At 41.0% G+C, this 1,117,875-nt stretch overlaps 3 protein-coding genes, 4 long non-coding RNA genes and 3 pseudogenes across 13 annotated transcripts; 3 read left to right on the forward strand and 7 right to left on the reverse strand.

Moving 5' to 3' along the window:
• Positions 1-19,314: 19,314 nt before the first annotated feature.
• LOC107969431 (uncharacterized) lies at positions 19,315-28,998 on the reverse strand. Of its 2 annotated transcripts, none has more exons than XR_001711212.4 (3): positions 28,910-28,998; positions 22,621-25,030; positions 19,315-19,593 (listed from the first exon to the last, which is right to left on the reverse strand). It is a non-coding gene; the product is annotated as an uncharacterized LOC107969431 (long non-coding RNA). The 2 variants fall into 2 exon arrangements; XR_008540641.2 differs by having other exon boundaries at positions 22,621-22,935; positions 28,910-28,992.
• A 47,222-nt stretch (positions 28,999-76,220) lies between these two features.
• LOC112206255 (uncharacterized) lies at positions 76,221-87,722 on the reverse strand. The gene is made up of 4 exons (XR_002940465.1): positions 87,667-87,722; positions 87,362-87,448; positions 76,707-76,940; positions 76,221-76,347 (listed from the first exon to the last, which is right to left on the reverse strand). It is a non-coding gene; the product is annotated as an uncharacterized LOC112206255 (long non-coding RNA).
• Positions 87,723-379,146: 291,424 nt separating this feature from the next.
• Positions 379,147-383,794, forward strand: LOC134808669 (uncharacterized). The gene is made up of 2 exons (XR_010152095.1): positions 379,147-379,310; positions 383,470-383,794. It is a non-coding gene; the product is annotated as an uncharacterized LOC134808669 (long non-coding RNA).
• Positions 383,795-394,366: 10,572 nt separating this feature from the next.
• On the forward strand, positions 394,367-872,374 carry PIEZO2 (piezo type mechanosensitive ion channel component 2). Of its 6 annotated transcripts, XM_054671878.2 has the most exons (56): positions 394,367-394,486; positions 476,875-476,970; positions 563,135-563,260; positions 631,494-631,536; positions 672,048-672,210; positions 686,259-686,469; positions 687,897-688,110; positions 736,519-736,681; positions 739,799-739,918; positions 742,369-742,407; positions 743,315-743,453; positions 746,263-746,411; positions 748,490-748,720; positions 752,247-752,370; positions 754,208-754,494; positions 756,396-756,544; positions 758,619-758,792; positions 763,127-763,168; positions 769,458-769,490; positions 769,867-770,084; positions 773,192-773,352; positions 780,318-780,494; positions 780,791-780,916; positions 782,309-782,509; positions 783,518-783,722; positions 783,844-783,945; positions 785,282-785,447; positions 789,743-789,986; positions 792,435-792,531; positions 793,992-794,151; positions 798,391-798,480; positions 800,006-800,127; positions 801,519-801,590; positions 805,932-806,038; positions 807,314-807,412; positions 811,132-811,246; positions 824,393-824,452; positions 826,797-826,963; positions 827,684-827,850; positions 834,180-834,344; positions 836,867-837,277; positions 837,969-838,227; positions 840,449-840,631; positions 843,445-843,697; positions 844,767-844,899; positions 846,108-846,255; positions 846,359-846,573; positions 851,274-851,432; positions 852,855-853,002; positions 860,334-860,522; positions 860,873-860,965; positions 862,254-862,426; positions 864,755-864,883; positions 867,333-867,412; positions 869,748-869,931; positions 870,841-872,182. In XM_054671878.2, exons 1-56 carry the CDS (start codon positions 394,423-394,425, stop codon positions 871,091-871,093), a joined length of 8,598 nt encoding a protein of 2,865 aa, XP_054527853.2. In that variant the 5' UTR covers positions 394,367-394,422; the 3' UTR covers positions 871,094-872,182. The 6 variants fall into 6 exon arrangements, with proteins under 6 accessions (XP_054527853.2, XP_016788776.4, XP_016788778.4 ...); XM_016933287.4 differs by lacking the exons at positions 807,314-807,412; positions 834,180-834,344 and having other exon boundaries at positions 870,841-872,374; XM_016933289.4 differs by lacking the exons at positions 801,519-801,590; positions 807,314-807,412; positions 834,180-834,344 and having other exon boundaries at positions 870,841-872,374.
• Positions 815,609-818,065, reverse strand: LOC100610438 (microtubule-associated tyrosine carboxypeptidase 1-like; annotated as a pseudogene).
• Positions 832,061-837,760, reverse strand: LOC129137849 (uncharacterized). Its single transcript, XR_008540691.2, has 2 exons — positions 836,435-837,760; positions 832,061-833,435 (listed from the first exon to the last, which is right to left on the reverse strand). It is a non-coding gene; the product is annotated as an uncharacterized LOC129137849 (long non-coding RNA).
• A 32,839-nt stretch (positions 872,375-905,213) lies between the features above and the next one.
• LOC112206277 (phosphomannomutase 2-like) lies at positions 905,214-907,700 on the reverse strand (annotated as a pseudogene).
• Positions 907,701-918,203: 10,503 nt separating this feature from the next.
• Positions 918,204-921,904, forward strand: LOC112206264 (protein MIX23-like; annotated as a pseudogene).
• A 67,729-nt stretch (positions 921,905-989,633) lies between these two features.
• NAPG (NSF attachment protein gamma) lies at positions 989,634-1,016,417 on the reverse strand. The gene is made up of 12 exons (XM_523864.8): positions 1,016,203-1,016,417; positions 1,011,529-1,011,596; positions 1,009,574-1,009,658; positions 1,008,824-1,008,841; positions 1,007,884-1,007,914; positions 1,002,514-1,002,623; positions 1,002,331-1,002,397; positions 1,001,986-1,002,056; positions 995,980-996,058; positions 994,020-994,099; positions 993,302-993,431; positions 989,634-992,321 (listed from the first exon to the last, which is right to left on the reverse strand). Exons 1-12 carry the CDS (start codon positions 1,016,256-1,016,258, stop codon positions 992,178-992,180), a joined length of 939 nt encoding a protein of 312 aa, XP_523864.3. The 5' UTR covers positions 1,016,259-1,016,417; the 3' UTR covers positions 989,634-992,177.
• A 36,740-nt stretch (positions 1,016,418-1,053,157) lies between these two features.
• On the reverse strand, positions 1,053,158-1,087,074 carry APCDD1 (APC down-regulated 1). The gene is made up of 5 exons (XM_016933292.4): positions 1,086,672-1,087,074; positions 1,073,198-1,073,381; positions 1,069,792-1,070,323; positions 1,056,072-1,056,393; positions 1,053,158-1,054,265 (listed from the first exon to the last, which is right to left on the reverse strand). Exons 1-5 carry the CDS (start codon positions 1,086,727-1,086,729, stop codon positions 1,053,817-1,053,819), a joined length of 1,545 nt encoding a protein of 514 aa, XP_016788781.1. The 5' UTR covers positions 1,086,730-1,087,074; the 3' UTR covers positions 1,053,158-1,053,816.
• Positions 1,087,075-1,117,875: the final 30,801 nt, after the last annotated feature.

Here is a 1,117,875-nt window from a genome sequence, read left to right on the forward strand (position 1 = left end):
CCAGGCTGGAGTGCAGTGGCACTATCTCGGCTCACTGCGAGCTCCGCCTCCCGGGTTCACGCCGTTCTCCTGCCTCAGCCTCCTGAGTAGCTGGGTCTACAGGCGCCTGCCACCATGCCCAGCTAATTTTTTGTATTTTTAGTAGAGACGGGGTTTCACCGTGTTAGCAAGGATGGTCTGCATCTCCTGACCTCGTGATCCGCCCGCCTTGGCCTCCCAAAGTGCTGGGATTACAGGCTTGAGCCACCGTGCCTGGCCTAAACTTTTCTTTTAATGAATACAAGCCATGGGTGGCTGACAATGAGAAAAAAAGATAGGCTTTAGATTCCCACAAGACTGGGTTTAATTCCTAGCTTTTCTGCTTGCTAGATGTGTGACTTTGGGAACATTACTTATCACCATGTATATTTTCCTGTATGAAAAAGAGGATAATAATATATCCTTCAAGGGTGGTTGTGTATAAGTAATGTATGTATATATGGCATTTAATCCAGTGCCTCACACATGATTATCAGCATTATTAACTGAAACTTCTGTGGCTATTATTAGCATTACTATTATTGTTTTAAACCTGCAGATAGCTCTTACTTATTGACCCCAAGCTTATTTTGAATCACAAAATATTACATCAGACTAGGGAAGAAATGGATAATTCTTTGCTTAAATTTTTAGCTACTTTAGATAAGTGACCTGAGCATAGTATCCTGCCCATCAAAGGACTTTATTTTAGTAACTTCTGCAATGTCATTTCCCAGTGGTACAAGAGGCTTCCTTATTGTCTCTTCCTTTTGGCTTTGGTGGCAATTTACAAAGATGAATCCTTGAGCACCCACGATGGCATTCTCATCTATAGTTTTAGCACACAAAAGTGGACTATAAGGTAAATAATGAGTTCCAGGATACACAGTGAAAGTCTTAGTAGAATAGCTCTTAAGCTCTGAGGGATCCACATGGACAGCTCCGAGAACCAATCAGACATGGGGTTACTAGCAGAGAGAGATTTGGGTCAGAAGTTGTTAGACAGACAGATTGGGATATACAGGAAAGAACAAATTTAAATATACTGTCCCATAATTTTCAGTCAGCTTCCTAGTTCTGAAACTAGATCAGTTCAGTTAAACAGCTGTTTTCTATATCAGGAGGTGGCATGCAGATGGGCTATGCCTCTTCAGTTACAGAGGAGGAAGGTGGTGACAATCTGACATGTTTTTTGCTGCCTATATTACAAGTAGTAAGCTTAAGCTTGCAGGACCTCAGTTAAAAGGTAGGAGAAATTTCATTGAGTGCAAGACAGAAAAATGGAAGAAAAATCTGAAAGCATTAGTTTGGAGACCTACGGCCCACAAAAAATTCAGGATTTAGTTCAAACTGTAGAAAATAATAAAAACAAGAACAACTAACAACACATGTACTACAGTTTTTGCAAACATCATGTTTCTCTCTCCAGTCCCCCGTTAATAAAAATAAATCATAGTAAGTCAAATTTACTTGCAAAGTAAGTCTTAGTCTTATTATATTTGACCTGATTATTTGCATAAAGTGCAATAGGAATGATTATTTGCCATACTGGCTCTTTTTATTTTTTTGAGATGGAGTCTCGCACTGTTGCCTGGGCTGGAGTGCAGTGGCGCTATCTCGGCTCACTGCAACCTCTGCCCCCCCGGGTTCAAGCAATTCTCCTGCCTCAGCCTCCCAAGTAGCCGGGATTACAGGCACCCACCACCACACCTGGCTAATTTTTTGTATTTTTAGTAGAGACAGGGTTTCACTATGTTGGCCAGGCTAGTCTCAAAATTCTGACCTCATGATCCACCTGCCTCGGCCTCATCCCAAAGTGCTGGGATTACAGGCGTGAGCCACCGTGCTTGGCCTCATACTGGCTTTTTAAAAAATTGCTTTGCTAAAACTTTTCTCCTTGAGGAATCTCAGGTTATACTCCTTGAAGCTTTGAGCCCAGTCATGAATTTGTGCCAGACACAATAGGTCATAAATATTTAGATGAGTTGGGCAAATTCCTCTCCTCTTGAGGTTCCACGATGACTTGGGGCTCCTAAGCCTGACAGAATGTGACATTCATTACTTACCTCAGGCCAGGAAACTTGTACAGGGACTCTGTAGACAAGGTATGAGGCCAGTTTTTCCAAGGGGTTTTACTGGCTTTGTTATTCAACTTTGACACCTTAAAGTTCGTGTTTGTATTTGAAAGCATGCCATTCTAGTAAAAGCCTTGGTAAAATAAGCAGCATCTCCACTCATTTTCTATTACAAAAGAAAACAGATTTTTATTGCACTTACGCAAATAACTATATTGCCGTAAGTTGAGAATACTCAAAAATAGTTTCTAAACCCTGAAGAAGTCAGGTAGAGAGAAAGCAATATGCTAATTTTGCTTACAGGAGTATACTTTACTCAGATTGCTGAAAGTTGTAAACAGCTCAAAAGATTCTCTTGACTCTGAAAAACAGAAGGTTAGCAATGTTTAACATATCACCTTTCCACGAGAGTTTTAGAAGTTTGTTGTTTTGCTTCTCTCTATTCACAGTCTTTTAATTAATTAATTAATTTTTTAAGACAGAGTGTTGCTCTGCTGCCCAGGCTGGAGTGCAGTGGTACGATCTTGGCTCACTACAACCTCCACCTTCTGAATTCAAGCAATTCTCCTGCCTCAGCTTCCTGCGTAGCTGGGATTACAGGCACATGCCACCATGCCTGGCCTATTTTTGTATTTCTGGTAGAGAATAGGTTTCACCATGTTGGCCAGGCTGGTCTTGAACTCCTGGCCTCAAGTGATCTCCCCGCCTTGGCCTCCCAAAGTACTAGAATTACAGGCATGAGCCACCATGCCCAACTCACAATTTTTAAAGTTGTCAAGACATGCATTCAAGAGTACCCCTCAGCATTCTATATCTAATTATAAACCACCTTTTGAGAAGGATTAAAACAAGACAGCAATTGTCTGTGGGTGACAAAATTCTCAGGACTGGCATAGTTAGTATGTAATCAACAAGGAAATCTGGTCATCTCTATGACACACAACAATTTAACATAAGACTTATAATTATTACTGATAACGTATGCTGAGACACAATTATAGAAATCTTATACAATAACATATTTATATGAATATAACCCAAAGTTAAACACCATTTTATATTTGACAATGCTTTCTATATGGTTTTAATATATCAAATAAGCTGAGTCTTTTTTTAACCTTAGAATTTGATTTTGGAAAGTTTGTCAAATATGAAAGGCTTAAAACACTGGATATCACAAAAGAGAATCCCAGGTCAGTGTAAGTCATTTATTTAGCCAAAAATGATAACTCAAAAATTTTAGAAAGGGAAAAACCTTTACTCTGATAGGAGACTTAGCTTTCCAAACAAAACTCAGTAGAGATAGCATGAGGCCAACTAAATCTGTCACTTCTCTCTCCCCTCCTTTTTGTTTTAATTTACTCAAAAGGCAAACAAATCTTTTATTGTCTCTCAATATTACATAAAAATCTTTTTAAAAAGAAAACCAAATTTTATTTTTGTATTAGTGCATCTTTAATGCTAAAGCTACTTTTTAATAAAATGTTATGAATCTATCTAGTTTTAATTAATTTGAGTATAAAGTAAGATTTTCATAACTATTTATAACTCTATATTTTTTTATTGTTAAAGAACGGATCAATGTTCAAAAAAGCCCTATTATTTTGACATATGGGCCCTGTTTCAGTATGCTTTTGTTTTAATATTTAATTTATGGAAGAACTAAATAATACCCTTTTAATTTTTGTCAACTTTCTTACAGACAGAATTCTTTACAAAGTTAATTTTCATAAACCTCCTATAACTTGCTTAGACTTTATTTTCTTCCAACTAAAAGTAATTCTTTAACTTTCTAAATTAGACAACACTTGGTTTTTTTTAAACCATATTCCCATGTCTTTTAAAAATGAAAAACACTTTTTTTGTTTTTATGTGTGTGTGCGTGCGTGCGTGTGTGTGTGTGTGTGTGTGTAAGCAGTTTTAGTTACGTACCAGGTGCATAGTCTAGGAAGCAAGACAGAACTGCAGATAAAGTCTGACTCTTTCCAGCACAGCTAGGAGGCATGGCTAACTCCTCCTGACCCCAGGCCTTACCTAGAAATCTAATGGCTTCAAACCAGGTAAACTGGACAATTTTCCAAAGTCAAAGAAGCGGTGTATGACATTAAAGCACTTAGCAAATTTAACCTCTGACTTAATTTAGACCAAATGTCTAAATTTTGAAGATATTTTTGTTTTACCAATAATTTTAAAACTGTATTTCCCAAAGATTACTGAAGTCACATGAACTAAAAGGCATTAGAGTTTCTATTTTCTGACAAAATATTTAAGAGCCTTCATTTTTTTTGAAGCCAATTAATTACAGCCTCTTTATGCAAACATCACTCAATACTTCTAGGCAGGAGATGATCTAGCAGTTGTATCTTTTCTTTCCCATTCTATGCATTTCTGACTTGTCCTGTATTTCCCTCTTTTCTAAATAATTAGTCCTTCTACTTTAGGACAAGAATTGGCCATACAAGATCCTCTCTCATATAAAATTTATTTCCTTCCTAACCTTTCTTACCATAGATACATCTTCATATCCATAACTTTTATTAGCCCTCTCCCCACTACTAATTTCTGATGTCTGTCCAAATTAAAAAGGTCAGGTAAACCAAGGCAAAACTGAGCACAGCCTTAGGTTTTGAGAGGGAACTTTCTGCTTACACTTCCTGGGATTCCATGAGGAAAACAGAGGTTTCTCCTAAAATGGGGTCTGTGGCACCTTCTGTTTTGCCAAGAAGTCCCAGGCCTGTGAGAAATTACCTTAGGTCTTCTCATGTGGGCATCAAGAGTGGCAACAAGAAAGACTAGGGAAACAATTCAGTCAACTGGAAAAAACTCAAAAACTTAGTACTGTCCCCATGGTAAAGATGGATAGACTGAGGCACCGTGCAGTTTAAAAATTCATGTTCACATAAAGTTAAGCTCCACAGCTCACTCTCTTAACTATCCTGTAATTCTGCTGACTCTATGCCCAGTCACTGATGCACCTGTATGGTAGCTCATGGCCCTCTTATAGCTTAGAACCCGGATTTCATTCCTGCTCTACAGCTATATAGTTTAACAATTTTTCCTCTGAATTTGTTGTATTCTAGCACTATGTATTTCAAATTGTATTAATATTACTGAATTTTAAAGGGGGCTGTGATGTCTTTAGTCTTTAGAAATATTAAACAGCCTGTTGTGGGAAGTCAGGGACCCCAAACGGAGGGACCAGCTGAAGCCATGGCAGAAGAATGTGGATTGTAAAGATTTCGTGGACATTTATTAGTTCCCCAAATTAATACTCTAGTAATTTCTTATGCCTGTCTTTACTGCAATCTCTAAACATAAATTGTAAAGATTTCATGGACACTTATCACTTCCCCAGTCAATACCCTTGTGATTTCCTATGCCTGTCTTTACTTTAATCTCTTAATCCTGTCAGCTGAGGAGGATGTATATCACCTCAGGACCATGTGATAATTGCGTTAACTACATAAATTGTACAGCATGTGTGTTTGAGCAATATGAAATGTGGGCACCTTGAAAAAAGAGCAGGATAACAGCAATTGTTCAGGGAATAAGAGAGATAACCTTAAACTCTGACTGCTGGTGAGCCGGGCAGAACAGAGCCATATTTCTCTTCTTTCAAAAGCAAATGGGAGAAATATCGCTGAATTCTTTTTGTCAGCATGGAACATCCCTGAGAAAGAGAATACGCGCCTGGAGGTATAGGCTTATAAACAGCCCCCCCAGGTGCGCCTGTCTCTTATGGTTGAGGCTGCAGAGACGAAATAGACCAGTCTCCCGTAGCACTCCCAGGCTTGTTAGGAAGAGGAAATTCCTGCCTAATAAATTTTGGTCAGACCGGTTGATCTCAAAACCAACTCCTGATAAGATGTTATCAATGACAATGGTGCCCGAAACTTCATTAGCAATTTTAATTTCGCCTCGGTCATGTGGTCCTGTGGTCTCGCCCTGCCTCCACTTGCCTTGTGATATTCTATTACCCTGTTAAGTACTTGATGTCTGTCACCCACACCTATTTGCACACTCCCTCCCCTTTTGAAAATCTCTAAAAACTTGCTGGTTTTTGTGGCTTGTGGGGCATCATGGATCCTACCAACGTGTGATGTCTCCCCCAGACGCCCAGCTTTAAAATTTCTCTCTTTTGTACTCTGTCCCTTTATTTCTCAAGCCGGCTGACACTTAGGAAAAATAGAAAAGAACCTACGTGATTATCGGGGCAGGTCCCCCGATATCTGGCATTGCCCCGCTTTAAAATTTCTCTCTTTTGTACTGTGTCCCTTTATTTCTCAAGCTGGCCGACGCTTAGGGAAAATAGAAAAGAACCTACGTGAATATCGGGGCAGGTTCCCCGATAACAGCCTATAAACAAAGGACTATATGTTAAACAGTATTCAAATTTCTATGGACTTTAAAACTGAGGCAATGTATTGAGAAATACACCTCAGAAACTGCAACCAATCTACTCTGGACAAAAATTTAGACACTATCTCTTCAAAATAAGCTATCTGGTTGTACTTATGCATATACTTACATATATTGACAGTATAAAAATAATTTAAAAGTGTCAAAATTATAGGCCTTACACATTTCTGTGGGCTTAAAAAATACGATACAATATAGATTTTTTAAAGTAGTCAATAAAATGCATAAACTTCTAGAGTAATCACTGAAAATGAAAATAAGAAAAAGAAAAAAGTTCATAACAAAGGTAGTAATACTAGGAATAATAGAGGGCTCAACATTAATAAAGTCTTGTTTTTGGTTGTGAATCTTGGCCTAAAAACGTTATACATGATCCTCCCCTTCCTTTTCCTGTTGCAAAGATGTAGTGATGAACCAGGTTTGCTCATGCAGATGACAATACTCCTGAAAATGGTGGCAGAGAAATAATATGAAGGGAGTATGGTTCACTTAATATCTCATAAATTGGAACTTATTACCCCTCTGCCTCTTGCATGTCTTCAGACTACTATGTGAGAGAGATGAAATGGCTGTTTGCTACCAGTATCTTATTTGATGCTTCGTTTATTAAGTTCCTGAATAACTACTTCCAACACATTAACAGGATCATGAAAGCACAGCTACTCAAGTAACTAAATAATTATGCAAATAATTTTTTTCCTCATCTCTAAAACATGGTAATGGACAGACTATTTTTAAAATACACCACAGTAACAAGTAGTTTATTCTTAAAACTCAGTTTTGGTTTGTTGTTAAGGCCATTGCTTGGGAAAAAGGAAACAAGAGGAGGAGGAGGAACAAGAAGATGATGATAAGGAGAAGAAAACACAGACTGGAAGGAAGGAAAAAGAACACGTGAGGGAATTAGAAGACCTATTATGATACCTTTTTTCCCCTCCCTGATTCATGAAATTTGAGTAAGTCCAATATCAACCAAAAAAAAAAAAAAAAAAAAAAAAGGCAAAAAGATACACAAATAGTCACCCCCTAAATTTTGTTAAGAGATAATGCCGAAGCAGGTGGATCACCTGAGGTCAGGAGTTCGTGACCAGCCTGGCCAACGTGGTGAAACCCTGTCTCTACTAAAAATACAAAAATTAGCTGGATGCTGTGGCACGCTCCTGTAGTCCCAGCTACTCCAGAGGCTGAGGCAGGAGAATCACTTGAACCCAGGAGACAGAGGTTGCAGTGAGCCGAGATCGTGCCACTGAACTCCAGCCTAGGTGACAGAGCGAGACTCCCCATCTCAGAAAAAAAAAAAGTGAGATAATGCTGCTACTCACACCTGGCTGAAGTGCCAGCAGGAGGAGGGTGCCCTGCAGAGACTGCAGGAGAAGGAGGACTCCTCCTCCTTGCCCTGGCTGTTCCTCCACTGCTGCCACTGAGGCCTGCGGTACAGCACCCAAAGCTTCCTACCCACCCGAAGCACCCTACTCATCCAAGGCCTGGCAGGGCAGGCCCCAAAGCGCTCCTACTCCCCCTTCCCGGCCTGCAGACTTGCTGCTGCTGCCACCACTAGCGCCAATGCCAATACAACCATGGCTGCTGCCCTCGATGCACTGGCCCACCCTACAATGCTCCTACCACCTGGCCACTGCCCAGCCGTGCCCTTGCTGTGGCTGCAGCTCGCCGCCCTCCTACCACTCCCGGGCGCTGCAGTTCTCGTAGCCACCACCAACCCCAGCGAGGCGAGTCGCAGCCCCAGGCCATCTGCAAGCTCCAGCCTCCAGCATGCAACATGCAGGTGACTCACCCTTCTCCTGGCTCGTAACAGCTGGGTGGGCAAAGCCAGAAAAGCCTAGAGGAGGATGCAGGGAGTAGCAGCATTAGAGCCTCACCTTGTCATGCTGGCCACTGGGTGGCAGGGGCTGGTTTCAATGAAGGCACTCATACCCACCCACCAAAGTCCAGCCTCTCCTTTTGGCCCAAGCTGGCCAGGAACTGGGGCCTGGAGTGGGGACTGGAAACACCACATTGCCCGGCTCTCCAGTCCACAGGAACTGCTGGGCCCACCAGGGCTGCGCTCCTTGGGGAGCAGAACCAGCAGGAACTCAGACCCAGCCAGCCCTCCCACCCAAGTGCTGTTTCCGATCCTGATGCCTCCACCCACAGGGCCCTGTCCCCCTGTGGTGTCCGCTACTCCGTGTCCAGCATGCTCAGGGGTCCCAGCCCGTCTCTGCAACACAGAGAGAGGAAGCAGGCCTGGGAACCACGGCGGATGTGGGGGCCCTGCCGTACCCAGGATTCCCGTGGAAACGTTGTGCACGCGTGCCACTGGAGCAGGAGCAGGAGGAGGTCGCCCTCTAGAGTCTGGAGTCTGGGGAGAGGAGGAAGCCTCCTTTCTTGGAGACCACTGCTGTTGCTGCAACCTCTGCCGCTGTTGGCAGGGCAGCCCGATAGCGCCCCTAACACCCCCCTCCTCGCCACGCAGTGTAGTAGCCCATAGCACCCCAACACATCCCTGCCTCCGACATTACAGCACCAGATAGCACCCCAACCTGCTCCTGCTTTGGGCAGCGCAGCCCCGGATAGCGCCCCCAACCCTCTCCCTGCGGTGACCCATGCAGCCATGGATAGGACTCCTAACCAGCCCCCCGCTGAAGGCAGTGACGCCCCAGCAGTGATGTCTCAGAGAGCGCTACAGCCTGCTCCCCACAGTGAATAGTGCAGCCACGGATCCTTAAGGCCCTCAATCCGCTCCCCACGATGGGGAGCAGCCCCAGATAGCGGATAGCAACCCCAACCTTTCCCTAGCCTTGGGGAATGACGCCCCAGTTAGTGCACCCAACCTGCACCCCACCGCGGGCAGTGTAGCCCCCGACAGCGCCCCTAAGCAGTATGCCACTGTCAGCAGTGTAGTCCCAATAGCGCAACAAACCCGACCCCCGCCACAGGCAATGCAGCAGCTGATAGTGCCCCTAACTGGCCCCCACTGACGGCAGTGCAGCCCCCGATGGTGCCCAGAACCCACCCCACCACCCTGCGATGGGTATCGCCCCAAACCCCTTCTTGCCGCGGGCAGTGTAGCCCCCGATAGTGCACCCAACCCGGCCTCTATTCATGGGCTGTCTGGCCCCGGATAGCCACCACCAAATCCCGCCCCCCACACCTCCCTGCACTCCCGGCTCTTACTATCTTGTTTGTTTTTTGGTTGCATTGTGGCCTTCTCTTCCTTTTTTTTCCCCTGTCTTCCTCTTAGTGAAAGTGATTTTCTCTAATATGATTTAATTTTTTTGCTTTTAACTTTTTGCTTATCCTTTGTATGTTTTTGATTTGAGGTTACCATGAGATGGTCCCATAAAATTATAATGGAGCTGAAAAATTCCTATGACTTAGCGATGTGGTAGCCTTGGTAAGGTCATAGTGCGACACATTACTTCACTCGTTTGTGGTGCTGTTGATATAAACAAACCTACTGTGCTGCCAGTCGTATAAAATCCAGCACGTGCGATTATGCACAGTACAGTATTGGCATTGTGCTAGTGGTGGCAGCAGCAGCAAGTCCAGGGGCCAGGAAGGGGGAGTAGGAACTCTGCAGGGCCGGCCCGGTGGTGTTAGTCTGTTAGTTTTTAATAAAAAATGTTAAAAAAGTAAAAAAAAAGGTAAAACATTTTTAAAACAGAAAAAAGTTTATAGAATAAGGATATAAAGAAAAAATATTTTTGTACAGTTGTACAACGTATTTGTGTTTTAAACAAAGTGTCATTACACAAGAGTCAAGTTTAAAAAACTTGAAAAGTTTACAAAGTAAAACCGTTACAGTAAGGTAGGGTGAATTTATTACTGAAGAAAGAAAATTTTAAAAACAAATGTAGTGTAGCCTAAGTATACAGTGTTCATAAGGTCTGCAGTCATTTACATGATATCCTGGGCCTTCCCGCTCACTCCCTGCTCACTCTCTGACTCTCCCAGAGCAACTACCAGTCTTGCAAGCTCCATTCATGGTTATTACCCTTTACAGGTATATTATTTTCCCATATTTATACCGTAACTTTTCTATGTTTAGAGCCCAGATACTTACCATTATGTTACAGTGGCCTGTAGTACTCAGTACAGTCACACACTGCCCAGGTTTGTAGCCCAGGAGCAATAGGCAATACCATATAGCCTAGGTGTGTAGTAGATTCTACTATCTGTTTGTGTAAGTACACTCTGTGATGTTCACACAATGACAAAATTGCCTAATGATGCATTTCTCAGAAGGCATCCCTGTCGTTAGGCGATGCATGATTGTAATTTGATTAAAGTCTCATCAAAAGTGGAAGGACTGGTACCCAGGCCTGGCCAACACCCAAAGCCCATGCTCTTTATTAGCCACTTTACTGCCTTTTTAGTTCAGGAAATTCACTAAAATCTCAGCTGGTTATGCCAATTTTTGATTAACTGGATTTCTTCTTGTAAACATTTAAAAAGGAAAATAATAGGAAGGCAATTTGATAATGAAGTTGTTTAGCAAGTCAATTCTGGTATCAGCTGTGAGTGCTACAAACTGAGAGGTCCCAGGGCTGTTCAGAGCCAGCCTGGCTACATCAGAGGCTGAAGACAGTGCAACTGGACTAAAGACAGATGCCAGAGACAGTGTAACTGGGACTAATGGGAACAGATAAGGGCACAAGAGAACTCCAGAACAAAGCAACAGTCCATGATCCCAACATGTTTCCCACCCAGGAGCTCAAACTATGGCTGACCTCTCCCAGCGCTCAGCACAAATTGTAGATCGGGAAGTCAGATGAGCAGGCAAGTTCACCAAGTCATGGAGTGGCCTTAACAGTACTCCTGGCCCCATCTGAAGGTTCCAGACATGATTCCTATTAGGGAATAGGTTCAAATGACCCAACCAATAGCATTCAGCATCTGCCATGTGTAAGGCACCCCTTTAGAGTGTGGATGCCAAGAAGAATGGAATAGGGCTTTACTTGCCAAACACATCCAGCCAGAGGACACAGATAACCAAATGTCCTTCGCAGGCCACAGCAGGGAGCAGGTCCCCAGGAACCTTGCTGGGAATGGTAGTGCCTGCCATTGCCTCCTCCCCACCACACTCCACAGCATCAGGTGGCTTTCTGTTTCCAGGGCACAGCCTGGGCCTCCCCTGTGTGCCCTGAACTGAGGATGTCTTTTTCTACCTGTGAAACTCATCACATCCTTCATAATCACCTAGAAAGCTGTCTCCATGGGGAAGCCTTCTCCCCATTGCCTTGTATTCTGCATTGACCTGCACCCTCCCGCTGGCTGCCTTGCATTGGGAGCTTGCTAATTTGTTCTGCCCATCAGACAGTAGGGTCCTCAAAAGCAAGGCACATCCATTTTCCCCAGAGCTTGGCATTTATTGAGTTCCTGTGTGGACCAGATGCCAGGTTAGGTGCTTTATATATATATTATCTATTTTATAATTTCCCTTCACACATGAGAAAAAAAAGGCTCAGAGAGGTTAAGTTGAGCAAAGGCACACAGGTGTTAAGTCCATCTGACCCTTTCCACTAAATGATCCTGACTTTTGCATAATGAACCTTCCACAAGTGTTGAAAGAATGAATGACAGCAAGTAAGAGGCTGGACCTGACAAGAAAGTGGAGTCAGAGAGTGACTACTAAATGGAATCCTAGAAAGTGCTTGCAGGTGGTGAGCCCTCATGAAAACAACCAAATCTACCTTTAACATGGAAGAGTTACATTTTCCTAGTCTGTTCCTGATTTACAAAGGTTCTCTTCTTCTCTTTGTCCTACAGCTATCTTGTTCTCATTCATTCATTTACTCATTCAAAAGATATTGTCTACCACGTGCCAGATAGCATTAGAAATCCTGAGAATTTAGCAATACACAAAATCAATCTCTGCTCATCTTGAGTTTTATGTCTTGTGTCTGTGTGTGTAAAATGCAGAGAGAGAGAGAGAGAGAGAGAGAATGTGGCATATCATATAGTAGCAAGTGCTAAGAAGAAAATCAAGCAGGCTAAGGACACAGAAGAGGTGGGAGCTCCTATTTTATATAGGGTGTCTCGGGATCAGGGATAAAGTACAGGAATGGAAACATTTCCAGCTAAAACACTGAATGTATTTTCCTAGACTGACTGAAGTTTACCCAATTAGATAAAGAAGAGCGGCAGAGGTGACACAAGACTCTCCCAGTTTCGTGACCAGCCCCTGACCCAGGCTCTCACTGAAGTCTAGGAAAGTGGCCAAAGAAATTGTATGTTTCAAAATAAGTGGGGTGGAGAAGGATATTTTTGTGTTGAGTATTTTATTGAGAGACCTTATTAGGCAATCTAAATTTCATAATCCAGCAATGTAAAAAGACCTATCAAAGGGTATCTTGCCCAAGTTGATGCTTATCTACACATTTGAAGACCATTCTGTCAGTCTAAAAGGTCGGATGCGATTGGGTAGTACGATGTGTGACAGGACCAGGAGATCCTTTTTCCACCTCCTCTGTTATAAAGCAGAGCATTGGTCCGATGCAGTAATGCAGGAAGTACCGTGTCTAATGGCCAAACCCTATGAGAGCTGACAGATGTTCTGACTGAGGCTCTGTGGGCAGAAGAAAGCCTAAACCTTACTTGGACAGTGTATTCATTTCTGTCTGTGCGAATCACTGCCCCTTCCAGCATAGAAAGGCTCCATGTAATCAGCTTGTCACCAAGCAGTTAGTTGGTCTCCGTGAGCGAGGGCATCATGTTGCGGGTGAAGCGTTCACACCACAAATATTGAATAATACTCATGTTGAGGCCTTACATAGAATATCTACTCTTGTATGTTCACCTCTGCAAGCCTTTTATGAGTTCTTCCATTCTCTGCCTCAGCAGTTCTGATATTTCAACTTCATTTAATGTGGGCCATTGCTATCCAGCCTTTCAAGAACCATCCTACCATGCTCCTTGCTGTATATTCAGTTCTTTATTAGAGGAAAGTGCTCTCATTTCAGTGAGCTTTTCCAACTTTATGCTCCACCAATCCTGACGCAGCCCCCTCAGCATATCCAGTCCCCTACAGAGTCTCCTGGCTTTTGCTGGTGCAAGTTGGCTGTGACCTGCAGTAACTTCAGCATATAGTTTTCAAATGTAGTGGCTCAACACAACAATTGTATTATAGCTTAGATATTTCAGGGTTAGGAATACAAGCCAGGCTCGGCCAGGTGACTCTTATTCCATACATCACTGGAGTTCATTTGGTGGTGTTTATCTGGACAGTGGGCTGGCCTGGAGGGTCTCAGATAGCTTTACTCATGAGTCTGGTGTCTCGACAGGCATCTGCAAGTCTTCTCCAGTGTGATGATCTGTGGGTGATCAGACTGCTCACATGGCAGCCCAGAGTTACCCGACAGTATGTTACAAGAGACTCCGGTAGAAGCTACAAGGCTTCTTATGCCCTAGCCCCAGAAATCCTATTCTTCTATTTTCTGTTGGCCAAACAAGTCATGAAACCAGCCCAGATACAAGCAAAAGAGATTAGATTTAGCTCTTAATGGGAAGAGTAGCAAAGAGTTTGTCACCATCTTTAATCTACCTTACTTCCTTAGCTGACTGACATGAATTTACCTGGCTAAGTTATGTTATGGTTTGACCCTCATTACCAACCCTGTTGGCCAGGATGGCATCTGGAGGTGAGCTTTGAGAGTAGTACACATTGTCCCACAAGGCAGAGGCCTCTGCATCAACCTTGTGCTAGTGGAAACATGAGTCATTCATAGGGAGGATGGGCCACTTCTGCAGACCCTGAGGGCTCAGGGAAGGAGACAGATTCAAAGTGTTCCCGGGTATTCCTATCTCAATCTCAGGATTTCACTTCTTTTCATTTAGGGCCTTGACTTTGAGACATTAGACTTGCCAGGGTTGAGCCTCTTTTTTGCTTCCTTCAAAATTAAGTCCTGGTGTGACCTTTGGCTGTCCCAGCCCTCCTGCTGGAGGAGATGAAAGTCTCTTTCTGCATTGCCTTGGTGGCCCAGTAGTGTTCACATTTTACATCAAATAGGAGGTTCATTTAATGCGGCCTTAATTGTCTTTCTGCAGTGCATTGATGGCTTCCAGAAGAGAGTTTCATTCCACAGACCTTATGATTTTACTATTCCACCAGAACCTCCTGACTGCCTGGGCTATCACCCCCAGCATGGGACTCCTTCACCCTGACCTGCCCAAATGCACCACAGTGAAATCTGCAGTAGTTTCCCGGCCGCAACCTGCCAGGGGGCATGGGTGCCCCAGGGTGGGAGTCAGTGCTGGCCAGAGGAAGGTGAGTGAGCTTCCTGTGACCTTCCCTGGACTATCCCCAGTGCCAAATGTCTTAGTTTGAGTTCTTCTGGGAAGGAACTAGGAGGCAGATGTTCGCATGCAGGATTTTTGGGGGTTAGTGCCCTCCAGAACAGCACCCATAAGAGGAGAGGGAAGCAGCACCCATAAGAGGAGAAGGTGAGCTGTCCTTGGCTCCTTCAGGGGGCTCTGAGCTCCCATGGCCCAGACTTAATCCTGGGCACCCGGTCTCTATGCTCCCATTTTGAGTAGCCCCTGTGTCCTGTGTTCACAGGTCCCTGTCCTCAGCAAGGGGCATGACCATGAGCAAGAAAGCCTCCTTCAGCCAGGACACTCCTGGGGAGGGCACAGCTGGGATCCATCAACAGCCAACATCCCGGCAGGAGGAGAAAACCTGCCTCAGCTCTGAAGAGAAAGCTCATTGGTGTCTAGTAGCATTTACTACATACCTATCCCTTTTTTTTTTTTTTTTTTGAGACAAGGTGTTTCTCTGTTGCCCAGGCTAGAATGCAGTGGCTCAATCATAGCTCACTGCACCCTCCAACTCCTGGCCTCAAGAGATCCTCCTGCCTTGGCCTCCAAAAGCACTGGGACTCAGGTGTGAGCCACCATCCCTGGCCTATACACACATTGATTGGGTCAGTGGGATGATATCCTGGAGACAGGAATGAGCAATCAGCTGGGACTATGCACAGACCACAGACTGGGAGGTCTGAGATCACAGCTCTGAAGTGGGCTTGTTATCAACAACAGCAATCAGAGAAAGGGCAACAGCAGCATCAGGGCACATGGTAGGTGCTGAGTGTTTATTGAACGGAAAGTTTTGAATGAATCTGAGGTCAGAATAACAGAAAATTAGGACTCAGGGACTGTTCTGCATTGGTTGACTGTGCTGAAATTCCTCTTTCATGTTTGAGCTGTGTTCACCCCTTTCAGAGTTTCTAAATTAAGTGTAGGGTAAGTATTATACCAAGTCCTTTCTTTTGGCTGGGCACAGTGGCTCACACTTGTAATCCCTGTGCTTAAAGCCAGGTGTTGGAGACCAGCCTGGAAAACATATTGAGACTCTGTCTGCACAAAAAAATACAAAAATTAGCTCGGCATGGTGGTGCGTGCCTGTAGTCCCAGCTATTTAGGAGGCTGAGCCCCAGGCATCGCTTGAGCCCAAGAGTTCAAGGCTGCAGTGAGCTATGATCACGCCACTGCACTCCAGCCTGGGCAGCAGAATGAGACCTTGTCTTTAAAAGAAAAAGAAAAAAAGAGTCTTTTCTTTGAGGAAGACCTGGCATGGATATGTCATATGGTAGCATTTATTAAGATGTATTATCTGAATAAATTATATTTAATATATTTCTCATGAGTAAAATGATCTTTTATGAACTAGTTTGGAAAAGCAACAATTTCTAATAGTGTTTTCGTTGCATAGTGTAGTTGAAGTTCTAAATAATTCAAAAAAATGAATTTTTGGAATAAGCTTATTAGTATTGTTAGGAAGTGTTTGCTCACTAATTCCTGACTTAGGAAAGCAGGGTAATTCTAGAAAGACTTCTAGCAGCAAGGATTGAAACAACGAGAGGCTTCTGATCAACTAGGTGGCTCAGCCAAATGTCTGTAGCAAGTATAACCAGGGGCAGAAGATAAAGGTCTTATGTTGGAACAACATGTTTATTTGCTCCCTTGCCAGAGATGATATTTGTAGGAAGTCCCAAATGGAGCAAATATTAAAAACAGTGACAGAGATTTGAGTATAGGCCCCAAATCAGAAGATTTAGAAAAACTGTAAAATGAGGACTATTGATAGGATACATAATTTAGTGATTGGGCTCAGAACTTGAATTCAGAGAAAGTGACATTTCTCTAACTCAGAGTGCAGAGAGTAGTGATGGATGGCTCTGTTCAGTCCCACACCTTCCATAGACAACTGTGGCTTCTTTTTAAAGTTTTCAATAAGTCTGTAGCCTTTAAAGAAGCCTCTTGAAAATGCTGTTTTCTCCTGAACCCTGCATTTATTCCCATTTATTAGTTTAAAAATTGATGAAACATCACAAAAGTACATAGACATTTTAATTTTTTTTTAGAGATGAGTTCTCACTTTGTTGCCCAGGCTGGAGTATAGTGGTGTGATCATAGCTCACTGCAGCCTCAAATTCTTGAGTTCAAGGGATCCCCCCACCTCAGCTTCCCAAGTAGCTGAGACTAAAGCACGTGCCACCACACCTGGATAATTTACAATTTTTTTTGTAGAGAAAGTGTTTTACTGTGTTGCCCAGGTGGTCTCGAACTCCTGGGTGCAAGCAATCCTCCCGCTTCCCAAAGTGCTGGCATTACAGACATGAGTCACCGCACCTGGCCAATACACAGACATTATTTGAGCCATTCTAGATTTTAAAGCTATGAATTATTTTTTACATGAACATTTACAAATATAAAAATTTCAGCTCTACTCAGGATGCAAAAAAAGCACGTTCCACCCTGACCGAAGGAATTTCAGCACCAGACATGAATAAATACATGCTTTGAATTGGTCTCTTTGTACTCCATATTGTGAACAAATTGCCAAGTTAGCAGTCTAGAAAGTGAAAAAATAATTTTTCTGTCAATTTTTGGATAAGTTGAAAAGGACTTTTAAAATGTAGTGTTTGAACCCAGGAAGTAAATTTTCTAGAAACATTTATAACCTCTGATTTAACTTATAATTCCTAGTTTATGGCAGAGGGTCAAAGGCAGCGGTGGCCAGTCAGACCAAGCCTCCGGCGAGGTTGCCGAGTTTTTCTGGGGAGGTAAAGGGAATACTTGTACTTAAATTATTTTACTGAGCTCATTAAGGACTCTTGTCTTATACTAGATACTTATTGAAAACACTAATTGGGGATAAAACATTGTAGATCACATCAGTTGAGCAGCATGAGACACACGTTTTCATATAATTTGCCACTATTTTGACCAACTGCGGCATTGGAGCGTGTGCTAGAACTAGAGCCTATGATCAAGAATTAGATGTGGGCTTTGCCACTTACCTGGCTGAGTGAGCTCAGCACCCTGTAAACTTTCTGAGCTTCCTTTTCATCACCCACAAACTGAGGGCTCCTGTCCCAGAGTGATTGTGACAATCTGTGATGACAGATAAAAGTATGCAGCTTTCCTGCCCAGCCCCCAGATTGATGCCTGAAAATGCTGGTAAACTTGAATTTATCCAATGAGATAGTGCATATGTAGCACTCAGCATAATGTACATAATGCCTGACATTTAGTGAAGAATCAAGGCAATTTTTTTGAAAATTCAAAAAAGAGTGTTTTTCTTTGGCCTGTATATTGGGTGGTAGGGCACATTCATAAAAAGGAGAAGTCAATACCACCACCTCCTTATTCTGGACTCATTAGCAAAGCTATTTTTTTAAATGACCTCTATATTTTGCTCATGCAAAAATATTTTTTCAACAAATATTAGTAATGCAAGAGTTATGTGCCAGAGTCTGTGTTAGATGCTGGGCATACAGTGATGAGCAAATTGAACTTGGCTCCACTGTGCTCAGTTTCATGGGAGAGACGTTGTAGGGTGTTATGAGAGCCTGAGAAGGCTGAGGGAAGGATGTTTATTATGAATCTTGAGCTGTGATGTGACAGATTAATAGCGGCTAACAAGATAAATCAAGTGGGAAAAAGCAAGGGCGTGGAGGAGGGGAAAGGAGGGTGAGTTGGAGGCAGGAAGGGAGTGAATCACACCAGGTCATTGCAGGACTTTGAGGTCAGGTGCAAGATTTCAACCTGGAGAGCCATGGGGAGCAGCTGGGGGGCTTTGGGCAGGTGCAGCACAGAGACTAGGCTGTATCAACGGCAGATTTTAGAAGGTGGGGTGGATTTGGGCAGACCTAGGTCCTTTCAGAGGAGCAAATGTGTAATACTTGCAGCTCGGACTAGAGAGGTGATGGTAGAGAGGGAGAAAGTGAATGGATTTTGTATTTGTTTGGGAATGTAAATTTACAAGACCTGGTGACAAATTGACTATGCCAGGTGGGTAACAGGGAGTTTTGAGGGATTGCCTCCACTTTCCGGATTGCATATCTGGAAGGATAACTGTGCCATTCTCTGGTGGAGACACACATAAGCCTGTGAAGATCTGCGCTCCCTTTGAACATGTGACTGGAGGTACTTCTGAGACTCCACGTAATGAACACAGGGATCTGGAATCCAGGTGAATGTCTAGCCATGGGGATTTGGCAGCTATGATCCCATATGAGGAGTGAGTGAGAAGTGAGGAGGGAAGAGGAGCTCCACTATGAGGATCTACATGGGCACAGGCCAGGAATATGGCAGGAATGCTGTGGACAATTGTTCTATTAATAAGATAAACATGATAAGAAATTCCCCAACGACTGGGAGCCACTTACAGACTGATTTCCTGCTTGTCTAGAATCAAGAAGGGACTGAGTTGGGAGTGTGGAGCGTACGCATGTGTGTGTGGATTGGCATGACTCATGCCTTTTAGATGGAAGGCGAGACTCAAGAGAACACAAATGTAAATGCATTTCTGATATGCTTTGTCTTTGATGCTGGAACTGGAGCTCCACACTTAGGGGAACCCTTGACACACAGGCTTGGTTTCATACAGAACTGGAGGAAAGGAAATGTGTTGATGGCAGCCAGCCATCAGTTTCTTTTTTAGAAGGCTTCCGGATCAAAGCTGCAAATACACACATGCAATTGCACACAGACTCATACACAACTAGACGGACTCCATATTAGTCGATATAGTCTGACAGCTAGCTCAAGGAGATGAAGGCGAATGGCTCTATTTATTTTCCTGTTAGAAGACAAAATATAAGGATGTGAAGCTGCTTACTTATCTTTCCCCTCATTGACTTAATGAAGAAAAAACAGAAAACTTTCTCAGGCAAGAATCATTGAGTCAAGTGTGTCATGATTTCTAGGAATGCTGGCAACCTCAAAACGTTGGTTCAAAAAGAAGTGGGGATAAAGAGCTGTGATTGGCAAAACTCTGTGTGGCATTAGGCATCTGTTGGGTACACCCAACCTTACCTCAAGAGGTGCCTCTAGAAAAAAAAAACACCTAAAGAGATTCATAACCGAAAATAAAATAAGAACATAGTTTATGGTAATGCGTTAGTATTATAGGAATACTTATGGAAATATACATGTTATTTTATATTGTTACATAAATAACAAAAGGAAAAATCGCATTGCAGTATTTGTAAGTAAAAAAGAATTGTACAAGAACCAATGTTAAATGGTATAAAAAAGGTGGAAAATCATATACAGTATACAGGCTACAGGAAAGGCAATGGATTGCTGAAAGCAGTAAAGGACAGTAGAGGACCACTTAAATTAGAATCTTCCCAGTTGTATCATTTTTCTGCTGTGTGCTTCACATGGCATCACATGGTTATCGTATCATCAATAGATCCTTCTAGAAGTAACAGAGTGTTCCTACTTTGCAGAGAAATACGTGAAAACCCAAGACTAAGCTTTATGGCCAGCGAGGTCGTCTTTCAAAGTCTCATTATGAGTGAAGGAGGGATGAAATTCTTTTGGTCACAACTCAGCTGTCTACTAGATTGCTCATGGCCGTGTCTCACTCATCAAAAGCAAATGGTTCTGCAAGTGTTTGGTGAAAGGAGATTGTCCTAAGTATTCTGGAGGATACGATTTTTGTGTCCTGTGTGTGACTGTTGTATTAAATGTGAACTGTTTGAGGCATCCTCCCAAAAATGAGTACTCTAGAGTAATTGTGGAGAAGGCCTCAGGGAGGGGGCCACTGGTAGACACTAATGGCTGTGAAGGTGAAGGTCACTGGTACACACTGATGGGTATGAAGGTGAGGGTCACCAGTACACACTGATGGCTGTGAAGGTACACACTGATGGCTGTGAAAGTGAGGGTCACTGGTACACACTGATGGGTGCGAAGGTCACTGGTATGCACTGACAGGCTGCAAAGATGAAGGTCACTGATACACATTGATTGACCTATGAGTACAACTTTCAGGGCCTCAGCCAATAATAGCCCCACTGGAAATAATTGAACCTGGACAAGTAATATATGAAAGAAAGAAAACGAGCAACATGTTTCATTTCTAGGGCCCATGATCACAGATAGTTTTTCTTTGCTTGTTTATCACGTAGACCTTTTCCATAGTAGGAGAAGCCATTTCCACTTAGAAGCACGAAAGCACCAAGCAGGACAGTACCCACCCCAAGAATCGGGACTCCAGCTTGGTGATTCATCATGCCTGAGCCAGGAGTTCCCCTTGGATATCGCTGTGGTTTGGAATTGGACTGGGTTTAAGGAGAAGTCTTGTCAATACTAAATAGGCATGCCGAGAGATCAGTACGCAAACTCTCCTTTTTCCTATTCCAGCTTTGCATAAGGTGAGAGCAGTGACATTAATTCGTTTTAAAGCACATAAATATACAGTTGTGTTTTGTGTTGTCCACACATATTCTTGCCTTACTGCATATTTTGTACATATGAACACTGGTTTTAAAGAGGTAAGACATGGTTTTTCACCTCAAGTTCTGTTGGAAATGGTACATAGATTAAGGTTAGCAAATAAAGACAGCTTCTCCTCTTTCTAATATATAATCTTACTATTTTCGGAAAATTACAGTTGATTAAAATTTAAAATTTTATCTCCCCTTTCTCTCTTATCTGGTGGAATTTTAGGGTGCACATTGCATACAGTTTAAAAAATTTTTAGAATGGTTGAAAACAATCTCTTTTTTTTAAAGAGAAAAAATTGCATTGCTGGCTGGTGTTTTTAAAAGTTGTATATAGGCCGGATGCGGTGGCTCACACCTGTAATCCCTGCACTTTGGGAGTCCAAGGCGGGAGGATCATGAGGTTGGGAGATCGAGACCATCCTGGCCAACATGGTGAAACCCCGTCTCTACTAAAATACAAAACATTAGCCAGGGGTGGTGACGTGTGCCTGTAATCCTAGCTACTGAGGAGGCTGAGGCAGGGGATGGCTTGAACCCGAGAAGTTGAGGTTCTAGTTAGCCAAGATTATGCCACTGCACTCCAGCCTGGTGACAGAGCAGGACTCCATCTCAAAAAAAAAAAAGTTGTGTATATTAAATAAAAATTAAAAAATAAATCAGAGCTTTAACAGGTTTAAATTTTAAATAAATAAATTACAGCATACCATGAATATAGGAGTCTGAATGGGAGGTCTAAAATTACTTTACATTAAAAACTGAATTTACCTTCCTGGAAGAAAAAAACATTTCTAGGGCTATTTTATGGTAAAGTAGTTTCAGAACTGGTTGGAAGGAAATAAGGGATTTGCCAAAATGAAAGGCATTTTTTAATTGCTGAAAACATGCTCCGTTGCTACCAAGATTTGAGGTGATTTGAGCCCCTTTGAAATTTGGTTTTGTTTTCACAGAGACACTTTTATGCATCTGCAAATTAAGGGTCATTAAAAAAAATATTCTGTTGGCCAATGGGTAGATGACCTGCCCTGCCCCATGGCCACCCGGGAAGGGTCTGTAGTCATGTGGTGTTTTTTTCAAGGTCTCGTCGGTGGAGTTGTCCTTTCATTGATCTTCTTATTTATATATTTTCAGCAAAACTGTGTGTGCATTTTCAGAAGTGTGGGTTTGGGGAGATAAACGCATAGCTTTCATATTCTGAATGGGATGTACGACTCCCCCAATGTTAAGGACTGAATTGGCTGCCATAAATTGCCACTAGAGGGCACGCATCCGCCAACAGAGGTGCAAGAACCTGCCCCAAGGGCCCAGCAATGCAAGGACACCCAAAGCCGGCTTCGCATAGCAGAGCCCAAACCCACTACCCTCGCTCTCACCTCGCAGCTCCGCAGAAGCTGTTCTTTCTCAGTGCTCTGCCATCTCCGGCCATCCAAAGGTCCTCGCCTATCCTGACCCCATCCTGTGCCCCTGGAGGTCCCGTCAGCTCCATGCCTCCTGTGCGACAGCTGTGATCCTTCCTGTGCTCCCATGCCTGTTTTCTCCAGCGCACCTGGCACTGGGGCAGAGGCAGCCTCTCCAGCCAAGAGCTCCAGACGCCCGTTGGAGATCCCCACACGTGGAAGGCGTGTTTTGGTAGAAAATGAAGCATTCACCCTTCGCTATTAAGCACAGCAGAAAGATGCTGCCAGCCTCTGAAAATTCACATGAAAGCCTTTAAAAAAACTGAGCTCCTTTTATGAGAGTGAAACTCACCTCTTTTAGGCATTGATGGTTTGATCCATAATTAATTAGGGGACTTGTATCTTGCTCCAGAAAAAACATAAGTGGCCAGATGTCAGTGTGCTGTTCCTGAAAAGTTAGCATATATGCAGGTGCTCCTTTTAATACAGAAGAATTGGGAGTTGTAGTGTCAGTGCTAGGCAGAGAGTAGAACAGCATGCAGAGAAACTTCTGCCTGGCCTCTGTGTCCCTTCACTGAGGTGGTCAAGCTCTTTAGTTCTGGAGAAAGTTCTCCCATGGGCTGGACAAACCCAGTGTTCCAGGCCAAGTCCAAGCAGATACCGAAGATCAGCTCGTGGCCTCTGAAAGTTTCTTAGTGTCAGTCGCTGAGATGCTTTCCCTGGGAGCCAGAGGCTCCCTCCTCTCCAAACTTTGAATTTAAAATTATTGGCTCCCTAAGGACCCCCACCCAAAGTATGGGTGCAGTTGCCCGTTGATGAGTCAGAACCTGTCATTGTTGGGTAGATGAGATAAAGAAGCTCATTTCTTTTGCCTTTCCCATTGATGCTGGGCACCCCATGGCCCTACTGTGTCTGCACCTGTGAGGGCGGCCACGTGAGTCTGCTCATGCAGGGACTGCCACACCCACAGCCTCCAAAGCCCTCAGCACCTTTTGCTGGATTCTCATTTTATATCAAGCCATGGGCATCGAGTAGGTCCCCCACAGTACAGTCCTGTTCCTTTGCTGAGCGGGTCAGAAGAAACCAGCCACCTTCCAAGCAACATGATGACAATTTGGAATTCTTCCAAAACACGGTGCCTGGGCTGCTTTGGTTCTGAGAGGGAGCGCCTCATCCATCTGGCGAAACATGGGCAGAGGCTGTGAGTGGGGGAATGCTGTGATAGGGTGGAAGCCTACCAGTCCTGCTCTTAGCCTGTAGTCTAGAGTTGGCAGGCCTCTGTAAAGGGTCAGATAGTAAATGTCTTAAGCTTAGCAGTCTCTGCCGCAATAATTCCACTCTAGCAATGTAGCATGGAAGTGGCCATGGGTGATATGCAAATGTAAGGGTAGTGTGTATGTTCTGGTAAAACTTTATTTATAAAAATAGGTGGCAGACCCATTGGGCCGTAGCTCTAAGCCGCTCTAATGGGAGATTAACTCTACAGAAAAATGGCCAATAAAGCAACCTTCTCACAATAAAGACTCAGAGCCAGGAATAAAAGAGGCAGACATCTGTTTTTAACTCTCTTAAATCCTTATGTGGGCTCTTGTCACCCCTAAAAGCCTCTGAAGTCCTAATAGATTGCCGAATGAGATGTCTTATGCAGACAGCCTTCTCCCAGGGCGGGAAAACATAGTCACCATCTGGCACAGACCAGAGCCCATGCCTCATGCACATCTGTAGATGCTCAGGTTTTGTCTATTAGGGCGAGCCTGTGGGGAGCGGGATTCTTCATACAACAGGCTGTTTTCCCCATAGAATATTTGCGAGAGAGACACTTTTTTACCCTCCCTCCTTAACTGCATTGCAAAATGTATGTTCCATGGAAAATTCTCCAACTAACACTTAATCAAACGGCCCAACTGGCCACTTTTCCTCTCAGCTGGCCTCCAGCTTTGAAGATAATCACTGGCACCTGGCCTGGGAGTCTGGGGCTCAGACGCGGGTTGGGAAATTCTCCTGTCATGGCTGCTACAGCTTGGGAGTCCTAGGATGTCTGCTGTCTGAACTTCCAGTGTCACCAATTAGATACCTAACGATTTTATTTGGTTGTCGCAGTAATTAAAACAGTGGGCCAAGTATTGTAGATGAATTAGGTCTTGCCTCCTCCAGTATTGCTGTGTGGTCGAATGATGGGATCCTTGTCGCTGTCTTTGCTGAGCGCAGCATGCTCCAGTGAAGTCAGCCTTGGCTGGAACCTGAGCGTGGGGCCGCAGCTGAGGCACTTCGGCATTTGTTGAGGAATGGACAAGACAGACCTGCCGTTGATGGTCTGTTGAACCGCTCCCCGTCTCACTATTCCATGAGTCCTTCCAGGATCACTCAGATGGATGGAGGGTTGTGTCTAAAAATGATAATGTCTGCTTAAACTATGGCAATAACTTGTATGTACATATATTTTCTTCCAAGAAGTAAAATCTGCTTTATAGATGGTATTTCAATAATCTTCCTCCTTTTTCTTTGGAATTTTAAATAATGTGGCCTATAAAACTGGAAAGGCAGCAAACCAATAATTTGTTTTGATAAAAATTTCAATATTATTGTTTCCCTTTTCTTGAGGAATTCTTTTTTTTTTTTGATAAATTGCAGTTTCTGTGGGCACCAATAGTGTAAGACTGTCATCATTTCTCTTATGTGAAAATAATAGACTTTGTCTATTTTTACTTCCTCTATTCAGTCAACCCAAATTTTCTTTTTTTCCCCTTTTTTCACATTTCTTTACCCATTTCTAGAGCTTTCTGATCAATGTTGATTGACCAGTCTCCAACATTTCCTATGAAATGGAAGAAGAAAGTCAATAGCCTCTTGTTTCAAGTCTACACTCCTTTACCCAGTTCTCTTCTTCTTTTTCTTCTTCTTCTTCTTCTTTTTTTTTTAGACAGAGTCTCCCTCTGTTGCCCATGCTGGAGTGTGCAGTGGTGCAATCTCGGCTCACTGCAACCTGCGCCTCCCGTGTTCAGGCAATTATCCTGCCTCAGCCTACCGAGTAGCTGGGATTTCAGACACCCGCCACCATGCCTGGATAATTTTTGCATTTTTAGTAGAGGTGGGGTTTGCCATGTTGGTCAGGCTGGTCTTGAACTCCTGGCCTCAACTGATCTGGCCACCTCAGCCTCCCAAAGTGCTGGGAATAAAGGCAAGAGCCACTGCGCCCAGCCGCTTATTCTTTTTTTCTCTTTCCCTCTCCTTCTTTTCCTTCAAATGGTTCAAAAATGCAGTCATTAAAACATTAATCTCTGCCTCCTACCTGATTCCCACAGCCCCACTTCTAAGACAATCATGACGAAGAATTTGCTGTGTCTTTCAGATATTTTCCCACACATGCACACGCAGTCCTGTGTCGCCCTCTAAAGAAGCAATAAATGGCATGCTGTTGTCAGTGTTCTGAGCTCTGACTTTCCACTCAATGCTCTGTCTTGAGGATGGTTCCCAGGCAGCACAGGGGGGCCTACTTCACCCTCTCTCTTGGCTCCCAGCTGGCTTCCAGAGCACTATAATCAGCTCCATCTTTCCATCCTGAACATTACCCTCATGGTCCTCAGCATCCTTGAGTGTGTTGGGCTGGTTTTCTCCTGTTCTTCAAGGGTTGTGTTTATTCCTACTCTGATGTCTTAGCCACATTTCCTCTTCCCCTGTTTGGCACCTTTAATCCAGTGCATGAGTTGTCCAGCTCCAGCCCTGTCCCTTTATAAGGCCATCAGGGCTGTGCTAGGCAGGTGGTACTCCCCAGGAACGCAATTAGGGCTTACAGTGGCCACTTTAAACCAGCACTCAAAATGTTTCCTTCGCTTCCTCTTGTTTTCCCTGGGCAGAGCCTAAAGTCCTTATGACAAATTGGATCATTGTCCACATGGATCATGGGCAGGGACATCAACAATCTTGTTCCTTCAAAGTACTGAGCACAGTGCCAGGAACGAATTTTGTTTCATGAATCCTCAGAGGGATGGCCATGTCTACCAGCCTTCCCTTGTAGATTGTGAGTGTTTTTAGGGAAGGGGCTCTGGCCTGCTTTTGCCCAGGTCACCCGGATCCCATGGCATGCTCCAGATGCTTACCCCAAATAAACTGAGTCTCACTTTTATTGATCTCTTTGTTAAACTTTTATTTATTGTCATTTAAAAAAGTCTGAAGCCATGGTTTTATTTTACTCTGTGTTAGGATTTTCCCAGGTCGCTCATAAAATTCTAACATTTTTGTAATCGTTGATTTAGACAACATTGCATCAGATACAGGCATTTTTTCATGTCCATTAAAGGACATACCAAGATCAGAATCTAGAGCAATTCAAGATGCACAGTTTTAGAGAAGGAAGAGACTTCAGCATCATTTCACACAGTCTTGTTTTACAGATGGGGCCCTGTAAGTCAGAGAGCCCCAGCTTGATGGAGATGAGAATTCAGGCCTTGCCGTCCAGGCTGTGTGCTCTATTTGGTCACTCTGCTGCCTCTGTTCAGCTCAGTCTTGACCCCCCGCCCACTGTGTACTAAGACTCTCTAATTTCCATCATGTAGTGGGGCCTCCTCCATCTCTTCCTTCTCAGGAGGCAGAAGCATTTGCAAGCATTTCAGCAGATGGAATTCATTGGTTAGGAATTGGTGGCTTTCTTGGTTAGGAGGGAGTGATGCTGCTTGGTAGTTCTGCTGCAGATCAAAGTCCAAAACATCACTTGGAAAGCCTCCCATTGCTGTTTGAAAGTTCTGCCTCTTGAGATAGTTTTCTTGATGTCATTTTTCTTTAGAGAGTCCTTCAGTCCCAGGGAAACAAACCTTGAGAGGCTATAGTTTAGCCAAATGATAAAGAGCTGGCATATTCTAAATAAATTAATTTGCTGTCTCCACTTAAGGTGAGTCCTCTTGAGTTTCCTTCACCCTGTCGGTGGGTGCTGAGGGTTTGTAATCGTTCTCATGTGAAGGAAGAATCTTTTTCTCATGCAAGTTTATATTCCAGCTTTCAAAGACAAAAAAATCTCTGAATAAAAACAGTGATAGAATATTTTTTTGGCAGACAAGGCCCCATTGAAGTGGAAATTTGAGTGTTAAGACTAAGGAATAATTAAAGATGTATATGAGATGATTGCAACTGGTAGATGAAATGTGAGAAAAAAGGATAAAAATATATTTGGAAAGACAGAGGTAATAAAACATGTCTCTTTATTTTCTAATCAATGTTTGCATTCACAAAATGTTTTAGAGGAAATGAAGTATAATACAACAAATATTATTAAATGCTGCCAGAACTCTTTCTTAAGGACAATAACAGCTAATATGTACTCTCTAAGTACATAGCAGTTTAATAAATGTTTGCTGATCCCATTTCAGAAGTGGTGCAACAAACTTTATTAAACTCCCTGTGCTTTTACTCATCTTTTAGAGACACTTTTTTTTTCAGTATGATCTCTTAGGTACCATAAGATGCAACTGTAAGCATAAACTCATAGACACAAATAATAACTATTAGAATATTGGTTCTTTTTTACAGCTTGAAAGGTTATTCTAATTTTCTGTTGAAGGATTGAATGAATTAGAAAAAGGAGGTAATTCGAGATATCTAGAGAACTATTGTCCATAGAGGACTGGAGAAAGAATGCTAATTAATTTTCTTGTTTAGACATGTAGATGGCAAACAATTTGTATCCAAATTGTATGTCAATATTTAAGATGTCTCAAATCAACATTAGTGTTATCTAGTTTTGGGGATGCTATGTGACTAAAGATGCTGATTGCATGAACGAAGGTATTTGCTTTCACCTGTTGATGAAGTGTGACTGCTTCACAAGCCATATGCATGTAACAAAGGTCTAGTGTTATAAACGCCCCTCCCCTTGTTGCTGTTAGATTCGGCTGGAATTAATGCTGTATCTTGGGACTGCCACTGAAAATATAACTCCTGAAAGATGGATTATTTTGTTATGGCAACACAATTGCTATTCGGTCCCTAGTAGATCTAGGAAAGACATTGATAGTTACCACTGAATCATAAAAAATGGGAAATCTTTGCTATCGAGATCACAGATCAGGACCTTTCCCATTCTTCTCTTCTCTAGTGACTCTCTTTTTCTCTGTCTTGTCCACTTTAGCACAGAAATTATATCTTTTCCGCGGGATAAGGAAACTTATCTTTACTATGGAGTAAGGACACTTTAGGGAACGCGCTAAATGCAGCTCAGCAGTGAGCTTGACACAGATTTGGAATATTAAACCTTTTGGATCAGTGCCTCTCATACCTGCTCACTCCATTTCCACATGGTGGCAGCTGCAACCCTAGAAATGGGAAAGCAAGTGCCAGTCAGCAGGACAGGAGGGAGGCGACCTCAGAATTTAGAAGCTTGTGTGATAGTCATGAACCTCCTTCTAGAACAATCCCATTGTGAGGAAAGTTGCTATTGTTGTGCTAAATCTTCATGGTGGACCTGTCTGGAATTTTAGGAGTGTAATCTTCTCATTTCCTTTAGAAGAAAAAAAAAAAGGCAGCTAGAAAGGGAGGATGCACCATGCGAAAATTACCTAATGAAACCGAATGCAACTGAGAAAAATACTTGGACTTGGTTGTTTCAACAACCTGTTCTTCCCTTGTGAAATAAAATCAGCCACTCTGCTGTGTAGAATGTAATAAAGATGGGGAGGGTTCTGCTTTTAACAGTGTGCTGGGATAATGTGTTTCTGTGCCAGTCCCTGTAAGGTTATGTGATATGCTAAGCTTTGCAAGCCTGGTTCCTTTCCTGGCAAGGGAAAACCGATAAGATAAGGGAAAACCATTTTGCCATGGACTTGCCCCAAGATGCATTCATAATGTCACAGCTCCCTTAGTCTAGCTGGGCCTCGCTGGGGCTGCCTCAAGCTGTTGGCCATTCTGTTATCTGGTCCACTGTGCTATTTTGTTATGGCAACACAATTGCTATTCCGTCCCTGGTAGATCTAGGACGGACATTGATAGTTACCACTGAGGCATAAAAAATGGGAAATCTTTGCTATCGAGATCACAGATCAGGACCTTTCCCACTCTTCTCTTCTCCAGTGACTCTCTTTTTCTTTCTGTCTTGTCCACTTTAGCACAGAAATTATATCTTTTCTGCAGGATGAGGAAACTTATCTCTACTATAGAGTAAGGACACTTTAAGGAACATGCTAAATGCAACTCAGCAGTGAGCTTGACACAGATTTGGAACACTGTTAGTTTCAGTGTGATTTGCAGGCCCAGAAAAATAACGACAACAGCTTTGCATTCTGCAGTCTAAGTTACAGAGGTTTTCCTGGTAGAAGTGGATATTTGAGGTCAGGAGTAAGAGTTTTAATTAAAAACGCTTTTTAAAAACACTTTTATGTATACAATTAGAAATGTATAAAATTTAGAAAAAGACATAAATACAAAAAATACCTCTTTCATAATGGTTTCACTTCTCTTGTTTTGAAGCATGCGAAGTAAAAAGTGAAACTCTCTTTTCTTTCCCTCTGATCCTGAAAGTAACCACAGCTGGCAGTTGAGCAGCCAACACCCCACCTGTTCCCTAGGCCTCTGTGTCCCACTGGACATATATGCGAAGATCTAGTTTTATAGTATTTTAGTATGTTGGATCATACTATGCATATCATTTGACAGCATCTCTTTTTACTTAAGTTTTGACATGTATATTTTTCCAAGTCAGTTCATATAAATCTACTGTGTATATGTGTATGCTAAAAGTTACTAAGTCTCATACTTCTGATGAATCTGCAAGTTAATTTTGAGAAGGGTACATTACAAATAACAAACATTTAGATCATAGAGATCATCTATTTCTCTTTCTATAAATGAGGAAATTGAAACCCAGAAAGGCTGAATGACTCCCATAATTAATAGAGCATCATCAACAGAATGCACATATATTTCCTGCTTTCTATTACCTTATGTGTTTAGGCATGAGAACTCAATCTGTGTTACAAAAAACACAAGGATCTGGGCCGGGCGTGGTGGCTCACACCTGTAATCCCAGCACTTTGGGAGGCCGAGGCAGGTGGATCACAAGGTCAGGAGATCGAGACCATCCTGGCTAACACGGTGAAACCCCGTCTCTACTAAAAATACAAAAAATTAGCCGGGCGTGGTGGTGGGTGCCTGTAGTCCCAGCTACTCGGGAGGCTGAGGCAGGAGAATGGCGTGAACCCAGGAGGCGGAGGTGCAGTGAGCCGAGATCACGCCACTGCACTCCAGCCTGGGCCCACAGAGCAAGACTCCGTCTCAAAATAAATAAATAAATAAATAAATAAATAAATAAATAAATAAATGGATCTGAGAGAGCTCATGGGAGGCTAGAGAGGCAAAGAAGCCTTCATCATTCACTCCTTCACTGAGGTTCTATTCTAGTTGCTAGGGACACATCACGCAAGAAAACAGAAAACAACCTCTACCCTCAGGAAGCTCACAGTTCAGTGGCATGGGCAGGAGGCAGATATAAACAAAACAAGTAAATAACATACATTATATTGGAAAGTGATAAAATCCATGGAGAAAAATTAAGGAAGAGACAGGTGGGGTAGGTGGGCAATATTGTAATTTTAAGTGAGGGGGTTATTCAGAGAAGCCCTCATTGATAAGGTGACTTAAAATAACTTGAGGTGTATTGACATACAAAATACACAGATTTGAAGTGAACTCTTTTGACAAATGTATACATTCAAGAAGCAGTCACCACAATCAAGATAAGGAACATTTCCACCACTCTCAGTAGTTTCCTCATACCCCTTGGTAACCCATCTCACTTATCACCCTGTCTTCCCCCACAGCAACCGTTGATGTGCTTCTTGTCACTATATAGCAGCAGGAATTTTCTAGATACTAATATAAATGAAATCTTATGAGATGTACTTTTTTGGGAGGGATATGGCTTCTTTCACTCAGCATAATTATTTTGAGTTTCAACCCTCTCATTGAGTGTTTCAATAATAGTTTATTCTTTTTTATTGCTGAGTAGAATTTCATTATCTATTAACCTTTTGATGGACATGTAGATTGTTCCTAGTTTTCGGCTGTTCTAAACAAAGCTGCTATGAATATTTGCGTACATGTCTTTGTGTGGACATGTGCTTTGTTTGTCCTGGATGAAGCCTAGGAATGAAATGATTGTGTGATACAGTAGCTACGAGTTTAACACTTCTTAAGAAATTGCCAAGCTCTTTTATTTCTTTTTTGAGACAGGTCTCACTCTGTTGTCCAGGCTGGAGTGCAGTGGTGAAATCTTGGCTCACTGTAGCCTCAACCTCCCAGGCTACATCTATCCTCCCACCTCAGCCTCCAGAGTAGCTTGGCCTACAGGCATGTGCCAACATGCCTGGCTAATTAAAATTTTTCTTTTTTTTTTTTGTAGAGACAGGGTCTCACTATGTTGCCCAGATTGGTCTCAAACTCTTGGGCTCAAGTGATCCTCCCACCTCGGCCTCCAAAGTGCTGGGATTATAGGTATGAGTCACTGTGCCCAGCCTCCAAAATCTCTTCTAAAGTGGCTATAATATTGCTGATTCCCACCAGCAGTCCATGAAGTCTCAATTGCTGTAAATCCTCATCAATGCTTGAGGTGATTAGTCTTTTTAATTTTAGACATTCTCAAATGTATGTAGTGGGATCTTATCGAGGTTTTAATTTGCATTTCCCTAATGAATATTGATATTGAATATCTTTTCATGTGCTTGTTTGCCTTCTTATATATTTTTTTGATGATCTCTCTATTAAGATCTTTTGCCACGTTTAAACGCTAGGGTTGTTTTCCCTTGCAGAGTTTTGCGAGTTCTTTAAATGTTCTGAATACTTTTAGTAGGTCTTTTATCAAAAAAGTAATTTGCAAATAATTTCTCCTAGTCTATGGCTTATCTTTTCATTCCCTTAGAAGCGTCTTTTGAGAGTTCTTAAGTTTGACAAAATCCGATTGACTATATTTCTAAGGCTTTTGTTGTTGGTAAGAAATTGTTGTCTAGCCCTCAGATTACAGATTTTCCCTTATGTTTTTTTCTGAAAGTTTTATAGTTTAATGTTTTGCATTTAAGTTTATCATCTTTTTTGACTAATTTTTGTGTATGGTGTGAATTTTGAATTACGACTCTAAAATTCATAATAGTGTCCAATTGTTTCAGCATCATTTGTTGAAGACACCATTCTTTCTCCATTGACTTGACTTTGTAGCTTTGTGGAAAATAAATTGGCCCAGCACAAATGGGTTTATTCTGTGACTCTGTTCTGTTCTGTTTGTCTTTATGTCTATCAGTTCACGAATGCAAGACTCTCTTGGTTATTGTAGCTTTGTAATAACTCTTGATATCAGGTAATGTAAGCCCTCTCACTACTTTCTTTTTCAAAGTTATTGTTGGAATTAGGTACTCTAGGTTGTTTGCATTCCACATGAATTTTTGAGTCATCTTGTTAATTTCTACAGAAATCCCTGCTTATTGATACTGAGTCTTTTGATCTATGAAGATGGTATATGCCTCCACTTATGTAGGTCTTCTTTAATTTTCTGTCAGCAATATTTTCTAGTTTTCAGTATATAAGTATTTTACATTTTTCTCAGATTTATTTCAAAGTAACTTTTGCTTTCTGATTCTATTGTAAATGGGATTTCTTAAAAAGTTTAAATTTCTCATTGTTAGTTAACATGTAGAAATACAATTGACTTTATATATCTTATATTCAGCAACATTGCTAAGCTCCCCTATTTGTTCTCATGACTTTTATTTTTTCGAGATTCCATGGGATTTTTTAAATAGACAATCATGTTTTCTGTGAATAAAGAATGTTTCTCCTTTTCAATCTAGACACATTTTATTTCTTTGTCTTGCTTTATTGTACAGGGTAGAAATTCTAGTACAAAGTTGGATACGAGTGGTGAGAATGGGTATCTTTGCCTTATTCCTGATCTTACTGGGAAGCCATACAGTCTTTCACCATAAACTGACATTCTTGTTACGTTTATGAATTACGTTGGATATAGGTTTTTAAAATAAATACCCTTTATCAGGTTAAGAAAGTTTTCTTTATTTCTAATTTATGAGAGTTTTATCAATAACACTTTGTATTTTTTCAAAAGTTTTTTCTAAATCCATAGACATAATTTTTTTTTCTATGAATTATTACCTTATTTTGTTATAATATAATGAATTATATTGATAGATTTTTAATGTTAAAACAGTCTTGCATTCTTGAAATAAACCATACTTGGTCATTACATATTTATGTATTTTTGGACTTGATTTGCTGAAATTTTGTTTATAATTTTAAATCTGTACTCATCTGAAATACTGGTCTGTATTTTCTTTATAAGGTCTTTGTATAGTTTTGTTATCAAATTAATGCTGGCCTCATAGAATGAGTTAGGAAGTATCCCTCCCTCTTTAATTTTATTGAAAAACTTGTGTGCAGTTGGTATTATTTCTTCCTTAAATATTTGGTAGCCTTTGGCTGGGCGCGGTGGCTCACACCTGTAATCCCAGCACTCTGGGAGGCCGAGGCAGGCAGATCACAAGGTCAGGAGATCGAGACCATCCTGGCTAACACGGTGAAACCCTGTCTCTACTAAAAATACAAAAAATTAGGCAGGTGTGGTGGCGGGCACCTATAGTCCCAGCTACTTGGGAGGCTGAGGCAGGAGAATGGCGTGAACCCGGGAGGTGGAGCTTGCAGTGAGCCAAGATCGCGCCACTGCACTCCAGCCTGGGTGACAGAGCGAGACTCTATCTCAGAAAAAAAAAAAAAAAAATTTGGTAGCCTTTGCGTGTGTGAAGGGTTTGAACTATAATTCCTGCTTTCACATAGATACAGGACTATACAAGGTTACTTGTTTTTCTTTAGTGAATTTTGGTAGTTCTCATTTCTTTACAGATTTGGCCATTTCATCCAAGTTATCACATTCATTATTATTTATTGTTTGGAGACAAACCTGATTCTAACTGATACAAAATTTGATTTCTGGCATTGTAAATGGCTCGTCACTACTTTTAGCACCAAGTTGACTATGAGATATGAACAGTACACTGGGCATGATAAGGAATGGATGAGTCAGTCCTACAATAACATTTTAAAGTAAAAGATGACTCAAGGGAACTTGATATAGTTATCCAAGTAGTGCATAACTAGTTAGACCAAAGAGACAGCCAGTTCGAGAAGATTGGTTTTATTTGTTGTTGCTGCTTTATTTTGTCATTTTGCCTCTAAGCTGTTTCTAGATATCTCAGAAGCTCCGCCTCCTGGACTGTGTGTAACGTGTCTTGTACAGTGGGTAACCAGTTAACCTAGAGGCAGAAGTTCCTCATGTTTGTAGGTTTGAGGTCTGTATCATAACATTGTAGGGAGATGACCTTTTATCACAGCACAGACATTCTGTGAAAATAGGACATTGTAATTTTAAAAATGGGTCTTCCCCCGGAAAGGGAAAGACAAAGCTTTCCCCAGTCTCCCCTTTTGCAAGCCTGTGTTGTCCACTCAAGCCGATGGGCTCACCTAACAGTTCCAGGTTCACACAGAGTCAGGTGGTGGTTGGATGAGGGGGGTCTGCCCTCATGCTCAAGGCTTCCTTCTAAAGGCTCCTCTACATTTGAAAAGTTCCTGTAACAGTATTTAATGTCACTGAAGTTACTGTTAGTTCGGCTGGAAAATTCTGGGGAAAAATATACCATGGGAAAAGAAGGGTTAAGTCATTGAGCCCCTGCACTAGCTGGGTTGGAGCCCCTAAGGATTCTGGAAACACTCATTTAAGAACTGACTTGATGTGATTCATTGCAGGTGAACAGATACGTCATCATTTATTTTAATGTAGAAAATAGTATTAATGAGTCTGAAGCCCCTGACGCAGCTGGGACTAGAGTGTGCCCTGCTTCTGGCAAGACATGGTGGTTGCATGGGCACAGGGTGGCCAGCACCCCTCCTCAGGTGCGCTTTTTTGTGGTTCTGAAGTCAGCGATGCAGGAGGGATCTCTTACCAGTCTACACGATCTTCCTGATAGCATCACCTCCCCCTCCCTAGGGAGCATCTACATTTTGGCCAAACATTATGAACTTAATATTTAATGTTAAAAGAGAAACTGTTTAGAAAGTCTAGAAACCTCTCATGTGCCTCGCGGCAATTATAAGATCCCTGGGCCCCCCTTAAACAAAGAGCTTTGTTCTCTTAAAGCAATTACCAGAAGTAAAAAAGCAATAATGCCAGTAAAACCTTTAAAGGCACATGTGCAGGAAGACAATTGGAGTTCAGGCTGTCTGTGGGTAGCTGGTGATCTAGCCATGGCACAGGAAGATGCTGTCTTCTGGAGGGTGAAATCTTAGTGTCCCTACAGCCATTGCTCCTGCAAACCCCATCTGTGGTTGGTGGAGACATTAGCATTTAGTTGACACTTTTAACCTTGGTTGAATGGAAGGTATTACATTACTATGGAGCATCCTCGCATCTTGACGTATTGTCTACTAGGTTGCCAGCATCTTCAGCAGCAAGCTATAGTTAGGTTAGTCAAGTGATTCAGTCAGCAAAAATGGTGAGGTCGCCAGGCACCATGGCTCACACCTGTAATCCCAGCACTTTGGGAGGCCAAGGTAAGAGAATGACTTGAGGCTAGGAGCTCAAGACCAGCCTGGGCAACATAGGGAGACCCCGTTTCTGCAAAAAATAAAAAAATTAGCTGGGTATGATGGTGCACACCTGTAGTCCCAGCTACTCAGGAGGCTGAGGTGCCAGGATCCTTTCAGCCCAGGAGTTTGAGGCTGCAGTGAGCTGTGACTGCACTACTGCACTCCAGCCTGGGCAACAGAGTGAGATCTGTCTAAAAAAGAAAAAAAACGTGGTGAAGCATTAGGAAAGAATTTTGCTTGTGAGTTGCCCTTCGGTGGTTGGAAGGAAGCTCATGTCCTGGCTTCCATACTTGCAGCATCTGCCCCATGCTGCCTTCTTAGCCCCACCTGCACCCATCCGAAGCTCTGTCCATGGTGCCACCCCTCCTGCCTTTGGTGCGTGTCCTTCAGCCTGGATTGATTTCTCAATGTGGCCGCCACCTTCACTGTGTGCGAGCTCCTTGTCTCCAGAGCCTACCTGCAGCTTTGACTTTCTCTTTCTGGAGAAACCCCTCCCCAGGATCTGGTTTTCTCTGGCAGGCACTGTCCTCGCTGCAGAAAGCTTGCCCTTCCTCCTTTCCATGCTTCATGCTAACTTCAAATCCTTGTCTTCAAAGTTCTTTTTTCTCCCCATTTTCCTCACTCTCACACCTGTCCCAATGTTTTCGATGTCAAATGGGCTACATTTGTAGTCTTGGTCAAGAATTCCTGTTGAATAAGAGCGGGATGTCTCTCTTTCTCTCTGTGTTTTTATTGAGATGATCAGATTTATGTATGTGTATGTGGGAGCTGTTTTAAAAACTTAAAATTACGCAAGACCTCTGTAAACTTATTTTCATTCATCTGAATACATGATTTACTTACCTTAGTTAAAAATGACAGAAGGCCCTACTTATATTTCTACAGTTTGTTTTCAGACAACATTACATTTAAAGATCTTTTCATGTTAGTACATGTAGACTATCCTAATTCTTTTCAACCTTTGCACGTAATGCTATGCTATGAATTCACTGTTGTATAGAAACATTTCCCTACTGATATTGGGACTAAAGAGTACATTCCTATAAAATATTTTAATCATTTAAAAACACTTCTGTGTTTCTGTGCTTTCTGTAGAAAGTAAAAATGTTATGTTTTAAGAATTCCACCATTGAAGGGTATTAGTCACATGAAGATAAAGAGTAACTTCGTTTTGTAAAATAATCAGTTCCAGTTTCCTGTGTTTAAATATATACATGTATTTAGTTTGATACATATATATTTAATTTGTATGTATCATATAGATTTATGACTTGGGGGTATAGTGCAGATGTGTTACATGGATATATTGTGTAGTAGTGAAGTCTGGGTGTTTAGTGCACCTGTTGCTTGAATAGTGAACATTGTACCCTATAGGTAATTTTTCAACCCTCACCCCCATCTCACCAGCGTCTATTATTGCACTCTATAAGTCCCTGTGTACAATGGAACAAAAACTCTGTAACAAGTGCTATGCCTGGCATTGCAGACACACAGAGATGAATACGGCTGTACCCTGAGGAGCCTCAGACAACCTAGACCACTGGTAATACAAGGCAAGGGAAGAAGTAGTATTGTCTTCTAGAATAGGAACAGCTGGTTTTGACTTGGGACCAGGCATAAGGGGACAGACCTGGGTCTGGGGAACAGGCTGTGGGTAGGGTGTTCCTGGGAGTTGGGAAATCAGCCTCAGATCTGCAAGAAGGAGCTTCTCTTCATCCTTAGGCGGTGGGTGTCTTCAAATGAGAGGACCCGGGAGCAGCAGGTTCTTGGACCACTGAAGGCTGTGACAAAGGTTAATAAACACCCTCTGCCCCCAATCCCACCTCGAGATAACAGCCATGTATGTGCTCTTCAGCACCTTCCTTCTGGCTCAGAGGTCATTTAAAACTTTTTTTTACAAGAATGTAATATGTAATATGTATATGTATATTTGGTGTGTGTGTTTATCTTTATATATACTGGTACTCTTGTTTTCACTGGACTGATTTATAAGAATGAACTGAAGGTTATATATATATATATATTTTTTGCTGCAGATCATATTCCAGCCAATAGCTTAAGAGCACAAATTGTGGTCTCCTGACAGTAACTGTGCATGCTGTATGGTTTTTAACATCGTTTTAATCAGTAACTATTCATTTTCTTATTCCGCTTTTTCTCATTTCACATTATCTTATGCATCCTTGTTTACATAGCTTCCTAACCTCCATATTTACCACTTTTTAATAACTTTCTATCCTTTCTTTGATAGAAAGGCTCAGTACAGGCTGACAGTTCCTCAGCTGTTGGGTTTAACTGGTGAGGAGGGGAAGGGCCCTTGGGAAAGAAGTCTCACTTATTGATCTTTCTCTTCACACCTGTGCACAGGTGCAATGGCTGGATTTACTGAAATGATAGAGAAAAAAACCCACCATGGTACTGTTTAACACAAAATACTTAAGCATACTCTAGGTTCTTTGAGCAGGAGATCCTGAAACATTTGGGGTATATTTTACTAACAGAAAAAAGTACAAGTCTTCCAACATGTAAACACAATTGAATTTACTAAAATTAGAGAAAAGATTAGTGAATTCTTATTTCTTATTTTCCAATTATCCCATCTACAGCACTTTGAGGCTGCTTGCTGTTCTGACATCTTCCATAGTGTTTCATGGTCTTGAAATTTTATAAGAATTTAGAAAAAGACTAATTACTTAGCTACTGAGGACTTCAAAGAGCTTGGTTCAAATTGAATATCTGGCTTACAATATGGAATCACCCTATTGCTTTTTCCTTCTATTGTCAGATCACTTGGTCATTTTGAAAAAGCTGCATACAGTGATACTAGAAAAAATTATTTGCTTGGTAGCTTTTGTTAGCTTCTTAGAACATCTGTTATCAAGCTAAGTTCATCATTCCTGGAGAGCAACTAAAGCCCTAACCAAATGTGACTTCACTGCCCATGTCATGGAAGACGATGGAGTTGGATTGGAATGTTGAGTGTTTGCCTTTGGTTTCTGAGGTCTGTTCTCCAAAACAACATGGTGAAAATTGAGTGGTACACTTTACTTTTCCAGAAAGCACTGGGTATATATGATACCCAATTGGTTTAAGAACCTCAGATTTCAGGAGGCAGCTCAGTTATCTCCCTGTAATAACAGCCAATTCCACAAACCAGTTGTTTGATATGTGGGGCTTGCAGGCCCCCTGGTTTGGGGATGGAAACAAAAACACCAAATGGGAGTTGGCCTGAAACACAGCTACCCCTGAACACTCAGCTGTCTCTGGTCACACGGGCTTGGCTTTGGAGACTGGGTTATAGCCTAGAGAGGACACGAGTCAAGTCCTTGATGCTACACGATGGAAGGACATGAGGGCCTGGTCGTGGCAGGTTCATGGGACTCTAAAAATGAAGAGCAACATCATGGAAAATATTGTGACTTAAGAGAGCATCTAAGAGGCAAAAAAAAGTGATTTTTTTCCCAAAGCAATGTAGACGAGGTGTTACTTAGGAAGGTGTTAAATTGAAGTAACACTTGGCCCGTTTGAAAAATCATAGGAATACCAATACAAAATGGGAAGGGACTGAAGAATTTGCTTCCTGATGAGGCAACATTAACTCTGGAATTAGGTACATCTGGCTGCACTAATAGTGGTTTTCCAACTCACTGGCAGTGTTTATCAAAATGCAGATTCCTAGGTTCTTGCCCAGATCTAGTGAATCACGATCTATCGAGGAGGTTCCCAGGTATCCTAATCTTTAGTGAGCTCTCCAGGTGATTTTAAAACACAACTAAAGCTTTTAAGAGCTTACGATGTGCCAGACACTGTTTCGACTGCTTGCTATGCATTATCTCACTTAGAATGTAAAATGATGGTACGAGCTCAGTATTATCATCTGTGTTTCATAGCCAAGGAAGCCAAGGCTTAGAGTAGCCATTGGACTTGCCCGCAGTCACACAGTGGATGATGGAGCGGGGATGTAAACACATGTAGCATGTCTTTAGAGGCCACACTCCTAAGCACCATGGTGCCTGCTCAGCTTTTTATGCTCTTTGTACTCTGGGAACCACTAAACAAATTAATTAACTTCTCTGGCTGTCAATTTCCTCATTGGTAAAACGGATACAAACAAATTTAAAAGTGTAAAGCCTGTAATGGTAAATCTTGATAATGAAGAGAAGTCCAGCAGCTCTACTTTCTTAGGCTATGAAGAACATCTTTGTGATGCAATGTTCTATATTTGTGGTTTGCATTTATGGACAAACTTCAAATATGGGAATGATAGTAATAATGAAGAATTTTTTTTAGTATAGTATGCTTTCTTAGATGTCCCCTGTGCTGAGCAATTTCACTGTGGCTAAATCTGGATCCCTTCTAATCTTTGAAAATTTCCGTTTTCTTTATTTGATTTTTCTACGTTTAAAAACTTTGAGCCTGATAAAGAAAAGATGCCCTCTTCTTGGGGTCAAATATTTAAAGGCCAACCAGTTTAAACACAAGTGTCTGTATAAGCAATAGTAAATATACCATCCCTTTGTCTATAGTGAAGAACTTTTGACCGGTGACCTGCTCACCTTTAGAAAATACATGAAAGCCTCCAGGCCTCTATTTGTTGCCCTGGCAAAGATAACTTGCCAGGAATCTTTACAGAGGATAAAGAGAATCACTTGTTTTTAAAATTAAAATCTTTTTTTTAAGGTGACAAATCTATCCTTTCAAATTTAAGAGCAGGAACTTAATTCAACAATACACTTACAAATTTACTGCCTGTTGCTAAGGCTAAATTTGACAAGGTAATCTTTTATTAGTCATTCGGCCAGAAAAAAAAAAAAATGGAATCTCCGTCAAGACTTTGCTCTTTCCAGCCGCACAGGGTGACTCATGTGAGGTTGAAAGCAAGTAGCTTTGGGCAGGACTGCCCTGGGGCACAGCTGTGACCTCTAGTTTTGGTGAGTCACAAAAATAGCTGTAGCTTACTTCCACTTGTCCATTCTCATGAGGCATTTAAACAATGTGAATTGATGAACCACAAACTGATTTTTGTTAAGGGTTTCAGTACCTTTCCTAGAAAAACGTTTCTAGCATGACCTGTAAGTAGGCAGAGTAAGTCGCCCTCTCATCTATCTCTAGGAGGCAAGTTGTCTCTTCTAGAAGACAAATAATGAGTGAAATTGCTGAAGTCAGGCTGGTTGAGGACAGGGCAGGGGAGGAGAGGGAATCTACTTGACTGATAACTCAAGAATATACTATCTCTCCTGAATAATCCAGCCTGTTGCAAAAGTTTGCATAAAAAGGGTGAAATCATTGACTGATATTAGCGAATATTTATCAACTGCCTGCTATATGCCAGGTCCTGGCTACACACCGTGATTTGTACAGAAAACAATGAAACCTGAAGTGGTTCCTAAGCCCAAGGATGTGGAGCCTCGGAACATGCAGTCACATACACACAGAGGAAGTGCGGAAGCCCAGCAGTGGCCAGCGCTTCCAGGAGAGGCCGAGAGCCGGGAAGCGTGGTGAGGGGCTGAGCTAGACGGGACACTCAGGAAAGCCTTTCTGGAGGGGTCATGTTTCAGCTGAGATCTGAAGGAGAAATAGGGTTGAACTTGCCGAAGGATGAGGAGTACCTTCTGAGTAGAGGGAAAATGTCTTCAAGGCCTGGTGGAGGTGGCAGAGGTGGGGAAAGGAATGGTGTGTCTGATGAGCTGAAAGCACTGGGTGTCGCTGGTGCTTGGGCATCCTGGGGTGGGGGAGTAGGGTGCAGATGGAGTGAATGACTTAGGCAGAAGACCACGAAGAGCCTATGGGCTTTATACCTGGAGTTGGGGTAAGCTGCAGAAGGATTTTAGGCAAAGGGTGATAAAATCAGATTTGCATTTTGTAAAGAACTTTCTGTTCACCATGTGGAGAAGAAACGCAGATGGACAGGCCAGCTGTATGGAGACAAGTCAAGAGGTTGCGGCATGGGCAGGCATGGTTTCTAGGATGAGGGCGGTGGTGAAGATGGAGACAGAGAGACCTAGGAAGGAAAATCTCCCTTGACTGGGAGAGGGACCATTTACACACAGTGAGAGAGAGAAAGACTGGATTGACTGCCAGTGTTGAAGCATCTCCAAATGGTGGATGGTGGTTTTACTCAGAGAGGAACCACTGGAAGCAGACTAAGGTTGTTATTGTGGGAAATGTTACGAATTCAGAAGCATATAGTGTTGAAGCATGTCTTTCTGATATCCCAATAGAGACAGCTAGAAAGACATCCATCTAGCTATATAGCTCTGGATCTCAGAAGAGCAATCAAGATTGGACAAAGGAATTTGGGAGTCTCTGTATGGCCATGGGTATTGATAGAGTGTGAAAGGAATGAACTATAAATGAACTTTGAGAAATTACAACATTTAATGACTGGGTGGAGGAGGATGAGCCAGCAAGGAAGATTGAGAGGGACATGCAGGAGGAAAACCAAGAGAATATAGTTTCCTGGAAACCAAAGGAAGGTGGTATTTCAAGGAGAGAGAATAATAGTCAATGGTGCCAAAAGCTACAGATGGTCCAGTAAGATGAGGAGGGAAGAAATTCCACAGGATTTAGCAACACAGAGATTCTCAGTAACTTCAGGAAGATTAACTTCAGAAATTAATATGAAATCCAAGGGCAGGGGCACGTTTTACCCAATGCAGACTATAACAATATTTTTAGGGCACTAATCATAAAGTTTAAAGCACAGATACATACTGACCTCTGGCTGACTGATTTCAGAGATATGCCATATGGATATTTCTGGAAAGATTTGTAGCTTTCTGGACAAACAATGGGGTGGGGAAGAAACGTAGCAAGTTTATGTGTGGGGGAAAAGAAAAGCAGTCAGAAGCCCTGAGTGTTAGTCTTTGCAGCCAAAATTCAAAAGCAGGCCAGGTGATCAGAGGTGCAGCTCTTGCATCTCTAAAGCTGCGGGGCTAGGATATAATTGCCAGAATCTATGAAAGTGTGAGTGCTGTGGGTTTTGCCCATGAAGGCAGAAAGGTGCAAGTGAGGGTCTTGTCCATTCTATTGCCAGCCATATTAGTCTGTTCTCACACTGCTAATAAAGATGTACCCAAGATCGGGTAATTTATAAAGGAAAGAGGTTTAATGGACTCAGAGTTCCACATGACTAGGGAGGCCTCACAGTCATGGCAGAAGGCAAGGCGAAAAGCAAAGGCACGCCTTATATGGCGGCAGGCAAGACAGCTTGTGCAGGGGACACAATTTATAAAACCATCAGATCTTGTGAGACTTATTCACTACCACAAGAATCAATTCCATGATTCAATTATCTCCCCCGGTCCTGCCCTTGACTCCTGGGGATTACTAAAATTCAAGGTGAGATTTGGGTGGGGACACAGCCAAACCGTATCACCAGCTCTGCATTATACTGGGGGTAACTCTGCCTGTTTTTCTTGTTTTTTTTTTTTTTTGTTTTTTTGTTTTCAATTGGGAATGAGGCTGTTCTAGGTTTTTTTCCTGAGGTCATTTGCAGTTTTGAAATTGTAATAATTATGTTCACCAAGGTGAACATCTAATTTTGCATGCTCAATTAAGCTAATTTGGCATTTGCTGTCTTGTCTTCATCATTGGATGAGCTAATTTTTTGTACTTTTTTTTTTTAATCGCAGTATTTTGTCTCCCCACTTGCCTTTTAATCCTCTGTGCATGTGGCAGTGAGCTGTGGCTCTCCCTCACAGGATGAGGTCACGTTTGCTCCCCTGAGGCCTTCTTTGTGCAATCGTGGTCTCTGTATAACACCAAGGCCGCAATTTTCAGGAATAAACATAGATGGGAATGGATGATTCCCTGGTTTCATAAAACCTCTAAGCAACATTAGATAATGCTCATTGATAGAAGTAAAACTGAATTATTCTCTGTGCCAGTAGTTTTTATGTCTCATAAGAGATTCTACTGGAGGGATCACTGGCTATTTCAAAGATGCTTGGAAACAACATATTGATGGAATTGTCTTCAATGGAAACTCATAAATGTTTGCTGATGATTTTTGGTGGGTCTATCAAAATCAATTAACCCTACCATTGTTGCATTTTGTGCTCACTTAAAAAAAAATTATTGAAGAGGACGAATTTTGCAGCAAAGGGGCAAATACTCCTAAATACTGAAAACTCTTTGAATTCTAGAAGAATAGAAACCTGAGAATTGTTCCTCAATGGGAGAAATATTTAGAAAGGCAATTTTCATCACTTTGTATTTTTCTGTGAAAGTGGAATAATTAAAAACATAGTGATTTAAGCTGACTCAGAGTATGATGAAAGAAACATTAAATTTCTTCTGAGTGGGGTATTTAAAAATCATATTGAAATCTGAGGATGCTATGCAAGCTGTTAAAAGTTTATGTACTGGAATATGCACAACATATACGTTGCACAGGAAAAATATATTTTTTGATATAACGACATTTATGATATAAAATAGGACACAACTTCAACTTGAATGTTTAAGAGGAATTAAATGAGATCATGGCTGTAAAATTCTCAGTACAGTGCCTGGCGCTGCACCACTGCAGATGGCAGCTGGTGTTACAAGCCTCTCTCTTCTCTAAAGCACTCTTCACTAGAGCAATGCTGGTGACATGTCTGCACGTCATGAGAACTTTTGGGAATCTTATGTACGCCCAATGTCTTTTCTCAAGACAAGCTGCACACTCACAAAGGCCAGGTGCATTGCCTCAAACTGACTGGCCCAGCTTGGGGCATTAACCAACAGTGGCCGAATATGAGATGTAATTTGTTTACAAGGTGCTTCAGCCGTTCTGTGGTGAGGTTGCATATTGAGTAGTTATCAGTTGACACATCTGACATTTTTTCAATGTCATAAAAGATTCTCGGTAACCTCAGGAAGATTGACTTCAGAAATTAATGTGTAATCCAATGGCAGGGACATATTTTATCCAATTTTTTTCAATGTTTTACATTGAAAAAATGTCAGATGGGTCAACTGGTAAAAATAAAAGGGATGTGTCATAAGATCAATCAGTAAAAACAAAGGGGTTGTATCATAAGAGGGAGAAAGGAAAGACTTGGATAGAGAAGGGGGCAGAGACAGAGAAGCTGCATCGTGGGAATAATGGCATCAGTGGAGGGACAGTCGTGGGCATCTGCTGATGAAGGGTCCTCATGGTCCAGTAAGATGGGGAGAGACCATGAGCTGTGTGGGGCTCAGACAGTACGGAGCCTACTTCATTTCTCCACTAGGCCTGGCTGTGTAGTTTCAGAGATGTCCTCTGAGTTTTCTTTCTTCATTATCATAAACCTCCAACACCTAAGGCTGTGCTTCTCAGAATTTCCAATGTAAGTGTCCCACAGTCTGATAGTCGAGATGGGGAGCCTTGGAGATCTGGAGATCCAGGCTGGAGCTGCAGGCAGCAAGCATGAGATTCCCTTCACTTTTTCTTAGGATCTCAAAAATGTACCTGATTTTCATACTTCAGTCTATAATAGGTTTATTTTAATGGGGGGAAGCCTGTCATCAAGAGAACAGATCCACTAAGAAAATGTGCTGCTATTTGAGTACCACATTTGGAGAATTGATTTGAGCAACCTGGCACATCTCTGTTCTTTACAAACTAAATGGCCAGAGAATAAGATGACTTCACTTTTTCCCAGAAAGTGGAGAGGGTCATTTGCAGTCTCTTGTAAAGATTGAAAGGGGGTCTGTAAGCCAAGCTACAGGCTCTCCTCATGCAGCTGGTCCTGGGATCCTAATTAGTATTTATCATTTTCTTTCTTTACCGCCCATTCAAGATTCTTCACTACTAACCAACATTTCAGCTGGTCTGACCAATTGGATAATCCAGGCCTTTAGCCCTGAGGGGTCTGAACTCTTAGTCGCCTTGCTTTTATAGGCGTGTGATTGAAGACATTGCTATTTCCGGCTGCCACGGAGCATGGAGGCACCTTGTGGGGCTGTAGGCAACAATGCAGCTGTGGAGAGATGCATTAACTACACTTGGCATGACAGCCCACTGTGGACAGTGGTGGTTCAGAGTCCTTGATATTTTGCTCTTTTCAGGTAATGTTTCTTAGACGCATTTCCAAGTAGCAATAGAATTCACACATGGAGCAGTTCATTTTTAGCTTCTCTACTTCTCTACAGTGTTTTAAGTACACTGATATGTTATAATTTCTTTAGTCAGTATTCAACTACAAGATACTTATCTCTATATTATTTTTTGGCTCACAGTTTTTGGGATATCCAGCTTACTTGGGCAATACTTCTCAGTGATCTTTCCAGTTGGATATTTGAAAATACAGTGGAAATCATTACATCTTCGACACAAAAATCTACTTGATGTTATATCCGTTTATAAAAGAGGAGATGTAGACTTCCAAAATTTCAAAATCAGAACTTTTAGTAATCATCTAAAGTTATTTCATAAATTCAAAAATAATTCCAAGGATTTAATGATATGCTTTACCATAATCACAGTAAGTTGTGCAAACATATTCATAGAAATCATTAGTATATGTTAAGTACCATGCTAAGCAGTTTACTGGTATAACCTCATATAATAATCACCTGTGGTTATCCACATTTTATAGATAAGAAAATACATCCAATCAATAGTGGAGCTGGGACTCAAAACTGAGATTGTGGAGACAGCAAATCCCATCTCACAAGGCCAGTGAGAAGAGATCAGGTCAGCTTCAAAGTGAAGGCATTAAAAGATGTGTAGGAACACCTTAGGGCATAAGATGGGCCCCAACCATCTGCATTTATGCTGAACCCACTGAAATGTCAAACATCAAATCCCTTTAAAAACCGTACTCTGCTGAGTCTAAGAACAGGAACTGGATTTCACCACATAAGGCCATATGTCTGCAGCCCTCCAATTCTCATGGAAGCATTTTGAAAGCACTTTCACTCCAAAACAAGTAAAAAAGATTGCTCTAATCAGCAACTCAACAATTTAAACTACATGTTGGCTTAATTAAAATACTTAGATCACAGTTGGATATTATTTCTCTATTGAAATACTTTCCACAAAGATATCATTTTTTGTGAGGTAGATTAGTAAATAGATGAAGGTAAAATATCTGAGACATGGGCTCATTCATTGGACAGAATTTATTGTATTCCCTTTGGAGTCGTTGTGGGATAATGACAGGAATGGAAACATGCATTCACATAACAATCATTTACTCATTTATCAAGAATGTATTCAGCTGGTGCTATGTGGCAGGCATCCTGTTAGTTGCTATGTGTACAGATAGTGCAAAGTACTATTTTCTTAGTACAGTGCAGATTGTTTTAAAGTGTCACTAAGGAGGTATTTCCATAGTTCGTCTGTAGAAGCAGTGTTTTTAGAAGTTTACTGTTCTGTGCTTTTATTCTTTAATAGTTATAACAATTATATAAAAGGACTAGGGATGTCATCTTACAGTTATGGAATGTTAGATTTGGAATTACATCAAGGACACCTTCTTCATTCCACAGATAGGGAACTGAGGCCAGGAAGCACAGTGACCCAGAAAAGTTTGCAGAGCAATTTAGAGGTGCAGGCAGGAGTGAAACCAAGCCTCCTTATTTCTACCTTGTCCTTATTTTACTACTCTACTGAAAATAAAGTTATAAATGTTTATCCTCAAGGTGAGAAATCCATTTTAACCCATTCTAGATATATAATGTTATGAATATCTCCTGCAAAGCTCATAACTCTCCAAATAATCTCGACGGGTTGAGCATGCAATGCCAAGAAATTCTGCATTATAAACTAAATAGTTCATTAAGATATTAAATCCATACCTGCTTTGTATTTTTTAATGAAAAAGTATAACAATTGATGATTCACTTAATTTTGATAAATGTTCATTATAAACAATCAATTTCTCCAAATTTTATAAATTTTGGGGTGTATTTTGAGGCTATTTGGAGCAACAAATAATCATTCAGTTTTGGATGATATATTGTATATATAACAAATATGTGTCAGATTATGTATAACATATGGTCAGCCCTCCATACTTGTGGGTTTTACATTCACAGATTCGACCAACGTTGGATCAAAAATATTTGGGAAAAAAAGGATGATTACTTCTGTACTGAACATGTGCAGATTTGTTTCCTTGTCATTATTCTCTAAACAACACAGTGTAACAACTATTTGCCAACATTTACATGGCATTAGGTATTATAGATAATGTAGAGATGAGAGTGTACAAATCCTAAAAAGAGACTGCCAGATAAGCCAATAAAGTGATATTCAAGATAATAAAGAACTGATAATTATAAGATCACTGCCACCAATAATTCCTCAGTGACTGAAACTTGAATATAAACTTGTAATATGAATGGTTCTTCTGAAAATCTCACAGACTCCAATTTGGCAGTGATGAATAACCTTGCAGGGTTTTGAGGCAAAGGCTTTAAATGGAGAATAAAATGAATATTAAAGAGAACACAGGCTCTTCGTGGTCTTCCCCTGAATTAGTACAGGGGAGGATGTGCATACGTTATATGAAAATACTTTGTATCAGAGACTTGAGCATTCATGGCTTTTGGTATTTGAGGGAGGGTCTTGGAACAAATTCCCCAGCAACAACAAGAGACAGCTATATTTGTCCAATCTAGGTCACCTACAACTTTGGATGTCTTTCTTTCTTCTATCATATATCTCTATCTATCTATCTATCTATCTATCTATCTATACACACACACACACACACACACACACACACACACACGTTGTAGTTTGGTTTCCACTGGAAACAGACTCTGATATTTACATGCAGATAGCTGGTTTAATGGGAAATAACACTATTTCCCACTAAGGCTGAAGAACAACACCTATTGGAGGTGAGAAGATTGGGTTGGGCCAGGAGGTATTAATATTGGAACCTCGATGGGATTGCAACAGTGGCCTCAGCCAATTCTGCAAGGAGCTCTGGGACTAGGTTGGCTTTTCAGAGTTGTCCAGCCTTGAGACAAGGGGCCCAGGCCTCTAAATGTCCCCAGCCCCTGTCTAGTCATTGGAAAAGGGATTCCTCTGGGCATGGAACAGGAGTTTAGGAGAGGAGTGGAGTTGGTCTGGGACCTGTCTGCTGCTCTATAAAATAGTCTTTGAAGAATGAGTGACTGAAATCACATTGAGAAAATGAGACTTGAGGCAATTGGTGAGTAGTTGTTATTATACTTAACATAGTTGATAAGGCTGAAGGTAGAGAGATGAGTTATAATTTTGACATGTCTCCTTTTTACTTTTCTGACAATGCAATCCAGATTCTTTTGCTGGAAGGGAGACGTTTAAATGGCATAAGCCTTCCCCTTGATTGTCTGGAGCTGTGGTTGGGAAGACCAAACAGGCAATGACTGCGGATCAATTGCTGCATTGAAAAAAGTTTTATTCAATATTAACTTCTTAGCAGGACTTTGGAAATTGGCCCAGTTCTCTATTGGCTTAGCAAATGCCTGGAAAATGGGACTTAAAAACAATAACATAAATCAAAGGGTTAGGACAAGGAGATATGGATGTCTGGGAGAACAGCTACACGTTCTTGAAGATTAAGATTTTCCTATGCAGTTTGGTATCACAGCCTGATAAGCAATGCGTTTGGGAGGTTGATCCTGCTTGAGAGTAGGATAGAGAAATTAGGAAAGAAATTAAGAGTTCTAAAGGGAATTTTTTTAGATTTAGGAAGGTAAATAATTCAAAATAACAACTCTAAAAATTAAAAAATCTCAAATGTCTTATGTTCATCATTATGGAAATAATGTTTATCTTCTATCCAAGTCATAATCACAAGATGTGATTAGAGATATTTGTGACGTATTTGAATAGTCTTGGGCCTCCAGGATGTTGAAGATCAGAAAACTGTGTCATAGCTGGGATCATTGAGAGAAAAGAGGGTGTTCAGCCTGGACCCCTTCTAACAAGAGAGCTGTCCTTTGAATATGAAATTCTGATGTGCACAAAAGAAAATAAACTTATTTACATCATGTTGCTCCAGAGAAAAGAACAGGAAGCAAAGAGAAGACACAGGGAGAGAGATTTTGATTCAACCTAAGAAAGCACCTTCTGACATTAGTGTCAGGGAGGCCTGGGGAAGTGGCTCTCCTCCCACTGCAGTGGTCACGTCCTCCTGCAGAGGGAGGTGACCATCTGCAGGGACCCTGAGGAGGCGTTTTCTAGACTGAACAGGACAGCAGGCTATATATCCGCTAAAGGCCTTCCTTATCCTGGGATTTTACTACTCTGGGTCCTCAGGGACAAATTTTTCATGGTGGTTCCATTTTGTTTTTAGATATCATACCACCATGACCATGACTAGGTTGGCATGTAAAGGGGGCCGTCATTAGACATGGCCTCTTCACCTGCAACTGCGATGTTGGTGTAGCCCAGAGAAGGGGGCAAGGCCTTGTAGTAGAAAGAGTGTGGATTTGGAATCGGGCAGTTTTACATTTAAATTCTAGCTGTTATGTTGCCTTGTATAAGTCATGCCACTTTTCTAATTATTCGACTTCTCTGCATAATACCTAAGTTAAATAGTACTTGAGTAATGATACTTAAGTTAGGTGACAGGAACTATTCGAAAGTGCCTAGCTCCCAGCAGGTGTCCACAAATGCAAATTTCTCTTTCTCCAGGACTCTGAGTGTTTCCCTTCCGATTGCAGTTATTACATGGTCGCACATAACGTTCAACAGCTCAGCTCCCTCTGGTACTTCCTTCTGCCAAAACTAGGTCTCAGAGACTCACCGTGGCAGAAAAAAGTCAGGAAGGAAAATAGGCCAAGAGGCAAAGCACAGCCTGGCCTGGTATTTCTCATCTTCTTCAGAACCCAGAACATCACCTTTCCCACTAAGTTGCCTCCTTTATTTCTTATTTCTCTTTGTGACATCGTCATTGTCCACATCATCTGGCCCCTGGTCCCATCTATCTTGGGCAGGTGGCTGAAAATTTGAGCCAGTGTCCCCGGGAGATACTACCAGGCTTCCTCCAGGGAAGACAGGAGCATAAATGACTGGAAGAGCGGAGAGCTGGATGGAGTATGGTGCAAGGAACAGGTGCAGGTTGAACATTCCCGTCACACTGTGAAGTCCCCTGACATGGGACCTCCATCCCTGTTGCCTCTCCCAGTACCCTGAACATGACTGGATGTTGGCGGGATAGATGGATAAGGAAATCTGTCACTTCAGTAAAGTTTGGGAAATGCTCTTCTAAAAATTTAAAAGAGATGATAAAAATCTGATATGACATTTTACATGAGAGAGAAAAATCTAAATAAATACTTACAAGGAAATCAATACAGTTCCTCTGTGATGATATTGTTGAAAATACCAGAGACTCTTCATGGTTTGCTCAGCATTTGTTTGTATAAATCTGAGTCTATGACATGCGTCACTATGAGGGAGGACCCTTTCCCTGGTTCCATGTGCTGATGTCCTGGATATACCAGGGGCTGCTACCAATGGCTTGGACCTGCAAGCCTCTCTGCACAGTTGCCGTGGGGAATGGAGCTGCTTGCATTATTTATCACTTCTCTTTGTAACGTCATCATTGTCTACATCATCTGCCTCTGGTCCCTCCTGCAGGCCTAGGCATCTTGGGCAGGTGGCTGAACACTGGAGCCAGTGTCCCTGGGAGATAGGGAAGTCCCTCCCCATGAAGGGACCTAGGTTATTTGTATCCTCTCCTGTAGTTCTGGGCCAATAACTGACTGCTTTATGGAAAACACACACACACAAAACAAACAAACAAACAAAGAAACCACCTTGCATTCATGCCCCAAGACTGAGCAGACTCTGTGGTACAGTTTATTCCCCAGAGGCCCCATGGGATCAAGCTGAAGCCCAACTGCATCGGAGACCACATCCTTTTTCACTTTTCTTTCCTCCCTTCCCAATATGGCTCCCACCGACCCCTACATGTTTCTTGTGAGTGCATTCCATTAATAAATGTCTTGCACAAACATCCCCTTCTCAGGTTCTGCTCCAGGGAACTGTACCCAAGACACTACCAGCATCTGTCCCTCAATGCCACACACCCATCATCCCACACATCAAAAGGAATCCCACGTAATAGGATACAAGCACAACTGCAAACACACTCACTGCCCCTGCCCCCTCCAACGAGGAGACAAATGAAAAGTCCATCACTCATCTAGAGAAGACTTTTTAGAGCCACTGTTCTTGGAGCCTGTTACCTCTGGGTGAGATCCATTTTCCCCCTATTTCTGTTTTAATTTTTTGTGTTTTCAAAATGAGAAAAAAAGGTGGGTGCAATGGCTCACATCTGTAATCCCAGCACTTTGAAAGGCTGAGGTGGGAGGATCACTTTAGGGCAGGAGTTTGAGACCAACTTGGGCAATATAGTGAGACCCCCATCTCCACTAAAAATAAAAAAAAATTAGCTGAGGATGGTGGTGTGCACCTGTAGTCCCAGTTATTTTGGAGGCTGAGGTAAGAGGGTCTTTTAAGCTCAGGAATTTAAGGCTGTTGTGAGTTATGATTGTACCACTGCACTGCACTCCAGCCTGGGTGATGGAACGAGATCCTGTCTCAAAAAATAATTAAATTAATAGGCCAGGCATGGTGTCTCATGCCTGTAATCCCAGTACTTTGGGAGGACAAGGCAGATGGATGACCCGAGGTCAGGAGTTCGAGATCAGCCTGGCCAACATGGTGAAACCCTGTCTCTACTAAAAATAGAAAAATTAGCTGTGCATGGTGGTGGGTGCCTGTAGTCCCAGCTACTTGGGAGGCTGAGGCAGGAGAATGGCTCGAACCAGGGAGGCAAGGTTGTAGTGAGCCATCATGCCATTGCAGTCCAGCCTGGGTGACAAGTGAAACTCCATCTCAGAAAAAAAATTGATAAAGGAGGAAGGCTGAATAAATCACCAAGATCATGTCGCAGGTTGGTTGAGACTGGAGGCTTCTACAGGGATGATGAAGTAAATGAAATGACTGACAACTCTCATAAATGTTAATTTGATGATTAATCTATTTGATAACAAAGTAAATTACCTGGTCACCCAGAAAGACTGCCACAGACTCTGTCCTCCGGGAGAATTTTGCTTGGCCATTGTTCTTCCAGAGCATCTCGGAGATTCTCTCTGTGGAGGTGGGACAGGGAGGTCTTAGTCACAATCACTCATTACCAACATCATTTATACTTATGCTTGAACATTTCAGGGGGCTGTTAGTTTGAGGGATTTTTCTTGTATGACCATTCTTGTAAAACTATGGTCAGCCATGTGCCAGTTTCATTTTTGAGAATTTTATTTGTCAGGATAGTGTTGAAACATCTTTGTGAATCTCCTGGCTGGCTATACTTTCAGGGCTAAGCCATACCTGTGAGTCTTCTGATTTTTAGAGGAAATTCTGGGGCTCCACCTATTTTCATGATTTTTTTCCTTAATGACCTCAGAGCATGAGCAGGATATTATAGATTGGAGTATTGGCATGGATTTCAGGGTGCATTTCTTCGCAAATCTGCTTTGGAGTCTTGCCAAAATGTTGCATCACAGCCAACCGAGTATTACAAGGGGAGGAATCTTCATTTTTACTTGGTGGTGGAGAAGGTACATTCTGAAGGGCTTGCTAACATTTCTGGCTCCTCCTTCCTATATATCCTCATTCCAGTTGCTGGTAATCTTCAGTTTTTCAATCAGTTCATAATCTCTCTCTCTCTCTCACACACACACCCCTGGTGGCCACCACAGTTTGTCCAAACTAATAGTGGATGCTGTGCTCTGATTCTCTGCGTCAGTGGGCTGTCCTCTATTCTCTTCTGCTGACTTCCATGGAGCAGCGTCGGCTGAGGCTTGCCACTTCTCTGATCTTTACTGAAGGCCATAAGGAATCGATAACTCAATCTGATATTCTGACATTTAAAATGATGAATTCCTCTAAAGTCTAGCTATCTGATGAAGTAAGACATCTGATTCCCAAGGAACAAGACATACTGCTATCGTTAAACGTGCATTGCGGCTCTCTATCCCAGGACAATAACTTCTTGCTGGTCCCAATCCACTCTGACACTTTTTCTCTGCAACCCCATTTTGAATGCCAATTTAATATGAATTTCAGTGGTTTGACAGCAAGTGATAGAAATCCTCACAACCTAGTAGAAATCCTCAAAATCTACAGAAGACTAAAAGAGAATACAGTAGGATCTCCTGGAATTCTAGGGTAAGAGTAAACTTAAGCCTCTGTTCCATTTTGTGCTGCTGGGAAACCAACAACTCCAAAATGTAGTGGCATAGAACAACCATTTTATATGCTCTGACTACTGTGGGTGAGGAATTCAGACAGGACATGACAGGGATGGCATGGGTTGCATGTGCTCCACAATGTCTGGGCCTCCGCTGGAGGATTCAGAGCCAGGGGATATGCAGGCATCTGGGAACTAGAGTCCTGGAGATGTTATCATCTGTGTGTGTGGTGGCTGATGCTGGTTGTCAGCAGACCCTCATTTGGGGCTGTCACTGGAACATCTATGTGACCTCTCCATGTGGCTTGGGCCTCCTCACAACATGGTGGCCTTAGGATGGTCAGACTCTTTATGCAGTGGCACAGAACACCAAAGGCGAATGCCCCAGCTTAGAAGGCAGAAGTGGACTTGCCTTTTGTGACCTAGCTTTAGAAGTCACACAGCATTAATTCTGCCACATTCTCTTGGTCACAAGCCTAACCAGACTCAAAAGGAGGTGAACTGGACTTTACCTCTTAATGGGAAAATGAATAGCAAGGTCTTAGAAGAGCATAGGGAATGGGAGATGATACTGTTTTAGTCATCTTTGGAAAACACAATCTGGAGCCTCTCCATGATATTTGCAAACCATCAGGTACACGAACAGTTTCTTTACACCTATTTCATACTTCTTTCCTTTTTCTTATGAGTTGCTTTTCAATTCACCTGTGGGATAGGGGAGAAGATGTTATTCCATGATCTTCAATATTATATTTTTAAAATTGGGTCAGCAATCCGTCATAAGTTTGTTTCTTTTTTTTTTTTTTGGAATTAGTGAGATACTCTAGATAAAAGAGTATTACACACTAAATTAAGGTTGTATAGCTCCAATTACAAACTACCAAGAATGATAATATAATTTTTCTGAATGGGATCCAGTGCCCTCCCTGGTTCAGACAGCTGGGCTGGGACAAGGGTCATGGGCCCAAGCATGACCTCAGGGGCTCTCTTTAAACCAGGCGGACACTCTACAAGGGCCTGTCACATTTCCTTTGCATCATTTTGCTTCCCCCAGCTTATTTTAAAACTCTGTGTTGTCAGATGCAGAATTTCTATTCTCCCATTAAAAGTATGCACCCTCTTAGAATTCCCGAAGTGCCCTTTGCAATTAGCAAAGCCTGTGTAAATAGTTAATGAAACTCATCAGACTCACAATACAGATGGCAATGTTGCTTTGGCACAGTACTTTGTGGGCATCAATTTATTCTTCTTTCTTATACCATTTTTGTTTGAGGCAGGCCTAGGAAAAATCTTGAGGTTGGCAAACTTGCCTCAGTTTTCTTTGCATGACTACTTTCAGTATCCATGCCAAAGATGGTGTGTGTGAGTATGCATACACACACACACACACACACACACACACACGCACACCCCTAGGGATTCAGTGCCCAAGGTCTTAGACCTCATCCTTTCCTGACAGTCATAACGGCCATGTCTAATGGCCATGTCTTGGCCTGCTCTACCTGGCAGTGTTCGTCACCTCTTGAGCTTGCTTTGACAAACTAATTCTAGCCTGGTTCCAAGTAGGCTGTAACATCAAAACGAACAACAGAGACATTCTATTGTTGATAGCCATGCTACGGTAGAATACAAATTCTTAAGGGGGAAGAGACTTCAGTTTTGTTTTTTTTTTTATCAATTGCTGTATCAACAGCATCTAGAACAGTGCCCAGCATATAGTGGCTGCTCAATGAGTACTTGTTCCATGTGAGATGCACAGGTTCATGTGCCATCCCTCAAAGGGATATTTGCAGTTTTGTGCTCAGGGCTTAAAAACTTGAAAAAATGAAAGACTGCCAGTCATAAGCTTTAAGGTAGAGATATTTCTGGGGGAGATGTAGCCCACAGTGTCCGTTAAGTAACAATTAGGGAGCTACTTTCACCCATTAATGCTTTTGCACGTGCCAAACCCACTTTCTCTATTCATATTCTTGGTTACTATCTGCTCAAATTTAGCAAGAGAAGGTGGGTTTCAGGATTTGGTGACTAGTGCAATTTGTGGGCCAGTGACTCACCTTAGTACTCGCTTGCATGACTTGAGAGTCTTGGATTTTGCCTGAACTATGACATGGAATAATTTTGCTATCAAAAGTGGCCTAGAGTTTGTTCCCCATTTGGTCCCCTTGACTTTCTTTTTCTTCATTTTTGGAGACAGAATTAGAAGCAGAAACTAAGGGATATGTTTTCATATGACTTTGTAAGGCAACAAAGTTCTGCACAGAATTGAGCAGAAGGGAATTTAGTTCATTTCTACTGAAACCTTGCCTTGCTCTGGCCCACCATGCACGGTCCCTTTGGAGATCTGATTTCTGCTTTCATGGCTCAGTACTGAGCTAATGGCATTGCCAAGCCCCCAAGCTGTGCTGGCAACAGTTTCTGAGACAAGGACTGGCATAACCCATGGCTTCTTCAGGACAACGGATGTTTGAATTTTTAGGTATGTACTTAGACTATACAAATAAAAAGTCAGGAAGAGATTTGCAGAGTTGCTAATTATCAATAAAATTATTAAAGAAGAATTCTGAGTTTCATGCTAACATTCATTATGTTATTCCCGTTTACGTTGTCAAATTAATTTTTTGTGACCACTTGTATCTTTACGGCAGCAATTGCCAGTATTTTTTCCATAAATCACTTGTCCCATACTATACTCCTTAAAAACAATTCTGCTATTGAATAGGTTTTTGGGGTGCACTTCATACTATATTACTGTCTTGGACATTTTCAATGCTCATTAGCATATTAAATCCTAAAGAAATATTTAGTAAGGAAATACTGGTCTTTCTTTTTTTTTTTTTGTTTCGTTTTGTTTTGAGATGCAGTCTCACTCTGTCGCCCTGGCTGGAGTGCAGTGGCGCGATCTCGGCTCACTGCAAGCTCCGCCTCCCGGGTTCACGCCATTCTACTGTCTCAGCCTCCCGCGTAGCTGGGACTACAGGCTCCCACCACCACGCCCGGCTAATTTTTTGTATTTTTTAGTAGAGACGGGGTTTCACCGTGTTAGGCCAGGATGGTCTCGATCTCCTGACCTTGTGATCCGCCCGCCTCGGCCTCCCAAAGTGCTGGGATTATAGGCATGAGCCACCGAGTCCGGTCATACTGGTCTTTCTTAACCTACAGTATCTAAAACTTACATGACCATAGGAAGCCTTCAACTGCATTTCCCCCGCCAAGAAATCTTTAATATGGAAAACTGATAGACTCAGACCACTATTAGGAAAACCTTGTTTGAGAGAAGTCATTAGTTTATCTGCTTTAAATGCAAGTCCTGGACTACTGTTTCTAGGCTTAGAAGAACTTCTAAGGAAATGCTTTTCTCATGGACCCTATTGCTGTTTCTGTTACAATCTATTGAGTCCCTGCTGTGGATGGATTAGGCACTGGGCCAGGTTTTTACATATGTCTTCTTGAATGCTCACAATATCACAACTAGGAGAATATGAAAATAGCTATTTCACCAATGAGGAAATTGAGCACCGTGTAGGTTAATTAATTTGCCAAAAGTCCAAGTAAACCCATGTCTGTCTGCCTATGCACACTTTTGACAATGCAATATTGCCTTTCAAATAATTCACTTTTTTGCAACCTGGGTCACCCCTAGATGGTCAACCAATAGATACATACAGTCCTTTTTCATTGCTTAAGATGAATAACTTTTTCTTGTCATCATTCCTTATATAGTTCCTTGTTTAGTACTGCTTGCATGTGCAGTAGTACTGTGAGCAAGGAGGCAATGGTAGTGATGGATTATGCATAAGCTCCTTAAATAATGGATTACAAAGAGGACACCAAGAGGTTATGTGTTTAGTTGCTGATGTAAGCATGAGAAAAGTGGATAATGTTGGATCACGAAAGGAGAGGAGCTAAAAAATGCTGCTTTCTGTGAATGTGCTGAGCAGTGAATCTGACAAAATTACTTCTTCGGTTCTCTTGACTGCTTCCTTCCCACTTCTCCCCACTCTAGCCCCAAACTCACATTTCCAGCTATCTGAGAGTTCCTGAAAGTCATTCTTTGAGTTTCCGTTGTTGGCTTTGGAAGGTTACTTCTTTTAATGCTGCACTAAAACCCACGTTTGGGTTGCTGGTGTCGAAATGGCCTCATATCAGTTTTCTAGGTGACAGCATATTTGAAAATCCAATTCAAGCTATTACATTTTACAAACCTAAGTGTGAAACACTCCATTTATTTTGTAACAATTTGCTTTGTATTTTCAGAAGAAAAATTATTTTGCTCTTTTAAGAACAATTGTATATAATACTGTTCAATTTTCTTTTCATCTGAGAAAATTGGGCCCCAATTTCTTTGGGACTCAACTAGATGACATTTAAAATTGCATGACTTTATGCTTTTGGTGACAGTTTATGATTAGTGAGGGGATACTCGTGTGTTCAGAGACTTCCTTCTCTTCTGAAACATGTTGCTATGAATTGCAATTGTAATTACTATGCAGCTCTATGGGTAAAGTTCAAAGAGCAGGCAATCTCCAATTAGTCTACAGAATGTGTTCTTCATGGTCACTTCTAGATAATGTCATCAGAATTAGGACATCAACAAATATGCTGAGGTTAGAAAACAATTCCAAAATGTATCGTCAATGAAATTTAAAGTGCCATCTCCAGTGTGTGTGAAGTTGCAAAATGACAAATAATGTTCTACATTTCTCAGATGTCTAAAAGATATTCAACTTTAATAAGAAACAGGAAACAGAGAAGTGAGAACTAAACTAAAAATTACCTACAACATATCACAATTTAATTTTAAATGAATTTATTTGATTATTGCCTTTCATCTCACCTTCAGTTTGCCTAAATCCTGAGTTAAGTATATCACAAACTTTAATCCTGGAAAGAGTAAAAAATCAAGAGGTAAAGCATTGCATTCATGAAAGAGTTTGAGATGTCTAAGGCGTTTCTCAACTCAACTACCCAGAAAGAAAGTCAGTAAGTCTATGAGCTAATCTTGTTGTGATTAACTTCTGAACCTGTTCACTTAAGTCTTCATATTACTGTCTATACATAAACGCTCCTTTAGAAGAAAATTCTCTAAAAGGGGTGTATATTTTTCCAGGAATTTGTGTTGGAAGTAGCTTGGACAACAGGGGCTTCTCCAGTCAGCTTGCTTAATTAGAAGGGGAGAATCTTCTAAAGCTGTGGCTGACCACAATGCAGCCATGCTGTTTTCATGAAAAACCTGGACATTCTACCTTTATCTTTCTTGGCACAGGGCTATCATTTCAGGAAGTGGGGAGGTTATGTGACTGTGGGCCTTGAGGTAATTTTGTCTTGTGATATGACAATAAAATGTGCTAACCCATTTGAGTCACTTAACTAGAAATTTTTAAAAATTAGCTATTGTATTACTTGAAGCACATTATCTTTTTTTCCATCCCTGAACCACAGACTTAGGGAAATCTTTTAGGTATTTGGTTGACAATGAGAGAAGACAGACAGCAGATATTCATCTTAAAATACAAAGGATGATTCCTTCCTATTTCAAAGGAGCGGAGCCACATAGAAATTTATTTCCCAAGCAACTAGACTTATTTGACTGTTTAGTCTCTACTTTTAGAAGATTGGTTGCCTCTTGAGTAACTAGATGAATATTTTCCAACTCAGCTTAGAACCCTGGGTTAAATCGGCATCTCCAGTCAATTCTGGAATGGACCTGGGTTGGTCAAAATTAAAGTGAAAGAGTAAGATGCATGCATGAAAGAGATTATATGAAATTTTAGAACAGCCACGCCTACAGGTTTCCCAGTCTGTAAACATGGCCAATTTCCCTTATTATAAGAAATGTTTTTTTTAATTCTTACAAATTTTATGCTTTATCAATGTGCATTTCAAGTCAACCATAGCAGTCCCTCCCAAACAATGTATGCTTACTGATATCATTACATTTATTTCCAAATGTATGTCTGCTTGTTGAAATTTAGTGTAAATAAAATATTTTACATATTCTGTAACTCCTCAAAATGTCTGTGTGTAGAGAGTTGCTACTTTTATGAAACTTAAGTTGGATGTTTTGAAAAGAGAGTATAAGTGATGGGTTAAAACTTTTATGTTGAATTAGCTATGAGTGAGATTACAGTTTTAAAATTGGAATAGTGTAAAGTAGTTTGGAAACCTAGAAAGGGCCTTCATTTGGGTTGATTTCCACAGTGTTTTAAATACCATTCTTCACTAAAAATATTAGGAATCTTAGATATTGCTTTATGGGTGTAGTTTATGCAAGAAAGACACTGCAAAAGGCAGACCAACAAAGAAAATGGTTTATCCTTAGATCAAAAGAGTGGCAGAAATCTATGCATACTTTTCTTTAAAGGAAAGTGATTAAAACATGAATATATTATCAATTTATGATTCCCTAACTTGCCAACTTTCTTCAACCCACATTTCTACTACCAGTCTGGATTTTGACAGACAAACGGGATTTCATTATAGTACTTACCTGTGAGTAGTTCTCAACACTTTTGGTTGCAGAACCTGTTAACTCCTTTAAATATTATTGAGGACCCCAAAAAGTCCATATTAATTTACCATATTAGAAAGTAAAAATAAGAAGCTCTCAAATATCTTTAATATGTTTATTTAGAACTAACAATATAATTTTTAATGGAAAGTAACTATATTTTCCGAAACAAAGAATACTTCTGTGAGAACAGTGGCATTGTTTTACATTTCCCAAATCTCTTTAGTATCATTAATGTCTCTTTAGTAATAGAAAACATCTGGATTTGTATCTGCCTCTGCATTCAATCTTGTTCTTTGTCATTTTGGCTAAAGTACATAATGAAAATCTGGCCTCACACAGAAGTGTAGTTGGAAAAGGGAGGAATATTTTAATAGCTTTCAAGCAGGTTGTGGGTATTCTTCTATGAGACTACACCAAAACTCCACAAGTTATAGTTTCCCAATGGCTAGCTGCAATGTGTAATCTGAAACCACACCAGGGAACTTTTCGTATTTGATTACATTGAATCCATTAGTCTAGTTCGCACTTTGAATGGATCTTTTACCTTGAATGATTTTGTAGCATCATGCATGGGTTCCCTGAGCTATGTGGATCTTTGAAATGTTTATCCATTTTATTACATGATAACCCAAACCCCCACTTTTGTCAACATTCTCACTGACCTCATCAAAAAGCATTTAAGATTGGAAAGACGTTAAGCTCACTATGATACACAGTTTTCTAATTTTAAATTTAAATTTTAATTAAAAAAATTTTTTTTGCTTGAAAGTTCTATTTTTCTTTTTCTTTCTTTTTTCTTTTTTTATTATACTTTAAGTTTTTGGGTATACATATGAAAGTTCTATTTTTTTTATTGGGAACAAATACTCTTAGTTGTTTTTCTTAAAGTCACGTGCTTACTTTATTTTCAAGAAAATGGCTTCCAGATACCCATCTGAATAATCATAATTGATATATCAGTCATTCTCACAAGCACTATAAAAATGGTGTACCATGAAAGTAGAAGTTGGGTCAGCTCACACTCAGATAACTGTACAAGTGTTTTTCTTTAAGATGATGGTTTTCTTCTATGTGCAGTAGAAGTACTTTGTGAGAACTTCCCATTTGTCTCACAGAATAATAAAAAGATGGGAACTCAAGGGTGGAGATTTAATAAAATAAAAAATTGTTACACCTTTATCAAAAACTTTCTTAAGTAAAACTGACTTCTTTTTAAATGTGGGTAGTGAGGAACGCAATGGCCACCCATACAGTTTCATACCGCTGCACTGGTTTGTGCTAAGGCACCAGCAATTTCCTCCAACATTGCTTGTGTGCCATCAGTACAAATGTCCGTGCGGTGAACTGGTTCCAGGCAAGATGGCCGAATAGAAACAGCTCCAATCTGCAGCTCCCAGCAAGACCAACACAGAAGGCAGGTGATTTTGCATTTCCAACTGAGGTACCTGGTTCATCTCACTGGGTGCAGCCCACGGAGGGTGAGCCGAAGCAGGGTGGCGGCGTCACCTCACCTGGGAAGTGCAAGGGATCAGGGAACTCCCTCTTCTAGGCAAAGGAAGCTGTGAGGGACTGTGCAGTGAGGGAAGGTGCTATCTGGCCCAGATACTATGCGTTTCCCACGGTTTTTGCAACTTGCAGACCAGGAGATTCCCTGGGGTCCCTACACCACCAGGGCCCTGGGTTTCAAGCATAAAACTGGGCGGCCATTTGAGCAGACACCAAGCTAGCTGCAGGAGTTTTTCTTCATACCCCAGTGGTGCCTGGAACCCCAGTGAGACAGAACTGTTCACTCCCCTGGAAAGGGGCTGAGACCAGAAAGCCAAGTGGTCTTGCTCAGCAGGTCCCAGCCCCACGGAGCCCAGCAAGCTAAGATCCACTGGCTGGAAATTTCTGGTTGCCAGCACAGCAGTCTGAAGTCGACCTGGGGCACTAGAGCTTGGTGGGGGGAGGGGCATCCACCATTACTGAGGCTTGAGTAGGCGGTTTTCCCTTCACAGTGTAAACAAAGCCACCTGGAAGTTTGAACTTGGCAGAACCCACCGCAGCGCAGCAAAGCCACTGTAGCCAGACTGCCTCTCTAGATTCCTCCTCTCTGGGCAGGGAATCTCTGAAAGAAAGGCAGCAGCCCCAGTCAGATCGGGTTCCCTGGGACAGAGCACCTGGGGCAAGGGGCAGCTGTGGGTGCAGCTTCAGCAGACTTAAACCTTCCTGCCTGCTGGATCTGAAGAGAGCAGCGAATCTCCCAGCACAGCGCTTGAGCTCTGCTAAGGGACAGACTTCCTCCTCAAGCGGGTCCCTGACCCCTGTGCCTCCTGACCGGGAGACACCTCCCAGCAGGGGTCAACAGACACCTCATACAGGAGAGCTCCGGCTGGCATCTAGTGGGTGCCCCTCTGGGACGAAGCTTCCAGAAGAAGGAGCAGGCAGCAAACTTTGCTGTTCTGCAGCCCCCACTGGTGATACCCAGGCAAACAAGGCCTAGAGTGGACCTCCAGCAAACTACAGCAGACATGCAGAAGAGGGGCCTGACTGTAGAGGGAAAGCTAACAAACAGAAAGCAATAACATTGACATCAACAAAAAGGATGCCCATGCAAAAACCCCATTCAAAGGTCATCAGCATCAAAGATCAAAGGTAGATAAATCCATGAAGATGAGGAAAAACCAGTGCAAAAATGCTGAAAATTCCAGAAACCAGAATTCCTCTTCTCCTCCAAAGGATCACAACTCACAACTCCTTGCCAGCAAGGGAAGAAAACCAGATGGAGAATGAGTTTGATAAACTGACAGAAGTAGGCTTCAGAAGGTGGGTAATAACAAACTCCTCTGAGTTAAAGGAGCATATTCTAACCCAATGCAAGGAGGCTAAGAACCTTGATAAAAGGTTACAGGAACTGCTAACTAGAATAACTGGTTTAGAGAAGAACATAAATGACCTGATGTAGCTGACAAACACAGCATGAGAACTTCGTGAAGCATACACAAGTATCAATAGCCAAATCAATCAAGCGGAAGAAAGGATATCAGAGATTGAAGATCAGCTTAAAGAAATAAAGCATGAACACAGGATTAGAGAAAAAAGAATGAAAAGGAACAAACAAAGCCTCCAAGAAATATGGGACTATGTGAAAAGACCAAACCTACAATTGATCGGTGTACCTGAAAGTGACGGGGAGAATGGAAACAAGTTGGAAAACATACTTCAGGATATTATCCAGGAGAGCTTCCCCAACCTAGCAAGACAGGCCAACATTCAAATCTGGGAAATACAGAGAACACCACTAAGATAGTCCTCGAGAAGAGCAACCCCAAGACACATACTTGTCAGATTCACCAAGGTTGAAATGAAGGAAAAAATGTTAAGGGCAGCCAGAGAGAAAGGTCAGGTTACCCACAGAGGGAAGCCCATCAGAGTAACAGCGGATCTCTCTGCAGAAACCCTGCAAGCCAGAAGAGAGTGGGGGACAATATTCAACATTCCTAGGGAAAAGAATTTTCAACCCACAATTTCATATCCAGCCAAACTAAGCTTCATAAGCAAAGGAGTAATAAAATCCTTTCCAGACAAGCAAATCCTGAGGAATTTTGTCACCACCAGGCCTGCCTTACAAGAGCTCCTGAAGGAAGCACTAAATATGGAAAGGAGAAACTGGTACCAGCCACTGCAAAAACATACCAAAGTATAAAAACCAATGACATCATGAAGAAAGTGCATCAACTAATGTGCAAAATAACCAGCTAGCATCATGATGACAGGATCAAAATCACACATAACAATGTTAACCTTAAATGTAAATGGGCTAAATGCCCCAATTAAAAGACACAGCCTGGCGAATTGGATAGAGTCAAGACCCATTGATGTGCTGTATTCAGAAGACCCATCTCACATGCAAAGACAGACATAGGCTCAATATAAAAGGATGGAGGCCTATTTACCAAGCAAATGGAAAGCAAAAAAAAAAAAAAAGCATGTGTTGAAATCCTAGTCTCTGATAAAACAAACTTTAAACCAACAAAGATTAAAAAAAGACAAAGAAGGGCATTACATAATGGTAAAGGGATCAATGCAACAAGAGGAGCTAACTATTCTAAATATGTATGCACCCAATACAGGAGCACCCAGATTCATAAAGCAAGTCCTTAGAGACCTACAAAGAGACTTAGACTCCCACACGGTAATAGTGGGAGACTTTAACACCCCACTGTCAATATTAGACAGATCAACGAGACAGAAGATTAACAAGGATATTCAGGACTTGAACTCAGCTCTGGACCAAGTGGATCTAATAGACATCTACAGAACTCTCCACCCTAAATCAACAGAATATATATTCTTCTCAGCACCACATAGCACTTATTCTAAAACTGGCCACATAACTGGAAGTAAAACACTCCTCAGCAAATGTAAAAGAATGGAAATCATAACAAACAGTCTCTGAGATTACAGTGCAATCAAATTAGAACTCAGGATTAAGAAACTCACTCAAAACTGCGCAACTACATGGAAACTGAACAACCTGCTCCTGAATGACTACTGGGTGCATAACGAAATTAAGGCAGAAATTAATAAGTTCTTTGAAACCAATGAGAACAAAGACACAACATACCAGAATCTCTGGGACACATTCAAGCAGTGTTGACAGGGAAATTTATAGCACTAAATGCCCACCGGAGAAAGCAGGAGAGATCTAAAATTGACACCCTAACATGACAATTAAAAGAACTAGAGAAGCAAGAGCAAACACATTCAAAAGCTAGCAGAAGACAAGAAATAACTAAGATCAGAGCAGAACTGAAGGATATAGAGACACGAAAAACCCTTCAAAAAATCAATGAATCCAGGAGCGGATTTTTTGAAAAGATTAACAAAACAGATAGACCGCTAGCCAGACTAATAAAGAAGAAAAGAGAGAAGAATCAAATAGACACAATAAAAAATGATAAATGGGATATCACACTGATCCCACAGAAATACAAACTACCATCAGAGAATACTATGAACACCTCTATGCAAATAAACTACAAAATCTAGAAGAAAGGGATAAATTCCTTGACACATAAACCCTCCCGAGACTAAACCAGGAAGAAGTCGAATTCTTGAATATACCAATAACAAGTTCTGAAATTGAGGCAGTAATTAATAGCCTCCCAACCAAAAAAAGTCCAGGTCCAGATGAATTCACAGCTGAATTCTACCAGAGCTACAAAGAGGAGCTGGTACCATTTCTTCTGAAACTATTCCAAACAATGGAAAAAGAAGGACTCCTCCCTAACTCATTTTATGGGGCCAGCATCATCCTGATACCAAAACCTGGCAGAAACACAAGAAAAAAGAAAATTTCAGGCCACTATCCCTGATGAACATCGATGCAAAAGCCCTCAATAAAATACTGGCAAACCAAATCCAGCAGCACATGAAAAACTTATCCACCACGATCAAGTTGGCTTCATCCCTGGGAGGCAAGGCTGGTTCAACATATGCAAATCAATAAATGTAATCCATCACATAAACAGAACCAATGACAAAAAACACATGATTATCTCAAAGGATGCAGAAAAGGCCTTCAATAAACCTCATCACCCCTTCATGCTAAAAACACTCAATAAACTAGGGCTTGATGGAACAAACTTCAAAATAATAATAGCTATTTATGACAAACCCACAGCCAACATCATACTGAATGGGCATAAGCTGGAAGCATTCCCTTTGAAAACCGGCACAAGACAAGGATGCCGTCTCTCACCACTCCTATTTAACATAGTATTGGAAGTTCTAGGCAGGGCAATCAGGCAAGAGAAAGAAATAAAGGGTATTCAAATAGGAAGAGAGGAAGTCAAATTGTCTCTGTTTACAGATGACATGATTGTGTATTTAGGAAACCCCATTGCAGTGAAACCCTGTCTCTAATAAAAATACACACACACACACACACACACACACATACACACAATCAGCCAGGTGTGGTGGTGGGCTCCTGTGGTCCCAGCTGCTCGAGAGGCTGAGGCAGGAGTATGGTGTGAACCCAGGAGGCAGAGCTTGCAGTGAGTGAAGATCGCACCACTGCACTCCAGCCTGGGTGACAGAGTGAGACTCTGTCTCAAAAAAAAAAGAAAAAAAAAAAAGGAAAACCTCATTGTCTCAGCCCAAAAACTCCTTAAGTTGATAAACAACTTCAGCAAAGTCTCAGGATACAAAATCAATGTGCAAAAATCACAAGCATTCCTGTACACTAAACATAGACAAACAGAGAACAAAATCATGAGTGAACTCTCATTCACAATTGCTACAAAAAGAATAAAATACCTAGGAATGTAACTTACAAGGTATGTGAAGGATCTCTTCAAGGAGAACTATGAACCACTGCTCAAGGAAGTAAGAGAGGACACAAACAAATGGAAAAACATTCCATGTTCATGGATAGGAAGAATTAATATCATGAAAATGGCCATACTGCCTAAAGTAATATATAGATTCAATGCTATTCCCACCTAGCTACCACTGATTTTCTTCACAGAATTAGAAAAAACTACTTTAAATTTCATATGGAACCAAAAAAGAGCCCATATAGCCAAGACAATCCTAAGCAAAAAGAACAAAGCTGGAGGCATCACGCCACCTGATTTCAAACTATACTACAAGGCTACAGTAACCAAAACAGCCTGGTACTGGTACCAAAACAGATATATAGACCAATGGAAGAGAACAGAAGCCTCAGAAATAACACCACACATCTATAGTCACCTAATCTTTGACAAACCTAGCAAAAACAAGCAATGAGGAAAAGATTCCCTATTTAATAAATGGTGTTGGGAAAACTGGCTAGCCATATGCAGAACACTGAAACTGGATCCCTTCCTTACACCTCATACAAAAATTAACTCAAGATAGATTAAAGACTTAAACGTAAGACCTAAAACCATAAAAACCCTAGAAGAAAACCTAGGCAATACCATTCAGGACATAGGCATAGGCAAAGACTTCATGACTAAAACACCAAAAGCAATTGCAACAAAAGCCAAAACTGACAAATGGGATCTAATTAAACTAAAGAGCTTCTGCACAGCAAAGGAAACTATCATCAGAGTGAACAGGCAACCTACAGAATGGGAGAAAATTTTTGCAATCTATCCACATAACAAAGGGCTAATATCCAGAATCTACAAGGAACTTAAACAAATTTACAAGAAAAAAACAAGCCCATCAAAAAGTGGGTGAAGGATATGAACAGACACTTCTCAAAAGAAGACATTTATGCAGCCAACGAACCTATGAAAAAAAGCTCATCATCCCTGGTCATTAGAGAAATGCAAATCGAAACGACAATGAGATACCATCTCATGCCAGTTAGAATGGTGATCATTAAAAAGTCAGGAAACAATAGATGCTGGAGAGCATGTGGAGAAATAGGAACACTATTACACTGTTGGTGGTAGTGCAAATTAGTTCAACCATTGTGGAAGACAGTGTAGTGATTCCTCAAGGATTTACAACCAGAAATACCATTTGACCCAGCAATCCCATTACTGGGTATATACCCAAAGGATTATAAATCATTCTACTATAAAGACACATGCACACGTATGTTTATTGCACCACTATTCACAATAGAAAAGACTTGGAACTAACCCAAATGTCCATCAATGATAGACTGGATAAAGAAAATGTGGCACATATACACCATGGAATACTATGCAGCCATAGAAAAGAATGAGTTCATGTCCTTTGTAGGAACATGGATGAAGCTGGAAACCATCATTCTCAGCAAACTAACACAGGAACAGAAAAACAAACACTGCATGTTCTCATTCATAAGTGAGATTTGAACAATGAGAACACATGGACACAGGGACCCACGTGGACACACTGGGGCCCATCGGTGGGTGGGGGATAAGGGGAGGCATTAGGAGAAATACCTAATGTAGATGATGGGTTAATGGGTGCAGCAAACCACCATGGAACATGTATACCTATGTAACAAACCTGCATGTTCTGCACATGTATCCCAGAACTTAAAGTATAATAAAAAATAAATAAGTAAATAAATAAATTTTAAAAAAAGAATCCATAGAACTTAAAAAGAATGTCAGTGCTGTGAGAAAGGCAAATAATATCATAGTAGTATTTAAAAAAGGTATAAATTATAAAAGTAAAATGATTAAAAATAGTATTTAAATATATATAAAATGTTATTAATATATTATAGAAGTTACAATACAATATTAAAATAAAATAATAAAAAAGTAATGTGCCATGGGGAACTCCCAGGGATCCACGGACATACTCTTAGAATCTCTGCTCTGAGGGTTACTGGAGGGGTTAAATTAGCTAATGCACACAACATACATGGCACGGCATGTATATAAGACACCAGGGAGCCCTTCATCCCAGGACCAATTTTCCCAGAGCTCTTGCAGCACCCAGAATGCCTCAAGTTCGCAGATACGTCTGGACCCTGTCTCAGGAACCTGGCAGTTAGTTTAGATTTCCTTTGGAGAACAAAGGGGAGAATTAAGATTGAAAGGAAAGGATATAATCAGTTAGATTTTCCCTTAGTGTCCTTGCGTATCTGATTCATTATATTCTAATATTTATAACAAGGGAAGTCTGTCAGGCCACAGCACATCTTAAAAGTGTGTGGTTGCCCACTGGGATGCAGATGTCTTAATGCTGACTAGACCTGGCTCTGACTACTGGTTTGTTAGCACAAGGGGCGCTTAGAACCTGAGAAATCAGCTACACGTGGCCAAAATACTGATTATTGTGCCACAACGGTAATTTGTACCTCAGGATGGGTAGTCATTCTGTTTCCTTCTGGGAAGACCAATAATGATCATGAGTCTGCTAAGAGTACTGGCATTTTGCTTTCTTTGAGATGTGTTGGAGAGGAGAGTGAATATGTAGATCAATATTACATCCAGGATTACAACTTTTTAAAGGGGACGTATTTTAAAGATTCCTTTGGATTTGGGCAGCTTACAGGAAGCCTGGGGTTCGTGCATGTGCTCATGTGTGTATATAGTTTGCCATGAGTTCCACTGTTTTTTTTTTTTTGATAAGTTTTGGGGAGATGAAGACCAATTTGCCATCTGCTCACCTTGCATTTGTTAAAAGAATGTACCCGCAAAGGAGAGCAGGACAGCCTGAGCTCTACCTGTTTCTTCTCCAGAATGTCAGCAGCTTCTTTTCCTGAGGGAGCTGAGGAGCATTCACAAATAATTGGATCCCAAGAAGATTTATGCTTTTAAAGTAACATTCTTTTATCTTGCTAGTCATCTGTCTGATTTCAGATACACGAGCAATATCGATCATCTCTTAAAGTAAAGGCTTTGAGCAAACACTGAAATATTGCAAAATCTGAAATGCATTGACACTAAGTATTTTAGAAATATAAACTTAGCGTTGAAATGTAGAAATATAGTTTAATAAAAGGTTATTCTAGGCCGGGCGCAGTGGCTCACGCCTGTAATTCCAGCACTTTGGGAGGCTGAGGCAGGTGGATCACGAGGTCAGGAGATCGAGACCATCCTGGCTAACACGGTGAAACCCCATCTCTACTAAAAATACAAAAAATTAGCCAGGCGTGGTGGCAGGTGCCTGTAGTCCCAGCTACTTGGGAGGCTGAGGCAGGAGAATGGCTTGAACCCGGGAGGCGGAGCTTGCAATGAGCGGAGATGGAGCCACTGCATTCCAGCCTGGGCGACACAGCGAGACTCCATCTCAAAAAAAAAAATGTTGTTCTAAAATAAAACACACGAAAATACAATTTAAATTGTACCTCCTAATATGCTATTTTCAAACATGGTTAAATGTTTCACTAAAAAATGTAAATGAATTCATTTATTTGAGAATCTCCAAGGTTCCTTATAGCTCCAATATTCTGAGGCTATTTGGTTTCAGTCACAGTTCATGGATGATTTTAGGCAGTGGTCTATCTTGCAGCTTCTTCTCTATGCATGGCTCTGTGTGTAGTGTTCGCCTGATTCTGAAGATGGCCCACCGTTCCTGATGGGTTGTTGGAACATTTGATATGGCCCCTCTGTGGCTTCTCTCAGTGCTCGTGCCCCACCAGCTGTCATGCCATGGTTTCCCCGTGGCCTTTCTGGAGACAGGAGGGACAGATGAGTCTGAATGGATCCTGTTTAGCTGCTTCCTGCATTCAGTTCTGTTCCTGCATTCACAGATGAGTTGGAACAATTGCCACCATTTACCCAACACTTCCTATTCATTCCTTTCAATGCTTCCAATATAATGTGCTCGGTTTTTCAAGTCTATACTTTTTGCAAAGCATGAAAGACTACTTTTTAAACTAAATTTGCTCTTTTGTTAATTCTCAGCATTCTCCTGTGATTCTTATTTTGAACTAGTAAGCATAGAAGAGGAGCTAAGATGTTATTTTTTATATAAATGGGTCATTTTAATTGTCATTTAGAAATGCCTGTTATACTATGTTACAGTATACACGGGTTTTACATTGCATGAAAACTTGTGTTCTTAAGATTAAGTCAGAATCTTCTTTTTCTTTTAGAATGGAATATCTTCAAGGGTTTTTGACACAAATATCCATGACATTCATTTTAAAACAAAACAAAACAAAGTAAAACAACAACAAAAAACCTACTTTTCCACCCTTGGGAACAACACAACTATGATTTTGTCCTGTGATATATATACCCTAAGCAAAAGTCTTTTAATTGACCCAAATATGAGCTAGTGCCACTTGTAATAGGCCAGATGACATTTTTCTCTTATAATTGAAGAACATTTTGTTTATTATGACATAATCCAAGCATGATCCTTGAAGATGAAAAGGTTCAGGGCATAATCCAAGCATGATCCTTGAAGAAGAAAAGGTTCAGGGACAGAATTTGTGTGAGATGTAATCAGAACATGTTCATCATAGGAAGTAATATGAGTTCCCACTAAACTGAATCTATGCCTTTCCAAATCATGATAAAGCTTTATTGCAAACTTTGTTTTATTGTGTTTGTTCCTGATATGGTTTGGTTCTGTGTTTCCACCCAAATCTCATCACCAGTTGTAATCCCCATGTGTCAGGAGAGGAATCTGGTGGGAAGTGATTGGATCATAGGGGTGGACTTCTCCCTTGCTGTTCTTGTGACAGTGAGTGAGTTGTCACGAGATCTGGTTGTTTGAAAGTGTGTAGTACTTTTCCCTTCACTCGCTGTCTCTCCTGCCACCATGTGAAGAAGGTGCTTGCTTGCCCTTCTCCTTCCAGCATGATTGTAAGTTTCCGAGGCCTCTTAGTCATGCTTCCTCTTAAGCTTGAGGAACTGTGAGCCAATTAAACCTCTTTTCTTCATAAATTACCCAGTCTCAGGTAGTTCTTTAGAGCAGTGTGAAATGGACTAATACAGTTCTTTTAAAAATAACACGCTTATTCGGCAAGCTTTCTAATTCGTGCCCACCATAAGGTAATGTTTATAAGGGAACTTTACTGGGCATCCAGTAAAGTTCACAAACTGAAAATACATGCAACAAAACAATTTTAAAAATTCAAAACAAAAAAGTCAAGAATTTAAATGGACGACAAAAAAAGCATTTGTTACTTAAAAGCTAAGTAACAAAGCTTATAGTTTCAGAAACGTTTTCCTTTTGTAAGACCTGGGGTCTAGCCCTTGCTATGTCATTGGCCATCTATGTACTTGAAATGGATTCATTTTGTGCCTCTGTGCCTCTAATAGTCCATCCTAAAATGGATGGTGAAATCCATACACATCACACATAAAAAGAATTAAGATAGTCTTCTCACCTTTGCCACCTGGTATAACACCTGAGTAATACACCTGTCCCGCCCTGACTCCTTTGAGTTTAAGCAGGATTGTGACCCCCTCACTCCATTTCCTATCCTTTTTTTCTCTTTTTTTGAGACAGGGTCTCACTCTGTCTCCAAGGCTGGAGTGTAGTTGTGCAGTCATAGCTCACTGAAGCCTGGAAGTCCTGGGCTCAAGCGATTCTCCCATCTCAGCCTCCCAGGCAACTGGGACCACAGGTGTGTGCCACCATGCCTGGCTAATTATTATTATCAGTATTATTATTATTTTGTAGAGACAGTGGTCTCACTATGTTGCCCAGACTGGTCTCAAACTCCTGGGCTCAAGTGATCTACACACTTTGACCTCCCAAAGTGCTGAGATTACAGGCATGAGCCACTGCACTTGGCCTGTGACTTGCTTCTAATCAATTGCTAATGGGGCATCACTCCCCTGATTATATTAGATAGCAAAGCTGTGAGCGCTCATGCCCATGATTATGTCACGTTATGTAAGACTCTGTCTTCACAGTCTTGAGGGAGTCTCTCACTGGCCTGGAGGAGGCAGGCAGGCACTTTGTGTGGGGCCTAGGAGGAGGCACATGTGGAGAGGAACCTGGGGGCCTCTATTCCCAGAGAGCTGCCTCCACCAGCAGAAAACTTGGACTCCTAGTTATTAGCCCACATGGAACTAATTCTTCCAACATTCACATGTATTAGCCCACATGGAACTAATTCTTCCAACATTCACATGAACTTGGAAGAAGACTCCATGTTACTGGAAGGAAAGCAGCCAGACTGACACCTTGATTGCAGCCCAGAGAACCTTAGCAGGGGTTCTAGCTGAGCCTGCCGGGACTCCTGACCTGTGGAAACTGTGAGACAGCAAATGGGCAGGGAGTTTCTCCACTCTCTGCACCCACTTTCACTGCCCCCGCATTGTATCATCTTGCATTACTGTGACATATTTATCAAAACTGAGGAACAACTTAGGGACAATACTATTAAAGTTAACTCCAGCCCTTATTCCGATTTCACCAGTTTTTCCATTAATACTTTTTTATTGCTCCAAGGTCTAATCCAGGATCTCGTGTTTAGTTGTGATGTTCCCTTCCCTTCCTGTGGTCTGGGTCAGTTTCTCATTCTTTCCTAGTTTTTCATGACTTGACAGTTTTGAAGAATACTGGTCAGGTCTTTTTTGCAATGTCGCTTGATTTGGGTTTGTGGAATGTTCTTCTCGTCATTAGACTGGGGTTATGGATTTATGGAGAGAATGATGAGAGAATTTTTGGAAGTGATGGAAATGTTCAATTTTTTTTTGTTGTGGTGGTTTCATGGGTGTATACATTTATTAAAACAAATTACACTATGGCATAAAAATGAGTACATTTTATTATGGGTATCATACCTCAATAAAGTTTTTGGAAATAGATATTTCATATGCACATAAATACATATGCAAACATATCAATCAATAATTAGAATTAATTATATATCTAATTGGTTCTTTACCACAAGACTGCTTAGAATTTTTAAGATTCTAAATGTACTAATGTTTCTTGTGAGTCTATAAGCATTAGATATCTCATGGAGCACTTCCAAACTTCTTAGAATCTGAGATTTTTTTTTTCTAACACTTCATAGAACCTGATACACAGATTGAGACATCCTGGTTTAAGTAAATTACACTTGAATGTGTAGGAAAGACAACAAAAACAAGGAGCGTTGTGCAATTTTTCTAGCATGGCTGGCCAAAGATTGGGAAAATATTTTTGTCCATTGAAGTGGAAATATCTCTCAGGTTTAGCATGTTATTGTCTGTAAATGTGAAAATGTAATAACATTTTGTATTTTTCATTTAATCCATTACCTTAGAAACTGTTTGGAAACAGGCAAGGTGGAGGACTTCAGTGGAAGAAGGAAGGAACCCAGGCCCACCGGCAGCCCGGTATTATGCGGTGGTAGCTGCTAAATCTGGAACTCTTTTTCACCCTTTGACATTGCTCAGTACTTGAGCCCTGGATCTGGATGGAGTCAGGAGACGGCTGAGGTGCTAGGGCCAGCAGCTGAGGGCCTGAGGGATGGCCCTTAACTTACAAATGGGAGGAAGAAAGTGGGGTAATGGTGAACTCTAGAAGCAGTACCCCCACTCCCTGGAAGACCCCTGGTTCATACAGTCATTATTTGATATGGTTCAGTTACTGGACACAAAAACGTATCTATTTATTAACCTACCTGCATCTCTGTGAGCTCAAACAGTTCTCTGTTTAGAAGCTGAATTCAAGCATGAAACAGCATTAGCTGATTTTTATCTTGAGTTGTGTTTTGATGCTTTGACAAGACTTACTGGCAGGTTATGATTTATGACTTGTTTTACATGATTTGTGGGTCATGTTTGCAATTATATTGATAAGCATTCCTCGCATATGCAATTCCATTATGCACTTAAATACTAGACAGTATTGAATGCTGAAAGCATTGAATTGCTTGAAAAGTTTTTCTCAGTGGGCCTCAGACCCAAAGTCTGCAATAACAACGATTTATAATGTTTGGGGAGGTTGTAAATGTACTTAAAAGTATTCAACCTATTATAATTGTGTTTGCTGCTTCCCGGCCAGTGCTGTGTCCTGAGACATGGCAAGCACGGTCCAGGTGACCATGGTGGGTGGAGGCCAATGGTCAGGGGCCAGCACCTGGAACTGAAAGTAGCTGACTTGGATAAGGCAAGTTTGGGACTCAGACCCAGCGGCAGCACCTGGTGAAGGTCTAGCCTGGCAACCTGCGTGTGGTGTCTCAGCTGGATGGTGCCTAGGGGGTAAGTGTAAGGCATCCAGGGGACTGACCTGAAGGGAGGTGGAGGTTACTTGTTGCAGTTTGAAGAGAACAAGCAATGAGGGTTATCCCCAAGGAAGACTGGCTGTCCACAAGGCATGTCTCCCCAGGAATGCAGGAGGCCCATTAGCCTTACCCTGGTCCTTGGCTTTTCAGGCTCAGAATGTGATTGTTCATCTTTTCAGAAGTATTAGAGCGAGAGGACTCACTCACACAAAATTCACCAGGGACTGATGATTAAAAATCAAAATACCAATTTATTACTTTACAATAAGAACTCAAAGCAGAGTAGATAAGCCGCTGCGCAGCTTATTCTCTATTCGCAGACAAGTCTTCGTGGAAGCCAAATTACCATCAGGAGCTTCTCAGGGAGCAGGCGCTCTTAGCAAGAGGAGGCTGATGTGGCAGCCCCATGAGCTCATTCCCTTAACGGGACATCCTGCCCCAGAACCAGGTTTCTGCTCTCTGGTGATAGAACATCTTCTGTGCACAGGGCAGAAGACACGGCCAAAATTTGCTCCTCACTTGCTCTTTCCTCTGTTTGCATTACTGATTATTCTCCTTCTTCTTGACACACTGTTTCTAAGGTAGTCCAGCATCTTTCTAATTTTAATCAGGTATTGCTGGCCTGAGAGCTATTCTGGCTTTTGATAATAAATTGGCATAATTATGTTCCAATCTGCTAAGTGTTTGTTTTGGAATTTAGCTGTCAGAGATGATCCACTTTCCAAGTTCCTGGAGTAGGGAAGTTGTGGGAGAAAGAATCCCTCATAGTTGAACTGAAGCACTACCTGTAGTGAGTAGTTAAGTAAAGTGATAAGGAAGCCAGGAAGAGCCATGTTTAAAGACCTAAGACCCAGGAAAGCATGCAACAGGGCTAAAAACACCATTATATTCATTGGTGCATCACTTTTGGCATCCTAACTGCATGAGGCACAACCTGATCTATGATTAGGTTCAGTATCGCAGAAAGAAGACAGCAAAAACATTCCTTCCCTTACCCCTCTCTCCTTCCTTCCTTTTCTCCATTCCTTCCAGCAATTAAGGCTTAATGGCTTCCATATACATCCTCACTTAAAATACAATCTGCCAAGTACTAATTCTGATTAATAACAATTTGCATTGTGTACCTGAAACATTCCATGTTTACCTGATATTGTCAGCATTTGTTTGTCATGCTCAGCTTCTATCTTGGAGACTTGCTTTTCATTTAGTGTAAGTTCCAGATAATTGGAGTAGTTTTGTTCCTCCTTATCCATCAACTCCATCTTGATTTACTCCTTCAGAGATTTTTTTGCTATTGTTTACCTTCTTTTGCTCTCCTTCTTTCCTCCCAGTGGGATGATGCTAGATGGATGCTTCATTTTCTTTACCGATTGCCTCCCTGAAACATTTGCTTCAATTAGAGGAATTGGCAAATCTAAAAGGTTCTTAAATACTTCAGAAAAATAAATGGCAGATAAATTTCTTAAATAGTTAATTGTTGGAACTTCCACTTCTGGGAAGATGGAGTAGATGTAGTTTTCCCTATTCCTCCCACTAAGTACAACTAACAACCTTGAACATTATATGTAAAAAAAAATTAGAAGAAGACTCTGAACAGTGGGGAGAAGAAAGCACTCTCTAGGGATGTGGGAACCCAAGAAACAGCATCATGATGGGTTCCCTAGATTTTCTTTTTTGCCTCCTGTCTTCTAGACTTGGAGCTAAAGAAACCAGCACCCTGTAAACATCAATGGACATAGGCAAATAGACGAAAAGAGCCCCCAAAAAAGCCTTCTCTCTCTAGACAAAGGCCCGGGCAGGGAGCGGTATAGCCAGATAGAAAACTTTTAGATAACAATTGCTCTACTGCTGCTGCCAAACACCACAGAAAAAATGATGGCCAACCCAGGTGAAGGGGAGCCTAGACCTCCACTCTTATCAGGACCCTCAATCCCTCCATGGGGTGGTGTCAGAAGAGGCAGAGTAAAGAGCTTGGACTTCTACCCCTGCCAGCCAGCAGTGAGACCCCCACTTCTCAGTGTCATTTGAGGCCATGTGGGAAGCCTGTACTTCCTACACACCCAACAGGAATAAAGCTTGTGTTATAGGAGGCCTAGTGGAGATTCAGGACTTTTGCTGCCGTCCTGAGGAGTACTGAGGCCCTGGGGGGGTCAATGGAGGCTATGTGGGGACAGTGTGGGGACAGTAATGAGGCACTCCTGCTACTCCCAGTCAGAGTGATAGCTGCAGAGGTCTAGTGGGAAGCTAAGCCTCCCCTCCCACTTCTGTCCAGCAATACTGAGGATCCTCTCCCCTGTAGGGGTTATAACGTAGTCTGAATGGGAAATGTGGACTTCTACCCCCATCTGGTGCTAATGAGGCAGCTTCCCCACCTGCTTCTACTGAAGTGGTGTCAGAGGAAGCCAGTAAGGTTTAAATAAGATTCAGAGTCTCATAAAATACCCAAAGTGTCCAGGTTTCAAAACCAAACTACTTGCCATATCAAGAACCAGGGAAACATCAACTTGAATGAAAAAATGTAATCGACAGGTGCTAACACTGAAATGTTGGAATTATCTGACAAAGATTTTAAAGTAGCTATCATAAAAATGTTTCATTAAACTATAAACAAATGCTTGAAACAAATAAAAAAGATAGTTTTATTAACTAAATAAATAATATAAAAAAAACCAAATGGAAATTTTGTAACTGCAGAAATATGATTATCCAAAATTTAAAAACCAAGCTGATTGGCTCATTAACAGAAGAATGAGTATGAGGAAGGAAAGAATCAGTAAATCTGAAGGAAGAGAAATAAAAATTACCCCATCTGAAGAAAGAGAAAATAGACTGAAAGAAAAGCCTCAGGGTCCTTTAGGACAATATCTAAAAGTCTAATTTTTTGTTGTTGCTGTTGTTGAGAGAGGATCTTGCTCTGTTGCCCAGGCTGGAGTGCAGTGGTGTGATCATAGCTCACTGCAACCTTGACCTCTTGGGCTCAAGAAACCCTCCCACCTCAGCCTCTTAAGTAGCTGGGAGTTACAGGCATGTGACACCAAACCTGGCTATTTTTTTTTTTTTTTTTTTTTTTTTTACTTTTAGTAGAGATGAGGTATTGCTATGTTGTCCAGGCTGGTCTCAGTCTCAACTTCCTGAGTTCAAGTGATCCTCTTGCCTTGGTCACCCTAAGTGTTGGGATTACAGGTATGAGCCACTGTGCCTGGCTAAAATCTAACATTTGTGTCACTGTAGTCCCAGAAAGGCAGGAGAAAGAAGATAAAGCTGAAAAAGCATTAAAGAAATAATGGGTGAAAACTTCTGCAATTATTATAATTTTTTTTTTTTAAGAGACAGGATCTCACTCTGTCACCCAGACTGGAGTACAGTGGCACAATTATAGCTCATTGCAGTCTCAAACTCCTGGGCTGAAGTAATCCTCCTGCCTTAGCCTCCGGCATAGCTAGGACTACAGGCATACACCACTGTGCCCAGCTAATAACTTTCAGTTTAGACAAGATTCACACATCTACAGATTTAAGTAGCTGGAAGAATCCCTGAACAGTTCACATCCAAATAAATCTACATCAGGACACATCATAGTCAAACATCTAAAAACTAAGGACAAAACATCTTGTAAGTCACAAAAGAGAAAATATATTTTACATGTAGAGAAACTAAAATTCAAATGACAATGATTCCTCATCAGAAACTAGAAAAACCAGAGGAAGGGGCACACCATTTTTGAAGTCCCAACCTGAAAGAAAGCAATTGTCAACCTAGAATTCTATACACTGAAAATATCCTTCAGGGATGAAGAAGAAATCAAGATGAAGGGGAAACTCTCACCAGCAGTTCTTTCCTAAAAGAACAGTAAAAGAAATTCTTTACAACGAAAGGAAAAGATACGAGAAGGAAACTTGGAACATCAGTGTACTAGACTGTTCTCACACTGCTATAAAGAACTACCTGAGACTGAGTAATTTGTGAAGAAAAGAGGTTAATTGACTTATAGTTCCATAGGCTTAAAAGGAAGCAGGACTGGGAGGCCTCAGGAAACTTATAATCATGACAGAAGGCGAAGGGGAAGCAAGTACTTTGTTCACATGGCAGCAGGAGAGAGAAAGAGAAGGAAGTGCTACACACGTTTCAACAACCAGCTCTTGTGAGAACTCACTCATGAGACAGCACTAGGGGAAGGGTGCTAAACTACTAGAAACTGCCCCCATGATCCAATCACCGCTCAGCAGGCCCCTCATCAACATGTAGAGGTAACAATTCAACATGCAATTTGGGTGGGGACCCAGGGACAAATCATATCAATCAGGAAGGAAGAAAGAATAACGGAAAGAGAAAAATCTGCATAAATACAATACATGCTACCTCTCTTGAGTTTTCTGAATTTATTTGATATGTAAAGCAAAAACTATTGTGCTTTCTGATGTGTACCTAAATGTGTATAGAAGAATAGAAGAAATATGTAAGAAAATTGTAGATGTGTGATGGTAAAGAGAGGTAAATTTTCCAAACCTCACTTGACCTGGTGAAAGGTTGACACCAGTAGACTGTGCTAATATATATATATATATATATATATATATATATATATATATATATCCCTAGAGTAACCATTGAGAAAGCTACACCAAGAGAATAAAAAGCATTGTAGATGAGTTAAAACAAGGTTCTAAATGAATGTTTAAATAACAGGAAGGAAAATCAGAAAAGATAAATGGAAGACAAAAATGGAAGACTTCAGATGTCAATAATATTACATTTAATGTAAATAGTCTACATACACCAATTAAGACAGAAATGGACAATAATTGATTAAAAAATGACCAACCATATACATTCTATAAGAAACTCACACCATGTTCATGGATTGAAAGATTTAACGTATTAAAGATGTCAGTTCTCAAATTGAGGTTTAATGCAATTCTTATACAAGTTTAATATGATTCTTATCAAAATTACAAAATTTGGTTTTGCCTATTTATCTTTCCAGCTCAATCCATTTTTTCTTTACATATTTTGCAGCTCTGTTTTTTTTTTTTTTTGGTGTGTGTGTATATACTTTGCTATGTCTTACTTGGTGGATTGACTCTTTTGTAATTATAGATATCAATGGACTTACCCTAAAATTTATAAGGAAATAAAAAAGAACTTATATAACTAAAATAATTTTGAAAAAGAATAATAAAGTGGGAAGAGCCAGTCTACTTGATTTCAAGACTTACTATGTACCTTCGGTAATTAAGACTGTGTAGTATTAGTGAAGGAATAGTCACATAGACAAATGGAACAGATTCAAGAACTGAGAAGTAGCCCCACACAAATATGCTCAAATGAGTTTTAGCAAAGGTGCGAAAGTAATTCAATGGTGGAAGGATATCCTTTTCAGCAACTGATGCTGGAGTAATTGAACATCCATAGACTAAAAGGTGAACTTCAACCCAATTCCCACACTTTATACAAAAATTATCTCACAGTTAATCACAGACCTAAACGTAAAATTTTAAATAATAAAACTCCTAGAAAAAAATAGGAGAAAATCTTTGATATCTAAGGCTAGGCAAAATGTTCTTAGACTTGACATTAAAGCACAATTCAGAAAAGGAAAAAAACAATAATTTAAACCTCATTAAAATTTAAACCTTTACTTTGCAAACGGCCCTGTTAGGAATAATAAACTAAAAATGGGAGAAAATATTTGAAAACTACATTTTAATCAAAGTACTAATATCTAGGATATGTAAAATTGTTCAAAACTCAACCATTAAAAAATTCAATTAGAAAATATGCAAAGGCATGAGTAGAAATCTTACCAAAGAGGATATACAGATGGCAAATAAACATATGAAAGATATTCAACATCTTTAGCCTTCAGGTAAACGCACATTAAAATTACAAAAGCTACTGAGGATGTGGAGAAACCGGAACACTTACACATTGCTGATGGTAATGTAAAACAGTGTAGTTACACTGGAAAATAGTTTATCAAATGAAATAAAAAATGAAACGTGCAGCCAACATGTGACCCAGCAATTGTATTCTTGGCCATTTATGCCAAAAATGAAACTTGCGTTCACACAAAACTTTGTACCTGGATGTTCATAGCAGCTTTATTCATAATCATGCCAAACTGGAAACAACCCAGATGTCTTTCACTCAGTGAATGGTTAAACTAACTGTGCTATGTCCATACCACAGAATACTACTTGCAGTAAGAAAGAACAAACTATTTACATGTACAACACCTTGGATGAATCTCTAGAGAATGATGCTGGGGAAAAAGCTCATCCGAAGGACTGCACCTTATAGAACTCTACTTATAAAGAATTATTAAAATGATAAAATTATAGAAATAGACAATAAATGAAGTTCCCAGAGGTGAGAGGGAGGCCCAGATGGAAGCAGATATGACTATACAAGGTATCGAAATAGATTATTTGGTGATGAAATTGTTCTGTATCTTGAGTGCACATTGTCAATATCATGATTGTGGCAATGCACTGTTATTTTGAAAGAAATTATCATTGGGTAATCTGGATAAAGAGTACATGGGACCTCTCTGTATTATATCTTAGACCTACAAGTAAGTCTAGAATTGTCTAAAAATTAAAAGTTACATTTAAAAGAGTTAATTATTATAAATAATGAATTGATTTTAATATAAATTTTGTAACACTCTGGGAAGAATTGACTTTGGAGCTATTTGTCTCTTATTCACCTTACTCCTAGTCATAAATGAGTGTTTTTCCATTTGAAAGTTTCTGGTTTTTATTTTTAGAGTTAATTAATTTACCCATTTATCAAGCATCATCTCTTAATTCAGTACTGAATTAAGCAATTTTAATTAGTAAAAGAAAAATTATAAAACTTAGCAGTGTTTCAACCTATGAGATTCTGAAAATTGATTACAATTAGAGTTTTAGATTTTTCTTCCCCAAATTATATGAATTTCAGATCCTAGTGTTTGTTATCTTTATATTTTATTTTTAAAGATGATAAACACAGTTTTGCTTTACTTGTATTCCACTTGGAGAAAAAACATCTGGTATCACCAAGGAGCAGAGGAAACATGGAAAAACAGCAAGTTATGACAAACATAGGAGGTAGCATTACATAAAATAAATTTCACCTAAATTCATCTTACTAAGCAAATGAATTAACCTATGAGAAGCTATTTCTACACCTATAAAGTTGGTGTTATAGTATCTATTGTACTGGGCTGGGAGGAAGGCTTACTTGTGAAGTGTCCTGCAAATGTAAGTGAAGTCTTATATGGTGCAGGCAGGACAAGAGTAACTGAAAAAGTCTTTCATACAAAATGGATTATGGGTAGTGTGACATTTATTTAAATTTTAGAAGACACATAAAGAGGCATCCTTAGGTAAATTAGTAAGATATTTGAGATCATGTTGAGGTTTTCAACTATGAAAATACTGGAGGAAGTACGGAGCTGATAGGCCTTGTATGGGAGGGATTTTCACTTGCTTCTGACTTTGCACTTATTAATATTTTAAATTATGTTATTCAGGTTACATTTTAAAATATAACTGGTAAAAATAAATATTTCTGAGATATTTATAATTCACTTGTATTTCCCCATGCCCTTTAATCCACATACCTTTTGGGGCTTTAGTTACGTTTATTGATTTATAAAATATTTTTACATATTGATCCTTTGTCATGTCTTTTACTCATTTTTAAATGATTTGTTTTAAATGTTCAACTATTATTATTAAGGGCTCAGGAATTCTTAATCTTTAGGTAAATTTTTATTTTTTCTTTGCTAATTTTTTATATCTTCAAAATTTCCTGTTTAATAAAAAATATATTTGCATCTATTATTTCTAGTTTTCTAATTTTTTTACATTTGTTGCTTTAATCTATCTGTTATGTATTTGATTTTATAGTGTGAGGAGAATATCTGCAACATTTTGACTTTCAAATGTTTGTTTTATCTCTAATTTTCACTTTAAGTATTGTCAGCTCTTGATCAATAATCACTGAGATCAGCATAAATTTATAAATATTAATTTCATTCAGTAACTTCAACTGTTGCTACCACTAAAACTTTTATCAATATACTTGAGTAGAAATCAAATGAATTGATATACAATAGTTCCTCGTTTATCCTTGGAGAATACATTCCAGGACCTCCAGTGGATGACTGAAACTGTGGCTAGTACTAAACCCCATACGTACTATGTTTTTTCCTACACATACATACCTGTGATGAAGTTTGATTCATAAATTAGTCACAGTAAGAGGTTAACAATAACTAATAATAAACTAGAGCGATTATAACAATATACTGTAATTAAAGTTATGTAAATATGATCTCTCTCTCTCCCGAAATATGTTATTGTACTGACACGGATTTCAGTCTGCTGTTAACTGTAGGTAATGGAACCGCAGCTAAGAGGAGATCTCTGTATTTACTATACTCTTCTGCCTGTGGAGTTGCAAGTGTAATCTTTCTTGACAGCAGGAGTGCTCATAGGCTGGGCACAGAGGCTCACGCCTGTAATCCTAACACTTTGGGAGGCTGAGGCAGGTGGACTGCTTGAGCTCAGGAGTTTGAGACCAGCCTGGGCAACGTAGTGAGATCCTGTCTCTACAAAAAGTAAGCAGACAAAAAAATCAATCAGGCATGGTGGCACACGCCTGCAGTCCCAGCTACTTAGGAGGCTGAGGTGAGAGGACTGCTTGAGCTCAGGAGGTCAAGGCTGCAGTGAGTTATGATTGCACCACTGCACTCCAGCCTGGGAGACAGAGTGAGATCCTGTCTCCAAAAAGAAAAAAAAAAACCCCAAAAACCAACAACAAAAAGAAACCAAAACAAACAAAAAAGAAAGTGCTCACCAAAAATTAGCGGCAGAAAGTTAGCAACACGTGGTCAGGGTGCTCTGGGAAAAGTTATTATTTTGGTGCAAAAGTAATTGCTGGTTTTGCCATTACTTTGAATGCCATTACTTTTCATGGCAAAACCAGCAATAACTTTTGCACCAACTAATATTCACAGCACTTAGGGAATTCAGTTGCATTTGCTGTGGTCATCATGAAGTGGAAAGAAAACTGAGATCTAAACATATTAGTGGCTAGCCCAAGTTCACCCAGCATGTTAGAGGCAGGACTTGTACTCGGAAAAACTACCGCTCCTTTCCTGCTCAGTTTTCTTTCCGTCGCACTGTAAATAACCTGAAAACCGCCCATTCATCATAGAGCATGGATTTGAAACCTACACTGAGTAATGATGCCGATTCAGCTCTCTTTACTCCTGGGTTCTTCTTGTGTGGGAGAAAAATGGGATTAAAATATGGGCTTGTAAACTATTTGCTATTTGTAAAACAGAAATAGCCACAAATCTGTTTCTTTCTATTGTATTCTTCTTTTGTGCATTTAAAAAAATCTCTCCTCAAATTTTGTTTTTTTCACAAGTTTAGCAATGAGAGCTAATACACATGTAACACGACATCAGAGCAAGTGATATGAGATTACATTAGCATGTTCCGTCAGTTTATTATTTATTTTATTGACTGGCCTTAATGGAACTGGCATTCTTTATAAAAATGTTTCTATATCCCGTAAAGGGAATATTCAAATGATTTCATCATCGTTCAGGATCCTTCCTCAAGGTTCTAGAAATCAGTATTGGTGAAGCACTAGGTTATGTAGAAACAGTGTGAATTGGGGTGGTTAAAGGTTTAGTATGAATGTGATTAGAATGTTAAAAAGCTACTCAAATGCATTGAGATTAAGGGAGGAGACCCTGGCTACACGATCAAACAAGGCTCATATGTGCTTCTCTTTGAGGGTGGAGGTGACAGAAGTAAGAGTAAATATATAAATTATTTAGAACATATTAACATTAATTATTTCTAAAGATTGTATTCCGATGTTTCAAATTTATTTGGCTAGAAAAGTTAGAATTATTAGTACTAGAAGTCATAAAATGGAAATCAAAAATTTCTGATGCCTCATCAGTAAGGCATGTTGTTTTTTCTTTTTTTTCCCCCAGGTATTTCAGTATACTTGCTGGAGACACTGATGAATGGCCCGTCCTGGAGCCTTCACAGAGGCATGGGGTGCTTAGATACTAAAACAAAATTATTTGGCAGGGAAGAGATTGTTTATGCTTTTCTTTTATTGCTTACTAAAGGCCAACATTCTACTTTACAGAGATCAATATTCCTGAATTGCAAACTTTTTAGAAGCCTAAAGGAAATGAATCCTCGTCGAGCTAAATGTTAACCCTCTCCCTGTTATTGAAAACAGCAAAGCTGTTTTCCTGCTACAATTTTTAAATTATACTTTAAGTTTTAGGGTACATGTGCACAATGTGCAGGTTTGTTACATATGTATGCATGTGCCATGTTGGTGGGTTGCATCTATTAACTGGTCACTTACATTAAGGATGTCTCCTAATGCCATCCCTCCCCCCTCCTCCCACCCTACAACAGGCCCCGGTGTGTGATGTTCCCCTTCCTGTGTCCCAGTGTTCTCATTGTTCAGTTCCCACCTATGAGTGAGAACATGCAGTGTTTGGTTTCTGTCCTTGCGATAGTTTGCTCAGAATGATGGTTTCCAGCTTCATCCATGTCCCTACAAAGGACATGAACTCATCCTTTTTTATGGCTGCATAGTATTCCATGGTGTATATGTGCCACATTTTCTTAATCCAGTCTATCATTGTTGGACATTTAATTTTGCTCTGCTTTAGAAGAAAGAAGAGGTAAACTCCGAGGAGCCCATGACTGGTTAGCTTTAGTTTTAATATTACAACCAACCCTTTCTTCCTCTCTTAAAAAATGTAATCTGGGTCTGCAGCTCCTGAAAACAATGTGAATATTTGCTAAGTGTTCAAAGGCCCCCCAGACCTCGCATGTGTCCCTTGTCTCACTGGGCCATGATGAAATTACCTCTTCTTTCTCAAGGCTTCAGCTTAAGCATTATCTCTAGGGCAACTTCCCTGGCTCCTTAGAGCAGTTGGCCTTCCTGGCACATGTCCTCAGAGCTGCCTGTTTTTCTTCTGTCATAGCACTTCTTATTTTATTCTTAATGTTCACTTAATTTTGTCTTCTCTGCTACACTGTAAACTCCATGAAAACAAATACTACGTCTAATTTGCTTTTAAGAGCAGTGTTTTGTGCAGATTAAGGCACCTGATAAATATACATATTGCAGGACTGACTGAAAGTCATTAACCAGGCTTGCACTATGCCCAAGGCCCTTGGAGCCTAGGTGGGCATCACTACATTCACCTCAGACATGAAGACATGAAAATTCAGAGAGCTGGCACAATTTTCTCTGGGTTCGCAATGAGAGGTATTTCTGGTAGTTTCAAACCCAACCCTATACACTGCCCGAGTATATGCTCCTTTTGCTATAACATGCTTCTTTCAACATTTTCCTAAGCTCCAGATAGTTTTGGGAGGCAGGATATAGGAGGCCCCTGGTTTCCCATTCCCTGTGGTCTTGTTGAAAACACTGCCCAGAGAAGTCTTCTTGCCCACTCTCAACTAAAATTATGTCAACAGGCGGTAGACTGAAGGCGGCACTCTCATCCTCTGGCTAACTCATAACTTTCTCTGGTTGTTGCAGTGGACAACCAGAGAAAACTTTCTGGGTTCTGACTTGGGGTGGTAGCTTTACAGTTAGAATTTAAGACGGGGGCCTCATTTTGAAATGCTCTGGGATGCTCTAGGACCACAGATTGCCAGCAATGCCACTATCCTGGAATATGTTAGAGTTTCAGAGTCCCAGGAGAAAAGTAAACCTGTCGCAGCCTACCTCACAGCCTCAAAGACATACCTAACCAGAGTAGTCTTCTACTTAGTTCAAATGAAGCTCTGTGGCCCCAGGGAGTCCAGGTCTGGTCCAGCACCTGTTTGGTATGGCCTGCAAGATAAGAATGGTTTTTACTGTTTTAGAATAATTGGAAAAATGTCAAAGGAAGTATAATATTTCATGACACAGGAGAGCTATATGAAATCCAAACTTCTGTGTTCATGAATAAGGTTTATTGGTACATAGCCACACTCGTTTACTTACATATTTTCAGTGGTCAGTTTTGCACTAAACACTAGAGTTGAGTGGCTGCAACAGAGAATACCTACCCTGTAAAGCTTAAAATATTTACTGTGTTGAGCTTTAGAGAAAATGTTTGCCAATTCATACTGTAGTTGAACATTATAAAGAAGAAATTCATGCCGTTAATCAGATGGCGAGGTTGTCTCTCCCAGCAATCTTTCAATCTAAAAATCTTCAACTACTAAAAGTTAATAATCTGTGAAACATTTTCATTGGTTCCAAAAATAGCAGCAACTACAAGTGCAAATTTCCACATCTCTCCAACCTTTAAAACCAGAGTTGGCCAAGCCAGAGTTTTTCTCATCTTGTGGGCTGGGGTCACATGTTCCGTTACCACGTCAGAGGATGTTACCATCATCGTGTCTGTGATCAGAACTTAGGCATAAGCTACTTCCACTCTCCAACATGCAAAACTACCCTTCCAAGTTGTGGGTAAAAGGAAGTGTTTGAAGACTAGGGTGCCAGCCAGTATGAACTGAGAGATGGGAAGAGTGATGCAAGCTGAGATTGAAGAGACACGTGTGATTCTGATCATGCTGAATCTTATGACCCATGTAAGAGTTTGCATTTTACACTAAAAACAATGTAGCAGTATTAAACTGCTTTAAGCAGGGAAGTGTTATAATATGGTCCTTATTTAATATATTTAGTTGGGCTGCTCGTGGAGGATATGTCAGAGAAGGATAGAATAAGGAGCCTAGTTGGAGGCATTGCAACAAACCAAATAAAAGATGCTAAGGTCTGATGTTAGAATGATGTTAGTGGAGAGTTAAGTGGGCTGATTTAAGATGCATTTTGGAGGACTATTGAAAGAACTTGGGAAAGGAGATGAATAATAGTGTTATTTACTGGGATGTAGAAGTTTGGAGGAAAGAGAATTGATAGAAAAATTCAGGAGCTCTATTTTCAGTATATAATGTTTGAAGGTCCTATTAGACCTCAAAATGGTATATTAAGTAAATAGTTTGAACTGGAAATAAACCAAGAGGAAACTGGAAAATAAACATGGTAAACTGTCTCTCTAGTTGCCATAGCAGGAGCTACTTACATCAAGAACCAAAAAGATTGGGCTTAAATGGCCTCACAGGGACAGGAGTTCAGGTATGTCATGTGATGCAAGGCTAATTGCTGAGTTGGAGATCTTATATGGAATTCGGACTTTTGAAATACCGTCAGTGAAAAAGTGAGTAGAAAATTTTACCTTTGCACAGTCAGATGACAAATGAATTTGTCTATCTCAGCCTGAGTTCTGGGTACAAAGGAAGAGTTATACCTGAGAATTTGTAACCACAGGCCTATCTTCATGTAGTTTGTGGTTTGAATACATATTGCCTACTTGATTTAGTAAACCATAAACCCATAAGCCCAATTAATATTTAAACATAGTTTACGGAGCCAGATCCAGAAATAGTGTAATATCTTTCATCAGACTAATCCTCTCGAACATAACAACTATAAACTATGAATGAAATACTTTTTTTTTTTTTTTTTTGAGACGGAGTCTCGCTGTCGCCCAGGCTGGAGTGCAGTGGCTCGATCTTGGCTCACTGTAGGCTCCGCCCCCGGGGGTTCACGCCATTCTCCTGCCTCAGCCTCCCGCGCAGCTGGGACTACAGGCGCCCACCACGTCGCCCAGCTAAATTTTTTGTATTTTTAGTAGAGACGGGGTTTCACCGTGTTAGCCAGGATGGTCTCGATCTCCTGACCTCGTGATCCGCCCGCCTCGGCCTCCCAAAGTGCTGGGATTACAGGCGTGAGCCACCGCGCCCGGCCTGAAATACTTTTTAAAGCACAACTATTAGAAGTCACTGAAGAATAAGCAAAATCAGGAGGAAACTGATTGAACCTGGAGGAAATTTGACCCTGGAAAGAAAAAAAAATTCACTGAGAGCTACATTCACACCACTTTTCTCCTAAAAACAATCCCTAGTCCACACATTGCGGTGATAGCTAGAATTCAAGCAGAAAAAACAGTACTGTTTTATTAGGATAAGATGTGAAAATATGGAGTTCAGGGTTGTCAAAGAGACTGGAAATGGAGGAAAAAAATCTTGAAAGGAGGGAGCTACAGAGGAAAGAGCACACAAATCAAATATCTACTACCCTCATATACTTGGCTTGCCCATGAGCTGTGCAAGATAATACCAGGAGGTTGGAAGAACGCAAAAACATTAAGGCTGAAAAATCTAAGCAGAGTTTTAACTGAGTAAAAACAGAGTTTGATGTTTGAATCTTGTCAAGTTAAAAGAACTTGGCCTTTCCACGGAAATCCAAGAGAGACCATAACTTAGGAAAAACTGTTATGTCCCAACAATAAAGATGAGTTCCAAGATGAAAAGAAAACCTGGACATTTGGTATGATAACAAAAATGTAGCCTCCACATGTGCAGGGTGATGAGTAAGTAATTAAATTACATTCAAGAACAAAAGTAAACACTCTTCAGAATAGAATAACAAAGTCAAGAATCTCTCTGTAGTGTCAACCACAATGCCCAGTGTACAACATAAAATTACTGCACATGGGAAAAGTTAAGTAAAAGATGACAGAATCAAGAGGAAAAGCAGTCACTAGGCACAGACTATAAAACCTCCCCAATGTTAGAATTAATAGATAACACATTTTAAAAAATTTAAAGCAAAAAAGTTTTAAAGCAAAAAATTTAAAATACAAATTGTAAAATCAATGTGAACTTACAGTAAAAGATAGTCACAGCAAGTGAATAGGTATGGTATCCTGGTAAAGAAATGGAAAATATACAAAAAGCCAAATGAAAATAAAATGAAAAAAGTGATTTAAATGGAAAATGAGATGAATTGAACTTAATAGCAAATTAGAGAAGGCAAAAAAAATTCAGTCAATTTGAAGAATTATCAACAGAAATCATCTGATTTGAAGAGAAAACAAGGATTTAAAAACACAGACTCAGTGACTTGTGGGGCAATTTCGGACAATATGGAATATTCTAACATGTGTAATTGAACTTCCCAAAGGCAGAGAGGGAGATAATGGAGAATAAAATTAATTGAAGAAATAATAGTCCCCAACTTACCAAGTTGTGTAACCCCCCATTACTTCATAGATTCAGGAAACACATAGAACTCCAAACTTGATAAGTGAAGAAGCAAACAAACTAACCACACCACATCTCCACATAGCATGGCCAAAATGCTAAACCCAAAATTAAAAAAATCTTGAAAGTAAACATTCCATATAGTGAACAAGATACTGAGTGTCTCTGAAAGGAAAAGAAAACCAAAAATCTAAAAGAAACCCTCAAAAATCTATATCCAACAAACTTCTTCAGTAAGAAGATGAAATGAGTTTTCAGATAAATAAAAGGTGAGAGAATGAATCACCATCAGACTTGAACTTAAAGAGATGGTAAAAGAAGTTCTTCAGGTTGTAGGAAAATGATGCCAGACAGAAATCTGGTTATACAAGAAGGAATAAAGAGCAGCTGCACGACAAATATTTGGACAAATATGTATTAGAACAAATATGTGAAAATGTTCTAAATTGATTGTGGTGATGGTTTTGCGACTCTGAATACACTAAAAATTCTTAAATGTATGCTTTAAATGGGGAAATAGTATGGTGCATAAATTATATCTCAATAAAACTGTTTTCTAAAATTAACTTCAACTTCTATTTTATTTCAGGAGGTACATGTGCAGGTTGATACCTGGGTATATTGTATGATGCTGAGGTTTGGGGTATGGTGGATTCCATAACCCAGATACTGAGCATAGCACCCAATAGTTGGTTTTTCAGCCCTTGCCTTCTTCTCTCCTTCCTGCTTCTAGTAGTCCTCAGTGTCTACTATTGCCATCTTTATGTCCATGAATGCTCATTGCTTAGTTCCCACTTATAAGTGAGACATGTGGTATTTGTTTTTCTGTTCTTGTGTTAATTCACATAGGATAATGGCCTCCAGCTGCATCCAAGTTGCTGCAAAGAACATGATGTTGTTCTTTTTTATGGCTGCATAGTATTCCATGGTGTGTATGTACCACATGTTATTTATCCAATCCACTGTTGATGGGCACTTAGGTTTATTTCATGTCTTTGCTTTTGACTAGTGCTGTGATGAACATACAAGTACATGTGTCTTTTTGGTAAAATGATTTATTTTCCTTTGCGTATATACCCAGTAATGGGATTGCTGAGTCAAAGGGTAGTTCCGTTTTAAGTTCTTTGACAAATCTCCAAACTACTTTCCAGAGTGGCTGGCCTAATTTACATTCTCACCAACAGTGTATAAACATTTCCTTTTTCTCTGAAGTCTTGTCAGCATCTGTTATTTTTTGACTTTTTAATAAAACTGACTGGTGTGAAGTGGTATCTCATTGTGGTTTTGATTTGCATTTCTCTGATGATTAGTGATGTTGAGCATTTTTATATGTTTGTCAACCCCTTGGATGTCTTCATTTGAGAAGTGGTTGTTCATGTCTTCTGACAATTTATTTATTTACTTACTTATTTTTTGGAGATGGAGTCTTGCTCTGTCACCAGGTTGCAGTGCAGTGGCATAATCTCGGCTCACTGCAACCTCTGCCTCCTGGGTTGAAGCAATTCTCCTGCCTCAGTCTCCCATCTTTTGCCCATTTTTAACAGGATTATTTGGTTTTTTCTTGTTCAGTTGTATAAGTTCCTTTATAGATTGTGGATATTAGCCCTTTCTTGGATGAATAGTTTGTGAATATTTTCTCTCATTCTATAGGTTGTCTGTTTACTCTGTTGATAAGAGCAGTTTAATAAGGTTCCACTTGTCAATTTTTGTTTTTGTTGCAATTGCTTTTGAGGACTTACTCATAAATTTTTTGCTAAGGCTGATGTCCAGAATGGTATTTCCTAAAGTTTCTTCTAGGATTTTTATAGTTTGAGGCCTTACCTTTAAGTCTTTAATCCATCCTGAGTTAATTTTTATATGTAGTGATAGATAGGAGTCCATTTCATTCTTCTGCATATGGCTTGCCAGCTATCCAAGCATCATTTATTGAATATGGATTTCTGTCCCCATTGTTCTTTTTTGTTGACTTTATCAAAGATCAGATGGCTGTAGATGTGTGGCTTTGTTTCTGTGTTCTTTATTCTTTTCCATTGTTCTATGTACCTGTTTTTGCACCAGTACCATGCTATTTTGGTTACTGTAGCCTTACAGCATAGTTTAAAGTCTGGTAATATGATGCCTCCAGCTTTGCCCTTTTTGCTTAAGATTGCTTTGGCTACTCAGGCTCATTTTGGTTCCACATGAATTAGAGAATAGTTTTTTCTAAAATTATGTTGATAGCTTGACAGGAATAGCATTGGATCTATAGATTGCCGTAGGCAGTATGGTTACTTTAATGATATTGATTCTTCCAATCCATGAGATGGAATTCTTTTTGTGTTATCTAAGGTTTATTTCAGCAATATTTTGTAGTTCTCCTTGGAGAGATCTTTTACCATCTTGGTTAGAAGTATTCCTAGTTTTTCTGTGGCAAGTGTAAATAGGATTGCATTCTTGATTTGGCTCTTAGCTTGAATATTATTAACGTATAAAAATGCTATTGATTTTTGTACATTGATTTTGTATCCTGAAACTTTACTAAAGTTATTTGTCAGTTCCAGGAGCATTTTGGTGGAGTCTTTGGGGTTACCTAGGTATAAAATCATATTGTCAGTGAAGAGAGATCATTTCTTTTTTTCCTATTAGGATGCCTTTTATTTCTTTTTCTTGTCTGATTGCTCTGGCTAGGACTGCCAGTATTATACTGAGTAGGAGTGGTGGGAGTGGGCATTCTTGTCGTGTTCTAGTTCTTAAAAGGAAAGCTTCCAGTTTTTGTCCATTCAGTATGATGTGGCTGTGGGTTTGTCATAGATGGCTCTTGCTATTTTGATGTGTATTTCTTAAACGTCTGGTTTCTGGAGCTTTTTTTTTTTTTATCATGAAGGAATGTTGGATTTTATCAAAACTTTTTCTATGTATATTGAGATGATCATATGTTTTTGTTTTTAATTTTGTTTATGTGGTGAATCACATTTCTTGATTTGAATATGTTGAACTAACCTTGCATCTCAGGAATGAAGCCTATTTTGTCATGGTGAATTAATATTTTGATGTGCTGCTGGATTTGGTTTGCTAGTATCTTGTTGACGATTTTTACATCTATGTTCATCAGGAATATTGGCCTGTAGTTTTCTTTTTTCATTGTGTCTTTGCTGGGTTTTAGTATAAGGGTGATGTTGGCTTCATAGAATAAGTTAGGGAGGTGTCCTACTTCTCAGTTTTTTGGTATAGTTTCAGTAGGATTTGTGCCAGCTCTTCTTTGTACATCTGGTAGAATTTGGCCATAAATCCATCTGACATGGGGCTTTTGTGGGGGCTAGTAGGCTTTATTACTGATTCAATTTTGAAACTCTCTATTGGTCTGTTTAGTGTTTCAATTTCTTACTGATTAAGCCTTGGGAAATTGTATGTTTCCAAGAATTTGTTCATTTCCTCCAGATTTTCTAGTGTGTTTGCATAGAGGTGTCCATGATAGTCTCTGAGGGTAGTTTGTGCTTCTGTGAGATTAGGTCTAATGTCACATTTTCCATTTCTGATGATTCATTTCATTTCTGATTTTCTTTGTAAATATAGGGAGGTCTATCAATCGTGTTTATCATTTCAAAGAAACAACTTTTGGTTTTGACAATCCTTTGTTTGCATTTTAAGGTATCAATTTTATTCAGTTCTGCTCTGATTTTAGTTATTTCTTTTCTTCTGCTAGCTGTGGAGTTACTTTGTTCTTGTTTTTTTAGTTACTCTAAGTGTGATGCTAGATTGATAGTTTGAAATCTTTTTAACTTTTTGAGGTAAACCTTCAGCACGGTAAACTTTCCTCTTGTCTTTCAGGAGAAACTGCAACTGTAGCAGCATTCCTTCCCCCCAGGAATGTGACAAAGATGAGCACCATTCCAACACCTGTTGCTGAGGCACTTTCCAGGGGTCTAGCTGTGGAGGCCCCTACTCTTCTCTAGAGCAGGCACTTCAATCTTCAGGCCAAAACTAGAATGTCTGCATGACCACACTGCCAGGTTGGCCAAGATTGGCTGACTTTGTATGCATCCTGATTAAAAATGGCATCTTGCTCTCTGGTCTGGGAAAATGCTGTGGCTTTTCCCTGTGATTTTTCTTCACAGCATCTCCAAACTTCTCCCCAAGTTAGTTCCAGGACTTAGGAGAAAAAAAGTGCTCTCCCTCGGCCTGGGCTGTTCAGATCCCCAGTGGAAAGGTGAATCACAGAGGGAGCTTCTCTGCCTTTCTAACGCACTGGGAATTCACTCACTTTTATCTGCTGGATGCTTGTATGGGGGCTGTTGGGTTGCATTTTCCTTCCTGGAATCTGGGATGTCCTTCATGATTCTGGTGGAATCCTGTTCACCTTCTTGAATTAAAGCTCACAGAATTGATCTTCATGCTTTTCCAAATGGCTGAGACATGGTAAAAGCCTCTCTGATCCACCATCTTGGAAAATAAGACTGTTTAAAAAGAAATCCTTGCTTTTCTTTGTCTTAACAGATGATTGAAAATTTATTTAAAAATATAATGCCATAATTTTGAGTTTATAACAGGTACAAATATTTAAAAAATGACAAAATGGCAGGAGGATAGATAAATATCTGACAAGGTAGGTAAATAGAATTTTACTGTTGCAAGATTTTAAAATTTTATATTAAATAGTATACTGTGAGCTCTAAGGAGACTATGATAAGTTAGAGATGCATATTGTAATCTTTTAAGTACCATTAAAATAGTAAAAAATTATATTTAAAATCAGAGGAAAGAACATAGAATAATTTAAAAATCATACCAAAATAATTCATGGTAGGAGTAACTAAAGAACAAAAAGAAATGAGAAAGCATAAAAATGTAAAATGGTAGTCCAGAGCCCAGTCATATTAATATTGACATTATGAACTCCTGAATAAATACTTCTATTAAAAGGTACATATTATGAGACTGGTTAAGAAAGCAAGGCCCAACTTTATGTTACTTCTAAAGTAGTTTGATTTTACAGACAGGGAGAAAATTTAAAAATGGAAAAACATATATCCTGCAACTTGTAGATATAAGAAAAACAGTGGAAGTATATTAATATTATACAAAGTATATGTATATTTCAAACAGTATAAATATAAATGTCATACCAAGAGTATTTCAAACTAAGAATTATTACCAAGATAAAGAATAACATTTTATAATGATAAAAGGAAAAATACATAAAGAAGGTATAACAATCCTAAACATGTATATGCCTAATAATAAAGCTTAAAAATTCATGAAGCAAAAATAGACATACCTAAAGGGAGAAATATACAATTGCAAAACTATGGTGAGAGATTTTAACAATGCTTTCCTGGTAATTAAAATAACTATTAAACAAAATAACAATAACGGCATAAACTGATTTGACCTAATTGCTAGTCATAGAACATTAGATCGAACAACTTCTTAATACTCATTTGGTGCAAAAGAACACTCAACAAGACAGAACATGTGCTATGCCATAAAATAAATGTCAATACATTTCATAAAACTAAAATTTTATAAAGTATATTTTCTGACGACAATACATTTAAATTAAATATTACTATAGTAAGAGCTCTAGAATAAAATTCTTCAATATTTGTCATCTAAATCACACACTCCTGAACAATCCATGGTTTAATAGTGAAAGCATAGGCTGGGTGCGATGGCTCATGCCTGTAACCCCACCACTTTGGGAGGCCAAGGCGGGCAAATCACAAGGTCAAAAGATCGAGAGCATCCTGACCAACATGGTGAAACCCCATCTGTAGTAAAAATACAAGAATTAGCTGGGCGTGGTGGCACATGCCTGTAGTCCCAGATTCTCAGGAGGCTGAGGCAGGAGAATCACTTGAACCCGGGAGGCAGAGGTTGCAGCGAGCTGAGATCACGCCACTGCACTCCAGCCTGGTGACAGAGCAAGACTCCGCCCCTCCTCCCCAAAAAAGTGAAAGCATAAATGGAATTATGACATATTTCACAATAAAAATGAAAATGCAATATATAAAAGTTTGTATGAATGCAATTGAAGCAGTACTTAGAGAGAAACTAAAACAGTTCTGGCCAAGCAGACCTAATAGACATCTACAGAACTCTCCACCACAAATGAACAAAATATACATTCTTCTCAGCACCATATCGAACTTATTCTAAAATTGGCCACATAATGGGAAGTAAAACACTCCTCAGCAAATGCAAAAGAATGGAAATCATAACAAACAGTCTCTCAGACCACAGTGCAATCAAATTAGAATTTAAGATTAAGAAACTCGCTCAAAACCACACAACGACATGGAAACTGAACAAACTGCTCCTGAATGACTACTTGGTAAACAGTTTTAAATGCTTATATAAAAAAAGAAAATTGTTGTAAAATCAATGATCTAATTAATTTTCTTTCATAAGAAAGTTGATAAAGATTAACAAATCAAAGCCAAAGTAAGTAACAAGAAGAAAATAATAAAATAAGAATAAAAATGAATGAAAAATCTTAAAAATAGGTAGATGATACTTCTGGGGTTCATGGAAGGAGCTAAATTAAAACTGTTTGACAGGTATGTATCTCCAGCCAGTCAAAGAAAATTCCTATAAGTAACGTGTCACGGAAAATACTTATAAGCCAAAATAATAGAATAATTGAGAAAATAATCTACCATGAACAAATGTTAGCTGACAATGAATACTTCATATTTGAGGCTTTCATATCATGTCTATCAAATAAAGATGTTAAAAGTGGTTAAGAATAAAGAAAAACATGAGATAAATGAAAGCTCATGAAAAGTATGAAATACATTTAATAGAAACAGAACATCCATAAATGAAAAATGTAGTTTTTGAGATTAAAACTCAGTTGATACATATAGTTGAAAGGACAGTGGAGAATTACACTATGGAACAAAGAAAATTTACCAGAATAATGCAAAAGATTTCCAAACATTATAATTACATAACTGAGATAAAAAGACAAGGAAAATAGAATAAGAAGGTCCAGAATAAATCATATAGAAGTATGTTTATTGCGGCACTATTCACAATAGCAAAGACCTGGAACCAACCCAAATGTCCAACAATGATAGACTGGATTAAGAAAACGCGACACATATACACCATGGAATACTATGCAGCCATAAAAAAGGATGAGTTCATGTCCTTTGTAGGGACATGGATGAAGCTGGAAACCATCATTCTCAGCAAACCATCGCAAGAACAAAAAACCAAACACCACATGTTCTCACTCATAGGTGGGAATTGAACAGCAAGAACACTTGGACACAGGAAGGGGAACATTACACACCAGGGCCTGTTGTGGGGTGAGGGAAGGGGGGAGGGAAAGCATTAGGAGATACACCTAATGTAAATGACCAGTTAATGGGTGCAGCCCACCAACATGGCACATGTACACATATGTAACAAACCTGCACGTTGTGCACATGTACCATAGAACTTAAAGTATAATAAAGAAAAGAAAAATAGTAAAAATAAATAAATAAAGTAAAAAAATTGTCTTGCATAGAGAGAGAGAAGGGTAGAAAGGCAATACTTAATAAAAAGTTCAGTACTTTTCCAGAATCAAAGGTATGAATTCTTCCATACAGGAGCCTGAAACTTAAGCATGATTTTTAAAATTTCATCTAGGAATATAAAACTGAAGCGAGAATAGCAAAGATAAAGAAAAATCTTAAAAATGACTCAAAAGGAAGACAGATTCCTAAAAGGAAATAACAGACTGATAGAAGACTTTTTGAAAACGATAGAAATAGAAATCCAAGTTTTCAGAGAAAATAACTCCAAACTATAATTCTATATATCAAAATAATATTTTAAGACTAAGGATTAAATAAGGACTTTTTCAGACAAAAAGTGGAAATAATTAACCATTTGTAGACCTTCACTGAAAGAACTATTTAAAGGACTTAATCCAGAAAAAGAAATTTAATAAAGAAGAAAAGACTCAGATGAAATAATAAATGATGATTGAAGAAGCTGTTACTCATGTGGGTACATTTAAATATGTATAGACTATATTTTTGATAGGTTATTTGAAAAAAATTTTTGTAAGAACATACAAGAAACAATTTACTTTTGAGAAATAATTTTCCAATAAAAAATGGGAGAAAGACTTTTAATTTTCTTTATTATGAGTCTACAAAAAAGTAAACAAATTTTGACATTAGAGAACTCATTTGGATTTATTTTCTTAGAAATTTGAATTTTCATCCTAGATAGACAAAAAACTCTTTTAGATGGAAGAATAAAAAATTAGTGACCTTGAAGGTAGGTAATAAAAATTATATAATTTGTAAAAACAATATCAAAAATTGAAGAAAAATGAACAAAGCCTCAGAGATTTGTGGACCAATACAAAGAGCTCCAATATATATGAAACTGGAACTTTAGAGGGAGAGAAGAAAGAAAATGGAGGATAAAACACTTGACAATGCTGAAATTCCTAAACTTGTTGAACACCTTTAACTTAACAGATCCAAGAGATCAATCTTGAAGAAGGTGAATACAAAGAAACTAGACTATGCATCATAATCAAATTTCCAAAAAAGTAAAAATGAAGAAAAAGTCATGAAAGCAGCCAAAAAATGACTTAGTGTATACAGATAAACAATGATAAGATTGGTGGACAACATTTCAACAGAAACAATGGAAGACAGGTGATGTTCGAATGTCACAAGAGACTGAAAGAAAAATAAAACTGTAACCAATAATTTTATATCCTTCAAAACTATCTTTCAAAATTGAAGTATTAAATTAAGCCGTTTTCAGATGAACAACAAAAAATTTCACTGCTAGCTGCCACTGCACTCCAGCCTGGCAACAGAGCAAGACTCCATCTGAAAAAAAAAAAAAATTTTTTTTTACTGCTGGCTGATTTGTACCTTAAAGTATACAAAGAAAGTCTTTCAGAATGAAGAAAAGTAACACCTGATAGTAACTCAATCCTGAACAAGGAAGTAAAAGCATTAGAAACGGCAAATATGTGAGTATATATGTGTGTATATATACATATTTCCCCTCAATTTGTATGAATTTCTATTGAAAAGTTTCAACATTTCATCAAAAGTAATTAAAAATTTAGCTTTAAGTAGGTTGTGATAAATTAAAGATGCATGTTTTAATTTCCAAAGCAACCTCTAAAAACATTCAAGAAATGATATTAAAAGTGCCCACAACAAATACCCATGCTGACAGGATGTTTGACAGAAGCCCTTGATTGCCAACCAGTGATGACCACTCAATATTTTAAATTAGAAAACTGCTTGAGATGGCTGTCAGGTAAACTCTTTTTGAGAGACCACTATTAGCCTTTTATTGATCCCTGTTGGAAACTGTATCTATTACTAAATGACACAAATTATTTTGAAACCTGGAATACTCTGCATGTAATGGGTTATATAAGACAAATACTCCAATTGGGAGCTAACTGCACAAAGGAACTGCATCAAAAAGAAATGGTGTATTCAAGAATACGTCACAGGGGAATCCACTGAAGGAACCCATTGCAAGCACAAGCAAGTGGCAGCTATGTCTAGGAGCCCTACATCAATCTCCCTGATGACTTATTTAAATCCATATCTGAATGAGTATTTTTGGAGGATCCCCAAAAGTAGCACAGCTTACAGAATGTAGTTCAAATGTGGAGGGCCCACAGTCACCTCAAAGTTGGCTGCATTGTAACCTGCTTATGGCTAGACAATTATTGAAGGGAAAGATTCATTCACTCAGTGGACAGAATTCAGAGTGGTGTTCATAAATATATTAACAAAACTAAGTGATATTAACAAAAGTGAGGTATGGATTGATAATGACTCTTGGGCCACAGCCAGTAAATTGATGATATGATCTGGAATATGGGTCTTAGATGACTAGAAATTAAAAGAAATCATAGTAAGGGGTACAATGTTATGGAAAAGCATTTTAGGCTTCCTAAGCCAGCTTCCAACATGGCCCCAAATAATTCCTACCTCTTGGTATTTACAACCTTGTGTGGTTCCCTCCCTTGTCATATTAAGGATGGTCTATGTGACCAATAGAGATAACTTACTCCTTTGGTCTCCCTTGTGTCAGTCATTCCAGAAAAAGCCAGCTGAAGTGTGATAAGCAGCCTTATTTAAAGGCCAGCATGGTGAGAAAAAACAGCCATTCAAGTGACATGAAAAGCAGATCTACCAGCCACCACACTCAAGCCTTCAGATGACTGCAGCCCTAACAGACAGCTTGATCACCACTCCATGAAAGCCTCTAAGGCACAACCACCCAACTAAGTTGCTACTGAATTTCTTATCCTCAGAAATTATGTGAGATAATAATTATTATTATCTTACATTGTTTGGGGGGATAATTTGTTGCACAGCAGTAGATTAATACAGATATAAAAAGAAAAAATCAAAGTGTGTTATGTTGATACTCAACAGTAAAACTGTCTTTCACTTTTGGAAGGGCATTGGAGGCAATAAAACAATGTTCTAGTCCTCCCTGGAGGTGGCCTAGTATGTACACGAGGTTAGTGGTCATGGGGGCAGTCAAGCAATTTAAGAAAGGCAGATCCCCCTGACTACCTCTCAGGCTCAAAATGAGACTAACTTTTATTATTTTTTCCTATAGGTTAACTATAGACTAAAGGATTTTATGTACTGAGAGGATACGGGTAGGCACTGGCCTTTGCCTGTGGCCCCAGAAGGATAGGGATGGGTTTTGAATGTGCTGAACACTATTTTAGAGTTGGATTTAGTAATGGGAGCAAATGCTTTGAATATCATCAGATGATTAGAAAAATAAATTTTATTTCAATTTAGATCCTCTACTGATGTATCTTCACATCGAGGACCCTGTTTCACTGAGGATACAGTGCAACGATAGGCTAAAATGCCACATACAATAGATGTATGTATTATACCATCCACAGAGCAGTGGATTATTAGAAAACTAGCATGGACGATCAAAACACCTGCTTACTAAATTGGGGAAATGTGTTGAAATGAAGGATTAAAGGAATGGCTTGTATGAATAAATGAATATGTGTCACATCTTCCCATGTGTGACATGAAAGATCATTGGACCAGTTGAAAGATATATTGGAAATGAAAGAAGAGGGAAGGGAGAAGATATTGTCACTTATTTAATCATTTTTACTCCTCATTTTTTATGGATACATAATATTTCATTTATTTATGGGATACATGTCAGTATTTGCTACACACATAGAATGTGTATTGCTCAAGTCAGGGCACTTGGGGTATCCATCATTACCTTAAGCACTTAACCATTTCTTTGTGTTGTGGACAGTTCAAGTCTTCCAGCTACTTTGAAATATACAATGCATTGTTGCTAACTATATTTACCCTACTCTGCTATTGAACATTAGAACTTATTCTTCCTATCTAACTGTACATTTGTATCCATCAACAAATCTCTCTTCATCCCCACCTTCCACCCATACACCCTCCCTGGTTTCTGGTAGCTATCATTCCACTCTCTACCTCTGTGAGATCAACTTTTTAACTCCCACATATGAGTGAAAACATGTGCTGAGTGTTTTTTTGTGCCTTGTTATTTTACTTAACATAATGACCTCCAGTTACATCCATGTTGCTGCAGGTGACATGATTTCATTCCTTTTTGTGGCTGAGTGGTATTCCATTGTGTATATATTGTGAAAGGAAAATAAATCTTGGGGCTCCAAAATCACTAAGCTAAAGGGAAAAGTCAAGCTGGGAACTGCTTTAGGGCAAACCTGCCTCCCACTCTATTCAAAGTCATCCCTTTGCTCACTGGGATAAATGCCTATATGATTGCCTCCTTTGGAAAGGCTGATCAGAAACGCAAAAGAATACAATTATTTGTCTTTGCCTACCTATGACCTGGAAGACACCTTCCCACTTCGAGTTGTTCCACTTTTCCAGACTAAGCCAATGTTCATCTTACACATATTGATTAATGTCTCATGTCTCCCTAAAATGAATGAAACCAAGCTGTGCTTGGACCACCTTGGGCACATGTCATTAGGACCTCCTGAGGCTGTGTCATGGGTGAGCATCCTTCACTTTGGCACAATACATTTCCTAAATTGAGAACTGCTTCAGATATTTGGGGTTCACAATATACACCACATTTTCTTTATCTATTCGTCCTTTGATGGGCACTTATGTTGAGTCCATATCTTGCTACTGTGAATAGCGCTACAGTAAACACGCAAGTGCAGGTATCTCTAATACACTGATTTCTTTTCCTTTGGATAAATACCCAGTAGTGGGATTGCTGGATCATATGATAGTTCTATTTTTAGTTTTTTCAGAAGTCCCTATCATATTTCCCATAGTGGCTACACTAATTTACATTATCACCAACAGTGTATGTGTTCCCTTTTCTCTGCATCTATGCCAGCCTCTTTTATTTTTTGTCTTATCATAGCCATTCTAACAGGAGTGATATGACGATATCTCTTTATAATTTTGATTTGCATTTCCTGATGATTAATGATGTTGAGCATTTAAAAAAAAACCTGTTAGCCATTTGTGTATCTTCTTTTGAGAAATGTCTATTCATGTCTTTTGCCTACTGTTTAATGGGATTATTATTATTATTATTATTAATGATTTTACTGTTGAGTTGTTTGAGTTCTTGGTATATTCTAGATATGAGTTTCTTCTCATATGAACAGGTTGCAAATATTTTCTCCCGTTCTACAGATTGTCTCTTCACTCTGTTGATTGTTGCCTTTGCTGTGTGGAAGGTTTTTATTTAATATGGTTTCATTTGCCTATTTTTGTTTTTGTTGTCTGTCCTTTTAAAATCTTAGCTATAAAATATTTGCCTAGACCAATATATTGAAGTGTTTTCCCCTAGTAGTTTTATAGTTTCAGGTCTTATATTTAAGTCTTTAATTCATCTTGAGTTGATTTTTATACATGGTCAGAGATAGAGGTTCAGCTTCATTCTTCTGCATATGGATATCAAATTTTCCTAGCACCATTTATTAAAGACAGTGTCCTTTCCCCAATCTGTGTTCTTGGCACCTATATTGAAAAGCAGTTGGCTGTAAATACATGGATTTATTTCTGGATTCTCTGTTCCATTGGTCTATATGTCTATTTTTATACTAATGCCAAGCTGTTTTAGTTACTATAGCCTTCTACTATATTTTGAGGTCAGGTAATGTGATGTCTCCAGCTTTATTCTTTATTCTCAGGATTTCTTCAGCTATTCAGGCTGCTTTTTGGTTCCATACACATTTTAGGACTTTAAAAAAAATCTGTGAAAATGTCATTATTATTTTGATAGAGATTGTGTTGAATTTTTAGATTGCTTTGGGAAGTATGGACATTTTAATAATATTAATTATCATGATCCTTGAGCATGGGATGTCTTTCCATTTGTTTGTGTCCTCTTCAATTTCTTTCATCAGTATTTTGCAGTTTTCCTTATAGAGATTTTTCACTTCCTTGATTAAATTTATTCCTAGGTAATATTTTATAGCTATTATAAATTGGGTTGCCTTCTTGATTTCTTTCTTATCTAGTTCATTATTGGTGTATAGAAAGGCCACTTATTTTATATGTTGATTTTGTATCCTGCAACTTTATTTAATTTATTTATCAGATTTAAGAGTTTCTTGATGGAACCTTTAGGTTTTTGTCGATATAAGATTCTATCATCAGCAAAGAGGGACAATTTGACTTCCTCTTTGCCAGTTTGAATGGCTTTTATTTCTTTCTCTTGCCTGACTGTTCTGGCTAGGACTGCAAGTACCATGTTGGATAAGAGTGGTAAGAGTGCGGATCCTTTTCTTGTTTCAGTTCTTAGAGAAATTGCTTTCAACTTTTACCCATTCACTACGATGTTAGCTGTGAGTCTGTCATATATGGCCTTTATTATGTTGAGATTCATTTCTTATATGCCTACTTTGTTGAGAGTTTTTATCATAAACAGATGTTGAATGTTGTCAAATGCTTCTGTGTCTATTGAGATGATTATATGCTTCTTGTCCTTCATTCTGTTGATGTGATGTATCACATATATTAATTTGTGTTGCCTTGAGCCATCTTAGATGCCTGGAATAAACCCCACTTGATTATCATGTATTATCTTTTTAATGTGCTCTTGGGTTTGGCTTGCTAGTTTTTTGTTGATGATTTTTGTGTCTACGTTCATCAGAGTTACTGGCCTGTCATATTTTTTTTGCATCCTTGTCTGTTTTTGGTATGTGAGTAATTCCATCCTTGCAGAATGAGTTATGGAAAGTCCCCTTCCCTTTAACTTTTTGGAATAGTTTGAGGACACTTGGTATTTGTTCTTTGAAAGTTTGGTAGAATTTGGCAATGATGCAATCTGGTCCTGCACTTTTCTTTCTCAGGAAAGTTTTTATTACTGTTTCTATTACATTATTTGTTATTGGTTTCTTCAGGTTCTCTATTTTTTCGTGATTCAATCTTGGTAGATTGTATGTACTGCAAAATTTATTCATTTCCTCCAGGTTTTTCAGTTTGTTAGTGTATAGCTGTTCATAATAGTTTCTGATGATCTTTTATATTTCTGTGACATCAGTTGTAATGTCTCCTTTTTCATTTCCGATTTTTCTGTTTTAGCCTACTCTCAGTTTTTATTGGTTAGTCTACCAAGCGGTTTATCCATTTTTAAAAATCGTTTCAAAAACGAACTTCTCACTTTGTTGATCCTTTGTACTTTTAAAGTATCTATTTCACTTACTTCTGCTCTCAACTTTATTACTGCTTTTTTTCCTGCTAATTTTGAGTTTGGTTTGTTCTTGCTTTTCTAGTTCCTTGTGGTGCATCATTAAGCTGTTTATTTGAAAACTTTCCACTTTTTAAATGTAGGCTCTTATTGCTCTAAAATTCTCTCTTTGCGCTGATTTTGTTGTATTCCAAAGGCTTCGTATGTTGTATTTTGATTTTCATTTATTTTTAGACTTTTTATTCTCTCTTTAATTCCTTTCTTGACCCAATGTTCATTCAGGAGTATGTTCTTTAATTTCCATGTATTTGTACAGTTTCGATAGTTCCTCTTGTTACTAACTGCTAGTTTTATTCCCTTGTTGTCTGAGAAGATACTTGATATGACTTTGATTCTTTTAAGTTTGTTGAGACTTTGTTTTGTTTTGTGTCTTAACATAAGTTCTATCTTGAAGAATGTTCCAGGTACTGAGGAGAGAAATGTGTATTCTGTAGCTGTTCAATAAAATTTTTGCAAATGTCCATAAGGTCCATTTAGTTCTAATGTACAGTTTAAATTCAATATTTATTTGTTGATTTTTCTCTCTAGATGATGTCTAATGTTGAGAGTGAGGTGTTGAAGTGGGGACTATTATTGTATTGAAGTGTACCTCTTCCTTTAAGTTTAAAAGTATTTGCTTTAAAAGTATGAGTGCTCCACAGTTGTACGTATATACGTTTAGAATAATAATGATAATAACTTCTTTGCCTCCTTCTACTATTTTTTACTTTAAGTATGTTTTATCTGATGTAATTGTAGCTATTCCTGCTCACTTTTGGTTTCCAATTGCATGAAATATCTTTTCCCACTTTTTCACTTTCGGTCTGTATGTGATTTTACAGGTGAGATGAGTTTCTTATAGGCAGCATGTAGTTGGTTCACTTTTTAATCCAGACAGTCTATATCTTTTAAGTGGAAAGTTTAATCCATTTACATTCAAGGCTATTATTGATATGTGGGGACTTATTCCTGTCATTTTGTTAATTGATTTCTGGTTCTTTTCTTTTCTTTCTTTCTTTTCTTTCCTCTTCTCTTTCTATTTCTTGTTGTTTATCATTGACTTAATTTTTGCATATGGTGATAGGTAGAGGTCCATTTCATTCTTCTGCTTATAGATAACCAGTTATTCCAACATCATTTATTGAATAGAAAGTCCTTTTCCAATTGCTTATTTTTGTAAACTTTGTTGAAGATGGGATAGTTGTGAATGCGTGGCTTTATTGCTGGATTCTCTATTCTGTTCTATTGGTCTATATGCCTGTTTTTGTACCAATACCATGCTGTTTTGATAACTATGGCCTTCTAGTAGAGTTCAGTAATGTGATGCATGTGGCTTTGTTCTTTTTGCTTAGTATTGCTTTGGCTATTTAGCCTCTTTTTTGCTTTCATATGAATTTTAGAATAGTGTTTTTAGTTCAGTGAAAAAATGATTTGGTAGTTTGACGGAAATACTGGTAGATAGCAATCCATAGATTGCTTTGGGCAGTATGGGCATTTTAGCAATATTGATTCTTCCAATCCATGAGCATAGAATGTTTTTCCATATTTGTGTTTGTGTCATTGATGATTTATTTTAGCAGTATTTTATAGCTGTCCTTGTAGAGATTGTTAACCTTTGTTTGATGCATTCCTAGGTATTTCATTTTTTGTTGCTATTGTAAATGGGACTGCATTCTTGATTTGACTCTCAGCTTGAACATTGTTGATGTATAGACATGCTATTGAGTTTTGTATGTTGAATTTTGTATCCTGAAGCTTTATTTAAGTAATTTGTTAGTTCTAGAAGCACTTTGATGGAGTCTTTAGGGTTTTCCAAGTATCGAATTCTGTTGTCAGTGAATAGAGGTAATTTCACCCCTTATTTTCTTATTTGGATGCCTTTTTTTTTTTCTTTTTCTTTCCTGGTTGCTCTGGATATGACTTACAGTACTTTGTTGAATAAGAGTGGTGAAAATGGGCATTCTCATCTTGTATCATTTCTCAAGAGGAATGCTTTCTGTTTTTCTCATTCACTATGTTCTTGACTGTGAGTTTGTTATAGATAGCTCTTATTATTTTTGAGATATGGTCCTTTCATATGTAGTTCCTTGAGGGTTTTTATCATGAAGAGATGTTGGATTTTATCAAAAGCTTTTTCTGTGTCCCTTGAGATGATCATATGATTTTTGCTTTTTAATTCTGTTTACATGGTGAATCACATTTATTGGTTCAAGTGAGTTGAACCAACCCTGCATCTCAGGAATGAAACCTACTTGATCATGGTGAATTGTGCTGTTGGATTTGGTTTGCTAGAATTTTCTTGAGGATTTTTGTATCTATGTTCATCAGGGATATTGGCCTACAGTTTTCTTTTTTTATTGTGTGGTTGGCAGGCTTTGGTATGAGGGTGACATTGGCTTCATAGAATGAATTAGAGAGGTGTTCCTACTCAATTTTTCTGGAGTAGTTTCAGTAGAATTGGTACCAGCTCTTTTTTTTATGAGTGGCAGAATCCTTTTGGTCCAGATTTTTATTTATTGGTTGGTATATTTTTGATTACAGATTCAATTTTGGAACTCTCTATTGGTCTGTACAGGGTTTCATTTCTTCCTGATTCAATCTTGGGAGGTTGTGTATTTCCATGAATTTATTCATTTCCTTTAGATTTTCTGATTTGTGTGCTTAGAGGTGTTCATAATAGCCACTTAGGATCTTTTGTATTTCTTTGGGTTTGGTTGTAATGTCATCTTTTTCATTTCTGATTGTGCTCATTTGGATCTTCTCTCTTTTTTGTCTTTGCAAGTCTAGCTAGCGTTTATCTATCTTGTTTGTCCTTTCAAAAAACACACTTTTGATTTTGTTTATCTTTTGTATGGAATTGTGGGTCTCAATATCATTCAGCTCTGCTCTGATTTTAGTTATTTATTTTCTTCTACTTGACTTGGGGTTAGTTTGCTCTTGTTTTTTACATTCCTCTAGGTATGATGTTAGATCGTTAATTTGAGATTTTTCTAAATTTTTGAGGTAGGCGTTTAGTGATGTAAACTTTCTTCTTTAACTACTTTTGCTGCATCCCAGATATTTTGGTATGTTGTGTCTCTGTTTTCATTTGTTTCAAATAATTTTTTATTTCTGCCTTAATTTCATTGTTTATCCAAAAGTTATTCACGAACAAGTTGTTTAATTTCCATATGATTGTGTGGTTTTGAGAGTTCTTATTGGTATTGATTTCTATTTTTATGCCACTCCAGGTATGAGATTATGGTGGGTATGATTCTGACTTTTTAAAATTTATTGAGACTTGCTTCATGGCCAAGCATGTGGTTGATCTTAGAGTATGTTCTATGTGCAGCTGGGAGGCATTTATATATATATATATATAATATATATATAATATATATATATATTCTGTGTTTGATATTCTATAGATGCGTATTAGGCCCAGTTGCTCATGTGTCTAATTTAATTCCAGATTTATTAGTTTTCTGCCTAAACGATCTGTTTAAAATTGTCACTGGGGTGCTGAAGTCTCCCACTATTACTGTGTGGCTTTGTCTTTTCATAGGTCTAGAAATACTTGTTTAATGAATGTGAGTGCTCCAATATTGGGTGCATATATACTTAATATAGTTAAGTGTTCTCATTGAACTCTTTATGCCTTTTTTTGTACCTATTTATTGTTGTTGGTTTCATTTGTGTTTTATTTGATATAGGAATTGTAATCCCTGCTCTTTTTTGTTATCAATCTGCATAATAGATTTTTCTCCAGCTCTTAACTTTGAGCCTTTAGGTATCGTTATATGTGGAATGGGTCTCTAGAAGACAGCAGACAGATGTGTGTTTTCTTGGTCCAACTTGCCACCCTGCACCTTTTAAGTAGGTGCATTTAGACTATTTTCATTTAAGGTTAATATTGGTGAGAGGTGACAACGTGCTAGCAGCCGTCGCTGGCTCTCAGCGCTTCCTTGGCCTCGCCGCGTCCGCTTTCGCGGAGCTTGAGGAGCCCTTCAGCCTGCCGCTGCCTGCGGGACCCCTCTGGGACTGGCCGAGGCCGGAGCGGCTCCCTCTGCTTGCAGGGAGGCGGGGAGGGAGAGGCGCGGGAGGGAACCGGGGCTGCGCACGGCGTTCGCAGGCCAGCACGAGTTCTGGGTGGGCGCGGGCTCGGTGGGCCCCGCACTCGGAGACGCCGGCTGGCGCTGCTCGGCCCGGGAATTGAGGGGCTTAGCACCCGGGCCAGCAGCTGCGAAGGGTGCGTCGGATCCACCAACGCTCCTGGCCCGTCTGCACCATGCTCGCCACACTCGAATTCTCGCCGGGCCTCAACCACCTCCCCGTGGGACACGGCTGGGGACCTGCAGCCCACCATGCCCGAGCCACCCCCCACGCGGTGGGCTCCCCTGCGGCCCAAGCCTTCCCGACAGGCGCCGCCCCCTGCTCTGAGGGCGCCAGGTGCCATCCATCGCCCAAGGACTGACGAGTGCAGGTCCTGGACTGTCAGGCTGGATTCATTAGGTGAAGCCAGGTAGGCTTCTGAGTGAGGTGGGGACTTGGAGAACATTTATGTCTAGCTGAAGGATTGTAAATGCACCAATCAGCACTCTGTGTCTAGCTCAAGGTTTGTAAATGCACCAATCAGCACCCTGTCAAAACGGACCAATCAGCTCTCTGTAAAATGGGCCAATCAGCTCTCTGTAAGGTGGGCCAATCAGCTCTCTGTAAAATGGACCAATCAGCAGGATGTGGGTGGTGTCAGATGAGGGAATAAAAGCAGGCTGCCCCAGCCGTGTGTGGCAACTGGCTGTGGTGGGTTTGTGTGGTGTGGAGAGATTATTCTTTTCGCTCTTCCCAATAATATTTGCTGCTGTTCATTGATTGGGTCCTCGCTGACTTTATGAGCTTTAACACTCACTGTGAAGGTCTGCAGCTTCGCTCTTGAAGCCTGCGAGACCACGAACCCACCAGAAAGAAAAAATTCGGGACATATCTGAACATCAGAGGGCGCAAACTGCGGACCCCACCATCTTTAAGAACTGTGGCACTCACTGTGGGGGTTTGCAGCGTGTTCTTGAAGTCCGGGAGACCAAGAAGCCACCAATTCTGGACACGTTGGTAGGTGATGCTTTGATGATACTGTGAGATTAATTGATTCCTTTGAGTTTCCACTGTATGGTTGCTTTATAGGGTCTGTGGGCTATGTACCTAAGGGTGTTTTTATGGTGGTAGGTATTGTTCTTTCATGTCCGCTTGAGAACTCTCTTAAGGATCTCTTGTAAGGCTGGTCTAAGTAGCAAATTCCCTCAGTTATTGTCTGTCTGGAAAAATTTTTATTTCTCCTTTGCTTGTGAAGCTTCATTTGGTGGGATATGAAATTCTTGTTGGAAATTTCTTTTCCTTAAGAATGTTAAAAATTGGTCCCCCTATCTCCTTTGTCTTGTAAAGTTTGATCAGGTTATTTCAAAAGATCTGTCTTCAAGTTCTTCGTTTCTTCTGCTTCATCTAGCCTATTGATGAAGCTTTGAAATGTGTTTTGTATTTCATTCAATGCACTCTTCAGTTCCAGAATTTTTTTCATTCTTTTAAAAAAAATTTTATTAATATCTTGAATTTCTTTTTCTGATTCTTTTGTATTATTTTTAAGTATTCTCAAAAAAATGGGCAAAGGACAGGAACATTCACTAGTCAAAAGAAGACATACGTGTAGCGAACAATCATAAGAAAAAAAGCTCAACATCACTGATCAGTAGATAAATGCAAATCAAAGCCACAGTGAGAGACCATCTAACACCAACCAGAATGGCTGTTATTGAAAAGTCAAAAAGTAACAGATGCTGGCAAGGTTGTGGAGAAAAAGGAACACTTATACACTAGGAGCGAGTGTAGATTATTTCAGCCATTGTGGAAAACTGTGAAGTTATTAGTGGAGATTGTGGTGAAGTTTTGCTGAGGACTGAAATGCCATGTGAGCCAGCCATTTGGGCCATTGTTGTAGCAGTGAGCTGAGCATGCTTGTGCTGGGCCAGTGTACACAGTGTGGTGTGCACTGGCATTAGTGCGTTCAGATGGGTCAATTTTTGAGCCTACAAGTGGCTTACTTAGGTGCCAGGAGGAGTAGTGGTGGTTGAGGTGGCTGGGTTCTTGGACCACTGGGCAAAAGGTGTGGTAGGGGCAATGGCAGTAGCAACCATCTGGGTCTAGAGAAGTACATGCTAGTATTGCTGGTAGCTCCAATGGGCCTAAGGTAGGGCAGTCTCCAGGCCAATAGGTGGCATGTGCATGTGATACTATCTGTAGTAGTGGTGACAGGGTGAGTTGGCCCCTGGGCCCCGGGGAGTAGTGCCTAGGTGCCAATGGTGTTGGACTGGGATGGACGATACCAAGGACCCTGTACTGCATGCTCTACATGAGTAGGGTTTGAAACTGGGCTAGGTGGAATTATCCTCTTGCCTCCCCGCCTCCCCCCGCCCCATGGGGCATACTGGTGCTGGCTATGTGAGGCAGGGTGGGATTATCCCCAGGTCTCTGAAGAAATGCTTGGGTTAGGGGCAGCAACAGTTGCATAATGTCCCTACTACCTGTGAGGGTGGGGTTGGTTTCAGTGGTAGCCATATGCAGGCTGAGGAGGAACAGGTACTTTGCTTGTGATTTAGTCCCCGTGGCATCAGCCCACACTTGGCTTGTATTTCTGCCCTGGTGGTAGCAGCCTGCACATCACTCGTGCTTCAGCCCTGGCAGCACAGTGATGGCAGCTGCAGGCAGGGGGACTTTGTCCAGACATGTGAAAATACATGGTGTTTCCACTTCTGAAATCTACAAGATTGTGTCTGGTGGCACATGATGCTTCAGCCCAAGAAGTAGCAGCAAACTGAAGTGTTAGTTGTAGGCAGGGGAAATCAGTGGGCCTCCAGGGAAGTGGAGATGCAGGGGCTGTTGAGCCCTATGGCAGGGTGCAGTTTATCATGGACCAGGCTCTCAATGACACGGTACTGTAGCTGCTTAGGGTTTGGGGGTGTGAAACGCAGTGTTACCTCTTTCTGGAGCAATGTCATTGCATAGTCTTCAGGAACCTCACTCTGTTAGTTTCATGGCCCACGAGGGCTGAGGAACTTTAGCATGGCTAGGATTGCAGGAGTACCCGATGGGAATGTGGACCACTGAGTATCTCTTTTCCCTTTCCTGTTTTGGGGAGTCTCTCCAGGCTCCCAGCCAATCCTGGTCGAGTAGACTCCTGATCCCTCTCCTTCATTTAGGTGTTTCCTGTCACTTCTCTCTTTGAATTCTAGTGTTCTCTCTTGGATTGTCTATTCGAAGTTTGATTACCTACCTACTCAATATTTAAGTTCTTTGTGGACGAGGTGTGAGATGTTTCTTTGCAGCCATCTTGAAGCCCCTCCTAAAAAATTTTGTTTCTTCACTTGACCTCATAAAATGGGTCCCAGATTGCTTCTAGAATTTCTATTGCTAAACAAGACAAAATGGCAATGCCTTTGAATATAACTGGCTAAGTTCCAAAGGGCATGATCATTGTCAACTTTTCCTTCCTCATCTAAACATCTTCAGGCTCCTGTCTGCCTAGCAGATGAGATAATCCTATATGCTTATATTTATCCAATCTTTCCCGGAGTCATTGGGAATGAATGAAAAGGAAAGTATAGGTTTGATTTATATTGCTACTAGCTTTATGGGCTAATCCTTTTGTTGTGCCTAATAGTTGTATATTGAGGAGGGCATAGGTAAATTTAATAAGTGGAAATAAAGCAAATTATTACTGAGGGAAAGGAAATTAATATGTGCATAATGGAATATTGCTTTAGTGTCCATGAGACTAGTTCAGGATTAGAAAATAGTATTACTTCTTAGTTATATTTCAAATAAAGCCAGATTATCAGACAGGACAAAGAGCAACCATATCCAACTATATGCTATTTATAATAAATGTAGTGTGAATAATACAAAGAGGCGCAAATAGGTTGAAAGTAAAAATACTGAAAAAAGATATGAAAACGGTAAGTATAACAAAGAAAAATTATTAAAAATAGATGGGAAGGAGTTTTGCTACAGAGATTTTTATAATGATATTTAATTTAGCAGGAAGAGGTAACACTTAAAAATGTATGTGTGTGTTATAATGGAGTCCAAAATATATTAAAACTGTCAAAACTAAAGGAAGAAATGGAAAAAGGACCAATTATAGTGGGAAATTTCACTACTCCTTTCTAATTGATGAAAGTAGACAATCAATAAACATAGAGACTTGAATAACACTACCAAACAACGTGATCTAAATAACACAGATAGAATCCTCCACCCAGCAACAAAAAAACACATGTTCTTTTCCAGTGCACATGAATATTCATCAAGATAAACTATATACCGAGGCTGGGTGTGGTGGCTCACGCCTGTAATCTCAGCACTTTGGGAGGCTGGGGTGGGTGGGTAATGAGATTCAGAGATCGAGACCATTCTGGCTAACATGGTGAAACTCTGTCTTTGCTAAAAATACAAAAAATTTACTGGCCAAAGAAGAAATCAAAAGGGAAACTAGAAAATATTTTGAATTCAATAACAAAGTACAGCATATCAAAAGTTGTGAGATGTAGCTAAAATAGTATTAGAGAGTTGATTTATTGCTTTAAGGAATATTTATTGCTATAAGGAAGAAAAACATAAAATATCTAAATTTCCATCTAAGAAGGTAAATAAAACATATTAAACCAAAGGAAATTCCAATATCAGGAGTAAAAGAGTGGACATCCTTCCAGTTTCTATAGATAGTAAAAGAAAAGAAAATATCATGACAACTTAAATGAAATAGTTATGTTTTTAAAGAAACCATATTTACCAAAACTGACTTAAGAAACAGACAACTGAACTGTCCCGTGTCAATGAAAGAAATTGAATTCATAATTTAAAATATTCACAAATAGAAATGTCCAGACTCAGCTGGCTTCATTGATATTCTATCAAATATTTTAGGAGGAAAAAGAAAATACTAAAGCCATAAAAGCAGTTGCATAAAATTGAGGCAAAAAACCCTTCTCAACTCATCTTACAAGGCCAGTATTACTCTCACACCAAAGCCAAAGAATTAAAAGAATAGAAAGAAATTTCCCCCATGAACATAAACGCAAAAATCCTTAACATTTTCAAAGAAAATGATACAATATATAAAACATAAGTTACAAACAACTGGGTTTTATCTCAGGAATGCAAGATTATTTAATAGCTGACAAATCCATATATTTCATATTAACATTAACAAATCATAATATTACATATTAACAGTCAGGGAGAATAAGTAGGATTTTTCTCAATTGGGGTAAAAAAAGCATTTCGTGTAATTTGACTCAAAACAACAAAAACTCTTAGCAGACTAGAAATAAAAGATAACTTCCTCAACCTGATAAGAGACAGATATGAAAAATCTACAACCAACATTACACTTAATGGTAAAAGACTGAATACATTGTACTTGAGATTAGGGACAAGCCAGAATGCCCTTTCAACATTGCACTGGGATTTCTGTAAGGTCAGAAAACAAAGCAAATAGAATACAGATCAGAAATGAGCAAAATTAACTTTTTCTGTGGTTAACATGTTAATGTAGGCAGAAAATCCAAAGAAATCTACAGAAATAAAGCTAAAGAAATAAATGACTTTAGCGAGGTTTTTACAAAAAATAAGGTTGAGATTAAAAATGCCATTGCCTATTTCTTTCTCCTTTTTTTTTTTTTTGAGACCGACTCTCCTTCTGTCGCCCAGGCTGGAGTGCAGTGGCACAATCTCCGCTCACTGCAAGCTCCGCCTCCCGAGTTTATGCTATTCTCCTGCCTCAGCCTCCGGAGTAGCTGGGACTACAGGCAGCCGGCCACCACGCCCAGCTAATTATTTTTATTTTTATTTTTAGTAGAGACGGGGTTTCTCTGTGTTAGCCAGGATGGTATTGATCTCCTGACCTCGTGATCCGCCGGCCTCGGCCTCCCAAAGTGCTGGGATTACAGGCGTGAGCCACCGGGCCCAGCCAAAAAAAAATGCCATTGCCTTTCTATATATCAGTGAGGAAAACACCTATTGGATGTTGAAATGAGGAACAACTCAGTTTTCAAAGCAAGTCTGTTTACAAAAGCACAAATAAAATTCCTTTGAATAAACTTAAGAAAAGACGAGTGAAACGTATACATCTTATTCACTGAAAACTACAAAATTTTGTTGAGAGAAGTTAAAGACCTAAATAAATGGAGAAATATATCATTTTATGTATTGTAAGACACGGTAGCTAAGGTAGTAATTTTCGCCAGGTGCAGCAAGTTTTTGTAGCAATTGTCAAGGGATGGGCACCAACATTTATATGGAATCAAAGGACCTAGAAAAACCAAAAATATTTTTAAAAAAACAAAGTTGGAAATTATATACTTTTTGATTTCAAGGCTTATTATAAAGCTACAGCAACCAAGACAGTGTGGTATCGGCTAAAGGATTTTCTGCCTACATGAACATGTTACAATATTAGAAAATAGAGTTGGAAATAGACCCACACATATGTGTTCAATTGATTTTTGACAAGGGCTCCAAGGTAATTCAATGGTGAAAGCAGATTCTTTTCAAAGACTTGGTCTGAAGCTGTTGAATATGTGAATGATTAAAAAAAAGAGGGGGACAAAAGCAAAACTTAGACTACATCTCACATAATTCACAACTCTTAACTCAAAGTGTATCGTAGACTACATATAAGAGCCATGAAGTTTTCAGAAGGAAACACAAGACAATTCTCGTGACCTTGAGTAGACAATTTCCTAAATTGAGCCCCCAGCTCCTGCCAAATGAACCATGAAATAAATAGATGAATTAGACTTTACTGAAATTTAAAATTTTTTCTTTAAGAAAATGAAACGGCAACTCTCAGAGTACTTACCCAACCCATATCTGAAGAATGACTATTATCAAGAACATATATTTAAAAAAACAAAGTCACAACTCAAAAAAGACACAAGCTTTTAAAAAATATTAGAGGATTTCAAGAGACATTTCACAAAAGAAGTTATGTAAATGACCAGTAATGTGAGAAGTTGGTCAGTATTACTAGTTTTCAGGAAAATGAATATTAGAATCACTAGGTACTCCCTAGAATAGCTAGAACTTAAAACACAAAACGTACAGTCCAAAGTGTGAGAAAGAATGTGAAGCAACGGTAACTCATACATTGCTTGTGGGAAAATGGTGGCGCCACTTTGGAAAGCAGTTTTTGCAGTTCATTTTATAGTTAAATGCATACTTACCTTGTGATTCAGCAATTCTGATTCTAGGCTTTTACGCATGAAAGTCTTCATACGAAGACTTGGATGTATTCACACCGCATAATTTATTATAATCAAAACTGGAAATGACCCAAATGGCTGTCAACTGGAGAATGGGTAGATAAAATACAGTATAGTCGTAACATGGAGAAACACTCAGCTGTAAAAACAAATGAGCTACTGATGGCACGCAACATGAGAAGTCTGAGAAGCGTCACACTAAGCAGCATATACTGTGTGATTCCATTGATAGAAAATTGTGGAAAAGGCAAAACTGTAGTGACCTAAAAGTTCATCAGAACTTGCGTAAAACAAGTGGCAGTGGAGATGGTGGGGAGGGACGACAGTGACAGGAAATGAGGAACATGTCTGGGTGGAGGAAATGGTCAGTATCTGGAGTGTGGTTGGGCTCTATGACGATGTGCATTAGCCAAAAATCATCAAAATAGACAAATTATTAGGCCCCAGTAAAATGATTTAAATATGGGAGGCAAAAGAAGTTTACAATAATACAAAATACTAAACATTAAAACTTGTGAGGCCGGGCGCGGTGGCTCACACCCGTAATCCCAGCACTTTGGGAGGCCGAGGCGGGCGGATCACGAGGTCAGGAGATCGAGACCATCCTGGCTAACACGGTGAAACCCCGTCTCTACTAAAAATACAAAAAATTAGCCGGGCGAGGTGGCGGGCGCCTGTAGTCCCAGCTACTCGGGAGGCTGAGGCAGGAGAATGGCGTGAACCCGGGAGGCGGAGCTTGCAGTGAGCCGAGATCGCGCCACTGCACTCCAGCCTGGGCGACAGAGCGAGACTCCGTCTCAAAAAAAACCAAAAAAACAAAACAAAAAAAACTTGTGAGTTGTAACTGTAGTGACATTTCCAGAATTTTGTATAGATTTAACTGGTTATACTATCAATAAAAAAGAATACTCGTGGATTATTGGCTCATATCATGATTTACAATCAAGCAACATGAGGAATGGGCAGATTAGCTCTCACAGCAAAGGGCTGTAATCAGCCGAAGTCACACTTCTGAATATTCAGCTCAGTGGTATGGTGGCATTGGGCCATTTTCTCCTCCTGAAGCTTCTGTTCTCTGAAGCTGGTACTATGGAGAATTCTCAGACCAGCTTCATTACTTTTGGTGAGTTCTTCTATGGGGCTAACTGGGTCTAAGGATTCAGCTGACTGTTATGGCTGCTGGAGGAGGGGTGGGGCATACAACTGGAACGCTCTGGAGACAGAGGAATATCTCTCATCAAGATGTGTTAGAGGAGAGAAGAGCCAGAGTCCAAGAAGTGATAGTGAAGCTGAGATGAGAAGGTGGACTCTGGAGGGATGCAGGAGGAACATTGGTAGTTAATAGACTGGTGCATGTGTGTGCGTGTGTGTGTGTGTAGAAGGTGATTCAATATATTACCTTTGCTTTGGGAGAATGGCTAGAATAGTGGAGTAATTTGCTGAGGTAGGAAATATGGGAGGAGGAACCCACTAGGATGGGGTACACTGGGCACATTGGGGAGTGAGGTGGGTTCAGAAGGAGACCTCCAATATGTCATTGGTGGTAGAGGTCTGGTGAAGGTGAAAGAAGCTTTAACTGGAATATTTGAGATTCATCCATGTAAATGAGATCATGGAAGTCATTAGCATGATGCTTACTGCTTGAGGATCACGTCAGGATGGGAGAAGGCTGGGGGATGGAACTGTGGAAGCACTAATGCTTAGAGATGAATCCACAGTGAAGACTGAGGAGAAAGGAGGCAGTAGGAGATTCAGAAGGAAATGAAGACAGCAACTTTGGCCAATGGACACTTTCTTAGTTCTTATTGACTCGGAACCAAGTTATTTCCCTTCTCTGGACCTAAGTTTTCTCATCAGGCTGATTTCGGGTTAGATAATTTCTTGATTCCTTCCAGTTTTAAAATTCTCTCATGTAAACATAGTTTTTTTATTGTCAAAGAAGTAATACTAGTTTAAACACATTTTGTGGTATTTTCATGAGAAATACGGGACATGTACATGCGTATGCAAACACCTGAGAGAACAAACACCACTTCTATCAGTGTGGTTTGTCTCAAGGGAATGGCATAAAAAGATGGAGGAACAAATTGGTTAGTTAATCAAATGCAGCATCAGAAATACTCTGTTGACCCAGCAAACCACAAGGAGTGTTGAAAAAGCGGCAGTGTAGACTGCTTTCTGTGCAAACATCAAGGGATTAGAAGGCAGCAGATGGAGGGTGGCCTAGTGGGTGTGGCCCCACCAAAGTCACAGGGACCTGGAGAGTGAAAAATGAAAGGCAAAACCTCAACACAGAAAGCTTCTGGGCTCCTGGCCTCTGATACCCACTGCTGTTTGGAAAGTTCAACTTTAAATATAAAATAAAAGTTACATTCAGCTTTTAGCTGATTAATGGGTTCAGGCCACAACCACTGGGAAGGCTGCTGAAATCAGTGCATATCTCAAGTTTACAATTGCTTTTCAACAAAACACCCAGTGGAAAATGATGAGAGATTTAAAGATAATTTTTTTCATAGACTAACGCATTCTTCGCATTGCCTCACTTCTCTTTAACACACTATGATTATTAGGTAATAATTTCCCATTGATGCTACCACATTTTCCTTTCAACTGATAGTGTAATACAGGCATGCTTTGTTTTGTTGTGCTTCACAGATATGGTGTTTTGTGAATTGAAAGTTTGTGACAACCCTCTGTTGAGCAATCTATTGGTGCCGTTTTTCCAACAGCATGTGTTCACTTTGTCTCTGTGTCACATTTTGCTAATTCTCAAAATATCTTCAACATTTTTATTACTATATCTGTTATGTTGACCTGTGATCAGTGATCTTTGATGTTAGTATTGTGATTTTTTTGAGGTTCCATTAACCGTGCCCATATGAGATAGAGAAAGTAATTGATATTATACGTATTCTGACTGATCCACTCATCAACAGTTCCCCATATCTCTCTCCCTCTCCTTGGGACTCCCTATTCCCTGAGACACACAATATTGAAATTAGACCAATTAATAACCCTACGATGGCCTCTAAGTGTTCAAGTGAAAGGAATCATCACACACATCTCTCACTTTCAATCAACAGCTAGAAATGATTAAGCTTAGTGAGAAGGGCACGTCAAACAAAAGCTTGAGATAGGCTGGAAAAGAGGTGTCTCGTACCAGTTAGCTAAGTTATAAATGCAAAAGAAAAGTTCTTGAAAGAAATTAAAAGTGCTACTCCAGTGAACGCACGAATAATAATAATAAAAAAAGTGAAACAGCCTATTGCTGATATGGAGAAGTTTGAGTGGTCTGTATAGAAGATCAAGCCAACCACAACATTCTCTTAAGCCAAAGCTTAACCTGAAGCAAGGCCCTAACTCTTTAATTCTGTGAAGGCTGAGAGAGGGGAGGAAGCTGCAGAAGAAAAATTTCAAGCTAACAGAGATTGGTATGAATTTTAAGGAAAGAAGCCATCCCCATAATGTTAGAAACACAAGGTGAAGCAGCAAGTGCTGATGGAGAAGCTGCAGCAAACTATCCAGAAGATCTAGCTAAGTCCATTGATGAAGGTCGCTACCCTGAACAAGGTAGACAAAACAGCCTTCTCTTGGAAGAAGATCACATCTAGGACTTTCATAGCTAGAGAGAAGTCAACGCATGGCTTCAAAGCTTCAAAGGACAGGCTGAATCTTGTTAGGGACTGATGCATCTGGTGACTTTGAAGTTGAAGCCAATGGTTATTTACTATTCTAAAAATCCTAGGGCCCTTAGGAGTTATGCTAAATCTACTCTGCCTGTGCTTTAGAAATAGAACAACAAAGCCTGGATGATAGCACATCTGTTTACACATAGTTAGCATTTTGAGCCCATTGTTGAGACTACTGCTCAGAAAAAAAAGTTCAAACTATTAGTGCTCATTACTATTCACAATACAAAGACATGAAATCAACCCAAATGCCCATCAATGTTAGACTGGATAAAGAAAATGTGGTAAATATACAACATGGAATACTATTCAGCCATAAGAAGGAATGAGATCATGTCCTTTGCAGGGACGTGGATGGAACTGGAAGCCATTATTGTTAGCATACTGACACAGGAACAGAAAACCAAACACCACATGTTCTCACTTACAAGTGGCAGCTGAACAATGAAAACGCATGGACACAGGGAAGAAGACAACACACAATGGGGCCTGTAGGGGGGGGATGAGGGGAGGAGAGAAAGCATCAGGATAAATAGCTAATGCTTGTGGGGCTTAATACCTAGGTGATGGGTTGATAGGTGCAGCAAACCACCATGGCACATGTTTATGCAACAAACGTGCATGTCCTGCGCATGTATCCTGGAAATTAAAATTAAAAAATTAGTGCTCATTGACAATGCACCTGGTCACCCAAGAGCTCTGATGGAGATATAGAGATTAATGTTTTTAATGCCTGCTAACACAGTATCCTTTCTTCAGCCCATGGATGAAGGAGTAATTTCGAATTTCTAGTCTTATTATTTCAAAAATACATTTTGTAAGACTATGGCTGCCATAGACAGTGATTCCTCTGATGGATCTGGGTAAATAAAGTAAATTGAAGTTCTTCTGGAAGGGACTCAGCATTCTAGATGCCATTACGAACATTCATGATTCATAGGAGGAGGTCAGATTACCAGCATTAACAGGAGTTAGTTGATTCCAACCCTCATGGATGACTTTGAGGGGTTCCAAGACTTCAGTGGAGGAAGTAACTACAGATGTGTTGACTATGGAAAGAGAAGTAGAATCAGAAGTGGAGCCTGAAGATGTAACTAAATTGCTGCAATCTCATCATCAAACTTGAACAGATGAGGAATTGTTTCTTATGGATAAGCAAAGAAAGTGGTTTCTTGAGATGGAATCTACTCCTGGTGAAGACTGAACATGAACATTTTTGAAATGAAAGTAAAGAATATTACATTAACCTAGTTGATAAAGCAGCAGTAGGGTTTGAGAGGACTGACTCCGATTTCGAAAGAAGTTCCACTGCAGGTAAAATATTATCAAGCAGCATTACATGCCACAGATAAATCTTTCATGAAAGGCAGAGTCAATCGATGTAGCAAACTTCATTGTTGTCTAATTTTAACAAATCACCACAGCCAGCAGAATTTTCATCTACTACTACCCTGATGAGTCAGGAGCCATCAACATCGAGACAAGGCTGTCCACAAGCAAAAGATTAGGACTCACTAAAAGATCAGGTGATCTTTAGCATTTTTTAGCTATAAAATATTTTTAAACTAAGGTCTGTATACTTTTAGACATAATGCTACTGCACAAAATAGACAACAGTATAATGCAAAGCTGACTTTTCTTTTTTTTATTATACTTTAAGTTCTAGGGTACATGTGCACAACGTGCAGGTTTGTTACATATGTATACATGTGCCATGTTGGTGTGCTGCACCCATTAACTCGTCATTTACATTAGGTATATCTCTAATGCTATCCCCCCCACCCCATGACAGGCCCCGGTGTGTGATGTTCCCCTTCCTGTGTCCAAGTGTTCTCATTGTTCAGTTCCCACCCATGAGTGAGAACATGCGGTGTTTGCAAACCTAACTTTTATATGCACTGGGAAACCAAAAAATTTATGTGACTTGTTTTATTTTGACATTAATTTTATTGTTGTGGTCTGGAACTCAACTGTAGTATCTCCAACGTATGCCTGTAATCATAATTTTTTCTAGGATCAGATGATTGTAGACTTGCATAATGATTATGTTACTTCAAAGAGTAGAATATGTAATCTCAGTGGTTGAAAGGGACTTAGCTTTGAGCCTATGCATTCTATGCATACTGAATCGTTTTCAAGGATGGACTGGAAATGGCTTGAATTGTAACCTCCTCTATCCTGGTGTGGCCCACTGCTCAGGCAAGTGAAGTTGGTCTTCAGGCTCCCAAGACCCTCTCTTCTATAAACTTCTAAATTAAAAAGAAGAATAAATCTTCCAAAGGACTCTATATAGATAATAGTTGAAATTTGAAGAAGCTTTTGTGTTATTTAAACAAATGGAGATTAGAAATAAAAGTATAATATGTCTAAGTGTTGAGTATTATGAGAAGCAAATAGAAAGCTAGAATTATGTAGATTGGAAGGCCTGATACACTGAGTCTTAATTGCACTCTGCTGTTTTTCCATAGTGATACTGAATTAAGTTACAAAATGTATTTTCTTTTTCAGATTCCACTCTGGGACAATAAGAGGAAGTAGCATTGTTTTGAGACCAAACTGTAGACTTCTAGAGTGTTTTGCTGCAGTACATGTGGGAGTTGATTGTGAAAGTGTTTATCTTACCCTGAGAAAACCTGAGAAAAGAAAATCTTTCTAAATGACCTAGAGAAACACACATAACTGAAAAAATATATAAATAATAATATCTCTACCTATGTATGTTAAAATATATTCTAGACTTCTAGAGTGTTCTGCTGCAGTATATGTGGGAGTTGATTGTGAAAGTGTTTATCTTACCCTGAGAAAACCTGAGAAAAGAAAATCTTTCTAAATGACCTACAGAAACACACATAACTGAAAAAAATATATAAATAATAATATCTCTGCCTATGTATGTTAAAATATATTCTACCTATGATTATCAGATGATGGTTGGCATCAAGTATGCTGGACAACTGGCATGAGGATATGACTTTTTTTTCTGAAATATTTTTAGAGTCTTCCAGTTTTTACAAATTCTAAACCTAAGCCCAAAAATGTACATTTGCATTTGCTGTATTTAAACCTTAGGAAGTTTTTCCATCTTGTTGAATTCATGTCTATGTTTTACTTCCATGCTTTTCTAAGAACTAAAGGGACCACTATTTTAGGGTTTCTAATGGAATTAATTTGCGTATCTGAAACACATCTTTGCATATTTCTCTAGAAAAACCATGTAGGGTATCCTATTTGCTATGTATGCAAAAGAACTGTGGAATGTGGAATGAAAGAAATTAAAGATTTCCACTGTATAGATCTCTTCTTCAGTGGAATATGTTCTTAAAACTTTCCTAAAATTGATATTTTATTTTATTTTGTTTTATGGAGTCTTGCTCTGTCACCCAGGCTGGAGTACAGTGGCGCGATCTCAGCTCACTGCAACCTCCACCTCCCGGGTTCAAGCGATTCCCCTGCCTTAACCTCCTGAGTAGCTGGGATTACACCACCATGCCCAGCTAATTTTTGTATGTTTAGTGGAGATGGGGTTCCACCATGCTAGCCAGGATAGTCTTGAACTCCTGGCCTTGAGTGATCCACCTGCTTCAGCCTCCCAAAGTGCTGGAATTACAGGCATGAGCCACTGTGCCTGGCCCTAAAATTGATTTTTAATCGTGCTTTTTGAGAAAAAAAGTTCTTAGTAGCTACTGTAAAGAAAGACCAGCTGGGGTTCTCAGGCCATATAAAGGACTTGGTCTTCAATCACAAGACAGTATGTTATGTAGCCACTGAAGGGCATGGAGTGCCAAAATTAAACAGATGCAGATGGCAGCATTCTGTTCAATTCTGTATTTGATTTTTGTCACGACAATTCTGACACTGTTTGTGCAATGAGTTATGCAGCGCTAGAGACTGTTTTGCTCACTGTTGCATACCTCACGTTTACCACGGCGATGAGCACTCAAAGGAGGTAGGACAGTAAGTATATGGTAGATGAACTGAGGAAAAAACAATCGAAATATATACATTAGAAAGCATGCCTAAACCTATATAAGAAAAAACTGATTTTCTCTATTTATAGTATTTTCAAGAGATTCCAACTGTGTGTGTGTCTGTTGGCCACATAGTGTCCTCATACCCTAGACACTGACAGTATCACAGAGGCAGTCCTGATGGAAATGTAGGTAGACTGTAGAGAATGTGTTTTCTTTCAGAAGTTCAAAAAGTGATGACCCTGAAAATGAAATGTTTTCAGAACTCCCAAATCTAGATGGAAACGATTTCTCCTTTAGATTTAGTGAGTCAAGTTCCATTGCTTGGGCACGTGTGCAGAAGAGTAGAATTATTAAAAATGTGACTAGAAGGGTCATTCTCCACTGACTTTTTAGGGATGTAGTTGCTAGTTTGACAGAGGCAGGGTCATGGAAGTGATGCTTTGGAAGGCGGGCTGTGTGCAGGATGCTCGGGAGTCGCTGAGGACGGCTGCTTGATATTCAAGGGGAAGCTTCCTCTTTAAGTCTCTGGATAGTCAACAGAAAGCCATCACAGGCTTCAGATATATTAATGTATTTTAGAACTCCCAGTAATCAGCTTTGTTGGCATAAACTTTTGATAATTTTTCTTAAATTACTGACGTCAAATAAGAAAGATGGCATTAGTTGCCTGCATCCTGTTGGCAGTGTGGCCAGAGCACCCAGTTTCCTTTCTCTCTGCAGTTGGTCTGGGGAAATTGCTATAGGAGAATCATGGCACATCAGAGCTCACTTCTGTGATTCCAGTGAGGCTGCATTCTTTCAGGCTTGAGTCTAGGATTGGTGTGTGTGTGTTCTTTTTTTCTAGAGTGATAAGAAGAGTAGGAAAAGAGTAGAGTGGACCGGTTAGCTTATTACCAATGCTGTGCAACAAAAGACAGTAGGCTCCACGGTGGGGCTTTGGAAGAGGCTTCTCTGTGCCCTCTCAGACCTCAAGCATGATGACTTTTAAAATGCTTGTCGTGGCCAAGTCACACATTCAAAGTGGAACAGGTGTTGTGGTGCCCACACGTGTCTCCTTGCTTACTGCTGCCATGCCCTGGCCTGACTTACTGTCAAATCCTGCATTCCTTTATCTGTGGGCTTGTTTTCTGGCCACCAAAACCCACAGTGTTGGCCCATGCAACAGAGCAGCAATGGGGTTACTTTGATGTGTGGGGGAGGGAATTAATATCCCCTGGGAATCGTTCTCAGCCAATGAGAGAGGTGGAGGATAAATCCCTTCAGTACTTCATCGCTTGGTTGCAAGGCGAGGCCTCTGGGCACATGCTCTGCCGTGGCTCCTGGAACTTTCTGGGGCCTCAGCGCCTACTGGTCTAATGAGGCTGCATGCACTGGCTCCCTTCACTGCCTTGTCTCATGGCCCTGCTCCCACTGTGATGTTTCCTTCACCTCCCCAGTAAACTACCTGAGCTCAAATCCTTGTCTCAAGGTCTACTCCTGTGAGGACCAAAAAAAATTATGTAAATCAAGTAACTTTTAGTGACAATCTGGAGCGAGGCTGAGCAGCTGCAGAGAGGACGCTCATTATACCCACAGATCACTGCCTGATGCTGTGAAAGTCTTCGGCCTGTACCACTCTCTGTGTAGTTACAGCAAGCAATACTAACAAAGTGAAAACAACCTTCCTTAACCCAGTTTGATGATTTATCTATGTTTGCTCTTTTTATATATTCTTTTTCAATATTTAAAAAGTCTCAAGGAGATGAACTCTAGATGTTTATTCTTCTATATGAATTGAAGTTGTGCTTGAGAAGGGTAAGAACATTACAGGATCAGCTCTAAAGGAGCTTGATCATTTTTAATCTATCCCCATAGGAAAATGTGGCCGTCTCCATGGTTGTTGAGGCTGTCCTTTTCAGGATAAAGGATCATACTATATTTCAGGTAAAAATTCACCTTTAGAATAAAGTCTGTTATTTCTAATTTTTCCCATTGGTTCATGGAACAAAGATTTATTCTGCACTTACTGTGAGGTCTGTAATAGACTCCAGTGATTCATGTGTTTTGGGAAGTATTTAATGAAGAAACATAACTCTTAATACTTTAAAAATTTTATTAACAATTTAAACCCATTTATTCAGTAGGAAGTATATTTTCTCTGCTCTAAACACACAGATCACTTTTATTTTTCTGATGGCATTTACATTTTAGCTTGCAATATGTTTTTGTAAATATCTTCTGTAAATAATCTCTACTAGATTATAAACTCCTTGAGGAACAAACCATGTAGTATTAGCATCATTGCTCCTATGTTGCTTAAAATATACTCTATTTAAAATAGAAGCCAAGTGAATATTTCTTATATAACTTTCAGGTAATATTTCTTCTAAAACTTGTTCATGATGAAACTTAGTTACCACTTTCATATCCATGCATAATTTATTGAGATCGTCTTAGACTGACTTCTCTACACTTGGGTATTTTATTATTTAGAGAAACACAAGAAAACAAGACAGCTAAATATCATATTCCTTCTTAGTGATTAGCATACTGGGGGATGGGCTGGGAAGGTGAATTTCTGCTTTGAGTTGGTACATGGGTAAATGGTCTCCAGGTTTCTCCCCATTGTTGAGATTCTATAAATTAGTTAGTAGGGGAAACGTGCTTATTGATAGCTGAGCAAGACCAGTGAAAGGGAAGGTTCTTCTTTTGCTATTAAGAGCACATCCCATTTAGCTTGTGTAAACTTAATGGTCATAAAAAGCATTTCCATGTGATGAGTGCATCTAGATAATTCTAAAAATCTAATGCCATTGCCAGTATGGAGTTTAACTATTCGAGTACCAAGAAATTTGGTGAAAATTCACAGCTAACTGGATTATTTCTTGAATTTTACTGGATGAATACTTTTGAGTGAATGTGGGAGACCACATGCATTTCTTATTCACCTGGATTTTTAAAGGAATAGGTGGGTTAAAGTGAATAAATCTAGCCTGGGCATTGATGAAGGCATGGCAGTCTTTGAAGTGAATGGTAGGGATATGAGTGTGATTTACTATTGTTATAATTGAGGTTTTATTGATTGAGGATCAGTAGACAGAAATTTGAATTTATACACAATTCTTAACATACGTATCTAAAATAATCTAAGAAGCCATGTATTTTTTTTTAACAACCAGAAAATAGTGTAGGATATTTAATTGTGGGAGGCTTTGACTGTCTTGGGCATCAGCCTCCTCCTGCCGCTGGAGATGCTGAGACTTGCAGTGGGAGAACCCATGGAACCCGATTGGGACCCCACTTCCTCCTCCCCATCAGACCCTGCCAGTGGCTCCTCCTCTCCGCCATAATTATTGTTGTTACAGATTAATGTGGAGAAAGCAATCCTCATAAGAACCAGAGTTGCTGCTGTAATTTCCTCTAGTTGGCCTGGAGGGCTCCCAGCGTTAGGCCAGTGTGTGGGTCAGGCCAGACACAGAGGAGGCAGCATGGCACAGCACCTGGTAAACAGAAGCAGATCATTACCTGGAGACCCCAGCGGCAAGTGGGCTGCCCACCAGGCCGTCAGGAAGTCTGCATACATCAGGGAGCCCAACCAGCAGGAGGGAAGTCCCAGAGAGAGGACCTGCAGGACTGGGCCTTTAGCGAGGCTGGTGGGCGTTATCCCTCAGGCCTTCCCTTGGGGAGCGGTGGTTGACTGGCTTAAACAAAACACACATGATGGGGACCTTTCTTACCTGACTCTGGGCTTGGTCAGTTTCATCGTGGTCAGCGGCTGTGAGAGATGCTGGGGTTGGTGATATGAGGAACCAGCTGTCTGCATTGCATGGGAAGGGGAAATTTTAAAGAAGCTAAAGATGTAAATAACTGGATATGACTGGATTTCAAACAACTTATGGCAGGCCTAGAAATGGGTGGTGAAACAACATAAAATTATAGTAATTCACTGCATGGTTAAATATTAATGAGACCTGGTATCAAGCTTCTCAGATCAAGTCAGATGGCGTAGTCGAATAGAGGAGAACTAGACCCAAGAAGAGAGAAAGGTGAGCAGGAGCTGGAGGAAAGAATTGTGTTTATGTGCCAGGCTGTGCTAGGTACTTTCACACATGCAATTTTATTTAATTTTCACAGAAATTTTGCAAAGGAGGTATTTCTTCAGGCCCACTGATGGAGCTTGCTGGAAGTCTGGATAAACTAGTTAGGGGGTCAGTCACGTAACTTGTAAATGAGAGAGCTGGCCTCAAACCCAAGCCTACGTGACACCAAAGCCCTTGATTCCAACAGGACACAGGAGGGAAGGAAGGAGGGAGGAAGGGAGGGAGGGAGAGAGAGAGAAGGAAAGCAGGAACGAAAAGAAGGAAGGAAAGGAAGGAAGGGGAAGGGAAGAGAGGAAGGAAGGAAGGAAGGAAGGGTAATACTCATGAATAAAGGGCCACAGCATGGCAGGGTGGACACAGGCAGGAATGCCACCAGGAGGTGCTGGATGGCTTAGCGTCCAGCTTGGGTCTTGCAGATCCATTGCACTCACAGGACAACGGGGGTGGGTCTCCTGGAGGGTGCTGCTTCGCTTTTCCTCAAATCACCTAAGTTGAGCCTGGCAAAAGAATATTATTTCGAATCAGTTATTGTGGGGAAAGGGCATGGAAAATTGTTAGGATTGTCTTGAAATAGTGAAAAGGGTAGTGAAAAGGATGCTCCAAGGAAAAAGTTTTATGTGCCTGGGGTGTTTCACTTGGCCTTGGCTTTCCGTGGCTGAAATACAATCAATCAAATTCTGAAAATAATTATTAAAATAATTATCCCTTGCTTGAGCGAGGAAAACTGATTAGATCCAAAGTTTAAAAGTCTCCACAGGCAGGTGGAGGAACCAGGAAGGGCTGGGCCGTCGGCAGGCCTTGCAGCAGGCGCTGGGCTGAGGCCTGGGGGGTGCTCCCTCTCTCTTCCCTCTGATGCCTGTGAGAGGGCCTCGGGCTCTGGGGGGGCCTCAGTGGTTAATGTGCAGTTTGTAAATGCACTTGCATTTATGAGCAGGACATCAGGATGCATTATTAATGCCCAACTGAGAAGAATAACAAGAGGCTTTTGTGGTTTATGCAGTAAACTGTGTTTTCACTTAAGAGTGGAACATAGTAAATAAAAATTGATGATACAGGCAATAGTAATCATAAAACCACAGCACAGGCAGGCTGACAAGAGAGGTCCCGTGCCAATTTGCAGCTATTTCCACGGCACGCATTTGCCTTTAGAACGTTTCCATCCTGGGTAGTTGGGTATCAGCAAAGACTCCTGTCACTTTAGGAAGCTTTGTTTATGCACACATCTCTGAGTTACTGTGGTCTAGAAAGACCAATTATTGTTCAGATACAATTTAGCTGACAAACTTATTTAATGGTTATTATTTTCAGAACACAGCTCTTTCATTTTTAAATAATGTGATTAAGAATATGATGAAACCAATTTTTCTTTTTTTAAAATTTCTAATAATAGAAAAATACTAGTTCTTATTGAGACTGTTTTTTTACCCTTCTTCTGAGAGAACCTGGTGTTTATGAAAACTGTAGGGTTTTCAGGAGCTAAGTATGCATGTCAACAAAGAGACAGCTTGGACATGCAGGTCTCTGGTACATGAATCCTTGATTTATGAGTCACTGGACAGCACAAGTGGGCTTTTCTGGCTGCTCCCACATTGCTGAAGCCACAGCTACAGGAGCCATTGCTCTTGGTCAGGACCATGTCAGTGGCAGTTTGGGTAAAATGGGTTTCTATGGGCTGGCCAGGTAGTCTAAATCACCATGTGTAGTTACCTGGGGAAAGAGACGTTAATTGCAAACAGTCAGGTTGGAAAGGGTGATGGGAAAGGGTGAGGGAGCTCTCAGGTTGAGAGCTACCCTCAATGATTCATCAAGTCAATTCTATGTAGGCTTACTTCTAAATGTGACATATCAGGATATCTCCCCAACAAAGCCCTTGAAAGAACACTTAAGGTCAAGATACAGAAAGCCTAGCAGCAGTTCTCATGGGGTTCTTCTTAAAACACCACCACCACCAACTGTTTCTTTCTGTGTATCTGAATATTTCAGATATTTGTGTAAAATTTGCAGTGTTATGGATGTCAGATTTACAAATTATTTTCTTTCCACTCATCATAATCTATGCTCTTTATAGAAAGGGAAAGCACATTCTCAAATTCCATCTTTGTCACTTTTAGCAATAAACAATTTAGGAACAAAGAAAAGACCCCATGCACAGAAAAGTAAAGAGGTTGGTTGATGGTGTGTTTATGTCATGCAAAATGTGGTCTATTTTAAACAAAACAAAGAGCACTAGAAATTTTACTCTCGTTTATTACTTATTTTTAAATTATGCATATTGCTTTCATTTTCTTAAAAACAAAAGATGGCATAAGTGATCACAAAAGGAATTGGGCAACTTATTTGGGGGAAATTTCTCCTTTAATAGTAAAAAATAAATTTGCAAAGAGTATAAAGCTTCAGCTGCAGACCCATCCAGCTCGAGATCGTCTTTCTGATTTGTTCCAAGCCTTTCCAACATATTCACCTCTCTGTCTCTGTCTTTCTCTGACACTCTTATGATGTTGCTCTTTAGTGATCATAGAGGCTGCCCAATATAAACATTTCCCATTTCCTTTTCATAAACCATAGAAAATTATAAGAAGGACTGGTATTTCTGAATCTCTTTGTTCAGAAAACATGGAGCTGGATATAGTGGTTGCATGACTGATTTCTGAGGATAAGTAGCTAAATTATTTAGAAATGAAAACTGTATGCTTTAATGTTAGATTATGGTTTTGCATTCTTTAGTTTGTCATAGAATTTATTGCTCTGAAGAATGATTACATGATGTTTTCAGATTAGGGCCAGATGTATATCCAGAATGTAAAACTGCAGAGAGAAATGTATAACATATGGTCTGGAATTCTTAGGAAAGTTATGAAACTTCTGGGTCTCAAGAATTATTATGACCTGAATGTTACAAAATGAGGTCACTTTAAAGATATTTATACTTTTTAAAATTACAGTTGTGTTATTAGCTGAAAAAGAATGAGATACTGGGAGGTTTGGGGCCAAAAACTTAGTGGCACAAGCTTCTTGTCTCTGTAGAGTGTGTATTATATTCTTACCCCAGTGCCTGCAAGCCTGCAGCACCATCTTCACCATGGAAAGAGGAACACATCTGCTCTTCATGAGTTGAATTGCTGCTCTTCGCTAAGCTAGCTGCATGGTTGGTGGAACTGGTACCCAGAGACACTAGGATGATTCTGGAGGCCTGGGTTATTTTCCTTCTTGAGGGTTGTAGCTACTTTTAGATTAAGAGCACATTGCTAGGTGTTACGGAAAAAATGTTTGTGTCCCTCCCAAATCCATGTGTTGAAGCTCTAACCCCTAATATAATGATGTTTGAAGGTGGGGCCTTCGGGAGGTGATTAAGATTAGACGAGTTCACGAGGGTGGGGTCTCCTGATAGGATTAGTACCCTTATAAGCAGAGACACCAGAGAGCTCCTTCTTTCTCTCCCCCCGAGTGCACAAAGAAGAGATTGTGTATATAGCAAGACAGCAAAGATGCTGTCTTCCAGCCAGGGAGTGAGTCCTCTCCAGAACCTTACCTTGCTGGCACCATGATTTCAGTCCCAACCTCCAGAACTCTGAGACAATAATCACTCAGTCTGTGGTATTTTCATATGGCAGCCTGAGCAGACAGCAGCATCGGGTGTGTAAAAAGAGAAGATTGAACTAAATAAAAGAGACTGTCTTACCCTCTGTAGTAGGCTGAATAATGGCCACCCAAGATAACAGGTCCTAATCCCTGGAACCTATAAATGTGACTTTATAAGGAGAAAAGTTCAAGTTAAAGATCCTTTTTTTTTTTTTTTTTTTGGAGACAGAGTCTTGCTCTGTCGCCCAGGCTGGAGTGCAGTGGCGTGATCTCTGCTCACTGCAACCTCCACCTCCCAGGTTCAAGCAGTTCTCTGCCTCAGCTTCCCAAGTAGCTGGGATTACAGGCACTTGCCACCATGCCGGCTAATTTTTGTATTATTAGTAGAGACGGGGTTTTATCATCTTGGCCAGGCTGGTCTTGAACTCCTGACCTCGTGATCCACCCACCTCGGCCTCCCAAAGTGCTGGGATTACAGGCAAGTTAAAGATCTTAACATGAGAAGATTATCCTTAATTCTCCAGGTGGGCCCTACATCCAATCACAAGTGTCTTTATAAGAGAGGGACAGAGGGAGACCCCCCCACACACAGAAGAGGAAGAGGGCATGTGACCATGGAGGCAGAGATTGTAGTGATATGGCCACCAGGAACAAGAGGAAAAAAGGAGTGTGTTTCCCCTAGGACCTCAGGAGGGACCATGGCTCTGGTGACACCTTGCTTTTGGACTTTGGGCCTCCAGACCTGTGAGACAATTACTTTGTTGTTTTAAGCCACTCAGTTTGTGGTAATCTGTTATCTGCCACAGGAAACTAGTATCCTCCAACTTCTTACTTCTTCTGACTACAGGGCTTGTTAACTGCATATGCAAAGCTCTTACCTTGAGGTTTGGGCTTCCCTCTGTAGGTAGCACAATTCAAGTCTTAAGCCTGGCTGTCTTATAGAACAAGAGAAGGTCTGAGAGAAATTATTTTACCGTCTGGGTAATTGCTGACAATAATATGTCTCCTGTCAGGCCCAGAGATCAGACTCAAGTACAGTATGTATGATGGTATTTGGCAATTTAGTCTTTTGTTATTTCTATAGGATAGTCCATTGACTGTGTCAAGGGCATGGTGCAGAAAAGACAACTGATGATAATTAGAAAATTACTCTGCTACCAAATCACATCTTAATTCTTTGAAAGTGCTACATTAATTTTCTTTTTAATATTTCTGCTTTGCTTTCTGTTTATGGCAAAGAATGCTTGAGGTGATGTTTCTGGAGTATGAACGTTTTATATGGCTACCAAACAAGTAGAGAAAATGTTAGTCTAAAAAGAGCCTCAACATTATCCTTTTTCTGTAGATTATTCTAATGTTTGGATTAGAGGAAAGCCATTTGGTTGTTGGAAAGGTCATTTTATTCTCAAAGGACCAAGAGAAGGGGATCCTCTGAGAACTCTTTTACTCAAAAAGACCAAAAAAAATTCGGCCAAAATTAATTGGAAATTTAATTTTGAATCTCTGTTGGGGTTTTGGCTGAGGATCAGCCCAATAATGGATAGCACATGCATAAACTCTTCTGCTACCTCCATCTTCTCCTCTGGATTTCCTTCCTTTTTTGAGATCTGCATCGAATATTTTTCGAGTGTCTATGCTTGTTGTTCATATTTGCCAGGAAAAAAACAGTATGTGCCTTGTTCTCTTGTCAGTCAACAACTTCTTGTGAATGTTATAGATGGCTGGGCCAATCGCCCAGTTCCCTATTTTTCTGCTTTAAATGATCAAAACTTAAAGCATAAATACTAATAAATGCCATTGTGTCATTTTTCTAAAATCTTTCTGGTAGTCTCCTAAGCTGCTAATTAGTTACTCATGAAGAAAATAAAGCATGAACAAAAGCTCTGCAAATCCCTGCCTTCCTGTTTATGATGAGAAACTTTGAACAAACAAATATTTCCAAAGTTAATACCTGAGAAGTTATGCTAGAGATTGCATTAAAAAAGCATACTCTGCACAGGGGATTCAACTGTGTGCTAGAAAGTCTCATTGTCGAATTATTTCATTTCCCCCATCCTTGGCCTTTTGGGGGGTTACCCATGATCTAGTTAAAGAATCACTTACATTTTTAATTCATTCAGCATCTGAAGCATTCACACATTTGCCATGTGTTAAATTTGAGTAAAGCCCTTGAAGTGTGATGACAGAAGAAAGGATGCTAAAAAGAGAGGAGAATATCTCCCACATGTGTAGACAACCAGTATTCAGGGATCAGAAGAGCCAACAGTTCTTGGCCGCCGTTCTGATAGAGGCCTGGTTTTGACCAAATCTGAGATGTGCAAGTACAATATGCAGCAGCCCTGGGGAAAGTGCTCAGGCTTAAGCAAGCCCTGTCGAGGAGATTCTATATATCTTAGTCATCATCTATATCTGGAGCTCAGTAATTCCTGGATGGGCCATACAGTGTGACTGAAAAATGTTTCTCAGCTCAGAGATGTCAATAATGCACATTTTTTCCTCCATAGATTTGTCTACCTTAATTTTGTGATTGCAACTAAACAGTGTTTCCTATTTGTACCAACCAGAAGAATTTTAAAAATTATTTATTAGAACAGTTTTATTCACTCAGTCATGAACATTCCCAGACATTTGTAGCCTTCTGGATTCTGAATAAGGTAAGTCTCATAACATGTACAAGCAACTTGGAGGCTTGAAAACAACGTTGATAACGAGAGCCATCTGTATACGAAGTAGGCAGCTCATCATAAGAGACCATGGTTATTGGCTAATGTCATGTGTTTCTATTCCAGAGAGTTACAATTAACAGCACCAGTGATCATTGTAATGCAGTGCTCTAGGTTTCCATGGATTGAAGCTTTCTGTTTTGTAAGTACCTGGTGCCAACCAATTGTGCAATTGGAGCTACCATAGTTAAAGTTTTCTGAATTGTTACAAACTAAGTAACATCTTTAATTTGCCAGAGGAAATTGGGGGTGTTCAATGCATAAAAATTGCATTCTCCTTATCTAAAAATTAGCGAGATTTTAGTAAGTTTAATGTTTATCTAATGTCTATGTGAGATCCTATGCTAGGGATTAATGAGTATAGCATATAGAATTTCTTTGGGGCAGAGAGACAAAATGAAAAAAAAAAAAAATTTAAGCCGGCTGTGGTGGTTCATGCCTGTAATCTCAGTACTTTGGGAGCCCGAGGTGGGTGGATCACAAGGTCAAGAGATCAAGACCATCCTGGCCAACATGGTGAAACCCCGTCTCTACTAAAAATACAAAAATTAGCCAGGCATGGTGATGGGCACCTGTAGTCCCAGCTACTCGGGAGGCTGAGGCAGGAGAATCACTTGAACCTGGGAAGTGGAAGTTGCAGTGAGCAGAGATGCCCTCCAGCCTGCCGACAGAGTGAGACTCCATCTCAAGAAAAAGAAAAAAACATTAAATGTGATAAACAATCAAATATATAGAGGCAATGGAAACAGAGATTTGGGGACACTGAGCTCAGCCTGAGGAGGCCAGGAGAGGTGATGCCTAACCTGAGTCCTGAAGTATACATAGAAGTTTAGCAAATACAACTGAGAAGGACAATTCACAAAGAAGAGCATAAGCAAAGGCACAGACGCATACACATCTATGTAGGCATGATAGCTTGGAATTTTGGGAAGCAAAATGCGATCTAGAAACTGGTGAGAAAGCAAATGCAGACATCTGGCCACAAGAAACCTTGGATTCCATGTGGAGAATATTGGGCCTTATCTTCCACACGTTAGAAAGGTCATTCCGGCAGTAATGGAGACAGTAATTTTAATGCCCCAGGCAAAACAAGGTAAAGGATTAGGGTGAAGTAGTCTGGAGATTAGGGTGAAGTAGAGATGGAGAAAAGAAGATGGATTTAAATTTCTTTATAGTTTTGGTTTCTTCTAAGTTTACAGTCTAGTAAATCATAACTGGGTGTGAGGTGAGCATCAACACATGGAAAACTATTCTGGGGCTGGGTGCAGTGGCTCATGCCTGTAATCCCAGTATTTTGGGAGGCTGAGGCGGGGGGATCACCTGAGGTCAGGAGTTCAAGACCAGCCTGACCAACATGGTGAAACCCTGTCTCTACTAAAAACACAAAAATTAGCTGGGTATGGTGGCGGGCGCCTGTAATCTCAGCTACTCAGGTGGCTGAGGCAGAAGAATCATTTGAACCCAGGAGGCGGAGATTGCAATGAGCTGAGCTCACGCCATTGCACCAGCCTGGGCAACAAGAGTAAAACTTTGTCTCAAAAAAAACAAAAAAAACAACAAAAAAACTATTCTGCATGTCAGGAAATCCTGAAGTCTGGGTTAACTCCTCTGGGGCAGCCCCAGTGAATCGTACTAGGACCTCTGTAGGGATTGTGGAGATGGATGCTCTCTCTCCCTTTTCTGGTTAGAACCAATATAAAGGTCACAGTCTCGGTGTGTGTCACGTGACTCCAATAGGCAGAAGACGGAATAAAATCCAATGAAGCCAGTAAGGTACGCAGAATTTTTGTTCCCATCCTTTGGGAAACTATGAATATTTTAGTTAAAATTTATAAAAAAAAAAAACAAAACTGTAGCCCTTTTGTCTCTTGGTCACAATAATTATAGAGTCAGTTATTGAAGTGTACAACATTTTAAGGATGTAGTTTCCTTCTGATAAAAAAAGTTAAAATAATTGCATCACTTTAAAAGTTAAATTAGTATGTAAACTATAATAATATTTTGTAACGACACTTTAATCCATTTGCGTTTACTTCTACATGGATACCTAGAAGTCATCTATTCACATTCAATATGCAATTACTGAGCTACTACCTTGTAACATGCACTGAGCTACTTGATCAAGGCATAAAGAAAAAGAAGTGATTTTGCCATTAATCACTTGTAATCTCTGCACATCTCTTGATGTCAGTTTATTCATGCATCTAAAAAAAAAGGGCATTTAGCCAGATGTCCTATGAGGTCCTTAATTTCTCTCTAAGCATTATTTTGTCCACGCCTGAAAAATTTTAACATTTTGCGTTTCATGACAATTTTATTTAATCACTGAATGATATTCTTTGTGATTTCTTGTTTCACCCATTAATTATTTCAAAATGTTTAATTTCTAAACATTTGGGATTTTCCTATGTATTTTGTTGTTGATTTCTAATTCAATCCTATCTTGGTCAGAAAACATGACTTGAAACTTTAAATTTGAGACCTTAAATTACTAAGCATATGGACCATTCTAGTAAATGTAGCTTACGTACTTGTAAAGAATATGTATTCTGTTGTTGGGTGGCTGGGTAGCTCTATAAATATCAGTTTACTCTAGGTTACTGATAGTGTTGTTCAAACATTCTCTGTCTTTGCTGATTCTTTTGTTGAACTCGTCTATAAGTTGCTGGCCCACAGGCTGTCAAATTAAGAATGATTTTTACATTCTTAAAAGGTCACACACACACACACACACACTCACAAAAAGAATATGTCCAAAGCCTGAAATATTTACTCTTCGGTCCTTTGGGAAAAAAGTTGGCAGACTCTTGTGTTAAAATATATAATTTGGAGTGTGGAATTATCTGTTTTTTCTTTAATTGGATCAAGTTTTGATTCATGTACTTTGAAGCTTTGTTAAATTCATAACTTGCACATCTTCCTGATGATTTGACTACTTTATCATACTGTCTGTCTTTACCTCTGGTAATTTTTTTGTCTTTAAATTTGTATTATGTTATATTAATTGAGGCCTGTAGCCTTCGCATGTTTATGTTTGCATGGCGTATCATTTTCTATCCATTTACTTTCAGACTATCTGTAATTATACCTAATCTACATTTTTGGTAGACAACATGTTATTTGATTTTTATCATGCATTCTAGTAATTTCTTCATTTAGTTGCATCATTCAGCTCTTTAACATTTAATGTAATTATTCTATAGAAAAAACCCCAAAAAACTAAAAACATTTAATGTAATTATTCCAATGATTAGATATGAAGATATCATTTTATTATTTGTTTTCTACTTATCCCTTCCCTTGTTTGGATTATTTGAATACTTGTATAATTTCAATTTAATTTTCCTATTGACTTTTAGCTATATTTCTTTGCATTATTATAGTGATTGTCCTAGAGATTATGGTACATAACTTTAGCCTTTTACTGCCCACTTTAAGTTAATATTTTACCACCTCCTATAAGATATAGAAACGTTACAACACTATGTGTCTATATATACTCATATTTTTGATGCTATAGTTGTTTGCGCTACACCTCTACTTTAAATGGCAAATAAGAGTAAGGGAATGTGACTCACTCACAGTTTCCAGTGATCTGCATTCCTTTCTGAGAATCCAAGTTTCCATCTGCTATCATTTTCTTCAGTCTGAAGACTTTCTTTAGAAACTTTTATAATGATTTCCTTAGTTTATCTTTTATCGGAAAATATTTCTATTTTGCATTAATTCTTTAAGTATAGGTTCACCAGTTATAGAATTCTGAGTTGTTCAGCCTCTTCTTTGACCACTTGAAAAATGTTGTTTCACTCTCTTCTGGCCACTTTGACTTTTGATGAGACAACCCCACTAACTGAATTGTTTTTCTTTATTTAATGTGTTATTTTTCTCTTTCTACTTTCAAGATTTGCTCATCCCTTTGACATGGAAATTTTTTATTATGATGGACTTCATGTTTATTCTGTTAGGTGTTTGTTGATCATCTTGTGTCTTTAAATTTCTGTCCTTCATCAGATGGGAACATTTTCAGTCGGTATTTCCTCAGATATATTACTTTTTCCCCATTACCTTTCTGTTCTTCTGGTACTCTAATTAGATTTATGTTGCATTGTTTTGTATTATTTAACAAGTCAGTCCTTGGTACTCTATTCATGCTTTTCATTTTTTAGCTTTTATTTCTGTTTGTCTTAGTCTGTTTCTGTTGCTTATAACAGAATACCTAAAACGGTGTAATTTAAAAGAAAAGGAATTTATTTTTTTCAGTTATGGAGACTGAGAAATCCAAGGTTGAGGGGCTGCATCTGGTGAGGGCCTTTTTGCTGGTGAGGACTCTGTAGAGTCCCACAGTGGTACAGGGCATCACATGTTGAGAGGGTGAGCTAGGTCAGGTCTCTCTTTTCTTATGAAGCCAGTAATGTCACTCCCGTGAAAACTCGTTAATCCCTGAGTGGATTAATCCATTCATGAGGGCAGAGCCAACATGACACAGTCACATCTTGAAAACTCAACCTTTAGATATGCCATATTGGAGATTAAGTTTCAACATGAGTTTCTGAGGGGACAGATATCCAAACTATGGCACTATTCTTCACATTGTGCTGGGTCATATTCATTGCTCTGTCTTCAAGTTCACTTACTCTTTCCTCTGACATCTCCATTCAGCTATTACATTTATTCATCTAGGACCCAACTGGGACCCAATAGCAAGCCAAGAATTGATTTTTAAAAGAAGAATTACTTATTGCAGATAATTTATTTTTTCAGTTTTAGAATTTCCATTTGGCTGGTTGTTATTATTTCTATTTCTAAGGTGAGATTTCCTAAAATTTCACTTATTGAGAACATATTTATTGTACCCTCTAAAGATAGTTATCACAGCCACTTGAAAATCGTCAATTATTAGTTTTAATATCTGAGTCATCTTGGGATGATTCACAGGTGATTTTGTTTTCTCTTGAGAATGTGTTCGCTTTTCCTGGTTCTTTTTACTTTGGTCATTTTGGACATTATAACATTTTCTCCAATGCTTGTTTTAATTTTGCAGGCAATTGTCTTGTTTGAACTTGAATTGAAAACTTTATTAGATGGTGGCTCTGTTCTCAGTTTAGGTAGTTTGTCGTTAGCTAAACTGCTTTGAATCTATTCTATGAAGGCAGGTTCCTAAGTCACTCAAAGATGTGGGTAGGCATATTTTGGAATCTCTTCTTGGATTTTTCTATTTCAAGTTTTTCCCACTCTAAACAACAGTTTTCCCAAATCAGTTTTCTAATTTCCCAGGTCAGAAAAGTTAAGTTTTCTCTGCTGGTGTCTCCGCTGCCTCATGTGCTATGCCAACAATACTTGTCCCCAAACTAAAGGCCCTGAAAATGATACCTCCCTTTGTACAACTACCTTCCTGTAAGTATGTGTCTCCACTGCTGTTATGTCTGCTTCTGCTCACTCCTGATGATGCCTTCAGTCTGGTGCAACAAAAAACACCCATTTCATTTATAGCAACCTGGATTAGTTCATTTTCAACCAGGATCCAATAGCAAGCCAAAAGCTGGTTTTTAGAAGAAAAGCTACTTGCTGAAAAGAGTGGAGCTTTGTTGCAAAACTCAGGAGCATTCTCTGTGATTTTCCTATTGGAATTTGCCACAGGAATTTGCCACAGCCTCCCAATAAACTATAGACACATTGAGGGTCTTTTGAATTCACTGAATCATAAAAGCTAACGGGCAAGGTATTTTGCCCTGTAATACATTCAAATATGGAAGTGTGCTCTTTAAAATTTAATTGGCCAATTAAGCACAATAATTTTTTAAATGGTAGGTGTTCCCAGTGTAGCAAATTGTCTTAAACTTGGGAGGTGATATTTGAACATACCCTAGACAAATTGGCCTCCTGAATTTTTACGGGATTCACTCTTCATCCTTTGTCATGCATATGTCTTACCAGGGCATCTAAGGTACCGATGATTATTCTAGCATCAGGTCCCATCTTTGTGATGTCACTAATGCAGGGGACCAACAAAATATCCTTCGTTGAGGGGAGGGGGATGATAGGATCAACGTCTCTGATGATTGAATTTTGCATGGCAGGGAGCTATAGAATTGATGTAGTCCTGAGATAAGAACATAAATTCCTACTGATAATCTAGACAAGTGAAAAATAGATTCTAGTGTTTTCTGCTTATTGGAATGTGAGTAAAACATTTCTTCTAGGTCAAGAGCTTCTTACTAAATACCTGGTATGTGTTGATTTACTCTGGGAAAAATATCCAAAGGAAATAGCAGGTGTCATTGGAATTAACAAATAGTCACTATGATAATCCACTATATATCCAGGATTTGGTATTGTTTTAATGGAAAACTTTTGCAGAATAAATTAAATTAGAAATAGAATTTTTTTTTTTTGGAGTGTGTACCATTCTCTGTCAGGTCGCATGTTGTAATTGGTCCCTGGTGTATTCTTGGATCTGGCTTTATTTATGTTTTTTGTGGAATGAGGAATGGTAGAGATGGAGAGTGGTATCATCATATCTCAGTTCTTTGGAGGTGCCATTTACATGGGCTGAGATGAGAACTGTGCCCTCTGGAGTCCTTCCACCGATGGCTCTATGGGCATCAGTAAAAGAGTGGGAACTTCCTCACAAGGTAGCTAACTAACACAGATAAACTCATTTCACGGCCTTCAAACAAGTTAAAATCCACAAAATATGAAGAAAAATGAGTAACAGTGCATCAGGGAATTAAGCCGAGATGTTATACAGCCAGGATCCAAAAATTCAGAAGAAATATCCAGTCTGCACTAGCAGAACCCCAAGGGTGCTGCTTAGAACCCAAGACAAAATGTTTTGGAAACTCTAAGCTCTCCTACAACTGATGCAGAACTACCTAACACCCTTTCCCCTGTGTTTGCCAGAAGACTTCATTTCTCTTCATGTCTTCCACCTCTGCTGCTCTCTTCTACCTCAGAATTCTTGCATGGGTTCATCTGCTTAACAGAAAGTTGACCTCAGAGGAAACTATTTGCAATAGAGACTGGGAAAGGTAGTTTTCATCTTTCCCGATTTTGATATTACAGCAAGACAAACTAAAAGTGAACAGAAACAGGTGTTGAATGACCCAGTCTACACTATTTACCACAGTTGACTTTCTAGCCCAATCACCTTTCCATCACACTTCCCATCATTTTTAATTGAAAAGTATTTTAAAGTGCTCATGACTTGGGTCATTGATAGAAATCCTTAGTATTAGCCCATGTTGAAGACTGTAATTCTTATTGCACTACATTTTTGTTTCAGACAAAAACAATCTAAGAGAGATGGTACTTTAGTAGGTTCTTGGAAGGTGCAGCCTGTTGTAATAAGGCTTTTCCTCCTAATTGTAGCTCTGAGATAGCAGAGTGATAGAACACAAGATCCTTGAGGGGTAAAACCAAAGGAAATCTACAAACCCCACCATCCATCCTTATCTGCCTCTAGTTAATGATTGGAGATTATATACTTGAGTTGGCAGACAGTAGAAAAAAATGAAGATTCATAAACCCAGTTTATTGACAAACTCTTGAGCATTATTAAAGATGAGCAAACCGATTTAAAAAATATCATGGACCCTTGAAAAAGTACCCTAAATCCAGGCAGAGAGAGCACTCTAATGGAATCATAGGGCGCATATGAATCTAGAAAAAAAATCCAGAAGAATAAAATTCAAAAAGCTCTTGTAATCATAAATAAAGGAAAATATAGCCTCTATGAAAAAAGAGTAAAATAATAAAGAGGCAAGCAACTGCGATAAATAAAAGAAAGGGAAGAAAAGGGAGATGAATGAGATAGGAAGAACTTCTAGGGTGCTAAAAATTTCATAATTAAAATCCATATATATTCATGTAAAAACCAGAATTGGTTCTACAGAAGATAGTATCAATAAATGTGAAGGATGAACTTGAGAAAAACTTTCCCCACAATACAAAAAAAATAAACAAAGGTGGAAAAATTATGAGCGTAGTGAATTCTTATGATTTTATGTTGCCTTGACAACATCCATTTTAAATAGGTTTAGCTTTCTCATGTCAGAAGCAGGATTCAATCACGCTTGACACACTTTTTAGTTCTACACCTCTCCCCAGTTCCTCAGTATGGTCTATCCAGGTATCTTCTTACACAACTGCTTCCTGGTGACCACCTCCCTATGGGACAGCCAGATCCCACCTGCTTGACTGGCCCTGCTGAGCACCACACCCTGCGTGGACTGTGAGACATGCTGCAGTGACCCTCTCTCAGTCATAGTGTGGAACTCATGCTTGTTTCTTTCAAATCTACCGATGAAAACTTCTCTCCAGAAGTGTGTTTGAACACTGTCCTGAACCTCAATAAAGGTGTTGACCCATGGATCCCTCATTCTCTTTCCCTGTCTGATCTCCCCGACCTCAGTGTGCAGCCTCTGGGCGTGCCGTGTGCCCCCCAACCTGTAGGTAATAAAATCTATATTTCTATCTTGTGTTTCTCCTAATTATTGAAGGGGTCTGCTGTGTTTTAAAGATTCTAAATCAAAACAGGCCAGGTGCAGTGGCACACAAGTAGTCTCAGCTACTTGGGAGGCTGAGGCAGGAGGATCGTTTGAGCCCAGGAGGTTGAGGCTGCAGTAAGCCATGATTGCACCACTGCACTCTGGCCTGGGTGACAGAGCAAGACCCTGTTTAAATAAATAAACAAATACAAACAATGAAATAACATAGTACACATATAAAGATGAAAAGGGACCCAACAGAGATAATTGACTGGAACAAAAACCAGGGTAATTTAACAGAAGCAATAATTAAAGATATGATGAGGTGGAGGTGGCAGTAGAGAGCAACTTTTCTGAGCTGGGCATACAGATGAAAAGATTTTGTCACATGATGCCAAGACAAAGGGACTACAGATATTCTGGCAAAATTTTCTAACTAGAAGAATAAAGCTAGTGTTTATAATCATCTAGGGTGAGATATGGGAGAGGAAGGAGGGAAAAAAGATTGACTTCTCACAAAGGAAAAAGTCAGCCTCATCTGAGACTTCTCAGATGCAATAGTAAATGCTACTCTGAATTTTGTCCTGTCACTTTTTATTTTTTATTTTTAGAGACGGGGTCTCATTCTGTTGCCCAGGCTGAGTGCAGCGATGTGATCATAGCTCACTGCACCCTCGAACTGCTGGGCTCAAGCGATTCTCCCACCTCAGCCTTCCGAGGAGCTGGACTACAGGCATGCACCGCCATACCTGGCTAATTTCTTTTTTCTTTTTTGAGACAGGGTCTCACTCTGTCACCAAGGCTGCAGTGCAGTGGCATGATCATGGCTCACTGCAGCCTTGACCTTCCAGGCTCAAGTGATCCTCCTACCTCAGCCTCCTGAGTAGCTAGGATCACAGGTATTGCACCACCACACTTGGCTAAAGTTTTTAATTTTTTAAATTTTTTTAATTTTTTTTTTTGTAGAGATAGGGCCTAACTATGTCACCCAGGCTGGTGTCAAACTCCTGGGCTCAAGTGATCCTCCTTGCTCAGACTCCCAAAGTGCTGAGATTACAGGTATGAGCCACTGCACCAAGCCTGATTTTGTCCTCTATAATCACCACCTTTTAATGTGTCAAGACAAAATAAACACATGCTTACACATGGTTCATGCACGTGTTTGTGATATCTATCTGAAGGTATCCCATCTCTTTGAAAGATAGGTCTACATTAATCTCAAAAAGGGGGAGACAAGTAGCAAGAGAAGTATGGCAAATGGGAAAAAAGTTGAACAATTGAAATAAATAAAAACACCCGTATACCTGATTTAGAAAATTCAAATGTCAAACATTTTCTCAAAAAAGAACATGTATATTTAAAAATGATAATATAATAAAATATTTATAATTTTAATTATACAAATGAAGTCTAGCAGTGGGGACAAAGGGAAGAGTAGATGGAAACAAAATATAATTAAAATATTCTACTGCATAGAGAAGAAAACAGAAATATACTGTTTTTGACTTAACTATGACAATGAAAAAAGGAATAGGTTAAGAAGTATAGATTAAGTACAGTTTTGAAAAGCCTGAAACTGGTTGTTGAAAACAAGATATGATGTATCTATAAATTGATTAATCTGTCAATCATCTATCTTGCCAATCTCTCTATCCATTATGTATGAAAACACTGGTTATGATAAAAATGAAGGTCGTGTAGTTTATTTGGCTAGAGAACAAAAATAAAAGAAACAGCAAGAAAATTTAAAAACATGAAACAGCAAGATAAAAAGATGTCTAAATAGTTCAGTTATATATGCTGTCGGTTTAACTACCGTATTAAAAGACAAAGCCTTTCACATTTTATTTTGTATAAATAAACGTATCTAAAGCAAAGCTGCCTTTAAAAGAATGAAAGCATTAATGTGGACACATAAATCATGAAAATGGAAATAAAATAAACCAAACTTCAGTATACTAAATAGTAAAAGATAATTCAATGCAAACAGCTTAAAGTGGGAGAACAAGGATTATTTGATAGGTATAAGGTACAATTCTTTTTTTAAAAAATTACAATGTAAATGGTTTCACATTGCATATGTTGTTCTGTACTAGCTTATTTTTGCTAAATAGGGTTTTTAGATTTATATCACTTGAAAAGTCTTACTCAAGGTCATCTATTTTTATTGCTGCATAAAATTCCACTATATAAGTAACCTATAATACTATATTATTTATGAATGTTCTAGCAAAGGTATAAAAATTTATGAGAAATATAAACCTAAAAATTAGTATAAAGGTTTTAATTGGGATGAATGAAGATGTATAGCCCAAGGGAGAGATCACAAAGATGAACTAACTGCTCAGTCAGTGTTTTGGTTTTCAAGTTGATTTGGTGGTACATAGGCATCTGTGTGTTATTTTTATAATTTTGTATATTTCTTATTGTGAAATAAAAATTAAAAACAAAACAATTATTCATTTTGTCAGTATAACATCTGTGACACTCTGTGCTAAAACAAATTGTAAAGCAAAAGATCTTAGCATTTCAACAGGAAATTGACAGAAACATGATAGCATTGGGAAACTTTAAAATAGCTCTCTCAGCATGGTGATAAAGAAAACAGGATTTGAAAATTTACTAAATTACTAAATTTTAATAAAATACAAATAATTTGCTAAATTATATAAGCTATTCTAATAAATGCATATGAACTTCTATCCTGTATACAAAAATGACTCTCCCGTTGTTCATCGAATATATTTTTTAAATTAATGATATATTAGACAATAAAAAGGCAACATTTTTCCCGAATCAAAAATTACGGAGGCCACATTTTGTGAACTCTACTGTCATTAATTTCTGATTAGTCCATCATTTCATTGTTTAAATGTCTTATTTGACCTAGTAGTTATTAAGCGTTTGTTACTTGTTTTTTATTTCAGCATAGTGTATTCTTTTTTTTCCCTTCAACTTTTATTTCAGATTCAGGGCTACAAATACAGGCTTATCATCGGGGTATATTGTGTGATGCTGAGGTTTGGGGTGTGAATGAGCCTGTCACCTAGGTACTGAGTAATATACCCAACAGTTTGTTTTTCAGCCCTTTCTCCCTCTCCCTCCTCTAGTAGTCCCCGGTGTCTATTGCTGCCATCTTTATGTCCATGAGTATCCAATGTTTAGCTCCCACTTGTGTGTGAGAAGACATGGTATTTGGTTTGCTGTTCTTGCATTACTTCATTTAGGATAATGTCCAGCTGCATTCATGTTGTTGCAAATGACATGATCTCTTTCCCTTTTTACGGCTGCACAGTATTCTATGGTGTGAATATACCCAGTATGGTGGATTATCTTCGATCACATTTCGGCTAAGCGAGTTTTGAAATGGGGTAAGTCTTTTTCCCTCCAGTGTTTTATTCATTCATTATTGATATTAACTAGTATTTATAGACTCATTTATTATAGACTCAATCACTTTCTACTGTCAAATGGGAAATGAAAAAGACTCACTGATGTTTCTTGGTGTTGTGTATTGATGGTATAATTATTGGAAATTCCCTATACAGGGGACTATTGTCAAGGATCAGAACTTCTTTTATCCTGCTCCTTTGCAGATGGATCACTTTTCGTATTCATTGCTGTTTTTTAGAATAGTTTTCCATTCAGAACAAAGGGTAGATTCAGTTGGGCAGCAAGGAGATTTGTCTAACAGGAGCAAAAAAGGAGATCTGAAAAAGGAAGAAGGGATTATCCAGACTACGATGGCCAGATGGAAAGCAGGGCCGGGCATCAGGCGATGAGGACAGCCCACAAGGAGACAGTTTGTGTCTATGAATGGTACAGTCCTACACTCATGAGGTCGACTTGTAAAACCATTTGAGTGGTTGATTCACACTGAGAGATGAAAACTCATTTTCTTGATTGTTTTGGTTAGGAAGGGTTCTAGAAGAAAATAGTTGACTGAGTTTCTTGAAGGGAGAATGATGAAGAACAGAGAGAGCACTGCAATTATCCTGCTTTGAGACTGCTGAATGTACACGTTTTATTTCAGCCAGGGTTATGTGAAAAGATGAGGGTGTAAAAATAAGGATGAAATAAAAATAGGTGGAGATAATGCATTGCATTTCTAATTACCTACTGAGCAGTAGTACATAATGAGAGAATTGATACTAAATGCAACAATGCAATTAGAAATATTTTATTGGGTTTTTGCAAGTAACATTTGATATCTGTTTTTTAGTGATTAAAGAATCATGAATTCCAGCAAGTACACAATTGTACATTTTTGCAATTCATTATCATCGGTATAGGCAGAATGAGTTGCTATATTATTTACATGGGGCAGAACCAAATGGGTTGATCACAGCCCTCAAGGTCTCCCTGCCCAATAACAGCCATTTTGGACACATTCCAGAAAATGGTTTAACTTTGTAAATAATGCAGTCTTTCTACAATTTCCTTTCCCTCTAGGTTTTGTCTCTCGAATAATTTCAGGTGTGATCCTTGGTGTCACTGCACTAAGACCCAGCAAGGGTCTGGTGCTGGACAGGTAACGTTGAACAGAGAAACCGGAATGTTCACCCGCACTGCTGGGCTCTGCAGTTTGCACTGCAGCATCGTTTGGTAAAATAACTTGTGAGAGGAGATAATGTTGTTTGAAAGAGTTCTTTAGATCCAGTTATATATGCATTTTCTTTGGTTTTCTTTAGTGATTGCCATTCTTCCTGTCACGCTGAGAGGAGCACCTGGAGACGGTGATGTCTTCCTTTTCCTTGTGAAAGGAAGGCCACGGGTGGCTCAGGTGGTGCGCCCACTGACACAGTAATGGGAAAGGAAATTCATGGTCTCAGGCCATTGTGACCTTCGACATTTTGACATGGAAGATTTTAAAATACAAGCTTAAAAAATTATAATTATGGCAACACTGAGACATTGTTCATCAAGCTTGTGGCTTCTGAAACAGATCCCATAATGTCAAACTAAGTTATGGGTCAGTGTTTTATATGGCACCGTTAAATAGCTTCCATAGTTCCATGTAATTTTCTCATTGGAATTAACTTTTATATTTAACACACAGATTTGATTCCTTTAAGGAATATTTTCTGCCATCAAATTTGACAGACTCACTTCTCCTGTTGTGAATTTTTATTTACAGTAATTATACCTCGACAAATTTTTATAGATCGAATTTTGCAGTTCTACAATTCAGGATATTGTGATTTATCTGCCAGTTTTAAAGCAACAGAAAATCTTACTGTATGCGGTTTCTGTCAGTGTCAGTTTTACCTCTTTTTAATTATTTTCTGAAGTGAATGCACCATTTTGCCTCACCAGCAACACTGGAATTGTGTAACTAAGAGGATTATGGCTGCCTCTGCTGAGTCCTGCAGGTTGGAAGTGGAGGAAAGCCAGCAGTAACGGGCCTCAGCCAGCTCCCACACAAACTGAAGGGCCGGGTCTCTCTCCCACCACACCCCACACGACAGCCCAGAGTCTGTTTCCAGGAAGAGGGTGAGAAGGACTTGAAAATTTGCCTGAAGCTATCCGCCTCCCAGCTGTGAGAGAAAAGGGCTTGGTTCTTCCCCTGCCTGTGAATTCCTGCCCTCCCTGAGTTCTGGCCAGGAGGTTTCTCACTGGGTTCAAATTGTTACAAAGTTAAGGGAGAGAATTCCTTCTCCCTGTGGAGTTTTACCCCCTGCTCCTCTGCCCACCTTCCCAATGGATCCTTGTGGTGCCAGGCAGGAATGGGCTGCTGGGGACCGAGCGAGCTCCCAGGGCCTTTCTGCTGCTTTCTCCTACCCCTGTATTTCACTGGCTCTCTAACTTGACTCAGCTCCGGGTCAAGCCCAAAACTTCTCCCGCAAACAGACCTTCAGCTTCTCTAGTTGTGGGGTGTGTTCGGGAGAGGAGGGTCTCCCTTTCCCACCTCTGCACCTGGGGCACTCACAGTATTTGGGGTGTCCTGCAAGGAGCTGTCTGCTTCCTTCAGAGAGCCTGCAGGTCCTCTGAGAATTGCTGATTTGTTCTTGCAGTCCATCTGGAGCTAAAATTCACAATGCAAGCCTCCGCATGCTACTCTGTCCAGAGCTGCAATCTAGTCCTCTCTACCATATTTTTCTAACATGATTTCTGAGTTTTCTCTTCTTTTCAAGGACTCCTTATGCCACACTGATTTTCTTCTGTTTTCTTCTAGAAGTTTTAGAGTTTTAGCTCATACATTTAGAACTATAACACCTTTTTGTATTAATGTTTTATGTATATTGTGAGGCAATGGTTGAGCTTAATTTTTCCTCCCAAACTGTTACCCAATTATTACAGCAAGCATTCTATAAAAGGACTGTTTTTTTCTCATTGAATTTTCTTGGAATCTTTACCAAAAGCCAACTGACTATGTATGTTTGCATCGGTTTTTGTATACTCTGTTCTGTTCCATTGATGTGTATATTGTGCCAATACTACACTCTTTTGATTAGTTTGCTGTAATTTTTTAAAACAAATTGCATAAGTCCTCCAAACTTATTCTTGTTTTTCAATTTGTCTTGGCTATTCTAGGTCACTTCCATAGGTTCTGAGAATAAGAGAATCAGTAGTTTCTGGTATTCTTCCTTGTGTCCTTTGTATGAGAGTGGATGTCTGGGCAAGGTATGCTTCTGAAAGACTGCATAGCCCAGCAGTGTTCTTTCAGCTAGATATGGTCATGTGACACATTTCTGGCCAATCAGAGGCAAGCATAAGTGTTGCCTTAGGACTTCCAAGAAGGCTCTTTGGGGGAGTAAGGCAGCACCCTTCTGGCTTTTCTTTGTCTTTGTTTGAAATGAAATGTAGAAGTAATGACGGGCTAGAGCGTTTGAAAGACAGATACTTTTAACGATGAGATAATCTATTGAAGATGGAAGCCAGCACTGAAGAGCAGAACAATAGGAACTGGAAGCCCTTGATTATTTTTTGTGTCCTTTTTTAAAACCATAGAGTCACCAGACCAGATTTTTTCTGAATTCTTTTATGTGAAAGGAAAGTAAACTTCTATGTTGCTTAATCCTGGTATTTTGCATTGTTCTGTCACATGCAGCCAAACTGACATGGGTTCTAAGATTTAGCTTTTCTGTCCACACATCTTAGAGAGAAGGTGATTTTATCCTTGCCTGTTCCAATGTAGTGTAAATGGATCTTTATTCTTCATAGGTTTATTCCCTGATTAATGGGGACAGTTTGAATTAAATTCTCTCTCATTAAAATGAGTACTCTTTCAAATAGTACCTAGATAGTCATTGTGTATCCATTTCTCCCTAGTCAGCTCTTGTACTTAGGAGAAAGCTGATCCTTAGCTTTGGGGTGTTTCCTTTCGGTTTGTGTCAATTAACATAAAAGATAATGGTGCACCAGCGGCCCGTGACCTAAGCATGAGCTGTTCCTGCAGCCAACATAGGATTACTAATCTACAAAAGACGTAGTGACGAGATAGCATCACTTAGCATCTGGGTCAAGAAAACTTGTACTTTATTCCTCAATTGGACTTCCAGGTACATGAACCAATACATAATTATTTAATCCAGTCTAAGTTGAGTTTTCTGCAATGTAAATATGCCTGCAGTGATGAATATATTGTTTCATGGAGCTCTCTAAGAAAGTACAGAAGGAGTTACAGGCAATGGTTGTGCTGTTGGTATCTGGAAGCCATGTTGCTTTGTCTCCCAGGGCTTTTTCTTGGTATTTACTAAAATCCATCATCTGACAGGTCAGGTTCTCTCAATGGGGAGTGCATCCCAAGAAATTTTTGTCTTCCCTCTCAAACTTGATCTGTTCTGTCCACTGTGAGAGTGAATTCATTACTTTCATGTGAAGTTATTTTAAGTAGATAGCCTTCACATCAAGAAATTTAGTTTGTGGTGTCTACATGCATATTTTTCTGCTTTAGCTTGCTCAAGTTGAAATTCACCTGCAAAAAAAGAAAAATGACTTCAAGAAGGTTTTGAAAGTGTCTCCTTCAAATTTCAGCTCTTACCTCTTGTACTTGCCATCCAGATTAGGAGGGTGTTATGCACTTGTCAAAAATATGTATGATGTTATTAGAAAGCCAAGTTAGGAGAAAAAAAGCAAATTAAGGAACTGTTGCTTTTTGCTCTATCCTTTTATTATAGAATCAAATATGTTCATCTGTTTTGCTCCAAGTTCTTATCTGTGTGCTTCTAAACTTAGGGATATTCAGTTTTCAAAATTTACCCAATTTACTTCAGACCACACTACACTGTTCTCTCAACAATGGAAGATGTGTGAAGGAATATGCTGATGAACATTTTCTCAGTAAGCCTACATGTATACCTAGGGAGAATCAAACTTATTCTAGACAAATTGGGATTATACATAGATATGAATATGTATTCATAATAATTATTCATAACCATTAATATATCACATTTTATTTGTGTTATCTCACTGAAAATTCCTATCAGTATATACAAGGACTGTCATACTTAAATCTATTTTCTAGATGAGAAAATAGGTACTCTGAGAGGTTAAGTAACTTTTCTTAAGGTTAATCAGTTAAGTGATGAAGCTGGAATTTGAATCCAATTATGTCTGACTGCCAAATTGATTCCTTTTTTGCTATGCCATGCTGCCTTTAATTCATAGTGATTGTTACTTCAAAATCAATCTTGCTGCAGTATATATGGACTGGACTAGCTCTGTCATGCTCTTTCAGCTTGCTATTTACCCGTATTACTTTCACTAGGTACTGTCTAGAAGGGGTCCAGTAGAACCAGAAGAGTTTTCTCAGAGAGGAAGCAACATTTTACAACTGAATCTACACTACATATACAGAAGAGTCCAAAGTTGGAAACCTAAGCAATCCAAGAAATCGCTGTCCCTACAGAAGTTAAACAATAGGTTGCTTTCTCTCCTGCTTTAATAAATGGTTGCTATCTTGCTCTGAAGATAATTGAAGCAGTGGACATCTCACATCCTTTTCTACTTATTGGGCTAGAGTCAGAGTCACCCTGACTCTGACTTATTTTTTAATTGATAAGCTCTTCAAGTCAGAGAGAACTTGGTGCAACTCCAGGCTCTCCTAATTATTTATGGAAATAAATAAATATGGACAAGTCCATTACTAAGTCTGTAAAATCGAGAAAATATGATAAACCATGCATGATTATATTGAGTATTTAATAAAGGATCTTTGGTACCAGGCACTTAGTAGGCTATGGCTGTTGCTATGTCACTCCCATGCTGTCTACTCTTAAAAGGACTCCTTAGATAGAATTAATTAATTGTAGCTAATAATCTGGGTCAGATTATGGGAAGTGAAACATCTGGAAGAAGGAGAAAATTGTGGTTGTCTCCAGTGAAATCTATTTTTTGTGACCTCCCCTTGCCAGAAGTACCAAGTGGTAGACACATATGTGTGACGTTGTAAAACAGGCAATCAATTCATCTCTTGCTACATCTGATGCATAAAATCAAGTAGAAGCACATAGACCTAGGCACAGATTTAGGGTTGACAAAAAAGGCACTTTTATTGAAGTGATTTATGGGCCTTTTGGATAGGAAATGTTAAAAAAAGGGGCAGCTTAAGTCATTTTAATTATTTATGATTTTATTGTACCAGCGGAAGTCTCCAGTTTGCTCTAACTTGGAGATGCTTCTACTAATGCTGAAGGAAAAAATCTCATGATAATGGAAGACTCAATTCTTGTGTTGTTAACTGAAAACATTACTCAGGCTCATCAAAGTAGTTCACGGAAGTCATTTAATGTGGTTGTCTTTTCAGTTGAAAGTATGCTGACTCTGTTGATGGTTTCTGCTAATGCATAGGAAACAAATAGCAGGCATGTCTTCATTTGTGAGTCTTTGTCATTATCTGCATTGATGGTTTTCTTAAATTTTAATTTTCCCATTTAGTAGATAAATATTTAGCACCGAGCCCCAATACTGTCCCTGGCACTAAAAAGACTTCCTCCATGGAACTCTAATAGACCTCAAAGGTAAGAGCTGCAGCCCCGCTAGCTCAGGGTTCAATTAAATAGGTAATCAATCAGAAAGGAATGACTTTGTTCCAGACAGGGATGCTCACACTTGAGTTAATCATAAGAATGAAGATGCCTCTGCGTTCCACACTTTCCTCATCAGCCACACAGGGATAATTATCCTGGTGCTGCCGGCTTTACAAGCAATTTGCGGGAATCAAATGAGTTAATGCACTTGTGATTTCTCTGAGAAGCAGAAGCATCTGAAAGAATGTTATTAATTTTCCTGTCTGGATTTCACTCTTCTCACTTGTTATCAGTTCCCTTGGCTGTGTGGTTCTCAGCACAAACATGCATATGCATATGTGTTTTTGCATGTGAGAAGGTGAGGAAAAAAGAAGTGATGGGAAGAGGGACCAAGATTTAGGACCTGCAATACTGTACTTAATAGAGGGACCAAGATTTAGGACCTGCAATACTGTACTTAAACTAATAATAGTCCTTTAACACAAAGGATTTCTTTTGCACACTTCCACTTAGTTTGGTTCTTCTTATCAAGTTGGACAGATGTTTTTCAATGTCTGGGAGGAAGAGTAAGTGGCCTTATAAATGTGGAAGTCTTTGCTGGCCTGGGAATACTCAAGCCAGCTCTATGCAGTAGTTGTAGCCTCCTTTCTTCATTCTTTCTACCGGCTTATGGTTTTCCTTTCAGTTCTAGCTCATCAGCTTTCAGGTGCATATAATGAATACTTACGACTATTACTACCATTACTGTCAGGGAACCTATATGCTTTATAGTTGTGATGACTGCAATTATTAATGAGATAATACCTTGGCTGATGATGATTAACAAAATTTGGTTTTAATCTAAGGGCATTCTAAGGCTTTCAAGTCAGGCACAGGTGTAGTGGAAAGAACCCCTGACCTGGAGTAGGTCACCTGGCTCTGTCCCGGTTGTGCCAGTAATTAGATATGTATTGTTGGATGCTCTTTTAACTTCTGTGGGCCTCCAATGTCCCATCTCTAAGATGAAAATGATTTTTACAGCTCTGAAAATTCAGTGAAGCTGTGGAAATGCTATGATTCTATGTAGAGTACGTCAAAACGGTTCATGTTAGTGCCTCCAGGATTCCCAGCCCAAACTGGCAAGTGGCCAGATGTGTCAGCAGTTCCTTTCTGTCCCGCTTGGTGGCTGTTGTGCCCTTGTGTTGTCCAAGGTACCATCGTCTGATCACTGCCTTAGCTGCCCAGGAATCCTGTCCTCCTCTTCCTGTAAACTGCACTGGCTTGTAGATCACACCCTTTCTCTGTGTCTCACCCTGACTCTGTGCCTAGTCCTGTGTTTTGTGCTCTTGGGGCCTCTTTGTTAAGGCAATTCTTTTTGAAATTCAAACCAAAGCATCATTGCTTCAGTTTTTCTTTTTTAAAAAAGGACTTTGCATTTTAAGTCTTTAGATTATCAGACCCAAAGAGTGACTAATGCGAATAATGAAATTTCAGAGTTGAGCCTGAGTTAGGGGCAGTAGAACTGGTGTGGATGACTCTGGATACCATTGAGTGGCACCATGCAGGTTACTGATTGGGTATTTGATACAAGGTAGAGCTGTGTCAGTCAATGGATCTCCAGTTGAGAAAACGTAGGGAAAAATGGTCATCGTGAAATTGAAATTATATCAGATATAGGCAGAAAAATATACCTTAAGGGAAATAAAAATTTCTTCCCATATGTATTTTTTTACTTTTTAGACTTTCCTGTTTCTAGGAAGATTACTTTGTGAATTGCATCTTTTGGGATCACTATAAGCAACCTAATGAAATAGGAAAGACAGCCCAAAGGGAGAAATGACAATTTACACATGCTGCGGTACGCATGAATCTCCATGTACTCACATAGAGTGTAAGGAGCCAGACCAAAATATCTATATAAAACATACGTGTGTCAGAAACGTACCCAATTCTAGAAAATACAATTGTATCGTGTCGGAAAGCAGATCTGTAGTTGCCTGGGGATGGGGCTAGGAGAAAAAAGGGATGGATTACAAAGGTGGGCATGAGAATATTAGGACAGGTGATGGATGTGTGGTATTCATGATTTGATTGTAAATTTCCTGGTGCGCACAATTCAATACTCATTAAATGTATGATTATTTTAGTTTTTCCTCCCACCCCCATCCCCAGGCAACTGCATATCCGCGTACCACAGCATGTGTAAATTGTTGCGCTTATGGCTGTGTAGTTTTCCCTTGTGTGAGGATACAACAGTTTGCTTATCTGTTCATCTGTTGATGGACCTTGTATTAGTTTTCTAGCAAAACTAACAAAATGTCACCAACTGAGTGCTTTAAAAAACAGACGTTTATTTTTCACAGTTCGAGAGGCTAGAAGTCTGAGATTAGCAGGTGTTGGCAGGTTTGGTTTCTCCTGAGGCCGCTCTCCTCGGCTTGCAGACGTCTTTGCATGGTCTTTTCTCTGTGTGTGCATCGCTGATGTCTCTTCGTGTATCCAAGTGTCCTCTTCTGGAGGAGGAACCAGCCTAATAGCCTCATTTTAACTTAATCACCCTTTTAAAGGCCTTATTTCCAAATAGGCACATTCTGAGGGATTGGGGTCCAGAGCTTCAATATATACACTTTGGGTAGACACAATTCAGCCCTTGACAGACATTTGGGTTGTTTCCAGTGTTTGCTTATTACAAATAAACTTTCTATAATTATATCTGTAAAAGTGTATATGTGGACATATGCTTACATTCCTCTTGCATAAGTATCTAGGAGTGAAATTGCTGCATCTTATGGTAGTTTATTTGTTTATTTATTTGAGACAGAGTCTTGCTCTTGTTGCCCAGGCTGGAGTGCAGTGGCTCTATCTCAGCTCACTGCAACCCCTGCCCCCTGTCCAAGCAATTCTCCTGCCTCAGCCTCCTGAGTATTTGGGATTATAAGTGCCTGCCACCGCACCCGGCTAATATTTGTATTTTTAGTAGAGATGGGGGTCTCACCATGTTGGCCAGGCTGGTCTCGAACTCCTGACCTCAAGTGATCCGCCCACTTCAGCCTCCCAAAGTGCTGGGATTACAGGCATGAGCCACCATGCCCAGCCAGTTTATGTTTTATTTTTATAAAACTGTCAAACCTTTTCAAAACAGTCCTTCCATTTTTGATTTTCATCAACACTGTGTGACCATTCCAGTTATCTTGACAACATTTGGCATTATCGGCCTTTAAAAATGTTAGACCTCCTGGTGTAGTGGTTCCTTCTTTATAGTTCTGCTGTGCACATCTGTGATAACTAATGATGTTGAGCATCTTTGTACATGTTGTGTGCCATATTTATATAATATTTTGATTAAGTACCTGCTAAAATACATATTTTTAATTGGATTTTACCATTTAAAAAGTTATTTGTATATTCTTTGTGTATTCCCAGATAGAAGTACTTAGTCATACTTAGCATATATTTCCCACAGTGTGTGGCTTACCTTTTCATTTTCTAAAGTGTCTTTTGATGAGAAAGTTTTTTTAGTCTTGATGAAATTTATCAGTCCTTTTCTCTTAAAATTCATGCCTTGTTATTTTGCTTGCCACTCATCGAGCTTCTTGGTTCTGGAAGCTTATAATTTTCATTACGTTTGGATAATTTTTAACCATCAGATTTTCAAGTGTGTTTTTATGCTCCATCTGGCACTCCAGTTACAGATATAGCATACCTTTTTACATTGTCCCTTTTTCTCTAGCTCCTCTGTGTTTATTTCTGATCATGTGTATTGCTGCGTTTTCTAATGTATTGCTCTTTCATTATACAATGTCTAATCTGCTGATAGTCCTGTCAAATGTATTTTTCTGCAGATGTTCAACCTGGGCTTTAAAATATCTTTTGTGTCTCTCCTTCACATGTTCATGCCTTCCTACACCTTCTTGAACATACAGAAGAAAGGCATAGTGACTGGAAATGTCCTTGTCTACAAATATTGTTATTGTTATCATTTCTGGGTCTATTTCTATTGGCTAATAATTTTCTTTATTATGGGTTATTTCCTGATGCTTTGCAGAACTGGTAATTTTTGACTGAATGCCCAACATTGTGATTTTATGTTGCCAATTCTGGGAATTTTTTTATTCTTATAAATATATATGAGTTACTTTCTAGAGCACAGTTACGTTCCGTGGGAACAGTCTGATTATTTTACAGTTTGCTCTTAAACTTTCTTAGGCAATAGCAGTACAGCCTGTAATGGAAGACTAATTTGGTGGCACTGCCAAGGTGAGGTCCTTCTAAGTCCTCTTCCTTTCACTCTGTGCACTGTGAGGTCTGTACCAACCTGGCTGTTGGGAGCAAACAGTCCTCCTGGCCACGTGTGAGCTCCAGGAATTATTTAATTTTGCCTTTGCAATGCGTCTTCCCCAGGCTGTGGGTAGTGTTCTTTATAGCTGAAAGTTATTGATGCCCTCTATTACTTCATTGTTTTCCAAAGTGGAATTTTGTTTTGTTTTGTTTTTGTTTTATTTTGTTCCAAAGTCCTGGGATTACAGGCGTGAGCCACCGCGCCCAGCCATATTATTATTATTTTTTTTTATTTTATTTATTTATTTTTTTGTAGATGGAGTCTTGCTCTGTCGCCCAGGCTGGAATGCAGTAGCGCAATCTCGGCTCACTGCAAGCTCTGCCTCCCGGGTTCACACCATTCTCCTGCCTCAGCCTCCCGAGTAGCTGGGACTACAGGCGCCCACCACCGTGCCCAGCTAATTTTTTGTATTTTTTAGTAGAGATGGGGTTTCACTGCATTAGCCAGGATGGTCTCGATCTCCTGACCTTGCGATCCACCCACCTTGGCCTCCCAAAGTGCTGGGATTACAGGTGTGAGCCACCACACCTGGCCCAGATTATTTTTTTTAAAAAGCAAGTAGTAGACATCCAACAGGAAAGCAGTTGAAAAATTTCAAAAGTTCCGAACTTTAATCAGAAACTTTTCAACTCTTGAGAGCTCCATGTGGCTCTATGACAAGCAATAAAAGCAATTAAATTTTTTTTTGGTGATTTTTCGTATTGTCTATACTAAATTACTGCTTATTTCATCTTTCTCTACTTCCTGGTTGACTCACTAAGTTCCATGAGGAGAGTAACATCAATGCAGAACAGTAAATATGTGTATTATTTGCCCATAGAGAAATCCATACGTGGCTAAAGGAAAGATCTTTCTCTCTATAATCAAGAATAATAGTGCTTTCTTTCTCTTTTTTGAGACACCTTCCTTGAGTCCAAATATTTGTTTTACCCTGTTAAAAAGATAAAATGCTCTTCTTTTTCTTATTTGCACCCTTTTACATATCCTAAGATATGAAAAGGAAATGAGGTATTCAGTTGGTTTTCTTAATGGAATTGTCCCTTCTCCCAAAATAAACTAAAGTGAAACTCTAGAATCCTGGGGATTCTCTCACATTTGATGTGAATTTTCAACAGGACTTTAGTTCTCCTGTTTGTTTTATTATTGGTTTGACTTTTGTTTTCCTTTGGTAACATGACAGATAGTCTTTTTCCAGCAACTCCATAATTCATGCCACCTCTTTTCTGCTTTCACACCAGGGATAATAGTGAGCTGAAGAAACTCCAGCCTCTCCAGAATGGTGGGCATGGCAGCTCCTGAATTCTGCCTTATTTCTTAGCACACAGAGCTGTGAAGGAACTTGTTCTTTTTCTCAGTAGGGCTGACTGCCAAAGTTTTCCCTGAGTTTGAAAATTTCCTTCATTTTTGGCTTTCAACTCCAAGTTCCCTGGGGGGCACACAAAATCATAGTTCTTGAAAAGTAGTTTTTCCATTAAAAAAAAATGGGCTTTTCCAATCATTTTGTACCAAAGTGGATGAATCTGCTGATATTTCTGAGAGAAAAACAAGTACAAAAAGTTCAAAAGTTTGCTCTTTATGAGAAGTGTTTTACTAATTTCCCTTTTCCTGCTCTGGGTGACTAGAGTGTTACCAATTGTTAGGCTGGGCAGATTTTTCAAAACAACCATCAGGAGCCCTTCCCCATTTTCAAGTAATGTAACTGGTCCCAGAAAAAACACTATGTCATATGGAGTCAATAATTCTGTTATAAATCTTGTCAATGAATGAAACAACAGGGTCAAGGATGGAAGATTAAGGACTGTTACTAAAATGACTGATTGAAAGAATGAATGCCTAGAAATCTGGCAGTTGCTAGCACTAAATTTTAAATGAGATTTTGGAAAAAAATTAAGTTAACTGGAATAAATGTGGGCACCAAAGATATAGACTCAACGCCCTGTAAAATATGATTCCCTTGGAAATGTTTTCCTCCAATCAGGTACTCATTTTGAGGAGAGACTTGGCACCTGCAGAATTTTGAATATTCAGGCAGGTAAAATAGTGATGCCATATTTATTTCCCTCCTGTACAAATGGAAGGGGCAAGACATCAAAATGTCTTTTTCTGTTATTTTTTCTTTCTGGTCTGATCAAATGTAATAAATTTACCATGGCAGAAATAAATCCATTTTCCTCCTATAGCTAAGAGTCATAATTCTTCATTTATCACAGGACTATACCTTTTCATATGCATCATCAGTTTTTGGTTGTCTGATGTTTATTAAATACATTTGAGTAAGCACTAGAAGAAAATGTCTTCGTCTAACAGGCTAGTTCTTACTGAATATGTCCATCATGAGCCAGTCGGTCAACAAATACTTCTCAGTTCTGGGATCCTGATAAGGACAAGATATACAGAGTCTCTTTTATTAAGGAACTAACATTCCAGTTGGGCACAAAAATAAATATTTTTGGTTTTAGATCCTCTACGAAGTGAACTCCATTAGACATGTTGATGTCTTGCTGGTCCCTGTATCTTTTCACCTGGGTTGATACTCAGCACAGAGGAGGAGACCAACAAATATTCTATTTAATAACAAAATAAAACCTTGTTTTTGAAGAGACTCATTATCTCTTCCTATTATGAGTTAAATATGATCTCAAACAACTCTACTAGCCCATTCAAAATGAATTCAGATCTTAGCAGGAGTCAAGCTCCCCTCTCTCCCCATGCACAGAGGCCCTGGAAATCTGCCTACAGGTCAGCCCATCACTTAGGATTAGAAGCAGTCTCTCTGAGCCCATCCCGAGACTTGTGACCCTGCCAGCAAGGCTCATGACATTGCCTGGATGTCAGAATACCACCTGGCCCAGGAAGGCCTTGTTTCCCCACTGCCATTTGCAGATCTGCTTTCAGGGAACTGTGTTCCTGGAGTTGGATCAGCCTGGCTAACTACCTACTGTGTGTTGTCATACTGATATTGTTTGGCTGTGTGTCCCCACCCAAATCTCATCTTGAATTGTAATCCCCACGTGTGGAGGAAGGGACCTGTTAGGAGGTAATTGGATCATGGGGATGGTTTCCCCCATGCTGTTCTTGTGATAGTGAATGAGTTCTCAGGAGATCTGATGGTTTAAAAGTGTTTGGTAATCTCCCCTCACTCTTGTCTCTCCTGCTACCTTGTGAAGAAGGTGCTTGATTTTCCTTAGCCTTCCACCATGATTGTTAAGTTTCTTGCGGCCTCCCCAGCCATGAGGAACTGTGAGTCAATTAAACTACTTTCCTTTAATAAATTACCCAGTCTTGGGTAGTTCTTCATAGCAGTGTGAAAATGGACTAATACAGAAAATTGGAAGCCAGGTAGTGGGGCATTGTTATAAAGATACCTAAGAATGTGGAAGCAACTTTGGAACTGCATAACCAGCAGATGTCTCCAAGGCATTTTAGAGATCTTTGTGGCAGCCCCTCCCATCAGAGGCCCAGAGGCATTGGAGGAGAAAATGGTTTTGGGAGCCAGGCCCAGGGCCCCACTGTTCTGTGCAGCCTTGGGGCAAGGCACTCTGCATCCTGGCTACTCTAGCTCCAGCCAGTTCAGTGTGAGAATGGACTAATACACATACCTCCTGGGTACTAAGCTGCTTCTAATCTAGACTCCCCCAGCCCCTGTGTCCCTACAGTTGGGCATCCAGACTGCAGTCCCTCCTGACATTTTCCCAATTCAGTAAACAGGGCCAGCAGGGGCAATGAACAGCAGTTGGATGAGCATGCTGGCTGTCTTCCATATGTCTATCCAGAGCTCCTTCACCCTGCAATGAGCTGCTGTGCCCAGGCTGCCAGGGCTGTCGGAGGCTGGAGGTCTTTGTTGTCAAGCTCCCTCCTCTGGCTCGTTGCTCCTTTCTGGCAGTGGTCTTGCTCTGGCTACCTCTGGTTCACAGGTTTCAGTCCCTTTTCCTTTCTCTCTCTCTCTTTCTAGAGCTGCTTCCTCTCACTGACCTCTTAAAGGGTAGTAAGAATGTCCAGTGCTTTTAGTCCCAGGCTTTGCTGTATCCACTTTGGCTCCTTGTACCTTAGGAAATCATCCCTTCCTCAGGCTCTCCCCACATCACCAAATTGGGCTGTGCCTTTGGATCTTACCAGGGCCCTGGCTGGCACCATGAGGACACTTACATGTCCTTGTAGAGCCCTCAAGGTAAAGCTGATGTGGTCTTGGAAAGCTAGGATGCCAGGGCACTGAGAGCAGCTGGGGCCTGTCTCAGAGCATCCTCCGTTGCTGTGCTCCTTTCTGTTAGCACTCCTGCTGGTCTCCCTGACCATCATTATTCCTGATAGACAAGAGTAACAGACGTGTTCTGCTGCTTCACATTCACCAGCTTTAATCTATCCACAGCAGGCAGGCGGCCCAGTGCTTTCTTCCATAGTTGTCAGGAAAAAAGAGCCCACTTCTCCCACCAGCATTTCCTCCTCTCCTCCTTTTTTGACTTTTGCACTTTTGGCATGTCTTACCTCATAAAGAAAAATGAATGACGTATTCAAGACAGTATCCAAGTTTCTCATTAGCTCTGTAATGTCACGAATAAGCTGCAATTAACCATAATGATAGTAATAACAGTAAAATAAAATCTTAATTTCCTTGTTATGAGAAATATTTCCTCTTATTGCCTGGCCACAGCATTTCTTTATTTCTATTAACTGTACAAAATGAAAGAAACGAGTTAATAGCTTAGAAACGAGCCTGCCCCGGAGTGGTGATAAATGTTAGAAAACTAATCAAGAATAGCCACCTTTCCACAAGGAGCTGTACTATGTGAAAAGACAGTTGTCTTCAATTTTTATTGTAATTCCAATGGTCTTTGGAGCAACGATATTTTAAAAGGATGTTTTGTTTGTTTCCCTGAATGACTGGAACCTCTGTTTATGGATTCAGAATAACAGTCGTGAAACTTATACAAGATTACAAATTCACTACATTTCCAGTCAATCTCTCCCAATAGCTCTGACCTACCTTATGTACTTATTCCTAGAGTGAGGACCTCTGCAAGTCCACAGCACCTTCCGGAGCCTGTGACCCGGTCCCTCTGTGTCTGTTCTCACCTAGTGCTGTGCACACCTAAGACCGCAGCGTCCTCGCCAGTGCAGCGCCCTCGCCAGTGCAGCGCCCTTCAGGGTTCGCCTCAGTTAGTGCGAGATGGGAGCCTCTGTTTCTCACAGTCACACATTTTTTGGAGAAATGGTGCTTTCCTGTTAATTCCTCTGAAGACAGGATATATCTAGAAATAGCTCCTAAGTCAATAAATAGTCCATTGAAGGAGTTTTGTGAATGAGGAGAATGTTTTTCTTTAATTCAAGAGCTTTTCCCAGAGGCTTGACTGTTGGAACTGGCCTGGGGTGCGGCCACCCTGCAAGCCTGTCAAATGCTTGGATATTCTGCTTGGATATTCTATCAACAAACCACGGGTTTAACTCCATCAGGAAGGATCTCATAAGGTTACTAGCAGCTTTGAAACAAGCGACAGCGACTTTTCTGCCGGATGCGCAATTTACAATATGCCTGAGTTATTTGGTGATTTCGGGTACGGCTTGCTGGATAGGGGCAAGTTGTCATTGCCAGAGCCCAGCTCCCAAGTCTGCAGGGCTGTTTCGCTCATTCTGGGCTGGAGAGACAAGGAGGCCTCTGTGTGCTTGTTTCTGGTTTATGTATCTGCACCTTGCCTACCTATAAAATGATTTCAGGGGGATTTTCCTCAGAATTAACAGGCAGTCTGTCGCCGTCCTAAAGTAAAGTTACCATTTGGCATGTGACGTTATGGTAAGGTTCTTGGGGTGGACTCCAAAGCCACACGCCTTCTCCTTCTGCCATTTGCACAGGAAGCCGTTCCCCCTTGCAGAAAGGGACTTGGGGATGGTGCCTCTGCAGCTACGAGTGTGTCCGAGGGTGGGGTGGAGGGCCTGAGGAGCGGCCTTTCATCTGTGCGCCCCTTCCCCCAGGCACCTGCAAGGTGGCGTAGCATCCTGGCACTCCCGCTGCACATTTACCTTCTGTCTGGCTCCTGGGGGCCACTTCCTGGACAGAGGACATCTTTGCCCACATGAACGCATCCTCTCCCACTCTTGTCAGCAGAAGGCCACCTGAAGCCAGCTCAGATCTGATGCTTTTATGTGCGGAGGCTTGAGCACCTGGAAACGGTAATTTGTGGCTGGGCGCAGTGGCTTATGCCTGTAATCCCAGCACTTTGAGGGGACAAGATGGGAGGATCACTTGAGCCAGTGATTTTGAGACCAGCCTGGGCAAGGTAGCAAGACCCTGTCTCTGCTAAAAATAAAAATCTAGCCGGGCATAGGGGCCCGCGCCTGTAGTCCCTGCAGCTGAGGCGGGAGAATCGCTGAAGCCTGGGAGTTGGAGGCTGCAGTGAGCTGAGATCACAATTGCTCTCCAGCCTAGGCGACAGAGGGAGACCCTGTCTCAAATAAATAAAAGAAACGGTAACTCTTTTCTTTCTTACCACCCTCCGAATGGTGCTGTACCACAATGGGGACCTTGAAGCAGGTGACCTGCCTCCGCCATGTAGCGGGCAAAGGTAGATTCAGGTTCTGACAGAGATCCCTCTGTCTCCCACACTTCCTCTGCGGAACTTCATCGCGGGTTCCCCAGGACTGCACAGGCCTCCCCTGGGCCGGCGGAGCCGCTTCCACCTTCCACACTTCGCCGCCCTCCTGCGCTCAGGCAGCATTCTGGACACGGGACATGCAGTCTGTCTTGATTTCTCACTTTCCTTTGGCCTATGGGCAGCCTCGGCAGGAGGAAGGTGGACAGAGGAGAAACAGATTCCTCTCTGCCCTAGGGCCCAGCGTCGTTTATTGACCTCTGGTTCCCAGGCCTGGTGCCCTCCTCCTCCTCTTTGCCCTCTGTCATTAGCCCTGGGGTCCTGCCCAGCCCCTAGGCTTTCCCCATTCCTCTTCTCCACCTTTGTCAATATCCCCCTCACCAAATCCTACGCCACTCTGTTGGGCTGTGCCCTCTGTTTCCTGCAAGCACTCAAGGCAGACATACAGTCACAGCCTTATCACTCACTTACATGATGTCTTCAGCTCTCACTGAGTATTGATACAGAAATAGCGCATTTGAAAAGGTCTCAACAATCTTTTGGGAAGCTCTAATTAAATGCCTCAGGCATCACATTAATCAATCTTTTTTTTCCAAGGTACCAAGCTACAAAAGTGACCATATCTTCTGTATACAGCACTGAGTGAGGCATTCCTGGTTCAGCCAACTTATAGCCAAAGACATGTTCTACAGATGTATTGTTGGCATAAATAGAATGATGCTAACCCATTGTGCTTTAGGCTGGCTTCCGGGCACGGGAGACACTTGACCTATTGCAGGTGCCTGATAACATCTCCTATTATGCTTGCCTCCTATTCTAGCTATTTCATTTTTATTTTGCAACCTGCCTCAAATTATTTTAAGATGAGAGACCTCCCAAAGAAATGGATTAATCCCATCCTGACTGTCTCTTTTTGAGACAGATTCTTTTTCTGCTGAAGACAATAGCTTTTCTCTCTCCTTCAGTTGTGTTAGAGCAAATGCGATCATTGAAATAGGAAGATTAATATTCCTTCATGGTCAGAAAGATTAACGCCTAGCCTTTTAGTTCCCTGCTCAGAATTTTGGGGCTTTGCAGTGAGGTAGAACAATAGACTGATGAAAATGATAATGACTGTTAGCTAAAACAACGCAACCTTGCTTTTTTCCCCGCTGCACAGAGATTAATGGCTTAAACCAAAACTTGATTATGAACCAAACGTATAAGAGTTCTGGACTCTTATTTCAATATGTTTTTTATGAGAAAGTGATGCTTGACTGTTAGTAACTTCTTGCTTCTTTTCCCACCATACCGCATCCCCCAAGCTCCCACAAAATACCAGGGCTGTCCCTCATGTCAGACAGGATTTCAAGTTAACATAAGAGTTGTGATTTTTGGAATGCATTTCTTAGACTCGTTCAAGAGGGTTAAAAAAATCCAGGTATGCATGCCGTTTAGGATATTTAATCTCCTTCCACTGAATCACTATAAAACCAGTGCTTTCTAACTTTTAAAATAAATGCTCAGTTTCACATCAAAAAGAAAATATTCCAAATAAATATAATTTGGGTCACAGGACCAATTTAAAATACCAATTTTTTTTTTAATTTCCCTCCAAATACTGATTAATGATTCCTACATTCCTAGGGTATGAAGAGGACAGAAATCAATCCTGTCTTCGTTATATAGCATGTGGGGCTTAACCCTTACTGAATTATCCTGGAGGCATTTTATAGTTATAGATTTCTTCATGCTGGAATTGAAGAAAACTGGTCGAAGCTTTGGAAGCCCAGGTTCTGCCATGTGAGGTGGAAAATTATTCCATCTTTCTTCCCCTGGATGAGAACCTCATGTAGCATCAATGGTTTCCCAGATTTTTTAGTGGAAAAGCTTTTCTTCAAAGAAATCCTTAAAAAATATATTTGTCAATTAGAAAAACTAACTAATTTAAAAATGCTTATGGAAGCCAAATACATACAACTAATATATTTGGATTTACTATGATTTTAACAGACTTGTGAACCAAGAGTACATCACACTCCTCTACCACACTCCCTCCATCCTGCCTTCTGCTCCTACCACATTATCTGAAAATTTTGGGGGTCCATGGACCAGAAGATGGATCTCATATTTCCAGTTGTCTGTCGCTTTTGTTGAAGTTACCTATCAAACATATACAATTGGTTTAGTAGGCAAAACCATATTAAATAATATGCAATACATCTACTATGAGAATGAATTGCTGAATGATGTTGTAAGAATAATAAGAAGTGCCTCTACCTAAGTAAAACTACAAAGCTACGTTTTAAGAATGGTAACAACCCGGGACTAACCATACTCTTGTCGTTGCTCCGTCACAGACAAGAACTTAATCAGGAATGTTGTAGCAGGGAAGCTTTACATACTATCTCACTTTAATCTTCACAGTGATCCCCTCAGATAATGGTATGCATTCCTTAAATTGAGGTTCAGAGAATTTGACAGCTTGTTCAAAGTTAAATATCCAGTTAAGAGACAGTTACCAATCTTCCCAGATTTTCCCACTCTAAAGTCTGGGCTCTTGGTCTGTTTTGTATAGTGGTCATGAAGACTGAGACTTTTGAGGGAAATTGATTGAAATTTCCAGATTGATGAATGGGCTGTGCCTGGATTAACCCATTGCGTTGAATTTTGTGGTCTTTCCTTTGAAGGAGGTTACTGACCGGTCACTTGCTGCTACTCACTTTTAAATATAGGGCTTTTATTTTTCTATCAAATAAAGTTACCCAACTGGTAAGGGTCAAACAGTCATCCAAGTTATTCTTGCTGTTACAACTTAAAAGAGAATAAAGAGCTCTCTGTGTTCAACAAAAATACCCTCATGAAAATGGTCGAATGAGGGAGGGTGCCCTGGCAGAATATATATATTTTTAATTTTTTGCAGTGTTATGTCTTTCTTTCTCTAATACTTTAGGTTGTATTTGACATCATAAGTACAAAGGGGAAAACTATATTGAATAATTTTGATTCAGAGATGTGAATTATTTAAAAACTTTATAAATATGAGTAATAAATTACAACCCTATGTTGATTGAATGACAGGTTTCTTCTTCTGTTGTTTTTGTTTGTTTGTTTGAGACAGAATCTCACTCTGTTGCCAGGCTGGAGTGCAGTGGCATGATCCTGGCTCACTGCAACCTTTACCTCCTGGGTTTAAGCGATTCTCCTGCCTCAGCCTCCCAAGTAGCTGGAATTATAGGTGCATGCCACCATGCCCAGCTAATTTTTGTATTTTTAGCAGAGACAGGGTTTCACCATGTTGGCCAGGCTGGTCTCAAACTCCTGACCTCAAGTGATCCATCCACCTTGGCCTCCCAAAGTGCTAGGATTACAGGCATGAGCCACTGTGCCTGATCTGAATAACAGCTTTCTTAGACACCGTAGTGACTTAAAGCTGGAATGATCAGAACAAAACTTGTATTATTTTCCAACCTGTTTCCCCAGTGACATTAGAGAACACAGAATCAGCAGATATTTTATGAGACTTTCATATCAGAGGTCAAAATCTACATTTCTGATAAGGTTCTTAGCCAGTGAGAGCAGCTGTTGGAGGGATAATTATACCTCCTGGCCTTAACTCATATAATTTGTGTAGTTTTTCAAAGTGAGGAATATAAACCATTTGTTTCAGATTTAGCTGGGGCACGTAATGAAAATTTAGATTCCTGAGCCCCACCACAGACCTATAGAATCAGAATTTGGTGTTACCGAGTGCTGGAATTCTCAATGACCACCCTAAGTGATTCTTGGCCACCTGAAGCTTGAGAAAAAGATAGTGTGGAAGTTAGGCAGAACTGGTCTCAAATTCTCATAGCTAATAGCTGTATTATCTCTGGAAAGTTTCTTTTTTGTTCGTATTTTTGTTTTGTTTTGTTTAAATTAGGGTCTCGCTATATTGCTCAGGCTGGTCTTGAACTCCTGGCTTCAAGTGATCTTCCTGCCTCAGCAGAAAGCTTCTTGATATCAACTTTGTGGGGTTGATATGAACCACTATGAAAACCACTAATTCAATGCCTGGTATATCATTAGGATCTAGAAGAAATGAGCTATTACTACTTGAGGGTAAGGTTCAAGACAGTAGAGCAGTGCTTAGCACATTGCAGGCACAGTAAATATTACAGATACTCTCACAGTGTGCAGAAAAGGCACTTTTTCTTAAGAGTTTAAACAATAGATAAGACCCTTCCAACAACAGGGGCATGGTGTAGCAACTACAAGGAATAGCACCAAAGGAGGCTCATGTGCATTAGGAACAGCGTGATCTGCACCAAAAGATATTTCTCACTTTGTCATAGGGACTGCTATAGGTTGAATGTGTTCCCTAAAAAGTCATGTGTTGGAAACTTGGTCACCTGTGCAGCAGTGTTAAGAAGTGGAATCTCTGGGAAGTCATTGGGTCATGGGGGCTCTACCCTCATGAAAGGATTAATCCATTCATGAATTCATGGATTCATGAGTTACTAAGGGAGTGGGTTAGTTATCACGAGACTGGGTCTGTTATAAAAGCTAGTTTGGCTCATAAGCCCCCTCACCATGTGATGCCCTGTGCTGTCTCAGGACTTGGCAGAGAGTCCCCACCAGCAAGAAGGCCCTCACTAGATGCAGTCCCTCGACCTTGGATATCACAGCTTCCAGAATCATAAGAGAGAAGTTTCTTTTATATTCATAAATTACCTGGTCTTAGGTATTTGGTTATAGCAACAACGACAACAACAATGAAAAAAATTAACTGTGACAGAGACTAATTTATTCATTGAGATTCATTACTGTAGGTACAAAACTATTAACTTCAAATAATGAGATTCAGAAAATATAATTAAGTATAGTTTATTGAAACACAAAGCTTGAGGATGGCTACTGGGAACACCAATTCCAAGTGAATGGAGTCAGCATTTCAAAGTGGAGAATCATATAGGCAGAGACACAGAAACTGTAGAATTAAAACATTTTCAATACAAGATCAGTACATATACAGCAAGTAATTTGATTGCTTACAGATTGCTACATCCCAAGGAAGATTACTTGATTACTCTTTGATGAGGGGCAGTGGTCTGAGGAGGTCTTATCTCAGGTGCCTTTTTGTCTTCCTAACTATTTACAGGAAAAAAGTGCAGAAGTTGTAGTTGCATGTCACATGACTCAAGCTACATAGCCACATTTCTTTCAAAGCTCAGAATAATTTAAAGTTCCAACAGCTTTAAGTTTGAATTATTTAATTAGACAAAACCTCTTAGGGGGATAAGGCTTCTTGCAGCCCATTAACCCCTAACCTCCATCCTAACTACTTTTTATCTGTGTAGGGAAAGCTCAGTGGCAGGAACTCTGCCAGGTGGGAGAAGACTGGAGGGGAGGACAGAGGCAGCCTGGTCTTTGCCCACTCACATTTTTGTCTGGGCCTCGCTTCATTTCGTCTGTTAAATTTGATCTACTCAATAACAAACTGAACAGAGAACCAACAGGCAAACTTAAATAAAATATAAAGCAGAGGATGTAATATAAAGTTAAGTTTCAGTCATGAAAAGTTCTTTTTATTTTGATATGGAGTATTATACATTATAAAGAGAGAGAGCAACACGAAACACAAATAGGAGAGTTTAACACACCTTTTTCTCAGTCCTTCATGATCAAATATGTAATAAGTACCTCTACAGAATATTTGAATGAGATAAGGTTTATCAAGTATCTAAAATACATTTAAATGTACACCTTATAAACAGACACTGAACTGATAACAACTAGTAATATATTACAAACAAATAGAAAATAAGAGTAAAAATTACGTATCTCTGGCTATGAAATAATATTATAAATAAGTACCAACTGTAAAAACAAAATAGTAAAATCCCACTCATTTTGAAATTATAAAAACAGCTTAAAAACAACCTTAGGACCAAAAAGGAAGTCAAGTCTGAAATTGCAGAATATTTTGAAAATAATGATAGTAGGAACATTCCAAATGAAAATTCATGACTTACTGCCAAACCTTATTTCTCAGAGGAAAATATAATTTAAAATAAAACTTAGCTTGTAAAAAAAGTAGTGGAAAACAAACCTAGGAAAAGCAGAAGGGAAAAATTAATAAAGTTGTATATTGTAAGTAAAAAAAAATGACAGAATTGATACATATATTAAGGGCTATACATTTAAGTGAAAACTAAATAATAATTCTAATAAAATTCAGTAGATAGCTAAATCAAGAGGTAAGTAGGAAGAGATTAAGAAGGCCAAATTAGAAATGAGAAGAGAAAAAGAACCAGATTTGAGAAAATAAAATATTTATAAAAGAATACCTCAAATAAATCAGTACTAGACAAGATTAAATCTAGGATAAAATGAAAGTATAACCACACAACTGATGAAATTGACAGAGAGAGACCAAAAGATTTACTCATTTTCAAAACTTTTGTAAGAAAGTTTTTCCAAACTTAGAAGAAACAGATGAATTTTTCTGTTACTTTGATTGTTCAAGAGTTTGTTGATTACTCTTAGCACACCTAAATAAAAGCTTTACTAAAACCAGATAAAGGTAGTATACAACAGGAAGACTGTAGATCAATATCACTTATAAATATTGATGGCAGATAAATAAAACATTAAGAAATGGATCTGGCAGTACAATGAAAGAATACATAAGGATAGTAATGGACTATATAACTCATTGGTGGTAAAAGGAACTCGTGTGTTCATGGAGCACAAGGACGGGGCAAGGAAGGAAGAAAAGCAAGAGGGAGGAGCTAAGAAGAGGCAAAAGCTCTTCCCTATAGTAAAATGCCAACCAATAAATATACAAAAGAAATGACAGAGTTTGAAATACTATGTTGCGACCAGCATAGTAATATTTGATACAGGCAAAAATCATTAAGAGATTCTAAAATTTATGGGTAAAATTTAGATAAGAAAAAGATACTTTGTAATCTGGGGTATTGGCCCACCTCTACAGATTACTTATTAATTACAAAAAAGAAAATGTTAATTTAACCTCTTAGGCATCATGGTATCTAGGTTCACATGACCAAAAATGGATAGACTGACATCCAATGTCTCTTGATAGCTGGGATGCGCTGAAAGGACACAGCGTCAATTCTACCGTATTCCTGCTAAAAATGCATAAGCTGAGTCTAATCATTAGGAAACAGAAAGACTAGATTTGAGGGGCAATCTGTAAGCTATTGACCTGTGTTACTCAAAAATAATAATGAAATAATGAAAGAAAAATAAATCCGGAGAAACGTGTCCACATTAAAACAGGCTAAAGGGACAAGACAACTAAATTGAATGCACCAGATTGGGTTGGATCCTGGATCAGAGGAATAAAAGCTGTAAAAAACATTGTGGGGACAATGGCAAAATTTAAATGGAGACTGTCGTTTAGATAATAGCATTGAGTCAATATTAACAATTTCCTAATTTGATAATTGTCCCTGTGATTGTGTAAGAGAATAATCTGGTTTTTAGTACATAGATGTTGAAGCATTTAGAGGAATAGGTTAATGATACCTGCAACTTCCTCTCTAATAGTTGAGTAAATATAACTCTAAGCAGCAGGGAATGAATATAGTAAGAGATTAACAGTTGATAAATTTAAAGAATATAGAAAAACTCATTTTTATATGAATTTTATAACTATAAAATTATAAAGTTTCAACTTTAATATCTTATTTTTCAGAAATAATTTGTTAAAAAATAAAAATTATTAATCATTCTAAGAAGTTGAAGATGGTTCAATATTAGGACTGACTAAAATAATTCACAGTATTAAGGGTTCCAAAGAAGACACTGTATGTTCATCTCTACAGTTTGCAAAGTTACATTTTACAAAAATTTCACAAGTATTTGGCCGGGTGCAGTGGCTCACGCCTGTAATCCCAGCACTTTGGGAGGCCGAGATGGGCGGATCACGAGGTCAAGAGATCGAGACCATCCTGGCTAACACGGTGAAACCCCGTCTCTACTAAAAATACGAAAAAATTCGCCGGGTGTGGTGGCGGGCGCCTGTACTGCCAGCTACTCGGGAGGCTGAGACAGGAGAATGGCGTGAACCCAGGAGGCGGAGCTTGCAGTGAGCCGAGATAGCGCCATTGCACTATAGCCTGGGCGACTGAGCGGGACTTCGTCTCAAAAAAAAAAAAAAAATTTCACAAGTATTTTTAATCTAAAAAATAATCACTGTATATTTATATATACATTTATATATACACATAATATATATTTGGATCAATTGATCCAACAGCTAAAAGTTAGAAATAATCTATGCCCATCGATGGATGAATGCATAAGCAAAATATGATATATCTATACAATGGAATATTACTCAGCCTTATAAAGGAGGTTCTAACATGCTACCACATGGAAGAACCCTGAGTGCATTGCAGGGAGGTAAAATATCTTTTCCTTCTTCCGTTGTGAGTTCTTGCTGGGGGAGCCTTCTAACAGCAGCAACAACAACTCACTCAGGTTCCTCAGTGTCCCCGCCGAAATCTCACATCGAATTGCAAGTCCCATGTGTCAGGGGAGGGCCCTGGTGGGAGGTGGTTGGATCATGGGGATGGGTTTCCCCCTTGCTGTTCTTGTGATAGTGAGTGAGTTCTCCCAAGATCTGATGGTTTAAAAGTATGGCACTTCCCCCTTCACGCTCTCTCTCTTTTGCTTCGCTGTGATAAGACGTGCTTGCTTCCCCTTTGCCTTCTGGCATGATTCTAAGTTTCCTGAGGCCTCCCCAGCCATGTGGAACTGTGAATCAATTAAACCTATTTTCTTTATAAATTACCCAGTCTCAGGTAATTCTTTGTAGCAGTGTGAGAACAGACTAACACAGGAGTTAAGGCTGCCACTTTCCTCCAAGTCTAGGAAAGCAGCTCCTGCCTGCAAGTCTTATGACCTGCTTAAGGGGAAAGCCAGAAGGACCTTCCTGCACATGCTGTTTCTCAAATTCCCTCAGCTTAAAAAATTCACTATGTCAAGGTGCCACATTTTGGGGTAGTGGATCCTGAAAACCTTTATTACATTAAGTGAATTAACCTTGTCACAAAAAGAAAAATGCTGTATGATTCCACTCATATGAGGTACTTACCTAGAGTAGATAACTCATCGAGACAGAGAGGCGAATGATGGTTGCCAAGAGGCTAGGGAGAGGGCTGAGTGGGGAGTTAGTGTTTCATGGATACAGGATTTCAGTTTTGCAAGCTGAGTAGTTCTGGAGATGGATGGCGGTGATGGTTGCACAACAATGTAAATGTATTTAATACCACTCAACTGTACACTGTAGGAGGGGAAAAATGTTTCCTTCCACCCTTTTAGGTTCTCAACTAGGGCCTCTCTAACAAAACACTGATTAACAAGGGAAAAACAAATAGAAGTTTATGAACAGGTGTACTTCATGAATATGTGGGGAAGACCCAGGGAATGAGTAACCCACAGAGTGAGGTAAAATTCAGGCTTACCTGTCATCTTCAGCTAAGAACAAGAAAGAAGTGTGTGAGGAAAGCCGGTTATGGGGAGGTGACTGGGAAACAAGAGCAAGGCTTGTTCTGCAGATTTCAGTCCTTGCTTTCTCCATTGATAAGAGTCTCTTGCACTTTAGAGTCATTCCTGTCTTCCTGGCACAGAGAGAGACACCCCTACGATAGGAGATCTCTTTATTAAGTGTAAATTTACCTAACCAAAGGGTAACTTCTACTCTGTTTTCAGAGCTTCTCCTATACCTGCAGTTTCTCACGATAATCAGCTCACAATAGTCCTTATGCCAAAGAGGCATGTGTGGGGGTGCCATATTCTGGTCTCCTACAGCATTCAGTAATGGTCAAGATGGTAAGTTTTACATTATGTATATTTTACCACAATAAAAACAAAGAATGAAGTGATCCAAAACAATGTCCCTTCTCACCCAAAATCTATTAACTTGAGCAGGAAGATTGATCAGTTTGTGATGTGAATCTGCGGGAATGTAGAGTAGTGTGGGAAATCAGAAACCACATTCATGGGGAAATCTCTTATAAAAGAAAGAACATCCAACTGTGAAAATGAATAAAATTAAAAGCTGTGCAATACCCCAAACACTGTGAACCTTGAGAGAGATGTGACTGTCATCCGAGTCACATAGCGTGAATCATGGAGTTGCAACTTCTGCTTCTTAGAATTTAGATTAGCTCTCCTTCTCGTTGTTCTTGTTCTGTAAATGACTAGGACAGACCACAGACCAGACCTCCTTCCCGTCTAATCACTGACCTTTGTTATAGATTGTTTGTTTGTTTGTTTGTTTTTTGAGATGGAGTTTCTCTCTGTTGCACAGTGGCATGATCTTGGCTCACTGCAACCTCCCCTTCTGGGTTCAAGCAGTTCTCCTGCCTCAGCCTCCCAAGTCACTGGGATTATAGGCACATGCCACCACGTCCAGCTAATGTTTTGTTTTGTTTTGTTTTTTTGGTAGAGGTGGGGTTTCACCATGTTGGCCAAGCTGGTCTTGAACTCCTGACCTCAGGTGATCCAACCGCCTTGGTCTCCCAAAGTGCTGGGATTACAGGCGTGAGCCACCGTGGCTGGCTGACCTTTGTTATAGATTAGCTGCCTCTTTTGTTGTCCTGTACCTAACTCAGACCAGATGGTACAAAAGGTCCCATGACTGTTACATCTTCAGTGTGGAATGTTCAATATACCTTTCCCAAAAGAAAAAGACCACCTCAACCAATCAGATCATTGTAACCAGGCATTAAGCCTTGCTTAGAAAGATGTTGAAATTCTGTTAAACTTCCCTAGACCTTGTCTGTATAAATGACTCCAAACTTTGGAACACTGAGTTCTATTCTTTGGAATCTGTGCTTCCCAGGTGGCTGTCCTTAAGCTTTGTGTTCCAATAAATTCTACATTTGATTATATTTTCTGAATATTATTATTTAAGGTTGATGCAGGAAACAGATGGAGGGGCAGAAGTTGATACTCATCTCATTAGATCCAAAGAAGCCAAATGGTGGCCATCACCTGTGACATGAAGAGGGTATATTTTATGGAACTGGACAGCTTTCAGAAGCACAAGCAACCTCTTCAAAATGCGATCTACTGAAACGTGCTTGAAAGAGAGAATAGGAGTGAGGCGGGCAAAGGAAGCAGAAGCCATTGTGAACTGCCCTAGAGAAACCTTGGGCATCTTTTTGTTGGGCAAAGTGGTGGAGGCTGAAACGGGGAATAGCATGTAACATTTTATTTGATTGAAATAAACAGCTGTTTGTTTTTTTTTTCTTTCATATGTGAGATAGACAAAAGGTGTTTGACAGATAAGGATTGGGGCAATGTTGGTATGAGTTCAGCTTTTTAGTTTGTTCTTTAAAAGTGGCCATCGAGATGTGGGTGTAAGGTATTTCACAGTGATTTGCATTCATTCTCATTGCTGTCACCATCAAGGCCCAGTTACTCAATATCCAAGTTTGTTTTTGTTGTAATTCAAACAAAATAAATACAAGTAGCAGGGCTTTCCATGCTTCCTGGGAATATTGTGTGGGTGCATCTCAGTGAATGCCAACTGCTTTCAAATAAAATGTGCCATCTAAAGGAGCACAGTTTCCACTCCAGACCTGCATGGCCAAGATGCAAAACAAGGCACTAGCTGGCTTAGGGGAGTCATGCCTGAGAGAACGAGTTGTATATAAAACTCTGCTGAGGCTGAAAATAGCACAGATATGAAAGACAGAAGCAAAAGAGATCGGGTGTCCTAAAGTGCCAGATGCCCAGGTCACTTAAAAGTGGATGACTCAGAGTCACACAGAGTAGCAGCATGCTGGGATCTTTGAGGAAAGCTGACCAACCACAGAGAAGGAAAGGCAAAGTGATTCCGCAGAGAATTGAACCAAATACAAATTTGCCTTTGTTTTTCATCCCACAGAATTTCCTTTTCACCCATGAGGTTTATAGCTATCTTCACATGACCATCCACTGAAAGGAAAATAAATCTGATCCTGTCCCATCTACTCGAAATGCCTTGTCCTTAGGCCACTCAGCTTGATCCTCGTAATAAAATCACATAGAATGGAATACATTTTAAGGCAAAAATGTGTATGGCTAATGAGGATATTTATGTATTGATAAGAAAAAGATAAGATGCTGGGAGAATAAAATAATTATAAATCTTACAACATGGTGTCAAAGTATATGGTGTACGGTCAAAGTATATGGTATAAAACTACAAAACTGCTAGAAAAAAATTACAAAATTATGAGAGAACTTGTACCTCTTTCAATTATGGGTAGAAAAGGCAGCAAAAAAGTTAATAGGAATTTAGAAGATTTAGGCAACATAATGTTGATTTGGTACATGTATAAGCCTGAAACTAACAGATGATATAAAACCTTATTGATGCCACTGAACTGTGAAATGTACATATAAAAATGCTTAACATGGCACATTTTATTATATATATCTATATATTTTATCACTGCAGGGGATAAAAAAATATTTTTTTCTCAGTGATTGCTAGGTTTATGCCTGAGGCCCCTCTAATAACGGAAAGATTAACAAGAGATAAACACACAAATTTGTTTAATAAAAGTTTTATTTGATATAGGAACCTTCACAAGAAAATGAAGATCCAAAGAAACAGGTAAACCTGTATGCTTTTACAGGTTTACAGGGTGGCAGGCGCCTGCCCTCAGAATGTTTGGAAACTAAGAAACATACATAAAATAATTCAAAAAAAAATTTTTTAAAGGGAAAAAAGGAAAAAGAAATCACAAGAAATATTAGAAAATATTTAGAAGAAAATGTAAATTCCAAGGGAATATTTGTGAAATATACATAAATCATTCAATAGAGGGAATTTTATAGCCTTAAAATACACGCACGAAAAAATAAATCTTTCCTGGATTTCTTTTATTCCTGCAAAGTTCTGGTTCCCTGAACCACCGAAATGGATATAATATGAAGCTAGAGAATGTTTTCCTTTCCCCCCAGATATTTTACTTTTTGCACGTCTTGAGTATTAAACTGCGGTTATTTGTCTTCTTTTAGTTGGAACTAATTCCCTTCCATCTAAAGGAAAACAAAAGTGTTTTTTTAATTAAAAATTTTTAATGTATTTTTCTTCTTTAATGGAGACTAAGTAGAAATCCAAGACAAAAGTTCTTCTATTTCCCTGAGTGGGAAGAAGTTTGCATGCCCGAGTGGGGCCTGGGAAACTGGAAAGACAGACTGAATAACCTTGAGATCACCTGAGGGATTTAGAGAGTTATCTTCATAGGTGTTTACATTTCAAAGAGGTGAAACTGGCCGGTCCCAGCACTTTGGATGGCTGAGGCGGGTGGATCACTTGAGGTCAGGAGTTCGAGACCAGCCTGGCCTACATGGTGAAACCCCTTCTCTACTAAAAATACAAAAAAATTAGCTGGGTGTGGTGGTGCGTGCCTGTAATCCTAGCTACTCGGGTGGCTGAGACAGGAGAATTGCTTGAATGTGGGAGGCGGAGGTTGCAGTGAGCCAAGATTGAGCCACTGAACTCCAGCCTAGGCAACAGGACAGAGCAAGATTGTCTCAAAAAACAAAAAACAAAACCAAAGGGGTGAAACCGAATTGGAAGCACATTTTATCTTTCCCCTGGAGACATTTATTAACATTCCGAAGGGAGAGGAGGAGCCTTCTCCCTACACCATAGGGGGTGTGCATATTCCCTGCTTGTATATGTGTGGAAAAATGCATATTTCTGGCATACTCCCAGGCACCTCACCTGCAGTGCAATTCCTTACCTCGCGTAGTGTTGAGTGGATGCTGCTACTGGGTTTTGCTCTCTCTCTCTGGTGCAAGTAGAATAATATCTCGTATTGTTCACAATTTCTGACTTAACAACATGTCGTTTTTTTAAATGAAGAAATAATAAAAAATTATTGAGTTAAGAATCAAACTCTAGAATTTAGAAATAAGCCTGGTGCAGTGGTTCATGCTTGTAATCCCAGAGCTTTGGGAGACTGAGGTGGGAGGATTGCTTGAGGCCAGGACTTCAAAACCAGCCTGGGCTACACAGTGAAACCCTGTCTCTACAAACACATTTACAAAATTAGCTGGGTGTGGTGACACTATCTGTTTTTCCAGCTACTTAGAAGGCTGAGGTGGAAGGATCACTTGAGCCCAGGAGGCCAAGGCTGCAGTGAGCCAGGATCACACCACTGTACTCCAGCAAGACCCTACCTCTAAAAAAAAAAAAAAAAGAATTTATAAATAGAAGATAGAAGGCCAGGTGCGGTGGCTCACGCCTGTAATCCCAGCACTTTGGGTGGTCAAGGAGGGTGGATCACCTGAGGTCAGGAGTTTGAGACCAGCCTGGCCCAACATGGCGAATCCCCGTCTCTACTAAAATTATAAAAATTACCTGGGCATGGTGGTGGGTGCCTTTAATCCCAGCTACTTGGGAGGCTGAGGCAGGAGAATCACTTGAACCTGGGAGGCCGAGGTCGCAGTGAGCCAAGATCGCTCCATTGCACTCCAGCTTAGGGGACAAGAGCAAAACTCTGTCTGAAAAAAAAAAAAAATAGAATTTAGAACTAGAAAGATAAATTCCGAAGAGTAGGATAGAAAATAATAAAAGCAGAAATTAATGAAATGAAAATGCAAACATAAACTTTTGATAATGTAAAAAAATAGAAATGCATAAATTTATAATTTAGAAAATAAAAGAAGATGAAAATATGCAATTCTTTAAAACTGGAATTTTAAAAAAACAATGATTTTCACTTTCAGCAGGATAGGGAATTCATCTGATTGCTATAAAATATGTCAAATAGATATAAATATATAGTTTACATAAAATAAAATTCACATATTTTAGATATAATTCAATGAATTTTGACAACTGTATGTGCCCATGTAACTACCACCCAAACTTTTCCATAACTATGGACGCTTCCCTGGGACCCCCTTCTAGTCAAGCCCCTCCTCCTCTGCCCACTTTGAAATGTCTGATTTCTATCACTATATATTTGTTTACCCTATTCTTAACATTTAGATAAATAGAAACACACAGCCTGTGTTCTTTGGGTCTGGTTTCTTTCACTCAGTATAATATTTTTGAGATTCGTGAAAACACTAGTGCAAAATTTTAACTGCAACAGTGAAAGAGATCTTACCTCACTGACTCCATCTTGCTTCTAACCTCCAAAGCTGTCCTTGTTCATTCCTGGGAGTAGGCTGAACTAACTTTGGGAGGAACCTAGTTTATAGTTTAAAACAAACTTCCTTCTTGCCTGAAGACTAGACTGCTTTTGTAGGACTAACAAATTAGCCAAAAGATGAGAAATTGTGGTTTAGGAGTCATGCAGCTGGAGGCTACAAGATTCTGAGCCTCCCCAAATCTCTGCTGGGGATAACGTTACTATTGTAAAGCCTAAGATCGGTACTTGAGGTAGTCTGCAGATCCTGCACTTGATGGATCAACTGGTACCACCTAGATAGATAAACTGAATCTTGTGGCCCACACCCAGGAACTGAGCACAACAAGACAGCTTTGACTCCCTGTGATTTCATCTCCCACCCAACCAATCAGCACTCCTGACTTACTAACTCCCCCCAACCCACCAAATTATCCTTAAAAACTCTGATCCCTGAATGCTCAGGGAGACTAATTTGAGTAATAATAAAACTCCAGTCTCCAGTACAGCCAGCACTGAGTGAATTACTCTTTCTCTATTGCAATTCTCCTGCTTTGACAAATGGGCTCTATCTAGGCAGCTGTCAAGGTGAACCTGTCAGGCAGTTACATTCATAGGCGTTGCATGCATGAACAGTTCATTTCTTTATATTGTTAGGTAGTTTGTCATTTTTTGAATGTACCACAATTCATTTATTTTTTCTGTTGTTGACCTTTGCGTTGTTTCTAGATTTTGGCTATTTTGAATAAAGTTGCTATGAACATTCACATTAGGGTCTTTTTGTGAGCACATGTTGATTTCACTTAGATAAATTCCTCAAAGTGAAAATGCTGGCCAGGCGCGGTGGCTCACGCCTGTAATCCCAGCACTTTGGGGAGGCCGAGGAGGGCAGATCACAAGGTCAGGAGATGGAGACCAATCTGGCTAACACGGTGAAACCCCATCTCTACTAAAAATACAAAGAATTAGCTGGGTGTAGTGGCGGGCACCTGTAGTCCCAGCTACTCAGGATGCTGAGGCAGGAGAATGGCATGAACCTGGGAGGCAGAGCTTGCAGTGAGCGGAGATCGCCCCACTGCACTCCAGCCTGGGCGACAGACAAAGACTCCGTCTCAAAAAAAAAAAAAAAAAAATTGCTGAGTCATAGAGTAGGTGTATATGAAACTTTGTAAGAAATTGCCAAACAATTCTCCAAAAAGGTTGTATAATTTTAATTCCCACCAGGAATATATAAGAATTCCACATTTTCCACATCTTTATTGACACTTGGTGGTGTCAGTCTTGTACAAATTTTAAACATACTCATGAAGGTGTTGTGTTTTTTATTGTGGTTTTAATTTTTATTTCCCTGAAGATTAGTGATATTTGTTAGTCGGCCTTCTTTTACTCAGCACAATGCATTTTAGATTGATTCATGCTGTTGCATATTTCAATAGTTTGCTTCTTTTTATTGCTAGCTAGTATTCCATTTTATGGACGTACAGTCAATTGTTTTTCCACTCCCCAGTTCAGGGATATTTGGATTGTTTTCAGTTTTGGGCAGTTATGAATAAAGCTGCTATAAACATTCACATACAAATCTTTATGATCATAAGTTTTCATATTTCTACATAAAAACCTAGGAGTGAAATTGGTAGGTCATATGATGACTGTGTATTTAACTTTATATGAAACGGTGCAACTGCTTTTCATAGCGTCTGTACCATTTTGCATTACTGGTAATGTGTGAAAGGCCTAAATTACTCTGCATCCTCACAAGCACTTTATTGGGATTCAGAAAAGAACACCCTAAAGTGAAGTCCTCAGAACCAGCCACACAAGCAAAGTTTCTCTGTGGCCTTCTCCTATCCTTCTGTCTCTCATCCCTCATTCTCCCTTGAGGCAGGCCATAGAAACTAGAATTGCCTTTCTTCAAGGCAGATTATAGTAACCAGAGCCCCTCTCCCTCAGAGCAAGCTGTGAAACCTAGAAATATTATTCTAACCTTTCCCCACCTTTCTGTCTAGGAACTGGCCACAGATAAATTCTCTGACCTTGTCCAGTAGTAGAGCATAAGACCCTCATTATAGAGATGAGAAAAATGAATGTCACATAGACAGGCTAAGAAGAATCCCAACAGACAGGCCTTGCTGTTTTCCCACTCAGTTTATTGTTAAGATTATCTTTTTTTTTTTTTTGTCTAATCACATTTCTGCATGGCTGTCCACTCTTCATTATATCTAAGCATACAAGTGGACGGTTTTCCCTTGGGTATTTGGGTCTTCATTCTGAAGGCTCCTATGTCATGAAGAACTTTGGTTAAATGTTATTTTTTTTTCTTAACCTGTCTTTTTTTAAATAGAACTGTCAGCTGTGACCCTTATAATGGGAAGAAAAGATATCAGACCTTTCTGTTATTACAGTTCAATATTGTCATTTTTCTTTTGAATAGCTACTCTGAAAGTTTATACTATCTCATTCTAGTTTTATTTTGCATTCCCTAGTAACTAATGATGTTGAGCATCTATTAATGTACTTATTTTTCATTCATATATCTTCATTGATGAAGTGCCTATTAACATTTTTTATTAGATAATTTCTTACTGAGTTCTGAGATTTATTTATACATTTTTATATTTGGGATCCAATACCTTTGTAAGATATGAAATTTGCAAGGATTTTCTTTCCAGGTTATGTTTTCTCTTTTCATTCTCTTAAAAGTATTGTTAATTTTAAGTACAATTATTTTTTTCTCTTCTGGCTGGTTTTTAAGGTATTGAATCTAAGAAATTTTTGGCTCACTTAAGGTCACAAAGATTTGCTCATATTTTCTTCTAAAATTTAAAAAATTGACATTTTACAATTAGGCCTATAATTCAAGCTAATTTTTATATGAAGTGTGATATTTATGTAGATTTATTTTAGCACCATTTGTAGAACTACTGTTCTTTCACCATTGACTTTCCTTTTCACCTTTGTCAAAAATCAGTTGGCCATAAGGTGTGCATCTATTTTTGGGATTTTTATTTCGTTGCCTTGATCATTATTACATTAAACTAAGACTTGAAATGAGATCATATATGTAATTCATCCTTTTTGGCAAAATATTTTTGCTAAACTGTTTTTTTTAACTTTCCATGTAAATTTTAGGATAAATTTGCTGGTATATACAAGAAATTCTGCAAAGGTATTGATTAAGATTGCCATGAATCTGTGGATTAACAGGTGAAAACTGAAAATTTGATCATATTGAGTCTATTCATGGACATGGAGTCTCTCTCAGTTTCTTTAGATCATTTTGATTTCTTCATCAAAGTATTATAGCTTACATAGATTCTATACATATTTTGTTAGGTTTATACCTATTTCATTTTTTGTATGCTAACCTACATAGTATTATGTTTTAACTTCAAATTCCAATTGTTTATTGTTGGCATATATGAAAGTGATAAACATATATTAACCTTATATTTTGCAATCTTGCTATAATTGCTTATTAGTACTTATTAGTACTAAGAGTATATTTGTCATTTCTTTGGGATTTTCCACATAGATAATCATATCGTATGTAAACAAAGACATTTTATTTCTTATTATTAATATTTATTCCTTTTATTTTATTTTATTCTCTTGCATTAGCTGGAACTTCAGTGTGTTGTTGAGCATGAAGGATAAGGGGAAATTCTTGCAATGTTCTGAATTTTAGAAGGAAAGTATCTCATTTCTAACTATTACATTGTTCAAGTTGAGGAAGTTGCCTTTTACTCCTAGTTTGCTCAAGTTTTTGTCATGAATAAGTGTTAGATTTTTTCAAATTCTTTTTTTCATCAATCGATATGACTATATGATTTATCTTCTTTAGCCTGTTGATGTGGTATGTTACATTAATTGATTCTCAAAGGTTGAACCACTCTTGCACATCTGGAAAAAAATCCAACTTAGTTCAAAGTGTGGATAATTTTTTTAATGCTTTGTTGCATTTAATTTGCTAATATTTTTGGAGGATTTTTGTGTCAATGTTCATGAGAGATATTGGTCTGTAGTTTTCCTTTCCTTTTTTGTAATGTCTTTATCTGATTTTGGTATTAAGGTAATCCTGGCCTTAAGTAATCTGTTAGTAAGTGTTCACTCTACTTCCATTTTCTGGAACAAATTATAAAGAATTGATAGTATTTCTTTTTTTAAATATTTGGTAGAAATCACCTGTGAAACCATAGGGGCCTTGTACTTTATTTTTCGAGAGCTAGTTAATTGTTGAATCAGTATATTTTCTAGATATAGGCCTATTCAGATTATCTATTTCTCTATGTGTGGGTTTTGGTATTTTGAGTCTTTCAAATGATTATTTTGTTTAGTCTCTGTTATCAAATTTGTGAGTAAAGAGTTGTACACAGTATGCCTTAATTATCCTCTTAATGTCCATGATATCAGTAGAAATGACCCCTCTTTCATTTCTGATATTAGTGATTTGTGGTTTTGTTTGTTTATTTTGGTTGGCTATGTTAGAAGTGAATCAGTTCTCTTCATCTTTCCCAAGAACCAGGTTTTGGATGCATCAATTTTCTCTATTTATTTTCTGCTTTTAATTTTATTAGTTATTTTCTAGCTTTTTCAGTTGAGTTATTTTATTTTATTTTCCAGCTTTATTGAGGTATAATTGACAATAAAAATGTATATGTTTGTAATATACAATGTGATATTTTGATATAAGTGTACATACTGGATATTACCACAATTAAGTTAACTAACAGATTCATTCCTTCATGTAGCAGTGTTGTTTGTTGTTTTTTGTTTTTTGGTGGTGAGAATTTTTAAGATCTACACTTTTAGCAAATTTCAAGTATAAAACAAAACGTTATTAGCTACAGTCACTATGCCATACATAAGATCTCCAGAGTTTATTCATCCTGCCTATTGAAACTTTGTATCTTGTGGCAAACATCTCTCTACTGTCCCTACCATTCATTCCCCCCTAGCAACCACCACTCTCCTTTCTGCTTCTATGAGTGTGACGAATTTAGATTTCACATATAAAGATCATGCAATATTTGTCTTTCTGCGCCTGGCTTATTTCAATTAGCTCAGTATCCTCCAGGTGCATTAGTATTGTTGCAAATGACAAGATTTTCTTCCTTTTAAATGATAAATGATACTCATTTGTGTGTGTGTGTGTATATATATGTGTGTGTGTGTGTGTCTACATGTCTTTATCCATTCATTCATTGATGGGCACTTAGGTTGATTCTGTATCTTCATTATTGCGAATACTTTTGCAATGTCCAGGGGAGTGCAGATGTCTCTTCAAGATACTTGTTTTATTTCCTTTGGATATATCTCAGAGTGACTTTGCTGGATCACATGGTAATTCTATTTTTAATTTTCTGATGAACTTCTCCTTTTTTTTATAGTAGCTGTACCAATTTACATCACTGTCAACAACATACAAGGATTCCCTTTTCTCCACTTTTCAACACTCATTATCTCCTGTCTTTTTGATAACTACCTTTCTAACAGGTGTGAAGTGATACCACCTTGGGATTTTGGTTTGCATTTTCCTCATGATTAGTGATGCTGAGCTTCTTTTCATGTACCTATTGGACATTTGTATGTCGTCTTTTGAGAAATGTCTATTTAGGTCCATTGCCAATTTATAAATTGAGTTATTTATTTTCTTGCTTGTGAGTTGTTTGAGTTCCTTACATCTTTTTTATATTAACCTCTTATCAGATGTGTGGTTTGCACATTTTTTTCCCATTGCCTCTTCAATCTGTTGATTATTTTCTCTGCTGTGTAGAAGCTTGTCTTCAATAGAATTTCATTTATATATTTTTGCTTTTGTCATGTATGATTTTAGGATTCTATCCAAAAAATTATCAGCCAGACCAATGTCAATAAGCTTTTTCCTATGTTTTTCTTGTAGTTTTACAGTTTCAGGTCTTACTTTTAAGTCATTAATCCAGTTTGAGTTGGTATTTGTATATGGTGTGAAATAAGGGTCCAATTTCTTTCTTCTGCCTGTGGTTATTCTATATTCCAGCCCTATTTATCAAGGCAATTGTCCTTTCCCCAGTGTGTATTCTTGGTACTTTTGTCAAACATCAATTGATTGTAAATGTGTGAATTTATTTCTGGGCTCTCTATTCTATTCCTCTGTTTTTATTCCAGTATTATAGTATTCCAGTATTATAGCTTTGTTTTATTTACTATAGCTTTGCAGTATATTTTGAAATCAGGTAGTGTGATGCCTCTGGCTTCCTTCTTTTTACTCAAGATTTCTTTAGCTATTCAGGGTCTTTGTGGTTCTACACAAATTTTAGAATTTTTTTTTCCATTTCTGTGAAAACTGCCATTGGAATTTTGATAAAGATTGCACTGAATCTGTAGTTTGTTTTGAATAGTGTGGACATTTTAATATCAATTCTTCCAATCCATAGACACAAGACATTTTTCCATTTGTTTGTGTATTCTTCAATTTCTTTTATCAAAGTTTTATAGTTTTTATTATACAGAATTTTCATCTCATTGGTTAAATTTATTTCAAAGTATTTTTGGATGCTATTGTAAACAGCATTGTTTTTTAATTTTCTTTTCAAGTAGTTATTTGTTAGTGTATAGAAACATAACTGTTTTTGTATGCTGATTTTATATCCTGAAACTTTATTGAATTTATTAGTTCTAACTAATAAACTAATAAGTTTTTGGTGGCGTATTTAGAGTTTTTTTAATATGTAAGATCGTGTCATCTGCAAATAGCAATTTCAGTTCTTCCTTTATTTGGTTACCCCTTATTTCCTTCTCTTGCCTTGTTCCTCCGGCCAGGACTTTTAGAACTATGTTGAATTGAAGTTACAAGAGTGAACATCCTTGTCTTTTTCCTTATCTTAGAGGAAAAGCTTTCAGTTTTTCACTATTGAATATGATGTTAGCTGTGGGCTTGTCATTTATGGCCTTTATTATGTTGAGGTACATTTCTTTGACAATTAATGTGTTGAAAGTTTTTTTAATATCATAAAAGGATGTTGAATTTTGTCAAATTTTTTTTCTGCATCTATTGAGATGATCATACTGTTTTTGTACTTCATTCTGTTAATGTGTTGTATCACATTTACGAATTTGTGTGTTTAAACTTTCCATCACAGGGATAAAGCCCACTTGATCATGGTGAATGATCCATAAATATACTTTTGATTTCAGCTTGCTAGTAATTTTTTAAGAGTTCTCCCATCTATGTTCATCAGACATATTGGACTGTAATTCTCTTTTCTTTTAGTGTCCTTATCTGCCTTTTGTATCGGGGTAACGCTGGCCTCATTAAATCAGTTTGTAAGTATTACCTCATCTTTCACTGTTTTGAAAGAGTTTGAGAAGGATTAGTATTAATTCTTTAAATGCTTGTTAGAATTCACCAGTGAAGCAATCAGGTCCTGGACTTTATTTTGTTGGTGGGATTTTATTACTCATTCAATCTCTTTACTTGATATTGATCTGTACATATTTTTTCTTTCTTCATGATTCGGACTTGGTAGGTTGTATGCTTCTAGGAATTTATTCATTTCTTCTAGGTTATCCAATTTGTTGGCATACAATTGTTTGTAGTGGTCTCTAATGATGATTTGTAGTCTGTGGGATCATTTGTAATATCTTTTCTTTCATTTAAAATTTCATTAATTTGAGTGGTCTTTTATCTTAGTCTAATAAAGGCTTGTTAATTTTGCCTTTATTTTTTAAAAAATGACTCAGTTTCATTGATCTTTTCTATTGTTTTTCTAGTCTCTATTTCTGCTCTGATCTTTATTGCTTCCTTTCTTCTGCTAACTTTGTGCTTAGTTTATTATTTTTCTAATTTCCTGAGGTATAAATATAGGTTGTTTATTTGTGATCTTTCTTTTTCTTAATTTGGGCATTTGTCTAGCTTCTGTCTTAGAACTGATTTTGCTGTATCCCATAAGTTTAGTATGCTCCATTTTTTAAAATTTATTTTTTTATTTCAATAGGTTTTTGGGGAACAGGTGATGTTTGCTTACATGAATAAGTTTAGTGATGATTTCTGAGATTTTGGTACTCCCATCACCAAGCAGTGTACAGTGTACCCAGTGTGTAGTCTTTTATCCCTTACCACCCCTAGCTTTTCCACTGAGTCTCCAAAGTCCATTGTATCGTTCTTATGCCTTTGTGTCTGCGTACCTTAGCTCTCACATATGAATGTGAACATGAAATCTTTGTTTTTTTTTTCATTCCTGTGTCACTTCATTTAGAATAATAGTCTCCATTTCCATCCAGGCTACTGCAAATGCCATTATTTCATTCCTTTTTATGGCCAAATAGTATTCCATTATACACATACACATACACACACACACACACACACACACACACACACACACATCTCACATTTCCTTTATTTCTTTTGTATGCTTCTTGACTGAGGCGCATTTGGACTGGTTCCATATTTTTGTAATTGGAAATTGTGCTGCTATAAACCTGCATGTGCAAGTATAATGACTTCTTTTCTTCTGGGTAGATACCTAGTAGTGGGATTGCTGGATCAAATGGTAGATATACTTTTAGTTTTTTAAGGAATCTCCACACTCTTTTCCATAGTGGTTGTACTCATTTACATTCCCACCAACAGTGTAAACATGTTCCTTTTCACCACATCCACACCAGCATCTATTTTTTTTTTAATTTTTTGATTATGGCGATTCTTGCAGGAGTAAGGTAGTATCCCATTATGGTTTTGATTTGCATTTCCCTGATGATTAGTGATGTTGAGCATTTTTCTATATGCTTGTTGGTCATTTCTATATCGTCTTTTGAGAATTGTCTATTCATGTCCTTAGCCCATTTTTTGATGGGATTGTTTTTTTCTTGATGACTTGTTTGAGTTCTTTGTAGATTCTGGATATTAGTCCTGTGTCAGATGTTTAGATTGTGAAGATTTTCTCCCACTCTGTGGGTGGTCTGTAAACTCTGCTGATTATTTCTTTTTCTGTGCAGAAGCTTTTTAGTTTAATTACGTCCCATCTATTTATCTTTGTTTTTGTCACATTTGCTTTTGGGTTATTGGTCATGAAGTCTTTGCCTAAACCAATGTCTAGTAGGGTTTCACCAATGTTATGTTCTAGAATTTTTATGGTTTCGGTTCTTATATTTAAGTCCTTGATCCATTTTGAGTTGATTTTAGTATAAGGTGAGAAATGGGGATCCAGTTTTATTTTTCTACATATGGCTTGCCAATTATCCCAGCACCATTTGTTGAATAGAGTGTCCTTTCCCCACTTAAGTTTTTGTTCGCTTCTCAAAGATCAGTTGGCTGTATTTGGCTTTATTTCTGGGTTCTCTATTCCGTTCCATTGATCTATGTGCCTATTTTTCTATGACTACCCTTCTGTTTTGGTAACTATGGCCTTATAGTATATTTGAAGTCAGGTAATGAGATGCCTCCAGATTTGTTCTTTTGCTTAGTCTTGCTTTGGTTATGTGGGCTCTTTTTGGGTTTCATATGAATTTTAGGATTGTCTTTTCTAGTTCTGTGAAGAGTGATGGTGGTATTTTAATGGGAATTGCATTGAATTTGTAGATTGCGTTTGGCAGTATGGTCATTTTCACAATATTGATTCTACCCATCCATGAGCATGGGATGTGTTTCCATTTGTTTGTGTCATCTATGATTTCCTTCAGCACTGTTTTGTAGTTTTCCTTGTAGAGATCTTTCACCTTGTGGGTAGGTATGTGCCAAAGTATTTTATATTTTTTGGAAGCTATCGTAAAAGTGGTTGAGTTCTTGATTTGATTCTCATCTTGGTCACTGTTGGTGTATAGCAGAGCTACTGATTTGTGTACATTAATTTTGTATCCTGAAACTTTGATGAATTCATGTATCAGTTATAGGAGCTTCTTGGATGAGTCTTTAGGATTTTCTGGATATACAATCATATCATCAGCAAATAGCGACAGTTTGACTTCCTTTTTACTGATTTGGATGCCTTTATTTCTTTTGTCTGATTGCTCTGGCTAAGACTTCCAGTACTATGTTGAATAAAAGTGGTGAAAGCAGGCATCCTTGTCTTGTTCCAGTTCTCAGGGGGAATGCTTTCAACTTTTCCCCATTCAGTATAACGTTGGCTGTAGGTTTGTCATAAATGGCTTTTATTACATTAAGATATGTCCCTTCTATGCTGATTTTGTTGAGGGTTTTAATCATAGAGGGATGCTGGATTTTGTCAAATGCTTTTTCTGTATCTAATGAGATGATCATGTAATTTTTGTTTTCAATTCTGCTTATGTAGTGTATCATATTTATTGACTTACATATGTTAAACCATCCTGCATCCCTGGTATGAAACCCACTTGATCGTGGTAGATTATCTTTTTGATGTACTGTTGGATTCAGTTTGTTAGTATTTTGTTAAGGATTTTTGCATCTTTGTTCATCAAGGATATTGGTCTGTAGTTTTCTGTTTTTGTTATATCATTCACCGGTTTTGGTATTAAGGTAATACTGACTTCATAGAATTATTTAGGGAGGATTCCCTCTTTCTCTACCTTTTGGAATAGTGTCAGTAGGATTGGTACCAATTCTTCTTTGAATGTCTGAAAGAATTCAGCCATGAATCTATCTGGTCCTGGACTTTTTTGGTGGCATTTTTTTTTTTACTACCATTTCAGTCTCTCTGCTTGTTATTGGTCTGTTCAGAGACTCTATATCTTCCTGGTTTAATCTAGGATGGTTGTATATTTCTAGGAATTTATCCATCTTTTCCAGTTTTTCTAATTTATGCACATAAAGATGTTTATAGTAGACTTGAATAATCTTTTGTATTTCTGTGGTATCAGTAGTGATATCTCCCATTTCATTTCTGATTGGCTTATTTGTATCTTCTCTCTTCTTTTCTTGGTTAATCTTGCTAATGGTCTATCAATTTTATTTATCTTTTCAAAGAACCAGCTTTTTGTTTAATTTATCTTTTGTATATTTTTGTTTCAATTTCATTTAGTTCTGCTCTGTTCTTTGTTATTTCTTTTCTTCTACTGGGTTTGGGTTTGGATTGTTCTCGTTTCTCCAGTTCCATGAGGCTTCTAATGTCTAATGTCCAACTAGACATTAGATTGTCTAGTTGTGCTCTTTCACTTTTTGATGTAGGCATTTAATGCTATGAACTTTCCTCTTAGCACTGCTTTTGCTGTATCTCAGAGGTTTTGATAGGTTGTGTCACTATTATCATTCGGCTCAAAGAATTTGTTAATTTCCATCTTGATTTCATTGTTGACCCAATGATCATTCAGGAGCAGGTTATTTAGTTTCCATGTATTTGCATGGTTTTGAGGGTTCCTTTTGGAGTTGTTTCCAGTTTTATTCTGCTGTGGTCTGAGAGAGTACTTGATATAATTTCGATTTTCTTAAATTTACCGAGACTTTTTTGTGGCCTTTCACATGGTCTATCTTGGAGAATGTTTCATGTGCTGATGAACAGAATGTGTATTCTGCAGTTGTTGGGTACAATGTTCTGTAAATATCTGTTAAGTCCATTTATTGTTGGGTATAGTTTAAGTTTGTTGTTTCTTTGTTGACTTTCTGTCTTGATGACCTGTCTACTGCTATCAGTGGAGTATTAAGGTCCCCTGCTATTGTTGTGTTGCTGTTTAATTTCTTAGGTTTAGTAGTATTTGTTTTATAAATGTGGGAGCTCCAGTGTTAGGTGCATATATATTTAGGGTTGTGGTATTTTCCTGTTGCACAAGTCCTTTTATCATTACATAATGTCCCTCTTCATCTTTTTAAACTGCTGTTGCCTTAAAGATTGCTTTGCCTGATATAAGAATAGCTACTTCTGCTCACTTTTCGTGTCCATCTTCATGGATTAACTTTTTTCACCCCTTTACCTTAAGTTTATGTGAGTCCTTATGTGTTAGGTGAGTCTCCTGAAGACAGCAGAAAGTTCGTTGGTGAATTCTTATCCATTCTGCCATTCTGTGTCTTTTAAGTGGAGCATTTAGGCCATTTACATTCAATGTTAGTATTGAGATGTGAGGTGCTATTCTATTCATTGTGCTATTTGTTGCCTGAATACCTTATTGTTCTTTTTTTCATTGTGTTATTGTTAGATAGGTCCTGTGAGATTTATGCTTTAAGTGGCTCTATTTTGTTGTATTTTGAGGATTGGTTTCAAGATTTAGAGCTCCTCTTAGCAATTGTTGTAGTACTGGCTTGGTACTGGGAAATTTTCTCAGCATTTGTTTGTCTGGAAGACTGTGTCTTTCCTTCATTTATGAAGCTTAGTTTCACTGGATACAAAATTCTTCGCTGATAATTGTTTTGTTTAAGGAGGCCAAAAATATGACCCCAATCTCTTCTAGCCTCTAGAGTTTCTGCTGAGAAATCTCATATTACTCTGATAGGTTTTCCTTTGTAGGTTATCTGATGCTTTTGCCTCACAGCTCTTAAGATTCTTTCCTTTGTTTTGACTTTAGATAACCTGATGACTATGTGCCTAGGTGATGATCTTTTTGTGATGAATTGTCCAGGTGTTCTTTGAGCTTCTTGTATTTGAATGTGTAGATCTCTAGCAAAGCTAGGGAAGTTTTCCTCAATTATTCCCTCAAATATGTTTTCCAAACTTTTAGATTTCTCTTCTTCCTCAGGAACACCAATTATTCTTAGGTTTGGACATTTAACATAGTCCCAGACTTCTTGGAGATCTTGTTCATTTTTTTAAAATTCTTTTTTCTTTGTCTTTGATGGGTTGGGTTAATTTGAAAGCCTTGTCTTCAAGCTCTGCAATTCTTTCTTCTGCTTGTTTGATTCTATTGCTGAGACTTTGCAGTGCATTTGCACTTCTGTAAGTGTGTTCTTGATTTCCAGAAGTTGTGTTTTTTATTTATGCTATCCATTTAACTGAAGATTTTCCCTGTCATAACTTGTATAATGTTTTTGATTTCTTTAAGTTGGACTTCACCTTTCTCTGGTGCTTCCTTGATTAGCCTAATAACCGACCTTTTAAATTCCTTTTCTGGCATTTCAGAGATTTCTTCTTGTTTGGATCCATTACTGATGAGTTGGTGTGATATTTTGGGCAATTCAGAGATTTCTTCTTCTGGTTTGGATCCATTGCTGAGGAGCTGGTGTGATCTTTTGGGGGTGTTAAAGAATCTTGCCTTGTCATATTACTAGAATTGTTTTTCTGTTTCCTTCTCATTTGGGTAGAATATGTTAGAGGGAAGATCTGAGACTCAAAGGCTGCTGTTCAGGGGTGCTCCGTTGATATGGTGTTCTCCCTTTTCCCCTAGAGATGGGGCTTCCTGAGAGCCAAACTGCAGTGATTGTTTTTGTTCTTCTGGGTCTAGCCACCTAATGGAGTTACCAGGTTCTGGGCTGGTACTGGGGAGTGTCTGCAAAGACTCCTGTGATGTGATTCATCTTCAGATCTTTCAGTGGTGGATACCAGCACCTGCTCTGGTGGAGGTAGCAGGGGAGTGAAGTGGAATCTGTTAAGGTCCTTGGTTGTATTTTTGTTTAGTGTGCTGGTTTTGTGTTGGTTGGCCTCCAGCCAGGAGGTGGTGCTTTCAAGAGTGCATCAGCTGCGGTCCTATAGGGAGGATGCAAACTTGCCCTAGGGACACCAGGTTAAGTATTCAGGTTTCTCAGGCAGTGGGCAGGGCCATAGAGCTCCCAAGAGATTATGTACTTTGTCTTCGGCAACCAGAGCGGGTAGAAAAAGACAGCCAGGTGGGGGCATGGATAGGTATGTCTGAGCTCAGACTCTCCCTGGGCAGAGCTTGCTATGGCTGCTGTCGGGGGTGGGGGTGTAGTTCCCATTCCAATGGAGTTATGTTATGTTCCCAGGGGGATTATGGCAGCCTCTGCTGAGTTGTAGGGATCACCAGTGAAGTGGGGGAAAGCTGGCAGTCATAGACTTTATCTTGCTCCCATGTAGCCTGCAGTCCTAATGGCTGATCTCACTCCCACCATGCCCCAACGATAGCCCTGAGTCTATTTCCAGGCAGCCGATGACCTGGGCTGAGAACTTGTCCCAGACCGCCAGCCTCTCCACTGAGAAAGCAAGCAGACTCTCAGTTTTTTTGCGTCTCAGGGAGCCTGCAGCCACAATCCATTTCCTTCAAAGGGTCTGTAGATTCTCTCAGCTTTCCTGGTATGTTCCTGTGGTAGTTCTTGGAGCAAAAGTTCGTGATGTGAGTCTCCACATGCTGTTCTGTCTGCTTGAGCAGGAGCTGCAAGCTAGTCCTGCCTCCTGTCTGCCATCTTTATCCAACTCCTCTACTGTTCCATTTTCATTTGTTTCATGGTAATTTTTGATTTCCCTTTTGATTTTTTCTTTGTCTTATTGGGTGTTTTGGAGTGTGTTGTTTAATGTACACACATTTGTGAATTTTTTAATTTTTCTCTTGTTATTGATTCTAGTTTCAGATCATTGTGGTCAGAAAAGATACTTGATATAATTTCAATCATCTTAAATTTGTTAAGATTGATTTTTTTCATCTAACACTTGATCTATCCTGAAGAATGTTCCATGTGTACTTGAGAAGAATTTGTACTCTGCTGCTGTTGAATGAAATGTTCTGTATATGACTGTTAGGACCCATTTGGTTTAACATATTGTTAAAATCAAATGTTTCCTTATTCATTTTCTGTCTGGTTGGTCTCTCCATTGTTGAAAATTGGGTACTGAAGTCCCTACTATTATTGTATTGTCATTTCTTCCTTCAGTTATGTTAATATTTGTATTATATATTTATATGCTCTAATGTTGGATGTATATATGTTTACAATTTTCATATCCTACTGATGAATTCACCCCATTATTATTAGATAATGACCTTCTTTGTCCCTTGTGACTGTTTTTGACTTAAGGTTTATTTTGTCTACTATAAGCACAGCCACCTCCACTCTCTTTTGTTTACAATTTACATGGAATATTTTTCTCTATCCTTTCACTTTCCTTTTTAAAATATTTATTTAAAAATTAGTTTGTAGAGATGGGAGTCTTTCTTTGTTGCCCAGGCTGGTCTCAAACTCCTGAGCTTAAACAATCCCCTGACCTTGGCCCTCCCAAAGTGCTGGGATTACAGGCGTGAGCCAACTCACTTGGCCCATTCCATCACTTTCAGCCTATTTGTTCTTAAAGCTCATGTGAGTCTCTTGTAAGCAGCATACAGTTGGATTTTTCTTATTTTTATCAATTCATCCACTCTATGTCTTTTGATTGGTATTTTAATCCATTTACATGTAAAGTAATTATTTTTAATACTACTGCCATCTTATTAATTGTTAATTGCTGACTTTTGTAGTTCCTTTGTTTCTTTCTTCCTCTCTTGCTGCCCTCCTTTGTGATGTGATGATTTTTTGTAGTGGTATGTTTTGATTATTTTCTCTTTATTTTTTGTGTATCTACTATAAGTTTTTTCTTTGTGCTTACCACAAGGTTTACATAAAACATCTTATAATTTAAATAGTCTACTTTAAGCTGATAACAGCTTAACTTTAACTGCATACAAAATCTCTACACTTTAACTTCTCTCACTCCCCACATTTTGTGTTACCAATGTGGCAATATACATCCTTTATACATTGTTTATTCATTAACAAATTATTGTAGCTATAGTTATTTTTAATACTTTTATCTTTTAACTCATACTAGGTTTAAAAGTGATTTACATACCATCATTACAGTCTTAGATTGTTCTGAATTTGACTAATTTCTTAACTTTGCAATGAGTTTTATACTTTCATGTGTTCTTATGTTGTTATTTAGCATCCCTTTATTTCAACTTGAGGAACTCCCTTCACCATTTCTTGTGAGGTGCCCTCATCTCTACTAATTTTCTGCCTGATGGCTCTGTACATTATTGATGGAGCAACGTTAAAATCCCCAATTACAATAGTGGATTTGCATGGGCTTTTCTTTTGAAGTTTCATTTTTTTTTTGCCTCAGATATTTTAATATTTTGTTGTTAGGTGCATACACATTAAGGTTTGTTACGTCTTCTTGGAGAATTCATGTCCTTATCATTTTGTAATGTTGCTCTTTATCTCTCATAATGTCTTTCTTCTTAAGTCTTTGAAATTAATATAGCTACCTCAGTTTTTTTTATTGGAGTTAGGCTGGGGTATCTGTATTTATCCCTTTACTTTTAATTTATATATATTATAAGTGCATTTCTTGCAGAAACGTAGGTAGGTTTTTTCAGTCCCTTATGAAAATCTCTAATTTTAATAGGTATATTTAGATAATTTATGCTTAAAGTGATTATTAATAAAGTTGTATTAATAGCTACAATGTTTATAACTGTTTTCTACTCATTGTCTTTGTTTTTTTTTTTCTTTTTTTAAGCCTTTCTCTTTTTCTGCCTTGGGTGATTTTAATTGAGCATTTTATGACTCCATTATTTTCCACCTTCTACATGTCAATTCACTCTCTCTCTTTCTCTCTCTCTCCTTAGTTTTTGTACTAGTCAGTAGAATTTGCAGTGTAGTCTTAAACTAGTCTAAGTCCACTCTGAAATAACACTGTACCATTTCATGAGTGGTGCTGACACCTTATAACAGATTATACTCAATTCCTCCCTCTTATTGCTTATGACATTACTGTCATTCATTTCATTTGTCCATATGCTATCATCACCCAATATGTTATTGTTATTATTGTTTTGAATGAACAGCTATTAAACATGAAGAATAAGAAAAATAAAATATTTTATTTTACCTTCATTCTCTGATTCTCTGATGCTCTTTCATTTTTATATAGATTTGAGTTTCTGTCCTATATTATTTTATTTCTTTCTAAGAAACTTCTTTAACATTTTAATCACAGAAGATCTACTGGCAACAAATTCCCTCAAGATTTCTGTTGTTGTTGTTGTTGTCATCTGATAGTCTTTTTACTTCAGTATAGGAGGATAACTTTGCTGGATACAGAATTCAAGGTTTGTGGTATTTTTCTTTCAACATTTCAGAAACAGTAGTGCTCTCTTATCTGTGGTTTCACTTTCCATGATTTCAGTTATTCCTGGTCAATGGTGATCTGAAAATATTAAATGGAAAATTACAGAAATAAAATAATTCATAAGTTTTAAATTGTACACTATTCTGAGTAGTGTGATGAAATCTTATGTGGTCCTTCTCCATCTCACTTGAGATGTGAATCATCCTTTTGTCCAACCTATCCAATGTATACACTACCTACTCATTAGTCACTTAGTAACCATCTTGGTTATCAGATTGATTGTCATGGTATCAAGGTGCATGTGTTGAAGTAACCCTTATTTCACTTAATATTGGCCTCTTATTGCAAGAGTATTGTGCCTAATTTAGAAATTAAACTTTATCATAGGTATAATAACTTTATCATAAGTATAGAAAAAATATATAATATACATAAGGTTTGGTAGTATTCATGGTTTCAGGCATCCACTGAGGGTCTTGGAACATTTTCCCTGTGGATAATGGGGAACTACTGTAGTTCACTCCAATATTTTTCTTCATGTATTCTCTTCATTGGTTTTTGAAGAGAAGCCCAATGTGATTTTTATCCTTTTTCCTTTATAGGTAATGTAATATTTCCCTGTGGGCTTATTTCAATATTTTCTCGTTGTCTGATTTTTTTTGCAGTTTTCATAAAATATGGCTACATATAGATTTCTTGATATTTATCCTTCTTGGTGTTTTCTGACCTTCCTGGATCTGTGATTCAGTGTTTGTCATTGATAGTTGTCATAAATACTTCCATGGTTTCTTCCATTCTTTTCTTTCTTTCTTTTTTTTTTTAATTTTTTTAGTATTTATTGATCATTCTTGGGTGTTTCTCCGAGAGGGGTATTTGGCAGGGTCATAGGACAATAGTGGAGGGAAGGTCAGCAGATAAACATGTGAACAAAGGTCTCTGGTTTTCCTAGGCAGAGGGCCCTGCCGCCTTCCACAGTGTTTGTGTCCCTGGGTACTTGAGATTAGGGAGTGGTGATGACTCTTAACGAGTATGCTGCCTTCAAGCATCTGTTTAATAAAGCACATCTTGCACCACCCTTAATCCATTTAACCCTTAGTGGACACAGCACATGTTTCAGAGAGCACGGGGTTGGGGGCAAGGTTATAGATTAACAGCATCCCAAGGCAGAAGAATTTTTCTTAGTACAGAAATGGAGTCTCCTATGTCTACTTCTTTCTACACAGACACAGTAACAATCTGATCTCTCTTTCTTTTCCCCACATTTCCCCCTTTTCTATTCGACAAAACCACAATCGTCATCATGGCCCGTTCTCAATGAGCTGTTGGGTACACCTCCCAGATGGGGTGGCGGCCGGGCAGAGGGGCTCCTCACTTCCCAGACGGGGTGGCCAGGCAGAGGCGCCCCCCACCTCCCAGACGGGGCAGCTGCCGGGCGGAGATGCTCCTCACTTCCCAGACGGGGTGGCTGCTGGGCGGAGGGGCTCTTCACTTCCCAGATGGGGCAGTGGCCGGGCGAAGGGGCTCCTCACTTCTCAGAGGGGGTGGCCAGTCAGAGAGGCTCCTCACCTCCCAGACGGGGTTGCGGCCAGGCAGAGGCGCTCTTCACATCTCAGACGGGGCAGAGGCACTCCCCACATCCCAGATGATGGGTGGCCGGGCAGAGACGCTCCTCACTTCCTAGACGGGATGATGGCTGGGAAAAGGCACTCCTCACTTCCCAGACTGGGCGGCCGGGCAGAGGGGCTCCTCACATCCCAGATGATGGGCGGCCAGGCAGAGACGCTCCTCACTTCCTAGACAGGGTGGCGGCGGGGCAGAGTCTGCAATCTCGGCACTTTGGGAGGCCAAGGCAGGCGGCTGGGAGGTGGAGGTTGTAGCAGGCCACGATCACGCCACTGCACTCCAGCCTGGGCAACATTGAGCACTGAGTGAGCGAGACTCCGTCTACAATCTCGGCACCTCGGGAGGCAGAGGCTGGCAGATCACTCGCGGTCAGGAGCTGGAGACCAGCCCGGCCAACACGGCAAAACCCTGTCTCCACCAAAAAATACGAAAACCAGTCAGGCGTGGTGGCACACGCCTGCAATCCCAGGTACTCGGCAGGCTGAGGCAGGAGATCAGGCAGGGAGGTTGCAGTGAGCCGAGATGGCGGCAGTACACTCCAGCCTCGGCTGGGCATCAGAGGGAGACCGTGCAGAGGGTAGAGGGAGAGGGAGAGAAAGAGAGAGAGAGACCCTATATATTGTGTCTTACTTTTTAATCTGACTCTGGCATAACATTAGTAAGAGTTAAAGAAAGAGAAAAGAAACACAAAAAGTGGCTTAACAGTCAATGGCAGGTTTATTTTGGAGAATAAACCTGAGAGGGGCTTTTGGATGATTTCGGTCAGGAGCACTCTCTCTTACAGACTAAGAGTAGAGCTTGGAATGTTTCTGTGTGGGGAAGAAGTTTATGGCAGGGTTGGAGTGTCTCCAGTCAGAGGGGAGGTTATCTTGGGGCTGACATCTCTCCAGCCAGAGGGGAGGTTATCTTGGGGCTGGCATGTCTCTGGTCAGGGAGGGGTTTGGAATATTTCTGGTTGGAGATGTTATTTGTGGTTTATGGTTATGGTGACCTTAGCCATTAGGCTGATGCCCTTTGGATTTAGGCAGTTTTTGATCAAGGTCAACTTTAGAATGGCAGTGCTTATCCTAGATGGTGATGCACCTGCTTTGTCAATTACAAGACAAAGGAAAAAATATTTAACCCCAAAATATATTTCCTTGCCATACCTTGAAATTGCCCTGCAAAGTCTCTTGTGGGAGAAAATCCACATCCTATAGAGAATCCCCTTTCCCTTTGTTTTCCTTCCTTCCTTTCCAGATCTAGGAGATAATCAACTAAGAGCCAGGCACCCTTTTAGGTCTGATAAGAAACATTTTACAACCTGCTCTCTCTCTGAAGTCTGCTATCTGAGAGATTCCTAGGCACAGTAAAACTTTGTCTCCACAGTCCTTATCTTAACCTGAACATTCCTTTCCATTGATCCCAGGCCTTCATATAAACTCTGTTGCAGGAAGTCAGGGACACCGAATGGAGGGACTGCTGGAGCTGTGGCAGAGAAACATAAATTGTGAAGATTTCATTTTAATATGGACATCTATCAGTTCCCAAATATACTTTTATAATTTCTTACACCTGTTTTTACTTTAATCTCTTAATCCTGTTATCTTTGTAAGCTGAGGATGTAAGTCCCCTCAGGACCACTGTGATAATTGTGTTAACTGTACAAATGGATTGTAAAACATGTGTTTGAATCATATGAAATCAGTGCACCTTGAAAAAGAACAGAATAACAGCAATTTTTAGGGAACAAGGGAAGACAACCATAAGGTCTGACAGCCTGTGGGGTCGGGCAAAGGAGCCAAACTTTTCTTCTCGCAGAGAGCCTATAAATGGACGTGCAAGTAGGAGAGATATTGCTAAATTCCTTTCCTAGCAAGGACTATTAATATTAATACCCTGGGAAAGGAATGTGTTCCTGGGGGGGGTCTATAAACAACCGCTCTGGGAAGGTCTGTCTTGTGCAGTTGAGATAAGGACTGAGATATGCCCTGGTCTCCTGCAGAACCCTCAGGTTTACTAGGGTGGGGAAAAACTCTGCCCTGGTAAATTTTTGGTCAGACTGGTTCTCTGCTCTTGAACCCTGTTTTCTGTTGTTTAAGATGTTTATCAAGACAATACATGCACCATTGAACATAGACCTTTATCAGTGATTCTGCTTTTTCCCTTTGTCCTGTTCCCTCAGAAGCATGTGATCTTTGTTAGACAGTTATTAGTTCTGCTTTTTGCTCGTTGAAGCATGTGATCTTTGTACCTACCCTCTGTTCTTACACCCCCACCCCTTTTGAAACCCTTAATAAAAACTTGCTGGTCTGAGACTTAGGTGGGCATCATGGTGCTACCAATATGTGACGTCACCCCCGGCACCCCAGCTGTAAAATTCCTCTCTTTATACTGTCTGTCTTTATTTCTCAGCTGGCCGACACTTATGGAAAATAGAAAGAACCTATGTTGAAATATTGGGGGTGGGTTCCCCCAATAAACTAACCAGTTGTTAACCAGAAAATTTAAATTTACCTATAGCCTGGAAGCCCCCACTTTGAGTTGTCCTGCCTTTCTAAACCAAACCAATGTATTTCTTCAGTGGATTTGATTGATGTCTTATGCACATGTTCTCGGGACCTCCTGAGGGCTGTGTCATGGGCCATGGTCACTCATATTTGGCTCAGAATAAATCTCTTCAAATATTTTACAGAGTTTGACTCTTTTCGTCGACACCACTAAAGTAGGCTATTTTTAATGGAAAGCCTGCTGTATAGTAATCTTGAATGATAATTCAAAAGTTTTTTTTTTTGAGATGGAGTCTCGCTTTGTCACCCAGGCTGGAGTGCAGTGGCGCGATCTTGGCTCACTCCAACCTCTGCCTCCAGGGTTCAAGCCATTCTCCTGCCTCAGCATCCTGAGTAGCTGGGACTACAGGTGCCCACCACCACACCCAGCTAATTTTTTGTGGGTTTTTTTAGCAGAGATGGGGTTTCACCATGTTAGCCAGGATGGTCTTGATCTCCTGACCTCGTGATCCGCCTGCCTTGGGCTCCCAAAGTGCTGGGATTACAGGCGTGAGCCACCACGCCTGGCCTCAAATTGGTTGTAATTAAAAATGTCTTGCTGTTCTTATCACAGTAAATATATTTTGACTTTCTTATTTTATTGTTGTTTTCATCAAAGTGACACAAATGGAGTCTTCTACTCCATACTCCATCCTCCTTCTGGATGATGTAAATACAGAAGTACTTACTGAATCCTAAATGTAACACCATAAAGTTATTGTTGTTGTTATTTGTACTGGATATACAGCAGTGAGTGATAAAGAGGAAAGCATTGTAACTCTTTCTTCACAGAACTTAAACCGACTGAGATAATGAACAAGTAAACATATACAGAAATAATTTCAAATTATGGGGAACAATAATAGAAAATTCCTGTGGGTGATGGGGAGGAAGCAACAAATATAGGGTTGTCAGAGAGACTCTCTGAGGAGTTGAGACATTCAAGAATGAGACTGGATGAGTTTTAGCTCTCATTGGAAAGGTGGTTATGGCTTTCTCTGCTGCGTGCCTCATATCTGGTGTTATTTCATATGCTGCAGGGCTTTACATTTTGGCGTAGGTGGTAATTTCTCAAAATCTCAGTCTTCACTTTTGTAATAATAGGACTAATAACTAATAACTCACATATGATATGGTTGTATTAGGATAAAATATAATGTACAAAAAGGACTTGCCATATGGGATACATGAAAACAATAGGTGTTATTAATGTTGTTTTCATATCAGATACATCTGTTCCTTTTTCTGTTTAACCACATAATATTGAAAATATTTGCCCAGACGTATGAGTAAATTGGCATCATATGAAATCACTCTCTAGTATCTATGCAGGCCTCCTGTAAGTCGTTTTATGAATCTTTATCTTTTTACTACTTGAATTTTCTTCTCTAAATTCACTAATTACCATTGATTTTTGTTTTACTCCACTCTTGTTAGATAAGAATCTATGTCAGTCTTCTGTTTTTATTTCTTTTTCTTTAAATAAAAAACCAGTAAGCAAACCCAAAACTCCAACCCACAAAAAATCACCACTAAACAATTGATGGGATTCAGGTGCAGATGTATATAGTGCTGGTGCTAAGGGCTCTTTAACCTTAAAGAAGAAGAGAGTTTTTTAAACTTACCGGGTTTCCATAATAGGTTTTTTTCAGGAAAATGGCAAAATTAATGAATTGGTGAACATTGACTGTAATCTAAATCATGTTTATATTGTAGTCTCTCTGTATCTCAAATTTGAAAAGTAATGCTTGCAATTTGAAGGGTTATTTACAGACTTTATTTCATGTATACAAAATGTATAGGTAAGGAAAACTCTAATGCAATGTGGTTGTAATATAAAAATAATTTTAACCTGAATTTTGTAATCACTGGTTTTAGAAATTTGATTATAACATGTGTAGGTCTCATATTTGGGTTTCCATTGAGCTTCTTGGATCTATGGGCGTATAGGTTTGAGACAATCTGGAAAATTTTAAACCATTATTTTTTCAAATATTTTTTCTCTGAGCTCCTCCACAAGAATTCAAATTACATGTATAGTAGGACCTCTGAAGTTATTCCATAGCTCTATGATGCTTTATAGATTTATTCTTCAGTGTTTTTTCCTTCTGTGTTTCAACATTTTGGCAGGTTTTCTTGCTATTTATTGTTTTAAATGTGTTTACATTTACTAATCTTTTCTTCTGCAGTGTCTATTCTGCTGTTTATCCCATTCAGTATATTTTTCATCCCAGACATTGTGTTTTTACCAGAATTTCAATTGGGAATATTGTATATCTTCTATGTTCCTACTTAACATCCTCAATATTTCTTCTACCTTCTTTAACATATGGAATATAGATATAAAATTGTTTTCCAGACTTTTACTGTGTTGAAATACCCATCACATAAAATTTACTGTCTTAACCATTTTTAAGTGTACAGTTCAATGGTGTTAAATACATACATAATGTTGTGCAACCATCACCATCATCCAACTCCATAAATCTTTTCATCTTATAAAACTGAAACTCTATACCCATTAAACAATAACTCCCATTCCCCAACCCTCCAGTCCCTGACAACCACCATTCTACTGCCTGTCTAATATAATAACTTTTTAATGTGCTAGTCTCTTAATTCTATCATTTCTTGGTCTGTTTCTATTAATTGATTGCTCTATTCATTATGGATTACATTTTCTGCTTCTTTGCATGCCTGGAAATATTTGACTGAGATCCCAGAAATTGTGAAATTCATCTCGTTGGACATTGGATAGTCTTATATTTCTATAAATATCCTTGAGCTTTGTTTTAGAAACAATTAGATATTTTCAAGGCTCCCTTTTGAGCTTTGTGAGTCAAGTATCCTTCTGAGTGTTCCACCTGATGCTCCATGAATTGTGAAGTTTTACACCCTGGCTGGTGGGAGCATGAGCCATTCCTAGGCCTGTGTGAGTTTCAGGGATTGTTCCTTCTGCTCTTTGGGGTGCTGTTTTCCCCAGCTGTCAGTGGTTTCCTCACTTGGCTCCTTTTGAGGTGTTGCTGCCTGGAAATTGTCTCTAGGAAGTCAGCTGGGGCAAGTGTAGGGCTCACCTCGTTCATTTTACATCACTCAGTGCCTTGTATCTAATACACAAAAAACATTTTTCTTTTATTTATCCAGTTTTTTAGTTGTTCCAGGTGGGAGAATGAATTTGGCCTTTGGTTGAAAGTAAAAGTAGAAGTATAAGAGGAGAAAAAAATTTTAAGGAAATTTGTGTGCAATAATTTAAGTTCAGAGAAAGAGCTAAAGAGCTTACATAATCCCCCACCCTCCTGAGAGCATACTGTAATTTTATCTATTTTACGTGATAAACTCTTAAAAAGGAAAATAGTCAATATTTTACTGAATATGAATGACAGCATTTTAGTAAAGGAAAATGAAACTCCTCTTAAGATTAAAGACATTTTAAAGTTATAGTTCTTTATTAACATTAGAAAAAAATCTGTAAGAAAAAAAATTTTAGATTCATTGTGGCTGACTAGGTGGTTTTAATTTTATAATACTCAGTTTTTTTTAATTTAGGGAATTATTTTTTAATACTTATTAAATGAATAAATTTTTCTTGGTGTTGTTTAGAGATCATCTAAGGAAAATTTATACATTTGCATGGAATGACTCTTAAACAAAAGGAATTTTGTTGAGATGGTAAAAGGAGCAGCCCTCTAAAAGTAGAGAAACAAGTTTATTAGAAATAAAACGATTTCTCAAACTGATAAAACTTCTCAGAGACAATGGTAAATTGCTTCAATCTTCTGTCTTGTAACTAGGAGAATACATTTTAATCCTGACCTTACCCAAATTTCTGAGCATTTAATATAAGCAAAATTAAATATTTAGAAATAACATGTGCCTGCCATACAGTCTATTCAGATTGAACAGAAGTAGTTTTGGTCAATTAATATGTTTATATTTCAATTAAACAATTTTTTAAAATTTAATTAAATGTTTTAAGCTTTTTGTTTATTACATAAACGTGTTTTATTTTAAATTGTTTAAACAATTTGTGATGTTGGACACAATCTCAGGTAACTAGGACCTGTTTCAGTGCTGAAATCAATATGCTTTACAGTTTGGAATATTTCAAAGAGCTTTAAATATGTACAGGTACATTAAGATTTACCTCTTTGCTTCTGTATATTAGCTTCTGGATCTGAATGAACCAAATGATTAATTTATTGCAAAGAGATAAAAATGTATTCTTCAGCAATTCAGAGTCACATTTTAAAATAAATATTTTTCTACTTTTATTTTGTGGGATTCATTTCAAAGTGTTCCAAAACTCCTTTCAATAAATTTTATTCACTAGCTACTAAATGGAGCAATACCAAGGAAATTTCTCCTATGTTCCAATCTGCCGTGATTTCTTATAAAACTTATTACTGTTTGTTCTTTTTTGAGGGAGAGGTGGCTTAGATATAATACTTACCTCCCAGTTGTAGCATGAAAATTGCAAGAAAATTTCAGTAAGCAGTCTCCATTACAAGTGGAAATAAGTAAAGTTCTATTTTTTAGCATGGAATCATTAAAAGCATTTTCATGCTCTAAACATTCTCAATGGTGCCGACTGAAGCACCACAGATAGGAAACAAAATGTATTGATCCTGTCAAGATGAGTCCTACAATTATATATTTAGGGCTGGGTAGTTGGTGTGGGTGCGTCTGTGGACCCAGTGAACCTACTGTGAGCTGGACCTGATACTTCCAATTATGATGTGACCCTTATATATGTCTACTCTGCAAGAGGGGCCATGATGTGCTTTGGGTCTTTGTCTGTCGATGCAACTCAGATACCATGTCCAGCAACCCTCAGAAGATGTGTGCATTACCATCACTTACCCACCTGTAAGATCCACTCCCCTTGAGGAAACACTCTCACCAGCAAGTCCTATTGATGCTCTCCCAAATCCTGAAGGTTCGTGTTAGTTGGATTATGTGGCCTCTTTGGCATTTTATCCCTTTCTTTCCTTCACAGGCCTTCACATGCCCAGTTGGTCTTCTGGAATTTGATCCTGGTTAGTGGTCTGGTTGTCAAGAGAGAAGGTAGGGGCTTATCCTGAGAGGATGCAAGAATGTCTCATAAAGAATCTGCCTCAATTGAGGCCTCTGCATGATCCTCAAACTACTGGGACAGTCATCTTCTGACCAGGGGAAGTGGGCCACTTCTGCAGGGCCAGTGGGTCCACGAGAATCTGGGAATTTGAAATTCTGAATTGCATCCATATGCTATTCCCATCCTAACTTTCACTGTTTTTTCCTTCATTACTGGAGCTCTGACCTTGGTGTAGGGGACTTGCCAGGCTTATAATTCAACCTTCTCTGAAGCTCTGCTATTTTTATGATGAATCCCTGAACTTGGTTATTTACTCTATCCTTCAGCTGCAGGGTTTTATTTAATACTACCAAGGGGCCTGTCTGTTTTTGTAAAGTATTTACTAATTTCCCATCTCTATTATTATTTCTCTTCAAAGAATCGATGGTACGCCCCACATTAGTGCAATCCCATAGTCCTTACACTCAGCCTTTCCTTCAGTCCTCTCAAGGGCAAGACATTGCATCAGCCAGTGTATCCCCTTTCACTGGTACACCATCCCATTTCAACACCAGTGAAAAAATGAACAATCATCCCACTAGAGCATGCCAGAGGCTATGCAGACTCCGCCAACCACCAGAGATGGTGTCCTCAAAGTCAGCCTGCCAGTGAGTGACCTGCCCTTAAATCCCATCATAGAATCTGTTCTCTAGGTCACCTCCTAGCACCAACTCTCTTAGACTGAATCTGACTGCAGTGTACCTTACAATAGAGCTTAAAACAAAATATAGCCATGCATTGCTTCACAATGGGGACACCTTCTGAGAAATGCATAGTTAGGTGATTTCATGGTCATGTAAATATCACAGAGTGCATTTATACACACCTAGATGGTACAGCCTTCTACACACTTAGGCGATATTACTCCAGGCTACAAACCTGCACTGCATGTTACTCTACCAGATACTGCAGGCAGTTAGAACACAAGTGTAAGTATTCAAATGTGGTGTTATAATCTTATGGAACCACCATCATATATGTGTTTTCTCATTGACCAAAACATCATTATGTGACATATAGTTGTGTGTCATTTGCAGCATGCTACACCTTTAACAGTCTCCCTGCATTGATCAGATCTTCACTTTGAGTCTGGCACTAGTGAAGCAAGTCTGTGTTTCTTTTCACTGGGATACTTAGTATTGAATGCTTTCTTACCTGAATTAGAAGAGTTTACCTGCATATAACTAGCTTCATTAAATGTTACAGGATACCAAGGGGGAGTTTTTTTGGGTTTTGCTATTTCATGGTGTCTTTCCCTGAAGTCAAAGAGTGCTTATATTGATATTTGCAAAGTTATGCATTAAAATTTAAAATGTAGCAGAAATGAAAAATGTTTTTTGATGGGCTTACTAGCAGACTGTACACAGCTGAGGAAAGAATCTCTGATATTGTAGATGTGCCAATCAAAACTTTCAAAACTAAAAGTAACAGGAAAAAAAACTAAAACAAAAAAGGAACAGAATTTCTAAAAGCTGTGGAACAACTAAAAAAGGTGTAACATACATGTAATGGGAGTACCAGGAGAAGGGAGGAAAGAACAGAGCAGTATTTGAAGCAATAACAACTGAGAATAATCCCAAATTGAGGCCATATTCAGGAAGCTTATAGAATGCAAGCAGGGTAAATGCCCCAAAAATGACACCTAGGCATATCATTTTCAAATAGCAGAAAATCAGAGATAAAGAAGAAGTCTTGAAAGATGCCAGATGGGAAAAAAAATCCACCTATGTATACAGAAGCAAATATAAGAATGATGCAAGCAAGAAAATAGTGAAATGAAATATTTAAAATGTTGAGAGAGAAAAATGTTCTACCAACCTAGAATTATGTTATCTGTGAAATTATCTTTCAAAAGTGAAAGAGATCTAAAGACTTTCTCAGAAAAGCAAAAATTGGGGAATTTATTACTAATAGACCTGCCTTGCAAGAAATGTTAAAAGAAGTTTTTCAGAAAAAGGAAAATGATAAAGGTCAGAAATTTGAATCTGCATAAAGATATGAAACGCAATGGAGAAGGAATAAGTAAGGATAAAATAAAAACTTTGTTTTTTTATGCTTAATTGATAAGAGTTTGGTCAGAATAATAGTGGTGACAATGTATTCAATGATTACAATATTTGATGTATAAATGATGTGAATAACAGCAATGAGTCAAGGGGCAGAAGGAAAGAATTAGGAAATTTTGTTATTATAAGGTACTCACACTACCTGTGAAGCAGTATAGTGTTATTTGAAGGTGAACTTGAACTAGATGTAAGTGCATATTGCAACCTCTAGGATGTGATATCATTGTAGATATATTTTGGTTCTTATCCACAATTCCTGACTGTCAGCTTCTGTAATCCGTATTTTCTAAGTGACTAGAGGAATAAGAATATATTTTGTTAAAGTATTTGGCCTTTTGTCATTGGTTTCTGAAGTAGCTGCTGAACAATAAAGATAAAAATGTATTTTGCTGTGTACAAGTCCTTTCAAACACATCTGAGCTTATGTTCATGAGGCAGCATGGATGAAGCTGGAAACCATCATTCTCAGCAAACTAACACAAGAACAGGAAATGAAACACAGCATGTTCTCACTCATAAGTGGGATTTGAACAATGAGAACACACCAGGCCTGTGCGGGGGTTGGGGGCTAGGAGAGGGATAGCATTAGGAGAAATACCTAATGTAGATGACGGGTTGATGGGTGCAGCAAACCACCATGGCACGTGCATAAGTTTGTAACAAACCTGCACATTCTACACATGTATCCCAGACCTTAAAGTATAATTTTAAAAAAGGAAAATAGTAATAAACATGGTAGACATTAATCCAGCTATATCAATAATCTCTTTAAACATAAATTGTCTGAATCAATAAAGGTAGTTGACATTGAAATCTACTGACTACTTGATCTAACAGCAGGAGAATACACATTCTTCTCAAGCTTCCATGGGACATTTGCCGAGGCAGACCATATTCTGGAAGATAAACACACCTTGGCAAGTTTAAAAGAATAGAAATCATCCAATGTGTTGTCTCAGATGACAGTGGAATTAAACTAGAAATCAATAACAGAAAAATATCTGGAAAATCCCCAAATACTTGGAGATTAAACAGCATACTTCTAAACAACATATGCATCAAAGAAGAAATCTCAAGAGAAACAAAATACTTTGGACTAAATGAAAATACAGCTTATCAAAATTTGTGGGATGTAGCTAAAGCAGTGCTTAGAAGGAAATTTATAGCATTGAATGCATATATTAAAAAAGAAGAAAAATCTAAAATGTATAATTTAAGCTTCTGCTATAGGAAACTAGAAAAAGAAGAGCAGATTAAATCCCAAATAAGCAGAAGAAAAGAAAGGAGAAAAATTAGAGCAGTAGTCAAATAAACTGAAAACAAGAAGTCAATAGAGAAAATCAATGTAGCCAAAAGCTGGTTTTTTGAAAAGATCAATAAAATTGATGTGTCTACCTGTGATAACTAAGACTAAAAGGCACAGATTACTGCCAGAAATGCAAGGGGTAACACTATAAATCCCATAGACATCAAAGGATAATAAAGAATACTATAAACAGCTCTATGCCTGATGTCAAATTTGATAACTTAGATGAAATTAACCAATTTTTTGAAAGACATAATCTGTTAGAGTCACACAAGAAAAAAATATGCAGTGTGAGCAGACCTATATCTACTAAAGAATCAATAATTATTAATTTTCCAAAACAGAAAACACTAGGCCTAGATGAATTTATTGGTGAATTTTACCAACATTTAAGGAAGAAATTATACCAATTCTCTACATTCTCTTCTAGAAGACGGATGCAGTGGGAATATTAACTAACTCACTCTATGAGGCCAGTATTACCCTTCAGAAAAAATCTCTTCTCAACATAGATGCAAAAATTCTCAACAAATTATTAGCAAATTGAATCAAACAATGAACTATTATTGGATAAGTATAACTATAAAAAGAACTATTGACCACAACCAAGTGGAGTTTATCCCAAGATTAACATTCAGAAGTTAATTAATACAAATCATCAACAGACTAAAGCATATTAATCACATGATCATGTTAATTGATGCAGAAAAGAGATTCGATGAAATTCAACACCCATTCATAATAAAAGTGCTCTGCAAACTTGGAATAGAAAGGAACTTCCTCATATTGATAAAGAACAGCTACAAAAGCCTACAGCTGTTTAATGGTGCTTAATATTAAGTACTTATAATGGTAAGAAACAAGAAGCTTTCCTGCCAAGATCAGAAACAAAGCAAAGATGTCTCCTCTCACCAGTCCTTTACAACATCATACGGGAAATCTTAGCTAATGTTATTAGAAAATAAAATAAAATAAAAGGTATACTGATTGGGAAGGAAAAAATAAAACTCTTCTTTGTTTGAAGATTACATAATTTTCTGTGTAGATAATCCAAAAGAATTGACAAACCAAAACATTCTTGAAATTAATAAGGCATTATATTGATTGTAGGATACAAGATTAATATACAAACGTCAATATTTTTCTATATACAAGCAATAAACAATAGGAATTTGAAGTTAAAAACATAATACCATTTAGTTAGGATCCTTAAAATAAAATACTTAAGTATAAATGTAACAAAATATTGTAAGAGTTGTATGAGGAAAACTACAAAACTCTGATGAAAGAAGTCAAATAATAAATAGATGGAGAGATGTTCCATATTTATGCATAGAAATACTCAATATTGTCAAAATGCCAGTTCTTCCCAACTTGAGCTATAGAATCAATGCAATTCCAAACAAAATCTCAGCAAGTTACTTTGTGGACATTTAAACCTGATTTAAAGTACATAAGGAGAGGCAAAAGACTCAGAGTAGCCCATAAAATGCTGAAAGAGAAGAACAAAGTTGTTAGGCTGACATTACTTGACTTTAAGACCTACTGCAAAGCAGCAGATATCAAAATGATGTGGTATTGGCAAAATATTAGACAAATGCATCAGTGGAGCAGAACAGAGAGCCCCAAAATAGACCCACATAAATAAAGTCAACTAATCTTTGACAAAGAAGCAAAGACAATATGGTGGAGCAAAGATAGTCTTTTCAACAAATAGTGCCGGAACAACTGGACATCAACATGTAAAAAGAATGAATCCACACACAGACTTTATACCCTTCACAAAGAATTAACTCAAAATGGACCATCGATCCACATGTAAAATGCAAAACTATAAAACTACTAGAAGATAATATAAGAGAAAATCCAGATGACTTTGTGCATGATGAAGACTTTAAAAATACAACATCAAAGGCACAATCCATGAAAGAAATCATTGACAATCTGGACTCTATTACAGTTCAAAACTTCTGCTCTGCAAAAGTTTTGATAAGGGAATGAGAGAAGCAGCAAAGAGCTGGAGAACATATTTGCAAAAGGCACATCTGATGAAGGACCGTTATCTAAAACATACAAAGAACTCTTCAAACTCAACAATAAGAAACCAAACAACCCAATTTTAAAATGGGCAGAAGATCTGAATATACATTCACTAGAGAAGATATGCAGATGGTTAATAAACATATTAAAAAAGTTTGACATCCTATGTTATTAGGATATTGCAAATTGAAACAACAATGGAATAACCACCCTAAATGACCTGAAGAAACAGAAAAATAAACTACTGTTTACATCGTGGCTGAGATAGTGACCACAGGTTGCCCACATGGATGGCTGAGATAGTGACACCTTTGCTTTCTACTGGTTCAATGTAAACAAACTTTGTTTCATGCACAAAATTATTTAAAAGTTTGTATAAAATTGCCCTCTGGCTATGTGTATAAAAGGTGTATATGGAATATAAATGAATTTCTTGTTTAGACATGAGTGCCATCCCCAGAATATCTCATTATGTATATGCAAACATTCCAGTATCCAAAAGGGTCCAAAATCTGAAACACTTCTGGTCTCAAGCATTTCAGATAAGAGATAATGAGCCTGGACCATTGTATACCTATCAGAATGGCCAAAATCCAAAAAACTAACAACACCAAAGGCTGGTGAGAATGTAGAGCAATAAGAACTCAAATTCAAAACTGTTCCAAAAAAAAGAAATCTATTAGGTAAAAAGATAAATATTCATTAACTTAAACTTCATTATTATTTTATAAGAATGTTTACTATACAACATTATAACTTTCTAGAGGAAAAAATTTATTATTAAATTTGTTTTCTGCCTTGGAAGCTTCATTACAAGACAGAGAGTGGAATACTTAAAGTTTAAAAATAAGCAAAAATATAAACTTTAAAACATATTTTCCTTATTTTAAAGAGTTTAACAGGCACACTTTGTTCAATATAAACAACCTACTATTTAGATAATGCCGACATTAACACAAAACTTGTACCACAAGAATATAAGTTAACATGATTTTTTTTTCTTTCCTTTATTTGATTAATGGACCTAAACAACCCCTACTGTATTTTTAAAAAATGAACTAGGCATTATATAAAATGCTTAACTACTAAATAATTAATTTGTTGGTTCAAGTGTTTAGAATATAGATTAGAGTTTTTTTAAAAGGTACTGGAAAAACACAGAAGTGTATGATAGAACCCCTGCTTGGAAACAAGTGTGTGCAAATAAATGATGTTTGTAGGCACGTACAATAGTAGAGAAGAACTACCAATTTTTCTTTTAAAGAAGGGTAAGCTAAGAGTTTTATGGACTTCTTTCAAAAGCAAATAAATCACTTGCTCATTATAAATCTTGTTTATATTTTGGTTATATTAAATGGTATAGTTTATTTTTAATTAGAAGAAACTATTGATTACACAGATAACAAATATTACATTCTGGCCAATAGCAAAATTTTTAGACAAATGACAAAAGCATACCAATGATAAGTGTGAAGAAATAATTTCATAATGATGCTATTCCAATAGCACTAAGATCTTTGCTATCATCAATCCAAGGTTTAATTTTACAACAAAAGCAACATTTTTAATCTCTTTCTCTCTGTTAAAAGCATGCACACACACATCTATTCATGCACATATGCACAACTTCTCATGCCATACTGTCTCTATGAGCACAGCTCAGGTTATCTTCTGTTTCTGACTACTTAAAAGTTTTCAGGGGAAAAAATCAATTATAATTTTACAAATCAATAATCAAAAATGAGCCCTTGCTGTAATTAAAGATCTCTCAAGGGCATTCTATATTTGAAGTGCAGCTTTCGGCCAGGCACGGTGCTCATGCCTGTAATCCCAGTACTTTGGGAGGCTGAGGCAGAAGAATCTCTTGAACCCAGGAGGTGGAGAGCAGCCCAGGCAACATGGGGAGACCCTGTCTCTACATAAAATAAAAAATTAGCTGGGCATGAGGAACATGCCTGTAGTCCCAACTACTGGGGAGGCTGAGGCAGGAGGATTGTTTGAGCCCAGAAGGTTGAGGCTGTGTGAGCCATGATCATGCCAGTGTACTCCAGCCTAGGAGACAAGGCAAGACCCTGTATCAATTTAAAAAAAATTAAAAGTGCAGCTTTCCATGAAGTCTTTCATGGCAATTGATAGATGCAGGTGAAAGAGAGTTTATCTTTTACTCAGCAGAACATTTTTTAGGTTAGCGAACCTTAACTATTTTTTTGTTAATCAGCAATTGTTTAATTTATCCTCAGTTGGCATGAAGGTAAAAAAGCTTGGCTTGGCCTCCTTATTTTTATAGTTTGCTTTGAAGTACAATACATCTGTAAGATAAGGAAAGTGAAACTCGAGGTCTATTTCTCCTAACCTTACATTACAAATTAAACAATGATAAAGTACATTTCTTCTATGTGTGTGGTTCCAAAATTATTCATTGCAAAATCCTGTATCCTTTCCCATTTAATTAATTCCAGAGATTGAAATTTGTATCCTTGTCAATGTCAAATTATCATTTATATTATGAAAGGCATCACAAATACTATTCATTATAGTTCAACACCAATTCCTTTCTTTAAAGAAGAGAAGGTCATTTAATTTAATCTGGGCCAACCAAATCTTTCCTGGAAAAAGACAAATTATTGGCTTAAAATTTTTGGCAAGGAGCTGTACGTTTTTCTCCTTGATCATCTGAGAAGATTTAGCAGGATTTATTAGTCCCTAACATCTTGATCTCAGTCTCTTAACAAACCACTGAAAATGAACACTTAAGGCTAATAAAGCTGACCCAGACAGATCAACCAATTCCATAAGATACAGGATGAAGAGGCTGGACGCGGTGGCTCACGCCTGTAATCCCAGCACTCTGGGAAGCCAAAGCGGGTGGATCACGAGGTCAGGAGATCGAGACCATCCTGGCTAACACGATGAAACCCCGTCTCTACTAAAAATACAAAAGAAAAAAAAAATTAGCCGGGCATGGTGGCGGGCACCTGTAGTCCCAGCTACTCGGGAGGCTGAGGCAGGAAAATGGTGTGAACTCGGGAGGCGGAGCTTGCAATGAGTCGAGATTGCACCACTGCACTCCAGCCTGGGCAACAGAGCAAGACTCCGTATCAAAAAAAAAAAAAAGATATGGGATGAAGAAATTGTCAGGGTTCTTTTCTTGATTCCAGAAGTGATGGGCTATCCTGTCAGAAATTCATAACAAGGTAAATACCTGTGACACAGAAGCAAATAAGTAAATTACTGTGAAGATTACAGTTGAAGAAGTAGGATTTTTTTTTTAACAAGTGAAAGTGTAAAGGAATAAAATGCCCTGGAATCACTAAAATCAATAAAACTTCAGAAGACCTATTACTTTTGGAACAAAAATGTCCTAAGTGGGTAATAACAACCTTTGAGTTCATCAGACAATTATCGTGGGTGCTACGCAAATTGAGTTAGGTAGAAATCCTGCTAGCATCAACAACCGCCCAACTACTACCAATATTATTAGTATATAGCAATAATCCTAATTACATTGGGTCAGATACACATGTTTCCAGAGTAAGGCCCAGTGCCACTTACAATCCTGGCTCTTAGGGCAGGCCCTGAGACTGATTGGAGAACTGCCAATGTGGTTGAATGTTTGGCAGTCATTACAATTCAGATGGGAGTTAGGGCAGAGAAAAAGGCACCAACTAATACGTAGTAATAAGTCTCAAGACAGGAGTATTAGACTCTGACTTATTCAAGATAAAAATAGAGTTGTAAGGTTGCCAAAACTAGCAGCAATGGCTGTAGTGACATTAACAGAATTTATACCATTCTTCTTTGAACCAACAATAACCTAAACTATTATTATTCTCTGCAGAAGAGATGCATGGAAGGTAGTTTTCTCTCTGTTAGAGCACAAAATGATGGAATGATCAAAGTTTTATTTTCCCTCTGGAATCCAGCCCAAAATAATTGCTGCTACAGCTGCAAGAAAACCCACTGCAGTTGCCGGAATCTGCTTTAAGGCCAAACTGCCAATTCCTAGGTTCTACTTTTCAACGGGTGAATCCATCTTCCCTACATTTACTGCAGTGGTTAACCTTGATGCCAATGTCATTTCCAAGTTTTCATGGAGAACAAGAAGTGCAGAAATTAAAATGAAAACTTCTGTAACCTTTCTGAACACTTCGTATTAATTTCCCATTGCTGCTATTGCAAGTTACCACCAACTTAGTAACTTAAAACAACACAAATTTATTATACTGCAATTTTAGAGATCAGAAGTCCTAAATTTAAGGTGTCAGCAGGGCTGCATTCCTTCAGGAGGCTGTAGGGGAAAACTGTTTCTTTGCCTTTTCCAACTTCTAGAGGCCACCTGCATTCCTTGGCTCATGGCCCCTACCTCCATCTTCAGAGTTGGCAGTGTAGTATGTTAAATCTCTCTGATCTTTGCTTCCATCATCACATCTCTCTTACTCTGACCCTTTTGCCTCCTTCTTATAAGGGACCTTGTGATTCCACTGGACCCATGCAGACAATGCAGGATAATGTTCCTACTTCCAATCCTTAAATTAATCACATCAACATGGCCCCTGTGCCATGTAAGGTAACATATTCATAGGTTCTGGGGGATTAGGGCATGGACATCATTGGAGGATGGCATATTCTGTCTACCACAGTCCATGCTCTGATCCCCAAAGATCTATGTCCACTCTACATGCAAAATGTATTGACCTCATCCCAACATCTCCTCAAGTCTCAAACCATTGAAATTTCTCAGTGTTGTACTATATCTAACATAATGCCAACTGAAAATATTCCAAAACCAACTAGCAAAAATGGTGAAAGTATTTGCAATATCATAGTGTCACTGGATATCTTTGTTAATTTGTTTGTTTCCAAAATGATATCTTCCTCAACATCACTCGAGTACCTTCATCTTTTAACATGGCAGTAGTTTCTGAAGCTTGCCATCCTTCCCAGTATGGCATAGTCACCATGTTTGGTGAAAGTTTGATAGCACCTGACCATTTTTTCTATGAAAAGACTGCTGTGAGAAACTGATACTCCCTCCATGTGTTGTTCTGATCTATTACTAAAAGCCTGTGTTCCAGTTGATAATTTATCCTGCCAAATACCTTTGGTTTTTTTATTCCTGTCTTTCTGACTTTTCTGGTAAATGACTGGACCCATATTCAGCAGTAAGTTAAAAAAATTATCAGATTAAATTGCATTAAATTTAACTCCAATCTGCAAAACTTTCTCCAAGACTTGGACCACTATTGTGTTAGTAATAGATCTTTCTTTATTATTATTAATCTTGTCATAGCAACAGAACGTGTATTCCTCTGTTCTCAAACTGCATGAGGAACTGTAGCAGTTGAATCAGAACCACAAACACTGGTTTTAAATTAAGATACTGACTTTGGCCGGGCGGGGTGGCTCATGACTGTAATCCCAGCACTTTGGGAGGCCTAGGCGGGTGGATCACGAGGTCAGGAGATCAAGACCATTCTGGCTAACATGGTGAAAACCCATCTCTACGGCCAGGTGTGATGGCACACACCTGTAGTACCAGCTACTCTGGAGGCTGAGGCAGGAGAATCACTTGAACCCGGGAGGCAGAGGTTGCAGTGAGCTGAGATTGTGCCACTGCACTCCAGCCTGCATGACAAAGCGAGACTCCATCTCACAAAAAATAAAATAAAATAAAATAAAAAATAAAAAAGATACTGACTTCATTGTATGGAAGAAAAATAATGTTTCCACTAATAAAAAATGTTCAGAAGGTGACAGGAAGAGGTAGATCTTAGGATGCACCTGATCCCAGCTCCTAGCAAACCTCAGGGCTTTTCTTTTACTGTCACCTGTCTCCATGTGGAGAGAGGGACAGAGACACTCCAGGCAAGGATGAAAGGACCATTCACTTCATCCTCAAGCATCTGAAGCTCCAGTCTCAGGGTTCCTTCCTGCTCAGCATCTTCTTACATCATCACTCATAAATCTACTTTTAATGTTAAATGTGATCAAGATTATCACCCATCATAATAGACATGTTCCACAAATTTAAGCCCTATCTCTAGAAAGGCTGTAGACCATCATTTTGCTCTGAATCAGCAACAGTTTTGAGATTTTTGTGGCTTTTTTAGCCCATTGAACTAGCATGAGTCAGCCAGTCATTTTGAAACTGACAAAAGAGAAATTTGACTTTTGACATTTTTTACACTGTATAGCACAGTGACTGTCCCTTGCCACCCTGCCAACGTCCCACTGTCCTTGAGTTATATCAAAGCTACATATGTTGTGGGCCGGTCTGAGGCATTGTGGGCTATTTGATCCTTGCACTCTTCCACATAACCACCTGACACATGAACTGTGAAAATCTCAGTTGAGTTTGTTTAGAAAACCCTCACATGAGAAATACTCTTGGCTTTCTGAAGAACAGTCAGCAATTTCCCAGAATTTAATAGGAGTCAACAGGATTATACCATCATGGATATATGTCTAGCTAACTGTGATACAATCTTCTGGAAAAAAATAATGGAATTAATGTAAAATATTGGTAATGCCTGATATTTGACAGAACAGTAACACAGGGCCAAATATTTTTTTAAATGTTATGTGCTTGCATCCTTGGCTTTCGGGGTGAGGGGATTGAAAAGACTAATCTTTAAGATTTCTTCTCCTGAGAGCAATCCTAGGACTCTGAGACCACATTTCCCAGTAGCTGCAGGTGACTGCTAAAGCTCCAGTGACCTCTTGATTTGAGACTCAAAGCTCTGTGTCTTGTCACGATCAGCCAGGGCCTGGCACACAGGAAAATGTTTGCCTTCATGGCAGATAGTTGTTGAAATCTTACACCCTCCCATGATTATTATGGCAGGCAAAACCAAACAACCCTTGAACCATAAATTTTAAACAACTGAAAAAATGCTTTGAGAGCCAAGAGAGGCTTTTATTTTTTCCCTTGTTGAAGATTTTTATCAAATGAGATAGAGAGCATTATGCTTTCTTCTTAACCATCATCTCCAAGGAGTTCAAGAAATTGTGGCTGGGTAGAGGCCCTTGGGATTCTCCTTTAATGATTAAATTAAAGAATGATTTGAAATGACTTTTTACATATAACTAACAATAATATTAAATTGTTAAGTTCTGCATATAAGTATTACATCATGAAATACACCTAGAATGTTATATAACACACATAATATGTAAAGGAGCTACTTGTTTTATCTCCTCTTTGCAAATGAAGAAAGGATGCTTTAGACAGGTTGGATAACTAACCCAAGGCCACAAGTAACTAATATGCAGAACTGACCTACCTGCCTCCAAAGCTCGGATCTTAACTACTATACTATATGGCAACCCTGGGAAAATAGAACAAAAAAACCTAACTTAAAAAGATACAACATATATCTGAGTTCAAATCCAACCTTCATCACTAACTCACTTCAAAAAGTGAGATTTTTGACAAACCTCACTTTCTTTAGTCACGAAGCTGAGGTGAGTTTTGAATGAGATAACGTATACAGTGGCACTCAGCAGAGTACCTGAACAAGATTAACTTGTTAATTGTTAACTTCTTTCCATTAAAAAATGAGATATTCTTGGGGCAGGTGTGAACATCGCAGCTAGTGAGTGAGACTGCCTAAGCCCTCACTGCCCAATACGGTGGCCACACGGCTAGTTAAATTTAAATTAGATTTAAAGTTAAAGAACAATCTGTGTAAAAAATAAATACTACATGTCATGGAGGGATCTGTAAACACCAAGAGGAGTATGAGTCAGAACAACTGTGTGAAAGATAAGGTCAGATGGAGATAAATCCCTGGGGTGCCAAGAAAGCCCTGGGGGTGGGGGCGTGGAAGCAAAAGACAGTGGGTCTCTGCGAGTCACTCTGTTCAGTCTCAGGACCCTGGGAGACACTCATGGTTTCCTGGGCTTTTTCCCAGGAATTTGGCATTGAACTTGATGTTAATCTGAGGGAGTTTCCAGTTCCTGGCTGCGAGGCTGGATGAGGACACGTGGCCCCGAGGCACAGGGCCTGTGGAGAGCCCAGGGCTGTGGGCAGAGAAGAGTCAGAGCCTCAGGGGCCTCGCCCTGTCCAGAGCTCCACGTGACATGACGCCCCACAGAGTGAACCTCTGACAAACAAGCATGGGGCCCGTGTTGCCCTGGTGGATGGAAATGGACGTGGGAAGCAAGGTATGGTACAGATGCTGCCTTAGAGAGAAAGATAATTACAGGCAAAACTGAGCTAGATGACTGTGCTCCAGTTTGAAAAGTTTGCCATTTGAATGGCAAAGACTGAACAACATATAAGCGTCCACTTTCTGACAGTAATCACCTACATATGGTCAATTGTAACTATTTACACCAATAATATATGCTGGGGATTCTCTGTCTCCCCATCCACATCTATTCTCCCTGGCCTTGTCCCCCGGGAGAATGATTTCCGGGACCATCTTGGCAATGCCTTGTGCGCTGATCTCCGCTGGGTTTGGTGAAGAGGAGACTTGAGGAGATAGAGAAGCTGGAGGTCCAGGGGCTCTGCAGTGGCTGTGCTCATGTCCTGAGGAGCACATCCCTTGCAGGACACCTCTCCCGTGGCTGCGGTTCTGGCTGGGTCCTGGATGACAACTTCCTTCTGTTGCAGCCCCTTCAGGCCCTGGCTGGTAGTGTTTGCAGAAACGTGGTGCTTTGCCCTGCCCTGTTGTTGTTAACCAAATCACATACTGGTAACTAACTCTTTTACTAAACTCTTGCCCATTATCCATTTTGAGGGTTCCTGAGGTGCCAACTGATCCTTGAATCTAATGATTTGAAGATGGCTGAGAACTCCTTAACAGGCAAAATAGGTTTTGTTGGCCGGGCGTGGTGGCTCAAGCCTCTAATCCCAGCAGTTTGGGAGGCCAAGGCGGGCAGATCACCTGAGGTCAGGAGTTCGAGACCAGCCTGGGCAAAATGGTGAAACCCCGTCTCTACTAAAAATACAAAAATTAGCCGGGCATGATGACATGCGTCTGTAATCCCAGCTACTCGGGAGGCTAAGGCAGGAGAATCGCTTGAACCCGGGAGGCGGAGGTTGCAGTGAGCGGAGATTGTGCCACTGCACTCCAGCCTGGATGACAGAGTAACACTCCATCTAAAAAAAAAAAAAAAAAGTTTTATTGTGGCTTCTCCTTGTGCGCTATGTTTATATGGATAGTGATATGGTTTGACTGCGTCCCCACCCAAATCTCATCTTGAATTGTACCTCCCATAATTCCCTCGTGTGGTGGGAAGGACCAGTGGAGGGTAGTTGAATCATGGGGAGGCGGATCTTTCCTGTGCTGTGATAGTGATTAAGTCTCAGGAGATCCAATGATTTTATAAAGGGGAGTTCCCCTACACAAACTCTCTCTCCCCTACCACCATGTAAGAGGTGACTTTGCTCCTCACTGGCCTTCCATCATGATTGTGAGGCCTCCCCAGCCATGTGGAACTGTGAATCAATTAAAGCTTTTACCTTTATAAATTACCCAGCCTTGGGTATGTCTTTATTAGCAGGGTGAGAACAGAATAATACAGATACACTGCAATGAACCCCAGGTCTTGGCCAGGATCTTTCTCTGTCTTCATTTTTGTCCCTTTACTTTAATACTATTTATATATGGATGACTTCTACATTGATGTCACTTGCCTAAACCTCTACAGAGTTCTAAATTTGTATACCCAGCTGTGTACTTGACCTCTCTTTTTGAATTTTCTATAGGCAGTTCACACAGAACATGTCCAAAGCAGAATCTGCCTTAATCCTCACCATCCTGCTCCCTAACCTGTTCTTGCCCATCTTCCCTACTTTAGATTTTGGTAAATTACACCACTATTTAACCAAACGCTCAAACTATAAACTTAGGTATTTATTTCTTAAGTTTATTTTTCTTCTATAAGCTCCCCTGACCGCCGCCACCTTTTTTTGGTCTGCAACCTAGAAAGAATCCTCTAGGAATAATTTTTTGCATTATTATTTGCTATGGTAATAACAAGGAAACATTACATTGAAATGCAGTGTTAATAGGGCATTTAATTTATTTAACTTACTTTGTAATATTGTGAACTGTCTATAAGTCTGTTCTTATTACACTAATGACAACTAACAAACCTAAGCATCCTCTAACTTTCAGTAACATTGGTAGCTATTTACGTTCATAAATTATTTCCTGTAAGTCCTCAGAGGAAAATTACTTCTTAATCTTTTCTTACCAAAAGTCTCACAAAAACAGTGGCTTAAAGGGGAAATATTCCTTTTGCAACCACATCCTGTCCCCAGGCTTTCTCTGTGTGCCAAAGACACATGTTTGTGTTTATCCTCTGATTCTGAATCACTACTGAACTTAAATTTCTTCCTGGTGACTGCCTGGGGGTCGCGATGACTTATTTTAGATGAAATTTGATTAACCCAATGGGTACCACCAAGGAAAAATGCCTTAGATTTTTTATTTTGGTCCTACAATCATATGTGTGTGTGTGTGTGTGTGTGTGTGTGTGTGTGTGTGTGTTTTGCCATGGTAGATTTCTAGGGATGCAGGAATTTGCTTTTAGATATTTTTAGATATTTGCTTTTAGACAGTGTTTGAGGCGAGAGGGCATAGATTCCTTTCAGATCATGCCAGTCTTCAGATGTCAGAAAAGGACAAAGACATAGCTAGTTCTGGGATTTATTTAGAAGGGAGATTGACTGCAGGCAATGACACTGGGGGAACACAGGCAGGGCCAACCTGAGACGAAGGCAGAGAAGCAGCTCACCAGGCAGATGGGAGCCATCGGGATGCTTGCTGTTCTTGAAAAACATATCCTCTTCCTGCAGTATCTTATTGGAAATGCCACAGTTGGGGATGTATTCTCTTATCAGAAGGCTTCTTGTTCTCTATTAAAACACAACACCCCAGGAAGCTATTGCACCGAGCCTTAACAGCCACAATGCCACTGTGATTAGTTTATCGGCTCGTTTCAAAGGGTGAATGGGATGGAGGAGAATATTGGGGCATGGAGGGGAGAGGTTGTCCTGCAGGTGAAAAGAGGGTGGGCAGGGGAATAATGGACTGGGAATGGTGACTGAGGATCTGTGTTAGATGTTAGAAAGCATCAGGTAGACCAAAGTGCTAGGAGTGAAACAAATAAAAAAATTATTAGGCATGAGTAGATGTGTTTCTGCACCCACCAGATTTTGGGTAGAATTTCTCCCCATCCCTGCTGGCATCTGGCCTGGATCTCTCCACTTTTTTATTGCTCACAATCCTTGGTTTTCAGACACTTGTAATCCCACTCACTCTTCCTGGCCATCCTGATTACCCTGAGATTTTAAAAACTGATTTTGCATTTTTAGTAGAGACGGGGTTTCACCATATTGGCCAGGCTGGTCTAGAACTCCTGACCTCGTGATCCGCCCTCCTCGGGCTCCCGAAGTACTGGGCACTAGCCAGGTCTGGTGGCATGTGCCTGTAGTCTCAGCTACTCGGGAGGCCGAGGCAGAAGAAGAGCTTGAACCCAGGAAGCAGAGGTTGCAATGAGCCGAGATTGTGCCACTGCACTCCAGCCTGGGCCACAAAGACAGACTCCATCTCAAAATAAATAAATAAAAATAAAACACAAAACAAAACTGATTTTGTTTTCTGCTCTGTCTTCTCTGATTTTATTAAGTTTCTGCATATAATTTATTAAATGGTAAAAGCGAAGGTTTGTATATTTGTGAGTGACGTGTGAGTTGACATATATATTTTCTCAGTTAATAGGTTTTAAAATAGTTTCTATGTATATCAAGAAACTGGTCAAGAGAGATTGCGTCTGCCTTGAGATGGGGCAGAGAGAGAGTTTTCCAGGAAAGACAGCAGAGCCAGACAGACATGAAGGAAGCTGCATATTGTGTCTGGGTGATATAATTGGTCCAACATTGCCCATGCAGAGCGTGAGAACTGGGAAGTCATGGATTTACACAGGCAAATCTTGAGAATTTCTCCATAAAATTCCAAGACATCTAGGTGAAAACAATTACTTATTTATTTATTTATTAGAGACAGAGTTTCGCTCTTGTTGCCCAGGCTGGAGTGCGATGGCGCGATCTCAGCTCACTGCAACCCCCACCTTCCGGATTCAAGCAATTCTCCTACCTCAGCCTCCCGAGTAGCTGGGATTACAGGCAGCTGCCACCACGCCTGGCTAATTTTTGTATTTTTAGTAGAGACAGGGTTTCACCATGTTGGGCAGGCTGGTCTCAAACTCCTGACCTCAGGTGATCTGCCCGCCTCGGCCTCCCAAAGTCCTGGGATTACTGGTGTGAGCCACCGCGCCTGGTGAAAACAATTTTTAATACCTAGACATTTCTTTATTAACCCCAATTTATCTAAGTTACATTCTAAAATTTACTCAGTTTTATTATTCAACTAATATAGTACTCTTCTTAAGTACCTTTAGGCTTACTTATGGTGTTTTTTTAATCTGCTGCCCATCTGTAAACATAGCAAGATGCATGTAAATAAATGGATTCCACAGAAGAGTGAGGCCCCATCTCAGCCTGCTGCCTGGGCACTGAAACTCACCCTGAGCTGTCTCATTAGCCCAGAATCTTGCACTTGGAAGATAGTAGATCAACGTCTTCTCGCTCTACAGGTCACCACCCTCAGACTTTGTCTTCAGGAAGAAATGCTTCCAGCTTATTTCTGACAATTTTCTCGGATTAAAAACATTTGAATGGGCACATACATGTGTTTTTTCATGAGCTGTGTAAACAGTTGGCCAGTAAACAGTGAGGGGTACAGCCATTTACATTCCAGATTCATTGTAGGTTTCAGATGCACACACTCTGAGTTTATTTAGAGTTCCTTCTAAAAGAAAGGGCCCACATACATGACACAATGTAACTATGTCATTAGCATGATTTTAATATCTGTGTTGGCCAAAACTATGAGAGATATGCAGAATCCAATTGTATTATTTACTACTTGTTATAGCCCTATCAAAATTCTAGCATGAAAATACAGAGATTATAAATAATTATATAAATGATGTATGAAATAATCTAATGCTTTATTAATGAGATTTTAAAAATTCATAATAAACACTTAGATTTAGTGAGTTTCTGTTGTGTCTGGAAAAATATTTGTGTCAATTCCAATTGAGTTGGTGTAATTACAATGGCGTTAATTTGATTGTCGAAAAGTAAAAAAGAGTTGTTCCTTATGACCATTTTTCTCCTTAACTCTCCATACTTCAGAGAACATCACCTAAGAACAAGGGCATTCTCTTACATAACCACAGCATAATTACCAAAATCAGGTAAGTTACACAGCTGTAATACTATTATTTAACCTACAGTCATATTAAAAATTTGCCGATTGTTCAATAATATCTGTTACAGCCATTTTTCCTAATCCAGGCTCCAACTGAGGATCATACATTGCCCTTAGTTTTCATGTCGCTTTAGTGTCCTTGAATTTAGAAAAGTTCTTTAATTTTTTTTGTCTTTCGTGGCACAGGTATTTTTGAAAAGTATATTTCAACTGTTTATTTTGCATACTGTCCCTTAATTTGTTTGTATTCTATGTCATCATGATTAGATTTCAGCTATGCATTTTTAGCAGAATGACTACATAATTGGTATTGTATTCCTCTTAGATCTGATCATTAAACGTGTTCATTGCTAAGGGGCTCAGTGAGTTAGATATAAAGATGGTTTTCCGAGTCAGTTACTTGAAATCTTCAAGGAACAGATAATGCTTCTAATATATAAATTATGCCCCAAAGCATAGACAATTAAGGAAACCCAATTCATTTTACTAAGCTTTCAAAATTCTCACATAAAATTGTGATAATGAGAACACACAAAACTAAAGACCAAATTCACATGTAAGTGTAGATGTAAAAATAGTGGGTAAAATTCTAGAAGACTGAGTTCGAAATGTGAAAGGAAAATAAAACTTGGGACCCCAATTCACTCTGCCAAAATTAAAAATCAGGCTGAAAGCTGAGACCTACAAAGAAGCTGCCTTTCCTTTTGTTCCTAAGCAGAGAGGTACAGATAAAAGGTTAAATATTTCCACAGGTAGCTACTCTATCTCCACCTTATCTTATATAAAGTGTGGATTTACTGAGCTCCAGACAAATACTAAATTGACCATTCCCTTACCTGCTCCTTTATCTTGCAACACGTGGATTCCATAATGTAACCATACTCTCTTTCCCTCCCCTCCAGTCCACTTGTTCCCGTTAAATATTGAAGCCATCAAAATCATCTTTCAAGAAAGGCACAGACCTGTCTCCTGGTCACATCCTCGACCTTGGCAAAATAAACTTCAAAACTGATTGACACCTGTCTCATGAATTCCCGAGAAAAACCTATTTGCATGAATTCATGAGCAGTTTAATTTATTAAATCATGAATATATAACATTACATCAATAGAACCAATAAGAAAAAACATACAATATCCTCTATGCTGAGAAAGTGGCAGAAGAATTTAATACCCATTTCTTGGAAAATGAAATATTGGAATATACAGAAAAGTGAAAAATCAAAAAGGGTGGTGTTGGCAAAAAAAGACTGGATAGATGGAAGGAACAATGGAGGTGATACAGAATGTAGCATGTGAAGAAGCAGAATGAAAAAGGATACATCACAAATCAAACAGAAAAATTTACTAAATCACTTTTTATCTACTTCCACAATAATGCTGTAAAGAAAACCACTTCAAAGCTTGGTGGAGCAAAGCAATAAACATTTATGATTGCTCATGAGCCTAGGGTCAGCTGGGTGGTTCTTCTGGTTGGGACAGGGCAAGGGTGATCTTGGTTAGGCTCACTCAGCTGGAGGGTTGTTGACTGGTGACTGGATGATCTAAGATGGTTATGCCTGGGACAGATATAAATATAGAAGAAAGTAGAAATTTGGTTTTGTTTGTAGCTCCTCTTAAAATATCCTATCTGATTTAAAAGACAACTGCCTAATGCAATAATTGTACATCTAAGTAGATTGACACACAATGTATTAAGGCCTCAAAATATAAGAAGATGTATATTGGGACCATAACAGCCCTAAGGGGTAGGGGAACAAAGCTATATAGAAACAAAATTTAAAAAAATACTATTGAAGTAGTTGGTATTAATCCAAACTAGATTATTGTAAGTTAAAATGCTAATGGTAACCCCAATAATAATCATGATAAAATACTCAAAAATATATAGTAAAAGAAATAACTGGAAAATAGAAGTGGTACTGGAAGATATCTATTTAACACAAGACAGTAATGGAAAAAAAAGGAAGAACAAAAAAGACGTAAGTCACGTAAAAAACAAATAACAAAATGGCAGATGTAAATTCTATCTTACTTATATTAAATAGTAATAGATTAAATTCTCCAATTAAAAGTCAGAGATTGGAAGAGTGAATGAAAAAAACATTGTATAAATATATGCTATATCTATCCAACAATATGTATACAAGAAACACACTTTTGATTCAAAGACACAAATTGGTTGAAATTAATATGATGGAAAGAGATGGATAACCAACAGAGAGCTGGAGTGACTATGCTAATATTAGACAAAATAGACACATGTTGTTCCTGGAGACAAAGGACATTTTATAATGACATAAGGGTGAATTCACCAAGAAGGTATAACAAATATAAATATATGTATATGTAACAACAGAATCTCAAAATACATGAAGCAAAACTGACAGAATTGAAGAGAGCAATAGACAATTTACCAGTAATAAAGACTTCACTATTCTACTTTCAACAACGGATAGTGCAACTAAGCAAGAGAATGAGATTTAATATCTAGCATTACCTTAATTCTATTTCTTTGTAAAATATATCTTGGTTATTTGTGTCCAATTGTTACACTTACACAAACACATTTAAAAATTAGTATTTCACACATTATATAAATGATGCTAAGCAAGCAATAGGATTCTTTATTTAATCATCACTTAATTGTTTTTTTTTTAAACTCATCTACCTGGTATATATTTGTCCATGGTTTCATATTCAACTTTTATCTTAATTTTGATTTAAGTATATTTTTATCAAGCAACACAAAATTATTTTATTATATGAATTTGATTTTATCTCATTTGGTTAATAAATATAACCTATTCACATTTTTCATTGTAAAAATAAAATCTATGTTCTGGCTAATTTGTTCTTCATGTAGCCCATGGCTTTTCAAATTGATTCATTTATCTGATTGTTCTATTTGAATTTATCATTTAGTAATTTTGTTTTCAGAAGGAATATTTCTCTCTCTCTCTGCATGTGTGCATGTATGTCAGTTTTTAATTTATAAAACTCTGCCTTTTTTTCTTTATTTCATAGCAGGCTATTCTTTCACATGTTAAATTTTCTGAGTCTTGGCATGTCTGTAAATATTAGTTAACTGTAATACATAAGTGATCATTTTGCCTTAGATCTAGAAACCCGTGAAGTAGATAAAAGTCTGATACCAGTTTTTCTTTCATTGTGGGAGTTCTAAGCATTTTGTCTTGTTAAAATTCAAAAATTTTGTATCCTTCTCTTTTCAAATTTTCCTTTTTGACATTCAAAGGACCTTATAAAATTGGAGATTAAAATCTTCATCGCAGGAAATTATCTTTCTTCTTTTCTTAAAAATCATTTCATCTCTTCATTGTTCAATTCTTTCTAAAATTTCTATTAGATGAACACTAGACTTTCTGTAATGATCCTCTTTGCTTTCCAATTTTTCTTTCACTGAATCTATTGTTTTTTTTTCCTTTATGGTATGTTATGGGAGATTTCTCCAAGTGTATTTCCCAACAAATAGTTAGAACTTTAGCCATATAATATGGAATTATTCAGTTTTTATATTGACCTATCTCCTTCCATTTCTCTCTCTCCCTCTGTTTGTATATGTATATCAGTTTTTAATTTACAAAACTCTGTTTTCTTTAATTTCATAGCTGGCTGTTCCTTTAAAAGAGCATAAATAGATTAAGGGCTTAAATCTCTCTGACAACATTAATTTGTATTTTTCAGAAGTTCTCATCTTTCCCTCCTCCATCTCTGAGTATTTCTCTAGAACCTGTTTCCTTTGTTTATGGAGGTCTTTTTCTTGCACGTTCTGAGTTACATTCGAATCATTCGAATGCCTCTTGATTTTTTTCTTTTTCTTCTTATTTTTCTTTTTGAGACAGAGTCTCACGCTGTCAGCTAGGCTGGAGTGCGGTGGCACAATCTTGGCTCACTGCAACCTCGCCTCCCGGGCTCAGGCAATTCTCCTGCCTTAGCCTCCCGAGTAGCTGGGATTACTGGCATGTGCCACCACACCTGGCTAACTTTTTAATTTTTAGTAGAGACGGGGTTTCACCATATTGGCCAGGCTGGTCTCAAATTCCTGACCTCAGGTGATCCATCCGCCTCGGCCTCCCAAAGTGCTGGGATTACAGGTGTGAGCCACCACACCCTGCTGATTTTTAAAATCTGTACGTTTGTTTACGGAGGACAAAATGTATAGAATGGGTAATTACGGAGTTTCCTCAGCAGCCACGAACGGTCTTTTCCTCGAAGGGCGTGTCCCTATGGAGAAGAGCAAACTCCAGGGCTGGAGATAGATGAGGTGAAGGTGCCACGGGAAGCCTGCTTTTCCTGGGGCTGGCAGGGGTGTAGGCACAGGAGCTGGAGCTCAGATGAGCACCGATTGCCTTCACTTCGTGGCAGGTCAGAGGTGCTATCCCCTCAGCACAGATCTGAAGCTAGCATAGCCTCTGCTATGCCTCTTTTTCTTGCCTAATAGCTTCCTCCATGGTTGGCCTCCTTCCTCTGCAGAAGCACAACTTTGTTCAAAGGTTTTTTTAAAACGCACAGTGACTCAAGCCTGTAATTTCAGCACTTTGGGAGGCCAAGGTGGGAGGATCACTTGAGCCCAGGAGTTCGAGGCTACAGTGAGCTATGATGGCCCTGCTGCACTCCAGCCTGAGCCACAGAGCCAGACCCTGTCTCTAAAAAAATAAAAAGAAGTAAACACATAAGAAAGGAAGATTTAAAACCAGGGACAAATACTAGATGCAGTTGTTCTTTATGCATGGGTGAAGGAGGAATACATCCTGTGGGTTGTTCTTGATTAAATACATAATAATTAGCCAGATCTTGGTACCTGTACTTATTTAAAATTGTTTAAAACTATACTTTCATGCCTTCTGTTTTTATTTTATAGTTACTGTAGCCTTTCATATTTCTCCGAAAGTTCAAATTATATTTATTTTAAAAATCATCTTCTCTCTTCCGGATGCATTTTGTCCTGAAGAGTTGCACGTGCTGCCTCTGTGTCATGGTGCTTGTGTTTGCTGCTTCTCAGGCTTGTAAACATCTCCCTCAAGCCTCCCAGCTCTCTCCTCCTCCATGGTCGGCTTATTCAGTCTCCACTTGTATTCAAGCCCTTCTTTCTTTCTCAGCGCAGGATGTTTTCTTGTTAATTGCCCCGAGAAGTAGTCGTGGTGGTCATGAGCCATGATCCAGATGCTGCTGCCTCCCAGGCCCAGCCCCAAAGGATCACATGCAAAACAGAGGAAATGCACTGCAGTGTGTTATCAAGCTGGGACCCCAGTCCAGAGACAGATGGGAAAGTCGGCGGAGGTGAGGGCAGATGGGTGTGAACCGGAGATGCTGGTCTTGATTCCCGACCTCGGCTTCCTGCACCTGTCAGCCCACACTTCTGTGCACTCCCCCATCTCACCTGATAGAGCAATAATATGTCTTCTGTTTATCCCAGCATCCCAGCATCCCAGCATCTTCCCAGAAATCAGATAATCTTAATCATTCACATTTCTTCCAGCTACTTTATGAACAGTCTTCTTATATGGCATGGTTTTTTAAAAAACGGGAAAAGATTTCCTGCCTCTGAAACAGTTTAAGGCAAAATTGGAAAAGTAGCTTTTGTTCTTGCCCACTTCTGCTTATATTTCTAATTTTATGATGATGTAGGTATGATTATACCTGGTGGATATGATACATAGCTTACCCTATTTTCAAAAAGATCATCTCTTTATTCCTTTAAGGTTATATTATATGAGTCATTTCTGTTCAAATGACGCCGGCTTCTTTCTTAGTTAAATTTAAAAATGTTTTTCTCAGGCCAATCAGGAACTTCTGGGATTTGAGCATGGCTACTCCCTTTTAATGTTATGAAGTTATATATTAAAGTTGATAAATAGTATCTTTATTAATTTTACCTCAGTTATTTGCACCCCTGGACATGTACCTGTAGTAGAATTCACTGCAGAAGCTCAATTTAAACGCCCTTGTTTCTGACCCTTACTCAAAATCTGTCCTTTATGTCACTTGCAGGTCAAGTTTAGTAGGTGTTATCTCTTGCAGGATAAGAAAATAGGAATGTGTCAAATAGGACACATTCCCATAGGGTCAAATAGGAATGTGCTCTAAAATATTTTTTAATTTTTAAATTTGCTTTTTACAAACGTATAAGCTTTTAAATCTATAACATTTCAAAAACAAAATAGTAGAAAAACAAAGCTCTTTGGATGACACCATCATTCACAGAGGAAAACAACAATAATGTACTCTTTAAATAAAGATGAAAAGACGTGGGTTTCACATCAGTAACTTTCAGAGTCAGGTGATAATATTCAATGGCAATATTTTTGTTAGACCTCCATCACCATTTTATTGTCTTCAAGATAACAAACTTATGTGGCATTTTAAGTCACTCAGTTGCCCAGAAATATACTTTACAATCCTTTTATCTTGGTGAGTGCACCAGGAAGTTTTATTACTTGGTATTAAATATTCTATGAGAGCTTTATTGATTCTTTTTTAGTTATAAGGTGGGCATTTGATTATTCTTGATTTTAAAAATGTCTGGTTTTTGTTAACCTCAAAAGGAACAGCTTTCTGGAACTTGTTGGTAATCTGACTGTAAGGTGACTGACTTAGGACCTGCCATCAAGCTGCCTTGGAACACTCCCAGAAGACTCTCTGTGAGAGATGGGAGACCGCAGCTGTGGGTACCCACCCTGCCTCGATGGGGCTGCTGGTCATGGATTTGGTAGATACTAGGCATTCATATAAGACCTCATTTACATAAAGGGCTTAATTGTTGTAACCACCTCCAAAGCACTGCTTTATTAGCCAGAACTTTAGGGACTAGATGACCCCTTCAGCACCTTGTCATAGTGAACCTAAATTGTTCTGAGAGCAGTTGTGGCTCTGTTCATAAGTAGCCCCCTAGTCCCTATCTGTGGAGAGAGGGGATCAGGTGTGTGCCCTCTTCAGACCGCTCAGCATCACAGGAAGACCTTAGTCCTGCCTCTCCCTCCAATCAGCTAACATCTGTGGCTTCACATTAAACTGGAACCACTGTCCTTCTCTACCTAACAAAAGTTACATTGTGAGAAATATTTACAGATGATTAACTGTTATTGTCCTTCTTGAATCTGTAGCCAAAATACTTAGAACAATTTTTTTTGTGGCTTACTTACCAACATAAAAGATCTCAAGGGATGGATTTTGGTGTTACCTTTACTGCTGCTTTATCACCAGCTCTCTATTGCTTCCTCTTCTGTAATTTCTTCAGCAAGTATATTTTAAATTTTGTTACAATACTTATGTGTTTATGTAAGCTATTTACAACCCCTGTTTTTCATTTTATAAGGAAATAAAAATTTAAAAATTTGCAATCTATTTATAATGTAGGATCAATTTAAATCAGCATATTACCACTCTGAAGGATAGTAACTTGTTAAGCCTTATTTCTGATGATTCAATGAAAAGCTTTATCTAGCACCTGCACTTGACCCTAAGGACTGTGGTCTCAATGCTGTCCTCTGGTGGCCATGTTCTGCCAGCCCCTGCCCTGCCATCCACCCCTGCCTTCTGCCTTTCCAACTACTGTGTCTTGTGCTCCAGTCTTTAAAAGAGCTACCTTTGCTTTCAAGCTACAGCCATTATTGTGACAAATATATTGCTCATACGCTAATATATATATATATCATGCCTTAACTCCAGGAGCCCATTTACAGCTAGTACTATTGAAACCAAGGGGTTAATTTCATCAGGTATGCCTGCCCTGTTTGCTTTTGATGGCTTGCTTTTTTGTTGTTTTTGTTTATTCATGTTTTCCATGAAGCCAAAGGCCTTGACACTCAACGCTGAAACTTAATCATCACTGACTACTTTATGCATAACATTAATAGGTCAACATGGTAATGGTTGCTTCTGTTGCTTTTCAGAAACTTGGGCCAGCTCCTGTTCAGTTCAAACTGGTTGAGACCACTGACACTTCAATGGAGCCTGTGCAAGTGCCTGAGAGGTGGCCTTTTGACTTCAGAAGGCCCAAAGTTCCACCCTTATGTTATGCTAATGCCGCCTTTCTATACATGTGTCCTATGAAATACTATGAACCCTGTGCAGAATGAACCTGTTACTTCATTTTCCCCCACTGCCAATCACCTTTCCTCACCCTGTGTCCCTAACCCATAAATATCCCTCAGCCTTATCTTCAGGGAAGTGGATTTGAAAACTATTCTCCCACCTCCGCACTTGGTGTTCTTGGGAATAAATTCTTTCCCTCTTACAAAACTAGTGTTACAGTGATTGATTTACGGCACATGGGCAGAACAGACCTACACCTGGCTGGTAACACTATCAGGTACCAAACCATGAGGAAGAACAGATAATGCAGAATTTTTTGTATATCTGGCCTGGCTTGCAATGGGACTGACAGACTTCTCACATCACTTAGTGGAACTGTTCATTCCACCTTTTCTTTGGGCTTTCTCGGGTGATTATAGCAATACCTGAGAAGAAAATAATAAAGACATCAACACAGTGGAACTCTCCTGAAAAGCCCTTCTTGTGTACCTGCTCAGGGTTTCGTGCCTTTGTTACTATGCATCTCCATTAGGTGTCCAGAGACCACAGAAAGGTCAGCCAGATGAAAAGGTTACTGGGTCAAAAGAAGTTCAGAAAAACTTCATCACAGCAAAACACTAGCCACAGAGATAGTTCTGAGGTAGGAGATCAGCAGGACTTGTTTTCTGATCACAACCTTGCTGATCTAAACAGGATGTAGCAGAGAAACTGGCAGAAACCAGCAGATGGCAACAAAAGCAACCTCTGGTTGTCCTTACTGCTCATTAGCAAAAAGGCACTCCCACCAGTGCCATGACATTTTACAAATGCCATGGCAATGACCTGGAAGTTACCTTATATAGTTCTGGGAACTCCTCTGCCCCTTTTCTAGAAAATTCCTAATAATTTGCCCTTTAATTATTATATAATTGAGATTGGGTATGAATATGGCTCGCCAGCAATCCGTGGGGACTGCTGCTCTGGGCTGCTACCCTGGTTGCTGCTGCTCCAGGATGCTCTGCCTATGGGATGGCCCTGCTGTCTGTGGAGTGGCCATTTTGTTGCCCACTGTTGCTCTAATAAACTTGCTTTCCTTCATGGCTAGCTCGCTGTTGAATTCTGAGTGAAGCCAAAAACACTTCCAGGCTGAGATGCAATTCTGGGGTTTGCCTGCCTCAGTTCTTTCTTTTGCCTACTAATTTCTATGAAGCAAAATGGCCATTACTCTGTCATTGTGAGAGATACAATTAGAATGCACTTCAAGAACAATCAGGAATAGTGTCCCTTGTGTCAGACCCTGGCAGACAGAGCTGGCAAATCACTCAAGATTTGTCTGATAACAGGAACTATCACAATCTTTTTCCAAACCACAGCTTACTACATGAGTCACACAAGGACAGCTAGCAGCACAATACAGAATAGTTGCCGGTTTCAATACCGTCTCACCAACCCAATCCAAAACTACAAGGGCCTAACTAAAACCCCAAGATCAGAAGTCCTACCTTGCAATGACTGACACTGGCCCATCAGAGTCACCAGCTCTTGCAGGATGCCGCCAGCACCAATAAGCTTTCTTTCAAAACAACTTGCACAATCTCCTCTTTCCCCAATAAACTCTTGTCTTTTCCTTTGTTCCAGAGGCCACTCTGGTGAGTCTTTAGGTCCTGAATTGCAATCCTACTTTTCGTGTATTATTCTCATATAAAACCTTTTTACTTATAAATTTATCTCTATTTTTTTATGTTGATGATGCAGGGCAAGCAAGCCCTCAAACTGGGGCTTAGCCAGGGAGGGTTCTTGGCTTTGCCCAGGAAAAAAATTCAAGGACAAGCTGGTGGTGTTAGATAGCAACTTGTTTACTGAAGTGGCAGCGTACAGCAGAAGCAGAGGTACTGCTCCTTGCAGAGCCATGCTATCCCATAGGCAGTGTGCCCCAAAGAGCAACGTATTGGCTGTGGGCTACTTGTATTTATACCCAATTTTAACTATATGCCAATTAAGAGGCAGGTTATTTAAAACTATCTGGAAAAGGGGCAGGGAGTTTTCAGAACCATAGAAGGTAACTTCTGGGCCATTGCCATGGCCCATTGCCATGGCATTTGTAAATTGTCATGGTGTCAGTGGGAGTACCTTTCTTCTAATGAGCAGTGAGGGCAACTAGAAGCCACTTTTGTAGCTATCCGCTGGTTCTGGCTGGCTTCTATACTGCACTCTGTTTCAACCAGATCCTGCTCTGATCAGCAGGGTCACAACTAGGGTAGTGACCAGTGCTCAGAAAACAAGTCCTGCTGGTTTCTTACCTCATTGACAAAGTGATTTTGGTTCCATCTGGCACCATTAGAAAGTTTCACCTCTTCAGCTATTTGTTCATATTCAGAGTTTTTATTACTTTCTGTTTATTGAAAGTGGATAGAACCAAATTTGGAAAAAAAAAATCTTACTTTTTCAGAAGGTTTTATTTCAACTTCGAAGGTGTCATCATTTCTAAAGTTCACAAGTTTAGTCACACCACTAGCTCTCTTCCAGCAAGACCCATACCTTTGTTAATAAAAATAACAATCTGGAAACTAGTGTTTACACATTTTGTGTTCTGAGCTGGGGGTGGGAGGGGGATGGCTGATCCCAGGGAATGGTGTTGATGGAGAATCTCCCATGTGAATGTTGGGGTGGCTACATTCTAAAATGGAGAACACAGACTTTCTTATGTAAAAGGATGAAGTATGTGTTCCACTACAGAGTCATCAGGATCCTGGAAAGAAAAGATAAATATGACTTCCAAGAAATAAAAGTTAAGCTGTTCATAGTGGCTCCTGCCTGTAATCCAAGCACTTTGGGAGGCCAAGATGGTGGATCACTTGAGCCCAGGAGTTAGACACTACCTTGGGAAATATGGTGAGACCCTGTCTTTGTAAAAAATAAAAGATAAAAATTAACTGAGCATGGTGGCACATGCCTGTGGTCCCAGCTGCATGGGAGACTGAGGCAGGAAGATTGCTTGAAGCCAGGAGGTCAAGGCTGCAGTGAGCCATGTTTGTGCCACTGCATTTCAATCTGGTCAACAGAGTGAGACCCAGTCTCAAAATAAAATAAAATAAAATAAAATAATATAAAATAAAATAAAATAAAAAGGACTTTTTTTTTGTTTTTTAGATGGAGTCTCGCTCTGTAGCCAGGCTGGAGTGCAGTGGCTCGATCTCGGCTCACTGCAAGCTCTGCCTCCAGGCTTCAAGTGATTCTTCTGCCTCAGCCCCATGAGTAGCTAGGACTACAGGCATGCACCACAACACCTAGCTAATGTTTTTTTTTATTTTTAGTAGAGATGGGGTTTCACCATGTTGGCCAGGATGGTCTCAATCTCCTGACCTCGTGATCCACCCGCCTTGGCCTCCCAAAGTGCTAGGATTACAGGCGTGAGCCACCGCACCCGGCCCAAGGACTTTTCTAGATTCAGAAATCAAACAGAAGATTCCTCAGTGGAACTGTGTGCATGTATCAACTATCGAAGGCAGATGTCTGGGGTTTTGTGTCTCAAAGTTTTCAGGACAGTCCTTGTTTCAAATATCCTTGTTCCCATTGTGTGTCTTCATGGTTTAAGAAGCATGGGCATATAAGCCCATGTAAAGTGTGAGCTGAGAATATGACTATGAGTAAAAGTCTGTTATCTAACCTTATCTGTAACCAAATCTTCTACCTAGGGGATTTTTGCAAACACCTCTATGTTGACATATTGCTTGGCTCGAACTTTATTCACACTTTTTACCTGAATTTTTACCTTTACATTTTCAATTTAAAGCTACACCTGCCACAGTAATATTTTAATTTTAACTCTTAACTAGTCTTTTTCTTCTAATTTAATAACACGAGGGTTAGTAAGAAGCACTTGATAAGGGACCTTCCACTTTGATTGGAGAAAGTCTTTTTTAAAATATTTCCAGTTAATAAAATCCTCTGGTTGAAGATTGTGGGTCTTGAATTCTTTGTTTCTGCGGAGCCCATTAAGAAAATAATCTTTTGAGGGTTAGAGCAAGATGACCAAATAGAAGCCTACACCATTCATTCCCCCTGCAAGAACACCAAATTTTAACAACTAATTACAGACAAAAAGCACCATTTTATGAACTCAAAATTAGGTGAGCAAACAGTATCTGGTTTTAACTTCATGTTGCTGAAAGAGACACTGAAAGGGAGTAAGAGAGATAGTCTCGAATTTTCAAAGCCAACTCTCCCCGATCTCTTGGTAGTTGCCAAGTAGTGCAGATAATCTGTATTTTTGGGAGAGGGAGAGCACAGCAACTGGGGGACTTTACATTGAACTCAGCACTGCCCTGTCACAGCAGAAAGAAGAACTGGGCTGTACCCAGCTGACGCCCACCCACAGAGGGAGCACTTAGACCGGCCCAGGCCAGAGGGTGATCACCCATCCCACGGTCAGACCTTGAGTTCCAGCAAGCCTCACCACTGTGGGCAAGAGTGCTCTAGGGCCCTATGTAACCTTGAGGGGCAAGCTAGGCCATGAGGACTGCAATTCCTAGGCAAGCCCTAGGTCTGAGCTGGGATCAGTTAGTAAACTGGGGTGGGGGAGGGGGCATGCAACATACTAAGACACCAGCTGAGATGGCTAAGGGAGTGCTTGTGCCACTCCTCCCCCAGCCTCTGGCAGCAACCACACAGCATGGAGAAACTGGTGTGCTTGGGAGACGGGGAGCACAGCAATTGTGAGACTTTATATTGAACTCAGTGCTGCCCCGTTATAGCAGAGAGCAAAACCACGCTGGGCTCAGCTACTGCCTGAACACAGAGGGAACGTTTGGACCAGACTAACCTGAGGAGAATTGCCTATCACAGTGGTCACAACTTGAGTTTCTCAGCAAGCCTCGCCACCATGGGCCAAGTGCTCTAGGGTCCTAGGTAAATTTGAAAGGCAGTCTAGGACACAACTGCAGTTCTTAGGCAACCGCTAGCACTGGATAGGGCTTAGAGCCAGTGGACTAAGGTGGCATGTGACCTAGAAAGACACCAGTGGGGTTGCTAAGGAAATGCTTAACCCACCCCTCCTCCAACCCCAGACAGCACAACTCACAGCAACAAAAGTGACTCCTTCCTTCTACTTGAGGGCAGGGGAGCAAAGAATAAAGACGGCTTTGTCGTGTATCTTGGATGCCAGCTTATCCACAGTAGGAACACTGGGTAGAGTTGTGAGGCTTGTTGTATAAGAAATGCTAAAGGACGCTCTTTAATCTGAAACAAAATGATGTTAATGAGCAAGAAGAAATTATCTGAAGGTCCAAAACTCACTAGTAATAGTAAGCACACAGAAAAACACAGAATAGTATAACATTGCAATTGTGGTGTGTAAACTGCTCTTCACTTAAATGATGAAACAATCAAAAACATAACTACAACTTCAAGACATAGACAGTACAATAAGACACAATAACAACAAAAAATTAAGCAGGAAGATGGAATTAAAGTGTAGAATTTTTGTTAGTTTTCTTTTCGTTGTTCATTTGTTTGTTTATGCAGTTAGGGTTAAGCAGTCACAGGTTTAAAATAATGGATTATAAGATAGTATTTACAAACCTTGTGGTAACCCGAAATTGGAAAACATACAATGGATACACACAAAATACAATTTTAAAAAGCAATAAATTAAATTATACCGCCAGAGAAAATCACTTTCACTAAAATGAAGACAGGAAGTAAGAAAGAAGAGGAAAAAATCACCAAAAAAAATCAGAAAGCAAATAACCAAATGGCAAGAGTAAGTCCTTACTTATCAATAGTAACGTTGAATGTAAAAAGACTAAACTCTCCAATCAAAAGACACAGAGTAGCTGAGTGGATAAAAAAGCAAGACCCAGTGATCTGTTACCTGTAAGAAACACATTTCACCTGTAAAGATACACAAAGACTGGAAATAAAGGGATGAAAATAGATATTTCATGTCAACTGAAACCAAAAAAAGAGCAAGAATAGCTATTCTTAGACAAAATAGATTTCAAGATAAAAGCTGTAAGAAGAGACAAAGAAGGTCATTATATAATGATAAAGGGGTTGATTCAGCAAGAGGATATAACAATTGTTAATATATATGCACCCAACACTGGAGCACCCAGATATATAAGGGAAATATTATTAGAGCTAAAGAGAGAGATAGGCCCCAATACAATAGTAGCTGGAGATTTCAACGGCTCACTTTCAGCATTGGACAGATCTTTAAGACAGAAAAGCAACAAAGAAACATTGGACTTAATTTGCAACACAGATCAAATGGACCTAATTAAATATTTAAAGAACATTTAATCTAATGGTTACAGAATACAAATTTGTCTCCTCAGCACATGAATCATTCTCAAGGATAGACCACACGTTAGGTCACAAAACAAGACTTAAAACATTAAAAAAATTAAAATAATATCAAGCATCTTCTCCAACCACAATGGAATGAAACTAGAAATCAATAAGAAATTTTGGAACCTATACAAACACATGAAAATTAAACAACATGCTTCTGAATGACCATTATATCAATGAAGATATTAAGAAGGAAACTGACAATTTTCTTGAAACAAATGAAGATGAAAACACAACACACCAAAACTTATGGGATACAGTGAAAGCCGTACTAAAAGGGCAATTTATAGCATTAAGTGCCTACGTCGAAAAAAAAGAAAAATTCAAATAAATAACCTAATGATGCATCTTAAAGAACTGGAGAAGTCACTCTGGGAGGCTAAGGCAGGTAGACTGCTTGAGTTGAAGAGTTTGAGACTAGCCTGGGTAACATGGCGAAACCCCATCTCTACAAAAAATGCCCTGGCTTGGACCCAGGGTGCGTGTCTCCCCCACAGGGGGCACCCCAAAGCGGCAAGAAGTCCCCCGGGGCACGGGGACAGGAGGCCAGGCTTGCAGGGGAACGTTGAGGCAGCCCGGGGAAAAAACCTGCGAGGCCATGGAGGAGGCTAGGGTCGTCCCGCGAAGGCCAGTGCCTTCCAGGCAGACCCTGCGCCGGCACAGGAGAGCAGAGGCGTGGAGTCCCTGGCTTCCACCCTGGGTGCGTGTCTCCCCTACGGGGGGCACCCCAAAGCGGCAAGAAGTCCCCAGGGGCACAGAGACAGGAGGCCAGGCTTGCAGGGGGACGTTGAGGCAGCCGGGGGAAAAAAGCAGTGAGGCCGAGGAGGAGGCTGGGGTCATCCAGAGGAGGCCAGTGCCTTCGGGGCAGCCCCTGCACTGGGCCCGCGGGGGCGTGGAGTCCCTGGCCTGCACCCAAGGTGCATGTCTCTCCTACGGAGGGCACCCCAAAGAGGCAAGAAGCCCCACAGGACACAGGGACAGGAGGCCAGGCTTGCAAGGCGACGTTGAGGCAGCCCGGGGGATAGAAGCGGCGAGGCCGAGGAGGAGGCTGGAGTCTTCCCGCTGAGGACAGTGCCTTCTTGGCAGCCCCTGCACCAGGCCTGGTGGGGCTGCGGGTTCCCTGGTTTGCACCCAGGGTGCGTGTCTTTCTTACGGTGGGCACCCCAAAGTGGCAAGAAGGCCCCCGGGGCACGGGGACAGGAGGCCAGGCTCGCAGGGGAACATTGAGGCAGCCCGGGGAAAAAAGCGGCGAGGCCGAGGAGGAGGCTGGGGTCGTCTCGCGGAGGCCAGTACCTTCCTGGCAGCCCCTGCGCTGGTCCCGGGAGTCCCTGGTATGCACTAAGGGTGCGTGTCTCCCCCACGGGGAGCACCCCAAAGCAGCAAGATGTCCCCCGGGGCATGGGGACAGGAGGCCAGGCTTGCAGGGGGATGTTGAGGCAGCCCGGGGAAAAAAGTGGCAAGGCCGAGGAGGAGGCTGGTGTTTTCCCAGGGAGGCCAGTGCCTTCCCCGCAGCCCCTGCACCAGGCCTGCGGGGGCTGTGGAGTCCCTGGCTTGCACCCAGAGTGCGTGTCTCCCCCACAGGGGGCACCGCAAAGTGGCAAGAAGTCCCCGGGGCACGGGGACAGGAGGCCAGGCTTGCAGGGGGATGTTGAGGCAGCCAGGGGGGAAAAGCGGCAAGGCCAAGAAGGAGGCTGAGGTTGTCCCACGGAGGCCAGTGCCTTCCCAGCAGCTCCTGCCTCAGGCCTGGGGAGCCAGTGGAGTCTCTGGCTTGCACCAAGGGTGGGTGTCTCCCCCACGGGGGCACCCCAAAGCAGCAAGAAGTCCCCCATGACATGGAGACAGGAGGCCAGGCTTGCAGGGCGACTTTGAGGCAGCCCAGGGAAAAAAAGTGGTGAGGCCAAGGAGGAGGCTGGGGTCGTCCCGTGGAGGTCAGAGCCTCCCCAGCAGCCCCTGTGCCTGCCCGGGGGTGTTGTGGAGTCCTGGCTTGCACCCAGGGTGCGTGTCTCCCCAACGGGAGGCACCCCAAAGCGGCAAGAACTCCCCAGGGGCACAGGTACAGGAAGCCAGGCTTGCAGGGGGTCATTGAGGCAGCCCGGGATAAAAGCAGTGAGGCCGAGGAGGGGGCTGGGGTTTTCCTGTGGAGGCCAGTGCCTTCCGGGCAGCCCCTGTGCTGGGCCCCGGGGTGTCCTGGAGTCCCCGGCTTGCACCCAGGGTTGCGTGTCTGCCTAGGCTGCCATGGGAAGGTTTCTTGAGCTCAGAAGCTCAAGGCTGCAGTGAACTCTAGTTACATCATGACAGTGCAGCCTAGGCCACAGAAAAAAACCCTGTCTCAAAAAAAAAAAAAAAAGAAAGAAAGAACTAGAAAAGCAAGAGCAAACTAAATCCCAAATTAGTAGAATTAAAGAAATAATAAAGATTAGAGGAGAAATAAATGAATATGAAGTAAAACAATATCAAAGAGTAATAAAACAAAATGTTTGAGTTTGAAAAGACAGTTGACAAACATTTAGCCAGACTAGTGAAAAAAGGAGACAAGACCTAAATAAATAAAATCAGAGATGAAAAAGGAGACATTACAACTGACACCACAGAAATTTGAAGGATCATTTGTAGCTACTATGAGCAACAAGTTGGAAAATGTAGAGGAAATAAATTCCTAGACACGTATAACCTACCGAGACTGAAACATGAAGAAATCCAAACTTGGACATACCAATAACAAGTAAGGAGATAGAAGCTATAATAAAAATTCTCCCAGTTAAGAAAAGCTCGGGACCCAGTGGCTTCCCTGCTGAATTCTATCAAACTTTTAAAGAAGTACTGACACCAATCCTACTCAAACTATTCTTAAAAATAGAGGAGGAGGGAATACTTTCAAACTCATTCTATGAGGCCAGTATTACCTGATACCAAAGCCAGACAAAGACATATTAAAAAAAAAACTATAGGCCAATTCCTCTGATGAATATTAGTGCAAAAATCCACAATAAAATACTAGCAAACTAAATTCAAAAATACATTATAATGATCATTCATCATGACAAGTGGGATTTATCCCTGGGATCCAAGGATGGATGGTTCAACATATCTAATTCAGTCAATGTGATACATCATATCAACAGAATAAATGACAAAAAAAATGATCATTTCAATTGATGCTGAAAAAGCAATTGAGAAAATCCACCATCACATTATGATAAAAATCCACAAAAAACTGGTTATAGAAGGAACATACCTCAACTTAATAAAAGCCATACTTTACAGACCCACAGCTAGTATCATATTGAATGGGGAAAAACTGAAAGCCTTTCCTCTAAGATCTGTAACATGACAAGGATGCCCACTTTCACCACTGTTAATTCAACATGGTACTGGAAATCATAGCTAGAGCAATCAGACAAGAGAAAGAAAGAAATAAAGGATATCTGCACGGGAAAGGAAGAAGTCAAGTTATCCTTGTTTGCAGATGACATAATCTCATATTTGAGAAAACCTAAAGACTACACCAAAAAAACTATTAGAACTCATAAATAAATTCAGTAAGTTGCAGGATACCAAATCAACATACAAAAATCAGTAGTATGTCTAGACACCAAGAGTGAACAATCTGAAAAAGAAATAAGAGATGCAATTCCATTTACAATAGACACAAATAAAATTAAATACCTAAGAAATAAGTTAACCAAAGAAAGGAAAGATCTCTACAAAAAAAAACTATAAAACACTGATAAATTGAAGAGGACACCAAAAAATGAAAAGATATTCCATGTTCATTGATTGGAAGAACAAATATTTTTAAAATGTCCATACTACCCAAGGCAATCTACAAAATCAATAGACTCTCTATCAGAATACCAATGACATTCTTCACAGAAATAGAAAAAACAATCCTAAAATTTATATGGAACCACAAAAGACCACGAATAGCCAAACCTATCCTGAGCAAAAAGAACAAAACAGGAGGAATCACTTTACCTGACTTCCAATTATACTGCAGAGCTATAGTAACCCAAACAGCATGGTACTGACATAAAAACAGACACATAGATGAATGAAACAGAATAGAGAACACAGAAAAAAAATCCATAAATCTACAGTGAACCCATTTTTGACAAAGTTTCCTAGAACATACACTGGGGAAAGACAGCCTCTTCAATAAACGGTGCTGAGGAAACTGGATATCCATATGCAAGAATGGATGAATGAATGAAGAATGAAAGAGAATGAAACTTGTCCCCTGTATTAGCCCATTTTCATACTGCTATAAAGACATACCCAAGATTGGGTAATTCATAAAGAAAAGAGGTTTAATTGACTCTCAGTTCTGCAGGGCTTGGGAGGCCTCGGGGAACTTACAATCATGGTAGAAGCAGAAGAGGCACTTCTTACATGGCAGCAGGCAAGAGAGAGTGGTGAGGGAAGGGGGAAGAGCCCCTTATAAAACCACCATATATGGTGAGAGCTTACTTGCTATCATGAGAACAGCATGGGAGAAATCGCCCCCATGATTCAATTACCTCCAACTTGCAGTAAGTGGAGGACAAGTGGGGATTATGGACATGGCAACCCCTATGGCTTGCCATATAAAAAAATCAAATTAAAATCATTTAAAGACTTAAATCTAAGGCCTTAAACTATGAAACCACTGCAGTAAAGCCTTAGGGAAACTCTCCAGGTCATTGGTCTGGGCAAAAATTTCTTGAGTAATACCCCACAAGCACTGGCGCAAAAATGGACAAATGGAATCATGTCAAGTTAAAAAGCTTCTACACAGCGAAGGAAACAATCAACAAAGTGAAAGGACAACCCACAGGATGGGAGAAAATATGTGCAAACTATCCATCTGACAATGGATTAGTAACCAGAATATGTGAGGAGCTCAAACAACTCTATAGGAAAAAATCTAATGTGATTAAAAAATGGTCAAAACATTTGAATAGACATTTCTTAAAAGAAAATATACAAATGGCAAACAGGCATATGAAAAGGTGCTCAACATCACTGCTCAGCAGAGATATGCAAATCAAAACTATAATGAGATACCATCTTCTCCCAGTTAAAATGTCAGTTATCCAAAAGAGAAGCAATAACAAATGCTGGTGAGAATATGGAGAAAAGGGAACCCTCAGACACTGTTGGTGGGAATGCAAATTAGTACAACCAGTATGAAGAACAGTTTGGAGGTTTCTCAAGAAACTAAACATAGAGCTACCATAAAGTCCAGCAGTCCCACTGCTGTGTATATAACCCAAAGAAAGGAAATCAGCGTATCAAAGAGTTATCTGCACTGCCATGTTTGTTGTACCACTGTTCACAGTAGTCAATATTTGGAAGCAATTTAAGTGTCCTTCAACAGACTATTGGATAAAGAAAATGTGGTATATATACACAATGGAGTACTATGCAGCCATAAAAGGGAATAAGATCTTGTCATTTGCAACAACATGGATAGAACTGAAGGCCATTATGTGAAGTGAAATAAATTAGGCATAGAAAGACAAACTTCATATATTGTCATTTATTTGTGGGAGCTAAAAATCAAAACAGTTGAACCCATGGAGATAGAGAGTGGAAGCATGGTTATCAGAAGCTGGAAAGTGGGGATAGCGGGTGGGTGGGAATTGGGGATAGTTCCCCAACTGGGGATAGTAATGGGTACAAAATAAGACTGTAGTTAATAATAATTTAATTGTACATTTTAAAGTAACTAAAAAAGTATAATTGGATTGTAACACAAAGATAAATGTGTGGGGGGATGAATACTCCATTTTCCATGATGTGATTATTACAAATTATATACCTGTGTTTGGGTATCTCATGTACCCCATAAATATAGACACCTACTATGTACCTACAAAAATTAAAAATAAATAAGAAACTTTCACTAGTTAATACTTTTTAGTTAATTGTTTCATAAGATTAGAAAAATAAAGGAATATGTCTCCACTTACAGTTAAGGAGTTTTAGTTTCCTGGGGAGAGATTCATAGGTCTGTCAGTTATTATTTCAAATGAGGAAAACTGAGGTTTCCTAAAAGGGGTAACCTAAGGTTAAGCACGGTCAATGGAAGAGTCTTCAATGATGGAATCTAAAAACTTTTGTTATTTTTGCCAATTGATTCTTAATTATTCCGTTTGTATGCATCTCCAATCCAGGTGATTGGGGATAATATGCACAATGGTGGTGTTGGAGGATGGGCCAAATTTTACATACTGATTGAATTTTCTGTCCAGTAAAATGAGTACTTTCATTATTGTGGAGTTCCTCTGGAACATTCCAAGTTGGAATAATCTTTTCTAAAAGAATTTTACTTACTGCTAAACAGTCACTCTTCAGTATGAAAATGCTTTTAGCCAAAGAGAAAACATGCAAATAATGACTGGAACATACTTGTATCCTTGTGATGAAGGAAGCTGAATAAAATCTAACTGCCATCCATAAAAGTGATACATTGGACTTTGGGGACTTTGGGGAAAGGGTGGGGGTGATTAGGGGTAAAAGACTACACATTGGGTACAGTGTACACTGCTTGGGTGATGATGGATGCACCAAAATCTCAGAAATCAGCACTAAAGAACATATTCATGTAATCAAACACCACCTGTTCCCCAAAAACCTATTAGGAAAAATTAAAAAGTTTTTTTTAAAAATGTAACTGCCATGCTTCAGAACACCATCAGGTAAAGCAAAATGTCCTTAGGAGCCATGTAAACGTTTTCCTGGATTATCTTTTGGGCAGATATGGCAGCAATTGTATACCTTATGAACTATAGTTGGAGAAAAACATTTTCTCAAGCAACTATTTTTCCAGGGCTCCAATGAGTTAAATCATGTACATAGGTTAAAAATGATGATCTCCAGTAGGAAGTATAGATAAGTTGTTTGGTCCATACCATACTTCATCTTTGGGAGAGTATGTTCCTCCTTTTGTCTTCTAATTTTCTGTTTGGATTTTGGAGCTCTGGATTGAGCTAATTTTATTCTAAATTCAGGTGCTTCTTTGAGACTTAATGTAGATTCCTTTTCTTGTTCAGATACGTTTAGAGCAGCCATTTTTGCTACCTTATCAGTTAGCTTGTTTCTTTTATTTTCTGCAGTATCTGATTTGGAATGACTTGGAATTTTAATAATGGCCAGTGAATTTTAATATGGCTTCTAGTGATGGTGAAATAAGGTGTTCGTTTTTTATGGACTGATCACAAGAAGTAAAAAAAACCTCTTCGTTTCCATAGCATTCCAAAATCATGAGCTCCTCTGAAAGCATATCTGCTATCTATATGAATATTTGTAGTTGCCAACTGGTAGGCTCTGATTAATGTTATCAATTCTGCTTGATAAGCTGAGGTGGCTTCTGGAAGGTAAGCACTTTCTTTAGTTAAAGATAATATAGCATAATCCGAAAAATAAGTCCCAGGTTCATCTTTTAAGTAAGAGTAAGGCAAGCTTCTTGTAGGTCTGTTCTAGGAGAGAGAACCTGGTGAGTTGAGATTATGCAATTGTGTGGTATCTCATCTGAAGGCAGAGACAGAGGAGCAGGGGGTTTAGATTTTTGCACCTAGATATTGTAATATGAGCTACAGAAAGAAAAAGAACTTCCTAAGAAGCTAATCTGCTGACAGAATAATGTTGAGTGTGCTATGAATTTAGAAATACTTGCAAAGAATTTGGCATGAAAACCAAGAGGGGAGATCCATCACTCTTTCTTCGGTTGCTCTTACTAACAGAGCAGTGGCAGTTATTGCCTTCATGCAAGGTGGCAATCCTTTAGCCACAAGGTCTAGTTGCTGACTAGTATCCTACAGGCCTATTTTGGTCTCCATGTTTTTGTTTCAGAATGTTTAAGGCGTTTCCTTGATTTTCATGAACAAACAATGAAAATGGAATATTATAATTTGGATATTCCAAAGATGCAGCATCTATAAAGTTCTTTTTAAATTTCTTCCAATATTGACTGATTTTCCTCTGTCCATTCCAAGGGGCCTGGCTTGTCTTGTTTTATAAGAGTATAGAAAGTTTTAGTTTAAAAAAAAGTTTGGAATCCAATTTCAACAGTATCCTGCCAGTCCCCCAAATCCTCTGAGTTGTTTCTTACTTTTGGGAGTAAGGAAGGCCAAGATTTCTTTTATCCTATCCAGGTGGATAAAAATATCTTCCTTTGATGTTAGATTACTCAAAAATCTTACTTGTTTTTGACAAAAGTGAATGTTTTTTTTTTGAGACCTTGTGTTTCTTTAAGGCTAATTGTAGTAATAAGTTAATCCCATCTTCTATGGAGGCTTGCCTACCCTCTGAACAGACAAGCAAATTATCTACACATTGCATTAAAATATATTTCTTAATATAGTCAATATCTGAGAGATCTGCTTTTAATATTTGTGTAAAGTAAGTTGAGCTCTCAGTGTATCCCTGAGGCATGACTGTCCATATGTATTGTCTGTCTTCCTAAGTGAAGGTGAAGATAGATTGAATGTCTTGATCCACATAAATACTAAAGAATGCACTACATAGCCCTATTATAGTAAAGAACTCACTTTTGGTAAGGATGGTAATCAAAATTATATGGAGGTTTGGCACTACTAGATGGTGAGAAATGTCCATGTTGTTAATTTCTCTCAGATCCTCTACAAACATCTATTCTCTATCACTTGGTTTTCTTATGGGAAAGATTGCAGTATTACATGGGCTTGTACAGGGAATAATCAGATCTCTTTTTACATAGTCTAGAATTATAGACTTAGTCTATAATAATTACATTCTAATTATAGGTCTTATTCTTTCTAAAGCTTCTGGTTTTAGAGTCTTGTTTAAGGTTTGGAAGGGGTTTTAATGAGTCTATTTGAATTTTGATTGAGGTAAGTTAGATAGTTTTTCCAATATCTGTGGAAGACTTTGACCACAGTTGATCAGGTTCTGTCTTTAGCAGTTTTTGTAATTCTTCATCACTCAATAATTCAATGTCCTCTATGGCAATATAAATTGCAATTTTTGAATTAAGAGGATCAGATTCTGAAAAATTTATTGTATCTAATAATTCCATTTTGTCTTCTAATTCTCAGCACATTTTCCCCTTTTGGGAAAAGAATAAATTTTTTCCTATCTAATGGATGGAAGCTGAGGGAAATAAGAGAAAAACATGGGTATCTTGTAAAGAACTAGGCTGAAAAGCTACAGGCTGAGATTTACATGCGATTTGAATTGTTTGCCTGCTCTGAGGAAGGATGCCTTGTGGTAAGATTGGGTTTATTGTAGCTCATGTAGCTCCAGTTTCAACAAGCACTTGTATTTGTTCTATTTAGAATAATTTCTATTTCTCCCAAAGTATAGGTAAGGAGGGAAAAAGAAGGTGCCTTTAAGTTCCTCGGAGCATCCCTATTCTTTCTTCTCTTCCTTTGCCCATTTTTTACCTCTGTTTTAGTTTCTGGCAGTTTTTCTTAAAGTGACGAGGTTTCTTGCAATAAATACACTCCACAGGGTGAGGTCCTTTCTGAAGTTTACTGGAGTATTCTGGAGGTCCAAACTGGGTGGATAGTTGTTTCGATTGCAAATTCATAGTCTTATTAGTTGTATCCTTTTGTTTTGCTTCTCTCTGACTCTCTTCTTTAGTTAAGGTACAAGATAATGGATCAACCAGATTAACCAAATAAGAAGTCTGAGAAGTAGCCCAGTTAGGGCATTGTCTTTTTACTATTAGTGCCAATTCTTCATTTAACTCATTTAAGACATTAAAAATTGAGGTATGTGTCACTTGGATGATTAGCACACATGTCTTTAGATGATCTTGAATATTATTTAAAGATGTTTTCAAATCCTGCAAAATATATCAACTTTGTTGAAATTGTTTATTTTATTCCAGCTAACCACTCTTTGGAAAGCTAAATGGATGGTTTGGAGCAAAGCCTTTGCAACCTCATGAGTATGTCTGCAGTCTTCTTCTGAAAATGTATGAAAGCCCTTCAAAGGGTTCCTCCAATTTGCCTTAGTTACCTAATTTTTAGCTTTACTTTTTGACACAAATATGTAAACTAGTTGATACAAATTAGAAAAATCAGGGTCATAGCTTGAATGTTTTGTTCAAATTCCCTGGAAAATCCGATAGGGTCATGGTGGGGAATGAGGAAATTTTAAAATTATGCCTTTAAGTTCTACTTTTGACCATGCTTGATAAACTAAAACAGGTTATTCACTACCAGATACTGGCTGTCACAAAATGGAGTTAAAACAGCAGGAGTCGGAAGAAGGGAAAGAGGAGGAAAAGAAGGCAAGTCTGGGTAAGGTAGTTCAGACAAGGGGCTTTAAAGACATGGGGAAGCTGAAGGAAGAGAATAAGCTTCAGCAGTTTTCCTTAATTCATAAGTGGCCTTAGAGAGCATTCTATTTTCTTCCTATAGAGAAACAACTTCTTCAGAGCCTCTTTTGGATGCTTCTAAGTATCATTGGAAGTAACTCTCCCAAGTATTTTGTTTAATTTTAGATTTGGATTTGTCTAATTGTGCACACAAATAAATTAATTTAGGTACTTGAAAGATAACCCATTTTGGCCATTGTAGTTTGGAGTCTTCACAGGTGAAATAAAACTATTTTTCTAGCCATTAATAGGAGGTGGTGCCTCAGTATTACACAGGAATCCAGCTAGAATTTCTAAATGTAGATCTCTCCTTAAGGGAAGACTCTGTTTTAGGTGAGCAACTGTTCATAATTTGGGCTATCTTTTTAAGTAAACAAAGACTGAGAGGTAACGATGTTTTGGAGTTGGTGTACTACTTAATGGGTTTTACTTCTTGGTATGTCACCCACAAGTCACTTCTCCCCTCTTATGTGTCTCAGAGAAACTCAGGAATCACAGACATTTAAGGCAATTAGAGATCAGCCCTTCATATGTGCCCACTGGGTTAAGAAAGAGTCCCTCTATGTTCGTATTTGGGGATTCCCTCTCAGGCCATTGTACATGATGAGCAATGAGCTCAAAAACTCTTGCAAGACCTTAGTCACCTAAGTTGCCTTTGGTTCTAAGCAACAGTGTCTTTTATCTTCAGTATTTATCTTTGTCCTTGTAGAAAGCTTTTCATTGGTATTAGTCACTGAAAAGGGGACTTTAGATATACCAAATTAACCAAGCTTCAGAGTTTAGACATTTAGAAAGAGAGACTGTTTCCTTCCCTGACCAAAGTCTGAACAAGAGAAAAGGCTGGACAAATTATAACAAGTAGTTAAGTTCCACAAACAACCATTCATCTCAAATAAAAGTGAAAATTCACACATTTGCAGACATGAGAATCTCTAGAGAACAGAAATGAAACTCGTATCTTTTTTTTTAATTTTTTTTTTTTTGAGTTGGTGTCTCGCTTTGTCACCCAGGCTGGAGTGCGATGGTGCAATCTCGGCTCACTGCAAGCTCCGCCTCCCGGGTTCAAGCGATTCTCCTGCCTCAGCCTCCTGAGTAGCTGGGATTACAGGTGACTGCCACCACACCCAGTTAATGTTTATGTTTTTAGTAGAGACGGGGTTTCACTATGTTAGCCAGTCTGGTCTCGAACTCCTGACCTCATGATCCGCCCCTCTCCACCTCCCAAAGTGCTGGGATTACAGGCATGAGCCACCATGCCTGGCGAAACTCACATCTTTTAAAGCAGAACTTCAATTCCAGCTCCATCAACTGTGGAATTTGTTCACTTGAACAAAGTCTGAATCTCAACCAAAATTAGGGAGATTTCAAACTCAAGAGGAGCCTCATGATAGACCCCTGCCAGCTCCAGCAAGGCTGGGTGAGCAAAAGTTGCTTTGCCGGTACCAAGGCCCGGATTGTTGGAAAAATGGCAGGGATCACTGGCTGCTCACTTTAGGTCCCATCTGAGTTACCAAAATGTCAATCTAAAGTAATTAAAAGGGTCAGAATCTAGTTTAAAGCTAGTTTATTCAAGTGCAAAGTTTGAGGAGACTGCCCAGGAAGCAGATTCCAAAGAACGAAAGGCAGTGTTTGGAAGTGTGAAAGTTCGGGTTCCTTTATACAGGAAAAGTTCAGGGAAGCTTAACAGAATTTCAACATCTTTCTGCAGAAGGTTTAAGGCACAGTTACAATAATCTGATTTGTTGAGGTGATCTTTTTCTTTTGGGAAAGGTATATTTAACATCCTACCCTGAAGATATACTAGTCACAGGGTCTTTTGGCCATCTGGCCTTAATTAGGTATAGAACAATAAAGGAAGGAGTTAATCTATAACAAAGGCCAGTGATTAGAAGGAAAGGAGGTCTGGTCTCTCCTCATCATTTATAGAACAAGACCAATGCGGAGGAGTGTTAATCTATAAGAAGCAGAAATTGCAAACTTGCTGTGTGACTCAGTTTCCAGGGCTTCACTTCTTCCTTGGCATAATAAATTTAGAGGGTTCTGGAATTTTATGGGTTTTTTTTACAATTATAATCTAAACAACTGAGGACTTTGGTTAACTACTAAATCATAGTAGTGACTGTGCTGAATAGATTTGCTCTAGGTATAAAGATTTCAAACAAAGCAACTATTAATAATTTTTTGAAATTAATCATCATATTGTTATTCTTTTATGAGCATTCAGCTTCACAGGTTAGAAAAAGAGAAATAGATACATCCAAAGATATAAGAAGAAATGAAATAACACAAATCAGAAAAGAGAAAAAGCAATCAAAGATAGGGAAAAATAAGAATAAAAACAAAAGTTGGGTATTTGAAGACTAATACAAGAGACACAGCTCCAGCTAGACTGGTATAGAAAAAAGAGAGAGAGAGAAACAGAGAAGGCTTGAATAAACACTAAATATGAAAATGAGACATAACCAGAGATGTATGAAAGACTAAAAAATAAGACATAAATTCAATTGACAAATTTATACCAATAAACTTGAAGCCTTTGATAAAATGAGTGAATTCTTATGTCAACCTAAAAGGAAGAGACTGAGGAAAATATAGTTTAAAGAGTTCTTATAAGCCTAAGTGAGGACAGCTGCCCAAGACACTTCCAAGTTGCCTCAGGGAATGCTCTGTCAGCCTTTGTTACAAGCAGGTTTTCAAAGGCAAAAGGGAGCAAGGAGTGGGCTGACATAAAATTGTCTTCATGGTTTACCGAGATAACGTTGATTAGTGATTGTTGAACTTCAGGGTATGAGTTATGGTGTTCAGCACATGGCTTCTTGGTGTTAGTGAATCTAGAGTCCACCTAGCCAGTTGCTTCAAGAGCTAATTATTTAACTCAAGGGGGAGTGACAGGACTGCTGTCTCATTCCAATGCCTTCTGGGCCTGATAATTTAAAGGGGCTTGCATTACTCAGATGAGAAGTTTATTTTCCTCTTTTTTTTCCACACTTAGGAAGATATTTTATCAAAAATCCCTCAAGAAGAAACAAATATTAAGTAGTCCTATAACCGCTAAAGCATTTGGATCAGCAATTTAAGACCTTATCATAAGAAAGCAATATCCCAGCCAACTTTCAGGGTAAATTCCAAAAATTTTCAAGGAAGAGATAATTCCAATCTTATAAAAACTTTCTCAGAGACTAGACATAGAGGGAATACTTCCAAATTTATTTTGAGTTTTCAATTTTATTTTATAAGTATAATCTCATACCAATACCAGATAAGGACATTATAAGAAATGAAAGTAGAATTTCGAGGAGTTTAGTAGACTTGATGGTGGGAAGACAAGAAACTTTACTTCTGATTGTGCTATTTTCTCATTGAAATAATAAGCAAGTCAGCACCTAATATTCTCAAAATAGAGAAAATTTTGAAGTTTTAGATTCTGGGAAGTAAATAATAATTACAAATAGTAATTAGTAATTAATAGTAGATTTGCAACTCTGTTCCTATCTCCTAGTTTTGACTTCAACTAGATTCCCCTGGGAACATACTAATAGAATTTAATGACTTCAGGATAAATGAGGGTGTTCCAGGGAATCCCTTGTAAAGACTGCTTGTCTAAAACATCCTTTTAGCAGGATATACATGATCTTTTGTTTTAAAAACCCACAATTAATGACTTTCTGAACCATTAATGTCCTTGAGAGACATTAAAATTAAGTGACTGATTTATGCTGCACACTGAGAGCTATTCACTTCAAATCCAAAATTCATTCTGATGTGTGGGGTGGGATGGGGACTTCCTAGACATCAATGTGTCATGCATTTCTACTGCTTCTTTGGTTAATCGTTAGAAAGCTTAGTACCAGCTAAGACTTCTGAGTTATATAAATTCAATTGAAAATTCATTCCTTTGTGATAGAGAAAACTTAATATAACACAGATGTCATTTTTTCTCTAGGTGAATAAATTCAATGCTGTGGCCATAAAAGCACCAGCTGTACATGTGGGATATTATAAAATATATATTTGGTCTTTGACCACATTCCCTAGCATACAACTCTTAAAATCCTTAGAATCTCTATGCTAATTTAGTATGCTAATGAGCTAACTGCGGGTAGCTCCTAGGTAGCTTCAGGATGGGGGTGGTCACAAGAAAAGACCAAGGCATGATTAAAGAGTTGGGAATTCCAACCTCACACCAACCTCTAGGGAGAGAAGAAATGCTGAAGGTTAAGATGATGACCAATGGCCAGTGATTTCATGAATTATGCCTATGTAATGAAGCTTCAATAAAAAAAAAAAAAACAGGACTGGGTTCTGAGAGCTTCCAGATGCCAAACATGTAGAGGTTCCTGGAGGGTGGTGTGCTGGGGCAGGAATGGCAGCTCTATGCCCTTCCTTCATACCTTGCCTTATGCATCTCCTCATTTATATCCTTTGTGATATCCTTTCAATAAAGCAGTAAACTTTAGTGTTTCCCTGAGTTCTGTGAGCCACTCTAGCAAATTAGTCAAATCTAAGGAGGAGGTCATGGGAACCCAGTTTAAAGCTATTTGGCCAGAAGCACAGGTAAAACAACCGTGGTGCTTTCAACTGGCATTGAAAGTGGCAGAGGGGACAGTTTTGGGGACTGAGCCCTCAATATGTGGGATCTGATGCTATCCCCAGGTAGCTAGTGTCAGAATTGGGTTTAATTAGAGGACATCCAGCTGCTGTCTGCTGTAGAATTGCTTACTTGCTTGCTTGCTTGCTGCTGGGGAGAAATCCCCTCCTATCTGGTGTCAGACGCCAGTTGTGAGAGTATAGTGGGAGAAATTGGGTTTGTTTTTTCAACAACGGAAGTTCATGTTGGGGGAAAGTGAGCAAGTTCTGAACTTCAATGTGAAAAATACCCAAGCCCAGTAAAACTTGCCAAAATTTCCAGAAAAGAAGGACAAATGAATGGACTTCCTCTACCAGGTATTGGAATGTAATACAAAACTATATTAGGCCAGGCATGGTGGCTCATGCCTGTAATCCCAGCACTTTGGGAGGCCAAGGCAGGAGGATCACTTGAGGTCCGGAGTTTGAGACCAGCCTGGCCCACATGGTGAAACCCCATCTCTACTAAAAACACAAAGCATTAGCCAGGTGTGGTGGCATGCGTCTGTAATCCCAGCTACTCAGGAGGCTGAGGCAGGAGAATTGCTTGAGCCCTGGCGGTGAGGTTTCAGGTGAGCCCATCTTATACCACTGCACTCCAGCCTAGGCGACAGAATGAGACTCTGTCTCAGGAAACAAAACAAAACAAAACACTGCATTAATTAAGACCGTCTGGTAATATATTATTCAGGAGAGGTTAGGTTATGCTGCAATAACAAACCTCAAGTGTGGTTGAATGAATTATGAAATGCACATTTCATGCATTTCCATTTTTTCAAACTTTCCTTTGTTTCCCTCAGAAACATTTAACTCTTGTCCTTATGTGAATATTGATGTTTTTGTTCAGTTTATTTCTTGATATTTTAACTGCTAATGTTATAAATGGGGTGGTTATTCCTATTGTGTTTACTATCCATTCCTGTTGGAATACATGAATGCTATTGTTTTCTGTATATTAACTTTGTACCTGTGTATCTTACTGTATTATGGTATCATTGTAATAAATATTGTATCATTGGATTTTCCAGGTACACGACTTTTAAAATGCAAATGTGATAATTTACCATCTCCTTTCTAATTATTATAACAACGCTGTCTTTATGTCATTTAATTGTATCAGTGAGGACCTCCAGAATAATAAGATTATGGTGTTGATGTATTGTCATGATACTAATAAATTCCATAAAATTTTTTTTCCCTACTAAGCATGAAGTCAGTATTTGGGGTGAGACTAATTATTTTAGCACGTACAAAAAATTCCTCCTATTAGAAGTAGTTAAACTCAATTATACTAAAATGTTTACTGAACCTATGAATTACCCTATGATTTTTCACCTTAGATCTATTAAAATGGTTAATTATATTAATATGCTTTCTGATATTGAAGGATCATGTCATTCCTGAAATTAACTCATCTTGGTCATAGGATGTCAACTTTTAATGTGCTGCTGGTTTCTATTTGTTAATATCTGATTTAGAATTTCTGCATAGTGAGAAATTTACTGTGTGTGGTCTTTTGACAGGTTTTAGGCTCAGTCTTATGCTACTTCATCAAAATAATTGGAGAGTTATTTTTCTTTTCTATGCTCTGTAATAGCATCATAGTTATCTGATCTTTACTGGCATGTAGAACTCTCCTATGAAAGCCATTGGCCTGGCTATGTTTTATGAAAAAGAAAAACTTTATGTATTTGTAATTGGCCTAATTACATTCATTAGAGTTCATTTTGGTATGTTACGTTTCTTAAAGAAGTATAAATTTCATTTAAGTTTTAAATTTATTTACAAAGAATAAAGGAAAATCATTTCTTATGCTTATTTTAATTATTTATTTAAATTATGTCTGTGGTCATTTTTATTTTATCATTTCTTATATTTTATTAAATTGAACTTCCTTTCCTTTAAGGTTTTGCAGGTGGTAGTTCTTATCGAAAAGTCTATAAATGGTTTGATATTTTTGCCAGCTGCCTGAGAGCCCCTCGTCTCTGAAACCCGGCTCTTTCTGAGCTCTGCATCCTCCACATGGGCACCTCCTCCACCTGACCCCGCTGGAAAGTCCTGTTTCCAGGTTATGGTTTGAGATTCCAGGTGCCTCTGAGTTTCGTTGGAAATGGAATTTGCATTTCCGTGTTTTAATCTCTTGATTATTAAGTAGTTTCTAATCAAGAAGATGTAAATTTCAACTTCATGCTACCACACTGAAACTCTAAGTATCACTTTATATTTTGATATTTTGCTTTTTTGACATTTGAATGGAATTTAATTAATTCCAGTCATTTACATAGTTGGAGGACAAGAGACTTTATGTTATAATGTGTCATGACCATAATGTTTATATGATGTACATATGGATTTATAAAATTTAAGTCTCTGTTTTTTTCATGTTAAAATTGAAGATAAACTGGAATGGCAACTAATAAACCTATATTACCTTGCCTTACCTAAGGATAAATATAAAATAAAAAGTTTTATGCCTAAAAGTCTTTGGTGGGTTACTTAACAGAGATTTTTGTGAATTTCAAATATGATAATATATGAGAAAATATCTTGGGAACTGCAAAGCATAAAAAAAAGTAAGACTTACTATTAGTCATATATATTGTAATGAGAAAGAAAAAGACTAAAATAAGGTAGCTAGTCTTGATCTTGAGAAGTAAGGATATCAGCACTGGGGCTAAATACCAAATGAACTACTTTTATGGAAAGACAGATCCATTAAGCTTCTTACTTTGCAATGTCAGTATCATTGAATATGTTTTTTTAAAGCTAATGAAATAATCTAAATAAAAAATACATAGCTTAGGATTCTTAGGATTCAAGTAAAAAGGAGCTATTCCGACCAATACCTTGATTGCAGTAGGGAGGTTGACATGACATCTCAAGTTTACATTATATATTAACTTTACAGAGCATTTTACTACTCAAAATACTGCAAACAACCTTTCCAAAAGAGTTATTTTCATAAAGGTGGGGCATGGCAGCAGTCAGTTACATCATTTTTAAGGAGACATTTTTAGCTTGAAGGCTTTTGTAAAGTCTTAATGAAGAAAATTAATTTCAAAGAATTAAATCAAGCTAAAATCTGTGTGTATGAGAAAAGTATTCCTGACAGAGAGGAGTGGAATAAAGAAATTGATTGTTTTTCATTGGATAGCTTGACAATAGTTTGGGTTTCGAAGACTAAGAAGCCATAACAGGGACTAAAGTAAATGGCGCCATGTGGAGCCTTCGGGGACTCAGAATTGGAGGCCTAAGTGTACCCAGGCACCCGTTCCAGGGTGTGCGCACCAACCGCTTAGTCTCTAGCCAGAATTTGTTCCATTTTAAATAGCTATTCTAACTACTTTAAGATGTGGGTTTCAGGGTAAAAAGGATAACTAAATCCAGTTGAAACAAAACTTTGCTCCAGGCACTATCTGTAAAACAGGGTGGGTTAGGCCTCTCTCTGAGGAAGGTAGGTGATTTATTATCTAGTTTCAAAATCTTACTTCAAAGTGTGTGACCTCATCTGGACTCTGCTCAATACGCACCCTTGTCTTTTCCATCCACAGTGTACTGCCTTCTATGAGAATATATTTATTTTTCTAGAAATGAACAAGTTTGTTGTAATTGATTCACAAGAAAGAAATACAGGAATGTGTTTGCAAACAAAACAAGAATCAATGGGAATTCATTGCAATTAGGTTCTGTAAAGTGTCCAGCATTGTGCTTGCCATTTTGAAGATTTGTAGTGTCCTGTATTTTTCTTTTTTTCTCTTTTTTTTTTTTTGAGATGGAATCTCGCTCTGTCACCGAGGCTGGAGTGCAGTGGTGCAATCTCAGCTCACTGCAACCACCACCTCCCAGGTTCAAGCAATTCTCCTGCCTCAGCCTCCCGAGTAGCAGGGATTACAGGCGCACACCACCATGCCCAGCTAATTTTTTTGTACGTTTAGTAGAGGTGGGGTTTTGCCATGTTGGCCAGGCTGGTCTCAAACTCCCGACCTCAGGAGATCTACCCGCCTCGGCCTCCCAAAATGCTGGGATTATAGGCGTGAGCCACTGCACCTGGCCCTATTTTTTTTAGTTTACTTGCTCTCTCATATTTAAACCTAGTGCGTGGATGGGACTAACTTGTCGTTCTGAAATGAAACACCTGAGAGAGAGAGAGTCTGCCTTCCTTGCAGCCAGTCCTGTGGAAGAATGGAAGGCCTTACAGGCATAGTTTGCCCCACCTGACTGGGCAGTAAATTCCATGAATAAAGGAAAAAAAAAACCTACAGTATCTGGTGCCCAGCAGGCACACAGTGACCACACTATTTCATCAATTCCAAGTTGTGTGCAATTTCACATTTCATGCCCTGAAATCAGGGTCAATCTTTCAACTGATGGCTCTTACTGTCGTAACTGGTAGCATATTTTTCTCTTAGATATACATAAAATCAGTGCACACCCAGCCGGCAATGATGTCTTAGAGGTGATGAACAACCACAGTTGTTAAATAAATGAAGATTTTGAGGTAAGGCCCTGAATCAACCATGAGACATGCCAATTCATCTTCCAGGAGATGAAACCCTTCAATGATCTCTCGTTACATTTAGGAATCAGCATTTCAATTTGATGTCTGATTTGTGAATAAGAACATCAGGTTCAAATTAGACAAAGGCCTTGGACAAAGGTCTCATGAGAACTTCACACAGAGGAACAGACAGATGTCTATGTCTATGGTCTACATCAGAAAGTGAGATGGAAGACTGTGCAACTTGCAGTGAAAAAGATGGCATTTATATAAATAACCTGGGTATTTTAAGACATGCACCCGCTCTCACTCTGTGTTTTAAACTTCATTTTAGAGAGGTGTTTGCTTTTAGCCTGTAATATACATATATTATTTTGCCTTACCCTTATTTTTCATGGATGTGGTTTAAGTCCCACCTTCTTTGGCTTTGTGTCCTGGTGGGCACTGATACCTAAAATTACCACCACATTGCTGCTTTCTGTTTATCCCGTCCGTGTATATCTAAACTGCAGACTAAACTCGACTGCAAGAATTAGTTACAAATGTGTCACAGGAAGCTGTACAAGCACAAGAATCCCCAGTGGAACTGCTCTCACTTTCTTCTATTAGGCTTGGCACGGAGGGAGTGGTGGCAACACATGCTTCCCTGTGGCCCAGTCTCTGAATCTGGCCAGAGGTCTGACCACCAGCATCTTCTGCTTATGGGCACCAGGTGCTATAATAAATATTATGAAAGGAAAACAAATGGAGCCTTTTTCTCTGCACATGTTTGGGATGCATACAGCTCCCACCCTCCTAATACTGATGAGGAGTCTACATGTGAGTTTATAAAGCAGCCCTCCCTGGCGTTTGGGGGATGGAGGCAAGTCTTGTGACCGTCTGTGAGATAAAGATATATAAACTTTTACTTTGCAAATGCCTTTATGTTAATTTCCTGTATTACATTTATAGGGTGTAATACACATGACATATTTCTACTGTACATACAATATAAGCATTCATTGGAGAGTCAACAGTTTTCACAGGCAGTGTTAACTCTGCAATGTCAGGATGCAAATCATGTTACACATTGTTGCATACAAATATTGCTCCCGTTTACGATATTGCACACATGTATGTATTTTTTTACAAATGCAATATGCAGAAAGCATTATTTATTTAAAAAGGAACCATAGGTTTTTCTATAGAAAGTGATGGAGAATGTTCAGCAAATTGCAGCGCTAAGCTCTAAAAGCAGCCTTGTGGGAAGATTTCTGCTAATATTCTCCATGTGTCTGCCAGGATATATAGTTAGATCTACAATGATTAGTTATTGCAGCTTCGAAAATGATTGCCAGAATCATTATAGTTCTATTAAGCGTACTCAATTTGAATCTCCAAATAATCTTTCTTGTGCTTTTTTTAAACAAATTATACTGAAGTTATATATAACATGGCTGGAAGGAAGCTATGGAGTTTTAGGGCAGTCTATTGCAGGCTTACCGGTTTGAAAGCAGGCCTGTGTAAATGCGGGTAAAGAGACTTTAGATTCAAGCCAGGTTTGCTGGGAGGTTCTTTGAGGTTTATAAATGTGGGCCAAACATTGAGGAAATCAGTGCTGAGGTTTGGGTTGGATGAAGCCCAGTGAATTCATAGTCTAGAATGGGAACAATATAGAATGTGATAGTTTCACATGGTTTCCATCCAGGACAAGGTACGACTTCAAACTGCAAACTGCCAGGAGCCAAATCAAAGAAAGGATTTCATAAAACCATCATGGGCTTGGCAAAACTTCCAGGCAGAAGGTGAGCAGAGTGCCTGTCACCAGGGTCCACAGGGGCTGGCCACGTGCAGGAAAGGGTAGAGTTTTCTGTCGCTTTTATTCCTGTGTGAGATTTCAGCCAGAAAACAGAAGCGTTCCTCTGGACTTTCACAATGTACTTAAGTAAACGTTGTTTTTGTCCCCTTGTTCCATTGCGAGTGTGGCTGCAGTCAGAATATGGACATGCCAGAGGTCTGGTGTCGAAGAGAGGTGAGCAAAAGCCAGCTGGACAGGATGAGAGGAGCTGCCTGACATGGACGAGTTGCCTCCCTTAAGGTGGAGCCTTGCAATCTAAATCAATGATCTAGATGAATTTTTAAATGAAAAAAACACTATTGAAATATTTCTAAGCATTTGTGAATTTATGTGTTTATTTATACATTTGTGAATATTCTCTTGTACAGGCATGTTTTGTGCACTCTGCATTTTAATAGAATAGAAATGTATAAAGGTTGTGGGACATGGGACCCCCCAGGAGCCCGGATCCTATGCTGTGTCTTGGAGGTGGGGGGGCAAACCTAGGCAGAGCTGGACTGACCAATCTTGTACAAAGGTCCCCCAGTGGTGGGTGCATGCACTACCCAAGGGAAAAGAAGTCGGTATGTCAGAAAGCTACCATAACTTGTGTGTTTATCGTTATCGCAGCACTATTCAGAATGGCAAAGATATGGAATCAAAGTATTCACCAATGGATGACTAGATAAGCAAATGTGGTATACATACACCATGGAATACTATTCAGCTATAAAAAAGAATGAAGTTGTGTCTTTTGCAGCCACAAGGTTGGAACTGGAGGCCATTATATAAGTGAAATAACTCAGAAACAGAAAGTCAAACACCACATGTCTCTTACAATTGGGAGCTAAATAATGAGTGCACCTGGATATAGAGTGTGGAATGATAGGCTTTGGAGACTCAGAAGGATGAGGGGTGGAGGAAAATGGATGATGAGAAATTACTTTCTGGGTACAATGTACATTACTTGGCTGATGAATAAGCTAAAAGCCCTGACTTCACCACTGTGCTATCTATGCATGTAACAAAATTACACTTGTACCCCATAAATTTATACAAATAGGCCTGGCACAGTGGCTCATGCCTGTGCTTCCAGCACTTTGGGAGGGCGAGGCAGGTGGATCACCTGAAGTCAGGAGTTCGAGACCAGCCTGGCCAACATGGTGAAGCCCCATCTCTACTAAAAATACAAAATTAGCTAGGTGTGGTGGTGCATGCCTGTAATCCCAGCTACTAGGGAGGCTGAGACAGGAGAATCGCTTGAACTCAGGAGGCAGAAGTTGCAGTGAGCCGTGATCACACCATTGCGCTCCAGCCTGGGTGACAAGAGTGAAACTCTGTCTCAAAAAAGAAAAAAATATACAAATAAAAAAAGAAATTTATAGAGGGTAACAGCAAAATGAAATAATTATTTTCTCCTGCAAATGTGGCTGCTGTTAGACGTGTTAGCACCTTCACTTTCTTGTTCTCTTGAGCTTGTATGATAAGAATTTTCTTGGATCTATGGTTTATTTTGGATTTTGGATAGGTTAAATGCAGATAAGATAATCAGTAAGCTGTGGTCACACATATGCAGCCTGCAGTGCATTATGTGTGGTGCACCCAGTTAGGAGGGATGCGCCCTGCCACCTTTCAGTAGTGTGGAAGTGAACGGCGTACACCCAGTGTGAGGAGAGCTTAACCCACTTCTATTCTTAGGTAAAGATAGACATGAACGGTCAGGGAAATTCAAATACTTTCATTCAGCTCTCCAGGTTGCACACCCTGGGGAAACACGTGCACCTGTTGGAGAACCCTCGTCTAACAATAAGATGACCATGGACCGTGATCTGACCACAGCAAGCATCGTTTTCTATGGCCAGTGTCCCAGTCAGTTTGGGCACTATAGTAAATTACCATTGCCTGGGTGGCTTATAAATAGCACAAATTCATTTCTGACAGTTCTGGAGGCTGGAAGTCTGAGACCAGAGTATCTGCATGGTGGGTTCTGTGTGGGCCCTTTTCCGAGTTGCAGGTGGCTGCCCTGTCCCAGTGTCCTCACATGGTGGAGAGCAGAGTGAAGCAAGCTCTCTCAGGATGCTTGTAAGGGCACTGATCCCATTCATGGGGGCTCAGCTCACATGACCTCAGCTAATCCTAATCACCTTCCAAAGACCTCACCTCCATGAAGGTGTAGGGTTTCAATGTATAGATGTTGCAGTCACAAACATTCAGCCGATAGCAGCAATGTTCTATTTCATGTCAGAATTGGATGCTTAAGAGATGAAGCAGGGCGCTGAGAGGTACTAGAAGAAAGGTCCCACCTTTGGGATGGGAGTTAATGGGACCTTGTCCAGAAAACCAACAGCTTTGGAAATTCTTCCCCGAGTCTCCAAAGCTGAGTCTGGCTTCTCCCCTTGGGTCCCCCAACGCCCTCTGACCACCTCTATCAGAGCATGTGTCTCCCTCCATCCGAACTGTTTACTTAAATCTCCTCAGTTGCACTGTTGGTTCCTCGAGGAAGGGAAAGGATTTTGCCTGTTCATTTTAGTATCCCCAGCACCTCACCTAAGGAAAAAAATGAACAGGTTACTGCTGAGGGAGTGAGTGAATGGAATAAAGCAATCAATCAAAACTTCTCTCAGCTGACCGTACCGGTTCAGGACCCAGATTCACCCCAGCTGGGGAGACGGCCCAGGAAGGAAGTTGGGTGGGCTGGCTATTAGGGTACACATTAGGAATTAGAGGCCTCAGCCTGCTGTTCAGGCAGGAATCCCACAAGAATATGGACCACATGAGAACCACATCTCACCAAGTGTGTGAGAGTGTTTGCAAGGAGAGGGAGCTCAAAGATAGCTGCATTGTTCTGGGGTGACCAGAGACCTCCCTCAGTACCCTCACCCATCCTTCCCTCTATGTAAGACCCCGCACTTCCACTGCAGATGCAGTTTTAAGACCTCTTTCCTAAAATTGCTCCCACCCTCTGGAAGGCCACTCCTAAGTCACTCCCACAAGGGAAGTGTCCAGCACCACTGGGGACTGGGAATGTGCTGGTATCAAGGGTGTGGAGGCGAGGATAATGGAGTAGGTAGAGGGTGAAGAGGACCGTCCGCAAATCCACCTGAAGGCTGCAGGAATGGAGGAAAGCCAGGAACCGAAAGGGCCCAAGCCTCAAGGCTTTTCATACTCAAGAAAGTCAGGCAGAAAGCATCTGCGTGGGGGTGGGGAAGCAGCCATGAGAGCGGCCAGGGGCGACTGAGACCCTGCTCACTTGCCCCCACTCTGCCCTTCCATCACGGCGACCCTGGAACAGAGTCGCAGGGCAGCTGAAACGTTGCTGTGACAGTCATAGAGAGGGGCATGGATGCCTTTATTTTCATTAAGTTCTGTGCTTCTTCTTTATAGCTGACTTCCCCCAAAACAGCACATGAATAAAGAAAGTGCCCAGTGCAGCCAATTATACACGTCTCTCTCACTAGATTCTGCCAGTTTGGTTTTCCTGGACATTAAGAAAAGCTAAGAAATCTGGATGGTAGCTTTCCCAAGATAGCACAGCCCTTCTGATATAGTTTGGATATTTGTCCCCACCCAAATCTCATGTTGAATTGTGATCCCCAGTGCTGGAGGTAGGGCTTGGTGGGAGGTGTTTGGATCATGGGGCAGATCCCTCATGGCTTGGTGCTGTCTTCGCGACAGTGAGTGCCTTCTCACCAGATCTGGTCATTTAAAAGTGTGCGGTGCCTCCCTCCCAGTCTCTCACTTGCTTCTGCTTTCATCATGTAACACGCCTGCTCCCGCTTCATCTTCCGCCATGATTGCAAGCTTCCTGAGGCCTCCCTAGAAACCAGGCAGATGCCAACATCATGCTTCCTGTAAAATCTGAAAAGCCATGAGCCAATTAAACCTCTTTTCTTTATAAATTACCCAGTCTCAGGTGTTTTTTTTCCAGCAATGTAAGAATGGCCTAATCAGAGCATCTCCCTCCCTGTCTTCGTACAATTAATGGAGTTCTGCCTACAAGATGCTTCAAGAAGAGACTTGGCCCCAGTTGCAGGAGAGGAAAGCCCAAGCCTCTCAGCTGCTGCAGAGATGTGGGCTGTATGCCAAGGAAGCTTGACCTGAGCTTGGTTCCTGGAAGGCATTGGCAGTCAAGTGGAGCTGACGATGCCTGAACTCTGCGGTCCAAGGGTCTGTGGGCTGCTTAACCGCAGGAGGTCACAGGGGCCAAGAAGAGAGAGAAAATGAGCTGGGAGTTACTATGCAGGTAAGGAGTCTGCATGCTGGCTAAAGTATTCAGAGAGAATTATGGGCACAGATATTGCCCAAGGAGTCCAGCACACCAAAGCGAGGAAGGAAGGGATCTCCTTTTGAGAGCTTTTTATTTTGTCATTCATAGAGGGCATGATGACTCTTTCTGAAATTTTTGCTCAAGGGCCAAGAATTAGAACGTGCACCACTGTGAGCAGGTGGCTCTGAGATAACATTCACTGAAAGGCAACATTCCTGGGAATAATCAGATTAACTTGGGGTACCAGGCACAGTACCACATAACAACATTATTAAGAAAAAAATGTAGCTTGACTTTTGCCTCCCCAGTTGTTCAAAGCTTTCTTCTATCTGGACTCCTTCTCCACCTGCTGGCTTTACTCTTACCTTTGCCCAACTGTCGCCGATGTGTCGATGCTTTGCGTGTTGCTCTTCCGGTGAAGCAGGTCTTCCTTCATTTGTATTCACCTGGATTCACCAGTCTCCCTTCGTTCCACACGCTGTGCTAACGACGGAGGATACAGACTTCAAGGACAGGACTCTTGCCCTCCAGTAGCTGTAGTCCAAGAGTGAGAGAAAGACATGTAAATAGCAAGTGCTTTTTTAGGCCCAAGTCATTGGGCCTAAAATGGAAGCATCTACACAGATAAGGAAGACTCGATTCTCTCATCGAGGGTCTGTCCAGTTCAGCACAGCTCTGGGGTCTGCCTGCTTTTTAAGTTTCATCTTCATTGCCACCACCTTAGACTCCAATCATTTTTTTCTGTGTTCCTGAATCACCCCCTAGGCAGTTTCTGTATTTGCTCTTTCCCTCACCATTCCAATCTCCAAACGGCGACTGTGTGGATGCAAATTCGATGATGTGCTCCTCTTGCATACAATTCTCTGTTTTCTTCCCACTGTTAAGGATGAAATCCTGCAAGGACTGATGTGACTGCCACATTTCCTGTCTCAGCGGGGCCCTTCTCTCCCTCCATCCTCCCTCCTGCGAGCTTGCTTCCATTTTCTCAACTGGCTTCAGGGCTTTTGCGGAACTCCTCCACAGGCCCCCGTGTGTCATTAACTTCCATTCATCTTCCAGGTTTGGGGGTTGGGGGTCATTCCTTAGTGAAGCTCCCCTGTCCTCCTCCATGATGGGATTTGATGCCCTTGTTAAGTGTAATTACAGTGCCTTACATTTTCCTTCTGGCCACCATCACCACTTACCATTTAGATTTTGTGACTCTATGATTAATGTTTGCCTCTTTGTAGAAAATAAAGTAAGGACTAGTGTAAGAAAGAAGGACTATGTTTTTTTTTTTACAAAATATTTGATTCCTTTAATAGGCCCCTCAAGGGCATAGTTTGTCTTTTATTGTAGAGGACATAGGTGTTCAACTTTACTTGCCCAGTGATTTACCTCCTCTTCTACTGGGCGGACAGAGAGATACAAAGTCAGGGAGAGAACAGGTAGACCCAAAAGCATGGCAGGCATTACATAAACTTCCAATGTGAGACCCAAACATTTCAAAATTACATAAAACTATCTTTCATTTCCAGATCATCTGGGATCTCTTTCACTGCCTTTTAGGCCAGTGATTCTTCCTGATTACCACTCAGGGGTACCGCCTGTATTGTGGACATGATCAGTTGCATACCGGACCTTATTTGGGTCTAATTTTGAAGGGTCCAGGTGGGCTGGGAATGTTGCTGGCCTATCTACTCTATTATGTTATGTTGTTTATTTGACTATAAAATGTCAAGTGGGCAATTAATATAAACTTATTATTAGTAAATTCCATTATTAGGGACTTCTTGGAGTGCACTGGGAATGGTGACTTCTCATAAGAAACTCAATCCCATGGGACTCATTTAAGAGTTCCTTGCCTAAGGATGTCAGGATATAAAGAAGCAAGTTTTTGCTTGTATGGTTTGGGCTTAATCTCAACTCCCCTTCACATGGAACTTTTGACCTGTGACATGCAAAATGCTACTTCCCTTAGACTCCCAGAGGTCTTACTGCATATAAATTGAGGATCAAGCTTCACTTGAGAATTTACTAAGAAAACAACTTTGTGACTAGGAAGAAATGACCTTTCTGGAGACATGGTGGTGGTTACATTATGGACAAAATTTCAAAGATAAAAACCGGGTGGTCAAGAAATTTAGTCAGATGTGTTCCATTTGTATTGAATTTGTAACCAGGTAATTTCATTTCTTAATCCCTATTTTCCATCAGTAGGAGAAAGTTGGTGGGCACCTTTCAACCTTCCCTGTTCAGTGGTGAATGGCACTGCCCTGCCTGATGAGAAGATCTGACTGCAGATTCTCCTGGATTGTAGAGACCAGTGACTTCTGTTCCTTTTGGAGGGAAATGGCACAATGCCATTTAAGGTAGAATTCCAGAGTTGTAAAAAGCATTAAAAAAAGTGACAAGGTGCTAATTGACTTTAATCCTTAGGAGAGAGTCCACAAACTATCAACCTCAAGCTTAGTAATGAGCTGCCATTGTCTCCAGCTGGGAAAGCTGACATGGCAGCACTGTAGTACAGCACCACATGCTCTGTGCAGGTCTGTTCCCTGCCAGTCCCTGCAGGCTGACACCTTCACCCCGTTAGCACTGCAGTGGTGGAGGCTGTTGGTACCCTCCCGGGCTCCTTTACTGAGATGGTGCAACCACCTGACACCTGCTGTGAGTGCTGGCTCCTAACAACTTACTACCGCAATTCTTGGGAGAACTGTCCCTCAGCCAATGGTGTCACATTTGCTAGGGGAAGGGGATTATGTGTCCTGCATGCACCAATCTCCTCTAAAGTTAGCACATGTGCCTCACTGCAGGTAATGCCACCTCCCCTCTCCACTTCCACCATCAAGGAGCCAAAGATCAGGCCTAAGAACACATTTTTCTTTTTTTTTTTTTTAGATTGAGTCTTACTCTGTCACGCAGGCTGGAGTGCAATGGCACGATTTCGGCTCACTGTAACCTCTGCCTCCTGGGTTCAAGCAATTCTCCTGCCTCAGCCTCCCGAGTAGCTGGGATTACATGCGTCCGCCATCACGCCTGGTTAATTTTTGTATTTTTAGTAAAGATGGAGTTTCACCATGTTGGCCAGGCTGGTCTTGAACTCCTGATCTCAAATGATCTGCCCGCCTCAGCCTCCCAAAGTGCTGGGATTACAGGTGTGAGCCACCGCGCCCAGCCAATAGCCCTTTCCCCTCTGCCCTATCCTGCTTCCTTCACCCGCCATGGGATGTTCCCCAAACAGGACTTCCTTCAAAACTCAGACACACTCGAAACCCTGCCCAAGCACTACTTCTAGGGAGCCCAACTGAGGATGCCACTGGAGCATTTGCCCACATCTGTGGCTCTTGCTGGAGTCCATGTTTAAATGCTCTCCTCCCCAAGAGCTTCCACTCTCATCATTCCTACATCAGGATCTGTGTCTGGTACCTCACCAAGAACCCAGCCCTTTCATTAAGGGAAGAAGTCACAGACCCCCACCTGTCTGAGAACCATCTGTAACCTTCCACCCCAGGAGAGCTTCAGAGAGCCATCAGTGATCCTGTGCACCACAGGCCACTGCTGTCGTGTGGACTCTCCCTGGACCCTGCATCATGGATTCACTGAAGACTCTGGCAGCCCTAGAGGTTCCTGTTCTCAAGGGAGAGAGCTTATGATATTTCAATAGAAAAGACTTTTTTTTTAGAATTTAATTATTATTATACTTTAAGTTTTAGGGTACATGTGCACAACGTGCAGGTTTGTTACATATGTATACAAGTGCCATGTTGGTGTGCTGCACCCATTAACTCATGATTTAGCATTAGGTATATCTCCTATGCTATCCCTCCCCCCTTCCCCCACCCCACAACAGTCCCCGGTGTGTGATGTTCCCCTTCCTGTGTCCATAGAAAAGACTATTTTTTATTGTTATTTTTTGAGACAGAGTTTTACTCTGTTGCCCAAGCTGGAGTGCAGTGGTTCAATCTCAGCTCAACTGCAACCTCCATCTCCCAGGTTCAAGTGATTCTCCTGCCTCAGCCTCCTGAGTAGCAGGGATCACAGGTGCCCACCACCACGCTCAGCTAATTTTTTTGTATTTTTAGTAGAGATGGGGTTTTGCCCTGTTGGCCAGGCTGGTCTCGAACTCCTGACCTCAGGTGATCCACCTGCCTTGGCCTCCCAAAGTGCTGGGAGTATAGGCATAAGCTACCATACCTGGCTGAAATGATTATTTAAATAGCAGTTAGATACTGTAGTAGTCCAGGTTGGCCACATTCTGGACTAGTCATTCATTTGATCCCTATCAGAAGAAAATGGACTTTGGCCAGGCACAGTGGCTCATGCCTGTAATCCTAGCACTTTGGGAGGTTGAGGTGGACAGATCACCTGAGGTCAGGAGTTCGAGACCAGCCTGGCCAACATGGTGAAACCCTGTCTCTACTAAAAATACAAAAATTAGCCAGATGTGGTGATGCATGTCTGTAATTCCAGCTACTTGGTAGGCTAAGGCACGAGAATTGCTTGGACCTAAGAGGTAGAGGTTGCAGTGAGCCAAGATTGCACCACTGCACTCCAACCTGGGCAACAGGTTGAGACTCTGTCTCAAAAAAAAAAAAAAGAAGAAGAAGAAGAAGAAGAAAATGGACTTTTATTGCCCTTGCTTATCAGTTTACCAGAAGAAAATAGCTATATTAACACGAAAATGGTATGTAACAAGTGAAAGATAATTATACTTATGCTCACATTGTTATTTTGACTAAACATTAATTTACTGTTGAGCTTTCTATAACCAAGGCAAACAAAAAAAATCATGAGGGTTGCATAATTTTCATCATTGAATTAAAAAAGGCAGACCATTTTGCCAAGAAAGGCACTAATTTTGCAGGCAAAAAATACTCTGACCATATGTGGCTGCCTAAATGAGAAGCATAGTATCTATTGAGAACTGTGAAAAGTCTGAGATTTTACCCTATTTGTGAGATAACAGCTTAGCAAGTCACAGGTTCATGGATGCTGGTGAAAGACACTAGACTGCCTGGCCTGAGACTAAGACTTTATTACTCACAAAAACAGCAATACCCAGAGAATCGGCTTTTGTTGTACTGGTTCCTTGAGTTCTAGTTCTTCTAGGGTGACACAAAGAGGACCATGTAACATCAGCACACACACTGGCTGCATTCCAGGATGAGACTTTGACCTTAGGCCCCGGGCTGTAGTCATGACTGACCATTGCTCCAGGAAAACACAATCTCAATCTTCAAAGGCTGTTCACTAGAGAAACATTCTGGGAAAAGTAGCTCAGAACAAAAAAGCAGTCAGTGATTCTATTTGTAAGGTGTGCGGAAACCCAAGAAACCCATGGAGAGTTATCTCACAGCACACACTGAACGACAGTGTCACAGGCCATGCATGGCAGTCATCAGATGGCTAATCAGTGATGGGCCTCATTTAAATCCAAAACTCACCTGTTGAAATACATTGTAGAGCTAGTTAATGTGATCTCCAGTACAGCTTTTTGTCAACATAATTTGATTTAACATCAAGAGAAAAGGGTGCAGGAAAAAGGATTAATGAACCAGTCCAAGGAGAGTGATCACAAGTGACAGCAAGAGGTGCCTGTTGAGATGCCCATGTCTAGCTAGTGAAGTCTGGCTCTTTTGATAGCCTTTGAGTCCTCTGATGAGGACTGATAGTGAAGGGTTATGCCCTTATCTGGTTGGGTGTGGTCTCTATTGGTTGGGTGAATATTTGGACCCTTTCGGCTTGACACCTTTTGAAATGTAAGATGGAGTCTTTTTCTAAGATGGAGTCACTTATGTCAAGGGTGTTCTATACACTGCCTCCTGGCTCCATTCAGCATCCCTAGGTCTTCTGTCTTTCTTATCCCTCTTTCATGCCCCACTCCCTCAGACATCATAAGCCTCAGGGCCTCCTCGGCCTCCTTTACTTGGCAGAGTCCCCAGCCTTGGGCCTCCCTTCTTCTTGGGGTCTGAACGCCGAACGTCTCCCTAGGTCCTTGCTGGGGGCCCAAGGTGCATCTTGGTGAAGATAAATCTCAGCAAAGACATAGCTGACTGGAACCTGCATCGTTCGCAGAGCTCTCTGTGCATTAAATGAAGCATTGTGCTTCTTTACTGTTATCAGTAACATAACACTTTAATAGATCATGCCTCACCGACTGGGCCATTTTTAGTACTGTCTAATTTAGTGGGTTGGATGAATAAATATTTCCAATCAGTAACAAATGTAGCTATCCTGTAGAGTCACCACCTCCATATTTCACAAATCCACCTACTCTTCCCCATGCCTGGTTACCTGGCTGGAGGGGAATACATCTCTGACATCTCTGCCTCCTGTCTGCATGCCCAGACTCCAGGCTTGCCCTTCCAATGGAGTCTTTCACATGCACACAGAATGATGCTTCTCAAAGGACATGCATCAAGTTTCCTGCTTAAATCTCTTTGCTAGCTCTCCACAGCTGTCAGGATACATATCAAACCTTTTAACAAGGTTTTTATGAGGCTGCTTCTACCAACCTCTCCAGCTTCATTTTTCATCACCCTGAACCCTTGTACATCACATCTCAAATTCGCTGAATGAATGCTGTATCAGTTTGTTCTTACACTGCTGATAAAGACATACCTGAGACGGGGCAATTTACAAAAAAAAAAAAAAAAAAAGAGGTTTAACGGACTCACAGTTCCATGTGGCCGAGGAGATCTCACAATCTTGGTGGAAAGTGAAAGGCATGTCTCACATGGCAGCAGACAAGAGAAGAGAAGGTGGGCAGAGAAACTCCCCTTTATAAACCTATCAGATCTCATGAGACTTAGTCACTATAATGAGAATAGCACAGGAAATATCTGCCCCTGTGATTCAATTACCTCCCACCAGTCCCTGTCACAATACATGGGAATTGTGGGAGCTACAATTCAAGATTAGATTTGGGTGGGGACACAGCCAAAGCATATCAAATGCCTTTCAGTTCGTGTGTCATCTCATGCTCCACGGACAGTTTGATATGTTCTGTCTGTGCCTGTGATACACCCTCACGCCCTCCACCTGTGCTTAGCAGGCTCCTGCTCATCCCGGACTTCAGTTCAGGAGGGTTTCCTCCAGATCAGCAACTCTACCCAGGCCATTTTCTTCCATCTTCCCCTGATCTTCTCTGTGACAGCTCAAGTCATAAAGTAAGCAACATAGACATTTTTTGTCTCTTTCCTGCTAGTATATAAGCCTAATTAGAGTTATCTCTTGGCCCATTAAGAATACTTTAAAAATAATAATCATAAAAATATTTGATATTTATTGAGTCCTCACCATCTGCCAAGTACCGCTAGAAACACTTTGCCTGCATCTCTCATTAATCCTCTCTCTCAATGAGAGATAGATGTGGCTGCTATTCTTATTTTACAGATGCGGAAACTAAACACAGAGAAATTAAGGAAGTATAGGAAGGAAGTGGTAGAGTCAGGGCATCATTGAGAAAATATCAATTGTTCTTTGAGAGACTGCAATTCTAATTCTTCCAGATAGGTATTTTGATCTTTATTTTACAAAAAACAAACTAAAGTGCAAAACATTGTACTTGCCCAGGTTGACATAAGTAGGAAGGGGCTGCTGTGAACCCTTAGAACTCAGGGTGCCTGAACCAGGAGCCCTTGCCCCTCCCACACCTCATCCCTCTAAATGTCTCCATCTCAGTGAGGATCCGCGTGGATCAAAGTTGGGCGTGCATGTCATGTTGTTTTACAATTGTCATTGGTAGGAAAAGATCCCTGAAAGGAGAAAAGTTCATATAGGAAGAAATCAGTTAACACAACAAAGTAATGGGGTTTTACCTACAGGAAATATAGATGCATGGCTTGAAATTAGGTACTTGAGGTGGATCACACATATTTTAGGATTCCCCCCTCAAATTATTTTACAAATGAACCTTCTGAAAATATATTTTTATATTTTAAATCCTTTAAAAAAACTGAAAGTTATAAGAAAGATCAAATTACAACGTTTACCATAAATTTTGTTAAAACTAACACATTATGAGAAATACATTTCTTTGTGTATTTTTGAAAGGTTTCAATAAAGATCAGTGCTCTTACTTAGGATGGTTCTAATTGTCTGAGTCTGTTATGTGTTGGAGATAAAATACTTGATTTAGTGATATTATATGTTTCGCATAAATTGTTTTTGTTAAAAGATACATATTCTTTGGAAAACATTCCAAAGCAATATTTGATATGAATGGGAAGTCAATTCATTAGCTTTATAAACTGAAGGAATAGAGACTTTTCAAATATGGATTAAATAAATGGAAGCAAGTTTATATTTTTGTTGATAAGTTTAATTTCTCATAGAAACAGTGGGAGTTGATACCAGGTGCACTCTCTAAAATGCTGAGAACCTTGTTTCATGCTTTGCAGCTCTCCCTTTTGTGTACGTGAGTCCCTGATAATAATTGCATTTAGCTGATTAAATCAACATAAGATAGCTGTTTATGAATGTTAAATTCTTACTTTCAAGGTTATTCTTGATTTTGGATTATATTTTCTGGCAAGAGATATTTAAATTGTTCTCAACGTAAGATTGAAGGAATATGGAAATATATTATGTCAAGGACATAATCTGACACACAGCTGAACTGTAGAGGAAAACAAAATTATGAAATAATAAAAACCAAAGGTTCTACTTCCACCCAAGTCTGATTCTTTAGGGCTCATCAGTTCTCTTTCTTTTAATTATAGGAAAAGTGTGTAAACCTAGAAGTCCACAGTAAACAAACTCAGACCTTTATTATATCATAAGAAAATTAATTATACATATTTATGGAAATCCATGAGGTAATTTGGTTGCTTATTCTAAAATAAGCAGTTAGATGTAGGAATAACAAATCTGGAAGCATGGCTGAAACCAGACACTTGGAAGGTTGCTTTCAAATCTTTGATCCTTGCTGATTGAGACTGAATTTCCTTTTTTTTTTTAACTGAGGAAAAAAAAATCTTTTGTAGAAGGATCTCTGACAAAAGTTAAATTTGAGTGGAAAATTGTAAAATCACAACCTTTTGGATCTTTCAATAAGGGTTTAACCCAATGTCATGGCCTTATGAAGCTGAACCAGTCTAAAGATCCTCCCAAATTCAATTCAAGATGTTGTTGATAATAAAGATGCTAACGATTAGTGTCTGAAGGCATGTGGAAATGATTTAATGACAGACATACTAGGTAGGGAGGTTGTGGGAACTAGGCCTGATGCTTGTGATGCCCTCGTAAAGAAAATTTACCTGAATAAAGCCAGGCTCATTTGTTGACATATTTTCCATGACTGCTTTTGCACAACAATGGCAGAACATAATTGCTACCGTCATATGGCCCACCAAGCCTAAAATACACACACACACACACACACACACATACATATATATATATATATATATTTTTTTTTGAGACAGAGTCTCGCTTTGTCACCCAGGCTGGGGTGCAGTGGTGTGATCTCAGCTCACTGTAACCTCCGCCTCCCGGGTTCAAGTGATTCTCCTGCCTCAGTCTCCCAAGTAGCTGGGATTACAGGTGCCCCCCACCACACCCAGCTAATTTTTGTATTTTTAGTAGAGACGGGATTTCATCATGTTGGCCAGGCTGGTCTCCAACTCCTGACCTCAGATGATCGGCCCACCTCAGCCTCTCAAAGTGCTTGGATTAACATACTTATATCTTTACAGAAAAAAATTTGCCAGCCCCTGGACTAGAAAACCAGTGAACAGAACGAAAGTGTTGGCAGATTCATTTTCTCTACTTCCACCCATCCATCCTGGCCATAGGCTTCTATGCCAGAAACATTCTCTCACTATCTATAATTCTTAATTTTTGAGGTTAGTTTCTTCCCTTTTTTGATTTAGGGTTTATATTTGAGATTTTTTTCCATCACTGCTTCTAGGCTTAGAGATACTGTAAGTTTCTTTTCATTTTGAAATTGGAATTTCAAGCTGTGCAGACACTGCATGCAAGGCAGCCTGTACCGCAGGTCAGGGAGAGTGCATTCCTGGGAGTCAGCAAGTCTGGGTTTCCCTCCCAGTGTCGACCGAGTGAGCTGTGTGACCACTGTGAAGGTATTAGAATGCTCGGCTCTTCGGTTTTCTGGTAGAATAATTGAAGTCCATAAGCCTGGCGCGCCTCCTGGAATTGTTTCTACAGTGAAGCAAGAGATAAAAATTTGAAAGGAATTTTCATTTTGAAAAGTCAAAGTGCAGTTTAGTACTATCTTCACTAAATATGGATCTCTGGAACTAAAACACAGAATCTCTTAAGAAGACAAAACCGAATTAACCTGTATTTATTAAGGATCTTCTGTGAGAAAGGAAATGACGCCCCACTGATGGGAGCTGACAATCATGCCGAACGATCATGCCACCTGCCGACCTGACCCAGCTGAGGTCAGGGTGTCCTGTGGATGCCCTGAGCCACCAAACAGGCAAGGCTAGTCTCTGTAATCAGTCTTTCTAAACTTCCTGAACTTTAGTTAACTCGGATTTTCCAACTCATAGGCAGAAAACTGCATCTAGAATTGGCTTCTCCCCAAACATGATCTTAGCTGGATGAAAACCTAAAAAGCAGAACATCCAATTTCATCATGGAGCACATAATTTAAAGTGCTGCAGTTGAGCGCTACTTGGCAGTAGAAAAACAGTTAAGAACAAACTCTCTGCTGTGAACACTCAACTATCAGCAGCAATTCATAATCATGTCTGCATTTTTCAATGCTGTAGTTGATTAAGAAGGCAAGATTAAGCAATGCATCGTCTAACGGATTTAGCCTGTTTCTCCTTTGGAATTTAGTGACAGATTTGCAGAGTCCACAGTTCCACGGATGTTGGTTATTTTTGAATGTTTTTCTTACTAAATGCTCAATAATATGAAAACACTGTCTGGGGAGCCTTTTCTTTTTTTAAAGCGCATTCTTATTTCAGATAAATTGCCATCTTTTTTACTCTTTCAATGTTTTTAAAATTCAAAGGGATAAACAATTAGTTTTCAAAGAATAAGAAAAAAATGAAAACAAAGGACTATTCATTCAGTGCTGCAGTACTTTAACAACGAGTACCCTGAGAGTGGAGAAAATATATATTGTTGTTAAATTAAAGTGTAAATAGACACCTAGGACATAAATTAACCTGCTTTTACAGGGGAAGATAGGTAAATAGAAAAAAACAGAATGACTTAGCCAGCTGTTTTGATTTATGGTTTTAAATATTTCATGCTATGATTTGTGTGAGTTAAGCCATAGGGCATTCAAAACTACTTAAATCTCCCTCAAAGACATTCATTTGCAATTAAAGCATACTCGTGAAGTTCTTTGGGGCTATTTTTCCCTTGAGTTAATGCAACAGGAGAAATTGTTTAAATTCAACGTTCTTTCCTCACAGTGTTTTACTGAACGAACCTAGAGGTTTCTCTTCCTCTCTGCTTCTTTGTGGTAATGGGTCCAATCCATCCTTCCTTCATGTTCTCCACCCACCCCCAATCCCATTTTTCGTATTTGTTCTCAACTCTGATCCACTGATTTCTGAGACACTTTTTTCCTGTTATTATCTCCATGATAGTTCCTTCTGAGTTTCTTTTCCTGGTTTTCCCTCTTCAGTTCCACATTGAAATCAGAGTTTCCATCTTCAGTTGTTCTGGGTCCTCTCCCCTGGGGGTTCATCTTCTCCCCTCTGTTGACTGCCACCCTTCTGTGACTCCCAAACACTGGCCTCTGGCCTGCCTTCTTGAGTCCATCCTGTTCTCAGCTGCCTGTGGGCATCTCCTTTCAGATGCAGGCATAGAACCTTGACTCAGTGTGTCCAGAATGGCGCTCTTGACTATCTCTGGCCCTACTTCTGTTTCTACTAAAATCCAGGAAAAAGAGACTGCTTCCTTCTGCCTCTTTCCTCAGTAAAATGCACTAGCCTTCTTCTAGGTGCTCAACCTAAAGCTTTATTCATTTTTCAGTCCCATCTCTCCTTCATTCCTGTCATCCAGTCACTAAATCATATTGCTACTATATCTAAGTCGTATGTCCCATCTTCTCTTCTGTATTTCCCCCTAGAACAGATCTGCTTTTCACCTGCGTGACTCACAGTGGCCTCCCAACCCATCCTGTGCTCCTTCCCTGCTTGCTCCCACCCCCATATTGGTCTCCATAGAGGCATCAGAGCTTTTTCCCAGGCATAGGTCCAAACATATCAGTCTCTTCTCGTCAACCCTAAAAGCCATAGAGAATAAATCTGAACTCAGCCTTGTTGCCAAGACCTGCTTTAATATTGTGCCAAAGTAGCTTTTATGCCTTATTTTCTACTACACTTCACTCCTTTATAGGCCTGATGTTTCTTTGCTTTTCAGCCTCTTGGTCTTTACTCAAATTGTTTTCTGCATTTATGCACCTCTTATCTCACTCTGTGGGTCCCTGAAAACCATATCAGTTTCATAAGCCAGCACACATGTCATCTTTTCAATGGATACCCCAGTTCATTCTCCAGCCCTTCCCCACACCACTTCAGTGAGGCCTTTCTTGAACAACCGACTGAAGACTATGCCTTCACCTCTCTCCTCCTTCATGTCCATTGCACTAGAATCGTCTAGCCTGGCACGCCAGACCGATATGTATTTGGCTTATTGCTGCTTTCCCCATCAAAACATGAACTTGATGGGAGCAGCATGGGAGGAAGTGTTCTCTATCCAAATGTGCCAAAAGCGTTCTCTATCCAATCATGTCCGATGGCACTGTTTTTGTACATCGATTCTTCTCATCACACTCTAATTGAATTAGAATCGTTTCTTCATCAACCTTTTAAATTTAACACATTCAACTCAAGGTGCACTGTGAATATAACATAGAATATTCCCTCTTTGTTAATCTTAGGGAGCCCACAATCTTCCTCTAAATTCCTCCCTGTCATAACTTTGTCCTCTTATTCCTAAACTCAACAGGGTAAGTTTAGAGGAAATAGCCTTGCAACAACACAAAACTTCTATGTGGCAGGTGTTAAATAATGTCTGGTGAATTGACTTTAACAGTATGAAAACAATTTATTGTTGAAGAATATGTTTTTTGGGTATGTAGACAGTAATAGTTAAATGAATCTGGGCTATGGAGTCAGGCAGTCTTGAGTTGAATTTGTGAGCCATTACTTACTCACTGTGTAATGTAACAACTCTGGCTTCAGACTAAAAAGTCTATAAAACTCACTAAAAATACATATCTGGTGTGAAGATTATTAATGATGACAGCTACCCTTACATAATCCTTATTTTTTCCTGTTTTTTAAATGTACTTCATGCATTTAACTGCTTGATATGTTCATTAATTTAATATTTTAAAAAATCCTTTAAGGTAGGTGTTTTATTATAATCTCCAGTTTAAAAATGGGGAAAGTAGGGACAGTGAGATTGTCTTAAAGCTAGTAAGTGACTGAGCTGATGCTTGTTCTCAGATCCGTGCTGTTAGCTACAATATTTACCTGACTTTATGTTATTAAGTAAAGTACAGTATCCTCAGTATCCTCAGCTTCCACATTCAGGGATTCAACCAACTTCGGATCATATATATTGGGAGGTAATAATAAAAAATGACAGTGCAATAATAAAAGTACAAATAAAAACAATACAGTATAACAACTATTTACATGTAATTTGCATTGTATTAGGTATTATAAGTAATCTAGAGATGCTTTAAAGTATACAGAAGGATGCATGTTATGTTATATGCAAACACTGTGTCATTTGATATCAGGAACTTGAGCATACTAGGATTTTGGCATTCTGAGTGGTCCTGGAACCAATCCTCCACAGAATATGAGGAAGGACTGTAATGCATATAAAGATATACTTCTTTAGCCCTTGCCTTGTGGAAGATATTTAATCAACAGGGGCAAGTATTATGATTGCTCTAACTCTAAAATTTATTTAACCACAAGCAATTTTGAAACATGGAGATACTCATTCAGCAAGAGCTGGGCAACATCTTTTTAACTTTTGGAAGCAAATGTAATATTATTCAGGGCAGAAGATCCACATGGCAAAGGAAGAAAATGAGAACAGATGTCAAAATATCCCCTTAGCTAATTTTTATTTTGCTTTTGTGGCAAACCAGGTCTCACAAAAGCTGAAAAAGCAGGCCTCCACAACAACAATTTCAGCACTGACTGAATGGTTAGGTTAAATATTAAAGGCTGAGAAAGCCAGTGCCCTTAGACAAAGACTGGAATGAAATAAAGGCCCACCAAGAGTCTTGCCCAGGCCTTTCTCGGCCTTGAAGCATGACAAGAAAATGAAGGAATTTGGCCAGGTGTGGTGGCTCATGCCTGTAATCCCAGCACTTTGGGGGGCTGAGGCAGGTGGATCACGAGGTCAGCAGATCCAGACCATCCTGGCTAACATGGTGAAACCCCACCTCTAATAAAAATACAAAAAAAAAAAAAAAATTAGCCGGGCATGGCAGCTGGTGCCTGTAGTCCCAGCTACTCAGGAGGCTGAGGCAGGAGAATGGCATGAACCCAGGAGGTGGAGCTTGCAGTGAGCCAAGATCGCGCCACTGCACTCCAGCCTGGGCGACAGCGAGACTCCGTCTCAAAAAAAAATAAAAAAAAAAAAAAGAAAATGAAGGAATTCTCACATTCCTCCTACCAGGACCCATTTAGGATTAAACAAGTTTTATTGGGGTCTAAATGAACAGTCCTCCATATTTTAGCAGAAGAAAAAATAAGGATAATTGTTGTGGGAAGTCAGGGACCCCGAATGGAGGGACCGGCTGAAGCCATGGCAGAGGAACATAAATTGTGAAGATTTCATGGACATTTATCACTTCCCTAATAATACTCTTATAATTTCTTACACCTGTCTTACTTTAATCTCTTAATCCTGTTAACTTTGTAAGCTGAGGATGTACGTCACCTCAGGTCCACTGTGATGATTGCATTAACTGTACAAATTGATTGTAAAACGTGTGTTTGAACAATATGAAATCAGTGCACCTTGAAAAAGAACAGAATAACAGCAATTTTAGGGAACAAGGGAAGACAACCATAAGGTCTGACTGCCTGCAGGGTCGGGCAAAAAGAGCCATATTTTTCTTCTTGCAGAAAGCCAATAAATGGATGTGCAAGTAGGAGAGATATCACTAAATTCTTTTCCTAGCAAGGAATATTAAGATCCTAGGAAAAGAAGTGCATTCCTGTGGGGAGGTCTATAAATGGCCATTCTGGAAGTGTCTGTCTTATGCAGTTGAGATAAGGACTGAAATATGCCCTGGTCTCCTGCAGTACCCTCAGGCTTATTGGAGTGGGGAAAAAAATGCTCCCTGGTAAATTTGAGTTCAGACCGATTCTCTGCTCTCAAACCATGTTTTCTGTTGTTTAAGATGTTTATCAAGAAAATACATGCATAGCTGAACATAGACCCTTATCAGTTTTTGATTTTGCCCTTTGCCTTGTGATCTTTGCTTTGCCCTTTGCATTGTGATCTTTATTGGCCTCAGAAGCATGTGATCTTTGCTCTGCTTTTTGCCTCTTAAAGCATGTGACCTACTCCCTGTTTGTACACCCCCTCTCCTTTTGAAATCCTTAGTAAAAACTTGCTGGTTTTGTGGCTCAGGTGGGCATCATCGTCCTACCGATATGTGATGTCATCTCTGGAGGCCCAGCTGTAAAATTCCTCTCTTTGTCCTCTTTCTCTATATTTCTTAGACCAGCTGACACTTAAGGAAAATAGAAAGAACCTATGTTGAAATATTGGGGGTGGGTTCCCCCGATAGGTAACCACCTCTGGCTCCAAGACCCATCTAGATTAAGTAAATTTGCTGAGGCTCTGGAGGAAGGTCTCCAGGACCCAGACCTTAGCTACAGATTAGAAGGAATCAATCACTTGTGTCTTTAGATGAATGCCCACTTACACGTAGACATATAGCTTAGAAGGTATATAAACAGTGGAAAATGTTGTAATTTTGAGTTGGTCTGTTGATATTTTCTCCAGCCTTCTGGGAACAGGGTGTTCCCAGTTACAGAAATAAACTGTATTTTATTTCTGTTCTCTTGTATTAATGCAAGAGAAACAGGAAGTGAATTAAGAAGGCAAATAATCAGCAAATAGAACTAAGGAAGATGAGCTTTATTTACTATAGCTGAGGCAATGGTTAATACTGAGGGGATAGTTAATTCAATAATAATTATTATTATAAGTAAAAATAATTATAAATAATAATACCTTATGTTTGTCCAGTTTTTTTCAGAGTATTTTCACAAATATTAATTTATTTTCTTAAAAATATTATTTTAGGCTGGGTGTGGTGGCTCACACCTGTAATCCCAGCACTTTGGGAGGCCGAGGCGGGTGGTTCATGAGGTCAGGAGATCAAGACCATCCTGGCTAACATGGTGAAACCCTGTCTCACTAAAAATACAAAAAATTAGCCAGGCATGGTGGCGGGCGCCTGTAGTCCCAGCTACTCGGTAGGCTGAGGCAAGAGAATGGCATGAACCCAGAAGGCTGAGCTTGCAGTGAGCCAAGATCACACCACTGCACTCAAGCCTGGGCAACGGAGTGACACTCCATCTCAAAAAAAAAAAAATTATTTTATTTGGCCAGGTGCAGTAGCTCATGCCTGTAATCCCAGCACTTTGGGAGGCCAAGGCGAGCGGATCATGAGGTGAGGGGTTCAAGACTGGCCTGGTCAATATGGTGAAACCCTGTCTCTACTAAAAATACAAAAATTAGCTGGCCATGGTGGCACATGCCGGTAGTCCTAGCTACATGGGAGGCTGAAGCAGAAGAATTGCTTGAACCCAGGAGGCAGAGATTTCAGTGAGCAGAGATCACACCACTGCACTCCAGCCTGGGCGACAGAGCAAGACTCTGTCTCAAAAAAAAAAAAAAAACACTATGTATATATAGAATATATAATTTTTATCCTAAAAATGATGCCATATATTTTATAGAGTAGATATCAATCTGCCCATTTGAAAGATGAAGAAACCAAACCTTAGTGACACTAAGTACCTTGTTTTTGGTCACATAGGAAACGATTCAGTCTTGAGAACCCGAGAGCTCTTTTTACAAACCAGTGGGCTTTATGTGGTTCTCAGAGGTTGGAAGGCTTGCCAATGTCATGATTTGGGGTATGCTCCTTGCCATGCTGAACATACCTGTGGTGTTTCATTCACTCCGCAGATATTTGCTGTGCATTGCCTCTTCACTAAGGGATCCGTTTTCAGGGCTGGGATAATCGACAAGAATGCGAAAGGTAAAAGTCCCTACTCTCCTTGTGCTTATATTGTACTGGAGAGAGATCAACAGTGAACAGGGTTGCCCAATACCTGGTGCCTCGAGTTTGGTTTTACAGTCTAGGCAACCCATGAAACATCAACTAATTCCTTTCTGTGCTGTTAGAAAGACAGGATAAAGCCAGTAAATAGTAATATCATACTCCATTTGGTGTATATCCATTCTCATCATTAATTTCTTTTCCCCACTACTTGACTCCGAAATGATAGTTAATTTACTATTAATTGACATTCATAGTGATGAGTGAGAAGCTGAATATGGAGCATTCAAGAGAAGAAAATGAAGGCATTGATAGAATGGCTGAAATAGCCTTAGACAACAATGTTAATTGTGAAGTGTGTCTTCCATTGGTCAGGGATTGAGTCAATAAAGTGTCTCCAATAGTTCTCCAGAAAAAAAAAAATCCTTCATTTTTTCATTTCTAGCTAAAAATTACAAAGCTCTAAAGTAAGAAAAACTGCAAAAGATAATCTTGAATAAGTAATTGCTTTTCAGTATTTTGGCCAAGATTGCACAGATTGCAGGTTGCTGTACTGCTCAGCAGAAGCTGGCACTCTGCCTGCCTGCCATGGTATAGATCAGCAAGGGAAGTGGAACTCCATGAATAATACATGGGTATTTTTTGCCACCTATCCAGGCCTGTTTTAATGCATATACATCCAGTTCAATTGCCCAGACCTCTTAAACTGATATTTAGAGAGGTGTTAGCTTATTACTGCAAAGTATGTAAATGAATTTATAGCTTGTCATGAGATATTTATATTCACTTCCATTTAATAAACTGCACTAGTCTCAGCTTATGCAACTGCACCTATGGCTTCTAAAAGGCTAAAAGGATAAGTTGACTGTGGTGCTTAGTGGCTGGTGCAGCTGCTCCTAAGCTTAGGAATTTTATCCCACTGTCTAAATCCAGGGGCTCAGCAGCCTTCCCTGCTGGGTAATTGCAGAGAACAAAGAAGCAACTCAATCACTTGGGAAAAAAAAGAAAACACTTAGAAGGCTTTCAGAGTCAGACAGTGCTCTCTAATGACAGTTACATTATTAAAATAACAGGAGTTCTGGGAAAGATCAACCTGTGTTTGCAGAGTAATTTGGCTATGGTCTAAAAAATTTCACTGAGAACCAGTTTATTTTGTGAGTGTGCCCAGAAAACAGGAATTATAACAGAGATAAATGGTATGAGTTGACGTAGGTAAAACAGTACAGGCTGACACATGAACCAACCTGAGAACATTGGAGCCTGCAAGCAAAGCAAGGAGAGTGGCTCCTGTCGGCCTTTCGCTGGGATGCGGGCTGAAGAGTATGTCTGGATGCTTCCTTCTGCGAGCGTCTTCTCTCATTTCCATGTAGCACAGAATCACATTGATTTAGCTCAGTTAAAAGAGTTAATTCTGCAGCAGAAAATTTCTCAAGTGTCCTTGTGGTGCTTCTTCCCCTCCCTCCTGAGACCATGCTCCCCAAACCTCCTTTCTGTCCCTAAGCCTGTCTTTTCATTGTCCCGGCTTTTTCTGTCACTTTACGTATTTCCAACACTGACTTGAAGTATAAGGAAGATTCTACCATCACAATAGCCTTAATTATGCTTCATATATTTTGCTTATTAAAGACAGGGAGATGGATAATTTTCTTTCCTATTTGTTTCTGTCCTGTCCCCAGGCCTGTCTTTTTCTTCTTTTCTTTTCTTTTTTTTTTTTTTAATTTGAGATGGAGTCTCAATCTCTTGCCCAGGCTGGAGTGCAGTGGTGTGATCTCGGCTCACTGCAGCCTCCACCTCCCAGGTTCAAGTGATTCTCCTGTCTCAGCCTCTCAAGTAGCTGGGATTGCAGGCATGCACAACCATACCTGGCTACTTTTTGAATTTTTAGTAGAAATCGGGTTTTGCCATGTTGGCCAGGTTGCCCTTGAACTCCTAACTTCAAGTGATTCGTCTGCGTTGGCCTTCCAAAGTACTGGGATTACAGGCGTGAGCTGCCATGCCTGGCCCCCCAAGCCTGTCTTTTCATCATCCCAGCTCAAGAACCATCTGTCACTTTACATATTTCCAACACTGACTTGAAGTATGAGGAAGATTCTACCATCACAATAGCCTTAATTATGCTTCATATATTTTGCTTATTAAAGGCAAGGAGATGGATAGTTTTCTTTCCTATTTGTTTTCTCAGCAGATTAACTCATCAGTTAATCAGAAGAGGGAATTAATCAACACATTTCATTCCTTAGGGCTAATCAAATCTTTGCTGTAATCTGAAAAACAAAAGTGGATTTTTCGTTTTTAGAGTTTGGGTTTCAGTCACTGATTACTTCAGGCTGGCTGTACTTTATATCATTTCAGATATTCAAAGAACACAACTATGTGATTTCACACAATGTCCTAAAAGTTTAAAAAATGAGGATGGTTACAAAATGCAACAGGCATAGCCTCCCTAAGGTCTGGTCTTTGCACAGCAGCCTAAGAGATCCCGTTAAAACCAAGGTCATATGCTGTTACTCTTCTGCATCAAACCTGCTGAGGGCTTCCCGTTTCACATGAAATGAAAACCAGAGTCCTTCCAGCGGCCTCCCTGACCTTGTCCCTCTCCCCTACAAGCCTGGCTCTTTTACTGTTCCTAGTATACGCCAGGCACAGCTCACTTCCTGCAGCGTTTGCATTTGCTGTTTCCTCTGCCTGGATTTCTCTTCCCCAGATATGGGCATAGTCTATCCACTTGTTCCCAATCTGTTTCACTTCCTGTTTTATCCCTAGTGCCCAGGCAGTGCCCACAACATAATATATGCTTAGGAAATATTTATGAATTAATGATTTTTGACTAGTGGGATCCAAAAGAAAGAAAGGGGGAAAAAAAGGAAGAAAAATCATTTGCTTGGTAGTTCAATTTGGCCAAAGATTACCTGATATTTTTTCAGTGAATCAACAGTTTCTGTTTAGCGTATTATTTCCACATTGGATTTATGAATTTCCAGATTGTAGCAATGTAAAAACAATCAATGTTACGTTCAACAATCATTTTCAAATCTTGAAGAATAGCTTTCAAGAGGACAGCAAAAGTGCTGTGACAATGGCTCACTGGTAGGGCTGGAGAGCTAGTGCTGCCTGTGAATTTTGGTTGGGAATGTCAGGAAGCCTCCAGGCCACGTTCACTGCAACAAGGCTGCCTTCAGGTTCTTTTCTAGGTTGCTCTAGGTCAATGATAAATAAGTCTGCTAGAGGAAGGGTTGCCTTGTCTTAAAACAGGTCTTGGAAATTAATCCCAAGGCCAATAAGACCCTAGCTTTTCACCCATGCAGGGAAATCTCTGGGGAACCCTCGGAGTGGCACAGTGGGAGAGAGAGCTGCATTCCACAGGCATCTAGCACACTCCTCTCAAAAAAGCAGCAGTCTCTTTAGCATCCTCTGGAGCAATAATAATGATAATTGCTGAGACAAATCGATTAAAACAGAACATGCATAAACAGATACTGCTCCTTCCTCTTTCAAGAGAACAATGAAATGTTAAAATGAATGTGCAGAAGAATTGAAATGAGAGTTTGGAGAGGTGGCAGTTAGAAACTTGGAATGAACTCATAACAGTGAAGAAATATGAACAGAAGCAGTCATTTGGAAACTGGAATTTTGATGTGTCTCACACTGAAAGAGTGAAATGAAAAATCTTCCAGTTCATGCTCTGTTTCTAATTAGTGTTAGGCCTTCTCAAGAGTACTAGTCAATTAATCCCAAATGGAAAGGAGCCATCCATGCTGGATTTCCTCTTTATGAGATTTTATCTCTCTGATACAGTCCTGTTCTGTTGCTTGTTTCCTTTCTACTTTGTAAAAATCAAATTCCCATCTAACTACAATGGAAATGCCTACTCCTTTTGGTTTTGTTTTTTTTTTTTTTTAACTCATCAGATTCTTTCTCTAGTTACTCTCCTGCATCATGCTAAGTTTTTAGTACATGTTAGGTTTTTTTTTAAGTTCTTTGGTATAGTGTATATCTACCACTTTATGCCATTGCAGATAATTATATTTGCTTTTATGTCATTTCTGCAAGTTTTAAGGGGAAGGTAGGCTTAGAGTTAAATATATTTGCATATTGCACAAGGGATGCTGTTGTAGGTAAAATAATCAATATGTCAATATGAGTGGAAAGGAGAGAGAAGGAGAATTAAAGGAGAGCAGAAAAGGACACTCTAGGTAGGACTTGAGAAGAGCAATTCAGAGTAGGGCATTGGCAGTAACCAAGAAGTCTGGGCTTCACAGTCAGTGCTGGTGTAAGAGAGGGTAGCCTCATAGTGGCCTCTTGGTCTTATCCAAACCCTGAGTGGGCAGCTACTGTACCTCATTGCTAGGTCTCCCAGAGGTATATGTACTGTGGACATGCTCCAGATGCCAGCGGGGCACATAACGGTGGACAATACCATCTCTTCCCACAAGGAGAGGGAGACAGACTTCATACAAGTCTCTGAGCATTTGAAACATGGATAATTGTGGTGTGGCCTTGGCCTGCCCAACCGGGAGACTGGAGAACAAAGACAAGCAGGCATCAAGGAGGGGAGAGGAGCAGGCACTGATAGAAGGCAGGGAAGGATACTGAAGAGAAATTTTCTGATCCTGTTTCACTTCTTGTTGACTCCATGCCTGAGAAAAAATGCTTGAAGATAATGAAGTATTTTCCACTGTCAGTTCTGCTTTAAAAAAGCCATGGTCCTACCCTGTGAACAAATAATCATATGTGCTAGTAATGCCTACAGTGAGGTTCCTGTGTGCTAGGAAAGATGGATACTGAGAAACCATGAAGAAGCTTTAAGAAAAGTTCTTAAAATAACTTCTAAAGCTGTAATTCTCAATATTTCGAAAGCTTTTTTAATATTGTAATTATGGATTAGGAAAATAAAGCCCTGCAACTGACTGAAAAGCTCAGTATTTTAGAGTCTTTTTAAAATGTAGTAAAGGATTAGAATGGAAAAAACTGTGATTCATTGAAGATGTGTTCTTATTGGCCATAAGAAATAAAAGTTCCTCTATAATCTCCGCATCTTAACCCACACTTGTGTAAGCAACTGCCCTTCCTTCTGATTTGTTCCCTCCCCCAAAGTGCTTCTAGCACTTTGGAGCCATCCTTGCAGTTTGGACCAATGATATGTTGAAGGAGTGGTTAATGGACTCACGCTCACCCTGACCATCAGCCAAGGACCACTTTAGGGTAGAAGGGAGATTATCAGGCAGTGATGCCTCCTTCTTCATCCCTTTTTACCTGACCATGCTTTGTGATTGATTTGCTTTATCTTAGAACTTGTTGCATGACCTCTGAATAGAGGTCTCAGTTGAAATAACTTCATCATTGCATTGATAATGCTGCATTTTGACACCATCTGATTACCTATCTCTTTCTAACTTAGCATCAGACTTGTTTAAATCCAAACCTCATTTTTCAGAACTGCATAAAACTTTGAAGGCAATAGCTGTTATTGTCTGCCAAAATGCATTTCTGGACATGTTATGAGCACTTCCTTCACATGTTGTCATTGAATTTGATTTTGGCTTTCTTTCTTGAAATGTGAAGCTGTGGCACCCAGAAATCAGGGGCTGAGTTTGTCACTGAAACTAGTGACTAGGATCAAATGATTCATCAAAGCAGAATATTATCCTGTGTTTGTTATCAAATCCGTCCATATAATTTGTTTTCACTCTGGTATTTACAAAATAATGAAGCATAATCGAAAGGTTCAAATATGTACTAAAACCTTACTATTTTATATCAAACATTTATTTTGACATCCTGAAGACATGACGACAGCACGTTTCACTCCAGGACTCACAACCACTGCCCACTGTTCATATTTCACTCTTGCTCTCATCCACTTCGATTGGAATTAGGGGAATGACCATTTTCCAAGTCTCAAAATGCCAGGAATGCTAAGAAAAATCTTAGAGTATCTCAAAGAAATGGATCCTGCTGGTGGAAGATGCTGTTCATTTCTTTTCATTTCGCCATTGTGCTTGGGCATTCAGTTGTCAAGGATGTAAAGAAAGAAGGCTCAGAGTGGAGGAAAAGCTGGAAAACATTCATTTATTTCCTTTCTTTGATTTTGTGGATGGCACAAATCAACTATATTCTAGAAATGTCTTTCTAGTGTAGAATCAAAATTCATTCTTGACCTTTTAAATTGTGTGGGCAGGAGACAGAAAAGGTTGAAAGACATGGCCTATAATAGTCTATCTGGCAAGATGAGCATAATGCTTCCCTTTCATCAACCTTGGCATCCTTGGCTAGGATGTCACAAACGTTTTCACTGTTTTTTAATTGATTTTTTGTAACAAAATGAACACTTTTAATCACAAGAATACATTTCTATAATAAATTTGGGGTATATCATAATGGGATAAAATCCAAGTGCTTTAAAAATAAATCTAATTTAACATGGCTCAAGACTTCAGACCATTTATAAGTCACTCCCTCACTGTGACTGACTTATTCTCCAATGTAATTCTAAGATGTGAAATGCCACGAAGATGGTTGGTGTCTACTTTATGAAAGGAAATTCACATAAAGGGGTAATTATCACCATTCAAGAGAACCCACAGGGTTAATTATCCTGTAATTAACCTGTAATCACCTGTATTCACATACAGGGATGATTATCACCATTCAAGACAACCCACAGGGTTAATTACCCTGTAATTAACCTGTATTCACCTGTATTCACATACAGGCATCCCTGTATGTGCCCTGTATGTGAATTTTGTCCTGGACTACTTATATCACCTCTGGCTCTTGCCTCAGATTCTCTGGGGCTCAGCTAGGAAATAAAGGTGCTGTAATTGGAGAACTGGGATCTGCTGGTGGTATTCAGGGTCATGCTTCTGGTAGAAGGGTGTTACTGATCAGATGCCTCAAAATTTGGCTCTTATAATATGTATTTTTTGAAAACCTTACTTATGAGGAGATGCATACTTATTTGTGCTAAGTTAATATCAAAAGAGTTTTTTGACCACTTTTAATACATACTGGAAATCCATGGATGGCAGCCACTCAGCTGGGGGTTGATATTACTCCTCACTTTTCTAAAAGAAAAATCTTATTCTTTGAGCACCTTTATTAACATAATTATTTCCAGTTCTGAGTGATCCAAGAATGTGGAACAAGTTATAAAACTATGGTCATTTCCATGAGTGCTAATTATTTTTTAAAATGTTGTAATTATACAATCCCTACAAAACATTTAAATATTTTTGGATAGCCTGGGGTCCTCAAGGAACTGGTTCTTGTGGCCACTGGACAAGTGTCTGTGCACACACAGACATCATTTATGACAGGTGCTCTAGTTTTTGGTGATGTCAAAATATTTGTTTTACATTTACTAGCTTAGTTTTCAAGTTGCAGTGTTATTATTTGTTTTTTGTATTTTTTCTGTTTCACAACCTCCCATAAAAGAGGAAATCAGACCCCCTTTCTTTCTCTCATTGAGGTAACTCTGCTTAAGGGACATTGCTAAAAAGAGACAATATTGGTATTCTCCTTGGCTTAAAGACACGATCGGGGTATATTTCTACTATTTTATCTTTTATCACTCTTTTCTTCAAGGGCAAAATAAGACTAAGGCAGATTTTCTACCCATTGCCTGATGTTAAACAAACACGTCTTATTTCCCTTTAGAAGTTTCACCGTCACTCCCAAGCATGACTCTGAGGTTGTGGGTAGGCAACGCCCCCAAATGTACCCACATGCACGTGAGGACAAGCTAATCCCCCCTCATCTGGGCTTTCTTGAACTCCAGCCAACAGCCCATATACCCTTTTGTTTATTTTGAATTTCCCTTCAAAGCACCTATTGTACTTTTCTGCCTAGATCTTTTTTCAGGTAAAGCACTTAAAGTTGAACTAGTAATATTGAGGACAAGTATATTCTTATTTCTGCATTAGTAATAAAAAATTGATCTGTGAACTTTTGGTATTGAATGCAGGACAATAAATTGTGTTTGGTATAGATACATCCTTACTTTCCATTATTCATTCTGCGATAGCCTTAACATTAAACATATGAAAGAAGGGGAGTTTTAATCCCTTCCTATGCAGACCAGCTCAACCCCCTCAGAGGGCTGCATGTCAAGCAAAGAATACCTTTGTTCCACCTGACAGATGGTAGTAGAGCACAGATTTAAAATAAAGTTCAACTTCAAACATTCCTTCAGGGCTAGGAAAGGCTACAGGGCTTATCTGTCCATATATATGGGAGAACTTTCCCACAGTGAAGAGATGCTCTTATATGACAACTCCTGTCTATACTTCTGGAAGATAGATGGATGGATGAGTGGGTAGATAGATAGATAATTTAATCTCACCTTGTAGCACCCCATTATATACCTTGTTGGCAACAATTTGGTTATCACTGCTTTTTAGCATTTTTTCAATTAGATTGTTCACTTGGAGGGACTTGCCCAGTGCTATAGTATTATTTTTAAATAAAATAATTGACTTATCTCAATTTTTCCCATTAGAAATGATACTATCAAGATATAGATCCTTATGAAAAATATTTTACTTTCATTCTTACACATAGAAAATATATATTAGATCTCATTAATTCTAAAACACATTTTTTTCAGATTTTGCTTTCTCTGAAACCATGAAGTGCCTTACATTTGATGAAACACTGTCTATTCCAAGTTAGTCACCATCTGAATATGTTATCTAGAAAAATGGTTAAATAGTTGCTATAGATCTTGAATTTGGATTAGTTTTTTAAAAATTACATAGATAGAAGTAAAAATTATTCAATAGTTTCAATTAAGTTTATAGGTATTGGAGGTAACTGGATTAGCATTCTCAGAAATCTTAGGGATTTTAGATGATTTCGTTTGAGGTCAGTAAATCTGGTTGAATGTAATATTCATATTTAGCATGAAACATATGCAATATAGTTAATGCTACTGATGCTGAAATACATGATGATATAATGTCTAAAATTAGGGCTTCTAATCATACCTGCCATTTAAAGACCCTCTGGAACAGACTCCAAACTTGGGACTTTTCTCATTGGTCCTGAGATTATGGTGGGGTTGCCCTAGTTACATTTCTGATGGGGAAGGTATAGATCTCAAGACTTCTTTTTGTTCATTGTTCCCTCTTCAAATTGCAAGGGTTGGTTAAAATATGTACTCTTGATATGTAGATTTGTAGCACAGACCTCAATAAAAGGCTCGGTGCAGCGTGCTTCCGGTTCAGCAGGCGTGGTGCCAGTGTCCCGCACGGTGGGGCAGCATAGCTATGCCTTGTGAGGAACAATATAGCGATGCCTCCACGTGGCCACTCCTCCTCCCTACCTGCTGCTCCTGTCAGACCAGAGATACTAGGCATAGGACTCTGCTCCCCGCATCTTTCCTCATTATTTGGCTCCTACACTTCCCTTGCTGGAATGCACCTTCCCCCTCCAAGTGTCCAGCTTTTTCCCACAGTTTAGGGCTCAGCTAAAATCTGCCTCCTCAATGAAGCCTTGCTAAAAATCTAGGCAAAAAGTACTTCCTCCTTCCTTTGAGTTCTTTTAACATTTTAGCTCCCCCGTCGCTCTAGAACTTGTCCTCATTCATTCGGCAACATCATGGTTTATTTACTTCCTATGTCCTGTCTACTATACTCAAGTTTCTTGATAGTAAGAACTATATCTTATACGTAGGTTTTTGTCTCCCACAAGAACATATATTTGAGAGCATTTTAAGTGGATGCTGACATGTTTTGTGAATTCCAATCACTATTAGGTAAAAGGAAAATAGTTTTTGTTTTCGAAGTTGCTAAACTCCAGTTCAACGTAATGTCCACACTCACATCCTGATTCCATTGGCACACGAGGCCCAACTCACCCTGGGAAGCCTGCAGTAGGAAGAGGTCAGTGTTGATATTTTTTCTCTTTCTGGCCTCACTTCCTCTCCTACTCATTGCTGCTTTGGAATCTGTCCAAGATTCTAGTTGAAGGTTGGGAAGAGAGGTAAGGAAGAGGAACTATCTTACTTATCTGGGTCTTGTGGATTCTAAAAGTTGATTCTTTCTTTCCTAGGGGACCTTCTGAATTTTTTTTGAAGACCAACCATATCACTGGGGTTCTCTTTCTTGGGTGTGTCCTTCTTTCTCTAATTGGCTGCCTTTGATGTCTTTGTCAGACTTATTTCTTGTGGTTTATTCTTTCTTGAATTCAACTCATCCTCCAAGCAGTCTACTTGGCTGGAGTCTCTCTCAAGAGGACTCAGACTCTGCGGTGGAGTTGGCCTCTGGCCCACAGAACTTTTGCAAGCTTTGCTGCTTAACACTGCCATTACAGTTTCCACCTCCCCTCACTCTGCCATCCCCAGGCAGCCAGCCAACACCTACATTTACAGTTCTCTGGTATGATCAGGACACAAGTAATTGTGTCCTTTGTGTTCTAGGAAGCAAGTGCCAAGCTGTGGTTCTCTGGATGCCACCTTCACTTGGACATACCTATCCCTCTGCCTATGAGACAGAAAAACACAGGGCACAGGAATATTGATTTTCAATGGAATCCCAATTGCTGTTCTTTTCAGGCTCCATAGTGAATGATTTACTATCTCTTACAGTCTGGAGGTGGGTGATGGGCTAGTGCCATAAGGACCTATTGTATAATCTCTTGGCAAGGGACTCATCGGTGGTCTAGTGGCCTCTCTTATCATGTCATCAGACTTGACAGGTAATGTAATGATTTTGGGGCCTTAGTAAAATCTCACACTTTGGGTCCTTAGCCAAAACTGGGACAGCAGGAAAAATAACTTTAAATGTCTTCTTAGACCTACATCTCTCCCACACCTGGCTGAAAGGGCATGGTTTTGTTCAACATGGTTCCCTCCGACCCCTGTATATCCTCTGTACTTCATTGTGTGAACTACTGATCTTATGAGAAGACCCGAAGTCTGATAATAAAAATTGTATTCCTATATTCACAAATGATTTATTTAAGAATAAGGGAATATATCACCAAATTTAGCCTGCTCTTAACATACAGTATTATTCACCATGATTCTGCCATCGTGATAAAAATTCTGCCTCACCTACCTCTATCTTTTGATGGGTAAACTATGCACAGAGAAGATTTGATGGAAACTATTTCAGCAACTGAAAAATAGGAGAAAGAAAAAACTATTCCAGAAATCACAGACACTGTTATTTCTATTTCAGGCATACTTTGCAAAAAAAATCATAAAGTCAGCGTTTTGGGTAAGAAAAGAAGAATTTAGTGAAGTTTTAGACAAAATATCCAATAGGTCTAGGGATCAAGGGTTAGCATTTCCCAATGAGCTTCATTTGTTTAGCATTTTTTTAAAATTATGAATTCACTAGTGATGTAGACCAGTGTTTTCCAAGGCATGCTCTCTAGCCTGCATATGGGAATGGATTCTTTGCCCAGTGTGTGTGTGTGTGTGTTAGGGGAAGTAGGGAGTTGGTATAAACTAGGTTGAGGGAGGAAGCTAAAGTATAACTAACGATGCACCTTGGTTATATCTGTGACACACAGAGGTAGACACTATTTTGTCCTAGATACATCGATAACTACTGATTTACCCAGCATCCCCTTCTAAAACTTCTCTGCCCAATCTCTATTCACGTGACTACTGTGGGAACCACCATAGAAGTATGGTAACCTCACCTCCTGGTTATTTGTTATTTGTCCAGGGGTGGGCATTGAACCCAATGCGGGTTAAAAACCCCCCTCTTTAGACATTTTAAGACAGAAAAATGAGGATAAGTCTTTTCTGGATGCTTCCATCTTCTGATACGAAGGTCAGAAAAAGCTGGTGGTGTGGCACACCCAGAAGCAGAGGGAGCTACCTGTCCTGAGCAGGAATCAGCTGCATCTGAACAGAAGGAGAGAGAGAGAAAATCCTGATGCCAGCTGAGCCTGGGAGCCAGCCCCACCGATTGCCCTCGGTCTCCGACCTCCCAATATCTTCATCATAAGCTTTGCTTTGTAGAGTTTGAGGTGAGTTGGTATTATTTGAAAACCAGAGTCCTAACTGCTGCATTTACTTTAACAAATGAAATAATATAATCTTCTCAACCTCACAGATGCTCTTCAAGCTGGTAAGTCAGGGCAGCTGTGGGTCTGTGAACTCCCATGGGAAGGTGGAGGGATCAGCACACCTACTTGTGACTTGCAGCTTGTATTCTTTCCCGTTTAGCCTGCCATTTGCATTGCATGTCGCACTGAAACAAAAAAGGAGAATTCCTAAATGTTCTCATATGCAAGAGATTCATAATTTGAAATTTCCAGAAGCAGATAGAGAGCAGGTACAGGAGGCAGCTTCCTGCATGGAAATGACAGGACAGGGAGAGAGTTAATATGTGACAGAAGTGAATGCTCTGAGAGCTTAACAAAAAGTCAGAGTCCAAGAAACACTGAAGGTTTATGATTCTTGGCTAAAGGGTTTCTTGGACTTGATAAGTAACAATTTTGCAAAATGAGCATATTTGCCAAAAAAGGAGCATTTAAAAACCGTCAGTTAAGAACTCAAATTAAAGGCAAATTCTTGGCAAGGAAGGTGGGTAGAGATGTGGGAATGAAGAGACGTCTCAACAATGTGAAAAGAGATAGGGTGCCACCCTCAGATCTCAGCTCAAAAGCAACAACTACTTTTGAGTGGTGCCACCCGCTCATTCTGCTGTTTAAGTCCATCTGTGTATTACACACTTCATAGCGTGGTGTTCCATGGTACGTGAATGTGTGTCCAAAAGTGAAGACTTTGCTGATAACCACAAAGGTTCCCAGGAAACAGAGAGAGAGAGAAAAGAGAGAATGTGTGTGTGTGTGCATGTGTGTGCAGTGGGGTGTTCACACTGGTGGTAGTGAAAAGGTGTTGAGTTCACTGAAGCTCGCTGGTTTAACTGGATGATGGATAAATTGTTCCAGCGATCACTTCTGAGAGTTTTCTGGTTAAAGGCAGAATATCCCAGGTTTACAGAATGCCTCTCCCCAAGTGATTCTCTTTGTGCAAAATCCACTCCATCATTCACTCAATCACTCAATCATCATTCATGGATTTAATTTGTTAAACACTGAGTATGTGTTGTGTTCTGGAGATAAAGACAATATAGAGAAGAAAACAGGCAAGAGAACACAATGCCCCCAGCCCGCCAATCAAGGGCTCTTGCAGACCCCTGCACAGGGTTCTATGGAAGTGAGCCTGGAGTTTGTTCCTGCCAGTGGGTTCGTGGTCTTGCTGACTTCAAGAATGAAGCTGCAGACCGTCACGGTGAGTGTTACAGCTCTTAAAGGTGGCATGGACCCAAAGAGTGAGCAGCAGCAAGATTTACTGTGAAGAGCGAAAGAACAAAGCTTCCGCAGCGTGGACCAAGCAGGTTGCTGCTGCTGGCTGGGGTGGCCAGGTTTTATTCCCTTATTTGTCCCCTCCCATGTTCTGTTTCTGTCCTATTAGAATGCCCGTTTTCAATCTTCTCTGTGATTGGCTACTTTTAGGATCCTGCTGATTGGTGTGTTTTACAATCCTCTTGCTAGGTACAAGGCACTGATTGGTACGTTTTTACAGAGGGCTGATTAGTGCATTTTACTATCCCCTTGTTAGCTACAGCGTGTTGATTGGTGGGTTTTACAATCCTCTTGTAAGACAGAAAAGTTATCCAAGTCCCCACTCGACCCAGGAAGTCCAGCTGGCTTCACCTCTCACAAGGCCTCAGGCCTTGAGGGGAACAGGCAAAGCTGGATGGAGATTGCAGGATGTGACTAGGAGCTCTGAGGATGACTGAAAGGCACCCAGGAGCTGGGTGAGGAGAGAGTACACAGGCCAAGGCAGCAGCTACCCCATGCCTCAGGGTGAGGGCAGCTCGGCCCATAGCAGCAGGGGCACAACTGCAGTGTGGGGAGCGTGAGGAGAGGGAGTGTGTGTGGCCTGTGAGAGTGTGTGTGACATGGGTCTGGTGTGAGGAGTGTGTGTAGTGTGTGGTGTGTGTGGTGTGAGGTGTGTGTGGGGTGTGGTGTTGGTATGGTATGAAGAGTGCATGTGAGATAGTATGTGTGTAGTGTGTGGTGTGTGTGATGTGTGTGTGGTGTGAGGTGTGTGTGAGTGTGTGGGGTGTGGTGCTGGTATGGTGTGAAGAGTCTGTGCAATAGTGTGTAGTGTGTGGGGTGTGTGATATGTGTGAGGTATGAGGTGTGTGTGTGGGTTGTGGTGTGGGTATGGTGCGAGGAATGTGTGTGTGATTGTGTAGTGTGTGGTGTGTGTGATGTGTGTGGTGTGAAGTGTGTGTGTGTGGTGTGTGTATGATGTGTGTGTGTGGTATATGAGTGTGAAAGTGTGTGGTGTGAGGTGTGGGGGTGTGAGGTGTGGGTGTGTGTGGTGTGAGATGTGTGAGGTGTGTATATGTGTAGTGTGAGGTGTGTGGTGTGAAGTGTGAAGTGTGTGTGAGCATGTGTCTGGTGTGAAGTATGTGTGAGCAGGTGTATCTTGTCAGGTGTGAGGTGTGTGTGTGAGCATGTGTGTGGTGTGAGGTGTATGTTGTCAGGTGTGAGGTGTGTGTGTGTCATGTAAGAGGTGTGTGAGAGAGCGTGATGTCCAGGTAGTGGGTTACCTGGTCTTCAGCAGCAATGGCAGAGGGTAGCAGTGGGAGCTTCCAGAGAGCCACAGGCCTGGTTATGACTGGCTGGGATGGTGGGTCCCCCCCAAGTAGCTCCACAATAACAATGGGCTTTTTGGTGGCCATGAGCTCATGAATCCTTTCTATGCTGTAAGAACACAAGAAAATATGTGGTTTGCATTTCACAGATTACTGTTAACATTTTACAGATGAGAGCTTGGAACAGCACGAAGACGTACTGACATAATTTACCATAATTTTGCAGCAGTTCTGTGCTGGAGAGTAGAACACAGACTCGCCTTTGATCCCTTCAAGTAATCTCATTGCTCATCAGTGTCGCTGCCAAGCTCCTGGAGGAAAGAGACGATGCTATAAACGGAAGACGCAGTGCTTCTCATTGCGCACTTGATGAGTGGCTTGATGGTCATCGATGTGTGTCCCCAGGGGAATTTGATTCCTAATGACAGGTGTGTCTCAGTACCTTAGAGGGCTTTTTGAAACAAAGTTAGTTGTTACCTAGTACCTTATGATTGTGGGACCGAGCAAAATGCTTACATTATTAATTCTTGACTTGTGTTACCTAAAGGTTTGATGGCATTTCAATACTCTCCAAATGTAATTTTGTAGCCAATGCTTAGGAATGAGAGGCTGTACTCTAGGGATTCCAGTCTCTTTCCCTTTCTTATTTTCCCCTCCAACGGCTCACCCTTTGTCCGAGTCATCGCATTACATCATTCTCAGAAGAGGTCGTGGCAAGAGCAGGGAGACGAAACAAAACCCATGATGGCCATTTTGTTCTCTTCTTCAGTAGCTCTCAGAAATGATTTGACAGGACATGTACCCTCTGGCTAAAATGCACTTCAGGGTTCACCTTTACACATGTAACTCCTTCATAGTCGTGGTCTCTTCCATCCCCTACTCTCCCACGCCCGCTCACCACACACACATAGACACAACCCTGCACTCATTCCTTAGCAATATACAACTGAGGGTAGGTTGTGGTTATCTAGAATTCCTAATTAAGAAGGTTAAAAAAAATTAACAGAAACATACCATGTAATAGACCATACGAACCCTCTAGACTCAGAGTATGTTCTGGATCAACCACTAATGAAAAGAAGTTTAACTTTGGGCATATAACTCACTGTCTCTGAGCCTCATTTTCTCCTGCAAAGCTGGGAATGTTGGCTTAAATGCTGCTCAATTCCCTTCCAATTCTGTGGAGTTCACATGAGCAAAATGAACTTTGCACCCCAGGGCATGAGGAATATTCATCTGATGCTTTAAGTTAGAGTGTTCTTTCTTTGCTGTCCAACAGCTGGAGATAATTAATTGCAAATAAAAAAAAAATGGTCTGCAGCCCAGCTTTCAAGATGAGACACTCTGTCGATGGTATTTCCATGAACTTTGGAAGATGTATTAGTTGTGGAATACAGGCCGTTGGAATTTCCAGAGCCAACTTCAAGGATGGGATTGAAGCAGTACTTACAGAGGCCAGAACCTACCAAGGAAGAAGTGATGCGTGATTATCATAAGAGACCTGGAATCTCCGGTTTTAATTGTTGTAGTAAAACCGGTAGAGGTACGACCCACGAATTAAGCTAAACATTAAGTTTTTGATTTGAACTTTTACCACAAATGGAAAAAAATGCTTTCATTTTCAATCAGTTGTATGAAGTTATTTGGACATAGTCAGATCTTTCCCCCATCTTTCCAGTAGCAAATTTAATCTTCAGTTCCACATATAGTGAATAGGTGTATTCAATACATTAGGCAAATGACAACAGGAAAGTTGAAGGACAAATAAATAAAAGCTCATTCTTCAGAAGGGTGACTAGAAGTACTCCTTTATAATTATTATCTGCCATTATTTTATTTTACATTAGTGTCAGGGATATTATTCCAAACTGCTATTTTTCCCTCAGTTGATCTGGGAATAAAGTATTGCCCAGGACTTCTAGGCTGTGTTTATACAAATATTTAGGAAAAGCCTTAAGTAGCCCTTAAGTATGTAGATATAAATTTCTCGCTATACAGCTGTGTTCTACTAAATATTTTTATAATTATCACATAATGATGGGGAAAATACTAGTGTCTGTAGGGGGAAGGGGTGTCTGTGTGTGTGTGTGTGTATGTGCATGTGTTTCTCCTATACTTTGAATGTCTGTGTCCCTCAGAAATTTACGGCAAAACTTAATCCCAAATGCAATAGTGTTAAGAGGTGGGGTCTTTTGGGAAGTGATTAAGCCATGATGGCCGCACCCTGGTGAATGGGATTAATGCCCTCATAAAAGAGGCTCCAGACAGTTGCCTGGTCCTTCCATTTCTTCTGCAATTGTGAGGACACAATGTTAGTTCCTTTTGCCTTTCTGCCCTGTGAGGACCCAGCAAGAAATTGCCATCAACGTGGAACAGGCCCTCACCAGACACCAAGTCTGCTGGTGCCTTGATCTTAAGCTTTCCAGCCTCCAAAATCATAAAAAATAGATTTTTGTTATTTATAAGCTATCCAGCCTAAGGTATTTTGTTATAGCAGCAGAAATGGACTCGGACAGTTTTTATGTCTTTTTCTTGAGGGAGATTGGGAGGAAAAGGGAATAAGTTGTAATTATTTAGTTAATTAAAATTGGCTTTCTGCAGCCTTAGTAAAGATTTGGAATTTTTTTTTGTTGGTCCATTGTCTAGCATGTTCCTACCATAAAAATGAAGTTCTTCCTAATTTCAGAAATGACTTTTTATTCAAGTATTCATTTCAATTATGTGTCAAGAATTCAAAAAAAGTTAATTTTAATATTCTTTACTCAAGCACATTTTAGTGACTTTAATATCCAGAAGTTTGCAATAATCACATCAGTTCTTTGGTTTTGATAATGAAGCAACAAGCAAGAGAAAGAACTGCATTGATCAAATGATAACTTGGCTTGGCATCCTTTCCTTGGTAGAAGAGAAGTGGCAAGACCAATTTCCTGCTAAGTTGGGGATGTTTATCAAATCCTTAAGTTGGCTTCTGAAAGTTCCATTTCTTGAGTGATACTACCTTTTTGCTCATACAGAGCTTTTGTTCATTGAAGGCTACAAACAAATGTATTTGAGATATTCCCCTTTGGTTCAGTGAACAACTTCATGACTGCTGTCTCTCCTTGTCCATTGATGCTAAAGCGTTCCCAGCCTCGTCTCCTCCCAGAGCCAGGTCAAGAGCATGAGTTTCCTTACGGGTCTCTACCTTCAGGTTCTCTCTAATTTACTTTCATGAAACAGAAAACTAATTCTTCTAACACACTATTTATTATGATCAAGTTCCCATCTGAAATAACCCAGTCACTAATTTTATCTCAAACCTTGATTTCTACCCCAAGCGCCAGACTCACAAATCCCATTGCTTAGCATTTCCACGTGGATGTCTCATCATCATCTCATATTTAACATAATCAAATTGAACTCCTGATCCCTTCAAACACCTCTCAAATCATGCCCCATTTCACTAAATGGCTCTCTTTGGCACCCTGCTACTCAAGCGCCAAACCTTGAAGTCCACCCCCGCCACACAAACCACATCCCATTTCACGCGATTCTCTTGCATCTAACTTTGAGGGGCATCCAAACATAACCCCTTCTCAGGACTTGCTCTGCTCCCTCTCCAGTGCAGGCCTCAGCAGCTCTCAGGAGGCTCCTGAAATTGCCTCTCAACTGATCGCTCTGTTTCTCCTCTTAATCTCCTGAATATCAGTGTCCACAATTTACCCAGAAGATTCTTTCAGAACATAACTCAGACTCTGTCACCCCTCTGCTCACAGCCCTTGGTGGAAGGGCTGAGAGGAAACTCTAGCCTTCACCATGGCCTTTTGGGGCCTCCTTGATAGGATGCCTGCCTCATCCCTGACTTCCTTCCCAACAGCTCCGTTACCCACGTTGCTCCAGCCTCACTAACCTCTGTGCTTGCAGGACTTGGGGGGCCCACAGTTTTTTTTTCTTTTTTTTTTTTTTTTTGGCGGGGGACAGAGTTTTGCTCTTGTTGTCCAGGATGGAGTGCAGTGGAGCGATCTTGGCTCACTGCAACCTCTGCCTCCCGGGTTAAAGTGATTCTCCTGCCTCAGCCTCCAGAGTAGCTGGGATTACAGGTGTGCACCACCACACCTAGCTAATTTTTGTATTTTTGGTAGAGACGGAGTTTCACCATGTTGGTCAGGCTGGTCTTCAACTCCTGGCCTCAGGTGATCCACCCGCCTTGGCCTCTCAAAGTGCTGGGATCACAAGCGTGAGCCACCACACCCGGCCAGGCCTACAGTTTTCTGAAAGCTTGTGCTGTTTGTTCCCTCAGATAAAAAATCTCAACTCCCCCTCCCACTGGCTTCACTTAGGCCCCTTCTCATGTGTCCCCTTGTCAGATTGACACATCCAGAGCAGAGATCACTCCCCTGGGAGCACTCCACACTGGTGACCATACCACCTGCCGATTTCCCTCTGTGCGCCTTACTCTGCTGGGATTTTCATAGCACCTTTCCTCACCTGTGGCATGTTAGACAATGAGCCCTCAAGAAAGGGACTTTACTTTATTCACTGCTCTATTTCTAGCATCTGGATTACAGTCTGGCACACAGTAGGTACTCTGTAAATATTTACTGAATGAATGATTAATAAGGCCACCCCAGTGCCACTAACACTGTCAGCTGCTCATTCATTCTGGGCTGGATGGAACAGGCTGGTGATCTTTTTCTTTGTTCCCTATCTCCTATCTCAATTCATATAGTATATGTTATAATAAGAGTAATTTATACCCTCATTACTCTCCCCAGTTATCTTCCTGTCCAGACTACTCATAAAAACAATGCCTTTCCTTCTGAACAATATGCTTCTTACCCATTTACCTAATCAAGGCAACACTGGGTTCTATAATTTCTGGTTTTTAAAAAATTCACATAAAATGTACTCTTTGTTGGTGTACAATTCTGAGTTTTAACATACATATACATTCTTATAACCAATACCGCCATCAAGATACAGAATATTTTTATCATCCCAAAAAACTCTTTCACTGTGGGAGTCCCTACAAAATCAAACCCTTCCCCACCCCAAGGCCCTGGCTATCCCCAATTTCCTTCACTATAGTTTTGTGTGATCCAGAATGTCACATAAGTGGAATCATACAGGATATAACCTTTCAAGATGGTTTTTTCTCCACTCAGCATACCATTTTTGAGATCCATGCCTATTCTTTTGTGCATTAGTCCCTTGATCTCATTTATTGCTTCATTATGTTCCATTGTATAGATATGCCAGAGTTTACCCTTTGCTTATTGAAGGACACTGAGTTGTTTCCAGTTTTCAACAATTATGAAGAAAGCTGCTATTTACATTTGTGTACAGATTTTTGTGAGAAAGTAAGTTTTAATTTCTCTATGGTAAATACTTGTAAGTGGGATTGCTAGGTCTTATGTTCAACTTACAGAGTGTCTTATAAAGACACCGCCAGGCTTTCCCAGAGGAGCTCTACCATGTTGCATTTCCATCAGCAGTGTATGAGAGTTCAATTTCTTCATAATCTCAATGGCATTTGGTGATATGATTTTTAAAAATCGTTATTCTAATAAGTGGACAATGATGTCTTATAGCGATTTTAGTTTCTGTTTCCCTAGTGGCTAATAACATGGAATATTATTGTATGTGCTTATTTGCCAACTGTATACCACCTTTGGCATCTGTTCAAATCTTTTGCCCATTTTTATTGGGTTATTTATTTTTCTCTTATTTATTTTCAGAATTTTTTCATCTATTCTGGATATAAGTCCCCTGTCAGATATATTATTTGCAAGTATTTTCACCCTGTCTGTAGAATCTCTTTGTTCTCTTAATGTCTTTTGAAGAAAAAGCATTTTTTCATTTTAGTAAGTCCAATTTATCTTTTTTTATTTTTTTTTACTTTTATGGATTATGCTTGTGGTGTTAAATCTAAGAACTCAAGGTCACATAAAGTTTCCTTGGTTTTATTCTAAAAGTTGTATAGTTTTATGTTTTACATTTACATCTATAAGCCACCTTTAGTTAACCTGAATCATGTTTTTGCATACGGTTGTACAATTGTTCAAAACACTAGTTGATAAGACTAATCTTACTCAATCGAATTGCCTTCTTATTTTTGTCGAAAACCAGTCAGGGAATATTTGAATGGGCCTATTACTAAACTTTGTATTTTGTTCCATTGACATATAGAAAGTAAGACTATGTGTTCTCAAATACCACACTATCTTGATTAGTATGGCTTTGTCTTAAAATGGGTAGTGTGAATTCTCCAACCTTATTGTTCTTTTCCAAAATTGTGTGCTTATTCTCATTCCTTTTTCTTTACATGTAGATTTAGAATCTGCTTATATTTGCAAAAAATCCTCTTGGGATTTTGATTCTGATAATAATCAATAGAAAAAATTGGAGAGAATTGACATCTTAAATCTGATCTTTCAATTTGCTGATTTATTTAGGTTGTTGATTTTTCATCAGCTTTGCATAATTTTTGCTTTACAGATCCTGAACATGTTTTGTTAGATAAATATTCAAATATTTTTGAGAACTATTGTATATGGTATTATTTTTCAAATATTGGTTTCTAATTGTTCTTAATTATTATATAAAAATACAATTGATTTCAGAGAGATGGTCTTGTATCCCGTGGCCTTGTTAAACTTATTTATTAGTTCCAGAAGTTATTTTTTGTAGATTCTTTGGTATTTTCCAGTAGAAAATATGTATTCTCTGAATACCAAAAGTTTTTTGTTTTTCCTTTACAATATTGCTTTTTCTTGCCTTATTGCACTAAGATTTTAAATACAATGTTTATAGGAGTGGTGAGGTTAAACATACCGGCCTTCTTAGTCCTGGGCTGGGTGGTGGGGAAGAAATAGTCAGTATTTTACCACTAATATAGGGTGGTGGGGAAGAAATAGTCAGTATTTTACCACTAACTATAAAGTTAGATGTGGGCTTTCGAAATGTCTTTTTAAAAACCAGGTTAAGGAAGTTTTTTTCATTACTACTTTGCCAAGAATGTTTATTATGAATGGATATTGATTATTTTTAAATGCCTGTTCTACCTCATTTGATGTAATATGGTTTTCTCTTCTTTAGACTATGAATTTGATGGGTTACTCTTGATTGATTTTGAATATTGAATAACCTTGCATTCTAAGAAAAATTATACTTCTTTATGGTGTATTTTTTGTTATGTATTGGTGAATTTGATTGGCTAATACTTTTTGTGTAGTTATCAATGTCCATGAAGTGGTATTGGTCTGTAGTTTTCTTTACTTGAAATGTCCTGTGTGGCTTTTGTATGAGAATAATTCCATACTAATGAAATATATAAAATACAAAGAGTTCTGATTTTCAAGATATATGAATACTAGTTATTAAAAAGGGATATGTGTAAAGACACATCTCACAGCATTTTTGTTCAGAATTTCAATAGTTATCTTAAAATTATATGAACTCTAGCATAATAATAACTGGAAAATCTCCAAATACTTGGAACTCAAACAACAACCTTTTCAAAAAAGAAAAAAAATCTTATGAGTCAAGAGGAAGTCTCAAGGGAAATTAGAAAACATTTAAAATGAGTAAAATGTTCCCTTCTCTTTTATTTATTAAATAGATTAGTGTAGAATTGGTGTTATTACTTCTTTAAATATTTTATAGCATTCCCGAAATTATCTCTACATAGAATGTTCTTTTTGATAAGATTTTTAACTACAAATTTAATTTCTTTAATAGATATAAGACTATTCAAGTTATCTATTTCATCTTGGGTGAATTTTACTTTGCTACATTTTTACTTTTCCTACTTTTAAGGAAATGGCTCATTTTTTTCCTAAATTGTTAAATTTTTATGTAGCCAGTTGCTGGTATAATATAATAATTAAGAACAATTAGAAACTGACATTTGAAAAATATCATGTACAATAGTTCTCAAAAATATTTGAATATCTAACAAAACAAATTCAGGATCTGTAAGCTAAAAACTATGCAAAGCGGATGAGAGAAATAAAAAACCTAAACATATCAGTGAATTGGAAGACTAAATTTAAGATGTCAATTCTCCTTACTTTATTCTGTTGATTTTCCCTTATTATTCTTATAATGTATATGAGTTTATAGTGATATTCCTTCTTTCATTCCTTATATTAGTAATTTGTATCATTTCTCCTTTATATTTGTATGTCTGGCTAGAGGTTTATTATAGTGTTATTAATCTTTTAAGAATTGTTGGTTTACTCTTTTTTTGTTTTCAATTTCATTTATTTCTGCCATTATTTGTAATATTCTTTTTTCCTGTGTGTTTTGGGTCTATTTTCTTCTTTTTTCTGCTTTCCTGATGCAGAAGCTTAAAGTGCTGATTTGAAATCTTTATTCTTTTCTAATAAAAGTACTGAGTGCTATAAATTTTCCTCTAAGTTTTGCTTTAGCTATATCACACAAGTTTTGATAGGTTATATTTTCATTTTATTCAATTCAAATATTTAAAAATTTCCCTTAAGACTTGCTTTTTGACCCATGAAGTTTTTAAGAAGGGTATTGTTAATTTCCAAATATATGAAGATTTTCAGTTATTATTTTGTTAGAGTTCATATAATTTTAACATAACCACTGAAATTCTGAACAAAGACACTGCAGGAAGAATGTGTTAATTTGTTCAGAATTTCAGTGGTTTTGTTACATCCCTTTTTAATGTCTGCTATTCAGTTACTTAAATAATTTGAATCTTTAATCATTTCCCACATCATTTCTGACTCAGCCATCCTTGGCCATTTTATTCTCTTCTGGATAAAGTTATTGGATATTACCGGTCATTTGATTCCTTTCAAATTGTTCTATAGTCATGTGTTGCTTAACTACCAGGATACATTCAGAGAAGTGCATCATTAGTTGGTTTTGTCATTGTGTGAACATCACAGACCACACTTATACTTACCTAGATGGCACAGCCTACTACACACCTAGGTTGTATGATATAGCCCATTGCTCCTAGGCTACAAACCTGGACAGCAGGTTACTGTGCTGAATACTGTAGGCGATTGGAACATAATGTAAGTATTTGTGTATCTAAACATAGAAAAGATACAGTAAATGTGGCATTATATTATGGGACCACTGTCGTATAAGCAGTCTGGCACTGACCAACACGTCCTTTTGCGATGCACAACTGTACATCCACCACTTCCAAATTATTTAATATTCTTTCCTATAAAAGCTTCTACTCTGTGTAAAATTCTCTATTCTCAGTTCTCTAAACACAATAGGCTAGAAGTCTGAAAATACTTGCCTTTTTCCCGTGACTGTGCCTTAGCTGTTACACCTGCAGACGATTTGGTGCCCTTATCCTTTTTCTCCCTTGCCTATGTCCTGCCATCCTTTCAGAGACTAATTAAATTTTATCTTCCCTTCCCAAGTCCCTTTGACATTCATGACTACTCCTCAAAAAACATTTTTGTATATTAATGCAAAATGAAATTTCCAAGCCAGGTCATATAATCCTTAGATGCCTGAGGATAACAATCAAATACTGTGCCTCTCAGTACTCTGAGAGTAGAGTTCACTGCACATAGTAGCTTCTCAGTGAAAAGTTTTGCTCCTTTTGCTCCTTTCTACTGGTGATTTGGTGGTGAGTGCTCACTAGAAAATAAAAACTGTTGTGTTTAGAGAACTGAGAATAGAGAGGGGCATTTTACACAGAGTAGAAGCTTTTAGAGGAAAGAATATGACATAATTTGGAAGTGGTGGATGTACAGTTGTGCGTCACAAAAGGGCGTGTTTGTCAATGCCAGACTGCTTATATGACAGTGGTCCCATAATATAATGCCAAATTTTACTATACCTTTTATATGTTTAGATACACAAATACCATAAAACCTAGATAATTCTTTAACCACCATCTTTACCCAAAACACAGAATAGCATTTCTCCAAATGTGTGTAGGGGTATATAAGAGGCTAATTCCAATGGGAAAAAAAAAGTTCTATTTTCAAAAATTGTTGGGAAACCATGTGTGGCAATCACCTATTCACCCCATTGGTGGAAGAGGGACTCCCCACTTTAAATAGCACAAAAGGCGGCCAAACACAGAACACTTAACACTGGGAAGATGGGCTGCACATCAGTTTATTAGTCATACATGCTCACAGCCAGGGCAGGAAGGCATCACGCACTGTGATGGGCCACATGAGAGCTGCACTCAGGGGCAGAGGAAGCCAGAGGGGCTGTGGGAAGCAGAGCCATGTATACCAGGAGGGTGAGTTGACCCCTGGTTCCCATGGGAAGATGTAATTGGCTTGTTTAATTTTATGGCTGGTAGGGAGCTGAAGCCCATTCGATTGAGGACCAGAAGAAGTGCAGTCGGCCCAGCTGATGGGGGAATTAGCTAGGTGGGGAGCTTATCTGATGAGAACGGGGGAGGCGAGGTCTTTGGGGCCTTATAAGGCTCAAAGAGGTCAAGTCAGCACTTTAAATTGATAATGCTAAGCAGATTTACTTATTACAGGACTTCCTGGAGACTCTAGTGTGCTAACGTCAGTATACTCTCAAGAAGGGGTAATATATGTGGTGCTTCTTAAACCTGTTTATGCATGCTACAGTTGTTAAAGAGGAAGATTTTGTTGGTTGGTGTTTAAGAAATTCATTTTGAAAAATCCTGCTTTAGAACATCGATATATTCAACATGGTGGCTAAAATAGTTATGACTAAAGTGATTGTCCACTTAATTAACTTTTATTATAAGAAGTTGTATGGGGAAAATAAAATAAAATAAACTGCATATTAACTAAGGTAAAATATTTCTGCGTGCCTTTCTTTTATTTGAAAATTCCCATCCTTATTTATGCTCAACCTGAGTTTGTCTTTAGCAACATGTCTTTTCTATTAAGTAGTATTTACTACACTACACAAATATTTTATGTACAGTTTTCTAAGATCATCTTTCAATTGGATAATATCTGTGAGTAAAATTATAGGTTTATTTAGAGGAACAAAGACCATGAACGAAGCCTCATATTAACTTTGCGGCATGTTTCTGAACACATTCAGCCCAGTTGAGGGCTGTCTCACATACATTCAAGGTAGTTGGGTCCAAGATAAAGTAGGTAGCAAATAGCTCATCTATTCCTATGTTCTCTCAAATTTGCTCTCTCTTAACACACACAGCCATTCCATTTGTCCCCAGCCATTCCATTCGAGGCAGCTACTGCTTTATACTCTGCAGAACTCTTATTGTAATCCTGAAGAAATTGACTCCAGGAGGGATGGGAATGGTGATTTCCTTCTAATATTGAAGTATGGAGATGGTAAAGTATCTAACACTGTTTAAAATGCCTTCAATGGCTCCTTTCTATCCATCTGTTCTGCCGTCTTGCTTTTTCCTACCTCTGTGCCTCCACTTTTCCAACCTCTGTGCCTCCACTTTTCCAAATTGTATTCCCTGGGCATGCTTTCTCCTCTTTGAAGAGTGTTTAAATTCTGGTGTTTATGAGGCATCAATTCATATTTTATTTTTTCCCATAAATTGTTCCTTGACAATACACAAGATGTCCTCAGTAACACTTAATAGTGTGCTGAATCAAATTGTTTCTTTATTTATGCTGAGACCAACGTTTTTGTTTTAGAGAGTCATTTATGGAATATAATTGTAGCTCATATTATGCTATAATACACACATATTACATAAATATAATTCTGATAAAATAACTCATGTGTTAAATAGTGAATACACAAAGATTTGAAATTTACCATCACTGATGTGCTTTAGAATTCACAAGAATATTTTATTATTATTTTTTCTATTGTAAGATGTAGGGCCGGGCACGGTGGCTCACGCCTGTAATCCCAGCCCTTTGGGAGGCCGAGGCAGGTAGATTACCTGAGGTCAGAAGTTCGAGGCCAGCCTTGGCCAACATGGAGAAACCGTGTCTCTACTAAAAATACAAAAATTAGCCGGGCTTGGTGGTGGGTGCCTGTAATCCCAGCTACCCCGGAAGGCTGAGGCAGGAGAATCGCTGTACCCAGAAGGCGGAGGTTGTAGTGAGCAGAGATCGCACTACTGCGCTCCAGCTTGGGTGACAGAGCGAGACTCCATCTCTAAACAAACAAACAAACAAACAAAAAGATGTAAAATTGGCTAGCACTGTAATAAACTTGGACAGTATTCTACTTGATATTGAGAAGTATAAACTTATTTTTCCTTTAAAAAATTATTTGTTGCCACAAAGCCACAAGTAGTACCTTATTTTATAACTTGTGAAATTAATCTGAACATAAATCACCCTAGAAAAAAATAGTGTAAATCATGGCAGAATGGGTAAAAGTCAATAGGCACATAAGCATCATAACAACCTGTGAAAGATGAGGTCAGATGGAGATAACTCCCTGTGGTAATAAGAGAGCCCTGGGAGGGGAGGAGCAGGAAAGACAAGGGGTCCCTGGGAGTCACTCTGTCTAGTCTTGGGATCTTGGGAGACACTCATGGTTTCCTGGGCTTTTCCCCAGGAATTTGGCATTGAACTTGATGTTAATCCGAGAGAGTTTCCAGTCCCTGACTGCAAGGCAGGATGAGGACATGTGGCCCCGAGTTGCAGGGCCTGTGGAGAGCCCAGAGCTGTGGGCAGACAACATAGTGGCCCCACAGAACCTCAGGGGCCTCGCCCTGTCCAGAGCTCCACATGAGGTGACGCCCTGCAGAGGGAACCTCTGACCAGCAGGCAGGGGCCCCATGTTGCCCTGGTGGATGGAAGTGGACGTGAGAGGCAGCATGAGACACCTGGGACAGGGTCCCACTGGGCCTGGCACTACCTGGCTGAACTGGAGTGAGGGCTTGGCTTCTCCATCATCTTTAAAGGGGATGATGCTATGTGTTGTAGATGTGGAAGCGATGTGAATAAACCTGGCACAGAGGACGCATGACATTAATAATTGTTTCATTTTCTAAGTATGTATGGCTTATCACATCCCAAAGCTGCATGAAGGATTGCTAGGGAGTAAATATACAAAAATTATGCAGGCCTTGGAGCAATGCGCTCTCTTCCAGGGGAAGAAAGACACCCAGTTGGCATATCTGGGCTGGTCATGTAATTTAGAGTTCTAAGGGGAATGAGTCTGAAAGTGGGAAGGTGCGAGAGTATTAATTATGCCACTATAGTATATGCCAGAAAGGACTGTCCTGGCAAACTGTGGTGTGTGGCCACCTTAAGCCTCAGCAGAGGATTCCTGCCCTCCTTGGATGAGGCTGGGCCTCCTTTGAGTGGCTTCCGCAACATTCTGCTGTACCCACCATCACCCTAACCAAACCGTGTGGAGGCTTATTAAGGCTCTGTCACATTAACCCAAAATAAGCACCTGCTCAGGTGTCAGATGAGGTGCAATGTTGGGATCAGGAACATGTTCATTTAGATACCTATTCATCCTAGCTCTGGGCAGGTGGTTGAAGTTTAATATTTATTTGCCAAATGGTTGTAATGTTAAAGGTGAGTGGTATCTCTAACTTTTGTAATTTGGACCTCAACTACGTTACATATGTGCATATGTAATGTATATATATCATGTGTGGATATATACATTACATTATATATAATGTATATATGTAATTCATATATAATGTGTGTAAATACATTACATTATATATAGTGTATATATACATAACTACATTATATATTATGTATATAACCTAAGCATGTGCTTTTATATAAAATGGAATCTATAATACAAGTATGTATAAAATAAATTCCAAAATGAGTAGTACATTGTTTATGCTATTGAACAAAAGCAATGTTAGGCTTCAACAGTCAAGGTAGGATTATGAAGAAAATGTAAACTTTATGCTAAAAAAAAGAAAAATGATTACTCTTCAACCTTAAAAAAGAAGAAAATCCTGTTACCTGTGACACCATGGATGAATTCAGAAGATATACTAATTGGGTAAAATAACCCGGGCATAGAAAGATAAATATGCATGATCTCACATAGATATGGCATCTAAAACAAAAAGCAAACTTACAGAAGCAGAGAATAGAATGGTGGATACGAGGGGCTGGAAGGACAGGGAGATGTTGGTTAAAGGACACAGAATTTCAATTAGACAGGAGGAATACCTTCTGGAGATCTATTATACAACATGGTGCCCATAGTTAATAATAATGTGTTGTATACTTCAAATTCGCTAAAAAAGTAGATTTTCAATGTTCTCATTACAAAAGGATAAGATGTAAGGTAATAGATGTGTTAACTAGCTTGATTTAATAATTTACAACATATACATATATTCAAACTTGTCATGGTGTACCATAAATATGTAAAATTTTTGTCAATTAAAAGTAAATAAATAAGGTAAAAATATGGAGAAACATTGAGTTTGAAAATATATGTGATAGAATGAAGTACCTTATCCTGTGTATTTTGTTTTGCATTGTTTTATTAAAAAGTCAATATTTTTTCTAACTTAAAATATATTAAATGTTATGGTAGAGTTAATAAAAGTAATTATAGAGATTTCATTTTCATCTCCGTTGTTTTAAAAATAAAAGAGTCTTAAAAGTTATACTTGTTTTCTGGTTTACTGCTTCACCTTTGTTGATATGATCATGGAGGATATTTAGATACACTAGGACATTTTTTCTTTAGGGTAGAATTGTTTGTTTTAACTGTGCATTAAAGATTTTTGCACTAGGATTAGATTACATCGGACGTATTAGAGTTAGTTTCCACTCAGTAGGAGACTTATTAATGTAGTTTTTGCTTTGAAAGACATTAAAGTTATGAAAAGAAAGGCCCTGAGGTTATACTAGTCATTTCTGATGGTAAAATCCGTTTTAAATATATTCGCATCAAGTTGTCAGTCTCTTGAATATTGAACTTCTGTTAAGTTTCACTGGTTACACATGACTTAATATTTTATTGGGTAGCAAATAGACGGAACACCATTTTTCCTGCCTTTAAAAAGTATATAAGGGCCAGGCGCGGTGGTTCATGCCTGTAATCCCAGTACTTTGGGAGGCCAAGTCGGGCGGATCACGAGGTCAGGAGATCGAGACTATCCTGGCTAACATGGTGAAACCCCGTCTCTACTAAAAATACAAAAAAAAAAAAAAAAAAAAAAAAAAAAAAATTAGCCGGGCGTGGTGGCGGGCGCCTGTAGTCCCAGCTACTCGGGAGGCTGAGGCAGGAGAATGGCGTGAACCCGGAAGGCGGAGCTTGCAGTGAGCCGAGATCCCGCCACTGCACTCCAGCCTGAGCGACAGAGTGAGACTCCTTCTCAAAAAAAAGTATATAAGATACACATGATAGTAAAATGATTCTCCTGTATCCTTGATGATTGAATACACGGTCATCGCCTGTTTTATTACTCTAAAATTTCCCTTTTTTTTCCTAGATGTTACTGTCTGATTTTCTTCTGCCTTCTTTCTCATGTAGTCTTAAGGCATAGATAGTTTCTGTATTTAAAAGCTATGACCAAACATTTTTATTAATATTCTAAAAATAAAACCTTACATTTATGAAGTATGTGAAAAATTAATATCAGAATCTCAACACTTTAATTTTTACTGTGACTTGTCCCCAGTTACTGTCAGTTTTCTTTTAGAAATTGAAACAAAACAAAACCACAAATAATATAAAAATCCTTTTTATTTTAAAACTCACTCAATTTTTACCTTGGATTTCAACAGTAAATTCCAGTTATTGGACAACTTATTTAATTTTATATGCCTATTATACTTGATTTGAAAAGCAAAAGAACATAAATTCAAGTTATCAAGTGATAAATAAGATTGAAATTCTAAACGGGAGGATTTTTGTATTGTTTCAAATTGGGTTATACATAGTCTGCCATTTTTAACCTTTTCCTGTCATTTTGAAGCTAGTAATTTAATTTTTTGTTTTTGTCCCAATACAGTATTTTATTTTACTGTGATAAACTTCAACTGAATTTTACCCACTGTGTTCTATTTACATTGACTTTGAGAAAACTCTTATTTATTTATGCATTGCAAAAAAAGTCATATGTAAGCAAAGTGCCTTCAGTGGATCAGGTATTATGCTAGGAGCACTGGATACAGAGATGTAAAAAGATGGTTCCTAGCCCTGTAGGAAAAAAATCATAGGTCAGCAAGGGGGAGATAAGAGAGAGACACTAAATCACCAACCACAGCACAAGTGATACATTTCACAAAAGAAGAACACACAAAGAGCTGTGGAAAACCTGAAGTGTGATCACCTGAATTATATGATTTTATGCATTATGAAGGTGTGTCTATAGCTCTTCTTCCTTTCTTTATAATTTTGAGAAAACCTCTTTTTTCTGATTTTTAGATTTAAAAATTAGTGGGATTATCATTAGGTTTTATGATATAATTATATATCAAGCTGTATTAGGGTCCTCCAGAGAAGCAGAACCAACAGGATGTATGTATGTATATGTGTGTGTGTGTACACATATATATACACACACATATACATATGTATATATACATAAATATGTATGTATACACACATATAAATGTACACATATGTACATACTTGTATATACATATATATGTGTGTATGTGTGTGTATATGTGTATATATATGTCTCTGTGTGTGTATTTTTAGAGAATTATGGTCTATACACACACACACACACATACACACACATTAAATTGGAGGTATGTATATATCTCCAATTCAATGAAGAATTGGCTCACATGAGTCTGGAGACAGAATCTCCAAGCTTTGTAGGCTGAAGGCCTGAGAGCTAGGAGATCCAATGGTTTAAGTTTCAGTCTAAGTCTGAAGGCAAGAGAAGACCAGTGTCCCAGCTTGAAGACAGTCAGGGAGAGAAAATGAACTCTCTCTTGCTCAGCCCTTTGTTCTATTCAGGCCTTTAAAGCAGCAGTCCCCAAACTGTTTGGCACCAGGAACTGGTTTCATGGAAGACAAAATTTCCATGGACTGGGGGCTGATGGGGCAGGGATGGTTTCGGAATGAAACTGTTCCACCTCAGATCATCAGGCATTAGTTAGATTCTCATAAGGATAATGCAACTTAGATCCCTCACATGCACAGTTCACAATAGGGTTCACACACCCAACAGAATCTAATGCAGCTGCCCATCTGACAGGAGGAGGAGCTCAGGTGGTAATGCTCACTCACTGGCTGCTCATCTCCTGCTGTGTGGCCTCGTTCCTAACAGGCCATGGACAGGTACTGGTCCGTGGCCTGGGTGTTGGGAACTCTCGCTTTAAGGGATTAGATGAAGTGCACATACAGGGGAGGCCAGTGTGCTTTGCTCATTGACATGTTCATCTCACCCAGAAGCACCCTCACAGACACACCCAGAATAATCCCTAACCAAACATCTGGGCATCCCACAGACCAGTCAAGTTGACACATAAAAGTAATTATCACACTAGTCTATATGTGTAATGAAATCTTCTCAAAGAGGGAAACTACGGTAAATTATGTTTGAACATAAACAGGTGAATACCGGTGTTTTGGTCATCTTCTCTATACTAGTTTTCGCAAACTATGCATTATTCAAGATTGTCCTTACTTATTCATGTCTTTTTCCTGTATTTTAATTCTCTTTCTGCTTGGCCCCATGGTTACTTTTTCTTCCGTTTTTTAGCAAATATAATGTATAACAGCTCTGATCATAATTCTCTAAAAAGCATAAAATTTATGCTCTGCTAAAATTTTATTTATATCACCTAGTTTTGTTTTTATATACTAATGTAGATAGTCATCACAATCATACAATATCCAGGACTGAAAAATCACACACCAGAAAAGCAATTAAAGTGATAGCTTTCAGTTTATATTAATAATTGATAAGAGGACCATTAAAAATGCATGTGTGTGTGCACGTATATGCTCTCACACATAGACACATGTGCACACCACAATGACCTATTTCTAAAAGAGATATAGTCCAGCTATATAAACTCACTTTTAATCTTCTAACACCCACCTCACTTTATTGCCCTGCAATTACTTTCTTTGATGCCCCAAAGTTCTACTGCAGCCTTGATTTAGAGAAAACAGAGAGAAGGAGGAGATCTCAGCATGCAAGATCCCACAGCTACTCCTGGTGCTAGAAAAGCTCCACTTTGCTCCCACCTTCCCAACTTGTTTCACAAAAAAACAGATCCCATTATGATCTAAACTCATTGATTATTGAGATCAAACATACCAACATTCCAAAGAGGAAGCATTATTGGTTTCCTTGTTTTAAAAGTCAATGTTACATGATTGCCAGTAGACAGTATATCCTATTAGGAGGTCACATCTGTAGAATTAGTCTGTTTTGCAAACTCTCTTGAACTTATTTTAAAAAAATATGTGTCAGGGTAGCTTTTAGGTTTACAGAGCAGTGCAGAGAGTTCCAGTATATTTTCTCTTCCCCACCCCCCTTCTCTTCCTGTTTCCCCCATTATAAACCACTTGCATTAGTGTGGTATATGTGTCATAATTGATGAACCAGTATTGATGCTCTGTTATCAGCTAAAGTCTAAAGTTTACATTAGGCTACATTCTATGTTACATAATTCTATGGGTTTGGGAAAATGTACATGGTCATGCATCCACCATTCCAGTATCATACAGATTAGCTGCATCACCCCCAAAATCCCCTACATCCCATTTTTTCATCCTCTGTGTCCTTTCTCTTAACTGCTGACGATCACAGATCTTTTTACTATCTCTATAGTTTTGCCTTTTCCAGAGTGCCGTATGGTTGCAGTTAGATATTTGATTTCCTCCATCAGAGTTTTTATAGTTTCCTTACATAGATTTTTATACATATTTTGTTCAATATATTCCTAAGTATTTCATTTGTTTGTTAATGCTAATGTAAATGGTGCTGTGTTTAATTTCACATTCTAATTGTTCATTCCTAAGAAAGGGGAAAGTAGCTGACTTTTGTATATTAACCTTATATCCTACAACACTGATATAATCACTTATTAGTTCTGGGAGTATTTTTTCTGATGTTTTGGGATTTTCTACACGTTATCTGCAAGCAATGTACATTAATGGCAATCTTTTGTTACATTTGCTGATAACTGAGAAGCCGTTCCCATTCACCTAACTGCTATAGCCACCTACAATGCTAGTTACCAGTAATTTCGTTTTAGTGATCTATTAACTTTTTCAGCCATCACCATATTTGGTTATGAATTAAGGAAAAAAGATTTCAGAAAAGGAGGGATAATTTGAATGTGTTGCACAGTGCAGGAGTAATATTGTGTGTGTGTGTTGACAATAGGGTTCACGCGCCTATGAGAATCTAATGCCACTGCTCATTTGACAGGAGGTGGGGTTCAGGTGGTAATGCTCACTCACTGGCTGCCTACCTCCTGCTGGGTGTGTGTGTGTGTGTGTGTGTGTGTGTGTGTGTGATCAATTCTGGTTTCCTCGAAGATATGTTTGGCATAAAGATAGGAACAGAGGAGGAGGAGATTATGCCAAGAAAGGTATATAAAAGAAGAGTACAAGAAAGTAAAGATGAAAGATAGTAAATATGTATATATACACACACATATATATGCAATAATATATGTATATTATTGCATTTGTGTATATATGCAATATATTATATTGCATATATATGCAATAACATATATGTATATTATTGCATTTGTGAATAATAAACTCTTGTGTATGACTTTATAACATTCTGGGTTTCCACACTTTCTTCACGAAATTTGTTTTATATTGAATTCTTCAAACATTTTATTGCTTTACTGACCAAAAAGCAAATACTGCTACCACATCATGTTTAAGATTATAGAAATAATACATTTGTGTTCAAGTAAGTTAAATAATTATTTACCAAACCTTTATATCAACAGAAATTGTTACCTTTTATATAGACCAAGTTCCTTAGATTATGAAACACTTTTTTCTTAGTAAAATTGAATACTGAAATCTTACTAAACATGTTAAAATTACATACTTTACCTTCTTATTTTCATATGCTATAATGTCCTATTAATAAAGCTGTTTCTGATGCCACTTAGGAAGGAAGTAAAAAAGATTTATGTGGCTGTGCAAAATAGTGTTGTGTGCATTTGCTAGCTTTGCTCGTCTGCTGAAATACTTACACACAACAGGTACTTCTCAATTTTCTGCCTCCCAGTTTTTTCTTGTAATAAGAGTTAGTTAGCTTTTAAGTTATAACTTGTACTGGTAGCTGAGACCCTGTTATGAGGAATATTAACAGAGAAATCTAACTGTGCAAGTAAGGGCTATTTTTTTGTTTGATATATTCTTCTTTAGTAAGTTAACAAGAATGTAGAAGAGTTGTGTCATTAGGCTATTCCAGAAAGTTAGATAAGATAATGAAAAACAAAATCTGCATTCATATGGAAACTTGTAGAAGGTTAGTAAATAATCTTTTGATTTATAACAGTGAATCTGAAAGATGTAATAAAATATATTAAAATTTTGCCAAAGTTGACCAATTTTTGATAGATTTATTCATAAGGAGATGAAAAAATCTTGTGAAACTTTTCCAAATATCGTTATGTAAAAACTTGGGTTTCTCCATCATTCTGAGCAAACTATCGCAAGGACAGAAAACCAAACACCACATGTTCTCACTCATAGGTGGAAATTGAACAATGAGAACACTTGGACGCAGGAAGGGGAACATCACCCCGGAGCCTGTTGTGGGGTGGGGGGAGGGGGGAGGGATAACATTAGGAGATATACCTAATGTAAATGATGAGTTAAAGGGTGCAGCACACCAACATGGCACATGTATACATATGTAACAAATCTGCACGTTGTGCACACGTACCCTACAACTTAAAGTATAATTTAAAAAACAAATTTTTTAAAAAGGGTAAAAAAAAAAAGAATCTTATTAGTCTTTTTCAAGAACTCAGTTTTAAGTTAATCAATCTTTTCTGCTCTATTCATTTCCCTCCCTGCTTTTCCATATGCTCTCTCTCTTTTTTTTTTTTTTTTTTTAGCTATGTTGTGGTCTAATCGACAAATAAAAATTACATATATTCAAGGTAAAAAAAAACTTGGATTTCTCTCTATTTAGATGGTCAATTCTTAGAAACCTTAATAAGATGTATGAAGAGGTTTTTTTGGTTTTGTTTTTGTTTTTTTATCTTTTCTATAACCGACTTGATAGGAGAGATTCTATACTTCACTAGAATAATAGTTGCTTTCTTTACAGGCCTAGTGGGCATTGATCAATTTTATGTCTAAGCCAGAAATTTTATCCTCCCATAAGTGCCTTCGCTTCTATAATGCCTTTGGAAGTGGTCATAACAACTTACTGGCTCCTCCTTTAATTAATGAGTTTGAGTAAACGTCTTTGACGTGTGCTTATTTTGTATTTGCCTGAGAGTCATGATTTTGCATTTTTGAAAGGTATACTTTAACATTTTATTACTAATAAAGAATTAATATATTGATTTAGAAGGAATTAAGTTCCTGATTTTCGACATGAGTAATGGGTCACAGCTTTAGCCTAGGTTTGGGCTATGTCCTGCCCTAGGCGGAGGGCTGGTGAGACAGACAGCCCAGCAGCTGGAGTAGGAGCTGCTGCAGCCGAGGCTTGGGTTGAGGGAGTGTGAGCAGGTGGGGGAAGGTGCGATGGGGTGGCAGCTTTGGCTGAAACATCCCCACGGCAGATGCAGTCAATGTTGAAAAAGTCACTCATCAAGTGATAGCTAAGCAGCCTTATGTGTGAGGACCTATCATACAGTCCTGAGACTCCCAGACTTGCTCAAGCAAATTTTATGGGGGCTGGAATCTTCCAAATTGCTGGTGAGTCTGGGCCAGAGAAATGCTACTTCACAACATTGTTGTTAACCTTGTTTACTCCTAGATTGATGTAGACTGAAAAAGGACCCAAGTTAACGACAAGATTTTTGTAATCAATTCCTTGACAGGAATGAAAACAAAACGTACCCTAGGTCCTGTAAAGGGCAGTGTCTGGAGTGCTAGGACCTAGAATTAGCTCCATCTCTCAGTAGCTGCTAGGCTTTAGGCAAGACTTCCTGTGACCCAGTTTCTCATCTGTGCAAAATGGAGCTGACCTCCATGATGGTCACAGGATTGTTACAAGGATCACACAAGTACACGTGTGTCCCATGGCCAATGACAACAACCCATATTTCTATCTCACCCCCTAGGAGCTCGGAACTATGCTGAGTGTTTTTTCTACAAAACTCATTTAACACACTCAATATGAGGGTTATGAGCCCTAGGAGGATGAGGTATTATTGTCGCCATGTTATAGATGAGAGAACTTGCCGGAAGTCATGCAGTTTTGTCCTGGGGGAGCTAGGTCTGGAATCCAGGCAATGTGTCCACAGTCCCGGTGCAGCTCCCTGTTTCAGCATGCTGAATCTAGCAGGGAAAGCTCTTCAACACCTTGTCAAAGCCTGTGTGAATGTAGAAAGCATTATTTTTGCTGTTACCCCTGTCCTCCAGGAATTCCCGATCTTATGGAGTCGGAAGATGGAGAATATTGCCAACCAAACAGATGCCATTACAAAGAAAGTCAAATGTGGTTCACCTTACCCAAATCTTCTTGTCAAAAACGTTTTCTTAACTTATTTTCTGCCATTGATATGATGACACCAGGCCTTACAATTTTTTCCAATATAAAATTGTGTGAAACTGAATATGATTTTTCAAAGACAGAGGCCCCATGGAGATTCTGATGAGTCTCCCTAGGAGAGGATCAACCCACTGCTGCACTCTTGTAGAGAAGCAGCCTTTTAAAGAAGTGCTCACATGCAATTTGGGCTTAAGCTAAGAAGAGTAAGCAACAACGTGAAGTATTTCAGAATAAATAATAGCCCTGCAATGATGAGCACACATGTGCAGTTCTACCTACATCACCATGCACTCAAAGTGTGTACCTTTTCTGAAAATTAAAACATGGCATGTGTGCACTTTTGCAAATGGCCCCCCAGACGGGAATGTTGGCACTCCAGGATGGGCTTCACGCTTCACCGTAAAACCGTTGTTTTGAGGCTCCAGCAGTGGTATTTGGCCAGCCTTTTATCCGGCACACACCCCAGCCCAGTGCAGTTGGAAGAGGTCCAGAAATGCGGAATGCTTTAGTCTGACTGCCACGTGCACGGCCAGCAGCTGGCTGTAGACATGGTGGAGATGGACGGAGAGACGACCATGATCTTGCTACCATAGGCTTTGCTTTAAGGACCCTATTGTTTGGGAGAAATTTTATTTTTATGTTCTCTTTTGTTTAGCCAATTATCTGCATTTTACTTTTTTAATGCATACATTATAAATAACCTTTTCTCCTTTAGTTCTAAAGATACTCAAACTGTCATCTGCATCCTCCTGAAGGTGGGGACTCCTTGGACTTCAGCTGTAGTCTGAATGTTCCCCCCTTTCCTGGCTCCCACACACAATATTCAGGACCAGTGGGCACCTTAGATAGGGAGCCCTGAAGCAGCTTGATGCAGAATCAGGTCCCTTAGGATAGGCGTTCTTCCATGGTCTTGGGACGCAGTTCTTACAATTAGGCTTTTGCCTTAGTAGTGGCTGAATCCATCTTTCGTCCATCTATCAACTCGGGTCCTTTAGGAGTGGAGCTTCTTTTGTTCATGAGTCTTCCCAACCTCCCCACTGCATCCCCACAGGACTCTAGGGTCCTACTACCTTCTATCCAGCTTCTCTGACATCACTGCCTGACTGTTCAGACTCTCAAGCTTTGCCTACCCCTAGGTTCCCTGTCCCTCACTGTGGGAAGGATTGTCCTGGTGTGTTACACCCCATACACACCTTTACACTGGGATGGGTCTTATGGCTTCCATCTCCTGTGATTCGAGCTTGACTTACATTCAGCTTTGGCAGTGGGAACAGTCCCAGGGTGGGGCTCCAATAATTCCATTTCCCTTAACTGCACCAAGCCTACTGTTATATATCCCCTCATATGATTCAACTTAACATATTCAATTGATTTTTACAGTTCTTACAACACATTCATAATTTTATCACAAAATTAATCATAAATTACTATTGAAAGAAGATCTGATCCCTGCTGCATATCATCGGGAAAAAACAAGCTACCATAATTGCACATGAAATATTTTCACTCTTTCATTCCATTATCTGTGCTGCAGTGAGGATTTTGGACCATTTTTCGTGCTCTCTGCAGAGTTCTTGTTCCCCTAGCAGCAGTACTCCATAATGGCGCAGACACTGGGGCAGGCGCAGCTCATGTTTTAGATTATGTTCTTCTCTTCCTTGTAATAGATTTACTCTTTCTATGTTTCATGGAAATAGGGAATATCTTATTCTAAATATTTGACTTCCTAGCATTGCTACAATACAACTGAAAACTTGCCATCTGCACCCTATACTACCATCTGTGGAGGAAGACACGCTGGACCAGAGAATCTTAATGGCAAGTATATCAAATAACAGCTAATATATTTTCATTTTCAAAAAATATTAGAAATACATAAAGAATAAAGTAAAAATCAATTATAATTGCACATTCACAGATGATTACTGCTCCATAGTTTGATATATGTTGATTCAAGTTTTTTCTATGAATTTACATGTTATATGTTTACAGAAATGGCGTGATTCTATACATAACATTTTTGTGAACCATCTTTTCCTTTAACAATATAGCGTAGACATTTTTATATAGAGATCCACATCACTCCATTGTACAAATACACAGCACTTAAAACAATCAACTCATTTTTGGAGATTTCTACCTTCTATGGAGTCTTCAGTCTTATAAGCAGTGATGGTGCTGCTGTATTTACACTGCTCCCTTGTCAATGGTTAGTAATTACATTTCTGTGGGCCTATTTCTTGACTCTGTGTTCCATTCCACTGGTACATGTAGGCATTCTTTTGCAAGTACCATGGTGTTGTCTTGATTACCATCATTTCATAAGCCTTGATGTCAAGTAGTGTTAGAGCACTGAGTTTATTCTTTTTCAGTGTTCTGTTGGCTATTCTTTTTCTTTTACATTCTCATATAAACTTTAAATTCACTTTATCAATATCCACAAAATAGCTTGCTGGAATTTTAATTCCTATTGCCTCGAATCCACAGATCCTGTGGGACAGAATTAACCTCTTAACTATATTGAGAATTCAAATTCATGAGCATGGAATATATCTCCATTTAATTAAATCCTCTTTAATTTCTTTTATCAGACTTTTATATTTTATGTATATAGATTCTGTACATATTTTGGTAGGTTTGTACTTAAGAATTTTATTTTTTGAGCGGTTGTAACTGATTTATTGCTTTAATTTCAAACTGCAATTGTTCATTGCTGGTATATAGGAAAACAATTGACTTTCGTATATTAACCTTGTATTCTGCAACTATGCTAAGATGGCTTATTAGTTCCAGAAGATTTCTTTGGTCAATTGTTTGTGATTTTCTACTTAGTTAATCATGCCATCTTTGAACAAAGGCAATTTATTTTTTCCTCCCCAATCTGCTTACTTTTTATTACCTTTTCTTGTCACTATTGCACTAGTGAGGGCTTCCAGTATGATGTTAAGTAGGTGTGGTGAAAGGGTCATCCTAGCTTAGCTCCTGATCTTTTCAGGAAAGCATTTGGTTGCTTGACATTAAGTATGATTTTAGCTGTAGATTTTTTGGTAGACATTCTTTTTCAAGTTGAGGAAGCTACCCTCTACTCCTAGTTTTCTGAGAGTTTTTATTGTTAAAGGGGGTTGGATTTTGTCAAATATTTTTTTCTGCATCAGTTATCTTCTTGCTATAATAGATTATATTAATTGATTTTTAAATGTTGAACCAGACTTACATACTTGGAATAAATCTCACTTGGTTGTGGTATGTACATTTTATTTTATTTTATTTTTTCAGACAGAGTCTCGCTCTGTTGCCTAGGCTGGAGTGCAGTGGCGCGATTGCTGCCCACTGCAACCTCTGCCTCCCGGCTTCAAGCAATTCTCCTGCCTTGGCCTCCCAAGTAGCTGGGTTTACAGGCACGAACCACATACCACACCTGGCTGGTATGTACCTTTTAAAGATACATTGTTGAATTTGATTTGTTAAAATTTTATTGAGTTTTATTTACATCAATGTTCATGAGAGAGTTATGGTAAAGATAACTAAAGTTATTAAATTTTGGTGAAAAGGGGAAAATAAAATAAAAGTACACTCATGCATTGCTTAACAACAGGGCTGTGTTCTGAAAACTGTGACATCAGGCAATTTCATCATTGTGCCAACATCATAGGGTGTGTTTTTACAAACTCAGATGGCAGAACTTACTACACACAGGTTATACAGTGTAGCCTACTGTCCAAGGCAACAAACCTGTACAACATATGACTATACTGAATACTGAAAGCAAAATATGTAAGTAAAAATATGGTCTTACATTCTTGTGGGATCCCTTTTGTATATGTTGTCTGTCATTGACCGAAATGTCCTTATGTAATGCATGACTGTGTTTAAAGAGAAGGACATTTAAATAGTTTTGGGAAATAGGTAAGTAAGAGATTAACAGACGCACTAAATGCTATTTTATTATATTTTCAACATTTTTTTCTTTTCTTTTTCTCTTTGAGGTTCCACACATCCAACTATGTAGGTAACTAGCTAAAATTGATATGCTATATTCCAGTTCTAGTCTCTACACAATTGTCACAAATCCTAATGCTCTTAATCACCCATCTCCTGGCATGTGGCCTAGTCACAGGACTCAGCCCATTCCCCTAAAGCCTGGTCTTGTTTAAAGGAGTCTTGTATCTGATTGCATCTCACATGAGCTAGCAGAGTGTTCTTCAGCTCATTATCACTGACATGCTTCCTTATGTCCTTGCCTGTTGCCTGCAAAGCTGCTTAAAGGAGCCTGCTGCTTCTTTGGAGGATACCAAAGTCCCCAACATTTGAGTTTTGCCTACTCATGCTCCCAAGCCCCTATTGTGAATTGCAAGATCATATTGGGGTCTATGCAGAAATGTAAAAATGACACTATCTCAAACGCTGGCCCAGTTCTTCACCTAGATGCCAAAGGAGTTCTTACTTGTGTTCAATGTCAGAAAGCATCTTCTGGAAAGAACTGATCCTCCTAAAGATTTAAACTCAGTCCATGAGACTAGACAAGGAGGGATGACACACCATCTCTCAGCTCTCCAAGGCCTCTGATCCTTACCTATGAACACCTCATTGGAGTGAGATATTCCCCTCTCCAACAGGTTTTGTCACTGTGCAGTCTCAGTCCTTACCTAGAAAAGATTTTACCTAAAATGCTAAAGCTTAATCCAAAGGTTTATTCTCAGGTTCTTAAAGATTTGCATGAGGATGTTCTAATTTTTGTTTAAGCTTTGATTATGATCTAAATTCAATGGTATATACTTAATCTGGACAAACACCTTAAAAATAAATACAGATGTTTAACTTCAGAGCCTGGGTTAGCATTTCTGTTAAGATTATGTTTGATCAGAGAAAGCTAAGTTGTACCAAGGAAGACTTCACAATATTTCCAAAAAAAATGTAAGAAAAATTGAGTCATTACCCAGAACGCTAGCTTCTTAGTTTATTTAATGGAAAAGAGTCTGAGCTACAGAGGTCAGCAACCTAATGATTTGGCTATGGAGACAGTGTATTGATTGATTGTTTCTTCTTAAATACCAACTTGGAGTTTATTCCCAGTAAGTGTAGCTGTAATTGTGTAATGAAGAATGTTTTTCTGTTTACAATTCTAGAGATAATTAAATGCAGATTTCAAAAATTCCACAATGCTGTATTTTAAAAATAGTTTTCCTCAACAATAAGAACTAATCTATGTACAAATATTTCATTTGATTCTGAGAACAATTTATGAAGCAGTTTGTTCTCTTAGTTTATGGACAAAGAAATAGGGAGAACTGCTTTCCAAGATCACGTGGGTGGCAAGGGAACAGTGCTCCTGAATCTTTCTTGTTTAGCAGAATCATATTCCCCATGATGCCTCCACGGTTTCCAAGGATGTTCCTGGTTTTCTTTCATTTAACATTTGCGTAAACTTTTACAAGAATTTCTCATGATACATTTAAAAATATATAACTGCGTATGTGATTAGCCATGATTTCGTGGATCACTAACTTGCACAGTGTCTTTCAGTCTCTGCCAACATCAGATTCAGCTGAGAGAAGAGGTCACCCAGCCATGTCCCCAGAGGCCCCGTCCTTCCAAGATGTCTGTCCTCTGTTCCTTTGAGAGGCTGAAAACAGCACAAGAATGCCAAAGGGATATGGATTCCTCCTTAGTACTTCATAATACGCAGGCTACCTGCTATTCCTTGTCTCTTATTTCTTCCAGGGAAAAACTCTGCTGCTTTGCTTAATGAAGTCAAACTGTAATTTGAGAGTGGGGGGAAAACACAGTCAATACAGTCTAAAGAAATGTATAAGAGTGAAAAAGACTTTGGTGAGATTTCCCCCATTGATGTGTATTTATTTGTATTGTATTATGAATTTGATGAGAGGTTTGAAAAGGCAACTCCTTATTTCATGGATTTAGAAAAACATTTTTTGTTAATTCATATTTTAATGTGGAATTTTTTCCCTTTGAACTGAATAACCCAGTTTGTTGATCACAGGATGATCTGGTCTAAGGGCCTGTGATATGGTTGGCAAGATGTTGGGTAATTGATCTTTCTCCCAGTTCCCCAGCACAGACCTCAGGGATGTGTTTGGACCTGGAGAGGCTGAGAGTGCTGGATGGTAGCAAGAATATAGTGCACTGTGTAAGTCTAAGATGAGTGAGGCACATCTGGCCCAGGTGAATGCATCTTCGGCATGTAACCACGTGGGGCTAATCCAAAACAGATTATTTGAAGAGGATTATATTAAGTTTGTCAGTCACAGACACAAGAAGCAAGAGTGATATGGTGAACCTGACCCCAGAAGACCTCAGTTCTAATTTAGACTCTGCCAATTGTGAGCCATGGACAAAGAAATAGGGAGAACTGCTTTCCAAGGTCACGTGGGTGGCAAAAGACCAGTGTACATAATTCAACCCCTCACTTTCTTACCCAGACCTACACCTCCTCCTGACTCACCCCCAAAACCCTGTTTTCTTCCAGGCAATCCACACTTGAAACCTTGGATCACTCTGTACTCTCCTGTGTACGTCAGCGCCATCATCCAATCAGTTTCCAATACAGTTACATCATCTCCCCACCCCTCCTGCCTTTCACTACCTCACAAATTAGAAATAACCAATGAGATAGTACATTTGAAAGTATCCAATTACTTCAAAATAATAAGAAAAACAAAACATGAAAGTCAGAAAACAGAATAAGGCTCTACAAAGTTGCATTCAACAAATCAGAATCATTTCATCCTTTCAGATATTTGTATATGTACCAGATAGTGCTTATAATCAATATTGTTTTTGAATTATTAATAGTTTCTTTACCCATGTAACATGTGAATACAACTCACCTTGATACAAGGTTTCAGCATTAAAGACAAGACTCGTATTCCTTTTCAGAACCTCAAGTCGCAGCCCTCTGCCCACTCATCAGAAGTGACCGTGAAATCCTGCTGCACCTTCTACATCCTTTTACAAGCAGAGGTGCCCCCTCGGGAAAGATTCAGTATCAATTTGTGTTTATAAACTTATTATCCTCAAGTTATAAATCACATTCTCTTAATTTTTTATTCGATAAATAATCCCCCCCACCGACGTCATAAAGATGCACTTTCTTATATTTATCTGCTCCTGGTCTTCCATAATATGCATACATCACAGCTTATCACCTACCTCACTGCTGTTTTTATTTTGCTATTTTGTTTTCAATTTCTCACTCTTATGAGCAATGTTGTGACATACCCTTTACATGTATGTTTTGTGCTTGTGTGAGCATTCCTATGAATTAGATACTGGCAAGAGAAATTTCTGGATTGGAGGGTGTGGCTGTTTTAATGTAAACAGAGACTGCAAACTCCCTGGATGTCTGTGCCCAATTACACCCCCACGAACAATATATGAATGCTACAAGTGTCTCCACATCCTTACTTGTACCAAAGTATCAAAGTTTTAAGTTTTTCAATCTGATAGGTGAAAAAAAAATAGAACCTTCTTAGTTTAGTAGACATTTTTTTATTGACTGGTGAGTTCAACATATGTTATTTTGTTTATTGATTATTTATATTGCTTCTTAAGTGGTCTTCCTCTTCATAAACATAGCCCATATTGCTACCAGGTTATTGATCTTTATTTTAAGATTAAACTGTAGATTTCCCTTATGTATTCTGATCCCATCTTTTGTGCATTATCTATCATATTCTCGCTACCACTCTCTTTTTGTGCACTATTTTCTCTCTGTGTTGGACAGAAATAAGGTTTCTTGGCAAAATCAAGAAGCTGATATACTCATTGGGACATATTTTTCTTTTTAAAATCTCTCTTCTGTAAAAGAAAGAATGCAAAAAGCAGCATACATTTACTAGTGTACAAATAACGAAAACCTCCCGAATGGCACTCTGTGATTCAGAACTCTTCACCTCAAATTCATGGTGTGTTGGAATCCTATACAAAAGAGTGTGCAAATTGTGGGTCATTTACATTTCTGTTCTTCCCTTAAATACAGGAATGGAAATCCTAACAGGTACTCTGCTTAGATCAGTGTAAAGAATGTAGTTGAGCTTGAATTGTTTATGACAGCATTTGCAGCACACAAAATGCAATATGTGGTTTTTAAAAGCGCTGAAGTTGTAGAAAAGTGATAGGCCTTCCAGTTGCTTTCATGTGCTCAATGTTTTGAGAAAAGGGGTTCAGGAGAATATACTAAATGGACTTTTGACATAAAGTATGTAGATGAAATGTGGTCCAAATCAAGCCTGTAAGTGGAATTGGCAAGAAGGGCATGCAGAAGTGTCCTTTCAGAGAAAGTGGGCACTTAGCCTGTGGCCATGAACACTCTCTGAGCATCAGAATCACCCATGATGCATTTGCAAATAAAGAGTCTGTTGCCCTCTCCTGAAGACTAACTCATGAGCTCATGGTTGCAACACAGGCTCTGCCTTTATCGGAAATAAAAATCTATGCCTCTAGTCAAGGCTTCGCTCCCAAAGTTCTAACCAGCTACTATCTGACTGTTACCACATGATGACTGTTGGTGAATGAAATCAATGTGCACATAATTCAACCCTTCACTTTCCCACCCAGACCTACATCTTCTCCTGACTCACCCCAAAAAGCCCTGTTTTCTTCCAGGCATCCACATTTGAAATCTTGGATTACTCTGAACTCTCCTGTGTACCTCAACCCCACCCTCCAGTCAGTTTCCAGACCACCGAGAATTCTATCAATAGCATCTAGTGCCTCTGCTTCTCCCTTTCCACTAGTATCCTGATTTACACCCTCAAAATCTGGCCTCCGGATTACCTAACATTGGTCACACAAGATAATTCACAAAAGTTCAGCTTGAATCACTTAAATTTTCCTCTCTAAAACTTTCACTGGTTTCATGTAACCTACATGTGAACAACCATGTCTTTGGTCTGGTGCTGGAGGTTTGATGCAGTATCTTTCAGATGAACTTTCTGGTCTCATATGCATCCCACTGCTCTTCTGTGCACATATGTCGCTTGCTCTAGTTGAGCTGGATTGTGAGCTGCCCTCAGAGTCTGTCCTCACTACCACCACAATTGGACTCATGCCATCCTCTATTCACGAACTCTCTTAAACCCCAACCCCTCATGATCACTCTGATCCTCGAAGGCCCATCTCTCAGGCACTTCCTCATGTAAACACTTTCCGTCATTCCCTAAGCCAGACAGCTTCACAAGAGCAGCAACTGCAACTGTTTCCTTCCCTTTATACAGACAGACTTTCAGAATGTGGTGATAGGAGGTTTTTATATCTCTTAGCCCTATGATTCTTTTATTCTCTTCATGGCCACGATGAAAATAATAATCACATCTCTTTATTGTCATTAACCCTTTATTTCTACTGTAGTTCTTCAAAAGCGGAGAAATGGAAAAGCAAAGGAGGACATTTAATTTCCACTGTTGCATGAACATTGTGGATACTGTCTAAATCTATTCTATTCCTTCCCTGATCAGTAATGTAGTTTGAATAAGCAGCTTAAACTCAAGAAGCAAGCCTGTTGGTAGCCCTATTGTTTTCAACAATGATTGAGACTAAGCATATTGCCCCATTCTGGTCAATGATGGGAGTGCTTTGATGGAAACTTTGGAGAAACATCTCCCTAGACACAAGCCAGACCCCCAGTCCCGTTCTTCCCCTGATCTGGGGCTATGTATACACAAGGAAGCATGAAGAACCAATTTGCTGTCTTATGACCATAAAGGAGGAGAGGTTTAGGATAATGCTGAGGCTGTAGTTGACAGACCAGAGAGGTAGAAAACTCTGGGTCCTAGACATGATGACTGAACAAGTAAATCAGTAATTCTGAAGACCAACTTGCTTCTGGACTCCCTAGTTGGTGAATGATAACGTCCTTAAGTTGTAGCAGTTAAAACTGGTTTTCTGTCACCTGCTGAAAACATCATGTCTAAACAAGGTGGCTGGGCATGGTGGCTCACGTCTGTAATCCCAGCACTTTGGGAGGCTGACCCGGATGGATCACCTGAGGTCAGGAATTCGAGACCAGCCTGGCCAACATGGTGAAACCCCATCTCTATTAAAAATACAAAAAATTAGCCATGTGTGGTGGCAGACGCCTGTAATCCCAGCTGCTCAGGAGGCTGAGGCAGGAAAATTGCTTGAACCCAGGAGGCAGAGGTTACAGTGAGCCCAGATCATGCCACTGCACTCCAGCCTGGGCAACAAGAATGAAACTCCATCTCAAAAACAAAGAAAGTATGTCTTCTAAAACTGTTTGCTGCGGGCACTGGGCTCTATAAGACATGTGAGGTAGAAGCTGGGATTCCTTTCCAGAGAGAGATACTGAGAACCCACTCTCAAGGATCTGTTCAAGCCGACGCCCCACGCTGCTTGTATTCATTATCTTTTTATGAGCTCTCTAAGGAGGAGTGTAGAAAACTTACAAGCTGTGTACAGATGGTGATTTCCCACTGCTGAGATGGGTACTGATAGGACCAATAATTCAAATACATACTTACATAGCCAATACAATCTGAATGTTTGAAGTAATACCATCACTACCAGTTCACATTTCAACTTGAAATATAGCAAACCAAACACCAAGTTTTTTTTTTACCACTTCTCTTCTATTTTCTCCAAAATTTTGTTATCTAAAAGTTATACACATTTTATATTGAACATATACTGGCCCCAAGTTTGTTTGTTTTCAGTGCTGCTTTTCAACACTTACTGTATCTGCAGTTTTAGCACCATGTCTCAGAGAAGTTTTTAAAAACACAGACATCCAAGCCTAGCCCAGACCCTTAAATCAGCATCTCTGAAGGTTTACATAGTTACCTATGTTTTTCAAAGCTCCATGTGTGATTCTGATGCATGGATGGATGGATGGATGGATGGATGGATGGATGGATGGATGGATAGACGGATGGATGGATGGATGGATAGACGGATAGATGGACGGATGGATGAATAGATGGTTCTCCAAATTCATTTACCTACAATAGATTCTTGTATTTTTCTTAGAGCACTTGGCAACCCCTTCAGTTCGAGTTTTGTTGTTGTTACCATTTTCTTTATTAAATGTTGAACTTCTTGATGTAGTAATTGTGAGATACAATGATGTGGATTTTTGTAACTTACGCACTGCCTTTCACTAGTAGGTGAAGAAAGCACATGCCCAGGAATATAACACTTCTGTGTGGTATAATCCCAAAGTCTCTAGTCAGCTCAAAAATAAAAGGTATGGCTACTTCCCAATGTCCTTGTCTCCTTGCCACTGGCTCTTCCAATTTTAATGTGGCATATCCTGTCTTCTCAGCCACAAATGGGGATGTGTAATGGAAGCAAGAGCAATGATAGTCCTAACCTGTGAGCCACATGGTTTGGTCTAACAGGCGGACATGTAACCTAAGCCAGGACAATGGTAAACTTCTCTGGAGTGTTTCTAACTGGAGCTGGTGGAAGTGGAGAGTAGGATTTTTCCTCCTGGGGCTGCATAAGTTAGAAGAATGTGAGTTTAGAGTTTCTTGCAATGCACTGCCTGCTGTGTGGTGCAGGCTTGAGGGAAACTAACCCAGGGAGGACAATCAGAATGAGAGCAAGAGAGACTCTGAGGTGGTGAGAGCACCTGGCGAAGTTGTCCAGTGCCAGCTCCCCCTCTGTGATCCTATGGTTTTGTTAAACTCTCTCCTTTTTCCTTACACTCGTGTTAGTTAGGCTCTGCTACTTACAAACAATACTTTTTGACACAAAACCTGAAAGGAAAACTGGGGTCAGAGGAGCTTTTTCTCAGCTGATTCTTTTCTCCATACAGAACACTGAGGGCATTCTGATTTTGCACTAAGATGGGGGCATGGGTCTAATCTCTCAGCCACACAGGTAGGCTTGATGCTTAACTATGAGTCCTTTATTATACCAGTTTTTAAGAAAATCCATGTTAGCATCTGTCCTTTTCTCTCCATTATCTACCTGTATTCAGGAGTGTAATTTTCACTATAAAATGCACCAGAAATGCATGCTTCTATTCAAGAGATTATTTTGTTGTTGCTGTTGTGATGGAGTCTCACTCTGTCGCCCAGGCTGGAGTGCAGTGGTGCGATCTCGGCTCACTGTAGCCTTCGCCTCCCGGGTTCAAGCAATTCTCCTGCCTCAGCCTCTGAGTAGCTGGGATTACAAGTGCACACCACCACGCCCAGCTAATTTTTGTATTTTTAGTAGAGACAGGGCTTCACCATGTTGGTCAGATTGGTCTTGAACTCCTGACCTCATGATCCACCCACCTCGGCCTCCCAAAGTGCTGGGATTACAGGCGTGAGCCACTGCGCCCGGCCAAGAGATTCTTATAATGGTGTGAACCATTACATGACTTTTCATGATTGAATTATGGCCTATAAAATAAGGTAATGCTTCTATCTTGGTATCAGGTTGGTGAATTAAATGTAGATACATTGATAAGCACACATTTGCATATTTTTCACTCCTTAAGGGCCACAATAATCTCTCTCTTCATGTGGGATGTGGTGGTGTTTATAATTTATTACTTTGCTGCAGGTGGAGGCTGTTTCAAGGGCTTCACCAGGAAACAAAAGGAAAAGAGAAGAGAAAGAAAGTAGCAGATGACACTGAACCATTGCAAACTTAATCAAACAGTAGCCACAATCCCAGTGCAATCTGCAAATGGCAAGACAGCAGATCAATGCAGTGTGAGGCTACTGAGGTGGTGAGTGAGTTCTTTTCTATCTCCATCTAAAAGGAGAAAAGCCCTCCTGAACAGATAGCAATTGCTGGACATGTTCCCTGTCTTGCCCCAGGGCTTTATTGAAGTTCCTGCTTTCTTTCACAATACGTCATCTGGAGGTTTCCTAGAACATCACGTTGGTTCACTCTGTTGGTGCCATCACGTTTATTGCCATGTATCAGAGATCCACTGGTGAGACACATGCAGGTGCAGAGTCAGAAATGAGTGCCAGAAAGTTTTAGGCAGCTGTCATGTCAGTGAAGTCCAGTCATCTGGGAAATGTCAGGAATATTCCTTCCAAGGGTAACAACAAGTTATTATACCTTGCATCTTCTTCCACTAAGACAAAAGCATAGTGCTTGGAAAGCCTTTTGGATTTGGGAGGCAGCATATACCACACTTTGCAATTTTGCTCCAATTCACAGACCAAGTGACATGAAAGGCTACCAGTTTTAAGTAGAATCTGTAAGAGAAGGCTCTGCAGCAGGTTCATGCTATGACGCAAATACCCTTGTTACTTGGACCATGTGACCTGTCAGATACCACAATACCACAGAGATATCCGTGGTACATGAAGATGCCTACGGAGTCCCTGATGAACCCCATTAGGAGATCCACAGTGCCATCCCCTGGGGTTCTGCAGCAAGACCCTGCTATCTGCTGATGAGTATACCTCAGCTGAGCAGGACTTCTTGTCATGCTATTAGGCTCTGGTAGAAAAGGAGCATATGGCCGTGGGTCTTCCCTAAGTGTCTCTGTGGTCACAGCCACTCATCACGAGTTGGGTGAACATCTTCATCCTCCCCGAAAATTTCCTTGGGCTCCTTTGAAGTCCTCCCACCTGTCCCTTCCCTTTCAAACGACAAGCACTTACCTCCTTTCTGTCACTCTAGATTAACTTGCATTTCCTAAAATTGTATATAAAGTAAACCATATACAGATGGTCCCAGACTTACAAGGGTTCCACGTACAATGCTGCAAAAGTGATACACATTCTGAATGCTCCTCAACTTCGCATGGAGTTACATCTGGATAAACCCATTGTAAATTGAAAATGTCCTAAGTCATTTTTGGTGTAAAGGTTTGACTTAGATGGACATAACCCATCATAGGTGGAGAAGTATCTGGAGCAAGACTCCGTTTCTTCTGACTTTATTCACTTAGCATAATATTTCTAGATCCATCTGTGTTATTGTGTGTATCGATGGTTCACTTTCATTTTATAGCTGTATGGAGATACCACCATGTGTTTATCCATTCATTTGTTAATGGATGTTCAGATTGAGTCCAGATTTTGACTGTTACAAATAAAGCTGCTATGAATATTCTTTATATGAATATGCTTTTATTTCTCTTGAGTCAACATCTAGAATTCAAATTGCTGGTTCATATGAAAGGTGTAGGTTTAACTATTTAAGACACTGTCAAATTGTTTTCAGAAAGTTGTTTATATCACTTTAAATTCCCACTAACAGTGTGTGAGAATTCTGGTTCTTCCGCACCCTCATCAACACTTAGATGGTCGGTATTCTAATCGGTGTGAAGTGGTATCGACATCTTCTTTGGTGAAGTTTGTTAAAATATTTTGCCCATTTTGATGGGATTGTTTCCTTGTTATTCCCTTTTAGAGTCATTTACAATTCTGGATGTGTCTTTTGTCATATATAGGATTTAAAATATTTCCTCCTAGGCTGTGGGTTGTCTCTTCATTTTTGCTTTTAATGAATTAAATTTATCAACTTCTTTTTTTTTTTTTTTTTTGAGACGGAGTCTCGCTCTGTCATCTAGGCTGGAGTGCAGTGGCACGATCTTGGCTCACTGCAAGCTATGCCTCCCGGGTTCACGCCATTCTCCTGCCTCAGCCTCCAGAGTAGCTAGGACTACAAGTGCCCGCCACCATGCCCGGCTAATTTTTTGTATTTTTAGTAGAGACGGGGTTTCACTGTGTTAGCCAGGATGGTCTCAATCTCCTGACCTCGTGATCCACCTGCCTTGACCTCTCAAAGTGCTGGGATTACAGGCGTGAGCCACCGCGCCTGGCCCAATTTATCAACTTCTTCATGGATTTTGTTTTGGCATCATGTCTAAGAAATATTTGCCTAAACAAGTCAGATTTTCCTCTTGTTTTCTTCTAAAAGTTTTATAAATTTAGATTCTGTGTGTAGGTCCTAGATTCATTTGAATTAATTTTGGCAAATGGCATGAGCTATTAATTGAACTTCACATTTTTTAGCTTAAGGATATTTATTATGCCAGTTATTTTGGCATCATTTATTTAAAGTGACTATCCTTTCTCTACTGAATTGTCTTTGCACCTTCGTCAAAAATTACTTGTCTATAAATAAGTGGTCCATTTCTGGACTTTCTACTTACTTTGCACATTTAAATTGTCTACTGAAACAATAATACTTTACTGTCTTGAAAACTGTAGCTTTATGATAAGTTGTGTCAGGTAGTGTTATTACTCTAATTTTTTTCTACTTTGATGTTGTTTTAGCTATTCTAAGTACACTGCAATTCCACATGAATGTTGAAATCAGCTGCTCAATTTAAAAAAAAATGCTTGCTGTAACTTTGAAATTTCATTGAAGCTATAGGTTAATTTGGGGAGAAGTAACATCTTACTAATATTAATTCAGTATTCTTACCCGTGAACATGGTATGTCTCTGCATTTATTCTTGTACTTACGCCTTTAATTTCTTTTTTGTTGTTGTTGTTGTTGTTTTGAGACGGAAGTCTGTCTCCCAGGCTGAGAGTGCAGTGGCGCGATCTCGGCTCACTGCAAACTCCGTAGGCCTTTAATTTCTATCAGCTATATTTCCTAAGGTAGAGTGAACAGGTCTTGCACATCTTTTGTTAGATTTATCCCTAAGTTTTATCGAATTTAATTTTTAAATGTATATTTATAATATCTAGAAATACAATTGAATTTTGTATACTGACCTTGGGTCCTGCCATGTTGCTAAACACATACGTTAGTTCCAGAATTTTTTTTTTTTTTTTTTTTTTTTTCTTGAGGCGGAATCTCACTCTGTTGCCCAGGCTGGAGTGCAGTGGCGCGGTCTCGGCTCACTGCAAGCTCCGCCTCCAGGGTTCACGCCAGTCTCTTGCCTCAGCCTCCTGAATAGCTGGGACTACAGACGCTCGCCACCACGCCCGGCTAATTTTTTGTATTTTTAGCAGAGACAGGGTTTCACGTGTTAGCCAGGATGGTTTTGTATGTTTTATCAGATTTTCTAAACAGGTGTTCATGTTGTCCAAAAATAGTTTTGAATTTTCCCATCCCAAACTTGATGACTTTTATATCTTTTTCTTGCCTGTTTTCACTGGGTAGAATCTCCAATACAATGTTGAATAAAAGTGTTGAGAGCAGATATGCTTCGGGGGAAAGCATTCAGCCTTTTACTGTTGTATCTGATATTAGCTCTAGGTTTGTCATAGATTTCGTTTTCAGATCGAGACGGTTCTTTTTAATTTCTAGTTTGCTGAGCACTTTTGTCAGGAATGGATGTAAGCCTTTTTCCAAGTACTTTTTCTGCACATATTAAGTGAATAATGTGGCTTATCTTTTTTTGGTTTGTTGGTATGGGAAATTACATTGCTGGATTTTCAAATGTTGGACCAATTGTAGAATCCTGGGACAAACCCCATTTGGTTGTGTTGTATTATCATTTTGTATAATTGAAGTGGATTTGCTGGCACTTTGCTTACAATTTTTACATCTATGTTCCTGAGGGATATTGGTCTATATTTCACCTTCTTTTGTAATGTATTTGTTTTGTTTTCATATCAGAGAGTAATGCTGGCTTCATATAAAGAGCTGGGAAGTATTCCTTCCTTTTCCATTTTTTAGAGTGTTTCTGTAGAATTAAATCTTTAAATTTTTTTTTTATTTTAATTATTTTTATAGAGACAGGGTCTTGCTCTGTTGCCCAAGCTGGAGTGCAGTGGCACACTCAAAGCTCACTGCAGCCTTGAACTTCCGGGCTCAAGCAATCCTCCTGCCTCAGACTCTTGAGTAGTTGGGAGCACAGGTATGCATCATCACATCCAGTTGATAAGTTTTTTAATAGTTCATAGAATTCACTAGTGAATACATCTGTCCTATGTATTTCATTGTGGGAATGTTTTCAACCCAAGTCCTTTATATATGTAGGGATATTTACATTATCTATTTCTTCTTGAGTGAACTTTGGGAAGAGAGCAAATAATTTGTCCATTTCATATATTTTTCAAATCTATTAGCATAAATTTGTCCATAATATTTCTTAACTATTCTTTTTAATATCTGTAGAATCTGTAGTGATGACATCTCCCTAATTCCAGATATTGAGAATTAGATCTCTTCTCTTGAGGTGTAGGTTTATCAGAATTTTTAATATTCTCACCATATCAGCTTTTGATTTTATTATTTTTTCTAGTTTTTGTTTTCTATTTTATTTATTTATGCTTTGTGCTTTATCTGTATTAGTTTTCTATTGCTGCAAGCCAAATTGCTACAAACTTACTAGCTTAAAACAATATAAATTTATTATTTAAATTAAACTATTTAAGAAATGTATTATTTATTATTATTTTTTCATGGGTCAGAAGCCTGGGCATGGATCCTTGTATAAGGATCCCACTAGGCTGAAATCAAGGTGTCAGTTGGGCTGTGAGCTCATCTGAAGCTTAGGTCCAAGCTCACAAATTCAGAAACAAAAATAAGAATTCAGTTTCTTACAGCTGTAGTTCCCATATTCTCGCAGGCTGTTGGCCTGGGATCACTCAGCTCCTACGTGACACGTGTCTTCATTGCAGTTCACAACATGGCTTTGCTATCTTCTTCAGGCCAGCAAAAACCTGTTTGTGATGCTTCACCTTTTTTTAAAAGCTCACCTAATTAGGTCAGTTCCATGCAGGATAATCTTGTTCCTTTTGATTAACATATAGTCAATTGACTCAAAACCTAATATCATATGCAGAATTCCTTTTGCCATGTAAAGTAGCATAATCCTAGAAATGATAGCCTATCATATTCATAGATCCTGCCCACATTTAAGAGGAAAGTTTTCTACAGGGCGTGTATACCAAGGGGCAAGATTTCTGGAAGCCATCTTAAATTCTGTCTACCACGTTATCATTTCCTTTCTTTTATTATTTTTGATTTAATTTGATTTTCTTAAAGCAGAAGTTGAAATCATTCGAGACCTTTGTTCTTTCCAAAACAGCACTATAAATTTCCCCCATGTACTGCTCCCACATTCCACAAATTTTGATATCTTATATTTTCATCGAGTTCAAAATATTTTCCAATTATTCCTTTGATTTCTTCTTTAACCTATTATTTATAATTGTGTTACTTAGTTTCCAAATACTTTGGGATTTTCCAGAGACCATTCAGTTATTGATTCAATTCCATTACGGTCACAGAACGTACTTTGTATGACTTGGATCTGTTGGTTTTAATTTACTGAGACTTGTTTTATGACTCAAAACATCATTTATCTTGGTAAATGTTTTAATGTTCTTGTGCACTTGAAAAGAATTCAGCTATTTGGCTGTTGTTGGATGAAGTGTTCTAGAAATGTCAATTAAGTCAGGTTGATTGATGGTGTTGTTTATATCATCTATATGCGAAATGGTTTTCTGTCCATCTGTTCCATCACTTATTGAGAGTGGGTACAGATATCACCACTTATAATTGTGGATTTGTCCATTTCTCCTTACAGGTCTGAGTTATTGCTTCCTTTATTTCGAGGCTCTGCTCTTTGGTATATAAACATTAAGGAGTGTTACATCCTTCAGATGAATTGGTCTTTTGGTTTTAATTCAATATTTGATATAAAACAGACCCCTTTGCCTCACTCCTGATAGTTTTCGGCATCCCACCATGTGGCTACTCTTTCTCACGATTACGGCCATCTGTGTGCTGGCAATGGCAGTAGTTGCATGAGAGCAGAGAGAGGAACTGGGAGAACAGACACCTTAGATGCCAGGACTACCGGGTATGATCTCCCCTGAGAGGTCACCTGCGATACAAAAGCTTAGCACTTTTATCACAAATCTCTAGTGTATGTAGGAAGAAAGAAAAATAGCATTTATTGAGCACCTACCCTGCTCCAGGCACAGCAGTTTTACTCGCATTACTACTCCCCTTACTAATAATGATACGATTTGTTAATCTCACCATTTGCCAGGCCACTGTGCTAAGCACTTTTTTTAAGATGGAGTCTCACTCTGTTGCCCAGGCTGGAGTGCAGTGGCACAATCTCAGCTCACTGCAACCCCCACCTCCCGGGTTCAAGCAATTCTCCTGCTTCAGCCTCCCAAGTAGCTGAGACCTACAGGCGCCCACCATCATGCCCAGCTAATTTTTCTATTTTTAGTTCAGACAGGGTTTCACCATGTTGGCCAGGCTGGTCTCAAACTCCGAACCTCAAGTGATCCACCTGCCTCAGCCTCCCAAAGTGCTGCGATTACAGGCATGAGCCACTGCATCCCGCCAACACCTTTTATAGATAGTCCCCTACAGTCTTTATGGCAATTATGTGAAATATATCTTAATTAGCTTCATTTTACAAAAGAAAAACAAGTTCAAGGCTCATTGAATTTAATGAATTAGTCAAAGACCATTTAGTTTATAAGTCAGATTTACACACATGAGTGGTTGGCAGAATCCTAAAGACGCCCCTTCAAATTCCCCTCCCCTGTTCATTCTATCAAACATAATCTCATACTGCTGTGGAGACGTTTTGCAGGTGCAAATAATATTACTGAATACAGTAGCTGGCTTGAAGGGAAGGGAGTGTATGTTGGACATATTCAGGTGGGCCGATTGCAATGAATCCTTAAGAGCAGAAGAGGAAGGCAGACGAGTCTGCCAGAGAAAGGTAGCAGAGGGAGGTCAGATAAGTTCGAAGGGTGAGAAGAGGAGCAAGGCAAGGAGTAGGTGGCCTCTGAAAGCTGCGAATGAATCTCAGTTGACAGCCAGCAAGAAAACGGGGACCTCAATTGTAGGACAACATAAAACTGAATTCTGCCAACAATCTGAATGGCTTGGAAGCAGGTTCGCCCCCAGAGCCTACAGTTAAGGAGCACAGTCCTGTGGATACCTTGATTTTGGCTTTGTGAACCTCAGAGCAGAGGAGCAGCTGGGCAGAGCTGTGACATACACTGACTGTGAGATCATAAGTGGGTGCTGCTTTCAGCCACTTCTCTGGTGGTATCTGTTAGGATGGCAATAGACAGGGAACATGCAGTGTCTGCGTCTCTCCAAAGTCCATGCCTCTCCAGAGATGAAAAAAACAAGTGTCAGAAAATTAACTTGAGTTATTCAAGAATAAAATATATTTTATGTCAGCCCTACTGATGTCAGAAGGCTCAATTTAGACAATACTCAACGGTATTTAAAGAAATATTGATGTGCTCTCTAAATGTGTACTTTTAACCAACTCTAAATTCAAGAGAGCTTTAGTGCTTTTTATTCATTAACATACAGAAACGAACATGAGAAGTTTGTTTACACTCACTTTATCTGGGAAAAACAGATCTAAACAAAGAATTTGAGTGTGATAAAGAGAGCAGAGGAACAGTCTCCCCACACCCATGTTCTGACTTCAATTCACTTTGCATTTATCATAATCTGTGGTTAGAAGCATGGCAGTGAGTAAAAATGCCAGATGGGCAAAAACTGATTCCCTCTTCATTCCTGTCTCCCACTGAACAACTCCAGACGGCCTCACCTGTCCACACTCACACCTCGTGTGCTCTGGTTGGACCCAGTCACCACAGCTGTGGACCAGGCAGGGACATGCCAGTGTAGACTGCCGAAGAAGGAAAAGTTAAATTCAAACTTTTTAGAGAAAAGATCTGTCCCTTAAGTCTAGGCTTAGATATAGCTTCTAGGTGCACTCCACAGGACAAAGGACATGTGCTTGAGAACTGCAAAAGGATGGTGGTTTTGAATCTTACTTAGCTCAGCCCCTTACTGGCTGTATAGTTTTGAGAATTATTCTATCTTCTTTTGGTTGCATTTCCTAATCTATAAAATGTACGTAATAACAACTATAAAAGTAAAAACCTGTTCTTGATAGCTAACATGTATGCAGGGCCTGCTATGGCCCAGGCAGTCACGATGTCAGGTGGCTACACTTGAGATAAACGCCCTCATCTCCCCTCATTCCTGCCTGCTCCTCCAATTCTGCAGCCCAGGCTCCCACCATTTTTCCTCACTCGGTGCTCATGCCATCATGCACAGAATGAGCCACAGAACATGTCTCCCTGCCTGGGTGTAGGGCTGGACACGCAAGACTGGCAATTGTGAAAGGACTGGCAAAGGGTAGTAAATGAGTACAAAACACTCGGCTAGTGTTCTTACATGCAAGCTGCAAAACCCACTTCATCAGTTAAAGCTGCAAGTGAATTCACTGAAGAGTCTTAGCACACCCAGCCTTTCTGAGATGACCAGAGCTGAGGGCCTAGAGGCACCACAGCCAGGGACCTGCTCTGGACATGGCTGCACAGCACAGACCTGATGCTCACAATACCTGTATTGGGCAATAAAGCCAGAAACTCCACTGCCACAGCCCCCCAAACTCTGGCTGCCGCTGCCACCACTGTCATCAGAAACAGATGCTGCAGGCTCCCTCATGGCCCTGTGCTTTGCTTTGAGGTCTCTTGCTGGGGCTTTCAGTTGAGGTGCCTACACCACACGCTGGCCCAGATCAGGAGGGAACGCAAGGAGGTGAGTCGCTGGCCCTGTCTTGGAGATGTGGGACTTGTAAGGTAAGAAATTCCTGAAATGTCAGATGATTGTTCAAAGAATAGTGGGAAACTTTATCACATGAAACATGTTCTCTAATTTAATAACATAAACATCTGCACGTGCATTTGGTGTACTATGGAAAGGAGGCAGTTCCATGCTGAACATTTGTGTCAGGGGAAGAAGAAAATACACGATAGAGTGGATTTCATCAAGAAAAATAGGATCCTTTGCCCCTGCTGAGGCTGGGGTAGCAAGCATGCAAGCCGATGTTTCTATAGTGGGGTGAGATTGTGAGCATGTACAAAGCCACTTATTTCTTCCCTGGTATAGATGAACAATGCCGGCAGCTGGCACGCTGTTCGGAAAGTGAGGCCACAGTGATGCCTTCATCCTCCAAACAGCCAGGCTTCTGGCAGGACTTGCAATTTCAGAAAGAGCTCTTCAAATATTCAGTATAAACAAAAATAAAAATGATAGTATTTCTCATGTATTTGCAGCTATATCTTCTATTTTACCCATGCTTGTTATTTCTTTTACTTTGATTTTAACATACATTTTCCACTATTCCTCTTCACAGCTTGTGAAAGTCTGTGTTTCTAGGCTCTTAGGTACCTTATTAGTGCACTGCTGATAGTTCTAACAGCTCCAGAAAAAAGTAACTTTATATTTTACTTTTATAAGAGTCCAAGCATCATTGCATTACCTCTCTCCTTTCACTAGCTCTTTGCCTCTACTTCTCTTCCATCAGAAAGAACAGAGAAAGAACGGTCAAGTTAGGCATGGTAAACGTTGTGATTTTTTTTCTTCCAATTAGGAAATTTTCCTGTGGTAGGCTTGCCTCCTCTACCCATTTCAGTTTTTAATATTTAAGCTACAATTTATAGAAGCCATTATCATCATTTGTTTTCTACAAGCCTCCAGCTCTTCATAAACTTGCATATAATTTTTAAGGTAAGTGCAACTTACAAAGAAATGAGCTTTCCAGTCATGGAGACACGTGGGGGAGTCGTCAATGCATATTAGGGAGTGAAAGATGCCAGTCTGAAAAGGCTGCATATTCAACTCTATGACATTTTGGAAAAGGAAAAACCATGGAGACAGTAAAAAGTTCAGTGGTGGCCGGGCGCGGTGGCTCACGCCTGTAATCCCAGCACTTTGGGAGGCCAAGGCAGTGGATCACCTGAGGTCAGAAGTTTGAGACCAGCCTGACCAACATGGTGAAACCCCGTCTCTACTAAAAATACAAAAAATTAGCCGGGCGTGGTGGCAGATGCCTGTAATCCCAGCTACTCAGAAGTCTGGGAGAGGAGAATCACTTGAACCTGGGAGGCGGAGGTTGCAGTGAGCCGCCGAGATCATGCCATTGTACTCCAGCCTGGGCAACAAGAGAGAGACTCCATCTCAAAAAATAAAATAAAATAAAAATAAAAATAAAAATAAAAAAGTTCAGTAGTTACCAGGGGCTGGGGGTAGGAGGGAGGGATGAATAGGTGAAGCACAGAAGATTTTTTAGGACAGTGAAACTATTTTGCATGATACCATAATGGTGGATGCATGTCATTATACATTTGTCCAAACCCATAGAGAAGTTACAACCTCATGCAAACTGAGTGATGAAGTGAATGTAAGCTCATCAATTGTAACAAATGCACCATGCTGGTGGGGGTACTGATAATGGGGGAGGCTGCGCATGGGTGGAGGCCGGGGGTATATGCAAGCTCTATACTATCCTCTCGATTTCACAGTGAACCTAAAACTATGTTAAAAATAAGAATTTTGAAAAGTATTTTATACTCCTATTAAATGAACCTTAAAATATACACATAGTAATTTCTTCAAAATGTTAATGTGTTGACTCACATCAGTTTTAATAAAAGATATTCTCAGTTTGTCAAAGGCTCATGTTAAGCTTTTGACAACACATTTGAAGTTTTCTGAAGGACTTTAAAGACAAAACACCATAGATTTTCCAGGCAGCACCTCTACTTCCTATTCATTAACCTTTACTCACCCTATCTTCCAAATCTGAAGATCTTCTTAGATGACTAGCTAACAATGTAATTATACCACAATCATATTGTTTCATAGAACATCAGTATCTTAATCTAAAATAATAATCGTAATAAAAAGCTCAGGGACGATTTTGGAGCCCTCAGTCTTTCAATAGAAATACTTTCAGCAGAAAGGTGCCTACGGATTGAGCCAGTCCTGTTACTTGGCCTGAGATGCTTTTTCTCAATCAGTTACAGACCACTTGGAAAGGAACGGAACTGTAGGGCTCAGTGTGTTCTGGGTGGGACAGCCAGGATTTTCCAGCAGGTCATAAAAAAGGGACACGGGTATAAAAACACATACACACAGAGACACACATGCAGTGCAAATGTTGGCTTTCAAATGACTTTTATTTCTCATTTGAAATAATTAAATAAATTAGATTTTCATATAAATATGTTCTCTTAATTGAGCTTATTATTAGCTAAATGCTAATTTAAAATAATTTTGAAGAAGATACATATTTTCCCAATTAAAAGGCATCCCCTCCTTCCCATCCCACCAGACTTATGAGTGCCATAATACATAAGACCTTGGGGCCTGGCAATAGCCAGCAGCTGGAAGTCAAACTTCTGGCAAGGTGCATGTCTGGATGTTAAAGTTACAGCAGCAATATCGAGCCCCCTGGTCTGGATGTCTTTTGTTTAGACTTTCTTTGTTTGTTTCTTGTTCCTTTTGCCTCTGGATAAAAAGAAAGAAAACTCTACCTGAGAATTGCTTAGTTGGCATTTGGCAATAGTCTCCAATCTGAAAAAAAAAAAAGATATATATATATATATTTTTTGACTCTTATAACTCTAACCTAATGAAATGTACAATGACATAAACGCTAATAAGAAAAAGGCAGTAGGAATGAGATTTGGCTGCAAAGAAAGATAGAACATATCTCTTTTCACTTCACCACACTTCATAACTATGCCAAATAGCAGACATGAGGCTGAGAAGACATTTGGGATGGAGTGACGGAGGCGGGAAGTCTCCTCTACTCCAAAGAGAACCAAGTACATTAACAGAGTGTAATCGGATTCAGTTTTCCTAAGCCAGTGACTGTCAAGGTAGGATTCAAAGTGTGGACTCAGGGTTTCTGTAAATTTGCCAACAGATTCATGAGGTCAAAACTACTTTCATAATAAAACTAAAATGCTAATTATCTTTTCACCATGTTGACATTTGTCTTGAAAGGGTGAGAAAAAATGCTGACATCTGAGCAAGAATCAAACAAGTGGCAAAAAACATTCCAGCCATTATGATAAGATTGATTGCCACACAATCACAGTTAAGAAAAGAATGTCAGCTTCACTTAAGAATGCCATTGGTGAAACAGTGTTGATTACACAGTGGCCCGTTACTGTCTTCTTAACATTGTGTGGAGAAATGGTGTCTGCTGCATGCTCAAGTAGGATGGACAAGTGCCCTGTGCAGCTCCTGCAATCACGTCAGTTGCAACAAACACAAGTGTTACTGAAATAACGACTGACAAGCTTCTGTTATTCAGACAGGTTTTGGCCAAAAATTTCCTCACAAAACTGAAGAGAATCTGTTGCTTTCAAAAAAAAAAAAACAACAATGGATGGTATTTGTTGCTGACGATAAAAGTTTCAAGTGAATATTAGAATTTCTGAAAACTTACAACCATCATGATGTGCCTGACAACGTCCCAGTTTTAAAGAATTTATGATAAGATTTGTAGTGAAAATAACAATTGTAAATTTCTTTATACAATGTAATGAAATGTATTAACATTTATAAAATCAGCATAAAGCTTTGAATGGATATTTCCCAAATGATAAATGTGTCATGTAACACAATCATGCTGAGATACATGATTCATTCCAAGTGAAAGATAGACCAATGAATTTCATGTAACAAAAATATTTGATTGATTTGGATACAGACTCCTCATTGCAGTTAAACTTTAAGAAATTACCATTTGTCAGCTAGGTGCAGTGGCTCATACCTGTAATCCCAGCACTTTGGGAGGCCAAGGCAGGAGGATCATGAGGTCAGGAGATCGAGACCATCCTGGCTCACACGGTCAAACTCCGTCTCCATTAAAAATACAAAAAATTAGCCGGACATGGTGGCGGGCACCTGTAGTCCCAGCTACTCGGGAGACTGAGGCAGGAGAATGCCGTGAACCCAGGAGGCGGAGCTTGCAGCAAGCCGAGATCATGCGACTGCACTCCAGCCTGGGCTACAGTGCGAGACTCCATCTCAAAAAAAAAAAAAAAAAAGAAATTACCATTTGTCTAGTTTTGGTGTACTGTCAATGAAGAATATGTATAATAATCTGGAAAACTATTAATGCAATCCTTTATTTTCCAAACACATTGTACATCTCTGTGAGGCGGGATATTCTTCATCTACTTCATCTTAAACAACATATTGCAACCTATTGCATGTGGAAGCAGATGTTAGAACCCAGCTGCTGTTTATTAAGCTATGTGGCTACACAGGGAGGGGGAATCCAGAGAGAGCCTGGTGGTCTCCCTGAATGAAGGGGCAAAACTAAGAGCTTGGGGAGGGCAATGCAGCTGGATTTCACAGAGAAGGAAGACCTAGAGAAAAGTTTCACAAAAATAGTGAGCTCTGGACATCTTTGCCCTTGAGTCTTCAGCTAAGTACTGATCACTGCACACATGTGAAAAAATTACCCAATGCTAGGAAAAGAACCACCCAAAAGGAAACGAGGAAATGAAGCAGGAGCTCACAGCAGGTGGGAAAATTTCCTGTTCCCAGTAGCCAGGGTGAAACACCTCATAATTCATGGGGCATCGGGTGGAGTACTCAGATGTCCACATGGAACACTTACCAAGATTGACCATGTTCTGAGCCATGAAACAAATCCCCCAGATTTAAAGGAATCCAAGTCATACAAAGTATGCTCTTTGCCCTCAAAGAAAATAATTTAAAGGTCAATAACAGAAAAATATCTGGAAAATCCCTAAATATTTGGAAACTAAGGAGCATACTAAATAGCCCGTGGAAAGAAGGGAAAAAGGGAAAATAGAAAGTATTTTGAATTGAATGACAATAAAATTAACAATCACCTATTCAGACTGATAAGGAAAAAAGAAAGCATACAAAATTTACTAATATCAGAAGTGAGAGAGGTGACACAATAGACTACAGATACTGAGAATAATGAGGGAAACATGGATAACTTAGGATTAAACAAAATCAATAAGGAAGATAAAATGGGAAAGTCCTTGAAAGAGACAACATAACAACACTTACTCAAGAAGAAATTGAGACATTGAATACCACTATATTCATTAATGTAGTTGAAAAGAAAGCTCCAGGCTCAGATGTCTTCCTTGGCTAATTCCACCAAGCATTAAAAACAAAATAGCAATTATATACAAATTCTTCCAGAACTTAGAACATGAGAGGATATTTTCCAACTCATTCCATGAGGTCAACATTACTCTGATACCAAAATCAGATAAAGATACTGAAACAAATGAAAGCTACAGATAAATATCCCTCATAACCATAAATGCAAAAAACAAACAAAATCTTATTTTTTTTTTTGAAAAGAAGTCTCGCTCTGTCATCTAGGCTGGAGTGCAGTGGCATGATCTCGGCTCACTGCAAGCTCTGCCTCCCGGGTTCACGCCATTCTCCTGCCTCAGCCTCCCGAGTAGCTGGGACCACAGGCACCCGCCACCATGCCTGGCTAATTTTTTGTATTTTTTTAGTAGAGATGGGATTTCACCATGTTAGCCAGGATGGTCTTGATCTCCTGACCTCGTGATCCACCCACCTCGGCCTCCCAAAGTGCTGGGATTACAGGTGTGAGCCACCGCACCCTGCCTAACAAAATCTTAATAAATGGAATTCAATCATATATAAAATGATAGCTCATAGCATAAAAATAATATACACAGGGATTAATCTGGAAGACTTGCAAGACTGACGCACAAAAAAGTACAAAACATTGCTGAGAAAAAGTAAAGACAAAAATAAATGAAGAGATCTATGAGTTTGCCGATCAAGACACAATAGAGTTAAGATCTAAATTCTCACACTGATCTATAAATTCAATGCAATCTGTTTATAATCCCAGAATACCTTTTTGTAGAAATAAAAAAGCTGATTCTATAATTCAGATGGAAAGGCAAAAGACGGGGCAGCCAAGCAACTTTGCAAAAAACGTACTGTATTCAGGTCTTACATTACCTGACTGAAAATCTCAGTATAAAGCTACAGTAATCAGTTGAGTATGCTGTTGGCATAAAGATAGACAAATAGATTAGTGAAGCAGAATAGAGAGTCTTGAAATTGACCCACACAGAGTCAACTCACTTTAATGAAAGATACAAAGGCAATTTGGTGGAGAAAGAATAACTTATTCAATAAATAGTACTGAGATAACTGGATATCTACATGCAAAAAACCAGTGTAATCCAAACCTCACACTTTATCCAAATATTAACTCAGGAGGAATAATAGACCTAAATATAAAACTAAAGGTATGAAACTAAAACTCTAAAAGGAAACAAAGGACAAAGTCTTTGTGACATTAGGTTAGGCAGAGATTTGTGTGGACATATGCCGTTATTTCTCTTGGTCAAATACCTAGGAGCATAACTTCTGAGTTATATGATATGTGCATATTTCATTTTTCATCACTGACTGGACTATAGTATAAATAAAGAAATTATAAATTGTTATAATTGGTTTATATTGTTCTATTGATGAATTCACTGATCATTTTGAGTGTCCTTTAAAAGGTGACATGCCACAGCACTCTGCTCTGGAGGGCTACAGAGGGCCCTCTCACGTCTTTGGCTGAGCACAGTTAATGCATGCATGAGAGGAAGCTTCTCTTGACTGAACTAGGACAATCCAAATGAATTATCCAGATGAACAATTCAAGTAATTGGAACAATCCAAACCAATGGAACAACCCAAACAGTTCCCTGAGAGTCAGGAACAGGTCCTGTTGTCACCAGCCAGAGTGGAAAACTTGAGGAAGAGTATGGCAACGGAGTCCCTGGGTTTTCTTTTCATCTCCCAAATATCCCAGACTAGGTGCTAGAGAGACCTCCAACCTGGAATTACAAACAGGCATAGACAACAACAAAAAAAGCCCAAGTAAAGTCTAAGCCAAAGGGCCGAGAAAGAATGGCCCAGCCAAGATGGCCTCTCCTGGCCCTTATGGAGCAGAAGAGCACTCAGGCCTATACCTTCTACGATTCCAGTGGCATAGAGAGACCACATTCTGGTCTTTCCCAACATACCCTATCTGCCTCCTATAGCAGAAAGTGGCCCAGATAGGTGTTCTTCTCTCCAACAGCACTGCCAGAGATTAAGCTGGCAGCCCCCTGGAACCAAGTCACCTGGAAAGCAGGCCTAGTGACCGTCATCCCTACCTAGAGGCATTGGGCAGAGCAGGAAGCTTCTTTTGTCCCTGGGGATGGCACCATCAAGGATTGAGTAGGAGCCCTGTCAGCTCCTAGCACCCTGGAGGGCACAGTTCTCTCTACCTGCATCTTACATGTCCTACTCAACAGCAACAGGCCAGGGGAAATGCATTCTGCATTAGAATTATTCTGCAGATAGAACCAGCAGGGATTAAATGGGAGCCCCAGTGGGGCCAGGTGAATGAAGCAGACCAGAATAGAAGCTCCATAAGCTAAATTATCATTGGACCCATAGCCCCAAAAGTAAGCCCAAACCTGTATGCTAAGCCTAAACAGAGAGAATGCATGCTAAAATAGGCGAATTAAATAGGATCTAGATTATCCTAAAATAATATCCAAAAATGTCCAGGAGATAATTAAAAAATTATTTGTCTTGGCCAGGCACAGTGGCTCACACCTGTAATCCCAGCACTTTGGGAGGCCGAGACGGGCGGATCACCTGAGGTCAGGAGATCACAACCAGCCTGGCCAACATGGTGAAACCCCATCTCTACTAAAAATACAAAAATTAGCTGGGCGTGGTGGCGGGTGCCTGTAATCCCAGATACTGGGGAGGCTGAGGCAGGAGAATATCTTGAACCGGGGAGGCGGAGGTTGCAGTGAGCCGAGATCGCGCCACTGCACTCCATCCAGCCTGGGTGATAGAGCGAGACTCCATCTCAAAAAAAAAAAAAAATTATTTGTCTTAACAAAAATGAAAAAAAAACTTACCGTTCTAAAAAAGAAAATAATTTTACAAATAACTTTTTTAAAAAAATCACAATCCTATAATCAATCAGGTGTTGGGGGTATCTGACAAGTATTTTAAAGCAAGTGGTATAAAAATGTTTCCACAAGCAATTGCAAAACACAAAATATCAGCAAAGAAAAAGAAGTTATAAAAAAGAATCAAATGAAAGTTATGTGAAAAATACAAAATAACAACAACCAAATTAAAAAAAAAAACAAAGTCCTCACTGGATGAGCTCAAAAGAAGATGAGAGATGACAGAGGATGGAGTTAGTAAATTTGAGGACAGATCAACAAATAATTTATTCAGTCAAACAACAGAAAAAGAATGGATAAAAAATTAAAGTTTTTCAGATAGCTGCAGACAATAATAAAATATCTAACACAGATCATTTGGTCATCATATGGTCTGAGTCCCAGAAAGAGAAGAGAAAGAGTCTGAGACCGAAAAATTATTCAAATAAATAATGGCTGGACATTTCCAAAATTAGGCAAACTATCTAAACTATATATAACCTACAGATTCAAATAGGGAAATGAAGCCAAAATAATAAAACCAAAGAAATTCATGACAAAATGTATCATAATTAAACTTCTGAAAACATCTTAAAAGAAGCCAGAGAAAAATGAAGCATTGCCTATAGGGACCACCGATTTGAATGAGATTTGATAATTCCTCTGAAACCAAAGAGCCCAGAACGAAGTGACAAACATTTCTCAAGTGCTGAAAGTACTGTTAACTGCAATTTCTAATTCCAGCAATACTATCCTTCATGAATGAAGGGAAACAAGTCATCCACAGGCAAAGGAAAACTAAGAGAACATTTCTCTTAATTTTAGTTCTCCTAATTTTAGTTCTCTTAATTTTTAAAATTAAAAGAACTACCAGCAGACCTACCCTTAAATAATGGTACCCTTAAATAATGGTAAATAAAAGAAGTTCTTTGAACAGAAAGTATATGATAACATAAGAAGTACTGGAACCTCAGAAGGGAAAGAACAACAGATGGGTAAAAGTAGGAATTGAGTATAGTAGAATATTATTATCCTAATTAATTTATGAAGTCATTTGATTACTAAAGCAGAAATCATAATACCATCTGATGTTGGGATCTGTGTGTGTATATATATACACACACACACACATAAATACACATATACATATATATGCATATATATGTATGAAGTCCTGAGACATATTTTAAAAGTAGGGAAAGCAAAGGGAACAAATGGAAGTAAAGGTTCAACACTTTATTCAAAGTGGTAAAACATTAATACCTATAGGCTATGATAAGTTATATGTGTATATTGTGATACCTAGAGAAACTGCTAGGAAAATTATACAAAGCGATATGCTCAAAATCGGCATAAAGAAAACACAATAGAATCCTTCAAAATGTTCAAGTAGCACACAGGAAGACAGGAAAAGAGAAACACAGGAACCGAAAACAGAGAAACAAACAGAAAACATAAATAGCAGCCATAAGCCTTAACATAACCATAATTAGTTTAAGAATAAATTGGCTAAACACACCAATTTAATACAGAGATTGGCAGAGTACATTAAAAACATCCCATGACCAAGTAATATGCTGTGTGCACTGAAGTCACTTCAAATACAACAACATAGGTAGGTACAAAGTAAAGGGAACGGGCCAGGCGCGGTGGTTCACGCCTGTAATCCCAGCACTTCGGGAGACCGAGACGGGCGGATCACGAGGTCAGGAAATCGAGACCATCCTGGCTAACACGGTGAAACCCCGTCTCTACTAAAAATACAACAAAAAAAAATTAGCCGGGCGTGGTGGCAGGCGCCTGTAGTCCCAGCTACTCAGGAGGCTGAGGCAGGAGGATGGCGTGAACCCGGGAGGCAGAGCTTGCAGTGAGCCGAGATGGTGCCACTGCACTCCAGCCTGGGTGACAGAGCGAGACTCCATCTCAAAAAAAAAAAAAAAAAGGGAAGGAAAAAGATACAGCATGCTACCTGTAATAAGCAAATACAATCAACCAACTGGATCTAAATAACGTGTATAGAGAAACATGCCACTGCAAAACAACAGAATGTACATTTTTAAAGCATCCATGACACATTCATCAGGATAGCCTATATCCTGGGACATAAAACAAACTTCATTAACTCGAATGAGTGTTAATGACTACCTGGAAGTGAAAGAGTACTAGCCTAGATATAGCAGTATGGAGGCAGGAAAACATTCTGCACCCACTGTACTGTGGTGGTTCAAGTGGATAAGGCAAGTGAATGGGAAGGGATTTCCTGAAAAACATAACGTGGCTGGGGAGTTGGCTTACATCGACAGCTCCAGAATGAAACTGGGAAGATGTGAGAGGAATGGGAGTTCAAACGTGTAAACCCAGGACAGTGCAGTAGGTGGGGGATGAGGGTCTGGAAAGCATGGGGGTGAGTGGGTGGGTGAGAAGCCCAAGAAGTGGCTGACTTTAGAAACCTTAACTGTAAGCCCAGGATTCTCTGGGGACAGGAATGACTCAAGGTCTCAGGCTGTTTCTGGCCTGATAGTAAAAGAAGGGTGAGATGGTATGAAATTTACGGAGGGTTTCTGTGGTCAGTTATGGGATGAGTGCTTCAGGGAGCTTGGGCCACCCAAAGAGCAAAGCTTCTGGGGAATAAGAGTCTGAGGTGTGTCCATGTAGCTGCTTCTTAAACATCCCTCCACACATAGGAAGTTCCCACAAAAGACACTTGCCGTGATTGTCCATTACATACCAAGGTGGAATCTTCCCAAAACAAAGACACTTATTTTTAATACAATCCCCATTAGAATTGTTCATGCTCAGGGAACAGTTATGAAACAAAATTGAGATATAGCATAAATTTTGGCAAAATAATGTTTTAAAAATTATTTTACCCATCAAAATTATTATATATATAGTAATTATAGAAATGTATTTAAAAATGATCTCTATTTAGAGATTTTACCATGTATATATTCAATTTGGAGGTTTCAGATCAATCATATGCTCTTTAAAATTAAATGATCATAAAACTAACTTTATGGCACCCTGGGCATAATGGGTACAGAACTTCTGATAACACTGATTAACAGTCTACAGAAATTTATAGACAAACTTTTCGGACAAGCCAGTACTGCCAAGCCTTGGGAGTTCTAAAGTTGCTATGAAATCTTCCTTAAACAATTGACAGCAGCTGCAAAGCATTTTCTTTAGCTTTATGCGGAGTATTCACGATTGCTGACAAGGCTCCTATTTGGCTTTTTTATCCCTTTAACCGCCTAGAATTACTGAAATTGAACTTGCGAGTTCTAACACTAAAAGCCTCTTTATTTTCTTGATCTTATAATGTAATATTCTTTCCTCCCAAGAAAGATGAGCTAAGCAGTGGCTTTCTTTTATAATTACGTTTTCAAAGCAAACATTTTAAAAGTAGATGTTGCATGGGAAACAAGGCTTCTGACTATTTTCCTAAATAGCTTAGGACTTCCTACAGAGCCTGCATTTTCAGTCTCAAGGATGATGGCCCTCCCAATGATTCTCTCTTCCCTTTAAACACACAGTCCTCCTGAGCTGAGGTGCCTGGGCAGCAAGAACTCGGGGATCCCTCAGACCTCAGTTCAGTTCCTGCCCCATCTCCCAAACTGCCAAGAGGATTTGCACATGGACAGGCAAAAAAGTCAACTCTCTTTCCCTCCTTAAATCTGCCAGCAGTTTGGACCTTTTTTATAAACATATGGTATGTTTTTCCCAAAGGCAAATCTAAAGTCATCACTATTTTTCTTACTTTCTTGCTTGAATTCGGGTATCTAGAGCAATTATGAAGTTGTGTGTGTGTGTGTGTGTGTGTGTGTGGTGTGTGTGTGTGTCTGTGTCTGTGTGCATGTATAGCATAACACACTTTATAGGTTAACTTCCAAGAGAGAAAAGTAACCATCAAATTATCAAATATATACACACATGTGTATATGTATACATACATAATCATATTATATATATACATATAGTAAACATTTTCTTTTCATCAGTGGAATAATCCTTTGAAAGACGACACTTTGCTGCCTCAGCAGAAGGAATGCATAGTGCTGGAAACGTGGTATAGCCTCAACGAATAATCTCTAATATTTATTTTTTGTGGAAGCTATAAATCTGTTGGTAGAAACTGCCCCTGTATGGCCAAGGAGTTTTTTCTTATTTAAAATGCTTAAACTTGTATTCTCTACTGGTTTGATTATAGAAGATCACCATTTAGGATAAAAAGAGTCGCACCCATGGTATTCTTCCATTCCTACCCTCTGATATAGACACCCATTTTGTTTCAGTAATGTATTAATTACAAATGTAGTCTTCCTCTGGCCATAGTCAAATCTCACTAATCTAATCTTAATTTATCAAAATATGAGTTTTTTTTTAAAAAAGAAAAAGTTTAGAGAACACGAAGTTCCACTGTGATATTCCGATGTGATTCATGGGTGTGTAGAATGAGAACGAATTCTAAATGCATTCTTAAAAGATAAGCCCTTGTGAAGATTTGTGGGCCGTGAGGAAAAAAGATGAAGCCCTTTCAGAGAGTCTTCTAAAATTATGCTTAGTGGATTTACTAAATCCTTAAAATTATGACATTGAGTTACCACAAATTATTTTGGAATAAAAATTGATATAAATAAATATTACTATACTGTGACATTTTAAGCTTAAAACCTTTTTCTCACATGAACATGACGAAAAGCAGAAACTTGACAAGCCGAAATTATCTGCCATCATTGCTAATGCTGTATAAGAGCAAAGCTAGTGATTTTGCCAATTTAGCATTCGCTATGAAATAGCTGGATTTTCTTCCACTAAATGATGTCCTTTCTGGTTAGAAACTGGAAAGTATTCTATCATGTCTCTGCTATATTTTGAACTTTGCCATACTAAGTAAACTTGAGCTACCTAATACCTGTAAAATCCCTTTTTTTCTGACCCAATTTTCCTCCTCATTTCCAAATAGGAATAAAGTCAAATCTTACAGGCTTAGATGAAGTTCGATAATTGCCAAATTCTCTGTGTGTTGTTTTGTAGAAAAAGAGCCACTCCCTATGGCAAACAGTGAGCAACTCAATCTACCTGTAGACAACTTCACGCATCGTGCAGAAGACAGGGATTTTAGATGAAATGACCATCCAGGCCTATGTGTGGGACGCATATACTGGATTTAATAGGCTCCAGTATTCAGTAAGCTCCCTAGCACAATAAGCACTTGATAAATATTTCTTGATTATATCAGCTGCTACTAATTACAGGCTGTTTGAGAGCTTGGGCATTATCTTTTTTTGATTATTGCTATATCCTTGTTACCTGAAATAGTGCCTGGCACATAGCAGGTGATCAGTAAAGATTTATTGGTTGATGAACTATTTGGCAAATGTATAAACTGCTGGCCATGCAGAATCATGGAGTGATTGATTTGAGAATGTCAGCTCACTGTGCAGGTGTCAGGGTGCAAGTTGCAGCCCAGCCACATAACAGGTATGTGACCTGGGACCAAAGGCTACCGATGAACCCAAGTTTTCATAGAGATAAAATGGGAATAATGTTTCTACCTATCTCCTAAAGTTACGGCGAGAATTAATGAAATAGATGGGAAGGAGGGGATGGCTCCCTGAGGCTTGGTGAAGCAGGAGCCCTCCGTGGCAGTGCGTCGGTGTCGAGGCTCCGGCCTGACCTCTCCAGGGGGCCGACAGGATGGTCTCCAGATGCCAGGAGTCCTGAAGGGCCGACCCTGATGAAGAAACCTCAGGTGGAGTCCTGGGGAAGCAGCCTGGGATCCCAGCCTCAGGCCTGCCCTGATGGTGTTCAGGATCAGGGTGACCACACCACACCCAAGGACAAAAGCCTCACAGGAGCTCATTGTCCTCCTGCAGGAGGGGTGCAGACTGACGTCAAAGAAGATGGTTCTAACTCCTCCCACCTTCTGCTCTCATCGAGACATGTAGCCACACCATGACACAGGCTTGGAGAAGAAGCCGGGAACAGGACTTGGCAAGGATCTCTGTCACTCCAATGCTGGCCTTGCTGGTCAAGTCACCCGCTGGGCACTCCTACCCAGACGCCTGTGGCGGTGGCATTGTGCTGTATCCTCCCTGGGCTCTGGCCTCTGCTGTGTCCTCTATCTTTCTCTGTCTGCCATGTTTCTGAGGGCCCTAGAGCCTTCTTGGTCTGGCGCAATGTCTTCGACAAAGAACACTTTTGAATCCATCAGGGAGAAACTTTGTGGGGAAAAAAAAATCCCATATCCATGGAAGTATACTGCAGTGTCCAGTGCATAGCAAGTACTCAGTAAAGATTGCTATTATATGAGTCTGCTCCAGCTGCTACAACAAAATGCCATGGACTGGGTGGTTTATAAACAACAAAAATTATTGCTCACTGTTTTGGAGGATGGAAAGAACAAGATCAAGGTGCCAGCGTTTGGTGTTTGGTGAGGCTCACTTCCTGGCCCATAGGTGCTCCCTTCTCACTGTGCCTTCATGGTGGAAAGGACTAACTAGCCCTCTGGGGTCTCTTTGAAAAGGGTACTAATCCCATTCATGAGAGTTTTGTGTCCATGACCTAATCACCTTCCAAAGGTCCCACCTCTTACTGCCATCATCTGTCTCCATCATGGTGTCTGCCCCCTCCATTCTCTCTGGGCTTGCTGGGAACAGCAGCAGTGGCTCTTCAATTACATATTTGCTCCTACCAAAAGGGCTTCATACTTCATGACATTTGCTGTTTGCAAAGCTTGAAGGACCCTGATGTAACCTATTTATTTGACAGATAATAGAATTGGATCACAAAGAGCTTTTGTGACTTTTGCCTCTAGAAAGCAGACCTACTGCCCCTATTACATTTTTAACTGCTGCTGTAGCACATTACCATAAAGTAGAGGTTTAAGACAAGAAAAGCATATAGCTCAGAGTTGTGTAGTCCAGAAGTCTAATAAGGGACTCCCTGAGCTAAAATCAAGGCATCAGCAGGGCTGTGTTTCTTTCTGAGGACTCTAGAAGAGAATCCATCTTCTTGCCTGTTCCAACTTCCAGAGGCCCCTCCTCCATCTGCCGAGCTGGTGACACCACATCTCTTCCTTCCCTTCGCTGTCGTGACTGCTCGTTCTGACTCTCTTCTTTGGCCTCCCTGTTTCACTTTTAAGGACCTTCTGATTACACTGGACCCACAAGGATAATCCAGGATGATCCCCTTATTTTAAGGTCAGCTGATTAGCAACCATGCTTTCCTCTTTTCCGTTTAACCCAACATATTCACAGGTTCTGGGAATTGGGACATGAGCATCTTCAGGGGCCATGATTTAGCCTGCCTGTCAATTAGGTTTTAAGGGCCAAGTGTTGCGACTGTAAGTTCAATGATTTTTCAACAGCAGTAGTATTTTCAAATTAAAGAACAGCCATCATGCTAAAACACTTCTGTACAATTGTAATCTACAGGTAAATATAGCACATCCGTGTGGACTAGAAATGGAACAAAAGTTCCAAATTGAATCAGTGCCGGAAAGAATAAAGGAAGTTGTCTCTCGCCAGTTGTAGCTTTTTACAAAACAATTCTGGAGAAATTTGAAAGATTACACTAGGCTCAGCACTGGCCTTCTTGTTAATCTGTTCCTGCAACATGGCTACGTCCTCATAAGTTATTTGGGGAAGAAAACCATCTCAGAAGATGCTGCTGTGTGCTTCAAGAGTGTGCTGTGTACACACTCTTGAAGGCCGAGGCCATGCCATGTGTTCGTGGTTTTACAGCTGTAAAGGGCAGCAATCCACAAAGTGCTGCTCAGAGCCAACGCATTTGGTCCAAGGGCGAATGGTCAAGATTTTCACAGCTTAGTGAAGAGCTTCATGAAATAAGTGAGCCCAAAGAGGATGAGAGGAGGAAGAAAGACATCACATCTTTGAAGGTGCTCATTTTTACCTTTATCACTGTAAATTTTTCTCCCTTGGTAAATCACAAAATTCTTGTACCATTTAACTCAAGATTTCTTATAAATATCTTGGTATAAACTAATTATGGGATGATATTAATATTGTATATCAGCACATTTTTCTGGTACAAAGAATAACTAGAACACAGTTTTCCTCAATTTGGCATAGATAAGATTGTTTTCATTAGAAAAGAACACAAGCAAACAAACAAAAACCAGCTACCTAAAGTGTTTCTTATAATGCTCCCCCCCTATGCTTTCTGCTAAATAAATAAAAAATCTCTTAGATTATTCAACACTTAGGCTGCCGCATTATTGTTATAATTCTCTTCGCCCCTATCCCCCAAAGTGAATCAAAGGCTCCATAGATCTGAATTCCATGTTGATTTGCTGACTTTGCAGAGATCTGTGTAAAAAGTTGGCATAGGCTGAGATAACATCCTGATCGAACAAAGACAATATATTTTTATGTATTGACTTTTGTGTGATTCAATTTGCAGTAAGTATGAGAGTAACCTTTATAAACTGTCCTATGAACTTAAAAGCAAGTTTGCATTTTGTGGTTAACTTTTCTTTTACTGTATGACTTCCAAGCTGATGACCTAGCTTTTGGGAGCTCTTGAAACCTTTTAGACAAGTAATGAAAATGAATGGTTTTCCCAAGACTTAGAATCATGATCTAAAAGTTGGATAGACTTTTGGGAAGGCAGACCCTATTAAGTTACAATTGTAATAATGAAGATAAAAGATAAATTGTACTTTAATTGTTTGCATAGTAAGGCAATGAATGTTTAACTTTAAATCTGCAATCCTATTTACATTTAAACTTTATTTTTAGTTGGCAAATAATAATTGTACATTTAGGGGTACAATCAAAACAATGGGATGCTTTGACATAAGTATGTGAGGGAACTGACTTGGTAATTAGCGTGATTAAATCTGTTATTCTAAATAAAGTCGTGGAGTTCTCATTTCCATAATGAGTAGGTATTTTTCATTTAAAAAGCCTATACTCATCATTCAAAGCATATTGGTATATTGGTAATTTTTTTCCTTTTTCCACTTTAGCAATATGTAAAATTTTATACACTCTTTCATCAGATTATTAAGCATCGTTCAAATTGTGTTCCGAGTCAATGTTTCCTCTTTACTAAATCATGAATTATGCTGGGAATAAGTACCGATTTTATGCTTTTAGTTCTATTATTTTCTTTCTATTTCATGAGTTCCCTCGGGCCTATTACAGATTTCTGTGGAAACTGTGGGACTTTTCCTACTGAAATTTATTATTTTTGTAGCTGATGAAACTAGTCTTTTTTAAACTATAGCTATTTTCACCAAAATTAATCAAAACATTATAGTTTATTATTGATTGATTAACTTCCTGATAATATGGCACTTTTAGAAGTATTTCCTTATGAAAACAATGAAAACTTTTTGCCTATATACTGTCAAAGGAATTTCTAGTTTGGTAACTTTGATATACAAACATGTTCTTTCTACTTACCGTTCAGAATATTTCTGGGGCCAGGCATGGTGGCTCATACCTGCAATCCCAGCACTTCGGGAGGCTGAGGTAGTAGGATTGCTTGAGCCTAGGAGTTCAAGACCCGCCTGGGAGACAGAGTGAGACCCTATCTCAAAAATCAAAAAGAAAAGAAAAAATTTAAAAAAGGAAAAGAATATTTCTGGAAAGTTACAGTCTGGTGATTGAATAACATGTACAGATAAATTGTTTTATTTAGCTTTGGGTTCTTTTTCATGAAAACCAAATTAACAATAGCCTCTTTTCTTCTTGTCCATATTTCTTTTTTAGTCATTTTAAAAAACAAAATCTCTACAATGAAATCTTCAGGAGTTATCAATTAATTATTAGCTTTTAAACACCTGCTCTGTTCTTAGTTTTATGGTTGGTGTTAAGGATTATGTATAGGACCTGGAATCCATTTAGAATCAAGAGCTGTTTTTAGCTGGTTATGTGGTTGCCTAATTCTAAAACATGGAAAGTATCATGAATGTTATTACTCTTACTATCACTCTTAATTTAAAAAGTTACAGTGAATCCGGGCACAGTGGCTCCCGCCTGTAATCCCAGCAGTTTGGGAGGCCAAGGCGGGTGGATCACCTGAGGTCAGGAGTTTGAGACCAACTTGACCAACATGGTGAAACCCTGTCTCTACCCAAAATACAAAATTTAACTGGGCGTGGTGCCGGGCGCCTGTAATCCCAACTACTCGGGAGGCTGAGGCAGGAGAATCGCTTGAAACCAGAAGACGGAGGTTGCAGTGAGCCAAGATTACGCCATTGCACTCCAGCCTGGGCAACAAGAGTGAAACTCCGTCTCGAGAAAAAGTTAAAGTGAATTGAATCAGTTGATTAGTCCACAATTGCATATCTGTTTCTGAACATTTGGTACATCAAGATTATTTGGCAGAAACTAATATACGGCAAGAAGCTAAATTAGGCATTTAAATCGAAGGTTAGCTTTAGAGACCAGTCCAAAGTGGTTTTGTAAGTGTAGTTTATTTCTCATTTTACATTATCTGAGCCTGAATAGGTCTACCATGCATTGCATAACAAATTTTTAAGCATATTTACTCTTGCAAAAATGTCAGTGCCATTCCTTAGGAGTTTGAAATATAGAATTTTACAAAGGATAATCAAAGAAGTGGAACATGAGTGTGCTTTTCTATTTTACTGTACCAATCTAAAGGAAAATGAGCATGATTACCTTGGAATATATCATTTCTAGGATTTCTTCTAAGCTTTACTTAACATTTAATGATTTCTATGGTATACGTGAGGAATCATTTCATTGTTTTAAAATATTTTTATATCAGCCTTACACAGTTCCTTTTTTTGTCCTTTTAAATATTCCAGGACTCAGAGATCTTAGAAATATAAGTACCTAAAGTACTTGTCATATCTAATATTCTTCCAGATAGCCTCCCTCAATTCTCTTCTATTTTATACATTTGATCCACAGCATGACATGCGCTACAAACTGAAACTTGTAAATCATTCCCACTTCTGTAAGACTCTATTGAAAATAATGAAAAGCTAAACTCTTGCCTATGTGCACTGAGTCACATACCACATTCTTGGCTTGAATGGTAGTTAAGCAGAAAAATTGACTGAACAATTTCCAGTAATTCTCAGTGGGGTTAAATGACACAGGGAAGAAAGTAATAGTGATGGTTACAATGTGTAATGATAGAATCGAAATGGAAGAAGTTTGCTCATTACAATAACCTCTCTTGAAGGTGACATTAGAAACGTGTTATTATCTATTGAGTTGGAGGTTTCAACCCATTAATGGGTCACAACCAGAAAAATTTTTTTAACAAAATAGAAAAAATCGCAAATAGACTACATCATATATGGTAAAGATAAATATCATTCTGCACAATTTTGTTTCTGGGCCAGGTGTGGTGGCTCACTCCTGTAATCCCAGCAATTTGGGAGGCCAAGGTAGGCAGATCACAAGATCAGGAGATCGAGACCATCCTGGCTAACACGGTGAAACCCCATTTCTACTAAAAATACAAAAAATTAGCCGGGCGTGGTGGGGGATGCCTGGAGTCCCAGCTACTCGGGAGGCTGAGGCAGGAGAATGGCATGCACCCGGGAGGCAGAGCTTGCAATGAGCCAAGATTGCACCACTGCACTCCAGCCTGGGTGACAGAGCGAGACTCCATCTCAAAAAATAATAATAATAATAATAATAATAATTTGTTTCTGGTTTCACACATGTGTATGCATGGTCTAGAAGTAAAATTTATTTCTTCCAGTGGGCTGTAGTTTAAAAGGCTTGAGGGTGATTACTCTAGAACAGTTTCCTAATCATTCCAAAATTGGCCTGAGCTCTTTTGTAAAATAGAAATCCTTGACCCCTGCTTAGGCTCATGGTGGTGTTATTTTTCTTCAGCAGTCTTCCCCAGATGATACTACTTCCAGAATATAAATTAAGGAGACTTTTCACTCTTGCAGAAGTGTTTACGAACAAGCAGTAGCTGGAATGTGGGGTAAGGAAGTAGAAGTCCCAGACACCACAGGTCGCCCCCGGGCTCCTTCTCTGCAGGGCTCTGACCCTTAAAACCAATGGTTTCTCCAAGCCAGGTCAGAGAGAAAGGACTCCACCTGCCCTCCCTTGGCTGGGACCCAATTTGTCTCCAAAGAAGAGTCTACTTCTCAAGCACCTTGCTCTGAATGTATGAATATGATTAGTGTAACAGATTGGGTAAAAGCCCAACGTTTTTTAACATGAAATTGGCTACATCAATAAAAAGTCAAGATTTGGTTACAAAGCAAACACAAGGTCCTCTATGAGGTCCTGATTGTGTCTCCTCCACAATCACTTTCAAGGAAGGTCATCTGTGAGTTGGGTGGAGAAAGGGAGTCCCTGCAAACAAGCTCAGTCTCATGCAGAGTAGATATTCCTGGAATTGAAAGGTGTCTTAATATTTGGGATCTGAAGTATATTCTTTGAATGTCCAGTCCTCCAGCTGTCACCCAGTGTTATGCAAAGAACTGCTTTAGAGGTCCCTGAAATTTTATATATATAATTTATATATATATGCACACACATATACACATTTTTATATAAGAAATATATACATATATAAATCTTATTTATAAAGCATTCCAACTCTTTGTTATTCTTCACATGTAATATGATAATAGGCTCTGAGGATGATTTTTCTAATGCCAGAAGAAAATCAACAAATTCCTCCTGAGCCTCCATTATCATCAATTATACCATTGATTTATTCATGTATTTTCATACATTTTACTAATCTAAATGTATAGTATGGTCAAGGGTGTGTACTGATGGCCAAAAGAAAGTCTAACATGAGCAAGAGGCATTAGAAATATCATTTGACCCAGCAATCCCATTACTGGGTATATACCCAAATGATTATAAATCATGCTCCTATAAAGACACGTGCACACGTATGTTTATTGCAGCACTATTCGCAATAGCAAAGACTTGGAACCAACCCAAATGCCCATCAATGATAGACTGGATAAAGAAAATGTGGCACATATACACCACGGAATACTATGCAGCCATAAAAAAGGATGAGTTCATGTCCTTTGCAGGGACATGGATGAAGCTGGAAACCATCATTCTCACCTACCTAACACAGGAACAGAAAACCAAACACTGCATGTTCTCACTCATAAGTGGGAGTTGAACAATGAGAACACATGGACACACGGAGGGGAACATCACACACCAGGGCCTGTTGGGGGTTGGGGGGCAAGGGGAAGGATAGCATTAGGAGAAATACCTAATGTAGATGACAGGTTGAAGAATGCAGCAAACCACCATGGCACATGTATACATATGTAACAAACCTGCACATACTGCACATGTATCCCAGAGCTTAAAGTATAATTAAAAAAAAAAGAAAATAGAAAAAAATAGATAAACAAATACAAATAATTAATTCCTTAGTGCAGTGAGGGAAAAGCACATTCACTTCTCATCTGTGAATCAATCTTTCAGCTGAATATTTATTGGTGTCATGCCAGGAGGAGAATGAAATGGGATGGGATGGAGACAGAAATGCCTCTGCTTCTCATCATTGCCCAGCCCCTGTGGCTTCCTGTCCCATTCCCAGCTCTAAGCCCGCAACCCCACGAAGCCCCCAGATTTGCCGCTATTCTTACTGGCTGGAGGCCCCACAGGGCAAGAGAAGTCATCACCAGAAGGAGACTTTTGGAAGGTTCATCGCTTGGCGCAAATTGGTCACCTAGGCTCAGTTACTATGCAATGAACAGAGGAGGTGTGTGGGTTACATTTTTCTCCCTAATATCCTAAACTGTAACCTGGTCTTTGTAATAGAAAGATTGTTCTAAATGGTGTTTGGATTCAAAAGTACTATAATTTAGTTGTATAATAGATTAAATCATGCTGAATGAATTGGCCTAATTACTGATCTAATTGTAACCCACCTCTTTTTATTCTGGATTTAAAGCTAAAATAACAGAAATATCATCAAACTCTTGGAACACACAGCATTCTGCTAATTCGACTTCTTCTGTTAGATGCTTGAGATGGATTTTTCTCAAGAAGAATATCACTACTGACAGAATATATCTTCGTAAAATGAATGGATTTATTGCTGTGTCCCATAGGCTGACTCTTAAAAATCACTAAAGACCTTTCTCATCTTATTTGTCTTTTAAAGCTAAACATATATTATGAATGCATATAAATTTAATAATATCCTTGTTAAGTTACTCCTATATTTTGATATGAACGATTCGGTGAAATTGACAAAGATCAAGTTCCTTGAAAATGAGTTTGTTTTTCTAAAACTGAGCAAGTCTGGATGAAATATGAACCAAATATGATCTTTAGAACATTTGATTGACTTTATTTTCTGAGTCAAATGTAAAGTAAACTCAAAGAGGAATGAGGGCTTCAGAGTTTACTGCTATTGACTCTGCCAGGCTCAACAAAGAAGGCCTGTGAGCCCATGGAGGGGCCTGAGAGCCGTCCCCACGCACCCCAGCCCAGCATTCATAATAATGACTTATGCACTCTGAGATGCTGTGCCCTAAACACACCAGAAAGCTGCTGAGTGTTTGACAGGTCCATAAATCATCATGCCCACGCGGTTTTGCACCCTGTGGAGTCACTGGCCCTGGGGTTTAAGCCCTGGGTTTCATTGCCTGCTTTAGAGGGCGAAGCCAGAAAATCTCCTTTGGATGTAGCTGTAACTTTCTTGTTCATGAAGCCTACTGCAATCTCATGCCAACCTGGTTTTTCCTGTGGCTCTCTTGGACACTCGTTCCTTAAGCCATAGGTGTTGTGGCATGAAGATTTTATTCTATAGGTAACGCAGTCCTTCTGTCCTTGCAACTATGAGCTTTAAGGAGAGAAGTGAGGTTTCCAGATGAAAAAGAAAATGCAGAATGACCAGTTCCTACAAAAGGGCAGCATCTTTTCCTTTTATTTATTTATTTATTTTATTTTTATTTTTAGGGACAAGCTCTCTCTGTCACCCAGGCTGGAGTGCAGTGACATGATTATGGCTCACTGCAGCGTCAACCTCCTGGGCTCAGGCAATCCACCCACCTCAGCCTCCTGAGTGGCTGGGACCACAGGTACACACCACCATGCCTAGCCCATTTTTGTATTTTTTGTAGAGATAGGGTCTCCCTGTGTTGCCCAGGCTGATCTCAAACTCCTGGGCTCAAGTGAGCCTCCCACCTCAGCTTCCCAAAGAATAAGGATTACAGGCGTGAGCTACTGCACCCACCCTATTTTATTTATATTTAATTTACAAAGCTACCCCTTAGGTCCTGGCATTAGTAAGGCCCCACAAAGGGTCATGTGGACCATTCCCTGGGTAGTCCCCTATAAGTCCTCACCTTCCACACTCCCACTGCAGTCATCTGTGACAGCTGCCACATGGCTTCTCCTGTCTGCACCAAGCAGAGGTGGCAATGTTGGAGAAATGCCCACCTCGACGTCAGTTGGCTCCGCTGTAAAACCACGTCTCTGACTTCAGTTGGTACGTAGCTGTGGGCGTTCATGCCGTCACTAACCCCAAAGGAGAACTCTAAATGGTGACTGTAAAGCCTCCTGGGATTCCTGTGAGCTGGATGGGGTGCTTTTACATGGCCTCACTGTCCTGAGGCAGCAAGTTAGTTGTGAAAGGGCACCAGGCCCCAGAAACACAAGAAAGGCTGCATTGAACCATGTGTGTATTTTCTTATCTCTGCCGAGCGCCAGTGTAACCAAAACTTGTCTGTTTCTCACATTACAAAATCCTAAATAAGCATTCTATCAGGCCCCTTAAATTAGAAACCTCATCAACAAGACGTTCAGCCAGCAACCTTGCCATTGCGTAACAAGGATGGCTAGCCACCCACACCCTCCCGCTCCATGGAACCTAGACTCAGCCAGCTGTGGGTTGTGCTGGGCAGAAATCGTTGTGTCGGTTACTCTTGCTGTTTGATTTATTCTCCTGGTTGATTTAAGTCAGAGAAAACTGTGACAAAGTGACAAGGAATAACACAATCAAAGGACCTGGATGCAAAAACTGCTGGACCACTTATGTCTTCAGGGATTTTCTGCAGCAGTGAATGACATGGGCTTGGCAATTCCCCTTGGGCCCTTGGGGCCACTGGCAAACTCCCTAATGAGAAGAATCACAGAATCAAAATACAATACATATGTTAATTCTTCAAAACATTATCTGATCATGTTACTTTATTTACGTACGGAGCTTTTTTTGAGTCCTCTGCAATCAACCTCTCCACTTCTTCACTGAAATGCGATCATCCTTAATTCTTCTCTGTTCCTTACCCCCACATTCATTCATCTTTCTTTCCAATTTTAACTAGGATCTTTTTCATATTCTGTCTCCAGGATCAGTACCATTTCAGACTGTTGCTAGAAAAAGTATTCTGGGGCCGGGCGCGGTGGCTCAGGCCTGTAATCCCAGCACTTTGGGAGGCCGAGGCGGGCAGATCACGAGGTCAGGAGATCGAGACCATCCTGGCTAACACGGTGAAACCCCGTCTCTACTGAAATGCAAAAAAATTAGCCGGGCGTGGTGGCGGGCCCCTGTAGTCCCAGCTACTCGGGAGGCTGAGGCAGGAGAATGGCGTGAACCCGGGAGGCGGAGCTTGCAGTGAGCCGAGATCACGCCACTGCACTCCAGCCTGGGTGACAGAGCGAGACACCAGAAAAAAAGAGAAAGAAAGAAAGAGAGAGAGAGAGAAAGAAAAAGTAATCTGAATCGCAAATCTGATGAGGTTCCGCCTCTCTGCGACCCCCTTTAGGGCACCTCCATCCAGCAGAGGAGCCGGACTGTCCCACTTCGGCTCCTGGACTTCTTACCCCGGCCTTCCTGAGGGCAGCCTGACCTCAGTCAGAACCACCTTGTGTCCCCATCGGAGTCTTTCCTGTCTTTGCAGATAATGAAGGTCAGCCAGATTCTCCCACTCTCCTTGTCTCTCACAACTCAGATTATACCTTCTCATCCCTCTCTCCCTCCTCATAACTATTAGCACTGAGCTCTACCACAGCCAGGCAGAAATCAGGGCGAAACGTGTCATAGCTCTTGGCCATTTGGTTACCTGTGCCTTCTCTCTGCTAATCCAGCCCCTTGAGGACAGGATGGGCCAGGTCTATGGCACCCGAGAGACGGGGTTCTGCTGTTCTCTGGGCTTGATCGTGGTCATCTGTCTGACCTCTTCCTCTTTGAATAACCTCCTCTGTCAGCCAGAGATGAAGTCACCTGCCTTGCAGAGTTACTGTTAGGATTAAATGAAACAGTGTAAACATGTTTCTAACAGTGCCTGCAAAGCAGGAAGTGCTCACAATGATTTCTGTGTTAATATCCTTATTCCAACAGACTACCTGACAAGTCCTCCATTTAACATTTACTCAGTCAGCAGCTATATATTGAGTGCCTGCTATGTGCCAAACACCCTACTATGTTCTGGGTACACAGAGTTGAAAAAGACACAGCCCTGGGAGGCCAAGGCGGGCAGATCATGAGGTCAGGAGATCGGGACCATCCTGGCTAACACGGTGAAACCCCGTCTCTACTATACAAAAACTTAGCCGGGCATGGTGGCGGGTGCCCGTGGTCCCAGCTCCTCAGGAGGCTGAGGCAGGAGAATGGCATGAACCCAGGAGGCGGAGCTTGCAGTGAGCTGATATCGCGCCACTGCACTCCAGCCTGGGGGACAGAGCAAGAGTCCGTCTCAAAAAAAAAAAAGAAAAAGAAAGAAGAAAAAGACACAGCCCTTTTCCATCAAGGAATGCAGAATTTCCTTGTGGTGACAGTGAGGAAAGAGGCACTCAGCATTGGGAGTGATAAGTTCCATGATAAAGATCATAATGCAATGTCTTCTGAACACTGTGCATATGACTGATGTTTTAATCAAAAGAGCAGGAGAGGAGGAAGGAGGCAGGTTGCTTGTGGCTTTGTGGTGTTGCTAACTTGGTATCTTTTCAGTTTCTTCTTGGGGGCAGTCCAGTGTTTCTGTTTTCCAGGGTATAATGCCTATTTGATGCTTCCAAGGGGAATTGCCTGACCTGGACACTCGAGGTTATTTCAGGACTGATGTTCCAAGGAAAATGCATTATCACCTGATGGTTCTCTTGAGCTTTATTCAACTTTGCACTGCCTGCTGATGTTTTTTGCAGGAGATGTGGGGGCCAGGGATGGTCTGAGTCATATGGAATCACTTCAGATGGCAATCCTGAGAGCCTTACAGAGGGAGGGCGTGGACAGACTTTGCCAAATCATCATGGAATTTACCAAGTGGCATACCCTGAGAAATGCAAACATTCCAAGAGACACTTAATATTACTATCCTAAATGAGGAGGCACTTGCCAAGCTATGTCTGGGGTCCAGGTTGTAAATCTTAAGTTGCTATTACAGGTGTAAGATATTATGAAAAGAGAGTCTGTACTCTGACGGTGACTGAGAGATTCACGAAGCTCTTCATGGTAGGAACATAGTTATTGTTTTCGAGCTCTATGTCTCTCCTTTGTTGCTAACATGTCTATAGCACAATTTTTGCTTTGCATTTGATATACATGTGATTATGTGGTTTCCTTTACTTTTCAAATAACTTTAATCCTGTTTATACATAGAACACAGGACTACAGGGAATTTTTCAACGCATTTTAATTTCAGAGATTTCTTCATGACTGCCTTCCTTAGGCTGGTCACCCACTCTAACCTCTGTGTCTTTCGAGGGCCTTAAGTAATGAAAGAAGACACGGGCCTGGGGTTCCAGGGTCCAGGATGTACTATCTGGGCTCAATGATACTGTATATTGAAGTGAAAGTGACAATGGGGCAGCAAAGGAGGCAAAGAAAAGGAGAGGGAAGCAGAGGTAGGAATACAGATGGAACAAAGACCTGCTCTGTCACTGGGATGGTGAAGGGGGCCCACGTGGCTGGGCATAAATTGGCAGAGAAACTTGTGCTGACCGAAATCTGTGTGCTGAGGCCTGTTTGTCTTTGATCTCCCAGAAATATTTTTTTCTCTCATCTTTTTCATGGGACAATCCCAGTCACTTGTATCTGTTCCATTCCATTCTGAAAATGCTCCAGAGAAACTGAATTTGAAGGAAATAGTGAAAGCTGTAATTGGAAGGGGAAAGGAAAGAGAAAAGGGGACGAGGAAAGGAAAAAGTGTGATGGAGAGTTATGGGAACATTTTACAGCAGGCCCTTTCAAAGCCAGGAGGACCTATTTTTTATATTCATCCGAATTTGCAGATTCATATTAATTTAATACAATGCCTTCATTGCTGTTCTATTCTTTCTCTTAGGGAAAAAGGGGAATGAAAAATGGTTTGCTGCTTCTCCTCTTGGCTGCAGAATACAATTACAAAACTGTAAAACTATGATGTTAAATACCATAGCTCCGTAATTACCAAACCAAAATACTAGGTGCATACCAAGCTACACAGTCACAAAATTGCTGCATAGTTCTCATAAACTTCATAAAACCTCTTAAAATAATCTTAATCTTTTGTATTTTTTAAAGTGTTGAAAATCAGAAGCTTTACCTATGAGACATATGAACAATCTTAAACATTAAAGTCATTTAAAAATGCATAGACAAAAGTACATAAACTGTTCAAAAATTAGAAGTCTGTTTGCTTTCATGGCTTTCTAAGGTCTAAATATTTATGAGGCATAATTTTCTCCAAAAATCTAATCCTATTAGCAGTTTTTCCCTTGGAGATAACTAAATTAAAAGGATTATCTTAATGTCAACAGAGTTTTATTGAGCATTTTCTACATATTTGATGAAAAAGCATTGGAATTTTCCATTGTTTTGAAATTATTTAATACTTAAAATTTTCATAAACTTTTTGAAAATTTTTATTTGTATAGAAAAAGTTGAAAGGATAATACAATAAATACTTGTATGTCCTCCATGCAGATCCAGAAACTTTTAACATTTATTATATATGTACATTTGTTTCCTCTTCCTCTGTTTCTGTCTCTGTCTCTGTGTGTGTGTACACATGTAATCATATATATTATGTATAATATATTTGATATGTGTATATATACGATTTTTATTGTCTTAAGCATTTGAAAATAAATTACAGACATCATGAAATTTCACTCCAAAGAGTTCAGCAGGTATGTCCTAAAAATAAGGCCCTTCTGCAACAATACCATTATTACATCTAATTAAAAAATAATAATTTAAAAATATAATTTAACATTCAATCCATATTCAAATTTTCCCCAAAGCCCCAAGAATGTCTTTTTTTTTTTTTTCTTTTTCTTTTTTTCTCGCTCTGTCCCCCAGGCTGGAGTGCAGTGACACGATCTTGGCTCACTTGGCAACCTCTGCCTCCTGGTTTCAAGCAATTCTCCTGCCTCAGCCTCCTGAGTCGCTGGGATTGCAGGCGTGTACCACCACACCCGGCTAATTGTATACTTAGTAGAGACGGGGTTTCACCACATTGGCCAGGCTGGTCTCAAACTCCTGACCTCAAATGATCCACCCACCTCGACCTCCCAAAGTGCTGAGATTACAGGCGTGAGCGACCACGCCCTGCCAAGAACATCTTTTATAGTATGTTCTTTTTTTGATCCAAGATTCAAATCAGTGATTGTTCTTGTTAATGTTCAAAATTCCCAAAGCTCACCTGGGCAGATCCCTTCCAACTGTCTCCTGGGTTATTTGAGCCAATCCGTGTCATTCTTTGAGCCTTTGTTTTCTGTCACAAGATGTCAGAAGCTTACTTCATACTTTCTTTGTCCCGGATCTGGGGTAGCCATTTCTCTTCTGAGTCTGAATTTCTTCATCTACTGAAAAATAGTTCTTAGAAAGCCAAAAATGGAACTGGTATGCTAATTGGCACTGGGACATTATTGCTTCTTGACCCTGTCAGAGGAGAGCTATAAATACACATTTTTAAAAATCATGAGCTAATATTGATGTTTGCAATTCAAATTTAGCACTACTGTTTTTCCTAAATCATTTTATCTTATATCCCAACTTATTTTTCTTAGACTAAAATTCTTGATTCCTGATAGTTTAATATTCTTTTTTTTTTTTTTTTTTTTTGAGACAGAGTCTCGCCCTGTCTCCCAGGCTGGAGTGAAGTGGTGCGATCTCGGCTCACTGCAAGCTCGGCCTCCCAGGTTCATGCCATTCTCCTGCCTCAGCCTCCTGAGTAGCTGGGACTACAGGCGCCCACCACCACGCCCAGCTAATTTTTTGTACTTTTAGTAGAGACGGGGTTTCACTGTGTTAGCCAGGATGGTCTTAATCTCCTGACCTCGTGATCAGCCTGCCTCGTCCTCCCAAAGTGCTGGGATTACAGGCATGAGCCACCGTGCCCAGCCTTTTCCTCTATTTTTTTGAAAGTAAACATGTAAAATAGGTATGATTTCTTCCTTAAATGTTTTATAGATTTGCCATTAATACTATCTAGAATTGTAGTTCTTTTGGTGGGAAAGTTTTTAATTAAAAACACAATTTTTGTAATGGATGGGGAACAATTCAGGTTTTCTATTTCTTTTTTTTTTTTCTTTTTCTTTTTTTTTTTTTTTTTTGAGACGGAGTTTCGCTCTGTTGCCCAGGCTGGAGTGCAGTGGCGCGATCTCGGCTCACTGCAAGCTCCGCCTCCCAGGTTCACGCCATTCTCCTGCCTCAGCCTCCCGAGTAGCTGGGACTACAGGCGCCTGCCACCATGCCCGGCTAATTTTTTGTATTTTTAGTAGAGGCAGAGTTTCACCGTGTTAGCCAGGATGCTCTTGATCTCCTGACCTCGTGATCCTCCTGCCTCAGCCTCCCAAAGTGCTGGGATTACAGGTGTGAGCCACCCCGGCCAGCCAGGTTTTCTATTTCTTCCTGAGTCTGGACAATTTGGAATTAAAAAAAAAAAAGTCCTTTTTTCTAAGTTGTTAAATTTTTGGCATAAAATTATTTCATTCTCTTAATTTGCTTTTGATTTCCATATTATTTGTAGTGATTTTTTTCTTTTTTCTCAATATTTATAATTTATGTCTCTCTCTCTCCTCCCTTGCTCACTCGCTCTTCTTTCTTTTCAGCCTAATTAGAGGTTTATTAAGTTTTAAAAAATATTTTCAAAGAAGCGGCACTGAGTTCATAACTATTTATATTTTTCTACTTCACTGATTTCTGCTCTTAGGCTTATTTCCTTCCCCTCTGTCATCTTTGAGTTAATTTGCTCTTTTATTTCCAGCTTCTTAAAATGGACACTTAGATGGTTGATTCTAGATCTTTCTATTTTCCTAGTATATATTTCAAGCTATACAGTTCCTCCTAAGCTAAACTTTAGTTGCATTTCACAATGTTTTGGTACGTTGTATCTTTATTTTCATTTGATTCCAAATATCTTCTGTTGTGATATCTTCTTTGTTCCACGGACTATTTCTAAATATTTGGGGATTTTTCCAAAACATCTGCTATGATTTTTAATTTATTAAGATCAGAATATGTACTCTGAGTGATTTCAATTTGCTTATATTTATATCAAGTAATTGTTTATGACTTATAATATGATCTGTGCTTGCTACATGTTAACTAGAAAAAAATGTGAATTCTTCAATTGCTTATTACATCCTTCTATAAATCTCAATAAGCCTCAAATAGTCTACAGTGTTTTACAAGTCTCTCATATCCTTACTGATATTTGGGAAACTTGTTCTTTTGATTACTAAGAGGTAATGTTAAAATCTCTAAGTATAACTGTGGTGTTCTCTATTTCTCCTTTTATTTTTTGCTTTACGCATTTTGATGAAGAATATGTAATGGGGCATACATATTCTGATTTTTTGTCTTCTTGATGTATTAATCCTTTTACCATTGGTAAATGTACCTCTTTATCCTTGGTAATATTCATTGTTCTAATTTGCCTGATCCTTCCTTTTGATTGCTGTTTGCATGGTATAAATTCATATCCTTTTACTTTTAGCCTATATGAGTTTTCCTACTTAAAGTGGGTTTCATGTAAACCACAGATAATTAGATCTCATTTTTTGTTCAGTCTGACAATACATGATTTTTAATGGGAATTCAGACTGTTTACATATATGTAATTATCAATATGGTTGGGTTTAAAGTCTATCATCTTGCTATCTGTTCTTTCTTCTGCTTTTCTTCTTTTCTCAACTAGCTCTTATAATGTGGTTAATTTTTAAGATTGTATTTTATATCCACTATTGGCATATTAACCATATGTCTATGTTTTATTTTTTATTAGAGCAGTAGAGGTTACATTATGTATCTTTAACTTATCAAAGTCCACCTTAAAATGATATTATACTATTTATGAATTACAAAAGTTTATGAAATTATAAGTGTATTTTCATTTTCCTGCCATTATTTGTATTGTTATGTCATAATTTAATTTTACATATGTTGCATAACCCAAAATACATTTTTTAGCTTTAAGGAGTCAAGTAACTTTTTAAAAATTGAGATAAAACTCATGCATCATAAAATTTGCCCTATGAAATTGTACAGTTCAGTGGTTTTTAGTATATTCACAGAGTTATACAACTACCACCACTATCTAATTTCAGAATGTCTCACAATCCCAGAAGAAACCCCATACATATTAGCAATCATCCACATTCATCCCTTCCCCTGGCCCCTGGGAACTACTAATTTACATTCTGACTGTGAATTTACCTATTATGGGCATTTTATAAGAATAGAAGTACATTATATGTGGCCTTTTGAGCCTGTCTTCTTTCTCTTAGTCTAAAGTTTTCAGGGTTCGTCCATGATGGAGCATGTATCAACACTTTATTCTTTTATGGCTGGATAATATTCTATTGTATGAATGTATGATTTTGTTTCTGCTTTCATAAAATGATGAACATATGAGTTATTTCCAACCTAATGATGGACATTTGGGATATAAATAAAAAATGCTATGAACATTCAGAAGAGTTTTTGCATGGAGATATGTTTTTAACTCTCTGGAACATACACCAATGAGTAAAATTGCTGGCTCTTATGATAATTCCGTTTAAAATTTGAGGAACTGTCAAACTGTTTTTCAAAACTGTTATATGCCTTTTTCAACAGTAATGTGCATTAACTCGCATTTCTTCATAGCACCTCAACATTTAAATTGTCTGTCTTTTTAAATATAGCCATCCTAAAAGTTGTGTTTGTACTTTTCAAATTACTAATGATGTTGATCATGTTTCTCATGTGCTTATTGGCCATATCTTCTTTGGAAACATGTTTATTCAGATCTGTTTCCATTCTTCAATTTGATTAAATTTCTTTTTTATTACTGAGTGGTAAGAATTCTTTATGTATTCTGTATAAGAATACCTTATCTGATACGATTTGAAATTATTTTTTCCCTTTCTGTGGGATGTCTTTTCACTTTCTTAAGCATGTCTTCTTAGGTATGATTTTTTTTTTAATTTTGAGGAAGTCTAACTTTTCTGTTTTCCATAGCTTTTGCTTTTAGTTACATATCTAAGAAACTTGCTTCATTCAAGATCACAAATATTTATACCCATGTTTCTTCATGGAGTCTTAGAGTTTTTACCTCTTACATATCGATTGAAGTCTGTTTTGAGTTAATTTTTGTATATGGTGTAAGGCAAGGGTCCAACTTCATTCTTTTGCATGTGAACATACAGTGGCCTCAGAACCATCTCTTGAAAAGACTATTTTTCCCCTATTGAATGACCTTAATATCCTTGCCAGTAATCAAAATCAATTGACCATAAATGTAAAGATTATTTCTGGACTTTCAACTTTATTCCATTGATCTATATGCCGTCCTAACGCCAGTACCATACTCTATCAATTACTGTAGATTACTATTATGTTTTTATATTGGGAAGTGTGAGTCTTCCAACTTTGTTCTTCTTTTTCAAAATTGTTTTGACTATTGTAGGTATCTTGCATCTCCATTTGAATTAGGTTCAACTCATCAATTTCTGCAACAAAGGTAGCTGGGTCAGTGATAGGGATCTGTTGAATCCATAGATAAATGTGGGGAGCACTGTTATTTAACAATAGTAAATCTTCTAATCCATGAACACTGAATGGCTTTCCATTTATTTTGGTTTTCTTTAATTTCTCTCGATGTTGTGCAGTTTTCAGAGTATAAGTTTTATACTTTGTTAATTTTTTTCTAAGTGTTTTATTCTTTCAAAATTGGTGTCTTTTAGAAGTGGTATTTTTAAAAATTTCATTGTAATATTCTTCATGGCTAATATATAAAAATATAATTGATTTTTGTATATATTAATCGTGTATTGTGACACCTTGATGTAGTCATTTATCACTTCTGAGAGTTTTCTAGTGGATTCCTTAGGATTTTCTGTATGTAAGATCATGTCATCTATAATATAGTTTTACTTCTTCTTTCCCGGTCTGAGTGTCTTCCATGTCTTTTTCTTTTCTAACTGCCTTGGTTAGAATCTCCAACTGAATATTAATAGAAGTGGTGAGACTCAACATCCTTGTCTTATTCCTGACTCTGGGTACTGAGGATGTGTTCAGTCTTTCATCACTAAGTATGATGTTAGGTCTGAAATTTTCAGAGTACTTTATCATGCTGAGGAAATGTTTTTCAATTCCTGTTTTTTTCCGTATTTTTATCATAAAAGTTTATTAGATTTTGTCAAATACTTTCTCTGAATCTATTAATATAAAGGAGCGGTTTTTGCCCTTTATTTAATCGATATGGTGTATTATATAGATTGATTATTGTATGTTGAACTAACCTTGCATTTGTGGGCTAAATCCCACTGGGAGATGTTGTATAATCCTTTTATATGCTGTTGGATTCAGTTTGCTAGGATTATGTCAAAGGATTTTAGTTTTTTTGTGATGTGTTTGGCTGGCTTTTGTGTCAGGGGAATATTGGCATTACAGAGTAAGTTAGGAAGTGTCCCCTTCTCTTCAGTTTTCTGGAAGAGTTGGGAAATCATTGATGTTAATTCTTCTTTGTTTGGTAGAATTCACCAGTGAAGCCATCTGGACCTGGACTTTTCTTTGTCTGGAGGTTTTTGATTACTGATTCAATCACTTGATTGAATCTCCTGATTGAAAGACACTATGCTTAAGTAGTTGTTTTAAAGTCCATATCTAGGTATCATAAAAACAGAAAATATAACGGTGATTACTAGACACTGGGAAGGGGAAAGGGGAGAGGAGAATGAGGAGAGTTTGGTCAACGGGTACAAAGTAACAATTAGGAAGAATAAGTTCCGGTGTTTTATTGCACTTAGGGTGACAGTGGTTAAGAATAAGGTATTATGTAATATATTACAAAATTGCTAGAAGAGAGGCTTTCGAACATTCTCACCACAAAGAAATGATAAATGCAAAAGGTGATAGATATGCTAAATACCCAGATTTGGTCATCATACAACATATATGTATGAAAATATCAAATTGTACCCCATGAATACATACAATTACAATGTGTCAGAAAAATAGAGTCCATGTGTACTCTAGCATCATCTCTTTCATATCTGGGTTTATTTCTATTGGTTTCTCCCAGTACTGCATCATGTGGTTGCTTCGTTGTGTATTTAGTAATTTTTATTGCATACTGGATATTACGAATCTTATTTTGTGGAGTGCTGGATTTTGTTTTGCGTTTTTATTTTCCTTCCAAAAGTGTTAAACTTTGTTCTTTCAGATAGTTAAGTCACATAAGGATAAACCTGGTTTCTTGGAGGCTTAAGCTTGAGCTTTGTACAGCTTTAGAGTAGCTTTTACTATGGTATAGGAGAGCCTTATTGTAAAGTCATGACTATTCTAGATTCTCTACTCAATGCCCTGAGTGTTCAAGGACTCTCCACTGTGGTTTGACCAGAACTTAAAGGTCTCCCAGTCTTGCATCAGCTCTAGGAATTCTTTAGCTCACAGCTTCATAGCAGTACTCATCCAACCTCACAAAGTTTCATCTTCTGCCTGTGTAGCTATTATTCATCAAGAGACTTAAATCCATGCAGATTTCTGGAGTTTTTCTATGCTTGGCCCCCTCCTTTCCAGTTCTCTGTTTCCACAAGATCTAGTCACCTCATCCTCCTTGGACTGCTTTTTCTCCTTAGCGTGCTCCTCCCTCTATAGATGTCTGGAAAGTGTCACCAGGAAAAATCCAGGGTAATCATAGGACTGACTTAATTTGTTTCCTTATTTCAGTCCTACGCAGCTATTTAATGCCTTCTGTTCAGTTGTTTGGTTGTGTATAACAGGAGGGGAATTCTGGTCCCACTGATTCCACTGTGGCTGAAAGGAGAAGCCTAGCAGTTTCTTCAATCTGTTTTCATTGTTAATATTGCTGAGAAATATTTCTAGGTGTCTGAAGCTAAAAGCTGATCAGGTTCATAATTTTTGTTTGTTTGTTTGTTTTTGTTTTTTTGAGATGGAGTCTCGCTCTGTCCCCCAGGCTGGAGTGCAGTGACATGATCTCAGCTCACTGCAAGCTCCACCTCCCGGGTTCATGCCATTCTCCTGCCTCAGCCTCTCGAGTAGCTGGGACTACAGGCGCCCGCCACCACGCCCGGCTAATTTTTTGTATTTTTTTTTCAGTAGAGACGGGGTTTCACCATGTTAGCCAGGATGGTCTCAATCTCTTGACCTCGTGATCCGCCCACCTTGGCCTCCCAAAGTGCTGGGATTACAGGCGTGAGCCACCGTGCTTGGCCAGGTTCATTATTGTTTTACTGACTGGTTCACCAATGCACAAGATGGCTAGACTTCATTCCAGTCTTTGATAACAATTTTCTAATTGCCTACGGGCAAGCACCTAAGACACTGCTTCATGTTGATGAGGGTTTTTGTTACAGAAGTATCCCACTTCTAGGTTCTAATTTTTATTTATATCAAGATAGACTAAGTTATGTTATGGTAACAAACAACCTCAAGGCTTTGTGGCTTTATTGAAACAACAAACATTCATGTTTTTTTAATACATATGATGAATCCATTATGGATGGACAGGAATCTCTGCACTTCCTAGTCTCTTAGGTGAACAGGCTGATGAAGTAGCCACCATCAAGAACATGACTAATCACCATGCAAGAAGGAAGGAGAGCTACCTACGTGCTCACACTAGCAATTCAATGACCTGCCAAGAAGTGGCACACATCACTCTTGTTAAATTTCTACTCACAACTCATTGGCCAGAACAAGTTTCATGATCCTGCACAACTACAAGGGGTTTAACCAGTTGAACCCTATAGAATGCCCCAAAGAGACGAGCCAAGTGAATAGCCTGAGAGGTTATTACAGGTTTGACATAAGAAACAGGTAGTAACTGCTTAGCTTAGGAGGATCTGGGTTGTATAGTGTGGATGGCCTGGAGTTTTAAATTATGCGGATCTCAGTTCCAACACCAGCTCTCCTCCTTAATGTATGTGTGACTCAAGGACTTTTTTGAACCTGCACTCCGCTTGCTTCTCTCATTGACTAGAAAATGAGGATAATAATGCTTATGCCATATTATTTATAATGATTAAGTAAATTCAAAGTTGTGTAAAGTGCTCAGCATGGGATCTGCACGTAGTGCTAAATAGATGGTAGTGGTTATTATCATCGTCACTGTGATCATTGTGGGAATGAAAGTCACTGCCCCTCAGGGTATAAGTCCAGCTGCCTAGGATGTCACTGATCTCCAGCATTTGGGAACTGCAACAGAGATCCTCATATTTCCTCATAGTAAATAGGAATTCAGAGTCAGCATATTTCTGTAGGCCCAGCATAGGAGGGTCCAAAGACATTTGGGATTTCTTCGCTCAAACATTTCTTCTTTCTTCCTCCTCTTCTTTTTCTATCCCACCAATTAAAGTACGGCTTAGTTCTTTGTGTCTTCAGTTGAGCGAGGACTAGTAAAAATCAAGGAGAGAGAGTGCTATTCACAGCATCCCTCTTCCCTCCGCTGGTAATCCAGTCATTTTAATCAACCTGAAATTCCCTAATATTACCACCTTCCTTCCTGCCTCTGTTTCCCTGCACACATTGTTCCCTCAGTTTGGCCTGCCCTGTCTTCTTTTCAAGGAGCTCATCTAAGCTAGTTGTTAATCTATGAGTCTATCCAGGGCAGAGACTAAGAGCCTATTGATCTTGGTACTCTCAGTCCCTATTACCGTGCTTGGTGAAGAGTTGGGACACAATAGATTGGAACTCTTTGCAGACTTGATTGGTTCAATCTGATTCTATGAGATATTTATTAAGCAATGTCACTAGTATGGCAGAAATGAAAAGACAAAGGAAACACCACCTTTCTTCCAACTGTTTTGATCTGGTGAGAGAGCTAGGTATAATATCTAGTATCTAGTGAGAGAGAGAAAACTATGCCAGGATAGACATTAGCCATTGAACACAGGGGAGACCAGAGAGATCAGCAGCAGGGTTGACAAACATTATCTGTAAAGGGCAAGATAAATGTGTTAGGCTTTGTGGGCCGTACAGTCTCTGTTGAAATAGCAACTCAACTCTGCCATCCTAGCAAAAAGGCAACCACAGACAACATGTCAACAAATGAGCATGGCAGTGTCCCAATAAAACTTTATTGATAAAAACAGCAGACTAGATTTGGCCCATGGGGTGCAGCTTCCTGATTCTGATCTAGAGATATGGCTTTTTTTTTTCTTATTTAATAAAGGGGAAAAATTTTGGAAGGAATATACAAGTAACTGTGGAACCGGTCATTCTGTGCAATAAGCAAGTATGTGGGATGGGGAGAGGAGGCAGAGGGGGTGTGAGGGGAACAGGCAAGGAGGTCAGAAGTTAGAGAGATGGGACAGAGACAAAGTCAACCTTGCAGTTGTCCCCAAGGGTCTCTTATTAACTTGTGTCCTGGGAGCACCCTGCTCCAAGCTGCCCACAGCCTATCTAGTTTGTCCCTGAGCTAAGCTGGCTAACCGGCTAGGGTCAGTGTCTCCCTCCTGGGAAAATGATGGAATGGACATTAAAAAAAAAAAAAAAAAAAAAAAAGGTTCATGCCTGTAATCCCAGCCCTTCGGGAGGCCAAAGTAGGTGGATCACTTGAGGTCAAGAGTTCGAGACCAGCCTGGCCAACATGGTGAAACCCCGTCTCTACTAAAAATACAAAAATTGACCAGGCAGTGGTGGCGCGTGCCCGTGATCCCAGATACTCAGGAGGCTGAGGCAAGAGAATCGCTTGAGCCTGGGAGGCAGAGGTTGCAGTGAGCTGAGATTACTGCAACCTGGGCGACTCAGTGAGACCTGCTCTCAAAAAAAAAAAAAAAAAAGTACAGCTATGAGAGGAACATCTCTACACTTACCCGCCCCCAGACCACAGACGTTCATGTTGAGTCTTTGTGAGGGCTCCCGGTGCACATGGCCTTGAAGAATCTCCTCAGTGAGCACCTGCATTTTATCTGCTCTGCACAAAAGGTCTTCACAGGATTACTCTGGTGACCTGGCATGCTCAGATGCAGGCGTTCATCAGAGCAATCAAGATTATGTCTCATCCAAGGAACTTTGTTTAAATTCCACTAGTATTTTTTTAAATTTACAAATACTCCTTCTCAAATCAAGAATTTAAAGTCTGTTCACACATAAGCATGGAAAAGTCTTTCATGAAGACAAAATGGTCCATCTAAGCAAATGATTTTAACAATTTTAGTGTGGGCAAATTCTCACATTTTCTGTTTTCTCCTTTGGCAGACATCTGACCAATTTGAGCCTATTTTGATTTCCTGAATGGTCAGTGTCTTGTGGGCTGGAATATTTGTGTGTGTGTGTCTCCGATGTCATTTCTTCTTTGTGGATTATTAAAATAAATTCATTTCCCTTAGTCTTTCCTTTTCCCATTTGCAAAGACTTGTTTCCTTTGTGTCTGTGCTTATCAGTGTCTTGTCTTGAGGTAGGCGTTTAGGGTGAACAGCAGTGGGTGTCCCCCTCCAAGGAGTGCTCAGCCTCCCGGGCGTTAGTGACGCCTCAAACCTGCGTTAGTGACGCTCAGGCTGTTTGTTGGGAGCGGCGCACAAGCCCCTGCTCCGCTGGGCCCTCGGCGTGCCTGCCTCTGCCTCTCTGCACCCTGCAGCGCGGCCAGCAGGGAGCGCACCCGGGAACCCCCAAGAGTTCCCATTTTCACTTCTTTGCAGGATGGTAATGGATCATGGACGTGCAAACAAAACAAACTTGGAGAGCTTCAGAATAACAGTGAGTCTGAACAGTTGTCATTCTGATTCAGTGGCTTCCTGTTACTGTAGCTATTCCTATCTATCACACCATTTCACAGAGCTCTACATATTTTACCTCTAAATCCAAGCTACAAACAAAACTAGCTTACATTTATTAAGTACTTGCCAGGTACTCATCAAAGCATTTAACATGAAGAAATGCACTTAAATATCAGGATAACACAAAAATACAAGTACTATCAACATTTCCATTTTATTGATGAGGAAATTGAGGCTTACAGGGATGAGGCTTAGCTAATACGTGGTAAGCCAGGATTCAAACCCAGGCTGATTAACTCCAGGCCCCACACTCTTACTGCACCCAGCACTGCTTCCTACGTATTTAGCAAGTATGTTTTCTGTGTCAGGCACTCTGCTGAAAATTGCATATGAATAATGGACAAAACGCATGGGGCTTTCAGTCTGCGGTCACAGAAACGAATAAACATACACACACACAAAATTTAAAGTAGTAATAAGTGTTATGAGGAACAAGAGAAGGACACTGAGAAATGGAACAATGAGAGGAGGAGGGGGAGGGAAAGGAAGCTACAAGTTCGGTGGTTGGGGAAGGATTCTCTCAGCCCCACCTGGTGTTGCATTCCAGACCCCACTAGAGACAGTGCTGGGTCAAAAAGCCAGGTGAGATTGAAGAATGAGAAGAAGACAGGAAGAGCGAGCTCTCTGGGAACAGAGACCAGATGTGTGAAGCCTTACGAAAAACAAAGAAAAAACAAAAGGAAAGAAGAACTTGGTGTTTTCATGTGGAGTGAAATCAAAACCATTTGCCCTGCTACATATCCAAGACATTCAGCCAATATCAATGCCCACTTCTAATCCTTTTTAATACAGAAAGTGTATTAGAAATAAATGCTCGTTGTCTTTGGCCTGGATCCATGACTACCCTGCAAGGAAGTGTTGTCAAACCACATTTGGGCCACCCTGAGATTGTGATTGGCTGTGAAACAGGATTGGCTGCAACACATTCAACCAGAATGGCCCAGCCCATATATCTGTCTAAATCTTGCAAGTACTGCAAGCAGACCTAATGGAAGACCTTGTCTACACTGGGCGAAGGAGACCCAGAGCAAGGATTCTTAAGAGGTGCAGTCATCTGCAGAAGAGAAAACACTGGCTTTGTGGCCCAGCACTTTCTGTTGTGGGGCCTGGAACACTATGCCAGCTGGGGCTGAGTTCTTAAAGGTCCTGCACTAGACCGGACATGAGTGGAGCCATGGCACCGTGGCTCCATTATTTACCAACATGTCCGGAGCTGAGAACTGTGCCTGAAATATAGTGAATGCTCATAAGAATTGTTGCATAAGCTGAGAAAAATCATTTAGGTGAGTGGACAGAAGGAAGAGGAGTAGCTCAGCCATTCTACTTGGAGAATAGAGGAACTTTCATAGCTTTTATTGAACATCTTGTTTCAGATTATTGGTTAATTTATTATTTTGTTTTGTGTATTAGTTTGTTTATGGGTTGCCTGCCTATGGGTTTATTAAAAGAGAAGGGAATACATTTAGATAAGGAAAGAAAGACTGCCCTTGAAATGTATGTTCTTGGAGAAATCATCAATGCTTTAAGTTGTCTTGGTCACTGAACAGAACAAAAAGCCAACCTAGTAGAAGTTCTTAGTTCTCACCTTTGTGCCTTTCCCAGGCATGTGATGAGCACTGGCTGCTTGTGGCCACAGCTGCCCTTCTCAGAGGATGGCACTTGGTTGAAATGAGGGGGGTCCTCTCTAGGGAGGTTATGACCCCACCTCATACCTTAGGCAGCTCTTGGCCAATGACTGACTGACAAAGGGGCACAAAAGCCTGCCCCTTTTCTCAAAGTGTGGCCATCTCTGTAACGCCTTTTACATTTCCAGGTGCTCCCTGTGACCGGGCTGAGGCTCTAATCTCTATCACACTCCCCGTCCCTACTTAGCTTTCTTCCCCTGCCCACCTGCCTCCCTCATCCCTCTCCTCCTGAGCTCTTCCATCAGTCAATCACTTATATAAGAAGCCTCACTTAGGACCTGCTTTTAGGGAACCTGAATAAGGCTGGTAGGGTTCATTGTTCTCCCAGACATTGCTTTTCTTTCTGTCTGAGCTGATCCCCCAGCTGGGGATCCATTTCCCAAACTCTGTAAGCCTGGGGACCTCATGCTTACCACCTTATCTTTGTGCCTATGGATGACTGTCAAGGGAAACATTTTCTCTAGGAACTGCATTGCTAATGGGATCAAACATTGGCAACATATCGATCAAGTCTCCTTTTCTTTTTTTCTTTTATTTAAGACAGACTTTCACTCTTGTTGCCCAGGAAGGAGTGCAATGGTGCAATCTCAGTTCACCGCAACATCCACCTCCCAGGTTCAAGTGATTCTCTTGCCTCAGCCTCCCAAGTAGCTGGGATTACAGGCACACGCCATCACACCCAGCTAATTTTGTATTTTCAGTAGAGATGGGGTTTCTCCATGTTGGTCAGGCTGGTCTCGAACTCCTGACCTCAGGTGATCTGCCCGCCTCGGCCTCCCAAAGTTCTGGGATTACAGGCATGAGCCACCGCGCCCGGCCTCAAGTCTCCTTTTCTATTGCAGTGTTTGTTTTGTCACTGGCAAATAGTCCTTCCCACGTCCCATACTTTTCTTTTTAATTGGCATATTCTTTCTTTCGATCTGTCAATGTCTTAAATTGCAATAGTCAGACTATGTTGGCTTGTGTCTTATTTTCTGTACTTAAGGTAACTTTGCATTCTGACTTCACCAACTTTATGTTGATTTTATAGCTTGGTCCTCAAAGCGCAATCATACTCCAATCATTGCCATGTGCTGGGGGATAAATCCCACAATTATTACACTAAATTCGTGAAAAGGTTTGAATTTCACTGTTTGCTCATTTCACTTCTGGGAATGAAACTCCGTAAATACTTTCATTTGTCAAGAAATCAAGAAAGACTTTTATTACAATGGCTTACTTTCTGAAAGGTATGTGTTATTTTAAGGATAACAAGAATCTGCAAATTGATGTTCCCTGAATATGACTTGAGTAATATAGTAGTTTATGTTTGCACAGAAGGTGCTGACTTGGATGGAGAGAATATTTCAACTTCTGGCTCTTAGTAAAGTGGTAAGCTAGAAACTTTTGCCTGGCTTCATTCCTATCTAACTCCCAGGAATGATTTGCAAATTCATGAGATAATGTCTGAGAACCACTCTGCGCTCTTAAGAGAAAGGAGCCAGATAAATGTAACGTATCATAATTAGAGCCACTGCATTTTGCTTAACTTCCACACTTCTGGGAAAATGATTAAGCGACTTGGCTTCTTCCTTTCCCAAAGTCCTTTACCCAGGTGCCATATCCTTGCTGTCTATATAGTTACAACTTTACCATTCTTTCTGTTCACACTTCTTCTTCATTTTAAGGAAAACAAAAATACAAAGTTTTAGGTAACCCACCTTAGCTAGGACAGCTCCTGAGTGCACAGGCTGGGATTTGAATATAATGCCTCCCCCCTACTCATACACTCAGATTTTTTTACTATAGAGGATAAGAACTAGCTTCCCCAATCTCAGTCATTTCATGTACTGAGAATCTGCGGGAGGTTAATGAGGTTGAATGACATTGCGGCAGGTGCACTCATCTTGTGGTAAGGGATTCGGTACTGAGCATTCTCATCTCCCAGTCAGTCATTCTTAACACGTTCTGTAGTCCCTTTAAAGCCCTGCTTTCAAGAACCACTGTGATTACAGTGATCTGTAAATGTATGTCGTGGTGGATCTTAAGGTTACCCCCCAGCCAGGACATGGGTGCTGAGGGGTGGGAGCACAGCCCAGGCCCCCTGAAGAACGCAGGTGGTGCTGCACATGGCACCCATCAGCCTGCTGTCCTGGGGCGCTGTGGGCAGTGGAGAGGACCTCAGTCCAGAGTCTGCGGATCTAGCTGCCGGAACTAACTCTCCCCACACTCGCTGTGAGACCTAGAGCAATTCATAGACCTTCATGCAACTCAATCCCACATTGGTTGGGAATGAGGCAAAAGGTAGTTTGGAGGCAATCTCTTAACCTCTTAACAATCTCCTCAAAATGCAACTGGAACATTCTAAGTACTCAGTGAATATTCTGCTTTCTTGTCACTGTTCTCTTCTTCCAGCTTGGAAAGTAGGCTTGGGACTAGACGTGAAGCTGCCATCTTGCATACATGAAAGCCATCATGAGGAAGGATGTCAGTGGCTCACAATGAAAGGACGAAGGGACCAGAGCAGCTCAAGGCGCTGGGGATATTCTGCTGCTGCTGTGCCAGCCTGGGATGGCCCATCTCTGCACAGCCGGCATGTGAGGAAAGTTCATTCACGTTTGGTTAAGCCACCATAGCAGGGTTTCCATAAAAGCAATGATCATTTCATCATATCTAACAAGAATTAGAAACATCAACGCTATCAAGAAATATTTGAAATATGTCTTATTTAATGATGATCCTTGCCTGTGTGTGGTGTGCCTTAATTTATTAGGTAATAATAATTATATATATACACACATATATGTATATATATTTATATTTATATATCTCACTATTTTATATATATACTCATATATGTGTGTATATATCACATCCTATATTATAAACATATATATAACTATTAACTATTACCAAATATAGATAACATATAATCTTATATATATAATTTATAACTTACAAGTATATAAGTACTCATATGTTGGATCATATGCACAAAAGCTTTTTCTGATAGGTGTGTGTGATCCAGAAAGTGTGGAGAGCATTTCTCACAAAGTCTGTAAGTGCCATGGTAACAGTTACACAAAGCTATGTAACATATAGGGCATAGATCTTAATAACCACTCTGAGAAAGAAGGGTAATTCATATTAATGCTCAGGGTTTATAGCTGCCTAGTTCCGAATTTTTCCATGTCCCTTGGCAAGGGAGCCATGGAGGCAATCGCCCTCCCACACCTTCTGAGATTTTAGCTCACAGCTTTATGCCACTTTTCCATTCTGAATGGAAACTTCTTTGTGAAATCACTAATGTTAACATGCCTTAGGAACTATCTTATGCAGCCTATCGTTCACTCCAAAGAGAAAAGAAATGTCCCAGAGGTGGCTGGGCGTGGTGGCTCACGCCTGTAATCCCAGCACTTTGAGAGGCTGAGGTGGGCAGATCGCCTGAGATCAGGAGTTCGAGACCAGCCTGGCCAACATGGTGAAACCCTGTCTCTACTAAAAATACAAAAATTAGCTGGGCATGGTGGTGGGCGCCTGTAATCCCAGCTACTTGGGAGGCTGAGGCAGGAGAATTGCTTGAAACTGGGAAGTGGAGGTTGCAGTGAGCTGAGATCACGCCACTCCACTCCTGCAGCCTGGCGACAGAGCAAGATTCTGTCTCAAAAGAAAAAAAAAAAAAAAAAGAAATGAAAGAAAAAGAAAAGAAATGTCCCAGAGGCGACTCTCCTTGCATCCAAGATTCTACCAAATTGTTGAATCTAATAACGTTTGCCCTTCTAGAGCATAAAACAAATGGAATTAAAGCTCATGGGGAAAAATATGCCCAACGTGTGTTACTGGTTGGAGGATTCTCCTCAAAGCGGATAGTTTAAAAATAAAAACATTAATAATTATAGTAACAATGATAACATTACACTGGTTTGTTTAATATTTCATAATTAGCAGGTAAAGTAGGTTCAAATGTCTCACTTTATTTTTACATCAATCCTAGATGTGAAATTGGCTTGCTTATGCATAATTATGAATCAGTGTCATCATTTAATTACTACGAGAAAATTCAATGGTATAGGAACTTAATCACACACAAAATGGTGATTGCCCAATAAATAAAATGTTGCCACAAGCCAAGGGAAAAAAAAAAGGGTGAAAATGCTAAAATCCACCATTCGGGCCTGGCGCGGTGGCTCACGCTTGTAATCTCAGCACTTTGGGAGGCTGAGGCAGGCAGATCACGAGGTCAGGAGATCGAAACCATCCTGGCGAACACAGTGAAACCCTGTCTCTACTAAAAATACAAAAAATCAGCCGGCCACGGTGGCGGGCGCCTGTAGTCCCAGCTACTCGGGAGGCTGAGGCAGGAGAATGGCGTGAACCCGGGAGGCGGAGCTTGCAGTGAGCCGAGATCACACCACTGCACTCCAGCCTGGGCCACAGAGCAAGACTCCGTCTCAAAATAAATAAATAAATAAAAGTTGATATACAATAGTTGTACATCTTTTTGGGGTACACGTGATATTTTGGTACCTGTACATGGCCATACCGTCCTGAATGTGCCTGATCGCCTCATGCCATTTCTTACTCCTGTTTCTAACAGCAAGTGTTAGCCAGACACTTATGCTGAAATTGATGACATGCAAGGAAAGGGGAGAAAGGACACCCCTAGCTCCTTTCCCTGTCAGCCCACTCTTAACTCGCAGTAAGCCAGAGGCAGAGAATGTTGGTAGAATGTGAGTATATCAAGAAGTGAAATAAAAACAGTTGAGTTCATTCCATGCGGTCTGTCAACTGTTTGCTAAGAACAAAGTGCATATGCCTGTACAAGCTAAACAACACAAAGTGTGTGATTTCAATAATTCTGCATATGAGTTGAATGCTCTTATATTTATTTGCATTTAAAACTGACATTGTAGAATATAAATATTTATGGTTAAATTATGCTAATAATTTAAATAATTTTGACTTTTACTCACTTAGAACATTAAATGGCCATATAAAGTGCTATGGCAATTTGAGAGAGAGAGGCCGTAGAAGAAAGGGAAAACCTTTATATTTAAGGATTCTGAGCAGCACTTTTTTTTCTGCCTTTTGAACAAGGAGCCCACATTTTCATTTTGCACTGCAGCTCACAAATTTTGTAGCTGGCCCTAGACTCATCTGAGGTGGGAGAGCAGTTATCTGACAGAATCTCAAAGAGTTGTCACTGTTTTGAGACGCATAACATCAGAAACTTGAATTTTGGAAAAGACATTTTATAAAAGAGGGGTTCATTCACCTTTAATTTTATAGCATGTTTTCTTTTTTAAAATGGTTGCTTTTCTCAGCTGTGTTAACAGAATACAAGAAAATGCATTTTTTCCTTCATCAGAAAGAGAGAAGGAACCCCGTGCCAGTAATAATCCAGGCAAGGGGACACAGGGACCCCCATCTCGCTGAGGGATTTTGATTCCAGAGGTTTTGCTTCTCACTTGACGGGAAGCACACTGTTGTCTTCTGCTTATTTTAGTAAGGGGACTGTGATGGTTAATACTGAGCGTCAACTTGATTGGACTGAAGGATGCAAAGTATTGTTCCTGGGTGTGTCTGTGAGAGTGTTCCCAAAGGAGAGTAACATTTGAGTCAGTGGACTGGGAGAGGCAGACCCGCCCTCAATCTGGGTGGGCACCATCTAATCAGCTGCCAGCACGGGTAGAATAAAAGCAGGCAGAGGAACGTGGAAAGGCTAGACTGGCTTGGTCTCCCTGCCTATATCTTTCTCCTGTGCTGGATGCTTCCTGCCCTAGAACATCGGACTCCAAGTTCTTCAGGACTCTTGGACCTTCAACCACAGACTGAAGACTGCACTGTCGGCTTCCCTGCTTTTGAGCTTTTGGGACTCGGACTGGCTTTCTTGCTCATCAGCTTGCAGACAGCCTATTGCGGGACCTCACCTTGTGATTGTGTGAGTCAACATTCCTTAATAAACTCCGCTTCATATATACATCTATCCTATTTTTTCTGTCCCTCTAGAGAACCGTAATACAGGGGCCATGTCCTCACATCCCAATATGAACAAGCAAAACTCTTGTCTGAAGGACCTGAAAGAATCTTAGATGAACCCATGATGTTTATCTTGTCACTGGGCAAGCCAGAGAAAGTGTCACGCTGACCTACGGAGAAAAGCTTTTCAGTCAGGAAGTTCACCCTCAAGGTCTGCTTTCCTGTTTCAGGAGTGTGGCTAAGCATTTGCTCATGCCCGCCAATGCCCTCCACTTACAGAGGAATAAGTGGATCACAGGAATGTGCTCTTGGCCCGAGGAATTGCATCTCACTGGCTACAGTATTGCTGCAGGCCCAGAGGGCATCTACACATTTGCTCTGCCTGTACACAGATTTAAAAGAAAGCAGATTGAGCACACAAAAACCCCAAAGTGGGAAAACCCACAAAACCCAGAAAGGTCAAGCAATTTATTTAGCAACATTTCAGCAAGACGTTGCCAGAACTGAAATGTCCCAAGTCTCTTGACTTCCTGCCAGTGCACTTTGGGTCTCCCATCTGAGAAGCGAACAGCAGCATGAAGACAGGACACTAAAGACAGCGAACTCCAGGTTTCCTGTGTGACAGTCCTTATTCCTGTGATCTATGACTGCCTATGTCGGTTGTTTTGCTTGTACTTAAGTGTTTACTACTGTTTCAATTTAATGGAAAATAGAGAAGCCTATAAATTGGAAACCATATGACCTGGCAAATGGTTTAAGCTGTGTGGGACGCCCAGTTGATGGAATATGGAAATTTCCTGTGAACTGCTCTTAAATCCTTTAACACATAGTACTCTCTGCTGCCTCTGGGATGTCATCTGTTCTTTCTGCCTGGGAACATTATTCCTTCTCTTCTCACCTAGGTAACTCCTTTATTCAGTCAACAAATATTATGCCGTCTGTACTATGGGCCCCATGCTCTTTTAGGTCCTGGGGATACAGCCATGAACAGCAAAGTCCCTGCCCACTTGGAGCTTACATTATGGTGAATCTACACTCACCCTTCAAGATGTGACATACATCTCCTTCTCAAGGGATCTGTCCTCCTGTGCCTCCCCCAGAGGAGGTTGGGTTTACCATTTATACTCTCCCCTAAGGCCCAATACTTCTTCAGAGTTCTTTGCAGGCATGTATTATTTTCTTCATTATTTATATATAGTTGGTTAATGTCTGTCTTTCATTGCTGGATGGTGACCTTATGAAGGCAGTGGCTGTGCTGGTTCTGCCCACTGCTGTATTTCTGAGCCCATCAGCCTGCAACATGGGCTATAATCAATGTTTGTTTGTTGATTGTGGCTAATTGCATGCTTTCTGCTAAAAGTACTTGTATTTTTTCAATATACTTCTAGCCAAAAGGTGGCACTGCAGGAGAATAAGTGAACAAAGCTTCAAACTCGTTAACTGTAATCATTGGATGGGATCCAGTCAGTTATAGGCTAGTGTTAGAACTAGAAATAGCTTATTTCAAAACTTGTACACACGCATATCCATACACATATTCGAAATCTCAATAAAACCAATGAATGAAAGTCACCTAAGCTTATTAAGAATATTAACATTTCTATGACCATTGCAGAGATCCAGATGCAGTTACAAACACAGCTAGAATCCAAATTATGATTCATTAACTAATAAATATCTATTTAGGACATGGACAAGTTGAATTTTTTTATCTCAGTGGTTACAAGTAAAGAAAAAAAACCTGTAATTTTTTTGGTTAGTAACTTGCTTTGACTTACTACAATTTCATTGCAAAATTATCCTCCAAATTCCAGCTCCCTTCCATAAGTCTTCTTATAGCATGATAAGCCTTTCTGAAAAAATGATATTACAACCAGCAGCCTCTTCAAAGGCTTCAGCAACAAATACACAGACAGCAGATAGACAACTGCTAGATAAAAATCTGCTCACGATGTTGGCTGTAAATAATGAATGGTGGTTTCCATGTTTTAGCATTGGCCACCTGGGTGCCTGTGGTGCCCAAGGCAAGTCACCAACTTCAGCAGAGCACCCTCCCCACAAATCGGAATCTCTTCCTTTATGTGTTTACCTCCAAAAACCAAATACAAGTTTACGTGGTCCTTTTATTTTTATATGAGATATTTCTGATGTGGTTATGGGTGAGTGTGTATGTGTGTGTGTGAGATTGTGTGCACATGCCTCTGTGTGTGTGTGTAATGGAAGTGTGTAAGTAGAATATGATTCACTTGGAAACAATATTTTGCTTTATATTCTGCTTTATAGATGAAATTTTATCCATGTCCTCATATCCTCCAATCTAGTTGGAAAGATAAGGCCCATAGACACGTCGGTTAGCTGCGTTTTCAAGGTTTTTGAACTGCAGATACAAATCAGCAGTGTGCTTCAGATTCGGCATCCATATTACAATTCACAAACTGCAGTTAAGGCTACAGTATACATTTTACGTAGGCTTAGCAGGAAGATTCCACCAAAGGGCCAGATGTCAGAGACAGTGAATTTCACTGTGCGTTGCTCTGATGAGGGATAACTTCTTTAGCAGAAGTATAACCAGACCATGTCTCCTGCACATTATTAGAAGTTGTCTAGGTCTTTGGAATTTGGAGACTTCGAAAATACTTCTGCTGTAAACATTAAATTGATAGCTTTTTAAAAATGTACAACCTCAGCATATATTAGCAAAAAGAAGAAAGCCATTCAGCTTCCAAGTTTTCTTAAGAATAAGAGCCAAAATCTCTGTGGCTTCTAACAAAAATAACTTCCAAATAAATATTGTGCCTTATGACACAATGATAATTATAAATGAGAACTAGAAATATATATATATATGTAAATTTTTTAGTTAACATATATGTAAGAAAAACACACGTGACCAATGCTAGAAGATATTCTCCTTAATTAAGTTGGTAAGAGGTACCACATTCTCCACAGGCTGGATGGCATCAATGGATTTTGGCAGATTTCACTGAACGAAGAAAATGCCAGGTTGACAAACTTTATATTCCTTGTGGGAAACATTGTTTTGTAAAGTTCCCATTTGGGACAATATCCATCTCTGAGATCTTCCAAAGGAAGCTAACAAAGTATCCCAGAGAATAACAGACATAGAGCTAAACATGACCCAGGGCTAAACACATTATCTGTGTTTTCCTAGTAAGCATGATACAAAAAAATTAGTGTTTGGGACAAAGATCAAGTTTCTGAATGATTTTGTCAATCAGTGCAACAGTAAACCAAATTTAGAAAAGACAAAAGCTAGGGCCAGGTGCGGTGGTTCACCCCTGTAATCCCAGCACTTTGGGAGGCTAAAGCGGCTGGATCACCTGAGGTCAGGAGTTCGAGACCAGCTTGGCCAACATGGCAAAACCCTGTATCTACTAAAAATACAAAAATTAGCCAGGCGTGGTGGTGTGCGCCTGTATTCTCAGCTACCTGGGAGGCTGAGGCAAGAGAATCGCTTGAATCTGGGAGGCGGAGGTTGCAGTGATCTGAGATTGTGCCATTGCACTCCAGCCTGGGCAACAGAGTGTGACTTCATCTCAAAAAAAAAAAAAAAGATAAATCTAAACAGGTGAGATGAAATGCACACAAGGCAAAAAATGACACACTATGGAGAAAACCTTGAACCCTTATGAAAATGTTGATCAGTTCTTAAACATATTGCTGGGAGCATAAACATATTGCTGTCTGTCTCACTGCAGGTCACTGTGCTTTAGCATAATTGTTTGATAAATGTAGAATTAGTTCTTGTTTTTCAACAACAACAATAACAACAATAATAGGAATAATAGCAGCCAATATTCATTGAATGATTACTATGCACCAGGCATTTCTCTAAGAACTCTATAAACTGTCTCTATCTGTGTAGATTCCATATTGGGTAGGTTTTACTGCTTTCCTTAACTTACAGATGAAGAAACTGAGGCACTAAAAGTCTCAATAATGATCAAAACAAGTCATTGTTTGTCATTGTGGATGCAGAGAGGCATAGGGTGTCTGGTGCTTAATTCATTACCAGGGTAAACTGGTGATTATACACATCAGGTACCCATGAAATATCAAAATAATATGTCCATGAGTATTTTACATGTTTGATTTCTCCCCAAAGCATTTTTAAACTCACATACTCTTTCAAATTTTGGACAAGATTCTGGCAAACTTTGGAATAAAGTTTGCCAGGCAAGCAGAGCTCCCGAACGGTGATCAATACCCTCATGGGCTGGTGAGTCCTTAAAAACTAACCTGTCTAGACACCAGATACTGCTTCTATGAGAGCAGGGAAAATTGAGGGTTAAACAGCCCTTGTAAAAACAATGCCACTGCTATGGATATGTATGCTCAAGTCAAGTCCAGTGTGAAAGAAAATACAGCTTCAGAAAGGTGGATGAGGTTTGGAGATGCTAGTTTTGAAAGCCAATGGACTATTTTCTGAGTCTGATATGAAAATGAGGACAGCGGTCTTCACCCCTGACTGCATACTTAAGAATCACTTGAGAGCTTTAAAAAAAATACAGGTGTGGGGGCCCCATCACAGACCAATTAAATCAGGATTTCAGGGAGTGTGGAGACTGAGCGTTTTTCAAAAGCTCCCCAGGTGACTGCAGCATGTAGCCAGCATGGAGAAGCCTATTTCAGATGTAGTCTAGACCGCTGAAACTTCCCCTTGAGTACATACGTTGGAAGTCTCAGAACTGGGATGTAGTTGTTAAAATCTCTAACGCCCCAGCAGCCAAGTTGGTACACACTGTGGCAGAGAAAGCTCGAAGTTTATTTGGTAAGACCACCCACCTGCTGGGAATCTTGTGCCTCCCAGCTTATGTTATTCTGAAAGAGAATTATTGTGAAAAAGTCTAGACAGTTGTTAGTATGGGAAGCCTATCAAGAACATGAGAAAGTATTCAGAGAATACAGAATTCATGTGATGACACAGTATTATTTAAAATTCAGGAGTCCTTCACCTATTAGCTCCCAAGAATGAGTCGTACATGGGGTGAGGTGGGGAGGGCATGGATGTGAAGGCAGACTTATGAACATCAAAATTAGTGGTAGATTTATATCAGGCTTCTACAAACAGGTTACACAAACCATTTCTTGATAGCATTTCTTGGTGACTGGATGCTAATTTAAGTTCTATCGTCTCCTGTAGGTCTGCTGTTGAGCTCATGACTACGCCCGGGTTTAGGTGCTATCTAAGCTTCTTGAGGATGGCAGAGCACATGGGTGGTTTAAGTTTCAGGGTGTCTTCACCATATGCCAACTGTCTTGAGTCTTCATTCAAAAAGCAATGGTTCATAGTTTTTCTGTAATTCTCAAGAGAATTCGTGAAGGCACCTGAGCTCAAACCACAAGCTTACCCTGTCTCAAAAAAGGGATGTCCACAAAAGCGTTTCAAATGGCTAAAAAGACGGGGGTTTGCCTGTTTTTCATCAGCTCACTGCTCTATCCCCTCCAACTAATGCAAGCCAGGAATGTAGGTGCGGAAGGGAAGCCAGGTCCTTCCCAGTGTGTCCTCCTGATGGAATGCCAGTCCTGAACAGTCCTCTCTACAGATGCTAACAGCCTCTTCCTCCATGTCCGGAAAGACCCCTACTGTGCTCTAGCAAGTCTCCTCCACTCTCGGATAACAGTTAAATAAAAGACCCAGGCACACTGCAGTCTCCCAGCTAGAGCCAGATTTCTCTAGATCTTGCCTAGAACAGGCAAAAAGCAGTGCACTAGGAGAAAGGGAGAATATTCTCAGTGCCAACGCTCTCTTTCCCCAGAGCCACGACAAGCAAGGAGCAAAACTGAGGTGAAAACGGAGAGTTCCCCCAAATGCACAAAGTGGGTGCATATCTGTTGGGGAAGACCCGGGATTTCCCCGAGTCTATTCAGAATGGCAAGTTCTTGCTATGTGAAATATGGGCAGGGTCAATGGTGTAGATGAATTCAGCTCTATTCTTCTTAATGCCAGTGTGCACCTGTGGACCCAGCAGAGGTCGGGGTCGCACAGGACTCTTCAAGCCCCTGGCTTCTCTCCTGCCGGGCCTGTGCGTTTCCCTCGGACCTTAAACGGTTCCCTGGGTTTGGGCAAGCTCAGGGCCCGGCCGGGTGGACTGGATGCCAGGGTGCACCACCGGAATGACAGGACCACGCAGAGCCGCGGGGCTGCGGGAGCCAGTGGGGCAGGAGTGCTCGCGGAGGGCGAGCTAAGGCGCGCAGCCCACTAGCAGGCCAGGCCGGGTCTCTCCCAGGCGCGGGAGCCGCGGGTGGGGGCTTGCCCTCCGCGCCGGTGCAAGGCTCTCACTTCCCCAGCCGCTCAGGGGCGGGCTCCGCGCGCGCAGGCCCCGGAGCCGCCATCCCATTGGCCGGGGGACACGCCCGTCCCCGAGTGAGGGCTTCGAAAGTTTCATTGAAGGTGGAGAAGCGCGCGCCGCCGGGGAGCCCCGGCTGCGCCGCGAGGGCGAGGTTGCAAGGCGGCAGGCGGTGGTCGCGCTGGGCGACGGGACGGCGCTGGTTTTTCTCTTGAGTTTTAAATTGAGGCGGTGGAGGAAGGAGTGGGAGACCCACTCACCCGATATGCGCTCTGGTCTCCATTTCTCCCCACGCTCGCGCCGTTCCTTCGAGTGAGGGAGGGACTCGCAGCGCCGCCCGCGGACCGGACCCACAAGGCGAGCCCCGTGGTGGCGGGGATGGTTCTGCGCGCCTGGCAGCTCCCACCCCGGTCTCTCCGGCCCGAAGCTGGGGGGCGCAGGGGCTGAGCTGCGCTGCCTCTCGGGGATCCGCCGCGGGCCGCCTGGGGACTGGAGGGCGAGACCCGGAGCCCGCCGGGCAGCTCCGAGAGCCGGGGCCGAGGCCAGAGCGCGGCAGCCTGCGTGGGCAGCGGAGACGAGGCCGGGCAAAGGAGACGCGGTGGCTTCAGAGGGGCTTCCAAGTAGAAAACTCCCCGGCCGCCCCCAAACGACGCCCCGGGAGCCAGGCGGGAGCACAGCACGCCCTTCTTGCCCCCTTTGCTCGCCGCGCCGCCTCCCAGGACCCTCCCAAAGCGTCCCTCTCCAAGGCCCCGGCATCAGCTACCCCTGAAGAAGCCGCCGCCGCTGCCGGATCCAGGATTCACACTAAATGGGCCGGCCGCAGGGGGCCGGGCGCCGGGCTAGGTGGCCGCCAAGAGCCTGGTGAGGGGCTACCCAGAGCCCGGTGGGCGAGGGGCGGCCAAGAGCCCCGGGAGCGCGCCCTCGGGGCGGAGAGCGTCGCGGCCCGCGCCGAGGCGATGCTCGGGTGGCTGCGAGCTGCCGGCGGCGAGAGGCCATAGACGGGCATGGGCCTTGCGTCCCACCACCCCTAGGGACCCTGGAGCCTCGCCCCTCTGCTCCGACTCGCCGGACCGACGCGATGGCCTCAGAAGTGGTGTGCGGGCTCATCTTCAGGCTGCTGCTGCCCATCTGCCTGGCAGTAGGTGAGTCTGGTCCGCTTTCCGAGGACACTTGAGGAGGACGAGGGGGGCGCCTGGGTGGGGGACTTCTTAACAAAGTGAAGGGCTCTGGTGCTCTGGGGTTCGATTCGGGAGGCCAGCGGCGTCAGACGCGCGCTGTCCCTGGTGCACAGCCTGGCTATCTCACTTCCCACTCTGGGGCGCGCGATCGGGGTATCTCTTAACAGGATGCTCGGGACAGGCATGTGCTGGAAACTGTTTATGTTGAATTTAGTTACACGTGGATTTTCTTTCGTGGAGTACTGACTTGTGTACTAAGGATGGCCATTGCTGTGGCTGGAAGGCGGATGCGTCCCCATCGTAGGTACAGTCAGGCTCCGACCTGAGCCCCAGTGACCCTGCAAGCACAGCATGCTGTGCCTCCAGACGGCCCAGAGGCCATCTCTCCCAGACCCCAAATCCCAGCAACCGTGAAGGAAGAAGTGAAGGACTCCAGTCATTCAAAAAAGAAAAAGCGGGACGAGGTACAGGGAGACAGTGCCTTGACGTTTCTTACTTATTTTTTAAAACCTCCACAAAAGCCCCTACTACAAAAGTACTGGATGCTAAGGCTATAGACCCCCAACACCTAGTCCCGCCTCCCAGCGGCCGCCCTCTCCAGATTTTAAAGGGTTAGAAAGCAGAGTTGGAACTCCTTGGGACTGGCAAGGGCTCAGGGAGGACCGCAAGGGAGCCTCCTCGACGCCCAGACAAGCGTTGCACCGTTTCCCCAGGACTGGCCTGGCGTGCAAAGCAACTGGGGGCTGCGTTCTGGGAGTCGGACCGTTTCTGAGCTTCTCCTCAAACAGGCAGTGCCTGTGACATTGAATTCCTCTCGTAAGAATGCCGGGCCCTGGTTCTTTGCTCTCCCTCTCACCAACAAGAGCTAGGAAGTAGAGCGCTTTTCACCAAGTAGTAACTGTATTTACAGAGGGCGTGGCCTTCGCAGAAAAGGCCACCTTTTTGCATCTTGACCGAGGTTGATGACTCTGCATCTTGACCGAGGTTGATCACACCTGTGTTAAATGTTTTCTTTGTGCAAGCAATCGAATGGGGGCTGTAGCGTGATTGGTGAGGGTCAGGACAGTTCCCGGGAGAGTTTTTGTAACACACTTCGTGAGTGAAGAATCTGGGAGGCGTCTTTTCAACAAACCTCAGCGGAAAACCCAGAAAGGCGCTCCGAGTGGAGGGAAGGTGTGGCCAGGCGGGGTCCCGGGGCAGCAGGAGGGACCCACGAGTGGATGCTGGCCTCGTTCTCTACTTTGCAGTTTGAGTTTCCATTTTGCAGGGGTCTAGTCTCACTCGCATAGATGAAGAGCTAAGCTTCCACAGAGCGGATATGCACCTCTCTCCCCGCCAGCTTGAAAAGCGATTTGGGAAAGGGATTCTTCAGGTGCCTTACACACAGAGGGTGTCACTGCTCAGGGATCATCTCTGTATCCTAAGCGCTTGGCACTGTGCCTGGCACATTTACTATTTGTGAATTGGAAGCTAGTGACCGAGTTAACAAAGGGCTTTTAGCATGAAGCGTGATTTATGGTCTTCAGTGCAGACCGGGGAGGGGTCCTGGGGAGTGGCACTAAGGTTAAAGGCCGCTCTGCTCCCTCCCAGTCCCTCTATCCACCGTCCTCCTCGCCACTGTTCCTGGAGGATGGACACCCTCTTCCCCATCCCCCATCCCGCTCTCCAAGGGACAGCAGCTCACTGTGACTGTTGGAAGAGTTAGGCATGTGGTTCCCTGCAGCCAGCTCGGTCCACTCTGTGACTTGGCACCAGTGGCGGAATGAAGTGCCAGCAGCGATTGCCTGCGACCTTGCCCTGAGCATAGGCTCTTGCAGGTTGGGCTCCCTGGACTCAGCTCACCTGCCTCCAAGCCCCGCGGATGCTGGGGTTGGGGCCTGTCAGTCCTACTAAAGGTTGGTGGCCTATGCTGAAAACTCCTTCAGTAGGGCTGTAGTACTCTGCCCTCCCAAGGGGAGCTGGCCTGGCTCACAGCACTCCCAGCTTGGGTTGCTGGGCACAGGGGCTTGGGGCGGTGACTCGAAGCCAGGGTGGAGGTGGGGGGACTGGGGTCTGGATTCAGCCCTGCCTCTCACCACTGGGACCCCCACCGAGCTTCTTCTGTGGTGCCCGCACACTGTTCACCTCCTGCTGGCTGGCTTGTGCCCCAGGGCAGGCTGGGGGCTCCCGCTGCCTGAGTCCACTTTGATCCTGGACTTTTTGGGAGGAGCTCGGCTTCCAGGGGCGACAAGATAATAACCTTGGCCAACATGCAAACTGCGTCTTGCCTCGGGGACAGCTGAGTCTGCCCAGGAGATTCTGGGGCTGCCTTCTTTATCCAGCTCATTCTTCAGGACTCCCACACCTCTCTGGGTTCAGGGAGACTAACCTGGGTGTGCGAGTGTGTGCATGACTGTGTAAGAGTTTGTGTGAATGTGAGTTTGAGTGCATAAGTGTGAGTGTGCACATGTGTTATGAGTATGTGTGAGAGTATGAGTGTGTAGGGGGTTAGAAGGTAGTGGTCCCCCTTGCTCAGCCTGGAACCTGTTGCTTTCCCCTGCCCTAGGAAAAGCCTTATCCAGGAGAAAGCAGAGGAGGTGGACTGGCCCCTGGCTGGAAGAGAGCCTGAGCTCCCTGGGAGACCTGACCCTAGTGACCCCCTCACGTGTTGGGTGCTTAGAAAAGATAAACTGCATTCTGGAAAATTATCGACATCTTCTAATCATGATACTTACTTACAGGGATGAAAGAGGGCTGAGCAGATATGCCACCTTTTATTTGAGCATTTGATTCTTTTCTGCAAGAAGTGGAGATTTCCAAGGTTATTGGAGGGTTCTGGTCTGCCTACTCCCAAGGTGCTACTAAGTCAAATATTCAGGTTTCTCTCCTGCGCATAGTGAGTGCAAGGGTCTGCTTGCCATTAGAATCGATTTTACATTTTAGCCATCTATTTTTATATCTGGAAAAGGCAGCCTTCAAAGCTAAGCCTTTGTAGAAGCTTACATATTTTCCTTTAAACTCATTTATTTAATACTGATGTTGAAATTTTCCTGCACAGAGATTCCTAGTGTTTTTACTTAATGATAGATGTTAAAAATTAACTGCTATTGTGTTTAATATAATGGTTACAGATTTTTTTCTTTTTCCATATAAGAGAAATTTTAAGAGAAGTGATAAGTGAAATCAGGCCTCTTCAATGCAGATGTTATGTGATTCGTGAGTGTTAAAAGCAAAACAAAACCATAATAGAATATGTTATTTACCATCCAAAATGAACATCCTGTGATGGATATGCATATAGTCATAGCCACCAAAAACTTTAAATATCTCCCAAATTATCTGTGACTAGTTGCTAAGTCATCTGACTTTTTTTCTTACACATAATACACAAAAAGGTAAAGACTTTCCATATTATGCAATCTCTAATAATTATAACTGATAATTATTGAACATTTTACACATATTTTACATTTAGTTTCTTTTAACAGGATTCTACTATACCACCCATCTTTAGGTATATGATTTGAGATTTTTTCAGTCAAGAATGCACTGGTGTATTTGTTTTTAATTGATGTTCCTGACTATTTATTCCATCTTGCCCAGTGTTGCCTGGAGTTCCCTAATGTCTTGGCTGGAAGAAATGACTTACATATTTTCAGGGGGAAGAAAGGGGAAGCCTTGCTTGGGGGAACAGAGGATTAGAGATCATGGCTGCCCGTCCCCTAAAACAGGCAATCAGAGCTTAGGAAAGAGCAGAGCAGAAAGGGGGACTGTGTCCCACAAACAAGAATCAACCAATCAACTAGTGCTCTGAAAAACAATATTCCAATCCAGAAAGAATCTCTAAAACTTCCTTTAAGGATAGTTGGATTAAAATGTGAGTAAAAATTTGGGCTCATTTTTGAAATATATTAGATATGGCTATCTAATCATAATTTTCTCTTTATAGCATGATGTATTTTCCTGTGTAATATATATCATTTTGAAATCACACTTCCACACAGTCCAAGAATTACAAATGGAGCTAATGTCTATGTGATCAGCATTGGCCTCCCCTATTGCGGTAGCTGTAGCTCTCAGTGGTAGGTGGCTGCAGCTGCCAAAGGATTCATGGAAGGCATTTAAGAAAGTAACTTGCTTTTCTGTCACACTTTCTCAGCCTTATATAAGTAGATACTATTTATCAAGTTCAGAAATGAAAAAAGGAACAGTGGAAAGGATTGGAAATTTAGAGCTTATTTCTAAAATAAAATATTTCATCCACAGAGACGGGCATGAGCATGTTGTCTCCTGAGCTGTGGGTGCTGCAGCTATGTGTCCATCCTGTTGCTTTGTAAGTGTGTGTGTTTCTTTACGGGTGATGTGTGTTTGTTCGTAGTCAGAGATAAGCAGATGGCTTTGGACTTCACCTTTGAGGAAGGATGGTGTTGCCACTGGGCAGTTTAAGAGACTCTCATTGACCTCATGGCTCTGCCCTTCACTGTATGATTGTGGAGTTCCTTTTGTTTGTTTCTCTTTTCTTTCTGTAAAATGGTAAATAACATATCCTATTATGGTTTTGTTTCGCTTTTAACACTCAAGAATTACATGCATGGTTGTGAGATAGTGTGCACAGCACACCTTGTATAAAGCCTGACACACAGCAGGCGCTGCCTTACCTTTATGAAGATGAGCAGAGAGCAGAATGCTCAGGCGATGTCTCAATCAAAATTAACAGACTAGGAGGTAAGAGCATGGGCCAGGAGAAGGCTGATCTGAGGATGTGGGATTCACGGGAAGGCAACTTAGTGCCTTCCTAGAGCCAAATTATGTGAGAGAGAGAGAGTGAGAGAGAGAGAGAGTGTGTGTGTGTGTGTGTGTGTGTTAGAGATTTTTAGTTCTCAGGATTTTTCTCACCAGTTTTACTCAATATTCCAAATCTGCAGTTGCATTTTTCTGATTAATAGGACTTAAAAACAATATTTAGAACAATTACATATTGTTCTCACTAGATCAATACTGTTAACGTTTGCTTTTGTTTTTCAGCACCATTTTTGTAGTCTTTATTTAATGTGATTTTATTTCTAACATGTCATTTTCCTTTTGGGTCCTTGTGCTACTAACAGTTAATTGTATGTGAAGTTATGTAGTAATGATGTGTATAATATGCTTTTTTGCATAAATATTCAGGAGAACTTAGAATAGCATAAGCCATCTGGATGTTGAAGAACAATTGATGAAGAACAATATGATACCATGTGTATAATCTACAACATTACAGCTTATAAGATTTTTTATTTAAACCGTTGTCTTGAGGACATGGAATCAGTCAAAAAAAATTCCCATTGAACTGAGGCTAAAAACAAAAATATTGGAAAACTTTTTCTTTTTCTTTTTTCTTTTTTTTGAGACGGAGTCTTGCTCTGTCACCCAGGCTGGAGTGCAGTGGCGTGATCTCGGCTCACTGCAAGCTCCGCCTCCTGGGTTCATGCCATTCTCCTGTCTCAGCCACCCGAGTAGCTGGGACTACAGGTGCTTGCCACCACACCCGGCTAATTTTTTGTATTTTTAGTAGCGACGGGGTTTCACCATGTTAGCCAGGATGGTCTCGATCTCCTGACCTCATGATCCCCCGACCTTGGCCTCCCAAAGTACTGGGATTACAGGTGTGAGCCACCCTGCCTGCTCCTTTTTTTTTTTTTTTTGCGATAATCTCACTCTGATGCCTAGGCTGCAGTGCAGTGGCGCGATCTCGGCCCACTGCAACCTCCACCTCTGGGGTTCAAGCGATTCTTCTGCCTCAGCCTCCCAAGTAGCTGGGATTACAGGCGTGCACCACCCCACTCCGCTAATTTTTTGTATTTTTAGTAGAGATGGGGTTTCACCATGTTGGCCAGGCTGGTTTTGAACTCCTGACTTCAAGTGATCCTCCTGCCTTGGCCTCCCAGAGTACTGGGATTACAGGCGTGAGCCACTGCGCCTGGCCTGGAAAACATTTTTTAAATGTTTGGCTGTCAGTCGAGGTTTGTCATATTCCTCAGAGCTTCCACTTGACCTTCCAGACCTGTCTAGGACGTGGCAAAATCAAAATGATGAGAAGTACACACTCAACATCGTGAAAAGCCCGTCAGAGACACAGTGTCTAATAATTTCATAATTTCTTAACTGTCTAGTAATTATCTAATAGGCATAGAAAATTTAGCTAAATTATTTTTAAAATTTAAGAGCAACGTATAGCTTTGCATTTTTTCAATGTGTTGTTGGGTTTTTAAAAGAAAATATATGTAACAGTTACCAGCTTATAAAATGTTTTCATTGCACCTGCAGCATATACATATAAGTTTTATTTGCCTTGCTTTATCATATAGGATGGTGATGTTTTCTGATTATGACTTGCTATTTTTAAATTCCCCTTTTGTGCCGTACTGTTTGGGCACAATTCTGCATTAAACTAGGATATTGTGGATGGACATATTTAAACTCCTTTTGTATATGAACTTGCAAATTATATTTTATAAAAAAGGGATGGATTTGGTCTATCTATGAGGTTAGTTCTGCAGAAACTATTTAGGCTTTCTGTGGCCATTTCACCAGTCACCTGGAGGGGGAAGCTTCTGCTGAGACCTTCACTGCTCTCTTCAGGAGTGATTTCATTCTGCAACCCAAACTCAGGTTATTGTCGCCTCAGTATTGTCGCCAACTCTGAACTCTCCACCCCACTTCAGATTCAACTTGGTCAACACCAAGCATCCTGTCTCCCCGGGGCCTTCTCTGGTGTGCTCAGAAGAGTTCTAGGTCAAGTGAACAAGCCGTTCGTCTGCTCCTTAGCCTGCACATTTGTGACGAGACTGTGGGTGCCACTGCTGCCTTGGGTGCAAGTGCTGTCCACACCAAGCACCTCGTTCAAGGGCACGCTTCTAAGTTTTGCCCTTAAGTTTTCATCTTGGTCCACATACGTGTTGCGTGGCTCTACATTCTGTGCGCCCCGCAGCATGCGGAACCTCAAGCCTCCAACCTGGCCTCTTGGCCTCATTCCATCTTTACCCTGTGTGGTGCTAGATGTGCCTTCCCCTGCCCTAAGCCCCCCAGAATCTTCTTCCGAGAAGCATAGTTGGGGCTTTTCTCAGTGGGCAATTACATTCCAGCCTTAACCTTGGTCAAACCAGTCAATCCACTGTTGCCATTCTTCCTTAAATACACCACTTGGTCATTAGCCCAACAGGCTTGCAGTCCTGACTGGCAGCAAATAGGCTCTTTTCTCCAGTTGATAGAAGGCCCCGTCAGTCAGTTCTAAGCAAAGACAATTCTGTTCTTCTTGAGTTCTGTTTTCCATGTAGGTTTCTCAGCATAATGATGCTTAGATAAGACAAACTTAGTCTGTCTCCCCTGATAGTCAAGATGTAGGTGATTGGAGCGGGTATGTTAACTCTGCTTATTGAAGTTTCCCAGGGCCGCAGCCATACTCTTCTATCCCACGTGGGTTGCGCTCATCTGCATGGGTCAAGACAGCCTGTTACCACGTCCACATCAAGCTGAATGCTGGAGGTAGGAGATGCAGAAGGAACACTCCTTCCCCACCCTCTACGGGTACAGCCAGGAAGCTGCAAGAATCACTTCTGCTCACATCCAGTTAGCCTGAGTGTAGGAATCTTCTCCACCTACCGTACTGTAAAGGAAGCTGGGAAATGTCATTCTTATTTTGGTGGATAATGTGCTCAGCTAAAATGGGAAAGGTAGGTCTGTGGCCATGACAGAGAGTGGATATTAGCATGCAATAACAGTATCATCTGTGCCTCCTGTGGGTGAAGGTACCTTAGTGTGCCTTGCAGACACCACTGACATTTTTCTGAGGATCTACGCTAACACCCATCTTTGTTTCTAGACCTTAGCTAGACTCAAGTCCCTAGGCATCTAAAGATGAGGCACAAAGTATGACCCATGAGATCTATACTCCAAAATAACATGATTTTCTCAATTTAGACATAAATTAGAGGAAAGTGTGTGGGAATGGGTATTAGGGTGTGGAATAATGATGCAAGGAACATGAAATTGGATCTGGTCAGTGTTGTACCTCCAGGGCTTAGAAAGGGCTCTGACAGTTTGGTTGGTGGCAGAAACAGGCACCAAAAGGTGGCCTACACTAAATGAAGTTGAAATGCCAGAGCTACCTTGGTATGCTGTAGTGGAAGGGATCCAGAGGCTTAGGGAGATTGGGATGTTACAGTGGATTTATCATAAAAGATCTGCTCATCCACCTTGGGAGGGTGCAGAGGACACACTTTCACCAGAAGTATGGGGAAAAAAATGGGAGCCTCAGGTGTCCATGAAGAGCTCTGGGGCTGCTCTTCTCTGCAGGTCAGAGATTGCAGTGGAAGCTGCTGCCACTGACTGGGGGTCCTTAACTGCATTGGGGATGGTTGGATCCCAGGTGGCAGGGGCCATGTGATCACCAAAGACCAGGTGGGTGCATTGCCATCATGGAGAACAGCAGAGTCAAAGCAGCAATCTGAACAGCCTGACTTGAGAGTCCTACGGCGTTGGGTAGGTGGTCATGGTGTCCCTAGAAGAGAACTCGATGGGCAGTCTACTGAATTCTGACTCGATCTGTATAAGCAGAAGAGTTCTAGATCAAGTGAACAGAAGTCTATCTTGACATACCAAAAGAAAGAGTCACGGTCCCTCAATCACTTCCCAGATTTGAGTCCCAGAACCCCTTAAAGGAAGGGGAGGCCGGTGACCCTACTACACTGCTGATTACATTTTTATTTTACTTCTCCCAACCCATTTCTTTGAGTAACAAGTGTCTTCATTTGAAGTGTAAATATCTGTGGAAAGATAAAATGGCTATTTATTACCCATATATTAGGTCAAATAGCTTATTTGCTCCCATCGTCTAGGTGGGATGGGATGGACATTTTAAATAAATGGGAGAGAGAGTATTTACATTGTGGGTACAGGTATGATCTAGATGCCCACATATTTTTTAGGGCGTCATAATATCACTGGGCAATTAGGGGCTTATCAAGATGACTTCCAACACAGAAAGTAGCACATCTTTCTCAGGGCCTGCTCTACACACCAGAAACAATACAAAAATTCTTTCTCTTCCTCCTCCTTTTATTTGCATTATATGGTTTCTGATGTTCAAGGTGAAATGTACTATCTTGACTAAGAGCCCCAGCTCTAACGCCAGATTATTTGAGTACTGATCTTGGCTCTGTCATTCAGCTGTGTGACCTTGTTCAAATTGACCCCTGTTTTTGAGATATTTCATCTGGAACAAGGTAATAATAGAACATAGCTCAGAGGATTGTTGCAAACCTTAGATGTCAGTGCTTATAGAGTGCTTCGAGCAGTGCCCGACATACGGTAAATACTCAATAAATAGTTGCTTTTATGAATAGCTCCAGATTCAGAAGTTAGGCACGATTATGAGTAAAACATTGGCTAGTGTGAGTTCCTTCTCATCGAGAGCAGCACAGTTTCAATGGGCAGATAACTTAGAGAACCAATCAGCTTACGAGAAGCTTTGGAACATGACCTGTTGAAAGTTGAGAATGGTCTTGTCTTTGCCGTCTTCTCCCCAATCAGATACATCAGACAGCCTCTGTGCTATGGTTCATGGTTACCTTTGAAACAACGTGACATCTTTTCTCCTTTAATTCTCCTTCCCAGGCAGAAGGATTTGTTCCTTCTGTGCTCACCCGCCACTTTGCATACTCATTACAGAATGTTGTATTAATATTCAGTTGTAGGAGCACTGTCTTGCCTTCTATGTGTCTGTAGGTTCAGGGACCTTGTATAGTCCTTGTTGATATCCCCAGCACGGAACTTACTCCTCAATATACAGATAGCAGCTATTTCAAAACATCTTTTGAGCTGGGTGTGGTGGCTCACGCCTGTAATCTGAGCACTTTGGGAGGCTGAGGAAGGTGGATCACCTGAGCTTAGGAATTCGAGACCATCCTGGGCAACATGGGGAAACCTCGTCTCTACTGAAATACAAAAATTAGCTGGGTGAGGTGGCACATGCCTGTAGTCCCAGCTACTCGGGAGGCTGAGGCATGAGAATTGCTTGAGCCCCAGAGGCAGAGGTTGCAGTGAGCTGAGATTGTGCCACCGTACTCCAGCTTGGGCTACAGAATGAGGCTTGCTCTCAAAAAACAAACAAACAAAACAACAACAACAAAAAAACACTATATCTTTTGGATTGTAGGTTTTTCAAATTGTGAACATAACCTCTGATCATTACACTTCAGCTACCCAGCAAGGACTATAACACACAGGAACACTGAAGAAATATTTACCAATTGACTAAAACATTCACTGACTAATTTTTGTTTTGAACATCTCAGAAGTCTGAAAATAGAGTTAGATCTAGTTTCCTATAGCGATTGGTTTTTAAGTCTTTGAATATAAAATTTATAACAGCCTAATATATACTCTGTGACTTTCATAAATGTGAATTGTATCAGGATGGCAATTAACACCTTTTACTTGCTTTGCAGGGAACAGAGAAGGAAAAACCCATTTGACAATGGTAAAACTTAAGTCACATCCTTGAAATGCATATTATTTTTAAAAATGTTTTTAGCTCTCCTGGAACCACACAAATCGATCTGTTTTCTCTTGTGGTCAAACCCTCTAGGGCAGCAGTTTGGCCACAGGTGCAGAAAAGGAAGAAGGATGAAGACCCTTAGCAAGCTGGTAATCTTGAACTGAAGCACCATGGAAGTGAATTAGAGAGATGGGCAGAGTTGGGCCGTCCCTGCTCCTGCCATCTCCCTCCTGCTGCTTTCCCTGGACTGTCCCTGCCGGGCAGCACAGCCTTTGGCATTGCTGCAGGAACACGGACCCCTGCTAGGGAACCTAGGCAGCACTCAGGTTGGAAAGGGCCCTGGTTTGAAGGTCTAACGAACAAATCTGGATCCTGTTCATAACGAGCTATGCGACTTTGCCAAGTTACAGAAACTCTCTGTTTTTCAATTACATCATCTCTAGAATGAGGTGTTCAAGGCTAAGAAATATTTTCACAATTCTCAGGGTAATATTTCTGCACATGCCTTTTTTAATATTAAAAGGTATGGCCATAAATCACTGCTTTTTAACCTACATGCCGGAATTTTTATATCTAAATCGCTCTGGCCTCCTTAATAACCATCGTATGTACATACACTTAGGACTTGCCCTCAAAGAAAGGTTAGGAACTGCTAAGAACAATAATTTTTTTTTTTACCATGTTAGAGATGTGGTTCAGGATTTTACAAAACAGTTGATTATGAAGGAGAGACATTCTAGTTTAGGTTTTGAGCTTCTAATATTTCGATGATCCTCCCTCACCTGCTCCTAATACAGAATCATGCAGACTGTGCACACCAGTGATGGGAATAGCATGAACAAGATGTGTGAGCATGTTTAGATTCGAATTGGCTTTCTGTATCTGCAGAGATAAAGGAGCTTCATCACCCATAGCTTATTACTAGACATGCCTTTAAAGAAAACCAAGCTACATTATAGTTAGCTTGGTTTACATTAATTGAAGCTAAACAATCGTATAAGAACACAGGACGATATAAACAAGATTTGAGTCAGAAAAAGATACTGAGTAAAATACTGAATGTAATCAGTTGCAATATTACATTGACATTGTAGACTATGAGAGCTCAGATAATTCTATTATCCATAAAAGGAAAGGGTAGGCTGCACAAACACCTCAGGTGTGTGTAGGTCAGAGACTCACACTGGGGCTCCCTACGCAGGTGTTGCTGTCATGGCTCCAGCATTAGCTGTGGGGGTGTGAGCTTCCTGTTCTTCAACCCCCTCTCCTTCCTCTCATCAAACTAAATACTGGTTTCCAAACTAAATATTTTTCAAACTAAATATTAGAACTTGCTCATGCTTAGTTAATCCTGACTCGTGTTGGCCTTGGGGCCCAAAATCAGTCTAGCTGGTAAGCAAGGAAATGTTGTTAGCTGGAGCCAGGCTTGCACTGCAGGCCAGACAAGGCTGCTATAGCACACAGCCTCTGGCAACCCATCCTCAGTCACAAGAGAAGATGAAAGGTCAGATTACAAGGCAGTGAGAAGAGGGATCCTCATAAAATGGGCTTTGTTTCTTGTGAGCCAGTGTTTTCTAGAAGGCTCCAGCTCCTAGGATTTTTCACTAACAACCACAAACCTCTTAGCAATAACTTTCAAAGCATGATCAGTTTTGCTGCAAAGCATCATCGTGGTTGCCATTGCATCGCCTTAGAGCCACACTGCATTTCTGACCCAGTGCCGGATGCCCCCGCCTCATTCACTGGACTCCACTTATCACTATTTTGAGCTGTTTTCAAACATTAAAGTCACCGTCAAAGTGCAACAATTTCCCACCATGTAGGTTATTTTAAAAGATGTGACACAGTCCCTAAAGCATTTCTTAAATTGGATATCAAAATTTTTTGAGCAAATTATCTTTAGAGTAAGGATGTATCCTTCCAAAGTTATTACTTAGGAGAAAACAAATGTCAGATATTATCTTATCCTTATGACACCAGTTGGTTATCTATTCCAGTAGATCCATACTCAGATTTGCAAATGGAATCTAGTTCTGGGATCTATGTTGATAATGCAGTGCTAATCTCCCAAGGAAGGAGAAGTATCCCAGTCAAACTAACTCTTTTTAAAATACCTTTGCAGGCCTAGGTGGGCGGATCACGAGGTCAGGAGATTGAGACCATCCTGGCCAACATGGTGAAACCCTGTTTCTACTAAAAATACAAAAATTAGCTGGGCATGATGGCACGCACATGTAGTCCCAGCAACTCTGTAGACTGAGGCATGAGTATTGCTTGAACCCGGGAGGCGGAGGTTACGGTGAGCCAAGATCACGCCATTGCACTCCAGCCTGGGCAACAGAGCTAGACTCCATCTAAATCAATCAATCAATCAATCAATCAATCAATCTGCAACGTGAGCCAAACTGTAATGTTTTATAGCTTTGAATATGCATATAATGCATTTTCTTTAAAAGAGCATATTTGAAGTGTGGATTTAATAGCCCACTGGTGATTTTGTCTTTCAGTTGCTTTTAAAAATCATACTCTGATTTTGCTCAATTTTTTCTGCACCCCTGCAGTGAGATCTTGTACATTCCCCACCAGAATCGTACAGTCATCCAAGATGTTTATTCACCCAGCTTCTCCTACCTTAAAATAGCCCTGGCGTTTGTTTTCTCTGAAGTCAAAGGAACTCATGTCTGAGTTTTTGTTGGTCCATATCTCATCGCTTTGGACATTACTGCTTTCTAGGTTTCTGTATTGGCTCTTGCCCAAAGAGAGGTTGAAAATTGTTTGAAATCTTATTTTGAAAGTCTCTAAATATTCCCATCTGTGTATTCCTCATCCCAATTCTTGGCACTTCATCTCTTAATAGAAACATAAGAAAATTTTTTTTTTTTTTTTTTTTTTGCTTACTTAATTTCTTCTTTCCCCTTAACAATTACACAACACCGTGGGTGGGGGGTCCATATTAGAGGGTTCAAAGCTTATCCATGGTGTCTGTAGTTCAGTGCTGATCCTCCTTGGGCACTGATTTTTGATTCTCCATTCTTCACCAAATCATGCTTTGTTCTTTCTTCCCATGTAGCACTTTGAATTTTGTGATGTAATTCCTATTGGGAAACATTTTTATTTATTTTTATTTTATTTATTCAGTAATTTATGACAGTGAGATACTGAGTTTCATGATTAGGTCTTTTTGAGAAATGCTGGGCTAAAACATGGCAAGACTGTTCAGAGCTTAGTGTCTACTGCAAATGGTGAATTTCTAAGAGTTTAGTACAACGTGCTGTGTTTTCCAAACTTATCTGACCACAGAACCCCTATTTCTTACCCTTGGCACTAATGTCCTGGGAGCACACACTGAAAAATTCTAGACTTTTGGACTACCAGATAGAACAATAAAAGAGTGTATTTTGGGATGAGGGCCCTTTTAGAAGACCAGAAATCTCACTTTTCAGGTGTGAGCATGAAGCCAGCGCTGATGGGTGGTCACTGTCACAGCCGTGAGAGGGAAGGACAATTGGGACTGCCTCTTTCTTACATGTGCTTGTGGACTTTGGTTTGTACTCTTTATTTTAGAAAAACAAAGTGGCCAAAAAGAGAGAAACAGTCTTAGAAACTAGATATTCCAGCAGCTGTAGAATGCCAGAAAATAACCAGGCTACACACATTTGCAGGTGTAGCAGCAGCATAGTGGAAAACCAACAAGGGAGTTAAAGCAAGTCACACAGCATCCTGCATCCCCGCCACTGCTTCATGACTGGACGGCCAGTGGCCTCCTGAGGGTCCTCCTGTTTCATATCTCTCTGTAATGTCCCTTCTCTACGTGCTGATCACATGGGTCTTTTCAACACTGAAGTCAGATATCATTCCTCTGCCTTAAACCCTCCAGCATTTTCTCGTTGCACTTAAAAAGCAAACCCTAAATCCTTAACTTGCCCTATAAAGCCCCTGGCTCTTGCACCCTCTAACCACACTGGAATTATTTTTGTTACTCAGTGTATTAGTCAAGGTTCTCTTAGAGGGACAGACTAATATGATATGTTTGTGTATATGTATATATATAGAGGAGTTTATTAAGTGTATATATATATAGGAGTTTATTAAGTATATATATATATATACACACATATATATAGAGAGAGGAGTTTATTAAGTATTAACTTACGTGATCACAAGTTCCCACAATAGACTGTCCGCAAGCTGAGGAGCAAGGAGAGCCAGTCCAACTCCCAAAACTGAAGAACTTGGAGTCTGATATTTGAGGGCAGGAAGAATCCAGCACAGGACAAAGATATAGACTGGGAAGTTAGGCCCATCTCTCCTTTTCACGTTTTTCTGCCTGCTTTATATTCACTGGCAGCTGATTACATTGTGCCCACCAGATTAAGGGTGGATCTGCGTTCCCTAGCCCACTGACTCAAATGTTAATTGTTAATCTCTTGGCAACACCCACACAGACACACCCAGGATCAATTCTTTGTATCCTTCAATCCAATCAAGTTGACACTCTATATTAACCATCACAAGTCTACCCCTTGTCAACTTGAACCCATACACATTACCTGAGATCTTCAAGTAAAGACAATAATAAGGTCATAACGCTTACCATAATACAACTATCCCTTGTACAACCGGAAACGTGCCAATCCCCAACCCAAATACTATTACATAAAGTTAACAATACTTAAATGCTGATATGAAGTCAGTAAATCTTATGTCACATGATAAAGGAGAAAGGAAATAAAATGATTTTCTGAGTACAAGTGTATACATGCACAAACATGTTTTTAGCAAAAAAAGGAGGAAATAACGCATAACAGTTACAGTCCTTATTTCTGCAGCTGGTCACGTGGTCATGGATGGTATTGATGACTACCTTCTTCTACTACCCATTCTGTATCCCCTTTGCCTTCAGCAAGCATCTCAGCAGATCATGGTTTTTTTCCTGGTGGAGTGACCCAAACCTTCATTCCTGAAGGGTTTGGGTCATTTGTAGTGCTGCCTGGTTTGGGCTGTTGTAGTTTCCCATTGACCTTAATCACAGAGCATGGTAATACTAAGAGACGCCCTAATGGATCTCCTGTGTTCCATGCATGCTGGAGATGACCCAGTGATTCTGGGTCAGTCACTGCAGCCAACACTGTAACTCCCTTCTTAGCCTGTTGACTTAAAGGTAGGAGGAGCCCAAAGTGTCCAGGTGGCAATCTTAACTCCCAGTTTAATGGAATCGTTGTGTCTACTGGTGGCAGTGCTCCTTCTTCTGGAACTAAGACCTCTAGGCCAGCAGAACGTAATGTCACGGGAACAGGAAGCAAAAATTTTGCTAGTGGATCACTAGGGATGATTGTGAGTGGTGCCACTTCTACTTCTACCTCTTGATTCCCGGACATATGAATCCTGGCTATGAGAGAAACAGTACCATATATTGGATGTTGATTCAGAGCATACACGGCCTTCTGGAGAACTTTGCCCCAGCCCTGCAAAGTACTGTTACCTAGCTGGCATTGTAATTGTGACTTCAAAAGGCCATTCCACCGTTCTATCAATCCACCTGCTTCAGAATGATGGGGAATATAGTAAGACCACATTGGATTCCATGAGCATGAGCCTGCTGCTACACTTCTTTCACCATAAAGTGAGTGCCTTGGTCAGAGGCAATGCTGTGTGGAATACCATGTTGGTGGATAAGGCATTCTGTGAGTCCATGGATGGTAGTCTTGGCAGAAGCATTGCATGCAGGACAGGCAAACCTATATACAGAGTAAGTGTCTATTCCAGTGAGAATAAACCTCTCCTCTTTCCATGTTGGAAGAGGTCCAATATAATCAACCAGCCACCAGGTAGCTGGCTGATCACCCTGAGGAAAGGTGCCATATCGAGGGCTCAGTATTGGTCTCTGCTGTTGGCAAATTGGGCACTCAGCAGAGGCTGTAGCCAGGTCAGCCTTGGTCAATGGAAGTCCTTGTTACTGAGCCCATGTATAACCTCCAACCCTGCCACCATGGCCCCTTTGTTCATGGGCCCATTGGGTGGCTGGGGAAAGAGGCTGAGTGGTGTCCACAGAACGGGTCATCCTATCCGCTTCATTATTAAACTCCTCCTCCACTGAGGTCACCCATTGGTGAGCACTCACATGGGATACAAATATCTTCACAGTTTTTGACCATTCAGGTCCATCCACAAACCTCTTCCCCAAGTTTCTTTGTCACCAATTTTCCCATCGTGCTTTTTCCAAGTCCCTGACCATCCAGCCAAACCATTGGCTACATCCCATTAATCAGTATATAATCACATATCTGGCCATTTCTTCTTCCATGCAACGTGCACAGCCAGGTGCATGGCTCGAAGTTCTGCCCACTGGGAAGATTTCCTTTCACCGCTGTCCTTCAAGGATTTCCTAGAAAGGGGCTGTAGTGCTGCAGCTGTCCATGTTCACATGGTGCCTGCATATCGTGCAGAACTATCTGTGAACCAGGCCCTAGTCTTTTCTGCCTCTGTCACCTGATCATAGGGAACTCCCCATGAGGCCATCGGTGCAGGCTGTGGGAGAGAAGACAGGGTAGCAGGGGTGGAGATGATAGGCATTCGAGCCACTTCCTCATGTAACTTACTTGTGCCTTCAGGACCTGCTCGAGCCCGATCATGTATATATCACTTCCATTTGATGATGGAATGCTGCTGCGCATGACACGCTTTATGGCTAGATGGGTCAGAAAGCACCCAGTTCATGATAGGCAGTTAAGGTCGCATGGTGACTTGATGACCGATAGTCAAACATTCAGTTTCCACCAAAGTCCAGTGTCAGCCAAGAGCTGTCTCTCAAAAAGAGAGTAGTTATCTGCAGAAGGTGACAGGGCCTTGCTCCAAAATCCTAGAGGCCTTTGCTGTGATTCACCTTTAGAGCCTGCCAAAGGCTCCAAACAGCATCCCTATCTGCCACTGACACCTCAAACACCATTGGATCTGCTGGGTCATATGGTCCATGTGGCAGAGCAGCTTTTACAGCAGCCTGGACCTGTTGCAGAGCCTTCTCCTGTTCTGTACCCCACTCAAAACTGGCAGCCTTTTGGGTCACTCGATAAATGGGCTGAAGTAACACACTCAAATGAAGAATGTGTTGCCTCCAAAATCCAAACAGGCCGTGTGCCTCTTTCTTGGTTGTAGTAGGAGCCAAATGCAGCAACTTATCCTTTACCTTAGAAGGAATATCTAGACAGGCCCCACACCACTGGACCCCTAGAAATTGTACTGAGGTAAAATTTAGTTTTACCTGAAGTTTAGTAGGATTTACTTCCCTCTTCTGCCACACAAATGTCTCTCCAATAAGTCCAGTGTGTTTGCTACTTCTTGCTTACTGGATCCAGTTAGCATAATGTCATCAGTGTAATGGACCAGTTTGATATCTTGTGGAAGTGAAAAGTTATCAAGGTCTCTCCGAATAAGATTATGACACAAAGCCGGAGACTTGATATACCTCTGAGGTAGGACAGTAAAGGTATATTGCTGGCCTTGCCAGCTGAAAGCAAATTGCTTCTAGTGGGCCATATGGACAGGAATGGAGACAAAGGCATTTGCCAAGTCAATGGCTGCATACCAGTTACCAGGAGATGTGTTAATTTGCTCAAGCAATGAAACCACATCTGGTACAGCAGCTGCAGTTGGAGTTACCACTTGGTTAAGCTTGCAATAATCCACTGTCATTCTCCAAGATCCATGTGTCTTCTGCACAGGCCGAATGGGAGAGTTGAACTGGAATGTGGTGGGAATCACCACCTCTGCATCTTCCAAGTCCTTGATGGTGGCACTAATCACTGCAGTCCCTCCAGGGATTTGATATTATTTTTGACTTAGTATTTTTCTAGGTAGTGGCAGCTCTAATGGCTTCTATTTGACCTTTCCCACCATAGTAGCCCTCACCCTACTAGTCAGGGAGCCAATGTGGGGGTTCTGCCAGCTGCTGAGTATGTCTATGTCAATTATGCATTCTGGCATTGGGGAAATGACCACAGGATGAGGCTGGGGACCTACTGGATCCACTGTAAGTCAGCCCTGAGCTAAAACTCCATTAATTACCTGACCTCCGTAAGCCCCTACTTTAACTGAAGTACCACGATGACATTTTGGGTCCCCTGGATCCAACGTCAGCTCAGAGCCAGAGCCAGTGGTCCCTGAAATGTCTGATCATTTCCCTTTCCTCAATGCACAGTTACCCTGGTAAAAGGCTGGAGGTCTCCTTGGGGAAGAATGGGAGAAAGATTCACTGCATATATTGTCCGTAATGTAGTGGGGTTCTTCCTCAAGGGGACTCAGCCTCCCCTTCATTCAAGGGGTTCTGGGTGCATAAACTGGCTCAAGTCTGGAAATTGATTGAGGGGCTGTGATTCTGTTTTTGTAATTCAAATTAGTCTTTTGTCCATTCGACCTAGAAGTTTTCTGTTTGTATAATTTAAGTAAGAATGCAGTAGGCTTCCTATCAATTTCACTTCTAGGAACACCATGATTAATTAGCCAATGCCAGAGCTCTACACGAATGAGACTATTCTGATTGCCGCTTTGCCTCTGCTGTCCATTATGGTAGCTACGCCCACCTTGCCTTTGACAGTTGAGTGCTGCCACTTGGTCCCTGCCACCTCGGGATCCAATTATTCTCATTGTATTTAAGTTTTGTAGTTGAGTGACTGTGGTTCCAAAGATGCAGGTGCTGCCCTCACAAATCTGTTTCACAAGGCATTGGTCAAGGGTATATCTTCTGGACCCTCTCAGCTGGGATGCTTAGGTCTAAAATGACTAATCCACTCCACCATCCCAATCTCCCTAAGCCTTTGGATCCCTTCCTCTACATTAAACTGAGGGAGATCAGGCATTTCCAGCTCACTCATAGTGGGCCATCTTTTAATCCACATTTTAACCAACCAAGCAAATAAACTATTAGAACCTTTTTTAACTCCCTGATCTGCAACATTAAACGCTGAGTCCTTACTTAGTGGACCCAAATCAATAAATTCAGGCTGATCCAACTCTTTGTTCCTTCCACTATTATCCCATACCCTTAATATCCATTCCCAGGCCTGTTCTCCAGATTGTTGTTTATATAAATTAGAGAACTCAAACAGTTCTTTTTGAGTGTAGCGCACCTCCTCATGGGTCACACTTTCAACCTCATCTTTAGGGACCTGCCAGGACTTTAGTCTATTTATAGGTCTAGAAGCAAACAGAGGTGTTGGGGGAGGCTTCTGAGGAGAATCAACATTATCTTGCCTGGAAACTGCTTCAGGGGAGGCCATCACTGTTGCCTCAGGCAGCGCAGGGTTTATGTCCTCAGACAAAGGTGGAAAGGCTGATGGCAGCGTGGTTCGGGAAGGGATGTTGCCGCTACTGGGGATGGGGAAGCTGTTCCTTCTGGCAAAAAAGGTTCATCAGAGTTTACAAACTCAGTGTCCTCAGCTTCATCAGGGTCCTCCCACACATCCCCATTCCAAGTTGCAGGGTCCCATTCTTTTTCAATCAATGCCCTCACTTTAACAGTAGACACCTGGCGGGGCTGTGCATGTATCTTTCGTTGCAGGTCAGCCACTCTCATGATAAGATCTTGTGTCTGTTTTTCCACAATTTCAGCTCTTTCTCTAAGGAGATAAGACTCTCACTCAAGGCAATCTTAGCAGATTTGAGGCTCAGTATGTGCTTCTGAAGCCTGGAGACAGAATCCCTGAGTTCATCATTTTCTTTCATCACTTTGTCCACTGAACTTAGGAGCAACCAACCAGCTTTATTACGTTCCTTGGTTCTCCACATATGGTTAAAGGTATTAGGTATAGAGTCACTAAACTCCTTGCCTGTCATGAGTGGTGAATCAGGAGTGTCAAATGCATTTATTTTGTGTAACTCTCTAAACAGTTCATGCGCAGGACTACCAGTGTTCTGCATATTGTTAGCAGTAGAGTCCTTAGCATTTTCACATCTAATCATACTAAGCAGCCAACTCCAGAAACCCCAAAACCAACGAAAGAACTCCATCCTTAATATTCTGTTCCTCTAGAACCACTCCTGATACCAAAATCTGTATTAGGGTTCTCTTAGAGGAAGAGAACTAATAGGATACACACACACACACACACACACGCACACACACACACATATATATCATATATACCTATATATGTCATATATATACACATACATATATGTGTGTATATATATACATGACATATATATGTATATATATATAAAGGGGAGTTTATTAAGTATTAACTTACATGATCACAAGGTCCCACAATAGGCTTTCTGCAAGCTGAGGAGCAAGGAGAGCCAGTCTGAGTCTCGAAACTGAAGAACTTGGAGCCTGATGTTCGAGGGCAGGAAGCATTCAGCACAGGAGAAAGATGTAGACTAGGAGACTAGGCCCGTCCCTCCTTGTCACGTTTTCCTACCTTCTTTATATTCACTGATTAGATTGTGCCCACCAGATTAAGGGTGGGTCTGCCTTCCCCAGCCCACTGTCTCAAATAGTAATCTCTTTTGGCAATACCCTCCCAGACACACCCAGGATCAATACTTCATATCCTTCAATCCAATCAAGTTGACACTCAGTATTAACCATCACATTCAGATACAACTATTTTTGCTCTAAGTTCTTTGCAGTGGCTGTGTGCTCTGATGAGCGTTTCCTCCTATATCTCAGACTAAATGTCACCTCCTCAGGGACCTCTTTCCGCACCCCTCAAACACCCGATCCTGGTCACTCACCGTCACAACACACTTCTGTCATTATCTCCACAGGACTTACTCTGTCTCAATTCTTTCATGTTAGTGAGTTTGGTTAGTAATATCTGCCTCCTGCCTCCTTCTCTCTCCTCCAACTAAACCGTTTGTTCCAGGAAAACAAGCTCCCACTCTCTGTCTTATTCCCTGCTGTACCCACAGTGTCTTGGGTAGGGCCTGGCCTGTAGTAAGCACACAACAGTTCAGTGCATTGCCTTAAATGTTCACACAACAGCAGTGGAAATGACACCAGTATGTTCATTCATTCCTCCATTCATTTCAGTCTCTGTTTCCTCATCTGTAAAATGCAGGCAATAAAAGTAACTACCTCATAGGGTCACTGGGGCTTTAAAAAAAAATAGTAATGTACTTAAGGTACTGTGTAACAGTACCTGGCATATAGTAAGCGTCTAATAAATGTAAATTATTATTGTGATGTTGATCTTTCATTGATTCATTCAATAAACATTTACTGGCCTATCAGGATGGCTTGATTCTGGGAATACAAAAAAAAAAAAAATATGTAAGGCATGGCTCCTGCTCTTGAGATCCTCTTTAAACCATAGATAGTTCAGCTTCTCTGTAGTTCTCAGAGTAAAAAAATTGCTGATGGTATTCATCAGATCACGTGGGCCTTGGAGTATTTTGAATGATGGCGGGAGATGACCAAGAAACTGGCACTAAAGGTGGGAAGAGGACTGTGTGAGGAGTGCCCTTTACCAGGCCTAGGGGACAGTAAGATGGAACAGTCATCACTGTGGCCATGGGCGCTCAGGCTGGCGCAGTGCAATGAGGTGAGTCCTTGCATTTGAACAGAAAGGAGAGAGGGGAGTGATGCTGGGCAAATAACAGATCATTCCTCACCACCAAGACCGATTTCTGGAAAATAATAAACAAAACTGTGATAGTAAAAACTTCATGTTGAACCTACTGGGAAGATTGACTTTAAAAAAGTGAGGTGGAGACTTTAAACCAAAGCAACCAGTCTCTATGCGGGGGGGCATATGGCTCAGCTGCCTGTGCTGCAGGCCTCTGGTGGGCATGGACAGAACTGCCCGCTGTTCTACTTGCAAGGCAGGTCTAGGGGTAAGTACAGACTGAAAGTTAACGTATTTGGGAAAGTAAATGGAGTTATTATGCATGCTTTGACAACACTCTGGATAAAACCACAGTCACGTGCTACTTGTCTGTCCATCTTATGGTAGGCACCATTCTTCCTCTACCGTTGGGCACTAGAGCTGCCCTGGCAGCCCTCAAGTTAGCAGGTGCGAATGACTCTCTGTGTATTTCTCTTGCCCTATCTTATCTCAGACTCACTCAGCCACTTCATACAATCAAACTGATGAAAGCCAATGCTGGCAGGGACCTCTAAACACTTTGGAAAAATTGGCACTGCTCAGAGAGAGGATCCGGAGTTGCTGTCAGTGGGGGCTGGAATGTTGTCCTGCCCTGAACTAGACTCTCTTTTCCTGGCATAGAGCTACGCAATCCTGGCTTTGAAGTTTCTTTTCCTCTTTCATTATGGTTACAACAGGACTTCATAAAACCAGGATGCTCTTCTCTGCAGGGTAATCTTTATTTGGAATGGAGTGTGTCTTGGTTTCCGCAGATGTATTGAGGAAACAATCCAACAACGTAATGAAGTGTGCTGGACTCTTCGCACTAAACACGTGTCTTGTCAGCTAAACAGAGGGGTCTAGTTGTTTATGTGATAGGAATGACTTGTTTCCTTTCTCAAGTATCTTCAGATAATGGCAAAAGTTGGATTTTAAAATTGCTGAAATGCCACATTCAACATTGTGTTTGTAACAATGCTGATGACTTAACAGCACTGTCTTCTGTCGGACACATCGTAGTTTTTAAAACATATTCGCATACTTTTTGAATTATCAGCTCAAGAGGGCTTATAATGGTTTTCTTGCTTATTGCAGTATCCCCATCCTGCCTGGCAGGATAGACGGTGTGTGTATTTTGTATGTGTGCATGTGTGTGTGTGTGTTCTTTCTCCCATTTAATATTTGCAAACGCTCTGTGAAATGGGTATGACTCTAGATTTTACATGTGAAGAAATGAAAGGAGGAAAGGTTTTACATGAGAAAATAGAAACTCAGAAAAATTATCTAACTTTTATTTTGTGGTTAAATATCAAGAAGGTGGTAGATCTACACCTGGACTTAATTTGAGTCTAGTATACATTCAGGTACAAAAAAGCTTTTCTCAACAAGTACTGACCCTCATAAGTGGTCCATAATCTGGCTCTTTCAATCTGTTTTCTCCATTTCTGCCAGAATGATCTAAGGTGAAAATCTGACCATGTACGATCCAGCGCTTAAAATGGAGCACTGGCATTTAAAGTGTATTGTTTATTCTGAGGGGCAGGTAAAGGGGCCAGAGTTCCCTGCTGGGTTTTTCTTGACTCTACCTACAGGAAGATGATCTCATCATCTCTCTGAGGATCTCATCCTGGGGCTTGAACCCTGCCCAGAGTTAGTCTTCTGCTGGGTACTGAGACACACGCCTGCCAGTCTAGAGGGGCAGGTGGTGGTGGGTGAGTGGTGCTCCCCAAGTCTCCATCAAGGAACTATCTGGTTTGGGAAACCCTTAGCTTTAACTGCAAAGGTTTAAGGTGCTGACCATTCGGCACGTATCTTCTAGAGGAGATTTGTGCATGAATGCATATCCTGCAGGTATTTTCAACTGGCATTTTGGGGTTCTTTTTACTATTGCACAGTGATGTTGTATTTCTATGGCTTGACACAATAAATGATTTCTTAGGTAACACAACAAATGCTGGGAAGAACTAGGAAGAATTCATTGTCTTCATTCCTTTTGGGTCTTTATACAGTAGCCATTGTGATCCTAGAGGAATGGAAAGTAGCCAAACGATCTGATTACAAGTGGCTGAGTCTCCCATGCAAATATTGAGCAACTCACATTTTCAACTGCAGGTTAGCCTACATTATCTCCTACTGGATTTTTGCTCATTCATTCATTCAACACATATGTGTCAAATATCTATTGTCTGCCAGGCACAATACTATATATACTTACCTAAACTCTGGTTAGTTTTTTGTATTTATTGATTTATTTTAATTGACAAGTAAAAATGGTATGTGTTTTTGGTGTGCAACATGATGTTCTTAATGTAAGTATACATCGTTGAAGGGCTAAATCAAGCTATTTAACATTATCTCACATACTTTTCCTTTGTGGTGAGAACACTTAAAATCTACTCTTTCAGCAATCTTAGTTTATCTTTATAATAAAGACTGCAGCTCTCTGCAATGTATAGAGATTAACTTAAATCAGTTTACTTTTTTTTTTTTTTGAGACGGAGTCTCCCTCTCTCGCCCAGGTTGCAGTGCAATGGTGCGATCTCAGCTCACTGCGAGCTCCGCCTCCCGGGTTCACGCCATCCTCCTGCCTCAGCCTCCCAAGTAGCTGGGACTACAGGTGCCCACCACCACACCCAGCTAATTTTTTTTGTATTTTTAGTAGAGATGGGGTTTCATTGTGTTAGCCAGGATGGTCTCAATCTCCTGACCTCATGATCCGCCCACCTCGGCCTCCCAAAGTGCTGGGATTACAGGCATGAGCCACCATGCCCGGCCCAGTTTACATTCTTCAAAAGGAAAGGATTCATCCCTAAATATACTGTGGTCACATTTCACATGAATATAGAGTGATCTCTACTAATCAACTTAATTTAGTAATGTTTTACTTGTCTAGAAATTTAACAGCATATGGCAGATTTTTCTTTGCTGGAATTAGCTTGCCTTCATTTCATTGGAAAGCATTAGTAATTGTAGCATCTACTTTACCTGCCCTATTTAAATTAGCACTTTAGAGGAAGCAAAATTAAAATCCAATTAAAATCAGATGCAAAAGCTAAGTGTAATTGTGTATATCTAGAAAGACTAATATTCCATTTAGTGCAAATATGTTTGAAACCATATGCATAACCCATAGTAAGCTTTTGTGATCTGTTGGGACATGCTTTTCTCTACTCTGAATTTCTTAGGAGTCAGAATGATTTTAGAGCTGTTATAGTAAGCAGCATTTTCTTAGACTAGTTTAATAGATTCAAATATGTTCATTCCGACAGATTAAAAAAGTACAATGCTTACTTTTGGGAAAAAAACCCCACATTATATGTATGCATTGATATATAACATATATATCAATGCTATCATATAACTTATATATAACATATACATAGATATATATGTTATATAAATAAAGATATATTATACATATAACCTTAATTCTCAGGGAAGTAAATGATAAAGACTTGTCGTCTTGTTTGCTTTGAAACTCTGTTGTCTGCGGATTTTATAAAATTAAACTGTCAGCCTGTTAGAATGATCATCCTGGCTGCATCTGGATGAAGACAATTTTATCCAAGTGTCTTATAGATAAATCTTACCATATTCAAGGACTAGAACTCTGAGACTATCTCTCCTCAATAATGTTACTAATGAGTTTCACCTCGTTTTTTAATTAATAGAAATACATTCTTGTGAATAATGATTTTGAAAAATTCACTTCAGAACTTTGGTTTTTTTCTATGCATTATTACTACTAGTTTTCATATTGGCAGATGAAAAGAGAATGACCATATCAGATGGAAGATATTGTGTGAATGGTTGTTCTCAGGTCAGAATTTAGAGGAAGGAAAATTAACATTTTAATTTTTCAGGTAAAATTTGTGAAATAAAATTCTTAGTGATGATATTCATTGTCATTTGCAACTGCTGAGGAGCTTACAAAACAGTTCCTGGCTGATTGTTTAAAATGAGACTGTTAAAAAGTAAATCTTGATAATGTCTATCAATGGTCCTGGGAAAGTTAAAAAGTTCTAAATAAGATTGAAAGAAGTCTTCTTGCTGGGTGCGGTGGCTCACGTCTGTAATCCCAGCACTTTGGGAGGCCGAGGCGGGTGGATCATGAGGTGAGGAGATCAAGACCATCCTGGCTAACACGGTGAAACCCCGTCTCTACTAAAAATACAAAAAAATTAGCTGGGCATGGTGGCAGGCGCCTGTAGTCCCAGCTGCTGGGGAGGCTGAGGCAGGAGAATGGCATGAACCTGGGAGGCGGAGCTTGCAGTGAGCCGAGATAGCGCCACTGCACTCCAGCCTGGGTGACAGAGCAAGACTCCATCTCAAAAAAAAAAGAAAAAGAAAAGAAAGAGGGCTTCTCATTTTGGTACATGATTTTTATAATGAAGCTTATAAGTAGAATTCACATGATAATTGAACCTGTTAATTGAGCAGAGAACAAGGAGAACTTATCTACAGATCAAAGAGAGGTTGAATGCACCTATATTTGGTCATGAAAATATGTCCTCTCATTGCTGGATTTAATAGTGTAATAGAGATCATTTTCACTGCTTAACCACATTTGCTATCAGAGAAGACTTTGACCTTTCAGACTGAAATCTTTTGGAATTCAAATGAAAGCCTTGCCAAGAGATATTTGAGAAGGCTGGGGAGCACCGGACTTACTGGGCAAGCCGAATTCCTCAGATATGTGAGAATGAACTCATGCTCCATCAGCTTTAAAATTGTTTAAAAACAGGGTCTTGCTCTGTTGCCCAGGCTGGAGTACAGAGGTGCAATCATAACTCACTGCTGCCTTGAACTCCTGGAATCAAGGGATCATTCCACCTCAGCCTCCCCAGTAGCTAAGACTACAGTTGTGCACCACCACATCCAGCTAATTTTTAAATTATTTGTAATTTTTTTGTAGAGACAGGGTTCTACTATGTTGCCCAGGCTGGTCTGGAACTCTTGGCTTCAAGTGATTCTCCTGCCTTGACCTACCAAAGTACTGGGATTACAGGCATGAGCTACTGTGCCCAGCCAATTCTTATTTTGTTTTGTTTCAGACAGAGTCTTGCTGTGTTGCCCAGGATGGAACGCAGTGGCCCGATCTTGGCTCACTGCAACCTCCACCTCCTGGATTCAAGCAGTTCTCATGCCTAGCCTCCCGAGTAGGTGGAACTACAGGCGTGCATCACCACACCCAGCTAATTTTTGTATTTTTAGTAGAGACAGGGTTTCACCATGTTGGCCAGGCTGGTCTTGAACTCCTGACCTCAAGTGATCCACTTGCCTCAGCCTCCCAAAGTGCTGGGATTTTAGGCGTGAGCCACCACACCCAGTCAATGTGACCAGCCAATTTTATATTTTGTAATAAAACATTTTGCTTAAATTAAAATGTGATTTAATTTACATATATTTGTGACTTAAAAAAAATTGCAAGTAAATTTAGGACCAGGAAAGATATATTCTTTCTCTGACCGCAGGTCCCAGATCCACAGATGCAACAAAAATGGTAACACAGCCTTGCATAGTTAGGTATTCAAGTCATGTTTACATGAATATCCTCAAAGCCTTGTAGCCAAGATTGTAAAGATATGTCCTTAGATTTACAGTTGATTTAATATTTAGAATTTTCATAAATTGATGGTACTTCTTTAAAGCTTCCTTTTTAAATTTTCTTCTTTTTAAGGTTTTGGGATCATATCAGAGGCTGTTCAGTAGTCCTTTAACTCCATGGTGTGTGGAATCATTTGTTTGTTTTCCTGCTTAGAAACCCTCTCTTTCCTGTCTTCCTGCCTTTGCCCCTACCAAGGAACTTTGTAAAATAGCAGGTGCTCAATAAAACCTCTGTCATTGTTTTGTTTTTGCCAGTTTCTGCATTTGTCCTGTTTAAATGCTGAAGTGACTGACTTCCCTCAGGATGCAAAAAAATACACCAAAGAAAATTTAGCTAACAATGCAAATCAACAAACCATATCTTTTTGAGAAAAAAAAAATATTTTGTGGTAAATATTTTTCATGCAAAAGATGCCTCCGAACTTGCCCTTGAGTCATGGCAATATAATTTTATTGGTGCTTTGTAACAGATGAGAAGTTTAAAAGAAGACTGGGTGATTTATTAACCAAGTATTACATAACAAATTCTGGACTGATGTTATCTGTGGCTGGTCGTCATTTTAGGGACAGATAGGTCTGGAATGCTGGTTGGTAATATGATTGCAACACGACCACATTGGTGGAGGACTTAGTGCCCTGTGCAATTCTGACTGGTTCTGATGGATGGAGACTGATTATCCTGATTATCTTATGACTATTCCAAATTATAACATGGAGGTACATTGATCTCTAAAGCTTACATTTGGGTGCAAAAACAATTGCAATTTATGAAGTATCGACTAGGTAGTAATTTTAGGTTGTGGCTGATTTTTCATTGTTCTCATATTCTTACTATTGTTTATTTACTGTTCGAAACTCTGAGACTAATAGTTTAATGCATTTTAAGCCACAGAAAGGAAAGCTATTTTGCAACAGTCGCCTCCCACATCTATTCCTCTAGTGTGATCTGGCACTGGCTATGACAAGAGGCAGTGTTTAGATGGAACAAAGGGCTACACTCAGCTTCATGGAGGTGGTTCAAGTGCTGTATTTATACTCTGGAACCAAGTTTTGTTGCCTCGTCCCTACTCTAAAACCCCTGCTACCTTCGTAATATTTCATTGTGTTAATATAGCTCATAGAGCTAAATTTTTACTTTTAGCAGAGAAAGCCACAAACACAGTTCTTTTAAAGTATAATTAGGCAAGGGCAGTTATCAATGGATGATGTTTTAATTAAGCCATAACTTGGTTTTATTTTTAATCAAATGCAAGTATTTGGCCGGGCGCGGTGGCTCACGCCTATAATCCCAGCACTTTGGGAGGCCGAGATGGGTGGATCATGAGGTCAAGAGATCAAGACCATCCTGGCCAACATGGTGAAACCCTGTCTCTACCAAAAATACAAAAATTAGCTGGGCATGGGCCTGTAGTCCCAGCTACTTAGGAGGCTGTGGCAGGAGAATCACTTGAACCCAGGAGGCGGAGGTTGCAGTGAGCCAAGATTGGGCCACTGCACTCCAGCCTGGGTGACAGAGCAAGACTCTGTCTCAAAAAAAAAAAAAAAAAAAAAAAAAAAAAAGCAAATATTTGTTCTGTGGCTTTTCCTCCATTCACCCAAATAACTATTCTTGTTATCTTTTTAGTATTACTACAAATTAGTGAAGATGTAGATTCAACTCTCTTATTTTCCTCCTCCCAACCAATTCATATTCTTTTAGAGGTTCTACTAGGGAAACTGCAAGAATAATGTAACTACACGACAGGATATAAGTGTCCCTAAAGATAGATTTTCTATGTTCCAGTTGCTTTGAAGGTGAAGAATTAAAAATTCTCCAGTAGGATTGTGTCTATATTTCTTGCCTTGGGTCTAACTGTGTCTGCAACCGTTATCTAAGATATTTACTTGAACTACAGATTTTTCCTGCAGAGTCAGAGGTTTACCTCGCTCTCTCTCTCTCTTTTTTTCTGTAATTAACCTGATCTAAAGGATGTGATTTTCATTTGACCAACTTATTAAGTTAAAAACTCATTGTGAAACAATATTCCCAATCTTTGTATCAGTGACTTATCCTTAGGAAATTATTTTTCAATAAATCAGGGCATGTGAGAAGTTTCTCATACTTTTCATTCCACTTCTTGATGGTATGTTTTCTCTTTTTACATTATTTCTGTTATGAAACATTCCAGCATTGGTTGGCATTTGAATGAGATCCAAAGGTTAGATGCAATCGATCCTGCCTTACTATTTTCTATAATGTTCTGATGCTGCTTGGAATAGTTTGTTCTCATCTTAGGCCACTTGGAAAGCAGTGACGCTAACACATCTCAGAGTTGTCACTCCAGGCATCCCAATCATTTGTGCAGTGGAATAAAAAGGAAATGAGTATGAAAGAAGGGCCAGTCTGGGACAACACCTGTACCCCCAGGGCCCCTCCAGGTCCCAGCGTTGGAGAGGCAGATTGTGTGGAAGTCAAGGTCATGCACTGTGGAACAAGACCTAGCTGTGGACCATGGGCTGTTTGCTTCAGCAGTGCTTCACAGGTGCCCATTTGTAGGGACATCTGTACCCTGAGGAATCATTTACACAAGTAGAATGAACAGATGATGAACTTAACAGAGGTGGAAGTAAATGTCAACTCTGTGGAATGTGTCAAGAAGTTTATGGGGATTGAAGGAAACATAAAAATTGTTACATGTGTGCTGACAACATAAACTTTTAGCCATCCAACTAGTACATAAACAGAAAGCTTAATATTCTTAGTCAAAGGAGTAGAAGCCAATATGCTGATCTTAGGACCCTCTTTGAATGCAGCTACTGTATCCCTTGGCTTTCAAGTGGCTGTATTTGAGTGTGAATGTCCTTGAGGAATTCAGTCTGTTGGAAGCAGAAGGCACTGACTTCATACTCCTCTGTGGGACTCAGTGATGCTCCCGCTGAAGACTGACACCTAAAGAAGAGCCCCATTGATTTCACAGCCTCTCCCACCCAACATGTTTTAAAGGTTAGCTGGATCTTTCAAATAGAGGCCACGTTTTGATCCCATATACAAACATCCAAAGGGACATTTTCTTTCTCCAATAGAAATGTTTAAATTCTTAGGCTTTGGAAACTAGGATTTACTGATGTAGGTGATGAGTAAAAGTTTCGGAAAACATTCTAAACGAACTTGGTTTGTTACATTGAATTTATGTAAATCAGTACAGGATCTGTTTCTCCTTGGATAGACAGAAAAGTTGCAATGAACACCATTATTTGTGTCTTTTAGGAATTCCATGACTAGTTGGTAAGTGCTTTTGGAGCTGTCATGTTGAGGGTCCCAAAGGCTAGAATGTGTGCTCATCAGCTAGTCGGGCAGATCTTTGGTGCTGGTTATTTACAAATCGAATTGTGAAATCTGTATACTAGAATGATTTTGATTTATTTGATTTTTATTGATACATAATAATTGTACATTTTTATGGCATACATGTGATATTTTGATGCAGGCAAATAATGTGTAATGAGCAAATCAACATGTTTAGGATATCCATCTCCTCAGGCACTTAGCATTTTTATTGTGTTGGAACATTTCAAATCTTCTCTCTTAGCTACTTTGAAATACACAATTTTTTTTGGGGGGGGGGGACAGAATCTTACTCTGTTGCCCAGGCTAGAGTGCAGTGGAGTCTGGACTCACTGCAACCTCCACCTCCCAGGTTCAAATGATTCTCTTGCCTCAGCCTCCAAAGTAGCTGGCACTACAGGCACGTGCCACCAAGCCAGGCTAATTTTTATATTTTTAGTAGAGACAGGGTTTCATCATGTTGGTCAGGCTGGTTTTGAACCCCTGACCTCAAGTGATCCTCCTGCCTTGGCCTCACAGAGTGCTGGGATTACAGGTGTGAGCCACCGTGCCTGGCTGAAATACACAATAAATTATTGTTAACTATAGTCACCCTACTGTGCTATACAGTTAGATGGAGTAACATTCAGTAGATAAATGGAATGTTTTTCTTTTTCTTTGTTTTTTTTGAGACGGAGTCTCGCTCTGTCGCCCAGGCTGGAGTGCAGTGGCGGATCTCCGCTCACTGCAAGCTCCGCCTCCCGGGTTCACGCCATTCTCTTGCCTCAGCCTCCCGAGTAGCTGGGACTACAGGCCCCCCGCCACCACGCCCGGCTAATTTTTTAATTTTTTTTAGTAGAGACGGGGTTTCACCGTGTTAGCCAGGATGGTCTCTGTCTCCTGACTTCGTGATCTGCCCATCTCGGCCTCCCAAAGTGCTGGGTTTACAGGCGTGAGCCACCGCACCCGGCCTGCAAATTTTATTCTTTCACACCCAAGAAACAGATCACCCAAGCATTGTCGAGGTGCATTTTCACACCGTTGGGCAGCTTCCTCCTCAAGAGCCCCTTGCACATATTCTATTAGTGGTTTTGGGGCTCAGAGAAACTCTGCCCTTCATGGGATCCCCAAACTCCTAGACATTTCCAAAATCAAAGACCAGATAGGATTTGTAAAGCTGGATATTGAAGGCAGTGGGCATAATCTGAGCACTGGTCATGTTTTTATTTGCATAATTGTCCTAAAATCTTTTATGATGAATATTGGGAAATAGCAATTATAGCTACTGTATCTTTACAGGGTACTGTATTATGTTTGTTATTTAGCTCTAAACACTGTGAAAATACATTTTTATTACTAATGTTTCCTCCTAAAACATGTTTGAGAAGTTTCTCCCAAACCAGTTAAAACTTAAAACTATCTATTGATATTTACATTTCTTTTCAAAATGTCCATCTGTACTTGTATTTTATGTTATTTATATTTTATCATTTAAAGGAAGAAAGCTTCTCTTCATAGGCTGTGACATTCATCCATGTTTCTGTCCCTCTCTACTGGGACACAAACTTGTTTAATTAAATATAGCACTTATGGCATTTTATTTTATATTTTATATTAGTAAAATAATTTTGTCTAATATTATCATTGCCAGATAAAAATACAAGATTCCCACTTAAATCTGAATTTCAGATAAACATAGCATTTTCTTAAAGTATAGAATGCTTCTTGCAGTATTTTGGACTCTGAAGGTTACATATGTTCTCCATATTCATAAATTTTTTGCTTAGGACTTTATACATGTGTGAAATTCTGCATTCTTCTCTTATTAGTATTATATCATAATATTTGTCTCAATACATAGGCTTTGTGGTTATTACTTGGATGGTTGTATGCTATCATCATGGAATTAAATCCCATGCTTATCTAACATTTCCGTATTTGGGACATTTAGGATGTCTCAACTATTTTTACTTACAGCAGTAATTTAAAACCTATCCTTCATGACCTCAGAAGAATTTAGGAAGTGTAGCATAGATAGAGATGAACATAAAACAAGGATTTTGGTTCTTTTGTAATGTTTTCTTAATCTCATTTTCTTGTAGGCTATTTTAAACTTAACAACCGTGTATAAAACTCAATTTTCAATTAGCAAATGTGTAGCAAATGAACATATTTATTTATCCCAAACACTTAATATAGGAGTATTTGTTTCTGAATTCCATGTTTGATGAATACTCATTTAACTGTCTATAACCAAACTGTCAATCCTGAATAGCTAAGTCTGAATGTACCATAAACTTTGAAGCCCTTTAATATTACATAGAAAACAATAGAGCAACCTGGAAAACATTATATTTGGGGAGAGACTGGATAAAAGAAGAGGATCTTAGTACTTAGGAATGTTCACATTGTCCTTACTTATAACCAGATTTAGATGATATCAACACTGCTTGCCTATTTAGTTCAAAGTCAAACAAATTGCTCCTCTGTTGTTAGTTATCTGATTTAAGAGCTAAGTCAGTGGAAGTATTGACATTCAGAAATGGCCAGTGAGCTTCTGTGTGTTTATTTGATGATTCAGAAGCCCTCCAGCCTTATCTTACTCTTGGTGGTAATTCCTGACAATCTGTGAAAATTTTCTCTATCCCGTCCTGTTAACTGCAGTCTATCTGTTGGCACTAGCTCTCTTTTCAAATATGTGGGGGGAAAAGCACCCCAACTGCCTTTTTTTTTGTTTGTTTAAGACAGAGTCTCCCTCTGTTGCCCAGGCTGGAGTGCAGTGGCACGAACTCAGCTCACTGCAACCTCCACCTCCCAGGTTCAAGCAATTCTCTTACCTCAGTCTCCCGAGTAGCTGGGATTACAGATGCACACCACCACACCAGCTAGTTTTTGTATTTTTAGTAGAGATGACATTTTGCCATGTTGGCCAGGCTGGTCTTGAACTCCTGACCTCAAGTGATCCTCCTGCCTCGGCCTCCCAAAGTGCTGGGATTACAGGCGTGAGCCACCACGTTTGGCCGTCTCTGCTAACTTTAGAAAATCCTTTGTTAGTGAAGACAGTGGTACATGCCTCTTTCTTGTCATTGTAAAGAGCTCTATTGTAAGACAAACAGTGTCCTAGGTAGATAAGCTTGAAAAGTCGTTTGAGAGGAGGTTTCTGAGAGTCTTGAGTGTCAGATTAAAAAATTTGGAACTTGTGCAGAGAGGCACCATTACATGAGTGATAGCATCTCCCTTAATCTAAACATTTAATGTGTTTACTTTAAGGTTATGTAATGCAACCAGACTAGTGTAATGACTTATTATAAGAGGCATATAGTTTTTGAAGATTATCAACATGGAATGATATTTGATTACTTAGTGCATCCATTACATTAATGTAGTGAACTCCACTGTTCATCAACAACGTTGTCATAGACTTGGCTTTGCCGTAGCTATTGAAACTACATGAATATTTCATCACAGTCAAGGTATTGCTGTGATAAATATTAAAAGAGGACAATGCTAAAAAATTACATCTGAAAGGATTATGTGGTTGAGAACACACCAAGAAAGGACACGAAGGTGGACATCCTCCACTTCTGATCTTTCTTTCTTGTCACTCCTTGGGGGCAGTTTGGAGGGCGTTGGCCAGGAGGGCCTGCGTTGTCACAGAGAATGTGCTAAGGGGATGACTTACTTGCTAATATTTGAGTAGTTCCTTTTGTCAAATAAAAAATGAATTCAGACTCAGGTAGGGAGAATCTTCATCTGAAAAGACTATTGTGGTAGAGGTAAGGGTTGTGACCATGATACCTGCCAGGGCCTCCCAGGTCTGTAAGAAAGGGCTTTTCTGTTATACGGAGGATTGCAGGAGTGAACAAGGCCGTGAGGGTGGGCAGAGCAGGAAGAAGGATGGGACAGTGAATCCGCATATCCGGAGGGTTTTCCCTGAGGTCTGTGGATCCTTAGGAGGCCCTTTAGGAGGGCTGTCCTGTTGCTTGCTCAAGGGGGAGTCAAGGTCCTGATTAAAGTTTGGTCAAGTTGTTAGTGGGTATTTTGTCCAGGTTGGTCAATGGAAACAAACAGTTTGGCTAATAATTTATGAGATAAAGATTGAGTACATGGAAGGCCTGTGTCTGGCCTTGGAGGTAAATACGGTGTGCATCTGTGAGTCCCATCTAAGTCACATGGGGAAGACAAGTTCTTTGCAGTCAGCAGTTTCCTGGAAGACAAAAGGGTTTCAGGGGTTGGGGTGGGAGAAGATGTTAACTGTTGCTGTTTTCCAGGAGCATAAAGCCCAGGTTTTGCCCCTTTATACCAAAGGTCTGTTTCTGGGATTTCATGAGTCAATCAGCCAGTTCAAGTCCACAGTTCTTGAAGGCTTCCATCGTGCTGGGCACTGAGTTAGGTACCAAAATAATAAACACACCAGGACCTTTATCCTGTAGGTCTGAATCTAGAGAGCAGCTTGAACCTGAGAAAACCCTGGGAGGCAGTCTTAGATGGGCCCAGAGACTGTTTGAGAGAACCTGAGGATCAGGATATTTGAATTCTGCACAGACTGGCTTGCTCCTTCTTCTCCATAGCGCCTCTTCCTCTTGTCGGTGACCTAAGTACAGACAGAGAGAAGGAGCCCACATTTTCAGTTCAGTCCTGTGGCATTATGCATTTCTCAATAGACAGTAGAACACCAGGTGTCACTTGCATTATTTTCAGAAAGTTATATAGGTTTGTTTCTGTGCCTAATCGGGCAATTGTTGACTTACGACTAAGTGTGTAAGTCTTCTTTACAACCCTGGTGAGCCTCTGACTAGTATGCAATGTTCATGTGGTTTCGATAGCTGCTCCAAGGCCAATCTGTGTTAACTTTGTTGATGTACAGAAGACTTATCAATTGGTGTAAAATTTGGAGACTTGACTCTCAGTAGTTCCATGTAAATAAATGATGGAGTTGGAGTACATATTTTGGTCATGACACTTAGATTCTGATGTTGTAGGCCTCTTTAATTAAAGTGTTGAAGGGTTGCTCTCAGAATGACTGGACCAGGCCTTTACTTAAATGGGTGGATCAGAATATCTCAAATAACTGTTTTTATTTTAAACTCAAATGACCTTCCTGATACCAAACAAAAAACCTCAGTTGGTATTCAGAGCTTGAAAAGTCACCGTTATCTTTACAAATATCCAAATATCTGATCCTGTAGATACAAAATACCTAGAGGATTACTTAAATTAGAAATACATACATAAATATGAGTATCTGGTTATTTTGTATTCATAGGAATTCATCAGAAACCTAGAAACTCCATCTTTAAAGTTTAATCATTCTAAAAAGTCTTAAAATTCTTTCAGCTGTGAAGTTCTTTATTAATATAAAGGACTATGCAACTTCATTCACAGCTCCCCTACCATTTTCCCTCTTAAGTCAGAACCTCAGAGGATTCAAGGGGACTCATGAAGTGGCCTGCAGAAGATCGTTTCTTTGAGATCTTGTGTTTTATCTTAAAAGAGACACATTGTTATTTGACTTTATAATCTATCCATGGTTGTTTTCATCTAAAAATAATAGTTAAGTTGCTTCTCATCAAGAATAACTTAACCTACAAGGAGCCTCCTGGAAGGAGCCAGGTTTCTACCGTGCACGCTTTCGGTGCACACTGGTGCCTGGCTACGGATTCCCCGAGGGTGTGACGGTGTCAGTTCAAGAAGCCTTGTCGACTTCAATTAAGTGGGGATTGGATGTCATGTGAGCACAGGAGAGAGGAAGTGGGGGGTGGCAGGAGAAGAACTGGATCAAGACTCTTGAGTTAAAGTCCCTACAGGGTCCCAGGCAGGGCGGGCCCTGAAGGTGGTATAGAGAATGGCCACGGCATCACAGATTTGGAGGACTCTGGCCACTGGGTGGTGCATGCTTCTCCAGAAGGGGCAGCCTATGGTTGCCATGTGCCACGTGAGCCTAGTTTTGCCAGATGGTATAATTTTTTAAAAAGAAATTGGAAATCTAGGTTTTTATGAAAAGTCTTACATTGGTTCAGGACTTGGTTAGGAAAACAGAAGCCACTGTAGATAATCCATGTGTAGAGGGTTTAAATAGAGGAGATTGCAGGCTATACCACTGTTGAAAGGGATGGGAAACGAAGGCCAGGGAAGTTCTCACAGACCCCAGAGATCTCCATCTGGGGGACCCAGGTGTGGCCCGAGTCCTGGGCTGGCCTCAGAGCCCTCTGACACTCCCGGGCTGGCTGTGGCAGCTGGCAGCCCCAGTGCTCCTGCTCCTGGGCCTGAAGAAGCATCTGTAGGCACTGAGGCAGGCACCTCCCTAGTGCTTGGGGAGGCTCCCTGTCTGTCCTCTGCCCTGTCTGCCCGGACGTCCATTTGCAGCTGCAGTGAAGTATCTCAGCTTCTCCTCCATTCCAAAGCCCTGCAGTGGCTCTCATGGTGGACTCTGACGCAGACCACATGGAGGGGAGCTTGCGGGGCACAGCATCCTGGCCTCACCTCGTGTGTGGAGCAGACCTCAGGAGAGGGTGGCAGTGACCCAGTGGACCACAGACAATCCAGCCTGATCCTATACTTCAAGTTTAAAACACTGTGCTGGTCAATACTGTGTGTTCCAAAGGAAACGCACATGTGGGCCAGAGCTGCCTGCCATCAGCTTGACGGAGGCAAGGCAGGAGGCACAAGACCCGGGGCGGGGAGGGGCGGAAAGGACGACGAGGCATCGCGTCAGAGGCCACTGACTTGCTAGCCTGGCCTGGGGCTGCTCACCGGCTCCATCTGCTCCCCTGCCCACCACTGTCCACCTCTGAAGGAACCGTTATGTGGCAGCTCCCACTCCCCAGCTCTGCTGTGTCTTTGTTGTTTGAGGAAAGGCCCAGACACTTACCTCAGGTAAACAGGTGGACTGAGGTCACATGGGGACCCACGGGACTTGTGAGGAGTTAAGGCCCCAGCGCCCATGCTGAAGCCCTGTCAGCCAGAATGCGGGGGAGGCCCAGCTCCCAGGGTGGGATGATCTTTCTACTGTCTTCTTAAATAAAACGATATTTCTGGAAAAGAAAGAACAGAATTGAGATTTACCTTTTAAGACATCTTATGTGTATGTTTATTAGAAAAATGAGGAGGCTCGCACCTGTAGTCCCAGCACTTTGGGACGCTGAGGTGGAAGGATGGCCAGGAATTCCAGGATGCAGTGAGCTATCATCACACCACTTTACTCCAGCCTGGGTGATAGAGTAAGATGCTGTCTTTAAATAAGAATTTTAAAAAGAAAAGGAAAGGCTGAAACTTCCCAAGTTGTAGTCTTGGGAAAATGAGAGCATTCCAGTTACTCCTGAACCTGTCATTGTCCACCCACCATGGAGATAAAGATGGAAATGGAAGAAACATGTTTTCAGACTCACATGGTCAAATGTTACCTTTGTCCCAATTCTAGCCCTCTACCTTTCTGTCTGACTTCTGATTAAAAAATAAATTCTTCCGTTCCACTTTAGATGACTATAATAAAGTCAAATCTAACTAGAAATTTCAGTAAAGGAAAAGCAAGAAAAGAAAGATCTGTAGAAAAATCTGTATATCTAAGATTTCAGCATCTCACTTGTATCCAGAATAGACACATACACATTTTTGCTTCTTCGCATTAAGGATTCTGTTTCTAGTACTTTTTTTTTTTTTTTTTTTTGAGATGGAGTCTCACTCTGTCTTCCAGTCTGGAGTGCAGTGGTGTGATCTTGGCTCACTGCAACCTCCACCTCCCAGGCTCAAACAATTCTCTTGCCTCAGCCTCCTGAGTAGCTGGGATTACAGGGGCATGCCACCATGCTCTGCTAATTTTTTTGTATTTTCAGTAGAGACGGGGTTTTGCCATCTTGGCCAGGGTGGTCTCGAACTCCTGACCTCAAGTGATCCACCCACCTCGGCCTCCCAAAGTGCTGGGATTACAGACAAGAGCCACCGCGCCTGGCCTATTTCTAGTTCCATATTGAAATCAGAGATACACCCCCCAGCTCCCACCTGCCACCCCATCAAATAGCTAACAGAGAAGGCCATTAAAATACATGCCCAGTAATAGTGATTTTCATAGCACAGAGATTTGCTAAGGTGATTTAATTCAGCAATACCTTTGACTGGAGCTTTTTACCCTCCTTAAATGATCATGTGGACCATAAAGTGCTAATAAAATCTCCAGCTGCACTTCCATGAGGTTATGGACGCGGTGGAGTTGTCGAGATGTGTGGTTTGTAAGCTGTGCAGACTGTTTACTCAGTGTCCTTAGGAGAGGGATGCATAGTTCCCTGACATGATGTCACCCTTTGCCCAGGATGCTGGAAACAGAGGGGCCTCTGGCAGCTGCAGTTGTTGGTGGGCTGGGCTCGCCCACACCTTGGTGCTGGTGGTACTGACAGGGGGCAAGTTCTGCCCAAGGAAAGATAACCTTGTTCTGTTGAAAATCTCTTGGAAAGAGTTTCTGTGCAGGACGAAGTCCACATGACTGTTTAACACTTCCTTTGGTGTTATTTATGTATTTTTTCACTGATGAGCTGCAGGGACCGTGTGAAGAGTGGAACAAGCTCTGGTCTTCAGCTTGCCAGCCCTGAGCTCTGCTACAAACCAGCTGTGTCATGAGCATTTCCCCTCGCACCTCAATTTCCCCTAACATGAGACAGACCAGACCCACCACAGAGTGGGTGTTGGAATAAAATCAGACAACATATATGAAAATATGTTATAAACTGTGAAATCAATGTCAGCTGTTACTCTTTTTTTTTTTTTTTTTGAGAGGGAGTCTGGCTCTGTTGCCCAGGCTGGAGTGCAGTGGTGCGATCTCAGCTCACTGCAAGCTCCGCCTCCTGGGTTCATGCCATTCTCCTGCCTCAGCCTCCTGAGTAGCTGGGACTACAGGCGCCCGCCACCATGCCTGGCTAATTTTTTGTATTTTTAGTAGAGACGAGGTTTCACCATGTTAGCCAGGATGGTCTCGATCTCCTGACCTCGTGATCTGCCCGCCTCGGCCTCCCAAAGTGCTGGGATTACAGGTGTGAGCCACCGTGCCTGGCCCAGGCTGTTACTCTTACACATGTTACATTTAACAGCTTTTCCTAGTCAGCTGATTATACTATGATCTTTCCCGTCTAAGATTCTGCAGGTAGAATCTGGCTATGTTTTAAGAAGAAAATACCAAGCGTTTTAATTTGAGGCACTTTTTTTTGTTCTGTATTCTTTCTTGAATGAATGCAGAGCATATTGATGTTACTCACTGGATGTAGAGTTCCAGTGAAAATTTTTCGTAAGTAATTTCAGTGGTACATAAGTCACCTTAACTCTTGTATTAATATTATAACAAATACTAGTGAATGAGGATTCCTATGTATTGTTTGTTTCTGTGAAACCCAGTTGACTTTGATTTTCTCCCAACTCTACTTGGAGGTAAAAGTCAGAACAAGTGAATATAAAGAATATAAGTTTAGTAACGTATACTGTGTACTTAAAGCCGTTGCCAAGCTGCAAATATGTGCTCTGGATTTCCATCGTTTTGCAGAAATGCTCAGGGAGGAGGATGTGTTTCCCTTTGCTGCAGGCTTCACTATTAGCTTTCATAATTAAATCATACTTCCAACCCTCTCGTCCTAATGTAAAATTACCTTATGATTTATTAAAAGAGAAGGTGTAATTACAGGGATTCGTAGTGGCCTCCTTGAAATTTATTAATAATTTTAGGCAGGGCCAACATTTCAAACTCATTAATATTAAACGTGAGTCTCAGTGTTTTGAGTGTTCTTTAACGCCATCATTCAGAAGAATTTCTATGAAAGAAATCTGACTATTTTCCTGTAAACCACATAATACTGCATATAAAATTTTAGATATTTATCTTGTAAAAACAGATTCAACTGAGTTTTTTAATGTTTTACTTTGGAGAAGCAGAAAAAAACTCTGTACATGAAATTATTATATATTATTTTATTCAAATACTTAAATTTTATCTGTTTATTTTCAGTTTACTGTTATCACCCCAGAATTCCTGATTGCTGGTAATCTGATAACACCCTCTGGCATATTTGCTCATACTTTCAGAACAAAGGAAGCTTATCATGATATTTTAAAGTATAATAAGAGCAAACACTTCTATTGTATTTATGACATGCTGTGCACTGTTCTAAGTCCTTTACGTACATTTAATCCTCACAGCAACCCTACGGGATGCATAATATTGATGTGCACCATTTCTATAGAAATGGGCTCTATCTTTAAAAGAATTCAGACAGCTTGTTAATCTACCTCCCCTTCCCCTTGCTAAAAAGGGTGTGAAAAGTTGCGGTCATTGAGATCAGAGAAAGAAGTGCACTGGGGGGGGGTCAACCAATGACGTTTTTTGTCAAACTGAAGCTTTGCTTAGTTCCTAGTCAAGAGCTCTGCTTAGTGATCTATCTGCTCAGGGCTTAGGGAAGTCCCTGAGCTTATTTGTTTCTCAGCCGAACTGCCTCAACTCCAGTGGGGAACTGTGACAAGCCCCAGGGCAGTGACTTAAGTGTTTGTAAGTCGCTCAGCCCAAAAAACAGTCCCAAGCCATTTCTTTCCAAGGAGGTTTCAGGGAAAGGAGCACTGCTGGTCTCTCTTTGTGAAAAGATCTTTATTTGTGAAGGCATTCACTGTATGCCACTGTCCTTGTCCACTGCCAAGCTGGGTGCAGTGGCTCACCCCTGTCATCCCAGGACTTTGGGGAGGCTGAGGTCGGAAGATCACTTGAGCGCAGAGTTGGAGATCAGCCTGGGCACCATAATGAGACCTCTTCTTTACTAAAAATTAAAAAACAAAATATCCTGATATGGTGGTGTGCGTGGTTGTGGTCCCAGATTCTTGGGAGGCTGAGGCGGGAGGATCACCCGAGCCCAGGAGTTCACGGTTGCAATGAGCTATGATTGCACCACTGAGCAACAGAGCGAGACCCTGTCTCAGAAAAAAAAAAAAAAAAAAAGAGAGAGGAAAGAAAAAAAATGGACCGGGTGCTGTGGCTCACGCCTATAATCCCAGCACTTTGGGAGGTCGAGGCAGGCGGATCACGAGGTCAGGAGATGGAGACCATCCTGGCTAACATGGTGAAACCCCGTCTCTACTAAAAAAAAAAAAAAAAAATACAAAAAATTAGCTGGGCATGGTGGCGGGCGCCTGTAGTCTCACCTACTCGGGAGGCTGAGGCAGGAGAATGACATGAACCCGGGAGGCGGAGCTTGCAGTGAGCCCAGATGCACCACTGCACTCCAGCCTGGGCGACAGAGCCAGATGCCGTCTCAAAAAAATAAAATAAAATAAAATAAAAGGCTGCCAAGTGGGTTTCAGCATAGTGTAGCATTTTTAGTTATCTTAAGATAACAATGGCCAAAATAAATTTTAAGAATTTGTTCATGAATGACTTTTCCTCCCATGCCAAAAAGTGAAAGCTGAACATTTCAAATAAACAGAGAAACCCTTGGAATGACCTAAATCAGTCAGATAACCCTACAGAAGAAGGACTAGATTGTTTGGGAGTAATTGTGGCCCATTAAGCCACTGATCTTTCCTGGAGAGGATCAATGTAAATGTGCTGCTGGTTGTTGTCCAACGTAATTTTGCTTATCTTTTATAATATAACTTTTATATGGTTACGGAGCTTTACAGTCAAGCCTCAAGCAGCACTAGCATTCATGAAACATTCCCCAGCTCAGGCTTTCACAGGACACGTGATGTTGAAATATTGCTTTGTAGCGGCTTCCAGGCTTCTGTGGGACCATGTGGTCAGACTCCAGCACTGTGCAGGTGACTATAGTTGTACGGATAAAGGATGAGTATGTTCATTTCGTCAAAACCCCACACCTAAAGCTTTCTGAGCTCATAACAAGCAGGAGAGAATGAGATAAGCTGCGCTGGGATTCTCATCACGTGGTAGTTTGAAGTGTGGAAGTGTGTCGTGAGGATGAAGATGTGAGGTGCTGGAATGCGTTTCTGAGCTATTACATATCCATAGATTTATTACAAATGGAACATATTCTTGTCGAGTTTAGTTGTGTGGTTTACAGTCTAGAGGAGTAAGTCTGAATTTTAAGTTCCCTTTCAGCCAAGGCACTGAGTGTGTCAAATGGACGTTGTGAGTCCATATTGGTTTGCAGTCTTTGGGCTTGTAACTCTTTTTGGTTGCAAGTTTCAGAAGCAAAGCCTATGGGCGATTTATTGATACTTCCTCCATCATGGCAAGGCCTGGGACCCAAACCTCACTCCCCTTCTCCATTTCTTGGCTATGTTTTCTTCTGTGGTGGTGTCGTGCTTAGTCAAGCTGTTCTTTGCCAAATGATAGTAAGTGGTAATTTTAGGCTAACAGACTTCGAGCTAGTGATTCCCATGACAAAAGTGTCTCTTTTCCATTAGCTCCAGCGAAAGTCCCAGAGAGGACACGCTGTGGCCCTGCTGGGATCCCAGCACCAAACATTGCACCTGGGGAGGGGGCCTCATTAGCCAGACCCAGTCACATCCAGTCACACCTAGGACTGGAGTGGTTCAACCACTCCTGGACCATATCAAGCATGATGGAGGAGAGTGGTCCCCAAGAGAAGCAGGCGCCATTATACTGCATTGTAGTTATGTCCCAACATCTCAGTGCTTTGCAACAACAAAGGTTAATTTCTTGCCTGCCCTGCATGTTCATGGCATCTTGGCTCAGCCGGGCCACAGACCTCTTTGTTGTAGGTAGGCTGAGAAAGCTGCTGTCCCTAGGCACTGCCCACCTTGTGACACGGGGAGAAGAGAACGTGGCTGACCATGTGGCAGCCCTTCTAGCCAGTCTGCTTGGGCAGGACTTCAGACTTCAGAAGGCTCCAGGCCAGCTTTCTCTCCCGCCCAGGAGGCCATCCCTGCCCCACCCCTAGAGAGAAGGGGCAGCTGCGTTCATTGATCTCTGCTGCCAATTCAGAATCCCTAGTCGGGAGAAAACTCCAGGCCATGGTGTCTCCTAAATCCAAAAGACACAAATCAGACTGTCTTGGTCTAGGAGAAAGATCCCCCTGGCTTGAGGTGGGGTGGCTAGGGCTAACAGCATAGCTTTCTGCATAGGATTCTTCCTCACGATATTCTCCCCACACTGCCACCTTTTACATTCTCAGAGTATGTGAAAAGCCTCCAAATTCTGGGCTCCAAGTGTTACATATACCATTCTCCTGGTGCATTATGCATTTGCAGGGTCCGTCTCATACTTTGGTACTAGACGTATATTATATTGCCATCCCAGTGAAAGGTATGATAAGAAGAATCCAATTTTAACATCCTATTACACTATTGTCTTCAACTGGAAATGAAGACATGAAAACCAGTAACTTTCAGTGATCCAAGTGTTTTGAAAGTGAATTAAAAATATGACCACTTAGCTGGGTGTGGTGGTGCGTGCCTGTAGTTCCAGCTACTCGGGAGGCTGAGGCAGGAGAATCGCTTGAACCCACGAGGCTGAGGTTGCAGTGAGCCGAGATTGCTCCACTGCACTCCAGCTTCCAGCCTGGGCAACAAAGCAAGACTCCGTCTCACACACACACACACACACACATATGACCAGCATCTGTCTTTTTTAAGGAAGGCTGTGTGCTTTTAAAGTTTGTTGAAACTTACACTTTGCTTTTCGTATTTGTGCTTGGCATTTTCTCTAGACCCAGGGGCACAGAAGCAATGGAGAGTCATAGTTTTCTATGACCTGTCACTGATTATGGTCACAGTGGAAACTCTCAGTAAGGAAATGGAGATGCCAATTGTTAGAAAGGGATTGTTATAAAAGGCTTAAGCCTTTCATTTTCCGGTATGTATTCTTCACTTGGTTTAAACTGAAATCACACAGAACAACGTTCTTTATAAAATGATTTTTTGTTAAAGTTCAGATTCTATCTGGCTTAGGAGTAGAAGCACATGAATTGGCCATTTGGATGGATTATGAGTGAATGGATCTTGGAAGTCATGTCTCCATCACTCTTAATAAATAAAAATCTTGCCTGTAATCCCAGCACTTTGGGAGGTCAAGGCAAGCAGATCACCTGTTTGACAGTTAAAACTGTTTAAAGGGCATGAATCTTAGTCAAAAGGTCATCAAAATTATTGTATAAGTTGTTTATTTAATCTAAGCATCAATTACTAACACACAATTTATAAAACACATAGTTTTTATGTCCAGAATCACAGAGTTGAACAATTATGTCATGTGATAGAAATCCATAGTTTGCTTCCATGTCTCCCCTCGCATTTTCAAGAATCAGCACCCTTTTATGTGGGGGACACATCCTCTCAAACCCCTCCACAAATATTTCTTCCTAGTGATTGTCCCATTCCTAGTACACCCCTCCCCTAGCCAAGAGTGATTGGTTCAGGGGAGACACCTGACCCACAGAAGACCAGTGAGAGTCCTTCCCTGGGATTTTTAAAATTACAGCTGGAAAAATAGATTCAGTCTCTCTCAAGTGGCAAAACAGGAAAGTGCTGTGCCTTGGGGAAGGGGCAGCCTCCTGGGAGGGAGAAGAGGCTGGCCTGGAACCATCTGAAGTCTGAAGTCCTGTCCAAGCAGACTGTCCAGAAGGCCAGGAACCCCAACATTGAGGCTGCAGGGTGTGGGCCATAGGAGAATCATGGGCAGAGGGGAATCAGTCTGCATTTGGAAGGGGGCAGTGCCTTTCCCTCTGGAGACAGATCACTGGGGGCCCAATGGGAAGTGGGGTGCTCCAAAGACACCAAGGGAGAGCAAGTGTCAGAGATGATCCAAGCCAGAGGCAAAACAAGCTGGCATGATCCTTCATCCCCGATGCTTCCTCTCCCCATAGCCCCATCCTCTGCTCTGCCCTAGGCAGGGGAAGGAAAGGGAATAAGGGTAAAGGCTGGCCACCTGCCACCGCACCAGCCTGGTGGGGGACAGGGTGAGATTCGATCTTCAATCAGATCAGGGTTTTGCCCACCGACAGGAGGAGACCATTCTACTTTGTAAATTGAGATTATGCTGGTAACTTATTATCAAAAACTGTCTGTTATCTAAAAGAGAGCAGAAAAGTCACGAGATATGCCAGGTTTTTATCCCAGGGCAAGGGAAGGTTAAGCTCACTGGATACATTTTAAATTAGAATGTATTTTTTATCTCATTAGTTTAGAATAAGGTGAAAACAAAATCACATCTTGAATACACCCCACAATTTGTGTTTGTTCAACCAGGGACCATGGTAGACGGTCAGTCTCTTTGTTTCTTAGTTTAGAAGGGTTTTGGTCTATCCTTTCAGCATTTCGAAAAAGGGAATACATTAAAGGCATAATTCTGAATGCTTAAGTCTATAGCCTCCAAATCGGGGCCCCAGGATCCCCAGGCGCACAATCACCTTTTATGTTTTTTGGTCCATCAGAATATACAGTCAGAGGTTTAAAAACTGAACATATCCAGAAATGTTTACATACTCATGTTACAAATTAGTGTGTGGTTTCAAATTTGATAGCTTGTAAGTAGTATAGTACAAGAGCTTGTGTGGCCCAAAAATTTAGCATGGGAGTAGCCGAGGCCTTCTGCCTGGTCGGGGTCTACATTTTTCCTCAGGATTTTTATCAATCTAGCATTTTTTAAAAAACAATAACCTAAGAGAAAAATGACCATCTTGACTTAAATGCTTTAGGAAATTCTCTGTGAGGATATAAACACTGAACATAGTCATCGGTTTTTCAAATTGACAGGTTTGAGAAATAGAATGTCATGGGGGAAAATGTCATGTTTTCTCACTTAAAAATTTCAACACCTCTACACTTGAATGTCTTTTAAGAATTATTGATATGTTAAATTTCGGGCAGCTTTTTTTCTCACTGGTGCTTAAAAATAATGTTGTGTTTTATAATAGATGGTCTCTTGTATAAAATGGTACATGAATGAAAGAATTTGCTGAAAACAGACGTTTTTTATGTTATCGTATAACTTTAAGGGAACCACTTCCGTTTCTGCTCCTGGGGCCCTCAGAGAGTGCTTCATGGGGCCAGCAAGTGGTGCGTGGGGACCCACGTGCAGCACTCGAGGCCTCAGGATTGACTCTCCACTGAGTCCCAGAACTCCAGAGGAAGTTTGGAAGTTGGAAGGAATGTTCTTGAGGATTAGGGAGGTCAGTAAAGGGCTTGGGCTGGCCCAGATGGAATGAGCCCAAAATGGGCTTGAGTGGATGAACCTGATTTAGGATTCCACTTAGTGGTGGGGAAGCTCATGAAACATCTGAACCAGACTCTGGCCACATGGGACTCATCTGTCCCCTGGGGATGCCATGCCCATTAAACTCTCCGAAGCTGCATCTCCAGTGGGAAAGCCATCCCACCCACTGAATTCCTTGAGTTAACTATGACCCCCTGAGTTTAAGTTGGACTTCTTTGTCCTTCTTCGTATGACCCCAGGCATTGAAAGGCATTTGTTGAAGCATTATAAAAGTGAAAATGTGGGCCAGGCACGGTGGCTCATGCCTGTAATCCCAGCACTTTGGGAGGCCAAGGTGGGCAGATCACGAGGTCAGGAGATCGAGACCATCCTGGCTAACACGGTGAAACCCCGTCTCTACTAAAAATACAAAAAATTAGCCAGGCGTGGTGGCGGGCGCCTGTAGTCCCAGCTACTTGGGAGGCTGAGGCAGCAGAATGGCGTGAACCCAGGAGGCGGAGCTTGCAGTGAGCCAAAACTGTACCACTGCACTCCAGCCTGGGTGACAGAGTAAGACTCCGTCTCAAAAAAAAAAAAAAAAAGTGAAAATGTGGTGAGCATGACCCTGAAATGAATCAAATGGAGCATCATGAGAGAGAAGGAAACACCTTTTGGCATGGCACAAGTTGAAGTTGTTAATGGGCAGGCCGTCTTTTAAAATGTGGTGCCCTTGGTATTTACTGTGGAGTTGGCTAAGTTCCAGCCTGTTAGATCTTCTCCATCATCACTTTAGTGTCAATGACTTTTAACTCTAATACATGAATATTTTTGTGATAATTAATTCCATTGCTTTTTGGAAAAGCATTCAAATGAAAGGAAAAATCAAATGGAGCACTCTGTTGAAACATCAATTATTTTAGCAAGAGAATCAAGTGATTGTGGATTCAAGGCAATGGATGTATTTAATCAAAACACTCATTCTTTGAATCATTGTAGAAAACCTCTTTCAAGTCTAAACTTTTAAATCTACCCTACAGAGCATTGCACAACTTCATGTATGTTCAGTGAGAAAAATATCTGTCAACAAATTGATGCTTCAGTTTTCCATTTTATACATAGTTATTGAAATCTATAATTATATTGATGCATTTTAAAATACACTTACTTTTCTTAATATAAAATAATAAGTTTTTTATGACAAAAGACTATAAACAAACTATGAAGACAAATGACATACTAGGAGAAAACATTTGTGATTATATAATTAACAAAGGCTTGGTTTCTATGATACATAAGAGATTATAACAACTCAGCTGGAATAAAAGAGAAATAACCTATAGGAAAACTAGAAAATAGTATTCATCAGCAACTTACAAAAGAAGACATACAAATCACTAATGAATCAAATAAAAAGAAAATCAACCTCATTAAGAATAAAGATATAGGCCGGGCACAGTGGCTCACGCCTGTAATCCCAGTACTTTGGGAGGCCGAGGTGGGCAGATCACCTGAGGTCAAGATCAGCCTGGCCAACATGGTTAAACACTGTCTCTACTAAAAATACAAAAATTAGCTAGGCATGGTGGCAGGCACCTGTGATCCCCGCTACTCGGGAGGCTAAGGCCAGAGAATCATTTGAACCCTGGAGGCGGAGGTTGCAGTGAGCCGAGATCATGCCACTGCATACCAACCTGGGCGACAAAGTGAGACTCTGTCTCAAAAAGGAAAAAAGAATAAAGATATAAATTGAAATGTTAAGAAGAACCCACATCTTGCCTGTTGAAAAACAAACGACAAAAATAAATGGACCAATTTGGTATTGGTGAGGGTGCATTTAACAAGGAACTTCTATGTGGGATATATAATTTTCAAAGTTTGTTTTTTGGAGACAAGTTTGATATTGTCTATCAAAATTTAAATTATGCATACTTTATGATCCATTAATATGTTAACCTACAGAAATACTGGCACAAATGTGCAGAGATATGTCTATAAGACTTCTGAATGCAGGACTGTAAAAAATAGTGAAATGTCAGTCCAGTCAGGGAATTGGTTAAATAAATCATGTTAACTATGAAAAATCTGCAGTCTTTTTAAAAGGCCAGGTGCAGTGGCTGATGCCTGTAATCCCAGCACTTTGGGAGGCTGAGGCAAGAGGATCTCTTGAGCCAAGGAGTTCGAGACAGCCTAGGCAACATAGGGAGACTCCATCTCTACAAAAAAAAAAAAAAAAATTTAAATTATACAGGCATGGTGGCTCATGCCTGTGGTCCCAGCTACGTGAGAGGTTGAGGTGGGAGGATCGCTTGAGCCTAGGAGTTCAAGGCTGCAGTAAGCTGTGATCGCACCAATGCACTGCAGCCTGGGTGACAGAGTAAGACCCTGTCTCAAAAAAAATTTTTTTAAATAAACAAAATAAATAAATAAATTTAAAAGGGACTGCAATACATACGTATGTACTGATATAGTAAATAGATTGTTTAGTTAAAAAGGCACGCTGTCATAATAGGCAGGCTTTCAAAACAAACTCCTTCTGAGATAACAATATGAATGCCTTCATGGTGGGGAGCCCTCATGACCTAAACACCTCCCATTAGGCCCCACCTCTCAACACTGCTGCACCGGGGGTCAAGTTTCCAACACTTGAACTTTGAGGAATACATTTAAACTGTAGTGCACACTAGATGCTAATAATGAATACTTGTGGGAAATGGAATTCAAGATAGAGGGTGGGAGAACTTTCTTTTTGTTTTATACATTTTTTAATTTTGGAAAACTTTATGAAAAACATGTATGACTTTGTAAAGAAAAAAATTAGAAAACTGGAAAATAAAGAAACATAGGAGAGAAAATTGTTACCATAATTCTACCACCTAGATATAACCATTATTAACATTTTGGGATACTACTTTTACATGTTTATTTTTTCCCGTGTGTGTGTGTGTGTGTGTGTGTGTGTGTGTGTGTGTGTGTGTGTATCTTGCTTCTGAATTTTCCAAAGTATCAATATTTTCTGAAATACATACTTAATAATGGCTTTACAATATTCCATTACTGAACAGTGTCATAACTAATTTAACTATTCCACATTATCTTGCTTATAATTTTTAAGTATTACAAATAATGTTGAGATTGACATCCTGATACACAAATCTTTGCCTCTATCTCTGCTTATTTCCTTAAAATAGATTCTTAGAAGTGGGTTTACTGGATTAAAGTATATGAGCATTAGTTTTTATTATTAATTCATTTTTAAAGATGAGTATATTCCAATCTTCAAAATCATAGTATGGAAGACTATGAGGTGAAAAATAAAAGCCTCACATTTTTTCTTTGTTGCCACCATGTAGCATTTTAAATTCTTTGAATAAAGACAAAACATAGAAGTCCACAGAAGTCTTTAGAAAACAGCCCAGTGGGTAGACTTTTTCTGATTTAGGAATATATATCTACCATACAACAGTATTTCCATACATTTCATTACAAAGTAATCTTTCTAATGGCTAATCAAGTGTTCATACAATAAGTATACAGAAAATACAGTCAGGTGAAAATCTACTAAAGAGGACTTGAAATGAAACTAATATGTGGAGGGGAGCATCCAGGTGAAGACAACTTGTTTTGGTGGTGGTGATTAGGCTCTACTCCTCTAAATAGCTTTTGCTGTCTTCAAACCGTGAAGCAGTTATGGCCAGGCCCTGTGTTTTCTGGTCAGAGGGCTCCCCAGTTCAGGGCTTTCTCTGTAGTAAACTCTGGACTCAATCCTTCTACATCTGTGACCAGCAAACTTTTTCTGTGAGGGGCCGGGCAGTTAATGAGTCAGGCGTTGCACAGCACGCCGGCTCTGTTGCAGTCGTGAGACTTTGCCGTTGAACTGCAGAAACAGCCATAGAAAATACTTAGAAGAAGGAGCCTGACTTGGCTCCAACAAAACTTCACTGATGGACACTGAAATTGACTTTCATATAATTTTCATGTTTCATGATCTAGTCTTCTTTTGACTTTTTTTTTTTTCAATCATTTAAACATATAAAAAGCATTCTTAGTTTGTGGGGCGGGATTTAGCCGGAGGGATGTAGTTTGCAGACACCTGTTTGCCGAAAATGGAGCAGGAACAATTTCCAAGGGGAGGATGAAATTGCCTTGTATACAAAAGATCGTCCTACACTGGAGACAGACTTAACTCATTAGCTATTTTTATCTGACAGTGTCCTAGAGGAAAAGCCTTGCTGGCGTTAGGTATTTAAATATTTCCTAGACAAAGCAAGTGAAAATCTTGTGCCAGCTTCCTTCTCCAGGATAGGGATTGGAGGGCTGCAGATGAAGGCATCCACCTTTGGTGATTCTCTGCCACTGTGGTACCACCCCCCTGACGTCCATGTTGTTCCCATTTTGCTGGCAGTGGGCAGCAGGAAATGCAGAAGAATGAGTGCTTTTTATGTTAGTGTGGTCAGCCTGAGCTATGTAGGCGACTAGGCAACTCACTGTCCCTTCTCTCCTAATGTCTTTCACTTCCACAGTTTTTAGATATATCTCCTTGAAAGACAAGAGGTAGATACGTGTGTGTGTTGGGTGGGGGAGATGAGGGTGAAGGGCAGGAAATAAACCATAAATCTGAGAAATTTAAAGGTCAACCACTTCCTGTTTCTCTTGGAAATCCCTGCAGAAAAGAACTGGGAATGGCCACAGAGAATGCTTAGTAAAGCGTCATTTCAGTTTTATCAATGAAGAAACCAAAACCCAGAAACAGGGAGGCATTTGTCCGAGAGCTCTTAGGAGGCAGAACCAGGTGTGGAGCCCGGGACCAGGCTCCTGGATTTCTGCTCTGATGTCCACCTTTGTAAGCCTGATGCCTTTGGACAAGATTCAGCATTCAAAGCCAAGCAAATTATCACAGAAGCCAATGAAATGGTATTTGGTAGCAGGACATGGCCCCTAATGCTTGGGCCAGCAGGTTCCATTGGGTGGACAGGTTTGGTCTGGCAAAGGGCACGTGGTCCTTCTCATGGCTTCTTCACTCCAGGGCTCTAGGTGGCCACACCCCACAGCCAGGCTGGCGGTGTCTCAGCCACCTTGGGCAACAGAGTGAGGGCTCCATGTGGACCGGCTTAGAGAATGGAAGCCTCACTTGGACAGCTCCGCTGGTTCCAAGCCGTTTCCATGCAGTGGAGGCAAAGCTGCCTCCCTCTCATAGTCTCTCCTTGGGCACACACACAAGAAAGGCTTTTCAGTGTTGAATTTGGAAGAAGAAGTGATATTTCTCCCTGACAGCATCTGAATTTAATTTATAGTCTTCTCCTTCAACTAACTACAAATAAACTTAAGGCCTTACTCAACAGCTGGGCCAGAGTATTATTTTTGGAAGTCATGGGGACCAGTAAATGGAAGGGGAAACTGATTCATTTCTATCTCTCTGATCATCTGCATCGGGGGATTTCAGGGCTATTTAGACAAAAGCTTCCAAATCGGTTGAAGTCCTGAGTTAGGATCCAGGAATCATATGAAGTAGGGGTTCATGTTGAGGTTATTAACTTTTATAAACCACAAAACAGGATATGCCTATTTATTTCCCAGTCCCTTTTGATCCTTGCTTGGTATGAATAAAATAATTTTCACTAGTGTTAGATGACTTTGTTATGTTTTATGCACTCTTAAGAAATATCTTTGGCCAACATGTTGCATTAACTCTAAAAATGGGAGGTGAAGCCAAAGTGTGGGCTGCAGTGGGGGCAGAGCCAATGTTGACCTGTGTTCTAACTGAGGTCTGACTTGGGGCAACTCGCTTCACGTTGCAAATGAAAGCTGTGCCAGTGTAGTGCATAGGGTCTCTCTTAGGTTACGCACACCGTGATTCCAAAACACTGAGTCAATGGTGTCTTTCTTCGTAAGTAGCTTGTGTCTTCCTGGCATGGCAAGAAAGGGAGTATTATTTATTTCTCACTGGATTCCAAGAGAAATGAGAAGGCAGCCAATGTCTAGACTTCAAGTCCAAGTGCTGATAAGGTTTATGTTTATATCTGTGACCTATCAATGGAATAAGAATGGTCTACCTGAGTTCTGAGGCTCAGCAATTAATGGCCATTTTCACTCATTCCATGTAGCAAACTTGGGAATCTCTCCGCCATTCAAAATAACTCAATCAGTGTCTCCCTGGCAGGAATGAGAGCCCTTTGATGTGGGGCAAGCTTTGCCAGTGTACAGGGCTGCAGCAGGCTCCTTCCACCCCCACACTTGGTGGCATAGTTTCAATGGCACACTGAAAATGGCCCTGGGGCCCCCTTCCAGCGGGTGGCTTTTGGAGCTGTAGGAAGAGGGGACAGAGTTCCTCAGATGGCTTTCAGTCAGGCCATCCCTGTGGTGTCTCACTGGACATTTTATTAAGTGCTTCTAAGTCTGCAGACTAATGTTTATACAAAGGAGAGACATTTTTATGAGAACTGGAAAATGATCCAAAGCAATGTTTAAAGATATTTTATAATTTATATAGAATAATCAGCTCTTCATCCAGCTCCCATTTTTCTTTCCTGTTAGAATCTGTACAGAAAAATTCAAAAGGAATTTCTTCACTTTATTGAGAGAAATGGAAGAGCAGCTGGAGTTAGGTAGGAAGGGCCAGGGTGCCGTTGCCATCTGTCTTCAGAGAGGGGAGAGTGAGGCTTCTGAGTGCCTGCACTTATTAATTAGCGACTGCTTTTGGAGAGTTGCTGGCTTGCTGCTGTTACTCTCAGGCACCTACAACTGTCTGAGTCTCCTGCATGTTGGTCCTGTGTCTTTAAGAGAACTAAGTTGCTTTACCCATGAAAGCAGCTGTAAAATGGTGGAAAAGTCGTTAACTTGACTCAAAGCCCTGGTTTTGAGTCCTACTGAAACTACTTTTTCTCTGTGTGACATTGAGAAAATCACTTCGCCTCAGCTTCCCCATTTGTAAAATTTCAATGATAAATGGCTTCCCCAGTGATTTGGGAGGATTAACCTACCATACATACGTTCAAGCTGGAACATAAAGGAGCTAATCAAATTATCACAGTAGAGAGAAGAGCCTGGCCAACATGATGAAACCTGGTCTCTATTAAAAATAGAAAAATTAGCTGGGCGTGGTGATGAGCACCTGTAATCCCAGCTACTCGGGAGGCTGAAGCAGGAGAATCACTTGAACCCAGGAGGCAGAGGTTGCAGTGAGCCGCAGTAGCACCACTGCACTCCAGCCTGGGCCCCAAGAGCGAGACACTGTCTCAAAAAAAGAAAGAAAAAAAACCCCAACAAATTATCACCGTTGAAAACGTGAATAGTTTTAGCTATCCGAGACTTACGCTGCCCTACATGTAATGTTCACTCACTTATTCAATGCTTACTGGGTGCTAGGCTCTGCCATAGGTCCTGAGGGGATGAACAGAAAAGACAACATTACTTACCTTCATGATTTAGCCCACTGAGGCTAACAATCTGAAACTTTTAAAGTTTCTTTTAAGATAGTTTAAGATGTTGATGGTGGTGGGCGCCTGTAGTCCCAGCTACTCGGGAGGCTGAGGCAGGAGAATGGCGTGAACCTGGGAGGCGGAGCTTGCAGTGAGCCGAGATTGCGCCACTGCACTCCAGCCTGGGCGACAGAGCGAGACTCCGTCTCAGAAAAAAAAAAAAAAAAAAAAAAGATGTTGAGTGAATGGACTGGATGTCAAGGAGAAATCCATCTTTCGACACGTCAAAATTTATAAAGGAAAAAATTTGTAGAACAGTGTAGTGAGAGTCCCAAACTGAAGTTGACTATAGTCATCTGATCCCATCATCAGAAGAAGCCTGTTTTCTTGCTGAATTTATATGGAGTCTGAAAAAGATGGAAAAATTATATTCTGTTATTGTTTGTTTCTTAAATTGTACACATTGCAATGAAGTGATTTTAGAACTGCTTCAAGATATTCCTGTTAGATAGACAGGGTTTGCCATGTAGGGTGTTGGCTGGGGATCTGGCTTGAGGGGTGTGTATAGGTCACTCCCGCAAATGGCTGGCTCCGCTTTATCCAGGATGCACAGGGTTTGTGGAAAGGTCAAGTTACTATATAATTGAGAGAGAAAAGGTACTGTTTTTAGCTAAGCTACCTAACAATCTACAGCATATTATTCTTCCAATGTATCACTGGTAATCAAAGCTGCTGAAGCTGCAGTGTTTCCAGAAATCATTCTCTGGTTTGAAAATCTTCTGGAAACCAAATGGCCCTGACCTCAAACACACTCGATATTATAAGCTCTTGGGCTTGTTAGGCTTTGGGGTAAGTGAGAATGGTTTGGTTTAAAAGAACACTTTACGCGCATATTAAGCCAATTTTTTGAGAACAGTTCTTGAGGGGGAATAGCAAGAGATGTGAGAGCTGGCGATTGCTCCCTGGACAGATATGTGGCCCTGTGAAGGGATGAGGGGGCCACAGAAGGTCCTCATGCCATAAATGTTCTCAGTTCCGACCCCAATCACATAGGCTACATTACCAAAAGGCAAGGCGGCAACTCATTTGTGACCCTCTTTCTTGGTTTGACAAAGCTCTTTTTGTTCACATTTTTCAGGATCCAAGGTTTGGATCAGGTTGCCTTGTCCAATTACATTTACTCTTGGTTGTGTAAAATTGTGTCTAAGGTTTTTTCAAGGGAATTAAAAAAAGAATTTTAACATTAATAACTTATTTTCCTGGTTTCAAAAGTATTTATGCTAATTCTAGAAAATATAGACTAAAATCTGTAACTACGGAATACAAATCGTTTCTAAACTATGGAGTGATAATTACTGCTGTTATGTCTTCTTACTATAGCTTTTTTCAAACAAATATGAGATATCATTTCACATATCATAATAAAATTGAATCACATGGAATATAGTATTTTTAGTTTTCTGTATTTATTATATTTAACAATCTCTTGGCAAATACTCTTTGTCAAGCTAATTTCAAATGGATGAACAGTATTCCATAATATGGACTTTTCTTAATATCTTCAACCATTTTCCCATTGTTATTTCCTATGCTTTCTTTTTGTAAATAGTGCTTCTAATGATGTGTTCTCGATCTTGGACGAGAATTATGCTCCATTAATCTCTGTCCTCAGATCTCTTTCTGTAGTCAGGTAGCAGACAACCTTTCAAAAAATACCCTTTTAGCCACCTCTCTGAGTGAAATTAAGCCTTGCATCAAAGACCACATTTGCCACACCCTCCAAAGAGTCTTTTATTGGGATACTGCCTATGATTCACTAATAGCGTGGGGAAACCACGGCCTACCTTTTACTGACTCGTGTGGCAGGAAATTCTCTGCTTTAGGAGGTTGTCGTGTGAAAGTGGAGCTTTGCCCTTGTGCTGTGACTGAGTGGTGACACTGAGATGTGAGACTTGACTTGTGGTCTTGAGTTGGAGCTGCTGCCACTGGGGTTCAGTTCCTAATCCCTAAGTCAGTGAGTTGGCAATGAACAAACCTTTATCCCAGGGAACATATTTCCAATAAAAACAACAACACTATGAACAAGAACAAACCCCTTTCTAGCGCTCAAGATGGACAAGCCCTATGCCAGACATGGGCTGGCATCTCATTGAACCCCCACCCTATCATCCATGAAATAGTTAGCCTTCTTATCCCTATTTTGTAGATGAGATAACAGAGCCAGAAAAGTTCACACCAAATGACGTTTTGCTCAATCACTTGTTTGTTAAGTAATTTGTCTAAAAATAATTTTTTCAATGTAAAAATCTTTTATTAATGCCAGTGCTCAAAAGCTACCATTCTTACAGCTTTTCTTCATTATACCTATACATTTAGTAGAAAATATTTCTTTTCTTTTCCTTTTTCTTTTTTTTTTTTTGAGACAGAGTCTTGCTGTGTTGCCCAGGCTGGAGTGCTCTGTCACCATCTGGACTCACTGCAACCTCCGCCTCCCGGGGTCAAGTGATTCTCCTACCTCAGCCTCTTGAGTAGCTCGGATTACAGGCGCGTGCCACCATGCACGGCTAATTTTTGTATTTTTAGTAGAGACGGGGTTTCATCATGCTGGCCAGGCTGTTCTTCAACTCCTGACCTTGTGATCCGCCCACCTTGGCCTCCCAAGGTTTTGGGATTACAGGCATGAGCCACTGCGCTGGGCCTGAATATTTCTTATTAAATTTCAAACAGAGGTTAGAGAGGTGACATTTCATATATACTAGCATAGTGATCTTAGAAGCACTATATTTGTGAATTTCTTATCTTTACAAATTGATCTTCTCTATGCAAATGTACAGTGCCGCTTTTTAAAGAGCAATGTGCCCCACATCTACTTTTTTTTTTTTTTTTTTTTTAAGACGGAGTCTCGCTCTGTCGCCCAGGCTGGAGTGCAGTGGTGCAATCTCGGCTCACTGCAAGCTTTGCCCCCCGGGTTCACACCATTCTCCTGCCTCAGCCTCCCGTGTATCTGAGGACTACAGGCGCCCGCCACCACACCCAGCTAGTTTTTGTGTTTTTTTAGTAGGGACTGGTTTCACCGTGTTAGCCAGGATGGTCTTGATCTCCTGACCTCGTGAATCGCCCTTCTCCTAAAGGAAGTGGGGGATGTGTTTGTGAAAATCTGATTGGAAAGATAACATGGTTGTGCATCTATTTTTTGCCTTGTATTTATACTTTAAGCTTATTGGGCAGTTTGCCTAGAAGTAATTGACTTCCTTTGCCCTCCCCACTACCGACCACCCCTACCCTTTCAGGCTGGAAATAGGTTTCCATAGCATTTGGTCAGTCTGGTCAGTGGGTATTGTAAACCCATTAGACTGTGTCAAATTTGGTGCATCCTGCATTGAGTGGGCTCTCATTCACTTCTATTTCCGAGCTTAAAGCCAAATATAGATACTTATGTTTCACTTTGTTTTTTTGCCCAGCAGTTTGTATTCCTTTCTCCCTCCCTCCGTTTTTTCTTTCCCTCCTTCTTCCTTCTCTCTCTCTCTTTTCTTTCTTTCTTGTCATTTAATCTGGCAGATAAAGTTTGGCAGCCAGCCTATCAAAGGTCAGGGAGGACCTCTGTTTTGTTCCAGGAAAAGGCACCGTTACAGTTACAGATGCTCTGTGATGGATAATCCATAGAAAAGAGGAACCTTGCACTGAGCTGAGCAAGAGGCACAGAAACCGGCAGAATCCAGCATCCGGGTTGTCAGGCTTCCTGCTCCCCCTTCCTACCCTTCTCTCAGAAGAGCCCTGCTGGCTGGTCAATACTGTGAAGCCCACTTTAGAATCTCTGATTAAACTCTTATGCTCTTCCCTTCTCTGTAAGGAGAAGAGGAATTAGAAACTCGTGAGATCAATCGGTTCTCTTCATAGGCCTCGAAATGGCCTGGACTTTTTATCAGAGGCTAGGTCAGGGCTGCAGGAAGGGGCTAAGACAGGAAATGCTCGTTGGACAGAGCTGGAAGAGGTTTGTATTTGACTTGTACTCACCTCCTCAGAGACTGCAGATGTGGCGTCTCCTTTTCCTCCTGAGGACCCCTGCAAAGCATTTGTGCCTAAGACAGAATGTTTGAGGAGATGGACACTCTGTCTGTCAACATCTTGTGCTACCAGCTGGATACATTGTGTGCTCAATTGGAAAATCCTGTAATGGAGTTGATGGGGATTTAACGTGTGCCTACCACACAGTGTTCAGAAATGCCGGTTGGAGGTTTTATTCCTTGGAAGAGGAATGGCTGCCCTCCCTGCCTGTCTTCATTTGAAACTCAGTTATACAAGCTTATCTCTTAAAACAAATTTCAAGAGTTTGGGCAGGCACATTACCTGTCATCACTGCTTGGTTGCTTACCTTTTGGTGAAGTGAATGACACCTTGAGCTCAATTATTAAACTCAATTACATCTTTTCTGTTGAAAGTGCTTGATGACACATTGATTTCTCCTGTGTTAACTGAATTCAGCAACAGGTTTTAAGTCTTACTCGATAAGCCTAAGCATTCTGTTGTCAAGACAGATTAAGATGAATTGAGCCCTGAGAGCTTAGGGGGTGGTTATCAACCATGATACACATCTAAATTGCCTGGAATGCTTTGGGAAAATGTAGTCATTGAGGTGCTACTCCTGAGGATTTGGACTCAGGAGGTGTGGAGGGGACCGCCCCAAAGATTCTGACCTGTGGCCAGTTGTAAGGACCCCTGACTAGTAAAGAGGATGCACACATGCACATACGAACCCTAGACAGACTGATAACTGCTGTTACTGATAGATAAACAGTACACTAGAAAAGCGGTTTCTATGATAATTTAAACTGTTCTTTGCATGGTTACCTGGCTAATTCCCATTTGGAGTCCATTTCTTTACACCTCCTGGTCTTCATCCCCAGTCTCAGTCACTGTGGTTGGATATTTTCCATTTGCTTCTCCAGACCATGAGCTCCCTTGGTGTGAGTTATGAGGCTGGCCTGTATGGGTTGCACTAAGATGCGCTTCTGCCTTCTGGCTTCTGACTGGGTTTAGCCAATGGGGGTTAATGGGAGATAGGGTGCTAATGGTTGCCACCGTTGATAACCCTGTGGTTCTCTAGTCTCCTTTGTAGCTTCTTCTAAACCTAGACTACACCAATCAATATCACCCCTTCATTACACTCTCCTCAGTCCCACAATTTAAGGGAACCATCTGTGTTCTGCCTGGATGTGAGAAACGGTACATTTGATAAAGAAAACAACACATTAATAATGCTAGTGATCAAAGAATTTAAAAAACTAGAACATAGGAAAACTAATCAATACAATTCAATCAGAGCATGTTAGGACCTTAAGGGGTTCTCCTATGAATATCCCTTGTTTCTGCATTGCAGAGGTGAAGTGTTGTTTAAAATAGAAATCCAATGAATAGGAAGTCACAGAGAATTTTCTGAATTTCTCATTTAAGGAATGTGTTGTGGCACTTTTTTTTCATCTATGTTTCCTCAGTAAAGCAGCTTTTAGAAGAGAGTCAGAGTGGGAGCTCTGTCCTCTGCTTACTGAGACTTGGTAACCCACTTTTCATGCATTCATTTCAGGACCTCCTCTGCATTAATTTCCTGGGGAGACAGGAATGAATAGATCATAGTCTCTGCCTGCAGGGGCTTATAATTGTGGGGGTAGGGAAAAGACTTGTAACCAAATAGTTCAAGTGTCCCAAGTATACATTGAGGTCTGCCTAAGGTCCAGAGGGAGCAGAGACAAGGAAGTGCCTCCCTCAGCATTCTGCATCCAAGCAGTGACTTCTTGAAGGATATATCTGAGTGGCATCACAAAGGAAATGTAGGAAGCAGCATTCTTCATTTGAAGGTGAACAGAGAAACAGAAATGAAGCAAAAGCAGCAGGGACTGCAAGCAGGCTGTTGTGCCTGAAGTTCTGTGAGTGCTTGGAGGGTAGCAGGAGGAAAGGCAGGCACCGTGCTCAGCCTGTGCAGTGCACAAGCCCACTTGATTGGCGTGCCTTGATTCAAACGTTGGAGTAGCTTCCCTTGGAGAAAGTTGAAAACGTTACGGAGGTAGACAGAAGCACATGTGAAAACCTGAAATGAGGATTTTAGTTGATCTTGATGAAAAACTGTGGGAAAGAATAAGGGAGGGAAGGAAAATGCAGAGTGATTAGGTGATGTTAAGGGGCACATAAACAAGGTGGGAAATAAAATTATCAATGTTCACAGGAAACACCAGAGCTTAAAGCTGATCTTCCCACTGGACATTGAGGTCATAAGCTTCTTGAGAACCATACTGTGTTCTTACTCATTTGCACAGGAAAAATATTTTTATTATCTATACTCAGATAAATATATTTAGATTAAAATGAAGAAAAGCCAAGTGCATTGCTTGGGAGAGAGATGCTTATGTTACAGGGGATGCTGCCTGCAGAGAAGGTGGACTGGCCCTGGGCTAGCATAAGCCAAGATCTGACAGTGCGCAGGGATGAAAATGACACTAAGGGTGGTGTCATTGTCTGTTCCTGCCTCTGTAAGTAAATTTCAAAGACTGAGCAGCTTATAAACAACAGACATTTATTTCTCACACTTCTGGCTGGGAAGCCTGAGGTATAGACACCAGCCGATTCAGTGTCTGGTGAGAGTCCATTTCCTGGTTCATAGACAGCCCCCCTTGCTGTGTCCTCACAGGGTGGAAAAAGGGAGTCCCCTGGAGTCTCTTTTATAAGGGCACGTATCCCACTCACAAGGACTCCACGCGTATGACCTCATCACCTCCCAACAGCTCCACCTAACACCATGACTTTGAGGATTAGGATTCAACATAGGAATTTTGGGGGGACACAAACATTCAGACCATAGCAGGTGGATTTGGCCAATTTCTTGCCATGCTACACATGGGATTGGCCACTCATTTTAATCTAAAACATCCATGACAGGCATTTTGTTTTCTGCGGAAAAAAACCTTGGAGGTTGAGGAACGATTTTGAATTAAAAAGCCTGTTTCCTTTAAATATGACATTTTTAGCTCCTCTTCCTGTTAAAAAAAACCCCGAAATTATTTATTTGTCTCTTTTTTATTGTAAGAAAGTTTGGCTGGAGCAGCAGGGATCCATTATCACAATATAATAGTGTTTTTCTTATCTATCAATTCCTTCAGAATACGTCCTGACAAATTTGTAAATTTGTGTGGATATTTCATAACAATACAATTTTCCTCCTGTATGCTTTGCACTTATTTATCAGTCTCATTAGCCTGTTTTGAGACTTAAAGAACCTTTTTTTTTTTTTGAGACGGAGTCTCGCTCTGTCGCCCAGGCTGGAGTGCAGTGGCGCGATCTCTGCTCACTGCAAGCTCCGCCTTCCGGGTTCACGCCATTCTCCTGCCTCAGCCTCCCGAGTAGCTGGGACTACAGGCGCCCGCACCACGCCCGGCTAATTTTTTGTATTTTTAGTAGAGACGGGGTTTCACCGTGTTAGCCAGGATGATCTCGATCTCCTGACCTCATGATCTACCCGCCTCAGCCTACCAAAGTGCTGGGATTACAGGCATGAGCCACTGCGCCCGGCCCTGTTTTGAGATTTCTCTGTTGAATTTTCGTATCATTAGGATAAATAAGACACCGTTTTAAAAAGTCAGCTTCACATTAATTTTTATGACACCAATAATTTTAATATTACCCATTGCTGATATATCAGTTTCTAAAATTCTTTGTATGCCATTATAAATATAATTTTTTGTAAGTCGTGTCAATTCAATTACATACAATGTATGTTTATTGATGACTCACTCTGTCAGGATATTGTACTTGATGCTGGAAATGAAGGAGGATTAATTTATAGTGTCTGTCCTGGGTAGTACACAGGCTTCAGATGACCACATGTACCATTAGGGTTTCCATTATACCCCCTACCTCCCTTTTTTTCTCCCACCCTCTCTTCCACTCTGTCCGTTTTTTTTCCTTTCTTCCCAAAGTAGCACTTTTTGAGTGCCAGTAAGCATTACAATTTAAGTAAGCTTTAAAAAAATTTTTTTTTCTATATTTTCATAGTGATATCTGCTGTTCCATATTTAGCTTCCAGTTAACGTCTAGGAAATTGCAGCCTTAATAGATAAGGGAGAAGGGGACTCAGGAGGAAGGAAGGTTAGGAGATCCATTTCATAATTGATCAAGATAGGAGTACTGGCTTTTAGTTTATTGCCAATGAACAGTCTAAACATCAAACACTAAAACCTGTGTGTACTAAGAGCCCCCTAAATAGGGGTTGGATGTAGCAAGGGCTGGGTGGAGAAGCTTGGTCAGCAAATGGGCTTGGAGCTGCATTTTGCCTGATACGTTACAGGGGGAAGGAAGAGGAGAAATATTCCAGGAAATTAGGCAGCACATCAAAAGGAAAGGAGGAATGAAAGATGTTGGAGTGTCTTAGGAAGGGCAAGCAGGTGACTGGAGTCTGTGCTGTGATGAGGCCTGATGCGTGAGAGATGGGTTGTCCAGATTTTAAAGGGTCTGGAATGCTGGGGCCGGGTAGCTGGGGTTGGGGAGAGCCACTGTGAGGAACCAGGAGGAGTCTGAAATTGAGTCAGGCTGGTCCAGTTTTGATTCTTGGGACTGTGATCTAGGAGATCTAGCTACCGATAATACTTGGGGCAAAATATTTATCCTCTCTGAGTCCTCTTATGTTCATCTTGAAAATAAAAATGATAATACCTTGTGGAACTTTGTGAAAACGAAACAAATATATTCATGTGTTAATTCATTCCGTTATTCACTCATTTACTTAGCAGCTGTTTTTCACAGGTCTGCTCCATGGCAGCCACCTTCCAGGTGAAGGAGGTGAAGCAGATGAACCAAAGAGCCAAATGGTGTGAAGTGTCTGACATAAGGACAGCTGATAGGTGACAGAATCGGTTTACTGCAATAATTGTTATCACCATTAGTCTCTAACAACTTGTTGAGGCAAAGGAGGGGCCTGGCCACACTTGTGTACTAGAAAGTTGATCCTGGGAGCAGTGTTTCCTTCTATCGTGTCTCAAACCTCATCTCCTGAAATTCACAACTGAGAAGTTCTAATGTGCTGGTGGGATGATGTCTGGTGGAGTTTTCATCATCTGAAACTGTTGAAATGGAGTTCTTGGTAAAGAAAATAGCAAACAAAAGCAGGATCAAGGTTGCTAAGGGTAAATCAAATCAAATCACATAGGGATCCACACTCAAACCAACTCCATGTATTCAAGCGGGAGGGATGAGAGAGGAGGAAGCCCGTGGGAGGTGAGGAAAGGGGGCCTCCATGGCGAGGGCTAGAGCTTTGCATTCTGGCTACACAACTCGCTCCTCCTGGGATCACTTGATCTCTCTTATCTCCTGTTTCTTCCTTCCCTGAAAGAAGAATGATGCCAGTTCCTACTTCACAGGACTGTACTGGAACTCACCTGAAAGAAGGGCTTGTAGCCTAACAGTGCTAGCAGGTTACTGTCCGTGGCACCCGGCACATGCCCTACAAAATGTGATTGATTCAACAAAGGATGATAAAGAAAACATTTAATTCTACCAGATATCAAATAAGTAGGGTCCCTTTCCTGCCTCTCGTTTCTCTCTCTCGCTCTTTTTTTTTTTTTTTTTTTTTTTTTGAGACGGAGTTCCACTCTTTTGCCCAGTATGGAGTAAAATGATGTGATCTTGGCTCACTGCAGCTTTCTCTCTCTCTCTCTCTTTTTTTTTTTTTTGAGATGGAGTTTCACTCTTTTGCCCAGGCTGGAGTAAAATGATGTGATCTTGGCTCACTGCAGCCTCCACCCCCCGGGTTCAAGTGATTCTCCTGCCTCAGCCTCCCGAGTAACTGGGATTACAGGCACCCACCACCACGCCTAGCTAATTTTTGTATTTTTAGTAGAAACAGGGTTTTGCCATATTGGCCAGGCTGGTCTTGAACTCCTGACCTCAGTTGGTCAGCCCGCCTTGGCCTCCCAAAGTGCTGGGATAACATGCATGAGCCCCCACTCCCGGCCCTCTCCTTTCTCTTAATTGAATTGATCGATTATTTAATTAAAATTGACTAAAGAGACTGGTTGTTTTGATATCAAACAAGTATACAGCTGGCTGTCACATGGAAGCTTTCCTGTTCCTTGAACTTTAGTTGTGCCTCTAGCCTCAGAGAGCCTAGCGATCTCAGGACAATTTCTGCAAATTTTCTTAGTTTTCTGCCTGAGGATTCCTACTAAGTGTCCTAAATGATTCTGCCTCACATCGGATTAAAGGCAAAACTCTGTGCCCTCAGACTCTTGCACCAAGCCTTTCATGAGTAACTTTCGAAGTTCTGCATGTCACAGGAAGAGCCCACACTGTGCCCTGCAGGGCTGGCACCACCTGAGTGGCTCCCCCTTTGTGTACAGGCTTCTCCTCTCTCTAGTTCCCCTCCATTTCCCGAAGCCACAGCCAGCATCATTCCCTGGAGGAGAGCATTTCTGCCCTTACCTGGACTCCTTCGGATCTCTCATTCTACGCCAAGAATTTACCAAGGAAAACATCCAAACAAATATAGTTCCTCTTCTGAGAGAAATTCTGATCCTGGCCTCTAAGTGAATACAAATATTTCCCTCTTATCATAAAAAACCACAAGGTAGCTTTTTAGAGTAGCTGGACATAAAATGAAGTTAAAACATTTAAGTCATTTGGCCCTATAGTCTTCATCTGTAAAATCAGCACATTCACATTTGCCTAAGAGAAGTCTGTCTTTATACCAGCTTCAGGCAAGGTATGCAAAGGTAGAGAACGGTGATGGATGCTTAGCGTGGGAATCCCATGGGCCACCCAGAACCGTAAGCAACGGCCTAAGTGAACTCTGCAGAATCAAAAGGTGATGTCCACATCCATAAGGGCAACTTCTGTGAAAGGTGGTGCCACCTCCTACTCACAGGATGCTGCCGATTCCATCAGTCAGGTGCGGTTGGCATTCCTGCATCCTATGTGTTTAATATAATATGATAGAATCAAATTGTGGTCTTTTCCTTTGAAACGTCGCTCATTACAATCTGGAGAGAGGCATTTTGAGGTCCCAGGGTGTACTTTTTAAAGAAAACCGAGAAGACTGGAGTTTGCTTTACTTCGGTTTCCGGGTTGTAATTCTGGGCAATCTGCAGCAAAAATTAACACGTTCCAGATGATAGCAGAGGAAACACACACTCACACATACACACATATACTCTAGTTCTTTTTCTGATAAAAAAAACTTTAAGAATTATTTGTTTCTCAGGATTCATTTGTTCCAAGGAAGGGCTAACCAAGTTTTAAAAATATGTGAAACATCACGCCTGTAATCCCAGCACTCTGGGAGGCCGAGGCGGGCAGATCACGAGGTCAGGAGATCGAGACCATCCTGGCTAACACGGTGAAACCCCATCTCTACTAAAAATACAAAAAATTAGCCGGGTGTGGTGGCGGGCGCCTGTAGTCCCAGCTACTCGGGAGGCTGAGGCAGGAGAATGGCATGAACCCGGGAGGCGGAGCTTGCAGTGAACTGAGATCGCGCCACTGCACTCCAGCCTGGGTGACACAGCAAGTCTCTGTCTCAAAAAGAAAAAAAGAAAAAAATATGTATCTATGAAACAACCTTAAAATGGTACATATTCGAGTAGAAGAAAATTAGTATTTGTCATACATATTTCCTTTCCCTTGCCATCCTAATTAAGTTGTCAATATAAAGTCTTAATCAGATTTCCTATGTTAGGTCTTACTGATAAAGTAGCTGCAGCATGCAATTTACCCCAAACTGTTAAAGTTTAGTTTTCAAACTTTCCTCCCCATTTTTGTCTGCAGGAGAAAGAAAAAGAACTGAAGTTGAGGCCGGGCGCACTGGCTCACGCCTGTAATCCCAGCACTTTGGGAGGCTGAGGAGGGTGGATCACCTGAGGTCAGGAGTTCGAGACCAGCCTGACCAATATGGTGAAACCCTGTCTCTACTAAAAATACAAAAATTAACTGGGCATGGTGGCATGTGCCTGTAGTCCCAGCTACTCGGGAGGCTGAGACAGGAGAATCGCTTAAACCTAGGAGGTGGAGGTTGCAGTAAGCTGAGACTGCACCACTGCACTCCAGCCTGGGCGACAGAGCAAGACTCCATCTCAAAAAAAAAAAAAAAAAAAAAAAAAAAGTTGAGTTGAGTAGGGTGTGTTTGCTTTCAAATGGCCAATGGGAAACTTTTGGTCTCAGTTCAGAGTTTTTCTTTGCTTCCCTCTGCACAGAGCTCCCCGAGCTAGGCATGCAAGCCTGGCCCACAGATCATGCTGGGTTAGCACTGGGAACTCGGTCCCTCTGGCTGAGAATTGGCCCCAGGATGGCTCAGGAGGTCAGTGAAATCATGGCAATGCATCCCATTGGTTAGTTAAGCACTTCTGATGGAACTAGCTTTTATTAATGTTTAAAAAAATTATACATGGTTTAGTTCCATTTTTGTGAAGTTACCTTGAGGCTTAGGATATCAATGGACTTGCTTAACACAGCTTGACTGGGATTACAATTTTGATTTCCTCTTCTCCTGGCTGCCCACTGGGACTCATGCGATGAGCTTCCATGTTTCCTAATGATTGACATTGGAAAGTGTATTTTTCCACTTTCTTTGTATATATGGTTAATAAATATCTTTCTTACCCCTGCAAGCTGACCAAAGCCTCAAAGCGTCTGCTGTGGTTAAATAGAATTTGCATTGAGTGTATTTGTAAGAAAAACATGGTTAAGGCTTGGAGCTTAGCTTCACACACCTTTGCCTTTCAATAGAACCTCCCTGGGCTTAAGTTCTTGTGGCAGAAAGAGGTTCATGACTCAGGAAACTTTCTTGTTTCTTGCCTCTTTCTGGATGCCTAAGTGGAAATTATTACCCAAATATTATTTTTCCAGCACTTTCATCAAATTCCTTTTTAATATTGTTATTGTAGCCATGTCATTATGTTAGCCAGATGGTATGTTGCAGAATAACCAATTTGGTGAAGCTATTGGACTTTGACTCCATTGGTCAGGTGTGATAACTTTTCTCTGATATCTCTGCTTTATTTATTTATTTATTTATTTATTGACAGAGCCTTGCTCTGTCACCAGGCTGGAGTGCAGTGGCACGATCTTGGCTCACCGTGACCTCCGCCTCCCGAGTTCAAGCAATTCTCCTGCCTCAGCCTCTCAAGTAGCTGGGACTACAGGCACATGCCACCACTCCCGGCTAATTTTTGTATTTTTAGTAGAGACGGGGTTTCACCGTGTTGGCCAGGATAGTCTTGATCTCCTGACCTCATGATCTGCCCGCCTCGGTCTCCCAAAGTGCTGGGATTATAGGCGTGAGCCCCGCACCTGGCCTGATGCCTCTGTTTTTGAGGGCCAAGGAAGGTAACCCCTTTATTCCTTTATTCATTCTGCACTATCATCACAGGCTTATTATGTGCAAGGCACTATGCTAGGTTCTCTGAGGACACAGCAGTGGCAAAGCCCTACTCTTAAGGGGGTTACAATCTAATCAAGGAAGTAGCATGTATAGATAGTGAAATTCTACAAGGCCATATGTAATGATGTCGTAAGAGTGTTAAAACCAAAATGCTATGGATATTCTGAGGTGGAAGAGACAACTTTTTCCTTAGATTTAATTTTATTTTGTAAATACAAAATACACACATAGACATCGTGAAAAACTTTAACATGATAAAGATAAAAAGCCATAGTTTTACCTCCTTCAGTTCTTCTTAGAAGCAACTACTGTTAATAGTCTGTTATTTTTACAGGTGTTTTCTGTGTAGATGAGAGAGGTAGCAGTGTGGAGTGGTTAGGAGTGGGGATCTGGAGACAGCCTGACTGGGATTAGTTCCCAGTTTTTCCTTGACACTGGACAATGTGTGCATCCTTCTGAGCCTTAACTTCCTCTAAATGGTGGATATTGACCGTATCTACCTAATAGGTCAGTCCTGCTATAAACAATTTGACAACCTAGTTTTTTTACTTGTTGCATTGTGAACATCATTCCATGCCCAGGCACACTGCAACAGTCATTCTTTGTAACTGTTGCACAGAATTCCCACTGCATGATAATCCTTACTGAATTATTCTTTTATTGGTAGACATGCTTTTTTATTCAGAAAATGTTACTTTTCTTTAAGGTTATGAGGGCATTCTGAGAGAGGAGACAAACATTTGAGCTAATTTGAAGGATGCTTATGAATTTGTGGTTTACTGTTGGGCAGGGGGCATTCCAGGTTGGCAAAGAAACAGGCAGGAATTAATTTATTCTTTCAGTAAATATTTACTGAATGCTTACTGTGTGCAGAAATGGAGTAGAGACTGGAGTAATCAGTAATGAACAGGAAACAGCCCCTGTTCCAAAGTGGCCTAGGGCCTGTTGATAAACATATTTGAGGAATCACTAATAGGGGAGTTTGGCTAGAATTGGAGGTGCATTTAAAAGGGTACGTTGTTGCTTGACTTTTTCAAGTGATAGGCCAAGAGTGGTGGGTTCTGTAACCTACTTGTCCCCCAGTAAAAGTTTGCCAAGTGGTCTAGCAAAGATATTTGTGGAGGTTAACTTAGCCTCTATGGAATTTTGACTTAAACCATCCATCTTAACTCACAGGGGCTCTTGAGTCATACCTACTTTTTGGAAGTAGACACTGATACCAAAGCAGCCTCACTTTAGGAGAAAGCAGGGAGAGTTGTGAAATATTATGCACCATTTAGTAAATATATGGTGGAACGATGGGCCAGGGAAAGTGAAACAACGTCTATGCCTGGGTTTAGGAGACCTGAGATTTTTTAAATCTAGTGATCACAAAATCAAACAATCTCAAGTTCATGAGCTGATGGAAACACCTATAGTGAGCTCAAAAATGTTATTGGAATACTTACTCTAATTTTCTGAATAAAGGATGCCACCAGCAATTTTTTAACTACCATAACTTTCTAAGGTATGACGCTGTGGTGTAGACTGAAAAGAAGGGTAATAGAGCAGAAGGCTGAGGCAGCCTGGGAAATATCTCTTTAGACTGGTCCCTGCAAGGCTTCTTTTTCACCCCTCTCCATTCTCAGTAACACAGACTCTGTGATTTGACGAAATGTAAGGCCAAAGACTCTGAGTAGGTAGAGACTGAAGAGATCTGGCAAAAGAGGTTCATTTTGAGGCTTTCATCCAATTCATTGCTATTTGGATGTTGCTCTGGGAGCGAGGTTTTCACACTGTGGTCAGAGGCCGCATGTGTCTCATTAGTATGGTATCATAAGCATAATCCCCAGACATAGTCCAAGGCTGAATTCATGCCATAAAAGGTGTGTCTACTTCTCTAGCAACAGAAATATTTGAAAGCAAAAGCGACAGTTCCATATATGTCAGGGAAGAGGTTGTTCCCAGGAAGAAGCAGACAATGTCAAAGTAAATTCATCAAGATAAAACAGTAATTTTAATCAATTTACGGCTGTATTAGTTGTTAAGATGTAATGTTGGGTCGCATCATGTGCTGGAGATAGAAGAAATAGGACTGCATTATAGTTAGTTGAATTGATTTCTTTTCGTGTTAATGCACACCTCAGTCCAAGGCGGATGCTGCCAAGAATAATATAGAATATTCTAAAGTCTACAGTAAAAGTCTACAAAAAATTCTATTTTTACTAAGTTCCTGAAAGTAGGAAACTGTGGCAGGCAGTAAATTAATCCTGTTATAAAAAGCCACTGCTGCTTACATAAAGCCCATACAAGTATGTGTGTGTGTGTGTGTGTGTGTGTATGTGTATGTGTGTGTGGTGTGTGTGTGTGTGGTGAGTGTGTGTGTATGTGTGTGTATGGTGTGTATATGTGTATGTGTTTGTGTGTATGTTTGTTTTTGTGTGTGTGGTGTGTATGTGTGTGTGTGTGTGCACGCGCATGTGTTTTTGTGTGTGTGTGTGTGTATTGTGGCCTTGGCTGTCACCCCTTTTTCCATTGCTGTTTCCAGTTGCTTAGGGATGAGCATTTGGCATTTGAATGTCAGGGGACTGAATAAGATTGAAACTGATTTCTCTTGTTTGTGAAAATGAAAAATGACACTTATGCTCTACTTTCTAACACAGTCTAGTAAGCCATTCCCACTTTATTTTATGTTGAACTGAATGTGTTAGTATCTACCTGTTTTTGACATATAGAACTACCAAGGTCAGTGGTTCAAAGTTTAAAAGTACTGATATTAATGAAAATGGAGGGACAACTTCCCAAACTTGAAATCTCTATGAATCTATAAAGAGAGAACTTCTGAAACAGGCTGGAGTGCAGTGGTGCGATCACAGCTCACTGCAGCCTCGAACTCCTGGGCTCAAGCAATCCTCCCACCTCAGTCTCCCATGTAGAGTAGCTGGGACTATAGGCATGCACCACCATGCCCAGCTAGTTTTTTCTTTTTTTGTGTGGAGATGGGGGTCTCACTATGTTGCCCAGGTTGGTCTCAAATTCCTGGTCTCAAGCAATCCTCCTGCCTCTGCCTCCCAAAGTGCTGGGATTGCAGGCATGAGCCACCACACCTGGCCTGATTAGTGATTTCTAAATCAGCAAATACCATGACACAAACCAAAGCAAGCTACCAAGTCCTCCAGTCTACAAATGCTAACTCTTCACTTCCATAGATGACAAAGCCACTAAGATGAGCAGGCTAATAAGCAGTTTTAATATTTGACCTTTTCTTAGCTCCCAGTTGGCCCCCTAATTATTCTTATTCATCATAATGGTAAGAGAGCAAGTTTTATTTTGGTAGGCTTAGGAACTGTGGATTTCAATGAAGGGCTCTTTATATTCATAATGAAATAGGTCTAATTTCAAGTGTAATTTGTCTGATAGTTTAAGAAATTATGTATGAGCATAAAAGCTTTATTTCCTCATTTGCAATTATGAGAGGCAATGTGTGGTGCTATTCTGTCAGATCAGAGACAATTATGGAAGATAAACATGGCCAAACTTGAACACAAGGATTTGGGTTTTAAATACAACTTTGTATGGGTGTGCTTGTAAGATGATGAAGAACATGTTAAAAGATATTTCAAAGGAGGAAGCAGCACTGCTATTCTTTCTTTAAAATTATGCAAACTGTGTTCAATCAGGATGAGTTTAGAAAACTCAGTGAAACTTTTAATACTGTTATTAATATTTGATGTGACATACTGTTTAATACTGTTACTAATATTTGATATGAAATTATATATGTACTGTTACTAATATATGATATGAAGTTATATATACTGCTTAATACTGTTGCTAATATTTGATCTGATAAGTGTATATGTTAACATAGATAACAGAATCCTACCTTTGTATACTAAATTAAAAGGCAACAAATTTTTAAACTAATGGCCAAAAAAAAACAAACTAAGATCTTAGTAATCATCTGTTCCAACTCATAGTTTACAAATAGTATCTCCAGTTGTTTGGAAAAAGCAGAAAATTCAGACCAAAGTCTTTTTTCCTTTATAAATAAGATGGTTTTACCGGATTTTTTTCCTTAGATTGGTTTCAAAATTTTAGGAAATTGAGTAGTAGTTATGATTTTCTAATACAAGTCCTTATAATCTATTATCTTGTAAAAGTCTTGTTTTCCTTTAGGCTTTACCCTAAAATCACATTCTTTTAAATAATTTATTTAATGAAATTAATGTAGAATACAATGTTTCTGTGTTTCTCTTTCTTGAAGTGTGAGGAATACTTGACTGATCAGTTCAGCGTTGTGCTGACACACTGCAGCAATGTCAGCCTTCACACATTTCAGAATAAAAATGTAATGTTAAAACATGACTAAATGGGAGAGCATATTTTCTTATTTGAAATATATCTGTAGGCCGGGCACGGTGGCTCACACCTGTAATCCCAGCACTTTGGGAGGCCGAGGCGGGCGGCTCACAAGGTCAGGAGATTGAGGCCATCCTGGATAACACAGTGAAACCCCGTCTCTACTAAAAATACAAATTAGCCGGGCGTGGTGGCGGGCACCTGTAGTCCCAGCTACTCGGGAGGCTGAGGCAGGAGAATGGCATGAACCTGGGAGGCAGAGCTTGCAGTGAGCGGAGATCGCGCCACTGCACTCCAGCCTGGGCGACAGAGCGAGACTCTGTCTCAAAAAAAAAAAAAAAAAAAAAAAGAAATATATCTCTATTAGCCTTTCCTGTTACACATATGTGAGCACGTTTTGGTGTGCATAAAGAATCTGACGCAGGTGCTACGTGATAAGAATACGTATGTAAGCATGTGTCTTGCCTTTCTGAATGGTGGTGGGAGAGACTGGCATTGTCCTTCTTGAAGAAATAATTTTTGTAACTTTCTGTAGGAAGCACCTGGGACAAGACCGCCAGTGGGCACGGAGGTGAGACTAGAGGGGGAGAGGAAGAGAATGTTTTTGTCTCGACTGTCTGCTGCTCTGAAGCATCACTGTTTGAGACATTTACGGTTTCAACCGGATGTAAAACACAGAGTAGATAATGGGGGAAAGAATTCTACACTGATAGACAATGAATCAGGTGACATAACAGCCTTTTTCCTTTCTCTCATTTCTTTGACAGGTTTGCTTCCTCAGGAAAAAAATCTATGGTTGTTTAATTTTTTTTTCCTGCTCTATTGTAAATACTTTGCAGCTATTTCTCTTTTTTTCTATTCATAAAATAACCATAATTTTGAAAGAATGTCCTTTTAAAAGCAATCAATTGCTTCAGCCTACAGAAAGAAAATTATTAAAGATACAAACAATTTCTAGAATTACTGGACCGACAGAACTGTTTTGTCAGTTCGTTTTAAAGTTGCTTATTCGGAGTAATGTTTACCTATCTACTGCTGTGGCAACTGTTAAAATAAACAAAGCTCCTTGAGGCAATAAAGAGCATTTAAAACACACTTAGTAGAAATGGAGGTTCTAAACATTTAAGGCACCGTTGCCTAGGCCATTAAGAGTGAGACCTTGTTTGGCCTTGCTAAAGGGATAAAGGAACTGGGAGGGCACATCTTGCCAAAAATTTAGCTCTGAGAGCACTTACCTTTAATAGCATAATCTAAAATTACTGCCTTGAGCTACTATAGAATGGTAAATTAAAGTGTACGTAAACCTGTCTGTGATCATAGTGCAGTAACAGGAAAATTATTCTATATCTATTGCAACACAAGTATTTTTACAAATGTTATGTGGCCACCTTAACCATTTCATATTTGCAAGAGATTTTCCCCCTTTCTATATTGACACATTGTAAATTGTCAAAGTCAAATCGATCATTTTTCCTACTTCTTGAGTTTTTTCCAAATTGCACACCATCTTTCATCTTTAGAAAATAAAACTCATGAATGAGGCAAGTCCAAGTGTTTACGATTCACATGGCAGTGTTAATGTTTATAAAGCACTTCACTTGATAACTTGTTATCTCAGTTTTTGATTGTGAGTTCTTCAGGCCTGGAAAGGTCTTTTGTTTGGGGAATTACTGTCAGCTGTTGTATAATTTTGGATGGTTAAAACCAGGTACAAATAGTGGAAACTACAGTGCTAAAGCACCTTAGCTAAAGCAAATAATCTTTTTCCTTTAAACACATTGACCTGCATTTTTGTTGTTCTGTCAATGGTAACATTGTTGCTGCCAGAGGATGAAGGTACAGCTCCCTGAGAATCCACCAAGAAAGGTGGGGTATCAGGGGACATTGTGCAGTGAGAATGTGGTCGCTCGTTATGAAAAGGAATGAATGTGCTTTAAATGTCTCCAGATCTTGAACAAAGGCAGTATCACACTTGATAAAGAAGCAGTTATTGGCTGGGCGCGGTGGCTCACGCCTGTAACCCTAGCACTTTGGGAGGCTGAGGCGGGCGGTTCATGAGGTCAGGAGTTCAAGACCATCCTGGCTAATACAGCGAAACCCCATCTTTACTAAAAATACAAAAAATTAGCCGGGCATGGTGGCATGCGCCTGTTGTCCCAGCTACTCAGGAGGCTGAGGCAGGAGAATCACTTGAACCCAAGAGGTGGAGGTTGCAGTGAGCCGAGATTGCGCCACTGCACTCCAACCTGGGCGACAGAGCCAGACTCTGTCTCAAAAAAAAAAAAAAAAAAAAAAAGCAGTTGTTATTTGTCTTCTAAGTCCTTTCTAGCTTGAATGTGCCATATTGCCAAGTTCAAAGGCATATTTTGCCCTAGATGGAGATAACTCACTTAAATAATAGCATTTAAAGCCCTCGTAGTTTTGGATAACTTTTGGGTAGCATCTTCACATACATCAAGTAAAATTGTGACTGCCATCTGTCAAATGGTATGATTTCAAATGAAAAGTGAAGCTGGATTTTTGGAGGTGGTTTACTTTTTATTTATTTTATTTATTTTTTAGTTTGTGCACTAGTTATCTATTGCTGCATACAAATTGCTGCATACATTTAGCAGCTTAACACAACAAACACCGTCTCAGAGTTCTTAGGAGTCAGGACTCCACGTGTGGCTTGGCTGGATCCTCTAACGCAGTGTCTCTTGCAGCTGCAATCCAGGGACACTCGAGTGAGCACGTTGTCAGAGCAGGACCTGCCTCCAAGCTGACTCGGGTGGCTTTTGGGTGGAAATCTCAGTCCTTTGCCACACGGGCCTCTCTGAAGGCCCATGTAGCACAGCAGCTGGCTTCCCGCAGGGTGAGCAAGGGAGAGGGGATGCTCAAGACAAGCCTTAGCCCTTTTGTAGCTTAGCTGTGGAAGTGGTGCCCCAATACTTTTACTGTATTCTGTTCATTATAAGTGAGTCTCTAGCTACAGCCCACACTCAAGAAGAGGTGATTGCACAAATGGATGTGAACACAAGGAGATGGGGACCACTGGGGGTGGTTTTAGAGGCTGCCCACCACCCTGGGCCACCCTTGTCCTCTCCATAGCTTGTTGGACTTTGCTATAAATAATGGTAACTAGAAGGTTGTGATGTGGGAAACCAAGACCAGGCTCTGTTCTCCCGCCTCCGAAGTTAATCATAGGAAATCTTCCTTAATATATGTATTTTGATTGCAAATAATATAAAGCCTTACATAGCAAAGTTATAAAAATTTGAAACAACAACATACATACAGAGCATTTGCCATCATGTTCACAGAGGGCCCTGTGCTAAGTGCAGAGGGTGCGTGAAGGGGTCTGAGGCAATATCACACTTGATAAAGAAGCAGTTGTTGCCTGGGGGCGGTGGCTTATACCTGTAATCCTAGCCCGGCCTTGACCTTACTGAGCCCTTGACATTTCACTGGTGAGAAAGATACACAGAATAAGGATGTGGTATGGTGGTGAGGTCATGTGCTTCTTGAAGACAGCACAGACTCAGGATCCCGACTGCAGTGGTGCAAACCTCAGCCAGCCTACATAGCTGTACCCACTGGGCCTGCTTCTTCACATGTAAAAAGAAATAAAAGACTTTGTAAAATGATGATAATAACTACAAGAGTTAATTGACGTGAAATGCATAGATCCGGGCTTGACACACAGTAAGCACATTAGTATGAGCTATTACTAACATAAATGAATAGTTACATGCACTGTGCATGCTCTTTAAGATGGTACAATCATATGAGCGACTTTTATTCTTCTTTTGACCCAGAAATTCACAGAATTAGGTAATTTTATGTCCAACATGGATTAACATTAAAAAAATCTCACCTGGGCTAAAAAAAAGAGAAATGTTCTATTTATTACATTTTTATTTGGGGGCCATGTCAATTGGGGTGATTTTATTGCCACCAGAAATTCTGCATACCTTGATACCCTTTGGTTTCTTTTAGATCAAGCTGTTTTCATTTTGTTTTTATTCATTCATTCATTTTGTAAGCATGATCCCCTACTCTGGAGCAGATACAGTAATGGGTATGGAGATGACAGAGATAACAAAGATTCTACCCTACTGAAGGGCCCCACTGACGTAGAAGTACATGCAAGGGGTGCTGGATGAGACATACGCTTGAGGGGGCACCAGGGACTAAGAAATCTCTTTTGGAGGAGGGTATGGTCCTGGACAGCTTCCAGGAGGGGAAGCATGTGAGCTGTGCAGGAAGATGCCTGATGCAGAAAGGACAGGGCAGATGCAGGTGATGTAGTTTTGCAGTAGCATGGAGCGCAGGATGGGCACGGGTGGGAAACTGGAGCTGCTAGCAGAGCAGGAGCCAGGCAGCCCCAAACCCAGGGGAAGAATGATCACTTCCATGGCCACTCAGAGGGAAAACCAAAGTCCCCGGAGCCCTTGCAAGGCCTGGCATGATCCGGCCTCCTGGAGGCCTCTGCTTGCACACTAGGCTCTTTGGGGCTGTCTTCCGCGAGTTGGAAGGGTCAGGCTTGCTTCCACTTTGCCTGAGTGCTTCTCCTATGGGAATTGACAGGAGTCGCTCACTCAGCTCATCACCTCCCTCACCTCTGGGCTTCAACCTCACTTTCCCCTGCAAGCCTCCCTTCCCCTAGGCTGCAGCCTTCCCTTCTCTGGCTGGACTTCTTGTGGACATAGCACTTCCTTTCCAACATACCACATGCTTTGCCTTTGACTATGCCCATTGTTCACTACTGTCTCCCCACCAGAACGTCAGCTCCCAAAGGCAGGGTACAATCTCTCATTTCCGTTTTGCTCTCTGATGTAGCCCAAACACCTGGGACAACGCCCATCACACAGTGTGTGCTCACTACATGTTTGTTGGCAGATGAATGACCAAATGTCTCTACAATGTTCTATAAAAGACTTCAACTCTGGATGAGAAATAAGCAGGAGAGAAAAAGCAGCTGGAAAGAGAATCCGAGCTTGTGTTCTTGTTCTTGTTCTTGCAGATCACCTATATTTGCCTGTCACTCCAATCTGTGGTGTGAACATTTCTTTCTGCTTTGAATCTTTAAGAAAGGAGGTTGGGATGTGGGGAGTGGTGTAGAAAGCAACAAATATGTGCATGACTCCTTTGGGATAAAAAGAACTTCTTTTCGATTCCTGTTCTCTTCTCCCATGGATTTTGCTTTATTGCATTTTTATTGCAATAAAATTATTGCATTTTGCTTCTTTCCTCGCTGACTTCTAGAATCAGCCATGGAAGCAGGCACCACGGGTTCTAATGCAGACCCTTGGCTGGAGTGTGCTATGCTCCTGTTGTCCGCATTCTGGGATTAGTGCTTCTTGATCTGGTCTTCCTGTCTGGGTACCCGCCACTCGCATCCTGATGTGTCCCCTCAGCCTGGACTGCGCCCTAGTCCCTGATGCCCAGCACTTCTGTGACCAGGAGCACTTAGGCCCAGTCTGTTCCCTGGCGTCCTCTGCTCAGTCTCCCGGGCCTCCCCTTCTTGCTTCCAGCTTCCTGGTTGTGGCAGCACGTTCACTGCACTTCCATAGGTTGACTTCCTTCCTTCCTTCTGGGCTGAAGCCCTTCTGCGAGGACCTGCAAGGACATCCTTACCGGCAGTCACGACAGTCTAGTCTCCCTTTTGCAGTGGACTTCTTTTGTGAAAACCTTTCCCTTTGTGAAGCTAGGCTTTCCTGGTTTTTCTCATATCCGTCTCGAATTTTTCTGCTGCTTTTTTCTTTCCTACCTGCCAGTTTGCTTGCCCCCTCTCATCCCACATGTAGGCAGAGCTAAGACAAACACCTGCCTCCTTCGTGCCTCTCTTTAGTGTTCTTTCCTTCAGAGAGTTCGTTTTTTCTTATTATTTCAACAAACATCTCTGTTCAGGGCTTGATCTCCATGCCCCTTGATAGTCACCAAGCAGGAATGTTGACAGTCTGTGGGGTTGGTCCCCTAAGATTATAGTGCCGTATTTTTACTGTACTTTTTCTGTATTTAGATATGTTTAGATACATAAATCCTTACCATTGTATTACAGTTGTCTATAGTATTCAGCACAGTAACATATGCTGCATAGGTTTTTGGCCTAGGAGCAGTAGGCTACACCATATTGTCTAGGTGTGCAGTAGGGCATACCATCTCTGTTTATGTAAGCACACAGTTCCCACAAGGACAAAACTACCTAACAATGCATTTCTCAGAGCATATTGCTGATGCTAAGAGGTCCATGACTGTATTTGTGTCTTCTTCAATTTCTATTATCAATGTTTTATATTCTTCCATTTATAGGTCTTTCACCTCCTTGGTTAGATTTATTTCTAAGTATTATTTGTAGCTATTGTGAATGGGATTTTTAAAATTTCTTTTTCAGATAGTTCATTGTTAGCGTATAGCAAATACTACTGATTTTCTTGTGTTGATTTTGTATTTTGAAACTTTACTGAATTAATTAGTTCTAACAATTTTTTGGTTGAATCTTTAGGGTTTTCTTAATATAAGATCATGTCATCTGCAAACACAAATTTGCTTTGCCTCTTCCTTTCCAATTTTGATGTATTGATTTCTTTTTCTTGCCTAATTCCTCGGTCTAGGACTTCCCGTACCACATTGAATGGAAGTGTCAAGAGTAGGCATCCTTGTCTTGATTCTGGTCTTAAAAGAAAAGCTTTAAATTGTCATCGTTGAGTGTGATATTAGCTGTGTGTGTGTTACATATGGCCTTTATTGTGCTGAAGTCCATTTCTTCTATATGTAATTTGTTGAGAATTTTTACCATGAAGGGTGTTGAATTTTGTCAGATAGTTTTTCTGCATCTTTTGAGAAGATATATGGCTTTTGTTCTTCATTCTGTTAATGTGGTGTATCACATTGACAGCTATAGGTATGTTGAACCATTCTTGCATCCCTGGGATAAAGCCCACTTGATCATGATGAAGGAGCCTTTTAATGCATTGCCGAGTGGGGTTTGCTTGCATTTTGTTGAGTACTTGTGCATCTGTGTTCATCAAGGACACTGGCCTGTAATTTTCTTTCCTTGTATTATCCTTGTCTGGTTTTGGTATCAGGGTAGTGATGACCACATAGGATGACTTTGCAAGTATTCCCTCTTCTTTAATTTTCTTGGAAGAATTTGAGAAGAATTGATATTATTTCTCCTTAAATGTTTGGTAGAATTCATGAGGTCCTGGGCTTTTATTTATTTATTCATTTATTTTTGAGGGGAGACTTTTTATCACCGATTCCAATCTCCTTACTTTTTACTAGTCTGCTCAGATTTTTTATTTCTTCATGATTCCATCATGGTAGGTTGTATATTGCTAGGAATTTATTCATTTCCTCTAGGTTATCCAGTTTATTGATGTATAATTGCTCATAGAAATCTCTTATAATCCTTTATACTCATGTGAAATCAGTGGTAATGTCTCCTCTTTCATTTCTAATCTTAATTTTTTGCATCTTCTGTCTTCTTCTGAGTCTAAGGTTTGTGGATTCTATTTCTTTTCAAAAAACCAACTCATAGTTTTGTTGGCCTTTTCTATTGGTTTTCTATTGTCTGTTTCATTTGTTTCTGCTCTGATCTTTATTATTTCTTTCCTTCTACCAACTTTGGGCTTGGTTAGCTTTTCTTTTTCTTGTTCCTTGAGGTGTAATGCTAGGTTGTTTGAGATCTTTCTTTTTTTTTATGTAAGCATTTATTGCTATAAGCTTCTCTCTTAGAACTGCTTTTGCTGGATTCCATAAGTTTTGGTATCTTGTGTGTCCAATTTTGCTAATCCCAAGGTATTTTCTAATCTCCCTTTTACTTTCTTACTTTCTTCTTTGACTCATTGACTGTTTAGGAGTGTGTTGTTTAATTTCTGTGTATTTGCAAAGTTTCTGAAATTCCTCCTGTTTTTGATTTCTAGTTTTGTACCATTGTGGTTGGAAAAGACACTTGATATGATTTCAGTTTTCTTAAAATTGTTGAGACTTATTTTGTGACCTAACTTATGCTCTATTCTGAGAATCCTCCATGTGTGCTTAAGAAGAACGTGTATTCTGCCGGGTGCGGTGGCTCACACCTGTAATCCCAGCACTTTGGGTGGCCAAGGCAGGTGGATCACGAGATCAGGAGACTGAGACCATCCTGGCTAACACAGTGAAACCCCATCTCCACTAAAAATATGAAAAATTAGCTGGGCGTGTGGCGGATGCCTGCAGTCCCAGTTACTCGGGAGGCTGAGGCAGGAAAATGGCGTGAACCTGGGAGGCGGAGCTTGCAGTGAGCTGAGATCATGCCACTGCACTGCAGCCTGGGGGACAGAGCAAGACTCCGTCTCAAAACAAACAAACAAACAAAAAAAGAATGTGTATTCTGCTGCTGTTGGATAGAATGTTCTGTATGTGTCTGTTAGATTCATTTGGTCAAAAATGTAGTTTAAGTCTGATGTTTTCTTATTAATTTTCTGTCTGGATAATCTGTCCATTTGTAAAAATGGATATTGAGGTCCCTGCTATTATTACATTATAGTCTATCTCTTCATTTATATCCGTTGATATTTGCTTTATATATGTAGATGTTCCATTCTTGGGTGCATATATATTTACAACCATTACAATTGATCCCTCTATTTCTTTGTCTCATTTTACAGTTCTTAACTTAAAGTCTATTTTATCTGATATAAGTCTAGCTATCCCTGCTGTCCTTTGGTTTTGATTTGCATAGAATATCTTTTTCCATCCTTTCACCTTCAGTCTCTGTGTATTCTTAAATGTGAAGTGAGTTTCTTGCAGGCAGCATATACTTGGGTCTTTAAAAGATTCTTTCATCCAAGCTATGTCTTTTGATTGGAGAATTTAATCCATTTACATTCAAGATAATTTTTTTTTTCTTAAAGAAAGTATGCTTACATTTGCCTTTTATTGCTAGATTTCTCCATTGGCCTAATAGGGCCTAATGGAGGAAAAAAATGTTCTTTTTTATTTTTATATATTTAGGGTGTACAAGTGCAGTTTTATTACATAGATATATTGCCTAGTAGTGAAGTCTGGGCTTTTAGTATAACCATCACCTAATAGTATACATTGTATTAAGGTAATCATTGGTAGCTAAGGACTTACTACTGTCATTTTGTTTGTTATTTTCTGATTGTTTTGTACTTCAGTTTTTTCATTTCTTTCTCTCTTGCTGTCTTCCTTTGTGATTTGGTGATTTTCTCTAGTGGTGTGCTTCGATTTTGTACTTTTTGTCTACTTTGTATCTACTATAGGTTTTTGCTTTGTGGTGACCATGAGGCTTACATAAAGCATTTTATAGTATCACAGAGTATTTTAAACTGATAGCAACTTAACTTTAATCATATATAAAAAGTCTGCACTAGGCCAGATGCGGTGGCTCACGCCTGTAATCCCATCACTTTGGGAGGCTGAGGTGGGCAGATTACCTGAGGTCAAGAGTTCAAGACCAGCCTGGCCAACATGGCGAAACCCCGTCTCTACTAAAAATATAAAAATTAGCCAGGCGTGGTGGGGTGCACCTGTAATCCCAGCTACTTGGGAGGCTGAGACAGGAGAATCACTTGAACCCAGGAGGCAGAGGTTGCAGTGAGCCGAGATCATGCCATTGCACTCCAGCCTAGGCAACAGGGCAAAACTCAGTCACAAACAAAAAAACAAAAAGTCTGCACTTTTATAGTCCACCCCCAATAACATTTTATGTGTTTGGTGTCACAATTTACATCTTTTTGTACTATGTATCCCTTAAATTATTGTAGCTATTATTATTTTCAATAGTTTTGTCTTTTACCTTCAGATTTCTTGGTTAGATTTCAAGACCAGTGATGATGTATTTTAATTATCTGTTTCTCGTCATGCTCAACACAGTGATGAACATAGAATAAATACCTAATTTATTACTGTTTAATTGACATATCTATTCAGGAAGTGACACTGTTTGATCCAGTGACATCTGAGACCATCTTTTGTTATGCACCCCTGGTTTTGTCAACCTGCCTTTGTTAATGATCTTCTCACTCTCTTCTCTCTTCCCACCCACAGCATGTGCATTCCGATACAATGGGCTCTCCTTTGTCTACCTTATCTACCTCTTGCTCATTCCTCTGTTCTCAGAACCAACAAAAACAACGATGCAAGGTAAGAGAATTTTGTTATTGTATACCACAGAGTTATACAGTCTGAATGTATTTTGCTGGGCTCCTTGGGATGGCCTTTATCTAATGGCAGAGATGTTATCTATGCAGCAGGGCTAGTATGGCATGGAGTGGGTGTCAAACGTTTTAAGAACTACACTAAGTAGAGCTGTATAGAAGTTGTTTGTGATGCATGTTTGTCACTTACACAGTTAACAAATTCCCTATTAGGGCTTCATAGTAAGCATGGCAGTATCACTGGAATGTTTTGGCTAGTTAACACTACTAACTCAAAGTATTGTCAATAAAATAAGACAAATGGCATGACAACATTGGTACATGCATTTGTTTTTTGGGTTGTGGGGAGAGTGTGGTGGCAACTGGAAGAGGCCGAGCAGCATTTGACATTTATGAGCCATTTACGGGAGAATGGGGTAGGAAGATTTGTCCCAGTCATAACTTCATACATTAGTTAAGGTTTCTTAAATATGTCTCAATAACATAATGAAAGAGAATAATTTGATTTGAAGATGTAGCTCCTCAAGTGTGTTTCTGCAACACTTCAGCTCCCATTCTGGTTACCCTATAAGAACCTGAAGGCATGGAATATAAAGTGGTGACTATAATTTCTGAGGCTCTAATTAGGAAACGTGCTCTGGTTTGTGAATTTTTCAACTTGAAGTTCTGTCACAAGTATTAAAATTAAACCACACTGAGTTAATTTAGTAAATTGTCTTTTTTTCAAAACTCTACCGTTATGAGAAGTACGGCCTGTGCCAAATGTCGTAGGTGAGTGCAATGGCTGTATGTTTACATGAAAGGAAAAGGAAGTTGTTTGACCCCATCTATGGAGTGGTGTGGGAAAGGTCATTGGTGATTTCCTTGTTAGTGATCAACTCTTTAGAAAAAGAAGTAAAGACCACGGTGTACACAGAACAACAAATAATGACTCTGTCTTTCCCATTCTCCCTCATTCCCTATAAACTTCATAAGGCATGTTATGATCATTCATCATAGTAGTTATGACTGCAGATGGCATGTTGATTTTCCTGTCTCTAAATAACAGTAATTCTAAGTCACCTAAATCCTTAATACACAATGCATATAAAGGGTAGAGAAATGTGAGTTTATGCAAATCCTTATAAAACTAAAAATACATTGTTAATGAGACCCCACCCACCACAGCCTCATTCCTAAAGGAATTAGCATAAACAGAATAGTTTCCGGCCTGAGAAACAAGATTATAGCATACAGGCAACTACTATTCTACGGTGTGGAGCTCCTTTACCAAAGAAAGAAGGTTGTGTGTGCATTCACAATAAAGTGCTTTAAAAATGACTACCTTTATATATCCAATTAAGTTACCTATCACTTTTACATCAGTGTGGCCCTTTATTGTTTTATTTGGAAATCAAGTAACTGGGATTTCCCCCTACATACTTCTGTGACAACCCCTGACTTTTTCTTTTTCCCAAACTAACCAGCCCTGAATATGCAGCAGTGTCAGACGTGCCAAACAGTTGATGGTTTATGGACATCAGTTCATACTCAGATGTGCCAGGGACTGACACTATCAGGGACATCATAGGTGAAACATAAAATCAAAAGGAAAAAACTTAATCCTCTCTGTGTAAAGAAATATCATGAACTAACAAAATGTTACAAGGTCAGTGCACAAACAGAGCACAAACAGGTGCACAGGCTTCTGCTGGCACTGCTCGTGGTAAAAGAGGAGGGAAGAAGGAGTTGGAAAGGAAAATCCACACACATCCTTCCAGTGAGCAACTGAAAGCAGCATTCAGATGACTTATTTTCCTCTTTCTCCATTTAGCACCAAGAACCATGACTAATATTCAACATAACCTCATTTATGTGTTTGTTTATATAGTTGCAGAGGGGCTCCAAGCAAGGATATCACATTTTTTTCTGAACATGTAGGCAGAACACATGCGTTTCTAAAATCTGTGTTTTGAGGCATCTTGTGTTAGACCAAGCTTGTCCAACCTGGGACCCAGGACAGTTTTGAATGTGGCCCAACACAAATTTCCGAAGTTTCTTAAAACAATATGAGATTTATGCGAGGACTTTTTTTTTTTTTTTCTCATCAGATATCATTAGTGTTAGTGTTATGTGTGGCCCAAGACAATTCTTCTTCTTCCAATGCGGCCAGGGAAGTCAAAAGTTAGACACCCCGGTTAGACATTACTTGTGGTGCAAGGTCCTGTGTGGTGCATGATGGATCTGGAAGAGTGAATGCAGCATGGCTTTCTAGGGAAAACTCAGGTTCAAGCATACTCAGACTTTCCAGTGTGTGTTAATACACATTCTGTGAATTGTATGAAAGTACATTGGCAAACCGAAGGGACTGTCAGCAAGTCCTGCACTCCCTGCTCCCAGGCAGCCTGCAGCTGAAACAATAAGTTTGAATCAGCCTTAGGAGCCTGTTAGGCCACCATGTATTGCTGGCAGGATGTGCTAATGCAGACCCCACCTGAACTGGAAGTGGGATTCATACATGTAAGCATGGCTCCGTGGCCCTCTGCCCACCATTTGGTCTGATGAGGTTTTTTTCTTGTGTGACTATTTTTCCAATGTGTATATCCATAGAGGTAGGTGCCCAGGATGTGGAGAATACTAGTCTCATAACTTAGAAGGTGGAACTTTGATGTCATTCTTGGGGCAGTCTTTTTTTTATTATTATACTTTAAGTTTTAAGGTACATGTGCACAACGTGCAGGTTAGTTACATATGTATACATGTGCCATGTTGGTGTGCTGCACCCATTAACTCATCATTTAACATTAGGTATATCTCCTAATGCTATCCCTCCCCCCTCCCCCCACCCCACAACAGGCCCCGGTGTGTGATGTTCCCCTTCCTATGTCCATGTGTTCTCATTGTTCAATTCCCACCTATGAGTGAGGACATGTGGTGTTTGTTTTTTTGTCCTTGTGATAGTTTGCTGAGAATGATGGTTTCCAGCTTCATCCATGTCCCTACAAAGGACATGAACTCATCCTTTTTTATAATATGCTGCATATAATATAATACTGCATAGTATTCCATGGCATATATGTGCCACATTTTCTTAATCCAGTCTATCATTGTTGGACATTTGGTTTGGTTCCAAGTCTTTGCTATTGTGAATAATGCCGCAGTAAACATACATGTGCATGTGTCTTTATAGCAGCATGATTTGTAGTCCTTTGGGTATATACCCAGTAATGCGATTGCTGTGTCAAATGGTATTTCTAGTTCTAGATCCCTGAGGAATTGCCACACTGACTTCCACAATGGTTGAACTAGTTTACAGTCCCACCAACAGTGTAAAAGTGTTCCTATTTCTCCACATCCTCTCCAGCACCTGTTGTTTCCTGACTTTTTAATGATGGCCATTCTAACTGGTGTAAGATGGTATCTCATTGTGGTTTTGATTTGCATTTCTCTGATGGCCAGTGATGATGAGCATTTTTTCATGTGTCTTTTGGCTGCATAAATGTCCTCTTTTGAGAAGTGTCTCTTCATATACTTCACCCACTTTTTGATGGGGTTGTTTGTTTTTTTCTTGTAAATTTGTTTGGGTTCATTGTAGATTCTGGATATTAGCCCTTTGTCAGATGAGTAGATTGCAAAAATTTTCTCCCATTCTGTAGGTTGCATGTTCACTCTGATGGTAGTTTCTTTTGCTGTGCAGAGGCTCTTTAGTTAAATTAGATCCCATTTGTCAATTTTGGCTTTTGTTGCCATTGCTTTTGGTGTTTTAGACATGAAGTCCTTGCCCATGCCTATGTCGTGAATGGTATTGCCTGGGTTTTCTTCTAGAGTTTTTATGGTTTTAGGTCTAACATTTAAGTCTTTAATCCATCTTGAATTGATTTTTGTATAAGGTGTAAGGAAGGGATCCAGTTTCAGCTTTCTACATATGGCTAGCCAGTTTTCCCAGCACCATTTATTAAATAGGGAATCCTTTCCCCATTTCTTGTTTTTGTCAGGTTTGTCAAAGATCAGATGGTTGTAGATATGCGGCATTATTTCTGAGGGCTCTGTTCTGTTCCATTGGTCTATATCTCTGTTTTGGTACCAGTACCATGCTGTTTTGGTTACTGTAGCCTTGTAGTATAGTTTGAAGTCAGGTAGCATGATGCCTCCAGCTTTGTTCTTTTGGCTCAGGATTGACTTAGCAATGCGGGCTCTTTTTTGGTTCCATATGAACTTTAAAGTAGTTTTTTCCAATTCTGTGAAGAAAGTCATTGGTAGCTTGATGGGGATGGCATTGAATCTATAAATTACTTTGGGCAGTATGGCCATTTTCACGATATTGATTCTTCCTACCCATGAGCATGGAATGTTCTTCCATTTGTTTGTATCCTCTTTTATTTCATTGAGCAGTGGTTTGTAGTTCTCCTTGAAGAGGTCCTTCACATCCCTTGTAAGTTGGATTCCTAGGTATTTTATTCTCTTTGAAGCAATTGTGAATGGGAGTTCACTCATGATTTAGCTCTCTGTTTGTCTGTTATCGGTGTATAAGAATGCTTGTGATTTTTGCACATTGATTTTGTATCCTGAGACTTTGCTGAAGTTGCCTATGAGCTTAAGGAGACTGTGGGCTGAGACAATGGGGTTTTCTAGATATACAATCATGTCATCTGCAAACAGGGACAATTTGACTTCCTCTTTTCCTAATTGAATACCCTTTATTTCCTTCTCCTGCCTGATTGCCCTGGCCAGAACTTCCAACACTATGTTGAATAGGAGTGGTGAGAGAGGGCATCCCTGTCTTGTGCCAGTTTTCAAAGGGAATGCTTCTAGTTTTTGCCCATTCAGTATGATATTGGCTGTGGGTTTGTCATAGATAGCTCTTATTATTTTGAGATACGTCCCGTCAATACCTAATTTATTGAGAGTTTTTAGCATGAAGCGTTATTGAATTTTGTCAAAGGCCTTTTCTGCATCTATTAAGATAATCATACGGTTTTTGTCATTGGTTCTGTTTATATGCTGGATTACATTTATTGATTTTCATATGTTGAACCAGCCTTGCATCCCAGGGATGAAGCCCACTTGATCATGGTGGATAAGCTTTTTATGTGCTGCTGGATTAGGTTTGCTAGTATTTTATTGAGGACTTTTGCATTGATATTCATCAGGGATATTGGTCTAAAATTCTCTTGTTTTGTTGTGTCTCTGCCAGGCTTTAGTATCAGGATGATGCTGGCCTCATAAAATGAGTTAGGGAGGATTCCCTCTTTTTTGATTGGAATAGTTTCAGAAGGAATGGTACCAGCTCCTCCTTGTACCTCTGGTAGAATTCGGCTGTGAATCCATCTGGTCCTGGACTTTTTCTGGTTGGTAAGCTATTAATTATTGCCTCAATTTCAGAGCCTGTTATTGGTCTATTCAGAGATTCAACTTCTTCCTGGTTTAGTCTTGGGAGGGTGTATGTGTCAAGGAATTTATCCTTTTCTTCTAGATTTTCTAGTTTATTTGCACAGAGGTGTTTATAGTATTCTCTGATGGTAGTTTGTATTTCTGTGGGATCGGTGGTGATATCCCCTTTGTCATTTTTTATTGTGTCTATTTGATTCTTCTCTCTTTTCTTCTTTATTAGCCTTGCTAGCAGTCTATCAATTTTGTTGATCTTTTCAAAAAACCAGCTCCTGGATTCATTGATTTTTTGAAGGGTTTTTTGGTCTCTATCTCCTTCAGTTCTGCTCTGATCTTAGTTATTTCTTGCCTTCTGCTAGCTTTTGAATGTGTTTGCTCTTGCTTCTCTAGTTCTTTTAATTGTGATGTTAGGGTGTCAATTTTAGATCTTTCCTGCTTTCTCTTGTGGGCATTTAGTGCTATAAATTTCCCTCTACACACTGCTTTGAATGTGTCCCAGAGATTCTGGTACGTTGTGTCTTTGTTCTCGTTGGTTTCAAAGAACATCTTTATTTCTGCCCTCATTTCATTATGTACCCAGTAGTCATTCAGGAGCAGGTTGTTCAGTTTCCATGTAGTTGAGTGGTTTTGAATGAGTTTCTTAATCCTGAGTTCTAGTTTGATTGCACTGTGGTCTGAGAGACAGTTTCTTATAATTTCTGTTCTTTTACATTTGCTGAGGAGAGCTTTAGTTCCAACTATGTGGTCAATTTTGGAATAAGTGCGGTGTGGTGCTGAGAAGAATGTATATTCTGTTGATTTGGGGTGGAGACTTCTGTAGATGTCTATTAGGTCCACTTGGTGCAGAGCTGAGTTCAATTCCTGGATATCCTTGTTAACTTTCTGTCTCATTGATCTGTCTAATGTTGACAGTGGGGTGTTAAAGTCTCCCATTATTATTGTGTGGGAGTCTAAGTCTCTTTCTAGGTCTCTAAGGACTTGCTTTATGAATCTGGGTGCTCCTGTATTGGGTGCATATATATTTAGGGTAGTTAGCTCTTCTTGTTGAATTGATCCCTTTACCATTATGTAATGGCCTTCTTTGTCTCTTTTGATCTTTGTTGGTTTAAAGTCTGTTTTATCAGAGACTAGGATTGCAACCCCTGCCATTTTTTGTTTTCCATTTGCTTGATAGATCCTCCTCCATCCCTTTATTTTGAGCCTATGTGTGTCTCTGCACATGAGATGGGTTTCCTGAATACAGCACACTGATGGGTCTTGACTCTTTATCCAATTTGCCAGTCTGTGTCTTTTAATTGGAGCATTTAGTCCATTTACATTTAAAGTTAATATTGTTATGTGTGAATTTGATCCTGTCATTATGATGTTATCTGGTTATTTTGCTTGTTAGTTGATGCAGTTTCTTTCTAGCATCGATGGCCTTTACAGTTTGGCATGTTTTTGCAGTGGCTGGTACTGGTTGTTCCTTTCCATGTTTAGTGCTTCCTTCAGGAGCTCTTGTAGGGTAGGCCTGGTGGTGATGAAATCTCTCAGCATTTGCTTGTCTGTAAAGTATTTTATTTCTCCTTCACTTATGAAGCTTAGTTTGGCTGGATATGAAATTCTGGGTTGAAAATTCTTTTCTTTAAGAATGTTGAATATTGGCCCCCACTCTCTTCAGCTGTTAGTCTGGTGGGCTTCCCTTTGTGGGTAACCCAACCTTTCTCTCTGGCTGCCCTTAACATTTTTTCCTTCATTTCAACTTTGGTGAATCTGACAATGATGTGTCTTGGAGTTGCTCTTCTCGAGAAGTATCTTTGTGGCATTCTCTGTATTTCCTGCATTTGAATGTTGGCCTGCCTTGCTAGATTGGGGAAGTTCTTCTGTATAATATCCTGCAGAGTGTTTTCCAGCTTGGTTCCATTCTCCCTGTCACTTTCAGGTACACCAATCAGACATAGTCCCATATTTCTTGGAGGTTTTGTTCGTTTCTTTTTATTCTTTTTTCTCTAAACTTCTCTTTTTGCTTCATTTCATTCATTTCATCTTCCATCACTGATACCCTTTCTTCCAGTTGATCAAATCGGCTACTGAAGCTTGTGCATTCATCACGTAGTTCTCCTGCCTTGGTTTTCAGCTCCATCAGGTCCTTTAAGGACCTCTCTGCACTGGTTATTCTAGTTAGCCTTTCGTCTAATTTTTTTTCAAGGTTTTTAACTTGTTTGCCATGTTTTCGAACTTCCTCCTTTAGCTCGGAGTAGTTTGATCATCTGAAGTCTTCTTCTCTCAACTTGTCAAAATCATTCTCCGTCCAGCTTTGTTCCATTGCTGGTGAGGAGCTGCGTTCCTTTGGAGGAGGAGAGGTGCTCTGATTTTTAGAGTTTTCAGATTTCCAGCTGTTTATTCCCTAACTTTGTGGTTGGTCTTTGATGATGGGGTTTTGGTGTGGATGTCCTTTCTGTTTGTTAGTTTTCCTTCTAACAGTGAGGACCCTCAGCTGCAGGTGTGTTGGAGTTTGCTGGAGGTCCACTCCAGACCCTGTTTGCCTGGGTAACAGCAGCGGAGGCTGCAGAACAGCGGATACTGGTGAGCAGCAAATGTTGCTGTCTTGGGGCAGTCTTAAACATAAAATTCCAGTCTCTCCACTGTTCTGTAGACCAGGGCTATCCACTGTTTTGCTCTCAGTGCCGTCAACAGGACAAAGAATATCTGAGTATTATTAGATGCTTTCCCATGCCTATGTTTAAGCTGATGATTTGTTGCAAAGTGTTATATACTACTGTGCTATAGAAGAAAGAAGATGATCAGCAGTTAGTTATATGACAAAATGTGAAAGAATTTTGTTTTTAAAAATGCTTGTAGGCTCAGTACACTTAACTGGTGGGTATTGTCTGATTAGTGAGGGCTGCAACTTACAGAATCATGGATTTTTAAAGTTGGAACAGCTTTTAGGAGTTATCAAGTGTATTGCAGCAACCAGTGGTGGAATATTCTACAATAGCCAGGTTGACTGGTCACTTGGTTTCTTCTTAGATATTAATGGTACCAGGGAGCTATCTGCGGCCCTGGGAAGTCTATAGTATTATCAGACGGTTCTTTCTTGAATCAACCTGAAATCCACCTCCCTGCAAATCCAAGCTATTGTTTCCAACTTTAAGCAGCAAAGAAAGAGTTAACAGAGAACCAGAAAATCACTTTACAATACTGTTGTGAAGGGAATTATCAAAAGACAGGGATTTGACTAAATGACTTCCTGTTTTTAGAAATCTGGGCTTTTAGAATTCTTGATTTGCTGTTTCAGATCTTGATGTGTGTAATTACCTCAGTAGGTAAGGCCCCAACTAGCAATCAGGAATCACTCTAAGCTTTTTAAAAAGAGAACATTAAACAGAAAGGATTGGTTACTGAAGGGGATGGAAGATTTAGGAAGCCAAAAGAAATGTTGAAGCAACTGGAACATTGTCAAGGCAGGAAGGCTGGGGGGAGCCAAAGGGGCAGCATGAACAGAGCTCAAGAACGAGGGCCATCCAGGAGCCGCTAGACCCTCAGGAGAAGGTCCAGAAATGGCACTCTGTGCAACCAGATCTTGCCTGGGCCTCTTCAGTGTCAGCTGTGTCCATCAGCTGTGAACATCCCAAGCTAGTCATTAGTTAAGTACCCGCCATTGATCCAATGTCCTCTCCCTTCAGTCTTCATTCAATGCACAGAATATTCCTAGTTACTCACAGATGGGATTTATGGACTGATAGTTGTTCCTGCTGAAACCAACTGAAAAGGGCTCTGGACAATTTCAGAATCAAAAACTAAGAATTTATGATCTGTTGCATGACTGGAGGAAGCGTCTATCCTAGGTTTGTGGGTAGGACCACCATGGACACCTGGAAAGGCTAATGGACACAGCTGACCGTGAAGAGGCCCAGGCGAGGCCTGGTTGTACATAGAGCCATTTCTGGACCTTCTCCTGAAGGTCTAGCAGTTCCTGGATGGCCCTCGTTCTTGAGCTCTGCTCATGCCCCTGCCTGGCTCCCTGCAGCCTTCCTGCCTTGTTGATGTTCCAGTTGCTTCAACATTCCTTTTGGTCCATCCCCTTCAGTAACCAATCCTCTCTATTTAATGTTCTCTTTTCAAAATGCTTAGAGTGATTCCTGATTTCTGGTTGGGGCCTCACCTACTGAGATAATTACACACTTGAAGATCTGAAATAGCAAATCAAGAATTCTAAGAGCCTAGATTTCTAAAAATTTAGTTCCATCCACACTGACTTCCTCTCGAGGCTCTTCTCTCTGTGAGAATTTCTTCTGAAGAGCTGTGTGCAGTGGATGCTATGGAGTGATTTGGGACTGAGCCTCCCATTCCCAGCAGCTGGGAGGTGTTTCCTTGACCACTCTGAGCAAAATCCTTCCCTGGGAATTGGGGGTGGCTGAAGGGAGCTGCTTTACACAAACTTCTCTTCCCCGGCCAGGGGCAGCCTGGACCCAATGACCACTCAGCACAGGGTGCCGAGGCCTCAAAGCTGGAAAGTCTCTGAAGGGCTGTGGCAGCTCCAGAGCATCCCAGCAGCTGAGGCCCCCACTGCAAGAGCATGACAATCTGATCTGTCTCTCTGTGGGGTCTGGATTTCCTCACTCCCTGCCAGGTATCCCTGCAAGGGAATTGCCCCATAACCCTCCTGCCCCAGGAATCCATCTCAGCCTCTGTTGCTGGGGAACCAGATCTCGGAAGGTCTTTGAAGCAGAGACCTTTGTCCCTGATGGAGCTCGAGGGCAGAGGAGTCAGCATAGAGGTGGTGGGACCTTGACACAGAAGTGGCTATCACACCCAGCGAAGGGCGCACACAACGGGGAAGGGTGCACACACTCGGCCAGATGCTGCAGCCCAGGCCCAGCGCGGCTCAGAGGCCCAGCCTGCAACTGACTTGACCTGGGCCTGGGTGTCACTTGTTTTGGTCAAGTTTTCCCCCACTGCAACTGGAGACCCAAATCCCTCAGGGTTATTAGGCTTTGTGGGGATCAAATAAGCAGACATAATTTAAAACAAAATATAAAATTACTACACAAATAGTCACTGTTATTAGTTGTAGAATTCACCCTAGTTTGAATTGGCACCTCTGTGCTGTCACAGCTCCCTTTGCCTGGAATTCTCTTCCCCAGATTTTGAATGATGGTCTCCTCCCAGAATTCAGGTTTATCTTAGATGTCCCTCCTTAAAACCTCTTCCCTCACCCCCTTAACTAAAGCTGACATACCCACATTTATTTTTCATGTTATGAGCAGGTTTTATTTTTCTCGGTATTTATACCTTTCCAAAATTATTTGTGCGACAAATCCATAGCAAGAGCTGGATTTGCACACCCTGCCACTCAGCTCTTTTATTTCCCCCCTTGATTCTCCCTGCAATCCTCCTCTGTGGGGCGACCCTGCCCCTGCCCCTTGGTGAAATTCTTTTTTTTTTTTTTTTTTTTTTTTTTTGAGACAGAGTCTCGCTCTTTCGCCAAGGCTGGAGTGCAGTGGCACGATCTCGGCTCACTGCAAGCTCTGCCTCCCGGGTTCACGCCATTCTCCTGCCTCAGCCTCCCGAGTAGCTGGGACTACAGGCGCCTGCCACCACGCCCGGCTAATTTTTTGTGTTTTTAGTAGAGACGGGGTTTCACCGTGTTAGCCAGGATAGTCTTGATCTCCTGACCTCGTGATCTGCCCGCCTCGGCCTCCCAAAGTGCTGGGATTACAGGCATGAGCCACCGTGCCTGGCTGCCCCTCGGTGAAATGCTAAGCAGTCCCCAGTGCTTCTGCCCTCCAGTTTCTCAGGCAGGAGTGCCTCATCAGTCTAGCAAGTCCCCCACACCCCAGGATCATCTCATCCGTGCTCCTCTCCCTGGGCTTGGCATTCTCTCAACCATATCCAACTCTCAGTTTTCCCAACACTGATTCTTTCATATCTCCACAGGGTGGGGGCTATGGGTTGAAAATAAATATTCTTTTTCGCAGTGTTCACTGGAGAATGAGGGAGTGTTTGGCAGGAAGCCTTGGTTCCTCAGCCTTTTAGGAGCATCTCACTGTAAACCAAGTCAGGGTTTTATGTTAATACATTTATGTAGAATGTCTTTCCCTTCCAGTATATAAACATCAAGATGGCAAGGATATGCTTTTTTGCCCGAAGGTTGCCTGATGTATATAGCAGGCATTCGTTCAGTAAATATTTGTAGAATGAATGAATTTTATTTCCAGTGTCTAGGATTTTAGACGAACGTATGAAACTAACTCTAGTCCTATGCTTATGTCAATCTTCATAATAGCAAACATCAGAGAATAGTTATTGCATGCAGCAGTCCTCTGGAGACAGAAGCTTAGGATATCATAAGCCATGGGATTTGGCTTTTAGATTTAATTAGGATTGCAGGATCATGAGTAATTAAAGAAATCAAGACTCTTAAAAATGTTTTATGCTTTCACTTACAAGGATGGGCATTTTATTTAAGTATGTAATACTGTAGGGAAGGAGATGAACATTTTCTTGCTCTTCACAAACTGTGCCTTGCATTAGGATTGAGATTGTCCTGCATTAAATTTATTAACTACTGTATAAGTAACTTCAGATCAGGTCGTCCAAAAATTGCAAACTAATGATGTATTACGGTTTTTGTTTTTTTGTTTGTTTCGAGATGGGGTTTCACTCTGTTACCCAGGCTGGAGTGCAGTGGTGTGATCTCGGCTCACTGCAGCCTCCATCTCCCAGGTTCTAGCGATTCTCCCGCCTCAGCCTCCCAAGTAGCTGGGATTACAGGGACGCACCACCACCCCTGGCTAATTTTTACAATTTTTTTTTTTAGTGGTGATGGGGTTTTACCACGTTGCCCAGGCTGGTCTCGAACTCCTGACCTGCCTTGGCCTCCCAAGTGCTGGGATTACAGGCATGAGCCACTGCACCCAGCCCAAGGTATTAAGTCTTTTAACCCGATATATTACAGGTTCTTTATAACTTATGATATAGTGAGTGCCACATACTGGTCAATATGGTAGAAGAGTGTATTTTATTTGGATTGAAACAGATGCAATATGGAAAAAGGCCCCAATAAGTGCTCAGTAAATATTGGCTAACATGCCCAGCACAGTGGCACCTGTCTGTAGTCCCAGCTGCTTGGGAGGCTAAGGTGGGAAGATCCCTTGATCCCAGGAGGCCAGTCTAGGCAATGTTGCAAAACCCTGTCTCTAATAAATTTTTAAGTGGGCTGTTATTATTATTATTTTGAAGCACAGCATTATTCCTTTGAATGTCAGAGTGAGCTAGACTTAGAAATCTTATTCTCATTTGTGTGACTATAGCCAGTCTTTACTATAGGATCTTACTAGTGCTTTCTAAATATTAGCAAAGAAATATGAAATTTCCAAGGTTTTTTGGTGTACTACTCCAAGATACAGCTGGTGTGTCCAATTTTTAGTTACATAATACTTAGATTAATTGATTGGTCAATAAAGAGCCAATAGCCCTCTCTACTAAGTTCATAAAATTATTTACATGCATTTATTAATTTAATTTTCACAACACACGTTTGAGGGAGCTGTTACTATGATCAATAATCCTCATGTCACAGACAAAGACTGAGTTCCATGTGGGTTCATAGCAAGCTGCAGGACACCCAGGTGCTGCATGGGTGAGCCACACTCAGCCACCGTGTTGTTCTGACTCATGCCCTTGACGACAGAGCTAACGCTCCTGCAAATTTGCAAAGAAAGAAGGAAACCTAGTCACTTAATAAATACTTGTTGGCTGATACATCACCAGGCTCTGGGAACAAGGGTCTGGAGAGATAATGTGAGTATGCTTAAGGGAGATATTTTAATATGCATTGGTGCAGATAGATCATCACATACCTGTATGTTACATAGATAATATATCATATTAAGTGTGACCAATTATTTCTTTCACCAAATATTAATTGAAGGATTGTTCTTCACAAAAGACTATATTTGGATTTGTAGAGGATAAGAAAGGTGGAGAAAAACACTGCTCTTATTTAAAGTCACCTCTCAAACATATTGGATTTTATATATCTTATTGAGTGGTAACTCTTTCAATGTAGCAATCTTAGAAAGCCACCTACTTATTCCAGTGATGCTGTTATTTCTCTAAACTGATTAAATTAGACTTGTCAAATTAAAAAAAAGACTAGTATAAAACAAAGGTTCAAAGGTGACTCGTTATCATGAATGTGGAGGCTTGAGGTTTATTTGAATGAGAACAGCCGGGCGAATACACGTGGAGTAACTATGTAGTTTTCCATGAGGAATATATGTGATCTCACATGTTATGAAATGAGATACCCAAGTGAGAAGGCAGCATCCTGAGGAAGTGTTAACTCACTGGATTCATCCTAGAATCCTGACTGTAAAAGTCAAGCAGTATCCATTTGGGACAGCCCAGAGACTCAGAGATTAATCTGGAGAGGTTCTTTATCTGAAGCACTGAATTTTATGTCACATTTCTGTGTGCCAGGTACTATTCTAAGTACCCTCTATACACTAACTCATTGTATTAGAGAATAGAAAAACCATTGATTGCAAAGGCAGAACCTCCATTCTGAAATGAAAAAAAAAATTATGAAGCTAACTGGAATAAACATCACTTAAACTAAGAATACCACATAAGGAGGCACTGAAATTAAAGCTCTTTTCTCCTATTAAAAAATTGAAACTGCCTCAGTGAGACCTGGTACATTTTGGTCAGTCTACTTCCTGCTTTTCTTTCGTGGCTTCACTTCACCAAGCCTTTCCAGGTGTCCACGGAGGTCCTACCCACAAAGCTGGCATAGATGCTTCCTTCAGTCATGCACCAGATCATAAATTTTTAGTTTTTGATTCTGAAATTGTCCAAAGTCCAAAGCCCTTTTCAGTTGGTTTCAACAAGAACTACAGAAACATCCTTCCATTTACTCACAATAATTGATAGTTCTGATATTATCAGTAAAGTGGCCGCAGTCTGAGATAGGGGACACGCATCCAGCTACAGTGTGACATTTACTCTCTGCTGGAAATTGTTTCTGTTTGCTTGTTTAGTCCTGCCAACAAGCTATCTTTGTGAATATGTGCTCTTGCAGGCTGGAGTAGATAGACAGGTCATATCTACTTCTTTCTTGGGAGAATCAGTTATTTATTGGGGGCTAGTTGAGAAGAAATATGCTCCAAATCACAAGACTACACTTCCTGGGCAACACTAGCCGTCGTCCTACAGCCAGACTATTTTAGAAGAATCATCATCTAATCAGTTCGTATATGAAATGTTTATGTTACACACACACACACACACACACACATCCTAAGTGATGGTTGCTGTCTAAGTGTGTTAATTATTTCTAAGAACAAAGTTGTCGTCTTATCCAAGAACTCATCCTCAGTCTGAGAGCCTTTGTTCTGAATGCAGTCTAAGATTGGACAACACTGTAATAGATGAGAACAAAACCCCCCAGTGGCAGATGAAAGGGAAGGACTTCTGGTGCCTGTGTGGGTTTTTCTGAAGTCTCTTCCATTGGGTTGTGATGGCTAGCTCTCCTGGAGTAACCAGAAGACAGATAATGACCCCAATGTTTTGCTGAGGCCCATAAAATGGCCACGGGAATAATAACAGAACTGCATACTGCCAACCCTTTCAGGCCTTGCCCCCAAAATATTTTTTCAATATGTGCTTTTGTGGAGAAGATTTTTCTCCTCCTTGTTTTGAAAGGGGTAGGTTTCTGAAATATCATTTGAGTTTTTTTTTTTTTTAAACCTGGTAAATTTTGCTTTGTTATCTTGAGCAAAGTAGCAATTCCCCAGATATATTTCCTTGCATTTACACTCAAAATTTATTATTAATTATACATGTATATATATATAAAATATATAGTTTTTTAGGATCTTTTCCAACATTTGGAGAGGCAGAATTAGAAAGGGGTAGGAAGGGAGGGGCTTACTGTGCTTTGGTGACAATTGTAACCGAGTGAAATTTTTAGCAGATCAAGTTAACTTTTGTAACCTGTTGTCAAAGTCCTTAGAAGATAGAAAAACATATTTTATTCTACTCTGCTCTGAACAAGAGTTCTACTTTAAAAGGAAGTTGTCCTAATCCTATAAGTAATCGTGTGTGTGTGTGTGTGTGTGTGTGTAAAATAAACACCAAAAGCACCTTATCCTGAGGCTCTGACCTGGCATACACTTTGCCAGATCACTAATGGCCCCTCAGAAAAGAAAAACGATGCCCTGTTTGCCTGCATGAAGAGGCAGTGCGATCTGTAACTTGTAAAGACATGTTTAGACATCAAAAAGGAAATAGTAGCAGACATTTAAAGCTCATTGCATCTGGTTTTGGTTAAAAACAGTGCTTATACCATTAGGCTTATTATTATTATTATGTTTTATTATGTCATAATAAAGCAAAACACAGGAAAATATTTAATTGAGTGAATTATTAGGTGTTTTATTATCAATATCAGCTCACCACCAAAAGGAATGCTAAAAAAAATTAGATGCCTGTTTCTTGAATTTTTAAATAAATTAATGCGGGTCTTTTAGGTTATTTTAGTTGTTCTTTTTTGGGATGGTACAGATGTCATATTCCATTGTTGCCTTATATTGGGCATACACCACTCAGTCAGACAGAGGGAGTTTCAGGCAGCATATAATTCTCAGTTTAGGAAACACTAGGTCATATTATACTACTAAAGAAAGTATTTCAGAAGCCCCAAGCTTTTTGCTTTATTTGGCTACAATAAGCGTTATCTAAAATATGGCTTCACCTTTTGTATTACTCCGTTTTCATGCTGCTGATAAAGACATAGCTGAAACTGGGTAATTTGTAAAGAAAAAGAGGTTTAATGGACTCACAGTTCCACGTGGCTGGGGAGGCCTCACAATCATCGTGGGAGGCGACAGGCATGTCTTACATGGTGGCAGGCAAGACAGAAGGAGAGCCAAGCAAAAGGGGAAATGTCTTATAAAGTCATCAGATCTCGTGAGACTTACTACTGTGAGAACAGTACGGGGGAAACCATTCCCATGATTCAGTTACCTTCCACCACGTCCCTCCTACAACATGTGGGAATTATGACAGCTAGAATTCAAGATTTGATTTGGGTGGGGATGCAGCCAAAGCATATCACCTTTTATTTAAATGCTGCCCTGTTATTACAGTTGAGTTAGTTCACTTGAGTTGGTATCAGTTTGTTGATCAGCTCTTCAAGTTACCATTCTTTCGTTTACTCATTTGACAAACGTTACCTGGTGTCTGCTCTACCAGGCCTTGTACAAGGCAGTTAGGAATACAAAGGTAAAGAAGACAGACCCTTGGTCACCAGAATATTAATCCGGCTCTGCCGTCTATTCACTGCATAATCTCCAGCAAGCTACTTGAATTCTCGGATTCCTGCTTCCTCGAATGTTGAGTGCTTGTTACTGATCCTCGAGAGAACATTGAGGGGCTGGCAGTGCTGTTCACAAGAACTCATCAGGCCTGATACGTGCTGAAGAGATGGATAAAGCCCTCAAGAGGAGGAAACCGTAGCTCCTCCTTTGACTTCTTAGGGTTATTTTCCCTTTAAAGGTGTTTACCTGTAGCTGATTTGTTTATGTATTTTTTGAGTCAATTTATTTCAGTTTTTTTGAAGCTGACTTGCTTCAAAGCCTGGACGAGACTAATTTCTGATGGAATAATTTATTAGAGCATCTGAGCTTTACTTCATCTGTAGCTATTTTGCCTAAACAGACCCATTTGAATTTGAGTTGATTCACAGGAAATAGCCTTTTGAGATGAAAATTTATATTTAACTTTCAAAAAGTGTGGATTATTAATTATAAGAAGAATAAACAGGAAACACAGTATAGCTATATGCCAGGCAACTGTCCCAAGCTTTCTACATAGTAATTCATTTAATGCTTCCATACCCATGAGACAGGTATAGTATTATTTATGTTTTACAGATAAGGAAATTAAGAAACACACAGAGGCTACTGAATAATTCCTGAAACTATCAGTTTTAAAAATTGATTCAGTGAGTGAAAGCTTCTAATATAAATAATTCAGTTATCTATATAAGCATTTCCCTCATTCTGCTGTATCTTACTATAAAATTAATAGTGAGGGAAGATAAATGTAGAGATTATGCATGTTGGGCACTTGCCTTCCAACATGTAAGTAGACAATTACTGTGCTTTAAGCTGCCTTTTAGTATTTCCTCAGCATTAAGCAGGGAAGTCAAATAAACACACTGAGAATACTGGTACAAAATATGCATTCATTTCCTTTGGTCACAGAATAAGCATTATTGAGTGTCTGAAATGGGCCAGGCAGTCCGCTTGGCACCAGAGCCACGAGTAACTGTAAGACAGGTCTTTTCAATCTTATAGGTCACCATTTTGTCCTTTCTTCTTTCCCTGTTCCCTTTCTCCATTTTTTAAAAAGTTAATTTTGCCTAGATTTATTTTCTGCATTTTTGCTTGCCAGTATTTTGTGCCCTTAAGGGGTATTGGGGAAAGTCACTGATAGTCTCCTCGGGCAGTCAGGAGCAGGGGCTTTCAGGCTTGAAGAGGTGTCACATGCTGTTGGTGGCAGTGGCTGCCGCTGTGCTCTTGACTGTCTACACCCTGCTCTAGCAGGTGTCACTGGGTGGGTTGGCCTGGAACCACTTTCAGAGCTGCAGACCATGCAGGAGGAAGGCCTGGAGTACCTGAGCATGCGTGTGTGCAGGATTGCATGTGGATTTCACGTCCTCAAGATGCGTGTTTTTCCTCTTTCCTGGCAACCTGGCCAGCCATTAACTCTTACAGGTCCCTTTGCACTTAGGTGCAAAGGAATGTCACCCTCAAACATCAATGTCACCATCATTATATTCCCATTCCCTGGGGTCTAATAGCATCTGTGGAATGAAAACTGCTCTTTTAAGATGCAGGGACACCTGACAAAGCCATACTCTAGTTGTTGTGGAGAAAGGCCCTAACTCCCAGTGTGGTGGCTGCTGTAGTGCTCTCCCCAGATTCCCCCCGTGCCCTCCTCCTTAGGACCAAGACTTCGATTCTCCCTATTGCCTGGAATGTTGGTGGCTGAAAGCTCATGGCTGTGTCTGTTCTGGGAACTGTTTTCTGCTAAAAGGATCTGCCTTATCCAAGCTTCGCCTCCTCTTTGTTGTGGATGTGGCTCTCATTTCCAAGAGTGGAATTTGGGGGATGGGGAGGGAGGAGAGGAGTCCCTGTCCCCTTGCCCCTTGCCCTGTTCTTGGACAATTCCCCCCGGGCCGTCTTGTGGAATAGGCAGGAGCTTCTGCTGCACTGCACGGCTCCCTCACTCCTACTCCATTCCAACCTTGCTCCCCACCCCCATCCCACTGCTATTCCTGAATGCTCACCCAGTGAATCATCCACTTGCCAGTCTCCACCACTGTGTCTGTATCCACAACCTTAGCTGACCATCCAACAGCTCTGACAAGTTTGCCTCCATTCTCTGAGAGCAAGGGCAGCAGTGGTGGGAGGTACCATGGAGTAAGGAGGACCCCAGGGAGGCACTTGCAGAAAACGGGGCTCCTGAGTGTACCTGGACAGGCCGTGCCCTGCACATGCCCCCATGGAAAGGATGAGTGAAGACGGAAATCTGGTCCTTGTTTTGCTACCAAAACCTAATACTGTAGTTCTGAGTTGCATAAACTAGAATATTAAGGAGTCCCATGAGTGGGCTAGCAGTGGCCTTGCAGGAAAAAGTAAGAGAGAGTGTATCAAAGACAAGTTTTGGAGCAATACACAATTTCCTGAAGATGAGCCCTGGCTCCCCACAGATGCCCCTGTACATTTCCTCTTCCACCTTCCTCAGCCCTCTTGTATGGCTTCTCTATAGCCTGGCTGCCGGAGCACTGCACAGTAGATTGTATCTGTCAAGTCCTGGCCTGCCTTGGCCTCCTTGGCATGACCATTCCGTGCAGAACTAAATGGTCGACATAATTCCTAACTGCTTTATCCTGTATTGAGAGTTAGAAAGAGGCCAGGCCCTCAGGAGAACAAGAGATGGAGGGAGCCCAGAAAGTGGCTCATAGAGAGGCAAGACCTGAGTGAGCACCCAGCGGAGCCACGGCGCAAAGGAGCACCTGCCAGGTAGCTGTGTGGACGCTTGCACTCTCTCACTTCCACAATTACTTGTTAGCTGACTGTGTGGTAGGTGAGGATTGATTACTTATTTATCACCAGTTAGCTGACTGTGCAGTAGGTGAGGATTGATTACTTATTTATCCCCCGGCTCATTCAACAGCCAGGTTATTAGAAGGCCATGATCAAGGATACAGGCTGTGCTGACCACATTTTCATAAAAATGAGAGTTCAGCCAACACTTGTCCCATAGGAGTGAGCTGAGAGCAGTGACAAGGTGCTGATTGGGCTGCATCTGTCTTTGAATAGCAGTAACTGATTCTATCATTCAACCATATGTTGCTCATCAAATATTCAGCAGCTAGAGCTTTCACAAAGGCTTTTTGAAGGCCCACGCACATGCAGCAGGGAATAAGGAGACAAGTTTCTGAAAGCTGGGATGGGCTGGGCTTTGTGTTTGGAAATGGGGGACCAGCCAGTTGATTGGGGGAGGAGGTTAGGGGACAGTTGCCTGGGGAATTTTTAAATACTTGTGATCCAGAGTTTTGCTGATTTTTGACCTTCTGTGGAACACCCTAACAGAATCTGAATGAGCAAGTCCTGTACATTTATTCATGGGACAACCTGTCGCATAAAGATAGCACAACAGTGAGTGGTGGGACTAGATAGAGTGTGGGTTGAGTGATTCATACGACGGCAAGCAAAACCAGACATAGCCCCTCTCAGCCAGAAATGGACTGTCTAGTTGGTGATCCTAAAGGGTAAGTTTAATTGTATAGAATACATTCTAAAGCCTAAATATAGTTAATCCTCATTATTTACAGATTCTGTATGTGTGAATTCACATTCCTGCTAAAATGTATTTGTAATCCCAAATCAATACTGAAAATGCTTTCAGGGTCATTCTTGGGCATGCACAGACTGCAAAAAATTTGAGTTCCCCAAAGCCCATGTTCCCAGCTGAGCTGGCACAAAGTGACACTCTGCTCTCTTCCTTTACTTCTCATACCATAAACAAGTGTCCGTTCATCTATTTGATGCCACATTTTTTATATTTCATGTGTGATTTCACGGTTTAAAATGGCACCCATGCATGGTGCTGAAGTGCTGTCTAGGGTTCCCAAGCACCGGAAGGCTGTGATGTGTCTCACGGAGAAAATACATGTGTTACATCGGCTTTGTTCAGGCTTGAATAATTTTGCTGTTGGCCATAAGTTCAATGTTAATGAAACAATAATGTATATCAAATAGGTTTTCTCTTTTTTTTTTTTTTTTTTTTTTTGAGACGGAGTCTCACTCTGTCGCCCAGGCTGGAGTGCAGTGGCGCGATCTCAAAGCAAGCTCTGCCTCCCGGGTTCACGCCATTCTGCTTGCTGCCTCAGCCTCCCAGGTAGCTGAGACTACAGTCACCTGCCACCATGCCCGGCTAATTTGTTTTGCATTTTTAGTAGAGACGGGGTTTCACTGTGGTAGCCAGGATGGTCTCAATCTCCTGACCTCGTGATCCGCCCACTTTGGCCTCCCAAAGTGCTGGGATTACAGGCATGAGCCACTGTGCCTGGCCCCAGTAAGTTTTCTTTTAAAAAAAATTTTTAGAAATGAGGTCTTAGTGTGTTGCCTGGTCTGGTGTTGAACTCCTGGGCTCAAGCAGTCCTCCCACCTTGGCCTCCCAAAGTGCTAGGATTACAAGCATGAGCCACTGCACCCAGCCAATACATTTTCTTTAAAACAGAAACACTCATAACACAAGATTATGTATTGATCTGTGGACAAAAATGTAACCAGAGGCTCACAGGAACCTAACCTTGTATTTCCCCTAAGAACAGTGGTTCAGTGTTCGCTAATTCTATCTTCATAGCAACGCTATAGACATAACAACCATGAATAACAGGAATTAACTGTATAGATTTCACAGTAGAATGTGAGGGTTAGGTTTGTAGTGACACAGAGGCTTGAAAAAGGAAAGTATGACCATCATACTTGTCGCAACACATTTCTTTAAGGTGGTTATGTATTCCTATCTTTGAAAATAGTGTGGCCTAGGAAAGCCTCTATAAAATGGCTACAGCTTCCTCTTTAGTGAAGTATTCTCTGTATTTGATTCACAATTAGTGGTAACTTTTCTGAAATGTTTTTTAGAAGGCCTGGAACTTTAAACTTAAGACTCAGTCTACATCTCAAAGTGCCGTACTGTGTTAGTTGAGTGTTATCCTTACAGCTGCAAAGAAGCGGGTGTGAAAGAAACTTGTACTTGTGTTTTATTTTCAATGCTTAAATTATTATTAATAATATTTGTTTCCACATTTTGAAAAGACTTTATTTGTTATAATACAACAATTTCCTGAGGTAGTATTATTTAAATATATATTTTATGTATAATATATATTATATTAGTGTGTGTGTGTATATATATATAGTATATTAGTATACACAAACACAAAGAAAATTTTCCTCAAAATTTTTTTATCTCAATTTTGGATTCTAAAGTATCCTACTTTATTAAAATGCATGAAAGGAATAATAGCATAAATCTTGGGAAATGTCAGTACTAACATACTGATAAGATCATTTTTACTTACAATGGTATTCTTTTTAAAAATACCAGCCAGACACGGTGGCTCAACCTGTAATCCCTGCACTTTTGGAGGCCAAGGCAGGTGGATCACCTGAGGTCAGGAGTTCATGACCAGCCGGGCAAACATGACGAAACCCGCTGTCTCTACTAAAAATACAAAAAAATCAGCCAGGCATGATGGCGCGTGCCTATGGTCTCAGCTACTCAGGAGGCTGAGGCAGAAGAATTGCTTGAACCCGGGAGGCGGAGGTTGCAATGAGCCTGGGCGACAGAGCAAGACTCGGTCTCAAAAAAAAAAAAAAAATCAGTAAGCTCTCTGTGTATTTTGGGAAGTATATGTGTTTAGGGATAATATGGATACTTTTTTCCAGTGAATTTCATGATTCTTTTCTTACTCTCAGTTCTTGTTATACTGATAGATTTGATGTCTCTCTCTTGCTCTCTCAACCTCTCTCTCTCCTACACAGAAAAAATCTCCAAAATTAACATAAAAATTACTACAGTCTACACACACCTGTTATTACATGTGTTTGTGTTGTAGTTATGATTGCCAGATAAATCACAGTTTGAATTTCAGACATACAACAAGTAATTTTTAGCATACTAATACGTGGGACATTTATACCAAAATATTGAATTATTCATTTGTATTTGAAGTTGAAATTTAAATGCATGTGCTGTATTTTATTGTCTAATCTGGTAACCCTAATAATCATACATATATGTTCTGTGAGTGTGTGTGTGTGTGTGTGTGTGTGTGTGTGTGTTTAAAGGGAGGAGATATTTCCTCTTTTTTCAAATCACCATTTGCTTGGCTCAGTTTGGGCTCCATAAGATAAGCATTTGTAGACTCCAGTCTTCAATTTAATGCAAAAGTTGATCTACTCTACCAAGTGTTCATTTATACAGACATCATATGTTAACAACAAAACATACTAGAAATTTGATCAGGCTGGGATTATGGTTAGCCAATTAGACTTGTATCTGGAGTACCCCTCCTTTCTATGGCCAAACAATTTTTTTGGATAATATATTTTTGTCTTTAGAGCCAAATTACTGATAAAACCAATAATTATCCTCAGATTCTTCTTTGAAGAAGTATTTTCTGTATCTCATTTAACCATAAATTTAATTCAACTTGGAAGGTTGATTAGCATCCCTGAATTATTTTATTAGCTTGAGTTACATACTGACATTTTACAATCTACTTAATGTGCTATGGATTTTATTTCTGGCATTTCTTTTCCTGCCCCCCAAAGGTGTATGACATCTGAGCAAATCTGAGACCAAGCATGCCCATCTGGTGACAATGACGATTGCCTTTCTAATGGGTAGCCTCCTCTCAGGCACTGAGATGCAGTAGCATGTAGGATGGAAAGAGTCCACATCTGTGGACAGGTCACCCTGTTCTCTAACCTCAGCTTTCCACCCTGCCTCCCACCAGAGCGAGTCTAGCTCAGACAGCATTATCTCAGGGCATCATTGTTTTGCAGACAAGAAACCGACACTGGTCACTGGTGATGTTTATTCATTCACTGTTTTGATTGATGAAGTAGTCAAACTTCCTCTTCCCACACTAGCTATCTAAAATGTGGCCACACAAGGGTCAGAGAGGACTGTGTGTATGAAGTGCACATGGCCATCCCCAGCCTGCAGGCCTGCGTGGGTGGGGTGGGATCTGACCCTGTGTGACTGAGCTGTGACAGCTGCTCCTGGCTCCTCATAGCAGCCCTCCTCCTGAGACTGTGGGGACGAGGGCTAGATCTCAGATCCAGGGTCTGTCCTCTGAGAAGTCATCTTTACAGGCGGATTTCTTAGTGTTTTTCATTGGCAGAGGCAGGCTTTTCCTTGTGTGACCTCAATGAAAGTATATTTGATCATCCTTAGGGGAGATGACTAGAAGGTACTCCATATTGTCTCTCCCCAGAACACTGCTGAGAGGCAGCATTTTTACCAGAGAGATGATTTGGACTTCAGCAAGTAATCTGAAATAGAAATGATGGATAGAAGACGCTAGCCAACCAGGAGCTCAGAGAAGATGGTCATCTAGACAGAGATACCTGGGGCATGGCAGTCATGGAGAAGAGTCACTGTCACTCTTTCTGCTCAGTCCTAGAGATAGTTTTCAATGCCACTGCATTGTGCCCTAAGTGGTAATATAGATACTGAATGAATGGATGTTACTCTGCTGGAGATTTCAATAAAGAGGTAGTAAGTAGGTTCCTTGTTGGGTTTTACTCAATTTTCCAAATTTGTATAGCATTTACATTCATTTACATTTTTATAAGTTGTCGTTAAGCAGCAATAGTTTGTATTTTTTTTACATTAAGAAGAACGATACAAATTGACATCGTAGAAAAATGATGAAAAAATGTAGTGTAAACACAAAAGACCACAGATGTGGAGAGATAATATGGTAAAATAAACAATGAGTAACATCATGATGTCCTTCAGTTCCAGCTATTTAGTATAAAAACCCACTGACCTTTACAAACAATGAAAGTGACTGTGTGGAGTACAAGATGGATTCTATAGGGCTGTTTTTGCTTTGAAATCATGCCTTTGTCTATTCATGAACTCGAGGCTGAACTTCCAAGGCCACTCTTTCCTCCAATCTGCACAGACTTTCACAGCTTCTGAGCTCGGTGTTTAATTTCTCTTTCTCTTTATCCTTAGGGCTCTTGATTAAATTTGGGAACTTGTGAATTATGTAGTCCCAACTACTTAGCAGCTGGAGGGCAGCTTCTCTGAACTTTGAATTTTGCATATTTTGCAGATATTAATACATGACTGTTTAGGGTTCCCTGGCAGATTATTCCAAAAACTTTTGGGCAGTGATGAAAACAGTTTAATTTGAAGACAAACCATTTCATAGTTCGGGTTTTAGAATTCGTCTTTTCTCCCACCTGCCTTGGACTGTCCGTTTTCAGAGGATGCCCTAACTTTCCAGGTTGTGTGCCTGGTCTCACCCAGAGAAAGGGTTCTGCTTCCACCAGAGGGAGCTGTTTTGTAGAAAACAGTTCAATGTGGCATTTCAAGGACTTTCGGACCACTCCCACTCACCCCATTTAATTGGCCTCATTCCTAATTTTTCTAGAAAAATTAAAATAATTTTAACGGATCTTTTATTTTAAGTGTTATTTGAGGTTTGAATTGTGAAAAAGTAAGAATGTTTTTCAGAAAGGAGACTAATGGAATCCAACTTCATGAAAATCAAATTTATTGGGAAGAAAAGTGGCACTAAGAACTGACTTAATGTGAAACCAAAATACACTTTTTTCGCCCACATTGAGGATAATTATGGGGATGAGGACCAAAAGATAGGAGGAATGATTTCAGAAAGAGACGTCTCTACTCTGGGTACAAATGCACCTAATATGCAGGTACATAGATCATATTAGAATATGTATTTTCTATATGAATGATACAATCCTGAAAATTACGTAACATTCACATTCCCAGCCAAGTACTTCTGTGCTATTGTTCAAAAACAGCAACAAAACATCCCCTTATGTAGCTAATTTAATTATACCACAGAATTGCTTTACTTATCAATAGTGAAGATGACAGTTAAAACCCTGATTATGTTCTGATCAATTTAGTCATTACCTCATCAACCTTTGTTGGATATTTTCTTAGTTAGGACTTAAGATATAAAGAAAAATAAATAAAATAATGTCTCTAAACTCAAGGAGTTCAAAATTTAATTCTGAGGTTATATTTAGAAACAGTGTTAAAGGAGTAAGCATAAGGTGTCAATAATAATAATAGAAGAAATAGCTAAAATGTATTGTTCTAAAAGGGAAGAGAATGGACTTGTTCTGGACTTGTTGAAGAGCAACTACTGAAAATTCTGATTTTGGTTTGACATAGCTGATATGAAGCCTTTTTTTTTTTCAGATGGTATTTAGCCAACAAGAACTCTATGATTTTTGAGGCTTTTCCTGAAAAGTTAAAGCAGGTTCATGTCATCTGTAGAGGTGTATATTTGACTTTCTGGACTACAGTTTATCCAAGGCTGTTCCAACTTGTACAGCTCTCATTTAAAAAGCAGAGTCTGTGTGTCTATACGGGGTGGGGAGGGTTGGAGAGGTTAATGCAGTTGTATTTCCTTTTCGTAAGAATGCATCAGGAAGCTAAATCCTTGAGGGGATCTTAAAATATCAAGTATTTTAGCTTATTTTGCTAGTTTTTAATTCTGAGAGTGGTGATGAAAAGGGGAAGAAATTGTGTGTGTGTGTGTGTGTGTGCCTATTTAAAATAGATTCAACTTAAGAAGTGAAGTTATATAGGTTAATAGAATGACATATATAATCATCCAATCAACCAATAAAGATATAGGATAATATATGTCATCCCATTGACCTATATAACCTCACTTCTTAAGTTGGATCTATTACATGTGGATCATATATATATGTTAGTTATATGACACATATAGTTATATATATGTCAGTTAGAGGAGAGTGAGAAAGGAGTATTCAGGATATTTGCTTGAATGTTTGACAGGAGAGCACCACTGTTCTGTGACATAAAACCAGAAAATGGAGCACAATAAAAACATTCCCCAAAGCAGGCTAGTTTAAGAAGAAATCTGTTCAAACGATGTCTCTAATATCTTGGAGCCTGCAATAGCTTTTTTCCCCCCTTTCTGCCTATAGAATGTTCCATTTGTCTGTTTTTCCCCTTTCTGCCTATAGAATGTTCCATTTGTCTGCAAAATTAAAGTCAATGCATGTGTGTTATCTTCTGCAAAGAGTGTGCTGCTGTCACCCAATCGCTTGTTGAGCCCAGCATTGCGGGAGGGATTTTATGCATGCAGACCATGCTAATGAATTTCTATGTATTACTTCAAGCTATAGAGGTTGTATCCGTTCTGTTCTTTCCTTTCCCTTCCTTTCTGTTCCCTTTTGTTTTATTTTCAGCCTGGGATCTTACAGACTGCCTGAGCTTGGTTGTTAAGACTAATTTTGTGAATTAGACACATATCCTAAACAATATCTTTTGCTCAGTTATTTTGCGTAAGGATATATCTAACACCTATCCACCTACGTCTAGTCAAAGCTACAGTGGTTTCAAAATCATGATTCTTACTGTCTTCTTTTTTATCTTAAAGAGGTTGGAAACATTGGAAAATTCAAGCATAGCCCTTTATAGATTTTTTAAGTTTCATATGTTATGTAATTTGTGTCTCACCGTTATACCTATAGGTTGTATAGAGCTAATTTTATTTGTATGTATGCATGTATTATACATTTAATCAATGCAGAAATTGAAATGTTGAGAAGATACATAATTTACCCAAGAACACTTATTAAGCAAGTGGTAGGGCCAGTAGAGGAAGCCACGTTTCTGGGCTCTGATGGAACGCTCTTTGCTGACTACATGCTGCTCCTCAGCTGCACTGTGGGGTGTTCACAGGTCATAGATACATTCAGTCTTCATCCAGGGGTTTGCAGGAGGAGTACCGCCTCCCATATCTCAATGGGTGTTGGAAAATGATGAGTGAGCACAAGAAACTGCATTGTACCTAAAACTTTTGGAATGGGTGGAGATTCTTAAATAAGGGCCTCCGGCTTACACTTGGCATGGGAATGGTTACCTTTTAATTTCCTGTCATTGAGTAAGTTTGAGTTAAAAATTAAGGAAGGAAAATACAACTTAGAAATAATATTGCTCAGCTAAGCAGTTTAAAGATTTGTGGCTTTTTCTTGCAAGCAATTTACATTATCCAAGCAGAATATGATGAATTATATGTGAACGGGTGGTATGATTTTTATGGCTGTGTTACTGTATAGTGGTTCTGGTGACTAGGACCTAGAGAAAATGAGAAAGGTTATAAAGACTGTAATTTTGCTAGAGTTCTCTTAAAGTGTGCAGAGTATCTTTTACAATGTTTTGAGCCAATGAAAAACAAGTGTGACTTCCTCCTTCTTATCTTACATCTCACCTACTGTTGTTTAACTCAGAAGTCCAGGTGGACATAAATGCATACAAGTGTGTGGCAATGGGGTATTCAGGTTCTTACTCAGAGTCTTATTTGGTCCAGAAGTGTTTTTGATATGGAGACAAACTTGGAAAGGAAAATTCGTTTGCAGAAATTATTTAAGTGCCTAACAAGCCTATATGGATGGAAACATTAAGAAAACTTTGCATATTATAGCCCCTGTTACTTTGACATAGAATCATAATTCTGGAAGAAATCCACAAAGGTCAGCAGGCTTTTCTTTGTTTTTCTTCAGTCAGGCACCAAGTCAAACAGACTGCCGGAGTCACAGGCCTGTTATTTCATATGTGTTTAACAGCGAAGTGGTCTTCTGGAAAGAGGGCTGGAAACAGGGAGAGCGCTTTCAGAAATGGTTAGCTTCTTTTATGAAGTTCCCTCTCATTCCAATCCATAATAATCTCTCTCTTCTGAACCCCTATAGGACATAAAGTCCATATTTCACAATTTAGCACTTACAATCTACTCTAATTGCTCAGAATTTTAAAAAATAAGTGTGAATTGTGTTGAACTGAATTGTATTTTTCCTCCAATGTATTTCATAGAACATAGAATTGGAGCCCAATAATTATTTTTTAGTTTAGCTTGTTTGCAAACTGACCAATACATTAACAATAAACGTCTTCATTTCTGTTTCTTCTCTCCTCTTACTTGGCATACAATTTCTAGGATACATCTTTTAAGTTGGGATAATGCACTGTTGGGGTAAGCATGTAACTTTCTCTGTAATAAGTGTTGCAAAACGAATTCCATACTGTACTTTTCTGTTTTATAAGCTAGAGGCGAAGGATGCTTTAAAAAGTTCTGACTGGCCGACATAGTGAAACCCCGTCTCTACTACAAAAATACAAAAATTAGCCAGGTGCGGTGGTGGGTGTCTGTAATCCCAGCTACTCAGGAGGCTGAGGCAGGAGACTCACTTGAACCCAGAGGCGGAGGTTGCAGTGAGCCGAGATCGTGCCATTGCACTCCAACCTGGGCGACAGAGTCTCGCTCTGTCACACACACACATGCAAACACACGCACACAAATAAGAAAAAAAAGTTCTGACTGCAAGTATGAAGTGCCTGGGTCCACGTGGAGTTTATATCTATTGCAATATAATTACGGGATTTTAACACATCACTCTCAATCACAGGACATAACAACTGTCAGTGTGTGACCTGGTTTGGCATGCAGATACTTACCCATGAGGAGAATAATTCAGTATCAAGGAGATATCAAAGTAATTCAATTTTATTATGATTTTAATGATACTTTCTCCAAATTTATCGCATAACACAAACTCAGTAGAGCCATATCGGTTACATTGGTGAAACCAGTTTTAATTATTCAGTGCCTGCAAAAGTCTGTCAGAGTTTATATAAAATAAAATATGTATACATTTTATATTAAATATAAATATTTGATTTCTTTATTTACATCTTATTTTATTCCACAGACTGTAAAGTTGCTTACAAAAATATATGTAGCATAACACAGAGCACAGCATACGAATAAAGATATATCCAGGGATAAAATTAATACCCAAAGTCTTGCAGCTTTACCGGGGGAGGTGGGGTTGCCAGAAATTCCAAGTGTTTTAGCAGCCAAGTCAAAGAGGGAAATAGTTATGTACAGAATTCAGAGTCCCTAAGATGAAAAACATTAGGTTTTTCAGCAGTGTAGCAATTCTTAACATTATGGCTTGGAATCAATTCTGCTTATTCATTCCCAGGAAGAGGACACAGTGAGATGCTGTGAAACCACATTCTTATAACCTCTTCAGCAAGTAAAATAACCAAAGCTATTTTCCTGCTTACCTTAGGCATAAGATACAATTTAGGAACTCCAAGGGAACAAAGGGCTTCATTTGCTTTAGGCCAAGGGGTTCTCAGTACTGCAGGCACATTAGAATCTCCTGTGAACTGTGACCGGGGCCTCTAATTAGGTCAGATTCTCTGGATGAGGGACAGAGGCCTTGCTTGTATTGACAGATCCCAGGTGACTCCAAGGTGTGCCCCAACTGAGCACCTGGGCTTCAAGCGTGTTCCAGGTGTGGACTTCTTGCTAACAAGCAAACATAGGAAGTGGCAGAGATTTGGAGTTCATTCCTCTGACAAATATCTGGAGTACAGATATTATTTGCTGTTCATTAGGGGAGAAACCCATGGGCTTTAAGAGTCAGAGTTTCATATTATTTTAGGAGTTGGCCTATTTACAAATATGTGCTGCACCTGTTTAGCTCATCTTCCCAGAGGTAGTTTTGTGGAATAATAATTTCATCATCATAATCATACTTTCCAACCCTCTGTGTCCATTCTTCAGGGATAAGAGTGACTTCCTATGCATATTAGAGGTCTCTGCTGTTTTTTCTATTTCCTGATAATTAGCCTGCAGATCCTCTTTGTGTGGTAGCTGCCAAGTAAATTGCATGTGTCCCCTTCTGGCAAGAGGAGTTGTGTTAGCCCATTTTGCATTGCTCTAAAGGAATATCTGAGGCTGGGAGATATGTAAAGGAAACAGGTTTATTTAACTCATGGTCCTGCAGGCTGTGCAAGCACGGCACTGGCGTTCTTCTGGTCAAGACCTCAGGAAGCTTTTACTCATTGTGGAAGGCAAGGAGGGGGCAAGCCTGTTGCATGGTGAGAGAGGGAATGAGAGAGAGAGAAAGAGAGAGAGAGAGGGAGAGAGAGAGAAGGTGCCAGGCTTTTTAAACAACCAGCTCTCCGTGAACTAACAGAGCAAGAACTCTCTCATTACTGCTGGGACCAAACACCTCCCACCAGGCCCCACGTCCAATATTGGGGATCACATTTCAACAAGAAATTTGAGAGAGGACAGTATCCAAACCATCTCAGGAGTCAGAAGCAGCCCTCAGCTCCATCCCCTTCTACACACTCTGTAATAAATTGATTTCGAAAGTGAATGAGCTTGCCATGCATTTGGGAACTGGGGTTGCTTCTGCTTTGCTCTGCAGGCTAAGAAGACCTTGAGTTACCTTCTGACTCATTCCTAATGTTGGTGGAAAAGGAACCTGTCTGGCAGTCAGGAAGTTGGGATCTGGTGAACACATGATACACAATTTTAAAATGATTATGAGTGCTGGATACTTGATTCTGGGAGAGGTTTTTGTTTGTTTGTTTTTGTTTTTGTTTGAGACGGAGTCTCGCTCTGTTGCCCAGGCTGGAGTGCAATGGCACGGTCTTGGCTCACTGCAACCTCCACTTCCCAGGTTCAAGCGATTCTCCTGCCTCAGTCTCCCGAGTAGCTGGGACTACAGCCACAGCACCCAGCCTCTGGGAGAGTTTTTTAAGCACACAAAAACCTACGTGTTTGTTTTAGTTCCACTAATAGGTAGTGGTAGGAGGATAAGACTAAGTGGAGACAAGACTAAAAAATGTTACATTTAGCTGGGCGCGGTGGCTCACGCCTGTAATCCCAGCACTTTGGGAGGCTGAGGCGGGCAGATCACGAGGTCAGGAGATCGAGACCATCCTGGCTAACACGGTGAAACCCCGTCTCTACTAAAAATACAAAAAAATTAGCCTGGCGTGGTGGTGGGCGCCTGTAGTCCCAGCTACTCAGGAGGCTAAGGCAGAATGGCGTGAACCCGGGAGGCGGAGCTTGCAGTGAGCCGAGATAGCACCATTGCACTCCAGCCTGGGCGACAGAGCTAGACGCCGCCAAAAAGAAAAAAAAAAAAAAAAAAAAAAAAAAAAGAAATGATACATTTAATCAGTAAATAGACTTCCCTCCTTCTCACCCATTTTTTAATAGAGAAAATAACGATGCTTCTGTTTGAGTCAGAATGGAGTAAATTAAAACTTCTGACTGAACTATTTTGGAGAGAGGAGCAGCACAATAAGAATTTATTGAAGAAGTGTACAAAAACAGGTACGACGAGCACTAGCGTCCCTTGGGAATTCGCACATTGGGTGAGAAGAGGCCACTAACGAAGTCCAGCCAGAGCTTTTGGACTTTTAAAGACTGTCGAATTTTTTTTTAAATCTGAGGGGCTTTTTCCCCTTCAGTTTCAAATCAGCACAACATTAGCTCGTATAAGTTTTTCAGGTATTAAAGTTATAAACCAACCCGGTAAAGTCTGAAGATAATATTTTTGGTGGAAAGTTAGGAAAAAACGTGACTGTCAGCTTTGCACATTCTTAGCAGTCCGTGATTACGCACTCCATTATGTTGAGCATCCCAAGCTTGTTCGGTCGGATACCAATTTTAAATCAAATTTTGACTTCCTCCGAGAGCGACTGTTTTGAGAGCAATATTTATACTCTTGGTATGACTGGTTCACATGACAGAAAGTGCTTCATTTATGGCATGTGCTATATATGTCTGACTCGTTATATGGTTTATGTTTTCAGACTAGCTTTTTTCAGTGAAATGCAGTATTTTGACATTCAGCATCAGAGAAGGTTTCCAGGAGTCAAACATGTGTCATGGAATGCGTTCCTTAAGTGTGTCTTGGAGGCAATTCTGTAAAAAACACGGCAAAATGTCACTTTCTCTAAATCAACATTATGCTAACTTTGACATTAATCACAGTCTAAATACAAATCCGTGACAGATAGAATGTTCACACAAATCCAGGGGCGTGTCTGCCTTAGGTGGGCAGGAGAAACCTGCACCAGTGAGATCCTGCACTCTGGCTGGAGTCCTGCCCTAAGTCCTGGTGGTCTAGTGTCTACAGCCAGGAATGATGTTAGAGTCAGATCCTGCCTTCTTCATAGGCCAGCCTTAGGGCTTTAGATAAGTCGCTTTGCCTCTCAGTCTTAGTCCCCTCATGTGTGAAATGAAGGAGAGAACGGTGCCCACATGTGTGTTGTAGAGAGGACTCAATGACGTAATGTGTTGGGCTCACGGTAAATGCTCAAAAGGTGCTATCTATTATTGTTTCTCTCCACTTGTCCGTATATGACCAGTCAGAAAAGGATTATCTGGGTGCCACCAGACCCTGGAACTCTTGTCTCTGTACGCTTGCCCTGGAAGAGAGGGAGGCAGAAGCCAACCTCACTCATTTCTCATCTACCTTGACTGTGAGTCCAGTGCTATCCATGGCTAGAAGGGCCTCAGCAATGTTCTCCTCTCTGTCTTCTGAGCTACTCAGATACTCCATTCGTTAGGCCTGTTACATGCTTAGGGTGGGCTACTTAAACAGGCGAGGTCCAAAAGAGTTCTTATCGATCTGACTTCAAAAGCTTTTAAGGTCAGTTGTTGGGAAACATGTCCTACATCTAGAAAACTCTACATCTGTATGTGTGCACATATTCACACACACACATGCATAGAGAGATTTCTGCTACTGTGAACAGTAACATTTTAAAACTGAAATGCATTTGCCTTATTGCTCAGAACATACTGCCTTTTTGAAAGGCACAAACCTATCCTTTGTATTTCAAAATCTCCAGAGGTATTTGTTGTGTTTGCCCCTGTGCTCTTATGACCAGGGTAGTCAGAATTCCCACCCGTCATCCATAGCCAGCCAGACTGGCTAACACATTTACACTTACTCGAGAGCATGCCAAGAATAGCTCCGTATTCTAATAGAGCAAGAGCTGAAATTCAGTAAATCGTTATTCCCAGGTGAAGTAAGGATATAATGGAGAGATGCCATTACCTTCTGTCTGCAGACACGGAAATGAATGTCCAGGAGTGGTGTAAATGTCACTTATTCCTTTGCAGAAATCTCTGACCCAGTTAAGATACCTCTAAGTTGCATTGGTTCCAAATGTGGTCCTCTGTCCTGTGGACCACACTGGAGACCCAAGAATCAATGTTGAGACATAAGGCTCTCTGCTGCTGTGTTCATTTGGGTTTTGAATTTTTGCCATTCAGCAGAATTTCACTTCATAGTTTGTTGCTCAATTTAAATAGCATGATTGGGGCCATGTAGCACATGCTTTGGTACATGGCAGGTCCTGAAAAATGGTAGCTCTTGTCATCATTACTTTATTGCCATCGTCATTGGAATCAGCAGTAAATATCTGTGTGTATGCGTGTGTGTGTGAGAGAGAGACAGAGAGAAACAGAGAAAGAGAGAGAGAACGAGTTTTGTCTCGTATCTTGGAAATGTGATGGTGAGAATAAAGGGTTGGGCTAATATTCAGCAGCCAAATGGATTATAAAATATTAAAATACACCCAATAGATTAATAAATAGCCATTGCCCTGAGCTTGCCAACACCTCACGCCCCATACCTTAATGTCCCAGTTCTCAACTTTTCCCCCGGGGACCATGGAATCAACTTACAACCAAGGGTAAGTCATACCAAGAGCAACCAGGGGTTATACCTGGCTCCTCTGGAAGCCTCCGGAATGCTGCCCTGGAACGCTAGCATTAGTTATGAGTAGCTGGTGTCTATGTTAGACTCGTGGTTAAATATATTGAATATTACCCCTGGGTAATTATAAAAATGTTTTAAAAGCATAATTTGAATATCATCTCTGTGAAGAATATTAGAATATCAAATAGTATAAGTTCTAGTGTTATAAAATTCAGCTATTTTGAAGAAATAACTAAACCAAAATGAAAACACTCTAGTAGTGTTCACTAATTTTTTTTTCTGGTATAAAATGTAAGAATTAAGAGTGGAGTATACTTTCAAAAGTAATGACGTAGGAAATGTGTTTTCTGGGGAGACAACTGTAAGGTTAGAAAGGTCCTGATGGGCTTATTAAAAAAAAATTCCAGGCCGGGCGCAGTGGCTCACGCCTGTAATCCCAGCACTTTGGGAGGCTGAGGTGGGTGGATCACGAGGTCAGGAGATTGAGACCATCCTGGCTAACACGGTGAAATCCCATCTCCACTAAAAAAAAAAAAAATACAAAAAAATTAGCCAGGCATGGTGGCGGGTGCCTGTAGTCCCAGAAACTCGAGAGGCTGAGGCAGGAGAATGGTGTGAACCCGGGAGGCGGCGCTTGCAGTGAGCCAAGATCACGCCACTGCACTCCAGCCTGGGCAACAGAGCAAGACTCCGTCTCAACAACAACAACAACAAAATTCCAGAAGCAACTTCATTGCATTGAAGTGGACTACTCGAGATTGCTTTGCAAATCTTGCTAATCTAATCATATAAATACATTTTGCAGAGACTAGTGCTCAACCTGAGTCAATAAAAATAGGATTATTAAGTGAAATGCTTTTTGTCTAGATGCTTGTTTTTATAGATACACTTTGCTTTTTGTCTAGATGCTTGTTTTTATAGATACACTTTGCCGTCTCAATGAATGAGTTCTTTTGGATGCTCCTGGCCCTGGACTACGTCTTGCCAGGAATCTTAAGAGTGGGCAGCACCGTCCCCTGTGGAGGCCTGGGGTCCTTGTCATATATCTCAAGGGACCAGCGTTTCTAGCTCTTCGCTGGAGCACGAGCCAAGCTGACATTGTTTTGGCTTTCAGAAATGAGGACAGAGTAAAACTTGACAGCAACATCATGGTGAATAAATGCCAGAGCTTTCTAATCACTCCTTCCAGTAACACTACAAGGTTGTCTGACCTTGGGCAAGTCACTCCTTTGGGCCTCAGTTTTCTCATCACTAAGTGATGGGGGTGGGCTTAGGGAGTACTAGGGACCCTTACAGATAACTAATGAAACATGGTCTCCAAACTTTGGTTTTATAGAGAATAATAAAAAGCAATACTCTCTTTTCTTGATTATCAGATATTCCACACCTTCATTTTGGCATTTTTTAAATTACAAAACATCTTACAATTGAGGAATAAATTTCACTATAGTTGTCATTTTCATCACACCTGTGAATGTGACCATAAGTAGCGAGTGTTTATTCAAACACTTGACACCTCAGTTGTGTTTATTACCATTAGTAGCACTATAAGGGGTTGGCTTTGTGGCTGGAATGAGGATGGTAGCTTGTCTTTTAAAATTCTTTAGGAAGATCATAGTATGAGAAGCATTAAAATTAAAAGATGTATATGAGAGTATTGCCTTCTTATATTACTTAAAGGGAGTAAAAGTTACCTAATTTTTCAGAAGAGATAAAAAATATTTCCAACCTGATGAAGGTTGTTCAGATCAAATCATAGAGCTTGCAGTTCGGTGGGGAATGCAGAAGATAAAAAAGGAACATGGCCATGGTGGAATTACTGGTTGGGTTAGCTGCTGTGAAGACAATTAAGGGGGCTGTATAGGGAACAAGTGGTGGAAGGGTCCACCTTCTAGGGGGTCAACAAGACCTGTCTGAAAAGGGAAGAGCAGCCACATGAAGAAGTCAGAGGCAGGGAGGGAGAGGGGTCCTCGAGGCAGAGAGGATGGTAAGTGCAAAGGCCCTGAGACACAAAAAAGGTTGGCCTGGGGAGGAATGAAGGAAGAAAGAACTACCCCAGCAGACAGAGGCTGAGAAGCACTGAAGTTGTAAATAGTGAAAGGGTTTAGCCTTTACTCTAAGTAGAGTGGAGAACCATTAAGAGACTTTAAGTAGGAGAATAGAATGGCCTAATTTGCTTGTTTGAAAGATCCATCTGAGCCTGAGTAGCAGGAGGGAGCCGCCTAAGGGGTCTGCAGAAGTGGGCTGGAGCTAGTATCAGCATAGAGATACAGAGATAGAGAAAAGGGCACACTTCAAACATCTAATTTGGTGAAAAACCCAACAAAACTTACGGATGAATTTGATATGGAATGTGGTAGGGAGGCACTGGGAGAAATTAAGGAAAAGTCTTTTATTTCAAGTTTTAGCAGCAGGCCAGTGGTGGTGACATTTGTTGAAATGGGGAGCTGGGTCTGGAGCAAGGGTGACGGAGGAAAAATCAGAGCTGCTTTTTGGACAGGTTGTGTTTGCGTTGGCAGGGAACCTGGCAAGTGGGAATGTCACGTGAGTACAATTCAGATACATTCTTAAATTGAATATGGAGAAGGCCTACACCAAATTTTAACTGTGATTGTGAAAAGTTAATGTAATTCCCAATTAATTTTTTGCTATTACGAGTTAACAAAATGTTTACAGCGAACATGATGTTCCCCTCAATTTCTATTTAAATAATTGACGGTGCAGCTTAAAACTGGTGTTGTTTAGATGCAAGGTAAAATGTTCCATGCCGTCTTATCTAAATTTTTTTTCAACTCTGTTTCCTATGACACCAAATGTATTCTTTGGCACAGGGCAATTGATGAATATTTGCTGAAGAAGAGAGTCAATAGGTATTATATAGAGTACCAAGCACAAGAAAGACTAATCCTGATGAGCTGCACAGCACCATGGCCAACGCTGGCTGGCCATGTATTATTCAGACCTGATCAGATTCTCACTTTCTTCTCCTTCCAGAATATGTGAGGATCTATCTAAGGAAACATATATCCCTAATACTGCACAGTTTTACTGTCCTCAACTCCACTTAGTCACACATTGTTATGGGGGTGTTCAGATAAAGCTGAAGGACAGTGTCAATGACCATATAAGATGGCCACGTATAGACTGGGTGCGGTAGCTCACACCTGTAATCCCAGCACTTTGGGAGTCCAAGGCTGGCGGATCATCTGAGGTCAGGAGTTCGGGACCAGCCTGGCCAGCATGGTGAAACCCTGTCTCTACTAAAAATACAAAAATTACCCAGGTGTGGATGTGCGTGCCTGTACTTCCAGCTACTCGGGAGGCTGAGGCAAGATAATTGCTTGAACCTGGGAGGCAGAGGTTGCAATGAGCCAAGATCACGCCATTGCACTCCAGCATGGGCAACAAAGTGACTCTGTCTCAAAAAATAAAAAATAAAAATAAAAAATAAAGAAGAAGAAGAAGAAAAGAAAAGAAAAGAAAGAAGGCGATGTACAGAAAAGCCTAGCTTCCTTACTTGCATTTGGTACTGGAAGAAGAATCTACAGTTTGTAGAACTTGCAGCTAGTGGTGCCACACCGTGTAAATCAGAAAGTGAGAATTGAGATCTAGCAACATAAGCAGCTACTGCTTGTCCCTCTGTGACAGTGCTTGGACTAGCCATAGGGACACTTAGCAGGTTACCCTGCACTAATCATAATAGCAGGTCTTCCTGTTCTGTGAGATCATTCTCAGAAACAGTGTTTGAAGAATTTATCAAAGAGTACTCTATGAAGGCTCTTCTAGTATATTTAACAATTGTTTCTTTAAGCTTACTTTGCTGTTAAAAGCAAAACAACATGAAACTCTCAAATGGAAAAACCACTTACCAAGTCATAAGCTGAAATTTCAGTATTGAACTGAAACGCTAAATGATAGATCAAGATCACTATGAATCCTGGAGTTAGAGTGAATGGCTATTTTCAGTTAATGCTAATGATTTTTACATTTATTTGTACAGCATAATTGTGAAAGACGACCCCAAATGGAACTTAAACCCCACCGAACTCCCATTTGTTCATCAACCCAGTTACCTAAGACAGTTATTTAAATTAAATTTTCTACAGTTAAAACCAAACAGAAGCATACAGATAAATTGTGAAGTTAAAGATTATTCCAGATGACTTTAAGGTATAACTCTCATGCAAAACCTATATCATCTTGAAAATTAAATTTTAAATGATTATAGCTCCTGCTTCATTGTCAATTTGATTGCTTTCTTTTTAACCTCTTGTACCTTATTCCTAGCGCACCTCAGCGTGCCCCCTTTGCTCTGACCAGGCAATTCCTGCCTTGCCTCACTGGTGAATTGACAGTCGCAGTCCTTCCTTTATTCACACACAGGTCCAGCAGAGCCCGGTTATACCTTGACTGGAGCTCAGAACTCAGGGGTCATGGCTCATGCTGTTCCTTTTCCACAAATGCTGTTTGCTTTCCTCTCTCCAGGTTCTACCCATATTCTGGGGTCTCTTCAAATTCCATCCCCAAGCCCCTTGAATTCTGGCTCCTACTTTAGTTTATCCAAATCGCTGTTTGTCATATAAGTGTAGCTATGCACACACTCATTCTTACACAGTTTAGAATTGACTGCTCTGTGACATTTCATATGAATTGGCTTATAAAATACTTTTGGGCAGAGTCTTGTCTCATACACATAAGTGCTGTGCAGCGCTTGGAGACGAGCGCTCCCATTAGTTCAAGTGATGTGATAGATTGCTAATTTGTTTCTTTTTCTCTTTTTCCTGTGTGGTTCAGTCCCACACTCTTGCCTCTTTTTTCCCTCTTCCTATCTAGGAGCTAAATACACAAAAATGAATGTGATCTGGTCCATGTTCTAATCCACTTATGGGTTAATTGGGTGACAGATCTATTCACCGATAATGCATGATAAAAGTGATACAATTTTGAAGAGGGTGCTGAGGGAATCAAGTTGAGCATTTGGTCCCTTGGGAATTCAGGGTAAGGCTGAATAAGCCTCACAGAGGGCAGTGGAGGGAGCATTCAGGCTGAGGGAGCAGCCCAGCAAGGGCTGTGCAATGCTTTAGTATATGTATCTCTTTCCATACGGAGCGTAGGCCAATAACAGCAAGAGCACAGTGCATCGGCATCAGCACCTGGTGCTTCTTTTCTTTTATTGCTTCCTAGAAAGTGTAAGACAAGGAGTTACAGGTGGTGGAGACGTGGATGAGAAGAGGGTGTAGGTGGTGCTGAGGAGCCACTCCGGGAACGGGGAAGTCACAGAAGGGACCAGTCAGGGTGCAGACGGCTAACTTTGTGTCTGTGGATGAGATTGAGGCAGGGCTGGGGGCGAGGCAGAGAGGCCAGCAGAGTTTCTACCCTGGCTCACTTTGTACTTGTTCGGTTATGGAGCTGACTCTATGCGACTACAATTTCAATATATTAATAAAAATAGAAATAATGTGTGAAACATGTGAAGACAAGCACCCAGAACCACTCCAAACTACCTACCTCTTCTTTTCTTTGCTGACCATGACTATTGACAGCGGTCTCTGGTGCAACTCAATTGCATGTTTGTAAAGGTGCCGTTCAGCCTGCCCTGGCAAACCGGCAAAGCAATGCGTACTCCTGATCTGAACTACCAGTTCAGGGATGATCTTCGCTTCCTACTTGTGATGGTGCTGAGCAGCTCTGAAAAGGGGACTTCAGAAGGGACTCCTGAGGATCAGGAGGCTGAGTCTGAGGATTAGGTGATTCCTGGGGCTTGCTGCTGCTGCCCCCAGCGGAACCCAGATCTAATAGTCTGGAGTTAAGCTGAACTCCCTCTTCCACACCTACTGACTCAGCAAGAGTTGTGCAGTACCCACCTCAGGGCAAGCAAGTTCTTCCCCAGCCACTCAACCAGGAGAGAAAATGATGAGGGGTGCTCTCATTTTCTGGACAATTGTCACCATGGGCTCTGAGTAACTTCGAGGATGGGGCCTCTTCCCCTATCTGTGTCCTGAGGGTGTTACTCATTGTACTGAACATTCAGGAAATGTCTGTGTAAAAAACAGAGAGAATCTTTTCATTCCAGAAAGGCACAAAGCACATCCGTCCTGAGACACAGAGGAGCTGGGTTTCCTGAGTTCTCTTGCCAGGAGAAGATCGCCAGGATAATGGAATGGGATCGCTAGTGCACCGGGCCCTTTGAAGCCCAGGGCGCCATTCAAAGTATGCTCTGCACTAACTGGGAAGACCATTTGGAGTCAGGAAGCTGGAATTCTGGCCCAGTCCCCACCAGGAACTTGCTTTGCATCCCTAGGCAATTCACAGAAACACTAAGCATTTCCCATCAAACAAAAAATATGGTTATCTGCCCCGTTTACCTATCATCAGATTTGTGAGGATCAAAAATAACAAGAAACATATATGAATGACTCACTTTGTAAAAGACACTGTTTCCAGAGGGTTATATATTTTAATTGTAACCCCAAATGAAGTGGCTATTGTTATTTTCATCTCCATTTCCCGGATGAGGAAGCAGGGCAGAGTGTGTTGAGGCTCATCACTCTGAAGTAAAGGGGCTCAGAGATGAATGTAAGCAGTTTGGCTTGAGGGCCTACATTCCTAATCAGTGCACTCCACCCCTCAAGAGAGAGGACGCTTATAGAAATGCTTCCGTGTAAAATGCGCTTCCATCTCATGCAGGCTATGTACTACATTCAACTTGGGAGGCCAAAATCACATGTTATAAATATTATTGAAAAAAAAAAAAAAACCTTCGCTGGGCACGGTGGCTCATGCCTGTATTTCCAGCACTTTGGGAGGCCACGGGGGGCAGATCACCTAAGATCAGGAGTTCGAGACCCCCCTGGTCAACATGGTGAAACCCCATCTCTACTAAAAATATAAAAATTAGCCAGGGGTGGTGGCGGGTGCCTATAATCCCAGCTACTCAGGAGGCTGAGATGAGAATCACTTGAATCCAGGAGACGGAGGTTGCAGTGAGCTGAGATTGCACCATTGCACTCCAGCCTGGGTGACAAGAGTGAAACTCCGTCTCAAAAAAACAAAACAAAACAAAACCTTAAATAGACCTTATATCTTTTTATCTTCCCTTCCCCTCTCCCTTTCTTTCCTTTTTACTTTCTTTTTTCTTTTTTTTTTCTGAGACAGAGTCTCGCTCTGTAGCCCAGGCTGGAGTGCAGTGGTGCGATCTCGGCTCACTGCAAGCTCCGCCTCCCGGGTTCACACCATTCTCCTGCCTCAGCCTCCTGAGTAGCTGGGACTACAGGCGCCCGCCACTATGCCCGGCTAATTTTTTGTATTTTTTAGTAGAGGTGGGGTTTCACTATCTTACCCAGGATGGTCTCGATCTCCTGACCTTGTGATCCGCTCGCCTCGGCCTCCCAGAGTGCTGGGATTACAGGCGTGAACCACCGCGCCCGGCCTACTTGATTTTTTTTTTCAGCCAAGTACAGATATTTCTGTAATCAAACAGTACTTTGCACTATCATAGTGAGGGGTGACAGCGTGCACCCTCGCTCGCTTTCGGTGCCTCCGTGGCCTTGGCACCCACTCAGGCCACGCTTGAGGAGCCCTTCAGCCCACCGCTGCACTGTGGGAGCCCCTTTCTGGGCTGGCCAAGGCCGGAGCCAGCTCCCTCAGCTTGCGGGGAGGTGTGGAGGGAGAGGCGCAGGCGGGAACTGGGGCTGCGCGTGGGGCTTGCGGGCCAGCTGGAGTTACGGGTGGGCGTGGGCTCGGCGGCCCCGCACTCGGAACGGCCGTCCAGTCCTGCCGGCCCCGGGCAATGAGGGGCTTAGCACCGGGGCCAGCGGCTGCGGAGGCTGTACTGGGTCCCCCAGCAGTGCCGGCCCACCGGCGCTGCGCTCGAATTCTCGCCGGGCCTTAGCTGCCTCCCCGTGGGGCAGGGTTCGGGACCTGCAGCCCACCATTCCTGAGCCTCCCCCAACTCCGTGGGCTCCTGTGCGGCCCTAGCCTCCTGGACGAGCGCCGCTCCCTGCTCCACGGCGCCCGAACAGGGACCACCCAAGGGCTGAGGAGTGTGGGCACACGGTGGGGGACTGGCAGGCAGCTCCACCTGCCGCCCCGGTGCGGGATCCACTGGGTGAAGCCAGCTGGGCTTCTGACTCTGGTGGGGACTTGGAGAACCTTTATGTCTAGCTAAGGGATTGTAAATACACCAATCGGCACTCCATATCTAGCTCAAGGTTTGTAAACACACCAATCAGCACCCTGTGTCTAGCTCAGGGTTTGTGAATGCACCAATCCACACTCTGTATCTAGCTACTCTGGTGGGGACTTGGAGAACGTTTGTGTGGACCCTCTGTATCTAGCTAATCTAGTGGGTAGGTGGAGAACCTTTGTGTCTAGCTCAGGGATTGTAAATGCACCAATCAGCACCCTGTCAAAACAGACCACTCGGCTCTCTGTAAAATGGACCAATCAGCAGGATGTGGGTGGGGCCAGATAAGAGAATAAAAGCAGGCTGCCCGAGCCAGCAGTGGCAACTGGGTCGGGTCCCCTTCCACAGTGTGGAAGCTTTGTTCTTTCACTCTTTGCAGTAAATCTTGCTGCTGCTTAGTCTTTGGGTCCACACTGACTTTATGAGCTGTAACACTCACGGCGAAGGGTCTGCAGCTTCACTCCTGAAGCCAACGAGACCACGAACCCACTGGGAGGAATGAACAACTCCAGACTCCCCGCCTTAAGAACTGTAACACTCACTGCGAAGGTGCACAGCTTCACTCCTGAGCCAGCGAGACCACGAACCCACCAGAAGGAAGAAACTCTGAACACATCCGAACATCAGAAGGAGCAAACTCCGGACACACCGCCTTTAAGAACTGTAACACTCACCTCGAGGGTCCACGACTTCATTCTCGAAGTCAGTGAGACCAAGAACCCACCAATTCTGGACAAAATAGCCTAGAGTTCTATGCACATGTAAGGTCATAGTATTTTATAGTTTTTACGAACTGAATTCTATCCCCCTTAAATTCATATGTTGACATCCCACAATGTGACTGTATTTGGAGACAGGGCCTTTAAAGAGGTGATGAAGGTTACCTGAAGCCATAAGCATAGAGCCCTAATCCAGTAGCACTGGGGTCCTGTAAGAGGAGGAAGACACCAAGGATGTGTGCACCCAGAGGAGAGCCCATCTGCCAGCCAAGGAGAGAGGCCCCAGGAGAAACCAATCCTGCCAGCACCTTGATCATGGACTTCTAGCCTTTAGAACTGAGACAATCAGTGTCTGTTTCTGAAGCCTCCCAGTCTGCAGTGCTTTGCTACCATGCCCCCAGCAGGCTGATAACTGGGTGCATGCTTCCTGCACTGCCTTGATCTTATATTGATTTTGCTCCAAGTGTAAATTATTTTGAGTTCACTTTTTTTTTTCTCAGAACAAGAACTAAGCAATTTCCTTACAGGCTCTGCTACTGTCATACCCACTCCAAAGGTCAGGCCTGCACAGTGAGGGGGCTGTGACACTGCACCTGGATGTGCATGAGAAGGTGCAGCCTCTAGGGACCATGGCATGCCGGCTGAGGCATTGGCAGCATCTATCCACTATACCCCCACCTCTCATAGTCCTTATTTTAGGCAGCGCCCGTTTGTTTGAGTGAGAGTAGGCAGAGATCGATTACAAAGTGTTTCAGGTCTGGCAGCTGTAGGAGATTACAGACACAGATGTATGCCTGGGGTTTGTTCTTGAGAGACCCCCCTGCAAATCCCCTTCACACGTGGTGACTCTGCAAGGGGCACAGGGATTTAGGAACAACTGGGAAAGGGAAGTCCAAGGGATGCCATTGAGAAAAGGCAGCATCTGGACTCTGCCATCAAGATGGAGAAGAATGGAACTGCAGCAGAGCTGGGCATTTTCCTGGTTTGCGTCTGCAGTCCCCCAGTGTCTAGATGATGCCTCACACACACTGCAGGTGCTCAGACTCATACATTGAATAGAATGAACTTGTGAAGGCATGGGTGGGAGGGACGTGGTTTTCTCATTCATTCCATCAGTGCAGTTACAGCACGAGCTGTGTGCTGGATCACCAGATCTGTGAGACTCAAAGTCCCCCAGGAACCCCACTTGGTGGTTTTCATTCACGATGGTGACTGTGTCCCTCCTCACGAATTCACAAGGAGACTAAAAGCCCTTGGCGGCTGAAGCAGGAGGGTCTGCTCAGAAACTCAACTCAAATTTGCATCCCTACCACCAAGAAAGCATCATGGAGCCCTTGCAGTGGGGGGGAGGAGAGAAGGAAACATTGTTTCAGACACACGCAGGTTGCATGGAATACAAGAGTGGGATGCTTTTGTAGAAGGAAAAAGAAAATGTTTTCTTCAGAATAGAGGAGACTAGAAAACAGGAAGTAAGAACACCACACAGACTTTGGGTCCATGGAAAACCGGTTTGGGAGTTCTTTCCAGGGAGATTAGCTCTCTCCTTGACACCTGTGACTAGCACTGTTGAGTTAGGTTGTAACTTTGAGCTGGTTGAGATGGTGTGGTTTGGAGAACCGGTGGAGATGACTAGAGTTTCTTTCATGATGTAACGGAAGAGAATCATAGTCCAGGCCTGTGAGGCCCCTGGAGTTTGCATCCGTCTTCCTAGCGCCAGACAAGTCACTTCCTACAGTGACTCCATGAGGGTTAGTGCTTTTCTGCTGAGCAGGAATGTCGACTTAAGGCAGTGGAACAGTTTTTAAGCTGCATCTGCTTTTTGTACCTTTCACTTTCTATATTTCTTTGATTTATGGGGGAGAGGGGTTGTTTACTTCTTGAGTTTTTCAGTTTGGAAGATAATTAAGAAATAACTTTAAGTGAAAGATGAAAGAGCACAGTAGCAGAACAGTAACTTTCTTATAAAACAACGAATGTCAAGTATTCCGAAAGCTCTCTGCCAGGCTTCAGGTTTCAGCAAAGGATTAGTTTAGTGAGACCAGCTAATTGTTTAAAAATAAAGAGCCCACTTTGTGAAATAGAAGGTGTCATTTTGCCTGTCCCTTCCACTTAACTTCTATTTAGTGGTTGGCAAAAGGCTAGTGGCATGTAATTTTCATATTTTCAGAACACTACTCTGCAATTACTGGGGAGTTCAGACAGTAGTTGGCTGCTATGATCTTGTCCACAGCCCCAAGAGCTGTGAGTGTTTATTTTTCTAGAAAAATACATCAGTAAAAGTCCATCAGTGCCAGGTATTGACAGGAAAACAACTAGTCTGCAAATGTGCAAATCAGAAGTACCTAATTTTGCATTTTGCCTTGAACTAATGACAGGAAGTAATTGTACCCCAGGTGCCAATTCAGTATAAGCAAGCAGAAAAGTTATTGCAGGAAGTCATTTGGTGAAGACTGTGGAATCAGCAAGAGCATCAGAGGCTTTGAGCTAGGATAGTGATTCTGAGATGTTAATGGACCCCATCAGACAGACAAGGGCTGAGGTCAAGTATTACAAACTATGGAATTGCATAAAACGTAATTAAAAGTCACAATCTCATCTTTTAAAAGTGGTCTCTTCTGTGTTGCCTTTTCTTGCTGAGGAAAGAATTGTGTGACTATTTTTTTAAAAATCGCTCCCCAGATCCCAAACTTTTAAAATTAGAAAATTGAAGCTGAAGTTTCTAATTTAATTCATATACAATTTTTTTAAAGAGAAGATTTATTGGGTCAGAAGAATAGATAAAATCATCCCCAAGAGAGTTCATGCACTCATTACACAAACACTTATTGTACATGTGCTCGGCACAGCCTCCAGTACTGGAGACAGACAAGGTGCTGATATGCCTCTTGTCTCCATGGAGTTATTCTGTAGTGAGAGCTAATAAACAATCAATTCAATAATTTCATTACAGATTGTAATTAGTACTATTAAGAAAACAAACAAGATGATGAGATAGAGTATATCAGTTGCCTTCTGCTTTGTAACACACAATCACAGTATCTCAGTGGCATACAAAAATCAGCCTTTATTGCTCCCTTGTGTGTTGGGGTAGGGGGGTAAGTGCACTCTGTCCAGCCTGAGGATGACAAGAGCATCAATATAAAACACTGCAACAAGGGGGCCCAGAGTGGGGCCATTCAATAGGTCACAAGAGAAACTAGAAAACTGTCTTCCGTGCAGGAGTCCTGGAAGGCCTTTCTAAGTAGGAGACACTTCAGTGCAAACATAAAGGGGGAAAAACAGCCAGTCATGCTGAGAATTGGAGATGAGTTCACCACACCAGAAAGTACAAAAGCTCCCAGATGAGAGGAAAGAGTTACCTGTTCCAGCGATCTAAAAGGATGCCAGTGTGAATGGTAGGGGATGAACTGATATCCAGGTTGGAAAGGTAGGCAGCCTGGGCCTTGGCAGACACCATAAAGGATTTTATTTTCCAGTCTAGGAGAAGCCCTAAAGCATTTTAAGTAGCGGATTAGGTGACAAGACATATGTCTTTAAAAGATCTCTCTGGTTCCCATATGAAAAGTTCATGATCAGCAAGGAAAAGTAACAGGGAGGACCCTTAGAAGGCTGCTGCCTTCTGTGGTGCAAGGTAGAATTGGGGGAGCCTTGGACCTACGTCAATGGAGACATCAGTGGAAAGCGGAGAAGGGCTGGATTGGATGTAAGTTACATCATGGAGGTAAGAACCAGCAGGGTTTGCTGCTGGCTTGGATGTGGACTATGAAGGGCACAAAAAATCAAGGCTCCGTCCTGAATTTTGGGGTTGATCTCACGCACACAGTCACGAAACACCTGTGATGGATTGTGGTGACATTTACTGAAGTGGAGAAAAATAGGTGAAGAAGTGTTTTGGGATAGAATTAAGAGATTGATTTTAGGCATGTTGTGGTTGAGATATCTGTTATGGGTAGAATTGTATACCTCAAAAAGATATGTGGGTATGAGTGGACTCACATATCCACTCATCCTTAAAATAAAATGAGATCTCTTCATGGGTTTCCAAAAGGAAGGAGACATCATTTCTGTTCCTTGTCTCAATAATGCATCTTCTGCCTAATCATAGATGTCAGATTAAATGGACAAGACAAAATAGAAATATCTTTATTAGGAGCAAGCTGTCCCACCAGGCATACATGTGTGTTCACAGTAGTGTCACCCACCGTTCAGTGGCTGCGGGCGATTCTTCAGTGGGATTCACAATTTGGCCATAAATGAGACACCACAGTTACGTCAAACTCTGATTAATCTTCCTGCCAACAGATCAGGAATCATATGTTAAGTCTGATCCAAGCTCATGTTCTTCCTTTATTTCAACACACACACGCGCGTGCGCGCACACACACACACACACACACACACACGATATGTTGGGAGTCCTAACCCCCAGGATCTCAGAATGTGACCTTATTTGGAAATATGGTCTTTGCAGGTGCAGTCAAGTTAAGAAAAGGTCACACTGGAGTAGTGTGGGCCATTAATTCAATATGCCTGTGTCCTAAGAAGAGAGAACACACACACACACACACCACCACCACCACCACCATCACCACCACCACCACCACCACCATGCGATGACTGAGGCAGGAACCGGGGTAATGCAGCTGCAAGCAAGGACCACTGTGGATGACCGGCCACTACCCAAAGCTGGAAGGGGCCTGGAACAATTCTACACTAAAGCCTTCTCGGGGAGCAGGGCCCTGCTGACACCTTAATTGCAGACTTTTAGCCACCAGAACAGTGAGGCAATACATTTCTGTTGTTTATTTGTTTGGTTATTATTATTATTATTATTACTTAATAGAGACAGGGTCTCACTGTGTTGCTCAGGCTGGCCTGGAACTTCTGAGCTCAAGCTATCCTCCCACCTTAACCTCCCAATGCACTGGGATTAGAAGTCATTTCTGTTGTTTTAAGCCACTCAGTTTGTAGTACATTGTTAGAGCAGCCGTAAGAAACTAATACAATGCCTAAGCACTTAGATCAAGATATGAATCTGAGCTCAAAAGAAGAGGTCTCCATCTGAGGATTAAAATAGTCTATCAATGCGGAGACCCTGAGGAAGAATGTTCCAGGCAGAGGGAAGAGCATGCCTGTTTTTAGCATACAATTTCTTTTATACAGAAGAACCATTCTGCAGTACAACACCCATAAACTCTGAGAAAATAAATGGGTATGAAATTTTATAGCATGATTTCCATCCCTGGAATGATTGAAATAGATATTACCTGCACATATTATGTTAGAAATTATATTAAACATACCCAGTTAAAAAAAAAAAAAAGCGAAACTGCGTCTTAAAAAAAAAGGCATTCATGCTTTCATAAAGATTGTGTTTATTGTAATGAAATGTTTTATGGTGCAAGTCATTTGTGGTTATTTAGAGCATTAAAAAATATCACGGATTTTCAGAATTGTAAGGGACATTAGAGGTTATGTCTTGAAGAACTCTCTTCTTAATGCTTAAGTTTTCTACATTACCATTAATAAGATATCACTTAATTTCTGCTAAAACACTTCCAGTAATGTAAGAAGCAGTTGGACTTCCAGGGCAACCCATCCATTTGACAATTAGACATTTTTGACCATAGAGGGCAAAAACACATCTTTGTGACTTCATTAACATGTCCAAATTATGTTCTTTGAAAAATCTAAAAGTTAAGTCTCATCCTTCGCCCTAGAAATTCTTTTAGATGTTTGAATGCATGAACCACGTTCTTATGAGGGTTTTCTCCAGGCTGGTGTACCTGGTTCTTCCACCTGAGACTGTTTCTAACCCTGACCCTTCAATCCTGTGTTCGCCTCTGAACTTCCCTCAGCTTGTCAGTGTCTCTCCCAACTCCATGTTTAAACATCAGCAGGACCAAGTAAATAATGAAATAAACAATTGCAGAAAGCAATTATTAGGGGAGAAGGAAATAACAAAAGGATGGAGTTTTTCCAACAAGAGCATTAAGAAGAAAAATCTAAATAAATATATCAAATCCACATGTATGGGGATGAAAACTGGGAAGGAATTTGCCTCCAGTGAAAAAACATTACATTATTTGATGGAGTTTTTCATCATGAAACATGATTTCTTCAACACCACGTACCTTTTTTGTGCATTTTTGGTTTTGCCTTTTCTAGGATTGTATTCAGAATCCCAGCATTTGTTTTCTTTTTACCTTGAGTTATCACTTGTTTAAATGAATAACTTGTTACTTACTTTTGATGAACTAATTGCATTTCTTGGGCACACCTCTTTGTTAAGCACCTTAACCCGACCCCCCTCCTACCCACCCTTTGCAGGGGGTTCCTAGGGGTTCACTTTCTCTCTGGGGCCCGTGAAGGGAATTGTCTGGGTTTTGGTTCCTTTGTGTTGTCAGTGCCCTCCAGCCTCCTTTCTGCCTCTGGATGTTGCCCTGTGTCCTTGCTCTGTGCCTGGTTTTTCGCTCTGACCGTCTCTACCGCCACATTCTGTGTCTCTCCTGTGATTCTGCCCACAGTCACCCCATTCTCTTACCTACTCTGGCCACTCTTGGCCTGTTTCTTTCCCTGTGGGATGACAGCTTCAAAGAGAGTGAATGTCAAAAGGCTCATTTCCTTCCCTCTTACCCACAGTACTCATTACATTTGCTAAATTGAGGTATTAACAGAGGTTAATAAGAGGTCCTGCTGTTGTTGGTTTGGGTCTACAGGAGCAATGGAGAAGGAGGAAGAATGCGGCTGAAGGAGGCCAGGGTGAAAAGGGAGAATAAGGAAAAGGGGAGAATGTCACCAGGATTGCCCAAGCTATTTCTCACTAACGTGCAGTTGATTTGCAAATTGTGATTGAAACAAAGAAGCCTTACAAAAACGTTTAGAAAGTTTTCATTTTCAAAATAATATTTAAAACATGAAGTTGAACATGTGTGCATGTGAACAGTTTTGATTTAAAGTGTCAGCCTTAAAGGGTTTTTTATGTGTGTTCGTGTTTACTGTTTTCCATAACAAATTCGAGTCTACCATAGAGCACTATGCAAATAAACAGATCTTAAGTATAAATACCAGGGCTGCAAGGGTCGTTCCTGTTCTGCAGCTTAGGGTACATAGAAATGTGTCCCTTCCCTCACAGTCAACCAGCCCAGCAAATGCAGCAGGAAAGGGGCCCACCCCTTTAGATTTGACCTTACCTTGGCACTGATTATCAAGGCGTTCTCTTAAAACATGATGTTATTGATACATTCTAAAATTTTCAGGTTAAATCTTTTATTTATTTAATCTCCATAATTTGTGAATATATTATTTTATAGGGCAAAAAGGACTTTGCAGATGTGGGTAAGTTAATTACCATTAACTTCCATCTTTATTGCCAGAGAATATTCTCTTTTGAGCTCTCCATGAAATCAGGGAGGTTTGGTGAAGCACACAGAGAAGGAAGACAGAAGGAAGAGCCAGCCAGGGTGGCATGCCCCATACTGAGGAGTGAGGGGGCCCCGGATCAGGGTGAAGTGCCCCACATTGAGGAATGAGGGGGCCCTGGATTGCTGTCCCACCCAGGGTGACATCTTCCCCACACTGAGGAATGAGGGGGGCCCCGGATCGCTGTCCCGCCCAGGGTGACATCTTCCCCACACTGAGGAATGAGGGGGTCATGGATCGCTGTCCCGCCCAGGGTGACATCTTCCCCACACTGAGGAATGAGGGGGCCCTGGATTGCTGTCCCACCCAGGGTGACATGCTCCCCGCTGAGGAATGAGGGGGGGCCCCGGATCACTGTCCCGCCCAGGGTGACATCTTCCCCACACTGAGGAATGAGGGGGCCTTGGATCGCTGTCCTACCCAGGGTGACATGTTCCCCACTGAGGAATGAGGGGGCCCCGGATCGCTGTCCTACCCAGGGTGACATGCTCCCCACTGAGGAATGAGGGGGCCCTGGATCGCTGTCCCACACAGGGTGAAATGCCCACCACTGAGGAATGAGGGGGGCCCTGGATCGCTGTCCCGCCCAGGGTGACATGTTCCCCACTGAGGAATGAGGGGGTCATGGATCGCTGTCCCACCCAGAGTGACGTGTTCCCCACTGAGGAATGAGGGGCCCTGGATCGCTTTCCCACCCAGCGTGACATGTTCCCCACTGAGGAATGAGGGGCTCCGGATCGCTGTCCCACCCACAGTGACGTGCTCCCCACTGAGGAATGAGGGGCCCTGGATTGCTGTCCTGTCCAGAGTGACGTGTCCACTGCTGAGGAATGAGGGAGCCCCGGATCGCTGTCCCGCCCAGGGTGACGTGCCTACCACTGAGGAATGAGAGGGCCTTGGATCGCTGTCCCACCGGGGTGACATGTTCCCCACTGAGGAATGAGGAGGGCCCTAGATCGCTGTCCCACCCAGGGTGACGTGCCCGCCACTGAGGAATGAGGGGGCCCTGCATTGCTGTCATTTGAACTTCCCTAGCTCCTACAGCAAGTGGAGGTGCCTCAGAGCTGTAACGCTCAGCAGATGCTGCAGGTTTCCCAAAGGACGGGGTGGACAGTGTCTACATTCATGACCCAGCAAACCATCCCTTTACCTTTTCATTCTTCTCGGTTTCTTCAGCCCCATTGCAAGGTCTCTAACGTCTCATTAGCTGTCTCGTATCCCTCGGTAATGTCTTGACTGAGGATTTTGGAAGTATGTATTTGAACGACCTCTACTTTAGGAGAAATGACACATTTAAGAATTAGAACAGCACAATCTTCGGGCACCACTCCAGCTCATTAAAAGCCTCTGTAATGGGCATCTCCTGGTGTTTGAGTTTCCCATCTCACCACATCAAAGGACCATTTAGTTTCTTATTAGGTCTCACGTGAGACCATCCAGGTGGACTCTAAATGTTCCTAATGAATTAGAATGTTGCATCTCATTTTTCACCACCAGGGAGTGAGCACAGGAATGCTGGTAGGAGCAGCGGCTGGTCCGTCTGCTCTACCACAACCTCCCAAATTGTTTAAAAATTTATGTGTTTCTGGTATGTGGATGACCTTGAATTAGTTATTCGAGTTGATAGAACGGTGAAATTAAGATCAAGTGTTGATAAATCTTTATTGTATTACTTTCCTATTGCTGGTGTAATAAATTACTGCAAACTTGGCGGCTTAAAACAATACAAATGTATTATCTTATAGTTCTATGGGTCAGGAGTCTGAAATGAGCTAAAGTCAAGGGCTGGACTTCTTTCTGCAGGCTGCCCCTTCCAGCTGCCAGCTGTCCTCCTTGGTTCCTGGCCCCTTCTGTCTTCAAAGCCAGCAATGACTGGTCTAGTCTTCTCCACAAGGCCACCTCTCTCCTGCCTCCTTCTTTCTCATGTAAATACCCTTGAGATTTCATTGGGCCTGCTTCGGTAGTCCACAATCATCTCTCAATCTCAACATAATGAACTTAATCACATCTGCAAAGTCCTTTTTGCATTGTAAAGTAACATATTCACAGGTTCTGGGAATTACATAAATGAAGACATAAAATATTTGATGTGAAAATTTTAGAATAAATAACTTTTTTTTTGAGACAGGGTCTCACTCTGTTGCCCAGGGTGGAGTGCGGTAGTGCAGTCACAGCTCACTCCAGCCTTAACTGCCCTGGCTCAAGCAATCCTCCCACCTCAGCCTCCAAAGTACCTGAGACCACAGGTGTGCACCATCATGCCTGGCTAATTTTTAAATTTTTTGTACAGACTGGTCTCACTGTGATGTCCTGGCTGGCCTCGAACTCCTGGGCTCAAGTGATCTTTCCACCTTGGCTCTCCCAAAGTATTGGAATTACAGGCATGAGCCCCTGTGCTAGGCCTAAATGAATAACTTAATATATTAAAAGAATGCCCTGAAAATCAGTGCCAATGTAAAGTCAAATCAACTGTTACATTGGTTTACAGACTAGTAGATAGAGAAGGATGGCTGCCTATTTTCTGGTTTAAAGATGCTTTTATTTGCGTATTCTCATAATGAGGGTTTAAAAAAAAATCAACCGAAATCAGCACCTGAGCTGGTGCCCAAGAGTGTACAGTGAAAACCAGACATTTACATTTAAATTGTCCAAAGAGGTGTTTACATCTATGTAATTGTTAAATTGAAATTAAATTTGATTAAAAGTTATTAGAATCCAGAAAACTATAATGGGCTTCTTACATTGTCTTTGTGGAGATTAGATACTTGATCAACATTAAACTGCTCTAAGTGTCCTATATGCTTGGAACTTAGATTATCAGTTTCTTATTTTAAATGTATTCCTTTAGTTTATGGAAATATCGTACATGAGAAAAAAATGCTGCTCATCAGACATTTTGGGTAAATACTTTAGCTGATATTTAGATGTCATAATGGAGCACTTATGGAACTTAAAGAGGATGCTAAAATGATTTTTGAAAGCTATAAGTAATAATCATGCAGTCTTATATACCCTTGAAAATATTTTGCTTTCAAATTTTGCTTTCAAAGATAGGGCACAAGTTGCTAAATTCTCCCCTAAAACTTTTTTTTTCGCTTTTGCAAAGGGATAAGACAATAAACACCATTGGTGACCTACCTTTCTTCGGTTTTACAGATGTTTATATTTTTAAAAATTCTTTTTAGAATTAGGATCTTGCTCTCTTGCCGGGGCAGAAGTGCAGTTATGTGATCATAGCTCGCTGCAGCCTTAAACTCCTGGGCTCAAGTGATCCTCCCACCTTGGCCTCCCAAAGTGCTGGAATTTGAGGCGTGAGCCACTGCACCTGGCCATGTGGTTCTGGTGGAACATAGCTATATCAAGAGTTATGGAAAATACTAATTTTCCTTGGGAACTGAACATCAAGGGGCAGCTCTGCCTTTTTTGTGGAGACTTCCTCTAAGGCATTGGAATGGGTTCTCCAGGTTGTGGGTCTTTTTTAGAAAGTTAGAGCAGTTAAGAGATAGAAAAATGAATATGATAGAAAAATAGATATAAAAGAGCATTGTAAAGCATTATATTCTATTTAAAATAGGATTCTACTCAATTCTATTTAAGAATATTAAAGCAATATTATCCAGCATTTTAAAATATGAACACTGCATGAGGTAATAAGGACATTATTAGCTATGGTAGCCATGGGAGGGAAGACACTAAATATTTTTAAGCGTAAATATACCACCAAAGGAGAAGGATTAACATGCATTTTTGTTTCAATTTACATAAGAAATAAAAGTCAAACATGGCATAGTAGATTTTAATTACAAGGAGAGACTAGTTTGATATTGATATTTGCAACCTTAATGCCATCACATTTTTTAATGATTGGCAATATAATTTAATTAAGACTATTTTAAAAAATACAATTGTAGGACACAGATTAAATGTAAATAAGTTCTGTTGAATAGATGACTGAATAAGGAAAGAAAAGATTTTATCTGAAAACTAAAATATCAAAGAAAGACAAAATATTCAAAAAGTTTCCAGGTCCCATTGCAGTCGTTAGGAGGCTATTTGTGTGTTATGACTGAAGGATTGGATTGTAACAAATTATAGAGTGGTTAAGGGCCAACCATGCCTTCTTTGTGTTTTCACACCATGCAGCATGGGGACTTGTGCTTTGAAAATGTACAATGAACTGATGTCGCATGAACACATCAATTTAGCACATTGAAAAACTAATCTAACATTTAGCAAGGAAGCTGAAAGGCAGTAGATTCATTAGAAAGTTAAGCATACACTAATATAATTATTCTTTTAACAAATATTGACTGGGCTTCCTCTCTGAGCCATGTAATTCTCTGGGCTAAATATGTAAATATGTGCAAATATACATGGGCCTCGTCCTCATGGAAGTTGCCATGAAGGGCAAAGTAATGGCTTGATATACTCGGATTCTTTTATTATTTAATGACCCCTGGATGTTCCTGAATATCTTTGCCTATCCCATTTTCTCAGAGCCCCCCATTTCAAGTTGGTGAGTTTTTCACAAAGCAAACAAACAAACAACCAAACAAAAAACAGGACTAGAGAATAAATAAGGAGCTTAACCAGTACCCACCCTTCCAATGAGTGACTCAGTCAGGTGCACTTCCAGTGCAGACGTGTTTTGTTGCTTCATTTCTGTTCCTAGTGGTGTTGTGGACCCGTGTGGAGTTTGCAGAGTCAGACTTGGCTCTTAGAGGATTGCGTGATTAGGTGTCTGTCATTCCCAGGTTTTGTACAGTGCGTTACACTTCTCAAAACATGTTGAGTGCATTAAATCAGCATCTGCTCACAGGGACCCTGTGGAGCATACAGGCAGCATTTTGGATGGTGCTATTTTACAACTTTGGAACCCAAAGCATGGAGTGATTATGCTTTAAGGGCTTTAATTTCCCTCTGGTTTATGTGTTACTCAAAGACAGGTGTTATCCATAGCATCTAGCACAATACCAGTACCTAGTAGGTGTTTGGTACATGGTTATTGAACTAAAGATACCCAGAATTTTGAAATCTGTCTTTGATTAGGAATCTATTGGTTAAGAAAATCTTGAGGTTTCAGGAGCTCCTTCACAGTTCTGCTTTTCTTTTCATGCAATTGCCTGTACGTATTCATTTACTCTTGCTGTTATAACAAAATGCCATCAACTGAGTGGCTTCAACAGCAGACGTTTATTATCTCACCATTCTGGAGGCTGGATATTTGAGATCAAGGTGTCTTCAGGCTTGGTTTCTCCTGAGGCCTCTCTCTTTGGCTTGCAGATGGCTGTCTTCTCTTTGTGTCTCCATGGGGTCTCCCTTCTGTGCCTGTCCGCGTCCTATTCTCCTCTTCTTACAAGGACACCAGGCATACTGGATTAGGCCCACCTCTATGACCTCGTGCTACCTGAATTACCTCTTTAAAGGCCCTATCTCAAAAGACAGTCACATTCAGAGGTACTGGGTGTTAGGACTTTGATGTATGAACTTAGCATATCAAGGGGACACGATTTAACCCATAACAAGACATTTATCTTTATAGTGCCCACATATATTATTACTTCGTATGATACCAAAGAAGCGTAATGATCTTGGAAAAGTGAGACTTACTTAAATGTTTAATAAGAAGAAAGGTGCTGCTACTCTCATACGCTGCTCTCACACGCGCCTCAACCAGTCCATGAGCTGAGCTGGGCTCAACCTCCCTTCAGCCGAATCTCCAGCACAGCGGTTCTCAGCCCTGGCTCACTGTGGAATTACCAAGGGAGCTTTTACAGTATACCCATGATCTCGCCCCCACCCCAGAAAAATGAAGTCAGAACTTCCGGGGGTGGAGTCTGGACATCCATCCTATTCTTAAAGATTCCCAAGGGGCTTCAATGCACATCAGGGCTTGTGAAGCCCAGCACTCTTCAGAGACTCAGCAATTCATTGAAAATTATTTAATAAGAGTCCTTGGGATACACTGCCCAGGCAAATAACAGTGACGTGGCAAGAGCAACCTACCAGGATTCCTACCCTGCTTCACCTATTGTATGAAGCAAGAGAGTAGGTCACAGAGATTCTGAAGGATTTGAACACAATCACGTAAGTAGTTAAGTAACAGAATTCAATCTTCAAGACAGTACAAAGGATAATATGAGAAGTCAGTAAAAATGCCATTTTTATTGTATAAAAAGATTCCTATGTCTGTTTCCCCTATTGAATTAATCAGCTGAAAGATTTATTATTATAGATGTCAGGAGGACTCCAAAATATTTATAATCTTTAATTGCTGCTATAGCACAACACACACTTCTCGGAAACTTAAGCCTTTAGAGCACCCACTTACCCTTAAATCACCTAGCTGGCCTGTCACCCCCTCTGAAACTTGAGGGCTCCCAATGCAGGGACTGGGTGTTGTTTACCTCTGTCACCATAGCACCTGACATAATTCTGGCATATAGCATGCAGTCAGCAAATGTTAAAATGGATGAGGAAATGATAAATAGATATGCAGAAGATGGAACTTTGGACCACAAAAGCAATTTGAAATCTAGACAGTCAGGTCTAGAAGTCCAGAGACATCAGTTACCCAGGGTCAGAAGCCGAGTCATGTTTTGGAAGCCAGTGAACTAAACAAGAGTGGGCCTAGTGGATAGCCAAAGACAGGCTCACACAGGCAAGCAATCTGGGAACTGGGAAAGTCATTGGTGGTCCACGACATGTGCAGTTGGCCAGGAAGTTAGTTCGTCCTGAGGGTTAACTAGCAGCTGACAGTGTGAACTAATTAAGACAAGGGCATATGTTTGGGATTTGCTTGATATATCTTGATTGGATAGTAACTGGTGCTAGGGTGTCATGAGCCTATTTTCAATGCAGAGACAAGCATCTTGCATGATTAGCACAGAGGCTGCTGCTGTGGCTGGAACATGAATTGTGGCTCAGAGGCAAAGGTAGTTTGGTCAGTATCTAGACAATTTAGCAAAAAGATTCCTTTCTAAGATGACATTTCCAAATTCAATGAATTTGCTGCCCACCAAGTGATTGATGGGAAAAAAATTGGTAAAAGGATTCCCAGGCTTATGTTTTCCTCATATTTACATATATTGCACTTTTGTCAAATACAGAAGTGCTTGTCAAGTGAGGAGAAAGATGTGCCCTTTGAAGGAGGTTGGAAGCCAGTAGGACTCTGCCTGACTTCAGCTGGTGGGGCCCATGTTTTATATTTATTCACACATTTGTCATTTCTGTGCTCTTCTTTTCTTCCTGTAGATCAGGGTTACTATTTGGTGTGGTTTTCCTTCCTAAAGAACTTTTAGCATTCCTTTTGGCTGTAAATCCTTTTGGATTTTGTTTGTCTGAAAGTATATTTACATTTGCCTTCATTTTCAAAGGATAGTTTTGCTAGGTATAGAAGTTTTGGTTGAAATTTTTTGCCACCCCCCTCAGTTCAGCATTCTTACCTGTCGTTCCAACATCTTCTGGTTTCCATTGTTTTCGATGATTTTAGTCATCAATTCTTTTCATTGTCCTCCCTTACTTAATGTATTCTTTTTCTCTGGCTTCTTTAAAAATTTTCTCTCCATCTTAAGACTTTCAGTAATTTGACTATACTGTATCTATGAGTGATTTTTTTCTTTGTGCTTATGATACTTAGGGCTTATTGACATCCTTAAATCTCTGGAAGAGCTGAGGACTGAGTGAAAGGCATATGAGGAACTTTCTGGGTAATGTAAATGTTCTAGATCCTGATTCTCGTGGTGGAACCCTATATGCATACATTTGCTAAAACTCATTGAATTGTACACTGAAGATCTATGCATTTTGGTTTCTTTAACCTATATTTTATGCTAGAAAACAGACTTAAAGCATTCACGTTAACAAATGTAACTTTATGAAAGCTATATTTATTAACTTTCCTTAAGTGAGTCTGTTATGACTAAATCTGGGAATTCAATTCATCATTGTTTTTGAGAATACTTTTTAAATCTCAGCACACATTTTCATCTTCTAAATGATAGAAGCCCTGGTACAAAAATACAGTTAGATAGAAGGAATAAAATCTAGTGTTTGATAGCAAAATAAGGAGACTATAGTTAACAATAATTTATTGTATACCTCAAAATAAATAGAGGAGTAGTTTTGAAATGTTCCCAATTCAAAGAATTAATAAATGTTTGATGTGATAGATATCCCAGTTACCCTGATTTGATCATTACACATTGTATGCTGGCTTCAAAATATCACGTGCTTGATAAAAATGTCAAACTATTATGTACCCATGATAATTAAAAATAAAAAATATATAGGTAATATAACGAAAAGGATACTTTAAGATCATTTTTTAGACTACTAGGGAATAATTTTTTTACTAAGAACATACTTCATAGTCAAATAATAGATAAGACAGAAAGGGATGCACCTGAAGATTCATATACCAAAGAAGGAAGGAAGAGGAAGAGCATGAAGGAGGGAGGGAGGGGAGGAGGAAAGAAAGGAAAGAATGGACTGAATAGACTTGAAGATGATGGGAAGGAGGGATTTGTAGCCTTGGGCTGGCTGCTGTGTTTCACAGCAGATGCGGGAGGGTAAATGGAAAGCTAATAGACCAATACGAGGTAAAGTTTGGATCTCCATAAGTTTAACTCTGAGGAGGCAAAGAGTGCTTGTTCCCTTCTTTGCCGTATACTAATGTTCTGCTTCCTTCAGTCTTTTGCCCCCATGAAAGCTAAAGATTTTACATTGTGTTCCCTAAGATCTTAAGCCACAAGGCTGTGCTGATTAACATATGACTTATGAGCTTCACCTGATATATTTCATTCATTCGTTCAGTTATTCAATCAATATTTATTGTATGCTGCCTGCCAAGCCCTTTTCTTTGCATTGGGAATTCAGTGGTAACAAAGCAAGACAAACAGAATCCTTGCACTTGTGAAACTTACATTTGAGAAAGTAAGCAATTAAAAAAAGATAATTACAAGTGGTGAAGTGGTGAAGTGTACAAAACACAGTACTGTGATAAAAAGCAGTTGGGGAGATGGTTCACATTTTAGCTTGGATGACCGGGGGTCTTCCTGAGAGGTCCAAATCTGTTCCAAGACCTGAGCCAAGGGAAAGAGATAGGCATGTAAGATCCAACGAGAGAAATGGAATTGTCTTCTTGCCAGTTTATAGATAAATGAAAAAATATCATTATAGCAATGAAGACAAATTCATAAGAAGGTTTGTTTCCTAAAATGTGATGGAACGAGAAGTGGAGGATAATCTCAGCCTTTTACTCGAGACTCCCTTTGTAGATGAGTCACTGCTCTTTGCGTGTACATACAAACAACACACAGAAGGCCATGCAGGCTGACAGCTGCCTGGCCTGGCTTCCAGGGCATGAAAGCACAGTTCAGGGTTAAGGAGAATAAACACAGCAGGTCACAAGGCAGTTAGTCATAGTAACCTGGTGTGTGTTCTTTGTGGGAAAAACAAGAAGATAACAGCACAAAAAGTCCCTCCTCCCGGCCGGCTAAGCTGGGCCTCTCACGCCACTGGGAATGCATGAGTGAAGGAGCTTGAGGAAGATGGGAAGCAGGCTGAAGCACATTAGCAGTCGCTAATCTACACCTGTCTGTGATGAGCACCCTCTCAGGTGTGTAATGACGCCCCCAGCATCCCTGATACCGCTCCTTGATCAAGGCTCTGAACCTCAATCTGCGTGAACTAGAGGCAGTAAGTCCTTTCTGTAACTGTTCATGCCTGATACTCAATACATGTTAAGCTAAACTACATTTCTTCCAAAGATATGTGAAAGGAAAAAAATAAAAGACAAACGCAAAGTTATATTGGGCACAAGAGAATGAAGTGTAGCATGGTAGGAACTTTGTATCAGAGTCAAATTTATTATTTTCCTAAAGGAATTGCAGGATAACTCTGTACAGGAGACATCTCTAGGTAATTGCTGGAAGAATGCTCCACAGGGAAGAAGCCTGATGTGAAGGGGAATGGACTCAATAGCCTAATTGTTTTTCCCCCATTCATTACCATTTGTAGGTCCCTTGGGACAGAATTTGGCACACTGGCTGAATAAAATAACAAGAAGTCTGAGGACTTCTTGTTGGCTTGAAGTGGAATGTTCTTGCCAACATATATTGAAATCATCACATAGGGATCACCTTTTTTCATTATTGTGATTTGCATTTATTATGATAGCCTCTCAGTCAATATTTAATGGCATATCTTATGTGCAAAACCCCATGCTAGACACTCAGGAGTGTCCAGAGAGGCATGGCACTTGTTTCCTGCTCTTGAGAAACTTACAGTCTGGTCACAGTAGGAAACGCACAAATCAATTATCTGAAACATATGGAAATGACTTCTCTGACAAAACTGCATTTTGTTGAATGTCATGACAATTCACTTTAGGAAATTACACATTTTTGTAGGATGCTTTTTTCCTCCTTTGAACAATAGATTATCAAGAGCACTGAAGTTCTCAGCAAGGAGATCCATTGGCCTCAACATTTCTTCACAAAAGAATCTCCCTTCTGATTTTGACAGCTTCATCAACAAAGCAGCCATTTCTTGTATATTATTGGTTTATTTTGCGTTTTCTCCCTTCCTTATCCGTTCTAAACTAACTCCCTAAGGCAACTGGGTGGAGAGCAACTGTGTGAACATTAAACCATACTTTTCATGTTCTGAATCATCAAAAAAATTACTCATACCTTTTCTTCCCACATGGCTACTCCCTGAGATAGATGGGTTGATATGTAGTCCTTTGAAAGAAATGTGGGGCGGGGGCTGTGGGGGCAGCAATTCAGTCTGAGAAATGTGTGAAATCCCAGAATCAGAGATGGAGTAGGGCCAAGCCCCCAATCTGGAAATTTGGAAGTTGTGTCTGGTAAATATCTACATTAATTCCTCTCTCTTCTGTTCCTCTCTGAAGTCTGCAGTATTTCCATCCAGGGGGACTCAGGAATGGTACACCTGGACCCCCTCACAGTCCTCAGGGGTGTCACTACTCACACCTCTAACCCATGTGCTTCTCATAGATCCCTGGGAACGAACAGGGCATGGGACAGGAAATTCCTGCAGAAAGAAAATGTCTGCAGTCAGGGAGTTTCTGCAGGCAGGCCCACACTTACTCCCTACCCCTTCTCAGGCCTTTGCAGAAAAACATGGAAACCATCATTTGTTTAGGGTCAAAGTTGTGGAAGGCATAACATGGGTTAGAAAACAAAGTAAAAGCAACAAAAATAGTGACTATTAACTCTCTTCCATTAGTCCTATTTAGCAGGTCCCTGAAAAATGTAGTTGAATATTGTTTTGTTCCAATGTTAATGAGGGGAAAAAATCACTTTGTTTCCAGGTCCACCCCCATGTGGAGTTTGCTTGTTCTCCCCAGGTCTGTGTGGGATTTTTCTAGGTACTCTGGTTTCCTCCCACGTCCCAGAGCTGGACATGTTAGGTAAATTGGTGTGTCCACATGGTCCCAGTCTGAGTGCTAGTATGTGAGTGTGCCCAAGATGGGACGGTGTACTGGCTAGGGCTGGTGCCCGCCTGATGCCCGCCTGGTGCCCTGAACTTCCAGGTTAAGCTCCAGCCCCCTGCAACCCTGAACTAGAATAAGTGGGTAAATTATTATCTGACTTGCTTTTATTAATCTTTCTTAAATGTATGCGTAGTTCACATTTATTTCAGGTGTTTAATATAGAAGTGTTTTGTCCTTATTTAGAAGTTTGGTGATGTTTTTGTGACCAGAAATATGCCTTAGGAATTTAACTCTTCTTTAGATCAACTTGACTATGGTTTAATTGTTTTTGCTATACATCGTTTTGCTTAAAGCCGCAGTTTCCAGGAACCTACTGATGATAAGTGAGGATTTACTGTGGTTTGTTAAGTGAATTGGCAAAAGAAAAGAAAACAAAACAAACAAACAACAAAAGAAAACACATCCTAGACCAGAGGTTTCTGTTTTACATGGAAACTTATCTTAGTGCTACAGTTAATACCACACACGTCCTGGAACCTCACTGCATCTCCCAGACTCCAAGTGCCATCCTGCCTGCTGGAGGAAGACCCGGGAGGGCAAGGCAAAGACATGTCACTGGGACATCTCCCAGGTTAGAATCTCCTTGTGCTTAAGCCTGTCCTTGACCTCATGCAACGAATGTTGGTCATTCAAGGAGGAAGCCTCTGGTAGCAGGAGCGCCTCTTGCCTCACTTCCTCTGTTTGAGTGGGACTGGTTAATCAATTGATTCTACTAAAGAAAATTCTTTACATCCCCATTGGATGTTTCTATTGGTCTGTTCTCTGCTGAACCTGCCCATGGAGGACCATGAAAATGTGTGAGAAAAGCCATTTTATTGGGGTGCTTGAAATTGGATTATCCAATGTGGCCTGCTTTCCATAGTTCAGCTTTTCAGACTTTAGCAGGGAATTGTGTGCTTACACAGGGTTCTGTGTGAACGAACACATCTCTGCCTGAATGTCTTCCCCGCCGCCGCCAGTAAAACATTGCAACAAAGCAACTGTCTCATAATATTAAGAATATTAGGCATATCTTTACAAATTGAGCTCTGATATTTTTTCCAATTTCCTTCTGGAAATGGTGAAATTAGAGAAAGTGAAAGTGTGTGTGGGGTCTTCTCCAGGGAGCTGAGCCCTGTGAATGCACACAATGAGTGCTGGTGTTTACGATGTGTTGCAAATGGGTCAACACTGTGCTTTGTTTGTTCCCCATAAGTGAGGACTGATTCTCAGATATCATCAATGGAATGCCTCCTAGGGAATTTCTTGAATATCAAAACACAGTCCTTTTGGTTTCTTTTTACTGATGAAAATTTTACTCTGAAGTATGCTTTCTCCAGCTACAGCAGGGATCAGCAAACTACAGCCTATAGACTGAACCAGCCTCTACTCACTGCTGTATTTTGTATGACCTAGGAGCGAATGTAAATGGTTGAAAAAATCAAGAGAAAAATATTAATTATTTTGTGGCGCATGAAAGTTATCTGAAATTCAAATGTTAGTGTCCATAACTAAAGTTTTATTGGACTACAATCATTATTAATTCGTCCATGTATTTTCTATGGCTATTTGCTACAGTAGCAGAATTGAGTCATTGTAACAGAGACTATGTGTCTCACAAAGCCTAAAATATCTACTCTCTGGCCCTTACAGGTAGAAGATCTAGAATTTCCAACTTTGCTGCAAGTTTTGGCTCCTTCCAAGTCTTTTTTTCTTCCTTCCTTCCTTCCTTCCTTCTTCCTTCCTTCCCTTTTTCTCCTTTTTCTCTTTTGAATCTCGCTCTATCACCCAGGCTGGAGTACAGTGGTGCAATCTGAGCTCACTGCAACTTCTGCCTCCTGGGTTCAAGCTATTCTCATGCCTCAGCCTCCCGAGTGGCTGGGGTTACAGGCGTGAGCCACTGTGTCTGGCCCATTTTTGTATTTTTAGCAGAGACAGGGTTTTACCATGTTAGCCAGGTTGGTCTCGAACTCCTGACCTCAGATGATCCGCCCACCTCAGCCTCCCAAAGTGCTGAGATTACAGGCACGAGCCAACACACCCTGCTTGACAAAAGATTTTAGAAGAGCAAATCCTTACTTCTGATTTCTGGAAAATGTGCACACACAACACATAACAAAATACAGCTACATAGGGGACTGGAGGATAATCACAGTCATGATTTTCACTGTCTGACAGTGAAGTCATCTCTAGCAGGGTCAAAGAAGAGTGACAGCAGAAAGAACTTGCACTCTCACTGTGCCTCAGGGTGATTGGTTTGCTTCGAAGTTCCCTAGAGGAATAACTTTTTCGGTGGTGCATGCCTAGCAAGATGTGCTGACTTTTGGCCTTCTCTACTAGCTGCTGAGGAAATCGTGGCCAGATGACCCATGCATAAAAATCCACCATTAGCCATAAAGTACCTTCTGAGCTGGAGACCATATGCTAGCGGCAGCCCTGCCTTGAGGAGGCTTACGTCTGCTTGAGGACAATCAATATCCAGATCAAGATGACCAAAATGGCTCTGTGGCATGACACACAATCCCCTCCATGACCAAGACACATATTCTTCCCGGTTCCAGGGGTGGTTGACTCATGACTCCTAACAGCTGAGTTCCTTTCCAATAATTGCCTTTAACTGTAGGAAGCTGTCTTGCCCAGGTAACACTCATGTCTGGGGACAGCCCATGTTTAATTTCTGGTCAGTGCTGGGGGTGGGCTTGGGTACAGAGGCTCAGCACCCTTCCCTCAATTCTAGACAGTTCTGGAGGGCTCCAGAGCTCCCTATAGAACTGGCTGAGGGCTCTGCTGCCACTGCCTCATGTTCAGCTTCTCTTTTGCCTCAGTCTGCTCCCAGAACTCTCCATAGGTGTCCCTGCCAGGAGCCACCCCAAAAACATCCTGCACTCAGTCTCCATCTCAGAATCTTATTTCCTGGTAAGCCAGCCTAGGACAGACACTGACATTACAAGGTACGCATACCCAAATGTCAGATACAGCATGCAGTGTAGGAGTCAGAAAGAGATCTCTTTGGTTCAGGGGTGCAGGGGACTGTGTTGTAGAAGCAATGAGCCCTGCTCATGAAGATGCATTTAGAAGGAGGAAAGGAGTGGCGACTGGTGATGCTGGCAGGTCCCTGTCCTCTTCCCTTGTCCCTGAACTATCCTTCCCCTATACTCCTGCAGCACTGTCTTCCTCTCTGATTATATCAGTTTCTTTGTGAGGTACATTTTCAGATTTTACAGCCCTTTAAAAGTTATTAAATAATAGGATATAAAGCCAGGGTAATAAACGATAGTTCCAAATGGGAGGGAAAAGGAAAAAACCTACTTTCTTTTGGCTCCATAATATGCCAATAAAAAATTGGAAATAGAAAATTGAGCTTTTGCAAGGAAGGATTTAGAGGTGGGGCACAGTGGGGAATTCCATATCCCACTTGAAGGCATGCAGTGGAAACTTTCAGTCCAGTACATGAAGGTGGAAGGAACTCGAGGGGAAATGATGCTGTCATTCATTCTTCCATTTGCTTTTGTGATGTTCCCAGAATGTTTCCCTGTGATTCACTCCTTTTAGCAAAAATGGGTTTTGAAGAGTGCTTGAATGAGATTTCCAGTGGAATAGAAAGTAGACATGTGTTTCTTCTCTTCATTTGTATTAGTTTGATACCAGTGAAATGGCCATTTTTATAAGTCAACATGGTTAGGTATTAGCAACTTCATGTACTTAACCTACAAGGTTGACTTCTCAGTTTATTTCGAAGTCCCAGCACATGCTTCCCAGCTCATAGGTGTTTGTATTTAATCTCATTTAGAATTTAGAAGAAAATTCTCAGTTTTATGTATCAATTTGCTTTTTATTTGTTCCACCTGGAGCATAAAATTGTGGGAAATTCTTTAAATATAAATACTTGCTTTCTAAGATAATTTTTCTAAATTTTTTCTAATGTAGTCCAAGTACATGAACTGCAGAATACAGTTGTCTCTTAGTATTCATGGGTGAGTGCTTCCAGTATCCCCCAAGATGCTAAAGTCCTTGGGTGCTCAAGTGTCTTATATAAAATGGCATAATATTTGCTTATAACCCATGCTCATTCTCCCATATATTTTAAATAATTTCTAGATTATTTATAATACAAAAAACTATATAAATACAATGCAAATGGTTGTCATACTATCTCTTTTAGAGAATAAGGACAAGAAAAGAAAAGGTCTGTGAATGTTCAGCTCAGACTAAAACTCTTTCTAAAAAATATATTTTTCATCCATGGTTGGTTGAATCTACTGGATATGGAGTCCACAGATATGGAGGACCAACTGTGCTTTTACTAGGTTTTTCTAATTGAGCTGTAAATAAAAGATCAAAATATCAACTTGGAGGTGAGCTGAAGAAGACTTTGAAATACATACAGAACTCTTCAAACTCTACGCAGATTTGGTATCCAATACATTAACTTATCTATAAACTGATTTTTTTTTTTTTTTTTTTTTTTTTGCTGTTGCCTTTCCACTGAGGAGGCTCAGAGTTCTCCTTTAAAAATTTCTGACATTTTTTGGCGTGGATTGTTTCTTAAGTGGAAAATTTCAAACTTAGTTTACAAAAATTGGCACACTCCAAAGAACCATGGATCCTCCACATTTGCATGCCACATTTAAATCATTGAAAGCTACAGAATGGGAAATGTTGGCTAAGGAAATAGCCTCTGAATTACTTTCAGAAGTAGAGTAAATGAGGCATTAGATTTAAACGTTTGTTTAAATCCCAGTTCCTGACTGGAATCTATGCAGTGACAATCTTTCTTTTTTTTTTTTTTTTTTTTTTTTTTGCTGTATTTGAGAAAATATATCAGAAATAAATAAAATGTATGAATAAAACATGCTAAAATTTGTTTAAAAACTCTACTTCTTTCCTTATTGTTAATTTTCTCAGTTAATATTAACATCAAATTTATTCTGTTGGCATTCTAATAATCACAAAGAAAATAGTATATAAGTGTACAGTTTCGTATTATGCCATTATAGCCATAGATTACTTATTTTGCAAATCTATTGTCTGGGTTACTTTTGGAAATAATTTTGGAGTTAGCATGAGTTATGAGTGGATATTTACTAGGTGACACATCTTTGAATTATTCAGATTTAAATATACTCATATTTCTTATATAAATGAGGGTGCCTAGTTAAAACACGTGGGCAACATAATACCCTCAATTATTTCTGTACACACCAAGTATTTCCAAATCCAAAAAAGAGAGATTTTTTTCTAGAAATTCCATGAATTAACTGGAGCAAGACTGTAATTAAGGAGTGTGTGTGTGTGTGTGTGTGTGTATGTGTATGTGTGTGTGTGTATGTGTATGTGTGTGTCTGTGTGTAAACAAATATCTTTTTAATCCATTTCTGTTACTCTTCTTCATTTCATGAATTCCACGTGTTTTTTTGGTACCATTTCCCTTCAGGCTGAAGAACTTACATTAGCACTGCTTTGATAGCAGGTTAATTTTCCTTCCTCTGAGGATAACTTCTTTTTGCCTCATTCCTGAAGGACAGTTTCACAGGGTATAAAATTCTAAGTTTATAATTCTTTTCTTTTGCAGATTTAAAGATATTGTTCCACTGTATTCTAGTCTTCATAGTTTGTGATGAAAAATATGTGGTCTTTAAATTGTTTTCTCCCTACACATAATGTGACATTTTTCTCTGTTTTCATTCTTTAGTTATATTAGTTTTTCAACAGGTTAGTTATGTATCTGGGAGTGGTTTCTTTGAGTTCATCCTACTTAGGATTTGCTGAGCTTATTGAATGTGTACATTATGTCTTCACCAAATTTCTGGAATGTTAAAATACTGTATTATCCAAATTTTTTTCTGAACCAATCTTTCTGCTCTCCTTTGATAACTCTAATGATGCAAATGATAGACCTTTTTATTTTATCCCTTAAGTCTCTGAGGTTTTATTAACTTTTTTCAATCTTTTGCTCTCTGTTCTTCAGATGGAGTAATTTCTATTAATTTCTTCATCATTACTAACTCATTTTTTGTCATTACCACTCTGCTCTTGAGACCATTAGGTGAATGTTTAATTTCAGATACAGTGTTGTATTTTTTCTGTTGTTAATATTTTTATTTGATTAATTTTTGTAGTTTGTATTTCTCTGCTGATAATGTTGATCTTTATATTTATTTCAACATTGTTTACTTTTACATCATGGAGCCTGGTTATAATGGTTGGTTTAAAATCATTTTCTAATAACTTCAACAGTTGTGTAATTACAGGGTTGGCATCTGTTGATTGTCTTTTCTATTGATAATTGATCAGATTTTCCTGGTTCTTTGTTTATCAAATAATTTGGGATTATATCCTTGACATTTTGAATATTACGTTATGTGACTCTGGGTCATATTAAAATCTTCTGCAGAATGTTTAAGTTTTCATTGTTTCTTTCTTTCTTTCTTTCTTTTTTTGCAGGCAGTCAATCTGGTTGGTCTCAGGCTGAAAGCTTTGTCTCACTCTCTGAGTAGTGGTTCCAATGTCAGTTCAGTTCTCAAAACCTTTGCCATAACATTTGGGTCTCTCTTGAACATGCACCATTCAATTATCAGTTTGGGAGTTGGACAGTTCTTTATGTCACAGTTCAGGTCTCAAAGCTTTTTGAGGGCTGTTCCATGAGTGCATGATTTGGGGCAACACTGGGACTCTTATTGATTTATAACAAATTAGATGATAATTTTTCTTGCTCTCTTCTCATAAGGATTTTTCCTTTAATCTTTATTTCTTGGGACCCCTCCCCACAGCTCCTTTGGTCAGAGATATAAATTTGGGATGGGGGAGTTAGAGGCCTTCAAAGCAGCAGAAGCAGTTCACTTTTACAACTGGATGTATAAAGTATGTACATAAAATAATTGCAATCAGGTACTCAAACAAATACATGTATGTGCATGATCATAGCAGCAGTAGCTAAACTGTATAAACAACCCAAATAGGTGAATGGATGAAAAAAATTCCCTGCATACAATGGAATAATATTTAGCCATAAAAAGAATGAAGTACTGATACATGCTACAAGGTGAATGAGCCTTGAAAACATTATACCAAGTGAAAAAAGCGAGACACAAAAGGCCACGTACTGTATGATTACATTTATGTGAAAAATCCATAGGGACAGAAAGCTGACTTACAGTTGCCAGGGGTTGGGATGGGGGAATGGAGAGCAGCTGCTTAATGGCTGCTTTTGGAGTGACGACAATGTTTTGGAAGTTATTTACTTCCAAATAATTGCACAACATGGTGAATGGACTAAATGCCATTGAATTATTCAACTTGAAATGATCTATTTTTTGTTATGTGAATTTCACCTTAATTAATACATATTTGCACTCAAGAAATGTGACTATAAGGGAATACTTGACAAATAAAACCTACTTGTTTATAGCACATACATAAACATTATTTAACTGATCTTAAGAAAATGTCTCTGAGGGTCTTGTTCTCTTCAGTGAAAGCAACAAACACTACAGTGGAATTGAGAACAAATCAAAAGATATTTCTCCTTTTCTTATGCTTCCATTTATTTTAAACTTTTGCTTGTTTTAAAGGCTAATAAAACTCAATGTTATTAAGCTGAGTTTTAATTTAAGTAACTGATTACTTGCCCAAACTCTATTGTTTCAAAATGTAGAAAAATATGAATACAATGTATTTTAAAATGAAATACACAAGATATTTTAGTTATTTGTTTTCTTTTATGACATTTTAGATCTTTAAGCTTCATTTTTTTATAGCAATCACATGTTTTTCCTGAGGGCATTTTATGGGCTTCTCAGCCCTAGATTCATATGAGCAGTATGCCCTGAGGCTTTCAAGTCAACAAAAATAACTGTCATGAGTCCAGGGCAAGCAGAGAATCAGCATAGTGGCCCCATGGCAGCAACTCCACAGCCCTGGAGGGCAGGGGTGAACACAATCACTGGAAAGAGGCCTATGTGAGATGTGTGGTTTTTCGTGGTACAGCTTTGACTGACAGATAACAGTTGCACAGGTTTTAATGGAAACTTCTCTTGGGCTACTGGGAAATAACTTTCTCCAGAATGGGTTTGTGTAATGTGGACCCAGAGATACTGAACTTCTGGTATCTCAATATTTTAAGTGAACTTCTCAGAATTTCCTTTCCTCACTCTACAATGTAATCAACTCATTTAGCTTGATTTCTTACCACCGAAGTAGAGTTTTATGTGGAAACTAAAGAACTTTTGTACACCAAAAGCAACAGTCAGCAGAGTGAACAGACAACCCCCAGAGTAGGAGAAAATCTTCACAATCTACACATCTGACAAAGGAACTCATATTCAGAATCTACAACAAACTCAAAGAAATTAGCAAGAAAAAACAAACAATCCCATCAAAAAGTGGGTTAAAGTCATGAATAGATAGTTCTCAGAAGATATACAAATGGCCAACAAACATATGAAAAAATGCTCAACATCACTAACGATCAGGGAAATGCAAATCAAAATCACAATGTGATACCACCTTACTCCTGAAAGAATGGCCATAGTCAAAAAATAAAAAAAAAATAGATGTTGGCATGGATATGATGAGCAGGGAACACTTTTTTTTTTTTTTTTTGAGACGGAATCTCACTCTGTTGCCCAGGCTGGAGTGCAGTGGCACAATCTCGGCTTTTGAGATCTGCAACCTCCACCTCCCGGGTTCAAGCAATTCTCCTGCCTCAGCCTCCCAAGTAGCTGAGACTAAGGCACCTGCCATCACACCTGGCTAATTTTTGTAGAGACAGGGTTTCACCTTGTTGGCCAGGCTGGTCTTGAACTTCTGACCTCAGGTGATCCACCCGCCTTGGCCTCCCAAAGTGCTGGGATTACAGGCGTGAGCTACCATGCCTGGAGAACAGGGAACAATTCTACACTGCTGGTGGAAATGTAAACTAGTACAACCACTATGGAAAACAATGCAGAGGTTCCTTAAAGAATGAAAAGTAGGCTGGGTGTGCTGGCTCACGCCTGTAATCCCAGCACTTTGGGAGGCTGAGGCGGGTAGATCACGAGGTCAGGAGTCTGAGACCAGCCTGACCAACATGGTGAAACCCGGTCTCTACTAAAACTACAAAAAAAAATTAGGCATGGTGGCATGCACCTGTAAGCCCAGCTACTCGGGAGGGTGAGGCAGGAAAATTGCGTGAACCGCAGAGGCGGAGGTTGCAGTGAGCCGAGATCGCACCACTGCACTCCAGCCTGAGCAATAGAGAGCAACAGAGCAAGACTCAGTATCAAAAAAAAAAAAAAAAAAAGAAAGAAAGAACAAAAAGTAGAACTACCATTTGATCCAATAATCCCACTACTGGATATCTACTAAGAGGAAAAGAAGTCATTGTACGAAAAAGATACTTGCACATGCATGTTTATAGCAGCACAATTCGCAATTGCAAAAATGGGAATTGTCCATCGATTAACAAGTGGATAAAGAAACATATATGTGATGGACTACTACTCAGCCATAAAAGGGAATGAATTGATGGCATTCACTGCAACTGGGATGGGATTGGAGACTACTATTGTAAATGAAGTAACTTAGGAATGGAAAACCAAATATCACATGCTCTCACTCATAAGTGGAAGCTAAACTATAAGATGCAAAGGCAAAAGAATGATACAATAGACTTTGGGGACACAGGGGGAAAGTGTGGGTAGGGGGCGAGGGATAAAAGCATACAAATTGGGTTCAGTGTATACTTCTTGGGTGATGGGTGCACCAAAATCTCACAAATAACTACCAAAGAACTTACTTGTGTAACCAAATATCACCTGTTCCCCAAAACCTATGGAAATGAAAAATTTTTAAATTAAAAAAAAGAAAAAAGCAGAGACATGGCCAGGTGCAGTGGCTCACGCCTGTAATCCCAGCACTTTGGGAGGCCGACTCGGGCAGATCACGAGGTCAGGAGATCAAGACCATCCTGGCTAACATGGTGAAACACCGTCTCTACTAAAAATACAAAAAAATTAGCCGGGCGTTGTGAGAGGTGCCTGTAGTCTCAGCTACTCAGGAGGCTGAGGCAGGAGAATGGCGTGAACCCGGGAGGCGGAGGTTGCAGTGAGACGAGATCGTGCCACTGTACTCCAGCCTGGGCGACAGAGTGAGACTCCGCCTCAAAACAGCAACAACAACAACAAGAAAAATATAATCTATCACATAAACAGAACCAATGACAAAAACGATGTGATTATCTCAATAGATGCAAAAAAGGCTTTCAACAAAATTCAACACCCCTTCATGCTAAAAACTCTCAATAAACTAGGTATCAATAGAACGCATCTCAAAATAATAAGAGCTATTTATGATAAACCCACAGGCAATATCATACTGAATGGGCAAAAACTGGAAGCATTCCCTTTGAAAACCGGCACTCTCTCACCACTCCTATTCAACATAGTATTGGAAGTTCTGGCCAGGGCAATCAGGCAAGAGAAAGAAATAAAGTGTATTCAAATAGGAAAAGAGGAAGTCAAAGTGTCTCTGTTTGCAGATGACATGGTCGTATATTTAGAAAACCCGATCATCTCAGCCCCAAATCTCCTTAAGCTGATAAGCAGCTTCAGCAAAGTCTCAGGATACAAAATCAATGTGCAAAAATCACAAGCATTCCTATACACCAATAACAAACAGCCAAATCATGAATGAATTCACATTCACAACTGCTACAAAGAGAATAAAATACCTAGGAATACAACTTACAAGGGATGTGAAGACCTCTTCAAGGAGAACTACAAACCACTGCTCAAGGAAATAAGAGAGGACACAAACAAATGGAAAAACATTCCATGCTCATGGATAGGAAGAATCAATATCATGAAAATGTCCATGCTGCCCAAAGTAAATTATAGATTCAATGCTATCCCCGTCAACCTCCCATTGACTTTCTTCACAGAATTGGAAAAAAACTACTTTAAACTTCATATGGAACCAAAACAGAGCCTGCATAGCCAAGGCAATCCTAAGCAAAAAGAACAAAGCTGGAGGCATCACGGTACCTGACTTCAAACTATACTACAAGGCTACAACAACCAAAACAGCATGGCAGTGGTACCAAAACAGAGATATAGACCAGTGGAACAGGACAGAGGCCTCAGAAATCACACACATCTACAACCATCTGATCTTTGACAAACCTCACACAAACAAGCAATGGGGAAGGAATTCCGTCTTTAATAAGCGGTGTTGGGAAAACTGGCTAGCCATATGCAGAAAACTGAAACTGGACCCCTTCCTTACACCTTGCACAAAAATTAACTCAAGATGGATTAAGCACTTAAACATAAGACCTAAAACCATAAAAATCCTAGAAGAAAACCTAGGCAGTGCCATTCAGGACCTTGGCGTGGGCAAAGATTTTATGCCTAAAACACCAAAAACATTGGCAACAAAAGCCAAAATTGACAAATGGGATTTAAGTAAACTGAAGAGCTCCTGCACAGCACAAGAAACTATCATCAGAGTGAACAGGCAACCTACAGAATGGGAGAAAATTTTTGCAATCTATCCATCTGACAAATGGCTAATATCCAGAATCTACAAAGAGCTTAAGCAAATTTACAAGAAAAAAACAAACAACACCATCAAAAAGTGGGCAAAGGATATGAACAGACACGTCTAGAAAGAAGACATTTATGCAGCTAATGAACATATGAAAAAAAGCTCATCATCACTGGCCATCAGAGAAATGCAAATCAAAACCACAATGGGATACCATCTCACACCGGTTAGAATGGCTATCATTAAAAAGTCAGGAAGCAACAGATGCTAGAGAGGATGTGGAGAAATAGGAACACTTTTACACTGTTGGTAGGAGTGTAAATTAGTTCAACCATTGTGGAAGACAGTGTGGCAATTCCTCAAGGATCTAGAACTAGAAATACCATTTGACCCAGCAATCCCATTACTAGGTATATACCCCAAGGATTATAAATCATTCTAGTATAAAGATACAGGCACATGTAAGATTATTGCCGCACTATTCACGATAACAAAGACTTGGAACCAACCCAAACGTCCATCAATGATAGGCTGGATAAAGAAAATGTGGACATATGCACCATGGAATACTATGCAGCCATAAAAAAAGTTGAGTTCATGTCCTTTGCAGAGACATGGATGAAGCTGGAAACCATCATTCTCAGCAAACCAACGCAGGAACAGAAAACCAAGCACCACATGTTCTCACTTGTAAGTAGGAGTTGAACAATGAGAACACATGGACACAGGGAGGGGAACATCACACATCAGGGCCTGTCGGGGGGTGGGGGGCAAGGGGAGGGATAGCATTAGGAGAAATACCTAATGTAGGTGACAGGTTGATGGATGCAGCAAACCACCATGTCACATGTATACCTATGTAACAAAACTGCACATTCTGTACATGTACCCCAGAACTTAAAGTATAAGAAAAAAAATGTGTGTGTGTGTGTGTATATATATATATGTATGTATGTGTGTGTGTGTGTGTGTGTGTGTGTATATATATAAAACCTTCCAAAAACAAAAAGAACATACCAAGCATAGTTGATTTTACTGGTGCATTCTATAAAACAATTAATAAATAAACAATATCAATTCTTTACAATCTCCTCGGAAAATAAGAGCAGAGGAAACACTTCTTAACTTAGATTACCTTAATACCAAACCAGATAAATATACTACAAAAAATAAAATCTACACATTCTACAGATTAATATTTTCATGAACAGGCTTGCAAATATTTTTCACAAAATATTGTCAACTTTATCTAAAAAAGCATAAAAAGAATTATTCACCAAGACCAGGTGTAATTTATTTCAGGTATGCAAGGCAGCTTCAACATTTGAAATTCAATATGTATTATTTACTACATTAATAGTCTAAAGAAGAAAAATCATTATTAGAAAAAAAGAAATAATGTAACTTCTATGTAGGGGTGTGTGTGTGTGTGTACACTTCTATATTTAAACATAAAATTATATAATATACATATATTGAGCACATATCTTTGGCATTATGTAAATATATAACATTTATAAACATATAAATCTATAGATGTATAATAAAATTATCATGTATATACTTGTCTTATAAGTAAACTTTCATGTGAAAATTTTAGTTTCAAGGGCTTGGGGCTTGTCTGATTAATACCCCCAAGCTGCATGGACAGGGGCAGACCAAGGCCCAGAATGTTCAGTATGTATCTACTCCTCTCCAGCTTTGAGTGGAGAGAGTTGAAACAATTTACTGTTCTATTCACAGAATAACTTTATTAGAGGATTAACCAAGGAGCTTGTCTTATTTTATTTACTTACTCTTATTTGTTCACACCCAATCCTCACTCCTATTTCCCATCTCCTCATATGAAATTAATCAAATGTGTCTGATACACATTTAAAATATACATAAACATATTTGTAAGATACATGTTATTATATCCTTAATTTACCTAAATGATTTTGTGCTATGTCTCCTTTTGTTTCTTGCCATTTTAACATAATATTTTTCAAGCACCAGCTATGTTGTTTGATGTTCTGCCTTAATGCATCTAATTGTTAAAAATATTTCAAGATACATGTTCACCACATTTTTACATATTCATCTCTTCAGAAGTGGAAAATTAGTATATCTCCAATTCCCTGCTCCTACACACAATAATGTGGTAAATGTCATTATTCGTCTCCATGTAGTCCTGCTGTAAAAATTTATCTGGAGTTTATAATTAGGAATGTGATGACTGGGTCGGAGAATTAGGCATACTTAAGTAATGGCTTCCAGAAAGGCTGTATCAATTTCACTCTACTACCAATATGTTTTTTCTCTTTACAAAAACTCCCTATTATGATTTTTTCTAATTTTTTCTAATCTGTGGGGTGTAAAATGTCATTCATTTGTGATTTAGTTATAATTTATCTACAATAGCTTTAGCTTCCCTGTATAAACATATTTCCCCCTCAGATTTTCCCTTGTAAGCTGCTGACTTAGATGTTTTACACGTATTTCTGTGGGTTGACCTTTCTTCCTCTTGTTGACACACAGAAGTTCCTTATCTATTCTAAATATTAATTTCATATACATTTTAGATGCCCTAATTATTCATCTGTCTGTAAATATTATTTATGTTGGCATTTGTTGAATCTCCAGTTTCCGTGCAGTCAAATCTGTCTCTCCTTTTTTTTTTTTGTCTTAGAGCTTATGTTTTTGCGTATTGCTTTAGAACACACTCGTCACTCCAAAGTCACAGTTATTATTTCATATTTTCATCTGTTAACTCTAGAATTTAGTCTTTTAGACTTAGGTCTTTATTGATCTGGAGACCACTTTTGTGGCAGGGATCCAGTATTATTTTTTTCTATATGTATTGATCTAGTTTGTCTTCTAGATAGCCTATTGTTTTCTTTTTAAAACTGATTTATTGAGGTATGATTCTCATAGAAAAATCTGTACAATTAATGTATACATTTCAATGAGTTTTGATGATAGACACCCATGAAATCATTGCCGCCATCAAAGCCATAAACATATCTGCCACCCTCCAAAGTCTCCTCTCTCTTCCTTTATTATTATTAGTGTTTTTGTTGTTTGTAAGATCTCTTAACTTAAGATCTTCCCTTGTAGCAATTTTAAGTGTACAATACAGTATTGTTATCTATAATCACTATGCTGTATAGTAGATCTTCAGAACTTCTTTATCTTGCATAACTGAAACTTTGTACCTTTTGACAATTGCCTCCCATTTCCCTGCTCTCCACCCCTAGCCCCTTATAACCACCATTCTACTCTCTGCTTCTACAAGTTAGGCTATTTTAGATTCCACATATACATGAGATCATGTAGTATTTGTTTGTGTCTAGCTTATTTCACTTAACGTAATGCCCTCCCTCCATGTCTAGTCATATTGTTGCAAATGGCATGATTTCCTTCTTTGTTAAGGATGAATAATATTCTATGTATGTATATGCCACAATTTCCTTATCCAATATTCCTTCAGTGGACATTTAGGATGTTTCCATATCTTGGTTGTTTTGCATAATGCTGTAGTAAACATGGGTGTGCAGATAGGTTTTTGAGATCCTGATTTCAGTTATTTTGAATGTATACCCAGAAGTGGGATTATTTAGCAGTTCTATTTTTAATTTTTAAGAATCTCCATACTATTTTTCATAATGGAGCTACCAAGTTACATTTTCACCAACAGTACATAAGAGTTCTCTTTTCTCCATGTTTCCCTCTCCAACACTTGTTATCTTTTGTTTTTCAAAAATAGTCATCTTAACAGGTGTGAGGCTTTCTTAATACATTTGTGCTGCTAAACGAAATGTCACAGACTGGATAATTTATAAAGAATAGAAATTTATTACTCATAGTTCCAGAGGGTGGGAAGTCCAAAATCAGCATGCCTTCAGCTTTGGTGTCTGGTGAGACCCTGGTCTTTCTGCTTCCAAAATGACACTGTGTTGCTTCATCCTCCAGAGGGGATGGACACTGTGTCCTCACATGGCAAAATGGCTGAACGGGAATGAATACATTTTCTCAACACTTATAGAGACCCTAATCTTATACCTGAGAGCTCAACCCTCATGTCTTGATCACATCCTAAAGGTTCCACCTCTTAATACTATCACTTGGGTAATTAAGTTTCAACATATGAATTTTGGGGGCCACCTTCAGACCACAGCAGAGGTGGTATCTCAACTTGTGGTTTTGTTTTGCATTTCCTTCATAATTAGTGATGTCGACCAGTTCTTTGTATATCTGCTAGTTCTTTGTATGTATTCTTTGGAGAAATATCTATTCAGGTCCTTTGCCTTTTTGTTAATGTGGTTATTTGTTTTTTCATTATTCAGTTGTTCTTTATATATTTTGTATATTAACCTCTTATCAGATATATGGTTTACAAGTATTGTCTCCAATTCCCTATATTACTTTTTCATTTTAGGGATTGTTTCTTTTGCTGTGCAGAAGTCGTTAAATTTCATGTAATTACACTTATTTTTGCTTCTGTTGCCTGTGCTTTTGGTGTTATAACCAAAAAGTCATTGCCAAAACCAATGTCAAGGAATCTTTTCCCTATGTTTTCTCCTGGGTGTTTTGTAATTTCATATTTTTAATACATTTTGAGTTGATTTTTGTATATGGTGTAAGATAAGGGACCAATTTTATTATTTTGTACATGGTAATCCAATTTTCCCAATACTGTTTATTGAAGAGACTATCCATTCCCCACTGTGTATTCTTAAGAGCCCTTGTCAAAAATTAGATGGCCATACATTTGTGGGTTAACTTCTCAGGTCTCTCCTCTGTTCCATTTTTGTGTGTGTCTGTTTTTATGTAAGTATCATACTGTTTTAGTTACTATAGCTTTGTAGTATAATTTGAAATCAGAAAGTGTGATGCTTCCAGCTATGTTCTTATCCTCAAGATTGCTTTAGCTATTTGGGGGTCTTTTGTGGTTCCATACATATGTTAAGATAATTTTTTCTATTTCTGTGAAAAATATCATTGGAATTTTGATAGATATTGCATTGAATCTGTAGATCCCTTTTGGCAGTATGGGCATCTTAAATACATTAATTATTCCAGCCCATGAACATGGGATATATTTTTCATTTATTTGTATTTGTTTTAATTTCTTTCAACAATGTTTTATACTAGTCAATGTACAGATCTTTCACCTCCTTGGTAAATTTACACCTAAGTATTTGTTCTTTTTGATGCTATTGTAAGTCGTTTTGTTTATTTTTTTCTGAAAAACTTATTGTCAGTGTATAGAAACACAGTTGATTTTTATACATTGATGTCGTTAATTGCTGTTTTACTGAGTTTATTAGTTCTAATAGTTTTTTTGGTAGATTTTTAGGTTTTTCAAAACATAATATTATATTATCTAAAAACAGGAACAATTTAATATCTTCCTTTTCAACTTAGATGTCTTTTATTTCTTTCTCTTCCATAACTGTTCCGGTTAGTACTTCCCATACTATGTCAAATAGAAGTAGCAAGAGTGTGCTACTGTTCCTGATGTTAGAGGAAAAATTTTCAACTTTTCACCTTTGAGTATGATGTTAACTGTGGTATTATAATATATGGTTTTCGTTGTGTTAAGGTACATTCCTTCTATAGCTAATATGTTGAAAGTTTTCATTATGAAAAGATGTTGAATTTTGCTAAATGCTTTTCTTTGCATCTATTGAGATTTTTATCACTCGTTCTGTTAATGTGGTGTATAACATTTATAGATTTGTGTATGTTGAATCATCCTTACAATCCAGAGATAAATTCCACTTGATTATGGTATATAATCCTTTTAATGTGTCATTGAATTCAGTTTGCTAGTATATTGTTGAGGACTGTTACCCCTATGTTCATCAGGGATATTGGCCTGTAATTTTCTTTTCTAGTAGAATTCTTTTCTGTCATTGGTATCAAGGCAATGCTGGACTCATAGAATGAGTTTGGAAGTGTTTCCTCCCCTTTAACTTTTTGGAGGAGTTTGAAAAGGATTGCTGTTAGTCCGTCTTTAAATATTTGGTAGAGTTCAACAGTGAAGCTGTGTATTCCTAAGTTTTCTTTTGTGTGAGTTTTTGACTTAAAGTGTATTTTGTCTGATACAAGAATACCCAATCCTGTTGTCTTTTCATTGCAGAAATATCTTTTTCCATCCCATTTTCAGCCTATGTGTGTCCATAAAGTGTGTTCCTTGTAGGCAGTGTATAGCTGATTTTTTTTAATCCATTCGGCTACCCTATATATTTTAATGGGAGCAGTTAACCCATTTACATTTAAAGTAAATATTGATAGGTAAGGACCTATTATTGACATTTTGTTAATTATTTACTGACTGTTCTATAATTTCTTTGCTCCCTTCTTTCTCTCTTCCTGTCTTATTTTGTGATTTGATGATTTTTGTAGTGGTAGGCTTTGATTCCTTTATATCTTTTGTGTATCTACTACAGGTTTGTCTTTTGTGATTATCATGAGTCTTATATAAAACAAACCATGAAAGACCCCAAAATAGCTAAAACAATCTTTTTCAGGAAGAACAAAGCTGGAAGCATCACACTTCCTGATTTCAAATTGTATTACGAAGCTATAGTAATTAAAACACCATGCTACTGGCATAAAAAACAGACAAATAGAACAATGGAATAGAATACAGACCTGAGAAATTAACCCATACATGTATGGTCAGCTGATTTTTGACAAGGGCTCCAAGAATACACAATGGGGAAAGGGAAGTGTCTTCAATAAATGGTATTGGGAATATTGGATCACACAAAACAATCTGTTTTAAGTTAATAACAACTTGATTTCAATCACATACAAAAATTACCTGTTCACTCCCATGTGCTTTTTCTTATTAGAGTCACAATTTACATCTTTTCTATTTATATCTATTAGCAAATTATTTTAACTATAGTTATTTTTAATACTTTTGTATTTTAACTTTTATATTAGAGTTCAATATGATTTACATATCACCATTACGGTATTCTGATTTTGAAAATGAACTTATCTCTACCAGTGAGTTTTATACCTTCATATATTTTCATGTTGCTGATTAGTGTCTTTCAATTTCATTTTGAAGAAATCCCTTTTGCGTTTCTTATAGGGCAGTTCTAGTGGTTATAAATTTCCCAGCTTTTACCTTTCTGGGAAAGTCTTTGTTCTTCATTTCTGGAGAACAGCTTTGACAGGTATAGTATTCTTGGTTAGCACATTTTTTTCTTTGGCACTTTGAATATATTATCCCACTCTCTCCTGGTCTGTAAGAGTTCTGATGAGAAATCTACTGATAGCCTTTTGAAGGTAACCTTGTATGTAACAAGTTGCTTTTCTCTTGCTGCTTTCAAAATTCTTTGTTTTAGAATTTGACAATTTGATCATAATGCTTTTCTATGAAGACCTCTTTTTACTCAACCTCTTTAGAATCCTTTGGGCTTCCTGGATCTGTATGTTTGTTTCACTCTACAGGGTTGGAAAGTTTTCTGTCATTATATCATTAAGTAAGCTTTCTTCCCCTTTATTTTTCTCTACTTCTTCTTAAACACCAGTGTTTATATGGGTTCACTTGATAGTGTCCTGTAAGTCCCATAGGATTTTAAAAACCGTTTTTTATTATTTTTTGTGTGCTTGTTCCTCTACTGGATAATTTCAAATAATCTGTCTTTGAGTTCTTTGATGTTATTCTGCTTGATCAAGTTTGCTGTTGAAACTCTCCATTAAATTTTTCAGTTAAGTCATTGTATTCTTTAGCTCCATAATTTTTGTTTGGTTTTTTCTTTTGGTTTCTTATGGTTGAATGTCTCATTTTATTAATATATTTTTAAAAATTTAATTTAGTAGTTTATCTATATTCCCTTGCAGCTCACTGAGCTTTAAGACGGCTATTTTGAATTCTTTGTCAGCTAATTTGTAAGTCTTAAGTCTTAATTTCTTTGGGGTCAGCCACTAGAGCTGTATTTTGTTCCTTTGGTGATGTCATATTTTCTTGAATCTTCATGTTCTTGAATTTTTGAATTTTTTTTTGATTATTCATTCTCTTGAATTTTTAAAAAGATGTCTTAAAATTTGAAGAAGTAGTCACCTTCTCCAGTATTTACTGACTGGCTTTGGGCCAGAAGGATCTTCACCAGTGAACCGGGTTAGAGATTCTGGGAGTCTCTCAGAACTTTTCTATGGATGCACCTGCTCCATTCTTCTTATTCCTTATTAAGAAAGAAATCTTAGGATTGTGTGCCTTCTCTCTATCCAACAAAACCAGGCCTGGTACTGATAGCATTCAATTTATATTCCCTAAGGCAATGCCCTGAAGTACTGAATGTTGTATACCTTCTCCCTCACCAGTAGTGTCAAGCCAGATGCTAATATTTGTACATGTTGAGATCTGTGTGCTATCTGAAGGAGCTTGTGCAGGCCATGCACAGGGATGTACAAGGTGCTTTCCATAGGAAAGGGTGGCACAGGGTGCTGGGGAAGTTCATCAGTTGGTTGTGGGGGTCCTCAGGCAAGTCATCCTGTGGGGTTCAGTGGTGGGTCTCTTGGTGGAGTCTATGAGCTGATTAGTAGAGACTGTGACTGGCTGTAGAGAATTGGACACCAGTTGTCGTGCACTCTCTTCTCCCTGCTCCTAGGCTTATTCCTTCAGTGCTCTGGGTGAAGTGAGACAGAAAGGACCTCCCAGCTAGCTAACATTTCACAAGACCGCAAAAATTAGGCACACACATCACTCACTTTCCCTAGTAGTAGAAATTGCAGGCCAATCAGGCCTCTGTTGATACCAAGTTGTGCCACCTTGAGGGAGGGGTGACATGGGTAAAGTGAAACTACTTATCCTCTTTAATATTTTTACTCTTGGGTTTTTTGTTCCACAGTAGGGCTGGAAACTCAGCCAGATTCTGGGGCTCCCACAAAAATATTCATGTCCATGGGTGCTTGCCAATATTGGTGTTTCTGTGGAAATGAGAGCCAAAACCTCCTATTCTGCCATCTTGCTGATACCATTTCTGCCCTTTTTCCCCTCAATTTGTAGAGTTGGCTTTGACATTTATCAAGTTAATATAAATAAACTGGTATGTTTCTGAGCAATATATGGTATTCCAATTGACTTCTTTTCCTCTCCCTAAGGAATATAAGTTTCTGTTTGTTTAAACTTATGGTTTTGGCCAGGCACGGTGGCTCATTCCTGTAATCCCAGCACTTCGGGAGGCTGGGGCAGGCGGATCACTTGAGGTCAGGAGTTTGAGACCAAACTGGCCAACATGGCAAAACCCCATCTCTACTAAAAATACAAAAATTAGTCAGGTTTGGTAGTGTACGCCTGTAATGCCAGCTACTCAGAAGGCTGAGGCACAAGAATCACTTGAACCTGGGAGGTGGAAGTTGCAGTAAGCCGACATCATGCCACTTCACTCCAGCCTGGGTGACAGAGTGAGACCCTGTCTCAAAAAAATAAATAAATAAACATATGGTTTTATAACATATTTTAATATCTGCTATGATACACCAACCTCACCCACTTTCGATCGTATTCTTCAAAATTTCAAAATTTCAAAATTTACACGGCAATTCAGTCTTATTTTTCCAAATGTATTTTTAAAATGTTTGTTGAAATCTTCAAAGCATTCTTTTCTTACATATTTTGAAATATACTTGTCAAAGGTGTAAAAGTTTCTACTGGCATTTTATTTTAAACTGTACTGAATTTTTAGACTAAATTTTGGGGAAATTGACATTTTTATCATATTGAGTCACCTCATTCATGCATGTAACAGATCTCTTCACTTATTTATACCTATTATTTGTTTTTCTATTTTTTTTTACAATTTTATCAAGAACGGTCTTAAGCATTCTTTTTTAGGTTAATTCTTAAATACTTTTATCACCCTGTGACTGTGTGAGTCAATACTCCTTAATAAACTCCCTTTGGTATATGCATCTATCTTATTACTCCTGTCCCTCTAGAGAACCCGAATACAACTAGTAATGGATATTTACAAACAAATAAGCGAAAAGCTTCTGCAAAATTTTGCATAATAGAACTCTTGAAAGCTTTCTCTTTGAAATCAAGAACAAGACAAATATGCCTACTGATGCAGTTTGGATGTTTGACATCTCATCAGGTCTCATGTTGAAATTTGATCCCCAATGCTAAAGGTGGGGCCTGATGGGAGGTATTTGGATTGTGGGCTTGGAGGAAGGAAGTCCGAGTCTCAAACCCTCAAAAGTAGGGAAGCTGACAGTGCAGCCTTCAGTCTGTGGCTGAAGGCACAAGTGCCCCTGGCAAACCACTGGTGTGGGTCCAGGAGTCCAAAAGCTGCAGAACTTGGAGACTAATGTTCAAGGGCAGGAAGCATCCAGCACGGGAGAAAGATGGAGGCCAGAAGACTTAGCCAGTCTAGTCCTTCCACATTCCTCTGCCTGCTTTTATCCTAGCCGCGTTGGCAGCTGATTAACTGGTGCCCACCCAGATTGATGGTTGGTCTGCCTCTCCCAGTCACTGACTCGAATGTTAATCTCCTTTGGCAACACTCTCACAGACACGCTCAGGAACAATATTTTGAATCCTTCAATCCAATCAAGTTGACACTCAGTATTAACCATCACACTAGGTTAAAGAGATTCTCTTCTATTCTTAGTCAGCCATGAGTATTATCATGCCTGGATGGTGAATTTTCTTCAGAGCCTTTTTGTTCGCTTGGGTAGAAGATCAAATGCTATTTCTCTTTTAATCTGCTAATACGGTGAATTACATTAATTGATTTCTTAAGTGAAAACAATCTTGCATTTTTGGGATTAAACCCAACTTAGATACAATATATTATCTTTTTCATATATTAATGGATCTATTTTGCTAATATTTTATGGATTTCATATCTATTATGTTACATAAGATGCCATTATTTTATATGTCACTATGAAAGAACAAAAAACTGTCAATGAAACTATGACATAACACTTTAAAAAAAATTATCAGTCAAGGTCCAACAAGTGTAGCAGTATCCACAGGTGTTTTATTAATATATAATATATACACATATATATACGATTAATGTTTCTCTATGATTTATTACAAGGAATTGGCTTACACAATTGATATATAAGCTGGCTAAGGAAGTTCACAGTCAGTAGTGCAGGCTGTCAGGAAGAGAACATCATGGGCACAGGGTAAAGTTACTCTCCACAAGTGACAGTTTCTTCTCTCTCACTTACACACACACCTCCGACTAGTTTTCTGGCCTTCTAGTGGATTGAATCATGCCTTCCCAGGTTATGGAGGATAGTCTCCCTTAGTTAACCTCTTTGATTATGGACTTTCATGACATCTGTAAACTCACAGCAGTGCCTAGATTTGTATTTGATTAAATAACTGTGATTTACAGCCTAGCCAAATTGACACATTGACAAAACCTTTTCAATTTTTTTGCTAATAAAATTGCATCTTATTTCTTTTTGATTATTGTTAATGAAGAGGTATGTTCATTTTTGTAAGATGATTTTGTATCTGAATCATTTTCTAAATTCTTATATTCTGGTAGTTGGTCATGGAGTTAGTTTGGCATTCTCTATTGATGATGATATATAATCTGAAAATAATTCCATTTGATCATATTATCTGCAAATAATTCTAGTTAACAATCTTCATTGTATCTCTTATCTTATGGCATTGACCAGTACATCCAGTGATATGTTAATTAGTGGCATTCATATCAAGTGGCCTTGATCATTCTCTGATACTAGTGGGACTAAGTCTAAAATTCCACTATAAACAGGATGTTTGCTTTATTATAAATCCTTTAAGGATGTTTCCTTCCATTCCTATTTTTTTATGTTTTTAAAAATTATAACTAGGTTTTGAACTTTATGAAACATTTCTTTGGTGCCAATTGAGAAAACCATGATAGCAACCCACTAGTGCGTGAATTATACTTATTGATTTGTTAATGTTAACTACACTTTTAGGGTTTTTCTATAATAAACCTTAACCTATGTATTATATTTTTTCTATGCTATTTCAGTTGGTTAACACATTTAAAAAAAATAATTCATATCTATGTTATGAGTAACATGGGGTTATAATTTTCTTTTCTAGCCTTATTTGATTTTGAAATTAAAGTTATTGTGACTTCATAAAATGTTTTAGATAACTTTTCTTCCTTTTCTACTTCCTAGAATTATTTTTCTAAGACAGGAGTTATCTGTCCCTTCAAAGTTGGCAGCACTTCCTTGTAAAATTTTTTGGGCCAGGACCTTTTTGTAGTTCCACTGTAATGTGTCATATGATAAATAGGAAATTATCCTTCTTTTACAGTGAATTTTTAATAAATATAAACCCAAATATTTGATGTTACAAAGGGAATAAGATACAATTTAGCTATAGACTAATAATTAAGATGATAATTATTACATTCCATATACTTTTGAGTCGGTCTATCTAATAGGTTATACAGAAATATGTACAAGAGACAGCACCAGTGTGTTTCATCTTAAGCTCTCTCACAATCTCTGCACTTTTTATCCCTTAGGACATACGGGACGGTTATTAAAGTCTCTGTGCTTCATCAGTCTTTCCTTCCTGTTGCTGCACATCATTTTCCACATCACGTTGGTGAGCCTTGAAGCTCAACATCGTATTGCACCTGGCTACAACTGTGAGTATTATGGTGTTTTCTTTTATTGTTTTCTTTTATTTCTTTTATATACATGCATAATAAAGCTGTGTGTCATCGCACACATAGAAATCTATGCAATAATTAAATTATAAAATTCATGGAAATTTTTGGTCTTTGGCAATGCAGTGTAAATATATATAAAGAAGCTTTGCCATGGAAGATTGGATCATGAGATTAAGTTTATTAATGACTCTTCAACATGTATTGGAGATCACCTCCTATCTGCATGTAAGACATTTTCATTGAGCTTAACCTAAAATTCAAGAGTTACAGACAGCCCTTGGAGCTTTCATTACAGCGAGTAAAAAAAAAAAAGGTACAATTTCTAACATGATGAATACAACATAAAAGTTGAATAATATTATACGAAATTACATGACAATGACATTAATCCTATTACAAAGAACAATGTTAAGATTTCTCATGTTTTTATGGGAAAAATGTAATGACACATGTAGTTTCTTTTTTGAATTGGAAGGTTTTTTATTAGTATTTATAGGGAAACAGTATCTCTTAAGCCCCTTATATTTTGAAGTTATGATCTGAAAGAGTCAGTATACATGTTTTATCTAGATAGTATTATCATTTGAAAATTTACCTGTCATTGAATAAATCATGCTTCAGTTTTTGTAGGATGTGTGATTGTTACTTGAAAAAACAGAAGCAGTCAAGTAGGTGAAAGCAATTCATATGTTTTCAGTTAAACTAAAGAAACCCTGAGATATTTGAAATAGACTGTAATAACAGTTTTAACTTGTCAGTTTTTCTTTGAGGAACCCATTTGTGGGTTTGAATTTCCTGGTCTTTCAGAAGCACAAGTAGAAGCAAACCTGCTTTTCCCTGTAAAGTAAAAAGGAAATCAAAATTCTTCGTGGATCAAACAGTATTAATTTAAATACAGTGAGGAATCCTTTAGTAAAATTTATATACATAAACTATTATCCCTCACTGCATAACTGTTAGATAGAGAGCTAAAGTTAGTGTTCAATCCAGCCATTTTATTGATTTCAGAGTTCCTTTGATAACAATGCCTATCAAGACGATTTTTTAAGATCTACTTTTAAGGTATGTTGTTTTCTAAAAATTGAAATATAATTCACACACCATAAAATTCACCCATTTAAAATATACAGTTCAGCAGTTTTTTTGTTGTTTTTGTTTTTGTTTTTTTTTGAGATGGAGTCTCACTCTGTCACCCAGGCTGGAGTGCAGTGGCACAATCTCAGCTCACTGCAAGCTCTGCCTCCCGGGTTCACGCCATTCTCCTGCCTCAGCCTCCTGAGTAGCTGGGACTACAGGTGCCTGCCACCACGCCCAGCTATTTATTTTATTTTATTTTTTGTATTTTTTAGTAGAGACAGTGTTTCACCGTGTTAGCCAGTATGGTCTTGATCTCCTGACCTCGTGATCCGCCTGCCTCGGCCTCCCAAAGTGCTGGAATTACAGGCGTAAGCCACCACACCTGGCCACAGTTCAGCAGTTTTTAGTATATTCAAAGGTTGTGCAGCTATCACCACTGTCTAATTCCAAATCACTATCATCACCCCCAAAGGAAACTCCATGCCCATGAATAATTATTTCTCATTCCCTTCCCAGCCATCTCTAGGCAACCACTAACCTACTTTCTGTCTTTATTAGATTTGTCTATTCTGGACATTTTGTCTATATGCAATTATACAATCTATGACTTTTGTATATGACTTCCTTAATTTAGCATAAAGTTTCCAAGATTTGTTCAATGTTGTAGCATGTATCAATACTTTAACCCTTTTCTTGGCTGTATAATATTCAATTGTTAAAATGCGGTTTTAATGTTTGATTAAAAACCACATGTTATCCCATTATTAAAATCTTGATGAAGCACAGTGTTTAAATAAGGGTACTTTGGTTATGTTATCTTGATAAAGAGCATTTATTATATTTCACCAGGTTCACATCTTTTTGGACTTAATAGAAATGTTAGCAACAATAATGTTAGTAGTAGTATTATCTTATATGATACAGTGCTTATTAACCAAAAATCCTTTGGATATTTCTTAATAAGGCACTCTCAGGACCATAAGGAAGAATCTTATAACTAAAGGTGTTATCCAGATAAAAGGCTTTTTCAAAAATGATGAGTTCTTCATCATTAGAAATATTTCATTATAGGATGCATCACAACTTATCAGATTTTTAAATTTTGAGTTTATATATATATATATGTAACTTATTCATGTCTGCAAAAAAATTTAGGTTGCTGAGTAATATAGGAAGGTGGCTGGAGGGTGGAAGTGAAATTTATGATCTCTTCTGACTCACAAGAGTCTAAGTGTTTCTAGTTCAAATTGATGATTTTCCATAATTCTACAAATGTCAAAATAAAAATATGATATGAAATCCTAAAGCAACATTCTTTTCTCTGCATTTATAACTGTAGTTACTCTGTGTTCTCCTCCACAGAGTATAGACAGACAGGCAAGCGTACATACACACACACACACACACACACACACACATTTGTTCTTGCTTTGGCTCCTTCTTCCCAGGCAAAAAGTCACAATACCTGGACACTTCAGGTGGGACCTCTACTAGTACCATGAAGAAGGGAGTGGTGAAGGGAGGTGATGGTGAAGGGAGGTAGCCATCTCAAGTGTAGTCACAGCTGGCCTCTTGACCTGCCTCTTTCCAGGCCTTCCTTGCCCAACCAATATTAAGGAGCTAGGTCTGCCTCTCCTAACCTCACTCCTAAATATATGGGCTTTGATATTTCCATGTCTCTGTCAAAGACAGTTTTTATTCATACACAAATGTCCTCTGCAGTCATCCTATACTGCAATACAGTTTGAACATGTCAGCATCTAACATAACATCTTCCCTTTCCTTTTTTTTGCTATCCCCAGATGAAAGCTCTACTCTGTTATGAGTCAATTTAATAGAAGTCATAACAGTAAACTTTATTCCCATAAAGTTAAATTCCAATTTGAAGTTTATTTCTGCAAAAGGTTATAGTTCCAATTTCAAGTTCCAGTATTTTTGATGAAGTAACCAATAGAGAAGGGATATGTGAAAGATTGAGTGAAAAAAGAAAAACTTGAGTGTTTTACTTCCAGCCATAGGAAACTTGAAGGTGGGTTTATAGAAATCATAAATTTCTTCTGAAAAACTAGTGATGCCTGTAATCACATTGGCTCATCAGGTGTTGTAGATTTTTTTGGTTTAGTTTTATGTGTAGCATTTAAAATTAATACATTCTTGAAAAAGGATAAAAGAGAAGAACAAACAAACTTCAGAGCTTTGCAAACTAATTTAGTCCAAGATTGACACAGACCAGGTTTTCAGCCCAGAGCACTTTTTAATGATCAAGTTATATAAACTGAAAATACTGTTAGTGTGGGTAATGGAAACACTGACTTTTAATTTAGAGTTGACTTCACTTCACTAATGTTATTGTTTCTCAAGCATTTAGAGTTATGATTATACCATCAGAGATGTAAACACAGCTCAGTTATTTCGATATCCTAAATTAAATTTGAAGTTTATCCTTTTTTGGCATCTGCATAGATAACATAGCAAAAGTTCAAATAAAAAGACAAAACCTGTCTTGGTCATCAGTGTTGTACATTTTGAATGTTTTTTGTATGTTTAAGACATTGGTAAATTAAAATTAAAACCCAGACAAGTCAGGTTACCCGATCATACTCAAGTAGTATTCAAATTCAAGACCACCAAGCGCTCATTTATAAGTGTTAAATTTTGTTTTCCTAACAACTTCCCCCCATTTAAAACGCATACCCTCACCCTCATTATCGCAAAAGGTCCCGGCATCTCTTAGGAATCTGACATAAGTTTTGGTGGGACAACAGTAGCATTTATAAATATTGAGTCATTGAAAGTTCTTGTTCCTCCAGAGTCCTGTGAATATTAACTGGCAGTAATAAAGATTCTTTCAAACCACCCTATTTAGATTTTGACTAGTTGGCAGGTCTGTTAAAGGTGCCGTTGTGCAGAACTGAAACTTAACACCACTCCCTTCTGCCTTTTTTTCCCCCTCATTTCCAAAACAGTGTTCTTATAGGTAAGTGAGGAGTCCATGGGGGCAGGGGACACCTCTGTAAATTTTGCTCAAACATATGTTGTGCCGCTTACTAAAATATTTTCATTCCAACAAAACTATGCTACTTAAATAAATGTAAACCCGGTTTCAATTATGTCATTACAGATTACATAGACGTAGTTTGTTTGACTCCGTGTTAGATGTGTGGCGATGTTAGTGAAATTTGAAGGCCAGTCTGGATTCTTGTGCTGTGCTTAAAGCATGCTATTCATTGAAAGAAACTTTTGAGTTAGAAACTATATAGGGAAAATTTGTGATGATAATATCTCCTGTTTATAGAGCATCTATGAACCATGAGACCCTAGGGATTATTCTATTCCTTTTTCAATTAATGACTCCTTCCTTTCTTGTTCCAGGTGGGCTTTGCTGTTCTTTAAGTTAGGCACTCTCTGTATCCAAGCATTGTCCTATTCATTCTCTAAACAAGTCCTCAGGGTGGACAGGGCTGTGCAGCTGGACCCCTGTGCTCTGTGTGCAGGCCCCAGCCTGAGGAGGAGCTGAGCAGGAGATTCCTTCGTCAGGCTCCATCCAGCGGGAAGCAGCGAAATCCTCTGATTTACATCAAGAGGCTGGTCTCCTGGCCAAGCCTTGCCACGGAGGGCTATGCCTTTGTGTAGTCTCTTTTCTCCAAGAGGGTGCCCTTTTTCTGTATAAACGCAGTGCCCAACCTGCAGATAGTGCTGAGGTAGGGATTGCAATGAAGAAACGGGCTCTAGAGGGCAAATGAGTTGCATGAAACCATTGCATGTCTCAGCTGGAGTCTGAGCACGGATCTGTCTGGCTTTCCATTCTTCCCCCATCTTTATGGAGCTCTTTATTCATCGTGTGTGTAAGATTGTTTCCTCCACTGTGGCTCCTAGGACTTTGGATAAGTCTATTTTCAAAGGGCTAAAATTAGCATTTCTGATACTTAGTCCATGATTTTCCCTTGCTTGGATATTTGTCCTTATAATTAACTGAATATTTTCTTTGCTTCCTTCAATGGCAGCATTCCTGGTTGGATTCAGCTTCCCCCAAAGGTTAGCCCCCTCAGATGCATTGCTCTTTCCCCCTGTGGGAGGAGGGGCATCTAGAGTTTCATCTTTTCTCTTTTTACAAGCACATGAAACTTGGTCCAGAAGCCCACCAACCAAGAAATTAGGATGGGCCTCAGTAATGTTTTTTCCTGACGTGCTTCTATCCTTGAAACACACAAGGCTCTCAGTGCCAAGAATCAAGGTATCAAGCGTCAGCCTACGACAAGAAGACTGAGGGACAGACCCAGCCTGGCAGTTTATCCTCCCATCCCGACGACTGTGGGGAGGACTACAGAGTGAGCCACTGCTGTGTATACTCTGCTTGCCAGTACAAGTGCTGACTCATCCCTTGGCACACAAAGCTGTAAACTTCACCCCATGCTTCGTTAGTTGTGCTAATTGGAGATGGACCCTAGATCTGCAGAATCACCTGGTGGATCCATCCTCATACAAATAATTCCATTCTCATACAAATGAAATTCTTGATGTTAATTTTTCATATTTGAGACAGTACCCTGGAGAAAAGAGCTAATAAGTACGAAATGGGAGACAAAATATATAAAAGCAAACTCACACCCTGCATGTTCTGAGTCATTTTTTGAAACCACTCTTGGCTGTCTGCTTTCTTCTGATAGCTGATCATTGAGGAGGCTTGGGTTCCTCACCTTGCCCCATCCCCTTCTCTTTCCATTCCCTAACTAATTCAGGCACAACACACAGCCTTCTTCTCTCCTCGGGCCAGCTTCCTGAAAGCAGATGTTGCCGCTCAATACAACAACTTAAAAAACTGGTCCAAGCTATAACTTTACTTCTGGCCACCTGTGCATCGAAAGATTAGGAAGCCATTGTCTAATTTATCTGAAAAGTATGTGGATCATATATATACCTTCTGATCACGTATAGGAGAACTTTGCCTTAAGTGCTATTTCCTTCCACCCCTGGTAATTGAGGCACTGCCTCATGGAGACACATGCCGACCTAGATGGAGCCTGCTGTCTCCATAGTGGGCAAAGACACATTTATGATCAGTAGACTCTGGATGGAAGCATTGCTGAAAGAGAACTTTTGTAGCCCAATATCTGATGGAGTCGACGCTCTTGAAGTAATGAATACACATTGTTTTTACTGCCAAAAGCTAGACACAGGCACGAAGGTGAGCTGAGTGGTAGCACTGCATGACACCCACCCGTATGAACAACGCTTAGGCCAATGCCGTGTTGATATTTTGATTCACCTTTAGTAATAGATATGGATGCTCACTTTATGCAGCAGTTTTCAAATAGAATATCTCATTTTATCCTGACAAATATTTTTCATGACAATTTTTATGCTATTTAATATATGAGAAAATTTAGGATCTTGGGTGACTGTGAGCTAGTTGCGTATCGTATTACTGGTGGGGAAAGTGAGTCCCAGTGTGCCTCAGTTTCCTCAACTGTCAAATGAAGATAACAGCTATCATCTCATAGGTTGTTGTGAGGTTCGAGTTAATATAGGCCATGCCCTTGGGACTGTGCTTGACCCATTGTAAGTGGTCAAATAGTACAAGCTGTTGTTCTTGTTGTTGCTGTTATTAGAGAAGTCCTAAGGTAATAGAGGTAATTCCAAACCAAATCCTGTCTCCAGATTACGCACAGTCACATGGATGAAATTTGGAAATTACAGAACTTGCATGGTACCAAATCATTCTCTATGATAGTCTTTTTCAGTTTCTTGCCAATGCTGTTATATTGGGGTTTGTACCTACTCTACTCCATGTGGTTAGAATCCCAAATAAATGGGCTAAATGGCACTGGGTGGAAGGCAGCATCAGTGATGTGTGTCTTTAGTGACCCTGAGTTTTCCTTCCAGAATTTTTCACCTTCTCAGCAACCTCTCCACCGCAGTCTGTCACTCCACCTGCCCCACAGCTGCAGCCTTGGGCCTGGCCTGGCCTTCTGAATATTTTGTGGCCCTCTTCTCATTCTGGCACCTACCTGAAAGCTTGTCATCTGCTCCCATGAACTGCAGCTCAGAGGAATAGATAATAAATGTATTATTCACTATTTATTACCTTTCCTACATTGTAGAACTTTAGAAGAAAGAGGAACATGATGGAAGAGTTAGGAGGAAAATGAACTAACATTTTCGTGTAAACTAAACTAACACTCTGCTGTTATTATCTCTCTCTCTCTCTTTTTTTTTTTTTGAGATGGAGTCTCGCTCTGTCACCCAGGCTGGGTGTATTTTTAGTAGAGATGGGGTTTCACCATGTTGGCCAGGCTGATCTCAAACTCTTGACCTCAAGTGATCTACCCCCCTCGGCCTCCCAAAGTGCTGGGATCACAGGTGTGAGCCACCGCACCCGGCTGCCATTGTTATCTAATTCTTACCATATCTCTTAAAAGTGTTGGCTTTCACGTATTACTGGTAGGGAAAGTGAGTCCCAGAGGCAAAAAGTGCCTTGCCTTAAGCTGCTCATTAGTGAGTAACAGAGCCAGAATTAAATTTAGGTCTCCTGGACTACACAGTCTGTACTCTTTCCAGTATACCCTGCACCTTCATACATGTGTTGGGGAAAATTTTATGCAGAATTGAACTTTGGTTAATTAGATTTTGAGGAATAGATATGATTAGGATACATAAATTTTGGAGGCTGTGCTGGGTGAGAGGATAGTTAATCTAATATACTAACTCTGGTTAAAGTATGAATGGCCGGAAGTGACTGTATATGCTTGACTTGGTAAATGATATTGGCCTTTAGGAATATCTTCACCCCTACGAGTGCGTCATGGGGACAGTCGGGACTGCATGGCTGAGGAGCTGGGTGTGCATTCATCATTGGGGATATGTTTTCCCAGCCTCCTTGAACCCACCGTCCCTACCACCTCCTCCAAGTGGGTCCTGTCATAGCCTTGTGTCAACTTGTTAATAACCAAGGTCTCCTGGTCTAAGATGGTTTTTATCTGTATTTTTAAAGCCTGAGGAAATTGGAGATGTTTTTCCTAAAGATATAAATAAAACAGTAAATAACAAGAATGTACTGGATGACTCTTGGTGTTCAGAAATTTACTTCCCTGAAGTGTGTGTCGCCCTGAGATTCTAGATCCTGAGGCTGTTGCCAGAATTACACATAGGTAGCCTAATCCATTCTCTACACAGCAGTCTTTCAAAATTTTGAAGATGGCTTTGATGCCACATCAGTATTTTCGCAGATGCCTCTTGAGTCCTTTATCCTCTGCTATTTGCCAAGCTTGTTGGTCAATGTTCCATGGCTGAGTGGTGAGATAGCATCAGTGTCTGGTCATGGGGAGTCTCCAGGGCCTGATTAATGCCAAGCATCAAGGGGCAGTGACTTTCCTTGTTCTGGTAACTGTCCTTCCCATCGGTGGAAATTGCCATATTGTGGATTAATGTAGAGCTTTTCTGGCCTGAAACATAGATCTGTTTCTTGTGAAACCCTATTTATGTTTCTCTAAAAGCAGATATGCTCCCATCTTTGATTTGGGATTTTGATTCTGCCCATACACAGAGCCTCCTTCCCTACCTTATATCACCTTTATCTCATCCCGTAATAGGGCAAAATTTCTAGAGTTCCTGGCACGGATCAAGCACTCTAACAAGCCTTCCGTTCCTTCCTCTTTCTCCTGACTCACCATATCTCACATCCAGCTGTGTGTGTGTGTGTGTGTTTGTGTGAGAGAGAGAAACATCTTTTTGGTTCTAAGTTTTGCTCTAAATCAGTAGATAACATCTTCCATGAATAATTTCCCACTATGTTCCACGCATATTTATAATGTCTTGATTCTGCATTATAGTCCTGCTAGGTCCTTGATATTTTACTCATTTGCAGATAAAGAGACTTAGCAAAAACAGAAGAGTTAAGTTGTGAAAAAAAGGAAGAAATGTAGTGATAGCATCCAGGGTCACCCATGGAGGGTGCCGGGGCCCTGGGCACCCGTGTGCATGCAGGGCAATGGGCTCATCTAGACGGGCGAAGAGCTGCAGGAAAGCTGTATTTCTGTACTTCTCCCTACCCCATGGTTCTCATCTCCTCCTTCCCGTTGCCAATTCCAATAAGCTTTCTATTGCCTGGCCATGCCTTTGCCCATGTTATTCCCCTGGAAGAATGTCCTTACACACGCTGCCAGTCCTCTGCCAGGTCCATTCTTCAATACTGGCCACTTCCTCCAGATAACCCGAGTTAATACCCCCAGGTAGATGGGGTCAGATGTCTTTGGGCTCCCAAATACCCAGAGTATCAGTCATTAAACTTTTAATGTTGAGTGATAATCACTGATTTTATATGTTCTCCCATTAGAATATGATCAAATTAAGGGTAGAACCTCTCATGTTTCATTTATTTTTGTAACCTGAGCACCGACCACAGTGGCTGATGTATAGCATACTGCCCAACAATTGAAGAATGAATAAATGAATTAATAGCAGCCAAAAAAAGGAGAAATAAAGGTATGGCAAAGACAAAATTTGATGACTCTCTTGCTTTGTTTTGTGACCGATTCTCGGTGGTGTCCTCACCTGCTGGACCTGCCAGTAAACAATTGAGGAGAGCGGCTAAGTGCACCCATGCCCTCTCTTGGCCAGGAGCTCTGTCCCCTCACTCCTCTCCTACAGGTGCATACCCCAAATCCTGCTCAGATAGTTGTTCCCATTTCTCATCTTTTTAATTCATGAAGAAATATTAGAATGACGTATTTTATTTCTCTTTAGAAACTATTTATCAATTAAGTTACTTGGTATTTATTTCCTTCGCAAAAAAAAAATTTGGATTTCCATTTGGATTTGGGAAAATTAAGACAGAAAACCATAAATGAGAAAGCTAGAGTTAGAAGTGGCAAGGAAGGAAAGAGAAGAAAAGGAGGCGTGGGACTGTGCTTTAACAAGGAGGTCTCAATAAGAAGTGAGGGCAGAAGAGCCCCTAGATGAGTAACAGGGAGTCATGATCCTCACGCCCGTCTGCTCCCCACCGCGCCGACCAGTCCTTGCTGTAAGACAAATCACAGAGCAGGAAGTTTAAAATGATTTGGGATTGATTTGGTTTGCTTAAATAACAAATTCTCTAACCTCAGCTTCATGATGCAGCATTTCTAGTGTAAATTATTTACAATAAAAGCACTAACGCAAGTCCGTGTGGTATGGAAGTAAACTCAACCTCAAAATTATAGACGAACAATGTAAAGCTATAACTGTATGTTTACAAATTTATGGAATATGGAAGGACATTTCAAAGGCATTTGAAAGCAGCAGAATTGGGCTAAGCATAGTAATGACATTCTAGAAAATATTAGTTGTATGACATAAGCTTAGTTATTTTTCAGACTTACAAAATTGATGTATATTTTAGGGCTTAGGTAGGTGGATTTATAAATAAAAACCATTTTTTTCCTATAATCAGGAGTTTGGATTTAGACAATTCTTCTTGATTTTGAATATTGAGAATATAATTTAGGCATCTAGAAGCTTGGCAAAGCAGTTGCTAATATAATTTATGCCTTACATTTACTTGAGAGACATTTAAACATTTCATGGTGATTCATGTTGCAGAATATGAGCATCAAAAACATTAATATTATATCAAACATTAATGTAAAAGTATTATAATGCATTATAAACAACTGTTTTGCATATTGATTTACCATTTATTTTTTGAAAAAAGTATTTTCTTTGCAAATGTATATCACATTATTGATAATTACTGTTTTAAATATTTTTTCTTTACCTTGCACTTTTATTTAGTATATAATCTCTTATTTTATAAATGGACATAACTCTTGAAGAACCCCAAACTATTGTTAAGAAGTAACACTGGAGAGTAAGATTTGATTGCTGAAGTCTGGCACTTCCCATCAACATACCACCATCATTCTTCACACAACTAGAAAACATTCCTAAAATTCATATGGAACCAAAAAAGTGTCCACATAGCGAAAGCAAGACTAACCAAAAAGAACAAATCTGGAGGCATCACATTACCTGACTTCAAACTATACTATAAGACCATAGTCATCAAAACAGCATGGTACTGGTATTAAAATAGGCACATAGACTAATGGAATAGACTAGAGAACCCAGAAATAAAGCCAAAAGCTTAACAGCTAACTGATCTTTGATAAAGCAAACAAGAACATAAAGTGAGGAAAGGACACCCTGTTTGACAAATGGTGCTGGGATAATTGGCAAGCCACAGGTAGAAGAATGAAACTGGATTCTCATCTCTTACCTTATACAAAAATCAACTCAAAATGGATCAAAGACTAAAATCTAAGACCTGAAGCCATAAAAATTCTAGAAGATAACATTGGAAAAACCCTTCTAGCCATTGGCAAAGACTTCATGACCAAGAACCCAAAATCAAATGCAACAAAAACGAAGATAAATAGATGGGACTTAATTAAACTAAAAAGCTTCTGTACAGCAAAGTAGTAATAATAATAATCATAATCATAATCATCATCATCAGCAGCAGCAGCAGAGTAGACAGACAACCCACAGAGTGGGAGAAAATCTCCACAATCTACACATCTGACAAAAGACTAATATCCAGACTAATATAAGGAACTCAGACAAATCAGTAAGGAAGCAAAGAATCTCATTTTAAAAGTGGGCTAAGGACACGAATAGACAGTTCTCAAAAGAAGATATACAAATGGCCAACAAACATATGAAAAAACGCTCAACATGGCTAATTATCAGTGAAATGCAAATCAAAACCACAATGCGATACCACTTCACTCCTACAACAATGGCCATAATAAAAAAAAAATAGATGTTGGCATGGATGTGGTAGAAAAGAAACAATTTTACACTGTTGATGGGAATGTAGACTAGTACAACCACTGTGGAAAACAATGTGGAGATTCCTTAAAGAGCTAAAAGTAGAACTACCATTGGATCCAGCAATCCCACCCCTTGGTGCCTACCTAGAGGAAAAGAAGTCATTATATAAAAAAAATACTTGCACACACATGTTTATAGGAGCACAATTTGTAACTGCAAAAAATATGGAACCAGCCCAAATGCCCATCAATCAATGAGTGGATAAAGAAAATGTGATATATAGGCCGGGCGTGGTGGCTCACACCTGTAATCCCAGCACTTTGGGAGGCCGAGGCAGGTGGATCACGAGGTCAGGAGATTGAGACCAAACTGGCTAACACAGTGAAATCCCATCTTTACTGAAAATACAAAAAATTAGCTGGGCATCCTGGCATGCGCCCGTAATCCCAGCTACTCAGGAGGCTGAGACAGGTGAATTGTTTGAACCTGGGAGGCAGAAGTTGCAGTGAGCCGAGATCTCACCACTGCACTTGAGCCTGGGTGACCCAGTGAAACTCCATCTCAAAAAAAAAAAAAAAAAACAAACAGAGAAAATGTGGTATATATACATATATCATGGAATACTACTCAGCCATAAAAAAGAACAAAATAATGGCATTTGCAGCAACCTGGATAGAATTGGAGATCATTCTTCTAAATGAAGTATCTCAGGAATAGGAAACCAAACATTGTATGTTCTCACTCATAAGTGGGAGCTAAGCTATGAGAAAACAAAGTATAAGAATGATACAATGGACTTTGGGGACTCGGGGGAAAGGGCAGGAGGTGGATGAGGGATAAAAGACAACACATTGGGTACAGTGTACACTGCTCAGGTGATGGGTGAACCAAAGCCTCAAAAGTCACCACTAAAGAACTTATTCATGTAACCAAACAACATCTGTTTCCCAAAAACCTATAAAAATAAAAAATAATTAAAATTAAATTAAAAAAATAAAAGCTACTCCAGTGATTCAATCTGCACTCAATATTGAGGGCTCCTAATGGAAACTATAACAAGAAATGGTGGGTTTCTCTTATGGGCAATAGAAATAATTTAACAACTTTTATAAAGGAGAGATAAATGTAAAGATTTGTGTTATGAAACAATGCACTCTGGCCATCTGTGTGGAAGAGGGATTGACAGTGGAGAAGACTGGTAGCAGGAAACTGTTGTGCAGGCTGTGGCACTAATCCATCCAGAAGGAATGACAGCTTTAGCTAGGGTGGCGGTGATGTAGCAGAGAACTGAAGATGGTGGGGAGATATTAAGGAAGAGTCAAGAGTTTGGAGAATGAATGGCTTAGGAGTGGGCTATTAGGAAGAAGGAAAGACCTAAGATGATGCCCAGATTTCTGGCTTGAGGAGCTGGTGAAGGACTATACCTTCCTGAAACAGGAGCTGATGAATTCCAGCGTGATGGAGGAGAGTTTGGATTGAACTCCAGGTGTCAATGAGGGACCTGGTTGGACACTTTCATTTTTGCATATATATTTTCACATTTTATGTACATTATGATTGGCATTCTGTATTTGTTATTGCATCCATTTCTTTATCCGTTCAGAGCAAACATTTACGGGAATCTGTACCACACATTATTTTAGCTTTAAAATTCTTTGGTAAAAAAAGTCAAGTATCCTTCCCCTCATGGACCTTATATTTCCCTACATCTGTGTTCCTATGATTGTCATCAAACCTGGGTGAAAAGTAGAACACTTAACTGCTCCATGTCATGTTTCTACATTTCTACATAGTCTTTATAAATACTTCATTTCTGCCATAGTCTTTCCTCATGTTGATAGATAAAAATGTTTCAAATCTTTCCTTGGGTGGTTTTGATTTTTGTCATTCAATATTATGAGCATTTTCACATATAAATCTGTTGTTTATTTCCTTAGGATAAATTTATAACAGTGGATTTATAAGGTCAAAGAATTTGGATGTTATTTTCACACTTTCTAGACTGTACCATATTGTTCATCAACATGCTTGTACTTCTCAGAATACCACTAGCCAAGATAGTTAGATAGACAGATGTTTTTTAAAAGAGCACCATAATATTTCAAGCCTCTGAACCCTCCGAGCCTGAGAAATCCTTACTGACAGCCTCACTCCAGTGTAAAAATGAGCAAGAAACACATTAAAAATGCCCTACATCATTAATCATTATGGATGTACAAATCCAAACTGCAATGAGATACAGTGTTACACTCAATAAGATGGCTATAATAAGAAACAAATGACAAAAAAATAAAGCGTGGCAATAACATGTGTTGACAAGAATGTGGAGAAACTGGAGCTCTCTGCTGGTGGGAATGAAAATCATACACCCAGTGTGGAAAGCAGTTTGATGGTTCTTCAAAAAATTAAACATAGAACTGCCATATGATCTAACAATTTCACTCAGCCATGAAAGAATTGAAAACACACACAAAAGAATTGGAAACAGGTATTCACACAGATACCTGTTCACAAATGTTCAGAGCAGCACTATTCATATTATCCATGAATAAGTAGATACATAGAAAAAATAGATTCGAAATAATCTAAACATCCATCAAAGGATGAATGAAGTTATGTATGTATACATAAAAAATATATGAATATTATTCAGCCATAAAACTAAAGTATTGGCAAATGCTATAACATAGAGGAACCTTGAAAACATTATGCTAAGTGAAGGAGCCAGACACCAAGTTCACATACTATATGACTCCATTTAGATGAAGTATCCAGAATAGGCAAGTCCATAAGGAGAGAAAGCAGATTGGTGTTGCCAAGGGCTCTGGGTAGGGTAGAATGGGGCATGATTACTTAATGGGTGGGAGTGTTTCTCTGGAGTGATGATGGTGTTCTGGAACTAGTAGGGTGGTAGTTGCATGGCCTGGTGAACAAGTACTGCCATCAGTTTGAGTGAATAGCCCTGAATTGCTTACTTTCAAATGGTTAATTGTTTGATATGTGAATTTCACCTTAACAAAGGAGAAAAAAAGTATACCGTATTCACTGAAGTCTCATTAGCATTTCAGTAAAGCTTTTGCTAATTTAGTAGATTTTAAATAACTGAATGCTTTTTTAAAAATAGTGAAGATAAATATTTTTCAATGTGTTTACTATTTGTGTTTATTTCCGTAGAATATTTGCTATTATTCTCTGCAAATATATTTTACAAGGTTGATTTTTAAGAACTGATTTTTGTTAATTTTTATTACATTGAGTTTTTAAAAATATTATAATCCATTGTCTCTATTTTTTCTTATTGCTTCAGTGCTATACACTCAGAATTGATATGTATTGTACTCTATTTTTTGCTCATGTTTATAATTTAAAATGTTTAAGCACTTTAATTAATGTGGAGGTTAATTAATCACTTTAATTAATTAATCACTTTAATTAATGTGGAAATTATTTGGTATAGAGACTTTGAAAAGTGGATTTTTTTCCCCAAACGGCTGTTTTTCCATCATCATTGATTGAATAATTCTTCCTTTGATACCCATAGATGAGCTTCACTCATTCACAAGGCAGCCTTCTTTGAGGTCTGGCAGGAAGGTGGTTTCTTGGGTACCTTGTAGAGCCTGTCTCTCTGATACATCTTTTTCTTCTCCTTCTCTTTCTCCACTTTCTACTCCCCCCTCCCACATTCCTTTTTATTGTGAAACTTGAGGTTCTATTTGGAAAAGATTCTGAATAAGTCTGAAAAGACAAAATTCAAGTGGAAAATACAGGTCTTGGAGGACTTCAAAATGCAGATAACAGCCTAAATTAGCATCTACGGAAATACTCAATCGTCTTCATTTCAGAGTAAGGCATAAACTATGTGTATGTCTTAATACCAAACCATAATACTGACAAATAGCTTTTGTTACGGTAGTATTATTCCATGTGTTTTAAGACTCAGTTTAACCTTAATTTATAGGTGCTCTTTGTCTCTCACTCTACCATGAATTAAGTCAGTAGGAAAAGTACTGCCATCTATTTGGGAGAAACAGAAGATAAATGCAGAAAGTGAATTAAGTTTTTTTTCTTATTGTAATCTAATGTAACCGGTTAATGTGGAAAACCATTTTTTAAACTTTTTCCAGATGTTATGCATCTATTCAATGTCTTGACCTTAAATGTGATATGTATTTGGTGAGACTTTTCTATTATACCTAGGCAGAGATACAGAAACATTGCTTTTAGTCCAGAGAGTAAATGCCACTGTCTTAATAGCTATCTAATATCTCACAGCAAACTGATTCTTTCTAAGAATATTTCTTTCTTTTTTTTTTTTTTGAGACAACATCTCACTATGTCCTCTGGCTGGAGTGCAGTGGCACAGTCTCAGCTCACTGCAACCTCCACCTCCCAGGTTCAAGAGATTCTCCTGCCTCAGCCTCCCAAGTAGCTGGGACTACAGAAGCATGCCACCGTGCCCAGCTCATTTTTGTATTTTTAGTAGAGACAAGGTTTCACCATGCTGGCTAGGCTGGTCTTGAACTCCTGACCTCGTGATCCACCCACCTCAGGCTCCCAAAGTGCTGGGATTACAGGCATGAGCCACCATACCAGGCCAGATATTTCTATTTAATTTTGACAGGAGGAATCATTCTGGGTATATGTATAGCCCCAGACCAATTTTAGTCTTTTAAAGTTTATGAGATGATAGAGGTGTATGCATTTCACGACAGAATATAGCTTTCAGGGCTGTTAGAACTAATAGCTCAGTGGGAAAAGTCATCCCTCACATTGCTAGCATGGGCTCATAGTATGTGATCACTGGAAAGGGCCTTAGCAGCCATGACCCTTCCATTTAAAGAGGCTAAATGATGGATTTATCTTGGGGATGAAATTATAAATTAAAAAACGGAGATGATACTGCGTCTCGGGATGCCTACTGAAAGTTTGCTTATGGAGAAAGTAATTTGTACTTGGTAAGAGGAAAAGTCAAAGAAAGAGGGGCAATGTAGCACAGCTGAATGAGGCAAAAATGCCTGGTCTAGAGCAACATGAAATAAAGTCACCTGAAGTGATGGGACTGTTGATGGGGAAACATCACACCTACAGAGACTGGAGGAAGCTTGGCCATGAACTCTACACCAAGGAGCAAGGAGCGAGCCCTGCATGCAGCTCCTGGGGTCCCAGGCTTTAGGGTTGTCCCCTCACAAGAGTGTTAAGGGACAATTGAGAAAGTGTGGAAGGAAAATGCCAGTTGTGAGTATGAGGCTGTGGGGAGCCGAGGGAGGGCTGCGAGTGCCCAGGAAAAGCTGCAGGCAAGTGGAGGGGAGATGCAGAATGGATGGGAGAAGGGCTATGATTGCGTATTTAACCTGTTGCCAGTGTAGCCTGGGATCACCATCGTTTTGCATTACTTTTAAGACTCTTTCATTGAACAGAGCATCTGGAAATAATTCTAATTCAATGGCAGTTTTGAGGATCAGTAGAATCTCACAACATAAAGAATTTGTTGTCATGCTAATATAGTTGATTACAGTCTGCTTGGAAAAAAAAACTGTGAACGTTGCGAGAATCAGTGGTGCATTTCTGGATGGCTTTACACAGAGCCCACGGAGTGCAGCAGTTCACCTGAATTTATACACACCCTCCAGGGAAAGCCAACACTCTTCCATGCTGATGCGTATGCTTGTGAGATGTTTTCATTAATGGATCTCTAGGGAAAGTCCTTGTGTCTATTTCTTTGTTATTTGTTTAAATTTGTTTCCTCTTAGATATAAGAGCTATCTAGCTATAATGACTTTAACACTTAAGGTTGGATAAGTGTGGACTTGTATCACTTTTGAAAAAAAAAAGTCCTTTTTTACTCAACTCAAATTCTCTTTGTGGAGTTGGATTTCCAGCACTGTAAATAAAGAGTGCAAAACTGCCTTTATTTACTGCTGACTTAAAAGCATACCTGGCTGTGGCATTACAAATGAGAATCTCCTGAGCACTATATTCTATACAAGCTGACTCTTTTTGAAATTTTTTTTTCTTTTTTTAAAACTTTTATGTTTTTAATTTTATTTTTCCATAAGTTACTGGGGTACATGTGGTATTTGGCTACATGAGTAAGTTATTTAGTGGTGATTTGTGAGATTTTGGTTCACCCATCACCCAAGCAGTATACACTGCACCATATTTGTAGTCTTTTGTCCCTTGCCTCCTCCCACACTTCCCCACAAGTCCCCAAAGTCCATTGTATCATTCTTATGCCTTTGCGTCATCACAGCTTAACTCCCACATATCAGTAAGAACATACGATGTTTGGTTTTCCATTCCTGAGTTACTTCACTTAGAATAACAGTCTCCAATCTCATGCAGGTCACTGCAATTGCTGTTAATTCATGACTTTTTATGGCTGAGTAGTATTCCATTGTATGTATATACCACAGTTTCTTTCTTTTTTTTTTTTTTGAGATGGAGTCTTGCTCTGTCGCCCAGGCTGGAGTGCAATGACGCGATCTTGGCTCACTGCAAGCTCCGCCTCCCGGGTTCACACCATTCTCCTGCCTCAGCCTCCCGAGTAGCTGGGACTACAGGTGCCCGCCACCACACCCAGCTAATTTTTTTGGATTTTTGGTAGAGACGAGGCTTCACCATGTTAGCCAGGATGGTCTCGATCTCCTGACCTCATGATCCGCCCACCTCAGCCTCCCAAAGTGCTGGGATTACAGGCGTGAGCCACCACCCCGGGCCCTACCACAGTTTCTTAATGAACTCTTCTACCAAATGGAACATTTCAGATGACACAGTCCAGTCTCTTCATTTAGAAATAAGGAAACAGAGACACAGTAGTTATGTGATTTTTCCCAAGGTCCCTAAGAGAGGTGATTACAAAGATTGCAGCAGAAGGTTTAGCCAACGCTCGTTTTAAAAGATTTTTGAGAAAATCTAGAATGTAACTTTTAAATTAAGGTTGGGGGACTTTTTTTAGTCTGAGTAATCAGCTCAGGAAAAAACCTCAAACACACAGTTAATTTATACAAACCAATCAAGTAAAAATAGGTGCCCGCCCATTCAGGTAAAAAAAAAAAAAGTCTTTGTGGCTACAGTAGTGTAGTTGCTGCAACTCTATTTGTTCTTAATGTTGCCTAAGGTGTTATGATACCCTGTGTCTATAAATGACTTTTGCGGGGATTGGGTATCTCACTCTTCATGTTTTTAATACTTTTAGAGTTTAAATGAAAATAATTGAGTATTAAAACAATATCTTTTAGACTAGAGAATTTCTACTTCTGTGGTAGAGTTTGGCTGTAAGTTCTTCTTGAAAAAGATAAACATTGAATGTATAAGAATTTTTGCTTCCTGCTATACTAAAGCTAGCCCCTTTAAGCTACATTTAAAATATTTAAAACTAGTTCTAGAATATTTGGTTGAATAAAACCAATGTTAATAATTATAGTACATACTATGTTGGTTTGGCATTTTTAGGATTTTATAACTTCAATAAAAAGATATAAAGCATTCCCATTTCTGTCAGATCAAGCTCACAGCCTTATGATGTCAATATCCCAAAGCTGATAAAAGCATGATTTACTTCAATTTGATAATTTGTGGACTTGTACAAATATAAAAAGATGAACGTCTATATATAAAATAAATTTAAGGTTCTCTGACAGTAGGAATATAGCTGTTTTAACAGTTACTGAAAAAAGAGTCAGGGTTTAGGAAATAAGAGCTGTCTCTATTTCTTTCTTACAGATATTCTAAGTTTCTAGGGTGCAATAAAGATTTACTAACATAAAAATGCTTCGTGATGAGATTGAAGTTTATGTAATTTATTTAACTTTATTATAGGCGTGTTAAATAAATGTTTTACTTAAAAGAAATGTAGATGTTTGTTATATTAGAGCCATAAATTTTGTCTAGGTCTGAAAATCTTCTCTTTACCCTTGGACAAGTCACTGTTCCTCAATGGGACTTTGTAATTTCATGAAATAAAGGGTAAGTAATGGAGCATATGAATCAGATGAATGTTTCATACCAGGTGTTGGCATACATACGCAATACTGAGAAACTGACAAAGTGAGATGCAGAGTCTACACAATCAATTTTAAAAATTGATTCTTTATGTCTTGCTGAATGTGTTATAAGACATCTCATGTCAACCTTTACAGTGGATTGTCTACATGTGATTTTTTGATGTATTATTAATGAACTTGGATATGTGACATTTCTCTCCATTCAAATAATTAAATAATCCAAATTTAAATTATTATTTAACAGCCTGCCTTTAGATAATTGTTAAGTGTAAAATAAAGAAAGAATGTGAAGTTTTTGATGAAATCTCTATAAAATCACTTGCCCTTTTCCATGAACTCAGCTGCAGGGAAGTATACCTTTTACTGTGAAGACTTTGAGAACAAAACAAGACAAATACAAAGACAAATGGAAAACCATTTAAAACAGCTCTTTTAGTTACTAGTGTAAAAATTTGAATCAATATGCTAGTGGCATGCATTTTACTAATAAGCATACATTTCAGTTGTAAGACTGAATCATTAATACATATTTTTGCTGATGACATATATTTAATGTCCTCCCTCTACACTACAGTTATAGGTAGACATTGTAACAGTCATGGGCATTTATTTTACTCTTGGAATTATTTATTATTAGCTTTGAGTCATGGTAGTAAACATTCTCAATAATGATGTAATTTTTAAATTTATTATGCTTTTATAACTGTGCCAGTAAACTTTATACTCAATAATATACAATTCTCATAGACTTGGTATTTCAATTTATATCAAAGTGGCCAAATTTATACCTTAGACTGTGTCTGTATTTTTATAGTTTTAACAGTTACTTTAAATGATGGGTTGCCTGAAGTACATGAATGCATTTCTGGGAAAAGTAGCTTTTTGTTTCTATTAAGGCAAAACTGACAGGCATTATTGTTGTTTAAATTTATTTTTAATTGAGAAAAAAGTATTGTGTATATTTATGGGGTATGAGGCGATGTTTTGATCTATGTATACCTTGTAGAAAGACTTAATCAAGCTAATTAATATATCCATTACTTTGTGAACTTATTTTTGTGGTAAAAATGTTAATCATCTATTCTTTTAACCAATCTGAAATATATAATACATTATTATTACTTATGGTCACCATGCAGTGCAATAGATTGCAAACACTTAGTCTTCAGTCTAACTGAAACTTTGTACCCTTTGAACAGCATGTTTTGAAGTCCCTCTCCTCAACTTCCCCTCCCTTTACCCTCTCCTCAACTTCCCCCTTTACCCCAGCCCCTGATGGCAACCTTTCTAGTTTCTGTTTCTATGAGATGGACTTTTTTAGATGCCACATAAAGCGAGCTTATTCAGTAGTTGTCTTTCTGTGCCTGGCTTATTTTACCTAGTCTCAAATGGCAAAATTATTCTCTTTTTAAAGACTGTATAGTATTCCATTGTGTATATACTTTTATAACACATTTTATTTATTTATTCATCTGTTGATGAACACTTTTCAGGTTTTGAGGAGCCTCTACACTGCTTTGCATAATGGCTGTACTAATTTACATTCCCACACACAGAGTGTAAGTGTTCCCTTTCCTCCACATTCTTTCCAACATTTATTATCTTTTATCTTTTTGATAAAAGTCATTCTAACAGGCATGAAGTGGTGTCTCACTGTGGTTTTAATTTGCATTTCCCTGATGACTGAAGATGTAGGGCAGTTTTTCATGTATCTGTTGGCCATTCACATCTCTTCTGAGAAATGTTTGTTCAGATTCTTCGCCCGTTTTTAATCAGGTTATTTGTATACTTGCTACTGAGTTGCTTGAATTCCTTATATATTTTGGATATTAGCTCCTTATCAGATGTATGATTTGCAAATATTTTCTTTCAATGCATGGGTTGTCTTTTATCTGTGTTAGTTGTTTCCTTTGCTGTGCAGAAGCTTTTTGGTTCGATGCAATCTCATTTGTCTATTTTTTGCTTTTGTTGCCTGTGCTTTTGGAGTTGTATCCAAGAAATCACTACACAGACTAATGTGGAGCTTTTTCCTTATTTTTTCTTCTAGTAGCTTTACAATTTCAGATTTTACATTTATGTCTTTTGCTCATTTCAGCGATTTTTGTATATAGCATAAGAAGAGGGTATAATTTCATTCTTCTGCAAGTGGAAATCCAGCTTTCCCATCATGTTTTTTTGTTGTTGTTGTGGCTTTGTTTTTTTTGTTGTTGTTGGTTTGTTTTGAGACAAGAGTCTCTGTCACCCAGGCTGGAGTGCAGTGGCACAATCTTGGCTCACTGAAACCTCTGTCTCCCAGGGTCAAGCGACTCTCTTACCTCAGCCCCCCAAGTAGCTGGGATCATAGGCTCACGCCACCATGCCTGGCTAATTTTTGTATTTTTAGTAGAGATGGGGTTTACCATGCTGGCCAGGCTGGTCTTGAACTCCTGACCTCATGATCCACCCACCTCAGCCTCCCAAAGTGTTGGGATTACAGGCGTGAGCCACTGCACCTGGCCTCCCAAAATCTTTTATTGAGGAGACTGTCCTTTCCCCATTTGTGTTCTTGACACCTTTGTTGAAAATCAATTGACCATATATACTTGGGTTTATTTCTGGACTGTATATCCTGTTCCATTGGATGATTTCTGTTTTTTTTTTTTTTTGAGATGGAGTTTTGCTCTTGTTGCCTAGGCTGGGGCACAATGGTGCAATCTCGGCTCACTGCAGCCTCCGCCTCCTGGGTTCAAGCGATTCTCCTGCCTAAGCCTCCTGAGTAGCTGGGATTACAGGCACGCACCACCACGCCCGGCTAATTTTTTGTATTTTTAGTAGAGACAGGGTTTCACCATGGCCAGGCTGGTCTTGAACTTCTGACCTCAGGTGATCCACTTGCCTCGGCCTCCCAGAGTGCTGGGATTATAGGCATGAGCCACTGCGCCTGGCCTGGATGTTGTTTTTATGCCAATACGATACTGTTTTGATTACAATCACTTTATAATATATTTTGAAATCAAGGAATGTGATGCCTCCAGGCTTGTTTTGCCTTGTCCAAGATTGTTTTAGCTGCTTGGGGTCTTTTGTTGCTCCATACAAATTTTAAGATAATTTTTTTTCAATTTCTATGAAGAATGACATTGGAATTTTGAGAGGGATTGCATTGAATCTGTGGATGGCTTTGAGTAGTAGGGAGATTTTAACAATATTAGTTTTGCCAATCCATGAACATTGGATATTTTTCCATTTATTTGTGTCTTCAATTTCTTTAATTGATGTTTTATAGTTTTCAGTGTACAGCTCTTTCCTCTCCTGGTTAAATTTATTCCTAAGTATTTTTTGATACTATTATAAATATAATTGTTTTGTTAATTTATTTTTGGACAGTTTTTTGTTAATACATAGAAACTACTTATTTTTGTATGTTGATTTTGTAATCAGCAACTGAAGGGTATTATTATTAGGCTATTGACATTTTTTGAAAATCATGGATTAAACTGGATCAAGACAAGGCTAATCAGGTGAAAACTCATTTCCAGATAGCCACGTCAGTCAAAGCCTTATATATGAATTCCATAAAATACTAATAATAATGGAAATTGGACTTAAGCAGAGAGAGGACTGCTCCCTCCCCAAAGAAAGGATGTCAAAGATTTAGGAAAAGCACAGCTCAGGTTTATTCATTCATCATCTAACAAATATTTATTGATCACCCACTATGGTTATAGCTACTGTTCTAATGCTGGGGATATGGTAGCTTAAAAACAAACAAACAAAAATTTAAATCCTTGCTCTCAAGGAGTGTTCTATAATGTGGAAAACATATAAAAACAAGCATGATAATATTCTAATGGTAATACTTACTTACTAAGAAAACATTAATCCAAAATGTAAAAATGAAATATTGGAGTTCTCTATACTTAAAATTTTATATAAGTTATGATAAAATGGAAGTGGAAATGTGAAAAATATAGTAGAGATCTTCTTACATGGTACCCCTGTGTTAGCAGATGTTCTTCTCATACACAGGGCTCCTGTTTCAGCAGATATCTTCCTCATAACATGGAGCTTTTGTTTTGGGGTCAGTTTACTTCCAAAGCGTGCACTCTCTAAAGTTGTTTACACAGAACTGAAATGTTATAATAAGCAGATTGAAGCAAAACACTAAAATACAATCACTTTATTCTAGTGGCTGCATGATGACACCTCTCACCTCAGAATCTTCAGATAACAGGTAACCAAGAGAGAAAACATCTAGACCAGATTCAAGGACTACAGGCCTCCCAGACAGGCCATGCCAATAGCGGTCTCCTTGCTCTCTTGCTCTTCTGTTTTCCTTTTCCTACCTGAGCCCAACCTCGATGGCTCTTCCTAAAGTCCTTTTTGTCAATGGAGATTAAGGCTGACCTTGATATGAATGTAATTTGGCTCGAGTTTTAGAAACTCTTTCTGTTTAAACCCACAATTTCAATTCCAGCACAAAATACAATTAAAGGAAACTTTTGTTCTCCTGGAGCTGTTCAAGTAAAGCGACCCCCACATCTCTCTCGGCTTTCCTTTGCCTCCTCTTTCTTCCTTTTGTGCCCCTCTTTCTTCTCCTACTCTCATCTCTTCTTTCTTTCCACTTCCTCCTCCTTTTCCCATTCCCTTTCTTTCCTTCTATGTATTGACTGGCAGCAATTTTTGATGTATTATCTAAAGTGCAAGAATAATTTTAATGAACCCAGAAAATATATTCAATCTCCTGAAGTTTATACTTTTCTGGGGAGATCAAGGGAAACATTACTAACATCAGAGAGAAATGAGAGAAGAAGGCCTTGCATTCTGAGTTCTCTGTTCTCTTTAGCGTCAGATGCTTCTCATGCGTTGCTTCAGGTCCTCCTGGTCTCCCCTGTCTCTGGGACCTGTGGCCACTTGCTTCTGCCACAGCCATCACCATGGCAACCAGTCCCAAAAGTGGACTGCAGTGGACTTCGAGTGCCGCCATCACTCAAGCTCAGCGCTTTTTCTTCTCCCTTCCCCTCCTCCCTCTTCTTCTCATCATTATTGTCCATGTATGAAGGATTCCCTTACCCACATAAATATGCAGAGACACCATCAATGTAGAATATTTCAAAAAGTCAACATCACAGTATGCAAGATCAACATACCGAAATAAATTGTATTTCTACATATTGGCAATCAACAATTGGAAATAGCTTTTTTAACAAAATGTTACGTACAATAATACAAAAAATACTTTGATATAAATCTAAAAACAATGCGAGACCCATATGCTGCAGAAATAAATGAAATAAAACCTAAATAAATGCAGAGATACATTGTGTTCATGGATTGGAAGACTCACTGTTGTTAAAATGTCCTTTCTCTCTAAACTGATCTATAGGTTCAACACAATTCTAGTCAGAATCCCAGCAGGATATTTTTGTAGAAATCAACAAGCTGACTCTAAAATATATATGGAAAAAAAACTACAATAGCCAAAGTAATTTTGAAAATGAAAAATAAAAATTTGAAGATTTACACTATCTGATTTCAAGACTGAGTTATATAGTGTAAGGCCTAAAATTTCACAGGCTGTCTTATATTTTTAAGCCTCAAGGGACCCTAAAGGCCATATTGTGAGTTCCCTGCTTTCAGCAGATGTGACCCTGTGCTGGACCAGCTGCACAACACCTGGTCCTCAATCTGACAGACTTCAGTTCCCTGCCAGCCGCAAATCATTAAAACAAGGCAGTATCGTCCTCACATAGTAACCAGGGGCACCCTGTGCTGTTGATATTCAAAGCCTGCCTCTCTCTTGCTGCCCCTGCTTGTTCATCTGTTCCCAAGTGCACCCCGGTGTGGCCCTGTGTGGTGTGCAGTGTCCTCCCGCAGGACCATGAGTAGATGTGGGTAATAAAATGCTGCCCATCTATCTGCCCAGTGTTGCGATGTGTTCAACCATCTCATTCTGTTTAGGACAGTGGATGCCTTCCTCACTAATGAGGTGAATACGAGGTCATCATAGCACTATAAAACCACAGTAATCAAGCCAGTTTGCTATTGGTGAAGGAAAAAAAGAGTACAGAAATAGACCCACATGTATGTGCACGGCCACTTGATTTTCCATAGAGATACAAATGCAATTTTGTGAAGAAAGAATACACTTTTCAACAATAGTGTTTTTTATATTAAAATAAGAACTTAAATTCTTAATTTGCCCCATATACAAAAATTAATTAACTCAAAACAAATCATAAACCTAAATGCAAAGATTGAAACCATAAAACTCTTGCAAAAAATATAGGAGAAAATGTTTGTAATCTTGGGTTAGGGAAGGGCAAAGTTTTCTTAAATACAACATCAAAATCACAACTCATAAGAGAAAAAACTGATAAATTACACTTCATCAAAATGAAGAACTTCTGCTCTTCAAAATCCAGTGTTAATACAATAAAAAGGCAAGCCACAAATTGGAATAAAGTATTTACAAACTATATATCTGATTAAGGACTTGTATCCAGTATTTATGAAGAACTCTTAAAACTCAATACTAAGGAAACATCTCATTTTTTTTAATGGGCAAAATTTTTGAATAGACACTTTACCAAAGAAGATATACAGATGATGAATAAACACATTAAAAGATGTTTAACATCACAGTCATTAGGTAAGTGCAAGTTAAAAACCGGAGATGACTACTATATACTTCTTAGAATGAAAAAAAGAAGGAAGGAAGGAGGGAGGGAGGGATGGAAGGAAGGAAGGAAGGAAGGGAGGGAAGGCATTCCAAATGCTGAGGAAATATAGAGATGTAGAACACTTGGAATTCAAATACATTTCTGGCGGGAATGTACAATTATATAGACACTTTGAAAAATAATCTTTCAACATATTATAAATTCGACCATATACTTACTATTCAGTCCAGGAATCCCACTGGGTGATATTTCCTCCGGTGAAGTGAATATTTGACTTTAAAATTTTAAGCAAATGTTTAAAGCAGGTTTATTCATCATTGCCCCAACTGGAAGCAACTTCAATGTCTTTCAGCAAACTTGGTCCCTGGATGGACTACACAGGTCAACAATAGAAAGCAACAAACTATGGGTACATGCAAGAGCATCTCAATTCAGCATTATGTTAAGTGAATTCAGACAGTATCAGAATGCTACATACTATATGATTATATTTACAATAATTAGTGAAACTCTAAGGGTAGAAAGTGCATCATTGCTCACCATGGGGTGGAGGATCAGGGGAGTGGCTGATACAATGACCATGGAGAATTTGGTGGGCCGATGGAACTTTACATTTTGACAGTAGTGGTAGTTAAATGACTGTATGGATTTGTAAGAAATTGAGAAATTATACATGCAAAAATTTTACTCTGTGTAACTTATAATCTAATAAGAAAAAAAATGATTTAAAAAGAGCCAGCGACCACAGTGGTAACACATTGGAATTTTCCCCTCACTGTTTCACTGTTTGTTTTGGGGGCTCTACTGAAGAGTAGAGAGATCAGAGCAGTAGATTCTGGTTTTGCTGTACCACTAAGCAGCCACAGGTTCTCAAGATCATGATGACTTTCCCCAAGAGCTACTGTGGAGGCCAAATTAGATAATGTTTCAGAGACAGTTTCACAATATAAGAAGCCCTATACTTGACAAAGTACAGTTATAATTATGTATAATATTTGGCAGTGATAAATTCTTCATAGCATTTTCCTGTTTCATATCTCATAATCATTCATTAATTTGGCAAATATTACTTGAATATTTTGGCACACTCTTGTCCCCAAAGTGTTCTAGCTCCAGGAAATGATAGATAAGTAAGCTACAGTCCACTGCCCTTGGGGAATTCAGAATCAAGGATGACAGGTAGACTTATCAACAAGTCCTGTAATAACATATGATGAAGCTGGTACAGAGATAAATATGAGATAAAAAGAAGTGGTCCCCAAAAGAATGATTAAAGTTCTCCTCCAGGGGTGGACCTTGGAAAGTAATCCAAGAACTTGGAAAGTCTTAGATATCATTTATAGGAGTTTAGAATTTAGCCTATAGGTGGAAGGGAGCCACTGAGGGTTTTAAGTAGTGGTGGCAACACAACAGATGACGTTTTAGAAACATTATCTGGCAACGGTGTGAATTTTTGTGCACATACGTGTTGGGGTGTGGATATGCATGTGTGTGAGAAGGGATTTGGGCATTGGAGGCAGAAAGACAGGTCAGAGACTTGTCAAAGTTAAATAAAATATGTAGAGATGAATCCCTCAACTTAATCGTCAAATTTCATTTGGGATACAAGAATTGCAATTCGGGGAAGAGTCACAGACCAGATGGTCTTTGGTATGTCTGAGAAACAAAGAGAAGGTTTTATAAAAAAGGGAAATGTTATGTATTGTCTTGTGAGAAAGTTCTTTGGTATTAGTAAAGTTTTGGAAAGCTGGAAAGCTCTGATTGGTTACTGACAGCAGTGGGTAAAATTAGTCATAGAATTGCAGCAGGTGGTTTCAGCAAATATTAGATAAAACCAGTTTCGGGTTACAGCAGGTAGTTTCAGCACCTGGACTTGCAGAGAATTACATTTTTGGAGCAATGTTGTGTGCCCTGAGTGTTTTTTTCCCCCAGCTTCTCAACTGTTTCAGTTGGGTATAACAAGAATGACCCAATTTGTATGATCGACTTTCACAGACTGTTGGATGAAAAACAATAAGAATCCAAACTAAGGCAATTGCAGAGGGATTTTAGAAAAGGAGACTGCTTCAAGAAATATTTTGGGAGTAAAATCAGCGAGACTTATTGTCTAATTCCATGTTGAGGAATGGGAGAGAGAAGCTAACTCAGTGGATGAAGATACCGTTTAAACAGTGTAAGGCCGGTACGAGGAAGCTCGGATTTGGTACAGAAGAGGGAAGAGGAGGAAGGGGAAGGGAAAATGTTTGACAGGTTTGTGTTTGAAATCCTGAGATCAATGTGTGTGTAAATGGATCTATGGTTCAGAAAAGAAATCTTAGAGACACAAAGTTGGGTGTTATCAGAATACTGGAAATAGATAAAGCCACATATACAATAACTTAACTTTTCTCGTTCCCTAGTTGGAAGAAATAACCAAAGACACAAGTAATATTCACCCGGTGATCAGATATCACAGTGAAATGACAAAGTATCATGACTTAGTTTTTGCGAGTGTAGATTTTGTGCAGTCATTGTCTTCCATTCTGTCCTTCAAGCATGTGTTTTGTTGTGTTTTTGAGTCTCCCTCTTCTACTAGATTGTGAACTATTTCAGAGAGGCTTATTTCTTTCTTACCTTCAGCTTTAAGCCTCATGCCTAGCACACAGCAGACACTCAAGTTTTTAAGTGATGTGATGACTGGTGATTATCTATTGACTTTCCCCCGTCTCGTTACATAGAGCATACTAATTTGCAAATGAAAAAAGTGGGCTTATCTATGCTAACCCCTTGGCTGGAGTTAAACTATAATTCATAATTTATTTTCAATATTAACCCTCATTAAAATATATAGGGTACTGCCAACATTTTTAGAAACTCTTACCAAATGTAAATCGAGTTCAACACCTGGTTCATTCATTTTTTAAAAGTAATATTGTTTTTCTTTGTTTTCATAAGATTTAAAACAAACCATCATTACTGCCTCAATCTTATTCACCCAATATTTTTTGGTGAAGTATTTGAAATGTATTGCTGTCTTTCAAGGACACTATTAGAAGGCCTTCTGAGCCAGAGGAGGCTGCCTTCTGCTTACTGGTCTTGTTATCAGTGACAGTCATTGTGGAGGATGTAAGTTGAGAAATAGGAGAGGCATCACTTTGACCACAACTGTGTGTCAGTCTCCTGAATGATTTTCCCTCCTGTTTTGAAGTATCTGATAATGCCTTCTTAGAGGGTCTGGAAAGAAAACACCTTCTCTCTGCATTTCCCTTAGATACTCTGCATAAGCTGGCCTTGTATGAATGCAATAATTTTCCAACCAATTGTGGCTGGTGTCACAACCAATTCAATGCACTTCTGAGATTGTTTATCCAGATGGAATAGAAAAATGTGGTGCAGGGCTGCTGCGTGGGACCCGGGAGCCAGAATGGCTGACTTTTACCCTGACCTCACTTTGTGCTTGTAGACAGAGAGTGGGAATCCAGGTTCTTGGAGCTCTCCTGTCACCCCTGGGCTAGAGAACAAAGCCCTTGGAGGATGCCTACGAAGAATGTTGAGAACAAGTGCGATCTTTAGCCCAACCTCTTTTTTAAAAGCATTATTTGAGCATGTTCAGGTTGCTTTAATATAATTTGTTTGATTGTTCTTGTTTTTGTAGGGTGTATTGCATTGATTATGTGAAGGGCAAATGTACATAGACTCATCACTCATATCCTGCATTAGTATTGATTTAGACTGCTACAAACTGGCAGGAAATGAGAAAAAAAGTTTCCTACTTCTCAGTCATAAGCCAATTAAAACATTCAAAATGTATACAATTACTTCCTCGGAAATTTTATCTCAGAATAGATATAACTACAATTTCTACTAACCAACAAATGACCATTTCTGTATGATGAATACTCAGGGTTCTAATATTCAGCCTTCTTTTAAGGACTTTCTGATTTTGCATTGAGATGGACACATTTCATCTATTATTCAGGAGCAGAGAAAACATGCTTTCATAAAAGCAACCTGTTTACAAAAGGCTGGCTGTTATAAACAGGCCGTAACACCCTCACATATATTGTTATGAAAGTGGAGGTATGCATCTGTATGTATCTATACAAAACACACCATTTAATGTATTTGTGTATTTGTATTTCTGTAACGTACACACATTATAAAATCAATCTAAGGTCAAATTCTCCATCATAAGTGTCAGTTGACAGAGAGGATCATATCTTTGTAAAATATTATGAAATTATATGGCAGTTTGGAAAAAGAATCAACGGTGGTTTTGTATCTGCTTCCAGACATTTCCCCCTCTGCAAGCTTAAATTTGCACACAGTACCCCACAGCACCCGAGCGCGTATCTCTATCGCCAAAGTGATTTCTATCATGTCCTAACCTCATTAGTGAACACACTCACAGACTCAACACCCATTCTAATCAAGAAGCAAGAAAACAAAATGCATCAATCTTAAAACATCATCAATGCAACAAATTAAGCACAAGGTCAAATTTCATTAGGGTTATTTGGCATTTGCTGGTAGTGAAAGATTGCATTAAACCAAAAAAATGCATCACACGAATTTTTTTGTAACACATATACTTTAGTAAGTCTTCTAAGTCAACAAAATTAATTTTATCTCATAAAGAAGCTTTGATAAATAAAGAGCTGTTGGTCAGAATATAAAGATAGTTCAATCACATACATGAGTATAGTTACAATAATTTTAATGTAATATTGTATTGACTCATCCATGTATATTAAATTTTTATTATATATTGAAATTATTTTTAAGACATGCAGATTAGCAATAAAACTAAAAAATTACCTATGTCTTAGAAATCTTGGTGTGCTCCTCCACATACTTGAAAGCATTTCCATTTAATGTGATAATTGATATGTTTAAACTGGTCTGTCATCCACTGTTTTTTCTGTTTGCACTATCTGTTCTTTTCTTTCTTTTTTCTTTTCTTCTTTTGTAATGTGTGCTTTTAAAATTCATTTTTATCTTATTTGTTTAATTATTTTAGTGGGTTTCTTTGGATTTATATGATTCACCTTTAATTTATCACAGTCTGCCTTCAGGTAATACTAAACCACTTCATTTATTATGAACTTTGCAATAGTATACTAGCATTTCTCCCTTCCCAGCCTTTGTGCTATTAATGACATATGTTGTCCTTATATATTATAAAGCCCATAATATATTGTTATTATATTTGTTTGAACATTCATCTTTCAAAGAGATTTACTTAATGTATAAACTATCCTATCTGCTTACCTATGTGGTGACCATTTCTAGTGCCCTTTCTGTCTTTTGTACCCCCACAGTTTCATTCGGCATCATTTCCTTCCATCTGAAGGACTTTCTTTTTTGAGAGAGAACTCTCTTTTTTGAGAGCAATTCTTCTGAGAGACTCTGCTGGTAAAGCATTTTAGTTTTCTTCTATTGAAAGTAGTTTTTGGCCTTCACCTTTTTTGATGTTTTCATGGCACATCTTTGCCCATCTTTTTACTTGCAATCTCTTTATTTCCCCTTCATTCCTGAAACATACTTTTATAAGACACAAAATTTACAACAGACAGTTATTTTCTTTCAGTACTGAACTTGAAAAATATTGTGTCACTTTTTTTCTGGCCTCCGTGGTTTTAGGTGAGATACCCATTCTAATTTGAAATGTCATTCCCTTAGACGTAATGCATCATTTCTCTCGGGCTGCTTTCAGTGTTTTTTCTCTTCCCAAAAGATTATTTATTCTGAAATCTGATTCATTTATTTATTTTAGTTTACTTTCTGCTTTTTTTCCCTTCAAGTTCATCATATTTATTCTATCCTCTATCATCTCTCTCAGTTTTACTATTATAACTTTCTAATGTGTTTAAAGATTTTGGATTTGTAACTTTTTTATTTCATAAATTCCACTTAGTTGTTTTTTTAATAACTTCTATTTTGTATTAAAATTTTCCATTTTTTATTTGTTTTAAGATAATTCATAATTGCTCATTGACGTATGTTTACAATTTCTGCTTTAAAATTCTTGCCAGATAATTCCAACATCTGATTTATCTTAGGGTTGGTGTCTGTTAGTGCCCTTTTCTTACTCAAGTTATAATTTTCCTTGTTCTAGTTAGGATGAGTGATTTTTAATTGTATCTGTCATAGGTGTTTTGGATATTGTATTATGAGATTCTGGACACTATTTAATCTTGTTTTAAACCAAGTAGTTCCCCTATTGAAGTGTAGTATAAGGGCCAAGTGAGTATCTATGTTCAGCTTTCTACTAAGCCCTGGCAGCACCAACCCAGCGGAGTGGAGCTCACTCACACTGCCTCATTGCAGATGGGTGAGGTGGAAGTTCAGCTCCTCCTCAACCCTCATGACACTGTCTTAGTGACTATTGAGCACTGTCTCTCACCATCTCATTGCCTTCAAAAGGGGATGTAATCTCAGCTCCTTGCTCAACCCTGCTAACACCAGGGAGGGGAGAAGTGGAGGCCTGACTCACACTGATTTGTTGCTGCAGAGTGGGGGTAGAATCACAGTTTCCCAGTGGTCATCCCTTTCATTTTTGAAAGATATGTTTGTAGGGTATAAAAATTACAAATTGACATATATTTTGTTTTTCTCCTAGTATTTTTAAAATGTTGCTCCACTGTCCTCTCACTTCATTGGTTCTGATACAAAATCTGCTGTCATTCCTATCTTTGTTTGTCCGCCTGCAACATGACTTTTATCTCTGGCTGCTGTTAAGATTTTCTATTTTTCATTGATTTTGAGCATTTAAATTATGATATGCCATAGGGTGATTTTCTTTATCTTTCTTGTTCCTAGGGTTCATTGAGCTTCTTGAATCTATATATGTATGGTTTTCATCAAATTTGGGAAATATTCTGCCAGATTTTGGGGTCCAATTACATGTATACTGTGCCACTTGGAGTCATCTGTACCTCAGTAATATTCTTTATTCTTATTGACTGTTTTTCCTGTGTTGCATTTTGGTTAGTTTCTGATGCTGTATCCTCACAATCACTAATCTTTTCTTTTGCAGTGTCTAATCTGCTTTTAATCCCCATTCAGTGTGTTTTCAATTTCAGGCATTATAGTTATTATCTCAAGAAGTCCAATTTTTTCTTTTAATGTCTTCTCTATATCTACTTAACTTTTTGAACATATGGAATGCAATTATAATAACTTTTTATTTTCTTGCCTTCCAATTTGAACACCTTTGGCAGTTCTGGGAAGATTTTGATTGATTTTTTCTGCTGATTATGGGTTCTATTTTCTGCTTCTTTATATATGTGGTAATTTTTTATTGGATACCTAGCTTGTGAATTTTACCTTGTTGGGTGCTAGACATTTTTATATTCCTATACATATTTTTAAGCTTGGTTCTGAAATGCAGTTAAGTTATTTGGAAATGTTTTGATCTCTTGCGGGTGTTTTGTTTAAACATTTGTGAGGCAAGACCACACCAATTTCAATCTATGGGCATTTTTCCCCACTACTGAGGCAAGATCATTTTGATTATTCTACTCAATGTAGACAGTATTCCTCTGTGAGAAAGGTGGGCACTGTTCTCTCTTAAGGAACAGAGGGTCTTTCAGAGAGTTTCAGCCAGGTGCAGTGGCTCACATCTGTAATCCCAGCACTTTGGGAAGCTGAGGTGGGAGGATCCACTGAGCACAGGAGTTTGAGGCTGCAGTGAGCTATGATTGTGCCACTGCACTCCAGCCTGAGTGACAGAGAGACATCTTGTCTCTAAAAAATAACATCTAAAAATCATAGGGCATCTTCTTCAGATTCAGGTAGTTTCCTCACATGCATGTACTGGTCACTACTTGGCTGAATTCACAGATCTCCAGGACCCTTCTTCTGTGCTGAGGTCTATTCTCTAATACTCTTCCCTGTGAACTGTAGCATTGTTGACATCCCTGGATTCTTAGCTTTGTCTCCTCTACTGAGGGAGTCCCCTGGGCTCTGCCTGGCTTCTTCTTCCCTCCCTGCACTGCACGTGGACATTATCTCATGGCAAGAATCTGGTAGCAACAGTTAGCTTTGCTTCTTTTTTCCCCCCTTAGGAACCACTGTCTTTCGTTGCCTGAAATTCAGTGTCTTGAAAATACTTGTTTCATAAATTTGTCTTTGATATGCTTTTATTTGTTTTGCTTTTGGTTGTCTCTGGTGGGAGAATAAATCTGAATTTTATAACCCATCTTGGCTGAAAGTGGACACTCTCTCATCAATTTCAAGATATTATTTTACTCACTCTTGCCTCTAATGTTGTGTTCACACTAATTTTCCTCCTTTTTAGGCAATTTGCTTTTCCTGTCAGGCTGATTTTAAGAAATTTTCTTTGTCTTTGGTGTTCTTTACTTTCACTTAGATATATATATATATCTGTTACTAAGATATATATATATATATGTTACTAAGATATATATAATCTGTCACTGAGATATATATATATATATATCTGTGTCCATTTGTATTTTTATTTGTGTTACAAAGGCTGTCATAATACAATTCAATAACTGATGTTTTCATCAATCTGAAAAAATTGGTACATGTTATCCCACCAAATATTGTTTCTTTCTTGGTCTTTCCATTTTTTATTTTTTAAAACTCTGATTAGGGTAGAACTCTGTCCTTCATGTTGTATTTTGGATAATTTCTTTTGAGCTTTCATTTCCTGATCCCCTATTCACTTGTGCCCAAACTAATGATTGCCTCATCCACCGAGTATTTGTTTTAAATATTTATGTTTTCATTTCTTATTTTATTTTTTGTTCTTTAAAAAATCCTCGTTTGTCATTGTATTAGTCTGTCTTCATGCTGCTGATAAATACATTCCTGAGACTAGACAATTTACAAAAGAAAGAGGTTTATTGGACTTACGGTTCCACATGGCTGGGGAGGCCTCACAATTATGGCAGAAAGCAAGTAGGAGGAAGTCACATCATACGTGGATGGCAGCAGGCAAAGAGAGAGCTTGTTCAGAGAAACTCCCATTTTTAAAACCATCAGATCTCGTGAGACCCATTCACTATCATGAGAACAGCACTGGAAAGACTTGCTCCCATGATTCAGTCATCTCCCACTGGGTCCCTTCCGCAACTCTCACATATCTCTGTGTGGAGACACAGAACTAAACCATGTCATTCTGCCCCTGGCCCCTCCCAAATCTCATATCTTCACATTTCAAAACCAATCATGCCTTCCCAACAGTCCCCCAAAGTCTCAACTCATTTCATCATTAACTCAAAAGTCCACAGTGCAAAGTATTATCCAAGACAAAGCAAATTCCTTCCTGCTTATGAGCCTGTGAAATCAAAAGCAAGTTAGTTACTTCCTGTATACAATGGGGGTAAAGGCATTGGGTAAATAAAGCCATTCCAAATGGCAGAAATTGGCCAAAACTAAGGTGCTACAGGCCCCATGCAAGTCTGAAATCCAGCGGGGCAGTCAAATCTTAAAGCTCCGAAATGGTCTCCTGTGACTCGATGTCTCACATCCAGGTCACACTGATGCAAGAGGTGGTCTCCCACTTCCTTGGGTAACTCCACCCCTGGGGCTTTGCAGGGTACAGCCTCCCTCTTGGCTGCTTTCACTGGTTGGAGTTGAGTGTCTGCGGCTTTTCCAGGCACATGGTGCAAGCTGTTGGTGGATCTACCATTCTGGGGTCTGGAGGATGGCAGTGGCCCTCTTCTCACAGCTCCACTAGGTGGTGCCCCAGTAGGGACTGTACGTCACGGCTCTGACTCCACATTTCCCTTCCTCACTGCCCTAGCAGAGGTTCTCCATGAGGACCCTGCCTCTACAGCAAACTTCTGCCTGGTTATCCAGGCGTTTCCATATATCTTCTGAAATCTAGGTGGAGGTTCCCAAACCCCAGTTCTTTACTTTTGTGCACTCGCAGACTACTCAACACCATGTGGAAGTTGCCAAGGCTTGGAGCTTGCACCCTCTGATGCCATAGCCCAAGCTCTGTGTTGGCCCCTTTCAGCCATGGCTGGAGTGACTGGGACGCAGGGCACCAATTCCCTAGGCTGCACACAGCACGGGGATCCTGAGCCTGGCCCACTAAATCACTTGTTTTACCTAGGCCTCCAGGCCTGTGATGGGAGGGGCTGCCATGAAGAACTCTGACATGCCCTGGAGACATTTTTCCCATTGTCTTGGGGATTAATATTTGGCTCCTCATTACTTATGCAAATTTCTGCAGGTGGCTTGATTTTCTCCACAGAAAATGGGATTTTCTTTTTTATTGCATTGTCAGGCTGCAGATTTTGTGCTCTGCTTCTCTTCTAAAACTGAATGCCTTTTACAGGAACCTCTTGAATACTTTGTTGCTTAGAAATTTCTTCCGCCAGATACCCTAAATCATCTCTCTCAAGTTCAAAGTTCCACACATCTCTAGGGCAGGGGCAAAATGCTGCCAGTCGCTTTGCTAAAACATAACAAGAGTTGTCTTTGCTCCATTTCCCAACAAGCTCCTCATCTACATCTGAGACCACCTCAGCCTGGATTTCATTTTTCATATCATTATCAGCATTTTGGTTAAAGCCATTCAACAAGTCTCTAGGGAGTTCCAAGCTTTCCCACATAGTCCTGTCTTCTTCTGAGCCCTCGAAGCTGTTCCAACCTCTGCATGTTACCCAGTTCCAAAATCGCTTTCACATTTTGGGATATCTTTTCAGCAGCGCCCCACCCTACTGGTACCAATTTACTGAATTAGTTCATTTTCATGCTGCTGAGAAAGACATTCCAGAGACTAGGCAATTTACAAAAGAAAGAGGTTTATTGGACTTACAGTTCCACATGGCTGGAGAGGCATCACGATCATGGCGGAAAGCAAGGAGGGGCAAGTCACATCTTATGCGGATGGCAGCAGGCAAAGAGAGACTTGTACAGAGAAACTCCCATCTTTAAAACCATCAGATCTCGTGAGACCCATTCACTATCATGAGAACAGCACAGGAAAGACCCGCCCCCCATGATTCAGTCATCTCCCACTGGGTCCCTCCCACAACATGTGGGAATTATGGGAGCTACAAGATGAGATTTGGGTGGGAACACAGAGCCAAATGGTATCAGTCATTTTGGTCTTTTGCTTCCTATTTACATTTCAACCTTCATTTTTGTTTATTTAAATACATTAAACCAATTTATTTTGTATTCTGAGTCTAGTAATTCCAATAACTCTCAGTTGTTACTTTTGGTTTCCAATTATGTTTCTTTGGGTTCTTGAATGTTTTCCTACTGTTACTTTCATCTCTTATTCCTGGAACAGTTGTCCTAGAGAAATACATAGAGGCTTAGAATGAAAACGTATTCCTTTTTAAAAGAATGTGTTTGCTTCTACTAGGCAATTGAGGGACTCTACCAACCTGGTAGCACTTTAAAATGAATTCTCAGAATCTTTTCAGATCATTTAGGATGTGTGAATTTGTGTGCGGTTCATTTCCAATTAAAATTTATACTAAACAAGCAACCATTTAGGGTCCCAACTTCATTATTCAGATGTCTTCATTCGTACTGTCTACTTGGGGTGTAAGCGGGGATTGATAATCATCTCTGAGTGTTCTGTATTATTATCTAATATTACAAGGGAAAGGGGAGACAATTCTAGAGTGCGAGCCTGCTATTAACTTATTTTTTGTCCTCTAAGGATTCCTTACTCTCTCTAAGGATTCCCACTTTCAGTCACTGATGCATTTAAATGTCTAAAAAATGTTGACCCCAACATTTTTTTCATTTTTTAGTTGGGATAATTGTTTAGGGTGTCTAGTTGGCCATACTGACAAAAATGGAAGTCCCTTATGTTTAAGATGTTTAAATTTTGAGACAATTGATATTTTCAAATCAATGTTGTAATGCTGTTGTAATGCTGTAAGTAAACCCAGGCAAGTTTGGTCGTGTACAATTGTTAAGTTATTTTTAGTAAATACCAAAAATCCTTGTTATTTAGAAGAAATGCAGAGCCATATATATTTTCTCTATAACCTTGCTATAGTAATGGGTAACCATGAAAATATATCTCAGACTGAATTCTTTTTTTTTTTTTGAGATGGAGCCTTGCTCTGTAGCCAGGCTGGAGTGCAATGGCGTGATCTCAGCTCACTGCAACCTCTGCCTCCCGGGTTCAAGCGATTCTTCTGCCTCAGCCTCCCCAGTAGCTGGGACTACAGGCGCGCGCCACCATGCCCAGCTAATTTTTGTCTTTTTAGTAGAGATGGGGTTTCACCATGTTGGCTAGGATGGTCTCAATCGTTTGACCTTTTGAGCCGCCCGCCTGGGCCTCTGGAAGTGTTGGGATTACAGGCGTGAGCAGCAGTGCCCGGCCTGAATTCTTTTAGACATGTGAACATTATCAGCCGGCACAAAAGCAGTAATGTGTCCTGTCCTATATTCTTCATAAAGTCCTGATCCTAGTTCTAGAAAGAACTACGAGGATACCTTATGTAAAATGTTCACTGGAGGAAACACTAGGATATTCTGCAGGTAAGATTCGGTTATGTTGTTGGCATCCATGTAGCACTGATCCTGTGAAATCAGTATCTAGACCCAGTACTTTTACAGAATCACCGTACTTAACTAAAAGGTGCTAATCTGTTAGGGTGAAGAGGAAGAGCTCACTAGATTTTTATTACCAATTCATGCCAGGGCTTTATGAGGTACTCACTAATTCACACATCTTGAATATCAGCAATCACCAATGAACACTCACTTTAACATTTATTTTAATAAATAACAAATTCGTGTGCTAATCAAAGATGGCCAAAGCCTCCTCTGAAGTGTGTTTTTTTGTAGGAAAGGCTGGCAAACCACTCCCTGGAGTTTGTTTCTGATGAGGGGAAACTCACTGTCCCCAGAGTATAGATAATAAGGAACTAACATAGTCATATATATGTCCCTAGAGTATAGATAATAATGAACTAACACAGTCATATGTCACACTGCCTCTGCCGAGGTATTTTTTTTTTAATTTTATTTTACTTTAAGTCACGGGATACATGTGCAGAATGTGCAGGTTTGTTACATAAGTATACATATGCCGTGGTGGTTTGCTGCGCCTATCAACTCATCATCTAGGTTTTAAGCTCCCCATGCATTAGGTATTTGTCCTAATGCTATCCCTCCCCTTGCCTCCTAACCCCTGACAGGCCACAGTGTGTGCTGTTCCCCTCCCTGTGTCCATGTGTTCTCATTGCTCGACTCCCACTTATGAGTGAGAACACGTGGTGTTTGGTTTTCTGTTCCTGTGTTAGTTTGCTGAGGATGGTGTCTTCCAGCTTCATCCATGTCCCTGCAAAGGACATGAACTCATTCTTTTTTATGGCTGCATAGTATACCATGGTGTATATATGCCACATTTTCTTTATCCAGTCTATCGTTGATGGATATTTGGGTTGGTTCCAAGTCTTTGCTATTGTAAATAGTGTTGCAATACATATAGGTGTGCATGTGTCTTTATAGTAGAATGATTTGTAATCCTTTGGGTATATACCCAGTAATGGGATTGCTGGGTCAAATGATATTTCTGGTTCTAGATCCTTGAGGAATTGCCACACTCTCTTCCACAATGGTTGAACTAGCAAACTACAGGCCTCTCACAAATATACATTTTTTATTAGACAGGTTCCACTTTTGTGGTAGATAATATAACTTTTTTGCATCCTCATTGTCAGTTCCAGCTATTCTATTGGCATATATCCATGAGCTAAACAATGGCTCAGAATTAAAATTTTGGTACAACCCAAAATATAAGATTTATGAAAACTCCCACTTTTTAAAGAATTGTTTCTTGAAACCATGTTAAGAATGTAAACTTACAGTTTTTTGTTTTGTTTTGTTTTTTGTTTTTGAGACGGAGTCAGTGACATGATTTCGGCTCACTGTAACCTCCACCCCTCTGGGTTCAAGTGATTCTCCTGCCTCAGCCTCCCGAGTAGCTGGGACTACAGGTGCCTGCCACCACACCCGGCTAATTTTTTTGTATTTTTAGCAGAGACAAGGTTTCACTGTGTTAGCCAGGATGGTCTCGATCTCCTGAACTTGTGATCTGCCTGCCTCAGCCTCCCAAAGTGCTGGGATTACAGGCTTGAGCCACTGTGCCCGGCCTAATGTAAACTTACTTTTAAAGTGTGAATAATTGTTACCTAGTTATCTCTTTCATGTTAAAGAAATGTGCTTTTTGAAAAGTCATCTTCATTGTTCAACATAAATTAATTTATAAATATCTATTGAATATTCTCCTTTTTTTCTGGTCATGAAGAATCTTTCAGTATGTTTATAATCATCTATTAGAACAATATATTTTATTCATGACAGGTAAAGCCTAAATAATTAATTTTCAGTATTTTTCTGGAATTGCTCAAATCTAATTAAAACTACAAGCTAAAAATACTAAATCTTTGTTGACTTCCTAAGGAGGCCTCTTAAGGAGACTGATTTATGAGCCTTTCCTTCCTCCATCTAGCTCCGGATTTTTGGCAGAAGTCAGTGCCTAAAATAGGTGTTTGCTTGTGGTCAGACCTTGCTGCTATTAATACCTATTAGATGCCTAATATATTAGCTTTTATTTAGTACTTTATAGTTCTGTAGCACTTATCTCTTTGCAAAGTACTCTTCACACAATTATTTCAAGTTTTGCAAAGAAACATAGGAAATCAGTCTTAGTAACCCCATCCCACAGATGAGAGGTCTAAGACCAATGGCCTCAGTCCCAGTTAGTTCTGTGGGCTGAAATGAGATGTAACCACAGGTCTTCTGATCCCAATTGTTATGCCACAATGCCTTACTTCCCATTTTGATGAATTAGAGTGGAATTGAATCTAAAATGAGATCTTTACATGCCATTTCAGATGCTAAATTATTTGCACATTAGAGGCAAAACGTGCCTTCTATGTAGATGATTTATTTGAAAGTCACCTGCGTAATTTCTTGCTAAAAGCCACTTCTCTCATCTCTACTCCGTTCTCTGAAACCCACCATTTGTGTCAGAACTGGTTGAATTATAGCAGTTTTTTAAAGGAACACTTTAACGTGATTTAATTGATCATTTTCCTAGATAACCAAAAGTCCAGGCAAAGGCTATGAGAACGTAGAGCATAACTCAGCAAAATGTCAGGGAAGAAGCTGTGAAAAGGACTCCTAGGACATCCTGGATTGCTTAGGAGGGACCAGAAGTGGCACTGGAGGATTAGGCGCTTGGAAGAAAATTCCCAAAATTTGGGAGACAAAGCATTAGGGGAACGAGAGGAATGAAGAAAAAATCCAATTTTGTGGGAATCCAGCTTGATGTTTTAATATAGGGTCTGTTTTTTCATTGCTTTCACCTGTTACATGGAGCTTTCACCTGTTACATGGAGCACAAAGACATAATGAACTAGCTCTGTACAGAGGGGAAATAACATATAGATATTTAGGCAAATCTGTGAGACTTCCCAATAATCTGTCAAATCCTAGCCACAGGATGAACATGGACCTCATCCTCCCTGTATGAAACTCACCACCAGTATTGTGGGCCTGGGACATGTGAGATGTCACGTGCACAAGCTGCTCCAAAGAACATATCTCCAAAGGGTTTAGGATGCCCCAGTTAAGATGCCAGCCTCAAAACCAAGAAGATTTCATGAAACCTCCTTGTGTTTGCTAGGAAAGAACCCTGAAATCCGTAAAGTACTAACCCAAGGGAGGTCACTCTTCATTCATTCACATAGTAGTTCCTAGCATTAATGGCTCCACTGAACTATTTCAAGGAGCTATGTTTAATTTTGTGCCATCTCCTGGTCATTACACGTAATTTTCTAGTAAATAGTTTACTCTTCATAAACTAAATATTCATTTCTCTTGATGACAGTAAGCTGGATAGTCTGTTGTAGGAGTCGTCATTGTGGAAGAACCAGAGTAGACTTAAAATAAAAATTCTAAACAAGCTTAAAAACTGCCCAGATCTCCAGGACCGTAAGGGAAGAAGTCATGGGGGTATTCACAAGGAGGGAGTCAGTAGCTAAAGGGCTCTAGCACAATGCCCTGAGCCTGGTTTCACTGCAGGATTCCTGCCAGACGAGCTGCACACTGGAAGGAGCACTTGTTGGTTTGTCTGCACAGTCCCACAGTTTTGTCTTCAAAACAGAACCCAGCAAAATTGAGCTTTCAATATTTTGTTTTTCTTAATCTCTAGCAAAGATATATTCCACTGGGCTATGTTTTTGATTGCCTGTCCTGAAGCGATGACATCTGACTGTTTCCTTCCTACATTCAAGCACTGGAATTCTAGCCCCAGGCCTTTTAGTTTTGGCAGAACTCTTACAACTTAACTGCCAGGCCCTTAACATCCCCCCATCCAGAATAATTAGCCAACTAGCACATCAGCAAAAATAAAGGGACGGTGGTAGGCAACATTTTCGCATCGGTAGCCCTGGACCAAGGACTTGCCACAGCCTGGTTGTTGCAAAGCCTCCATTCTTTGGTTTCCTAAGACTTTTTTTTGTTCTTTTTAAAAAAAATTTTCGGAGGAGTATGTTAACAGGCAACCTCAATAAGGCCAGACTCCAGGAGACATTCCAAGACAAGCTCCACCTTTATAAATCCCATGAAGGTTTATGAGCTGTAAAGTTTGCATTACTTTTTATAAAAAGAGAAATTGCGACATTGCAATTTCAGAACTCAGATGCTAAAACTATGCTGACTAGAAAGTAAGGCAAGGCCCCAAGGAGAGGCATTCATGCTTTGCGAAAGAAAGCATCACATTTAGTTCTCGAAACTGCTGGGAAGGCAGATGCAAGCTCACAGCCCTAATAGTGATCTCCACAAACCATTGCTTCTCTTGCTTTGAAAAGTAATTGGAATTTTGGTTCCTATACAAAGACCTCCCAAGACATCTCCAAAGATACCAACCTGTGACCCTGTGTAGAAAAGAGAGTTTTGAGACTGCCATTTTTAATAAATTACTTCCCATTATGGCCCACTATCACATCTTTCTTCAAAAGTCATAAGAAAAATGACAGTACTGAAAGTTTTGGAGTGTCCTTCCAAGTAAATGTGGGTTCAAGAAAGCCGCACTTGAGGAAGGTGACTGTTGGTCCAGCCACTGCCGGAGCGTTGCTGCTGGCGAGGCAGGAGCAGGGGCCGTGGTCATGCTGCAGATTGAGAGAAGGTGGAGTGAACAATGTGGCGTGCTCGGCCCACTGGCAGCAGAATTAAGAGTTCTGGCACTTCAGCAGCGGCCCCAGTTGCTCTTGGTGAACAAAGTTTGCCTCGCTAGAAGCCAAGATTTGTTCATGGTTCTAATCCAGCCAGTTTCTTTTATGCACACTAAAATATCTTTTTCATAAAATCTTAGGTTCTCAAGACTTGAAAGAGCAATGTGCCCCATTCCTTTCACCTCTGCACTGAATTTTATCTACAGTACCAGGAACAGAGTCTTTTCTCAAACAATGGAGAGTTGTCATCCAATTCTGTTTGCTAGGCAGCTCTTCTTTAAAGGGAACAAAATCTACCTCCGTTGTTATTTTCATCCCCAACTCCTAATTCTGCCCCCTGAGTAGCTCTCAGCTGCCTAACTGCTCTTCTGGGCAGTTACAATCTGAGAGCAGTTACCTTCCTCTTTGTTCATTACTGTGAAACAATTCAGGCTTCTTCCAGGCAAGCAAATCTTTCTATTCATAATCATGTGTGGCATCGCGGAGAACATTTTCTGCAGGTCTCCCACAGCATACTTTCCCCAAGAAGAAAACCAGGAATTCTACCATGATATTCTCCTCAGATACAAAACATGACATTTAAAAAAATGGTAACAGCTATCTATATAGTTTAATGGAATTAGGTAAGGATGAAAACAGAAACAGTCTGATCAGAGAAGCAACCCTGTAGCATAGTGGTTAGAGCACAGACATCACAGCCAGATGGCCTGCGTGAGAATCCTGGCTTTTCTGCTTCATGATTGTGTGATCCTGGGCAAGTCAGTTAACCCCTCTGTGGCCTCGGTCCCCACGTCTGTAAGGTGGATATAGTAATAGTTCTTGTCTTATGTAGTAGACATGAGGATTAAATAAAATGAGTTACCATTTGTAAAGCCTTAGAATATTATCTGCCGCATGGTAAGTTACAATTTAACAAAGGTGAAATTATCCTGCTGGGTCAGGTCTCAAGAGGAGTGAAGAACAAGGCATTAAGTTAAGCCCATTATTCCAGGTGTTTAGGCTTAGGTTAGGTGCTCTTGGCTCTGCCCAAGGAGCCCAACACACACACACAAACACACACACATGTACACACAATACTGACAATTCCTAACCCTCCTCTTTTCTAATTCTTTTCACACAACTCAAGTTACTGACTGAGATCAGTCGAAATTCCTTAGCATATCAACAAATGCTCTCTGAAATTTAAAAATAGGAATGAAAATGGGTTTTCTACCTGACTTGCGGGGGAGTGGTATTGTAAAAGCCCCTTTCATACTTTTCCACTGAATTTTGCTCGCCATGAGAGCCGCAGGAGTATGAATGCGCACCTGAAGCTGCAGGGCCTGAACACAGTCATTGACCTGCTTCTGCGCCTGGTGATGACTTGCAGGGAGGGACTTAACCACACTCCTGGATGTGGAAGCCTCACAATGCCTGCCCTTCGTCACCCACGTACTGGGAAAATTACAGTAGTCACTACCTCCATAGTTTTTAGAACATGACAAGTTTTCAATTAACACTCCCTTTTTTGTATGAAAACACTTTAATGGAATCTCATTGCTGGCACATGAAAGCTAACAAAGTCAGAAATATTTTGATAGACTGAAATTGTTTCCAATATTGAAAAATAGTGGCATCATGCCATCTGTTCACCTGAGTTACCACCTGTATTAGTCTGTTCTCATGCTGCAAATAAAGACTTACCCTGGACTTGGTAATTTATAACAGACAGAGGTTAATTAACTCACAGTTTCACATGGCTGGGGACGCCTCACAATCATGGCAAAAAGCGAAGGGGAAGCAAGACATGTCTTACATGGCAGCAGGCAAGAGGGAGCTTGTGCAGGGGAACTCCCCTTTATAAAACCATCAGATCTCGTGAGACTTATTCACTACCATGAGAACAGTTTGGGAGAATCCACCTGCATGACTCAATTATCTCCACCTGGCCCTGACCTTGACATGTGGGGATTATTACAATTCAAGGTGAGATTTGGGTGGGGACATAGCCAAATCATGTCACTGCCCCTTCATTCCAACCCATGAAAGGATTCTTTCCATGACACGTCTGCCTGGCACACAGTGATAGTGTGCAGGGTTCTTAAATTCCTCCAGCAAGTGTCTGGATGGATATAGAGGAGGTACAATTCCATCATCCCAAATCATTGGAAAATGGGATATCGGACATAGTGTATTCCTACGGTAGCGGGACTCTGTGTAGCATGCACCACAGTAACTACTTAAGGGACACATAATTAACTCTCTGTTAAAAGGCAAATAACAAGTAACAGGTTAAGAAACATATTGCAAAATAAATGAAAAAATATTAATATTTCTAATATGTAATCTTAGAAATGAAGAAGAAAATTACTCCAATGGAAAAATGGAGAAAGACAAAAATAGGAAATTAAAAGGAATTTTAAGTGGCCAATGTAATGTAAAAGTTCAGTTCAATTGTCATTAGGATAAAACAATGTAAGTTAAGGAAAAAACTAGGTATCTTTTTTTTTAACCCATTAAATTGGTAAATATGTGAAAAGTTAATTGTCCACTCTAATCTCCAACCTTGTAGCCTTGTCCCTGGTTACAGTTTTTTGGCCATTCTTCCCTTTCTTCCAAGGAGTTCTTATATGGGCTAATAGGGTTCTTTGCCTCCAGGGTCCTCACCCTCCTGTTTGCTCAGCCTAGAATGTCTTTCCTCCACTCTGTTGTGCCTAAATGCCCCTTCCCTAAGTCCCTTTGCAACTTAGAGTGTTCTCTCCTTTCCTTTTCATATATATATTTTTTTACCTTTTTTAGAGAAGGGGTCTGGCTCTGTTGCCCAGGCTGGAATGCAGTGGTACAATCTTAGCTCACTGCAGCCTCGATCTCCTAGGCTCAAGTGATTCTCCTGCCTCAGCCTCCTGAGTGGCTGGGATGACAGGCTTGCACCATCACACCTGGCTAATTTTAAAAATTATTTTGTAAAGATGGGTCTCCCTATGTTGCCCAAGCTGGTCTTGAACTCCTGGGCTCAAGTGATTTTCCTGCCTCTGCCTCCCAAAGTGCTGGGATTACAGGCTTGAGCCACCACGCCTGGCTTTTCCTTTTCTTTTCCTTCCTAAAACTTACTGTAATTTTCAATCATGTCACTGCCTGTCATTATTGTATCTCTTCTGCTCTGGATGTAACTGCAGAAGGCTAGGACCATGGGTGGTTTGCTCATCCCCGGAAACATAGTGACTGATATGCTGCTTAGATTATGGGAGCTACTCCATACATATTTTCCAAGCAGGTGGAGAATTCATGGCTATGTGATGATGTGGGTTTTTTGTTTTGTTTTGTTTTTGAGACAGAGTCTTCCTCTGTCACCCAGGCTGGAGTGCAGTGGTGCAGTCATGGCTCACTGCTGGCTCGACTTCCCAGGCTCAATTGATCCTCCCACCTCAGCCTCCCCAGTAGCTGGGACCACAGGCATGTGCCACCATACCCTGCTAATTTTTGTATTTTTTGTAAAGGTGGGGTTTTGTCATGTTGCCCAGGCTGGATGTGAAGTTATTAAGTCTCTCAAAAAGTGTTCTGCTTATATAGTATGTTTAGTCATATGATATGGTTGTTTTGCAGGCAAAAATACTCAAATACCACCAACTTAGGTTCAACTTAGAACCTAATACAATTTTCAGAAGACATTTTTAGTTATAAGTTTGAAAAGTCATAAGCAAGGCCATTCTTTCACTATGTCTTGATCTAAAGATATATCCATATCTAAGGATGTGTAAAGGGACAGCTGTATTTACAGCGTTGTTCATTATTGAAACAACCAAAAAAGACAGAAACAGACTGTGTCCAACTCAGAGGAACTAGCTAAATAAATTAAGGTACATTCATGCATTGAAATGGTTGGTGGCCGTTACACATGTATTTTTTAAGAATATGGGTTGCCCTGAAATAATTTTATTACAAGAAGTTAAGTCTGTTACATTGCAGTCTGTGAGCTTTCCCTCTCTCTCTCTCTCTCTCTTTCTCTCTCTCTCTCTCTCACACACACACACACCACACAGAGAAAGAGAGAGAGAGTGAGAGGGAGAGAGAACAGAAAGAAGTCCTGAAGGATATGTACCAACATGTTAACAGTGGTTAATTTCTGTATGGTGGGATTACTCATGATTAAGTGAATATACATTACTTGTGTAATAAGGAAAAATCCTTTGAGAGTATTAAGTTCTAGAGTCTATTAAAATTATAAGTAGATAGGCCAGGCATGGTGGCTCACGCCTGTAATCCCAGCACTTTGGGAGGCCAAGGCAGGCGGATCACGAGGTCAGGAGATCAAGACCATCCTGGCTAACACAGTGAAACCCCGTCTCTACTAAAAATACAAAAAATTAGCTGGGCATGGTGGCGGGCGCCTGTAGTCCCAGCTACTTGGGAGGCTGAGGCAGGAGAATGGTGTGAACCCAGTAGGCGGAGCTTACAGTGAGCAGAGATGGCGCCGCTGCACTCCAGCCTGGGCAACTAACAGAGCGAGACTCTGTCTCAGAATAAATAAATAAATACACTAAAATTATAAGTAGATATAAATTTAGATAGCTGGATGACAGATAAATAGAGAAGAGAGAGAGTAGGAAGAATTATTCAATTGAGATCTACACCTCAGACCCTACCAAATCATGAGTGACTTGCACCTAATACAGTTATATATCAGAGTTCTTAATTTTATCATTGCAGTCTAGAATAGTAAATATAAAATTCTACCATTTAAAATAAGCTATTCTTTATTTATTTTAAACTAAAAAGGCTTAGAAAAACCAAGGACAGCCTCTGTATGTCATATCATGGTGCTTTTAGACAAACAATACGAGGTTACCTATAGAGACATCGGTTACCTATAGAGACATCAAAGACCTCTTTCTCTAAATTTAAGACACATTTGACTTTAAAACAGAATTTCAAAAAAATTTATCTTTAATAACTGCCTATGTCTTTGTTTTTGACAAGATGTTTTAGTTATTTTACTCTCTTCAAAGGATAGAGAGAAACTCATGAAGTAAATGTGACCAGATCATGTAGGTTTTATCCATGGTGTTGTAAACCAAAAAGTATCTGAAATAGGTCTCAATCAATTTAGAGGTTTGTTTTTGCCAAGGCTAAGGGTCATGGCCTATGACACAGCCTCAGGAGGTCCTGAGAACATGTGCCCAAACTGGTTAGGTTACAGCTTGATTTTATACATTTTAGGGGACAGAAGTTACAGGCAAAGACATAAATTAATACATATAAGGAGTACGTTGGACAGCCCAGAAAGGGGGAACATCTAAGTCATAGGTGGATTTAAAGATTTCCTGATTGGCAATTGGTTGAAAGGGTTAAGCTCTGCCTGAAGAGTTGAAATCACCTTTAGTTAAGGTAAGAGGGTGGGAGTTGTGGAAGCCAAGTTCTTGTCATCCAGATGAAGTCTCCAGGTAGCTTGCTTCAGAGACAATAGATGCTAATGTCTTTTATGGGATCTTAAAGGGTGTCAGACTCTCCAAAGAGACCTAGTAAGGAAAGGAGATTTTCTAAAGAATGTAAATTTCCCCCACAAGAGACAGCTTTGCAGGGCCATTTCAAGATATGTGAAAGAAATATATTTCAAGGTAAAATACTTAGATGTTAGATGTACCTCAAGGCCTGCTGTTACGTGATACTATACCAGTCAGGCTGGAATTTGGTATCTTACTGCCACAAAAAGTTCGTTCTGTCAGTCTTAGGATCTCTGTTTTAATGTTAATGCTGGTCCGTGGTGCCTCAACTCCAAAGGAAAGAGGGTATAATGAGGCATGTTGGACCCCACCTTCTTGTCATGGTCTGAACTGGTTTTTTAGGCTTCTTTGGGCCTCCTGGGCTGAGGGGCAGTCCATTCAGTCTCTCGGGGGCCTTAGAATTTTATTTTTGTTTACAGCATCATAAAGGAGGATCAGGAAATAATAACGTATCTCCCACCACTCCTACTTTTATAAACCCAAGATCTCCCTCAGGTCAAGCATACACATTCTAACATTCCGTCCATCTGCTCTATTGTATCAAACTCCATTAAGCACTGTAAAAGACTAAGTTATGAGAGAGGATAGCGGGATCTGTCCTGAGACCCGAGAGGTTGGTAGAGGCATTTTCCTCTCACAGTCTTGCCAATAACTTCTCAGCCCCTCAAAGGCTGTGGATGTGATTTTCTACTCCTTTTTTGAAATGGTCTCAACATGCAACTTTTGAAATGCAAGATTTTTGTTTACAGCAAGCAACTGGCAAAAGCATTTTGTTCAAACATTCCAATCTTACTTAAAGATATGGGAAAACATGTCTGAATCTGATCAAAATAATTCGGAGTTTCTTTGCGCTGGTCTGGAATTCATAGCATTCTGAATTGCCTCAGTCACAACAGCATATGTGGGGTACCCATGCATGCAGCACCATAACACCTTCATATGATGCGTGCACGTTTGCAGCTCGCTCACACTTTTAATTTCTTTTCTTGAGTTCTCCATTTCAGAAGGGCAGTGCGTTGAGGTGCTCCAGCTCATCACATAAACAAGAGTGTTTTCTATGGCTCTAATTTATATTGCAGCTGTGGTTAATGCTGTGAGTGTTTACATAAAGACTGATGCATGGATACCTTTACAACAGCAGCTGGGAGACCACAGTCAGCCAAAACCTCAGCAAAGTACCGTAAATCATTTTGAGTCAGCACTGAGACAAACCAAAAAATCTTTTTTTCTCTCTCTTGTTAATGCATTTGAATTAAACCATTAAACAGGGTGAAGGTGAAGTGTTGTAAAAGTTTTGCACAAGTAGGACAGGGGAATGTTTGACTTTGGACACCGTGAGTAGACTTGCATTACTCTGCACCTTTCATCCCAAATGCTTTATAGGCTAGTTCCAAATGTTCCTCTTCTTTGAATTACTGCCTGGGAAGAGATGTCTTGGCCGGTAAAATGGGGGAGAAATGGATGCTCCAAGGAAGATGGCCACAAATCTCTCTAGGTCACTAATAAATAAGGGGAACTTTTGGCTATTATAATGTTAGATCCAGAAAAATCTGAATTTAATGCATACCTGTGGAACAGGATGTGATGGCATGAAGGCCTGGGATCTGAATGGCTAAATCATTTGTTCCACATTTATAACATTTATTCATTTACAACAAATCTTTTGTGTTTATTTTATTTATAATATTTATGTGCCAGGCACTGTTTAAGAACTGGACGTTAAAAAAAGATAAAATTCTGGCTCCCTCCCCTCAAAAGGGAAGTGCAGAGTGCTTGGTGGAACAGGGAAATCACAGTACAAAAATACAACAAATCAAGCCTGCCTGTCAGTGAGAGACCTAAGCTGGCAAATGAGAGCAGTGAGTATCCAACAGCCCCTCTTTGCTTGGAGCGGCCATGCCTCTGTTTTGACTTTGGTAAGACTTCTGTCTGTTTGACAGGCTTGATGAAACGTTTTCTTAGATGACAGTGTACTCTGGAATCAGAGACCATGGAGGTTCCTTTGATTTGAAGGCTTCAGGTTTTCCCTCATAGCACCCCCTCTTTCCCTTACTGTAATATGGAAACTGATACTTATTCAAAGCCAGAGACTTCATTCTTTCTTTCCTAATGGCGTGTATGAGCCTTCACTTATTGCTTTCTTGTGAGATCACAGCTGCAAGGCTGCCCTACGAGTGAGGCATCACCACACCAGTGTATGGTATTGTTATTAAGGAAGGGTATGCTTATGAAATTTTGAATCTTCCTTAGTCTAAATACATTAATCCACGTCTAAGTTCTTTGGGTTTGGTCTCCTGCCCTCTTTCTACACATTTTATTTCCCTAAAATGCAGTTTTTATATCTCCAATTTGACCTAAAGCAAATAGAGTATAAAATAAAATAAAGCGAGCCTGCTATAGTTATCAACCCCAGAAAAGCTTACGAGTTGTAGACAGCGCTAGTCTGGCTTGCTTTGAGCTGGACTACTGGAAAACCACAGAGAGAGGAAAATTCTGTAGTTTGTCTAAGAACACTTTACCTTTCATTTTAGGTATGATTAAATACCTCAAATTTGAAAACACTGTATATATATATAGACTTTTTAAAAGTCTGATATTTGCTGCATTCTTTAAATGTGTACTGATTGCTTTTCAACTGGTTCAAATTTAAAACTAAGGGATTCTGCGCTGTGCCAAGAGATTAGTCAGACATTCTTTTGTGTAAATGTAATGTTCACAATATTTATCAGTAAAAAGCATGAATCTGAAGAAAAGGCTTGGCTGTCACAGAACTGTTACATCAGCTCCTCTCCGATGGCCTGGGGGAGCCAAGGCGTCCCCCACCCACGGCCTGCGCTGCAGCCTGTCTCCTTTAAACAGACCTGGAAACTGCATCCTGCTAAGTATCCCATCTAACCCATTTCAAATTTCTGTGCGTAAATCAGAGTCCTCCTCGGAGGCTTTGCTGAGCCAAGAACTTGAGCTTCCAAAGGGGTCACCTTTAAAAAATAATAATAATAAAATAAAATAGGAAAAAGAGAAGCAAAACCCTGACCTCTGAGAGATCTGAAAGACGAATCAGATAACATGGAAAAGTGGCTGCCAGTCTCCGGAGAGAACAGAGGATGCGAAGCAAAGACATCCAGGAAGTGTGCAGCTCGCCCCCTCCTCCCGCGTGTGACCCAGGTCAGAAACGCAGGGCTCCTCCTTGGTCCTTGTGGCCACTAAGTGAAACAAAGTAATGAGTAAGACATTTGTATTCTTTCTTTCACAAAAGGAGATAGGAAGAGCTTGTGCGGCAGGAAGTGTCTGTTTCACCGTTAGACTGCATAGTTACTTAGACATATATGATAAAACCTCAGGAAATGGACTAATTCAAAGGGGTGTTCAGTTTAATTGTGTTTCCTACTCAATGACAGCATTTTAAGTCCTTGCTGTTGAGAATCTTTCTATTACGCCTTTAATCTTGCTCCAGCAAGAACATCTCAGAGTCGTGGTGGCTGCCACCCTTGGCAGGCTGATCCTACCGAGAGGACGGGGTATTTTGCCAAGTGTGCAGAAAATGGCCCGGACATGATATTTTTCATCAGCTCTTGCTTTCAGTTTTTTTTCATTTTCAATTATTCCTTTTCCTAAAAGCTGAGTACTAAAAGGAAAAAATGCTCAATTAGCATAAAATGGAAGTCTGATTGTTGAGGGGGCTACCTAGGTGGAGTCACTGTGAACTGCTTTTTTCTGTAGTTGATTTATTGGGCCCAGATTTTCATAGGCTCCTATTTTAAGCCTGTTTCATCTGCCTGATTGAACTGAGCCTGTCCGGCTGCTAAGATAGTCACCAAAAATATGTTCCACCCACTAGTGCACTGCAAATTTGTAATAACCAGATAATGGAGAAAATATCTGGATTGTAGTATTTACTGATATTCATGGCATAAATACTCCTACCATGGGCGATGCCAAGCTGTGAACGTGACGCCGCTGAATGTGGAGTTGGGTAGAGATCCCGAGCAGCTGCCACCGCCTCCAGCACACCCGGTCTACCCCGGCAGTGGTCAGCCAGGAATGCCCCTGAGGGCCAAGCCCTGAAGATCTGTGACCTCCTGCACCCTGACGCAAGGCGACTCGTGTAGGCACTAGTTTTCTGTAGCTTTCTCACCATCCCAGTGCTCTCCCCCTGGAACGCAAACTGAACCAGAAAAGGAAGCCTGGGGAGCTTCTGCCTGAGATCTTAAATGAAGAATTAATATTTCTCTAACAGCAGCCAGTTGGAGGGAGTGTAGCTAACTTAGAATGAGTGAAAGAACAACCATAAAATCAAACCTCAGATTACAGTTCATCCATCACTTTTGGAAAAAAAAAACAAAAACACTGCTTACATTAAAAAACTTTTGGCCAGGCGCGGTGACTCACGCCTGTAATCCCGGCACTTTGGGAGGCCGAGGCAGGCAGATCACGAGGTCAGGAGATCGAGACCATCCTGGCTAACCCAGTGAAACCCAGTCTCTACTAAAAATACAAAAGATTAGGGCGGGCGCCTGTAGTCCCAGCTCCTTGGGAAGCTGAGGCAGGAGAATGGCGTGAACCCGGGAGGCAGAGCTTACAGTGAGCTAAGATTGAGCCACTGCACTCCAGTCTGGGGGACAGAGGGAGACTACGTCTCAGAAAAAAAAAAAACAACTTTCACTTTTTGTATAAACCCTTGCATTTTGACATTTATCTCCTCCCTCTATTTTCTTCATGGAATGTGTGTGCATGCAGCCTGATTATTTTTATCATCTGTCCCTCAGTATGCCACAAGATCCGTGTTTACTGCTGTATCCTACTGTCCCTTATATATGAGGGATCAATCAACATTTATGGAATAAATTGAGTGAGTGTCTTGCTTTTACCTGTCTCATGGATGTTATTAAATTAGCGGGTCTGTTTTATTTCCAACATTTTAACCCAAAGGTAATACCTGACATTTAAGAGCAAAGCTAATTTAAATAATGACAGAACTAATCATGTAGAAATATGCAATGTTCTCAGGAATATGGTACTTGAAATCAAAATCTTGAAGTGTGTGACACATGGTAAGATTTTTCTACATACATTTAACAATACATTTACTATTTTATTATATATCATGGCATATATTTTTATCAATTGTATTAAAAATGAAGAACTATAAACCACCGGGCCCTCCATAAAATAAATAAACATTATGGTCTTTTGTCTGAACTTTGTATTTGACATATGTTCAGGAAAAAGAAGAAATAAGCTGCTATTGTAAGTTTAAACTAAATGTGCTTCATAAGTTTTTATTTTTCATAAAATTTTTAACTATCAAGGTGTCTATGGCATTTCTTTATTTAATTTTAACCAGCGAACATTACTATTTGGCACACACTTCTGGCAAGGTGGAGTTTGTAGTTAGTGTAAAGAAAGCCACAAGCTGTACAAAGCAATTGTAACGCCTTATAAGATGCCCCAAGGAATATAAAAGAAAAAATCCTCCGCCTGTGGAAACTGAGAATGCTCCATTGAAATGCTTGCCAGTATTATATAAATCACGGCAAATAAGAAAAATGAAATTACCCTATTTTCTTCTTATTTCTCTCAAAAGAGAAATTTTTGTTGGGCAAAAATGCAATTGTTTCTTCAGATACCTTGTTGGTCGACTTTGCATGTGCTACTTTTCTCAGTCATTTTGTGTCCTTAGCACACGTGTGGGGCCGCAACATAGGACCTCTTTGAACTTCTGCACAAATGACAGAATCCCCGACATTGCATTTATGTTCTCTTGTGTATTTTTAAGGGACAGTCTCATAAACACCACCAATCTGAATATTTTTATAAGCCCTTTATGAAGGATTTAAGTTTAAATGAGTAAGTTACTTATGGATTAGACCTTAATACACATTCTATGCTTTTCCCCTAGGATAATTTCAGGGGAGTTTTGGCAAACAGACACTAAAAGCAAAAGTATATAATGCAACATGGATAAACTGAAACAAACCACAAAACATAACGGTGCGCCAAATTAAAAAGAGAAGCGACACTAAAGCATCTTTATGTTCATTTTAACTCATACCTTTGCTTCAGAGTGTGTGTGTTGCAAGGGTTGGGTGTGTGTGTTGGGACAGAGTGGAGAGCAGGAATTGGGCTGTGGTGGCTTTGGACAGTAAGTGCCTTCTGAGCCATGCCTGTCTGGCAGCATTATTCATTTAAACACTGGCTGAGAACCTTCAATTACTGGTGGCTACCATTTATCTACCACCTACTTTGTGCTAGAGACTGCTCAGATGCTTTGATTACATATCCTCATTGCAGTTATGGGAAGAGTGTGTTGACCTTCATTTTAGAGATGCCTTGACTGACTCATAGAACTACAGCACGTGTCCCAATATGATATCTGACCCATGGCAGGGAGGCAAGTGGGGATTCAAGGCCAAATTAATTTTGCCGCAAGAGTTGAATCATTGCCATCTGCCCTGCTGAAATTGCAGGCATGGGTACTTCATTTACAGTTTTGAGAGAAAACTGACAGAGGGAGATGAGCACCATGGGTGCAATTTACTCAAAGTATATGCAATAGCAAGCTACTCTGAGGAGGGATAAAAGCTGAGTGTCATTGAAGCTACTGAAACATATTTGAGACCTAGAAAATAAGTACAAGTGAAGCAAATATTAACTTACAAAGATGTTGTGGCATTTAAGGGTCAAGACTGCCAGGCTGTCCTTAGGGAGATTCTCTAACGTGGCCTCTTGCTCAGACATAGGTCTTTCCTCTGCTGCACTGGACCACAGTCACAGCCACTCTTGCTTCATTGGAATGCTGAGATCCACCTTTGTTCCTGAAAGCACATCCCTGGAGGTGGAGTACAGACTTGGAATTATAACAATTCTCACTTTCTAGTGATTTGTCACTTAGGAAGTAATTTGCCTAGAGATTTTTATCTGATTACATTTTTATTTCATTATATCATGAAGTTCATGTAAGAATGAGTACGATGAAATCTTATGCAAGCGTCTTAGAATTTCATATAAACCAGAAAACTGATCCATTATAGAAGCAGAGTGTAGTAACAGTCTGAAGTCAAGTTTAAGCAGTTTTCTGGGCAAATGCAATGCTTATGAGACGGTGCAGGAAACTCCTATTCATCTAGCTTTGAAATCACTTAAATTATGGTTACTGGAAATGTCTTCTATAGTCAACTTTTTTGAGATAGAGACAGAAGACAAATAAACCAATGGGTATCAGAGGTTTGTTTTTAAAGTAGCTTTCAGAGCATATCATGGAGCCCATTCAAAGGCAGCTCAGAATTTCAGACTTACACAGTAAAGGTCTATTCTTCATAATGAAGAACATGGCCATATGCTTAAGTATTTTCTAAATTGTCTAAAACAGATGGCTTTATTTTGTATAGTTTTGGTGTTCTGTATGTTATAGTTCTTTGAAAAGTATAATCTATGTAAGGATTTTGTAATAACTGCATTTATGTAAATACAGTCAGCCAGCTTGCCTCTCCATGCACTCACAGCTTATGAGTCCTGCCTGAACTCCCTGCCTGCCTGCCCATCCCCTGCTGCACATCCCCTGCTGCACATCTGACCCCAGGACAGTTGTCTTCTGTTTCCTCTGCTCTCAGAGTCTTCTGTCTGTTCATGCCATGCTCCTCTACTCGTGCTCAGGGTCTTCTCACTCAGCTACTAAGGAATCTTGAAACGTCCTTTCCTCTGTGTTGTCAGCCTCTGCTCAGCCCCTGGTTCCTACCCTTTAGTTTATAAGGACTCCCATGGGTCTTGCGCTAAAGGGCCACCTTGTCCTTTGGCCTCACCTCATCTCCCAGTTTGTCTGTCTCACCTCCACCTGCATTCTCATCCCTTTCCATCTCCGTTTTTTCTGTTTTTTTAAAAGAGAAGTATCAGGGAATCTGCCCCGATAGTCACATAGGTTCTTTTCTATTTTCCCTAAGCATTGACTGGTTTGAGAAATAAAGGGACAGAGTACAAAAGAGAGAAATTTTAAAGCTGGGCGTCCGGGGGAGACATCACTTGTCGGTAGATTCTGTGATGCCCCACAAACCGCAAAACCAGCAAGTTTTTATTAGAGATTTTCAAAAGGGGAGGGAGTGTACGAATAGGGTGTGGGTCACAGACATCACGTACTTCACAAGGTGATAGACTATCACAAGGCAAATGGAGGCAGGGTGAGATCACAGGACCACAGGACCGGGGCAAAATTAAAATTGCTAATGAAGTTTCGGGCACCATTGTCATTGATAACATCTTATCAGGAGACAGGGTTTGAGAGCAACTGGTCTGACCAAAATTTATTAGGCAAGAATTTCCTCTTCCTAATAAGCCTGGGAGTGCTATGGGAGACTGGGGTTTATTTCATCCCTACAGTCTCGACTATAGAAGACGGCCACACTCAAGGGGGCCAGTTCAGAGACCCACCCTCAGGCAAGTATTCTCTTTCTCAGGGATGTTCCTTGCTGAGAAAAAGAATTCAGTGATATTTCTCCCATTTGCTTTTGAAAGAAGATAAATATGGCTCTTTTCCGCCTGGCTCACCGGCAGTCAGAGTTTAAGGTGATCTCTCTTATTCCCTGAACAATTGCTGTTATCCTGCTCTTTTTTCAAGGTGCCCAGATTTCATATTGTTCAAACACACATGCTCTACAATTTGTGCAGTTAGTGCAATTATCACAGGGTCCTGAGGCGACATACATCCTCCTCAGCCAACGGGATTAAGAGATTAAAGACAGGCATAGGAAACCACAAGGATATTTATTGGGGAAGTGATAAGTGTCCATGAAATCTTCACAATTTATGCTTAGAGACTGCAGTAAAGACAGGCATAGGAAATTATAAAAGTATTAACTTGGGGAACTAACAAATGTCTATGAAATCTTTACAATTCATGTTCTTCTGCCATGGCTTCAGCCGGTCCCTCTGTCTGGGGTCCCTAACTTCCCACAACAGAGAAGTCTGTCCTCATTGTCTCCCCTTCTCTAACTTCCATTTAGTTTACAACTCACTGCTCCGTCACCTTATCTTTTCCACAATTCCACTGAAACTTTTTTGATACATATCACCATCTTCTCCAAAAGGCCTATAATGAATGATCACCTGTAATCAAAGCTGGCCTCTATTAGATTTGACTCCCTCTTTCTTAAAACTCCTCCATGCACATTCTTTGTTTGTTTGTTTGTTTTTGAGATGGAGTTTCGCCCTTGTTGCCCAGGCTGGAGTCCAATGGCAGGATCTTGGCTCACTGCAACCTCTGCCTCCCAGGTTCAAGCGAGTCTCCTGCCTTGGCCTCCTGAACAGCTAGGATTACAGGCACCCACCACCATGCCCGGCTAATTTTTGTATTTTTAGTAGAGACAGGGTTTCACCACATTGGCCAAGCTGGTCTCAAACTCCTGACCTCAGGTGCTCTGCCCACCTTGCCTCCCAGACTGCTGGGATTTCAGGTGTGAGCCACCGTGCCTGGCCTGCACATTCTTACACCTCCTTTTGTTGTCTTAAGTAGTTCCTCTTTCTTGATCTGCTTTTTAAATATTCTTAATTTCCCCCAGATTCTATGACTGGCCGTCTTGTGTCTCTAAATACTCTTGCTGAAGTAGCAGAAAAAGAACACAAAACTTGAAGTCATGGAAACCTGGGTATGAACGAGTTGTAACAGCATGTTGACTATATTTCCAACAAAATTGCATGAAGGCTGTGTGTCTGAGTTTTCTCATCACATTTTATCAAAAATCTAATTTTAATGTCACATACTACCCACTATATTTAGATAGCATATGTAAACATTTTATAATTACTGCATATTTAGGCTATTTCCGGTGTTCATATTGTATAATTGCAAGGAATTTTCAGTCCCTAACTGTTCCGATAACTTTTTGCTGACGAGTGCTGTATCTCCTAAAAGACACTGGGCTGTGGGGGTTGGCTTCTTTCTTTCTATGATTCCCAACACACACGCTATGCACACTCTCTCTTACTGCCCAATTGCCCCATTGTTTCTGAGAGTGGGACTAGATGTAGAAAGATAATAGAAGTCAGGGGAAGGTGGGGTGATCATGATATTGATAAGAGCAAGAGTCTGGCTTTCTCAGAAGGAAGCTTCTATTCAGGAAGGACACAGTTGCCCAGTTTCTAGTTAGTGTGAATCTTGTGTTTCTGAATTAGGGGGAACACTGTGGGAAAAGAATGAAATATACTTGTATCTTTTTTAAGGCTGGCTTGTTTGCTTGGTTTCCACGGGAGACATACGCATACAACACTATAATTTGAGTTTTGCAATTCAGTTAAATTGACCTATTAGTGAAAATTCCTTTACGATTCTATTTCCAAGGTTCTTAAAGGGATTTTTACTAGTAACTCAACTTACTCTGTGTGTGTGTGTGTGTGTCTCTACTTTCCAGTGTGTCTACATCTACTTTAGTGGGAAGTTGGTAGAGGAAGCGTTATAGACTGCCAATCAGAACCAATCTTAAACCAGAAATCTTGTAGTCAAGGATTATCTTGGAAAATTCATTATTTGATGATGGAGTTAATTATTTAGGAATCATGTTTCTTTTGAGAGTAATATGGAAGTAATTTTTGAAAAGAAACAATGTTAAGGTGTTGCAGTACCCTCCATGCATAGATGAGAGTGTTGAAGCATGAATGTTTTTGAACAGACCTGCCCTAGTCTCTACAAAGAGTGAGTAGGTGTGGCAGGGTCTGTTCAGCCTGACTGGCCAACCCAAAATGAGGGCATAACACATGTGTTGAACTCATTCAATACCTTCTTGAGTTGACGTATTTGGATATTAAAAAATTCCTAAGGGCCAAAAAACAAATATAATATTTGTTTGCACTTACTGGGACAACAAAAGAAAATTGAAAAATTCAAAAGCTAAAATGGTAGAAATTAATCATGATAAACATTAATCACTTCTATTCGGGGAAGTTAGTATATGAAAATTTGAACCTAAAGGGCAAATGAATTGGCTGCAGATATGCCATATTTGGGATTAAAGGATTAAAGACAAATATCTAATAGACAATGGGCATGAGGAGACAGTTCACACAACATGCACATAAAATGTTAAAATTTCTGACAAACCTAAGAAAATTTATTTTATTACTAATTATAAAAATGTAAGTTAAAATAAAATGTTTTGTAAAAGATAAAAAAGATTTATAAAAAACTCAATTCTGTGTTAAAAAAATTCAATTGAGCACATATATTTGAATAAATTTGAGGGTTAGAATTTTGGTAGTGTTAACCAAAATTTTACATATACTTATAATTATACTCCTAGGAATTTGCCCTAAAGGAATAATTGAATGAATGTTCAAAGATATAGGTATAGTCGCTCATTGCAATGTTATATATAACAGCAAAAATGTAGATATAAATTTACATATTAATCAGAAATTAAATTTTGTTAAATTATGGAACACTATATAAGCAGTAAAGTGATTACATGGCTATATTTATAGACATTGAGTTAATTATATATTAATATGTAATTGAAGCAGGATTCGAAATAGAGTGGTTGTATTTTGTATGTGCTGGTCTTAGTGTGTGGGGGAGTCTATGCAAAAATAAAAGATTTTTAGTATTTTCACGTTTTGTAAATCATTGTTATTTTACAAATAAGGAAAAATATAAAGCTATTTATTTTGAAAAGCGCACCATTGAACATATGTTGATAGTGAGACTGATGAATTCTGACTTTTGTCTTTTATGAAGAGATCACCCACCCATCATATAAGATGACAAAATATTAAGACATTATGAAAAGAACTGATAAAGGATACATGGGATAAAAAGCAAAATATAAACAACAGCAATTGTTATATACTTAAGGTTGTGCCATCTAGATATTTATGATCAGATCGGGGAAAATAGACACTGCCAGAGTATTAGGTAGATATGAAAATGATATTTTAAAAAACAATATGTCATTAAATATGAAAACAATTAAGGGATGATAAATAATGTTTTGTCTTATCTCTTTTATAATTACTTTTAATCTATTAATGATGAATCTCATGTGGGAAATAGGACTTGGAAAATTTTATAGATCTCACCATTTAACCCAAAAGGCTGAAATTACTCATTTGCTGAGAAAATTGTGTTCCTTGGGTATATATCATCCATTAGAGCAGCCATTTCTGGGGTTAAACAGATTTCAGCTAAATTTCAACAGAAGATCATCTTAATATTGGCAAAGTAAAATGTCACTATTAATTGAGAGGAAAAATCTATTTTTCTCTTAGAATTTCACATTACGTTCAGTGTTGAATGCATGGTAAAAAATCTTGGCTCCTTTGATTAGATACGAAAATCTCTTCCTCTGAAGAGTTAAAAATAATGTAAATGAAACTTCTGGCAGAAAAGTTATGAGTGGTACAATTTCCTGATATTTTAGTTTCATCACCAATTTCTGTGCCAGGCCACATGTTCAGCTGCCTGGCAGCCCCTACAGTATGTGAAAATATTTCCCTTTTTATAGGAATATGCTGGCAAAAAACCACCACTTCCATGAATTATTAATCCTTTTCTGCTGATTATTTTGAAGAAGCAGAGGGGCAGGTCCACATTCAGGTGGCTCTCAGCGGCTGAGACATGCTTCATGAAAAACTGTTGAATTAAATGAAAACTGTGCCTCCTTTGACCACCAGTTTTACCACTACATTAGGTAACCTAGAGGGAAAACAAAGTTACTTTTTTCTGTGGTAAAAATTGAGTAATGAATCAATTGAAAGAATGATTGGTAAAAGTAATCAATGAAGAAACATGATGACCAAGTGAATAATGAATTTACAATATGAAGACAGAGATGTCTGCTTTTCCAGTGATGATGTTCATGAAAATATAAAACTGCAAAATGAAAGGAGCCTGTTAAAAACCCTTTGGTGTTATATTAAGGGAGGAGAAAGACCGAAGGGTAACTTGTCTAAGGAAATAAAGATGACCAGAGGCAGAGCTGTTATTAGAAATCAAGATGTCTGATTTAAAGTAACAAGCAAAGCCCTGTGGTTTTAAACCACTATTACAGAAAAAAATTAGAGGAAATAAAAAATAATCTCCCTTGTTCCATCAGCTGCGGAGAGTATATTGGTGAATGACCTTTTGTCTATGTATATTTGTACAGAACGAACTCCCCCTGTACTTGGGGAGTGTTAAACAAAATCAACATAGGAGAATTCTCAGGGCCTGGACGGAAGGTCGTGTGCAAGGAGGTTTGATGACAGAGAACTTCTATAGGCATTCACAGGCTTCCAGAATTCATCATCAGACACTACAACTTTGTGGAATAAAAAAGGTATTTTTAAAAAATTATAATCAGATGGCAGGAGGCAGGAGACACATGATAGGGAGGAGAATAAAAATGGGAATATGGAGAAGGAAGGGAAGACTAGAACTGAAAGGTGACAGCGTGCTGGCAGCCATCGCTCGTTCTTGGTGCCTCCTCCGCCTTGGGGCCCGCTCTGGCAATGCTTGAGAAGCCCTTCAGCCCACTGCTGCACTGTGGGAGCGCGTCTCTGGGCTGGCCGAGGCTGCAGCTGGCTCCCTCTCCTTGCGGGGAGGTGTGGAGGGAGAGGCGCGGGCAGGAACTGGGAGGCGCGGGCAGGAACTGGGACTTTGCTTGCACTCGCCGGCCGGCGCGAGTTCTAGACGGGCGCGGCCTCACGGCCCCGCACTCAGAACGGCCTGCTGGTGCCGCACGCCCTGGCAGTGAGGGGCTTAGCACTCGGGCCAGCAGGTGCGGAGGGGGAACTGGGTCCCCCAGCACTCCTGGCCCGCCAGCGCCATGCTCAAATTCTCGCCAGGCCTCTGCCTCCTTGCCTCAAGGAAGGGCTCCGGACCTGCAGCCTGCCATGCCTGAGCCCCACCGCGGTTGGCTCCAGCGCAGGCCCGAGCCTCCCCTACAGGCGCCACCCCCTGCTAGGCGGCTCCTGGTCCCATCGGCCACCCAAGGGCTGAGGGGTGCAGGGGCACGCAGCGTGGGACTGGCTGTCTGCGGCCCTGGCATGGGATCCACTAGGCGAAGCCAGCTGGGCTCCTGAGTTGGGTGGTGACTTGGAGAACTTTTGTGTCTAGCTGGAGGACTGTATATGTACCAATCAGCACAGTGTCTAGCTCAAAGTTTGTAAACGCACCAATCAGTGCTCTGTGTCTAGCTACTCTGGTGGGGACTTGGAGAACTTTACTGCCAAGCACTCTGTGTCTAGCTAAAGGACTGTAAATGCACCAATCAGCACTCTGTGACTCGCTCAAGGTTTGAAAATGCACCAATCAGCACTCTGTGACTAGCTCAAGGTTTGTAAATGCACCAATCAGCACTCTGTGTCTAGCTAAAGGTTTGTAAATGCACCAATCGGTACTCTGTGTCTAGCTAATCTAGAAACTCCACCTTTAAGAACTGTAATAGTCACTGCGAGGGTCTGTGGCTTCATTCTTGAAGTCAGTGAGACCAAGAACCCACCAATTCTGGATGCAGAACACAGTTCCCAAGATGAGACGATCCAGTGAGTAAATAAGAACATTGGCCTTGGGGTCCCTAATCTCTAACCCTTGGTTTCCTCCCCTGAAAAGGGGATGTAGTAATAGTACTAATTTCACAGAATATTTGAGAAGCTTAAATTAGCTAATATATAGGAAGTTAGCACCTACTTGGTAAGGGATTAATAACTGCAAACTGTTTTATTGCTATGTTGATTTGGGGGAAATGCCACTCTTGATTTAAAATAGGACTAAAGATGGCTAGAAATTGTTAAACTTGCTTTCCTTACTACCTAAAATTTGGATGTGCAAGGAATTGTTCTTATTTTCATTGTCTATATTGAGTGCTCTTTGAGATACAGCTATCAGAGCCCCGACTTAAAATGAGAATAGGTGACCCAGGTTATTTTTTCTTCCCTGTAACTGGGAAGTGAGGGAAGGCGAGGGCATCCTGATGGAGTGCACAGAGGCAGATGGGAATGCCATGAGGAGTCAGCCTCCTCTCTCCATCCCTGCTTCCCTCTGCACACGTGACCCATTCTTCCCTCTTACACACAGGCTGTTGCATGTGGCAGCAAACTTGGTCATGGGTGAGCCTGGCTTTCTGGCAGCTGAGGAGAGAGAGCTTCCTACCAGATAAGTGCAGAAACTGGCAGAGGTTCCATCTTGACCCCATGTAGCTAATTGTGGTGCAGCAATGTTATTAGAGAGGAGGGAAAATGGAAGCCACAGAGGTTGATAGGTAGATAGGGTGGAAGAGGGAGGGTGAGAGGAGAATGGACAGGCAGAGCTGGATTCATTCGTAAAGGAGCGATGGCTGGTTTACTTATTCAGGAGGAAACATCCTACCTGGAAGGAGCTTAAAGGCTGGTTTGTCACCCTGGACACACGTGGTAGACACTGGGACCTGCTCTGCAGCTGAATGCAATTTAGTCCAAGGTTTGTTTACTGTGTCTGGACTCTGCCATCTTCCGCTCTGCATTTCAATTCTGTTGACTGGATACTGGATCTACAAAGGACAGTTTCTGAAAGTGAAGAATCACAGTTCATTATTTCTAACTGCTTCATCTAAGATTTGGAAGGAAAAAATCCCTTCTATGAATTACAGTTGGCCCTCCGTATCCATGGGTTCTGCACCCACAAATTCAACTGATCTCAGATCAAAATTATTTGAAAAAGCATATTTGAAAAAAATACAACAATAAAAACAATACAAATGTAAAAAGCAGTACAATATAACAACTATTTACATAGCATTTATATTTATTACTAGGTATTATAATTAATCTACAGATGATTTGAAGTACGCAGGGGACTGCAAGGTTATATACAAATTCTACACTTTTATATGAGGGACATGAACACCTGCAGATTTTGGGGTCCATAGGGGTCCTGGAATTAATTCCCTGTGGATACTGAGAGATGACTGGACATCCATTCTCCATGCTATATATTTTCCTTTTAATTATTGTTGCTGTTTCGGTTTTCCTGAAAAAAAAAAAAAACATGTTTTAAACTTCTCTATATTATAAATCTCATTTAAAAAGTGTTGAATCAAGGAAGTCTGCCAGCTACTTCTTTCCCCTTGTTGGACTGCTTTGGCGAAAGTGCATAGTATTACCTTACCATGTAAAGCATGGTTAATGGCTTTAAAAGAATTCCCCAGCAACTGAATAATGGGCTGCCAGAAATATTCGTGGTGCCAAAGGATCTGGACATGTCTGTTCCATTTATTGTGTGTTTCTTGTTTCATCATGACTAAGTGCTCACAAAAGACATAAAAATCCAAACCTCTAGGGTATGTGGAGTTTGAGGGCAGAAACCATATTTTAATATATCTAGTCTCATATTTAGCATGTTAAGATGGTTAGGAAAGTATCAGTGGCAAAAAATGATGAGCCTGTGGTATGTCAGATACTGAAATCATTAAGTTGATTTCTGGTGAATAGAAAGAAGTCGTTCTGCCACTGCTGTTGTGCCTGGTTGAGTGGCCTAATGTTTATTCTCAGGAGAACTGAGTGTCTTGCATCGAAACCTTTTGACTTGTCCTGCCTGTTTAAATAAGTTTACATTTCACAGAAATAGGAAGGTGGGGCTTATTTTTAAATTAAAACTCCCTGTTAAAAAAGCCTAACAATATAGTATAGCAAAATCATTTAAATTAAAAAAATTACCTGAATAATAAATTGAACCTATTAAGAAAAATAATTGAACCTATTAAAATAAAAAATAAGAATAATACTGAAAATATCTGAGAAAACAGTGGAAATGCAGAAAAATGTAAAAGGTGCTTTGTTTCTTCCACGAAGCAAGAGAAGTCAAGACGAGCAGCATCTCAACCTCCTCACCGTCCAATCCTTCCCTCCGGGGACCCTCCACACTTGGCCTGTGCTTGGCCATCTGGTTCTCACTTTGGTAGGAGACTCTCATCTCTCCCACCTCGTAGTCTAGGCAGGCAGTTGCCACTGTTCTTGAACACACTGTGGCTTCCGCAGGTTATGTATTCTCTGCCAGTCTCTTAATTGCTAGGATCTCAGGGGCAGAATAATTGTCTGAGAATTACACATCATAGACATGTATCAAAATATCACACTGTTCCCATAAATATGTGCAATTATTATGTGTCAATTAAAAATAACACTATTTTTTAAAAGAATTCCTGAGAAAGGGATTCTTAATTGTTTTGCATGTGACTCACAGGTCAGAAGACATTCACATGGGACCCACTCCCCTGGGCCAGGGGCCAAGAGAAATTCCTGGGCTGGTTAGCTCAAAGTCTGTGTTTTTTTTTTTACTCCTACTCAGCAAAACATATTGGAATTCAGCCAGAGAAGAGTGACTTCATGTGAAAAAATAAGCCTGAATCTGCTTTAAGTGTTTGTGTGTCTAATCCACATCCGAAATTTAGTCATTTATTATTTATCGGAATTATTTAAAACACTCCATCATGACCAACTAGTATGAACCCAGGTCCCCTGGCAAAACCCCATGATCATGATCTCCTGGGACTAGTTCAGTCCTTAGAGAAGGCCAGAGAGTTGGCCCTGGGGCCTCCTACTCCTCTTGAGGAAGCCTAATGTCTAGGAGACACTGAGTGGCCATCCGAAGATGAAGCCTTTGAGGCAGAGTTCTCAAGAAATAAACCTAAGCACCGTACGAGTTTAATTTGACTTTAGGAAAAGAAGCCAGGTAGCTTTTCAGCTGCCTTTTAGCTGGGGACTCAGTGCTGAACCCACCGTTTCCTATTGACAGAAGTAACTCTATCAGAAAGGCAGTAATTATCAATAACTACCTGCTGTGATTATCAAGCAACTAGTGCACAACACAATTTATGAATTTAGGGCTAGGTGGGTATTTACCTGCAATAGTTACTGAAATCAAAATATGTTTACCATTGACTAAGCATCAGGAAAATGTAAACAAATGGCACGGGTTAGCACAAATCCTTAATTTTGGTAAATGCAGAATTTTTATTAAAAAGGTTTTTCCTAAAATTTAGCACTTTTCCTTATATCAGGTACTCAGAAAATTATTATATGCCTGTGACATAGGGAAGAAATATTACATAGAAAAATTGTATAACATCTTTTTTATACCCAGCTGTCCTTCTCTTATGGATTTGGATATACTGTTCTTGATATCAGTTGGAACAGCATTTTTGTGTTCTTCTGATTTAACATGTTTAGCTTAAAAAAAAAAAGGAAATGTGAATTCTGTGGTCAATGCTGGTAAGATAAAGGGATGGCGGGTGATGTGTTGGAACTTCAGTGTCACCTGGCTTTCCAGATTGCTCCACAAAATTACAAGTTGAATTTTAGAACGTACAGCTGTTTGATTATGTTTAACAGGAGAGTTCCACCATATTTTTCTGAGCAGGACACACTTAGATTTTTAGAGAATTATTGGAGTGGCCTAATGCTTTACCAGAGGGGTTGGCATGGAGAGTTCTGTCACATGCAGATTTTGTTGTTGTTGTTGTTGTTTTGTTTTGTTTGTTTTTTCGAGATTGAGTTTTGCTCTTGTCGCCCAGGCTAGAGTGCAATGGCATGATCTTGACTCACTGCAACCTCTGCCTCCGTGTTCAAGTGATTCTCCTGCCTCAGTCTTCCGAGTAGCTGGGATTACAGGTGCCCACCACCATGCCCAGCTAATTTTTGTATTTTTAGTTGAGACAGGGTTTCACCATGTTGGCCAGGCTGGTCTTGAACTCCTGAACTCAGGTGATCCGCCTGCCTTGGCCTCCCAAAGTGCTGGGGTTACAGGCGTGAGCCACTGCACCTGGCCACATTGCGGGTTATATGCACTTAAATCCCTATGTGGACTCAACTTCTGTAAATGCAGACTTTTTATTAAATTTTCTGTATTCTACAAAGGTCATCTGGGACTGGAGGTGGGGAGTAATGCATTTGAAGAAAAACCAGTCATCCTACTTAAACATAAAACCAAATATCTAGAGTGTGTGGAAAAGCCGAACAAAACTATCTGAGTCCTTGATGTGCACTGATTATGTCTCTCCCTTCCATTACAGGCTCAACATGGGAAAAGACATTCCGACAGATCGGCTTTGAAAGGTAAGCAAGGGTTAGCATGTCTCCATTTTAGTTACTCTTGTCCCAATTTCTTCTAAATAATTTATTGATTATAAATCAGTAGTCCTGTCACCACCCTTTTGGTAACTGTATGACCTTGATCAAGCATCATTTTGCCCCTCCGAGCCTCAGTTTCTTTGTAGAGCATTACTTCATAAAGCCTTGCCTGAACACAGAGTGGAAATAAAGATGGAATGGGGCAATTGATGTAAAAACACCTCTTGAACTGTAAAACAGTACACAAAGTAAGTTACACAATTAGAGAATCCCAGGAAATGGTTGACTCTCCCCTAGCTTCATCACCTCATATGTCATAATCAATTCTACAGTTTTAGAATAGAAAAGTTTATATTTCTATTGATTTCTTCCCAATTATTAAAAATGTTAGATCTTATTAGCCTTAAGTGAAAATCTGAGATGATGTTTTTCTTAGCTAAAAGCATCTCCACACCAGCATCTCCCCAAAAGAAACAAAAATAGACTCATTAAAACATCAGAAAATGTGCCGGTAGGTCCATGCAGTTTCGTTTCTTTTCTTTTCTTTTTCTTTTTTTCTTTCTTTTTTTTAAATTTTGTTGAGACAGGGACTTGCTCTGTCACCCAGCTGGAGTGCATTGGCATGATCTCGGCTCACTGCAACCTCTGCCTCCTGGGTTCAAGTGATTGTCTTGCCTCAGCCTCCCAAGCAGCTGGGATCTCAGGCGCCCACCACCACACCCAACATATTTTCGTATTTTTAGTAGAGACAGGGTTTCACTATGTTGGCCAGACTGGTCTTGTACTCCTGACCTCAGGTGATCCGCCCAGCTTGGCCTCCCAGAGGGCTTGGGATGACAGGCGTGAGCCACTGCACCTGCTGGTCAATGCAGTTTCTAAACCACCTACCTTGGAATGAATGTTAGCATTTTGCACAGCTTTCTACCAGTGGCATTTAGCATCTTATCTCAAATTTTCAGTGGAAATGTAGCTATTGAAGAAAAAAAGTCATTTTAATTTCATTTTACTGTCACAGTAGGTTTTGACTAGTTCTTTTTACCATATTGAAAATGTGTTTGTCTCTGTATTGATGAAGCTGACAGAGCACTTAAAGTATACAAAGGAAATAATAAATACTTGAAAATGCATTGTTTCTCCTGTAGCAATAAAGAATAGCACATCGGTAGACCCATGTGGTAGCAGTTTCTTTGCCACTTGTTAATTGATTCAAAGATGATTTATTTCCCTACCAACACCTACATCAGCACCATCGCTGTTTGCTGTCTCAGTAAGTGCTGTTACCTTAATAATTCTTAAGGTATTGCAGGAAGTTGATTTGGGGTGGTCAGATCCCATAGGCCAACTTAAAAGAAAGAATGGAAACTCATGCCCAGCTTCAGTTCCATGTGAAATCTTTTTCTAAAGCATCTTTCCCTTGATCCTTCTTTCATATTATGAAACATCTCAAACATACACAAAAATAGAGATAATAGTAGAAAAAGGTCACCTATCCACTCCCCAGCTCCCATAAGTCTTTGCCACACTTACGTTATTTATTTTGGCTGAAACATTTTAAAGAAGTTCTGATACTAAGTCATTTCATCCCTACATAGGTCAGCATGCATCTCTGAAACAAATGGGCCATTTCTTCCAGAACCCTAGTGCCATCATCATACCTAATACAAATAAGTCTTTAGCATTATTTAATACCCAGTCAATATTTACATTTCCTGATCGTCTCAAAAATGTCATTTGTATTGGTTGCAACAGGATGCTATGGAAGCCCAGACATTCCATCTCATTATCACTTCTCTTAAGCTTCTTTATTTAGATCAGTGCCCCCCAGCCCCTCCAGCTTCCTTTCATTTTTCTTCACATCATTGACTTCTGAAGAAGCCAGATCGGTTGTCTTACAGAATATTTTACTTTCTGAATTTGTCTGTTTGCAATAGTTTGTTATTCTAATCCCTCATTTCATGTAAATTCAAATTATTTCACGTTCAGCCTTTGGGAACATATATGTGTTGACTTCTCGTCCTTTTGACACAGACCCATCACTCTATCGTTTTCGGGTTTCCTGCACAGTTAGATGGCCCAGGCTCATCCCCTGTTTCTCCTTGGCTCAGCCTTTCCTCCCAGCAGCCATAGACAGTGGATGTAAAAGTATTTCACTAAAATTTTATTTACAAAAACAGGCAGCAGGCAGGATTTGGCTGCTGTCATTTGTTGACCTCCACTGTAGACTTTGGTCATCACCTGGCAGGTAAAAAAAACTCCTGAAAAAATTGCACAGGCTACCCATACAGTCAGCCACGCAGCATCCCGCACAGTTCCAGGTTTGCCTGGTTCCAAAGACTGAGCTTTTAACACCATACCACATGGAATTCTTGCGTATGTTTATTTTTGAGCCTAGAGTTTCAACCATTACTTTTCAGTACTTATAGTATGGGTCCATTGAGGGCCTTTGGTGATCATTCTGGTTTTTGGATGTCTTAACATGTCATCGTGTGCTTTCCCATGTCATCTCATGTTTTCTCGTTTAAGGGCCAACAGTATTCTGCACATCACAACAGGTGCCTTCAAATATAGGACAGATAGTGATCTTTGAGGTTCTTGTATATTTACAGTTGCAAAGACTAAATGTCAGCAGTACTGTTATATATGGCTTGTCTTTTTTCTTCTCAAGTTTAACCTGTTCTTTCTCTTAAAGGGAAATTCCAATTATATCTTAAATACAGCTATCTGGTTCTTTAGAGCAATTGTAAAAGCTATCGATCCTTTCATCACTATGTCCTTCTTTGAAGTTCATCCATCAACCTGGTTGCCAGCGGATTATTTTAAAGGGATCACATCTAAAGGAAAAGAAGTAACTGAGTCAGCTAAAGCTGCAAAGCTTTTTCTCCAAGAATAAAAAAAGCAAAGACGCTTTCTGTTGTGTAACTGTTATACTGAAAGGAAGACCTAGAGGACCTGCCCTGCCTACCCTCCTTGCAGTAACACTAGATGGGATAGTGGTGGACCTCCCCTGAGATGCTGTTCACTTGTCTCTCTGGAAGCTGTGTGATTATATGCATTGTCTCATAATAAATACACGTTGTCACAGTTTATGTGGCTGTACTCATAATAATACGTCATTTTCACCTTGCACACAATCACATTTTCCCTCTGTGGGGCTATTAGTTTATTGTAAGACTTCATTACAGAAGTGTGTCATAATATAGAAAGAAAATGTTGTAATGTAGGTTTGTGTATCTTCTCAGTCACCTCCCACTCCTAGTACTACATTAGTAATATCTACATAACAAAAGCAGACTCAGTTTTTTTATTATAGAAAAAAAGAATCTGTGCCTATCAAATGTTGATTTCAATCAGCTCACCTTTCTGTGCAGATTTTCTAAGCTTATGATTATAAATATTTCCAAATCACAGTCATTTATTAGTCTAGGATAGGGTGATGCCAGGTGGGCGTGGCTTTGTACATTCATGGACACCCTGCCTGTGCTAATCATGTGTAATCAGTGAGGGTGGCTTTGAAACCAACAAGCTTGGAGCTAAAACGGCCCAAATTCTTGGTGGCTTAATACAACAAATGTTTCTTTCTCACTCCTGCAAAATCTGATGAGGAGAATAGACAATTCTATGAGGCAGCTCACCTCCATGGGGTGTGTCATTGGTAGGCTGCATTCTCACAGTGCTTTCATCTCAACATGATGCTTGAAACAAATACATCTTTTTTTTTTTTTGAGACAGAGTCTTGCTCTTGTTGCCCAGACTGGAGTGCAGCGGCGTGATCTCAGCTCACTGCAACCTCTGCTTCCCGGGTTCAGGCGATTCTCCTGCCTCAGCCTATCAAGTAGCTGAGATTACATGCACCCGCCACCACACCCAGCTAATTTTTGTATTTTTATTAGAGACGGGGTTTCACCGTGTTGGCCAGGCTAGTCTTGAACTCTTGACCTCAGGTGATCCACCTGCCTCAGCCTCCCTAAGTGCTGGGATTACAGGCGTGAACCACCATGCTCAGACCATCTTTCTTAATTCAGTGATTAATGCTGTTCTTATGGTGGCTTTCTGAAATATGGGCTTCTAAATTCTTCAGTTCTTACAGATAATACACAAATATTTCTGGGAAGTGTAGCAACCTGTTCTGAAATTATAAAATTTCAAAGTTCACTTAGGCATTGAAAGAGGACTTGGACAATTTCAGACTGGATTTTAAATGTTCCCTCTGGGAGTGCCGTTTGTCACTACATCTCACAGTACTCAGGCACCACACGGCCATGGGCTCAGGAAGGCGACAAAAGACAGGATATAAGAAAGTTCTTGGGCCGGGCGTGGTGGCTCACGCCTGTAATCCCAGCACTTTGGGAGGCCTAGGCGGGAGGATTGACTGAGCTCAGGAGTTCGAGACCAGCCTGGGCAACATGGTGAAACCTCGTGTCTACTAAAATACTAAAAATTAGCCGGGCGTGGCGGCATGTGCCTGTAGTCCCAACTACTCAGGAGGCTGAAGCAGCAGAATTGCTTGAACCCAGGAGGCAGAGGTTGCAGTGAGCCCAAATCGCCCCTCTGCACTCCAGCCTGGGCGACAGAGCAAGACTCTGTCTCAAAAAAAAAAAAAAGTTCTTATAATATCTATCATAGTGATCTCTCAGTGAGTTCTGAACACAATTTTCTCTATCTAAGGCTGCGTTTTTTGTCTGGGAAAAATATATCAGCAAGTAAATAGGCTTGAGTATATTAATTTGCCAGCAGAAATCAAAGTTTTTGCTTACTGGGAGATCATATTGCTGTCTATTTAAAAATAACAATATTTTACTGATCTCTTGCCCATTTTTAATTAAAAAGCAAAGACGATATTCTCAGTCATTCTGTGTAATCAGAACATTACTTCAGATTACCTTATGATTAACATTATTGTATGTGATTTTATTTGATGCTCCGCTTGGATAGTGGAACAAAATATCTTGCTCCTTCAAAGAACATTTTAAAATAGAAATCACCCGAAAATAGCCTTCCGCAATGAGACAACAAATATCCCTAGTTTTTTTTCCTTCAGTGTAGACATAATTCAAAAGGCCTAGCTCTGTCTTTTGGGGTGACCGCAGCCTTCCGTAGCTCTGTCTGTCAGCAAGCCCCTTCCCCAGCATCTATGTCATAAAGAAATTTCCAACCACCTCCCAAGTTTTAGATATTGTTGCTCAGTAAAACCTGTCCTGATGGCCCACTCCCAGGAGCATGACCTCTTCTCATAATTCTTTTCACATTCTTGAGCAAGTGAGGAGGAGACTCTCTTAATACCCTGGTGCCGTGGGCAATGCCTGATATATACTAGCTAATCTGATGTTTGTGGGATAAATTAATGACTTCTTAATAGGGAAATTGGAGAGTGCTTATAAAAGAGTGGGCTTAGGAAAAAGTCAAGAGAGAAAGGACCCACTGTCTTTTTGTCATTACGTTGCAGCAGCTTCTGGAAGTGTCATTTGTCACTGCATCTCACAGTACTCAGGCACCACACTGCCATGGGCTCAGGAGGCGGCTCACTCCTGAGAGTAGAGGGAAGAGAAATGTGGTCCACCTTGCAAGTTTTTTTTTTTTTTTTTGAAACAGTTTTGCTCTTGTTGCCCAGGCTGGAGTGCAATGGCATGATCTCGGCTCACTGCAACCTCTGCTTCCCGGGTTCAAGCGATTCTCCTGCCTCAGCCTCCTGAGTAGCTGGGATTATAGACATGTGCCACCACGCCTGGCTAATTTTGTATTTTTAGTAGGGACAGGGTTTCTCCATGTTGGTCAGGCTGGTCTCAAACTCCGGACCTCAGGTGATCCACCCACCTCCGCCTCCCAAAAGTGCTGAGATTACAGGCGTGAACCACCGCGCCTGGCCAACCTTGTAAGTTTATAAGCCCGCAGTACCTTGCATGGAGAGGTACACAGTACCTCTGTCTTAATTCAATGATTAACCCTGTTCTTATGTTAGATTTGTGAAAGATGGGCTTCTAAATTCTTTAATTCTTTCAGACTGTATGTGCATAAATATTCCTGAAAAGTTTAGCAACCTATTTTGAAATTATAATGTAAAATTTTGTCAAAGTAGTTTATAATCGGGGAAATGACTGGGAAAAATGATTTTTTAAAGTTGTTATTTAAGATTAAGACCAAAATATTAATTTATTCTCTTCTTTGAACATTTTTAAGCCTATGCTTCCTGCCCACCCCTGGGCTATATTTGGAGTTTTCAGATAAACATCACAGGAATGGAAGTGTAATTTATCAAATACTTACACTATGCTGGCTTCTGTGTTCACACTTTGCTTTAGGATTTACTGAATTCTCACCACTTCCAGAGTCAGATTCTACTGAGTTATGCTGGGCGAACAACCCCATATCTCAGTGACTTAAAAGACCAGAGGGTGATTTCTTGCTTGTATTAAATGTCAGCTGCAGAGGCTGTGGATTGACTGTGGCTCTTCTCCAGTGCCTGCTCCATCCTGGGATCCAGGCTAAAACACAGCCCTCATTTGGTACATGGCTTTCTTGTGGCTGAAGAAGAAATGCCTTGGCCATACCAGGCAGTGGCTCTTGAAGCATTTGCTCAGTGTGAAATATGCCACCTCTGCCTACTTCCAGGTGCCAAGCCCAAGGCCTGTGGGCACAGAAGCACGCTCCTCCCACAGGGTTCCACTCTAAGCCACACATCACACACAGGGATATAGAATACCGTCCTAAGAAAGGAGAGTGACTGGGGGGGAAGTACTACACAATCTACACAGTAGACCTTTTCCATCTTACAAATGAGTAAAGTCAAGTCGTAGAAGTTAAGTATTTTACCCAAGATTGCATAGCTAGTAGAGGCAAAAGCAAGCGGTAACTCGGTTTTATGGGCTCTACCTTCTATTCATTCATAATCTACCATGCTGTACGTGTCCATAAGGGTTTGTTGAACACACATTATGACAACAATGCTGGGTGCTAGGGATGATGGGAAGAATAGGTCTTGGTCTTAGAGATGATACCATTTATATTTTATGTTTATACATATCTCCTCTATATGTAAACATAAGGTACATAACTAAACGGTATCATGTAACTGACTATTATATTTTATGTTTACACATAACTCCTATATTTTATATTTTTGTGAGTTACATGCTACCATTTAGTTCAATCACTTGAAAATGTTTTTGGAGCAGCTGCTGCTGCTGTGTACCAGGTGCTATTCTAATGATATCTACATTACAGAAGTGGAAGAAGGAGTAGGTCAATGTTTGAGGTTGAGGCAAGGCCTGGCTGCATAGTTGGGGGACAGGGATGGGAGTTGTCTGTGAAAGCTTAACTTCAGGGAACATCTGGGCAGAGTTTTGAAGAATGGCTTCATTGGCATTCATCCATCTGAACCGTTAGGGATGAAGTGTGAAGCCACACTTGATAAGACATGAAATCTGGGTATGGAGTGGAAACCATGTCAGGAAGTATCTTATAGGCAATGCCAAGAAGTTTGAATCTTTTTTTTTTGAGATGGAGTCTTGCTCTGTTGCCCAGGCTGGAGTGCAGTGGTGTGATCTCGGCTCACTGCAAGCTCTGCCTCCTCCCGGGTTCATGCCATTCTCCTGCCTCAGCCTCCCGAGTAGCTGGGACTACAGGCGCACACCACTATGCCCAGCTAATTTTTTTTATTTTTGATAGAGACGGGGTTTCACCATGTTGGCCAGGATGGTCTCGATCTCTTGACCTCATGATCCGCCCACCTTGGCCTCTCAAAGTGCTGGGATTACAGGCGTGAGCCACGTGCCTGGCCTTGAATCTTATTCAGTAGTAATGGGGAGCCATTGAAGGGTGTAAACCCCAGAGAAGGTAAGCTTAGATGTGCTTCTAGATATGTCACTCGAGCAGCAATGTAGACCAGATGAGCCAGGAGTTCAGCTAGGAAGCTGCTGCAGTAGTTCAGGAGAGTGATTATAATGTCTCGACCAAGACAGGGACAGTGTGAGTGTGACATGCAGATGTATGCCAAACGCATTTTAGGTAAGTAGAATTCGAAGTTACAACTTGGTGAATAATTGGCTGTCAGCGTGTAGGGGAGGAAGGATTCTGGAATGAGTACAGCCCATGGGTTGGTGCCTCCCCATAGCTGCTGTCTCCCCGGGGCAGCCTGGAAAGGCTGGGGATAAAAGCCCCGTTGCCCATCAGTGAGCAACAGAAGTAGTGTACAAATACTCCAGCTCCCCATTCAATTCCTTGGACAATTCGAGGCACATTGCATAGGGTTCTGCAGAAGCTTCCTAGAAACTTTCTATACCACGAGCAATGCATTCTTTCTTGTCTTCTATCTCTTCTCCATCCCTTCCTTTTGGATTTTCCAGGATGACTTCCCAAATAAACCACCTGCACCCAAGCCCTCTGTTCAGGGTCTGCACTTTGGAAAACCTGAACTATGATTTCAGTGGTAAACTCTCTTAACTGATATGAAACAAAACAACCTGGATTCCAGTTTTATCTTTGGCTTGGATTTATTCTATTAAGGTACAAAATGACACTAATATTATTTATACTTTTACTTTAATTGCCAATTATACACCTTTATAAGTCTGTGGCTCATACATTTTTGGGAGGAGGGGTGTCATGTCTTAGATCCCTAGAGAATCTGATGAAAACATTGGACATATAAACAGAAAATTTTACATTCAGTGTCAGGGAATTAAAAGAAGCTCAAAAACACACTGTCAGCTTATCTCAGTTTAAAAGCCCTGTTTTGGATGCAGATATCAGTGTATTTCTTTCTCAGATGACAAAATCTACAAATGTTCCTTCATGCCCTCTGTCAATTCCCTGGAAGCAGATGGGCAATGAGTTAAACTTCGGTCATAGCATTCTGCAATTTGAGAGCTCCAGATACCCTAGAGCAGCAGTCCTCAACCTTTTTGGGACCAGGACTAGTTTTGTGGAAGACAATTTTTCCACGGATCGGGGTAGGGGTAGGGATGGTTTCAAGGAAACTGTTCCACCTCAGATCAGCAGGCATTAGCTTCTCATAAGGAGCATGCAACCTAGATCCCTCGCATGTGCAGTTCACAATAGGGTTCTCGCTCCTATGAGAAACCGATGCTGCTGCTAATCTGACAGGAGGTGGAGCTGGCCTGCCTCTCACCTCTTGCTGTGTGACCCGTCTCTTAGCAGGCCACGGACGAGGACCAGTACCAGTCCAAGGCCCAGGGGTTGGGACCCCTACCCTAGAGAGAGCCTCTCCTTTTTTTTTTTTTTTTTTTTTTTGCATATGTTGACACTGAGACACAGAGAAATTAAGCAGAAGAGGTGGAAGTGTGATTTTTATGAAGACAGAGTTAAAATCCGGATCTGACTTTGTATTTGATAGATTCAATCAGATGAAGTTGTATTACTAATGATTTCATTTTGCCCCCATTTGATAAGAATGTTATCAATGATAATAGTAATCATATTCTACTCAGCACCCTAGGGCATATTATGTATTCATCAGTTTTGTTAAACTCCACAATGCTCTAAAGTGGCTGTTGGCACCACACTAGTTTATGGACATAGAAACCAAGGTTCAGAGTACTTCACCATGTGACCACCCAGCTCAAAGAAGTAAACAGCAGATTTGAACTCTGAATGCCACCATCCAACCTGCTTTCTTGCTTTAAGTCACTGTGGCAGTTTTCAGAAGTCACTCTACTGTCCCTTACTCTTAGTGTCACCTGCAGTGTGTGTGTGTGTGTGTGTGTGTGTGAATAGAAGTAGGTGATTTACCTTCCCTGCTTCACACCCTGTTACAGCTCATGCACAGGCCAGAATCCTGGTATCAACCATTAGAAAGCCCAGAGAGAAAATCCCGAGGCTCAAAGAAAATCCTGAGGGTCTCTGATGGTGGAAGTATTTGCAGCAATTCTATCCTATATTCCTTATACAAAATAAAGCAAACACCTGGAGCCCTTTTGCTTTGATACAATGAGGCAAACTTGGAAAACACCAGAGAATCAGATGGGATGGATTCTTCCTCAGCCCACCACCATCCTTCGGCATTTGCTGAACTTTTATTAAAGTCACAGAATTCAGTTCTTTCAGATAAGACTAGTGTGAACATACTAAAATATTCTCTGGCACTAATGAAATGTGTTTGTTTTAAATAAATCTTTTTTCTATTCTTTTCTTTCATTTGAAAAACATTGTTGCATGAAGAATTGAGCATAGTACTAAATGCTAATGTTGTTTTCTATAATATAATTAGCATGGGTCCAGGGAAAACTCTGAATCTTTGCTAGTGGCTGACTGGGGCACTGAATTGAAAGGATTTTAGGCAAAAATGAAAGTTGTGGTTAGGTAAGAGAGATACTGCGCATGTGTGGAGGCAGAAGTAGGAGCACATCTATTTTCCATTCTGGATGAGAGTTTGCCAGGGTGATTTTACTATCCCCAGCCTAGTGTGTGTGTGGTGGATGTTTGGTACCAAAATGCAAACATGAAAGGTTTGGAAGGACACGGTGACTAGTGGTCACTATGGTCACCTTAGGCACTGATAGGGAAAACTGACGTGCCAAGACAAAGACAAACTAAATGGTTAATCTTTAATCTGGGTAAAGTACTAACTGACAAACATACCTCTAACTTAACCAGAATTCTGACTTAGATTTTGTTCAAACCCATTGTCATGAGATATCTGCATTTCATCATAAGATAGTAGGCAGAGGTCTCTTCCAATCTTGCTATAAACACTTAAGTGCCTGTAACTCCCACACAATGAGAAAAGTTAGCTCTTAGGAAAGAAACTTTCACATGTATGTGATACTATATAATCATTGTAACGAAACTTTCCCTATGCAATTGATCAATTTCGATATTTGCCCTGATCTGCCAAGGTATCTTGTGTGTACTTCAAACACAGATTAAAAGCCAGAAATTAATATATGTACATGTGTATGTGTGGATTTAGGTGCTTGTGTGTGTGTGTGTGTGTGTAACAAAAGTAAGTGATTTATGTTTTTAGGCTGTTGAGAGCTTTACCTAGGACTTCCAACAGAGAAACTAATTAGTTTTACCTTCCTTTATTCAAGCATAATGACATAATTTAATAAGTGTTTGGTAAAAATATCTATTTTTCTTCTAGCAAAAATAAGCAATCCTTCATGAAAACTTCTTTCTTTCAAAACATGGCTGGAAGAAAATATTCTCTGATTTGTAATCTCCATCTTCCTAAATTGGATCATTATGACTAATATAAACAGTCTTCGAGTTAATGAATGACAATGAGATCCTACAGAAAACAGTGCATTCTTGAACTAAAAAACTGAATTCCCAGGTCATTACCTTGACTGTTCTAGGAAAGTCAGAGGTGTTAGCATGAACATTGTAGGTTTCATGAGGGGCATGAAGAGATGAACTATATGTCACTGAAACATTTCAAGTCTTGGTGTAGACAGCATGATGAACAGTAGACAGGAAATTCATGCTGTTTGATATGGAGGTAACACTTGGGTGTTGAGTGTATAAAATGGAATGTTTAGGGGAATTGGGCTAATAGGCAGCTACAAGAGAAGGCTTCATATTTCTTATTTGTTCTGCATCCTACGTGCAAGTCTGAAATTAGCTCTCTCATATCTCTAACCACCATAAAATGCCTTTTCCATAGGCATTTTATGCTGAGGAAGCTCAGCCAGTGAAGCACCTTAGTGGAGACAAAGACATTACTGCTCAGTTAAAATGACAGCTTTTATTAGGTGGATTTCATAGGAAGTGTTTGGATTTTCCATCCAAATCTTTGGAAATACATTATCCTAGATAAAGTGAAAACAGTTTCTTCCTGATTCTTCATTTTCCTGATATACCTCTACACACACACACACAAACACACCTTCCTAAGTTTACACAGAATATTTGAAGTAGCGAACAACTATAGGATTGTCCCAGTATTGTATGACTTCCATAGCTTGGTTGTTTCATTCCCAGGTCAGTGGAGATTCCAAGAGGTTGAGTAACTTCTTGACAGCTGAACGAAGGCAGTTAGGTCTTTGTAACTATAGAGCCCATGCTTCCCTGTGCTAGTCTCTGCAGACTCCACTGGGGTCTTCTTATGTGTCCAGTGCAATCCCGTTGCCTGAATGTGAAGCTGCCTAAATATCACGTTGTATTCTCTGCCTCCCTGCCTTTCTTGGCTTCAGTTGATTGCATCCTTCATTGCTTAGGGACCCAGGGAAGCTTTGGTCAGGCAGGACTCCCAGTCTTCGTATGTTTGCTTAATCCTTTTCTTTCAACCCCATCTTGGCATTGCTGAGCCCCCACCCCACTCCTTGGCATTGCTCCTATCCCATGCTGATTTGCATCTCTGATAGAAACACCTTCCTGTGGCTGAAAGATTGATGTTCACTCCTCCTTTCTACAGACTTCCTGCTATCCTTACTCAGGCATAGGCTCACCTTCCCTTCCCTGGGAAGGTAATGGCCCTTCCCCTGATCTTAGGCCTCATTCCAATATTTCCTTACCTCATTCTTCCTAGACAAGAAAACAAAATTATTTTTACTAAAACACAGCTATAATCCAACTTTTCACCTATCTACTGAATTAATTTTTAACTCCCCATCCTAATATTCAGGACGTCCCCCACCCACATTTTCAGTCAAATTATCTCTCACTACTTCGTTCTGCACAGATTTTAACTTTCCTTATGGTTGCAGTCTGACTTCATCCCACACTTTCTTTCTCCTATTTCCTTTTTTTTTTTTTTTTTTTTTTGAGACGGAGTCTCCTCTGTCGCCCAGGCTGGAGTGCACTGGCGCAATCTCGGCTCACTGCAAGCTCTGCCTCCTGGGTTCACGCCATTCTCCCCTCTCAGCCTCCCGAGTAGCTGGGACTACAGGCACCTGCCACCACGCCCGGCTAATTTTTTGTGTTTTTAGTAGAGACAGGGTTTCATCATGTTAGCCAGGATGGTCTCGATATCATATACAATATTTTACTAAAACTCTGTCTAAATATATACAGAGTCTCTCTTAGGTAAAACTTTTACCTCTTAGATCACATCCATGCAAGGGTGGAATGCTGTATTCATGACCTTGTGCTTAGCACAATGCCCTAATGCAAAGAAGATATAAAATAAACATTTGTTGCACTTAATTTAATAGACAGTTTGTAAGCCAGGATTTTATGTCAAATTTTTTTGTCTGCATAACCAAGAAGGACTTGAGGAGTTTGCACCAGCCTACCTCAATATCATTCGATAGCAGAGAAAGTCTTTGAAGACAGAGTATTTTATTAAGATGGAGCAATCATTTCCTGTATAAAAGGAAGAGTACTTTAGAAATATGTAAATTATTGTATTACATAAAAGACTTATTGCCCTTAATTCAGAAGGGATATATTAAGTAGTTACAATTTGTTGGTTACAGATTGGATTTTCCTTTCACCTTGAGCGTACACTTTTAGAAGTTACATGTGCATTTAAAAATGTTTAAATGTATTAGTTTGTTCTCATGCTGCTGATAAAGACATACCTGAGACTGGGTAATTTATAAAGAAAGAGAGGTTTAATGGACTCACAGTTCCACGTGGCTGAGGAGGCCCCACACTCATGGCAGAAGGTGAAAGGCACGTCTTATGTGGCGGCAGGCAAGAGAGAATGAGAGCCAAGTGAAAGGCGAACCCCCTTATAAAAACATCAGATCTGGGCCAGGTGTGGTGGCTCACGCCTGTAATCCCAGCATTTTGGGAGGCTGAGGCGAGTAGATCACCTGAAGTCAGGAGTTTGAGACCAGCCTGGCTATTATGGTGAAATCCTGTCTCTACTAAAAATACAAAGAAATTAGCCAGGTATGGTGTTGGGCACCTGTAATACCAGCTACTCGGGAGGCTGAGGCAGGAGAATCGCTTGAGCCTGGGACGTGGGGGTTGCAGTGAGCCGAGGTTGCACCACTGCACTTCAGCCTGGGAGACAGAGCGAGGCTCCATCTCAGAAAAAAAAAAAAAAATCAGATCTCCTGAGACTTACTCACTACCATAAGAACCATATGGAGGAAACCAACCCCAGGATTCAATTATCCCTCACCGGGTTCCTCCCACAACACTATTAGCAGTGTGGTTATCAGAGTAGGCAGTGATGTTTAGCATTTTTACTTTTTCATTCAGAGGTCTTAGGATTTGAGGATAGACATTGCATCATTCTATTGCTGTAGTGAATTAGGAGTGACTCACCTTATGTGGGGTGGTTGAGAGACTTTTTTTCAGCAGAGATTATGTGGAAGGCCATGGCAGAGAAGTAAGCAATCCTGCATACCACACCTCACCCCCAACTCTTTTTGGCAGTAGGTGGCGAGCAGAACTGAACCAACAGGAACCTTCTTCTCAGACATGAGGTGGAGGCCGGTGATGCCGGACCTCATACAGCAAGGATCAGTGAACTAACATCCTGAATTTGTGAGCCATGAGACCTGAGAGGGTGTCACTCAGAGGGCAAATGGCAAACCCTGGTCAGTTGTCTACTCAGTAGCACAGGGAGGCAGCAACATTAAATTAGGAAGTCAGGGAGGCCTCACATACGGCTTCCAGTGGCTTCTCCCAGATGCTGTTTATTGACCTGCTTGCCATAAACAGAGAGAAAATTGTTTTCACTCGGCCATCATGAGAAATGTTTGGGTTTGAAAACTTCTCTGCACTCTGCTCTGACCAGTTAAATATATTAATTTAGAAATCCACACAGATAATCGAATTCCATATTGGACTGAGTGTAATTTCAGTGAATTTGCTGGTGTTTTTGTATTAGAACACTAATGGATGGAGACTGCAGTGCAGGGAGGATAAGAAGACACCTGTCCTTAGAAATCTGAAACCCAATGGTCAGGCCTCGCCCCACATTGTCAGGTGGTCACCAGCCCCTTCCAGAAAACAGGAGTTTAATTTTTTGAAGAAAAATAGTGGTAGGTAATATGAAGGCTGCTCTGTTTGACTCATTCACTATTACTAGGACCCATGGTCTGAAGGGTTAGTGTTTGCTCCCAGTCCCCAGGAATACTAGTGTGTGTTCTGAGTCATCTGCACATTGGCCTAAGTTACTTTTCTTTTCTTTCTTTCTTTCTTTTTTTTTGTTTTCTTTTTTTTTTTTGAGATGAAATTTCACTCTTTTTGCTCAGGTTGGAGTGCAATGGCATGATCTCGGCTCACTGTAACCTTCGCCTCCCGGGTTCAAGAGATTCTCTTGCCTCAGCCTCCCAAGTAGCTGGGATTACAGGCAAACGCCACCACGCCCGGGTAATTTTCTGTATTTTTAGTAAAGACAGGGTTTCACCATGTTGGCCAGGCTGATCTCGAACTCCTGACCTCAGGTGATCTGCCCACCTCAGCCTTCCAAAGTGCTGGGATTACAGGCGTGAGCCTGCCCACGCCTGGCCCTGAGTTTTAGAGACAGACAGAAACAACATCATCAGCACCCATTACAGCTGTTGCTGGTAGTCCATTGGGTAGAGATGAAATGTGCAGGTCAGAGGGAGCGCCCCATTTCCCAGGTGTTAAACTGAGGATCACTCCAATGCAAATCCTGAGTGAGGCAACCCCACAATCACCAACCCCACATGGCACTGCTACTGCTGCACAGGTACCCCAACAAACGGCACCATTCCCCGGCACTCTGTTCCAGCTGGGGGGCTCTGGTGTGGTCACTGAACAACCTCATGAGGCCACTGACTTTCTTTTTTGACTTACTATTATTATTATTATTTTTGAGACGGAGTCTTGCTCTGTTGCCCAGGCTGGAGTGCTGTGGTGCAATCTCGGCTCACTGCAACCTCTGCCACCCAGGTTCAAGCGATTCTCCTGCCTCAGCCTCCCGAGTAGCTGTTATTACAGGTGCGCACCAACATACCCAGCTAATTTTTGTATTTTTAGTAGAAATGGGGTTTCACCATGTTGGCCAGGCTGGTCTCGATCTCCTGACCTCAAGTGATCCACCCACCTTGGCCTCCCAAAGTGCTGGGATTACAGGCATGAGCCACCATGCCCGGCCATGAGGCCGTTGACTTTCTACCAAATAACCTGGTGGGAGCTAGAAGCCAGTGGCACCTAAGTGCCTGGAGGACACATGTTGCCTCTGGGCAAATGACAGCCCACTGAGGCTTCAGGGGGAGGAATGACCATGCAAGAGCACAGGCAAATTCTTCGTTACAGACTCTCATCTCAGGAAAGAGAGGGAGGGATTGTGGGATCTGCAGACATCTAACATCAAAATGTTAGTGGTGGCAGGTACCCCGAGTTGCTGGCAGCGAATCTATACGGGTCTACAGCAACTTCAATTCTTCCCTCCTCAGATGAAAGAATCTGACTGAGGGGCACAAGGCAGAAAAAGAGGCCAAGGCAAGATTTAGAGCAAGAGTGAACATTTATTAAAAAGCTTTAGAGCAGGAATGAAACGAAAGTAAATTACTATTGGAAGGGGTCAAGTAGGCATCTTGGAGGACAGATGTGTGGTTTGAGCTTTTGACTTGGGGTTTTATGCGTTGGCATACTTCCGGAGTCTTGCGCCCCTTCTTTCCTGATTCTTCTTCCCTTGGGGTGGGCTGCCCACATGCACAGCTGCCTGCCCGCACTTGGGAAGAGAGCATGCGCAGTGTCTTCACTGGAGTTGTTTGCATGATCACTTGAGGCGTGCTTCCCTTTACCTGCGAAATGTCCCTGGAAGGTCATACTCTGCTATTTTGCCTTTTTTCTCTTTTTTTGGGATGGAGTTTTGCTCTTATTGCCCAGGCTGGAGTTTAGTGGGGTGATCTCAGCTCACTGCCAGCTCCGCCTTCCGAATTCAAGTGATTTTCCTGCCTCAGCCTCCCAAGTAGTTGGGATTACAGGCGTCCACCACCACGCCTGGCTAATTTTTTTTTATTTTTAGTACAGAGGGGGTTTCTCCATGTTGGCCAGGCTGGTCTCAACTCCTGACCTCAGGTGATCCGCCCCCATCGGCCTCCCAAAGTGCTGGGATTACAGGTGTGAGCCACCGCACTTGGCCCATTTTGCCTCTTAATGCACATGCTTAAGCCCATTCACCCAACTCCTGGGATTTTATCAGGAAGCTGCTGATCACCAGTTTCGGGTGTCTTTCTATCTGTACGGAGACGGCCTTTCCCTGCTGCTGGCTGTGACCAATTACTATTTTAAAGAGACAGTTAACAACCACCTGACCATCACCTGATGCTCACCTGGCTTTCCTGGTGGCGGGTGGGGGCAACCCTCTCCTGGCTCACTCATCCCTGACTAGCTACCTACTGTAACAACAGCACCTGGGTATCAGGAGGAAGCTGCAAGGTCATCACAGTGCCTAGCATTTAGTAGATGCCCAAAGAATATTTAACAGATGTGTTTGTGAAATTGAATTCTAAAAGCAGAAATTCATTACAGTATAAACAGTTAGCTGTTACTGAACATTCGGTCCCACCAAATTTATCAACTATAATAAATGACGATTTCTTATACCATTCAATTAAAAAATGTTTGTTAAAAACGTACCTTATAGCCAACATTGAGATGAGCATGAATGATGAAGTAGGTAAGAAGAAGAAATGGTCTCATCCTGAACTGCTCACTCATCTGAAATAGATGCCCCAAAGCTCACTGTTCATATGGACAGCATTTACTTGAATTACCAAGGAATCCATGCAGAGAGACCCTTGCATCTGGATTGGAAGGGAGATAATTACTGCGGGAAGCTGGATTCATCTTGATGAATCAAAGAGGGGTCAGTATTTGCACAGGGAAGGAAAGAGTCTACAAAGGACAGGGACAGCAGTGAGGGTGAGGTGGGTGTGACCTGCCTGCACATCGCTGAGGAATCTGACCTGGCTGGAGCAGAAGGCTGTCATCTTGCAAATAAGATGGAAATGCACACTGTTCAAATGTGTAGGCATACAAATCTCAGTGGCCACAGCTCACTCTGGGACTGTTTATTTTATTTTTTTTTAATTTATAAAAATAACAAATCTTTGTTTAGGAGAACATCTCATTAACCTAGCCATAATTCAATAAATCAGTGATTTTGTAATAGGTCTTGAACTACTAAAACATAATTTCCCAGAATTTTAAGCAAAGGGATTCGCAGTAGAAACAGTTTCCTCTGAATCCAGCATTGTTAATTTTATCCTGGCCATAAATTTTCTATTAGGGAAATCCCCAGGGAGAAACCACTGAAGCAGCTCTGTTGAAATACTGCAGAAAAGGGCTCAAGGACCTTTACTGACCATATTTCTTTCTGAATGTTGAGATGTCAGAAAACAATGCCTACCATTTAGTACAATTTCTGTCATTTTCAACAGCTACATATTTACAGATGTAGCTTGTTTAAAATATTTCATTTGTATGAAGTACTTGTTAGATTTTGGTGGTGATTTCTTCATTTACATTTTTATGTTTTCTCAGATTTTGCTTTTCCTCTCTATTCCTACTCACCACACTTGTGGTCTTTATTGTTTCATGCTAAATTGCTTCTGTGCTTCCCTCACCCCCGCCCCTCTCCCCATCTTTCTCTCTCTCTCTCTGGTTCATTGGGGTGCAATTTACCTTCCTAAAATTCTACCCATTTTAGGTGAGTAGTTCTATGAATTTGAAAATATACACAATCATGTAACCACCACCATAGTCAGGATGTGTGTTATCTTCATTATCCCCAAAAAGATTCTCCTGCCCTCTGCAGTCAACCTCCCACCTCTTCCCCTAGCCCCTGGCAACCACTGATCTGATTTTTCTTTCTCTGGCTTTACATTTTCTGGATTGTCATGTGAATGGAATCATGGATTCTATGGCCTTTTGTGTCTGGCTTTTTTCACATGGCATAAACCTTTTAGATTTATCCATAGTGTCACAAGTATCCATACTTGATTCCTGTTTAATTAATTAATTTTTATTTATAAATAATACATAATAATTGTACATATTTATGGGGTACATTGTGATAATTCCCCTTTATTGCTAATGGTATTCCATTATATAGATATTATATAATCAGTTATCTGCTGATTGGTTGGTTGATAATTGGGTTGTTTTCAGTTTGGGGCAATTATGAGTAGAGCTGCTATGAATGTTTGCAGGCAGGTGGTTGTGTGGACATCACATTTTTCTTTCACTCTAGGAGTCTCTTAATTGGCTGTTCTATCTTCAGTCTGACTGCCTATCAATCCTGCATTACCCTAAATGTTTACCGAACCCATTTCTGAAAATTAAAGCACACTTGAACTGCATGAAGAAACATATTTAAAGATATTCTTGGGTGATTCTATTTGTAGTATGTCTACCACTCTATTATATGTGCTTTACAAATTTATATTTTCATTTATTTGCTTAACAGAAGCTTTACCTTTTGACAGTTAAAAACTCAGAGCTATTTATCACTCATTTGATTACTATTTTATTTCTGAAAAATTTGGAATTTTTTATAGCTAACTACTTTTAGCTTCTTATAATAGATTTGAGTACAGCCTTTGAGATCCTTCACCTGCAATCTCAAAATTGCAATGCTCTGAAAACATTTTAGCCTAGTTTTGTGATGGCAAAACCTGACCTGAAGTCACCTGGTAGCTGAAGGGAGACCATTCCTGTGAGTGTGAATTGTCCTCATGTGTGTGTTTGAACAGGGCCAATGCCTAGTGTCTGCATCAAGTGGTACATCATGTTTGTAACATGTGTCTTTCTGCATTCTGGAAAAGGATGAATTTTGAAGTACATTTGGCTCCAAGAGATTTGGAAAGAGGATTTGTACTGTCTTCATCTGTTCCCTACACAACTGCCTTACTTGTTTGATGATGGTAGTCAAACTTTTTACTGTGACCGCAGGAAGCAATGCACTTTCTTTTATTTTTTTTTAACAGAGTCTCAGTCTGTCTCCCAGGCTGGAGTGCAGTGGCACAATCTCGCTCACTGCAACCTCTGCCTCCCGGGTTCAAGGGATTCTCCTGCCTCAGTCTCCCAAGTAGCTGGGATTACAGGTGCGCACCACCACACCCGGCTAATTTTTGTATTTTTAGTAGAGACAGGGTTTCACCATGTTGCTCTCGAACTCCTGGCCTTAAGTAATCCACCAGCCTCGGCCTCCCAAAGTATTGGGATTATAGGCGTGAGCCACTGCTTCCAGCCAGCAATGCACTTTCTGTTTTGATCTGGTACAACACGTGATTTCAAACTTTCAAAGGGGAAAAAAAAGTTACTCTTACCACTTGCAAGGAGATTTGATATATTTTTTATTTCCTTTGTTCTATTATATTACAGAAAAAATAAAGTACTGGTTGATTCCCACTAAGTTTATTTTATAATATGCTAATTATTCGTGACCTGCATTTGGAAAAACACCAGGCTAAACACCAGTGCTCAGCAGGAGGGATGGTAAGCTCAGAAGCAAATTAGAAGTTTATTCCTTGATATGGTTTGGCTGTGTCACCACCCAGATCTCATCTTGAACCGTAGTTCCCATAATCCCCATGTGTCATGGGAAGAACCTGGTGGGAGGTAATTGAATCATGGGGGCGGTTACCTCCATGCTGTTCTCATGATAGCGAGTGAGTTCTCCTGAGATCTGATGGTTTTCTAAGGGGATTTCCCCCCACTTCACACTGCATGTCTCTTGCTGCCTCCATATGAAGAAGGATGTGTTTGCTTCTTCTTCTGCCATGATTTTAAGTTTCCTGAGGGCTCCCCAGCCATGCTGAACTGTAAGTAAATTAAACCTCTTTCCTTTATAAATCCAGTATTGGGTGTGTCTTTATTAGCAGCATGAGAACAGACTAATATATTCTTGTTATAGCTGCTTACTCTAAGCTGTTCCCTGAAAAAAATGGCAAATGCTATATTTCATGGCACTTGCAGACTCAGCCACATTGACAAATGAGGCCTGCTCTGCCTTAGAAATGTGTACTGTGGATTACATTCATAATCCTCACACTTTAGTTCAAGCAAATGGAGACCCTGAGACTGTGTCCTCACTAAATAGGAGTAAATCACTGGCTTCCCCCGTATGGGCTGTAGTTTAAACACAGAAGATTTTACTGGCTTTCCATTTTGCAGTACTTCACAAGAGCTTTGCTAGCCAATTAAAGCATCACAGTAGGAGCTGGTCAGTTGGAGTTTGATGGGGGAGCAGATTTGCTCTGTTATGGGATAAAGAATTTATCTCAGGAATTAGGCTGTGTATAATTATGGACAGTGCTGGGGGAGCCAAGGTCCAAGAGGAAAGACAGAGACATGGTGACTAACCAGTCAACCTGAGACGTCAGCAGTTAAAGTGGGACCCCGATGGGGAGCCCCTGGAAAGGTCCTTGGGAGCTCTTTCTTCTATGTGGCTACCACATCCACGAGGTGGCAGCCAAGCATCTGGCAGTGGACCTGGGGCTGCTGTGGTCCCCTGGGCAGCTCTTAGGGAGGAGAATGAGGATGAGGGACCCTACCTGACACCTCCTTGTTAGTCTGTCATCCACTGTGTAAAGAGCTTCAGAAACAGTTGTCCTGCTTCACTTGTACCTTCCAGATCACACACAGGTAGATGTCTCTTTGGCCATTTCTAATTCAGAGCCATGAAATGTTGGGATTTTGGGGACAATCCTCAGCTTGACCAAGTTGATAAAGAACAACCCAGCACCTATGAGGTTACTGTAAAATGCAGATTATTATTCTAAATGCCCTTAACTGTCATCTTCCAAAAACATAGTCTAAATACTCATGATTAATTTCCCGAATCTGCAAATAAAGACATTAGAGTCGCATTTTATAGTTTTCAGGGTCAACCATTGTGTCCAAAAGCCTTAAAATAATTCATTATCAAAATCCAAAGATTTCTCAAGGTAGCTTAACAAGAACACTCTTACTTCTACTAAATAGGCAGCAGTTCAGATTAAGTTGCTGCTATTTTCCTTATCTTGAACATTTGCTCAGTGGTAGTTTATTCAACAGACAAGTTACAGAAAGGGGAAAAAACTGATAGTACTTGGGGAAGGATGAAAGCTGAATTTGAAACCTAGGAGACTGCAGGTGATGGAAGTACCTGTGCACACCTGGGCGGACCTGTGTCTGTCCTCCTCTCTCTTCTCCATCTCTTCTCTTTCAGCCTCTTTTTACCAAGAATCAATAAACTGCCTTTTCATCATTCCTTGCCTTTCCATTTTTCCTTCCTTCCTTTTCCCATCAAGAATTGAGATTTTGGTGTCCACAAAGTGTGCACATTAGGATCATGAAATGACCCCTTGAATTGTTGGCTGTAGCAGCATGCCAGGTTTCTGAAAAATTGGGTTGTTGAGGGAGAGGGGTTGCATGGAGGTGTTGGTGGAAGTGTACCCTGTATGAGAAAGTGGCTCTGTCTCGGGGGTTGCAGAAGTGACAGCTGGATGTGGCAGTTGCTACGGATTGGGAATTAGTTACATTAAGCAAATCACTGTTGGGGAACTTAACTAAATATATTAAGGATAATGGGAGCCATGTTTGTCACTATCAGAGCAAAGATTTACAAAGCAGAGGCTAGAAAGAATCCTGAGCAGTTAAACTCAAGTTGAAAGTACCAGAATGAACATGTGGGTTTTAAAAACACAGATACACAAGAAGATATGGAAATAGTTGTAAAGGCCTATGCGTGTGTGTGGAAATATATGCAAAGGACTCTGTCAAATAAGAGGACCCAGAAGCAATGTCGCCCCCATAACAATGCCACTCCAAGTGTCCAGCTCTGAATACCAGGGTGCACAAAAAGAAAATAGGGCTTTCTGAAGGAATGGAGCCCAGAGAGTAGAAAGGCTTGGAGCAGAGAAAGTAGAAGACAGGCCTAAAAACCTTACTGTGTCAGAAAGTAGGAGAATGCACAGTGAATGACAAGGACATTTCCCAGGAGCCAGCGTGGAGGGGCCCTCACAACTCAGGGGCAATTTCAGCATCAGAATTGTAGTTTCAAATACAGTCTATCTAATAAAAGGGAAGTTCATGCATCCACACTGATATTACTTAGCTAAGAAATTGATTTATTGGAGGTAAGAGGAAGTGCTTACTTGCAGCCAAATACCAATTCATATTTAGGGGCACCAATGACCACTATTAGGCAGCCATCATGACAGTTAATACAGGCAGGAGTCATTAATGTCTGCTAAAGTTGGTGGGTGGAAGCTTGATAAGGCAGAGGACATTGATGCAATTTCAGAATATATCAAATCATATACATAGTAATGTATATGATTTGATATATCACAAAGTTCAAATCACATACAAAGTAAACATGATGACCCAGCAGACAAAGCTGGTGCACACCAACTCGACCAGGTGATCACGGTGGGATGGGCTGGGGACGTGTGCCTCCCAGTGTGTTGAACTGAAAGCAGTACAGCACCATGTCTGTGTATGTTTTACAAGAATTCATGAGCCAGGTTGAGGGTCATCCTCCATAATGAAAGACGGTACTCATTCAGATTGTCAAGGGCATGAAAGACAAAGAAAGACTGAGGAGTTGTCCCAGAATGAAGGAGACTAGTGAGACACAAAAAACTGAATGCAACACATGCTTCCCAATGGGATCCCAGGCACAAACAAGTACAAGATGCTGTGAGTATGTGTGGCAAAATGTGAATGGACTGCACATTGGATGGCAGTGTTGTGTCAATGCTGGTTTCCTGTTTGGGAAGATTGTATGGTGGTTGATATGGTTTGGGTATTTGTCCCCACCCAAATCTCATGTTGAATTGTAATCCCCAATGCTGGAGGTGGAGCCTGGTGGGAGGTGTTTGGGTCATAGGGCTGGATCTCTCCGTGGCTTGGTGCTGTCTTTGTGATAGCAAGTTCTCAGTAGATCTGGTCATTTAAAAATGTGTGTCGGCCGGGCGTGGTGGCTCACTCCTGTAATCCCAGAACTTTGGGAGGCTGAGGTGGGCAGATCACGAGGTCAGGAGATTGAGACCATTGTGGCTAACAAGGTGAAATCCTGTCTCTACTAAAAATACAAAAAATTAGCCAGGTGTGCTAGTGCACACCTGTAGTCCCAGCTTATCAGGAGACTGAGGCAGGAGGATCGCTTGAACCCAGGAGGCAGAGGTTGCAGTGAGCCGAGATTCCGCCACTGCACTCCAGCCTGGTCAACACAGCGAGACTCTGTCTCAAAAAAAAAAAAGTGTGTCACCTCCCCACTCTCCCACAACTCTCTGTCTCTCTTGCTCCTGCTCTGGGCATGTGATGTGCCTGTTTCCCCCTTTACCTTCTGCCACGATTGAAAACTTTCTGAGGACTCCCTAGACACCAAGCAAATGCCAGCACCGTGGTTCCTGTAAAGCCTTCAGAACCGTGAGACAATTAAACTTCTTTTCTTTACAAATTATTCAATCTCAGGTATTCCTTTACAGCAAGACAAGAAAGGCCTAATACAGTGATAATTTATTAGAGGGTCCTTATTTGGGGAAAGTACAGTAGTTCCCCCTGATCAGCCATTTCACTTTCCATGGTTTCAGTTACTTATGGTCAACTGTGGTCTGAAAATAGGTGAGCACAGCACAATAAGATATTTTGAGAAAAAGAAAGAGAGATCACATTCACATAAATTTTATCATGGTATAATGTTATAATTACTGTAATTTATTATTAGTTATTGTTAATCTCTCGCTGTGCCTAATTTATAAATTAAACTGTATCATAGGCATATATGTATAGGAGAAACATCATATGTATATAATGTGTATATGCATATATATATACACATGGTTTGGATATTTGTCCCCACCCAAATCTCATGTTGAATTGTAATCCCCAATGCTGGAGATTACATATATATATATATATATATATATATATATATATATACACACACACACACACACATATATATATGTGTGTGTATATATATATATACCCACATATGTGGGTATATATATGTATGTATAGGGTTTGGTACCATCTGCGGTTTCAAGCATCCACTGGGGTTCTTGAAATGTCTCATCCCAGGATGAGGGTGGATACTGCACACACACTGCAGTTGTCTTGTCTTTACTTATCTGACAGAAATGCGCAAAATGCACAAATGCACAAAACACCATCAGCACACACTTCCTGAATATGGACTGAGCTTCCACTTGCTTGGTTCACCACACTTTGTGTGTGTGTGTGTTAGTGATTTTGTCTTTTTATCCATCTCCAAAACTGCTTGTCCTATTTACACATTCTCTTTTGCGTGAGGTTTTCTTCGGATTCTGGCTTTATTTTCTTCTTGATTCTTTGCGCTTGACATTTTGTTTGCTCCTTGCTTCTAAACCTATGTACTTGACTTGAATAGGAACAAACCCTGGCTCATTTTTAATCCACGCCCACAGCCCTGACCACTCCCAAGCCCAGCTTCTGCTACTCATCTGAAATTCTTCTAGCAGGCCATTTATGAGCAGAGCAAATAGCTTGGTTTACTCTCAAATTCTTAGGAGGGATGCATTATGTTTTTTCACTTTGTAATTCAGGAAAGCGAGAAGCGAAATAACTTGCCTTATGTTCACATAACAAGAGAGTGACTTATAAATGTTCCCCAATACCTCTCCAAACACTTAGGAAAACAGTCAAGGTTCCCAATGACCCTGACCGTGGTACCTTTCAAACCTCCCTCCTACCATTTGTTCTCATTTCTAGATGACAACAAAATCATTTTGCTTATAATCCCGTGGACACATCATGTTGTTTCAGACTGCCTTCAAACCCCACCACATACTTCACCAACTGAGGGCACTGTTCCTATCACCTCCTTGACAAATACAGTGTTTTATTCCCTTTTTATTTATTGATTTGTTTTTGAGACAGAGTCTCGCTCTGTCATCCAGGCTGGAGTGCAGTGGCTCAATCTCGGCTCACTGCAAGCTCATGCCATTCTCCTGCCTCAGCCTCCTGAGTAGCTAGGACTACAGGCACCTGCCACCACTCCCAGCTAATTTTTTGTATTTTTAGTAGAGACAGGGTTTCACCGTGTTAGCCAGGATGGTCTCGATCTCCTGAGCTCATGATCTGCCAGCCTCGGCCTCCCAAAGTGCTGGGATTACAGGCATGAGCCACCACGCCCGGCTTTATTCCCTCTTTATGCTGAGCTTGCCACACACGTGTGGTGTTGCATTCATCTGTTTTTTGGGAATGTATTTTCTTCCATATCAGCCTCTCCTAAGATACACAGGCCTATACAAAGCACACTGGCTTTCTCAGCACTGTCAGCCTAGGGCTTGGCAAAATGTCTATGATATGATAGACGCTCACAAATATTTGTGGAATTAAATGAGAATGAATGGGTCCAGTTTGTGGTCTTTAACTCCAAAGTTCATGCTGTTTTCGCTCTTCCTTGTTATCTTCTAGTAGTGACATACAAAGATTCTTGCTTTTTTCTCCTGACCCAGTGTTTATAAAGAGGATAAATGTGCTACTCTGTTGGAGCCACCCACTGTGTATCTTATCTTCTTTTAGTAAAATTAATTTTAGTTCATTTTTCTCAAGTTATTCGATGCACTAATTCCAGCAGGGGGACATGTGATGTGAAGCACTGCGTTCACTGCCAGTGTGGTAGAAGGATAGAGATTTCTGCTAGTCGTTAATGGTGTCCTTATACCTCACCTCCATGAAGCAGGCGGCTCAGTAGCCAGGCAATGTGGCCAGTGCTTTGCTTCTCACTTGGAAGGCAAGCCATTTCAGGATGTGAGCCATGTGGTGTGGCTCTGTTTTTGTGCCTGTTATGGTGGAATTTTCCCCTTTGTCATATATAAAGGATTTGAGGACTCCAAACAATAAGCTATACGAATAACTAGGGTTGGAGGAGGACGGAATATCCCTTGCAAACACACAGAAAGTAAGTAAGAAAAAGACAAATGCATTGCAGCACTAATCACAATAGCCAAAACAGGAAATCAACCTGTGTCCATCAATGGATGAATAAAGAAAATGTGGAATAAATACTCAATGGAATATTATTCAGCCGTAAAAGGAAGGAAATCCTTTCATTTGCGACAACCTGGATTAATCTAGAGGACATTAGATAAGCCAGGCGTAGAAAGACAAATATCACATCATCACGATTACATGTAAATGTAAAATCTAAAGAAGTAGGACTCATAGGCCAGTTGCGGTCGCTCACGCCTGTAATCCCAGCACTTTGGGAGGCCGAGGCGGGTGGATCACAAGGTCAGGAGATCAAGACCATCCTGGCTAACACAGTGAAACCCCGTATCTACTAAAAATACAAAAAAATTAGCCAGGCGTGGTGGTGGGCACCTGTAGTCCCAGCTACTCAGGAGGCTGAGGCAGGAGAATAGCATGAACCTGGGAGGTGGAGTTTGCAGTGAGCCAAGATGGTGCCACTGCACTCCAGCCTAGGCGACAGATTGAGACTCCGTCTCAAAAAAAAAAAAAAAAAGAAGTAGGACTCATAGAAACAGGGTAAACTGATACTTACCAAGGGCTGAGGTGGGGAGGATTGGAGAGATGTTCGTCAAATGATGCCAAATTTCAGGTACACCAGGAAGAATAAGTTCAAGACCTCTAGTGTACATCATGGTGACTCTAGTTACTAATGTATTGTATTCTTGGAAATTGCTTAGAGAGTAGATTTTAAGTGTCCTTCCCATGAAAAGAAGATAAGTATGTGAGATGATGTCTGTGTTTACTCACTTGATTTCATAATTCCATAATGTATTTCTCTAATATATAGTTATATATGTATATCTAACGTATGCCTAGCTACATAATAAATATCTATGGTTTTTATTTGTAAGTTCAAGAATAACAGTAACAATAGCAACAAGAGGTGCTGGTGAGCATATGGAAAAAAGGAAGCCCTTGTACACTCTTGGTGGGAATGTAGATTAGTGCAGCCATTATGGAGAACAGTATGGACTTCCTCAAAAACTAAAAACAGAACTACCATAAGACCCAGCAATCCCATTGCTGGGTATATACCCAAGAGAAAGGAAATTTGTGTGTCAAGGAGATATTTATACTCCCTTGTTTATTTCAGCACTATATACAATAGCCAAGATATAGAATCAACCTGTGTCCATCAACAGATAAATGGATAAAGAAAATGTGGTACATAGGCCTGGTGCAGTGGCTCACGCCTGTAATCTCAGCTCTTTGGGAGGCTGAGTTGGGCAGATCACAAGGTCAGGAAATCGAGACCATCCTGGCCAACATGGTGAAACCATGTCTCTACCAAAAATATAAAAATTAGCTGGAGGTGGTGGCAGGCACCTGTTGTCCCAGCTACTCAGGAAGCTGAGGCAGGAGAATCGCTTGGACCCAGGAGGTGGTGGTTGCAGTGAGCCGAGATCGCACCACTGCACTCCAGCCTGGTGACAGGGCAAGACTCCATCTCAAAAAAAAAAAAAAAAAAAAAAAAGAAAATGTGGTACATATGCACAATGGAATGTTATTTAGCCATGAAAAAATAGTGAAATCTTGTCAGGATAGAATTGCAGGTGATTATGTTAAATGAAATAAGCCATGCACAGAAAGACAACCATCCCATGTCCTCATTCATATGTGGGAGCTAAAATAATGGATCTCATAAAAATAGAGTAGATTGGTGGTTACCAGAGGCCAGGGAGGAAAGGAGAAGGAGGAGATGATGGGAAAAAATGTTTTAAATGAAAACCTTTGCATAAAAAAGAAAGAATTGTCTTTCTGATAACATGCTTCCTGTATTTCATATGTTTGAATGTAATTGTATGTATAAAATGAAGTTAATATATTAGATTTTTAACGTCCTTACTAAATACAATTTGTCAATTCCCAAATGTTGTTTTTGAAATATTACTAGTTGAGATTAAAAGATTTGAAACTAGAAAGGAAGGCAGAAGTCAAATGCAAGAAGAGGCAGAACAGTTCTCTCAAGTTGGGCAGGGGGTAACTGGAGAAAGGCCTTGGGTCACTGAATTTTTGTCATTATTTTTCTTAAGCAATAAGAAAGTATTTCTGAGGGGATTTCAGGATCAAGAGAGGCCACTGTGGCCTTCTCCTGGCGATAGACCTGCCATGGTCACGGAATCAGCCAAGTAAACACATGGGGAGCTATCGGATGCCTGGAGAAGGTGACAGGATGAGAGACGAGTGGATACTGTGTATGACCTCGTCCGTACCTAAATATTGCCCTCAACAAGTTAAGAAGGCACACATTAGTTTTGATTAGGATAAGTGTAAAAGAGGCGGGTGAAAATTCAAAGTGATAGAAACTGCATCAGCAGAGATCTGGATGTTGGAATGACTCTGTCACTGTCCTGGGATGATGAGGAGCCTGGAAGAAAGAGTGTCAGTTTAGAATCAGCAAGAAGTGAGATTGAAGATGGCAAAAAAAAGAGCACTGTCGTGGGGCTGATCACCAGGCTGAGGGAGGACTTTGGATTTGACGCTCTAGGTTTTGGGGTATTTTTAAAGACTTATCTAAGAGAGTCACAGGACAAAAGGAGTGAGTTATATTGTTCTGGAGTTTTTTGTTGTTGTTGTTATTCAATTCTTTTGTTTGTTGTAGTCATTCAATAGCAGCAGTTGTGTGTTGGTAAACGTTTAACAATTGGCTCTCTAGGGAAAAAAATACTGATTTGCAGCATTTATACCAATTTCCATGATCTGATGCTCCCACTGTGGTAGACTCTAAGCTAGTAATAATCTTTCATGGAGCACAGAATTGGGAAGAGTCAGTCCCAGGCAGTTTCAGCAAACTCCTGAGGAGCAGAGTGCATAAAGGCAAGTAAGTGATGGTCCCCTTGGCCCGGCATCCTACTCTCACCTCTGTGAATGCCCTCCGCCAGGGCCAGGGAGTTAGGACTCTTTTAACAGACGTGCTGCCTCATAAATAACCAGGATACCCTTTTAGGAGAATAAAGTACTGTGTGTTCCAGATGGAAATTAGCAACTCTCACAGTGAGGTTAGTAGATTCAAATACTCAATCCGTGTGGCACTCACACAAATCCAGGCACCAATGTAAAATACATCATACATACGTACATACATATCTATATATCTCCTGAAAATCCAGCAACAATTCATACCTTAAGGTAATTAGATATCTGCATTTAATGACTGTTTTGTGGTTTAAAAAAAGGTACCTAATTTCACAGAAACAAGCTAACTGTTTGTTTTCTCTAACGCGTCATTAACTTTGGAATCCCTTGATTTGAATATTGGAAGTGATTCTCAATAAATGTTACATTTCCTTCCAGAGTTTGTAATCTAAACCTTTCTCTATTTACACCAAATATATTAGTCTTGCCACACACATGACTTGCTATATGAGGTCAGATATTAAATAAACATAGTCTCTCTCTCATATCAAAATTATATATATATATATATATATGATATGTGGGAAGCAGTTGAAATGGAAATCAGGGGTCTTACCATTTTATTGAGTTTTTGCTATTATATATACATTCACTTTATTTGTCTGCCTTTAAAGTTATTGAAGCCAAGTAACTAAAGACACCTGCATCAGAGTCATATTTAAGTTTAAGACAAACAAAAGGCCGGGCGCGGTGGCTCACGCCTGTAATCCCAGCACTTTGGGAGGCCGAGGCGGGCGGATCACAAGGTCAGGAGATCGAGACCATCCTAGCTAACACGGTGAAACCCCGTCTCTACTAAAAATAGAAAAAATTAGCCAGGCGTGGTGGCGGGCGCCTGTAGTCCCAGCTACTCGGGAGGCTGAGGCAGGAGAATGGCGTGAACCCAGGAGGCGGAGCTTGCAGTGAGCTGAGATCGGGCCACTGCACTCCAGCCTGGGCGAAAGAGCAAGACTCCGTCTCGGAAAAAAAAAAAAAAAAAAAAAAAGACAAACAAAAGTAGACTATCTCTCAGCGTGTGAACTTCAGAAGCCACTAGGGAACCATCTTAATAGTTCCTATTTGTTTAAACAATGCTCATTTGACATTTTAGTCATGTTGTTGTAATTCAGTTGAAGGTGACCTTTCCACCAACTCTGATTTGCCCCCAAAAGTTGTTCTTTGTGAACTTCTGAAGATGACTGTGATGGTCCTCTCACCTGGATGCCTCACAGCAATACTCCAACATTTTTCTTCTTTCCTGGTCTCATCTAAATTTCATTGCTGCCTTATTTTGGGTATTCATGGTAGAAATGAAATTTTGGAGTTGGAAAGATCCTAAGAAGTCACTTTGTAAGGTGAGAAATTGAAACTTAGAAAAATAAAGTAGTCTTCCCATGCGTATCCACCTGTCTTGCTTCTTCTCTGGTCTTTGACAGGAGAATGGCAATTGAATTTGATTAATAAATTTATCAGACCAAATTCAGGCATGGCCATCAGTGCCTCAATTGGTCATTATCCCAGTCAAAGTAATTGGTGTAGTATCTTTCATATTCGTTCTACACAGGAAAATATAAGCAGTCTGACTGTTGCAGCTTTTGAAAACAGTCTGAAGTATTAAAGATACACTTTTGTATCTACCAACCAGCTTTCACCAAGCTTAAGAACTTGAGCATTACCAATACCGTTAATTGTATCCCTCTCCCCTGCGCTGAAATAGGTGTTTGTCATTTTTATAGTAGTTTTTATGCATGAAACCCTAAGCAATCTATATTTTGCATATTTCTCATTTTTTTCACCATTATGATATACACTCATATTCACAGATGTAGACCTGGATCACACATGCACTTGTACTTATTTATTGCTGTGTAGTATTTGATTTGATGGATATGCCATAATTTAATGCCTAGTCTCCTCTTTATGGACAGGTAAGTTATTTAGAAATTTCAGCTTCCTTGAGTTCCTTTCAAGGGGTATAATCACTGTCTGAACAAGTAAGATCAGTATGACTCTAACAAGATTGGAGGCTGGGCATGGTGGCTCAAGCCTGTAATCCCAGCACTTTGGGAGGCCAAGGCAGGCAGATCATGAGGTCAGGAGATCGAGACCATCCTGGCTAATATGATGAAACCCCGTCTATACTAAAAATACAAAAAACTAGCCAGGCGTGGTGGCGGGTGCCTGTAGTCCTAGCTACTCAGGAGGCTGAGGCAGCAGAATGGCATGAACCCGGGAGGCGGAGCTTGCAGTGAGCCGAGGTCGCACTACTGCACTCCAGCCTGGGCAACAGCACAAGACTCCGTCTCAAAAAAAAAAAAAAAAAAAAGATTGGAAAGGACTCTTTTGCCTGTTCGAGAGAACATGAAGTTTGAGGTAGTTTAGTATGTGCTTCCGTGTAAAACACGTCATTGTCATGCACCTGGAAAACAGTGCAGCTTAGGACATTTTATGGGAAAATGGACACATTGGCCTCACTGATTTATTAAAATGGGACTTCATCTACACAAAACCTGGTTAGCCTGATTCTATGCAGAATTGGCTTGAAATAAAATTTAATTTATTGTTAAATGCCCTGTAGTGTATACTTATGATTAGGTTAGAGAACCTTACACACATATTTATGCTATGCACTGTCCCTGGATAATCTAATTTACTCTCTTGACTTTAGCCAACACATGTGAGAAGAAAACTCTTGAACCTACCTCATCAGCCATGACTTTGCTCCCAGGCACAAACTCCATGTGGCTTTCAGTTTAAAGTCTCACCTCTGCACCTGAAAGTCCTAACTGCACCTGACACTCATTGTGAAAACACCACCTGCACTACCAGCAGCCACGTCACTGTTTCTCCTGTGGCCTTCATTTCCTTGGGGATCATGTTTGTCCTTTGCTTCAGGTCCTTCTGTAGTTCTGGTTATGTGATTTTTTTTTTCCCAAAACATCCAAGCTTTGTATGGTCTGACCTTACCCTGTGTTTCTGACTTTACTTCCTTCATATATAACTTCACAACCAATACTCTGTGCTTAGAGACAGTGCCTGGCACATAGTAAATGCTTAATAATTTTTTTGAATTAGTGAATTAAAAATTCTGTCAAATTGAGCCATTTAATGTTCATTAGATACACTTCATTTCTTTTGTTTTTGAAATATTTTCTCCAACACATTTATTTAATAACTATGAACATATGTTTTAATGAGTTATAGCTTCCAATTTTGACAATGAAATCTGCATGTGCAAATAACTGAAACTTTATTTGTAAACTCTCTGTGATCTCCATGCCATTACCAGGCAACAGTAATGTTCCCTCCTCTTAGTGTTTGTGTATTATCTTCCCCGAGCTGAATTACAGAGCTCTTTATGGTAGGTGTCTCATCTAATTCTTCAACAGTGCTTTGCACAAACTATCATGATAAAAAGAAAAGAACAAATATTTGAAGAGGCAACGATATTTGATTAATAAATTTATCAGACCAAATTCAGGCATGGCCATCAGTGCCTCAATTGGTCATTATCCCAGTCAAAGTAATTGGTGTAGTATCTTTCATATTCGTTCTACACAGGAAAATATAAGCAGTCTGACTGTTGCAGCTTTTAAAAACAGTCTGAAGTATTAAAGATACACTTTTGTATCTACCAACCAGCTTTCACCAAGCTTAAGAACTTGAGCATTACCAATACCGTTAATTGTATCCCTCTCCCCTGCGCTGAAATAGGTGTTTGTCATTTTTATAGTAGTTTTTATGCATGAAACCCTAAGCAATCTATATTTTGCATATTTCTCATTTTTTTCACCATTATGATATACACTCATATTCACAGATGTAGACCTGGATCACACATGCACTTGTACTTATTTATTGCTGTGTAGTATTTGATTTGATGGATATGCCATAAGAGGCAACGATATGTCCTGGAGCTAGCATGCATCCAGCCAGCCTTTACTGATGGTTTACACTGCACCATCTACCATGCTGGTCCCCAGGGAAACAGATGAAACACGCAAGGGCTTCTGTTAGGCAGATTGGTAAATCAGTGAGTGACACAGTGTTAAACATCTACTGATGGAGCATGTGGGAGGGATGGCGGTCCATTCTATTCTGGAATGGGTGTGGAGGGGCAAAGTAGGAAGGGCTTCACAGAGGAGACATGGCAGGTGTGTTTTTAGAGATGAGGAGAACCTGAAGCATACTGGGAGAAGTTGGCCAAGGGAGAAGACTGCACACTTGCTCAGAGGGAAAACACTGGCGCGTTCTGGGTACGTGCATTCAGTATGGCCGGAATTTGAGGTAGAGGGAAATGATGGCAAGAGATAAGGGAAACCAGATCTGGGATGTGGAGGGCCCCGTGTCACGCTCAGGAATGTGGATGTTTCCTGGGGGCCATGGGGTTGACACGATCAGCTTTATGCTGCTAAAAACTAAACTCTGATATTAATGTGGAGGCCTGGCTGGCAGAGGGGACAACCTGAGATGAAATCATGAGGATGCTGCTGCCGTAACCCAGAGGACAGACCAGGCTGTGGGGATAAAGGGGAGGGCTGGGAAAGGAGACATTAGAAGTCAGAATCTCCTCCAGTCTTTCAGTGAGAGAATGGAAGCTTCCAGGTTCTGTTTTGGTCACTAGGTTGATGACAGCCGTGTTTTCCAAAATTAGGACTATAGGAGGAAGAGCTAATTTGGAGTAAGAATAACACTGAATGGAAAATCTATGGTATACTGAAGTACAGATATCCAGTAGGAAAATGGATATATGCTAATGTTTCTCAGCGGACGAGTTGGACTGGGTATTACATTATTTGCCCTTAAAACCATTTCTTAAGAATTTAATCTAACGCTATTTCATTCTAAAGAGCTAGTGTTCATGGAACAGCTTTTGGTAAATGGTGTGCTAGAAAATGTTCATTGATCTGTGATTCTGATTGAAATGAATGAATAAGTCACCATGTGGATGCTGATTAGGGCCTTGGGGATGGATATCATCCAGGGTGATCTTGTAGAGTGAGAAGAAAAATAAATGAAGAACAGAACTTTGTGGACTCATCAACAATTAAGTAGGACGTAGAGAAGAGTCTGGTGGCTACAATACAATTCAGAATTTCTTAGTGGGGCTTCCCAGCAACATGAGTTTTCATGGATATTCATAGGTAGGTAGAGAATTAGAAGAGAGTGTAAGAAAACCACAGGAACGGAGATTTGAGAGTAGGAGGGGTTGGTCTTGCTTGTCAAATGCAGCATGGAGGTGGAATGTGATGAGAATTGGAATGGGTCACTTGGGCCTTGCAGTTGGGAGAGCAGGGGCAGCCCCTGAGAGGGCATTTTCTGAGCAGTGGTGGGTTGAGGAGGCCTGTTGCATTAGGTGGATGATGGGCAAGGGGAGCCCATGTAGTGAGTGTTGGCTCCAAACACAAAGTGAGAAAGTAAAAAGCCTGAGCTTGCTGTCAGGCTCTGTCTCCAACTGTGTATTTGAACCAGGCATTCAAAACTCATTGGTTTCCACATTCTGTAAGATGAGGAAATGGACTAGACTATTTCTAATTCTCATCCAGCTCCATAATTTCAATGACTGACTTAGTGAACGGATGGGTAGTTGGGTGATTAGATGAGGGAATGAAATGAGATTTACCGACTTCCAAATTATTAAAGACTTATTAAAAACTAAATGTATAGAGAAGGTATGTGTATAATTATGTATGTTAGTATAGTTTCCAAATTATTCATTCATTTCAAAGAGAAACAGAGACCAAGGAAGATTCTGTAGCCCAGCACTTCCCAAAAGCTGCTCCTTGCACACTAGCTCTGTCGCATGTAATAGTCTTAGAAGAAACTGGTAAGAAATGGTTTTCAGGTCAAATAAATGTAACTGTTTTACTACAGAACTTCTCAAGTCTTTTAGTATAATAGTATGCATTGTGAGTTTCTCACATTGACTGGACCAATGACTGTTTCTTTTTTCTCTTTTGTCTTGTTTTGTTTTGTTTTAATGGAATGCATTTCTGAGGACTGGCATTCTGATGAACGTACTTTAGTAAGCACTGAAGAAGGAAACACGATTGATAAGATGGTCTCCAAATGACATATCAGTCAGACTATGACCTGTTTATTGTGCATACTTTTCAAAAGTATCATTGTTTCTGCAATGGCAGTATTATGAATGCACTGCTTTGTTAACTCAGCAAGCCAAGAGTAATAGTTAATAGTTTAGCACCTCTATGGCTGAATGATTCCATTCTAAGTAGGGGTCGCAGCCCAATTCTGGATTCAGTAGCTAAATTCTATCACAGCAGGTGGAGTAATTGCTTTAGCAAACTACATTCATTTATTCCCTTAATATATGTATGTTATAAAATGTCTCTTTTGGGACCAAGAAGCACAAAGCTGAGACTGTTGCCTCAAAGTGATGTTTGCAAATTGGGGCTTAATGCAATCCACAGGTGGGAAAGATATAAGGCTCTGGCTTTCCTGCTCTGTCTGTTGTGGTGTAAGAAGCAGCTGAGGCCACAGCTGGAGTTCTTGTTACTTTAACATAAGAAGTCTTTTTCTCTCGACTGTACTTGGATGGTGCTTTTCATAAAATGACACAGTCAATTTGTTTTCCATGAAAGAGCTATAATAATCGATTGCCAAAAATCCACCTGAGTAGTACCAACCTACTACTACTCCTGACCTCAGCGCCACACCGAAAGAGCCACCCAAGCCTGGCCTTTTTTCTTACTGGTCTCTTTTCTTGATCCCCATTTTTTCTCATTCCTTGATCCCCATTTTTTCTCATTCTAATGGTATTAATTCTAGTTTACCCTTTTCAATCATGTTAGGTAGACTTTAAAAGTATACAATGAATCTCTGCAATTTTCCTATGATGAATTCATTCATCAGATTTCATTACTATAATATAAATGTAGTTTGGATGAAGCTCTCTTAATTGGATTTTCTTACTCTTTCTCCAAATGAAAGGAATTTGCTGTATTTTAAGACCTTTAACACAAGCATTTTTTAAAAATGGGGTAAGAGTTTAGAGGCGATTTGTAAAAATTAAGCTTTCACAGGACAGTTCCTCTTCCAGATCATTTTTTAAGTTGATTTGTAATAATTGTACATATTTTGGGGTACATGTGATATTTGATACATTCACACAATATAAAGTGATCAAATCAGGGTAATTGGGGTATCCATCACCTCAAACATTTACCATTTCTTTGTGTTGGGAATATTTTAAATCTTCTAGCTATTTTGAAATATATAATAAACTATTATTAATAATATAGTCATCCTACTGTGCTATTGAACATTAGAACTTATTCCTTTTATATAACTCTATTTTTATTCTCATTAACCAACTACTCCTCGCTCCCCCTTCCTGCCATCCTTCTCAGCCTTTGGTTACCACCTCTCTGTATTCTCTGCCTCTATGAGATCCACTTTTTTAGCTCAGACATATGAATGAGAACATTGTCTTTGTGTGTCTGACTTATTTCACTTAAAATAATGACCTCTGGTTTCTTCCATGTTGCTGCAAATTACAGGATTTCATTCTTTTTTATGGCTGAGTAATATTCCATTGTGTATATACAGCACATTTTCTTGATCCCTGATTCTTGAGTGTTGATGGACACTCAAGTTGATTCCATATCTTGACTATTGTGAATACTGCCGCAGTAAATATAGAAGTGCAGATCTCTTAGATATACTAATTTCCTTTCTTTTGAGTATATACCTAGCAGTGGGATTGCTGGATCATATGATAGTTCTATTTTTAAGTTTTCAAGGAACCTCCATGCTGTTTTCTATAGTAGCTACACTATTATACATTTCCACCAACAGTATACAGGGGTTCCCCTTTCTCCACATCCTTGTCAGCATTTTTTTTTTTGTCTTTTTGATAATAACCATTCTAACTAGGGTGAGAGGATAACTCGTTGTGGTTTTGATTTGCATTTCCTTGATGATGAGTGATGCTGAGCATCTTTTTACATAAGCTGTTGTCCATTTGTATGTCTTCTTTTGAGAAATGTCTATTTCAGTCATTTGCCTGTTTTTAATTGGTTGTTTATTTTTACTATTAGATTGTTTCAGCTTCTTATATATTCCGATTATTAATTCCTTTCAGCTGGATAGTTTGCAAATATTTTTTCCAATTATCTAGGTTGTCTTTCCACTCTGTTGATTATTTCCTTTGCTGGGCAGAAACTCTTTAGCTTGATATAATCCCATTTGTCTACTTTTGCTTTTGTTGCCTGTGCTTTTGAGGTCTTACCCAAAAAAATCTTTGTCCAGACTAATGTTCTGAAATGTTTCCACTGTGTTTTTTTCTAGTAGTTTCATATTTTCTTCTAGTAGTTTTATAGTTTTCTTCTAGCAGTTTTCATGTTTTCTTCTAGTAGTGTCATAGTTTCAGGCTAGACCATTTTTTAAAGCAAATCTGATTAGATTGAAGATTGATTCCTAGGAGATCCTAGATTAGAAGACTCTTTAATTAAGTTTTAATTTTTATGTATATTATAGTAACAAATACGTGGAAACATTCTATTTATAACAGTAGTTGACTAGTTAAATAAATACCGTCTATCCATTAGTATGATGATATATAAAAATAAATCATGAATGAGTTGTAAAAATGTTAATGACATGTTAAATGAACAAATCAGCTTGCAAACAGTAGGTAAATAATGAACTTCGTTTTGTTAACTATAAATGTGCACATCCATGTATAGAAGGAAGATTGGAAAGGAAGGCCATGTGGATACATACATGGGAAAGCGGTTGAAAGCATAAAAGTGAACGTAGGGAGAATGGAGTATAATTCTGTTCTCTATGTGGCTTTTGAGAAGTTAGATTGCCTTTTGAAGCCTTAGTCTTTTCACGTGTAAAAGGATAATAATGCCTAACTCAATATGATGGTTGGTTGGATTAATTAATAATGTGTCTAAAGCTCTTAGCACGAAGTAACTGCTCAGAAAATGGTAGGTATTATTGATAACTTTTATTTTCCAAAATATTAACAGTAGCTATTTCTAGATGCCAAGGTTCTTGCTATTTAATATTTTTAAATGTTTTCACCAAAATATAATATATAATGTAAACGAATACAGTGTGTAATCACTTAAAGTGCATATGAATATGTATATATGTGTGTATGTATTTACATGGTATATTGCCCTATCTTTTGCTTCCTTTCCCTAAGTAAGTTGTATCTCTGATAAACATTTTTTCAAAGACTTAACCCTCCTTTGAAGTTCTATGCTTGATTTTTCCATGGATCGTCTTATCTTCCCCAGAAGTTTTAATGCTGGTACAGACTCTTGACTCCTCTACCTGTATCCTCCCTATTTTAAACTCATTTTGTAAACCTAAGTCTGTATAACTTTTTCTTCATATCACCTAGTCATTTCATTAGCTTTTTCTTGTTACAGCTTATTTTATATTATATGAGTGAGCAGAGAACATGCCAGGAATCGCTCTTCATGTGGCTTTAATAATAGTAATAGGTACTGTGGTTACAGCACTACACATCACTAGAGCACTGCAAGCCCAGTCGCTCAGTGTTGCAAAGGCACACAGGGCAGGCGTCTAGCACCGGATGAGGGACATGGCTGGCCCGTGTCGTGTGCTGAATGGTGTGAGAAGTCTGCCAGTGCCTATTAAGCTCTGGTGTCTTGCAGCAGAGTGAGCTTAGCCAGAACACATTTCAGCTGAGGTGATGTGTGCTGGCCAACTATGCTGGCAACTCAGTATACTGCCTCTCATTCCCGTATTCATTACCACTGGACGCCTCCCAAAATCACAGATGGCGTTTGTATTACCTTCCCAGACAGATCTCTCTTCCTTTTCCAGTTGAAGCCCTTTCTACTCTCCACTTCACCTTCTGGCCTTTGCTGCCTGCTATATTATTAAATATATTTGTTTCAGGATCTCAATTATAACAAAAATGCCCTATATGTGTGAAAATTATCTAAATGTCAATTGATGCTGCTCTTCTCAAAATGTAGGCTTAGTGAAAATATGTGCTTCATTCTTTACAAAGAACTTTCACGAACATTATTTCATGTATATGTATTTATATTTTCTTCTAAAACCGTGACCTAGTATCTCATGTCACTTGAACAAAATAAGGAAGGCAAATAGTATTACTTCTTCAGCACAGCAGAACAGATGGCTGTGAGAAGCCCCCAGCAGGATGCAACTACTAAGTTTCAGACTTGGACTTGAACTCAAATCTTCTAAGTTCAGTGTTGTTTCTCTGGGATTAAAAGAGAAAATGTACTGGATCCACCTTTCTTGGAACAATACAGAAGACAAAATCAACCAAGTATACAAAATAATGAAGAGGTCCTGGATTCCAGGATTACTTTAACATTTTCTCTATTTTCCTTGTATCTTTGACTTATATGAAAAGTAGAATATCTTCTAGCTGCTGGTATGTATTTAGTTTTAGACTGCTTCAGCTAGATTGCAAACAACTGCATTTGTACTGGACATGTGGTTTATTTAACAAAAACATTGTCCATTAGGACGTTTAAGGAGTGAGAATTGGTTCAAAAGTTCTTTATAATATTTCTGAAACTCTAGGGAACACTGGAATCTTCCTGAATGTGTAGATTTTGTGAGACACTGAGGTCAATAAAAAGCTTTCTTGTACCTTTTAGGGAGAAACTGAGCATCTTTTATTTTAAATCATTAAGAAGACCAAAACATCCTATAAGGCGGTTTAACCATAGAAATATAAGAACTAAATTTTCTCCCCTCCCCTTGTTTTTCCTTTATAGCTTAAAGGGAGCTGATGCTGGCAATGGGATCAGAGTGTTTGTACCTGACATCGGGATGTTCATTGCTAGTCTGACCATCTGGCTCCTCTGTAGAAACATTGTTCAGAAACCTGTGACAGACGAAGCGGCACAGAGTAACCCGGAGTTTGAAAATGAAGAATTGGTAAATCCAACTCCATGTCTCTTCCTTCTTTGATTTCTGAGGACCTTGACCCTTAATAAGTTGCAGAACTATGATAATAACAGCTGAGCATACAGAGCACGTTATGATTCACAGTGCTTGACATAAACGTTTACTGTCAAATTGCATGGCACCCTCGTGCAGTCCCAGTGGGCAGACACTCTGGTCCACACCTTAGCCATGAGAAGACAGGCTCAGGGGTGTTCATAGGTAAGGGCCAGGCTTTGACCCACCACCCCAAACTATCACGTGATATTATCTCGGAGGCTAACCGTGCAAGGTCATACATAGTGTTATGGTTCAATTGGTCTGGGTACCTTAGTTATTGCAGAATATTTAAAGAAATAACATCTGGTAGTTTTAGGGAAAAAAATGAGTTCCTCCTTGCAGGGCAGCTTTCCAGTCTGTGCACCTTGTCCTGCTCAGTGGAGTGGTGTTAACTTGGCATGCTTTGATCAAGTTGTTTTAAAGCACTCCAAGGGGGAAAAACATACATATTTGGAAAAGTGTGAGAATTTTAAAAAGGTAAAAATAATGAACGAAATGTATGTTTGCTAGCTGGTTGAAAGGTTTCAGGAGCAACTGCTGAATTGGAAGCTTGTCCTATTTTTGTCCTTGGGTATGAGAGCTGTCAGACGGCTCTCACGCTGCCCCCTGACCAGCCTCAGGACACTGTTATGTTCTAATAACTGTACTTTGTTAGGTGAGGTTAGGTGACATCAGTTTAAAGAGTAATTGATTTATTAGTGGAAAGATAACATTTATAAAGGAAAAAGTGACTAAAATATTTTATTTGGACATTTGATGCAAAACGCTTGCAAGTACTAAATGTTTTCAGTCATAAGCTTTGACAAGATATTACACTTATAAAACTGAAGTTAATTGAAGTTACTTATATTGAGAATGTTAACCAATAAGCCATTGAGGGAGGAAAATTCTCACTTATGGAAAATGATTTATGTGGTTCACAAGAAAGCAGACAATTGCCTTGTATGCTTATTTAAAAAACAATAAAGGAGGGATAGAATTCAATAAACCTATGCAAACTAGAAATGATATTGTCTAGCCAGGCACTGTGGCTCAGACCTGTAATCCCAGCACCTTGGGAGGCCCAGGTGGGCAGATCACCTGAGGTCATGAGTTCGAGACCAGCCTGGCCAACATGGTGAAACCCTGTCTCTACTAAAAATACAAAAATTAGCTGAGCGTGATGGTGCATGCCTGTAATTCTAGTTACTCAGGAAGCTGAGGCAGGAGAATCACTTAAACTCAGGAGGTAGAGGTTGCAGTGAGCCGAGATCACACCACTGCCCTCCAGTCTGGGTGACAGAGCGAGACTCTGTCTTAAAATATATATATATTGTCTAAAATTCTTATGGGTAAAAGATATGCAATCACCTTGCTTATCAATATTCTGCTATTTTTAAGGCAAATGTTAAAATGATGCTTGGTGTAACAGTAATTATAGCAAAGTCAAAGTCACTACTAACCACTTACATCTTACTTTCAAGACTTGACACCATAAGGCATGCATTAGTGCCCTAAAAACGGAAGAGTGCTTTTTCTTCTTGTTGACATTCCAATTGTAAGACAGAGGATTTAAATTTTGACTATTTTTTACATTTACAGTTTGAAAATGACTTTATTTAAATAATCTTTACCAAAATTTGCCTAAGTTTGGGGAAAGTAAACCAGTAACTCAGATTCTTCAGACTGGGTATTTGTTATTTTTATGATTTATAAAGGCAAGTTTTTGTTTGTTTGTTTGTTTGTTTTTTAACTTAAGTTCTGGGATTCATGCACAGAAAGTGCAGGTTTGTTACAGAGGTATACATGTGCCATGGTGGTTTGCTGCAACCAACAACCCGTCATCCAGATTTCAAGCCCCGCATGCATTATTATCCTCATAAATAATAACTATAGAAGGAGGGGAAAGGATAATTATTGAAAATTGAGTGGACTTAGAAGTCAGACATGGAGGCTGCCTAGTGTGTGATGCTGAGACAATTGTTTCTTCTCTTTCTTCTTCTACAAAAGAGAGACACTAATACTATATCACCTAGTAGTTGTGAATGCTAAATAAAATTTCTAATAAAAAGCACCTGCCACAGTGCCTGCTCATTTTTCTTGCTTAGACATTGCTATTTGCTCTGCTCATTTTGTCCTTCTCCAATTTGAGAGGTAGTAGTGCAATTTCAAATTCCAATGTTCCTCTTAGAATTATTGAAACTTAAATGGGAAGATATTTTGAGGCCAACCCACTCAGTAAAAGAATCTCTTCTGTGCCATTCATAACAGATAACCATGAATGATTTACAAAGCTTCTTATAAAAATAACTTACATGACCAAGGACAAATGCTGTTTGCCATAGGACTAAGAAAGCCTACATTGATCAACAAAAAGCCACGGCTGTGAGGTCATGATGAGGTGCCATTCATCTGATGAAGAAAAGAACACAATGCAGTCACATGGGTTAATTCTAAAGTCACATTTTCTTCCTGATTTCAATTTTCAGAGATAGATTTAGGATACTTCACTTCCATTTGAAATTTGCTTGAATATGTAAGCCTTATGTATTATTAATCACATTATTTAAAGATAACAATAAGATGGACAGATGCTCTAAACATTATTTATTAGGGACATTGAAAATACTAAATATCATAATTATGGAATTATTTTCCTTCTCAGTTACATTCGTTTGGGGCTATTTTACATAATTGATTTTTATTCTCTTGTCACGTTCCAGCCCATCAGGTAGCCCAGGAGGAACAGGGTGGTGGGTGAATCTTCTTAGATTAATTCACAAGGAAAAATTGCTTCCATGTGACAATCTGGACTTGAATCTGAGAGGAATAAAAGTACCTGGCCAAAATAAGCAGGGAATTTATTTTATTTTTGACACCACAGCATATTTCCTGCTGCTTATAAATCTTGGAGTTTGCACTCTAGAATGTTTGGTTTTTAAGGATACTGAAAGAACAGTGTTTGCTGGCATTATTTCTTCTTTCATTTATCTCAGTGGAGAAATGGCAGGATTAATCTGCTGGTGCCTGTGAGAATTCCTTTTCAAAAGCAGTGTTGTTTTAAAGCAGCAACTAATCCCTGGGGAAGACTCTTGGGTCTTCTGTAATCTTCACTGATTTGATAAGGCTCAAGTTTGGTGTTTTAAAGGTGTTCACAAATCCAAGGATTCCCCATAAAACCCCCAGTGGAAGTGGAGATGGCAGTGCAGAGGGAGCCTGTGCCTTGCTCCTGCATTTTACTGACAGCCAACTTCAGCAAGGAAACCCTTCTCCTCAAATGTCATCAAAGGTTCTTTCTCAACTGACACATCTGTGGTCTTGTTCATTTGTTCATTTTAATTCAGAAGCAGATCTACAAATCAGTCATAACTGGGAGAAAGTTTCCTGATCTGAAATCTTAAATAAGAAGAGTTGTATTATGAAGATTAAATTGAGTAGAAAAGTTATTTACATAATAAAACAATATATCATTTCACCAAACTGACATTATCTTATATAATCCTATGCTTACAATTCTTTCTAGCTATTACATGAGATTTGAGGCCTTATTTTTTAGATAGTATTTTAATGTATTATTAAGCCAAATTCTGATAAATCAAATGCTTATTCAAATAGGATTTGCAGTTATGACTTAGCCTGTGTAAAGAGGCAGCTTCTTAATAGACTGACAAGTCAAATATGAAGGATAAAAAGAATATTCTATTATAAGTCATCCCCATCTGCTAAAAATTCAGTGATGCAATATTAAGTCCTGCTAAATTTATTCTGGACCTCAAAGATTTTGCACCCTGCTTTCTAATTCCTAGTGTCTATTAGCCTGTCACAGCATCTGCATTCTAGCACATGACATGACCAAATGGGCTGTGCTTCAAGTCTCAACTCTGAGGTTCAAGTTGCTGTTTTTTTAAAGAGCAAGAGACAAAGACTGAGAGAAATCAATCATTTTATTGTCTTCTAGTTAGGCTTTCAACATGTGCTCAGTTCTAGCCTGAGATTTAGTCTAAAGTCTCCAGCTTTAAATTTCCTGGATCCCGTTTCTTCAAGTACACAGACATGATCATTTGAAACATGGAACCATTCAGAATGGTAAGAAGCTGAACGGCTGCCCAGTTGCCTTGCAAACTTTGCACTTCATGACTTAGTGTGAATGAAAAGCCTTCTTTGTGGTTGTGCTAAAGGCTGTCACTGCCACTCTTAGTGGGTAAAGTGAGCGACTCCCTTTGCTGGTCCTTAAGGTCACTTTCAGAAACTGGGCAAAACTTCCTGTCATACATACCTCAAAATGTCGGACACTTGGTCTGCCTTCTTGGGGAAAACACTTTCACAATTTGGACAAAGGTTTTACTCCTAGTAGTTTTAGATGCCATTAGTTTCAGTAGAAGAGACGATTTTTTATTGTAGGAAGTCATGAATCTATTTATTGTCTTCTGGAAAGTTTTGGTATTTATCACAGACTAGTTAACTTTGAGTCCATGACTGACTTTATTCCCCCAGAGTCTTCCAGCCACATCCCTGGTCACCAGGTGAGAGCATGGATGCCCACTCATCCTGTCCTCTGATACCAACACACCTGTGGAGCAGGCCCTTGGGACAGTCAGTGAGAGCCACCTTCATTGCATACAAAGGCAGCCAAGTGTGGTGGCTCACACCTAAAATCCCAGCACTTTGGGAGGGCAAGGTGGGCAGATCACAAGGTCGGGATATTGAGACCATCCTGGCTAACACAGTGAAACCCTGTCTCTACTAAAAATACAAAAAATTAGCCAGGTGTGGTGGCGGGTGCCTGTAGTCCCACCTACTCAGGAGGCTGAGGCAGGAGAATCGCTTGAACCTGGGAGGCAGAGGTTGCAGTGAGCCAAGGTCACGCCACTGCACTCCATCCTGGGTGACAGAGTGGGACTCTGTCTCAAAAAAAAAAAAAGGCAGGGATATTATTATTGACAATATGTTCATTGAGTGGACATTGCCTAGCATGGACTTGAGTATACAACTCATAATAAAAATGATTTAAAGAATTAGCAAAGAGGAAATCAGCTAAAGTATCTTTAAACTATTTAAATGAAATGATTACAGATTAATCTTCATTTTTATTTCGCCCATTTAATTAATTTAGCAACATTTAACAGCATGTACCTCTTCTCTGCCTTTTTCAAAGAATCAAAGCTCCAAAAACGCCTTTCACCTTTAACTATCTTTTTAGATCAATATTTTTACAATTTCTTGGAATATGTTGTTCTGTCTTTGCAGCATTTGATAGGTGATTTCATGCATTTGAATTGCAAATAACCACAAATACCCCATGGGAAACTTGTGTGAGGCAATTGCAGAGCCCCTGTGTTCCTTTCTTGGGGGGTAGAGTAGAGCTGAGATGAGAGGAACCAGAGTCCCACCCCTCATGCTATCCATCCCAACTCCAGAGAACCTGCATCACTCAAGGAATCTCAGTCACTTCTTCGTACTTCTTTCCTCCTTTAAATTGTAAATACCCCTGAAATAGAATTTCCACCCACTTAATGTAAATAGGTTCCCCATATTGCTTTGAAAATATTGGTCATATGTTTGGGAGCGGGAGACACAGCTCCTTCCCCTACCTCCACTCCTTCTTCCCACTGACTTACCCATCAAGGTTAATAGAAGCTCCATCTACCCAGCTGCTTGAGCCAGAAACACTGATGTGACATGGATTTCTTGGGGCTTTTGTCTGTCACCACCAACAAATCCTTTGAATTATACCTTCAAATTCTGTCTGAAATCAGTCCACTTTTCTCTACTCACTGCCACAATCCTCACCAAGCAGCCACTGCCTCTCAGCAAGGCCTGAAAATATGTTCTAAATGGATCTCCCCACTTGAGCTTCCCTTCTTACCCTATCCAATTGATGCTGCACACAGCATCTGGATTATTCTTGTAAAATTAAAATTAAATTATGCCACTTCCCTAGATAAAACACTTCTTTGGTTTCCCATTAACCTAGAATAAAATTCAGTCTCTTGACCTTGATGCTCATGACTCTGCATGGTTTGGCCACATCCTGCCTTCATGTCCTCACCCTGTGCTTTTGCCCCACTCCCTCACTGTGCTGTAGCCACCCTGTCCTTCTCTCTGTGTTTGGCTAGGGTAAGCTCTCTTCCTGCTGGGTCTCTTCCAGGCTGTTCAATCTCATGTAGATGTCTTCTCCTCACTCTTGTCCTTCTGGACTCTGCTGTACAGTTTTCTCTTGTGCAGATGCTCTTCTCCCAACTCTTGTCTTTCTGGGGCTCTGCTATGTAGTTCACTCTTGCACGGATGCTCTTCTCCCCACTCTTGTCCTCCTGGGGCTGTGCTGTGTACTTCACTCTTGCACAGATGCTCTTCTCATTCTTGTCCTTCCGGGATTCGCTCTTCAGTTTATTCTTGCACAGATGTTCTTCCCATCTTGTCTTTCTTGAGCTCTGCTGTGTAGTTCACTCTTGCATGGATGCTCTTGTCCCCACTCTTGCCCTTCTGGGGCTTTGCCAGGGCACACTGATATGTAGGTGAACTGCTCTTGATTGACCATTTCTTGCTAGGGCTTCAGAGAAGGATGCTTTTTTATCTATGGGCATGTTTATTTATTCAGTATATCTTTACTGAGAGCCTACTATGTGCCAGGATAAACAAAAACTAATATTTAACAAGAACTATTTTTTGTTTTCTTGCTTTGCTTGCCAAGACTTTTGTCCTTTTTTAAAAAAATCACAATTACCTTGGGAATAACTAGAGTAGGTCATTCCAAATCCCTTTAGTCAGACATAATCTCTTTTTTCTCTCAATGTCCTTAGGACCTTATAGTCTCAATTTATAAGTAGTTATATCTTCCCTGAGTGACTACTGGGGTCCCTCAGAAAACCACTGGGGTCCCATGTGGATTTTCATTTGTTATCCCACCCTGGACGTAGCACTGTGCTTGGAGCAGAGCCCAGTCTTGGTTAAAAAAGTGCTGAGTGGAGGGAGGGATAGATGGAGGAGATAGGAAGGAATACTGTTGATTCTGAAACAGTACCTTCTCTGCTCAATATTTTGACACCTTGATATCAAAGATGTGAGTTTTGTTTGCATCTTAGTCTATCACAAGTAATTATATGGGTTCTGAATCTTTCTGGAAACTGTTGAGCACCAAGAAGGAATTGTACATCCTCAAAATGCTGCCTTTGTCATCACTGTATAAATTTTTTATTTTTGGAGTGAATACCAGGGTGAATCATTTAGAACAGCTACACTTAGCTGGTTCCTACAAGAGAAAATAGGTGGTTCAGGATGAGTAGTAATCTCTGGAACTAACGTGAACTGAGTGGATGATATAGGGGTGTGTGTGTGTGTGTGTGTGTGTGTGTGTGTGTGTGTGACTGATTTGTTTTGATGGTGTTCCATTAAGTGATTTTTACAAAAATATCTTAAAGAAAAAAGCCTTTAAACAGTCAATTGTATTTGGCTAGTCTCCATTATTGTTCATTTCCCTTTCAAATGATGTTCAGATGATTCTTAAAGACTATTGCCATTCTAAGTAGGTGAATTAACCTGGGAAGTTTTAAAAAAGTTCAAGTGCAGGGTCAGAATAGTTCCCAGACCTATGAAGTCAGAATCCTAGGGGTAGGGGAGTATGTGTGGTAGGAATTGGACTAGTTTTTTCAAAGCTCCACAGATCCTTTAGGCATTGGTCTAACTGGCCACTGTCTGCTGATTCAGTTTGTCCTTCCCTGTCCTTTATTAAACTTTCATTGCTTTGTAGATGGTGGTTGAAAGCAACATCTATACACTCACTTTTCCAAATGAAATAGGGACTGCTTAAGCTGATCTTAGGAGTTTGGAAGAATAATCTTCCCAAAACAAATGTAGCAACAGAATAAAATATTTGCTTTATCCATTAAATGCTATCACGTTAGGCTTGCATAAGGTACACACAATAGCATTCAAACACATCTATCTTTTTTTCCCTCACTGCTTCCTTTCACAAGGGAACCCTGGGGATGAAATTCGTCTTCTGCAGTGAGTCACAACCTTGTCTTTTCCTTCCTCTGGCTCTTGTATTGAGATGAACCCATTCTGTTAAGATAAATTGTTAACTTTTAATAATAAACAATGAATAAACAACTGATGACACTTCAGAAAAATGCTCCTTTTGCCTCCCAGATCTTTTGGCTCATTATACATGACTTTGATACACTTCTATAGAAATGTTTTTAAAAGCTTGGTTTTAACCATGAAGAAGAGAAAAAAATGGGTTCAGCTGCATGAAAAGCTCTGCTCTGAGGTCCAAAGCTCGACTGAAACCTAAAGGAGGTTCCAGAGATAATTTATTTCAATCTATTTTCCAAATAAGGGAGTCTGCTAGGATATGATTAAAAAAATATATTTTCAAATTGTGCCTATTCAGCTGAACCCCTATGGAGAATTCATTGATCAGTGGTTGCCAATGTCGGCCAGGGCATGAATTCTGGAGGGGCTGCTTCAGGTCACCCCAGAGAGTACTTCAATCGTACAGCTTCCTGGAATTCATTCCCATAATTTCTGATTTAGTAAGTTTGAGGTTGAGCCTGGTCATCTGCCCTCTTAAAGGTCCCCAGGTGATCCTTAGGATTTATTCCAACCCAGTTGGATTTTTACAGTGCTTGGGAGTAATGAAACATGGATGTTTGTGTCCTACCAAAAGTGATTTATTGTGTCTTCTTTGTCCAAAATTGAGTGGAAATCATGGTGGATGCCACGGCTTAATGGAACCAGTACTGCTGTAGGGTGAGAGGATGTTGTGGGATGAGATGCAGAGACGCAAAGGTTTAGATCCCGTCTCATTGTGGGATGAGAGCTTTGTGTTTAGGCCCTCATTCAGGGCCCTAACAGAGAACAGGCTGGCCTTGTGTAAAGTTGATTCCATAGCACCTAAAGTTTCCTTATGTGAAATGAGAGATCTTACACTAATACAGGTTATCAAATGTTGAAATCAGCAACTTTTATCTATGTTTTCCAGTATTCTATTATTTTTATTTTATTTTTAACTGACTAATAACTATTGTATATATTTATGGGGTATGTAATGTGGTATTTTGATACATGTATACATTGTGGAATGAGCAAATCAGGCTAATTAGCATATTCATCATCTCAAATACTTATTATTTATTTGTGTTGAGGACATTAACATCCTCTCTTAACTATTTTATTTTTTATTATTTTGTTTTATTTATTTATTTATTTTTTGAGATTGAGTCTCATTCTGTCACCTAGGCTGGAGTGCAGTGGCGTGATCTCGGCTCACTGCGACTTCTGCCTCGTTGGTTCCAGTGATTCTCCTGCCTCAGCCTCCTGAGTAGCTGGGATTACAGGCGTGCGCCACCATGCCCAGCTAATTTTTGTAGTTTTAGTACAGACAAGGTTTCACCATGTTGTCCAGGCAGGTCTCGATCTCCTGACCTCGGGTGATCCACCTGCCTCAGCTTCCCAAGGTGCTGGGATTATAGGCATGAACCACTGTGCCCAGCCAACTATTTTGAAATATACATTAAAAACTACAGTCACCATGCAGTGCAATAGGTCCCCCAAAATCATTCTTCATGTCTAAGTGAAATTTTGTACCCCTTGATCAGCATCTGCCCTTTCCAGGTCCCTGGCCTCCTTCCCCAGCCTCTGGTAACTACCCCTCTACTCTCTACTTCTATCAGTGCAACTTCTTTAGATTCCACGTATAAGTGAGATCATGCCGTATTTGTCTTTCTGTGCCTGGCTTATTTCAATTAGCATATTCTTCTTTAGATTTATGCATGTTGTTGCAAATAACAAGATTTCCTGTTAAAATCATAAACTTTTAAAGAGGTGAGATAAACGACTTAAATATCTTTAAATAAGTTTTAGATTTTGACATGGTCAATAATCTGTATAATCATTTATTTGACTTTTTAAACTGTAAAGAGTTTATTTTGTCTTCAGTTTCTAAGATGACTCAGGAACCAGGGAAGTTAAATCTTTATTTACAGCCTTTCCTCCTCCTTAGCCTCAAGGCCAGATTGAAGTTTTGTTCCACTGCAGGGACAGCTTACAGCTCCAGCAAGCAAGACTGCCTGTTAGTAAACATGCGAGAGTGAGTCCATGCTCTTTCAGAGGTTCAGTGTTTATACTTTAGCAGACGAATCACTTTGGGGGAAAAAGCCTGCCTGTTAATAAGCCAGCCTGACGTGACTAATGGCAGTTCTGGCCCTGACCTACCAGGACAGTAGGGGCTCACAGAGTCTAACCCGTCTCGCTCTTGGCTCTCAGCTTGGCAAATTTAAAAAGTATTTCCAACCGACAGCCCCAGGGATTTCTGTATAAAAATGCTGAAAACCCTAAAGTACAGTGGTATGTTTATAAAAATCACAAAGGCCCAATCCTTCCTAAGACAGGTCAGGGAAATGCATTTGTATAACCTCACAAAGACATCTTGATCAGAGATTTCTATTTGATTTAATCTACATCCGTAGCAATTCTATAATTGAATAAGAACGCATTTATTATGAAAGTCACAAGTGTGTTTCTGACTGTGACCCAGGCGGCCCTTGCTGTGTTCTTTCTTTGGCTTCTTTTTCAAGTGCAATGACTAAAGGTTTTGGCCAAACTTCCTTCCTAGAGGAAGATTTTAAATGTGTTGCTCACCTGTTGTGATGGGGAAAGAAGCAACAGATGCCTGATGAGCAGGTCATTTGTGTGTTGACGATGGTGTGGGTGTCCTGGCGATAGCTCTCGGGGGTGGATTTCTTTGTGGTGAGATGGAGTAAGCTGAATGGAAGAGCTGCCCTGGGACCCGGGCCTTAGGAGCTGGAGAAGGCATCCTAAGGGGTGGGAACAACCTGTCCCACAGCAAAGAGGCAAAGAGAGCTTGTGGATTATGGATTCTGCTAGTCATTTCTTGCAAGGAATGCTGACAGGCAAGGAGATGGCATAGATCTGGAAAGGCAGAGTGGTCTTAGGGGCAGCAGCACCTCGAGGAGGGCCATCTCTGTATTCCCTCCAGGTAACCTCAACCGGCTACTGACGTTTAAACCATCATATGCTGGCGAATTCCAAAAAGCCCTCTTCAGCTCCAGCCCCTCTCCAACACTCCAGACTCCTATAATAGCTGCCTACTGGATACCTCCAAGAAGAATGCCTGAATGGGGTCTCAGAACTGAATTTTCAAAACAGAAATGTGGACTCTCCGTCTCCAATCTGCCTCCCTCCTGTCTGTCCTCCCTAGACAAAAATAGAGGAGCTACCCTGATTATCATCTATCCTTCCTCCCCACTTTAAACTTCCTAGCTGCTCCTACTAATCTAACCTCCAAAACAGACTCCAAAGACAGGATCTTCACTTCAGCCCCACCACTCCCTCCCCTCTCCTCCAGCACAGCCACCACCTCCCTGCTGCTGCCTCCCTCTGCTCCGCCCCAGGAGCAACTAGAGTTATGTGGCAAAGCAAATCATGTGTGCCTCTCATTAGACGGAGTGGTTGAAGATCAAAGTCTGATTTGAGTAGGTTCAAGAGAAATTAGGTAGGGAAGCATTTTTACTCTAAATGGAGTGGTGAGTCCAGCCCACTCTTCTGGAGTGTTTCACCTTAAGAGACAAACGTGGGTTGAAAGGATGTGTTTCTTTAAGGTGAGACAGCAAGGCACCCTTGCCTGTTAACAGGGGTGATCCAGCAGAAAGAAAGCACATTGTGATGCAGGAGAGAGAGCCAGGATGGCTGGGCTGTTCTCTCCCTGGTGTCCTGAGCAGATGGGATGCAGTCATCATGGCTGGAGCACATGCAGCTTGTCTTGTTACAGGAGGAGGGCAGAGTGCGTGCGTGGCAGGCCAGCTGCAGGTGAGTGGTCTGATGTACTGGCTGGAGCTGGCAGCTCCTCTCTGGGAGCAGTAGAAAGCAAGGTCATCCTCTGAGAATGAGATGGGAATTGTTCTCTAGGGGAGTGGAAGTGGCCACAGGCCTGGGGACACTTACCCTCTTTCTGCACATGCCACCAAGCCTTGGACCAGCTCTTTCCTCCATCCGGAATGCACTTTGCCAGGACTTTCACAGGGCTGGTAACTTTGTGATATTCAGATCTTAGCTTAAATGTCACCTCCTCAGAGAGGCTTTCCTTGACCTCTGAATCGGAAACAGCCACCCAGTTTATCACTACCACATCACCCTATTCGACCTCCCTGAAGGGGGCATTCATTACTGTGAGATATTTAGCTAGTTAATATTTTACTTGTTTACGTGTTTATTGCTATATCTCTTCCTATATATGCTAGGACACACTAGGCCCTGTATGGGTAGAAAAATCTTATTGATTGAGCATGAGATGTTCCTCTTGCTTCAGAAAAAAATATACAAATGTGTCATGATGAAATACAGTAGAAGTCAAGTTGAAGTGGCCCAGGATTAAATCCCTGTGTGTGTGTGTAGGTGGGTGGAGGGCTGGCTGGGTGCATCCTGTAGCCTTGGCTCATCAATAGTCAACTCCAGTCACCCACTGTGTGCACCCTTCTGGGCACACAAAAGGCCGCTGAGTCCTGAAGGCCGCTTTACGCTTAACTAGAACTTGGCACTGGCACTCCAGTCCCTGCCTTCCTCCTGTGAACTTGCTCATAGTAAGAGGTCAGACACCATCAGTGAATATTATGTAACTATCTGACCTAAATATATCAAAAAAGAACCATTAAAAATGGGAACATGGAGAGGCCAGACCCTACTCTTTAAGTCTTAAATAGATGCCTGAACTGGGCTTAACAATTCTTCTTAGCTTTGTGAGACTAAAGATACGAAGTCTCTTGGCCTAGAGAAAAATGCACACAAAGTTTCATGCATCTCAGACAGACTCCTTTTGCCTTAAGGTGATGGCTTTATTTATGATTTATTTTCTTCTTTTCTTTTCTTTTTTTGTTTTTTTTTTTTTTGAGTTGAAGTCTCGCTCTGTCACCAGGCTGGAGTGCAGTGGCACAATCTCGGCTCACTGCAACCTCCGCCTCCCAGGTTCAAGCAATTTTCTCCTTCCTTAGCCTCCTGAGTAGCTAGGACTACAGGCACGTGCCACCACACTCAGCTAATTTTTTGTATTTTTAGTAGAGATGGGGTTTCATCATTTTGGCCAGGATGGTCTTGATCTCTTGACCTCGTGATCTGGCCGCCTCAGCCTCCCAAAGTGCTGGGATTACAGGAGTCAGCCACCACACCCAGCCACTTATTTACGATTTCTTAAAAAAAAAAAAAAAAAGAAAGAAAAAAGAAAAAGTCGTAACCCTTCTAGGGAAATATTCTAATTAGCCAAAGAATTTTTCCCATTTATTCTTTAAACGCAAAACGAACAAGCAAAAATGCCTTAGCATACCCAGTTTAAAATAATACATGGAAATATGCATATGTTCTGGTACATGTGTTTACTCCCTAAATCTCTGCTTAAAGCACTTAGGTGCTGAGCTGCCCAGGCTTGAACCAGCGTATCATTCTCTAAAAGGATGAGATAGGAAGCAGCTCTATATTTAGCCAAGAGAAGCCCGGGACCACTCGTCCTTCCACAGTCAGGAAATATGGAAATAGTGAACAAAGATAAACTTAGAAAAAAAACAGAATTTCCTAAGTATTGATTGGACTCACCTTTCAGTCGAAGCCGTGGATAGTTTTATCAAACTTCCTATCACCTTGGTGGCCAACTCTGTAAATTTGAAGATCCAAACCCAGATCGATCTAAACTAAACTTGTTAATAGATGTTTCAGAGAGTTTCTTCTTTGCTTATAAAAAAAAAAGCAGAAATAGGGAATATGACATGTTATTAGGGACCCTATAATTGTTATGTTTACTTCTTCCAGAAAGATCAGAGTTACTTGGGCTTATACGGGGATTATCAGAGACCTGAGGGGAATGAACTGGTTGTCTTCCCTTTTTTCCTGATCTGTGAAATTCACCACATTGACTGACACATGAATTAGAAGCTCTATAATCTGCTGGCTGGATAGGCAGGCTGGACTTGAGTGTTTCCTGTTTGTCATTTATTTAGGCTGGAGGAGAAAAAATTGATTCAGAAGAGGCACTGATCTATGAAGAGGATTTCAATGGAGGAGATGGTGTTGAAGGCGAGTTGGAAGAAAGCACGAAGTTAAAAATGTTCCGCAGGCTTGCCTCTGTGGCCTCTAAGCTCAAGGAGTTCATTGGCAACATGATCACCACTGCTGGGAAAGTCGTTGTTACCATCTTACTGGGCTCCTCGGGTGAGTGTCTGCCACACTGGCTGCACGTAGCAAAAGGCACAAGCAGTGCTTTGGTGAATTAGAGAAATGGTTGAAGAAGAAATGAAGGAAATAGTCTGTTCCACCACACGAATATCATAACTGTAGCTCTTGTAAAACTGGCCACATGTACAAACCACACAAAATAATTTTTCCGGGTTAGTTCTAGTTTTGATGTTTTTAGATGGTTTCTGTTAACCTCTGCAAAATAATCTTTTTCTATATATGCTAAGCGACTCCATTTTCTAGGTTTAGATTAGAATAACAACAATCCTCTTCCTTAGAGCTTTGGAATGGTGACCTGCTGCAATTAACAATGTGCATGTACCCATCACAAGCCGTATTGTGGGTTCTGGAGGTCTGTCTGCTTACATGAGTCCATAGTCACCTTAATATAACTCTCCAGGATAGACTATTTTTCTTCCTAAGTTAGATTGTAATCTTCCAGCACAGACGCTCACTTCCTTTAAATTTTGGACTTGGACCACTTATTCCATAATAATGTTATCTTGATCTTTTCCCTCCTTCCATTCCACTGCTCACCACTGCCCCGGAGCTACGGGAGGCGTATTAGAGTACACTCAAGCAAACTGCAAAGATGCAGCAACTTAGCTGTTTTTTAATAGTGGGAAAAAATGGGGGAAGAGACAGTAGAATTTCTCAAGAAATAAACCACAACATTTTAATGAGGAGTCCTTTCAAAATGCCCAATAAAACAGACTCCTTTTGCCCTAAGGTGAGGGCTTTATTTATGATTCCTTAAAAACACTTTTAAAGGAGTTATTGGTCAGGAGCAGTGGCTCATGCCTGTAATCCGAGCCCTTTGGAAGGCCAAGGAGGGACGATCAGTTAGCCCAGGAGTTCGAGACCAACCTGGGCAACTTGGCAAAACCCCATCTCTACAAAAAATAAAATAAAATAAAACAAAATAAAATAAAATAAGCATGGCACAGTGAGAGTTTAATTAGCCAGGATGTACTAGTTAACTAAAAAAAAAGTAGTAAATTATTATAAAGAAAATGGTGTCAGGAAAGTTTGGAACAGACATACAGATACATGAATTCTTGAAAATTTGGGAGAAGTAGAAAGATGGAAACAGGCAAGTAAATATGCAGATGCTACTGGTATGAAAAGTAGACATTTACTTAGTTCAGACGCCACAGGTGGAATTTTTTTAATCATCTGGTATATCTTTGTATTTATAGTTATCGTTTCATATGTGACTTTTTCACAATAAATCTAGCATTAATTTTTATTATATAAATCAAACATGATTTTTAAAAATTACTATTTTAAAAAACCTAAAAACACTTGAAGGAAATTCACATAATTTCAAATAGTCACATTCACTGAATGATAAGTGAATTTCCAGTTCTACCTGACTTTGTGATTACGTTTCTCTTCCTTAGGCATGATGTTGCCGTCTTTGACATCATCTGTGTATTTTTTTGTATTTTTGGGTCTGTGCACCTGGTGGTCCTGGTGCCGGACGTTCGACCCATTGCTGTTCAGCTGTCTCTGTGTTCTGCTGGCTATTTTCACTGCTGGACATTTGATTGGACTTTATTTATACCAGTTCCAATTCTTTCAAGAGGCAGTTCCACCCAATGACTACTATGCAAGGTAAGAGAAATCCTTATGGCATTTCCAGGGGAGGTTGTCCCCCCACGCCTTTGGGACCTTGGTTTGGCATTGTGAATTTACAGGGGTTATTCTTGAGGGCAGGCAATTGCTGTGTTAAGCAAAGATTTTGTGGGGGTGGGTGAAGCAGTCTAGCACTTTCATTGTATTGGATGACACAGTCTGGAAGGAAGACAGTGGTCTCCTCAGATGGAGATGCCGCTGGGATGCAGGAGGACAGGGAGCTGTCATGTGTAGGAATAAGACACAGAGTCTCAGCTGGGGAAGAAGATCAGGAAGAACATTTTACACCGAAGAACAATAAGGATGTGCCACAGCATCCAGCTAGAAAGGCGTTTCATGGGCCTAATATACGAGAACAAATTAAGCATCAGAAACATTAACTAATTGTAGAAGCTTAAAAATAAAAGTCCCAGCCTGGGCAACATGGTGAAACCCCATTCTACAAAAAAATTAGCTGGGCATGAGGGCGCACACCTGTGGTCCCAGCTACTCAGGAGGCTGAAGTGGGAGGGTCACCTGAGCCTGGGAGGTCAAGACTGCGGTGAGCCATGATCACACCACTGCACTCCCACCTGGGTGACAGAGTGAGACCCTGTCTCAAAGCAAACAAACCAACAAACAAATAAATAAGAAAATACGTAAGTCTCTGGTGTGAGAGAGAAAGGGAGAAACATCAAATACTTTGCTTCGATTGGAGATGACTATTACACCAAATCCTTACTATGAAAATGAGAATTAAAGGTAAAGAATCTAGCATTTAATTTGACTTTTAATAAGTCATTCTCAGTGAATGAGAGAAAATTCCTCCATGCAGGATGATGTTAGATAATGACAGGCAAAGGAATAATAGAATTAGAGAATTACTATTCATCAATCCTTAATGATATGTTCTATTATGTCCACACCTGAAATAATTACTATAAAGGTTGTGGTGGTGGCACAGTGACAAAGTAGAACCTTGTTGGTGCTTGCTAATTGCAAAGAAAAAAAATAACATCTTTACAAAGGTGTGATCAATATCTTGAGGAATTGATTGAAGTCAACATTATCAAAAATGAGATAGCTTAACATTTCACACCTCTCAGTGTGATGCAACAGATGAGCTATACAGCATCATATTGTTAAGACTTTTGACCTAACCTCCCATTTACAGAAAATATAAAGGCTAGGAAACAGTTTAAATAGCTCCACAAGAAAAACAATCAAAAGAATTCAAAATTTGGATTCTGCAAGGCAAATGAATGGGTCTTTAAAAAAAAATCAGCATGGAAAAGAGGTCTGCATAGAGAGTGGAGGCAGTAACTGTCTAGTTCAGAGAACAGTAGATACTTAAACCTGTGTGAAGCACAGCTGTAGATCAGATCCTGGTTCAACAACAAATTCTTAAAACTTTTTTGGGGTTAAATTGGAGAAATTTCAATGTTCACTGGATATTGATACTATAGAATTATTGCTGATTTCTTAGGTGTATGATGGTTTTGTGGGTAGACAGAAAAATGCCATTATTTTAGGAGATACATGGTGAGTTATTTAGATAAGCTGTGCCTTGATGTTTGCAACTTAAAAATGGCTTAACAACCAACATAATAGATTGATAGATACATATATACATAGGAATAGTTAACAGAGAGAAGACAAATCAAATTATTTAAACTAGGTGATCAGTATAGGGTTATCCATTGTCCTATTCGAACTTTTCTTTGCATGAGGAAAGGTTCATAATTGACAGTTCCAGAAAAAAGAAAGGGAACAGAAATGGTAATGTTAGCAGTGAAACACATCTGAGTCTCGCAGCACGAAAGTATGTTACTGACAGCGAATTCCCATGGATCTGCTGCAATTTCAATTTTTGCTTCCTTAGAAAAATGAATTCTACTGAGGCAGGAGAGACTGAGGCAAGTTTTGGAGCAGGAATGAGTGACAATGTATTAAAAAGCTTTAGAGCAGGAATGAAAGGAAGTGAAGTACACTTGGAAGTGGGCTAAGCAGGCGACTTGAGATCAAGTGCACGGTTTGACCTTTGACTGGGGTTTTATACATTGGCTTGATTCCGGGGTCTTGGGTCCCTTTTCCCCTGATTCTTCCTGGGGGTGTGCTGTCTGCATGCACAGTGGCCTGCCAGCCCTTGGGAGGGGCTGCATGTAGTCTGTTTACTGGAGTTGTGCGCATGCTCACTTGAAGTGCTCTTCCCTCACCGAATGCTCCTACAAGGTCATGTACCAGTTAAACTCCGCCATTTTACCTCTTACTGCACATGCTTGAGCCCACTCACCCAACTCCTGAAGTCTTATCGGGAAACTGTTGATCACCAGTTTTGTCTTTTTTCTGTATATTGGGAGACTGCCTTCCCCAGCCCCCAGCTGCAACCAATTACTATTTTAGAGAAACAGTGTAAAAACCTCCTGACTATCACCTTATGGTCTCCTGACGTTCCCGGTTGGTGGGTGGGGGGTGCCCTCTCCTGCCCCACTCATGCCTGACCACTTACCTATTGTAACAGTAGAAGAGGGTTTGAGTGTTAGGTGAAGACGGTGCCAGAATTCTCTGTGCTGTGCCTCTGGGTGGTAATGTAGTGCTTTTTGTCTTCTTGTTGAGAAATGAGGAACCTGCAATTTAAAAGAACATGAATATTATTACCATACCGGCAATACAGGTTTGCATCCTTTCAAGACATCATAATGTGGTTTTAATGTGATCGTAAATTATAAAGACAGAATGTGTGAGAGGGCCCAGTGGCCTTGCTTTGATTGATTTATGTGTAAAATTTGGCCGTGGTAAAACTAGTTGTGGCTGACTGTGTCTATACAGTGCTAACAGAGAGAGAGAGAGAGGGCACGCGCTATAGAGAGCTATTCAGTCAAATCCTTTAAGACCACTTAAATTCAGTTAAAATAAGTAAAAGTTGGTGCTGGACACAAGCATCCACACCCACACACACACACCCCCACCCACACACACACATTCCCACCTTATTCTAAATCCAGTTGGCTCAGTTGATTGTATTAGCCTGGCAACTGGAGAAGTGAAATTCAGTCTAATAAGAGAAGAATTTTGTATAGACACAGTAAAACTGGGGAGCCTCTTTAACAGTGCATATTCACATAATATTTACTCCAGGCAGAAGTGAATAAAAGCTAAATTTCAGTGCAGACATTATTTCTAGACTAAATTAATGCTTTTAGTTTCCTTTAAACGTTTAATTTTTAGTTTGTTGAACACATATAGCAAAAAGTTTTGTACTGCTGAAAGATCTGCCTTTTAGAGGATGACTTAATTGAAAATGTAAATATCCTCTGTAGGGCAGAAGTTTTTTGGTTTTTGGTTTATTCTTTCTACTGGCTTAAGGATCTTTTATGCCATCTAGCGGCTGAGGGTAGAAAATACAAAGAATATTCAGAACCACCTCGAAAATGCTAGATCAGGCAAACTTTCTCTGTAAAGCTTAGTAAATAGTTAAGGCTTTGAGAACTATATGCTCTTTGTCACAGTTTCTTTCAAGAAGTCATTATAATGTGAAATCAGCTGGGCACGATGGAAAATGATCATGGCTGTGTTTCAGTAAAACTACAAACATAAATTTGCATTTCATATTCCTTTTACATTTAATGGAATTTTTTTTTTATTTTTCCCCAACCATTTAAAAATGTAAAAATCATTATTAGCTCATACATGGCACCAAAACAAGCACTGAACTACACTTGGCCCAGGGGCCATAATTTATCATCTTATGGTAAAGATATTAACAGTTCTAACAGTGTAATAACATCATATTTGCTCTTCATTTGAATTGTCATAAAAGTAAAATTATAATTTATTACAGACATTTCGGTACATCATCCCCTTAACAGTTTAAAAGGTCTGTTATTATAATCTCATAGAGTAAGTCATTGGAAGTTAAGTTGCTTATCAGGGAATAGAAAATGTGAGCTAAACAATGCAGTATGTAAAGTTCCTTGTTGTAGATTTCCTCCCCATTAACTTGCCGATAACAGGACATTACATTTTATTCCTTTAAAACATGGAAATTAGCATATTTAAACCATAGCTTTATCCTAGGGCATAATTTCAGTTTATTGTTATTAACCCCAAACTCTGAGTTGGAAGAAAACAAACTGCAGACAGGCAAAAAAAAAAAAAAAAAAGAAAGAAAGAAAAAAAGAAAAGAAAAGAAAAAGAGAAAGAAGGAAACAAACATAGAAATAAAGAAAATCACCATGGGTGAGTGTTTATCACAAATTTCATAACCACGGAGACTCCAGCCCTTCTGTCTCACTTCCTGGATAGATAAAGCTGCCCTTAAAACAGTCCAAGCAATTTTTATCTTCTGGTAAAAAAGCTTTCAAATGTGCTCTCTGGTGAGAATTAACCTTATTTTTAGAAATATTGAATTGATATTTTTTGTCACACTGTTATACTAAACACATGTTTTTTGGTCATTTGGAAAAATAAAATAATAAGAAAAAACACTTTAAAATGTAATCCTTATTCCCAGAAATAAATACTATTGCTTTTCAGCCAGATTTTTTTCAGAATCTTTCTTATGTCTATAGGTACTTTTTACAAACAAATTTTGAATCATATTGCACATACTATTTTATAATTTGCTGTATTTATGCAAATTGTGCATTTTCCTATGTTATAAAATGTTCTAAAATGTAATTTTCATAGAGTGCAAAGTGATTGTGTAGCTATATTATAATTTAGTCAACCCCTGAGTTTTAACCACGTAGATGATTTCTCATTTTTGTTCTCATGAATAAGGCTGCAACAAGTGCCCACATTACTTCTAAATCTAAACAAAACTTAATGATGAGCAAGTTGCAACCCCACATTCTTGCAGCTGTGAAAGAGCCTTTGCAGGGCTGTGGGGGTGCTTGCTTCTGCTGGAGGATGCACAGGTGTCCAGGTCCTAGGCCAACATAATGTTAACTAACTTACTGGTTTGTGATGCCCTCCCCATGCATATGGTATAAACTGAAATTCCACGCCGATGTGTGGCACAGGGCTGGAGTTTCATTTTTCTCTAGGGTAACCCCTTCTTTTCACCCCATGGTCCCAAAAAATCACGTGCTTCCTTCCAGTTTCATCCGCACATGTGGTTGAGTTTTTGCATTACTTTTATCCAGGGGAGGGTGAGAATTAGTGATTCCCTTCCATTTATGCACACAGGTGTGGCATAAGCATATTTTCCAAAACAAAATGTAGGACTTATTATGTGACAGAGATAGGTGTACTTAGGGGAGGTTAAGATACTGGATCTGAAATTGAGATTATTCTTCCCAAATCTGAAGTGCTGTAGTCTATTATAACAATAACTGCAAAACTCAGTGACCACACTCAGAAGTTGATCCAGCAGAAGAAAGCTTCAAAGTGAATCCACATAACTAAATCTAAGACCAGTAATATACCATTCAAAACAGTCTGTTTAAAAGAATAGAGCCCTATGGCAGCTGTTAGTCTGGCAGGTCTCCCGAAGAAAAATGGTGAACTAAACAAAATTTGCCTCAGCTAATGCAAAGTCATTTCTTCCAAAGGTTTTGTATTTTCATAGGGAATTTCAGTAGACAGCAAACACTACAGTTTGCAAGACAGGAAGCAAGAATGGAAGAATTAACGTTATGGGGCTGATGTTCGGTTTCCCCCAGTTCGAGGTGTACATATCCTCATGCGTTTCCTACTTGTAGGGCTGGCCCCGTTTACGGTTCAGGGATCCTTGGGCGGCTTCTGTCCTATAGGCATCCTGCGTTAACAATGCAGATGGTGCCCGGAGCAAAGCACAGGAGCCGGATGCGGGAGGACTCAATTCCTGTTTCACTACTGGGAATGTGTGGCCTCTGAGAGGCTTTAAAACACACCTGTACGTGATAAACTTGAGTTTTCTCTACTTGGTGGTGCTTTCAGTTAAAAGCCAATTTTAATAGTTTGGCCGCACATCACGGCCTGCGTCCTTGTGAAGAAGATACCTAAAGAAATTCTGGATTGGGAGAGGGGCCAAGCGCAGTGGCCCAAGCCTGTAATCTCAACACTTTGGGAGGCCAAGGCAGGTGGATCACCTGAGGGCAGGAGTTTGAGACCAGCGTGGGCAACATGGCAAAACCCCGTCTCCACTGAAAATACAAAATGAGCTGGGCGTGGTGCCACACACCTGTAGTCCCAGCTACTCGGGATGCTGAGGCAGATTTGCTTGAATCCAGGAGGCAGAGATTGCAGAGGTTGCAGTGAGCTGAGATCGTGTCACTGCACTCCAGCTTAGGTGACAGAGCGAGATTCTGTCTCAAAAAAAAGGAATCCTTGGGTGAATTCTTCTAAAGACAGTTCTTGACAAAAAGAGGGCTTTTTGTTTGTTTGCTTATCTTGTGGTGATCTGGATAATTCAGTTTAAAGTTCTGAAGTACTTAGAGTGGAGGGGATGGCAGGAGGCTGAAATGGATGCCTATGATTTCCTTCATCATAATGTAAACACTTGGAACCTATATATTTATTCCTAGATCCTACTAATGAGCATTTAGCATACGTTCAGCACTGAAATGAGCATGCAACTTTGAACAATTCTTTAAGTTGTCTCTTTTAATCCTTGACTGGCTTTCATTCCAACTCATGAGCTTTCTCTACATCATTCCCAAGAGTCACTGCAGGGGTCGGACTTGTTTGCTCAAGTTCAGTTTGTTGTTTTGCTGCTTTTCACCTTACATTGTGAGGTTTCAAAATGAAGGGTGGGAAGGAATGGGAAAGATTCTCAGCCCATTCTCTATGAAAATAGCATTCTCTCTTAAATAAATGTACAATGATTTGTCCTGTTACCCTTTTTTATCATCTACTTCAATAAATCATGATAATTAGAAAATGAATGGTTTAGTGAAGGAAAAGCTCACGTTTCTGTCAATGTTAAAACTGTAAAAAAAGAAACAGCAAAACCTCAAACTCTAGCATGATGAGTTTCTTCTAAAGTTAAAAAACAAACATTCCAAGTGCAATACCATTTGTTATGTTTATACATTTTTATAATAGTTTTAAAATATCAATTATATGCAAGGAGAAATAAATGCCTCAATGCTGTATATCTTTCTTCTAGTTTGGAGAAGCCAGTGGGGTCATCTAGAAAATGAAAGAATGCAGTCAGCTCTTCTGTTAGGTCTGCCGCAGTCTTGCTTTGCAAGTGGCTACATAATCCGGTTATTGAAATGAATGTACTTTTGCACCCCATCAAGATTGCTAGAGTGTGCCTGTCTTGCATTGGGGTGATCTGAAGTTTCATAAACAGAAACAGCACAGAAAGACTAAATTGTGTTTAATGGAGACCAGTTGGCAAAACCTTCATCTGAAATCGGTCCAGTGTGTGGAGAAAAACAAATGTAAAGCACGTTATTATAATGCTAAGGAATGCAAATGAACCCAACCAAGCTACCACTTTCCCTTCACCTTTCTGTTAGAAGATGGCATTGGCAGCAGTTAATCTCTAGTGTTTAATTTGTGAAGTTGGCAGATGATACATGATAAACAAGTGTAGGTTTCATTTTGAAAAGATGCTTACTGATGAAGTGACTTAATCTACAGGTCTCATTCAGAGTTCATTTGTGCTTATCTGAAAGGTAGAGTTAGGTGCCCCAAGAGAAATTGACTTTACACAGATAAGTGGAAAATCAACAGAACTGAAATACTTGAACCCTGAGTTCATCTGGACCTTGGTATCATTTGGGGGCCTATGTGGGTGTGGTGGGGACCGGGATCCCAGGGCAATGAGGTGTCCTACTCAACCACGACACCTGTACTGGGTACAAAAGCAACTGTGGCTTCTCGCCGAGCCCACGGGCCTTTGCACTGCGTGTTTATCCAGCCCAGTGACCTAAGACTTCCCCACTGCACCTTCCAGACTCTCAGCCTGGATTAAGTGTTCTGGGCCAGATTTCTCTCCTTTTGCCCACCGAGGGCACCTCCACGGTCTTCCTTTCAGTTTTTATGGAGAAGATGCCTTATTCTCTGTGGGCACCTAGAATTCCCCAAAGTTAGCCAGACTCAGTGACTCATTCTAAAGGGTCCATAGCTAGGATTGCAGCTCACCTGCAGTCACCTGCCCCGGCTGCCGTCATGTCATCTGGCCAGCGAGCATCGCATGGGTTCCACTGATTTAATAATACCACACTAAGAGGATTCTGCTAATGCTCAACAGCTCATTCCCTGGAGTCCACGGGCTCGAGATTGAACCTTGGCCCTGCTATTTTCTAGGCAGAGCACCTAGCAGAACTTTACTAAAACTCTCTGTACCTCTGTTTCCTTATTTATAAAATAGGGGTGAAGATAGTGCCCAGCCCAGAGTGGGTGGGTGTAGTAAGCAGGAGAGAGCATATTAAGTGCTACTGATTTTTATTGTTGTAGTCATCAAATATTTTTATTATTCAAACTCACTTCCCCATTTCCAACAGTTCTAGCCTTACCTCCCATCACGCCTGCAGTTCCCCTGTGCACATAAAGCAATTCCATCCCTTACACTGTTTCCTTTGCTGGAAATCTCCTGCTCACTGCTCTCACTGGCTCCTGTTTGTCCCTTAAACCTACCCATGCACCTCCTTCCAGAACCTTCCATCTTCCTTTATGAGGAAGGAGAATTATCTTGTAGGCAATTATTCTGTGCAAACTTGCTTTATAACACCAGCTGCATTGGGCCATAATAATCCCTTCATGCATATGTCTGACTCACTAGGACCCAGTTCTTGAGGGCCATGATCAGCTTTTTTGGCTTTGGTACTCTCAGGATTTAACACTGCTGACATACATTGGCCTCTCAGGAACTATTAGTTCAAGCTTCTTTTCTCTCTCTGTTTCCTAAAACCCTTGTATTTTATCTCCTTGTATATCAGAATAATGTAAAACTTGATTTTCTTGAACTATAAGTGATAGGTTTTGCTATGACCCCACCCAAATCTCATCCCCGGTGGGAGGTGATTGAATTATGGGGGCAGGTCTTTCCTGTGTTGTTCTGGTGATAGTGAATGAGTCTCACAAATCTGATGGTTTTAAAAAACGGGAGTTTCCCTGCATGAGCTCTCTCTTTGACTGCTGCCATCTGTGTAAGATGTGACTTGCTCCTCCTTGCCTTCTGCCATGATTGTGAGGCCTCCCTAGCCATGTGGAACTGTAAGTCCAATAAACCTCTTTCTTTTGTAAATTGGCAAGTCTTAGGTATGTCATTTTCAGCAGTGTGAGAATGGACTAATATACTAAGGTTCAGATGTGGCCACTGGCTATAAGATGTGTGGGGAAATTATTTTCCAGAAAGGTCATCATCAATCTTCATACACCCACGGCACTCCCACTGCCTCAATCCATCCACAGATTATTGAATATGAAGCTCTGCTTAGGAACTAAGTGAGGCTTAATGGTATAAGTAGCCATGGTTCTTAATGTGGTGTTTGCAAATATTTAGTTTTTGCTTTAGAAAAATGATGGGCTTTAAATGTATTTATTTGAGAAACTCCAAAAGAACTTTATCCTTGATGCTTAAAATAAACATGCCTAAAGTAGTCAGTAGCTTTAACTTTTGAAGACATGAGAGACTTCAGTTTCTATTCAGTATGTCCTTCAGAGACCCAGTTTGCTTTTCATTGTTGAGAGACACTGGGTAATGTTTCTTAATTAATGTGGGGGGCCCTGGTCTTGAAAATGGGGCTCCTTTACCTGCTGCAGAGCAGTGTGGTAGAAATTAGTAAGACAATGTGCCCTAGGGGTACCCATCCTGGTAACTAGGAATCAACCAAAGAATGTCAGTTCCATGTTCCTCCTGGAATTTTCTGTAGAAACACATGTATGTGATTTTTTTATTATTATTATTAAACTGCTACATGTGAGGGTTAAGTCAGGATGTCTTTACTGATTTCCAGTTTGTGTGGAATCTAATAATTTAGTAAAATCTAATCCAACCAAATAACTCCTCTTTCATAGTCTCTTAAAAGCCTAACCACCGTCCTTGTATTACTGAAACAAAAAAATAAATCCTGTCTCTGGAAAAAATTAGTATTATTTAATTGTGTTTCTTGGTATTCTCCCAGTGAAACAAAACATGTTCCTTAAACATAGTTGAAGTTGTGTGTGTGTGTGTTTATATATATATACACACACACACAATGGGAAAAATTATAATAATAATTATTCCCCATAGGTTATGAATATTAAATGGATTAATATTTGTAAAATGGTGTCTGGTATGTATTAAGAACTATAAAGAGGTATTTGTTAAATACATTAGTTAAATACATTGTCCTCATAGTTAACTAGACATTCATCATTTAATTAAAACTATAATAACATGTAAATATAGTTTGTCCCATATCTCGTCTTTAAACTGTGATTTCAAACAAATTTTGGTTTTAAGCAATCTACTTTTAGGTGCTTGTGACCTGACTAGAAAGTGCCGTCATTATTTGGTCAGTTACTTTGTATGAAGCACTTGCTGAGTGTCTTGCATCTCTCATTTAATTCTCATAATAACCCTATGAGGTAGGTACTTTTTTTTTTTTTTTAGACAGAGTCTCCCTCTGTCGCCCAGGCTGGAGTGCAGTGGTGCCATCTTGGCTCACTGCAACCTCTGTCTCCCAGGTTCACGCCATTCTCCTGCCTCAGCCTCCCGAGTAGCTGGGACTACAGGCACCCACCACCACGCCCAGCTAATTTTTTGTATTTTTTAGTAGAGACGGGGTTTCACCATGTTAGCCAGGATGGTCTGGATCTCCTGACCTCGTGATCCACCCAACTCGGCCTCCCAAAGTGCTGGCATTACAGGCGTGAGCCACCGTGCCCGGCCAGTAGGTACTGTTATTTTTATGTTCATATTTTAAACAATGCAGAAAAGCCACCTTTATTTTTATTTTATTTTATTTTATTTTATTTTATTTTATTTTATTTTATTTTATTTTATTTTATTTTATTTTATCTTTTGAGACAGTCTCACTCTGTCACCCAGGCTGGAGCACAGTGGTGCAGTCTCGGCTCACTGCAACTCCCGCCTCCGAGATTCAAGTGATTCTCATGCCTCAGCTTCCTAAGTAGCTGGGACTACAGGCATGTATCACCACACCCGGCTAATTTTCGCATTTTTTGTTAGGGATGGGGCTTCGCCATGTTGGCCAGGCTGGTCTCAAACTCCTGGCCTCAAATGATCCACCCTCCTTGGCCTCCCAAAGTGCTGGGATTACAAGCGTGAGCCACTGTGCCCAGCCCACACCTTTATTAAATGACAGAACCAGGGTTTGAGCCCAATTCTCTCTGACTTCTAAGGCTGTGCCCTTATGACCTACACTGGGCATAATCACCTTCATAACATAGTAAGCCGACATAGTAATATGTTTCTACAGCCTTCCTGGAATGTTTATGAAGACTCCCTTCCTACCATCCTGTTCCAGAACAACTTCGTGGTAAACCAGCCTTTGCACTTTGTCACATAGAGGTTTGGAAGCTCAGCAATTTGAGCCTGCATGAGGGACATCTGTAGCCATAACACCATGAGGTAGCCCATTGGTCTGGACCTAATGTGTGTGGAGTGAGCTACTCTTGTTGGATGCATAGCATTTGAACCCTGGCAGGGAGCACTGCTGGAGAATTCACCTGGCAACTCGAGGTCGGAAACTGTATCTCATTGACCTTTGTGTCTCTCAGTAGCAAGTAGCATGTCAGCATGCCCGAGGTACCAATGAATGCTTGCTATGTGAAAAAATTACCCTTTCTACATTTAGTCTTTCAAAATATGAAGCGGATAAAGATTAGGCATGGTTCACAGTTAAATTTTTTTCTAAATTTGCTCCAAATGATCATTATGTATGGACATATCACAAACTATGGCTGAATAGTACATTTAGGTGCTTTCAAGTTTAAAAATTAATAGCAAATTAGTGGTGGTAAATTTCTTGAAGTAGAAAGATTGACTTTTTTCAAGTTAAGAGAACAGTGTATAAAATGAAATCTAAAGCGATCTTTTGAGAAATCTCATTCTGAAATAAAACAATTACTTAGCTATCAAACTTTTTATTGGAAAGTGTGAGCGTATAAGAAATGAAATCTAAAGAGATCTTTTGAGAAACCTCATTTTGAAATAAAACAATTATTTAGCTATCAAACTTTTTATTGGAAAGTGTGATCATCTTGTTTGTTAAGAGTTAAGATCCTCATCCATGTTCTGTATTTTAATTTACTGCAGCAACACCTCATTAATTTTTCAGTCTGATTGTAGATAAGCCAATTTGGCTGCTTTGTGAAGTATTTTGAGAATAAATATACCAAGATATATTGCCTCATAACTACTTGGATTGTTGAAGTTCAGAATGTTGCTTATGAAGTAACTTTTGCTGTTTTATCTGCTTTTTAGCTCCAAGTAGCCATGACTCAAGGATAAGAGATTAGCTCTTAAAATGAGAAGCAAGATACTTTTAAATTTTCCCTACAGAATTTGCTACAAAAGCTTTCCGCTAAGACAACTTGACAAACGTTTTAATAAACTGGCTTGTTACTCATTGTTGAGTTTTTCTTAACAGCTTTATTGAGGTATAAGTAATATGCAGTAAACTGCACATATTTATAGTGTCCAATTTGATAAGTTTTGCCATAAACACATCCATTGAAACCATCATAACAATCAACATAATGGCTTAGTCTGTTTAATGTTGCCATGAAGGAATACCTGAGGCTGGGAAATTTATAAAGAAAAGGGGTTTATTTGGCTCACAGTTCTGCCGGCTGTACAAGAAGTGTGGCGCCAGCATCTGCTCCTGGTGAGGGCCTCAGGCTGCTTCCACTCATGGCAGAAGTTGAAGGGGAGCCAGCATTTTTAGAGATCACAGAGTGAGAGAGGAAGCAAGAAAACAACAGAGAAAGTGCCAGGCTATTTTTAACAACTGGCTCTTGAGGGAAGTAATAGAGCAAGAACTCACCCACTTTCCCTCCCCAACCCTTCAGGGAGGGCATTAATCTATTCATAAGTGATGTGCTCCCGTGACCCAAACACCCCTGATTAAGCACCACCTCTAACCTTTGAGATCAAATTTCAACATGAGATTTGGAGGGCACAAACATCCAAACTATAGCAGATAAATGTACATTCATCTATATTAGGTTGGTGCAAAAGTAGTTGTGTTTTATGCCATTAAAAGTAATGGCAAAAAAATAAAAAATAAAAATAAAAAAATGCACACCAACTTTTTTTTTTTTTGAGACAGAGTCTCGCTTTGTTGCCCAGGCTGGAATGTAATGGTGCGATCTCGGCTCACTGCAGCCTCCGTCTCCAATGTGCAAACAATTCTCCTGCCTCAGCCTCCTGAGTACCTGGGACTACAGGCGCACACCGGCATGCCCAGCTAATTTTTGTATTTTTAGTAGAGACAGAGTTTCACCATGTTGGCCAGGATGGTCTTGATCTCCTGACCTAGTGATCCACCCATCTCCCAAAGTGCTCAGCTTACAGGCGTGAGCCACCATGCCCTGCCTTGCACCAACCTTGTATATATTAATATATGTGTGTGTGTATTGAATCCTGTAAAAAAAAAGTGGAGTTACAACCCAAAATTACAATACTATTAGCTTTTATGATTGCCCATGTATTTACCTTCAATGGAGATCTTTATTTCTCCACATGGCTTTAAGTTACCATCTAGCTTTCTTTCATTTCATCCTGAAGGAGTCCCGTTAGCATTTCTAGAAGGGCAAGCCCCCCATTCAGCTTTTATTTTGAAATGTCTTAATTTCTCCCTTAATTTTGGAGGACAGCTTTGCCAGATATAGAACTCTCAGTTGACAGGTTTTATTTTTCTTTCATCACATTGAATAAATCAACTCACTGCCTTCTGGTCTCCAAATTTTCTGCTGAGAAATTAGTTTATAATCTTATTGAGGATCTCTTGTACATGATGAGTCACTTCTCTCTTGCTGCCTCCAAAATGTAGCTGCCTTGGCCTCCCCCACTGCGGCTCAACTACAAGCTACTTCTTTGCAGCTCGTGAAACTTGCCAAACTCTTTCTGGGTTTCCCTCCCAGCACCAGGGGAAGGAATTTAGTGCTGAAAACTCTCTTGATGCAGTAAGCTTGAGCAATTTTAGGGATTATCTTGTTTTTCTCTCACCCCTCAAAGATTGAGATCTACTCTGATATATCTCAAAGATTGAGCTCTCCATTGCCTGATATGCAATGTCTACCAAATCATTGTATCATATATTTTTGATTGTTCCAAGCAGGAAGGCAAATCTAATTCCTGTCACTCACCTGAACAAGGAATAAAATTCTGTGGATTTATTGTTGTTATGCCAAAAGTTCAAAACGTTGTCTGTCCCTTCCTCTACAAATCATCTCAGATCACGATGCTGGCAAACACATTGAGGAACCTTTCCTTTATCAGGAACTGCATATGGCTCTCCTCATATCCCACATCTAACTAGTGTGCCTGTGTCATCACTGATAGGAAGGAGTTGGGTAATAATCTGAACACTCAATTAAAATTCACTGGGCAAGAGGAATGCATGTTTTCTAACATTTTTCTTGCTTCTCTGGAGAATCTGGTCTCCAGACCCCAAATACAACTGTCAGAAAGAATCTGGCCACAGTGACAGCTATGAGTCTAGTTCATATAGCAGATCCAATCCATTTATGTAGAATGCCTGTTAAAGTGACTTAATTGATTCAATTTCAGTATTATCCAATTACATATTTTCTGAGAGGTGGACTGAAATCTTTTTTTTATTGTCAAAAGTGGATATTTTGGATATTTACTATAAATAGATTACTTGTATTGAGGTAGATTTTTCTCACCTATTATTCAAGAGAGACTGGGTTCACTTAAAATTATAGAAGAAATCATACTTAACATTAATGTTGATATAAAAATGGTGTATTCACCTTCCTTCCATTGCTACCCTCAATAAAAAAGGACCAGCTCTAACGTTCATTCTCATGATTTACTGGATTTGGAACTGGTTAATGTGACCACCAATTCAATATTTTACCCTTCTAAACCTTTTAATTTCATTGTGATTAACATACATGGCACAAGCATGCATCTCGATGAAAGAGTAAATTATGTATTAATTTTATCTCTATGACATCAAAAATAAATTAAAAATTCTTATAGAACAAATTAATAACTTATGCATTTATTTTTTCATAAAGTTAATATTTGGCTTTCTCTAAACTCACTTTGAGCTACGTTTCCATGGTACATGTTACACATTAAAATATGTTATGTATTCCTTAAAAAGTTAATTCTCAAGAATGATCCTTTTGACCCACACTTTTTGTCAGGTCATGCTACCACAATATTTCTTGGAAAGTTATAGCTATATTTCATGAAATTAACTTCAAACAGTTAAGACTTTATCCTCCCAAAACAGAAACATTTAACCTGTACTTTAAGTGAGAAGATGCAAGTTTTTGTGAGACTCAGCCAATTGTTTCTTTTCCTAGATACGCTTGTTTCTTTCTGAGCATCTGTAAGTTTACATACAACTTCTCTTACAGAAGTTTTATTGCTTTCCCCATTACAGCACACCTCCAAAAAATTGATTATCCAGTCTTTTTGCTTAGCTTTCTGGTAAAAAAAAATGATACTCCTTGGTCAATAATTCACAGGCTTATCTTTAGTGTCCTTCCTATAGATTAAAATGCAAGTGCAGAAAGCCAGCTACTATCCTGGGGTTGAGATCTTCTCTTGGGTTCAGTGAGCAGCCTCCATGCCCTTCAGGGTTGACTCCTGCTGCTTTACTGCCAAGCCAGACATGGGGCCAGCCATCATCTCCTCCCTCCACCAGCCAACACATGAAGTGGTCTGGCAAAGTAATTCTATGGGAGGAAAAGCTTGACAATCATCAGCATAAGGGCTTAACAGACCAGAGCTAGTTGCCAAAAACCATTCTACCATGGTTGAGTAGTATTCCCTCTAGAGTGCAGTGCTCTTTGATGACAGGGGTGATATCCTATTTATCTGGATATCCCCACCACTGCAGGTAGAACCCAACACAGAGTCAGGACACAGCAAATACTTGCTGAATAAAAGGACAAATTAATAAATGAGTCCTGTAATGGAACTATCACATGACTAATGCTTTTTCTTTAGAGTTTTCTGGTACTTTGAAAAATATCACATTATTTTGTCTGAGAAATAAGGCAGTGGGATGATTTGAGGCCAGCAGACTGGGACTTGTGAGTTTCACTATTCACTACTTTTTCAGTTATGTGAAACTTAAATCTCTACATATTCTAGAAACAATAGCAGATGCCTTGCAGAGCTGTTGGTTGACATGTAACTCATCAGAGGAACCCTCCACTTGCCATTACTCTCCCTCTCTTCTATGTAACTTTGGTTATTGACTATGTAAGACTTTAAAATGTGGCATCTAAACCCATATTTATATTATAGCTATTTAGGGGAAATTATATTTGTGGGTAATAGAAGTGCCTACATTTATGACCTCTCATCTTGGGCTTCTTGATAGGGAGGGGAGGTTGCCTGGCTTACGTGTTGAGCTACGTCTTGCTGTCATAAGAAGTAACCCAGGAGGGCCGGGCGCGGTGGCTCACGCCTGTAATCCCAGCACTTTGGGAGGCCGAGGCGGGTGGATCACGAGGTCAGGAGATCGAGACCATCCTGGCTAACACGGTGAAACCCCGTCTCTACTAAAAATACAAAAAATTAGCCGGGCGTGGTAGCGGGCGCCTGTAGTCCCAGCTACTCGGGAGGCTGAGGCAGGAGAATGGCGTGAACCCGGGAGGCGGAGCTTGCAGTGAGCCGAGATCGCGCCACTGCACTCCAGCCTGGGCAACAGAGCGAGACTCCGTCTCAAAAAAAAAAAAAAAAAAAAAAAAGAAGTAACCCAGGAGTGTGGAAGACCAGCTGGTCATGGGAGTTCTGGTTCTGACTCATTTCTCACTTTTCTCTCAGAGGTGACAGTGTGTTCAAGCATGGGAAAGAGGCCATAAATTTGCAACACTCATAGAATATAAACATTCCCTTATGAACCCTACAGGTGACATCAGAGAAAGAATGCCTGTGATAATTAAATGTAAGCCCCTTCCATGTGGCCTCTATTTGTCCACCACCAATCATAGTTCTGAATACAGCACACCCTGCACCTGATGCAAAATTGTCCTATGAACAGATTGCTTTTTATTATAAGGCAGTATCCTGCAAACATAATATGAAGCCCAATTACAGTAAATTGGCAAATAGTTAAGACATGTTTGTGCCCCCAAAAACTTCAGAAGCACGATGCAGAGCCCAGGGGACTCAGTGCAAAGTTTTTCCAAGGTTGAAAAAACAATGTAGTGTGAAATCTATCAGATTACAATTTGCTCACACACAAAATAAAATAACTATGGGTTTGGCATGGAAACATGTTTAAAGCATAAGTAAGAAACCAATAAAAAAAAGATGGTTAAACATTGGCTGTGTTTTCCATATGATGCAAGGCAGGGGGTAGGGTGGGAAAAGGAATTGGAAGCCGAACTAGCAAAAACTTATTGTAAAAGACAGTATTATAGGATGGGATGCCACAAGAAATGGAGAGAAACTTGCTGGAAAGATACCTTAAAGATACTTTAAAGACAGTTCTAGACTTTTTCCCACAGAGACGCTTGTGTAACATGGAGGAAATTTTGCTGGGTGTGGTGGCTCATGCCTGTAAACACAGAACTTTGGGAGGCCGAGGCGGACAGATCACCTGCGATCAGGAGTTCGAGACCAGCCTGGCCAACATGACGAAACCCCGTCTCTACTAAAAATACAAAAATTAGCCGGGCATGGTGGCAGGCACCAGTAATCCCAGCTACTCGGGAGGCTGAGGCAGGAGAATCACTTGAACCTGGGAGGTGGAGGTTGCAGTGAGCTGAGATTGCACCATTGCACTCCAGCCTGGGCGACAGAGTGAGACTCCATCTCAACAACAACAACAACAACAAAAATTGGGGAAATTTTATAAAATGGTTGGGAACACAAACATTGCTTTGTGAGGATATCTGACTACCCATGCCTTTTTGATGGTATGTCTTTGTTTTCATTCATATGTAAAAATTAATTCTGTTCTGTCCACCCACAGTTAGATTTTAGGCCTTTTCTTACATAGATTGTACCATAGAATTTTGGATTGGGAAGAGATATTGATACCATCTACCAGTGGTTCTCAAGCTTTCTTGCTGGCCCCAACATTCTAAAGGATGTGCATGGTGGTAAGGATGGGTCATCCTCATTACCCCCATTCCAGCGAGTCCAGCGTGATGGAGCACTCTACAGGTACCTGGATCAGCACTGTGGTATGGAAGGTGAGAGAGGCAAGATGGCTGCAGTTGGAAAAGGTATTCTCAGAAGATGCTGTGTTCCCCTCACAGGGGACTTCTTTTCTTCCCTTGAGGATCAGTGAGAACTTAAAGGCTCTTCTCATTCTAGACTTAGGAAAGTATAAAAACAAAGTTAGTGAAAGCTGTCAAAATAAAATCCCCTCAAAGCATTGATTTCCAGGTTCTGTTACTGTCCACAACAGGAGTGCACACCATCCCCTCCTCCTCACATGCTTCTTGGCATGGAAAGAGTTGTGAGTCATCCCTGTGCGAAGAGTGTTTCTTTGCCTAAGAAACTAACATACAGGTTATGAGTGTGTAAGAGTGATTATACCCCACAATAGAAGAATGTGTGTTTTGCTGAAACCAAACCACAGTTGTGAGTATCCTCAGTGGCCCTTCCCCTTCCTTTGATCATATTACCAAGATGAAAGAAATACATTTTTCTTGGCAAAAAACCAAATATTAATAATGGAACATAAAACAATGTTGTAAATTCTGTACATGTTCCCAACCACCACTCCAAATCCTCCCAACCTGTGCAGATATTACCTCCTCTTAAGAGACCCAGTTCACTTGAGCAGGATTGAGGTTCTATTCCATCTTAAAGAGGACACTTGTATCCTCTTGTTTGCCAATGCCATCAGTATGGCATTAAGCTCTGACCTAGGCATAAGACAAGTTTATGTTATACATTGTCATAATAATGATATCGTTGTAGCCAGGATTTCTTGACCAACTATTATAGGACATGGTCTATGGTGTGACTTTAGATGAATGACATCATATACCTCATTACCTTAACCTAGTAATTAGCCACAAAGTAATGGAATTAACAATAGCTTCACATTAAACAGTTGCAAGTGATCTGGTTTCTAGTTGTAGCTCCTTTCCTCAATATAGTAAGTGACCTTGAGCAAGTTACAGCTGGGCTAGCAAAGTGGGGAGGTATTGGGTAGGGATGGGGAGGAGACAGGAGTGGAGAGGGAGAGGTCAGCAATTGCTAACATTTTTTTCATCTCAAAAATATTCATGATTTGAAATAGATCCACAAGCCTTCAAATAAGTGAGCCAATAAGCTCAGGATGGGATTGTTTGCTTAGACAGGACTCTACTCACTACTGAGGGTCAGCATTATAAATTCCAGGAATCATCAGTCAAGGGGGAAGAGTTGATCTAACTCCCAACTCTTAAATAGGAGATAAGGGGAGTGATCCTGGAGCATAACTAAGTGTGTTGAGAGTAACTTTATTCCATTTTGTGGTACTTTGCTCATGTAATCCAGTACCTGGGGGAATCATCACAAACTGTTCATAAAGTCACAGAAAGGAAAAAAAGCATAAGCGGCATAGGCTTATTTGGACCTGTTTACAGTAGTTTCTGACACTGATATTACTCTGTCAGAGTGAGCAAACATTTTTCACAAAGGACATTACTATAAAAACTTTCATCCGATCTTTGCAATCGAGCATTTGCTAAAGTACTGTGAGTCAGAGTTGGACTTTAGTACAAATTACTCGAAATTTAAATGATCAATGTAAGAACTCAGGCTGGGCGCGCTGGCTCATGCCCGTAGGCCAAGGCGGGCGGATCACCTGAGGTCAGGAGTTCGAGACCAGCCTGGCCAACATGGCGAAATCCCATCTCTACTAAAAATACAAAAATTTGCCGGGTGTGGTAGCACGTGCCTGTAATCCCAGCTACCTGGGAGGTTGAGGCAGGAGAATCACTGGAACACAGGAGACAGAGGCAGCAGTGAACCGAGATCGCGCCACTGCACTCCAGCCTGGGTGACAGAGCGAGACTCCGTCTCAAAAAAAAAAAAAAGAACTTGGTTAGGAGTTTTACTGTGTAGCTAAGTTTGGTTCCAGGCATTCTGCCAATATACCATTATGTGCATATTTTAATGAAATGATGGTGTAAAGAATGCTGGAAAAATAGAGAAAAGATATCTGGAAAGTTTCTCTGTCTTTACAGAAAGATCTGTTTTGTATTTGACAACAAACACTCTTCTGTGGCTTCTTGTTCAGTATTCTAAATATGGAATGTCTCTTTCTCATCCTGTGTTTTCCACCTCCTTACCAAAAAAAAAAAAAAAATGAGGTCATTGGAGAGGCCTTTAACCTAGGAGAGCTGCAAAGACTGTTTGGGCTGTTATGATAATATACTGTAGGTTGGGGGCTTAAACAACAAACATTTATTTCTCATAATTCTGGAGGCTGGAGAGTCCAAGATCAAGGTGCCAACAGAGTCGGTGCCTGGCAAGGGCCCTCTTCCTGGTTCACAGATAGTACCTTCTAGATGTGTCCTCACATGATGGAGGGGTGAAAGAGCTCTCTGGGGTCCCTTTCATAAGGGCACAGATCCCTTTCATGAGGGCTTCTCCCTTGTGACCTAATCACCCCTCAAAGGCCCGACTTCTTAATACCTTCACATGGGGAGTTTGGCTTCAACCTAAGAATTTTGGAGGACACAAACAAAACAAAAGCTTATGATCACGCCCTTGTGAAAGTGAGAGTGATGGAGGCAGGTGTGGGAAAAGGGCACTGGAGTTTCTTGTGCAAGCTAGTGGGGAAGAAACTTAAAGGAAGAGCCTTTCTGAGGCTGGTGTTCTAGGCACCCTGCCTTTTCTAGGAAGCCTGGCCTTGTGGAAAGGGAAGGGCTTTGGAGTTCAGACAGGCCAGGCTTCCTCTCTGATCTAGCCTCCTGCGGCTTTGTCTTCTTCTTCCTACAGTTGCTTACATGATACCTACCTCATGAAATCAGAGAGGTGTTAAAACAGGCTGTGGGTGTCAAGTGCCTGACACCCAGCAGGGATTCAATCACATTGTGTTGCATTCTCCCAAAAAGACTCTGTGACTCCATGATGAGGGATTAAAGGGGAAGCCGGCACCTGCATCACAGAGTGGGGCTGGGCTAATAGTGATAATATCATAGTTGTAATAGTTAAGGTGTATTGAGCACATAGTATTGTCGGGTGCTAGTTACTTCATTTAATCCTCCCAACAACTCCGTAAGGTGTGGTCTACTTTATTATGCCCATTCTAAAGACAGGAAAACTGAGGTGTAGATAAGTGATTTGCTCCAAGTCACAGGATAGAGATGGCAAAGCCAGAGTTTGAATTCAAATCTGACTCTAAGTATTTGACAGCACAACAGAATGACTACAGTCAACGATAATGTACTGTATATTTTAAAATAACTGAGAGTGGAAATGGAATGTTCCTAACACAAGGAACTGATCAACGCTGTAGGTGATGGACACCCCACTTACCCTGATGTGATTGTTACACATTGCATGTCTGTATCAAAACATCACCTGTGCCCCATATACACTTACCCATAAAAAATAAAAACAGAAATTAGCTTAAAATGTTTAAAACTCTAATTCTGAAGCCTGTATTCTAAATCACTCTCCCATTCTGCTCTTCTACTGCATGGAAAAGTTTTGAGGTCTGTAGAAAAGCAACAAAGACAAGGATTAGGAGGAATGTTGTCCAGGGCCAAGCCTGTGTTGACAAGGGCAACCTTGGCTTCAGGGAAAGGGCAGCGTAATGCGTTTTTTAAACAAAGGATTTGCAGATGCATTTTTGTAGGCAAGTCTTGAGGCTCCAAACTGGGGAACAAACACATATTTGACCCAAAGCTGACTAGAAAGAAGAAAGTGTCTCTCTAGAGAGATATGAGAAGCTGAGAGGGCTTGGATGAAGCCTGCGGGTAGACATAGATTGGAACTGTACTTGGCTCTGGAAGCCTCTGCGAGGTGAGGTCCTCACAGCTTGCGTGGTTCGGGTGCAGTTTGGGCTGTACCATCTCTCATCCTTGTAGTAACTGGGGGCACAGACGGGTTATTCTGAACTCCAACAGAAATAAGAACCCACTGCGGAGCGAGCTGCCTGCATGTTCTGCCACCTTCAGTCCTGCCCCAGGAGATTCCAGGGGTTCTGGGGCAGGGCCCAGTGTTAGTGCTTTAGAAGATCCCCACGTGATTCCAACAGGAGAGGGCGAGGCTGCAGGTGTCACAGTGGGCTCCGAAGTACCAGAAGAAAAGAGAACACAGGAAAAATAAGTGAATCCCAGTGCGTCAGAACTGTGTTTCATCTCTGTGCTGCCACTGACTCACCCAGGGTATCTGTTACCCTGTGCTTCTGTCTCTGAGCCCTCAACCATGCTCCATGTGCCATGTTCATGACGACTGCCCCATCCTGCCACTGTGTTCCTTGGGTGTTGCTGCCTCTCTGCCAGGAAAAGCCACACTTGCTCTTCTGGGGCTGAGATTTCTCTCGATGGCATGTCTGCCAAGAGCTGCCAGCAAGGCATATTCTGGAGAAATACCTTCCACATCCCTCAGAGCCTCCAGGATCCTGTAGTGGGCTCATGGGAGCAGCTGTGTGAGGAGAGTGCACCCCCGGAGGGCAGGCAGGGAGGCGGAAATGTGGGCTCCTCCAGCCTAGGGACCTGCCCACCAGTGTTTTTCAAACTATGGTGAAGACAGGAGTTACCTGAGGTGCTGATCAAAAATAAGTGCTTATCCCTGGGCCCCACCTGACTTGGGAACCCAGAATGTCCACGGCCCGGGTCTGAGAATTGGCATTTTAACAAGGAGACCACGAGGAGAAGCACTTCATATCACATAATCCTGGGCGGGTGGAGCCACCGTGTGTCTCCCATGGAGGGAACTGATGGAATTGCAGAGCTGTACATTCCCGGGTAGTTCTTTCCTGCGTTTGTTCAGTCATTAAACAAGTACTGTTATTAAGCATCTACTCTCTGTTCTTGCTAAAGTAGAAAAAGCACCCCTCCCATCTCCACAGGGCCAATTGGGTCTCTATCAAAACATTGCTCAGCTACTTACTAGGCGCTGTAGGCATTGGGTAAATTACTTAACCTCTCTGTGCATGAGTATCTTTGTTTCTCGTATTAGCATAATAGTAACCACATCTCCTTTGGGTGGCAGATGCTCTATGTGAGCCTCCATCAAATGAATAAGATACCCACATTATAGCTTGTCTACATGTGGTAGCCCTTGCTTTCACATATATCCCCCACTTCCCCTCAATTCTAATGAGAAAGTAGAAATGTTCTAGGCCTAATGAGAGTATTTCCAACTCTGTTTTTGTTTTGTTTTGTTTTTTTGAGACAGAGTCTCACTCTGTCACCCAGGCTGGAGTGCAGTGGCATGATCTCGGCGTAGCTGATTACAGGTGCCCACCACCACACCTGGCTAATTTTTGTATTTTTTGTAGAGGCAGTGTTTCACCATGTTGGCCAGGCTGGTCTTGAACTCCTGGCCTCAAGTGATCCTCCCACCTCAGCCTCCCAAAGTGCTGGGATTACAAGTGTGAGCCACCGCGCCTGGCCTCCAACTCTGTTTAATTGTATCTATTCAGCATTGTTTTGGGAAGAACGTTGAGCTAATCAGTGCTTTCCAAGCTATGGTAGCCTGAGAATCACGGAGCTTGGGGACCAGAGGGACATTTGAAAAATGCTTACCCCTGAACCTCACCCAGACTTAGGAACACAGGATACCTAGAGATGGGATGTGGAATGTCATTTAAAAATTTTTTTCATTTTTAATTTTTGTGGGTACATAGTAGGTATATATATGTATGGGGTACATGAGATATTTTGATTCAGACATGCAGTGCGATGCATAATAATCACATCAGGTTAAATGGGTATCCATCACCTCAAGCATTTATCATTTCTTTGTGTTATAAACATTTCAGTTCTACTCTTGTAGTTATTTTAAACTGTACAGTAAATTATTGTTGACTGTAGTCACCCTGTTGTGCTATCAACTACTAGATTTTATTCATTCTATTAATATTTTCCCCACCCCACTACCCATCCTAGCCTCTGGTAACCATCATTCTACTCTCCATCTCCATGAGTCAGTTTTTAAAATTTTTAGCCTCCACATGTGAGTGAGAATATGCAAAGTGTGTCTTTCTGTGACTGGTTTATTTCACTTAACATAATGACCTCCAGTTCCATCCATATTGCTGCAAATGGCAGGATCTCATTCTTTTTTATGGTTGAATAGTACCATTGTGTGTAAGTACCACATTTTCTTTATCCATTCATCTGTTAATGGACACTTAGGTTGCTTCCAAATCTTGGCTATTGTGAAGAGTGCCGCAGTAAACATGAATGTTCAGATCTCTTCGATATACTTCTTTCCTTTTTTCTGGATATATACCTAGGAGTGGGATTGCTGGGTCGTATGGTAGCTCTATTTTTAGTTTTTTTGAGGAACCTCCATACTGTTTTCCATAGGGGTTGTACTAATTGACATTCCCACCAGCAGCGTACAAGGGTTCCCTTTTCTCCACATCCTTGCTAGCACTTTTTATTGCCTTTGTTTGGATAAAAGCCACTTCAGCTGGGGTGAGATAATTTGTAGTTTTGATTCGCATTTCTCTGGTGATAAATTATGCTAAGCACCTTTGCATATGCTTGTTTGCCATTTGTATGTCTTCTTTTGAGACAAGTCTATTCAGATCTTGACCAAATTTTTAACCAGATTATTAGATTTTTTTTCCTATTGAATTGTTTGAACTCCTTATATATCCTGATTATTAATTCCTTGTCAGATGGATGGTCTGCAAGTATTTTCTCCCATTCTGTGAATTGTCTCTTTACTTTGCTAATTGTTTCCTTTGCCGTTCAGAAGCGTTTCAATCTGCTGTGATTCCATTTGCTCATTTTTGCTTTGGTCGTCTGTGCTTTTGAGGTATTACTCAAGAAATCTTTGCCCAGACCAATGTCCTGGAGATTTTTCCCAATGTTTTCTTTTAGTAGTTTTATAGCTTGAGGTCTTAGATTTAAGTCTTTAATCCATTTTGATTTGATGTTTGTAAATGGAGAGAAATAGAGGTCTAGTTTTATTCATCTGCAACCAGAGGCATAAAAGGGGGAAAGGACAGTCTCTTCAATAAATGGTGCTAGGTTGCATTGGTTGTCTGTGCTTGTGGGGTATTATGCAAGAAATCTTTGCCCAGACCAATGTCCTGGAGATTTTTCCCAATGTTTTCTTGCAGTAGTTTCACAGTTTGAGGTCTTTAAGTCTCTAATTCATTTTGATTTATTTTTGTGTGTGGTGAGAGATAGGGGTCTAGTGTTAATCTTCTGCGTATGGATATCCAGTTTTCCCAGCACCATTTATTGAAGAGACTGTCCTTTCCCATGTGTATGTTCTTAGCACCTTTGTCAAAAGCAAGTTCACTGTAGATGTATGAATTACTGGCTTCTCTATTCTATTCCATTGGTCTATGTGTCTGTTTTTATGCCAGTACCATACTGTTTTGGTTACTAGAGCTCTGTAGTATAATTTGAAGTGAGGTAATGTGATTCCTCCAGTTTTGTACTTCTTGCTCAGGATGACTGTGGTCATTCTGGGTCTTTTGTGGTTCCATATAAATCTTAGGGCTTTTTTTTTCTACTTCTGTGAAGAATGTCATTACTATTTTCATATGGATTGCACTGAATCTGTAGATTGCTTTGGGTAGTAAGGACATTTTAACAATATTGATTCTTCTAATTCCTGAATATGGAATATCTTTTTATTTTATTGCATCAATTTTTTCCATCAATGTTTTATAGTTTTCATTGTAGAGATCTTTCACGTTTTTGGTTAATTCCTAGTTATTTTGTTTTGTTTGGTAACTGTTATAAATGTGATCACTTTCTTGTTTTCTTTTTCACATTGTTTGCTGTTGGCCATATAGAAATGCTACCGATTTTTGTATGTTGATTTTTGTATCCTGTAAGTTTATTGAACTTGTTTGTCAGCTCTCAATTTTTTGGTGGAGTCTTCAGGTTTTTCCAAATATAAGATCATATCATCTGCAAATAAGAACAATTATGACTTTTTCCTTTCTAAATTGGATGCTTTTCTTTCTTCCTCTTATCTGATTAGCTAGCTGGGACTTCCAGTACCATCTTGAATAACAGTGGGGAATGTGGGCATCCTTGTCTTGTTCCAGATCTTAGAGGAAAGGCTTTCAGAATTTCCTCATTAAGTATGATACTATCTGTGGGTCTACCATATATGGCTTTTATTGTGTTGAGGTATGTTCCTTCTATATCCAGTTTTTTTTTTAGGGTTTTTGGTACAGCATTTTAACAGCTTCGTCAGGTGATCCCAAAATATCCTACTTTGAGAAACACTGAGTTAAATGCTCTGTGTGATGCAAATAAGCCTAAGTTATAAAACTTGTATTTTAGAGAAGTTCAGGGATCGCCGAGAAGATGACTTCTCTACACACAGAAGTATTAAATTAATATCAATCAAATGCAATAGTCGTGTGAAGGAACTTAGGTAAAAAATCATTTAAAAATCATTAAAATGTAAGGGAATGCCCACCACTTGAATTAAGTAAGAAGTGAATGGTTGAGAGGAGAGAGCCCAATGAAGACATGACATGCTGAGGGAAGACTTCCTGGAGGAAGCAGCAGCATGAACCAGCAGCAAAGCTCAACTGTCTCTGTTGTTAATCTCAGCATACATTGAACTCATGCAATCATCAAGAAGCATCCACCAGACACTGAGGATGCAGCAGCTTGGAAGTGATGGGGTGAGATGGAGCTCTGGGCATTAGCTAGTAAGGAAGGGAAATGTATTATAAGACTGTCATGTTCTTACAGATGCTCAGACTCCAGACAGTAGAGTTCCTCTGAACATATGACCAGTATTGCCACCCGCATGGTGCTATTATTGGCATAAGGATTTGGTATGAGAAGAACCAATATTTGAGTTCCGGACCCTCTCTGGGCACCAATATCTCACACACTTTGCAATAATTCAATGATCCACCTAGAACTCACACCTTTATGTATATTTTACCTTCTACTTTCAGTTTTTCCAGGGTCATTTAGGAAACAATGGAAGGAAAACATGAATCCCTTAATTGAAGAAGCTGTTAAAATGCACCAAAATCCCCAACCTTTTTGTTAAAATAGGAATTTCTTCAGGGCAGCAGCTCCATTTCTCATTCTGAAGAGGTTCATTGTCTGATGTCCAGGTTAGTTAGTGGGCATCCAATTTTAATAACTTTAAAAAATTGTTGGACTTGGGGAAATTTTCCATTATTGACAAGCTTTTAAGAAGATAGGGAAAATTTTCTACCAAATAATACTTCAACATCCTGTCTCAAACTGTTGAACTTTGAAGCTAAGTGATACTTATGACTACACACAGGATTGGTTTTACCGTGAAAAAAAAAAAAAAGCCGTCATGCTATTTCGAGCTTGTCTAGGTTTATTGAATGCTAAGTTTGCCTTGGGGTTGCAATAGTTTATATGTTTATTCATCTTTTGCTTATAAAATCTCCATCAACCTAGTGACCTGGGGGTAACTTTTGTCCATGAGATTTAATAGTTTTTTTATGTTTTGCACAGGACAGATTTTTACCATAAATTAATTTTCTGTTAGATGTCATTGAAGAAAACAATAGTAAAATAGAAGTTAAAGGCTTTATTCAACAGCTACACATCAAGAAGCCCCTTAACATGAACTAGTTCTCTAAGGTGAAGCAGGATTGGAGTAGGACAGGTAGAGAGAAGAGAGGAATATGTGGCTGTGATCTTGTCCAAGGTTGTAGTTGCCTTCATCTGTAACTGTTGCAAAATCTGTAGTTGAAATGATTGAAAGACGAGGCCAATGGTTCATGCCCTTTTCTTGAGGTGGTTGATGCAATACCATCTGGCAGTTCTAGAGCAGTTCTTTCGAAAACTGTCTTTGTAAGCCCGGTGAGTTGTCTGTTGGCTGCCTAATACCAGCTAAGCTTCAGGAGAGGAGATGATACAAAAGACATAAAGGCAGGGGGAGCAGAGAGAGAGAAAAAAAGGAGGCAAATGTTGGTCTAAGCAAGAAAATTGGGTTGATTTTGATTATTAAACATTAAACATGGGAAAAATGTATAATTTAAAAAGTGTTAGTTCTGTTCTTTGTTATAAAGGATTTTAATCAAAAGTCTTTGTAGTTACTATAGAAATGAAAACTGAGGAATATACAAGGGTGTGAACATAGAAAGAAAGGTGGCAGAAAATGGCATACTTTCAAAAAGAATCTTTAAAATTATAGTGGCGATGCACACTCATTGGAAAAAAATCTAAATATTTGAGAAAAAATAAAGAGCATAAAATTGAAAGCCTTCTTCCTTTAACTTGTTCGTATCTGTAATTCAGTTTTTATTTTTCCACCAGAGATAACTGAGGCCAGTAATAGGTATCCCTTCAAACATTTTTCTATATATTTATGCATAAATATATATCTATTTTCTATATATCTATGCATAAGAACATAAACATAGGTCAGAGTGAGGCTGGGAGGGTGAATATTGAATGCATATTGCTAGGTGAAAAATCCAATCTTTGAAGGCTACACCTGAATAATTCTATTTGTATGACTTTTTGGAAAAGAATAAAGAGATGGCAAACAGATCAGTGGTTGCCAGAAGTTAAGGGAGAGAGGTGGCAGAAGGTACAGAAAATATTTTAGGGTGGTGACATTATTCTGTATGGTACTGTAGTGGTGAATACACAACACTATACATTCGTCAAAACCCATTGCACTTTATAGCATAAAGAGTATGCCTTAATGTCTGCAAATTAAAAACTAACCAATTAGAGGTTGGAAGATCTCAGAATGGAATGTAGACCGTGACAAAAAAAATGTAAGCAAATAAAAAATGTGTTATTTCACTGAAGGAAGATGGAAGAAAGTTGCTGACTTAGGTAACTGGAAATGAGTGGAGATTGTATGACTGAAGACAAAAGGAACTGCATATAAGCACTGTGCTTTATTTGATTAGTTTCCAAGAGAAGTACATGTTATCAATTCTGAAATCACTATACATGTATAGAGCGATTAAACAAATAAGTAAATAGATGGCAGATGAGGCAGCAGGTGTCTTCCTGTTTGAGAGGGAGGTTACAGATAAGCAACAAGGGAAGGCTAGAACAATATGATAACAGATTGGAATTGGAGTCATCATTATGAACTCATATTTACTTTAACATAAATACAGATGGTGATATGGGTAAATATTTCTATATCTGTGTATATGCACACATATTTTCTGGTTCTTTCAGGTGAGAGGGCCTAGAAGCAATGAGGAGCTGTTGCAGTGAGCACAGCTAGTGCCCACATCTTGGTTTCTAAATACCACTCTCCAATAAAAGGAACCAGGGCTCCTTGGAGAAATGGCTGATACTAGAGTTGGGTCAGGGTAGTGGTCAAAGATGGAATAATTTGAGGAACAAAATAAATAAAGTTGTATTGGAGTAAAACCTCGGGTATAAAATGCATATTGTGAATTTATATTGATATAAGTAAATGATTGAATGAATAAATGGGAGATAAGAGGCAATTCTGTCCAAAATGGAAGAATTCAGAATAATTCCTAACTTTCCACCCCATTGAGTGTGGGCTGTGCATTGTGACTTCTTTCCAAAGTATAGAGTATGGAAAGTGGAGGCCAGGCACGGTGGCTCACACCCTTAATACCAGCATTTTGGGAGGCTGAGGCAGGCAGATCACCTGAGGTCGGGAGTTCGAGACTAGCCTGGCCAACATGGTGAAACCCCATCTCTACTAAAAATACAAAAATTAGCCTGGCATGTTGGCACATGCCTGTAGTGCCAGCTACTTGGGAAGCTGAGGCAGGAGAATTGCTTGATCCCAGGAGGCAAAGGTTGCAGTGAGCCGAGATTGTGCCACTGCACTCCAGCCTGGGTGACAAAACAAGATTCTGTCTCAAAAAAAAAAAAAAAAAAAAGGAAGAAAGGAAAGAAAGTGGAAAAAAAGAGCAACTTCTTTGTGGAGAGACCTGACAAACACTCAGCCAAGTGATCAAACTTAACATCATCAGGTATAAGTCATGTTGATAGCATGTATCCTTGGAATGGTGTGATGAGAATGGCACTTTACCCCTGTGACCTTTCTCCCCCAAATCCTTAACCCCTGCATAACCATGAGAAAACAAACAAAGCAAAACAAAGGGACATTCCACAGAATACCTGCTGAGAGCTCAGAACTGTGAAGCTCATCAAAAGCAAGAAATATCTAAGAAGAAGTCATTGCCTAGAGGTACCCGTAGAGACATGATGATTAAATGTAACGCAGCATTCTGCATGGGATTCTAGTGTGGATAAAGGACATTAGGTGGCCGGGCATGATGGCTCACTCCTGTAATCCCAGCACTTTGGGAGGCCAAGGCGAGTGGATCACCCGAGGTCAGGAGTTCAAGACCAGCCTGGCCAACATGGTGAAACCCCGACTCTATGAAACATACAAAAATTAGCCAGGCATGGTGGCGGGTTCCTGTAGTCCCAGCTACTCGGGAGGCTGAGGCAGGAGAATCACTTGGACCCAGGAGGTGGAGGTTGCGGTGAGCCAAGATCACACCACTGCACTCCAGCCTGGGTGACAGAGAAAGACTCTGTTTCAGACAAAAATAAAGAAAATGACATTAGGTGAAAACTAAGAAGATTTCAATAAAATATGGACTTTAGTTTAAAATCATGTCTCAGTATTGTTTTGTTAATTGTGACAAATGTATCATACTAATGTAAGATTTAACAGTCGAGGAAAATGGGTATAGAGAATTCCCTGTAGTATGTTTTCAACTTGTCTGTAAATTTAAAATTGTTCTAAAATTTAAAAACATACTTGAAATATATCTTGGAACTTGTTTCATATCAAATATAGATATGGATATATAGATAGATGGATTTTTTTATTATTTTAAATGGATGCATAGTATTCCATAATATACATATATATGTCATAAGTTATCTAGAAATCTAAATCTAAATTTCTCTGTCATGTTCATTTAAAATTTTATTAGCTTTGCACTATTACTGTTCATAGCCAACAAATATCCTTAAATAAACATGGAAGCATATATGCAATAACTTGTCTGTATCCAAATAAAACATAAAACCTAAAGAAGTTTTGAAAAACTCCAGCAGAGAAAGCTGCAGATGGGAAACCAAGGCTCTGCAAATATTAAGGTCTTGAAGGCCTTTATATCACCTTCTTGTTGCCTTTATTTTAAATACATTTTTTCCCACAGATTATGGAGACTTGTATCTTGCTACTCTTGTAAATTATTCCCTAGCCCCGGATTTCTAGAGTAGTCTGTGGTTTATTTATGCAATGAAATACTACCCAGAAGTTAAAATGGACTATATTATATATGTGCATAAAATATATATATAGGGTTAAATTCATATAACAATTGTATGTATTATTTATGTGTGCATACATATGTAGAAAAAGTGAGTTAAATATTCATGGGAATGATATACACTGACCTCAGGATAAGGCTTGAGGAAGAAGGAAGAGGAGGAGCAAAAGAACTGTAGGCAAGGCTTTAGCTATGCCATGAAGTTTTAATTTCTTTTTCTTAAGTGTGCTGGCAGAACGAAATGTGTCAGAATGCGAATATGTGCTTCCTCTGAGCAATGGGTGTCTATGTGTATGTTTTATAAGTCCTATCATTACATTCAATTAAAAAATGGAAAGCCATTCACCATTCATGTCAGTCTCTTGTGTTGTTGGTAAATTATTGTGGGATTCTTTTTCCCTCTGATTCTTCAAAGACTAGCTTTGTGTTGCTTGTATCTGCACCTGTTGATTGCAATTACATTTATCCCTCCCCTCCCTTTCTTTCTCCACACATTCTGTACTTTTTGAATTGGGTTGTTTCCATTTAAGGAAGGCCATATCTGAAGATGAAAACTAAGCATATTTGAGGATGCGTGAATGAAAAAAATTATTCCTTCAAGCATTCACCAAAATAATGTGCAGCTTTGATTCTTTTATTTTTCACATGTTCTAGATAACAGATGGCACTTTAGGGCTATTAACAGGATGTGTGAGAAAAAATTCAGGGCTATATGTAGTGATTCTTTTAAATACTCCCGTTGTTGAGTGGACAATTTAAGTCATCATAGTTGTGAAGGGAATAAAAGAGAAGCGGCAGGTTGTTTTTGTTAGAAGTAATCTCCAAAATACAAAATAAGAAAGTAAGAGAAAATTTCCTACTTTTGCAAAATTAAACAATCTGAAAGCTCAAATTAATTATTCTTAATAAAAAACAAAAATGTTAATACATAAATAAAAAGAATCTTTTCTGTCTAAAAAGAGAACCTAGACATTTCAGCAAGCCAGTGCAAATTCTTTCAAGCTCTCTACTTCTACCTATTCGGTACCTTATAATGGAGTTGATGTTACTGGCAACAGCTCTAAGGTCATAAAATATCTTAAATACTTTCTGAATCATGAAAGAAAAAGTTATATCATTTTCAAATCATCTTAGTATTAAGAGATATTCTATTTGTTTTAAAATAGCAGCCTGTATAATGTCTAAGAAGTTCACAGACTTCAATCTAGCTGAGTTCCAAAAGTTTGTTGAGCCGCTGATTTTTCTGGGTTAGATATAAATGTTAATTTCCAAGTTTAATTTATGAAAGTTAGTTTAATCCACAGTAGCAGACTTCTGTTTGTTGGCTGTCTTTTGGTTCGTACTCCCTTTTAGAAACTTGGCAAGTAGACATTCATGAGCCACTTAGTGCACCCCAACGCGTACACAAAATTGCAAAGAGAAGCATTGATAACATCTAACAGGAAGTGTGGTGAGCCGGCTCCTGCTGTGCCGTTCTTTAGTCCACAGGTTCACTCCTTCCCGATCTATGAGAGCTGATTCCACTAGGCTGATTGGAGGCCAGCAGACACTGGCCTGGTTCCCTCCATGCTTTCCAGGGCTGGGACTTAGCAGAAAGGAGCCTGGTGCTCCAGCATTCCTAATCAGGGAGCTTCTCCAACTAAGTGTCAGGGCCTCTAAGACATAATAGGAAGTTTGTTTCAGTGTTTTCTCAGAGGTATTTTTAGCCATCACCACCCTGGAAAAGGGAATTTTAATTACTATCATTGATTATAATGGTAATTTTAAGAATACCAACTTTATTGGGAGGAAAATTTTCAGCTGTTTATTTCCAATATAAAGCTGTAGAAAATGTTAGTTAAGGATGGGTAAGCCATTAGCAAGAGATGATTGACAATATTCTGACTTAATACTCTAAGTCACTGCTATCCCAAATGGCAGATCAGTGCTGGTCCATGAATTGTTTGAAACAGGTTTTCAACAAGTTAAATGCAGACGTTGAGAGAAAGCATTTAAAATTTATATAGCACAATGACATTGTGGTGACATGCAGGCATGTGATCATTTTCTACTAATTATTATTTTCTGTTACATTTACAAATGTATTAGTACACAATGAATGGCAATTTTTAAAGGGTCTCATAGCTTGAGAAACACATTTTAGAAGGTAAGAAACTTGTTAGAAAATCTATTTTCATTACAAAATGTGTAACTTTGATTTTCTCTGACACAAATTTATACTAGCACTATTGCGTTTGTAATCAATGACTTTAATCACTTTTAAATTTACAAACAATATAAAAAGAAAGTAAAAAGAGAACAAGGAGTTTTCCTGAGATTCTCTGGTAAGAATTCAAGAAAGACAAAAGTGTGGAAGAAGATGAAAGAGGTTGTATGTTCACCTGAGGTCTATGTTGTAAATGGTGAGAGATAGGGAGGGCGCAGGATGGTGCTGTGGGTAGAATCTTTGATGAAAAAGGTGGTGGTGGGTGGGGGTGATACTTGACTCATATTTCCTGGTTCCAGCAACCTGGAAAACTTCTAGGTTGTATCTGAAATGAGGTAAGAAGAGAGAAAATGAGGCAAGATATAATTATTCATTTTAATGTATAAGCTGGTTACAAATAAAATATTTATTATTCATATAGTGTTTATATATAGTAAGCCTTTGATAAAAATATTGTTTTAATCAGAACATTCTACTTCTAGGTGGGTAGGTAGATACCTTTATGCAAGTATATATTCATATTAGTCAGGCAGGTGTTAAAAAGATATGTGAAGTGTACTAGACCAGCTATCCTCCTATAATCAAAGAGAAAACTAGAGAAAATATATGAAACAACTGTTTTCAGATGCTGAGCGATTGGAAGTGTGGGTTTATGATGGCTGAGAGAAGGGAAACAACAGGATAGGCTAAAGGATTTTTCCAGCTTTCTACCTGGAGGAATTTACTGTACATTATGTGGGGAAGGGAATCCAAACTGAGCATGGTGGTCTTGCTGAGCTGAAGATGGGAATTTGGAGAGGATGAGAAGGCTGATATTTGTGGCATGGAGTAATGGAGAGGAGAAAGACAGAGAAAGAGCTCCAGAGATCTTCAAGGAGTCACCTAGACACTTTAGCTGAATACTAGGCTGTGCATGCATAGGTAAGACTCCATGAAGTCAGACAAAGCAAAACTCCTGGGGAAAGAACAAAAATTGAGGAACTGTAAAGTTAGTAACTGCCAGAGCTCATATAGATTTGTGAAAATATTTTAGCTTTGGCCAGAGTGAAGAATTCTTCTACTCTACTGGGACTGAGCTAATCATACCGTGAATGTTACTGCAGGCCCATCACAACAAAACCTATAAACAAGCCTACTAGGATAAAGCTGATGCAAGTAACTTAACTTCCTGCCAGTATAAAACTCAACACTTTTTAAATGACAACAAAATCGAGACACTCGATAATGTAGAAATAACAATGTTCAGCATCCAGATGAAAATTTTTAGACATGTGAAAAAGCAAGAGAAAACTCAACCAATGAAAATCAAACTACAAGTGAAACCTCCTTAAAACAGCTTTTTAAAATATTTTCAAGATTAAAGAAAATGGACATAAAGAAAACAGGAATGGAATTTATAAAAGAGAATTGATGGACAAAAAGAACAAATGAAACTGAGGAGCTAAAAAAATACCATAGCTATAATAATCTACTGAATGAGCTTAAGAGCAAATTAAATACCACAGAAGAAAAGACAGATGAACTTGAGGATAGAATGATAAATCCTACCCAAATTGAAGCACAAGAAGAAAAGAAATTGAGGAAGACAAAAAAAAAAAAAAACACCACTGAACCACATAACCTATAGGACAGCTTCAAAAGGTCTAACACAAGTATAACTGGAGAAAGATGTGGGCATAGACAAATGTATATTAAGAAATAACAGCCAAATGTTTCCCAAATTTGATGAAAAATATAAACACCCTGTCCAAGAAGTTTAACAAACTCCAATCTAAACAAACAAAAAGAAAGTCCCACAAAAACACAATATAATTTAAAAATTTGAATATCAGTGATAGAGAAAAATATTTAAAACAGCCAAATAAAAAGACACATTATGTGCAAGGGAACAGTGGTAAGAATTATCACACTCTTCTCACCAGAAATGAATGCCATTCAAAAAGCAATAGGATAACATTATTAAAGTTGCTTCTCAAAGGGAAAAAAACTATGAACCTATAATTCTGTATCTGAGGATGTAGGTAGAAGAAATGAAGGTCAAATAAAGATATTATTAGATGAGAAAGACTGAGAGAATTTTGCACCAGCAGAGCTGCACTACGCAAATATTAAAGGATGCTCTTCAGACTTAAGGAAAATGATTTCAGGTAGAAGCTTAGCTCTACAAATTACAAGCTCTTGAAATGAGATTCACCTTTTTTCTATCTCTGTATGAAGTTTTGTGAAGATATTATGTCTTCATGTAAGAAGCTGCGGCAGTTTCTTGCGACCGTGAGAGAATAAGCATGAAGGTGAACACCGATGATGCATTGAGAACAACATTGAGAAAACACCTGCGTAATTGTGCATTGAATTAGCTAACCTGGAACTGCTCATCTTTGGATTTTTTGTTAAGTGACATGTTCAACATTGATAGAGCAGTCAGCATTAAAATCTGATCAAAGAAACAGGCAGTTTCACATCCTTCATAGCTGAGTCTTTGGAATACATTGGTACGCTTATATCTTCAGCATTATTCTTTCCATTGGTTAGTAACTGAAATCTAAAATCTTTAATTCTTTTTTATTTTCGAATAGATATTCATTAGAATAATGAAAGAGAAAATGTACACTTTAAAAATTCCTTCTACTTAACGTTTTTAAAGATTGCCTCTTTATCCAAAAAACAGTATACCATTTATAAATATTTAACTGTATATCATACAAATGCCTCCAGTTTTATCCAAATCCACTGTTAAATTACCCATGTAATTATTCCAGTAGAAATCATTATACCTTTTTATTGTTAATTTCATCAATGCTTTACTGTAAGGAGTCTAGGTGTACTTAAATGCAGTTCTCAGAGTTCTTCTTATGACAATTAAATGGAACATTTCCATATTATTTTGGTGGGGGACGATGTGTATATTTACTGTTTAAAGTGTAACAAAAAATTATTAGCCACTAACAATATAGATAAAAAATAAATGACCATTAGACTTACTTTAGGGCGTGCTTTTCAATGATTTCAATGACATCTTTTTATTCCTATTTCCATTAAAATGAAGCCAATAATTCGGTTATATATTCTAACTGAAAATGAGACTATGAAATGATAGCCCTTCTAGTCTTTGACAACAGGAGAATAGTTGAGAAAAGTGATGCATTGACGTGAAGCAAAATGGTAGAGAACACCCGTGAGGATGCTCTAAACAAATATTTTGAGACTAATATGAACATACAATACTGTATGTAAATGAAAATTCCAAACTCATATCTTATTTACTGTCCTCCATCAAACTTATTCAGTTAAATAAGAAGTACAGATGAGATAGAATTTTTAGTGATTTAGCAAATTCTCAGTATGCAATTCTTATTCTTTCCATTCCCTTTCTGTTACATTCCTATATTACTATTGATCCTGCAACCGTTTTCAAATCAACACAAATAGCTATTTAAGGCTGTCTCTGTGCTCGAATTCACCTAGAGTAAATCATTTTGATACTTCCGTGATGAAGAATTCCCAGGAAAATATTGGGTATACACAAGTGTATATTCAGGACATATTCAAGGCTATACATAGAGTTTGTTCAACTTCATTCACCTGCCATGAAATGGGCTACATATTAACTTCTTATTAGTTTCTTATTGTAAATCACCTTCCCCTCAATTCCTTTTAAAGCCGTGCTGAATTCAACATCATTGAAGGTTAACATGGAGTAGTAATCTAAGTATTTCAAGAAATTTCTTATATCTAATCTAATAGCACTTTGGCAGAACAGAGATGACAAGGAACGTGAAGTATGACTACTTCTTTAAGGGTATAAATTGTGATTTCTATCTCCTTGTTGATGTTCCAGAATCTATTTAGTCTATTTATCTGTATTTTTTTCAAGGGACAGAGAAACAACTCAAAAAATAAGAAAAAAGTTTATACTTTATTTAGCTTATGTTGTAATCAGAATAGGCTATGAAGGAAAACGTTTAATTCAGGTAATAGTCTTCTTAGAAACATTGTAAAGTCCTACTTTTTTTTTTTTTTTTTTTTTTTGACAGAGTCTTGCTCTGTCGCCCAGGCTGGAGTGCAGTGGCACAATCTTGGCTCACTGCAACCTCCGCCTCCTGGGTTCAAGTGATTCTCCTGCCTCAGCCTCCTGAGAAGCTGGGACTACAGGCGCCTGTCACCACACTCAGCTAATTTTTTGTATTTTTAGTAGAGACTGGGTTTCACTGTGTTAGCCAGGATGGTCTCTATCTCCTGACCTCGTGATCCACCCACCTCTGCCTCCCAAAGTGCTAGGATTACAGGCGTGAGCCACCGCGCCCAGCCATAAAGTCCTACTATTTTGAAGAATGTTTCTGTCTTGTTCAATCTTAAAACATGAAACAATAAAATGAGGCCACGGAAGAACTTTAGAAGGTCATAATCAAATTGTCTTATAGTGTGTAAAAATATGGTCTATAAGTTTTTTATGAACAAGATTGTGCCTTATAAATTTTTTACACTCTGCCTTTTCCTATACTAGTGCCATGTATCTAGCTTTAATAAATGGATACTTCGGGTATAATTTCATTGGCCTTATATTTAATGTTCACTTAGTTATATTTAAGAGATTAAATCTCACCTCAAACAACTTTTAATAGAGTGTTTTAATTCTATTGTCAAATTGGTGTTCATTGTATTTGATACTGCCTAAAATATCTAGACAATTAAATAGGGTGGGATATGTTTTTTATAAGGGAACTTTCATTAAAATGGTATTTGCTGGGATGAGATTTAAATAGCAGGTAAAATATTAGTTTCTACTAGTAAGAGAAAAGAACTGTCCAACTGACTTTAAACTCAATGCTTCCCAAATTTTAATGTGTACATAAATCACTTGAGTGTCTCGTTGGAATGCAGATTTTCATTCAGTAGGTATTGGGTGGGGCCCAAGTTTCTGTATTTCTAATGGAAGAAGCTCCGAGGCACAAGGTCCTAGAAAACCTGCACCATTTATAATTGTACCATGCCTAATTTTATTCCTCTGCTTGATGAGCCCCAACGTATCTTCAATGTTTTAAAAATTAATAAAATAAAACTGCAGTGAGAAAAGATGAATAAATCATTTGGTTCTATGTATTAGTTTCTATTTGTGCAAAAAAGCAAAAATACAAGTTATTCCAGCAGTTACCACATCTGGAAATATCAGACATGGATTTCATTGAAATCCTCCCTAAGACATAAATTACATATTCATTTGAAAACATACTGACTCATTTTGCCTTAACTTGACTTCTTTAGTGATGCACCAATTTTTTTTTCCTTTTGGATATTGTCAAGACTATATAATGATTAGTGGAGAAAATATGTAGATTTTTATTGGGTATTTAGGTGTTGCCCCTATTGTTTTGTAAGCAGAATTAATTTTCTGATGAACTTTTGTTTATAAAAGTATTTGAAAACATTTCTGATTATTTTTGATTGATAATTTCAATTAATCATTCAATCAAACATCCCTGATTGATAGTTTCAGTTACATATTGCAAAATTATTAGTAAAGCTACTACTAGGGTTGCCATTATAATAATCTGAACATGGCCCATGTATAGAAAACTTGTAAGTGCTTTGGAAGCATCTAAGAAACATTATTTAGGCTCTGAAAGAGTTTACAACCCATTTCAAGCCACGAGACACAGAAATATAAAAGAACACTAATGGCATAAGACTTCGTGATCTGTGGTTAAATGAGAATTACAGATATTAGGTTCACCAAAATGTCAGTCACACACAGCATGGGAGGTGGGTCTGGGGATGGAGAGGCTTCAGACTGGCAGAGGTTGAGGCAGGGGTCGAGAAAGACAATTGACAAGGAAGCTCCTCCTGATGAAGAGCCGAGCGCTTCCAGCATGAGACTTATGTGTCTGCTAGGCAGGGAGTCTTCCCAGCTCCTGCCTAGTGGGATTTGATCATAACTGCAACCCGGTACCTGTGTTGTGTTTCCCGCACCTCCTTTCTCCAAATGGGAGTTTTTATTGCACTGATGATGTTTCCACTCCACTGACGTGTGCTGGGTGCAATTTTGCGGACCTGTAAGGAGCGAATAACTGAACTGTAAGAAAGGACCAAGCATCACGTAGGCCTCCACCTCATGAGCTGCATAACTGGGTAGAAATTTGGAACTGTTTTTCTTGGAGAGGGAGAAAGTATATTCTATGTGTGAGAAGAAAGTGTCCATAAATATTTAGATTATAGCTATAATGTACCATCAGAAGACTGTTCTCCTTCTTCGCTTGTTCCTGAGTAAGAGCACTCCCAAATATTATCTAGGTACGTTGCTGTTGAAACAAAAGATGTATCATTCTAGCTTGAACTATATACATCTATACTTTTATACAAGGAAGAAATTGATATCTATCACATAAGAAATCTGGTGACCCTGTAGCTTACAATCCAAAACAATTGTATATAGGATATTTTCAAGCCCCGTTTCAGCAATTCTAAGTTGAAGTGTCATGTAAAGCAGTTCAAAAGTCGTATGCCTATCATTTCTGGTCTTCACATTACCTCTTTGAGATACGTTATTTACTAGCCTCATTTTCCAAATGAGGAAATTGAGGCTTAAAGTGGTTAAATGCCCTACTCAGGGTCACATAGGTAATCATTCAGGCAGGGCTCGAATCCATGTCTGGATCACCATTCTTTTCTTTTAGCCCTATAGCCTCTGATTTTAAGTTTATTCTGAGTTCATGCTAAGGCAATTTCATTTAAAAGGTGTGCTTTAAAATACTAAGTGGAATATGTGCCACTTGGATTTTCATTTTTTTTAACCTTTAAAAATAAGACCCATGTTTTGTTGCCATTAGATTTATGCCATTAGAGTGGGGAAAGGGTCAGTAGGGGATGGAAGAAAAAGAAAAGTTAATTATTTTTAATGCCTGGCCATTTTCCCCACAATTAGTTTTATAAGCTGCTGCAGGGCACCTATGTCTACTTAAAGAATTAAATCCCCAGGGACCATCTATGGGTGGCTGCAGTTATTGCTAGCTTTATATCTTCAAACATAATTAATCCATAAGGTTGAACTCTTTCCTCTGAACCAGGACTCGCTTACAGAAACGCAGCTTCCTCCCCTTTTCAAGGCTGCTTGTCATGTGTTCCCCTGCTCTCAGTTGAGCCCATGAGTGTGTCTCATTGGCCAGTCATCATGGCCACTGATCCACTTAGCTCCTGGTGTTTCATGAACTTTCTGAATACTCTGCCTGGGAATTCCCATAGGGAGCCCAGGACGCTTGGAGTCTGTCACCAAACCCTTTCCAGGGAAAACGGTATGAGAAGAGGAAAGGGCTGAACACCCTGGGGGCTGACAAGGCTTCCACCTTGACAGAGCTCAGCCGAGCTTCAACAATCCTCCTCTCTGTTGAGTGTGGTTTCTGTATTTTGAGTCTAGTGTCTGTAGTTTGGACTCAAATTCTCAAACTTCCTGAAATGCATCTGCCTCTTTGTGGCTACTTCCCTTTACCATTTCTTCCTCCATTCATTTCAATTAAAGGATGTGGGGTTAAAAATGAGAAGATTATTAAAATACATTTCCTCTAGAAAATTATTTGTCCCCAAATATTTGTTTTATGCTAGTTGGAAACAATATATTTCCTGGCTTCCTAAAAGGATTGGAAGCTGTCTTGGAATTAGAACTCTGAGCTCTTGAGGAAAAAAAAGTTTAAATTAAAAGTATGGGACCGGGCACGGTGGCTCATGCCTGTAATCCTAGCACTTTGGGAGGCCAAGGCGGGCAGATCATGAGGTCAGGAGATCGAGACCATCCTGGCTAACACGGTGAAACCCTGTCTCTACTAAAAAAATACAAAAAATTAGCTGGGCGTGGTGGCCGGCGCCTGTAGTCCCAGCTACTCGGGAGGCTGAGGCAGGAGGATGGCATGAACCAGGGAGGTGGGGCTTGCCAAGAGCCGAGATTGAGCCACTGCACTCCAGCCTGGGCAACAGAGCGAAACTCCATCTCAAAAAAAAAAAAAAAAAAAATATGGTGTCCCGTCTCACACCTATTAGGATGACTACTCTGAAAAGCATAAAATAACAAGACTTGGCAAGGCTATAGGGAAACTGGAAGACTGTGCACTGCTGGTGGGAATGTAAAATGGGGCAGCACTGATGGAAAACAGTATACCAGTTCCTCAAACAACCGGAGCAGTTTCTCTATTAAAAATAGAATGGCCATACGATCCAACAATTTCACTTATGGCTATATATTGAAAAGAATTGAAAACAGGGTCTTGAAGAGATATTTGTTCACCCATGTTCATAACAGCGTTATGAACAATAGTCAGAAGGTGGAAGTGCCATCAACAGATGAATAAACAAATGGGACATACATATGTATATATGTATTGTATTCAGCCTTAAAGTGGAAGGAAATGGTGACACATGCTGCAACATGAATGAACCTTGAGGCCATCATGCTACGTAAAATAAGACAGTCACAAAAGACAAATATTGGATGGTTCCACTAAATAAGGTACCAGGTAGTCAAATTCACAGATTTAGAAAGTACAATGGTGGTTTCCAGGGCCTGGGAGGAGAAGGGAATAGGGAATTTTTATTTAATGTGTACAGAATTTTAGTTTTGGAAGATGAAAAAGTTCTGGAGATTGGTTTCACAACAATATGAGTGTAATTAATACCACTGAACTGTGTTCTTAAAAATGTTTAAAATGGCCCAGGCGCGGTGGCTCACTCCTGTAATCCCAGCACTTTGGGAGGCCCAGGAGGGCAAATCACGAGGTCAGGAGTTGGAGACCAGCCTGGCCAACATGGTGAAATCCCGTCTCTACTAAAAATACAAAAACTTAGCTGAGCGTGGTGGCGCGTGCCTGTAATCCTAGATACTCCGGAGGCTGAGGCAGGAGAATCACTTGAGCCGGGGAGGCAGAGGTTGCAGTGAGCAGAGGCCCAATGCACTCCAGCCCGGGTGACAGAGTGAGACTCCGTCTCAAGGAAAAAAAAAAAAAAAAAAAAAAGTTTAAAATAATCAGCTTTATGTTATGTGTATTTTGCCTCAAATAAACATTTTTTTAAGTGTGCTGCTATTTTCAGTATTACGTATTTCTTGCCAATGGCTGGGATCCTGTATTGCTAGAGACGGAGCAGATGTGGTCTGGAGCACACCTGAAAACAGGTGGAGGTTTTATAAATCTGCCAACATGTGCGAGCAGAAACAAGTGCCCTGCCAATTCATAACCACGGCATGTTGTCAGATGTTATGAGTGCTTCAGAGAGAGAGAAAAGCGTGCAAATAAGTGCTCCGTGAGGAGTGGAGGGACAGCTATAATGAGTCCATGGAGGCCCCCAGAGCCGAAAGAATGAACCGTGCGCTGGACCCCAGGCGGAAGACTCATCACAGTGCTGCGATGAGCAACCCTTCCTGATGCCGCGATGTCCTCTTTCATCACAAAGCATGGAATGAATTTTTAAATAACTTTTATTATAGTTTCAGAGGTACATGTTCAGGTTTGTTATATCGATAAATAGCGTGTTGCAGGTGTACAGATGATTTCATCACCCAGGTAATAAGCAAAGTACCCGATGAGTGTTTTTTACAATCCTCGCCCTCCTCCCACCCTCACCCTCAAGTAGGCCCTGGTGTCCCGTTATTCCCTTCTTAGTGTCCGTGTGTACTCAGTGTTTAACTCCCACTTACAAGTGAGAACAACAAAGCATGGAATGAATTTTTATTCGTAGTAATCTGAGTAAAGTGCAGTTGAAGGATCTTGGAATCATGCAGGCTTGCTTCATATTTTGTTACCATTGGATATTTGAGTCTCATTGTTTCTTCATTATAAACCTGGATTCTCAGTTTAAAAACACTAGTGTTGGCCGGGCGCGGTGGCTCACGCCTGTAATCCCAGCACTTTGGGAAGCCAAGGCGGGCAGATCACGAGGTCAGGAGATCGAGACCATCCTGGCTAACACGGTGAAACCCCGTCTCTACTAAAAATACAAAAAGTTAGCCGGGCATGGTGGTGGGTGCCTGTAATCTCAGCTACTTGGGAGGCTGAGGCAGGAGAATGGTGTGAACCCGGGAGGCGGAGCTTGCAGTGAGCCGAGATCACGCCACTGCACTCCAGCCTGGGCGACAGAGCGAGACTCCGTCTCAAAAAAACAAAAAAGAAAAAAAAAAAACAACGAGTGTTATTTCTGAACCATATACACTCATTTATTGCTTCATTCAGAAGGTAAAGTTCAAAATGTTTGTTAATAGCCAGTAGAGAACAAAAATAACTATCTGCTATGTATGACCTAAGATATACTTTAGGTAAATAAAAGTGTACTTTTGTTGCCTTTGTTACCCTCTTATTCTGTGTTCTTATTTCCTAAAGTGGGGCACTAAAATCATGGATGTTGAGATTCAAGCAGCAGTGATTTTTCTCTGAAAATTCCAGAATTTGTTTTATATCTACAGTTTCTTACCTTTCTCTCTTTTTTAAAAGCAGGAACTTTTCCATCTTTTAATCTCTTCTCCTACCATAACCGTGATCACCTACTTACTCTTAGTGTATTTAATTCAGTTAAGAAAACGTACCTTTAAAACCTTCCGTACCCTAAGCACTGCCATAAACGCAAGGTTACAAGACATACACCCTTTTTGGAAGGAATTAGAATAAAAATGGGCAGCAAAACAAGCACGTAAACTAAAAATAGCAGAAATTCAAATTATGACTACAAATATCATTGTTGTGGAGGCATAGGGAAAACTGAATCTAAGAAGGAGAAATCATAGACATTTCCTGGTGATGGTGACTTTGGAACTAAACCTAGATGATGCCAAGGATGTTAACAACCAGTGACAAAAAAGAGATAGGAAGAAACGTGAATGAAGTGTGCTGGGAAATGGCTTCAGGGTATTGGTGAATATTAACTATAAGGAATATCAGGCCTGAAGGAAAGAATGATGAAAAACCAATGCTTACGACAAAACTTAATTATCATAAATTAGCGTGAAGGTTCAGGTGATAGGCCATGGATGTAATGTAATTATGCATCCTGAACAGCTGGTATCCTGTGTGACCCCTGTAATATTTTGGAATGATTGAGGTATCTGGAAGGAATACAGTGACATGCACATATTATGGGATTGCAGTTGGAGTTGGGGGCTGGTGTTATCCTAAGAGGTATCAGAGAGTCTATGAAGCTCTGCCTGTCCTATTTCTTGGATCTTCATTGCCAAGGAGTGGGTAAAGCTCACCTGGTACATATACCCCCAATTCTTGATATGGGGACTCCAGAAAAGTCATAGCTACTGAAAAGCCTCCTGGTAAAACGAGGAATAGCAACACCAAAGGGATTGAGATTTTATGGTAAACCCCAAATAATCTAGCATAGCCAAGGTTTTTGTCTGGGAGAAAGAAAAGGGGACCAGGTTGCTGAAGACCTCAGGGGTGCTTTTCTGGGACTCAGGGCTTTTCTCCAGGAAATGGGGGAGTAGGGAGTAGGTTGAGGAGGGTGGCGTAGAGAACATGAGCTTTCCCAAGGAAACTCTGCAAGCTGTCACAATGTGCAGGGAAGAGAAATTAGAGGTAGGGAGACTGCCCTTGGCATAATAATTGAAGTGAGGATGTGTTCTATGGACAGAAACGCTGACCATGAAACAGCAATGCAGACAGACCAGGTTCCAAAGTGGAAGTGTGGGCCCCAAGGGTCTGATGTGTCTCTACTAGGGACTGATCATCTCTTGGGGACCTATCTTCAGCTATCTTTTGGGAAATAGAATCTGTGAGTTCTTAAGTATTTAACATAAAATCTTCTAAAAACTGTCCTTTCTTTTTCATATACTTGCATCCTCACCCCACCCATCAACATTATTAGATTTTATTAGGAAGTGAAAGCTCAGACATCGAGTCATTTACCAAATACATTTGTATACATTATCAGTAGAATCAGGCCTAGGATCAAAGATAAACAGAAGATGTTCCAAATGCATGAAAGAGAAAAGCTTCATCTTTATCTTTTTATTTCCAAATAAGCAGTACATTGGGATGTGCTGCTCTGTAATTGTGTCATTGTATACTTCTCAAGCGAAGAGATATTTCTATGGAGAGATTTAAGACAGTCAGGAGGAGTACCCATCCCCACCACCCACTGAAAGAGAGGGTTTCTGTGACACCTTGCTCTGCCCAAGCTAGCACATGGCCTTAGTGTAGACAGAGTAGTTCCTGGAGAGCAGGTGCAATAGTATCAGTTTCTTTGTACTGTGAGTATCAAGATGCAATCCTGGGAAACAAACATTGAGTAAATTAAATAATTGTTGGATGCTGTGTAGTATCCTAGAATTGCAGTGCCAGAAAGGATGTGAACTTCAAGTACAAATTTCTCATCTCACGTATGAATCCTTTCAACAGTATCTAGTTTCTTTAGAAAAAAAAAAAAAAGAGAGAGAGATGCCAGGTGTGGTGGCTCACATCTGTAATCCCAGCACTTTGGGAGGCTAAGGCGGGCGGATCATGAGGTCAAGAGATCAAGACCATCCTGGCCAACATGGTTAAATCCCGTCCCTACTACAAATACAAAAATTAGCTGGCATGGTGGTGCGCACCTGTGGTTCCAGCTACTTGAGAGGCTGAGGCAGGAGAATTGCTTGAACCCGGGAGGCGGAGGTTGCAGTGAGCCGAGATTGCGCCACTGTCCTCCAGCCTGGTGACGGAGTGAGACTCTATCTCAAAAAAAAAAAAAAAAAGAGAGAGAGAGAGAAATCTTAGGTTTTATAGTATTTGCATAGCTGGATTAAAAAAAGTTCTTGTAGGAGACAACAATCTGCTACTGGTTAGCTTCTGCTCATTTTTTTAGGTCTATACATTGCTAATACAAAATCTAAGTCTTATTATTCAGTGTTAGTGTAGGAATGTGCAAAATCAGTTTGGAATCAGTTATGATATCAGTGGCAAGCTATGTAATGTCTATATGATATAAAGCATTTAGTTCGCTTTACCAACAGCTACAGAAAATTACAATCAAAATTCTGTATGGGACAAAACAAGTATTTTTAAACTGAGAGTTGATGAGGTTAGTTCTAGCATATGTGCCAGGCGTGGAGCAAGGAGAAGGACTCAGCGGCTGGAAGAGCTGTCACTTAGATTAACCCAAGAGACTATCTAGCTTGTCTGATTTTACATCGAAAAGCTTTCAGTTCCGTGTACTTTATACAAGAAATTTACATTTTAATCTAGGGCTGCAAAAACATTTTCAGAAAGTTCTACCATTCTAACTGGGACATAACTTTTTTCACTCAGGAAATTGTTATTTAAAATGCTAACTCCAAAAATCTGTCTGGAACTTAAGATAAAAAGATTTCATAATAAGAACAAATTATGACATAACTTATTTATTTCTGATAAAAATGAAGAAAGTTAGTTTAATTTCTATTTAGCTTACTTTAAAATCTGTGTTCATCAATACACTAATATTACACTTGCATTGTGATAGAAAACAGCATTCACCCTGAGAGATTTTACAAGTGAAAGGCATGCAGCCTTTGAAGATTCTATAACTGAAGAATGTAAGATAAAAATTAAAGGAAACTCACATATAAAAGTTGCAAACAGGCTGGGTGCAATTGTTCACACCTGTAATCCCAGCACTTTTGGAGACTAACTTGGGAGGATCACTTGAGCTCAGGAGTTCGAGACCAGCCTGGGCAACATAATGAGACTTTGTCTCTACAAGTAATTAAAAAAATAATAGTTGGGTATGGTGGCATACCCTTGTGTTCCTAGCGACTTGGGAGGCCAAGGCAGGAGGATCATGTGAGCCCAGGCACTCAAGGCTGCAGTGGGCTGTGATCATGCTGCTGCACTCCAGCCTGGGTGACAGAGCAAGACCCCATTTCAAAAACAAAAAATAAATAAAAGATGCAAACAGTAGAAAGGTATGAAACTCACTTAATCTATAAAGTTTTATGCATTTAGTAGAGTCTTTTCTTAGAAAAATTGCCCATCAAAATGAATTTCTAAATGAGTCATATTTTACAGTTTTCCATTATATAATCAGACACATTCTGATTAGTAGAAATCAACATAAAAATTAACCATTTCAAAATGTAACAGACTCAAAGTTATATTTCAAAGAAAATGATTAGTTACTATGCTTTGAAAAAATCAAATTGCTCATAAATGGTATTTGACAGAAATATATCTTACAGAAATTTTACTATATAATATTTGACTTTCATGGCTAAACTGTAGAACTAGCCCAATAATGTCAACACTAGCTGAGTACAACTAATGCTGAACCTAGCCAAAAACAAAATATTTGCTCATTTAGCTGGACTAGTAACATGTTACCACATACTTGGCATTTCTATAATACAGGGTTTTAATAGGGCTGATTAATAATTAAAACATTTCTAATAGATGTGCAAGAATTTAGTATTAACTGGATTTTTGAACTGATGTAAAGATCTTCTGGTTAATGTTGATGTCAATTTTATACATACACATATGATTACTGAATGTATATATTATATGCATATTATACATACATGTCCACGTATATTCTTTAAATATGTAATTATATATACAGAAGGGTAATTGAAATATCTACAATAGAACGGATCAACCTAGGAATAGCTCACGAATGTATCAAAAACAAAGTACTTTTATTCAGTGTTGGAGACATATAGCTTATTGCATCTTTTAAGCATTTTTGTTTGTTTTTTAACAGGTTGTTTGGTATCAAGTCAGTAATTCAAACGGACTGTTCGAGTACTTGGAAGATCATAGTGAACCCGGACCTGTCGTGGTACCACCACGCCAACCCTATCCTCCTGCTGGTGATGTACTACACTCTGGCCACTCTGATCCGCATCTGGCTGCAAGAGCCCCTTGTAAGGACAAAAACATTTTCATGATCTTGTCTGCAAAGTAACCTAGAATCTCCAGGTGAAATGATTCACTCCTGTTCTCTACTGACTAATCAATACTCTATTCCAACACAACTCTAGTGTTCTGGGTATGATGTTTTAATTCTGCAAAGAGTATTAAGTGAATATAAATACTATCAGATCAAAGACTAGCTTCCCTTTACTACCACAAACTGCTGGTAAGAATGGCAGGCAGTGAGAAGAACGGAAGACTCATTTTTGCTGATCACTTACTGTAATATGCCATGTCATACATTATCTCATTTAATAAACTAAACAACTCTGATCAATAGAATAGGTATTATACCCATTTACAGATGAGGAAAATGAGGTTAGAGATGTCAGTTTTTCTAAAATCACACATTTACTGGATGGTACAAATCAGATTCTAATCCACATTTGACAGCAAAGCTCAGTTCTTAGAGACACACACCCCTGTTATCAAGAGGACTGGTGTTTCCCAAATCTCCTCCAGCGCTCTTAGCCTGTGAAGATGGAGTGACAGCCCAGCTCTTGGTGGTGCCTGTTGCCTCCTGAGTATCCCCTTGTGAGGGATGGGGATTCGAATATTCTTCCAGCACAACTGAGGGTGTTTATTCCCTATGAAAATATGAACAAGGACACAGCATTTCTGAGGGGAGGACTGAAGCCTGGGTGGCTTCTCTTCTCTCTTTTCTCCTTCAGTGACAGAAAATATCAGCCTGCTTTTCTTTCCCCTAAATGACTGTCAGGAGCCCGGTTGCAAGGTTGCTTATTGACACATGAAGGAGACAAGCTGTGTAGACAGGGTGGCCGCACCTTTTCAGGCCCCACCTGTGGGGAACCCTACAGCTGGGGACAGTTCTCATGAGCATGGCCCAGCCTGAGTCTCTGCATTCCAGTCCCCTCCTCCAAATCACTTCTAGCCTGGGGCCCTGCAGAAGTTCCCTACTTTCTCTGTCTGTCTTTGTACCCACAGACCATTCCCACACGTTCATCAGTCAGCCAGTCAATGAGTATTTATGGAAGGCCAACTGAGTCTGAAACTAACCTAGGGGCCGGCATAGAGCAATGACTTCAGTAGGCAGGGCCCCACTTAGAGAGCTGTACATTCTAAAAGAGAAAAATGGTCCAAGAGAAGCAAACAGGTTGTAAATCAGATAGTGACTGTAAAACTGCAGGAGGCGCATGGCTCCGGTCATCCCTGACAGAAGCGCCACCTGCAGAAATGAGGATGGTGCTGTCTTCCTCCTATGTGGTACCTCCCCCCCATCTCAGTGGCTAACAGCCATCTGTGGGATTAGGGTCTCAGAGGCCATCCTTGTTAGCAGGGTTCTTATGGATCATCTTTCTTTTAGGCCACTGATGACAGTTGTATAGTAACAAAATGATTTATGGGTGGTAAGGAATCCCAGTCATTTTGTGTTATATTTTTCTTCAGTTCTCTTCTAAAATTTGACTTTGCCAGTAGAATCATTAAAATTGTGTCCAATTCCTCCGCAAACATGCATATGTGTATGTATATATTCACAAATAAAAACATGTACATAAAAAATTAAATATACATATATATTTTTTGAGATGGAGTTTCACTCTTCTTGCCCAGGCTGGAGTGCAATGGCATGATCTCGGGTCACCACAACCTCTGCCTCCTGGGTTCAAGCAATTCTCCTGCCTCAGCCTCCTGAGTAGCTGGGATTACAGGTGCCTGACACCACGCCTGGCTAATTTTTTTGTATTTTTAGTAGAGATGGGGTTTCGCCATGTTGGCCAGGCTGGCCTGGAACTCCTGAGCTCAGGTAATTCACTCGCCTTGGCCTCCCAAAGTGCTGGGATTACAGGCATGAGCCACCGCGATGGGAACTATCTCTGAACAATGTCTTACACATTATGGAAATTACTTTAAGGCTTTCTAGTTATTAAGATTTCCCAGCCCATTTGCTTTCTCTGGGATATCCCATGTCATCTCTTGGATAATGCAGTAGCTTGATGAGGGCTCCGTTATAACTTTGGGCCCGTGCGATATTCTGCTTCCACTGCCATATGCTGTCTGGCAAGCAAAGGTAGGCAGAGAAAGAGGCGGGAAGACCGTCTAGGCTATAGGCCACACAGCAACAGCAATGTTATAAATCACGAGGTCTGCAGGGGTATGTAGAGAAGGGGGCTTCAAATTATCATCAACATTTCATGTGGGCTCTATTTCAAATGGGCTGGGACGGAAGGCCCGTTGCATTGAGTCAATGAGAAAAAGAAGCTGATTATATCATAGTTCCAGGTGACCTGGTGCATTTAATGAAAAATGCCGGCCACCAAATGTAAGTGCTGAAGTAGACATCTATGAAACATGTTTGAAAAAGAGAGAGAGAAAAGTCAGTGTCGGGACTTCAGTGTAATATGTGGCCCCCACCTGGCAAATGTAATGCCCCTCCCAGGGAGTTAGGGTGCCCTGCTTAAGCGTTCTACTCTGGTGCACTGGGATCCAGACAATGAGACTAAGTCCACTCCACTCCAGTATCAGTGACGCCTGACTGCCCTTTTCACTAGGACACTTTTGTTGGGAAAACATGCTAAGGCACCGAAGCGCTTCTGTTCCTCGTATTCCTCTCTATCACCTTTCCTAGACCAGTTGTCTAATTTAGGCAAATGTCTCATGTGCATAGATATGCTCTTGCTTAGTGCTGTGTGAGCTCTAGATGATTCTGCCTTCAATACATCCAGTCTTAATTGAAGATTGCCGGCAGCTGGCTTACACTGTTAACTGCGCACCTTTGTGAAGGCTCTTGGCTAAGAGCCATGTGCATCGCTGCTTTTGAGTGCAGTTGAGAATGCACGTGGAAAAGCTGTGGATATTTAACAATGGAGCATATTCTGTAATGCATGGGGCTTAGTAGAATCAGGGGACGTTTAATATTGATGTACTTACCAATTACAGGGGAGCATTTTTGTCATTTTTTAAAGTGTCTTGATAAAATCCTGTATATTGTAAACATTCACTTTGAAAAGTCATCATACTGAGCCAAAATGAAAAGCTCTGTCTTGGCCACCCAGGCTGCCTAGGGAACTGCCTCAGGAAGCAAGACTGATCCTGTTTCTGTGTTTCAGGTGCAGGATGAGGGGACCAAAGAAGAGGACAAAGCCCTGGCTTGTAGCCCCATCCAAATAACAGCGGAGAGGAGGCGGAGCCTGTGGTACGCAACCCATTACCCCACTGATGAGAGAAAAGTAAGCCATGATGAAAGGGATTTCCGTTCCCTAATTTTTCTGTTTTTGTATTTTACTGTTGAATATGAGCCTTATAATATCGTATATATCATATCATATTCAGGTTGCTTGTAGTTTATAGAAACAGTGATTTAGGAGAATTAGTACCAGAGAGGGAAACTATTTCCAAAGAAAATACCCAGGTCCCGTCAAGAACATCATTTTATATTTCCGTGCTTTCTACTGAAATCTCCTAATCTTAAAAAGAATGTTCCTATTAAAAAATAATTTTGTAATTAAAACAAACAAAAGTAGAAAAGCAATCTGTTAGCACTGGAGGGTGAAAATTTCAGTGCTGAACTATATTGCAGAAAATAATTTTACTCTGTTGGGTATTTGGTTGATTTGGGTATTTGGCAGACAATTACTTGAAAATAAATGAAGTGAGCTCATCACTTTGAGGCAAACAACGGACAATAATTGTTACCAGTGATAAAATTTAAGCATTTGAGTAAAAATTAGAATTTTTGAAAATTCATATCTACTGAGGGCTTAAAAACTTTCCAATATTTGTGGACTTTTCTGATGAGATGAGGTGATATTTACAAATGTGCTTTTTACGCATGGCATACTGAAACTTGTCAGTATTTGGTAAAGTTCAATACCTGTAACTCACTGAAACAGCAGTTTCCGACTCACCAACACCCGACATGACAGCAAGTGGATAAATGATCCAGTCGGGGTGCATGATATGCCAATGGGTTTTAATGTAGCAGAGTATGAAAAGTTCACTGATATGGTTGCAGATTCTGCACTACAACTGACATTCAAGACTATACTGGTTGAGTCTGATCGAGTAGCAAAGACTGTCCACAGTTATTTAGACAGACTATTAAAATACCTTTTTTTTTTTTTTTTTGGCAACAGAGTCTCGCTCTGTCACCCAGGCTGGAGTGCAGTGGTGTGATCTTGGCTCACTGCAACCTCTGCCTCCTGGGTTCAAGCGATTCTCCTGAATCAGCCTCCCAAGTAGCTGGGACTACAGGCACGTGCCACCACGCCTGGCTAATTTTTTTGAATTTTTAGTAGAGATGTGGTTTTGCCATGTTGCCCTGGCTGGTCTTGAACTCCTGAGCTTAGGCAATCTGCCTGCCTCAGTCTTCCAAAGTGCTAGGGTTACAGGCATAAGTCACTGTGCCCGGCACTAAAATACTTCTTTTTGACCAAATTGCATACCTATGTGAAGCCAGATTTTCTTTATCTACTTCAACCGAAACACCACATCACAACAGATTGAATATGGAAGCAGATGTGAAAATCCGGTTGTCTTTTATTAAGCTAGACATTAAATAGATATGCAAAATTATAAAACAATGACACTCTCTTCACTATTTGTTTTAAAAAAATAACTATTTAAATTATTTATACTAACACACAATGGTTTTTTTTTTTTATTTTTAATGAATAAATACCTAAGTAAATAAATATTTTAAGACTACCTGGTCTGATTTCTCATATGGTAGATAATTGATAGATAGAACCCACATAAATTAAGTCTCTTTGGGACCCTCAGTGATTTTTAAGAATGCAAATGAGTACTGACCTAAAATTGTGGTAGAACCACTTGGTGTGCTAATTATTATTTGGGGGAAGCCCAAATCACCTGGTAGTAATGTATTACTAGTTAAAAAGTAGAGTCATATAATAATCGTTTTGTTATAGACAGTACGCAAATCTTAAAATAATCTCTAACCACATTACAAATCAATTTTTCTTTTCTTTTCTTTCTTTCTTTTTTTTTTTTTTTTGAGACGGAGTCTCGCTCTGTCTCCCAGGCTGGAGTGCAGTGGCGCGGTCTTAGCTCACTGCAAGCTCCGCCTCCTGGGTTCACGCCATTCTCCTGCCTCAGCCTCCCAAGTATCTGGGACTACAAGCACCCACCACCACGCCCGGCTAATTTTTTGTATTTTTAGTAGAGACGGGGTTTCACTGTGTTAGCCAGGATGGTCTCGATCTCCTGGCCTCGTGATCTGCCTGCCTTGGACTCTCAAAGTGCTGGGATTACAGGCGTGAGCTACCGCGCCGAGCCCAATTTTTCTTTATTATGAAAATTCTATTTCTTGAAACATAAATACATTCAGAATTCTGCAGATGTCTCAAAGGGGTATAAAACTAAGCGCTTATTCTTGTAGAACATAACCCTTGAAAAACATGGTAACATTTATAGACATGTGGTTGCTTATCTGCTGTATAACTAAACATTAACATCAAGAGCTGTGAAATAGTTGTCATAAACAGCAGCATCCAGCTCATTTATTTGTCCTTTTATATTTTGCATGGCAATTTTAATATACTAGCTATCAGCAAGTTAAAGAGAATGGGCTTGTGCACAGTAAAACTTTATAGATACATAAACAGTAAAATGCTTTCAGCTTCCTTACTAACATGCTTTCCCGCATTGCTTTTTGCAGCTTTTATCCATGACCCAGGATGACTACAAACCATCTGATGTTAGTATACCCTTAGAATTATCATTTATGCATGTGTAAGTGATGTAAAGGCAACAAATGGAAGTAGCTCCTTTGAGTCTATTTTAATGATCTATTAAAATTTCCATAAGCTTTTCCATTTTTGGGCATAAATTATATCTGGTAGATTGCTGTTAAAATGAGATTGAGTATAATCATACAAAATATATTTAAATTTTAAGAAGCTTTGTGGGCTTTTTAAAAAGTGTTTTGTTCTGTAGCTATGCCTATTTCATAAGTAGGAAGTTTTGCATGCCCATGGGCGCACATACACATGTGTATTGGTGGGTGTTATGTTTATCTCAAAAATTGTAAAGCCAAAGAGACAGAAGGACGCAACAAGCAATTGTACTTAGTGGTGTAGTAAGGACATAGCAACCTGCAGTCAGGCAGAGATCCCCAGAAGGTGATGCCTTAGCTGAGATCCAAGGGATGTTTGCATTAGTCCTGTGCATAGGGCATAGGCAGGACAATGTTGGACCACAGCCCAAGAAAGGTCTAGAGTCCCATATAGATGGAGGGATGGCTGAGAGGTGGACAGTAGCAAACGCTGAGGCTGGAAAGATCAGACCAAATCTTGAAGGCCTCCTTCAGCCATTTACAAGAGTTTGCTCTTCATACTGAGGACAGCAGGTGCGAAGCATGGTTTTAGGCAAAGTGCAACAAGATCAGATGCACATTTTCCTGCGATCACTCTGTGGAGACTAGAGTTGGAGAGGGAATGTACAAGATTCCCCTTACTAAAATATTTGAGCAATTGGCTAAGTTATTCAGCTTGCAATCAACTCCTCACTGTTCAGTTAGGGTGGAGGAAGGGAAGTGGGGGTATGTCTGCATTGAAAACCCAGAGCTGCTGTAACAGGTGTCCCTTTCTCTGCACTCCCGGCAGGGCCTGCTGGTGACTGTGAACGGCAACCCCGTGGATTACCACACCATCCACCCAAGCCTGCCCATGGAGAACGGCCCTGGAAAAGCTGACCTCTACTCCACCCCTCAGTACCGGTGGGAGCCCTCTGATGAATCCTCAGGTAGGAGCCAGCCCTGCACTCAGGGTCGCATTTCTCCCTCATTTAGAAGCTTGGCCTCTCTCTTTTTGTTGTTGTTGCTTATTTTATTTTTTTAAAAACTGTATCCATGTCAGTATCATTAACCTCACTTCTTTAAGTTCTGCCTGCATTTTGCCCCAGCATATTGCTAGTTGTGTTCTATCCTTGTATACAAAGTAAGTGACGTAATTGGGGCAAACTTTTAAAATAAAAGGTGAAAACAGTATTTTAAACATGTCAACTTAGGTATAGCATCTATACATATGTTGGTCTTTCTTTTGGTTGATATTATAATTATGGTCAATGGTTTTCCTGGTTAATGTATGAATTTTTTTTTTTTTGAGACAGAGTCTCGCTCTGTCTCCCAGGCTGGAGTGCAATGGCACGACCTCAGCTCACTGCAACCTTTGCCTCCCGGGTTCACGCCATTCTCCTGCCTCAGCCTCCCGAGTAGCTGGGACTACAGGTGCCCACCACCACGCCTGGCTAATTTTTTGTATTTTAGTAGAGACTGGGTTTCACCATGTTGCCCAGACTGGTCTCAAACTCCTGAGCTCAGGCAATCCACCTGCCTCGGCCTCCCAAACTGCTAGGACTACAGGCGTGGGCCACCGCACCCGGCTGAGTGTTTTTTAAGAGTCCTTTTTTTGTCCATTTTTTAAAAAATGAGGTTGTCTTAACTTTTGCAAGGCTTTTTTTCTCCCTTTTCTTTCAGTTGTTTATGTTGAAGGAGAGCACTATTACTAAAGATGACAAATTGGTGGCTTGGGGCTGAGTTTCACTCTCAGATTTGATTTTTGGTCTGCACAGCATTTAAAAAAAATTTACCTAGCCATCATTTAAAAAGCTGCACCTCTGACCTAGAAATGGACACTTCTGGAATCCCTTGAAGACTATGAAGGTCTGGCAACACTAGTCCCTCACCTCTACAAAACAGCAGTTAGCTGAACCTCTATTGTCATTTCCCCTGCAAGGGACCAATTGCCTGTCACCAATCCGTAAAGACAGAATTACAAAGTGACGATAAAACTAGAGTGGATTTGCATCTCTATTTGTATGTAATTACAGCCAGAGTTCTCAGACCTTGTCCTGCCTTTAGTCAGTGGCCAGCAGCTCTCCAATTTGCATCTGTGGTACATCACGCTTACTCCAAGGGCCTTTTCGCATAACTCTTTATCAGGTTTATTCTGATGTCTGTTCTTCATAATTCTGTATCAGTACTTCCTGGAGTTGCCCCACAGGGCTTCTTAATACTTAACTGTACAACTGGTTAGTCATATTATCTGACATTCCGCAGTAAGGTTAAATCAAGGTCAGCCACCACCCCCACCCCACCCTCACACTCAACCCATGATGACACCTGAGAGCTGCATAGCTTCAAACTCTACTGTTTCGTTCCCTGTTTCTGCTTCCTGCATGTATGTGTTTTAGTTTGCAGCTCAGGCTTAAACTGGGAAGTTCAAAGAAACACAGTGCTTTCCAGTGTGCTCTTCAGAGCATGAGCACCAGAAGCAAACACACAGGGCCCAAGAGTCAGCATCTGTGGCTTCTGACGTTTGAGCTTTTGGGGTCACAGCCTAGACAACCTTCTACTTACCCATTACTTTCATGTGGACAAGTAAATTGAATTTTGAGTGCTGACACGGACAACCCAGACATACTGAAATCATAAACTGGGCTTTCAAAAGTGAAAGAAAAGCTGGAAAGGTTTTAAAAATTAAATCTATATACACAAAAAGTGTCAACCAGAGAAGCAGCATGGCAGTAACTCTAAAATCCATCAGATTTGGTGTTTTCACCCCTGTCTATGATCCCAGGGACTTTTTGTATAAACCGCAGGCTCATCCAGTCCTACTGCAGGAGGAATGAGAGCCAGTGGGCTTCTGCCAAGGACACACCATCGTCTCATTGCAGAGCCCATGTGGAGTAGTATGCACAGTCACTGATTTTTCAGTCATTTATACCTCTTTATGCTGCTAAGAAACTTTCTCCCGTAACCCACCTACACATAGCCCATTTGATTTGAACAAGAAAGACAGAAAGGACAGTCTACTTAGTGGCTTAGAACAGCACTTAGTATGACACACTTTCTCTGGACCAGGAACCTGGGCATCACTAGGCTGGTTCCTCTGGCTCAAGGTTGCTCATGAGATTGCAGTCAAGCTGCTATCTCAGCTGAAGGCTTGTCGGAGAGGGGGAGAATCTGCTCCCAGGCTCCCTGTGTAGCCATTGGCTGGCCTCAGGCTCTTGCTGACATCTGGCTGGCAGAGCCATCAGTTCTCACACCTGGGGCTCCCCATAGGGCTGTTTTCAGCATGGTAGCTGGCTTGTCTGAGGACAAGCAGGTGAGAGAATAAGAGAGAGCACTCAAGATGAAAACCACAGTCTTTTTAAACAGAATCTTGAAAGTGACCCTTCATCCCCTCTAGAGTGCCCTATTTGTGTTAGAAGAAGCCTGTCACAGGTCCCACCCACAATCGAGGGGAGGGCCCACACAACAGCATGAACACCAGGAGGTGGGGGCTCTGATGACAGGTTTAGAGGCTTCCTTCCGTATCTTCTTACATGGAAATTTTCCTTTCTCAATTATTACATGCTGGATCCCATTACACTGACCAGGCAGAACTTACTGATTCTGTTTGAATTCTAAGGGCTTTATGAATGGGAAACAATTTCTGAAATCTTAAATAAAAGGCTATACCAAAACCATACATGTGCTGCATTGCTTGGAACATTTATACAAACGTCACATGTTCGCATAAATAGTTAAATAAAGTATTTGTCCATCTAGAAAAGCGAGAGGAGGAAGAGGAAGAGAAAGAAGAATTTGAAGAAGAAAGGAGCCGTGAGGAAAAAAGAAGTATCAAAGTTCATGCCATGGTCTCCGTATTCCAATTTATTATGAAACAAAGTTACATCTGTGCCCTCATAGCTATGATGGTATGTATGATATGATGGTAGGTATAATATGATGATATGTATAATATATGATGGTATGTGTGCTATGACGGTATGTATAATATGATGGTACATATATAATGGTATATAAGATATGATGGTATGTATGCTATGACGGTATGTATAATATGATGGTACATATATAATGGCATATAAGATATGGTATGTATGATATGATATGATAGTACATATATGATGGTATGTAAGATATGATATGATGGTATGTATGATATGATGGTGTGTACAATATCTGATGGTATGTATGATATGATATGACGGTATGTATGATATGACGGTATGTATGATATGATGGTATGTATGAGTGGCGGCTGCCAGGGTGCTGGAGAAAGGAGACCACAGTCCCACTGGCTCTAAGTGCTGCTATCTTCTCAGGGCTAGCAGAAGTATAGGATCCCCCTAATGCCTTGGCAGCGAATGGTCAGCTGTGTTAATTTTTCATGGGATATTTATACTACAGATTGTAAAATTATGTCCTTTTCAATTCTATTTATCCTCCTTTTAAGTATTAATACATTTCTTCCAAATTAGCTTGTCAAGTCAGACTATCTCTTATTTTGCCAATTTGAGAGGACATATTAGTTTTTTTAAATGACATTGAAGGTCTTCAAGGTTAACATAGGCTGCTTTTATTCGTTTCAGATAGTGAGAGTTATATTCACATCTTATCTTAGATTTGGGTGAGACGTTATTCCTTCTTAGCTGCAATAACTTTTTTTTTTTTTTTTTGAGATGGAGTCTTGCTCTGTTGCCCAGGCTGGAGTGCAGTGGCACAATCTCAGCTCACTGCAAGCTCCACCTCTCGGGTTCACGCCATTCTCCTGCCTCAGCCTCCCGAGTAGCTGGGACTACAGGCGCCCGCCACCACGCCCGGCTAATTTTTTTTTTGTATTTTTAGTAGAGATGGGGTTTCACCGTGTTAGCCAGGATGGTCTCAATCTCCTGGCCTCGTGATCCACCTGCCTCGGCCTCCCAAAGTCCTGGGATTACAGGCATGAGCCACCGAGCCCGGCCAGCAGCAATAATGTTTTACCAATATGAGCATCAAGCAACCGTGGTTCCCTAGAGCACCTTCCAATTGTGAGCTCTCAGTTTATGCGTGTTTCTACTCACCATCTGCAACATCACACCTTCAAAACAGACCCTTGGCCCATAGATAGAAGATAAAAGAAGCTATAATCTCTCCCTTTCCCAAAAACAAATTTTCTTAGGAAATTTGATTTATTTTTGAGAAACCTAATATTCTTGTTTAAAATACAACTCTTCCAAATTCTGTGGTCAACAGTGAGATCCTATGGACACCTTTGATGATAAAAATAAAAATATTCTTTAACTCAAGGGACACAGAACCTAGGCACGATTTCCCCAGGCACTCAGTCCAGGTGCTTCTCAGATGAACCTGTGTGTGCTCAACTTCAGTTTCCAGTAAGGAACACAGCCACATGTGAGAGGAGACTGGGAAAAAGAAAGCACCACAAAATTGAAGAGGCTAATTTGGGGATTGCCAGCTCTATTCTCCAAATAAAATTAGTTCTGTGTTCTTTGGTTACTTTTTGACATTTTCTATACATCAACTGCTACTTTAAACTGCAACAAATCTCTCATTCTGAACTCACAGGAGTATACCATTTTTTTCTCTCTCTAAGCCAGATAAGTTTGGTCTTTTCTTTAAAGCAATAGAGCAAAATAAAATAAAATAAAATATAAAATAAAATAAAATAAAATAAAATATTTGAATACACATTTTGCTACTTAACTGAAAAAAGTCTATTGTAAAAACAACACAATCCTTCATTAAAAACGTGCCCTTGTCTGGTACCATTCTGCTGTGTTAATGGAGCTACAATGTTAAGGCTTTAAAACCTCCTGCCTTCCAAGCCACCGCTCCACGGCTTGGGGTCTCCGTCACTCCACCACAACTCTCTACTCTCCCTGGTTTGAATATTATGACCTTTTCTTTTTAGATAGTTTTTACCTTACCAGGGCGGGGGGACTGAGCATTGTATTGACCATGGTCGTGTTTCCTTTTCTGTCCTCCGGAGGCCTGGAGCATCACCTATCACAGCTGGCTGACCTTTGTGCTGCTGATCTGGTCGTGCACTCTTTGGATGATTCGCAACAGAAGAAAATATGCCATGATCAGCTCTCCCTTCATGGTGGTTTATGGAAACCTATTGTTGATATTACAGTATATATGGAGTTTTGAACTTCCTGAAATTAAAAAAGTTCCAGGATTTTTAGAAAAGAAAGAGCCAGGAGAACTTGCTTCCAAAGTAAGTGAACAGAATACAATAAAACAAAACAATGACACAAAACCACAATCATCATCATAATCGTATCCAAGAGAAACCTTATAAAAACAGGTTCCAAATATTCACTGCTTTGTAAAAATGAACAAACATGAGACTGTAAGAAACAATTTGCGGTGCTTAGAGGCCTCTATAATTTAAACATGAACATATATTACGCCATGATTTAGCTTTTACTTAGGAATGACAATGTTTTCCACTCAAAGAAAACTTGTATAAATGTTTTTAAGTATAAATCCTACTAGAGTAAAAATTAGGTGTGAAAATAGGAAAACACAGTGTAAAATGTGTTAAGGGATTATAGGACTGTCTTTGATTATCATTTTATAAAACATGCTTAGTGCATTAGTGTCACAGATAAGTATTGATTATTCATGACATTTTTCTCCAATTCCTTCCTAAAGAACATTTTTAGCAGCAAAAATGAAGTATGACACTTGCTGTTTTTCTTCTACTGGTTATATGATATGTTCTTATCTGAGTTAGAATGTTCATACTCTTCTCATTACTCATTTGTTTTCATGGGCCATTTTAACAGTTTTATTTCAAAAGATTAGGTTTCCCAACTTACTGTTTGTTTTGTTAACAGAATGGCAGACTAAACACACATTCCCTTTGTGTTAATAATTTAGTTTTAAGACAGTAAAAATAAACGTGTATATATTGAATGGGTCTTGGAAATTAGTGTCTTTGGAGGAGATGGTCATTTACATTACATGAAATTCACCTTTCCTGGGAGCAACTGCCCGCTTGAAGGGTTGCCACACACCCCATATCCAAGGCAAGCAGGTGTAAGTGGGGTAGAGTAGACTAGGGCAAAGTTTGGTCTTCCTAACAGATTTTTGGGTGAAGAGCTACTGGGGTAAATGAAACACAATCCAACAGGTGAATTCTAGTGACAGAGGTGAGAATATAACCCCTGTGTTCATGGACCAAGGGAATGTCATTCATTGATTCATTCATCCCAAACTCCTATGCCTGCTTCTTCTCCTCACCCTGCTCCATGCTGAAAATCCCACGTTATACTCTCACTTACAAGGCACCTTCATCTAACACTCTTTTCTTTTACTCTCTCTCCCTCTTTCCTCTTAAACACAGACCCACACACACATATTCACACACAATTGGTAACTTAGTCTTACTCTATTTTTAAAAATCAAAATTATTTTCTTTTGACTGTGTAAATTCATCACAGTCTCACTCCGAATAGCAATGAAACTGCTAAAATTGCATGCCAAGTCACTAGTTGAATTGTCTCCTGTCGAATCTAAAATTAACAGTTCTTTAGGAGGAAAACATTATTTGGGAAATAAATTTGTTACTCGTGGAAAAAAAAGAGTTATTCCGGGAACCTAGGTCTGCACTTATATTTTAACGCACCCAGGAACTCAGAAAAAGTGCAAGGTTTTGTCATAGAAGATAGTAATACATCTCCAGGCTTATAACATTTCTATTACAATAACATTTGTAAAACACATTTTTTTTTTTTTTTTTGAGACGGAGTTTCGCTCTGTATCCCAGGCTGGAGGGCAGTGGCGCAATCTCGGCTCACTGCAAGCTCCGCCTCCCGGGTTCACGCCATTCTCCTGCCTCAGCCTCCCGAGTAGCTGGGACTACAGGCGCCCACTACCACGCCCAGCTAATTTTTTTGTATTTTTTTTTTTAGTAGAGACGGGATTTCACCGTGTTAGCCAGGATGGTCTCGATCTCCTGATCTCATGATCCACCTGCCTCGGCCTCCCAAAGTGCTGGGATTACAGGCGTGAGCCATCGTGCCCAGCCAGAATGGCTATAATTTTTTAAAAGGCAGATAATAACCAGTGCTACTGAGGACATGGAGAAGTTGAAATGGTCACACACTGCTGGTGGGAATGTAAAATGGTGCAGCAACTTTGGAAAACAAAGTGCCAGTTCCTCAAAATTTTAAACATAAAATTTCCATAAGACCAGCAATTCCAGTCCTAGGTTCATTTACCCAGGAGGATTGAAACCATCTGTCCACACAAAAACTTGTATGTGAATGTTCATAGCAGCATTATCCATCATAGCTAAAATATAGAAATGATCCAAATGCCTATTAACTAATGAAAGGATAAAATGTTGCATGGCCATACAATGGAGTATTATTGGGTATTTAAAAGGGATAAAGAACTGTGCATGCTACCAGTGGATCAACCTAGAAAACATTATGCTAAGCAAAAACAATCCATTTATGAAAGGCTACATATTATATAATTTCATTCATATAAAATTTCCAGATTAGGCAAATCTATAGACACAAAAAGTAAATTCGTGGTTGGCTAGGGCTGAGATAGGATTAGGCAAATCTATAGAGACAAAAAGTAAATTCGTGGTTGGCTAGGGCTGAGATAGGGAGAAAAGGAAGCAACAGTCGTGGGGCTTCTTACACAGGGTTGATGAAAATATTGCAAAATGGATTGCAGTGATGGTTGCACAACTCCGTGAATATACTAAAAACCACTGAATTAGACAATTTAAATGGGTGAATTGCATGGTATATGAATTATATATCAATAAAGCTATTTTTAAAAACCTACTGTGTGTGACCAGGCATGGTGGCTTATGCCTGTAATCCCAGCATTTTGGGAGGCCAAGGCAGGCGGATCACCTGATGTCAGGAGTTCGAGACCAGCCTGGCTAACATGGTGAAACCCCGTCTCTACTAAAAGAATACAAAAACTAGCCGGGTGTGGTGGTGTATGCCTGTAATCCCAGCTACTTGAGAGGCTGAGGCAGGAGAACCACTTGAATCCGGGAGGCAGAGGTTCCAGTGAGCTGAAATCATTCCATTACACTCCAGCCTGGACAACCAGAGCAAAACTCCCTCTCAAACAAAAACAACAGCAATAAACCTACTGTGTGTTAGGTACTGTATTTCCTAAACAATAGAGTTCCCCCAAATCAAAAGGTTTTTGATTTCTTAGTCCTTAAGAAAATGTTACTATGAAAGCATGGGCACTTAGAACTAGTATCCCTTTAGCTTTAAAAGATTAATAATAAGGGGTTCTATTTTCTGGGATGAAATTTTCCTTTTCCCATCTATGGAATTCTTCAAAATAAGGAACACTGCAGTCAAGGGAGTATTATGCAAGAAGTACATCTTCCTTTTACAATTGTAATGACGTCACAGTCAGGAGGGAATCAACCAAGGACCAGCACCTCAAGGAAGACCACCTGTTGCAGCTGATTTCCTGCCCAGGTGGAAGTTGTTAGAAAGGTTGGGTTCATCTTCCTCAGGACTTGCGTGGTGCTTCTGGCACCCAACACAAACATGGGAGCATCCTCGGAAAAGGGACTTAAAAGCAGTGAATCTCAGCTGAAGTCAAGCCAGGTGACCTGACTCTGTCTCCAATAAAAAGGTTTATTTATTGTGCTCCCACTGGAATGCGGAGAAAATGTTACATTTGTTGAATGTTTTTACATTCCAAATGGTTGCTTAATTCTTGTTTTGCTGCTTCTCTACTTTCAGATCCTTTTCACCATTACTTTTTGGCTACTGCTGAGGCAGCACCTCACAGAGCAAAAAGCTCTGCAAGAAAAGGAAGCTCTTTTATCGGAAGTCAAAATTGGCAGTCAGGAAAATGAAGAAAAAGGTAAATTAGTGTATATGTGTGGCTGGAGAGTTTGGTGCTCAGCAAAATTACAGAGAAAGAGCCCCAAAATACATCAGACAGCTTCGGAATAAATGAAACTGGAATGTAAACTTGGAGCAATAAGTAACGTTATTACAGCGTGTAACTTTTTAGATACATGTGAGAGTTGCAAAGGAGTGCTAAAAATGTGCCATTTGGGCCGGGCGCGGTGGCTCACGCCTGTAATCCCAGCACTTTGGGAGGCCGAGGTGGGCGGATCACGAGGTCAGGACATTGAGACCGTCCTGGCTAACACGGTGAAAACCCGCCTTTACTACAAATACAAAAAACTAGCCGGGCGTAGTGGTGGGCGCCTGTAGTCCCAGCTACTCAGGAGGCTGAGGCAAGAGAACGCTGTGAACCTGGGAGGCGGAGCTCGCAGTGAACCCAGACCTCACGGCTGCACTCCAGCCTGGGCGACAGAGCGAGTCTCCCTCTCAAAAAAAAAAAAAAAAGTGCCATTTGATCCTCACGAAGGTGATTCCCAATGAAAGAAAAACTGAGGCTCTGAGAAATTAAATGCTTCCTCCCAGGTCATACTTCTAGTGAGTATTGGAACCAAGAAGCTAAGTCACATCTTTCACATTTAAAACTTCTCTCTTCTTTCTTAACAATAGTACACCACAATGTAAAAACAGAGGATGATGATGTTATCACCTTGATAATTTTAGACCTGCTATATAGGTAAAATAAGAACAGCTTGCTCCCTAATTCCCTAGATATGCCAATAAATGTAAATTTAATATTTGTAGAGTGGATTGAAGACTTGTGAGATTAAGAAGCACTGTCTGTGAAAAGGAGCCTAGAAATGTCCACAGAAGCTGGGCTGGTCACCTTCAGATTAAACCAGTAACCATAAGAATGAATACAGGCATATATATATCTCTCCATACACACACACATATATTTATGGTTAGTTTCTTATTTGGACCTAAACAATGAGTTGTTCTTCAGTAACAAAAGTCTGTCTATAAGATTCAAATCTTGCCTATATGAGTTTGGATGACTCTGTTCAACATAGTGATTAAATTAACCAGCTAATTTTGGTAAAAAATGGTTAATTTGAGATCAACTGTTGCTCTGAGCCCTCACTTGATTTTCACTCTCCTCACTGTGAATCTACTAGTTGTTTGAATAAATTATTCAAATTAACCCCAATAATTATTTTGAAATAATTATTCAAGTTCTTCAAATATAAGGCTGTGTAACACAGAGATGAGTCTTATGTATTTTAAAGCAACACAAAATAAGTTTTTTATTTTGATCCATTAAATTGTTTTAAACTTAAATTACAATTACCCTTTCAATCTAATTTAAATTAAATTATGTTTTGCTGTAACTCTTAAATTTTTAGTTATTTAAAAGCATACTTTTTGGTTAAGATTGTTAGCATTAACCACATTTAGTAAAGTACTACTTGGATTGTCTAGAGCCATGAAGCAATTAGAATTTGAAATTGATACAGTCATTTAGATTTGTGCAACAATAGTTGCCTATTTATTTTTTACATCTCACAGTACTTAAAGCTATCACTGGATATCAGAAAGAAAAAAGATTTGTATATAAATTAGTGTTACCAAATTTATTTTCTTGTAAACTATATTTTGAGAAGGTTATGAAAATTGACTTTTAATCTAGTTATGAATGTTGCTGAGTTTATGAGAATAGTCTAAAATCATCCAAATTATACAATAACTTAGAAAATGCATGCCTCTACATCCTACACCTATCACATGGTCAAAGTGTGGTTCTGCACAGATAACCAGCTAAGTATAACAGCACAGTTTTCTATTTGAAGATGAGGAACTTCAAGATATACAAGTGGAAGGAGATCCCAAAGAGGAGGAAGAAGAGGAAGCGAAGGAAGAGAAGCAAGAGAGAAAGAAGGTAGAGCAAGAGGAAGCTGAAGAAGAAGATGAGCAGGACATCATGAAAGTCCTGGGCAATCTGGTGGTGGCCATGTTCATCAAGTACTGGATCTACGTCTGTGGAGGCATGTTCTTCTTCGTCAGCTTCGAGGGTAAAATCGTAATGTACAAAATCATCTACATGGTGCTGTTCCTGTTCTGTGTGGCCCTATATCAGGTAGGTACACAGTTGACCATTTTAATTCTCACATCTCTCCCAGGAATATACATGAGCTACATTTGCAGAGATTTTAAATCACTAGGATCTCATGAACATGGATAAAGTGATTGGCAAGATTCAAACGTTGTATCCCAAGAATCCTAAAATGGGAAATGACTGTCTTCAACTTGTTTACTATTTCAGAATTTCAGGGCTGGGTGCAGTGGCTCCTGCCTGTAATTTCAGCACTTTGGGAGGCAAGGGAGGAGGACTGCTTGAGGCCAGGAGTTCCAAACCAACCTGGGCAAAATACCGAAACCTTGTCTTTACAAAACATTCTCTTAAATTAAAAAACTAGCCAGGTGTGGTGGCACACCTGTAGTCCTAGCTTCTTGGTAGACTGAGGCAGGAGGATCACTTGATCCCAGGAGGTCAAGGCTGCAGTGAGCTATGCTTGTACCACTGCACTCCAGCTGGGCAACAGATTAAGATGCCATCTCTAAAAAAAGTAAAAATAAAAATTTTAGGTTGTTGAAAAATCAGGAAAAAGTTCATACATAGGTTTTCCAAAAATTATTGATCAAAAAAAAAATCCGTAAAATTGAATTACATTTCTATTTCTTTCTTTCTTCCTTCCTTCCTTCCTTCCTTCCTTCCTTCCTTCCTTCCTTCCTTCCTTTCTTTCTTTTTTTTTGTTTTGAGACAGAGTCTTGCTCTGTCCCTTAGGCTGGAGTGCAGTGGCATGATCTCTGCTCATTGCTCACTGCAATCTCTGCCTCCCAGGTTCAAGCAATTCTCATGCCTCAGCCTCCCAAGTAGCTGGGATTCCAAGTGTGTGCCAACACCTCCAGCTAATGTTTGTATTTTTAGTAGAGACGGGGTTTCACCATGTTGGCCAGGCTGGTTTCAAACTCCTGGCTTCAAGTGATCCGCCCTCCTCGGCCTTCCAGAGTTCTGGGATTACAGGCATGAGCCACCGCACCTGGCCTGTAAAAATTGAATTATATTTTAAAATAGTAATTTAAAAGCTAGATAATCTGAAGTCGTAGAGTATTCCTAGGTATACTTTTGCATTTCAGGCTTTAGGGTCAGAAAAAGATATATGTGTGGCATGTGCCTGCTCTTTGTGTACATATATATATGTATAGTGCATTGACTGCTTTCATATTTCATTAATTAAAAGAATTCCATTCATTAAAATAAGTTAATATAAGAGATACATTAAAATGAGTTAGTCCTCCACAGACTAACTTTTAACTGACGATAAAAGAGAACCCAATAATAGAAACACATGAAAGAGTAAAATATCTTGCAGGTAGCCAATAAAACAAATAAAGGAACTAAAATAAACAAGAGTATATCATATGTTAAGATAAAAAAATCTCAAAAGAAATCAGTGAACTTTTGAATACTCTTAAAAATTCAGAATGGATGTTCTCTAATGAATATCCACAGCTTACGGTAAAACGAGATGTCTTTTTTCTGTGGTTGGTTCACATTTTCATTCATACAATATTGCTTTCAATTTCAAAATGGATGTGGTTTTCTCTGAGCAATGATAACCACAATGACAGCAGCACCTACCCTACTGTTCCTTGAGCGCCCCCTATGGGCCAGATAGCTTGCAGGAACCCATAAGCAATATCTATTTCATCCTCCTAGCAACCCTGCAAAATAGGCACTTATGGAAGGTTCAGCCTCTTCCCCACACAGTTAGCAACCATTTATAGAACTGGGGTTCTAACCCAGGACCACTCCACTATGATAGACACGGAACATTAAAAACTAGAGATGAAATAGACTTTATTTTCAGACATTTGTAAATGTATCACTTGTCTTACTTGAATTAAACCAACTATTTTTGTGAGTTTTCCTAAAAGTGATTTTTTTCTCATTTTTTTTCAATGTCTGATTTGCAGGTGCACTATGAATGGTGGAGGAAAATTCTAAAATATTTTTGGATGTCAGTGGTTATTTACACTATGCTGGTGCTTATCTTTATATACACATATCAGTTTGAGAACTTCCCAGGCCTGTGGCAAAATATGACTGGATTGAAAAAAGAAAAGTAAGTAATTTTGAGTTGAAAATGATGAACAAGATGAAGACTTGAATGCATATTGTTCAAAGCATCTTTAAGGAAGATTTTAGTAAAGCATGATGTCATCAATGTCTGTAAGTTCCTCAATAATAGAAATTAAAACTGAGTCATTTTTGTGTTCTCTTTACTTAGCCCTTAGCTTAGAACATAATAGGCACTCCATGAATTTTCAGAATTTTAATGAAATGACATTTTCTACTGTTAGTTTCATGTGAAACACACCTAACACTCAGTCGTGCTTTCTGCCCTCCACATTGGAGCTCAGTTCTTCAGTTCATAAGTAAGTTCATGCACTTATAAAGTAGCAGACTTTGCTCATTTATGTTGCTGGGTGCTTAGAGTCTAAGGAGTATTTAGCGTCAAAAAGAAATAAATTTCTCCAAGTGCTCATAGACTTGTGATGATGAGACGGTGGTTCCTGTGCATGTGGGAGATAGTGCTCTATCCTTTTCTAATTTGCTTCTGTAAACTTCGGAAATTAGTTTGGAAATCCAGCCAGCATTGGGTTTTGAGCTGAATATATTGATGCGGCTGAGAAGGGAAGTCCCTTAGAAGTCTCTGTCCCTTAGAAGGGAAAGATAACTATGTAACTACACCAACACAGCTGAAGTGTCTATACAATAAGCATTTATTAAATGTTGTCCATGTGCTGACACTGTTTTGTGCCTGGAATATGACAGGGAACAAGACAGACAAAATCTAAGCCCTGTAGATCTTATATTCTAGCAGAGGAGACAAACAAAACTATTCAGTGTAAAATAAGTCTATTACACTTTGTGACAGGTCTGTGAAGGAAACAGACAACAGGCTGAGGCAGTGAGTAAGGGAGAACTATAAATGAGTGACTGGCATGGGCTTTGCTGAGGAGCTGGTTTAAACTACAGTTGAAGCATTAGAAGAAGCTTGTCTTAGGAAAAGTGTGTGAGTTGGAGTCTGGGGTGTGGAAGGGCATTTCAGGCAGAGGGAACAGCACATGCAAAGGTCCTGAGGCAAGTCAGAGTTTGGCACAGTTCATAAGAGGAACTGAAGACAGGGGGTGAGTGGACAGCAAAGAGTGGGGAGAATTCAGGCAGGCAGCTGGGATGTGCATGGCTTGTAGGTAGCATTATTTGTATTTTATTCTTGGTGGAATTTTCCAATCTTTAAAGATCACTTGACTAGCTGAGAAAAAGCGATGTGTGGGAGTAGAAACAAGGAGACTAGTTAGTAGGCAGCAGCAGCGGTCCTGTGAGAAATGATGGCAGCTTCCCCTAGATTCGGCGGAGGCAGAGATGGATAACAGGAGTGGGAAATTCAAGAGGTGCTTTAGGATGCTGAAGGAAATGTGGATGAATGAGATATGAAAGAAAAGAACATAGGAGGCATCTGACTTCTCAGTTTTCGCAGGGTAGACAGTTGTACCATTTATTGGTTCAGGGATACTAGAGTGGGGAGAGGGATGTGGAGGACAGCTTTGCCAAGAAAAATAGGAAAATCAAGAATACTGTTTTGGAAACACTAATATAAAATAACTGTGAAACAACCAATTTCCAGTAGCAATTTGGGCACGAGAATCTTACAGGAGGAGCCTGCGCTGTAGATGCACTTTGAGTCCTTGGTGTAAGGATGATGTGTAAATCCACAGAAGAGGATTTCCCTAGGGGGAAAGCACAGCTGGAAGAGAGATCAAAACAGAGTCCTGGGGATATTTCAGCCTCTAGAGGTCCAATAGAAAAGGAGGAGATCATGGAGGAACAAGAAACCAAGAGAGTGTGATGGTGTCAAGACCACACTTGCTTCAAGGAGGACCAGAGGTTTAATTAAATAAAGCTAGAGAAATAGCCCTGGCATCTGGGAATGTCAAGGTTTATTATTGACCATTGTTAAAGTAGGTTAGCTGGCTTGGTGGAAACGAAAGCCATATTGGACCATATGGGAGAGAGGGATGCAATAAATGATAGACCTGACAGGAGTGTAAAACTGTGATGTAGTTTATCACAAAGAGTCTGTGACTTCATTGCGTAAGAGAGGTTCCTGCTTTTTATTTTGTTTTGTTTTGCAGGCTTGAGGATCTTGGCTTAAAGCAGTTTACTGTGGCTGAACTATTCACTCGCATATTCATCCCAACCTCCTTTCTGCTGGTGTGCATTTTACACCTGCACTATTTCCATGACCGGTTCCTTGAACTCACAGACCTCAAGTCCATTCCCAGCAAAGAAGACAACACCATCTACAGGTGAGCCACTGGAAGAAACACAGACCTCTTATTAGCAGGAAGGCAGCCTTCAACCCTACCTTAGGTTGGCCACCTTGCGAGAAGCCAGTAATCTAAAAGTTTCAGCCTTGAATTTTCCATGAGTATCAGCTTGTGAGAAAAAGAAGAAAACATGTGGAAGATTCTGTGACACGTTCTGAAACAATGGGTAGTGACTTACGACTGGTTAATGTAAAATGATCTTGATCGTCTTGTGAGATATTCAGAGTAGCTGTGGAGACTTAAATATTTTAGAGTTGATATGTGTATTTGTGTCTAGGCTGGTTATATGTTTTTAGAACATTTAGGGAATCTGGCTAATTCAGAGAATTTTTCCATTATGCCGACCACAAGTACAGAAGTCTTGTGAGAGCATAGCAAAAGATGATGGGCAGTTTTCCCTTCCACTTTGGAAATAAAGAACTTTGGCTAAAAAAACAGAATCTGCAATTGACTAGTAACTACAATCATATTTAAGAGGACAACATGATGACAATATCTTCTTTTAGCAGCTTATGGTTGTTTTATCCTCATCAATAAATATACATTGTTGCAAATAACAGATGGGATATTACTTTTCCTGCCCATATTTATTCAAACCACAATGGGTTATCACAAATCCTTCACTGTGTTCCATCACGGGGAGATCACAAGCATTCTTTTAGTGAACGCTGACAATGGTCTTCCTTTCTGCCTCATGTTTAGCCTATGATTCAGATATTGGACAAATACTTGTTAAGCAGCTAGGGGAGCAAAGGGCTGTACTGAGAGGAGCACAGAGGCCACGGATGAAAATTCTCCTTAATTATTTGACTTTAAGGGAAAAAATGAAGATATCAATAGAAGATGAAGTAGGAGTTCATTATATGCGTTTCGTAAAATGCCAAACTTCCAGCATTCTGCTATGTAGGAACTAGAGTTATGGATAGACCCAAAACATCTATTTAATGATGAGAAACATTTTGTAATCCTTGGTTATGACCAGCAGATTCACTTTCCTTATTGTGTTGTGTTTCGCCTATCATTCTGATACTTCAGATGACTCGTAACCCATGGAACCAAGAGGTATCAATCAGTCATGACTTGTTTTGCTATCTAGCCACCAGGAAAATCAGGCTCTGCTAAAACCTCTCTGCTCCCAAGGCCCCAGCAGGGAGGAGGGCATGGATGGGGTCAGTGGCTTACCGTCTCCATATCTGTACTCCTGCTACCTTCAGTGATGATCAAGCATTAGGAAAAATAAAGTAGTTATTAGAAGTTTGGGGAACCCTAGAAGATATCAGTCATAGACAAACTTGATGGGAGGGAAAATCACCCCAAGTTTACAAAGAGAATGCCTGCACATAAAAGTGAGAATTGTCAATAATCAGAAAAAGGATTTTTTTAATCATTATTTTGACATTGCTTGTGATCTGTGTGGATAAAACTAGTATTTGATATTTAATTCTGACCACGTAACATGTTTAAATTTACTATAAGCCCTCACCATTCTTTTCAAGGGCCCTATTCAATAATTACAAAGTATTTTAGTTAGCAGAGCCAATTTGTATGTTTGTGAAGGAGTTGTAATTATTAAGCATTGCTAATGAAATCTTTTTTTAAAAAAATCTTTTTTTTTCTTCCAAATGCCATTTCTTCTCTTGCATATTCATTTTTTTTTTCTCACTAAAAGTGCCTCCAGCATGCAGGAGCCTTTTTCTTGCCATTTTTCTTAATGTGGATGTGTCTGAGTCTTCTGTCACGCAATCAAACAGAGATATAATTCACCATTTATCCAGAAAAGTAGAAACATGCAGGACCACAGTTTTGCAGAAGACAATTCGGCTCACCAGCCTAGAGACTCCCAAGGTTTGGACCTAGCGTATGTGAAAACTGAATTAAGGTCCCACAGAATTCCCTTTAAGCGTGTATAGCAGTGTTTAGCCTATGCAGGTTCTGGGGAAAGACTGCAGCCCACGTCAAGATGTAGGTTCTGTGTTTCCTCAGCTGCCGCTTCACAGCCCTTACCCTGCACCCCATAGCAGAGAAGAAAGATCTAAATGATCTGTACCGATATGAGTCCTGACTTGCCTTCCTTGCAGCTGTGGCTTAGCCCTAAGCACTCCCTTAATGGTGAATTTTCCATGTAAATGTAAAGGGTGAGGAAAGAGTGTGTAATGCCAGTTCTCTGAAGAGTTTAAGGACATAGGATTTCATTTTTCGTTCTATGAAAATTTTATAATATATATTATATAATAATATAATATATATTATATAATAATATAATATATTATATAATAATATAATATATTATATAATAATATAATATTTAATATATATTATTTAATATAATATATAGACTATATAATATATTATATAATTATTTATATATAATTATAATATATTATATATTTATATATAATTATAATTATAATATATTATATAATTGTTTATATATAATATATCACATAACATAATCATATATATTATGATATATATAATTATATGATCTATAATAGATATACACTGATATATATTAATATATAATATATAATTATAACATATTACATATAATATACAAAATTTTCAAAGCTTAATATATTATATATAATGTTCAAAGTTTAAATATAGATATATTTTTTCTAGCAACTCTTTCTCATGGGAGTATTTTCCTTGCTCATAATTTTCACCTCACAGTATTTTTTGTCCTTGGAGTCCTAATACAATGGCTACATTAAAATCAAAATGATGAAGAAAAAGGAATATTTTGAGAGTTAGGATTGACTGTCAGGCTTTGCTTTCTCTGCTCCCACCTCCTAAACAGATGCTTTACAAGAAATGGCCCACAGATCAGCAATAACCGATTCGCTCGTTAAGCTGATTTCCACACTGTTGTCTCTGGAGATATGCAACTCTTCTTTTCCTGTTGTGTCACTTGTTGGTGTATATGTGCTTATGCACGCAGATGTAATGTAGGCACATGTCACCTGTGTATGAAGCAGAATTTATTGTTTAGACTTACAGAATTTACAAAGTTAGCCTTATGAAAATGTAATAATATAGGAAGAAATTATTATTCCTAAGTAGGCAATCTCAGGAATATTATTTCACCTATATATTGATAGAATTTCATATTATAAGAATTATAATGTATAACATTGTTTATTATATAATATATAATTAGCAATGATTTACAAAGGACTATTTAAATATTCATTACTGTTTTTTTTTTATTTGAAACGGAGTCTCGCTCTGTTGCCCAAGCTGGAGTGCAGTGGTGCCATCTCGGCTCACTGCAACCTCCGCCTCCCGGGTTCAAGTGATTCTTCTGCCTCAGGCTCCCAAGTAGCTGGGACTACAGGCATGTGCCACCATGCCTGGCTAATTTTTCTATTTTTAATAGAGACAGGGGTTTCACCATATTGGCCAGGCTGGTATCGAACTCTTGACCTCATGATCCACCTGCCTCGACTTCCCAAAGTGCTGGGATTACAGGCGTGAGCCACCACACCTGGCCATATTCATTACTTTTATAGCTCTTTAATTTATGCAGGTTTGTTTTAGAAAGTATTATTATGCATAGAGAAATGAAATGACTTTTTTAAACTATAGTTTTAGCAAAACCTTAGAAAACAGCATGTTGAATATGGCCGCTGAGTAGGATCCTTTTTTTTTTTAATTCTGGAGTAGCAGCAAAAATTAATTTTTTAAATTATATTTTATTTCATAAAATGTACCTTGAGGCCAGGCACTGTGTCTCACACCTGTAATCGCAGCACTTTGGGAGGCTGAGGAGGGTGGATCACCTGCAGTCAGGAGTTTGAGACCAACTAAGCCAACATAGTAAAACCCCATCTCTACTAAAAATACAAAAATTAGCCAGGTATGATGGCATACACCTGTAATCCCAGCCACTTGGGAGGCTGAGGCAGGAGAATCACTTGAACCCAGGAGGCAGAGGCTGCCGTGAGCTAAGATATGTCACTGCACTCCAGCCTGGGTGACAGAGCAAGACTCCGCAAAAAAAAAAAAAAGGTACCTTAAAAAATTTAAACATTACAAATTTGTAATAAAGTGTGTGAGATGGAGAGGGATGAGAAGAAGGGAGAGGCTTGTTATCTTTTAGCATTTTTCCTGAACATTGTCTGATTTAATGTTGCTACTGAATCTTGCTGTCTAGACTCTTCTTCAAGGCATGAAGCCTGTGAGGGTGGCTACACTTGATGCTAGGAAGCTTAAGGGAGTCCACTTTGTTCGTCTCTGTCTAACAGTCTCCTCTCTTTCTCTCCAACCTGTCTCCTCATTGCATCCCTGTGCTTCCGTCTGCCACCTCATAGCCATGCCAAAGTCAATGGTCGCGTATATCTAATAATAAATAGGTGGGTACTTCAATGTTTTCTCTCTTATTTTTGTTTGAAGCTATTTCTTGCTGTGTTAAACTCTTAACTGCTTTATACATGAAAATCATGTTGTCAGGTAGTGGACAGTGGTCTTCAGGTATGCTCATGGATGGATTTTGCAAACCAAACCATTTGGTATCTGTACCGACTGGTGCCGTCAAGTGGATGTAGAGGCTGTTGAGGGTCTTCAGCTGGTGCTCAGCCTTTGGCCTTGGTTCAAACTTACGTCCCATTCATTCTGTTCTTTGGTAGAATTAGTGCAAGGCTTGCCTGAGAACTCCCCTCCCTCTTGAACACATAACTGAGAGCTCAGCTCAAGAACCACCTCCTCCACAAACCCTCCCATAAATGCCAACATTCCTGCTAAGAGTAATCCGCCTTCCCTCTGAACCTCCGTAGCACTCCATCACTGATGCTGTCCTGACACTTGCCTTCCGGTCCTCTGTCTGATCTCCTGCCTGCTTGTCTTATCTGCCTTGCTGGAGTAGGGGCATAACCTTCTCAGATCTGGACTCCCTCTATGATTCACCAAGATGTCCCCATGTCACCTACCCCCAGCGCCTTACCCACGAAGTGATATTTGATAGATATTTCCTAAATGAAATGAAAGTAGTCACAATATATGGTTTTAAAAACATCACTTTCTTCAAATATATCTCTACTTGAAAGATCAACATATTATTGAAGAGGGATATTTTACATCACCAGATTTCATATGTTTGCACAGCACAAAAGGCACTGAGATGGCACTGAGACATGGACTTTCCTTAAGATGCATATCACCTAGCTAGGGAGATAAAACATATAATGTCCACGCAAAATAAAAAGCAAGTTTTGATAAATGTCGTGCAATAGGTTATCCCCCAGAGTTATCCTTTGGGATCTAACTTACTAAAACTATTTTACTTTACTAAGTAGGTGAATTAAAATATTCACTCTTGTAATTGCATGTCATTAGTAATAAAGCTAGTAATTTAGTAAGAGAAATATATCTTGCAATAAATCCAATTAACAAAATAATTCTTCAAAAGATTTGTTGGTTTTCTACCCCGTTCGCTTTTCTTATAGGTAAAATCCTAAGGCAGACAACCAAATTACAAACCCTAAGAGGCAGAACTTCTAACCAAGTATGAAAAGCAGAGTCACTTGTGGATTGCTGAGGGAGGAGGAATGAACGAGGCCTGTCAGGTTTCTTGGGGGCTGGTTTTTGACAACCTGAAAAAGAAACATCAACAACAGGTTTTTCAGCTGATAGGAAGAGAAGTAAGAAACAGACTCTAGCTAGAAATCCTGAGCAATAATCTAAATCCCATCCCTCCAAACATAAGGAACTCCTCACTCTCTTTTTCTCTGTGTTTCTTATGAAGCATTTAGCATTTGCTTTGTAAAGAGAAAGCTGAGACCCGTAAGAGGGCAAGAGTTGGTTTGATGGGCTCCCTTGGCAGCAACTCGTATGACTTTTGATCCCGAAGGACCAGACTTATATCATGAATGGGAGCTTATGCCCTTTACCCCAAGCCACAAGGCCAGCTAATTCTCTCAGGACTTCTTAGAAGTATCAAAGTTCAAAGTCACCCCAAATGACCAAAAACTTGCAATATCCCATCTTTACCTTCTTTCCAGTGAAATCTCCTATTTTTGTGTGAATATAAACATGTTAAGAGCAGCCAGAGGCTGGGTGTGGTGGCTCACGCCTGTAATCCCAGCACCTTGGGAAGCCAAGGCAGGTGGATCATGAGGTCAGGAGATCGAGACCATCCTGGCTAACACGGTGAAACCCTGTCTCTACTAAATATACAAAAAATTAGCTGGGTGTGGTGGCGGGCGCCTGTAGTCCCAGCTACTCAGGAGGCTAAGGGAGGAGAATGGCGTGAACCTGGGAGGCGGAGCTTGCAGTGAGCCAGGATGGTGCCACTGCACTCCAGCCTGGGCGACAGAGCGAGACTCCCTCTCAAAAAAAAAAAAAAAAAGAGCAGCCAGAGCTGTGCCTCAAAGGAAACGTTATCAAACAAGCCTGTCCCTCATTTTATAATGTGTGCTTCTGAAATGCTGTATGCAGTGTTGAGTAGGGCTGATTATCCATTAGAATGACAGGGTGAATCCTTTAATAAAGTATATAAGCTTGCTTTCTCTCATAATTTATTTCTTTATGTTCAGTGTTTTATAAGGAGAATAAAATGTTTATAAATGTTAGTTCTGGGCTGAAAGAGGGGCATACCTACAATTCAACTTAAGAGTTGATTAAAATTTAGACATGACTTTACAAGTTGTAAGGTAGGGTAGTGTATTGAGGACAGTAGGCCACTTTGATAACATTTTAAAAATATAGATAATTGTGGTTAAGTTGCAACTGACCTAGTAAACAGTATACATTTTACCAACACACATAATTAAGATGTAATATTCAATTCACAAACCAAGTGCTTATATGTGAATACAATCTTCTAAAAGTGCTTTTGAGTTCTAGATAATAATTTATCTTAAACAGTAAAATTATTTTACTTTAAATGTTACTTATATTAAACACTACACAGGTGCAAGTCACCTTTCTGCTAATAGTCTAATGATAACAGTGTCAGTGCAGTTTATATTACCACATATTCCAAATTAGAATCATAAAAACAAATGACATTCAGACTAAGGAGATTTTACAATGCTAGAATTTCCATTTTCTTTAATGGAAAGTAGTTTACTATGCAGCTTTTCAAAGTCAGGTTCTTGTACAGAATTAACCCTCTTTGAGCGTCCCTGTCAAGTAATTCGTTTCTTCTGTTTCAAATAAGGATGTATCTCCAGTGCATAAAATTTCTTCACCCAAGATTCAGTGAATTATAGTGCACCCCAGGCACAGTACTACATTTTGTAAGGGTGATGAGTAAAGCAGGACTGGATTCTGTCTTCAAGGGGAAAGTCCCCAGAACCCATACTTAGAATAAAATGACAGAGTCACAAATGGAGAAGCACACACATTGGGAGTTGCACAAAGCTGTGGAAGTGTAGAGTGAGTGAAGACACAAACAAATACTTGTCATCTGCTCCGTTAGAACATGAAAGGAGAGAGCCATTTTGCTTAATGGTCAGTGAGAAGGTTAGAGCTCAGAGCCTGAATAAGAGCAAGGAAACAAAGTTATCAGTAATGTTAAAGAAAACCCTAAGAGAAGAAATGCACTTCCTGTGGAGAAAGACATCCAAAGCAGCCTGATTGAAGGCAGTGGAGGAGGAGGCTTCTCCGAGAATCCTGTTCATCATCATGCTTATTATTTGGAGTCCCAAAGTCAAAATCCTGCATATGACCACTAGGTAATTTGCACCTGATATTCAGTAAAGAATTATAAGTCTTATAAGTTCCTTAGCCTGAAGCCTGATGTTCAGTAAAGAATTACAAGTCTTATAAGTTCTTTAGCCTGAAGTTTCCGGGAGTATTTTTACTAGAGTGGGTTTTTAAATTTTGTTTTTGGAAAATCAAGATCCATTTTCTTTTTATTTGCTAGGAAGGAAAAAAAAAAAGCTGAATTAAAATACACAGGCTTTCCCGGAGAGTCCATACAGCTGTTTCTTCTAGCAACCGCAGCTGGGTCTGCCTCGGAAGCTTGCATTTGTGCAGAACCACCTCTGCCGCTCCCACTCCTCAGGGAATGCAGTAGTTGAGATCACACACAGAAAGCCCAGTAAACAGAACCCTGAGACCATTGGGAAACAGATTCCCGATGAAGAAATGTTTGCTCTTTTTTTTTCTTCTGAATGGCCTTCTATAAAATAGCCAAGTTCTGTTAAAGAAGGCGCTGATGACAGAATCATAGTCTAAGTTTAATACCTTCCGTATCATCCATCATTGTGCAGGCTCTTACAAAAGCATGTTTCTAATTCTGCTTTTTCTTTACAATGAATTTATGATGCAGATTATCAAACCATAATATATGAAAATCTACCATTAGAAGATGGCTCCTTATTTTAAAATGTTTCCTGTGTAATTAACCACTGTGTTAACTGCTTAACAGGAACCACCTTAATTTTTACAACCTCCTATAAATAGGCACTATTGTTTCAGCTAACCGAGACTTAAAAGATAGGTTACATAGCTTTCTCATCTCACCTAGCTAGCAAGTTTTCTGGTGAAGACTTGAACCCAAGTCTTTTAACATTCTTCTCTATGGCCTCTAAAAACAATGTTACCATAAAAATGAGAAAAAGAGAGAGAGAAAAGTAAAAGGATTCACACAAGTGTCTTTTTGAAACAGTATACTTTATTCATGCATTTAAAATATTTTTATCTATGTTTTATGCACGCAGTTTTTTATAATACAAAGTACAATTCTCTGAAATTTCTCAAGATAGTTAATAAACCCCTAGACTAGTAAATGACAGCCTGATACATAATTTCTTTTTTTTTTTCTTTTTTTGTCATCCATTACAAGCTCATGAGGTTAGACTGCTCCAGAGAGGGTCTGGGGTTTGTGGCTCTAAGGTCAGAGGGAATGAGCAGTGTTGGATGCAGAGATGCCCTTCTCATTTGTCCGCAGCTGCATCTTGTCCCATTACAAGTTTCTAGAAATCAGCCTTGTGGACCTACTTCCAAAAGGCTTACTCCAGTGTCTTCCTCTGATTCTTTCATTGAACGATCTCTCCTCAATGCACCCTGCCTGTGGCATGGCAGTTTGGGGGCATCGTTGCTTAAGGACATCTGCTGTGTAGCTGTAGTAGCAGCTGTGGAAACAGCCTCCCCTCTTTGAGTTTCACTCTGTTAATAGCAGTAATTGTTAGAAAGTAGTTTTCTTGTCGTATGAGATTGCAGCAGTGTCAATGTAGACCTTTAAGATTCACTCTGAGGTGGTCCCACCTCACACTGCAACCACCGAATTCCTTGTCTTAATAAAGGTATCTTTTCGTTTATAAAATGCATCCCTGAAGAGAACAAATACATACTGACGACTGTGCAGCAGCCGATCACTTCCACATTTAATAACATTTCACGTGGAGAGTCCTGACAAAGCAGGAACAGCAAATATGTTCCCTGAGATTTGGTGTGTGGCACTGTTATAGAAGATATGGGTTGCAATTTTAAGAGTAGCTAACTTCCCCAAAGTCGAGAGGATGAATTGACTAGCTTAGGAAAATAAGGAAGTAGTATGTCAGCATAACTCCTTCCACAAATGTAAAACTCGCTTCAGATTCTCTCTCTTCATTAAATTAACAATCTGTTTCTGGCATACTATCATTTACCTGCTGGACATCCTGTGCAAGGGAATTGTTTGAATGATAATCTAAAAGCGTAGGGACAATGTGGATTCCTTATGACAGTTACCCAAAATGATAGGCATGTTTACAAATATCAAATCAACAAGTTGAAAGTAAACCTGCATTTTATCTAATCAAACTTCCTCATTTGGTAGAAAATTAATTAACTTTCACAAAGTTAAATAGTTTACTCAGAACCTACAATTATCTAGATAGAATAATATTATTTATTGTCCATCTTGTTTGAACCCTGCTAAAAATTTCTGGATTAACTATGATAAATAGAGAAGACTATCAGTATGTCTACTGGGCTTTTTCTTAATGTAGACTTTATTGCCCAGAAGTTCTTTAAAACATTAATTTGAGTATGAATAAAAAGATATGCTTTTAAAAACTGTAGGAGAAGGATGGGACTTGTTATGGTCCACTAAGAAATAAACTGTAACATCCCAGGCTGCTGAGTGGGCTCACCGGAAGCTCTCTCTCCCTGTATTCTTTCTCTGGTTCAGGATCTCACACAGTCTTCCCACGGTTGCCAATCGACAGTTCGCATCAGTAACTCAGGTGGGGACATGATGCAGACGTCTCACTCCTGAAAACACTTAGCTTCCATGGCATATGCTTTAGATGGCAGAGTGAGATTCGTCTACACAAAGGTTGACTGAAAGCACACATTCTTTCAAGAAATTTTTAAAAACTTACCAAAAATGTGAATGACTTGATTCTTGCAAGATGGTTTGTTGCGTTACTAAAAAAGCATGATATAATTTGCCTCAGCAGTCTCAGTATGCTGTCTCCTTTACAAACCTGCAATCCTGTCCACTCTCAGATCAGTTGCCATGCCTAGGGTTCAGAGCAAAGCACGCTATTGATGCCACCCTGGAATGCATTTGGCATTAGGGCGTTACTGCAACAGGCATACAGGAATGCAATAGTGGATGATATGTAGCATGATATGTGATCTCTGACATTCCTTATAATTCTTCTGTTCTCATCTCCTTTTTTTCCTTTCTATTTCAATTACTATGAGCAGCATCAAGAAAAAATTACCAATCCACCAAAATGAGTAAGTCCCCCTGTGAAGCCATGAAATGCTTGCTCTACATGATGCCATTTCATGCTTCTACACCCTAAACTCTGACCATTTTCTCCTCTGGGAAAAATGTCAAGTTTAGGTGTTGATAGCTCTCATTACCAACTAATCACTAGAACCCGAATTAGAAAAGCTAACAAAACCTAACCAAGTTTACAGTTTGTTTTTAGAAAGAACTTAAAACAAACAAACCAACCAAAAAGAAAGTGACAAAACGCTAACACCCCACCTTGTGAGGTCTTTGTACATGCACTGATTTCATTTGTGTTTATCCTCCTTTTACTTGCCCCTCACTCAAATCTCTCCCAACACCCTTTCCTCTTCTGACTCAGCTGCTCTCTGCCAACAGACTGGCCCACCCGGAAGGAAGCCTCCCGGACCTCACCATGATGCATCTGACTGCCAGCCTGGAGAAGCCGGAGGTGAGGAAGTTGGCTGAGCCTGGGGAGGAGAAGCCTGAGGGCTACTCTGAAAAAGCCCAGAAGGGTGATCTTGGGAAAGACAACGAGGAGTCAGAGGAGGACGGAGAGGAAGAGGAGGAATCCGAGGAGGAGGAAGAAACATCAGGTAATCAGCCCACTACCAGCAGCTGCTCAGAGAATGCTGGCTGCCAGACTGAGTGAAGGAAACATTGACTTGCTCCAAAAGAATACATATTTGACCCAGTCCATGACATAAAAATTGGAGTGGTTTTTGTTTGATTGCTATAGTTATAATATTACTGTTCCAATTGCTCCAACAATTTCTTTTTAATTCTGACTGAGTAGAGACCAGACGGCTGGTTATCAGTGACTGACCCACAAGTAGTGCTCCTGTCCAGACACTGGTGGGGCATGGTGTTGACCACGTGCTCAGTCAGAGCCTCTCTGTTTCTACCAGACGCAGGTACAACCTGGCTGTGCAGAATCTCCAAAGGCTCTAGACATCGCCTTTACAAATGCATTCTCAAGAAACCATTCTGAGACTTTTCCAGGAAACCAATAATTAAGAATATATTTCTAGCTCTGATCTGATGCCTAAGGACATGGGAACTGGAGGAGAAAGTCAGCAATTGGATAATTATAATTTCAAGCAAACTCCTAGAGATGTTTTTGTCAATATTGTTGTTACAGGAGTTTCAATCTTTATTATTTGGGCTCTTCTTTTCTACTTCCCTTCCTAGACTTGAAATAATGTTTTAATAGAGCATGATGAACATTGAGCAGCCTCAGTGATCAGGAAATGTTATCTGACAGAGAATATAAAGTCTACGTAGCAGTTTCCAGAAAGACAGGGACAAACCAGAGAGCATCATCTCTGGGGTGAGGTTCTGGGGCTATGATCTTAAGATGCTGCACTTGTCTTTGCTGGTCAACTGTCCTTAACAAAAGTAGAAAACAAAAAAAGTAGCAAGAAGACCCCTTCCAAAGGTTTGTGCCCCTTAAACCTGGTGTTCTTTCCCCACTCATCTCAGAACACAGAGGAGAGGACCGGAAATGTTCTCTCCGTATCTGAGCATTGTGAATTCCTCAGTGTGAAGGGGAGACCCCAGCTCTGTGAGGCCAAGGACTTAAGTCTAGGATTTTATGACACTACTTCAAGATGGATTTTGAGCTTTGCTAATAGGTCCTGCCCAAAATTGCACAGCCACTTTTCTCTCAATCCCTCATGTCTGTGGCAGCTACACGTCTAAATCATGCTCATTTATTACCTACACCTTTTTATTGACTACCATCTGAGTCACTCTCTAAATACAGTAGTCCTGCCTTAGCCTTGGGGGACATGTTCTAAGACTCCCAGTAGATGCTAAAACCTCAGATAACACAGAACCCTGTATACACTATGCATGAATTTCTTTTTCCTTCTTCACAATTACACAGATAGAAGAGTTGTTCTTACCTTAGATCTTAGCAACCTCAGCATACATTTTTTTCTTTCGTTATTAATAAAATTGAGAATTGTTAACCATTCACTTAAAGGAAGCATTTTATGGCTTCTCTCTGGCATATTCAAATTGCCAGCATCACTACTCTTTCACTTGGAGCCATTAGAAAGTAAATAAGAGTGACTTGAACACAGCACTGCAATACTGCGGCGGTCACTCTGAGAACTGAGACAGCTATTAATTGACTGACCACTGGGCAGGGAGTGTAGACAGCATGGCCCTGCTGGACAAAGGGATTCACATTCCAAGGGGAAGGACAGAGCAGGACAGCGTGAGATTTCATCCTTCTACTCAGAACAGTGTGTAACTTAAGACTTCTGAATCATTTCTGGAATTTTCCATTTAATATTTTTGGACTGTGGTTGACTGCAGGTAACTGAAATCTTGGAAAGCATAGCCATGGATAAAAGAGAACTACTGTAAGCATATTTCACAATAACTAGAACCTTACTTAGCTTTCAGAACCAGGCACAGTAACTGTTGCATATACCCAAGCCAGTTAAAGAAGCTACTTAAAGAGATACTTAGGACTTGTAATCTGCCAAGACAGACTTGTAAGCTTTTGTTTACAAACAAGACAGGCTGATATTACAAAACAGTCCTGCTGTGACTTTCAGTCAATAAAGTGAGCCAGCATAGTCCTTCTAGATAGAAGCATGACTCCTGTTTTAGCACAAGGTAGAAATAATAAAATAAGTAATTTGATTAAAAATTATCATTTGAATGAATCTGACCATGTTTCAGAAAACCACGGGCTGAGTCATTCTGATGCTTAGAGTTCACTTCTTGTTCTGACAAGGAGCAAGCTCTTCCTGCCCATGCAGGGCTCTGACTGGTTCACTTTTTCATGGCAACCAGAGAGCTTTACCACTCACCAGTTAAGCCTTGTCAAAGGAGACAGGCCATTTATAAAAGTGCTGTTGTGGCAAGAAAGATGTCATTTAGAAGGAGTTATGATTATTTAACATTCCTAGAATATTAGAAAATTATAGTTTGGTCTTAAGAGTAAATAAGATTAAGGGGGCTGGGGGCATGGGCGCTCATGCCTGTACTCCCAGCACTTTGGGAGGCTGAGGCTGGTGGATCATTTGAAGCCAAGCGTTCAAGACCAGCCTGGCCAACATGACGAGATCCTATTTCTACTGAAAATACAAAAATTAGCTGGGCATGGTGGTATGTGCCTGTAGTCCCAGCTACTCAAGGAGAATCGCTTGAACTCAAGAGGCAGAGGTTGCAGTGAGCCGAGACTGTGCCACTGCACTCTAGCCTGGGCTACAGAGCAAGACTCTGTCAGAAAAAGGAAGGAAGGAAGGAAGAAAGGAAGGGAGGGAGGGTGGGAGGGAAAAAGAAAAGGAAGAAAGAAAGAAAAGTAAATAATGTTGATCATGCCACTGCACTTCAGCTTGAGCTACAGAGCAAGACTCTGTCAGAAAGAGAGAGAGAGAAAGCAAGTAAGCAAGCGAGTGGAAGGAAGGAAGGAAGGAAGATAATGTCAAAATCCTTCTTTACACTAATTTAATCAAAAGGTGGACAAAAGCCACATTGTCCCTCCAAGTCTGAGTGTATGATATCTGTGTCATCATGACTTGGGATTCTTACATCATCCTTATTCCAGATTTTGGTTTTCTTAGAATTCATCCACTGTAATTATTTTGCAGCCCCTCATTGCAACCTGAAAGTTACAAGATATGCTTTAAATGATAATATTTTAAAAAATGTTATGCTCTTGTCTGTACTTCCTATTTTGCAGACTTAAGGAACAAATGGCACCTGGTGATTGACCGCCTCACTGTGCTCTTCTTAAAATTCCTGGAGTATTTTCACAAGCTGCAGGTGTTCGTGTGGTGGATTTTGGAGTTGCACATCATCAAAATCGTTTCCTCTTACATTATCTGGGTCTCCGTGAAAGAGGCAAGTGAACATTTGTCCTATCATCAGGCTGAACACAACCACAGTAGGTCATCGTTTTCCTTTTCCAGCTGTCCATGACTTTTGTAATGTGATCTGCATTACATCGGAGTATCAAGACTCCCAGACTAAGTACTTACACTTACAGAAATCCGAGGGTCAGCAGCACTGAGAAAAAGGAAAGAGGCTCGTGGCTGAGTTTCTCGTTGGCTTGGTCATATTACAAAGGCTACTTATTTTCATCGAATCCTTAGGGAAGAGTGTGAGAGCAGGCTGCCCTTCTGCCCCTGCCTATGGGAATCTATCTCCCTAAATTCTCCAAGGAAAACAGTAGCATTCCAGTTTACATTACCAAGGAGAAAGCTCAGGTTCCAAAATCTAATAAAATCTTTAGTGGAGTTCACCTTGTTTACTATTGGATTTCTTGAGATACAATACAAAGTCTTCAGCCATGCACCTGTACTGCACTTCTGTTTCCTTGATTGTAAAGAAGAGAGTCATCATCCAGCCAACAGATTATTTAATGTTCACTGCAGAGAAATTAGCTTTCTTTCCTTTTATTCAACAAATAGTGTTTGCATACTTCTATATGCCTGGATTATTTCTGAGTTGGTTACAATTCAAGAATTCTTTGCCCTCTAAAAATTAATCAAGGAAGTACTGCCTATAATCTTTAAAAAGTTACATATGTAACAGTAAAATATCACAACTACAACACTACAAACCTAAAACTTTTCACAAATAGGTAGCTAAGAGATGAACCTTAATTTGAGCTCCACAGTCTAAACTAGAACTTCTCCCCCATTTCATACAAACCATCTGAAATGGGCAGGGGCTCATTGCCAAGTGGGAATGAAAACAGAAGCCACTCTATCTGCGAGATTCTTGGGGAAATGGCAGTGGCTCCAATGTTAAGTCACTGGGCGTATACGTTAAATGGAGCCCAAATCTAGCCTAGTATTTATATTCATTGAGAGCCAACATTTAAGCATTTTAACTGTAGAGGTGAATTGAACAGTTCAGATAAAAATTTCAGGGTTAGGGTATTAAAGAGAAATAGAAAAGAACAAGAGAAGGCATTTGACAAAAAATGCACAGAGACCATTTCTGAACAAATCCAGTCTGAGGTACAGATGACTTCTGATTCATGAGAAGCTGTGTGGCAGGGTGTGAAGGTGTGTTCAGACAGTGTGGTGATGGGAGTGGGCATTGGGGGAGCGGAAATTCATGGGAGTCGGACACAGAGAATCTGCTGTCATAAATCCATCCTGTTGTACAATCCATCCATCAGAAAAGGGTTAAAGGATGCAATTTCTTATAGATCCTAAACAAAAGGCAGACATAACTTTTTCATTATCCTTAATGAGTCCCCAGACATAAATTTGTTAACAGACCATCAAGTAAACAGAATATCTAGTTACCTTGTTACACTCTTGGGAAAACAGCCTTCCATAGAGTATCACCACTCCCTTCTCTGTGATTCACACATTGTGCAGACTTTCAGAATTTTCATTCCTAATTTCATCTCTTTCACCTTTAAAACAAGTGAGAGACTCCTGAAGCATAGAAATCCTGCTCCTTCTGCTGCTAGCATCTGCCAAATCCCATTGCTGTAAAATTGTTTCAGCCACTCGTGTTGTGCGTGATGTCACCTCACCTGCATGGGGGTTTCCGGCCCTGAAGCTTTGGTCTCTGGGTTCTTGACAGTGTGTGCATTGCTGGCTCTTTCTAATGTAATTGGCACACTAAGCAATCAATTTGGTGATGACATCCAATCAAAAGACTTCTCTTCAGACCTTCATGGTCCCTTTAGAATGCATCCTACAGGGAAACTTTCCTCCGTGTCCCTGAACACAGCGCACTTTCTGATCATTCCTAAGAAATACAAAATCCTACAGTGACTTAAGTGAGCAAAATCTCACTTCAGTAGTTAAAATTGTGCACCCACAGAGAATCATCGAGACTCGGGTCCCTCCCCAGGTAGAAGCTCCTCCTTTCTTATCTGATCCTTTCTTTCTCACCCACATCTCCTTAAAATCCACCTCGCAGAGGCTCTTTAATCCTTTTTAAAAAAAATCCACTGCACAGAGGCTCTTTATTCCTTCTTTTGTTTTATTCTTTCCTGGGCTGGAGCTCAGACTCACAGGCTCAGGGCAAGGCCCCCTGGGATGGGGATGTTGTGACTTGGCCTGTGCCATCCCATGATGGCCTCACGCTCTGGGCTGGCAACTGGCGGGTAAACCTGCCCTTGCCCTCCTGGAGGCTCCTCGGTGGGGCATCCCACAGCCACTCTTGGCCGGCACTGACACCCAGCCCCTGGTTGCCAGCACCTTCTCCTCCTGGACTCCTCTGTGGAGTCCTGCTGCCCTTCCAGACAGCCTTCCCCGCAGCCTTGGAGCAGCTCTGGGTGCTCTGTGCCTCCCCATCAGGACCAGGGGCCACCCTCACACAGGCCCTGCTCTGCTTGTACACATGGAGCCCAACAAAGAGACTCTGCACCCTGTAACCAGAGCTCTTCATCTCTTCTGGCCCCATGGGTACCAGTGCCCAAGCTCCAGGGTTCACGCATCGGGCTCCGAGTCATTAGCTCTGAGTCATTAGCTCCTCACTCGGGCTGCACACAGAGGGCGTTCTCCTCCCTGCATCCCCACCTGCCCCATCATCTTGGCACTGGGGGCTTGGGGAACAGGCAGGATGCAGCCCCTCTCCACAAAGAAAGCTCTTCAGGAGCTGTGGCCGCTCTGGGTTCAAGACATCCTTACCCAAGGCCTCAGTAAGGGTGCTTGTTTTCACAACTTTTGGGTTCATCTCTCCTGCAAATATTAAACCTTTTCAAAGTTAGCATCATGAAGCATCTGAAAAAGAAGACGTTGCTGGAAAAGAAACAGAGGAACCTTTATTTTCCATCAGCATCTTATTCAGGAGTGACACTGCTTTGGAATAATCTAGATTTAAATATATATATAGTATACATAAACATTTTCTCCTCCTTTTGAAATACACAGCTACTTTCTAATTCCGAAGGCTGTTGGACAGCTCTGTGAGGTCAGTGAGCCTTGAGCAAGAGCCACACTTTCTGTTAGCACCTCAGCTCCTCCCTGGGGGGCCTGGCCAATTGGAGAAGGAAGGGGAGGGGAGGGGAGGGAAGGGGAGGGGAGGGGAGGGGAGGGAAGGGGACGGGAGGGGAGGGGAGGGAAGGGGACGGGAGGGGAGGGGAGGGAAGGGGACGGGAGGGGAGGGGAGGGAAGGGGACGGGAGGGGAGGGGAGGGAATGGAAGGTGGGAGGAAGGAAGGAAGGAAACTTTTGCAGACCTGAGGTTTCTCCTTCTTGTCTGTCTCATCGTTATTATTTTCACTCTCACTAAGCATTCATTGAGCCTTTATTAAGAACTCACAATAAAGTGAATGCGTACATGGTGCTAGGTGCTAGTGTAGTAGCTTGAAAGACACACTTCTTGTCTGAGCTCACAGCCTGATGGGAATGGCTGCCAAATAAAACTAAAAGTGATAATAACTGCTGTGCTAGAGGTGTCCACAGTGAGCACTTGCTCCACAGGGAGGAGTATCTCTTGCAGGCAGTTGCAGCCTGGAGGTGATAGTTGCACCTGGACAGTTGTTATGTACGTGGACTAGCATCTATTTCCCTAAAATTCTAATTCATCAGGTGTTGGTTGTGGCCCAGGTATTTGTCATAGTCATTGTCCTCCTCCTCCTCCTTCTCCTCCTACTTCTCCTTCCCCTTCCCCTCCTTTCTGCTTCCCCTTCTCTCTCCCCTTTTCTCCTTCCTCTTCTTCTTCCTTATCCCTCCTCCTCCTCCTCTTCCTCCTTCTTTCTTCTTCTTCCCTTCCACGAGATTCTTACCATCAGGAAAATGATGAGATCATGATCTCTTTAGATAACAGAACTGTGAGAGGGCAAGGCGCACTGAGGTTTGCACTGGGCTTGCTATTTGTATGGAATGAAGTACCATACTTCATTCACTGAGCCCCAGTTTTTCTATTTGTAAAATGATAAAAATAAAAATATTCACCGCACAGAGGCTCTTTAGTCCTCCTCTGATTTGACTTCTCTAGGATGCTGAGGACTGGGGATCCTTTCCTTTTCACTGAAGCTCTCCTTTCTCTTGTTTTGGACATCAGCTCACCTTCCCGGCCCCTCCCCACAGTTTCATCAGGCCCTTCCTGTCTCATTGCTGGACTCATCCCGCCCTTCCCACCAGCTTTCTCAGCATGTTCCTCAGGCTCTGTCCACAGCCTGTTTCTGTTCTGGACTCTCATGGGTGAGCTCACGAGCTCACAAGCACAGGACTCGGGTTCAGTTGCCCTGCACCTGCTGCGAGTCCCAAAATCTGTGTCAACTCACTACTCTCTTTGAACTCCAGGCCCCTGTTTCCACATGACATCTGGGCCTGACCCCACTTCTTGAGTGGCCCCAAAGCTCTTTCAGGTGTCCTACTCCCTCCCTCTGCTTCCATTGCCCTTTAGATTACTCTTACAGATTCCCAGCTTTGCCCAATCCTTTCTCCTTGCAATACGTATTCCACAATGCGGCCAGCATAGTCTTCCCACAGGGTAGATATGATCATGAGAGCCCTCTACCTGAAACCTTGCAGCAGCTGCCTGGCATCCTCACCGTAACATGGTATAAGACCCCCGGGATCCAGCCCACACCACTTCACCTTTGCCATTCCTGGACACTCTAAGACGCCGGATGGGTTTTAAAGTCCCCTGACAGGTTTCAGATCACACTTCTCTCACAATGAATCACTTGCTTCTCCAAGGATGGGCAGCCCATGCTCTCCCAAGTCTGGAAGGACCTTGGACCTGCTATTTCTTCTGCCTGTCTAACTCCTGTTTATTTGTCAGGTCTCAGTCCCCTTACGCTGTCACCAAGTGCCTGTGTGCCTCCATCTGTCCCTCCCACATGCCTCCTGCGGGCAGGGAATCCTCAGGGGATGTGTCACCTTGAACCTAGTTAAGACTTAATGAAAGTTACCACCTTTACTTCCCTTTCCCCATCACTCAGAAAATTAAAAGTTCTGAATAAATTAATTGTGCTGTCTTTACTAAAGGCCTTAGATACATAATAACAGACATAGCTGAGTTAATTTCACAGCATCTTTAATAGGGTTTGCTTTTTAATATCCAAATTGACGAGACACTTGTTGATGACTATGGAGGAAGAGTCAATTCGCTAATCTATCTGTTTTGTTAAAAGGTGACATTATGTTTATGAGTGAGTTATGGTTTGCAGGGCCTTTCCATATACTGTATTTCTTTCATCTTCAATTAATTCTATGAGGCATCTCTTCCTACTTTAATATTTCAGCACTTAATTCTCAGAGAGGTTCCTTGCATTGGACAGTGACAAATAGTTGAGTAGAAGAGTAACAGGTAACAAATAGCAGAATTAAATACAGTCATGCAGTCTCCACATTTTCTTCTTTTATAGTTTTTTAAACTTTTTTTTTTTTTTTTGAGACGTAGTCTCACTCTGTCACCCAGGCTGGAGTGCAGTGGCACGATCTCAGTCACTGTAGCTGGGATTACAGGCGCCTACCACCACGCCCGGCTAATTTTTTGTATTTTTAGTAGAGACGGGGTTTCACCATCTTGGCCGGGCCGGTCTTGAACTCCTGACCTCATGATCCACCCACCTTGGCCTCCCAAAGTGCTAGGATTACAGGCATGAGCCACCTCACCCGGCCTCTTCTTTTATAGTTTTAAAAGCCAAGTAGGTAACTATGTCTTTTAGAGCCCACAATGCTTAGCCCACAATGCTTGGTACATGTTTAGTTGTATCAAATGAGAGCATGCTATTATTTCTACCTGAGAATATTAAACATTTCTAGGATATTACTTTAACATAAAAATATGCAGAATAAATGAGCGTTTCCCATGCCTGAAGAAGATGGTGGTCCTTCTATACTGTCCAATGGACTATTAACTATAAAGAATTGCTAGAAATGTGGGAACATCTGGCCTGATCAATGAACTCGCATGCAGCCCAAAGTCAACAGGTTCAAGCTGAGTTCACAACCTTGCTGCTCTGACCAGCTTCCCTATCAGCATTGCTGTCTCAGTAATGGCACTGTTATCCACTCAGGCTCCCAAGTGGAAACCTGGGAATCACTCCTTGAACTTTCTCTCTTACCCACTGGCCCACCAAGCCAATCAGTCATCAAGTCCAGCTAATTTTGCCTCCCATGTTGAATCCGTGCTTCCTCCCCATCTTCCCTGGGCTATTGCCGCGGCACGTGAGTGGGTCACCCAGAAGTCATGTCCAGTCCCCACAATGGGCCCTCCATTCATCAGTTACATTTATCTCAATGGGAAGCAAATCTTACCTCCAAATTCCCATTGTAATGCCCTCCCACAGCTCTCAGTTTTCTGAAGAATGGGCTCCTGTGCCATAGCATGGTGTAAAAAGGAGCTGTCAAAACTTGGCTGTAGCTACATCTCCAGCCTCACCTCCTGCTGCACTTCACACTTTCAACTCTGAACTTTCCAGTTGTTTGTTGTTGCCTGTCCCCACCATGCTAGCTCATGCTTTCCTGTCTTCATTCATGCCTCCTTTACCTAAAGAATCCACCTCTCATCTTTCTTGGCTTGGCTTAGTTCAGGCACTGTCTCTTCTTGAAAGTGCTTCCTGACCTCCACATTGGACCAAGGACCCTTCTGGGTGCTCTCACAGGAGCCTGCCCACGTTGATAGCTTAGCCAGTGCTACATGATATTGATGTCACCTGATGATATGTCTGTCTGCCATACAAGACATAATGTCCTTGAGGGGTGAGACCATAACTCACCTACTTTAGTACCCCAGCACCTAGGGCAATTCCTTACGTGTGCTAGGAATCCAGTCTGCTTTTGCCGAACTGAGTAAATCAAGTCATCCTGTTTTGTGGATGTCCTGTTTGTTATGCCGTGTTATGTATTTTTGTCCCCATTTCTGGTTTTACGTTTTCAGGTGTCTCTGTTCAACTATGTATTTTTGATTTCTTGGGCTTTTGCTCTGCCATACGCCAAGCTGCGCCGTCTGGCTTCAAGCGTCTGCACGGTCTGGACGTGTGTGATCATCGTCTGCAAAATGTTGTACCAGCTCCAAACCATTAAGCCTGAGAACTTCTCTGTTAACTGTTCCTTGGTGAGCCTCGGTGATGGGGGAATATTCCTGACTGCCCTTTAGTAAAGCAAGGCAGATACTTGGGGAACCCCCATCCCCAAGCACATTTGGCCTGACCTGGCTTATAAGTCACCTCTCCCTGGCTGGTCCTGCTCTGGCCCTGTGTTAAGCCTCGTCTCATACTGAGGTCTCCCCTGAAATGGGCCTGTCCCTCCCATCCTACCGCTATCATTTTCTCAAAGCTGAAGAAGAAATAACCTGAGCTCTCCTAATCTGTGGAGCTATTTTTTTTTTACTCCATTTTCTCTTCTTTTTAGCCAAATGAAAATCAAACAAACATCCCCTTTAATGAGTTGAACAAGTCTCTGCTCTACAGCGCTCCTATCGATCCTACAGAGTGGGTCGGCCTGCGGAAGTCTTCGCCTCTGCTAGTCTACCTGAGGGTAATGGCTTTGTCGTGCTTAGTTTGGGCCTCCACTCCGTTATATAATAGTTCAGGATTCTTTTCCATGAGACGCTTAACATGACATTTGATAGTAACCATATCTTCTCATGTGGGATTTGGCATCACCTTTGCAACAAACTCTAAGTGTTAAAATCAGTATTGTGGCATGTTAAAGAGAAAATGATCAAACGGTCTGAGATTGCTTGAATAAAGTATGACAAATACATTCATTGGAACATTATACAATCATGTTAAGACCATTACAAGATTAAGGTCGATGGGTGCATTAGAATTGAAGCATGTCTAAAATATGGTAAGATTTTTAAAAAGCAAATTTCAAAACACTGTGCATAGTATGATCTCTTCTAGACACAAAGAAAAATATTAAGTAAAGTATACCAAATGCTCAATAGTGGTTATTTCTGAGAAGCGGATATAGCCTTACAAGACATTTTTGCTGTGTAAATTCTGTTTATCTATAGTTTTTAATAAAGAGAATCTATTACATCTAGAAGTAATAAAATAAAACATATATTTAGAAAAGGAAACTTGAGTACAAATAGTCATGCAAACATAACGAAAACAACATGCTTCAGATTTTTCACATTTTATTTTTGTGGATTATCTGAGCAGTCCTAATCATGTTACACTGGCAATGCATTTAAGGGTACAGCCTCTACACTCAGCACCTGGGATTTTTAAATGTATTAAGCAGCCCATTTTCTCTGTGTACCTTCTAGATTTTTCATCACATGGTAGATATCTTTTGTAACAGTACCCACCATAAATAGCTGTTATGAGGATAAAGCAAATTGGTATTTGAAAAGGGTGATCGAATTGTGTCTGGAACCTATGGTTCCATAAATGTTAACTATTTTCATTATCTTGAATAATAGTTATATCATCGCTATTATTATTTTACTGTTGTCAGCATGCTTCTCAATCTATTGCTGTCTGTAGCCAGATTTCAGGAGTGTTCAAAAGCTTCCCCCTAACCAGCTTCCCGTTCATTCAGCTCAGTGCGTTTCCCAGGATGTCTCTGTACTGTTTTTGCACTTCTGGCTGCAAACAAGGCTGAACTGCCCTCCTTGGATAACTGGAAATTGCTTCCTTGGTGTGAGATGTGTAGTTGTGAGAAATAGGAATGAGCAGCAGCATCTTATGTTTGGAGATTCTAGATCCTATGACTTTGGAAGTTAGCCTGATTTTCTAATATAGATAATGCCACAATAAATAAGACAGAGAAAATGAATATTGAGCTCAAAACTGTTTAAGAGAGGTGAGCTTTTATAAAACATTGTCCTTGTAGTTGTGAAGAATGTGGGGATTGCTTGAAATTACCAAATCATAAAGCCTCTGGCTGACACATTTGTGTTTCCTTGCTTTGTAGAATAACCTCCTGATGCTGGCTATCCTGGCCTTTGAAGTCACCATTTACCGCCATCAGGAGTACTATCGAGGTCGAAATAACCTGACGGCCCCTGTGTCTAGAACTATCTTTCATGACATTACAAGACTACATCTAGATGATGGACTTATTAATTGTGCCAAATATTTCATTAATTACTTCTTTTACAAGTTCGGTCTGGAGGTGAGTTTCCTTGCTGATATGTTTTATTTCTCTTTTCCATGAAAATTCAAAGAACTGCTTCTGGCCAATTGGCCACTGGAACTTTGTGATACCTCTGCAGGCATGATAGCTGTCCCCTTGAGAAGAACAGAAAGTATTTGTACTGATGGTTAACTGGCTTGACTGAAAGTTTTCCAAGTTTGGGTGCTGAACACCCCCCTCCACAGCAGTGCCTTGGCCTCTCTGGATCTCCAGAGCCATCTAAATGCATGGCCATCAGTTGCCGTGTTAACAGGTTTCTTATTAAGAATAAAGTATTAATCTTCTGCCTGGGCACGGTGGCTCACGCCTGTAATCCCAGCACTTTGGGAGGCCAAGGCAGGCAGATCTTCTGAGGTCACGACTTTGAGACCAGCCTGGGCAACATGGTGGAACCCCATCTCTACTAAAAATACAAAAATTATCCAGGCGTGGTGGTGCACGCCTGTAATCACAGCTACTTGAGAGGCTGAGGCAGGAGAATTACCTGAACCCGGGAGGCAGAGGTTGCAGTGAGCCAAGTTTGCACCACTGCACTCTAGCCTGGGTGACAGAGCAAGATTCCATCTCAAAATAAATAAATAATAAAGTATTAATCTTCTTTCTTTTTGTGCATTCTGAAACCATAAGCTGCAGCCAAAATGAACTGTTTTAACCTAAAACGATTGTGATAGTGCCTGTGCCTTCATAGAATGAAGTAGGAATGGTGATGTTTCATGAGGAGATCAAAATGTCTGTTCTCTTTATTGTCTGAAGTGGTTATGATAACAGCTACTTAGTCAGTTTTTCCCTTGGGAGTAATCTGTACAGTATTTCTGTCTTCATGCTGAGACACTCAAAAGAGCAAGCATTTGTGAATCTGTGCAGACAGACTTGCCCTGAGGGACATGGGTCTCCGCCATCTACACAGACCTGACACCTATCACCAGTCCCCTTTCCCATATGCCTGATTTTTTTTTTTTTTTTTTGCCTCTTTTCATCTTTACACAGACCTGTTTCCTAATGTCAGTTAACGTCATTGGCCAGCGAATGGATTTCTATGCCATGATCCACGCCTGCTGGCTGATCGCTGTCTTATATAGACGCAGAAGGAAAGCCATCGCAGAGATCTGGCCCAAGTACTGCTGCTTCCTGGCGTGCATCATCACCTTCCAGTATTTCATCTGCATTGGCATCCCACCTGCTCCTTGCCGAGGTGAGCCTGCCCTTCCCTTGAGCCGTCTACTTTTAGAAGAAGCCATTACTGAGCGGACGGCTGGGAGAAGAGTGGTGAAGAAGAGTATTGATTGTGCTGTTTGCCACTTCCCTCCCTGCAGATTACCCGTGGAGATTCAAGGGTGCCAGCTTCAATGACAACATCATAAAGTGGCTGTACTTCCCAGATTTCATTGTGCGGCCCAACCCTGTGTTTCTCGTCTGTAAGTGTTTCCACTGCAGGGCCACAGAGTGCTGGTATCCGGGTTTACTGTTAATCATTGTTCACGTGCTATGCATTAGTGCCTTTTGTCTTCCACTAGACTTCATAATCATGTAAAGGCTTGTCTTATGCATTAATATCACAAGTCATTAATGGCTTCTACTCACCCTATTACATTTGCAAAATTAATAAATCAATGTTGGAAATGCCATATTCACTTGCATAATTTCACTTCCCCCAACATACACACACACACACACACACACACATTTACACAGCCACCTTTCAAAAGACAAACCAGAGAGGAAGGCTTTTGTGTTTTCTGACTTGGTGGTTTCTGGCTCCCAGTGCAGATAAATAAACCCTGAACATAGGACAGTGGATGCTGGGAGATGCTTCCCAGATTTTAGTTGCTCTAGAATTGGGCTGCAGCCCCAAGGCCTTCCCATGGCAGCTGGTGATCCAAAGGTCAGAGCAGCTCCCCCAAGACCAGAGTACTGGGTGCTACAGAAAATGCAAATGACTGCCCTGCCTAAACAAGTTTAGGTTTAATTTTAAAAGCAAGGAAGCAGCTTGTGTTCAGGCTTCCAGGCAGGCTTGGCCTCAGCCCTTTGTGGGCAGTTGCCGGGAGGACAGCTCTCTCAGGCTGCTCTGTGCTGTCCAGCACAGTCCACCACCTCCACCTGCTCTCACCACACCTGCAGTGTGGCTTCTGCTCTGGGGACAGTCTTTGGTTACAAATGCAAAGGAGGATGGAAAGGATAAAGAAAAACGAATGTCTGCATCCACCACACATAAAAAGATAAAGATGGGGAAATTGCTCAAGTGGCCTCCTTAAAACTAGTGGGAGGTAAAAAAAAATTAGCCAGGCATGGTGGCGGGCACTTGTATTCCCAGCTACTTGGGAGGCTGAGGTAGGAGAATGGTGTGAACCCAGGAGGTGGGGCTTGCAGTGAGCCAAGATCGCTCCACTGCACTCCAGCCTGGGCGACAGAGCGAGACTCTGTCTCACACACACACAAAAAAATGTTACCCTCTAAGAGACTCATGAAGACTAGTAAGTAGCACCTAATATTTCTCTCACCAATGTGCAAACAAAATCCAGAGACTCCCCACGTAAGCTCCTGGAGTGTCTGTGGTCACTCTATGCCCTGCAAGGTGGAGAAGGTGTGACTTGGCCCCGACATTGGACTCCAGGATGAATTTTACTATGAACTTTGGGAACACAACTCACTTAGGAGCTGGGGAATGGCTGTTGCTGTGTGATGACTGTGTGTTGCATTATGTAAATCAGAAGAGGATGAGGCGGGTTAATGATCTCACCTCTGTCTTGTTAGATGACTTCATGCTGCTTCTGTGTGCCTCCTTACAACGGCAGATTTTTGAGGATGAGAACAAGGCTGCAGTGCGAATCATGGCAGGTGACAATGTCGAGATCTGCATGAACCTTGATGCGGCCTCCTTCAGCCAACATAACCCTGTGCCAGATTTTATTCACTGCAGGTAACGAGAGCTTCACATTTGCTAAAAGCCACTTTGATGTGTGCATTTCCATTACATTGCTCCTCTATACTTTCTCTGCTATACTTGGGAAACAGATCCACTGAATTGTATACACTGAAGTTAATAAATGCTGGACAATGTGGTTCAGCAGCCTGGAGGCTGAGCCTCTGAATTATAGCACTGCACCTGCTTTTGTCAGTGTAAACCGCCTCTTTATGGCCTCAGTTCTCCTCCTCTTCTTCATACCAAAACTGACTTGTGCCAGTAATACCAGCTCTCCAGTGGAGGGTCCTCCTGCTCATCTCTTATCCCTCCTCTGCATCCCCATAGCTCATCCTCATCTTCCCTCCCTCTTCCTCATCCCCCATCTTTCTTCCTTATCTTTCATCCCTCATCCTCATCCCCATAGCTCATCCTCATCCCCATAGCTCATCCTCATCCCCCATCCCTCCTCCTCATCTTCTATCTCTCTACTCATCCTCCATTTTTCATCTTCATCCCCATAGCTCATTCTTATCCCCACCCTTCCTCCTCAGCCTCCAGCCTTCTTCCTCATCTTCATCACTTATTCTCATCCCCCATCTCTCATTCTTATCCCCATCCCTCCTCATCACCCTCCATTCCTCTTCTCATCCTCCATCCCTCCCACTCATCCTTAATCCCTCATCCCCATTCTTACTCCTCATCCATCCTCCATCCCTCATACTCATCCCCATAGCACATCCTCATCCCCCCTTCCTCCCTCTCATCCTCATCCTCCACCCCTCCTCCTCATCCTCTATCCCTCATTCGTATCCACATAGCTTATCCATATTCTCCATCCCTCAACCTTATCCCCAACCCTCATCCTTATCCCCATTTCTCATCCTCATCCTCCATTCCTCCTCCTCATCTTTCATCCTTCAACCACATCCCCATAGTTCATTTTATCCCCATTCCTCCTTATCCTCCGTTTCTTCTTCTCATCCTGCATTCCTCCTTCTCATCTCCATAGCTCATCTTCATTCTCATTCCTCCTCTTCATCCCTGCTTCTCCTCCTCCATCCCTCATCCATATCCCCATTCCTCCTTTTTATCCTGCATCCTTTCTCCTCATCTCCATCCCTCATTCTCATCCTTCATCCTTAATCCCCATTCCTCATCCTTATCCCCATCCCTCCTCCTCATTCTCCATCCCTCCTCCTCATCCTCCATCTTTCCTCCTCATCCCCTAGCTCTCCTCTTCATCCTCCATCCCTCATCCTTATCCCCCATCCGTCCTCCTCATCCTCTATCTCTCATCCTTATTCCCCATCCTGCCTCCTCATCCTCCATTCGTCTTCCTCATCTCCCATCTCTCCTCCTCATCCCTTGGTCCTCATCCTCACTTCTTGTATTCACTGGGCACTGAGGAGGGGTGGCTCCCTAGATTCCACCCTGTGCCTGTGCTCTTCCTGAGCAGTGTCTCCACTGTGGCCATGCAAGGGCTCCCTAGCAGCTTTTCTGTCCTCCACCATTCTGCCCAGCCTCATGACAGCTGATCTGGGCCATGTTTCCCTCACAGTATTTGTGCTTAAACCGTGCTCGACCTCTCACCATGCATTCACCATTTCCGCACTCCTTGGGTTTCCGTATTGAGATTTTGTCACCCAAGGCCCACTTCATGGAGGGCAGGCCCACTGTGCCTCTGCAGTCAGATCTTCAGTCTTTCAATGCCTGTAACACTCCACTCAGCTGCCCACTATAGTCAGCTGTCTGAGGAAGCTGCTGTGACTTTTCATACCCCCTTATTAGCTGTATGTCATGAGACTAATTTCCTAACCTCTGATCCTCACTGATTAGTTTCTGCCCTATTGAGCCATATGAGGTTGCAGTGAGAAGCTCATGCAGTCACAGCGCACATGCCATCCATGTGGAGATAGGTCACTGATAGTACCCAAGCCGGCCGACCCCACACATGGAGTCTCTCTCCAGCTTCCGATCTTCCAGAGATTCCTGTTTACATGGTGTGGATCATCTTCTGCCTGGTGTTGGTATCTGAAGAACCCATCTTATCCCCACTTCTAAAGTGTTGCCTTAGGGTGAAGATCATGTCTAACTTGCTTTTGTATTTGTCCCCATCCTCCTACTTACAGTTCTTGGCATATACCAATGCATATACCAATACAGATAGCTGTCAGCCACCTGCTACTCCCTTTGCGCCAGGCTCTGTTCCAAGCTTTCCACATATGGAGCCCTTTTACCCCAGCCCAAGGAGGTCATGAGGTTATCCCCATTGTAGAGATGAGGAAACTGCAGCAACGAGATGAGACATAGGCAACAGCAGAACTGGGATTGGAACTCAAGCAATCCAGCTCCCAAATCTGAATGTTTATGCGCTTAAGTGCCTCTTGGTAGCATAAGAGGCTCAATACGAACTGAGTAAATCAGGAAGTGAATTTGCTTTAAAACAATATGCTATACAGACTTGACCATTCTATTTGTGAATTAAGTACCAGGCTAGGCACTGATCTAAGGTAAGACTTCCATTTTTACCTCTTCTCTGTGATGCTAAGAAAACAATCAGTCCAGCCCAATATTTACTATTGCAAAGGGAACATAAGTATTTTCAATGTATTCATGAAAAACCTAAATCATAACTCAAATGGAAAGCTTTTGTGTGCCATTGATTTTTAAAGCTGATTTTTGTTTTAGTTATTTCAAATTTTTGTTCTGTTTTTCAATGAGGACTGCCAGCAAAGGGACCCCACTCAGGAACTGACCTGTCAAATGCCACAGCAGTAAGTAGGAAGCCAGCGCATATGCTTGCTGGTCAGAAGCACAGCCATGCTCCCCTCTTCCTCTCCAACAGGGGTCAGCTCCACAGCACCCTGGGATCTCTGGAAAGTGGCCAGAGCCCTGATAGTTAGGTGGCCCCTTAGCCACAGTACCTGTCACCAGGGTTCAGTCTCTCTATTCAGAGATCCTTAAGGCTCCTCTTTGAAGCGTATTTATCGATGTTTTCCATGTTATCTTCACAAGCTTAGTTTTATGAATTCTGGACCCAAAGTGGGTTCAGTGCCAAGGTATGAAGGCCAGAGCTGGTAAAGCAGGAATTGACTGCTGCAGGCAAGGAAGGAAAGGTATGGAAAGAATAAGCTGCACTCACAGGCACACACACTCAAAATGCCAGCAGCCCAATTCCACTGAATTCAAACCACACACACTTCAGAAGGCCCCTAGGCTCATGCAAATCACTACCTTTATTTGTGATGATCTAGGGATACAGGGAGATACTGACATTTCATTCACTCTCCATTATGGAGTCAAGGAAGGGTTTTATGTATTTTAGAAAAAAAGTTATAAAAATGTTAAAGTGTTTTACTTTAAAAAGAGTAAAGGGTAAAAGTTTACTTATCTGAAAAATGTACCAAGGCACAACTTAAACTCATCCCCTAATAATGCTAGATAGCTCAAGTGTAGTGCATATTTTATTAAGCAATTACTTATTAACATCCTACAGAACAAGAACCCATTAATCAAAGAATTAATCCAGAATTGGTTCTCCTGTGTTTCTTCCCAAATGCGCCAAAAGAAACCACCAAAGCAAAACTCCCAAAACCAAAAGTTCTAATCAAGAAATGCAGTTGGGACTTGGCCTGTAGGTGTGACTTCTGTCAGATGATATTGACCCACAGTCTAGAGCTGCTGCTTGTTGCAAGACTGACACCCGAACGCTGGCCTCACCTTCCATGAGGAAAGCAGCAGGGATGGGTGGCCCCCAAAAGGGAATCCTGACTCATCCTGAGGACCTCCAGAAACAGAGTATTGGAAAGAACAAAAAAGCCCCACCATGGCTTTGGATAGTTGGTCAGAATCACCTCCCATCTGTAGGGAAAGATTTCCACCTCTAATAAAAGCTTTGTGTTCAACATAAATTTGTTTAACTTCTAGTTCATCCATTCTTAACTTTTCTTTCACTAGCCAGAAGGCATCCGTATCTTAGAATTTCTTTTGCCATACAATTATTCATGCCTCCCATAGAAACAGAAAGGAGAATTTTGAATACTCAAGTGGTAGGCAGAAAATGTTGTTGTTTGTGAGAAATTTGGCCTGTATAAGGTGACAAGAAGCATACATGGTTTCCAAAACTCATCTATTGGTCTATTACTAACTATTTGAGGGTTTCCTAGATAGCAGGATTAAATGAAAGCTCACAGTCTGATTTGCAAGGTGCAGCAGAGAGCATGAATTTCTTCCCTTGTTAAAGACTTTCATGATTTTGCTCTTGTTTGTTTTGTTGTTGTTGTCTTTTTGTCATTGGCTTTGTTTTCCAGATCTTACTTAGACATGTCCAAAGTGATCGTCTTCAGCTACCTCTTCTGGTTTGTGCTCACCATCATCTTCATCACTGGGACCACCAGGATCAGCATCTTTTGCATGGGGTACCTGGTGGCCTGTTTCTACTTCCTGCTCTTTGGGGGCGATTTGCTGTTGAAACCCATCAAGAGCATCCTGCGCTACTGGGACTGGCTGATCGCATACAACGTTTTTGTGATTACGATGAAAAATATCCTGTCAGTAAGTGGTTGCCACTGCATAACACATTTGTGGTTTTCGTGTAAGAGTAAACAGTCCACTCAGTGGTTATTAAAAGCCCAGTGCTTGTCATGTTGCTCTCTTAAAAGCCCCAATAAGATGCTGCAAATTCAGAATTCAAAAGCCATTTATTTCTCTCTGTCTTGCCACGTTAAACAGAGTCCTTTTTCCTCATTTTCACCATTTCAAGGCCACATGGCTAAAGGATATGGGTTCATAGGAATAAATTCTAAAATGTCTTTTACTAATTAAAATTCTGTCTCTTCTGAGGAACAATTTGTCATCACTCCTGGTATGAGTTATGAAGTGGCCCTGTTAAGAGCTGAATTTGAGCCACTGAATCTTTTCAAAAGCTGTATTATGTTGGCAAAAAGCAACGCTCTTATCTAGAAAGAACTGTAGAAGTGTGAAATAAAATGAGCATGTTTCTCTATGATACTGGGTGGGGTAGGGAATGAGGTGGAATGGGCTATTATAGGCAAGAATGTTTTATGTACTCAGAAGATGTGGGTAGACAGAAGAGAAAATGCAGCCTTCTGTCTTGCTGTCTCTGATCATAGACATTCAGATTAGGACACAGCTAGAGCAATATACGGTTGAGGGACCCTCCCCCTCCAACCCGCACCAGGCCCCGACGAAGCTTGGCTGCTCTGCTCTTAAGTAGCTATGTTTCAGAACACAACTCTTCCCCTAACATGACATGCAACTCACACTGCCCACTAGTAATTCCAGAGTCACATCAACCTATCAGGACACAACGACACCATTTCAGTGATTTAGTGCTGCGGGAAATTAAGCAACAACCTCTCTTGAGCTGAAGGAGTTAATAGCTCTCTGCCTGGCGCTCACTTAAAGTTTATCCCTGTGCCTGCGTCTGTCTCCCAGGCTGTAACTGCTGTTGCACTGAGAGAGCAGTGAGGCAATCTCTTCTGCTTCTTCCTTCCTAGCTACTTAGGGATGAGCTCACCAGGCAATTCAGTTGTGATATCTCCTTGATTTTCGGCGGGGGCACGTGTATCACTGTGTCTAGAAGTCTTGGAAAGCCAAGTTTATGTAGCCATGAATAGGTATTCGGATAATTTATTTTGTCTGAAGTCCATTGAAAGGTTAATTTTGTAGGTGATGGTGAAAGTGACTTATTGGTCACTTTTACCCCTCTGACATCAATTTACATTTGGAGTAGCATTGAGAGTTGTTGAAGAGAGCATGAGACAGGACAACAGAACGCTGGTTCATTCTAAAGCCAGTCTGATGGTGAGGAATCTGTTGCCAGAGGCTGATTTCACAGCCATGCTTGGGAAATGGATGGATTCAAAGTTCATTCATTCATTCATTCATTCATTCTGTAAACCTGTACTGTAGACCTGTTTTTTACTGAGCACTATTTGATGTATTGAAGAACTAGAGATAAACAGTTGTCAGGTTTTGCCCTCAAGGAATTCACATTCTAAAAAGGAAGTTAGACCTACTTATAAATAATTATGATGCAATGGGTTAATGATAATTATTACAACATTTTTGAGAAACAAAAGGCTGCCTAATATCTTGCTTAGATAAGCTGGGAACAGGCTTCCTGCAGGTGATGCCATTTGAACGCATCAGAGACTCATAAATAGATTGAAGGGTCTGCAGGGAGACAAAGGGGGAAGGCATTCTTAGCCTGGAAAACAGGAACAAAAGCAGGACATGATGGTGTAGGACTGGAATATTCCCAGGGCTGGGGAATCCATAACGAGTAACTGCTGCTGTTGGAGCAAATCCTGATGATATTCTCCTTCCTCACATGTTCCCAGGAAATGCACACAATGTATCTGTCACATTTATGTATTTGCTTGCAATGATTCATACTTGTTTAAACATTTTCCAACTCAGGATTTAAACTTAACTATAACAAAAAATTCATTGTTATGAGACAACCACCTGCCAATCTACAAAAAATATTCCTTTACCGAGAGAATTGGTCAAACAAGACTCAAAACACATAATCTGTTTTGTTCTAAGAACTACACCCTGCAGCTTAGGTCTGGGATGACCTCCAGGGAAGAGCATAGGTTATATGTGTCTGGCTTGTAAGAAAATAACTCTACCAAAGTCCAAGTTCTAGGGTTCAGTGCACACCCATTCATTATCACAGAGTTGGGATTTATTTCTATGATCGTCCAAGATTTCTTCTTGATAAACTGGTGCTTCCAAGTACAGAAAACATTACATGAAAGACCTTTCCTTTCCTCGTTCGGTTTAATTTTTCCCAGGAATTTACATTGCTCCTGAAGCACTACCACAAGGTGACTGAATTTTTAGGTACAATTGGCATCTCCTGGAATCCTTATCACTGAGACCTTGTGAATTCTTGCACACGTTGGGATCATAAAACACCACTTTTTTTCTGGCTGCAGAGCTTCAGAATTATCCCCCTCTTTTGTTTTTCAGATAGGAGCATGTGGATACATTGGAACATTGGTGCACAATAGTTGTTGGTTGATCCAGGCTTTCAGCCTGGCCTGCACAGTCAAAGGCTATCAAATGCGTAAGTATGAAAAGCAAGTGTGGAGGCAGAAAGGCAGAAGAGGGAGGATAGTTGTATTGTTCTAGTTTTAAAAGTGGGCCAAAGCACATAAAGATATAAAAGTGGGGTCAGTTATCTCCAGATGGAGGCTGTAGAACTGTAGTACATTGTGAATCTATTGTCTATAACATGAGATGCCTTATGCTAAGCCTCTTTGATCATCTTCTTGAAACTTCTGAAATGCTGAGGACTTGGAGTCAGGGTCTGGAGATTGGATGTAGTGCTGTAGTAACTCCCCGGACTTTTTGAGTCAAGATTAGGAAGGATTCCAGAAGCCCACTCAAACCTGCTCTTCCTCCACTTAATGTCTTGGGGCATCAAGTAACTCTGACTTCAGGCTCCTCCTGTCCTCAGGAAGCTCAGAGAGCTTCAAGCTCAGGGAAACAGTAGGGAGGAGCATGAGGATTTCTAGAGTTAGACTCCTGCCGAGACAAAGGCAGAAGTGTCATTGCCACCACCCTGCCTCTTGCACCAGAACCAAGGACGACATCACACGTGGCCTACCATGGCACCCAGAATGGGTGCTACTTGGACACAGTGCTCTATTTATTTATTATTATTTATCAATTTATCTATTATTTAAAAAATATTTCAAGACAGGGTCTCTGTTACCCAGGCTGGACTACAGTGGCACAATCATAGCTCACTGTAACCTTGAACTCCTAGGCTCCAGCAATCCTCCCACCTCTGCCTCCTGAGTAGCTGAGACCACAGTAGCTGCCTCCTGAGTAGCTGCACCACTATGCCTGGCTAATTTTTTAATTTTTTGTAGAGATGTTGCCCAGGTTGGTCTTGAACTCCTGGCCTCAAGCAATCCTCCTGCCTCAGTCTCTCAAAGTGCTGGGATTACAAGCATGAGCCACCACACCCAGTCTTTTTTAAAAAGATTAATTTTTTTTTTATTATGTGGTTTCTATTTCAGGCTATATTTTGCCGAAGCCTCACTGGGACGTTGTTTTTCACTTAAGATAAGGCATACTATTGATACTCCTTCTAATAAGCCATGCTGTGCTCATTATTCTGCTGGCTACCCCTGGGTATAGCCCATTCCCAGAATGGGTGTTTTCTTTTGTATAAGAGCATTTCCACTGGCACTGGGACATTATTTCTCTGTGGCCTTTGTAGGAGGTCCCTTTCTTCCTAAGAGAGAGAAATACTCAAGAGGCCTCCCATGTAAAAAGGGCCCTCCTGAGCCTTGTAGTGTGAAGAGTTCAATGCATGGTCAGCCTTATGAATCAGTGTTGATATTGGATTGGAAGTGTGTGATCTCCTTGTAAATAAATCAACTCATAAGTAAGTCAGAGCATCAGAATGCTGCTTTTATGCCTATATTTCCCAAGCCTGACCATACCTCAGATTTTATAAAATAACAATGAAAATGGATGTTAATTTTAATGTGTGTTTTTCTACTGTTACTATAGCTGCTGCTAATTCACCCTGTACACTACCCAGTGGGGAAGCAGGAATCATTTGGGACAGCATATGTTTTGCCTTCCTCCTGCTGCAAAGAAGAGTTTTCATGAGTTATTATTTCCTACATGTTGTGGCTGATATAAAAGCTTCCCAGATTCTGGCATCAAGGTGGGTCGGGCCATGAAATCAGGTGGTTTCTCCCAGGAAACTTGCCTGAAATAATATTGCACTATCATTTCTGTCTGAGCTTGCTTCTAGAACCCACAAGAAGTTAAGAAATCCCTTCCAGCAAAACCAATCCAAGAAGAATTTAGCACAAGGCCTGTAAAATAGAATAGTAACAGGAAAGCCTATGTAACCATCAGACTTCTCAAGGAATGGGGGTGCCATGGAAGGCCAGAGGTTCACTGGTCAATTGGAGCCCTTGCAGAATCCACCACTTCTCTAGAAGTGGCTCAGTCTGGTCTCAGACAAAACAGTAACATATGCCACGTTGGTCTAGAGTTTAGTCCATCTTACACCTACCTCCCCCTACTAACCTGCTTTTCTTCTCTGAGCCACTGACACAATTTGCATTACTACCTATTTTTTCCCCTAGGCTCCATTCTTCTTCCAGTTTTTGCCCCTGCACTTGTAAGTTTAGGAAAAAAGACTGGGGAGAGGTAATAAAGTGAAGTGCCCTGAGGCGGGGGTGGCTGTCGATGACTAGCTCTGTGGCCCCCTGCTGCTGTGTATGTTCCTCTCAGAAACTCAGACCTTGCCTAGGTCCCCTCAGATGCTTGGTGTGAATAAGCTGATGGATACTGGGTTCTATTATATGAAATTACCAATATCTATCATTTGACTTGAAATTCAGACTAATATATCTGTGTTTACCTACAGTTTCGCTAGAGTCTGTTCTCTTTCCCTGCCATGATAAACACAATGTTTATTTCCAAGGTCCATTTATATGATGGCAGTTGTCAGCCTCTGTTACCTAACTTGGAGTCAAATAGAAAGAGGCCCTAGTCGGGGACCTGCAGTTAGTCAGAAGAGCCTTGTGGCACGCCCAGCCCTCATTCCGTGGATGACAATGACTTTATGTACCGCACTGCCCTGGAATTCATTGTTATAATCATTTTCTAATACCCAGGACATTATTTTCAGAGCAGAATACAATGTTTCATTCCAATAGTAACCTTATTTACTTGTATATAAACAGCTGGTATTTTTGCAGGTAAATGCATCTTGTTTGCCTTTCCCAAAACATTTGGTCTGTAGAGGTCCTTATATAACCTATCTGATGACTTCCGCTTGAAAACAATCTTCCTCAGGCTGCTAAGGCAATGTGCTCTCCTAATTTCCCTTTTTCCTTTGTGGTTCAGGCTTCTAGGTCTTTTTTGCAACCTGTTTCTTTGCCCATCTCTCAAACGAGAATGTTCCCCGGTGTCTTTTTCCCAAAATTGTCACAATGATTTAGAAATCATGCCCATCATGTTATAGTAAGAATGATGACAGTGGTTCAGAGTACAGTTCATGCCTATTAAAGAAAAGCCGTGAGTTGATCAATAAGCAATGAACTCATAATAGTGTGTCCAAAGAATTCACATTCATTCATTCATTTTTTCACTGCCTACTCTGTTACAAAGAGGTGATGTTCACCTCTGCCCTCACAGAGCTCACAGAGTAGCAGGAAAGTGGCACATGAGCAAGCAATTCTACTACAGTACACCTGGTATCGTCTCAGTCCATTTGGGCGGGCATAACAAAAATACCATAAAGTAGGTGGTCTATAAACAGTATACACTCAATTCTTACAGTTCCACAGGCTGGAAAGTCCAACATCAAGTTTCGAGCAGATTCAGTGTCGGCCGAGGGCCCACTTCCTCATAGATGGCCATCTTCCCACTGCATCCTATTTTGGTGGAAGGGGCAAGAGACCTCCCTTGGGCTTCTTTTATAAAGATAGTAATCCCGTTCATGAGGGCTCTGCTTTCCCACTCAATCAACTCCAAAAGGCCTCACCTCCTGTCCGTCACCTTGGGAGTCAGGACTTCCACATGTGAATTGTAGGGGATGCAGACATTCAGACGACAGCAGGTGTGATGGTAGAAGACACTCTGGGAGCCATAAGGTCACATCAAGGGAATATAACCAGCTGCAGGGGTGTGAACCAGGTGGCCTTCCATTCCCAGTGCAGGCTGAAGGATGAAGAGGAGTTAGTCAAAGGAGAAGGCAGGGGAAGCAGCCCAGTGAAGCTACGGAGGGAAGTAGCCATCAGAAGCTCACAGTGACTGCAGCACTGAGATTGGAAGATGAGGACAGTGAGTGGTGAGTGATAAGCTCCAGGCCAGGAAAGGCCAGGTCTTCAGGGGGCTATCAGCCCAGATATGTCTTTAGAAATACTCCCACAGTCTTAGGAAGGCCTTGCAGTGTTTAAACAAGCAAGTAATATGACTGTATTTGCATTTCAGGAAGCTCACTCTATTTGTGGTATGGAGAATAGATGGGTATAGGCAGTGCTGTAGGCAGAGAGACAGCTAAGCAGCTGCTATGATAATCCAGGGTAGAGACAGCAGCTAGACCAGGATAGGATCACTGAGAAAGATATTCCAGAGGCAAAATAGGCACAGTTGGAAAACTGCTTGGAAGGAAGGGAGACAGTGACAGAAAGGGAAGCATAGAGGGTGATGTGCCCAGGATTCCGGCTTAGCCAAACGGTGGTGCCAGTCCCAAATATAGGACCTCAAACAGGGAGAGAAGACTGACCGCAGTTGTGGAGTTGTAGGTCTCATGGGCACATGAAACTCAGCCAGTTGGGAATTCCAGTGGGCAGCTGCATGGACAGGCCTGGAGAAGTGAGGAGATGGAGTGCCATCATCACACAGATAGTGTTGAAGGAGGTGAGTTGCAGCTGCTGAGAGGGGGTGTGAGAAATGAGAAGAGAACCTTGGGGAACATTCAGGTTTGAGAGATGGCAAAGAAAGAGGTTGTAAAAAAGACCGAGCAGCCTGAGCCACAAAGAAAAAAGGAAAACTAGGAGAGCACGTTGCCTTAGGAGCCTGAGGAAGATTCTTTCCAAGTGGAAGTCCATCAGATAGGTTATATCAGGACAAAAATAACAACTGAACATTGAAATCGGTGACCTTGACAGTGGGGTCAAAGCCAGACAGCAACAAGCAGAGGTGGGAGTTGTAAAGGCTTAGAGACATGACCGCAAGACATCTGACTGTGAAGGGGGAGTGATGTAAGTCCCTACATAGGAAAATGTGGGATGTGGTGGTGTGTCGGTTTTCTTTTTCATTTTTTTAAGGTTAGCAAGACTTGAGCATATTTGCATGTTAATGGACAGAATTCGGTACTGATGGGAAGATTGGAAATGCAAGAAGAGAGGAAGAAGCAGGAATTTCGTGTCCCCCAGGCTATGGGTGGGGAAGGGACCTGGAGCACAAGGCAGGCCTAGTCAGACAAAGGGTACCTCTTCCACTGTCCCTGCAGGGCAGGACGCCTGTGGGAGGGATGGCGCAGGAAACTGAGCAACTTACTGTCTTAAGATTTGTGTTCCCTCTGGGAAGCAGGAAGCTAGGTCATTTACTAGGAGTGAAAAACCACTCCACAGACTTCAAGACTTGAGAAAAGCGTAGCAGAGTTTGAAACAGCCACAGTAGAGAAGCAGAAGACTTTCCAAGGAGGCGGGGGCTCTGCAGAGAACCATCTGCCCAAGCAGGTGTTTTTTCCAGCAGCTGCCAACAGCCCCTCTCAGGACAGGGCGGGCACACTGTCAGGTTCCTGCAGATTTGGGATTTGTGAAGCATGTAACAGTGTGACAGAGTTGAGAATGTGAAGAAGGTTGAGGAGATTTATGGAGACACTGAGGTTGACCTGAGAAGTGAGAAAGAACAGAAGGGAGTGGAAGGACAGGAAGAAGAGAATCAGGGACAAGAGACTAGATGTCCCACAGATGGAGCAGGAACTGGCCTTCACATAGTCCCTGAAGGAATCCCCAGTTTCTGCTCATTGAGTAGAAAATGAATCTGAATGTACCCTTTTTGCAAATTTCTCCTCTTGGTATAATTACAGTAAGGTCAGGTGAGAATGCTTTACTGAAGTCTAACGTTCAGTGGGACAGGTTTGAAGAGGCTCGTGGGTGTCAATGTCTTGGAGAATACAAAACACTTTCTCTTCACTGATCTTCACTACCGGGCTTGTGAGCAGCCCCTTCACTCCCAGGGGGAAGGCTGTGCCCTGTTGGCCCGTGGGAAAAGGCTTCTAGAAGGGGCCTTGTTGACTCCTGCTCCCAGCCAGGAAACTACAAGCAGCTGCCATTAAGAGATGTTATGTTTTCTAACCCTTAGTAATAATTTTCAGGAAAAGGGGAACAACAATGGCAAGAATATTGACTTGTTCATGTTTCCACTTTCCGTTTAGAGGAGCTGAACTTTTCCAGGCCACAATTGTAAAAGCTGTAAAGGCAAGAATTGAGGAAGAGAAGAAGTCCATGGACCAGCTGAAGCGACAGTAAGGATGCTATTGATGCTCATCCTCCTTCCGTCTTCTGATTGTGTGACCACATGCAGCTGGTGCTCCACTGTTGGGGAGCCTCAAACCCCTGAAAAATATATATGTATGGACTTTCACAACTTCCTATTTATTTATTCTTGTACGGGGGCAATTGCTCATGCCACTAGACTGAAAGTGAAAGCAGTTTAACAGAAAGATCGCTCCAGCATGGTGGAGGTGGGCGCTGTCTTGCAGAGGACCAGGGATCAATTGCTAGCTCAGTGACTTACTTTAGAACCTTGAACAGGCCATTTAAGTCCTCTAAATTTGAGTTTTCTGTTTTTAAATTAGGGCTCACAATTCTGCCTTCCTGGGTTTTTGTAAAGATTAAACTAGCTAATGAATGACACAGGGTCTTGCTCAGTGCCAAGTACTTGATATAAGCATTCATTACATCTAAGGGAGTAAACGTGGAGTCAGCTTTGGAAGCATAGTTTTAGATAATATCATCCAGTCTCTTCGGAAAGAAACTGATGACCCTGGTATTAGATGACTTAGAGTCAACACTAACTAGAGGCAGCACTAGAAATATAAGCCAGAGTTCTTTATATCCCATCTAAGGTTTTTCCCACCATCCCATTCTGGATGGGCCAAGGGGTAGACTGACTCCACTCCGGAGACTTGGGAATTCCATGGAAAATAATCTTCTTAGAGTGAAATTTCCAGCAATGATGGAACCTCTGAGGACTGTTTGGGGACCAGGTTTAAAAGGTGATGGCCATGGAATTATAAGCCTAGATACTTTCCCCAAGCAAATGGAGACACCATTTGCCCCCTGGGAAAGTTCTGTAAGTTTGCTAAGGCAGTTTTATCTCATTCAGACCTTATTTCCCAGCTTTTTTTCCCAAGCAGAAATATTTCTTAGTATAAATTAGATTATTCCACAGCATTATTATTTTCATAAAGACATAAGTTATATATAAAAATTATAATGTAAATGCAATATGGTACAACTGTTTTTATTGGTGTTTCTAGTTATCCAAATCAGGTCTAGAAGAATAACAAATTTGGACTCATGTTTAGAATATGTTCCTAATTTCCCATAAGTGAGGTCTATTACTGTAATTCTCTTTGCTAAATCTTTCCATTTGTTTAAGAATCCAAAACTTGGGAGAATAAAGGACTTGTATTTCATAATATGCCATGTTCAAATTGGCTATGATACAAGATGTGAGTGGACATCAAGTATAGCTTACCTAACTTTAGCATAATCATTATTGATCATATTATTAAGACTGGCATCTATGCAGTGCCAAATAACATGGGAATACACACACACACACACATGCACACGCACACAAATATGTATATAAAAGAAAGGAGATCCTTGTTGCTAATGAGCAACCATTTTACAATTCACAAGTATTCCAAAGTAATTTGTCCACGAATTTAGCTATATACATAACAGCATAAGTCCAAAGTACTGACCACATGAGAACAATGAATATGTTCTTGGCATTACTAATGTTATTTTACTTTATAGGATGGATCGCATCAAGGCCAGGCAACAGAAATATAAAAAGGGTAAGGAGAGGATGCTGAGCTTGACCCAGGAGCCAGGGGAAGGCCAGGACATGCAAAAACTCTCTGAAGAGGATGATGAAAGTATGTCAAGACATTTTCCTCTTATTCAAGTTTTAACATTGAATAATAGCATGATATTGAGCAGGGCTGTAAAATAACATTACTTTTTATTCTGCCAAGATTATCAATACACTTTTTTGATTCAGTGATCTTTATTTTCCCATTGTGAATGGATATATTCATTAGTTTCATAAAGTATGTATTTGATAAATCAATTACTTTACAAGTATCCACTCTTCAGCAAGATAGCTTTAACAAATACATAACCTAGCTTTTGTTCCACAGACATCTGTTTCTGCAGTAGATTGGCAGGATTTTGTTTAATTTGTTTCTTTTTTGGTTTTGTTTTGTTTTGTTTTTGAGACGGAGTCTCGCTCTGTCCCCCAGGCTGGAGTGCAGTGGCGAGATCTCGGCTCACCGCAAGCTCCGCCTCCCAGGTTCACGCCATTCTCCTGCCTCAGCCTCCAGAGTAGCTGGGACTACAGGTGCCCGCCACCACGCCCGGCTAATTTTTTTTGTATTTTTAGTAGAGACGGGGTTTCACCATGTTAGCACGGATGGTCTCGATCTCCTGACCTCGTGATCCGCCCACCTCGGCCTCCCAAAGTGCTGGGATTACAGGCGTGAGCCACCGAGCCCAGCCCGCTTAATTTGTTTCTTTAAGGGATATATTTCCGATATACAGTATACTGCTATCTTTTATTTCTATAAATTTTATATGGAAATGAAATATGTATGTGTATTTTATGTGGCACCTGACCATTGGTACCTAAAATGTCATTCAATCGTTGCCTGCTCCAATGAAACTTACCATGAAATATATATTGATTATATCTAATTATGGATTTATTATATCAAATTAAAGTTTAAAGGATCTTTTATAGAGGCTTGCATGCTTCTCTATGTGAATGGAATGGAGAAATAATGCATGATATTTTCCCAGTGCATAGTATCTATTCATGACCAGGAAATTTATATTTTCCAGCCATGCATTAAAATAATCACAAGAAAAAATTCTGCTTATTGTAATTTATGTACTTTAACAAATTATTTGCCAGTAAATGATTCTGTAAAATTTCGGGGATGCTTCCTTTCTGTTAATGCAATGGAATATTCAATGTGAGATGTATTTTTGACAGATAATCCTTTCTTTTTTATATGTCTTTATATGCCCTCAGTCACTAAGAAGAAAGTGAAAATGTAGCAGACTGTTAAAAGAACAATTAGTATTTATCTTGTGAAATCGACTGTTAATACATGTATATTTTTCAGATTCAGTATAGTTCCTTAACCTGACCTCTGATATACTTTTGCAATTTAGCTAGATTTGACAATTGAGTTGTTAAAGCGTGGTTTTCAAAATTTGTTTTCTCACTTTATACGAATTAATATGTGGACGTATTTTATTTTAGGAGAAGCAGACAAACAGAAAGCCAAGGGCAAAAAAAAGCAGTGGTGGCGGCCTTGGGTTGATCATGCTTCCAGTAGGTTTTCTCGATCCTCTTACAACCTCATCGACTCTAACCCTTATATCCTTGACCAGAAATCAGGCGTTGCCATGACCCATGTGTTCCATGCATGGTTTGATCCTTGTGACTTGATAGGGGGTCGGAGTGTAGGAAAATTTTAATGTCAGTGGGTCTTTGAGCCCGGGGTCCAATTCTTCCAGAGACATCAGCACAGACATTCTGACATTCTTGTGCTGGCTGTAGAAAGCCAAACACGTGGCTTATAGACTCTAGAGCATAATTTATGGGCTCAGAAAGGGAAGAAGAATTGAATATTATATTGCCCAATTCTGAGGTCGAGAGCCCTATTCACATACATATTTTATGGCTAAATACCCTTACTAAAAATGAGCTTGGGCTCCACCTTGGACTCTGATTTAAGGATGATCATTCTATTCAAAGGGTCAGTGACCCTTTCTCTGTAAGGCACTAGGCATGGATGCCAGTGAGCCTCCCCTCCCCTCATTCCCACAGCTTTGATTTTATTTGCATTTAAGGATTTTTGGCAATTTATTAAATAGAAAGATGAGGGATAACTTAAAATGCACTCACTTTCTTACTACGCCTCCTCCCCAATTTCAAAAAGGCACTCCAAATTCCAATGCCCACATGTGGCACAGCCTTCAAGCCACCTGATGCTCAGAGACGACCAATGAACAGCAAAAACCAGAAAACTATTTTTAAAAGCAGATCCTGATAGCCACATAGAATGCAGTGTGTTTCCCTCCTGATCATAAAGATGAATGAGGAATTCTGGAACTCAGTGGCTATATTTGCTCTGCTTAGCAAAGAAAATATCACTATAGGTCGATGGCATTATAGTGGAATGCCCCATTCCAATCCAGTCCTCTTTAAATTTCATAGAATATTGAATAATTATTATTTTGCAAGTTACGTATAATGTCGTCTTCAGTCTTTTATATCTTACATGATGTCTCCATACTTGCAGCTAATCTAACTGGACAAGGAATATCACTGAGACAAATAACGTCACACAATTGTAGGAGTGAATCTACTAGGAGGATATTTAGAATCACTAGGAAATCAAATAAAGTAGAACTTCTTCCCATACCTAATTATTGGTTTCACATAGATCTGACGTTGGCCTCTCTCTCCCAAGACATAATTTTCTAAATCGACAAGCTAGTTTAATAAAGCAATATTTGAAATTTGCTTGGTATATCTGGATGTAATCAAATTTAATCCCAAATATTGAATTTCAACATTACAACAAAAAAAGAAAAACACAAGATTATAAAGAGTTTTATTTAATTTTCTCCCCAAGTCCAAAGACAAAAGATTCCAGTCGGAGTCCAGTGTGACTCTTGTATTTACTGTTCAGGGTATGACAGTCACGCTAACAATCTGGTAAATGCAGTGCACAAATGCCTATTTCTATCAAGTCACAAGTAAACTGTGCTTGTCTTTATGTTTTTAAAGGGCCTCTGCTAATTTAGAGAGACCTATCCATTTCAAAATTGTGTCGTATTGAATGTTTTTTCACCTCACCTGGGGTAAATTCCCACCGCGGTCATTGTGGTTGCCTTTCCTTTCCTCATGTAAAAATCGCATTTGCAAAGGAATTGGATATGGTCTTTGATAACTATCTTACAAGTTGTAATAATATAAAGAACTTCCTGTGAATGTTGTTGACTTTAGATTTTCTGGTTCATTTCACCCTCATTATATCAAGTTATTGAAGATTGATGTTAAACTACATGTGCCTTGTTATAAAACCTTATGATGCAATAATGCAGAAGTGTGTGTAATTCATAGTTTGGAATCATATTCAGACTGTGGTGTTAAATTTTTTGCTGCAAAATGTATTTCTTTTTACAAGTGAATGAAGAATGAAAGGGAAAGAATGTGTGCTGTATTGTTGTGTCTATGATGAGTTCCAGAATTTATCTTTAGATCTGGAAGTACTTTGTTCGAAGCCCTTAATTTGATCTTTTGAGTAACTGGGCTTTCAAACAGCTATTTCTTAGAGAAGCCAAGTGTAAGAATTAGTGTAGTTGGATACACATGTGTAAATCTATTGACAATACAAAAATGTTGCTATGTTCTTGACGCTATTAGTAAGCAGTGAAGATTTTAGCATGGTCTGTATAGGGACAGATTTCCTACTTCCATACCTATGTATACACACAAGATTGCATTATTGCTGTTCAATGATACCTTCCATTCCAATACCTTATGTTTCAATATTGGTTCAGTACTGCCTAAATTAATACCAAGCTTCATCTTATTGATAAATATCTGAAACAGAGGGCCAAGTTCTGAGGGTAAAAGTAGTGGAATTTAAAAAGTTAATTTCCAACTTAGTAATTTAGCAGTAACATCAACATCCATGATATGTATGTGGACACAGGCTGGAGTCAGGTTCGCCATCTGAGCTAACAAACACGTGTGTAAGAGCTTTTCTACTCACTAATTTAACAGATGACATGAATGAAAATGTGCTCTGTCATTTTCCTAGTTTCATTTCAATAACATTTTATAAGGAAATAAGAGACTTTTTTACATTTTCTTTTTTCTTACGTGATAATTCCACTAGCTCACATAAATATTGGTGGTTTCGAATGGTAAAATCAATGTTACCACTGCTTGAGATGAAAACCTTTTGAACTTGTCCATATGAATAAAAGTTATCGAAGGTATGATTGAATACAATTTAAGCTAATGTTGATTTTGGAACCTATAATGAGGGTAAAATGCTCGATCTTACAATAGTCTGTGTTTTCCCACACGACCACGTGATGTAGACATCACTTTCCTGCGAATCTCTCGGCTTATGTGAAGGCATTACTTTAATGGTCTTCTTCACTGTCAAATGTAATGCTGTAACTTTGGTTTGTTCTTGCTTATTCTCACTTGTGTTGTATTGCATTTATTTCCCAAGGCCTGGACCCAGTACTCTGGGCCTGGTTCTTTCTTCAAAATGAAAATAACGAATGACAGTGCTTCTGTTCAAGGATATAAGGCCCAATTCACCCACTCTGTATCTTCATGAATGGAGGCTTCAGATTTTTCTGAAATCGTGGGCAAAATTACTTAACTTTTGGCCATGTGAAGTGATATATTCAAGCAATTAATTTTAAACAAGCCAAGGTTTTCCATTACCTTACAATATATAGGCCCAAAAGACAACCTAAGATCAAAATATGTCATCCAAAAGATGCCTGAGCATTTGAAAACCTGAACATAATTTGAAAATATGTTTTCCTGTGATGACGGGACATTGCTTGTAGCATCAGAAATGTATATGTTGGGCCTCTTTTCTCTGGTAGACTTTAAATAATGATCAAACTGATAAAGATTTAATTTATTAAATTTCCTTAAATCTCTGTACGTTGTAGTTTTCTCTGCTCCCAACTCTTGACACAGGCATTATGTTCTTGCAGGGAAAGTATCAGACAAGGCAAAGACAATCCATACTGTTTGTGCTTCGTGTCTTGTGGTCAGTAGAGTGCTCCTCAAATTTCAGAAAGCTGCTGGGGAGTTCCTTGTTGACCAGAAGCCTAGCAGTTGTAAACCCTATGGACCCTGTCTGCCATTCTCAGTCTGTCTTAGGGCTACGACACGTGGAAGCAGCCAGAGCGCTGTTGTTGGTGGTGTTTTTGTTGTTACTGTCGTTGTTGTTGTTGTGTTGTGTTGTGTTGTTTTCAATGTTACCTGCCCATTTCATCCTCATGGCAGTGTGTGCGTGTTTTTTTGTTTTTTTTTTTGTTGTTGTTGTTTTCAAATGTCTTGCCATGTATGTTTTGTCCCTTGTGTTACATGTGGAGAAGTCAGGTCTGCACAGTGTAAAGTGAAGGAGGAGATTGGTGACACTGACCTTGGTCCTGAATCGTCCTGATTGGCTTATCTGCAACGGTTTGGGCCCATTCAGACAAAGCCTAATCCTCCACCTCACTTTGGCCTTGTCTGAAGACCAAAATTGCTGAATTTTGAAATGATAGTGTTCAGTTATTTTGGTCATCTAGGTAACAAAACTGGCTGCTGCAGAGTTGATCTGCTTCATCTATGTAAAATTTACAATGAAGAAGGGAGAACATACCAGATCCACCCTGTAGTGGCCGATTCTCTTATATGGCAAAGACAAGGCCTCATACTCTGTAGACCCAATATGCCAACACCGCGTAGCATTAGCCGAAGATGAGTTCTCTTCATCTCGTGTGTTTTCCTCTCTGCCAACATCTTTCGTTGCGGTTCTCTTATGGACAATTTGTGTATCTTTAGGGGACATTTCATTAATAAGCCCCCAATTTCCTTATATGTCTTTCAAGAAATGAGTGAATATTTTGTTTTGCTTAGTGGTCAGGAGTGGAGATTATTATTTGTTTGAAACGGATAGTGAAGAGGAGGAAGAGGAAGAATTAAAGAAGGAAGATGAAGAACCTCCACGAAGGTCAGCATTCCAGGTAATTATGGGGAAAATCATTTCTTTGCTAGTTGGAAGAGCTTTTCTTATGGACGGACCTTCATTGCAGGCCTAGACACCTCCTGTCATATTCATATGTCATAGCTCCCCGAAGCTTCTGATTTACATCTGCAATTCTTTATTTCTAATTAAATTGTAATGATGCCTGCTCCCAGCAACACCGTAATTAGTATCAAGCAAGAACCATGTACAGGCCAGGTTTTCATTCACTGGCACTGAAACAGTTCCTGATACTATAAACAAAAAATAAAGCTTCGTTGGGTGAACTCAATGTTTTTCTTGCAAGCAGGAAGTGAAAAAGACTTCTCTGGCATTGCATTGGATTGCTTGAATGGACTTACATTCAATGTAAGGCGATAATGAAAACAAAATCCTTGCTTTGTTGTGGAGCAAATGATCATTTAAATGTTGCTTCAGAGTTTGAAAACCGTTTCACATGTATTGCTAAATATTTGAGAATATATTGAACTAGTAATAAAAATATGTGGCACAGTTCTGGTTTTTTCAGCTTAGCTACCTTTCTGTTTTAGAACCTGCTGTCCCATTCTCAGCTATAGCTCACCAGCCTAATGTAGCATATTGAGTGAATGTGAATCAATGCTTGCTAAAGATGAGGCTTTGTCATTAGAGTTATGTATGGGATGAAAATTGGTCTGTGTTTCTTTTATCAATTAACTACCTACTAGGGCTGTTATTTCCCATTTGTTTTCCTATGAGGCACATAGAGTGATGTCCATCAAGCCACATGATATGCCCGTGATAAGGCCTTCGTCAGTTTTTTGGCCAGGACTTCTCAAGTGGGTGGGGCCCATCCATGCTTGTTTCCCAGTGACATTGAAAAACTGAATTCTCCATAGAGACACCTTGGTCTGATGCTTTCTTTCTTCCCCCATTGCTTCTTGTGTCTGTTTCTTCATGACCGGGTTTTTGTGCATGTTTGCAGCTGGCTTATCAAATACTAATGACTTAACTCATTTATTTTTATTCGAAAGAGTTTTCTTCTAACCACCACTCATCGTGCAGCCAAGGAGAGAACATGAACATCTTCACTATGTTGGATGGATTACATGCAATGATTGACTATTTTCTTTATTCCTAACTTACAAGCAGAGCACATTTTTTTCTAGCTTCAGTGACTGGCATCTTTTAACCTAGTTGGTGTAACTGTAGAGACAAATTCATGCTGACATCATATATTAAATTACTAGTTTTTGTTTTTTTCTACTAATTACTCTTGCTTTGTCCTTCTTTGTAGAGAGCTATTGGGAAGTTTGCATCAGCCATTTTAGCCTTGCCAAAGTCTGTCATTAAACTTCCCAAAACTATTCTTCAGTATTTAATCAGAGCTGCAAAGGTATTTGATGTTTTACTGATGTGTAGTGTGTGACTCTCTGCTCTGTAGAAATGTAGAGAAATATACCTTCATTGCCCTATCTCTGCATTTTCTCGGTTCTATAGATGGTACCGTGAAGGAATTACAGGAACGTAAAATATTAGAAAAAGTTTTCCAAAACAAGTTCTTAGAAGCCAAAGTTCTTATTATTTGACTCTTGCTCTTAAGTGGACACCAGTAACTATCGAAAAATAGAAAGAGAAAATGCAGATACAGATATACTTGCTGTCCTTCTCATGGTGTTGCCTAAGTCACATCTCATTTTAAAAGGGTCACATCTGGTTGCATGAATCAGTTCTGATGAGTAAAAAGGGTGATAATTTTTCTCAGAAAGCTGGTAAAATTCTGGATAAGCTAATAAAAGATGTCTTTTACTCCATCTCTCGTTCGGGTCCTTTTCAGTCTCCGTCTTCCAGTTTCTGCACTCGGTACAGCCAGCTTCTTCCTGGGCTGATCCACCCAGTGCAGTCTGCGGGCTCCTCAATCCCACAGATCCATGCTAGGGCTTTTGAATACACTGTCAAAAATTATTTGTTGATTAACCTAATGCACAGTTGAAGTTATTCAGCTACCTATGCTGTAGTCGCTTCGTTACGGAAAAACATTAATAATGAATTCCTATTCTTACATTTTATAGAAAGCCCTTTCTCCTGAACTCAGTCAGGGGCAGCCACTAAAATGCTTTGCTCTGTATGTCCCTCACCTGTTAAGCGAGTAGTTCAATAGTGACATAGACCAGTGCTTCTCACATTTTACCCTGGGGTCTTATTTAAATGCAGGTTCTGATTCAGCAGGTCCTATGGGACCTCACAGTGTGCATTTCCCTCAAACTCTCATGTGAAGCACAACCGTGGCTGGGCCTTGAGTAGCACCATCCACACCTCCAGGTTCCTTCTGCTTTTAAAATGCCAGGATCCTGTTTTTTAGTGTAGTATTTACCATTTCTGCTTCTCCCAAATTCTTTTCCTTTTATTTTCTATGACTACCATATGACTTTCTCAATTCGTATTTAAGAATTTATTTAAATGAAATATAACAATGTAATTATCCCCCATCTTAGTTTCTTTTCAAAAAAATTATCTTACAGACAACATAAAGAAGGTGCTAGACCACACCTGAATCAAAGGACAGATGATGAAACTTCACCAATTTCAGTTAAGGATCTCCACTTTGATAAAGCTCTCCCTGTCTTAAAGAATAAGTGTATTTTCACATAGTTGTTAGTAAAACAAATCCTATATTCCCCTGATATATATGGTAAAATTTAAGATAAAGTCAGGAACGCATGCTACTGGTAGTAGCTCTTTGGAGAGCTCAAAGGTCTTTCATGTAAATTTCCATGTATTTTTCTACTCCTGGTTCATGGAGCTTGTGTCTGATTTTCCAGAGAGGCGCATCCAGCTGGCTGACAGGTGCAGGTGCAAAGTAAGAATTGGGAAGTTCTGGCTGGGCGCTGTGGCTCACGCCTGTAATCCCAGCACTTTGGGAGGCTGAGGCGGGCGGATCACGAGGTCAGGAGATCGAGACCATCCTGGCTAACACAGTGAAACCCCGTCTCTACTAAAAATACAAAAAATTAGCCAGGTGTGGTGGCAGGCGCCTGTAGTCCCAGCTACTCGGGAGGCTGAGGCAGGAGAATGGCAGGAACTGGGAGGCGGAGCTTGCAGTGAGCGGAGATGGCGCCACTGCACTCCAGCCTGCATGACAGAGCAAGACTCCATCTCAAAAAAAAAAAAAAAAAAAAAAAAATTGGGAAGTTTGGTAAGAGCCTTCCATTTCTTGACTCAGTAAGGATTGGGACGTTTCCCCCTCCTCTTCATTGTCAACGTTTTTCTGACCCTCTTAATAATTCCTGGAACTGTAAAATGTTTCTATTTCAAAACATCAAAGTTAAGATAATTTACCTACAAATAAGGAATTACCCTATGAGTGCCTCCTCTCTCCGTTTTCCCCAGTTTGCATACCTCAATTCTCATGGCAGTGAGGCAGCACTGACATGCTTCTTCTTTAGGGGTCCTTTGTTGAGCCAGGAGTGCCATTTTATAAACCAAAATGTTAATGGCACCCACCCTTTCTACAAGACTTCTTCGATTCCACCCTTCACATCTCGTTTCCTCTCTCCTTTTCCTCCCAGTTTCCTTTTTCTTCAGAGAAAAAGAATTCCTCCAACTTGTGCGCCTCTTATATTCACAAATCCTCAATTACTTTTTTGTTTTCTATTTTCGGGATTCGTGCATCATCTAAAAGCAATATTGTGATAACACTTTTTTAAAGGAAATGTCACCATATGTTGCTCTTAAACCTGAAATTTTCTTATGTTCAGTAATCAGATTATTTTAAAGCAATCAATATTGTGCAGAGGCAAGTTGCTTATTAATGTACTATAACTCCAAGATATTCTTGATAGAATTCCCAATTAACACCCAATTAACATAGCCAATAAACATCTACTAAAAATTCCTTTATTCAGTCCTCCTGAAAATTCCAGTTCGTCTTCCCATTATTTAAAATATGCTTTTGGCATAAAATAGAATAATTTTTTGCCTCCTGGAATTTGTTATTCAGAAATAATACAGATGTTGCATTTGTGTTAATTTCTCGTGAAATTCAGATTTCTACCAGTGAGAAAAAAAGAAACAGTTTTTCTATTATAGTAACCTATGACCCTTCCATTTCCATATATGGAAAAGTTGAGTCTCTCTTTCCTTTCTACTGACTTCACAATGCCACTGATTTGCTTATGCTGTGTTTTTCAAAGATTTCAGAAATCTGAAAATACTATAGAATAAGATGAACAGATCTGGGTTTAAAGAGCTCCCAGAAAATATTTATTTAACTTTATCATCATAATGAAAAACCCAGCTTCCCTGAGACCCAGGTGTGTTTGTGGTGCATGAGAGGCATGCCTGCTTGGCTTCATGTTGCTATATGGCTGACTTTTTCTATCAAGGTTTTCTTTTTGTTCTTTCTGCATGATTTGGGAGACTCTTGGTATGGGGGCTCTTCACAATTGCTCTTTCCTGGTTCTCAGTTATAATATATTAATGCAACTATTTTCAGCTCCTGAATGAAAATGACAAAAGGCAACCAAAAGCCCCACAGTTTTTCTTTAATGCTATTCTGGAATAACTCCTTAACCTTAATATCACATTTTTTTTCCTCGCAAAGTACTAATCATTCTCCAAATCCCTTTCTCAAGTCGCTGGTAATAGCTATTATTCAGAAGGGAGAGTATCAAATGCACAAAACTATTTTCCCAAAGTAAATAAGACTACTAAAGATGTTATTTTGCTTTTGACTCAAAGTTTACTTGTGATGGGAGAAAGTACTGACACTGAATGAGACTTCCAGCTTATACCTATTGTGGACAGTGCAAAAGCATCAGTAATAAGTATCACAAATTGTGGTGAGATGTAGGGACTTGGGAGAAATGATGGTTTGTTTGGTGTACCCAAAGTTTATCTCATGATATCTGTGATACCAGATGAAATATATTACTACAACATCTGTTGTCTTTTTCTAAAAAAAAAAAAATTGAATCTCATGATAATAAAAATAGCCCGGGATGTTTAGTTTGTGTTGGGAGGAAAAAATATTTCAAAAGTCAGGAAGCTTGGTGTAGGTCCCTTTTATTTCAAATTATTAAAAGGCCAGAAAATAATTGAACTTTCTCCCTTCAGTTTGTTTATCAAGCCTGGATTACTGATCCTAAAACAGCACTCCGACAAAGACACAAAGAGAAAAAAAGGTCTGCAAGAGAAGAACGGAAACGAAGGCGGAAAGGATCCAAGGAGGGTGAGTGGTGGGTGGGGTGGCTGCGGTGGGTGTGGCAGTTTTCAGGCTGTGCTCCCCAGCCTTGTCTGCAAAGGACAGAAACTTCTGAGGGATTCAGATTTTTAAATTCTAAAGAATGCCAACAGTTTTAATTTGTCCTTAATTGGTCATTTCTGACACTTGGAATAAATTAAAGCACAAAATTAGGAGATATATATAGATATATCTATATATATCTATATATATCTATATAGACATATATAGATATATATAGATATATATATATCTTTTAAGTAGGAAAAAAGGAGAGTTGCAAATGAAACCCAAAAAAAGTAGAAGAAAACTAATTTCTTACATGGATATTAAGTAATAAAAAAAAAAAGAAATACTACAGGACATGACCTGATCAAGTTAAAAATTGTTCTTAGAAAAAGCTAAGGCCAGGCGCGGTGGCTCATGCCTATAATCCCAGCACTTTGGGAGGCCAAGGCGAGTGGATCACGAGGTCAGGAGATCGAGACCATCCTGGCTAACACGGTGAAACCCCGTGTCTACTAAAAATACAAAAAATTAGCCCGGCGTGGTGGCAGACGCCTGTAGTCCCAGCTACTCGGGAGGCTGAGGCAGGAGAACAGCGTGAACCCGGGAGGCGGAGCTTGCAGTGAGCCAAGATCGCACCACTGCACTCCAGCCTGGGCGACAGAGGGAGACCCCGTCTAAAAAATAAATAAATAGCCAATAAGAAAGATGAAACTTTGGCAATTTAATCAAGAAAAAAGGGAAAGCACACTTAAACAACACTCAGAAACAAGCAAACAAAAGGAACATATACTCAGCGTTATACCAAGATATTTGAAAACATGATATAAACACATCTCTAAGGGTAAAAATATTTCAAACTATAATAAAAAAAATCAAAAGCGAAGTTGAAGTGCAGGTGATTCACTCAGGAGCAATATTTTATTGTATATATCAGACTAAAGATGAGTATTCTGTGTATGTTAAGAACTGCTAGAAATCAAGAAAAGAAAAATTCAATTCAATCAATGAGAGGGTGTGAAAAACAATTCACAGACCAGAAAACAAAAATGACCAAAAGGTGCTCAGTCTCACTGTAATACAAGAAATACAAATGAAATATTCTGACATACTGTTTTCTTAACCCATTGGATTGACAGGAACCTAAACGTTGGATAATGTCACTGCTTGGGAGCTAGTAGGAAGATAAGTACTTACATATACCATGAGTTGTATTGTGAAGTAGTATATCTACTTTGAAGAGTTGTGTGTCATTACCTGCTAAAAGCTCAAGTGTTACATATCATACTACAGATCAGTCCCACGCCTAGGTGTTTGGCTTATTCTATAGCAGTACTTGCACATGTGTACAAACACACATGTCTAAGAGCATTCATCAGATGCTATTTGTTAATAACAAAAAATTTGGAAACATCCTAAATGCCCATATGAAGAAGAGTTAAATACATTATGTTACTAATATATTATGGAATTTTATTCAGTTCTTTAAAAATGAGATTGATAGCTTTGAGCTGGTATGGAGAACAATTCCTGACACATTATTAAGTGAAAAACAACACACTGCAAATGGCACGCACATTATGAAATCATGAAACAAATGAAGTCAGAGTAGTACCTCAAGACAGTATTTTGCATTTTTAATGGGTGCATATAATAACTTATGAATGCAAGAGAAAGATCAGGAGGAATATTCACTCATTAGTAACAGTCGTTACTTCTTGAGAAAGTGGAGATTAAGAGGCATGATTAAAGATAAGGCTCATCTGTTGTATTTTGTTTCTTTTCTTTTCTTTTTTTTTTGAGACAGAGTCTCGCTGTGTCACACAGGCTGGAGTGCAGTGGGGTGATCTCGGCTCACTGCAATCTCAGCCTCCCGGGTTCAAGCGATTCTCGTGCCTCAGCCTCCTGAGCAGCTGAGACTATAGGCGCACACCACCACGCCTAGCAATGTTTGTATTTTTAGTAGAGACGGAGTTTCACCATGTTGGCAGGTTGGTCTTGAACTCCTGACCTCAAGTGATCCGTCCACCTTGGTCTCCCAAAGTGCTGGGATTACAGGCGTGAGCCACTGTGCCCGGCCTGTATTTTGTTTCTTTACAAAGGAAATATATCCATAGATGGCTTGTGAAATATAAAAGGCATTAAAAAATAAAAAGGAAAAGGTAATTTCTAATGGAACTCTAATTACAAAGTCTCTTCTTTTTGACCTTTCTTCTCCCGATACATCCTAGTAACTTTATCTTACTTTATTGCTTTAAGAAGACAAAATTAATACACAATTGCTGGAACAGGTCAAACAGTAAAGAGGTACACGTATAATCTGCCCCAACCCAGTCACCTCAAAATCCTGTCCTCTAAGGTTACAAATCCTAACAGTATGTTGTGTTCACTTTCACTTCATTTCTCATGTGCACACACATGTATGCAGGTGGTTTCCTTTATTGGTTTTTTTTTTTTTGAGACAGAGTCTTGCTCTGTCGCCCAGGCTGGAGTGCAGTGGCGCCATCTCAGCTCACTGCAAGCTCTGCCTGCCGGGTTCACACCATTCTTCTGCCTCAGCCTCCCAAGTAGCTGGGACTACAGGCGCCCGCCACCACGCCCGGCTAATTTTTTGTACTTTTAGTAGAGACGAGGTTTCACCATGTTAGCCAGGGTGGTCTCGATCTTCTGACCTCATGATCCGCCCGCCTCGGCCTCCCAAAGTGCTGGGATTACAGGCGTGAGTCACTGCGCTGGCCTATTTTTTTTTTAATAAGTTCATGCGTTACAAATTACTCTTTCATTTTCATTACCAATGTCATGAACATTTCTCCAATTATTTATAAAATCATATCATTCTTTTTCAATAGCTGCAAAATATTCCATAGTGCAGATATGCATAATTTATTCAATCCTCTCACCCTTCATGGACATAAGGTTGCTTCCGGATTTTTGCCACAATGAACAGTGCCATAATAGATATCACTGCACAAACATTTATACGTCATAATATATATGAGTGTGTTTAAATGCTTAGCAAAGGTTAGGAAGAACATTCATTTTCCACAGAACAGATTCGCAAAAGTGGGATGACTTAGAGTGTGCCTGTTTTTACTTTAATAGATATTTTTCGGAAAGGTTTTAGTACTTTGACCTCCTCCATGTGAGGGACAAGAGTGTCCAATTTCCTTTGGCCTCACGCACAGGATTTTACTCCTGTTTTTATCATTTTTCTTTCTAAGGATGACAAATGGCTTTTATTTTCATTTGAATGTAGTTGAATTCTTAACTAATTAAACTGAGCATTTTTATTTCACATTTTGTTGGCGATTTTTTCTTTTCAAGTCTAGGATTTAAACACTTTTAGCGTTTTCCCGCATCGTTCTGTCGGGTTGTTTGTTCTTATCAATTCATGCTATTTATATGTCAGGCTTCTTATCCCTTTTTTTCTTTTTTCTTTTTTTTTGTTATTACTGTTTTAATTGTCTGGCTTCCCTCTGGACTGGGAGCTCAGTGAAGATTCTGACCAGTAACTTACACAAAAGGCGCTCTGCACCTCACCTGGTCCAGGAGGGGTTTAGGACTTGGGCCACCAAACTCTAGGGCCTGTCCCTCAGGGACAACTGCAGCTGCTCCTAGGCTATGCCAGCCTCTGCCAGAGACCAGCTGTGAGGGTGTGGGCAAAGACAGGAAAAGCAGAGGCCAGTGGAGGGAGTGGGGACAGGGCCAAGGGAGCTCTTGGACTTGATTCACAAGGCCTGAATCACTCTGTATGTGTGTGTGTGTATGTGTGTGCGTGTAACGGGAGTGGGGCTAGGAAAATCGGTGCCTTCCAGAAGGAGTGTCTTGTTCCCTGCCATGGAACCTTCAGGAGCTGCTGCTCCCAGCCACAGGAAGTAGATCATATAAATATGGAATAAATACATGACCAGTGAGAGAGGCAAAATGTTGGAAAGCACAGCCCAAACCAGCTGGGTCTCTACTACCCCAGGTAGTACCCCAAGCTCAGGCCATCAATCACCCCAGGAGAAGGGATCCCGACCCCCACCAGGACCCAGTGAGAAGCAGACAGCACGAATGCTGAAGGAGCACCAAGGGGACAGGTGAGGGAAGGGAGAGACTGGAGTACCGGGACAATCAAAGCCATCTCATGCAAGAACAAGTTTCTATTCCCAAACCACCCTCATCCCCATCAATGCTCAGCTCCCTTCCTGCCCCCATGCCTTCCCTCTGCTCAACACAGAGCTGGAGGCAGGAGGGCGACTCAGTTTGCCAGACATGCTGCTGCAGATCCCCAGGCCCCAGGGAGGCTAGCAAGGGACACAAACCCTTTGATGTTGCCACTCCTTCTCAAGGAATGCTCCTGCCCTCCCAACACCCCCCAAGAAACACCCAGACCGTGGAAGCACAGAGCAAACAGCTTCATGTTCTGGGGGCCTATCTGGAGCTTCTGTCCAGGGCCTCTGTCTGCAGCCCTCAACCTACATCAGTCGGGCAGCAGGCGACCCAGCTCCGCCACATCCAGCCGGTTGGTGGCCATGATGTGCTCCAGCTGCTGCCGGTAGCGTGCCAAGTCCTGCATAAGGTGGGGCACCCGGGTATTATCCAGCACCCCATGGGGCCGCAGGTGGTCCACATCCTCATAGGACACCTTGCCCGGTGAGGTCAGCAGCGGGAAATCGACGGTCTGGCGATGTCCCAGAATGCACAGGATGCCGTTCAGGTACACCTGGTCCTTGCTGAATTAACTTGGCAGCGAGGTGTCTGTCTGGCCGCGCTTGGCGCGCGCGCAGTACTCCCAGCGCACGTCGGCGTCCCGCACGTAGCGCGCCAGGTCCTGGAAGAGCTGGCGGAAGGACATGCGCACAGCGTGGCGGCTGGTGTAGTAGAGCAGAGCAGCGCAGCGCGCCACAGGAACGGCTGCTTGCGGAGCAGCACGCTGTGTAGGGTGGCCAGGCCCTCCTCGTGGGGTTCGCCGGCCGTAGCCCGTACCGCAGCCGGCCCTCCGCGTTGTGCCACGGCTGGCGCGCGTTGTTACCGCCCCGCAGGTAGTGGGTGCCTGCGGGGAAGGCGAAGGGAGGCAGCGCTGGGCGGGGCGTTCGGGGACCCACCTAGGAGCCCAGCCCTGGCCCTGCTCCACCTGGCCGGGGCTCTGGCCGCGAGGCTTCCATTCTCATGCTCCCGAGCACAGGCTCGCACACAAGCTCTTCCAGCCCCAGGCAGCGTGAAGCCCCTCCTCCGGTGAACTCGCACCCAAGGATCCACAGTTGCTCACATATATGAATCCTCTCCCACCCATCCGCCCACCACCCTACACCCACGCACCCACACACGTGCACGAACTCTCCCGAACTGACATTGCCCCCAGCCCTCCTGGACACAAGAATACATATACCACCCTGCCCAACATCCTGGGTGCCCATATTATTTTGAACAGTCACGCTGATGCCTTCGGTAAAAACCACCTCTTGCCCAGAGCAACAGGATTCTTGATGAAGAGGGACAGACAGATAGAAATAGTGGTTAGTGCCCTGCACCCTCCTGCCCAGCCTGGCCAGTCGCCTCCTAAACCAGGCGCCGTGTGTCCTCAAGCCAAGTCCATTCCCAGGATCTGGCCTTCCATCCACCCTGGAAGGCCCGCGTGGTGGTTGGCCTGGTGGGACCCTGAGCGTTCTGCCTCTGGCCTGTCAGGGCCTCACCAGCCCTGCCGCCACTGTCGAGAGAAGTCGGAGAGGAAGTAGAGAGAGAAAAATATACCCGAAAGGACCAAGAGATGAAGGCGAGCCCAGAGCGTGGGCAGGCATGTTCTGGCCTACCTCTGTGAGCCAGAGGGCGGAGGCGGCTGCTCAGGAAGGGAAAGCCCCGACCTCAGGAGGGACAGGGGAGAAACAAAAGGGGGAGTTAGTGGGGCCCCTCCTTCCCACGACTCCCAGCTCCCAGGTTCCTTTCATGCCTACCCATCCACCCGGATACCCACACCCTGACCTATTTCATGCCACAGCATGCCCTCCAACCAGTACTGGCGGGCTCCGGTCAGGTTGACCGCCAATGTGGGCCGGCTGTTCTCCACCATCATCACTGCCTGGGACAGCAGGTCTTCACTCAGCTGCACCACAACCTCTTCGACGCAGCCCTCCTTCTGCATGTATTTGCCCACAATGGACCGTATCTGGCACTTGGTGAGCAGCTGCCTGCCGGTGGCAGCCTCAAAGTGTTCGTAGGTTCCAAACTTCTCCAGAACAGCCTCAGTGATGCCAACTGCCTGATGGATGAACTGTCCAGAGGCCTCGCAGTACTTCAGCACAGCCGTTGGCATGGGCTCCTGGTACTCGAACTGTGGATTGTAGGTGTAATGCGACTGAAAGAACTTGTCTCCCTCACGGTCCACGTTGGTTGGCCGCAGGGCCACCAACATGCAGGGGCTCTTGCTAGCACTATGGCCTGCATCGCTTTGAGTCTTAGTAATGTGAGGCAGGGAGGCCGCAGGGTGCCCCCACCTGGGTTCCGTCGCTGTCCAGGTGGAGGCCGTCCCAGGGTGCCACGACCCCGCCGGCCAGTACTATTTACAGAGTAGGTGCTCTCACTGCGACACATGTGGCCGCGGTGGCCCAGGTGCATCTGTGAGAACGGCTGCTGCTCAGGCTGGGGCTGCAGTGCTGGGGGGACTGCCAGAGCCACGGGCAAGGCCAGGGACTGAGACCAGGGGTACAGTGGTGGCCCATCTCGGTCTGAGGGCTTCAGCCTATGACGCAGGGACAGGAGACTGGTAGGTGGGCTGGTGGGTGCCTGATCGTACGCCTGAGCCCCCGAGTCCAGCACCATTCTTTCTTGGGGGTCACATCCAGCTGGGTCACTCCAACTCCCCACACTGTCGACTTCTGGGGACACAGAAGGGCATGTGGAGACCAGCATGAGTGGGTGTGACCAGAGGACCAGCAGGCCCTGTACTCCACATTGCCTTTGGTGGGCCCAGGCTCTGCTACCAGGGGTCTGATTGGCTGCAGCATCCATTGCCTCCAGCAGACTTCACCCAAGTATGCTGGGCCAGGAGAAAGCACTTTTGTTTTCGTTTTTGTTTTTTGAGACAGGGTCTTGCTCTGTCACCCAAGGTGGAGTGCAGTGCAATGATCATAGCTCATCGCAGCCTCCAACTCCTGGCCTCAAGTGATCCTCCCGCCTCAGCCTCCCAAAGTGCTGGAATGAAACGCATGAGCCACTGTGTCCAGTGGAAAGCAAGAGTTTTAAACACCCACCTAGATGGTGGTTACTGGAATCCTGTAAGCCTGAGCTCCTGAAGGCAAGGACTGAGCCCCTTATTCATGATTCTAATCTCTGTGCTCAGCACTCACTTAATCTGGGAGGTGGTACAGTGCAGCCACAGCTGCCTGGGCTGATTAGGTGAGAAGGCCTCAGGGGCTGCCTTCTGCCTATGGCATCTTCTCAATGCCACCCCTGCCCACCCACCTGGCTTTACCCACATCCTCCTGCCCATTTTTCCTCCGTCAATTTGAATGTCTGAGGGCCCCATGCTTATGCCAGTACCCCCCAGAATACCCTCTCTCCTCTGAGCCATCTGTTGAAATCCAAATTGGAATCTGCTTTTGGGGGAGCAGAGGGAAGCTTCAGCAAATCCAAGCCAATCTCTGGCTTGTCCCCTATCTGAGGGATCTTTCGAGTGGTCATCCAAGGCCAGTGTCAGGGCGCTCACCCCACCTCTGTTCCAGGACTCAGTCCAATCCCGTCTCCCCCCAGAGACTGCCTGGAGAGGCTCCAGCTGCAGAGCTCCTTTGCCTGCTCAGCAACTCCCTTCCAGCATTTCTCCTCTCTCCTACATCATCAATCTCTTCCTCTCTGCTGGAGTCTTTCCATCAGCATAAACACATGCTGTTATTTCTCCATCTTAAAAAACAAAACAAAACCCTCACTAGTACCCACCCTCCTCCAGCTACAGCCCCACTACATCTCCCTCCATCTGCTCCTATTGCAGCACATACCTCGAGTCATCTATACCCAGTCTCCAGTTCCTTCTTTCCCGTTCTCTCTTAAATCCACTCCAATTAGCCTTTTGTTCCCAGCTCTCCATCCAAATTGATCTGATCAAGGTCACCAATGACCAGCAATGACCTTCATATTGATCAGCACCCGATACAGTTAATCACTGCCTCCTGGAGGCCAGGCGCGGTGGCTCACGCCTGTAATCCCAGCACTTTGGGAGGCTAAGGTGGGTGGATCACCTGAGGTTGGGAGTTTGAGACAAGCCTGACCAACATGCAGAAACCCCATCTCTACTAAAAATACAAAATTAACTGGGTGTGGTGGTCCATGCCTGTAATCCCAGCTACTTGGGAGGCTGAGGTAGGAGAATTGCTTGAATCCGGAAGGCAGAGGTTGTGGTGAGCCAAGATCATGCCATTGCACTCCAGCCTGGGCAACAAGAGCAAAACTCTGTCTCAAAAAAAAAAAAAAAAAAAAAAAATCACTGCATCCTGGACACATGCTGTCCACTTGGTTTTCCAAACACACTCGAACTTAGTTCTCCAGTTCTCCTGCCTTGCTGGTCATCCTTATCTCCCTGACCTCTTAACACTGTAATATTCCAGGACTTGTCTATGGAAACTTCTTCATTTATGTTCACCCCCTAGGTGTTCTCATCCACTCTCGTGGTTTTAAACACGTTAGCTCAGACTTCTTCCATAAACTTTAGACCAGTGTGCCAATTTCAGTGCAATTTGAGATTATCCCTTTTTTGTATGTTTCAGATATTTTTTCCAACCCAAGGCTTATATTTTGATTTAGTTATGGTATATGTGGTCTAAGCAATTTTTATTTTTTTTCTTGTGTCAAATGGGTCTAAATTTCCCCTTGCAGTTTCTAGCTTTCCATCTTGCTTTTAAGAAAGTCTCTTGGCTGGGCAAGGTCGCTCACCCTGTAATCCCAGAACTTTGGGAGGCCGAGGCGGGCAGATTACAAGATCAGGAGTTCGAGACCAGCTTGGCCAATATGGTGAAACCCTATCTCTACTAAAAATACAAAAAATTATCTGGACGTGGTGGCACGCACCTGTAATCCCAGCTACTTGGGAGGCTGAGGTAGGAGAATCACTTGAACTTGGGAGGTGGAGGTTGCAGTGAGCTGAGACCGCACCACTGCACTCTAGCCTGGATGACAGAGTGAGACTTTGCCTCAGGAAAAAAAAAAAAAGCCTCTCCTCCCAAATATGATGCAGATGTTTCCCAGATTTTCTGTTAATTTTACTTACATCTTAATTTTTTTTTTTTGAGATGGAGTCTTGCTCTGTTGCCAGGCTTGAGTGAAGTTGCACGAAATCAGCTCATTGCAACCTCCGCCTCCCGGGTTCAAGCAATTCTGCCTCAGCCTCCTGAGTAGCTCGGATTACAGGCACACACCACCACGCCTGGCTAATTTTTTGTATTTTCGTAGAGACCGGGTTTCACCATGTTGGCCAGGATGGTCTAGATCTCCTGACCTTGTGATCCTCACACCTCGGCCTCCCAAAGTGCTGGGATTACAGGCATGAGCCACCGCACCTGGCTACATCTTAAATTTTTATTCTATGAAGTGGAGATCTAATTTGTTCACTTTTAGATGGATAGACAATTACGTTATTCCAGTTTATTAAGATGATTCATCCTTTTCCTACTGGATTTAAATGCCTCATTTGTCAGTGTTAGGCTCTCTTTCTTCTCGGGTGTGTTTTCAGACTCTGTATTTTGACCTTCCCTTGTATTGTCTCGGTTTGGGTCAATGCCACATACTGTTGAGTCTAGTAACTATAGAGTTTGTTTTAATTTTTAGTGAGGCAAACTCCTCTCACTACCTTTTTTTTTCAGAATTGTGTTTGCTGTTCTCAGACATTTGTCCTTCCGGAATGTTTGGATCAGTTATAAAAATTTGTTCTTTGGTCATCTTGAAAATAGTTCCTTGCTCTGTGTCATGAAGATTATTTATTGTGCACAGGCAGCACTCTTAACCTACCAATCAAAGACAGCAATAATTTAAAGATACTCTTTTAATGAATATTTACTCAGCACTTTCTTGGTACGAGGCGTCATGTCTTCCAGATAGATGAAGCACATGGATCCCATTCTTCTGAAGTGCCAGCTGTTGTCATATGTGCCTTATGTATACTGTAGTAACTAACTCGATCCTTGCAACAGCACAGGGTCATTTTATTATCCCTGCTCTACAGAGGAGCAAATAAGGTCCCAGAGAATGAAGCAACTTGCCGGAGGTCACACAGCCATTCAGTGAGTAGTGGGTCTGAAATTCCTACTAGACTTCTTTGTTCTAAAGCCTTTCATTGTAACTGGTAGGCAAGATAAGTATAGGGAAAAAATTCCTAATGATATCAAAACTGCAAAGTTCCATTTTAAAAAGTAGAGATAAATTAATGTGGGACCTGAGGGAGAAAGGATTTCTTGTAGCCAAGTATGTCTTCAGGGAATGCTCCATGAAGAAGGGAGTATTTGCACACAGCCTGACATTCTAGCAGAAGAAAGCAAGCCCATGCATAAAAAATAAAGAGCAGGTCAGCTTAGCTGGTCAAGACCGGATGTGGAGCAGCAGTAGTAAAGAGGATGGCAGAAAATAAGTTTGAGAAGATTCTTGGAGTCAGATCGTGAATAACCTTAGATAGGGTAACCAGATAAAATGCAGGAAACTGAGCCAGGAGCTGTGGCTTATGCCTGTAATCTCAGCAACTTGGGACGCTGTAGTAGAAGGATCACCTGAGCCCAGGAGTTTGAGACCAGCCCGAGCAACATCTCTAAAAAGATTTTTTCTTAATACAGTCAGGTGTGGTGTTGCACACTTGTCCTAGCTACTTGGGAGGCTGAGGAGGGAGGATCACTTGGGCCCTGGAGGTCAAGGCTGCAGTGAGCTGTGATCACACCATTGCACTCCAACCTGGGCAACAGAGCAAGACCTGACTCTAATATATATATTTACACACACACACACACACACAGAATATATATAGGACATATATATGAGATATATATATATTATATATATATACACAGAGAGAGAGAGAGAGAATATACATATGACATATGTATTCTCTCTTTATATTACCTGGGCTCCATATGTGTGTATGTATATATATATACATATATATATATATACACACATATACATACAAACACACACACATATATTCATATATACATATATATATATCCTCTCTCTATATATGAAGCCCAGTTTGAGTTTTTAACATAACAAATAATGTTTAGCTTAAGTATAATCTGGACATAGTTCATGGAACATACTTACACTTTAAAAATATGAAGATTTAAGATACCTACCTCAAACTTCACATCATTATTTGAAAATTCTCAAGATGTACTTCCTCAGAGCAACTGTATGACAACATCCTCTATCAGATGACAGCATCAACACCAAATTATAAATGTTCTAGCCTCATCCCTGGGTCTATTTTGTGTCTCCTAACCTGATTTTTTCATTTTACTTTCTCCTCTACCTGTTATCCTTCTATATTTCATATGTAACCCTAAACCACCTTATATCCTTTTTGTAAAAAGGTTTATTTGGAATCAATCACTGGTACCCAAATAAATAAAATTAAAACCTCAAAAAAAATGAAGATTTCTTAAAGAACTAAACATAGAACTACCCTTCAATCCAGCAGTCCCACTACTACATATATATTCAAAGGGAAGAAAGTCATTATATTAAAAAGGTACCTGCAGTCACATGTTTATTGTAGCACTATTCACAATAGCATAAATATGTAATCAACCTAAGTGTCCGTTGATCAACAGAGGACTGGATAAATAAAATGATATATATGTATATGTCATGGAATACTATTCTGCCATAAAAATGAATGAAATCATGTCTTCTGCAGCAACATGGATGGAACTGGAGGCCATTATCCTAACTGAATGCAGAAAGTCAAATATCTCATGTTCTCACTTATCAGTGGGAGCTAAGCAATGGGTGCACATGGGCATACGGAGGGCAGTCATAGACACTGGAGATTATCAAATGCGGGAGAGTTGGGGACAGGGGGATTGAGGGTTGAAAAATTACCTGTTGGGTACAATGTTTGCCATTTGGTGATGGGTACACCAGAATCCCAGACTTTACCATGACACAATATGTGCTTGTAAGGAATCTGCACTTATCTCTCCTAAATATATTTTTAAATGTTCTTAAATTTAAAATTTCTTGTTTATCTTACATTCAAATTTAACTGGTTATCTTGCACTTTCATTTGCTAGATCTGACCATTTTAGCCTTAAATAAGAGGCTATGAAATGAAATGAAATCCTATAATGTCATTTTAAGATATGACAACCATTTTCTATAAAGAACCTCATAGCAAATTTATTTATTTATTTATTTATTTATTTATTTATTTATTTATTTTAGACAAGGTCTCACTCTTTTGCCCAGGCTGGAGCGCAGTGGCACAATCACGGCTCCCAGGTTCAAGCAATCCTCCCACCCTCAGCCTCCCAAATAGCTGGGACTACAGGTGCGCACCATCACACCCAGCTAATATTTTGATTTTCTGTAGAGACGAGGTCTCACTATGTTGCCCAGGCTGGTCTCAAACTCCTGGGCTCAAGCTATCCTCTCTCCTCAACCTCCCAAAGTGCTGGGACTACAGGCATGAGCCACTGCACCCAGCATTGATAGTAAATATTTTAAGGTTTACTATTCATAAAGTCTCTGTTGCAACTCAAATCTGCCATTATAGGGCAAAAGCAGCTATAGATAATATACAGACAAATGGGCATGACTGTTAATTTCACATAATTTTTACATGCACCAAATATTATTCTCCTTTAGATTTTTCAACTATTAAAAATATAAAAGCCATTCTGAACTCACAGGCCATTTGACAACAGTCAGCCCACCAGTACTGGCCAGTACCCACCAGCAAATGAAGTTTAAACATCCTTGATTTACATAATTTTTATGCTGGTGTGGAGTAAAATAATCTAAGAGCTATGAATTCTAACAACTTTTCCCGAGGAACTCTTGAAATAGAATGTCCTAGAGTTAATTATAAAATTCCTTTTAATCTAGAAGAATAACATTGGCATTTAATTTACCCTAGATGGAATTTAACTCATCTTTATTGAACACACTTGGCAGGTCCTGTGGAATGGGAAGAGCGGGAGGATGAACCAATCAAAAAGAAATCCGATGGACCAGGTAACCAAATAAAGACAAATATGAGCTGTGGGAACTTTGAAAATGATACCTGCCCAGATCGTATATAATGGAAGGCTGCCTGAAAAACTGTGAATCGAACACTGTTTTCTGGACTATGAGTAAATAATCAGTATCCCTTGGAATCTCATCTCCACTGAAATTGCAAAATGACTCTTAAAAGTAGGTCTGGACTTTATGCAGTTGGATAAAATGTTGAATTAGTGTCACTTTGTAAATTCCTTTATGCAAGCACCTATGAAAGAGGCTTTTAGGGAGCAAATTCTTAATGTCCCATGGAAGCCATCAGAACGAAGGCACACACAAAAAATACTGGCAATTATTTTTAAAAAACACAGAGAGGAGGAGGTAAATGAGAGATAAGTAGGACTGGCGAAATTAGAGATACTCTAGAAGGTTAGGGCCAAACTCTTCATTTTAGGAGGGGAAAACCAAGCTCAGTGAGTTGGTGACTTGTTCTGGATTCCACAGATAAGTAAGAGAGTCAGGGATAGAACCCTTGTCTTCTAACTGCCAGTCCAGCCACAGTGCCATTTGGGCTCCTCATAGTATGTGATTTGGAGGAAGGTATCTTTATGCAGGAAGAAAAAAAGGCCAAAGCCCCCAAATGAAATGAACTCGATGCTCTCTAGCCCTCTCTAATCATGCCATTTCTTCGTCTGCTTTGGAGCGCCTATGCGGTTATCTATCAGCAGGCCAGGCGTCAGGCTCTTTATGTCCCCACACAAATGCTTCCAAGCCTCCCCTCTGCTGGCACGAAAGGAGACTTACTGAAGGCCACCTGATGCCCTCCACCGTGCCAGTCCTCAAACCCAGACTTCCAATTCTAGGTCATCGGACACACATATATGTGGACCTGGACACCCTTATTGCTGCAAAGCCTCACACCGTAACAGCTGCCAACACTTCAGATCACGTGTCTTGTTTCTCAGGCACTTTTTCGAGAGTTTGGAGTATATTAACTTGTTTAACTCTCTCAAAACAGGGAACTGAGGCAGAGAGAGATTAACCGACTTAACCTCTTAGTTGTATTAACCAAGCCTATATAACCACTAAAGAGTAGAGTTGGGATTTGAACCCAAGGAGTCTGAATCCAGAGTGTGTGCTCTTAACCACTGTGCCCTACTGCCCCTGTGGTTAAAGTTGAGTCCTCACTTTCCCTGTTGGTGAGTCGTCACCCAGGTTCACAAAGCGCCTGTGATTCATGTCTCCAGTGCAGTGGCTGCAGCCTTACCATCAGGCCCACTGTAGCAAAACTACGCCGTAATAATGTTCACCTTCATCATTTCTAAGAAAAAAATTGTGGGTATGAGAAAAATACATGTCGAAAATATAAGGAGCTCCTAAAGTTCATTGATGGGTGTAACTCCAAGCCTTCCATCCTCCAGAGCCAAGCTTCCCCTTTATGTCTACACAGAGCAGCTAGAGGCTCTATCTGAACGATTGTGAGAAATACATACCTTGCTTGAGATTTTATAAAGGATGTGAGGAGGGGCGGAGAGGAAAACATAGGTGCTCGTGGCATCTCCTGTTGAGCGGCCACAGCACTCACTTCATTCAGCTTCAAGCAGCGGCCGTTCTCTTCCTGTGCCTCCTTGCTCAGCAAAAGATACCCTCTCCTTTCCTTGCTTCCTAAATGTACCTCATGGAAGACTGTTAGGTGTGACATGGTTTTGAGGTTTGGGTGTCACCAGGGTAGTGACAGCACAGGTGGGAAATTGTCACACAGAACATCAGATGTCACTATATACACATATAAGGGAGCTAGAGGAAATGTCATGAAGAAAATCAGAAAGAAAATATAGTTCCTATTCAGTAAATGGAAGTGGACCATCATAAAGCTCTCATCCTCGTCGTCTTTCCCTTGAGTGGGCTGAGGAGGAGGAGGAAGAAGAGGGGTTGGTTTTGCTGTCTTAGGGGTGGCAGAGGCAGCAGAGGTGGAGGAGAGAAGGTGGAAGGGGAAACAGAAGAGGCAGGCACGTTTGGAGTAACTTTTACTGAAAACAATCCACGCGTAGAGTGGATCCACGCCGTCCAAACCCATGTTCAAGGCTCAGCTGCACAGGGAGCCGCCCTGCTTGCTGTTTCCACTAAAGATTACAAGTTCTATCCTGATTTGGTCTGCCACTGCGTGTGTGCAAAGCCGCACAAAAGCTTCCTGCATGGCAGCTCTCCTCCGTGCGTCATGAGTATCTGAGTCACATGCCTTATTAGATGCACGGGCCAAGAGCCAGGTCCAGCTTTGGTAAAACATCGCTGGGCTACACAAAAGCAAAATCAATGGTATTTCGTTCCTTTAACATCTTGTTGCCTTTCTTCCTCCTAGATAATATCATCAAGAGGATATTTAATATTTTGAAATTTACCTGGGTCCTATTTCTGGCAACAGTGGACAGTTTCACTACTTGGCTTAACTCCATTTCAAGGGAGCATATTGATATATCTACAGTTCTGAGAATTGAACGATGCATGCTGACCAGAGAAATTAAGAAGGTAACACTGCTGGTGTAATTCTTTTTGCTCCTTCCCACATTAAGAAGACATTAAAAGTCAATGTCCAAAACTCCAGGTAGGATAAGACAAAGCCCTTTCTTTCCAGGCAGTTGTGGCATAACCCCTTTGCTTTTCTGTATATTTAAATCTATTCCACACTAAGAATTAAAATAATTAAATGTCATGCACATGCACCTACACACACACACGTCACAGAATGGCAACTTTATTCATCCTATCCCTCCCCTCACCACAGTTTTCAGGTGTACAGACTTTGCCTTGTTCCATATCCCTATATCTAATAGAGAATTATAGTTTTAGTCTAGAAAGTGTAGAAAGTGGTGTTTTTTTTTTCTCCCTCCTGATCACTGAAGTCTGGAAAGTTTGATCTAAAACTTTTTTATAATAAAAAGTAGGACATACGCAGAATAACAAAATATATGGTTTAAAGACTGTATTTAAAAATAATAGTTCATTTCTTGAAAAGTTACTATGATTTGGCAAAATTATCTACCTAAAGAAGACATTTACTTAGATCTACCTAGTAATGTTGGAAACCACTTATGAAATGAGTCGACATCAATCCCCACTTGCCTAGCATGGTCCTAATCCTTATCCAGGCATGCATGGGTATGAAAAGCTGTCTGTGTTGAGAAATGCCAGGTGGCTATACAGGTAGATGCCTCCATAAGAACTGTGGCAATGTCTCATTCTCCTCAGGGCAATGTTCCAACTCGGGAGAGCATCCACATGTACTATCAGAACCACATCATGAACCTTTCCAGAGAGTCGGGACTGGACACCATTGACGAGCATCCCAGAGCTGCTTCAGGTGCACAGACAGCCCACAGGATGGATAGTTTAGATTCACATGACAGTATCTCCAGGTATTTCACTTTCTAACAATGGGTTTACTTTTGACAAAGGTAAATGAGGTGGATGTCATCAAATATAAGAAATGAATGTGTGAGGTGAAAGTTCATCAAAACCATGCATGGACCCCCACCCTCTTCCAGCTGTCGCCATCTGTACAACAAACTATAAGGAACATTGTCCTCACCTAGAAGGAACCAAATAAAAGCACATATCAATAAGACACTATTAGCTATACCTGTGTGACCCAAAGGCACAGTATAGAGATTTCCAGGCTGGAGGCAAGGAAGAATGATCCCTCCCAACCCCAAAGTTATTATTTGTGGGACATCTTTAGTGCCTTTCAAGATAGCCGATCCACAGTGTCTTCTACATTAGGGTCTTCTACTTCTGTTGCTATCCTTGATCTTTCCCTTCAGAATTGTTACCTTAAGGTTTATGATAAAAATTCCCAAAAAGTGTTCTGTTAGCTTCCATCTTCTCTGAGTTTACTATTGTATGCATTGTTTCACAACAGGATTGTCAGATGACACAGTACTAATGGGTTCGCCAGGGGCCAGCACTAAGCACTGTACCTGGGTTACCTCATTTTATCCTCTAAGACCCTACGAGATGCATGCTATTATTATCCCTCTTTTGCAAAGACAGAATTCGGTTACAGGGAGATTAAGAAACATACCCAAAGTCACACAGCTAGGATGTATATAAAAGCCGACCCACAATCCAAAATCATGTGGTTTAGCTCAGAACCCAAGCTCTCAACCACCCTCGTATGCTGTCTCTCATTGCCTCTTCCTGCACCGCAGACCAACTTACTGCCTGTCCCAGAAAAGCCTCAGAATTCTTTGCATCACAGTGTTCTAGATAGCTGATAACAATTGTACAGAGCTGGATTCTAAATTAAAGCAGAAGTCCCTGTCTTAGGAGGAAAAATCGCCTTGTTAGGGTGAAGGGCTAGACCAAATGAATTACACCTTATAGCCACCTTCATGGGTAAAGAATTGTATCATTGAGAACATTCATGTTTTATGTTTTTCATTAAACATGTTGAGTATCAGCTATTCTGTGCCAAGCCCTGGGCTCTATTCTGGGAGAGGCATATAAAGATAAGAGTAATCCCCTAAATGGTTTGAGCCTAGGAAGAACTGAGATAAGGCTATTACCTGCTAAAGTGCTTGTCCTGGGGAGGACAGTAGAGACTGGTGTCTCTGACTGCTGGTCAGAAACTCCTGGATGGCTTTAGAGTCACACTTTAGAGCAAGGCACTAATGACCTGGAAAAGTATTTGTCCTTCACAAATGCTGGATATATTTCCAGATGAAATAGGAGAGGAAGCTGAGACCATTTTATTGATATCAAACCCAAAATAGACAACTGGATGTTGGAATTACAAACTGAGTGAGGAATGTGGGTAAAAAAAAAACAAAAAGTTTTGCCCTAAAGTGCTAATTAACTGTTGCTGCATTCCTGTATTTGAGCCTCTCTAATTATGCCTATTATTTTGCTACCCAATAATTATTATTGAGGCAGATCCATATTTATTGGTATGAAAAGATCTTTGTGATATATATACACAGTAAAATATATACATATATTTAGTAAAAATCCAAGTTTTAAAATAAGATGTATGCTAAGCCTAATTTAAAATATATATATTCATGCCTAGATTGATTTAGAAGTAATATTCGTGCAGATAACACTGTGCATGGGTGTATCCCTGCCTGCTCCCCTAAAATAGGTATTGATTCTTTTAAAGTCTTTTGAGGGATAATAAAAGAGACTATATTTTTCTTTTAATTGGTTAATAATCTTTGCTTATTTATGAGTTCCAAAGACACAGATATTTCATCTATTATTGTATATTTTTATGGAAAGAAGAAACATTTAGGACAGAAACTCGTTATGATTTCAAGGTCAAACATTTATTTCCTAATTGAGATTTGGTTTAAAGTTTTAATTCATAGAATAAAATGACTGATTATTGGAAAACTGTGTCATCATAAAACTTTCTTTTTCAGTGTCTTTCTACCCAAGAATATGCACATTTCTCAATTATTAATTTCTGAAACCATTAGTAATATCAAAGTTACAAAGAGAACATTTAATATCATATCCTTCCACTGGTGAGTGTTACCAGAGCGTCACTGTGTCTTCCTGAAAACCTCCCACAATCAACATTTTGAAAGGGGAGCTTCTGTCTTCTTCTTTGACAGATTCCATTCAGACAAAAAGTCATTCTTTATTTTGAATTTTATTTTTACTTTTTGAAAGCTATTATAACTGTTCTATTTAGAAGCTTCCAGATGTATTAAATTCATTCTTATTGCAACAAGTGTCTCCCTATCTACTGATCGTTGTATTTCAACTGAATCATTCTCTCTTTAATTTAATTCAATGTACTTAATTCATTTTAATGCTAAAACTTAAAATCCGTGTCTAGCTCCATGTTACCTAAGCTCTTAAGTAGTCCAGCTAGGTCCTCCCTTAATCCTAGAGGGACCCTGCATGGGCAAGTCTGTGAAAGCCTGCAGGTTTGTGCAGCAGGGTGGGTGGGGAGCCAAGACTTGTCCGAATGTGCTGAGCACTCGAGATGCTGACTGGTGCTGCTTCCTAGTTACAGGGTGAACAAAGAGATATTGGGGAATCTAAACATTTCTAAATCTACCCGCTGTAGGAACTATTCACGATCAAACAACCCTTTTTCAAAAACCAAGAGAATGATAGGATGAAAGAAATGCTGAGATTCTCTACACGTAAATGTCCCAAATGATGTTTCTTTTATTTGTTCATTTATTTTTGTGTAACATTCACACGCATCCCACTGCTCTCAGCTTTGGACTGTACTGCTCTGCATATATCCAGTATGGACTGGGTCGGATCCAAACTATGTCTTTATTACTTTTAAATTCTAAAATAAAAGGCTCAGACAGCTCTAGTGAACTTAACCAAAAGTCATGATCATATTCAACTGGAATCGTTTCCTCCTGCGCAGTGAAGAATACGATCACGTACATGCGTAGTGTTGTCTGAATATTGCACCTTTGCATCTTTCTTCGAGAAAATATGCTGCCCCATCATGTGATTTGTAAAATGTTTCAAATGCCTTTTTAAAACCTCCCTTCTTGCTTCATTTTGTAATACAGAGATTTTTTTTTGTTACCTGAATCCCCAAGTGTGGCAAGCGAAATGGGTAATGAATAGAATTGCCTTTCTTCATTAATTTGTGATGACATTAACAGTAACTGGTGACATTTTTTAATGAACCTCTTTTGAAATTTCATGAAGCCATATAGTCTCCCACAGGGAAAAATCATACAAAGATACAATTTTTTTCATACAATCTCAAGGATTTTATAGGCCTCCTGAGTATCACACATGAGCCTGGCTTGAAAAAAGATGCTCCAGAACCAAACTCTGAATCAGTGGCCTCAGAGAATATTCAAGGTGAATTGAAAATAAATTTTTCATAAAATAAACATAGGTGAATCCCATCTTTATGACTTTTAACTACATAACAATGAACAACATGCCCCATTAAGAAATTAAATATTATAAATCACAATTAAGGGGGAAAAACAACTGGTTAAAATAAACTCAAGTAACTGCCTTTAAATCTGACCTAAGATTGCAAATAGGAAACCATACTCATGATAAAAAATTGTTAGTTAAGAGATATTTAAATTCATCGATTGCTTTTTGACAAAGACTGTCAAAATATCCCCCCAGTTTTAAAATGGTCAGTCAGTAAATACAATAACTAGTAGGAAACCAGCACCTTTAGCATTAAGTTTTAATGTATTTTTATTTTGTTTTTCAACCTAAAGAAAGGGGAGACAGAATAGGGCCTATCTTGTTGCCAGTAAAGGAGTTACCTCACTTGCCCTTTTCTGCAGTGAGCTGTATTTCTAATTTCCAAATCATCGTTTGTCTACACTGTAGTCTCCAGGGAGCCATGCTGATTGCTGGAAAGGTAGTAACCCTCCCTAGAAGAGGTTCTGCGTGGAAGTCATTGGGAAGGGTCTGGTGGCCAGGAGGCTGCCACTCCCCAGTGAGGTCATGCTCACCCAGTGTGGCCAGTGCCCTTCATGGCCCCTGCTCTGAGGCCAGTGGCATGAATTTTACCTTTAAGCAGACAGTAGACAGAGTCTGGGTGGGATCCTAACAAGTGGATTTGTAGTCCCTTTGACTTACGAGAATAGTCACGGTTTCTTTCAAATCCAGATGTAAAATGGCAAACATTTTTTAATGGTTGCTTTATATAATCAGATAACACAGAAAACATTAATTAACATTCTGAGGGGCATTCCCAGGTAGGAGGTGGTTAATATTTTAAATATGTCCTCTGAGGGGTTGCTGTGTGTTCCTGTGGTGCTGGCAGTGGGGGGGCCCGTCAGGCAGGTGATGGCAGCCGTCCCCTTGGGCCTACTGTCAGGGCCTATTTTTATACATTTCCTCCCCTTCCTATTCACTTTTAAACTGTCCTGGATTGTGTGACGTATTAGTTGCCCTACCGGGAACCCAACTGTGTGGGATTATGTAGGTTCTGAGAACTCCATCCAAGAGTTAACAAGATAAACAGGGCTTTTGAATTAGAACCGTCAGTTCCCATGAAGAAAACCTGAGCAAAGCTGCAGGAGACTGCACAGGCTATGGGGTTGCATCTCTGCAAATATTAAATGAAATACAGAAATGCAAAGTCCCCTCATCTCAGAAACATAAAATTGGGGCCCCAGAAAGGGGCACTGATTCATCTAAAACCAAACAGCCAGTTAATGTCAGCATCCCAGTCCTCACTGTGTTCGTCCGATGCTTTTCTAATTTATCTTGTCATTGTCTCCTCATTTTGTCCAGGACATGGTGACATTGTGACATCTAAAAGAGTTAGGGCAAAACAAAAGAAAAGAAAACAAAACAAAACAGCCTCAATGTCCTTATTAGAGAGTATTTTGGTTGCTCACAGGCTTATCGCCCTCACTGGCTGCCCCTGTCTTGGCCACATAGCTGTGACATGCACAGCAGCATGGCCGGCCCCACTGGAGCAGTTATGGCTTGTGCTCCAGCACATGGGACCTGAAAAACTCTTTTAACAGGTTCCATGAGTGAATAACTCAGATTCACTCCTCCCAAGCTTGCAGTGGTCATTGCATCCTGAACGTCTTCCATCTCTGCCTCCGGATCCTTAGCCAACAGTGTATGGCTGTGCAGGCCAGGCACCTAGTACTCTCCCAGTGAGTTCACTTGATGACAGAGTTCAGCCTACCACGTTCAGCCTGGAAATCAGGCAACCTATATCACTAAAGGTCTGTTTCTGTTCCCTGGGTCAGCCAGCCCATGAGCACACAAGTTGGAAGATAAGTATTCCAGTTGCTTTCTGTAGAGGATCTTTGGGCTGTCTGTCCCTCTTTGGGGTTGAGCCATGTGTGGGAACTGAAACTACGCCTGTGTCACACCTCTGTGTGCTTCCTCTCATGAGCATCCTCACCCAGCAGCATCCTAGGCCTGGATCTGCCATCTTCCCTCGCCAGTCACTGCTCCGTTGGGTACCAGGAGATGAGGGTTTTAGGCAGTGGGTTCTCTCCATCATGGCATCCAACAAGCCCTAAAACATGATCCAGAAGAAAAATTAGGCAAAATGAAAAGTTAACAGACAAAATGACTCTGCCATTGCTCAAATTCCTTTGTTCTTTCCTTTACAGCCTTTTATTTTATTTCTGATGTTGGTTTATATCCACTGCATATTAAACCAGCATCCCGACTACATGCAGAGCATCTCATTTGGCTTAACTGAATATCACTCCAAAAATGGGGTGCAAAATTCAGTTTGTTGTCATTCCTGAGTTTCCCCTCTCTAATTCTGAAGACCGTGTTAAAAAGAAAAAAAAGATTGAAATATTTTATGTAAATTCTACATGAGCAGTTATTTCTGTTCAAGCAAGTTGGTTAATAAATGCTCTTAACTCAGGACTGCAAGCTCCAAATAAAGCATATTTTCTTTCATTTAAAAAAAAACCCTCTGTGACGAAGTTATAATTACATAAATTATACTTTGTGAGAAAAATATTGGGACTTGTCATTTTTGTTTCTTAGTCCCACCCAGAGAGTGCCATTTTGTAATGTGTCACTAGCCAATATGTTTTTTAAAATCCAGTACTCGTGTGTTTCAAGGTCCTGCACACAGGTCCTTCCCCATCCCTGAGCCCCGCTGCGGTGGCCTTCCTTGTCGGTGGTGTTGGTGTCATGTGTGGTTTGCTGCATGGCAGTGTGTTGGTCAGTTGATCCGTGTGTAACCTGTGTACAACTTGGTGTTTTAACACTGTGTTTCTGTGACTGTTTGCGCTGCTAGCTGCTACACTGAAGCAACCATGCTGTTCTCAAGGCAGTCCACCCTTGATGATTTAGATGGACAAGAAATTCCTAAAACAAGCGAGCGTGCTCGGCCTAGGCTCCGTAAAATGCTCAGCATGGATATGTCCTCCTCATCAGCTGACAGTGGCAGTTTAGCATCAAGGTGCTTAACTTGTGCATGCTTTGTTCTGTCATTTTAATCACCTCTTCCCCCCCTTTATGTCACTGCAAATATAAGTTCTTGTGATGTATGTTTTTATTTCATTTTTATTTTAAGAATCTGCATGACTAACCGAAGCATAATCACCACTGCCCTCTGTGAGATGTAATTGTTCTCAGGACAGCATTATATTAAACTAACCGATCTTTAGTTTTTGTCTGTCAGGAGTTTCTTTAAAAACCCTTATCACAAACATTCTCCTCCATGTTTTCAGTATTTCAAACTTTCCATTTTCAGAGACATAAGCATGTTTCCTCCATAATTTAGAGCTTCTGAGGGCACTACTCAAAGGGGGAACTCTGTTTGCAAAGGTAGAAAACTTCTTCTCTTGATGTAATCAAAAGATGCATGCAGTAGGAAAAATATCTAAAAATCTGTCATAGGTAGTCATTTTTAGTGAATATTAAATAAGTCTGCATGTTATCTGCCTAATTGACATAAAAGTCAGAATATAGTTTACCATTGGTTTTTAAAAAGAATATTATGCAGCAGAACGCATCACCTTTGTAGCCTATAACTTTTATTTTGGGGAAAAAATACTGTGGCTTAAGTTCTCCCAAATCCTACCCTAAAACAGTATTCATTTAGAAATAAAATTATTTGCATACAACCCGAAAACTCTTTTTGAATTGCCTTAGGATGGTGAGGGGGCACAATGAAGTCAACAGCTACACTGTGTTTCTCCTGACACGAATACAGCCTAATCCAAGACAAGTTTCGTTTTGACTGCTCATGGTGGCAAGTCAGAGGGCATCTTCTTTTCACTGGCAGCCGTGTATCTCGGTGCATCCCTGCAGTATGCTGACACCTGGCATTGATGGGAATGCCTTGGCCATTTGACAAAGTCCTCTGGCGGGCATGTGCCTGCCATGCCAGTCCATTTTCTTGACCTCTGAAGGTACCCTCCACCCCTTGGTGCCACAAGAGATCCAAACCAAAGGGAGCATGATTAGGACTGATGACAGTCTTACTGGCCATGAGACCTGGTGCGGGGTTGGCTCCAGTAGTCTGCAAGTTCCCTGGGCAATGGCTCAATGGCATGGCCCTCCTAGGAAGTATATCTAATTGAGGTAAGTCTTAGCAAAAATCTGTTTTGGGCTGGCATTTCACCAGCCCGTACATGATGTGCGCACTCAAGGACACAGCCCTGGGGATTCTGAACACCTGATCGGGCATCAAAAGCTCAGGCCAATCTGGTTCTTCAGTCACAGGATGCCGTGAGCCACTCTGCCAAGGTTCATTCATTCATTCATTCATCCATATGTCTATACTGGTATATGTGACAAGAAACATGGGTACAGTCTATGCATTTGAGAATCTCGGTGTTTATGGAACCCTGGTGGTCACACGTGCCATTCAGATAAGAGTACATATTTCAGAGTCTAACACGTCATCCTCCCACATCCAAGACAGATTCCCAATCTCCAGGTGGGTTTTGCCCCTCTCCCCTCCATGGCTGGATGTGTCTGAGGTAGAGCAAGCCATGAATGTCACTGGCTGCCCTCTTGTCATTGGCCAACCTTGTCTGCATGGACGTGACAGGGAAAGTTTAAAGGAACAAAAGAAGGAGACAAAGGATATGAGAGAAAAGAACAGAATGCCAAAGGCAGGGAGTGAGGATGAGAGTAAAGAAGCTTCTGGAAAAGGACTACTCAAAGAGGAACTGGTAGAAGAAAGTAAGTAAAGGTGTCGGTAGGAAAGAACAGAAGCGCACCCTGGGGTGGAGTGGGCAGCTGGAAGGGAGAAGGGCCAAGGAGAGCTTGCGTGGGAAGAGAGTGGCTGGAGTCCCACAGGGAAGGGGAAGCCCTGGGCACAGTGCAGGGAGCTGGGACGAGGGTGGAGATTCCGCAGACGGGATGCACAGAAATGCAAAAAAGGCAAAGGATGGAAAAGCAGGGTGGAAGAATAAACATGAAAGAAGGGTGGCATTTTTTATCAAGCACACAGTTGTTCAGTATAGCCAATATTTAATCATTCCCATTCCCCCCTTATGGTCTAGGTGGGTCTGTTGTGTAGGATGGAGGGTAGAATACCTGTTTGCTAAGACTTAGCTCTTGGTCAAAACCTTCAGAGCTTCTGCCCTCCAGAGATGCCCCTCCTTGAAGCAGACAGAGCAGTGGGTAAGCTGTGCTGTGTTGATATGGCAACAGACTCTGGAACCCGAGGCTGTGAATCTAGATACTCCACACTTGTTACGGGGGTGGGTTTTGCTCTTTGAGAGCCACGTGACTGGCTCTGGTTCTAAACTGTGTGTGTGCACTGTCAACATTTGCATTGGAGAGGCTGCTGTTTGCAGTGGCTGCAGAACAGGAGTGATTATCCTAAAAGAACAAAGCAGATGGAATGCAGGGGGGAAAATGGGGCATTTCCTTAGGAGTTCTGATGAGGTCTCTCAGGAATGGGAAAGAACCCCAGGAGTGTGGATGCTAAGACATGGGCTCTGTGCCCACCCTTTCTCCCAACAGTGAGCCCACGCAGTGTACCATGCTGTACTCACGCCAGGGCACCACTGAGACCATCGAGGAAGTGGAGGCTGAGCAGGAGGAGGAGGCAGGGAGCATGGCGCCTGAGCCCAGGGAGGCCAAGGAGTACGAGGCCACTGGGTACGATGTGGGAGCCATGGGTGCCGAGGAGGCCAGCCTCACCCCAGAGGAAGAGCTGACACAGTTCTCCACCTTGGAAGGGGATGTGGAGGCCCCACCCTCCTACAGCAAGGCCGTGAGCTTCGAGCATCTGTCCTTCGGCTCGCAGGACGACTCTGCAGGCAAGAACCACATGGCAGTCAGCCCGGACGACAGCCGCACCGACAAGCTGGGGTCCAGCATCTTACCTCCCCTGACCCATGAGCTGACGGCCAGCGAGCTGCTGCTGAAAAAGTAAGGGTCCAGTGAGCAGATCAGACACATATCCGCAAATCACCACTTAAACATAATGCCCTAATTCTGTATACAGAAAAATTCATATATAGAAAAAAGTTCATCTAGACACTTAGAGCAAACAGACAATTCCAAGACTTCTTGCACTGCAAGTACAAAGCAAACTTCACTCCTACCATGACTGGTTCTAGAACCAGCGAAACCCAGAGCCTTGTGTTGACATTTCTTTCTATAATAAGGTCTGATATTAGGTTGTCTCTGAAGGAAAAACAGGGACATAGGAAGCGGGGAACACAGCAGGGAGGATGGTGCTAAATGAAAATCAGTAATTTGGAGAAATTAAAGAAAGGCATGGCCGGGCGCAGTGGCTCACGCCTGTAATCCCAGCACTTTGGGAGGCTGAGGTGGGTGGATCACCTGAGGTTAGGAGTTCAAGATCAGCCTGACCAACATGGCGAAACTGCCCCTCTACTAAAAATACATACAAAAAAATTAGCTGGGCGTGGTGGCAGGCAGCTGTAATCCCAGGTACTCAGGAGGCTGAAGCAGGAGAATGGCTTGAGTTCAGGAGGCGGAGGTTGCAGTGAGCCAAGATCACGCCATTGCACTCCAGCCTGGGCAACAAGAGCAAAACTCCATCTCAAAAAGAAGAAAAAAAATAGACATATTATCATGTGGTTTGCTTTAACAGGATGTTTCACGACAATGAGCTTGAAGAGTCAGAGAAATTCTACGTGGGGCAGCCCCGATTTCTGCTGCTCTTCTATGCCATGTACAATACCCTGGTGGCCCGCTCGGAGATGGTGTGCTACTTCGTGATCATCCTCAACCACATGGTCTCTGCCTCCATGATCACGCTCCTGCTTCCCATCCTCATCTTCCTCTGGGCCATGTTGTCCGTCCCCAGGCCCAGCCGCCGGTTCTGGATGATGGCCATCGTCTATACTGAGGTAGGCCTGGACGCAGACCCCTGTGGATGGCTTCAGGCGGCTATGCAAGGGGAAGCATACCTTGTGTCCCTGTGCCCTCTCTTGAGACGGGCCTGCCCTGATCCCAGACAGTTTCACATGGAACATGCAGTTCCACAGACATTCTTAGATACACAAATCGTCAGCAGCAACAGTTACCTAGCACTCGCAATTCTAAAAATCTTTTCACACTGCACACCTCACGCACGGCGGGTACTGGCATCATTCCCATTTAACAGATAAGGACACAGCATCAATGAGATTAAATAAATGGCCAAAGTTGCCCAACTGGTGAGGGGTGGGTACGCGTTTGAAGCCTGGTTGCCTAACCTACGATATTAATCGCTGAGACGATAACAGGCTTCTGCGGAGTTGAGCACAATGCCTGGCGCCACCGGGGGTTCAGTGAATGGACCCTGTGTTAAATCATACAGTCCGGCACTTTGGACATAGTTTGAATACATCATACATACTTTTCATTTTTAAACGTAAAAGTAAATTTCCATACGTCGCAACACAAAATTGTACAAGCACCCACTTAGCATCTGAAGGGTGGATGTCAGCCCATTTTCATCCCATGCGGGGTATGAGGAGCCTTCTGCTCACTCTTATGTTCCTGCTTTTCTGTCCTGACCTATTCAACGTAGACAGGATCACGAATGCCCATGAAAACCATAAAGAGACTTAAAAAAAAAAGCTCGATATTCTTGGTGCCTGGATGACCATGGTGCTTTGTGCTCTCAGGTTTGTGAAGAGACTGATTTTCTTCCCTGACTTGTAAGGAAAAGTTTTCACTTTCAACAGTGCTGTAATTACTTCTTAAATGACAGTGCTCATGCTAGATGCACACCCAAAGCCTAGAAGTTTTGTAGCTTATAAGTAATTCAATAGCAAAATTAAAACAAAGCTATACAGTAAAGCATCTCAAAAGTATTTGGTTGAAAGTATTGATAGCATGCATCTTATTTCCATAAGGAAAATAAACGGTGTGAAGTCAAATATATATCTATTACTTGAATTGGCCAATCCAAGTTAATCATTCCTAAACTTTACTTTCATTACATCACTTCAAGATGTAAATGACTGCCTGTTTAGGGAATGGGTGCCAGTCTATAACAATGTGAGTACATTTATCAAATTCCCTTTCTTACCTAGGGCTGAAGTAAGAGGAAGTACCAAGAATGTGGAAAAGGGAACAAGAGCTTCTTGTATAGCTTTCACCTTAAAAATAAAATATTTCTGGCTATAGTCCCAGCACTTCAAGAGGCCAAGGCAGGAGGATCACTTGAGGTCAGGAGTTCAAGACAAGCCTGGGCAACATAGCGCGACCCCATTTCTACAAAAAAATAAAAAACATCAGCCAGGCATGGTGGCTTACACCTGTAGTCCAAGCTACTTGGGAGGCAGAGGTGGGAGGATTGCACCCAGGAGTTTGAGGTTGCAGTGAGCTGTGATTGTGCCACTGCACTCCACCGTGAGCAAGAGGTTGAGACCTCATCTCTAAAAAAATAAATAAAATATTTCTATATAAGTTAAGTTGAGGCTCTCCCTTTTCTTGTCACATTGCACTGAGGACTGAAGTAAGTGGGAAATTCTTGATGTTGATTTACTCTATAATACAAACCACGTGTCAGAAACCAAGAACCCTGCTACACACCAGAATACAAAGATGAATAGAAAGCAAATATTCATTTCTGTTTTTTAGTGGCTCCCAGACTAATGTGGCACACAGATATGATGGAGGAAAGTGAAAACTGCATACATCATAACTGTGTGATATGCTCCTATAGATTGCGAATTAAAGAAATACAGAAACTAGAAAGATACGAGTATGTTCTGTTCATGTTTCCCTAAATAATATATTTAATAGCTGGGTAATTATATCAATATCTAATTAAATAAGCATAATGCCAACACCTCAAAAAAGAGGAAATGACTAATCAAAGAGGTGCCCTGAGGAGTCTGACTGGCCTTGCTGGATCTACAGTGAAAGACACTGTGACAGTTAGACGCTGCTTCTGTCATGAAGTCAATAGTTTGCGAGAATGATAATGTTACTATTCCACACAATTATGTGCCTGCCTACCATCAAAACTGTGAAATGCGGGTCTCTTTCTTAATTGTTATATTGCTCTTTCCCATATACAGGTATATCTATTCCTAAAAGGAGTAATGTTTTAAAATTTCTGTCATCTGTGTGTAGGTGGCAATTGTAGTCAAGTATTTCTTCCAATTTGGGTTCTTTCCCTGGAATAAGAATGTGGAGGTGAACAAAGATAAACCGTACCACCCCCCAAACATCATAGGAGTGGAAAAGAAGGAAGGTTATGTTCTCTATGACCTCATCCAGCTCCTGGCTCTGTTCTTTCATCGATCAATTTTGAAGGTACTGCATGTTAACAATTAATCAGTTCAAGTTGGTCATCTTCCTAGATAACCTGGACCGTAATCTTCCTAGATAATCTGGACATCAGGATTGGTGATGGGGCTGAGGGGCCAGTGAGTGGTATCTACTCATATGTTTAAAAAAAAAAAAAAAGAGAGAGAGAGAGAAAAGAAAAAGGTTACGTTCATTTAGTGGACATTTTTTCCAACACTTGTGGTGCTAAATAATGGAACTTACAATAAATCTGGGAGAATATTTCCCCATGTTTCCAACCTAGGTTAAATGTGTAATCATGAATCCACTTTTGTGGAACATTGCTTGAATGATGTGCAATATTCTAAGGCCAGATACACTAAATTCTGCTTCTGGTTTAAGCCAGAGCATCAGACAGTCACAATGTGCATGGATCATATAGTCTCATCTCCATCCCAGCTTCTGCCTCCCTTCTTCTAGTAGTACTGCTTTCATTGGGTAGCTTCTTGTCATGAAACCACTAGCTGTTGGTGAGAAAACACATATTCTTTAAAGTTGCCCAGTAAAACCCAGAGCTGTGCTTTCTCCTGCTTATTGTGGAGGAGGCCACTCATGATCCTGCTGGAGGAAGGCCTTTATACAGCATGGCCCTGCCTCAGCCTCAGGGACTCCTGTCCTTCTGAGCAACTTCATGGGTTTTTCCTTCTCACATGCTGTGAATTATAAACTAAACTTGTAAATATGCCATTTAATTCTAATAAATAGAAATTATTGCATAGCATAGATTTTATGTATGAATGTACCTCTTGTTACAACCTTACTTTCTTTCCCTCGTCTTAACCTTGTCTTCTTATATAAAATATTTTAAATTCCTTTTATCCAGAAGTGTCTTTCTTAGTCCCTAGAATCCTTTTTAGAACCAGGCTTGGCATAAGTTAATACATACACGTACATATACATACATGCACACATAGATATGTAACAGTGTGTTTAACTTCTTCTGCCCTAGCTCAGTGAGCTATTTCAAACTCGGTTTCATCTGAGTGTACTCTGGTCAGCCTCCTCACTCTAGCTTCCATCACTTTGCAAAGTACCCAAGCCCTCCATTTGGAGGGAGCCTTAGCTGGGTCATTGGGTTGTGGCAGGTTTTTGAAAGCTATGTATCTAAGGAAATCAGTTAGCAAAAATTGAATTTGCCTAAATCTTACAGTTCTTCTGTTGGATATGTTAATTACTTGAATTTATTTAGTATACTGATTTTTGTTATGAACATATTAATAAATGTATTAACCTTGTTTTTTAGTCTTAGAAATTCACTTTTTAAATTTCAGTATTTAATACTCGATGGTATAATTTTGATCACTTCAGAATTCTCTTGCAACCTTTGCATTCTTTTGTAACATTTAAAATTATTATAACTCTTTAGGCACTTTTACTATCTTTTCATCAATGTTCAAATGGCTTAACTGCTGCAATTTTATATTTAAAACATATAATAAAATCTTGGTGTTTCATATTGATCTTATTCTTTTTTTGAAAATTTCAAATATATGAATGTATATGAGATTTGAGGTAATGGCATTATGTTAAAATTTTAATTAAATATATAAAAATAGTTTTTAGAATGATAAATCTTTTCTTAAGAAGACAAGCTACCCCATAGCTTTTGAAAAAATAAATCTTTCATATAATGTTGCTATGAAAACCAAACAATTAAAACTGCAGAAATTTCAAAAGTGCTTGAAACCATCCTGTTTCATACAAATTGCTGTATATTTGATAAATAATTAGAAGAATTGGCAAACAAGTAAATATACTACTGAGAAAGTTGTGAAATAATCTAAATATATGAAGGTTGGCCAAAGAGGAAACAACTCTTAAAATAATAGGAAAGAAATCCATATAAACTGAAAAATCCCATTACGAAAAGCTAAAGTGTTTGTTATGTTTATAAGAATACATTCACTGAATAGGTTTAAGAATAACACATTTACAAATAAACATTTAAGAGTCATCTGTCAAATGAGTGACTGGTGGATTGATCATTCTCGGAGTTGGTTTTGACCAACTGATTTCTGACAAATTGGCCTGGAGCTCTTGTCCTCCATGTACGAGTCAGAGAGAAGACCAGGCAATGTCTTAGGGAGCAAATGCATGGCCAAAGAGCTCAGGGGAGAGCTCCGTCCAACAGCAGCAAGGTCATCAGGGTGACTTTCCATCCAATAAGTCAAGTCACTATAATTTCTTCCTTAGTCCATCTGCCAAAAGCTATCTGTCTCCATCTTAATTATCAGCTAAAATCTTATTGTCTATACCCACCCATCTCTTCCCTACTGGGACCCTCATAAAGCTCTAGACAAGCTTTCTTTTCTTGTGTATTAGTCCGTTTTCATGCTGCTGATAAAGACATACCTGAGACTGGGCAATTTACAAAAGAAAGAGTTTTAATGGACTTACAGTTCCACACGGCTGGGGAGGCCTCACAATCATGGCAGAAAGGGAGGAGGAGCAAGTCACATCTTACTTGGATGGTGGCAGGCAAAGAGAGGAGTGCTTGTTCAGGGAAACTCCCCTTTTTATAACCATCAGATCTCATGAGACTTATTCACTACCACGAGAACAGCATGGGAAAGACCTGCCCCCATGACTCAATTACGTCCCACCAGGTCTCTCCCACAACATGTGGGAATTCAAGATGAGATATGGGGACACAGCCAAACCATATCATCTTGCTTTTCTAATCTTGAAGGACAGTTTGTTGGATGAGATTTTGTAAGACAGAATACCAAGGGTTCCACCTGAAATAGTAGCCTCATTTGTCCCTGTCCCTGCTTTCTCAGTGCCATGGCTTATGGGATGAAGATGACATGACTGAAAGTGGCATGGACAAGGAGGAATCAGATGATGAGCTCTCCCTCGGTCATGGCAGGAGGGACTCCTCCGATTCTCTCAAGTCCATCAACCTGGCCGCGTCTGTGGAGTCAGTGCATGTGACCTTCCCGGAGCAGCAGACAGCTGTCCGGAGGAAGCGCTCCGGCAGCAGCTCCGAGCCATCCCAGAGATCCAGCTTTTCTTCAAACAGATCCCAAAGAGGTATCTGTCAACACAATATATCTAGGCTGTAGTTAGCTCCCAGGTGGCCTTGTTTTTCTGGTGCCTGTGGGTCTGGGGCAAGGGAGTGTATTGGGTGCTATCAAGAGACAGACATTGTTATGTGAAAAGAAAGGGCTTTGAAATCAGAGAAACCCGGGTTCAAATCCTGCCTCAGCTGTGTGACCCCATTACCCAAAACACCTTATTGTATCTCAGGACAAGGGTTTCAGATAATTGTGAAAAATGGCCGGCACACTGCCTTGTACCTAATAAACGCCAGGCTCATGATAATTTATTTTTGTTACATGCGAAAAATCTGCAGGGCGTGTCCAGAGTGCTATCAATCACAATGTATTTTTTAAACATATTTAGATGTAATTGATGAGAACTTTTAGCCAAACTATGGTTATTTCCTAGTCTAGTAATTAATTTTTTCCTAAACAACGAGTACAATCAGAAAGTAGATATGCCTCACAGCTGCCCCTCTTGGAATCACTAGGCTTTTGTATCTATGGGGCTCCTGTCTGAAGCTTTTGTAATTATGGGGCTCCTGTCTGAAGCTTTTATAATTACGGGGCTCCTGTCTGAAGCTTTTGTACTTACGGGGCTCCTGTCTGAAGCTTTCCATGCAGTGGTGTATAGTCATCTTCAGAACCTGCTTTTGAGGCAGATACTGGCAGATTATGTCATATTCATTTTACAATTAGAGAAACTAGAATAGGAAAACAGACATGGGACATCCTATCTGGAACACCTGCATCCTAGTACCCTAGTTAGCACAATAAAAACTATCCTTCCAGTTTATTTACTTCTGAAACAAAGATTGCATAACAATCCAGGAAAGAGCCACCATGGGGTGTTAAACCCCACAGGCCTGCGATGGGAGCAGAGTTGAGGACAAATCCCAAGGCCTCAGTAATTGTTCATAAATGCATCCGTGCATACTCATCCTCCCAAACAGTCCCAAGCTATCCCTCCACCATGTGGGCTCTGGGTTCTGCTTCTTGGATATTTAGGTGAACAAACCCCAGGCTTCACCACCCATCTTATGATCTCTTTTTATTTCTAGGCAGCACAAGCACCCGAAACAGCAGTCAAAAAGGAAGCAGTGTTTTGAGTACTAAGCAAAAAAGCAAAAGGGAACTTTATATGGAAAAGCTTCAAGAACATTTAATCAAAGCAAAAGCCTTTACCATAAAGAAGTGAGTCCATGGGAACATATGGCATGTGTGCTTTATTTTAGGGTTTTGGGCTTTATTATTTCCTATAAACCAGGAGCAGAGCAGAGAAGTAACTTCTCATGTCACAAATGTTATCTGCGTAAGGCAGAATGAAATTACCGCTTTTTGTCTTGTTTTTAAAAATCATTTTTCTGTAAGTGTGATTCATTTTATATCCATTGCATTTATGCACATGCTTTTTCTATTTGAACAGAGTAAATGGGTCATTTCAAGGGCTCGTGGATTGTATTCTTAGGCATTATCATGGTGAAGTCCAGCCAGACTGAGAGGAATACAGTGTCAGTGCTGGAAGGGCCTTAGACCTGCACTCTTATCCTGAGAAGGGGATGGAAGTGCATGGTGGGGAAATGCTTTGTCCATGTTCATACACCTGTTACCCAGCAAACTACACAGGTCCCTCCGCCTGCTGGGGATGGAAGTGGTGCATGGGACTGGGACTGCCAGCTGGGAGTGGAGCCCTGGACAGAGGCTCTGAGAGCAGGAGAGCCAGTGGCACCTGAACGTGGCGTTGAACTGAAGGCAGGTCCCAGAGCAAAGACAGGGCAAAGGTTAGACAGACAAGCAAGAGCCAGCAGGACACCACACTAAGGCACAGAGCAAAGCATAGATAAAAGGCCAGGGTAGTATTTGGGAGCCAGGATGGACACAGGCCCTAAAACAGGAGGAGCAGAGGTGTTGCACATTCAAACGCGCATGGACCAAGCACTCCAAGTCTGAGCACCCTCATGCATTCCCTCATTTACTTCCCACCTTGGCCCTAGGCATCAGGTCTTCTCATCACTCCAGTTTTACAGATAAGAAAACTAAACACAGAGGTTACATAGCATGCTCATGGTTCTCGCCGGTGGTGAGCAACTGAATCAGGCTACAAACCCAACACCTCGTTCCCAGGGCATCATACCATTCTATTATGCTTCAAGCAAGAGGAGAGGGCTGTGGTGCCATCAGCAGAGAGGGCTGCAGTACCTATCTTGGCAGTAAATGTGTATACGCTCTCCGTTAGAACAGGAACTGTCCACAGCGGGACTATCCTGAGGCAGAGAGAGGAAGGTGGGACCTGACTGGAAAGGGGAATGCGGAGGAGTGGCATGATGGCAGTGTCTAGTCATTTCTGCCATCCTGCCCTTCCTGAAACAAGTGGGTTGGGGGTGGGGTTCTCCATTTTGCAGGACGCTGGAGATCTACGTGCCCATCAAACAGTTCTTTTACAACCTCATCCACCCGGAGTATAGCGCCGTGACTGACGTGTATGTGCTCATGTTCCTGGCTGACACCGTGGACTTCATCATCATTGTCTTCGGCTTTTGGGCCTTTGGGGTAGGTTGGGGCAAAGGCCACAGTACCCGCCCTGACCCATGGCTATGGCGCTCCCTCCCGTGAATTGCCTCTCTTGGGCATGAATTTGTTGTCTCTTCCCCAGAAACACTCAGCAGCTGCAGACATCACCTCTTCACTGTCAGAGGACCAGGTCCCGGGGCCGTTTTTGGTGATGGTCCTCATTCAGTTTGGAACCATGGTGGTGGACCGAGCCCTCTACCTCAGGAAGACTGTACTGGGAAAGGTCATCTTCCAGGTCATTCTTGTGTTCGGAATTCACTTCTGGATGTTCTTCATCTTACCTGGTGTGACTGAGAGGTAAGGTCTTCAGAAGCCAGAGGCACCAGCCTGCCTCCATGCAACTGTGTTTCCTGAGGTGATACTCGCATGCATTGCACAGCAGAACTGCCAGCCACAGGCAGAGCCTTGGCACAGCAGCACCACGGGTAGGAAGAGCTAAAGGTTTGGGTCAATAGTCAACGCAAATCCAAAGTGTGAACTGATTCCTCAAAAATATTTTAATTACATATTATCTACATTTGTAGAAATAAGTTTTCTATAAATAATAAAGGTGACAGCCTTAATGACCTGAGCAAACCTAGGGTATTTGTGCTGTGTTTCTCTCTACACCTTAGCAGAGGTGGAGGTAAAGTGGAATATGGTCTTGGGGGCATTTTTGAGAGGGAGAGAGGGCACAGACTAAGTCATGCGAGAAATAGATGAACAAATGGAGGCTGCTAAATGGATAGAAGAAGAGATAGAGGGAGAGGGATGGGGAGCAGATGATAGAGTCTCCACATAGGAGACTGGTGGGGGTTAACTGCAGCGGGGTTTGAAAGCACCTAGCAATGTCTCAGCTTGTGGTAAGAGAAGCACGCAGACCCATCCTGCTGGACTCTGCTGCTGTTAATACAACTAGTGCTGCTGGTCAGGGTGGCCGGAAGCTGTTGGGAAAGGGCTGGTAAGATCCTTCAAAGTGGCTGCTGTGCTTCCCTCTGTCACCTAGAACCCTAAGGAAAGGGTGTTGACCTTCAGTTCCCCAGTGTGCCTGGCATCTCCAAGCTCTGCTCCCTCCCAGCCTTCTTCTCCCCAGCCTCCAACCCAAAGTCTACTTCCTCCTTACTCTTGAGATCTCTGTTCAGATGACACTTCTCTATAGACTGTCTCCCACCTCACGCCTCCAGGCAAAACAGTGTTTATGACAGTTGGTGCTCATGGATGAACAAATGATCCGGTCATTTCAGCAAAGAAAAACAAAGTGGAGTTTTATAAATGGGAAATATCTGCTTTGTCAGGTTATGAAAGAAAAGGCTCTGCAGAAGGTGAATGTGGCCTTGTCCATATGATGCAGTAGGAATAGGAATTTTTAATAAGCATATCTGATTTTATGTACACAAGCAAACTATAACTCTTCGTCACTGGCCTGGGGAGCCACATACCTAATCCAGTGAAGCTGCCATCATCTGCTGTGGCTCTGAAAGCCTCCTCTGGAACTGCGCTCCCAGACTGTGACATGCTAGTCTTTTAAAAAATTTATTTATTTATTGTTTTTAGGGACAAAATCTCACTCCATCACCCAGGCTAGAGTGCAGTGGCATGATCATAGCTCACTGCAACCTTGAACTCCTGGGCTCAAACAATCCTCCCGCCTCAGCCTCCAGAGCAGCTGGGGATACAGGTGCACATCACCGCTCCTGACTATTTTTTATTTTTTTATTTTTTGTAGAGATGAGGTCTCATTATGTTACCCAGGCTGGTCTCAGAGGCCTGGCCTCAAGCAATCCTCCTGCCTGGGCCTCCCAAAGTGGTAGGATTGCAGGCATGAGCCACTGTGCCCGGTCAATGATGTACTATTTTAAACATCCTCAGGTATCTCCGAAAATCTTCATGCTTAACAGAAAATTTGATCTTTTGATCACACCTCCGAGTCATTTGTAGCCAAGTCTTATGAATAACATATCAAACAGGCAGGCTAATATCATTTGGGAAGAATGAATAGAAAGTAATGAAAAAAATGGATTTTACGTATGTGGCTCATAAGTAAACCAGTTCAAGTGTAATTCCTATTGAGAAAATCCAAATTGCTTCTAACAGTAGCCAGAGCCTAATGGCTGCTTTTGTTTGAGTGTTTAGGTTCTGACCATTCGATTTCAGTATAGGAATTATTGCTTTATAATAGTTATAAACATTATTATTAAAAATAAATTCTAATTATAAAATTGTTGCTTTATAATAATAAATGGTGACAATGCAGATATTTTTAAAGGAAAGTAGAATTGGGATACTTTTTCGTGAGTCTACAGTAGAACTAAATAAAGGATTGTTACCCAGAAGAGACACAATAACCCAGTTCTCCATTCCACACCATATATTGGGAGATTAAATAGAGCCCAGGCTATAATAATAATTCAGATGAAGGCCACTGCTTTTACAAATATTATAATTTTTTCATGAGAGTGTTGCAAATATTGTTTGTTGGTATTTAAAATAGAATACATAAAATACATTTTTCAGTACAAAACCAGCCTTCACAGAAACTCTTAATTTCAGAGAAGAAAGACACCTTAAAACGCTTTCCAAGCCTATTACCTAATTTTGCAGATTAAGATAGATACAACCCAGAAAGAAAAGTGATCTCCCCAAAGTCATTCAGCCAGTGAATGGTGATACTAGATCCTAATCCCAGGCCAGCAAAATAAGTAAAAATAAAAGACATCCGGATTGGGTTGGGCATGGTGGCTCACGCCTGTAATCCCAGCACTATGGGAGGCTGGGCCAGGTGGATCACAAGGTCAGGAGTTAGAGACCAGACCAGCCTGGCCAATATGGTGAAACCCTGTCTTAAAAAAAAAAAAAATGCCGTATGTGGTGTCGCGTGCCTATAGTCCCAGCTACTCAGGAGGCTGAGGCAGGAGAATCGCTTGAACCCTGGAGGCAGAAGTTGCAGTGAGCTGAGATTGCACTGCTGCACTCCAGCCTGGGCGACAAAGAGTGAGACTGCATCACACACACACACACACACACAACCCACACACACACACACACACACACAAAATCCAGATTGGATAGCAAGAAGCAAAACCATGCGGCAGATATGACAGCCTATATAGAAAATCCGGTGGAATCTACAATAAGGCTGTCAGAAGTTATAAATGAACTTTGGAAGCTTGCAGATACAAAACCAGCATACAAAACTCAATTGTATTTTTATATGCAGCAATAAATACTCAATAATTTGAATTTTTAAGAATATCATTTACAATGCCATTAAAAATATGAAAAACTATCATATTTAGGGATAAATATGATAAAACATGTGCAAGATTTGTACAATGTAAATATAAAAGGCATGGCTGAGAGAAATTAAAGAAGGCCTAAATAAATCAAGAAGACTTAAATTCATGCATCAAAATACTTGTGAATTTCTCATGAATTTGGGGGAGATGCAGTTTCTCCCCAAATTGATCTATAGATTGACCACGGTGCACATCAAAATTCCCAGCAAGATTTTTTGGTAGAATTTGGAAAGCTGACAAAAATTCATATGGAATTGCAAAAGATCTAGAAGAACTGAAATAACTTTGAAAAAGAACAGTATTGGAGCACTTATTCTTCCTGACCTCAAGCATTATTATAAAGCTGTGATGATCAAGCAGTGAGGTGTAGCCTCAAGATTCAGACGAACAGAATAACGGAACAGAACAGAGAGTCCAGAAATAGAAGACCCACAGTCCCAATTCGGCTGATGTAGGGAAGGTGCAAAGGCCATCCAGTGAAGACAGAACAGTCTTTTCAACAAATGCAAATGGTGCTGGAACCATTAGATATCTCCATGGGTGTGTGGGCAAGAGAGAGACAGAAAGAGAAGGAAGGAAAGAAGGAAGCAAGAAGGAAGGAAGGGGTAAGAGAGAGAGAAAGAAAGAAGGGAGGGAGGGAGGGAAGGAAGAAAGGGAGGGAGGGAGGCAGGGGACAAATCCAAAATATGGCACAAAGAGAAATACGGTGCTTGTATCAAAACATTCAAGTATGGATCTTAATTTTAAGGACAGAGAAGATTATACCAAACTCTCACCAAGTCAAAAGTTTTCTTTTTATTTCCTTTTTAAAATCTGTACTGACCATGTTTAAGACATTTGGAGAATGCTGCATTTATCCAAAGTTTAAAGTGGTCCTATAGCTCATCATTCTTTGAAATTATATTCTAAAATGTTTTCCTAGTGTGAAATTTAATTCTACTATTGTTTTTCAAACTTGTGCTAGCAGTCCTGAACTGTACAATACTATGTCTCTTCACTATTCACCTGGAGAAAAGACTACCATCTGTATTGTTGAGGAAATCATTAAAAATAAATAAACGTTAGGTCACGGAGTTATAGATTTGCAGAACTAGGAAGAATTGTCAAATAAAGACACTGATGTCTTGAGAAATGATGGCTTGGGAAACAAACCCCATAACATATAGACAGAACTGGAACCAAATCCAGGTGTTTCCAGAGTTTGTTAGTCCATTACTTATTTTTATAATGAATAGGAAAAAGAAATTGAGAGTCCACCTATCAGAATTCTTTCTCCTACATATTCCAAATGGATCCTCTCTCTCTCTATATATATATATGTGTGTGTGTGTGTGTGTTTATATATATTTTTAATATATCATATATATAATGTATATAGGTTTTTTCTTTCAGGAGTCTAATTTGGACTATGGTAGCTGCATCATCTACATAGTGAGAAAATATTTATCAGTAAATTCACTTAATAATTTATTTTAATTATGGCCTAAACAACGGTATAAGACAGATTGGAGGCACCATTCACAGGAAATCATTTTAATTATTGAATTTTTTTATCCCAGCTTTTGCCTTTGAAGTGATCCACTATGTGTAGACAGTTCATTAGAATTGAGTTGGAATGAGGAAGGGGAAATTCTGTTGGCCTGTTGTTTTAATTCGACACTGCCATCCTTTTGTTTCAGAAGAGTATTTCATTGCTTCACTTTCTGTACTTTTACATTTTAGGAAATTCAGCCAGAACCTGGTTGCCCAGCTTTGGTACTTTGTGAAATGTGTTTACTTCGGGTTGTCTGCTTACCAGATCCGTTGCGGCTACCCAACGCGAGTCCTGGGGAACTTCCTCACCAAGAGCTACAATTACGTCAACCTCTTCTTATTCCAAGGGTAGGACACTCTGCATTGTCACAGTCACTTATGGGGGAAGAATAGCCGTGGAAAGGCATTTTGTTTCCCAACTGGGAAGTAAGGGGGAGAGGATGAATTCAGCAGTGGGAATCATTGTGGAACTCTTACGATGTTGGCAAAGGAACAAATATGCCTCTTTAAACACCTTTCTATGTTTAATTGCCACAAGCCTGTCCGGGTGCTGTTCTACATTCATCCACGTGGGTTAGTATCCTGCATAATTACTGTGATAATATTTGAGAATGAAAAATAGGGGTACATGATCTGTAAGTATTTATATACTTCTGGGCACAAAAGAACACAGTATGTGGAGCCTGGACTATTCCAAATACCTTGGGAATTCCAAATTATCCTTAGAATTTTTTGTATACAGTAAGTTCCTCCATTGAAGAGGAGCATTCTTTCTGCCTAACACCAACCTGAATGCCATCACCTGTGTGCCCACGTAGCAAGTTAACTACTCAAAGCACATGTGCTCTTCTATGTGACAAGTTTAGCAGTAGCATCTCCTCTCTGTTCTCTCGCAAATTAAACCACGGCATAAAAAGTGAGACAGTCCGTGGCACTGCTGGCTCCTCCTCAGCACCAGACAGAAGAGGTGTCGAGTGCCTTCAGATGCTGTGAAGCGCTGTGTGTGGGGTCGTGTTTCATACAGTGCTAGCCTGCGACTGGGCCTGATGTTGCTTCCAGGGATTGGATTTATATTCACTTGACAGGGCTGAGGCATCCTAGGGGAGAATTTCTGAGTGGCAATCCACACTGCTGTGAGGGCCCTGGGAGAACCCAGATTCTCCAGGCTGGGAGAAGCTCTGTGTCAGTCAAGAGACAAGGAAAATTCTTCAGAGCCTGGAGGAGCCCAGGCCAATCCCTTCTGAAACACAACTGAACCACAGAGGCTGAGCCAACACCATCACTGTGGTACTCCAGCAAGTCCTGCGGCTGAGGGGCCTCACACCCTGGCTCCCTACAACCTCTCCTTCTCCCTCTGCCTTTATCCATTTGCCCTCATTTTTAACCTACCAGGTGCACCACCCCTACTAACTCATCCAGCAACAGAGCCGCAGTCATTCAGCACCGCATGGCCAAGGGTCTCGTAACATGAACAAATACATGTGAAAGAAGCTGAGTCACCTTCACACCTTCACACTTATTTAAAAGGGAGATCCCAGTTGGTTATGATCATCAGAGAAAAGGAAAAGAATGAAAAAATACAAATCCATAGATTCGACTTATAATGAAAAGCAGTTGTGTTCCAAGTTGGGTTTTACTGGAAGGGTCACCTAGAGAATTGTTTCTGAGTCATAAGGTTAAAGCAGTTAAGGAACTGCTTGAGCTCCTGGGTGAGCAGGGTGGTGGGGGCCACCTACGAATGTCTCTCTGACGAGATGTGTTTCCTGCCAGGTTTCGCCTCGTGCCCTTTTTGACTGAGCTGAGGGCAGTGATGGACTGGGTGTGGACGGACACAACTTTGAGCCTGTCCAGCTGGATCTGTGTGGAGGACATCTATGCTCACATATTCATCCTGAAGTGTTGGCGGGAGTCGGAGAAGGTAAGAAGCCAGGAGATGTGCCTTATTCCTGTCTGCTTCTCTTAGATACAGGCTGGTTATAAGATGAATGTGAGCTTCTGCTCACAATGAAGGCATGAGGCAAAAACTACCACAACCTATAAATGTCCCAGTGATTTCCAACCCACTAGAGTTGGGAATTTAGACTTACTGCCGTCATAGTCGTCAATAGCATCCAGATGTTTTCTTCTTTCGGCAACTTCATATTGTAGTTATTTTTAAAAAACGGTATATTGCTTGCTATATCCCAACAACTCTTAAATGGCTCCTTTGGGAGCAGAAAGGAATGTGATGTTATAGAGAAAAGTGGGGCTGGTGGTGGCTTGGACTCATGCTTACTTCTGACTCACTTTTTGAAGAGGGATGGACAATTTAACCTCTTTGTGCAAAGAAAATTGAAGTGCAAATATCTGCTTATTCTGCCAGGCTGAATATTAAGGTTTAAATATGTCTAGATTACTATTATTTATTGCACTTCTCAAAAGTTTAATATATGGAAGAAGAGTCTGTTGCATAAGAGCAATAGGAATACCCAAAAAACATTAGCTGGGGTGATATGAAATGTCTTTCTTTCTCGTCTCCAAATACCCTCCTTGAAAAAGTCTCCTCTGTATGATTCCTGGTGTGTTCTGCAGCTTTCCCTGGGAATTTCAGCGTTACAGTCATGGGGCCTGTTGTACTGTGCTCTCTGTTTATGGGTTTGTGAAGTGAGGGAGATGGGGCTGGCAATATACTTAAAATCATATTTGCTTGTCCTGGTTTCTAAGGAGCAGAGGAGCTGACAGGATGCCAGAATATGAGAGCCTCTCTATCAAAGGAACATTGAGGGTAGCATCTAGGGTGACAAAGGGTCTGGAAATCCTGACACACAAGGAAAAGTAGGAAGAACTAGGGATTGTTTGGTCTAAAGTAGAAAAAAAATAGGGGTATCTGTGCAGAAAAAGTAGATGTTTTTAACAATTTGAAATGTTGGAAAGAGATGAGAAATTGAAATTAATTTGTGAGACTTAAGAAAAACAGAATTAAGACAGGTAGGCAAAAGCTCCAGTATGTTTCAATGGAATATGAAGAATTTCTAACAACCAAAGCTACCCCAAAGTACATGCAAAGGATCACACCCAGGGGACTTATGAAACCTCTGCCGTAAGTCTACTTCAGACCCTGGAATCACTCATTCGACAGATATATCAGTTGTCTGTTGCTGCTAACAAACTACCTCCAAATACAGTGGTTTAAAAAACAACTCTTTAATTGTGGCACATACACACCATGGAATACTATGCAGCCATAAAAAAGAATGAGATCATGTCGTTTGCAGATACATGGATGAAGGTGGAAGCCATCATTCTCAGCAAACTGACACAGGTACAGAAGGCCAAACACCGCATGTTCTCACTCATAAGCGGGAGCCGAACAATGAGAACACATGGACACAGGGAGGGGAACATCACACACCAGGGCCTGTCAGGGGGTAGGGGGCAAGGGGAGGGATAATGTTAGGACAAATACCTAACGCATGGGGGGCTTAAAACCTAGATGATGCGTTGATAGGTGCAGCAAACCACCATGGCACATGTATACCTATGTAACAAACCTGCACATTCTGCACATGTATCCTGGAACTTAAAGTAAAATAAAATAAAATAAAATAAAGTAAAATAAAATAAACAATCATTTTATTTGCTCACAATTATGTAGGTCAGCAGTGTGGGCTGGGCTCCACTGGACAGTCTTGCCTGGAGTCAGTCCTGTGGCTGCTGTCGTCTGGTGGCCCAATTGGGTGTTATTCGATGGTGTCACTCAGACACCTGCAGGTTGCATCTGGCTCTTAGCCAGGCCTCTCTCTCCGTGTATTCGCTCATCCTTAGGGAGACAAGCCCAGGCTTCTTCCCCTGGTGGCAGCACATTCCAAGGGAATGAGAGGGAAACCTGCAAAGCCCTGTGAGGTCTAGGCTCAGAGTTCCACCACCAGTGCTTCTACCACATTCTTCTACTTGGAGCAAGTTTAAAGGCCAGCCTAGATCCAAAGGATGGAGTAAATGATGGGGTTGGCAAAGTCATGTTGCAAAGGGTCATGCCTACAGGATTGAGATGAATTTGAGGCCTTTATTTTTGCAGTCTACTATAAACATTGACTAAGCACATTCTTATGTGCCCAGAACTCTGCTAAGCATGAGAGTAGAGTGGTGACCCAAACATACAATGCTCCACCATCACGGAACTGATGGCTCAGTGGACAGAAACAGGTGTTAATAAAATGGTGACACAAGCTGAATGATGAGAACACATGGACACATGGGGTGGAACAACACACACTGGGGCGGGCCTGTCATGGGTTGGGGGGAGTGAGGAGGAAGAGCATCTGGAACAATGGCTAATGGACACTGGGCTTAATACCTAGGTAATGGGTTGATCTGTGCAGCAAACCACCATGGCACACGTTTAACTATGTAACAAACCTGCACATCCTGCACATGTACCCCTGAACTCAAAATAAAAGGTGAAGAAAAATAAAATGGTGACACAAATAAATGCAATATATATGACAGATGCTTTGGCAGAGGGGCACGTGATACTTTGAGAGCCTCGGGAAGGTAGGGCGTAGGTCTGAAACAGAGAGCTAAGGGAAGAGTGTAAGTTGACTGGGTACAGGGAAAGCATCTACATTTTTATCTTGGTTCCTAGGTCCTTTGCCCTGACCCTTGTCTCCTCTCCTCCACTGTTACAGGGAGTTATTCAGTGGATCTTTTGCCATCCATTGAATAAAGATCATATCTTTATTCGCTAGATAAGGCCTTGACACATCTTTGCACTGTCTGAAACATCCTCTCCACCTCCTCATTGCCTGACTCCTTCCCAACCTCCAGATGCCAATGAAGACACCTCTGTTTCCATGGACCTGCCCTAACCCCTCAAGTCTAGACCCCATCTTTCACTGTGGGCCCCAACAACCCTTAGTACTTCCCACATTGGGGCTTGTTGTCTCTTTTTCTGTCTATTATGAGCTCTGTGATGGCAAGCTCAGTGTCTGTTCATCCATATATGGCCTAGGAATCACTTAATACCCTGAACCTAGACACACAGTAAATGTTTGTTGAGCAACAGCTAAAATGAGTTGCCTATTTGCAAATGCACATATCTCAGTACCTCCCTATGCTGTCCTGGCTACCTGAAATAGATCCACCCATCCTCTCTTGTCTCTGACTCTCTGGAGCTTAAGTTACTGGTTCTTTCCTGGTTTACCTTCTATCCTACTCTTCTATCCTCATCTATTCATTCCTTCCACATTTTTAGATCCAGAGAGAGAAGAGAAATTCAAGAAGCCAAATACGTAGAGTTTGGGATATGTGAATACTGAGAATAGATGTTGAATCTTATATTCGCTAGATTGCTAGTGATCTTTGCACAGTGAGTTTCAAAGGTAGGATGGGTGCTGACACCCAACTGCAGGGACTTAGGAGCTCACTGGAGGCAGCGTCTTGGAGGGATCAAGCCCAACAAGGGCACAGAGAGATAATTAGTTCAAAAGAGAAGCAAACCCAGAGGATAATTTCAAAATGGAGAGTGTTTGGACCTCTCTGGAGACGATAAGGAAAAGCCAGAAGAAAATAGTAAAAATTCTAATATCAGGAAGTTCTGATGGGGGTCTGGAGATTGTAGAGTCAGAGGCACAAGTGAGCGAGTCAGTTGTGGCAAAGAGCCATCACCATCCTGCAGAAAGGGCAGGAGGAGGAGAGGCCAGTAAGGAGCAATCCCGTGCCCGCAGCCTGCGTTCTCCATAAGATGGGGGAGCTCCTCTGCTGAGAGCATGGGAAGACAAGGCCCTTCAGGTACAAGAGCTGCCAGAAGGCTCGGGAAACTGACAGTGAGACGCCGTTTCACTTGGGCGAACAGGTCACGGTGCTTAGGAAGGGGGTTTCCAAATCACAAAAGCCCCTGAATGATCCCACCCAGTGTGACCATCTGCACGGATGCAAGACCATGTTTGTTGGAAGAAGCGGCAGCTGCTCTGTTCTTCAGCTCACTGCCTTGGAGCCACCAGGTGACATTTTTCACACTGTCATGAGGTGGTTGCAGCCACCACCCCGCCTCCCAATGAGGGAAGGCTCGTTCTGGCCTGTAACTCGAGGCATGCATGCCAACAAAGACTTAAATTACCTTTTTATTTTAAAGAAATAAGAAGCCTCATTTTAATATATCACAGCTACTTAAGTATATACTTCCATCCTATGCCAAACCAATGGCTACTTCAGGATATTAGCCTTTGAAATCATCCATGGCAAAACTTCCTGAGACATTTAGGTAAGTGGGAGGTGATACTGGGGAGTCTGAATGAATCTGGCCCTGGTTAGTACTAGTCTGAAAAGTTACTATTATTGATCCCCTGTCTGGAATGAAGTGGAATAATAAGCTGCTCTTAACAGTAACTCTTCCTGGGTGTGATTCCACATTGAATGTGACAGGCTGCAGGGGCTTTACAAACACACTTTATGAAGCAAGAGCAATAACCTGAAAGGCAAAATGTTGGTCCGAGCACACACAGTGCAGGCCACTCACTCTTATTCTGCTTATACCATGACTTCCATGCACCACTTTCCAGAACATTTCAGGAAGCTGATTGGAAATGCAGTGCAACAGGAACACCAAGCAGGAAGCACAGTGAGGAGCTGAGTTACCAGCGGCTGCCGTGAGCCATGATCACGACACTGCACTCTGGTCTGGGTAGCAGAGCAAGAGACTATCTCAGGGCAGCAGAGCAAGACACTATCTCAAAAAATAAAAAAGAAAGAGTTGAATGGCCTAGGAAAGGTAACGGAGCAGCGCAGGACAGGAAGGGGACAATGCCTTTGAAAAGGGAGGGGAGGCTGAATGTGGTGGCTCACGCTTGTAATCCCAGCACTTTGGGAGGCCAAGGCAGGTGGATCACTTGAAGTCAGGAGTTCAAGACTAGCTTGGCCAACATGGTGAAACCCTGTCACTACTAAAAATATAAAAAATTAGTCGGGTGTGGTGGTGTGCACCTGTAGTCCCAGCTACTTGAGAGGCTGAGGCATGAGAATCTCTCGAGCCCAGGTGGTGGAAGTTGCAGTGAGCTGAGACTGCACCACCGCACCCCAGCCTGGGCGACAGCAAGACTCCATCAAGAAAAAAAAAAAAAAAAAAAACAGGCCGGGCTCAGTGGCTCACGCTTGTAATCCCAGCACTTTGGGAGGCCGAGGCCGGCAGATCACGAGGCCAGGAGATTGAGACCATCCTGGCTAATATGGTGAAACCCTGTCTCTACTAAAAATACAAAAAAATTAGCCAGGCATGGTGGCGGGCACCTGTAGTCCCAGCTACTTGGGAGGCTGAGGCAGGAGAATGGCATGAACCCAGGAGGTGGAGCTTGCAGTGAGCCAAGATCGTGCCACTGCACTCCAGCCTGGGCGACAGAGCAAGACTCCGTCTCAAAAAAAAAAAAAAGAGGAAAGACAGAGAGAGAAAGAGAGAGAGAGAAAGAAAGAGAGAAAGAAGGAAGGAAGGAGAAAGGAAGGAAGAAAGGAAGGGAGGGAGGGAGGGAAGGAGGAAGGAAGGAAGGGAGAAAATTTCCAGAGGAGGGGAAAATTGGCTGCATAATTTGAGATGGATCAAGAGGCCTTTCCCCTGTTCTCCCCTGGAAAGGCAGTGTGAGGGCTGAGCAGAAGGAGGGAGGAGCCTCTGGGAATTTTTGAGATGAACCTCAAAGAGACTGGCTTTCAGGAGAGGAACCAATGTGGTCCCACTTCAGGTGGAACAGACTAAAACCACCCTTGGCAGAGATACATTAATCTTCTTTAACTTGCAAAACTTTCATGATCCAGTGTGGGTGCTGTTGGAGTGACAGGAGTGGCCTATGATCTAAATTTGCCTCACTGAGAAAATAACGAAAGAGCAAATCTATACACTTGTTTGCATATCTATGTGTGGAAGCATGTATGTGTGTATATATATTTGTGAATATATATTTCAGATTTTAAAATATGGGACCCTAATCTTCCTTTCAATATAGAAAATCGGGAAGAAAATCAAAATACACTGCTACTGCTATCCATATTTGATGCTGTTGAAAATAGTCAGCAGTATCAAATGCCAGTGCAAAAATATAAATATGCACTGCTACCATCTGAACTTCACGCAATCTCTGTAGTGCAGAACCATAGGGTGCATTGCCTTAGGCACACTGAATGCAGAGTGCACTACGCACTGGCCCTGGCCCACCACCCAGTCAAGCCTCCATTCTCATGTTTCCGGCACCATCTTTGGCACTTAGTGTCCAGGCTTGTAAAAGCCACTGTAGTCATGTCCTGTACTGACTCCCAGGTCTCTCTCCTGGTGTGTAATCTATGGCTAGTGCCTATGGGTAAATGTTAGATTATTTTTCCTTACCTTAATCTGCTGAAATGAATGGATCCCTCCTGAAGATAAATCACATTGCCAAGTCGGGGAGTGGGGGTGACCCCATGTTCTGCATGTAGCTTGGCCTGAGGGGTAACCCTGAAAGGACGGAGGTCATGGAGCAGCAACACTGAAGAAAGAACACACATGTAGATCAGAAGCAGGTTCAATGCCAGACAGCACAGCTCCAACTTCCACTTGTCCATAGTCTTTAAGCAGGGGGCTTAGTGGGTCCTTCATGAATCTATATTAAAGCAAACAGAAGTGCTCCCAGCCTTACTGGTGCACAGGCTCCTGTAGGAGAGTGAGCCCCTGCAACACGCACCTGCCCTCTCCCCACTCCCTACAGCCAGTGCCCAGAGGGGCTCTTCTAATCATACAAATCTTACTTTAGGTGTCGAACAACATTGTCTTTAACAACACGTATCATGAATTAAATTAAAAATCATGTTTTTCCACCCTCCAAGGGCAGGGAAGGGTCAACTGAAAGGCACAGATTTTAAATATTCAGGAATTGAAAGTAAAGTATCTTTCTCTCACATAATCCCTTAAAACCAGAAGGTTCATTCGGCCGGATACTTGATCCCTTGGTCCAGGAGTTCATCACCAGGAAAACCCACCCACAGTCTTGAAGGGAGAAGACCACTTAAGTCCTGTTGGCCCCTGTGGATCCACCAGGGGGTACTGGAGCGACCTCAGGACAGCTTCACATCACTACCTAACTTCATTTCGAGATTGGGACAAGGTTGCTATCCCCATTTCAGAGCGAACAGAGAAGATTCAGGGCCAAATCCATGTTCCCAGCACCACAGGAAGAGCACTCGCTCTCCCCCAATCCCGCTGCCTGCGGGAAAGCACCGGAGCCTGAGCCTGAGCCTTGTCTGAACTCTCTGTTGCAGAGATACCCTCAGCCACGGGGCCAGAAGAAGAAGAAAGTGGTGAAGTATGGCATGGGAGGAATGATCATCGTCCTGCTCATCTGCATTGTCTGGTTTCCTCTTCTCTTCATGTCTTTGATCAAATCTGTGGCTGGGGTCATCAACCAGCCCCTGGACGTCTCCGTCACAATTACCCTGGGAGGGTATCAGGTAATCTCTGTGCACACCCCACCTACCAGAGCCTTGCCCCACGCCACACTCCTTTATGATAGCTGTCTGTAGGGTATTTAGTCATGGGCTGCCGACCCTGCTGTCGGCATTTGACTGCTCAACAAATACATGATGTATGAATGAGGTGCAGAAGACATTGAGAGACTAGTTCCCCTTTGGTCTTGAGCACGGGAATAATCACTCCAAAAAGAGATCTCGGATGCCATGTATCATGGGATAAACATAGCCTACATAAATGGGCTGATATCCTACATAAATGTTTTTCTTTTGACTCAGGATGCAGAGAAGAGCTGGGGAATATTGACAACACTGTTCTCTTTGTTTTCCAGCCTATTTTCACAATGAGTGCCCAACAAAGCCAGTTGAAAGTTATGGACCAGCAGAGCTTTAACAAATTTATACAAGCTTTTTCTAGGGACACCGTAAGTAAATCCCTATAGTAGATTTCTGTGAAGACCTCTCATCTAGGGAAGTTCACTCGTTGTCATTTAATGCTTTGCCATGGCCTGAGGTGGTGGGAAGGAGGACTTTTCAGGGTTTATCAGTTACATACAGCAGATTCCTGGCCACTGGCCACTTTGATAATCTAAGAAGTTATGTCTATGTTGTCGGACATTAGTGGTAATAAACATTTAAATATTGATCCATTTTAAAAATTGTTTAACTTTTTAAATTGTGGTATATATTCATCTCCTGACTAGTAGGCCTACTCTGGGAATCTGTCCTAAGAAGTAATTCAAAATATGAGAACGCTCTATCTAGGCACTGGCTTATGAGTGCATTCTCTGCATTAGCAGAACTAGAGGCAATTTGCGGTTCAGCAAACAGGAGCTGGTTGAGGAAATTAAGGCAGATGTATTACATGAATTTGATTGGCAAGATACTCTAGAGTGGTCATAATAGGAGAAGGAGCTTCTACTTTTCATTTTATTTATGTGCCATGTTGTCCAAAGATTTTCTAAGCAACTTATTTTGTAATTAAAAAATTCATTACAGAGAGTATAAATGACATGACAATTTCTCAAACTAAAACATAAATTTTAAAAAGGCTATTATTTTTTAAATTACAAAAAATAAGAAATACATCCCCTAAAACTTAAAACAACAATTATGTTCTGGTAGCAGAAGGGTGGCTGATGTTATTCTCTTGTCTATATTCCACACTTTTAATAATATAACATAATCCTCATCATTAAAATTTGTCTTATAAATAATTTTTTTTATTTAAGAGAGTGAATAGGAAGGAGATGCTTCTTTCTTCTGTAAAATTATCACCTATAATGCACACTGTCAAAACTAATCTGGAACAATGAGCAGTTCTTCAGAGAGGGTTGGGATGTCCTGAGCAGATTGTTTTGTCTCTCTCATGACAGAGACGTTCCCCCATAGGTGATAAATTTCCTTTTTAGTGGAAAGGAAAAATGACACTAAATTATCTGTTTTTCCTTTATTGTTTAACTGGAATGATTCCATAGCTGTATTGATGGTAGCAACTGCTGGGATTGGATAATGTAACTGGAAACTGCCCATACCTGTGGGTAAGGAAGCCAAATTAGTGCAATGGAACACTCAAGACCATCCATTATAAAAATATTCCCTTCAAAGGGAGAAACTTTTTCCATACTGCCAGTTAAAAGGAAGAGTGACTGCTTTCTTTATACAGCATGATGCATATAATCTATTTATGCATGTGCATTTGTGCACATACAGGGTGCTATGCAATTTCTGGAAAATTATGAAAAAGAAGACATAACAGTAGCAGAACTGGAAGGAAACTCAAATTCTTTGTGGACCATCAGCCCACCCAGTAAGCAGAAAATGATACACGAACTCCTGGACCCCAATAGTAGCTTCTCTGTTGTTTTTTCATGGAGTATTCAGAGGTAGTTACTGTATTTCCATGTATAATTTATCCCTTTCCCCAGTCTAAACATGGAGTTGGGGGATGGAGGGTGTGGTGGGATGGAAGAATGGAAACTTTAGATTGATGTGGATCTTACTTTATCATTATAGCCTTGGGAACTTACCTTCAGTGCCAAAGCTAACATTTTTATTTATTAAATAATGACTTGCCTAGGAATCACTAACCAGACTAAGAACTTCTCAGTTTTCCTTTTTTGTAGTTTTTAGCTAACTTTAGTTTTCTGGTTTTGGGGTTTTTGTTGTTGTTGTTGTTGTTTATTTTTGCATTTCAAAATCCACTGTATTTTATTAGCTTAATGTACAATTGGTGAAACAACACTTAAATTTCAAATGTTTCTTACTATAATGCAAAATAGTATTACTGTGAACACCTCCCTCGTGCATCACTTACAGCACTATTATAAATCTACCACAGGGAGCCTCTCCACTTAGGTTTTCCTCATGCATCTTAGATTTCACTGTCCATAATCTTCCATGGAAAAGGAAGTGAATTATGCCCACCTGAGAGAGAAAGGCCGTTCCTAGCTCTGATGCAGCAAGAACTGGCCACGTGCTTTCACATAAACACTAGAAATGAAGGCAGAGCATCAAGTGATTTGAAAGTTGATTTAAATTAATACTGGTTTTTAGAAAATCTAAAATTGTTTCAATGCAAAAAAAATTTTGAATGTAACTATAAATCTCCAAAAAAATCAATATCCTGCTCCTTATAAACTGAAATCCAAATAAATTATATATTTTAAAGTTGGGTTATTCTAGATAATAAGTTGTTTTTAAAGAGAGGCTGACAGTGAGTTCTGTGAGCAAGAAAGAGAGGGTAGAGAGAAGAGAGGCAAGGTGATGATTTACAAAATGAAACAGTCTGGGGGAATTTTACAACTTTCACCAAAGGCTGAAGTTTGGTCTAAATGATAAAGAAATTTCAGGCCGATTGTGGTGGCTCACACCTGTAATCCTGGCACTTTGGGAGACTGAGGTGGGCAGATCACTTGAGGCCAGGAGTTTGAGGCCAGCCTGGCCAACATGGCGAAACTCCGTCTTTACTAAAAATACAAAAATCAGCTGGGAGGTAGTAGCGCATGCCTGTAATCCCAGCTACTCAGGAGGCTGAGGCAGGAGAATCGCTTGAACTAGGGAGGCAGAGGTTGCAGTGAGCTGAGATCACGCCACTGCACTCCAGCCTGAGTGACAGAGCAAGATTTCGTCTCAAAAAAAAAAAAGAAAAGAAAAGAAATTGCAGCCTCTGGAGGCCCATATTATCACTTGCATTCCACCAATACTGGGGAAGCCCTACCTGACCCCCTTCCAACGTGTGAGATGCGAGGGCAGCTTGACTGTCTCCAAAGAGAGAGACTTCCTGAGAGTCCTCTCTGCCCAGCCTGAGCCAGTGGCCAGCACGTGGCCCCTGCTTTGTTTTTCCTTGTTGGTAGAAAGAGCATATCTCAGCAGAAGTTCTCACATCCAAATACTGCATCCAAAGCCCAACAGTTTAGTGATGCAGTTTTGGGAACCTCAACATAATACACTAGTTGATTAACTTAGCTCTTTCATCACAGTTTTGAGATTTAGAACCCTAAGCAAGCTTATTTGGGCACGCAAGCAGTAGGTTCATTTGGGTCCATGAGAGCGACTTCTTAGTTAGAATTAAAAAAGAAGCATGACAGGTACAGAAGAATGCTTTCTGGCATCTAAAATTTACAAGGAAACAGTTAAAAAAAATTCAAAGTGGGGCTGTTCAGAATGTAAAGAACTCCTTCAATCCCATTTTCTCCTTTTAAGTGTCCCAAATTCCTTATATCCAATTCTGTACAAATTACCAAAAATTTACTTTCTAGCCTTTTCTTTAAAGAGCTACTAAAAACAACAACAACAACAACAAAAACAAAAAAAAACAGAACAATTAAAATTCAATTTCTGACTGAATATTCTTTTTAACACATGGAGTTTGTTTATTGCCGTGGAGACTAACATCATTGGGTTGATATAAGAATATTTTAAAACCTCGTATTAAAACATTGAGATGGGTTCTCTTTTGGTCAGCAGGTTCCTCCTTTTTCTCACCTTCAACTCTGTTTTAAAAGTGTTTGTGGCCTCCTTGGGTTCTATTAACTCGATTGTCTAAGAAGCTGAGCATTGAGGTGAAGTAGACTGAAAGGGTCAGGATTGACAATTGTGGACCCAATGAAAACGTGGTGACATTAATCAAATTAAGAGTTAAATATGTTGTAAATCTCTTTTCCAGACTTCTGAATAATCACTGACATTAAGCTTTTTTTTTTTCTTCACAGAAACTTAAGTCTGGGTGCAAAATCGGAAATAGCAACAGATAAGCTTTCTTTTCCTCTTAAAAATATTACTCGAAAGAATATCGCTAAAATGATAGCGGGCAACAGCACAGAAAGTTCAAAAACACCAGTGTAAGTGTATTTTTTCCTACTAATAGAGCTTTGTTAGGTATATGCAGCTGGTACAAAATGTCCATCTACAGATTCATGTGTATGAGGAATGCAACTTCCTTCTTTGGTAACACAAAGTTAATTTCTATTTGGAGGCCCCATTTTGCAAGATTAAAGAGACTTAATCTCAGCTATGGAGTTTTCTGTCCACTGTCCCCAGGGTTATGTCTATGTTCCAAATGAGGGTTTGGGCCAGGCATGGTGGCTCATGCCTGTAATCCCAGCACGTTGGAAGGCTGAGACAGGTGGATCCCCTGAGGTCGGGAGTTCAAGACCAGCCTGACCAACATGGCGAAACCCTGTCTCTACTGAAAATACAAAGATTAGCTAAGCGTGGTGGTGCACATCTGTACTCCCAGCTACTTGGGAGCCTGAGGCATGAGAATCACTTGAATTCTTGAGGCAGAGGTTGCAGTGAGCCTAGATCGCGGCACTGCACTCCAGCCTGGGCAACAGAGTGAGACTCCATTTCAAAAATAAATAATAAAAAACAAATGAATGAGGGTTTGTATGGTGCCAGGCTACAGGGAGCTCATCAGTGCATGGAAAGTGCTGGCCCTCTGGGCTTCCATTGAGACAGACATTATTCTTCCAGGTCTGTCTTCAGTCTGCAGAGTGGCTGTCTCCCTCAGCTATTGGGACCCATTTTGGGGCACGCTAGAAATCATCATGCTGATTCTCATGCGATTTGGAGGTGTGGGAGCTCTGGCAGGTCCACCTGGGTTCATATGGCCCAACATAGTATGTGCCCAGTGGTACCGCATTCTCCCTGCCCTGCCCCCGGGGGTACTGGGCTATTGGTGCCTCCAAGGGCCCTATTCAGGAATGGGACATGGGACTGCACTAAAATGATCCAGGCCTCTTGTCATTCATGTCTGCCACCTGATCGTGGGTACCCACTTCACTCATTCACCCTCAGTGGAAAGAGGTGGGGCTCAAGGTTCCTTCTTAGGGAGCCACTAGTGTCAAGCACATTCTCCTCCCACTCTCTGTGCACCTGGCCCAAAAAGTATTGATCTCATCTCTAGATGACAAACCTTGCTCTTATCTGACCATAATCACCAAAAGCCAGGCAAAGACCCTGTGAGACCCTTTTCTACTATTATTCCTGCCCCTGGGTCTCTGAATGGGGGTAGAGTATACACGGTTGAGGAGGACAAGGGGTAAAAGGAAATTTGGAAAAAAACATATTATATATCTCAAAATACTATCCCGCCACTTAAGTACTCCACTTCCAACAGATGCAAGCTGAGATGTTTAGATTCTAATATATGAACTAGCAAGAAAAAAATGACATGGATCTAAAACTGCTAAACAAAATAGTCCAGGCAGCCACCAGTGATGCCCCCAGTTTTGTCCTCCAGACTGCCCTGGCCCCATTGTAATGCATGGAATATATGGATCACCAGGGTGCAGGCCTTAGAAGTGTTCCCAGACTGAGATATGTTTTGCGACTCACTAAAGTTGAAGGGCCCTTGGAGACCATCAGATCCTCTCCTATCACCTCCCAGATGATAAGGCATATCTACTCAAGAATGTATTGAAGGCACTGGGCTTGTGGGAGGCAGAGGTCACTCGAGGTCCAGGCCACCATCTTTCTTCACCTCTCACTCCCCTCTAGATCAATTCATGAAGTCTACTTGTGTATTAGTCCATTCTCATACCGCTAATAAAGACATACCTGAGACTGGGTAATTTATAAAGGAAAGAGGTTGAATTGACTCACAGTTCCACACGGCTGGGGAGGCCTCACAATCATGGCGGAAGGCGAAGGAGGAGTAAAGGCACATCTTACATGGCGGTGGGCAAGGGAGCACGTGCAGGGGAACTGCCCTTTATAAAACCATCAGATTTCATGAGACTTATTCACTATCACAAGAACAGCATGATGATGGAGGAAAACCTACCCCCATCATCCAATTATCTGCCACCAGCCCCTCCCATGACGTGTGGGGATTACGGGAGCTACAATTCAAGATGAGATTTGGGTGGGGACACAACCAAACCATATCAGCCTGATTATAGATATGTTTCAAAATCTAAAAATTAAAATTTGCAGCGTGCTCAATGGTATGGATAAGAATTGGAGGATCCTAGCAAGAAACAGTGCCCCTTGGCTTCAGAAACAAGCTGCAGAATTGGGAAAAGGCCTGTGGCTGTTTGTAAGCCATCGCCCAGCTTGTTGTACAGACTTACATGCAGATCCAGATAAAGCTCAGTGAATTTGCTCCATATGAGAGAGTTTTGACTGTAATAGGAACCCGTAAATTATGATGTCTACACATTGTACAGATATATGAAACTTTCACTATTATTTGGTGATACAAGGTCAACAATAACAACAAAAAATCAATTTTAGGTGGGTAAAGCAACTAAAACGTAATTATATCTTTTTTTTCTTAATGTACAGGACCATAGAAAAGATTTATCCATATTATGTGAAAGCACCTAGTGATTCTAACTCAAAACCTATAAAGCAACTTTTATCTGGTAAGAATGAGAAAAATTTGTTTCGGAATTGTTTTCAATCCTAGTTTTATTCAATTTCAACAGTTTGTGTTTTGGGCCTTCATGAAACCACTTTCTAGTTATCTCTTCCTGTGTGACAGACTATGTATGAAACCCCTGACAGCCTTCACTAGCCCAAAGGAGTCACTCACTCAGCTGGGACCCACATTCGTCATTTTCTCTTTTTCATCGATATGGAACTTGATTGACTTATATTCACACCAAATTTCTTATAGTACTGATTCATCAGATTATAGACTTGTTTCTATTAGCAGCCAGATTACTGACAGGAAACTGTCTCATACATTGTTAAATATGTCTGCCCCTCACAATAAGAACAGTAAAAATATAGCATGAAATGTACTTGATTCAGCCCAAGGATTAGTAGTATCACTAGAGGCACTTTAGTGATTGAATTTTCGCAATATAACTTGGATGGTATAAATTCATGTTTCTGGATTCCATTAATTATCAAGAATTGCTTGACTTCATGGCTTGAACCAGAAGCAGATGTGTAGATCTGGACAACGTGGAAAACCAGTGCAGTTATCTGGCACACATTCATTCATTCTCCAACATGGGCCACTACGCACTAGGCAATAGGCCAGGCGCTGGAGCCTGGGCTCTGTGCTGCTGTGTTTAGCTAGAAAGATGCAGACATAAGTGAAGAGTTGGAAAGCCACACAGAGATTGGCCTAGTAGAGGCCCAATGGAGGGCCCTGGGGATGGGCAAAAGGCCGGGCTCCACATCACACACCTTTCTTCCTCAGCAGTAAATAAGTATCTCTTGCAAGGTATTTGCAAGACACATTAAGAAGTTTGCTATTTCCCTTTCAGTCAGGAATAGTTGTAGAAATGTTTCATCTGGACATGCAGATTGCTCAACAATCAGTAATTTCCCATGAAATAATTCTGTCCCTCCACAAGCCCTTCCCGAGGTGACTCGGTGCTGCAAGCTCCTGTGTTTCCTCCTTACAGCTGTCTCCCGACTTCAGAACCAACATTCTTCCTGTTCCTGTGTGTTCTGGGTGGTTCACCTTCTTCCTTGATAAGGACTTTGGCTCTAATAGGATCATGCTGTGCCTTACTCTTCTTCATTGATCCATCCTTCCATGCCATAGACATTTTTTGTCAAGTACCATTCTTGGATTCCTACCATCTAGGACAAGCTTTTCCAACCCGCAGCCCATGGGCTGCATGTGGCCCAGGACAGTGTTGAATGTGGCCCAACACAAATCTGTAAACTTTCTTAAAACATTATGAGATTTTTGTATGATCTTTTTAGCTCATAAGCTATCCTTGGTGTTAGTATATTTCCTGGCTGACCCAAGACAATTCTTCTTCTTCCAATGTGGCCCAGGGAACCCAAAACATTGGACACCTGTGATCTAGGAATTTAGTATGAAATGATGCTGATGTTGCTCCCACCTTCACACAGTTTAGTTTATAGTTCACCACCATGTTTCTCAGGGGAAGCACCAGTATCATTGGCAGAAGTGGAATCTTCTTAAAAAGACCTATACAATGACACTACAAGCTTTTTACCCTATCTTTTACAACTCTTTTGCATTCACCCTAAACTCCAATAAAAGTAATCACTGACCCGATATTATGGTTCTCAGAGATTTGCTGAGCTGTGTCCCATCACTCTTCCTGAAATGAGCTTCCCTCCTCACCCACCTTCACCTGTCGAAGTTCTCACTTGGCGAATCTCAGCTCAGAAGTTATCTCCTCTGTGAAGCACCCATGGAGCATACTATCCAGAAGTGGTCTCTCTAAGCCAACAGACCTTGTCAATGCTGGTCCCATGGTGGCTGTCTTGTGCCCATAAATTGTGCTTGTGTACACAGTCTTTTCCCATGGAGATAAGGAACAATGTTATATGCAATTTTGGAATCCTTTAGCACCTAATTGAGTGCCTTCCTCCTATGAGACATGCAACAAATGCTGGTAATATGAATGGACTGGTTGATTTGATCACAAGTCAGCAATTTGGGTTTTTAAATGTCTACAGAGTCATTTGGGATTATCAGCTCAGCTGCTCAGGTGGTGGATCCTCCACTTTTGCCCTGTGGTTTTGCTGCCATGCCCGTGTGGCAACAGCGGCTGACCTCTCTCACTGAAAAGGAAAAATCACTTACATACCCAGGGCCCTCTCTTCCTTGCCCATTCACGCTTCTAGTATGTCCATGCATCCTTTTCATCCTAGAACCTTATGCTATAGTTAGTAACCAGATTTTGCCATCTGAAAACTGTTGCTGTGCATGAAATCCTAAAATTCTCATGTCAACTTAATTTTGCATTTCTACCCTTCTAGAAAATAATTTCATGGATATTACCATCATTTTGTCCAGAGACAATACAACGAAATATAACAGTGAGTGGTGGGTTCTCAACCTGACTGGAAACAGAATATACAATCCGAACTCTCAGGCCCTGGAACTGGTGGTCTTCAATGACAAAGTCAGTCCCCCAAGTCTGGGGTTCCTGGCTGGCTATGGGTAAGGACTCATTGAACAATTCACAGTTACAAGAGTCTACTTCTGTATCATATAAAGTTGAGAGTGGGAAGCCTTTTATCTTCTTAGAATTCGCTAATTTTAGAGCTGCAGTATTAAAATGCACACATCCTTGTGTGCATTTTATTTCAAAAAATGAGGCACCAGAGTCCCAAAGAGATCAAAACTCCCAGTGTGACTCACACAGCCCAGGTATATGGCTTCTTTACTCCACGTCTTCCTGTTATGGCACAGTTTAATCCAATCCCATGTTTACATGTATAAATTGGCACAGAAATATCACTTTTCTGCTTAGATTTCCTTCTAATCCTTAGCAGATGGATCTATTAGACATCCTGCTTTTGAACTTCTGAAACATCGCATCATGTTCTGATGCTTAAATCCTAGGACACACACATCCCCACAAGACACAAATATAAAATATTATATTTCTCAAAGTTAGCCTCATAAGAAATGATTTTCACCCAGAATTTTATAAAAATTAATCTGAGAGACAGTATTGCTAAAAGGAAAGGAGCCTGCCACAGAAAATCATATGTATTATATTTCTACCAAATACATTATATGGTTTATGCATTTAATATATGCAATAAAACCACCTAAAGTTCATACATGAAACGGTTAGCATTGATTATTTCCAGAATGTGAGATTGTAAAGGACTTTCATTTTTCAAGTCTAACAGTTCTGTAATACATAATTCTATTTTCTATTTATAATAATTCTACAATTAAAAGTCAACTTTTTAACCAAAGGGAAAAAATGTAAGATTTGATTTGCTTATTTCTTCTACAGAATTTGAGGGAAAGTAATATTTTTTTCTTTTAGACCTGCTTTTCTTTATTAACTATATTTAACTGCTGTATGCAATTTCTACTTACTGTTTTTTTCAGTATTATGGGATTATATGCTTCAGTTGTCCTTGTGATTGGGAAATTTGTCCGTGAATTCTTCAGTGGGATTTCTCACTCCATCATGTTTGAAGAGCTTCCAAATGTGGATCGAATTTTGAAGTTGTGCACGGATATTTTTTTAGTTCGAGAGACAGGAGAACTGGAGCTAGAAGAAGATCTGTATGCCAAATTAATATTCCTATATCGCTCACCAGAGACAATGATCAAATGGACTAGAGAAAAAACAAATTGAAACCTTAGAACACAGACTGCAAATAATGTTAACATTTGAATTTTTTTTAAAAGCACAATATTCTCATAAGAGCTAAGCATTTCTAGTTCGATGGAAATGGTTTGTTTCTCTTCTGACAGGTAGACAAAAGGAGCTGATATCCTTCTGCAGTAAAAGCTACCTTGCAAGTTAAGGCACTGTTGAAAATGTTATTTGTAACTCCATTTCTCTGAAATCAGGGCTACTTGCTTTATGTTTTAGTCAACAGTGTCTTGCATTCTGATTGATCATGTGAAGGAATCATTTATGGGCCCCGTCCCTAAGAGAAACAGAAGAGGAGTCAGAAAGAAAGATGCCTGTGTTTTCCTCTGTGGGGCCCGTGCACTTCCTGGAGAGATGCTACAATGCAATATACAGCGCTCCATCCCCACTGGGGAAGCTGCTGTGATGAGACTAGATGAGCCTTCAACACACTCAGAAAATGCAACAGCAATAGGGGGCAGACAGCTCCTACCTGTGTTTCTAGGAGCAAAAGAGAGGGAACTAATTGCCCGTGAAGACGCCAGTGGAAGGATCAGCCTCATTCTAAGCAAAAACATAGTATTAGTGATACTCTTACTGCCTTATCTTAACCAAGGACTAATAGGATACCTTTCCATTAAACACCAGTGACTTCTCAGGAAAAAAAAAAAAAAAGGAGCAAAACAAATGATGTGTACACCTGCTTTGTTATGGTCCAGCAGTGACCAGCTTCAATGAGGGGAACCATTCTGGAGGGCTGCGGTCTCCTGTGCAAACAGACATGAGGCAGAAGAGTAAAAAGACCAACCCAGTGGGACCTAGAATACTTTGTAACTCTTTAATAACTGAGGTCAGGACCGCTCTTCTGCCTTCCCCTTCCCTTAACGTGCTTTTTCCCATTTCCATGATTTAAGGCAATGGTTTTTCCAGTATGTGACATTTTCCTTCCTGTTTTTCAGGTATATCAAAGAGTTTACATATTCCAATTCACATTTTTACATCTGAGACGGGTTTTTTAAGTTCATAATTATGAAAGAAATATGTATATTGAGCTTGGGGAAATAAAAATGGCCTTTTCTTAAATTATTATTATTGGTAATACAACCTCTTCATGAAATAACAATGTAGCATGAAAAATTTATGATTGAAATGTAGTTTTCATTCCATATTAAGACACAGTTTCTGAGAAGAATCATTGAATGGACTAGAATATGTCAAAAATTGATCCTGTGTAGTTTGGGTTCAGGGCTGACTTAAAATAAAGCACATCCTGCAAAGTCATTTTAAGAATATTCCTTATTTTGCTTTTTTGCATGAAATAGAAAATGGATTGTTTTGATACAGTGTACAGGTTTTTTTTAATCAACTGAAATAAGAATCCACTTCTTGCTGGTTCTGTTTTGTTTTGTTTTCCTCATATAAGCAGAAAACAACTAACAAATAATTTCCAAAAAGGAAACTATTACAGTGAATACGGAGCTTTAAAAAAGTAGCAGACTTCAAATGATGTTGTGTCTTGTACAGAATTAATTAGTGCATATTTATTCTTAACACGGTGAAAGCCAGCACGCTTCCCCCTGTGGAGATAAACTGCTTCCATCATTGCAACAATAAACTCAAACCACTTAGCGGAATTCTTGCATGAAGGTCTGATTTCCCAACAGCAGAAAGAATCATGGTGCATATCTGGTTGTGAGTTCTTTCTTTTAAAAAAAGTCAACAAGGAATTTCCAGAAAGCAAATTGTAGCTCATTTAGAAAAGATTAGGCATAGGAAAATGCTCATGAGAAGAAAACGTAAAGATCAGAGGATGCCAGAATTGAAATATTCCTCAAGAAAACAATTTCCAGGGTGTCAGGCAAAAGCCTCCAGATGCGTTGAGAGGAACATATTGCAGGAAAGAGTGCTGGCCAAAAAGGGCACTCCTTCCAGAATTGCGTGTGCTGGACTGGAAATCACACAGAGAATGCCAAAGCCTGGCTTCTGGTCCTGGCCCAGTCACTATGGGGCTGGGAGACCTGGGCAAATGGGTCTCTCACCCTCCTCAAGCCTCCTTTATCTGACACCATCAGGGATCATCAAGCTCTAAACAGCAACATGCTAAGGCTCAAAGGGCGCCCACCCCAGCCAAGCAGCCTGCTGCTACCTTAGTTTGGGTTATCTAAACTCTGAGACAGAGTCACATGAGGTCATTTTAGGGCAGTGATCACAGGTTATACAGGTCACGGAGGAAGGCAGGTCCAGGCAGAGAGAAGCTGCAGTTGCAACTGAGCCCTGGAACTGGGGTAGCCATTCCTTTATCCCAAGCTAAGCCAGGGGTGTTTGGATCCCACACCAGCAAGCCATTGTCATAGCCATCCCCTGGGCAAGGACTTACCCTTAAATGAGGCAACTCCCTGCATGCTGGGGGTTTTTGCCTTTGAGGGACAGGGCCAGCCATGGGCATGTGGGTGTCCAGAGGGGATCCTAGGAGATTGCATTACCCATCACTGTCTACCCTTGGACACTGGCTTCTAGAGTAAGCTTGTGAGGTCTTACTTCTCTTGCAAGGGAAGAGCAAAGTGAAAGGAGCTACAGGCCCCCCTGCAGCTGGTTTCAAGGCCAAAGTGAGACTCATCACCCACCCCTCCCGCACCCTTTCGAGGTCCCTTCACCCTTGGCCAGCAGCCCTGGCGGGGTCAGCCAGACCCTGAAGCTGAGGGGCCCAAAGTCCTGGTTTCAAGCCCTCCTCGGGTCCTGGCTACAGCTTTGCCTCTTTGTCATTCAAACTGGGCACCAAGCACCAAAGAGGGATGATCCCCTGAGCACCAACATATTCTTCCCTGCCTGGCTGGGTGGCAACAGCCTCCTTGTTCTGCTGACCTGGGTTGATTAGCCCAGTCAGTAAGGTGACCCCTTGCCTTGCCATATCTGTGGCATTTGTTCCCTTACTGTACTTCTGAGTCATCCCTTCTGAAACCATGTTTTACTTTTTCGCTAATTTCTTCCCGAATGCTAACTCATTTCTGAGTTTTCTAATTCTGAGTTTTATTGTTCTTTCATGTCTTCTATTATTTTCTGAATTTATGTGAGTTCATTTTGAAACACCGGATTATGGTTTCCACCCATTGGTGAGCATATCTTTCTGGCAAACTTTGACAGTCTCAAAGGCCACAAGCCTGCCGCTTATTCTTTTTCACTGGCCACATTTGGTGTTGGATTGATGCACAGTCCTTTTCTGTCACTCCTTTGCAGGGGTTGTTTCCCTGACGTCAGGGTAGGAAGCTCTTCCAGCTTCGCAGCACTGGAGGCCCCTCCGCTGTGGTTTTCACTGGTTCCTAAGTGCGCCCTTCCTTCCTGAGACCTCCGCTCTGTCCCCCCGCCCACTCTGGGCCCTCTCTTCCCAGTAGCAACTGGTCTGCGCTGCATAGACTCTCCCCAACAGCTTCTTCTCAGGGCCGATGTGGCATGGGGCCTGGTCCTGGGAGGGAGCTACAACCTGTCACTTTGGAGAGTTTACAGGCCTAGCCCTGCGCAGCCCCTCACCCACCAATGAGTATGGGGAAAAAAAACCCTCCAGGGTCCAGGGGCCATCGCTTGTTTGGGTGACCTGATCCCAGCTCTGCCTGGCAAGGCCGTCCTCGTTCCTCTCTTCTCCCACCTGTGAGGGGCTCCTCCTGCAGCTGTCATGTCATTCTTTGGAGTCCAGGTTTGTCCTGGCCTAGTTCTCATCTGCACTTCTTTTGTTTGTTTGTAGGGGAGGCAATAGGGCATGACTGAGGAAGTGCCAGGCTCTAGACTGCACTACCTTTATCTGCCCAGAATTTCCCTACACAGACTCTTAAGCACAATATTGAATGAGGAAAGAATACATTATATTTCATGGAGAAAACAGTCTGAAACTACATTGCCCAAGTTAGATTTGGCATAAAAGCACTTGGTACAAACAGTGCACACAAATGATTGGTTCTCAGAGTCTACATTGTTTTGAATAAGGGGCATTTTTAAAAATTAAAATATTATTATTATTATTTTTGAGATGGAGTCTCGCTCTGCCACCCAGGCTAGAGTGCAGTGGTGCAATCTTGGCTCACTGCAAGCTCCGCCTCCCGGGTTCATGCCATTCTCCTGCCTCAGCCTCCCGAGTAGCTGGGACTATAGGTGCCCACCTGTAAGCTCCGCCTCCCAGGTTCACGCCATTCTCCTTCCTCAGCCTCCAGAGTAGCTGGGACTACGGGTGCCCACCACCACGCGTGCCTAATTTTTTTGTATTTTTAGTAGAGACGAGGTTTCACTGTGTTAGCCAGGATGGTCTTGATCTCCTGACCTCGTGATCCGCCCGCGTCGGGCTCCCGAAGTGCTGGGATTACAGGTGTGAGCCACCGTGCCCGGCCTAAAATATTAAAGTGTTATCTTAGGACATAGGTATCTGTGGTTATATTCCCACATATTTTTATTGAACACATTTGCCTATTATTCAATCTATTTTATTAGGATTTTCAGAGTAGTATTTTTCCCTATTATTTGCTTTCTAGTTTATAAAGGTTTTTATCTTTATTTTTTTTTTTTTTACTTCTTTGTGTTATTCTGTATTCTTCTTCTGACCTTTTGGGTTGGATACATAGCTTGGTACTGAGCTATCTAGTGTGTCCCAAATCAGAAATATAAATGCCGCAAACTTAGAGAACTCATCATTTGGAAGTTTATTTAAATATTCCCCATTACTTCAGCTTTGCAAACTTGAGTATTACACTTCAGCTTTTAGGCTGCATGTGAGACCTTGTCTAGATGTTCATCCAGACCTACAGCATGGCAGAGGCCTTGTTGTTCACTGGCAGTCTCCATCAGACCTTCCGTCGCAGGATGTTCTTTGGAGGATCTTCAAAGGCAACCTTCCTGTGGCTGCTTCTCCGTGTTTGCAGTTTGAAAATGGACTAGAACCACTAGCACGAGACAGCGGTTATCTTGAATGTCCATAGCAAAGATATTAGTATCTTAAATGTTTAAATTATTATCCTTTACAATGTTGCATTTTCTAAGTTTGTATTATTTATACTTCTAACACCATTGCAGTTTAAACCTGCAGCAAGACCTTTGGGAAGCCCTGTGTTTTCTTCCACATAAGACTAAGTTCTGTACCTGAGACCTTCACAGCAGGGTTGCCGCAGACGTCCAGAAGCACGGCAGGTGTAGGTATGAAAGCAAACCAGATGGTGAGAAAGGAGAGAGAAAGGCTTGCGGAGGGAATGTCCTGGAGGGAAGTTCGAAGAGACAGAGGAACTTCGGCAATTACGCTAGCATCGCAGACCTGACCCCTGCTGGAGTTTCTTTAAGGTATTCAGGGAAAGCCAGATAGAACTGTGCCTGCCTCTCCCACCCAGACCCTTACTCCATGTGCAGGGGCAGAGAAAGATTGCTGGAGATGGCTTCAGGAGCTGAGAGACTAATAATATCAATAATGTTCCAGTATTTGCTCTTACGATTATGTGTCCAACCCTGTGCCAAAAGCATGAGCAGTCGGAAACAGAAAGAGGGTTAGAGACTTGCCAAAGATGTGGTGGAGCCAGGACTTGCCTTGTTTCCCAGGAAGCCGGTCTGCACTGTGGGCCAGCCATCCTGCTGGCACTGCTTCTCCACCAAAGGCTCCTGTTGCTGCCTGGCGAGCACTGGCCGGAGAGCACCCCCACTTGTCAAATCGTGCCCCGCACCTGGGTTCCCACATACCTGTTTGGTGTGGGCGGTGTGGGGGTTGGGTACTGGTGAGCAACTTTCCTCTATGCCACCTCTGTGCCTTCCACGTTATTTATTTCCCAGGCTAATGAATTACCAACAGGGAATTTTTAACCTGCATCCTTCAAGTAATGAGGGCAGTGGAAATGACTCTCCCCCAGCACCTCACCCAGCTCTGTCTCCAGCCCCTTGGCTCTGAGGTCAGAGAGTCAGATGGCTGCAAAAGCTGAGAGTATTCAGAGCTTACTCTCAGAATACTGAGAGTAAGAGGTGTGCCAGGTCTAAAGTGCCACCCAGGTCAAACTTGGGCGATTGGACGACCCTCCAAGGACTGCTAGAACCTCTGAGGTGTCATACTAAACCACAGAATCAGACTTTCATGCTTGGTGGCCTGGTCTTTCCATATTCCTTGATCATCTCACAAATTAGCTCACATGAATACAAAAATGCTTACAGATACGGATGATATAGAAAAATACGACTATTATTAAGATCAATGCTTTAACAGATTAGGTTTTGATGTCTTTTCTATCTCAATTAAAATGAGACTTGGGGACATCTGACATTGACAGTTGGTGAAATCTTACCCTGCCCTTCACCAGGTGCCCCATGCCACTTGCACTAACAGTACCCACATGTGCTTCAAAGCTGCTACTGTTGAAGGGAAGACAGCCCTCCAGCTCCACCCTGTCCTGGGGAGCTTGTGCACTCCACTCACCCTCCTTGGTTCAGCCACTTGGTTCTCAACCCCACATAGGAGGAGCACTTTCCTAAGCCACTGAGATTGTCAGACTTCCCTGGGGAAGTCTACTCCTTGGATCAGCCAGAAGGCATAGAGAAAAGGGGAGAAATTACCTTCCAAAGTGAAGGTTGTCTCTCTGTTCCCAACCTTGATGAAATCGCCAGAAAAGAACGTTTGACAGAGAGGCTAAGGCACTTTCTGCTGTGTGCCCCCTGGTCCCAGAGAAACAACATGCATTGGAGTTTTCATGGGGGCAGGACCCTTGCTAAGTGCTGTACGTACATGATCTCATCCATGCTCACCGCAAACCCAAGGGGCGGGTATTACTTTTCTCATCTTCCATATGTAGAGATGGACACACAGGGTAAGTGCTGCTCAGTGGGGCGTGGCCAGTGCTCAGAACCACCTGTGCTTCCCGGTAGCAGGAAACCACCATGCTATGTGAGCGAGTCCCAAAGTCCATCTGCTAGTTATACATCCATTCTTTTATGGATAGACAAGTGAAAATAGCTGAAAACAAAGACTGCTCCCAAGTAACTTTTTGGGGTGTGAAGTAAAGTACCAGCATTAAGATAATGATAAAGTATAAATGGGTGTCTCATTCCTAGTCTATCCTTGTTGGTCATTCCTACTTTTCCATTTGTCTTTGGCTGTAGATTTAATAAACATTAACAACAACAACAAAGGAGTTATTGGTCAAGATGGGAATGTTAATTTACCTGAGAAATCTGAGTATCTGAACAATAGTGTCATGATTTCTACAAGTGTCTTATTACTGAATAGAAGACACAAGGTGAAATTAACAAATTCATAGGTTAAAAGATGTTTCAATAGTAAACATGAATAGTGTGCACAATGTAAAATAATAAAGAATTGTGTTTAGAGAAAGAAATGGAGAGATTCAGGGGGATTTTTTGAGTTGGGAGAAGATTTTCCCCAAAGCCTTTTTTCCCCCCAGTGTTTATTTGCACACATTCACATTTCTAATTCTCATTCCTCTGGGCAATGCAGTAACACCAGCAAAATAATGTGCGTGGCAGGCAAGGACACACCTCCTGGGCCTCGGCCCTCCTGCAGCTCTTAGCGAAGCCCCTGCCTCAAGCCCAGCTCTGCACCTCAGGCCCGACTGCGGGATCCGAAACGCTAAGGGGTTGGGATTTGGTGAGTTCCCGCCTTTCTCAAGGATGTGGGGAGTGTGCCGGCCTCATCTATCTCACATGTCTCCACGTCTGCAGCATGGGCATCTTCCTCAAGATGAGTCCATCTTCCTCATGGGCATTTTCTCCCTTGGTAGGAAGTAGGGAGAAAAAAATATTTACAGCTAACACTAAATGTTAATTTAAAATCCTTTACTCAAAAGGAAGGAACTGAAGCTAAATGTCCCAGGTAGTGACCACACAAGAGGAATGGGAATTGCTGATGGTATTTCAATAGCTTTGGGCCCTAATTTCTAGACTCTCTGGCCCACACTGAGATCGGGAAAGAAAGGGCTTCTGAAACGCCACTGCACCCAGGAAACCTCAAGTTAACCAACCAGGTGTTTCTATTGTCAGTCCATGGAGAGACTGGTGCAGCCCCCAGAGCCACTAGAGAGCAGGGGTTGGGTGGGGGGCTCAAGAAGAGAAGCTGAGGATGTGCCTTGAGTCCCAGGAAAGGTCGAAAGAGCTGAGCTCCTGGAGCAGAATTCTGGAAAAGCCTGTGGGATGGCCATGTAAAGCGGCTGTAGCACAGCTTGGCAGCTTGCTCTCCAAGAGATGGGCTGGCACCCAGCCTCAAGTCAGCAAACTCCTGGATTTTAGAAGAACAATTAGTTGACATTATTGCATCAGGATCAAGCAATGTAATGCAGCCCATAGAGAGGCTCCCCCAGGGTTGAGACTTGGAAGAGGTGGCCATGTTCTATTCTCTGCACCTGCAAACTTAGTGCCTGGGTGCAGCCTCAGACACCTGGAGCCCACCAAGTGGCCCCGTGTCCACCACTATAAGCCCCTGGGCCATGTCCTCTACATGCCTGTCGCCTTCCTCTGTCTCTCAGCCTGTTCATGTCTTTACTCCTCATGGGTCCTGCCTCATGTTCTTCCTGCCTTTGGTGTGTGTTGTCCTCATTCACTGACAGTTTCAGCTGCTAGTTGTTTGGTGGTGGGGGGTGGGGGTGTAGAATTGGGAAAATGCTGCCGAACCAGCTTCAGTTTCCCAGAGTGGAGGAGGAGGTGGAAAAGAGGCTTTCAACATGATCTGGCCTCCAGGTAGAAACCCAAAAAGATGATGGGACTCTCCCTACCCCTCTGGAGTTGTCTTAGACTCAGGGTTTCTGTCCCCTTCCCAGCCAAGTTCCATTTGTAAAATATAACTGTTCCCTTCCACTTCTCAGCAGTCATCAGGCTCTGGGCTTCTGAATGACATGGTTGCCTTGGGTGTAGATTGGGTATTCACCAGGCTCCAAACCATACTCAGAGCTGGCCTGGGGAAACTCAGACCCTGATGAGTCTCAGGGTCGCAGAATGTGTGTAAAGGGCCTGACTCTCAGTGGAGGGTCAATTAATGTGAGCTCTCCCTTGAAAGTAGCCTGAGAGCAGCCCCAGGTTCTAAATAAGTCATCATCCAACTCAGCCAGATCTGCTCCTCCGGACTCCTGTGCACCCAAAATATGAAGTCACCCTTTGAGAGGTACTTAACATTGGCACTGAAAGCTGCCCCAAGGATTCATCTTTCCCCTGATGGCTCTGTCTCTCCTACCAAGGTCACTTCATGGGTGATGCATGTCACCATCAATGATAAATTTCATCCATGCCAGCAGATTTAATTCCCTCTTGCCCCTGGCAGGCAGCTCCAGGGACTCTAGATTGATAACCCATTGGCACCTCAAACTCAATAGCCCCAATACCAGTGTCATGATTTCCCCCTCCAAGCCCCCATTATCTTGCCTGCCTGTTTGCGAACTCACTCAGGCTGAACACCTTGGAGATGCTGAATCCTCAGGGCTCAGGCCCTGAGACTCTGATACAGGGACAAGGTCCAAGAATCGATGTCTGTTTAGCCTGTGCAGATGGTTCTGACATCAGGGAGGCCTGAGGGCACTCCTCTCCCACACTACTCTCTGCAGGTTCCCCGCTACATCTCTCCATATCTAAGATACCTTGCTATCTTGTGGAGGATGCTCAGTAAGCACTGATTCTGCCTCTCTCTCCCAGCCAGGATGGCCATTCCCTGTGCCAGGCCCCAAAGGCTTCTGCTTCTCCTCACCACTTCAAAAAGGGGTGCTGAGACACTGAGAAACTAAAGCTCCAGACATGGAAGCCGCATATTCATTTCCTTTACTTTCACTTCCTGATCATTTACACCTTCTCAGGTGTAGGTCAAATGCCTAATGAGAAAATTAGGTGGAGTTTGTTGAGAAATGCAAAGAATATTTGCAGCCTTTTAAAAATGATGGCCAATAGCTCAGAGCCAAGTGACCAATACTTGGAAATGTCTGGTTGGCCTCATTAATAAATGATATTAAATGAAGCAAAACTAGTGGCCCCTGGCCTGGCCTCTAAGCTTACTAGCAAAAGCAGTGAGTCACCTACTTGGCATATATTCAGGAACACTAAGTCTCACACCTCACCCAAGATCATTCCCCTCCCACTGCGTTACACCCAAAAGGATTTTGAGAAGAAAAAATAAATTTGCTATCCTTAGCTACTAGAGAGAATGCCTAAACGCAAGCACCAGGAAAGGTAGCACATTGCCTTGAAGTTACGGTAAGGGGTGGATTGCCTCTGGGAGACAGTTTTGATATATGGGAGGGAAACGAGTGAGTAAATGACAAGGTGAGAGTAGGGAAAACTGCAGCCCCCTAGGCAGGCACATCACCCAGGAAGAGTGCCTGGAAAGCCGCCTGACTGTCTGTAGGATGCAGTGGTCTCTAAAGTTAGAAAGTATAAAGTCCTTTTACCAAGTCTAAAACAATGCTAAATCATAACTATACCTCCTGGTGTGGGAATATAGAAAATGAAAATTTTGCTACATAAAATTGGGTTTCCTCTGTTAGCTATTTTTTTGTAATTCATTTATCTTTTGACATTTTTAATCAAAATGACATCTCAGTCACAGCCAAGTTTCTTTCTGGGAAAATGTTATTTCCATGAATTTTGTTCCATCTCATGGAGGAAGCTTTATGCAAACCAGAGGCACAGTAAGCTGAGGGAAGTTGCAGGGTTCCCTCCCCTAATTCCCAGGGCCTTGGTTAACATTCTACTCTCCCAGCCCAGAGGAGCCGCCCAGAGTCCGACCTCTGAGGCCACTGGCACATATGCAGGGAGCTTTTGGGGCCAGGCCTTCCTAACACAGTCATAATACATTACAGAAGGCACACCAGCAATTCTAAATTATGAATGATGCTGTATCGTGGCAACCAGGCTGATGCAAAGCAGTGAACTATTAATGAACCTTGCCGATGACTGCATCTCACACCATCCATCACGTTGCCCTGAGCCCCACAGCAGATTCATAGCCAGCAGTTTCTGTTTTGCTGCCCTTGGGACAATTAGCCCATAAAATGAAAGAAAAGAAAGAGACAAAGAGAGTGAGGGAGGGAACAAGGGAAAAAGAGGGAGAGGGAGAGAAGGAAAGGAAGGAAGGAAGAAAAAACAACCAGGAAAACAGAGAAAAGACCTCTGATATGAGTTCCTACATGGAAAACAGGGCACCTCTGCAGAATAGGCAGACAGAGGGCTCTGCCACAGCGTGGCCCTTGCAGACCACAGTCGCCCTGAGAGCCTAATCAAGTCCCCTTCCCAAGCTAGGTTCGGGGCATAGAGAGCACCAGAGTTGATTAGGCTCCACAGGCACTCCAGAAGGGAATTGAGCCAAAGAATCAAGAGGAAGTGTAAACATAAATCATCACCCCTGGGGCCTGCCTAACGGAAATCTGCATGAAAAGGATGTAGGGAATGAGCTACAGAAAAGGGGATACATGTTTCAGAGAAAGAATTAGAAAGAGGGAGGTCTACAAACTAAGGAAACCTCTCCAAAAAACAACTGCTGCTCTTCACTCGCCTCACCGCAAGTCCTTCAGCTCCTCCTGATCACAGGGGAGTGAGAGGCAGCTCGCTTGCTCGCCAGGGCTTGCTATTTGTTCAGGTGGCGAGAGAAAGAACCCAAATGGGTCATTTCTAATACAAGAATTTGCACCAAAGAAATCCATCCAAACAACCTCTAGGGAGACGTGCCTTTCATAGCTGTCTGGCCTCCATGTGTTGGCCTGCCTTGTCTAGGAGAAGGGTGGGCAGAAGACAAAGCCCAGACTTCGAGGCTCTTTCTTTGTGGTCTGGAGTTGTGGCAGGGGCACAGCTGCACAGCCTTCCCGAGTCTCCATGTGCTCAAGAGTAAGTCATGAATAACAAGCCTGCAATGGCCTTACAATGGTGCTAAAGAATAAAACGAGATCGTGGACGGCCAGGTACAAATAACTACTTGTGTCAAGTCCTGTCCATTAGTAAAGATGGCCAGGTAGAGGAAAATGACATATCCTCTTAATCCACATTTGTATCAATTTTGATAGAGATAAGAATACAGAACAAATGTACAAAATAATAAATTGGACCTAACTATATCACCTTCAAACATACATAAACATAGCTGCAAGGAGAAATGGACAAAACTAGTCATAGCCATGGTGGGAGATTATAATATCGCTCACTCAGAAACTCATAGCTCAGGCTGAACAAATAATCAGGAAATGGTTATCAATTGATATCCTGCTGTGCTGTTTACCCGACACATTTCTCATGTCTTTCAGCCACATGGTCGGATGACACGTCCTAACTCCATCTCCTATGCATGGCTCTGTGTGATGAATTCTGGCCAATGAATGAAAAGCAAAAGGGGTATGTGTCACTTTTGGCCTGGAGCATTTAGTTGCCCATGGGGAAATCCTCCAGAACTCTCTGTTCCTTTCTCCCTTAACCTCTGACATGGCAACTGTCAACATTTGAAATGTAGTTGTTCCACCAACCTGTGCCTCTAAGAGCTACCATTAGCAGTCCCCCTGCATACCTTTAATACTTATGTAGCGTAGGTAAGATATAAATCTTATTGTTTTAAGCCACAGAGGTTTGGAGATTATTTACTACCGTAGCATGATCTAGCCTATCTTGACTAATGTGTTCTTAAATCAACATTAAATTAAATTACAAATGATTAACCAAAAATAAATGATTAAATTTTGGTAGAACATAAACTTCTATGGTAGAATATAAATTTCTAAATAATTCATGAGTTTAAAAAATGTACTGCAAACATGTCAAGCTCATCAAAAATGTAACTGCTACATATCTGTTGTAGTCAGTTGGGTTGCAATTGATACAGGAGATAAAAAGAAATTATTTAGGAAGTTAGTGAGGCTAGAGAGTCCTTGGGAAACCTTCCCTTTTAACAAAAAGCAGCTCCCAAATCATTTCTTTCCCAACAAAGAGAAGCCTATAAAATCCAGCCGCAGACATGGATAAGCAAGCTGGAAGCTTGCACGGGTGAATGCCAGCAGCTGTGCCAACAGGAAAAGGCTACCTGGGGGCCAGGCATGTTCAACATGGAGGCTCCATCTTCCCTTTTTGTCAACCACGTGTGCAATAAAGAAGCAGGCAAGATGGTGCTGGCCAGGTAGAGAAACAATTTGCATAATAAAAAGATTAGGGTAGGGCAGCCAGCTTCCTCTCATGTTATGTAAATGACACGCCTGGTCCGACCAATCTTTTGGACCGTATGTAAATCAGACACTGCCTCCTCAAGCTCATCTATAAAACCCCATCCATTTTACCACGGAACCGGAAAACCCACTCAGAAGCCCGTCTCTCTCTCTGCAGGAGAGAGATCTATTCTCTTTTCTCTTCCTTTTGCCTATTAAACCTCCGCTCTTAAATTCACTTCTTGTGTGTCTGCAGCCTCAATTTCCCTGGCTTAAGACAATGAACCTCAGGTATTACCCCAAACAAATGATGCCACTTCACTATAACAAAGTACCTAAAGGGTTGCCAATGGTGATGCAGAAATTTATTTCTCAGTCCCAGAACCTGGAAGTCAGAGATCCGGGTGCCAGCATGGTCAGCTCCTGCTGAGGGCTCTCTTCCAGGTGCACACTACCAACTTCTTATATTTGCACACGGCAAAGAGCAGAGAGAAGCAAGCTCTCTAAGCATTCTTTTAAGGGCACTAGTCAGATCCATGAAACGGGAGCTCTCATGACCTCATCTAATCCTAATCACCTCCCAGAGGCCCCACCTCCTAACACCATCACATTGGTAAGGGGAGGATTTCAACATTTGATTTTGTGGGAGACACAAACGTTTAATCCATAACAACATCAAAGCTTGTACAATGTAAAAATAATAGGAGGCCAGGCATGGTGGCTCACGCCTGTAATCTCAGCACTTTGGGAGGCCAAGATTGGCGCATCACCTGAGGTCGGGAGTTCGAGACCAGCCTGGCCAACATGGTGAAACCCCGTCCGTCTCTACTAAAAATACAAAAATTAGCCGGGCGTGGTGGTGTGAGCCTGTAATCCAGCTACTCCAGAGGCTGAGGCAGGAGAATCGCTTGAACCCAAGAAGTGGAGGTAGCAGTGAGCTAAGATCGTGCCACTGCACTCCAGCCTGGGCAACAAAGAGAGACTCTGTCTCAAAAAAAAAAAAAAAAGTAAAACAAATAAAAATAATAAATAGAAAATCAAATTTAGTATCATATATGTTTTAAAAAGAGCATATCATGACTAAGGTACATGCCATTAATCCAAGGATGGCTCAACATCAAATAAAATGAGAGAAGCAGTAAAATCATCACACATTAAATTCAGAATAGAAGTATTTGCTAAAATTCAATGCTTATTTATAATTTATAAAAATATCTTAGTGAAGTAGGAACAGAAAGGAGCCCCCTTGAGAGGATAAAGGTCATCTAACAAATGGAACAGTAAAACTTTAGAGACCCCAGCAAAGTTATGAACAAGACAAGGATACTCATTAGCAGTGATTCTAACAAACATTACACTGGATCATCTCAAGAAAGCACCAGGACATTGAGACAATAAAAGAAATGAGAAATCTTAAATATTAAGAAATGTTTTTAAAATGCTGTCTTTATTAATATGATCGTCTATTTAGAAAATCCAAGATAATATACACAGAAAATAAGTAAAACTAATAAGAGAATACAGCAAGGCTATTGAATAATAGATTTACCTATAAAAACAAGCAGCATTCCTATCAAATAGAAATAACCAACTCTGAAATGTAATAGCAAAAAAATTACACTCAAATCATGCAAAACAGAGGGAAGGCCTTTAATATGAAAAAGCCTAGCAATAAATCTCAAAAATGGTGTGTAAACCATTATGGATAAAATTTTAAATTTCCTTGAAGGATCTTTAATGAGATGAATAGAAGTCATCATACTTATAGAAGTATAACTCAAAGTCATAAAGCTTTCTTACAAAATTTATTTACAAAATTAATACTTTTCAAAATAAATATCATAGATCAACAGTAGAAATGAGAAAACATAATTTTAAAACGAGTGAATTTCAAGATAGACAAGTAGAATTATTCAATCCAAAGAACAGGGAGGGGAATAAAAAAGGCTGGAGAAAAACAGAGAAAGCCACAGAAACCTGTGGCACAAAATCAAGCAGCCAATATACATATCATAGATTCCCCGGAAGAAAAAAAAAAAGAAAAAAAAAGAGAGGAGGGAAGAAAAACTACTTGAAGAAATGATGAAGTTTTATTCAGAACTACTAGATCTTTGAAGAATTGCCACACTGTCTTTCACAATGGTTGAACTAATTTACATTCCCGCCAACAGTGTAAAAGTGTTCCTATTTCTCCACAGCCTCTCCAGCCCCTGTAGTTTCTTGACTTTTTAATAATCACCATTCTGACTGGTGTGAGATGGCATCTCATTGTGGTTTTGATTTGTATTTCCCTAATGATCAGTCATGTTGAGCTTTTTTTCTTTTTATTTATTTATTTACTTATTTATTTTATTATATTTTAAGTTTTAGGGTACATGTGCACAACGTGCAGGTTTGTTACATATGTATACATGTGCCACATTGGTGTGCTGCACCCATTAACTCATCATTTACATTAGGTATATCTCCTAATGCTATCCCTCCCTGCTCCCCCCTACCCCACGACAGGCCCCGGTGTGTGATGTTCCCCGCCCTGTGTCCAAGTGTTCTCATTGTTCAATTCCCACCTATGAGTGAGAACATGTGGTGTTTGGTTTTCTGTCCTTGCGATAGTTTGCTGAGAATGATGGTTTCCAGCTTCATCCATGTCCCTACATAGGACATGAACTCATCATTTTTTTATGGCTGCATAGTATTCCATGGAGTATATGTGCCACATTTTCTTAATCCAGTCTATCATTGATGGACATTTGGGTTGGGTCCAAGTCTTTGCTATTGTGAATAGTGCCACAATAAACACATGTGTGCATGTGTCTTTATAGGAGCATGATTTATAATCCTTTGCGTATATACCCAGTAATAGGATCACTGGGTCAAATAGTATTTCTAGTTCTAGATCCTTGAGGAATCGCCACACTGTCTTCCACAATGGTTGAACTAGTTTACACTCCCAAGAGTGTAAAAGCATTCCTATTTCTCCACACCCTCACCAGCATCTGTTGTTTCCTGACTTTAAGGATGGGCATTCTAACTGGTGTGAGATGGTATCTCATTGTGGTTTTGATTTGCATTTCTCTGATGGCCAGTCATGATGAGCATTTTTTCATGTGTCTATTGGCTGCATAAATGTCTTCTTTTGAGAACTATCTATTCATATGCTTTGCCCACTTTTTGATGGGGTTGTTTGATTTTTTTCTTGTAAATTTGTTTGAGTTCTTTGTAGATTCTGGATATTAGCCCTTTGTCCAATGGGTAGATTGCAAAAATTTTCTCCCATTCTGTAGGTTGCCTGTTCACTCTGATGGTAGTTTCTTTTGCTGTGGAGAAGCTCTTTAGTTTAATTAGATCCCATTTGTCAATTTTGGCTTTTGTTGCCATTGCTTTTGGTGTTTTAGTCATGAAGTCCTTGCCCATGCCTATGTCCTGAATGGTATTGCCTAGGTTTTCTTCTAGGGTTTTTATGGTTTTAGGTCTAACATTTAAGTCTTTAATCCATCTTGAATTAATTTTTGTATAAGGTGTAAGGAAGGGATCCAGTTTCAGCTTTCTACATATGGCTAGCCAGTTTTCTCAGCACCATTTATTAAATAGGGAATCCTTTCCCCATTGCTTGTTTTTCTCAGGTTTGTCAAAGATCAGATGGTTGTAGATGTGTGGTGTTGTTTCTGAGACCTCTGTTCTGTTCCATTGGTCTATATCTCTGTTTTGGTACCATTACCATGCTGTTCTGATTACTGTAGCCTTGTAGTATAGTTTGAAGTCAGGTAGCACGATGCCTTCAGCTTTGTTCTTTTGACTTAGGATTGTCTTGGCAATGCAGGCTCTTCTTTCATTCCATGTGGACTTTAAAGTAGTTTTTTCCAATTCTGTGAAGAAAGTCATTGGTAGCTTGATGGGGATGGCATTGAATCTATAAATTACCTTGGGCAGTATAGCCATTTTCACGATATCGATTCTTCCTAACCATGAGCATGGAAAGTTCTTCCATTTGTTTGTGTCCTCTTTTATTTCGTTGAGCAGTGGTTTGTAGTTCTCCTTGAAGAGGTCCTTCACATCCCTTGTAAATTGGATTCCTAGGTATTTTATTCTCTTTGAAGCAACTGTGAATGGAAGTGCACTCATGATTTGGCTCTGTTTGTCTGTTATTGGTGTATAAGAATGCCTGTGATTTTTGTACATTGATTTTATATCCTGAGACTTTGCTGAAGTTGCTTATCAGCTTAAGGAGATTTTGGGCTGAGACGATGAGGTTTTCTAAGTATACGATCATGTCATCTGCAAACAGGGACAATGTGACGTCCTCTTTTCCTAATTGAATATCCTTTATTTCTTTCTCTTGCCTGATTGCCCTGGCCAGGACTTCCAACACTATGTTGAATAGGAATGGTGAGAGAGGGCATCCCCGTCTTGTGCGTTTTCAAAGGGAATGTTTCCAGTTTTTGCCCTTTCAGTATGATATTGGCTGTGGGTTTGTCATAGATAGCTCTTAATATTTTGAGATACGTTCCATCAATACCTAGTTTTTTGAGAGTTTTTAGCATGAAGGGTTGTTGAATTTTGTTGAAGGCCTTTTCTGCATCTATTGAGATAATCATGTGGTTTTTGTCTTTGGTTCTGTTTATGTGATGGATTACATTTATTGATTTGCATATGTTGAACCAGTCTTGCATCCCAGGGATGAAGCCAACTTGATCTTGGTGGATAAGCTTTTTGATGTGCTGCTGGTTTCTGTTTGCCAGTATTTTCTTGAGGATTTTTGCATCGATGTTCAACAGAGATATTGGTCTAAAATTCTCTTTTTTTGTTGTGTCTCTGCCAGGCTTTGGTATCAGGATGATGCTGGTCTCATAAAATGAGTTAGGGAGGATTCCCTCTTTTTCTATTGATAGAAGTAGTTTCAGAAGGAATGGTACCAGATCCTTTTTGTACCTCTGGCAGAATTCGGCTGTGAATCCATCTGGTTCTGGACTTTTTTTGGTTGGTAGGCTATTATTGCCCCGGGTTCAGAGCCTGTTATTGGTCTATTCAGCAATTCAACTTCTTCCTGGTTTAGTCTTGGGAGGGTGTATGTGTCCAGGAATTTATCCATTTCTTCTAGATTTTCTAGTTTATTTGCATAGAGGTGTTTATAGTATTCTCTGATGATAGTTTGTATTTCTGTGGGATCAGTGGTGATATCCCCTTTATCATTTTTTATTGCATCTATTTGATTCTTCTCTCTTTTCTTCTTTATTAGTCTTGCTAGAGGACTATCAATTTTGTTGATCTTTTCAAAAAACCAGCTCCTGGATTCATTGATTTTTTGAAGGGTTTTTTGTGTCCTATTTCCTTCAGTTCTGCCCTGATCTTAGTTATTTCTTGCCTTCTGCTAGCTTTTGAATGTGTTTGTTCTTGCTTCTCTAGTTCTTTTAATTGTGATGTTAGGGTGTCAATTTTAGATCTTTCCTGCTTTCTCTTGTGGGCATTTAGTGCTATAAATTTCCCTCTACACACTGCTTTAAATGCATCCCAGAGATTCTGGTATGTTGTGTCTTCGTTCTCTTTGGTTTCAAAGAACGTCTTTATTTCTGCCTTCATTTCGTTATGTACCCAGTAGTCATTCAGGAGCAGGTTGTTCAGTTTCCATGTAGTTGTGTGGTTTTGAGTGAGTTTCTTAATCCTGAGTTCTAGTTTTATTGCACTGTGGTCTGAGAGGCAGTTTGTTGTAATTTGTGTGCTTTTGCGTTTGCTGAGGAGTGTTTTACTTCCAACTATGTGGTCAGTTTTGGAGTAAGTGCAATGTGGTGCTGAGAAGAATGTATATTCTGTTGATTTGGGGTGGAGAGTTCTGCAGACGTCTATTAGATCTCCTTGTTGCAGAGCTGAGTTCAAGTCCTGGATATCCTTGTTAACCTTCTGTCTTGTTTATCTGTCTAATGTGGACAGTGGGGTGTTAAAGTCTCCCATTATTATTGTGTGAGAGTCTAAGTCTCTTTTTAGGTCTCTAAGGACTTGCCTTGTGAATCTGGGTGCTCTTGTATTGGGTGCACATATATTTAGAATAGTTAGCTCTTCTTGTTGAATTGATCCCTTTACCATTATGTAATGGCCCTCTTTGTCTCTTTTGATCTTTGTTGGTTTAAAGTCTGTTTTATCAGAGAGTAGGATTGCAACCCCTGCTTTTTTTTTTTTTTTTTTTTTTTTGCTTTCTATTTCCTTGGTAGATCTTCCTCCATCCCTTTATTTTGAGCCTATGTGTGTCTCTGCACGTGAGATGAGTCTTCTGAATACAGCGCACTGATGGGTCTTCACTCTTTATCCAATTTGCCAGTCTGTGTCTTTTAATTGGAGCATTTATCCCATTTACATTTAAGGTTAATATTGCTATGTGTGAATTTGATCCTGTCATTATGATGTTAGCTGGTTATTTTGCCTGTTAGTTGATGCAGTTTCTTCCTAGCATCGATGGTCTTTTTACTTTGGCATGTTTTTGCAGTCGCTGGTACCTGTTGTTCCTTTCCATGTTTAGTGCTTCCTTCAGGAGCTCTTGTAAGGCAGGCCTGGTAGTGACAAAATCTCTCAGCATTTGCTTGTCTGTAAAGGATTTTATTTCTCCTTCACTTATGAAGCTTAGTTTGGCTGGATATGAAATTCTGGGTTGAAAATTCTTTTCTTTAAGAAGGCTGAATATTGGCCCCCACTCTCTTCTGGCTTGTAGGGTTTCTGCCGAGAGATCCGCTGTTAGTGTGATGGGCTTCCCTTTGTGGGTCAACCCAACCTTTCTCTCTGGCTGCTCTCAGCCTTTTTTCCTTCATTTCAACCTTGGTGAATCTGACAATTATGTGTCTTGGGGTTGCTCTTCTCGAGGAGTATCTTTGTGATGTTTTCTGTATTTCCTGAATTTGAATGTTGGCCTACCTTGCTAGGTTGGGGAAGTTCTCCTGGGTAATATCCTGCAGAGTGTTTTCCAACTTGGTTCCATTCTCCCTGTCACTTTCAGGTACACCACTCAGATGTAGATTTGGTCTTTTCACATAGTCCCATATTTCTTGGAGGCTTTGTTCATTTCTTTTTACCCTTTTTTCTCTAAACTTCTCGCTTCATTTCATTAATTTGATCTTCAATCACTGATACCCTTTCTTCCACTTGATCGAATTGGTCACTGAAGCTTGTGCATGTGTCACGTGGTTCTCATGCCATGGTTTTCAGCTCCATCAGGTCATTTATGGTCTTCTCTGTGATGTTTATTCTAGTTAGCCATTCATCTAATCTTTTTTCAAGGTTTTTAGCTTCTCTGCGATGGGTTCGAACATCCTCCTTTAGCTCGGAGAAGTTTGTTATTACTGATCATCTGAAGCCTTCTTCTCTCAACTCGTCAAAGTCATTCTCCGTCCAACTTTGTTCCCTTGCTGGCGAGGAGCTGTGTTCCTTTGGAGGAGAAGAGGCACTCTGATTTTTAGAATTTTCAGCTTTTCTGCTCTGGATTCTCCCCATCTTTGTGGTTTTATCTACCTTTGGTGTTTGATGATGGTGACGTACAGATGGGGTTTTGGTGTGGATGTCCTTTCTCTTTGTTAGTTTTCCTTCTAACAGTCAGGTCCCTCAGCTGCAGGACTGGTGGAGTTTGCTGGAGGTCCACTCCAGAACCTGTTTGCCTGGGTATCACTAGTGGAGGCTTGCAGAACAGCAGTGTTGCTTCCTGATCCTTCCTCTGGAAGCTTCATCTCAGAGGGCCACCCTGCTGTATGAGGTGTCAGTCGGCCGCTACTCGGAGGTGCCTCTCAGTTAGGCTACTCGGGGGTCAGGGACCCACTTGAGGCAGTCTGTCCATTCTCAGATCCATGCTGGGAGAACCACTACTCTCTTCAAAGCTGTTAGACAGGGATGTTTAAGTTTCTGCTGCCTTTTGTTCAGCTATGCCCTGTCCGCAGAGGTGGAGTCTACAGAGGCAGGCAGGCCTCCTTGAGCTGCGGTGGGCCCCACCCAGGTCAAGCTTCCCAGCGGCTTTGTTTACCCACTCAAGCCTCAGCAATGGCAGACACCCATCCCCCAGCCTCACTGCCACCTTGCAGTTCTATCTCAGACTGCTGTGCTAGCAGTGAGCGAGGCTCCATGGGCGTGGGACCCTCTGAGCCAGGCGTGGGTTATAATCTCCTGGTGTGCCATTTGCTAAGACCATTGGAAAAGCGCAGTATTAGGGTGGGAGTGTCCCAGTTTTCCAAGTACCACCTGTCATGGCTTCCCTTGGCTAGGAAAGAGAATTCTCTGACTGCTTGTGCTTCCTGGGTGATGCAATGCCCCACTCTGCTTTGGTTCATGCTCCGTGGGCTGCACCCACTGTCTGACAAGCCCCAGTGAGATGAACTCAGTACCTCAGTTGGAAATGCAGAAATCACGTGTCTTCTGCGTTGCTCACACTGGGAGCTGTAGACTGGAGCTGTTCTATTCGGCCATCTTGGAACTTCCCACCAACAATGTCTTTTTGTCCTTTTTGATCTATGTTGGTTTAAAGTCTGTTTTGTCTGAAACTCAGATTGCAACCCCTGCTTTTTTCTGTTTTCTATTTGCTTGGTCGATTTTTCTCCATCCCTTTATTTTGAGCCTATGTGTGTCATTGCATGTGAAATCTGTCTCTTGAAGGCAGCATGCCAATGGATCTTGCTTTTTTATCCAGCTTGCCACTCTGTGCCTTTTAAGTAGGGCATTTAGCCCATTTATATTGAAGGTTAGTATTAATATGTGTGAATTTAATCCTGTTGTCATGATGTTAGCTGGTTATTTTGCAGACTTGTTTATGTGGTTGCTTTATAATGCCACTGGCCTGTGTATGTCAGTGTGTTTTTGTAGTGGCTGGTAACAATCTTTTCATATTGAGTGCTCTTATCAGGAGCTCTTGCAAGGCAGGTCTGGTGGTGACAAATTCTCGCAGCATTTGCTTATCTGAAAAGGATCATATTTCTCCTTTATGAAGCTTAGTTTGGCTGGATATGAAATTCTGGGTTGGAAATTCTTGAAATTTGAATATTGGCCTTCACATCTCTTTGGTTTGTAGGGGTTCTGGCTGAAAGGCCTGTCATTAGTCTGATGGATTTCCCTTTGTAGGTGAGCTGACCTTTCTCTCTAGCTGCCTTTAACATTTTTCCTTTCATTTCAACCTTGGAGAGTATCTGATAATTATGTGTCTTTGGGGTGGTCTTCCTATGGGGTATCTTACTGGCATTCTGTACATTTCCTATATTTGAATGTTGGCCTCTCTAGCTAGGTTGGGGAATTTCTCATGGATAATATCCTGAAATATGTATTCCAAGTTGCTTCCATTCTCTTCATCTCCTTCAGGGACACGAATGAGGCATAGATTTGGTCTCTTTATGTAATCCCATATTTCTCAGAGGTTTTGTTCATTCCTTTTTATTCTTGTTTTTTTCTGTTCTTGACTGACTGTCTTATTTCAGAAAGCCAGTCTTCAGGCTATGAGATACTTTCCTCCACTTGGTCTCTTCTGCTATTGATACTTGGGATTGCATTATGAAATTCTTTTAATGTGCCTTTCAGCTCTATCAGGTCAGTTACATTCTTTTCTATACTGATTATTTTGTCTGTCAGCTTGTGCATTGTTTTATTGTGATCCCTAGAGTCCTTGGATTAGGTTTCAACATACTCCTGTAGCTCAATGATTTTCATTTCTATCCATAGTCTGAGTTCTGTTTCTGTCATTTCAGCTATTTCAGCCTAGTTCAGAACCCTTGTTGGAGAGGTAATGAGGTCATTTGGAGGAAAGAAGGCACTCTGACTTTTTGAGTTGCCATGGTTCTTTCACTGGTGTTTTCTCATCTTTGTGAGCTTATTTTCCTTCAATCTTTAGGTTGCTGACCTTTGAATTTTCTTCTTTTATCCTAGTTGATGACCTTAAGGGTTTGAGTGTGGTATAAGGTGGCTTCAGCCTACTGGCTTCATTTCTGGAAGATTTTATGGGGCCAATGTTCAGCTCCCAACTCCTGAACTACCTGTGCTAACTCTGGGGAATTTGTATTGGGCCCAGACTTTGTTCTCTGGCTCCTTGAGGTTAAGAATTCACTGCTCTTGGGGGTGTAAGGTGCTCGCAGAATGTTGGTCACTACACTCCAATGGGTGGTGCCAGCCAAAGAGTTTTATAGTGCAGTGACAGCAGGATTCTCATTTGCATGTGCCAGCAGCAGCAGTAGCAGCAGCAGCAGCAGCATAGTGGGGTGCACACTCATCAGCTGCAGCAGGGTGCTAGTGGGTGCCGGCATGCCTGCCCCCCTGTGGGCATTCACCACAGTGGCAGAGGCAACACAGCTCAGGGAAGGGTAGGGGGCTGCTGCTGGCGACTGTGTATGTGGTTGCATTGGTGATAGTGTTGCCTTGGGGGGCACTGGCGGGCTCATGTCTGTGCCTTCTCTGTATTGCATGAGCAGGAGTGGTCACTCAGGGCAGGAGAGGATCTGCTGTTCTCTGTACCTAGTTTCACTCCCACGGCAGTGTTGGCACAAGGGCAGAGCAGGGCACTGGTGGTGGGAGTAGAGCTCGCTGGCTGTGTGCCCACCAAGGCTTTTTCTAAATGGTGGTTAGCAGGGGGAGGGCGGCCGACTGCACTCTTGCTGCAGCAGTGACAGGGTGGGGTGTATGCACACATGCATGTGGGTCGGACAAGGAAAGCAAAACCCGTCCCCACAGACATGCTCCAGCCAAGCGACGTGGGGAGTTGCTGTGGGCCCAAGGGAAGCTACAGTTTGGGGAGGGAGTATGCGGGCTTGTGCTTTGCCGTGGGGGCCTCCCTGTGCTGGAGCCCTCTTCCAGTCAGGCAGGGTCCACTAGCACAGAAGCTATGACCCAAGGCTGCCCTGCAAGCAGGCATGACCAGGCTGGGGCCCCAGGACTTTCAGATTGTAAAGTCAAATGGTGAGAATAATTTATTTTCCTGAAATAATGACTTAAAATTAGTGGAATGGGCAGCAAGTGAAGTTCATTAGCATCTAAATAGAATTTGTTTTTGCCTTGCATGGAGGAAACTTACGCACACATAGTGAGGGAGTTGCAAATTGTATTCTCCCCCAATAGTTCACTTTTCAATCTCAGGATGCTCTTTAATTAAAAATTAAACAGGATTCTAGGCCGGGCACAGTGGCTCACACCTGTAATCCCTGCACTTTGGGAGGCCGAGGTGGATGAATCACTTGAGGTCAGGAGTTCAAGACCAGCCAGGCCAACATGGTGAAACCCTGTCTCCACTAAAAATAGAAAAATTGGCTGGGCATGGTGGCGCATGCCTGTAATCCCAGCTACTCGGAAGACTGAAGCAGAAGAATCACTTGAACCTGGGAGGCAGAGGTTGCAGTGAGCTGAGACTGTGCTACTGCATTCTAGCCTGGGTGACAGAGTGAGATTCCTTCTCAAAAACAAAAAAAATATTAAACAGGATTTTGAATTAAACCTAAATGGCAGGACAAGGTGTCCTCCAGAGCATGCACCCAAATTGAGTAAACCTCCAAGAGATCTCTCAATGGACTAAACTTTCTGTAACATGTTTGAGAGTGCATTCTAATCATAACTGCAAAAAAGTAGTTAAAATCTATGTTTGAAAATTAAAATTAAACATAGAACCCTGAAAATCTCTATGCAAATTTATCCCACAGAAATTTTGAAAAACAAAACAGAGCACACTCCGTTGTTATTATAGCTTTAAAATATAGCAGAAATAGTGGCTACATTTTTGAAAGTTCAGTAAAGTTCAACTTTCCGAGCCAGAGCTTGCAAAGAGCGTAGTTGAGAAGTAGCCCCCAGAACGGTGTGGCTAACACAGCCTCTGACTTCAGAGTCAGGAGAGCAAAAGACCTTGCCTACTGCAACTTATTCATGTGAATCAATAACTCTTGTGTTTACCAACATTTTAAACAAACTTGACCATCTAGAGAAGAGTGGGCAGAAATAGTGCTGTGAGGATTGATCTTCCTGTGGTTGTAAAAGCACGATGATCTTGTATAATTTAGTCTATCCTGCCTTTGTAAACTTTGAAAGCATGACGTCTTTATATCAGGATCTAATAATAGCTATTATGATGACTCTTCATTGTCATGAAAAAATATAATTAGGTTTTCATATGGTCTAAGAAGGTAGGAAAACGATGTAAAGATTTTTGAAGGATGTTAACTAAAATAGTTAAAATGAGTCCAGCCATTACGAGCTTAACTCAGGTACCTGGAACATTGGCTTATATGGAACATTAAATTTCTGAAAAAAGCTCAAAAAATGGGACATGCATGTACATATTCTACCATGAATCTGACTCCACAGCGCTACAAAATATTTAACCTTCATTTCAGGAGTGCTAGTGTGCTTCAGGTAGGTTTTATACAGTTTATTTGTCCTGACAAAAAATCACCCTATCAGCCTTCTCATGAGCATCCAGTGACAGAGATGTGGAAAGAACCTTCTATGGGGAAAGTAAAGTTTGAAACAGTGAGGAACAGAGGATGATGTTCGAGAAGCCACAGGAGGAGACACCAGTGGACACCAGCAAGGAGAGGAGCCAGGGAGAAGGAAATGGGGAGGACATTCCTCAAGGAGCAGCTCTGAGCTCCACGGTTTTGGGGGCCATGGAGTCACAAGAGCTTAAGATGTCCCTTCAGCACCAGCTGGGCATGGGCAACAGTGAGAGGAGATGGTGGCAGCTATGACATCAGTGTTTGTGTCTTTACCTGTGCATGGGGAGAAAATTCCATCTGTTTCCCATAAGTAGGGTCATCTTTGAACAGAAGAGGCAGTTGTGTGTTTCCACAAATGTGGCGACATACATTGTAGGACACGCCAAGACTTTGCTGTAGCCCAGCCATAGGCTCTTTAGACTTTGGCGGGTTATTCTCTTCCCCCTATCCCTTCATTTCTTCTGTCCACCAAAATGTATTGAAATCATCCTGGGAGCCAGACACTGGTAGGTGCTGGGGATATAGGCAGGAATGTGCTTTCATGAGAGACAAGAAAGCCTGACCTTGCTGCCACAGAAATTTCATTGCACTGTGAGACAGAGATGTGCCAATAGAAAGATCCACATAAGAAGCATAAGAAGAAGCATAAGAAGAGCATAAGAAGCATTAGAACGGGCGTGAAAGTCCATCCAGGGGACACTTTTTACCCAAATTTGAGAGGCCAGGAGAGCTTCCTGGAGAAAGTGACATGTAAGGCAAGACCTGAAAGACAAACCCAATTACCTGGGGAGGTGAGGAAGGAAGAGGGACAGGTGTTCCAAGAAAGGCAGATAGCATATTGAGGGGAGCAGTGGGAAAGAGAAGGGGAACTCCAGGAACTGAAGTGATCCCCACCACCAGAGCATGGAGTGTGAGTGAAAAGTCTACAGAGGGCTGGTGACGGGGACCTCTGAACACGGGAGGCCAGACAGTATTCTAAGATAAACGGGAAGCCATTGCAAAGTTTCACCCAGAGGAGTAATGTGATCAGATTTGCATCTTAGAACAGTTGTTTTGGCACTTCTGACTGGAAGGGCAAGAATGGCCAGTGTTGTTGTTACCTGAAGGGTAAATGTGGCCCACAATATGAAATGCAGTGAAGAAGGAGACATATGCATATATGTAAGTAAATATAATCGAGGTATATTTAGCAGACAGAATCAATAGGCTTGGTGAGTGATGGATTGGATGTGTGAGGAGTCTAGATCACTTCCAGGTTGCCGATTTGGACAACTCAGTACTAATCAATGAAAAAGAAGATCCACAGGGAGGAACTTGTCTAAGGGGTGAGGCGGGGCTGAACAGCTGCATTTGAGACTGGAGAAGTGTGTGCTGGGCATGGGATGCACAAGTGGAAATGCCTTTGGGTCTGCAGCTCAGACGTGGGCATGACCAGCGTAGAGATAGAGAGGCCCCAGGCTGCCAGGTGAGTGTGATCCCCAGGTGATGGTGTCAGCTGAGAAGGGAAGGAAGCCCCTGTGAGGACACTGAAGTGGCGAGGGCAGACAACAAGGAGTCCACAGGAGACAGGAAAGGAAGAACTAGAGGGAGGAGCCAAGCCAGGCATGTGTGGTGACATAGGAACCGAGGGAGAGGACATCTCAAGATTGAGGGGACGCTGCACAACAGGAGGACTGTGTGGTTTTTGGCCACATCCACAGGAAGTCACAACAGGCAAGGAAAAGAAACTGACAATCAGACATGGAGTTGAGGAGTGAATGAGAGAGGAGATGGGCAGGGACAGCAGGGTGAGGCCTCTTTCTGAGGAAGTTTGGCTAAAGGATAGATCAGCTGGGACACATGCTGGAAGGGTGTATGAGGTGGAGGGAGGAACGGTGGAGGGCAGGAGAGCCTTGAGCCTGAGAGAAGAGTCTCCTAGAATAGAGAAGCCGAGGTTAAAATTGTGGGAGAGAGTGGGGATAACTGAGTGACAGATACTCAGGAGAACAGAAGGAGCTCCAGAATCATGACAGAGAGATGACCTTTGCCAAGAGCACAGCCCCCTCCCCTGTGACAGAGGGGTAGGACAAAACAATTGGTGTTCAAGTGTTGGTTTAACTATGTCCTTTAAAACATTTCTCCACAGACACTGCCCAAAGCAGTCCTTCACTACAGTGACAGATACACCTGCAAATCTTCGCCTAAAACAGTGACCTGACCAAGCTAACTGCTGCTGCCTGGAACACTGTCCTTACTTTAGAAATGTCGACCAGATTGTAGGATACCCAAACAACCTTTTCAAGCAGAAAGCAAACAGATTAAGAAAGTAGCCAGATGAGTTAGCGAGCCCAACAGTGACTTTTGTTTCTTTTTTTCCCTGTTCCCTTTTCTTTACATGATAGGAAAGGCTGGACAGGGATGCGTTGCAAAAGCAGTGATCTAGCTTATCTTGCTACCACCCAGGATGGCCCAGGATGTGGGTTCTCCTTGAATGAATGTTTGGCAGTCTGCCAGCCTGACATGGTCTGCCTCCTTCTTTGATCTGAGCTTGCCCACTGCTTAGAAAGGGCCATGGGCAGTTCTGGCAGGGAGTTTTCCCAACATTGAGAAGGTGACATTCCTACTCCCCGTTGCAGTCTGCACCTCTGACCTGTGGTCAGCAGACAGGACAGAGGCACTCAGTAGACAGAGCTCAGAGGACAGCACTCAGTCCCGGCGGAAGGTTCAATGTCCAGCTTTGCACCCACGCCATGTGACCACAAGCAGGCTCCATGACCTTGTGGGTCAGTTTCCTCACCCTGTTCAGGAGGAATTGTACTACCATCCTGTTAGGAAATTTGTGAGGATCACTGCGCTACTCATGTAAGGTCTTTGGAAAGTGTCATGTTACTGTTTATTAACTGCTTGTTGGTGGCCTGGCTGAGCCACATCCTTTATGAAAACCAGAACCCCTCAGCAGGTGTGGGTGTCTGTGCAGCCTGAGACCCTTGTGTGAACAGCTTTCTGGCAGCTGTTTTTTCCCCTTGCCACAATCAGTGCCTCCCTGTCCCCAGGCATTGCTTTCTCTGCTGGGTGCTGGGTGCTCCACTGTTTTCCTACACCTCAGTTGTCTACAGGTGTATGTCTGTTCTGGAATCTAACTGAGGTGGCATCGATAGCAGTTCTGCTGTGGCACTGCCCTTCTTCTTAGGTTGTCTTTTGAGAGCAAGAGAGGTCCCTTCACATACCCCAAGAACTTACCTGCATTTGCCCACACAGTCTCCATTTAGAAAATGGGAAAAGTCATCTGCCTACCTGCCAAGGGGGTAAGAGGTAAGTTTCTTGTTGAAATCTGAGCAGAAAAATATGACCAATTCTATACCCATTGAAGACATGCATGAGAAATTAAAACAATTCTTTTTTTTATATACTTTAAGTTTTAGTGTACTTGTGCACAACGTGCAGGTTTGTTACATATATATACATGTGCCATGTTGGTGTGCTGCACCCATTAACTCATCATTTAACATTAGGTATATCTCCTAATGCTATCCCTCCCCCCTCCCCCTACCTCACAACAGGCCCCAGTGTGTGATGTTCCCCTTCCTGTGTCCATGTGTTCTTATTGTTCAATTCCCACCTATGAGTGAGAACATGTGGTGTAAAACAATTCTTTATGGACTGTACCTCATATAAATTCCTAGAATTAAGTTCTAAAAAAAAATTCAAGGAGGACATAATTTTCTATAAATTAGAAAATTCTATACTGTGCAATTAAATAAAATGGCAGCATAGCTTTGAAACTAAAGTCGGATAAGGTAAATTGAAGTATGTGATGAATAAAAATACCATAAATTCTGACCAATATGATTTCAAAATATGATATAGTAGATTAACATTGAAAATGCAATAAATAAAATTAGCCACCATAAGAGGTTAATAGAGAAAAAATATGATTATTGCAATAGATACAGGAAATTCATGGAATAACATTCACCATATATTTACAGGACAACTACCTTATAAACTTTAAATGACTTATTGCAACCATCTGAATTAATGTTGCTTAAACAGCATGTATCTTGGCTGCTTAAAAACCAGATAAGAATTTCCATAACATTAATTTTTTTATAACACCATATTGGGTGTGAACCTATCATAAAGTTCACCCAACTATAAAGGTACACAATTGATGATTTATTAAATTGACACTGTGTGTAGCCATCACCATGATCTAACTTAAAAATGTTTCTCTCACTGAAGTTCTCTCTTGCCCATGTCAATCCCTACTCCCATCTCCAGCCCTAAGCAATACTGCTCTGATATTCTGTCTGTATAAATTTCCCATCTGTGTAATAGAAATGGAATCATACAATATATTATATTGGGGTCTGACTTTAATCACTTAGATGCTATTTTTGAAGGTAATTGATGCTTTAGCTTGTGCCGGTCATGTGTTTTCCTTTTCATTGCTTCATAGTCCATTGTGTGGATATATAAGCAGTGTTTATTCATTCATCAGTTGATGGACATTTAATTATTTCTGTTTTTTGTATTATGAATAATGCTGCTTCGAGCATTCATATACAGTCATGTAATGTGTAATAACATTTTGGTCAATGATGGATAGCATGTATGATGGCAGTCCCATAAGATTATGATAGAGTTTAAAAATTCCTATCACCTAGTGTCCTGTAGCTGTCACAAGTGTGTAGCATGACACATTAGACAGGCATCAGTGATGATGCCGATGGAAAGGAATCTACTGGTTTTCCAGTTATGTTAAAGTACTGTATAGAACGTACAACTATGTGCAGTATATAATACTTGGTAGTGAAAATAAATGACTGTGTTCCTGGTTTATGTATTTACTGTGCTATACTTTCTATAATTATTTGAGAATACATTGTATCTGCATATTAAAACAAAGCACTTACCTGTAAAACAGCCTCAAGTAGGCCTTTGAGGATGTGTGCTAGAAGGTGTTGCTATCGTAAGAGATGACAGCACCACGTGTGTTTCTGCCCCTTCCAGTGGGACAAGATGTGGATTCAGAAGGCAGTGACACTGATGAGCCTAATCCTGTGTAGGTCTAGGCTGATGCGTGTGTCTGAGCCTCAGCTGTTAACAAAAAAAGTTTAAAATTTAAAACTTAAATTTTAAAATAGAAAAAAGATAGAATAATATTTTTAAAATTTGCACAGCTGTACAATATGTTTATGTTTTAAGGTAAGTGGTATTACAAAATAGTTGTTTTTAAAATTGTTAAAGTTTATAAATTTTAAATGTTATGGTAGGCTAAGGTTAATTGTTGAATAAATAAAATATATTTCTATAAATTTAGGGTAGTCTAAAGATACAATGTTCATAAAGTCTATAGTAGTGTACAGTAAGGTCCTAGGCCTTCACATTCACTCACCGAATCACCCAGAGCAACGTCCAGTCCTGTAAGCTCTGTTCATGGTAAAGTGCCCTATACGGATGTACTAATTTTTATATTTTATACCATATTTTATTGTAGCTTTTCTATATTTAGATTTTAGATATATAAATGCTTACCGTTTTGTTACCTTTACCTGCAGTATTCAGGACAGTTACATGTTGTACAGTTTGAAGCCCAGAGCAATTGGCTGTATCATACAGCCTAGGTGTATAGGGGGCTATGCCATCCATGTTTATGTAAGTGCACTCTATGATGTCTGCGTAATTACTACATCACTTAACGATGCATTTCTCAGAACACACCACTGTCGTTAAGAGACACATGTCTGTACAAATGACTTTGGAGAATATGCTTTCAGTTCACTTGGAGCATTCCTGGGTGTGGATTTGCTGGACCAAATGGTAAGTTCAAATTTAATTTTTTTTAAGAAACAAGAAAGCTATCTTCCAAATTAGCTATGCCAATGTACATTCCTACCATGCTGCATAGTACCAATTTCATTGTACACTGTATGGTAAGCCCCAGCACGTAAGAAATGAATAAAGTAACACATATAAAGATGAGTATAAAGCAAATGAGATTATTATTGTTGTTATTGTCTTTGTCAGATTCTCAAAATAATTAAGAATATATTTTTATATAAATGTGCTTGGCAACATAGCTGAAAACAGCATTAGTAGTTATATACTTTTATCAGTAACAAAGACATAAATTTTCCGGGAGGAAAACACTTGTAATAACAATGTCAGAATTAACATACAAATTCTGCAAGACATTTTTGGCAGTTTAATTGGGGCAGTGTTTTGTAGACAAATGAACAACTTAAGTAAGGGGAATCAACAAAACTTGGGTTTCAAAAGCTATCTGGGTTTAGAGTGTGAAACTTCGTCGGAGGACACACACCTTGCGTGAATGAGATGCCTGTGTGTGTGTGGACATGTTGGAGGTACAGCATAATGGTGGCTTCCTCCAGAAAGGGACATTTGGGGGAGCACCAATGGCTCCTGTCTCACAGTGGATTCATTCCACCTAGACAACACAGCCTGATGTGGCATGGACATGAATGGAGGTCAAATGGACAGTACCTGAGAGGATCAGCCCTGACAAGGGCCAAGGTGAAAGACCTGGGAGTCTCTTCAGGTGCAAAGTCTTCAGCTGAAAAAAGGAGGTGGTCACAGGAGATACTGAGCTGGATCAATAAAGTGCAGGAGAGAGAGTTGTTGGCCCTGGGGAGCGAGTAGTATGGACTCTTAAGTTTTCTCCTCCCTCTATTAATTTCTCTTCCGGTGCAGACTTCAGTCTTAGACTTCCCAGCTGCCTTGAGGGATTGGATGAGCCTTGGCCAACTCTTGAAGGTAAAGGAAAGCACCTAGCAAGATTGGCATCTGGGCTTGGCTGTGCATGTTTTCTATTCTGGGAAAATATACATAACACAATATTTATTTTAACCTTTTAACCAATGTGTGCACTCAGTGGCATTGAATATATTCACAGTGTTGCATAACCAACACTACTATCTACACCTGAAATTTTGATTATTTCTAACGAAACCTTGAAGACAGTAAGCAATATACTTCCTTTCCCCCTATTTCCAGCCCATGGTAATTTCTTTTTCTTTTCTTTTTTTTTTTTTTAGGAAACAATAAAATCACTTTAATGTGCTACTTTTCATTTTGAAGTCACTACAGTATCATTTGCAAAACTCAACAAGGAAAGATGCCTGTGGATGGCCGTGTTCTGGGAGTCACTGAGACGAGGTGCTCCTGCTTTCGCCCAACCTGATCTGGGGCTCAGACAGCTACAGGCCCGAGTGGCTGGGAGGTTTGCAGGGAACCAGGTTTCGCTGTGATGAAAGCACCTTGCTGTGGGCTGGGAGGTGGGAGTGCAGGGCAGCCTGGGCCCCCCTGGCCCCATACTCAGATCGGCAAGTGCCCAGTGGAGGCCACATGGCCCCAGCACCAACCAATGTAGGGTCTGTGGGTCCCAGCATTTCCACATCCTGAAAAGTGAGACGTGAGCTGTTTCCTAGGCAAGTTCTCTTCCACTGTGTTCTGGATGAGGTCTGTGAGCTCCTTCCAGTTTCACAAAGAATGTGCAGAAGGTGGAAAGAGTGAGGGACGCAGGCCCAGCTGCAGCTGCACTCAGGCCCCTCAGTCATAAAGTCCGGGTGAGGGGCTGAGTAGGCGCTGACAGGAGAACAGCCCCTGTTCCTCTTCCCTAGCCAGGTTCTCACACGTCCCTGAGGAACTAGAGAGGAACGCCTCTGGGAAGCCCAGCCAGGGCCAACCGGAAGGGCCTTTTGGTGAAGTCTGACATCCTACATTAGTTTCTCTGGACCTGGGTAAGAACCGGCCCCCAGGGGAAGGACTGTTTTGCCAGCACCAACTCTCCAGCTGGGCTGTTGGTTCCCATTGCCTCCCGTTGTGGATACAGAAAAGCAGCCAGGCTATTCCTAGTGTAGTAAATACAGAGCTGGCTGAGGCAGGGCCAGCTGAGGTGCAAACTCCATGGGGTTTGCTGTCACTCCGCCAGCCGTCTGTCCAGCAGGCCTCAGCTTCACAAACAGGAAAACAGAAGGAGTGCATCTACTCACTGGGCGTCACACTGCCCCTGCTCACAGCCACCACCTGCATCGAGGCAACCTGCAGGCGGGAGCTTGGTTCCAGGAGGTATCTGTAAACTTCTGTCCTGGGGTGGGGCACTGAAGATGGCTGTCCTTGCTTTGTCATCACCAAATCCCCGTTTTGGTGCTGACGCATCGCTGACGTTTTCACAAGACCCACAAAGAGGGAGAGTCCAGGCACATTTTTTCTTTCCGTATCACCCTGGAGTGATGGGGAAATTTCCCCGAAAACCATGTGTACTGTGATTGCACATATTGGGGTGGGTATATTAGACTAGGGGGCCGCGGATGGGTGGGGAAAATCTTTCATGTGAGGTATTCCTCTAAGCAATTCTTGACAACTCTTTTCTCCTCCCTTCTGGAAGCTTCTGGCACTGGAGGTGGAGGCACGGCATGTCAGGGGTGCAGGTCAAGACCACACATGCTTGGCACAGTACACAGAGCTTGGCTGGGCTGTGGGTGGGTGAGCATATGCGGGAGGGCCCTTGGCTTTGGCCACCGAATGCCCCTTGCTGGCTAGTCAGCCGGGACCACCCCTGCCCCTCCCACTCACACATTAGGCAAACTCTTCACAGATCCTGCGTGTGTCCTCAGGCACCGTCATGGAGTAGCCCACGGTTCTGGAGTCTGTGAAGGTCTCGTGGTCGTTGCCACCTGGTATGATTTTGTCTCCAAAGAAATAAATGGCCTTATAACCGTCATTTTTCACATGTCACAGGCAATACCTCTTGCCCCATCCATCAGGAAAGACATCAAAGCTGATCTGGCCTCCTATGAAAAACGTGAGGGCTTTTCCTGCAAACTCTTTCCTTGATCTGCTACAGCTTTTTCTCTTATATTTTCTCTTTTATTGAATTCGTAGAACTCAATGCATTCTTCTTGTCTGCAGCTTCTTCCAAATAGGGGACATGTTTAACATCCCATTTCAGAATTCAATGAAAGTACCCCTCTTCTTCAGGAGTTTAATTTTTGCATTGCAGCTCAGACAATAGTTGATTAAATCTTGGATTTGGACCTCACCCAGGTGACTTTGAATATTCCATTTACACGAGGATTTCCCATCTTTGTATGCTACCAAGCCATTTTCTGGAAACGCGTAATCATATTTTTCAACCACAGCATTTCCCAGTTGCTCCTGCGCTTGCTCAAAGTCCAACCTGCCTACCACTCCGATTTTGATCTGCTGCCTCAATTTTTGTAGGAAGTCATCCATTTCTTTGGTAATTTTCTGCTGCAGGGTGGTCAGGGTCCCATCAACGTCCAAAAGGCAGAGCACTGGGCCGGGTGCTGCCACGTCCCCGGTTTCCAACTGCACCTTACAAGACTGGTTGGCACCAGCCCATGGTAATTTCTATCCCATCTTCTGTGTCTATGCATTTGATTATTCTAGGCACTTGATTTTAGTAGAATCCTACAATATTCCTTTTGTGTCTGGCTTATTTCATTAGGCATAATGTTTTCAGTATCCATCCGCATTGTATCATATATCAAAATTGTTTTTTATAGATGGATGATGTACCATTACACGTATATACCACTTTGTTTTTATACATTCATTTGTTCACTGATAGTTGGATTTTTCCATCTTTTGGCCCTTGTGAATAGTGATGCTATCAACATTAGTGTACAGTTATCTGTTTGAGTTCTGTTTGCCATTCTTTTTGGTATATACCTACTACTAGAATTCCTGGGTCCAGTGGTAGTTCTATGTTTAACCTTTGGAGCAACTGCAAACTGTTTTTCACAGTGATTGCAACTTTATACATTTCTACCAGCAATGTATCACAGTTACAATTTCTTGTTTTCCTTTAAACACTTATTTTAAACTATTTTCCTTTAAAAAAATTATCTGGCCGGGCGTGGTGGTTCACGCCTGTAATCCCAGCACTTTGGGAGGCCGAGGCAGGTGGATCACAAGGTCAGGAGATCAAGACCATCCTGGCTAACGCAGTGAAACCCTGTCTCTACTAAAAAATAGAAAAAAAATTAGCCAGGCCTGGTGGCAGGCGCCTGTAGTCCCAGCTACTTGGGAGGTTGAGGCAGGAGAATGGGGTGAACCCAGGAGGCAGAGCTTGCAGTAAGCCAAGATCGTGCCACTGCACTCCAGCCTGGGCGATAAAGCAAGACTCTGTCTCAAAACAAAACAAAAAAAATTATCCTAAGGCCAGGCACAGTGGCTCACACCTGTAATCCCAACACTTTGGGAGGCTGAGGTGGGTGGATCACGACGTCAGGAGTTCAAGACCAGCCTGGCCAAGATGCTGAAACCCCGTCTCTACTAAATGTACAAAAATTAGCTGGGCGTGGTGGCACGTGCCTGTAATCCCAGCTACTTCAGAGGCTGAGGCAGGAGAATCGCTTAAACCTGGGTGCCAGAGGTTGCAGTGAGCCAAGATCAAGCCACTGCACTCCAGCCTGGGCAACACAGCAAGACTTCATCTAAAAAAAAAGAAAATTATCCTAGTAGGTGTATATTGGTACCTGTTCGTGCTTTTCACTTGCATTTCCCTAATGACTAATGATGCCGAGCAGCTTTTCCTCTGCTGGGTATACCTCCTTTAGAGACTTATATATTCAGGTACTTTGCCCATTTTTAGAATTGTCTTTTGTCTTTTGTTTGTTGTTGTTGTAGATTTTTAGGAGTTTTAGAATATATTCTAATTTTTAATTTCTTACAAGATGTATAATTTGCAAATATTTCTCCCTTTGTTTAGAACTTTAGATGTACAAACTTCCTTAATTTGTATAAAATTGATTTTTTTCTATTTATTATACTTTAAGTTCTGGGATAAAAATTGATTTTTTTAAGCATTGCCTTATTTTTAGTGTCATATTCATTAAAAGGTTGCTAAATTCACTGCTATGAAACCTTATCCCAATATTTTCTTCTGAGAGTTTTATAATTTTAGCTCTTATATTTAGGTCTCTGACACATTTTGAGTTAATTTTTATATGGTGTAAAGTAAGCATTCAGTTCGTTTATCTGAATGAGAATGTGCAGTTTTACCAACATCATTTGCTGAAGAGGCTTTCCACTTTCCATTGTATGTTTATGGCACTTTGTTGAAGATCACTTGGCTATATATGTATGCATTTAATTCTGGGCTCTCTATCAGTCCCAGTGGTCCTTATGGGTGCCCTAATTCTAGGACCATACTTTTTGAGTATATGTAACTGCATTGTACATTTCAATCTCATAAATGTGTGTCCTCCAACACAATTCTTTTACAATGTTATTATTGAATATTTGAGACCCCTGGAAAACTCATTAAAAATTGAGGGTTTTCTTATCCATTTTTGCAAACATGGTTGTCAGCAGTTTGACAGGGGTTGTGGTGCATCTGAACATCACTTTGTATAGTATTGCACTTGAATAATGTTTAGTCTTCCTGTCCATGAATACAGGATGCCTTTCTACTTATTTATATCCTCTTTACTTTATTTCAGCAATGTTTTGTTCTTATTGAGGTATAAGTATTTTGCTTCCTTGGTTAGTTATCTTACTAAGTATGTAATCATTTTACATCTTATTATAAATGGAATTACATATGCAATTTTCTTATTGGACTGTTCATTGTTGGTGTATATTAACACAGCTGCCATTTGAGTGTCAACCTTATACTCTGCAACTTTGAACTTGTTAACATTAATAGCATTCTTATAGATTACTTCATATTTTCTATATATAAAAAGGTAGAGAAGTTATTGGCTTCATATCTATTTTCTCAAGATATGAAATGTATATTGCTACTGTACAGTTAAATTCATACTCCCTACTGAATGATGTCCTTCCAAATGGCCTAGTTAGATTGTTCAAAAAGTAATTTGTCTTCTTATTCCACAATTTATAGTTTTAGTTCTTTCTTCAAGATGATGTCTTTGTTTTTTTCCTTTTAGTAATACGTAGTATTTCTGATTCTGTTCTGCACACCAAGGCTCCCTGTTAGCTAGTAGCTGGAAGAATATGGCAATGTCTATTTTGGTTTTGCTTTAACATCATTAATGACCTTTAAAATTACTAATATCAGAAATTTACAGTGAATCTGGAGTGGAGGAAATGTGCAGGGAAGCATTTCACAAATGAAGGAAGCCTGACCTTCCTTTTAACATGGCTTCCTTCTTTTCCTGAGACGGAAGCCTGACCTTCCTTGTAACATGGCTTCCTTCTTTTCCTGAGACGGAATCCTGACCTTCCTTTTAACATGGCTTCCTTCTTTTCCTGAGACGGAAGCCTGACCTTCCTTTTAACATGGCTTCCCTCTTTTCCTGAGACGGAAATGTGTACTGAGCTCATGACGTGTGAGAGCCTGTTGCTTTTGCTTCTCCTCATATCATGAGTTTTCCCAAATATCTAATGATAATGTCTGTGTCTAGGTCCATTTATCTACCACAACATGATTCCTAAACATATTTTTGTGTATTACCCAGAATTCTCTACTTATAGACATATCAGTAATATACTTTCACCCAACCCATTGCCCTCCTCAGAGGTAAGAGATGCCCAAAATGGTTCTCCTGTCGCTTCATCCCAAGCACTGCTCCAAGGCTGGGCTGTGCTCATCTCCATAGCTGGGCAGTGGGCTCAGGCAGAGCCACTTACATTTGGGAGGAATAAGTCATATGAGATAATAGTGTATCATGAGTTTAGAACACCAAGATGATATAGCAGGTCACTCTCCTCTCCAGGTAAACTGGTGTTCATCCCATTGGACCAGGTATCTGTGGATTTTTTGTCAGGTTACTGGTTCATTTTGTAGACAGCATTCACTTTAAAAAAATTTTTTTTGGAAGTAGCCACTGCATGGAATCAGGATGTCACCAAAAGCATTTTTGACACCTAGAGCTATCTGATTCCTTCAAAACCAAGTTTGGGCTAAGCTGAAGTGGTTATTTTTGGACAAAACAGGCCTGTGTTATGGAATCAGCCCTGACTTGGAAGCTTATCTCCTGGGTTTGAAAGCAGCTCTGAATCTTGCTAAGTTTTGAGACCTCAGGCAAGTCAGTTCACCTCTAATTGACCTTGCTGACCATACACAACACACACTTTACTTTTAGTACCCCATTCAACCCTCACTACAAACCTCACCTGAGTTGTGGTAGTTTACTGTCCAGACTCCTTAGATGGAGAAACTGAGGTGCTAAATGAATGTGCCCAAACTTGCAGGATCCTAAGTGAAGGAGACAAGATGTGAACCTAAACATGTGGCCCCAAGGCTGAAGCAGTGAGTCGTTGAACTGCAGTTATCATGCCGAGAAGGGTAGCTCTCAACCCTGCCATGAGTTATAAGCATAGGTGGCTCCCTCACTCATGTGTGTCCTAGATTTCTGTGAGTCTGCAGACATCCCAGGCACTGGCTGTGATTACAGGGTGGCCACAGTAATCACATAGCTTAGGGCAGACATCAGTGAATGTAACTGTATCACTGGGCATAGCCATTGGTGTGGGCAGTACAGAGAGGGCCCAGATACTTCTCATGCCATGGCCAGGTCACAAGTTCTGGCCACTGGGAAGCAGCACTGAGAGACTTTCATGAACTTCTTTCAGTGCTGAGGACACTCCTCAGCAGTTGGCCCCAAACAGGTAGGATTGAAGAAATATTTTTGAAACAGTAGAGTGTATTATCACCAAAAGACCTAGGAGTGATCAAATCCTGCAAGCTACACCTAAGGCACAATGACAAATAAGGCAGCAAAGGGCCATTTGGTGATTAGTTCACCAAACTTGTTGCAACTGTTTGTACTGCAGAGTTAAAACATACCAGTATTCAACCCACATCTCCTCTCCTGAAATAAACTGTCCAACATCAGCTGGCCAGAACAAGCACAGATGTTCTTCAAACTCAACTAATATGCATACATGACAAAGAAAAGGCGGTCTGGATGGAAAAATAGTGGGTTATTAATAATGGTTATTTTAAAGGATATAATTTCAGTGTTTCTAATTCTGTCATTGGTTATAACAAAGGATTAGTGAATAAATACAATAGACCTTTGCCTGGAATTGAATCCAATCTGTCTATTAAACTTTGCTTTTATTCAAGTGCAAAATCCTAAAACACATAATAACTGCAGTGACAGCCAATGTGGATCCATAGACATAAAAATGGTCTTGGGACATAAATCTTACAAGCTAATATTGTTTTACAGGGTTTAGAAAACCATTTAGCTGGGTTTCAAAACCAGCAGTGTGAGTAATGGGATTCTCATCAAATTACAGCATGTACTTCAGTACTGTTTGTAGACTGACTTATTCTTGTTGCATTAAGTTGCCATTAGCAAAATGCCAGGGACTCAGTTTCTCACTCCTTTCATGCTCCTCTTTCTTGCCTGTCTTTTCATGAGGAAAAATTTTCTAGCGCAGTCCAAGCTGTGCTTTTAACCGAACACATCCACACACACTGTCCTATTGTCTACATTCAGCAGAGCTACCTGGATAAATCATGAACAGAAGCATCTATGACTGACAGTTGCTCTGTGTCCTTCTATCCTCCCAGGAGTTTCTAGCTCATGAGGGCAGAGGAGATGAAGAGAGGCCGATCGATGTGAGGGTGAGGTTGCCTGCTTTCCCTAAAATAGACATGTTCCTTTCTTGGTTGCTTTTTCAATTAACTTTACATGTGAAAAAAATAACAATGTGCATTATAGACATTAAATACTGTTTTCTGGGGTGGTGGAAGAAGAGATTCTTAGCAACTGATATGTAATCCAAAATGACATTTACATATGATGGCCTCAGGTTATAGACTGTATCCCTGGGGTCCTTGTTCTTGGAAGCAATGTCTTCTTGGATAAAGCATTTTGCACTTGCCGACCTAAACGGATCTAAGAGATACACCTTCTAGGAAAAGCTCATGTCTTTTCCAGTGTGCATCCTACCCTGTTTTGGGGGCCTTGGAGTTGACTACATTTTCTGATCCAGTTTTTAATGCTCTTTGAGAGAAACAGAGCCAGGTGCAGACAATCCACAGCTCAATGTGCCCCTCATATAGCTTTGTTTCTGTATTGCAGGTCGTGCAGGTGGCCCCTCTGAGGTGTGACTCCAATAAGTACTCTGGAATTACTTGCTGAGAAAGAAAAGTCTGGATGTCAAGAAAGGTGTGACATCCTTGCTGGCTTCAATGTGAAGAGCCACCCTGATTCTGGGATTCTGATAGGAATAAGGGTAGTGGACTTTTTTTTTTAAGTTCTCCAGGCAAAAATTATGACCAAATGTCTCCATCTGGTGAAGCAGCTGCACTCCTATGGGGGCACTGGGCTGTGCGCTTGCCTGGTGTCTTATGAGTCTGCATTGTGCGATATGATTGTGTGTGTTTTAGTATAGGGGAGGCTGTGTGTTTTCTCAGGAGAGATTTTCCATTTACACAGCACAATTGCCAGTCTCCACTTCTAAAAAGTAAAATCCACCCCTGTTCTACTCTCTCCATACATGACTCATTCACCCGTGCCAGAGCCACCTTTCATTACCCTCACTGCTCAGGTGGAGAATCTGAAGGGCCAATGGGAGTGGCCCCAGCTTTTGAGCTCCTGAATGAAAAAGTCAAAACATGAGCTCAGGTGTGTGGCCCAATGCTGACAGTCACCTGCTGACATGAACTTGTGCGTCAGTCACAGGGTGTTCATCACCATGCAGGGAGTCCAGCATTCATGTACAAGCCCTAAAGCACTGAGCCTGAGAGATCCCAGACTCTGCCCATCACCATAAAGTGACCTCCATGGTCACATAACCCAGAGCAGTTATTGGCACATCTTCCTACAGACCAGCATAGTCCTCAGTGTCAAAATCACAAAGATCCCTGGATGTTTTGGGTCAGCTCACAGGTTCTAAGACATGGGGGACCATATAGAACAGTTCTGAAGTTATTTTGCTCAGCAGCTGGCCAAAGCTGATAAGGATCAGTGATATGTTTCAGTAGATTTAGTAATGTTCACAAGCCCTAAAATGCTCAAATCCTGCCAGCTAAAAATGGTGAAGAGAGACAGATAAGAACACTGCACCACTCAGTGTGGTTTCCGTTGCCTCGTGGCAACTCTGTTATACATCTGGATTAAGGACCCTCAGCCTCAACCTAACCTTTCCTCCATGAGGAACCGTCTCACTGTTAACTGACTAGTGTAGCCTGCCTGGCCATTAGCCTACGTGAAATAAAGTTTTGCTTTAAAACAAGTGTAAATCTCATACAGCAGATAAGTGCAGTAGCAGCAGCATCTTGCAAGTTGTAAAGAAGACAGCGGCGATGTAGCTGGACTTGAAGCCAGACAGGAGGAATTACGGAACTCTGTCACTGAATTACAGCACGCAGAGTTGAAAACCATTTGTAGACAATTTCGTGTTACAGTAGGTAGCCTTTAGCTAGTAAGCAAAGGTCTCTATTTCTCATTTCTTTCCTGTTCATCTTCATTGTTGTCCTTCTTCCAAAACAGCAAACAGCCCAAGCAGAAGGCAATTTCAGTATTAATCTAACTAAGGTTTTGTGTAGTTTACTATCATCCAGGTAAGCAAATATAACTGCCTGCCTGCGTGCCTGCCTGTCCCCAATCCCTGCTCTGTGTTTTCATTTAATTAATATTTTGGTGTTCTACTTACCATGTGCTAGATTTTCTGGAAACCACAAAGAAAATGAGGTAGAGTCTTTATATTGACAGCTGATAAGTTAGATTTAACATAATCGACAAAAATTAAAAATTGCAACTTTTATAAAAATACCTTATATATGTCTGAATACATACTGAATGTAAGGCAGTTGACAAAAATAATTACTCCTGCATTCATGGGCAGTTTCTCATGAACTTGTCAATTTCTATTTTTTCTACTTCCTCATTTCAGTAGATGATGCATATCTGAACCTGGAAACCGCTTCCCACTGTAGAGCGTGTCTGAGTCATGTCCCTTAGCTTCAGCAGAGCAGATCCAGCAGGCTCTGAGCTTGGCCTCTTTGCCTGAAGTGAGACCTCTAGGTAATGTCTCCAGGGAGGGTGGCACAAAGGATCCTGGATCTCCTGATCACAGCAGCCCGAGAGTGCCGTGCGTGCACCATGGCTCAAGAAGAAGACTTAAAAAGGGGAAAGTATGACTATTTCTAATCTGTAGTATTTCAGTATTTTTAATGTTTCGGTTATCTGTATGAAAAAGAATTTGCAATAAATAGAATAATTTGCCTAAAATTGAATCCATTTCACCAATAAAATTGGCTTTTAATCAAGTGATAAATCCTGTAAAATAGATAATAGATGCAGTACCAACATAGTTTGATTCTAGTACACTGAGATAATCTTGAATACGTTAAGAAAGTCTTGTTTGTGTAGAAGAGTTTCAAATCATGTGAGTGATGAAGGGACCCTTCTGTTGAACCTTGGTGTGCATTTTAGGTCCATTTTGGGTTTACTCCTTTGTGCTGCTTCATGATGCCTTAGGACAAGGACAAGGCCTAGGCCTCCTTGTCTCAGTTCCCTCCTGCTCTCTCTGTTGCCCTCCTCCTTCCACCTGGAGCATGGCCCAGCATCAGGTTGGCGCATGCTGTGATCAGCTACCTCCATGCACCACACCAAGCAAAGCTCTCTGGGTGATACAGTTGCCACCACCAGGGCACTGACCCTTACTCTGTGTTCTCCTAGCTCCTCCTGAGGGTGCTGTAGGAGACATCTGCAAAAAAGAAGATGCTGGCCATGTAAGACACTTTTCTTGGTCTTAAACAGAAATGTTACTTTCCTGGCTGCTTTCCTTTCCAGTCAAATATACACATGGGAATCTGACAGGGTGCATTATCTATGATGTCCACAGTTCCCTTGCTGGGTGGTACTGGTTGGCAGCCTCTCACCAACCCACGCCTGGCATACTGGGGCCTTGTAGATGGCAGCATTCCCTATCCACTGCAATGCAGAGGCCTTTCCCTCAGCAGCAGTTTTCCCCATGGATTAAGAGTTGTGGAAGTGGCTGGGTCCGGTGGCTCACACCTGTATTCCCAGCACTTTGGGAGGCCAAGACAGGCGGATCACCTGAGGTCAGGAGTTCAAAACTAGCCTGACAAACATGATGAAGCCCCGTCTCTACTAAAAATACAAAAGTTAGCTGGGCTTGGTGGCATGCGCCTGTAATCCAGATACTTGGGAGGCTGAAGAAGGAGAATCGCTTGAACCAGGGAGGCGGAGGTTTCAGTGAGCCGAGATCAAGCCACTGCACTCCAGCCTGGACAGCGAGACTCCTTCAAAAAAAAAAAAAGAAAAATAAAAAAGAGTTGTGAAACTGCCCATCTAAATAAACCTTAAAGGTAAATTCTATTGGAAAAGTTCTTGTCTTTTCTGTAGGTGTACTTTGTGCTAGTTTTGGGGAACTTTGACCTTTGACTCTACCACTATACTTACAATTTCCTAAAGTTGCCAAGAGAATAACAGATATGTGTGACATGCATGGCATCATCTAATCCTCCTAATGTGTTCTATAATTGCAGATGCCATCAACCTCAGAGGGGAATATTTACCTTGAAATGGCTCACTTCCTGAGGAACAAACTTGCTGGATCTAGTGTACGGAAACCTGATTCTGGGTTCCTTTGGGAAGGAGCATTACGGGCCTGGTGAGAGCAAATGACTTTCCAGTATAAAGCTATGGCCAGAGAGGCTGCAGAAATATCTGTGAATCCAGAGGAAAGACCAGGGAATCCTATGTGAAGCAGTGGGGCTTCAGCGGGAGTAGGAGTGGGTAGCCTCTCTCAAATGACTTCTCCTGATGTTTGTGTTTCTCCAGTGTGGGTGCTGGAGAGCATAACTGATGAGGAGGACTCTCCAGGTAGGGAACTGCTTTCCAGGTGGGACTCAGTGGGCAAGCGTTCCCAGGGGCCTTCAGGGTATTCCTGCTGCTTGGGAGGCTGAGGGAGGGGGCACAGAATCAAAAAGAAAAAGGAAATATGTGTAAAGTTTGGTTTGGTCTTTTCCAAGTTTATTGGCGTAGTGGTGAGAACTGTCTCTATGGGCTATGAGGGTGCCTTGTTGTTTAAAGATGATCTTTCCCAAAACACCTTTTCTGCCTCTGCATCTGCCAAACGTCACAGCTTCTGCGCTGGATTAGTCAGCACTCCTTGACATTGTGCAAAAGAGGTTTAGGGTTCCCTCAACCTGTGGTGGAGGGAAGGTGAGGGCCACGCCTCTCACAGGCACATGCTTGAAACTGGAGACAAAGTACTCCTAGGGTTTGCCCAGGGCTGTAGGAAACCTTGATGATCATCCTCTGAATTTTTAGGACTTTTAAAAGCACATTCATGTTTCTGTCCTCACTGTTGACTCCTGGTTCGCCCAGGAGATCCTGGTTCACCCAGGGATCGCCCAGGGTGGATGACAGAGGGAATATTCACTCTGGGTTCACTGCTGGAGCTCCAGTGCCCTGGGAGGGGAGAGGAGAAGCCTGACCTTGAGCACAGCTCCAGCCTCCACTCCCCACCCCTATCGCAGGCTCTGGGCTGTGGTTTCATTTTCCCCAGTTCTCTAACTTCTCAGGAAGCCCAGAGTTTCTCCCTAAAGAAAAATGGCCCTGCACTCTTTCCTCTCCTCCAAAATTAGGCTTCAGTAGTTGCCCTCTAAGTTGATATTTAGAACTTAAAATCTAGACTTCTTGGATCACCAAGAAATACGCAGGAAGTTCCACATGATCTCGTGTGTGATAGCACGTAACTTAGTGCTACAGGTGACAGTTTTATTTTTGGAGGAGTCTTATTTTACATACGGAAATAGAAAACTAAGTGGCCTCCCTTGAGGCAGCCCAAGGTCTCCACTGGACCCAGAACTCTGCGTTCTGATGCTGCCTATCATTTGCTTTTCCTCATGAGCTCCTGGACCACCTCATATCACCAGCACCCTCTACCCAAGGTCCTGGAGCCAACACTGGAGTAAAAGAGCACAAGAGAGCTCCTTAGAGGTGGAAGGTAAGACAGCCCTGCTTTCTCCCTGAGATTTTTCTGCAAAAAGTGCAGATAAAAGTGAATTGGAACCCCTCAATGGGGTTCCATTGGAATTATCTACAGAGTTTTAGAGTGGGGAAGGATAGCAGAGAACATTTAATTCAACCTTTTCTCTTCCCAGATACAATAATTGGGGTTATACCTTTAACCCCAATTAAAAAATAGTAGTTTCTTCATCATTACAGATATCCCTGTTTTTTTGTTTTTTGTTTGTTTGTTTGTTTTTTGTCTTTTGTTTTTGATGGAGTCTCGCTCTGTCACCCAGGCTGGAGTGCAGTGGTGTGATCTCGTCTCGGCTCACTGCAACTTCCACCTCCCAGGTTCAAGCGATTCCTGCCTCAGCCTCCCGAGTAGCTGGGACTACAGGCACATGCCACCATGCCCGGCTAATTTTTTATATTTTAGTAGAAATGGGGTTTCAACATGTTGGCCAGGATGGTCTTCATCTCCTGACCTCGAGATCCGCCCACCTCAGCCACCCAAAGTGCTGGGATTACAGGTGTGAGCCACTGCACCCGGCCCCTTACTGTCTCTTATTTCTTCCTCTCCTTATGCTCTCTGCCCTAAATGGGGTCCTCAGGACCGTCCATCAGTGTCTTCATAGAGAATGGAATTTGTACCTTCTCTGTGGGATAATGCATTGCCTCTACACAGTTCATGCATATTCTATGAAAGCAGTATCCAGCCATTAACACATTACTACAGTGTTTACCAATGGCATTCAGTAAGAGTTTGGACATGATGGACAAGGACAGACTCAGAAGGGACTAATTTCAAGAGGGTACTTTGTCAGGTCAGGCCAAGGGTCCCTGAGGGCAGTGGGGTGAAAGGCAGCAGCCAAAAAGGATGTTTGACATTTTCTCATTTTCCGTTCACAATTTTCAAATAGACCTATGTTGTCACAGGAATTTGTAAAACATCTCAAAATTAAATTTTAACACACGTATAGAAAGCAGGGAAAACACGAATGTACAGCTCAGTGATTCCTCACAAAATGAGCACCCATGCACCCCTAGTCAGGTCAGTGTTCCAGACCCACTAGCCACCTTTGGGTCCCTTCTGAAGGTGACTGCTGTGACTTCTAATGCCCTGTTTAGACTTCTCCAGGTTTGGATAATTATGCATAGAAGAAGTCAATATGTATTGCTTGGTGTTTGGCTTCTTTGCTCACGTTGTTTTAGAGATTCAGTCATGTAGTTAAGCATAACCATAGCCCTTTCGTTTCCTCACCATATAGTATTCCACTGCGGTCACATGTTGTAATTTATCCATTACTATTGATGGACATGAGGATTTTTTTATAATTTTGGCTATCACAAATAATGCTGCTTTGAGCATTTTTGTCAATGTTTTTGAATAATGCAGGCACCCATTTCTGTTGAGAAGATTGTGAGAAGGGTGCATATCTTTTATTTTCATTAATAACGCCAAACTTTTTCCTAAATGGTTACATTAAATTATGCTCCTTTAACAGCCTACGAGAGTAGCCATTTCTCCAAATCCTGGTCAAGTTTTAGTTTTATCTCTCATTAAGAGTTGAATTACTCTGGTTAGTCTTTCATTTGAATAGCCTTTTATTTTTAAAATGTAACAAAGAAAAGAAACTTCATCTTATTCTAATCATGTTAATTTTCATAATCAAATTCAGCACACCATCAGGCATCTCGAACAGATAAGTGGTGGTAGCTTACTTTTTCCTGAGCAATGCACACATTTTCCATTTACAAACATTAATATGACCGGGCACAGTGGCTCATGCCTGTAATCCCAGCAATTTGGGAGGCTGACGCAGGCAGATCACTTGAGGCCAGTAGTTTGAGACCAGCCTGGTCAACATGGCAAAACCCCATCTGTATGAAAAATATAAAAATCAGGTCCAATATGGCGGCACCCAGTGGCGGTGTGAACTGTGAGGAATTCACCGAGTTCCAGGAATTACTCAAGGTGATGAGGCCTATCGATGACAGAATAGTACATGAATTAAACACTATGGTTCCAACAGCTTCCTTTGCAGGGAAAATTGATGCCAGCCAAACCTGTAAACAACTTTATGAGTCTTTGATGGCAGCTCATGCCAGTAGAGACAGAGTCCAAAAAAATTGTATAGCCCAGACTTCAGCAGTAGTAAAAAACCTCTGAGAAGAGAGAGAAAAGAATCTGGACGATTTAACGTTATTAAAGCAACTTAGAAAAGAGCAGACAAAGTTGAAATGGATGCAGTCAGAACTGAATGTTGAAGAAGTGGTAAATGACAGGAGCTGGAAGGTGTTTAATGAATGCTGCTGAATTCATTTCAAGCCTCCAAAGAATGAATAAAGAGAGATTCTTTTTTTTTTTTTTTTTTTAAGGACTGGGTCATCTCATAAGAGCTAAGCATGACAGATATCAACAGGACAGGCTTCCTAGGATGATTTCTCAGCCAACAGTCCAAGACCTTTTGTTGATTTCAGCCCCACTTAGCCAAGACCTCAAGTATAAATTCTGATAATTATGGAGAAATCAACTGCTATTTTATACTGATTCTGTTAAAAAAAAAAAAAGTTTTGTAACTATTAAAATAATTTTCTGAAAAAAAAAGAAAAATATAAAAATTAGCTGGATGTGGGGGCACATGCCTGTGGTTCCAGCTACCAGGGGGCTGAGGCATGAGAATTCTTGAACCCAGGAGGCAGAGGTTGCAGTGAGCCGAGATCATGCCACTGCACTCCAGTCTGGGTGACAGAGCAAGATTCTGTCTCTTAAAAAAAATTAATATATCAATCATTTTGAATTGTAATCTTTCTGTAATGCTTCCTTTTAACATTTACAAACAGAGGAAACTAAACTATTGAAATTTTGTGAAGTAGTAAAATTAAGATTTCAGCTGTGCCCCTTATCCTGCAATACTCATTTGTCAGTGCCTTTAGGACTCATGTCACATGGATTAAACTTAGAGTGAAACACAAAGCCAAAATTATGGCCGGGGGGTTGTTGACTCACATGACCTCTTCAGGAGGCAGTTTGGTTCTGCCAAGGTTAAAGATAGTGTAACTTTCTAGCCATCCTACTTCCAGGAATGCTTCACCAGATACAATCATGCATGAGTGCCAGGAGTGATGCAGAAAAAGCTGTTCACTGCAGCATGGTTTCAATAGCAAGATTACTTTATAGCTCTTAAATAATGAAATGGATTTACATTTGAAATGCAGAATGGTAGCTAAGATGCATTGACCAGTGATATATGCACAGCTACAGAAGACTTTGTATAAATATAATCATGCAGAAGCATGCGTTCCTGGTGCTTGTTTGTATTTGCAGATACAGTGCAGGGATGATGTGCAAACAAAAATGCTGACTTGGTGTTTGGGAGTTCAGAGTGGAAGGGAAACTTCCTTTCAAACCCTTTCAGATATTTAGAATAATTTCTAACCATAAATATGTAATACATTTAGAAATCTAGGTTAATAAGAAAAGCTTACAGTTCCTGTTCTTCTCCTGGGCACATGTCTGGTGGACATGGGGCTGTCATAGTAAGTGATGTGTGCAAACTGAGAAAAATCCAAGAATGGGAGTCTGATTTTTTCATCAAATAATTCTTAAGAGAAGTAGTGTGGTGGTTATTGCTCATTGATATATTACAAATATGTACTAGATAATAATTTCTGACATTTGAACTGTATTTACACATGTTGAATTGAAATACCTAGATAAAAATTGAAATACATAGATAAAATATTGTGACTAATATAGGCAAACAATTTTTTTTTGGCATTTTACAAACTGATCATCATTCCTCATGGCACAGGTTCATGTGATATCAAGTAGCTTGCTTTGTTTGGGAAAGGCAATGATGACTGCAAGAATCACTTCAAAAACTAAAGTGCAATGGAGATTTCAATTGTGTTCTGTTTAATATTTGAATATTTATTTGCATTCCCAGGTTATTTCTCATCCTAATAGTTCTCACCCACATCATGTGGGTCCCATTAGTACAGGTATCTCCGAGTGCTCCACTCTTCCATTACATTGAGTCAATTGCTCATGACCTTGGGCCTCCAACTGGGGCTATTTTCCTGCTATCCATCTCCTGGTCTATAGTAAAAGAGCCAATGAGCAGATAAGTGAATACTGAAAAACATTTTCCCTGCTGGAGTGAGAAATAAATGGTTTCTTTCAATAGGGTAGTAAAATGCATCTTTCCCAACCTATTTATATGACTCAAAGCCCAGATGTGGTTAGCCTTAATTCCTGATTGTCATCTATGTGTGTAAATACATAGAACATACATATTCTAGTCTCTATTTCTTATGAAATGTTTTTGTCTCCCATGGCACAGTGCAGAAGAACACAGGTGTTTGTGTCAGACAGCCAGGGTCCAATCCTGCTTCTGCTGTAGTGCAATGTAGGTAATATCTGGCCTGCATTTGGTTTATATGTAGGAACTCTGTCTTGGTTTAATGATTTTTAAATGCTACTAAATTCAGCTTCAGAGGAAGCTGTTTAGATTTGTAGAAAATGGAAACTTTAAAAAATTTTCTTCCCGGAAGCCAAGAACACTTGACTCATGTCAAGTCTACTTATTTATCCACCTGTCCATCTGTCTGTCCATCCACCCATCATCCAACCATGGAACTCGGTGCCAACTCCTGAGGTGGTAATGCATTACAGACTCTCCTGTTCTTTCTAGTCACATATTAAAGTGTTCATAAGTTGACCTTGATTGTGATAAGCATCAAGCCCGCTTTCTCCAACATTGTGGATTGCTATCCCCCAACACCCCCTCCAGCTCAATCAAGCAGGCGGGCTCCTGCACTTCATAACAAGCTTACTAGAATATTTCCACTACCTACACAAGAGGGAAAAAAAGTTGTCTATTCTTCAATATTTTGTTTTAGCATGACATCTTTCATGAAAATTTCTCCAGTAGACACTCCCAGAGCTTGTTTTTCCCCTAATATTTTAAAACCACTGAAAAGGTTTCACAATATGCCATGTCATCTGGCACAATACATTGATTGCCTTGTTTCCTTTGGTTTGGTTTTGGTTCTTCAAATTGACTTAAGGATCGGTACTTTCTACTCTGTTTATTGCATCTGTGCTCCTGAGGAAGATTAGCCTCTGGTTTTCCTCTAGGTCTGCTTTAGTGGTGAGAAATCTGACACTCTAGAGGTGAAACACTCACCTAAGAGGACCAGGGAGTTAAGTCCATGTTTTATGCCAAAGCCCATTGTTTTTCAGCAGCCATGACATCATTTCTTACTGTATTGGTAAACACTTGGTAGAGACACTCACCTTTAAAATCTCCTGTGGTTGGTGTTTTCATGAGTATGTTGTGTGTTCCTGGCAAGGTATTGTACAGCACTGCCTATGAGGCATGGAGGAGTCTCACATGAAGGCCGCCTGCATCCTGGGGGAGTTCCTGAAGCTGCTGCCCATGTTTCTCACAGGGAGGCCAGGGAAGATCAGCCCCATTCTGTACACAGGCAAGCCATGAACTGAGGACATCCCTTTCAGGGTATGAATTCTGAGGAATGTTTCTAAGGTGTAGAGAAACATGAAAAACTAGAAATCCATTAGTCTGGAGGTAAAAACAGAAGACCAGAGGGACAGAAGAGCTTGTGCAGCGGTCAGAGGCAGGGATATTTGGTGTGTTTGCTGCTCTGCTCACCTCGCTCTTCAACCTCCCTGCTGGATTTTTGGAGTCATTTGGGTCTGGGTGTCCCATTTTGGTGAGTGGCTTGGACTGGAGGAAGTCCATAGAGTATGGCAGAGGGTACTGGAGGCTGAGGTAGAATGAGGTAAATGGGAATTGGATAAGATGCACTGGCTGTATTTGGTGACATTTCTGCCTGAGTAGGTATTCGAATACGCAGTGCCACTTCTTGGTCCCCCTGAGACAGCTGGAGAACTGAATTGACGTTCACTGCTCTGTAATCAGATTGTTTGTAGTAGTTTTATTTACTCATCAGGTGACAATAATTATTGAAAATATTCCTAAAATGAACTTTCTGCCATTATTATGAATAGTGAAGAAAATTGAAGCCTTTTTGGGAGATCAACAAAATGCTGACTTGGTTTCTATGTATGCCTCATGGGTCATAGCACCCAGCCACTAGCCAGTGCTTGCACCCTTTGCTGGCCCCAGGACTAGGAGGTCAGGTTAGCCTCTCTGATGAGCCTCTGACCTCCAGCCTCAGTAGTGGTAGCACCCCCTCTCCATGGACTTCCACACCAAGGTCCAGAAGCAGGTGTCAGAGAGAGAGAGAGAGACCGAGCTCCTCCTCACAGGGGGTTGCCGAGGGCCCCCTGGGCTCTGCCTAGAATGCTCTTGGAGAAGTGTGGATGGAGAAGCAGATTAGAGGCTCCAGTGGTTGGTTCCAGTGAAACTAATCAGAGTGCTAGAGTGCTAGAGACAGGAGAAGACATTTAGGTTAATTTTATCTCTTTCCACATACAAAAACTAAGGCCCAATTTTTAAATGAAATTGTTTATCTTCCTTTTAAGTGTCTCTAATTGTACTTGACTTTTGCTGACACTCCCGACGTTCAACCACATATTCACAAAACTTCATTCATGTTTTTCATGAGGGATGCAATTCTCACCTGCTCTGACAGGTGAATGCACCATCCAGATGTCCCTATATACATCACATGAAGGAGGTAACAGATGAGTCATCCACACACTAACACAGATGAGTTTATCAAACGCAGCCATTAAGGATGGGCCCATGTTACCAAGGGACAGAGTGGGGGAAGGTGCTCATTCCAAGAGGCTGCTGCAAGAGTTCAGTCAACCCAGGACACCTAGAGCCATCTGGGCCTGAAGCCAGGGGCAGGCAAGTGACAGAATGGACCACAGAGTCTTTTTCTCCTTCCACATTTTCAATAGACCATATACTGTCATAGTATTTTGTGAAACATTTAAAAATCTAAAGTACAACATACATACAGAAAACACATGAAACCAAATACACAGCTCTGTAATTTATCACAAAATGAGCCCCCATGTAACTACAAGTCAGGTCAAAAACTAGAAGTTACCTGCACCCCAAAACTGTCCTTGTATCTCCTCCTTTCCAAAGCTAGCCACTACAACTTTGTGTGCTAGAGTTCGCTCTCTTTTAGTTTGTGCTTATTATAAATAGAATAACTCAGGATGTGTGTTCCTGATGGATGTGTGGTGGCTGATGACAGAACTACAAGGAGAGCAGTGCCATGCACTAAACCCTGATCTTGTTCTGGGCATTGGGCTAAAGCTTTCCGTGGCTCATTCCATTTAGTGGCTGGAAGTTGCAGAGGTTTCAGAAGCTCATCCAAGATTCTGGAGCCCCCATCTCCAGCCCTAATGCTGTCCGCCTTTTCACCCAGCCACCACCTGTTTCAGGAGAACACACAGAAGTGATGACCTTTTCTGGACAGGCAAGTAAATCCTGCTGTTTTTATTATTCACGGAAAAAACACTGGCTCATGGGAGGTGGGAAGGTGACAAACTCATTCTCCCTGGACCCCAGGAACCACAGATAGGATTATACAGACTACCAGTATTTTATTCGGTTAGTTCTACCTACATGAATCCTGTAGTATTGAAATGCGTTAGGCTAGCATTTTTGGCCAATGTACTTTACATTCTGGGTTAGAGGTTTTTAAGATTCACCTGTGTAAGCTGACTTACTTTTCTGTAAGTTTGTGAAAAAGTACAAAAATGGTGATCTCTTTTATCATACAAATAATGTCTTTTTAATAGAATGTTTTTTCTAATTAATGTATTAATGTACTTTTCATTCAACACATTCGCTTACATTTGAACTATTTTATGAATGAATGTTTAATTGCATAGGTGAAGATTACTAGTCACGGGCATTTTACTAACTGATTCTCATTAGGCATAGGTTCATGTGATGTCAAGGAGCTATGTTTTGTTTGGTAAAAGTAATAAAATAGCACAAGAATGAATGCAAGCACTGAAGCACGATGGAGGCACCTATCATGACTTGTCTATGATTTACATCACTCGTTGTCTTTCCAGGTTGCTTATCATCCTGATAATTGTCATCAGCATTGTTTGGGTCCTTCTAGCACAGTTTCACAAAATGGGCAACTCTTCCGTTAGGTAGAAATAATTCCATTTGAGCCTTTAGTTGCATCTGTCTTCCAGCTGCTTCTTTTGGAAGAGTTAATTAAAGGGTAGATACATTAGAAATTTTTTTTCCATGTTAGAATGAGCAAACCACAATGTTCATTTCACTGGAGTAGCAGAATGCTTCCTTTTGACCTCCCAAGCTCATCTCAATTTCATTGCAGTAGCCCCATTTCCTAATGCTCACCAAAGTGTGTAAATACAGAGGGCGTTCCTGTAGTCAGGTGTTTCTATTTCTTATGATCTGTGACATTTATACATAGCACAGTGCTCAGCAGCACAGATTTGGGAGTCAGGATGCTTGGATCCAGTCCTTACTCTGATACTGAATAGAATTGTGATCTTGAGCAAATCCCTTGAATCTATGTAAAATTATTATAATTCTACCTTATTTTTGAGATTCCTGAGGCAATTAAGGTTCTTTTTTTTTAACGAAGCCCTGGAGCACTAGATGTATCCTTATCATTATTATTATTATTTTCAGGTGTTGGTCAGGTTCAGATACATTAATATCTCTTTGTCTTTATCTGCATCTCTCAAAATCATCTGCTTGCCTTTATGCAATACTGTTTTTCTTAAATGTAATTCCTTGCACAGGAAGACTGGGGATTACCACCAAAATTTGAAAGTAAATAAAAGCTCTTAATTACCAAAAATTTTAATGGAACTGTCAAAACCACCTAATATCAACTTTCTAAATTGTATAACAATAGTCAGTTCTGTTTATTCTACAAAGTGAATATTTTTGAATCTATGTATAATTAATTATATTAATTACATTTTTCAAGGAAACCCACCATTTTGGATCATGGAGTGCAGGATTTATGAGTCTCCTGGAGGCTGGAGAATCAAAGTACAAAGCCGTGTTCCAGCTCTGGAGTGCAACAGCCCACTACTAAATACACATGTATTTGCAGCCTTTTTGGCTCAAGGCTAGATGCTTGTCAGTCCTTAGGTTGAGAAAGCAGGCATGGTGACAATTATGACCTCTCCTATTTCCTCAAATCTCTGATTCATTCTTGCTTCTAATGCAGGATACCCTCTGAGGTCAAATCATTGGGCTTGTGGCCATGAGACCACAGACTTTGCCTGGCTTCCAGTGACTGTCGGAGATGACCTGTGGAGTGCACCGCCTGTACTTGGACATCACTGTCTTTTTGGATCCATACCCGTCATCCTTGGAATTTCCCCTGTATCCAAACCTGTTCCTGATACAGGTGTGAGTAATGAGTAAGGAATTTATGGTTTTATTTAAAGATAGGAGCTTTGCTTTTTAAAACTGCTGCTCATGTACAGGTCCCAGGCCAGTGGAATCATGGCAACACAGATTCCCAGAGCTAGAAGGAACTTGTGGTATCATTCAGTCATCCAATCAAATAATATTTGCACCTAATCTGTACAAGGAACCAGTGACATAAGGAATAAAGGATTAGAAAATGGGCTCCACATAAAATTTTTTAAAGGAAAACCTCACAATGCAATTGAGAGGAATATTTGCACCGTTCTTTTTGGATATCAGGAAGTAAATAGTGTTCCCCATGAGAATGGGAAAGACTTCCCTGCGGAGCTGTCATCTGGGCTGGACCTGTTTGTGGGTGAGTAGCATTTCACACACAGCATGCACCAGCACAGAGATAAAAAAAAGTTCATGGAAACTGTGAGCAGAAAGAAGCAAAAGAAAACACTGAGGTGTGCTTTTGTCTTTCAGGTTGTCACAGATGTTTAATACAGGTTAGCATCCGAAATCCAAAAATCTGAAATCCAAAATGCTCCAAAACCCAAAACATTTTCAGCTTCTAAATGATGCCCAAAGGAAGTGCTCGCTGGAGCATTTCAGATTTCAAATTTTTGGATTTGGAATTCTCAATCAGTAAGTGTATATAATGCAAATATTCTGAAATCTGCAAAAACCCAAATCGGAATCACTTCTGGTCCCAATCATTTCAGATAAGGGATACTCAGCTCTCATGTGTAACATTCAGTGTTGGTGAGGATGGGGGGTAACACCCACTCTCTGTAACTGCTAGAAGCATATGAATTTGTATGATTTGTAAGAGGGCAATTTGGGAGGACCTATCTGTTTTAAAATTCTCCTAACCCATGGATCTCATCCCATTTCTAGAGTCTTTTATGTAAAATATTTCTACCATTAGGAGAAATATATGCAAGGGGACTTTCTATGTAGCAGTGTTTTAATAAAATAGAAAATTGGGACAAACCAAATTTCCATCACAAAGGAAATATACACACAAATAATAATACACTGAATATTATGCAGGTTTGAAACATCAGAAAAGGGCTCACCTTCTGATCTCCAATGATGGTGTTGAAGTGGGTCACAGCCGGTTTACACTTGGTTTTCATGTGGGAACTCTGGGTGTCTGCCTTAGTTTAATGATTTTATATGTCACTAAATTCAGCTAATGAAAAGCTATTCTATGCATGGCAAAATGGAACTTGAAAACAGTTTCTTGTCAACAATCGAGTGGACCTGTTTTATGTACAACCCACACCTTCATCTGCCTGCCCCTCAGTCTGTCTGTCCTCACAGTCCTCATTCATTAGTGGAACTGAGTGCCCACTGTTGGGTTGACGATCAATTCCATAACCTCCCTATTCCTAGTCACACATTAATTCTTCAGTACATCCCTTTGGATCACTTGGGATTAAACCTCCATCTCCAATTTCTTTCCCAGACGTATTTCTCACTCTTCTCCCAGCACACCCTTCAGCCCATCCATGCAGGTTTCTTTGCTTTTCCCACTTTACACCAAACTCTCTGGTTTGTTGTTGTTGTTGTTGTTGTTATTATTGTTGTTGTTGAGACAGAGTCTCGCTCTGTCACCCAGGCTGGAGTGCAGTGGCGCAATCTCGGCTCACTGCAAGCTCCACCTCCTGGGTTCACACCATTCTCCTGCCTCAGCCTCCCGAGTAGCTGGGACTACAGGCGCCTGCCACCACGCCCAGCTAATTTTGTTTTGTATTTTTAGTAGAGACGGGGTTTCACCGCCTTGGCCAGGATGGTCTCAATCTTCTGACCTCGTGATCTGCCCATCTCGGCCTCCCAAAGTGCTGGGATTACAGGCGTGAGCCACCGCGCCCGGCCCAAACTCCCTGTTTTTACTCCAACTTTTACCTCCTCTTCAAGACAAAACAAGCAAACAAAACTGTAACAGTATTTTTAAACTTAGCTGTAATCTTTCTTCCTTCATGAACATTTCTCCAAAAGCCACTCCCATGGCTCTGTGTGTTCCAAATATTTTTAAATATTAGGTATAAGGTTGAGCCTTTCAGGATATGCTGTTTTGAGCTGTACACTAACTATATTGTTTGTATTGATTCTTCACATTTGAGGCATGGTCATTGCCTCCCACTCCTTTGGAGAGTTGATGTCAGTGCTCCTGAATAAGATTGGTGCACAGTTTTTCTTTTTATACTTAATTTTTTGGTTTGGTATTAAAATTACAGTGTTTTCATCAAATTAATTGTAACTAGCCCCTTTCATCAATTTCATGGAAATATTTCAATCAGATTTGAATGCCAACTCCATTGTAATTTTGGTATTTAGCCACTAATACTATTAGGGGTGTGTGGGGGGTGGGGGGCAGGAGGTGGAGGTGGGGTAAAGAAAGGGAGAGAAAGACAGAGATGAGGAAAGATACTTCTTAACTACTAATTAAATTTATATAACGGCTATTGAAGTATTTAGGATTTTTATTTCTTCATGAATTCATTTTAGAAAATTATACCTTCTAAGATTTTATCTATTTTGTACACATTTTAAATGTCTCAGCATAAATTTCCTCATAATATCAACTGTCTGTTTTGTAATCTCTGCTACCTCTATAATTATGTCTTTTTATTAAGTTCTGATATGAATTTTTGTGATTTCTCTTTTTTTCTTGATAATACACTTTTCTCAAAAACAACTGTTGGCTCTGTTACCCCTTCCCGCTATTGTCCTTATTTTCTCTTTCATTAATTTCTCTTCTCATCTGTTATCCTTCCATTACATTATTTGGATTTCTTCTGATGTTATTTTTTTCTAACTTAAGTTGTATACTTAATTTTTACCTTTCTTTCCTATTTATTTTTGAGACAGAGTCAGGCTTTGTTGTCCAGGCTGGAGTGCAGTGGCAAGATCTCGAGTCACTGCACCCTTTGCCTCCCAGGTTCAAGTGATTCTCCTGCCTCAGCCTCCCCAGTAGCTGGGACTACAGGCATGCACCACCACATCTGGCTAATTTTTGTACTTTTAGTAAAGACATAGAGATGGGATTTCACTATGTGGGGCAGGCTGGTCTCAAACTCCTGACCTCAAGTGATTCTCCCACCTTGGCCTCCAAAAGTGTCAAGTTCCTAATTTCAATAACTAATCTCATAGATTGCTCTCACATAATGCTCTTTGCTGCATCTCCCAATTTTCAGTTTGGGCAATTTTTATTATTTATTAGTAAGTGTTATCTAATTTCATTGTGATTCTTACAGAGATTTGAGTCTAGAACTATGCTCTACATTTTCTCATATTGCAGCCAATGCTCCTGTGCATGAGTCTTCATATTTTGCAAGTCTACTTTGGGATAGATTTTGAGATGTTGGACGATGGGTCAAAGTGTTAGTGCTTATGCAGCTTTGCTAGATGTTGCCAAACTCCTCTCCACAGGTGCTGAGTCAGCTTTCTTCACAACAATGTGGGCACAGCCACACTAACGTAGTTACATGTGAAACTTCTAAAATTTTGTCTTGAAGTGGTTTCTCAGTATAGTTTTAATGTGAACTTTTTCACATTTTGAATGAGATTAAAAGCCATTTGTTCTTTTGTTTTTCTTTGAATTGTTTGTTCATGTCTCTGACATGCTTACATGGGCTTGTTGGTAGTCTTTTCTTCCCTATTTTTAGAGACTTGTTATATATTAAGGGTATTAACACCTTTGTGTTATGCCAGGCCTGTTTTGTTTTGTTTTGTTTTGTTTTGTTTTTCCTGTTTACCATGTATCTTTTGCACTTTATTGAACTTTAGGTGATACAAAATTTTTCTATTTTCATATAATAAAATTTAATTATAATTTAATGATATTCTCAGGGCTTCTTCACCGCTTTCAAGGGGGTGTTCACTTTCTTCAGTAACGTGTGCTGCTTTGACAGGGAACAGCCAGCGTCAGCTGAAATCGGAATTCTCTGTCTCATGTTTTAGAAGAATTGATCTTTCTTTATTTCAGATAACCCTAAGGAATATCTTGGATGTCTTCACGGGGCTTATGACTTACTCTGAGGTTTGCAAAATAGAGGCCCCCAGCTGAGCAAAGACAGGGCTGCAGCGCCGAGGGAACAGCTGCCGGACCCACCGGAGAGGCCTCCTGGAGCACGCCGGGACCCCCTCCACCCCCTGGCTTTGGCTGCATCCATGGCTAGTTTGCCTGAACTATATCTGAGCCACTGAGAGTATTTATTAAGCAGAGAATAATTTTGAGTTTCACTTTTATAACTTTTGTTTCAAAAGTTGTTTTGGATAATTTAATGAAATGACTGTAAACCAGAATTCCCCTTTTCATTATTTCTTTGTGTCGATATAAAAAGAGTTGATGATTTTAAAAGCCAGTGAGATGTCCCTGTCTGTGGATGTCAGCGGGAGCGTGGAGTCTGACGCCTTTCTCTGGTGGCTGTCCAGGAAGATTGCCCCAGCTTGCACTCCCTTTTGGCGGGTTCCAGAGCCTTCCATTTGAAAGGAGCATCTCTCCCCACTCTGCCCCACCCAGCACCAGCTCTTCTGGAACCCACTGACTTCCTAAACACTTTCTTCCTGCTTCACCTCATTGAATTCAAGACTTGAGAAAATAGCCAAAAACTCTAGAGGTGGGGGTGGGTTCGATCTGGAAATCCCTGCTGTAATCTTTTTAAGGGAATCCACTGGAAATTATTAATTTATGTTTTAAATAAAACCATTCCTTACTTAACAGAATATTAAGCCACTCATTTTTTTAACAGAACTTTCGAGATATAATTAAAATGCTGTAAATTTCACCCCCACACAGTGTACAATTCCAAGGTTTCCAATATAGTCACAGAGGTCTCTGCAACAATTACCACAATTTTAGACATGGAGACCACTTGTTGGCAGCCCTACCTGTATCTATGTGTATGTATATAATTTTAATATTGGATTGGATATTATAGTAATATTGTACTGTTACCTATTTGTGTTTTTATATTGCTGTTTTATTTTATTCAGATGAATAATAATTATCTCCATATAGTCATACATTTATATACGGTTAAACACACCTTTTTACAATTCAATAAATTAAATTGGTCAGGTATGGTGGCTCACGCCTGTAATCCCAGCACTTTGGGAGGCCAAGGCGGGTGGATCACCTGAGGTTGGGAGTTTGAGACCAGCCTGACCAACATGGAGAAACCCTGTCTGTACTAAAAATACAAAAAATTAGCCAGGCATGGTGGCACATGCCTGTAATCCCAGCTACTCGGGAGGCTGAGGCAGGAGAATCACTCGAACCAAGGAGGCGGACGTTGCGGTGAGCCAGGATCGCACCATTGCACTCCAGCCTGGGCAACAAGAGCAAAACTCCATCTCAAGAAGAAGAAGAAAAAAAAAAGTAAATTGTTTTTAATTACATAAGAAACAGGTGTTATTGTTATAGAAATTCACATAGTGCTTAGGTCTATAGAATAAATGTATCCCCACCACCTCCCAGCCCACCCCCTCGTCTGCATTCGCCTACACACAGTTAAACATGCACATATGTTTCCGTGACACGATCTTGCTTTGCATATTGTTCACTGACTGGCTTTTCCATATAAGACTTAATTTGGTGATTATTGCTTATCAGTACCTATAGGTCTCTCTCATTATTATTTATAATTACATCATTATTCCATAGGGTATTTTACCATAATTTGGTCACTTTTTCACTGAGGAATTTTTATGTCAATTTCAGTTATTTGTTATTGTTACCAATGCTGTACTGGGCATCCCTGTATATCCACCTTTTTGTTGCATTAGTTAAGTGGTTTTTTCCTTTTATGATTGATTTCTAAAAATAAAATACTGCAGCAAATGTTAATGTTTAATATTTTCATAAAATTAAAAATCTGTGATCCAAAAAGAAATCAATGGTTTCTACTTCTACCATCAGTGTATGAGAATTCCTATTTCCCCACACTCTTAATTACACAGGAAATTATCAATGTTTGCCAATTTTATGATTTTAAAATATTTTTACTTTTAATTTGGATTTCTCCACTTATTAGGGAGATTGTGCATATTTGTGTATGTGTGTTGGCCGTTTGTATTTCTCCCTGTGATTTTCATAATGATACGTTTTCCTAGTTTTCTAATTCATTTAGTGATATTCTTTATATGTTCTGCACATTTATTATTTCCATATAATTACTGAGTTTTTTTTAAGGTCTGTGTCATAACTTTTACTTTGTTTATATTGTTTTTGTTTTGAAGAAGGTTTTCTTTTTACATAGTCAAATTTTCAATATTTTCCTTACCATTTCTGGATTTTGTGACAGGCTTTCAATAGTTGGTCCTTTTAGGGCTTTATTGATTTGTTTTGTTTTAAAGAAAATGCTCAAATCCTACATTATATAGTGATTTACTTGTTCCCTTTATAACACGTGGTAGACATTACTAGTTCCAATTAATGTAGATTAAATGTATTCTTTTCAGTTGTGTAGTAATTCATAGATACGTTCTGATTTCTTTATTCTCTGTCAGATGGATATTAAGCTTATTTTTTAAAATTCCCACCACTAATGACTTTCCAGTAATCATCAATATACATAGATCCCCCCAATGTTTTTGTTTTTTTGTTTTTATGTAGTATACGATTCTCAAAATGGTATAATTGAGCTACGATAAATTTAATTATAATTTAAAAAATACTGACATTATTTTTCACAGAGTTAATCAGATCACACTCTTACCAATTACATAAGTAGGCCTCTTCCTATGTAGGCTCAATAGCACTAAAAGTTTTTTTAATAAAAATACTAATTTGGTTTGTGAAAAATCCCATAGGTGCTTTAATTAATCAACTAGTTCTATTTCAGTGAGTTGCCTATTCAGTGTGTGTGTGTGTGTGTGCGTGTGTGTGTGTGTGTGTGTGTGTGTGTGTTTATGGCTGAGCAGGCCCTGCCTGGGCCACAGCTACCCTAAACAGAGATGAAGGACTGTAGGTCAGAATCACAGCCTCCTGAGGAGAGAGGGGTGTGAAGCAGAGTGGGGTGAGGTTCCCCCTCCCCTATGCAGGGGGTGAGCAGGGTGAGGACAGGAGCCCAGGGTGTGGTGCAGACACAACTCCCACTTCCTGACACTGCTTTGGAGCCTGGGCTCCTTCAAAGCCACCTTACAGCTCCTAAAACCTTCATGGGGGCACAGCCACTGCATGCAAATAAGAGCTGTTACGTGTCTGTCCCTGGGCCTCCCTCTCCTGGGTTCTCACAGCTGACCCAGTGGGTGGAGGGGGGTCCTTACTGTCAGCGTTGCAAGCCAAACCTATCCAGTGGGCACCCTGATGGCTGAACTCCCCTGGAGGCCCTGAGGGGTTTCCCAGCTGGGAGGGGCCATCTCAGGAGTGTCCCCATTGTCCCCCACTGTCCCCCACTGCCCTCAGACCCCAAAGCCTTCCTGCCTCCCTGACACACCTGGGCATCTCAGTGTGAGGCCCGCAGTTTTCTAAAGCTGTTCATGGTGTCAGAGAGGGGCCAGGGCATCTGGGAACTGTAAACAAGGGTGCTGTCAGTGGAGGGAGGTCCCTCTCCCTGAAAGGAGCTGCAGCCACCTGCTTTCCAGCTGTACCAGCAGGGCATGTGTGCTATTTCCTCTCTGTCGGTGTTTCCTGGGAACTCTGCCTCCCGGGTTCAAGAGATTCTCCTGCCTCATCATCCCCAGTAGCTGGGACTACAGGTGTGCACCACCACATCTGGCTAATTTTTGTACTTTTAGTAAAGACATAGAGACAGGGTTTCACTATGTGGGCCAGGCTGGTCTCAAACTACTGACCTCAAGTGATCCTCCCACCTTGGCCTCCAAAAGTGTCAAGTTCCTAATTTCAATAACTAATCTCACAGATCGCTTTCACATAATGCTGTTTGCTGCATCTCCCAATTTTCAATTTGCGCAATTTTTATTATTTATTAGTAAGTATTATCTAATTTCATTGTGATTCTTACAGAGATTTGAGTTTAGAACTATGCTCTACATTTTCTCATATTGCAGCCAATGCTCCTGTGCATGAGTCTTCATATTTTGCAAGTCTACTTTGGGATAGATTTTGAGATGTTGGACGATAGGTCAAAGTGTTAGTGCTTATGCAGCTTTGCTAGATGTTGCCAAACTCCTCTCCACAGGTGCTGAGTCAGCTTTCTTCACAACAATGTGGGCACAGCCACACTAACGTAGTTACATGTGAAACTTCTAAAATTTTGTCTTGAAGTGGTTTCTCAGTGTAGTTTTAATGTGAACTTTTTCACATTTTGAATGAGATTAAAAGCCATTTGTTCTTTTGTTTCTCTTTGAACTGTTTATGTCTCTGACATGCTTACATGGGCTTGTTGGTAGTCTTTTCTTCCCTGTTTTTAGAGACTTATTATATATTAAGTATATTAAACCTTTGTGTTAGGCACAGAGTTTACTCACACCACACTCTCATCAGCCTCTCTTTTATCTATTTTTTTCCTTTATAACTATTTCAGATCATGTTTCCGTCCATCCCTGAGTCACCAACCCAAGTGTAAATAATGTGGACCACTCTTCCAAATAATCTCTACAGATACTTAAAGAATTCATAGAGTGTGTTTGCATTTTTGCATTAAATTATTTTCCCCCTTTAGGCCTCATCGGTTTTTTATTTTTTCTGAGATTTAAACTGATACATTTAATTTTATCCATGTGTGCCTGTGAGCCTCTTCCGTGACTTCCAACTGGTCAGCATTGCGTCAACTACACTTTCCTTATAAACCCCCTTGTGCCGAGCAGCCAGGTTGCTGCTGATACCAGCTACCTCCTACAGTGAGGACACCTCCTGCATCTTTCCTGCCTCTGAACGAGAGAGGGCTTGGTGCTTGGAGGGTGCACACTTAATGTTCCTGTGTGCTGAGGAAATCCCTCAGGATGGTTGACCTCCTAAATACTCCCAGTTGTGAGAGTTTGACTCCCCATAACCTAACTAGCAATTTATTTTGATTTTTTTAAATTGCAACATTAGTTGTCTGCTCAGCACTTACTGGTTTCATGCCTGACTGAGAAATAAGTGTGCAGTTCTGGAGTGTCCAAGAGAACCCACGGGTTTCGCTTGCCCGGGCCGTGCTGGCGGGCGGACCTCCATCCCTCTCCCTGCTTCCAGCCCAAGGGGCTCTGGCTGCTCCCGCCACTCCCATCGCGCTCCGCCCCAAGCCCCATCGCGCTCCGCCCCAAGCCCCATCGCGCTCCGCCCCAAGCCCCTTTGCTTTCCCTTTGCCCTTCGTGGAGGGAGCCTCCCACAGAGACATGCTGGGCTTCTCCACAGCCACTGCTTTTGCCTCGGGTGGATCTGAACCTGTATTCATATGACTTTTATTCATCCACATTTGCCTTCTGTAATTGCTTTGTTGTAATATTTGTCCATTTTTAATTAGGTTTCCATTTTATTTGTCTTTTCTATTTTTTTCAGAATTCTCGGTAGTCCTTGCAAATACCTTTCCATTGTTTGATACCCTGTGCAATTTTACCTATTAAATCCTTCTTTGAACAAAACACCTTAAATAGTCGTGCAGGAACTCATAAGGTTATGTGGTTTCTCAGACAGAATAACACACCATGTACTCACTTTCGTCTGTCAAATTCACAGAAACCTCAGCAAGTTTGGCATAGTAAAGAATATGAAAGTGCACTCAATCACACATGATCGGAAGAATGCATATTCAAACCAGAGTTTCTCACTTCTACACCCACCAAAATAGACACGTTATCAGAGAGAAAAATGCAGAGGGTTGGTGAGGTTGTGGAGGAACTGGAGCTATCACATGTGACTCTGGGAACATACTTAATTTCAACCACTTTGATAAATGACTTTCTAGGGTGTACTAGAGTAATCGGTACCTGTGACCCTACAGTCCCACTCCTGCTACCTATGTCCAAAATACATGTATGAGGCAAGGATGCTGGTGTCCCCCTGGGGGGCTTTATAGCAGCGTCACTTCATGTAACTGTAGCAGGACAAGCGGCAGACAAAACCCCTCAGACACCGAATTAAAGCAGGAACGGCTTTATTCAGCTGGGAGCTTCGGCAAGACTCACGTCTCCAACAACTGAGCTCCCCGAGTGAGCAATTCCTGTCCCTTTTAAGGGCTCACAACTCTAAAAGGGTCTGCGTAAGAAGGTCATGATCGATTGAGCAAGCATGGCGTACGTGACTGGGGGCTGCATGCACCGGTAATTAGAATGGAACAGAACAGGACAGGGATTTTCACAGTGCTTTTCTACACAATCTCTGTAATCTGTAGATAACATAACCGATTAGGTCAGGGGTCAACCTTTAACTACCAGGCCCAGGGTGTGGCACCGGGCTGTCTGCTTGTGGACTTCATTTCTGCCTTTTAGTTTTTACTTCTTCTTTCTTTGGAGGCAGAAATTGGGCATAAGACAATATGAGGGGTGGTCTCCTCCCTTATAACCATCATGATAAACAGAGTGAATGTAAAACATAGAGGGTGAAAACTCATTGTGCCAACTTCCTACAATGTAGATGTTATATATGGACAGGACCAAGCAGTACAAAATGCTGAATGTGTCATAACAATGGAACATAGATGAAATTCACATGATATTCATGTATAATTTTCATTCAGACACAAAAGAGTGCATACTGTAGGTTTCCATTTATACAGTGTTTAAAAATAAATTTAAAATATGTTGATCATGACCAGAATAGTGAGTGTCTCTTGGAAGTTACTGCCTGGGAATTAGCCAAAGAGGGGCTGCCAGGGTGTTTATATCTGGGTGGTGGTAACACAGTGTTTGTCAGAAGGCAACAATCTGTACATGTAATATACTGTGCACTGTACCACAAGTAAAGCAACCATCAAATAAAAACAAAGTAATACAAACTATTTTTCCATACGCAAACTTCCATCCTTACTGTCCCCTCTGAGTCCATCACATATTTTAAATAGAAGTAACTCCAATCTTGCATGCACACTTCTGGATATAGAGGGAACACACAATGCTCTCTTTTAATCGGGACAATCATGACAGCAAATTCAGCAAAAGACATCACAAGAAAGGCGAATTAAAAGCCAAACTTGGCTGGGTGTGTGGGCTCCGGGGGACAGTGGGGTGTCCCCTCCCCTCACTCCAGCTGCCCTGATTTTCCAGCACAGGATTTGCTGGCCATGCCCTTCACTCTGTTTACACATCGCCCCCAGCTGTGAACCCCTCTAGGACCTGGATGCGACTCAGTGTTCAGCACCCCTAGGGCCTCACAGACCACCGGATACTTAGGCCTGTGCCCAGGAAGTACGTACTGGATGAAAGATAACACTAGGCCATTGATGGCTACGCTGGAAGGAAAACCCAGGGGCAGGGAGGTGACGTCTCCCTCATCTCTGAATCCCAGTTCTGGGCTCCCTGGTGCCACAGTCATTAACCACGTGCATCTGTATTTTAAATTAATTTTCAAATGTAATCTCCAGTACCTCATCACACCAGGCATATTTCCAGTGCCCGATAGCCCTGCACTCACAAGGCAGAGGGAACATTCCCGTCTGTGCAGAACAGGCTCGTGGCAGTGGCTCCAACCTGGGACAGTGTGTTTGTGAATCACCGACCTGTAGGGTTGGAGCCCCACATTGATAAGGCTGGTGGGGAGAGCTGCAATGATCCGGAAGAGAGGGGAGTGGCACGTGGAAAGGGGGTCCTCTCTTGATGTGAACATTTGCAAATGTGAGCAGTGACTTGTTGAAGGTCTCTGATTCCAGAGAGCCCAGGTTAGTTCTGAGAAAGCAGAGGACAGAGCAGGGAGTTGCTGTGGCAGCTGGTGTGGCCTCCCCTGCAGCAGGGAGGATGGGTAAGTGCCTCTGGGTAACACCTTTCTTGTGGTACTTGTGTCTCCAGAGCTTGGATTGGCAACAGGAGACATGACTCCAGCAGTGACGATGATGACGCTCCAGGTAGATGGGCACCCTGGAGAGGGGACGCCATGAAAGTGGCTTCCCGGGAGCAGTCCACTCAGGCCTGCAGCTTTGGAGACCAGGGAAGGAAGAGGGAGATGAAATTAGAAAAAAAAGAAAATGTGTTATGTTTAAATGTTCATGACGGTAAAAAAAGTGATTATGTCTAGGGCCTTTGAGTGTTGTGTTTGTCATCACCTTTTCTTGCTTTGCTTCTCAAACATTATCTTTGCCTCGGGACCTGCTCTTTTCTGCCTCTTCCACACCAAATCCCAAACACTTGGGTTCTATTGGTTATCATCTCTTGAGAATCAGCTTGGTTTCTCCTGACTGCTTAGAGTAAAATGCAACAAGAGACTGGGTTTTGGTGCTGGCCTACCCTGCAGGATGTCCGTGGGCACAGCTCTCCCCAGGGCACTCGACACTGGGAGTCAGGTGGGGGTAGAGGAGGTGAGTCTCTCCTCTCTGCACTCTCAGGCGGGGGTTGGGGGTGGGCCCCTCCTGTCTGCACTCTCACGTGGGGGTGGGGACTGGGCCCCTCCTGTCTGCACTCTCAGGTGTTGTTGCAGCAACTTAGTGCTTCTCCCCCTCTGCTGACTCCTGCTTTGATAGTAAGGGAGGAGACCACCCCTCATATTGTCTTATGCCCAATTTCTGCCTCCAAAGAAAGAAGAAGTAAAAACTAAAAGGCAGAAATGAAATCCACAAGCAGGCAGCCCAGCACCACACACAGCCCAGCCCTGGTAGTTAAAGATAGACCCCTGACCTAATCGGTTATGTTATCTATAGATTACAGACATTGTATAGAAAAGCACTGTGAAAATCCCTGTCCTGTTCTGTTCTGTTCTAATTACCGGTGCATGCAGCCCCCAGTCACATACCCCCTGCTTGCTCAATCGATCACGACCCTCTCATGCGGACCCCCTTAGAGTTGTGAGCCCTTAAAAGGGACAGGAATTGCTTACTTGGGGAGCTCGGCTCTTGAGATAGGAGTCTTGCCAATGCTCCCAGCCGAATAAAGCCCTTCCTTCTTTAACTTGGTGTCTGAGGAGTTTTGTCTGCTACTCGTCCTGCTACATTTCTTGGTTCCCTGACCAGGAAGCGAGGTGATTGGCGGATGGTTGAAGCAGCTCCTTAGGCGGCTTAAGCCTGCCCTGTGGAACATCCCTGTGGGGGACTCCGACCAGCCCTCCGCTCTCTGACGTGGATCATGAGAGCATCCTGGGTAGGCAATTGCCCCAGTGGGACGCCTCGCCAGAGCAGTGTGTAGCAGGCCCCCGTGGAGAATCAATGCAGTGGCTGAACACCGGGAAGGAACTGGTACTTGCAGTGCAGACATCTGAAACTTGGTAAGACTAGTCTTTGGAACCTGCGAACCTGCCTACTCCGTTTGAGTGGAAGCGTGGCCTGATCACCCACAGCGTGCCTTTATTGGCACTTTGGTTTTTGTTTTTGACTTGACTTGGATTGCTTGATGCTTTGGTTTTGGTTTTGACCTGGCTTAGATTTCTGGATACTCTGATTTTGGTTTGGTGTAAACTGCAAAAGTGTGTGTGTGCCCTTTTTACCTGTTCTTTGTTTTGTGGTGTGCGTGTGGTGTGAGTGTTGTGTTTTGTCTTGAAGAAGCATGGGTCAGGCACAAATAAGCCCACCCTACTAGGAACTATGTTGAAAAATTTCAAAAAAGGATTTAAGGGAGACTATGGAGTACTGTGACACCAGGAAAACTTAAAACTTTGTGTAAAATAGACTGACCAGCATTAGAGGTGGGTTGGCCATCAGAAGGAAGCCTGGACAGGTCCCTTGTTTCAAAGGTGTGGCACAAGGTAACCTGTAAGCCAGGGCACCCAGATCAGTTCCCATACATAGACGCTTGGTTACAGCTGGTTTTAGATCTCTCCACAGTGGTTGAGAGAACAGCAGCATAAGCGAGGCAGAGAGAGAGACACAGAGAGGAGAGAGAGAGAGGCAGAAGGTAGAGAGAGAGGAGAGAGAGAGAGGCAGAGAGGAGAGAGAGAGAAGCAGATAAACAGAGGAAGAGACAGGCAAAAGGAAAGTCAAAGAGAGAGAGACAAAGTCAAAGAGAGAAAGAGAGATATATACAAGTAGCTAAGAAAAAACAGTTTATGTGCAAGGTGTATAAGGAAATTAAAATATACCTTTGGTAAAAGAATTATAAGGAGGCATAAGAATATAAATTTTTACCTATATTAGAAGGTTAAAAATGTGTATACTTTGTTTTAAAGGTTTAATCAAGTTTTAAAATGTACATTGAAAAGAAAATTCTGTGTGTAAACATTGGCTAAAGTTAGAGGTATCATCCAGTTTTGCTGTAAACTGGACATTAAAATAAAAGCATAGCAGATTTTTCTTAAAGCACCAACCTGCTCTTTAGCAAAAATTATAAAAGGTTAAAAAGAGTCTATAAAATCTTACCTTATGGTCAAACATTAAAAATTGGATAAATATGTCTACAAGGTTTTATTAAAATTAGGTTTAACATTAATAACACACTAATATAAAGGTAAAATTTAGCTTATCTGGTATAAAAATCATACAAATAGCATTGTTAAATGTAAAGTGGTATTTGCCTTTCTTTGGTTTAAAAACTAATAAAAATAGGTACTAACGGAAATTTCTCAGTAAGAAGGCACCAAGGACTATAAAGTCCACTGCCAAGGTCCCCACATTTAAAACAAAAGGTCAATTTCTTAGAAATTAGATACTCGGTGTATCTTCCACTTTCCTTTCCCTCAAAAACTAAAAGTCTTTTAGTACAGGTACCACCCCTAGAATTTCCGGTAAACCAGCACCAGCCTGAAAATCACGTTCTCATCAAAGGGTGGAAAGAAGAAAAACTCGAGCCAGCCTGGGAAGGACCCTACCTTGGGCTGCTAACCACCAAGACTGCTGTTTGTACAGAAAAAAAAGGATGGACTCACCACACCCGAGTCAAGAAAGCGCCACCCCTTCCAGAGTCGTGGGCCATATTCCCAGGGGAAAACCCTACCAAACTAAAGCTGAGAAAAATTTAATTCTTTTCATCTATTCTATTACTCTTTCTTCTTTCTGTGCTCTATTGCTGACCATCTAGTTATTAACATAACCAAGTCAATTTCACCTTAAACTATTGCATTTAATGCTTGCCTTGTTAGACCCTGTGGAGACTTGCCAAGTCAAAGACAGCTCTCTACTTCAGAAAAGTACCTCTGTCCCTCCTGACTCTCCTCAGACTGGGCATTAGTAAACTAGGACCATTTAATCCGGGCAGATTTCAATAAAGACCCCAGTGCCAACCAGGAGTCTTACCCCCAATGTAGAGCTTTTATGCCTTAGTTGGTCCAATGTTCTGTGGACCACTAAAGAGCAAGGATGGACTGCCCCAACCGGTTTTTGTAATTTCCTAAAATCATACATTCATTTTACTAGAGGATCATAGAAGTTAAAGACTTAAACAAACTTTGGCAATTAAGACAGCATACCAAGATGCAAATACCTGGTTAAAATTGATCAAATATTCCTTCTGCATGTTAAACAAAAGCAATTGTTATTCTTGTGCACATGGCAGGCCAGAGGCCCAGATTGTCTCGTTTCCACTAAGGTGGTCCTCCAGTAGACCAGGTGTAGGCTGCATGGTAGCTCTTTTCCAGGATTCTACAGCCTGGAGTAATAAGTCATGCCAAGCTCTCTCTGCTATATCCCGAAGTCCGGCACCCTGCGGGTCAGCCCCTGAGAGCCATCCAGCTTCCATCTCCCAACACTAAGTTCACTTTGTGTCTCTCACGACAGGCAGGAAACAGCATTCCTTGGAGACCTGAAGGGATGCAATGAGCTTAAGAATTTTCAAGAGCTTATCAATCAGTCAGCCCTTGTTCATCCCCACGCGGACGTGTGGTGGTATTGTGGTGAACTTTTACTGGACACTCTGCTGAATAACTGGAGTGGCACTTGTGGTTTAGTCCATCTGGCTATCCCTTTCACCCTGGCATTTCATCAACCAGAAGGAGAAAAAAATAAGACATCGTAAAGCGAGAGAAGCCCCTTATGGGTCTTTCAACTCTCACATCTATTTAGATGCAATTGGAGCCCCACAAGTAATAACAGATCAATTTAAAGCTTGAAATCAAATAGCTACAGGATTTCAGTCAATATTTTAGTATGTGACAGTTAATAAAAATCTAGATTAGATAAACTACATCTATTACAACCAACAGCAACAAGCTTTTCATGAATTAAAAAAAAACAAAAAACAAAAAAAAACTCATGTCGGCCCCAGCCCTGGGGCTACCTGACCTGACAAAAACCCTTTACACCCTGTGTGTCAGAAAGAGAAAACATGGCAGTTGGAGTTTTAACCCAGACTGTAGGGCCCTGGCCAAGGCCACTGGCCTATCTCTCAAAACAACTAGACGGGGTTTCCAAAGGCTGGCCCCCATGTCTAAGGACTCTGGCAGCAACGGCCCTGTTAGCACAAGAAGCAGATAAGCTCACTCTTAGGCAAAACCTAAACATTAAGTCCCCCATGCTGTGGTGACTTTAATAAATAGCAAAGGACATTATTAGCTAATGAATGCTAGACTAACTAGATGCCAAAGCTTGCTCTGTGAAAATCCCCGCATAACCAGTGAAGTTTGCAACACCCTAAACCCCACCACCTTGCTCCTGGTATCAGGCAGCCCAGTTGAACATAACTATGTAGAGGTACTGGACTCAGTTTATTCCAGTGGGCCCGACCTCCGAGACCAACCTTAAACATCAGTAGACTAGGAGCTGTATGTGGATGGGAGCAGCTTCGCCAACCCCTGCAAAGTGACTCTGAAAAAGACAACAAGCCCTGCTCCAGTCACACCCGGAAGCTGACTGGTTCATGCACAGCCGAAGCATGAGAAAACTCATCGCGGGACTCATTTTCCTTAAAACTTGGACTTGTACAGTAAGGACTTCAACTGACCTTCCTCAGACTAAGAGCTGTTCCCAGTGTATACATCAAGTCACTGAGGTAGGACAAAAAGTCACTACAGTCCTATTATTTTATGGTTATTATAAGTGTACTGGAACTCTAAAAACAAAGCTTGTTTGTATAATGTTATTCTATGCAAGGTATGTAGCCCGGGAAATGACCAACCTGATGTATGTTATGACTCAGCTGAGCATCCCATGACCACAGTTTTTAAAATAAGATTAAGAACTGAAGACTGGTAGGGCTGTTCACTTTTGTTTATAAGTAGAATGAGTATATACTCTAATATAATGATAAGGAAAATAGCATGGTAAATACATAAACCAGTGAAAGTCATTCGCTGTCATTATCAAGTATGATGTACCGCACATAATTGCATGTACTGGACTTTTACATGACTGGCCGTGAAGTAGGTGTGTTTACACCAGCACCGCCACAAACACATGAGCAATGCATTGCTATACAACTTTACTATGGCTCTGACATCACTAGACAATAGGGATTTTTCATCTCCATTATAATCTTATGGGACTGCTTGTTCGTATGTGCAATCCATCATTGACCAAAATGTTATTTGATGCATGACTGTATTTTGTGTCTTGCTTTCCTGCTAGAGTAATGCTTCTTAAGCATGCATTTACAGTTGACTCTCATGATTCATAAATTTGGACGTGACAAATCTGCCTACTCGCCAAAATTCACATGTAACCCCAAAGTCAATACTCACAGTGCTTTTGAGGTAATTCACAGGCATGCATGAGTGACACAAGATTTGAGTTGCCCAAATGCACGTTACCAGCTGAGGTGGAACAAGGCGATGCTCGGCTTTCTTGTTTCGGCTCACGCTGTGAACAAGCTTCCTTAGCATGGTCTAGTTAGTGTCATTTTGCCACATTTGTGTGCTTCCTGTTGATTTTGCTGTTGAAAAGGCCCCAAGCACAGTGATTTCGTGCTGGCTAGTGTTCCTAAGAGCAAGAAGGCTGTGATGTGCCTTAGAGAGAAAATATGTGTGTTAGATAAGCTTGGTTTAGGCATGAGTTTTAGGGCTGCTGGCTGTTATTAATGTTAATATATATTAAATAAGGTGTCTTTAAACAGAAACACAAATAAAACAAGGTTATGGGCTGGGCACGGTGGCTCATGCCTGTAATCCCAGGCATGATTGGGAGGCTGAGGTGGGTGGATCACCTGAGGTCAGGAGTTCGAGACCAGCCTGGCCGACATGGTGAGACCCCCGTCTCTACTAAAAATACAAAAAATTAGCTGGGCGTGGTGGTGCGCGCCTATAGTCCCAGCTACTCAGGAGGCTGAGGCAGGAGAATCACTTGAACCCTTGAGGTGGAGGTTGCAGTGGGCTGAGATCGCACCACTATACTCCAGCCTGGGTGACTGAGGGAGACTCCATCTCAAAACAAAACAAAACAAAACAAAACAAAAAATACCCCAAGGTTATGCATTGATTGGCTGATGAAAATGTCTTGGTCAGAGGCTTGCAGGAACCTAACCCTATAATTCCTCTAGGGTCAAAGGTTTTAGTATTTACTAATTCACTGTTTGCAGCAACTTTTAGAACAAAACTACCATGAGAAATGGTTGTATTTTGTATTCCCTAGTACAAGCTAACACAATGTTGGCACATAGAAAATGCTTAATAACTGCCTGCTGATTCACTGTGAAAAAGAGAGAGAAGAGAACCTAACTTTTCTTCCAGTGAAGTTATCTGATATGTGTTTATTTGTTCATTTGGTTGTTTTTTTTTTTTTTTTAGATGGAGTCTCGCTCTGTTGCCCAGGCTGGAGTGGAATGGCACGATCTCAGCTCACTGCAACCTCCACCTCCCAGGTTCAAGTGATTCTCCTGCCTCAGCCTCCCGAGTAGCTGGAATTACAGGCATGCACCACCATGCCCGGCTAATTTTGTGACATGTGTTTTATAGTTTGCATAGTGTGCAATGATTTTTTATTTGGTTTGTGTAAATATCCTCCCAAATCTGGTTCAACTAAGATAGAGAATATTCCTGTATATGTTGTTCCCTAATAACTGTATAGCTTATATAAGCTAAATTTGTATGAAAAAAATTAGAACATGTCTACATTAAAAGATCAAGGGCTCAACGTTCTCATTTTGGGTCGGGAGAATGTTTCCTGTCATCTAGCTCAGCGGCTCAGTAATTTTCAAATTTTTATTTTATATAACACTAAAGGAATGCTGAAAAACTATGTACTGCCCCACCCATTCTAAGTTGTCCACTAACATTTTTTTTCTTTTTCTATTCTTCTTCTTCTTCTATTTATTTATTTATTTTTATTTATTTATTTTTTTTTGAGATGGAGTCTCGCTGTCGCCCAGGCTGGAGAGAAGTGGCGCGATCTCGGCTCACTGCAGGCTCCGCCCCCTGGGTTCATGCCATTCTCCTGCCTCAGCCTCGCCAGGCGCCTGCCACTTCGCCCGGCTAATTTTTTTTTTGAGACAGGGTCTCACTCTGTCACCCAGGCTGTAGTACAGTGATGCAATCTCAGCTCACTGTAGCCTCAACCTCCGGGGCTCAAGCAATCCCCCCACCTCAGCCTCTCAAGTAGCTAGGGTTACAGGAGCACTCCACCACACCTGGCTAATTAAAACAATTTTTTTTTTGTAGAGATGGGGTCTCACTTTGTTGCCCAGGCTGGTCTGGATGTATGGAATTCTTAGGATGGCAGTGATTGACCCAGCGTACTGAGGAATATAATTTTGGGTTTTATTATTTGATGGGCATATTCCTGGTGGCGTGGATGTATAATAATTGGGAAATCTGCAAAACCCTTAGTCAATTGTGGGCACTTATGTTTTCTTATTTAGAAATTTATTCTTTTTGTCATTTCCAGAATGTATTAATGGTATGATCTTCCGTGAGTGACAAAGGAACTGGAAGCCAGGGACCCCCGCATAGGATGTACACGCTGCTCACACAGGAGTAAGCACAGTGCCTGGCTTACTTACAGCATCACTGTCTTTGTGATCTCAACGATTCATCTCAGAGCAGGGCGGATCATCTCAGATGGGGTGGTGCAAATCTGCAGGCAGCTAGGCAGACTAGCCCTCAGATGAGACATGGCACAGGCAGGATTCGAAGAGGGGACTCTGTACCTGCCAGAACTGAGGCTGACAATTTGTAAAAAGATAGTATATCTTGGCAGGATTGACATATTACAGTGTGGAGGCCTGTTCTGTGGCAGCTGGGAGGAAGAGAGGCTTTTTTTTGTTTTGTTTTTTAACCTTGGGAAATTAAAATCTTTCCTAGTTGACCTTAAATCCTGAAACAAGTCGGGCACGGTGGCTCACACCTGTAATCCCAGCACTTTGGGAGGCTGAGGCAGGTGGATCACCTGATGTCAGGAGTTCGAGACCAGCCTGGCCAACATGGTGAAACCTCGTTTCTACTAAAAATACAAAAATTAACTGGGCGTGGTGGCACATGCTTGTAATCCCAGCTACTCAGGAGGCTGAGGCAGGAGAATCACTTGAACCCGGGAGGTGGAGGTTGTGGTGAGCCAAGATCGCGCCATTGCACTCCAGCCTGGGCGACAGAGTGAGACTCCATCTCAAAAAACAAACAAACAAAAATCCTGAAACAGGTCAGCCCTTCTTAGATTCTGTCCATCTCAAGCCTGTAGGGCACACCCTGGTGTGATGAGTAGTTCTATCTTCTCTCTTTCTGTACTACATGCCTTCCCTCTGTGGTACATGGAAATGCTACTCTTCTGGCTGGGTGAGAACTGAATCATTCCTGTGCTCTTGCCTAGAGCCCGGGGAGAAGTCCTGGCAGCAGGTCCCTGGCTAGGATATTGATATAGAGTCATAGAAACACTGGTAAGAAAAAGAAACACAAGTCATTATTTTTCTGCTGCTGGCAGAAAAAAAAAAAAAAGGAACATGCATTAAAATTCACAGGACTTTGGCTAGGTGCAATGGCTCATACCTGTAATCCTAGGAATTTGGGAGGCTGAGGCAGGAGGGTTGCTTGGTGCTAAGAGTTTGAGACCAGCCTGGGCAACATAGCAAGATCCCATATCTGCCAAAAAAAAAAAAAAAAAGAGAGAGAGAGAGAGAAAAAAAGAAAATTCACAAAATTCACAGGACTTCTAAGATAGCCATAAAAATGTAAAATGTAAGTAAAAATAATGAAGTAGGGATCGTGTTTCTACATTGTGAGTTGGGCAAAATGTGTGGAAGTTTTATTGTTTTGTGTAACATTTAGCACATGTAAGTCATATATGTATATATAGGATGTGCCCACTGTGGGGTGTGTGTTGAGTCTAGGTGTTGGGGAGACATTTGTGCTTGGCATTTGCTAAAAGTCAAGTGACTGGTGGGGTGGAGAGGCCAGGGCCACAGTAGTTAGTATGCTGTGACAAAGAGTGGTGGAGTGGTCATCTCAAGTCTTCACTGCCATAGCTCACCCGCTCCCCAAACCCTACTGCTGCAGGAGGTCACACGCCACCTGTGGATGGAGCAAACACATGCAGACAAGACAGGCCCCCCGCCACTGCTGGCACACGGGACACCCACCCAGCCTATGGTCCTGTCTCTGGCTGGACAACGTAATCAGAATAACAGGTAATCCTTACTGAGCACTATGTGGCAGGTACACGTCCAACAGTTAATATATAGTAAAGTGTTTAATTCTTACAGCAATATTGTGAAGTAGGTACTGCTATTTAGTTTATATTTCTTACCTTTTTCCTTTTATTTTTAATTCTTTTCTGAAGTGTTACTTAATTTCTAAGTTTTCCTAACTTAGATTTATGTTATTACTTCATATCTCCTATTTACTCCCTTAAGGTCTTGAGCTTGTTCTGAAACTGTAGGCTACAGCTTTTATCTGTTTCATGGTCATGTCTTTGTGGTATGCTTTCATTGTTTGTACAAATGTCTTCTTCCCCCCTTCCTCCCCTCTTCCCTCCCTCCCTTCCTCCCCTCTTCCCTTCCTCCATTCCTCCCTTCCTCCCTTTCTCTCTTTCTCTCTTTCTTTCACAGGGTCTCACTCTGTTGCCCAGGCTGGAAGTGCAGTGGCGCAATCATAGCTCATAGCACCCTCAACCTCCCAGGCTCAAAGTATCCTCCCACCTCAGCCTCCTGAGTAGCTGGAACTACAGGCACATGCCACCATACCTGGCTGATTTTTTATTTTTTATTTTTTGTAGAGATGAGATTGCTGGGATTACAGGCGTGAGCCACCGCACCTGGCCTTCATTGTTTTTCTGATGATAACTTTGTACATCTTTGATGTCATTTCTTCTCAAGTGCTCCTCCTTAGGCAGGTTACTTCTCCTTAACACCTAGAAGGAGGCAGAGTTCCGGAGAGCTTTTGCAACTTCACCTAGTGTCTTGGTTCGTTTGGGCTCCTTTAACAAAATGCCATAAACTGGGTGGCTTATACACCACAGAAATATATTTTTCACAGTTCTGGAGGCTGGGGAGTCCAAGATCAAGACTGGACTTGACAAATACAGACATTGGTAGATTCAGTGTCTCGTGAGGTCCTGCTTCCTGGTCCACACAGTGCATTCCTGCTGTGTCCTCAGGTGGCAGTGCTGGAAAGGATAGGGAGCTCTCTGGGGCCTCTTTCATAAGGGCACTAATCCCATTTGTAAGGGCTCCACCACCATCACATAATCACCTCCCAAAAGCCCTTCTTCCTAATACCATCACATTGGTGATGAGATATCAACATGTGAATTGGGAGGAGTGAACACAAACATCAGACCATAGCACCTCACAAACTTTTCTGTTGTTTTAATTAGTGTGCTAAAATAGGGAAGCTTGCCTTAGGAAATTTCCCTTTTCTCACCTTTTTCTGCACTTTCTCTTTCTTACATTTCTCTAGTCTACATCATGCAAAATTCTCATTCCATCTTAAGAGTCTCCCCTCTGTGAGGGGTCTTAATCCCGGAAGGAAGGAGTGCTCTAGGCTTTCAGGTCTCACCATGTGCCCCTTGCACTCACTCACTACTGCACGGGGCGAAATCCTTCCTGTTTTCAGCCGCTGTTCTTGCCACACTTTCCTGGGGGAACCTGATGCTATTTTTGGATTCTCCTCTCTTCATGTCCACCACATGCTTTGTCATGCCCCTGTTTTTATCTGTGCATTTGCTGACTTCACTCAGGTCTTGCAGCTGTCTGTGGTTCCTCCTCACGCCTCTTACATTTGGGGTTTGTGGGGATTCCTTGTCAACTAGTTTTGTTCCAAACCTTGTTTAGGGATTTTTACTTTTGCCATTTAGTTGCTCGATCCATAGCACCTAATGGATAAATGGCTCTTCTTCCATGTTTATTAGAAAAAAAAAGGAAAATTTTAATGAGTCATTTTCAATGATTTGAAATATGGACTCTGTCTTGAACTACACATGAATGCAAAATAATCACAGTAACTCTCCCAAGGAAGTTCTAATAACCAAGCTGCTTAAAAGGAATTACCCTGAAAAGTAACTAAATCAAGGCTCCCTAAACCAGAATCTCTGACAACCATGTAGCACATCTTACTGTTTTCCACTCATTCCATACATTTTGATTGAGAATTAGTGATGTGTTGGATTCTACTAAATGCTATCGTGGTTATTAATAAGTATGAAGCTTGGCCCTTCTCTCAGGGAGTTTCAAATCTGTCTGGGATTGTATTAGACACAGGAGGTAGGAAGATAATTTGTAAATTATAATGACATAAAATGTATCAATCATTTAACATCTCAGTGCAGACTGACTAAAATGTATCATGTGACAACCTCCCCACTCCCCATAGTTCTCTGTAATTATTTGTTTGAGACAAGGTCTCACTCTGTTGCCCAGGCTGCAGTGCAGTGGCAAGATCTCAGCCTTGACTTCCCGGGCTCAAGCAATCCTCCCACCTCAGCCTCTCAGGTAGCTGGGAGTATAAGAGCATGCCACCAAGCCCGGCTAATTTTTTTATTTCTATTTTTATATTTTTTGAGACGGAGTCTTGCTCTGTCGCCCAGGCTGGAGTGCAGTGACGCAATCTCGGCTCACTACAACCTCTGCCTCCTGGGTTCACGCCATTCTCCTGCCTCAGCCTCCTGAGTAGCTGGGACTACAGGTGTGTGCCGCCACACCTGGCTCATTTTTGTATTTTTTAGTAGAGATGGGGTTTTGCCATGTTGGCCAGGTGGGTCTCAAACTCCTGACCTCAGGTGATCCACCCACCCCGGCCTCCCAAAGTGCTGGGATTATAGGCATAAACCACAGCACCTGGCCAAGGTTGTTTTAAGTTGCTAAGTTTGTGGTCATTTGTTGCATGACAATTTAAAGCGAATACATCAATTCTCCACAAAAGTTAATCTCTTGGATTTTAGGAGCCTACTCTCCCTTTTCCCAGCTTCATCTTCATGTCCACAGCACAGTCCCTAGAATGATCTTTGAAAACACCAAGTAGATGAGATTACTCAGCACCTAGGATGTGAGAAGGCTGAATGCCATGAGATGAGGAGTGCTCAGCTTCCCGAGTTTCATTTCCCCCCAGAATGCTCACTGATACAATGCAGGCAAATATCTTACAATAATTCAGCAAACATGGTTAAAATATAAGAATGGTCTCTCCACTTGGTCAGGTGGCTCACACTTGTAATCCCAGCACTTTGGGAGGCCAAGGTGGGAGGATCACTTGAGCCCAGGAGTTTGAGACCAGGAAACATCGTGAGACCTTGTCTCTACAAAAAATTTGAAAATTAGCTGGACATGGTTGCACGTGTCTATAGACCCAGCTATGCGGGAGGCTGAGGCAGGTGGATCACTCGTGAGTCTGGAGGTGTTCACGCCACTGCACTCCAGCCTGGACCACAGAACAAGACGTTTTTTTTTTTGTTTTTTGGTTTTTTTTGAGATGAACTCTTGCTCTGTTGCCCAGGCTGGAGTGCAGTGGCACTATCTGGGCTCACTGCAACCTTCACCTCCTGGGTTCAAGCGATTCTGCTGCCTCAGCCTCCAGGGTGGCTGGGACTACAGGTGTGTGTCACTACACTTGGCTAATTTTTTTTTTTTTTTTTTTTTTTTTTTTTTTTTTTTTTAGTAGAGACAGTGTTTTGCCATGTTGGGTTTTCAACTCCTGACCTTAGGTGACCCATCTACCTCAGCCTCCCAAAGTGCTAGGATTACAGGCGTGAGCCACCACCTCTAGCCTTATTTTTATTTATTTATTTTTGTGATAGAGTCTCACTTTGTTGCCCAGGCTGGACCGTAGTGGCACAATCTTGGCTCACTGCAACCTCCTCCTCCCAGGCTCAAGCAATTTTCATGCCTCAGCCTCCCTAGTGGCTGGGATTACAGGTGCATGCCACCACGCCCGGCTAATTTTTGTATTTTTTGTATGATGGGGTCTTGCCATGTTGCCCAAGCTGGTCTCAAACGCCTGAGCTCAAGCAATCTGCCTGCCTGGGCCTCCCAAAGTGTTGGATCACAGGCGTGAGCCACTTAGCCTAGTCTGATTCTATTTTTTAAAAAAGAAAAAATCTCTCAGTTTTGTCTATGAGGCTCACAAACACCATTTTATATTGGAGTTTCCAAGGCTTCCGTAGTGTAAGCCAGGATTTTTAAAATACAATGTGGCAAGGATACCACAATGTTACCACAACACAACAATGTGTATCACAACAATGTATATACCACTATGTATACCACAATGTTATCCACTATAGCTGCTCCCACAGAAAAGTAGTTTACAAGACAGTGAAGTACAATATGAAACTGAAGATGTTAGAGAGGAAAACAGTGATTTGAAGAGTACTCTATAGAATTGAAACCAGCTAGCCCGGCACATTGGGGAACACCTCTGGTCCCAGTTACTTAGGAGGCTGAGATGGGAGGATCACTTAAACCCGGGACTTTGAGGCCACCCCGGGCAACACAAGAAGCAAAACCAAAAAACCCAAGTAGGCCGGGTGTGGTGGCTCAAGCCTGTAATCCTAGCACTTTATGAGGCTGAGACAGATGACTTGAGGTCAAGAGTTTGTGAACAGCCTTGCCAACATGGGGAAACCCCGTCTCTTAAAAAAAAAAAAAAAAAAAAGCCAGGTATGGTGACACACGCTTGTAATCCCAGCTACCCCGGAGGCTGAGGCATGAGAATCCCTCGAACCCGGGAGGCGAAGGTTGCAGTGAGCCGAGATCATGCCACTGCACTCCAGCCTGGGCGACAGAACCAGATTCAGTCTCAAAAAAAAAAAAAAGGTTAATGGCATTAAAAGTCAACTAATAAAATTAGTTAAAACTATGGACTTCAATAAATGTTGTTTTAGCAATTTTTTTTTTTGAGACAGAATTTTGCTCTTGTTGCCCAGGCTGGAGTGCAATGGCTCAGTATCAGCTCACTGCAACCACCGCCTCCCGAGTTCAAGTGATTCTCCTGCCTCAGGCTCCTGAGTAGCTAGGATTACAGGCGCCCGTCACTACGCCTGGCTAAATTTTGTATTCTTAGTAGAGACAGGGTTTCACCGTGTTGGCCAGGCTGGCCTCAAACTCCTGACCTCCAGTGATCTGCCCGCCTTGGCCTCCCAAAGTGCTAGGATTACAGGTCTGAGCCATCACGCCCGGACAGTTTTAGCAAATTTGACAAAATGTGGGTAATTTATTCATATAATATAAAGTACCTTTTGGCCAGGCGTGATGGCTCACCCCTGTAATCCCAGCACTTTGGGAGGCCGAGGCGGGCGGATCATGAGGTCAGGAGATCCAGACTATCCTGGCTAACACAGTGAAACCCTGTGTCTACTAAAAATAGAAAAAATTAGCCTGGCCTGATGGCGGGCTCCTGCAGTCCCAGCTACTTGGGAGGCTGAGGCAGGAGAATGGCGTGAACCTGGGAGACAGAGGTTGTAGTGAGCCGAGATTGCGCCACTGCACTCCAGCCTGGGCGACAGAGTGAGACTCCATAAAAACAAACAAACAAAAAAACAAAACAAAAAAAAAAAAAACAAAAAAAACCACCTAATATTCATTAATTGAAAATTAGAAATTACATTAAAATATTCGGTTCTGTTTTTTTAACTATTCTACTTTTATATATTTTGGGAGATTATTTTCTTTAAAAATTCTGTTTTATATGTTTGATTTACTAATTGTTTTATCTGTTTCCTGAAATTAATATATGCGAGTAGGAAAATTACCTTTCTCTTCCTTCAGCCTCCGCTGGCTCTGCAGCCCTGAGTCTCCGCGGAAGCCTCCCGCGGCGGGCGGCAGGCGGCGGCGGTGCCTTCCACCCAGTGCCACCGCCTTCTACCCGATGCTACCACCACCGCTGCCTCCTCCGCTGCCCCAGTGCTGGCCCTTCCTGGGGACGGACGCCGGCGAGCGGCCGTGGCCGCTGCCTCCTGGCCCGGGGCCATCGCCTCCCGGCCCGGGGCCACCTGGAGCCCACGCTGGCTTGAGGAGCCACCGCCGCTGCCAAGTAATAGAGAGCCAATGAAATAAATCACCCACAAAGTATCAAGGACGTGGCTGGCAGCAGAATTCAGTGAAAGCAGAAGCTGGGGCTCACACTCCCGGAGCACACGAGAAACACAAGCTTCTCTCCTGTACACACACGAAGCCATGTTCAGAAGCAAACAACAGCCTGGAAGGTGATGCGAGCCCCATGTAAGCCTTGAGTAATAGTCAAAGGTGAATCATCAGAAAGAACCACACATAGGGCCCAAGTAGAAAGATTTTTTAAGTGGGAAATCAACATAAGCAAAAAGCAGAGGACAAATGTGTGTCATAAGAGATACTACACAAGAAAGAGGGAGAATTTAGATAAGTAGTTATCCATAGTCAAAGAAATTACACACAGAGATGCACGCGCGTGCACACACACACACGAAAACAATATTAGAGTTCAAAGCAATTTTCTAAAGAAAAAATAAAAAAAATTTAAATGTGAAAGAGATGAAAATGGCATTGCAAGTAACAAACATGCAAAGAGTAACCACGAATTAAAACACAGAGGCAAAGTAGGCAGGACAGAGCATCACAGGACAGTTCTTAAAACGATCAGATAGAAGATGTCATGGATGACCCAAACGCAAATGCACCATGGTCACAATTTCTTCCCAAAGAAGAAAGTAAAGCAAATGAAACAGAAAAGACTCAAAATTATCAAAGAGCCAAGGGACAAGCACGGTGGGTGGGTATGCACACTCCTACCACTGCCCCCGAACAAAACTGTGGAAAGGAGAGGAAAAGAGTAGAGCAGGTGAAATCCTCAAACTAAGGAGTACAAAAGAAAGGAATGGTAACAAGTCTAGCAGGTCAGAAAGCAGAGAGCGGAGAAGGACCGAGATAGCGGAATCTAAGTGTCTATGGAAGGGGATACCAACAGGAAGGGGCCACTCCACCCCCACAGAGCCCCAGAAAGTCTGGAAAGTCGATGTGCCAGGAGTCATCGAAATGAGGTAAGAGTGGACAACAGGGAAATGGGTCCAAATTCTGGTTACAGAGCAGTTAGCGCCCCATAGCCCGTGGCCCATTATGCTCAGTTGAGTGAAAACCTCTTGTTCAGGATTCTGGAAGCAGGAGAACAGGACTGTCTGGGAGGACTGAATGAGGTCTGCTTTCTGCCTGCAGGACTTTCTACCCTGCTACCTGCTCATGGGAGATGGGCCACCATAGGACATGGGGGGAGGGTCTTCTCCAGAAAGACCACTGGCCCAGAGAAATGACCTTCAGATACCAAACATCTGGAGTTTCCGAAAAGAAGCTTCTGGATACCTATTCAAATCACCCTATGCAAAGCCCATTTATCCACAAGCCTTGCCCAACAGCTCTTCCCATTAGCCTTTTGGTATGCCCTTCTAGAGTTAAGGGAGTCACAAAGAACCACCAGACATTTAAGGTCGTTCAGCATGAAAGACAGAAGCCAAAACATACACGAAAATGGAAGGTAGAAGCAGTTTTGAAAAGCCCAATAATTAGAATTTTCCAAAAGACAATATACTATATTGCACTCAAAAAATAGAAACAGTTTAATAAGAGTGGGGTGAGAGCAGAGGAACAAATGAGATAGAAGGTATGAAGAAAAGGTTCAGTGGAAATTAAATACTGATAGCTAAAATGAAACATGCACCAGTTGGTTAAAACTTAAAATTAATAAAATTCTCCAATACACAGAAAAAAGGCAGAGAGATTAAAAAAAAATAGGAGCAGAAAGATTAAAACATTAGAGGGTCAAATCGGAAGTCAATATCCAACTAGTAGGAAACCCAAAAAGAGACAACAGAAGAGAGGAAATTACTTTAAAAAAAACAAAAACAAAAACAAAAAAACAAGAAAATATTCCAGAAATAAAGAGCTTGGTTTTTCAGCATAATTCATGAAAAGAACCACTCCACAAAACATAATAATGAAGTTTCAGAACACCAGAGTTAAAACAAACATTCTAAACAATTCCAGAGAGAACGCTTGAGAGAGAGAAATTGCCAGGATGGCAATGGACTTCTCAACAGAAACGACGGGAGCTAGAAGATAATGGGGCAATGCCTTTGAATTTCCAAAGGAAGAGGATTGCTGATTTAGAATTCTAGTCCTTTCCAAATAACAAATAGGAGAATAAAAACAGTTCAGATGTGCAACAGGGCAAAACAGTATCTCTACCCCATTTTCCAGGAATCATGGGAAGGTGTGCTCCACAAAAGTGAGGGAGTAAGTCAAGAAGAGGAGAAATGAGAAACAGGAAACAGGAAGCAGGGAGAAGAGCAAAGAGAATCTTAGATGATGAGGTGAGAGCCCAGCATACAGCTGTCACAGCCCTGGAAACCAGGGAGGCTCATGGTGTGGAGGGGAGATTATGTGAACTGTTACAAAAGACAGAAGCAGAACTGTAAGATGGGGTTACAACTCCTTTGGAAATTTTGGAAGGATCAATTATGATTACATGTAATTATGATTACATGATTAAAGACAAGCAAATAAAAAAGGCAATTACTAATTTAAGGAAAAACAAAAAGTTGCACAGCAAAGAGTATATAACTATGGCACTCTGTCTTCTCAGCATTTACCCACTTAGCAAGTATTGGATGAGTAATGATTTCAAGTCAAGCATTGTTTTAGGCTCTGAAGTGAAGCAGGAACAAAACAGATGAAGTCCTTGGATTGCATTCTTTAGGAGAGGAAAGACAAGTACAGGCTGTGGAATAAAAAAAATACAACAGGGTAAGGAAGATGGGGAAAGTGCTGGTTGCTTGGAGACATGTCTCCATTAGGGATGAAAAGCAATCAATGTTGTTTATATACTTAAAATAATGTAAACTCAAAGCACAAATTCAACCAAAATTAGGTTATAACTATGTTGGTTAGCTGAGGGTGAGTGCATAGACTAAGAGGGAAAAATCTCAGCATTCACCAAAGGAAGTTATTAAGTAATGTCCAAAGTCTAAAAATCAAGAAAGAATATTATAAGCTTGTTATTTAGAACTACAGAAATATAAAAAGAAACAAAACATATGAATTGGTTGGCTCTGGAAAATAGGGTTGGGAACTGGAGAAGTGTGGGCCAAAGAATATTCAACTCCAAAATTATGTGCATATATTACATTAACAAAAATAATAAATTCATTATTTAAAGACTCATAAAGTATCAACAGAAACTAAGGATTAAATAGTCCTGAAATAATGACATACTTGATTTTACAGCTTGTTAAAATTCAGCCTTCAATACACACACATACACACACACACACACACACACACACACGAAATGGAATCAACACCAAGTTTGGTGCAGAGTAGACAATGAACTCCAAGGGTACAGAAGATTTACATGTTCATCTAGGCAGAAGATCCACATGACATACAAGGGGAATAACTGGGCTGGGCTCAGATTCCTCCAGTCCAATATTCAATGCCAGAAGCCAGTGCAGTGTTATTTAAAAGGTTTTGAGTGGGAAGAGTGTCACCCAAAAGTTCCATACTTAGCCAAGTTGTATATAACGTAGAAAAAAAAAAAGGCAGATGCTGTCAAGCAGGCAATACTTCAAGAATTCCATGAGCGCTTATTGGAAAAAGAAAAACTGAATGATGAAATTTAGCCAACTGAAAGATGAATCAAAATAATTTTTTTAAAAAAGGAAAAACTGTAGTCAAAGACTAGTGGTGAAATGCTGATCATCACTAATCAGAGAAAAGCAAATCAAAACCACAATGAGGTATCATCTCACCCATTAGAATGGTTTATTATCCAAAAGAAAAAAATAAGAAATGCTGGTGAGGCTGCAGGAAAGGCAAACTTATACACCATTGGTGGGAATGTAGATTTCTACAGCCACTATGGAGAACAGTATGGATGTTTCTCAAAAAACTAAAAATAGAATGACCAGAAGATCCAGCAATCCTACTGCTCAGTATTTATCCAAAAGAAAGGAAATTATTGTATCAAAGAGGTATCTGCATCCCATATTTATTACAGCTTTATTCATAATAGCCAAGATATGGAATCAACCTAAGTGTCCATCAAAGGATAAGTGAGGAAAGTAGGATACATATGCACAACAGAATATTATTCATCCATTAAAAAGAATGAAATCTTGTCATTTGCAGCAACATGGATGAGACTGGAGGTCATTATGTTAAGTAAAACAAGCCAGACATAAAAGCTAAATATCACATTTTGTCATATGTGGGAGCTAAAAAGTGGATCTCATGGAGGTGGAGAGTAGATTGGTGGTTGCCAGAGGCTGGGAAGGGTAGAGGCGAAAGGGGGATGAGGAAAGGTTGGCTAATGAGTAGAAAAACACAGAGAGAAAAAATACTATCTTCTGTTCAATATTAGAGTAGGGAAATAATAGTAATTTATTGTATATTTCAAAATAGCTACAAGAGAGGATTTGTAATGTTTCCAACACAAAGAAAAGATAAATGCTGGGGGTGACTGACATCCCAATTACCCTGATTTGATCATTACACATCGTATACATGTATCAAAATATCACTCTTACCCCATAAATATGTACACTTATTCCAGGTCAACTAAAAAGAAAAAGAAAAAAAAAAGACTGGTGGTGAGTTCTAAATCTATCAACTATAAAACGAAGACTAAAGAACTAGAAAGCTTTGGTGAAAAAAGAGAAGTGTTAGGAACTTTGAAAATAGAAAAATTTTAATATAACTTTTTTTTTTTTTTTTGAGACAGAGTCTCCCTCTGTTGCCCAGGCTGGAGTGCAGTGGTGCGATCTCGGCTCACTGCAAGCTCTGCCTCCCAGGTTCACACCATTTTTTTTTTTGTATTTTCAGTAGAGATGGGGTTTCACCGTGTTAGCCAGGATGGTCTTGATCTCCTGACTTCGTGATCCGCCTGCCTCGGCCTCCCAAAGTGCTGGGATTACAGGCATGATTATATAACTTTTTTTTTTTTTTTGAGAATTATATAACTTTTTAAAAGTCAGGATATTTTAAGAAAAACTATTCAAGGACCCAAGATTGTACCAATTGCCCCATATTTCAGAGCTGAGAATCAACAGAAAATGCCTAAAAATGCTTAAAATAGTTAGAAATACAAGCATAAACAATACTTTTTAAATTTGAGAAGAATCTTACAGAAATGAATACCTCTGATGAAGAAACATTTATCTGAATTTCAACAATTATTTCATTTTTTTTCTTTTATTAAATTCAATGGCGATTGTTATAACTTTATTTTTAATTAGTAAATAGAATCCTATATAATAATGTGTTTATCTATTGACCCTTTCACCAGTATCCACACGGAAAGGAGACTGGAGTGATAGTCACAAAGGTAACGTTTATTTCTGAATAATAAAATTTGAATGAATTTTTTTTCCTTTGCACTTTTTGGGTTGCTTGATGTTCTTTTCAAATGAACAAAAATTAAAGAATTTCCACAAAACAACAACTAAAAAGAAATATTTACTAAACCAGTTATTTTGTGTGAGACATTATGTGTGGTTAAGAACTGTGGAACTCTGCATGGACTTCTAGTTGGAAAGGCAACATTGATGGGGATGGGAATTATGATGATGGAATTACAGAGAGATAAATAGGTGATACACAGTAAAGATACGTGATGGACAAAAAGCTAAGCAGCCAATTAGATAAGGAAATACAGAATGTCACAGGGATACTTGGCCAGAACACCTTGCATCTATATCTGTATTATTCATTGATTTGTTCAGTAAGGAAAATAAAAGCAGAAAGATTTCTTGGCAGTAACTGTATCCTCTAACTCACCAACTGAGTGGTAAAATATCCCTCCTCAGTGCTATTATTAAAATGTTTCTCTAATTTCTTCATCTATAATACCAGGAACCTAACGTTATGCTAATTTTCAGATTATTGTTTTGATAAAGAGGATTTTATTTTCAGATTGTAATATCTACACATTGAAGGGGAGACAGCTGTTGATCTTTTAGCTTAGGCACACAGGCATAAAAGGAAGGCTGGTTTCTCAGGTCAAGAGGCCATCGCCACCATTCACCTGGTGAAAGGAAGCTGAGCCAGGGAGGAGGGCCACAGTGTGGGTGATGAGGGGCACCTCACTTTCAAGGGGCCCCATGACACTCCCGGCTGCTGTAGTGTTCATTCTGGTGTGCACGTGCTCAGGAAGTCAAAGAAATAAAATCAGTATTTTTTTTTCATGCTTCATCTCGTATGTGTTCAACTCTACCCCATAAATTTTGAGTTGTTCGAAATAAAGAGCCTTCCCTCATATATGCATGGGAAGAAAATATCCTCTCCCAGGCCCCATGCACAGTCCCGCTCACTCTTCTGCGAGCAGTGAGAGCTGCGGGCAATATAACACTGAAAATTGTACTTAGTCTCTATGTATTTGTTTCTCTGATCCGAATAAGCAAGCAAAAGGCCACAGGCCATGCGAAAATCCCTCCCAGGGAATGTGCAGTGATGGCTGCCTTCTCCCAAGCCCTGCCTTCTTCCTCTGTGAACACAGAAACCATACAGATGTGGACACACAACCGGAAATGCCACCCCATCAAAATGGAAAATTAAGTGGATAAATTGTTGAAAAGCCAATTTACCGACTCTGAGGAATGCTGGATTGAAAGCACATTTGTCTTCTGTTTCTTTTTCTTTTTTTTTTTTTTTTTGAGATGGAGTCTCACTCTTGTTGTGCAATGGTGCGATCTCTGCTCACTGCAACCTCTGCCTCCCAGGGTCAAGTGGTTCTCCTGCCTCAGCCTCCCAAGTATCTGGGATTACAGGCACGTGCTGCCACGCCCAGCTAATTTTTGTATTTTTAGTAGAGACAGGGTTTCACCATGTTGGCCAGGCTGGTCTCGAACTCCTGACCTCCAGTGATCCACCTGCCTTGCACTCCCAAAGTGCTGGGATTACAGGTGTGAGCCACCAGCTTGGCCTCATCTTCTATTTCTTCAGCATTTTTCTGTGGAATTTTGGGAAAGATAAAGTCCATTCCCAGGAAGGAGCATGACCACAGAATCTATCCAGTGAGCTCTCACTAGCCCTAAAGACTTAGGTCGGATTTCTTCTCCCCTATAAGAGCCTCCCTAAGGCCCCAGAAAGAAGTCCGTCTTGTCTCATCACAGTCCCATAGCACTTTCCATATTGTATTATAGATATTTATGCAGCAGGACAGCCCACATGAGCCAAGACTAGTACTCAAAGCAAAGGACGCTAAGTTAGGAACATGAGCTGTGGTCTATGGAAGGAGAGCAGAATTACCAGAAAGACAAAGCAATACAAGTTGCATAAACAAATGGATATATTTGCTTTTTCCCCTGTAACAGGAAGTTTGAGTGTAGTTAGAAATGAACTGACACAGTGGCTTAAAAACATTATGAAGTTCTGCTGTAAATTTTTTTTTTTTTTTTTTTTTTTTTTTTTTTGAGACGGAGTTTCTCTCTTGTCGCCAGGCTGGAGTGCAATGGTGCAATCTTAGCTCACTGCAACCTCCACCTCCCAGACTCAAGTGATTCTCCTGCCTCAGCCTCCCAAGTAGCTGGGATTACAGGTGTGTGCCACCACACCCAGCTAATTTTGTATTTTTTTTAAGTAGAGACTGGGTTTCACCATGTTGGTCAGGCTGGTCTCAAACTCCTGACCTCAAGTGATCCAACCGCCTCAACCTCCCAAAGTGCTGGAATTATAGGCATGAGCCAACCTGCCCAGCTGCTGTAACATTCTTAAAAATGTTGACATGTTGCCCTATGAATGTAAGACACAGGCCTAGGCCTTCAGACACTTCCAGGGTCAAGACTGGGAGACAGTTGAAAGGGAGGGAAGCAAGGAGCTTTCTCCAAGGGAGATTATGCTTTAGTATGGGGTAAGGAAGGGGATCCCCAGTGCACGTTTATTCCACAGCATTGCCCGTCACGAGGCAGTGATCCTGTCTTGGATGAAAAAAGATTAGGTGACCATGTCTTGGTTAGACCAACCACAACTCATCCTCTTAAGTGGCAGAAGGACTTCCCTTTCTTGCAATCAAGTCAGATCCACTACCAACTAGACAAAGTGGGGTTTGATTCACAGGGAGGAAAGGAAATGCCCACAGTCTAGGCAGCAGACAGGATGATGGCGCAGCTTCTGATGCCTTGGGTTTGTGCCTTTATGTAGACAGCAATTAGAACAAGGAGCAGAAGAAATTGTTTTTATTGGGTACTTTGTAGGAGGCTGAGTCTCCAGTTGTACTGATTTGGGGCCCAAATGAGACACAACAAGTGCCAGAGGGTTTGCTCCACAGAATGTGTTAGTCATAGAATGCTACATAGCAAATCCCTCCAAAACCTCGTGCCTTAAAACAAAACATGATTTTTATTTCTCACAGTTTCTGTGGATTAGGCATTTGGGAAAAGCTTGGCTGTGTGGTTCTGCCTGGGTTTCTGATGAGGCGGCAGTGAAAATATCAACTGCACCTGCAGATCTGAAGGCCTGGGCGGGGCTGAAGGACCTGCTTCCGAATGGCTCCCTCCCACAGTGGCCTGGCCCAGGAAGAGAGATCCCACAGGCAAAGTGGGAGCTGTATGCCTCCATGACCTTGCCTCAAAAGGCAGGCACCATTTCTTCCACCGGCTTTTGTTTTGGGTCAGCCCAGATTCGCCATGGGAGACGGCTGTGTGAGGGCATGAACACTAAAAGGCAAGGCCATTTAGAAGCATCTTGTGTAAGAGTTAAAGAAAGAGGAAAGAAACACGTGAAGTGGCTCAACAGTCAAAGACAGGTTTATTTTTGAGAGGGGCTTCTGGCCACTTTCCGTCAGGAGCACTCTCTCAGGAAAAGTTTATGGTGGGGTTGTAATGCCTGTGGCTGGAGGGGAGGTTATCTTAAGGCTGACATCTCTCAGGTAGGGGAGGGGTTTATCTTATGGCTGGAATGTTTCCGGTCGGAAATGTCATTTGTGGTTTATGGTCATGCTGACCTTAGCCATTAGGCTGATGTCCTTTGGATTTAGGCAGTTTTTGATCAAGGTGAACTTTAAAATGATGGTGCTTGTCCAAGTTGGCAATGCTCCTGCTGTCATGCTGGAGGCTGGCTAACCCCATCCTCCTGTATAGAAACTGGAACTGCTCTGATAGCTGTGAGAGGAGCAGGATGCTGCCCCCTGGGGACTCGTGGAAATAATATTGGGAGTGGAAGGGGCTGGTGGAGAACAGCCTAAGATTTTGCAGTTCTGCAGGAGCCATCCAAGAAGTCATGGTGGCTTGGACATTAGTGTTAATGTGATGTCATTTGTGCCCCAAAGCTGGAGAGGGCTGGGACAGTCTATTTCCTTGATTTATAAGTCGACCTCCTCTGAAGACCATGAGTTCCTCAGACAAATAACTCATGTTGTTTATCTTCAAATTCCTACTGCAGAGCACATTGTCTGAAACGTGGAATGTGATTCCCAAATGTTTGTTAAATGAATAAAATGAGTGAGTCAGTGGATTCCTTTGTAGGCAAATTTTACAATAACTCCTCTTATTAGAGACCTTAGAAAGATGGAGGTGGAACTGGGGCAGGAGATGAAGGAACACAACCCCAGATCACATAGACTCAGGAGTGGTGCTGCCTGGAGCAAGGATGGGAACCCCCCGGGCCTGCCTGCAGAGGCTGTCCCCCACCAGCCATCCCGGGAAGCAAGTGATCCCTCATGGCCACCTCTGGAGGCCTTTACATTTGCTCAGGACTTTGCCATCCTGGAAAATGAAGAGACAGGCAAGAGACGGCACCTGGGTAACCTCTGGGGGCCATCACGCCTAAGCCTTGACAGCTGAGGTGTGCCTCGCCCTGCTTCTGTGGCCGCTGTCCTTATCCAGCCACCTGCAAGGGAACTGCAGCCATGTGGAAATCACCTGTAGCTGGAGAGGAGCCTGTCCAAGGGGCTTCTGGGATAAGCAACAGCAGAAAGGGAGATTAGCCATCAAAACAGAACTGTGTACCTCCAACTGAGGACAAAAAAACTTAACTTTAAAAAAAAGTTACCTAATAGCAGAATAAAGCATGAAGAAGCCTGTCTGCAATGAGTATAGGGGGGTTAGAAGAGCAAAGTCATCCAGCTTTAGTGCTTGGCAAGCTGTCCATTTTCCAGCCCCCCTGAATGACCTGAGCAGCTCTGTGGGCCCTGCATGTGCAGCCAGTAATAGGATCTCACCCACCCCAACCCAACGGCCCTGAGCGTCTGTCTGCAATCCCCACATCCCTGCTGTAGAGGGGCAGACAGTACACATATGCTGCCCATTTGCGGAACCTATTGATTTATAAGAGGGACTAGTTCTGAGGCAGGCACTGGCTGTGCTAGAAATTAATTCACTAATCAATTCCTCTCACATCCCCGGTCTGCGGGATATTTCTGTGTGATGGATTCCTCCAGCCCCGCTGAGCTGCAGCTTTGGTTTTTATAATAAGACGGTGGCAGGGGGGGGAGCCAAGATGGCCGAATAGGAACAGCTCCTGTCTACAGCTCCCAGCGTGAGCGACACAGAAGATGGTGATTTCTGCATTTCCATTTGAGGTACCCGGTTCATCTCACTGGGGAGTGCCAGACAGTGGGCGCAGGTCAGTGGGTGCGCACACCATATGCGAGCCGAAGCAGGGCGAGGCATTGCCTCACTTGGGAAGCGCAAGGGGTCAGGGAGTTCCCTTTCCGACTCAAAGAAAGGGGTGACGGACGCACCTGGAAAATTGGGTCACTCCCACCCGAATACTGCGCTTTTCCGACTGGCTTAAAAAACGGCACACCACGAGATTATATCCCGCACCTGGCTCAGAGGGCCCTACGCCCATGGAGTCTCGCTGATTGCTAGCACAGCAGTCTGAGATCAAACTGCAAGGCGGCAGCGAGGCTGGGGAGGGGCACCCGCCATTGCCCAGGCTTGCTTAGGTAAACAAAGCAGCCTGGAAGCTCGAACTGGGTAGAGCCCACCACAGCTCAAGGAGGCCTGCCTGCCTCTGTAGGCTCCACCTCTGGGGGCAGGGCACAGACAAACAAAAAGACAGCAGTAACCTCTGCAGACTTAAATGTCCCTGTCTGACAGCTTTGAAGAGAGCAGTGGTTCTCCCAGCACACAGCTGGAGATCTGAGAACGGGCAGACTGCCTCCTCAAGTGGGTCCCTGACCCCCGAGCAGCCTAACTGGGAGGCAACCCCCAGCAGGGGCACACTGACACCTCACACGGCAGGGTACTCCAACAGACCTGGAGCTGAGGGTCCTGTCTGTTAGAAGGAAAACTAACAAACAGAAAGGACATCCACACCAAAAACCCATCTGTACATCACCATCATCAAAGACCAAAAGTAGATAAAACCACAAAGATTGGGAAAAAATAGAACAGAAAAACTGGAAACTCTAAAAAGCAGAGGGCCTCTCCACCTCCAAAGGAACACAGTTCCTCACCAGCAACGGAACAAAGCTGGATGGAGAATGACTTTGACGAGCTGAGAGAAGAAGGCTTCAGACGATCAAATTACTCTGAGCTACGGGAGGACATTCAAACCAAAGGCAAAGAAGTTGAAAACTTTGAAAAAAATTTAGAAGAATGTATAACTAGAATAACCAATACAGAGAAGTGCCTAAAGGAGCTAATGGAGCTGAAAACCAAGGCTCGAGAACTATGTGAAGAATGCAGAAGCCTCAGGAGCCGATGCGATCAACTGGAAGAAAGGGTATCAGCAATGGAAGATGAAATGAAGCGAGAAGGGAAGTTTAGAGAAAAAAGAATAAAAAGAAATGAGCAAAGCCTCCAAGAAATATGGGACTATGTGAAAAGACCAAATCTACATATGATTGGTGTACCTGAAAGTGATGGGGAGAATGGAACCAAGTTGGAAAACACTCTGCAGGATATTATCCAGGAGAACTTCCCCAATCTACAAAGGCAGGCCAACATTCAGATTCAGGAAATACAGAGAACGCCACAAAGATACTCCTCGAGGAGAGCAACTCCAACACACATAATTGTCAGATTCACCAAAGTTGAAATGAAGGAAAAAATATTAAGGGCAGCCAGAGAGAAAGGTCGGGTTACCCTCAAAGGGAAGCCCATCAGACTAACAGCGGATCTCTCGGCAGAAACCCTACAAGCCAGAAGAGTGGGGGCCAATATTCAACATTCTTAAAGAAAAGAATTTTCAACCCAGAATTTCATATCCAGCCAAACTAAGCTTCATAAGCGAAGGAGAAATACAATACTTTACAGACAAGCAAATGCTGAGAGATTTTGTCACCACCAGGCCTGCCCTAAAAGAGCTCCTGAAGGAACCGCTAAACATGGACAGGAACAACTGGTACCAGCCGCTGCAAAATCATGCCAAAATGTAAAGACCATCGAGACTACACAGAAACTGTATCAACTAACCAGCAAAAGAACCAGCTAACATCATAATGACAGGATCAAATTCACACGTAACAATATTAACTTTAAATGTAAATGGACTAAATGCTCCAATTAAAAGACACAGACTGGCAAATTGGATAGAGTCAAGACCCATCAGTGTGCTGTATTCAGGAAACCCATCTCACGTGCAGAGACACACATAGGCTCAAAATAAAAGGATGGAGGAAGATCTATCAAGCAAATGGAAAACAAAAAAAGGCAGGGGTTGCAATCCTAGTCTCTGATAAAACAGACTTTAAACCAACAAAGATCAGAAGAGACAAAGAAGGCCATTACATAATGGTAAAGGGATCAATTCAACAAGAAGAGCTAACTATCCTAAATATATATGCACCCAATACAGGAGCACCCAGATTCATAAAGCAAGTCCTGAGTGACCTACAAAGAGACTTAGACTCCCACACATTAATAATGGGAGACTTTAACACCCCACTGTCAACATTAGACAGATCAACGAGACAGAAAGTCAACAAGGATATCCAGGAATTGAACTCAGCTCTGCACCAAGGGGACCTAATAGACATCTACAGAACTCTCCACCCCAAATCAACAGAATATACATTTTTTTCAGCACCGCACCACACCTATTCCAAAATTGACCACATACTTGGAAGTAAAGCTCTCCTCAGCAAATGTAAAAGAACAGAGATTATAACAAACAATCTCTCAGACCACAGTGCAATCAAACTAGAACTCAGGATTAAGAATCTCACTCAAAACCGCTCAACTACACGGAAACTGAACAACCTGCTCCTGAATGACTACTGGGTACATAAAGAAATGAAGACAGAAATAAAGATGTTCTTTGAAACCAACGAGAACAAAGACACAACATACCAGAATCTCTGGGACGCATTCAAAGTACTGTGTAGAGGGAAATTTATAGCACTAAATGCCCACAAGAGAAAGCAAGAAAGATCCAAAATTGACACCCTAACATCACAATTAAAAGAACTAAAAAAGCAAGAGCAAACACATTCAAAAGCTAGCAGAAGGCAAGAAATAACTAAAATCAGAGCAGAAGTGAAGGAAATAGAGACACAAAAAACCCTTCAAAAAATTAATGAATCCAGGAGCTGGTTTTTTGAAAGGATCAACAAAATTGATAGACTGCTAGCAAGACTAATAAAGAAAAAAAGAGAGAAGAATCAAATAGACGCAATAAAAAATGATAAAGGGGATATCACCACCGATCCCACGGAAATACAAACTACCATCAGAGAATACTACAAACACCTCGCTGCAAATAAACTAGAAAATCTAGAAGAAATGGATAAATTCCTCGACACATACACTCTCCCAAGACTAAACCAGGAAGAAATTGAATCTCTGAATAGACCAATAACAGGATCTGAAATTGTGGCAATAATCATAGCTTACCAACCAAAAAGAGTCCAGGACCAGATGGATTCACAGCCGAATTCTACCAGAGGTACAAGGAGGAGCTGGTACCATTCCTTCTGAAACTATTCCAATCAGTAGAAAAAGAGGGAATCCTCCCTAACTCATTTTATGAGGCCAGCATCATTCTGATATCAAAGCCGGGCAGAGTCACTACCAAAAAAGAGAATTTTAGACCAATATCCTTGATGAACATTGATGCAAAAATCCTCAATAAAATACTGGCAAAATGAATCCAACAGCACATCAAAAAGCTTATCCACCATGATCAAGTGGGCTTCATCCCTGGGATGCACGGCTGGTTCAATATACACAAATCAATAAATGTAATCCAGCATATAAACAGAGCCAAAGACAAAAACCACATGATTATCTCAATAGATGCAGAAAAAGCCTTTGACAAAATTCAACAACGCTTCATGCTAAAAACTCTCAATAAATTAGGTATTGATGGGACATATTTCAAAATAATAAGAGCTATCTATGACAAACCCACAGCCAATATCATACTGAAAGGGCAAAAACTGGAAGCATTCCCTTTGAAAACTGGCACAAGATAGGGATGCCCTCTCTCACCACTCCTATTCAACATAGTGTTGGAAGTTCTGGCCAGGGCAATTAGGCAGGAGAAGGAAATAAAGGGCATTCAATTAGGAAAAGAGGACGTCACATTGTCCCTGTTTGCAGACGACATGATTGTATATCTAGAAAACCCCATTGTCTCAGCCCAAAATCTCCTTAAGCTGATAAGCAACTTCAGCAAAGTCTCAGGATACAAAATCAATGTACAAAAATCACAAGCATTCTTATACACCAACAACAGACAGAAAGCCAAATCATGAGTGAAATCCCATTCACAATTGCTTCAAAGAGAATAAAATACCTAGGAATCCAACTTACAAGGGATGTGAAGGACCTCTTCAAGGAGAACTACAAACCACTGCTCAAGGAAATAAAAGAGGATACAAACAAATGGAATAACATTTCATGCTCATGGGTATGAAGAGTGAATATCGTGAAAATGGCCATACTGCCCAAGGTAATTTACAGATTCAATGCCATCCCCATCAAGCTACCAATGACTTTCTTCACAGAATTGGAAAAAACTACTTTAAAGTTCATATGGAACCAAAAAAGAGCCTGCATCGCCAAGTCAATCCTAAGCCAAAAGAACAAAGCTGGAGGCATCACACTACCTGACTTCAAACTATACTACAAGGCTACAGTAACCAAGACAGCATGGTACTGGTACCAAAACAGAGATATAGATCAATGGAACAGAACAGAGCCCTCAGAAATAACACCGCATATCTACAACTATCTGATCTTTGACAAAACTGAGAAAAACAAGCAATGGGGAAAGGATTCCCTATTTAATAAATGGTGCTGGGAAAACTGGCTAGCCATATGTAGAAAGCTGAAACTGGATCCCTTCCTTACACCTTATACAAAAATCAATTCAAGATGGATTAAAGACTTAAACGTTAGACCTAAAACCATAAAAACCCTAGAAGAAAACCTAGGCATTACCATTCAGGACATAGGCATGGGCAAGGACTTCATGTCTAAAACACCAAAAGCAATGGCAACAAAAGCCAAAATTGACAAATCGGATATAATTAAACTAAAGAGCTTCTCCACAGCAAAAGAAACTACCATCAGAGTGAACAGGCAACCTACAAAATGGGAGAAAATTTTCGCAACCTACTCATCTGACAAAGGGCTAATATCCAGAATCTACAATGAACTCAAACAAATTGACAAGAAAAAAACAAACAACCCCATCAAAAAGTGGGCAAAGGACATGAACAGACACTTCTCAAAAGAAGACATTTATGCAGCCAAAAAACACATGAAAAAATGCTCATCATCACTGGCCATCAGAGAAATGCAAATCAAAACCACAATGAGATACCATCTCACACCAGTTAGAATGGCAATCATTAAAAAGTCAGGAAACAACAGGTGCTGGAGAGGATGTGGAGAAATAGGAACACTTTTACACTGTTGGTGGAACTGTAAACTAGTTCAACCATTGTGGAAGTCAGTGTGGCGATTCCTCAGGGATCTAGAACTAGAAATACCATTTGACCCAGCCATCCCATTACTGGGTATATACCCAAAGGACTATAAATCATGCTGCTATAAAGACACATGCACACGTATGTTTATTGCGGCATTATTCACAATAGCAAAGACTTGGAACCAACCCAAATGTCCAACAATGATAGACTGGATGAAGAAAATGTGGCACATATACACCATGGAATACTATGCAGCCATAAAAAATGATGAGTTCATGTCCTTTGTAGGGACATGGATGAAATTGGAAATCATCATTCTCAGTAAACTATCGCAAGAACAAAAAAACAAACACTGCATATTCTCACTCATAGATGGGAATTGAACAATGAGATCACATGGACACAGGAAGGGGAATATCACACTCTGGGGACTGTTGTGGGGTGGGGGGAGGGGGGAGGGATAGCATTGGGAGATATACCTAATGCTAGATGATGAATTAGTGGGTGCAGCGCACCAGCATGGCACACGTATACATATGTAACTAACCTGCACAATGTGCACATGTACCCTAAAACTTAAAGTATAATAAAAAATAAAAATAAAAAAAATAAGACAGTGGCACCCTAGCATAATAAAGAACAGTGCTGGCCAAGAGTGTCTAAGTGTCTGGAAACAAATCCAGGTGTGCTGGGACCTTACTGCCCCTGCTGTGGCTGGGGAGTCTATGAGAGGAAATCTCAGTGAGTCACCTGGCTTGGGTGAGGACAGGGCAAGCAGGCACAGAGAGCAAAGTGCAATGCCATCCTGACCCTGAGATGTTCCCCTCCATCCTCAGGCCCAGCTTCTCAGGGAACTGGCAAACAGACTGCTGTGCACCTCCAGACTGGGTACGGGAGGCTCCCCCAATGGGACTCTCATTCTCTGGGATGCAGAGAATTCTACCAGCCCCGCGTGTGTCCCATGGTCAGTTTCAACAAAGAGCTCACAACCAGTTCTCCAAAACAATTAGTCTTGACCTGATGAGACTGAATTCCTAAGCTCAGGGGTGAGATTGGCCGTGGTCCTGCCTGTGCTGGGAGCACTGGTACCAACCCAGCAGGGTCACTGTGGCCCTTGTCCAGTTTTGCAGCCACATGCTGGCTTTTCTTTACCTAGTGAATGGGCAGGAACAGAATGGTCCCCAAGGGGCCAGAGATCCATTCTTGTCCTGGGAGTTGTGAGTGTGCACAGGATGCAGTTGCCTTCTGGAGCTGCCTGTGGGGTCTCCACCCTGGCAGAGATGGCCACATTGTGCTCCCAGAAGCAGCTTCCTGGCCCCATGTCTTTGGCCTGATTCCCCATTTGTGGTTATTTAAAGCTTACTACAGACGACAGATACACCCAAATTTCTTAAATATGTCCCTTTAGGAAGGCTATCCCCTCCCCCTGCTTCCAAACCTCACCTCCAGCCACCAAAACAGCCAAGCCTGGAGGTCTATACTTGCCTCCAACTCCCAGAGGGGGCTGTGGAGTGTCTGGAGAAGAGAGCCTTTGGGTTGTTGTGGGCAAGTCCATGCATAGCTCTGCCCTGATCCACGCTTCCAGGACCTGGGCTCAAGCCTCCTCATCAAGGCACTGGACTGCCTGCTCAGGGCCTCCATGGCCTGAGATTCTAGGAACCCTCAATTCCTATGTTTAGATCCATTGATCTTCCTGGCCCTCTCTTCTGGCTGGACAGCTGCCTAGTTCTGAGGATTAGGGGAGATCCAAATTCTGTAGGACCTGAAGCTTATACAATTTGAAAGAGTCTTTAAGAAAAATATAAAAATAAGAATACAAAATTAACGGCCGGGCGCGGTGGCTCACGCCTGTAATCCCAGCACTTTGGAAGGCTGAGGTGGGTGGGTCACGAGGTCAAGAGATCGAGACCATCCTGGCCAACATGGTGAAACCCCGTCTTTACTAAAAATACAAGAATTAGCTGGGCGTGGTGGCATGTGCCTGTAGTCTCAGCTACTCGCGAGGCTGAAGCAGGAGAATCAGTTGAATCTGGGAGGCAGAGGTTGCAGTGAGCACAGATCACGCCACTGTACTCCAGCCTGGCGACAGAGCGAGACTCCATCTCAAAAAAAAAAAAAAAAAGAATACAAAATTAGGTACAAAGTGCATCTTTATTTGGCGGGAGAAAAAAAATCACAGCACTCAAAAATTTTAAAAAGTGAACAAGTACCATGAATGTCACAACATCCAGAAAAAAATTTAATTTACTCCGTGTTATAATTTTTTTATTTTTGTATTTCTTGAGACTGTCTCACTCTGTCACTCAGGCTAGAGTGCAGTGGTGCAATTATGGCTCACTGCAGCCTTGAACCCCTGGGCTCAAGCAATCCTCCTGCCCCACATTCCTGCATGGCAGTGACAACAGGCACATGCTACCATGCCCAGCTAACTTTTTAATTTCTTTGTAGAGATGGGGTCTTGCTATGTTGCCCAGTCTGGTCTTGAATTGCTTGCTGGGCTCAAGCAATCTGCCTGCCTCAGCCTCCCAAAGTGCCGGGGTTACAGGTGTGAGTCACTGTGCCCAGCCTGTAATTTTGTAACAATTTCCCTTATATTCTAGGATTTCATACTCTTTGTTCTTCTTTTTATATGACAATGATTTTATACTATTTTTCTATAAAGAGAATAGATAGTCTTCTGTAGCATGATCGGTCAAAATTTATTTTCTATTATTGATCATTTAGAAAAGCTCCTTTTGACCTAACAGCTTATTATGGGTAATGCCATGTCAAATTTTGTCAAATTTGGGGAAACTTCTAGCGTGTTTATTTTATATATAAAATGTAAGATTTCAGGACATTTCAAGTATTCTTACATAGTAGCTAACAACAAACATATTTTAAATTATAAATGTTTATTAACCAGTTTGTCATTGATGTTCTCATTGTAATGGCATGTTACAAATTTTGTTGGTATCAATGATGTCAGTGTTTTAATAAATCAGCCAGAAATCTAAATCAATCTCTTTTGGCTTGCAGGGCTTCAGTTGAGAGGTCTGCTGTTAGTCTGAGACACTGAATCAACCTGAATGCCCATCAATGATAGACTGGATAAAGAAAATGTGGTACATACACCATGGAATACTATGCAGCCATAAAAAAGGGATGAGATCATGTCCTTTGCAGGGACATAGATGGAGTTGGAAGCCATTATCCTTGGCAAACTAACGCAAGAACAAAAAACCAAATACCACATGTTGTTACTTATAAGCGGGAGCTAAATGATGAGAACACACGGACATATAGAGGGGAACAACACACAGTGGGGCGTACTGGAGGGTGAAAAGTGGGAGGAGACAGAGGATCAGGAAAAATAACGAATAATAGGCTTAATACCTGGTGATGAAATAATCTGTACAACAAACTACCATGACACCAGTTTCCCTGTGTAACAAACCTGCACATGTACCCCTAAATTTAAAATAAAAATAAAAATAAAACCTCAATCATCATCCATCATGTTAGCGTGCTTCACTCCCCTTAATTCGCAGCTGCTTCTCAGTTAACTCCTGTCCTACTGCCAGCGCACCCTCCCCTAAGCCTCCTATGTACAGATCTCCATCTCCAAGTCAGTTTCCAGACAACTGACCTGTCCTGGGTTGAACAGTGTCCCTCCCAACTTCATGTACCTCTGGAACCTCAGAACGTGGCCTCATTTGGATATAGCATCCTTGCGGCTATGATTGGTTAAAGTGAAGTCATACTGAATTAGGGTGGGGCCTAAACCTAATGACCTGGAGTCCTTATAAGAAGAGGAGAGAGAGCACAGAGACAAGAGAGAAGGAGGCCAAGTGAAGACAGAGGCAGAGATTGGAGCCATGAAGCTGCAAACCCAGGAGCTCCAAGGACTGCCAGCCACCATCAGGAGCCAGAAGAGGCCAGCCCGAGAGGGTCCTCCCCGAGAGGTCTCCCCCGAGAGGCTTCCAAAGGAGTGTGGCCCTTCTGACGCTTGGTCTCCAGCTTCCTGTGGCACTGTTACAGCTGCCCTAATACATGACTCCAGACACTCCCCTCAGCCGGACACCAACATTTCTCCGGCCATATACTTCACACAGGCGATCTGAGATGGGAAGAGAGGTTGGCTTACATTAGAACATTTTACACAACCATATATGAACACGATGTTGGGGCTTCTTCTCAGTCCTAGAAGTTGCCAATGCATGGCTGCTTGAGGGAACAGGCTAGGGTCCGTCCACCACAGAACCAAGCGTCCGTCTCTGAAGACATCCGGGTGAGCTGCAGAGCACAGCCCAGGCATTTGTGTTGCCAGGACTCACAGGACCATTTATGAAATGTGATCCTCCACAAACAGATGCTCAGAATAGATGCATGGATGGATGGATGAAAAGCAACCTTGATGTAAAATATAGTCCTTATCCCTAAATCTTAATAACTGACAGTGCAGAAGAGATGCTGGCTGTATTGTACAGCACAGTGGAATGAGACAGATGCCATCGAGTGCCCATTAGCGCAGGCTCTGGGAGCTGAGAGGAGAGGGGAGCCTGGGCAGCAGCTGCTGGAGCCTCCCAGAACTGGGCAGCAGAAGACCAAAATCCTAAAGGATAGGAATGTTCTACTTCTTTTTTAAATTAATTAAATTTTTCTTTTTTTTAGATAGAGTCTTACTCTGTCACCCAAACTGGAGTGCAGTGGTACAATCTTGGCTCGCTGCAACCTCTGCCTCCCAGGTTCAAGCGATTCTCCTGCCTCAGCTTCCTGAGAAGCTGGGACTACAGGCACCTTCCACCACACCCAGCTAATTTTTATATGTTTTTGTAGAGATGGGGTTTTGCCATGCTGCCCAGGCTGGCCTTGAACTCCTGGTCTAAAGCAATCTACCCGGCTCAGCCTCCTAAAGTGCTGGGATTACAGGCATGAGCCACCACACCCAGCCAAGGAAAGAAAAGTTCTAACAAGCGAGAGGCACCCTCCTTCCTGCAAGGCTGAGAGTAGTGTGCTCTGATGCCCCAGGGGAGCTGAGTCCCCACTCAGAAAACTTGTCTCTACAGGAGAAGGCTGTGTTCCCTTTTTGCACAGTGGATTTTATTATTTATTTAATCTATTTATTTATTTTTGAGATGGAGTCTTGCTCTGTCGCCCAGGCTGGAGTGCAATGGCATGATCTTGGCTCACTGCAACCTCTGCCTCCCAGGTTCATGCAATTATCCTGCCTCAGCCTCCCAAGTAGCTGGGACTACAGGCGCCCGACACCACGCCCAGCTATTTTTTGTATTTTTAAGAGAGACGGGGTTTCGCCATGCTGGCAGGGCTGGTCTCAAACTCCTGACCTCAGGTGATCTGCCCCACCTTAGCCTCCCAAAGTACTGGGATTACAGGTGTGAGCCACCGCATCCGGCCTAGTGCAATGGATTTTAGAGCAGACTTGATGTAGCCATCAACGTTGTGAAAACTGGCTTGAGGCCTGATGCCTATTTCCATTTTCCCATAGCAAGGTTTATGGGTGCAGGAAATGTGTATGAGACCTAAGATAATGAATTTTTATACCTGTGAAAGTGGAGAAAATATAAATTTAAAACAACCTGCAGGCAAAGAGGTGATTAAGTAATTTTTCATAAATACTGAGTCTTCCATTCTTTAGAGACCTTGAAGTGCACCTGGTCCCAGCCCCCTCATCACAGAAAAGTGAAATGCAGAGGGGCTGAAAACCCTGCTTATGTCACAGCAGGGCCCACTGGGTCCTCATGCCTGACCCCCAGGCCATCACTTTCCTGTCATGCCAGGAGAAGTCCCTGCATGCCAAGTAATTGCTTTCAGAGATTAACCAGAGGAGAAGGTGTAAACCTGGCATCTACTTTACCCCTATATGAAACAGCTTTAGGGATGACATGTAAGCCAGAGCTCCACAGTTAAACAGCATGGCAGCTGAATCCTCACAAGGACCTTTTTGAAAAAAAAAAAAAAAAAAGGTAGTGGCCAGGCACAGTGGTTTATGCTTTTAATCCTAGCACTTTGGGAGGCCGAGGCAGGAAGACTGGTTGAGGCCAGTTCACGAACAGCCTAGGTAACAGAGTGACACTTCATCTCTACAAACATTTTTTTTTTTAAATTAGCCAGGCATGGGGGTGCACACCTGTAGTCCCAGTTACTTGGGAGGCTGAGGCAGGAACATTGTTTGAGCCCAGGAGGTGGAGGCTGCAGTAAGCCATGATCAGTGATCAGGCCACTGCATTCCAGTCTGGGGAACAGAGCAAGACACGGTCTCAAAAAAAAAAAAAAAAAAAGAAAAAAAGAAAGAAACAAAAGAAAAGAAAAGAAGAAAGAAAGAAAGAAAGAAAGAAACCTCTCAACCCAGGCAAACAAACCAAGATGCAAGATGGCTGGTTACCCTAACTCTTCAGAGAATTCCCACAGTATTTGTGGTTTTCCCCTCGCTTTCTTTTCCTATGTCTGGTGGATTGGTAAACTCTTTCTCAATGATATATTAGATTAAATATGTAAATCCAATGAAAACCTATGAGAACAGTTGCAAATTACCCCACCTCCTGGATCAAAGTACAATTGGCTAAGTAATGGAAATTGTAATGGTGATGAGCCTTAAATCTTTACCCAGGAAAGTCAATGAAGTTGTGTTTATGCCCTGTCTGAAGGCAGTCCTGCTCTTCCATGACTTACACATGAAAAGTGTTCCTGATGTTTTGGGAGTCAGAATATGGATCGAGGTGAGTCAAAGTTAACCAATGAATGAGTAATGAATTGGTTAACAGAAAGATTATTGTACCTTAGTTTCCTCATTTACCAATCAAATGTAGTAATAGTATGTACTTCGTAAGATCCTTACGAAGGTTAAATGACTTAATACCTGCAAAAGCACGTCGGGGAGTGCCTAGCACATAGGAAGGGCTCTAGACGTGTTCCTAAAAAAAAAAATAAAAACTGCGTGGGACAGTTTTTGTTGTCTTTCCGATGCAGCTAGGAGCAATGTATACATGTGCTTATACACAGTCACACACAAACTCATGTGAAGAACATGCGCACAGGAGTGAATATGAGAAGATTTGAAAATATATTTGAACCTCACTTTAATGTAAGGCCAAGATTTAAACCAAAGACAAATGAAGTTGACTCTTCTCTTCATGAACAATTTCTTTAAAGGGGGAAACTCCCTCATTTACAGAACTTTTGGCTTACACATAGCTGTGTTCACACCACTTTCAGCCAGCTGTCCAGACTGCGGGAAGCGGGACGCGTGGGCAGCCTTGCTTCTGAGCTTCCACCTCCACTGCTTGCCTGAGAATATCAGGGAATCTGCCTACTTCCCTTTGTTCAGCCAATAGCACATGTCTGAGCTCACTTTATTAGAAGCGGTTTGCTGGGTCACAAGGGGTTAGAACTTAGGAGGGGAGTTAATACAAGCACCTGAAACAAGCACAGTCCAGACAAAAGTGACAGGCAGATGGGTCCCTGTTTCTGGGGGTCGCGGTGGTTAAAATGACAGAGAGATGGGCCCCTGTTTCCAGGGGTCATGGTGGTTAAAGTGACAGACAGATGGGTCCCTGTTTCCAGCGGTCACAGTGGGCTTGGCACCCAGTGAGCGGGGTGGAATGAACTGGAGATGACATGGCAGGAGGGCCTGGAAGGGGCACTCGAACCTGACCTTTCCAGTGGGAGGGCTGGGGTGTGTGGACATGAGGGGCGGGGCAGAGGGAGCCAGGCGGATGCACAGCTAGGGAGCTGTGGGGCCAAGGGGAGGGAGTGGTTTGAGAAAAGCACATGGAGTAATGTAAAGAGATGAGAGACAGCAGGCACCGGCATGAGAGCCCAGACTCAGGGCCTCCTCACCGACAGCCACATCCTCCTGGCCACGAGGCTGGATTTCAGCAGGGTGTCTTGTTCCAAAAACAACAACAACAACAACAACAAAAAATGTATTGATGTGCTCAATTCATATCAGTCAAGCCTATGGTAACCATGATAAAAATGATATTTTCACAATGACAGAGATGGTGAGAACAATCAAGATTTGATCATTGGGACAAGGAAGGATTGGAAGAACCAAACACAGCATGAAGGGAATTAAGTAGGAGGTAGAGGAATGGGAGGAGGGAGTTGGGTTCATGGAGCTTCACGTCAACGAGATAATAAACAACTGGGTGGGGCTGAAATTTTAGAAGAGTCATGGCTGAAGATAGGGATTGAAAAAGCACTAACCCAGAGTTGAAAAATTAAAGCCATGAAAAACTGGGGCTAAAAGCAGGTGTAGGGAGAAACAGAGCCTGGGAGCTAGGGTCCCTTGAAAGGCAGGTGGGTCAGGGCCCCTGGAACTGAGGTCCAGTTCTCTGATGACCATCAAGTCAATGCCAGTCCCTCCAGCCCCCAGACTATAGCCCCTGATGGTGAACTATGAACATCTTGTATCCCACTTCCCATCCAAGCCCTGGGGTGCACCCTGGGGGCCGATGACAGTGTCCGGCATCCCTGTGCTTGCCATGGGCCAGCACCCCTGGGTGGGTGGAGATGGGCTGAGAGCCAGGCTGCTGTGGAGAAAACACCTGAAAGAAGGTGTCTCCCGATCCCCCTTCAGTGCTGCCCCCAAGACCTGAGCCGTCTGTGTTGTGGTCATCCCCAAAGTGGGTGAAGGGAGGATAGAGTTTCCCAGGTAAGATGGAGCCTGTGAGAGCCCAGGGACCCTGTACCCTGGCCTGGCGTGACTCGGGAGGTGGATCTGGTGCAGAGGCTGAAATTCAAGAATCATCAGAAAAATTACCCACAGGAAGTACTGTGTCCACAAAGAGAGAAAAGAAAGAGAAAGGGGGAGCCCCAACCCTTATTTAAAAAGTCTGGAAGAGGAGAAGGGGCCCCCAAAAAAGGGATGAGGTGAGCCAGGATGGGACCGATACTTTTGGGAGGGTGAGCAGACGCCCCTGTTCTGCTCTGCTCTGCGAGCCCTGCCCTGATAGATCCTGTGTCTACGCTAAGCACACGCCAGCTGGTCCTCACACGAGAGCACAGGTCTTCCTTCCTGGCGGTGGAAATGCAATCACAGCCTGAGGCCCAGAGCCAGGGCCCAGGGCAGGGCACACCACACATAGACGCTTGGACCAAGCATAGAAAAGGGGTGGATTTCACCCTCAGGGATGCTGAGCTGAGCCCAGTGAGGACATGGCATTTTCTGGGCTGAGGACAGGTCTGCTGAGTCAGAGGCAATGCAGTCAGACTTCAGATTTGTACTCTCGCCACTGTCACCTGGGATAAATGCCAGCCGTTTCACCTTCATTGGTTCCTTTGAGAGACCAGATGTTTTCCTTTGGAAATTCAGAATTTGAAACATAAAACTGAAAGAGCAGTGCCAGCCTGTCCATAAACCGGTTCCCTGCCGTCCAGAAGCTGCCAAGCCACCACCCAGCCTCAGCCTGGCAAATGGACTTGACCACGTCAGGGTTGTTGGGTTCACCTTCTACATCCTTCCCAGAAAGGCCCTTCTAAAGTGACTTCCCAAACGTGTGCCAGGCATCATTCTAAGTGGCTTGCATATGTTTCCTCATTCAATTCTCCAACAACTCAGCTGTGAGGACTCCAAAGAACCCCATGTAAAGGTGGAGAAACAGAGGCCCAGAGAGGGAAAGTCACTTGCCCAAGGTCATGTGGCCCGGGGCACTGGCATTGACCCCTGCAGGGCGGCTCCAGAGTCCTCTCCGGTAACCACTGGACTACGCTGCCTGTCAAGGGTGGATCAGCTCATTTGGGGTCCTTAAGCTCCTTGAAGCGTAAATCGTGTTCTATTCTCTTCCGTCTTAGCACATCCTGACAACCATGCTAAGCAGGAATGATCACCGAAGAGGAATGATCACCAAAGAGGAAGCTAGTGTAGAGGGGTTTATGAGTTTTCTGATATCACACCTGGAATTGGAATCCTTGTCTATTAATTCCAAGTCCTGGGCCTTAACAACAGCAACAGAAGTAGACTTTTACCCTAGGTCTAGGGAGCAGAACTACAGGATGTGGCTGGAAGAAGCCCCTGGCAGCAAACGCCACCCTGGATCACAGCTTGGTAGAGAAAAACACCAGGGACTTAAAAGCAAAAGATTTCATTGTGAATTTCTACTCCACCAACTCAATGATTTAGGGTAAATTTCTTAAATTTGTGGAAATGATCCTACCCTGATAATGGTCTTCCTATTGCCCAGGGTTGTTAGGCATTGAAAACTAACGATGCCCTCTGTAAACTGTAAAGTGCTGTGTGGCTGCCAGTGCAGTTGTGGTTGCCAATGATAATAAGGTATCTTTTCTCACTAGGGCTATGAGGGTTATGAAATGGCTATTTCTCACCATGGTAAAAACTCCTTCTCTCAGGCAGGCAAGAGCTCAGTGCTGCTATGCAGCAGAAGCTTGAACTCAGAAATCCTTCACATCATTGTCTTTGAGGTGTGGGGTGGACAACCTGCGGGTAGTACATCATGGTTGTGTATTCCTGGGATTTCGTCCACAGAGTATGAGTGGATGTTTTTTGAGAGGTCACTACAGTCCAGTGTGTTACAGACGTGCTGAGTCACACAACATTCAAGGGCTTTCTTGTCTATAGCACTTCTCAAAACCTTTAATAGGCTGTGGCATGTAGTTCCAGAAAATATTACATGGAGTTTCTTAAACATTTTCAGCTGGGTTTTTTTTTTTTTTTTTGGAATTTTTTTCAAAGAGCATCTCTTCAGAATAATGATCTGTGACTCACTCTGAGAAATGCCGCATGCTGGAAAGAGTTAAGAAACAAACAGTTGAGATGAAAAAAGTACTGGGTGGGCCCTCGATTCTTCAGAAGGCTCATATCTTCACCCGTGGAGCTTCTAGTGCAAATCCATCTCCCCCTCTCGCTCTTTCTCTGTGCACTAATCGCTTACATATCATTGTTACTGGGAGCAGCAAAGCCTGTCTGGGCAGGGTGGTGGATATCCTGAAGGCAACTCCCACAGTGTTTTACTGAGGGACGTTCATGCCTCCCTGCTTCCAAGCACTTACTGCCTAACGATCTCTGTGTAACTCAGAGGAGGGTAGGGTAGGGCAGGGGGTATTTTTCTTTTTCTTTTTTTTTTGAGACGGAGTCTGGCTCTGTCACCCAGGCTGGAATGCAGTGGTGTGATCTCGGCTCACTGCAAGTTCCGCCTCCCGGGTTCACGCCATTCTCCTGCCTCAGCCTCCTGAGTAGCTGGGACTACAGGCCCCCGCCACTATGCCTGGCTAATTTTTTCGTATTTTTAGTAGACACGGGGTTTCACTGTGTTAGCCAGGATGGTCTCGATCTCCTGACCTCTTGATCTGCCCGCCTCGGCCTCCCAAAGTGCTGGGATTACAGGTGTGAGCCACCGCGCCCGGCCAGTAGTGGGTATTTCTATCAGAAACTTTTGAATGTCTCTGGGATGCTAAACTAGGAAAACCTTCCTCTACTCCAATAATCTAGTTGGAAAGGGAAAAAAGAGCCAAGGACTTTGTCTTTCGGTGACATTGTGAACTTTCAAGGAGGAGAGAATAAATCCAGTGAGTCAGACAAAAAAGATGACAGGTTGCTTGGGGGCCCAGACAATACACACCCTGATGTAGCCTGTGTAGGATTCCAGGACTCAGATAGAGGCAGGCAAATGAGGGGTGACCGGTAAGAGCTGCTTCCAGAGCTTCAGAGCAGACCTCCATCCTACATGACCTGTGGGGGGAAGGGGGGTCCTCTGGCTGCTGCGGCTGCTAAATTGCCAGGGTTGGTTTGTCAGACACTCCTGCACTGGATCCTCTAATGCAGGGTTCTGTGGCTTCGGGCTAAACAGTGCTTAGATGTGCCTCAAAAGAATATTCCAGACCAGGGCTATCCAATAGAACTTTCTGCAGTGACAGAGATGCCTTCTGTGTGTGTGTGCACTGTCCAAAATGGTAGCCAGTAGCCACACTGTGCTATTGAGCATCTGAAATGTGGCTAGTGTGACCAAAGAAGGGAACTGTATTTTATTTTTCATTTTAATTAACTGAAATCCTAACAGCTGGCTATCCCATAGGACAGCGCAGATCCATGATGGTGTTTGCAGACATTTCCTAAGTGTTTACGGCAGAGGGGTGAAAAAGAGGGATCTTGTATTTTCAAATCTGTCTGTGGTTCCCAGGAGGGGACAATACCCCAACCCAGGGTGCAGCCCCTGCACACGTGTGAGGACATTTTTGGCTTATCATGGTTCTTGGGGGATGCCATGAGTATTTCCTGAGCAGGGCCAGGGATGCTCAATGACGGGCAGTGAAAGAACAGACCACACAGAGAACCGCCCTAGAGAAGCACTGCCCAGGACAGAGCCTCAGCCACACTCAGAACAGCTGTTATCCACCATGTCATTTTGTCATGGCTCAGGGCCAGGAAAGGGACAAGGGGTGAATAGAATAAGCATTTGCACGCCGAGTGTCTGTGTGTATGCATGTGTACTTCAGAGAAGAACACACCCTGGTTGCAAGTTTTCATCTGATCGGTAAGCGCAAATCCTGTGCACCAATTCTATAATTTATCCTCACTCTCTGTCGGTAGGGTAGTAAGCTTGGGATTGGTCCGCGTAAAGTCTTGGTCGCAGTGGGCCCTGGTGCTTTAGTCAGGACCAGCTTTCTCCCTGCTCTGGAATCTGTAAGCTTGCTCTGCGCCACCTGGTGGTTAGAAAAATTCTGATTCTGGACTCTCCTTGATAAACCTGAATTGTTTCTTATGCCAAAAACAGAGGGAAGGCGGGGAATAAATTGCAAATAAACGTGTTCGTTCCATTCCAAAAACGTTTGCTAGTGGAAGTCAGCATGAGGTGGTTATGAGCTCCGAAGCCAGGGAAGCGCTCTGGAGAAGACCCTGACAACGAGAGGGCCTCACCGCCCCGAGAGCTCACCAGGCACAAGCACCTCCCAGGGGACGCCCCGGCTAAGCACCCTCCCAGGAAAGCCCCCTCAAGGCTTCGGGACAGACCTAACTGGGTTCCACCATCTTCCCTCCCTCCCTGCCCGTTTCTCACGTGGGCTGCTGGCTTCCCTCCATCTCACCTTCCCTCACTCTCTGCTTCCCTTCTGTTCTGTGATCTACTCATGTCGCACCCCTTGTGGCTCCTTCTCCACAGACTTGCAATGTGCCCTCTCTGCCCTGTTTCCTTCATTCCGGAAGTCTGTAAGCAGGGGGCTCATGGCTGCTGCTGGGCACACAGCCTAGGCTGGGGAGGGGCAGGGTGAGGGGGCATTTCAAGAGGGCAACATGGACAGCCTGTGGCGTCGTCACCAAGCCAAACATGCCCTGTACTTTAGAGAGCAAGGGCTGAACAAGGAAGCCTGTGGACACAGGCATGCCAGGTCACAGCTGCTCAGAGGCGAGTCAGAGATGTCTGGATGAACTTGGGCTCTAACTTCAGCAGCCTTTCCTATGCACTCTTATGGGGTCTCAGGGTTTGCTACTGCAGCCTGAGAACATCCTGGGCTTCCTTAAGCCTCCCCCTGCTCCCCACAATGGTGTCCTCCCCTCACTCCCTGGGGGAATCTCTGAGCTTAATAATTCAAGCACGCTCAACTGTGACAAGGGACCCGTGTCAGCATAGGAAATGTTATCTGCCTCTGTTGATTCCTCAGTAAAGAACCTCAAAGGCCTCAGCAAATGACTGCGTGGCCTGTGAGAACCCTTGCCACCCTCCCAGGGTGGACCTTGGATCTAAGATCCTCACAGCCCATGGCAAACTCCTCCAGGATGGAATAAAAGCCAGGGTCAGGGGTGCAAGGGGCTCCCAGGTGCACATCTAGACATGAAAGCTGCATGCCAGAGGGGGCCATTCATGCCTCACCTGAAGCCCCTGACACCTGGCTTCCACATGCTGAAGTCTGGCTCAGACACCTTGTGCTGGAGTCCCGGCAGCTCCACAGGCAGGTGGCCAGTGCAAATGTACAAGGCCCACACTCTGAAGGCCCTGCACGTGGGGATGTCTTGAAGTTCTCAACAACTATCTTAGAATTTATGTTTTGTAAGCTAAGTTTGATGGGACAGTGGAGGCTGCATCCTCCTGCAGGGTCCATCCAATAATGGGCCATTGGCAGCCCACTCCCCGACCCTGCCCAGAAAGTGCAGCTGCACTCCTCATCAGAGATGGGCACAGGGAGGGTTGGGCTGGATGCACACCTTGTGCCACGTCACAAGGCACGGGTCCACACACCCATGCAAGTCTGTTCCTGAAGCAAGACATGGAATGGGAAACGAAAAACACCATGGCAGGTCAACAGAGTGACTGCAGAGGGAGGTCTCTGCATTTCCTGCATTTTCATTTTGCACTGGGCCCTGCAAATCATGTAGCCAGCCTGGCTGTAGAGCACCCCCTAACTCCAGGGTCACTGCCGGCTGGAGTCACCCGGACCAGGATGGATTACCAGCAGCTTCTGGAAACTTTTGGCACCCCTACCATTCTAGCTCACTTGGGGAACATGTACGTGCATGTCCTGGACCAGGTGGCTGTGCAGCTCAGAGATGTCAGGGAACTCCCTCCAGATGCCTGGGCCTCTCTGATTTCCACTTGTCAAGTAACTTTTGTCATCCTGTCCCTATTCTCACTGGAATTTCTGGTGACCATCAGAGCAATCTGTGCCTGTGAATTTTCTGTCTCTCCTGTAGCTGTCTACAAGGCACATGGAGGAGGTAAGGAGCTGAGAGGATGGGGACAGAGCCAGGGTCTGGTGGACAGTGAGTCCCTGTGGGCCAGAGGTCACAGCTTGCCACTCTGTCCATATGGAGACTCTCAGCCCATGCTCACCGCAAGAACAAGGACTGAGGTATAAGGAGCCTCATGTGTCTCAGTGGGACTATGCTAACACCTTTGCCCCACTCACTTCCTCTTCTTGTACTGTCCACTCTCTTCTCTGATAGTAGGGATACATTAACTCACTCTTTTTGTCAAGAGAATCAATCAGTTAGGATCATAGCATTACATTATTTAAGATGATGCTCAGCTCTGAAAATAGGAATCGTGGTAGGGGCGCACTCAGTCCTTCAGTACTAACAAGTGCTCTTTCATCATAAACCAAAACTTTGTTGGTGTCACTTCTAATTTCATCCTATCATTTAGGTCAATGATAGAAACATACAAGCACTCAGAAAAAAAGGCCAGGTGCTTGGAAAATTCTGATCTTTCTCCTGTATAGATCCTGGAGGAGAGGCATTCGGGCTGGCTGGGGGATTTGCTTCCCATTCTGGAGAATGAAGCCTCCAGAGACATGAACAAGAGAATGAGATGTTCCAAATAGGTTTGTTCTCAATTATCTATGACCAAAAGCATCCCAAAGACTGACAGGGTCACAATGCTAGGGCACAAGACTGTCCTTCACTTATGGGCCTGAATCATAGGTGCAATGGTGGTTTTGTGGTTCTTCAGCTAAGGACACTTGACTTTGTTATTGCAGAACTAAGCACATATCATTGTTTTATTTAGGACTGAACCTAAATCACACTTAAAAAATGAAACATGAGTTCAATTTTTAACACAACCCTTTCAAAGATAGGATCCAACAAGCAGTCTATGTGATAAGCCACTGAAGTGCTGACTGTCCCCGTCAAGGTCTTCAGTGCAAATCATGTAAGGTGTAGATTGTTCCACTTCTTGAATTATAAAGCCCAACCTCTAGAAAGGGCTATAGAAGTACTTTCAGTAAAGAGGAGAAGCAAGATTTCTGTGTATAGGTTCAAATATTTGAACAGGGCAGTTCAGACCAATTTTGTTTCTAATTTCTTCTTTCCCAATCACTGCCCACCTCACGTATCATTCCTGTGAAATCACTGCCAAATCTCATCTTAGCTTCAGGCAATAAAAGCTTTTGGTTTGGCTCTGAGATTTGGAAAAGTTGGCACCCAAGAATCATGGAAGAGATCCATGCTGGGCCCTGAGAGGCAGGTAGCTGAAAGCATTTCCATGTGCTTACGTATTTCTCAAAGCACATGTTGAAATCCTGAATGTGCCTTGGCCTACTATCTAGTAGGGTATGTTCAGTCTCTAAAGTAGGCATGGAGGGCTGGGGAAAACAATCCCGTAAGTTAAATAAAATTCTTCATGAACTGAGTAGCATGGCGTCTATTTGTTTTTAAAAGTGTTGGGTAAGTATTGGTGAGTAGAAATGAGTGGGAACCACATTACTAAAGGCCTGCCAATTTCAATCAAAACAATAGCATTTGCTGGGTGCTTTTGCTCATGTAGTTATTAACAGTTATTGAAAGTGTGATATGTGCCAAGCACTGTTCTAGGAAGAAGGAGGAAGGGTACCATGGCTCTCGTGGAGCACATTTTAATGGGGGAGACACACAACGAACACATCAACACACAGCACAACTTCCAGAGCCGGGGAGTGCTATAAAGTCAAATCAAACAAGAGCAAGAGCAATCTGGGGTGGAGGGAGGCGATTACAGGTAGGGTAGCTGAGGACAGTCTTAATGTTTATTGTATACTTTTTTTTTTTTTTTTTTGGTGAGACAGAGTCTTGCACCGTCGCCCGGGCTGGAGTGCAATGGCACGGTCTTGGTTCACTGCAACCTCCACCTCCTGGTTCAAGCGATTCTCCTACCTCAGCCTCCCAAGTAGCTGGGATTACAGGCACCTGCCACCACGCCTCGCTAATTTTTTGTATTTTTAGTAGAGATGGGGTTTCATTATGTTGGCCAGGCTGGTCTTGAACTCCTGACCTCGTGATCCGCCCACCTCAGCCTCCGAAAGTGCTGGGTTTACAGGCGTGAGCCACCACACCTGGCCACTGTGTACTGTTTTTCAATTGCTCTTTACAAGAGCTTTGCACCTGTGAACTCTAACCCCACAACTGCCCTGTCAGCAGGTACCGTTGTCCCCAGGTTATCCGGTGAGGAAGCTAGGGCATAGCAGATGTCAGCCTCGAGGCGACATCCCCGAGTGGAGAAGGACCCAGACAAAAATCTGCAAAACGGCCTCTAGGCAGGGACCTAGACAGGCAGATCCTGCGGCCAACTGGGGAGTGCCCAGGCATGGGGACAGGATAGCTCCTCACAGACTGTCCTCAGCCACCATCAGGCCATGTTGAAAACCAAATGAAGTCTGCTAAAATGACTTAGGCTTTAGTCTGAAATGCATTGCACTGGTTATCAGGAAAGTTTGACTGTCAGAACAGGAACTAAGTTCACTCTCTCAGCCATCATCCTAATGTTTATTGTCTACCATTTTTAAATCACTCTTTACAAGAGCTTTGCACCTGTGAACTCTAACCCCACAACTGCCCTGTCAGCAAGTACCGTTGTCCCCAGGTTATCAGGTGAGGAAGCCAGCCTGCCTGGACCCCACAGCCCGCTGTGCGGTCCCAGTTAGGAATCCAAGGCAGGCAGACTTGCTCAGAGCCACACTCTCCAGCACCACACAACACCACTGCCATCGGCTTCAAAGAATCCCAACAGGAAAGCCCAACGTGCTTTTTAAGAGATATTAGAATAGTTTACAACAAAAGGTGCCTTAACCCAGGTTCATATTCTTACACATGGGGAAAAGGAAGAACTTCTTTAGTAAGAGTCAAGTGATGTCCAAATCCTGGGCTGTCCTTCACATGCTCAGGCCCTGAACCTTCACTTACCGATGCCGCTTCTGCAAGGATGCTCCCCAGCCAGCCAGGCCCTGCATCTGATGTTCCCCACAGTATGGTTTACTACTTGGATCAGAATTAAGATAAATGTTGAGATCTGATGGAAAAATTTTAAGTATGAGACATGAAAAAGCAAAGGGAGAAAGAAATCTCTATGACAGAGACCCTGATTTCAATCTTCCTGGATGTTCCAACTCCTTACTGCAGGAAAATCTGAGACCTGAGATTACCACAGGATGAAAGCCATAGCATCTGATCTAGGAAACCAGCCAGTCTGAACCACGCTGCTTAGTTTTTAACAACCAAATGCTCACATTCCTATCTAAAAATCAAATTAAAAGCTCAACCTCCAATTTGGCCTACTGTTGTTTTTCATTTAACATAAATGACAGAAAACCAAGAAGCCAGTTCAAACAGTATCTCCTATTAGGAATATTAACATCAGAAACATTCAGAGTAAATTAATTCCTCTGAGTTTGTTTACTCACCTGAAAAATGGGGATAAGAGAATGACTGCCAGGGCTACATGTAATAATATGGTGAAGCCACCCTGAATGTGTGTAACAACATAACAGGGACTGCTGTATGATTGCCTATATTGTTTTCTACTAAAGTCCTATAATGAGAATTAGGAAAAGTTAATAAAAAATAACTTCTGATTGACCTCAAATGCTTTAAGATATAAGTAGATTGTATCATCCCTAGCATAGCTGGTTCTCCTCTTCCTCTGCCCCACAGGCGCCCAAAGGCTCTGGCCCCTTTATGATTTGATGAACGAATGTAGGTCAGGTGTCTCACTTCTGGGATGAGCAGCACATTGCTGGTACAAGACCATCTTGAGTTCCTTTCTCCTATCACCGGGATCTGTGGTCCCTTGTTCTGCCCTGAGAGCAGCAGACATGGGGCAGAGCTGACCTGTGGTGGACATGTGGCACGAATGGAAATGAGCCTTCGTCATGTTAAACCAGAGATCTGAGGGTTATTACTGCAGCATAACACAGTCCTTCCTGACCATTCAACTTTTTATGAAGTCATAGCTTCCCGGTAATGAGACCATCTTATCTATAGTGGTGGTTGTTCCATTAAATTTATCAATATAAAGCCTACTGAATTATGAATTTATCAATATGACTACTAAATCGTGGCCTAAAATGCATGAAACATGAAAAGACACAGGAACCAACTGAACAGTAATAGATACTTTAATCCAAATCAAGTAGGGGAAGATAGTACTTTCAACCTGATTGTAGGTGCAGAATTCTTTCTATCCAAATCCCACTACAGAATGTTAAAATAGGTTACAAAAAACCATAATAATAAACCCAAAGACGAAGACTTTAAGATGCCATGGTCTACTGCTTTGTGAAACTGAACTCCAAGCTGAAAGGCACAGTCCTGGTGTCCCCCACTGACATGGTACAAAAACTAAAGTAAAAAAGAAGGCCGACCATGCTCACCTAAGTATGCACAGAATCTCCTGCAAGAATTTAGCACTCATGGCACACATCTCAGTCTTCGCGCTCCAACTGTGCCGTGGTCCCAACAGCATTCTGGCCCTCCCAAGAAGGTAAATTTGTTCTTCTTATTTGGCTAAATTAAATGACTTACCCCTGGGTTAAGTAAAGAAATAAGTATTTCATATCGATAAAGTCAACTTTAGTGATAATACTTTCTAGTTGTGCTTAGGAATAAATTTTATGATCATTATGATAATCTGTGCAGGTTTATATTTAAGGTTCTTAAAACATTTAACAAAATCTTACATATTAATCTTTTGATTTTCAATGTTTAATTGTGATTGAGAATTTTTCACAAACAGTATTTGAAAATCTGAAAGCTCAAATTACCATATGTGTATGTTGGATTTACTAGCTTTACAAGAGTTACTTAAGTAGTTAGAAAAATTTTTTAAAGTTTTAAGGCTGTTTAAATTAGGCTCCTTGAAAAATTTAAGAGAGTCAGATATTAAAAAACTATAAAGGTGATGTAACTCTATGGGAGCTAATTAGCCAAGTTTGTGAAGTGGAGGTAATTATCTAATGGCATTTTATTCAGTGTCCTTGAGTATTAATTAAAAGCCATGTAAGTTGTTTCTATGCACAAAACCTTGTTGGAATAAAAACAATTCAGTGGAAAGTTTGTTTTCCTTTTTCAAAATTGGTGTTTGCCTCAGTCTTTCTTACCTTCAAGACGTTTTTAATGTCCTTAAATTTAACTCATCACATTAAAGTCATTATTGAGGCTTTCTTGATGAGTCGAATAAAAGCAATGCGAGGGGTGACAGCAGCAGGTGGACTTTGCTTATCCTTCCTGGCTATCTCCTCTTGCTGCTACAAACACAATAGTGACCACAAACCACATTCAAGACACTCCAAGGTGTCCTGGAAGAAACACAAAATCACACGATGTCCAACAGCCACTCCTTCCGCATTCTTTCTTACTTCAACTTCTCCTGAATCCAGGTATCAAATTATATTATTAATTTCCATTCCATGAAAGACAGGGATAATATTACATAGTTAGCATCCAATAAATGTCTGATTGTAAGTAAATCTGCTAGTATTTAAGGTGCTAATTATGTAAACAATTTCACATCAGTTCTCTTAGCCTCCTAATCATACATGGTTTTATCTCACTTAACCCAATCAAAGAATTACTCTCTTGGAAGAGGTATTAGTCTTTCATCTCACCAAACAGCAGTATATGTAGTATTACAATAACTGAATGACTGGTATTTTAAGAAGCTCAAACAGTTTAAATTCCCAAAGGTACCTTACTCCCAAAGAGCAGAAAAGACAACTGCAGATAACAAAATACTGTCCTTGTAAAATAATGCTGAAGTCATATAATTAAGAGAATGTGTCCCTGGAAAAAAGAAAATTAAAACAAGCTAAACAAAATAAATAATACAAAGAACAATTATATTTATATAGTTTCAGGTTTTATTTTCATAATTATCTTCCTATAGAAGCAATAATCTGTATTTCCATAACAACACATTTAATATTCTACTCATCAGAGTTGGAAAAAATAGGAATAAAGCAGATTCCATACAGAAATACCATACTCTGCATATGTACAAATAAATTCAATATATTAAATCTATTTTGTAGCTGGACTTCACTTACAATGTAACAGAACATTGAATATTAGATTCTGAGCATATTCATGCAAACTTCCACTTTGTTGAAAGTGATGACAGTGGAGTTCTGGAAGACAATTTTCCTTGTAAACACCAAGTTTTGCACTTCGGACTATGCTCTCAAGATAGAAACTTACGTGAGTGGAAAAAGAAAATGTATAAATGTGAAACAAATATTCCTTACCACATAGAATAACCCTGACAACAAACAATATCCCCAAGTCCTGGTTATTCAATCCTCACCGTGGGCAGGAAGGGTGAAGGAGGCTGCACTTGGACACAGCCTTTTGTGTGGTTTAAAGCATAGCTGCACTGCTGCTACAGAATGCACTTCATCATCACCTTTTTTAAAAAAAGTTTTCAGTACATAAGAAGAGTAAAATTAAAAAATTTTTTCCCCAAGACTTTAATGGGTAATATGATCTATCTATACATAAATAGTCTACAGTATCTTTAAAGTATTGCCAAATCTGTTTAAACAGATTACTAATTAGCTCAAATGAGCGTTAATGTAAGACTCCAGAAGTTTCCGATTGGATCTAAAGGATACAAGCTGCAATGATGGGATCTTTGAAACACTGCAATGTCCTTAAATGCAAATGTCTACATATAACTTGTTCATAGTTAATCCCAATATCATTAATAAAAATGAGATGCTACCTGAAGAACTATGCCAATAAATTAAGGAAGAAAAACATTAAATTTATTTTAGCATTTTGTATCAGACTTACAATAAAGACTGTATACCAACATCCATGCACCCGAGACCACCTCCCAAAGGAGGATGTTATTCTAAGCTCTCCCACAGAACTGTGACTAAAATCACTTCTGATACTCCACCTTAGTGTTTTCAGAAAGTCTAGCAAAATTAAGCAACCTATACTCAAATAAGGTATGACTCTAAAAGAGACAGAGACAGGGCATGAATAAGCAGGAAATTACTTTGGCAGCGTGTACCTGCAGAACGCACACTGCTGGTGTTTGTAGCCTCTTTCCAATTAACAGATTATGAGATGGGTCTAAGCCACACAACAGGGTGAAAAAGGAATGTTTCGAAAACAGCATTTTAGGAAATAACTATAAAGGATCAATATATTGGCAGTGCGGTGTTTTAAATATTGTCTTTCTAAAACAATTCTTCCCTTTCAGCTAAGTTTTCATAGTATATAGCATTTTCCATGTCAAGTTATGACGGAGTTACAATCAAAATAAAATAAACAATCAAACTGTTTTGGAGGGAAGAAATATATCTGTATTAGACTGATGGAAACATTACCTCATTCTTACAATGTTAGAAAGATATTCATAGGCTGGGTGAGGTGGCTTATGTCTACAATCTCAGCACTTTGGGAGGCCAAGGCAGGCAGATGGCTTGAGCTTAGGAGTTTGAGAACAGCCTGTGCAACATGGAGCAACTCCATCTCAACAAAAAAAATTAAAAAAAAATTACAAATTAAAAATAAAAACATTAGCCTGGGAGCCATGATCGTGCCACTGCACTCCAGCCTGGGCAAAAGAGTGAGACCCTTAAAAAAAAAAGAAAGAAACAAACAAACAAACAAACAAAAAGGTATTCATTACCCATTAGCTCCTATTTGGTCAAGAACCAAGTAGATTTGAAGACAGTCACTGTATGTATTTTTTAGATAGAAGAAATACCCACACTTCAGAGAGGACTGAAGATATTTATAGATCACTTCAATATGCTACCTTCAAAATTTTTCAAACTCATAATATATAAGAGCTTCAATGCATCTTTTATTGGGCTAAATAATATTGTAAGGCTCAAAATAACTTCCTGTCCCCATCTCATCTCTGAAAAGACTTAATAATTTAAATGTATCTAACATCATGGGGGATAAATTTACTTTTCAAAACAAAAAAAATTTTAAAATAATTTATCAGTAAACATCACCTTTAGCAGCAATTATTAAATGAAACGTAAAAAACAATTCACTAACGGTAACTTACAAGTGTCCAAGAGAGAATACCTATGCTTATTACCCCTTTTGTTTAGAACATAATTTATGTATAATTTGGCTTGCAAATTTTTTAATCAACTATATTAAAACATGACAGTAGATTTTCTGTTAATTCCTGCTGGTGTCTTAGAAAAGCTCTTATGGAAAGAAAAAGATATGCTTCACAGGTAATGGATACAATGAGTGATTTGGGAAGATGGTAACTAAAAACTAGTCTTTATTAGGATCCAAAATCATGACTGTAATGAAGTACGGATATCCCTAATCTATTCCCAAGTCCTTGAAATGGCATGTCAGGATTTTACCTTTGTTTCCCTTTTCTTTTCAGCAAGCAAAATACTAGCATAGTCCTCCTGAGTATTCATCTTCCTCTTCATCAGCAGCCGTGGCAGTGACACCATCAGGCTTGGCCTGTGGTGTTGCAGGTGATTTCTTCTTGATTCCCCCTCCTGGAACCACCAAACTCAGGCCCAGCTTAGCATACTGTCAACAACAGAACATGTTCTTAAAAGCTGGATAACTAGAATCCTAACATGTTTTACTCAGCTCTAAAAAGACACAGCCTGGCTCCCCACTCTCATGAACACCAATTCTACCATTCAGATGGAAAAACAAAGCCCAACAATGCTGCTCCCCAGATGCCTCATGACCATGGTGGGACAGGTACACAACTAGTAAAAGTTTCAATTATAAATTTTTTTTAATTAAAAATTTAAAAATATATATATTTTCAAAACCTATGTAAGATGTTATTTAGAAAAAAATTTATCTACATATATCATTATAATAAACAACTGAAGGCCTTAAGTTGATCTGATACTATGATGATACTCTAAAGGCCTAAGGCCAAACAGGTACTTACAAATCTACTGAAAAAGACAAATGAGAAAAACTAAAAACTTATAGTCATGGTTCACTTTATGTGCAAGACATCATGTGAGGATATTTCTCACACACTGACTAATGTATTCTTCACAACAGTCCAGCAAGACAGGTACTAGTGGCTTCATTTTTACAAATGAATTAACTGAGGCTTAGAGATAATTAATGACCTGCAACACATAGCTAGTCCTCACAGATTTTCATAGGTCTACTGAATTACAAAGGCCACTACAGAATGGGCCTCTTTCAGAGAGTCCGTCTAAAAGAAATGAATAAAAGCAACCTACAGAGGACAACAGATAGAGGAAAAGTTGAGAAATAAGCCTCAATTTTAAAATATATATATGGTCAACAGAGTTAGATGGGTGAGTAAATGGCTATAAACCACACAACTAACATCTATTTTATCTAAATCTATGGTGAAATTCAATGCAAGTGGTCAGTTTCCTTATGAGTAGTAGTTTGAGAAGAAAAAAAGAGGTAGGAAAAAATCTCTTAAGTACATGGGTAAAAAATAATCTCACTAGAAACCTCTTTCTTTCAAGAGAAAAGATGAAAGCTATGCAAATGGGTCCACTTACATCATTGTCCATGTACTTGAAAAGCGGTGAGTTGCAGACATCTGACACCTGATCTTGGTCTTGCTGGTCATAACCTTCAAGAAGCTGTTCCAGGGCAGCACAGTCTTCACTGCCATTGAACCCAGGGATGCTGCAGTAAGCACAAATCACACGTCTTCACCTTCTCCTTAAAAGAACACATCTCAGGCAGGGATGATTCTGCCCCTGGCATGTGACACTGTCTGGAGACATTTTGGTACTTAAAAGTGTGGGAATGCTAGTGGCATCTAGAGGGCAGAGACCGGGGATCCCGCTAACCAGCCTACAGTGCACAGGACAGGCCCGACCACAAAGAATTATCCAGCCCAAATGTTAACAGTGTTGAGATTAAGACTGCTCATGTTAAACACCGAGAAAATTCCTCATTTTGATTTCTGTAACATAAATCTGATAATTTTTCCCCCCTTTTTCTTGTTCTTTTTTTCTTAGAAGGCAAATAAAATGACTAAAATGACTAAAGTCATTCACTTCTGTGGAGGTCCCCTAGAGAAAAATACAGGAAAGGAAAAAAAAAAAAAGGTGTAAAACACCCACTGTAAAAGATGAAATGGTAGATGAGCACTCCTAAGATTTAGAAATGACAGTTTCATGGCCAGGAACATGTGTCCTAGCAGCAATCTTAGTTGTAGACACAGAGGTGTCGCCACTGCAAGTCAAGAGGGCCCAGACAACGTCTTACCTATAGCTCTCCCGGACACATCTTTCTGCAGCTACATAGTCATTTCTGTGTAGATGAACTAAGACTTGAGCAATTGTTTTCTACAACAAAAGAGAGGATCATGGTCAAATTTACATCTGTTTAATAAAGTCAATAACCTGGCAGTATTGAAAACACCTGGAGTTTAACTTTCAGAGTCTTTGTTTGTATAAACAGAGATTTATAAATGCTATAGTAACTTCCACGGGACACCCGAGGGGAAATATCCTAGAACAGTACTTTTCCAACTCTCATGTCCTGGAATTTGGCTGCTAGGGGCAAGCCTGGGATTCACCCATTTCTAACAAATTCCAGGGGGCACTCCTGCTGCTGGTCTGCGGACCGCACTTTGACACAAGCCTTAGATCACAACCACGTTTTAAAGATATCTCTTTCAAATATCTACACAGATTCAAGCTTGAAAAGTGAATAAAAAAGAAGTGGGGGGGACCCGTAACACCACAATGATACTTAGAATCCTTAAAAATAAACTAGGAAAAAGATGTATGAGTGAAAACTTCAGATAACAGAAACAATGATAGTATTGATAAGTCAACAATAAAAGTAGTAATAAGATCAAGGATATGACTGATAAATTACTGGAAAAATAGGTCTTCATGAAGTATTTTTCCATCTTTTGGTGTCTCTATTGTTTAGGTAACTTTTACTGATCTATCTTTAAGTTCACAAAGTCTTCCTTCTGTCATCTCTGAGATTAAGCTTATCCAATTATTTTACTTCAATAATGTATTTGCCAGTCCTAAAATTCCCAATTAGTTCATTTTTATAGTTTCTATAAAAATAATTTTTCCTATAAAAAAAACAGGTCCTCTTTTCTATTCATTTCAATTGTGTTTATCTTTACCTCATGGAGCAACTTATAGTTGCTTCAGTCTTTATGTGATAATGCCAACAACCCTGGTCACTGCCGGGTTGCCATCAGTTGTCTTTTCTCCTGAAAACTGGTCATATTTCCAGGTTCTTGCATGTTGAGTAATTCTGGATTGTACTGTGAATGTGATGCTGCACAGCCTCTGCTTAATTTTCAGGAGAGTACAGATGTTTTCAGCAGGTAGGTTCAGACTACATGTGGTGCCTTGTTTTTGGTGGATGAAAGTTCTACACTTAATTCAAATCCTTTGCTACGTGGCTTTGGGCCTGTTCCATGCATAAGCCCTTCAGAGGGCAGTGCAACACTTCGACAGTGATGAAATCTTAGCTCTCCAAGCTTTGCGCTGCACTGCTACTTTGAGGCCTGTCTCAGCACAGCTGAAGAGTAAACCCAAGACTTGTGTGGGCCACATCCACACTCAGGGGACTCCGTTTCCAGCTCTCTCCTTTCCGGAATTTTCTCCTTGCTCTCTAGCTCATTTTCCTAGTTCCTCTGGCAAAAGAGACTGGGGTCCTTGTGGAGTTTTATCAACCTGAGCCATCATCACAGTGTAGCTCCATGCCTGGGACAAGCTTGGAGCAAAGCCAAAGGAGAGGAAAACAATGGGACCTCTTCTCCCAGTGCTGGTTAGAAAGGCGGGGTTTCTTTTGGAGTTTTCATTGTTGCAGCCTTTGCTGCCCAGCTCCACAACTGTGGGCTTCTCTCAGGGCAGGGCAATGAATGCTGCAAGAGGAAATGGAAAAAACCCCGAGAAACTCATTCCCATGGTGGTTGTTTCTCCACGTGTTTGCTCCTCTCCTTAGTCTGTTTTTATTTACTTTTCAGAGTTCAAGGGTGGTTGCTTTTGTATTTTATCCAGTAGTTTAGCTGTAATCAGCAGAGAAACAAGCTGTAGTGGGCTTACTCTATCTTGGTCAAAAATAGAGGCCCATGAAGTATTATTTTACAAAAACATAGAAATACCCATAGAATCCTTTCTTAAGTACTTATTCATACCAGTATAAAAAATCATCTAATGTAATACCAAAAACAAACACTTTCAAAGAATACCTTATAACAAGTTGGATAATTCTCAATTTCCTTATAAATATTTTTTTCTTTCTGAATAGAGAGTGCCGCCTCATCAAACCTAAAACGAAACGCAGAAATGTAAAACAAGCAGGTCTAAATGATCTATAGCAGAGGTCCCCTGTGAAATGTACTTGACATCATAGATTGTAGAGACACCAGGAGGACAGGTATTATTAGCAGCTGCCCCAGGACCCAGGTTTCCACATGCTCTGCTCATCTGGCTTACCTTTCAAATGTCTGACTCCCCACTTTCAGGCTGCACGCTGACAGAAAAAGCAAAAGAACTCAAGGATGGGTTAAGTCAAACGGGGAGTTTTAAGCTTTGTAAGGACTGTCCAATAGCGAGTGTCACGACTTCTTCGTGATACGTACTTGAGACGATCTTCGATTAAATCACCCAAGATTTCTTTCCTCCTGACTGAAAGAACATCCAGACACCCAGGGCACTCGGTGCCTTCCCCCCACTGTGTCCCTCCATCACATACTCCGCTGCTGCCCCAGTGGCCCTAGCAAGCTCTGAGGTGCCTAGAAGGGCAGCAGAGGGGAGGCAAGTTAGAGACCTAAACAAAAGCCTTCCTGCATCTTCAGTCTTCAACATTCATCTTTTCCATTGACCCTCATACATTCTCCTTTTCTTCCATTTTGCCCAATGGCAGAATGAAGATGAAAGCAAGGAAAGGGGTCACCAAAACTTTTCCCCCAAACCCTCCAGGCCCTTACCCCTTTCTCATTCCCCCAGCCCTAATTCCATCAAACCCTAATTGAACCTCCCCTCCCTGCAAAGCAGGAGTATACTCCAAATGCCAGGACTCCCTCAGTAGTACAACTTGAGACTGAGTGAAATGTACAGTCTTTAGCCACTGCTCTCATCCCAATAACAGTCCACGGTTATGGGAGAAACTACCAGGGTCTGGGCATTGGGAATACACACAACCAACAGCCAAAAGGGGCAAGAGTCTGTACTATCGGGATTCAAAGGGAGGTAAGTGGTATTGTAAACCAAAGTAAAAATAGAAAAATGTTATGCTTGTTATGCTATATGCTCTATTTTTCTGTCTTTTTATTTTTTTTTTGAGACGGAGTCTCACTCTGTTGCCCAGGCTGGAGTGCAGTGGCGAGATCTCGGCTCACCGCAACCTCTGCCTCCCGGGTTCAAGTGATTCTCTTGCCTCAGCCTCCCGAGTAGCTGGGATTACAGGCGCCCACCACCACGCCCAGCTAATTTCTGTATTTTTAATAGAGATGGGGTTTCGCTATGTTGGCCAGGCTGGTCTCAAACTCCTGACCTCAGGTGATCCACCTGCCTCAGCCCCCCAAAGTGCTGGGATTATAGACGTGAGCCACCGCACCCAGCCTGTATGTTATCTTTTTAAAAATAGTGGCATGTATACACAGACACACACACACACCACACACACAGTGGCTTGGCTTATGCTATTATGGCTACTTACATCATGAGTTAAACTGAATCTTTATGGGATGCACGCTGGCAACTTAGTGCCTTATAAAATGACACTCATAGGAGAAATGCATTCTGAATTTCCACAGGTCAGCTTGATAAATTTTTGGAACAAAGTCAATTTATAAGCTGGGTTTGGTAGCAGAATTCTAAGAGTGCTCCCGATTCTTGCCCCTTGTAAACATTTCCTCTATAATCCCCCTTTAAGTGTAGGTGTGACCCTCGGAATATGATGGGCCATCCTGTGATTAGGACACAAATCAGCTGACTTCGAGTGAATCACTGTCTGTGTGGGCCTGACTTAATCAGGTGGGCCTTTCCTTAAGTTAGAGGCCAGAGTACTCCTGATGTCTCTAATTAGCAGCAAACTGCCATGCTGTGAACCACCAATGGGGGCACACGGCCAGGAACTGAAGGCGAACTCAAAGCTGAGAGCAGTTCCTGGCCAACAGGCAACAAGAAAACAGGAATCTCTTCCACACAGCTGCAAGGAAATCAATTCTGCCAACAATCAATGAGCTTGGAAAAGGACCCAAGCCTCCGGTGAGATCAGCCCCCTCCGACACCTTGATTTCGGCCTGGTGAGACCCTAGCTCTGCTACCTAGCTACACTAGGACCTAGCTACACTGTATCCAGACTTCTGGCCTCGTGAAACTGTGAGCTAATCAGTGAGTACTGTTTTAAGCTGCTAAGTTTGTAGCAATCTGCTATGCAGAAATAAAAAATTAATGCAAGGCGGACTACAGCTACATGTATCTGTATCATTTATAATTGTGACCCCGAGCTTATAACAGATCCTGTTTTATAAAATAAATTACGGTCAGAATATTCTGTGCCCGTCGTGTCTAGATTATATCATTCTATTAGCAATCTCAGTATTTTAAACTTTTCATATATTTAACTATAAAGGGTGCATTCTTTACGCATAAACTGTTTATTTCCTTGACATAATGATAGCATTTCTATGTGCTAATATATAGTTACCTAACAAAAGAGCCAAGCCCTTACGTGAGTTTGTAGTCGAAATAGTTGATCGACTTTGCTAAAAGGCCATGAAATTAGCATACAAAGCCATCTATTTTTAAATGTATCCAGAAAAGTATTAGTTACTTATTATAATGAAACACAGATGCTTTCAACTTTTCCATCAGGTAATACTTAATATTCCTAACAAAATGACAAGAATCTGGTTTTGCTGAAAAAAGAATAAATTGTTTTTATCTTCCCCAAATGTAACAAAATTGAAACCCCACAGAAGTTATGTGCAAATGGCAGAAAACTGTCACAGAACCTCATTCATCCCCAAGCTTTCAACAGACACCTTCTACACCACAACTCAAACTGTTCCTCTGGCCCCAACTATTTCCTGAACTCCAAAACCTATTTTTAACTACCTACAGAAATGTTTAGTTTACGTGTCATATTCCCAGCTAAGTTTATTATCATCACCGATAAGTTTGTTTCTATATTCCTTATCTCAGTTATTAATGGCACCATGGACAGAACAGTTATGCAAGACAGAAACCCAGTGATTCTCCTTAATAGCACACATCCCACCCCTGAACATATACACACCCAACCCTCCTTGTGTTTAGGATCTAGTGACTGTCTCAGACAACTGGTGAGAAGCAGCTCTTTTCTTTGCTAAGTGAATCTTCTAGGAGGGATTTGGGTTCACTGAGACCACACACCTTGTCTCAGAGGCATAGACCTTCTCTCAGAGGCACAAGGTCATGGTCAACTTGCTGGAAAGGTCTTTTTTCTTTTCTTTTCTTTTCTTTTTTTTTTTGAGATGGGAATCTCACTGCAACCTGCGCCTCCTGGGTTCAAGCGATTCTCCAGCCTCCCGAGTAGCTGGGATTATAGGTGTGCGTCATCACACCCGGCTACTTTTTGTATTTTTAGTAGAGAAGGAGTTTCACCATTTGGCCAAGGCTAATCTTGAACTTCTGACCTCAGGTGATCTGCCTGCCTCGGCCTCCCAAAGTGTTGTGATTACAGGCATGAGCCACTGCATCCAGCCTGGAAAGGCCTTTTCTAAAAAGGAACAAGGGCACTGGCCTTGGACTGACTTTTCCCAGATGTAATCTAAATGAAACTATGAATCACTTCTGAATTTTGACTCTCCAAAACTGAAGGAGAAGCAAGAGATTAATATATTAAATAGATTCTTTGCTACACTAACAGAGAAAGTATTAAATTAGGACATCTTACGGACGCATGTTAATGTAAAAACATAAGTGCACTAACTAAATATAACAAACATAAAACTTTAGACTCCATGCCACACAGTCTATTAGTAGATGTTGCTGGTGTGAAGCATAAAATTACCACCTGTTTAGTTCTTTTAGGCAACAGATGCAATCAAATAATAATCTAAGCACATAGTTAATATTTTCAATTATCACATAAATCATCTCAATAATGTCTCCATCACTATAAACGCTGCATGTTTTTTCTTACCCTGCACTATTTAAGTTCCCAATAGAAGTACCATGACAGTAGACTTAATTTTTTCATACCAAGATACCCAGCAACACTTTTCAAAAGATCAAATTCCTTCATGTTCCTGCACAAATTTAAATTAATTTTTATATTGTTAATACACTTCAAAAATATATTTCCATAACATTTTTGTTGAGCACAGTAGAAAGTACCATTTTAAAATACATTTTTCCTAAAAAGAAAAAAAAAAACCCAATAAAACAAAGTCACGAATAAAAGCCCTAGATTTATAAATGTGCCCTTTGAGCACATCTACGCAGCATTCTCACTTCTGCTGCTCACTCAACTAGCATTCTCCCCTCTGCTGAGGCTTTGAAGAATTTAATGCAGTAATTGCTTTAAAACAATGGCTTTCATCAGATGTGTCCAAACCGACTGGCAACACTGGTAATGTTTTGAGGATGATGGTGGCCCCCATCCCTAGTGGAGCTTTCTAAAGGAATATGCACAGGCAGCTGGAAAACGTTCCTCATCTGACCTCCCCCGAAAAGATCCTGGCCTCTCTCCTTTCCTGCTACTCCCTCTACAACACAGCTTTAGATAATCTATACCTTGAGAAACAAAAGGAAAGAAGATGTGGAAAGCAGAAATACTTCAGGGGAGCTGATGCAGTCTGGATTTTCACACAGGGCTGTCCTTAACTTCTGCCCCTTCCTGCAACTTCACTTCCTTCACCTTCCATGGGGTCTTATAGTAAGGGGCTTAGCGCTCTAGAAAGGCACTGGGAGTCTTGTCGGGGAGCATCAGGAGGTGAGAACAGATGAGAAAGGAGGTAAACTATGCTAAAACTTGCCTCCTGGCTGCCCTGAAAAGAATGAAGGACACTGTTTCTAAGACATGGGGCCCCTGCTCACAAGTCAGAACCTTGGTATCACCTCACAGTTCAGCTATTTTGCCACAGCCATAGCGCCACCACCAAGAACAGCTCTGCTGCTGTAACAAACACTTTCAGAAACTAAAGTGAACCATTTTTAAGTTGGGATTTGTCAGAGTTAGCATTTCATTCACTGATTTCTGGGAAGCGACGAGTAAGTAATAAGATGAATAAAGATAATGACCCCGGACTGACATTTAAATTAAACTTTCCTTCATGATTAAAGTCCTAATTTAAAAACAAAATGAAATTTCTATTCCATTTAGACAAAAAAATACTACTCAGTGAAGGAAGGTCCTACAAACAAATTAATCTAAATGAGATTGTTTAATAGTTAATTCTAGATTAATTTATTCTCATATTACTCTAGACCGGTTTAAATTGTATTTCAGAATCTGCAGTCTTCATGAAGAAAAAATTTAATTCAGTCTCAGATAGGATAGATTCATCAGTCATTTCTACTTTGATTCCTTGACATATTAAATGGATCTTGGGTGTTTTCTGTTACTGGGAAGCTTTGGACAAATTTCAATTAAGATATCTGCAGACTTACAATCTCCTAGAGATGTTTATCTTAAATATTATTGAGACAGAATTTTATTAATGAAAAAAATTGTTTACTAAAAGTAAACTGAGATAAAGTAAAAAAACAAAAGGAAATCCCAATAGGATTTTAGCTTTCTGAGGTTCAACTATTTGTGCTTCAGGTCATATGTGAAACGATAACAAGGTAAATATTCTAATAATGACACTATTTGTCAAGAACCTGTCAATTTTCATGGGTGAGTGTTTATGCATCTTTGTCATTTATCCTAATATTCTTATTTTTCCTTGAGAGAGATATTATAATCCAACCAAGTAACAGATGAAGGAAACTGTTCCCTTTCATGTTGCTGAGCCAGGGTTCAACCAATAAAAGCACAGTGCATGATAAATTTGGGCATTACACTTTCAAAAAACAGCAGATCTTTTAATATCTAATTCAGTGTGCCTACTGTCTAGTAAATGTTAATATTCTATTGTGTGGCCTGGTGTGTCTACAGCTTATACCAAAAAATTAACAAGCTATCCCCCAAATTACTTTCCAGTTCCAAATGTGGATTCAAAGTATAGTTAAACACACAGCAATAGTTTTTAAAGACATACCTACGTCCTCGTACTAGTAGTCTGGAGGCTTTTCCTAGTAATTCAACTGCCTGTCGTAAGCGTTCTTCATTCTGAAGGAATCAAAGAAAAACAAGTGTTGGCTGCTTTAACGTTGAAATGTTTTTATCCCCTAATATTTATTTTGTAAAGAAGTAATGGCACTGGATCAAGGGGGGAACACGAAAGCTGCTAGTTCATTTCACTACTCTCTAACAGAAAAGAAATAGCGTGCAACTGTGAGCAGGGAAAAGTTTTAAAAGTAGCCACTGCACTTCTCTATTTTCCTATATATTATTGACCTAAACAGTCTAAGTAATTAAAGAAAAAAATAAGATTCAAACTTACTTCAAACACATTAGCTGTCTGTTGATATAACTGTACAGCCTTCTCTGGATCAACATTTTCTATAAGCCTGAATCAGACAAGAAAACGTGTCTTATATGAGAAATGGAAAACTTGTTTTTCAGGGACCTCTTTAAAACAAAAAGACAAGACTTCTATGCAGAGACTTGTCCATCTCACACTCACTTTCCAGCTCGCTCCAAAGCCATGGCTGCTGTGTCTGGGGTGCCGTTTTCTAGATACATCATGCTGGCTTTCTCAATTAGCTGAACGGCCTCTGGTAGTTTCTGCATCTCCTTTGGGCAAAGGATACAGCAGACAGGTCAGCAAATGCATCAATTAAAGAAAAACAGAGTTAACAATCTGAAATGCAATTATTTTTTATTTTAAGTTCTGGGACACGTGCAGAATGTGCAGGTTACATAGGTATACATGTCCCATGGTGGTTTGCTATACCTATCAACCCATCATCTAGGTTTTAAGCCCCGCATGCATTAGGTATTTGTCCTAGTGCTCTCCCTCCCCTTATTCCCCAGCCCCCGACAGGCCCAGGAGTGTGATGTTCCCCTCCCTGTGTCCATGTGTCCTTGTGGTTCAATTCCCATGTATGAGTGAGAACATGCGGTTGTTTGGTTTTCTGTTCCTGTGTTTGTTAGTTTGCCAAGAATGATGGCTTCCAGCTTCATCCATGTCCCTGCAAAGGACATGATCTCATTCTTTTTTACAGCTGCATAGTATTCCATGGTGTATATGTACCACATTTTCTTTATCCAGTCTATCACTGATGGGCATTTGGGTTGGTTCCATGTCTTTGCTATTGTAAATGGTGCTACAATAAACATACGTGTTTACTGTATAAACATACGTTTTTATAGAATGATTTATGTTCCTTTGGGCATATGCCCAGTAATGGGATTGCTGGGTCAAATGGTATTTCTGGTTCTAGATCCTTGAGGAATCCCCACACTGTCTTCCACAATGGTTGAACTAATTTACACTCCCACCAACAGTATAAAAACTTTCCTATTTCTCCACAGCCTGGCCAGCATCTATTGTTTCCTGACTTCTTAATCATCGCCATTCTGACTGGCGTGAGATCTCATTGTGGTTTTGATTTGCATTTCTCTAATGATCAATGATGATGAGCTGTTTTTCATGTTTGTTGGCTGTATGTCTTCTTTTTCTACAAGGAACTTAAATTTACAAGAAAAAAACAACCCAATCAAAAAGTGGGCAAAGGATATGAAATACAATTATTTTATCCCTAATTCATGAAAGTAAATGACTCAAAAACATTGTATAGCAATAAATATATTTAAAATGAAATGCTTCACATGATTACTCTCCCAATCAAGCTTCATTAAACCCAACCAAAAAGGTACCAGGTAATTTCTACACAGAGTTCATCATCACTTCACAGACCTTTGGGAAATCTATGAAAACAGAAAAAACCAAAAACCTTGCTCTTTACCGTTTTCTAAGCACTTCTTATTCTTTAAACATTTACCAAGTCCCTACTACATACAAGACCTATGCCAAGGATCACAAACTGGCAGCCCAATGACTCTATCTCACTTCCAAGTGTGTTTTGCTTGATCCATGCAGTATTTTTAAATTAGATACTTTCATGAAAATTGTTTTATGGCTTTCTTCAAAAAAATATCAAAAGCTATGGCATCAGCAGGCTTACATCCCTGTATGGCAACAGGCTGGGGCTGGGCAGCACTGTCCCGCCACATGATCATGCACCTCCTGGCGCTTCTCCCCGCTCTTCACTTCCAAATGCCCTCCACGTCCCAGCTGCTCATTCATTTTAGTTATTCCTCTATACCCTGAGTTCATCTGAGTTTGCAACCCTCTTCCATGACTGATAAATTCTGTATCTTACTATTAATCTATACATCTCAGGATCATGCAGCCCTAATGTCTAATATCTCCAAATCAAACATTTTAAAAATAAACTTAAAAAAAAAAAAACACCGTTTAAAAGCTAGTTATAAAGTTTACATAAGCAACTTATTTAGTGTTGACTTGCTGTATCTTAAGGTAGGCTCCACACTGACATCTCATGGGTGGTTTACAAATCTGCCTATTCAGTCCCTTGCTAAGTTGACAAATTCATTAGGATACCCTTAACAAAACTGGTCTCATTTTCGCCAACCCCAAAACATAACTTTATTATTTAGCTATGGAAACTAACAATAACACAGACTGAAAGATACTGTATGAAATAAGACTGCTATCATTCACTCAAGCAGAATGAAATGCTAATGCATTTCTAAACCTCAGTGAAAAAATAAAAACAATACTTTTTTTTGTTATAAAACCAAAAGTCAATGAAAGAATCCGAGTCTACAATATCTGCTGAAAAATATCTGAATGAATAGGGGAGGTAAACCTAACAAAATCTCTCTCAGACACATTAGTCCTGAGGGTCATTTTGGCTTTTAAAGAATACAACTGAACCTTGAACAGCAGAGATTTAAACTGTGCTGGTCCAATTATACGCAGACTGTCTTGCTCCTCTGCCACCCGAGACAGCAAAACCAACCCCTCTTCTTCCTCCTCCTCCTCTTCCTCCTCCTCAGCCCAAACGTGAAGACTATGATGAGGATGAAGAGCCCTATGATGCTCTACTTCCACTTAAAGAACACTAAATATATTTTCTCTTCCTTACGATTTTCTTAATATTTTCTTTTCTCTAGCTTTATTCTAAGAATACAGTATAAAACATATTCCATACAACATACAACATATGTACTAACTGACTGTTTATATTATTGATAAGACTTCCAGTCAGTAGTAGGGTAGTGGCTCATGCCTATAATCCCAGCACTTTGGGAGGTTGAGGCAGAAGTATCACTTGAGCCCAGGAGTTTGAGCCCAGCCTGGGAAAAACAGCGAGAACCAGTCTCTACCAAAAAAATTTAAAAATTAGCAGGGCATGGTGACATGCACCTATAGTCCCAGCTACTCAGGAGGCTGAGGTGGGAGGATCGCCTGAGCCCAGGAGGTTGAGGCTGCAGTAAGCCATGATTGTGCCACTGCAATCCAGCCTGGGCAACAGAGCAAGATCCTGTCTCAAAAAAACAAAAACAGGCTATTAGTAAAGTTTTTGGGGAGTAAAAAGTTATATGTAGATTTTCAACTGCACAAGGGGTTGGCATCCCAACCCTTGGGTAGTTCAAGGGTCAACTGTATTTCCTCCCCAAATATACCTACCCACTAATTACATATATAATGTGAATCTACAACATAAAAGCATTTGGGAGGATAAAAAAACCACAGGAACTATTCGTCATGAGTTTTACCCAGTAGATAGAGCAAAAAATACATTAGAAGGCAGTAAAAATGGCATCCGAGTCCTATTTGTTGTTTAAAAATTAGCAACTACATCTTCCTGTTTTTGCGTAAAATCAAGTGAGGCTGTGAGTAAGAGGTCCAACCACACTATTGATACTTCTCCATAAAAAATGATGAGCTGCCTACTTGAAAGTTATACCCTCCACCATAAATATGCCTATTTTCAATGGCTGTGTGCCAGTGGAGCAAACAGGATATGAAATCACAGCAGTCATCAAGTGACAGAACCAAAGGTTGATCCAACAAGTTTCTGTGGCTTCCCTTGTGCATCTGTCTACAAAATGGCACTCCCCAAGCCTTTCTGGTGAATCAGTGTGAAGGTTTGTATGACAAATTGGTAGAAATTTTAGCCCACAGAATTGTGGACCATGTAGCTCAGGGGTCCTGCGCTCCCAAGAGTGTCCAAAGGCATTTAATTTAAATATAAGACAATGCCAGAAAGCATTTTCCTTCATCTGTTTCCCTATCCACTAAGTTAATTTTCTTTCATTCAAAGTAGTGCCTTTCCAACCCTCAAATTAAATAGATACTTGAGCAATGGAAATGATGCCTGAATAATAACTTTTGATGAAGATTCAAGTCTTAGTACAGCTGTTGCAATATAAACTGAGGCTGTGAGAGTTAGAGTGTTTGAGCATTTCTTAAACAGGCATGAAGTACACTAAGAATGTAACAGCCACCTGGGAGCTTCCTAATTCTCAGAGGAAAATGAGACACAAGAAGACCAGAGCAGATCCCCAGCTTCTTTGGCCGTAAAAGAAACTCTATGGTTTCAAAGGAACTGTGGTTAATAACCTAACTTGCAGCACCAAATACCAATTCAGTTGCATGTTTGGCCAGAAAAGCTTTATTTCAATGGATATATAATAGTTTATAATAAGGAAGCATCATAATTTATTTAAACACTTTCCTATTACTATTATTACTTTGAGACAGAGTCTCGCTCTGTTGCCCAGGCTGGAGTGCAGTGGCACGATCTCGGCTCACTGCAAACTCTGCCTCCCGGGTTCAAGCAATTCTCCTGCCTCAGCCTCCCAAGTAGCTGGGATTACAGGCGCCCGCCACCATGCCCAGCTAATTTTTGTATTTTTAGAAGAGACAGGGTTTCACCATGTTGGCCAGGCTGGTCTCGAACTCCTGATCTCAGGTAATCCACCCGCGTTGGCCTCCCAAAGTGCTGGGATTACAGGCGTGAGCCACTACATCCAACCTCACTTTCCTATTATTCAAAATTTAGATAATTGCCATTTCTTCAAAAAACAATCTGATGCATAAATCTTTGATCTCTCTCTCTCGATGATAGATTCACAGAATTGAAATTCCTGGGTCAAAGACTATAAAATCTTTTAAACTGAGTATGTTAACAGCTATTACTAACATTCTTTAACTTTTCGGTATTTTTTATTGTCTACAATGAGCATGTGTTCACTAAAAAAATGAGTAAGTTCACATTATAAAAGTCATAGAAATTAAAAACAAAAGCTTTACTAAGGTAAAAGTTCTTAAAAACAAAGCTTTATAATAAATACTTGAAAGTAGCTTTTACCATTTTAGGAAAAAACATTTTAAAAAAAGAAAGACAAATACTTCATTTCAACTGCCAGCTGGCATACTTTGAAAGTCAGCATCATAAAGTAGTATGTTCTGTCTCACCACAGCAGGACATTAATTCCTGGCCTGCTTTTGAGGAGCAGAAGTACAAACAGTGGCACAGGTACATTAGTTGGAATATTCCATGCAGAATGAATTAAAGTAGCAAAAGCTTAAATCTGTGGTTGTTTCTGCTGCCAACTGTTATTCACATAAGTAAAAATCTCTTCTATAACCCATGTATGATAATTTTTTAATATTTATAAAATTTTACTACATTTAGATGTCCTTCTCAAAAGTAGAGAAACTTCCCATAGAGCTCTTTTTATAGCAATACACATCTATCCTGGTTATAGAGCTTAGAACATTAGTGTTCCCAGTTCACTCCAATACATTTTCTCTTAAATTTCACTTTTAACATTCCTTAAGACGTACAGAATGTATTCTACGGGTCCAATTAACGTTACCGTGGACAGAAAATCTTAACTTAGCACCTCTTGCCTTACAGTAAGGAAGCTTTTCAACTTCAACATAAATTCTTGTTTAACACCTTGTAGTTAATTCATTTTACCTACACAACAATTGTGACATAACATTACTGACCTTCAACATCATTCCAGCTTGCTCATAAGCTCTGCAAAGAGAATATAATTTCTCTGATGAGATCTTAACGAAATAAGGGGTAGAAGAAACTTTCTGGTGAGGAACTACTGGTAAGGAAAGTGACTTCAATTACAATGGGCTCATACACAACATATCACTTCAGGCTTACATTACCACACAATATAATTTTTTATTCTTTTTTTGTGGGGAATAATGGCTTAGAACATCAGACATTTGAGTTAAAGAGATTTTATTTTGCAGACGCAAAATTAAGTAAGGCTCAGTAAGGTTAAATTAATTTCCATCTGACAAACCTAAACCTAAGTTTTTTTGTTTGTTTGTTTGTTTTTGGGATGGAGTCTTGCCGTGTCGCCCAGGCTGGAGAGCAGAGGCACGATCTCAGCTCACTGCAACCTCCATCTCCCAGGTTCAAGCAAGTCTCCTGCCTCAGCCTCCCCAACAGCTGAGATTACAGGCACGTGCCACCACATCCAGTTAATTTTTGTATTTTTAGTAGAGACGAGGTTTTTCACCAAGTTGGCCAGGCTGGTCTTGAACTCCTGACCTCAAGTGATCCGCCTGCCTCGGCCAACAAATAACTACTCTCCACAAGGCAAGAGAAAGCTTCCTGCTTCATTTCCACAGGCACCATTAACTATCAAACAGAGGAAAAAAGAGATCCTAACTTATTTTCCCATAGGCTACTGAACAAAATGCTCCTAATAAAATATTATGGCAAATTTAATTTAAACTCTTTACATCTTACAGTTAGGAGTAAGTCTTGGTTTTTAAGGTTTAGGTAAAAACTGAAGCAAAGAGAAATGATTATTATTTAAATCAATACAAAATTTATAATTTGGGAAAAAATTACCAACCTACAGAAAAACAGCAACATTTAAAACATAATTTGCAAATACATGAAAACATGAAGAATACTTACTTGGCAGCATGAAAAAGACTGAATGGAAGTAACGAAGTCAAAGTTAAGGAAAAAAGAAAAAAATCAATAGTTTCTATAGATCAACTATTTAAAGACAGTTAACTAAATCACTGACCCAGTTGGTTCCAAAAGACAAATCCTACAAACAGGTAAAAAAGAAGTAATTCAATACCTGTCGATATAGTTTAAAACTACATAATTCCCAAAACCACTAACAAAACACTGCACGGATTTTAAACTATTTCTATTACGCAATAATCTGAAGTTTTACTGAAGTACAAAGTTATTATGACTACAGTTTGCAAATAAGAGAAACATTTTTTATTGATAAGTTTGCAAACACCTCAAGAAAATGTACTGTTTTAAACTAATAATTTTTATTTCAAATACCTAAGGAAAACTGTATTTAAAAAAATTGATACAGTAGTTCACGCGTTTTCAATACCTGTGCTACTTCTTCATTCTTCAGCACATGTCTACAGATTTACTTTACTTCATCCCAAGTAAAACCATCATCAAGTAAAATCACAAACAATAGAAAGTAAGTATTGTAGCTCTGCGAACCAGTGTGGACCTTATAATCAAACTTCATTATAAACGCTCCTTCACAGTTTAAAAATACAGAATTTTTCTAATCATTTTCTAATTTAAAAACATTTTACTTCACAGGTAGTAAATTTACAGCAAGAGAAAACAGCTTGTCAAAATCATCTAATTGTTTAATTTCTTTTTAAAAGTTGAAAAAGATACGCCCTATTATTTTCATGGGCAACAGCTTCCCTCAGGCAGGCATCTTTTGCTTGCTCAAACTGTTTGGCATTTTTAAAAGCAACAGCTGAAATAGAAAAAAAAATTGACTCTCTATTTCCATCATTAAAAACCTCAAATGAATCATTATTGAAATCTGCATTTTATATGAAGTATTACAAACATACTTACTTCAAATACTTAGGAAGTATCCTAAAACTATAAAATATTACTTTTTTCTAAAGCAATTTCCTTACAACTTTTCCAATTATTGGTAACTTACGAGTATTTTTAAAACTTTTTCTTTTTTAATTGTTGACTACTGGCAACAAATCAGTGTTTCTTCCACTCAAAATCAAGAAGTCTTTCTAACACCAACACTCCCCAATACTCCCCAGTAACCAGCAGATTCTTCAGTCACAAAAGACAGCACCTTACTTCACCAGTTTTACCTTTAAACGGTATTTTGGGTATAGGTCACTCGATTAGGTAGAAACTGAAGGCCAATAAGCACATTTAACAGTTTTTTATAATAAACCTTCCTTTTGGCACAATCTTTAAATGTCTAACAATGCATTTTTTTAAAAAAACAATCTTTTATACTGTTTACTATCTATGAAAAAGATGTCTCACTGTTCAAACAGCTAAAGTATACTGCAAGCTGTTTTAAAAGTGTAATCATCAAAACAAAACAGGAGTGCTTATAACATATGATCTTACAAATTTTGGAAAACTTATCAAGGGTTGCTTACAAAGAAGCAAAAAGCATAATGCTTTAAGAAAAGTGCTATTTGTTAAAAACACTCTTAAAATTCTCTTTAATAAAATGTGAAAACCAAATACTGAAGCTATTCCCCTCCCTGCTTTTCCATATGTTGCTTTTTAAAAAATTTATTCTGATTAAATAGATTTTCCATAAGCCCTTAAAGAAAATAAACAAAGGATGCTTCAGCGGGAAAATTTCATCTAAAACATTTATTTTTGAATGTAATTCATGATCTCAGAGGGGCAGAAAACAAATCTGTGTTAAATTTCCCTCACAGAGGAAACTTGCAAAATGTTGTTCCCTTCTGCTACAGAAGCCTCCTTGCATAAGTAGTCCATAAAATTCATACAAAGTTTAAACTTTTAATAATTTTCAAGTATAAGATAAACAATTTGCATGATGCAAAAAAACAGAATTTACTCAGATTTAAATAAAAGTACTGAAGACTCATTTGCTGTTTAACCAAAAGCACTTGCCCCAGATGATCTCTATGCTAGGCTAACAAATGTGATAAGGGCTATCACTGAAATACAACTGAAAATGTGTTCAAGGCACTTCAAAATTTTGTTATATTTATACTCCAAATTATCACAGATATGCTTAAAGCTATCATTCTGTAATTCAGAATGCTAAATTTTTAGTAAATTCCCTTTCTGTTGCATATTTTAGATTGTTTATATCTCATATAGATAAATTGATTAAAATATGTATATAGCTTAACACTTCATGAACACTGAACAGATACACTCAAAGTGAGGTTCATAAAAGACATAAAATACCAAGCAAACATATGATTTGCATATCTGCTTAAGATGAGGCTAACAAAAAATTTAACAAACTCCTAATTCAATAGAAAGTATAATAGAGAAATATGGCAAAACTCATGGATATAGTATTCAAATAACTGGAGTTAAAGAACATACAAGCAACGCTAAAAACCCACTACTGTGTATCACCAACCCCGCCCCATCCCTGCTGTCATAGACAGCAGGTACCAGGAACTCTGACTCAGCTCTCAACACATCTGAAAATAATAAGTGGAAAAAAACTCAAGGGCTTGCACAGTTGTTTTGTTTGTTTTTTAACTATTAAAGCCTTGTAGAAAGCATATGAGTAAGTATTATGGTGAAATGAAGTTATCAGACTATTTTAAGATTACATACTGGAGCAACTGGACTATAGTCAAAAATACCTGCTTTTCCATATTCAGAAGCGGCACTGTCATAATCTGGCTTCCATTTTAAAAAACCAGTTTTCAGGCTAGAATGAAAAAAACACACAGTTAACAGGAGTTACCAACCACATTCATAAGTCAGATCTCTGCTTGTAATGACCTTCTAGGTCTTTAAAAAAAAAAAGGAGAAACCATCAGGCACAAACTCTGTGTCACCTGCCTCCATCCAAACTTAGGCCTAACAAACACAACCTCACCTCTTTCACTCCCACTGTCACAGGTACGTGGTTTTCCTCCTAGAGGTTCTCAATTCATGGTCCCTGGACCAGCACCATCAGCACTGCCTGGGAACTTACTAAAATCGTAAATTGTTGACCCCATCCCAAGCCTACAGCACCTCTGAGGTTTAACGAGCCCAAAGGTGCATTAAAGCTTTAGAACCTCTGAAGCACAGTATCGACAGCAGAGGGATTCATGAAACTGACGCACAGACAAGAGGCTAGAGACATAAATGGAGGCATCATAAGCATATGTCAAGAGCACAGATGAGATCAGATCCCCTAGTGAGACTGCAGAGAGAGAACACAAAGACTAAGGAATACAATCATTCAGTGAAACAACTGAGGAAGTAGGCAAAAAAAAAAAAAAAAGTGAAAACTCGCCACCCATAAACAAGAAGGATAATCAGAAAGGGAAGGATATTACAAAAGCCAAGATAAACTGCTTTCCAGGATCACTACTGGCTTCTTGGATGCCAAACCAAAGGACAATCAATTTTGAATCCTTATCTTACTTGCCTTTTCCTCAATATTTTTTTTCTTATTTTAAAATAATTTCAGACTTAGTTTAAACTAATTCAGTAACTGTCAAATTTGGGTGTGCATAAAAATTGCCCAAACCATCTTAAATTCTAAATTTCATTCAATTAGTGAAGGCCTGCTTGCATAGAACACTGCTTGCTTCAAATGACTCAGGGGAGTATCTTAACTGAAAGATGAGGAATCTGTATGAGCCCTCAGAAGTACAGCCTTCATTATGTGACAGCCATGGGAACTGCCACAAAGTCATAGCTTCTTTTTTTTTTTTTTCTTGAGATAGGGTCTCGCTCTGTCACCCAGGCTGGAGTGCAGTGGCATTATCTCGGCTCACTGCAACTTCCGCCTCCCAGGTTCAAGTGACTCTCGTGCCTCAGCCTCCTCAGTAGCCGGGATTACAGGCTTGTGCCACCACACTCAGCTAATTTTTGTATTTTTAGTAGAGAAGAGGTTTCGCCATGTTGGCCAGGTGGTCTCGAACTCCTGGCCTCAAGTGATCCGCCCACCTTGGCCTCCCAAAGAGCTAGAATTACCGGCATGAGCCACTGTACCCAGCCAGCTACAGTAACATTTTTTGCCAATTAAATTTATTCAACATATTTAGCATCTAAAATTTGTTTGTGTATATAGTGTTACAAGATTCAAATTAAAATAAGCAATTTTTCAAGCTTACCAAGAATTTCACTGTTCAGAAAAATAATATCCTTAAATTGTGGTGTGTCTACTCAAATCTACAAAATTGAGGAAATATGCAATATGCAAAATGCTAACCCTCTGTTCCTATCCCATAATAAACATTACATTCTGTATATTAACATAATTTTTTAAATCCCACTAAAAACAAGATACAATCATTCGGTCACCTAATGTGCTATACACGGAAAGACCCAGAGAGTTTAAAACTGGGCAAACCATCCCAAGTCACATGAACACCACTAATAAGGAAGAAAGATATACAGCTAATTTAGGCTTAGCAGCCATACCTGTTAGTCCTTTTGACCTTTTTCTCCAAAGAATCAATAAGGAAACTGACCAATTTCCACAGAAAAAAAGAAAACAGCAAAATTACCATCTGTGTGGGGATCAATTTACAAAATTACTCAGCAATATTGAACTACATCATCATTAGAAAATGGAGAAAAATCAAATATCTCCTAAGCTCCTGGCCCATTTTTCCTACCACCCACTGAGTAACTCTGTCTAGCAGCATTTCAAACTAACACTTCAAGCCTGAACTCCACACCTCCCCGCCCCACCTCCCTGCCCCAGACCTACCCACCAATCACATCCATTAATCTATATCCCCTATCTTGGCTGAAGGCCTCTCCCACTCGTCTCCCAAGTTAGAAACCGAGGAGTTAACTCTTCATCTCTACATGCAGGCACCTCATTAAAGCATGTCAACCTTACTGACAAACATCACCCAGTCCTACCCCTGTACTGTTATTTGAATTCAGGCCATCACCACCTCTCCCCTGAAGTCGACAACCCACTAACATGTCTGGCAGTACCTTCATGGGAGAGTCACCTTTCCTCCTCTTCCATTCCCCGCATCCTGAGCATATTACCTTTTCCTTGCTTCCTATCTCTACCATACCACACTGAATACTTCTATTCTAGCACTGAACGTCCTATTTTTAGTCCTCTGTTAACTTGTCTGCCCACCTGTGAATTCTAAGCTCTTGAAGAAGGGACCACTTTTGGTTACTCCAGTATCCTCTGTGGCTGGTACAGGTACACAGAGACAACTTTGTAAATGTTCGTTTACTGACTATGTCAAAGTCCATTCTCCACACTGCTGCCACATTTCTTTTTCTTTTCCTTTTTATTGATTTATTTTTTTGATACAGAGTCTTGCTCTGTCTCCCAGGCTGGAATGCAGTGGCGCGATCTCCGCTCACTGCAACCTCCGCCTCTAGGGCTCAAGGGATTCTCCTGCCTCAGCTTCCTGAGCAATTGGGATTACAGGTGCGCGCCACCACACCCGGCTAATTTTTGTATTTTTAGTAGAGACAGGGTTTCACCATGTTGGCCAGGCTGGTCTCGAACTCCTGACCTCAAGTGATCCACCCGCCTCAGCCTCCCAAAGTGCTGGGATTACAGGCATGGGCCACTGGGCCCAGCCTGCTGCCACATTTCTTTCACCAAAAGCAAATCTAACCGAGTCCACTGGTTGGATGCCTACAATAGCCATGTGAGAAGCTGTCCCTTCACAGTCTGGCCCCAACTCTTTTTCACTCCAGCTCGTCCCCTGGCACTGTGACTACACTACATTCACTGTTCCCAGAGCACATTTTCAGGCCCGCGTATAATACATACTACAGGTTGTGCACAGAATCTCTTTCACAAGATTTTCCCTCTGTCTAAAACATTCCGTATTTTTCAAGCCCTGCTCACAAATCATCTCCTCCTCAAATTTTCTCAAGCAGAATAAACTTCTCCCTCTGGGTTACCTATGCACAGTTAATACAGCTTTTTTGTGGTCCCTATTCCACACACTATTCTTATTACAAATTTTGCGTTTGCTCCCACTAGAAAGCAGAATGTTGTGGGAACCTCCTGCACCAAGGAGAGCCCCAGCACCTTACACACTGACTGCCTCGAGTCATGTGATAGAGCTTGAGTTTTTCCACTGTTTGAAAACTGGCTCTGCGATCTTTCACCTGCGCAGTCGGGGGCAAGTCGTTATGAGGCTTCCCTTAGTCTCATTTCCTCTTACGAAAAATTAGAATCTCTATTTGGAAATTTATTGTGAAGATCTCAGCTTATGAAATTATGTATGTGAAGCACCCACCACAGAGCACAATGCTGACTTTTTCTTTTCTTTTCTTTTTTGAGACGGAGTCTCGCTCTGTCGCCCAGGCTGGAGTGCAGTGGCGCGATCTCGGCTCACTGCAAGCTCTGCCTTCCGGGTTCAGGCCATTCTCCTGCCTCAGGCTCCCGAGTAGCTGGGACTACAGGCGCCCGCCACCACGCCCGGCTAATTTTTTGTATTTTTAGTAGAGACGGTTTTCACCGTGTTAGCCAGGATGGTCTGGATCTTCTGACCTTGTGATCCGCCCGCCTCGGCCTCCCAAAGTGCTGGGATTGCAGACGTGAGCCACCGCGCCCGGCCCACAATGCTGACTTTCTATTAACTGTAACTGCCAGATAAAAATGCACTGGAGTAATGAAACGGGGGGAAGAGGCTGCCAAAAGGATGAATTAAGAAGAATCAGTTCAGTCCCACAAACATTTGCTGGGTGCCTACTACGTACTGTACCAGAGGTGGCAGGACATACACATCAAAGGACGAACGAAGCACAGTCCCTGCCCACAGGGACAGTAAAATGCCAGATGACAAAGGTTCACCGAGGAGTTTTTGGGGTAAACCTATGGTCCCCTCCACACAGGGGGCTCTTCTAGGGCGGTGGTTCTCAACAGAGCGATGTTGTTCCCCAGAGGACATTTTGGGTTGCCACAAATGGGGAAGAGATGCGACCGGCACCCAGCAGGTAGAGGCCAAGGATGCTGCTAACGAGCCTCCGATGCACAGACAGCCCCCACCACAATCTTCAGGAGCGGAGCGCCCAAGTAGAGAAGCCCTCGCCCCGCAGCACTGCGCCGGGTCCCCGCCCACACCGGCTCTGGGGAGCGGACTTCCGGCGGGGTGGACCCACGGCGCTGCCCGAGGCGCAGCAGAGCTGACCCCGACCCCGGGAGCGCGACCCCGGGAGTGTGACCCAGAGGACACCGAGCCCCGGCAGCCCCGCGGGCACCAGCGCGCCGAGCCCCCTCAGCCCTGAGCCCTCCCTCCCGCCCCCCCGGGTGCTAAGGCCGCGCCAGTGAGAGACGGACCCGGCGTCCACACACAGGCCCCCGGAAGGTTCTCACTCACTATTTCTCTGCTTTGGCGAGGTGTTCCAGCCCCTCGTTTATCTTCTGAGCCGCCATCTCCACAGTCAGGTCCCTGACGTGGAGAGAGGGTGACCCTGCCTCTTCCTCCGGCGCCAAGAATCCGCCCAAATAGGCGTGGGAACGCCGAGGAGGAAGCTGGTGCAGCGCGACAGTCGAGCGGCTACGGAGGGCCGGAGGGCCCAAGCCGCTGCGACGAAGCGGGGCTGGGAGCCTGCCGGTGCGCCCCGCAAAGAGACATCGCGCAGGCGCAGCGCGTCAAGGCTGGCCCCACCTAGGGCATCTAGCGCAGGCGCGGTGAGATACTGATGGGGCGTATTCTTTCATTCAATATTTGCAAAGCACCTAATATGTGTCAGGCACTATTTTAGATGCGGGAAGATCAGCAGACAAAAACTGCCGCACTCTTGAAGTCTTGCTTTTTCATTGATGTGAAACTGCTGTGGATCCTGTTTGTAGGGTTAATTGGCTTTATAATTTATTACATCTGAAGTTTCTCTGTATGACAGATAGAATAGTATTCTTCTATCCATTCTGCCTTTTGGGTATTAATCGTATGTCAGTCAAGAAACGAAACAGACTTGTAAACCCTGATTACTGTCAAATAATCCGCGCCCAACGCAAATAATCGCTTTAATATTTCAAGCCGTGATAAGTGCTCTAAATGGGAAGTTGAGGGATCTAAAGTCGCGTACAGTGGTCTGGTAAAAATAGTAACCAGTAATACAGCTGGCTTCATTCATAATTCATGGTGATTTCAATATCCACATGGATGATTCCTGCAATGACTATACAGCCTCTCAGCTTCCAACCTCCTGTGATCTTTCCCACACCAGCGCAGCCACACATTCCTGGGATCACACCCTTGACCTTACTCATAACTGTGTACCCTCCGTAGTGTCAGTTTCAAACAGCTCACTTTACTTCCCCTTTCCATTCCAGCTCATACCTCCTAGTGCTAGTAATTACTTAACCTTCACCAGATTCCTCACCTTTCCCTATCCCTCTGCTCTTACACGTCCCTCTTTTCCCAGCATAAATTCATATCCCATCATTTTAGTGCGTATACTCTCAACGGCCTTGGCTCCCTCTCCCTCCTTTCTCCAAGCCAGGAAAAACCCCAGCTCTCCACCTACTCTGGAACTGCTCTTGAGCAAGTGAATTTGACTGGAAAAAAACAAACGAGGATGCTAACATTACTCATTTTAATGATCATAAACATTAAGCCGACCTTTGGTGCTGCTGAGCAACTCTCCTATGTTTCCATGGTCAAATCACTCACCCACTCACTTGGAGGGCTGTTCACACCTTCCTTCTCAAAACTCCTACACAATCTCTGCTTGCCTGCCAACTCTCACTTATTGTTGAATATAAAATAACTATTCGAAGAGTTCTTCCCTTTGGCCTCACCACACAATCTATCGATCTTCCTGCATCTATTTGCCAATCAATATTTTGCCTTTTTTCTAGTGACAACAGGTGAACTGGCCTTGGATTTTTTTCTCTATCCTCACTTTCTTATTTAGTACCCACACACAAGACCCCTCTTTATTTGGTTGTCTAGCCTGGGCTTCCTTTATAGGAAGGCAGCAGAATTTCAAGACAGTGAAAGTGGAAACTTCAGGCTTCGTAAGGCCTGGACTCCCACTGCACATTACTTCTGCCACATTTTATTGATGAAAACAAGTCATAAGGCAAGTTCAGATTCAAGAGGTAGGAAAATAGAGGAGTGTAAAATACTTTGGCCATGACTTCCAATTCACCACAACTCTGGGATGACTGATTAAATATAAAAGGACTGTTACCAGTGGAAAGCCTTATGTTTTCAAGTGAATTTAGATTTATTAACCACCCAATACCATCACCCTCTAAAACCATTGAAAGTGCCCAGAAAGTTTTCTAAGCCTATAACCTCCTCCACATTCTCCCTTATTTATTCATTTATTATTGAATTATTGTTTACTGAATGCCCACTCTGCACAAGACATTAAGCCTACACACCTAGGGCCCAATTGTTGAGCAAGAGATATAATGCCTGCCCTCATTGCATTCGTGATCTATGAGAGGATACAATATTTAACTTAATTTTACTTTGGCATCAACAAAGAAAGAATGGAAAAAAAACCCCACGATAGTGATATAGCAGTTATGAAGAAATACTTTTTAGGCAGATAGTAAGGGTAAATGTTCTCAGTGGAAATTTTCCTGTTTTAAGAAACAACCCCTGAACCATCTATTTTCTAACAGAAAAGGCAGCTTGAAGAGCCAGGCCTGCAAGCTTTGATATGCAAATGTCAGTCCTTAGAAACTGGGTTCACTCAACATGGCGATTCCGCCATCTCTTCCTTGTCATCAGGTGTACCAAGTGTCATGGCCACCTCCAGATAACACCACGTGTTCAGAACATCACGGTGACCTGTATTTGCATATTAAAGGCTAAGGTGGGAGGGCCAGGTTTTTCAAGAGCTATGTAAATGACACACCTGGTCAAACCAATCCCCTGGGCCCTATGCAAACCAGACACCGCCTCCTCCAGGATCCCAATATAAGCAACCACTTTTCCACTGCACACTGGGTTTTCTCTTTGTTCAAATCCTCCCTACCTCTGTCTCTGTATGGGGGAGGTGTTTTCTTCTTCCTTCCTTCTTTCTTGCCTATTAAACTTTTCACTCCTTAAAACCACTCCACGTGTCCGTGTTGTTAATCCTATCAGCACGAGACCAACAACCCTGGTGTTCCTCCATTCACTGGAGCTGTATCAATAGCCATGGGCATTCAAGGGTTCTATGTTTCAAAGGACCCTTGACCAGGGAAGCCGTGGTAAGTATGTGCTAACCTGCATTCATAGTAAAGGGTAGAAGAAGAGAGAGAATGGGCACAGTAAAGGTGTAACACAAATGCCCCCACTTTCTTCCCCTCCCCTTCTCTTCCTGCAATAAAATTGAGGTGGGAGTTGAGCAAGGGGAATTTAAACTGAGAAGTCAGCTTAGAAGAGCTGAGAATGGAAAGCATGGACCAAATGATGATAGACTAAGACATGTAGTTTCCCAAGCTAGAATCGATAGTGTGACCCCCAAGCCTTGGTGACCCATAAACGTAATTCTTGTTATCACAGCAGCTACCACCAGAACCTCAGCAAAAGTTGTCTTTGTGACTTCAACTTACCTCTTGCCTCCTCTCCTAAGGCTCTTTAGACACTCATGTCCTCCCTCACCCACCCCGTCAACATACAGACTTGCTGGCTGCTGGCCCAAGTGATTCCATCTGAGCCAATCCTTTCCTCTAGTTCTAGAAACTCTTTTTCTTTATCCTTCCTCAATAAAAATGTGCATTCCTGAGTGATCTACTTGTTTTGGATGTGACTAAAATGATTCACATCAAAGTGTGAATGAGGCTTAAAATAGAGCTTGCAAACCCCATTCCTTCTCTCATGGTGGGCTTAAGTCTCTGAGAGTTCTTTAAGCCTGCATCCCCAGGTTCCTTGTCTACACAAACCTGCTTCCTTCCCCTAGCCTAGTCTGCTGCCAGGAAGCAAAATCCTTGGACCTACCTCCCACAGCTGAATGTTCCAGTCAAATAAAAGGTCTTTGTCATTTCTTGGAGAGAGGGTTTGATGGGTCAAATGAGCTCTATTTCAAATCAGGAATCATAAATAAGGAAACATAAGAGCTCCTATATCGCTAAGTTTTGTTTGTTTGTTTAATTGCTAGTAGCTTGACAGTGTTATTTTACCCTTTTCCCCCACAAATATACTGTTATGTTATACAAGAGATACACTTCTGAGACCCAGCCCAAGAGGTTAGCCATGAATCATAAAATTATTTCTCTGGGAAAATATATTCTGAGTTATAAATAACGAATTTACAAAAAACCTTTGGAACAAATTCTGCTATCATTTGACAGTTCCTTTCATCAGAATAGGATTTTAGAAGATTTTTCTTGGCTTTTGTTCTGATAAAACTAATAGAAGCCATTATGATCTGTATTTTTTTTCTGGTTAAGTGTTAATGAATACATTGACTTTTAAAAATCACCACTGAATCTCTATGAGATTAATATGGAGAATTCGTTCTCCAGATTCCTGTGTCCAATGCCTTCTTAGCAGCTCCACGTAGACATCTAAAATGTCATACATAATCTGTTCAAATCTGAGCTCCTGATGCTCCCATACCTGCTCTCCCTTCAGGCTCAGCCATGTTGGGTTCATGGCAGCTTCACCCTCTCCTTGCCCAAACACTTGGAGTCATGCTCCTCTGCTCTTTCTGTCACACAACACATGCAATCTGTAGGAAATTCTGTTGACTTTGCCTCCAAAAAGTGTCCAGAGGCAACCACGTCTCCTCGTCTCCCTGTCTACAGCCACTGCGTAGTCTGTTAGTTGCCATCGTCTGTGACTGCACTCACCATCTGTGTTCAGAACACAGCGCAGTGCGAATTCCAGAGCAGAACTCAGTCAATTTTGGCTGAAAGTCCTGTGTCATTACAGAAGAAGAGGAAGAAGCATTTGGACACTTGAAAGGTGTTTTCTCTCAGGTCTGGCCATGGTCCTTCTTCAAGGTAATTTCTTTTCTTTCTTTCTTTTTTAAATTATTCTTTCTTTTTTTTTAGAGACAGGGTCTTACTCTGTCACCCAGGTTGGAGTGCAGTGGCATAATCATGGATCACTGCAGCCTCAAACTCCTAGCCTCAAGCAATCCTCCTGCCTCAACCTCCCAAGTAACTGGGACTGTGGGTATGTGCCACCATACCTGGCTATTTTTTATTATTATTTTTAGTAGCCACAAGGCCTCACTATGTTGCCCAGGCTGATCTCAAACTTCTGGGCTCAAGCAACCCTCTTGCCTCAGCCTCCCAGAGTGCTGGGATCACCAGTGCACCCCCCTGCACCCAGCCCTTTCCAGTGATTTCTTTGGCTTGTATTTGCTTCTTTTTGCTGGGCTTTCTCCACATTCCTCTCAACCTCTCCTGCTCTAACCTTTCACAGAACCATCATTATTAATTTTTTTATTTTCAATTGAATTTCAAAATCAAAGCAAGAGAATGATTGTTTGAAAAGGAGAAAGAGAACGGGGCCACACCCACAGGTGCCAGCCATTGAAGACCAGGTAGACTGGCATCCCCTAACCACAGCATAGCTTCCAGCACAGCAGGGCCAGGTGGGGTTGATGGGGAGACGGGTGCCAAAGGTGCCTGGAGTGGAAGTGGGATTAGCAGCGTGGAGCTTGCCTGAGCTCCCAGGCACCTGATGGATGCTGGCAGCTAAAACCTCCACTAAACCCTAGGGCCCCTGGTCACCATTTGCCAGAAACTCTACAAAGTGCTTTAGAAACACTGTTGTTATCCCATCTCACGTATGAGGACTGAAGGTCAGAGAAGCTAAGTAACTTTCCTGAGGTCACACAGCAAGTAAATGGGAAGATGGGGACTTGAACCCAGACCCATCTGACTCCAAATTTATACTTGGCCCACTATAATGGACCAGAAAATGGTCCTTATTTTGTAATAGTTTAATAACCACTCACGCAACACCGCTGCTTAGCTGTATGGACCAATTATTAATTTTCAAATGTTTTTATGGGGGAAAAAATAGTTTACTACGTACCTGGTACTTTACACCTACCTGCTTTGAAATTTTAATAATAATTGGAAAATGAGAGTTGGAAGTTTATTAGGTTTGACTGAAGTAAGTTGTCAAATGGCTGAGAAAGGGCCACCCCTAACAGATGCGCCAAGCATATTATACTGAGAAGTCCCACTTAGGTGTACGTTGGCTGGGGAGAGTCCTGGCGTTCATTCCTTCTCCCGCTTAGCCTTATGGGTCTCTTCAGTAAACACATGGTGGCGCTGCCTGCACGTGCCTTTACAAGCTGCAAGCCGTCCAAACAAAAGTGGTTAGTTTCTGCCTCTCGGGATTACAGTCAGATTCTGGCAACATTTCGCATTCATAACTGAACTTTCCACATAAAAGTGATCTCTCTCACTGTTTTGTACACAAAGTGAGGCAGCATTGTCTGAGTACAGTAATGTTGGAAAGAGATGAAGCATTGTAAATGTTTAACAACAGATCTCTGTTAAATCCACTCTAACGAACACAACCGTTTTGATGAATATTATTTTTAAAGAGAGAGATAAATACAGATCTTCCTTTGCAAGCTATCTTTGAATAAAAGATAAAACCAACATACTGAATTGGCTTAGTGGAAACCCGTCATGTATTTCATTAGACCACTTGCAGATAGCCTAGTGCCAACCTATAAATGTTCTCTCTTGAAAACCACATCCCATAGATATACAGCAATCATTTTCTTTCAAGGAGGATATATTCACGCAGTTACATTTTGTACAAATATAAAATAGGCAAAATTGAAAGAATACAACATAAAACATGACTCATTAATGAAGTTTGTGAATTACTCATTCACAAACTGCATTAATGAATTTTTTAAAATAACATGTCTTCCAAATTAAAAATTCCTCAAGAAGTGCGCATTTGGAAGCTGCCAGGAATAAAGAGCTGTGGACTGGGTTTATGCTATTCATTCTTTAGGCACTCATTCAACAAGTATGTGTGGAATGGTTTCTCCATGCAGGCACTGTTCTAGGCTCTGGGAGACAGCCCTGAATGCAGCAGGGATTCACAGAGCTGACATTCTAGCACAGGGCATATGGGTGGGGTTGTGGAGTCCAGTAGGAAACTGGCTAAGGCGGTGAAAACACAGTGCTAGAGGAGGTCAACACTCAGGAAAACAAAGCAGGATGTGGGAATGGGAGGGCAGCCGTGAGTGTGGGGTGAGTTTCTTCACCAGGTAGGTGACAATGAAATAAAGCTCTGAAGGAGTGGTGGCCTGAGACCTGGGATATCTGGACAAAGATAGTTGCCAATAAAGAAGGAATAGCAAATTTGTGAGGCAGAGTATGCGGGCGCCTGGCCCCACATTCCAGGGGAGAGTGGGGAGGTGACGAGGTTGCAGGGGCCAAGGGTGACTTGGCTAGAAAAGCAACACATGACTTCCTTTGTGAAGATTGGATTAAAATTATGCAATGGTTGCATTAAGTTTGAAAATCTTCAGGGACACATTTCTTGCAACTTCCCTCTACTCGTGTAATTAGAAATGAATAAATGTTAATAAGGAAGCTGAAACGGCTCTAATGGTCTAGGACATTATATAAAGCTTACTGGAACATGACATTCTCAAAGTGTACTAGGATTGCAAAAGCAGCCACAGGACCCTTATTTTCCAGATTCCTGTGGAGCTGAGGAGGAGGAATCACAGCCTAATGGAGGGACACATGGCAAAGGAGCATGGAGCTGTGTGCTAGCAGGTGCACAGCGGGGTCATGGCCACTGTTGTTCAGTGGGGCCACCAGATCACAGATGAACACTGCAGCCGTTTCACATGTGACTGCCCTCATCCTTCATTTCCTATCCCCCACTGCGTGGAGCTCTTGGGTCACAGTTATGGCTGGAGGAGGCTGTGAATTCAGAAACGCAGTTGTGGATAAGGAAAGGTTTAGCACTGCCCACAAATGAAAAGAGACCTTCCAGATTTAGAGAAAAGGAAAAAAGCAAACAAAACAAAATAAAAACCCTCTTTTCTCCAGCCCCCAACATAATCAGAGATGAAAGAAGACAGTTTTAGCCTGGTAAATAAGAAAATAAACAAGAGCTTGAAATGGATAAGTTTTTTCTTCTAAATTTGTTTTTGCAAAGGGTTTTTCTTCCCTGAAAAACAAAATACTAAAATAGCAAGTTGTGTTTTCATTTATAAATCCTTCTCAAGAGGAAATCTAATAATAACAAGGGGTTTCCATTGGATTCCAGCTTATTTCATAATGTAAATATATTTCTATCCTCTGGGGAAAAAAGCTTCCCCAAGCCAGGTATTTATCGTTTAAATTTGTGATTTTATTCACTTCCATTTTTCCCTCTTCTTTTACCTTGAACAGCCTCTCAAACTGAAGAGGAGTGTTCAGTTCTACAGCTTATTAGATAGGGCCTCTTCATTCAGCAATGCAAAGTTTAGAAAGAACGTGGACGATGACTTGCTATGTTTTGTTCTACATCCAATCAGAAGAGTAGCTTGTGGCTCAAAAAGTCTTATCTTAGAAGATCAAATGTCCACATTTTAAGAGAGCGGGGCTGTATACTTAGAAAGAAAGATGGATTAGAGTCAGTCATACTTTCAAAGCTCAGCAGTATTTCTTATGTTATTTAAAGACATATATTATCTGGTTTCTTTGAGCTTCAGTTTCTTCTCCTATAAAATAGGAAGAATAATAATGTGGTGGATTAAAAATGGCAGCCAAATCTCTGACCCTCTTCCATTGAGAGGGGGACTCTGTCTCATCCTCTTGAATGCAGGTTGGTTTTGTGACTGCTTTGACCAAAAGAACAAGGATGTGATACTGTGCCAGTCTCAGGGCCCAATCTTCAAGGCACAGGCAGCTCCCATTCCCATCTCTCAAAACATGAAATAGCTCTTGGAACCCTGAACAGTGCAACTCCCTTGAGGCTGCCATGATGTGAGGAAGCTCAAGCCACCCCGGTAGAGGTCTATGAGCAGAGAAGCAATGGCCTGCTGCCCCGCATCTCCCAGCTGCAGCCATTAGAGCCGTCCCAGCAGAGCTTCCAACCGTGAAGCTGAGTGGAGCTCCTCTGACTGTGCCCTGTCCAAATTTTCCATCCACATCATCAGGAGATACAATAATACTGTTTTAATCCATTGAGCTTTGAGATGGCTTGTTAAGCAGCAATAGATAAACATACTAAATGCTTATGTTGTGGAGCTACTGTCAGTTTTACAAATAATACCTCCAAGGTGCCTACACAGAATGGACACATAGGGAACAGTCAGTAAATAGGAGCCATCATTTGTACCGTTGTTCTCATGATCTTCCCACAAGAGCGTTTATTAGAAATGTGATCAGAGAATCCTTTCTGAGCTCACAGAAGGCATTGAAATCCCTCACAGCTGACTTGCGTGGGAGTACACGGGCTTTGGGATGGCAAATCCTTCCTAGCCCAAGCCAGTCAGGTGCAGGAGAGCCACTAAAACCCTGTCAGTGCCTGCACTGCCATTAAACATGTGTCCTCTCAGTAAACGAGACATGCTGTCCCTGCATTCCAGAAACATTGCAGCTCCACCTTGTTCTTGTATTTTTTCCTCCCCTATAAATCTCCCTGGTTACCTAAACTCAGTAGGCAACTAAGCACAATTGGGTTTACAGAAGGCAAGGTGACCTAAGAGATCTTTGAATGTAGCTGTTGATGTCCAGACAGCACGGAGAGCTCGCCAGCCAGGTTGAGAGCCTCTCAAGCACTTATGGTCCCCCTACCCCCCAGTGACCTTCTCTTTGGGGCACAGGTATTTAGGAGACACTTCTAATGATGACTGTAGACATCTTGGGACCATTGAGACAGTGATAATATTAGGAAATAAAGTACTTTCAATGGAGCGAACTTGAAGGATTCAGAATCCCAAGATTCCTTAACCTCTCCTGCTGAAGTCCGCTGCTCCCCATCCTGGCTGCTGTCAACACCTTCTCTTGCCCAGCCTGCTGGACAACCTGCTCTTCCTGATTAGTCATTCTGCCACCAACCTGGCCTCTGTTCAATGCATCCTCTCCTCTGCAGCACGGTCTTCTTAGAGCACCAATGTCACAGTGCAGTCACGCACCTCTTTGTTTTAGTCCTTCTTTACTAATGGAAGAAAAATTTACCAACTGGAGAAGCCTAGGTTTCCAACCCCTGTGTGCCACCCCTCACTTCTCTGACTGATGGCTCATGGGTTAACTCTCTGAGAGGAGTGAGGGACAAAAGCCAGGATGACATGGCCCACAGCCGATGGAAGCAGCCAAGGCCAGCTTGGAGGGGAGGGGAGGACCTTCTGCTTAAGGATTTCTTCTATTTCTCACAGTCAGCCTCTGGATCTAAACTGGGACTCTTAATATCAGTCCAAGTTACCAGGACCAGGACAAATAACTTGGAATAAGGTGCTTTTTTCCATCAGTTCTTTCAAACTGTTTGAGTAAAAAAAAGAGATGTAACTAAAAGCAGAAAGTTACAAAGCAAAACGAGGGAGGGAAGAGACTTCCAGTCAAGACTCACATGTTCCCCAGCCAAGCCGGGACCAGGCGCTCAGCTCTTGTGCTGATGCTTTAAGCTGTCTCTGTCCCCTAAGGAGAACAGCTTAGGAGTCGTCAGAACCTGCTCGAGTTCCATTTAGAAGCCAAGTGCCCACTTTCCCACTGTGCCCCATGTTGTTTTCCTGTTACCAGTTTCTCCTGTCTCACTCCTGCAGCTCAGGTTCTCAGCTTCTCCTTTTCATCCTCATCTCCAGCATCCCCACAGGAACCTTCCTGGACAGGTTTCTGTTGCTCATCTGAAGTGCAGGCCCTAGCTTGCTGCTGCCCTCCCTTCGGCCTTGTTGCCTTTGGAAGGGCATTCTCTGCATGGCTTCTTTTTGCCCTGGGTTGGCATTCTGCCACCCATCCCACATCATTCTCAGAACAGAACCACAAGTGAGCTGACAACTTCCATCCAGTGAGTTACGTAAAAGCCACACCAGTAGCCACACAGACACATGGAACCATGATGAGGATGTAGCATTTGCAGGCAATTCCAGGAAGAGTTTCTACCTTAACAATGACTTGCTTTAATTTCCTCTGTTCCTGAGCTTCAGTGCTGATCCTACAGATGAAGAGAGAAAAGTCCTTCTCTCATGGTGCAGGCTGAGGACAAAAGAGCAGTACACCTGAATGTGTCTGTCTCCAAGCCATCCCCAAGCTTCCGTTTCAGTCATTCTTTGAGCTGTGGCCTTTACCACGGTAGAACTTGAATTTTATGGTGTTAACCTTTAAAGCCAAGATGGAACCTATAATTTAGATAAGCGCTGACCAGCAGATAACTTCCAGTTTACACTACAGCATATGTCTTTGATATTCAAAACAGGCTTCCAAATCGATGCTCTTACTGAATTATAATTTTATACATCTTATTTATTAAAAATATGAATTTACGAAAACAGCAGAACTTGGCAACTTTAACCTGTCCTTTATCCATGTTTCAAGACTCCTGGGTTGTATGAGAAGGTGTTACCGTGAACGTGCCCCTCCACCCCACACCTTGCACAGGCTTCCCTATCAGGTGGGTCAAGTTCAGCTCCCAGAGACCAGTTTGAGGCCCTGGCCAGCCTAAGTGAGGTTCCAGGAGTTGGTGTGAGGGTCTGTCTGTCTTTTGATTCTCACAGTAGCAAGAGCATGCACTGCCTTACTGTTGAGACATTGAACAGGAAACACATAAATCTTCCCACTTGTTGCTGGGACTATCTGTGTGTAATTTTCCCAGAGAGATTCTTTTTTTCTGCATCCTGAGTAAAGAATTATCTTTCTGATTCTTAGGTAAGCACTGGAGTTTTTTGCACAGAATATCATTCACAATGAACTTTGCTCCTGACAATAGTTTTAGATAGAGAATTAGTGTAACATTTATAGTAGGACAAAAATCTATATGTTTTATATAGAATATTTTTAGATGATTCACAAGAATTTTTGAAGCTGAAGTTCTGCTCTTTTTACTCCCAGTCCTATGATGAAATCTGTTTACTCTCTGTTCAGATTTTGTAATATTCTGAAACTTTGAATTCTGTATAAAGCAGTTTTTAATGAAGTGAGGCTCTAACACTGGTAGGGGACCCAGATGGCACATGCAGTGTTTACTTGCTCATCAGAACATGTTTTGCCAAAAGTGTTCCATGTGCAAGGCACTGAGATCTGCCAAGGGCACCAGCAGGGACAAGTCGGGAACACTCCCTTCCCTTGAGGAGCTCACTTTCACAGCAAAGGAGACAGATAGTAAATCACAATTTTAGAAATTACAAATATGGAAAGTGTTGCCAAGGAGACTAAACCTTCCCCTTCCAAGGGGGTGAGGCGTGGGGTGCATTAGGGAGGGCTGGACATGAGCTGCATCCCAACAGCACAGGGAAAGCTGGGGGATAATAGTCTTTCTCTCTCTTTCTTTTTCTTTCTTTCTTTCTTTCTCCCTTCCTTCCTTCCTTTCTTTCTCTCTCTCTTTCTTCTCTTTCTTTCTGTCTTTCTTTCTGTTTCTCCTTCCTTCCTTCCTTCCTTCCTTCCTTCCTTCCTTCCTTCCTTCCTTCATTCTTTCCTTCCTTTTTTCTTTCCTTTTTGTTTGAGACAGAGTTTTGCTCTGTCACCCAGGCTGGAGTTCAGTGGCATAATCACAGCTCACTGCAGCCTCTACATCCTGGGCTCAAGTGATCCTCCCACCTCAGCCTCCTGAGTAGCTGGGACCACAGAAGTGTGCCACCATGCCTGGCTGATTTTTAATTTTTTAGGTAGAGTCAGAGTCTCACTATGTTGTCCAAGCTGGCCTCAAACTCCTGGGCTCAAGCAATCCTCCTGCCTCAGCTTCCCAATGTGCTGGGATTACAAGCGTGAGCCACGGCACAAGGCCAGGGATGACAATCTGAGGAAAGACTCATCAGTGGAGAATAAGCTTCCAAGAGCCTGGGACCCTGGTGCCTGAGAGTGCCACTTGCAGTTAAGGTGTGAGGCTGTGGAGGCCAATCTAAGAGCAACTAGCACAGCACTTTCTGCAAATGTGGCACTCACTGTAGTATCCATCAACTGAATAAGTGATGTTTCCTTGGCATGTTACAGGGTGCATCCTGAGCCTGAAGGTTGGGGGAACAGGTTGAAGACTGATGATATGAGATTTGGGAGAAAAGATAAGTTTGAGTAAGTCTGGTATTTTTCACATTTGGAGGTTCAAAATTTTAAAAATGAAGATTTGGGGTTGACTCTTGCATTGTAAGCAATTCCAGGGAAGGGTCAAATGCTTCTTAAAATGACAATTATTATAAAAGAAAAGAAAGAAGCAGTGCTCATCTGGCTGTGGCTTGATTGCCTCCAGTAAGGAAATCAGCCTCAGCCAGGCTGGCAGGGCGCTGAGGAGCAGTGGATGCTCCTCCCATCCATTTATGGGGCTGCACGTCTCCTTCTGTGGCGAGCAGGCTGTGACCCGGCAAGGAAGAAGCCCCCGTGAAGCCTGGATGCTAGTGTGTAGGGCAAAGAAGACCCAGAGGGCATCCCCGCCCCACCCACACACACCACACACAGAGAGACACACACTACACACACACACACACACACACACACACACACAGAGTCCCATGGGGACACACACAGAGACACTCATATACCACACAGACACACACATCACACAGGCACACATATACACAAACATACAGAGAGACACACAGACACTCACACACAAATACAGACACAGATTCTCACACACACATACACACACACCCATCTTAGGAAGAGCAGGGATTTATTTCCCAGAGGAGAAGCTGCCCTGGATTGAGGACTTTAAGAAATCCCTCTGCCAGAAGATAAGAAGAAAGGAACAGGGAGAACTCAGGAGAGAGGGCGGCATCTGTGCGCTCGCATCTGGAGGGCCATCCCTTCCCGGGCAACACAAGGGGATCCGCGACTGAGGGAAATAAGAATTCTTAGCCTTGTGCTTCCAATCCTGAGATCCTCCGGACTCCATGTGAAGCCTTGCCATTGAGGTCTGCTGTCATTGGTCAGGAGTAGACTGGCTGGGCAGGAGGGACCCTGGAAAAAGTAACTCCTCACTCCCAGCCATTGTGTGAGAGAGCTGTCATGAAGGTGAGAGACACAGCCATGATTAACTTCAGAGGAGAGAGAGACTCATGAGGCTGGGCACATGGAGACCCTCTAAGCCCTCTAAGGATGAAGATGGTCATGATCACCCCTCCCCCAACAAGAGTCTATCCAAGAACATCCTTGGATACATTTTGTAAAGCAAGGACCCTTCCACATGGAGGTTACACAATAAGTGGTGTCGCTGTGAAGGAGAGCAATTTAGAGTTTTAAACTTGGATAGGTTTAACAAAAACCATCACATCAAATATTCAGCAGAACATACTCCACATGCAGACTGCACCCTCTGGGCATTTATTGACACCTAATAAGAGCATACCTTAATTACATGAAAGCTCTGGGAACAGACAGTTAAGCCTCTTTGATGGGAATGAGACCTCGAGTTTATGACTTGCGTAACTAGGAGACTTGCTCCATCAATCTGCCTTTCATTAGCACATAATAACATCTCATTTTTATGGAAAGTTCCTTCAGTTAATTTTCTTAATTAGATTTAACTGAAGGATGAAAGTAAAATCTTGCTACACAAAGCCCTGGTAAGGAAGACCACTGTGTTTAATGCAGTAATTCAAACATAAAAGCCACATACATCAAAGGTACACACAAATAAGAGAATTATGTTTTCTAAGGATCCTTGGAGCAGTGAAGGCTAATTTCAGATGGACCCAGGGTTGTAAATTTAACCGAAAACGTCCATGCTTGGATGGAATGTGGGGCAGACCTAGGGTATGTAGCATTGGTATCCTTAATCCATATTCTAAAAGATACACCAGTGTCTATATTCCTAACTAGAATGAGTGTACCATGCTGAGCAATAAACAAGTGAATTCCTCTGTGTTTAATAAATTTCCCACAAATGGGAAATCTCTCCCTGCTGTCAGAAACAATTGTGCTTTTTCCTGAGCAATTAACTTGTTCAAGTCATATGAAATTTTAAGCCACATTACCACGTTAGCATCTAGAAAGGCTGACATTAAATATGGCTCAACTACAGCTAGAGTTTAAGATTTGACAGCACATCCTAAGTATTCCAAGGCCACATCTGGATTGTTCTTGTTTTCACAGCCCTACATTCTGGTTGTCCAGATGCACTCAGCTATTTTTATATTTTATTTGGTCTTCTTGAATTGTAGGTATTTCCGTAAGCTGCCTTGAATCATTTTTGGAATAAAGTGGGATATAAATAAGTAAATAAAGAAATGCTGATTGCAAATTAAAGAACTCAAACAATTTAACCATACAATATAAACGAATGCAGTAAGACCAAAGCCAAGAATATAAATCAACCATTCAAAAGCACAAACAATAAAGCACTAAGATAATCAAAATATAAGTTGACAGCCCACTTCTCCACTTCTCTGCTCTAAATACAACCACTTGCTGTCAGACCAAGGTGATGTTCCCCATTTTATCTTTCCCTGAAAAAATGTCCAGCTCTCGAAGCTTCTCGGTCTCTCATGGAAATAAAACTCAGCAGTCCTGGCTTCAACAGCAATCTTGACATGCACTAATGTCTTGCCATGCAGACTAATCTGGTTCTTCCATTGCAATTAAGTATCTTCTATGAGCTTTGATAAGCACTGAATCTGTCAAAGGTAAAATATTTCAGCAAGTATCTTCATGCAGTATCTGCTATTTTGTGAATTACATATGATGCATGCCATAGATGCCAAAAACAGAGGTAAAGTTGACATTGCACTGCGATAGCTTCCAGATAGATGCAACAAGTACATATAAATTATTTATTTCTGAAAAACTTTCAATATTTGCAGCTTCTTACACTAATGGCTTATTGAATCTTTGCATTTCTACATCATGTAACATAAAAGAGATAACTCTGGCTTCCAAATCTTTGAGAATATCAATTCTAAAATGGATGTAAATCTTATTTTAAAAACTATAATTTATCTATTTCACCAGAATTGGTCCAGGATAGGGGAAGTAGCGGTACTAATATTATTTTCATTGATTCATCTACATTTCTTTTATTCCGCATTTTCATAGAAATGTTAATTTGTCAAACTGGAGCTTGACCAAAGGTGCAAGAATGGAGCAGTGACTTAAAGCAGTGGTGTCCAAGTGCTATCAGGAAAGAAATTACAAGTCTTCCAAAATGGAATGAGAAGCTTTGGAGATCTGAGTAATGTCTCTGGAAGTGTCCAAGCTGACATGGAAAATTCTCTGTCAGTTATAGCACTGAGAGGATCACAGCATTGTGTGTGGAGTAGAACTAGATTGTTTCCAAGGTTTCTTTAAGTGTAAAAGTCCTGTTTGTTGCAACATATTTGCTGTTCTTAAAGAGTGGATGGGCTTAGCCTCATTGATCAATTTACTTAATGGCGGCCATGTAAAAATTAGTGAAAAACTACCAAAATATGTGTTTGAATTTAGAGTAATTGACTTAAGTCATACCATCTAGGATTAGCTAACCTGCTATTTATCTTATCTGTTCTGTTTTTGCTATACAGCAATACCTGAGACTGGGTAATTTATAAAGAAAAAAGGTTTATTTGGCTCACCAGTCTGCTGGCTGGAAGATTGGGCATCTGGTGAGGGCCTCAGTCTGCTTCTACTTATGGTGGAATGTGAAGGGGAGCTGTGTAGAGATCACATAGTGAGAAAGGAAGCAAGAGAGAAGGGGGAGGTGCCAGGCTCTTTTTAACAACTAGCTCTCATGGGAACTGAGTGAGGGATCCACCCCCATGGCCCAGACACCTCCTATTAGGCCCCACCTCCAACACTGGGGATCCAGTTTCCACAGTAGATTTGGTAACATCCAAGCCATAGCACCTTCACATTCTGTTGTGTCTTTGCATGATTCCCAGGAAGAAAGCAGTTAGGTCATGTAATTAGCATGAAGAACAATGCTGGGACTTCATAGACCTTACAGGAATAAGTGGAATAACCATTTTTGTACTTGTTTGTTATAAGATGTTGGTATGTGTGGCAAAATTTTACATGAGAGTTGCTTTTCTTACACCATAGTGCCTGGTGATAAGGTTGTAGAACTAGAGCTTGTGGGGCAAGGTTGTAAAGTCACAGATCCCCCACATGTGCCAAAATAACCTGACAATTATAAAGAGCCAAGTTCCCATTCCTGAAAGTTGTTCTGGAGTCTTTTCTGAGAGATGGAACACAGTAAAACAGCATTGGTATCCAGCTTTCTGTTTGTAAACAGTATTATTTTAAAGAAACAGATTATAAAATCTATTAGAAAAGAGAAAGACTTGAGTTTTTAAAACAGGGTCAATAAATACAAAGATTTTATTTTGAGGTAATCAAAGATTTAAAAAAATATAGAGTAGGCCATACTTCAGTGCCTATTATAAAAACATATTTTAAAATTTTGGTTTTAAGATTTGGCAAGGTCTTGTGCTTTCAGCACATAATAGATTTTGCATCACAGATATTTTCTGGGATCAGCAAAATTTGTGTTATTAAATACAAAACAGAAATAACAATTCTAGACAAGTTTAGGTTAAAACATTATTATGTGATTGAAAATAGAATAGAGAATTCCAAAACTAACTCCTTTCACTAAAACAATGATTATGCAAGCAAAAGTTGTTACAATTAGCTTTTTCATATCTCTGGAGTTTAATTTAAAAACTTACAACAACAAGGAGAATGACTAAAGAGGAAGAAACTGCTGAAATTTGTGAAGAGATTGTGGTAGCATTTCAACACATCTGTCCATGATCCTTTGTTCCAGAGCATGGCAGTAGCCATGAACACAGGACCTGTGTTCATGGTGCAGTTTGCTGGTGCTAGATAGAGCAGTGTGGGCTTGTTCTTGGAGAACTGTGTAGGTGGACATTGATCTGCCTGGTGGCTCCCTGAGGGATTCGTCCATGGGGCTAAACTTTGTTTTGCCCACCATAGAGTTTTCTCAGAGATAAGTGGCTTTCCAGGCAGTGTTTGTCAAATGCATTTAAAGGTAAATATACTAGAAGTAGCCCCTAAAGGGCAGGCAGCAGGCAAGCCAAAAAAATCTGGGAAGGAAGGAGTTGGGGAAAGAGATACACAGGGGAACAAAAGCTTTGAAAAGCTCCCATGCATACCAAGGAAACTAAAAGGTTATACTAATGCCCAGGACCAGAACTATGTTCATGAAAGACCAGAAAGGACCCTAAGCTTTTACTTCTGGCTGCTTCTATGCTCTGTGCAAGCGGGAAGTGAGGGCTAAGGCAGAGTTGTAAACAGCCTGGCTAAACATGAAATGAGTTCCCTCAACAGAAATCAATCTGAAAACCCAGGAGTATTGTTTTTTTCTTAGTGGGGGGTTGGTGTTTTTTTTTCCTCTGGGCACTTAGGGAAATCTCTAGCTAACAGCTAAGTTAACAGAACAGACACTTCAGTGACCATGTGCAACAAAGAATGCAGTCTTTACAAAAATAGTTTGGAAACATGTCACTAAACAAACCACTCCAACCCATAACAGGCAGCAACAATAAACCCTGGGCAAGGGTAAAAATCTGATTTCCAGAATTATCACATAATATTTGATATATAAATATTTGAAATAATCAATTTGCAACAAAAATTATGAGGCATGCTAAGAAATAAGAACATAGGGCCCATTCACAAGAAAAAAGGAAATTAATGAAAACTGTCCCCAAGGAAAGCCAGATATCGAACTTGCTAGACAAAGACTTTGAATCAATTGTCTTAAATATGCTCAAAGACATAAAGGAAACGAGGAGAATAATATCTCACCAAATAGAGACTATCAATAAAGAGATAGAAATAAGAAAAGAAACCAAGTAGAATTAGAAATCCTGGAGCTGAAAAATACAGTAAGTAAAATGGAAAATTCACTAGGTCAGTTCAACAGCATATTTGAGATGGCAGAATAAAAAAATCAGTGTTCTTTTTTAAATTTTTTTGTTTTTGTTTTTAAATAAACATAGAAATTAAGAGAAAAAATCAGTGTTCTTGAAGATCTTTCAGTTAGAATTATCCAGTCTGAGGAGCAGAAGGAAAAAAGAATGAAGAAAAATATTTCTACGGTCTCCCTCTCTTGCGGAGCCTGGACTGTACTGCCATGATCTTGGCTCGCTGCAACCTCTCTCCATCGGGCTCCGGTGATTCTCCTGCCTCGGCCTGACAAGTGCCTGGGATTCCAGGCACGCGCCACCACTCCTGACTGGTTTTTGTATTTTTGGTGGAGACGGGGTTTCGCCGTGTTGACCGGGCTGGTCTCCAGCTCCTGGCCTCTGGTGATCTGCCTACCTCAGCCTCCCGAGGTGCTGGGATTGCAGACGGAGTCTCGCTCACTCAATGCTCAACGTTGCCCAGGCTGGAGTGCAGTGGTGTGATCTCGGCTCGCTACAACCTCCACCTCCCAGCTGCCTGCCTTGGCCTCCCAAAGTGCTAAGATTACGGCCTCTGCCCACCCGCCACCCCGTCTAGGAAGTGAGCAGCATCTCTGCCTGGCCACCCATTGTCTGGGATGTGAGGAGCCCCTCTGCCCGGCCGCCCCATCTGGGAAGTGAGGAGCGCCTCTGCCCGGCCGCCCTGTCTGGGATGTGAGGAGCGCCTCTGCCCAGCCGCCAACCCGTCTAGGAAGTGAGGAGCGTCTCTGCCTGGCCGCCCATCGTCTGGGAAGTGAGGAGCGCCTCTGCCAGGCCGCCCCATCTGGGAGGAAGTGAGGAGCGCCTCTGCCCGGCTGCCCCAAATGGGAAGTGAGGAGCGCCTCTGCCTGGCCACTCCCTCTGGGAAGTGAGGAGCGCCTCTGCCCGGCCACCGCCTCTGGGAAGTAAGAAGCGCCTCTGCCCAGCCGCCACCCCGTCTGGGAGGTGAGGAGCACCTCTGCCCGGCTGCCCCATCTGGGAAGTGAGGAGCGCCTCTACCCGGCTGCCCTGTCTGGGAAGTGAGGAGTGCCTCTGTCCGGCCGCCTATCTGGGAAGTGAAGAGCACCTCTCACAGGCCGCCCCGTCTGGGAAGTGTACCCAACAGCTCCTAAGAGACAGCGCCCATTGAGAATAGGCCATGATGACGATGGTGGTTTTGTCGAAAAGAAAAAGGGGAAATGTGGGGAAAAGAAAGAGAAATCAGATTGTTCCTGTGTCTGTGTAGAAAGAAGTAGACATAGGAGACTCCATTTTGTTCTGTACTAAGAAAAATTCTTCTGCCTTGGGATGCTGTTAATCTATAACCTTACCCCCAACCCCCTGCTCTCTGAAACATGTGCTGTGTCAACTCAGGGTTAAATGGATTAAGGGTGGTGCAAGATGTGCTTTGTTAAACAGATGCTTGAAGACAGCATGCTCCTTAAGAGTCATCACCACTCCCTAATCTCAAGTACCCAGGGACACAAACTGGGCCGAAGGCCGCAGGGACCTCTGCCTAGGAAAACCAGAGACTTTTGTTCTCGTGTTTGTCTGCTGACCTTCTCTCCACTATTATCCTATGACCCTGCCACATCCCCCTCTCTGAGAAACACCCAAGAATGATCAATAAATACTAAAAAAAAAAAAAAAAAAAGAATGAATGAAGAAAAATAAACAGAACCTAAGAGACATGTGAGACACATACCAACATACCAATGTACACATAATGAAAGTCCCAGAAGGGCCAGGCATGGTGGCTCATGCCTGTAATTCCAGCACTTTGGGAGGCCACGGCCGGCAGATCACCTGAGGTCAGGAGTTTGAGACCAGCCTGGCCAACATGGCGAAACCTCGTCTCTACTAAAAATACAAAAATTAGCCAGGCGTGGTGTAATCCCAGCTACTCAGGAGGCTGAGGCAGGAGAATCACTTGAACCTGGGAGACAGAGGTTGCAGTGAGCCAAGATCATGACACTGCAGTCCAGCCTAGGTGACAAGAGTGAAACTCTGTCAAAAAAAGGAAAAAAAGAAAAAAAGTCCCAGAAGGGGAGAAGAAGTAAGTAAAGTTAGAAAAAATATTTGAAGGGAGAATAACGAAAAGGAGCAGAAACAATATTTGAATAATGGCCCCAAACTTCCCAAATATAATGAAAGATATGAATCTACATATCCAGCAAACTCAATGAACTCTAAGTAAAAGAAACTTGAAGAGATCCACACTGAGGTATTATTACATGTTGAAAGCCAGAAACAAAGAGAAAATCTTGAAAGCAGCAAGATCAAAGTGACTAGTCACAAACAAGGGATCATTAATTAGATTATCAACATATTCCTCATTAGATACTATGAAGGCCAGAAGGCAGTTGGATGGCATTTTTAAAGTGCCAAAAGAAAAAAAAAATTGTCAACCAAAAATTATAAATTGGCAAAACTATCCTTCAAAATGGAGGAGAAATTAAGACATCCCTCAGTAAACAAGGCTAAGAGAGTTCAATACTAGTAGACCCACCTGCCCTACAAGAAATGCCAGCATGAAGCCTTCAAGCTGAAATGAAAGAACACTAGATAGTAACTGTAAGCAACATGAAGAACTAAAGAACATCAGTAAAGTTAACTACCTAGGTAAATATTAAATCCAGTATTATTTTTTTTTAAATTTGTAATGCCTCATTTTCCATATATAATTTTAAGAACAAATGCATAAAACAATAATTATAAATCTGTTTGCACAGGCACACAATATATAAAGATGTAATTTGTGACAATAACAACATAAGGGGGCAAATGGAGCAATATAGATTCAGAGTTTTTGCATACTATTGAAGCTAAATTGAATATTAATTCAAACTAGATTGTTACAAATTTAAAATTGTTAATTGTAAACCTCAGGATAACCACTAAGAAAACAAATACAGAAATAATAATATGAAGGAAATCCAAATAGCACACCATAAAAAAATCAATTAAACACAAAAGAGGGCAGTAATGGAAGAATTGAGGATTTTTTAAAAAAGACATATAGAAAACAAATTTTTAAATGGCAAAAGAAATTTCTTTCTTATTAATAATCACTTTTAAAGTAAATGAATCACGCTTTCTAATTAATAGCCCAAAATTCACATAATGGATAAAGAAACATGCTCCAGCTGTATGCTATCTACAAGCTACTCACTTTAGATATAAAGACGCAAATAAGTTTAAAGTAAAAGGGTAGAAAAAGATATTCCAAGAAAATACTAACCAAAAGAGGGCTGCAGTGTCTATTCTATACTAATATAAGATAAAATAGACTTTAAATAAAAGTTGTTACAAGAGACAATGAAGAACATTATATAGTGATAAAAGGTCAATCCATAAAGAAGATATTATAATCATAAACATATAGGCACACAACAGAGCTCCTAAACATCTGATGCCAACATTGACAGAATCGAAGGGAGAAATGGACAGTTCTAGGATAATAGTTGGAGATTTCAATACCCCACTTTCAATAATGGATAGCATAACTGGACAGAAGATCAGTAAAAAGATACGCAACTTCAACAACACTATAAACCAACTAGACCTAACAGACATATATAGAACTTTCCACCCAACAACAGCAGAATATACACTCTCAAGTACAAATGAAATATTCTTCGAGATAACAATACATTAGGCCACAAACAAATCTCGATAAATTTTAAATGACCTAAATCACACAAAGTACATTCTCTGACTACAATGGAATGAAACTAGAAACCAATAACAAAGGAAAACTGGAAATTTCACATATACATGGAAATTAAACACAAACTTGAACAACCAATGAATCAAAGAAAGAATTTCAAGAGAAAATAAGAAAATACTTTGAGACAAATGACAGCAAAAACACAACCTACCAAAACTTACAGAAGGCAGCAAATCAGTGCTCATATAGAAATTTGTAGATGTTAATAGCTACATAAAAAAGAAAGAAAATCTCAAATCAATAAACTGTACACTTTCAGGAACTAGAAAAACAAACTAAATCCAAAGCTATTAGAAGGAAAGAAATAAAATGATAGAATAGGAAGAGTGAAACAACAAAAGCAAAAGTTAGTTCTTTGAAAAGATCAAGAAAATTAACAAACTGAAAAATAAAAGGAGAGTAGATTCAAATTACTAGCATTAGAATTAAAAATACAACCTTAAAGAAACAAAAAAGATTTTAAGGCAATACTATTAAAAAGTGTAGGCCAATGAATTAGATAATCTAGATAAAATGAATTAATTCTAAAAATAATAAACTATGAAATCTGACTCAATGAGACACAGACAATATCAACAGATCTAAAACAAGCAAAGAAATTGAATCAGTAATTAAAAAAACAAGACAAGAAAATCCCAGTACCAGATGACTTCATTGGTGAATTCTACCAAACATTTGAAGAGTTAAGATTAAACTTTCTCAAATTCTTCAAAAGGTAGAAGAGAAGGGAACACTTCTAAATATTCTATGAGTTCTGCATCACCCAAATACCAAAGCCAGATGAACATGTTACAAGAAAAGGAAACTACATACAAATCCCTTACAAATACAGGTGGAAAAATCCTCAACAAAACTCTATCAAGCTGAATCCAGAAACATATTAAACAGATTACACATCATGATTAATTGGGATTTATCCCAAAAATGCGAGGGTAGTTCAACATAACAAAGTCAATCAATACAACACACCACATTAACTGAAGAAAGGAAAAAGAAAACAACCCATATAGTCATCTCAATTGATGCAGAAAAGGTATCAGACAAAATCCAGTGGTCTTTCATGATTTAAGAAAGAAAGCAGTCAGCAAAACAGGAATACAAGGAAACTTCCTCAAGATGGTAAAGGGCATTCATGAAAACCCTCACAGCTAACATCATATTCAACTGAAAAACTGAATGCTTTTTCCCTATTATCAGGAACAATACAATAATTTCTACTTTGACACATATTCAACATTTTACTGAATGTTCTATTCAGAGCAATTAAGCAAGAAAAGAAATATAACACATCTACATTGTAAAGGAAGAAATCAAACTATCACTATTCACAGATGACATAATCTTATATATAGACAATACTCAAGACTCCTCATAAAAATTATTAGAGCTCATGAATTCAGCAAATTGCAGGATAGAAGACACACAAAAGTCTAGTATATGTCTGTACACTAGCAATGAACAACCTGAAAGGACATTATGAAAACAATTCCATTTACAATAGCATTAAAAAGAATAAACTAGTTTGGAATAAACTTAACCAAGAAGGTGCAAGATTTGTATACTGAAAACTATAAAATATTGAAAGAAATTAAAGAAGACCTAAATAAATGGAATGTATCCTGCATTTACAAAGTGGAAGACTTAATATTGTTAAGATGACAATACTCCTCAAATTGATCTACAGATTCAATACAATGCCTTCAAAAATCCCAATAGTTTCTTTTTTTGTTGTAGAAAAAGAAAAGCCAATCATGAAGTTCATAAGCAATTGCACGGGACCCCAAATAGCCAAAACAATATTTAAGGACAAAGTCGGAGGACACATATTTCCCAATTTCAAAACTTACTACAAAGCTACAGTAAACAAAACAATGTGCTACTGGCATTAGGATATACCATAAAGGTGTAGGTTAGATCAGAAACATATGGATCATGGAATGTAATTAAGATTGCAGAAATAAACCCATACATCTGTTATCACTTGATTTCAACAAGCATGCCAAGATCATTCAATGGGAAAAGAATAGTTTCTTCAATAAACAGTGCCGAGGTAACTAGATATCCACATACAAAAGGATGTTGGACCTTGATCTCACATTGTATACAAAAAACAACTTCAAAGTATCAAAGATCTAAATGTAAGGGCTAAAACTGTAACACTTTTAGAAGAAAAGATAGCGGTATATCTTCATAATCTTGGATTTGGCAGTGGTGTCTTGCCTATAATAACAAAAGTACATGCAACAAAAGAAAAAACAGAAAAATTGGGCTTCAAAATTAAAAAGTTTTGTGTATTAAAGTGCACAGTCAAGAAAGCTGGGCATGGTGGCACATCCCTGTGGTCTCAGCTACTTGGGAGGCTGAGGCAGGAGGCTGAGGTGGGAGGATTACTTGAGTCTCAGACCGGCCTGGGTAACACAGTAAGACTCCGTCTCCACAAAACATTTTAAAAATTAGCCGAGCTTGGTGGCACATACCTGTAGTCCCAGCTATGAGGAGACTGAGGCGGGAGGATCACTTGAGCCTGGGAGGTGCAGGTTGCAGTGAGCCATGATCACACCACTGCACTCCAGCCTGGGTGACAGAGTGAGACCCCAACTCTTAAAAAAAAAGAAAGGGGAAAAGACAGCTCACGGAATAAGAAAAAAATACTTGCACATCATATATCTGATAAAGATCTAGAATACAAAATATATAGAGAACACTTACAACTCAACAACTAAAAAACAAACAACAATCCAACTCAAAAATAGGCAAAGAACTTGAATAGATATTTCTCCAAAGAAGATATACAAATTGCTAATAAGCACATAAAATGATGGTCAATATCACTAGTCATTAGGAAAGTGCAAATTAAAGCCACAATGAGATACTACTTCACAACCACTAGGATGGCTATAAAAAAAAAAAAAAAAAACTGAGACTAACAAATGTTGATAAGGATGCAGAGAAGCCAAAACCCTCATACACTGCTGGTGAGAATGTCAAATGGTAAAGCTGTGGAAAACAGTTTGGTAGTTTCTCAGTTAGTTAAACATGCAACAACCCTATGACTTAGCAACTCCACTCCTAAGTATACACCCTGAAGAACTGAAAACAAGCGTCAAACAAAAACTGGTATATGAATGTTCATAGCAGCACTATTTGCAATAGCCAAAAGATGAAAACAACCTAGATGCTCATCAACTGATGAAGAGCTAAACGAAATGTGGTCATCCATACACTGGAATACTATTCGGCCATAAAAAGGAATAAAAAGTCCTGATACATCTATAACATGGATGAACCTAGAAACATTATGCCAGGTGAAGAAGCCAGAGAGAAAAAGCAATGTAATGTCCGATTCCATTAAAATAAAATATCTGGAATAGGCAAATCATAGAGACAGAAAGCAGATTGGTGGTTGCCCAGGGCTGGAAAGTGGCAATGGGAGTGACTGCTTAAAGGGTACAGCATTCCTTTTGGAGTGATGACAACGTTCTGGAGCTAAATAGTGGCAGAGGTTGCATAAAGTTATAAATGTACACTGATTGTATACTTTAATATGGTTAAAATGCTGAATTTCATATGATTTTAACACAGTAAAAAGTTATTACTCAAATGGTTATTTATAAACATTGTCTTTGTCTACATCAACTATATGTTAAATTTTTCCAAAAGTGATTAACTTTCAGAAAAACAAATAACACATTGCCTTAAATATTATTTCTGTTACCTTATCATCACTATTCAATTGCAGCCTCTTGGGAGAGGAGTCAGTACTTATAAATCTCCGTAGTTCTCACAGTGCCTCTTTCAATGTCACGTATGTAATAGTTCCTAAAGTAAAATGACTCGTGGTGAAGAGGAAGGCGTCAAAACCACAAGATGCGCCATGAGAAGTTGCATAACATCACCCTCTCAGAACTCCTACTTCTTAGGCATCTACCCTGTACCACGCACACTCACTTCTAATCTCTATATCAACTCTGTGGGTAGGTCCACCAGCATGCCACAGGGATAATAGTTGGTCTGCTAAGACAAAGAGTGAGTTGAAGTGAGAATACCATAAACAAACAGTTTCAATATACGTTGAATATTTTATTTTAGTCAAAAACATGTAAACATACATTTATGCATCAGTCTTTTCATAACAGACCAGGAACATATCTTGGCCCATAGTTGCACCAACTTCCTGCATACATCTCACTTGTAATGCATGCAGGTAGCTTGTAATACTAATAACTTAGAGACATGTGTGAAATCATTAGAATTCAGATTCCTTCTATATTTTTACATCCCTCCACCTCAGTCAGTAACTAACAGTTGTCTTATTTATACCTTACTCAACAGCAATATTTTAAGTCACTTTGCATATCGTCTTTCCATCACATTCACCTTGGGTTTCACGGAGACAACAACTTTCTTTACAAAATAAATAAATAATTATTTTATTTGTTTATTTTTTGTCTTCATCAAAAAATTAACTTTTAAAATTATTGTACAATTATAACAAAAAGAACAGCAAGCATACAGAAGCTTGGGAATTAAAACTTACTATGAAGGGGCATACAACTTAGCTTGTGGCAGTAGAAGTACCTGGGTGTGCTGGAGTCAAGTCCTGCCTCTCCATCTTTCTTTTGCACAGGAATCCCCTAGAGAGCTTAATGAAATGCAGATTCTGGTTCAGCAGGTCTGGAATGAACCTGAATTTGTGCAATTTTAACAAACTCCCAGTTGCTGCAATGCTGCTGGTCCAGGGTCTGCAGTGTGGGGAACAAGTCGCTGTATCAGGCCATGCACAGCAGCCAGCATACTTTTCTGCAGCAATGGGAGTGCCATTAACCCAGAAAGTTGGTCAGTGCAAGTCCAGCTTCTCCTCTACTGGGTTAAGAATCCCAGTATATAAGTGAGGAAGCTAAGCACAGAGAAGCTGAATGACTTACAAAATGGGCAAGTGCACAGTATATGAGCAGGAATTCAAACACGGGCTTGTTTGGCTCCAAAGCCCATACTCTTTCCACTTCACGTCTAAGAAAGCCAAAAGCAGAGCACCGAAGAGCCCAGGCATCCACAGAGGGACCTGGAGGAAGTGGATGGCAACCCTGCCCAACCCACTCAGAGAAAACAGCAAAGGGAGAAAGCAGGCTCCAGGGCAATAGCTTTGACTTGCTGGCCGTCTTTAATCATTATAAGAAAAAGACTTCATATTATCTTCTTCTGTTTATGTATTGTCACAAGAACTTTGGGCTTGCAGAATTCATATTGCTTTTTAATTATTTTTATCACCACCATTTCCTCTGACATCCTGGTGTTTGTCAAGTGATTTGAAACTGAAGTTAACTTATTGGTGCTCTGTTATTTGGGAAAACGATCAGAAACAAAGCACAAGTGTTAAATTGGGCACAGTACGGTGATATTAGTGCCTCCATCATTCCCCAGGAGAAAGGTTGTTCCAGAAATAGATAGTATTGCTATTTTTTTAAACTAGGCTGATCATATGAATTCATATTCAGTGCTTTATTGTACTGAAAACTGCACATGACTTCTTTGGATCTTTGGCTCAATAATCACTTTGATGTTTTATTTATTGATGCAAAAAGTACTTTCCTTTCAAGTTTGTTATCTCTCATTTCAATGGAATTTTTCAAAGTATTAAGAAACTAGCTCCACAGTACTGTCTATCCAGTTTTAAATTGGCACAAGATTCTAGTGTTACTAGTGCCCCTGGGTGTTTCCTGCCATTTAGTTTCAAGCTAATAAGGAAATGCAGAGGTTGGCTAGAATTTGCTATGAATACTGTAGATAGACATTTGTGCTGGAACACACTCAAAGAAGGTTGAGAGAATGCATTTTATCATACCAGGCACTTTGTTTTTTGCCCATTGAAATGATTTGTATTTGGAAATCAGGGCTATTTTTTGTCTTTGGCCAAATCTTTCATGAAGTCTGAACTTCCATGTTTATGAAATCCATCTGTGACATCATTGAGTGGTTTTCACAGTGAAAAAGTAATTGTCAAGGAAGACAATATAAAATGTAATATATTTTTGGGAAAAATGTTTATTCCAGTCTCTCACCCATTCTTTCAAATAAAATTACTTGGGTTTTGTTTGTTTGTTCTGTTGTTGCTATTAAGTGTAGGAATTCTTCATATATCTTATTTATGAATCCCTTATCTGATGAATGGTTTGCAGATATTTTCCCATTCTGTAGGTTGCTTCTTCACTGTGCTCATTGTTTCCTTCACTGTGCAGAAGCTTTTTAGTTTGATGTGGTCCCATTTGTTTATTTTTGCTTTTGTTGCCTATGCTTTTAGTGTCATGTCCATGAAATCATAGTCAAGACCAGTGTCATGAAGCTTTCACCAATGTTTTCTTCTATGAGTTTTACAGTTTCAGGTTGTATGTTCAAGTCTTTAATTTACATTGAGTTCATTTTTGTATATTGTGTGAGATAAAAGTCCCAATTTATTCTTTTGTATGTTGATATCCAGTTTTCCCAAAACTATGTATTGGTGAAACTATCTTTTCCCTATGTGTACTCTTGGTAGCTCTGTAGAAAAGTGGTTGACTATATATATATGTGGTCTATTTCTGGTCTCTCTATTCGGTTCCATTAGTCTGTATGTCTATGTCTTCATGTCAGTACTGTAGTGTTTTGATTACTGCAGCTTTGTAATATATTTTGAAATCAGAAAAAAAAATGATGCCTCTAGATTTGTTCTTCTTTTTCAATATGTTTTGGCTATTTGGGTTTTTTTCATAAAAATTTTAGGTTTGCTTTTTTCTACTTCTGTAAAAACTGTGATTGGGATGTCGATAGGGATTGAATTGAATCTGTAGATCACTTTGGGTAGTATGGACGTTGTAACAATATTATGCCTTGCATTCCATGAGTAAGTAATGTCTTTCTATTTAGTTGTGTCTTTTTTCCTTCATTAATGTTTTGTAGTTTTCATTGTATAAGTCTTTCATCCTTAGTTAAGTTTATTCCTAGAATAAAAAGCCAACCTACAGAAGGGGAGAAAACATTTTCAAGCCATATATCTGATATGCAGATATATAAGAAATTCCTAAAACTCAATAGCAGAAAATCCTAATAACCCAATTAAAAAGTGGGTAAAATACTTGAATAAACATTTCTCCAAAGAAGATATGCAAATGGCCAACAAGAATATGAAAAGATGCCAACATTACTAATCATCAGGGAAATGCAAATCAAAACCACAATGAGATATTACCTCACATCTGCTAAAACAGCCATTATATAAAAAAAAGATAGCAAGTGCTGGAAAAAATGCGGAGAAATTGGAGCTCCTGTGCAAGACTGGAAGAAACATAAAATGGTGCGGCCACTATAAAAAACAGTATGGAGGTCCCTCAAAAAATTAAAAATAGAACTATCATATTATCCAGAAATCCCACTACTGGGTATATATGCAGAAAAACTGAAATCAGATCTTGAAGAGATATTTGCACTCCCCCTTTCATTGCAGTATTCAATATGTAAGATATGAAATCAACGGAATTGTCCATCAGTGGATGAATGGATAAAGAAAATGTGATCTACGCACACAATGCAATATTTTTCAGCCCTAAAAAAGAGAAAATCTTGTGTATGTGACAACATGGACGAACCTGGAGGACATTATGTTAGGTGAAATAAGCCAGTCATGGAAGTACAAATACTGTGTTTTTCACTTATATGAGGAATCCAAAATAGCCAAACTCATAGAAATAGTGAAATGGTGGCTTCCAGGGGCTGGGGTGGAGGTACTGTTCAAAGGGTATAAAGTTTTGTTACACAAGATGAGTAGGTTCGAGATCTGCTGTACAGCATGGTGCCTATAATTAACAACATTGTCTTGTGCACTTAAAAATCTATTAAAAGGGTAGATCTCATGTGAAGTGTTCTTACTACAATAAAAAAGATGTCTTTTTAACAAACACACTAAATGTCTTGTCATTGAACTTTTCACATTGAAAATAAGAGTATTGATTAGTTCAAAGTCATAGTGACGCTATATATCATTTTTGGGAAGATTAATAAAAAATGGAGACACATAGAAAATAGCTTGGGGTAAAAATATGAAATTTAATCTGAATTATCAGATATATAGTCTGCCACTAGAATAGAGAGTGAAGTTTATATAATGTGGAAAATATTTTTCATCAAACTTGTCCATGTGGAACCTGGGCAGTTCAGCTTGTTGTGTGGCATCACCTCTTCTCTACTGTCCATTCCTCTTGCCCAGTAGCTGACCTGCCTACACGTTAACAGGGTTTGTAAGTGCAGGAGAGGTGACTTGGGGTGGAGACATGCACCAGAAGATTGCGTTTGCTGAAGAAGGATTTTACTACTTATGAAATGAAACACATCCTCAGAAAGGCTGGCACCAACTTTGAAGCAGGAAGTCCTCATCTGAAAAAAGTGATTCTAGCTTATATTCACTTGTTCCCTCTAATAAAATCAGATATGCTATAAAGAGAGAAAATCAAACTCAAGAGTCCCTCATCAAAAGGGAAAAATGAAGATTATTTACAAAAGTAGGGACCACAAATTTAGAAAAATCATGTAAAGCTAGTGCAGTTCTCTAGGGCCAGCAACAGTGGGAACCAATATATCCAAGACCTGAAGGGGCAAAGGAGGAAGTGGCTGCTGGTAACCTAGACATGGAGGTCTTGTGGAGAGAGCCGTGTGATGGGAGTAGGCACCTCTACCCTCTCCTCCTGCCAGGGATCACCCAACTACACTCTGTTAGCTGAATCCAGTTAGAAGGCAGAAGGCAAGGGAGCCGCTGCTATAGTCAGTGTGGGGAAGGAGGATGGGAGGGGGTGGAGAGGAAAACGGGAGGGGGTGGAGAGGAAACCTGGAGGGACCGGTAGGAAATATCTTCATAACTTACTATGGAGAGCATCACCTGGATTTTCCTCAGAGCCTATTCTGCTGAGCTTGGCCTCCCTTCCTGAGTACTTCATCCTCAAAATGTCGGCAAGCCTGCATATTTGAAGTGACCAGACCATGGCCCAACTCACAGCACTGCCTTGTAGATGGAAGCAACGGCTGGATGTTTGACTTGGGTGCAAACATTGGGAGAAGTTACGGAGGGTTTGAGTAAGTGATGACTAGGCAACAGATACTTTATTAACCATTTGCAAATGTGGCTTCACGCAGAAGGTAGGATAGGCCAGGGCCAATATGAGAGTAGTGTGCTAGAACAATTCACTAAAGTATACTGGTGGCCCAGAAGAGTGTGGACATGTAAGGGTACACACTTCTGCCCAGAGGATCCCTCACATAACTGTGTGTCCACAACACACAGTTATGTGAGGAGCTTCATTAAGGACATTAGATATTTCTCCAGCTTCACCTGAGATGTTCAAATATTTGTCACTTGAAATGGAAAATCAAGTGTGTGCGTGTGTGTGCAGGAGCTCGCCTTGAAGGCACCTTCCCTCACTGGCCTGGAGACCTTGGGCCAGGAGAGATCTGGAAGGAATTGTTCTTGGACTGGCTCAGGAGCTGAGGGTCACTCAAACCTGAGAATGTTTGAAAGGTGAAATCGCCCACCTGCTGTAGGAGGGCACCCATTGTTCTGCCTGGACAGTTTCTGGGAGGAAACAGTTTCCTCTGACTGTCCTCAGCCTGGATCAAGGGACTGAGGTTGGTGATTCCCACTCTGATACTGAAAAGCAGAGTCTGAGGCCCCACTGATCTCTACTTTTTCTCTCCCCAAGTCAGGAGCCAGGCCAGAGGCTTTGTAAGCTTCACTGAGTTCACATGCTCTGGAGGGGTCAGCGGTGGAGGCCTTAAAAATAAAAAGCTGTTGGGGGTTGGAGTGAGAACATGGAAAGTCATAACCAGATTTTTTAGTAAGAATTTAGAACTGTAAAGTATCTTGCCATAGTAAGTTGTTATGAAAATTAATCAAGTATGCTTTTATGGAACTGAGTACAAGACCATATGATTTAGTGTGCATTCAAGAAATGGCTGTTGTTGCTGTTTTTGAGAAAGCCAGGCTACAATTCTGGGGCAAAAAAAGGAGAAGAGCTAAATCAATGCTCTTTGGCTCCTTGGCCCTTAACCTCAGAAAGCTCCACTTTTATCATCTATAATATGAGATTAATGATACCTTGTCAGTTGGTTGAAGTTTCCAAGGCATTCAAGGCAGTATTCATTAGCCTTACTTTAGTAAATATTTTAACAGCTGGCCAGATTTGTTGGGCTATGTAATCCAGCGCATGCAGTGAAGAAGAATTGTTTTGTACATTGGCGAAATACATATGCAACTGCAAGAGGAAAAGATCTTCATGTTGACAATGGACAAAGGTCTAAACTGCAGGTAGGATGCTGGCTGCTTCTCTTCCTACATAAATGGCAGAGAATGCTGTGACGAATAGTATTGCTTTTTAATGGGCTCTAGTACTTGCACTGCGGCGCTCTCCATTTGATATTAGGAAGAAAACACCTCCTAAAAGTTATGCAAAAGCTGCACAAATGACTGTCAAGAAAAACCAGCCCCATGTTTTACTAAGATGCCTCTCATATTTGTCGGGCATAGTACAGCAGCAGTGTGGGAAGAGCTATCTTGTTACAGTTCTGTTTCTCAGACTGTCTACCCAATCTTACCCTGCCAAACTGCTTACTTCTGACATAACGGGGTATTCCTTCTTCTGCATTAGAACCCATAGGAGACTATAGGCTCTTTTAAGGGACTTTAAAAAATGCTATGAGTTAAGGATACTATGAAGCTAATGAACTATTTTCTTTCACATAGGTAATGCTGGACTCTAGATATAAAATAGCTTCATTTCCTAAATGAGTTGGAGAATAAAACTTCAACACACAACAGATATCTCAGTTTTTCAATCTAAATAAACTGATCTCAGGGCAGATGTATTACCCTAGTCCTAGCCTGTGAGAACTTGGACTGTTTTATTGAGGAGACAGAAAGATGTTCTGCACGTGAGCTCTCTTAGTAGATAGTGGCCCTCACTAGCTTGCTATCATCTTGATTTTCTGAAGGTCAAAGTCTCTCAATTGTCTTGCATATGTAGCCTCATCAGCTGCAGAAAGAAGACTAGGCCTCAAATGCCTAAAGCCCTTGGAAAATACAATTTCCAACCTTCTGGAAGTTTCTCCTCTGCCTTTCATTTCACTCGAGAAGACGCAACTTATTGAGAAAAAGGCTGGAGCAACTCCTTAGAGGCTGGCAAGAGTGCCAATCCTTCCTCCAATCAGGAAAACAAGATTTTGATCAAGACAAGACTTCGTTTCAAAGGCTGAGGCTGCAAAGCATAGCAATTTGTGCCCACAAACTTTCTTGTGTTTCTGAATTCCAGTGTAACAGCTGAATGAGATTCATTAAATGAAGAGGGGGTAGAAATGCTCATGGAGTGTTTCAGAGGCCGTAGGCCGTGGAGGTGGTTGTTCAATAGACATCAGAAACAAAGCGACCAAGCTGAACCTGTGGAAACCATGGCCTTATTCTTGGAATGGGAGGCTAGGAGTCAGACACTGTAACCTGCTTTCAAGAGCAACTGTGCATTGGAGTAAACGAGGTGCATGTGTGTGCAGTTTCACAGCTTGGGTGGTGTGCCACTGGGCCTCAGGTTGGTCTCTCTTGACTAGGTATGACTATATAAAGTGCAATGTGTCAATCTGATCACATCTCAGCCAATGGAGAAGTTGGAGGCCATACTTCTCTAGCTTTTTTCCAAGGCAGGGTTACTTCTGCCTAGTCAAACACCAGGAAAATGGGATTATGACCAAACAGGAGCCCAATTTTATATTTAGAGATTGTTGACCCAAGCCAGGAACACTCAGGAACAGTCTTAGATTTGGGGATTTGAAGAATTTAATTCTTTTATTTAGGACATGTGATTCTTTTACTGGTAAGAAAAGAATGCTTGGCATTTTCTCATAAATCTAGAAATTGGTGGAAAACATTGATCCAAACTGCATTTGTTCTCGATGCAGATATTTCCATGAAAGATGTTTGGACTCATGAAAGCTCAGATGTCTCAAGAAAGCCAGAGAAGGCTGTGTGGGGTAGGGAAGGTCTCTGCTTGTGAGTGGACCCACTCTCTCCCTATCCCCAGGCTCTTTGGCATTTTCCTTTGAGGACAGTGTTCTGCAATGCCTAATTAGATGCTGTCTGTTGGCTTTGGTATCCCATCGCTGTGTTCCTAGTTTGTCTTACAAGGATTGGGTGTACCATGTTAAGACAAAACATTGCAATGTTAAAACACAACACTGTTGTGAAGATCATCTTTGTTTTCAGAATGTATTTTAAGAGCTAGTGGAGTAGAAAATGGCCGGTTTGTTATCAGTAAAGCTCTTCCTTCACCCAGAAACCACAAGAGCCTGACAGTCAAGTCATTCCCACAGGTGCGTGTGGTCCCTATCAGGGATGTGCTGGGCTGCCAGCCTCCCTGACGGGCCCTTTGTGGTGGCGCTGCTGAGTTACCCTAGCATGCCACCACGGGAACAGACTACTGCTGCAGACTGTTATGACGATGTTACCCGGAGGTGGCAGACCTGAGCGTGAAGCGTGATCCTGCTCTCTGACACAGGAACTTGTCATGTCTGAGCAAACTGACCTTTAGTTCTGTACCAGCTAGAGTCAGGAGGCCAGGAATTTCCTTTTGAGCCCCAGGTCAACTTGGATTGTATAAAGTAGAAGTCTAAGTGACACCCAGATTTTGCTATTGCCCAAAGAACAGCTTTCTGACCTGGCCCTCATCAGCCTGCTCCCCAGCGGAGGAAGGCTGTTCCCAGCAGGTCTTCTTCGCTCTTCACCACCTTCCCTGAATCTGGTATTCCCACGTAGAACGACCTGCTCCTAACTGAGGGGGAGGCTGGCCAGCACTGATTGCATGCTGTGTACTTTAAGCTTGTGATGGAATATTTAAGGGCCAGACATGCCTTCCTCAGATAGAGCGCCGTGGTCTCGAGTTAAAATTTCTGACACTCAAACCTGAATGGCTCTTAGAGATCAATCGCTGTTTCTTGGAGGTGATGGGAAATACCGTAACGTGGAGATCATCATGGGACACTGGGGAATTTAGAGTCTTATTTGTGCTAACATGACACAACCAAGATAAGTTGAAGTGTATGTGGGTGAGATGGCAACAGGCAGAAAGCTAAGGTGCCAGAGATCCGTGAGTAAATTCTATTGTTTCTTGTTGGTAAGGATTTATATTGTATCAGAAAGTGGTAAGACCACAGGAATTTCATATCATCCCTAATAAATATATACATATACATACATTGTATACACGTTAGTATCTATATATTTGGGTATAGGTGTACGTGTGTATATGTAGCATATTTTTAAGAAGCACAAATAGCTGAGTCTAGGGGAGTGCTTGTGAACTGCATTGTGGTAAATCACTGAGGTATTCTTCAGCAGTGAATACAGTTTTTCACATGATTTTATTACGTCTTTTAAAGATAGTATCACTTGTATTTCTGAGAGTATTTTGACATCTTTGTTTATTGAACTTGGTAGCCATTTAAGTTAGTATTTTCATTTTGAATAAGCCCCCTCAGTCTGCACCACAACTTAAAATATAATCTGAAGCACTTTGGTACTCTATGTGGTCGTTGTAACTTAATGCCACACTGAATGCTGTGGCATTTCATAAAGTTACTTTTTTTCTTTTTTTTTTTGAGATGGAGTCTCGCTCTGTTGCCCAGGCTCGAGTGCAGTGGCACAATCTCGGCTCACTGCAAGCTCCACCTCCCAGGTTCATGCCATTCTCCTGCCTCAGCCTCCCGAGTAGCTGGGACTACAGTTGCACACCACCACGCCTGGCTAAGTTTTTGTATTTTTAGTAGAGACGGCATTTCACAGTGTTAGCCAGGATGGTCTTGATCTCCTGACCTCGTGATCCACCCTCCTTGGCCTCCCAAAGTGCTGGGGTTACACGCGTGAGCCATCGCACCTGGCCAAAGTTACTTCTTAAATACAAGGATGGCTCTTTGCCGTGATCATGGTTTCCATGTTTGCTTTCGTTCCATCTGGCTTTCGGTTACTCCCATTTCCCTTTCCCAGTCTCTGTGAGCAGTAACACTTGGTATCGTATAGCATCATCTGCAATACTCCAAAGGAATGGGCAGACATGCACTCCTGCGCCCTTCTAATGTCCCTAGGAAAGCAGCACACTGACCCTGAAACTGCCAGCACAGAGCCACATCAGCAGCAGGGAAGACACTGAGTGAGCCAGTATGTGCAATGACAGGATGGCTTTACACAAAGACTTGGTTGCATGCCAAGTAAGGGTGTAATGGAGCAAGCCCCCAGGGCAGACCATGCCCACTGCACTCTCTCTGAGCAGCTGAAGTTCTGTCTCTGCGTGTTCATCTTAGAAGGTGGCATGGATGCCAGAGTGCAGCTTCTTCCGCCTGCCCCTAATAAGACAGTGTGAGTCAGGGCTCAGGTCCCCCAGGAAGAGGAAACTGCAATGAACGGGCACTTTCTCTATCATTTGTGTGGCATGTACCACACTGCAGCCACCCCTGTGTCACTGCTCCTGTGTAACAGGATTGATGTTGCTATTTTCCTAATCATCCTGTCTACTGAGAAGGCTAGGAAGCCACATGCCTCCTGCAACAACCAGAAGCCAACAAGCGAGTCTCCTCTCTCAACAAGGTAAGACAAATGATGTAAAAACAGGTTAAATTACTTCGAAACTTTAATTACAGATACTTTTCCACGCAACATTTCTGAAACGAAAGCTTTGATTCTCCCCTTTTTTTGCATAAAGGCTGGGAAGGTGGTTTGGCCAGACCGTACATCTTTTTGTATATACATATCTACACCTGTGTCTCTTCTTTATTAATAAAAGGTGTCTTGATCACAGTCCCAAACCAACTCTGCATTGGATTCCAGCATATAAAACTCAGAGAGTAAAACAATTTCAAAGGAAGACAAGCTGCAACCACAGGAAAATGGCAGGAAAAGTTGTAGCTTGATAGCTGTTTCTTCTAAGTTTAACTCAGAAATATAATAATAATTAAGAGAAAAAAATAAGAGGCCCTAGCTTTCATCCCTGCTACCAAACACGCTCGTCCAGAACTCTAGGCTGTCTTAAAGTGCAATTACTGTTGTGAAGTTGCTCAGGCCAGGGATCAGGCTGGACGGAGTTCAAAGCAGAAACTTCAAACACTCCTTGCTGTTCATGACTCAGGGGCTGGGAGGGAGGGAGAGGAGAAAAAGAAGGACAGTTCTCTGGCATTCAAGTGCATCAAAAGAATAAATGTCTTTTCTTTTGGTAAAGAAAATCTGTCAATAGTAAGGAATCCTGGTTTGGAAAAATATAACTTTCTAAAACTTCTATCTGCGGATGTTCCAATGCAGCAGAGGGACAAGGCAGGCAAGTGCAGCCAGCAGCAGGGGCCAGGTGTGCCTCCCAGGGGCCCGGCCATACAGGCTGCTTCCACTGTCTTCTGCGAGGTCCTCTGCCCTCGGCGAAGAGGAGGCACACTGGACCAAGGGCATCTGGTAGGACGTGGCTCTCTTCTCTGGCCTGTCTGGGCTGGACCCGTCGCTGGGCCTCTGACCGTTGAACAGCAGATAGCGCCCCCGGGCATCCTGTTCCATTTTGAAGATCTCGTACTCCGTGTGAGGTAGTTTGATGCCCAGGGCCACGCAGCCATTGGTGTGGGTCACATCCTGCTGGATGCCCACCTGCCAGGAGCCCTCGGCCCCGCACTCATTCCCGTTGAAGACGTTGAGCAGTGAGGCTGTGGCCGCATCCATGGGGGTGACCTTCATGTGATTCACTGCAAAGGAGAGAGGAGAGTTCCATGACTCCAGGGAGTAGGCGTGGGATCCAGAAACCCACCCAGAAAACACTGGCCACACTCTAACTAGACAAGGCTTTCTTTTCCAAAAACAATCCCACCTACAGACCCACCCATCTGACGGCAGTAGTCATCAAAGCACTGTCAGGCGGAGAAGAGTTCAACCTGTTGATCTGGGTGGCAGTCACACCGATATGCTGCAGGTGTGGCCATGCAACACAGACCATCTGGTGTAGAAACACTGAGCCCAGAATACAGCTGGGAGTGCCTGCAGGCAACAAATAAAACTACAGCTCGGAGTGCTCCTAAGGAGTTTTATTTGGTGATGCTGACTCGTTGGGATTGAAAGAAAAATATTCAACAAAGGCTGGAATTTTGCTTTCATCAAAAGGTTTTCGGGTTTCTAAAAGTTTTGGTGTCAAACACCTATTCTGGTTGGCATTCTCACACATTCCTACGGGCCCATACATCAGGCATCTAAAATTAGTTAGGCTGCAAGCAAGAAAAATGTGAGTGAATAAATTAAATACAAAGCCCAGCTTTTGTGGAGAATTGCTTCTGAAGGTCCCTCCAGGGGGCCACTTCCGTGTATAACACGATGAGCTTCAGGGTGGAGTCAAGTAAAGATTGCTTGCTTTCAATTAAGTTTCTCAAAGGGCCTGTATTTCTGGAGCAAACCTTGCTACCCAAAAGGAGGGCTAAAGTCTTCCAGGACTTTCTGGGTTAACAGAAACATTTTTATAGTAATGGGACTGAACCCTGGAACGCCATCCTGGAGGAGTCACCTGGGATCGAGGCTATCCCTCTTTATTTGGTATGATAGGGCTGACACCATTTTACAAAGATGCTCAAACTTAGGGGGGAAAAAAAAAAGCAACCTTTTAAAAATAGCAACCACAAGCCCTGCTTTGTTGCTAGCAGCCTGGTGCAGCTCCTTCCTCCCCTCCTTGTTTAGTGATAAGGACACAGCCTGAACCTTCCCACAGATGCTCCCACCTCCAAGCAGGTGACAACCTCTCAATTACACGACAAGCTCAGGGTTGGAAAGGACAGCTCTGAGCACCGAGGTGTCACTAACACCTCTTTACTGCTCACTCAAGAAAGCATGTGGCACGCAAGCAAACGCAATGTTATTAGAGGGGCAGCAAGGAATCTGCCAGAGTTGTGTATAAAGAACACAAAGTGCAGACTTGAGATTTCTTTTTTTGTTTTTTAGAGACAGGGTCTTGCTCTGTTGCCCAGGCTGGAGTACAGTGGCACGATCATTTCTCACTGTAGCCTCAACTTCCTGGGCTCAAGCGATCCTCCTAGCTCAGCCTCCAGAACAGCTGGGACTACAGGCACATGCCACCACATCCAGCTAATTTATTTTATTTTTTTATAGAGTTAGGGCCTCACTATGTTGCCCAGGCTGGTTTCAAACTTCTGGCCTCATGAGATCCTCCTGCCTTGGTTTCCCAAAGTGTTGGGATTACAGGCATGAGCCTCCGCACCTGGCCAGAGATTTCATTCCCAGTAACATCCTCCCTGGCTGGCAACTTCCCACACACAGTGGCGTGGACTCCTCCCGCATTCAGGCCTGCAAGCGGAGGCTGTCCACCTGATCCACTTTGAGCAGGGAGAAACTCAGAGGGCGTTGGGAAGGACTGAGGCAGAAATGACTCCCCAATTTCTTTCCTGGGAACTCAGGCAGAAAAGAGGTCCTTTCCCTCAGCTCTGCCTCCACAAAAATGTCACAGGGCTGTTTATCGGCTGTGATACTGGGACTCGAGATGGGAATCCTACCTTTGAACACGAACTCGGTGCCTCCCATGACCCTGGAGGAGAGGACGCCGCGGCTGTAGCGGCCCCGGGCGTAGATGGAGAAGGTGGGGTGCTTGCACACCGGGTCTGAGTAGTGGTAGTAGTGGCCCTCCCAGGTGTTGTTGTTGTCATGGAAGATGAAGTGGCGGGTGAGGAAGAGGACTTCGGGGCGCACCTCACAGCGCTGGCTCACCCACTCCCCGTGCAGGCCGATGGTCAGGTCTGCCTTTGGGGGCAGGATGGGAGGGTGGTGCTCGTCTGACCGATAGATGATCCGACAGGCGATGCAGGCATGGTCGTGGTTCTGAAGCCAAGAAACAAACACATTCAGAGGCCTCTATCTTCCCAAGGGAGTAGTGCACACATGCTTCCGGCAAATGGGGTCTCACCAGGTACCAGGTCACCATCACTGACAACCTCGACACCAAGAACCAACTGGAATCATGCTCCGGGCACAGACAGAGGTGAGAGTGATGTGTGCCTGTGTACTCAGAAGTGCACATGTTTGCCTGACAGTACAGACCTACGCAAACATTTCAGGTGTGATGTGGACACTTTAGAATCCTATTAAGTTTTCAGACCACATGCACTGGACACTTGATTTCAAAAAGAAATGATGGCAGCACCTCACACCCATTAGGATGGCCACTATCAAAAAATGCTATCAAAAAATCACAAGTTGGCAAGGATGTGAAGAAATTGGAACCCTTAAACACAGCTGATGAGAATACAGAATGGTCCAGCCACTACGGAAAACAGTAAGGTGGTTCCTCAAAAAACAAAACAAAACAAAACAAAAAACAACAAAACAGAATTACCATATGACCCAGCAATCTCACTTCTGGGTATGTACCCAAAAGAGTTGAAAGCAGGGACTTGAATAGATATTTGCACACCCATGTTCACATCAGGGTTATTTACAATAACCAAAAGGTAGAAGCAACCCAGGTGTCCATTGACAGATGGATGGATCAACAAAATGCGGTCTATCCGTACAATGAAATACTCTTCAGCCTTAGAAAGGCAGGAAGTTCGGACACCCGCTACAATAGGGATGAACCTTGGGGACATCGTGGTAAGTGAAATAAGCCAGACACAAAAGGACACTGTATGATGTCACTTATATGAGGTTCCTAGAGTGATCAAATTCATAGAGACAGAAAGTGGAATGGTGGTTGCAGGAGCTGGAAGGGGGGGACAAGGAGTGGTTTAATGGGACTAGAGGTTCAGTCTGGGAAGATGAAAAAGTGGATGGTGGTGATGGTTGCATAATAACATGAATGCGATCAGTGCCACAGAACTGCACACTTAAAACTGGTTAAACGATACATTTTACATTATGTGTATTTTACCACAATTAAAATTTATTTTAATAAAAACAGGAGACACAAAGGAAAAAAAAAAGGCCAGCGCTCCACTGGCTGTGGATGAAATGGAGTTGTGTAGGAAAGGCAAGGTCCTTTAGAAGAGGGAATGGAGGAGGCGGCCTGCAAGAAGGGAGAGCTGGAGGCCGCGGAGCAGCAAGCACACCTGCACACTGCCCTCTGTCCCGGTCTGCCCGCCTCCAGGTTCAGAAGGTTTCTGCGTTCCTCATCTGCTTCCTGCTTTCTCAGCTTTAAGCAAGACAGCCACAGCTCTGACCTTCCAGAAGACCCTCTCTTACCTAGTCTATTTTATAACATGAACACAGCAGGGAACAAGGGCTGTCTAGGTTTGTGGCACAGAAAGGCCTCTCTGGTGAGGGGTGCACATGTCAGAGACGCTGGAAGTCAGGGCACAGGGTGCTTGAACACAGTGCCACTGCCTCGCTGTCTGACCAAGGTCTTCAGACACCTCTGAGCCCGGGCTGCCTCCTCCTGCACCTGGGTCATCCCTCCGCTATTCTCCTCCCACCCAGGGGGTGCAAAGCTGGTAGGCTAGCAGAACGCTGACCACTAGCAGCACGTGCCGATCGGATCAGGCTGTGGTAGGGAGGTAGAAGTTGGTAGCTCAGTGTTCTGGGGACGGCTGGGCCACCCCAGCCCCGCGCTCCCATGCCATCGGTTCATGGCCTCACATCTGTCCTGCGGCCAAGGCTGAGGGGCACCCACTGACTGGGCAGGCACACACTTGTTCTCTAGCAGTTCTCTAAAGTTGGAGATCTCAGTCACCAGGCTCTTTGGGTTTACAGCCCTCACTCAACATGTGATTTCGTTGTGGTCGCTGTTTGGTTTCCCAGAGAGGGCAGGAAGAGCCGTGGGCTTCCCAGCTGCTGCTCACTAACTTGCGCTGCTGCTGTGTGCATTAGATGGGCATAGAGTTGCACTTCAGGCGAGATAATGTTTCCTTTGCTAACATGGTTTGTGGCTTGTAGACAATTGGATCAAAGAGCTGCAGCATTGAGATGAAGGCCAAGTCCTGGGCGTCCCCAGGCTCTATGTGCATTTTTTGGCCTGTGGTTTCCTACAGACGGCTTAGGGGCACACGGAGAAACTGCCTGCAACCTGTGCTCAGCAGTGAGTTGCCCTCTGCAAGCTACAGGAGAAATGGAGATGAGCTCCTGCATGAGGCCCATTAGGCCAGTGCTTAATTACGTCACGGAAAGATGTCTCCGGCCAGTTCCTGGGGGCCGAGGCCAGCCCCGGCCGCTTCACAGCTGGTGATTTTGGGCAAGCTATTTATTTCTCTAAATTTCAACTTCCTCATTTGTACAATGGTGATCATTATACTTACTTGCATAACTGCTGCAAGAAATGAACAGCAGATTAAGGTGGTTCCCACTCAGTGCACCCACTTGGTGTGAACATTAAATAAAGGCCTATCTGACACCCTATGTGCCACTATCTTTCAAATGCACCTTAAGGTGAAGAAAATATAAACTGAGTTAAAAGAAAGCATCACTGAGTACGGTAGCTTTGCCTTTATGTTTCCTTGGTCAACTACTATGGGGTAAAGGTTCCAGAGTTTTCACCTCAACAAGAGTTCTCATATTCAAAACACAGGGTGGAAAATTAATATGACATAGTGTGCCCAGCCCAGGGCTCCTGCATAACTGCTGGAACAGTCACCATTGAAATCAGGCCTGTGGTCCTGGTGTGGGGACCAGTGACACCCCCTCTGACACTGGCTGGGAACTTGGATTCAAATCACAAAAACTTCACAGCCAGGAAGGTGGTGTTCTCCTGTGATGCCTGTTATCAGACACAGGCTGTGCAGGAGCCGGCCCCTGGCTCAGCACCACCTACAGGTGAGCCCAGCACATGCTGAAATAAGAGAGGCCACACGAAGCACTCGTACCATCAGGGTAAGAAGAAGCGCGGAGTCAGATTTTCCCGTCAGCCAGGAGGAGGTGCGCACTCCTACCATTTGCAGCTCATCGCTGGTAGTGGCTACCCCCTCTGCCTGGGCAGGTCCCCAAAGCCTAGCTGGCAGCCCCGCTTCCCCAACCCCAGCCTTCACCTCCCCTCTGCGCCATTCCCCACAACTTGGTTTGCCATCTGTAATGTGGGAATTTAAAAACATCAGTTGCGACTCCTTCATTTCTGGTCATTCTAAGGAGGTGAGAGTCTCAATTCCTGAAAAGATTTAATTCGTCAAATACCAGGATCAATTCAGGAAGAGCTCAGAGAGCTTCTAAGGTGGGGGTGGGAGAGAGAAATGAAATAAGGGACATTAGTTCTTGCAAGAGATGCTTCTGGGACGACATTGAGGAGCAACTGCTGTTTGGCTCAGACAAGGCAAAGGCTCGGGGGAGGGGAGGGGGTACTGCTGTCGCCTGGGCTGTTCCAGAATGAGTGTTTTCGGAGGTGCTTTCCTTTAGCAGTAATGAGGCCGGGCTCCTGAGCTCCGAGATGAGGACCCAGTGGGACTTGGTCACTTCAGGAGATTGATGGTTCTGGCTGAAGTGTTGCTGTTCCATAGCAGAGAAAAGCAGGCCAGGCACGGTTTTTGTGTTTTTGTTTGTTTTTTTGTCTTGTGGGGAGCACAGGCGCAGGGAGGCTTGTTTTCCATCAGGTAGGCCTGAGAATTTAGGGAGGGTGCAGGGAGTGGGAGAAACCTGGCTCTTGGGTATTGGTCTTGCCAAATCCCTAAACTAGATGCTTTTTTTTTTTATTACTGTGTTAAAAAAAATACCTAACATAGAAGTTGCCATCTTAGCCATTTTAAAGTATATTCACACTGTTGTGTGGCTACCCCTGGAACCTCTTCACCTTCCCCAGCTGAAAATCTGCACCCACTAAACACTAACGCCTCATTCTCTCTCCCGCCCCTGGAAACCTCCATTCTCCTTTCTGTCTCTGTGGATTTGACTATTCTAGGTGCCTCATCTGAGGGGAACTATCACTATTTGTCTTTTTGTATCTGGCCTGTTTCACTTACTATAAGCTCCTCAAGTTTTATCGATGTTGTAAAATGTGTCAGAATTTCCATCCTTTTAAGGCTGATATTCATTGTATGACTATTCCACATTTTGTTGATTTATTCATCTGTCGATGGACATTTAGGTTGCTTCCACCTCTTGGCTACTGTGATTGATGCTTCTAGGACATGTTTGTTCAAGTCCTTGCTTTTAATTCTTTTGGGTATGTACCCAGAAGGAGAATAGGTGGATCAATTTGGTAATTCTATGTTTAATTTTTGGGGGGAACCACCGTACCATTTTCTGGAGTGGCTCAATCATTTTACATTTCCATCAGCAATGTATAAGGTTCCAATTTCTCCACATCCTTCCCAACACTGGATATTTTCTAGTTTTGATCGTTTTGTATTTTGTAATAGCCATCCTATTGGGTAAACTGATAGCTCATTGTGGTTTTAATTTACATTTTTCTTTGCCAATTTTTTTTATTTTTTATTTTTTTTGGTTGTTGACTAGTTACCTTTTTTTTTTCTTTTTTTGAGACAGGGTCTCACTGTTGGAGGTGGGAAAGAGAAAGTCTGGGGGTTGCCCAGGCTGGAGTGCAGTGATGTGATCTCAGATCACTGCAACCTCCACCTCCCAGGCTCAAGCAATCCTCCCACCTCAGCCTCCCAAGTAGCTGGGACTACAGGTGTGCACCACCATGACTGGATAAATTTTTTTTTTTTGTATTTTTTGTAGAGACAGGGTTTCACCATGTTGCCCAGGCTGGTCTCAAACTTCTGAGCTCAGGGCAATCTGCCTGCCTCAGCCTCCCCAAGTGCTGGGACAACTCTTTAGCAGTCATGAAGAAGCCAAAGTTATCATAACAAGCAGAGTTGTTTCTGGCCTCTGTGGATATTGTCAACGAGGGGACAATTTTAGCTACCGTTGAATAAGGAGACACCTCTGTATTGTAACAAATTTTAAAAATATCATTTATGCTAATTCTCATAATCTTTGGCCTGAATAAAAATTAGAGACCTACAGGCACAACTACAGAGAAGCACAAATTAAAGCCTGTATATTGTATTCATTCTAAAGTTTCTCTTTTCTGAGATGTTTTTCGGAAACAGTATTCTTCCAAGATGGATACATGGAAAGAGAATTAGATATGCAGTTTTTAAACATGATGAGTGATTGGTACTGTGGAGTATCATTTGCTCCGTAAAATTATTCCCTCTTTTTTGGGGATCCATGTTCCAAGACATGACTCTCATTTGAGAAGTGTCCTCTCCCAGGCTCACCAACTTGGCTTCCACGGCATCCCCTTTCCCCGAATCTTAGAAAGGGCTATTTAAAGCCAGAGCTTCTGTACCCAGAAGATTTGAAGGTTAAAGCAGAGGAACCAGAAAGTGTTTCCTTGTTGCTATTCTTTACACACACTATAAAAAGCTTTCATCAGAAAGAGGAAGGGAGAAAAAGGATCCCATGCAAATAATCTCTGGAAAAAAAATTAAACTTGTTCTAAAAATGAGAAAGAAACTTATACTTTATAAATGAGCAATGTTCTAGGCAAAGAGTGGGGTTATGCCTACTCTGCTCTCTGATTCCTGCTTAGCTCCAGGTAACAAGTTAAATAGCTACAGCTTGCATTTACAGGATATTGGAGTCTCGGAGGCTCAAGTACAGCATCTCCTTAGACTTTACAACCTCCCAGGAGACCATGGGTACATTTTACAGATGAGGCAACTAAGGCACCTGGAGAGAAAAAGTCAGATGACTTTACAAACCCAAAGTGGAGCCAGGATGGTAATTTGGTCTTAGGACTTGCTGAGTGCTGCCTCCTGGCCAGAGCTGCCTCAGGCTGCAGAGAACAGACGTTTCCCCAGCAAGGACCCCAGCCCAGGAAAAGGTCTTCTCCGGCTGATGACTGATGGGGATTCTCCAGGCTTTCTCTGTTCCCTGCCACTATTTATTTCTGGAAAGGTGGTTCATCAACAACATCTGCTGACAGTATCCGCTTGTTTTCGCCATCTTCCCAGAATGGAAGAAATTACTTGATGTGATCTTGTGAACAGATCAACTAAGGAAGCAGGCTGCATGAAACACAAGTCTTCAAAAGCAGTGTTCCTTGAGTTAAAGTTTTGTTCAAGAAGGAGGAAAAATGGGAGTAGATGATGGAAACTTCCTTTCCTAGGGTTTTGTTCCCTCGGATAAAAAACACACAAATGTTTCTCACAAAGAAACCTGCAGTGGCTAATGGCCCACGTTGAAAGCTTTCTTTGTAACTGCGATGTGCCGAGTATTTGATTAAATTTCTGCCGTAGATAACCCTGCAGGTACATCCTTCTCGGGTCTTCTGTATTATGAGTCCTTTGAGGCCAAGACCAAGTGTTCTCTCTTTGTCATATTTCCCATGACATCCAGGAGAGAGTTGCACAGGGTTCTCGGCTAACAGGCAAACGGAGAGAAAGCTGGCATTGGACATGTAAAGAGTTAAATGGAGTAGCTAGCATTCATCACAAATGATGGGCGCCCACCTGCCTTGTGGGAGGGAACTCGGGGTGCTTTTCATATCTGGGATTCTAGGAGCTTGTGAATTCGGGCTCATTTTGATCATCTAAAGGGAGCATGATGATGCCACTTTCAGAAGGAAGTGGCTTTAGGTACAGACTGCCCAGGCAGGCTTGCTGTCTATCCAACACACTGAATGTTTGTGTCCCCTCAAAATCCATGTTAAAATCCTTACCACGAATGTGAGGAAATTAGGAGGTGGGGCCTGTGGGGGGTGACTAGGTCATGAGGGTGCAGCCCTTAAGAAGGGGATTAGGGCCCTTATAAAAGAGGCCTGAGAGTTCTCCAGCTCTCTTGCTGCCACATGAGGATACACAGGGAGGTCAGCTGTCTGCAACCTGGGAGAGAGCCCTGACCAGGATTCCAGCCTCCCACCATGCTGGTGCCTTGATCTTGGCTCTCCAACATCCAGAACTGTGAGAAGTGAGTGGCTGTCCCCAGTCCATGCTGCTTTGCTATGGCAGCCTGGATGGACTGAGGCACCTGCTGCCCAGCACCCACTCTCCGCAGGTGAGGGCAGCCCCTCAGTGTACAGACCCCGTGCAGCTGCATCATCCCTGCCAGGACGCGGGCACCTCTGTGGTGCCAGGGGTACTCAGAGAGCCTCAGGGAGGCTGCACAGCCACCCTGGGCCTGTTACCACTGTCCAGGAAGGGGCCTGGGCCAGGAGGACGAGGGAGCAAAGGAGAAACCAGGCTGCTAATTCCTGAGTCTGTAGTTGGCTATGAAGCAGAGGGGAGCAAAACTCAACCAAACACTTCTGCGCCCGGGAGTTCAGCAGGGGCAGCTGGTAGGTCCTTAAGAGCAACATTAGCCTTCTGGAAATGGACTTCCAAGGCAGCTTAGAATCTGAGAAGTGAGCTCACAGAGGCCTTTTTTTGTTTTAGTTAACATTAGAATAATAAAAAAGACCGTTTTGCCTCACCCAGCAGCTGGAGAAAAAGGACCCTAAGAAGATGGTTCTTTAAGAGAAAAGACTTTAAGAATGGTTTCCGAAAAGAATTTTTATTTATTTTTACTTGTTTCTTTCTTCCACTCCTATGCATTTTGATTCATTTAAATAATTAAAGTAGACTTATTAAATCTGCTGTAAATCCACTGGGCACTCCTGGCTGGCCCATCCTCTTCCTTTCTCCCCTGGGGCTCAGCAAACACTCCCTGGAGTAGGGACCTCATGCGTACTTTTTAAATGGCCAATTTCCTGCTTTTGCAGGCTTTCCTCATGTCCTCTGAGCTTTCTTGCCTTTTAAGGGATAAAATGTTTACCACTTGCATTGTCCCTGACAACAAATATTTCCTGGTCCCCTAACTCCTTAAATAAAGCAACCTTGCATGCCTGTTTATCTGCTGAAATACTCTGGAGTCAAGAAATATAATGAGCTGTTTCTGCAATAAAAGTGTATATCAGCAGCCTTGTAGCCCAGTGATTGTGACACTGCACACCTCGGCCCAGATAAAACGTCCACAAAAGCAACCCCTTCAGGGTCAAGACCCCCTCAACCTATCCCAATTGCCAGCTCTGTTTTTTCATAGAATTGTGCAACATTTGCTGCCTTATAGGAAACACCTGGCTCCAGGGAGCAGTCACAGTTTTCTTCTAGGGTTCTCCTTCCTGTAAGACTAGTTCTTGAAACTGTCTTAGGTCATGACTTCTTGAACTTCTGGTCGTCCACCACCTCCTCCATCTCCCATCACCTCTGCAAATCCACACTAGCAGAAAGAAAAGTGGCATGGAATTCTTCCACAAGCACCTGGCTCCTTCTATACCCCAGAGACGCGGTCGCCCACCCACCCAGGAGCCACACCAAGCACGTGCTCAGGAGACGTCCCTCCATGCTGGCTCCTGCAGCTAGGCTGAAAAGTCCAGGCTCCAAGGCCACCTGACTCAACATCCCCATGGTGTCACTGATATCAGGAAGCTGCACAGGTCACACATCCTCTAAAAAGCCTCTGAGAGGCAAGCTACCTCAAAAACATATGCTGGCTCATAGCCTAGCGGCTCCTAAAGAATTTGAGAGAGAAAGCACAGCATGCTCTTTTTCTGCAGTTCTCAGGTACTCCCAAAGCCCGGTGCTTTTCTCCCTCCTGTGTGTAGCTCCCCTGCTGTACATGTGCTGGGATCGAGTATTTCAGATGCACAGCCTGGGGAAGGCTCTGTCTGGTTTTCAGACAGCCCCTTTGATTTACGATCCTGTGGTTAAATCAGTGCAGGATTTTGGAGAAAGACCAATTCCATTTGCTTACGAGTCTGATCCTGAGGCTCTGGCATCTCTAACGACCTTGGCAATCATTTGCTTTTAATTACCATTTGATTCCATCCCTGAAAGAATGAGCCTGGCTCCTACCCCTCCAACTGCATAGTTCTGAAGAATCTCGGCAGAGGATTATGGCTGCTCTGACGCTAAACTTGATTCAGGCAAAGCATCTTCTTTCAGGGTTACTTTAGGCTGTCTTGACTTTTTTATAATGAAGAGTAGCCAATTCCATCCTGAATGAACCCTCCCAGCACACCTGAATCTCTTCAAACATCACTTATTTGCCAAAGGACTCTGGACCTCACAGCAAAGCTGTATAAAGCTTAGAAAAACAAGTTGACTTAAAGTTTCTATTTTTACACGGTGTCCTGTTTCTAGAGGGGCTGAGGCTCGTGGTTTGAAACTCAATTTAGCATTTAAACTAATTTTCAGCTTGGTCTCTATGGACCAGCAATTAGGGAAGGAGAAGAGTTCAAAGGAGGAGGTCCCAGCCTCTCCTGGGCAGGCGTGTACGGTCTTTGAAGACATTCTCCCAGCCTTTCTTCCTGTCTCCACTGGCGGCCACAGACAGCTCGGACAACCTGCTGTGGCTGGGCCCGCGTGGGCACACAGTGCCCAGTCTTTCTGGTGCCCGGGTCTGGAAAGACACCAATGGCTGAGTCCATTTTGTTCCTTCTCAGAGCTGTCCTGGGGAAGGATCTGAAAACTTCCTGAAGACTCCGCTGCACACTGCAGGCCAAGAGGTACAAGGCGAGAGACAGGAGAAGAATGGACCCTTTCAGCTCCCAGAGCCACTCGGCCTTCCACTGACCCCCCTCCCAGCCATCTTGCGAGGCAGCCGGGCTGGCTCAGGAAGCCTGGGTCCTCCTCCCAGCTGGGCTGCCACCTGCATCTGTGGCCACAGCATTCCTCTGGGTCTGGGAGTGTTTGCTTGCTTTTTTTTTTTTTTAATCTAAATTTTCTGTGATGACTGTGCTTAGGTAATAGAAGATCACAGCACAAAATGCAACAGGTACCAAAAGTGAAGTCTCTGTCCGACCATCCCAGATAGACAGCTCTGTCACTTCCTCTGAGGCAGTCATTAATTTCCTCCATAAATATCTGATTCCTTTGCAAAGAGTCCCTCTTCTTCTCCTTTCATTATTAGTTTTATGTACGTGGTATCATATTATTCACGCTATTTTATAACTTCCTTTTTTCCTATTTAACAATATGTCTCGTGTAGTATCTAAGGTCCTAAAGCTCTTTCCACCTTAATTTTCTGTCATCGAGGAATCAGGCCTGGGATTTAAAGAGTCTACTTCTTAAGAATCTGGGTAAATGTTCCTACAACTGCCTTAGCAGAGCAGGGAGGAGAAAATGGGAGGAAGTGTTTTATGGCTAGGCATCATGAAACACTTTGATGTTCCCTGGTCAGTCGACATTGTCATTTTCATTCCTCTCTGAGCCATTGGCCCAGAAGGGCGACTTGCTCTAGGTTAAGAGAGATGGAGCTTTGCATTCAGGCCCTATCCTGATGCCCACAGGATTCTGCACATTAACCCTATTGATTCTTATATTTTTGCCATTTTACAGAAAAGGAAAACGAAGTCTCCAGTAGGTCAGATAACTACCAATGCCACACGGCTGATGACAGCAGAACTGGCTTCCAGGATTGGCTACCGTTTCTGAAGTCCACATACTTGCCAATTTGTCCAAAAGGTGTTAAATTCTAAAAAGGTCAGCTTTACAATTGCTGTCTTTAATTGCCATGCCAATATTTAATAATTTTTACTTGCGGGGCATCTTCCCTCCAGGAGCCACAGACAGGTCTGCAGAGGGACATTGACGGGAATGAAGTGTCCCCTCCTGGAGTACCCCTGGGCGCCAGCCTTAACAATGCTGACTGGGCTTTCAGACTCCATCTGCGGAGCCACACCCAGGAGTGCAACGGGGTAGAGAGGCAGGTAAGAAAATAAACGTGGTGATGGTTAATTTTTCCCCCAGTACTAAAAAGAGCAGAAGAGATTAGAGCCCGTGCAGGCGCATGAAAGTGAGGAAAAGGAACCAGAACCTGAGTGGGTGCAAAGGACTAGTCCAAGGTCGGGTTCGGAGCCCACAGCCCGGCCCACGCGGGCCCAGCAAGTTCCCCAGCCGCACCTGCCTCCTCACTCAGACCTCGCACTCAAGGCTCCCCGTGCTTTTTGGTGTTTTGAGGCTCTTTGGTGTCTCTGCTAGAAAGTGGGCAGGCTTTTCCTATTCAGCAGACCTTCACAAAGGCCCCGAGGGAACAGTGGGTTGCGGGGATGCTCCTGGCTAACCCCAGGTTTCTGGATTATCTGTGGGCCGTTTTTATTCATGACATTCACACCTTCCTCCTGTTACCTGAGATCATTTGAAAGATGGCAGCTGGGCGGACGGTGGCTCACGCCTGTAATCCCAGCACTTTGGGAGGCCAAGGCGGGCGGATCACTTGAGGTTGGGAGTTGGAGACCATCCTGGCCAACATGGTGAAACCCCATCTCCACTAAAAATACAAAAATTAGCCGGGCATGGTGGTGGGCGCCTGTAGTTCCAGCTACTTGGAGGCTGAGGCAGGAGAATCGCTTGAACCCAGGAGGCGGAGCTTGCAGTGAGCCAAGATGGTGCCACTGCACTCCAGCCTGGGCGACAAGAGCAAAACTCCGTAAAAAAAAAAAAAAAAAAAAATCCCAGAAAGGTGGCTAGACTATACTCAGAGCGAGCCACAGGTAGGTATGAAGCCCCTTCTCCTGCTACTACCTCAAACCAAGTGGACCTGGCCAGTATAAAACAAGAGAAATGCTATGCAGCTACGGTGTCCAGTGCCGCCTTTGGGCAGTGCTGCCAACCAGAAAGGCCCCAAAGTATAATTCGAAGCCCATTATTCTTACCCATTTTCCCAAGACACCCACTCAACCCTGACCCAGAAAGCACACCCCAGTCCAGGTATCACCCTATGAGCCGATTCTCCTTCTGATACCTGCCCTGGGGAATCAACATGTTGAAGGGCAGAGTTTTGGTCTCCTTTCCCTATGTCCCATTCTAGGAAAATCTCTGGGACCCCCTGACAGCGGCAGCAATGGAGCCGGCATCAGAGGCTGCCCTCCCTCTCTGCCCTAACTCATGTTGGCCTCTTCAGTGCATTTGAAACTTACAAGGCTGAATGAAATGAGCCTGGCTCCTGATCTGTGTTGGAACAAACCCCCAAGGGCATCCTGAGCCGGCGGGAATGCTGGGCCTGGGCACATCGGCTGAGCACAGGGCTTCATCTCACACGCGGGGACACAGCCATGAAAAGATTCATCCAGAGGAAGCTGCCTCCACCAAGTGGGCTTTCTCAGCAGCTATTTCATTATTATAATAAGAGCCACTTGCATTGCACAAGCTCACAATAACATAGATTTAAAAAAGATAACACGGAGCAGTCTTTGGCAGAAGTGCCCTGTGATACCTCTATTGGTTATGAGTAGTCTTGGAGGACTAATAAGAAAAAAGATTTTTAAAAAATGAAGAAACCACCCAACAAAAGTTAAGCAGGGCTCCACAGTTACAGAGCCACCGTGCTAGAGAGTGTTCCACGAAGTTAATGGGGACGGCCGGGGAGATACTCCACAGAGACCTGCCCACCGCCCACCCGCAGCAGGCCCGGGTCTGCACGTTCACACTACGCACTGGGCAGAAGCCCACTCCCCTCCTGCCTGGGACTTCACAGGCTCTGCGGGGAGATGGTGGAGGTGATCGAGTTACACATGGACGTGTACTCTAAGCTTGTGGGAAGGAAATGCCTTGTGAATTCCAAATGTAATTACTAGAATATCATTCAAGGAAAAGACATTATAAGGTTTAATTGTTTCCTGCCCTCCTTAGTCCCCTCTTCTGATTATGGTGACTTTACATTTTCCTTAGTGAAATGAAAAGAACGTGGGGTATGGAGGAAGGACCTTTGGACTCATGGTCCAGCAGGAAAACTCAGTAGCCGCGTGGCCTGGGCAGGAGCCATAACCCCTGGGACCTCAGCAGGCTGTTCTGCCTAAGAGTGTCGGGACTCACCAGGGTGACTCTGGCGGACAGTCTCCGTGGAGTCTAACACCCCACACAAATCCCACTGTCACCTCCCCTTTCTGTCCCTCCCCACCTCCTCCAGGGCCTGGGTAGCTGCTATTGTTTAGTATCTTTTCCAGGTGTGGTCATGACATCGCCTTCACACTGTCCTCTTGGAATCACTGAAGAGGTTCCTGGGATGGGAGAGCTGAAAGGAGCCTTAGGAATTTTCTAGAACCATCATCCCATGCCACCACCCACTTCAGTAGGATAACCAAGGTTCCAAGTCACAGAGCAAGTTGGTGGCAGACCCAGGTCTCCTAACTGGCTACAGCCCCCCCAGCCCCAGCCTTCCCCATCTCCTCCCACCTTGCAGCAGCCCCACCTTGGCCTGCCCCGCCATGATGCAGAATTCCCCCTTTCAAGGGTGCCCTAGAGCCCCCATGGCAAGCCTTTAAGAAGGATCACCCACTTTACTCAATAAAGAGGAGAACACAGAGCTCTGAGGTACCTTGGCATTCTGCAGAGGGGGCTGGTAACTGGATGGCCGGTAGAACATCCTCTGGGTGGCATCAGTGTGAATGTCACCAAGGAAGAGCTCCTCGACCAGGTGGTCGAGGTTGTGGTGAAGGTACTGCTTCTCCACTCGGATGAGCTGAAGTTCATGCATGGCAAAGTTCACGGCCTTGGTGCACTCACAGCCGTTCTCCTCTCGCCAGAGGTCATAGGCCACGTCCTGCACCCAGGGACCCCCGTCTGCGAGGAAGCCCGGGCATGTGCGGTTCACCTGCTGGCCAAGCTTCTCGGCCACCGCCTCTGTGTGGCAGATCACCTGGACGTTGTGCAGCTGGTAGTCGGCTTCCGTGCCCCCTCGGATGATCCAGGAGGCCTGGCGGAGGCGGATCTTGCCCCGGATGATGAGAGTATAAGTGGGATTTGTGCACCGGTTGCTGCCATAATAAAACTGGTAGGCCTTGAATGTGTTATTGTGGTAGAATCTGTAGGACCTTGTGATGAACTCTGGGCCTGACCTTACCTCACAGCTGGGAAAGAAAAGGGGAAGAAGAGACCTTTGTAAGCCTGAAGGTATGGGAAAGAGATTCATTATAGTATTAAGAAATTACAGAAATAATAATAAAGTGCTGAGGATGGGCCAGACTCTGTTGTCAGCCCGTTATAGATACCAACTCATTGACTCCTCACAACAACCTAGGAGTTAGGTAGTATCATCACCCAGGTTTTACAGGTGGGGAAACTGAGGTTAGGGAACATGCCCAAGAGCACATGACCAGCATGTATCAGAGCCAGTCCATGAATCCAGGCAGCCTGGCTCTGATGCTGTGCTCCTAATCACTCTGCCTCAGCCAGCCTTCCACTCGCTTCACGAGCAGGCCAGGAGGGCAAACACCTGCTGCCCTGTGCAGGCATTTCTTTCTGGATAAGGAGGATGAGTGCTGTGCTGGCCTATAAAAGAAGTTCCCTTACGCTAGTTCAAAAACGGTCGACTTCCTGAACACTTTTATTTTATGGACCTTGTCTACAGCAGGCAGGTGCAAAATGTCTGTCATCCTGAGACAGAATCTAGTCACCTAGCATCTTCTTGTCCATTCAAAATTAATTTTCTCTCTAGTAGAAAAGTAAAGGGGGCAATTAACTAAAAGCAAAGCTGGCACAACAGAAATAAGGGTTCCTTTTGTTTATGATGGTTGCCAGTGTGGCCTTAGATGAATGCTAGGTTCCTGAGCCAGAAGCACTGAGACAGAATCTACAGAGCATAACAGCAGCGGGATGGAATTGAGGGATTTCACAAACGGCTCTGTCAGCCATTCATATATACTAGCTGAGGCTGCAACGGGGGTACAGGGAGGTACTTAAAGCCCTGGCCAAATGACCTGGCCTTAGCCTTTTATTAGCTCCTGGTCTCAGTTACGCCATGACTTTCAGCTCATCAATTCTGGCCTTCCCACTCTGCTCTCATCTATGATGCTAACACAGATTCTGGTTTGAACTGACGAAGCGCCACTAAATCAAGCAGTCAGGCTAAAACGCCAAACACAAATGGTTTTCAAAATTGCTAACATTTTAATTTGCTCATTGATGGATTGGTGAAAGATAAGCATTATTTAGACGGGGGTACCGTTGCTATGTAACGTTTGACAACTGATGTCGAGTAACATCCTATGGACATAAAGCACTCAACAGTACCTGGGGTATCTGTAATCTTAGAAAAAGGAGAGAGCAAACACCCCAGATTTCTCCCACAAGGAAAGAGAAGTTTAGTGTAAGCATTCATGTTAGATGAGGTTTAGAAAAGAAGATCCCTTTTGTTTAATTTTTTAATCTAAGCATCAACAGTCTGTTGATTCTGCCTGCCTCGTACAGTGGATCTCAGGCCCACTCACTTCTCAGTTGCTCCTGCAGCTCCTCTTACCTAAGCCTCTGTGCTCTCTAACCAGAACGGCTGCAAAGGTCTTTTAACTGGTCACCCCCAAATCACTTTTTCTCCCGTCCATTTGCCAAACAGCAGCCAGAATGCTCTTTCAAAAAGCTGAATCATGTTTTAAGCATGGCCCCTGCTGAAAGCTCTTCAATGACTTTTCAGTTCTCTTAGGTTAGAAGATCTGGTCTGCAAGATGCCTTAGAGCTGGCCTACCCTCCCCAGCAGCCTCATCTGAGGCTGTCTGCCCTGGTTTACTGCATCCCAGCCACAGGGCTCTCAGCCAGCCGGTCCTCCAATCTAGCCAGCCTCTTGCTCACTCTGCATCTAGCCTGGCCTCTGGTTCTTTAAATACAAAGCTCTTCCCACAGTCTTTGCACAGCCAACAATGTCTCAGCTCAAGGGTCCCCTTCCTTGGTAGGCTTTCTGAACTCCGCCCTGATTTTAAAATGGGGCCCCCTGGTATTCTCTTTTAGCACCTGTTGCTGCCCCCACCCCTCCACTTTCATAGTACTTCTTGTGTATTTACTTATAAAACCCTTGAAGACAGGGACCAGGTCTGTTTTGTTCACTGCTATATAAACAAAACTTAAAATAGTGTTTGGCATATGGTAGGCACTCAATAAATATTTGTTGAATAAAATGATAAATATTTTAAAAGTATGTAACATGAAGGTTGTTTATACAAATTGTTTATCGTGGTTATTTGGAGAGACCTCATTTTTATGAAATAAAATTCTGGGTCTTCATCATCTTATACAATTTCTTTTTTTCTCTTCTCCATATTCATCTGATCCCTCCCCAAGGAACTTGGAGGCTGCTATCCATATCCCGGGAACAGCGTACAGGGAGAAGTGATCAGATCCCAGAGTTAGTCTTGTTAATTCTCAGCAATTTAATGGGTAGAAAAAAAAAAATCGCAGATCTGCCTCTAGGCTATTTTTAAAAGCTCTAATGGAAGATAAGCCAGAGCTCAAACTGGGATAAATCTCAGCTTCATAGCATGGAAAAGAATCCAAGAACTGCACCCTGGCTAGTAGAGGTAGCTTTTAACTTACTCTTAGAACCCTGAAGCCATATATTAAATTACCAGAATATGGCTAGAATATTTAGACCATCCGGAGCTTGCAAGTCATGTTTCAGGCTTGGTGAAACACAGCCTCTTAATTTCACTTGCTAATGGTTTCTTTTTATACACAAGTGGTCCCATAGAGTTCAGTAAACAAGGATCTATTCACTCACACTGTGTGGTTAACAGGAGTACAATATAATCTCTGCTTTAGCATAAGATTTCTACAGTACTTAGCTCTTTTTCTTAACCAACCATAATTTCAAAGAGTGGTTTGGTTCTTCATTAGAACTTGGGCAACACCTAAATCATTGTAAATGATATAAAGTCTCTGCATCTGAGAACCCATAAGAAGGGTCTTCCATAGTGGTGTGCTCTCTGGCCTCTCCCAGACCCCACCTGTCCTCTTACCCTGTGGAGACCCAGTGGCCCTCGATTGTAGGTGGCATCTGCACTGTGATCCTTGCACCATTGTGGAGATGTTTGAGCATGTGATGGCACTGTGACTCCTTAAAAGCCCTCCAGGCACTTTTCTCTAAGGACCTAGGATGAGACCTGCTGTCTGGATGAAGGAGGGCAGAACCCTCTCCCAGCCCTGAAAAATAAAAGTGGAAAGTTAGCCAAAAGAAGAAGTAGCAGCAGACATGAATCAGGCCAAACAACCACCTCTGCAGCAGACAGTGGCTGAAGGTGGGAAATGATTGTTTATTCTACAAGGTGTCATCACAGTGCGCGCTCTCGTGTACGATGCACATTCCAAAGTGCATCGTACTTTGTACGTTGTAGATCAATTCCCTGGTGAGAAAACTGAGGTCCTTGGAGATCACCAACATAACTTGCTTGAGGTCACTTAGCTAGTTCCTGGCAAAGCCAGAGATCAAATCCATGCATCTATGAAGCAACAATGAAGGTTGTGCTTCTGAGGAGTGTTTGTGCAGGGCGGCCAAGGGAATGTGACTGGCACTGTAGCAGAGAGAAATGAACATGTTCTGGAGTCACCAAAGTGGAGGAGGTGGGGAGAGGTGAAAGAGGTATCATCAATAAGGGTGAATTTACACAATGACAGATTTAGGTGAGGAAAGGAAAGAACAAGGAGACCAGCCTCAGTGAAACTGCAGCCTGGGCAGTGATGGAAGGAGAAGGCCTAGGAGACTAGGAAGATTCCCAGCTGGGATGTGCTTGCTGGCTTGGCTCCATCTGCTTACACCAAGCCATGCATCTTCTGGTTCTCTGTCTTCAAGTGGACGCCCTCTACAGGGCTGCTCACCACGTGGTGTGAGCCTTGCACCCTCCTACAATAGGGACGTGGTGTGACACTTCCCCCCCAATTATCTTCCAAGTCCAGCCCCTCACCCTCACAAGGCCAGAAACAACCTAAACATACAATACAGGGCTTTAAATTAAGAATAATGGCAAGAAGATTACATATGTTTATTTCCCAGGGGTAAAGACATACTAGCAGTAAACTTATCTTCAGAACGAGTCATGCAGGTTGGCCACAATCTACCCGTGCAAAACTACCACCAGCCTAATGTTCAGAATAAAGCAATTAAAACTGGTGGAATTATTATCTGAAAGCCACGGTCTCCTCTGATATTCACTCCTGAAGTGATTAACAAATCAACAGGCATTTATGGCGGACCTACTACGTATTTAGCCCTGTGTTAGCAGAAAAGACACTAGTTAGACAACTGTACAAACTTTTTTTAAATATACGAAATAAATAAAATGTACCTGTTTGAATGCTACTGGTGAGGAAGCAATTATATTTTTTAATCAACACATAAATAGCTTCATAGAGAGGCACGGTTTCTGAGAGATGATTTGAAAATGAGAAGTTAGATTCAGAATATAGTCACTTACAGCAACATGATGAAAATCTACCTGGATAAACTGAGACCTGCAGGATGGTAACTTCAGATATCTGTTAAATATTCAGATATTTACCATCATGTGGACAAAACATTCAAAAGACTGAACTAGTTTTTGATGGAAAGTCTTGGTGTTGAGAAGACAGAATTTTCCGTATCTGAACTCCCAGATTTTCCCTCTAAGTAGAATTCTGGCTTTGAGATGGAAAGACAGCTTCTGATCGTTCTTACAGATTTTACATGCAATGAATGTCAGTGAGACAAATATACCTAAGGGTATTACTCAACTAAATGAAAATTGTGAAAAGAGATTCTAGACAAAAGAGGACAGTGCCATGTTCAAATTAAACGCAACCTCACTCAGCCCTGTTTAGCCAAGTCCCCTGATTCTTGCCTGAGCTAGAATGGGGCAAACTCTAAACATGAGAACTCTGCCTAGTGTTGTTATTATTCATGGTCATGGTTATTAAGCCAGGGCTTCCTTTCCTGAGGCCTCGAGTTCCATCGAGGCAAGGCATCTCCACTAGAGTGGTACTCCTGGGCATTCCCTCCCCATCCCTCATTCTGCCCTCCCCTGGTGAAGCCACATGAGTTATGGAACTGGAAGCAAGCATGCTTGATTCAGTCATTTTTCTCTTTTCAAAACCAGCCTATTTACAAAGCACATGCATTTTGATCAGCTCCCCCAGGGGGTGAGGACCATGCCCCTTTAGTTGTTCAGCTGTGGCACTGGGCCAGATGGGAAGTCTGAAACATTCGGGGGGAACTATGAGCACTCCTATCATGGGCACCCATCTACACTGTGTCTTTTGATTAAGTATTTATCACTACACTAACGTTTTAATCCCCAAGTGCCTCACCCTCGTGTTGAACGCTCCCTTAGTTCCGAACCAGAGTAGGGGAGAGGGGCCTGCTTACTGGACCTCTCCCAGCCTCAACAGTTGTAGTTATCTTGGTAACTGTCAACATTTCCTCAGTGTCCCTGCTAGGCAGTCAAGGAATGAAACCAGTATAACTTGCTGTCTGGTGGGTCAACAGTATGATCGATTTTGATGTGGCTAACTTAAAATAGATTTTAGCTATAGTTACAAGGTATTGGGAGTTGGGGAATATTCTGCTATAAATACGCTACTAAGCATTCAGTAAAGAAGCCATCATCTCACTATCAACCAAGCTGTCTTCTAAAACTTGATTTGTAAACCTCTACACCCTGCAAGTATTTTCCCATGAAGATAATAAAAGCCAGGAGTGTAGTGGATGTGGATTAAAATCTCTATAGCTCAGCTGCTCGAGTCTGAAACTAGATCTGCCACTTGAAGGATTGCACTGAATCCAAGACCTCAAGGAGTGTTAAGATGTATCATTATTTTATTATCAGTGACAAAACACGCACATTTACACAATGATATGATGCCTTAACAACAGTCACGAGATACCCGTGAATCACTTGCAGCAGCCTCCGATGGCACTGACATTTCTGTATCTAGTCAAAGACATCTGGCAATTTCTCTTGCATTTGGTGGCACTGCTGCACGTGTGACAGATAATCTGTTTGCTCTGCACGTATCTCAGTAACAAAACAAAAACAATGCCTTATATTTTTTGGGCATTCTCCTTTCCAAGTAGTTGATTGATGCTGTGTGAGAAAATATGGAGTTGCAGTTATTCTTCCAGCAATAAATATTTGCTTCACTAATGTCAAATTAACACTCCACTGCTCTATTAGAAGATCTGTCTGATTTTCACTGTGGTTTTTCTTTTCAGTGCTGAGAGTGTAATTTATGAGTGAGGGAGGAAAAAAACCAAGCATGCTGACTCAGATGTGTACTCTCTTGATGTTCAAAACCAGCCTATTTGCAATGAATCTCCAGATGAGTCCCAAGGATGGACATAAAGGTGATGTGGGGACAGTATGAGCATCTGTGTTCTGGTTCACACAGGCAAAGGGAATGTCACCCCTCATGGCTACTGCCTGGAGGCCAACGGAGACTGGGGTCCCCACTGATTGTGAGATGCACACCGCCTGCAGAGATCTTAAAGTACGAAAAAGATGGGTATCTTGCAGTCAATAAAACACAGTATTAGCGCAGTGACCTTAAACAAATCACTTAACTCTCCAAGCCTCTGTCTACTCATCAGTGATGAAGGGATAAAAACATCACCCACTTCTTAAGGTTGGTTTCAGTTTAGCACCCTGCCTTTCATTCCATTTCGGTTGGTATTATTTCAAATAATGATAAGGCTCTTAGACCACCCTCAAAAAGTCCCCTCTAACTAACAGAACAGTTAAAATCATGGTAAAGTCACATGGAGGATCCAGGCTCAGTCTGAGCTCTGAGGAGGACAAAGTATAAGGACATAGGGCCTCCAGGCAAAGTTAAATGATGACCCTCAATGTCGAAGAGAGTGAGGCCCAAAGTGCCAAGCTCTGCAGTTGCTGCTAAGTTCTACTCAGTTTAACAAATACCTATCAAGGAGGCTGGGCACAGTGGCTCATGCCTGTAATCCCAACACTCTGGGAGGCTGAGGTGGAAGGACGGCTTGATGCTAGGAGTTTGAGACTAGCATGGGCAAGGTAACAAGACCCCATCTCTACAAGAAAATAAAAATAGCCAGGCACAGTGGCACATGCTTGTAGTCCCAGCTACTCAGGAGGCTGAGGCGGGAGGATCACATGAGCCCAGAAGTTCAAGGCTGCAGTGAGCTATGATCGCACCACTGCACTCCAGCCTGGGTGACAGAGTGAGACCCTGTCTCTAAAATAAACAAATAAAACAATATAAACCTTTATTTGCTATACTTTAGGAGCCAGAAACATAAAGACTAACAAAGATGTTTTGTGTGTGTGTGTGTGTGTGTGTGTGTGTGTGTGTTTTTACTTTGAAGCTTTTAAGGTCTCACTGGCCTGGATGTCAAAGAACAAGGGTCAAAATGATGAAGGAGGTTCTGGGAAGGAAGTTAGGGAGTTCAAAGGCAGAGAGAGAGGGAGTGGTGGTTAGCATTTGTATGGGTCATTCATAAGACTAGAGTCACACGGGAAAGGAGGCCTACAGTTACGTTTTTAACCAGCGATGGAAGAAATACAATCTAAGAACCTCCAATATGCAAATCATTGGAAAGCAGGAAAAAAAAGATATTAAATAGCCCAGGGTTTCTAAAGATCAATATCCATTTTGCTATTGCTCACATTTGACAATGAGCACAGCTCAGGAACCCAGCGAGGCTGGCAGTGCAGCCAGGGCACCCATGTGAGCGGCCAGATGGAGAACCCCAAGGCTGGCACAGCTCCGCAAGGACACAGTGATTTCAGGCTCACACTCTAGGGTGATATTCTATTTCTAAGATGGAAAAATGGGGTTGGTATTTATTCCATTTTTATCTTTTCCCTTCAAAGTACCCAACATCTTCATTACTCTTAAGGAGCAAAATTAATTTCACTCTTAAGGAGCAAAATTAAATGGGTCAAGTGAAAGAAGTTGCAGTAAGGCAGGAGAAACTGACTCTTAGGGCTTCAGTTCACCACTGCAAGTGGTATCCAGTATTTACTTGGCTCATCTGATGTGGCAAATGTGGATGACTTTCCTGTGAGTACTACTTCTGTTAAATGGCTGGGAATTAAAAAGTCATTTGAAGCACCAATTTCAGCTGCAGCAGAGGCCAAGCATAAAAGTTAGACCGGTAAACCCCAAAGCTTCCTTCTCAAGAATCAGTCATGGTGTGCCCTCCAAGGACACTCGTCTTAGATTTCTGGTCAACTAAGGAGCTCCTGTGTTTGTTGCATCGCCTGAAGTAAGTCAATTCCAAATTCGGGACTAGAACTAGCAAATCATTCATTCATCCAATCAGTAAGGCTCTGAAGGGCCAGGCACTGTTCTGGACATAGCATCTACAAACATTTTGCCCCAGGGAGTCTCGGTTGGGCAAGAAACTGTAGGGTTGTAGAGGACTCTAGACAGAGGGGGCAGGGTCTGAATTCTTCCTTGACGGCTCATGGAGAGGCATCTCTGTCCTGAATATGGAACAGAAGTGGTCTAGGTGGAGTGTGCTTGAGCACACTCAAGCATAGGGGGGCAGGAGTGAGAGATTCGCATAGGAGGCTCTAAGAGAAGGGGACACGGGGTGACCTAGGACAAGGGGCAGAGGGAGGCAAGGCCACAGTTGAGAGCACCACACATCTGTTAACGCAGAGTGGGGACTTCACTGGAAAGGTGAAGGGGGGGGGGCACCAAAAGATTTTCTGCAATGTCATGGTATGGTAAGAATTTTATTTTGGAAAAATCACTTTTCTGGTTTTTTGGAGGGACATGGGGGACAGATTGAAAGCAGGAAGATCAATGATAAGGCTACTGCAATGGTTCAGTCTTGTATGATTTATTGACTGGATAAATGAGAAAGATAAAAGAAGGGAACAGCTCCCAACAAACTACAGTAAATCTTCTTTGTAGTGTTGGAGAGGCATTGACCATCTCTTGCATCTTGTGGGGGAAAGAATTACCAAAAAGTTACATTAAAAAAGGAAGGAAGGAGGGAAGGAAGGAAGGAAGGAAGGAAGGGAGGGTCACAGGAAGGAAGGAAGGAGGAGGGAGGGAGGGAGGAAAGGAGGGAGGGAGCAAGGGGGAAAGGAAGGAAGGAAGACAGGAAGGAAGGAAGACAGGAAGGAAAGCAGCAAGTAATTTAGCAGTACATCTGCATCTGAAAAGGAACTTTTGTAAAATATATATACAGCCTCCTTTAATACATTTTAAATTGCATAAATCAATCATCCCAGTGTTTAGCAATGCTAAGTTCAAGGACCGCACTAATAATAACCGTTCCTGTGTGAGTACACCTATTATTTATAATAATAAATGTGCTTATTATATATAATGCTAAGTTTTTAAGCCCCTCCACTTAATTGGATTACTTGTGTAATTGGAAGTGTTGGTTAATCACAATATTTGGTTGTTGAAACTTCTGCCATTGTATGTCAAGTGCAGTTTGACCTTATGATCTTTCTTTGATGATTCAGGTTCTTAGAAGTGCCTTAAGGCACTACCGTGCCTGTAGAATGGGGCTGTGGATAGAAAGGTATTGGAATGAACACGTAACAACACTGTGTAGACTACGGAGTTTTTTCCTCTTATTTTACAGATAAAACAAGAGTTAGAAACCATATACTATATGTGAGAGTACACACACAAATAATGTCAACATTTTGATTAGTTGAAGATTCTAGATGTTAATTAAGGGGACTAGGGAATGGAGTTCCCATTCACTAAGATTTTGTTGCGAGTGAATCTGCAAAAAAGAGTTATCTGAAAGGATTAAACAAATATTAAGAAAATGGCTGTGAGTTTTTGGTCTTCAAAGTGGTTTTGGGTAAGTCATCTAATATATGCCTTTCTTTTTCCTCTATAAACTAAACATAATAATCATGATGATAATGACTAATGTTTGCATTACACTCGACAATTCACTTTATGTATATATCATCTCATTTGATCAAATGCTAGTTACTATACAGGTACAGAGGCACTCTTGATTGAGAATGTGTAAAGTCAGTCCATGGTACTGTCTAAACTTGAAGCTCTCCAGGGACTGTTCCCAGTCCAGAAGAATTCTGAATAAGGTTATCCAAATGATTCCACCATAAAATGGTCTCAAACATTGGGGGTCCAATGGTCTGGGCCCTGATAAAATTATTATGGCAAAGGGAGTAGTTTCTTCCAAATGAATGTCAGAGAATAAAGTAGATTCTGGAAGGAATGGTTCATCTGTTAGAAACAAATTAAGCCCTATGTGCTTTAGGACATAATTTTATAGACAACCATATCCAGAGCACTAAATGAGATCCTGGAGCTCTGGAGGGCTCGGTGGTATGTAAGTGTGTGCACCTGCGTGTGTACCCTAGTGATTTACTCCCAAGGAATACATTACCCCATGATAGTAATCCTAAATGACTGCACAATGATTGTAACTACAATCATAATCACCATAGGCTACCAGAGAGTGAAAATTCCCAAAGATATCACATTTTAAAAACAGAGTTACCTAAATGAAAGGAAGCACAGGGTTGACCATTGACATGGAGGTTTATGCCCTAAATAAAAGGCCTGTGTGTCAGGTTAACTGTTCACATCCCCTGAATTCACCAGATCATGCACATAGAAAGCAGTCCTTGGCATAGTTTCCAAAGGGAACACACACAGTACTTCTGCTAGAGCCATCCACAGCAGATCTCATTCCTAAACCCATGGTGCGCTAAGGAAGCACGCCAGTGTACCCGGAAACCCAACAGAGCCTTTGTAGACAGTGAGAGAAGAAAAAGGGTGGGGTGCCTGCTGGACTTTTGCAAGTCAATATTCATTCATTCAACAAATGGTTGAGTGACTATTATGTGCTCAGGTATCTCTTAGGCTTGAATCATTGCGACATATACAGGAAAAAGTGAAATAGGACAGTATACTGCATGTACAAGTCCTTGATTTTTCAATAAAGTTTTTTTTGCTTGTTTGTTTTTTGTTTTTTTTTTTTTGAGACAGAGTCTTGCTCTGTCACCCAGACTGGAGGGCAGTGGCACGATCTCGGCTCACTGCAACCTCCGCCTCCTGGGTTCAAGCGATATTCCTGCCTCACCCTCCCGAGAAGCTGGAATTACAGGCATGCGCCACCACACCCAGGTGATATTTTTGCATTTATTTTTTAGTAGAGATGGGGTTTCGCCGCGTTGGCCAGGCTGGTCTCCAACTCCTGACCCCAGGTGATCTGCCCGCCTTGGCCTCCCAAAGGAGGCCCTTGGCCTGGGATTACAGGCGTGAGCCACCATGCCCGTCCTCAACAAAGTTTTAACAATCTGAATTATCTAGATGAATATATTCCATGGTTTTTCACCTGCCTATCTATATTGACTGAGAAATCAAAAGTTCTGATCTATTTTACACATAATAAAATGTAAAATTATTTGGGAAGGAAACAATAATTTTCAAGCACACTTGGGGCTAAACTAATCTTTGATCAGGTTAATCTCTATACATGTACTCTAAGGCTTAAGAGAAAAAACCTGAACTTGACAAAGACTAAGTATAATGTCAAAATATCAACCATTATGGAGAGCTTAAAATGATTCTTTTCTGATCATCTTGCAAGTTTCTGTACTTTATATAATGTGCCCTGTATACTTTAATAATCAGACTGAGAAAAGTGTTCTCCAGTTAGAATTGTTGTGATACATAAAATGTGACTGATTAGATTAAATGCAAGTAATTACTTAGCCATGAAATTGCCTGCCCAATTAAATAAGCAGTCATTACTGTAAATGTGTGCTTTGAAGTGGGTGCTGGTAGATAAACTCCAGCACAGGTTTCCATTTTTTTGAAATAAAAGCATGTATGTATTGCAGACTGTACTGAATTTTACCACCATTGTGGTACTTCTGCTTATCAAGTTCTTGTTTTTATTACCATTTTTTTTTGCAGTAAGCTTGCTGCTTTTGCCCATCTTAAAATCTTCATATCTAAAAGTCATCTCTCTTTATGAGAAATACAATAAGGTCAAGTTTTCAAATTCCTGGCTCCATTTGACTTTAGTTGAAAACAAGTTACTTTTCTGTGCCACTTTATAGTGCCACAGTCCTCAGGGTGGACACTGGGGCTGAACCAGAGGTTGCAAAGTTTGCATGTTGGATCTGCAGCTGACTAGCCACATCCACCCTCTTCAACACAGTTGTGGTCTGTGTGTGTGTGTATGTGTGTGTGCACGCTTGTGGGATTCCCAGCAGGGAAAATAGTGCAATCAACTGCAGTGTGCCATCCACTCAGCTCTGGGGCTCTACAATCAGTACTTCTTCCCTTCTCTCACCTAGATATTCTTCAAGAATCCTCAAGGAAGGGAGAATGCTACCTTTCGGCCAGTGGACCTGGCAAGTGGTGGCACTTGGCACATAGTAGGCCCTCATAGATGAACTTTCTGAATAAATCGTTAGCTGAACGAATGAAACCGGAAAACCCTTGCAGAACAGAATATCCTTAATAATTTTAGGGTGATACCATATCCTTTCTCCAACCTCGAGATGTACATACCTATCACATGACTTTCCACAATAATTTTATTCCCAAACTGGAGAGGACTAAGCAATGGCCTATGTACACAAAACCAACCCATTAAGAACTCATACGTCCAGGATGGTAGCGGATTTTTTCCTGGTTTTCCCTGCGATCACTTCAACTCCAGGGGAAGAGTCTACTGAAGACATGCCTTGCTGTGTATCTTTCAACCGATGTAGACAATCACTAACACATCATCTTCTATTTCTGGTCTGAAATGTTTTATGCCTCCCTTTGATTGATTATATTGTCATCAGTCTCTCCCTAAATAGTAGTATGTAATTACAGAGACATATCACCCACCTATATTTAGTTCTTTTCTCATTTAAGGGGAAAAAGAATGAACTCAGCTAGTATAAAAGAATGAAATTGGCTTGTCAATCTCTTTAACAGAGGATATTTAACATCTGTCTAAGACCCTTGCCCCTGTTGGGTACAGATGAGTCATGCTTCTTTTCAAGACTTCATTTTCTTTTTATGACTAAGAGGAGGGAAAAAAGTGCAGGAAAGAATGTTTTCTTGGTCACAAAAACTGTCCTGAGTAAAATAGTGTTTCAAAGATTTCTATTTTACCCTGTATAAACGTTTCCTCACATTATGTCGGTTAAACTCTCATTTGGTAATCTGCAAAGTTTTTAAAAGTCTTGACAGAATAAGCTTTAATGAAAGGAGAGAGCTGAAAGAGCCTTCACCTCTCAGAAAAGTCAACGAATTCTACAAAAGTAAACAGGGTGTGGGAATAGAACATCTCTCCCAACATCAGCTCCAAAACTCAAAATCAAATGTTTCCATTAGCAAAGAGAATCAGGCACTCCACTGCGGCATTACAGCCACACTTATTCTGGATACCTCATGCTAATCTGTGTTTTGGAGCTGAATGGTTTCTAGAATTTGACATCTGAAACTTTTGTGGCTTTTATCTAAGCAAAGAAAACAGTGATAATGGACATATTCCAGCTGCATACCTTCATGACATTAAATAGGCTTTATTTGGATTAAGTACTGCAATTGTTTTCAGAATTTGAAGAGGAGGAAAGTAAAACTGACATGTATACTTTTATGCCATCAAATTTTGAACTTGGGTCTCGCACCACATTTGCAGTCTTAAATAAACAACAGGCTCAAGTCTTGCCAGAGCCTCATTTACTCACTGATAGGATTTAGGGGTGATTTATAAGTTGCAATGAATTGAAATAGAAGTAGCCACAAAACCGAACAAAGACTGGATGCCAAACATAATGGTTATCTACTGCATCCTCACACAGGATGCACTTCTTGCACTTCTTAACCTGACTTGGTGGTGTAACAAATAAATCTCTAAATGATGTGTGAAACTAAATTTATTAAAGTTTATCACAGGAACATCCAACACCATAGAACAAATGCTTTTATCTACTAAGTTGACCCATAAATAGACAAATGGTATCCTATGGTTAGCAAAATAAAATGCCTATTTATCAGGAAAAAAAATCACTAATTCCTTAGAAGATTTCAAGAATTGCCTTCAGATTTATAACTTCTATTTAAATATATGATCACACTCCATCTGTTACTACAGAATTCTTAAATGCCTGCAAAGCGCCTATCAGTTGAGTATCACATATTCAGCAAACCATTCCCTTGGTTAGGTTGAGTAATACCCATTTGCTGTTAAAAGTACTTCAATCAAGTAGATGTCATGGGGGACAGGGGAAAGGAAGAATATCCCATTCTTTTCTGGTGCTTTACATTATCCTTGCTAATTATGGCAAACCTTTCTTAAATCCTGAGGATTTAAAACTTGAACAATGATTTCCTCTGTTTATTTTCTGCACTAGAGTCTGATACTCTCTGCTGGATCTAAGTAGACCTTTGAGCAACATTAGTTTTAATAATTGTGCCATTGCAGATTCATTCTGAAATTGGATAACTTTTTATAGGTTTATCCATGTAACCCAACTCAACTTTGCAAACCTCCCTTTTTATCTTATCTTCATATATACATATGCACATATGTGTACACACACATGCATACACACATACCAGCACGCACACGGTCTGTCTCCACTGTGCTCCCATTTATAGCTCAGACTGCCCTTCCCAGTTATTTCCTTGCTCCCCAATCCCCCTCCCAACACCATGGGGTCTGGGGAGCCCTCCTCCCTCAGATCCCCGGAGTTATGGAAGATTCCAGACTCAAATTCTCAAACTCAGGAGATTTGGAGCTCCTGTCTTCATTGAGGATATACTTGGGCTCTTGTTACCTGTCAGCCATTACTACCCCAGCTTGGACTGCTAAATAGGAAGTATAATTACAACCCCTACCTCTCAAAAGAGGGAGAACATGTTCAGAGTTACCTTGTGTACAAGGTTGCATCTCTGAGGATCACTTTTGTAGTTTAAAAGGCAATGATTTTACCCCCAAAAATGCTGTTCATACCAACTTTTTAAGTAATTTTTTAAATTTTAAAATCATTTGACCATACTATCTTTTTTCTTCACAGATATTACAACAATTTTTTAAAGGGGGACAATGTTTCCTGTTTCATCTCTCTCTTTTTTTTCTTGTGTGTGTGGCAGCTGCTGTTTGATCTGTTCATTGGCTCTGATTTGTTTCATGTTTCAGCCAAAGATTAAAACTGCTCTGTAATTCTAAGCAGATGGGCCTAGGAGTCCAACCCTATAATTATACCTTCTCTCTTTTTGCCCTCGAACTGCAAGCCTTCCATCCCGACTGTTAAAATTCTGGGATCACTGGGGCTCTGAGTACACCTTGGCAACTGGACAGGTCTGGCTCGGCCAGACAAGTTCACAAAGCCTGTGGAGCTATGCGAGCCATCCACCTGGGGCAGGACTACAAAGAAAACAGCATCCCGGTGGCTTGTGGGTTAACAATTCTTCCCTTTCCTTGATCCTCCGGAGGGAAGGTCCTCAGCCTGACTTTCAGTCCTGGCTACCATGCATTCTGAAGCCGGAGCCCGCTACAGGTTTGGGGTGGCTGTGGTGGGTGTTGAGGAAGGAGAGCCGTGAAGTCATGCTGTTGAAACGTCAGGTGTCTGACCATTAGGGACAGTTTGCTCAGGACATCCACATCAACACGACGTGATCTGCCACGGCTTGTCAGGATTATGAACCCGACGCGCCATAAAACCTGCCTTGTCCACCCCAAAGAAATTCTGTCTTGGTGTTTTCAGCGCAATTTCTGGAACCCGTTGAAAGGGCTGATGTTCTCTAGCTAAAGGTTTACTAGAACCCCTGGGGAAAAGTGGCACTGGAAGCCCAGGAAATGGGACGTCAAGTTTGGGTGCACCTTGGGAGACTGGTAATAATGATTAAATCTTGGCTAATAGGGGTCCCCTGTTTCTTAAAATTACACCCAGAGAACGCAACAGTCCACTTGGGAGAAAACCCCACAACCCCGCCTCAATCGCGAGGCAAAGTGCAGGCACACAACAAACACTAGTTTTCAGAAGGCAGACAGACGTGTCTTTCCCAAATGATCAGTTTCTCTTTCCACTCTCCTAAACGCTTGGAACACATCAAGAGCCTGCTGCATTCTGACATTTTGGGAACAGGCTCGCAGAGCCGGCAATTTCATGGCAGTGTACAGTTGGAAAATCCAGCAGAGTGGACGAAAGTTTCCCTCGGACTGGATGCAACGGATTCTGGACATAAAAGGTGTCTGCGTGGGAGAGCTTCCACCCTTCCAAAAAGAACAGTCCCGCAGCAAAGAGCTCCGGGCGCCCTGGGGGAGAGGGGTCCCAAGCCTCGGAAAGTGGGCAGAGCCCCCTCTCCCAGGGCTGAGACGGCAGGCGCGGGGCTCCCCTCGGACCCGCCCCGCCAAGGGGACAGGGTAGACCGTGCCGCGATCCAGACCCGACGCCTCCGCGGGCTCCGCGGCGCCCGGGCTGCCCCCGCCGGCTGGGAGCGCTCGAGTGGCCCTCGGGAACTCACCGTGAAGCAGGAGGGCCGGGAACAGGTATCTGAGCAGGAGGCGGCGCGGCCAGGACATTTCCAGTCCTGCTCTGGGCCCTCCCGCACGCCGCGCTCCGATTTGGTGCCCGGGCAACTGGGCGCGCTCTGCCCTCCGCCTCCGGCCGGGTGCGGCCGGGCCAGGCCGGGGCTTCAGGCGGCTGCCGCGCGCCCCATGCCCGGCGGGCTAGGCGCGGGGCTGCGGGGCGCGCGCTCTCTGGGGGCCGTCGGGCGGCTGTGGGCGCCCCGGCCCGGTCCGCGTCCCGGCCTCTCTGCCGCCCGCCCCGACTTCTCCGCGCCCGGCCCCGCGTCCCGCCCCGGCCGCCGCGTGCGCCGCTCTGAGCTGCAGTGGCCGCCACCGCCACCGCAGCTGCAGCGTCTCTTCATATTTCCAGCGCGCCGCCGGCGGGGCAGCCTGGCCGCGGCACGGAGGAGGGGCCCGGGAGGGGGCGGTCGGGGGAGGTGACGCCGAGCCACCGCCCCCGGGCAGCCGCCGCCGGAGGGGGGAGCGCGGAGACTTGAAAGGGCGCGTCGGGCAACGCCTCCCCTCCTCCCACTCCGGCCGCCCCTCCTCCCCCCGCTCCCCTCCCGCTTCCCTCCTTCCCCTCTCTCGCCTACCCCTCCTCTTCCAGCTTCCTACCCCTTCCATCCTCCCCTCCTCCTCTCCTCCCTCCAGGCCCCTCTGCCTCCCTCTGGCTTTGCGCACCCCTTTCTCTCCTCCCCGTCCCCCATTCCGGGCGCGCTTCCTCCTTGGAGGGGGTGGGAGCCTTTGGCCCCGCACCCCGCCCGCAAGGAAAGAGAATGCGCGGGTCACCCTCCGGCCTCCGCCCACGCCCCTGGGGAAAGGTGTTCAAAGGGGGTGCGGGCGGCGAGGCTGGAGGCCTCGCGTGGGATCCAAGCAAAGCGGCCTGCTGAGCCGGGGTGTGTGCCAGCGCGCAGCCATGGGAGAGAGGGGAGACCAAAGAGAGAGTCCTGGAGGGTTGCTGGGGGTGAGGATGCCTCAGTGCTGGGCCCCCTCGTGGTTGCGGTGCAGGTCTTCACTACAAATCGCCTACCCCGGCCCAGTGCCTGGCTCCTCTGGGGAGCACGGAGAACCTTGTCATAGGCCCGAACCTGGGAAGGGCACGGTGTAGGAGGCAGGAGCCCGTTCACTTTTTCCTCCCCCTTCCATTAGGCAAATGACTTGTTGAAACGGGAGAAATCTCCGAGAAACGCTCCCTGTCAGTCTAAGAACGTGCACTTAGGCCCCTTCGCCGAGTCCTCTTCTCTCCCAGAGCAAATTGAATCACCACAATCAACGCTGATTTTATTTGTGTTCGCGGTCTTGTGGGGGAGGGGGGACTACATGGGCGTTTAAGACCCAAAGGCAGGAAGAGTTTCCCCTGGGGTCCTTCGTTCTCCAATACGGGTACAAGGCAGTGGCCATCTGATTTACCTGGAAGGTCCCTCCTCTGCCAAGGGCCTGCTTGAGCCCTTCCCCTCTTCCAGCAGTTTTCCCCCTCCTAAGGTTAATGTCACCTCTTCTCCACACTAGGATAAAGAGCAGACAGGAGACCCAGTGGAGTCTAGAGAACATTTCTTGACGCAACTGTTAGTGTTTTTCATTAAAAAAAAAAGATTAAAATAAATGCCTGATTTCCCAAGAGAATTCTCTGCCCCTTTGAACAATGCAATAATTCAACTCCTTATGTGTTAGACTTTCAAAACTAGTTGGATCTTAGCAACGGTATAATAGTAAAATAGATGAGAATACATTTGACAGTTTCCACTTTTCTTTTTTTTTTTTAACCTGAGAAATCCATGGGTGTTTTGATGTGATAGTGCTGACGCTGTTTGATGTGTCTTAATTTTTATCACCATCATTATCATCTTTCCATCATTAATACAGAGGATCATAAAATGTACCAGCTGCTCAGCTCACACGGATGTTGTGAAGATTAATGTGCTACTGTTTGCAAATCTTGAAGATGAAAGAATACCTGTGTGGGCAAAAAGAAGATCATGAAAACGATGCCTATGAGCGCAGGCATTATTTTGTGTTAGTCTTGCTCTGCCACATCTTTCTGAGCCTGACTTTGTACCTGATCGTTCTCTCATCCCAGTTGCTAGGCTTGGGTAGCAGACTATGATTTGTAAGATTTGAATGTTTGCCAAGGGCCAATCAAATTTTCATTTTAAACCAAGAATTTGACTTCTTCACGAATGTTGGGCAGTTGGAAACGATGTAAACAGCATACTTGGTTGGTTATGCAGAACAAAAGCCTTGTCACCAAGAACACATATGAAGTGGTGTTTAGTTTTTCAATGTCTTTTAGTCATTTGATGCCTTTTAGTCCATCAAAGAATATTTGAAACAAGCAAATGGCTAAGAGAGTGTTAGGGATGGTGCATTTTTGTATAAGCAAATTGGTTGACAGTAATGGAAAAATGTTTAGGTTATTCATCACATATTAGAAGAACAGTTAGGTCATGTATGTGCTTAATTTTTTGATTTTGTTATTAAAAAAAGGACAAAACCAACAGGTCAGCTGTAATTTGGTGTCATTTTGACAGTCAAGTTGCTTCAATTTTTGTTTTTCCAACTGGTTTTACTGGTGTGGTATAAATGTAGCCAGAATGAAGTCAGCAGTTTCAAATTTGTTTTGCCAGTATATTTTCCCCATGTAGTGTCATAGATTTAAATACTCGACCCTCAACATAACATCCTGCCAGAGTTACTACTCCCTGAAAATGTCCCCGCAACGTCCAACAGTCGAGAAGATCTAGATTTGTCCGAGGATAAGTTCATTTTCTGCATTACTTTTCACTTCTGCTGTTAATGTACCTCCTTCTGGAGAAGAATAATGAAAGAAAAAGGAAGACATGTAAATTTGTCTTAGAGAGGTTATTTGTGGATATATGTTTAGAATAATAGAACTGGGAAGAAAGCATTGCTAGGGAGGTAATGAAGTGGCTGTTAAATCCAGCACAGAATCGGGACCCCTGAAATAAGCACAGGGAATTCCCCAAACCACTTACGAGAACCCAAGCCTCAAGCAGGAACATGTGGAGCCCAGGTCCTGGTGATAATGGGAGTGTCTTTGGCAGGGACAGCTGGACAGGATCCCCTTAAGAGCATCAACAAGTGTGTTAGAATATCTGGAGCTGTTCATAAATAACCCTGGCCATGCTGATGGAGAAGAGGAAACTCAAAGGAGCTAAGTTCCCAGCCACACAACACATCACCTCTTGGAACGCCTGTGATTTGTTCAGTTACCAACTCACGAGGCCTGTCACGTGTCTACCAAGCGGTTTTTTTCCACAAACACAGTTGCCCTATGAGCCTCTATAATCGCCTGTCTTTGAGTCAGAACCAGTCCTTTGCTTTTCCCTAGGAACGCTCAATCATGAGTAAATTTCCTGGGATGTAGAGCTTGGGCGATCGCCTTGGCTTGATTTTCTTAGGAGGGTGTCTTGATTTTTAGTGAGTACAGAGTAGCAGAACACTCTATTTCATTGTTGTCCTGGGAGGCACAAGGACCAATGCCCCTTAAAACCTGGGCCACAGTTTGGTTTTCTAACGCAGTCATTGTGAAAATTGGTATAAAGTTGGGCCATCATGCGAGTCATTTAGTCATTTGGAATTTCTGAGATTCTAGGCCTTTCGGTTCTAAGAAGGGCCAGGGTATTTAAAACATGGATTCTAGAACACAGTCAACTATGAGTATGGTCGAAAGCATTTGACTACCCTCTGAGTCCTCAGAGCCTACAAAATGTCACCAGGAATAGACTTTTCTTGAAACTTGTCAGATATCATTTCCAAGCTTGTGAGGTTACATTGAATTCCCACAGACTGGAAGCATCCAAAGGCCAGGAGTGGTTGAGTCATCACCATTCCCCTTTTAGCACCTAAGCCAGTATTTCCAGTCTTTTGCCCACAGCAGGACTTTGAGAAATGGTAGATATAAAATTTCAAAAATCCTACACAGCTCCCTCAGAGGCAAAGACAATGAAATTATCCTGAGGGGCCCTTAGAAGGGGGCATATTTTGGAGTTATATTTTTTAAACACGTTAAGTAGAACAAGCTCTATTTTGAAAATAAAATGCAGTTTAGATATATCCCTGAGCAACACAACCTCTGAGGTTAAGAAATTAAATGTTACATTCCATTTTATACTCCTGGCGTTTATCAGAGAAAACAAATAAAATGTTTGTGAGCTTAGCAAACATTCATTCATGTTTTGTCCAACTGGTGAGTATCAGATACATATGTACAATCACCTGAAATTAGGAACAGGTATGTATGAAGGGGATTTGGCTTAACTGTTCATTTACCCTCTGTCACGAGTCTGTTTGGGGGACTGATGAGAAGACTACGGACCTTCCCACTGGAAGAAAATATGAGATGACCTCAGGGATGGGAGACACTCAAGGACCTCAATAGCATTTTTGTCTGTACCTTCATGTGACTTAGAGATGACTCTTCCTTTTAGTGCTGATTGCCTTCTATGTCTAACTGCTTTATCTGCGCAACTAAATTATTTGGCCCTTTGAAGGCAGGAAGAAAATCGGGTATTATGTGTGTGTCTCCTCCCCCAGCCCCTTCACAAGTCCTTCCATAATGGGCATTTGTTGGACTCGTAAATGAGGCAGGATAATATCAGAGCATCAAAAAAGAGTCTTTATGAGCCAACACCACCCTAAGCCACTTCGGCACCCAACTACAGAAACAGAAAGATACAAAAACTCTGGTATTCACTCCGAGCATACCCGAGGTTGTTATGGCACACATAGCAACACTCAAACAAATGCAACAAATAAGAGGCAGCCTGGCACAACTGCTAAGGAGCCAGATTCTCTGGGCACAATCTCTCAGCTCTATGACCCTGAGCAAGTTACTTAATCTGGCTGTGCCCGTTTCCCCATCTATAACATGGGGATAATAGCAGCATATACCTGCACATAGTTAAGTGTTACATAAGTGTACCCTAAATAATAATTCACTGACAATAATGAGTTTAGACTAGACCATACATTCTCACCAATAGCAAAATTGCCCCCAAGGGAGCAAAAATTGGTTCTTAGAGGGGGAGGTGAAAAAACTTAGATATTACAATGATTTATAGCCCTCCAAAAAGACAGTACTTAAACAAATGTAAAGTGTATCCATGGTACTTACAATCTAATGGGATGAGTAAAAAAAACATGTTTAAAAAGCTTCCTTCAGGGGCAATAATAAAAAGGAAGTTCGAGAAACATTGTACAAGATGAAAAATTATAAGATTAGTCGTATTACAATTAGTCATGTATCAAACATTTTAATAACTTTGTTCCTTTAATTCACTATGTTTTGATTATATGAAACCAAATATGTTTTACTTCAACTGACCATCTGGGGTGGCAATCTACCATCTGATTACATCATTGTAACATTACATTCAGTGTTATCTTTCATTGAGATAATTCAGCTATTACTAGTCTCTCTTTGCAGATGGGAAAACTGAGGCCAAAGAGTGGTTTGCCTAAAAGTCACAACTTTAAAGGGGTAGAGTCACTGGGTTTTCTGGCTCTCAGTAAGGTGCTATTTGCAGCTCTAAGACTAGACCGAAAAAAAAAGTAGAAAGTAGAAAAATTGATTTAGATGTGTTTTGAGACATTCAAGCTAAAGGGAAAAGGTAGGAATGTTACATAGGCTATTTGGACATTTATTGCAGTTGGTATCTGGTACTATAGTTCATTATTTCATGCATAAAATATTCAAACGTTTTAGTGTTTAAAACAGATTATTGCACTCTGTAAGATAGGCAAGTGGACCAGCTAAGTACTAAAATGCTGCCCACTGCCATGAATCTCTGAAATTTTCAGTATTAGGACTTGACTAGTCCTTTTAGAATGTACACATTTGTGTGTGTGTGTTTTGGATTGTGCATATTCAGGGAGAGGAGCCATATGAAATCGCATTTCATCTAGCTGAAACTTAGGTCTCTAAAGCAGAGCTAAGCGAAAACAGAACATTTCTGGGCCACCAAATTCAACATCACAAAGTTCACATGATGCCTAATCTCCATAGTTGTATAACACTTTGAAATGCTCAAAAGATTTTTCAAATACATGGTCTCCTTTGATCACCATGCCATTTTTTTGAGGGTCAGAGGACAGCCAAAGCTGTTTAATGTGGAGACGCAAACTTGAAGTTCAGAGAGTTTTGAGATGCCTCTACAGGCGCTAAGGGTATGTACCTTCTGTTCTGTGAGAGCATACCAGGTGCTAACTTAAAATGTGTTTTATTTTCTCATACAGAAGTTGGTGACTTTGATGCTTCTGTCCTTACAAAAAGAGAAAACTTCTATAAACAGACACAAACCCAAGGCTGGAGGATTGCTTGAGATCAGGAGTTTGAGACCATCATGGGAAACACTGCAAGACCCTGTTTCTACAATTTTTTTTTAATCAGCCAGGCATGGTGGCACATGCCTCTAGTCCCAGCAACTTGAGAGGCTGAGGTGGGAGGATCGCTTGAGCCCAGGAGGTCAAGGCTACAGTGAGCTACGATTGCACCACTGCACTCCAGCCTGGGCGACAGACAGAGATCTTGTCTCTAAAAAAAAAAAAAAAAAAGCCCCAGAGTCAAAAATAAATTAACCCTATAAACCTAAGAAAATCTTACATGCTTGTATAGTTTATTGTCTTACACTGTGTCTCTAAATTTTTCATAGGCTTTAGCCCAGTGCCTAAATTAGTAACTCTTCATAGACTCTTGATTGATTAAATGAAACCAAATGTTTTACTCCAGCAGACCCATTCGAGTTAAATGAATAACAGCAAATATGGTGGCAAATCATACTGGAGAAGAGACTAGCATCATAATGTGCACCACGTTAAGTTCAGCTTGGTCTGGGAATGGCTTAGCCTTACTTGTGTAAAGCATGAACCATCTGCTGCTTCTACTCCCAATCCCTGTATTCTTGGAGAGCCTCTAAGTCTGCGTACTCAGCACATGTTGCTCTGCAGTGGCAAGGAAAATTTCTTGAAGCAGGGTCAAGGACACCAACCAAACTCTGGAGAATTTATAGAACAAAAGATCAACATGGCTATGAGCTCATCCAGAATGAGCTACAGGACAGCAGGTTTAGGCAGGAGTCTCTGGGCATAAGAGGTCCATCAGTTGGCTGATCTTATGTCAGTGGGGACGGCCATACAGCGGTGGGCGCAAAACATCTCCCCCTGTGAGATAGCTGGATGAGCACAGTCTCCATCAGATGTGGTGTCCACAGGGTGCCCCAGAGATGCAGCAGGTGGTAAACTGTAAAGCTGTACTGCTGGCATTTAGACCAGACCTTTGTGCTTTTCTCTTGGAACTCGAGGGTTGAGCAACTCCAAAATCATCAGTAGAAGTAGATGCAAGCAGCACTTAGGTGGAACTCTTCATCTTGCGGAGGTGATGTCCACCTGTGATGGGTGGAAGAGAGCCTTGAGTCTCAGCGGAGGGTTTAGGGCTACGAGGAAACCGAGACCCCTTGAAGTCAGACCTTCTCCTGAGTATGAACTCTTATTTAGATTCCAGGTCTCCTCATCTCATTTTAGGGCCTCTTCCACCTCCACTTCCACTTCCTGTGCTTCAAGGTCATATTTTATCTCTCATAGTGGTTAAAAACTTGGAAAGCAAGGGCCTTATGAAACATTATGTGTATTCAATTAATTGTATGCCAGACTCCTGTTAAATGTGTATACCACATCACAAATTCCTTTCTTCATTGCATCAATTCCACCTTTGCTGCTTCTAAAGATATGTTAGGCTTTCCTGTTCTGGTATCCAAGTATTTTCTACTTCACCACAAGCCCCTGGTTTCTAACCATTATACAGTCTTTTAACACAGTAAACTAAGCAATGTCAGTCTTACCTGCGGTACTCGTGGGTGTTATTTTGTGTTGTGTTGGCCTTGCTCGTCGTAGCTGTTTCCTTTGTGCCCCTCTGTGGGATGGCCTTTGTGCTTCCATGAGGGTGAGCCATGGGGAAAACATTCCAGAAGAATCTATTCTTGTTGCAGAGCAGGCCTGGATTGTCTGGGAGAGTGACAGACAAGCAGAGACATCAGAGGCCACATTCCTGTGTGCAATCTGCCAGTCTTTGTAGGTCCTCAAACTGTCTTTCCTGTATTGTAATGCAGAATAAAGTACAGAAAACGTTCTTTGCCACTGCATAGCTGGATGTGCGGAGTATGCTAAGACTAGTGGCCCTCCAAGAATACAGGGAGGGGACGATAAGGGCAGCAGTTGTTCATGCTTTATGGAAAAGAGACGAAGCCATTCCCACCCCAAGCTGAAATTAACTTGGTGCACATTGTCACCAATTCCATGGAAGCCACTGTGGCAGACAGACCTCATGAAAGCAAACACTCTTCAAGGTGGGTTGTCTTGTTATAAAGCCATCTGAAGACGGCTGACCCAGCCTATTGTACTGAATTCAATAGCTTGGGTTTTAAATCTTGACCAATCACCTGCACAAAACTTTGCTTTAAAGACCCTCCCCTACCCCCTCCCACACATTCACCTCCTACTGTGCCAGAAAGAAATCCCTGCCATGGAACCCAAGCATTCATTCATGCAGGTCTGACCCCTGGGGTGTAGAAGATGCTGGAATGGAAGAATTATAAAGTGCTTCCAGTCAGGAGTTACTACAACTACCACCAGAGGACACATCCACCTATGTGTTGTCCAGCTCCAAGACCTAAATCCTCACCTTGGATAATAAGTGATGCTGACAAATATGCTGTATTCTATCTGCTGCTGGCCAGGTTAGCTCCAAGAGATAGGTGGCTGGTTAAGCACGGCTGTGGCCAGGGACTTCTAGAGAAGCAAAAACTGAAATCATCTATTACCAAAATAATTTGAAAACAAAATTATCTCTCTCCAACCAGCCAGAGAATAGGTAGATCTGAGAATAAAGAAGAATAAGGAAAAGAAATGTTGCAGCGCAATCCTTGAAGAATGCTGTATACAGAGAGCCAAGCAGTAAAGAGAGAAGCATGTCAGACCTTTTTTTGTTCCACAAAGCTTTACTGAGAACCAAATCTTATTCTTCCTCTTACACATGTATATTTTTGAAAATTAAGATCTCTACAGTGACAAGTCTAGTCACATGTGTGTGGGAACTACTGCCGGCAGATACACTCTTCATTTGAAAACCAGTGGTTTTCCAGAATTTCCCAAGAGAATCTACTGAGTTATCTCTAAGGTCTTGCCAAACACTGGTGATAAGAGTTGAAAGAATCATAATATATTTTCACTTTTTCCACAAGAAGGGAGGCAGCATCACCTGTGGTTAAGAGTACAGGCTTTGGGGTTTGTCGGAACAGGATGAAAATTCTGATTCTATCACTTGCCACCTGTGACTCCTTGTGCAAGCCAGTGGTCCTAAGAGCGATGTGAGTTGCTGCTTAGAGTCTATGGTGCGTTAGGGAAGCGGATGATGGAAAGTACTTAATGCACTGCCTGATTCCTGAATGTGCTTCATCCATGGTCAAGTGGGGTGGCCCAAGGGGCTGCAGCTCCGACTGCCTCCGTTTAAATCCTCCCACATTCTATGCCACCTATTATGACTATTGCTTGGAACATGGACATGTGCTTTCCATGTCTACTTTGAGTCACTCATACATTCAATGAATATTTACTTAGCATCCACTGTATTTCAGACACCATGTTCTTAAGTGCACCACTCCTTTCATTAGGAAGGAACAGAAGGCTTCCAGACTAGACGAAAGACTCAGTGAGAAATACTTCCCAGCTTCTCTCACCCCCAGGTCCCCTGCGCTGTGCTCTGCTTTGCAGGGCTCAACATTCATCTCTTTGGGCTTCTTTTTTCTGCCCTCATCCTCCCAAAAGATACCAGAGTATTCTTATGTCCTCTGTCTTTCTTTCTCAACAGAATAAGAATTGATCTTATAAACGCATTCATGCTAAAATATAAATAATTTGTAAGTCCAAAAGCATTAGCCTTTATCTGGATTTTTGCATTTAAACTGCAAGTGAAGCCCTGAGCCAGAAGAGACCGGAAAGGTGGAATTCCATGGCACTCACGATGTGTCACTGTCACCTTTACCACCGGTGAACCACTGACCTGTGTTTCAGAGACCGCCCTCCCCCTCTTGGGGTGTGAGTTTGGAGGGAGTGGTGGAGACTTGGCTTTGCTGTGTTTATCTTGAGCCCTGGGCCAGCCAGATTTCTCTTTCATTTACATTATAGCTGCGGTCGTTTTATTTATTGATTTTAGCCGGGGGTGGGGAATTTGGTAACGTCACTGAGTGTTGTCTTTTGGTTCTGTTCTAACTTGTAAATGTTATCTAGTTCTATTCTGTTTTCCACTTTATGTAATATAGATCCAGGATCTCAATTATCTGAGCCATTCATCAGGTTGCAAAACCTTTCTCTTTCCCACGTGAAAGCAAAAAGGAAGAGTGGGACTTGTCTACAGATCGCCACCACACCTGTTAGTTGGATTTTTAGGATTGTCTGCTTCTCACATACAGTTCCCTCCCTCACTCTCCCTTTCTTTCCCCTTCCTTTCCCTCCCTTCTCCTCACTCTCCCCTGGGAGAGAGGGGATATGAGGTATTACTGAGAAAGACTTCACATGCAGGGCAGTAACCAAAGACTACCAACTTTTTATTTCACACTTTGCCTTGATCACTCTCTTCCATTTCCTAGTGGTGATTTCTCCATCACAAGCTGGGGATCTGTGATTTCTAGTGCTCGTCCCTGCTGGCCTGTGGCCCCACTCCTGAGGTCCTTTCCAATAGATGAGCAGTTGATGCATTCCACACCTGGCAAGAGCTGGCATTGAATATGGTGATGATCCTCCGTATTGTCCAAGAACACTGTGAGATGGAAAAGGCTGAGGATACCTGCAAGTAGCAGGCTGTGTCACGATGGATTTTGCAGGCTCTAGATGGATCTCAAGATGTGTCAAAGGCCCCAAAATTGGCGATAGTGGCCTGGGGCTGGGTGGAGTGAGTCATGGCTGGCCCAAGACCCAAACAAATTACTCTGGTATTTCACTATTATCTAAGGAAAAGATAAGTAGTCTATCTTTACGTTTCGGACCTTGATCTCATAAATGTCTGCCATAACAAGCTTATTTATAGCTCATTATAAAAATTAGTGTACCTGGCTTAAATAAATAAGTGGTACAGACCTTGACAGACACCGGAGGATTGCTAGAGGTTTGCCAATCTTGCAGATGAAAGCAAAGATACGTTCTTACCAGACTTCCCATGCAATTTTTTGCACTTTCTATTCCATTTAGATACAAAACTCTTTGAAGTTAAAATAAATAGAAACAAAAAGACAAAAACAAACAAAAAACCTAAAAACATTTCTCTGGACTGCAGTAAGCCTCATGACTCTTTAAAAGATATGGGAAATGCAAAGAGAAGTTTCTTTTAGTCCTACTGAGAGGGGTACTGTCCATGTTTATTTGAAATTTCCCCTTTGTTTATTTTCTTCTTTCGAAGTAGAACAACTTTTTCTAGCACTATGAAGATGTGGTGTCTTCGACCCATTAAGTTAATTTCATTTCAAGTGGAGATACAAGTTGTTACGAAGTTTTTACAAAACTTCTGTTACAAAAGCAGAAATGGGATGGTTTAGCTTTCATTTTCTTTTTGGGGTGCAATTTAATTTAAAGTTCATAAAATATGCATAATGACTAAAATACAGCCTGAATTTACACACACAAAAAAATGGTATTAAAGGACATTGTATATTATTACCCAAATGAAGCCATCTTTAGGCAGCTGTTAAACAATCAAGCTTTGTGTGTGTGTGCACGTGTGTGTGGTGCCCACTTCATACATTTACAAAATACACATGGTAATATGAATAAACTGAATAAGTTAGAGAAAAACAAAGCAGAATTGGACAAAGTTAATACTGCCAGCCAGTTTACAATCTTCTTTGAGCATTTTAACATGAACATTCATACAAAAAAGGACAATATTAAAACCATAAAGTCCAGAACCCACTCCTTTTACATAAAGTGGAGACGTGTCACTAGATTAGACAACATGGCTTTGTAACACTAAAACAAACCATCTGTTCAAAAAGACCCATGCACAGGGAGGCATTATTGGGCCTTGTATCTGCATTGAATGAGCATTCAGAGCACTGATTTTCTATTGTCCCAACTCCATGATGGCCTCGCCCAGCCTCAACACAGATGACAAAAGAGATTTTTAATGATGTAGCACCACGGTAGTTAGGACCCACAGGGCCAAGGCAGAGAGGCAGCTGATCAGAGGCACAGGGAGGATTCTGATAGTGTTTCATGGTCTGGCAACGTAAAACCACTAGACTGTGTTATCAGTGATAGGGTGTTTGGCCTGTAAGGCAGGACGTTGCAGCAGGCTCCCAGGAGAGAGTGCCACAGACTGCCTAATGGTGGAAGAGCACTTTCTATTCTGTTCCTTAAGGCTAAGTACTCAACAGTTTTTTAGGCAAACGTTTTTTCAGTCGCATTGAAGGTCACAGCTGCATTTGACATGACTTGAATTGGCTGTTTGAGGTGTGTCTCAAACTTGTGCTATTGGCAGCAGAGGTCTGAATGTCTAGGTTGAAACCTGTTCCCCATTTTAAAATCAGTTCATGCTGGATCAAAGGTGAGACCCCTGTCAGGGTTAGCAACGAGTTGCTGATCTGTGTGGTAATAAATAGCTCTGAGTCTGGGAGGAATGGCTGGTGAGGCTGGAGTGCTGTAGCAGGTAGAAGTGCGGACGTTGGTGTCTGATGCGCTGCAACGAGGTTTTCACTGTATCGGTGTGACTCTGAGGCACCGCTGGATCTCTCTCTCTCTCTCTCTTTTTTTTTTTTTTGAGAGAGACTTTCCCTCTGTCTCCCAGGCTGGAGTGCAGCGGTGTGATCTCGGGTGATTACAACCTCCACCTCCTGGGTTCAAGCGATTCTTCTGCTTTAGCCTTCTGAGCAGCCGGGATTACAGGTGCGTGCCACCACGCCTGGCTAGTTTTCATATTTTTAGTGGAGATGGGGTTTCACCATGTTGGCCAGTCAGGTCTCGAACTCCTAACCTCAAGGGATCTGCCCACCTCAGCCTCCCAAAGTGCTGAAATTACAAGCATGAGCCACCACACCCAGCACTGTCACTAGATCTCTTGAACACCCACTTTCTCCTTTGTAAAGTGGTGGCAGCAGCAGAGCTGATCTCTGAGGGCTGCTGTGAAGATTCGATGAGATGACCATGGAAAGTTCAATCGTGGTGATGGGTGAGCAGCCCAGAGAGAATCTGAGCAGGTGAGCTCCTCCCGGTGCTGGCCTTTGCCTGGGCCCATGTCCACAGCCAATTATGAGAGCAGACTGCAGTACTCCAGACAGCCTTGGATCCACTTATCAGATTGCACAAGCTAGGAGGGCCTTCAGTTGTAGAGCAGCAGAGGCTAAGTTTGGTTAATTTAATCACAAAGCATAGAGCTGGCCTTGTAAAGACATAGTCACTGCACCATCAGACCAGACAGTGCAGATTGCCTCACAGACACCACTGACATTGGGCTCTGGGAATAGCCACTAGAACTATGGCCCTGTCCCCTCTGAAATGGTGGCTGGCTACCCCTGCTGCCCCCACCCATAGCAGAAAGGATTCCTAGAGAACCCGTCTTATCACCACAAGCTTATGATCCAAACTTAGGGTGGATGGGCTGTTTGGCAATACCTAGTTCTCATACCTGAACCCCCTACCTGCGAGGGGGCAGGCATTTTTAGCTTTTCTGTGGGAGGTGGGATCCTCCACTAATCACGTCCATGGAGTTCCCAAGTTGGGAGGCCAGAAAAAATAACAAATGTCTACTACAAGGACCCTGGCAGATGTTCCTAGGGTTTCCTGTAATTGTCTACTTACTGTCTGCACACTCAGCTTGTAATAATGAACTGATTCCCTAGAGGCCAATGATAGACTGATGTTTGGAGTATTTGACAAGGCAGAAAATTTTCTCTCATATCCTGGATTATGTTCATTGCTTTTATGCCCAATGTGAAGGGAGTACCATTTCCTCACAGCCTCAGAAGTGGGAAGTGAGCTCGCATGTTTAAAGACCTTCTACATATCTGACAGTTGAGACAGACTGTGGATGGCGGAAAGAGGACTGGACAGAGTCAGGAGACCTGGTGCAACCCGGGCTATCACTTACTAGCTTTGTGAGATTACTAGCTTTGTGGGGTCATTACAGCAGATCTCTGGATGCCAGTTGCTGTATCTGAAAAATGAGCATCATCATCATAACTATCTAAGGGAACTGTAAGAATAAATTACATGACGTTTATGACAGTCCCTGGGACATAGTCGGCATTCAGTGCCCTCAGATGGTTTGGTCTTTGAGCTTTGATTACCTCCTGAGATGATGGTTATAATCATGCCTGTGTTGTCGGAGGGTCCTTAAGATTCCTCTCCCCATGGCCTCTTCTTGTACTTCTTAGCACGCTTGAAGAAAAATCCTTTACGGGAGCCTCATGCTCTGGGTTTGGGCTTCCTGTCTCCAACAGAATCCAAGTGTTCTTTGATCATGAGAAAAGCTGTGTCCTGAACCAGGAAAGAGGTCAAAGATAGGAGGAAAAGACAGAGAAGGCATAGAGTCCAGGTATGGGGACACGAACCGAGAGGCAATGGGGCTTAGGCAGGGGCTGGGTCTGTGCAACCACCTCACAAGACACAGAAACGAGAGTTCCTTTCTTACTAACTGCATTAGGCATAGGAGGACTCCCTTTGTGTTCCTGGGGGCTTTCTGCCTTGGGGCACCTTGAAGTTACTCAGGCTTTCTGCATGGCTGCCCCATGGGGCTGCCTGATTCTGCACTGGAGCTCCTGAGTGGATTCCAGCCCCTGCGACTGTGTCAAGAGGAAGCCAGGTTTGAGGACTGGCTGATCCTGGGCTCTGCAGGCCCACGTGTTTTCCTTTGACTCAACCCACCTGAAACTCCCTCCATCTTCTCTAAAGCTCAGAAGGAGGAGACTGGCAGGCCTCCTTATACAAGGTATCTAGGAGATGAAGCCAGGGAAAACAAATTGGGAATAGAAGGTAACATGTTGAGACGTGAAGATGGAAGACAACGCTGGACGTTGAGATGAGAGGTCGGACAGGAGAGCTGATTCAAATCTCCGACACCTGGGACTGTGGTCCTGAGAAGTCGGGGATGCCTGGGTTGCCGGGAGATGAGCTCAGCGTGTCATATTCATTGTCACAGGCTCTGGCCTGGGCTATTGGAGTCCCAACCCTGTGTACTGAGAGAGGTTGAAGAAACTCCCCGTGCCCCTCCCTGTGCTCAGAGAGCTTTTACTCCTAGGTAAGCCCTGCCAGCAAAGTTCATGGAACATCATCAAAGCTTTCCCTAACCCCAAGTAAGTAGAGGTTTTCTAGGGAGAACATAGACTTAGCTAGAGCTTTTTAGGGTATCACTGGCATGTGTTGATGTTACATCATTCAATGCAGCTATAGCTTTGCCTCTTCCCAGGCGGAAAGTAGGTTGGAGACTGGAGGATAGAAACACAGGGCATGACTGGGAAAGCCAGGGAGGAGGTTTCCAAAGTGGTGTGCGTGTGCCTCCTGCCTTAGTTGGGACAGGAAGGAAATAGTAGTACTTTGCCTTATTGTTATTCTTATGTTAAAAATAAGAAATACTGAAGATTCCCTAATTTTTAATTCATAGGCTGGCCCATGATCCTCAGTTGGTCTGTATGTCAGGAAGTCTCGAATCACACATCAAATGCCGTGTGCCCATGGGGACCCCCACACAGAAGGAGGCACCTTTTCTCCCTGTTCCCTTCCAGTCCATGACAGGTGGCATGTCATCTGCCTAGGGTGTCAGCCACTGGCTCTTTCACTAATATTCACTAATAATCTTTTTTTTTTTTTTTTTTTTTAACATGGAGTCTCCATCTGTTGCCCAAGCTGGAGGGCAATGGTGTGATCTCGGCTCACTGCAACTTCTGCCTCTCAGGTTCAAGCAATTCTCCTGCCTCAGCCTCCCACAGGCATACACCACCATGCCCAGCTAATTTTTGTATTTTTAGTAGAGATGGGGTTTCGCCATGTTGGCCTGGCTTGTCTTGATCTCCCGACCTCAAGTGATCCACCTGCCTTAGCCTCCAAAAGTGCTGGGATTATAGGCATGAGCTACCATGCCTGGCCTCACTAAGAATTTTAAATGGAAATACTTACAATATTTTGTAATGAGATTCTGAGTTAACATGAAAATCTTTTCTACCACACTGAAGTTTACTGCTATTTTATGGTAAAGTTCTTAGAAAAGTTGTCTAATATACAAATAAGTAGTGCATTATTTCTTATTAATAAAAGGCAACGTGTTTTAGAAATTCTGACCTTTTCTATAACAAAAATTCATTTCATGTCAGTGGAGAGCTACTTAGCAGGGTTTTTGTTGGGTGGTCGGTGGGAAGCTATCTCCTAGAGAAGCAAGCCTCAAAAATAAATAATAGTAAAAGTGACTTAAAAGTGACTTAAAAAAGAAGGAAGGAGGGAAGGGAGGGAGGGAGGAGGGGAGGAAGGAAGGAAGGAAGGGTTTCAAAAGAAACGCTGTAGAAAAAGATGAAAATAGATGTTTGTGATTGTTTCAATCATTATATGATTTTGTTACTAAAATAATACAAAAACCTTCATATCTCTACTCTTCCAAACTCTTCCAAACTCTTTTCAAACAGTTGCAAAGAAAATTCTCTAAAATGTCCAATTTAATGTCCAAAAATTAAAGTGCAAAACTTTCTGATTAGTTTGCAAAGAAACAGAACACTTCAAAATCTTGATTGAGATAAGGACATGAAATCTTTTTATGTAAATTTCTAAAACACTGATGAAATTGGTGGATGAGATTGAAAAATAAGTGTTGTGATTTAGGATGCCCAGCCAATAGAGTTTCTTCCATTTGTAGCTATGTAATGTGAGTCTTGCCATCTTCAGCCACCAGAGCCGCTATAGCAAAGAATCAGATAAATGAGCTGAGAGCCAGATATTTAAATCACTTTATCACAAAGTGCTAAGGCAAGATTTTCAAAGAAGCATAGTCAACCATGAAGGAACAAGATTTATGTATCATTGATAACCTTTAAAATATTGCTTGGTTTACCTTCATCTCATCATTTTAAAAATCTTAGTCTTCCTATATGTCTCCTTAAGGAAATAGCAGTGTGACACTTTTTTTTTCTTTAATCAATAGAACTAATGTGGTAAAAAAAAAATAGTGATAATAGACCTCAGCTCTAAATGTTTTATAAATTTGGAGAAATTTGATTTCTTTCCTTCAGGTGAGGCAAATGGAAGATGATCTCTTCTCCACTGAACTTTCTTCTAAAGTTAGAAGGTGCTTTAATTGCACCATATAAAATTTAAAGCTAAATGTAAAACTTCAAGGAGATTACTGAAATTTGCTAATTTCATGTCTCAAATAAGAAGTGAAGGACAAAGAGTATTAACCTGAGAAAGTGTGTATAATTTTAAATGTTTAACTGTTTATAAACGTATTGACTATGAGATTTTTAACATTACATTAATAAGCAAGGGTCAAAAATAGCTGATAGCAGTACATGAAAAATCATACAGAAATTGTTGACCACTCGACTATAGTAACCTGTTTAATTTAATTGCATTTGTCTTAAAAGGCTATTTCCAGCCTCTAATTTTGGTACATTTTAAATAATTGGTTTACTAAATAATACCAGTTTTTTTTTAAAGGGCTCATATAAATGATATGCTGTAAAGTGGAATTGTGGTGAATGTTTATGCCACATTAACTTTAAATAAAAAACCTTTGATTTTAAGTTTAGGAATACATGTGCAGAGTTGTTATATAGGTAAATTGCATGTCTTGTGGGTTTGGTGTACAGATTATTTCAACACCCACATAATACACATAGTTCCCAACAGGTAGTTTTTTGATCCTCTCCACCCTCCACTCTTAAGTAGGCCTCACTGTCTGCTGTTCCCCTCTTTGTGTCCTTGTGTACTCAATGTTTAGTTCCCACTTATTAGTGAGAACATGCAGTGTTTGGTTTTCTTTTCCTGCATTAGTCTGTTCAGGATAGTGTATGCCATGTTAACTTCATTGCGAAGATTTGCATATTCTGTATGTTCACTGAAATCTGGTTATTTTAACTGAGCTCTTTATGATTAATATTTAATTGATTTTAATTGCATACTCTTGTGGAGATAATAATACAGCAGCATTTGAATTTTCAGTTTGTTTACCTGCCTACTTTTGATTCACCAATATATTGTCACTTCCATCTAGTTTCTCATTAATCACCACCCCAACATCTATCTATGCCTTTCACTTTATGGCTCCGTGAATATATAATCCTAAAATATTTGGTCTGTTCAACTCTTGGGCACAAACTTAAGTTAAAAAGGCAATATAATAAAATATACTACCTGTTAGGAATTCACAATAGTTACTGAACAAGTGCAAAAAGATTTAATCTGTGGAGCATCTAATGGAGCCAATCATTGTTTCAGTAATGAACAAATAAATTAATGAATAAATTAAAATGCTCAGCTGTTCCATCATAAAGATATAACATTTCCTGGATTAACTATATTGTAGTTAATTGCATGATTGCACGTGGGCTTATTTTGTGTCCATTCAGCAAAAATGGGACAGCTAAGCTACTCGATTGAATGAATTCCAGTCAAAAACCCAAACTTTGTTGTTAATGGCTTTAAGACAACTTTAAAAGTGAATCTTCCAAGTTATAACCTTACAAACCATTTACCTAGTTTTGAACCTGTTTTCTGAGTCCTTCGGAAAGCCAAGGCCCTGGCATAGGATTTGCTTCCTACTGAATATTGGGAAGTCTTGCCCTAACTGCTTCCAGGTGTCCTTTCCGGACCCATCTAGCCCTTCCAGAACATTAGCACTTGTTTGGGGGAGAAAAAATCCTTTTGAATCAGGATCTGTTTTTCGAATGTTCAGCACATGAAGATTGGCCAGGGATTTGATGTGGTCAAAATCACATTTCTTCTTAGGTATTTGATGAATGTTAATTAGTTGTTTTAGGTTTTCTCCTAATGATTTACTTTTAAAAATCATGCCAATTGTATGCTCTTTCAAGACAATACCATATAAAACATACATCTGAAATGTCACATGTGGTTTGCTGAAAACAATTATGTTTCCTCATTGCAAGGTTTTTTTTCCTTTTCTTTTTCATTAGATTCACTGACTTTCAACATGTCAAGTAAAAATTCTGGAAACAAAACCAGTTAAATTATATTCACATGAACAATAACAAGCTGCCCCAGAAGGCAGAACGGTTTGTTTGACCACAACATATAAATATCAACATCAATATAAAATCAATATAAACATGCACACATATGCATACATATGTGTATGCCTAGATCTACATCTTCAGACACCAAATGGCCACCATAAACTTTGAAGGTTAAGCCTATTTAAAAAACACAAAGGAAAGAAAAACCTATAAAGGAGAAGAAAGCTTTGAAATATGACTGTAAACCATGTGAAATGCATTTAGGATTTTCAAAGTGAATCGAAGCCTTTCAATTTCAACAGAAGTAAATTGCTGTCATTATTAATAGCAGACATGTGGTAGTGTTTTTAATTGAGATCAAAAGTGAGGGTTCTTCCTAGTACAAAGACAGTGCAAACTCAGACTGTGAAATGCTCAGGAGTGATTGGGAGAAGTCAGAGGCTTTGTTTTGTTTTTTATTTTTTAAATGCCTGAAAGTTCAGTGTACAGCCTTACAGTTCAAGGGATAAGATAGTTTGAAAAGTGGTGGCAATCCTTAGAGCAGGAGAAAAGCTGTCTATTGTTCCAGTATTAAATGACAGTATCCAAGATCTGTGACTTTTATTGAGAATTAGGGCAATATTTACCCATACAGATACTTCAAGGAAGCATATAAGCACCTGCTCCTCTTCATTTTCTGACAATCCTCTCGCTAGGATTACATATTTCTCTCCGACATGGTTTGACTTAGGAGACTAAATATAACTTAAGAAGCATGTTCTCTTAATAAAAGTGCTAATAAAACTGCCAAGGATATATAAACATAGACTGATATTACCTGGAAAGCAACAGAAAGTGGCAACGCTGCAAAGAAATTGTAGTTGGGTTGGGGAGATAGACATGTTAGCAGATAATTGCAATTTAGTGGGATGGGTACAATAATAAAAATAGGAACCAGGCCCATGGTAATGTGTGGAGGGGACTAGGCAAGTCTGCTTTGGGAAGCAGGTCACTGCTCAGGGAAGGTGTTAGGGAGCAGTGGTTCTCATACTTCAGCGTGCCCCAGAACCCCCTGGAGGATTGCTGGGCCCCACTCTCACAGTTTGATTCAATAGATCTGGGGTGAGGCCCAAGGATTTGTATTCCTAGAAAGTCCTCCAGGGGCTGCTGCTGTTGGTGGTTGGGAGCCTACCCTTTGAGAACCACTGTCCTAGAGGAGGAGATGCTGGGTGGGTTTTGCAGGAGGAATAAAAGGAGAGGACCATCGTAGGCATACTTTTGTAAATGCCAAGGGGGAAGCCCCAGGTAGGAAGACTTTGGGGAAGTCTTAGGGCTGTAGGGAAGGGCCCAGGTGAGGAGACCAATTTCCCTGGCTTGCCAGGGACTGAGAGGTTCCCCAACGCAGGACAAAAACCAGGACAGTCCTCGGCAAACTTGGACAGTTGGCCACCTGGGAACAGCAAGAAGATGAGACCAGACAGGTGGGCATAATTCACACCCTGATTGTCCTGGGCCAGGTCAAGGGGCTTTAACTGGAAAGCCACTGGGAGTCATAAAAAGGGCGGTAAACATGGGAGAATCACAAGGTTTTTTTTTTTTTTTTTTGCTGTGGGTTGGGGGGTGGTGGCGGTGAGGAGACAGAGTCTTGCTCTGTCGCCCAGGTTGGAGTGCAGTGCCGTGATCTCAGCTCACTGCAACCTCCGCCTCCTGGGTTCAAGCAATTCTCCTGCCTCAGCCTCCCAAGTAGCTGGGATTACAGGCACCCACCACCACGCACAGCTGATTTTTTGTATTTTAATAGAGACGGGGTTTCACCCTGTTGCCCAGGCTGGTCTTGTACTCCTGAGCTCAGGCAATCCGCCAGCCTCAGCCTCCCGAAGTGCTGGGATTACAGGCATGAGCCACTGCGCCCCACACAAGGTTTTTGTTTCTAAAAAACCACTTTGAAAGTCGTATGAATGACTGATTAGAAGAGGGTGAGACTCAGGCAGGGAGGAAGCTCCTGAGGTGACCTGGGTGGGAGACGCCATGACCTGAGGCAGGTGTTTGGGGGCAGCACATGGATGAGGAGGAAAAGAGGCAAACTATGCTGGAAGCCTGAGTGCACTGGACTTAGTGACCCATGGGAGAATGTAGGAGGACTCCAAGGCCTGTGGCCTGGGGCCAAGTGAATGGTGCTGACCAAACACGCATTTTACAGACAAACACTGAGACCCTGAGAGTTTGTGTGATTGGCCAAGGCCACAGCATCTGTGAGTGGAGGAGCTGTGTGTGATGCACATCCATGCTCAGAATATTCCTGCCACACTACTCGCTCTCTTCCATCTGCTAATCATATCTCCATGGTGCTTTCTACATATACCTGTTAGGTAGGTTGGCACAGTGTTTGTCCAGTGGTCTTTATAAGTGGTGATGACAAGCTGTGCTCAGAGCATCTCTTTAGTCCTCGACTTCCTTTAATGGAAGCATCGTGCCTCTTTTTCAGAAGGAGACCACCACTTACTACATTTCACAGGTGGCTCTTTATTCCTAGTCTGACCCTGTGCATGCCTGGTTTTTCTCATCTTTTTTCCAAGTTTCACATTAGTGAAGCAGTATGCATACTTGGCTTTTGTAGTCTTTGGATGTACACTTGAGTGACTAATATTGGTTTTTAAATGAATTTCTGTTGCTTGATATTAATCCCTTCTCCCTTTTTGGCCCACTGTGTCATGGTGCTGCCAAACACAATCTTTGAGAACTCTGCTGACACAGTGGGAGTGTTGCAAGGCTGCTTGAGGAGCACCTTCTACTACACATCGCACTAATTGGAAATAAATCTCGAGTTTCAGCGTGAGTCAGCCAGCTTCACAGGACTCAGTGCAATTTCCATTCTACTGCTGTGCAAACAGGGGCTGGGCAAACTGTTACCTTTCGGCTAGGGCAGACCAGTTTACAACTGAGAAGCAGGTGAGGGTCTTTGCTGGGTGTGCAGAGTGACCAGGATGGATAGATTTCCTCATCCTGATCCATGACAGCTGTAATCGGTACCCTGACTGAGTTAGGAAAAGCAATCCCAGGGTCAGCTGACGGCGAGAGGCCTGTGGCACAGGGAGGATGAGGATGGAAGCAAGCCAAGATAGTAGGCAGAAGAAAAATTGGCCAAGAAACAGCAGCCCAGAGAGCCAAAGACTGCATACAGCACAGAGGTCAGTCTGAGAACCAAAGTCAATTAAGAGCCAAGGGAAGATAAGGTGGAAGAATAAAGGTTCAGATGGGCTCCTTTAAGAGAGTTTCCTGGGCAAGAGTTGTTTGCCAGCTTCGTCTTTGGCAGGACCGTGGCTCACATTATGGGCTCAACTCTCCAATTTTGGTGCCTGAAGGGTGCAATGACAACGTTAAATATCAGGCATGATCCAAGTGGGCTAACTCCGATGGAGTCCCAGTTGTAGCCTGGGAGTAGCAGGCAATGTCTGAGTCTTCACTGGGAGGGGGCAAAGCATAGCCTTGAAAAGTGTGTGTGAAGAGATGGGTGATGGGTGAGCCCCCAAAGTCAACCTGACATCTTCACACTTTCCTCCATATCCAGCTGGTCTTACCCCTGTTGAAACTGTAGGACACACCCTTTGTAATAAGCCAAGGCAAAGGTGTGGAAGAACTGATGCAAAAGGTATGTTCAGGTGGCAAGGGGCCAGCCTCCTATAGATCAAAAGTGAGGGTTCTACAGATCAGGGTGAGGGGATCTATCCATGCTGGTCACTCTGCACACCCAGCAAAGACCCTCACCTGCTTCTCAGTTGTAAACTGGTCTGCCCTAGCCAAAAGGTAACAGTTCGCCTGGCCCCTGTTTGCATTCTTTGCAGTCTTTCAGCCACTAACAGGTTGGAAGGGGATTTGATCAATGAGTTCACCTTGACGTGCTCATAGTTAATCATTAGAAGGAATGATCATTTTGGATGGACTGATAACCTTCTTGTGCCTTCAAATCACACAAAGTCAGGAAGTGGCTTCTCTGCCTTTCAGATTAGCTCTGTGTCTGTAGGAGAGCTGTTTAAACTGACTATTGGGGTGTACAGCTCTCTCCCTCCGCACCCAACTTTTCACTACCAGGGACCACGCTTATTTTCCTTTAATAATAACTACTTCATTATTTTTGAAGAAACAATTCATAATTATTATGAAAATTTAAGCAATGCAGAAAATACAAAGAAGAAAGGAAAATACAGTCCTTGACCTCAGGTGATCTGCCCACCTCAGCCCCCCAAAGTGCTAGGATTACAGGCATGAGCCACTGTGCCCAGCCTAGATATCCTTCTATGGTTAACAAAAATGATTGGGAAAACAGTAAGTGGTAGAAATCACTGGCTGTTTTACAACACATTTCAGTATTAGATAGGCTAGATTCACTCCTATCGTGAACAGTGGGACATTTGAGTACTTCTATTCTTCCTGACACTTCTCTTATGCTTTATTATGATTTTTCCTAATAAGTTTCATAACACATTTATTTCATTTATAACCACAGGTTGTTTAGCCTTAGCTCTACTTGTAAGTGACGCCCTACCATTTATTCTTTTACTGTGGCTGTTCCATTCTTTATTTCTTTATTTTGAGTTATCACTTGGTTGGCTGGATTTCATTCTTAAATGCTTGAAAGGAAAACTTGGCTGGATCTCAAATTCCTGGATCACTTTTCCTTAGAACCTTGTAAACTTTGCTGGCCTATCTTCTGGCATGAAATGTTAGTCCTCAGTTTCTCCATGTAGCCCCTGGTGAGCTTCATGTCATCAATACGTAGTTTTGCAGAAAGGACTCAAGGGTGCTATATTTCCTGAGTTCTTTCATGTTCAGGACCTTTGACCTTTTGTCTTTGTACTTGAATGACATCTTGGTTGGGTGTGACATGCTTAGATCAGAGTTTCTTTCCCTTATAACGTTGCTCCAATGTATTTTGGCTGTGAAGATTGTTATGCACAAGTCTAAGGCCAGCCAACCAGGCCCCAGGAGTTTCTCTATTTGGACGACTGAAGAATTCTTGATGTTTCCCCTGAAGGTTAATAACAACCAGGATAAGTCTTTAGAGCCGTCAGTTTAAAATCTATTTTCTGGAAAATACACCTCTATGATCTGGAAGGCTGCTTCTTCCTTCATTTCAGAAAAATGTCTTTCCTGATATGTCTTTGTATACTTTTAGGTTTTCAGTTGCTGGCTTTTTTTTTTTTAAGGACACTAGCTTTATATCTATTAGGTTCTCTTTGTTATAAGGAATTAATGTTTTTCCTTTGTATTTACTCTGATTATTTTAAATTATTCTTTTATGTTAGTACTTGACATTTTTGTGTGTGTGTGTGTGTGTGTGTGTGTGTGTGTGTGACAGAGTCTCACTCTGTTGCCCAGGCTGGAGTGCAGTGGCCTGATTTCGGTTCATTGTAACCTCTGCCTCCTGGGTTCAAGCGATTCTTCTGTCAGCCTCCCGAGTAGCTAGGATTATAGGCATGCGCCACCGCACCTAGCTAATTTTTGTATTTTTAGTAGAGATGGGTTTCACCATGTTGGCCAGGCTGGTCTCGAACTCCTGACCTCAAGTGATCCACCCGCTTAGGCCTCCCAAAGTGCTGGGATTACAGGCATGAGCCACCACGCCTGGCCAATAATTGATTTCTAACCTTAACTATATATTTTATTTCTTGCTGTTTCCAATCTATTTACTGGTTCTGTAATGGTATTATTTCAATGCTCAATTTATTTCCTCAGCTCTATGATTCACCTCAATCTGTGTTTTTCCCAGATACTATTTTGCCTCTTGTTTTACGGAGTTCTTGTTAACATTAGACCAGTGATTTTATGTGCAGAAAGGATTATTTATGGCTTATTTGGTTTAAGTTAAGTTTACCTGATTAACTTGCAAATCTTTTCTTTCTTTTTTTTTTTTTTTTTTGAGACAGAGTCTCACTCTGTTGCCCAGGCTGGAGTGCAGTGGTGCAATCTTGGCTCACTGCAACCTCCGCCTCCTGGGTTCAAGCGATTCTCCACCTCAGCCTCCTGAGTAGCTGGGACTACAGGCGCCCGCCACCCTGCCCGGGTAATTTTTTTTTTTTTTTTTTTTGGTATTTTTTAGTAAAGACGGAGTTTCACCATGTTGGCCAGGCTGGTCTCGAACTCTTGACCTCAGGTGACCCACCCGCCTCAGCCACCCAAAGTGCTGGGATCCATCGCGCCCAGCCACAAATCTTAAAATCTAATTTTAAGAGTTCAGATTTAACCCACAACTCTTACTGTTTTACAAATACGAATTTGATACAAATAATCCTGTGTTTGAATTATTTTGCCTCCATATTCATTTTTTCAAATTATGTGTTCTTATACATTTCCACATCTAACAAAGAGGAGTAATTTTACCTTCTTAACTTGACAAAGGTTTCTTGGGCCAAAAATTCCAGGCATCAGTGCAGTTGCTTATCAACCAGGGATCTGAGCCAAGGATTCAGGAACCAGAGGCTACACTCTTGCAGAATTATTCCACCCGAGTAAAGATGTCAGGAGCAGTTGTGCAGATTGTGCCTTACACAATGATATCTGCAAGAGGGCATTGTGGGAGCTAAAATCCAGCCTGCACTTTTGCCAAGACACAACTGGAAAAAGGACACTCGTATGAGCTGCTCTGCCCAGAGGGGTTGCCTTTATCTAACTGGAACAGCCAGAAAAGCATCTTTTTATTCATCAGCATACTCTCCTAGAGCTGTGCCTGTTTCTAATTTGTACAAAAACACCTTATAGTGGTCAAGCGCTAATGGTGACTCCAAGCCATGGATGAATGTGCTGAACCTGTCTGATAATCAGTGCTGGCTTTTAGGGCAGCAGAAAAGCCCCACCCCTCACTTTTAGGGAGATTTCATTTCACAGGCTAGTGCATCATATGCTCAGTGTTCGTGTTTCCAGTCCTGCTCTGCGGCAGGAGTTAATCCCGACTGGGAGAGATGGAATCCTGTGCCCTGCTCCTGCTGCTGCCAATTTATTTTGTGACATGATAGAGTCAATTAACTTCCTGACTGCCTTGTTGGACTTGGCATTATTTTACACTTCTCTTGATTAAATCTCAGCCTCACTATAGTCATTTATTAACATGTGTTTTCAAAATTCTATAGTCTGAAACACTTTGGGATCATCCTCTTTTTCTCAAGTTGTATTCAAATTTCTTCCATGTCCTAAGTTATGTCTTCTTAATTGGGTTCTTTGTTGTCACATAATGCTTCTTGCTTCCTTTCTTTCTCTTTCTTCTCTTTTCTTTTTACTTCTTTCTTTTTTTTCTTCTCATAATTTTGTTGTTGCAGATTTGCATACCAGCCAAGAGAAGGGTTTTTTTTTCTTGATTAATAAAATGTATTTTCCTGGCCATGCACGGTGGCTCACGCCTGTAATCCCAGCACTTTGGGAGGCCAAGGCAGGTGGATCACTTGAGGCCAGGAGTTCGAGACCAGCCTGGCCAATGTAGTGAAACCCTGTCTCTACTAAAACTATAAAAAACAAACAAACAAAAAATTAGCCGGGCATGGTGGCGCACATCTATAATCCCAGCTACTTGGGAGGCTGAGGCAGGAGAATTGCTTGAATCTGAGAGGTGGAGGTTGCAATGAGCTGAGATCACACCACTGCACTCCAGCCTGGGTGACAGAGCGAGACTCCGTCTCAAAAAATAAAAATTAAAAAAATGTATTTTGCATTTTTGAGCAGTTTTAAGTTTATTAAAAAAATTGAGCAGAAAGTACAGAGTTCTCATACAACCCCTCACAATCCACCCCTCCACCAATGTCTCCTATTTTTAACATCTTGCATTAGTATGCTACATTTGTTACATTGATGAACCAGTACTGATACATTATTATTAACTAAATCCATCTTTTACACTAGGGTTCACTCTTGTGGTGTAGGTTCTGTGGGCTTGGAGAAATGTATGCCATGTGTCTGCCATTACAGTGTCATACAGAATAGTCTCTCTGCCGTAAAATGTTCTGTGCTTCACCTATTCATCAGAGGAAACTTTTTTCATCTAGTTTTGGTGGCTCAGTTAATTATAATGGATATTCACTGACGGCCTACTTGGAGCATGAATTGTAAGTAAGTCCTGACACCTGAGAATTAATAATGACCTCCAAATATCAGCCATTCTGCACTATGCTGTAGACAAGAGGTAGGCAGACCTGCATAGATGGAGGAATTGACCTTGGGATAAACAGTGTGGGTCATTGTCATGGTCTCCTGAAACTGTAAATGCATTCTAAGATGCTGGCAAAACCAAGTTGATAGAAATGAAATCGGTCTATGATACATTTCCTGAGTAGGATTTTTAGTAAAATATGTTTAAAAATATTTAACTGAAAAGGAATGGTTCATGCAATTTACCTGCCCTTATTTATTGACATGATGGGAAGTTTGCTAAAAATCTACTAGAAATGTCATCATAAACGTCTGAGGGGGGAAGAAAATCCACCATTTTCCATGATTCTAATAACACTGTTCTTAAGACCTAAGAATTGAAGATAGAATTTTGACATCATCACTGGTAATGTTCCACAAAAACAGATGGGAAGTGCCAAAAGTTTGGAAAGGTGAAAATATGACCTCACCTTCCAAAACAGGGGAGAGAAGTTGATGGCAAAACTCTACAGCGGATTACTAATGAGTTAGGTTACGAGTATCTCTTAAAGAAGGGATGTAATGGTTCCACAGTGTGGCATAGGTGTGGAAGAATGGGGAGTTTTGAGTGTCCTATTTGGGGAGGTTTCTTGGCATTCTGAAACATCTCAAAAGGAAGTGTATCCTTGCTCTCCAAGCCTTCGGAAGCATCTCTTAAGTTGACCCTGTGTTACATGGCCTCCAAGGCCACAGTAGAAGTAGGGTTTCTGCTGTCTAATTAGCTGTGAAGTCAGATGAACCTGATTTTGAATCCTGGCTATGTCCGTTATTGGTTGAATTACCAAGGACAAGTTATTTAGTGTGTCTAACCCTCAGGTTCCCCATCTGTAAAAAGGGGGTATTAATAGTTCCTATCTATTAACGTTGTAATGAGGACTGAGCATGAACTCACAGCACTTAGCGTGATGTATAGCACATGGTGTGTCCTAAGCGAGTAGGAGCTGCAAGTGGTGTGCCAGACTGCATTTGCGAAAGCTCTGTGTGGCATTGCCCTATACACGTCTTCAGCTGGAGAGTCCTCATGCTTGAAAAGCAGATCCTGCCAGCTATCTTATAGAGAGAATTCCTGAGTTGACTGAATATTGGACTAGACGATCCACAAAACTCTTCCAGTTCAGAGTCTGTGATTCTTTTGCTTTTATAAGACCACAGTTTCCAGGCAAAGCTGAAATGGTACTGGGCCACACAGGGACCTCTCCTTTTTCACCCACTTGGAAAACTTGTGGTGCTGTGACTGCCTCTTGTCTAGTTACCAGGTTTCTACACCAGGGGGTGAATCATTTTTTGGGAAACATCCCTGATATCCCTGATTGAAAAGAGCATCTGGCTACCTCTTGTGGAAATGGAAATGGAGACTGGTTACCCGACTTACCAAAGGTATCACGTACACGAGAAGGATGGGACAGAGAAGACTGGACACCTGGGCCCGTAAATCATCACATGCAGAGCAAGGACAAGGCAGAGAAAACTGAACACCTGGATCCCAATGTATGACATCCAGGAGAAGGACAGGGCAGAAAGGATGGAATGCGTGGGTCCCAAAGGCATCACATGCAGTTGAAGGACTGGGTCAGAGGGAAAAGCTCCATCCACCCGTGCATCTCTGGAAGTAGGGCCTGATGAAGGCAGCTGCATTTTGGTCTTCCTTACCTCTGTGGCTTCCTTCCCCACCTCACCTTCTATTCTCTTCTGAGTAACCCAGCATGTTGTATAATGATAAATGTTCATAAGGCTGCCCCTAGAGGGACATAGCATTAGCCATTGCTGCCTTCCTTTGTGTATTTGTGCAGCCAACATTTTTTATTCATTCATCCAACATTTTTTGTTCATCCAAAAAATGTTGGATGGATGAATGAATATACAAATGAAAGCAGCAAAGGATAATGATTATGTCCATCAGCTCCCCGCTGTAGTCATAGTAAAGGGAAATGCTCAGAGATAGATGACTGCAGACTACAGTGGTCGTCATGAGCAAAGATGCCCCAAATGGCGTCTGCCAGCAGGTTTGAAGCAATGAATATTTTGGGTCTCAATGCACAGGGGCCAGTGGGGGCTGCAGGCGTGGGGCCAGCAGGTACCAGGAAGGTTTTCTGTTGCAGTTTCCTCACCTGGAAAATCCAATTGCCTGCATTGCCATGTTCCTAATTGGGGAAGAAATTGTGTCTAATAAGAGATATTCAATCCTTTAGTTTTGAGAAACTAAGGACTTCCCAGGGTTTGAGGGAAGGGGGAGATGGCATCACCAGGAATGCAGTTGCACTGCAAGGGGGCATGTGGCTGTGGCTCTTATTTATTTATTTATTTATTTTACCACACATGTTTATAAATGTAGATTTTTAGACAGAACAACCATTTCAGCATTTTAAGCCAGTGCTTGCTAGGTCTCTGCTTAGAAAGAATACTTTGCCCTCAAACCCCATTTTCAACCCCAATTCCAAAAACAACAGAGATGAGAGAAATTTTGGATTTAATGATTCTTAAGTGCCTGAACTTGACATTGCAACATGCTTGAGAACATCGTAGCTCAGTGTCAGGAATTCTGCAAGAGGTCACAACTAAGGAAGGAAAAAATCAAAAGCAGCAGCATGAAGTGAGCTGAATATGAAAATCCTGCCAATCTATATTTGTCCAAAGACATAAAACTGAAACAAATCAGTAAATTTGCTTGGTAATGAAATGCATGCTGCTTCTAAAGCTTGCTGTCTTCTCTGGGACATTTATGAATTCTGAACTTGTATGTTCATTTGTGGGTTTACCACTCAAGAGCATGTCGCTTCTGGCCCGTGTGGCTCTTCCTGTGGTTCCACACGCATTTCCTAATCTGGCCATCCATGGAGATCAGAGACAGGGCTTGAGTTTTCCTGCCTCCCTCCCTCCCTCCGGCACCCTCCGCCCCACTGCGTCATCTCTGAGCCTCTGCACTGAGAATGTTTTATCTAAAACTGAGCTTCAATTTGAAGTCTGCCTAAAATCTGACCTTCACATTCACCTCCTTCTGGAAGCAAAAGACGTAAATTCAGCATTTTTATTTCACTGCGTATGGTAACTTTCTTATGCACTGCTTTTTAGAAGAGCAAAAATAAAACATTAGGGGCATGACTAGTGTCACCAACTTCTTCTCTCTCTCTCCTCCAGGAAATATTTATTAGAGATTGACTGTATGTTGGGCACTGAGCTGGCACAATAGGCATAATTTGAAGGAGGACACCAAGGAGGATTTAAAACAATATCAGGTGACCATCCTCCTCACCAGGGCAGGTTTTAGGGTTTGCGGGGCTGTGGGCAACTATTTTTTGTAAGGCTCCTGTCTACACAATTTGATTGTAAAATATGTTACAAAATTCATGGGTCCATGTGGGGTATAGTGATTTATCAATGGGGATTTGCGATAGTGGGTGGAGAAGAGGAACCTCTGTATTTTTCTATCATCCAGCCAGTGCGCGTGATGTTCGTGGTGTCCGGGCACCATCTCTTCTTTTTCTTTATTGTCAAAGGCAGCATTCCTGGTCAAGGTCATATCTCTAGGAAGAAAAGGTAGCAAAGCTGTCATCACTCACTGCCATGGGTCTCAGGGACCTGTCTGTACTGAAACAATGTAGACCTGGGACTATTCATGCACCACTGGTCACATCACCCGTGAGGCTGCAGTGTCCACCACGACCAGGCATGGCTTCTGCTGACTCTCAAAGTGGTTTATGTGCTTTGCTGACATGGACCACCAATGCCAGGATTACCCAGATGATTCAGGAAAATGCAAATGAAGATTCATTTTCTG

The sequence above is a fragment of the Pan troglodytes genome, chromosome 17 (genome assembly GCF_028858775.2).
Source record: "Pan troglodytes isolate AG18354 chromosome 17, NHGRI_mPanTro3-v2.0_pri, whole genome shotgun sequence".
Taxonomy (NCBI): Eukaryota; Metazoa; Chordata; class Mammalia; order Primates; family Hominidae; genus Pan; species Pan troglodytes.

Excerpts from the sequence above, each read along its gene's own strand:
- NAPG (XM_523864.8), bottom strand. The coding sequence starts at position 1,016,258 with ATGGCGGCTCAGAAGATAAACGAGGGGCTGGAACACCTCGCCAAAGCA. Across the intron at positions 1,011,597-1,016,202 it reads CTCGCCAAAGCAGAGAAATA|CCTGAAAACTGGTTTTTTAA; the intron begins GTGAGTGAGAAC and ends TTTTCATTCTAG. Across the intron at positions 996,059-1,001,985 it reads CTACTAGTACGAGGACGTAG|GTTTGATGAGGCGGCACTCT; the intron begins GTATGTCTTTAA and ends GTTTCGTTTTAG.
- APCDD1 (XM_016933292.4), bottom strand. The coding sequence starts at position 1,086,729 with ATGTCCTGGCCGCGCCGCCTCCTGCTCAGATACCTGTTCCCGGCCCTC. Across the intron at positions 1,070,324-1,073,197 it reads GGCCACTGGGTCTCCACAGG|CTGTGAGGTAAGGTCAGGCC; the intron begins GTAAGAGGACAG and ends TTTCTTTCCCAG. Across the intron at positions 1,056,394-1,069,791 it reads CCCCTCTGCAGAATGCCAAG|AACCACGACCATGCCTGCAT; the intron begins GTACCTCAGAGC and ends TCTTGGCTTCAG.
- PIEZO2 (XM_054671878.2), top strand. The coding sequence starts at position 394,423 with ATGGCCTCAGAAGTGGTGTGCGGGCTCATCTTCAGGCTGCTGCTGCCC. Across the intron at positions 780,917-782,308 it reads CTCTGCTAGTCTACCTGAGG|AATAACCTCCTGATGCTGGC; the intron begins GTAATGGCTTTG and ends CTTGCTTTGTAG. Across the intron at positions 811,247-824,392 it reads GCGGAAAGGATCCAAGGAGG|GTCCTGTGGAATGGGAAGAG; the intron begins GTGAGTGGTGGG and ends CACACTTGGCAG.